The following is a 982110-nucleotide window of genomic DNA, read 5'->3' as shown; positions in this document are numbered from 1 at the left end:
TGGTGTCATCCGCAAACTTTCTGAGGGTGCACTCAGTCCCATTATCTGTGCCATTGATGAAGATATTAAATAGTATTGGTCCCAGTATGGATCCCTGAGGGACACTGTTTGTTACTGGTTTCCACTTGGACATTGAGCCATTGACAGTAACCCTTTGGACATGGCCATCCAGCCAATTCTTTATCCATCTAACAGTCCATCCATGTGTCTCCAATTTAGCAGCAAGAACGTGGCACAGTATCAAAGGCCTTGCAGAGTTCAGGTAGATGACATCCGTAGCGTTTCCTTTGTCCACTGATGCAGTCACTCCATTGTAGAAGGCCACCAGATTAGTCAGACAGCATTGGCTGTCTCTAATCACCTCCCTGTCTTCCATATGTCTTCCAGGAGGATCTGCTCCATGATCTTGCTGGGCACAGCTCTGAGTCTGACTGGTCGGTAGTTCCCGGGGTCCTTCTTTTTACCCTTAGAAAAAACGGGGGCGATATTTCCTTTTCTTCAGTCACTGGGGCCTTCTGACTGCCATGACTTTTGAAATGTGACAGAGAGTTGGCAACTACAGCAGCCAAATCTCTCAGGACTCTGGGATTCATCTTGTTGGGTCCCATGGACCTGTGTACGTTCAGATTCCTCAGGTGGTCTTGAACCTGATCTTCTCCTATGATGGGAGGGACTTCATTCCCCCAGTGCCTACCTTGAGGTTCAGAGACTTGAGAGATGTGGGAAGAGTGATTACCAGTGAAAACTGAGGCAAAATTTGTTGAGGACCTCAGCCTTCTCCATATTGGTTGTTACTAGTTCTCCTGTCTTCTTTATTGGGGGGAGGGATGGGGCAGGCGGTAGTATATTGTCTTTAATCTTTCTTTTCTGAGCAACGTACCTGTAGAAGCCCTTATTACTATACTTCACATTCCTTGCCAAATTCAGCTCCAGCTGTGCCTTAGCTTTCCTGATCCCATCCCTACACATGTGGGCAGCATGCCTATATTCTTCCAGGATAAGTGTCCCTGGTTCCACTGCCTGTGCATTTCCTTCTTATCCTTTAGTTTGACCAGGAGGTCCTTACTCAGCCATGCTGATCCCCTGCCTTCCTTACCTGATGATAAACTTATATGTTATTTTGCAAGAGAGCAACAAGATATTATTCAAAGGAAGAAAGCTCATAGGAAAAGAAGTTCAACAAAAAAGATTCACCGATACTGTTAATACAGTCATCTGTGGGACTGTGATTTCAAACAGCAAAACAGGGAGTATGCCTAAAATGCTCTTGTTTTATGTGGCAGATTATTAATGGAAGGAAAAAGATTGCATCAAGCTCAGGAGACTATGCTTAGATTTATTGTATTTCAATATGTTTACAGGAGTAATAAACTGATTTGCTAGGAACTGAGAGGAAATTTTTTATAGTTCTTATGAGCCACAAGTTCCATAAAAATCCCTCTACGTATTCATAAGATTTTTTTAAAGAAAAAAAAAAAGTACGGTAAACTCATGTTAAAATATAATTTTTATTTTGATGACTATGGATTCGGTTTGCACAGAACATTGTATTGCTACTCTAGTGGCCATTCTGGGTTGGGTTCAGTTGCTTAAACATAAGTACCTAATGTCATCTGAGGTGCCACAGGTATCCAAGTTGTGTGACCAGCACTGGCAGCCAGGTTCCTGGACTTCCCAGAGATCTATGCCTTGCTGGAAGAGCTGCTGGAGACCAGGTCGGGTGCCTCACAGGCCCTAGAATAACAGGAGATACCTAGATGACTAAAACCCATCTCCAGGCTTGTTTTCTACTTGCTCTCTCTTAAATATTTTATGTCTTCTTTGAATACATAAAATAAATGAAACTGATTAGCATAATGCATGGCAACTTAAGTAATAATGTAAATTGCATTAAAAGTCACTCAGATGTTTAACACATGCAGTGTTACAAGCTTCTAATATAGTTACTTCAGTTAAAGACCTTAAAGTATATGCAACAAATCTGAGTCCTGTGTTTCTGTCTTTGACACATCTCTCTCTCTATTCACCCCTCTTATCATCTGTTGTTCTTGTGACAATTCAAGTGAGCCATATACTTGCACACACACCCCTAAACAATCAGTCGTGTCATATAGGCCTCCTGTAGAATTTGTATAACTTTCCTATGAACAATGTCACAGTTATCCATCACTCCAGTAAAATGCAGCAGGAAATTGAGGTTTTTATAAGATGTATTTATTGCTGGTTTTTTAAAACATAGCTAGACTGTAGACCCTCATACTCATAATACTTTATTTTACTTCCACTGTACAGTTTCTGTTGAAGCTTTTATCTACTCTCTGTTGTAATCAATGTGTTACTGTCTCTAAAGTGATACTTAAAATTTGTTCTGAATTTGCAAGTCTGGTTGTTTACATCTTTTTATTAACTGACACTACTTCTGTAATTGTTAACTGCATGAAAGTTTAAAAAAAGAAAAAAGCATTTTGTTAAAATCTCTTAGCTTCCTTTCAATGTATTAGACACTGTATCAGGCAATGAAGTAGTATCATCCCTCCATGAGACTTTCATTGCAGTTCTGTATCCCAGACGATGCTTCAGTTTGATCTCTGGTAATAATGTAAACCTCTAAGTATTGACTACGAATTACATATTGTATCAATAATACTGAATGTATCATCTATCATAACAGAAGATCTTCAAAGAGTTCAGACAACCTTAGAAAATCCGAAAGTTTGATTTAGATCTTAATATTAGTTAAGGGCAGGTATAAGGTTTTACTTCTCAGTAACAGGGAACACAAAATGATTCATCAGCAAAATGAAATATAAAAAAAAGTTAACAATGCTGAAAACATTGTTTACAGACTACAAAAGAAGTTGTATCTTCCTACTTGGTCAAGCTTTGAATATTCTATAATGGCAACGTCTCTTTTTTCATATTATATTCTTCACTGGACAGAAACTTGAAGCACTGCCAAGTGATAACTTGATCATTTTGTGCAAATGAAATATCTATCCAGTCATTCCAGATGGTTAGGCTGGGATACATCCCATCTAATTTTGGGCAGATAATCAAGGTGCTCCCTCTTTAGTTGATGACTATTCTTTTCATGACTATACATGAAAGGAGCACAAATCTGATGCTAACAGAAAATGTTAACTACCTTTGGCTCTTCTTCAGTGGTCTGGACAGAGAGGTGGAGCCCAGAACACTAAACCCACAACAGTATGATCTGTAGACAAGACTTGGCCAAGAGAGCTCAACAGAGTTCAGTTTCTAGGAAATGAATTTAGAAAAACAATATGAAAAGCAAAATTAAATGTAATAGAAATTTAGGGACTTGGCCCAAGAGCTTGATGGTCTTGGATAGCAAAGGACATCTCCACTCAACTTTTCTTAAAAAATTTGTTTCAAGAGAATAGTTCGTATAATAAAAGCATGCATCTTCAAATGTTCTACTTGCTCTTAAGGTCAAAATGAAAAATCTCTAATTCAAAGACAAAGCTGGTATTTCATGACGCCAAGAAATGAAAGAAGGCGTGATAATGGAATCATTTTGATACACAGCAGTTTCAAAGCAGTAACTCTCAGACCTGAGTCAGAAATCCCTTTGAGAGAAGCAAACCTTTTATTGTTTTTACCACCTGTTTCTTCATCTCAGGTTTAGAAAGGACAGGTCATTAAGTACAGAAGGAAGACATTGTATTGCAGCTACTCCATAGAGATTATATTGCAGCTACTCCCACCGGAGAAATATCTAAAGCTAGTTGCACAGTATTAAAGCCCAGTATTTAATCTCTGAAGACCTTAGTTAATTGAAGCCAATGAGGAAGCTGAATGCTTGATATAGCTAAATATTAGGTTACTGAATTGTGGCTGAGAATATATATTTAATTAAATAAATATTGTGCACTTAAATAGTTAATATTGTGGCTTAAATAGTTATTATTCATACTGAAACTATCATTTATATATCTAATTACTCATAAAGGATGGCAAAAAAAATCTAAATTAATCAGACTGCTTTATTAATGCATAAACTCTGGCATTTTCTCTGTAGCTCTATTTCAGAGATTTCATGGAATTTCAATGCTTTTTGTTTTATTGACAGATGTATTTTGAGATAAAAAAGTAAAAAATAAAGAAAAACATTTGAGATTACTAGTGTTTTATGGAATGTTAATTTGATTTTAATATAATTATGTCAGTTTTATTTAATAAAATGTTAGATCACTTTTTTACTCTGCAGAAATTGCCATCTTATAATTTTCAGGGAAAACATAGGTAAAGAGAGATTAGCACTAAGACAGACATTTGTAAAAAGTGATTAGACAAATGAAGTAGCTGTTTGTTTTTTATTCCCATTTCTCTTTCTAGAAATATCCATGTTTTTCAGAGCATTCTATCTCACTACAGTACCTGCTTGCTCTTATTTTGCTCAGTCTTGCAGTGAAGTAATCATACAGGACTGAAATCCTATATATAAGCTGGCTATCACAGGACTTATTGTAGACTGCAAATAACACTGGTTAAAATCAGTTTTGTGGGAGGAACAAGAAGGCAGCTTCCTTAAGTGTCATATAAACATAACATCTTCCCTTTTTCAGGATCTGTATGAGGCTTTCTAAGCAAATAAGTGTTTCCTACTTGAATATTGAAATATTGCAAAATAAATCTCTCTGTAACTTGACATAGCATCAACAGAAAGTTCATGATTTCAGATTAAATTAATTAAAATTACTTCTAGGCTAAGTCATGTAAATAGGTATTAATCCGTAGATTCTATTTGAATGGGCCTTTTTAAGAATTTGAGCCTCGCTGACTAGGTTTTGACAGGAAAGACACACTAAGAGAATTTTTTTTTACTCTCAAAGGAATGCAAGTACTTTATATAATATTGCTTCCTTTCATCCATTGTAAGACCCATACTGATCTCAGTTTTATGATTATGTACAACTGTCCATGCTGAGATTAGCCCTATTGATTGCGACTTGTTCTATTTGCAGCATGTGACTTAAGTACAACTAAATATACGCAGCAACAATTTTTTTTACACATAAATTCAGTTACAAGTTTAATTCAAAAGTTTTCTTCCATAAAATCTTCCTACCTACAGCTGTTTCCAGGAAACATATATGAAGATGACTGGGAGGTAGCTGATAAGGACACAAGAGATCAATGCAGAGCAAGCAATTTGATTAAATGGTTAAAAAATTAATATATGCCCTCTGTGTTCCTCATGCATTTTCCCATCTTCTATACGGTAAGCATCCAAGAAAACTCATCATTCAATCCACTATTTTAAAACATTATTGTTATAGTTACCTTTCTTCTTCAATTATTACAGGGTTTGTTTAAATGAATGATCTCAACTTTTAATCATAACTCCGATTACTCTTCTTACCAGGTATTGTTACTGCATCTATCATGAGAGACTTACAGTCTCATGCAAGAGCTGCCTAAGACACTGATGCATTTTTTAAAAGAGCAAAGATTTAAAAATCTAAGGCATTCAATAGCAGGAGAAATCTGTGGGTTTTAAGTAGGATGTCACACATTTTTATATTGTTAATATTTCTGTATAGGATCAACCAGGTGAAGAGCAGAGGAAATGAGACAAGTATGCCGAATAACTCTGACAATTGGCTGAAGTATCAAGGAAATTATAAAAAAACCATAACACAGTAACCTGAAGCAGTTTTAAAAGTAGGATGTATTTTCAGTTGCCCCCTAATTTGCAATTCCCTTTTCGAAAGAAGACATTTACAACTATCCAGATCCTCAGCTAAGAAACAAATTTAATACTCATTGCAGAAGTCTTCAGTAAGGAAGCAAATTTCTTTCCAAGTTAAAAAATAATGGGCTTCAAAATATTACAAAATATATTTGCAGAGGTCAACAAAAGTTACTAAATATCTTTATACAGACCGTTTTATTTGTGTTCAATAAATTTTTATTCTATCATCATCTAGTTCATATAATTATAAACATTATAACTATACATAGAATTATCTATGTTACCATACAAGTTAAACATTTTTATATACAAAATCAAAAAAAAACCCCAACCAAACTTTTTAGTCTGTGCTTTGGTTAATTTCCTTTTGTTAGCTCTAGGGAGGAGGAATATATTCTCCCTCATGAGGCTTTTTTCCCCAAAGCAGTTCCGAGGAACTGTTGCTGGCCTGAAGAGGCTGCGGCCGCTGCCCCGGGACGCCGAAGCTCCTTCGCCTGGTTTGCGATTAGACAACCGCGAGCTGGTGCCTCGGCGCTGTGGGCGGGGCGGAGGGTACCCGACTGCGATTGGCTCAGGGCCCCGCAGCGCCTGGCGATTGGCTGTCACCGCGGCTGCTCAGTGCCCGCCCCTCGGAAGGCTCTCACGCCGCCATTTTTCGGTTGGAGGTACAGGGGTTTAACCGGTCCTGGCCCTGCCAAACAGCTGCGCAGGCATGGTTTGCCCTTGGTAAAGCTATATGGGCTGCTCCTGACACCTTCTTGTCCTTCACGTGCCTGGGCAAGGTTTCCCAGAGAATTTAGCCCATAATCTTCCCAGGGATTAAGGTGAGGCCGGTGGCCTCCTTCTCGCCAGTCTTAAAAAGGATTGCGAGCAATGTCTGCCTTTTTCAGGTCACCAGAAACCTCCCCCGGTTGCGCTTGAAGACAATGACATCTGCCTTGCAATGGCAGCCAGGTCCCTTAATTCCCTCAGGTCCATCCCCTCCAGTCCACTGGTTTGCTGTAATGGTCCCTAACTGGATCATCTTCCACTGTGGGCAACCAGGCTTTAAGAAATCTAGTAACGCCATAGCTATGACAAAACAAAACATTGTTTTGTGTGATTTATTCTGTCTTCTCTCTGCAGCAATACCTGTTAAAAGATCAGGGCTATCAGATCTCCAGAAAACGTTGGGTTTGCAATTCTGCTTAAAGGTCCTGTGACTGGCAGGCAGGAAAACTGTGACTATAAAATGCAGAATAAGGACAACAAATAGTTCAGACTGAGTAAGCAGTCTAGTCATTCAAGCCGCTTATACTGTAGTAAAAAAAAAGAAAACAGAAACTTGATTTGCAAACTTGTGTTTCTGGTTTACAAGATCCAGTAACCACAGAGGTCGTATTTGAGGTATCTGGGAATGTGTATTGGAAGCCCCCAATGCCTTGTATTGATCACTGCTTTAATGCTATAAAGTTCTCCTTTATTAAAACCTCCTAAAAGTTCAGAAGCCGTTTCAGATTCTGCAGGAACAAAGTCCTACCAAAAACTGTTTCCAAGCTAAAAAATAATAATAATTTTAAAAAGCTTGATTTCCCTCTCTTTTTTCCTGCAGTGGATAGTGAAGGTGAAAGAAAACCTCTCTCTTGGCTGCCTGATGTTACAAAGTCTCCTACAGTATGCTAGTCTTGATGAAACCCTTTTATGCAGAAACATTTTGTGGAAAAGTGTAAAAGAAAATCCTTTTCCTCATCTTTCAAGATTAAACATGGTTTGAACTAGAATTAAAAATGGAGATAATTCTTAGCAATGGACATCATTAAATTCTTGATTTCAGCATTAGACCCTGTGGTCTATACGTTTCAATACAGCAGGAATTCCTGACACATTTTGTCTGATCTTCAGAGTTACTGCAAAAGCAAAACCAGTGTTTCAGAAAGTTCCACTTTGTTCTGTGAATCAGCCCTTTCTGGTAACTTATAAACATGTGAACAGAACACAACACAATTAAATTCTGTCCATTGTATGCCATGGCTAATTAAAAAAAATAAATCTAATAATAAGCAAAAAAAAAAAGAAGTATTGGTAAGGAAAGATAGTCTTGTCCTACAAGTTATTTTTCTAATGGACTTTTGGAATAGAATAATCAGTAACAATTTGGACATCTGCAGATGCATCAGTACCACAGCTCATTTCAAGGACCTCCTCACCTCCAGAATGGTGCGATTTAGGAAAAATCTCTATTTTACATTTTTACTTTTTAAGGAGCTGCACTAAAATGTATGTACTTATGTAATAATTTATTATATTTTATATAGAATCTGCATAATGTATTAAAGGAAACTGAATGCTTTTAAATCATATGTAAGTCAGCAATGCAGTCATTTATAGACCTAATTTTTTAAAAAGTGGCATTACATACGTACTCTGTCTTTTAGCTGTATACTTGATTTCTAAAGCATTTATTCATCTAAGTGCCAAGAATGTTTAACTGGATTGTACATCTCAGTGTATTTCAGATATCAAAAAAGTTATGTCTCATAGTAACTTCACTGGTAGGTTTTTCATTCTGCATATTTGTTAGGTTAGAAAATAAAGTTGATTTACTTCAGACAGACAGAACATCTCAAATTTGACTTTGAAGGCAAATTAATATCTAAAGGTTTCGTGCATTTCATAGCTTTCTACAGGATGTTTCCTGCCTCTACAATCTTCTCTGTACACAGTCCTCTTCCACATCAGCAGCACACTCTTATGACAACTGTTAGCATTCTCACTGACTTCAGAGATAAGCCTACATTTCCTCACTCCTCTGTCGCAATGGGGTGTTACGTCCAGTCATTCTTCCAAAAGGCTTGATTCAGCAGACTCTTGAATCACATGCATAACTGCAAATATTCATCACTTCCAATTATGAAGCTTGGGGTTTTTTTAAGTTTTCCTAATTTTTTTTTTCTTGAAATGCATTTTTGAAAAAAAAAATTAGTGCTATCCCAGTCACAAACTATCAATATGTTTACAGCACCTTTACTGAGCCGGAGTAAGCTATATTTACAGATGCCCATTTGCAAAAAAAAAAGAGTAAAATAAAAGTTGGAGCTGCTGAAAAGGAAATCATCTAGAAGGTATTATTTTTTGCTACAGACCAAACTGATATTGCTCAGTTTCTTTTTTCTTTACCTTATTTGATTTCATTTATGAACTATTGTTGCAGAAGAAGAAAATGTGGGTAATGAAAATAAGAAGAAAAGAAGTAGGGAAAAGAAACAAAGAAAACAAAGAGGGATAGGCATTTGATTGTTTTCTTTTTCTTAAAAGACACTGAGTACAGGTGAAAACTGAGAGAACAGAAAAAAGAAATATAATCATGATGCAAGAGGAAACTGAAAAATCCCAAACTGTATTTATTGTTGATCTTATTGACTACTAATGTGAGCAGTTGTATCAACATTAAGTAGACTTTCCACAGTATGCATTATTCTCAGTGTCAAGCATTTATAAGAATGAATCCAGAACTTTCAGTTCCAAAATTTAGTTGCAATTTCACCATACTGACCAGGTCTGCAGCCACATTTTAGAAACAGCATTATGAAGCAACTACTAATTGCAATATTCAGTATATAAATAGCACAGTAGCAGATGATCTGAAGATGCAGTGGAGAGACACAGTGTCATTCCTGCATTAGACTGTAAAGGGATTGTGATTAATAAAGAATGATGAGTATTTATACTGCTGACATAACATGCAGTGGAAGCAACTCACTGAAAATTTTCTGTAAGATTTCTAATCGTCTCATCCCCAAGGAGTTTAAATTTTGGAAAATGTAGAACATAAATATATTGTACACCATAAATCATTTCTGCCTTGTCTGTTTCATTAAAATAAATAAAACCTCAAATAACTATAAATATAGAGGCCGTTGGAAAAAAATCTCACCAGATTCTTAATTTCTTTATATGCTTTCTACAGCATACCAGAAATGTGAAGTACTGAAGAATAATTCCCCAGTTCAAGGTCTAAACTGAAGAACCCTCTAAAATTTGACTGTTACCCACTAAAAGGTAGTGTATTTGAAAGCCTGAAACATTTGTTGTATTTGACAAGTATTGCGAATAAACCCCAATAAACATTGAAATACATCATTGTGCCGTGATACGGAAGTTACTGTGTTTCTAAACTATTCATCTTCTTAAATCAAAGGCTGTCAATTTGAATTCCACCTGTTTGCTTTATCAAACTACATTGTTTATATGTCAAACTCCCAACCAAAAAAACACTAGAGAAGAAAATGGGACCAGTGTTTAATCTTACTATAAACATTATGGCTTTTCATATGCATTTTTTCTTCTAATTCTTCACTATTTTGCCCTTTATAGGAAAAGAAATTCAGCTCTGTTTTGGAATTTTCTGATATATTTGGACAAAAATTCTCCATTTATTCAAACTAAAAATATTTTTAAAGGATCAGCTCTTAAGGGTCTCTCCCATTTAAAAGCATCAAAGTTCTGCAATCATCTCAGTTTTACTTTTGACTTTTTTTATGACACATTTAATTTTCTGATAAAAAAGTAATATTTTTTCAAAATTAATTTGGTTTTGAATACAAAATTACAAATTACAAAACCAAAGCAAATTTAAAAATCTTGATGACATAAAAGAATGATGCAACCATTTTTTGGTTTGGAGGTTTATCAACAATTTGAGATTTTGACTGTCTTTCATGTCAAGCACAAGAGCTGTCGTAACGGCCACGGCTGGGTCAGAGAAGAAGGCTGAGTTCAGCTAGAAGATTTGACATTGAAAATGTGATTCATTCACCTAAACACAAATATTTAATTTATTCCAGGAGGTCTTGTATGTTTATGAGTCCCCATGTGGGGTACTTCTGCTCAGTATCAAACTATAAAAACTGAAGCAGAGATTGATGTGAAATAGAGTTCTCATGAGCTTGGTCATCTTGTAAAGGAATATTATTCACTGAAGAACCTGAAACTGAAGTTACTGCAAGTGAGGGGATTCCTCAGCCACCTGCAGGAATGCAGCAGGGTAGCTGCTACACGGTGAGTAGTTTGAACATGACTGTTCAGGCTTGCTGAATTCAGCAGCTGATAGACTTGGCTGTCTCCAGGTCCAACCACTAGTGAGGCTGAGCATTGGTTCTCAGCAGGCATGCAGGGATGGACACACGCTCACACACAAAATTCACACGCATACAGCCAGTCACCCCGTGCTAACTTGGGTGGAAATAGTGCCTTTGCCAGCACCCACACAAACTCAAACGAATATGAATAGCATGGAAAGCCTGATCCTATGCCACTTCTCCAGCTGATTGGGATTGAAGTCCAGTAGTGGACTACACACACAGACACACACACATACATACTTATATATACATACATGTACAAAACAAAACATGGATCAGTCCAGCAGCTGGCCTTAGACACTCAGTCTATCCAGTGGCTGGACCTTGGATTCCCTGGTCTTCCCAGCTGCTGGCACTTAAGCCTATGAGCCCCCACAGTTCTTGTCTCACTCACCTCTTATACACTTGTTGGCTAATCCATCTTGAAGTTGGCTAGTGTTCACATACATGTAGTTAGAATAGAAAGCCTACCCAGAATGTGGTTAAAAACCCGATTTAATGAGAATACAGGCTAATGAGAATACAGGCTAGATTGTGGTGATGAAGTGCAGGGTGCAATGACCTGTTTACATTTCTACCTTTTATCTCCATTTCATTCTGTTTTCCCAGGTTAGTTCCACCCCTTTCTCTGCCTTTGGTCCTTCCAATAAAGGCTCTACAATAAGCCTTGCACATTCTCACAGTCTCCTGAATATAGTCCACAAGTTTTAGACAGTCCTAAAATGCTCTTTCCCCTGTATCCCATAATTAATCCTATACCCCTCTTCAACAGTACCCCCATTCACTCCAAAAGGCATTTGAGGAGGAAACTTCTTTCCTTGATTTATCCTCAGGGATGAATATGCTGACACTGGGCTCTTTGTTCTTCTTGGGCAGCCTTGGGACAAGCAGAGTGAGTCTTCTTGCATTCATGGAGTCACTGGGGTCCTTGGCCTGTCGTTGTTCCTCTGCTCCTCACCAGGCCTTAGTGGCTGTGGTGATATAACAACCTAACAAACTCCAAGCAGTATTCAAAATACTAAAAATTGAAAGATTATTTGGTCACATTGGAAGCATGGGACACTCAGGGTGTGAGCAATGTGCTTGGGAGGCTTGGGAGCAGGAAGGTCAGCAAGGGCCAGTGCTTTAGCTGCGAGCTAGGAGCCATTCCCATGAGGAAATGGCTAGCTCATTTTAAAAAGGGCCTAAGAGGAAAAGAGTTGAAGCAAGGCACTCTGAACCAAATGGCTCAGGGAATGAGGATGGCTCCCTGGGGCACATGATGAAGGCAGCAGAAGTTGTCACAGCTGGTAAAACCGTCTGGATGGAGCCATTTACCTCCCATTGCCCCAGTCCTCTGTCTGAAAATAATACTATAATACAATAGTTATACAATAATTATAATACTGCCCTGTCTTAAAGGCTGGAAAAATGCATAATATGTGACAGATACTCAGAAATCGTACCACTGTTGTAACAAAAGGAGAAAGCATTTCTAATGGTGAACAATGTTTCCTTATCCAGGTTGTTTAGGTCTTGTACACCAAGTCATTAGAAGTCCTGTGTCTCCTCCGTTTGCATGTTTGGTTTCCATCTGAAGAACAGCATGGGACAGTGCATTTTCTCCATTGTTATTTCAATATATAGTTGCTATATATATGACTACTGACAATGTCAAAGGATTTGGAACTGGGAAGCACTCCCCACACAGAGCATTTATGATGTGCTCTTCAGGAACTTAAAACTCTTGTACATGTAGTAAGTAATCATATGGCTCAACTTTGAGATATTTTTTGGAGAAAGTGACAGATGTAGCAAGGTTGGGCTCCACCATTTACTTTTTTTTTCCCAGCTAGTGAAAGAGAAAGGATAGGAGGCAAGATAATCTTTCTTTAAACCACAACCTTGAGACACCAAGACTTTCAAAGGAATGATGACAATTGTGATGTGTACTCTGAATACATAGACTTGTTTAAATGACTCACTTTCTGGCATGCTGAAAAAATTATTTCCTGTCAAGAAAGATCAAACAACTTGTTATCAAGAACTACAGAAGACAAATATAACAAATTGCCTTGCAAAGAAACATATCAGGGAATTCAATTACTCTGCCCACAGCAGTTAGAAAAGCACAGCAGGAAGCCAGGAAGCAAGCACCTGTTTTTAGGACAAAACCCATTTTCTTTGGATAATTAAATAATTAAATTAAGTAATAATAATTATGCCATTAGAAAAATATCATGTTAGCAGTGTATATTTTGCACATAGTGCACCGAGATTTATGAGAAGCAGCTGATGTCCAGTTTAATATAGCATATGCCAACTCCATGAGATAAAAGTTCCTTCTTTGCATCTCATAGAAGTACTGTATATTGTGACATCTGAAAGAAATATCATAAATGGAAATAGTCACAAATTTTCGTGTGGAATTTTTCAATTTAAAAAGTCATGATTTATTGAAACAATCTCATAGTAAGAGAGTGTCACTGAATTTTCTGGGTAAAAATAAATTTATAACTGTCAAAGCTTTTATAGCTTTTAAAAATCTATTTTCTGTTCTTCAGAAGAAAAAGACTTCTAATATTAAAATATAAATACATTTATAAAGTAAAAAATAAAAGCCAAAACTGAGATGAAATGTTTTAGAAGTTACTGCAGCAGAATGTTTTGATTAATCTTTACAGTTGTTTTTCTTTCTTGCATTTTTGTTGAGATGTATTTCTCATGTATTCAGTGTTTCTTTCCAATTCAGAAAGAAGCAATTTAGTTGCTTAAAAACGAGCAATAATGCCATTATAGATGCTCTAATGTTTTTTCAGATAGTTGCATGGAGCTAGCACGTCTGACGAACGATCATGGCAGGTGAGGGACAGCAGATGGGTACCTCAAAGAGCTTTGCATGTCTGCTTTTAGGCAACTCAGTCCTGCATTTTGTGACCCTGCAAGCCAAAATTATTTGGTGAACATATGTGAACACGTCTTCACATTCAGCTGCGCCACTTCTTTTGACTTTTGTTTGCTTCTTGCCAGAAACCAAGTGAAAAACTCCACTCTCCTTAAGTCTAATGCAAAATAAACAAGGGAATTTGCAAAAAGGTTATCAGCTTCTACTCTGATCATGTAAGTTACAAGAATGCTTCAGCTATTTGATTGGTTTTAATAAGTTCATTTTATTTATCCCAGGTTTTGGTGGGTAGAACTTGCAAATGGAAACTTCAACATGTCACAGTATTGTTCTTTATAAAGTAAGAGCGTAAACAGGAATTGAGAAAAAATAAGCTAAACTCTTCTGAAGAATGTTGCTCTGATTTTATATTTTGTATCTATCCATAATTTGATATTATTAAATACAAAATTTGAATGCACATGGAAATCAGCTAATTGACCTTTCTTTGATGTTTATAGGGAGAAAAAGCAGTAGAAGTATTTGCACTGAATCAAGTAAAAACCAAAAATAACTGGCATTTTTGTGTTTAGTGGTTAGTGTTCTGATCCTTGGTTCATAAACCGTATTTTCCTTATGAGTATCTGAAATTAAAATTAGGAAATTTTAAAAAATTTTATTTTACATTTACATTCATGCTTGCTACAAATCAAGATTGCCTGAGACCAATGCTCATATTTCAGCCATAGCAAAGTAGAACACAACACAAACAGTAGAAACTTGCTTTCATTTTATCCTTAGAGCTACTTTGTTTCTAGTGGCTTATCTTAAGGTTTTATCTAAACCTAATTCTAAACATATTCTTTCTTTCTTCTTGGATATATATGTGTCTCAAATACAGACATGGACACACATATACTGCCTCAGTAAAACAGAGAGTGCCTTAGAGCTAAAGTATGAAAACCATGGAAAAAATGTAAAGAATTTGTAAATTTTTTTCTTCTCACTCCTTGGAAAAAAAAGACTAATTTTTTTAACATTTATTCATTTTTTTTCCTGAACAGTTTGAGGAGATCCAGTGAATTATGCACTAAAAAATTAAGTGCTTCCTCCAGATTTGTTTCATTCAAATTAATGATTGCTCTGAACTAAAATCCCAGATCTTAATATATATTTACTTCCACTTTACATAGATTTGCAGCTTGACAACATAGTTTCTAATCTCCATCATGGTCCAATCCACAGTTCTGTATCACAGATTTTACCAGCTTTGGACAAATGAGGACACAGCACAACTCTGGAGGTCTAACTCCCTTTGCAAACTTTACGACAGTGATATATTCAGAGATCTTCACTGGTTTTGAACTAACAACAAAAAGAAGCATGTATTTTCCAAACAAATAAATCTTTGTACATACAGCCCCTTTTCTAATCAGCAGAACATAGTTTCAACCCTACTAGCATTTGTAACAGGTTTTACTTATTAATGAAAATTCTTGACTGTGAACAATAAAAGGGTAAATGCTTGACAATATGCACAGTTATGTCTGTAATGACAAGCAAATGCTCCTAAAAATGTACTGTAACTGAACTAACTTGTTGAAGGACTTGAAGGTCAGTTTGAGACAAGGGACTTGGTAAATGGAAGAAGTCACATTGCCCACAGAGCTGTCCTGTCATATGAAGTATTTCCTTCCAGAACTGACTCAAAGACACTTCCTTTCCAGCACAATGCATTCTTGATTTGTCAGGAATGTGACACACACTATTAAAAGTGGATACTGGTAAGTGTCTTCACAGAGCAAGTTCTGCTGAGCAGCCTGCAGAAGTGTCACGCTTTGTTAGAGTTGCCACCCTGTCCTCATGTCTTATTATGCGTGGACAACTATCTTGGAGGGTGTCAGTTAATGAAATTAATGCTGAAAATGAAACAAAACCCGAGATGACTGCATGACAATGCCACAACACATCTGCCCACTTTAGAACATGTTACAAAATAAAGGTACAGCTTCCCTATTTCAACTGGCTTCATTATGTTATAATTGGTTTTGATGTACTTGGAAATCACTTTAAATGGCTGCAGAAGGAATGTATTTCTTCTGTTGTTTAGTTTATGCAAACATGTCTGAATTTACTGTTCTCCCTTCCCTCTCCCTTACATTACTCTGTCTTTATAACCGCCTGTTACGACTTGTTGGACAAAAATTTCTTCTAGTGTTTGCCTGCCTTAACTCGTCTATGCTGGCTTGAATAATCTGAGTTTAAGATGCATTGGAACCCACAGGCACTATTCACAATACGTAATAGATAACAACAGATAGCAACTGAGAAAATAATGCAAAATACAGGAATTAGGGGTCCATCATACAGTGCTAGTGACGCTAACATTTAACCTGAATATTCTACATGGCTGTTATGGTGTTTTTCATTCTTGAAAGCAACATCTGTCACTGAGGCATTTGCTAGATGATATCTAAGACAACATTCATGCCGTCTTTGGTAAGTAATGCCAGAGTGTTACTAGAGTTCTTGAACAAAGTGGCATTCATCAGCAATAGCTACTCTTTGGAGCATTTAGGCAAGGATGTGTCCTCCAGCATCTCTAATACAACAGTGGGATCCTGGAGGAGTATAAGGGAGTCCACTGGTTGCACAAAATGAGTTACTTTGTATGGTCTTCCTAAATGGCAATTCCTACTGCTCTTGGAGAAAAACACTGGGCCAGATGAACCATTGGTTTGACTTGCAGGGCCATTTCTTGTGATAGGGCCAAACCCAAATCCCCCAAATAACTTCCCCGTTCCTCTACCCCACCCTCCATTTGGAAGGTTATATGGGAAAGGAAAGACAAGCATACAGAAGAGTTTCCTGTTGAAAACTCAGCACTCAACTACTAAGTAGAAGAGATTTACAAGATAAGAGGGATCTTGACCTCACAGTCTAGTGCTTAGAGCACTCCATCAGGCTGTGGAGTCCTGGATTATGCTCCCCGTTTTGTGTTTTACATTTAAGAGTCATTGATTTTAAAACACCCGTAGTAGTATAAAGGACTGATTCTTGTCTGGGTTTACTAGCCACTGGGACAGTTAACAAAGCTTTAGGCCTTTAGCTCTGAAGAGAGGCAATGAAGTATTCCGGGACTGTTGTTAAGTAACAATATAGATTCTTTAAGTTTTAAACTTGGATCCTACCTGGCTCAGTCTTACAGAGATAATAATTTATGATAGCCATAATCTTTGTTATCATCATGCAATTCATTTCATTTTCCCCTTAGCTCAGCACTCGTGATTATAACTTTTATAAAGTAATTTCAGTCAATATTCTGCAAGACCTTGATTCACAAGGGCATACAGGGATGGGGAAGAGGATGTAATGGATCACATAAAAAATTCCAGAGATATTTTTCTTGGTATTGTTTAGCTCAATTCCTTTTCTATTCAGTGAAGATATGTATTGTACTGGATTTTTTTTCTCTCTTTTTGTCAGGTAAAATGGAAGGGAAGTCATTTCACAGTGTACAACATATTTTCACCTGTTGTTTCTCAGGTAATGAATAGTTACACAAATTTGGCATTTATTTAGCTTGTTCATATGTTAGATTGTGCTTTCTTGAATTACTCATTATGCTCCTTACAGTCATGTAGACAAATTAGGATAGGTAAGGGAGTCTGGGAGAGAGACATGAAAGTTGCTATTGTCTGAGCAGAGGTTATGAAACAAATCTGAACCTCTAGTAAACTAAACGTGTAAAAATGGTGCAGAAATGCAAGATCTTTCCTATAAAAGCTATACATTGAGGAATTAAAAATTTAAAACTTTCAGGATTGTATTCTGTTAACAGAAAGGTAATAAGAGATTAAAAGATGGCACTACAGCAATACTACGGTGTAATTGTTAGACCAGTGCCTCACAACCACAGCCTTTTTTAATCAGAAAGCAATCTACTCTTCTAAAACTACAGAGGTTATCTTGTGCAATGCTGGCAGAATGGTTTTCATCTACATCCTATTACAAAACTAAACTAAGCATGGAATGCTCAGTTATTATTTTTGCATTTTTCCCATTTTGATTATTTCCTTGCCTGTATGTGAACAGGTATTATTTTATGAACCACTTGCTCAGATCCTACAGATCACTGATAATCCAGAGATCATGAGTTGAGAAACAGCCTTAGATTTGGCTGCTCCAAGAGTTTCTTTGATTAGTCCTTCTACTCAGATGAAGTGTCACAAGTAACACTAGCTGCTATAAATCTTTAGGAGTTAATCTGTTTTTTGCTAGAAGTCTGATAAAGCAAGGGACCAAGATCAGTGTTTTGTTACATAATTAATATATACTGTCCATCTTCACACACATACACAAATACACACACACACACGCAAATATTTTACAATGTTTTCTCTTGAGGTTTGATGGAAGTTGGTTAGTTAAAAAGGTTGTGGCTCGATCCTAAGACATTAATGGTCTTTCTAAAGGTGCTAAGGGCTTAAAAATTGTAAAACGCATTCATATCACATGACACTTGATCCTGTGTCTAGAAGTGTATTACTGCAGCCATGAAATCTGTTATTTTTCCTGCTGACTTCATTGGAAACTGAACTGTACCTTTATATTGAAGTAAACAGGGTTAGCAGAAAGACTGACATTCATGTGAATTCATAGATGACTAGAAACTAATAATTATTTCATTTTATACTCAATATATTATGAGATGGGGTTTTGTACTGTTTTAACTAGTATGAAAGAAATGGCATGAGATGCAGGAAATATTCACTGTTAAAATCTATGGAACTCATTATAAAGATGAATTGATTACAATACTGAAAAAAGAATGAAAAATTAGAGTGAAAACAAAAGTGAGTATCACATGGGTTTTGGTCATATGTTTTAGGGCTTTTTTAATATGTTCTTGTTTCATTGCATTTTGACATTTTTGTTACTTGGCCATCATTGAAAATTCATTTGTGGTGCCAGAGAGGATTTGGAAAACAGCAGAAAGGCTGAGAGAAGTGTAATAGAACTCAAGGAATTGAACTGATATTTTGGGGAAAAAATTGATTTTCTTGCTGCTCTTCAGCAAAAATTTCATTTGGTAATTCTACAAAATATGATCCTTATTGTGGCCTCAATGTCAAAATATGAGGAAAAAAGATGAGAAAAAGAAAATAAAGGTCCTACATAATTTTCCAAGCACAAGACTAACTCTCAGGGGGTAAGGGTGAAGCATTTATAAGCTGCTTTTCTGTTTGTAACATTGGTTACAAAGTCTTGGGCAAGTGGCTCTAGGTGACCCTGCTTGAGCAGAGGGATTGGACCAGATGACCTTCAGAGACCCCTTCCAACCTCAACAATTCTGTGGTTAAAAACTTTACCATCTGCGTCTGACACAAGTCAATGAACTATAGAATAAATTTTTTTTATTTCTCTTTAAGTTAACTGTAAGGACAATTCGGAGGGAAATCAGATTTATTTCATTCACTTTGTTTCTTCAGAAAGTGAGTACCTAGGCAGTGTAGCTGAGCTTATACTGAAGATGCCTGTCAACTCTGTAAGAGATGGAGTTTGGTAGGGTACAAGCATAGTGTTTTCACTCCGATGGAGTAGTGAAGTATCGTTCAGCAAAGTGAAATTATTTATGAATGCCAGAATCTCCCTGCCCCATGCCCTTGCCTCAAACCCTTATAATGACTTTACATAAAGAGATTCCTGAATTGCAGCACTGTAAGAGAGATGAAAACCGATATTGCAATACATCTATATGATCTTTGTAAGGCAAGCATAACCCTCATCTGCCTTCCTCTAAATTGGTGTCAACTTTTGGTAGGCGCAACCAATCCACACGCTGTGTTGCTGTTGTTAACATAATGATTTCTCAAGCTAAAGTGATAGTGAATATTAATATTCAAAATATATATATAAGCATTTAATCAACATGTAAAAAAAAGTAAAAGATGTTTTGATTCAACTGATGGATTTTCTTCTCATGCAGATTACTTTTTCAAATCAGCTATGGGAATATTTTGTTTAATTTTAAATGCTTTATTCATTGCATATAAAATTGTATTTATTACATTGCATTATGGTTACCTGGTTATGAATGAAGAATTTAATATGCTTAGCCATATCTAAGTTTATTTTTTCCTTTTTATTTCCTATCAGAACTAATTCCCTATAATCACTAATGGAACCAATGATAAATAAGATCAGTTCACACTAGCATACCAAGGATGTATTCTGTTTGATGTAGTAGAGTATTAACTCTTGTTCTAAATCCAGGTATTGAAAGATTTTATGTAAGTGCAAAACGCAAACTCTTAGGGACAGATCCAGTTGACCAAACATAGATCTCGAGTGCCATTTGAGCTGCTTTGGGATATTCCTCCTGGTCTACAGACACTTCTTTAGAAGCGCATGGGCTATCCATAGATCTCATGTCAGCTAACCCTGTGTAGGTAGCTGAAGTGTCCATGAGTATCCAAAATGGGACTTGGTGCCCATGTACAGGCACTCAAATCTTACTCTGAAGTTATTATTCACCTAAATGCCTATCTTCCCATTACAGTCAAATGAAAGTTGGTCTCATTTCATCAGCTGGATCATGCTGTAGACTCTACAGAGGCTGCAAAGCAGTTGATAAGACATTGGTGACTGGCACCATTTGAAATACACCATATGCTATTCTATTCAGCCCATGCTCTTCCAGGACATGGGAATTCCATAGACCTTGTGTAAGATCTGCCAATGTGTGACATCTCAAAAGGTGCCAAAAGCCTTTGAGCGGGCACCTGATTCAAGTCTAAAATCTTCCACAAATACAGTGGCATCTTGGATACTAGCTTACAAGTGGACATCTAAATGTAGGTGTCTAAATCTGCTTTGCAACTTGTCCACATTGGTAGTTGTCTTGCTTTCACTGTAAAGCACCGCTCACACAACAGCTGTTATAAAACTGAGCATATTATTTCCCTATGTCACGACCTGGGCTGGACAGACCAGGGAGGGGTCGTGGTGAGTTTGGAATTCCCTCAGGCTGAATTAAGGTGAAACGACACCAAACGATTGGTTGAATGTTTCATTTACAGCAGAAGCAGCCTGAACTTGGGAAGTGTAACAGCAGGTGACGAGGTTTGTCACAGCAGGAATTGGCACAAAACCACCTCAGTAACCCACGGTAACCACATATATATCAGTTCAGGGAACCAGGCAAGCCCTCCCATTGGGTCCTGAGGTTCAGAGTGGACCCCCTCGCTTTCTAGACTCCTTCTCAGAGAGGAGCCCAGGGGCGGCTTGTTCCGCTCCGAGTCCCAGACTTGGTCAGCGGTTTGTGTCTAAAGGGATGAGGTGTAGGGGTAATGGGAGAGAGGGAGAGGGAGAGGAAGAGAAAGAGAAAGAGAGAAGAGAAAGATCTCACTGGTCCTGGGTCCAGCGTTGGTCCCACCAGCCAATGGGTCCAGTTCCGGAGGGCGTGCGCCCACGGGGCTTCAGTTCGCGCCCTTTTATCATCTCCTGGTGCCTCCTTTGGGTGGGCACTCAAATTCATTAGGCTAATTAGGTGTCACGCTTGGTTTGTGCTTCCAGAACCTTTGGGAAATGGGTCAGTGGGCTTGGGGGTCATTTGGGGAGTAACTTCTCCCTCCCTGCAGACCTGACCCTTGTTTGGTCTTTGCCTGTACATGGTGAGCTGCCCCGCTCAGCGTGTCAGAACAGGGAACTGCACATCCTCCAGCGAGGGGCACGGCCCTTTGCTGACCCGCATCTTAGTTGTTATGCAGAACTTGCCCCGCCACAATGTTGGAGACATTAACTCTTTCAGTCCCTCACATGTGGTGTTGCTATGCAGCCTTGCAAGCAAGTTCCATTCCTTCCCTCAACCGCAAAAGCTGGGCCCGGTCTCTGTCCCTCAGGACGGGTGTTTGAGACATTAACGCCGTCCAGTCTCTCGCACCCTGCAGTGCATGGTGTTTGTGTTACTTCTGTGCAGTCATTGGCTAGCAAGACCCTATGAATTGAAAACAGAGCATCAGCTGACACTGCATGAAATTAGCTAAAGGACAAAAAAATCACAGAAGTATCAAAAATAAAATATAATCAAAACTGTTAATAAAAGTATCTTTTTTTGCAGAAGAAATCTTCCTTGTAATGCAATCTAAACTGAGATACTGTTGATTACAGATCCAAGATTACAAGAAGCATTAAACATAGAGACCTTCTCAATTACTTTGCATTAAACTTCTCAATTATTTTGCCTTGAAGTCCCTATTTGTAGCTGATGGCATTTGTGCTCAACAATACCTTGTATCTGTTGGATTAAAAGCAAAAATACTTGTTTCCTTTTTTATTTTAAATAATTAAAATATAAATGTCATCAATTCGCATTTTAAATTTCTTGTGTAATTGGAAGTAGATAGGAATCTGAATTCTTTTATTCATTATGCTAGACAGTTACCACTTTATATGCACCACAAAAGCTTAAGTATAGTAAGTACCTGCAGCTGTTTTGTAGCAGATGGCTATAGTCAGCATCTGATTTTTTTGTACTGCTATCAAGTGCACAGCACTTGATTCAATGGCCCAATTAAAAAAACAAAAACAAAACCCCACTGACCATTTTAGAAGATATAATTTATCTTTTCTCTCCTTTTCCTTTGTAATTGCCATATAGCTTCATCATACTATTTCCTCAGCTTGGTTAAGATTTTTTTTGTTTGGTATTTTTCAAGACTCCTGCTTGACAGTTTTTGAATTAACATTGTATGTACCCCCTGCAGACATTCTCTCCTCTGAAGGAAACTTATGCTGATAGTTTTAAGACTTGATTTCACAGCTTCAAAAAACTTGCAAACACTTCAGTCTTGTTTGGAGAAGGGCTGGGAATCAGGAAGGTAATAATCAGGTGAGATTTTTCCAAGAACACTATAAACCTAAAAATTATCCACTTGGTCTGAAATGCCAGAAAATGAGAGACATTAGTCCAAGCTACCTTAGGCGACTTCTAGGCCATTCCTCTTGGAAGGGAGGAGGGACCCAGAGGTTATGAGGGGTTGCTCTACAGGTTTCTTAAGCTATAGTCTGTAGTCCAGTACTGATCAGTAATGACATTTAAAGCAGATCAGAACAATATTGTCCTCATAATTGCTTTTTTTTTTTCCCAATGAAGTTTGATGCACAACTGCCTATAAAAGTGTATATATGTACACACACATATGCAAATCATTAAGAATCTTTAACTCGACAATAAATAACCCTCCCATTAGACTGTATTTATTAATTTCTAGCTTGGTAATGACCCTGATTTTTTATGCTAAAGCTGTAAAGAAATATCTTTTCACTGAAGTTCCTTTAGTTTAGTAGGCCTTTCATGGAGAAAACTGCTCAGGTCTGGCACTTTGAATTTCTAAAGCTTTGCTGAAGGTCAGTAATTTCTGCACTGCACTGAAGAAGGAACTGTTGGAGGCTTTGCATTCAGGAGTCATGTTGTTGCCTCAAGCCTTCAAAAGGCTGATTAACAAATAAAAAAGTGGTGATAAGTTAAAGAAAAAAACCTAAAACATGAGAACTGTGGTATGCTTGCTATTCAAGCACTGTTTAGATTATGTGTACTCAAGGTAAAATTTATCTAGTTTAAGATTCTGCTTACAATAGAGGATGCTTAAGGAGTGTTTGGATAATAGTCAAGGCACCAGATAACAGACATTTCAGTCACAGACTTGCTAATTAAGGACATACATCCTCCTTGGCACTGAGAAACTGAGGGGTTGGCAAGAGAAACAAAGACCCTGGTGTCCTCAGATGATGCATGACCACAAAAGGACAAAAGGAGTACAGACTCCCACACAGGTATAGAATACTCCGGGATGATTGCTCAAGAGAACAATACGTCATGCTTGCTCAACATAATGAATATGCAATAGTTAGGCAGAACATATGTATTAGATAGGCGTGGTGTTTTAACTGTAGTGCGTAAGTATGGACTGAAAACCTCAGTAGGTGTGCTTGATTTGTGGAAATCTTCCACCTTGCACCCTGCACAGAATAAAGCAATGTCCCCTCTCTAAACATACTTTGGGTATTTCAGGAGTTACTTTCTGATCAGGTAACAATACCAAGTACAAGGAGACAACTACTTCTAAAAAGCTAAGTTCTGCCTCTGTAAATTTTAGGACCTTCATAAGAGCAAAGTCAGTGTGTCCCAAGGGGATGTATTAGTGAAGTCTTCATGCATTTCTGGTTAACATATAGTTTCTGTTAATCAGAGTTTAGTTAATGAGTTGTCCACTTGATTCTAAAATAATTCATTCTAGGATAAATTGAGAATTATCTAAGTTTCTTAGAAGTATCTTAGAAACCATTCATACTTTGCAAGTTTATTGGCAGATATATTAGGCAGCCTTAGGCTTGCTGTTGCCACCCTTGCAAACAGTATCTTCCCTCTCTCATTTATACTTTACTTTACAACTTGTTCTAATGCAGTTTAAGCTAGTGTGAGCATCATGAGAAAGGACAACGAAGGGAGCGACTCCAAATGAAAATTCTGCAGCTGTTTTATTCTAGTCTGTAGCATACAGAAGTAGAGAGTCTGATAAACACAGAATGAAAAGTGGAAGAAAATTGTAAAAGGGAGGAAGTCATAAGATCTGTAAACCACACTAAATAAAATATCAGGTGAAGTGCTCGCTTTAATACCAGTTCTCCCATGCAGACTATTAAATAGAATAATATCTTGATAGCTGGAACCCAAGGTATCTTAATTCTATCTCTCTAGTTTCAACAACATCTTTTACAGTCATTTTAAAGTTGATTAGAGAATTTAATTATTCCTCCCTCCTCCCACCCAGCAGATGAACTAATCTAACATATGGAGAAATCAAGATGAGGACTCCATTATGAAAGCTGCTGTAACATAATTTGGGAAGAGCTAGTTTAAAAGACAGTTGTCATACTATCACTTTGGAAAACTTGTCTCTGCTTTGAGTGGGGTTTTGGAGAAGATGACCTCCAGAGGTCCCTTCCAAGTATATAATCCTATGAATGTGTGATTCTAAAGCCTGTTTATCTTTCAAGGAGTTTGTCGCTTAATTAAAGACAGATCACAGCAGCCCATACTGGAAAGAAAGTAAGGATCACAACTAAACAAGACAAACTACCATACTACTATATCATGCAATGGTCCTCACACACAATTCAGGAGGAATGATTACAAGGACAATAAGCTAGAAGACTAATTTGTCCCATTGGAAACTTATGTCAATAACTACTTAATTCCGGCCTTATGCATAGTTGAAAGAAGGGCAAACTTCAGTGCAACATCTTGTGACAGGACTACTGAGAGCTGTCAGGCTTGTTACTGCACTGATAAATCCACCTGAACACAAGACTACTCCTTCCAAATACGTAAGTAACCTGGTAGACATCACTGCACAGGCTGTCCTTGGCACAGGTTTTTAGTGCTTTCTTTACTGTTGTGTGGGTTGGAAACTGAGCATGGTAAAGGGAGATTTTCCCTTCTTTTCATACCTTTCTTTTATCTTCTTTAATCAAAGGTAGACAGTTCAAAAATCCTTCAGATCCAGAAAGTAAGGCCTAAGCTTAAGTTTTAATTTGCCCTTGGAATTTCAAAACATGGTGAAATTAATAGAAATACATTTTTCTTTAAAGTACCTATTGCAGTTATGCTGTTCCAATGTAAAGGACATAGTTTAGTATCTTGCACAACAGCACTAAACCACATTCATCTGCTTGCATTGTACCTCCCCATCACTGTCTAGTTAAAAATACACCAAACAATTCCATTCTGTAGGAACAGACTGCTATTTGAACATGCTTCTCTGAAATTGTTATGGGTGCTTGAATGTTAACTGGTTGGATGACCTACCTACACTCTTAATAATGAACAGAATATAGAAAGTAATACAGCATATTAAATTGAGGATCATAGGATCATAGAATAATAGAATCATAGAATGTTTTGGGTTGGAAGGGACTGTAACGATCATCTAGTTCCAACTCCCCTGCCATGGGCAGGAACACCTTCCACTAGACCAGGTTGCTCAAAGCCCCATCCAACCTGGCCTTGAATATAAATCTCTTTCTATTACTATGTCTTCCACAACACTAATGGAAAGTTCAGCTTTTTATGGCAGCTTAAATAACTGGAAACTGATGAAGCAGGTATGATTAACTGAATGCCCAGGAGACATCACTGTTGCTGGTCTGCCTTCTCTCTGTTGGTCTCCTGCACTCACCCTACAGTGCATCTATGTGTTCACCCTCCATTTAAATTGCATATTTGTGGCAGATTGGGTTTAAGGTTTTTTTGCTTTGTTTGATGACATTCATTTTCTGCAAACTACAGGGGCCATTCTTATGTTGACGTTACATGTTTGTGTATAAAACTCAAAATTTTCAGTTAGGATACTTGCCTACTCTGTAATTATGACAAATCAGCAGTCTCAGACCAAAAGACTTGTTGCTAAAAAGAAAAAGGTTGTGCTGGTTCTGTGTCCAGTACAAAACTGTGTCTCAACCATTTCCCTTAACCTCACATGTGTAAACTCTCTTCAAAACTTAATGTTCTTGGGTTTACCCTGCATAATATCCCACCTGATGCGCCTATAAATTAATTCTGTGAAGAAAAACTCAACTTACGAAGTTTAAAAGAAATACCTATATCTGATGCAGACCTGTTTGGTTTGGGGTTTTTGTTCAGAGTGAATTTGGCTTTGGTAATAAGAAAGAGAGGATTTTGTTGGCTTATTAAACTCTTTTGTTGAAGTATATTGACTTAGGGTTTAACACCAACAGTCAAGATAGAAGTTAATTACTATTCAGTACCTTTAATTGCAAGCTACAGTTCAAATACTTCAAGACAAGGTAAAGCAAATAACACTTGTCACCAGTAATTACAGACAGTGTTCACCACCCTGCCTTGAAGGCACTGAGCTGCTGCTTTCCTAAGAGGTCACAAAAGATAAATGAGTGAAAAGGAGATCACGCTTCTAAAACATCCAAATAACACTCCACTTTGAGAATTCTTTTCTTTATCCTCAAATATTGCTTGTCATTCACCTTTAACATTGTTTAGACCCCAAAAAATGCATTTAATTTCTATTCTTTTGTTGTTAGGCATTCCATATCATTTACTTTTGCTTACAGTGTAATAGTCACAAGGTCTGAGGTTAGGAATGAGTTGGTGGTTGTGCTTTTTTTTTTTAAACAAACTCCCAGAAAGACCTAGTAGGCAAAGTACACCCTTGTAAGCAAAATGTGCAAGAGAAAAATAAACAGAAAACTCTATAAAAATGAAATGGTCAAAGGGAGACTGTGATTGCTCCTAAAATTCACAGATACGTCTCTTTCTCCTATGCAGCATGTGTGGAAAACATAAACAAGTAAATGGAAGAAGAAAATTTACATCAAGCTGTTTCTTAATTGAGCTCTAATGGATCCCCTTTGAGACCCATCATAACAGAGAAATTCATATGTAGTCTGATTTGCATCTGTGCATTAGGCTGGCTCACAGGTGTTTAGCTTTGCTATCTAGCAATAACAGCCAGTTTTTAGGACTGGCATGTGATCTAAATCCTCCTCTCATCTCTTCTAAGCAACGCAGCTCAGAGCCTCAAAAATAAGTGTGCTGATAACTCTCTGTGAAACTGTATTTCCCTTAAATGTCTGCACCTAAGTACTATTTTTAACCTTTCCTCACAAAGTTTCTACGATGTATGGGTGAGCTGGATAGTTAAGAGTAGAAGATGGAAAGCATAGAACCAAAAAATGTCTCTGGTAGACAGTCCCTACCATCACCACCAGCTTTAGCTGCTTTCTGGTGATTATAAATTGTCACTGACAGAAGTGAGGTGCATATGTGGTTTCAAGACTCAAGTGTCTAGTGAATTAGCAAGTATGTCACAAAATTCCCATTTACAATATATTGATAATTTTCCTGCATAAGTGGGTGTGCGTTCATTGCACACACAGTAATGTAAACAGTTCTCTGAAATGGATTGACCTGGAAAATGTTTGGCCTGTTGAGAGATGAAATACTGCAAAGAGATGAGTAGAGCTTATATTGCCATTGCAACTACTCTGTGCCTAAAGAGAAGACTTTTGTTTCGGGTGCTGAGCTTCACTCAGTTAGTGACCACAAACTACGTGAACTGCCTGGAATTATTGGCACCTTCCTATGAGGTTCTTCACTGACTTTATTCAGATCACTCAAGTAAGTTACAGTCTGCTAAGTTAGGCTCTAAACTGCTGCTGTATATAAAAGGAATCCTAGCTTTTGGACAGGTTAATGCTCATTCTCCTGGGTCATTCTTCGCTCGAAATTTCATTGGCCCCTACTGCTCAGCTGTAGTCAGAGAAGAGTTAGTTGCAAGCCAGTTCAATGGACACTTGCTTTCTTCCTGACTGGTCTCCAGAGGGACCTCTTCATGAAGCCTGCATATGCTAGCATGTATGAACTTAAGAGGAGTAACAGGACATACTGACATCTTCAGAATCAAAATGTGCTCTTCTTATATAGGATCTTTTGTGTGCTTTTCTTCAAAGTTCATAATCTAACTTTGTTTTGAGTGATTTAGGTACTTGAGATGTTCAAATGTATTAATACTTTGTTAGAAAGGAACTCATTTCAGTCAGTTAAATAATCCCAATGGAAGTCTTTTTGACACAAATGTAAATTGAATGTTCAGAAGAATTGCTACCCTCAAATTAATTTCATAAATGTAGGACTAGACTTCCAGTGTTTTGGAGCTGTGGAGCTCATCAGATTAATAAATAAATATACATATGTACATATGTATGTATATAATCTTATATATGTCATATATGTATATTCTTCTGATTTTATCAAAGTTTCCATTCAAAAAAAGAAAAATCATGAAGGATTGTCCGGGGACAAATGACCAAGGAGGAACACACACAAAAGTGTGGGGAGGAAAGGAATGTCTGTTTACCTCAATAGGCATTTCAATTGTGTCATACGGGGAACGGTACAGATGGTCAGATGCTTACACGTCAAGTGTGCAGTATTCAGGTGAGTCAGTTTATTAAAACAGTTGCCCTCAAATGAATTGTGAAAGGCAAATAATAATAATGTGTTTTAACTTCAGTGGACAATTGGCAGTCACAGATTCCTGATATGTCTGAAGAGCCCAGGTACTGAATCCCATGAATAGTTTTCATTTAAGTAAAAAAAATGAGCACAGAAATTGAGATACAAGCCAGGAGTTCAGTAAGTAAACAAGGTGTCTGCAAGAATTTTGAGGTCATGTTTTCATCACAAATAAATGAAGGTGCTGAATGTGCTAACCTAAAATCCCAGCAGTACTCAAAGTGGAATGTGTTTTAGATACTGCTAAGAATGTATTATAATGCCTCTGCCAATCCACTGCTTAGATAAAGGCTCTCAGATTCATTATTTTCTCAGTGAGTAAATAAATTATATAAAAAAGACAACTTTCACCTTCAATAATGTGTACCATGAACATGTTTTAGAGACCTAAAGGTATCTTGCGTCCTTTCCATTTTCCTGACTTTTTATATAGAGAAAATCATGCATAAATTGTCAATATCTCGACAAATATCAAATTAAGAGAACAAAGAAATTCTTGAAAAATAAAGGGATTTAAGGTGGCAAGCTAGTCCAGGTCTATGTCTTACTTCTCTTGTATCAATTTTAACACCCTGTAAGTTTCCGTGCATCACCTTAGCTGCGTGACACTCCTCAGCACCCACAGCAGGGTAAAAACTGGGGGTGACGGTAGCAGTGCATCAAACATGAGTAAACAGTGTTGATGTCTTCAGTACTGGTTTGGTTACGCCAAGTGTTTTGTCAGCAGAGCCCCTTGCGTATATACAGAGCATGGCAGCTGAAAGTGTTTTTCTGCCATCATAGTCTCACTAATCCTCGGAATGACATAAACTAAGTATGACAAAGATTCTCCTTTATCAGCATAAATGTCTCTGCATAAGGTATTTTTCTGACATAACAGTGTCAGTAAGGGGTGAGATTTTTTTCACACCCTCAGCTATGAAAGTTCTACTGATAAAAATTTGGAGTGTAATTTAGGCTAAGACTGCAAGACTAAGAAATCAACATTAAAATCCGTAAGAACCCTCTCTCCTTTGCGTCTGTGTGGAGGAAAAGCTGAGATGGCAGGAGTAGGATTTGTGAGCCACAGAAGGATAACGTCAGGATGAGTTTGATGTGGGGCTGTAAAATTAAGTGTTCATGTTGCCCTCATTCAAAGATGATGTCAGGGAGTTTGGGGAGAACTAAGTAGTGTTTGGGGACTGTAGTGGTGTTAATCTGTGATGTGGTTATCAAGACACCACTTTCTGTACAGTGATATATACTGGAAAGTTGTTTCTAGGAAATAGTCCGTATAATGGAGGCTATTTTCCTTTGCTTTCTATAGGATGCTGCTGGGCCTGTTCCCATTGCTCTTAGTCCACTGTCAGTGACAGTGCTCTGTAATATAAACTGAATTCATAATGAATAATGTCAGAAATTATAATATTTCATACCTTTCCCTTCTCAGTCACCAAAAATGTGCTACTCTAATGGATACATAACAATATAGGCAAATAATGTGCATTATACACCATGCATACAGGTACACACATACCTAGATATAGTATATACCACTATATTACATATAGTATATGTAAACATATACATATATATATTCATATTGTATCTAACCCATGTCCTTGAGATGCTAAGTTTTAGCTGATGGTTTAGACTTATTTAGTGAAGCGTAAAAGGCAATCTTACTGGAAAAGCCCTGATATTCCACTCCCTCCAGTGACAGATTCTGACACCATTAGAGATACTCTAAGGTCTGATCCACAAAATTTGTGCATGTCAGTTACTGAAATGTTTGATTATCATTACCATTATACCATTATACACAGCTACACATTCTTGTACCAGTATATTCAAGATAGTACAATTTCATTATGAAGGCAAGGCCTAAGTTCAGGACAGCTTCTTCTCACCTGTTACATTTCATTTTAAACCTATAAAGTATCTCTGGAATAATTCTAGCAAAGTTCAAACATTTTGCCCTCATTGCTTGCAATTATAGTTCATAATTAATGCTACTATTATAAAGCATTGCTTTATTCATAGCATTCATTTCAAATTTCAATTCTTTCCAGTGTTTGCTTTTGACATCAGGTGCCTCCTATTAACTATTTGTATTTATTTAATTTGGCATTTTATCTGCAATTCATATGCATTTTATTACTGCAACTAGATAACTGACCTTACGAACTTGAACTTATCACATGGGCAGTAACAGATTTTCTGGCTTGAATGTTTTTTTCTTTGAATGTTTTCTTCTGGACTGCATATTTATTGCCTGAGTAGTTGTTGCCTTCATTGCTATTCTCTTAAGAGTCTTCTGACACTACTGGCGAAGGTTCAGTCACATGCAGATCTGGCTTCTGATTCCTGTTCACTAAGCACTCCTCACTTCAGACAGTGCCCAGCTGTATAGAAGTCATTTTTACTAGTTCTGTTTGAATACCCCAGTCAGACCATATAACCAGATCTTCTCTCCTTGTTTTCCATCCCTCTGGCTCAATGTCACTTGTATCGCTGGTTACAGAGGGAAACACGTGTTTTCAAAACTGGAAAAGGAAAGTTCTCTCTCCAGAATACTCTAATACTTAGGGTACCACCTTAGGAGGTGAAAGAAGAGACTGAGACTCCTCTAGGGAAAGCTATTATTCAAAAGTTGGGAACTTTGAATCTTTGTGAGAGTTATTTCAGCCACTTACTCTTATGGGCAGGCCTAATTCTCTAGAGCATGGATGGTGCTTAATGGACATCTCTGACTTGGGATACTGAATCTGGGACAAGCCTGTGCTCCCCCAGTCCTGTCTGCTGGGTGTGGGAGGTCCTTCCTCAGCTGGAGGAGTTCCAGAATCCTCAGAGGGAGGCTCCCTGGTCTCTCCCTGGCCTGTAGATGAAAGCCTAAATACCGAACCTCTGAGGTCTGAATCATCACCTAGTGACAGGTTCCTCATGCCTGTGTCTGGCTGGATAAATCAATCTCACCTTTGGCTGATAGAGTATACTATATAGTGTCATATAATGAGACTTAACTGTAGTATTCATCCAGTTAAATTAATATATCGCTGTCAAGAAATTATTGCCTTTCAGGAAAAATGTACAGTGTTGAATACAATACCTAGAAATCTAGGGTAAAATTTTTATTTTACTGTAGCAACTATTCAATCTGTACTTTCCTTGCATTTTTTTCATGTTGTATTCCTAGATTAAAGACATGACTTTATTTTTTTTCTTCTCATCTATAATTAATTAACGTAGTAGTTTACATAATACTGCTTTTATTGTTAATATATAATTATTTTAATGAAATGCTAATCAAAACTAATTATATGAGCAAAGACTCAGCACTTGCACAGTTCAGGTCTTCTTCAGCAATGTGCAGATGCTTTTGTTTTATTAGGTTTATCAGTGATTTTAACATCAATAAAATCTCAAGTGCACCAAGACTAACATTAAGTTGCTATGGCCTGCATTCAAGGTCCAGTTTTGAAGTTACAGAAAAAGAAGAGAAGGGTTGAGTTAGTCTTTTCAGAACCTGGGGACAGAAAGAATAGGGCAGGGCTGTCCTTAGATCAGGGACTCCTGGTGTTTGAAGACTGTGGACACTGCTGTTACAGCTTTTAAGCACATGAGCACAAAGGGCATGTATTATATATTACTTATCCCCTGAAACAGAGCTGAACAGGAGGGTCCTTCTGAAGAGCTCGCCACACGCGAGAATTTGTAATTTGTGTTTGGACAGCACAGCATACTACGATGCTGGGCAGAGGCTGCATCCCAGCCAGTTCTGAAACTGGAGGCACCCTCCTGCTGTGCCTGTACCTGCCAGGGGTTACCTTAGTGTGCTTATGTTGTTTCCAAGGTCTAACGGAGCATAAATCTGCAACTGTAGTACCGTACTGCACTGTGCAGCCACACTGCATCATTTAGAGCTAGCCGAGGTGTTTCTAACAGACTGTGTGTGGTATTACTTCTTGTAAGCATGTCCTTAAAGCCCTAAGAGCTTGGACTGAAATCAATTCATCTGAGATACTTGACGCCTCTATTGGCTACAATGACAATGTTATGCTACAGTGGTTAAGATATTGCTGAATGTAAATTCTTCCTAGAAAGCAGAAATGGCAGTTCTGTGGATGGACTTTGCTCTTTGGTTCCCAAAGGAACATGTTCCGCATTAAGATGAATCTTCAAAATCAAGGAATTCAAAATCAAGTCAGTGCAAGTGTGGTTTCCAGACTGTGCAACAAGGATTTGAAAAGCAAACTCAGCTAATAGCTTCCCTATAACTAATATCAGGCACATTTTTAAATCCATTTCATTAATTTCTCAAGAATACATAGATTGTCTCCTCTTTTTCATGTGCCTGCAGCTCCGAGATGTTCATTCTGTCAATGTCTTTTCTATTTCTTAAATTTTATAACTTTATTAGACTCAGTTATCTATCTGTTCTGGCCAGTTATAATCTCAGTATTGCAAGAATATTTTGATTTCTTTTTTCTAATCACAGTTTTCTGGATGGTATCCTTGTTATCTCTGTATATGAGAGAGTATTATCTTGAATTGCAACAATAAAATTTCAGATAGTTCACTTCCAATGCTCTCTCTCATGCATCATTTCTTATAACAATTACTTAAACAAATGTAATATTCAGTTTCTAGAGTTATCTATGGTTTTTTATTTATTTTTACCCTGATGGACTACCATTCTTGTTCCACTATTACTGGAAACATATTTCATAGCTTTTAGCTCCAGCAGCTGGAATTTCTACATATAATCTAAGAATGTGATACCGATGATCATGTAATAGATTTTTGCATGCTGATTTCAGACAATAAATAGCTTAGCAGCTACTAAAACCTTTATAAAAGTTTCCCAATTGTTTCTTAGAATGCCATGCAGTACGATTTTTAAATTAATCTTTTTCAGGAAGCTGAATCTCTTTCAATACGTCTAAACATCGACAGCTACTACCATTTAAGACTAGGTGAAACATTTGCACAGAGCTGGCAGGCAGAAGGATGGGAAGGTAGAGGATGTACAGCAGACCTGTGCCTCTCTGGAATGGCAACAACAGGCTGGGCAGCATGCTCTAGGATTATAAAAATGGCTCCAGACCCCTACCTTTAAGCACCTGAAACAGTCCCTAGTTGATGTTTTGTCATGCATATAAAATATTTGAATAACTGTAGTTTCAAAACAAGATTTAAAACTTTAAAGCTCTTACAATCTCATACATTCAAAATGAAAGAAATTTTATAGGCCTTTTTTATGCATTTAACACTTATTTTTCCTACAGATTTTATTCAAATATGCAGGGCAATGTGTAGTAGGGTCTTGTGTGATTATATGTGTTAGCCACTTCATGGAAAAACATGCACAGGCTGTTTCTGCAGGAAAAAAAATTACACATCTGAAAGGACACAGAGCTGAAGCCCCTTTGAAAATTAGAGATAAAAATGTATGAAACTTAGTAACCATTTAGGTCTGTGCAACTGCACTTATACAGGGGCAACTGAGAATAAAGTCTTTCCTGTGAATATTAGTCAGAAGGTGATGAGATGCATTATGGATTTAAAAATTATAATTACATTTTTCCATCAATTAAAAAGAAGCCTCCAGAACAAACAAACAAACAAAAAACAACGGGATTTTTTTTGTCTTTGCTGGCATAAAATTACAGCTCTCAGCTCCAACAGGAAGAAATTCCTTGCCACAATAAATTCAGTATTTGATCTTGCTGTCCCAATACTGCACTGAATTAAAGTTATGGGTCACCTAGCACTTCTGAAATAAACACCATTTATACCTGCAACAACGGTCTGTAATTAAACTATTCCACGATCTCTATTATGTGCCTTACAGAGAGGTTCAGGAGAGTAATTAACACTCTTCACCACAGCAAAAAGAGTTATTAACCAACACTAAAATAAACACATGGAAACAATTGTAAATTAATGGGTTCGTAAATTAATAGGTTTGCAGTGTGAAGACTGGTAATGCTTAGCAGCTGTTTGAGAACTTACTGTAAAAACATTGCAGTATTTTTACATTCCTAACAGCAAAGGTGAACTTTGTCTATCTTAAATAAATAGATAAACACTTCTGACCTAAAAATTCCAACACAGAGATGAACATCAGTTTGAATTTGCCATCTGCTTTGACAGCATTATCTCAGCTGTTTTACTTGCTAATACAGAGGATAATTTTTGAATGGTTCTTACACATCTCAGTAGTTACATGGGATTTATAATGATTTTGAACCAACCTGTAGGTATAACTGTAGGTATAAGGAATGTATCAGAGACAACTTCTGACTCGACATGTCTAATTTCTATTACAAAGTTCAATTTTTCAAGATTTTTTTATAAAATCATAGCATTTTTAATCTACAGATTTTTCCTCAGTTTTTTGCTCTGCTTTTCTTGGAGATTTCACAGAACGAGGGCAGGGAGGTACCTACTGGCCACTTACTGGTGTTAAGTGCCCTTCCTGTGCTTTAATGCTACCCTGAGTCCATTGTCCCTTACGGGAACATGCCACCGTTAATGGCGTTACTGGAGAAAGGCCAAGGTTGGCCAACTCATGGGCCTGACTTCGTACAGGGGCTCTACAGCCCCCCCTGCCCCAGAGGTCAGGCTGCCTGTGCTCAAAGCCAGTGTTGATGTGGCGCAGCCACCTAACCTTGCAACAGACTGATGGGAGAACAGCTTGGGTGGCAGAAGGACCTCATGGAGGCCTTGCTGGAGGCCTCTGCCCTATTGCTCCAAAGCTGCACTTCTGCTCAGACCCACAGCCCTGGCCCTTGCCTGAGCTATGCTGTAGGTATGACCATGCCCAACCTGGTCCCAACCTGCTGACTCAACTTCTTGACTCCACCTCAGACTTGACTGGCTACTTAATCATAGAATCATAGAATCATAGAATCATTTCGGTTGGAAAAGACCTTCAAGGTCATCGAGTCCAACCATTAACCATGCCCCCTAAACCATGTCCTGGAGTACCCTGTCCACTCGCTTTTTGAATACCTCCAGGGATGGTGACTCAACCACTTCCCTGGGCAGCCCATTCCAATGTTTGACAACCCTCTTAGTAAAAAAATTTTTCCTAATATCTAACCTAAATCTCCCTTGCCTCAACTTGAGGCCATTTCCTCTTGTCTTATCTCCAGACACCTGACAGAAGAGACCAACACCCACCTCACTACAACCCTCTTTCAGGTAGTTGTACTTCAGACTTGCTCAGTGATTGCAGGACTCTTGGCTGACCATGGTGACCATCACTGGCCCTGCTCTGCTCTTCTTGCTCGCATACTGCAGGGCGGTGTCCTTCCCAGCAAAAGCCCACCGCTCTGTCCATCTCATAGCCACCTTCGGCACCATGGGGGGGGAGCGGAGACAGTGACATTCAGAGGGAGCCACCACTGCTGTTGAGCTTCCTTGGGCAGGACTCTTCTCCGGGAGCAAAGGGGCTCCTCAGCTGAAGGCTGTGTACAGGCACAACTGCAACATTGCATGGGCAAAGAACAAGGGCAAAGGCTTAAATGCAGCTCCTGAGCAAAGAAATGGGAAGTCCCTGATGGGCCGCCTGGCAGGTAGCTTATTCACTATCCAAAACTGGAGACCACCTTCTCTCTCCATAGTGATATACCTGCCAGAGCTACCACTTTTTCTTTTAACCCTTTATTGAAGATCTGTGCTTGTTTTCTCAGCTCAGGATGAAAGAATCAGTTATTATTGTTGATACAGGGTTATCGTCCACTGGCACTCAAAAATCATTCTGAATCACAAGTTAAGTTTAAAACCAGCTCTGTTAGTTCTTTTGCCTTCAGTCTTCTTGATTTATGTATTCAAGCTTTTCTATCCAATAATTTTATAATTTCATGGGGTTTTGCCTCTTTTTAATTAAAACCTCACATTCTCAGGTAATGATACAGAAGCTAGGACATATGAAAAGAAAATAATTGATTTTGTGAAATCTAGTGACTTTGAGCAATGGTTTCACAGACTGTCATCTGGACCACGGTTGTTGGTATAGTGAGTTCAGAACAATCCTTTACCTGCAGTTATACAATGCTTCCCCATCTCCTCTCTCATATTGTTAACATTATGAATGAAAATCTGAGAAACCTTCCAAAATTTTCTTTGGATTACTTGGCTCTCCTACGCACTGGCATTCAGCTCACACAACGGTTGGTATTGCAAATGATTCCTTATGTCCCTGCAATTCAGTCTGAAGCCAAATCAGTTGAGTAGACCACTTTCATGTAGACCAGCTGATGATGTTGGTACAAGGGAACTTATTTTTGCTTTCAACCTCACCTCATACATGAGGTAGCAGCAGCTCTGCCAGCCAGTACAAATGTCTTGGAAAGGAGTGTAAAGCTGGCAGTTTTTACAACAAAAGTTGCCTTAAAAATGTCCTTCTGTAAGCAAGGAAAGATACACACAGAAATAAGATGTAAAATAGCGGCCATTACATTTCTTTGAGCATACAATATATCAGTTTTATCTCCCTAGAGCAGTATAAAAAGAAAATATAAAATGGTTTTAAAAATCAGACAAACACTGTAGCTATAATTACTCGACCTTGCAAATACTATTATTATCCATTATGAACATGTCATCCTGAACAAAGTGTTCACCCCCCTTTTTTGTTTTTTACAATAAAGGCATACGTACAACACAGAGGTTCATGTTTCCTAATTGTGTTTTCATGACCAAATAAATAGTTAAACTTTTACTTGATCATGAAGAACTAGGAAAAATAATAGGGAAAACAGTATATCTCCCACAATATCTAGAAACTTCTCCCTTATCCTAAAAATGCCCAGCAAAAGAAACAGTAACTTTGCTCACTCGTATTTTACTGTTACCAGTAACAGTAATCCAGCATCCTGGACGGCTTTGGGAGAGGTGGGTTCAAATGTCCAAGGCACACAGGGGACTCAGAGGTCCACACCAAGTCCACACTGTGCAGGGACTGGACTGAGAGGAGAACAGAGGAGCGTCCTGTTATGATCCACTGGTGCACCCATTTTCTGCAATTCCCATTTTCTGCAATTCCATTAAGGCCTGTGGCTGTGTGAACATTCTCCCATTTTCTCACTCCTGCATTTAGGACAAGGCTATGTCTGCCATCTGCCTATGTATTGAATACCAGAAATCAAAGCCATATAGCAAGTCCCAAAGGACCTATCATTGAGAATAACTACTGAAAGGTCATAAATGCATGCAGAAAACAAACAAAAAAAAGTCAGTAACTGTAATCCTAAAAAGCAAAGCACTACGTATTCATCTGTGCAAATTGTAAGGATGAAAACAATGTGCCATGATTTAAAATAAAGTATTTAGATTGCTACATATTCTTTCCATGATTTTTTATCACTGCAGTCCTCTCCAGGCAACACCAAATTTCCACACACTGTTCCAGACTGCTGAATTTCCTGACTGGAGTGTTTTGGGGTTTTTTTAGATGAGAAATAGAAGTCTCCTAGCTGGCTGCCTATGTACCTTTTTCTGAGGTGCAAAAGGTATTCCAGCAAAAGCTTCCATCTGTTTAAGCTCCTTTTGTTTTGGGGGGTTTTGGGGTGGTTTTTTTCTTTTTTTTTTTGTTTGTTTGGGGGGGGGGGTTGTTTATGGGTTTTTTTGATGGGGGGGGGATTGGGGGAGGGAGGGTGTGTTGTTTTGTTGTTTGGGAGGGGTTTTTTGTTGAATGATCCAAAATAGCTGAATATCAGGGTTACTTATGAAATACTATCTTTTGTTTTTCTTTACAGGAGAATGTTCTATTTTCTACAGGACTGTTTTATACTATATTTTAAACTTTAATTCTTTTCTTGTAGAAATTACCTAGAACCAATATAATACTAATACGGAAGTACAATTGAGAAAGGATTGGAATATTTATTTCCTATGATTAATGCTTGAATTCTTTTTTCCTTAATAAAAGTAAAACCCATGGTGAGACTCCTAAAGAATGTAAATCTGATTTAAATATGAACCAGAAAGTTTCTGACCCTGTGACTTTTAAAAATGTAATCTGTATGACTAATATTCTTAGTTTTCTTTGATCTCTTAAATTTATTTTTATTACCAGAGAGGTTGCTTTGATATAATAAAAAGTTTAGGGATAATTTAATCTCTTATTTTACCTGGAAATCTTTAACAAATGATTCGATTTACTCTCTTTCTTACAAATCAGTCGATGACAGTAGATACAAATTAAAATCATTAATCTCTGTATTATGCATGCTGAGTTTGGACTATATCCAGGAAGTATGTTACTTAAATATACTGGTCAAGACAAAAATGTTTGAAAATTAATCTGACTGCAGTTTGGATACAATAAAATAAGAAGCAGCTGTCCCATTTCTACAAGTTAACAGTGAAGATGTATCTTTCCAAAATCTTCATGTCTAACTTCAGGTATAAGCTTTATATAATATCAATGTCCTTCACTTTGCCCTAAAATTCCCACTTTTATATAAAAGAGATGAGTAAACAGTTAAAATAAGTAGCAACATAGCTCAAAACATGTACAGCAGAAGCAATAATGCTCATTGTTGGAAATAATCATCATCTGGATGGCTGTATTCATACTTCTCCATTTCCTGCCATGCTACTTAAGTCGGTTGAACAGGCCTGCACTTGACTGGGGGGGGGGGGTCCTTTTTTTTTTTTTCTTCAGATTTTTTTAAAAAGTTTTTTTCAGGAATTTCTCTCCTAACTCTGTAGATCCATATAAGATACCTGTTTCTAGATCCGGGATTTCCAGGGTCCTGTGACAGAAATGATCAAGTGTTTCTGACTTTAGCCACTGAATCTTTGAGTTTTACTTTGCCTTTCCGTATGGACATGCTCACATTTCTGTATGCTGTTCCTCACATGTTTTTTACCATCTACCTGAGAGAAAATGGAGGAGGACAGTATATTGGCTTTGGCAGAGTGCTGTGCTAATGTGGTTAGACCGCTTCTGGTGTATGAGGTAGCTCTTTCAAGCTGCATTTTTTTCTTGATTCACAGATATTTATAAAGCTAAAACAGCTTTTGGGTTTTGTTCTTATTTCTCTTGCAGCAGTCTAACTCAGACTTACTTCAGGAAATTTATACTTGAATTTATGACTTTTCTTTCCTAACTAGTATTTTCTTTCTTCCCCCCTCCAAGTTTACTCCTGATAATCTCACAGTTGATTTTTCAGTCAGGAAAGGCCATGATGCCTTTCCACAGGATTTTTCCAGGATACCGATCATTCTTTTGAATGTGAAGGGGTCCTGGAATTTCTGTTAACCAATACCCTTAGCTCCTCAGTGCAGCATCACTAATTCCCTGAATTCATTGAAATCTGACCACTTCAAATCAAGAACATTTGTTACAGACCTCCTTTCTTTTATTATTAATTTAAATTGAATGATTTAAGGTTATTTTCTATTAGATGCTTACAAGGATATCCAGATCAGTATAAACTTAATACCACTTCTTGTTGATTCATAATGACTTAGCAGAGAAATCTGCCAGTTGTCACAAATCTGAATAGCTGATGCTATTCAGTACTAATACCATTATTAGTCGCATTTATTCTCTAACACTGTATTTAAGAAGTTAAATACTTCTGTAATGATACCATTCCCAATTTGCCATCTGTTGAATGATGATTCGTCTTTATACAACACTTACGGCAAAATTAATATTGAAGTCTTCTATGGTGATTAAAAAATTACTGCTTCTTGAGACATTAGCTATACAGTTTCACATATATGTCTTCAGAAAGATAAGAGTGAGAAACCAGTCTAAAACCTTTAAGAAGATCATAAACAAATTAAAGACCACAGCAAAAAAATATGTATCGGGAAACGCTGATGAAAAAAGCTAAAACATTCAACCTAAAAAACCCAAGAAACTGAGTAGGATTATCCAAAATCCCAATCATAGAGAACTAGGAATCAAATTCTTATAATAGCAAGTTGAAAACTTTAGCTTAAATATGTTAGAAAGGAAAAAAGAGACAGCCAGCTTCCTAAACTAGCTAAGAGATGCTGAGGCATTTCAGGAAGTACCTTAAGGATGATCTGCGTTTAAATGTTCTTGCCCTAAGATTTCTTTTGTAATGTTTTCCTTAACATAATGATACTTTTTCGTTTTAATCTCTGTCAGGCAGAGAGCAATTTGGGGGAGATCTGGCAGCGATTACTGGGTAAATGAAGAATGGTGGCTGGGTAAGCAGTGAATCCATTCTCCGGTAGAGGACTGACACACTGCTTGAGACTCTTTTCCTAATTCATTTCTTTGTGCTTGCAGGCTTTCATAAGAAAGGGAGGTTCTAGAGACCTGGCCTATCTGCATACAGCTGCACAGGCTCGTTTTGGGGTGGGAACTCCCAAATGTCTAAGTTGTGGAGGGTTTTGACTGCTGCTGCAACAGGCAAAAGGAGTATCAAAATTACTGTGGTGTGCATGATTGTTCTGTTGGTCATCATATCCAGATCTAGCTCAAGGGGCAAGAGAAGACTCCCAAAACAAACCAACAAAATCTCCTTCATTATTTCTTTCTGTTTTGTCCCCAAAAGATTGTCCACTCTCCACACCTTCTGTGTGCTAATGTTTCTATGGCAAGTAGAATTCCTACAAGAGAGTTTCTAATAAAATGAAAAGAAATATTTAACAGAAGCATCAGTTGGAATGGGTGATAAAGGAGTGTCCTTATTTTCCAGAGCTAAACCTTTCAAGATCAAAATTCCTGAAGCAAGCTAATTTATCTTAAGAGATGCATAAAACATAAGCCTGTACTTATTTCAGGACTCAACCTCTGTGTCAGACGTAGATTTCCCAACCTGCTGTGATAAAGCAATTACCTCAAGTTTTCAAGTCAGCTATAAGAGAAAATATCTAAGGATTCCATAGTCTGGTGGAGACATCTGGCTGGAAGACAGAAATCAGTGCAATCTTAACACTAAGCTAAGATACATTCCAGCCAACAGTCTCAACAAGGCACCTGATGCTTTTTAAGGCAGAAAATGTATTTTAGAAAACAGAACATCTGTAAATGCAGTAGATGTTTAGGCCCTAAAAATAAATTAAACTATCCACTTCTTCTGAATTGTCTAAACCATCTTACATTAGGCAACAAAACCACTGAGATGAACTGTTGAGTAGAATGTAGACATTTTTTTTCATTTTAATTATCTTTTACCTGTAAGTAATTGTCTTGTCCTTCATATTTATTAAAAGCAGACCAAACTCTATTCATAACATAGGTGAAAAACCTCACAAAGTATTAAATGATTTTCAGATCCCATAGGTGGGATACATCATTCTGGATGACTTCTCTCTTTGCATCACTTATGAAGGTAAACCTTCATATATAGCTTAAAATAAATGCATTCTTTTCAGGGAGTTAAAACTGTGTGAGATAGATTGCACCTTTACTGATTAATTTGATACTTGTAAATTTTACCAGCTTTCCTTTTACATTTCCATTAACATTTTTCAAGAGGCTTAAAACAATATATCTGGATTTCTTTCTGTCAAAGAAAATTAAGAGAGTCAAATGATGCCATCTGTAAAAGGTAATTTTCAATTTAACCTGTAACTCCCTTACTTATTAAAAATAAATTTCAAACTGTGCAGAGGCACTAAAAAAACCCAAAACCACAAATAAACTCAAAACAAAAAAAAAGCCTAAAATTTTATTTCAGAACAGCAAGTTTATACCCATTTTCTTAACCTGCAGATACACTTATATGGGAAACTGAAAGGTTTTCCTGTCTTCACGAACAGAGACATGAAACATTTTATCTGAGCAAATGTATGGGAATGATGAGATTAGTAGATGTAACCTGCTAGATTTCCTCTTTACCTTCAGATTTTAAATCTTCTTCAATCCTTAGCATAATCCTAAAATTACGTCCTTTTAACATTCAATTTCCATATATTTTTAACTTGACCTATTTTTTTTCCTATCATGAATGACTCATAAAATAAATGTTACTATTTTTTCCCGTTAAATTATCCAACTCGTTTCCGTTCTAAAGCTTCTACTGACACTCAGTGATTGTGACAGGACTGTACTAGAACCTTCAAAGAGATTATTTCCTTTGGGTGGTTACCTCTTCAGAAGTAGAATACCTAAATCTTAACTTTTTAATTTAGTGATTAACCTTAGGGTTTTAGATAGCAGTTTTTTAAAAGGTTAATGCAAAGTCCTGGAGTTTATTCTATTTCCAATGCACAATAAATTATTCAATCACGCAGTTCTGACAATTTTGATGGAAATAATTTTTTATTAATGCAAAAAATCCATTAATTTAATTAAACATCATAATATTCATAAGGTGCTTGCTTAAAAATTATATTTGGTATGATATGCCAGCTAGGTGATATCAGTGTGTTATAAGTGTACTTCTTTCTTTCTGATAACAAATTATTTAATGAACTTTTCCACTGGCATTTTAGATCATCTATATTTCCTTTGAGCTCCATTTACATAGTCTTTGCTGGAAGAGAGAGCAGTTGATGCGCAATTAGCTGTTCACTTAGGGCACCTTTAAACTTATCACCTTGCTATCTTAACAAGACTTAAATGATAGAATAATAAAAAACTGTCAGAGTTTTTTCATGCTGTTCATCACACCGGTAGTAACAAGAGAGGCACGCAGACCAGCAACTGTGAAAGAATCCCTGTTTTCAGAACAGACTGCGTTGATACTGAATCATGATGAATGGGTTTGATTTCTAAATAACATTATGAACATTTAAAATAAATGTTAATCACTTCTGAAAATCTATGCCTTATTATGAAGAGTCTAATGTGCTTCCTTGAAATTAATACTTCTAGCTCTCCATTCTGTTAATTTTTAACTGTGTACATATACAGTGACCTCTACTACTCCAAATGATTCAGATGCTACTGCCAGGCTGAAAAATACAAATAATCTAATATAATTTGACCTTTTAAAAGCAACATTCATTTTTAGATTAGGAAGAGTTAGGTATCTTCATCAGTTGTAGAGGCAGCATGTTATAAACTTCTGACCTTTTGTAACAAAATTGTATTCCTCTGTTTATTGGGAAGACCAGAAATAAAGAATAGTGGTAAGGTGCTTCGGGGCTAGCAAATTGACATCTGATTTAAACTAATACTATAGGTTTTGACTCCCCAGTAATTTCTAATGAGAAACTGTATCTAAACCCTCTGTATTGACAGTGTAGTTCAGCATTTATATTTTCACTTCACCTGGCATCTAAGTTCTGTGTACCTGCTTTGATAATATAAGTTGTATATTTGCATTTCTGTAAAATACAGAGCTAGTAAAAAGACAAAAATATTCCCTTAGTTAACTTTTAGATATGATAAAAAAAGAAAGCAGATAAAGAAATGGGCAACGACATGAAACTAAGAAGGTTTAGTAATATAACCTTACTTACATGATTAGCTGATCCTGTTGTATGAAAATCCTTTTGCCACTATGGCAGAGAAAGGGTTGTGAGGGCTAAGAGGGCTGACCGAAATTTCCCAGTTAAGGGAAAAAAATCTTTTTTTCTGTAAATGTTTTTTCCCCTTGATTTCTGTAACTTTAAATGACACTCTCCAATGAAGAGTAGGTGCCTTTTTGTACTGGAAGGATGAATATGTACAGTGATGATGATACAAACGATTGTTACTGTCTTCATGGAGGTAATATCTCATAGGGTAAGAGGAGAAAAGAGAAAAGCTTGAAGTATACATAAAGATTGGAATCAGGGGATGGTTTTGGACAAGCCTCTTACGTATTTTACTGTGTGTTCGCTTTTGTTAAAAGGCAAGTCTTCGGGGAGTATCTCAATAGCACTAACAAAGTCCAGTCCCTTGGATAATTGACTGAGAAAAAGGCAGGATCCTGCTTTGAATCGTCATCTGGAAGAACCTAACTTTATAGACTAAATTAGCAGCTGAGAAGCCTTTGTCTCTCTCCATTGACTGTTAAAGAATCAAATGAAGATCAGCCTCTCTAAGCACAAATTAATCCTGAAGAAGACCTTTCACTTAATTGAATCATGCCTCTAGATGGTGTCACATCGCAGGATGGTTCTTCAATGGTTCCTTAATGCAGGCAGCCCTGTGTGATAGCTGGCTCTAGGGCCAGAGCTGCAAAGGCGGGGGGTAAAGGGAACAGTTGGCAAGCTATATCACGAACAGAAAGCAAGGGAAGAACCCAGGATATTTCAGGGTGAGGAGAACAAGAGAGTTCTTTGGAACACAGGACTCATTTAGAAAACACAGGAATTTTCGTGCTCCAAATTGTCAAGACTTTCTGCAATTTTATTCCAGCTGTGTAGAGAGAAGCAGGACTGTGAACATATTTTTTCTGAATAACCTGTATTGTACTGAAGAAATACTAAATTTCTATTTCTAATCAAATATGAATTAATTGTATAGGCTTACGGCCAAAATTTCAAGGTAGTTGATAATCATAAATTTGTGTTCAATTAGATTTTATGAACTTGGAGCTCTGTGGGGGTAGGTTTTGTTTTCCTACATGTTTAGAAAGTTTAAAAAGCTCTGCTTTGGAGGTTGTTTTCTTTTGATACAGCTGGAATCAGATGCATTTCTAGTCAGTGATACAGATATTTGGAAATGAACTGAACATGCAATGCCTTGCATAGAGAGGTGAAAGCTGCTTTCAGATGCAAGCAATTTTTCTCCAGTGGCACTTGATTCTGCATTCACATGAAAATACAGGGGTAAATGCTTGATGTCTATAATCTGTCTCCTTAATCATCTGTGTCTCTGAGACAGATACAAAACTTTGAAAACGTATTTTTCTCTGTTATATCCTCTCAAGACACTCACTGATGATTTACTTTCAGAAAATAGGCATTTCACTAATAGCAAGGTCATTTGCATAGAATTGTCCATATTTGGTTAAACAATGCTACTGTAGGCAAGCTTTAGATAAAACAAATTCACCAGATCATTGTATCCATGATTCAGCAACCAAAATGCCCTGTTGAACCATATCATTACAAAATTTGGAAAGTTTCGCTTGCCAAACACATACCCAAACCAGGCAGGTTATAGTCAGGTATCCCATCGTATCAGGCTATGGCTTCTAGCCACCCGCTGGGGGAAGCAGAAGCAAAACGTCAAGCCCACAGCACTGGAGGATCCTGGTTTAGACTCATGGTTCTGCATCAGCTGGGACTCCCCACTGCCCAGAATCGAGCTTGTCTTTCTGACTGGGAACAGAGTTGCATTAAAACCATAAAACTGTTCTTTAAACGGAGGGGGAGGTATTTAGCCCAACAGTAAACATGCTCCTACAACAAATCTCAAGTGATTATTTCAGTTATTAGTAATGCTTATACTTATGGCAGTATTGTGAACTTTCCCTACTAATGTCTCAATTTGACTGGAGTTGAACAGTTAATCCAAGTGTGTAACCGTGGGTAAAACTGGGAAGCCTTGCACATAAAAAAACAGTCCTCCTCTAAAGAGATAATGCTCATGATTAACTGATTAGCTGAGATCAATTCATTGAAATTTAGCACAATGGCATTTTCTGAGTTTATTTATGGACATTGATTTGTTTATCTACTTCAAACATTTATCTAAGGACCACTCAGTTTTTAAGTAATTAAACAGCATTTGAATAAAGGAAGTAATTTTTAGACTATGAAAAGGGAAACAGTGGGCTAAATTCCTATTTCCCTGGTACAGAAGATACTCTTTGAAATCTGGATATGTTTGTATAAGTGTAACTGGGACAAAATAAGACAATAAGGTTAGAAATAATGTATGTAGAAAGGAAGACTATAAGGTGATATTTGATTCTTGGCTATTTTATCAGATATATCCCTAAGCCAAATCAAGAGCTGTGACAATGACCATATTAAAAGTAGCAGTCTGTCCCATTTGTAAATTCATATGTTAACGTTTGTATTACAGACAATCACTTTATTTCTAAATATTAAATGTTTTATAATATATCTTTAACAAACTTTAAAAAAACTATATATCAAAGCTCTTTCTGGACTATCTTCTCTTTTCATAGCAGCCACAAGCCACTTTTTAAGAATTTATGAGCACAAAGATATCATAAAGATAATAAAACCTGAGCATATCTCAATGGAGATGAGTAAAAGCTAAGCTAATGCAACAAACATTACATTGAACTAAGTACAAATTCAAGTGGTCGCATGCTGGAAACTTGGAAATACACACAAGAAGTACTTCGGTCATATTTCAGTCTCTACCAAACTACCCTTGATAATGGCAGAAATACTCCCTTTGGTATTACGGTAGGGTACCAATTCTCATACAACTGGAGTCAAAATAATCAGGACTATTGCTGTTGTGAAGATAAGCCATTTGCAAGCAACCATTCACACGCACATCAAGCAACAGTGTTCTTATAAGGGAAGTAAATAACAGCATGAGTCTCCCTGTTCACATCTCTAAGCCATGACTCAACTCATCCTAATACAAATGTCAAAACAGGTGAACTGAATTCATTCTTAAAGTGTCCAGCTTGGACTTAGACATACAAAGTTAGGAAAGATATTTCTCATCCTATGTGATTTTGAAACAAGTTCTGTTTAGGCTGTTCCTGTTGCTGAGTATCTACCAACAAGGACACTTTCCTCAGTAGTGAAACATTTTGTCCTCATGGGTAGGATACATCTCACTTAACTTTAGACAACTACAATTGAACTAGTTTGCGATGCTCCCTTTAGAGTTAATAGAGACAAACAGGCATCTTGAATCAGACTCATTGTCTATGAAGACAGTCTGGACAACTAATCAAGTGTAGACATCCTAATTCACTTATTTGAACCCTAAAATACATTGCTAATTCTAGATACAATGTTTTCAGTGACAACCAAACACATCTCTCTCTTTCCCTTTTCTCTCCCTTCACAATTCTTATTCCTCCTTATATTATGAAGATACTTTGCAGTCCTATTAAGAGTGATTAAATACTAGTTTAAGTAGATAATCAATGTCTGCTAAGACAGATCACCTTATTAAAGAGAAATTTAATTTTAGCTATCTCCAAAAACTGGGACATAGTATATAATAAAAACTAAGGGCAGTTCATCAAGGTCAGGTTCAGAATGAAATGTATCAGATCAAGCAAGAGCAGAAATAACTACACATAAACAGTCAAAGTAAAAGTAAAAATCACATATGTAGGGGTAATTTATGTCTCAACATAGGCAGAGCAGGACTATGTTTTATGAATCTCTTGCTTAACCTTAAATGACCTCCTGACTCTCCACTTAAATTATCCAGAAAGAAAGAGCATTTACCTCATTATAAGAGGGATTTGGGGGGACTATGTTAATCATAAGGCCTGTACTGAGAAATAATCAGTTACTTCAGTTGTCTGCTTAAATTCCAAGTATTTTCTTTCTTTCTGACTAATGGAGGCTCCACTTTTCTTCCTTTTTTATGACTTCATATATCATCTGATCTATTTCTTTAATAATGCGAAATTGATGCGATGTTTTGCAACCTCTGATGTCCAGGTGGCTCCGGAAGAAAACTTCTTAATGATCCCTAATCTGTATTTAAAAAGCACACACCAAATGATGGATAAGAATTCGTGCACCATGAAACTGGACAAAACCTGGTATTTTCTTTGCTTATAATCCTTGTGGGCATTAATAATACTACCAAGGTAGACCTTGAGCAGACAAAGGGTGGCTCTAGGGGCTAATGTGAAAGGCATAGCTGCCCAGACAGTATCTTCCTTGATCCTAATGGTCAAAAGGAAAGGATTGGATCACAGAGGATGCGCCAGAAAGTTGACTGGCAGCTGCTCAGCTGGGGGTCACTGGCAGGTCTTTGTCTGCTCTGACCATTTATCCTCTTCAAGGGATGAGACCTTCTGCAGTTAGAAGAGACAAGATCCACCCAATGAAGGCAGGAGGCAAGACTATCCTTACCAGTAGGATTGCTGACCTAGCGAGAAGGACTTTAAACTAGGCTCAGTGGGGATGGAGGCCAAAAACACCCCAGAGAAATGGGGAACAGGGATGAGGGGAAGCTCACTGGGGACAGCATGATGGAAAAGGGTCTCACACTCCCCTTGAAAGGGCAAGGTGGCTGTGAACTTTGCTCAAGTTCCAGTAGCCTCCAAAGTAAACAAAAGAAATCAGAAGTCTGTACACAGCCACTGAGCTTGGTACCACTGGGATGAGAGAGATGCAGCAGGATAGCTCCAGCACCTGCTGTGTGGCAATAAGTGGACATGGACAGGCTCTTACATGAACATAGGTGGAAAAGACATGCAGTGCGGACTGCTCCGGACACAAAGGAGCAACTATGGAGCACAGACCTCTGCTATGGAGCAGCCTATTGAGAGCTTATGGTTCAGGATCAGAGAAGAGCCTGTATTGGGTCTGGCTGGGAATGAGTCAATGTTCCCCAGAGTAGCCCTCATAGTGCTGTGCTTTGTATTTGTAGCTAGAACAGTGTTGATAACACACCGATATTTTGGCTACTGCTGAGCAGTGCTGCAAAGGGTCAAGGCTGTCTCTCCAACAGCCCCACCCCAAAGGCTGGGCGTGGGCAAGATCTTGGGAGGGGACATAGCCAGGAGACCTGACCCAAACTGACTAAAGAGGTATTCCATACCATATGACGTCATAGTTAGCAATAAAAGCTAAGAGAAAAGGGGTAGGAGGTGGGGGTGGGGGTGGGGGAGGGGATGGCACATTCATTATTAAGGCGTTTGTCTTCTGCAGCAACTGCTGTGCATACTGAGGCTCTGCTTCCCAGGAAGTGGCTGGACATTGGCTGCTGGTGGGAAGAGGAGAATAAATCTTTTTGCTTTCTTTGCTTTGCTTTGCAGCTTTTGCTTTTCTTTATTAAAGTGTCTTTATCTTGACCCATGAGTTTTTTATCTTATTTTCTCCCCCTGTCCTGCTGAGGAGGGTCAGTGATGGAGTGGCACGGTGGTCACCTGGCAGTCAACCAAGGTTAATCCACCACAGAGCCAAAAGGCAAGACACTGTGGTGGGCATCTCACATAGCCTAAGCAAATCAAGAAGAAAAAGTGGATAATATCTTCTTAAACCAACAGAAAAAGTATCCCGTCTCAGGCCCTGGTTCTCACAGAGGAGGAAGAGTTGTCTGGGTATGTGGTAGTCACTGGAAGCCTTGGTTGTGGTCACCATGAAATGGAGGAGTTTAAGATCCTGGGAAGAGTAAGGAAACCAAGCAGCTGACTAAAAAACTGGACTTTGGGTGACCTGATTGACTTGTTCAGTTAACTGGTAGGCAGTGGTAGCAATTGGAGGATATCCTGAAGGGCAAAGGAGCCCCAGAGAGTTGGTCAGTCTTCAAGGACAGCTTCCCCAAGGCACACGAGTGGTTCATCTGCATTTGCAAGCAGAGCAGAAAGCCAGCGTGGCTGACTGGGGAGTTCCTGGCTAAGCCCAAATCAAAGACAATACTAGAGGAGGGATGGGCTCCACAGGCAGAGGGTAGAAGCATCACCTCTCCCATTTTCTGGGCTTAATGATGATGTTTATCCACCAAATTGAGCATGCAAGTGAAGGTAGATAAAAAAATGCTGTACTTCCCATGGGCTCTTCTTGTGTCTACACTGTTGGGGTGCATTTACCTTAGTGACTTAGCTCATGGTAAGAGTCTCTTTTGATGAAAACACCCTTGTGGCCTTTTTTGCTGCATGTTCAGAGCACTTACATGCATCTCAATGTGCAGATGTTAATTTCCTTTGTGTGTAATAAAGTCAGAATGTGTGCATTTCAGTGCCATGTAGCTAGAAGTACTCCTGACAGGGACACAAGGTGCAGAAACATGAAATGGATCGTATCAGTGCTGAGGTCCACCAGCACTGTCTGATGGCACATAATTTTGCTACTGTTCCATAGGACTTGAGATTTTCAGATGGCCAGAAGGGAGATTAGTCTTTTGCCTTTTTTTTTTCTAATTTTGCATGAGACAAAGCATTATATACATCTATCACAGGCACTTCCTCTGGTTGTATTTTTGGAATTCATCATTACTCTGCATTCAGTACTGCCAAATTTAATTTCCCCAAATTCTCATCTCCTGTGTACCTCAAAGCCTTGCAACTTCTATGTCTGCAATTAGACATGGCAGCAAATGAAGAAACAAAAATCAGGAGAGGTATCTCGTGGTGCCACCCAGACACCACCTGGGGTTCTAATGCCTGTAAACCTTTGCAAAAAGAGAGTGTTCAGGGGTAGCAGGAGAAGGGAACACAGCTCACAGGGCAGGATGCCAAACATGCTAAACAACTGACTGCCATAGGCTACCTGGAGTCAGATACTGCATAAAATTTAGAAATAAGAAGGCTGTTTTTCTAAAGACAAGGGATGGCATACATGGCCAAAAATTTTAGTCCACAACTTCCCCCCATATTTTGGCATAGATCGCCACAGCCTCTGACACTTTAAAGTGAATTAAGGCAAAGTTACAAAAAAACACCTTTTTGTCTCTGACTTTTGTATCATCAGTGTTATCCTAAAACATGGGTAGAAACTTTTAAAGGGTGAGAGGTGGAAGAGAAATGGGTTTTTGTACCTGATTGCTGTTCCTATAACTTATTTCTATAGGGAGATGTATCCTACCTGTGCTTCTACCTGCAGAACTACCACCTTTACATAGATTTCCATGATACAGAGCTGCGTTAACTGGTGGACACATTTCCTTTCAATCATCTCATGTACAGCTGGGACAGAAACTTTTATTTTGTAAGTTTAATGCTTGGAGTAACAATATCTTACCTGAATCGTATCAGAGTCACAGAATAATGTGGCCATATAGGCACTAGAATACTGGCATCTCCTTCTTCTCCCTCCCCCCTGCCCCAACATCTCCCTAATTTATACCTTTATTTCTGTATACTTTAGTTATGTTGTTACCAAGAAGCAGACTGTGTCTGCTTTTAGTAGGCAGAGGGATGGGAGAGGTGGAAAAGACTCAATTTCTACAACGATCAGGACCAGAGAATGATTTTTCATAGTTACCAAAAAGAAATATTTGAACACATTTTAGTATCATTTATGAGTAAAAGCATGTTGAGCAATAGACAACTATGGTCCGTCGTCCAACAAGTGAATAAAATAGAGGCAGATGGCGATACATTAACTCTAACGTGTTTATTCCAAGGCGTCCAGTGGCAGCTGCGCTCACCAGAACTTCCCAATATTAACTTCCTTCTCCTTCATTGCCACATGCCACCTAGTGACTTAACACTGAATCACAGCTGTAAAGCTATTAAGACTAACTGGGAATTGCAGAGTATCACGAGGACAGTCTTGTTTCTGAATGTTTAAGGATGTAAAACTGGCCATAGAAACAGCTAAAGGCACAGCATGAAGCACAGCTTTACTTCTGAGTGCAATTTCTCTCACAGACCTCTAAGGACAAAGAAGCAAAACAAAAAAATCAGATGTATCTGAATGATCCGAATTTCATCTTCCGTTAATTGTGCCCGTGAAACTGAAATACTAAAACAGAGATCGGGTCATTCAGACATTAAAATAAAAAATAAAGTTGTAAGGCAGCACGTTTGCTAAAAGATCAAGCAATAAATAAAGTTCATGTATAAAAATAACAAACATTCCCTTCTTCTGACTTAGGCTTCTTAAACATTTTACTTAACTTTCTTATTTATCTCCATATATTTTCAGCTTTTTAAAAATCATGTTTTTATTCATATGAGTTCTGGGGTTTTATATTTTTATTTTCCAAGAGAACACAGAAAGTGGAAGAGAGCGCCTCTTTCTGACTGCAATCTAAGGCCATGTTACAGAGATGTTTTTATTTTTAAACACAGCATCACATTTCTTACATAGAATAGTAAGAGTATGGTCTTTGTCTCAGAGATTACAGATCCGTAAGACTTTATTTTAACTGCTTTACCAGTAACAGCAGCCCTAGAAACTCACTAAATGATATAATATCTTTAAAATCAAAACTTTTGTGCTTGAACAGGCACTCCTAAGTAGAAGAGATGTGGTGATCTCTGAGGATTCTTCCTGCTTAGGAAACAAAAAAACAAACAAAACAAAACTATGGGGTACTCATGATGCTTATCAAAATACTGTGTCTGCTTTCTCTCAAGTGTATTTTGATTGAACACTGTCTGAGAGGTTCTTCATTACACAGGCAGTCCAGACATTAGAGATTCAGCATGACTTTATGTAATGCAGATCAGAAAGCATTTGATGGCAACTTAGTATTTGAAATGCAATGAATAATTCACTATGTGGATCCAGAACATCATTCTGCAACTTGCTACGTTAATAAAATTAAACTGCAAAGAAGTATCATCTCAAAACAAAACAGGATACCAGACCAAATCAAAATGAACATTTATCATACAAGACTGTTAAAAGATTTTGTAAATGAATACTGCAATGTATTCACCGTTGAGGGCGGGTTACTGTGTGACTGGTAACATAATAATTATGCCATGTTTGCCTATAGTATTTTTTTCATCTGCTAACTCTTGACCTGTTTCCCCAGAAGAAACTTCCCCTAATCTGCATCAGGGAAGCTGAAGTCGAAACAAAGAATCTGTTAATGATTTATCTGTTGTCTTATTCATCTGCAACTGTACAATATTCAGCACAGCCTGTCTATCAACGAGATTTAGGAATTCAAATCTGAAATATATTCCCTGCTCTGTGGATTTTTTTTTTAAGGTTCATACATAGCATGACTCCACAGTTTTAATGGTACAAGGTATTCCCTTGCCCAGCAGTTGAATGCTTACAGAGATTTCAGGTTGCATTCGATGAGCAGCAGTATCTATAATACTACCCCATGTCAAGATCAAGTGTAACTGCATTTGAGAATTTGATCACTTGGTCTGTTTGCACTGGATAGACCAACCAAAATTTCTTTCATTATAATATTTAAGCTCCAGTTTTCCCCACTTCTGAAGTCTAAGATTTACAGGCATAATTCAGACATGAATTCTGAGATTAACTGAAAAAGTTTCAAATGTCTAAACAGAAAGCTTGTTTGTAATGCTGATATTACAGGAAAACAAACCTGGACTGGTCCTACAGGCCTGGGCTGGTGCCTCATCAGTATTTGACAAAAGACAGAGCAGGGGAAAGGCAGGTTTGGGTAGGCTTAGGCATTGATAGCAAACATTCAAAATGCTCTTTTAATTCAGGGGCTAAGTATTCTTCTACGACTGTTGGTTCTCCTTCAGGCTGTCATGGATATCAGCCTTGATAAATGGGAAGATGGGAGTGATTCATCCTTCCTAATGCTGTGCACTACAGCTGACCTCAGTCTCTCCTGAGAGTTCCCAGAGTCTGCTGAATTTATTGGTATAACCTATGGCTCATAACTAAAATTTTAAAATAATTTTTTTACTGCAATTTAAATATATTATATGTATGTATGTCAGTGAAGTGATATCAGAGAGGGTAATGAGGGCAACATACACAGTGTTGCGAAGGGAATCTGCCTTTGAAAGGCTATGTGTTCATCTGGTGTTTAAAAACCATCTGTTTTACAGGAGAAGAAGGGAGCGCACACTGTAATACACCATAGGTTGTCAGTGCTGTATTTACTAGACAAGGACAATGCCAGTCAAATTTTAATGATAACCTGTTGTGGGTGAAGGTAGACAGAACAGCTTCCTCCAGCTTCTTTGCAGGAGTGTCAGTTTGGAGAAAATCTCTCAGGGTTCGACAAAGTAACAGTTGTTAATAATGTCTTCCAGAAACCTCATGGAAGCAAAGAGAAAGAGAGAGAGAGAAGGAGGAAGAGAAAGAGGAAGAGATAGGCTTTGTGGTTTAATGACCAACTCTGGCAGGAGGGTAGGATCTTGAGCTCCTTGAAGGATATTTACCTAAACATTGGAGAGTTTTTCCAGATGGTAAAGAAGCCGTGGCAACTGTTGCTTTGGATAAGTTGGTTTTTTGTTCATGACAGTAGCAGTTTGCTGCACTGGATCCGCTGAGCGTTCCCTGTGCATCATGTCTCATGCCCTCAGAGGGATGAATGATAACAATCACTGTGGTAGCGTGAAAGTGTATGCTAAAGCTATCAAGGAATCACTGTGTTGGCCTAAAAGGGTTGCAGACCTTTTTACAAATGCGCAGTAGGTCAATAGCATGATTCAGGCCACCTATTCTCCCAAGTCCTGAAGAAGAACTGCATGCTGTCTACATTGCAAAGCAAAAGATGCTAGGGAGCAAATTCAAGCACTGGCCCCTCATTATCACACCACATAATTGTAACTCCCCCACTAGCTCACTATTCAACTGTCCCAGCTAGCTTTTTCCAAGATTAAACCTAAGCTGGAAGAGGGATAGAGTCAATTCCCAAAAGCATAAGGACAAGACTATACCAGCATTGCTTTCCTCCACTCTCCGCATCCTCCAACACAATCCAAGGACATCTTGCAGTCTCAAACATACCTCAAGACCCTTATCCCTTCACCAAGGCACACAGCTAACACCCTTAGTTTCACAGTAAGACACCATTCTGGTGAGCTACATCACAGCCTTACATTATTTCAGACACTCCCAAGGGAAACAGAAGTGTGGGCAGTGCAGACTGTATGTGTAGACTGTATGTATAGACTGTAGGACCACATCTTATAGGACAGTCCAGTCTTCCCTTTCATAACACTACCCATGTCTGGAGCATTTAAAACAAATGAACATGCCATCATGCTGCACTTTAGGAAAATGGGCTTGCTTGAGCTATGTTGCAGTTCAGTGGTGGAAGTGGAGGAGCCTAAACTACTCTTTTGTCTCTGGTAGGGTAGAACCGGCAGGCACGAAACATGTTCACACGAAGTCTAACACAGGCAGGCAGCACAAAAGGCACACGTGACTCTGCCAGTCACTGAGTAAACAGGGTCAGAGCAGTGTGAGGAAGGCATGTCCTAAAGATCTACTTTGTTCAGTGTCCTGGTTTCAGCTGGGATAGAGTTAACTGTCTTCCTAGTAGCTGGTACAGTGCTATGTTTTGAGTTCAGTATGAGAAGAATGTTGATAGCGCTGATGTTTTCAGTTGTTGCTCAGTAGTGTTTAGACTAATGTCAAGGATTTTTCAGCTCTCATGCCCAGCCAGCGAGAAAGCTGGAGGGGCACAAGAAATTGGCACAGGACACAGCCAGGGCACCTGACCCAAACTGGCCAACGGGGTATTCCATACCAGGTGACGTCCCATCCAGTATAGGAATGGGGAAGTGGGGGCAGGGAATCGCCGCTCGGGGATTAGCTGGGTGTCGGTCGGCGGGTGGTGAGCAATTGCACTGCGCATCATTTGTACATTCCAATCCTTTTATTATTGCTGTTGTCATTTTATTAGTGTTATCATTATCATTATTAGTTTCTTCTTTTCTGTTCTATTAAACTGTTCTTATCTCAACCCATGAGTTTTACTTCTTTTCCTGATTTTCTCCCCCATCCCACTGGGTGGGGGGGAGTGAGTGAGCAGCTGCGTGGTGCTTAATTGCTGGCTGGGGTTAAACCACAACATCAGGCAGCAAGCTTGGAGTCAGGGAATAATTCACTCTATGAGGAGTGACCTACTACGTACAACTTGTACACGGAACATTACCAGGCTCTACGCTAAAGAAAGAATAAATTGAAAATGCAGGTTGTATATGATCTAAAGAGTATTAAATTAACTTCTTCTAACCTGACTCATTATTAATAATTAATGTTATATCACTACTATGTATCATGCTACATACACATTAGTAATCTAATACTAAACAAAATCAATAATATAAATCAGTTAAGAACTTGAAGTGAAATCAACATAATTCAATCATGAGTGTGTTGTTTTCTTAAATGCAGTAGTTTAATGCAGTTCAGCCAGAGGAAATTGAGCAGTAAAAAGTAAGCAGAGAAATAGTCTATTAACTATGCATTTACAACCTGTGATGCTTACTATATCAAAATACAGTAGATTTCAAAGCACAGTCAAGGGCTTATACAAATGAACAAGTCATTGTGGTGTAACAGCTTCACACACCTCAGCTGATCTGTGGCAGCTGCCTGTATACAGGCTCTTAGCTTGTGGTACAGTAATCTGAGCTCTCTTAGCCTTCTTTCATTAACTTCTTACTCTGTGGGAACTTTTTCATGTATTTAAACTTTCTGGCTGACACCTAACTTCCAGACTAATGCACAACCCTGAAACATCACAGCCAGACTGGGCCAAAAGCCTATCCAGATTTGAAAATGTGCACATCATTTTAACCTACACTGATGGAAAGAATACTTCACAGGACCACATGATTTTCTTTGTATCTGAAGAACATAATCAAGCGTTATGACAAAGTGAAACATCCAAAAGAAAGAGAAAAAATCCAGTTGCATATACTACACATATTTTACCAAACCAAGGGATAGCTTAGTAAGACCAGTGTTCTCTAACACTGTTAAAACTCCTTCACCTTATGAAGCTGTCTTTAAAGGCATATCAGCTCTTAATAATTTTCTGGCTGCCTGATCTATTGAGAACTCTTTCCTTCTGATCCCTCCATTGTCTTTTGTAAAAAATGACTGAAAACAATAATAATAATAACAATAATAATAATAATAATAATAATAATAATAAGTTAAAATAATTACATTTAAAAATTCTTAACCTTGGGGGGGGTGAACCTTTTTCCAAATGAACCCAATAATTCTATTTTTATTTGTATTAAATATTTTATAAATATTTCTGGTTTTTATATTCCCTCAAAATAACAGTTATTTCCTGCTCAGCTTATCCCATTTTCACAGCTGACTTACCTATTTTTTCAAGTTCTACTCCTTTTATCTGGTTCATGGAAGAACTAGAAACTGTGTCTTCTGAGACCCATTAAAGCTCTTTATTCACAGTTCTGCTCCTCTGTGCTTCATGGTGCAACCAGCTTTGGAAGGGTTGAAAGCAGAAATGTACTTGGTGAAGGAAAATATCCCACTTTGAAGAATGAGACAGGTGTGCATACAGGTCTTTATTTTATGAATATGGGTGAAGGATGTGGAGGGAGGGGTATTATTCTGACCTGACTATAGACATCCAAAACGTTATTTAAGTCTGTCATCATCAATTTTTATTCATGGCAGAGAGAAAGAGAGCTCCAAAGAACAATTTAGCGCACCCTAACATAGATACCTAAGACAGGCCAGATAGTGCCTGTTTCTTTCCATCATCACCAAAAAGAATTTAGGATGACTACTTCTGACTTAGACACCTAACTTTCAGACATCTAAACTGTGAAAGAGGCAAATGTTGCCTTTAGAATTATTCAGCCTTACTGAACTGATTAATTTCATGCTGCTGTATGCAACCAAGTAAGAACCACTCCCTTTCATAAGCATTCTATAATGTATATACTCCCAGTACTTTAACTAGCTCATTGTTCTCATAATTTATTTAGACAAGTCGCCTGATTATCTTTTAGACTAATTTCTATAGCTTCCCTTTCTTGCCCCATAAATGCAGTGTCTTTTTTTATACCAGACTTTTACATCTGAAATAGTTTTCGATATATAGCACCCTCCTCTTAGCATCCCTCAATTAAAATACAACCTGTCTTCATATCCTATTTGAAAAGGGCATTCTCTCTGCAATAATCTTAAACTGGCATCTATCAACTACCCAAAGAAGTTTGGAATTTTCCCATCATAGCTAAACTGTTAATGTATTATTTTAATGACTTCCTTTTATGATAGCAAGAACTATTTTTTAAAGATAACAGTGCTTTTGTGTTACCTCTCTAGAATATTTCTGTAGCTATTCCTTTAAGTAAGATGGACACTGACCATATGAAAATATTTATGTGTAAGCAGGACCTCACAAAAATATATTATATATGACTAGGAAAGGAAAAATGAGCAGGACTTGGAAGAATAACAGCAACAAGAGATATCACTATCAGAAATAAAATTAAAAGTAGACAGGAACATCAAACAAGAATGTTGTATTATAAATAACCATGTCCCTAACTGAAACCATAAATCAGACCTTACTTATCTTTAATCTCTCTCTTGAGCATTGTAGATGTAGCTTCAGCTGCCTAACTACAGCCCTGACTGGCATTTGATCCCTGGGACAGTCCAGTCAGCCTTGAAGCAATGCATTCTGCCTCACATTAATCCACATCCTGGACCAGATTTAGGCTTCATTTCTACTCTAAGACATACCTCTTCCCAGGCTGCTTTTAAATGACTTCCCTGGTTTGCCTCGAAGAAAATTTTGAGAATATGCATTCTGCATGATCCACCGGCAATTGTCATGCAGCCAGCGTAATGCGCCCTGGCACCGGCCCATTAAGGCTCCAGTCCTGCCTCCAAGTTCCCTCCCTGCCTGCATTTCATCTTCAGCTCCCACTTCAGTCCAACTGCCTCTGCCAGTTCCATGAGCCTTGAAGGTCACCTGGTCAATAAAAAGATCAAAAGGGAATATTTTAAGACAGGTAGAAATCATGAAATCTAAACGTACAAAAAGGCAGAGGAAGAAAGCAATACAATTGTACTACCGGAAATAGCTGGCACAACTTTTGCAAGAGAAGTGGATGGAACGTCAGTTATGGTTAATAAATACATGACTGTCTTTATGACTTACAGATTTCTTATGCATAATGTTTCTAAGTTAAAGCCTTTCCTATCCAGCCGCAAAAGAAACCAAGTAAACAACTTGATTTCATTTTATTCATATCTCACTTTGATTAATTTAATTATTTTTTTTGCCTTGAAAATTGCAATATCAGCCAAAAATATCCATCCAAAATGCTCTTGCAAAGATCAGTCTCCTTATGCTCAGCTTGATCATATTGCCTGCTTCTCTGAGTCCCTTACCTGACTGCCCATTCTTAGTTCAACTATAACCTATTTGTCTTTAAAAGGATTATGTATGTACACTCAACTGCATATTGTACTTTCTTGAACACCTACCCGTAATAGGGTCACTCAAACTAAACTTTTTAAGAGATCCCTGTTTGTTGCCTAGTTTTCAAACCAGCAGTTAATCCTTGTTGAAATACAACCAATTCAAAAATGAATCATAAAAATAAAGTAAAACTGGGGGGAGGAGAGTTTAGAAGATAATAGAGCTGAGGAAAAGTCAAATCCAAAGATTTTAGCTCCTGTGGTGCACTACCTATTGTAAAAACAAACAACATTGACATGCTCTTTTTACACGAAAAAAATTTGAATGCTGCACAACCTTTGGTATAAAATTATTTGTACTAATTGCACCACAATTTTAATAGTAACACACCTATAAATAACCACATTGAAATTACACCCAATTAAATATGAAAAAATAATTCTGATTTATAAAGTCTTTAACTAGTGAACTGCTATAAAGTCATAGAATAGAAATAGTGATCAAGCTAATAAATAAGAATGACGTTAAAATTTAGAAGAGAAGAAATCAAGATGAAAAAAGGATTAGATATACTACATCTAGGCTCATTAGTTTTTAATTTAAATCGATAAATATAATATGCATGGGTCTGAATCAATAATTTTCCCCAGTAAACCAAAAAATAATCAGCAAATCTGGGTATAAAAAGTATGTACCTCTGTCCTTTTTCAATGACTCCTCTCTACTGTCCCAACTAATCTGCAACATCATTGTGATGAATGGGTCAACAGAGGGTAACATAAAATCAAGGTATTCGTTTTTGAGGAGTGTTGTAAGCAGAAGTCATATGAAGAGTGTGACATGTTGGACGAATTTGAGAAACAAATGTAAGGAAGAGTGGCAGTACTCAGAATCTCCAAAGCTTATGATGTTGGGGGATTGAAGAAAACTGGATGTACAACACCACTTAAAACCTCTTAGCTTTGTCAAGCCAACTGCTAATGAGAAAAATGCAAACCATGATAGATGTGTATTTCAGCTTCATGTATCAAGAAAGAAATCTAGCAGCAGGATTACCCTGTGGTTTAGCACGTGCTATGACCTTCGGGGATTCTAGTTAATTTCATTCCAAAGTCAAGTTAGCCGTTTGCTTTCCTAAATAAAGTTGTACCTTGTGCATATCTTCCACGCAACAGAAAACAAAGATGCACTTACCTAGTGTGTGTGATTATTATTAATAACAAGCATTTACTGAGTGATCAGTTTTCTGTAATTGTTAGTAAAGCAACATAGTGAGAAAGGCTGCCAGCAATTAAGATGTTTCATCATTAGTTGGTTTGAAATAAACAAACGCAGGAATAAGGCTTCCAGAACTAAAGCTGTTGATGCAACTGGATGCCCAGGGTTGGACATCATCTAAAAGTGAACTGGAAGAATTATTTCAGGAAACTAAGTGTCCATTAATGACACTTTGACACCATATACATGGACACTTGCTAAATATATAATTAAAATGCATCTTCACTTGTTGCACATTCTATGGAGCAGATGACTTTGTGCTGAAAGACTGGAGCTTACATCAGTCAAAATAAAATGACTGGTCATCTTCCGGCTATATTCCTATCTTTTGCAAAATATTTTTTTGCATAAAACACAAGTAGAAAAAGATTTTTTTTTTTTTTTCTTTATTAGTGTAAAGTCTTGTATTGGTATTTGAGACAACAGACATTGAGAAATCTTGAGTCAAACAAGTTGCCACAGCAGAGAACTGCAAGAGAGTTTAATCCCCTCAGGGAAAAAGTGTACGAAGAATTAAAGAAAGATTTGCACCAAGTTTTTTGACAAGTGAACAGCAGTCAACTCCTGAACTTGGAACTCAAGCACTGTAGTTGCTGTCTGGGTGTTAACATCCATGACTGCTGAGTGCTCATTCAGTTCATTTCAGAAAATTCAGGTCAAAAGACTAATTCAGTTCTCTTACAAGCACTTTTGACAGTTGAATAGGTTTTATTCTAACACAGACATTAAAATCAACTTCAAAAACTGAAAAGAAGAATGCCTTTGACTGTCATATAGACAGTTGTTCTCTGATGGCTCCAATTCTAATTTGCAAACATCCTTATTGCAGACATTCGGTATCTTTACCATTTTATTTTGAAGATTAATTAACAAGCACATATATGCATAATTAACAATGCACTTGCTTTTATGTGACTGTAGGTACAAAACTCGAGGACAAAACCATAAGTTTATTATAAATGTTATGGAACAAAAGGGTAAGCACATACTTAAATGTCAAAAATTATTCTCAGTGTGTCTCAAGGCGGTTTTAAAGGCTTGTTTTTTGTTAATGTGATTAATGTGTTACCTTTGAGAAGATATTCACAGAAGAAAAGTGTGGCAGTAAATTTGGTTACAAATAACCAGAAATATTTCAGGTTTTGTTCTTGATTTTCATTAAAATAAATGGTAGTTTCTATAAACTCTACCTATAATTCCTGACCAACATATGTCCTCTCAAATTTCCAGAATAGAGATTCTTTAGTCTCCTCAATGTTTAAATTGGCACATTTTCATAATATATAAAACAAATTTTCCCTTTCTGAAATTAAACCTCACATAGTCTGTCTACAGCAAACACAGAAAATGTTTTTCTTCACATCTGGCATTCACAGATATATCTCACAATGTTTTCATTGCACTACAGGAGCATTTAATTACAGGAACATTACAACTGCAACCTTCTGGACACTCTCTACCTGGTGTTTATCTACCCTATGTGGCAGGTGAATGCATTTCAGCCAAGACCATATAACAAGGAACTCTACCAAAAAAAGTAGAAAGGGGTACACCCTGTGCCTTTGAGACAGTGCTGTTATTTATATATCCTGATAATAATGATAATTACATTTTTTGCAACTGCATGACATTAATCACTGTTGTTTATCTTTGATCCTGATCCTTTTTTGCATAATGCTGCCAAGCCTATCATTCTTATCTTTGTGAAGTAGTGCAGAACTTTGCATTTGTCTTTGGAGAATTGCATCCTGTTCAGATTGAGGATCTTTTTCCAGATTATTTATCCAGTTTATCAAGATAATTTTGAATGTTAATCTTATCCAAAATTGTGCTTGGAGTACCTCCTAGGTGATAAAGATATATTCTCTTCTATCATTAAGTGTTTCAAGACATTCAAATTTAAACATTTAGGATTAAGAATTTGTTATTCCAAAATGAAATAGTCAGAAAAGATTCTCAATAACAGAGGCAGAAATGAATTAAAAAGTACTTTGCTGAACTAATGGATTATTGTGTTGATGTATGATCATTTTCAGTGCTAGGTGACATTTTTTCAAAAAGTACTTAATTCAGCAATAAGTGACATTTTGGAGGAATCAAAATACTTTGCAAATTTAGTGAAGAGTTTAAATAAAAATATTAAAAGATATATTTTGAGAATGAGTTGTTCTGTCTTCAAAATGAAAAATCATTTCTCTTTTTGATATTTTTAAATTAAACATTTTAATATATTTTTTCTTTTGGATATTTATTTCCATTAAAACCAGAAAGGCCTCAATAACTTGAAAATGAAACCAAGATTTTCATACAACAAAAATAAAGTGTTTGACATTAGTCAGATTGACAGAGTTTTCATGTTTCAAAAAGAAAAGGGAGTAGGTGTGGTAGTTTGACCCACAAGAAGTGTTTTACCCGTGGCTATTTGGGGGAAATATTTAGTATTAAACCAAAATACTTTTTTTTTTTTCCTATCTCATTCACATTAGATATTCTACTTTCATTGTCAGATCATAGTGTTGAAATCAGAATATTTCCCTTCACATTTTTTAAATACTGATAATTGTAAAATTAGTCTTTTAATAGTTATTTATATACTTATGTTAAAAACCATGTCAGATACTTTAAATAGTATTTTAAATAATACAGTTCAATTCTAGGATCAAAGATTAAGCCAGACATAACTAAGATAATCCTTCATATTCTTCTTCTCAGCTCTCCCAATAAACATTCCACCACTGCTATTCCAGGATAAATGTCATTGTTAATCAAATAAATGTATAAGCAATTGTATTGGGATAAATTGAAAAAATATAATAAAATCAGCCCAGTGTTCAAACACTGCTGCACTTTTCTGGCAAGTCTTACTTAATTACGGGCTGACTATTCAACTCTGGACAGTGATAAACAACAACCAATTCACCACAGCAGTAGTTAATTTCTCCTCATTAGTTCCTTTCATGCCATTTCCTCTGATCTGAGAACTTAACTGCCTGAACACCCAAGCAACTCTTCCACTATTACTGCTAGAGCAGCAAGAGCTCTTTTGGCTGACAAATGACACCAGTGCTTTTCCCTCACCTAAGCACAGTCATACCAGTGACCCAGTCATGTAGGCTACGATCCCACTGTGAGACCCAGGAGCCCAGCATCTTCCAATTGCATGTCTGGGCAAGAGTTAGGCACATTCATGGTCCCTGGTCCCTAAGATTGCCATTGGAAGACCATCTTTTGCAACCACAGGTGCAAAAAAGAGACTTCAGTGTGCTCTAACAGTTCTTTTGGAGGGAGACCAGGACTGCAAATTGAACTGGGCAGCTACACTACCAAACAGCTCAAAAGCAATCGCAGACTTTGGAGTTGGTCAATACGTTCATTTTTGTATTTTAGTTTTACACTTTCAAGACAGCATTTTGAAATTCCAGCCAAGTTTGTCTACATGTAATAGGTTTCAGATGTTTGCAAGGTGATTGCAATGTTTCTCTCTGGTGACAGTGAAGAGAGGAAGGCAGCAGGAGTACCACCCAGTACTACCGCTATCGTCTAGAACTGAAAAATTTACCACCATTTGTTTACAAAAGCAGATGTTTACCAAGATTTTAGGGGACAAGTCCTCACAGCAAAGCTTGAGCAAAGGCCTCCACTGCAACAACACAGGCTGAGACTTGACCTGGGACTGTACAGTTACTGTATTATAGACAGTAATATGTGGTTATTCCCAAAAGGAGCAGTCAGGGAGCTTGGAGACACACTGTACCACTGTGTGACAATAATTTATTCAGCTAGTGTCTTGTCTGAATTGATGTCCTGTTCTTTTTTGAGTACTGCTGACACTGACTGCTTTGGGTTGTTGTCAGGAAAAAGACAAAGGACCATTTCTAGTTAAGCAGTTATGGAAACGAGCATTGTGAAACCATGAAATTAATTGCTGAATTCCTACATTTCACATCTCAGATTTCAACAGCACCCTCTTTTGAAGCTACCATGAGCTATGTAAGAATTTGTAGCTATCATCAAAAGATCTTATTCCCATATAAAAGGCAGAACTATCTCCCATTATGATTTCCTCCTGGAAATACTCCCTGCAGGAAGATAAACATATGGTAAATGTGAAAAAGTTAATTGGCTATATATTGGCTGTAAAAGTTAATTAGCTGCATAGTGTTCCATATATTGGTATTTTAACAATTTACCTTCAGATGTCAAAACTGGTCCTTTCATTTTCCTAGGTCTCTTACCTCAAAATTAGCTTTCAAAAAAGTTCGATGCAATAAACAGGTCTTTCTGTCCAGAGACTGCATGTACCTTACAGGGAAGTGTTATACTCTTTTGTTAGTCATCACAGTGAAAAAGAAGTGCATCCTTGGGATTTTTGCCATCTGAATTTGTGAATGGCCAGTCAAAAGCTAACCTAGCAAAAATGTAAGTTTTAAGCCAAATCAGCTCCCTGAATCAATTCATTGTCTGGCCACACAAGCACAAGGGCTCAAGAAAAGAGGTAGGAAGATAGTATCAGACATGATTTGTGTGGCCTTAACCTGCCAAGAAACCACACTTTAATTCTTCTCATAATCTGTCGCTATGACTAGTTCACTTCTTAGCCTCATGTGCTCAAGCCAAAATTTGTCTCGTATTCAGGCTTTGAGGAAGCTTCAAAACATGGTGTGTAGGGGAGAGAGGAGAGAGGGGAGTTTGAGCTCTAAAGACCCCTTGGGACAGTGCAGCAAGGACCTAACTGAGATGTAGAGACACCTGGTAATGGCCATAGCCACATTCTGTCTACGTCTACACTTCTCATACTGCCTACATGTGCAACACGTGGCTAATGTTAGGCAGAAAACCAGCCACACTTCTTCACTAGAGGCCCAGTAGGACAAACCAGAATTTTTAATTTCTGGGTAGCTGAACAAAACCTGTCCATATTACCATGCTGTCACAGTCCTGATTTTATTCTCCTGTGAAGAGCTGCTTATGTAGAAAGATGTGGATTCTACTGAAGATGCCAGATACTTGAAAATCAGGTGTCAAATTATCTAACACTAGGCCTTTTGTTGGGTTTAGGCCCTACCATACTCCAGAGTCTTAATTTTGCTACAGGGTTGGCACTCTGAAGTTTGGTATCATGCTGAATGTCACACTGGTCGAAACTCTGGGCACTAACAAACAGTCAAGACAGAACTCAAGACCTGGACCCCTGACCATCCACAGCATTTATATTTTAACTTACTCCTTCATGTCTGGTATGGACTGCTCCAGCTAGCTGTTTCCAAGGCAAAGCTGCTGTAGAGACAGATAGAACCAAGCAGTCTGGAGATAAGATAGTCTGCGTCACTTGGCTTTGAGGTCCTCTTTAATTATTATAATAACTTATTATAATAGTATAATAATCACTTGTTTCTCTTTTACTTACTAGAGACTCTGGACCTGACACTGAGACCACTGAAATCTTCAGCTAGCAAGAACTGGACAGCCTTGAGGAAGCCTGGTAAAATTAGATCTGTGGGAAGGTTCGTTATTTCTCTCCCTTTTGGGCAAAGGAAAAGTATAAAGGAGACTGCCATTAAAAAATGGAATTATTTTGCATTTACAGAGGGTTTTTTATGCAAGAACCTTACAGTATTTATGAATTTCATGTACTCATGCAAATTCCTCATGAAAGTTCATATTTCCAGGTGGCTAAAGGTTCAGAAGACAACTAGCTTGTCAATGGCAGAATACGTACTAAATCACCAAAGACACTTTCCCTGCTGCCAGTTAATGAATTATTTCAGAAGCAAAGAGATACTGGAAGGTACAGGTTCTTAATTCGGACTGTGGTCTCAGCTTTCATTAAAGCTGGAGCTACATTTGTAATGCAATTTGTAATATTCATTAGAAATTCCCCTCACTGTGTCTTCAACTCGTCTTCAAGTTCACGTGTATGATTTCTTATATTATTCATAGATGTTTCTGCAGTTACTTTTCAGATAAAAACATCCCTCCATCAGAATCTGAATGCTCAAATACTGAGAATCTTTTCCTTTTCATTAAATGTCTTCGTTGTCATGAAACTGAGAAAAATAAATGACTATCAGTAAATGACTACTGATGACAACCCAGCTCTTCTCAGCACTGCCTCTAGTCTGACTTAATTGGCTAGTAATTCCATGATGAATGCTTTTTTTCAGATTTTAATTCCTTCTTTGTATGCAGATTATTCCCAAAGAAATAGTAGAATTTTCTAAAGCATGTTAACTCTGTTTATTTCTGCATATTTGAAACAATTCTCGTTGGATTTTATATACAATTCCAGTAAGCTTTTAAATTAGAATTTGTATAGCCCAGAAAATCTGCCTTTTTACTGCTCCATTGGCAAAACTGGAGTAGTTTAAAATGATCTTGTGATGGTCAAGCAACGCATTGACCTGTTTGTTCAATCTGTGTTTGTCTTTTTGACAAAAATCTGAGGTGCTAGACTAGAAACAGTTGAGTAAGACAACAAACCTGGGCCAGCTTCAAGAAAGGCTGACACTTCTTAAGTCAGTATAAGGGAAGTTTTAAATGCCCAGGTGCAAAACTAACAGATGGCCATCTCTACAAGCATTTACAGCTGGGCTCTTCTTTGTCTACGTCGGACAGTTTCACCATCAAGTTTGCTTTGCAGCAGCAGCACTTTAGATCCCTACAAGCCTGATAAAGTAGGTGTGCTTTAAACACATCTAGTACACAGGCCTTACTAAAGGCAAATTATTTTCTTTTTAAAATATTGAGGATGAATATGGCTGCATCTTACCAAACAGATGTAGGTGATCTAGATACCTGCCCCTCCTCAGACTAAGAAGCCATAAATCCACGTCTTAAGGCTACTATTAGAGCATCAAGATAGAAACTAGTTTCCTTTCTATGCAATGAGGCTGTGGCAGTGTGTGTTGAAGAATATAAAGTTCCAGGGGCCAGAAAACAAGCAAATCAATGTGTCCGTTGGGAGATGAGGCTCCGATTTCATTCTAGCTGAGCAGGGAATAGAATCCAGGCTTTTTATTTTGTGGTTGAATGCTTTACTAATTTTGTAAACAAGTCCTGAAAAGCATGTCACAGCCACCTTCTCCTGATCCTCCATCAGCTCACTTCAGTCTTTCAGTGCATAATCATATATGTGGTTTCCAGAATCTGGATCCAAAGTGGTGAAGGTGTTTGTGTTTTTTTTCCCTTAATTTTACTTTCTGTCATGGTTTAAGCCTAGCCAGCAACAAAGCATCATGAAGCCACTCGCTCACTCCTCCCCGCTGGCGCCGGTTAGGTGAGGAGGAGAAAATACAAAGAAACGCTCGTGGGTTGAGACAAGGACAGGGAGGGATCACTCACCAATTATGGTCATGGGCAAAAGACGGGCTTGGAGAAAAAAAAACAAAAATCAATTTAATTTACTACCAAAACAAGGATAATGAGAAGTAAACCCAAACCTTAGAACACCTTCCCCCCACACCTCCCTCCTTCCCGGCTCAACTCCATTCCCAGTTTTCTCTACCTCCTCCCTTCCAGTAGCGCAGGGGGACGGGGAATGGGGGTTGCGGTCAGTTCAACACATGTTGTCTCTGCCGCTCCTTCCTCCTCAGGAGGAGGACTCCTCTCTCTTCCCCTGCTCCACCGTGGGGTCCCTCCGGCAGGCCGCAGTCCTTCAGTCCCAGGCTGCCCCAGCGCGGGCTTCCCCAGGGAGCGGCAGCCATCTTGGGGGGCATCCACCCCCTGCTCCAGCGTGGGCTCCTCTCTCCCCGGGCTGCAGGTGGGCATCTGCTCCCCCGCTCCCCTCCGTGGGCTGGGGGGGGACAGCCTGCCGCCTGGTCTCCCCACGGGCTGCAGGGGCATCCCCTCCTTCCTCCCTGCCCTCGGGATCTGCACAGGGGTTCCTCTCCCATCCCGATCCCCCGACTCCCGGCAGGTTTCCCCTCTGGAATCTCTTCTCCCAGAGGCGGGTCCGGCTCCCAGCCGGGGAAGCTTCCAGCAGCTTCCAGCAGGAGCCGGCCCTGCGGCCCCTACCCTGCTACCAAAAACCCCACCACACAAATGCAAAACAGTTTCCTAAGAAACCAGTAATTCTAAAAGATTTGGGATTTCAGGTATGGGTAGCCATTGGCTACCTTTAGGCCTGCCACTGCATTAAACATTGAATTTTTTCTTCTTTTTTTTTTGATGGAGTGGACTTTCTCCTCTCAGCTGTATTAGGATTCCCTTTCTGAGTTCCTCTCTGTCAGAGGAGAGAACAGGCCTTCATGGGGTTTGGCCTCCATCTCTGGGAATGATAAATTCAAGGAGTATTCAGTAATACAGTACCTGACAGTATGACTCAAACTCTGTCTGAATGAAAGGGAACTTCCCTTTAGCCTGCCTCTGTAACCAATATACTTGTTAAAATCAGCAGGTCACTGCATGCACATCTGTCCCAGTCTGTGAGATTTGGAACCTCTTCCCATCCATCCTAGCTACACCCTGAGCTCATCTCAGACACGCACGCTATCTCCCTTCGCCACAACCTGTTTTTTTAATGGGAAGAAGGAGCTGCATTGCATTCAGGCGAGTCCCCTGATCTGTACAAAAGGATCAAAACTGTAATGTGCTCAGGGAGGGCATCTGCCTCACCCTCCTGACACAGGGACAAAGTCTGCCAACAAGGAGCCTAGTCAGGACCTTTACAAAACACAACAACCCAAAATGCAAGCCCCATACCCTGAGAATGTATACAATGTTGTACATAAACACAAAACCTGTAACTGAGTACAAGCTACCTACTCTACAGATGGACTGAGAGATACTGTACATCACTTTCTTGTGAATCACTCCTCACAAACCTACATGGAGGAGTCGCCAAAATGCTAAAAGCTGCCCACAATGTTTAGATAGCCTATATTTGTACATGCCAATGTTAGAACATTTATACATACAATGAAAAACCAGGGGCTGGTTCTATCTTTCTGGTGAGTGATGTGAAAGGTCTTGTGGGTTTGTCAAGTCAATCTGGCTATCTTCAACACAAAGGAAAGCTCTCCTTTTTCAGCCTGGATGAAGTCCTCCGAGACAGTTGTATAGATTTGTGACTGATGCCAGGACCTCAAGAGAAGCTTTTAAACACCTCACACACATTGTTAGATTTTATCAATCTCTCCACAGCTGGTATACATTTACAGAGGGCAACTGACCCTTGTTACCAAATCAGGCAGGCAGGCAGGACAGGTAGCCTCAAGTCTAGTTAACAAGCCCACTATCAAAAATGATAAAGGATAGTAGGCTGGGTAGTAAGAGAAAGAGATGCAGATCAGAAATGTTGCCTGAAGAGGCCAGAAGCTGTGTCATGAGGGAGTTATTGGTAGACATTTGTACGTTGTTTGTTTCTTGGCCTGTAACCAAAGTTAGTAATGTTAGATACAGTTGGACTGGTGCTTGGAGACTTTGATACTGTGAACTTCAGAAAGCTGCCAGTGGATCCTGGGTCTGCTATTTCTTTCCTTGCCTGTAAGTCTGAGTATAATGTAGCTATTGATCCTTGCTGGTTTTGCTTATTATGGATAAACATGATCTTATTATAAACTGCAGTATATTTGGCTTAGCTGTCTTTCCCAAGTGGAAGCTGATCTTTGCTGTTTAATATCCTTTTGCTGTTTATACTTTTGTATGCTATGTGAGTTGGACAATACAACTGCATAGTACTTGAGCTATGGAAAAAGCAAATAGACTTGTCCAAGTCTTCCAGCTGTTAATCAGAAAATATAACTTGTATTTATGCTGAGAAACCCTCACATATTCTTATATCTGAGAACTTTAATTGCTGAAGTATCGTTACTTTCCATGTTGTCCTTTTAACTCCTATTTTGTTATTGTACGGGTAGACAGAAATGAAATGGTTAGCAGCATTGAACAGAGGTTCCTAGTGCTTACATCCCATAATCACTCAAAGAAACATATTTAGATCTAATTCTCTTCTTTACTGTCTTTTTGCTTATTATCTCCTTCAAAGCAGCCACATTTTCTAAAGGCATATGTAAGTATAATGGCAGTCATATTGATCCTCTGTTCCCAATGCTTAAATCCCATGATCATTCTAAGAAACATGTTTAGATAGGAAAAGATCTCTGCCACCCCCTGATTTGATTTGGGAGCAGGTAGTCTGGGATTTTTTTCCCAGTTCAAGATAAAAAAAAAATCTGAAATATCAACATTTCATGGATGTCTAAATAAAACACTCTCATTCTAAAAAAAGAATGTGTATATGCAGACTGCACAAAAATGAAAGAAAAACATGATTTCAATTCTTGTTAGCTTGACAAACCAAAAATAAGTCACTCTCAAGCTAAAATTGTTTATGTATTAGTTAGGGGTAAAATCAATGCAGAACTGTGAGTAGAAAAACAACCCAGAAGCTCAGAACCAATTTCTTTTCCAGAGTTGAGCAAAATGGAAAACTGAAATAAGGGGTAGCTTATCATAGGCACAAACTTGCTTTTAATTTTTTTTTTCTTTTGCCGGAATATACAACTCTTCCACTCTATTTTAAACCTGCTGACCTCAGAAGCTCACAGAATTATTACAGCAGACTACTTTTTTTTATGCACACTTTTTGAAGTAACTTTTTGGACAAGAAAGTGGTATCCACTTAAACTAGGGCTGTATTTGGAAATATAAAGCTGTCAGAGATAGGATGGAACAACTTCATTGTTGGCATACTGGTTTATCCTTTCTTCTATTTATAGCTAAGTGAAAAATTCTATTTGGTCCTACAAAAAATAAAACAAAATTCCTAGGGCACATCTATGAGACTATACATCTGAGATGAAGGAGATCAAGCTGTGTCTTGTACATTTCTTATTTAAGGATTTTGGAAGTTCTCAGAGTTGGGATCAACACTTTTTCCAGAAACACAAAACTGATACTGGAACTCAAACTGAATTTTGCAAGTAGTTGTGGCACACTGCTGATGCAAGTTTGGGTAGCACGTTGATTGCTCACTGTATTACACATCCTTTTCATGCTAATTTTTTTTTTTCCACCTCTTTCAAATCATGATGTGATGTATTTACTGCTGTATGTTTCATCTTTTTTGGGGGGGGGGAATAAATGAGGAATTTTATAAAGGTAAAATAATAGATATAAGGGAGTAGGACAGTAAGTTTGATTTTTGAAGGCCAATCTTATGGTCATTTCAAGTTTCAATAATGTGTCTTGATGTTGAGTTTTTGATCCAAATCTTCAAAAGAAGGATGCTTTCATAATACTGATTTTGTACTTTCTGAAGTAGAATAAAGAAATTTTCCTGATTTTTTTTTTTGTTATTGCTTTTGAAAAGTTCAAGATTCAGCAACCAAAATCATTACTCTTTAAAAATTTAACACATATGATAAAAATTCATATTTGAGTAAAATATTATCTCCTAGTTTTTCTGCACTACCAACTAAAGGCAATGCATGAGTAAAGAAGCCTGACAAACTTCTGTGAATATTCCCTGATAATATGTTTGTTCTGTTAAGCCGGGGAATTAATTCAATATAGCTATTTTTTCATATTTTTCTTCAGGAAGGAGGATATTGCTGCATACTGAACTCAGAATTCTGATGAGTTCTACCTGCTGTAAAGATCAGGTTTATTTTATTTAAACAGCAAACTGTGCTAGTGCCTTCGGAAGATAGGTTCTGTCAAAGAACTTGCATTGATTCAAAATCAATTCCAAATGGGAGGAAAATGAAGATTTGAGGTGATATTAAGATTCATTTTCTGTAGATACTATTCCCGCACATTATAAAAGAAAAAATAGAAATTCCCCCCCCCCTTTTTTTCAATGTAAAGTCAATGCTTTTAATGACGTTTTCTGCTTTCTAGAGATAGACTCAGGCTAATCATTTAGCTGAAGTTTAATTTATAATCTGGTTATGTCCATTTTGCATATTTGGATACTATTTGCATAAACAATGCAGCTACTATTATCAGCTTTTCCCAAAAGATTACAAAAATACTAATTAATCTAATTTACATGAGGATAAAGATAGTTACCTGAGCTCATTTCTTATTATTTTTTCCTTTTTTTTTACCACAGTGAAATGCCTTTTTTTTCTTTTTTTTTTTTTCAGATTCACACTGTACTCTTATAGAACTGTGTTCCTATAAATATTGTTGTTTGAAGTTTTTGAAGATAGGGCTCAGTTCCCTCAAAATGGATTATTCTGTGATTATATTCCCTGGATATTAACTGATACCATGCACCCATTCAGCTGAAAATGAAGTCTTGGAGTCCTGAGCACACTCAGCACTATAAATAGCCTCCCCTTTAGTCTTATATTCTCACATGCATGCTCATAAATGAAGAGTTTGTGGAACAGGTTAACCCCGCTGCTGTGTTTGCCTTTGAACACTGAATTCCTTTTTTAGCTTTGTGCTTCTGGATATCTCTATATGCATGTTTTCTTCTCCAAAAAGGAGATGCAAGGCTATTTTAAAATTTGTGTGAGTGAAAAAGCATTTGCTTAGTTGAGTGGCTAGCAGGGTTCGATAGATTTAAATCCCTAGATGATTGACAGGTACATTCTTCTCACTCAGCATCATTGTAGTCAGTGAGCTAAAGGGTTTCAGAGAGAGTGAAAACAAAGATCATACCCAAAGGATTGCTTCTCCCAGTACCAGCAATAATAACCCTGAGTTTTATCCTTAGGCAACACACATGGAAAAAAGGAGTACATAAATAATTTACAACTATTAAACATTAAAACTGAAAAGTTTTTTCAGAGGGTATGATGTGTCAATAAAATAACACAAAAGGGAATAACAGCATACTTTTCTGTACTCTCCTATTGGCATCCAAATAGAAGGGAGCGTGGCAAGGACAGAACTTCCAAAGATTGGCTGTGAGTAGTTACTTGAGTTATAAATGTGGGCATAAATTCATATAACTCAATTCTTTTGTTACCTAGGGTATAGCTTTTTTCCATGTGGCACACAGGTCACATTGTCTTGTGGGTTTATGGGATCTCTCGTTGCTTTCCTGGTACAATACAATTACATGGCTGAATAAAGAAATTTTCCTGATTTTTTTTTTTTCTTATTTTTTTCTATTGCTGCATGTCATAGATATGAAGCAATCATTGTGTTTTATCAAGATATAGAGGTGGAACAGTTGCACAGGGCTAGCTGCATGCAGTACTATTTGCAGTGGCACCAGCTACGCTTCCCTTGGTGTCAGGTTTCCTCCTTTTGCCTACCAAGACAAAATCTCGCAATTCCCATACTTTTGCGTCAGACCTCATGTACTGTCTCTTGTATTGTACATCCCTGTGGTTACTGTGATGGTCTGGGTCTGGCACCTGGGATTCTGCAAGGACGCTGGAACAGACTGATGTGGCAACTGTCCTAATGTCAGTAGGAATAAGGTTTCCTAAGGCCATGAAAAGAAGCAAAAAGTTTAAAATATCAAAGTGTGTGGCTATCTTATCTTTCCTTAAAGGTGAACTTATTTCTTTAGATGGTGTTCTTGTTTGCCCAAACTAGTTCATGTGGATTTCTGGGCAATTAAGCATGAATCTCCTCACTCTTTGGCTTTTCCTTTGCCTTTAAATACATCAAATGTGTTCTCTTGTATGGTTTTCTTCAAGCTGCAGCTTATAGTTCCTGCTGTTTTCCTGAACTTTCTGCTGACTCGCTCCAATACAGTGTGCAGTACCATGGCATTTCAGTCTTGGTCCTTCAGAGATGCTGCACTCTTCTACCTGTTCCCTCTCCCCTGCCACAAATCTTCCCAGACCCCTCCCTTTTGCTGGCATTTTTTTGGAAGGAAGGTGAGGAAATTAGTTTTCAGCAGGAACAGGTCTCTGAATAAATAGGCATGCTGCATTATTTCTGATGGACTAATGCACAAAGAGGTAGGAGGTGATGGAAGAATGAACAGGTTTTGGCAATTATGTTGCAAATAAACTAGTTTTCTAGTTACTGATTTTTCCATATGGCATTGTGGAGTAGCTCCATGTTTACCAAGAAACTATCCTCTTGTCTTCCCAGTAAAAATCACTAATGATTTTTCCTTTAGTTTAATGTTGAATGAAAACAGTTAAAATTACTTTGCTGTAGAATAAATATAGATTATTTTATTAGAATAAAAGTGCAGAAAGGATTTTGAGATGTTTTAAGATTGGCTTTATTTATAAGCCAATTTCATGCAGCAGATGTACAACACAGGAACGTTAAAATATAAGGAGTTACCTCTGAAATGTTATCTCAGCTTGCTTATTGGCCTACCATTTTGTTTCTTTTTTTCAGTGCCTCTGTGAAGTTTCAGCCTGCACTACATGAAAAAGCCACAGCATCTAAGCCAAAACTTTCATAAAATTTGAAGATGAATACTATATTGTCAAATACCAACAGGGCAGAATAAGATTCAGCTTCAATAAAATTAATTTTCTCCTGTTCTTTTTAACCATAATTTTAGTCATGCTTTAATTGATTAGAAGTTTTAATTTTTGGTCCTTGTCTACATTATATGCTAAAATGAAAGAGCCGAAAGAAAGAACCCTATATCGTGATTTTTTAAATGGTATTATTTGAAAAAAGAAACAAAAAACCCCCCACAGCTCCATGACTCTTTGGAGGAACTATGAATGTTGTAGTCATGGAGCTTGGGGGTTTTTCTTAATGCTAAATTATAATGCTTTCGGAGTTTTGTCTTGTTTTGAGCCTTAAGGTTGCTCCAGGATAGTACAGAGCAGCACAGAAACCAAGGAAGGCCAGATCGTCAGTCTCTTCTCTAAAACTCTCCCTCACAATCCTGATGTCAGACATTCCAGGGAACTTGTCATTATCCATGTCAGTTGGGCTGCAAATGCTCTCAGGAATGCATATACGTTATGCTAGCAAATAACACTCTGCTTTTGAATGTGGACAGTACAGTCATGGCTGTCCCTGAGCTGCAGCTGCAAGGAGAATGACTAGAAGGCTTTGAGATACTGAAATGCCCAGGCATGAAACAAGAACTATGTGGTCTGAAAGCCAGAAAAAATGCTTACGGTCCTTGAATGAGAAGCATGGTCAAAACTAATAAAGCAAAAATGACCATGTTAATTTTACATTTTATACTGCCTTTATTTTCATTTCACTTATTTAAAAGAAAGAAAAAAAATAATGAGAAAAGGTCTGAAAATTTCAGATTAAAATGAATTCTATAAAACTTGAAGGCTGCGTAGATCATGAGAAAAAAGGCATATGTAAGCTTTTCAAACATATCTATTGATATTTAGAAATATCAAACATATCTCTTAAGAGAAAAAGACAAAAGAAATACTGATCGTTTTATGAATAGTCTGCTAGTCTTAAAAACATGAGGGACCCATTAGTGCCTCATTTACTGATTTCAGTATGATAATTTCATGCATGCAATGTGTGACTCGTGCACATACATTTCTGCTTAGGCAGAAACCATGTTGTCAACTGTTGTTGACAAGTTATTTCTTACAACTTGGTATATGCTGAAGTGGCTGCAAGTTTGGCAGCCAGAATGAACCTTGAGCTTTAGAGCTAAACCATTGGGGTGTGTGCTTTACAAAGTTTGAGAGGCTTTACTTGGTATAATGAGATGATTTAATAATGATTTAATAATGTATGTTTGCAATTATAAGCATGAAAAACATAGCTCTGTGTTTCCAGATTTCCTACCTGTCCCGATGAAAATTGAGGTCCTTGGGTTTACTCACTACAGATCCTGTGTATTTTTACAGAATTTGCATTATGCAAGTAGGTCACCAATAACCTCTGAGTTTCTGTGCTCTTTGAATGCTGTTGTGTGAAAGTAAAATGGAATTTCATTTGAAGATATGCAATTTGCTAAAGGGGTTTGGAGAAAATTATGAAATTATACTAAACTATTGTGCTTTACTGCATCCTATTTTTTATACTCCCTCTCCATTAGTGAAATAAGCTTGAATGGTCAGCATGGTAAATTATCTGAATCAGCTAATATTAAATTTCTGTTAATTAAACTAATTTATAACTTCACCTAGTTATTTTTATTAAGGTCAGCTCATATTTTGCAGTGTTGCTTGATTAATATTCTATCTCCCCATTTACTAAATCAACTCTGAACTGTTAGTAAAAGGAAGTGTTTTGAAGTATTCTGGTTATATCTTTTAAATTCCCCTAGTCTGTTTAACTGAATCCACAATGCATTTTATGTCAACAAGTGACAGTCTTTACAACCTCACAATACAGTCAAGGATAACAAGTTGCATGGATATAAAGTAAATTGATTTGAAATATTGTTCTGTTATGGCAAGAATGAGTTACTGGTGTTTCTCTCAAGGGTTTGCTTCTGTACGTTGTCATATGCTGCTGATGTATTTTTACATTTCATACTGCCCAGTCAGTTGTTTTCTTTTCTGTTATGTTTTTATTACTGACTGAAACATAGCAAAGGCTGAGCTAAAATTTTATCATATCAGACTGGATCAGGTGAGTGACTAGTCTCTTCGTTGGTTTTATTGTACTGGCCACGTATTTGAACCCCAAATGGTAAGAAACAGGATGAAGAAATCCAAGTCTCAAAGAGTATGGAATATAGTCTGAAAAAAGTGTGGTGTCAAAAAGCAAAGAATGTGAGGCTGACTGGGTGGTTTAAATCTGTCTTTTCTCTGCAGACAAAAGGGAAGTGGTACTGTTTAGGATAATGAGGAGTAGGTGTGGAAAGATGTTTATCAAGTTTTCTGATTCAGGATTATTGGTCACTCTAAAAAATCTTTCCTATAAATTTTTAATACACTGATTATTACACTTCTGTTCAGCTACTGGATCTCAGTAAAACTATATTCCATGAACTGATTAATCTGATAAAATAAGTTTTGTAAAGGGTAAGTACTTGCTTTTTTAACCTATTATCTTTACCTCTGTACAGGTTAGTACATTAATATGTGACACATTAATACAATCTGATAGTGTAAGCTGCAGCCACTGAGGTTACAGCAGGGACAGGTGCTGCTCTGTGGGAAACAGGTTAGGGAGGTAGGGCATCCGTGGAAGGAGCATGTTCCCTTTGCCAGACCACCCAGGGCAGGAGAGGGCAACGTGTGCTACAGAGCTTTGGGTGGGAAGAGGAATTATCCCTCTCCCATTATAATGGCTACTGTCTATCATGTTGTCCTTCTGCTTGGCATTTGGTGACAAAAGAGGGGCTGCTTGCCGGCTACGTGTGGAAATCCACCTTCCATAAATTACGATGCATCCACTGCAGTGGGGTGTTTGCATGCCCCCATATGTTTGTCCAAGTTTTCCTGGATAGAAAAATGGGATGCAGCCTCACCCTCTGCTATTTTAATAGCCCTTTTCCTTGCTCCTGTGTTGTTGGGTTGCCACCACTTCTTTTCCCAAAGCACAGTCAAAGTTTGGGTCATTTTACATTTGGTTTGTGATATCATGGAACTGGAGAAGGACATCAGTGGGGAGGGCAAGTTGTGCTGGTGACCCACAGAGTGGAAAAAGCATGAAAGCAAATGGGGTGGAAGTAATGAAAACTCCCTCTGTTAGTCTTCACCTTGAGGTAGATGGAGCTATATGATTACATCCTCAGGAAGGATGAAAAGGAGACACTTCAGAAAGATTTAAATATCTAAAAAGCCATATCTAGCAGAGTCTGTCCAACTTCTCTAAAGTGTACACAATAGGACAAAAATAAAACCCGCCTCTTCTAAAAGACACTAAAAATTGAGACATCGCCCAGAATAAACCATGCTCTGTCTCCCAAGCAAAAGTATGAGAAAGAACATTGAACTCTTTCTTTGCATAACACTCACTTTGCATCATGCTGGATTGAACAGGTACAAAAAAACAACATTGAGAGCCTTCTGCTGCTGGTGGCATGTCTCCAATCACTGATGCTCCCACCTGCTCACTATGAGCACACCAGAAGACCTCACTGCCGGGTGGTAGATGCATCAGGGAAAGAGAATGGCTTTACGTTCAACCTGATAAATCGCATGTACATGACGAATTGTTTTCTGCACGTAAAGAGGACTACTAGGTTCACTGATAGTTTCTGCCCCAGCTTAGTTATATGCAAATGAATGCTTAAAAATAAGATACACATCTAAATATCAACACCCTGACCCTGGCTTAATCTCGTAACTGCATAAGATCCCACCTAATAATCTCTGTATCCAGTCTATAACTTCCATCATATTTTCAAACATATACAACTGACTTAAAGATTTTCAAGTGATAAGGAATTGACCACCTCCCAGTGTAAGCTTGTGAGGATTAAATAACCTCATTGTAAGAGAAAAATTTATGCCCTCTGTTTTAGATTTGTCCAACTTCAGTTCCCTAAAACTACACCTTGTAATACCTTTCTCTTTAAGCAATCGATCTGAAATTTTTTCCTATATGGGTATAGGTAGACTGTAATCCAAGACTCTCTTAACTTTCTTTTAGGTAAAGTGAAGAAATGGAGCTTCTTAAATCTCTTATTATGAGAGATTTTTTTCATGTCCCCCCAATACTTTAATGATTCCATAGGTATTCTGATGGGTGAATACCAGAATTGCAGTTGGTGTTCCAGCCAGAGTCATTTATTCCCAATAACAGTTTCATTGCATATGATATGTTTGTAAATGACTGGATCAAGCATTGTAATAAATTACTCTGCATGGTTAGAAAACACAAAAGTTATTACTGATGTTTAAAAACTGCAGTCTTGCAGTTCTACTAAAGTCTATTCATTTTATAAAAAGGGGCCTTAAAACTTGTGTTAATGTACTTTGAGTATATTTCCATTTCCTTTATACATAATGTCTTAGGGTTTGGGTTTTTTTCAATCCAATAAAAGTAAGTAGGTACAGGAGAGCGGGCATAGTGTAGCAAGTGTGGGGTTTTGTTCAAAGGAAGGATAAGGAATGATTTTCCTGAAAATAGGAATGTTAATTTATGCTTTATCAATCTTCTTCTTTTTCTCATCTCTGCTTTTTTCAGAGATGACTTAGAAGACCTTTGAATAATGGTGAAGGCAGGAAGAGTGATCCCACTCTAAAATTTACATGCTGTATCTCCTCTTTCACAGAGATGGGATGTAATCTTTGACACTTGTTCCTGCATTGGAATTCTAAATGCTTTGTAAGCTGGGATTCAGTACATTATACCATCTCAGATAAGTAATAAAATTGAGATGATTAAATACTATGTACTTTTGTTGGCTTCTTTAAATAAGTAAATATTTGTCAGAAACTCTTCCTTTTCCAGCATCTGGAGAATTACACTATGACTCAAATGGCATTATTCTACCACCCACAGAATGTTTTTGCTCAGAGTTCACAGAGAGATTGAGAAGATAAAAACATATTCTAGCAATGAATGTGTTAGAGGAACATTTCTATTGCAAGGATGCTAAAAGTTGAATCAAAAGAACATCTACTTTAAGCATTTTTTTAAAAGAAGATTATTTCCTTCCTTGTTTTCTATAAAGCTCTAGTAAAGAAAAGGATTTATTCATCCTATATAGTATTGTTATTGTGGAATAAATATTCTTTTTCCCATTTTCCTCCTGTTATCCAAGGTTTTGATCACTTGCTGTGAATATTCATTCTATTTATTTTCAATTGTAATATTAAAATGAATATTGTTATTACTTTGACAACATTTAATTCCATCAGCATAGTCCTTAGTGAGAAATAGTGTCTTTGGTGAATTCAAACCAGTTAGTTTTATAAGGGTTTTCTCTCCTTAAAAAGAGCAGCTAGCTTTGTTTTCGTTAAGTTGATGTGGATAAAATTTGTATAGGTGTGCTCTGTACATTATGGTTTGTGGCATGCACAGAATACTGTATGTAGGAAAATCAGAAAGGAGGAAACACTAATATGATGAGGGGTGGCCCCCAGGGGGAATATTAGTTCCACATATATTACATACAGTCTTTTCCTTCCTAAAGTAGCAGATGAGATAACTCATACTAGGGGCTTCATAGGGTGAAACAGTTTTCAGGTTTATATTTTGTGGGATCTTTCAGCTGAAAATGTCTGGCTTCGCTCATCAACTACAATCACTAGCATTCTGGATTTGCCCTTTTGGAGATTAAGATGAATTTAGTGGCTAAACAGATAAGGTAAATCAGAAATATATAGGATCACTGAATAGGTCACTAACATTTTGTTAACAATTGTTTAAGCTGAGGTCACCATCTTTCTATTTAGAGACTTTGTAAACATCATCCTCTCCTGTTGAGCTTAAATATTCTATTTCCTTTGGAAAGTAACTATCTTGTAAAATTCTCAGGTGCTAATAATTTGGTCAAGATTTGCTAGGTGCAGAACATCTCGCCTACTGCTGAACTAATACCTCCATAAATATTTTCCTGGTACAGGTCTGATGGTTATTTTACACTGAGAATATTTTTGCAGTGATCACTGTCAGGAAAGGTAGGATCTGATTAAAACTGGTCACCTTTGCTAGCTGTATCTTTAATCACAGACTCTGCAATAAACAGAGAAATGTAATCAATTAAACTGCAGATACAATGAAGAAATATAGATGGGGACTAAAAGTCTATTGATAAAATCTGGTGATTATTTCCCATCAAGACTTTAGGCTTTTATCTTCTTTACCTGTAACATAACCGGGCAGAACTGAGTGGCCAATTATTAAAAAACATTGCTAAGAAAGAAACCACTGAAGAAGTTGTTCTCAGGTATGTTTCTTAAACCTTACTTTTATTTACTTGATGTGGTTTTCTTTCTTTAAGTATTTCTTATGTCTCTTACTATGTGATTATTTGATAAACAAATCATTTATGCATACTAATTTGAAGTTTGCAATGTTCCTCATTATAATTTTATTGTAACTTAACCTTTCAGGTAATCACTTAACTTAAAGCATTTCTAGAAATTGATCAAATATTTTCATTTAATGAAAGGATTACATCTTTGGTTTGCTTTCCAATTAATAGCCAAAATTATTGTTATTCTGAATGTTACAGTATGTAACCTTTATATAAAACCACAATCCAATTCCCTTATGTTAAGTAAAGTTCTTAAGCCTAAATTTTCTCTTTTTCCTCTCATTTTTTGTAAAGCTTGGAGGAAAAAACCCCAAACCCAAACAACAACAACAACATCAAACAAAACTCCCAAGTATTAAATGTGATAAATGAGATTTTGAGGTGCAACTCTTCTGTTTCTTTTCATAGAAGTTGCATGCAACTGTCAAGGATTTTCAGGGAAAGAAAAAGGATATTTGTCTTAAGCTTGACTTCTTTATTAGCCATAAATTTAGTAACGAATCTCTCTGTGTAACAAATGCCTAAACTCAGGTCATAATCCAAAGTATATGTGCATCATATATAGAATACATGTTTGAAAACTCTAAACCTAAAGCATCATTTTAAGTAAGTAAGTTTATCGTTCAAATCTCCTTTCAAAGCAAGGAATGGCACCATTGCTCTTGACGGTCAGGGAACAGATCCAGTATTTTCTTGATTTTTTTTTTTTTTTTTTTGATCAAATAGGATGAAAATATGATAAATATGTCTTCTATCTCATAAATTCATGATAAACTGTCATTCTTTTCCAAAAAGAATTTATGATTGATAAATTTAAGCTAGCAACTTGAGCTTAAACTTGGGGATGAGCATAGCTTCTGTAAAGACACCTGTATGCCTATTTGCAGTATTCAATATCTTGCCATTAATTATCTTTAAAACAATATCCTATTTTAATGTTCAAAAACCTTACACTATCTCTGCAAGTGCAAAGCAGATTTCTTTCTCATGTTATCAGTGCTTACTTCCACATATACTTTGAAAGATATGAAATAAGTTGTAGTTTTCAAATTCAGATGATCTGCCACTTTTATGAGAGCACATAAACATATTTCTAGAAGCTTTGCAAAAGTATTTCAGGGCTGAATTCAAGATGACAATGGAGTTAGTGAGTGAAATCTTTCTTACCCACCACAGCAGAAAATGTACACTGCACGGTATTCATCCTGCTCTCTTTCACTCCAGTAATCACACTGTATTTGAAAATGCCAGTGTAACTTTATTACAAACTGACAAAAATGAGAGGATCATGGGATGCGCATATTGCATATGGGGTATGGAAATGTGCTCTTCAGCTAAATATTTGCATGTACCCTACATGTCCCCTGCATTAAGACTTAAATTATTGAGTCTCCTGCTTAATCCTTGCATTTTTGCAAGATGTGTGTGGTTTAGTATTCAAGTGGTGTTCAGACTTGCAGATTACAGATATGATGCCGCAAAGCTCTGCCCCAAACTTCTCTGACAAGATTGTATGAAGTTTTTAGCTTGCACGCAGATTAAGTCCTTGGGTAGATGCACAGAAAGGAATCTCTAGGACACGGACAAACACAACTTCAGGGGCTCCTTGAAGCTCTTGGACCATAGCACTGGGTACTCAGGGCATGACTCTTTTTCTCTACCAGAAACAAGGGCTGACTTCTGGACTGGTTTGCAACACTAATCTTAGATAATCTGAAAGAGTGCACAGATTTATTAGAACGAAGAATGTGCAAATTATAGCAATAGCAAGGAATCTGTTGGGGTTCCCCCCCCCCCCCCCCATTTTATTCTACTGTCTGGCTAGATATCTAAGGTGCATTAGTCCATTCTATATCTGTCAATTGTTCTGGTTCTTAGTTTCTATTGTTTGGCAATATGTTTTTGCATGTTATCAGTGACCTGAGTTGATTTTTCTGGCTATTCATCTGAAATTTTTCAACAGCTAGAGTCATGAGGCTCCACTAAATCTAACCAGAAATCCAGACAAAAGGACTCTGCATGTGGATAGACTATGTGTGTCTAAATGCAGGCTACTGCACATGGCTAGACTGACTATACAATGTTTAGCATACCCATTTAAACATATGCAATTTACATATATATAGTAAGCTACAAGCAGGGACAGTATTTGTGAAGAAATCAGTTGCAATACTTCTACTGAGATCAGAGTAATTTAATGCCCTTTTTTTTTTTTTTTTAAACTCATAGTTTTTGGAAAAGCTTTTCTTAGGTTTTTTGAGCTTTGCATTTAAAAGTAAGTACACGATGTAGGAAAAGCATCAAGAGACTTTTGTAGCTCTTCCCTGGAAAAAAGGGAAATCAGATTTACAAAAGGATTTATATAGAGTATATGCCAAGATACCAACGCTCACTTAAAATGACATTAAGATACCTGTGGTTTCTAGGGTCTCCAAAGGCACCCTAAGAATTGTAAGTCAGATATGTATTTTGTAAATATTTATTGTGATAGGATTCATACATGTTTTACCTTGAAGACAAGCAGCAGGAAGCCATTTTAGCTAGACAGAAGAACATGCTTATTAAAGAAATATAACAGGGTATGAGCTAATGCTAATTCTTGAGCCGAGATGAGTCCAGTTGCTACACGTGCACTGAAAGACAACAGGAGCCAATTAAAACATCCAGGAAGAAAGGAATACAGAAGATTGCGTTCTAGGCATAGACATCGCAGAGCTGCTGTTCTGCTCAGCCTCGAAGAAGTACATCCCAGTTTAGTCCTCCCAAGCCAGCTTCATCGTTCTGTTTTGACAAGCAGCAAGAAAGGAGTCGTTGCTGTCAATAGAGTCATGCTCATGACTCCTATAGCTGAGATCAGTCCTATGGAACCACAAAGAAAGATGGAGCTTGACGCTAAGTTTTTTTCAGAAATCTTTTTGTTTTTTCTTTGTATGACTTTCTTACACAAAAATCAGCATATCCCATTGAGGTCACAGTGTCATAGAATAATTTATGTTAGAAGGGACCTCAGAAAGTCATCTGGTCCCACCACTACTGAAAATACAATACTGAAGTGTAAGAATTCCAAGTTTTTTTCTAGCAATCACGGAGAACAGTACAAATAGGCTTATAAATGACCTTCTGCATATTCAGCAATCTTCATATACAAAACTCCCACTGGAATCACAGATAACACAGAAAAATGTCTTTTACGTTTCTTCTGTTTATTCGAAAGGAATTGATATCTGACTTGATATTCTGACTCTGCAGAGAAACTTATCTTCAAAGATTTGAGGCTGAAAGTGACTCCCCAGCCACTGATTTCCAGGCTCTTTTTTACCTCAGCACCTTCTCTCTTCTAGGGAAGGCAGGGCACAAGCCTACAGTCTTCACAAAGACACCACCCTAAGACTTTATCAGATAACAGAAATGTTTTACTCCATTATCTGCAGCTTGTCGAGTTAGGCAAAAGGTCTTTCACAGGCTGCCTGGAGGCGGTTGGCCACCTGCCATGCTGCATTACATGCCCATGGGGTCATAGGCTCCTTAGGTATCAGTGGGGAACAAGCCATGCGTAAGGAGCAGGTAGACTGATGGATGCTATACAAATATGCACACCTTTATCTGCTGGGTTCCCACAGTCTCTTTACTGTGTTTTATCTGCTTTGGAACTAACTTATTTTTAAGGGTCACCATTTTGTAGTTGCTGCAGAGGAAAACTGCAAAGAAGTACTTGCAGTGGGAAAGGAAAGTGTCCCACTTTTTTTTTTTTTTTTTCTTGCTTTCTGCAAATAAACTCCTGCCCTTCCCACTCCTAGCACTTGTTTGAAATCCTAACATTAAGACTCTGAGCTTTGGGAAAAAAAAAAAATAAAGATGGTGATATGATTATACTAATGATAATTTTGCTGACAGAGGTAAAAAGTATCAAAGGAAGATACACTGAAGCATCTTGATGAAGGGTTCATGTGGGAGTAATGAAAATAATCTCCAGAGAAAGAGGCATTCTCCTAAAACCTGTGAGCCTGGAAATAAAAATAAAGCATCTGAGCTACTTAACAAATAGACATTTTATAATTAAAGCCAGCTACTGTCTGATGATTGGAGGGAGGCCGAAAAGGATACCTAACTTTCACAGAAGAGTTGAAGGTAGTGCTGGGAACTACAAAGCAGTACTGAAGCAGTACAGGAAAAGCTAGCTGCCACTAAATTAACCAATGAAGAATTGAATAAGGACAGATCAATGGCCATATCTGATTTTTCTGTATCAAAATTGTAAATCAACAGAACTCCCTGAACATGAGTATTGTTAAAAGAATACAGTCCTTGTAATAGCTGCAGAAAGCGTCCTGAAGGAAGTGGGGTAAACTTCTAATGGAAAAAAAAAACCCCAACTTTTTTTTTTCCCTCCTAATCTTGGATTTGTAGCTTGCTGAACACAAACATAAGGCTGTTAGCAGACAGGTATTTATCTGAACAGTAGGTGGGTAAATATGGAAGAGAGGATCTGTGAGCTTTCCTCTCCCTTGGAGGAGTGATCTTTTTATTCAATTAAATGTGTGGAATTTAGTGTCCTAAGGATAAAAAAACCCCTAAGACTTTTACATTGATATTAATAAAATCTTATCAGTTTTGCCATTTAAAGGTCAAATGGACATGAGCTGTGTTGATTCAAACTAGAAACTACTGCTGGGACTGAAAAAAATTTCTCTCCCATGGAATACCACTCAGTAGCAAGTCAGGGGGACTTACTGGAAGGGAGGGAGGGACTGTGCTTTCCTGTGAAGCAAAACATACTTTTAGAAGGAAGATACTGTATTTGTCCAGCCAGTGATCTTGTAGAATGTGGTAATTCCTGTGAACTGCCCTGACTGTTGGAAGTGGAAAAAAGTCAGGTTTTGACAATCTCTGTAACCCTTGCAGGGTGCGGTTGGTAAACTGGAGGTTTATGAAGGATTTACAAGGAGTGCGCATTTATGGGGGGGTCTGCGCTGCTTCCTGCTGGAGGTCTGAATTCATTGAATGCACTTTAGAAACTGGTATGTTTTTCCAGACCCAAAGAGGTAAGCATTTACTTTATATTTAGGTTATCTTCTGTTCTAGACGCATAAGATCTATGCGTCTAAATTAAGAATATAACGTACGCATGGCAATACTGGCTTTGACCAAAGGGTAGGCGTAGCAGGCTGTTCCTTCTCTGACAGTGGCCCAAAGAACATACTGACAGAAAGTACAGAAGAGGACAAATTTATAGAGATAATCTGTCATCTTGAGCAACTGGTTGCTCAAGTTATTCCTGAGCCAGAAGTCAACTCTACATATTTAGCAATTCTCAGCTAATTTCTTTTCCATTAGCTTGTCTAGTCTCTCCAGGAACCCATGTAAATCTGTATTAAACATCCATGGGAAAGAGACCAAACTATCCGTTCTTTTACATGCTATACAACACTCTATTTTGATTATTAGGCATGCCATGCCCACCCCATGACAAGAAGGCGATGATACCATTCTATTAAAAGTGCCAAGAAAAATGAAATTATGTAACTGTGTCTGAGGTGCATTTTCCTTTAATCCTCACAAGAGGTTTCTTGCCTATCTTTACCTAAGAACCTGGCCTTTCTTTTCTCACAGCCTTCCAGTACATGTGCATTTGCACAGGAATGAATGCACCGTTGCAACCTCCTCTCGCACTGCATTTGCTGATATTCCTAAAAGATATTTTGGTTTAGAAAACTAAAATAGCCAAGAAAGCTGACAAGGTGAGCATGCCAAGAAATGAAAAGAAAATTTAGTCTCCAATAAAATCTCAACTACTATCATAATGCACATTCCAAGTCAAGTCTAAGACGTCTCGTGTTTTTGCTGAATGTATAAGTTTGATTCGTTAGGCTCCCATTCATTATGAAAATAGACCAGTAAATTACATCTTTTGCAAATGGAATCATTATAGCTGTAATTTACAAAATATATTAAGCCCTTTGATCTTTGTCAGAGAACGTATCATATACTTTTAAACACATTGCTCGGAAATTGCAATTTAAAAACTATAAACCTTGTATTCACAGCTTTAATGCATATATTACGCTGTATCTTTCTACCAAAAATAATGTCCATGTTCTGTCTGTTGCGTAACACTGCCTCAACTTTCAGCTGAACAGAAAAAAAAATGATACTGCAAATTGATAAAATATGAACAAAAATTGTCACCAATGGACACCTGTTAGATTTTGCATTACTTGGGCCTATGATCTAAATAAAGCTAGTTGTTCTAGTGATAATTTATTGCATATTGAATATTTTCAACTCTGTAATATTGCTACAATATACCCTGTAGTTTGGTATCTTATATATGCGTGTGTAAAAGTAAGTAATATTTCCCAAAAATATTAACCTACAGTCTAAATGCTGTTTGGAAATTAACATTTTTCTTTGACTTTGTATATCAAGTGCTTTTTTGCTTTAATTGTTACCTTCTAATGATACTAAGATGGTGCAAGAAAACAAGGATAGAAAGATGCTTAGCCATTTTTAGGGAATCTTTAAGGTAATCTTCTTGTACAGTTAAGAATCAGAACAGATGTTGCATCTTATCCACGGATTAACTAGAGAAGTGGATTCATAAAAGTGTATGTTTGAAAATGAACCTGATCTTGTATATATTTGTTCTTATGAAAAATGGCATTTGCTCTTGAAAGTTCTAGCATAATGTCAAAATCCTGCCTGAGCTGGAGACCAGCCACTTAGAAGGGAAGCATCATAATGGCACAAAAGAAGCAGTACATAATATTTAAAATGCTATTCCTTGATCAGTGTAAGATCTACACAAATATATAAATTGTTGGATTTGGGAACTTTGCCAACATTTATTCAAGCTTTAAAAATGTTTTGGACTTCAGTGAAATTGAGCATAAGGACAGAATTCGTCTATATATGTGCACTTTGGTTTGATGGTTTCACTGTTTATTGTAATGAAAAGTTATGGTCTTAAAAATAATTTCATTTTTCCCTTTCTTTTGGAACTGGTATTTTCTAAGGAAATACAAACTGTAGGCTTTTTATTTAAGAGAGAATGCCACTGTGGTCCATTGTTTTTATTAATAATGGGCAGATTAAATGACATTAAATAAATAGATAGAAAAATATATTTTTAAAAATTATTATTATGAACAACAGTCCCAGATTGTTTGCTGTAATCCTCACCTCAAAGGACCAGTGGTTCTGTCCAGCCTTTGCATACTGTTGCTGCAAAACCCAGGCATTTCAACTTACCCATTCAGTTGCTATGCATAAACTTCTAGCATTTGTTCACAAAAGGTTTCATAAAATGAACAGCTAAAATAAAATGCTGCTATTTGCCCAAAATAGCATAGCCTGCAGATTTCAAGAGCAACCACTACTGCTTATAATTAATATGATATCACTGATTACCACTTATAAACCTTTTTTATGGGAGCCTAAGCCTCCTATATTATGCGTAACTGAGCATATGGAATCTTAGATCATTTTTTTACCTTCTGTCTCTGAAAACTTTCAGAGGAAAGAAAGCTAGTTGTATTTCATTATTCTGTATATTTAGCAGGTCTGTTTTCTTGGCCATGAGTCTCAAAACCTTTTCTAAGAGGACTTATCTAGCAGCTGTGTTGACAATTCTATTTTTGAGTGCAACTTTAAGAGCAAGATGAGTTCTTCACACCTGTGCCTCTAGAGCTTACTTTTTGGAAAGAACTGGGCTTTGCATTAATTTTGCAGCAAATATCATACAGTGCAAAGAAAAAAAAAGTTTCCCCTTCTAGCATGGAGCGATAAGGAAGAGCAGTTTGTGCTGTGTGAAGAAAGTTTTTCTATGAAGGCTCTGGACACCACATGAAAAACCATTTAAAAGGGACCTTTTGATGCTGCAATGTATGCCTTCATTGAACTGGCCTTTGGAAAGTTTTATTGGGACAGATTCATAGCTCAGTTTCAGAGTGGTACCTCATCACCATACAATTAACATTTTCTGGGCTTTTAAAGAACCACATCCACCTGGAGTAGACACTGTAGACCTAGAATAAGAACATTTTCTTCATGTAACTTCTCCATATTTGTCCACACAGTTTTACAGAAAAAGGAGCGCGTTCACATTTCCCTGTCGGGGCGTACAACCTGGAGAGTGGGTGACTTGGTCCTCATTATCAAGGATGTGTTCTGTACTCTAAAAAAAAATGCATTGGAAACCTGTGTGGGGATGGATCTCCCGCTAAGATGAAGGCAGGATCCTACCAGCCCTCCTCCCTCCCCCGGAGCTACAGCTTCTGCAGTGCTTCAGGGCCTGGTGCTGCCGACGATGGGGGCTAATGGCACAGCAGCAGTCCGCCTGCAGAAATAACAGAAACGTCAGAGTTTCTTCACCAGCAATAATTCTATTGGACATCCAAGAATCTCACCAATTATTGCCTCAACCCCTGAAACCTTCTTGCTAGAAATCCATTATGTGAAAGCTGCAAATCTACGGAGCACATAGATTTAACGGTGAATCTAGAAGTCAGATTCTTTTTGTTGTGAAGTTGAGTTATAGAGCATTTTGACATTTGCCAAAGCTTTATTGTCAAGACAGGTGAAAGATGCTTTTGCCTATGCAGTCCCCTTAATACCCATGACATCAGTGAGAGTTTTTTGATAACACCTGATAATAAATCAGTGTATCTTTCAATATAACATCATTTATCCTGTTTCTAAAGTGAAAGAACTCAAAAATATGAAAAAAAAAAAAAAGAGCAAAACTTCCTTGTACAATCTCAATCTCACGCCTATGTACTACATCTTATAATGTTTAAAATCCATAATCATGTGTTTTTCTACCATGTCCTTGAATTGTTCAGAGCTCAAGCCGATGGCTGCTTGGCAAATGACGCAGCAATTCAATATTTATTTTTGTCCTTATTGTTCAGAGATTCCATAGCTCCTTTACTGCACACCGTAAAACTGCCTCAGCCATGCGGGGCAGAGTGTTCCAGTGGTTGGAGGAATTAACGCTGGCTGCTGCTCCACTTTGCATTGACGTTTTTGTTATGATGGGGTGTGAAAGATTATTTTTAATCTATTTTTTATAGAAATATTTGGAAATAAAGGTTAAAAATCATTTGTCTTCCACATTTTTGGCACAACTTTAGGGAAAAGTTTGCAAAAAATCAATCAGTAGAACCTGATACGAATGAACACCTTCTATTTGGAATAACTTGGGGGAAAAAAGCCCACTTGTGGTAAACTTGGCTGGTAGATGCATTGCAAAATCTTCATTGTAAGTAGTCATCTATGTTACTACATTGAATGTGTTCGGTGGAGGGGGCTCTCCAAGCGTGTAAATGATTGATTCTCAGTCCGACTGCCAAGCAAGCAAAAATATTAAAACCAAATTTTTTTAAGTGCTGTTATTTCTTTCCATAGAAATGCAAAAGAAACAAAAACATTCCCTGGTGATTAAAATGTTCCATTTAACTAAAATAAAATGTTTCATTTTGGTGCTTATGCAAATGAATTGAATGCGTTGCTTCCCCAAATTGATAGAGGAAAAGCCAGTCTTTTACCCAACAACTTAGAGTTTTGAGCACTCGCTGATATGTGGCAACTCAGAATCAAGCCCACCTCTGCCAGAGAACACTTTAACCTGGAAGACGCTAATCATCATGCCAAGGAGGAGGAAGGAGAACTTCATTCACCGCCTTATATATGTTAAATTGTTTCCAATTCAGCAACCAGTGGTCGCTTGTGCCTCCTTCTGAAAGAACAAACGAAAGAGGTATTTTCACTAGTTGTGAAACACACTAGTTACATGGGGTTTTATAAGATACAGCTGAAAAAGGATGGGTATGGTGTGACCATAGGAGAGCTTTTAGCTCGTGCCTATGATGTGCCTGGCAGAAGGTGTTATGTGTCTAAGGGATTGCTGAAGCCACTGGCTTAGAGCGCGTTCTGACCGGGGCTTTCTTTGGAGCTCTTCTATTTTGTACAAAGTTAATTACGTATGTGCTGAGAACACACAATGATTCTCCCGTGTGATGAGTAGGAGATTTGTTGAAGCGGTAGAAATATCTGTGTTTAAACGTGAGCTCTTGGGAGAGTAAGGTGTTCCTTCAACACGCAGGATTACGATGCAACTGGCGCTCTAGGCTATTTATGTCAGAGGCAGGATTCAAGGGTGGAAATGAGTCTGATTTTCCCACAGCAGGTTTCCCATGTTATATAAAGGTTATATCATGCTGTCATCACCTTATATAAAAGTGCTATCGTGCTACCAATGGTATGAATTCAACCGGTGTTTGCAAAAAAATGCAGGGGTGAATAAGCCCCATTTTTTCTAGCAAATTTACAATATTCCTAAAAAACGTTTACCTAGATGCACTCCTGAGTTAATCACAGAATCTCTTTTGCTATTTTACGATGACTTCTGCACTTCAAACCAGTCTGCTGATTTTCTCATTTCCATCATTGAATTTGTGTCAAATAACTTTTCTGTGGGTTGAAGAAATGTTGAAGAAGCCTGGATTGTGGGGGAGTCTGTCATGCTTGATATGTGGTAAGCTAATTCTCTGCTTTGACCACAATGTAGAGGAGAGTTTGAGCAATCCAGAAGAAATGAGGTGTGTCTAACATTTGTAACACCCTCCTGATCCTATCTTGGGGTGAAGCATATGTCTCTTACATACAGTGAGATCTTACATACAGATCTGCCAAAGCTTTTCCACATAGTAAATATACAGACCTTGCCTAACTTTTCATTAATACGGGGTCACTAACATGTACTAACAGCTTATGATTTGTAGTGGGCTGGTGACACATGGAGGTCTCTATCTGTGGTTGCTAAAGCAGTGACTTCCATCCCGTCCTCCAGGAGATGAGGCTGGATGATAGCACTCGACACTGTTACCACACCTATTCACCCACTCCCCCAGAACAAGCCCTAGCAAAGATTGTGGAATGTAATTAAACCTTTCGAGCCGGCAAGTCCGTGGACCTTTAAAGGGCTTGTGGACTCGGAAAAAGGAAGGAAATCTCTCTGTCTCGCCAACCTTCCCCCCCTCCCCAAGCCTTTGCCTTCCAACCTTATCTCACTGGGGCTTGGCACCTATCCGCTAGAGACATCTCGCCTTAGGGGGAGGTTGTAGGGGTGGGTGCTAAGCCCATCTTTCTGACTGGATTGCAGGACTCTGATCAAATCCATTGCTCACCCACTCCTTCCTGGCCCCAACTTGGCCCTGCGCACGCAGGAACTTTGCCAGGAAGAGGAAGGAGAAGGGCTGCGCACACAACTGCTGTTTCTCTGCTGTGTACACAAGCAGTGCCAGAGCATCATCACTCGCTTGGTGGGGAAAAGGGGAGGGAAAAAGGAATGACAGTGTGGGAGAGGGAAAATGGTAAGGGAGGCTAGGGGAACACACCACGTCAGTGGGACCAGGATGCGTACACTGGCCCAGACTCAAGACTAACACTGCAGCAGTATTGGCACCTCATAATTTCCCTCTAATTTGAATGCATTCGAATTATGATAGTGGCATGATACTGTTCCATGGTTCCTCACTGATAAGTGGGTCTCCAAGCTGATGGTCTTTTATCTCTTCTGTTGGCCGCCTTCACTTCCTCCTGGGCCTGACATCTCTGTCTGTATACTTTTGACAAACCATCGCGCTGCTTCTACGGTACTCATAAAAAGCACCGCAATAAATCCTTTCAAACTGTAACTTTGGATTTTACTATCAAATACAGAATATTTTTCTTTCTCCCTAAGCAGAGACTGAATTCACCTTGCAGGAATTTTCTTCGCTTCCCCCATTCAGTTCTCTGCAGATGCTCATTTGCAGGAGGGAATTTATGGTTTTGTCCCCTGCTCTCCTCTCCTAGGGTGGCACAAATTACCTGGGTCAAGGACTGCCCTTCTTGTTTCCTCCTCATTCTTCTCTGTCTGATGCACAGAACATCCTTCCTTCTCTCTCCTTTAGACAAGACTCATCCTCGTTCTAGCCCTTCAGCTCGGGTATTTATGTGTGCAACAAATAATTAATGAGAAAAAAGAGTACGGGGCCCAAACTTGGCATTACAGAGAGTAATACCGCCGAAGAGCATCTTTTTTGACTTCTTGCTAGCAGGCAATTTGTAATTTGGGGGCTAGGAGCGGCTGGATTCATGGGGAGGAAGAAGTTTTCGGGGCTGTGGGTGCTTTTCCTTCCTTCCGCCAGCAAACAGCGATCCACGCCAGGATTTGCTTTCTGCTCCTGTATTTCGGCGATGCAATGTGTAGCACGTTTTTTTTTGTGTGTGTGTGTGTATATGTGTGTGTGTGTGTGTGCGTGTGCGTGTGTGCGCGGCTCTCCCTCGCCGTGTCTGCCTCCAGGATTTCTCCCTGCCTGGCTCAGGGGGCTGCTCCAGCGCTGCGCGGAGCAGAGGTTTCCCCGGATCCCGTCAATACAGGCACACGCAGCCAGTGCACCACACGCATGCACACGCACACACACGCGCGCGTACCCACACACACACACACAGACACGCCGGCACGCACAGAGCCGCTGTCCAGTCCATCCCCACGCCGGCTGCTTTTCCCACCACCTCCAGCCTGGCAGAGGCGGCAGGCGCAGCTCCGCGCCGGATCGCGCTGCCGCTGGCCCGGGACTCCGCTCGCAGCAACGCGCCCGCGCTTTCACAACCCACAGCCCGATTTTTACCCCCCTTTTTTTCTTTTCCTTTTTTGGGGGGGGGGTTGGTTTGTTGGTTGTTTTTTTTTTCTTTTTTTTTTTTTTTTCCGGCGAGGGGCGAGACCGCTTTGCGTTTGGAGAAGGAGCCGGGGGGGGGGGGGGGAAACGAGGCTGCCGCTCTCCTGCCCCCCGCCGTGCGCGCATGTGTGTGCCTGCGCGCCCATCTCCCCCCCGCCTCGCAAAAGTTTGCCTCGGCGACCGGGGGGCTCCCGGGCCGCCGCCCCCGCAACCGGGGGGCGCGGCGGCGGCGGCGCGGCGGTGCGGCGGCGGCGCGGGACTTGCGCGCCGCGCGGGACTTGCGCGCCGCGCCATGCCGGCGGCGCAGGGGGCTGCGCGGAGCTGCGCCCTGGCGGGGCTGCCGCCGCCGCTGCTGCTGCTGCTGCTGCTGCTGCTGCCGCTGCTGCTGCCCGCGGCCGCGGGGGCCGAGGGCAAGGCGCGGAGCTGCGGCGAGGTGCGGCAGGCGTACAGCGCCAAGGGCTTCAGCCTGGCCAGCGTGCCCTACCAGGAGATCGCAGGTAAGGGGCCGGGCGGAGCGGAGCGGGGCGGGAGGGGAGCGCCGCCGCCCGGCTGCGCGCACTCTCCGCGGGAAGCGGGGCCGTGAATCGCCGCGTTGTCTTGCGCGGCCGCGGAGCGGTTCTGCCGGGCCGGGTGGCACCCGGGGGCTTGCCGGCGGGGCGTGTGTGTGTGCGTAAATAAATGATTAAGTAAACATAAAAACTAAGGAGGGGGATTAAAAAAAAAAAAGGGGGTGGGGGGGAGCGCGGGCGAAGCTCAGCCGCGGTTCTGGTCGCCGGCAGAAACTTCTTTGAGAGTTGCAGCCGGGCTGCGAGAGGCAGCGAGCGGTTCCGCAGTGGCTGCTGCCCCCGCTGCCGCCGTGCGCGGGGGAAATAACTTTGCCCTCTGCCAGCGGGGACAGGGCGTGAGGGAGGAGGAGGAGGAGGAGGAGGAGGAGGAGGAGGAGGAGGAGGAGGCGGCGGGTGTGTGTGTGGGGGGGAGGCAGTCCTGCTCCCCTCCCGGAGCCCACCGCCGCGGCCCCTCCGAGGGGGCCAGCCCAGCCGGGCGCCTCCGCTGCAGCCCGGAGCGAGCAGAGGCATCGGCTGCTGGGGAGAGACCCCCCCCCCCCGGTTCCGCCGCCCGAGCCCCCAGGCAGCCTGTTACTTAGCTCTGCCTTCTTCTGAAACATGCCTACAACAGGTTATATCGCAGTCTGCCCTATGGTGGTGTAGGGGTGCTTTGTTGTTGTAATTTTATTTTCCTGCTTTTTCCCTACAACCTTATCTCTATTGTATCTTTGGGACTGCGTGAATAAAAACGTGTCCGGGGCAGATGCTCCTTTAGCAATCGGAGAGCACGACAAAAAGAGAGAAATGATACGGGAAAGCATGAGCTTGGGCTGCTTAAATTGGACTGCTTGAGCCCTCGAGAAAGATTTCTGCATTGCCACTGGCACTTCGCTGTTAGGTTCTGCTGTTTGTAGAGTGAATTAGATGCCCCTCGGTTTGCTTGCTTCCTTTTTAAAGTTGGAAGCAGTAGATTTATCTTCCTTGAGGTGAAATAAAGCCGCAGTTACTCAATGTGCAGTATTTAGTACTTTACATGAGGAATGATAAATGTGGAAAATCTCAGGACAGCGAGGATATAGTTCACAAAAATACAGGGAAGGTTGTTCCGCGTTGCCAATGCAGAACAGACCAGATCTCTGCATAGCCACGTCGGTTCCTTCGGACACATAGGTCTGACCCACTGACGTGCTTTGGGACAGAGCAGGAGAGTAAAGGGTCTCTGGGTGTAACTATTCCACGGGCACCTTCCTCCCTCAGGCTTACCGATTCTCTGGTCTTTCTGTGCTCTTTTTTTAAAATTTCTCTTCAGGTTGCTCATCAGTTATATCAAATCATGAAATCTCTGCTGTGAGCCACAGATCCTTTGAATATGCAGTCAGGCTTTCCCTTCGCTCCCTGTTACTCCATCTGCTTTGAAACGGTGGTAGGATATGCCCTGTCCCATTTAAAAAAAAAATAATAGTAATTTCCAGTGAATTTCAGACTTCTAGTAACTTCGGGTAAACACTTGTTGCTTTCAGCTCACAGAGTTTTATTGTCTCATTTATTTTCTGAATGTACAGTGGAAAGTTGCCGTGCAATTTTTAAGTAATCCCAGCATTTGCAAGTTTCTGTTCACATGTATCAGTACAGAAAGACTCATGGTAGTTAAATACTTAACAGAAGTTCAATCCAAAATTACTCTTCAGTTTCCTGCTAAGCTTCATAAGTAGTATCTACTTTTATGGTTAAGAAGTACATGATTTATGCAGGTATGAGTTATTTTTTCTGAGCTTCCTATTGCAAGTTGTTTTCTTTGTGGTTTATCTGCCTCGTTACTAGTTGGTGTATCGACTTCTGAGCAGTTCTGTGTGTAGCTATTCAAGTTGGGTGTTGGAAGACTAGGATTGCTTTACCGTGTGTTTTGGAGTACGTACTTCTGCGGTGCTTAGAGGTTGTGTAAGAACCGTTCATGCAGCATGTGCTCTTGTTAATGTGAAAGCTGTGTATTTGCAATCCGGTGCAACGTTGGAAGTTTAAAGCAATCAACGTACAGGTTTCAGAATAATTTTTTTTTCATTCTGTCTTTTTCCACCATAGTGACTTGGTTAAGGAAGCAATTTGTTACTGTTACGAAAGAAGTGTAGTCCATCAAATGCCTCATGTTTTAAAGTGTTCAAAGAAGTTTAATTACAGTCATATCTCTGGACAAACATTGTGTTTTCAGAAGATTTTGCTTGATAATATGATGGCAAATAGTAATATGCAGTATGCTTTATGTGTTTTGATTTAACAGTAGTTGTATGTTTTCAGTTGTCATTTGTTCAAAAGCTACTTTCTAGCTAGGACTGTTTTAACTTGGTAAATTGAAGAGGTAATGTGTATGTACCGATGCAAAGTCTGTATGTACTGACGCAAAAAGCTAAAGAATCTGTTTAAATTAGAGGGGCTACGGACACAGAGATACCCCTCTGTTGAATGGAGCTGCAAAGCCAGACTTGTTAGATAACTTTTGTAAAATTATTTATACTGGCACTTACTTTTGAATGGAGAAGGTAGAAGTTACAGATTTAAAAAGCTGCCAGTTTTTGCACTCTAAGACAAGGATTTCCTACGGTATTTTGTTGCACGTGAAATGTGTTGAACTTGGTAACGCTGTGATGACCGTTGTCTGCTATGCTTTTACAACAATGCTAAATTGTTCGATGTAATTGTGTAGTACTTATTTGTAATCAACCTGCTGCATCTGACGTCTTGCCTGATCACCAACTTCTGGTGCTGTGACCTACATTGGAGTACAGCGTACAAAGTTGGTTTCCAACATAGGTTGTCAAAGCAAGTTCTCGTTAAAGGAACTTTGCCTGGGAATGGGGGGAGGAAGAAAATTTGAAGTATACATAATATACCGCTGTGGGCTTGATTCTGTGCGTCAGTCACACGCTGGGTGGGTAGCGGTAGCTTGTGGTGTATGCTGGGCTGTCCTTGTAAAATCTGCCCTCTCGCAGAGCTGTGTGGAGTATCCTGCTTGTGAAGAAGAGTTGAACTGTCAGACTCACGCTGACGTGACCCAGCATTCACGGGCACTGAGTGGAGCTCCTGAGGACTTTGCAGGAGATGTTTTGCTGGAGGAAAATCTGTCACTTGAAAGTCAACACTGAAGGGAAAAATCACAGCACATATCTGTTAGCAATACTTGTTTAACTCCAACCATGATTTCAGTAACTTACAGCATCTTAGGGGAAGCCATGAAAATGAAACATCAAAGTTAAAGGTGGAGCATTGTCCTTGCCTCAGAGTTTTCTGAACGAAAGTGAATGTCTGACTGTTTAAAAGTAATGGATGTGTGCCTTTCCACTTCCAGTTGATCTAGAGATTTTGAAAGGTGAAGGGTGTGGGGTTTTGTGGGTTGTGGTTTTGTTTGTTTCTTTGTTTTTTTTTTTTAAACTAGATGCAGAATAATAGTGTAGTTAGAGAAAGACTAGAAGTGTTCTGGTAAAGCGTCCAACTGTGAAGGTGTTGAATTCTAAATACTGCGTAAGAAGTTAGTGAGCTTTGTTCTCCTGTGCAGATGATGAACGAGGTGAGATTCTGGCAACACAGAGACACCATAGTGAAAGTAACTGCAATGAACGCAGAAGCAAACCCTTCATTTTGAAGGTCAAGAGTCACTTGAAATTGTGCTTGGATGAATGGGCTTCCTACTGGCATAATACAGAGGCGTTGACTGAAGAAAGCTAGCAAACATAACACAGTTGCTTGTAGCTCTGAAGTGGTAATAATAATAATAAAAATAAACTCAGTAGTCACTCATGCAATTGAGCTATTAGTCCATGTCAGATGTTCCCAAGATACTCCTTCTGAATGTTTTGCTTTCCTTTAAGTAGCTCTAAAATGTAATGGTAGATTGACAGGAGAACAGCGGAAAATCCTCCTGACCAAGTCTGTATCAAAGCACTTGTTAATTAATGCCTTCTTTCACTGTTTCTCTACTGCTGTCACCGAGAGGTGTGTGAAGAAAGTGCCTGTAGACCAGGAGGCAAATGGGGATTCACAGGCACCTCGTGTGGTTGTCTCAGGAGTGTAAAAAAAGAAATAGCCTTACTGAAATCAGTAATATAATCAATGCAAATTTGAGAAACCTGAATTGGGCCATTAGAGATTAATTCACTCCTGATCTCAGTGATGACAATGAAGATGGACATGAAATTTCACGTAAATGCTGTACTTTTCTTGTTTTAGCGCTTTTGTAGTAGTATCCTTCACATTGTGTATGACTGCTCCTCACCTGTGATTTCAGTAACTGCAGCATCAAGAGACCCTGGTCACCTCCCCTTACGGCCTCCCTTATTTTCCCATTATGAGCGCGTGGTACACGTAATAAACCGGTGTGTGTGTTTAGCTGGGAGGAAGTACAGCTTTTCTAAGACCTGGCTTTGCTATCACTTTTGTACATATTTATTGGTTTGTATGTGACTGGTGCCATTAAAGGGAATACAACTTATATACGCACATCTAAACCTAAAGGTGTTTTTTGTAAGATCAGGGCCTTTGAGGAGAAATAGCATGTTTTTAATGCTTATAAATAATTCATCTTTGACTGAGAATTTTAAATCTCAGCATCTGGAGCTTCCCGATGCGACTTTATGGTAGAGTATCTTGGAAAGAGGGACTTTAAAATAGAAAAGGCAATGCTTTAATAATTAGTGTAATGATGAATTTCAGTGTATTGTACTCTAATAATCTTCTTTCTGTTGTCAGTCTGATTTATAATCAAAAAGCATACCTAAAGCTATAATATTTTCTACACTTCTAAGTGCTAATGTGTTAAACTGTTCTAATGCTGTATTAGTACTTATTTCATCATATGCTATTGTGAAATACTCCTGAGATTAGGTGGTGTTCAGACACCAGAGAGGTCAAGCACTATGTTAAAAGCTCAGGCCATTCTTTTTATATTACTGCAATAAAGAATATATTCATTTCATTTATATTACCACTTGGCTCCCATAAAAGGTCAGTTTCAGCTGAATGTACAATTACTTGCAAATGGCAAATCTTATAACAAGTGATCAACAATAAAAGCTTTTCTGGGTAATTTGTCTTTAAAATTACCACCTGCCATTTCTTTTGAATGACTTGAGCATCTTGCAGTATCACTCAGAGATCTCTGTCTTATTCCCCACGATACATGTAAGAAAACTATGCATACTAATCTTCCTTTCTGCTTAGTAAAGTAAAAATGCATAATTACATTAAAGTTTCTAGTTGAAATAACAAGCTTGGTGCTTAAAACTCCATTACGGTATCAAAGTATCAGCACTCCCATTACTAGCAAAATGAAATTACGTTTTCAATGAACTATGACTGTATGCTCCCCTTCGTACCTGGTTAATGGGTGCTATCTCCCTGGGAAGGGAACCTTCATTCTGTGGTTTTGACTGTTCGTACTACCAGGCGTAATTATTTTAGCAGCTTAAATATGTGTAAAAGAATTAACACTTCTCCACAAATTCCTAAGAACAGCATATAAAGGTTGGTGTTTAAAGGCAGAATAGTTATTATGCTAAACAGAGAGAATACATTACAAGATGCAAAAGGAATTTAAAATGTGTTGCAGATGGCAGGAAAACATATGCCTGGTAAAAATCTTAGCACTTTATTCCTCTGTATGTAAAAACAGCCTAAAACCTACCGAAACTAAGATTTGCTTTCTTCACCACTTACTGCTCCAGAGCTCCTGCATGCATCCAAAAAATAAGCTTTCCTAATAAGAAAATTTTTAGCTCTCGTTATAGGAGCCTGTCACAAAGACCACCAGCTCTCTCCGATGAGCTGCTTTCAGCAAACGTGACCTTTTCCTTCCAGCAAAGTGAAACAACGGTACTTTATTCTGTTGAGCGATTGCAAACCACAGAAGACACGCAGCATTTGAAGGCAGGTGCCGCGAAAGAGCTCCCGCTGACGACAGCCGTTCGGGCCCCGCCGCTACGCCTGGCGGAGCGAGTCTCCGATGACCAAAATCAGGGGTTATTAATAACGCCGGGAGGGTTTGCGTCCCGCCAGCCCGCTGTAGAAACCCGGGTGCCCAGGAGGAGGCTCTACAGCCCAGCACCAGCCCCGGGGATGGAGACCCGCCGGCCGCCTGCCCTGGCCTTCATTTGCAGGGCTCGGGACAGGAGCCGCTTTCGGACCGTCAAAAAAAGAAACGGCGAGGGTTGATACTCCTAATGCAAACAGCAAATTGCTCTCCGGCTCGCCTAGCCTGCGAGGTCTGTCACCTCGCGCTTCTAATGGCCTTTTAACCGCGTCTCCAGCTGAGCAGCAGATGTAAAGGGTACCGAGCATCCCGAGCTGGTTTTTTTTTTTTTTTCCTCCTGAAAGAAGCATTTCTACAGACGCTCGGCTAACAATGGAGCCTCGGACCTGCTCGCTGACCTGTTGGATTTAAAATAGCAGGGCAAATCTCCTGAAATAAGTGGAAGTCTCGACTGCTTTTAACAGGTGCCCTGTAGGGCTGTTACATTAAATTAGGTATGCTTACAGAATCACACAGTCGAGTCTGTGTGTGTGTGCATGTGTGTGTGTGCGGGGGTAAAATCATGGCTTTTACCTGGAGTGGCCTCAGAGTCACATTTAAGCGCCGAAAGAGCTAGAGAAGCGGCACGTTACCAGGATAGGTATTTGCAAACCAGGTTGAAACTTTATGGGCAAAAACACATGGGCAAGCACACATGAATGCAAACATATGCACAATAAAAAACTACACAGGGCTCAGTTCATATATGCCAGAAAGATCAAAGGCTAAGTCAGCCACTCTAATCCTACTGTTTGGGGAGTCCAATTAGTTCAAGCCTGATGCTTGACTAAGCAGTAGGTAATATAACCTGCCCTCTAAGTCAAAAGCTAGACCTCTCTGTTGCCAGAAACAGATTCTTTGTCAGTCTCCGTAGCTGTAGCTCTTGCCCTGTCGATGATGGTAGCCACATACTTCTCTGATGTTTTTGGCCACGTCCCTCTGACTTGTGCGTTGAGTTTCTAACATCCTAGAGACTACGGGGACGCCCATCTGGCTTTTCTCTGAGTTTGTCTTGGAGGGAAGTCAATGCATGGGATGAGGCTTTTGCACATCTGGGTATCAGACTGTAGTACGGTATAGTGTGAGGATGTACGTGGATACTGCTATGGGTGTGAGAACTATGGAGGTATGCAGAAGTACTCCAGATCTGGCAAAATGCAGTCTGTGAATGCATCGCTACAGTTCTCATGTCATATGTCTGCATTTGGCTTTTGAGTTATGGTATCCCTTATGACCTTGAAGGTTTCCTTCGAGAGCCTACAAGCAGTAATTAATACAGGAAACTAAAATGGCTTTCTTAAACAGATTTTTTTTTTTTTTTAAGAAGTGAAGCATAACATAAGGGAAAGGATCTTTATGCGCAGTTATCCTACCAAAAGTCCGATGGTGCTGACTGATGGTCACGGCCAGGGAGGCTCCTGTCAGGTCCTGCGTACATTTCTTGTAGGTGCTTTTCAGCTCAGGATCAGTTTCCTGTCTTCAGGAAATGTTTCTCTTTGAGCTGCTCTTGCCTAAATTTCATTTTTCTGGTCATACCAATCAAGTAGTAGAGGTCACATTTTGGATAAAGTGTTGGTATTTATGGTTGCAGCGTTTGAATCTGGAACAACCATTTCTCATTCCCAGTAGATGCCACGTTGATCTGTGTTTTGGTTTTGGATAGTCTTTTGTAAATGTAGCAATGTGTGGCTTTGGAGTCCAATACACAGCCCTAGACAGAGGTAGTGAGGCTAGCAAAAACCTGACTTGGAGAACTGGGGAGAGAATATAGGGTAAGATGAATTGTTGGCAAAGGGACTGTTACTGGAAGGTGAACGGAACATGAATGGGAGTACTTCTTTCTCTCATTGCTTGAGTGACTTTGCATTCATTGTGTTAGGTATTAAGACCTTCCATGCAGTTAAAGCCCTAGGAGGAGGGAAGAAGACTGGAAAAGTGCTTTCATGCAAGGATTTGGATGAATAGGTTGCAAAGTAGGAGGGAGGGAGCAGAGATGCTCCATTTCTTTTTTCTTTTTTTTTTTTTTTCGATGCCCCACTTGGTCTTGGTCTGTACAGTCTGTAGATGTCTTCTTTTTTTCACCATCTAAGTGGTTAAACATCTCATCTCAAACAGGTTGTGGCAACCTGACTGATCATGCTCCAAAATGGAAAAAGTTCTCATCAAGATGTATTGGCATTTCTATTGTTGAACGGTTCCTTCAGAGCTTGTTGCTCTGCTAAGTGGGCAGTTCTCAATAATTCTAGCTCAGTATCTAATATGTACTTGTCTCATTGCAGAGAGAAGAGGGCAGCTTTTGCACAGTTCTGTCTCTCATCATAATTTTACAAAACTGTGCTCCATAACCTGAGAGAGCAGACTATGAGTTTCTGGCTTATGCTTCCTTTAAAGGTAAAAAAAGTTGTAAAAGGCTTGGGTCCAGACTATCGAAGTATGTTTTCATTTACATCTCCCCCCCCTGCATGGGAATTGGCTGTCAGCAAAGTTGTGTGTTCCCTGTCCCTGCCTCTGACTGCTTCCCTTGCATCAGGTCTAGTCGTCTGACACGCTGACCTGGACTAGCAAGCTGATCTGATAGCTAACCCGCCAAAAAAGACCGTGAAGTTACTCAAGAGGTATGTGGGAACGTGTGCCTGAAGTCATGAGGAGAAAGTGGGGCTCACCATTTGATGGTGGCTTTCAGGTAGATATCTTACAATTACCATGAAACTGCAAGAGGAAGGCTGTCCATCTTTTCTCACATGGCAGCAAAATGCAATCTGGAATAGTATAGTACTCTTACAGTATAATTGAGAAGAACCTACCAGCAGCTGAGCATCCTTAGCTATTATCCCCACTTTTGCACTTGCCTTTCCAACTGCATCACCAAAATTTGACAAGCCGTCCTAGCAAAGTCATCTGTTCTCCAAAACTGAAGGAGCTGAACATCTGCCTGGGATGAGGGATCATACCGAAGAGTGCTTCACTGCTTTTGGGAAACTCTCTGCTTGTTACCAAGTCGATATGTGATAGTTAATGTGGTCAGTTTAGTGGGTGTCTGCCGATGTTATGGCACATTGGAATTTGGGGTTTATGAGGCAAATGGATCGGATTATTAGACCACAGGTTTATATACTGCTATTTATTGTTGTTTTCATGTTTTAAATCTTTTCTACACCTGAGGGTGCCTATTCCCAGCTACATGCAGCTTTGACATATAAAAGAAAATTGTGCTCATAGTAGTGCTGAAATATAAATTGTTAAAAGCAGTGGCAGGACGCTTCTTTGCGTATTGTAAGTATACAGTCGTCAGTCAGCAGACTTCAGAAGCTGTTGCACAATTTTTAATTGTCTTTTCATTTCTGAGTACCCTCGTTTTCAAATGTGTGCTAGTCCCTAAGAAGTTTAAACAATGCCGTGACAAATCAAAAGAACGGGATGATGAGCAGCCAATGTCCAGTGGCTAAACCTGATGTGTTTTCTATCTTTTCTCTTAAGCTGACATAATGTTTCACAGAGAAAGGACCTGTAAGTACAAACAGTGACTGCATCTTGTTTAGTTCCAAAAAATTGATTCACAGCATAAACACATAATATAAATATTTATTTCTCTGATAGTAGCTTTTGGCTTTACAACTTTAACATATAAGATAATACTGCGTATGAGCAATTTAGAGTCTTTGAATGAAAATAGCTATATATCATTTTGTCTGTCAGCATTATCTGTGTTGTAGAGAAATACAGAAAACACCTCTGGAACAGTTTCTGAGTCAGACCATATTCTCTTTAACCAGTTAGAGTCATTGCAATTTAAAGTATTTTTATCTTTTTTTAATCTATTTTATCTACACCAAACTTTGTGTAGCATGCATGTATTTAAAGCAGTTTCAAAAATGTAAAAGAAGATGCCAAAGCTGACCCACACTAAAAACTTCCTTTATAAAATCTTTTTTTATTTTGTGAAGTAGTCTATCCTCTGCTAGTAGTCCAGGTGCAAAAAAAAGCAGGGAAGACAGATCATGCTAATCAAAATTGCAAAACAGGTTTTGTTGGCTCAAGAGAGATTTAGGTGTTTCTGAGCAGAAAATCAAAATCTAATTTAAAAATTGAGGTATTTAAAAGAATGACGTAGGGGAGGTTTATTTATTGAAGTGGTGAAAAGCCAGGAGCAATATTGCTGGACCGCTGCTGTTCCAAGATGGTCTGTCACGCTGGCTATGGGCTGGAAATAAGCACTGTTAATTGAATACCTGGAACATAACTAGAATGCATTGATTAAATACAAACACCTGTCTTTGCAATGTAGCATGGCTGATGAAGTGAAAGGATTCCCAGAAACAGCTTCCTGAAACTGAAGACTGAAATAGTGATTAGCTTGTTCTTAAAGCTCATCTTCAGAAGTCCCATACTGTTCTTTGTGTGAGAACTCCAAAGCCTCTTTCTTCTTTAATTACTGAGACAGCATACTAAAAGCCATGTATAAATTGACTGTAATCAGATTGGTTGTGGGGCACGTGCACACTTTGGTTACTAGTATTTTGAGTTAAAGACCCCCAAACCTGATTTCTGCCTGTCTATCTCCATTGAATGCAGCTGATGGCAGAATTTGATTGAGAATTAATTGCAGGGTTTTTTTTAAAAAGTAAAGCAGTAAATGATCAAAATTCAAAATTACAATTTAATTGTGTGAAGCACTGAAGAAATACAAAGAAGGGACAGTCCTGTGTGCAGAGAGCTTCCATTTTATATTTATGCCAGTGTTTCTTCATGAGACTTACACAATTGTAATGTCACAGTTACGTACATACTGTTTAAACCTTTTTCTATTACGTAAACAACAAATGTAGTACAAATAAATATGCTGCTTAATTTTTTAAATTGTCCTTTTAAAGGACACCAGCTTCATATCCCACTGAGATTACTACAATGATTGATAGATCCTTTGTGGAAGCATCTTTGTACCTTGTTAATTAGTAATTTAGAGTCTGAGTTTGCTTTTTAAAGCAGCTCCAGCTGGACACTGTAAATCATTGTCTAGAGCACAGTCTATGCTCAGTACAGAAACTGGCCAAACCACAAACTCTTTGCACCTTGTATACCAAAATCTGGCTGCTGGTGAATAGTTAAACACATAAATACAGATCATTGCTCAAGCGGAGCTTTTCCATATCTGATGAATAGATTTAAATTGCTCTTCTCTCACACGATTTACCCAAGAGACTAATGCCTTCTCTTCAACTGAGAAGAATGCACAGAAGTAGTATGTCCACAGTGTGTGGACAAATTGCATAATTTCATATGCCTGTGTACCCAAACAGCCTGTTACGTTCAAAAAGTCTGCTGAAATTGGATCTTAACCAGACAGCTTTTTTCCAAGGTATATTACAAACTGTGGATAACTTTTGGATTATAATTGAGGTCCACTTTTCCTTTTAATATCTGCATAGTTTTCCTTTCGTTATTAGTTTTTGCTTCTTTGAGTATTCTAGAGTAATTTCCATTTTTCTGGTGACAGGATGGTAATTGCCATTACCTTCACACCTAATGGACCTCTCAAGCTAAATCTGCTTTTGGTGGAAGAGGAAACTCTACAGAATTTCCCTGTCCTTTTTAGCTGAAACACCAGCAAAAATCAAACTCAAGATGAAGGAAGTTCTATAGTTAAGAGCAGATTCATCCAGATTTTAGTCTGTAATGTCGAACAAATCTCATGCAGGTTCATAAACTTCAGTTGGGCAGAAGAATCATACATGTAACTTTGCTATTGATTTATATACTTTTACGTTATTTTGTATAGTCCTTTCAACATCATTATTACAGTTATTGTACAGCACAGACAATAAACCTTTCTAGAAAGACTAATGGAGTTGGCAAATTAGGATCATCATCATTTTAATGGCTGATACATAAGCGCTATCTTTTTGTTCCATTCTCTGGCTTGCTGATGTTGGGAGCTGATCAAACTGTTGCATGCAATGACTGTTCAGATGAGTCGTGTGGAAAGGACTGATGTAGCAGAATAAAACTCAAAATGGTACTTAGAGTTTCTATACCTTTGTGTTAATTCAATATAGAGATACAGAGGTGCAATCTTAATTAGTCTAAATCAGCAAATATGAGATGAGTTATTTACAATTTTCAACAGTAATCAACTTGGGAAGATGATAGTAACAGCCAGCAGCCGCATTTTCTGATTAATAGATATTTGTATTTTTGACATTCTCATATGAAAGGCAAATTTGTAAACATTACTAATATTTATTCCACAAATATTTGTCTCATTTTTATTTCACCCTGCTGTGATCTGCAAGTGCTAATCATTCGGACCCCTTTGGAGCAAAGGTGCTCACTAAGTTGTGTTAGATATAGCAGTAACTCAGGATTCAAACAAATTTTTGTTGAAAAAACATCTTGGTCTAATTTTCCAAGAGAGCTGCATGCATGCCTTTCAACAGTGAGGAGTTAATTTGCAAAGGCAAGCTACAGAATATATTCAGAATATTTTCTCAATTCCTTATGGGGGACTCTTCTTCCTTTTCTTTCTAAATCATTCTTTTCTGTTCTGCCCAGAATATTCCATGTGTTTGCTACACAGACACATATGTACCTCCACATTTCAAAAGAAGAAAAAATAACAGATAATTCATTTTTTAACATTACTTGTGTTTGCTGGCATACTTATTGCTCCCACAAGAGTTAGGCCATCGCTGTATTTACTGATACAGCCCCTTATTTTTAGGCAGCTTCATGCCTTGCAAGATAAAGTTTTCATATAGGTGCTTATGGCTACAGGATACAATGCACGAGGAGAGTTAGTTGTGACAACTGAGTAATCAGCCAGTGAATCTAACCTGGGAGAAAAGTCCCATGAGTGATGCTGATGAGTGAGAGAGTTGAGTCCTCACTCCTCACGTTTTGGGAGAACGTTTTCAAGGCCCTTTTTGAAGGGATGCATGTGATCTTTCCTTTTGAAGCGATTCCACTGTGCATAAATAATAGCACGTTCACTAAGCTAGAGAGGGGGTTTGGTTTTGTGCCTGTTTGTTGGTACATTGGAGGACACTGTTTTGAAATAGCTAAAGCATTCTCTCCAGCTCCAGTCCAACAAATGCATAAATATTTTTGTGTAAGGCAGCTACTGGAAGACAGACTGAAACCAGCATCCTGGATCTGCAACCCGTCTGTGAGGTGAGGGCAGGCTGCACTCAGCTAGATAGTTTCTTCACTCTGTTTCTGCACAAGAACTAATTATTGCGTGCAAAGCAAAAGTACTGTAATAGGAAAGATTAAGAGCAGGATGTCAAAATTATTTTTCTTTGCCAAGGAGAACTCTGTCTATAGTAAATCTATTTAAACGTAAGGTAGCTTTGAAGTAGGCTGGCATTGCTATTTGATCTTGAAGCTTTTCTTAATAAAACGCTTAACTTGAAAATTGGTCAGCATAGAAGGTTTTTTCCCCTTATTTCTTCCCTCTTGAGGAATATTTAAACAATTCCAATTTTCCTCCTGTGCTGATAATATTATTCAAATTATTAGTAATCAAATATGAGATTGCAAGCAGTCAGCAATAATCTGAAAGATGTTTGACAAACGCTTTGATTATGGCATAATCTTCCACAGGATTTGATGGGAAACTCATTGCTTGGGCCATTATATCCTAAATTAGGCAAAGTACAATGAATTACTTGTTCCTGTCACCTTGTTATGATTTTTCAGTAGTGGTAGCTGGCCTTTTTTCTTTAAGTACTCTAAAGGAACAGTCCACAGTGAATACAAGCATCTACACCTTGAAGTGTGAGGTTCTGTAGGGGCCAGTTTGGATTAACATGGTTCCTGGTGTAGGTGGCTGCTGGCCCTTTGGCTCGTGGATTCGCAGGCGACCCAATCCCTTCTGATATATCCATTTTGCTCCAAGCAAGCACCCAGCGTCAGAAGGTACGCATTGCCTGCTCCCACTGGGCACGATCCTCAAAAAGCGATGCCCAGTCGGCATGCCAGCCTACACAGAAATATTTTCTGTTTTCTGCAAGAGTGAGTCTTTCGTGAAGAAGCAGTAGGTGTAATTGTTGGAAGTGCACATGAATAATGTTAAAGGTGAATTTTGGGTAGGTTGTAGTTCCAAAAAATGGGTTGATTCTTTGTCAAACGTTGACAAAACAGAAAGCATTCTTGGAAGATGTTTTTAGTTTCCTGTTAGTGGGAGTGGATGGTGGTGCGGAGTGGTTCCTCATAGACCCCTGCTAAAGGGTTTAACGTTTTTCATCCTACAAATATGTTTTTTTAAGAATAATGCTATAAAAACAACAACAAAAATGCTCCATGGAGAGTCAGCAGCAGAAATCTTAGTGTTCTCTGCTGAAGATGAAGCTATTCTCCTTCTAATATGTTCCACTGAGGTTAAGGTAGAAGAGAGAGGTCTTGAACATCCCATGGGTTCTGTCTATTTCCACTAGAAGTTTTATTTGCTTTCTGAGCCTAGATACAAACACGGCAGTGGGAATAACAGCAACTTTAACATTTTCTCCTGGGGAAATTGCTTGACTTCAGAAGCACCTTAGAAGGTTGCAAAGGTATTGCTGGCCAACGGGCACAAAATAATTTGATACAAAACTGAGCTCTAAGTTGCTGTTGGAAACCACCAGGATAATGAGTCAGTTTCAGAAAAAAATAGGTTCGTTATTTTTTAATTGGGCTGCTTTTCAAGAAATCCAGGGGCTGCTCATCAAAATGCAAGAGGTGTTCCAAATATCATAAACTTTAAGGAAATTAAGTTCTGATGAATTCTGTATACCTGACATGATGAATCTGTCGATTGCACGCTGCTGACCTTCACTAGTGAGTTTTCCTACATCTTCAAGTGTCTTCTGATGTGAGAAACAACACAAACATCAATTTAAACAGTATATAAATATGAACTGAGGTAAGTACTTAAAATGAAACTTTAACAAGACCAGAAACATTTTGGCAAGATTATTTCAGGGAACAGTTAAAATAAATGAGAACAGTTTTCCTTTGTGATTAACACCATTATATTCTCATTCATTCAGGACATGATATTCATTCAGGACATTATATTTATTCAGGACTTACACAGCAATTTTCAGAGGAGCTGTGTAACAACAAAATGAGAAGAGCAATAAAAGACGTAAAACTAATAATACCTTTGATATTCAGATAAAGCAGGATGCAGAGTGAGCTGGGAGGACTGGGGTATCTACATTCAGCTTGCTGCAGAACTGTGATCTAGGCAGACATAGGAACTAAAGAAGTGTTTCTTGTGCAGTTACATAGATATAACCATGACTGAGGTGAGTATTTGGTGGAATGCTGATGGGTGGACTTAAAAGGCGTTCTGAGATTGTTTTTTTTGCTTTCACTTTAAATATGAATTCTCTCCTTATTGCCGCCAATTCCAAAAATAAAACTGGGATCAAACCTCTCTTACTTTGTAGTCATTTGATAGGAGCTTAGTTAATACTAAACTCAAAAATGAATGTGACACATTTATCACATATCTTTGACTATGTGTTCCTGAGTGACTAACAACTGCATCAGTCGTGTGTGATGTCTTTCTGAAAGTCCCTCCCCTTAGTCTCTTCCCTTTCTCTTCCTTTGGTCCTTCCCTAAACATCCTATAAGTTTTCAGCATCTCCACAGCCCCCTTAGCACATATCAAAAAATTTAGTACCGTCTCAAAATGCTCTTCTGTCTGCAGCCGTCCTATAAGGAGTCCTTTACTTCTGTAGACAATTACCCTGTTTCATGTGCACAGCATTCTGGGGAGAGAGTTTCTTTCTTTGACTTATTTTTGGTTTCACATTAGATACAACCATCTCATCAAGAAATCATTCTGCTTGGGCAGTCAGGAGTAGCTTACTCAGTGTCCTCTGGTTTTGACTGACTACCTCCACCTATATTGTTTCCTTGGTCCTTGCCAGGAGTTAGCACTTAATTTGCATTGTCTTTATTATAAAGATAACCTGGTAAGATAAATCCAGGAGCTTCACTCCATGTCACTTTTTTCCAGTTGCTCAGTCTTTTACTAATGGTTTGTTGGTTTTTGGTGTCTGCCCCCCGCCCCCCCGAGCTTTTTTCAGATTATCTTAATATTTTGCTTCTGCAAATCCAAACTGTAGTTTATCTGCCAGTTACTCCAAAAGAGGTATCATTGAGTGTGGGCTTCTTACATTCATAGAATCATAGAATCATAGAATCATTTCGGTTGGAAAAGACCTTCAAGATCATCAAGTCCAACCATTAACCATGCCCCCTAAACCATGCCCTGGAGTACCCTGTCCACTCGCTTTTTGAATACCTCCAGGGATGGTGACTCAACCACTTCCCTGGGCAGCCCATTCCAATGTTTGACAACCCTCTCAGTAAAAAAATTTTTCCTAATATCTAACCTAAATCTCATTTGCCTCAACTTGAGGCCATTTCCTCTTGTCCTATCTCCAGACACCTGACAGAAGAGACCAACACCCACCTCACTACAACCCCCCTTCAGGCAGTTGTAGAGAGCGATAAGGTCTCCCCTCAGCCTCCTCTTTTCTAGACTGAACAACCCCAGATCCCTCAGCCGCTCCTCATAAGACTTGTGCTCAAGGCCCCTCACCAACTTGGTTGCCCTTCTCTGGACACACTCAAGCAGCTCAATGTCTTTCCTGGAGTGAGGGGCCCAAAACTGAACACAGCACTCGAGGTGCGGCCTCACCAGTGCCCAGTACAGGGGAACAACCACCTCCCTGCTCCTGCTGGCCACACCATTTCTGATACAGGCCAGGATGCCGTTGGCCTTCTTGGCCACCTGGGCACACTGCTGGCTCATATTCAGCCGGCTGTCAACCAGCACGCCCAGGTCTTTCTCTGCCGGGCAGCTTTCCAGCCACTCTTCCCCAAGCCTGTAGCGCTGCATGGGGTTGCCGTGACCGAAGTGCAGGACCCGGCACTTGGCCGTGTTAAACTTCATACGGTTGGCCTCAGCCCATCGATCCAGCCTGTCCAGATCTCTTTGTAGAGCCTCCCTACCCTCAAGCAGATCGACCCTGCCTCCCAACTTGGTGTCGTCTGCAAACTTGCTGAGGGTGCACTCAATCCCCTCATCCAAATCATCGATAAAGATATTAAACAGAACAGGGCCCAACACCGAGCCCTGGGGAACACCACTCGTGACCCGCCGCCAACTGGATTTCACCCCATTCACCACAACCCTCTGGGCTCGGCCATCCAGCCAGTTTTTCACCCAGTGAATAGTGCACTTATCCAGGCCACAAGACGCCAGCTTCTCCAGGAGCATGCCATGAGAGACAGTGTCAAAGGCCTTGCTGAAGTCTAGGAAAATAACATCGACAGCCTTTCCCTCATCCACTAGGTGGGTCACCCGGTCATAGAAGGAGATCAGGTTGGTCAAGCAGGACCTGCCTTTCGTAAACCCATGCTGACTGGGCCTGATCCCCCTCTTATCCTGGAGCTGCCGTGTGAGTGCTCTCAAGACAAACCGTTCCATAATCTTTCCCGGTACCGAGGTCAGGCTGACAGGCCTGTAGTTCCCCGGATCCTCCCTCTGACCCTTCTTATAAATGGGAGTCACATTGGCAAGCCTCCAGTCCTCTGGGACCTCCCCTGTTGACCAGGAACGCTGATAGATGATAGAGAGTGGCTTGGCAAGGACCTCAGCCAGTTCCCTCAGTACTCTTGGATGGATCCCATCAGGTCGCATAGATTTGTGAGTGTCCAGATGGTGTAACAGGTCCCTAACTAATTCCTCCTGGATTAAGGGGGGTATGTTATGCTCTTCATGCTTACCTTCCAGCTCATGGGGTGGAGTACCCTGAGGATGACTGGACTCACTATTAAAGACTGAGGCAAAGAAGGCATTAAGTACCTCGGCCTTTTCCTCATCACTGGTTGCTACGTTCCCTTCTGTATCCATTAAAGGATAGATATTCTCCTTGGGATTCTTTTTACTGTTAACATATTTGTAAAAACATTTTTTGTTGTCCCTTACACTAGTGGCCGGATTTAGTTCCAGCTGAGCTTTCGCCTTTCTAATTTTCTCTCTGTATGATCTAACAAGATCCCTGTACTCCTCCCAAGTTGTCATGATTTAACCTCCTTTCAGTGTGTTTTTTGTCAGCCTCTTTTGGGAGTACTTTCTTAACTTGTAAGATACAAGCTCGGTTTTATCTGTGTTTCAGAAATCATATGAGGATATGGTCTGTCATTGCAGCTCCTCCTGACTGGTGGATACACTACTGATTTTTACCAAAGTCTGTCAAAGCTGTTGGATTTTAGTAGGGCCAGGACTTCCTTCTTTGCCGAGAATTTTCTTTCCTGAACTATGTATTTTTGGAGATTTTAATTATTTGCTCAATAGTTAAACCAATACGTAAGAAACGTTTTATCCTTGGGGATGCGGAGAGGAGAGGGGTCCGTTCAGTCTTTGTGAAGGAACAAAGTGTTGAGGAGCAAAAGCACGAGGCACACAAGTTTGCTTCTATGGAGCTATGTCAGAGTAGAGGAACACAGTCCAAGTCCAGCAGTATCTACTGGAACAAAAGAAGCAGTAACTGAAGTAATCTTGTGTAATTTCAGTGTGTGTGTTACTACAGCAGTTTTGCTTAAATTTTGACAGTACCGGCATCTTGTTTACAACCTCTGATTTTACAACCCATCTATAATTAGTCCCTGTATTTTATTCTTAGACCGTGACACCTAAACCCAGTGAGTTCCCATCCTTTTTCCAGAGGGATACGAAAACCACTAGCGATCCCTCCACCTTCCTGTCGCAGCACAGGGTCCTAGGAGCTACGCGCTAAAATCCTCGTCCGCCCGCGAGAGCTGCAGAAAGGGCAGCTCCGGGAGGGCTACAGCTAGGAGATGGCAGCGGCTTCCCAGTGGTCCCCTCGCCCCGCTGTGAGACGAGTCCCGGCTCTAACGAGCTTCCCGGGCTTCTTGCGTCCGGGTGGCTCTACTCCAGGCACCAGTGCCCTGCAGCCCACTTGGAAATGGTGTGGTGTGGCCCAGGGAGGGGTGTCCCGCCTGATCTGCAGCTCAGGAGCCGCAGGCTGGCCGACCCGGCACACATACGTAAGCGTGTTTCTGAACGTCACAGAATGTCAGGAGTTTAACCTTAAAAACACCCTTAACTACTCCTGTGCAGAATATATTCACAGATGTAACAGCACCTCTCGCCTTGTGCAGTAGTTTGATACGGTGTGGAGAATAATGCTCTGCGGAGCAGAAGAGGGTGTTAGGATTGGTCTGAATTTGGATAGGACGTCAAATGAAGATGTTAGGAAGGAGAGGTTTATTACGTTTTTTTTCCCTCACGTTTGAAGGAGGGAGAAGTATTAATAGCAAACAGCAGTACAGATGTATTTTTACATCTCAATCGTCAGCACTTTGGGGAGAGTATAGACGAAGGACAAAACAAGAAAAAAGCAGTAGCAATACAGAAGTGGTGGGATGCGTTGAAAAGGTACTGTCTTTGCCATTCTGCCGTAGTCAGAAAAGTCAAAATCCACTTCAGAATGCAGGAATAAAAAATGACAGTCTGCTAGACTGAAGCCTGACAAAATTGCCATGAAAATAAGCTAGCTCCAAGCAAAACACTGCTCATCTACCGTTTACCATGATGTTGGCTTTTAAGATAAAAAGGTTGATACTGTATTCGGGGAGTGGAAAATTAATTTTTTCATTAGCACGGCAATTTTTAATGCCATTATTTCATAATTACTCCACCAAGTTTGGAGTGGAGATGCCTAGCATTGCCGATAGCTTTTTCATCCTGTTGAATAACACTGAAAAATAATCAGCATAATCAAATCCAAATGTAAAATTAATATGAAATTGCCAAAGCTTTGGCTTTTTTTTGTTTTAAACAGCCACATGAGCTTTGAAAAAAGCTTCATTTAAAAAAAAAAAAGTATAAATTCTCTCTTTTTATTACCAAGAGAAAAAAGTGGAGGAGTTTGTGACCCAAAGGAGACGTTTTCAGAATAATGCATGAAATAAGCCGTTGCTACCTAAAAGTGAGGAACACCAAAGGCAGATGCAACCTCAGTCTAAATCAGGGCTGTGCAAGCACATAGTGTGTGGCACCACAGGGCTAAATGATCTGCTTACTGCTACTTTAATCTCCTCTCCCGGCCTGCACATGGCCAACAAGCGTGAACTTTGGTTTTTGACATTTTTTATGTTAACTGTGTTTTTAGTAACAGTAAATAAATCCAAATTTTAGGAGAGAAACACCAAAACAATTTTTTTAATTGTGTAAAAAAAATATAATTTAACATGGTAACATATTGTGATTATAATCTGAACCCATGTGATGTGAGAAGTATTGCATCAGCAAAATTATTCTTAGGTTTTATTCTGGGGTTAACATTAAATAGTGGTGGCATTCTGCACCACCTTGTTTACCCATGACTAATTTGCCTTTATAATAATGATATAAAAAAAGCCATCATCAAAGTATAGCTATTTTACTAACTCAGGTAGGCAGAACAGCCTCGAGTTCGCTTTTTGGCATCATGCTATATATCTGTAGGGCAAGGAAACAGTTTATTTAAAAATGAAAAATCCACTTACTCATTCCTTGCAGAAAGTTGGCAGTTATTACTGATTCAGATTCTGGGCACAAACGATACAAATACACATACTGAACCAGGTATTGTGCTCACTGTTGTTTAAAACCATTTCTTACACTACAATTCATGAGCAGATACTGGTAGAAAAAGCTTTACTCTGAACAGAAACAGAGCTGGGGAAAAAAAAAAGAGAAGTCTGTGAGTTGGACTGAGATGGTGGTTGAATTTGTATTTCTGTATGATGCTAGGGTCAAGTGAAAGAGGCGGATCTAAAGAGAAATATACTTGGAAGCCCATTGGCGATAGGATGAAAAGGAAAGCAAATAAATAGGAAAAAAAGAGGATGGGAAAGGAGCAGAGGTGCTCCGTAACAACGTACAGCAGCACGCGGAGGGAAGTGGAGGTGAAGGAAGTGGCATGTGGTACCTTCCTTTTGGATGTGAGGCTTTAATTTGTTTTTGTGTGTTTTGCACATGAATTCTGTAGAATTGTATTTGCTTTCAAAACCTCATCAGGCACAAGTGCTTGTTGGAGTATTTCTGACAGTATCCCTAGTCTCTGAACTTCATAGTTGTGATTAGTTCCTTCAACAAATCTTCCATGCAGTTGCTTTGATTCTCATAATTAATCACTTTCACTCAATCAAGTACATTTTTCAAAGACTGTGTCGTGGTTTAACCCCAGCCAGCAACTAAGCACCATGCAGCTGCTCGCTCACTCCTCACCCCTCCCAGTGGGAGGGGGGAGAGAATCAGAAGGAAAAAGGTAAAACTGGGTTGAGGTAAGAATAGTTTAATAAAACTAATAATGATAATAATAACAATAATAAAATGGCATAATAATAATAAAAGAATTGGAATATACAAAACAAGTGATGCACAATGCCATTGCCCACCACTTGCCGACCGATGCCCAGTTAGTTCCTGAGCAGCGATCCCCTCTGGCCAACTCGCCCCAGTTTATATACTGGGCATGACATCCCATGGTATGGAATACCCCTTTGGCCAGTTTGGGTCAGCTGTCCTGGCTGTGTCCCCTCCTGAATTGTTGTGCCCCTCCAGCCTTCTTGCTGGCTGGGCATGAGAAGCTGAAAAATCCTTGGCTTAGTCTAAACACTACACAGCAACAACTGAAAACATCAGTGTGTTATCAACACTCTTTCTCATACTGAACCCAAAACGCAGCACTATACCAGCTACTAGAAAGAAAATTAACTCTATCCCAGCTGAAACCAGGACAGACTGAAATTGTTAAATATAAATTGTTCATGATCCCATAAAGAAAAGGCAGTTTTAAAGGTTTTGATTCTCAGTATATGTTCCTGCTATGAAGAGAACATGACTACCTGAAAAAGAACAGAGCGCCATGTTCCAAGATATTCTCCATTTAAGGATAGTTTAGGGGATTTTTTTTTTTAATACATTCTTAATGTGTTAAGATGCCAGTCAGTTTCCAAATACTTCCAAAATCCTGTAATTGATTTATTAAAGGTGGAATTCTGTACTGTATTTGTGAGGTGCATATATGTATTTGTATAGGTGGTTAAAGCAAAGCCATTCATTTGCTGACATTTGTGAAACAACATTTTTTTACTATGTGTGTGAGATCGGAGAGTCTCAACATATGAAATGATGTGTGATACTGGCAAACAGAAAAGCAAGCAAAATGAAAGGTGTTTTTCCACCTGGAAGTGAAGGGTGGAGTGGAGGCCATATTACAAGTGTTTTACTGCATGCAAATTCTATAGTCCACTTACGCAGGACCTATGCATATGTAGACCTCCTAAATTGGAACTTAAAATGACTTTATGCAGAATTTAGATACTAAAATCTTAGAGAGTAGTTGAGGCAGCTTCTTCTCAAGAACCCCATGACCTCTGTGAAAACATAAAAAACAGCCCCCCCCGCCCCAAACAATTGTATTGTCTGTTTTGGGGCAGAAACTTCAACTTGCTAGCCATTAGAGGAGTGCTATTCTCCTGTGTATGTTTATCACCCAAAAAGAAGGGTTCGGCACTTTGAATTCCAACTGGATTTAGGCATCTGCTTAATCAGGTTTATGAGCACTCCTGTGCCTGGTGTTCTGATGTATAGATACCCTGCGATTTCCCTTGGAGGTATATAGGTTTCTATGGTCTGTATGTTTTCTCTTTTCTTTTTATAGTACATGAAAAGAAAATAGAAAATAATGTCTTTTTTTTTCTGTTGCAGTTATTTTTAGTCAATGGAGAAGGGAAGACTTCTAATTAAGATGTTCTGCATCATTCCCTGGAAGCATTCAAATAATGTTCCTGCATTAGCATTTCAGTATGAATTAGGAATGTGCTTTTGAAGTAAAGTTCCCCATTGTCTCTACTTGCTCTGCTTGGATTCACATCACAGAGCGGTCTTGGAGAACACAAGTTGGACATTTTTTTGGTTAACTAGAAGATGTGCTCCAACCGTTACCAGATATTCAAATCCAGAGGCCCAGATCAGAATAGGTCCAAAGCCTTTAATGTGTATAGTGTGGATGTCAGGTTATCATCGCCAGTGTTTTACCCTAAGGATTTGCTCCTTTTGCACTGCACTGCTTGCTGATGTAGATACAAGCACAGATTTCTTCAAAGCTTTCTCTCTTTGTAGCTACAGGGTGAGTCTGGGTCCTCAGCACAGGCGGTCTGAATCGCTGTGCTGCAGTGAGGTGCCTAAATTTGAGTCACTGAAACGTTCGCATTAGCTGTCTAAAAGCAGGTGATATAAATACCGTTTGTAGTGTTCATATCATAAAATAAAGCAAGGCAGCGCAGGCAGCAGCTGTGTATCACTTCTTACTTCAGTCCCCTTCAGCAAGTTAGTCTCCCTGGGGGAGAAGGCGATGGGGTTGCACCCCACCTGTACTAATCCAGCTCTTGACTGTTGTTTTAGAGCGACTTGATAATATTACAAAAAATATGAACCAATAGAAAATAGGCAAAAAACCCACCCCTTTTTTTGAGGCATACCTTTCTCCACACTTGCATTCAGCTGTTGGTAATCACTTGGCTAGTGCGAAACAAATAGTTCGATCTTGTACTAGGACTATTAAGTAAACCATCTAAATTGTTACTAGCGTTAACTCTTGTTTCCTAGCTTGTTCTCTGAAAAGCTATTTGGTAAATCTTGTTTCATTGTCAATTTAGATATTGTTCCTCCCTCCCGGAAAACACAGACTTCTCAATTCATTCAAAGAATAGTTTACCAGTACACATTTCTCATGTCAACAATAAATCAAGTACGGAATGGTGCAGGCTTTAGTGATTTACTTTTCTGTAATTTACTGATTCTCATAGCATTTGTAGCATATATTTCTACTTAAAACACTTAAAAATACTACATTAGCTCATACGTAGGACCAAAAACACCCCAACAACAATATACTAGCGTATTGTTAGAAGTTTAGAATTGTAACATCAAACATAAAAAATTCAGATAATTAAGATTGCTGCAGGAACTTCTGTTTAGCTCCCTTGTATGTATGAGTAAAGATAGTTCTAGCAGTATAATCATGCACAAATCCTCATACATGATCAATGGTACTTACTTACACATTTAATTCTTTTCTTTGTCTTAGACTAGATTTTATTCAAATTTTATTTTGAAGACACAACTATAAATAGTCTCATAGCCTCTTCTCTTATAACTACCGTATCTGGAAACTTAATTAAACCCCTTTATTTTCACAATACTTTCTGAGGTGTTATTTTCCTTTTACAGGTGAGAAAGAAACACATTTTTAAAGTTTCAGATGCTCAGCTTGTGTTGTAAGAGTACTTAGCACTTTATATTTTCAGAGCATCACTAACACTGGTTTCAGCTGCAGTCTCCGAGAAGATCTTCTGCGTATCAGGCTCCATTGTGTCTGGTTTTGGACACCAGAAGGTGATTAATGTAAATGGAGAATCATTTGTGAAAGTTTGGCCGAGATGCAGGAAGCTATAGCAAGAAGAATGGTACAATGCAGTTCTCCATGGAAATGCTCTCACCATCAGACTCATGAGATTATCCTTTCTCTAGCTGCAACTCCCATCTCCATTCACTAAACGCTTTCCAAGTTCAACAAAAAAAAAGACTTTTGTCCTACAGGCTGAATAATACCCAATCATCTCGCTCATTCTAAAAACAGCTTAGTCCTATACCGTTCACCATTGTGATGCATATGCATGCGGGACAGAAGGTACGATGTTATCGGATGAATGTTTCATTTCCTAACATTCATAGTGATCTTTAAACAGGACTCCTTAGATGCCTGTAAAAGTTACAGTGAAGGTGCCTGAATTTAGACTTTCTTATTGCTATGTAATCTTTCTGTATAAAATTCACTCCATATCTGTCTCCCTGTGGTCTTTGTTCCACCCAAATCACATCTTGGTTCATTGAAAGAAAAGTCCTTTATGGACCTTTGTATTGTGATAAATTTCCCTGATATCCGTATGTAGTAGCTTAGCGAGATTTGTATTAAAATGGACAGGGAATATGATGACATTTATTGAAAAATGTGAGATCGGCTGCACACGTAAGTGTTCTGTGACTTTGGTTGATAAGATTGGGAGATTTGCTTCAAATGATACTCAAACCAGCACCACTAGATACACTATGGCACTCTTGCCTTAGCAAGGTTAGGAGGAACCTTAGAAGGACATTTAGGGGCGGGGGGAAATAAACAGATGGTGTACAATTTGATTCATTTAAGCATCCGAGTGGGATTCAGGTCCATACACGCATGAAGAGGGTGGTTTGGGATTTGACTCGTGTTTCCTCTTCTTTGTGAAGCCTATTCTGCTCCAAGACTGTTTGTCACTGAGGGACCAAGAGACAACTAATGAGAAAACAGATTTTGCAAGTGGAGCGGACTTGTCAGCAGAAAGGCTGGGGAAGACACAGTGGAAGAATGAATGTTTGGTTTATGCCTGAGCTCTTCCAGAGAGGGGAAAAACTCAGTTTGTTCAGGTCAAGTCGCAGCTGTTAAAGTACCGCTGTAAGCGTATGGAAGTGCTGGGTTCATATGGGACACAGACTTATTTTAAACACTCCACAAAAATGAGAACAATTCTTCAACGTTGAGAGCTAAAGCATTCATTTATTTCAAATGTTTCTCTTAGAATGATTTACTTTTAGTAGACTAGACTCTTCATTTACTATTGAGTAGTTTGTTATTGTTTCTGTTTCCTTTTGAGAGTTACTTTGGATATTGTACCGCAAAGTTCAGAACCTCCCTGGAAAGTCCACGAGAGAGAGAAGCCTGGCTTATTTCCTCCTCCTCTCTGGTTAGTGAGGTTACAGGTACTGTTGAATTACATGAGATGAGCAAGTGGCAAGGTTTAGGAGACCTACCATATTGTGGTAGCCCTCATCCAATGCGTTTCACTTGGTACAAGCTTCCCCTGTGTTATCAGATTACCGCTTTTCCCGTTTGCCATATCTGCCTTAAGAAGGTTTTTTTTCCTATTATTATTTCAGCCTTGTGAAGATTTTGTTTTCATAGGTCCCGGGAACATTTTTCATTATGCTGAAGTTTGCAGCACGTAGTGCAGTTTCTATCTGCACTACATGACCTTGTACCAGCCAGCAGTATGGTGTCTGTAAGAGATGTCACTCATTGGCAACAAATGCTCCTCCTTCTCCATAATTTTGCCTATCTCCACAGCAACTGACAGCTCAGATGCGTTTCCCAGAAGCAGATCTTTCGTGTCGAAGGCTTAATTTCAAGGCTTAAACTCTAATTCTAAAATGGGTACGCTGCCCACATATATTCCATTGTGCCTTCCCTGCATGCTGAACATATTTTATCTTCTCTCTTCTCCCTCTCCTGTCTTCTGACAAAACTGTAGTAGCTGGTGCCCCAGTAGATTTCAAGTAGCATACTTGAGGCAAAACCCCAAACAAACAAACAAAGCAAAACAGAATTAAAAAACCACCCTAGTATGTTTTTCTCCTATTTAACTTCCATCCTCAATCCCTACAATCACGTATAACTGAATATAGGCAGAGTCCGCATCATCATCCTGAAAAGGTAGGACTAAATCAGACAGAACTAGATGGTCTACTCCAAGGCATGCATACAGCACACAGTATTCCTAAAATAAAATCTAAATCTGTTTTTTTCAAATTAAAGTTTCTTTATTTAATCTTTTCAGAGATTAAGTACAGAAGCTTTTCCTTATGTTGAGTCAGTGTGGTCTTCCTTCTCTATACCTTTTCTAAGTATACCATCCTGTTGAAACTGTTGGGCAGATGTTCTGCATCGTCAGGTTATACAGTAAATCATTTTCTATTTTGGTCTTGTTTCCTGTTACTTAATAATTCCTAAAATTGCATTTTGTTTTTAACTGCCACTGGGCATGAAGAACAATAATCAAAGGGTTTAAATTGACTGTTAATACTAATGAAAGTTATAGGAGTCCATGCTCGTTTGTCTGCAGTTAGGGCTGTCCCTCCTTGTGTTGCATATGCAGTACTTTGCAAATAGCTACTTTGAATTTCATCTGTCATTTTTTTGCCAAGTGATTCAGTATTGTGAGATCCTTGTACAACTCTTCAAAGGCAGCTTTAATTCTTCCTGTTCTGGTTAATTTTTTAGCATCAGACTTTCTCTTCACTCATCATCCTCTTTTCTCAAATGCTAAAAAAAGAAGTTCAGTGGCACGAGAACCTGAGAGAGGTTGTTGGGAACTCTTCCATCTCTGCTGTGAATACTGACCATTTATTTCTAACATGCTTCCTATCTGCTAACCGGCTATTAAGCCAGAAGAGACTCTTCCCTCTCCTTCCATGATAGTCGGGTCTAAGGCCCTTTGAAGGACATTATTGGAAAGAAGGCTTTTGGAAATCCAACTACTCGTTGTAAATCAGTTGCATCTTATACACACTTTGTTTATTCTTTCAGAGAACTAATCATTTGTGGGAGATTGCTTTTCTTGTTATAACGGATTCAGCAATTTTCTATTAATCTGATTCGTTAGACAGACTTCTGTTGATAGATCTGATACAGAGGTTGGGACTCCTTGTTTGGTGTTTCTTAAATCCCAAGGGAGATAAACCCCCCTCCCTGTTACACCTGCAGCCTTCCTCTGGCACAGAACTTGATTTAACTGACAAAATGGGGTGTGTTATGTGCTTGCCCATGTTCTAGACTAGTTTGGAGTGCAATGCAAGTTATGGGAAAGAGAGAGCCAGAGATGCCTGAAGAATTATGAAACCACTGTTTTGTGGACTGAGCATAACCAGAGGTCTCACGCTGCAAGGAGAAATTTGTGATTCAAAGCCATCTTAGTTCAAAGAAAAAACTGAACTACTCCTAATCGGGAGTCCTACAAAGGCATAAGCAATGCAACCCTTTATAGAAAGCCCAGAACAGTGCACTAATTGCCACGATAAATAAGCAGAAACAGTTTTTAGAAGACCAGTAAGAAGGACTCGTTACACCAGTTAGCACAAAAGCAGTAAGTGAAGTTGCTATCCTGTGTTGTCAGCACATTTAAAGAAGGGCCTCTTTCCTAGAAATGCCAACATTAAGTTCTTTCTTAGGGTTACTTCGTTTATTTCAGACCAGAAAAGCTAAGACCTTGGAACATTATTCTTACAGACCCATGAAGATCAGAGAGAGTGATCTTTCCAGAGATACCACTGTAAGGAGAGCTGTTTGACTAGAAAAGTATAACCACAATCTCCAAGCAAATGTCTTTTTTGAAGCTAGAAGCACTTGCCAGTAAGATATGGGATTGCATTATTAATTCAGACGAGTACCCGTTATAACTCACATCGCATTCATTTTCAAAATAAATCCAAATAGCATTCTTCCTTGCAGGTAAGCATCAGAGCTTTTATAACAGCACTATCAATCTGAGGCAGAGAAGTCATGACTTCTATTTTGAGATCTATGGGAGTGAATGCATGGCTATGAGTATATAAATTGACCGTTTCTGCTATTGGTCATACAAAGAAGAGGAAAATAGAAATTATATATAATATATAAGGTTTGTTTTGAATTTCCATATTTAGAGTATGATCTTGCTTTCCAAGCAAGGTGTATCTTTCCAAGCTCATAACTGTGCAAAATTGCACAGTAGTTGATTTACGGACCTTGGTGTGATGGAAGGTAGAAAAGTGTAACCGTGCGTACCTGGAGGTTTCCTTTCTTCAGTGATAAAAGTCCTCAGTTCAGAATATTCTAGAAATGCTGTGTAGAAATGTGGAGATTTATGTCATTATGGTGAATTCTTACGCTCTTGCAGTACTAGAAATCTTTTTTTTTCCTTTTTCCTCAGTTCATTTATTTGAAACAGTCTGTTACGTAGGAACGTAGCATTGAATTAACTTGGTTGTGAAAGTTTGCTGATACAGATTGAAACTTCAGGGAATGAGATGGGGTATCACTTGTTTGATTTTGCCTTCTTATTGCAGGGACAAATCTGCCAGTCTTAACAGACTTGTGATCTTTGTAAGAAAGGGGAATTGCAGCAGTTTACTGTGACTTAAGGTCACAAGGATGGGGATTTCTATTCTTTAACCTGTTTATTGGGAAAAACCTCAGGTATATATGAGGCCCATTAAATAGCCCTAGAATATTCTGATTTCTTTTTTTAAGTGGCTGAAATGTTGACACTAGAAGACGTATGAAACTTTCAAACATACTTAGATCTGCTTTCTCTGTTCCCATTTCCCCTAACCCCAGGCCCGCAACTCAGCCGAGGCATTTTATTACAATATCCAATTATGGTGTGTTTGCTTTGTTGAAGTTTTTATGATATGGTCTGCATATATGGTATTTTTTTCCTTGGACTTTCACCATACATCCTCACCCCATGACGCAATATGTTAAGCTGTGGGTTTTGTTAGCCAACATTAATGGTAGCCTGCTTTCAGTGTGTTTTTTGTGACCACACGTGAAGTGCCAGTAAAAAGTTATGAGTCCCACAAGATGAGGACATAAAAGATGCAAAATTCAATCCTCTACCTGCTAGTCTTTTAACCACATTATTATTTGAATCAAGGAGAGTATCATTATCTGCCATAAACCCCAGTATTTTTAAAGAGTGTTTCCCAAAGTAATTCTGACAGATGGGGCAGATGGAATCTTTCCACCTAGTCATCACCTGCCAGGGGTTTTTAAATAGCTATGTATGTTGTAAGAAAATAGTAAAAATGGGACTTACCCTTGTAGGTACTAGAACAACCAACATGGTGATCTGGGCTCTAGGTGAGCCTTCCTCAGGAGTATTTCAGGACAAACCAGCTGAAAAACTACCATGCTTACCAGAGGTTACCGAAAAGCGATAGCCGTGCCTTGCCTGTATCCTAGTACAGCAGTTAGGGATCGGTCCCTTGCAGCTCCTTTAGCAGGTAGTCACGGTTCCTCGCCGATTCCCAAACCCAGCAAACAGTTTGCTGTAGGATCAAAGCTGGCTGTTGCCCCAAACTTCTTTGAGAGACGCATGGGCACCGCTGCACTGACCATTACTGAAAGCAAGTTAACTGTGAAGACTGGGTCTTCCTCAGTAATGAACTTACCAGTTTTCAAGTATATGAATTCTCTGAGAAAAATGGTTTTAAGCTGCAGTGGTTTTGTGAGCAGCATGATGCATACAGGTGAGAGGGACTGCGCAGGCAGAGTGAATGTAGCTGATGTGTTGTGCTCTCAGTGTAACAGTGTCGCATACAGTGGAGCAGCATGGATGCTACAGCTGGTGACTACAGGAAAGTGTGAGATTTAAAATCGGGTGAAATGTTTGAGATCCGGTGATGGGACTGAGGTTAAAAAAGTTAAATCTAATTAGGCCAGACTAGACCAATATTATTACGTTGCTTGCTGAAAGGCTGGACAGGATTTAAAATTCTTGGGTAGGAAAAAAAAAAGCAGCTGTGCACATGTCAGAATTTTATGAGTTTGTTTTATTTTAATCCTTCTGTCATACACTAGTTTAGTTTTCAAGTATACTCTCTACTGCTATGCAATGTGTCGGAGAGTTTTTCCTCACTATTGCCAGGAAATCATTGGAAAATGCTTCTTCCTTTCCTGTTGTTTGTTTTGCTGATTCTTAAAATATCCCCATTCCGAAGAAATATCTTTGTTATTCCCTGGATGCCCTAGAAATAGCCTGTTGTGGGGCTGGGCACTTTTAAGTGTTTCAGTGTGTTTAAAGATTTGCCAGGAATGTCTTCTTGTTTGTCAGGTCATCCAGACAGTGTTCCCTATTTAAGAGCTAAATAGCATGTCTTTAAAAAATAAATTTGCAGTAATGGAACCTAAATACAGAAGGATACAACAACAGAATTAAGACTATGCTTAATAAAAGCAATCCTCCTTGGCTGCTCCAGCCTCTCTGAAAGGTTTCATCTCTCTTGCTTTTCTGTCAAGACAGACTCTCTCTCTATTAATTGAAGCTTATCTGCAGACCCTTTTTAGTTTGCTTACGCTGAAGAAAATGACTCCAGGTAAAAGCTAGTGCTTTCCTCCTCTGCCGTCCGTGAGCTAGAATGCTCCTGTCTGTTTACTTGTGTAAGAAAGGCTCTTTCTTTTTTCCTCTTTGCTGAGCACTCCTGGTGATGACTACCCCTGGCACTGAGGAAGAGGTGAAGGGATTACTTTACTTCCTCCCCAAGGTTCTCGGAGTAATGCTTCAGTGGCTGCTTACATCAAAGTGGTGAACAGAGCAGTGCCTGATGGAGACGTGTGTGCTTAATTCATATGTGAACCATTCCTAAGAAGACTTAGAAGGATTTGTCTGGGATCAACGGGCTTTATAATATGCCTCTCATTTACAGAAAAGTGAATTTTGTGCCTTTACCTTTTGTATTAGAAATGTAATGACTCAACAGGTGTTTCAAGCTTTGGGCATAAGATGTGATCTTTTTTTTTAGGACACGTGGAATATATAGCTTTAGCTTTTATTGTATCTTAGACAACAAAATGTTAAAGCAAGTGCAAAATCTCAGACTGGAAAAATAAAACTAGGTAGTGTAACATCAAAAAAATAAGAAATCTGAAGCACAAAAGGTGTAAAGATTTGTGCAACGTACATAAATGCAGAAACAATTTTTAACCTTGATAAACTATCAGTGATGCAGGTGTTGTAACTGCTGTTTTCCATATCTTATTTCTGAATATCGGTAAATCATTTTAGCAATTGGGAACTCTCACCTTCAGCCACTGTTTTGTTCCTACATATTGCTTGGGAGAGATTCAGTAAATGGGGTCATAAAAATTCATCCATTTTTGTCTGGCAACTCTTCAGAAGCAGCAAGTCCACAATCACTAGAATACATGAGGGAGTCCCTGATCATTGATCCTACCAATTTAATTCATGTCATAATAAGCCATTTATGAAACCCACCTTGCATCCTGTGCCTATTTATTTAGGTTAGGCAGATGCTGGTACAGTTCAGCGTATCACAGTAGATTCAGAAGAATTGCATGACTGCTGTAAACGTTTGATTTCAGCCAGTGGGTCTCTAAATGGCAATGTCACCAGACAAGCAATATTAAAACAAGACAAAACAAAACAAACTTCCTTCTCCACCAACAAAAACCATCTCGGAACTTAGATTTCTCACAAAATGGGAGTGATGATCTAATGGTAGTTTTTACAGCAAGACAGGGGATAAAACATACCTTAGAGGTACGTTTAGATCCCTTTCAAAACCACTAGAGAATGTATGTAATTTCAGTAGCACTTTCTGCTATTGCTTGCCGTGAGTAGACTGCACTCCCTCTTCTAAATGGGAACAAACTCTGTCCCTTCATATACATGTGCATTTCCCAAAGAAAGCTATGGCTCTTTATAAAGTGGTTTCTTGAAAAGGTTTTCAGCTGCTGAGGCTTAGAAAGAAATGGTTCATGTACCATCACAGGTGACCTAAAAGCTCTACTTTTAGGATGGAGTTTTCAAAAGCTCTTATTGAGGACCTCCATAAAACTCATGGGAACAAGAAAAGAAAATTTGGTGTTGTTTTCAATATCTGCCCTAAACATGTGAGCTCTCCAGGTGCTACATGAGAATGTGAATTGGGCTGTCCTGTCCCCAAGAAAAGCCCCTGTGACCACTACTGATAAGCTCTTACTCTGTCATGGGGGCATTTCTGCCTTCTGTGGGCAGTGCAGAAATGGGAGTTGCTGTAGCATCCAAGGACTGTCATAAAATTAAAAACTAGCAATTGAATTCACATGGAATCAACTACATTTTTCTTTTTTTAGTTCAGTTGTCTGCTTCTGTCTAACAATAAAATGTGTTAGTCCTTCATGAGAATGTATTTCCACTGTAATTCCTTTAATTAAATGGTACTAGGTAGGTACCGATATAGGATAAAAACACTGCTAAATTAGACATTCAGGGGCACGCAGACATTCCAAAGAGCCCCGGGCAAAAGTTGAAATTGTGGTCTTTTCTAAATTGGGATTTATTATTAGTGTCATCACACAAAGCTCACTGTGCCTACTCAAAATATTGCAAAACTCTTTCCTGCTTCCTCAGCCTTATCTCCTGGGCAGCCCTGGGCTGTATTTACGAGAGACTTTTTTTTTTCTTTTTTTTTTTCTTTTCTGTTTTAAACTTCTCAGTATCCTTTTTCAAATTTGAAGTGTGGTCATTGCTATAGAGCAGTGGAGTACATCGTGGAATGGTCACTTGTGGTTGGATTTAATAATAACTGGGAGGACAATGTGAGGTCCATTTATAAATTATAACAGATTGAAATGCATTGTATATAATAGCTTGGGAAATACAGCAGATGTATTGCCCAAGTTCAAGAGCAATTGATTAAAGTACTATCAAGAGAGACATACTTATGAGAGTGCAGTAATTCTGAGTCAGTGCTTAAATTCTGTTTTCCTGACTGCTGGATCCAACTGTTGTCTCTCATTTTCTATACGCATCATAAAAACTACATGAATGTGTTGCCTGATGAAGCTTCGCGCCCTGATCAGTGACACTAGGTTTTATCAAGAGGCAGATAATAAATGTATTGCACAGTGAAAAGAGCAATCGGTAACTATTGCATAGATTTAATAGAGATGGCATCACTTTTGGTGAGGATCAGCTCATTCATTTCATTGCTAGGCTATGCTTCTTGCATATCTTTTAATTTCTTTGCACGCTACCTGAAGTCTTTTATCTCCTGCGTTATATATTGGGTTTAAACCACTATATTAATAAGTATTTAAATATTTTATAAAAATACGGGCTTTATAGTTAATATTGTTCCTGCTGTTTCTGCTAGTTGATATATATTGCTCGTTCTTTCTAGATCTGAGGACAGCCTAACTCTTAGGATTAGACACGTGGGCTCCAGTGCTCAAATGGGGTCCACAAAATGCAGAGGAGGTTCCCCAGAGCTTAGTAAACCTGTTGCTTAATCACGGGGAAAGTGTACTGGCTGTCAAGTGCCTGTGAGCACCCACCTCTCACCTATCCTTCCGTTCTAAGTAAGGTCAAACTGAGCGTGCAGTGAGTTAAGTATGGTATCTTACAGACCTCAGTGTCTGTAAAAACCCTGTCTGCAGATTCCTCTTTCACATGCCATTGTCATTGTCACTGCTTTTATATCCTTATCACCCCTGCAAGTATATATTTCATTCCAAGCCTTCTGTACTTTTCATGACTGCTAATTTTGTCTCTTTTATAATGTTGTTATGTCATCTGTTTCTTTGGATGGCCTTTTTAAAGAGGTTGGAAGTAAAGTTGCCTTTGGACTCATGAGAAGAATTTAAAAAAAACCCCACTCATAAAAATAAGATTTAGCTGCTGAATGCTGAGCATAGCCACTGACTAGTCTTTAAATGCCAAGATTGGAAATTATGTCAGGCATCGCAGCTCTTTATCTCATGCATGAGAATAGTATAGGCTGCAAGGGTGAGAACCGGCTGCGAGACAGCGTAACTGCTGCGGGGCAAATGGGGAGTTGAGGGTTTCAAACCTGCCTCCGGAGTGGTCTAGTTTCTTATGTTAACGGATTGCTGAATACATTTCATAAACAGTTATCACAGAAGGAACTGGAGCATACTTCTGTCTTACTGGGCTTATCTGCCCTCAAAGCTACAGAATCATGTTCTTTGCTTTTTCTTTCTCCTCTTGACTAAGGAAAAGACTGGAGGGGGGTCCTTCCCAGCCAGAATAATGTACAACCCACTTGTGAAGACACTTTCCAAGAAAGTTGGATGTTGAGGATAAAGCTTCAGCTCTCCCATCTCAAAGAAGCACCGGATCCATTAGACAAGTATATATAGGGGAACTGGAAACATCAGATGGGATTTTACTGGTGCTGCCTGAAGGAAAAGAGTGATCCCAAGTACATTTTTGAAAGAAGGGCTTTCTTCTTCTTAGGAAAGATTTTTGTCTTGTCTATCTCTGCAGAGATCTAGAGAGGGATAGCACTGACGGTATATATGGGTCTGCTTTGCTAATTGCTGACTACTTCCAGGCTAGTTTTAGCACTGTTCTCTGAGGTTAATTGGATCCTTCGTCAGCCTGGATTGAGTATCTACTTCTGTGGTAATACTGTACAGCGTAAGGAGCTGTGCCGCTGATACCTCATTTCTTACTCAAGTCACATAGCCTGGTGCTTCATGTAACCTGCAGGGTAGTAGGAGACAGGGGCTTGAATTGCAGTAGACAAAGAAAGGGGCTGAACCATCATCTCTTGAAAACATCCTGAGTATATCCTTGACCCACTGAATCAAGAGTTTGAAATATTGGTGGGTTTTTTTTTTAATACTATTCTGGCTGAGATGTGTATCCATAACAAACTCAAGTCTATTGATGATAGGTGTGCTGCTCTTAGTTATTTTTTACGGATTACACTGAGATAGTCTGTTCTTGTCTAATGCCTGCAGACTACAAATAGAAAATAGGTTAAGCTACATTCAGCTATTGAAAACCAGGGAAAGCTAGCACTGCGTGTTAGATTTTGAAAGTGTTGGTTAACACTGTACTTTGGGGGTGCTTGATCCTGGTCCGGTGTGTCATAAGAACATCTAATGAATTCAGTTCTTCATGGAAGGTCGGCAGGAGATTATCAACCTGATTTTTATGTTTGGATTTAGCTAAATGCTGACTTCTCAGTATTCCCAAGCCTGGAGAAAATCTGTGTATGTGCTAAAGGAAAATTTTACGCACCTAGGAACTTTTCGAATAGTACAGGTAGATTCCTTGAGTAAACTTTCATCTGAGTTCAGGTCTTCAGGATTACATCCTTGAATATAGGCATCTTTGGTTTTACTGACCCTACTTTAAGTGCCCTATTTCCTTCTTTACTTCTTTGAGTTTTGGACCAACATGGTCACCTTACTGTGTGCCTACAAACGAGTGAGTTAATACCCTGGCTATGCTGCTAATGGCGTTGCATTTACTGCTGAACTAGGAATGAGAATAGCTACCTTAGCGTCTGGTTGTCTGTGATATGGCACCAAGTTTAATTGGACAGCAGCAGCTCCTTGAATTAACAAGTCCTACTGGCAGCATGCACCTGATTCCCAGCATAAGCAGAGGGGATGTAAGGGAAAAGATATCTGACACTATGGACCAAAAAAAAAAGAGACATTGCTGCAAAAATGAGTGAAAGCAAAGCTCATCTTTTTACTTTTTTTTTTCTTTTCTTTCGTGAGAATTAACAGGTAGGGATCAAACATCAGTTATATTTCAGGAACAGCTAGCTGAGAAATACTTTCTAGATTTTGAAATTTTTTGGCTGAGAGCTTGGAATTTGTATCTTCTGTCTTGAGAAATCTTGGAACAGAACAGTCTTATTTATAGTAAATACTGGCAGAATATTGGACATATAATGAAGAATTATGCTACTACTTTGAGTAACAAATAACTTGTCATACCACTTCCCCAGTCAATGCATGCATTTCAGCAATGAATCAGTAAGTATTTGGTGGTATTTTTTGAAGTATTTTTGAACCAGGCAAGGAGAAATTATGGCACAGATAATTATGGTAGATCATCTCAAACTAATCACCAAAGAGCTGTAAAAGTGGCTTTGGTGGGGGAATCCCTGTTCTTTAACCTTTTATGTTGCTGCTTGGCTTTGGAATATAGGAAATGGAAAGAAAATTATTTTCAGCTTTACGTCGTGTATCTGCATGAAAAAGTTGGGTCATTCAATATGTTTAGTTGGTCGCAGCTAAAAAGTGAAGCTTGCAATCTCCTGTATGTGTGTTTGTGTGTGTGTGTGTGTGTCTGTCTGTCTGTGTTTGTGTATAGGACTTCTGAACCTGGTAAAGTCGTAAAGGGATTTAAATGTACCTTAGTACATAACCTTAAAAGCTGTCCATCCTTGTACTCTAGTAGCTGATAAACTCCTTATTCCACCTATTTACTCTTCTTTCTTGCTACAATATAGATTTTGTATGATTTTTGTTTTCATTTGAACTGTTCCTCCTTTTTGTTTTATTTTTTCCCTCATCAACTTGGTATCTTAGATGTCTAGTTAAAAGAGAGAAGTGCTAAAAGAACCAGAACTGAAAAGGACCAGTTTCTTGCGGATTTATGTCTCTTGGTTAATAATTGAATTATAGAGGCCTTCTTTTATCTCTGAATATGCATATATTCTGGTAATGGTATGCAGGCTGCCACACTTGACAGCAGAAATGGGCTGATAAGATTGTTAGCACCCTGCATGTTAATGCTAGGATCCTGGACTCTCTTCTCTCCAGCAGCTGCTGCTTTCAAAATTTATAAGAAAGAGCATAACTATCCTTGAGATTTCTATCTCCTCAGTCACCTTTGGTCAAAATTGGGCTGCTTAGTTCAAAAATTAGAAGGAGAAGACACACAGACTGTATTATAATGTTGCGCAGCCTTGTTTCCCTAGGAAACAAGGCTAAAAACAGCCTGATAGAAGTCAGCTTTATCTTCTGCCAAAAAAATCCCCTCCCAATTTGTATGCTATAGACCCACAACATAGTTGAGGATACTCTGAAGCAATTACTTCTAAGGAAGATAGTATGCCTAAGCACACATGTGGCAATGCCAAAAACTCACCTTCTGTTAGAAAGAAGCTTTTCACCCGAGCAGGTATAGCGAGGAGTCATTCAACTGCAGAGAGCCTTCTCTGCCCAAACCTTCCCATGCTGTCTCCTGTGGATGAGGGTTGACATCTTGTTCCATGCATTTGTGAGGAGAAAAAGTAGCTGAAGGAAGGGAGGACTACAGAAAGGTAAAACCTTGTTTCTTCCCTACCTGCCGTTGAAGATCCAGGTAAGTCTTTTCTTCTGCCTGCACTCTGCCTCTCTGTTCAAAGCTTCATTTCTCTACAGGTGAGCGGGGAACATTATGAAACTAATTGGAAGTATGTTATGAAAGAAATCGGAGGTACGACCTTCCAGCTGTATATGATAGCAAGAAGCCTTGCCTGTAGAATTTAACTGATATATGACAAAGTGAAAGAAAGGCTATTTGGCTGAATTGTAAAAGAACTATCAAAACTCAGCATCCTGTAGAGATACATGATTCAGAAAACGGGAACTTTTAAGAATAGTTTCACCTGAAAAGACTATTATGTACAAAACACTATTGCATTGTTTAATAACATGACTTCACACATCTCAGAAAATATTATCTTGTCAGGAACCCACCCCCCTCATTTCAATGATAAAAATGAAACTGGATTCAAAGGCAGTCAGAGTCTATTCACCAATTACAACTAAATCAATAAATAAGAATAGCTAAACTTGAACAGTGCAAAATTTGAAGAATTTTGGCTTGGCAGACTTGTCAGAAACTTGTCTAAGTGTTTGCTAATTTGTTCTGTATGCTAAAATATTTAACACATATGACAAGGGAAAATACGTCAGCTCTGGACTATTCATGAATTACTGAGCCTTTGGGGTAAGTACCGGTCACTCAAGTCTCTCAAAAATAACATATATTGTATGTCCAGTACATTTAACTGGCAAGGTATACATATACCAGCTTACTACCTTCACAAATATGTGCAAACTAAAGGCTTAGTCAATAGAAAGCATCTGTATATTTTTAGTAATCCAAATAATGATTGCTTATATAGTAATATATTCAGAGGTGTAAAGTTCCGGAAATGACCTAGTACATGTAACTGAAAACTTTCTTAAATCGAATGCAGCCATAGATAATCCATCTCATTTGTATTAGATGCGCAGAATGCAATAACTTGTTTAAGAGTTAAACATCAAGCCTTAAGTTAGTTACCTCAGCTCCCTCTGTAGTCAGTGGAGAGAAAGGGGCATCTTCAGAGTGTGGTTCATCCCATGCTAAGTGTATGGCTGGCATAGAAGTGGAGAAAAATGAAGAAAAGAGATATTCTTATTCTGAAGATAATGAGTGTTTAAAAAAATTGTCATTGATCTTAAAGCATGCCTTTCACCTTCGGAGCAGCACTTCAGACACATGCTGATTTTTGTTGCGACTTTTGCAGCATGTGACATACAAGCATGTTAAGATGTGTTCAGGCAGTGGCAAGGAACTGTGTCAGGTGAGGATTTTTCTTCTGCAGCATTTTGCAAATGGACCAAGTTTATGGCAAGATGCAGGTAGGATATTTCTGTCTCTCCAGTTTGCTCAGAGATACTTTGATTAGCTTATTGAGTCCTAAAAATCCTTTTTTCTCTATTATTATTTAATCAGGTTTAGTACTAGCAAATATATTCAATAGCAGTTTTATCATCTGAGGAGCAGACTCTGATTGCAGATTCCCAGAGTAATGTATCCAAGATATGATGTTATGACAACCGCCATTTTTATTTCATTGATTGAGGACAGTAATGAGGTCAAAATCATACATCTAAAACTGGTTCATTTAAGCCTCTAATGAGCTGTGTGATATGAAAGCTTTTTTTATGTCTTACAGTATAGACTCATACTGTGCAGTAGGAAAAATACCGAAAAGCAGAACATCTAAAAGAAGCACAGAATTTCTAAAGGCTACGGAAATAGAAAGATCACAGTAATATGTTTTGAATTTGTTAGTCATTCTAATAACATAAAGGAAATTTATGGTTGTTTAAGGAGTTGCAGTGCAGTAACTTGAGGCTGCAGTGCCACGTTGGCTTGCAGCCAGAAATTATTTGCCATTGTCACCGGAGGAAGGTACGTGCGCTAAAACACATGTTTATGGAGTTTGTTGCTGCCCACAGGTTGCACTGTGTACTGTCAGGGGTCCACTGTGTGAGACCCGTGGAGATGCAGATCAGGAGAGCGATGCTGATTAGAGTTGCACTCTAATTTAAGATGTGACTGAAGAGGTAGGAAATACTCCTAGAAGGACAACTGAGAGCAGGAGGCTTCCAATACCAGGGGAACAAAGCCACGGAAACTAGCTCTGTGCAATAGTCTCATATGCATGTTTTTATTCATTTATTTATTAGTGTTCTTATGCCATTTTTAATTATTTTTCAAAGTTTACTGTAAAACCCTAGGCACCTACTTGTTTGTATCTGTTAAGAGACAAGTGTGTTCACATACCAAATCCATACATATGTGACTTTTCAGGTATATCACTTGTCTTTTACAGGACTGCATTCCTTTGGTTTGCAGTTTCTCATGGGCTGGCATACCAGCTATCGATACTGTAATACATACACTTTAGCCTGTCGTAGTTTGCAGTAGAACCACAGATGTGTGTTAATGTCTTAAGAGCTTATCTTAAGACAACCCTTCTCGTGGTACCTTGCTTCAAACCACTGAATCTACAGGGTGGAAAACAATCTGTGAAATTAATCACAACTAAAAGAGTTGCAATTCAGCTTTACTGTGTAGGCTAAAACCAGAAAGTATTTTTTTAAAGTCAAAGATATGAATTATTTTCCTTTTTTTTTTTCATTCTGCATTAATTCATGCAGTATGATGGCTACCCAGGAAGTCTGGTCTACTAGTCCCAACATACTGATGGTTTCATTCACATCTTCCAAATCCCATGAACAGCAAGATCAGAAATGAATTTTATTTAGTTGACAGTAGTTTTGCTTTATCTTAAGACTGGAAGTTCAGTATTTACTTTTAATAGTTAAAATAAGAATGATTAAAAAGAAACCAACCCAAAAGCCCCAGGCTGGAGATTTCTTCAAGTCATAACACTGTTAATGTCACATCCACCCATATTTGTCTATAATTATTTATATGTGTTTAAACATAGTATTTTATTCTTTATTATTGTCTCTTCCTCTTACTGTTTCTGTCTGGCTTCTAGGGAGATCACAATCTCTTTATCCAACATTTTTTCCATCAGGTGGACCTGACATTTTTCTTTCTCAGTAGCTCATCTTTATACTTTTTTTTTTTTTAAATGTATTTCAGGTACATATCTTTAACATGCGTTGTTTTCCTCTCAAATGCCAGTTGTAGTGTGGAGATCAAATTAAAAAAACATTTAAATTAATTCGTGTTGATAAATGAAGGACAACAAATCTTTCCCTCACCTATTTTCTTCAGATGATATACTGTAATGCAGAATATATTAACTGTTTCGGCACTGTGATTCAAAACAATTGCATTATGTTCCCTTCCTGAAACCTGTTTTTTACATTTAAAAAAATTCCCATTAAGTCAACACCAGACTGACTGGATTTAAATCTTTAAAGATGTCTCCTGAAAGACTGCCTTCCACTGTAGAGCCAGGCTGTCACTGCTGTTTGTGTTATACTTGCCTCTCACTGATTTTTGTGGGACCACAAAAAATAAGGCACTGGAAGATTTCTGTCCTTAGGGAGCATACCAGCCATTATTACAGGACCATTCTATTTATTTCAGCCTCTTCCAGTGTTGTCTTCTCTGAGTCAAAGTTAGCAGCCTGACCTGCCACAGAGGCCAAGCAGCAGTCATACCCTCTCCTCAGGAGATGCTGGATACAGGGCAAAGGAAAGGGAATACCAATACCATTACGACAGAAAGCTACGAGACCAGAAAAAGCCTTGCAGTTTTGCTGGTGGCTCTCTTTTCCCATTGCCCTTTTCTTTTTTCTTTTTGAAAACTTGTTAATACTTCAAGTTCATTCTCATTTCTATCCTTGGCTCTCCGTGCCTGAAAAAGGAGAGGGAAAATTAAGACCGTTTTGAGCCACCTTCCCTCCAGGCCTGAGAAGAAGCCCAGGGTGGGTATGGATGAAGATGGATGTGCTGGGTATGGATGCAGGTGGACGTGCTGAAGGAGCAGAGCTACTCAGGAGGCTCCCATGCATCAGCTGCCTGCTTTCTTCTCCTTACCTACTTGATGCAAGGCTCTCCGTCCCTGCCCAATGTGTTAGTATTCCTCCTCATCTTCCACTTTTCTTCCCACTCTTTTTTCCACCTTTTTTCTTGGGTGTGGTTTCCATTAATAAGCTATCCACGTTGGCCCCACACACCTTTCTTCCCTCCTACACCTCTCTCCAGTTTACCAGGTCCATGTCAGCTTTCCTGTAGATTTTCCACCCCAATATATGTTTTGTTCCAAGCTGAAAGCTGGGCCCAATGACAGATACTTGGGTTTTTCTTACAGCGTCAAGCATCCCTCGCATTTCTGAGAGGCTGAGTGGTGAGAAGGCGTACCCCAGGGGATCATAGAATCACGGAATAGTTTGGGTCGGAAGGGACCTTTAAAGGTCATCTAGTCCAACCCCCTGCAGTGAGCAGGGACATCTTCAACAAGATCAGGTTGCTCAGAGCCCTGTCCAACCTGACCTTAAACATTTCCAGGGATGGGGCATCTACCACCTCTCTGGGCAACCTGTTCCAGTGTTTCGCTACCCTCATTGTAAGAAATTTCTTCCTTGTATCTAGTCTAAATCTACCCTCTTTTAGTTTAAAACCATTACCCCTTGTCCTATTGCTACAGGCCCTACTAAAGCCCTGCTTAACCAGGGCGCGTTCAGGCACTGAGGAAATTCTTGGAGCCTCTAGTGGCCAAATTCATTTCCATAGTGTACGTCAGGAGAGAAGTCTTCCAAAAGAGTTTGTGTTTTGTCCAAAGTCGGTACTTTTTTTCTAGGAACTACAAAAAGCAGCTTTGTTTACACATTTCAGTTTGCTGCTCCAGAGTGTGAAGTGACAAGATATCTGATGAGTCTGAAGAAGGATTTCGTAAAGCTTTGGCAAAGCAAATCTTTTCCTGCCTTTCCCTGTCTAATTTCAGTCTGAAATGGAATATCTGAACAATTTTTGCATACTTAAACAACAAACCTCAACTGGATAACAGGTGAAAGAATTTTTTTGTTGAAAAATTGGCAAAATTGGAAATTCCTGAAAGTAGGGAATGTCATAGAAAATTTTGAGTGATACAAGTGCTGAAACTTCCCATTGCCTGTAAATAGCTTCAAGGTTTTGCTTTTAGCAGTGTCTCTAGAAATAATGAGAAATAGTGCAGAAGATTAATGACAGTGTCATTATCATAATGCTGATTATAATTGGATACACATTATAATAGCTTCACACCATGATTAGCTGTTCAGATTAGGATTACTGTAGGTTTAGAGGTTTTGAATTTTACAAAGGTTTACCATGGTAGTTAGTTGCTTTCTGTGACAGATTTTTTTATAGCTTTACGAAGATTTAACAGGGAGAAGTGAAACAAAAAATGTTCTTCCTTTATGCAGACTACTGTCATTTGATATTCTGTTTATACACTTATAATAGTGTCAGAGTAGTAGATCAAGAAAAATATCTTTTCTATCTTACATTTTAAAGACATTTGTAAAATTACTGCATGCCAAACCCCTCTTAATAACACTATGTACAAGGCGTAACAAGACTATTACAAGGCTACCGTTAATGAATAATCCACCTTCCAGCTCCTTTGAACTTGCTTTTAACATGTGGATATGCATATAAATTGGCACTAGAAGAATCTTTCCTGTTTTCTAAGAATTGCTGGAAAGAGAGAATGAGAGAGACAGACAGACAGGTGGCTCTAATATTGCACAGTTTGTGTTTGATAGTCACATACCCTCCAGCATGGATCTGGGATATAATTTTTTAATTTATTCAGCATAATACAGAGTAGATGCTGTTTAATGCACATGGAAATGCTTTTTATGTCCTTTCCTCAGATGTTTTCTTGCGGAATTTTAATTTAGTTGTTCATAATCCCCTGAGTTCTTTAGAAACCAGTGTATATTCAGCTACCATTAATCTCTGCCAGGTTGTTTTCAAATTCCTGTGTTTTTCAAGGGAAGTCCAAAAACCCAGCATAAAGTTTAACAGCCTCATCAAAAAACTAGTACTATACAATACAATTAATTTTTACATAGACACATCTCCACCAAAGTGATACTTCATATGAAAAAGTGTAATAAACTGATAATTTTTCAGTGAGAAGACGCCATGTTTCTCATGCAAAACCCACTTTTAAATGAAAATACAGTCCTTCACAGTGTTTTTGTTGTTAATAGTTTGTTGTAATTTAGAGGAATATAGAGAATGCATATGAGGAGCAAAGAGAATTTTAATCATTCGCTAAAAACATTTTATTACTAGATTATGCCTCCAGAATAATCATGTCCAGTGTCTACCACAGTCAGAACATCTTGCAGTCCCTTTTGCGAATATACTCAATCATATTTTAAAAATAATGAGTACGTTTTGCCCACTTATGTTTTTTATCCTTCTTGCCTACCCTGTTGTCTGAAAAGTGAATTTGTCACCTGGTGTGCAACGAGCCAATAATCACACACTCAGGGGAGACATTATTTCTTTCATATTTGCGCAAAGGTGGGTGCTAGGTGGTAATTCCACAAAGCTAGCACACCCTGCAGTTAAACAAGCAAGCAATTTATGCAGTTTCAGATTCACCCACTTGGTTTCCAAAGTCCTTCCCCAAAGTCATTATTGGTAGTCACTTATCTGCCACCAGTTCTATTGGACTAAGGTTTTCTCGAATTAAAAGTAGAGTGTTCTTTTATTCTACAGTGCGTGCTCAAGGAGTGGGGGGGTAAGTCTTTTAGGTCTTGAATTGAGTTGGTGGTCGTGATCTCCCCTTGCTGCCTTTACCTTACCTTTCCCCTAGTTCATGCTTTTTTGGCAATCATCCGGTGCCTTCTGGAGCAGGATGTTTCCTTCTTACCAGTCTTTAGTTCCTTCTTCAAGGGTATAGTCGTTAGCAAAGCCTGCATCGTTTATACAAAGTAACCAGGCCTACATAATGAAGCTATTGAGTAATGGTCCTCTTTAAAGGACAGTGCATCGTGTTTAACCCTAAATTGAGCAGTATCACCACAGTTGGGCCATAACTCAAACGTATGACTACAACCCCATTCACCCATGCACTGTTTCCATTTTCACTTCATCTTGCATGGGTATTGGGCAGAAGTATTCCAGACAGGGTGCATTATGAAATAGCACAAGCTCTTTTCTCTTTTCTTTTGTGGATGTCTGCTCCATATACTCCTAGGACAGTACTGTACTCCTTTTTTTTTTTTTTTTTTTGCTTCATCATCTTGTTGGCACCTCCTAATCCTCTGGGCTGGATTTCACGTCTAATCTGAGTCACCTAAAAGGTGAGCATCCAGTCCAAAATAGTCGTTGAAGTGGAGAGAAAAAGACAGGCGTCTAGTGTGTGTGATTCAGCCCACCTAAGATACCAATTTTAGTTCAATATGAATCATGAGCTAAAGATACTCTCCACTAACTGCAGAGAAATCCTCAATGACTAGCTTAGACTAGACATCTTTTAGATGTCTGAACTGGGTAAGTTGAATGTGATAGTCTGTGATCACTTGTACACAAAGACTTTTTCTTGCTTCTCCTGGTAACAAAGAGAGTTCCCTTGTGCAAGAAGGCAATAGATACGCTTGTGTAAAGCATACTGCCAAGGAAAAAGCTATGCAAGAGCCAGAGGATCACTGCCTTTATTGGTGCATCTCTCTCCCCTTTTTACAAGGCCATGCGACATCAGCTATGCTGGAGTTAAGTGTCAGTCCACTGAAAACATGATTACTGTCAGATTTTGAAGTAGCACACTACTGCTCTAATAAAATGAATTCTTCCGTCTATACAGTTTCCCTCCAAAATTAGTCTTGGGATAAAGTGGTGGATTTAACCTAACATAAGAGCCTGCAAAGAGCTACGTGGCAGGATCAAATACTGATATCTCAGCAAAACTGAGATAGCAGACTTGTTACTATGAGAGTTGCGAAGAAATAACAGAAAGAAGTTGTATTAGTAAAGTGGAAGGCATAGTTAGAACCCTTCTTGGTATGCACATTCTGAATAACTGAATTTATTAAGAGGAAACTACATCTAGAATTCTCCAATGTTTTTCACATTTTTCAAATTTTTCAGTCTTAGAGATACCTCATGTTTCAGAAACATTGATGAAGTAAAAGCTTAATTTTTTCCTAATGCTTTATATAGTATTACGAACGTCAAATGTAGTCTTTTAAACTTAAATAATTGTTAGAGTGTTTAAAATAAAGCTTTAACATTGGTAACTGTCGAATAAGTTACTGATAATTTTTTTTTTTTACTCTTGGAGAGCTCATTCTTGTCTTTATGGGCCTGGCAGCTTGCTTAAACATTGCCAGATGATTAAGTAGCTTCCCAATTAAAAATCAGCATTTGATAGTTAAATGCTGATATTACATTGATAACCAGTTATAAGATCAAACGACCTTGCAGTTTTTATACATAAACCACTTTTCTTTGTACCTGATGATGGCATTATAAAGTATTGCTATTAAAAGCTGGAATATTTTAGAATTTGGGGATAAGGAAGCGTTTTTATCTTAATATTTGAAACATTCATTAGATGTAGCAAGAATTTCCTGTTGAATAATCCCCAACCATAAACATACGTCCTAATATTTAAGGTGTGAAGACTTCACAGACTTTATGATACACACCAACAGCAATTATAGAGGGCAAAGTTGAAGTCAGTGCCTACTTTTGTGTTGTGGGATGTATTATTACAGATGAAAATTATAAGTATTGTAAGATTTGAATACAGAATATCATTCTTTTGAGTGATATGATGCACAGGTTATCTAAAAGTTGTACACATACAAATGACTGCATCTTAAATATCAGTTAGCCTTAGAGAAGCTTGTGATAAGGTAACTTTAGAAAAGAAGTCAGTAGAATTCTAATTTTTAGCTGGTTTTCTTGTCATTGTGTTTGTTATCAGTTTTACCACTTACAAGGGTCATTTTATTTCTTGCATAGCAACCAAAAAAAGTCCTATTTATCTTGTAGTAGCAAAAGATAATTACATGCTGGTATTTCCCTTTAATCTGGGAAATGCTGTCATTCCCAGATTAAAACAGTCTCTTATCTTTACTATTCTAAATTTCCACAGGTTTGCAAATACTTGAAGATAAGCACACAGTTTAAAGAAACCATAGCTATGTTTCTTGAATCTTTTATGCTCAGACTGATGGCAGGAGATCAAGACACCAAAGCTTCGTAACTATTGCCAGTCAAACAAGCTAGGGAACTAATGATGACTCCTTAACTGTAACCATCTGCACTTGTGAAGTAAAATACAGGAGCTTAAACCAGGGGCACTTAACCTTTCTGACTGGGTGGACAATGCTTATTATAGGGCCCTAGGGACTTCTGTCAAGCACCCATTAGGTGAACATCAGCAGAAACTGGGACAGAGGAAGGCTGAAGTGCTGGAGTGGTCCTGATGGCCATAAAACACGGTAAATTTTTTGATGAGCCAAGTGTTTGCTTAAATCTCCTTGGAGTAGGTGGTGTCAATTTTAGTTTTTAAGTTTGATACCTGAGTAAATTAATTTCTTCTGGCTTCCCAGCAGTTTGCAGGTGCCAGCTTCTACCGCCAGACTTTTTTATGTGGTGTCTTTCGCTGTTCACTCAAATGAACAGTGAAAAGAGTCATGCAAACCTTAGTCTTACGAGCATAGGTAAAATGTGATGGCATGAGTCTCAGCATGTGCTGCGTGAGGCCGGTGGGATCTCTACCTGCTGGGCTTCCCTGCCGGTGCTGAGCTCATGGTTACCGTTTCTTCACCGCTATTGCTACAGGGTCACCTGGATTAAAGCTCATGTGAGCACTCCTGTCCCGACTGTAAGTACAGCTGTGTACGCCGTGCACAAATGCTCTGTTCCCAGCCGTGGGCCATCAGCTTGTCTTTCATAGTACTGTGGTGGGGAGAATCATATTAGTACATGGACAGTTAGTATTCATCGGATGTGATCATAAGCTGTTCTCCAGTTTCTGCATCAGAAATCATTTATTTAACTTTTATGCAAGTTTAGAATTTTTCTGTTGTAACTGACCTTTGCCACATGCAGTTGAAAAGCTGTGCCTGTACCTGGGTTTGGTTTTGGTTTTGGTTTTTTTTTTATTTCTTTTCAAAGTCCTAATTCCTTTTATGCTTAGAAAAAAGAACCTGTATGTTTTATGTACTAGTGACCTTTTTTATTGTTATTATTTTCATTTTAGACCATGTCCTTAACATTTATTATTCAATATTGCTGTTTCATGGAAATGTGAGAGCACTCGTACTTTGAATGATTAGCTACTCAGCCATCACTCATGTTACACACAGTAAAAGAACTTGATTAATTTGACTCAGCTTTTTTTTTCTTAACCCATTTGAGCCGTTGGGTGAAGCTAGAACCTCCATTAAGATATGTTGCATGTCTTTTTAGAAAGAAGAATATTTAAGTTCTGTTTGGACGACTTTTTTTTTTTAGAGAGAAAAATGTAAATATAACCATGCACACAGAACCACAAATTTGTGGCCAGTGTTGGGTGTTTTGGATCATCTAGAGTGTGTCTGCCCAGGTTACAGAGAGTATTCCCAGGAGACCTGTTTGAGACCATTTAAAAACTAACAAAGATGAAGGTGAATACTGTACTGATACAGAAAAATACAGAAACAATCCTATAAAGGAAAGTTCTGGACACTGACATTGGTGTAGGTGCACATAGTACTTATTTGTGCTTTGCTACCAGTGGATGAGCAGGCAAATTACTAGTAAGTGTGATACGGAACTGAGGGACACATAGAGAAATATAAAACAGTGGAGATCATTCAGCATGACTTTTGTGGAAGGAAATTATGTCACTGTCTGCTAAAAGTCTTCTGAAAGAAGTGAAGGAGCATGTGGACCAAGGTACATCTAGTTAATATAGTCTGCCTGGATTTACAAAAATCTTTCAGCAAAATTCCTTACCAAGTTTCTAATAAGAAATCAAGCTTCTATCGAAATAAGAGGAAAGATCTTTCCATAGTTCTATGTTTAAGGATATGAAGGAAAGAATAATAATGAAATTAAAGAATAAAAATGGCCAATATTTGCAATAGTAGGATAGCGGAATTCCACAGCGATTTATCCCAATATGGGGAGGTGATAAAGTTTTCTAGTGATACTAAACTATTCAGGGTAGTATACTCAGAAGTGAACTCAGGTTTTAAGATACTGAGTAAGTAGGTGATAAAACAGCAGATGAAATTCAGTAATGATAAATCCAAAGACAGGCATGCTGGGGAAACCCAGTCTTACCTATTTATATATAAGGATTTTCTCTAAACTGGCTGCTAAAACTGTGAAAAATGCATTTTCAAGCTTGATAGTTCTCTAAAACATTGGAGAGGGATGACAGGCTTGATCATAGGTATGGAGCTGTGTCTGGACAATGAGATCTAACTAGACTAAGGCTTCAGTAAGAAAAAGAAGTGACTAAAGATGAATAAAGTAAAAGTGTGTGAAATCATGCTGAGGTTGAATAGAAAAATGATTATTCACTTTTTCTCATATCATGGATCATTAAATGAAATTATCAGGTAGCAGGTACAAAATGAGGAAGAGGAAATATTTTTCATACAGTGCATAATGAGTTCATGGATTTCATTTCCATAGGAAGTTCTGGAGTCCAAAAATACACAGAGGATCAAAGAGTGAATTCATGGAAGAAGATTCCCACAAGGAGTGGCAGACCCTAACATGCAAAGTTTACAAAGTCCTGAAATCACACATTTCTGGGAACTGGGAGCAGATGTTGTGGAATTCTTACTGTGGGATCGTACTGCATTTAGTAGATTTGTAATGATGGTTATATTCATTATACTGTTTCAGACACAGGATACCTTGAAGGGTCCTTGTTCTGGCCCAGTACTCCTGCTCATACAGTCTTACAGCCTCATCTAGCTGCTTGTATTCCATGCTTTTAAAAAGTGTGATAGCCCTTGAATACTGGATCAGACCCAGTGTCCACCTGCCCCAATCTCTTGTGTCAAACAAAAGCCATCAAGGAATGCTTAGAAAAGGGTTTAAGGTTTGCACCAGCACACAGTTATGCTTCCACTCTTATACACTCTATTGCCTGCAATCTGTGGCTTGAAGATTTTCTAAACAGGAGTTTTTATCTTTTTGTTTGTTTGGGGTTTTTTTAATACTACTGTTGGGTTTTCTTAATCTAAATGCATCTAATTGTTTTTGAACTTACGCTTGGCATCTATAACCTCCTGTTGCAATAAAGTTCAACATTGCCCAGATGCTGTGGGAAGTATCTTCTTTTTCTGTTTTGGGTGAATGACCTGATAATTTCATTTGCTATCCCTCTACTACTTGCACTGTGGTGCATAGTTGTTCAGGCACAGCGTTTCCTCTTCACCATCTCTATAATGGTATTGATTTCACATTTTTCTTTTCCAATTATGTGTCTTTATTTATCTAATTGTATTGGGCCTGGCTGAGATGGAGTTAATTTTCCCCTTAGCCGCCCTCTCATATGCTGTGCTTTGTGTTGGTAGCTAGAAGGGTCTTGATAACACACCAGTGTTTTGGCTACTGCTGAGCAGGGCTGGCACAGCATCAAGGCTGTCTCCAACATTCCTCCCTCACCAGTAGGCTGGGGGTGGGCAAGATCTTGGGAGGGGACATAGCCAGGAGAGCTGACCCAAACTGACTAAAGAGATATTCCATACCATATGATGTCGTAGTTAGCAATAAAAGCTAAGAGAAAGGGGAACATTCATTATTACAATGTTCGTCTTCCGGAGCAACTGCTCTGCGTACTGAAGCCCTACTTCCCGGCAAGTGGCTGGACATCGCCTGCTGATGGGAAGTAGAGAATAACATCATTTGTTTTCCTTTGCTTTTGTGTGCTGCCTTTGCTTTTGCTTTATTAAACTGCCTTTATCTTGACCCACAGGTTTTTCTCCATCTTATTTTCTCCTCCTTCTGAGGAGGGGAGTGATAGAGCGGCTTGGTGGGCACCTGACATCCAGCCAAAGTCAACCCACCACACTAATCTCCTCTCAAACAGAAGCTGATCCATACCTTTGCTTATCTTTGCCGTCTCCATCTTTGCTGTACATTCCCTAGTTCTTTTGTACCTGCAGAGGCACTTCAGACAGTTCTTATGATGGGTTAATATTAGACAAGTTTTTGCAATGCTAGTAATGAACAAAGAGAAGTCTCACAATGCGTCTTATGTCACTTGCAGGCAGGCCCATGGACTTCACTAGGAGCTCTTCCAGAGCAAAGTAACTGATGTAAATTATGCAATGTAAAAATGCAGAGATGTCTTTCACTACTGTGGGCAGAGATGAACCGATAGATATACAGTACTGTCGTCATGCTGAGCTTTGCATCAACAATAATAGAGAGGAATGCAGGAGTAGAATACAAATAGCTTAACTGTCTTCAGAAAAAGAAATATTTGGAAATACTTTTTGTTTCAGTTTTTGCAGTTACTTCTGGTAATATAATTTTCATGATTCAAAATGTAAAATGCGCGTACAGGTTGGTGGAGATAAAGGTCCAAGGAGTGTTCTTTTCTGTCTTCATATGGCAGTGTACTGGCCAGCCATGGTTTCAGATTTTAACGAGGTACAAGTATAGCTGGTTCCTTTGGTCCCATAGGCAAAAAGGCAATGGCTTCCAGTGCAGCTGAAGAAGAGACTGATGAAGGAGGTCACAGAGGTCTAAGGGCAGCGGTCTTCTACCCTTCTTGTACCTGCATATGGGTGTCATGGGGAAGGGTACTGAGATCCTTCTTCTCCAGTCCACAGCAGAGAAGCTCCTGCTTGTTGAAGCAAATCCTAGCAGACCTGAGACCATAAATTCAGTGTTTCTCAGTCTTAATGTTATACCCTATATTAGGTCTTACATCATACCTGAGCTGGGATTAATAGTGGCCAACCCAAAGGATAATGATGTTCTTATATTTCCAGTGCTCATCTGTATTGTTAGCTGTACTTATCTCTATGCAAAAGTAGTATTCTTTCCTCATGTTTTTGTGCCTTCAGAACAGTATCTATGAGGGAAAAAAGTTTATCTTCCCTTATACTGTGGAGCATCCTTTGCACTTTAAATTATCTTCTTCAAATTCATTACAAGATTCGTAAAATCCTTCATTGCAACATTAATCGTTTCATGGTTTCGTTTTTTCCGATTTATTCTTCTTTACATTTTTGTATTTTCTTAGATCATAGGTTTTGGGATCAAATAATATAGTCAGAAGTTATAAATCAGAATCCCTAATTATGAAATTGTACTAAAACCAACTTTAATGTTTGTGGTAGGTCTTTTTTATACATGCTTCTTAATATTTTGGGGTTTTTTTTCCTTATAATAAGAGTGGTTCTTCTTTCAGATGAAGGTTGAGTCTTGAATAGTTATGTTTAAATGGGTATCTAAGGAACATACTAAATAATGTAGGACTTCTGATGACACTGTATAAGCTTAAACCACTGATGATATTTCATGATCTGTTTGAAGTATATTTTACATTTGCACTCTGCAAATTTGCCGTATTTACGTAACAGAATAAAAATAATGGATACGAGTGGAAATATAAGGTTTGCAGACATGACTCTTCTCTTAATCAAGATCTTTTTAATTTGCATAATCATAAGATTCAGATAATGTAAAGATATTCAGTCACCTGAACAATGAAAAAGGCAAATACTGGACTTCCTCTGTTAGACCATTGGCTCCAGAGCAGATTTCTTGACTGACTTAAAATGCTGTTTGTGCGTTTTGGCCCTCAAATGCTGGAATGCTTTCTCTTTTCATTTTTATCCTTTGAGGAGGAATGACATTTATGGTATGTAAGGCATAGTGGAAAAAAGTAGACATTCTGATCTGTTAAGGAAAGGGTTAAAGATCTGTTGGCACCAAAGGTCAGTGTTTTCTTAAAGGCTCCTTTGTTCCATATGTGTACTTTTACAGTAATAAATAAATAAATTCATTTTTGATATTATAAAGGGAAGAAGCCAAGGTAAGGTTTAAAATTTTAAATTGGTTATCTTGTGGCATACCATCATCAATTTAGTTTCAACAAATTACTGTATTTTTATATAGGCATAGCATACTTGCTAAAAATGTACTCTAATTATATGCTAGGCTAAATTTTGTGATTTTTGCATAAATAATACTGCTTATTTAAATTGTATTACTATATTACTGTAAAATTAAACTTTTTTCTTTTACATTTGAGTTACTGCATTTACTCAAACTGACTAGGTACTTTAAACATGTAATTAAACAGTATTTTTTAATGTGTGCAATTTAAGTAAAAAGCTGGAATGATTCCCAATCTTATTTGGTAAATGTGTACAAATATATTTTTTTAAAGCATAAATTACAACTCTGAAAAATACTTTTTCAAAAGATTTCAAACCTGGTATTATATAGGTGGTATTGCTTTAAATAATGTTATCTGTGAAAGGTGAACAAGTAAAATGCGGGAGATCTAGTCTCAAGACTGATGCTCTATATTTATATTTCTGTGGTATTTTCTATTCAATTATATGAAAGCTAACTTTTCTTGGAGATTGTACTGATTTTCCAGGAATTTAGATTGCATTCTTTAAGAACCAACTACTCTGAAAGTATCAACCCATTGCACTGGTCCATCCCTTGCTGACCCTTCTACTTCTTTTTACCTCAGACTCAATTTGACCTGAACAACACAAAACAGGTTTTATAACATGATTAAGAGGAAATGACATTGGGAGAGGTGGAGGATTATATTACCTGGAGTATTACCAAGGTAAATAAACACACTTCTGATATTTTTTCCTTTTTTTTTCCCATTAGCTTTCACTGCTTCATGATTTGTGTCTTACAGTTTCAAAAAAAAAAAAACAAACCAAAAACAAACCCCCACAAAAAACCCCACCTAACAAGAACAACAAAAAAGCCTATAACTGCAAGTTCAATTACTTTCATTGTGTACTACAGTAACAGTAGTTGTTGGTTACAGTTAATGATCTTAGGCAGTAGAAAGTGATCTGCCAACATCTCTGTTGGTTTGATGTAAGGCTGAGAACACAACTCTTACTTTAAGTGGAGGGAAATTAAAAACTTCCCTTTCATAATTTCAATCACCGTGAACTCTACGGAAGGAATTTAACCTCTTAATCAACTCAAACAAGGGTTTTCTATATAAAAATAAATGAAACGCTAATTTTCTTGAATTGCATAAAGTTGTTGCAGCTTTTCCTTTTCCCAACTGTAAAGAAACACTTGTTGAAATGGACATTGGACTTTGTGTGCAGGGTTTCAAGCCATCAAGCTTAGCAAAATGGTGCACCAAAATGCAGGGCCAAGGTGATGTCTTGATGGCTGGTCTGGTAAGGTTGGGATGGCTGTGGTGTGTAGCAGATACCAAAGCCCACTAGCGGGCTCACAAAGTGTTTGAAGACCCTGGGTTTTCCTATAGTGCCTATTCTTCCCTGCAGGACCTGACAGTGGGCCTGGAAAGCACCTGCTAGCATCTGGAATATAAGTGTAGTGAGTATAAGTAGAGAGCTCTCAAATTGTTTTAAGGATTACTATCGTCTACAAATTCCCAATACTTCAGTGTATGTACCAAGCCTCTCTAGTACTGCTGTACAGATGGCGCTCCCTAAGAACCAGATTCTGCACATACTTGTGCATATGTGCATTTTCATTTGCCAGGAGCAGTTCAGTTGTCTACCCTGCCTCCTAGCACATGACTGAAAATTCAGTAAAGATTGGGTTCAGCTTCGGAATAAACATCTAAGTGTGAACTAGGGGTCGAGGCTCCCCACATAGACTATGTAGTTTTAGGCAAACCAGTCAACGTGACCAGGAGCACTATTCAGCCCACATTAAAGTTAACACATTGAATATGTTTCAGTTGGCTGTAATGGTCCCATTTGACGTGCCCTGCTGGTTTACAGATGCTATTTCAGAAGGTTATAGGTGTCCTGTCTGCCAGCCTTGTTGGAGCGGTTTGGATGTGCTGTAAAACCTCAGATGGCACAAGGCTCCTGTGCAAGCAGCTAAATCAATCGCCTTTGGTCAGCTGAGTAACTCACATCCTAGGGTAAGTTACAAATTTCTAGACCGTTATGATAAGCAGAGTATCTATGTCAGTATGCATACAGTTTTTTAACTAAAACCAAAGCAATTTCTAATAATTGATTTCTGCCCCCCTATTGCTTTCCACAGAGAATAAATGATACGCATGCTTAATTTATAAGTATGTTTGGTATAATTCAGTCTTTGGGCGTTATCAAAGCAAAAACTACTGCTGGTAGGGTGAGAGGACTGGAGCTCCTTATCCCGCCTATGCTGGGCTGTCTTCCCCACAGGACCAGGTTGAAGATTAGCCATTCTTTGGAAAATACTTCTATTTCATTCACGACGGCTATCCATAGTGCAGTGGGCTTATCAGGACTGACAATATCCTAGTACCCTTGCATTGTATATCAGCATAGCTTGGCTCTCTTGACAAAGAGCAAGCTTTTTTTGTAACCAGGAAAGCCCTATATATCCTTTGAATAACATTATTTTGAAACCAGTATTACCAGAATAAGTCAAGGTCATCAATAATCCTCTGCTTCTATCTGAAAAATTAAATATGAGCATTTGGAAGTGCTATAAATGTTGATAAGCATCTAAACCTTGCTATGTATAGCATCTCATACAGAAAGGTACTACAATACAAATATGAAAGTGAGACACAATGAGCCATCATTAGTTTGTTCCAACTGATACTGATGATACTGTTTTCATTTTTAAAGCTTTTTGTTACAAGTGGCTGCTGCGTACTTAGGAGGAAACACAGCCTATCTTCTTAAATATCTTCTTAACAATTTCCATTTGAGGATGAAAAGGATTTCCAGGTCCTGAAAAAGCATTTGGAAGCACATAGCTCAAACTAGAATGAAGTCAGGGTAATCCTCTGTCCTTTATTATGCAGCAGATCAAATTAGAGGATCACCGATATCTTTATGGCTTTATAATCTGTGATTAACATATTAGTTTTTAACTGTGTGCTTTGGTCCAGTTCTTTCCAACAATGCATATAAGCACGTCTTTGTTTGGAGCAGGTGGAGCTGAAGCAAGGGATTAAAATTAGGCAGATGTTGAAGTGCTTTGCAGGCTGGAGCTTGAGTCCTGACATCCTGAGTTCTCTATGTCTTTCAGAATGTTTGCGGTTAAATGTCTTTTTTTGACATGGTGGTCTTCATGCTTTCCACTTTATTTAAAAAAAAAAAAAAGAGAAGGTAAAAGTATTACGGTTATAGTACTTTTTCTTTGCCTAAAGAAACAATTTTATTAGTTAAGAAAGGCATTAAAATAAGTTTTATTTAGATGGAATAATCTGCTTTTCCCTAGGTTTATTTTTTTTAAATTTTATATTTTCATAGAATCATAGAATACAGGTTGGAAGGGACCTCAGGGATCATCTGGTCCAACCTTTCTTGGCAAAAGCACAGTCTAGACAAGATGGCTCAGCACTCTGTCCAGCCGAATCTTAAAAGTGTCCAATGCTGGGGAATCCACCACTTCCCTGGGGAGATTATTCTAATGGCTGATTGTTGTCATTGTGACAAATTTTCCTCTTGTGTCCAATTGGAATCTCCCCAGGAGTAACTGGTACCCATTACCTCTGTCTTTTCCATGTGACTCCTTGTAAAAAGGGAGTCTACATCTTCTTTGTAGACACCCTTTAAATACGGGAACATGGTGATAAGGTCTCCCCTAAGCCTTCTTTTCTCAAAGCCGAACAACCCCAGTTCTCTCAGCCTTTCCTCATAAGGCAGGTTTCCCAGTCCTTTGGCCACCCTTGTGACCCTTCTCTGGACCCTCTCCAGCCTGTCCACATCTTTTTTGTATAGCGGGGACCAAATCTGAACACAGTATTCCAGGTGTGGCCTGACAAGCGCTGAGTACAGTGGGATAATGACTTCTTTATCGCTGCTGGTGATGCCCTTGTTGATGCAACCCAGCGTCCCGTTGGCTTGCTTTGCCGCAGCAGCGCACTGTTCACCCACACTGAGCTGGTTGTCCCCCAGGTCCCTTTCCACAGAGCTGCTCCCCAGCCGGGTAGATCCCAGATCCCACTCCTGGATTATGTTTTCCCAGGTGCAAGACCTTAGACTTGTCCCTGTTGAGCTTCATAAGGTTCTTGTTAGCCCACTCTTCCAGCCCATCCAGGTCTTCCTGCAGGGTGGCTCTCCCTTCTGAAGTGTCCGCTTCCCCACTCAGTTTGGTATCATCAGCAAACTTCATCAGGGAACACCTGATCTCATCATCCAGATCACTTATGAAGATATTAAACAGTGCAGGGCCCAATATCGATCCCTGGGGGACCCCACCTGTGACAGGTTGCCAGTTTGAAAAGGAGCAATTCACTACCACCCTGACCCACCGCACGGACCGCTTGCCTGGACCGTAATGCATCAGTTTCTCTAGGAGGAGGCTGTGGGAAACTGTATCGAAAGCTTTGGAGAAATCCAGGTAGACAATGTCCGCCACTTGCCCCACATAAACTGAGCAGGTTACTTCAGGTTTGTCAGGCATGATTTGCCATTGGTGAATCTGTGCTAGCTTTTCCCAATCACATGCTTCATTTACTTGTGATAGCCCCCAGGAGGATTCATTCCACAGCTTTCACAGGGACTGAAGTAAGACTGACGGGCCTATAATTTCCTGGATCGTCCTTTAAGCCCTTCTTGTAGATGGGGGTGACGTTAGCCGCCTTCCAGTCTTCTGGAACCCCCAATCTCCACAACTTCCCAAAGATTATGGAGAGTGGCCTCACAATGTCAGCCAGCTCTCTTAACACCCTCGGGTGGATATTGTCAGGGCCCATCAATTTGTAGAGGTCAAGCTCCTGTAATAGTTCACATACCAACTCTTCCTTCACTGAGAGTGGTTCTGTGTTTGCATCAACCTGGATTTTTGTTCCCAAGGCCTGGTGCCCAACAGTGCTGGTAAAGGCAGAAGTGAAGAAAGTGTTGAGAAACTCTGCCTTTTCAGCATTGTTGGTGACTAATTCACCTCTCCTGTTTAACAGTGGGCCAATGTTTTCCTTCTGTTTCCTTCATTTTCAGACAAATTGCATATATCACCCATAGAAATATTTTAAAAGTTCAATTTTTTCTTGTAGAGATACACTAAGATAATACAAATGAAGGAAGATAAGCATTATCAACCTGAATTCTCTCCTTCAGGGTCTAAATTATATCTATGAACAGTTACAACACAACTAAATAATATATCTTACGTTTCTAATAACCTGTTAAAGTTTTGAGAAGTAATAGAACTGAGGATATTAGTCAGATTGATATCATTCTTAGTTAATTAATTAAACATCAACATTGAGCTTAAATATACTGACCCCTGAAGAATATACCTTTGACAGTAGTAACATGAAGTAGCTGGTTTACAAAGTACGACTAATTCTCCAGATATGTATTGGGGTCATTACTTCCATTACAAAGTGCCTGTGCCAGCTAAAATCAATAAATTCGCAGCAGTGTGGTACACCTTGGAAGGTATCGAGGAGAGAAATAATAAATACGTATGCCTATAATAAAAAGGGCCTACATCTTTCTGTCAGAAGGATTCATCTTTCCATCTCTCATCCCTACTCCCTTTGGTACTGTAGTTTACATCTCTCCGAATGTTTCTATTACAAGTAGAGTTGCAAACGTAATTCATAGACAATGATCTGATCAACAATTTCTTTCCATTTGCAAAGTTTCTGTCAAGTTTTCTTGTATTGATTTGTTATTCATACACCCAGTACTTCCAATAACGTTTTTGCATGCTGTTGTCATCAGTCTTCAAGAATCTCAGATGTGTTGGGTTTACTGGTTCTCGGCCAGTTTTCAGCTGGCATTCTAGGTGCTGCCAGTTTTTCAGTTACCCAGCTGCTATGAGTTTTGCTGGTAGGATAGCTGCATCTATTCTGTTTCGCTGGTGAAATACACCCTTTCTGCCTGAGTTTGTGATTTCTGCCATCCTAGAATTCCCTCACAGTTCTTTCTTTCTTCTCCATTGGTCTCCCTTCCTGCCATGTCTTTTCTTTCTCCCATACTCATTCCACTTCGTCCCTTCTCTCTGCATTTCCACTTGGCACAGTCTCTTTCCTGAAACCTCATTTTCCTGCTTGCTTGTTGCATAGTTCCTCTTCTGTGTACCACTTTGCTCTCTGCATAAATGTCAGGGTTTAAAGTGTGTTGCCACAGACAGCTCTGTTGACCAAAAACCTGTTGACTAAAAACTAAACCAACAGCTGACCAGCAAGAGAATGACAAGAATTTATATAAAATTGTGGGTGATTCCAGATGGCTGGCTGATTTGGAAAATCACCCTGTGAGAGTTTTAAGACGGTATGGTAATGAATAGTTTTTTAGGTCCTGTTTCTCCTTGTATGAGCAAGTTCTGGCTTTTGAGCTGGCGAGCTGTATAATTGTCAACTGAGGTGTTATTTAGGACTATGCACAGGCAGCAGTGGGAAAAAGGAAGCATAGAAGCAGCAAGAGAGTTTGTCCGGGTCTCTGCATGCCTCTACTGATTGCAGAGTTGCACTTTTACAGTCTGGTGGTAATGTTGATTTGTGATTCTTAGCAAGTGTACATTAGCTGTCCAAAAGTTTACACCAGAGTTAGGGTTGCCAAGGGCGCTTTCAGCTATTGAGTTCAATTACTTTAAGTTCTTATACAATATAGTAGTGCATTTTAGAACACCAGAAAGTGATGAATTAAAGTAATGTGACTTCAAATTATGAAAAATACTTGCAGGCATGCCACAAAATATTCTAACACTGCCCACCTGAATCAGCCAGTAGTTACTGGGAACAGTAATAATTGTACAATAGTACACCTAAGCAGCAATGGAATTACTTGTGTTGTATGCCAAGTATTTGAGTTTGCAGTATATGCCTTGTTGGTGCTTCATCTTCCATTCACAGTATTAAGTGCAAATGTACTGAATAGTGGGGGATTAGTTGAAGGAGGTTGTCGGTGTTGTGAATGATGTATTAAGACCAGGTGAACTTTGTGAGTAAGGGTGGAATTGGACCCAGTTACCTCAACTTAGGCGTCCAATTCTATTTGAGATGTCCTGGCATATCTGAGGCAGGCACGTAGGGCTAGTGAATGGGACCCAGCCCCAGATGGAGGTTGGAGCAGTGGAGCCAGATTCTTCCCTGTGTCTTCAAGAACACCAGGGGCAGAATTTGTTTTCTGAGTGCCAGTTGAGATGGCCTAGTGCATCCCACTGATCGGAAACTCATAAAACAATAAATGAAGCTTACAGGTCTTCCACAGAGCCTGTGTTGTGTCTGTGTTGTGTCAACACCATGCATGTGTTGCAGGCACCTCAGAGCTTCTCGAATGACTTTAGATGCCTGTATTGAAGTAAGCAATTCTATACATAGCTGTCTGTTTACAACGGTGGGAACTTGTTCATATTTAGACACCTAAATGTATATCAATGAAGAACTGAGCATATCTCACTTTCAGTACTAAGATTCTGTATCACTGAGAAAAATAGGGTGGCATTTTGTCATTGTGATGGATAACAAAATAGTAATATGGATGACAGAGATCAATGCAATAAGAACATGTAAATAAAAGCAGTTTAGGAAAAATATTCTCGTACAAAGGAGAAGTGATGAAGTTTGCAAGGGCTGTTTGATGAGTAGTAGATTCAGAGGTAGAGTGGAAACCATACTTAAGTGGTTTCGTTTTAGCTCGTGCCTAATGCACTCATCTTGCTTTCATGTAATGGTTTCTTTTCCCATGATTCTTCTACACTGTTCTGTAACATCTGTAGTGGAAATGTTCTGACCCCATTATTAAAGAGGGCAAGTAGAGGTTAACATTGTTAAATCTTCTTTCTTTGATTTTTTAGAGACCTGGGGATATTTTAGTTCCGATTGTGACACTAGCAGGTGACCTTGACTATGCCTGAGCTGGTGGGTTAACCTTGGCCAGCAGCCAGATGCCCACCCTGGCCTCTTGCCACAGAGGCCACCCCTGCAGCCCCCTACATCTACCAAAACCTTGCCACCTACACCCAATACAGTCAGAAACAGTAATTTCTTTTTTGCGCCAATGAAGGAAATACCATTCTTCCCTTCTGTCTGTAGTTGTTTAAAGATCATTCTGCTGGCCAGAATTAACCCTTTTCCTACTTTTTCTTACTCTTTTATATCTACTTATTGTTTGACCTTCCTCTTTTGAGGTGAGGAAGTGGTGTGAGTAAGTAGGGTTTGATGAACTAAACAAAAGAGACAGGGAAATTAGACTGAGATCAGCGGTGACATACTATTTGCAAGAACGGAAAGGAAAAGGTGATCATCGTGACAGGTACATGCCACATGTGCAGACTTACTCTCCTCTTTATGCTGTCCTGTGTTGTGCTGGCAATACCCTTATCCCAAGTAATATGTTCACTAGCAGTTAGGAAGAGAAAGGGAAATTTGGGGTTCTTTCCTCAAATCACAGAGCAACAAAGGATCCTCACATGAGATACTGAAGCAGATCCTGAAATAAGAAAGGAACTACGGAAAAACAGTATTTGTAAAGGAGTTTGTTAATGGATGAAACAAAGTCTCTCATCTCTTTCTTAATATTTGTAGTTCTCTGCCAAAATTCCCAGAAAGCAAAGGCCATTTCAGACCTTTATTCATTGATGGGTCTTAGAAATACAGTATTTTTAAAAATCTACTTCTTAATTAAAGCTATAATAACCATATTGGATTCTCAACAGCATAACAAGGAATATCCCTAGTGCAAGTACTCTTAAGCCCTGCCTCACAGCACTGAGAGGAGTCGTAAGTCAGGTTCGCACTGAGAGAAGAGTATGATGTTGCTCTGTCAGTATTGTTACCTCTGTGGCAGTGGAAAATTATTAATCATGATCTCTTTTGAAAGAGCTTTAAACTTAAAATCTTGAACTTCAATCTTTTGAATTAAAAAAAAAAACCCAAACAAACAAATTTTGAGCTACTTTCCAAAATGTGAACACTAAAATTAATGTAAAATTTCAGTAATGTTGTAAATGTCTTAATACATCCAAAAGTAGTATTTGCTATCTTAGCTGCAGCATCATGCTTGAAGTACATGTTTAGTTGCTCATTTAAGCTTAATTTTACGTCCTTCTCAACTTCACTGAATTCCATTGAAATTCTTCTGTTGTGTGAGTATAATCTGCATTATCTGTTTTGAGATGCAATATTGTATTTAAACCTCTGAAATTCACATTGCTCTAGATATTCCAAATTACCAAGGAATCTAAGTTTTCTTTATATTTGACCTATTTCTTCATTGCTTTATGTCTCCAACAACTTTGGATTATCTACAGATGTTTTCTGTACTGATTTTTTAACTAGCAAACATTTGTTCTGGGATAATTTCTGATATTACACTGTCACAAATACCTAGAAAAACACCCAAGTTGAGAAAAACTAAAATACAGTGAAGCAGAAATAATTTTTTTTTTCCAAACAAATAGATTTTCTCTACTTATGGTGTATCATTTAGGTGTGTTTCTTTAAAAATATTCCTACATTTATGCAGTTTGGCTGTGGAGGTACTTTGTATTTATGTAGAAAATAACTTATGAGAAAAAAAAATTACAAATCATAAGACAGATCTGGATTTTTTTTAATCAGCTGTTTAAAATTCAAAATTTCAGATACTTGAATATATATGCAACACTGAGTACTAGAATAGTTTGCATGTTTAATCATCTTCTTTACTGCATTAAGTTACCTTGCTGAGAACAACAGTATGTTTACGTACATGTAGGAAAAGGGCTAATAAACTTCAATTTGAATCTAGAGGGAAAAAAAACCCACATAAGTACAGCCATTGCATTTTTGCTGGTTGTGCCTTAAAATATATATTTTTGATTACATCTTTCACTAGAGTATTTCAGCATCAGTAAGTTAGTCATTTATACCAGCTGAGGATACAGCCTATAGTCTCAGGCGATAGCTGGCATTCTCTCCATACTCTCAGAGATAATACAGGGAACTTCAGTCATTTACTTTTCACACTAGCAGGATTTTCCCATCAGTAGCTTTACAAGGTTATATGTTTATAATCCTTCCTCACTTCTTGAACATAATTTCGCTCTTAACGCTAATGTTGAATCTTCTTGTAAGGATTGTCTTCATCTTTTGTTACAGGGGTTTTAAGTAGGGTAATAAAATCTAGTGATGTGGTCATTGTCGTATACTAAAAGCCTATAGTCAGACAACTTCTGCCAGAAGTGAAATTGGAAGCATTATCAATGATGATGTTTTCTAAGATAAGATGGGTTTAATTATGTTTTATAAGCACCGATGAGAAAGAAGTGTACTTGTTAACTACCATTTCATCTCATTTATTCACTACACTTCCTCCAGTGTACTGTATATGTTTCACAGGAAGCTCTCCAAAGACAATATTTTGAAATTAATTATTGTTATGACTTAGTCTTTTTGCTTTTAAAAAAATAGCACTGCAGAGAATCCCTGAACTTCCCAAGGGTGCGGTACTGGGAGGTATTCTGATGCAAGGAGGGTCGCAAGACAATAAGAATGCAGTTTGCACTTTTCCGTGTGTAAAAACCCGTTAGGAGGAAGAGGATCGGTGAAACTACTTCTTAATCTGCTTGCTGGTCCATCTGAATTGTGTCCCATGAGAGCAATTCCTATCCCTCCTTGTCAACAAAGAAGAACTATTTTATTTTGTTCGATTTGATTTTTGTGTATTGGTGATGCACTTCTTGGTTTATTTTTTTTCTTTTGCCCCTGAAAATGCTAGGTCCATTAACTGTTGTTTGGTGAATACCCTTGTTACTGTCTTTATGTTCTTGTGGTGGGTTGACCCTGGCTGGACGCCAGGTGCCCACCAAAGCCACTCTATCACTCCCCTCCTCAGCTGGACAGAGGTGAGAAAATATAACGAAAGGCTCATGGGTTGAGATAAGGACAGGGAGAGATCACTCAACCAATTACCGTCATGGGCAAAACAGGCTTGACTTGGGGAAAAATGAATTTATTACCAATCAAATCAGAGCAGGATAATGAGAAATAAAACACCTTCCCCCCACCCCTTCCTTCTTCCTGGGCTCAACTTCACTCCTGATTTCTCTACCTCCTCCCCCAAACAGTGCAGGGGGATGGGGAATGGGGTTTGCAGTCAGGTCATCATACGTTGTCTCTGCCACTCCTTCCTCCTCACACTCTTGCCCTGCTCCAGCGTGGGGTCCCTCCCACAGGAGACAGTTCTCCACAAACTGATCCAGCGTGGGTCCCTTCCACGGGCTGCAGTCCTTCAGGCACAGACTGCTCCAGCGTGGGTCCCCCACGGGGTCACAAGTCCTGCCAGCAAACCTGCTCCAGTGTGGGCTCCTCTCTCCACAGATCCACAGGTCCTGCCAGGAGCCTGCTCCAGCGCGGGCTTCCCACGGGGTCACAGCCTCCTTCGGGCATCCCCCTGCTGCGGCGTGGGGTCCTCCCCGGGCTGCAGGCGGATATCTGCTCCACCGTGGACCTCCCTGGGCTGCAGGGGGACAGCCTGCCTCACCATGGTCTTCCCCATGGGCTGCAGGGGAATCTCTGCTCCGGCGCCTGGAGCACCTCCTCCCCCTCCTTCTGCACTGACCTGGGGGCCTGCAGGGCTGTTTCTCTCATATTCTCAACTCCTCTCCTCCGGCTGCTCTTGCACAGCAGTTTTTTCCCCTTAAATCTGTTCTCCCAGAGGCACTACCACCGTCCCTGATGGGCTCAGCCTTGGCCAGCAGCGGGCCCGCTGGCATTGGCTCTGTCAGACATAGGGGAAGCTTCTAGCAGCTTCTCACAGAAGCCACCCTTGTTGTCCCCCATGGTACCAAAACCTTGCCACGCAAACAGTTCCACATTGCAAAGCTTGCAACAAAAGGTCTAAAATCCTCAGATAATAACAAAAGTTTTAGTAGGGATAAAAATCCACTGGGCACTAACAGTAAGTCAAAGCTTTGGTTTTTCTTCTTATAGCTTGATAAGTGGGTTAAATTTTAAACTATCTTCGCAAAATATTCTCAATGTATTAGTTTATACAGTGCTCTTCAGAAGTACACTGCCTTTGCCAGAAGCTCACCTTGTGTTGGCTAAAGAAGAATGGTGACAAAGTAGCAGGGACATAAAAAGAGCTCTTCTCACCTGACTTTAGATATTCACATCGTAGACAAACAGGGCGGTAACTGTGAAGGCCATTTAAAGGAAAGAAATAAACACTTCTTAAACACTCTTAATCTGGTCAGCATTAGGGTGAGATGCCTACTTCTCTCCACTGACTAGAAAAAGTGCCTAGGATGAACTCCTTAGAGGTAGACGTCTATGGTATAAACATTGGGACAGATGAATTCCCATTCAGAACATCTGTCATTTTACACTGATGAAAACACAACACTTCGTTAATGCTAACTGATATTTTGCCTAAATAGAGGCAAATATACATACATAACCTACATTTTTTGGTATCATTTAAGGAGATATTTTTCTTCTAAGTAAAAATTCTATTTAAAGATGAGTGCTTCTGAAAATCAGTTTTCAGCTTGTTTATGGGAGGACTGATTGAGTTGAGCAGATTCTGCATTTAATGACAAAATAATGTAAAGTTGTAATATTTTAATTCTAATGTAAGCCTACTTGGTAAAATATTTTAAATATGATTGGAATGCATGAAGAAGATACTATTAAATGAAATGGAAATATTTTGGTGACACAGAAGCACTAGTTACTAAATGACTTAGTATATTTAGGGAACTAAACCAAGATCCATGCTGTTTTTCAGGATATGTAAAACCTTACAAGCTCCTCGTTTTCAAACATTTATATATTGAATTAAATGCAGTATGACTGTAAACAAATCAGCAAAGTTTGTATGACTTGCATCTGCTGAAAACTGAAGGCCATGTGTCAAGTATACACCAAGAAAATGACATACTGAACTTTGAATTTAAAAAGATATGTCAGCAGATTGTGATTTTTTTAAAATCACTTTTCTTTTTCAATACTTTTTTGAGAGAAAGGAGTGGTTTTGATATGGAACACACTTAAAGTAGAATGTTTGAACGAAGTACAACAAATTAAACTCCATTATACTATCTGATACTTACAGAAGGTAGTAATAGTGCTCTTCAAACAGGAACTATGAACTGAAACACGTTTTAGGAAAGCTATTGCTCTGATTGGTAATGCCATTCATGTGTAGATAATAGATACCAGAGGTCATGTTTTTAAAATAAGTTTATTTTGATAGACATGTCCACCAATTTGCAATTTCTTCAACAAATTTCTCCGTTTAATCTGTGTTCTGAGTTGACAATTTCCAAGAACACCATTTTCAAAATGTCTTCTGCATAAGTATGAAGTTATGGTAAAGCCTCATATATATCAATGATCAAATGCTATTTATAGAATATTTCTAATCTATCAAGAGTAATCAGAACCCCTACTGCAGGAACAAAATGCATAGTTTCTCGCAAGCCTTCCTGGCTGTCCAGGGTAAACAGGGTATGAACCAAAGGCCGTGGAGGTTATGAGAAGGATTCCCCTATACCTCAGCACCTTGGATTTGGCTTGCTGCCCCTTGCCTCATCAAAACTAGCTGCATATTTTAATTCAGGTTTGTTCAATGGCAAGAGGCCTTTCTGTGTGATGAAGAAGAGAAAGCAGCAGCATAACTTCTGTGGCAGAGCCTGCTTTGCTATGCAGATCATACTGAGCTATTCATCTTTCAGGAGCTTTCCAAGCCAAGCAAAATAGTCGTAGTGCTGACAGAGGCATTGGTTTTCTTGTCAGACTGTGATATGTGTCTGGTTTTGGAAAAAGGGGATAAGAGATGAATGTGGAGTCTTCCTTCTCTACTTCCTTTGGACCTTCCTTGGCCGCCTGGTTGGCAGCTGACTAGGTTCTGGTTGGGAAGGAGTGTAGGTATCTAGTTCAAACCTGGCATTGAGGGTTCATGTTTGCTTTTGTCTTTTTAGAATGACAGAATCATACAACAGCCCAGGTTGGAAGGGACCTCAGAAGACCATCTGGTCCAACATTTTTAGTAGAATCCCAGATTGCTCCACTTGATCTCTGTAGAGCTGTAATACTGATCCTTATCAAAAACACTGCTACTGACTGGTAATTTCCTACCACTTGTTGAAAAGACTGAGCCTGCTTTCTAGGGCAGCATTGAGGATCTTCTCATAGAGTGACAGAATGGTGATTTTCCACCCCAGAATGTAGAAGCATGGCCCTCTGAAGCCTGTGGTACCCAAGTTGACCCAAAATGAGTTGGTAGCATGATACAAGATTGTGTAGCAGCACATGGCCATACTACCTTGAATCTAAAGCTTTCATTGGGTCAGTTTTGTGCCCCAGCTGATAAGCGTTAGTTCTTCATTGTCGGTCTCACCCGACAGATTGTTGCAGTTGCAGCATTGCAGTAATAAAACCATGCTGTGGCAGTTGGCTTGCACTGGCCATTGCGTTTTCCTTGATAGTGGTACCTTTAGCTCACGTATGTCAACAACTCTTAGAGTTCCCCTCATCTGAGGTATCTTCAAGCATTTGTCTATCTGTCTGTCTATCTATCTATCTTTCTATGTATTTATTTTATTTTGCATGTTGTCTTTACTGCTGGTGGATGTATCATCTTCTAAGCCACAATTATTTTCATTAAAAATTATGTACTGTAAACTGGCAATTACATAAGTTGTAACAAAATAATTAGTTGCAAAGTGTAACTACACATATTTTAACTTCCTTTAAACAGCACTACTGGATAGAAATATTATTGTCTAATTTTAAATACAATGAGCAGAAGTATAGAAAGATTAAGTGCTTTGTCCAAGGTGACATGACACTGCAGGTCTTTACAGATCTATATCTAGGACCTAGTTAACCCAGGAAACAGTTACAATGAATCTCAGGTAAGTTTTCTGCTCAGGTGAAAGACCAGAAAAGAACTAACAGATTTGAAATCCCTTACGATATATAAATTTTAAAGTAGATATAAAACCAAATTGTAGGTAACTATTCCTTTAAGACATACGAACTTTGAAATAGGCAATAACATAAGAGTCACAATCAGAAAGCTGCACAAGAAAAAACTGATTATTAAGCTTATGTTTACAATAAAAGTGCAGGCTTATGATACAGCAAGAGAAAGTCTATAGGATTAATAATGGTTGCTAATAGTGTGGTTTCATATGATTAATGTGACATTATGTTGGCTGTAATAACTTTATTATGCTCTGTACCTTGTTTTGGGGAATTTTTGCGTAGAATATGTAAAATGCAAAACAATATCATATGAAAGTAGCTTTCAGAGATTATTCAGGTCCTCTTTCTTACTTTTTTTAATTTTTTGTGTGGTTTTGTATATTGCATAAGAATAAATTTACTCACATTTGTGAGTGTAGTGTATCATTATACAATCCAAGTATTTCTGTAAAATGGATTACAGAATAATAACCAAAAGATTAAAAACAATTTTTTTGTGTGTGTGTGGTGACTAAACTAGGAATAAGAAAGGTGCATTTACTGCATTGATTAAGTTGCAAATGGAACAATTATTTTAGATTATGAAAAATACCAGGTTTTATCAGTACTGTTTACCTAGAAATCATTGTGGAACTCTTACACCTGCTAAACAGAAAGTTCCCTAAATCCTTAGTACAAATAAAAATATTCAGCCACAAAACTGTATAGGAACTGAAATTAAAAGGCTGGTGCTCTCTGATGGATGAGAAATTTATAGCATATTAAATGTATGTTTACTTTTAATTTTCTTTCTTGATTATGTTATTACTGAAGAGAACACAAATAATATTTTCTTTATGTAGTCTGGCTAGTGAATGAAAAATGTACCTGCTTAGGGATCATTCTAGCATGGATCTTGTTCATATATGGCCTGACAATAAATTGGTTTAAGGAAGGAAAGGGGCATCTGATCTCATTGATAAAAGCTTGTTGGTTTTATTAACAGCTGAATACTTCAGCTGCTCCGGATGAATGCTGCCTTAATTCTTGGGCCATTTTACTGAAATGAATAGGCTTTCCTCCTGAAAGAAGATGACAAATATGTTAGAAGGCAGACCTTAATTTTGCCCAATAAGATGAAAATATATCATTTGTTTTATACTTATTACTCTAATTCCCCAAATGTTTTGTGAAATAGCAATAAACCATACATCTTTTAACAGATTTTACTGGTGCGTATATATGCTTTGCATGTATATTTGTGCAATTAGCTGCTGGCGGTGGGCAGTAAAATGGCTATTACGTACTCTCCTTTCCATATGGGAATGAATTTCAGAATTAAATTTAGCTTATTGCAGAGGAAATGTGCTCATCCACCGGCAGAGAAGTGTCATCTGTACCAATGACTGTCTGCTCCTCCGGAGAGCCGGGGCAGTGGTACTGCTGGCACCGGTGCTCAGCCGATGCTGGCACAGCGGCCAGCAGCAACACCTGGGAAGCACAGAAACACTGGCGGGAGGAAAAGTGTGGTCCAGGCAACACAGAAACAGTATTTATTCCCTTCGAAGTAGTGTGTGTGTGTCTCTGAGAGAGCGAGCTTAGCGGGGTGGGGGTAATTATTATTTCACTTCCGAGATCACGTATGAGAAGAAGAGTTAAAACGTACTCGACCCCAAGGGGAAAGGAGAAGAAAGTCCATTCAGTCGACACCGATCTACAAAGGGACCAGAAAATGGACTTTAAGGACAGGGAGCAGAACTGCCGGCGTGTCTGCATCCAGCCTCTGCTATTATACAGGTCTCCAGATCAGTGGCACTTAGGAAAACCCATTCACTTACCTTAATATTGAGTTAGCTTGTACTGTGTAAGTCTTGGCCTTCAAAAGGTTTTATGCCTTTTTCTGAAGCTACTCCACTCTGGTTTGTCAAAAACAGTGCCCCTAATTTATGCCAGTACCTCCTGAAAAACTTTCCTCCATCAGGAGCCACTAACCTCAGCTGCTGCTCCCACTGAATTCAAGGAACTACACTGCTGTAAATCCCCCATCTTCTTTTTCTTAGAGGAATGCATTTGGAATAGGAAAATGTGTGGGTTTTACTTGATACTGTTCTAATTTTTAAGCTACTTCTGCAGAAATTTTACATTGAAAAAACTGGTATCACAGTAATGAACAGATGAGATGAAGCACATCAGAAATTACGTGCAGCTCCAGCGATGGGGTAACCATTGTTTATTAGCCTTGCATAATAAACTTTGTAGTGGTGTTATTTTTTTTTAATTAGGAGTTGAGCATTTGTGATGACAATACCGACAATGTTTGTCAACAGAAATCCTGCTTTCATACATTCAGACAGACATAAGGCTGGTTAGTTCACAGGATTAGAAATGGGATAAAGAAGAGTAAGCTTTGCATTCCTAATTCAGGAACGTTGCGTTGTTAGTACCTATTAATTGGTATGCTAGAATTTGGTGTTGCGGCTAATTTGCAGTAGAAGCTATTTTTTATAAGCAAATACTCATATCACAACTTACAAGTTTCTCAGACAGCTGAGATCATTAAATCATGGAAATGTAAAGCTCGAATTGACTTGAAGAGATCATCTAATTCATCACCTATACTGAAAGCAGGATCAAGTACATCCATATGTGACAGATGCTGGTGTATATTCTGTTCTTAAAGTGAGAAAGCTTTTCCTGAGACCAGACATAAATCTTCCTTGCTGCAAATTAAGATAATCTCTTCTTATCCTCCATGTCCACAAGGAATAATTGATGGTCATGTTTTCTATGCCAGCTTCTGCCTACCCTAGTCAAATGCCTCTCCCCTTGCCCCTTCTGCTGCCACTTCCTCTCTGCTGCACCTCATGGGCTCCTTCCAGCTTTCCTTCATTAAAATTACACACTTTGGTCTTTTAGTATCTTCTTGTTTTCATTTGGGCTCTCCAATTTGTCTAGACTAACTTGCCCCAAAACACTGACAGGTCTCTGGAGAAGGTCTACTAGTGCTAAGTAGAAGAAAGTAAGTACTTCCAGTGTCTCATATAAAATATTTGGTTGTTAACAAATCCAAAGCGATGCTGCTTTTTTCCTGCAGCAGTGTCATGTACCGTTAGTGATGACTCACATACATTTAGGGATCCATCATAAACTCCCAGACCCTTTCTATCGTACTGCTGAGTTTCCAGGCTGTTGTCATTTTGGTATCATATTTGACGCCCCCTTTTTAACTATCATACTTAGGACTATATCAGTAGATTTCTTTGGCTCTCCAGGTTCACGTGGCGTTCTGGTTGTCTGCGCAATTATTTAGAAACTTCCCCAGAGTCATGCCGTGACCTGTGAGTGCTGTAAGCAAAGCCTCTTCTGTACCGCTCTTCAGACAACTGGATGAAGCTGGGGCCAGGACAAATTTCTGTAGAGTTACAGTTGCCCGTTGTCCCACAGGTCATTAAAGAAACATCAGCAGCATTTCATGCGCTGTTTTTCAACACGTTTTGCACCATCTGAGGCTCAACTCGCATGTCCTATGTAGACCTTAGATCTGTTTGAGACATCCTGTGTTTTCTGCCTGGCTTCCAGCTACTAGGTCTCATGGTCCAGCAGGGTGGGGTGCTCCCAAAAGGTCTATGTCATATCCATCAGCCTTGTGTCAGGAGACTTACATGTGCCTGGATACCTCTCTTATTGCCCATGGCTTTTTAGATGTTACCATAGACTATTGCCTTATTCTTCCTTTTGCCTCTGACCCTATTGCAAAAACAAATCTTTGGTATGACTGCACTGTTGATTTCTCACAGTGTCAAAATATAAATAAACATGTAAAATTTTCCTGTAGGCTCTTCTTACTGGATTTCTTCAGACCTAGCAGTAGTCTTCCTTATTGATTTTGAGAGATTTGGCATGTTTTCTTATTTCCCTTGGAAGTGGACAGAGAAACGATCCTCTCCTCCAGATTTCTTTTCTTACGCCTTTTGTTAAGATCCATCAGTAAAGATCTTCCAAAGACATTATTCCATTAATTTGTTAGAGTCACATTAATTCAAATTAAAAAAACAATTTGGCCTAGCAATTAGAAATACACTTTTTGGTTTTATCTCCTCAGCTGTAAAGGGAAATCATTGTGTCCAAAACATGGCAGTAACCTAACTGGAATATTGTTAGACTGCAAGTAACCTAACTGGAATATTGTTAGACTGCAATGTCAGTATGTACAGAGATGTCATATATAAGTAAAAGATTGGAATACTGACATTGCATAAATTTCTATTTTTCTGATTTTAATTTTTCTTTACCTTTACAAAGGATCAAGTGCTTTCAGAAGAGATCCTTTCAAACTACATATAAGCCCTGTGTAAAGACAGTCAGCAAAGTTGATAAGGATAATTTTAGAAATGAAGCTGAGTGGCTCAGTTTTGCTATGAAAGAGATGTGTAACTTCAATAAATGAGAACATTTATATTTGGCTTGCGGGAAGAATCATTTGATTTAGTTGAGGCAGTTGTTGCTGATCTTACAGTTTCATTTTTTAATATAAATTGAAACATTTCCAGTAATGACATACATGTTGATATTAAACCTTTTACTGAAGATAGTAATCATATTGATATAAATACATTGCACAAGGATAGTAACACTTGGAAGTAGCGTATTTTATGTTAATCCAAAATGGATAGCTAGAAGTAAGTTGAAAACCCTTCTCGGCTATCATTTTTCAACATTATTGGAAATAATGGAGATTGTTTGAACCTTTTTTATCAGTATGGCTCCAGAATATATGCATTCATTTTAGTTCCCTTTGAAGATGATTGCCACAGGAAATTAGTCTTTATTATTGCATTGGCCTTATGCAGCAGAATAAAGCTTGAAAAAACAAAGTTCAGAAAAGAAAAAAAGTACTTTGCTTACTACATCTTCATTTTTTCCTCAATTTTTTTCAATGGAAACCCTTGGTTAACTTCTGGCTAAATTACTTCCTTCTCACTTAGCAGTGTTTCTAAATTATGTTTGGGATTAAATGAACTAGCTATAGATTGGGTAGATACTACTGAGACTTAGAAGTTGGATATGGATTCTTTTAAACATTTAAATGAACTCCTGTTATTGAACCTGCGAAATCTTTGTCAAACACTAGGATTTGCCATCCACATAAAGAAATTTTTACCTTCCCAAATAATTTTATTTTGCATTCAAGAGTTAAACATCCATGTAAACAAACAAAAAAATCAGAGGAACATCTGAAGGAAAAAGCATGTTTGCTCTTTTGTATGTTTAAAGCGATGGCTGAATTTTGTTTGCAGTATCTTTATTGTTTCTGCCAAGACATAACTGTTTACAGACATTTTAAAGCCCCTGTACAACAGACACTAAACAAGACATCTAGATTGTTGTAAATTACCAAATTCTGAGGACCTCTCCATAATGTGCTGGGGCAGCCTTAATGAAAAAATGAGGGAGACTACACGTAGTTCAAAGGACAACTTCTAGCTGCCGTGGCAGGCTCCAGTCCTGATTTGAACTCTGTGAGCTGCAGTGGAGAAGTGTGATTTATGACTCATGAAAATGGATTAATGCTGCTGTACTCAGAGGTATCCAACAATGATTTCGTCTGTGGAGATACTAGACTGCACAGTCAGACAGTTGCTGTCGGCGGTGGGGTAGAGAGCCCGTGGGATGCGCCTTGTCCTGATGGAGATTTAAGCAGCCTCACAGGCTGTCTTCAAGTTGCTGGGTCCACCCTCACCCCTCTGTCATTTACTTTGACTTGCGTTATTTATTCATTTATTTCCAGTGGCTGGCAAAATGTTTGCAAAATACCTAAAGCTGTATATGCGTGAGTAAAAAAGTACCTTCACATGATGCTTCCTAAAACCCCCCACTATATCATGGCCTTATAGACCCTTTATTCTGGTTTCAGTGCTGATGCGAATATTCGGTTTTACAGAGAAAATAAAACATCTTTTTATAGCAAAGGTAATTATGCATTTTAGGTATGGGTGCCTCAGCTATACATTCTTCATGTGAGGTTATGCCATAGAGATTATGGTTTAACAAAGATACTTCAATAGTAAAGTCTTCTTTCTGGTGTTTTACTATCGGTTTAGGTTTCAGATGAAAGTTAGAAAATTAAGTTTCTCTTTGCCATAACAGGAACATTTTTGTGATGAATCTTTAACATACTAGCCTCTGGCAGGTAATGCAGTTGCCTGGAGGGAATTTTAAAAGCTTTTTAAAGTGCAGTGTTATAGTAGATGGTTTGCAGTATCCCGGTTTCCCTTTTAAGACTGACTCAGAAATGTACAATATTCAGTCATTATGCACAAGAATATATGCTAGTTTACCTCTAAAGCAAATGAGGTTATATAGAACGAGTTAAGCAAAAAATTCAGGCAGACAAGTAGGAACTTTGCAGAAGTGTTTGGAACAGAGAGGAAAAACAGGAAGAATAAAGAGAGAGTGATCTCATAATAGAAACAAAAACTCGATTAGTCTCAAACTAAGTTTTGTACAGTGAGTTGCAAATAACAGTAACAAAAATTTCATTAGGTTTACAATTTTAATACCATTACCTGTACATTGAAAATTAGAAGTTGATGAATGTGACTTCCCTGTCTGTGGGGATGAGGACGTTTTGTGAACAACAATTTGAATTATCCAAAGCGTAAATTTTCAGCTAATGGCAAACTCCAGCCACGGGCTAGGAGAGGAACACAGCAAGATGTGGAAGGCCTTGCAGAAAAATAAGTTAGGCAACATAGTGATGCAGGGCAGGGAAGAGACTGGGGTATTCAGTGCCTTCCTTGGGCCGGATCTGTGCTGGCGAGGCTTATCGCAGGTCTATCAGGCAGAGGAGCAAAGTCTTCAGGGAAAGGTACTATCCGCCATAGATCAGGATCAAGTTAAGGACTTTTCAGGTGAGCTGGACAGGCACAAATCCATGGCGGGCAGCTGGCTGATGTTATTGTGATGTCGCTGTATTTTTGAAAGGTTATAGCCGCTGGAGGACATCCCCATGAGAGGAAGGCAAATGTTACGTCCGTTAAAAAAAATGAATAGGAAAGAGGATCCGGGGAGCTATACACCAATCAGTTTCACCTCAGTCCCTGGCGAAAATGTGGAGCAAGCCATTGTGGAAACCATTTACAGATACATGAAGACAAGAAGATGATTGGGAGCAGCCAGCATGGATTTGCCAAGCGAAAATCACATTTGATTAGCCTGATTGCCTTGCATGATGAAATGCTGTCTCTGTGTACGAGAGGAGAGCAATGGTTGTCCTTTTTACCTGAACTTTAGCAAGGCGGTCTAAGCAGTATGCCAGTAGCCAGATGAAGGCAGTGTGGACTGGAGGGGTAGACTTTGGGGTGGGGGGGAAAATGGCTTGAACCATCAGGTTGCAAAGGCTGCAATTAGCAGTGCCAAGTCCTCCTGTCTGCTATCTGAGAGGTGTTCCTCAGGGCTGAGGCTGGGGCTGATGCTGTTTAACGTCCTCACTGGCATCTGGGTGGTGGGGTAGCGTCTGCAGCCGACACCGAAGTGGAGGGAAGGCAGCTGACAGGCTGGAGGGCAGGGCCACCGTTCGGAGGGGTTGCAGCAGGCCATGGGAATGGGCCCGCAGGGATCTCGTGCAGTTAAACACAGAGCCCTGCACCTGGATCGGCGTAGCCCCATGCAGTAATGTTCACAGGACCAACCACCACAGTGCAGAAGAAGGACCTGGGGTCCAGGCCGGTAGCAACCTGCGTGTGAATCTGTGGTGGACTTTCGCAACGTTGCAGGCTAAGTGCCTACTGGGCTGCAGTAGGAGGTGCATAGCCTGCTGGTGACAGGGACTGGTGGATCCCTTTGCTTGACACCGGTCAAACTGCATCTGGGAAACCGTGTCCCATTTTGGACCCTACGGTAAGGAATACTGGCAAACTGGACAGTGTCCACCGGAGGGCCATCAAGACTGTTGGGAGGCTGGAGGATGGTGTACAAAGATCAGCAGAGAGAAATGGTTTGTTCAGCCTGGATAATAAAATGCTGAGGGCCATCTAACTGCAGTTTGCCTGTAGGACATCGTAGAGAAGATTAAGGTACACTCTTTCGGAAGTGCATAATGGCAGGACAAGAAGCAACTGTCACAAACTGCAATACAAACTATTTCAACTGAGTATAAGGAATAACAGTAATTTAGAGCAAAAGTGGTTTATCATAAAAAGCTGACTAGAGAGTTGGTGGAATCAACTTCAACCTCTTTCTTGGAGATTTTCGACAGTCCGCTGACTTGAAGCCCTGAGCAACCTGGTCCAGCTTTGGGATTAGCCTTGTCCTGAGCAGAAGCTTGGACTAATCACCTTCAGGGGTCCCTCCCAACCTCAGTTGCTCTGTGGTTCTTTGAAGGCAGCTAGCAGGAAGCCCCTAGAAATAATGTAGTTGAAAATACAAGGGGGGTTTACCCTCACTTTCTTTAACCAGCTTAGTGAGGACATAAAATGATCTATTACATCAAGGAACAGAAAGTGCAGATCATAATAAAACCAATAAATTATAAGAGAACAAACTAGTAGGGCTGATGAGTCAGATTTCATTGCAAATAAATCTAAGGGAAAAACTTTACAAGCACTGGCAGTTCCCCCAAGAAATTATATTTAAGGGAGAAGCACAAACCATCTCAATACTTGTGAAGCTTAGGAAGTAGCTCCCTTAAGTAAGCCTTGACTTCAGTGGCCTAAGGCCCAGGAAAAAAAATCCCTCGGAAAGTGGAAACTAGGTCAAATTACCAAATTAGGGTAAATGAAGTAGCACTGATATGAAGGGTGACAATCTGGAAATGCTAAGACACAGAATTATGTGTGGCATAAAAAAAGGACATAAATGAAACTAAAAGTCATTTTATAAACACACTAATAAGAGCAAAGAAAAAAAGGTTGATACGCTATCAAACACAGAAGGAAAGAAATTGAAAACTTGTATTAAACCTGCAAAAATGTTTAATATCTTTTTCAGTTTTCCTCAACTGGAGCTGCTGTGCTCAGTTAACACAACTGCTAAGCCTAAAAAAGGGCTAAGATGTCAGATTGGAATGATGAAAGAGCTTCTGAAAGAGCACATAGAGAAATTAGATATTTTTAAATGAGCTGGGTTTAATGAAGTTTATTGTGTAGTATTTAAGTAACTAGATGAAGCATTCTCAAGATCCATTAGCAGTTCTGTGTTGTGGAGAATGGAGGAAGTTTCAGAAAACTCAAAAAGAGCTGACTCAGTGTCTGCCTTTATAAAGGAGAGGAAGGAAGAGCTGGGGAATTATAGACCCATCAGCATAATTTAAATTTCATAAAAAAAAAAATACTCGAACAAATAAATCAAATGAACTGTAAGCACCTGTAGAATAGTGGTGAGATGAGTAATAGCCAAAATGAATTTATCAAGGAGAAACTGTGTAATATCAGTCTAATATCCTTTTGTGACAAAATAGCAATTCTTGACAAATAAATCTTCCGACATTATCTCACATGACATTTTCATAAGAAAGCATTAAAGAAAAAAGAAATTACACTACTATTATGTGAGTGTATAATTAGTAGGGAAACTATGCAGAGTATATTGTTCCCTGTCAAGCTGACCTGTAGGAATCTGTCCTTGATCTTGTACTATTGCACATTTTTAGTAATGACATGGACAATGGAATAAAGACTAGTCTAATTAAATTTCCACCAAAATGAGTGGGAGGGGAGGACGAGCTGAATCAGCAAGCAGGATGAGAATTCAAAAATTGGTAAGTTAAAAAAACCACCAAACAACACAATTCAGTGATGACAAAGGCAAGTTCTTATTTTAGGTGAAGAAAATTCCTGATACAAATACAAGGAGAAACATGTTTAGAATTGAACCTTGGATGACCTGGGTTTGTCCTTTACAGTCATTGATGTTATTGCCGTGTTTGTAATAGTAATTCTTGGTCTAATTTTTTTAAGAAAAGTTTCAAATAATGTAAATGAGATGATACTTTTAAAGTACATAGTTCATTATGAAGGTAAATGTGTGCAAATTTCATATAGATATTCCAGTATCCTTAACTTTGATCTCTTTACAAAGTGGTTGCTAGGAAGAAAGGTAGAGCTTACAATTTTGAATTTTAGGAAGACACTTTTTGCCTCTTTCCAAAACTTAGAATCCAGTACATTTTCATTCTACCTTCATAACTTCTTGATTTCTAGATAATAATTATAATTTGTCACATGCTCCTCTGGAACAATTGTGCCTGGTTTATAGTCCATGGTCGTGAGTTTAGACTACAGTGTCATAATAATGTTTTTGGTAACTAATCAAAAAAATCATGCAGCTTTTATAATGTTTTCAGCCAAGAGTTTTCTAGAATATATTCCTGAGAAATGTTAAGGGCCCAGTATTTTTATCAAATGCTTGTAGTTGCTCTAGAAACTCTAGTGGATGCAACCCCAAATTAGAGGGCATGGATTTTCACCATTAGTAAAAGACTGTAATGATCTTCTGTATGAGTTACAAACCCATTGGAAAGGAATCAGTATTAAAGTTGTTAAAATGATATTTTTATAGATGTGGTTATTGTAGACTCTTTATTGTTTAAATTTTTATTAACATTGCCTCAATTTTTCCATTCCTACACAGATAATTTTTTTGCATTTATTTTTTCTAATTTTCGTACTATAGCCATCTTCGCCATAGGTTAACAAAGTGTATTTCCAAGAGATATCTTGTATAAAATACAAAAGGGAGAGTAAAAATTACTTATTAAGTTCATCTAGATTAAAAAAGGTGCATCAGATAAAAGGATACAATTTATTGGCGCTCTTAAATTTTATTGAAGCTAAGCTAACTTTACTCTAAGATGAGTAAACTAAGAAAACTCCCAAACTAAGAATTCTGCTATCTCTGCTCAAAATACAAAGGACCTAATAATAAATTTAGAAAAGAGGCGTTATCTCTGGTTCATATTTTTTAATTAAATACCACTGTGTTCTTTAAGAGGATAACAAAGGCAATGAAGTTCCAAATGCTTTATTTCAGACAAAGCACTTGGCTCTAAATGCTCTAGATTTGAAGCTGGGGCGTGGGGAAAGCAAGCTGAGTCAAGACACTTGCCTCTTACTTTCCTATTCCAGAACATATGTATGCACAGATAGTTTAACATTTTTAAAGCTTTGAGCAGGATACGCAGACCACGAAGGGAAACAACAAGCTCACCGCCGAAGTCAAGAAGAATTTTGCCAGATTAGTGACGTTCAGGTTAGACTCCAGGGCCTGGATTTACCTTACCTAATTTTAGACATCTAGGTATCACACCTCATTTAAGTCAGGCTGGGTCACTGCCACTGGAAAATACTTAAAGCACTGGGCCTCAGTTACTTCACCTAGATAAGATCCTGTTCTTAATACAGTAACTCTTCGGTCAGCAGTAATCTACTATTTTGTATTGCATACTTTGTATTGCAGATTATTTATTTCACTACATCATATTGCATACAAAGTAATGTGACTTTCAGGTCAATCTGAGATGAGATTTCAAAGATACATCACAGAAAGCAGGAAAACCCCCACAAATACATAAAAATAATAGTAATGCTCTACAATAACAGCTTAATCATTGCCAATTCCTTTGGAATTTGTTTTAATAACATTAATCATGAGGTACTCATTTGGGATTAATGTGGATGAAGTACTTAAAAGGATTTCAGTGTTAATTGACCATTATTTTGAAATGTTCCTGTGTGAATTTTGAACTCGGGAGCATCGCACACTGAAGATGACTTGGTTGTAAGGTACCTGCAGAGCTACAGAAGTATATTCTGTATGAACATATGATTTAGGTCTGGGGATTGTTCTGCATCCTTATTGCACAAACTGAAAACTGCATGTAGCATCTTTCGTGATTTGCTTTTGAACTTCATTGAAGTTGCTGAATCAAGTAATGTAGACCTATTTAAGTCAGTCAGTACCTGTGCAGAAAAAGATGGTAAGTTTAACCAACAGGAATGAAGTATTTACAGCTAAATTGCCTACATTTTGGATAAATTGCCAACCACTGGCTTTTGAATGTTGCTTTGTTTTTAATAACTCTATCTTGAAACTACCTGCATAACTTCAATATAGATTTTGAACCATTAAAATTCTTTCAATTCAGGACCAACTTCTTTGATACTGAGCATCTGTCAATGAGCAGTAGATTCAAATCATCTGAAATCAAAAGGAACAATAGTGGTAGTAGCTGCAAATTGTTATCTTTATGGTTGCAGATTGGTTTTCTATCTACCTCCTTGATTTTATTATCTCATTCTCACATCTTTCTGAAACTGTCATCTTTTGGACTGCCCAAATTTAGGTCTTCCTATGTGGTGGGTTGACCCTGGCTGGACGCCAGGTGCCCACCAAAGCCGCTCTATCACTCGCCCCCCCCCTCAGCTGGACAGGGGAGAGAAAATATAACAAAGGGCTCGTGAGTCGAGATAAGGACCGGGAGAGATCACTCGCCAATTACTGTCATGGGCAAAACAGACTCGACTAGGGGAAAAATTAATTTAATTTATTACCAATCAGATCAGAGTAGGATAATGACAAAAACATCTTCCTCCCACCCCTCCCTTCCTCCCAGGCTTACCTTTACTCCCCATTCCCTCTCCCTCCTCCCCCCAGCAGCGCAGGGGGACGGGGATGGGGGTTGGGGTCAGCTTGTCACACGTTGTCTCTGCCGCTCCTTCCTCCTCAGGGGGAGGAGGACTCCGCACTCCTCCCCTGCTCCGCCAGGGGGTCCCTCCCACAGGAGACAGTTCTCCACAAACTGATCCAGCGTGGGTCCCTTCCACGGGCTGCAGTCCTTCAGGCACAGACTGCTCCAGCGTGGGTCCCCCGCGGGGTCACAAGTCCTGCCAGAAAACCTGCTCCAGTGTGGGCTCCTCTCTCCACAGATCCACAGGTCCTGCCAGGAGCCTGCTCCAGCGCGGGCTTCCCACGGGGTCACAGCCTCCTTCGGGCATCCCCCTGCTGCGGTGTGGGGTCCTCCCCGGGCTGCAGGTGGATATCTGCTCCACCGTGGACCTCCCTGGGCTGCAGGGGGACAGCCTGCCTCACCATGGTCTTCCCCACGGGCTGCAGGGGAATCTCTGCTCCGGCACCTGGAGCACCTCCTGCCCCTCCTTCTTCACTGACCTGGGGGTCTGCAGGGCTGTTTCTCTCATATTCTCAACTCCTCTCTTCTGGCTCCTGTTGCACAGCCTTTTTTTTTCCCCGCCTTCATAACTATGTTATCACAGAAGTGTTACCACCATCGCTGATGGGCTCGGCCTTGGCCAGCAGCAGGTCCGTCTTACAGCTGGCTGGCATTGGCTCTGTTCGACATGGGGGAAGCTTCTAGCAGCTTCTCACAGAAACTACCCATGTGACCCCCCCCCGCTACCAAAACCTTGCCATACAGACCCAATACATCCTGAAAATATATTTTCAATTTCTGTTTTGGAAAATCTTCAGTGAAGTTTGAGGTCTTCCTTTGAAGTGACACCTCTGACTCCAAGTTATCATTCATCTCCGTCTGTCTTTTACAATCTCTACTGAATTGGGAAATGTACACTTTTGTCTGAATTCAATTTATTTTTATAAGAATAGCTAAAGGTAGATCTACACTATGCAGCAGAATACAGAACAAAGGTTGCTAACCTTAGTCTGACTTGCATCTACCGTGTGTCACAGTGCAGTACTCTACAGAGACACTAGCTGGTGTCCCAAAATGCATATTAACTGGAACAGTTAAAATAGCTACCCTTTCTAACAGAGGTATTGAAAGAGAAATTAGTTTTCCAGAACTGATGTTGAAAAGGGAAAAAAAAAAAAAAAGATTCAACCCCAAAATTCATGCCTGGCAAGTGATTAAGGGGATTGCTGGAGAAGCAAACAGAAGAGGTTATCAACCATGTTGCCCAGAAGCCAGAAAGGTTATGTGTTTTCTCTCTCCAGTGTCTGAAAGGAAGTCTACAGTTTGTGTGTGAGGGAGAATATGTATGGTATTCCACATTTTGGGGCTGAAGTAACAGCATCTTGCTTTTGTAAGTGAAAAAGTCAGAAAGCAGACTAAAACTATAAAGCATTATCCTTGTTTTGTTTTAAAATCTCTTGGCTTTAATCGTTTGTGATTGACAACTGAGAAGAAACATGAGCAAAACTCAGCACTTGCAATGTTGTAATTAAAAACAAAATCAGAAGCTGAAAATGACACTTGGTCAAGTATTTCTCAGTTGTCAAAAAGTCCACAGGCAGAGCAGACTGAGCTGCCCATTTTGTCAATAGACAAAACAATAAATACAAATCTAGTCCAGGGTGACTAACTCAAGTTTAGAAATTTTAGGCAAATAATTCAGGTCAGATATGGTATTAAAAAGAAAATTTCTTATGTTATTTCACTAGAGTGTGAAATATTATTTAGGAAAGCAGAGAGCTTTATTTATAGTTTTGCAGACTCCCTACTTCACTCATTTTGCTAAACTCCTCTACTGTAACACGGAGCAGTAAATGTTTCTGGGTAGACTTTATGAAGAAATGAAGCGGTAAATTGCATTATGTTTTGTATTATCTCTGTCTGCCACTAAACAATGCAGCATCAAATGGAGCTCATATGTACAACAGTTTTTACTAGAAAAAACATCAGTTCTGATAAACTCATTCTGTAAATAGCAAGTTTTCCCCCTCATGCAATCTCAAGTTGTTTTTCTCTACACTCTTTGAGTGTGTGGTGCAGGATTGTCAGCCCAAGTTCATCCGTTTTTGAGGTCTGCGAAGATATTTCATTTAGTCCATCAAACCAGTGATGTCCAGTTCCTGGGAGCTGACTGAGGTGGGGAGGGAGGATGCTGTGGTCCAGCTGAATCGTGTTGGCTGTGGCACCCCACTGAATGCCCTCTTGCATACGGGCCCCTCAGCAGCCCATATGTGCTGTGGGTAGCACACCCTCCCTATAGGCACCAGTGCTAACAGCTCCGGTACTGCACGTATGCTGCAGCCTTGCTCATGTGTCAGGAAAGGGGCTATAACGCACGATCCTCAGCTGCTGCTAAGAAGGTATGTGGCTCTGGAAGTCAAACCAGCTGAACCGAGAGTAAGAATTTAAAATGCATTAGTTGGGGAATGCTAAGTCACTATCGGGATATTTTGGTAAATTAAGTGGTCTTTCTTCACAAGAAACTGGTCTCATTTGTGTGGTGGCATGCGCGCATGTATTTAATACCTATTAAAGATACACCTTTGGTCAATTGGCTTCATGTCCCACCTGGAAAAATTTATTTGTTGTGGAAAAGAAATGCTATACAATATCAGACTGCTCAATGATTTCTCTAAGCCCCCCTGCAAAGGTCAGAGCAATCATAAAGCAATTGTTCAGAGTTACTCCTTTACCTGCCTCTGAACAGGTCAATCTCTTCTGGATTTAAACTACAGTGGTCATACTGATAGCAGTAAAACTTGAAGAAGATCAGGACATACTCTAGGCAAATAAAATAAATAAGAGGAGCTGGAATTAAATACCTGACTGTGACGTACTGTTTAATATACGCTCTGTTCATGGCAAGTCACAAGTTAGAGCTGACCAATTCCAGTCATCACAGAGTTCATTATTCTTCATTACCACCCATTTAAAGATCATTACAGTGTAAGTAAAAAGCACTTTTGGAAACAAAGAGGGATAAAGGAAACTTAAAATGGTAAGCATCCAGAGGTTTTTATATTTCCCTGCTGCGTGGTACTTTCTAGTGGCCCTTGCGGCACTTTTTCTTCCATTAAACAAATCACTTCTAAAAATTTCCTACATCTTTCACCTCTAAAAATGAAGATGCAGTGCTCTGTATCTCTTAGCTTGCACAGAAGTACCTTGAAAGCTTTTTCTTGACAAAATCCCTTACAACCTGTGGGAGAGGAAGAGTAGGAGATGAAAATAAATGTTCTGTGTCATTGGTCTTCTAAGAATTTGAAGGAAGCCTTCCTTTTCAGCTTTTTGCTGTGCACTTCATTTCCACAACTTTTTAATGCATGTTTTAGAAACTTTTCTGCTTTAACTGTAAGGACTTTGAAGCTGATTTACTTCTTTTACTGTTTGCAAATAGTTCAAAAATTAAAGAAGCCTATCAGAGCAAAGAGATTGGCCAGTTATTGTATGGATATTATTAAAAATTAAATACAGGATTTTAGAAATAAAAACCTTGTAGCAAAATTGTGCTCCGGAAGCTGCAGTACTTGTGTAGAAAAACTCTACTGATGTGAAACAGTTTAACTATAAAACAGCTGTGTGCTCTGATGGCTGAAGAAATTCCCATTTTAGTGTAATGGCTCATATTGTTGAAAAACTCCACTAAAGATGATGAAAAAAAAGAACAGTAAATGTTTTTTATTATAAAATATGATTAACTTTTCACATGATTGGGCCATATGAAAGAGATGGAAGAGGAAAAAGTAATTTAAAAAATAATTAAAATTGATATTTGCAAAAGGTTTATTACCTTGATTTTTATTAAGGTTTTCTGCTAGCTGCTCTGCTCCCTGCTGTTCCAGATTTTTCTGCTAGAAATCAATCATAGATTTTAACAGTAATTCGCCTGTCACCAGGAATTTTAATTGTCAGTGTGATCATTTATTAAAAACCAGAGGTTGATCTGCCCTGTGCTATGCAGCATGTATTTCCATAGATTCAAATTAAAGCAATGATGCAAGCATGTGTTACACAATAGAAATAACACTGCAGGAAGAAAAGCTGGTGTGGTATAGGCAATTCTCTAGTGCTAATAATGCTGAAGGTGTAGATACCACTGAGGGGTTTAGTACTATGGGCTATGATATACGCTAACTTGGAGGAACTTCTGCTGTATCACTAGGGATATTTGAAAAGTCTTTTCACCAAAGGAGCCTGTGCACTCAGAAAAAGGGACTTCTATAGAAACTGCCCTTTATTCCAGCTCTGCTCCAGGCAGCAATGGAGCAGGACTTGAGTGGGGTCAGCTGCTGCTCTCCTGGAGTAATAGATGCTTGGGTTTGGAAATTGAAACCCATGATCCTGGGTAAGAGGCCACATGGTTAAATTTACATAGAACCTCATTGGTAAAAGCTGGAACTAAGTTATTTTTGCAGCGAGGAAAAAAAAAAAAGAAGACCCAAAATGGATAGTAAATCAAGATCTATCTTTCAGGAGTTATGGCTTCTAGTCTTGTTCTTTAACCATGCGAAAATACTGTTTCACCTTTTTGGATATGAATTAATATTTAAACTGTAATTTTGGTACCAAACCTACATGCATAAAGAAACACGAGCTCTTAATTGTTGGCAACATAGGCCATTCTCATCCTTAATGTTACTTGAGGCGCCTGCTTGAGGCACTGGAGCTAGAAGGGTACTTGGCTACGAGCCCTCTACCATTAGAGGAGAGTGTTAAGGCTTGAATTGCTCTGAGCAAGAGTGTGTATATCCTTCTTCATTGGTGCTAGAGGGAACTTCAGGTCGTTAAGCTTCAAACTTAGATATCTCAGATTTCATAAATGTTGGACATTGTAGCCACATTTGGGGCACCGGACTCTGTGGCCCTGTATTGAAATTTAGTCTTCTCTGACATTGTCCACCTCTTTTCTCTAAGTTTTCCTATATGATGACAGGTAGGATTCAAGGAAGAGAGAATACAAGAATATATAGGTGAAATCTTATTTACTGATCTCAAGACTATACATATTTGTACACAGTGATGACTTAATCAAAACTATGCACGTAGTCCTGAGAGCAAAGGGTTACCTTGCTCCTGTATGAATGGAGAATCCAGCATGTACATCCAGCCATATAAAGACTTAGACTGACTGTGAAACTTGTTAGTCTACATAGATTGCTGGGCCCCCTTTCATATTCTCCTTACAACAGCCTTACACTGGTCTGACTGTGTTAAATCGAATGGAATTTGACTGAAGTGAAACTGCAGCAGCACAGGTACGATCCAGCACACTCCTTTGAAGTCATACAAAGGTGCTTATTAAAACAGATCAATTCGTATTAAACATGCAAATAAACAAGCATCGTTATTTAGTGACCAAGAACGGCTTGTCTTTTAGCATAATTCTCTGCACCTGTGGATGTTGTAGCTTTCTCTGGAAAGGGCTTCCTTTCATTGTGGAGTTGGTGGAGTCCTTCCCATGAGCCAGAAATCTGCACTGTGATAGAAGGAGGATGCTGGATGTAAAGGATAAAAGCACTCCTGACAGGTTCTCAGAAATGTGTATGCCAAGGACAAATAACCTAGACCAGAATTCATTGCATGCCTACTATGTAATATCTGGAAGTAGGAAATTATGGGGACAATGCGACGTTAAAGCAGAGATCTCTTTCAGATCTTCTAGGTATGGGAGAGGGCAAAGCTGCAGCCATGCCATCAGCTAGGACAGCTAGCATTTGAGGTCTTTCAACAGGCTGATTATGAAGGAGTTCCACCAGGAACTTCTTTCAGAGATTTGGTTTCATCAGAGATCTCCCACCTCTAGCAGGGGGGTTTATCTTGGCACTAAAATATAACTGCTGTATGAAATAGAATAAAACTCATTCCCATGTCCTGCATTTACCAGGTTTTGGCTAGCAGGATATATAAACTGTGGAGTTTAAAACATCCCTCCAACAGAGATTTATGTTAGACTGGCAACATTGATACCCAAATAAAAAATACTGTTGTGCAGCATGATGTCTGGAGTCCACAGAATGCAGAATGAGTTCAAAGAGCCGAGGCTGTAATTTTCTCTTCTCCTCTGGACACTAACCAGGTTTACATTTCCCTCTCTGTTGGTGGACACTCTTTTCTGTTGTTCTTTTTTATTCTTTTATGCCTCATTAAGGTTTTCTTGCAATATTTACTGAGGCCAGGTTCCCACATACTTGGGTGACTGCCAAAAACTCAGAATTTCACTTAGCACCAAAAATTAATCTAGTTCTGATCAGGAAAAACACTTTATTGATGGAAGTGATAGTTGGGTAAATTCTAAAAGGTAGCGTTTATTAAACCCTCTCCTTTTCAAAGGCTGGTTTTAAATTAAAAACAAAGGCTTATGTAATCTATTTTATTATTTCTATGGAACATCGCTTCATTTAAAATTAAAAGGAAATGCTATTAAACTAAGCAGTAGTCTAAGTCATTTTTATGTGACTCCTAGCTCTTAATAAAAGCATAGCTGTTCGTGTAACTCTGTATAACGCTGGATAGCAATAAAATGTCTTCCTCATTACAATCAATACCTATGAATAGCAAAGACCTGCAGCGTGCCACGGCCTTTCTCAACAGGCAGCCTCACTTGGTGGTAAGGAAAATTGCTATCATCTTGTATGAAACCATTTTAGCATCACCCTGAGCTTAATAGAGCAGTCTTTCATTGCCTGTTAACAAGCTGAGCTATTGCCAGAAAGTGTTTAAGCTGACAAATGTTGTCAACGCTCTTTCCTTGCAAAGATGATTTTTTTTGTTGCATTTAGTGTGTTAACATTAGTTTGAATTCTGTCAAAACATATGTTGATTATTTTACTTAACAAACCAATCAGTCCGTTAGTTCAGGGTACAGAAAATCTCTAAATAACAATAGCCAGATATCAGCGTACCAGTGGTACGTCAGAGCCCGTATGCTTGCAGTTAATTTCATCATGATTCCAGGTGCCTTAAAATGTGGAGCAGATATGAACATTAAGGGCGGTATTGTGTAGCCCACCCTTTTGCTCAGTAGTCAGTCGTCCTTCCTATGCAATATACAAGACATTGCTGTTTTAATGACAACCCACATATATCAAATGTGACGTAATGACAGACGTCTCGTAAAGGCCAGATGTGCTGACATACCACAGGCGTTCATAGTCATATATGTACTTGCAGCTGCATATGATGCATACTGACGATAGCATGCATAAAATAGGACAAATGAAGGTACACGATGTTTACAGAGGTTTTGTGTAAGGTGACCGGTCACATAAAGAAATTCAAGAAAAGGATCACTGCATTGCCCTGTATTCTGGGAAGATGAAACCTAAAACTGTCCAAATTTGTTAACAGGAGAAAAATTAAACATGAAGGCTTTTTGGGAACATACATCAATTTTATGATTTCAGCAGTTGGGAGTATAATAAAGATGCGTTATTTGTGCTGCAACGACTTTCAAATTACACAAATGGTCAAGCTGGCTTTGACCATCTGCCCTCCATTTTTGTAAACCTTTCACGGGCAGTTAGAGACAGGAAGAGGCAAGAGGACACACTGTAGAAGGAGATAGGCTGGTGTGTGCTGCTGTAGGCAGCTTCCTTCCTGCTTTATTTTGTTGCAACCTCAATTCCATAATTTACCACAGAGCAGCCCCCTTCATCTCTCATGGCACAAAGCTATGCTGTAGTGTCGTACTTATCCAGCCGCCTACTTTGCTGAGTGCACTTCAGGTAGACCTGGTAGATGAGATGTATTATTTTTTGAGTGTCATAGAACTAGTAGTGGTTTTGCTTGTAAGCCTTACGGTTAGGATTTTACTTTTCAGTAAGCCTGATAAAAGGAAGTCATAGTTTTTATTTTATAGGGGAAATGTACTCATTTTATTCTCTGTGCCTCCCTGGGAGCCTATAGCTTCACCAGATTTCCTAGATTGTAAAGTGGAGTTGGATGTGAAGGGGAAGGAGGATGCAATTGTTAGTCTGGACCCTCTAATTTCAACTGGTTTTCAGGAAATAATTATCAAATTAATTATGTCTCTTGATTTGAGCTGGAACAAACAGTTATTGGGCTCTTTCGATAGAATCTTCTATTTTTATGCAGTCCAGAAGTGACCCAAAAAACCCTTGAAATAAATTAAGGATCTTTCATTGAGAGTTACTTTTTCATTCCCCTTTCTCATACAAACTAAGTTGTAGCTTTTCTGCGACATATGGTTAATGTGTGGGGAAAAGTAATTCTTTAAAGATAATTGTTTTTCTTTATGCTCTAAGGAATGGCTGGAATACTGTAGTGATTAAAAAGGAGGAAGAAGAACTAATTAAATACCTTTCTTATGCCAGCTGTGGGTTCAAATCCATATTTCTTGCTACTTTTCTCAAGATACACAGACCTAGAAATAAGGCTTCAGAGCAAGAAAAAAGCTAAAACATAAAGAGATACAGAATCTCACAAAGGGGGGAATTGTCTTCCTTTCATAATTGAAAAATCACATGAAGTCAAAAGGAGGACAGAGCAGTGCTATACAGTCCCCTGAGAAACAGTCCTCCTCTATATCCCAGGAAGGAGGAATTGTGCATCAAAATCAGGCTCACGCTACAGCAAGCCTCAATACAAGCACTGTATTAGTTGAGGCATGGGCAAAATGAGAGGAGGGAGCAATCAAAAGGGAAAGATACAGGAAACTCCCACTTCATTTAAAACACTTCCAAATTGCTAAGTTCCTGAAATAATGTTTGAGACAACTCTGAAATTTCATGCATTATAATTACATACAACAAAATAAGATACAGGTTTTTCAAGAATCTGATGTCCATTTTTCCTTTCCATGTCTGAAATGCCAGTGATGGTTGAATGTACAGCCCTCTAGATCAGGGGACCAAGTTAAATTGAGTGCTGTTACTGCATAATAACTATGTTCTTCTTCATAAAATGTTCATTATATTACGGGCCAAGGTTTTCCTGTTCCCTGAGCTACAGGATTTAGCACAGCTGTGTTAGTGCTGAGAATTTTATGCAAAACCCAGTAATTCCAGTAGCTATGCTTCTGATATCATAGAGATACCAGAAGTTTTAACTAGCTACACTTTGTGCCACATGTGAGAAAAATTTGGGCACACATAATTTAATTTCTAGTTCTTCCTAAGCAGTGTTTGAAAGACACTTTCTAAAATGCCAAACTGGTTTGTTTTTTGGAAATAAAATACATTTTTATTAGTTTATTTATAACCTTTTACCTGAGATACCTCATTTTGAATGTGTAAATGAAAAACAGCCAAACCAAATGATCAAAAATAGTGCTTGTGGGTACATCAGGCAGATAGAATGTAAAAGGTTAGTATACTGTAATAAGTTTGCATACCACTGGGAATGAGAACAATATTTTTGTCATCTGGTCCTCATGACTATTTAAAAAAAAATGCAGAAAACACATATATACAATGTACCATAAAACAGTTTGGAAGCAGAAATCTTTTTCTTCATAACCACGTAATTGTAATTCTGTTCCAAAATATGTTTATCCATACTTGGAAGTTTTGGAGTCTAGTTTGTTATAAGTTCTGAATTGGATTTATAAACATTTACACTATTTACACTTACTGTGAGCAGATTTTAAGTTTTGGAGAAGATTCTCAGTGCTAAACAGAAGCATTTTCATTGAAGATTGCATCTGCTGTAAAGCAACAGCAAATGGGTGTTAATATCAGTGAAGATACTTGCACATGGGGGCGTTTCTTGGTTTTTTTGTGAAGTTTGTGTAAAGTCGTTGGAACATTTCTCGCTTTATCTTCCTGCACCAATACATTAAAGCCTTTCCAGAACAGCAGGGATGCCTTCTTAGAGTTTGCATTGCGTTCATAAAATTGTCATTGGATTCCTTGTGTTCAAGTAGATCTCACATGATATTCTGAATAGCTGCAGAAATAAAATCAAACAGCTTGTTGGCCACAAAAGGAGAGGATTTGCTGGAAATCTGAGGTGGCCCTAGCAAAAAAGTAATGCTAGGGAGTCCAAATCCAGATCAAATAACAATCTCAAAAGTGTGGGGAACAGGGACGAACATAGGAGATCTGTCTTCTGAGAACTGGACTGTGTCTCCTGATTAAAGGCTGCCATGCTAATTGCTTAAGAAATGCTTGTTAGTTTGCTTTTGGCTGCATGCAGGTGAAACTTATTTAAAAAAAAAAAAAAACAAAAACAAACCAAACAAAAAAAGCCCATTGCAGTTTCAAGTACTTTGCGGTCAGTCTGTGGTTTATGCTGTTTTATGCATTAAACTATAAGCAGTGTAGTTGGCTGAAGAGGGGGATATGCAAACAATCTTATGGTTTGGAAGCGGATAACTGAAATCTACAATATACATTTATTTTCCTGCTTCAGTCATTCAGTCTCTTTTGGAGAAAATATTTAACAGTGTGATTACAAGAAAACGTATGCACAATTTAATGGTAACCAAGGTAATGCTGAGGTCTGCTGGGAAGGAAGAGGGTTTATTTGGGGGTCTGTTTACAAAAATGTGTCCTAATTAATATCTCAGGATTGTGTCGAATTCGGTTTCCTGTTTTGACTTCCATTTTCACAGGATCTGCCTGTGTGAGAGCTGAAACTCTCAAAAATGCTGACATTAATTTTCAGGCTTTGAAACCAATTTTGAGGGAAGCCTTTACTGTGGGGAGTTGAATTAGGGCCCATGAACTATATAGTCTGTGACGACACACCAAAAAGATGCAGTAGCTTTTTCTAATAAGGGCTTGTGGTTTCAAATACTTGACACTTCTTGAAGCTTTATAAATCCAGTTGCTTTTTGCAGTTGCCCTCTGAATTCTTGCTACCTGATGCAAATCTTGCCTGGACAAACAAAAATTCTAATCCTCTCTCTTCATCTGGAAATACTGAATGGAAACAGAAGCCCATGTTACTCATAGGTAAATGTCCAGGCTTTCAAACAAGTTGCGGGAAGAAGTTTAAGGGCCAGCCTTGCACTGACAGTTTGAATTTAGTGCTGTTAAGGAGCATGCTATCTTGTTGCATCTAGAAATGGTGTTGCACTAATAAGCCACAAAACCTCTGCTGCTTTTCTGTTCATTTTCATGTAAGGATTGCATTTCATTGCCCTCTCAAAATCTGTAGCTTTTGGTTCTCAAGCAGATTTTTGCCCTTCATATAGTCTGAAGTTTAGCCGTGATAGTAGAAGTACAATTTATTAATATGAATACAATTTTGAGCAATGATCATGCTGGAAATCCTTTGTGGAACTGGGCTTCTGAGTTTGCTCTCGAAAATCAGAAATTTGCATCTAGTATCGTCAAGGTCAGACATTTGAAGCAGTTATAGCATTTTGCGTTGAGGAAATATTGCAGTAGTAGTATAAAAATGATGATTAAGTGTTATTGACAGTTATTGGTAAATTATTGGCTTGCTTTTGCTACTGCTGCTAGAAAACTTCGATTTCTGCAGACTTCTTACAGCACAGGTAAATGATTTTACATAAAAATTCAGTGATCACATAGGAAGCTGCTTACAAATATGTTAACTAAGGTTTAAATTGTGTCTCATTTATAAAATATGAAAAGGCAGTATTTTGCGTTGCGAGATTAATCCTTTTTTCTAGGGATTTGTGGAAATGAATTCACAATACTATCAGATAGTTCGCTAAACCTGCCAACAAATCTATAATCTTATTTCAAGCACAAGAATGTCATCCTTTGTCTTGGAAAACTGCTTAATCCAAAGCCTATTAAACTCAGTGGGAGTCATTTTATTGACTCTTAACAAAATGGACTTTTGCTTCATACCTTTTCAGCTTTCCTCCCCAAACCTTCTGCTTTCTGGGTGCTCCATACCTACGGTAAATGCACTGCGTCTGCAATGATTATGAGCAGATGCACATACTACATAATATAATAGAATATTCTTCATGCCTTTTCTGCCAGTCATCCACTCTTCTTTTACTCATGCAGTCTCCCAGATTTGTCCGTTTTCTGGTATTTTCTGGGTAGGTCACATTTGTTCTGACAGATGTTTTACATCTGTACTACAAGTTGGTGTGTTGAATCCCTTGCATGATTCACTATGTTTCTTAAATGTAGATGGTGTCAGGAGAATTAACCAGTCAGAACTACTAGATATGTTCATTAAACCCATGATCATAGAAATGCAATGAGCAGATCTTTATCCAGCTGTCAAGAAAGAGATCTAAAACCAGGTCCTTGGGGATGCTTTGGATTCCCCAGTGCAAAGCCGTGTTTTATAGTCACTGAAAGACACATCTTCATCCCTCAACCCTATCATTGCAAGCTCTGAAGCTGATCCGGGTATTTTCTAAGGAGAGAATGGTTTTTTGCACTTTGGATACTCTGGAAATTGTGCCGAGGAGATAAAGCACTTGTTAGCATGTTGCAATACCCACTTATAAATCTGCTAAGCAGTCCTGGATGAAAAATCCTGGCAATCACACCTAGCTCAAATCTGTTGAAAATAAAAATGGGGGGGGGGGGGAAAGTTTGTTACCGTGCTGTCTAGTTTGCATGTTGTAAATCTTTTTAAAAACTGATCAGTAAGTGAAAGAAAAATATGCTTTATTTTCTGACATCAAGATTAAAACTGAAAGGTGTCTCTATGTCTGTAGGCATTACATAGAGGTTTATATTTTCTGCATGCCATTCGGGTTCATTTTGGGAAAGAACTGCTTCCTGGCGGGAGTGTTAGCTTTACAACTAATCTCCTTTCTTGAATGTCAGTGGGACTTCGGATAGACTTACTTGTTCTCCTTCAGTTCTTTCTGCCTTATTAACTTCTGCTCTTGTTAGGACTTAGTTTTACTGTCCCTCCAACTGAAATAGACATTTCCTTAAGGGAGCAAACATAACTTGAATGGGTCAGGTATCAATTCCTGCATTTGACAGTCACCTCTGAGTGAATGAGGTGGGGTGTCGCGCTGCCCTCCTATCTGGTGACCTGCCGAGAAGTGTCTCCATCCAACAGACATCCATTTACGTCTTGTATCAGTCTATATACTAAGAATACACTTTGTGCAAACATGTATAGGGAATAATGTATGTAGTCATTACTGAGTCATGACTGTTCTTAGACACAGTGGTAACTAAACGCTTTGAGAGGACAAAGAATTTATATCCTTGTTGATCTCCACCATATTTTTTCTAAATATACCACTTCTGAATCCCATAAGCTAGTAATGAATCTAAAACCTACGAGAAAGCTATAAGGTTCGTAACACTGAGGTGTGGGTCAGCACAACATATTGTGCTTTCCCTACTGCTAATGTGAATAACCATAATTCAGTCTAAAGGTGTCACAAATGTTTAGACATGAAATAAAGCCATAGTTTCACTTAAGCAGTAAAAGCATGAAGAAAAGGTCTCAACAAGACAGATGAGGTAGAATAATGCTGAATGACAGCACTAAACGCAGTAAGATTCAGCTGAAGAGTGAAAGAGATTACAACATCTTTTGTTGCTACTGTCCCTTCTTTCCTTTTTGCCTTTTTCTGTGCCAGCCAGGTAAAACCGGAGCGTCCATGTAGTGCAGTGTGCAGCCCTGTATTTCCCACTCAGTGCCCCCCCGCCAGTCAGTCCTGTAGCTGGGTAAATTTTGCCATAGGTAATTATTCTTTCATGATCTGTTATATGGGAAATGCTGCATTCCAGCCAGTAAGGCATAAAACTCTAATTAATCACTTCACTGTTGGTGTTGACAGAGTTACCCTCAGATTAGTATTACTTTCAGTAGATATAAGTTTTACCAAGGCAAAATGAGACTTTGTATGCCCTCAGACTCTGAAAATGAAGACTACTTTTAAGTAGAGTTTTTGACAAGATGACCCTTAAATTTATTAGGGATGAAATTTTCTCAAATTTTCCATCTGGTTCCTATCCTTTAAAAAAATTTCGTTGGTCAGGAGACTCTAATTAATGACCTTATATATGGTTCTGAATCTTTGTAACGAGCAGATGGTAACTGATACTTATGTCTGGTAGTAAGTCAGGAATCTTAAACTGCACTATTTAAATATATCAGAGAGAAAGTTTTTGGAACCAAAGTCTACTTTAAGCTGATTTTCATTGTTTCTCTATGTGATGCATCCGTACCTTGGAATCTTGTGATAAAAAGCTTTTTAAAAGTTACATCTTAACTATGTTGCTGGAATTAATTCTTCCATAAATGGTATAAGAGTGTTAGATCCAGTATTATTTCCATAGTGGATTTTTTTGTGTGTGTGGTTTTGTTTGTTTGTTTTTAATTATTATTATTGTTATTTTCTCCAGACTTCTAATAAGCATGCTGAGGTAGATCTCATTTTTATTCATTATTGTTCCCTGTACAAGACAGTATAAAAATGTGCATTGATGTAAGGAAGGTAGGTGGCTTCAAAGATGTTGAATAGCAGATACAGAAATGCTATATCATAAAAATACAAAAAAGCATGATTTTAATTAATACAAAGTTTAAGAATTGAATGACAATAATTGGACTGAATTTTTGGATCAGTCTAGTGCTTCAATTTAACATGGCTCCGTTGGTAAAATAGGTGTGATAACACAGTTCTGTAAAAATACTCTCCCAACCAACTATGCAGCATCATTTTCCAGCTGCCATAGTAACACAATTGTATTTCTAAGGACTCAAGTGACTAAAGAATGCCTAAGAATGAAGCTCCAATGACATTGAAAAAGAGACAGTATGTCAGCAAGGTGACTGAAGAAAGATGAGGCTTCCCCAGTCATCTGGAGAATGGAGAAGTCTTACAGAAGCACAGGAGCTAGATGTGTATAGATTTTTTGAAAGGATATCTGTCCTATTTGAAAAGTTAGGTTATAAATGAAACTACAGTTTTTTTCAAGGAATGTTATCACATACCTGTTCCTAAGTAGCAGATGTGAATTTAATTTGGATTTGCTGAGGACAATTTGGTTATTACCTATGGGTGCTGCAGTCAAAGATCATGTCTGACGACAAGTTTGGGAATATGCTCTTTGTCCTCTGCTATGCCCATATAACCTGGGAAGCTGGAAAATGATTGAGCTATCCCAGAACTAGTTGGAAATTGATTACTTCAAATTTATACATGAAAAGAGCAAGGAAGGAATAACACTTCTGGTGATCTGAGGGGGTAAAAGTTCACTAAATTCTTAAAAGTTAGTTTGAATTCTCATGAATGCCATCAGGTGCCCAAGTGCTTAAATTACATATTTTAGGACTCCCGTCAATCATATTCCAGCAGTGCTTTCAATCTGTACTTTTCACTTTATGCTCTAAGTAGAGGAATGAAGTTGTACTTAAAGGAAGACTATAAACATTCTGATTGCCTGTAACGGGAGTGATAGATTTTATGTTGTACATCTTTTCAGAGAGTTTTTTCAGGGACCCTTCGCATCCACAGTATTTTAGGATTTTATGGATTGATTACTAACGCTAAAAAAAAAATCTGTTTCGGGACCATTTTTGCTGCAGCTTGCTTTTCTGTCAAATTGATATATGGACTTTAGTAAAAGGAACTTTTGAGATATGTGAAAAAGGACTGTTCACATTCTTCCTTCCCTAGTGTAAAGTGCATACAATTATTTTAATATCTCTTTGCTTATTATAGAGAAGAGTGTTATATTATAGAGAAGTGAATAAGCAGGTGAAACAGCATTTATAAAGGATGGAGAAAAGTATGTTGTACCAATGAAGACACAGGTTCAGAATATGGGGAGTGCACAGGCTGTGTATTTGGATATGAAAGGCTGTGTCTCTTAAAAGGTTTGCTGAAAGTGTCTGCAAGGTGGAGATATATCCTGAATATAAGGAACTAGAGCTACCACTTGAGATGTCTTAGATTTTGTATCTGAGGAGGAGAATGGAATTCTTCACAGACATACAGAAAAGAAATAGTAAAGACCTCTCAGGCTGAACAGTAAAATTAAGAGTTTTCTTTGAGCCGTTATTATCTTAAGCCAATAGTTAAGAACTTCTTGAAACATATCAGAGTGTTAAAGCAAAATTAGAGAAGTAGGAATGAAAGCAGAAAGGATTTATCTCAGGAGCTGAAAGATGACTGTATTTCAAGAAAAATCTTGTGTCGGAAGTATTTGAAAAATAGGAGGGTGAAAAAATTATGTCTTGATTTTGCTTTTGGCTAAGAAAAAGCATAGGGAATCTTTCTGGGAAAGTTGTGTCCATGGAATAAAAGGACAGAAGTCATGCTGAAGCAGAGGAACTCCAGACACAAAGCATAATTAGAGAAAAATATGAACTCAGAGGTAACTGTAAGAGAATATTTAAGATGCTGGTGTCAGGGAATGTAGGTGGTTGATTATTACTTGTTTCTGTTGTGTTTTTTATGAAACAGAGACGACTGAGGATTTGGACAGATAAGCTCTGCCTGAAGAAATTACCATATCTACCTTTTGTCTCACTTCCATTCTAACGCTATAAGGAGGACAAGAAAATAGCTTATGCAAGTCTTAGTTTTCATTATATTAATATTGCAGCTCCAGGGTCCAGAGCACTATTAAATACACTAAGATGTACAAATAAATAAATAAATAAATAAATGTATATAAAACCTTATATGCAATAAGAACATAAGAGTGATAGCGCTGGGTCAATCCAAAGAGACACATAGTACCATGCTGTAGATCTGAGAGCCACCACTATCAGATGCTGAAGAAAGAGTATGAGAATAAGGGAGCGTACAGCGATGTCCCTGACTACTTGCCCAGACTCCAGCAATTTATAGGTCTTGTGTCTTTTTTTTTTTAATAGTTCCTCATTTAATTTTCTTCCCTGATTTAGGCAACATTGCATTTCACATTACAGTAAATTTGATGATGGGGCATAGCCTGACATAATCCTTTCAATCATTTCTGTATGGAAAAGATAGCTACAGGTAGAAGAGGTAGAAGCTGACGTCTACCTCAGTTGTGATCCTACCTAACCCCTTGTTGCAACAGAGAACTTTCTCTTACAGATGCTTGACTCAGTCTATTTCTCTTTGCATGATTTCCTTGTATAAAGTACTGTTCTTTTTTACTTACTATGATTTGCCATGCTCAAAAACGGCAGGAGGGATGACAAGATTTCAAAGGGTGACAAAAGATTAGGATTTTGTGCTTTTGTTTTGTGAAAGGTGAGGAAGTAAGGGATAGTTCTTTTTGGAAAAGATTCTGTCACCACATGTTCTTTTTTTTATATCTTTATAGCTTTAAACTTTAATAACTGTGTGGTTACACAGCTAAATGCCTCTCAGATTTCAGGGATTTGGTCTGAGAATCAATATTTTAGTGTCAGACTTTCAAACCTATTCCTCAAATCTCGGGTCTTAGAATAAAACCCCCTAAACAGTTGCATGACATAAGGCACATCATATTGCTTCTATCTTGAAATGCTATGAATCTTTTTTTTTTTTTAAGGGGATTTTGAGTGTGTCATTGTACCTTTTTATTAGTTTTATTTAGTTAGTTAGTTTTATTTTTGAAAAATCTGTTAAAACTTAAGCTGTGGCATTTCTCACAAGTGACTTAGTGTCTTTTTGAAAAGCAAACCCATTATTTTTTCTTCACCAACCGGCTTTCGTAGAACTGGTATTCTACTACATAGTGTTCTACTATATAAGGCATCGTATATGCCTTCTGAGCACACGACACTTAAATGTAACAGCAAATTCTTCCTTCTATCTTATTTTGGTGCAGTTGATCTTTTTTTTTTTTTTGACAGGGAGATTCAGTGTAGTTCATTGAAAGTATTGCATGGTAAAGACTAGGAGGGGTGAAGAGTAATGCCTGCTTTTGGAAGTCTGCCATGTCATCTTTGCTTAATCATAACAAATATGCGTCCATTGCCCCCAAACCCCGGATTTACTGATAGTCTGACTTAGTATCTTAAGGATTGCTTAGGATCTTCTGCATTTTGTCAGTGAAGGTTGTCGTGGGCTAAATTAAAAAAAAGGCAAGTCCATAAACCCACTCGATCCCTTTAAAGCAAAATGTGACAGCACTAATCCATGTCATTGATAGCAGATATGCCTATACTTGAGTGAAGTTCAGACATTCATTTCGCTATCGATAAACCTAGTCACGTTGATTATGAAATGTTTTTGAAGCCATACACTTGCAATTTTGTCTTTGTTCCCACTACTTCAAAGAAGCAACATGGCTAATGCCATCAGAAGAAGATTGTTTTGTTTCAATTTCATTTTAACTCCCATAAATACTAATTTGGTCATGGAATAAGAGGGCTGACTTCAGCTGAGTTATATTCACATATACACTATTTGGCCCAAGTTAGCTGATGCAGAGAAACACTGTGTTGAACAGTAAATCCATTTGAAAAATATACCTCTCAACCTGCCAAGGCCCAAATTGCCAGCTGTAATGTGGAACAGGGAATTGGAATGAGAGACGCAAATATTACTAAGGCAGAAAATCTTAAAATGCTCTGGGATTCATTCTTTCGTACAAATGCCAAACCCCTCTTTCTGTAACTTCAGTTTAAGAATCTTTCTGATTTCTGATACAAATAATTCTTAACGGCAGAAGTAAGGAGAAAGCAAACATAGTGGGGCATGCAGATACCTTAGGGACTAAAGATTACTGTATGACTAACATGACCTTCTTTAAGTGAGCATGAAAAATGTGACTCCCAGATTTTGCACTCACTAGAATGCAAAGCAGGTGATGTAGCTGGAAAAATATATATTACCAATAGCAGAAATAAAATCAATGCCACAATCTAATCTAATGTAACAGTCATTGCAAAATAATTCTTGAAGCAGTCACAAACAAAGGAAGGATAATTTCTAACATGTGCATAAGTTATTTGAAGTGCCTCTAGTAAATGTTTGTACTTACAAGAAAAATGGAATTTGGTCCCATTTATTTCCATATATCTTAAGTTCATTCTTTGGTGATATTGAATCATTTTGTAGTTTCACTAGGTTCAGCCTCTTTTAGGGCATTTTTATGTTAGCTGCCAGACAACACTTTAAATTAGTGTATGCAAGTTGATAATGTTTGGTTGTATTTTATTTACAGAATATGTTTGATTTATAAATAGCCCTGTTACGAACAACATGGCAGATACAGCCTGCACTTAGGATAATTTTTTTTGAGTTATATGAAACAATTATTCTACTGTACTATGTACAGAATCTATAAAACTACTAACCTACAATTTGATGAAATCCTGAAATCATGAGGAAACTCCTTATAGTCATCAGAGAATCTGCCAAAGCCAGTGAAGAGTCTTACCACACATGGAAATTGTTTCCTCAAGGCAGGCAGCTTTTCAGTTTGGTGAAAATGATCTGAAACTGTGATTGTGATTTCATGTTTGCTCATGCCCCTTTTGCATTATTTTATAACCTGTGGAAGCTGAAATGGTGGCCTGTAGGAGGATATTAAGGCCCGTGGCTCATGTTTGCAGACATTTTGCAGGATGACTAAAGAAGATCTTTATTTTCTCCTTTGCTGCCGTACCTAACACCTGGCTTTACTAATGTAAAGTGCTGCTGTTTTCGGCTTAGAAAATGCATGGGGCTGTGAACAGCAGTGGCGTCGGAAGGTTTCCCTTTCTGCTGTCCCTCGTGTAACTTCCAGCAGAGAGATGCGCGTACAGCCGGGACAGTCACCGCTTCTGCAGTTTCAGCATGTCCCATTTGCAAGCATTCACCATCCAAGCCTGAATCCTAGTTTTTAACTCCCTAAAAGGCTGCTGTGGTTTTGAAGGATGCTGAATTCTCAGGCTCTCTACTCAACTAAACATACGTTGAGGGTCATTCTGTGGCACTGAGGCCACCGGGAGAGGAAGACCACGTCCAGGGCATCACAGCCCGGCTCAGGGGGAAGTGGCTGGAAGAATGTCGGCTGGCACAGGTGAAAGCCGTGACAGCACCCATCCTAACCATTTCACACTACAGACACTCAAATGATCAACTATTTGATAATTTCAGAACCTGAGTCTCAGCTAATAGTTATTAGCAATAATTTCTAAACTTTAGCTTTGCTTTATATATTACATGAGTATACGAGTAGAGCAGATGTGCGCCCTATCACCTACTGCATACCTCAGAGTAATGTATGGGGCACTGAGGGCTGGCTTTAAAAGTTCGCAAGCCTGTAGGGGTGAAGTCTTGTTGTCTGTCACATTAGTCAGTCACCAGAAATGATTATTTTGCCTTCTTTTTTTTTCTTTCACTAATAGCCTTTAGGGAAAACGTGTTTATTTAAAAATATATTTGGAGGAACTATTCAAGTTTAAAAAAAAAAAAACAACAACAACAAAAAACCCAAACAAGCTACACCCAAAAGACATAACAATAAAGTCTTTCCTTGGTTATTTCAGTGTCCTGGCAGGTAACAGGTTAAATAACACTCTGCTTTCTGCCCTGGAGTTCCTGGCTGGAGAGTTTTAAGAGGCATTTTATCCGTTTCAGGTGCTAAAAATTGTCCTTGAGCTGCTCAGAGTGGATGCTCTCATCACTAGGTCTCTCTCAATTCTTAAATAAGAGCATTTCCTCCCATCCTTCCTTCCTTCCTTCCTTCCTTCCTTCCTTCCTCCCTCCCTTACTTCCTCTTCTTTTTTCCCTTCATTTCCTATGAGGGACAGGGAACACTGTTGGTGACTGAGTCATTTTCTTCTCACTCTCCTGTTTTTCAGTAAACATTTTAATATATATGTATATGTTATACAAACACAACTATATATGTGACATTTCATATGTTTATATAAACATATACACATATAAACCACAAACATATACACATATATATAAAAAGCATAATATGTATGAAATGATAAATATATAGACACAAAAAAGTCCTGACTTCAGGCTTCTTTCCCCTGTAATTCGTCTTCTAGAAGTGAAATCAACAACATTTTGTATACCTTATCATAAGGAATGTTAAATATTGGAGCTCATTCCTTTGGCTTGCTGCCATGTTTCTTCTGTACACAGGAGCCAGGGCAGGTGGGAAAGAGCGGTTAGGTCTGCAATAAGAAGTCGCCCTCATCCACTCATATCTGCTGTTAGTTTAGGAGCTCTTTCTGGGGACTTTCCAGGAACTGGAGCAATCAGACTGGATGAAGACTGTGCTGATGATAAACTGAAAGATAAGCTGTAGGACTAGGTGGAATCTCCTTCTGTACCATATGTTCAGGCTCCTATAATGAGAAGGTTTAAGATACCAGGAGTTCTCTATTTTCTGGAATTCTTGGAAAACACACCTCAAATTCTCTCTCTCAAGTAAAAGTACTTAATATAAACTTTTCAGAGTTCATGCCACCATAATAATGGATATCATAAGCAATGCTCTGTTTCTTTCAATTCATTGATGAATTTTAGCTTTTGAAGTAAAAAAAAAATATATCTTTTAAGTGGTGAGTTTAGTTGCTTCTGCAAATTTTCTGAAAAGTGTAAAATCACATTGTTAAAGAGTCACAGCAGTGTTGAAATGTGAGAAATTACTTGTATTTCTATATCTCCATCTTAAAACAGAAGATACGCATTGAGAAAATTGTCTGCCATCTTACTGTTTCTGTTTGAAATTATGAGATGTGGCATAAATATGTGGCCATAACAACAGTGAAGCATTTAAAGCACTGAAAATCTTTCAATAGGGACCTAGACAAGCCAAATTCATTTGTCTTGCAGTCATAAAAACTATGGAGTGCTATTAAAACAAATTATCTGAAAAAAATGAAAAAGTATAGATATGGGGCAGGAGAAAAGGCACTGAAATTGTCTTGTGAGGTAACTTGAGTTGTTATTCCCATTAAGAAAATGGAATGATTATTACATTTCTACATATTCAGGAGTTGATAAATATGTTAACATATTTTTTCCCAGTGCCATGAAAGAATATCCATTTGAAAAGCATTTTATGCATATCTTTTTGTATGTTTTTTTTTAGATTTAATTTCTTTTTTTCTGGATTGATATCTTTAAGTTCAATTAATCAGAACTTAGAATGAAAAGTAAAATAGTTCTGCATTGGATTGTATGGCTTAGTAACAAGAATAGAAAAAATAACTTATTTTATTCCACTGTAGCTGTGCTGAAATAAATGTCCGGTTTTACAATATCTGCATATATTCAGATTTTTCTGAATATTTAAAAAATATATTTCTTGGAATTGCCGTAAAGTTTAGTTCGGTACAAGGAGATGTTTCAAAATGTGAAGTATTGGTATAAAAATATTTGCGTCAGAGATGAGGATAAGCAAGCCTTTAACATGGCCTCAAAACATTACAGTGCCTACAATTTATTTTCATGTTTGTGATGCTGCTAGGATTACTTTAGGGACGTTGTTAGACATGTGCTTAAATTTTATTTCTAGTAATGCCGCTTTCTAATCTGACATGTACAACACAATCTTAAAAACACTATGAAGATACATGTCTACATGAGAGTACATTTAATACTATTGTGCATATGCTGTGAAGCAGATGGTATGTTCAGTAAGTTATTCATGAAGGATATGCTTTGCATCACCACTTGAAAGAATTAAGTATCTTGTTTGCTAGTCATATCCTGTTAAAATCTTTTTTCACCCCTTTGTTCTTAGTATAAGTGTCCAATGGGATAAAATTAATCCCTTCAACCATATGTGTTATGCAGCACAGAGATCATAATATGATTTTTTTTACTTTTTCAAAGTAACTTTTATGGTTTTTTTTCTGTATATAATTCATGATTTAGCGAGCATATGGTAGTTGAAGTCCTACAACTTTTCTTTTTGACTAGTTTTAAAATTAATGTCATCCTTTTGATCATCAAAAATACGAGAGATTCTGAGATATTTGAAAATGCCTTATTCCCTAGCAGTGTTTTCAAAAAAATGCTATAAATTAATTTCACATCTTCTAAACGTAATGTTCAAGTGAGTAATATGATAAAGTGAGCTTCACTGCTAACCTCGATATGTGACTTTTAGCAGAAAGAGCAACAATCTGTCTAATGTGGACAGCTAAAATAGTAAAGGCTATATATGTGATAGAGCGGTTGGAGAAAGGGACACTATCTGGGAGGTTTAGCTAAATACGAACTTCTTTCTGTACTTGAAAGAAAGTCTTAGAAATCGTAGGTTAGTGCCTTGGCCAGGTTGTCCTCTGGTCGGTGAAGTCCATTAGATTGCCTCCCACTGCATGAATGAACCCAGGGACCAGAGCGGTTTGCTACCTACAGATCTCTGCTAGAAGTGGATCTCAACCTGCAGGTCCTATTACCTGCAGCAATAACCTAACACAGTTGTTATCATTTCCAAGCAGAAATAATGTGCCCTTTCCAGCTGTTTTATTTGGAATGACAGGTTTCAAGCTTAGTGCCATCCTCCCTAATTAGGAGGCCTTGAAGATCTTAGCCTGGGGGTTGTTCAAGCAAAAGGCGTTCTCCAGCACAAACATATTTTATCTCCGATACGAGTATGCTTTCGTGGTCTAACTGCAGTTAGTTATTATAGAGACATACACATTTAGCTTTGGGCAAACACCGTGAGCAGCATTTGTATTCAAGACAATAGGCACTCATCAGTGTAAATTCCTGTCTACTATGCAAGGTGCATCTTTTGATCTTTTAGAAAGAGCTGGAAAATTGGATGGCATTTGCAAAAGTCTTTCGAGCTGAGAAATGTCAATAAAATAATCGTGTTGAGACCAGTACATGGAATTGACTTCTTGGAGGGGCCACAGGGATGGTTACAGGTGCAGGAATGAATTGTGTAGCTCTTGATTACATAGACCGGAGTTCACAGATGAGAAATGGTGCACAGGCTCAGCATCTCCAGGCTGTGCCACAGTCTCTCATTTGACGTGGCGAATTGGAGTGGAAATACCAGGATACAGTTTTTCACACTTTTTTTATGCAGTGTATATGGAAGTGCTTTGTAAATACTTTGCCTTCAGCACACTAGTAAATACATAAAGGCAACAATGAAGTGTGATTGCACTGTTATGGTTGGTGCATGTTAACAAATGGGAGTAAATGCATAACATAATTTCTTTCTGAAATGTTCTTTCACAGTCTGGCTCCCCACAAACACTCTTCCTCTGTGGATTTATGCAAATCTGCAGTGTTTAATGTGTCTCTCTGCGGGTCACTGCTCCCTATCCACACTACTTCCATAAATAAATAGAAATAATTGCCAGTGGTTTAAAATTATTATCATTCATCTATTGCATGTGTTTGTTGTTAATCCGTTAATGTGAAAACATTATTGTTATTTTTATTTTTTTTAAATACATCTGGAAGAAGCAATCTAATGAGTATATGTAAGTCTTTTCTCCTCCTACTTAGATATCGCTACTTTGAATGCAACATTCTTCTAAGTTTGTACTGTTAATAATCCTATAAAAATGTGAGGGTGTTTGTGAAGTACAAATGCAAGTGCTGTACTCAGTGCAATATTGCAGGATTGCCCAGGTAAACTGATGGTTCATTAAAAGACTGGTTTTAATATATAGGAGAGAAGTAATCAAGAAGTGGAAATGAGAAAATAATCCAAATGGAAATACAGGGGAAGGGAAAAAAAGGCTTAAGGGAACATGTAATATCAGTGCTTCCTTGCTAAGAACGTGAGCGTATCATATGTAGGAAGGAGAAGGTGGTAGATTGGTGAGTCCACTGCTAGGAATACAGAATATAGGTTTTCCTGATACCAAATTAAGATCTTCAAGTTTACTGATTGATACATGCCGCCTTTGCTGTTCCTGGAGTAGCCAGCAGCATGTAGGAATTAAACAGTGCTTACTTGAGCTGCAGAGGCTCACTTCAAAGTAATCTCTCTGTTGTTTGCACGTTAATATCTTCCTGTAATTTTCAGTAAAGTATTTCTCAGGAAAGGTTCCTTATTCAGTGGCCACAGAGGAGAGAAGCTGATGATGCTACAACAGCTGCTGAAGATACACATATCTGAAGATGACATCTAATGCTTGAGACTGATTTTTTTTTTTTCCAGTACAGGGGATCTTTTTAGCTAGAGGTTGTACGTATTAGCTCTTTGAGATTTTCACGTGTAAGTTCTGGAATAAAAATATTTCATATTTTTATTTTGGTTTCTGTAAGTATTAAGCAAAGAAAATGGTTAAAGAATAGCAAAAACCAGAAGATAGATACTGTTTTGTGATACTTGGATATTTCAAAGCACAAGACAATGTCATAAGAATATATGTAGGGGCACATCAGATTAGACCAAATGTTCAGTCAATTCGTATCTTGACTAAAACAGATTAATAATGGGGTATTGACAGCCTAGGTAAGAGTCTAAGCTGAAAGTAACATTGCACAGAAATTTTCCCAGGACTTCCTGAGCCATAATTATAGGTTTAATGATTCCCAAGTGGGCTTTTTTTCCATGAATTTGTCCAGTCAGTTTTGGAAGCTTTGTAAAAAGTTTACAAAGAGTTCCTTACCTTAATTTCATATTGTGTGAGACAAGTTATGTCTTCCTTCCTTTGTTCCTTTTTTTGGTTTGTTTTTTTTCTTGTTTGTTTTGATAGTAAGTCATTCCCTTACTCCCTGTATCAGAAAAGAGAATGGACAGTCTATGTGCACCTTGTTCAGACCACTGAGAATTTAAAAGGCCTCTATTATATCTGGGTCCTCTGTTTATCTCTCATCCAGGCTGAAGCATCCTTGACTGTTCTGTAGTCCCAGGTACAGAAAACCTGTAAAGAACCCTAACATGTTAGATGCAGTTTAATAATCCAAAAATGCATATTTTAAGCAGCTGAACAGCAAGAGGCCTCTGTGGACTTCTGGAGTTCTCCCAAGCATTAGCTGATTTTGCTCGTTTGAAGTTTACTCAATACTTCGTTGCTCATTTAGGACGTGTATACCTCTTTGAGTCTATCCTTTATAATTCTTCCTAGAAATATAGGTTTGATAATAAAAACCAGCAAATCTAAATGATTTAAATGTGATCTTTGTGGTAATTTAAAATTAAAATTAAAATAAAAAAAAAAATCAGAGTCTCTTAACTTTGCTCTTTGACATGTACATATCCAAATAGGGCAAGATCACTTCACATACACTGAAGTTTATTAACTGACATGGTATGCTATTAACAATGAGATTTCCAAACTTGATATTACTGACAGGGGCTTTATGACTTAATTCAATTGTTCAGACTTGATTTTTGGAAACTTTTGTCTGAGTTTGTGTGAAAATGTAGATGGAAATTAACGATGAAACTAGAAGGAGTGAAAGAATGAACTTTATTGGCTTTTAAGGTTTGGGATTTTTTTACAAGACAGAGTAAAGCAGAATTAGGGAGATTACATTTGTTGGCAGATGTCACACAGGATTTGCCATTTCCCAACTAGCTTTGTGCTGAATCTTGTTAAACAACTACTACTTAGCTCTCAGTTTGCAATTTTGAGCTGGATTTTAAATACATTGTTGCCAACTCTTTCTATATATAATCTTACAGTTTTGTGGATTCTGTGGAAACCCAAACTATGGGAAGGTGAGAAATAGAGTTAGTCATTCTGCAGTTCCTGTCTTGCTGTGATTCCTTACCACAACACATCCTTCTTGGGTGTGCGGTGGAAGAAATAGCATTATCACCCTCCCCCAGCTGTTTGCAGAGCTTAGCCAGATCCACACCTTCTCTGAATGATGCTTCTTTGATACTAAGTAAATGTTGTGTGGACAAGTATGGACAGAGTACTTGTTTGAAAAAAAACCCCCAACTTTGGACCTTGGCATATGGTAATACTTGTGTTGGGAATGAAATTGCCCAAACAGTTGATTGCTGTCTGGATGGAAATGGGAGTCTTCATTGCAAGGGTCTTTGCAATGGTATTGTTAGATTGGACAGCACTCCCCAAAACACTCTTCTGCTTGCTTGTGGTACTACGTGACCACTACAGTGCATGCATGGTCCATTTTCAGGAGCTATCTTAAATGACAGAAAACATCTTCTAACCATCTTAAAAGTATGTGCGAAAGACTGTCCTACATGAACATTTCTGCACCTGCGGCAAGTTTCTACAGGCTATTTTCAAGTGGCTTACCTACGTACGATTTGATCATTTCCCCAGTAGGAACTGACTGGGACACTCTACTCAGGTCGTTAATCAAGACGTTTAAGCTCACAAATTGAACGAGGCACAGCAGGAGCTGCCTGGGGGAATCTCTACAACTCTCTGCAATTCCCACCTGGAGAGCTCCTGTAACTGTAGCTCCTCAGTCAAATAATTAATCGTGATGGAAGGTGGCTGAAAGTTCAGTCAGTCACTTACCTTCAAGTCGGTCCCTTGTCTCCAGCCAGTCCATTAGCTCATCTGTGCAGAAGACTGGCCTGGGAAGTCCTGGGCCACTCAGGGAATTCGTTACTGGGTGCGCACACAGGCGCAGCCATGACATCCAGCTGCACGGTGGTTGCAGCTGTGGACAAACTTGAGCTTCATACTTGGATTTTACCTTCCATAGCCCATGCCACAGAAGAACAACAGGGGAGGTGCCTCAGCTGGAAGGGACATGGAAAGACATCAGTCATGGGCTTTCCTGCTCGCCCAAATGCTGTTACCTCCTGCAAACCATTACTTAATATCTGCAGCCAAATTGCCCCTCTACCCACAAACCCAAAATATTTTGCCTTCTTCCGCTTACTGATGTGACAGCGTTTCTATTCTTAGCAGCTGTAAAAAGTCTCAGTATCCCACCAACTTCTTGATTTAGGACCCTGTGGCATAAGGAAAAATTCTGGATTCCTGATAATATTTGCACTGGCATTATTGGAGGTCTATCTTCAGGTTTAGGGGATTAATTAGATAATGGCCTGCGGTTCTTTTTGCTAAATTATGTGAGTTTTGCCAGTTATCAGTAGTAGGACTGGGCCTAGTGGGTACAGAGAATTGTGAGTACGAGAAACAGCAGCCAAGTCTTTTACTGCTATTATGTCATTAAAAGCATGCCTCCTGGTTTGTCTTTAAAATAAAATTTGGGTTAAAATACCCACAAACATCACTTAGAAAACCTCACAGTATATCTCTCTTACTAGTGAGAGCTGACAGCAACACAGTTCTTGGGTCAGTCACCAGTCTGTCTGGTTTGCTTTCATAAATTTAAAAGACCCCCAAAGAGCCCTGCAACAGTTAGACCTACTCTTCCGTGTCCTCTTGTGTTAGTGAGGATACTTCAACCATCAAATGAAGCTTCGTTTTGAATCATCTGCCTGGACTGACAGCTTGACATCTAAAATGAAATGTTGTCCCATGAGGATAAATATTTTAAAAATATATCATTCGGTTTGCTAATGTCATGATTTTAAAAATACAGGGTCAGCACTGTTTCAGAGAGCTTTTTTTTTTTGCTTTGACTTTTACTAGCCCAGATAGGTTGACACTTACGTTGTCATTATTATTCTTTAGCAATACCACTCAATGTTTCTTTCCCACCTCTACCATTCCTGCAAATAAAAAATTAAAAAAATAAAAAAATAGATTCAATATTATTGAAGTGTTACACATTATTTTGTCCTTGCCTGCCAGTCTTTCAGTAATGCACAAAATGTCAATGTGGCGCCTTTAAAGTTCTTTTGGAGGTGGTGCACTTTGAAATACATTCTTCCAGACAATTGTCTCCCTACTGAAATTTGAACCCCATTTCATCTGGGATTTTATGAAACCCTCCGAATTCCCATTTCCTCGAGGATGCTACTAAAAATGACAGTTCTTTAACTGTTAGATTGGCGACAAGATGCCACAGATGGAATATTTGGTATGTCAAAAAATATTTTGCAAACCTTCTGCCCCTCTGGGAACATTAGCTCCTGTTTACTACGCTGAGCTTCAGAAACAGCTAGTAACATGCCACAGCTGAATTATCCTCAGACATGAACGCTGGTTAAGTGCATGCCTTGCTGTCAACAATTTTAGTTGACACAGTAACTTTTTTTTAATCGGAGCAAAATTTCAGTTTAACGTAACCTGGAAAGTTGACCCCTTCCTAATTGGCAGATATGCCTGGGAAATGCTGTAGCTTGTATGCCAGGGAAAGAACACAAAGACTGCCAATGAATATGAATACAAATTGATATGAACTACCCCACATGTTTGCCTAGATTAAGAGTATGTCTGTGATATATTTAAGCAATTAACTATGTCTCTCAGTTTCTGGTCCAAAGGCCTTTATAGATTTGTCTTTTTGTTTTGCTTTGTGTTGTTTTGTCTGACCAGTCTCTTTATATTTTCTTTTAAATAGATTATTCCAGTCTTGCTGCTGTGTCACTAATTGGTTTTGTTGCTGAAGTAGCATCATCTAAAAGTAAAACATTCTGTACTTGAAACAAGGACCTTTCACATATGCTTCACTATATTGCTGGGGACATACTCTCCTGCATTTTTTTAAACCTGTACAAACCTTTACTTTAATTGCCAAAATCTTTTGAATTTGTGCAAAATATATTCACTGGTTTGTAGGGCTTCTTCCACCACTGATTTTTGTGTATGTACTTCTAGTGACTTGTAGTGTAGAGATACTAAATCTTGGTGGCCCAGTTATACAACATTTCATACCAAAGGTTTCTACGGTGTCCCACATTTCATAACTTGGCTCATAGCTTTTCATAAGCGGGTTCAAGCTCGCTGCCTGCAGCCAGAACTCCTTGCATTCATTTGCTCCCCTCCTCCATATCATTGGGGCCCTCATGTGCCATCCCTCTAAAACTCACCAGTTTTTATCCTGCAGAAGTGCAGTGTCTCCTCATTTCCCACCTCTCCCTCCTGCATTGGTGCTCTTTGTTCCTTCACCAAGGCGAGCAGCTCCATGTATGCATCCGTCCCCACAGAGCTATTCAAACCGCTTCCCTTCGATTTTCACCCTCCCCACCTCTTTTCAGGGGTCTTCTTTGCTCCCATATGGGGATGTCCACAAAACTCGAGTGTGCCTCCTGATGGCAGCTTTCCCTGACACAGGTTCCCGAGTCTCCCTCACCCAGGACATCTGGAAATCTCCTGTTCCCCACCTCCCTAGTGATGGTGGCCATGCAGGGTAGGCTTTCAGTGTTCATTCAACAAAAGGAAAACTGCTTTTCTTCGAAGAACTCCGTGTGGTCTGTCACTCTTCACCTCTTTTGTCCATTGGGAAGGGGAGACCAAAGCCTGTGTTAGTGCCTTACTTCTAGTTTTAACTAAGACACAGTTTTCCTTACTGAACAGAACTTTTTCCTCTAAGCAAAAAGCATTGACAAGACTCACGTTATAGATACAAAATTTAAGATATAACTGATTAATCTATACAGTAACTTCTTAAAAGTCATAGAAATATCAGAAATGTGAGCAAAAGTAAGGGCTTTATTTTCTGGCTATGCATATTTTGGTTAAGCTGTTTTCACTAACATCATGTGAGTAATAATATTTGAATGAAGTTGCAGTTGTTTTTCATAAAGAAATGGAGGAAGTCTGGTCTGGATTGAACAGCCAGAAGAAGAGACAGAGTAGATTAAAACTGTATGAAGCAGAAATCCATATAGGGAGATAGGAATTGATCAGATAGATACTTATTGCCAGAAACATAAACATGAAAATGCCTCCCACAAACACATCTATGCTTGCAAATACACCAAAGCAAATATGTCAGCATATAGTACAGAACAAACTTTTTTTTTTTTTTAAATTGGTGGAAAGGCAGTTGCTCAGAATACAGATTATCTGAAAGTGCAATAAAGATGTTTTTCCAAGGCTAATCTAATCTTGCATTGACAGCACTGTACAACTATACTGCATAACGGTAGCCACTGCAGAAACGCTGAAGCTGGCAACATCTCACACCAACTCTAGAATCATGGAATATAACTTCCAGTTAAGTAATCAATAAGCAATGCAACTGCATTTGTATGATGCCATATCCAAACTGTATTCCTGCTGAGAAATGTTCTGTCTTAGGTGTAATGTTGCGTTTTTGTTAGGACATGTGCATCATGCTGAGTTGCCTCATGCAGATACAGGAGCTTGGTCAGCATTAGCTTCAGGACCTCAGTGATCTGCAGCGTGGTGGAAGGATGCTCTGTGGAGTCCCTTGCTTACACATAAGAAGAGTGCTTTCTCTGACTCTTTAAAAAAAAGATGTGTTTATTGAGTGTGCCACTGAGAAGTCTGTGTGATAATGACTTCCCTTTACTTTCATGTTTATGATGAATTATAAGTTATCAATATTCTCAACAGTTAATTGCTCTTAAAAATCTCTGAGTCATCTAAATCTGCAAATAAACTTATTTTCTGTGCTCCAGCAGAACATTCATCTTTGGTCAGCTACATTTGGGCAAGACCTCTTGAAGCTGAAAACTGCAGTATTTTTCACTTACAGGACAATGTCCCAGTGGAAGACATCAGCAACATAAATACTGTACTGGGAAAAAATTAAAATGTAACTGTTGCTCCTCATGTTGATATTAAGCTTTGCACTCGGCTTCTCCCCTCTAATTCTCTAATTCAAATTTCTGTGCCTGTCATCAAGCGTACAATGTACAGAATCTTATAAACACAACAAACTGGTATGTGAATCGAGTTGTGCAGAGAGCCAGGCTGTTGTGCTGGGAGAGCTGTTCCTGAAGGACATACCAATTTGTGCATTGTGTTTGTATGTAATTCTGCCGTGACTAGACAGATGGGTGGCTGTAAATGAAGTATCTTCCTATTCCCTCTGAGACGTATGCAGTAATGTCCTTCTTTAGACGTTCTGTCATGGCAGTGCACACAATTAGCTACAGAATATTAGTTACTCTGCAGGATGCAAATCAACATCTTTCTGTAAGTGTAGTAAAGGCACAAACCTATCAAATGGTATCAAGATACCAGATTTTCACATATACCCAGCTTGTATTAGTGATTTGGTTGCTCACCAGCTGAGTCAGGGGGAGAGAGTATAATGAATGGACAGTCTTATGTTTATTTGTAATGAACCACAATTTAATGTTTTCATCTCCTTGCCCATTTAAATGCAAAAGAGCACATTTCACTTTGTAATGAACCACACACACTGATGTACAAATTCACTGAAATATCAATTCCTTCCAAAGCTTCTCATTGAGATGTAATAGCTTCACAGTGGAGACTGACATTGTGGTTAAACACCAGTAAGGATCTAAGTCAGAAGTAGACTCTTCTTTAATGTCCTTTATATAGAAAGGAGAAGTACATCCTGCTGCTAAATTTAGTATTTTTTCAACCTGGAGGATTTCCCTGAAATTTTTTGAGACCTTAGCTACACCACTAGTTATCTGGCTATCTGTTATGAGCTTGCTGGGTAGATTGCTTTAATTGAACAATAGACAGGTTTGATTAAACACCTTAATCTGATATGTGCATATAAAGAAAGACCTGATCTCTGCCCAGGATCATCAGTAGGCTGAGGTCATTTTGTTCTTAGACATGAAGTCTAACTCATTTCTCTTGCAAAATCCTGCTTTGAGTCTTGAATGCCCAGTGGGTGCTGTGCTGCCCTGAGAATCAGGCTCCAAACTGGGACCTGAAACCCCAGGACATGACATAACTTTGGAAGCACGGAAGTCCTTTGATAGCCTCTGTAAAATGCCTGCCTTTCTCAGTCACTGTGCAAATGCAGCAATTCTGTTCATGCTTATTTTATTCTGAGCCATGTTGTGGAAAGATCTAGACTCTTCTTGCATCAGTTCTGTTTTCAGCAGTTGGTCATCTCACCTTCCTCAGACAATAAAATTAATAACCCTCTGGAGGACCTAATTTCTCTCTATTGATTATAAGGTAGCATAGGGATGACTGGCTAGACAAAGGTGTCTGAAAGCTTGTTGTGTAAATTAGTGTTTGATAACCTTACCCTTAAATACAGCAAAACCTTTTAATGATTACAGTCTGTGTCTTCATAATCTGCTCTCTGTTGGCATTTCACTCAACAGAAAAATACATTTATTCTAAAGCTTGCATATGGCTTTTGGAAGGACTAAGTCACCAGTAATTTTTAAATCATAATACAAGTTCATAACTTAACTTTGTTCACACGTGCTTTTTTCACTGCATTCAGACAGTACTCATAAACAGAGGTTCCTCTCGCCTACTCCTAGATAACAGTTCTGTATGTTCTGATCTGCTTTATTTTAAGCTTTCTCTTGATATGTGATGAAGCACCACAAATTTGCATCCAAATCTTACAATTTATCACATGTGAAGTCCTTAGAGAAGACAAGACAATATTATGTTGTTAACAATCCTCTTCTTTCCTACTTCCACAAGAACTTGCTGATGAGCCTTGATGATACTGTAAAAGTAGGAGAGAGAAAATATTTCTATCATCATCACATTTAAAATGAAAAGGCCTTTGAGAAAATGAGTCTTCAGCATGATACACCAGGAATGATCTTGAGTGTTGGCTCAATATTTTTGGAAAGCCAGAAAACTGATCTCCATATCAAAGTAAGATAGAGATCTTTTACAACAATGTAAGCCAAATTTTAAGACGCTTCACGGAGTCTGAATGTGGATTAAGCAGTTCATGTAGATACCCCTACTATACTCTCCTGTCACAGTTGGAAATGTTTGGTTGTGTTACTTATGGCAGATTTCAGAGTGACCGTGTTTTCCAAGCATTTTTTTCAGTCATTTACTAACAAGTCTAATAGAGTTGTGGGGTTTTGGTTTTGTTTGTTTGTTTGTTTCATATCTACTTTGCAGGAGACTTGCATTTGTTGTGGAAGAATTTTCTGTTCTGTGATTGTTGAGACAAGTACCCATGTCTTCTGGAGCACAGGTGTTCCTTTCAATGATGAATTATTTGTCCTTCTACTGACGGCAGTATTTATGGTTGTCCAGTGGGGGAACTGGAGTGCTGCAATGGATGGCTACAAGCTCTTCAGAAGGGATAGGCAAGGTAGAAGAGGTGGTGGGGTGGCTCTTTATGTTAGGGAATGTTTTGACTGTTCAGAGCTACACGATTCTGATGACAAGGTGGAGTGCTTATGGGTGAGGATGAGAGGGAAAGCCAACAAGACAGATATTGTGCTGGGAGTCTGTTATAGACCGCCTGACCAGGTTGAAGAGACGGATGAATCGTTCTACAAGCGGCTGGCAGTAGTCTCAGAATCGTGTGCCCTTGTCCTTGTGGGGGACTTTAACTTTCCAGACATCTGCTGGAAATACAACACAGCAGTGAGTAAACAATCTAGGAGGTTCCTGGAGTGTGTGGAAGATAAATTCTTGACACAGCTGGTGGGTGAGCCAACCAGGGGAGGAGCCTTGCTAGACCTGTTGTTTACGAACAGGGAAGGACTGGTGGGAGGTGTGATGGTTGGAGGCCGTCTTGGCCTTAGTGACCATGAAATGATAGAATTTTCAATTCTTGGTGAGGCAAAGAAGGTGGTCAGCAAAACCACCACTATGGACTTCCGGAGGGCTAACTTTGGCCTCTTCAAGGCACTGGTTGAGAGAGTCCCTTGGGAGACAGTCCTGAAGGGCAAAGGGGTCCAGGAGGGATGGACATTCTTTAAAAAGGAAATCTTAATGGCTCAGGACCAGGCTATTCCCATGTGCCGCAAGTCAAACCGCCGAGGAAAACGACCGGCCTGGCTGAATGGGGAGCTTTTGCTAGGACTTAAGAAAAAAAGGAGAGTTTATCATCTCTGGAGGAAAGGGCGGGCAACTTGGGAGGCGTACAGGGATCTTGTTAGATCATACAGAGAGAAAATTAGAAAGGCGAAAGCTCAGCTAGAACTAAATCTGGCCACTATCGTAAGAGACAACAAAAAATGTTTTTACAAATATGTTAACAGTAAAAAGAATCCCAAGGAGAATATCTATCCTTTAATGGATACAGAAGGGAACGTAGCAACCAGTGATGAGGAAAAGGCCGAGGTACTTAATGCCTTCTTTGCCTCAGTCTTTAATAGTGAGTCCAGTCATCCTCAGGGTACTCCACCCCATGAGCTGGAAGGTAAGCATGAAGAGCATAACATACCCCCCTTAATCCAGGAGGAATTAGTTAGGGACCTGTTACGCCATCTGGACACTCACAAATCTATGGGACCCAATGGGATCCATCCAAGAGTACTGAGGGAACTGGCAGAGGTCCTTGCCAAGCCACTCTCTATCATCTATCAGCGTTCCTGGTCAACAGGGGAGGTCCCAGAGGACTGGAGGCTTGCCAATGTGACTCCCATTTATAAGAAGGGTCGGAGGGAGGATCCGGGGAACTACAGGCCTGTCAGCCTGACCTCGGTACCGGGAAAGATTATGGAACGGTTTGTCTTGAGAGCACTCACACGGCAGCTCCAGGATAAGAGGGTGATCAGGCCCAGTCAGCATGGGTTTATGAAAGGCAGGTCCTGCTTGACCAACCTGATCTCCTTCTATGACCAGGTGACCCACCTAGTGGATGAGGGAAAGGCTGTCGATGTTATTTTCCTTGACTTCAGCAAGGCCTTTGACACTGTCTCTCATGGCATACTCCTTGAGAAGCTGGTGTCTCGTGGCCTGGATAAGTGCACTATTCACTGGGTGAAAAACTGGCTGGATGGCCGAGCCCAGAGGGTTGTGGTGAATGGGGTGAAATCCAGTTGGCAGCAGGTCACGAGTGGTGTTCCCCAGGGCTCGGTGTTGGGCCCTGTTCTGTTTAATATCTTTATTGATGATTTGGATGAGGGGATTGAGTGCACCCTCAGCAAGTTTGCAGACGACACCAAGCTGGGAGGCAGGGTCGATCTGCTTGAGGGTAGGGAGGCTCTACAGAGAGATCTGGACAGGCTGGATTGATGGGCTGAGGCCAATCGTATGAAGTTTAACACGGCCAAGTGCCGGGTCCTGCACTTCGGTCACGGCAACCCCATGCAGCGCTACAGGCTTGGGGAAGAGTGGCTGGAAAGCTGCCCGGCAGAGAAAGACCTGGGGGTGCTGGTTGACAGCCGGCTGAATATGAGCCAGCAGTGTGCCCAGGTGGCCAAGAAGGCCAACGGCATCCTGGCCTGTATCAGAAATGGTGTGGCCAGCAGGAGCAGGGAGGTGGTTGTTCCCCTGTACTGGGCACTGGTGAGGCCGCACCTCGAGTCCTGTGTTCAGTTTTGGGCCCCTCACTACAGGAAAGACATGGAGGTGCTGGAGCGTGTCCAGAGAAGGGCAGCCAAGTTGGTGAGGGGCCTGGAGCACAAGTCTTATGAGGAGCGGCTGAGGGATCTGGGGTTGTTCAGTCTAGAAAAGAGGAGGCTGAGGGGAGACCTTATCGCTCTCTACAACTACCTGAAAGGGGGTTGTAGTGAGGAGGGTGTTGGTCTCTTCTGTCAGGTGTCTGGAGATAGGACAAGAGGAAATGGCCTCAAGTTGAGGCAAGGGAGATTTAGGTTAGATATTAGGAAAAATTTTTTTACTGAGAGGGTTGTCAAACATTGGAATGGGCTGCCCAGGGAAGTGGTTGAGTCACCATCCCTGGAGGTATTCAAAAAGTGAGTGGACAGGGTACTCCAGGGCATGGTTTAGGGGCCATGGTTAATGGTTGGACTCGATGATCTTGAAGGTCTTTTCCAACTGAAATGATTCTATGATTCTATGATTCTAACTATTGAAAGGTTAAGGCTTTAGCATTACCCCACTTGAACTCAAGCCTGTTATATTACTGCAACACTGCAAAATTTCAAACCATCTGTTAAGTTCCTTCTGAGATTCCTGACTCAAGAGAGTTCTTGAAAGGCAATAACACTCACCCTGTCCCCAGGCTTCGTCCAACATAGATAACACTGAAAACAGTTTAATAACTTAAGCATTACCATCATTTTGTGTTGAGTTTTCTTCTCTAAAAATGAAAAAAGCATCCTCAAATCCAGATTTTCATTGTAAAGAACCATTGCCTTCTCGTGCGCTTTTTCACTCTTGTGCTGTCTTCTTTAGTACATTTGTTCAGCTCTAGAAAGGTCTCAAAAGCAGGAATACTAAACTAGAAGCACCTGCAAGAATTCTCTTCAGGAATGGATTTTCTCTGTTGATAACAGAAGTTGTTTCTCACTCAGTTTGTGCAGAAATTGATGTAAAAGTATGGCAAACCCAAATATGCACTAAGATTAGTATCATATAAAGCTCTTCATGTCTGCAAGGATCCACTGGATCTAGTCATTTTGTACCACCTCAGTGGTCATTTTGTAAGCATAAAGTCAATGTGAATTACTACTTTGAAACAAATTAGGTTTATTTCCATTCAGTTTGAAGATGGGTATTTTTAAATACGTTGCTTCTAGTATAGCTAGTGTACTTTAGCTATATTTAGGTGTAGTAACCAGGCTAAAAGTAGCAAGTCATCCAGTAATTCTTTGTTTAATTCTTTAAATGCACATAGGCTGGTAGTGGGTATACCACACTGAATTTGTCACTACAGCCTTTGCATTCATTTCTCTTGCCTGACAGCAGCTTCATTCTCTTGCTTAGGCTTTGGCCAACTCAGATTAAGTACTTACGCTGAAGCATGTATTACAAGGATTGTGCCAGATCTGCATAGTATTGGCAAGTTTTTGGACAAAGCCTTGTGCCCCAGCGGTCTAACACGTCTAGCCAATTTGGAGTGACTGTTAGGAACCCCATTCCTGTTACCTACAACCATTCATTCTGGCTGTGATTCAAAGAAAGCTCTTCCTCCAGCAAAAGAAAAAAAAAAAAGAATTTTTGAGTTGGAACAGCCTCATGTCGCTTCCTTTGAGTGTCAGTATATTATGAATAGATGTCTTATAAATGTAAAATCTGTTGAAGTATTATGGCAAGCTGAATTTTGTATCCAGATGACTGACTGACTTACACTGTATTTGTGAAACATGATTTCTGAGCTTTTAAGTTCAAGTTATAGGTCACTTCCATTAGCAAATTCAGAACAAAAGTTTGACTAGCATTGGTTATTTCACAGAAAACTTTTTAAATTATGACACGCAGGCTGCTGGTCATTTCATCAGTTCTTCTGATGCTTTTCTACTGAAGCCTTTGATAACTGCTAATCCAACAAAGGTTTAACATTGTTTTTAAAGCCAGCTTCTCATTTTCTCAGAAACCACCAGATGCTTCTTTGATCCCCTTTTACACCTCTTGTCTTTTCGTCTTATTTAAAATTACTCTGTCCGTTTTGGAGTTTTTTAAACATGCTTGCATCTGCTCTTTTGTGGTTCATCAGAAAAACCTGCGCACAATTTTATCTTCTTAAAAATAAACTCTGTGCCTCCTACTAGCATTTCCCTTTCTTGATGTTAGAAGTTAGCAAGTAATTAGAGTCCCAAGGATCCTTTGTGTTAGAGAAGAAAATGACAATGAGCTTGACTCCCTCTTGGTACTTCCTTTGTGAAATAAATAGAGTTATGTGGAAGTACTGTTCCTGAAGCATGGTATGGTAAGGAGATGTTGCTTTTATTCACAGATTCAGTTCTTCCACCTGGCTGCTTTGTTGCCTGCTGCCTCTGCTTCCCTCTGCATTTTTTTAATCACCGTGCCTCAGAGATAGGCAGGCCTTTGTACAATCCAGCGGAGCTGTTGAAACACCGTGCCCACGTTTGCCTGGCACCTTCCTTTGAGCAGGGAAGTGGCCTGGGTTTGTTCTCTCCCTAAACTCCTGTTTCGGCAGTCTCCTTCCCTAGAGCTGCTCAGGGGCTGTCCCAGCCATCTGGGAAGCGGCGTTGGCAACAGTCCCCGTTTCCAAGTCATTTAACCAAAGCATAACCTATCTGAGAAACTGTGTATGAAACACAGTTGGGGTTGGGCAAGATGACCTGCAAAGGTCCCTTCCAACCTCAACCCATCTGTGGCTGATTCTGTGATTGTGAACAAACTCTGTATGGAAATTCCCAGGTGGGAAACGTGGTGGCCCTCAGCTATCCACATGAAAAGTGGAACTAGATATACATCTCCAGACAATGACCCACTGAAGATCTCCTTGCCATCTGCAAAACACTGCCTTCCTCCTTGTTGACGATAGTGGAAATGTCTCACCTACCTCTCCGTTAACACTTCACTTACTTAGGTTGTATGACTTTCCCTTGATCTCCAGGTATGCATGGAGGTATTGGAGTAGAATGGTTTGCATGAATTTGAAAGGACATCTGATTTTAAAAGGCATGGGTTTGAAGGATTCCAGTTATGCTCTGGAATGAAGGACCTAGAAGCTGTCTGTATTAATTCATCTTCTTATTTGATCTGATGACTAAATAAACATGTCTCCATCTCCTCCATAACTGAACTTTTATCTTTTCTGCTAGAGCATTTCTTTTCTTTCTTTGGTATTCTAAACATCTTTTGGTATTAAATTGTCTTAATCAGTTTGAGTATTGGGACAAAATAAAAGACAATTACTAAAATCTGAACTGTAGAATAAAGATATGTTCTATCTTTAAGAGACAATTTACAGTATAAATTTATATAGAGTTAGGACGAACATTCGTTAGCATGAATTTCTTTTTCATAATACCCCTAGCTGAATAATTTGGGAATAGAAAGCAGCTTGTAAGTCATATCGATTTTCCTGTACCTGTAGGCAATATTTAGGTCTTGAAAGCAAAGCAACAAAGGAAACATTTTTTTCACTCTTAAGACACCTCCGGTATTTCAGAGTTTTTCCCAGTACTGTACTGGAGTAAAATCAGTATCTTTTGGAATTAAAACAGGAGTATAAAGATGAAGTTACATGTCTGAATCAGGGAGAACAGCAGTGTCAACCTGTCTCTCAAACATCACATATGAGCTTGGTGACCACCTGCCTATTGGATGTAGGTATGTATGTGCTCCCTTTCACAGATGATGACCAGTAATTCCATCTTTGCTAAAAGCCAGACCACGTTTCTCTGGAAAGCTTCAGTTCTGCAAGCCAATTGAGAAATTATATTTGTCCAGAAGTTCCAACTGCCTTCATCTGCAATATTCTCCTTTGAAATACCAGCCTAATTTATCATAGAAAAATGGAGATCCATGCTTTTATCTTTTGCTGCTTTTAAATACATTTTAAGTAACAGTTTCACATGTTACTACCTGAAAGAAACACAAAACCAAAAGCTGCTTCTTCAAATTCCCTTTTGTAACTGCTCCTCAGTCTTTCCCTGTGTTTTTAGTCAGTTCTTCTGTTTCCATGGAGCTGTACGACTTAGTAGACATCTGGGTAGGGAAACAAGAAAAAAAGCCACAAAACTAGAGTGCGTATCTTATCTGACATTTTCAGAAGAAAAACACTGCATTTTCTTTCACTATCAGGAATGTAAAAATGGGCACATTTTGAGTGTTTTGAAAGTTTCGGTTATTCTTCAGGCAGAAGTATCATTACTGGAGCACTTCAGCAGAGCTCCTTTCTCCCCGTTGAATTGTAAGCGTTCAGCAGATTATGGCAGCTGCAACAGGGTTTAGATTTCATCCCTTCTTTTGTTGAGAGCCAAATAATTCCCTTTCAGTGAAAATAGCATTAACAATACTTCTCTGTATTTGTGGGACTTTTATAATCTTTTTGTAGTTGAGGACATTATTTGTAACACAAGATTTTCCTTGATGTTCAGGTACATTGTGGCCTGATCACAGTGAAAAGATTCATCAATCAATCAATCAATCTCTATATGCCTATACAATGACTCATCAGTTAATCAGTATGCTAATTTAATTGCTACTTGCCCCTTGCCAGGTTGGTAAAGATGCTATTGTGGTCCCCATAAATTAAAAATAGTATTGTGCTAATGTTATAGCAATTGCAATTAATTATTCATAAATTCTTATTTATGTGATTATTCTTTTGACTGTGATGTAAATGATATTTAAACCCTAGGCTCTATTTTTGGAAAATTTAATGGCAAAAAAAGAACTGCCGTTTAATCTGAGGTGAATTGGATCTCTAAAGAAGAAAGGGAGAAAATAAAAGGAACTGTGATCCACTTCCTATTCTTTTCTTCAGGTCCATGGACCATTACACAGTGAAAAGGTTAACAATTTGCTTCTAGAATAACAAGCTTCAGATTGTTCTGCTTTAAAAATGCATTTGTTATCTTCTTGAGTGCTGGAAACTACCTAGACGACTTTGTATCCTTATAGCCCTCAAATAATACTGAGACATACACAAAAAGCAAAAAGGTGGGAGTTGTACCCATTAAAAATAATTCAGGACAGAAATAGCTAATTAGAGGTGACAAAGTAAGACTTTCTGTCTGTGGACTTTTGTACTTCGCAGTGATTTTCTGCTTATTCTAGTAGCAGTATCTCTTGTAGCAAGGTAGGGCTCTCCTTGCCACCCCTACGCTTCCAGCCCCGGAAGATGCAAAGAGACTTTGAGGTATTTCATTACTGACACATACATAAAGGAGGGACACATGATCTCTCTGTAATTCTGGGATTTGGGGTAATACCATCTGGCACGCCGGAATGTACCAGAGTTATTCAGGGTGAAAACTGATTTTTCATTTGTGTGGACAGTGTGGATCATTTCTTGAGCAGCATTACAGTCCCTTTCAGGCCAGGGCAGGTCCTTTGACCCTGAATCCCAAGCTGTAGCATAGCTCTGGCTTCCAATTCCCTTCTCCTTTTTCATTATATTCCTCAAGGAAAAATGCCCCAATTTTTACCTAAAAATGCTGTGTCGGCTGCTTGAAGTAGTACATTGCAATTGCATTCACTTCTTTGGTCTCCGTAGTTTCTGGAGAATTGTATCAGAAATCCAGGTTGGCGGAAAGCACAAGGTGCTTCAGCAGAAGTGTTGACATGATACAAGTAATACAGAAAAATAGCCCTAGATACGGTAGCCCTAAAAGGAGCTGGACAAAGGAGGATGGCAAAAGATTTCCGTCTGCTACTGAAAATTAGTTTTGCCAGCTCTCTTAAGGTGACTATCCACAACATTCTCACTACATTAAGATCAGTGAAGACTGCATAGTCTGAACCCCAGGAATATACTTTTTCTAAGAGCTGGCAAATATTCTAACCAATATAATAAAATGCAATCTTTTCTGGGGGAATCACCAGACCTAGAATGGGTAAATTATTTTTGTGAAGAATCTGCAAAATCCTATTTATTTCTTCTGCTTTGGGTTGCTATGATAAATACATGCTGGTTTTGAAAGAAAATGAATAATATAACTATGTTATAGAACAAACAAGTTTTCTCCTTTTGATTAAAACCAATACCTCACATTTGTCCTGCACTGCCCCAAAGTGAAACTGCAGGGCACTTCACACAGTCTTTTTTGGATTAGAAGCACTACATCCCTTCCTATCAGCAACATGAGAACAGTGGGGTTTGTGTTTTTCTCCTTATAACTGTTAAAAAGGAGATGAACTCTTTTCCCCAGCTGCAATTTAAGGGGAAAAAATGAGGGATGTAATGTAATTACCAGCACTGGAATCTCGCCAGGATGCTGGACCTTATTTCCCTGAATTCCTCAAAAAAAGTGTCATGGGACCCTCTAATTATGAACAATCAGAACCACAGTTCTGTATCTGACATGAAAGACTCTGCCTCCAGCAACATAGAGCATCAGTCTGGGCATTTGCTCAGTACTGACTCAAAAATGCCATCTAATGACTCATAGTCATATTTTCTATTGTTTTTTTTTTTTTAAATTTCACTATGTACCTAGAGCTTGTCACAATATCTTAATAGCCAGCATATGTACATTTTACAACACTGTTCTACAGTCAGTAAAACAAGATCAGACAGTACATATAATCCAGTCTATACCCCTTAACACCATTTTGTAAGAGAAGTGTGTGGAAAATGTAGGGCAATATTTTTATCTTTGTTCATGTGATTTCATGTGATAGAAAGTAGGATGGAAATGGTATTTTAATTGCAAGGAGTTTTAAAAACATTCATGTCTGATAAACAGTTACAAATTCAGCAGAAAAGAACTGTAAATTAGAAGGCAATGTCCCATCATACTATCCTGGCTGTAAAATGTGTCAGAGACTCTGTTTTACAACTCACTGAGAAAAGTTATATCCACACTCCAGTGATGAACCTGATCAACATCTATCAATGAAAAAAATTATTTCATGTGAAATTTGAATTTCTTCAGAATGTTGATAAAACAAGCCCTGTTACTCTTGTGTGAAAAGGAGTCACCGGTATTTTCGAAGAGGAGGATGATAAACTCCCCCCAAAAAAGGAAGTGAAAAAGGAAATTGAATGGGCTTGCTCTTATAGAATTATTTTTACAACATACATCAAACAGTTGATGAAGATAGAATAAATGGATCATGGTTCATGTGCCAGTTTAATGAAATAACTTTGTAAATTCCTTGAGTTGAGGTGTCCAGGTGGAAGAAAGCGTGTATGTGTGAAAATCTTCCCATCCCAAACTATGAACAGCTCTAGTTTTTACTTTCAGAAGGGAGAGGTGGTAATAGAATATCAATTGTACAAAGCATAGAAAATATCTTTATTCACATACTAGCTCATTAGAAAAAAACACAAAAGTTATTAGATAGCACATATATTTACTTTTTAATTTATCTCATTCCCATTTATATGCAGAGCATGTGTTAAAATGAACGATCTGCATGGGTAAATGAAATCAACATCAACATGTTGACTTCATCAACATGAAAACAAAATCAACATCAGTGCTGCTTAGTGAAATAGTTTTGGAAATTATCTTGATTTCTCAGGTTGTTTTCCATTTTAGCAATCATACTACTTAGTCTTTCCTTTTCTAAAATTCCTGTCAAGCTGTTAACTGTATAAAATAGAAAAATCCTAGCTAGTGTGGATGCCTGGAGAGAAGGAGGTGGGCATCTCCATTATTTTCCTGTATCGAGGAGTGTGCATGAGGGGGTTCCTTTCTTCATATGAGGAATATATAATGATTTTAAACCTCTATTTATTCTACCTCACTTATTACTGACTTTAGCTTAAGCCTGGCTTGTCTTGGTTTACAGTAAGTCAGCTCCTATGCACTGTAAGGCAATAACAACATAAGGTTATATAGTAATCATTTTAAACAAGAGTTGCACCAGTTTTGGAAAACTGGTTTAAGACACCTGAGGTAAGAATATTGTTGTGTCCAGTGAGATTAGAGGCTGTGTGGTTGCCTTGAATAACTCTTGGTGTTTTTGTCTGGTGCTCAGTTCAGTGAGCCTTTTCGAAGTGATGTTGAAGTGCAGTGGGCATCAGTATCCTTAAAAAGTGTCTTTGACTTCAGAATTTATAAGAATCAGGCCCCTAGCTTCGTTACTTACAAAGTCCTTTAAAGAAGCTTGCATTTGTGAAAATAGGACAGAAAAAGATAGGCTTTCATCGGAATTTTATAGTTATTTTTGGCAGAAATTCACCTGTAGCGATGTGGTTATCCAGGCAAATTCTTGTCTGTTTGTATCAACTAAATTTAGATTATATTCCTCTTTGTGGGGATGTCAAGCTAAAAGCAGGTCAGGACAGACATATTCACAGATGTAATTGTCAAATTTTCAGGATATATGTAGGTGGCCTCCTATGAGGGAGACCAAAATTTAACAAGCTAATAACAGATGAATAGGAAAAGTGGCATTCAACAGAATTGCAATTACGTGTTGTGCAAAAATTTTAATAATCTGGAAAAAGAAACCTGGCAGCATGATGTTACAGAGATAGTAATACCACCTGCCTTGGTACGCTTACTTGAAGTAAGGGTTGTTGTTATTACTACATTGCTAACTTTTGAACAAACAAACTGTAACCCAGCTCTGGAGCATTAGCACAGTGATGCTCCAGGGAATGATTTAAAGAGAATAAAGATATATTAGTCTGTTAATTGTTAGTGATTTAGTTGTAGTTGTGAGATATTACTTCACTGGACAAGCAGAAGAAAAGGGCAAGTAATGAAAGACATGCTTCTACTGGGAGGACCCACCTCCTCATTTAGTCAGTCAAGGGTTGTTATCCCTTTATTACCCTGTAATTTGAGGGCAAGTTCAATGAACAACAGTGGAGGCCATTAGGAGCTGTCATGGAGAATTTATTTGCCTTTGAATGGAAGGTGGAAGCAGTGCGGCAGAGGCTGTGCTGCTTCAAAGTGGATAATTCTCCTTTTGCGAGCTTTTTAATACTATGTTTATTGTTTTCTAGTATGTCTCCCTAGACTGTTCTTTGTTGCCTTTGCTGCTCTTGTCAGGAATAAAATTTATAGAAGTGTGGCCCAGGAGAACAAATCTTATTTTGTGTAGTGACTACGCTGGCAGCCCACAGTGTGTCTTACTGGAAACTTGCAGAAAACAGTAAAATCCACACCTCTTCAGAAGCTAAAGGTCTGGTGACATTTTTTTTCTTCACTGCTGTAAAATACAGGTAGTTGTGGTAGAATAGACTCTTTCTTACAGTGTTTTAACTCCAGAGCAAACCTCATCACAGTTTGTAGAAGCAAATTAAGTCAGTTAAGTTGTTACATGCTAGTTTAGCAGTGTGAGCATCTGACTTAGTATGAAAGCAATTGTTACTCTTGCGTTTTCTGAAGTTTAATAGACACCTTGAACACAAGAGAAAAATCCGGTTGTTGCTTTAAGTAATGCATTATATGAACTTAAAAACCATAAGAAGATATGTTAATTTAGAGAAGAGACTGACAGCGGTAAGTTCATCCAGCTGCAAATGTAGGGGACATTTATCCTGGAAGAACTGGTGCTACTCAAGAAGTGGAACCAACAGTTTTGCTCGATTGAGTTTTGAGGGTAAGGATGGGAGAGAGGGAGATCCTTTCCTAACAGACACTGTATATTAGATGTGAAAGATATCTGTAAGTAAAAATACAATTTCCAAAGCTCATGTCACCAGTACTTTATGTAATTCACATACTCTATGGATGTGCTGTGTTACAGGAGTGTTTGAGGAATGTATTTTATTTATTCTAAATGAAATCAATCCTTGGGTTTTGAGCCACTTTATAGGTATGCAGTTTCTTTACCAGGGATCCTCTTGCGAATGTCTCTTGAGAAAGAAAATTAAAAAACATAAATGAATATGAAAGTATCTGAAAAAACCTTTTTCAGCTGCAAAGTCAGCCAGTGGGTTCAAAGGCCTTAAGCTCATGGTCACCTAGGGCTAAGTTTGAGTCCTGTGTATTTCTCTTCCCCAGTTAGTGTTGCTTTGGTTACCACTCTGTATTCAAAATTTATGGGATCTTGCTGTGGCACTGATACCATTTATTCAAGTAAATATAAATTGACAGTTGCAGTGCATCTGTGCGGATTTATACCAACTAATTTACCCATTCTTCTTAATACTTTATCAAAATGGGGATTTTTTAAATGAATGTCTGTGTATTCACTATCAAGCTTACTCCCTGAGTTTAAACACTTGTTTCCTGAAAAATGCAGTGTTGTTGCAATACTGCTGAATGAATCTAAATTCTCTAAAAACTGTAGCTAAACTAAGCCTTTGCTGTCATTCATGTGAAAAAAAAAATGTTTGCAGATACACAAAATAATTCTTGTTCATAGATATATTTCCTGCCCAGTAATGCTCCATAATTATAGCATGAACTCTTAATAATGTTGATATACCAAATCTTCTAGTCCAGACAGAAGAACATAGTACCAAGTACTTTATTAACTGATCAGCTGCATCCAATCAATTACAAAGATTCTGGCACTAATTATTTTTTCCTCTTAGTTGCTTTATTAAGAAAAAGTAATGAACTTTTCAATTGGATATTTCGACAAGGCATGGACTGATTCCTTTTATAAATACCTAGACATTATTTAAAGCATTTCTTTCAACCACTGGCTTTTAAGGCATACATTTCTGTTACGCTTTTCTTCTGCTTTTCCTTCCTTCTTTCATCTGCAGGGTTTTAAACAATTTCTAGAGACACTAGCAGAGTTTTCTTGGATGTTATTGATAGCCTGAAGGGCAGTTTATGGAATAGCAATGGTAGGTACAGCCTAAGGTAGAAAAAAGGTTGGAACAAAGATAAAGATGATGCGTATTTTAAAATTGAAATTACATGATCTTCCAAAGGACAAGCAACAGTCATTTGCTAACCATCAGTTATTGGTGGAAACGTGGTTGTTGTTTTTTTGATTCTACCCCAAAATCCCTGTAGCAAACAGCTGCGAAAATGTAGCTATGTAGCTGTTATCCTCTGTGTTTAGTTCTGGTGAACAGCAATTCCTCAGTGAGCAATGCGCTTGCCTAGTGGTAAACGATTAAATCAGTAATGGGAGAAGAAGAGAGAACCCTCTAAACATATGAACAAGCATTATCTGACACTCCCAAGTCATCATGAGCCTGGGCTTACCTTTCGCATACTCATTTATTCAGCTGTTGTCATTTGTAGGCTACATCTACAAGGCTAAATGCGTCGGTTCCCGAAGCGTTCCCTGACTCTGGAGTGGAGCGATGGAGGGAGCCTGGCCCACGCTGCCCACGGCTGGCCTCCACTGAAGGGGAGCGGTTGTGTCGCGTGACACAGCGCTTGGCTCTGGGGGGTCCTCGGAGCCCCACGTAGTGCTCATGCGCTCCTGATACGTTACTCTTACTCATGTGTGTACAAGCATGTGTGCACGTGGGTGGTGGGGGAAGGCGAAAGCTCTTCTCAGTTCAAAGTAGTATTTTGCATTCCAGTATATTTATAACATGATATGGAAGGTACGCCATGCTCAAAGCCTGGCAACCCTCTCGTTCACCATGTTGAAAGTAGAATCCAGTTGCTCAGGTGTTACTGCCCATTGCGCAAGAGCTGGGAGTATGCTATATCCCTGTTAGAGGCACAGAGTTGCCTTCGTGGTCTTTTATGTTTTCAAATAAACAGTACTGGATCTTCACTACTGGTATCCGTTCTCATACTTCCCAGTTAGGCTGCTACCCCGAGGGCAGCAGTACCTTACATCCACTCATTCCCATCTGGCGTGGTTAAGAGCAACAGGAGATGGCGCTTCCACAGTAACGGTGTGAGCAGTGTTAGAGCTGCCAGGTGAAGCTCATTTCCATCATTACCAGCGACCGCAATCTTAATTGCCATGGCACCATGCCCCGGCCTGTGGCCCCATCCTTAGCTGTGCAGCCCTCTACTCCTACCTTCACGTTTTACAGAACTGCTGGCACACCAGATGTATACTTACACAATTGGTTCCTGCAGCTTTAGTGGAAAAGGATGCTTTGGATGTGTTGGCAACATCAAATAAATCAGCTGCGTCTTTGTGAAGTGGTAGATACGTTACTTAATTCCCAGGCTCTCTGGTGAAGCAAACCAAAGTGTTTCCTCCCTCCAAGGTGAACCCAGCTGCAGTTCAGGAGATGCTTTGTTCTGAGGACAAATAGTTCCTCAGCCAGGACCATGCCAGGTTTGGTTTCTTCTGCCCTACACAGTCCTCTACGCTATCCCGATGGGCCATGTACTTTCAAACACACCATATGTTCTGATGCCATATCCTTTGTTCCCCTAGCAGCATGCTGTGTACACACCACTCTGCACTGACAGATTGCATGACAGCCTTCCTGTTATTTCAGGTATTCGAACTGAAACAACTTAAAAAAAAATCAAACAATTATGTCTAAGGGCCACAAAGACACTGCATGAGGGAGCGGGACTGGACTGCGGGCCAGTATGCTGCCAGTCCAACCAAGAAGGAGGTTATTCACTGCATGGCCTGGGCCCCAGGGATGATTACCAGTATAGACATAGTTTTGTCCTTAACTGGCAGATGCAATTAATCTGTCTGCTGCAGGATATTTACTTGCACCGTGTAGCTACGTTAGCAGAATGATGTGAGAAAGCGTATCCTGTATGAGAGGTGGAATAATAACCTTGCAGTGGCTCCTTTTTTTCAGCTGTCCACATACCAGCGTAGGTGGCCAGTATCAGGAAGGTCTTCTTAGACCTCCTCACCTCGCTTATATCAGTGTGAAGAAGTAGGACTTGCATTCGAGACCTGAAAGAATAGGTACTTTGAAGTCATGCTCACACATTATGCCTTTTAATTGCCTGATTTTCGCAGAATGGGTTGCTCTTGCATGTCCACAGGGCATACCAGTGTCACTTTATGGTGCATCATAGTTTCATAGTGCACTTGGAGGGAAAACCACTCATTAAAAAGATGAACAGTCCCTGCTTTTCAGCGCCTATTACTATCAAGACATGTCTGAAATATGCAATGCACATTCTTAATGGGTACTGACAAAGTACTTTTAAGCACATTGATGTTTTAAATGTATATTTAAACTAATGAACAAGATGTAGCTGAAGATTAACCTTTTGAGTCTATCAAATCAGTGGGATAGCCTCCCCTGCTCCTGAATCCCACTGTTTTCTTTCTTAATGTTTTATCCATACAGTGATACATTAGGGAGATAGTGAGGTTCCAGCTCTCCTTGAAGCATCCCAGATCATTGAGAGAAAGAATGGTAATTCACCAGGGTAGAAAAGAACTTGCATAGTGATGACATAAAGGACAGCACAGTCAAGATTACTGAAAGTATGATTTTGACCTCGGCAGCGACTTTGCAGAAATGGCACTGTAGACCTCCATATTTAATGTGTCTCTCAAATTTTTCAGCTAAGACGTGCTTAGCTGGAGAGTGAGGCAATGTTGCTCTTCCAGACCTGCCATCCCTACCGACCCTGCCTCAGCCCTAGTGTCCCAGCCGAGCTCTCTCTGGTGTAAGCCCCTTTGGCAGTAAGGGTGCTTCTACTAATCACCACCCACCCATGTGTAACCTTCACCTAAAGGATTATTTTCTCCAATTCCTGTGAAAGCCCACTGGAAGGCTATGACCATGCTCTCGCTGTATTTGATGGATGGGCATGAGGACAGCAGGTTTTAGTCATGCCATGAATAGCGCTAGCAGGTTCCCGGAATGTATAGATTGAATGGCAGGTGATACAGATGGCAACACATGACGTGAGCAGTCTGTCTGGGATTGTTTCCTTCTGTCCAGGCTAGACTGAGGGCACAATCTGGTCTGTCCTGGCATGCAACCCATACGCCCCCATTTAGTTAGGAACGAAAACAGAGCTTTGATTACTTGACAGTAAAAATAGGAAGAGATGGATATATTCCTGTTTGAGCTGAAGGACTGGTTGCTGTAGCAGTCATCAGTGTTAGAGTAACTTTGTCTAAACCCTGGTTTGCGGGAAGAATATTCTAGCTCCCTAATTTCTTTCCTCTGTTGCTGAATGCTCGATTGTTTCTGCAAGTTTCTAGATCCTGCTTTCTGATACACTTTTCTGTACTGCTATGTGTTTGTAAAACATGTCATGATGGGACTTCTAGGCAACAGGTTCTAAGTCCTTGGATCACTTGTCATAAATGCAGGATCACCCACCAAGATAAAATGATGTGGGAGACTCCCTAGATCATAAGTAGCACTGGAGTTCAGAATACCTAGAGGTAAGCCTTGAAAATATGTGACTTGGTTTACTTACCTTTCTCCTCTCTTTATTGTCTTAGTAGCAATTTTCATCACACCTAGCTTTAAGAATATTCTTGATGTTCCTAAACTAGCAGGTTATTTGCCCTAGGCTTCCTTAATAATAGCTGAGGGAGTTAGGCATTTCTAACAGACAGATCTTCATACTTAAATGTAAACATTAAATTGTATATTTTCTTTATCACTGCAGAGAAAGAATAAAAATGGTTTTAGAATAGGAATCTATTAAAACTTGTGCCCCAGAGACTCTAATGCTAAGACTCGCTGTGCTGCAGCATCTTTGTGTTTGAATTCTCAAAGATACAGAAATATGAGTCATCTGACTTAGCTAGATCCCTCCAAGTATTAGTAAAATAACTCATAATATATGAATAGCTGCTTTAACAGTGTGGGGTTTTTATATTCGCTGAGATAATAAAACATAATCATTGTAATTAAATACCTAAAATCACATATATGTGATGTTCTTATCCATTCTTTTTTTAAAAGTATGGGAACAGTAGGGGCTTCAGTAGCATTGCATACACTGGATGTTTGGAACTTACATTTGCAATACTGGTGTTTATTTCCAAAACAAGCCTCCCACATCTTTAATGAACAGTTTTCCTTTATGTAAATTTAGTAAGAAGAAAATATTTATGCCTGCTGGTAATCTCTGTGTTTGTAAGCTTTCCTGATTTTAGCTGAATGCTTTGCGTCTGGCAGCTTGATCTCCTAATAAGTGGTCCGTTCAGCCCAGATTATTTCTTTCTACCTGAAACTGTCTTTCTTTTCTTGTACTGACTTTCACTTAGTTATGTGTTGCTTTTCCAAATACATGTAGTTCCTCGAGAGTATGGGATCCAGAAGACTAGAAGTAGTGGCAAAGATCTGCTTTTTGGTTGATGCAGAGTTGATTGATAACTTTGATATGACTGGCATGTGTCCTTCTGGGACATTCAATGCTTCAAGTTAACCCGGTATGAATGTTTGACAAAACCTTCTTAAAAAGGTTCAGAAATGACTGTATGACTTCAGAAAAAATGTGATTTTCCTAATAAAGTGCGGAAGATATAAGGGTTTGAGTCCAACCCCATTTACTTTATCTTCCACTGTTCAGATAAATAACCAAAATAAGTTACAGAGAGAAGGGCCTCAGTGAGCATGCAAAACTTCATTGCAATAAAATCCTATTGCAAACAATGACAGTGAAAGGCTTTTTAATTAGTTAAAAATTGGAAGACAAATTAGTATGAAATTTGGATCTTTCAGATTCTTCTCTATTGCATTTTTGAAAAATTGTTGCAATCTGAAGTTCCGCTGAAGAGTTTTGTATAACAATCATATTATATACCACTACTTCTTAATTCCACAAAATACCATGTTCTTTTAAACTTACACATATTCTTTACTGATAAGCTTAATGTAAAGTCTAGCCAAATGTCCTATTTCAAACTAGAAATCTTAGGCATTTTGTTTCTGATACAAATGATCATTTACTTTACCGGAAATTGGTGTTTCTCATTCAATCTCCTAACTTGTGCAAATCTATATGAAGTTACTTACAATCTTCCATACTTCATTAATTGAAATGATCACCTGCAGGCTTCAACTATTTAGTCAACTTTCTCTTCCAGTACACTAATGAATAGATCTACTTAGCATATTGACGTTACCTGTCTCTCAGAAGAGCAGTCTTTTATAGAGTGTCTTGAGTTAACATACCACAGGATTTTCATTTATTTATTTATTTATTTGATAAGTGACCCTGTCACAAGATTGTGCTTTTTAATATTCTTCTGCATGCTAGACCATATTTTGTTTGCATCCTTTTCTAAAAAGAAGCAGACACTCTACTATTGACTGTGTAGTCTACAGTACTTTATATACTAACTGCTATGGAAAAAGGATTTTTTCCTGATGCTGAATATAAAGACAAAAAAGATTTTCAATTAAATAGGGCCATTAACGCATGGTATTTACACAAGTCAAGAAGTATGGTTTTCGTTTGGGTTGGGGTTTTTGCAACTGTAAGTGCAAGGGCTGCTCTGATTTGGCCCAATGTGCTGTCTTGGAAACTGTGGGCAATTGTCCCTTATAGCGATGTTGCTGTTATATTCCTTCCATGATTTGTGGCTTCATGGCATTACTGAATCTATAGTGAATAACCTTTTTACAGAGCTATCCACGTATCTGATTTGCACTCAGTGATTTGCTGCACTTAGGATTCTCCCTAGAGATTTCAATTTCTAAGGATCAGTTCCAGAAAAATGTCTTTAGGAGAGCGCAGCAACTCCTCTCTCCCTGTTTAAGACTGACAGGAAGAAAGAAAATTAGCCACTGTGCATGTTAACCGTCTTTTTTTAGTTAGTATTTCTCCCTTTGAATTGCATTTAGCGTATTTTTCCTAGGTGTATTTAGAATAAGTAATACTTATTTTGCCATTAGTTTCCTTTTATTGTTTGCCTTATGAAATACAGTAATGTGGGATGTCCATTTTCTATTATCTCCGTTGCTCCTGATGAAGCTTTATGTCTGTACACTTTTACTTTCTCCTTTCCACTCCAGGGCTCATCAAGAATTTCAGTCTGTGCAGTAATTTTAAGGCAGAGGAGATAGGAAGAGGGGCCAGTTGTGTCAGTGCTCAGCAGCAATCTTCTTACTAAGGCAAGAGCAGAATAAGGCAAAAGCAAGTGTAATAGTTGCTGTTGTCATACTTCCATCTGTTTTTTAAGGTATGAGTTCGTTTAGGAAATAATTTCCTCTCATTGGAACAGTACCTTCTCTTACAATGGAAGAAATGATGTGTACACATTTTGTTATTATTGACTTCCTAATGATCACTTGAAACGAGGCATCATCAGAAATCTTTAGATGGAAATTACAAGTCCATTGCACATATGTTATGAAACAAATTCGTGTGTGCTTTATTTTACTCACCCCTCCATTTTTTAGTTTGCATTTTCTATTGAACATGTCCTAGCTGGGATGGATGAAGGAGGGGAACTGTATGAAAAATACTGGACAGTTTAATGCCTTGAGCAGTTATTTCTTTCTCCGCCTCACCCCAGCACATTGCTGATCTGATGAGACATGGCGTTTGCATTTATCAAGTTGATGGAAATATTGTAGGTTGCACTAATGGTTCTGAGGGCCACTGCGAGAGCAGCCTTAAAACCCGCCTGGGATGAGACAGGGATCTCACTTAGGCATGTCGGGAAGAGGCAGTAGGTTGAACCTTTTCCACCAGCTCTGGTTCAGTCTCTTTTGGGGCTTGAACTAGTCAGTAATGGGGCTCGTGCCTACGCCTTGTGCGCTCCCTCTATGAGAACTTTTGGCAGAGTTCCTGCTGCCAGGGGCCTTTGTTCTGCTGTCACAGAGATTGAAATCTGCCTATAAATGTGACAAATGTCTCCCAGGCGTAATTCCCCTGGTTTCAATAGAGTTACACAAGGGATGATTTTGGACATTTTCAGCAGTACTTTGTGATTTTAGTACCTGTATGCATACAGTTTGGAGCACGTATTTAATCTGCACAAGCAATTTGATAGCTGTCCCAGAAAGGTAAGTCACCTTCTGTCAGAATTATTGCTCTGTATATTCCACAGTTAAGAGACTATTAAATCATTTACTCAAAAGCTTAACATTCTCCAACTTTGAGACTTTGCTTTCTTCAAGAAAATATAATGTCTAGTCCAGCATAATGTAAATTTTTTCCTGTTGTTTTTTAATAAATCCTTGAAGAACTGAATAATTAATAGTGCTGCGGTTCGTTTAGGACCTAAGGCAAATACAGTTTATTAGGCCAAAGACCAGAAATGTGAAAGCTCTTCTTTTTCTCTTAGAGTGCTGCATTTCAGGGGTCTTTGTTAGACTGTGGCCTGAAAGCCAGCAGCAGTCTTGTGACTAAAACCAATTGCTGTATCAAGTCCCCTGTATGTGACCAGAGCCAGGAATGAACTAACAATTAAGCAATTAAATGGGTGATGAGAGATCCCATGCCTGAGCTTTTTCCTTGCCCTCTTTTGGTTTGCAGTATGGATATACTCAATTATTCAATCACAGAAGCTTTTAAGCTAATTGTATCTGGATACGGTCTGCATTTTTTTGGTCTATGAGGCCAAATCTCAGGTTCAGAAATCCTTTCAGAGGCCCTTTCTAACTATCGTTGAATAGCACTGCCTCAGCTCTGAAAAATAATGTCTGATGCTTCTTGGTATGCCTAGGGGTTGCAGCTAGGCTTTTGGCACTCTGGAAATCCAGTCTGATTTATGCATTTAAAGATGATAGGCAGTAAAACAAGGCTCGGCAACGGCCTACTCACCAGGACATTGTCCGTAAAACATTAGACGTTTCAAAATATCCCACATCCTTCTGTTGCTGGCCCTTCAGTGAGTGTGGTGTTTGGAGTTTGGGCGGAGGTGACTCCTGCCAGCCCTTGCTTTTATAGAAGCCTGTTGGGCAGCCAGCAGTTTGGCTTCCTTCGAGCAGAGGACTTGCCTTTACAGAAGATATCCATCTTTATGACCAGCAGCTTTAAATTTGGGAATGCTGCAAGCAGTCCTATTCATAATCTTCTCATTCCCCTATGCAGCCATCTATACAGCAGATGCTTTTTTGTTGTTCTTTTTCCCAGAAAAGTTTTAGTAGGGGAAGAACAGTAGTAGCTTTTAAGCTATCCCATAGCCTTTCCATAAGTGACCAACATGATTTTCAGGGTAGAGAAGACACGTCAGTTGTTTTCTGGGTTGTGCAGGCCTGTAGAGTCAGTGTCCCAACACTTCTAAACTCAGACCCGAAAAATATTATAGTGCTTTTGAGAGGATCTGTTCTGTAACAGCTGTTTCTCTCTGTATCTGTGCTACAGCCTCTAAAGCACTGTGAGCTGGTTGAAAAGTGAATGTGCTTCATCTGGATATGGGTTGTGACAAGTGGTAAAGAATTATTTTTTATTTTTGCTCTTAGTGATTTTTAATTTGACAACTGCAAAGGAATGGTCCTAGAAACACGAGAAAGCACTTAATGCACCAGATGCTTACAAGAAGGCGAAGCTGCCTGAGCAGAAGTAAAGGTTTCGTTACCATTAGCAGCAGCAATGCTAACTATTCATTGGGATTCTTCAGCACACTGGTACACTGCATGAGAACAGTTTATTTTGAATTCTGGGTTTAATTACCGCATTAGACCTTAGACCTCTCAGTGTACAAAAGCTTCCTGCCATTCTGACAGCTTATTTGATAGCAACTATTGTTAACCTTGAAGGCACCTCAAATGACATTTGAATAGTGTTATGGATTTATACCGCACATCGTGCTGTTTTGCTCACTCTCCATTAAACCAAACAAGACACCTCCAGAAGGCTGTATTGATTTTTGACCACAGATCCTGGCTCTGCAGGATACCAGTCTATTCTTCAGAAAGGTCGTGCTCTCTCAGAAATGTTTTTTGCAGAAAATACACATTGCATTGCAGCCAAGAGTTGTGCAGATGACCACATAACCTAGTTTTAATGAAGGGTACTGTCCTTTTGCTCTTACTACATCAGTAGTGCAATACCTTTTGCAAAATATATGCATAAACGATTTTTCAAATTCAGCTTTATTAGTCTAACAAGTAGCAGACATATTAAACTCGTTGTTTTGTGTATGCTTCAGTGAGTTCTACCTGAATTTTAGAAATAGAAATGTCTTATTTGCTTTTAACGTTTTTCTTCTGTTGCCCTTTACCTCTTCCAGGTAACATCTCCTCCTATGTCTGTAATCTTTTCCTGTTTATGTTCTATTTCTTTGCTCTTGAGAAAACACCAGTGGGAGAAGCCACTACTCTGTTCACTTTTGTGTCACCTTACAATGCAGATGAGCCCTCAGTATACCTTTATATCTTCTTTTGTACTCTGGAGAGGTTTGAAGAGTTTTCTGCTTTAAATGCGCCCTATAGACATTTGCATCTAGCTTCCTTTAGTCTTTCTTTACAATTAGAGGGAAGTCCATGTTCAAGTAAGTGGTTTGCGGAACATGTTTTACCATACAGCAACCTGTAAAAGCAGACAAGGCAAAAGAAAACAGGCAATCATATTAATGATAAATATCTTTCTGGGGTTTTTTGTTTCTCAATATTCAAACTACATGCATTTCAGCCTTGTAGCCTCAGCTTTTGTTTCCTGTAAGAGGTACCACATCACCCTCTCAGGTCCTAATGTAACATATTCAGTATAAAGCTAACCCCTCATTTCCACAAAAAAAATGTGACTTTGAATTCCATTGTAAACTGTCCAGACAATTCTGATGGATATTTCAAAAGACAGGTTCATTTTTGGCTTTCTAGGCTATACTTACCAGTCAAGAAAATGATCTCTCGACTTTCACAGTTTAGATTTTGCTGCAGGTGTCTAGATAATACCATTTGCTAAATGATTTTATAATCCCATTGCAATAAACCAACATAACCTTTCAACCTTCTGTGGAAACCAAATTAATATAATTTTCAAAACAACATACTAGTCCTTGAATGATTTATCCCAATGGACTATTCAAGTTGGTGGTGCCAGTTCATTTGTATATATACTCCTGAATCTGGTTCGCAGTTTCTGGAATATTATCTAGAGGATTGGAATTGTTACAGGAACATGGTAGTCTGGTAAGCTCCAAAAACTGGTGAGAAATGGACTGACTTTTGGTTACAACTCCAAGGAGAAAGAAGCCACTGACTCTGTGCTGCTGCTTAAAATGAGATGAGAGAATTAATAGCAGTACCCAGGGCATTAAACGTTGATCTTCAGAATGACTTCTAGTTCTTGACTTCTGCCAGTGCTTTTCACCAGGCTTTATCAGTATTTTTAATTATGATGTTAATTACAATACTAAGCTAATGATTTGTGAAACACTTTATTTTCTTTAGTGATGTACCAGCAATTTTTCAACTACTATGCAGCAGAGGGCTACAAGCTGGTCTGTTAGTTTTTCTGAAAGTTGTGGGTGGTCCTTTGCTAAAGCAGTGATCTTGAAAAAGCTCTGCTATGGATGGTGAGGCTTGTTTAATGTGGCATTTTAGAGCCACCGAGGGCATATGCATTTGCAGTTCCCTTCTAGTAATCAGTAGTGACCTCTGGGACTTTTTAGTTGTGTTTATCAAGCTAAGTCTTGAAGTTTTGGTGTAAAGCAGCTATTTAAGAATGAAGGCAATGAACAGGAGTGTGTGGGTGTTGATGCATAGAAAAAAATGTTGTCTACTAAGCAAAGAAGAAACAGAAAAGCATTTTCTAGAACACGTTCAGGTTAGTTTTCTTATTTTGATGTTATAGTCAACAGAAGAACTTAAAAGAAAAAGATGCTTCAACTCTAAATAAACAAGTTCATGAGGCTTGATGGAACACAAAGCAAGAAACTAGAAATCTTCTAAGGTTATTTCTTCTTTAAAAAGATATTCCAAAGCAAATTATTTTTGGACTGCAGTCTTTATCTTTTGCATCTGCTATCTATTTAAATATGTGTTCATTTGCTTTGATGCTAATGACATCATTTCCCTATTTATAATAATCTAACATGATAAGTCTAGTGAATCATGGACTTTATTTCCCCAAGCTCTGGAGTCCTTTGTATGTAAACTGAAGCAGTTGCTGATATAAACAGAATAATCAAAGCTAGTAATCTGAACATCAGGCCTGAATTAAGGCCATTAAGTAAAACAATGACATTAGAGAACTGAACTATAATTTACTTTAAATTGAATTGAAAATGTTAGCATTATTATTCTGTGAAAAATTAAATACTTCTACCTTCTAGACATGCACAAATACTGGTGAATTTTCCTAATTGTCTTTTATTGTTATAATTTTAGGAAAAATGCAGTGCAACGTGCATTATTTTTTGGCTCCTGAGTGTAAAGGTTTCAAAAAGCACACATTAGAAGTTACTTTCTACCAATTGAATGATATTATAAAAAGATGTAAAAAATGGGGAATAGTAATAGATTACAAATTGTTAAATAAAATATTCTTAGAGGAGTATATAATTGACTGTGTTCCTTTTCTACATAGTGCTACTAATTACTGCCTGAAGTTAACCAGAGATCATTAGAAAATCCACTTTTTTTTTTTTTTTTTAAATTGAGATTATCGGGAAATATCGAAATTACCTATGGAAGAAAATTAGGAGGTATAAAAAGTAAACTGGTCATTCTGTTGTGTTTGTGTTTGAAATCTTGTCTTCCACTTTCAAAGCATTTCCACTTTTAAAATCTAAAAATATGAAATTAAGTTATTAAATAATTATGAAATATAGGAACATGTTCCTATTCCCTCTAGCAGTTATTTTTCTAACAAAGAATCACAAACATTCTGCAAACACATTTTTCAGAATTTTTAAGAAAATTTTTGGAATTTTTCAGATTTCTCAGATATTTGTTTGGGTGTTTTTATACTTGGGGGTAAAACATCTAATTTTAATTTAATTAGCTGACTGTTTGGAAATGAAGAATATTTCCACGCAGAATTCAGAACCAGTTGTTTTACTACTAGTCCTTCCCAGGTTCTCCCTGGTGATAGTGCCAGGGTAGCCAGCCTTTTCCCCCATCACTTCTGTGCTAAGAAAAAACAGTGTAACCTCTGTGTCAAGAGGATTGATCCTTCTGCCTCAGAATTTGGCCATGCTGCAGACAAACTGTTTATGTGAGTTGAGGACAAAAATCTGTGGAGATTGTGTTGAGACAAAGGGCCTATTCAGGTGCTCTCACAGCCCGCTTCTGCCCTCCCACTGCTTTTCCTGCTGACATATTTATGTGTTTGAGGCATCCAGTGGTTTATAAAATTCCTCTGGTCTCTCCTTGACTCTTCACAGCTCTTTCCAAATAGGCATGCAGACTCATTTACACACACTGAAGAGATGTCTGAGAATTACAAAATGATATTCATCCCAAAATATCCATATTCAGAAAAAACCCCCACCTCTGTTCATGGAGTCTGTAGTAGCATATAGAGAGGGCTTGCACATTGCTTGGTTGAATGGCAAGTTAGATTGAAGACACATGTACAGGTTTTTTCTTCTGTTGCTATCTCTACTGCAGTTTACATAGTGAGTCTACTTCCAATGTTGCAGATACTGCTAACATCACCGTATTAAAAGGCACAGGTAGTACTTATCTGGAAACATAAATGCGGTGGTTATATCCTGAAAGCAGATAAAGGCAAATTTGCTGAGCTGAGACAGTAGTTCACTGTTAACAAATGCTTTATTGAGTTGAATCTCAGTAAGCATATTTGCTCATTTGTGTGAGGAAGGTGATTATAATCAGTAAAGGAAGTATCGACTTGTGATACTGAAGCTACCATGCATTGGATGTAATAAGTAATAGACCTAATAGTTAAAATGGTATACATAAGGAATAAGGGACAGAATAAGTGATGACTATATTTAATAGAAGTATCCTCCTCTAATATTTAGGCATCCAGCTATTGATTAGCATAGTATATTATGTGTTTCTCAGAAGAAACTGAATTGTTCTGGCCAATTAGAAATCAGTCTTCTGCTGGCAAAAAAAAAAAATCCACCTTGACTCAAAGAATATTTCACTTATTTATTTATTCATTGGGCTGTTTATTACTCTTTCAAAGAAGGGAGGCAGGCATCACTTCCCATGCAGGGTCATGGTGCTCCATGCACGCCCTTCCTGCACACACCGTACACCCCGAGCGGTCCCAGCTCATCCCACCCAGAGGCTGGACTCCATGTGCAACACTCTGTAGTCCTGCAGATATGACTTGGGCATTTAGAAAAGTCACTGGTGACATTTAGGACATCCAGCTCTTCTGGGATTAGCAGCTAGAGGCCACGAGGTATTGGTTCTTTGGGACATGTTGGGCAGCACCAGACACATACATGCAAGTAAATTGGACACCTGATTAATCTTGAGGAAAAAGAAAGACCCTTGAGGTCTGGGAGCACTCACCTTGTGGCTGACACTGCTTTGGCCAGGAGGTTGGACTGGAGACATCTGATGTCCCTTCCAAACTGAATTATTGTGGGAACCTATGAAAAGAAGTTAAATTTTGCTTTTGCACAGGTTTCTGATTACAAAATATCTCTAAGGTGGAGATGCTTCTGAGATTTTGGTATTAGTGTTGAGTTCAGATTCCTGGAGGAGACTGTCCTTCAGCCCGACGGTCTTATTTTAGTACTCATGTTTATGCATAAGTGAAATTAGTAACTCTGAGATTATGCACGGATTCTACATCACTCGTATCCCCTCTGCTGGGAAACTGAAACGAAGGGTTTGTGCCTTTCTTCTGAGATCAGAATTACAGGTTACAGTCCTTCCTGTCACTGTTGGAAAGTCCACCCAGGCACCACAGAAAATGCGAGCAAGACCTGCTGGTCAGCCGTTATGGTTTCCTCCCACGGCTACAGTACGTTATCTCAGATAAGCAGCTTGCTAATTCAATTTCTTTTAAGTGTCTAGAGGATGACTGTAGTTATACAGCTGAAAAACTACTTAGAACGAAACCACAATAAACAGAATTGAACTGTGTTCCTATCGTGAAAAAACAGCCAATATGAGCAGTCAAATATACTTGGATAATTAATCATCACTTGATGAATGGCATCCTTCTATTCATTTATTTTTAGCTGAGCAATAACTTGGTCAATAGAAGATTGATATTTTCAAAAACACACACCTGAATTTTATAATGCCCGTAATTGACTTGTGGCTAAAGTGTAAACTTATTTCTGTAAAAAAAAATTACCTCATATCACTACAAATAATTGAGCCAATAAAAGCAGCAAGAATGCTGCAACTGTAAAAATTGTTACACAGAGTAACACAAGAAGCACAAGCAGGCAGTAAAAAGTCAGCAGAAACAAAGAGCGCATACATAAGTATTTACAGAGTAGAGATATTTCACACTCCTGGTCATTTCTGATGTCAGTGATTCAGCCAAGACATGCATGGAAAGGCTGTGTGGGGATCGCCATGCAAAGATCTCAGGAGGCTGAGAAGATGTGCTGGGGTCATTTCAATGCCATGGCTACTGTCTTCAGAGATTCCTTCTCAGCACTAGGGAATGATAGGTTATGAAATAAATAATTGCCATCAGCATTAAAAACAAATTTTCAAACACTGTTATGGAAATCTGTGATTAGATGTTGATTATTTGTAAAGGGCAATGTCAAGAAAAAAATAAGCTCTAAACAACTGGTTGTTATATTTGAGATTATAGACCTTGAAAACATTCTTGTAACTCAAAAGAAAAATTTAAAATAGTTATTTCATTAAATAGACTATTTACATTCTCAGCTTTCAAAATAATTTAGAGCTGAATATTCCTTTTTATTGACAATTTATAAAGGAAATGTTTTAAGAATTTGTATTTTCATAGTGGTGCCAGAACTGCCCATTCAGAATCATACAGCTTTACTACTGTGTGGTAAAATTTTAAGATAAGAGTGCAATATGACCCTTGTATAATTCTGTTTTATTTACTACTCTGGGAAAATTCATGCAAGGGTGTAAGACAGATATATTTACAGAAGTCATTCCTGTTTGTTCACTCTTAAAAAACTACAGAAAGTAGCATACCCATTCTAGCAAATGTTGACAATCCTTATTCATACCTCATTATTTATCAGACACTTATTTTGAGCTTATTTTTTGTTTTAGTCTAACAAGTAAGCTTTCTCATTATATTAGTGATAAGGATATGTCTTTTTTTAATTTGAAATAATTAATTGTTAATATGAACCTGTTCTAGTGTGCTTCTGGGTTTTGTTATACCATAAAAATGTATTGAAAAATATCAAATAGAAAACTATTTTAGTAAAGGTAAATGTTTATAATATATGTAGCTAAGCCAAACTTTTTGGGACAGTTAAATAATTTTTTTGCAATATGCAATTTTGAAGCTCAGTGAAAGAATTCATGAATTTGGGCCAAAACCTGGTGAACAGTTTTCCCCAAGACATAAATAAAATCGTAAAATAAAATTTTTTAAAAAATCTCATTTTCTAGGCACCTTGAATTTCCATATCAAAATATTTTTAGCTGCTAACTAGCTAGTTTATTTCCTTAAAAAATCTTTACACAAATGCTTTTTAGGGAAATCAATTACAGCAGATGTTGATTGGAAATGAAATATGCGGGAAAGAATTTTAGCTGTGGAACTGAAGAAAAAGCTATCCCCATGCTGCAATGAAAATTAAACAATGCTTGTTTATTTTTTCCTAGTTTTAGAATCATAATACTTAATAACATTGAGCTCTTACCCAGAATGTTCAATTAGCAGATCTCAAAGCATCTAGAGAGGATTTAATTGCAATTATATTCATTCCACCCAAGACCTTTGAAAATAATCAAATACTAAAAATCTGAAAACACAGAAGAAATCAAGGAAATGTCTAATGAGATATTAGGTCTACCTCCTGAGGGAAATTTCTTCCTGTGACAAGTTTTGTGCAGAGTTTTCTTCAGAACTCTGAGAAGAAAAAAAAAGTATTTTTAAAACCTATTTTATCAGTGTCTTCAGGCAAAGGCATGTACATCAGAGGATCCATGACCAGACATTTAGTCTTTAAGGCATTGATCGTAAGTTACATATGTAAAGGTAACTGACTGCCCGCGTTGTACTGCTGAACGTTCTCGGTTCTTCCCTGCTGGAGATCCTGCACTGTTTATTTTCCATACTTATTATTCATCCTATTGTCCAATTACACTTGATGCTTGTAAATAAAAACTATCATTTCTCTTATCACTAATGTAGGCACTCTGCCTGACTGTCTGGTCTGTCGGCACACCATGTTGGCAAAGGCAAGAGAGCAAATTGCCTCCAAGAGTGTAACACACGCAAAATATTGCTGCAGGGTTAAAGAAACTTGTAAATTGTGTTCTACTGCAAGAATAGTTTGGTTAAGCAAACCGTATTTCTGCTTGTAAGTGTTGTTTCTAGAGATCTTTCATCCAACTGTCATATAAGGGACAAAACAATTAAATCATCTCCTCTGCTGGCATATTCTGGACTTTGGTAGTTTGTGAAGACTAAGGCAAATAAAGGTACTGGGAAACATTCAGTTTATGGTTAATATTTCTTTCTCCTTTAGGCCACTCAAAGGCTAACTTAAATTTATTCGTAAATTTTTTTCCTCACCCCCATCTTTGAGTAATAGCCACAGTGCACTATTTAGCTATTCAGGATAACTGTCTGATGTAATTACACCTCAGTTAGCTAATTTGTTCCTTTGTTTCACTACAAATAACAAAAAAATGCAAATCAGTAGCTAGACAGAGATTCTTTCACAATATTCTTGGGATGTCAGTACCAACAGTATTTTTTGTGCATGTTAGAAGCCTCAGATAACCACCTTCAGAGAACCTAACCTGGCGATGCATTTGTTGCTTCTTTGTAGTAAAATCAAGGTGGTTTTGTTTTAAGATAACCTGATTTTAGAGAACTCTGAAAGGAGGTTTATGCAACCAGTCTTCCCACTTGCGTCTGTTTGCGCCCACTGGCTAATTTCCACCTGAGCTTAAAGGACAGTAGAAATCTCACAGACAAATTCACAAACTTGGGGGGAAATCAGTGGTAGAGAATAGGAGAGAAACCAACATTTATTTTCTTGATGCAATATTCAAGAGAATTCAGCTTGGCAGTGGCTGGCTGTGTAATTTTGTGATCACCGCAGCTCTGGTCTTCTTGCCACTGGACATAGAGAAGGAGGTAAATCTTACTGTGGTGAGGGAGAAAAGGACAAATATTCTTCAGCTCCTAGTGCTTGCAAACTGCGTGTTCCTCTTCTGCTGCTCTTTTTCAGATGTATCACAGAGGTGCAGCTGGCACCTGGCTTTAATATTTATATGGGGTATATGCATTGGAGCGTTAACTATATGATGGGCCTAGAGTAGTCCCATTGAAGAATGCAGTTGGCAGAAGTATATTAATTCAGGAGTGGGCAATTCAGGAAGATCAATAGGTTCCTGACCACGTCATTGATTGTGGGAGCACCAAAACACTATGCTCAAATACTATTTTTGTTATCAACTGCCAATTTAAACAGCTTCTCTGGGCAGTTGACTGAAAGCCTCTTTAAAAATAATGTGTAGGTTACATTCTGCAGGTCTTCCACAGGTAAGCACCGGCTGAAATCAATAGTAAGGACAGAAGTACATATCCGCCAAGGAAAAAAGGCTAATGAAGAAGTGAGCAAGAAATTAAATGTCTTTGTTTCACAGTGAAATTTTATATGCAATAAAAACTGTGGCGTGGTTGGGGATAAAACAGCCTTCATACACAAATATATCCGCAATTGTTCTGATAGCTAGTTCACATTATTTAATGTGCTGGAGAGGTAAGAAAACAATGAAAAAGTGCCTGTGCCTCTGTAGATTAGGGGAGATATACCTATTGTGCTATTCAGAAAGCAAGCATGATTGGTGAAAGAGGTAGTTATATATTAGGGAGCTCATAGCCTGAAGACGTGGTGTAGAACTGTCGTTAAAGTGAATACTAAATGAAGTTCATTCAGCTTAGTTCGTACATGATGCCAATGATTGATTTTCAGAGTCAGGCTAATAGAACAGTTTTCGTCAGTCCTGCAATTACATTACTGTTAGAGCATTCTTAGATTTTTTTCACCAGTATTATGGTTTTAATAGAATTTCTGAGTCTCTTTTGTTGCTCGTAAACTTAGATTTAATTGGATCTTGAAATCTTAATATTGAAAATTTCACCTTTTATTCTTTGGAAGAAGAACTGCTTTTTTGTATTCCCACCCCCTCAACTGACTGACCTCAAAAGGATAATCAATGCTTTCATGGTGGCAGATATTTCAAAAAAAGAAAATGCCTATGTGGCTTAAACTCAGTCATATAGTTTATCAATGGAATGCTTTATAAAGAAAAAAATAGGATAATGTCTCCCTGTCATTTTAAGAGAGGTTAGAAGTCTTCACGTTTATATCACAATTTATAATGAGAACATACTTTGTCATGTTATTTAAGTGAACGACAGATATTGAACAAATAGTATTTGTTTTTAACCGTTTTCCTGAAAAAAGCTTTTCTTTTGAATAGCACAGGTCAGACTGGTCCCTAACAGAAAGGTGCAAGAGTCCAAACAAAAAGAAATAATTTCAGACTGATTAAAAAATTAACAATGGTGCATGTGATGTTATTAGCTCTGAAAAATCAGACATATATGAATGGGAAGAAAAGAGAGCAAGGCTGCCCATTCAGTCATGTTGTATCATTCAGGTACATACAGTTGAAGAAGTATTTGCATATTTGTATACTGAAAAAGTGGCAGAAAAAGTTCTGTTGTTACATTGCTATTTCATATATTGTATTCTTATTAAGAGTCAGCCAGTGCTGACATCTTTTAATACAAAGTATTAAAAGCAAGTGTTCTCAAAGTGATGCACAGTAATTAATTCACTGAAATAATATTGAAATAGTATTTTGATTTTTTTTTTTTTATTTCTTCTTGAAGAATACTTCTAAAAGAAGTTGGAAGCATGCTGGTCAATGCATAGGCATCATGAAGCAAAGCCAGATCTAAAGATCTGTAATGTCATCACAATCCAAAGCACAATTGGTACCCCCTGCATGGTGAAAGAACAGAGTGTCTCCTTTGGATTCACTTGATCTCTGTGGTTTATAATCCATGAAAGCCAAGAAAATGCTGAATGAGAGGGGAATGTGAGTATGCATTGAAGTTAAAGTCTTCAAAGTGAATACAGATTATGGACTCGCTTGGGCAAGAAGTACAAATGATCACCGAAGAAAAGATTTTCATATACTAAAGCAAATGTCTTTTGTGCTCCACGCTATTGACCCAGACACAAATAAGAAGGTAAAAACAAACCAAAAAAAGAACAAGCTTTACATGGTAATTTTTACAATAGCTGGAAGTAGCTCCTATTTTCTTTTCAAGTGGTTGGACAGAAATGGATCCCAAGATGATTGTAAGAAGAAGCTGTGTAAATACACTGGGGGATAGTTTGTAACATGTAAGTTATGTGCCTGGTGCAGAAGACTAATAATCAGCTGTACATTTGCCAGAAGAAGCAGCATGACCTTTTCAAGAAGTATTTGGATCTGGTCCCCAGCTGCTAAATCTCACAAGACGGTCTTCATGTGTATTTACACATCGTATTTGACGGTGTTTAAAATTACAAGAAGGTCATTGGTTTGAAAAATAATTAAGGCAAAGGAATTTAATCTTGTAATGCAAAAAAGTTGCATCTGCACGATGCAATTTCAGAAGGCTCGATGTGAATAAAAACATCAAAAGCAAAAAAGTTAATGCATTTTTTTAGTGATTGCGTGTCAATCAAACCTAGAAATTCTTGGGGTTCCTTGTCCAAAAATATCTGCAAAATGGTGAGAGAGGGCACAGGAGTTCAACACGTTAGGTAAAAGGGAAAGCCCTTATTAGCTTGTTTGTATTTTCTGTGAGTTCCCCTATAGCCATCTCTCCATTTCTATAGGTGTCTGCCCCAGGAAGAGGTCGCGGTTCTCCAGCCAAGGGATGCGGAGAGCCTTTGTGTGCGCACCGGGTGTGACCAGGAGGGTTGTGTTGCTGCTGCAGGAGGAGGAACTGTGCACTGGGACCTGTGTCCTTAGGCACGACCACTGTCACGTGGGTGTTCCTCCAGAGTCCCTGAAATAAAGTGAGGGCCGAATTGGCAGCCCAGCAAAGTGATGTTTTCTTAGCAGGATGGTCGGGGTTGCCTTGCCTGTCTTGGGATGCGGCCTGAGAAGGGCAGTGGTTCAAGGTCTGATGATATAATGTGAAAGTGCAGTGTATAGAGCAAGGGTGCCGCATCTATACTTCCAATAGGAAGCTCTCCATCTACGTGAAGTATACCAAGGATGGTGTCTGGGTTTTGGTCTTGGAGGGAATGAGTTGGTTCACTATAAAGACAGATAATACATTTAGACTGCTAATTACCACATGACAAGAATCCAAAAGTGAATTGAGGAGTGACGTTATTTGACCCAGTGGATCCTTACAGTGTTTACGAGAGTGAGATCACCGTTAATACTAAGTCATAGTTTCGCAGATGATGTGTTGTGAAGGGCTCTAACATCTGAATCTCTGTCTCCTTCTCTCTCTTTCTGTGTCTCTTATCTGATCTGGAAAATTTCCCTGTACCACAGAAGAGGTGAATCTAAGAAGATTTTTCTTTATGAGGGCCTGTTTTTGCAAACTGATAAGTACTTTGGGGGATCCAGCAAAAGTTCCAAGAATATTTTTAACATGAAATGCATGACATGTCATTACAAATTATGCTAATCCCTAAAATAGATTCAGATTCAACTATAGACCATTAGTACACGATGTTATTGTCAGACTCAGGCTAGTGATTTATTATAAACCAATTATATAAAAAATAATTTAGGGGGGGGTCTGATTAAGATGGACTGTGTGTATCTGACATTTATGACCAATAAACTTGAAACAGCAAAATGGAAATGTGTTTTGTAGTGCAAACTCAGGTTTTTATATTCCAGTACCGTGCAAAATCAGAAGCTAGTCTGAATTGTTTTTAAGGGCTTTGATAAATTTATAGTCAGCAATGACATCTGAAATTATTCCAGTTCCTTAAAGATTAATAAAAGTTTAATTTGATTCATAGGAGGGAAGCTCCACATAAAACTATTTTAGAACATTGCCAATATGCATCCCTGGTTTTGTCGTCATATTGAATTGTTAGACCCAGTGATGCTAGGATGCTGTCACTTGCAATGTACAGGTCAGATTCACTTGAGCAAAATACTGTTATCATGAATGTCTGCTGGTTTGCAGCAGAAACAGGAGACATGAGCTTGTCACACTGATCTCGGTCAATAGCCTGTGGAATAAAGAGGAGCTGCCTGCTTCCCTCTCTTCTCAGGTGTATGTCTCTTCAGGCGCGATGCCTTTTTAGATATTTTTTATGAGGCTCAATGTCACTGTTACTTCTGAGAATGGCTGATAGGTGATGAGTGATGAGCTGCTTTGCACTGATGAGAAATGCTGCTGTACTGTGGCACTGTTGGTATTTCTGAGCACACAGCATCAGTCGTGGGGTCCAGTTCTGCTCTGATGCTGATGAAAGGCAAGAATAACTTCACCAGTTTGTGTAATTGCATTAATTTCAAATTCAGGCAAGTACATCATAGGCGGGCTTTTGAGTTTTTCTTACCAGTCTTCTTGATGTGCCGGGTATGGACATTTGTGGTTATAACATCTGAATATTCTAAAATGAGAGAGTATTTTTATATGCAAGGGAAAAATAGTACTGCAAGAGCTGTAATTTTCAAGCAATTGGATACTGGTTTTTGTAGTGTGAGACAGATCACCCATTGATTTGCTGTTGGATACTTTATTATTCTTATGTCTACGCACCACTATAATATCATTCTCTCCCTTTTAGGGTAAATATTGCATACAACAGTAAACCAACATTTGAACAACTGAGTGAATTTTTGAAAATTCAGTTAGTAAAACGATCAGACATTGTGTGTAGACCGTCTTTCAACTACATGAAGTAACATCCTCCTGAGTTCACTAAGAATGGACATCATAAACAACTCAGTGTGAGATTCTAGTCTATTCTTTAAGAAACCTTTTTAAAATAAATGGGCATGCATCACATTTTGTAGAAGAACCTTGCCTGTGTTAAATGTGATTGTAAGAAGCAAAACCAATCATGAAGTCAGACCAGAGCTACAAAGAAAATTCACATTTTAATTAAAAATGATCCAAACACCCACTGTTAACAGCTTTTCTCAAAGGGAGCTCAGTGGGATTTAAAGTTCTTGACATACGAGTTATCTCCCCTTAACTAGAAAGAACTATTTGTCATTTTTCACTTGTCAGTACTTTTTCTGAGTTTTTAGCCAGTCTGATAACTATGAGAATTAACATAAGAACTTTGGGGATCAAATTTTATTTCCATTACTGAATTTTTTCATGACCCAGTCTGTTTGTCTGTAAAATAGAATTGGGATTTACTAAACAAGGATAATAGAAATAAATTTACTTTTTCTAAGCCCAGTAAAATTAAAATGCATTAGAATATGTAATCAGTGTTTTGAACGTTTTCTTACATTGCAGTAACATGCTTGGTTTCCTCTGAAAAACTTCTTCAACATGATTTGAGTGTCCTATGGGTAATTTTGGGTAATCTGGGACCTTTAAACACTGATTACACCTAAACTGTTTTGCATAAATGATTTTGCATTTGTAAATGCCTCCAAATTGGGTACCACAGGGTATATGGTCTTCAGTGGGTTCGTCTTCAAAAAATAAGAAGGAAGAAAGGAAAAAAAAAAAAAGACAATGTGCTTCATCAGTTAGCCCAAAGTCTTGGTTCCCTGATATGCAACGTCCTTGTACCCCAGCTGTGCAAGAGCTAAGTATTCCCTGTCTCTGAATGTACCCTGATTTTCTTCAGAGGTTTGTGCTGTGTTTGGGCAGCGGGGGAGCCAGGATGTGACCCAATAAATGGGGGGTCGGTGTCTTGCGGAGTGCCTGTGCTCCCCCGTGGGACACAGCGAGCTGGTGAGTGGCCCAGGGCAGCGTGCGCCTGCCAGCCCGTCCAGCTGCAGACGGGGTGCTCACCCGCGTTAATCTGATGCAAATTCTTCGTGAAGACAAAACAGGCCTGTAATTTTAGTGTCGGCTGGCTAATGAGGTTAAGCCCTTGGCTTGGGTTGCTCCTTCCCCATATCAGAAGTTTCTGGCAGAGCTGAACGCTCTTCCTGAAACGCTACCATCCCCTGGCAGCTGTGGAGCTTACATCCAGTTCTTGGGAGGATCCCAATCATCCATCCTCCCGGACTAGGGAAAGGGAGAGCCCATTGACTTCACTGGCAATAGGGGCCTCAGTGGAACTTAAAGATTTAAAAAAAAAAAAAAAAAAAATCAAATAAAAGATCAATATAAAAAATTTCAGATAAAACATCAGCGTAAAAAAAGAAAGAGGTTGGTCATTGTGGAATACTTTGTAACCTGTAAAACTGTTTGCCGTAGGGCATTGTGGATACCCGGCTGTACAGGGGTGCAAGGGGCAATCCCTAAAATTAGTGAAATAAATGCCATCAAGAGTTCCTAAATGCAGAGGTGTCACACCTGAATCAGGAAATCTGTACGCTGCAGAAACGCAAGGATGGACTGAGTGTTACAAGTGTCTCCCTATATGCTTACTGAATTCATAGTTTGATTTTAGCTGTTGCTGGAAATGGGTTATAGGGCTAAATAGAGTGGTTTATGTTGTTGTGCTCAACAGAGTCAAGGTTTCCTCTGGTGTCTTGGTTCTCCAGGTGGAAGCGCCCTGTGTTACCTGTGTTTGTTTTTTGCTGGCTTTAAGAGGAAATTACTTATCTACATCATCAGGAGGAGGATACCACAATTATTATTTAGGAACAAGGGCAAGCCTTATGGCTGTACTAAAAAGGCTACAGAATCCTGAAAATATGTTTCTCAATTTTCGCTGGGAATGGAGGAGTGTTTAAATTAGTCAAAACATGTCTCTGGCGGGACTTAAGGGAGGAGCAGAAGCTGTGAAAGCAACAGTTGGTCAGTAACAACTCTCATCAGCCTTTGGGGCAACATTAGTGAAAATCTGCTTTCTCGTGAGATAGATAGAAAACAAGGGTTAAGGAGAAGACAGTTAAAGGGACAGGAATTTTACAGAACATGGAACAAGTAGCAATCTTATTCTTGCTATTGAATTTCAAGAAAAGATGTGTCTGTATGTCTTTTGTTTTAAAGTTTCAATTACAATGTGAGAAGTACAGCACATCCTTTAACTCAAAATATTTGCTAACAAACTTTTTTTTATATACAGTAGTTGTGGTAGTAGTTGTAGATTTAAATAGTACTTGTAGTTCTACATAATGATCAATATTAATTAAAATGTAAAAATGAAATAAGTTTACAGCAAAGGCAAGTTTGCAACAATAGACCTTTGAAAGGTTTTTTTGAAGGTATTTTTGAAGCCATCCAAAAAGAAAGTTAAGATTAAAAAAAAATAGGCAAAGTACCTTACATCGATGAATTCTCAAATATCCTGAGTAATTATTATTTTCCATAACTGTGGGAATATTACGAGTGCACAGCACACCTGAAAATCAAGTCTCTTATTGAAGACATAGTTATTTTGCATTTTTTCAGCAGGGGACATGTACAGCTAATTTATTTTTTTTTTAATGTGACAGAGCTCACTTCAGGAAGATTGGTGAAATAGTTTTGTTCAAAGTTTTCTGTACTAGTTAGGCATATAGATATGGTTTTTATAGCTGCAATTGGCCACTACAGCACTAATAAAATAATCATAACAGTCTTCCTACATAAAGTACCATGAAGTACTCCTGAGAGTTAAAGAAATCACAATGTAAGTGTAAAGTAATCCATACGGTCACGGTACAAACATTTTCAACAAATTGTGATAACAATTGACATTTTATGTGTCCACAATGAAAATATATGGTCTTGCTTTTATAAGGCCTGTTCAAATATGGTAGTCATGGGAGCTGTGAAAAGAATGGAAGAAAAAGAGAAAAAAGAAACTTTCAGATTATAATTCTAAGACCATGTTTTGTGCAATGAAGATTTCTGCGAAAGTTGCTTCACTAGAAACCAGAAGGTAGAAGATGATGGCAACAGACAACACAATGAATAAATACAATTAGCCACGGATCTGGGAGACAGTAAAGCGAAGGTATATGTGCAGTTCCCGGAGCATAACAGTAAAAATTGAGTAGACTGTCAGGGGGAGTACTTGCTCTGAAAAACGTGAAATGAGAAGGACTGGAACTAACATTAATCTACTGCCTCACAAAATGAGCTGCTGCTTTGCTTTTAATATTAAGAGGTTGTAGTTATAGCTCACTTTAGGTAAGGTAGATGTTCAAATAAGTTAATATAATTATATTGAAGCCTTACCAAAATGATAAATTATCATGCTTTTAAAGTAGCCATTCATTTGTGTATTTAAAAGGAAAACATAGATGTATAAAGGGCAACAGATTATTGTGTAATTTAAATATAATAGCACATATTTATTTATGAGAAAACATTAGGAAAAAACCAAAACTGGCTTCTGAGAATACAGTTGTAAGTATAGGTCAGGAAGGCTCTTTGAAAGCAACTCTGCCAGTCCTTTTAATCCAGTTCCAGTCCTCACCTGTTTTCTAGGAGAAGCTGTATTTTTTTATTTTTAACATTGTTTTTCTGTAAATGTAAAAAATGTACATTTGAAAATTAGAAGATAGAGTGTGCAAGAAAGATGCTCTGAGGCAGTGGGACAGGAAACCAAAACTGGCTCTACACTATTTCCTATGCTGTCAAGTTTAGCTGGCCATTGAAGCAATTTATCTAAGGTTGTTTTCATGTTTCTATTTTACTTTCTTTTGAGTAATACAATTTAAAATCCATTCCGATAGTTTTTCTCTGACATCAGAGGAAAGGCTAGGTAATCATTCCATATACCAGAGGCTGATATCATAAATATCCAGCTTTAGTAAGGTCCAATAAACCCCCTCATATTCAGACTCTAGTTCTGCATCTTTCTTCCAGCACTGCAATGCAGACAAGTTTGGAAAGTGCCTGCCTGAAAAATACATAAAAGTTAGTGTGTGTGAAATGTCCACTTGTTCTCACATTATGTTAAACTCTCTGTTGGTGTCTCCCCAAACCAGGATGTTCAAACTCTGTGTTATGAAGGCTCTGAAGGAGGAAGGTCTCTGTTGGGATGCAAAAGATCTCACGGTGCCAAAATATTAAAGTGTACGCTTCACCTTTTTCCTTCCACCTTTGCTTTGGAGCAGTCATCTCTGTTCTTAAGTCCTGGCAGTTTTGATATTTTAGGTGAAATCGCTACTCATTTAGTGTTTTAAGATGGTTAGTGAGATTTCTTTGCTCAGTCAGCAAGTGTTTTTTCAAATGTTTGTTCAAAATTGTTGTTTTTTGGAAATTGTTATTCACAGAAGTCCAAGAAACCTTTTTTCCTTCCTGAAAACCTGTTCGGAAACTTGACCTTGTTCTCTAAGACTGTTTAATATAGTAAATTGTTATCTGTATTTTCATAGTGTTTAATAGCATGAACTGAGCATCATGATCCAATTTCAACTGGTGCTGTAAAAACACAGATGGAAAAAGAAGGTCCCCAAAATATGCAGAAGATAAGAACTACCAGATGGACAAATTTCAGTTGCAGAATACAAGGAATGAATTAGCCAATGCAAGCACATATTGCTGGCAGTGGTTTCTTGGATTAGACTGGTTTCAGGAAAGTTTGTTTCTAATCTGGAAGTGCAGTTGATTGGGTTTTGGTGAGTCTGAGGGTTAGGCCGGTGAATCTGGATGCAATTTTCCTGTTCAAAGATTGTGTAAATGCGCTGTTTTAAAATTTCTGCTTTCTAAGTTCTTGTGGTCTTTCTAATTGTTTAAATGGTTCCTTTGCTCAAGTTTTGTATTCAATTTACCATGTGGCAGGAATTAGTAGTAAAAAGAAGAAAGGTGCAGGTTGCCTGAGTATTCTGAAGGCAAAATGAAGTAGAAAATTAAAGATATTTATCTCCATTATTCTCTTTTAAACTTGTTATTAACAAATCCAAAATACAAAGAAAATGATAAATTATTATTCAGACTCTGAGAGCAATATATATTTTAATGGGAGGAAAAATAGCCTGCTGCTTGCATATCGTGCTCTTTTCTTTCTTTTCTGGAATAAATGAGGTTGCAACTGTTCTGTGGACATCCCTGCCTATTCCAAGCAGTCGTTAGGTTATGTGGTGCGCTTTCGTGGCAGACTGTACCAGTTGGTGCCAGTAGAGAGGTCAGTAATAACCAAAACAGATTACCAGTGACAAGAAAGTATGAATTGCCTCTCAAGCTCAAACTATTAATGACATTAAATTAACCCATGAATTTTTAAATATCGATAAATGTTAGATAAATTTGAAAGGAAAAAGTCGGAGAAATGTTAAAAATTACATTCCTGAGTATGTGATGTGTTGGATGATGTGCTCTTCGCTTTCATTCGGTGCTGCTTGCCTCATAAGCTTTGCTCAGTGGAGAGCCTTTTATCATTTGGTTGCCAGTTTTTTCTCTGCCTCAGAAAAAAAGTTATGGGCTGCTTCTCTGATATTGGTGTGTGGAAGTCATGTTTGCTGGCTAAGTTTACAAACCCACGCTACGGCAGCCAACATACCAGCCTGTCTCCGTAGGTCGATGCCTCTGCTGTCCTGGCAGGGCGCTCAGAGCCCTGGCGATGCCTCCGGTCTCACAGGGACATCAAGGGAGCTGGGCATTATGGAGCAGTCTCCAGGACATGAAACGAGGCCTCAAATCGCCTTTCTTTCACTTGCTGGTTCCTGTTACTACTGCAGCAGGGTGCAATATATGTGGGCGAGTATTTGGTTCTCCAGTAATCCCCAGGAAAAAAACGGTTTTCCCTGAAGGATGCTCGTCATGCGGATTAGAAACACTTTGAGCTCCCTGGGGCCAGGTAGCTGCCCAACTCTTTTCTGTCTCCCTAGGCTGCACACTACTCAAAGAGAGAAACTTGGACCACTATCATAAATAACCGGAAAGTGGTGCCATGTTTTACCAGCAGCAATAGTACTCCTTTCTCTGAAAAAGAGAATTAGTAGTAGCTGTTCTTAAAATAAACCTGTTTGTTGTCAGGTCAGCCAGCTCAGCTGGTGTACTTCTATCAGTGATTAGTGTACATCAGCTGCCCAGCTGCAAACAATCTTTTTTTTGGTCAAAACAATTATAGGAGTAATGCCTAAAAATTGTTTCAGCTCATATTGTACCGATTAGATTACTGCATATTGTATTTTTAAACATTCTTTGTTAACCTCAGTTGTAATGCTCCATATTAATACTTTAAAATTACTCTAAACAAATTGTCGGTCGTCCAGAAACATTGGACTATCAGGTAATCCTGATGGATTAACGTGTTTGCTATAAGTGTAATGAAGTGTATTTTACCTGAAAAGGTTTTAATTAGGAAAGCATCAGAGATTTGTATAACACCAAACCATTAATCTGAAAATGGAATTATAGCAAAACCAGAGGAACACACCTCATCAACTAAAAACAAATTTGCTATAATTATAGAAAATGACATAGTCTGTCTAATACATAAATTGCAAGATAATGAAATTAGGGGTCGTCTACTTGAATAATAGTGATTGTTTTTCAAAAAAAGCACAGTACTGCACATAATGGAGTGGAAAAGGGGATAAAAGCTTTTCAAATGGTCTCTGCTGATGCTTGTAAGCTGGAAAAGACAAACATGATCCTGAAGAATATTTCTAGAAAGATGGACATTAAATCAGAATAATTGTATAATATACTGTTGTGCTCACAATATGTTATATTTAAGGAGTTTTGGTAATTCTAAGACAAAGAGGTACTAAAAAAGGTCTCAAAGTTCATCTTCTGCAAATTGTTTTGCATTCTTTTCTAACTTCTTTCAGTCATAAAATGTACAATAGGAGGGCAAAAATATGCCTAACAGAAGGAGTGACTTGGTGACAAAAGTAGCTCTGTAAGTAACTGAATTTAAAATGAGAAAGGCTAAATGTGTTAATGATAACAGTTAAAAGTCTTTCTGTTCTATAACCTCAGTATTGTTTCCATGTCTGGGAATATTCAAGTAGATCACAAAATAGTCACTGTTACGTTTAACCGAGAGAGTTCAAAAGACCTGGGAGGATTTGTAACTTTATATTATCAGGGCCTATCTGTTCATTAACTTTTTTTGTAGTTCCCATGCATCTTGTAGTGGTTTTGGAAAAGTTGGGGTATTCTTCTCTCTAGCATAGATCTTTAATAAGTAGTAACATGTTTTATCTCTTTTGCCTAGGTACAATGACCTAGGTAAGATACATGATTCGGCTGATGACCTCACACAAGGTTTTGGGACTTACAGGAATTCTGAGGCAGACCCAGATTCTGAGCCACTGCTTCCTTTTTGCACTAGCCTAATGGTCAGTGCCCAAATCCAGATGTTCAACATCTTTATATCTGTACTGCTAACATAAGCAGGCTTGTATTTTATTTTGGAGGATAAAAGTAAAATATAGTATCTGTCCCTGTGGACTATTATCAGCATTGCCTAAATTGGGCAGTTTAGCAAAAAGCTTGGCAAAAAGCAAAGACCTTTGATAGGTTTTGACCGGGTTCATGACAAATTCTGACTGCAGCTGTATCAGCAGCTGGAATCCAGCTACATGATAAAGACGTGCTACATATTTGAGATCACTAAATATGTAATACTGATTATCAGATTCCTTTTCTAAGTCAAAGATATACAGCAAGCAAATCCTTGAAAAGAGTAAAAATGCCTTGAAAGGCCTAGGTTTCCTTTCATGTTACGGTAGATTGGCGGATCACCTTCTGAAAGTACACGTTGTTCATCAGAAAGAAGAAGGCAATACGATATCAGAATTCGATCTTTATACATAATTTTTCCCACTTTTAAAATGTCTGTATATATATTTCTTACACATTATTTATATACACATACATACAATATATATATTACATACACATTTCTTACACACTACAGATATATATAGACACACCCATGCTTACCTAAATTAAAAAGTAAGACTCATCAGGTATAACAATATTAATTCACAGGCCTGTATCAGTCTTAACATAGTTGTCTTTCCAAGTCACACTAATATTATTAGTTGAAACCAATATCCAGATCAAACTATCATCATAGATCTACTATTGTTATAATTGGCCTTGGTCTTGATATATCCATGGTATATGTCATGTGTATATCTAAGCTTTAGCAGATATATAGGATTACCTACATAACCTGTACCAAAATATTATTTCTGCATGCTGTATTGATAAAATATGTACCACTGAGCAGCATTGTGTGTTCATATCAAAGCAGAAAAAATATAACGCCCACAAAGAATTCCAGTTTTCTCTTCAAGCGTGTTATTTTCCTGTATTAGAAATAGGATTCAGCTACCTGTGTAGAGTTATCTGCTTTGGGGTAAGCCAAATAGGTCTCCAGTCTCCTCTGAGTATGTTGATCAGTCACTCAACTAAGCAGACAGTAGTTTAATGCCATTTTGATTTCCTGGGGCATCACAGCTGGCCTCCAGCTGCCAGTCCAGAAGTCTCGTTGCTCACATTGCACCTCTGTCATATCTGTGGCTAGCTCAGGTACTCCAGGGTCTCTCAAATGGCACTACACGCCTGTATTTAGGTAGATGAGTCAAGCACTAGGGTTTGTAAGCTGGAGCTGAATTGCACCCAAGATGGCATTAATTTGACACACACTGCATTAGTCTTTACCAGGAGCAGATTTGTGGTCAGGCTTTCTGCCTCAGTCAGAGATACAGTTTTATATTGGGGTTTTTTTGTATTGTTTGCATCGTTTATATATAACATGACTTTTCCCACAGTGATATGCATGGTGTAAGAACTTAAGCAGATAAGGAAAGGAATGCAATTACATCATGCTTGGGAAAACTAATAAGAAAATTGTAAAGCAGCTAAGCTACAGAAATATTGAATAGACACAACTGCTTTGAAAAGGACTGGGGTTTCTTGTTACTGGACACAGTTGGGTTCATTCAGGTTGCCTACTTTAGGCCTACAGTAATTCTAACTGGTTTAGATTATTTCATCCCAATGAGCTTCAGTTTTAAACATGAATAGTAATACTGTTTCTATTTTTCTACCAACCGCAGCATCTGAGAGACAGAGATCTTTAGCCTCAGCATCATGATTTTGGAGGAATTTTGATTCCTCCAGTCATTAATGAAATATCAAGGAACCCCAAAGGACACTGAAAACTGATCCAGAATATCCAGTTGCTGTCTCTTTTTTTGTCTATTCAGGGAAATCAGGCACCTTTACATAGTGATTAATTTCTCCTGAGTACCAAAAAATGGGTCAGCTAAGGTCACAGCGAAAAAAGTTCAAACATATATTGGTAAGGAAAAGAGATAGAAGTAATATTTAAATTATGTGAATTATTATGTGAATGTAAATTATTAAATTTTCTAAGAATATTTTTTCTTCCTTATAATAAATGTCATAAATATTATAAGGACTCTTAAATGCAGAGAGCTGCTTCAGAACTTCATTGTGTGCGTGTTTGTCCCTAACGCCTTCTGGCCACAGTGTTAATCAGATGAACTAATGTTTATTGCTGCTTTAGTTTTTTCTCATCTCATTTATGTAAGGATATGTCTACTGCTCACTTATGCAGTCTAGCACCTCTAGGCTAGTGACATGTTAAAGTCACTACAGAAGTGTAATAAAACATATGGGTCCACAGCAGCTGTGTACTCTGCACAGTATTACACAAATTGATTTTATACCCTTTTTTTTTTTTTTCCAAATCAGCCAGAGGATATTTATTTCATTACTTTTCCTTGAAAGTTACATAAACAGAGAGTTTCTCAGTCTCAGCTCCCCAAAATGGTCTGCCCTTTTTTTTTTCTTATTTTGTGTTATTCTAGACTGTAATAAAAAAAGCTTATTTTAAAAAAATCCGTCTTGCTAGATGGTAATTCTATGCCTCTCATCTTAGATAAAAAAAATTATTTTTTATTCCTGTGTATTTCCAATGGGGTTTTTTTTATTAGAAGCAGGATTTTAGGTTAACATTAAAGACTATGCATCATGAACTATGCTGAAACTGTTGGGTCATCTTAATCTTGTCCTCTGGCAATGAACAGCTTAGCACAGGTTGCAAAACTAAGAAGCAGGTAGACTCTTCATAATGCACTGTGCATCATCTTGTGTCATCATGGCTAGATTTGAATGCAAATGTGAGCTACATCTTGGACTGCAAACCGTACAGTTATATTTCTTTACCGCTCCATTCAATTCCATTTTCAACCATCTGGAACTGTGTGCACATTCATATCCGTTATGAGTTAAAACTTGACAGAAAACATTATGAGAAAAGTTTCGTGTACTATGAGCTGTTCTCCAATTAGCCTTCTGTACACGAGTTTCCTCCACTAGTTTGTTAGGGTTTTGCATATGTAAATGCCAGCCTCCAGTGAGGTCTACAAAAACACTGTGCATGGGTCAGCCAGATATGCATGCTCAGCCTTTCCTATCAATCAAATCTGGGACAACTGAGACCTCCAAATTCATGACCGAGTGCTTCATGGACACCAGTATTTGTTCATAGCCTTTCTACCATGAAGTTAATTTGTCTTCACAACAGTAATTGAAAACATGTCCCAGGAACAGCAGCTAAAAAGAGCAAATAGCAACATTTTAGAGTTTTCTCTCAAACCAAAATATTCTCATGTCTTTAATCTTCTCCAAATGTCCTCCCCACTTTTTCCCTTCATGACAGTTTATAAAAGAGAGTCAAATAAAAAAAGAGAAGGGAATCATACAAAGCCTACATTGAAGGTCTTAAAATTTAAACCATTTGTGAACCTACATACAAAAACTTCATAGCAAATGCAGAGAGTATAAAATACAGAACTGCGTAATAATTAATACAACTGTTTACAGATAATACAGAAAGTCAGGAGTTTATGGTCCATTTGAGGTCATTTCAGAACACACCCTAATTACAGAGTAGCTATCAATCAAAAAAACCAGATGAAACAGCATGATTCTTTAAGCAGTCTAAAAATGCACAGTATACATCCAAGTGGGATACTCATCATCATTCAAATTGTTGTATGCATGGACGTGGTTAAAGAAAAAAAAAAAGTGTTTCTATGACAATAAAGATTTTATTTCTTATTTCAGTGAGTAAAATATAAATAACAGCTCCAGCAATCCTTCTAACCTAAGTCTCTTCATATATATGAAGTCTTTACATAATGATGACATCTCAGAACTTTTGTTTATACATAATGTAGACTGATTTTATACTAAATAAACTAACAGTAAGCTATCACTATTAGAGGAATGTAATGTGAGGAAAAATTTCACAGAATGGTTCTGTATAATATTAATCGTGAAATAAAATTATTCAGAATGACAGGATGAGGGTGCAAGATATGAAAATCACGTGCAGAGTCATCCGCAAAAACGTGTGTCCATAAATTTGTTTTCAGTTTTTTGCCCTGATGTTTTTCGCTGAAGAACAGTTCTAAGATGCCTGAAGTGTTGTCAAATGTAACTCACAAGATTTTAAAGAATCACCACATGCAATTTTTTTCACTTTATTTCTTGACGCTTCAGAAAATGCTTTGGATGCCTGTACACAACCATTATTTAACCATCCTAGAAGAGTATTATAAGCATAGTTACTAACAAGAGTAGACCACATGTAGTTGTAATGATGCTTTGCTGTGAAAGGAAAGCATAAGGGCAAAGGGAGCTGTTGGATACACAGACTTGGCAGGCTCCTGGATGTCAGCAGTAGAAATATCTTTCATGATATACATCAGGCCTTTCAGACTATCCTGAATATTCCAGATAAACTGAGAAGACATTTGGATTTCACACTTTCACTGGGAGAGGTATTTTTAATGTCTTTTGCGAGCATCTTGTTGAGGCTATTTGTCTACTGACCTGAGCCTGGAGAAGTTCTCAAACCTGTCACTCATGAGACTCTGCTCTGAAGGCATGTTTAGATAGCTCCTAGAAATGAAAGATGTAAGTAGTGTCATAAATGACTACTGTCTCTCAAGACATCCTCATTTTGCCAGAGGAGTAGAATATTGCAACTGGACAAATGCAGCTTCATTCTTGATTTCAATTGGGGTGACTTATAAATGTAGGAAATAAATAGGTAAACATGCTGTGTCTGGAGGGCACATAAATATGACCTAGTAATAATAAGCAGCAGATATCATTCACTACTATACCTCAGAAATACAGTTTTTCTTTATAAAAATTCATGGTGAGATAACAAGTGGTAAAATGCCTGTAGCATGCCTAAGGATGGTACAGTATTTTCTGTTTTTCCATTTGCTGGGTGTGCTAACACAGACTTCTAAGTTTGCAGATTTGCTGTGTCCTCAGTCAAAATTAGAGATTATATGGCCTGTAAACTCTGATAACTATTAATTCATGAAATATTTTTCTTTTTTTCTTCATTTCTCAAAATAGTTACTTAGGTGACATTGTACCTTTTATTTTCCAAAATAAATGTAATGGCTAGAGATTAAGGATAAAGTCTTGGCCTACACAAAATTGTCAGTGACTTAAGTGTACATAGGATTTACATCAGGTCACTGAGTCTTCCTTTCTATTGGGGCATAAGGGCAGATTCTGAAGCAATTCATAGAGCACTACTAGAAATTATGAAATGTTTTTTTTTTTTGGTAGCAAAACTCGAACCCTGTTGAATGCACCAGAGAGAAAAAACAGCCAAACATTACATTTTCTTGGCTTTATCACCCTAGGTAACATGAAGTATGGAGTTCTTTTTATCTTAGAGGAGGGGGGTTTGTTTACTTTTCAGTATTTTATCTGAATGCATTTCGCACATTTTCAAGATTTCAGGGTTTACATTCAGGCCAAAGATCATGATCAGCGTGTCTGTTGCACTCCACACTTAAAAGCGAGTGGTTTTAATGTAATTCAGCTAGAATGGGAACCAAAGGAAATTAATCATTCTGTAATAATAGTCCTATAAAATCTGTGACCTATCAGAAATACTGACATGGGACTCAGTATAGCAGACAGATTGCGAGAAACAGCGGGAAAGATTGTTTAACAGATAGTTTTAAGAAATATGAGTAAGAACCAACTCTGCCTTAAACAAAACTAATTTAATTCTCTAAAAAAGTTATTTTTTACAAGTGATATCGTACTTTAATGATTCATTTAAAAATATCAATTTGGTTTCCTGTAGAAATATATCTGAAAACATGAACAACAAAATTGCAGCTTTGTTAAGATTTTTATAGTCTTGGCTTTATAACATGAGGAAAGTGGATGAAGTTGAACACTGTGCTATCAGAAAACATTGTATTTTCTAGTTTTATTTTTAAATTTGTAGTTGAATTTAACACTTAGGAATTTGAGCGCTTAATAAATAGCATAGCCTTGAAATGGTCCTTACAGATCTCCCCATCTGCTTTAGCAGTGTTCCCATTACTACTACTCTGAGCTGCTTTGGGGCAAAGATTGATTATGGGAGTGGTAGTTCGTGGTGTGTGAAACTTGAAGCAATCAGAGCACCATCAAATGCATTTTTCCCTTTTTCCTCAGGGCTTAAAGTTGTCATCCAGAAGCATGAATCTGGTATTCTCACTCTGCAGGTCTCAGTTATAATGTCAGGAGACCGTTTAGTGGTGGAGTCTTCACTTCCTAATGTCTTGGTCCTCCTATGGAAGTTAAGGCTTTATACTGTTTTTTACTCAGCCAGAGAAGTAAATGACCAAACTGGTTTCCCGTGCTGAACGATGGGTAGAAAGAGATCTAAGAAGAACTACGCGTACATACTGTGCATGCCAGTGTCCTCACATGACAGTTACAGATATCAAAATGTTCTTAGAGTTACAATTTTAGTTGGAAAAAAAAATAAATCACTGTAAATCCCATATAATTGCATACAGATTAAGAGATGTCAAATGAGAGAAGCTGGTCAATATATACAAGAGGAAAATTTTTCAGGACACTATCAGCTCACAAAAATGAGCTAGACTTGGCTATTTACACTCTTAAGTCAAGTATAAGTTTTTTAGCCAGTAGCCTCCAACCCATCGCTTGAACCAAATCACTCAGCAGTATTTTGGGTTGGCATTTTTCCTATCATGTTCCCTGCTTTTCTTATATTATTCTGTACTGAGAATGGAAAAGAACTATGGAACAGTTACTTTCCCTGACAACGAACAGTTGATTTTTGCTCCATTTTCTACTATATTCTCCTTTTTCTACTATATTGACCGCTATAGTGATACATAAATAAAAATACTCTCCTCTAGCAAGGCCAGAATTTAAGAAAACAGTAAAGGAACTTTGCTCAAATGAATGATGAAAATGTCCTTTTTGTCTGTAGATTTTAATGCTAAATCTTCTTTCTCTTCTTCTTTCTCTGTTCTTTGACATTTAGCTGTTAGATTCAATAGCTATCATTAGGACAAAGGTACTATTTCCGAAGAAGAATGTGACTCTTACTTTCCTTTTGCCTTAAGATTTGGCACTGGCATTATTTATACTTCTATCCAATAAAGAGAAGCTTTCTAGAAAGTGATTCATGTTCTGTCTGTTTAAAGAATGCAGAGGCATATACTCCATTCAAAGGAAAAAAAAAAGATTTTTAGGCCTTTTTTTATGTCATGTCTATCCTTTTTATATCATTTTAATGGTTCCTTCAGTTTTTATGGAACGGAGGCTTTATTGACTAGTCAGCCTAAAATACAGTGGTAAATATTATATATGAGCTAAATAAGTTGATTGTTATTTTGCCAAGTAGATGTCTGAAAAATATGAAACTTCCCACTGTGATCATCTAAAGAGAAAGCTCATTTAGTCTCTGAAGAAACTATAGCAGTGTTACTTCTTAGTTTTATTGCCAGAAGCCAGCTGAAGAAGTATAAAAAATACACCTCTATGAAGAAAAAGCAGTATTTGAGGAAAGTTATTTGGTTTTGATTGAAATAATAGTTCATTCCTTCCATTTTGTAAGCAGCTTTTTAGATGACCCTTCCTCCAGTAATCTGAAATAAACATTGGGTTGCAGAAGGGAGATCCATTCTTCCTTAGTATATATCCTCCTGGTATAGCAAGAATTAATATTGACTGTTTGCATGTTGTTTTCCTTCTCCAAAAACACCCCTTAAACTGGCTAGTACTTGCAAATGCTAAGGAAATAAAAGCAGTCTCCAGATGCCCAACATGCTAAGCTTGTTCTGACCCTTGAACTACCATATTTCTAGAGTTGTAACAACTGTAGTTGGCCTTAGGACAGTAAAGTGAGGAAAAGATTTTCCAACTAAGGAGAGCGAACTCATGCTAAAAGGCTAAAAGCTACTGTAAATAAGTTTGTTTGCAGATGGAAGTTAGGTGCTCCTTATGTGCGGGAGAGTATATTTTGAAGTCTTTGAAGGGCTCACTAGAAGAGTTAACAGCTGTGGTGTTCCAGTGTTGGTGAAACTGGACACTTGGCTTCTGCCTCCAGAATCAGAATACCAGGCAACTAGTAAGATTTTTTAAAAGTGGGACCATTAAGAGAAATTTTTCCTTTTTAGGCATTTAAAATGCACATTATCAAGTTTTGTATACAGTTGAGTTGTTTGATCTTTTTTTCAAAGAAAGCTGCAGTGATTATGTCAGTGAGTCTAAGAAAAACATTAAATACTATAAAACTCTTGATAAACCCACAGCAGTGGCCGCCCTACAGCTGAGAGTGTGAGGCCTGAGTTACATTGCTGCAAATAAGGATTATCAATCAAAATCATTTTCTCAGCCAAAACATGCCTTATTCTGCTGAAGAAGGAAAATTCACACCCCTTTGCATGAGAACAGGAATGGAGGAAGAGAGAAATGAGCAAAGTTCACGTGAATCACAGAAGGTTCTTAAGGAAATCACAGAATATTTGAGGTTGGAAGGTGCCTTTGGAGATCGTCTAGTCCAACCCACTTCTTAAACCAGGGTCCGCTACAGCAGGTTGCCCACATCCATGTCCAGTTGGATTTTCAGTATCTCCGAGAATGAAAACTCCACAACAGTCTCTGGGCAACCTGTGCCAGTGCTCGGTCACCCTCACAGTGACAAAGTGTTTCCTGATGTCCAGAGGGAACCTCCCGTGTTTCAGTTTGTGCCCATCGCCTCTGGTCCTGTCACTGGGCGCCACTGAGCAGAGCCCGGCTCCCTCCTCTTTTACACCCTCCCTTCAAAGATTTGTGCACTTTGAGGAGATCCCTCTTGGACCTTCTCTTCTCCAGGCTCAACAGTCCCAGGTGTCTCAGCCTTCCCTTACATGAGAGATGCTCTAGTCCCTTCATCGTTTTTGTAGCCCTTTTCTGGCTTTGCAACTTTCAAACTGCTGTTTTTTTCAAGGTTGTATGTACAAAGAATAGTCAAAGCCACTCTATAAAGCTTACCATAAGAGGAATAAGGCAAATTACAGACGCTTCTTCAGGAATCAAGTGATATCTTCTTTAACTTTTAATGTATGGATAGACTTTGGGTGCTGTTAACCAGTCTCTTGTCACTTGGAAGGCCAGAAGAATGACGGGGGGGAAATACGTCTGAGAAGCTTTTGTGGCTGGGATGAGGCAAAGCAAAAATTATTAACTCATCTGTTAGCTACAAAAGATGGTGGGGCCAAGACTTAGTGCTTTTGAAGCTATTTCAAACTATTTCTTCCTTCTTTTTTGAGTGGTACTGAGTTCTGGAATGAGTTGTGAAGGGTGCATGGATGGAGGTGTGTAAGACATTAACAGAAAAGTTCATAGCTTCTTGCATCTTTTAAGGGCCTTGAGACAGGTCAAGTTGAAGAACGACTGCATGTAATGTCTTCACAACAGGCACATCTACATTAGTATTTTATTTAGGATGAAAAGTATTATTTTGAAGGAGATGTTCTGACCATCCCACCTTTCGATGTTTTCATTACTGTCATGGAAACAGTGCTGGAGTGTAGGAAGTGAAGGCTGAAACTTAACCAGATGTTTTTCTGCAAATCTCACATGCACCACAAGATTCTGTAGTAAAAGCTCCCAAAACCTCAGCAGAAAGTGCTTTGTTCTACAGAACCACGTGTTGCGGTGCCCTGCTTGCTAAAGATAACGCACAGTGCAAGCACAGGAACTGGTTTTCTTTGTCGTTCACAGACAGCTAGACCATTTTGAGGTGGAAAGCTCCCTCTTTTTGAGAGGGAAGTTGACAACATGATGGGTCATTTGTAGTAATGGCTTCTTTGTAGCTGAACCCATACAAAGTGTTTAGATGAAGTTTGCAAGTCAGAGTTCAGCCAGCACAGGAGCTAACTTCACAGCATCTGGGCAGATGTTTGATTTCCTTCAATGCTGGTGGTGTTTGTATGGGGATATGAGTTGTTTTCTTTGAAAATGTTGACGCTGTTAAACTAATGATCTGAGAAAACTTACCGTAACATATTTATATATATGGATACACACACACATGCACACACAAACATACACACATGCACACCAAATGTACTACAGTGTTCATAAAGCTCTGTACTCTAACTGCCTTCCTTCAAGTTGTTTCTCACAGAAATCCTCCTGAAGGAACTTCTGCTGGTACACATGTGAAAAAAATCAGTGTGTCCTCAAACAGTCATTTCTATGTAAAATACATTAATGCAGTTAATTAGTATTGACCTTTTAGAATATTCATCATGCCATTGCTTTATTATCCTGAAAGTTCACTTTAAAGGAGGTATAGCTGGTCCTGCAGGGAAAGACTGAAAGAAATCTCAGTTGGGTTTTATTTTTTATGCTAATGTTAGAAAAAAGTAAATGGTTTCTGCTGGGTAGCCTTAATTTGCAACATCATTATACATACCATATTTATTTTGTGTTATTGTAAACTTTCTAAGATTATATTATTCATCAGATGATTACTTGGGTAGAACATGAAAGTTATTTGTACTGAAATTGCTTAATAGTTATGCTTTAGCATATTTTCTCACAGAAAAAAAGTGTCTTTATCCAAATAAGCAAAGTAATAATGATCCCTCAAATACCACTGCAAGTCCATTGAAGATTAATAATCATGAGTAGTATTAAGGATCTTTTAATACAGTATATGAATGATTTCTTGTAAGTCTTCAGTCAGTTTGTGTAAAGATACATGAGATTATTGTCATTTACTTGAGTTTCCATGTTTTCTGATAATATTTTTCTAGAGCCCTACTGTGCAGACTTCATCTGCTGTTTTGTAAAGAAACTCAAATGTGATGAACTAATAGTAAGCCTATAAAAAAAACAGCTAATGCAGGTCATAGCCATGGCTGGTCATTTTTGTACTCCCCTGTTTAGACTTCCCACATTAAAAAGAAACATCTCTTGAGATGTAGTTTCTGTATCTGCAGTACCCAAATTACAAACAGATGCAAAGAAACAGACTTAAAATCTACATGTCTTTTTATACACACATTCTTTTTTTCAGAGTTTTCAGAGTGCTAAAATATGCTTCCCACTGCATTTGAGGCTTACACCTTGTAAAATCCTAGTCTGGATTTCTACAGTTCATAATTTCTTTCAAATTCCTGCTGCTATATTGGGGTTATTCCAGTGCTTCTTACTTAACTAGGGGGTGGCACTACTAGATTTTCCAGTTTACAAGTTACTATGGTACCTACTAAAGCGAGGTTTAGGGGACAGTCACTCCAAAACAGCTGCCACCTCAGCAGGGCTAATGCAAGTGTTTGATATTTGTCTATGAGGTCACGTAATGAGCTAAATACATTTATCTTATTTTCATATTAATATCAAGTATATTTGATAATCTCCAGGTTACCATAAAAAATGCATCTGTTTTTATAAATGCAAATGGAGTCACTGAAATTTCTGCTCTACGATTTTTACACGGACTTGAAAAGGAATTATTCATAAATCAAAGAAATTGCAGTTGGTCAGTGAAGTGCAGGAAGCAACACTGTTCTGCCGCATCAGTGCTTGCATCTCTACAGCAGCAGCAGAACAACCTTCCTTTGGATTGGAGGGCTGTCTAAATCATCTCCCCAATAAGTCAAAGAGGTAAATAAATTTGGGAATTGAGAAGAACTGAATGTGTGTATAACTCCCAAAGAGCACCCAGAGAAATAATCTATAAACTCCAGTATGTTTCAGTAGGAACAGATGCTTATTAAGGGCATAGAACAGGAATGCAGGACAGCAGGATTCCTGAGGGTGTCTCTGGAAGCTGGATATGTAGAGAAATCTTCTAGATTTGATGTTCACACATCTAGTTTAAGTATAGATTACTATAAACATTTGCAACTGTTTTCTATTTTACATTTTCTTTAAAGGGCTTTTTATTCTACCCTGAGTTAAAGGAAATGTTGAGGTACATCAAAACACTTCTTACCCATTTAGGGGAGAAAGCAGGCTTGAATACAAAACCTGGACTGCTGGAGACACTTTTGCAGTCTCCTAGCTTTACAAGTTATTTTTCAGGCTTGACGCATAGACATAACTTGGCGCAGTCTGAAAGTTAGCGTACAGAAGCCAGGAAAGGAACTTTCCCACTCAGAGATGGGTGACATTTAGGAAGGCTCTTCAGTGTGAAAGTAGTAACAAGTTCACATGAATGTCGCGAGTCCCAAAGGTGCTTACGGTTGTACATACTTGAAAATAGAAAGACAGCCTTTTACTAAGTGTATTTTCAAAACTTACCACAGAGGGGCCACACTTTATCCGGAGTCTGTGTGTGCTGCTGTTCTGCTGTATAAAACTATTTCTGCTGGATGACACAAGAGTGAAAGTGGGCGATTTGGGCAGAGCTAGGCGGGTAGATACACGGATGTGTTGAGATACCTGTGTTCCCCTGAACTAGTTTGTTCTTTGGTGTCTGGTTTAGGTTCCAGGAGCAGGCATCCAATAAAGCATAATTAAAACACCTAATCTGATTTTGCCAGTGCTGTTGTTCCTGCTGCTGCCATTCATACCGTCAAAGGACAATTACTCTCATTAACCAAAAGAAAGTACTGTTTAGGGGAATGCAAATTCAAGGAATCTTACTCAGCGCTTGGCCTGTCATAAAGGTAAGCAATCTCTGGCTGTCTGCTAAAACTTTACACTTCCCATGGGCAGTGAAGCGGTGAATTTTTAACCAGTGTCATGCTGCTTTCTATACCCGATGATTAATGTGCTGGTGAAAACTTTATGCACACTTAATCATTCATAACCAAACATATCTGATTCTGTGCTGCTAGAAGCTTCAGCATTTATAATTAAATGACATCAGCAGAAAGAAACCAGCTAAATCTGCAACGAGATAGTTTGAAAGCTTAATGATAATGTTTAAATCTTCCTCCATATTGCACTTGTGGCATTTAAGGGGGTTTCTTGGTGTTTTTCATCATGAGGGAGGGAAGTGATAATAGCAGCTTCTTCACAGTGTTTTCTTGGGTACACTGCATTTTCTTGGCTGGGGAGAAAAAATGGGGCAGTGCAAGAGCAGCCTAGACATTTTTACAGGAATATATACTACAAACTATGTTTGAAGCCATAGGCATGAATTTTCAGTGTGTAAGTTTGAAGAAAATACTCAGGAAGACAACTGTTGGCTGTGAAGATTGTGAAGAGGAGGGGAGGGACAGTCTTGGGATTCTGCCTTCTCATCTAGGGACTCTTACTAAATTAGGGTGTTCGTCAGAAATAAATTAATGCCAAATTACAAGACAGTCCCATCTGCTGTTCCTTAACCTGCGTCCCTGTAGAAGAGAAGGAAATTTAACTTTTATCTCCTAGCCTGTGAGAGGGGGGTTGAACCTCTGAAGGACTGGATAAAAGTTGAGGCATTAGTGCCTCTTAGTGAGGCTCTGTTTTTAATGGCAAACAGGGACTGCAGAGCCAGAGGGGTACACATGTTCTCTGGTCACACCCTGAGCGCGAGCGCAGTTTAGAAATAATACAGTTCATGAGTTTTGACTAGATTTAGATGGAACTGTCATTTCTCGTAGAGTAAATTCAAGAATATAGCCTCATAATTTTTCATATTGTTTCTTCCTATAACTTTTACGATTTATCATAACTCATCAAATGTAGCATATCTTAGATCAAAAATGAGTATTATCTAAAACACATATGTGTATTTAAGAAAAATTACCTAGGGATATAAAGAGTTTCTGTGAATGTTTGGAAGTAGACTTTTCATATTTTCATGTAATCCACTAAATAAATAAATAAATACACTTTAAAATCCAGGTTTTTAAACGGACTTTTCACCCTTTTTTTCTGTTGGGAAGATGTTAAGCAATAGTAAAGGGGAATAAATTACAAGATGAAATGTTTCCACTCTGATTTTTTTTTTTTCCTTTTTTTGTGGTCCCCCAAAGCAGGTGTAATAGATGGATCGGTGGTCTAATTTATTAATTCCCTGAAGTTTGAAAGAGATATCTTAGGGCAAAAGAATGTGGAAGCTGTCTGAAGCAATGCAGTATTCAATTATTTATTTGCCTCTCTCCTTAAAGACTGCTTCAGTTCCAGATCTTCCCATTTCTCCTATATAATTAATGGAAGTATAAAATACAGCTCAGAGAAACTTGGCTGGATTTGAAAGCATGTATGCATGTCATTTCTTTCGTTCATCATAGAAAGTACATAGGCATATGCATGCCAGTTTCTGCTTATTTGTTCAGCAAATACTTGACATGTCATGTGTTTCACTATGTCCTGAAACTGAAGACACCTGTTTTGCCAGACAGGTTAGTTGGAAGTATAATTTGTAGGAAGATAGCTGCATAGATGTATAAAAAAGTTTTATAGATTTATAAGTGGATATATTTATAATATTTTTTAGGCCTAAACCATTATTTTAACTTAGTAGTAGTGAGATAGACATCTGAAAGCTGTTGTTAGATTATATATTCCTATTTGTTTACTCACCAGAGACAATGTTTTACAACAGAAACCTTCAGTCTAAAATGTAGAAGGGATGAGGGCATGTTCTTGGAAGGTAGAAGGTTTAGGCATATTCTCCTGGCTGAGGAGAATGTTGAACCCAGATCTTCCATTTAAAGGGTAGATTCTAAGGTGAGAACCACCACTGCGTTCTTCAGCTGCTTCTTTGCTTCTGTTTCTTGGAAAAAAATGAAGAAACCAACTGATTGCCTCAAATGTGATGTGTAAAATCAAAATCGTTGAGGAGATTCCAAGTTGTTCATCCCAGTGCTTCATAAATCCCCAAATAGATTCCAGATCCCATCCCTCTTCTGCTTTTGGGTTTTTGTTAGCTTGGCATAATCAACCAGTCAACAGATGCCTTACTCCTAGACACTCTCTTTTCCCCACCAAGGGAAATGCCCAGATGGGAATCCATAGCTACAAGCTCTGACTGCCCATGCTCTGAACCAACTTGGCATCAAACTCGTGAAAGTAAAACTTTCAAAAATCAGGGGCTAGACTTTTAAAAGTATTTATGTGCCAAAGAGTATTTTAAATATCAGGCTTTGCACAGCTGAGGATCTGAAACTCCACCGTTTCATGCCTGTGGCACTTTGGCTCCTAAATACACAGGGGACATTGAAACACGTTGACTTGTGCATCCATTCATTGCAGTAAATTGTAGATAGTTGTTAGATTATGATAAAAATAAGCCTGGGTGTCAAACAAGGTTTTTAAAATATAGCAAATGCTGGTTTGCTTTTTTTAAAACCGACTTTTGAGACAGATAAATGTGATAAAGACTATTTAGAACACTGTAATTAGATTCCTTACTCCTGGCTGTCACATATATTATTACCTGTATTGAGGGAAAGTGTGTGTGTGTAGGAAATCTATGAGCTGATTTGTATATTAAGAATTCTGCAAGAAATATAAAAACTGAGTGATATGGTTGAACACAGGATATGCTTTGTGTTTGGATTCCCTATGTAGTTTCTAGGTAAGTAAAATCCAGTAAACATAGCATTTCACTACTGATGAAGTCTTCAGCATTTCCAGTAACTGAAGACTGGGCAGTCTTGTCAGGGAGACTTGTATATAGTGTTTTCCACAACAAATATTTTAAAGTGTAGTGCATACTTTTTGCTTCTGTCTCAAAACCTATGATATAAAAAAATGTGCCTATGGATAAATGCATTGTCTTTCAGTGCAGCCCTCTCCCAGGTTTGCTAGACTGATCTGCGTAACTCACAAGATTCTCTGTAAGGAGGCAAATGCTCTATTGCAGTTGCAAGCACTACTGTTTTCTTAAAATTCAGATCCTGTTTTACACTCTGATGTCCTAATCTGAGCCTTTCAACAGGAGAAAACAGATGCAAAAATCATACTATTAAGTGTGGTAAATATAGTGATTTATAGAATTCAGCCCTTGCAAGCCCTCTATACAGAGGTTAACAGAATTATTTATTTCTCTGTGTCTGGAGCTGATTTAGCACTAAAAACCCCAAAGTAAGTACAATTTGCCCTTGAACAGTAGTATAGTTTAGGAATGTAAGGCAGTTTCTTTATTTTGAAAGTTGTGAGAGCTGTGTGGATAACAGATTTCTTAATTTGCACACATTATGTAGATGTCTCGTATTGTTTTTAATGTTTAGTTTACAGTAACCCAGGTCATGATGTGCGACACTGGAAGCAGGGTGAATGAAAGCAGAACCTTTCCCTCCCATTTGTGAGAAAGGAAAGAGTGGGGAGGAGAAGTGTCTTAACAGCTGTCATTGACAAAGATTATTTAAAAGCTGTAAAAGCCTTCATTTGCCTTCAGGAGTTGTGACATATGGTCAGAAATGGTTTGAAGATTTATTGTCATCTTTGTTGGATGAGATTCAAAGTGTTCTTTAACAAGGATCTTGTCCCTCATCATCCTTGGAAAAATCCTTCAGAAATTGTAAAGCATACAGAAAGCAGACAGAGCCTCAGATTTTTTCTTGATTTTTTTTCTTTTTTTTTAAGAAAGGCAGTAAGCAGGGTTTCCAGATGAAATAAAAGAAATATTCATGGTAAAAGTGAAACTTATTTTTTCTTGCAGTCCAGTTTTTTACGTGACACCATTTCATCATATGCATCAATGACAGATTGTTCCTTACCCAGTTAATTCAAATTTCAGGTGCAAACTGTGCACACTACACATCACAGGGTCATTGAGTCGTGATTTGGAGGCGTAAAGCTTCTCCATGCAATTACAGCTATCCATTTTGTCTGGACTTCCCTCCCCCCATAGTTAGAAGATGTGGATTTCACGTTTTGAAGGCATGATGAGACCTTTCCACCCATAAAAGCCCATCAAAACTTGTGAGGCCAAGAAAGTGACAGGAAGGTACCAAATGACAGGCTGCCTGATCAACCAAAGTGAAGGCTAATGGCAAAGGGAAGACAATTGTCTGAGCATAGAAATGCTTAGAACCAAAAATAGCCCCAACTGCACCTCTTAAAATGGTAATGGACAAATCTTCTCTAACTTCATTTTCCAAGCTGAAGGTACGTGGAACAATACTGTGCCTGCTCTTGCTCCCACTGACTGCTGCACCTGTGGGAATTCAGAATAAAGCCCGTCACGATGAATATTGAAAGGCACATTGATCTTAAGGTATGCGAGGTACCAGTGAGATATGGCAAAGGGCACCTTTCTTATCCTTCTTAAATTTTGCATGTCAGACTGATTTAAGCTTTAGCTGAATAAAATCCTCCAATTTTAGCAGGCTTGACAAGAATTTATTGTGTTCCAGTAAGAAAATAACACAGAAACATAATACTCCAATCATATTTTTAAAGGTAGCTTCACAGTATAAAGTTATGGCGCTTGCATGGTAGAATTATAGTTACTTTCAGATTCAGTGTCCTTGGTTGTTTCCTGAATAACAATAATATATCACATAAGCGGGAAATGAATCATCTACATATGTAAAACTTCTCATTGTCTCCTAGCTGGGGTTTGAGCAGAGCCATTGCAAGCAGGATGGGGACAGGACTTGGCCGCCACGTTAGTGCTCCACTGGCTCATGGTGGGAGGCGAAAGGCACCGTGCAAGCCTTGCACGCTTTCATGACGACCTCATGAAGACCATGAGGGAGGTGGTACGGTAGTAGTGACAGGCAGAGAAGCCATGTAAATGCATTTTCACCAGGGCTGCTTGGAGCACAAGGAATCTGAAGAGCAATAAGGGGAAGACAGACTTGGTGTGACACTTGGCCAGGGAGTTTTATCACTCCCTTGATTTTGTTGCTGTTGTCACTGAAGTTTTCTGCTTCTTTTGGGAGGAGGGAGAGTCTCTAAATAACGCCATGGCATGCTCTTTGCCGTGTTTCCAGCTTGGATGAAATCTTAGCCAGGATTACATAAAAATAAACCCACTCATTCCAGCATACTACATCAAATCTGCTGGAAGGTTCTGGCTACACAAGTGGTGGCAAATTAGACCTGTCCAGAGCTGTCCTCCTGTCTGTTCAGCTCCCTTTACCTCTAGGTGTTGCTGCATGCAACAAGCCTGTGGGCACAGTGGCTGCCACGTGCCACTCGTAACTCCATTTTTTCCATACCTGCCACTGCAGGAAGGAAGATGGTCCATAACTGCCCTACTTCAGGGTTCTTTTTCTGATAATGTTTTTACCTGTTTTATTCTTTCTTCAAATGCCCCAGACTTTATACAGAGCTTCATTCTTCCTGGCAGAAGCTTTGTTTTCCTGGCAGGAAGACCTTCCTAACCCTCAGGCTGTCTTCTTTAGTCTTGATTTGCATAAATTTGCATAAACCCACCAATATAGGGCCTCCCATCTGCTTGCACTATTATCGCTGAGTGGTAGGAACAACATGAATGTTCGAAACAGAGCTGCCAAACCTGCCTGAGATGCTCTCCTCTCTCACACAGGGGCTGCTGGGGTGCAGCAACTTGAAACCGAACTTCCAGGTGTGAACACCACCCACTACAGTGAAAAACTCCCCCTTCCAGTCTATCCAAGGGTTCAGACTGGCAAATACCGTTCCTAGAGGAGCACACAGGCGGTGGAATGTCACCAGCAAGGAGAAGCAAGCAGTATAGGTCCTCACGGACTGCCCTGGTACTCCTGGTTGTGCCGGCAGGGAATTCCATGCTGTCGGAGAGGCACGGCTGTACCAAATACCTGATCGGCAAAGCAGCCACCACTTCTGCGCCCCTGGAAAGGGCTGTCTTCCTAGTGCCCATCTCCATGTCAGGACTATGTGATGGAAATAAAGAAGGAGTACATAAAAATGGAGATGTCCGCTGCAGAGTGGAAGAGGAACCAGCCTTGATAAGGAGGAAAAAAAATACTTTTCTCTCCACACCTACATCTTGAATAAGCAAGATGAGCTATCCAAGATGATAGCAAAGCAGTCTTGGCCTTTTGTGAGTGATGAATCAATGCAGGCCCGTGTATGGTGCCTCAGAAATTGCTCCAACAGGATATGCTTCACAGTATTATTCAGTTTCTGAGATGCAGAACTAAGCCCTACCAGTTTTCTGAATCACTTGAGATTTGCTCCTTATTAATGCTAATTTAAATCTTCTTGAGGGAGTTGGTAGCACATCTGTCACAGGCAGAAAGTCTCCCTTTTTATTTTTATTTTTAGTTTTTAAGGAAGGAAAGATTATACTTGGAAGCAAATCTTAGTCATTTTCATTTGATTTTTACATGAATCACTGAGGTACCGCTCCATGACTTAAATTAACCTTGTTGATACAGTTATATAGAAACTCACACTCTCCAGTGGCCTTTAATTCCTAGTCTTTCTTCAAACACCTGCTTTTGAACACAGAGCCAAGGCATATATATGACATATAATGGCGCAAATATATTACTAGGAACTTCAAATACCCTGTCCCATGGATACTTATTGTCTCATTAAATAACTTGTGAAAAGGAATTTGAATTATCCACATTACATGATAGGTAGGAGACCTGCATAATGAATTTATAAGTTTATCCTAATCAAATGCTGTTTTCAATATAATTTCTTGACTAAGCCCTGGGCTAAGGACAGCTCGGTAGGGGGCTAATTATAGTGGTGCTACTAGTATGAAAAATAGTTGCTTTCCCTTATGGGAAAGTTTCGGTAGACTACTAGGTCAAGATAATGAAGCACTGTTTGGCAGTCTGGGAAACTGCAAATAACAGTTGCTTTTCTTAGAAGCAGAAGTTGATGTAGATGATTTTGATGAAATCTGTGAAATTCTGTGAAAGACTTGCCATTGCTTCCAGAGAGTAATTCCAGTGAGTAGGACAAATAGGCTACTGTACTTTATTTAAGATACTACATTAGAAATGTCAGCGTGCATGAGAATAACTTATCATGTGGGTGAAGGAACCATTGCTTCTAAGAGGAAATCAATATATAATAACCGCTAATATCAAGCCTCTATTCAGTATAACGGGGGACAGCATTTTCAAAGAGCCTGCAATATGCCTGCAATATGCCCGCAAGGATCATTCACTTAGCACTCCAAGAACAGGTGCTATAACTGATCTTGCCATTCATGCATCATAATACCCATTTGTCCCTTACATTTTGGGTTTACACAGTGAGCTGTAACTCTGTAGATACAGAGGAAAGTAGAACCTTTCTTGTAGCTGTACAAAAATAGACATTAATTTTACTGTTGTGCATACATTGTAAGAAGGGAGCAGAATCACAGAATCTCTGGATGTAGGGTAATAAGCATGTTGGAGAAACCTGAATTATATGGATTACAGAATGTTAGGACAGTCAGGCTTTTGGCTTAGGCCTTAACTGCTATGCAGCTATTAGCATGTTGCATACCAAGGTCAGGGAAGATTTACTTCTTTTCTCTGGAGTGAAGATGTATATTTATGTGGTCTCAGAGGAGGAAGAGGCAAGCAGATCTGTGTTTGAATTCTTAGGTATTGATTAACGACTCTGAAGTTGGATTCTGAAATTATTTTGCATGGTTTTTTGTTGCCACTGCATCCAGTCTGTTTTAGTTTTAGTTTAGGGAATAGCTTAATACAGTGCTCTCAGTGGAGCATTTGTTTCCCATTTAAACACTGCCAAAATTTGCAGTACAGAGTGTAAAATTAATGAAAAAAATACTGGTATATGGTTTTCTAACATCAGCTGCAGTTCACTGTAGTTCTATAGCTATGGTGCCTACATGGTGGATGAATGAATGTGCATGGTTTATAAGGGGACTACGTTATATGGATCTTTCTAACATCCTTTATGTCAAAGCTCCACCCTTATCTCTAAGAAATTTAGGAAGTCAGCCAAAAATTGTGGGAAAACAGCATGATCTATATGCCAAAAGTGTCATGGAATTTCTTTCGTACTATTAGTTTGGTTCTGATAGGATCATCCATATTTTTCTCTCTTATTTTTTTATTACATCTTTTGTCATTAAGAACTATTACTTAGAACAAGTTCCCTGTCTTAACTTTCTAATGGTTATAGACGGTTGGAGAAGTTTTGACTTTCTTTTGTCTAATGAAATGTTGCGAGATTGGGCCTTTGAGATGTATGTGCTTCTGTCTTTTTTACTTCTTATTGGAGGGTGTAAAGAAAAAAAGGCTGATAAAATACAAGGCCATTCACAGGTTGGAATGAAGGGCTGCTTTTCAGAATGCAATACATAGCCAGAAGTGAATATGAGAAGAAAAAAATGCACCAAAAATGGGAAACCACAGAAATACAGTACGTAATATCTGATTATAATCCCAGAATTCCTCTTTTGCCTTAGGAATGCTATGAATGGTCATTTTTGCTTCTGTTTTATAATCAATAAAACATTTGCAGTCCTTACTAGGGACAGACAAAAACCTCAGAAAAGAATAACTTGTCTAAGTATGCATACATAAGTACATATCTTCTATTATGATGGAAACACGGACAGTGAAGTAACTTACCTTAGAGATGAGGATGAAAAAAAGAAAGGGTTGGTCTTTGTTTTAGTGTTGTTGGAAGTCTTCCTAAGACTTCAGCACGCAGCTCTGAGGGTTTCTTTTCTGCAAATTTTAGACCATATGCAATTTTGAAGAATTGGTATGGCGCTCTCATCACTGGATTGAAATGTCAGTAAGAGCAGTGGTGACGGCATTTGACAGTCTAGTTCAAAGAAATTTGAAGGTAACAAGTGTATGTTTTTCTACTCGGTGCCCAGGCATAACTGTGATGAGCTTTGGAGATACTGAGTTTTGAAGCAAACCCATTTCCTTTCAAAAGTATGAAAAACAAACTGATGTGTAGGTCTCTACAGTATATGCAAGGTATGAGTAACCCTGTCAGATTTACTTTTTCAGCATTCAGCAGACTACTTAAGGAAAGATATTAATTCATTTTTAATGTTAGGAAAATATAGTCATTAAAAAGCAGATAACATAAAATGCCAGAAATGCTTTTAACATTACACGAAGTGCACTACTTGCCTAAATAGCTTACTACTTTTGGAGGTCTAGATATGCTGAGGTATTAAATATTAAAATAGAGGTTGCTTTTTAAAATGCAGTGTTTCTTATCAGAAAAACAGTTTGAACAAGCAGTGCTGTTGTATAATGCATGATGTTGCTAATAAGAGAGTCTTGGAAAATAATTTTTCACACCGTAAGAGTGACTGGTGTTTTGAATAAGAAAGATTCTTTCTGTGTTCATGTTCTCTTAACACATATATAACAGTGCTGTCAAGCTGCATGCGACTGAATTTGCAATACATTTTGAGTCACATGAGGTCCATTCTGGTCTTTTATCCTATTTTGTATATTTACTGGTTATCAACTCTGTTAGCAGGCTATGCGTAACCTTGATTGAAAAGTCATTCTCAAAGAGTAGTTATCAGTGCTTCAGTGCTGATTTAGATGAATGTGTTGGAAGGGTTCTGCAGAGTGTGTTCTATGTCTGGTGTTATTTAATATTCACGGTATTGATTTGGATGAGACAATAGGAACAATGCTTATTCAATTTTCCAGTGACACTAACCTGTTCACGGTTGAACCTGCAACATTAAAGGAAAAGATTCTGATATGTTGGAGAAACCATTGGGAGGAAAATAGGGTGAACTTAAATGAAAAAAAAATTAATCTGGGAGAAATAACAGTTTAAGTACAGGCTAGGGAATGGTTGATTATGTAACATTTTAAAGAAAAGAGTTTCTATGACCACAAGGCATTACAAACTGAGTAGAAGTCAAAACTGGCATGATATTGCCAACCCCCCCCAAAGTATATAGTGGGAAGGATGGGCAAAAGCATTTTCAGAACGATTTATAAATATACTCTGTGCCGTGATGCAGGGGCATTTTGTCCAGGTTTGGACACAACTGAGAAAGAGCAATTGCAAACAGTCCAGCCAGAGTAATAACAATTACGAGACAATATAACCTCTGAGAAAAGGTGGATGAAACTGAAGTTTTTCAGTTAAGAAAAAGACTTGAAATGTGAAAAAAGTAACTATTGAAAAACCTAAAATTAAATGGTAAGTTCTCCAGATTTATGAAAAAAAAAAAAAAGAAGAAAATAGGCATTCGACACGATAAACCTTCTAACTCTAAGGCCATTGAAGCACTGAAATGAGAACTTGAGAGAAGATTAAACAAAAATCTTTCAATGATGGCAGAGACATTGAGAAGTGAGAGATGGACGAGTGCTGTGTATTTGGTTCTGAGAGAGATTTCCACAGCACAAAGAGCAACTTTTGTCCAGCCCGGATGACATTCTTCATCCTGCAGAAAATAAACCATGGTCTCACTTCAGGATTGACTTGAGATTGATTAGAGTGCCCAAACCTTTGACCTTATGGATCAGTGATATTTAAACTTTGCTATGATTTTTTCATGGTAGAAGTTATGTGTTAGTAAGAACTAAGTAGTGGAGCTGTGGGGGCTTTTGGGGTGTGACTTTGAATTTGTATTCAAATGGCCAGACTAACACACTTTTTATCTATGCGAGTATTTCTTTTAAGCAAATTCCGACAGCACTGGAAAATTTTCAGACCAAATAATTAGGAATGTGAAGCAGATGGGCACTGTGTTGTTACTGTGTGCTTAAGACTATATGTGAAAGTCTATTTTTTATTTGTTTGCTTTGGTTTGTCTTGGTGATAGCATGCAATGATATGGCTTAAAAGCAAGTACAATAACATTTTCACTCAACATTAAATAATAAATGATCACTATTATGGGAAAATGAGAGGCTTCAAATAGGCCATATGATAACATGGAGCTAAATGACTTGAGAGGAAGGGACATCAGACTGGAAGGATCTGGATTCAGTTTTTGCCCTTGACTTGCCACTGACTGAGCAAATCACTTTGTCTCTTCCTTTCCCCCTGGCCCCACTTGCCTTATGTAAGCTAATTCTTTGGAAAGGAGTACAATGCGTGCCTCTCACTGCATGTTTAACAACATGGCCACCCTTGTTCCACTGGGTACTTTAGGGAACTATTATTATTATTTAATAACAAGAACAATGTAAGACAGAAACGGAAAGGTTGTAAGTAAAGTTCATATGCACAGCACACATCTAGTCTGGTTAGGCACATGAGGCCTTGCAGTGAGAGATTAGTACTATTCAGCCAGAATTTGCCTTGCTGCTTATTCCCTTTAAAATATTAATATTCTTCACTTACTGTGCTATTCACAGCAACAACAATAAAAGGAACTGAGTAAAAAATTTTCATAATAGTCAGTCTAGTAGTCTGGATATATTCCTTGTGTAATCCCAATCCTGCTGTCTTTCATCTCTTCTAGTATTATAAAACTCTTTTTCAATAAGTACTTTAATTAAGAGATATACTTAATGCTATAAATATTAATGTTGGACATTGTGTGGTAATTCAAAGAAGGTAGACATATTATCCCCAGACCATTTTATGCATACAGGTTTATATTTACATCTTGCATGCGTTTTTGTTCTGAGTCAGAAGTGTTGATGTGGTAATTTTATAACCCATTGATTTTAAAGTCTACAATTCATAATAAATGTAAACTTTCCAGTAATCCCTTATTTGCAAGCACTGTAAGTGAAATTTTTGGCTGCCTGTGAAAGGGATTAGGTCCCTTGAGGCAATTTTTGGGTAACAGAGTTCCCTTAGTGTCAGGTAGAATAGATTTTCTGAATTATTTCAGTAGACTAATGCCTCCAACCTAATCAGTTTTGCTGATTTAAGTGGTCCACTCTGGAGCCTATTGTGAGTCACAGCCAGGATTTTCAGATTTGACAACACTTATGACTTTACGGGAATCAAAAATATTCTGGATTCTGATGCATTCTTGACCAGTAGCTTAACTAGAAAACATTAGAATGAACTATTCAAGAAGAAAATTAAAGCTTCTAAGACTGTATTAACCTTTTAAGAAAAAAGGTCTAATTGGATCAGAACTATAGTAAAAAAAGTAAATAAATCTCTTCTTAGCTTTTATAGCATGTAGCATTTGGGGCGGGATGGGGAGCGGAGAACTCCAGAAGAATAAATTGTAACTTTCGGTACTTGCTTGTAAATTATTCAGTCTGTTTTCATTTGTTTCGTTCCAAAAATTAGCAATATTGATACATGAGATGATGACGAATGGAAAGCCTGAGATCTTTACTAACACTTGATTGAATTTTTACTATTGCTAATACATCAGCATCTGGAGATCTAAAATCCTATCTAGGCCTAGTTTCTGTTGCAACCTTCAGTCTGCTCATGGTTTCTCATGAAGAAGATAGGGACTGACCTGCAAGTTTAATTTCAGTCTTAGACTAACTTTTTTGAATTCAGTGAAAACAGCAATGACTGAGGAAAGCTAGATTTGGCCACACTGAGATGCTGAGGAGTAGTGTGTTCTCTAAATAGGCCCATTGACACTGCATTCAATAGGACTATATCAACGTGGTAGTGAAGCAATGTGGCTTACAGATCATACTCAGACTAAAGACTTCAAAAATTGGCAGATTTCGTACGGGGAAATATATTTTTCTAACGTTTCGATATTGCTTTTAAGATTTGGATGCTACTGATAAGAAGTTTTTGTAGAACAGGCTCACAAAATGTTTTAGCCATTTATAATTTAAATTATTCTCCAACATTTTAATATATTTTTCTTTTTCAGAAAGATTTCTCAGTTACATTTCTCAAGATTAATGTTTACTTTCTGGAATAGCCATGCACTATAGACTGTTTCAACTTGGTGCTTTTACATTCACATCAAGTGTCAGTTGTTTGAACAGTCTTTTGTATCTTGCAGTCACCATGGGTAGCTTTGCACCATAATTTAAGTAACTGTAACTTCAGTGTCCAAGCTTGAACTCCCAGCTTCCCTTTACAGTCAAGGAAGAGGTATTTCCAGAGAGCAATTAATCTCATCCTGAAATAGGTATCTACGTGGGTCAAACAAGTTTCCTTCTAGTGAAGTCTTATTTTTCTTCATCATTGGACATATCATAACACTCAATTTTAGACATTTAATTTTTAGATGTCTGAAATTAAAGGAGATGATAAATCTTATCCCATTAGACAATCAGTGCTGCACATACAGAACAATGTTACCTGCAATTTCAAATGTTGTTCCTGATAAATTTTATAAATCATTGGTTGAATTTCCAGTGAGATCTGTTTATATTTGTCACATACCTTGCACTGAGAGCAGCCTGCAGTATTCAACAGCTGAGAAACATTTTGATTTCCTGCTCTGAAGTATCTGAAGTCACTTAGTCCCAAGATGACATTGTATGCCTGTGTTGGTGAAAATTATACAGACATTTGTCATGGCCAATATCTGAAGGTGAGAAAATCATACTTTTGTTTCATATCAACAAAGGAAGTAGGATTTGATTTTGTGCTGTCTTTCAACTGGTAATCATTTACATGTGTGCCAAGAACAAAACTTTAGCAAGTCAAAATAGTTGGCTTTATGTAATTCAGATCTGTCAAATCTTATGCACTGAACTTGAGATTCCTGCCCTTCTCCTCTTTTGATTCTGTCTCATGTTTCTTTACTACTACACCTGTATATTTGCCATACAGTGCCACGGTCTCTCTCCTACTCCATGAATCCCGCACAAGAAGTGTGGTCTGGGACGTGCTGACCAGTTGCATATACAATATGAAGTCAAGAAATAAATAAAATGCAAACAGTGCCCTACTGCTGCTAGGGCATTTCTTGTAGCCTGTTCTTGCTTCAAAGGACCCATAAGAAGTCATTTTCCCTTTTTGCACCCCTGCGTGCAGTTATATAGCTGTCGTGATATAACATATAGAACATGTAATCATGTATAGTATAGGAGAAAGCTAAGAAACATATACATTTGTCTTTACTGCAGAGGTGAAAATGGCAACTAAAGGCATAAGACTCAGATCCAACCAGGTTTCTGAGGTTTTATGGCAATACAGATATAAAGCAAATCTGAAACAAAATGCTTTGATTCTCTAGGAAATAGCACAGTCAATATATTTTGTCATATGTAAGTAGCAGTATGTGGCTAAAAGAGGCAATGTGGTGTGTGACAACATAAGAAAAAGAATTTGGTAAAGAGAAACTATTACCCCTTAATCCAAAGTGAAACTACTGCATAATCACCCAAGACCCAAAAGCAAAGCTGTAAGAAAGACAAATCAGTGAAGCCGCTGCCTATCCCTTTCAAGGAGTGAAATCTACCCACAAGAAGCATTTCTCTTCCTGTATGGAGAAAAAAAAAGAAAAAGAAAAAAAAGAGACATTCAAATAATGGAAGAATCTGCATATTCATCACTTGTACGGAAATGAAATTTGCTATGGGGACATGATAAGAGTTGCATTTCAGTACCATTGATAAGTGAATGTCAAAGCATACATTTTTAGGAGACAATCTGGTTACTTTGGCAACTCAAGCATTATTAGTCACTTCTGATAAGGCATCCTTCTTTCATTACCACCTGTGGCCTTTGTCACTCTGTTTCCTAGTAACATCAAATTGTTTTGATAAAAAGTAATTAACATATTCAGTTGCAACAAGACTATACATAAATATGATCACTCTTTATTGTTTCTTCTCGAGGCAGTATAACAAAATTTAAAAGTAAGCTTTGTTTCTTTTCCTTTTCTTTATTCCTAACCAAGCCTGAGAGAATTACACTAAATTACTGAAGCATCTATATATCCAAGCCCATTAAAATAATACAATTAGGCTTAAAAATGCCGGTTAGGATTGCTGCTTAGACCAGGGGATATTTGATTAACAAGGGGAAAAAATAGCCTTGAGTTATAATAAAATAGCAAATGATTATTGTGAGAGCATTGAGAAAATTGCAGCAATTCAGAGATACAGAAAATAGTTAAAACCCCTTTCAAAATATCATTGTGAATGACTTCTGTTGTGAATTACCTTGATTTATTTAACGACATCTAAAATTCTTGATAGTCCTAAGTCAGGAAAAACACTAACTTTTTAAAAGTTTTGTACAGGTTGCTAGGTTTTATTCAGATGATTGCTCATGTTAACACACAGAAAAAAATACATGTTCATATGTATGTATGTATGTATGTATGCATGTGCTAGGGACTCTATTTTTCAGGATGTAAGATTCTTTTCTTGCTGATGCACTTAATGTGGCAAAGAAGTCAGGGCAGGGAAACTATACCACTGGTGGCAACAGCAATTCCCTGAATTAAATTACTGATTACTTCAATACATTACAGAATTGCAGAATGGTTGAGGTCGAAGGAGTCTTTGAAGACGATCTAGTCCAATCCCTCTGCTCAAAGCAGAGTCAACAAGAGCAAGTTGCCAAGGATGGAGTCCAGCTGGGTTTTGAATAACTCCAAGGTCGGAGTCTCCACAACCTCTCTGGGCAACCTCTACCAGTGTCCAATCACCCTTAGAATAAAAAAGTTTTTTCTTGTGTTTTAATAGAATTTCCTGTGTATCAGTTCGTGCCCATTGCCATTTGTCCTGCCACTGGACACCACTGAAAAGTGTCTGGCTCGGTCTTCTTTACTCCCACCAAGTACACACTAAGAAGATCACCCTGAGCCTTCTCTTCTCCCATTGAACAGTCCTGGCTCTCTCAGCCTCTCCTCCTATGAGAGATGCTCCAGTCCCTTAATCATCTTTGTGGCCATTTGCTGGACTCTGGTATTTCCATGTGTCTCTTGTACTGGGTAGCCCAAAGCTGGACACAACGCTGAGCAGAGAGAAAGGATGACCTCTCTCAACCTGCTGGCAACACTCCTCCTAATGCAGCCCAGGAAGCTGTTCAGTTTTTTTGCTGCAATGGCACATTGCTGGTTCATATTCAACTTCTTGTCCACCAGATCCTTGTCTGCAAAACTACTTTCTGGCCAGTCAGCCCCCAGTCTGTAGTGGTGCGTGGGGTTATTCCTCCCCAGATGCAGGACTTCCCACTTCCCTTTGCTGAACTTCATAAGGTTCTTGTTAGTCCATTTCTCCATTCTTTTGAGGTCCCTCTGAATGGCAGGACAACCCTCTGGTGTATCAGCCACTCCTCTCTGCTTTGTATAATCTGCAAATTTGCTGAGGGTACCCTCTGTCCCATCATCCAGGTTATGCACTTACTGAAGTCAAGATAAAATATATCCACTGTTCTTCCCTCATCCACCAAGCTAGTCATGTCACTGTAGAAAACTATTGGTTTGGTCAAGCATGCTTTCCCCTCCGTAAATCCATGCTGAGTATACCCAATCACCTTCTTGTCCTTCATATGTTCAGAAATGGCTTTCAAGATTATTTGCTTTGTCACCTTCCCAGGAACTGAGGTGAGGCTGACAGGCCTGTAGTTCCCTGGGTCCTCCTTCTTGCACTTCTTGACAATAGAAGTGACATTTGCTTTCCTTCAGGACTTGGAAACCTCCCTGGCTTGCTATGACCTTTCAAAGATATTTGAGAGTGGGGTTGCAATGATGGCAGCTGGCTCCGTCAGCACCCGTGGGTGCATCCCATCCAGATCCAGATTGCGTATGTCCATTTAGTTTAAAGGTTCCCTAACCTGGTCCTCCTCCACCGAGGTTAAGTATTCCTTGTTCTAGGCTGTCTCACAGGTTTCTGGGCAGGGACTGATGAAGGCTGCTGGTCTTGCCAGTAAAGATCAAGGTGAGGAAGGTGTTAAGCACCTCAGCCTTTTCCATGTCCTGGAACCACCAGGTCCCCATTCCCATTCAGCAGTGGGCCCACTCTTGCCCTTGTTTTCCATTTGTTGTCGATATACCCATAGACGTCCTTCTTGTTGCCTTTCCTGCCCATTGCCAGATTCACCTTCAGGTGGGCTTTGGCTTTCCCAGCCAAACATGCCTTAATTTTAGACCAGCTAAAATTTTTCAGGGAAAAAATTTATGCAAAATATGTTAGTGTACATGTGGGGGTGTATTTATTTATATGTATTAGTGTGTATATACATATGTGCCTGTATATATTTATGTCAGTAAATTCTATTGACCATTCAAACAGACTGAAAAGAAATGTGATCATATTCCATATATGTCATAGATTTCAGGGGCCTGAAAGAAAAGAAACCCTAAAAATTAGTGCAGAGAGCAGAACTGAGCATTTGACTGCCTGCCAGATTGCTGGTGTAGCAAGAAATAACCACTCCATGTCCTTGGAATGTGACCCTGCTCTTGAAAAATAGGTGTCATGGAGGGAGTTACTCATGGAATTAATTTTAAATTTAAATAGGTGTAATTCAATTCGTAATGTGGAAACAGCAACTCAACAACTGGTAAGTCAACACCTTATACAACATTACATACTATACTCATGAAACACACAAGGCAGAAAATTTGTGTCTGCATATGAATGTGAGTTTGCACTCTGGAGTGATGTGTATTAGAGTGTTGACAGTATCAATCCCATTGATTACAATCTAATAGCACCAGTAAATAGCAATTTACAGAGAGATGAGAGGAATACTTCTTCAATCGCTGTAATCGAAGGCAGAGAAATTAGAGAATATTTTTTTCTGTTGCAATTCAGACAGATATATTAAATATTTTTAGTTTGTGGGGATTTTTGGTTTGTGAAACGTGAGAAATTCTGAATATGTTCATTCACAAAATAAAGCGCTCTATTAAATATTGTCAAAATATTTACCATTTTATGATGTCGCAGAAATCTTTTTGTTAGCCATCTTTCGCATTTGTTTTTCTTTTTTTTCTGTAGATCTATATAGTTGCTAGAAACTCCTGCACATTGTGATCATGGCATTTTCTGATTGACCCTCCTTTTTTTATTAATACTCTGTGATTTTATTTAAGTGTCCAGAAATGTGTCAATTAAGTTCCTACTGAGAATCAGCACTTGCTGAATATTGATACTGATTGCCCTGGCATTTTTTGGTATGCAATCTAGTTCTCAAAGATTGCAAAAGATTAGAAACCAACTTGGGGGACTCCTGTGAATATTCTCTATGAACTTCAGTCCTCTGTGCAGTTCTCTGTAAGACAACGGCATAGGGTACAATAAGAGTTGTTAACAGAAATTACCATTGAGTACTATTCATGGTTAAGTTATTGTTTCACTTCCATGATGAAATAATTTTCAGAATCCTGATTATGAATTTCTGTGACTTTGTACTATTTTTTCTGATTAGCTTTGCAAAGAAAACTCTCCATATTCTTTGGAAAGAATGGAAGGAAACCGCTCATTTTATAACGTGGGAATGAGATGATTGCTTGCCATTATCAGCTTTATTTCATATTGTTAATAAATGGGAATATATTACAATTATATTTATAATATTTATTCAGTTTTTTTATAACAAAACCAAAAACATTTTCTCTAACTAGATATTTCTCATATTGGACTATTGCTGTGACTGAACTGGAAAGAAGCTTAATGTAAATTGTGAATTGTGTACAAATGTTACATAGTATTTGCAGAAAATGAAACACTGCAATTTTAATTTTTTCATAAACTATTCCCTTCACTCATAAAATATAATGTAAAATTCTAGTCAAAATTTGTTCAGACCAGAAATACTAAAATATCCAGTAAGTCACAATTTTTTCAGAGTGCAAAGAAAAATGTATTATGAATTTTCTGTTGCTCAGTCTTGACTGTTACCTTTGAGAAGAGTATGAAGTCTTCATGATCAGAGAAAAGGACAAAATTCAGGAAATAAATTATTTATTTGTCGTGGTTTAACCCCAGCCAGCAACTAAACACCACGCAGCCGCTCACTCACTCCCCCCCACCCAGTGGGATGGGGGAGAAAATCGGGAGAAGAAGCAAAACCCGTGGGTTGAGATAAGAACGGTTTAATAGAACAGAAAAGAAGAAACTAATAATGATAATGATAACACTAATAAAATGACAACAGCAATAATGAAAGGATTGGAATGTACAAATGATACGCAGTGCAATTGCTCACCACCCGCCGACCGACACCCAGCCAGTCCCCCGAGCGGCGAATCCCTGCCCCCCACTTCCCCGTTTCTGTACTGGATGGGACGTCACATGGTATGGAATACACCGTTGGCCAGTTTGGGTCAGGTGCCCTGGCTGTGTCCTGTGCCAACTTCTTGTGCCCCTCCAGCTTTCTCACTGGCTGGGCATGAGAAGCTGAAAAATCCTTGACATTAGTCTAAACACTACTGAGCAACAACTGAAAACATCAGTGTTATCAACATTCTTCGCTCTGAACTCAAAACATAGCACTGTACCAGCTACTAGGAAGACAGTTAACTCTATCCCAGCTGAAACCAGGACATTATTAAAAATGATTGCCCATCTATAGTGACATCATGGAGAGTAATGGTCTCTTTTTACATTATACTGTTCAGGCAAAACTTAATCCACAAGTACATTAATATTTGAATTTGATATTCTGAACTAATTGAGTCAGCATTAGGAAGTTTAATGGAAACAACAATTCAAGACCTTGATCCTGCTATCTTGTTCTTAGAAATAGGCTCTTGCACTCCTCATACTAGATTCTTCCCAGTCTAAGTCACTACAGGAAAGATTGGTGAAAATTCAAAGTAATGTTGAAGCTGTAACAAACATAGGAACGACTTCCACACAGCAAAATTACTATGTCATTTTACACAGTAAAAATCCTTGGTTCAAACATCAGTGAGATCAGCAGTGGTCCTTACTGTTTGTTGCAGTATTGAATTTGTGCCTGGAGCTGTTGGGAATGATTCAAACACACACACTAGCATATATTCAAAAAGACATTTTTTTCTCAGCTTAGCTAGACATGAACTCTACGATTCATCTCATCTAATTTCTAAGCCATTTAAATCAGTCTTTTTGTCTAAGTTGTCAGCTAGGTCGTATTTGCAGGTAGGAGAGACAGTCAAGAATTTCTAGAAGGCAGCTAAATTATCTCCATTAACTGCAGAGAAATGACAGTGGTGAATGTGCATACATGTACATCTGGTAGAAGAGAAACAAGAGATGCAATCACATGTGCCTTGGAAGACTGGCAACAATTCTTTCAGTAATGTCAGGATCGTACTCATTTTACCTGGTGTAGACTTCTCTACGTCAGATGAGTCCCCCTGCCTGATGTCATTTACTAGCCCCTCTGACTTTGAAAGTACCATAGCTTAAGTGTAAATGTGACTAGCCCAAATGTAGACACCTACGATGTAGAGAGATATACAGTTGGAGTAAATAAATCCTACCTTCTTTGTCTCTGAAGTTAAATTATATTTACAAGAAGGGCCATTGATTATGTTATGGGAGAGCGAGTCAGAAGTTTGGTACCAAGTTCCTTGACTGCCTGATAGAAGGCACATGATGCGAAACCTCTGTGACTGTCAGCAGCTGGTTTTTCAGTCTCTGTAAATGGCAAGGGACATTTTAATGTGAATTTGACTTTTAAAAGATGTCTGTGATTATATTCTAGGGAAATACTTGTTACTTTGGGGACAAAAAAAGCCAAAAACTGAATAAATTTCAGCTTAATTCCTGGTCCTTTTGCAGCTCTTTCAGTTTTGAATAGTGCAGGAAATGAATTTACTCACTATCTGCTAAAACACTGCAGCTATGTGGAATGAAAAAAGAACTATAAACTTATACATGAATTTGCATATATATTCCTGTCAGAACCTTGATCTGAAAATCATATATCCAGAGCCAAATCCTAAATACAAATTATATATACTATAACTGTAGTCCCATACGAGATGTGCTGAAATTAAAGGGCTGTAGGCATAGTGCAATTTTGGGGATATAATTATGGATCAGGATTTATAATTGGAAGCAAAAATAAAACAAACTTGTCGAGCTCAAGCCAACCAATCTCAGTATTCAAAAGATGCTTCACAAGGAATTCCATCCCTTTAGACTGAGAGCTGTTTGAAAAATCTTTCTCCAACAAATACAGTTTTGTGGCAATAAATTCAGAATTTAATCCAGAAAATAAGTTACTTAGATAAAGTGGTAACTGGAATGCATCCCTTTCCAAGGTGTAAAGGGATGGGGACAGAAATTAATATTTATGCATGTGAGGGGGGTGTTATTAATATTCCATAATTTAATTTTGTTATCTGTAACCTGAAATGTGATTTTGGAGTTATGCCAATGTTAATAATTCCTATGTTTATCCATTTGAAAATGATAATTTCTGCATGTTTCTATAGAGAGCTGATTAACTTACCTTGTACATTTGTAAGTCTTACTTCTTTAAAGGGAGTCCATTCAAATGGCACTGTGTGTTGAAGTGGAGATTTGATTTAAATGCTACATCTACTAACACTATTTGGGTTTTCAGCACTAAAAATGTGTTATCAGAAAGAATATTTGTGCTTTGAAATTATTTTTTTCTCTGTAACTAGAGTATTTTTCATTTTTGTTTGAAGCTTATTTAAATAAGTGAAAGTATTTCAGAGACAGTATTTCCACAAAAAGAGCTGAAGACAGTGATGATACCAACATCACAAGAAAACAGCTGCAGTATAGTTAATGCAGCAATATCACCTTGAGATTGGGAGGCTGTATTCAGGGGACAGCAGGATATTAGGAAACCTGAGCTATGGCTATAAGCAGTTGTTTATAAGGAATGAGGACTATGGTAGGAAAACAGATATTCAGCTTTATCCTCCTGCGTCCCTGGGAGTTGATGTAGTGGAACTCTGCTGGGATCAAGGAGAGATGGCATGGCCATCATCAGTAAGATGAGATGCAGCTGACTCAAGAAATTCCCTTTGCAAATAAATCAGACTTCCAGGCTAAGAATAGGAAAATAATTTTGCTAATAGTATAGCACTCCAAGAACACAATGCTCCTGTCTCATCTGTGGGTATGGTCAAACTCTTTGATGGGCAGTAAGTTCTTTTAGCTCTACTGACTGATAAGCAGGTGGTAGCAGCTTCAGATAGAGGCCCAATAGATGAAAAAGAGCAAGGAAACAAGAAGTAAAAGATGAATAAGCTTTATGTTTAGAATTGGATATGTTATGGTTTTACTACTTCTGTTTAGGTTCTGCTTTGGAGTATTCCCCTCACAGTTTTGAAAAACACTCCAGAGGGAAATACAACCAAAAGTGTGAGAACTTGAATTGCAATTGAGTGGTGACTTCTTAAAAAAAAAAAAAAGAAAGAAACAGTATGTAGGTAAAATAGAGCACAGGCAGGAGACTAGCACAGGGCTAAATGACTCTCTATTTTATTTAATTTTACTGCTCTCTTTCTGGGGATGGAGCTGGAAGGAACTGCCTCAAATTTACATGCCGGCAAAAGTACCGTTAGAAAGTAGTAGTAATTGTATACCCTGTTGCTTAAATTTCCTCAGTTTCAGAGTAATGGGAGATGACAACGGCAAAATGACTGTTTAAAGGTGACCTTAAAAGATTGAGGGGAATATAGACTTGTTAGTGTGACTTCTCTACTGGAAAAGAAGTTGTAGACATATGTCTAATTATGACAGAGAAGAGAATTATTCATCTTTTGTTTACAGAAGATCACAGAAAAGGGATTTATAAAGGTGTTAAATATACTTGATTTTCAAGAATAAACTTTACTCTGTCCTCCTCAGGTTTTCTAGGGGAGTAATAAATGTTTAAAGGATAGGAAACTAAAATTAGGAATAAATGGTCGGTTTCTCCAAACAAGAAAGGTTCTGCTCAAGCGTGAGATGAAACTTGTGCTCTTTGACCTCTTTATGAATGACCTAAAGAAAAAAAAAAAAACAAAGGTAGCAGAGGGGAGATAAACCTGAAGTGATTAAGTTGTTGATCCTATCAAATTATTAAGGGTGATGAAATTAAAATAAACCTAACTAATCTATATTATAGCTATAGCTGTATGTAATAAGTATGTGGGTGCACAATGATGATCTATAGATTAGATGTTACTTTTCAGGAAAGAGTTCTTAGAGGACAGTTATTAAATCTCACTTCTCAACAACTGTAAAAAAGACAAATAAAACTTCAGGAATTTTTAAGAATGGCCAGTGAAAAAGAAGCAACATTATACTAATGTCCAAATAAATGTTTTGCCCTCGTCTCGAACATTGCATTCAATTCTGCTCACCTCTAATAAAAAAGATTAGAAGATCTTGAAAATGTGCAAAGGCAATCAGGAAAAGATCATCAGAAATACAGATTTCCATACAACTGTAGGAAGGGTTATTAAATAGGCTGAGTCTTCAAGATTGAAAGGAGATGATTGACTGAGGTCAAAGGAGATGCTGGAGATCTACATAACATACTTAGAAAATGGCCAGGTCATGATGGGTCACCGTGTTTTATTGTACAAGGAAAACTTATTGGCATTCAATTAAATTGTCAGGCAGTGAGTTTAAGAGAAATGTAAGTAAGCACTTTTCTCACATGACCCACAATTGTGGATCAAGTGTGGAACTCACAGGGTATTGCTGTGGCCAGATGTATAAAAGCATTCAAAGAGCAATTGCGTAAATTAGTAGCACAAAGTCTGTTAAAGCTGAAGCAGAGCTGTTAAATGCAGTTACGTACAGGGGATCAGGTTATCCTTAAACCACAGACTGCTGGCAGTTGGAAACATGTCAAAGGAAAGTATCACCGTACTATTGCCCTGTTCTTACAGTTCTTCTCTAGGTATCTGCTATTTACTCTAATCATTATATCTGCGATGCTGAATGAAAGAGGTCTGGGGCCCTTAGGGTCTGGAGGTTAAGTAGCTCCCAGACTGGCTCCTGTCCATTTTTGCATTGGCCCTTCCAGAGCAGATTGGCTAAATCTGGCTACATAATACTGAGCCTCCTCTCAGCCCTGTGTGGTGCTCCGACGGCGCTAGCACACAATTCTTATTTTGTGTGTGTGCGTGCGCGTGCACACACCTGTGTGGTTTTTTACTAAGTGTGCCTGCAATAATGTGAAGACTCTGTTGCGGCTTACCAGAACAGGCTCTTCTGGTATGCCGTGGAGGGGATGGGTTGCATGGCAGCAGGTATGGGGAAGTGATTATTCCCTCTACTCAGCAAGCATGAGGCCACATCTGGAATATTGCATCCACTTTTAGGATACCCAGTATAGAACAGACGTTGTCATAAGTTGACATGTTGTCTACCAGGACCCTGAAGCCATCTTCAGTTGCATGTTGTTGTTCCATCCCCGATGCAGGACTTTGTATTTGTCTTTGCTGAGTTTCATGAGGTTTATGATGGCCCATTTCTCCACCTCTCAAAGTCTTTCTGAATAGTAGCTCTGACCTCAAGCATATCAGATGTTCCCCCACATGTCATTTGTTAACTTCCTGGAGGTCCATTCTGAACTATCATCCACATCACTGACAAAGATTCACTGATTCATTCAGTTGATTCATTAGCCTCAAAATCAACTCTTGAGAAATAGTACCCCAAATTGGTTGCCCATTAGACTTTGAACCATTAGCCTTGATACTAATTTGCACAGCCAGTTTTTCATCTACCCTGTAATTCACACATCCACTCCATCCTTCCCCAGTTTGGCTACAAGGATGCTATAGGAGACTGTCAAAAGCTCTACTAAAATCAAAATAAATGTCTTCCAATGCTTCCTCCCCACCACCTCCACCATCCACAGAGGCTTTTAACTCCTCATAGAAAGCAAACGGGTTGGTCAAGTGCAGTTTGCCCTTGGTAAATCCACCTCTTGTCCTTAATGTGCTTGGAAACAGATCCATGGAGACTTGCTCACAAGGCTTCACAAGGCTTTCATATTTTCAGGTTAAACAAACTGAAATATAAACCAAGGTAAAAGTTCTATTCTAAAAATTCGTCTTTCATCCCAGTAGCACTGCTTCAGATTTATTTCAGTTTGCATTCATCTTTTTTGGTGAATGATGGATTTGGCACAGAGTATTCTAGATAAGGTTTAATATTCTTCCTTACAAAGTTGCAGCAATAATTACCTTCAATTCTGCAAATACATAGTGTGACACAACATATGCATGTTGTAGCCTTCATTATGCTGGCGTCTTTCAGTTATCCTCTCTTCACAAGTAAACCTAGTTCTGTCATATCTTTTGCTATTCCCTCTCCACTTAGTAACATTATTTCCTACCTGTGTGGCCTTTTTTCTAATTCTATTGTTTCTGAAGATCCACGTATCCTTATATGGTATTCTTATCCTCCTGTCTCGTGTCTTTGAATAAAGTTCATTAGTGTACTCCTGCTTTTTTGCCAAAATCACTAATGAAAAGATTCTTAAGGAACCCCATGAGTCACTTCCAGTGAAATACGTTGCTTTCTTCCCTTGAACTAGTTTTGTCTCCATCTCAATTGTTGTAGTAATAAATGTCAAACATTTTTATATAAACTAACAACTTTTCAAGTGTTATCATATCTAATGTTTGGGAAATTCTGAAAAATATATCCACGATACTTCATATTTTCTAAATAATTTATTTTCTAGATATAAAGCCTGACTGGCACCTATGCTTAGTGCATACCTTTACATCATTTTTTGCCTTATCAACATTCTTTTACAATATACTTCCTTTTAAAAATTACTCTAAAACATGTAATTTTTTAACATTCATCCTAAAGGAATGTACATTTTTATGTCTTGTTTTCTCTTTCTCATAGGTTTTACATTTGCTAGTCTAGTCATATGAAACCCTGTGCAAGATGCTGATGTTTCGTGCTAGACAAGTGAGAGTGTCACAAAAACCTAGACAGAGAATTACAAAGTATCTTCCTACAAAAACAAATGGGATTGGACAGGAAGAAATCAGTGGGGCAGCTGGTCCCAGATAGCATCAACAAAAGGAGACAAGTCTGCTCCCATTCAACAGACATGTCAGGTCTGTTGAGGATACTTGGCTTGTTTTCACTTGCCTTGAAGGGCTGAGAACTAGCCTACCTTCTCTGAATCTGGGTGATGGATGCACCTATTTGCCAGACCCCAGAACAGATTTAGGGGAAGGAGACAGTATGAAGGAGAGTCCAACTTTTCCCACTGATGCCTCCAAATGTGCTTTGTGGTTGTAGCTACACAGCTGCAGGGTACAAACTGTGACGGTACCCAGCACAAAGGAATTACAGGTACAACTGTCCTCACAGGGCAGGTGGAATCACAGTGGAGAAGAGAGGTGCTGTATTGCAAATCTGTGATCTGTAGGGATGCCTGGGATATCTTGCTCACGCTCAATACCTGCAACTTAACAGGATCTTGATCCACACTTAGCCAAAGTAACTACATTATTTGGCATCCCATATATATATAACATGGCTGTAGTAGCAAAAACCATGGTGCAGGTATACCAGCAATAGCATTTTGTCCTTCATTAAATCAGTGTGAGTTCTACCATTAAACTCAGCAGCTAAAACATGACGTGATTTTGAAAAACTCGCCTGGTGTTCAAATATCAACACTTTCATTTTCTGGAATTATTAATCAAGAATCATTAGAAGATAATAATAAATAGAAAATGTGGAAGAGAATTGCCTTGACCACCCTTCCCAGATATCTTTATTCATTTTCATGTATAAAGAAAGCCAGAAAAAATATCAAAACATTTCCTTGTGGCTAAAAGAGTGTTATCTTGCTTTCCTTTCAGACAAAATACTAGCTTATAACATTTACATTCAAACAGTGTTTGGATCAGTGAAGTGGAAGTAAAAGTAACAGGGTTGTTGGGTTCTTTTATAATTGTGTGAAAGGAGCAATCACGTCACTTTATGAAGAGCAAGTTCTTAGGTCAGGGAGCATTCAGAGACAAGCCATAAAATAAAGAATAATATAGTGAGGATATCAGTAAAATAGTAGAATCAGCACTTCTTACTCTATTTAACTGGAAAAGGATGAGGACTGCCTTGGGAACTAATGCTTCTTAACAGTATTTGGGCAGAGAGCCAAAAGGAAAATGCATTTCAGAAAGAGAAAGACGGGTTGGTAGTCAGTAGGATAGGTAATCACAGCAAGCCACCCTAAAGCAGCTAAAGCCAGGATTGTAAATTGAGCATGAATGAGGCTTTCAAGTCCTTGTGGATGAAACTAGAAATCAGTGGTGTATTTATCAGGTTACTAGTGAAACAGAAGCTTGAAGTTTAGACATTTGCTTACTGCCCAATCCAAAATGGAATTTATGTAAGTAACCTAACTAGTTACATAGAAATGTTTTTATAAAAATACTGAGTTTGATATTCAGTTAGGTCTGCCTGGGCTTTGCAAGATGTAACTGGAAGATACATTACCTTAAGAATGTGTCCATCCTTGAATGGTCCATGCAGAGTTCACAAAATCTAGTTTTTCAGTTTGTTACTGCTTCATTTTATTGTGTAGTTTGTTTATTGGAAATTTATTATAAAGGGCAATTGATTCAAATAGTCTAAGTGTAAATGCAGATTACTGCCCCTTCATCCTTTTCCTCCTCAAGTTGCTTTCAACTTTAATCCAAGATTATAAGTGCTTTCATAATAAGCAGCAAATATAACTCTTTAGGCATATACTAGGGATTTTTTTTTTCTCAAAAGTAACCACATTCTCAAGCTCAAATACATATGAAGAGCTGTTGGAACAGAAATCTGTGTTTATGCTGATGTAAATCTTACTATAGAATCATAGAATCATAGAATCATAGAATCATTTCGGTTGGAAAAGACCTTCAGGATCATCAAGTCCAACCATTAACCATGCCCCCTAAACCATGCCCTGGAGTACCCTGTCCACTCGCTTTTTGAATACCTCCAGGGATGGTGACTCAACCACTTCCCTGGGCAGCCCATTCCAATGTTTGACAACCCTCTCAGTAAAAAAATTTTTCCTAATATCTAACCTAAATCTCCCTTGCCTCAACTTGAGGCCATTTCCTCTTGTCCTATCTCCAGCCCCCTGACAGAAGAGACCAATACCCACCTCACTACAACCCCCCCTCAGGTAGTTGTAGAGAGCGATAAGGTCTCCCCTCAGCCTCCTCTTTTCTAGACTGAACAACCCCAGATCCCTCAGCCGCTCCTCATAAGACTTGTGCTCAAGGCCCCTCACCAACTTGGTTGCCCTTCTCTGGACACGCTCAAGCAGCTCAATGTCTTTCCTGTAGTGAGGGGCCCAAAACTGAACACAGGACTCGAGGTGTGGCCTCACCAGTGCCGAGTACAGGGGAACAACCACCTCCCTGTTCCTGTTGGCCACACTGTTCCTGATACAGGCCAGGATGCGATTGGCCTTCTTGGCCACCTGGGCACACTGCTGGCTCATATCCAGCCGGCTGTCAACCAGCACGCCCAGGTCTTTCTCTGCCGGGCAGCTTTCCAGCCACTCTTCCCCAAGCCTGTAGCGCTGCATGGGGTTGCCGTGACCGAAGTGCAGGACCCGGCACTTGGCCGTGTTAAACTTCATACAGTTGGCCTCAGCCCATCGATCCAGCCTGTCCAGATCTCTTTGTAGAGCCTCCCTACCCTCAAGCAGATCGACCCTGCCTCCCAGCTTGGTGTCGTCTGCAAACTTGCTGAGGGTGCACTCAATCCCCTCATCCAAATCATCGATAAAGATATTAAACAGAACAGGGCCCAACACCGAGCCCTGGGGAACACCACTCGTGACCCGCCGCCAACTGGATTTCACCCCATTCACCACGACCCTCTGGGCTCGGCCATCCAGCCAGTTTTTCACCCAGTGAATAGTGCACTTATCCAGGCCACAAGATGCCAGCTTCTCCAGGAGTATGCCATGAGAGACAGTGTCAAAGGCCTTGCTGAAGTCTAGGAAAATAACATCGACAGCCTTTCCCTCATCCACTAGGCGGGTCACCCGGTCATAGAAGGAGATCAGGTTGGTCAAGCAGGACCTGCCTTTCGTAAACCCATGCTGACTGGGCCTGATCCCCCTCTTATCCTGGAGCTGCCGTGTGAGTGCTAGCTGCCGTGTGAGTGCTATAGTAGCAGTAAGTGCTCTTATGATATGTAAATAGCAAAGGTAAGACCTGAAAACTGCTGATATTAGAAAGAGTGATAATTAAGTACAGATAATATTAGAATATTTATTTCCTTTTAAGAAATATTTGACATTTCTTTTAATTTGACTCCTAAAGAGTGTTAGGTGTTAATTAACTTTGGCAATTTTGGTTCTCACGTGTTAGTCTTTTTAAAGAGAATATGTCTTGTATGTTTTTATTCATATTTATTCTATTAGCAGCATACAGAAGAAGAAATTTAAGGGTCTCAAGTCTAAATCCTTCCTTGTATTATAAAGGTTAACAAGCAGCCAAACATGTTAACTTTCATACCTTTCTGTCAACTGACAAGTCCCCCTAATCTGTTGCCCATTTCTCCTAAAAAACAGAGTTTAATGAGATTTTAGAAGTATATAATTTTGCTGTTTTGATCCAAAAGATTTCTCCTACCATTGAAAAACTATGCTTTTTTTTAAGATATGATTTTTTAGACAGTTTGTACTCATTTATCTTAAAAACATATAATTTTCTTCTGTAGCAGAGTCGTAACAGTCCTTCAATCTGCTACCAATAGTTCTCTTGTCAGAGAGAGACTCAGAAAAATCTTGAATGCTGCATATCCCCCACAGCACCCTGCTACCTCCTTAAAACCCAAAACTGCATTGTATCTTAACCTAATATGTTTACCAAACTATGATGGAATTTCTCATTTTGAAGAGAGGAAAAAAAAGAAAGCAGCAGCCAGCATTGAAAATTTCATAGCATCTATAATTTTTCTTCAGCATGAAGGTGCAGTTTTCCTTGTCATTGAAAGTGATCATGTAACCATAGATGTCACAATAAAATAGAAATAAATAGGCGTATCTGTCGTCAGCTGGTCTTTAGAGTTGAAAGATTTACAATACTGTGAATTACTAGTGATGTTTTTAAATATAATAATAATTGAGGTTTGATTTTAGAACTTGTCCTCTGTTCATTTAAATTGATATCCATAGATATAGCAAAAAATATATGCGAGCAGAATTTTTTTTTTGAGTAAGTTCTTGTAGGTTCATTTTGTTCTTTTATGACAGTAATTTTCATAGTAAATTATATAATTGATTTTAATCTTTCTGCAACTTAATATCCATCTTACCCAAGTCTAAACACTGTTCCTTTGATCTCACTCTTGTCTGTAGATCTGCACAAGCACAGGGAGAACTAACACACAGCTGTGTGAAATACATGTAGTACATAATGGGGAAACTTAAATTTCTTATGGTTCTGTCTTATGAATGGTGGAGGCTTTGCACTCTTTGGTTTTTCCACAAGTAACCAAAAAAGACTGAGAAAGTACCTGGAAATTTTCAAGTCAGGCACTGACTCTTCTGTGAAGATCCAATGTGAAAGTAGGGAATTATCACAGGATCTTCGTCCCTCTGCCCTTACCAAAAGAATATTGGGTATTTTCTAGAGATACATTCTGAAGGATTGAAGTAATTTTTAAGCACATTATCTTCATATTTCCTTTTATTTGTCTCACAGCTTTTAAAGACTAACAAGACTTGAACTGTGCTTCGTTTTGGGAGAAGTATCAAAAAAGCTGCTAATCCAGATCTTAAGGTCTTAAGGGATAAATGTACTTAGCCCTCCTGATTTATATCATAAGTATGCTATAACCTTTCTGCTGAGATCAGCTCTTCTACAGGTTCATCTTTCATTCTCTTCCTAAATAAACCACTAATGAAGTAATTGATTATGAGAGATTGTATAAACATAGTTAAATCTTGAACTTTTTTACCACCACTTCAGATGAGCTGTGTATATTATGCTGCTAGAACAACAGTGAAAAATAACAGGGTTTAACAACTGTTTTTCCCCATTTTATCTAAAAGCAGTATCAAAATGAGTTATGTGTCTTATTTGCCAATGTTTCTTCTGCTTTTAAATTATTTTAAAGGATATTCAGTAAGCACAGCACTAGCACGTAAAAAATACAGTTATGTGTAAAAGGTTGAAATTAATTTCACAGCAGTTTTTATATGCACCTGTAGAAGAAATAAAACAGTACTTTCAGAATGAGAGAAAATGGTAAGTATTGCCCATAAACACTTATTTAAACAAAAGCTCTAATTTTTTAAAATTCTCTAAAGATTTTCAGATCAGTAGCCTTTTCCCCATAGAATTGCCTCTGTATTGTAAATGCATAATTGCTGATGTAGCACAAATGCTTGCATGCTGATCTTCTAAACTACAGAATCATGCTGTCTGTATCCATCTTACATAAGATATTTAACATATCTTACCTGTTTTACATATGTTAAGCTATTCCACAGAAATTTGAATGGTTTCAGGTGGAGAGACTGAGAGAGAACCAACCTTTGGTGTTAAATACCCCACCTGGATTTCATCTTACGAAACTTTAGGCGATGAAGAGCTATTAAAGATTTTAGTCTAAAGCAGGAATTTAGTTAATATGAAGAGTTAGGTGATGGGAAAAAAATAGAAATAGCTGTAAGTTAAAGGACTCCATCCTAAAATGGTCATCAAGAATAGATTGCTGTTGTAGGTATTGAGATTGACAACTAATGACGTTTATACAGCTAAATACAGGTGAGATGTAGCCAGAATGGATAATATGAGTACCAGAAGAATTTGGATCAGGTTCTCTCAGGCAGAGGTAGAGAACTGAACTTGGTTCTCTTTTGTCTGGAGTAAAGTCTCTATTCAGTGAAATACTGGCAGAGAAGCATGCCAGGCACTACAGCTCCTGCACTTCCAAATTGTCTCTGCACCACGTAAACCCCAACATCTCTTAAAGCACCTACTTGCTTCGGTCATTTAAGGAAGGTAAGTGGAGGAATACCCAGTTTGTGAGCCCAACAGTAGTTAGATGTGTGCCAGAAACCTGCCTGCTTACTTGGGTCAGTACACATGCAGTCTGAGTGTGCCCAAAAAGGGAGACTGTGGTGCTGGAAACACTCCTGTAGTGGTTTAGGTACCTGAGGAAGTCATGTAATGTCAGTGTTAGCCAACAGTGCTGTGTGGGTTGGAGCTTAATTTTCAATTTAGGCATCTGAAAATGGCAACTGAATGCTCATGTCCCATTTGGGAATTTAGTGTAAATGAAATAAATCTGTTCTAGCTCTTTCCTAAGTCAAGTGGGAATACAAAGTCTTTGTTTTGCATATTATTTCTGATTTATTGGGAGGGGATTCTTGCCGCACCTTATTGCGTTCCCAAAGGATGGTCATAAGAAACTATGTGCTTTAGTCCCTAGGAAAAAGAGCTTCCCCCCCACCTCCCCACCCTGGAAGTATATCCAGAGACTATGAGTATACTTAAGTACGTCCTTAAAAAAGAAACAGACAACGAGACAGCTCCTTGCTTTGGCCACTAAAAGCAATAATTGTGTTTTAGTCATTGAAATTGTGTTAATATACTTCATATACTGTATACTTCTGTGTACTTTATGCAGTTACCTTTATGCTCTGAGGCATATAAGTGTCTCTGCATGGTACAGGAAACCTCAGCAGCTAATTTTGGATGATGCATTTGAATTAGTCACCTGAAAATTGGAACACATCGGCTTAACAATTACTATTGCATCTCTTATTCTTTAGTCCTCAGTGGTGGTTTTGGAGAAGGGAGGCTGGGAACAGTCATTTGGCATAGGTTGTCTATCCTCAAATTTACAGAATGTCATAACAGGATCATTAATGATCCATACTTTTTCTTCTCCCCTCAAATCATTTCATACTGAGTATTCAGAAGGATAGCCATTCCCCAGCTGATTCTGATCTCTGACATTAATTTTGGTTTCTGTTGCCAAGCCAGGGACTATTTTTCTTGGCTACATTTTCTTTAGTCCTCGACCCCAGTAGCCAATAATAATAAAAAAGTATGTATGGGAGGGTGAATGATAAAGAACAAAATAGCATACAGAAAACTAATATCTAGTGGAGCAGTTCAGATGTCAATATTTGATGCCATTATCTTCTCTCTCAGATCATTAAACAGCTGATGATACTGAAATGAAGCAGAGAACTGCTTTGGCAGTATTTTGTGTGTAACTATTATGCTTCCCTTCCTAGACTATTTGCAGAAGCATTGGGTGGAGTTCTTACTTGCCCCATGGAAAACTTCCTTTACAATTCCATAAATAGCTGCTGAATTAAATGCCCAATAATTTCCAAACTTTCTGGATATTTCTGGGCCGAGTCATTCTACTCAAAGCTTTACAAATGTACAGATATTTGAATAAAATACAGCTAGTCCCCTGTTTTTTCTATCTTTTCTCCTAGAGGAGAGAGTTAACTGGGAAGCAACAAATAAATACTCGATAAAGTATGTGTATAATAACATTAAACTGGAAAAACACTAAAGTAAAATGGTACCAAAGTAACAAGAAAGGTAACACTATGCCCAGTAACTGTAATAGTACAATAACTAATAGAAACTCAATTTGTAAAACTGTGATCCAATAGAGAGGTGAAAATATTTTAAAATGGGCTTTCAAAAGAGATCTGAGATATAAAGCTATTTAGCCACGTTTATGTTCCAGGAGGAGGCGCCTGGAAAGCAGAATTATGGCAAGAAATTAAATAAAATGCCAGTGCATTTTGGAGTTGGATTTAAAACCAATGCTGGGATGGATTTTATGTATGCAGCAAAGTTTTAGAATATAAGTGTGTGAGATGAGAGGATGATAGGATTCCTGCCATACAAACATGGTGTTGTCATATAAATTTCTCAAACTGTCAGTGGGATTGCAATGTTTGTATTCTTGTGTGTCCTTCCCATTTTCAGTGAATGAGATCAGTTCCATCAAATTCTGCTCATCTCTTTCTCTGTCCCATAAGATGCTCAGAAAGTATCAGCTGCTTTGTTTCTAAGAGGCCTTTTATCCCCATGCAAGCCACAGGTGATGCACTAAACATTCTTCTAAGGCCATACCTACAGCCTTGTGACTGTACCAAACTGGTGCTATAAGCAAGAAAGAAAATAATAATAAACTAAACTACCAGATAAAATTTGGACTACAAAAAAAAAAATCCTTTCAAAATTCAAAATAAGGAACATTATAAAAGTGCAGGTCCTTACTTTACAGCTGTTGGGCTGAAGAGATAAAGATCAAAGGAATCAGGAAAAAAAAAAAAGTCCTAGAAGGAACTTCAAAGGTTCATGTTCCCTTTTTGATCCAAGAGAGAGTCCTATACCTACAACATGGCAGATCTAACCTTTTACTGAGGATGACTATTTCACAGTTTCCACAGACAATCTATTCCTGTATTCAGTTAGCTTTACTCTTAGAGCATGTTCATATTTCTTAACTAAATTTTCCTTGCTGGAATGTAATATCATTTTTTCTTTTCTTATATACTGAGGGCGTGGAAAGTAGCTTATTTCCTTTCTCTTTACAACTGCTTCTTAATATTGGAGACCATTCTTATATTCCAGCTTCAGTCATTTTTCTTCTATGAACAATAAATCTGGCTGTTTCTGTAGGTTATGATTATTAGACATCTGGTTGCTCCCCTGTAGGATCTCTCTAATTGCCCAATTTTTCTTTGAAATGCGAGACCCAAAACTAGACTCAGTAGACAGAGAACGCTTTGCCAATCCCAAACAATTATTCCACGTGGCTTCCAAAAAATACTTCTTTTTATACATCTCAGTATGATAGCCTTTTTCCAGTCACCTGGCATTGACAGCTTACTATCAGCTGAGAATTCAATATATGCCTTAGACTTTTCCCTTTACAGCTGCCACCCCCGCCAGTTGTTTCCCATCTAGTATTTTTGCAGCTGATTTTTCTGCCTCACTGAAGAACATTGCGTTAGGTTTTTTTTCCATAATGAATCCCATCTTGTTTCTTTCAGACCACTTTGTCAATTTGCTGGTCTTGTTTTCTAAACCATTTTTTTATGTTGTTGTCTGTGAATTCAATAGATATATTCTCTATTCTGTCACCCAGGTTGTCAATGAAGTATGAAGACTATTGATGTATTACTGGATCTACATCTGTTGATTGTCATATATCCTCCCAGCCTTACAATGAACTATTGATAACTACTCCCTGAGTGCAGTTCTTAAACCAGTATTGCACATCTTAGAATAGTTTTGTCTGTAACATCGCTTGCTTATAAAAATGTCTTGTGAGGCAATGTCAAAAGTAATTTTTAAGTTAGTATGTCTTCTGCTACTCTGTTTTTCATAAGGCCTTATTCTCAGAAGGAAATTGAATTGGATATGTTCTTGACAAATATATGTTGGCTGCTATTCATCTTCGTGTTATCTTTCAAGTTTCTAAAATTCTTAATTTCTTCCAGTATTGTTTCAGGAACTGAACATAAGCTGAGTAGTTTATAATTCCTTCTCTCTTCCTTTTCCCACTTTCTAGAGATAAAGGTTGTGTTTGACCTTTTAAAATCTTCTGAAATGTCATCGTCCTCTCCAAATTCTGAAAGATAACCATGAATGCTTCTGACATTGTTGTACTCAGTGTTTCATGTACTCTAAGGCAAATTTTCCGAGATTCAGTTGATTTGACAACATCTAATTAAGCCAGATATTCCCTCCTCAGTTCTTTCTCTGTTCTCACCTGATTTCTTGCATCTCTGTTAAAAATGTTAGCTGCCTGATACCTACCTAGTAAATGCACTAACCACCCTCTGATCTCTCCAGTACTAGTGAGATAGGCTTGAGCTTAGGAAATCAATACAGACTGGTCTTCAATGTTCTTGTATCTTCTTAAACCAAATCTGAACCTCTGCTTACAGATACTTTCCATGATCAGGCAGAACTAATCTCTCTCCAGGTAGCCATCACAAAATTTTCCAAAGGCAGGCAGAAACTTCTGCATGGTCCCTGACACGAAGTGTTGTTGGTTTTGTTGGGGTTTTTTTTTCCCCTCTTCTTTTTTTACTGAAATTCCATCACAGAAATAAAACTTATGTCTCTAAATTGTCATTAAAGGTAGGATTCAGACACCTCATTGTAGGGGCTCAATACACCTGCCTAAACATAAATGCTCACATCTTTCTGCTACATGCTACAATATCCAGAACATCCTTACGACACAGGACTGGCACAACGCGGTCTTCATATGTCAGTTCAGTTCAGGTGTCTGGTACCATCTGAAATGTCCCACAGCATCCTGCTTGACCTTCAGCTGCAAATTCAGAAGGTCACACATCTCCCATACGTCTTCTGTCTTATCTGATAGCACATGCAGATATCCCAGGTATGCCAGAACGTCTTAGATGGAGATTGGCACCTATGTTTAGGCAACCGATTCCCCCCTCCACCATTATATATATATAGACACCTATACCCTGTAAATTAGGTGTCTCATTTACAACTTAAATCCCACCCCAGATTTCAGAATAATAGAATTATTACTGGTTGGAAATAATCCTGCTTCTCATGAAAAGTGCTCGTATGCCCTTTTCTTCAGAAACAGTTCTATGCTCGTATATATTTGATTCTTTTCATGTATTCTTTAATACTAGGGAAATTAAATAAGAACACCCCTCCCCCAGGCTGTTTCTAAGAGTTAATCTTCTTGCTGCTCTTTTCTTATACTGAAGTCATAATCTTCTATTTGTGACACCAAAACTGGTTGCTGTGGAAATAATTGCACTGTTACCAAACCTGATTAAGAGATCAGGTAGAGAAGCAGCTGGAGAAACAAACAAATTCTTAGAAATAAAGATTCTAGTTTACCGTTAATATCCTTGGTAATGAATACAGTATTAAAGCAAAATTGTTTCTAAACAGAATTGTTTTTTCCAAAGTTGTCCAAGATGTATGACTGTTTTTTCAGCCATCATCAAAATTCTTTTTTTCCCCTATATTTCTACGTAAACATCTTTAATAAAAGAAAAAGAAACAAAACAGAGAGTATATATAATACAGTGAACAGAAGTGTTTCTAATATATATTCTGAAGTGGCAGAAAAACATCCCTGAGCTACAGTTGCTGCTGCATGCATTATTCCTTCTTCTCTTGCTGCAGATTAAAACATCCAAGAGTATTTTTCTCTTAATCCCTTTTTTCAGGTTAGTGACTTTTTTTTTTTGAGAAAGCATATGGTTTTCATTCATGTATGATAAGCCTAAAATTAATCTGAAAAAAAAAAAAAAAGAAGCAAAGTAAAACTAGATCACTTTTTAACAGAAAACTGCAATAGAGAAAAAGATTTCTTAAATAGCATCCCAAAAGCACTGCTTACTTTAGGGTAAAGTGAGTAATGTTGCCCATTTATCATCATACGTAAATAATATTGGCAAGCCTATCTCTTGTATGCTGAGAGCACCACTAAACATTCAGTCACAGAGGTTTACACTAAAATGCTTTGACATCTTGCAGAGATTTTAACCTGGAGACAAGTATCTCTGTGTGACCACTAATGATTCTGATGCATGAAAAGCGGTGACCAAGCTGAAACAGTAAGAGAGGGAGACAAAGCTACTAAATTTAATGTAACTATCAGATACTTGAAAGCATTGCTGATAGTTTCCTAACTGTGAAGCCCAAGATCCAGACTCCTAAGTGCATATGATTTATTTGTACTTAAAAAGTAAATCATGTTGATGTTCTGTGCATTACTTTGGCTAAATGAGTAAGTCAAGAGGAGATAAAGTCTGAGGTTTTGTTTGATCAGATGTGCTTACCAAACAAATGTTAGAGAATTAAAGCTGGCAGTAACAATCTTCAACGCTTAGCTGAACTGGCTGATCAAGTGTAATTAATGTATCTTGTGTCATAGGTGGAATACAGCTTTAAATATACTGCATCCTCTAACTGTAAAGCAATATTACATTTGTTATTTGAGAGAGAACTATATTCAGCACTTCACCGAACAGCAAAAGGAGTCTGTTCCCAACACAGAGAAATTTACATTGCAGTCAGGTTAACTTGTTCCCGTTTCTTTGTTCCTTTCAGTTGTCAGTATCTTTGCTCCTCTGTACCACTATTATTGTCTCCAGCTTCTATGTCAGTACCGCTCCAGCTGCAGGAGATGTTTTGCAGACATGCACAAAGAATGAGTCCCAGGGATCCAAGAATACAAAAAAAAGCAAAATGTGAAGGCAGCGAAAAGAGACAGAATCTAAAAAGTGTGGAAGAAAGAGGGCCGTTATGAACCATCTGTGTTTCATCTGTGCAAATTCGTATTCTGGACAAGGCATTAAAGACAAACTTCCCGAAATCATAGCAACACTTATGCCATGCTAGACTCCCTCCCCTGTTGCTGGTCACGCTGCAAGCACCAGGCTGTATTTCTAGAATCTACCTGCAACAAAGAGTTTGTGTAGCAGCACCTGATCACTACAAAGCTGCACCCTTAAGCCTGAATTGGCTTAAAATGTCTCTCCAAGTTCCAATATAAATCCCAAGTTTTGTAGATTCATTTAAGAGGAATGAACCTCAGCATTCCTACCAATGCATACAGGCAATGCAAAATTTCTAATACTCATGAAGCAATAGTGACCGATCTCCCTTCCTCAAACTTTGTAGCAGTGCCATAAAAATATCTCTAATGGTGGCATGGAAAAACTCAAGTTTTGACAGATTTCTTTCATGAAATCTGTGTGCAACTGAGTAAGGAAGTTAAAATGTAGAACAAATTTCAGGCTATTGACTGCATTGTCAGTCAATTAATACTGCCACACCTTTATTAGGAGCATGTTTTGGCTGTGGAACACTTACAAAGAAGTAATAATCTGAACTAATTTTGATCTGAAAAGTATAAAATCCTAAGTATGTAGTAGATCTTGACTTCTCACTTCCTGGTACAACAACATGAAATTATTAGGTCAAACCGTAACATATATTAAATTGAATTCGTAGAAATAAAATATTTTCTTTCTTAAGTTCTACTCCAAACTTTATTTCAAGCTTAAGAAATATTTGGTTGTTGCAGCCAGCTTGTTCACACATACTTTAATTGCTCTCTTGGGATCTTGTAGGGTGTCTTTAATTTGTAATTGCTGGCCCGGGTAGTCAATGGTGCCTTTCAAATTTGTGACTTCTAGCATGGCCAAGAGAACATTTATCATTAACTTTTCTATCACTGCTTTCATTTTGAGCCTTCTGTTAGTTTCTCTTTTTTTTTTTTCATTTAATTTTATAAAAGTCAAACTGAAACAAAACAGCTCATCAGTGGTTGGGAAATAAGGGTTATGGCTATGTTAGCAAATAGTGCATTCCAGTAAGGGTGGATCTGTAGCGTGAAATAGCTGCTGCTGAGGACTTGATGTCTATATTATATGCATTTCAGGGTGTTTATTTCATTCTAGCTGTAATGGTTCTGTGGACTGTATTTGTGTTAGATACCGGAATACTTTAGGTAAAGTCCTAGAGTGCATCTTTTCACTTGCTGCAGTTTAATTGGAAAGCAATGCAGTTTGTGCCTGCTGTCTGAGATGTGACATGATCCAAAGCACCGCAGGTGCAGGCACTACAAGGTTCACTTAAAAAATCTTACTCCTGATCCAAACCAAAATGCTGAAGTAGCACACCCAAGGATTAAATGCATATAGGACCACTATGAGGTAAAAGTACCTGGGGAAAAATGTTCTTTTTTTCAGAAGACAAAATGTCCCATTATTCTTTATCAAACAGTGGCAACTCCAAAATGTCCAGCCTGTGTTCAAGGAGCTAGTATAGAGGCACACAACAGTACTGAGAAACCTGCTTAACTCAGTATTTGGTGGATGGTGTTTTGCTCTGCCTTGAGGATACCAGTGGATGTTTGCTAGGAACCACCAGAAAGCCATCTTGCAAGATAAAGTTATTAAGCAAACCGAGCAGCTAGGGAGCTCTGAATCTCCAAGATCTATTGCAACTGAATTCAGGGTACTCAGCTTGAAACAGAAAATGACTTTGTGTTGTGTGTGACAAAAAAGGTACGATAATGTGACAAGCATGGAATGACCTGTCTACCGGTTTGATTTTCTGATAATCTGTGATCTGGGTACTTTCTGAGCAGGAAATTGCATCTGTGTCAATATATTCTGTAGACATCTTATTTGTCCAGTAACTCCTGAACCCATTTATAATTTTGCCACCCAAATAGAATATGTGGCAATGAGTCAAATACTGAATATCTACTTTTTAAAGTCACTACTTGATTTGACGCCTTCTGGGTTTTGCAACATAGGATATGCCTACCTTAGCAAGTAATACAGTGTGATGGAAGGGAATTTGTAGAATGAAGCGGTTGTGCTGATGACCTGATACTCTACAATATGCATTCGAGGGGGTTTTATTTCAAGCTAACTGTATTCTGGTTCCATGAACACCTGTTAGTGGCTGGATCATTTTAGATGACTCTCTGTAGTGCATCTTTAAGTTTATTTTCCTTTTAAAGGAATCTATTTCATGTGTGCTGAAGCTGCTCTCCAGTGTGAACCAAAGTGGATATTTGCTTCAAGTGTTCTCCGGATCGAAACAAAACAGTGATGTACATTCACACTGCTAGTAAGAGTTCCCTACTCTTCTCTCCGCTATTCATCATTTTACAGATCTCCTTCACATTTTCTCAGTAATCTCTTTTCCTAGCTGAAAAGCCCTAGTTTATCTATGTCCTCCTGTATGAAAGTATTCCATACTTTTTTTCATCTGTCTTGCCTTCTTAAGTTTATTAACTCCTCGGGAACTGAACTGCAAAATTCAAATTCTTACTGCTAAGAGAGCTCTCCAATTGTGTTATAGCAGGGCTAAATGGGGAAATTCCTCTGCCCCACTTGTGGGACCCTGGGGTCAGTCCCTGGAACTGAAGGCTCATCATGTTGTCATTCCTTAGGTTGGCACACAGTTACGGTGGAGGAGAAGCCTCATTCAAATATAGGGACAAAGTGGAGAAGTGGAAGGACGTAGTCAGAAAACTGGCACTTTACAGGACTAAAGGGATAAATAAACTGGCAAGGGGAAATTCAAGTAAATGAAAGATAAGGGAAATGGGAAAGACAGAGCAGGGAGGTCTAAAGTCACACATTTCCTTCAGAATTTGGAAGAAAATTCAGTATTCCTCTGCAAATATCTGTCAAATAGACTGGCAAAACAGCATCCTTCTTGAAAAACTGGTTCCGTTAGGTTGTGTCTACACTCATGGTTTGCTTGGGCGAAGAGGCCCCAGGTCATCCCTACCTACTGCACATCAGAGAGCTGAGTCACAGAGCTGTTTGCATTTTCAGAGGACACCAATAAAACCTTCACCTCTCCTCTCCACCCCCCCCAAAAAACCCAACCAAAACCAACTCCACTCGAGGTGCAAGCCAGATACACTCCAACCCTTCTTGGGGGGTTAAGGGTCCTTACCAATGACCGGTCCTTTGGATCAGTCAGTTCCCACGTGCCTGGTGGGAATAGTCAGTCCAATCTCATCTGAGATAAAACTCCTGTACCACGTGTATCATTGCAGGGCCCTCAGTACCATCTGTTTTGATCTGCGGATCCTCTTCTGTTGCTCCAAATTACTTGCTAACATATACATAGCCTGCAAAACTAACTGATAATTAGCTTGAACATCCAGTGCATCTAACGTTTAGTGCAGAGCTCATCATGGTTTCAGAAAGTATTTGTGACATTTACTTTCCTTTGTTTATATACAGAAAAAAAGTGACTTTTAAAAGACCAATAGACCCCCATACACAAGGTCTGGAAAGGCTGGAAAGCCACATGCTCAAATGTTAGGAAACGTCAGCATTTCAGTTGCAGAGGTGTCCAGCAGTCACAACTGCAATTCAAGTCAATTAGAGCAGAGCTTTGGATGTCTGACATACATACATTAAATGTTAATGCTATTAAAACTCAGGTTCTGTGTGGCTTAAAAAAACCCTGTAGTGTCTCATTTGGGTGGCTTTCCTTTCTCTTTAATAAAGTGCTTATTACTGTTAGTTCTCTAGCACTCTTGGAGCAACTCTTCTGTCAGGGATGTGTTCATATATGTGGCATAGACATACATGTATAATTCTGTGAGTTTTACCATCTTAGTCACTGGTAATCTATACCAAATTGCAATCAGAGCATTTTTGACTTACAGCCAAACTATTGCAGGACTGAGAATAGTCCTAAATAGAAATCGAGCTGTACTGGCTGTGCTGCTGTGACCGTGTCTGCCCTCCAAACGGAGCGCTGCACCAATGCTGGGAGTGTGTTGCTCCTGCGTCACAGTTTTGCTGTTGTTCTGCAGCACTGGACACAGACTTCACTGGCACTTCCCATGCCGAGCCTGTCATTTCTGTTTCAGTAAAACCACACCTTTTAGAGGGACTCCCAAACTTTGTCCGTTGCATCCATGCTTAAAAATGTGGTCTTCCTTCCAGATGATTTTGTCCATTTTCATATCCTAGCTGGGACAAGGGGGAGAGAGAAGAGAGAACCAGACACACATCTGACGTTCTCAGATTCTCTCTTATGTCCTGATACTTTTTCCAGCACTAATATTAGCTGAACTGAGAGTATCATCATGTCAGGTTTTCAATCTGTGTTTACAGGCATAGTGTGGAATTCTTCTTAATGTTGCCTAGCAGTGAGATTAAACATGCCTAAGTGAGTCAAATGTATTGGCTTGCTATTCTTCTGTTGTCTGTAATTTGCTATTTGCTCTAATCTTCTCATGACTGACTGTGCTGTAGTGGACACAAATTGAAAATATACACCCCCAAATTTAACTAGGTACTTATTTGGCTCTAATGTTTTTTGGGGGGTTGTAAAATACAGTGTAAGTCAGGTTATGAAAGGTCTGTTAATGAGAATTGTAAAATGGTACAGAAAGATGATGTGCTTTTTCAGAGGTGCTTGTAAAAAAAGTTTAAATAAATCTCCTTTTATGTAGTTTTTATCCATTTATGTAGCTTTGGAACAGAAATATAAATCAACTGACTCTGAATACCTTTGGAAGACAAGTAAAAGACATCTAAATACTTTTTGTGTGGAGGAGATGCTTTCAAGTATTCAAGAAATATCTGCCATCTCATTTTAATTTGCCTTAGTAAATTGACTCTTTTGTTATTTTTTTCTTGTTTGCATAATAGTTACTTCTGCTCAAACTGTTTTCCTCTTTTAAGGAGACTTTGCAGATAGTATAAGCACATTGATTTTTTGATGACATATAAACTGAATTCCTTTCATAAAAAGGTAACTTAAAGATAACGTGGTAAACACACTCATGCTAAAATATCAAGTTTCTTTGGAAGATATGACAATCTTAATTGCCCTGTTATTGTGACTGTTCAGCTATAATCATTAAAAACCATATTTTGATTTTGGGGGTTTCTTCACATTTTAATCCACTATGTGAATGAGTTCAGCAATCCACGTTGAAAGGAAATCAAATTCATAGAAAAATGTATGTTACATCCGTTGGTGTAACAATACATAATCTAGTTGTCAGATTGTATTGTAGCAAGATGCTACAAGAAGTTATCTCTAATAAGAAATACTTGGTATGTCAAGAATTGCACAAATATTCTTGAACAACTGTTTTCTGTCTTTTTGTGTTTTGAAATATTTCTATATTTGTTGAAAAAAAAATCCGATTAAAAATCTTCTAAAACATGAAATTTCCACTTAAGTCGGCTTTGTTAAAGCGCATGGTTGCTTTTTTTTTTTTCATGTGCTTCTGTTCTTCACATTCTCCTGCCAGTTTGGCTTTCACATAAATCTCAAGCCATGCCACCCCAGTTTCATCAATGATACCAGTCCTAAAGCCCAGCTGCTCTTTTGTCACTTTTGTCATCTCTTTGCATGCCTCTGCAATGCACCGAATATGTTCCCAATGAAGCACATCAAGCACAGCCATCTGCCTGTGCTAACACAACAGGAAAACCTCTCTTGTCTTCTTGTCACTTGAAGCAAATCTCCTACCATATCGCTGCTTCCTTGTTTGTGCAAAAAGTGAATTGAAAAGGAACAAAATATCCCCAAGTTACCTCCTCCTAATGTTTTCCAAGCTTGTCCATTCTTGATCCAAAGATTTCATGTTCCCAGGGTGGATAGTACTCCTGTCACCAGGGACTACTACACTGCTGCTTGAATAGCAATTTATTATTACCTCGAGTGATCCTGTACTACGTGTAATTCTAAATCAAGCTCTTAATTTTCACAACAGTTGTATGCAAAAGTTTACCAACAGGCCCTGATAAAGGTGATGTGTACCATCCAAGCCATGTCATATTTTGGAGTGCATTGATTTTCCCATACTCTCAAAATCAGTAACAACCAACCAATACCAATGAAACAAGTCATGTAGTATTATACGGTGGACAGAATCACCTGTATTTATATTATAAAGATTCAGTAGTTCTTTGGTAGAATTAAGTAAAGGACTATTATTATCTGAGACTGGCAAATCTCCCCAAAACAGAAAAGAAGTATGTCAAGTTAGGCCCAAATAGGTAGCTATTCAGGAAGACAGTGGTATCCCAGAACTCAGGAGGTAGACCTCATTTGTTTTCAGAAAAGTGGCTATGAAAAAAATGTACGTGGTAGGGAAGAAGAAAATTTAGATTTGAGAGAGCAGGAGTAGAGAGATGTCTTGGAGAAGATCTGCAGAAGCACTAGCTATCCTGCTGCCACAGAGACATCCACAACTGTCACCACTTTAGGATATAGAATAACCCACCATTAGGGGCAGACTCCTTCCTTAATGGACACATGTGCCCTGTCCAAAAGTGGCACACAGAAGAGCAGTATTTGCTGTTGCAGTGCATAAATGTCCAAATAACAGAGGGACATGGAGACTAGGTCTTTGTCTGCCTTTGAAATCCATGTCTCAAGGGGGCATGTGTGCAACAGCTGCCTTTGATCCCTATTGTTTTAACGGGAGAAATCTACTTGTAAAAGTCAGGCTATCATCTTAGATGGATAGCTGAAGTGTTTTGAGAGCTAGGGTATGGCAAAAGAGAAGGGGGTCAACGAGGGGATAGCCTGACTTCATCTTATCCAAAGTAGAAAAGTTCATGCTATGATGAAGGAATTATCTCACTGTACAAAAAAACCATTACATGCTTCAGCATGCATTCTATGTAAATCTTAGAGTAACCACTGAAACTATTCTCTTTCAAAAAGCAGTGTAGTTTCAAATAAGTAATTTTTTTTATTTTATCCACTTTTCAACATTAATCTATTTTTTTTCCAGTTTCTGATACTTTATATCATCAATTATGTTACATCTAATTAGGTGTTAAGTTTAAGTACAAGTAATCAGAGGAGTAGACCTTTTAATTACAAAGTAATTATGAAGTTATTGTGTTGTACAATTACATATTCATCCTCATTAAAACTACCACATGGTGTATGCATAAGCAAAATTTCTTTTGGAGTTCAGTATTTTCATAATTTCAAAATGTCAAGAACAATTAGTCTAAATTATAGATTTTATTGCCTTAGAAATACAAAATGCTTACTAAATCTGGATGTAAAACTGTATAGATGAGTTTTGTTTTGATTTCCTACCAATTCTGTAAGCAGAAAAACCCTTGACACACCTCAGGTTTTTTGTCTTTTTAAACATTTGGGTTTATATAATTATTTAAAAAATCTCTTTCAGGAGGGTCAAGTTTGCAGCAAAACTTAAAGCATTGCCAGCACTTGAAATCATGAAATAGTTTACTGGTTTTATAGCATTTTATTTAGAAAACAAGCAGCACCGAGCTGCAGGACAAAGCAGAGCGATACGTATCGTCATTCACCCCTGCTTTGGAAGAGTAGCAATGCAATGCAATTCTCGGAGTAGTTGTAACCAGTGATGCTTCCCATCAGCTTCAAAGAGCAGCTCCAAAACAGCCTGCTAGCAGATGGGCTCGCTGACTTGATCGGCAGACAAGCCTCAAATCCCTGCAGACACATATCCTTGTTTTGTTCCTACTGACTACTATATTTCATGCCATGCTCACAGTTGACAAAAATTTACGGCAAGTGATTAGTGTTGATGAATGTTTCTTATTCCTAATACTTGCTGCACAGCCTTATTACAGCTCCATTGTGGTGATTCGAGCAAACTTTTTAATTAAAGATTGGAAAGGAAATTATGATTTGGATTGAAATCTCCATTTTATAATACATATGAGATTTGAAACACGCAGGGTTGTAGCTTTATTCTGAATGTGGGAGCAGCAGGAAGTTGAAAGTTTGATGATAATTGGTGTCTCAAAAATCTCAGATCTAAGCAATAACTAAAAGGATTTCTCAAACTGTAATCCAAATAGCCAAAAAAATAGCTGTAATTAGTAATATTTTTAATTGTCACTGTAGTTTACCTGTGATGAAAATCTCAGTTTTATTTTTTCTGCTTTCTTTTATTGATGGCAATTTTCAGAAGAGTAGCCTCCAGGTACCATTTTAAAAGAGTATTTCAGTACAAACATCTCATACTCTGACTCTTTCAGAGGGAGTTAACTTGCTTGACATATTGTGCAAAGAGATAAATCCCCTCATTAAGGAAAATAAACCCAATCGCCATATTCCTATTTCTCCGTATACCAATACAAACTTCTCATTTGGAACCTGTGTTAGGAACCTTATCATTTCCAGGTATCCAGAGAAGAGTTAGTGATGAGTTGTTCATCACTGGAAGAGAATAAATTTTCATTTTTTTAATGCATGCTCATATGAATGAGATACCTAAGAATGATCACAACATTAATGTGACAGGACATCTATATTTCCTGTTTTCTGTGGCAAAGAATGACAAATGAAAGTTTCACAAGTGCCAAAGGGAGCCCACTGAAACTTAGGCTGGATAACAATCTGTCCAACACCTAAATGATGATTATGATTACGATTATGATTGTTGTTGTCAAACATTTACTTCAGTAAAAGAAGGTATGTAGGTCAGCGAAAACTGTATGACAGATTTGATCTAACCTGGGAATCATTTATGCTGTGAAAAAAAAATCAGAGCAATAAAATGAAGGATGGAAGGAAAATTATTATTTTTCTCATTTGGCTACCAAATAAAAAAATCCAGTGTTCCCATGTTAGAGCATGATCTTTGATATAGCTGATATTCTTTAGACACTCTACAGATAAAATACTAATGGTAAACTCTCAGCAACTTTTTTTTCCATATAAATGGAGTAAAGACTGGTTGGGAACCTGCCCTGCAGTTTTCTGGTTAACACTGCTAATGAGAAGGCGAGAGGGGATAGTTTGGCCTTTAACGTTTTGCATAACATGTTTTATTCTTGAGGAAAAAACTACTTCTTTCAGTAGTCTCACAATGGAAGTTCAAAGAACTAGGAAGGAGAGAAAAAGTGAAAGCAAATCCTTTAAGTGAGAAAAAAAGCCTTAACAAAAGTGTTCTGAGTAATTTGCTGGAGCTGTCAGTCAAGAACTATAAAACAAACCAATCATCTTCACTAATTGTTTTCCACTGCTTGAAAAATACGTTATTTGGAAAAACCACAAAATCGCAATAGTGAAAGATACTTCCAGTGCCTTGGGAAATCATTTCTTCTTAAAAAAAATGTTGAAAATTAAGGACCAATTTTTTTAATTAGCGAACACCTCTTCTGTTCTATTTTAGCTGAACTCCTTTTTAAATTTAAAGTTATTGAATCTTACTGAAGTAACAACCCCAAAGCTTTAATCAATCTTTTGAAAGGTAAGCCCTATTTCAGTAGTATGAAATTTGCGTTTCACTTAGGCTGACAAAGGCCACTGCCAGGTACAGCTGATAAGTTAAAAAGCAGGTATCATTTAAATCTTGCATTTTAAGATTAGGACAAATACTACCAGTAGAGTTTTCTTTTGAGTAGAGAGAGATATTTTCAGTAATGAGCAATCAAGTCCTTTTAAATATAAACGTATTTCATTTCATTCTGTTTGTGTCTCGGATACTTTTGAGTCTTCAATACTCAGTCTTTTTGATAGTCAAAATGCTGTAACTTAAATTTACTTTTGACAGTATCAGTACAGAAAAATAATTGGTAACGTGCCTGAATCATTCATGGAATTGTATTTTAAACTTTTAGTAGCATGGAAGAAACTTACAATAAGCAAGTATTTTTCAGTGTGCTTATTATTGCCCTAATTAGACCTACAAACTTCTAATAGTGGAGATGAGAAATTGATGATATGGTGAACTGATTATCCTCTGGAAGCAGTGTTTAATGGACCAGTTTTGCTTCAGTTTTCTGCCTCCTTCTACTAGAAAACTTGCTCATTTCAGGCCACCTTAATACCTGTAATAATAGAATTCCCAGAAACTTATGTATGAATGGCTACTGTAATTAGAGAGTATACACATACACATGTGTACACACATACATACAGACATAGATGCTCACACAAGTGTATATGTATGCACTCACACACCCCTCAACACACACATATATCTGTGATCAAAGAGGAAAAACATGAAGAATTTAGATTACATCTATATCATCATCAGCTGAAATTGAAGATTTTAATAAAAGACTGGATGCAAAGGAAATAGTGCTTGTAGTATACAAACTGTTTTGGACATTGATAAAAGAAAAATTCCCATTGTTCAGAGGAGCACTTTTTCCTATCAATGGGGAGAGTTAAATGACTGTGCCAATATATTGTCTTTTCTTCAGCATCCTCAGAGAAGCAAGATGCATGTAGGAAAACTCTCATGGAAAATTTATAAACCCAGGCAAAACAATCAGCTCTCAATCCCTTAAATCCCTAAAATCCATAGGAGGCACTCAGAATTGAGATTTACCGTATAGTTCAAAGATACCATAAAATTTGAACACCGTTAGCTCAACCTCTGCCAAACTCTCCCAAAACTTAAGGTTCCTCCTCTCTTTGTAAGTATCAGTTTGGCAGATAATGCTATTCCATAAACAAAGACTGGTCTTTTGCAATGGGGAATAAATGACACAGAAAAGTATTGTTATTAACTAAATTTTTAAAGGCTTAAAACACTGTGCAAGTTCTGTTTGTAGACTAGGCCACAGTATGTGTGGAGCTCAGGTTGCAAACTAGATGAGAATTTCCTGACTATAAATCAGAACAATAAATCAAGTTGAAGTCCACTGAATTTGTGTCAGTGGAGAATATACACATCAGAGGTAGTGAGCAATCCATGTAAAAATGCATTTGAGCCTGCCTGCACATTTCTTGTGGCTCCTCCTTGACCTCTCCAGCCCACAAGTGATGTGTATTTTAAAAACAACATTGACAACAGCAAACCCAAACGCTTGCAACTTCATGGATTTCTGAAGAGCAGAGTTAAAGGCTTGCAACTAAACTTGAGTTATCCTGTTCCTGAAGAAATGCTGAAAGCATGAACGAAGCATTTTGGGGAAGTATTAGCTTTTCACAGGTCCAACTAATCAATAGGGAATGTTCTCCTTTAAAGAGGGACACTGATTCTGCAGTACCATTTTAAGGACATCAGCACGGATAGCGGTATTTTTGACAATGCTACAGCTTCTCTAACTGCTGCTGACTGCTTCCCTGCCATTCATAAAAGGCTATGTTTATTTTCTTAATTTGTAACTATTACTGCGCCCTGTGCAATTAAAAACCCACTATTTTGTCTGAATTCATAACTTTTATCCTTCAATATAATGAAAACAAAGAAGGGAAAGCTGCACATACCTGCCACTTGCAGGCTTAGCTTTCTTGTGGGGTTAGGGAGGTTTTTAAAGTATGTCTCTTGATAAAAGCTGAGCACTTTGATGCGCTAATCACTGGTATGGCAGTTTTGATGTTCTGAGCAAGAATCTATATACATCTTCTTGTTCTCAGAAAAATATATTTAATGGGTCACAATGAAATAGAAAATAATCTGAGGAATCTGTTAAAGTGTAGCTGAGGCTTAATATGATAATCGTACATATGTATTCTTCACCCTTATCACAGACCAGGGAGGAAAGCATTGTTCAGATGTAGCTCTGAGAAGGGAGTTTTTAATTTGTCCTTCTTCTACATGTACTTAGAACTGGGTCAGGAAAAGAAAAAAGTATTTTGCAATTTTTGGTTTTTGGTCTAATGCCCCCATCTGAAACTAATGGCTCTGTTTACTGGCGACTTCTATTTACAATACAAAATTGGGCAAATGTGAGATACTGTGTTCAATTCCTAAGCATGTAGAACATTCTCTTTTACCTGAAGAATCAAACCACAAACCTGACAAATGTAAGAATGTGCTTTCTATATTTATGCCACAAAAAAATACACTTTTTTTTCCTTGGTTAACTTTTTAAAGACAGTAGATGCATGCTTCATAAAAGAGGAAATATATTGTGAGGACAGCATTAAATATGCAGGTTCCCAGGGACTGTTTCTGGGATAAGAGAAATATTTTAGTCCCCAAGGTAATAACCAGTGCTACTTGACGACATATGTAGTAAAAGGTGTAAAATCCCAGTTTGTTATATTGTCCAAAGTACTTTTTTTCCTCACCCAATGGAGAATTAGTTTTATCTTTTATTCAACACAGATATATTTGTTAGTCCTTTTTTTTTTTTTTGCTCTTAAATCTCACAGTCTTTTTTTTAAATTCTTTTATCATATATTTAATTTCATGATTTATTTGTAACTAATAATCAATAAACAGTAACAACATTCTGTTACACAATACCTTTGGCTAACAGGGATAGATAGTATTTTAGGTTTTGGCAGGCAGAGGAGAAGGAGGTTTTAGAAGCTAACTGATAGCTACATAAAAATAGTTTCAGAATGTGTGTATCATTTTTAATTTTAAAATATTGTTGCAGTAACCTTGATATTTCACAGGCTTTTTGATGACAAGTTCTCTAAATATTCAGAAGTCAGTTGTACAATTAGTCATAAATTTTCAAAACAATCAAAAAGTAAGTTCCTCCAGCATTCTGCAGGAAGTTTGTCTATGCAGCTCCATCATCAACACTCAAATCAAAGTCCTAATCTATTACACCAGAGATCCATTGGCTTAAGTTAGGATAGGACGAATTTGTAGATAAAAACATATAATTTTCAATCAAGTACTGAGTATGGACTGCTCTGCACTGATCTAGCATAGGGAAGTCTTTTACATAAGGAAATATTGTTTTATTTATATATTTAGGTAGTATTGAGTGAAGGCAAAATATTCTTCTCTCATTTTTTATGTCTGTCTAAATATAGTTTCACACAAGTCTCAAAAGGATTTGTTTATGTTTCCATTGGATTGGCGCACAGTAACTGGTACCTGCTTAAAATTATTTCTTTGGGAGGAATGATTTTTTTGCATTTTTCCTACGTGTCTTAATTTCCTTTCAGTATTTTCATTTGTACAATTTATCCTATATTGTCAAAACAGTGAGTACATCCTTCAGGACCAAAATACAAACATGTCAATACAGTGCTATTTATTGTTACAAATATATCTGCCTTATGGTGGTGTCTCTTTTCTTTTTTATCATCTACTGAATAAATGAATAAATAGTTCTTTGGCCTTCACTGTTTCTTTCTGTACTCTTAGATGACAAGCCAGCTGTGCACCACTATGCCTAGGAAATGTCAACAGTTTACCACTGATAGAACTTTCTGTTCTTCTGAGAATATCCAGGTTTGCATGAACTGAAAGAAGAGCATATGTAGGTTTCTCCAGCTGCCAGTTCTTTGCATTTGTAGTGCAAATTTACTTACACTAAATTTTGACATTTGTAATGCTGTATTCTTACAATGCCAATATAAATAAATACATGAACAATCAACTTATTTCTGAAAAAGAGCAGCATCTCAGAAAATAAATTTTCTTATTTCTGTGTAACTCTTAACTGCAAGTCTCTACTTTTTTGCTAAGCTTTAGATCAACTTATTTAATTTACAGGGAGAAACAAATGAAAAGAAAAATGTTGCCTAACTTTGAGAATTGTTACAAAACTGGTTGTCAAAATAACAACATAAATGTGTCTTTTCTCTGTAGTCACTGAGACAAAATGTTGTAGTTAGACAGTAACTGGTGATCTAGCAGGATTCCTAAATCAGGAAGGTTTGGGAACATCAAGGATGCTTTGGGAACTGTAGGGGGTTCCCAAAAGTATTCTTGCAGTTGTACTTCAGGAGATGTTCTTGCTCATCTTGTGCATCTGTTTGAGTGTATGTTGAGAGTGTTCATAGTGGAAAATTGTAAGTGAGCATGTCCCAGATTGCATAGGCTCCCAAATCATAGTGAAATGAATTCATAGCCTTCTAAAGTGGTGTATATTCAAGCTGGGCAATATATGTTGCTCTTGAAATACATTTTAAAGGAAGTAGAATGAATAGTCCCCAATTAGCTTCCCTGTTGATAGCATGCTTTGTGGTTTTTACATTGAAATTTGAGTATATTTAGGGACATTTTTCTTCCTACTATTCCTGCCTTTCTGCTTGTTTATTTAACTCCTCCTGCCAATAAAGGAATTTGCTGTAAATATGTAGTAAATAAACTTTATTACAATGCATTTAAGGAAATTTTAATGCCTGAAGTAAATTATATTGAAAAATTATATATATTTTTTTTAAAAATCATTTAAATACTCATTTTATATACTGTAAACTGGAAATATCTTAGATGTTCTAATTATTTTTTTTTTAAATTTGGACCAGTATTAGCCTGCACTTTCGTGCATTTCTGTCCTTGACATAAATGCTTTGATATGAATCTTTGCTCTGCAGAGATGTAAGTCCTCACAGATGCAAGTTTATAGTTTAAGACTCTGATTGCAGCAAAATGACTCATCTTTTGTCTGCACACTTGTGAGGATTATTTTTCCAATAAATTGAAATCATACAGATCTTCTACTGTGTAGTAAATACAATACTTTATGTAGATAATATGTGAAAACTTCTTTCCAAGTACTATGTGCTGTTTTTTTGTTTTCAAGGACAGCAAGATAACACAAAAACAATAAAATAATTTTCAACATCAAAACAAGTTTCTACATATTTATAAGAGATGTAACATGGGGAGAGGTGAACCCAGTAGACTATGACTTTAATAGACAGCTCATTTTAGTCAGATGTGAAAAAGTTGAAAAAGAATCGAAAATGGTCAGATCTTCCTAGTATTTAAATGTATTACTTAGACTGAATTAAAGACTGATCCCAAGTGAATATACAAACTGTTGGCTGTTTTCTGAAAGAAAAAGGGAAACAGAGCACTAGGAGTCAGAAAGGCAGCTTTTCTAAAGTGTCGTAAGAAGCGAAATGCATATGCAAACTATTTGTGCAGAAGAGTTTTCATAAAGTTATAGACCTTGAAAACTGTTAAGAGAAAAGATTTTCAGTCTGGTGAGTCATGCCAATCATTGTATCTGCAGTCTGTTCTACAGAATTGAACTGAACAGATATAGATCAGAAAACCCTCTTTTTTTCTGTTTGCTTTAAATATTACTTAGTAAAAAAGTCAGTGTACTGAGAAGAAAAATATCTTTTTATTTTCTCTCATCAATCCATGATGAAACTGAAAAGCATCTTAATTTATTTTGTGAGTGAAGCATCCTAGGCAAATTTGTCCCCTGAAGGCATCTACAACAACATAATACACTGAGCATATAAATCTTTGCATCTTGATAAGACACTATCCTTACTATGGTTTGGCAGTGAAAACTCTTGTCTTCATTTTAATTTCTTAGAGGTATAAGATTATGATCATGGAAAAACATTTTTAGCTTGCAGCAGTATTTAAGTGCATTATTTTAAAATACTATATGATGAACTGCAGTGTTTTTACCCACAGCTTTTGTGAAGCCCTAGTTGCCTTAGCTTTACTTCAATGGCTGAGTTGCCTGGGGTTTTTTTTTTCAAGTTTCTGTCTAAAACTGAGCTTTAATTCATATTTTTAAAGTTTCAGCCTGCTGCTCTTTGATAATTTATAATTCTAAAAGACTGCTTGTGCTTGAACCTAGCCCATGTAGTAGATTTCAGGGAGACTGAATAGTCAGTTCTGAAGACTGAGGACCATATGAATAAGGAAGACTGTATGTATGAAGACCTTATATGTATCCTACATCTAAAGTTTTATGTGTTTGGTTTTGTAATTGTGGTACACTGACAAATAGCAATGTAGATATAAGTGCAACTTTAAAGCAGAAACATTAGTCAGTAAAGTAAAAAGATCTGAATGAGATTGTTTAAATGAATTCCAGAAGTCTGGAATGCTACAGATTACATCTAGAAAAATAGCACCACATTTTTTACTTTGCAGTGTTTCAAAAAAAGGCTAAACTTTGTATGAAGTTATCTGCTAGCTCTTCTTCAATGATTTCGCTCTTCTTTTTCACACTCCATATGCTTGATTTGTCACCCACACACAGTTATATGAGCTCCTTGCTGTTATCCTCTTTTGGATGGGTTTTGGCATGAAAAAAATATGCTAATCAACATAACCTCCTCAAAGTTACTGTGGAAACAAGGATTCTGTGAAAAAATATCAAGGTATTGCATTCACAGCAAAGCTATACAACATTGGGCAAAATCTTGAAAGCAGAACTGAATTACCAGCTGCAGTGTGCATGTTGCCGAGTGGACCTTCAGGAAGGATGCCTGCCGCTTCCTGGAGATCAGCAACTGTAAAGCTTCCTCTAGATCTGAACCATTCAGTCTGACATAGGATCTTGCTTCCTTAAGAACCATGTGTGAATTAGGAAGATGTGGAAGACCTGGAGATGTTTTCTGCTTGCAACCCTGGCTTAACCAGAAAATTGCTAACAAAAGGGGCTGATTTGTAGCCCCAAAGCATGTGGCATAGTCAGGCTCATACCCACATTACTCTACCTCTTCTGGAGCAGAATCTGCCTACCTGATCCCACACTTCACATTCCTCAACCTTGATTTTCCTGTGGTCCCATAATAGGGTAATGCTGTGGCATTATTGGTGCATTTATTCAGGTGGCATGATTGGTGCATTTATTCAGTTCAAAGTATCTGAAATAATGTGAGGTTTTGTTCTGTCTAAAGAATTAGTGTGATTTGCTTTTATATTCTACTTCAGTTGAGAGTTTATGAAAATTAAAATAGCAATGACATGATTCTTTCTGGACTAATGTTACATTATTTATACTCTCAATTATTAATATTCTTTGTCCGTCTCTCTCTTTTCACTTCCCTTTCTTTCAGTCCCCCTTTCCTTCTCATATTTCATAAGCATTTGGCCTTTGTTTGACAATTTAATGACATGATATAAAATCAAACTGAGACTATCTAGGGGTTGTGATCCAATCCTGGGTCACAGTTGAACCTCATATTTATGCAAACTTATGCATTGAGTAAGGGGGTAAGTAAGGAAAATATGACAAGTTTGACTGAATTTTCTTTTTGAGGTTTGTGGGTTCATTCAAACTTGAAAAAGGGCAACTTTACGCAGATCAAAACCGAAGATATTAGCCTGACTCCATGAAACGAAATAGGTGAACTTTGTTCACTTCTGAGCAGTAGAATTAAAGTGCAGAAATGATCATGCAATGCTATGGGAGCATTTAATAAAGTAAGATGTAGTCACTCAGAGACAATATGATGCCATTGTATTTCTTTGATCTATCACACTTTCACCAGTGTGGACGTCGCTCACTGTATTACTTCCACCTTTCATCTAATTAATCTGTTCTGATGATATAGCCCCTTGTAAAGGAAATTCTGCAACATTCAGAAATCTGATTTGCTCATAAAATAACTGACACAGTTTCAGTTTGATCATTTTGTATTTTGAATGTGTCCTGTCAGACAAGTCTTAGATGGTGTCTTGACTCTGAATGATGCATCAAATTAGCATTAAATCACTGCTTGCTGCTTCTCTTTTCAAAGTTCGTACTCACAGATCTGCAGCTTGACATGAAGTATGCAGTATCTGCCTTTAAAAATGCAGGCAGCTGAGTTCATATCTTTATTCTAGAATTCATTCCTGAAGGAGACAGTTTGGCTAAAGCTTTGAATCTCTTTTTGTACTACTTATTTCATCTTCATTGCTATAGTAAACTGCAGATCAACTTAGAATTATTATTGTGGGACCTTACAAGATTCTGTCACTAGCACGTATGCCTAAGTCTTATTATTATATGATTACCAATTTTTTAAACTTTTAAACAGAATTTTATGTTAATAGTAGTAATAGTTTCAGAACTTAATTGCACAGTATTTCCAGTTTCTTGCACCGGAAGCTTGAAAGAAAAGGACAGTGCAGGTGCTTAATTTGATGTTTTCTTAGATATCTGAGATATCAGTATATTAAGGTTGTCTCGGCTGAATTTATCACCCGATTATGTGTAAGTAATCATTTAAGTGTGACCACACATTTATAGGTTATAATAAGGGAAGGTTGAAGCAAGGACTTTGACAATGTGATACATGAATCATGCTAGTTAATTGTATCCCAAATAAATCTTTACCTAAAAGCCAGTAGGTTTGATTCCTTTTAGATGCTATTTGACCAAATCTAAGGAGAACAGAGTCTTTGATTCTTCCACAGAGCTCATGATCATCCCCAGAACTACCTGTATTTTAGAGAGCTATAAAAAAGGGAAATCAATAATTCAATAATGAATAAATGGTCAATAATAATTCAATTATAATTTTAAACTCCAGAGATCAATAAAAGTTATGTACTCCAGCAGCTTGTGCTGCTGAATTTTATTTCTGGCAGAATTTATGGCTGAGTAATTTCAGGTATGTAAGTCATCCCATAGAACTTTCAGGTGCCGAAATTATTTAAGAATTATTATTATTATTTTTATCATCATCATCATCATCATTATTATTTCAGAGCTTATTTTGAACATTGTGGGCAGCTTTTCATATTTTAGGAAGTAATGTTACCCTGAGGTAGTTACTTTATGAGTTGTCAGATAATAGTGAATTATTAAATGACAGCAAGGAGTAGCCTATATGTCTGTTTTATGACTTGTTTTTAATAGTTTTTATGTAAAGTTTTAGAACTTTGTCTTGAGACTATGCAGTATTAATTTTGGATGATAACCCATTAAGATACAATTTTAGCCTTAGATACTTTGTAACCATATTGTGAGACGGCTAAACCTACTCAACCATGCCATGTTGCTTTTAAAAAGCATGCTGTCCAAGTGGAAGGGGATTGAGAGTATTCCTAAAGTGATGTTAAAAGAATGCAAGTAGTAATCTGATTCTCCCTTTAGGACATTAATCTTTTAACAGTAGTATCAGCTAAAATTGGCATTGATAATTCAATCACTCAAGAAGTAAATTTGCATTTGGCAGAAAACCGTTGGAAATATCTGCAACAAGTGCTCAAAACTGCTGTTATGCTGAATGGATGTAGAAAATAGCCATAAAGTTTCAGAGAATATTCATTAAACACAGTACTCATTAAGCAATTTGTGAACTCCACCAAATTAATTACACTGCTGAGAAGTCACCTTGAAATGCACTTTTTTTCTTAGAAAACAGTACATGAGGAAAAACTTTAACAAAATGCTTTTGTATTTTCTATTTAATGGAAGATGTACAGGATTTGCTTTTCCTTTTTTACACATAGCTTACAGTGAAGTTAATAACACCTGCACTGTAATGTTCCTCATTATAAACCTATAAATCTCTTTCAAAAACATAAAATGCTGTGAGAGCTATTAACCAGTAGTATATTGTATTTATTAGGATCATGAATCCCTAACTTGTAATTTAGAAAAGCTCCAACTCAGTGAAGAGGTTATTTACTGGTAGGTGTGTATATTTTGTATATGTCTTTTTCATACACCATTCTGACTTGTTTTGTTGATGACCGAGTCTTAGCTTTTACAGAACATGATTTCTTGCCTTATCTCATAGACCCACTATAAACAGACCAATCTTGATATTTTTCTTGACAGAAGAAGCCAGGCTTCAGTCCAGCTTCTCTGAGAATGGCTTTCAACAGATTCACAAAAAGAAAGTATATTTTTTCATGCTGTACATTTAATTACATATGTAGTTTTGTGCAAATGTTCATCATTTGTACATACTATTTCCAGACTGATTGTTTAAATTGCCACCCCAGAGCAAAGTTCCATCTCCTGGTATCTCCTTATTGCCCATAAATCAAACCAGAAAAGAGAGACTACACAGGCTGACATATTGAAGAAATGTGACACAGTTGTGCTGTAACTTAAGTCATATAGAAATAGAAGGGCTGTTCCTGTGACAGTCAGTGGAGACCTTCCTTTAGATACTTTACACAATCTACAAGGTAATTTAGGCTTCCCCCCCCCGTCCCCTCTGTAATTACAGATACTACCTTTACTTGCCAAGGAGACAGATACTCTGGAAGGACTGGAAAAGACAATGTAATGTTGTTCACACATAGAGTTTACTAGATGTATTCCTTAACTGAAACTTGTCAGTCATCTTTTATAATTGTATTTGTGATATACAAGGAAAATAAAATATATATGACCTCCTTTTGATAGTCAGTAAAGACAATGATAGGGAAAAGCATAATGTGAGTTTTATTAGGACTTTTTCTATTAAAAATAATTTTAATGACAGTAAATTCAATACTGTTGTCTGAAAATATCAACATTACTAGAATTTAGCAATTACAAGTAACTTGTATTTAAAGAAAAACTTCCAGGGTATTGCCCAATACTATTTGTATCTCTTTTCAAGTTTTTTGCCAAGGTGACAAAAGAAAAATATTCCAGGCAAAAGATTTTAGGCATGCATTAGTCCAACACAGCACCAGAAAGTACTGTAATATATTTACTACTGCTGCTGCTGGGCCCAGAGTTGAACTATATAATTTATCCAGAAAAAAAAGATAAAATCCCAAAATATTACTCTTTCCTAAATATACATGATTCATATTAGAGTTATGTGCATGTTGACCTAGCTCTTATTTTAGATTTATTCTTGCTCTTTGCGGAGATTTCTATAGGTAACCATAGTTATTCCCTGTTAAGGGTGTAAATGATCACCGCTTCAGCTCAGAAGGTACTTCTACTTTGGGACAGGGACAGCAGCACGCTGCACAGCCTCCCCTGGGCAGTGAGGGCCACAGGGCTCCCTCCGAAGACAGCCTCACAGGAGGAAAGGAGAGGGGAGGGAGGGCAGGGAAGCAAGGCAAATTCACACTGTTTAACCTGAGGCACCCAGGGAACGCGGGAGACACTTCCACAGGGAGTGAGAAACCCTTAGATTTAGACCTTCAGAGATAATAATAAGACCCGGAAGCATTATGGCTGCATCTGCAATTCAGATTTGCACATTTTTATGAGTTTTACAGTTGTTTTTTTACAGTTTTTGGGGTAATGTAGGCAAAGTCATTTGAGGTTTGTACGGACATGCCTGGAGTTTTCTTTAAATTTCTACCTGTCATTAATGTGATACATCTTACTGTGGCTCCATCCATGCAGCAGAGGCCAGGGAATGCCTTATTCTGAGTAGTTTCTGAGAGAAGCAACCAAGAGAGAAATGTATTCAAGGGGCTCTGAATTTAGACAGATGCCTTAAGAGTCTTCCTTATACTAAAGAGAATAAGCACAAACAACTATGACATAGTCTTTGCCTGCTTTCTTCCCGGCTCCATCTGCTATAGATCTGCGGAGAGTTTCCTCCATGAGACATGTATTCTCGTTGGATGATATCTGTCCATATTATGTCAGCTGAAGTGCACAGAGTAAATGGGATTAAAGAGTGCCTTGTCATCTTTATAGGAAATAGCCCGTTTAGCCATAATGAAGAAGGATTATCAAGCATCTTCAAGGAAAATACAGTACCTATCAGATCCAGAATATAATGTTCTTTCAATAAATAACTAAAGAAAAAGGTTGGTTGTTGTTTTGTTTTGTTTTTTTTTTCCAGAAGTCTGGTCTGCAAGGTAATCACAAGTTAATCAGAGGTCACTGCTGTAAGCAGCTAGTCAAAAGCTGTGATTGTACTGGACAAATGTGCCAAAAAGGCATATTAATAAGGTAACAGTAATTCTCTAATGAACTGATAGAACCTGTCTAGCTTATTGCTGTATCCTTTTATATTTAAATGCTTTGATTAATTCTGTAAAAGTGCACAGAAGCCCTTTATTTTTGCAATCAAAAATGTCCGTTCAAAAATATGGTTACATAAGAGAAGACTTCAGACATAGATAGGGATTTCCTTTCAAGCTGATCTTTAATCATAAAGGTCAAACCTTTAACATTAAAACACTTGAAGGGCAAGAAACTCTGTTACATTCAGTTATTGATTTTGAAGACCCTGAGCTTTGCCAAGTATCACAGGCCATAGAGGGCACTGACAAAAGTATATTAATAAAAAGAGCTAAAAAACTTGTTCAGTCTTTGTTGTATCTAAATCCAATAAAAAAAAAAAAAACAACCGAAAAACCAAAACCCACAAACAAAAAAACCTACTGTGTAGAACTAACAATAGATTCAGATCTCAAGCACTATTGGGAATAGTGGAAATCTGCAATCGTTGCAGCTAAGCTACTATCCTCTTCTCTAAAAAGCTTTCATTTTCCTTTTGGCAGCGATTACTGTGGCTCGCTGATATTATGGAAGCATAGTTTCTGTTAGAGTGAGCTAAAAGTTTTCAGAGCAAATGGTGTTCTATTAGAAAAGATTGACTTAAATAAATATCGTGATATTGTAAGCAGGGTTTTCTGTTAGACTACAGGACTGCCTAAGCTTCCAAGCTTGCAGCATCAGCAGTGCAAGGCACACCTGCCCTGTGTCCTCCACCAGGCCAGGAGACCTCTTCAAGTCAAGGACAATGTCATGCCTGCTCTGCCAGGCTCCCTGAATCCAGAGTACTTTGGCCTCTGAAAAACCTTGCTCTAATTGATTGTCCAGAACCATAGAATCATTCAGGTTGGAAAAGATGTTTAAGATCATCGACTCCAACCATTAACTTAACACTGCCAAGTCCACCACTAAATGATGTCCCTAAGCACCACATCTACATGTCCAGGGATGGTGACTCAACCACTTCCCTGGGCAGCCTGTTCCAAGGCTTGATAACCCTTTCAGTGAAGACATTTTTCCTAATATCCAATCTAAACCTCCCTTTGTGCAACTTGAGGCCGTTTTCTCTCATCCTATCACTTGTTACTTGGGAAAAGACACTGACACCCACCTCACTACAACCCCCTTTCAGGTAGTCGTAGAGAGCGATAAGGTCTCCCCTCAGCCTCCTTTTCTCCAGGCTAAACAACCCCAGTTCCCTCAGCCGCTCCTCATCAGACTTGTGCTCCAGACCCTTCACCAGCTTCGTTGCCCTTCTCTGGACACGCTCCAGCACCTCCATGTCTCTCCTGTAGTGAGGGGCCCAAAACTGAACACAGGACTCGAGGTGCGGCCTCACCAGTGCCCAGTACAGGGGAACCATCACCTCCATGCTCCTGCTGGCCACACCATTTCTGATACAAGCCCGGCTGCCGTTGGCCTTCTTGGCCACCTGGGCACACTGCTGGCCTATATCCAGCCGGCTGTCGACCAACACCTTTTCCACCGGGCAGCTTTCCAGCCACTCTTCCCCAAGCCTGTAGCGCTGCATGGGGTTGTCGTGACCCAAGTGCAGGACCCAGCACCTGGCCTTGTTGAACCTCATACAATTGGCCTCAGCCCATCGATCCAGCCTGTCCAGATCCCTCTGTAGAGCCTTCCTACCCTCAAGAAGATCAACAATCCTGTCAAGATCTTAATTTGAAAAAGGAATGAGCTCAAGCACTAAACCCAAAATCATTAGGTCCCACCCTGGCTTTTTTTGACTGGTTCAACTACTTTGCTCCTAGGTTCATTGCATACAGAGGGAGTTTGCCCTAAGAAGCATGGGTGCGAGCCCCTCTGAGCACATGGATCAATTGCTGGCCCCTTTTTGTCTAGTGATATAGCTACCAAAGGTACAGCCTTTGGATACACGGGGAAGGGTACAGAAACCTGACAACTTGACCTGAACCAGAAGCTGAGAGGATTTCTATCTCCTATCATAGAAAACATAGAAACTTCAGAGGTTTTCAAAACTAGCAAGCTGTGAGAAAGTCTTGGGACTGTAACAGGAAGGAAACTACATAGTCCAGACTCAGGAAGCTTTCAAGACTTCCCAACTTCTGCTGAAGTCTGACAGCACTGTTGTTTGAACTACCTTCAGTCCAAACACCTCCAGGCTTCTAGGCACACAGACCAGTTGCCTCCCTCTTCAGAAGGATGCCTGTGAGTCCAGCTTCCCTGAAAAATGGGAGCACCCGGACACCCCAGCCGAGGCTCTAGGAGATCTGACAGCTGGTTATTGAAACTGAGAATCTGATAGCAGCAATGAACAAAGGATTTAAAAAATGTCAGTCTGCATTGCTGAATCCCAAGATTCCTAAGGAAATATATTTAAAATGTTTCAGAATTTCCTGCTTATTCATCAAAAGTTTGCCTATCCATGGTGTTAATAATAGAATGTCTAGTCTCGTGCTATAGCTGACAATATCCACAGAGATGCTTTAGATTCATATTGTTAATTAGAAGCCTTGAAATTCAGAATATTTTTATTTATACTTTAATGCATGGGTTTTTTCAGTTCAGTGAAGCTATATTTGTCACATAAGTGAATCAAAACAGTCTAAAAATAGTCAAAGTCAATAGAAAAAAATTTTGCATAAGAGAACTTTCCACTGCCACATTCTCAGTGGAAATCTGTACCCATACTTCTTCCTCCTGTGTCAGCTGGTATCCCCTGTCACTGAAGGAGAGCCATTTCAGTGAATTTTGGTAGGAGTGGGCAGAAAAAGGTCTGAATTGCTTAACTGCGTAAGATTTACTGTGGGAAGTCACAGAACATTCTCTTGTGCACCTTTAGGAAAGATCTAAATACCTATTTCTGTAGTTCTGATGCCCTCTCACCTGAAGGAGATGCCACTGGCAGTGAGCAACTTGCAGAAAAAAGGCACCCCTGTACTGTGATATCTTCTCCCACTTGGCGCATCAGGAGCAGCAGCTGGTTCCCCTAACCCCTGGGAGTCGATGCTCTCTGAGTCACTGCAGAATATGCCCAACTGCAGAATGTATACAAGACTACAAAGCAATAATTTTCTGGTTACTATACATGATAGATAACTAGGACTAATGAGCTATGAGGCTAAGCAATAGTATGATTGCCATCAATGATAAGACACCCAATAATTCTCAAGTGGCTATGCAGTAATCACCCAAGTTGGGAATGGGCTGGTCTTCCTTGGTGCTGGGTTACCACCCTCCAGTTGGTCAGGTTTTTTTTATTCCATGGGGTTTTCTACCTTCCCATGTCAGTAGTTTGCCTCTTGAATCCTTTAACTTCTACAGTCATGTCTGTGGCTTTGCTTGTGGTGCCTAACTTGGCTTTAGCATGGACTTTCTCACACTGTAACCACAGTTGGATCTGTAAAACTGAGCCAAGGACACACAAAGTTGCACCAAACTTGGCTCAAAGACCACGGAACTCCTGCATGGGGCAATAGGGCATTATTCTTTTGCATGTTTTGGACTGTCTTGCATTGAGTGATTTCTCTGTGCATTCCACTTGTGGCCATATTCTTAGCATGCTTCTCTGGGAAAAAAAAAGGAAGGTCGTTTTTTTCCCCCTATAAACTCAGACACACAGACTTGGAGGAAGTGTTTTGCTTTTTGCCTTACGACTTGTGTCACAGTAAGGTTAATACTTAAGAGCTGGTAGAGGCAGTTTGTTCTTTACACTGCTTGGTTCGAAAAAGCAATGAAAGGACAAATGCCAGCACTTCTGGCCCTGAAATTTCATGGGTAGACCTTGAGTCAGTATGATAACAGGAATCTCAGATCTTTACAAATTATAGCCTCCCTTTTTTCTACCCTCTTTTCCTTAAGCGACTGGGAAAGAGATTAGGCTGAAGACTATCTCAATAAAGAGCTTATGGCAGAAGCACCAAAATCTTACCAGTGATGTACCCATTACAGCCTCTGACTTAAGATCAACATGACCTATATCATGGTTATCTTTGTGAACTGTTTCTATGACTGGCATTGCAGGAAAGCATGTCATTATCAATCAGAACACAGGAAGGTAGATTCATCTGCTTAATGGTAGTGTGAAAGGTTTCCTTGGACTGACTGAAGCCATATGAATAAGAGAAGAGCACTGTGATTAAGGACTTTTAAACAGTTGTTGCTAAGTTTAGCATTACAGAAACATGGATTTTATACATGACAATACAGTGATCAGCAAGGGCTATGCACAGCTTTAAAGTATACTTGACAGTGCAATCAAATGGCAGACTGTAGCTCATGCAGCTTTAACTTCTCTACATGTATATTAGTAACGGTGTAACTATCTTAAGGACTTGTTTTGGCAATACAGTATACCCAGTTAGCCTCAGGTAACTTAAGTCCACTGTCCTACTGTGATTGTATTTCTGCGGCTACATGAACTAAGTGGTGTAAATCTGTCTCTGATATATCATGTGCTGCAATCACATCTTTGGATTTCAGTTCTGTGTGATGAATGTTGATTACAATCTTTATAAATGCATGAATGTGTACAATCTCATCCTGTTATCTTAATAAAATTGTTCTGAGAGCAGCTGAAATACAAAACCTGCTTGCACTGTGTTTTATGGTCATGGTAAAGTGATGTGCTGCTTGTATTCTACTTCCCACTATAATGCTACATAAGATATTTCTGCTATTATAGTAGGGGACATAATAAACAGCAAAAATCAATTGGGGGGGAGGGGAAGTTGGCTGCTGTTCCCAGGTGGAAACATGCTTTGAAATCAGAAAATCGCAGCGATGTAGGCAGCGAGACGATGAAACCATACAGCGCTGAATCACAGCCTTACCATTTGCTTTCCACAAGGCACTGAGCACAATGCCAGTAATACACCCCCCAAGAGGTAACTAAAGATTCTTCTCACAAACTGTGCTATCAAAAACCAATTGTCTGACTGTGTAGGCTTGGAAAATAAAATGAACCTGAGTGTTGGAGTAGTGGTGCTGCTTCTAGTAGTTTAGTTAGGAAGACTCTAGGGACTTCAACTCTTTCTTTAGCATCTGTATAGTCCTAGTCTGAACAGGTTTGCCTTGGCCTCTGCTTCTATAACTTATTACTGAGGGCTTCCCAAGGACAACAGGGTCAGGTCTTCTTGTAAATGAATGTTCCCTGTGGGACCTGTAATGAAGAGACTGTTAACTAATTATCAGTCTGTTTGGAAGGCATTCATTTTTTAATTGACCTCAAAGCACTCAAGGAACAAAAGGAATCTCAGCAAATCTGAGATTTGGGTCCAAGGCAAGCAAATGAGTCATTTTCTTTCATGGGGTAGTTGCATGGGTTGGGTTTATTGGAGACCCATACAAGTTTTTCAAGTTCAATATTCCACTGATTAAAATTAGGAGAGTTGTGTCTGACGACATGATCTGTATGTTATAGACAGCTTTCCCTCCCTTCGTTCAGCTGTTGTTTTCTGTGCAAACATTGCTCCCATCATCACTTGTCAGGCCAATATTACAATGGAATTAATTTAAATCATAATCTGTTTCCTTTTAGTTTGAGTAGGAAAGTTCAATTCTGTGACTTGAATGTCAGGTGCAATTTTACAGAGGCTGCTTGCAGGGCTGTTATACCCCACAGAGAAGATAATTACAAAGTCAGAAGGAGCCTTAGGACTTTTTGGTTAGGGAACAGGTTTTGGCCAACAAAATGATATTTTAATTTTCACTATTTGAATATTGGCTGAAATGATGAAACTCATGTTTCTAATTTAGTTTTAACTGCTAAATAAGTTAATGCAGAAAACATGATACTGCTGTTTGGCTTTTTTTTAAGTTAAAGATGATTGTGAGTCAAATTCTACAGAATTCTACCCTTTGACAGAAGGGTGTAAGTGTATTGGAGGAGAATAGTTTTCTATAATAGAACATTAATAATGTGATCATGAGGAGTTCTCCCATGCTCCTGATTTCACCAGTAGAGCACTTAAATTGAAAACTTCAAAAAGCAGGTGTTCAGAAACATCATTGCCAACACAGAAAAAGATCCAAATCTCAAAACAGTGGGCAAGGATTAAAGCTGAATGAGGTTTTCATTTTAACTGTATTCATCATATTTTAAAAATAATTTAAAATAATATTTTTAAATAATAATTAAAAAAAAAACAAACAGAAAATTAGGTGGAAAACATTCATTTAGAAACAAAACTCCAACTATTCCAGTCCTTTATAATTCTGAGAGGTAGGAGGCCCTGACGTACACAATCGTAGAACCATAGAACAGCCCAGTTTGGGCCATTCTGGGAAAGGGATCCTAGATGGCGTTATCTAGCACCCTGTCCAATCACATCTTGAAAACCTCCAGCAATGGGGACTCCACCACATCCCTGGGGAGGTTGTTCCAATGATTGATTTTTCTCACTGTAAAAAACTTCTTTCTTATGTCAAGGTGAAACCTCTCCTGGTGCAACTTGTACCTGTTGCCCCTTGTCTTCTCCACGTGCTCCTTGTGAAGAGAGAGCCTCTGTCCTCTTTGTAGCTGCCCTTTAAGTACTGGAATACTGTGATGAGTTCCCCCTGAGCCTTCTCTTCTCCATGGAGAAAAGACCTAACTCCTTCAGTCTTTCCTCACAGGGCAGGTTCTGCAGCCCTTTGATCATCTTCATGGCCCTCCTTTGGACCCTCTCCAGTCTGTACACATCTTTCTTGAGTTGTGGGGACCAGAATGGGACACAGTACTCCAGGTGCAGCCTGACCTGCACTGAGTAAAGTGGGATGATCATGTCTCTATCTTTGCTAATAATGCCCCTGTGGATGCAGCCCAGTATCCGATTTGCCTTTGCTGCTGCCACAGTGCACTGCTGACTCCTGTTCAGCTTGTTGTCCACCAGGAGCCCACGTCCTTTTCAGCAAGGCTGCTCCCCAGCCACACAGATGATAGCTTGTCCTGGGCTCTTTGGTTATTCCGTACCAGGTGCAGGACTTTGCATTTGTTTTTGTTAAACTTCATTCTGTTAGTAAGTTACACTGCCTTCTCCACAAATGGCAGACTATGAGCAGGTCTGAAGCAGGTGTTTCTAATTTTAAAGGACATGGTTAATGACAAAGCCCAATCACATTAATCTAATCTGCAGGATGAAGGATGCAGAGCTATCTTCTCTTCCTTTAGGCTCTGTTGATGCAGACAGGGTGACCAAGTTTGAAAGCACACCTTGAATTTACCCCTTTCATTTATTAACACTTATTCATCGCTGGATTTATGAAGCAGCGTGGTGACTGTATGTTTCTATTCTCACCAGTCATACAGTTAGTCCTACCATTCTGTCAACAGGACAGTATCAGGTTTTTTAATTTATGGTTAGAATTGAAACTATGAAATATTGACTGCCTCAGGAAGAACTGTTTCTGAAATTGTTAAACTTGCAACATGACCCATAAAAAATTCTGGATGAAGTAAAATATTTTACGTGATCATGCTTCCAGTTCTAATAATATAACCAATGATATTGCATCAGGTGTTCAGGAAATCTGGCAGTGAAATTGTTAAGTGTAATATTATATTCCATAGGGTTTACTGCCCCTTCAGATTGTATCTTCTGCAAGTAGTTATCACACTCAAATCAGTTCTGGCATTTTGATACACAGTAGAAGCATTTATTCATCTTGAGAGTTGTAAGTTGCAATTTTTTAAAGACTCTTGTGAGGTTTGTAGCATGTTATGGGGACATCAAACTGCAATATATCTGAATATAAAACAAGTGCTTTATAAATTGTTTTATCACACTTCAAAGCAACATGCTAGCAGGATTGCCAAATTCAACTGCAAAACTTGCCAATTTGGATCATGTGAAGGCAGGTGTGAGATTACAGCTGTAATAAAACTGAAATTGAATACTGGTAGCTGAATTTGTAGCAGGCAATTGATTTGATTTATATAACCTAAGCCACATGAGGAGAGATATGTAGGTCAGCATCTTCAGCTGGAAATGGTGGTTAGAAGAGTTCTGGTAGGTTGCTGGGAACTGCTGAGTTAATACTTGTTTAGTCTGGCAAAATGCTGGTGCAGCGTAACTACATTCTGTCAAACTTGTCTGGGGAGATACCATTTGCAACAAGGAAAAACTAGTCAGTTATATCCAATGCCACTTGCGCCATAAAAATCTTTGCTAAAGGTAGCATAAGAACGTAGACCATATGGAGTTTCCCAGGGCAAGAATTGGTACATTAGCTGTGAGCACATTTTCAGCCTGCAAAATACTTAAGGTGTGCAAATACACAAATCAGTGATTAAACTCCTTTTAGAGTAATAGAACAATATATTACAAAATGCAAATGGTAAATGATCCTGTTCAGGGAAGTAGAGGAAGCACAATCAAATATACCCTGCAGAGTTATTTCCAATCCAAGCAGTCTGTTATATTGCACTAAAAAAGCAGAAAAATCCAAAATCAAGCACACACCCCTTAATTAAAAAAAACCCAATCATGTCCACTTTTTTTGTCCAAGGAGTGAACTAATGACCTGGCGATTCTAACATGAGTTGGAGGTTTAATAAGAACAAACACAAAATGGTAATTGCTGCTTTTAAAAAGGAAATTAAGATTAAGCATACAGAAGTGACTGTTTGTCAGAGAGTTTCCATTCCCCACTCCCAGGAAAGGGCCCAAGATTTGTCCAAGTTGTGAGCCTTTGGAGACTGCAGGCGGTTTGCAGTACAAACATGCTAGGTCTTATGAGCCACAATTTCTAAAGGCTTCATCTTTGCAAAGTATACTTGAACTGCTTAGGCCTACACACACTCCATTGCCACAGAGCAATGGAAAATGCTTTTGCTTTATCTATAATCTGACCTGAGCCTCCAGTGGAGGAAACAGGAGGAGGGAAAAAAATCTTGGAGCAGATTCTGAAGAGTAGCACAATATTTACATTTTTATTTCTTTCTACCAAAACGCAAGGAGTATATGACAGGGGAGGAGAGAAGAACTAGAAGTGTTGTTTTAAAAAAGCTGATTATAGTTTAGCGAAGTTTTTGTGATGAAGGTGGGTGGTTAGTATAGATGATTTAGGAAGATACATTGTCAGGAGAGGAAAGCAATGGGGTGGTGTAGAAGTTGTGAGCATGAGTTTCATATTTCATCAGTCAAGAGCCTCATGAATCAGTGAAGATTCAGTGAATTAAAAAGAGGAAATTTAATGAAAATACATGTATAAGAAATAAATGCAGTAGGAATCGGAATATGTTTGTAGCAGCCAAGGTGAGAAGTCATTTTTGTAGTAAAGAGAAAGTAAGACCATGTCGTGGTTTAAGCCCAGCTGGTAACAAAGCACCATGAAGCCAGTCACTCACTCCTCCCCTCCGGCCCCGGTGGGATGAGGAGGAGAAAATATAAAGAACCGCTCATGGGTCGAGACAAGGACAGGGAGGGATCACTCACCAATTATGGTCACGGGCAAAAGACAGACTCAGCTTCGGGAGAAACAAAATCAATTTCGTTTACTACCAATCAAATCAAAACGAAGATGATGGGAAGTAAAACCCAACCTTAGCACACCTTCCCCCCAGCCCTCCCTCCGTCCCGGCTCAGCCCCACTCCCGGTTCTCTCTCCCTCCTCCCCCCGGCGGCGCAGGGGGACGGGGAATGGGGGTTGGGGTCAGTCCGTCATACCTTGTCTCTGCCGCTCCTTCCTCCTCAGGGGGAGGAGGACTCCGCACTCCTCCCCTGCTCCGCCGGGGGGTCCCTCCCGCGGGAGACAGTCCTCCACGGACTTCTCCAGCGTGACTCCTTCCCACAGGAGACAGTCCTCCACGGACTTCTCCAACGTGACTCCTTCCCACAGGCTGCAGTTCCTCACAAACTGCCCCAGCGCAGGTCCCTCCCGCAGGCCGCAGTCCTTCAGTCCCAGGCTGCCCCAGCGCGGGCTTCCCCAGGGAGCGGCGGCCATCTTGGGGGGCATCCACCCCCTGCTGCGGCGTGGGCTCCTCTCTCCCCGGGCTGCAGGTGGGCATCTGCTCCCCCGCTCCCCTCCGTGGGCTGGGGGGGGACAGCCTGCCGCCTGGTCTCCCCACGGGCTGCAGGGGCATCCCCTCCTTCCTCCCTGCCCTCGGGATCTGCACAGGGGTTCCTCTGCCATCCCGATCCCCCGACTCCGGCAGGTTTCCCCTCTGGAATCTGTTCTCCCAGAGGCGCTACCGCCGTCGCTGACGGGCTCGGCCTAGGCCAGAGGCGGGTCCGTCTCCCAGCCGGGGAAGCTTCCAGCACTTTCTCGGAGTAAGCTCACCCCTGCAGCCCCTCCCCTGCTACCAAAACCCTGCCACACAACCACAAAACAGACCATAAATAAATAAGTGTGAGAAAAATGATTATTGCTACAAAAATGACTGCTATACTGCATGCAGTATGGTTTAATTTGTCATAATACTCAGCATAACATAATGTCTTAAAAATCTAGACCTATGGCTGTTACTCACTAAGCACAGTGCCTTGATGATTAGCATTAGTTCAGGTGATAGTCCGGCAATTCTGAAAAACAAATGGAGCCAGACAGAAGAGAAAGAAAACTGAAATGAACAGAGGAAATAAAACTGAATTTTATAAAAATTTTTGACTGAAACAGCACTAGAGGACATTATGATTATAGAAAGCATAAACTACCACTGTGGCAGGAACTGGGATAGTAGGTCTACCCAGTGCTTTCCAATGAGCAAAAACCCCTGGGTTTCTCGAGGAAGGGGGTTATAGGTGTTATGGATGGGGTATATTTTTTTACTTAATCAAGCACATGGCAGTGCTTCTAATAACACAACATTTCAGCTTTCCTTGTCTTTCTGACAACTAATAAAAACTCAGAACATTATTGTTACTAAAATAATTCTTATTGTGTCTTATTGTGGTACGTCTGCAGTCACATGTTACCTGTTGAATAGTTTCAGTTTAATGTGACAGCGATGTAGAGGGTAAAGCAACCATTATTTTGCCACTATCGTTTATGTTTGACAGCAGCTGGCTCACCAGTCCCTATATTTGTTGTTTATGGCTTAGATGCGTGATTTTGAGAATGGAGAGGAATTAATTTATTGTGTTGGGAGGGTGTAGTAGACATGGGAAATAATCCTTACAGTATTTTGATGGTCATGGGGTATCTCTTTTTCCAGGTTTATGCAGTGTTTTATATCATGGTGCTTTTGGACATGACTGGGACTTGTAGGTAGTACTGCCAAAAAGTAACTGATAATAATTAAATGATCCTTCCTGAAGATGTATAGCTGTGAGCTTTTAAAAAGTCTTGAGACTGCTGAGAGAAATCTCATGGCATTATAGTTCATATATTATGAACTCTTGCAGAAAAAAAATTAAGATGAGGGTGATGGGTCAGGGTTGAGGAGTGACTAAATTTCAAATTAAAAGACTTCATTCAAAAACTGAAACAAAAACTGGAATAAGGTGAGGGTAAACTCAAGACAATATTTATTCTAAGCATGTGCAAACCTCTTTTTGATGCTCTTTTCAAAACGATGCAGCAGCTAAATGTATTATACCCCTGGGAAGCATAAACCTTAGGGCCTGATTCTCCTCACTACATAATAAGAATGGTGAAAAGTAGCCTTAAAGTAGGTATAAATTGCATTTAAATCTTCTTTATAGCTCAGCAGTGGTAGAAAGGAGCCTCAATATAAACGAGAATCAGGTCCCCAGTATTTATTTAACTCTTGGGCTTTGTATATCATTTTATTTGCACCTTTAAGAGATTTGCAGAGGGATTTTTAATCAGGATTCGGTGTACAGAAAGCTAAATGTTTTCATTGCCTTACAAGTAACTTTAATCATAGAGGCAGATCGTTCTTTTTATTTCTCAAGAGGGAATGGTAGAATTTCCTGCCTTTGTACAAACTGAGCTAAATGTTTCTGACACACATAGTACAGTGTCAATTGGAAATTCACATTTCATGTAATAACAGACCATTTTAATTTCATGAGCTAAAGAATTGGTTTCCACTTGCAAATTGTACTGAAGAAAGCAATATTGTCAGAAGTATTGCCACAGTGCTTCAAGAGATAAATCTATTGAATTAAATAAGAGGCTTTCATTACCTGTTACATTGCATTTCCGTATAACATAAGCATTAATTAAACTCTTCATTGCTTTCTCCTATTCAGCAGAGCATTTGCTCAGTCTGACAAGAAATGCTGCCCAAGAAAACATGTGGCACCCAAACACAGTCATTAAAATACACTTTCTCAAGCAGAAGAGAAGGAAGGGTGGAAGGGTATAAGGGGAGAATGTTTTGGTGCATTTGGGCAAGTGGGACTTATCTACAGAAATACATAATTTCTGTTTTTCAGGTTTTAACAGCAAGACAGCTCCGATGACTTCTAACAGGTCATCTCACTAGGTATTTCCCCAGGCATTTTGAGTACAAACAGGAAGCAAGCAGTTGTCTTTTAATTTTTAAGTATGTGTCTGTTTATGAGGAAGGCTTCTTCAGCATGAGGAATCACTTTTGGCGTGAGACGGTTCTGCTTCTGAAGTATTAGAGCAACTCTGCAAAGTGTGTCTCCCCTCCTGTGTGAGGAATGCCCAACTACAGCAAAGTTGTTGATAGAGATTCAAATTGTTCCCAATCAAGTAGTCAAGCCTTAAAGAGCTGTTTGGGTAGCCCACCTTCCTGAACTGAAGAGACATCATGTATATTTGGTTCTGACACATTTCTATCTGTATTCAAATATTTCTAATTCCTTTTTTCCTGTGATTCCAGGGGAACATTTGAGAATCTGCCCTCAGGAATATACATGTTGCACCTCAGAAATGGAGGACAAGTTAAGCCAACAGAGCAAACTGGAGTTTGAAAACTTAGTGGAGGAGACAAGTCACTTTGTACGCACCACTTTTGTGTCCCGGCACAAGAAGTTTGATGGTAGGCTGGATATTATTTACTTATTTTCAAGGTTATGGGATTTAAAAGTCAGTTATCCATAATAAATTCCAATGTTCTTTTCTTTACAATTAGATATCACATTTGCAGTTGTCAGTTTGGCTAAAATAAGGGTTAACTTACAGCTGGTATGCTTATCAGCCTTGTGAGTATTGCCTTTAATTACAATGACATCAAGAATCTGGACTGTTAAGCGCCTGCAGGCTTGGCTAATGTTGAAAAAAGAGATTAGATATGCATAGAGAGGTTTATAATTTTTGTCTCCTAGTTTCAGATGCAAAATTTAGGTCTGCAATTATGTTCACTGTTGCAAGATGAACTGTGGATCTCCCATGATTTTTGTTATTGCAAAGCAGTATTTTTGTAGTCTGCCTTTTTGTAGCCTTAAGGCTGTACTTTTTTTCTGCGTGATTTTCTTGTGGTGTAGAGAGTCTTTTAGAGGGCTTCTGGCTTCCAAACGCTAAGGCCTCAGTTGTATTTGAGAGGGATTGTCATGGAAAGCATGACACTTAAGCAGTATCGAACATATCTTTTATACCTAGAAAGAATTGACAAGGACAGTTTGGGGTTTTTGTTTGTTCCTAATCAGTACTCTAATCTACTCTGGTCCTCAGCATATGTAAGATCTTTCTAAGATCAAGGGTTCAGTGTCGCAATTTGCTAAATGCTTGTCTTTAATAATGAATGTTAAGCAGTTTTTATGGTTGTGACTGTACTTACAAGTCACACTGTATTGAGCTCTTCTCATAAACTGCAGATTAGCAAAGAGTCAAAGAGCTTCAGAATACTCAATCGTGGCTTTATCTAAATATGAAGTCTCTTTGTGTTGAAAGTGTTCCCCTGAGCATTTCTGCATGTGTGTAAGTTGGAAAGGGTCTGGCACTAAGAGGTGTAAATCAGCATTGCAAAGAGGATTGCAGAGCTGCATCTTTGCATGTAGGTAGAAAGCCTGCAAACAGGTGCAGTAAAGCTGGCTAACCCCAGGTAACGGGTCATATGCACACATGTAGAAGAATGGTGGAAAGGTTATCCCTGAAGTTGGAAGCCTACTTTGAAACTCTGAGGTCGCATTCAGAAAAAAGCAAAGATGTCTCTAACTCCTTAGGGTAATTCTGTGTCATTCTCTTTATCCAATTAAAGATTTTTTTCTTCTAATATTGATTCTATCAATATGACACAGAAGGGAAGATGAATTATAAAAGGAGGGAATGGGAAATGTGTAATATGAGGATGAACTGGAGAAAAGTCCGCAGCAGTAGATCAGATGCTAATATAATTTAGAAAGCGTCTTTAATCCTTGGAAGGACTGCAGTGTGGATGACTGTGCAGTGCTCTGCATTGTGATGGCTTCCCTTTTTAATGTGAAGTTGGAACTTTTTGTGTAGTGGATTTTCAAAATTTTATCTGGCTTTGAAGGACCTAAAAAAAAAAAATCCAGAAGTTGTGTGCAATATTACAAGATGTGTATGCAAGCAGAACAGACATTTCAAACCATCTATAGCACGTACAGGGCTTTTCTCTTTTTCTAGAAGGAAACCCAAGATGATTACTGGTGTTCAGTGGGCAGTGCAGTTTACTGAAAATGCTGGGGTCATTTACCACAGAGTTCAGATGGTACCTTACTAATTCTTTGGCAACTTGAGGCCTTTTCATATTGCAGTGAGCTTAAGCACATTATGGCTTTTTCAGTAACCTGAAATTCTGTGTCTTAATACTGACAGCAAGGTATATAGCTGGAAGTTACTGACCTGTTGTACGTACTGCATTCTGGGATTCTTATGAATCTGCTCTGCAGAAAGGTGAATTAAAAGACTAAGTGGTTTCTTCTGGCTTATCACTGATGTTTTAAAGGGAATTTGCAATGTGAAGTCTTATCAAAGAGCATTTGAACTTTGTGTATAGTTTCAGTATTTTAATGCTATTCTAAAACTATTCAGAAGTTGTTCACTTATATGGAAAAACTGCTGAGTCTTTCTAGAAGGGCAAATGCATTAATGAAAAAATATATTCACCTAATAAGCTGTCTTCAGTATAAAACCAGCTAGATTTGTTGCAGTTTAAAATAGGATGATGGTTTTCAGTATAAAGCAAATATTGGATTGTTAGATAACATCAATGTTTTAACTCTTCAAGGATCATCTTTTGTTTGTTTTAATTTGGTACTTCGATTGTACAAGAGAGTTCTAATACATGATTCTGCCATTTGAAGCTGTACACCAGAAATAACAAAACAAATACAACCGATTGTGATGATTTTATGGAAGTTGTGTACAGGACCTGTGTTTATCAAGAGCAGCATATCTAAGCAATAACAGAATATATGAACATTTAAGTAATGCTGAGAGTATATTAGCATTGCTCCCATGAGGAGCCAATTTAAACTAGTGTTTTGGTTGTGCAGACATTTATGTCATTTTGCAAACTCTTGAAAGGGACGTGGAAGGTCGTGTAGATTTTTGCAGGTTTTTTTTTCTGCTGTACCAGGCATGTGTTACGGTAATGCTAACCTTTGCAACATAAGACTTTCTAGGGGTATGTGAACTCTTTGTTAAATTATGATCTGACCTTCATATGCCTTGGCTTTCTTATCTTATTTGCTTTCTGTCCCACAACCATATACTTAAGCATAGATGGAATGATTTTATGATTTCCATTTTGAGAGGTAATTTAAGGTCTGTTTTCCTTTTCAGGATTTTGTCCCAGATTCCTATTCGTGATATAATCTACAAGGAAACTCAATCTGTTGTAACTTAAACATTGTCTCTTTAGCCTCTGGTAAAGATTCTTACACAGAATCAGAGCATGGCTGAGGTGTGAAGGCACCTCTGGAGATGGCCTAGTCAACCCCCCTTGCTCAAAGCAGGGTCAGCTACTACAGGTCGCCCAGCTGTGCAGCTGTGTTTTGAATATCTCCATGGATATCTCCAGTGTTTGACCATCCTCACAGTAAAAAAAGTGGGGGGGGTTGTGTTTAGATTGAATTTCCTGTTTTTTTAATTTGTGCTCATTGCTTCTTGTCCTGTCACTGGGCTCTGTTGTGAAGAGCCTGGCTCCATCTTCTCTACTCCCCCCACCAGATATTTATACACACTGATGAGATCCCCCTGAGCTTTCTCTTCTCCAGGCTGAACAGTCACAGCTCTCTCAGCCTCTCCTCATAGGAAAGATGCTCCAGTCTTTTCATCACCTTACTGGCCTTTGCTGGACTTGCACTGGTATGCTCCTACTGGGGAGCCCAGACCTGGACCCAGCACTCCAAATGTGGCCTTACCAGTTCTGAGCTTAGAGGAAGGTTCACCTCCCTCAGCCTGCTGGCAATGTTTCTACATCATTTCTATGTCAGTTTTATATTTCATTTATCTGAAGTGCAGTACTTTCCAAATCTCTACAAGAACTCTAAGCAGAAGCTAAATATGAAATTCGTAACAGAGAACTTTAGAAACTATTAGACATTTTGGAAACAGCTATCATCAGAAGAAAACATGCCTTTCTTTTAAATGGCAATCAGTTCTTGTATCCTAAAGCCCTGTACAATCTTACTCATTTCTTATTAATTTGTATTCCACATTTCTAAGGGGCTGTCACTGTGTTGGGACTTCTAACTGCTCCATTATTCTAGATTCATTTGTTCCTAAGTAAGTGTTTTATTCCTCAGAGTATGTGAGGTTCAAAGATGTCTCAGAGCCAAAGGTCTGAGAATAGTTTTTCCATTTGGTTTCCATATTCTAGATAATCGGTGTGAATTAGCATGAGTTACTACACAACATAATACCAGCTGCCAGTTGTTTCTTGGCTGAGCCTTATGTGCAGATGTTTACAACTGTATTGCCCATATCTGTATATTTGCCATTGCATTGCCATACTGGATGGTAATTAAAAAAAAAAAAAAAAGTATCTGGAATTTCACTGATGGGTGCACAAGGATCCAGAGAATCTTCTCCTGAGAATCTTGCTTAAGAAAGAAAGCCTTGCAATGAGAAAAATTCCTCTGAAACAGTAGGTGCTCAATGTTCCTAGCAAAGAATGCAATACCTGTTTCAGCAGTGGGACTAATACACCCTTCCAAAAACTAGGAAAAGGAACAAAAAACTGTTCCAGCAGACAGGAAACAAACAGGAAGCGAACAGTTCCAGCAGATGCGGATTTTTCTTTTACCTCAAGGCCTTGGGTAGGGCTAATCCAAATAAGCAGACATGTAATGATCAGCTGTTTCCTGTTCATAGCAATAGACAAGCAATCATGCTGCAATTCTTGGACCCCCACTGTATACCTCAAAGCAGCTTAAAATATATTATGTTCCCAGTGTAGCTGTAATAATATCATCTTATTATCACCAATTCCCTTGCATAGTGGCATTGCTGAGCAGTGCAGACAAGCCAATTTCTTTTAAGTATTGCTCCATCAGCAGCCAAAACCAGCCCTACCAGAAGGTTTTGTCATGAATGTTAATGAGGAGACAAGTAGCTGTTCGGTGACATTTTCTCACTAATCCTTTGAATAACTATAGGAAAATTATAGCAAATAATTTTAATTTAAGCTAAATAGATCTGAACCTGATAAAAGAGACACTGTCTCCTCATTCTCATTTTAAAAAGTACAGTAGTAGTTTTGGTAATGGCGTTAAAAATGAAAGACTGTCTAAGAATAGCTGTCATGAACTTGAATGGATATGGATAGCCTTCAGCAGAATGTGTGAGGCATGATGCCATTTAAGGAAAATAACCTGAATAGTGTAAGAACCAATCTGCAGCTGCATTGATCTATCTTACAGGGTCATCATTCCCCATGCTCCTTTTTTGTACAGTCTAGGAGAACAGTGATCCATACCCATTAGTGCTGCTTATATTCCTTGCAGTCATTATCAGCAGTAGCAGTGTAAATTACAGGGCAGGAAAGAAAGTTTCAAAGATAATCCCCCAAAACAATACCTGCAAGAATAGCTAGCATCCCAGATATTCCTTATTCCCTTTTCTTTTATTGCACAATTTATGAAAGAAGCTTATGCTTGGGGCTGCACTGATCTCCGTGGACTTCTGCAACAGCACAGGAGCCCACTTGTACACTGGTGCTGTCATGGTCAGTGGGTGAAGGATGGACTTTCAGCAGGATATTTTTTTCATGCTTTGCTTACTTTGAATGTGAAAGGGCATGGTTTTCACAGGAAGATTTTTGTTTTGTTTCTTTGGTTTTTGGAAGCAGGGAATCAGAAAGGTCTGCCTTTTCCACAGGCCTGTTTGGGACACAGGAGGCTTCTAAGGGGTATGGGAAAGTCAAATAGATATAGCATAATCTGTGTACTTTATGCAGCTATTCATATTATTCCAGTGCTGCCATGTCTGCGGCAGAACATAGAATCCCACCATACGAAAGCTGGGATACCAGATATTTTTGGGTTTAGTTCTAGGCAAGGTGGTGTTGTTTTGTTTTGTTTTCTTTGTGTTACAAGATTTCAGTGTCGCTTAGCAATGTGTTTCCCATCAAATGCAAAATCCATTGCAGGACAGGTGGATTTTTAAAACTCCACAACTGTTCGACAGTAACAGTGGTAGCAGGGCCACAGTTTCTGTATAATTCATCTACTGTTTTAACACACTACATAACTTCTACACTTGCCAAAATACAGGCCTTAGAGCAGTTAGAAGCCTTAAATAAAGATAACATCTGCTGGCTTGTAGTATGTAACTGCTTACAAGCCTTCATTGGACATCTGGTGCAAGTTTCTAAACATTACAGAGGTTCTTGATAAAAGATCCCTTACTTTATATTTGACAGGAAACACTAATTTGAAAGTAAAATATTCTACACCTGATCCAAATCCTATCAGAGTTGGTAATAGCCTAAGAGGAATCTCTGTTGCCTACAAACAATTTGTGAAGCTGCTTTCCAACAAAGTAGGAACTCTTCAATGAGATGAACTCTTGTAGCCAGGTGTAACTATCTCATTAAACTTGACAAAAAAAGCATGGAAAGGAACATAAAGGAGATCCTGTAAGATTTGCACTGAGATTACTGTTTATAAGTTTCACATATTATGTCAAAATTTGTGAATTACATTAGATCAAAATAAATTATTTTTTAAAAATTAACCAAAAAATGAGAGGTGACAAGCCTAGAGAACTTGGAAGGGGAGAATTGGCCCAGTGGTAAGAACAGTTTCTAGCCAGGGCTGCAAATTCCTGTCACCTGGTCAAGTCCTGTACTGAAAGGCAGCGCTGTGGGAGCTGGTCTCTTCTGCACACTCCCTGCAGCTGGAAATGCACTTCGTGCATTTGGATGGCTTGTTCTCTCTGCTCTTCTGCAGCTTCATTCACTAAGTGCAGCTGGTCAGTGGAGCATGTAATCTTCTAACCAGCTGCATTAGGTTTATGAAGCTGCAAAGCAAAGGGCAAGCTGCTACCCTGTGCTGGAACAGGCGGATGTGACCCACTCTCGTTAGAAAGCATGTTGTCCAGGTATAGCCAAATGCAAACAGGCTTTGAGAGGGTAGGGATCCAGTGTTTTTCCTGTTAAACAGAAAGCAGAATTTGCCTTGCTGAATGTTAGATGTCCACAGTGTAGGGTACTCCTGTGGGTTCCCTCGGTAGTCAATAGGGAATGATAGGTGCAAGTCAAGCTGGTCTTAAAGTTCACACCTCAAATAGGTCAGGAAAAATCTCTCCCTGAAGTGCTTATTTCTCTATATTGATTAGAGAGGGCATTTAGTTCAGACATAGATGCCTACACTGTGGACTTACTTACACATTTGTTCAGATAAATTCCACCCCAAGGAACGGAATAAAGGAGTGAAACACCTAAAACACTTTTGAAGCTCTCTTTGTGCTTTATTTACCTCTTTTGCAGAAGTCATCCTCTGTTTTTCTCTGTAGTATTTTGTGGGGAGAAAGACATTAAAAATATTGAGGCAAGTAAGCACTGTGATGGTCAGTTATTATCTTATGCTGGTTGAAAAAAACGCCATCCTGTTGAATTCAAAGGACATTTAATCTTTGCTGAAGGTCTGAATACTGTATGTTTTTAATATTTTATGATGGAAATTGTTTTCTGAACTTAGTGTCCAAGCCTCAAAAATACTAACCCGTAAGTAAAATTACTGATTCACAAATACTAAAAATCCTGAGATTAAAGATGCTTCATATGCGTATGGACAACAATAGGATTAATAAAGGACCAGCCTCAAGTCCGTAACACTGATGAAAGACATCAGTCTTCTGACAGTCAGCTGTCAGAGGCTTTGTTACCCATACCTGATTCTTACTCTGATGGTAGGTGCTCACCTGACACACAGCAAGGACAAAACCATGCTGTAAGAATCAAAAATAGAGACTGAATATAAAAACCCAGCTACAAAACAAGGGTATTCATACATATTGTCAGCACCCTGGATAATAGGAACTGTAGCCTTATAATTTCTCATTTGTTGTCCTCAACCCTCATTAAATGCAGAAATACTATTTTTTAGATTAATCTCTTGACTGTAATACACAGGCACTGTTGTCTTTTTGCTGCCCTTCTTTTCTTAAATCTTTTGTCTGTGTGTCCAAACAACTGGGGAATTAAAAGCAAACTTAAAATAGTATATCATGAAAAGGATCCTGGAATATTTGAAAAATAATTTAGTGAATCTCTATCCCTGTATCTCTACTTATCTAAAAGTCTTTTTAGAGTTTATTTTAAATTGAAGCTTCCTTTTTTCCTTTAACCTCTGCTCTGTGGTTTACCAGAACAATATGGAAATGGCTCTTTTTCTGGGAGAGGTGTCATAGGGATGTCACTTTTAGCAGTAAGATAGATCTTTTAGGGAGAGAAGGGAACTATGCCTATGTGCCATAAGAATACTTTTAGAAATAGTTTAAAACCAGGCATATTAAGGTCCAGTTTTGCTATACTTAGTGGTAACTATGAAAATTGCATATATAAATCAGAGCTACCAGATCTTCGGGAAGAAGATAGGAAAGATGTGGCACAGGGGTATTGCTTCTGAAGTCTTCCCTGCTTGCTATACATTAGGTCTCATTCTATACTGATAGCTGAGAAGTAAAAATAAACATATGCTGCCTACGCTCCCATATTGCAATCTAGCTGCTTGACTGTGTAGGTGCTGGCTGAAAGGAGTAGCAGTCGGTCTCTGTGTGGGCAGCCCCACTCGATGCCAGTGAGGGCTGACAAATGGTGTACAGGCAAGCTGGTTAGCGTAACACCATGCTTGCCGCACAACTGTTGTTAGATGTGACACCACCGTAACTAGCACAGTTATTGCTGGCCAAACTGCTACAGACAAAATAGAAGCAGATCACCAAGATACAAACCCTACCAGATTATCCATACTGCAGTATTTCTTGCTTGTTGGTACTGTCCATGAACATTCAGGTGTCCTTTCTGAAATCTTGGGACTTAAAAAAATGCATGGCTCAATAGATAGAGGCACCTATATTGTTGAAATGTTCCAATTTTCCTAAATATATTGGAACACTAAATTTCACTGATTCTCCATAATGTTTTTTACAGATTCTTTTTCTGAATATTACTGTTACAGTTCCCACTCATTCACTTCTTGGGATATTTACGTAAATTGGGATCTTTATTTTCAACTTTCCCATCTTTTCCAAGTTACAATGAAATGCTTTTGTTTAATGCATTTATTGTTTATGCATCGCATGCTTAGTTTACTCTGGGGTATGTATAGATTCATTTACAAGCTTTATCAGAAATAAACTCATTTTCTTCTAGTTGTAACCTGTGTGCTTTATGCATTCAGAATGATACATCACTGAAATGTCAGCTGAATGTTTCACCAATGTGCAGGCCAGTTACCTATCATTAACAGCAGTGATACTCTAAGGGCAATGCATAGAGCAGGAGATTAGCTGGAACAGGGGGGGAGAGAGAGAGACAGAGAGGTAGGAGCAAAAGTACTATCTATTATGACTATAATCTTATAGCTTATAGGAGCAATCTTAGATAGGTAACTTGATGCAGCTTTTCTGGAAGATAGTCTTCATAATAGTGGAGAGACAGATGGTGGACACCATCGCTACGTGAAGTGTGCTTTGAAGCCATACCAAGAATTTAAATAAAATGAACAACAAACCTTAAGGCCTGTAATGTATCTTCTTTAATATATGGCAAGTTATTAATTTAACATTCTTAGGTGAAATTATTTACTGTGAATTGATACTTTTTTTGTGGTATTACGGGAGCATCTAGAAACCATTCGCTATTTCTGAGTTTGGAAATTCATCAACACACAGCTAAAAGGCTGTCCTTGCTCTTGAAGAGCTACACTCATAGTGAAAACATTAGACATGTGAAGCAGGAAGGAGGTGAAAACAGCTCATTTCAGTAACTTAGGACATTTTCAGTCAATGAAATCTCAGCAAGATCATGGCCAAAAAAAGGCAAGAGAAGGTAGTTGTTGAGTACTAACTTCAGTGAGTGGGTACAATGTATGCAATTTAATTTTTACTCTGGTAAGAGCAACTTGACTATGCAGGTACTAAAACTGTGCTGAGGAAATAAGTTCTGTTGTTATCTGCTTTTCCCTTCTTCTGACATTGAAGCATTTTCACAGGGGTGTGCAGCGTAAGGAAGGCATCAATTTATACATACTTGTTGTATAAAAGTTGAATCAAAGTTTGGTAGCACCATGGAGTTACCACTGGAAGAAGAGCTGATCTCTGCTTCATGTGAACTAGTTTTTGTAGCATGTAAAATCTCTAGAGAGGAAAAATAGGACAAGCTTTCAAAGCATAACAAGAAATGGATGCATGTGAAGGCATACAGACTGGAAATTTACAATTTTCTCAGGGCTATTAACTATTAAGAATAAGCAAGTAATGACTGTTTGGGGGGGTTTAATTTTTAAAAGCTAGAAACAATTGCTTGAAGAAAACACCTTGTTTCAATCACCACCAATCAAAGCAAGAAGCAAGATTTGAAGTTGAAGTATGCATTTCATGTCAACAGAATGCTATACAGATTTATTTTTGAATTTCATAAATTCAGGTGTTCTGAAGGATTTCAAATGAATGCTAAAGGTTACTTTCAACTGAAAAATCCAACATTTGCATTTAAAAATGAGGAAACAAATTATTATAAACTTTTTTCCAGTAGTATGTTTTATGGCACAGTGAAGTTCTATGAATTTGTGAAAAGCATCAGCACTGCATTTTTAATTTTTCCAAGTTTCTGATGTTAACACTTTGATCAGCTTTACAAGCAAATCTCAAACACTCCCAGGAAAGCAGTGTTTTTTCAGTGTCTACTGTTGTATATATCTCCATAACTTTCCTGGCACTTCTACAAGTAAATAACATATTAATTTAAGCTCTCATTAAATAACTTGCAGGGGAAACCTGTCTCACCTTCTCTGGTGCCTAATGAAGTTTCCGTACTGGCCATGAGCTGAAGATGGTTCTAGACTGTGAGGAGTGGATCCCAGTCTCAGACATCTCAGGATTGTTTTTGGACTCTACCCAAACCCAGCTAGCTGAGATCTGCTGCCTAGTGAAGAGAGCTACAGCTAGCGGAGAGCTACAGCTGTGAAATTAGTCTGCTTTTTAGTGTGATGCCCAGAAGCCATCTTTTTCCTATATGTAGTCTATATTTGAGATTCAGCTTCCTATTTTGATACCAAAACATACATGATCTGATATTTTAAAAGGCCACTGTGCACTTGTAAGCATGTTGGTATTCAGCTTCTAAAAGTTATGATTTATTTATTCACACATTGGTTTTTAAGTCCAAGTAAAGGTATAAAGGCTTGATCATTCTAATCTAGGGGAGGAGATTTGTTTGTTTGTTTGTTTCTATTAGCTGGAAACTTGAACCAGTGAAAATTCCATGTTTAGTGAGGTTCATTACATCACCACATCCTACTTGGTCCAGTTTTGCCACATTAACCCAGAATCCAATCATTCTTGGAGTTTTACTTCTTCAGACTCTACTTCTAGCAATGCAATCAATGGGAATGGCGACATTTCAGACAGAAGCAAGATGCTGCTAAATCAAACAACCTTCTTAAATACTCCCCAGTTATATAGTGTACCCTATACCACATGTGGCATTTTTATGTGCCAATGTAGAGCTTGAAGTGCCATGTCTGGAAAAATCACAGTAGCACCAGAACAGTTTGGAGACAGGGGAGAAGAAATAGAGACCTGAGTGGTGCTAGTAAAATTTTTCCAAATAGGCTAATGAGAAATACCCACTGTCACACATTCCTGTCTCTAGGATGCTTCCTGGGATTTGTTCTTGAAATGTCATTAATAAATGGAAGTCCTCCAACACATTCCTCCTTAACCACTCTTCTAATGTTTTGGCATAGCCATCATTTTATCAATAGCAATTATTAAGACATTGTAAAGATTCAATTTCATTCTGTTCATTCTATTGACTTAAAGATATTATTTAGCAGATACACTGTTGTACTATTTAAATATCAATCAATCCACGTCTATGTCACACTCTTTACACTGGGCATAGATATAGCTCCAAATGCCAATAAGTAGACTGAAACAAATAAATTAGTATTCTGTGGAAGCTTGTGTCCAAGCTGAAGTTATTTTAGTGTGTTGTATTTTTTTCAGCACTCCACTGCCAGAGACTAGCTTCTCAAGCAAGTTGTATGGTGACATAATTAAAGATGGGGATAAAATAAAATGCCTTGCAGGATAGGGACCCCTACGTGACAGCTTCTCTGTTAAATAAAAATGAGATGTTAAATATCAAGTGATCATTAAGGAAATTCAAATTAAGAATTTATACAGCTCTTAGGCTGGAAATTACCCTACCACAGACTTTTCTTCCCCCAACATTTTATAGTCATGGTATCACACTCCTTGAGTAACTATGGGCATATCTTTAGTATTTTTAGAAGTTTCAGTGCCATGCAGTCTCTGTATAGATGTGATCAGGACCTGCCTTATTATATCTGCATACCCTTGTATAAGTACTTCTTTTTATGCCAAAACAACAACAAAAAAATCATGAAAATGGGACAGGCTTTGGAAAGTGAAAGAGAAACAGGAAAAAGTTTTCAAATGGCCCTTTAATAATGCTCTGTGTGGAAAGAAGGTACTGCTGGTCTGAGGAGTCTGAGTGTACCTGAATTCTATTTTTCTCTGATTTTACATAGTTCTTGAAAAGGAAGAAAATATTAGTGTTAGTTCAAAGTAATAATTGACCAGTTCTAACGACAGAGCCAGAGAGACAATACTATTCTTGCCAGGATAATACCATGCTTAACTGTTCAGAGGGAAGCCTAAAAGCATGGGGATTTATTTGGATTTTCTGGCACCTTACATTCCTACATTCTCTTCCTTAATAAGACTGGGTTTTTGAACTGCTTGCTTTCATATGCACTGGAATCCATGACAGTACATAAAACTAGAAAAATCCCTGTTCAGTTCTTAGCCCAAGGATAAGTCTGTGCTGGACCTAAATATATGCAGGCTTAATGCTAGGCCTTTGCATGGGGATCAATTGCATTTTCAGCTAATGCATAAAATAAAATGCAGCAACCCAAAGCAATGTGGTGCCCACCATTTTTAAAAAAGCACTTTGAAATAAAACACCTTATCCTCACCTTCACCTGGTCTATGCTCGTGATTTATGTAGTTACATTGCTGAGATGTGTTTCTCTAGCATGATCTGGTTTTCTACTTACAAATCAGTAAGTTGCTTGCTAAAACTTTATCACTGTTGTAGCAGTGTGCCTAGGAGGAAATGGGTTTGTTCATCTGTTTCTAAAGAGGCGCATGGAAGAATAGCGGTGTGGAAAAGGGAGGGAAGATTAGAGGTGAGAGAAGAACAGATGAAAACTGACTGTACTTTTATGGTGGCGTTACTCCCATGAAAGGATGGTTAAGTGTTGAAACCTGGTGGCCTGAGGAAGGCCACCTCAGCAAGGGTATCATCTCACTGGGCAACCTACAGGGCTTTAGTGCCATTGCAGTCAATGGATTTTTTTGTCAAAGCCTGCAGGATCTGGTAAATCATCTAAAGGTATGAGCAGGAGAAGGAGGCTGTAACCTGAGGATTGTTTCCCAGCAGGAAGTTTTTATTGTTGTTGAGTATCATGTAATACGTAAATCTGCCCTCTGCCTGGCACCTGCTTTTCCTCTTCAACTCGAAAGAGACTTCAGAATGCAAGGAGTATCTGTAACTAGGTTTTCAAATGCACAGCTTGAAAGGAAACCATCTTAGCACAGCATAAAAACAATAACAGCTTTCTGATTTGACTTAAAATTTCTAAATGTCTTAATTTCTTTAATTTGCTTCTCTAATGATGCTTTTTACAAATTCCCTAAATAGAAAATGTGTTACTATGCATACTGGCAATGCCCTTATCGATAATCTATATTGTATTTATTTATCTGTACTACCTTAAGCATACGCAGGAAAGCTAGAATCCTTATTTAAGTTAGGACTAGCAGTGATGTGAGAGGCTTTTTATGTAATCTCTGGAATAAAAACAAATACAGCATTAGGGGGAAAAAGCACAGGCCCAGTCATTTACAGGGATGATTTTTTGATCCCTAATACGGTGCTGTAGGTGTGCAAAAGAAGGTATCCCTGGATGTTCTATTGGCAGGTCTCAAACTGAGACTCAGGTGATAATATTGCTTGTGAGTTTGTGCAGTGCTGTTCATGCCCATGTGAAATTAAAAAGTTAATACTGTGGCCATGTGTTATTTCTTGTTTCTTGCTCAGTATTTTTGCTTGTGGCTTACAGAAAATTTCTTTCTCTCTCTCTTTTTTTTTTTTTTTACATAAGTAGATTAATATCGTTCTTGCATTCTAAATGTTGTACCATTACTAGACATGCTACTAGCAAGATAATTTTCTGATGACTATAGGATGCACAGATGAAAGGGCAAAACAAGGCATCTTTGTAACAAGTACATTTTTAGATCAAAATATTAAAAGTCATTTGAAAGAATAAATTGCCAATGAAAAGGAAAAAAATTAAATTACTTCTGCTTGCAAAGATTTAAAAGATACTGCCTGAAATTATTCTTGTTTGAATGAGTGACCTTTGTTTTCCTTGCATACAACTTGTATACAGGACCTCAGTGTTCCTAGGTGTGGATTCTTTCCTTCTGTCTTTTTAAAAATCTCCTTTTGCTACTCAGACCTTACATATCCTTCTCACTTGAAATTTCCTTCATTAATATGATGAACATGTTTGGCTGGCTATAGTTAAACTCATCTTGTTCAAGAATTTTAGATGTCAAAGTTTAGGATCAAGCACAGGGTCACCTTACTGTGATGGTCATGCATACCAGCAGCCAACCTTAAACCAACTAAATTGGTTTAGCTTGTTAAATCAGCAAAAATGTGCTGTGGTTTCTTCAGGTAAAAGAAAGGGGAGGAAGGAATAGAAAGATAGGGAGAGGTGAAAATTCAGTGGTCTGGCCATGTAGTATAGCAAGTAACTCTTGGAGATAAGAACAAAATACTGTCAAGAGAGTAACAAAATTTGGAGGTGGAAATTTTGCGAAGGAGGAACTTGATAACTTAGTGCTTGGCTGTCTGCTTATGTTCAGTTGTGACATAAAAACATGTCGTGGTTTAACCCCAGCAAGCAACTAAGCACCACGCAGCCGCTCACTCACTCCCCCCCACCCCACCCAGTGGGATGGGGGAGAAAATCAGGAAAAGAAGTAAAACTCGTGGGTTGAGATAAGAATGGTTTAGTAGAACAGAAAAGAGGAAACTAATAATGATAATGATAACACTAATAAAATAACAATAGTAATAATAAAAGGATTAGAATATACAAGAGATGCACAGTGCAATTGCTCACCACCCGCCGATTGACACCCAGTTAGTCTACGAGCGGCGATCCCCCCGCCCCCACTCCCCCCAGTTTATATACTGGGTGTGACGTCACACGGTATGGAATACCCCGTTGGCCAGTTTGGGTCAGCTGCCCTGGCTGTGTCCTATGCCAACTTGTGTCCTTCCAGCCTTCTTGCTGGCTGGGCATGAGAAGCTGAAAAATCCTTGACTTTAGTCTAAACACTACTTAGCAACAACTAAAAACATCAGTGTGTTATTAACATTCTTCTCATACTGAACTCAAAACATAGCACTGTACCAGCTACTAGGAAGACAATTAACTCTATCCCAGCTGAAACCAGGACAAAACATCAAAGTACCAATGCAGATTTCAAACTCCTAGGAAAGGGCCAGACCCTGCTCCCACCAATGCCTTACCACTTAGTCTTTTTAAAAGATGTTATTAGACTACCCAGTGAAACAGCACACTACCAAATTCGCTAATAGACCATCTACGAACAAGTGCAGCAAGTTCTGCAACAGCTAAAAGGTTTCTTCTCAGCTTCTGTTTGCAAAACATGTGTGAGTTAATGGAGTATCACATTTATATAGTGCTGGGGCATTGACTTGAAGTCTCTTCAGGAAATAGATCTAGGTTTTACTTAGATGTACTGTGCTTTACAATAGAAACAGCCCACATTTTCTAATAAGACAATAATGTTATTTGTTCATTTAATAATAAAGGTGGATGACAACTCTTCTATCCCTGAATCCTTACCATCTATACCTTACTATGCTGTTCCTTATTGCAGGGAATTTATCTTCCAAATAAGTCTCATTTCTCTGTCTTTGCCAACTTAATTATTGAGTACATGAGGGCAGCTCAAAGTTTACAGTAATGATCCTAGTTTGTATGAGTGGGGGAAAGAAAATAATCTGGTTTTGCTTCCAAAGAGTTCAGTGCCATTTGAGAAGGAATTTAGGGAATGGTTTAGAAATGCCTAGAGAATAGAGCATTTCTAAGGCGACATTCCTTGTGAAAGCAAGATTCTGAGATTAGTCACACAGATAATTAATAAACAGAACTTTTTCTGATGCTGGTGTCAATCTATCTGTCATATTTTAATTGTTGAACATAGAACATGCTTATGGATTGTCAGGCTTTCCTGTTAATGTTGATATCTCTTCTTAGGTAAGATATGAAGAAAGGCTGAAAACAGGTTTAGCAATTAGAATTCCGTAGATAAATTAACATAGTCTGAAAAATACTATCCCCTACCCCATCCACTACCAAAAAAAGACAATTATGAATTGCATATTCATTCTCTGAATGACAGGGCTTGTTTTCAAATCTGCATCTGCTTCAAACATTTCTGAAATTAGACTCAAGGCACTTCGCTGAAAAGAAAATTTGTAGTCAGACTTTGCAGACTTGTCCTGCATTGTCATATTTTAACCAAATACATAATTCTCTCTAGCCACATAGAAAGACTTCACACATATTATTCACAGGGGGATGAATATGCAAAGGATCGTTGTTCCAGAATGATAGAGATGGAATTCATAGGTGTTAAATGAGAATGTAAATCACATATCCCTAAACCTTTGAACCACAAGGATGCTAACTCATTCTTTCAAGCAGTTTAACCTATCCAGATCTTGACAGTTCTTCTGTATGTGAAAGTATCTCAGACATATTATGTTTTTCACCCCATGTATTTTCATTCTACTATTTGTATTTTCTCTTAATTTTTTTAATAATTTAAATCAAGATTGGTTAATTAAAGTCTTGCAACTTCTCTGTGAACTAAGAAAATATTCTTACAATATTCATATACCTATAAAGACTATGAAGAAACTGAGGCTTATAAAGGCAGTCTGACTATCCTGAGGTCACACAATTTGGTAGTGACAAAATTGCAAATGGAACAAGGCTGGCTTTTCACCTGCATTGTCTTGGACCCTTAGATATAACCTCATCTTTCATGATGTTAATGCCATAAAGTTTTTAGAAAAAGTCACAGTCTTTCTTGCTTTTCATTGATCCAAGCTTTTCCTGTAAGCAAGAATTCTTTTTATTTTCTCTCATGAGTTTAATTTTCTCTCATAGTCACTTTTATTACTTTTTTGTAAATTCCTTTCAGTTCAGGGTTTTGGTGTAGAAACGTTGAGACCTATACACAATATTCAGTGAGTGCACCATGTTGCCATAGAAGGGGTTTCTGGTTTACAATGTCCTTTGCCTTATGAAATGAAACTGATTTTTTTCCTTGCTGTGACACTGTGTTACACATTCACGTTACGTTTATTACCCTCAGGACATTTTCCCCAGGTATTCCTGTTGATTTTTTTTCTTATTTGTCTTAAATGCATTCACTTGTGTTTTTCTAGATAGAACCTACTTCAGTACTGACTGCCAATTTTTATTTTCAATCACTACAGGCTTTTTGTCTTACCTCTGTATAAGTTGTTGCAGCGCCTCCCATTTTGGAATCATCTACAAATTTAATTAATGTGCTGTTTACTCCTTCTTCCAGGTGATTAATAGATGATTCATTTGAAAAGAACACCCATTTTTTATCTGACAAAAGCTCTTTGGGATATACTACTAACATAACTAATTAGACTGCTGAAATTCTGCCATAACCTCCTCTCACCATTGATCTTTCAAAACAACACTGTTCTCGTATCAAATTTCTGTTGTGGAACTTCATGCCAGCTTCCCACAGCTAAAGTGGATCATTGAACCCCAGTTATTTATCAAACAAAGCAAGCCTTTTTCTTCAGGTCTGTTACCAAATTGCAGTAGACTTGTGGCCTTCCTAGATTCAGTGTTCACAGAAACATTTAAGGTTGGCTGGCACTAAAATTGTTTCCGTGAGTACCATTACTGCATTGACCACTCCATTTTCTGTATCTCATTGGTTATTAAGGTGCTTAGAATATCTCTAAAATGGTAAAGAACTACTTATCCTTGATTTCCTCAAATTTTATCCAAAATGAACAAATAAATATATTATTTCACTAGGCCTGGCTGGGTTTTGATTTTAGCTACTAAATTCTGTCCAAGGCACCAAGGCACCATTCTGTAGTGAGCTAACTATAAATAATGCTTATTAAAATTCAGCATATTTTGCATCACTTCTTAGCTGTTAAGCAGAACCTCCTGACTGTAGGTTCTGTAGGTAATGATTTCAAATACAGTTTCTCTATTAGAAATTTTGTTTCCGTTGTCAAATACTTTATATTTACCATATTCTATACAGAACAGGAAAACCAATGTTATCGTCATGTCCTACCTAATAACAGTGAACAACAGTTCAGCTCAGTGGTACCTACTTATTCCTTCTCTTAAGACTATGTCTTCTTCATAAAGGCAAGACAATGCTGCCTTTTAAGCTGGAGAGAGATTTTGTGCTGCTTTCTTCTGGCATGTGCATGATTTCCAAGAGCCAGCTTTGCTCATAACTTTCAGAAGAGGAAGAAGAGTATTGCTTAACAACACATGCACTTAGTAAAGTGGAAATTCATTTTGTGGCAGCTTCTGGCTTGTACTCTTTCTTCCTCCTCTCTGGCTTGCCACATTATTTGTCCTCCAGGAATGTGTTCTGATATCACAGGTACTGGAAAGTGGCAGCTGTTGCTAAATAATGGTGTTTGAATGATAAGGATACTCTCTGATATAATTAACTATTACAATCACTGTTTACTTGGTGCGATATAAATAGTTGTGACTGCATTCCCAGAATGTCAGCATACCTGTATAAAACAAGCAAACAGAGAAACAAGCAAACAAAAATATGTACAAGTAAAAAGAACAGAAAAGGCAAAACTAACCATTGCATCTCCACAGGACCAGAAGTGAATCCAGAGGTGAAAGGACAGGCGTACCTAGCATAGTCCTATAGACAGAAATATTTAGGAAGAAAAAATATAAACAACCAGAAAGCTGGAAAAAGAGATGTATTCTATGTCTTCAACAGATGAAGAAGTTAGGAAATTTGTTTGCAAATGCTACAAATACACTTAAATGTCCATTCCTTCAACTGACAGCATACAATACATGTAATTAGTTTGCTGGCTGGCCTAGCACCAGCCTGTTACAGCACTTAGCTCTGAGCTATCCAGCGTTTTAAAGCTCTGTTCTCAGAGGACTGATGGGAATCAGGATGTCATCTTGAGCCTTTTCTCTTGAAATATCTGTGCAAAGAACACCAAGCTAAATGTTCTTCTATTCCTTATACAGCTATTGCTTGAAGATAGCTTATTAGTGAGATGATTGATTTATGCTTTGACCTTTACTGTTCAGTAACTGATCTGTTTGTCTTTGCCTCTGAAAGACAGAAATGCATGTCTTATAAGGTAGCCCTGCCATGACTTCAAAACATGCTATTTTAAATGGAAGCAATGAAACCTGGTATTTGAAAATGCTGCATGTGGAATATCTTAATAGAGATGATGATATTGACAAAAATACCAAGAGTAATTACTGCGAATACACCTTTATGTGACCTGGAAACCTGTCTAAGATGTACGTGTATTATGTATAGCTGTATACCCTTGTAAACATGAATAGATGTTATCATTTATTCACAGAAGATTGCAGTAAAGGAATGCTTTTAATCGGATGTCTCATAACTAATGTTTAGAACATCTGAATGACTCTGAAAACACTTTCTCTGTTTATTACTCAGTAGTTTCAAGTTAATTTGATTTAGTTTTAAGGCTTGATTTGGGAAATAAAAGACAGCCCCAAAGAATGAGATGGGGAGGTATTTAGGAATGTAATATTTCTATTATTGCTTGTTAATCTGCAAGTATGATCTTACGGAGTCTATTGCTATCCCTCGAAACAGCGCGCTGAAAAAATGAATACAAATCTATGATGTCCTGAAGTGCAGCAGGTGCTGGCTGTGTCATTTCAACATCACTTTGGGGCTCAACAGCATTGCAGGACTGAGATTGTCAGTTTGCAGGTGTTAAAATTAAAAGACTGTGAGGCCAGCTGCATTCAGGCACTGCGAGTGTTCACGGCAGGCATTCAAGGGCAAATCATGCTTGAACAACCTGATTGCCTCTCCGACAAAATGACTGGCTCTGTGGATGAGAGAAGAGCCATAGAAGTAATATACCTTGACTTTGGTAAGGCTTTTGACACCGTCTCCCACAGTGTTCTCATTTGGTAGCTGAGGAGACCCCGGCTGCCTAATCTGACTGCTATGTGGGTAGAAAATTGTCTGGGCCGTCAGGCTCAAAGGGCAGTGATCAGTGGCTAGATGCCCAGCGGGCAGCTGCTGAAGTGAGGGTATCCAGCATGCTAGGGGACGGGTGCTGAGGCCCATAGTGTTCAGCATCATCATCTGTGACCTCGATGGTGACATAGAACAAACTTTTTATGTGGCACAAAGTTAGGGGAAATGGCTGATGTGAGGAATGTGAACTTTGGTCCAGAGGCTTATCAAGGCAAATGTGGATTAACTTGAGGACTGCGTCAATAGGAACCTCATGAAGTTCAATGAGGAGAAGGCAAAAGCTCTGCACCTAGGAGTGACAAGCCACGTGCAGGCTGGAAAGCAATTGCCTGAGAATTAGCCCTACTGAAGGGACCTAGGGGTCAATATGCATGGCAGGCTGAATATGAACAGTTTGCTTTTTGCCTTATTGCTACAAACATGTCTACTGGGATATATGAGGAGAAGCATAGCCAGTGGAGAGAAATTATAACCTCCCTTTACTTGGTGCTGCTGAGGCCACACCTAGAATACTCCATTCATTTTAGGCTCCCACTTCAAAAGAGGTGTGGAGAAACAGGAGAGGGTCCAGTAGAGGGTTACAGAATGGTCAGGGACCTACAGTACATGTTATATAAAGAAAATCAGAGAGAATTCGGTTTGTTTAGTCTGACAAAGAGGAGGAAAAGGGAAGATGGAATAGCTGCTTATAATTTCTTAAAGGATATCTAGTGGCAAACATAATAGAACCAAACTCTCTTCAGAAGTGCCAGATGATATAACAAAGGTCAATGGCCACAAATTGCAGCTTGAAAGCTTCAGGTTAAAAAAAAAAATCTCGAGGAGGCAGCACAGCCCTGGTGCAGGTTGCCCAGGGAGGCTGTGGGATCTCCATCCATGGAGGTTTTCCTGGTCTGGCTAGACAAGGCCCCAGCTGGCCATGCTTTGAGTGGGAGGTTGGGTTAAATATCCTCCAGAGGTCCCTTCCAACCAGCATTTCTGAGATTCTCTGGTTTGTCTGGTGGCAGTATCTGGAGCAGCCAGAAAAACAAAAACTTCAGGTATTTTAAAGATGTAAAAATCTTAAATAGGAGCAACAAACAAATGCTATATATATTAAAAAGGAAGCGGGATATTCTTAACTACATAGCAGAGCTGTATGGGCCTGGAAGAGTTAGCCTTGTGTAGGAAGCTGGGGAAGTTTCCCTTCCTGTTGTGTTCTAGCTTCAGTGCTCTGTGCACATTTATACCTCTCTTTTCTTGCTTTCCTCAGGCTTGGTAATCTAGTTATTCAGGGTGTTTTCCTTTCTGCCTTTGGCAGTTAAATCTGTTCGTCACCTTGTTCGGTTCTGAATTATGTCCCAATGTCAATCTGTCCGTACTTTTCTATTAATTGAGATATTTATGTTGGTTGCTGTTGTTCCCAGTTCCTGATGATTCTCCTTCTTCTTTACACAGGACTTAAATATTAAAGGCTGGTTACCCTCCTGATGCCAGGCCTTTTCCATCTAGCCTAGTTCCTTCTGCTCTGCATCTTTGGTACCTCTCTCTCCCTCTCCCTTTCTCTCTCTCTCTCTCTCTCTTTTTTGAATGGGGATGTCAGCCAGTGCTTGGATGACTTCATCTGAGCAAATTGTCTCAACTCCCTTGTTAGTCAGCGGAAAGAAATAGGAGCTCTCAGGGCACAACACATTTCCTACTTTAGAATAGGTTAGATGAGTACATCTTATATGTGGCTCCTTTTCTCTATTGACTATACGAGGAATGAAGATTAAGCCTCTCAGATGCATGTCACAGGTATCTAAAGTTAGGTAAGATGATATCACAATAAATCAGAGTGATCACAGCCAGAAAGAATGATGCTGCCACTATCCCACAGTAATAGGAGCTATTCCTTCTTCATGTTTTAAGGACTTGTCATCCCTTCCATGTTCAGATTCCTCCACCTAAATTTCTGTGCTGGCTTTTGTGTTTTCCCATATTTTTAAGCTTTTTATTTACAGACACAGTGTATGGAGACATTACTCCCCTACTTTTTGTGCAGCATCTTGTATATGCATGTATCAGGAGGTTTCAGGCACTGAAATTACTTTTCACACTCACAAAAATGATTGAAGGATCACAGTACTGGGTACCTCACTGTTGGATTTGCAGATGCAGATTTCACCCAACAGAAACAGAATAGGTTAAATACTTTTTTCTGGTTATTTCCTTTCCATCTTTTACATTCCAGTTAACTTATTGGCCTCATGTTGAATACCATCAATGTTCCCCAATCTGAGAAATATTATAATGTTACTGGCTGGTACAAAATGCTTCTGCTGTGTTTTAAGTATAGCAATATACGGCCAATGAGATTTTAATGGCTCTTTATCACAGCTGGACTATAGTAATAAATGCATCAAGACTTCAGACACACACATTTTCCTTATATGTGACTGAGGACATTGAGGAATCCAAATACGTGCGAAATACAATTAGAATATTTTGATTTACAATAAAGTAGCCAATGTTGTAGCACTATTTTCAGTCTCCTCAGATTTAAACTTGGCTCACTTCAGATTTTAATGCACCAGAAAAATCAATATTAGGCTAACTTTATAGATATAGCAGCAAACCTCCAAATTTTTTATTTCCACATATTCATGTAATCTCTGGTGACTCTTACAAGATGAGCTTTTCCAATCACAAGCGATAATGAAGCCATCTGCTTAGAGATGTGAGATCATCAGGTATCAGGTTTCCTACTCTTCCAGATTTCATTAAAACTATGATTTAAAAGAGGAAAGGTTGACATAAAATTTGTTTATTAATTCGGTGACTGACTTTTTTTCTCCTTTCGTATTACAGGCATGTCTTCATCCTTTGATAATCATTCTTGTAGCACAAAATACAGCCTAAGCGATTTGTGTGCATATGTGATCATAAACGTAGGTACATTATTGAGTAATATTGCACAAATACGGACACATTTGTCTTTCACTTGTTTTGAAAAGTATAGAATTGAAAAGGTAAACTTGGAGCAATTCTTGGCCTGCAAGTTATTTTATGTTTTAGATCACTGAAATTAAAGTCACTTTCAGTGACAGTGTAAACAAAGTTAAATATGAAGTTGAATGTGGAGGAGCAACTTTTAGCTCTTTTCACACTGCATTTTACAAAACAGCCTGATAAAAGCAGGTTTTTTCTACCTTTTATGAATTTCATGTGAGCAGCACAGTCAGAGACAATTGCAAATCACAGAAAACACAAGACAATCTCCCATAATGGAAAATTTCTCATCTTTTTTAGTAAATGGTAATAACTTTACTTCTGAGATGACACCATTCTCAATGTCCCATTCCTGTTTATCTCACTGAGATGTTAGGACTAAAGGGTCTGATGTTACTCATCCTGCCAGAAGCCTCCCTATTTTGCATTTGGTTACTTGATCAAAAAGTTTGAGTGTGACAGTAGAAAGAACGTAATGCTGTAAAGCTGTTCTAGCGTAATGCTGGATGAGCCGTACTGGAGATACTTGATCTGTATCTTTCTCAGGAACAAATATGCAGTCGTATATTTGGGTTAGCCCCATATTTTGTTTTTGGATACCCGGGAAATGTCTACATTCATATTGTCTTTGATTTTCACTGCAGACAAAAATCCCTTTTCACTGAGTCCCTATCTGCAGCACGCGTACATGAATCCATGTCCATCTCTCTTCTGCATGGTAGTGTTGCCTAGATTAATAATTTCTGATTTGTGGTTTTTTTCATGTACAGCTGGTTCTGTAAAATCAATAGAATAAGCCTATTCTATGGTATTTTAACTTTTCTGTTTTCAGTCAAATATGATGCCCCTAAGCAGTGGTGGTCACAAATGTTGCGAGAGTTCAAATGTTATTGTTGTGGTTTCTCCAGCCCATTCTGTCTAGGAGGGCTTCCTTGTTCATTGTAAGGGTGCTCTGCATAGTGGAAATGGCAGGACAACGCTGCACAAGCTTTGTGGTCCAGAACAGGCATTTTGAAGTTCACACTATAATAGACAAAGTGGTAAGTGAGTATTTTATAATAGGCAAAGCAATGTCAGTATTTATAATAAAGATGTTATAACTTGAGTTAACCAAGATGCTGTTTTCTTACCACTTCTTAAATAGTTGGGGTGCTTTATATGACTAACACCCCAGTGTGAAGCCCATTTTCCCCTCTGTTTCTGACTATTAAATACTGTTGTAGGTAGTTTGACTAGAAGTTATTGCTTAAGCACAGTCAGGTGTCCCTTTGCAGCAGACACAAGTGGAGGTTTTAGCATATTTTTGAAAATGGTACTTTTGTCTCTTTCCCCTTGGAAAGCAGAATGAAAACTTTCTTGACACTGGTCTCTTAGCCCTCACTTTTTTCTTTTCAATATATAAAAAAGTAATTAAAAATAAATCACTACATTGTTTCTGCCTTCAGCCAAAATGCCTTTCAAGCATATTCACCATGGGTAAAGAAGAGTTTGGTCTTTTCAAAATATGCACTTCAATGCCAAATATCTGCTATTAGATAGATTAGACTTTGTTGTGAACTTATCCCAGTAACATCTCGATTGGTCAGTCTTAGGCTGCTTTACATGGCTCATTGTGGCATCGTATGTGAATGTTCTTCAAGAATAATGATGTGCCGATGAAGAATTAATTAAATTTATAAGGAAGCAAAATTTGCTTAAGGGCAGAGATAATATGTTTACCTATGATTATATTCACCATTTATTCCTTTGTGATTATGGGGTTAGAAGAGCTTATTGATTACCTCTCTTCTCCAAAATTAACATAACAGGGTTTTGACATAATAAAATTGAAAACAAGAGTATGCTATTTTAACTCATTTGAGCCTCAAAGTCCTTCTTTTGTTTCTAAAAATTTTTATGAATACTTTTGAAATGTAAGTTATTTGGCCTTAAAACAAAATTCTTGGGGTTTTTTATGAAAATGTGGTTTTAGGAACAATACGTTGTAATTACATTGTCTTGTTATCTGCTGTTTTCTGTTATTCTAAATAGTTATCAAAGTTAATCCAATATGTTTGAACTATTTTGTTGAGAAAAATGTGCCTATGGTTAATTTTGTTCTTTCAGACTCTCAGGGTGGAATTTCACCTCCAGATCGCACACACCGTATTACAAGAGGGGGATTCACTCACCTGAAAATAGATATGTTTGCCATTTGAGATGTTTTAGGGTTCCCAAGACACATGCAGGGGTTTGGCAACTATGATACAGCATGTGTGGGAGACCTGGATGACAGAAGGACCCCATCTCCTGGTGTTCAAAATAATACCATACCCTTATATTTCAGCCACTGATTCACATGCTGAATGTCTGCTTATGAGCAGCATTTCCTCTTAAATACACCCGCTGCCCTATGAAATGCCCCCAGTTATCCTGCCTGGCCTTCAGCTGCCCCTTCAAAAGGGCATGGTTGACCCAGAGGTCCTGTGCCAGCCTTGTTAGCTCTGTGAGGACGTCTTGCATAGCCTAAAACACCTCAAATGGCACCAGACCCCTCTATACAGATAACTGAAGTGAGCCATCAGCTTTTTCAAGTGCAGAATAAGCCTAAGGCAAGGAGATATGGACTGGAAACCTAGGAATGATGGTTTTCTTTAAGAGGAACAGAAAAGGCGGTGTTTCTGTGATTGAATGACAAAAGAAAAGACAGGGCAGCTCAAACCACAGTAGAAAGAGTTTGTGAGTTGTCTGTGGAGCAGTCAGTTGTGTCAGGTCGCTTTACCACCGCATGGCAGACACAGCACAGTAGAAGTCGACTGACATTTATATTTTGAATTGGTGAGTGCGAAAGGTGTGATAGTTTCAGCTGATGTCTGCAGAATAATTACATGAATACCAGGGATTCCCATGATGAGGATGTTACAGGGAATCAAAGCTGGAGTTGTCTAGGCTACAGTCAAGACCTGGAGCAGCCAGGCACATTTTGCCTCCTGCTATATTGTGGAGGACGAAGAGGGGAAAATTAGATACCACTTTTAAATATAGAGAGAGTAAAGTATGGTCTCAAAGTCACAAGCCTTAGAGGTCAGGAGGATATATGGCTTAGGGCAATAAGCAATAGTGTTAAGTCAGAGGCAAAGTAATGAGAAAACGACAGTTTGGATGTTTTGAGACTTTTTTGCCTGTAAGTAAAAAAAATAGCAATAAAAGAAATCTTGGGAAGGTGGGGTTGCTCATCACTAGGAAGCTAATTCATCCTTGATTAGAGATGACATTTTTTCTTCCTGAGAATTTTTTTTGAAGCAATGTTTACTTTCCTGTTTTTATTTCAAAGAATGCATTTTCACTGAGGTAAAAGCCAGAATCTGCATATAAATGGAAATCCTTCAACATCATCACAGGAAAATTTCATTTTCTTGTGCAAGGATAATATTATTATATACACTTCTTAATACTGAATGAAGTGTAAACCAGAATATTTTATTTAAATGTAAATTTTGAAAAATGAATGCAAGGGTATCTCTAAGTTCATTCAGCATCAAAATGCTGCTAGTGGGTAAAATGAATAAACACTTAAACTATACTTCATCTTCTCTCTATATATCTGTTAATATACAATGTTTGAATAAGTCTAAAAGCAATGTTACTTGGCATTTTTATTTATGAAAAGCAATTTGTGACAGGTAGGACATAAGTCTGTAACCCTTTAGTTTCCTTCTGGTTTGTGTTTGAGAAAAAAAAGCAAGACCTTTCAGTGTCCTTCTCACATAAGCTGTTTATCAAAGAAATTACTATTGGTGTGGCTGCCACTATGGTGCAAGGACTTTGCTTGTCTTAATCTCAATTTCCCTGAAATTAAGTATTACTTTCCCTGTTCTAGACATCTGCTATTGTATACTTGCTGTTGGAGACAATACATTGAACTAGATAAACCTTTTTGTTTGTTTCTTGGTTTGTTTTGTGGGGTTTTTTCGTAGGTTTTTATTTAAAGAGAGAACTGCTCTGGCTTGTTGAATCCAGAAGAGGATTCACCCAAGAGCAATAAAATGGTAGTGTCCCACTATCTTTCTCATTTCCTTTTCCCATAAAAAAGCTGGTTCAATGGTAGTTTCTGGTATATTTAAATTAAAGTAAAAGGTACTGTTTTCGGGACTCTCTTCTTGCATCCAAAGAAGAGCAACGAAGCTGGTGAAGGGTCTAGCGCACAAGTCTGATGAGGAGCGGCTGAGGGAACTGGGGTTGTTTAACCTGGAGAAAAGGAGGCTGAGGGGAGACCTTATTGCTCTCTACAACTGCCTGAAGGGGGGTTGTAGCGAGGTGGGTGTTGGTCTCTTCTGTCAGGGGGCTGGAGATAGGACGAGAGGAAATGGCCTCAAGTTGCCCCAGGGGAGGTTTCCATTCGATCTTAGGAAAAATTGCTTCATCAAAAGGATTACCAAGCACTAGAACAGGCTTCCCAGGGAAGTGGTTGAGTCACCATCCCTGGAGGTATTTAAAAGCGTGTAGATGTGGCACTTAGGGACATGGTTTAGTGGTGGACTTGGTAGTGTTAGTTTAATGGCTAGTCTTGATGATCTCAGGGCCTTTTCCAACCTAAATGATTCTATTCTTAGTTATGGTACACATTCAGTGTGACATTCACAGTCACACCTGGCAGTTTCTATTTGCCATTTTTAAATCAGGGTAGTATTTAGTAACTTTATTAAGCTCATGACACACCTGGGTTGAAATAGACTGCTAAGTATTGCCGATACCTTTTTCCTGGCTTTAGCAATGCAAAAAACACACTTTTTGGTCACTACTGAGAACTGAGTTGCTAAAATGTGATGTTTTACATCTGTAAACAGTAATTAAACATCTGTGAATAATTGTACATTAACAGGCTAGCATCGAATTTAAAAAATAGAAGTGTCATTAAAACACAAACTGTAGCAATACACAATTATAAAATCAATCACTGTTGTAAAATAACAATAACAAAAACCAGCTGCCTTTCAGAGGGATTAGCGTTGATGCCATTACAGCTTTCTCACTTTCTCTGTTTAGTAGTGACATATGATGGTCTACTCCCTTTAACTCTTCATCTATCTGCAGTATTGGAATCTATCATATACCAAACCTGACTAATGCAAATCCTTTTAATGTAAAATCAATAAATCATCAGGTCAACCACCCATTCCTGCAAGTAGAGTCACATTTTATTTAGGAAACAGAGCATTCAAGAGATGACTTTAAGAGCTCTAGAGTTTGAGAGAATCCTCTGGTTCTTCTGTATTCTTCAAGGGTAGGAGGATCAGCATCTGGCTCCATTAGATATCTGAGAAGGTCCATTCTCTAGGGAGTCCTTATGCAAGAAAGATAAATAAATGTCTTATTGGACCATGAAGGAGGTTTTACAAAACCAAAAAAATAAAGTTAGACAAACACAATGCCTGACACGATGAATATTGTATGACAAATACCATCTTCTTACTAGAAATCTTTTGGAGAACTGCAGTATCATATGGTTCTCTCCTCCCCACCCCACCCCCTTCTTTTCTTCCTTTCAAAAATCTAAAAAGTGTTTGGATCAAATAACAAATTAATATATTTGAATAGCAGTATTTGCCTGACTACAATTTTCAAGTATCAGGTAGTCTTGACATTACATTTCTTAGAAGCCTATTGTAACACAAGGAATGAGCCGAAGTAAACAGAAATAACAAATAGGCAGTGAAAAATCATATAAATTGGCACAAATGGATCTCTTTGGGTTTAAGTAGTCTTTTTGTTGAGAACTTGAGTCCAATCTTTTTACAGTCAACAGGAGCCTTTCCAGAGACTGCAGTGAACTTTGATTTATTCCTTGCTATACAGGTATGAAGAGACAATATTAAGGATACCCGTGCTTAGAAAGGGACCTTTCAAATCCACAGGGTTTGCTTTCAGGTTATTAGGATAACAGAGATTAGTATTTTAGCCAATTCTGAGCTGCTCACAGCATCCATATTATAAAAAGTTCTGCAACTTATTCTTGTAAAACTCCAAGTTTCATAAGCTCTACTTAGTGAGCTCCTGTTCTGTTATAAATTACCAAGTCCAGTATTATTGCAAATCCAAATAAACTCCCTGGTGATTACAAATTACAGTCACAAATCCAAAAGGTATAACACAATATACTTTTCTTAGCTAAATTAATTATTTCAGTTCTGGGCAACTCAATAGTAAGAACTGAACCACCAGCTGGCTAATATGTACAGTCAAAACATTTAGCAGCAGGTTTTTACATTAGTAACAGCAAGAATCCATTTCACAGAAGACAACAGAGAATAAATGATTCTCATTTTAAGAGTCCTTAAGGCTAAAGTGCTTTATCCTCCTTAAATGTTCTGACTAACTAGCTCCACATGATGTCATCAAGATTAATTTTATGTAGGTAGTTTCTACTGCAGAAATACAGTAGAAATGTGTACAAGGCTATGGGAAGCAGAGGAGACAGAGCAGAACAGTTCATGTAAAACAGAATTGTCCAGTTTCATAACCAAGCCTTACAAGTCTTGGTTGTCTTCAGTGTGTGGGGGAATCTCCTTTTTCCGATTGCTGATGTTGTGATTGTAAGCTCAAAGATGGAATATACTAAACTCCTCCCTACTCTCAGAAGTTTTCTTTTCCATGAGTCAACGTGTAGGCTAGACCTTTTTTAGAGACTAATTTGCAAAGAAGTGGTGCCAATATTCTTCTGGAAAGCATGCAAAAGACAGTATATCTAGGAACGTGCAATGTTAGTTTGCTATTTAACTGGGCCAGAAAAGATATAGGGTAGGTTGGGTTTGGGTGGGGCTTTTGTTCCACCTCCCCAGTCCCCGAAAACACCTTTTATCACATAGTTTGAGGAAACTATGTTAGTTGTTAAAAACCACCTTATTCAACGACACAACCAGTAGTGCTTTAGCTATCTGAACTTCCATTAAAGTCAAAGGAGGCACAATTCAGTTACGTAAGCATCAGTGTCTAGTTTCATTGGAGAAAACCCAGAATAACCAAAATGTATCTACCAGAGTAGCAGGTATGACACAAGACTTGTTAGAGACATTGATGAGTCTGCTTTGTTTTATGTTCGTCTTTTCCATGAGAACTCCAATCTCAATTGCTTGTTGCAATCGACAGCAATTTGTCCATTAATTGCAATGGAAGGGTATGACACAGGACATTTTGGAGACCCACATTCTTCTGGTGTGACAGTTTGAGGCCAGGGAGATTACAGTAATGCATTTCAAATGATACTAGATGCCTGTGATAAAGAAGTTGAACTGAGTGCTTGCAATCTAGGCAAACTCATCAGTGGATGCTGGCGTTTCTTCAGCTATCCAGTAGGATAAACTCAGTAGCTCTCCAGATCCACTGATTCATTTGCCTGAACGTAGTTATCTAAACCCACACACAAACATTAGACAATTATCTAGCTGCTTGTGTCAAATTCTGTGTTATGTCCTGTATGATCCAAGATACATCCTTGGTTATCTCAATGGCATTAGTTTTTAGCAACTGGTTTTCAGCAATTGAGACCCATCGGCTTCCCAGATCTTCAGTCAATATAACAAGAGGTTTTCCCATTCCCAGAAGTTGTCTCAGATATGTTGGGATGTTTTGCATTAGACACTATATAAGACACTTGCTGTGGAGGCACCTACATTTAGATTTTTCCTGTCTGAAGCTAATGCTTGGTATGGGCACCAAGAGATGCATTTGGTGACCTAATCTGGGAACTTAATGCAGGACTTGATTCTTCCTAAAATTCAGCATAGTCGGTGAGGAAAGTAGGATACTCCAAAGGGCATTTCAGAGCAGGAGCATTAAGTAGCAGGAGCATTTTTTCCCTCCATGTTATGCAGGTAAACTGCAGCTAGGATGGGCAGAATCAGTTGTCCATTTGGGCCATTTGAAATTGCCTAGATTATCTGCCACATCATCATGGGACTGGCAGATGAACCCCAGATACACTGGAGATCCACAGAATTCTGGCATGGTAGCTGGAAGCCAGGCATAATATTTTGAGGCATCTCAACATGCTCTAGACACTACGTCCAGGCACCATTTCTTCTTGTATAGACAAATTCTGTTGTGCACAGGGAGGCACAGTAAAGAATGATATACACAACTTATGAGTGCAAAGCAATTATTTGCTAGTTAGTACACACAACAGATAACTAGGACTAATGAGCTACTAGGCTAAGCATTAATATGATCCCACAATGAGATACCCAAAACACCTCAGCTGGGTGACCACTTTGCTTTGATGCTTTGACGGCCTTGGTTTTTTCCTTTCATCAATGGGAGAGGACATTCTTCCACTCCATGAAGAGTGGAATGGAAATTAATAGAAATTTCATATTTGACCATGGTGGGAATTATTTTTAATACTGTCATAATGATGGTGATAATATTATGATCTTTCTGTTTCTATTTTTTTTTTTTTAATCCATAGATGTAGAATATTTTATATAGACATCCAAATAGCTTTCAGAGTTGGGGAAATGAGGATGCTTAAAGATGATTTGGTTTGCACAGGGAAAAAAAGATCTAGGACAGAATGCATCTGTTTCTCAAGCATGCACTTTTATCTCACTGGAATCAGTGGGATATAGAAAAGTGATTAAAGTATTGATTGCATGCATTCCTTAAAGATGACAGATATAATTCTGGCCCTGTCCTGTCCTATCCTAATCAAGTTTATAGTTTTAATTTTATTTGAAAGTTGATTAGACAAACCAGAATAGGTGAGGGGAGGGTGTATCATTCGAATACTCAGTATGTTTTCTGTAAATTTTTAATGAATCTGAGAATTGATAGCTTTAGAAAGAAAATTAAATATAATTTGTGGAGAATTTGGGCATTTCAAAATGTTTCAAATGACATTTTAGAGAAATGACAAGCACAAGACAATCTCAATTTAAAAAAAATAATCCCACTTTATTTGATTTTTTCTTTCTGAGTCAACTCAGTTACGTTGCCTGAAATTCACAAAATGTTTTGGTTTAGGTGAACCCTATATTTTTCACAAAAGAAAGCTGAATCCAATGCTCACATTTTGCCACTTTTAGACAGGGATATCAAGTAAGCGCATGCTGAACTAGTTTGCTGACTTAATGGGTCAATGTTTCAAATATCTCAGGTATTGAATCCCAAAGTCAATTTTCCGGATATTTGGGCAATAAGACATTGTGAAGGAAATTCAGAGTTTCACTGGGGAAGAAAAAGAAGTTAAAACTAGTGTTGTCATTGCATGTAAAATATTTCCAAATTTGAAATAGAAGACAGATGAGCACCAGGACAAGTTGGTGCAGAAAATCATAGTAGAAAGAGGTTTAAAGCAAGAGAATAAGTGGGGGTTTGAAAAAAACTTGTGGAAGGATACTCTGTCTGCCCGAAACCCTATGTGAACAACATTATTCTTTAAAAGTGAACTTACAGCCTTTCACGGAATGGCATCTCAGGACTGTTATTGCCATTAAGCACATGCAGTGTTGCACGCAAAATTGTTTTATGGTCAAAAAAGGAACACACCTTTTATATAGAGCCAACAATATCTTGTGAGTATAGTACAAATCTTACCAGTCTAACCAAATAATTATTGCTAGTCCAGGTCTAATTACAGAAAAGTACACAATCATAGAAAAATGTCCCAGCAGTAATACAATTTAAAACGTTACACTCACACTCCCAGTATAGGAACATGTGTAACTGTGCCTCATTTCCCTGGGGTTATGCTTACCCTACCTCTGTTCCTCTGTTCCTCTGGTTCTTAAGGCCATCAGCACTCATCTTCCTCAAGAAGGAGGTGGTAGAGGGGGTCAGTGTCCCAGCTTTGTACTAGCAGAAGGCCACTGCTGATGCTGGACAATTCTTCCTCCTTGCTCCTGGGTTTGCCTGGGAGGATTTGCTTGCAAATTTTCCTAAATCTGTTGAGCCTGCTTGCCTGTTCTTCCTTCATTAGCTCCCAAAGCAAAGCTGTTCATGAGTTTCTACATAGGTATGCTTGATCTTTGCTCTTTGTTGCCGTTAAACTAAACCCAGCTTTACCCAGCTCCTGAGACTGCATCCCTGTAGTTATCAGGACCATTGGTGATTTATTCGTAGCTCTGGGGCCTCTGTTATTCTCCTACATCAGCAGCTCCACAGTCTATGCTACCATCCTACACTTGCACTGCTCTACACAACATTTTTATTCTAGAGCCAGAGATACTTCATTCTGTGCCATTTTTGTTTTAAAGCCATGGGTAATGTTCATTCAATACAGAATTACTGCTTGCTGTTACTATCCTTTAATTACATATATGAGTGCGTGTGTGTGTGTATAAATCAAAATTACTATTTCTGTGCCACCACAGAATTGCACAGAGCTAAAGCTAGAACAAGTTAAGTTATAGCAACCTGGTTGTTAGACCACTGCTGTTAGAGATAAATCAAAACAAGGTCCAGGCCAGAACAGCAATGCCACATCAAATGGAATACACAGCACAATCACTTTGCTAAATGAAGAAACTTAATTTGTAATTGTAATCTAGTCCCTGACTTCCAGATAAACAAGTTATCATACTGTCGTTCAGCTTTGACTCCTCTAAAGAAGAATTTATCTTATTTTTGTATTTTTGGTGTCAGTACAGACAGAGGGAAAAAATGAGAAAAAATTGCACTAACAAATGCCAAATTAGCAGATGCTCAAGAGAGAACTAAGAGCAGATGTTGGAAAAAATGCTTTCAGAGATACAGAGAGGTCTGTAGATCAAGGTGATGAAGTCAGAGCATGGAGTTAGATTGTTTTAAGGAAGATTTGAAAGAATATGACAACTTTGCCCACTACTTATCTTACATAAATACTGAAGATTTGTAGTATGGCTTCTTTCTCCTTCATATAATTGGATGCAAGTCTGTTGCATGATGAATATGTCTTTGTTTCTTGCTGTCATGTGGCACTATATGACACAATAACATGATGACCACATGGCTTCATACAGGAAGTGAAAAAGAAAATTGAAAATTTCGAGGTAAGGAAAACAAAGTGAAAATGTATGGAATGACTTTTAAAAATATCACACAGGCTTGTAGAGAAAAGGTTTTTTTCTTAAAAAAGTTGGTTTAAGCCAAAATAAAAAAGGCAAAGATTTGTGCTATTTCAGATAAGGAATTTTGGTTCTTTTTCCATTACTTAACTCAAGTTTTTCATTATTTAGGCTCACATTTAAACAGTCTCACTTTTGGATAAGAGTAGGAGGAAGGCATCGATTTAATATTGAAGAAAGAAATTTCACAAACATGCAAAGTTTACAAAGTAAAATCCCTTAAGCTCTTTCAAAGGGCCATAGTACTTCAAACTCCAAGAAGTTTAAGCTTTCTGATAGTTCTGACCTTTTAGTTGTATTTCTCCAGAGTGTTATCCCAATGTAATTTGTTTTAAGAAGAATAAAGAAAAACAGGAACCTCATGCAGTTCAACAAATGGAAGTGCAAAGTCCTGTGCCTGGGGAGGAGCAACCCCAGGCACAAATACAGGCTGGGGGCCAACTGGCTGGAAAGCAGCTTTGCAGAAAAGGACCTGGAGGTATAAGACATGGGCACACTGGAGCAAGTCCAGTGAAGAGTCACTATGATGATGATTAAAGGACTGGAGCATTGGACATATATGGGGAGAAGCTGAGGGAGCTGGGACTGTTTGGCATGGAGCAGAGAAGGCTGGCGGGGGTGAGGAGGGAGGATCTTTTCAACATGTACAAATACCTGAAGGGAGGGTGCAAAGAGGACACAGCCAGGCTCTTCTCAGGGACAGGACAAGAGGCAATGCGCACAAGCAGAAGCACAGGAGGTTCCCTCTGAACGTCAGGAAATGCTTTGGGACTGTGAGAGTAACTCAGCACCGGCACAGGTTGCCCAGAGAGGTTGTGGACTCTCCGTCCTTGGAGATACTCAAAAGCTGTCTAGACACAGACCTGGGCAACCTGCTCTGGGTGGCCCTGCTTGAGCAGGGGGGTCGGACCAGATGACCTCCAGAGGTCCCCTCCAACCTCAGCCATTCTCTGATCTTGTGAAAAAAATGAGGTTCAATTAAGTTCATGGTGCTTTAATGTTGGTGATTTGTGCAACTGTCTAAGAATTGCAGAATAATTGAGTGTCATAGGTAAGTCAGTATTTGCTATCAACCAGGGCTTTATGGCAATCTGCAGAGCATCTGTTGATTTTAACCAGTGCTATCTCTGCTATTGATTCTTAATCTGGAGAGTGTAAAGTTCATAAGTTGTATACCAAAATAGTAATGAACCAAAAAATAGCTGTGTAAAGGGGAACCCCTCCCTCCCACAAATAAAGCACTCTTATAATCACAGAACAGTAAGTATAAAAGTAGGTTCACTTTGAATACTTTGTGAAGTTGTGAGAATATTATTGTAAATAATATAAAATAAATGTGTGATTTATTTTCTAATACAGCAATAAATCTATGTGAAAAAATTCTGTATGGCATTGCTGAAGCAGCCTCTTATGTCATTTAAGAAAAAGCAGTAAAATTTCTGAAGTGTTTTCAAAAGGCTTTGTAAGAAGTCTTTGCTGACTGTAGACACCAGATTCAGAATAAAATTCCCACATCCCAGCAAGGAACTGTAAGGTATTTTATGAGATAACTTTACCTGTAAAATACTATTATCTCCACAAGTAAAATTTTTTTGCCACTTATTTACAAATATGTTCTGTAATTGCAAAAGTAAGAAAAAAAGTTGCTGTAAGAGATCTGAAATTCCAAGTATAGCTCTGCATACATGGGAGTGTGTAATCATCTAATGATCTTTCAGTACTTAGAAGACTGAGTTTGAGTTTCATCAGCGTTTTCAATTTAGACAAGCAACTTAGGAAAATGCAGTTGTATGGATAGCAATGAAAATTGCTCAGCACTATTTTGTAATACAGTTGTCATTTTGTACTGTTGTTTTCTATATAGCTCAGATTTTTGCCTGTTTAATTTGAATGAAATAGCTGTTACTGGGTCTGAACAAGCAAAGTCAGAAACTGAACTGGGTCCCTTCCATCACACTTCAAAATACAAGTGTTCTCTTTCATCTTATAATTTAAATTCTTGTGAGAAAAGTTCCAGGGAAGTAAGAAATAGATGTACTTCTACAGAAGTACAAAACAGGTACATTTAACTTTGAATGGCATGCAGGAAAAATTATTTTCAGTGGGTCTTTCAATTCGTGCCAATTTGCATTAGAAAAGTGTCTAAGTAGTTAACATATTTAAGTAAGAGCTTTGAAGAGAGCTTTATGTTCTGCATAAAAGATAGGTATTCAGCAGTATTTACTGAATTTTTTAAAGCTTTGAATGTTAAAGAGAGTATCTTTCAGGAAGAAAATCTATTTCTTCACATACATGCATGAAGGTTTTTTTATGGAGACACTATGCTAAATGCTCAGGTTTGAGCTGATAATTTACAGAGACAATCAAACAGTATGAAAGTAATTTTTTAAAAAGCCTGTGTAATTAAGCTTGTCAGATGCAACCTCAGTAGTTTTGGGGGTTATATTTGTAGCTGTGTTTATTCATGGAAATGTTGCTGAGAAACCACAAGTATTATCGATTTTAAAATTAAATTATTATTAATCTGAACAGTTCTTGAAAGAATCTCTCTGAGACACCAACTTGAATTTCTAAAAGATAATCAGCAGCACCCCACCAATGTATACCAAATATCTGTGTTACAGTGTCCACTTCAAATCTAAATACTATTTTGAAGAAAAGCTTGCACACTATGAGTAGATGATATACACATGTTTGATTGTATCCTGTTGACCCCATTTTGACGGGACATTAACTTCCATTATGCAGTTCACTTGTATTTCACCTGATATGTCAGCCACAGTCTATAGTAAAGACTCAAGGCTTCACAGAGTGTTCAGATAATATAGCCAAGATTTGCTGGGAGATCAAGACCAAGTATTTGCTCTGAAGCACATAGCAGAATGGTTTTAGTGTAAATAAAGTTGTGCAAGGAAGCATGAAATTGAGAGAGTTCTTGAAGCCTCTGGGAATGGAGGGAGCTAGTGCTTCTGCCACATTTGACACTCTTGGATGGGTGATTTGTCTTCAAAATGGGGTGAAATGGGATAAGAAATCAAGAAGTGCCCATTATGCAGACCCTTTAACTTCTTAGAAGGTTATAATGTTGGGAGCCAGTAAAATGCATGGCCAAGGGAGAAACTAATCTATTGGTAAAAGGTTATGGTGATATGAAGTGAGTGTATCGAAAACTTTACTGCAGTTTAGTTTTAGCTGGTGGGTTTTTGTTGGTTTGTTTTTGTTTTTTTTTTAATAGATTAGCTTTTATTACTAGCAAAATATTTCACTATTATTAGTACTGCCTTGCTTTAATTCTTTCAGGCAGTTCAAAAGTAGTACTTGTAAAGTACTTACAAAGTATACAGAACTTTGAATGGGTTCCTTGCCTACTAGGCGTATCACTGCAGCTCAGCTAGAGCATGCAAGAAAATTAATTAACCCATGTTTTCTGAAAGAAGCAATTTTAGAGTGTCTGAACAAAATGCATCTGTGATACAAGGTAGGAAATGGTCAGGGTGATAGTTGGAGAGAGCTCATCCAACTGTAGTTTAATCTCAATAGATGTTTACATTGAGGTCCTAACATTTCATTCAGAATGGATAACCAGTGATTGTAGATCAATTAATTTATAATAGATGGGAATTTTTGAGGCTCTGTTTTTTGTATTTTAATAAACTGAGCTTATATTCTTGAAGTAGTTTTGTCTGAAAGTACAAGATAGAGAAAATACAAATTTCTTTGCTGGTCTTCTTTGGTTTGGAATATTTGGCTTCTCAGCATTTACCCATGCATGATTTTGGGGGGGGTTCTAAACTAAAACGTCTGTGATCACGCTGAGAAAGAAATTGTAGATGGCTTAATTAAAGTACCTATACATAGGCATCCAGTGCCATTTGAAACGCCATGGGATACTGGTTTTGGCCTCCAGCTGTCACTTCAGAAAAGTACAGGCCTTGATATATCCTATGGCATAAAGCGTTATGTCTTGAGTATCCTAGACCATCCCAAATAACACTAGACATCTTTGTATAGGGACCTGAATTGACACCAAAGTTACGTTACACTCTTGGAGAAGAATACAGTTGCTTAAACATAGGTGCTTAATGTCATTCAAGGTGCATGGCACTGTACATACAAGGTCACTAGAAACTTATGTTCAGGGAAGAGTATTCTTTGGATGGGACTCAGTTTGAAAGTAGAATGCTTAAATTTAGTTGTACACTATACAGGTGCTTAGAAGTGAGCCAAGTGTCTAATTTCCTGTCTTGGGTCAATGGAGGTCTAGTAAATACAGACAATGGAGACAAACAACCTATTTATTGGTCTCCATTCAATGTCCATGCTTGATATCTCAGAATGAAGTAGACACTGCTTAGGTAGTTGAACCAAGATTAGGAATTAGCTCTCAGGGCCCTGACTGAATTAGCCAAGGACACCTTCTGGTTCCTGCACATAGGTGCTTAGTGCTACTTGAGCCACTGCAGGCTTTCTGGGATGTTTTTCCAGGGCTGGCAGATATGAGACAGCACTTACATCAATTATAGAGTAGCAGCTGAAGGGCAGGCAGGATACCCTAGAGAATTTCAAATGGTGCTAGATACTTATGTTCAGGAAAATTAATTAAAATTTTCATCCCTGTTGATGACAGTGGGAGCTGGGGCACGTAAATAAATGTAGGTATCTTTACCTGAGAGTTGAATCTCACCCTTCATGTCTGTTTTTTTTTGCCCTAATGTAGCTGTCTGTGCCATCTGAGATGCCTTTGGTATTCTGCATGTCCTCTATCTGCGAGCCCAGAAAGGCATGAATCTCTCATAGATCTTGCATCGCCTCAACCAGGATCATGCCAATATCTCAGATAAAATAAGGCATGTCAAAGGGCCCTAGACACTTTAGGTTAGGCAACTGTGGGAAATCCTTAATATATGTGTCAATGAAGTGATAACATTTCAAGGGTTTCAGAATCTGAAGGTGACCCTGAATTGAAGTATAATGGCAAGTAGTTTGTAAGTGTAAGTAAGTTTGTTAAGATCTGAGAGCATTTGGAAACAGGAGGGGAAAAAAATAAGATCAGTCTTACATATCTGTATGTTTAAAATAATAATTACAGTTTTTTAAAGTGTTATCCTTCCAATAAATTAGATAAGTCAGGTAACCTCTAAGTAAGATTTACTAAGATTTTCACAACAAAAATAGGCATACCATTTAATATATGTGCAATACCTATAGTTGTTTACTATGTAAACAACCCAAGATTTTATGTGATCTGGGAAACAATCAAATCAAAACCCTAAGGACCCAACAGGAGAGAAACTGCTATTCATCACAGAAATGTTACTATTTTAAAAGTTGAGTGATAATCTAGAATACTTAAAGAGGGTAATTCTCACCTCAAGGTGAGGAGTGGAAGGACAGGTAATTGTTTTCCCACCAACCGAGGTGTCGAATGCTGCCAGCTTCATTCTTGGCTGTATTTGCTGTAGCATTCTCTGTCAAAGTACTTAAGCAAAGACTTGAATCTCCTCTGGGAACATATGAGAAATGAACTGTGACTTTCTTAGTAAGTATTGAAAATAAAGAGCACTGCTACTCGTAAGTTTTATAGAGAAAAGAAAAGAATTTGTGTTTGTACTAAACGTTACCACCCATGCATACTTTTTAGTGCACATGCTGATTTTTCATGTGTTTCCTGTGATACAGTGTGGCCTTCACAGTAGCATTATCAGTAGCATGGTGTCAACTAATGGAGAATACCTCTTTTTTGCTAGTCAAAGAGGGTAAACAAACTGGCAAAGGGGTATTTTTGGCTTTAAAAGTTGAAGTGTAGATAGATCCTTTGTGAAAAGAGAAAAAAAACCCCAGATGTTGATATGTGTAAAAGTAGATTAGAGTATAAGGACATTGCTCTGTTCTGGTTCAGAGGTCTGTGTCTTTTACTTCACAAATACTTGCTGCCATGAAGAACTGCCAAGACGCCAAGTCTCTGGTGGCATGAATTTTAACCTTAGATGCTCTTTTCCTTTTTTGCTTGGCAAAGTTCTTGAGCACAGTCTATTACCCCCAGTAAACCAGACAGTCCTGTCCTATCTCTAGTCTTCACTGGTGCTTGGAAGATTGTACAGTTTCATTACATTCCAGAGTAGAGCTACTGGAATGCTTTTATAACCCATCCATTACTCATCATTTCAAATGGCTGCCTATTTCACTGCAATTAACCTGACACAAAGTGCCTTAGGTTCTCAACAGTCTCTTGGCTTTGCCGTATTTGTTGGCTTTGATTGATTTGCTAAGTGTTTTCCATAATCCCTTGTCCCTGTAGATTTTGTTTCTTTGAGTCTGTCGTGTTCTTATGGACTGACTCAGTAGTAATGATTTGAACTTGTTATCTTTATGGTCTGTCCTTAGGTTTCTGGCATTCAGCATTTACCCTGGTGCAAAAGCTTGATTCCTAACTGCAGCTTCCTCCATTGTATAGATAGGATGCAGTTATACATAGCTGCTTATCTGTAGGTGACTTTAGGCTCCAACTGACTGACATCCATAAACAAACATAAACTGGAACAGAAAATTGGCGGGTTTCCAAAATGTACTTCTGTCTTTAGACAGAAGTATCATCGTTATAATTAGACCACAGCTCATATTCTTTACTAATAGCAAAGTTTTGGTTCTACAAATGAGGAAAAATCAATGCTTTATTTGACTACAGAGGGACTAAAATAAATGCACAGTGTTTGGCTCTGATCTGATAATTTTCTGGGTTTTTCATTTTGTTTTGTTTTCATTCCCCTAAATTGGCTCCATTTAATACTGAATTAATGTGCTCTCTCTCCCTTGGTCCTAATTTCTGCATCAGAAATTCTGCTTCTAACGCCACACATTATTGTATTTCCAAACTGCTGCTCTTCTGGGCGATGTGATTTGATACCATGTGTGAAGGACTTGGATCAAAGCAGACTTTTATTTATGCAAGGCAGGAAGACTATATCCAGTGAGAGTCAGAGGGTTATCCTTACTCATTTATTTTTAGTTAAATAATTATGTTTTGATACACATTCTTTGAGACCCTTTATTCTTAAGTGGGAATTTAGAAAACCTTGCCTAAAGCAACTTTGCGACATGTGCATGTTGTGCTTTTTCTTTACCTATACTGCTTAGGAACAACCTATAGCCCAGTTACCTATGGCTGTAGTCTCATTGTTTGGAGACTTCTGCTACATTGCTATGGAAAGACTGATTCTTCCGTCCGCTAGCTTTCCATTACATGGGTTCTCAGAAAGTATAAGCGTTGATTATACTTAACCTTCTCAATCTCTTTCATAGTAGGCAATGACTAAAGAAAAGAGTATGTGAGCACCATGAGATGTCAAAAACTTGTAACCTGTTCTAGTAGGTTTAACTCTGTGGCAACACAGTAGAGCTGCTGCTGAAGAGGGACTGGTGGTCCTCTGCAAGCTTTGCGTTGTTTCATAACTAACCTACACTTGAATGCATGGGTCTTACAGTTATAAGCACATGGGGATATCTATTGTAAGCTGTAATGAACTTCAAAATGTCATCTCTAATCTTTTGCAATTGTTTTGCTTAGCTTTGTTTTGCTTTGCTTTGAATGGTATTTTTTAAAGCAACGCAACCTGAATTGCTTGCAAAGTAGAGAGACACAGATGGCTGTGAACTGATCTTGTTAGAGTTTGTTAAAATAAAATGACAGATGTACCTTAGAAATTGAATACAGGTGCTGCAAAGAGAAAGTTATTACTTTGTATCTGACTTTGTCTGGAGACAGCTGGTGCTACAACTTTTTTCATTTTTTTTTTATAATGGGGATTCAGGCATTTTATTTGTTCTCATCTGATATGTCACTTTCAAAACATAGTTAAATGGCTCTGAAGATGACTACCAACTGTAATAAATAATGAAGGACTTGATTCTCAGAGTTGCCAAGTATCCACAACTCCCAGTGATTTCAGTATGTTTTTTCAAATCAAGGCCCTCAATCAAAAAAAAGAAAATGGAAGCATTTTGTTTCAAGTATTTTTCTGTATTTGCACCTGAGTCCAGGCTAATCAATATAAACATAGTTAGGCATAATGCCTATAAATTTTGCAAAGGAGATGATTTTTGGTACATCGAAATACTGAAAATTAGATAGTTCTGTACTTCCTGCATGATACTTCATGTCATATCTTCAACTCCCATTTACTTTTTACTCTGCACAGAGCTAACTGCAGAGTTATACCTTATATTATTAAATCAATCCAGGAAGATTCTGTGAGGTTGTGCATGTCCATATATCATCACAATTTACAAATCAGAAAAAAAAGAAAATTAGTGTCGTTTCTTAGATCAACTGAGTGAGTGGAAGAGAAACAGGGCACTAAAACATGTCATTTAGATGTGGACCAGAAGGAGAAAAGTGAAAAATTAGCTACCGGTCAGAAACAGTTGTGTTTAGTTTCATTCTGCTAACCCGTAAAGCTATTTGAGAGAAAAGGGTGGTTGGCAGTTGGTGAAAGAAGGGGATGTTAATAAAGCAGAGGTGGGAAGATCATTATTCTGCATGGAGCTGACAGAAGCAGGTGGTGAATGCCTATGAAACGTTCAGGGGTAGTTGGCAGGGTGTCACTGGGAAAAATGGAACGTGCAATATCTTTATTCAGTCCATAACTTTTACTGTCCGGTATAATAATGGATTTTAGTTTCCAGGCTCATATGTTGAAGGTGTTTTATAGGTCTCACTTGAGGCTCAGGACAGAGAGAACAGTGATAGAGAGACTGTTGTGTGAAAAATGGTTTCCTCCAACGACTGGATGTTTCTGTCCTCTGCCAATTGGCTTTTCTTTTTCAGATGGAGCGCTTATTTGGTTTCAACTGTATGGCTTCTACAAGGACATTCTGTGCAGTGACTGAAAAGTATTACAGCCTGGGATGAATGGCTATAGGGCATGTAGCTTTTGATGACTCAGTTGTCCAACTAATTAACCATGGTAGCTTATGAGATAAATTGAAAGGTTTTACTCTGTAATGGTCTCATGTCACTGATGTTTGCTAATTTGGGGGAATTCTTCCTCTAATAGTGTTAGGTGAAGTTAGAAGATGCTGTCTGGCTAGGAAAAAGCAGAGTGCCAGGAAATTTTCGTCCAATATATGATCTTCTTTTCTGTACAGATTGCAACAGGTTAATTACTTTTTTACAAAATAGATTTCAGAGTAGAATGATATGTAACACTAAAAATGCTCAGTTAAGCAAGGTTGGAAGGTGGTTTTCGTGGCAGGGGTCGGTAGTGTAATAAGGATATGTAGAATTCGTGTATAATTCAGGTCCATTCTAAGACATGATCCTGTTTTGCCAGAGGACTACTGAGTGGAGGTCATCTTTCAGTTATTAAGGTAGCATTCTCCTCAAATCGAATGTTTCTTATGTTTGAGAACCTAATTGTGTGTCACTTTTTCTTTGTTTTGTCTGGGTGGTTGTCAGTGCTATACGTGCATAATACTCCAAGAGAGGCTTACAGGCATTCAGCTGGGCATTGAATTTAAGAAACTTTCAAACACCCTACTAATGCTGAAGAAAGACCTCATGAGACATACTTAACATGGAGCACCTTAAAATGAAGGCATTTAAAATGATCGGTCCTCTTCAAAACATAACATCTCGGTCATCATTAATTTACCAAAGTTTCTTTAGAAATTAATATATAGAAATGCAGTATGAAATTCTTCTTTCATGTTCTAAATTTGCTTATATTTTATCATTTGGTAGAAATCAACATCACTTACTTACTTACATTAAAAAATGAAATACCCTTTGCGTGAAATACTGAAAGTTTTTAAATAGGGAGAAAAAATATGTTCTGGTGTACTGATATATCTCTGATAATGATGCTGGGCAAAATCATACTTTGTGGGTAATACTGTGAGTCACTGGTTATTTGATAAACCACTGGAATAAGCAGAGCTCTTTGAAGCACCAGTAATGCAATGGGTATATTCATATAGCCCAATACATATAAAGGCCCCAGAAATTATCTTCAATTTTCTACCTAGATTTTGTGTAAGTGGTACAGATAAAGAAATATTAGGATGGGAGGGGGCTTCTCAGATGCTTAATTTTTTTTTTTTTAATTCACAGTGATGCATTGGTAGTGTCCAAAATCTGTAATCGTTAGGCATAAATACATGGCTCATGACTTATTATTTAATTTAACTGTATTTTTCCATCCTGATTCATATTTCTTATGCTGGGAATAATATTTCCAACTAAAACCATAGACAAAAGTTTGCTTTTAAGCCTGTTACATTAGTCCCTCTGAATATTGTTGATTAGTTCTGCTTTGTGAAGTGATAGCATAAAATCTGTTTCCTGTAAGGATTATAAGTAAAAAGAGTGAAACTGATTTTTCAGTAGTCTCACACTGTATTTAGTATGTGTCTGAATTACACTGTATCAGCAGCTGAAGACTTGCTCCGCTTCGCACTTGCCGTCATGTTTCCAACTGGCCACAATTGTTTTAAAGGATTTAAGGAAATGAATGAATATATTAGTACCAAAAGCATGATAAGTAGTTTAATTATTAAAAAAAATGGAAAAAAAAAAACCACCACACATTTGAACCATAAAATGACCAAAATTAATATTTCAATATGACAAATTACTATGGTGAAGGTGCTGGAAATAAAGAGAGCCAGTGCAATGTTCAAAAGTAACCAAATGACTGAGGAGCTGCAACGCTAGCTCTAGGAGGTTACAGTGAGATGCACACTCAGTAGGTAGCAACCAGGATACTTCAGGCACTGGACCTCTGTAAAGGATTAAAGTGGTGATAAAGGCCTGATACAGGCCTTTGAAATGATAATGATAATAATAATAATCCTTTAAATGCGATAGATAAATGGCTAGGGAAAAGGGAGGACTGCATAAGAAAGTACCTTACATTTTTGAGTTTGTTCACTGCATTTTTATATATATCTGTGGTGGCTGGGTAAAATTTTCAGTTGAACTGAATGTCAACAGCACCGATTTAGTCATTCTTGTCCCAGGAAAGCTTAGCTAATTGGACAGGTACACACCTTTCTTTCCTCCTTGTATATTCTAGTACAAGGGCAGGTTTAACATTGCATTCTTGCCTCATGAACTGCATTAAAAACGAAAGAGATTTTTATACTGGAACAGACTTGTCCATAGCATTGAGATTATGCCAGTATCATTGTAACAGATTATATCCATATCTTGTTTTATATGCATACAACTTTCCTAGCTAGGAAAGTCCCTTAAGTTCCTTAATAACTGAGACATTCCTGAGACTGTGTCTTCAGGACTCCCGAGGTTGCTAGTTCATACGGCTTGATCCAAAGTCCTCTGGAGTTACTGGAAGCCCGTTGACTTCAGCGTAATTCCCATCTGACTCGTATGCAATTATGACCCCCTGTGTAACGAAATTAGAACAATCAGTTATCTATCATTTTTGCAAGTGTAATGGCTGTTGGCATACTCAGCTTGATTATAAGGGAAGACTACCCTGGTAGAGAGATTTGAGAAAGCCAGATGGACTTACTCAGGTATTGGCAAGGAGAAGTGGTCTTGAACATTATTCTTTTCCTTCTTTAACTCAGCAAGAATCATTTATCATCTATTGCTCTGCCTTTCTAGAATATTATACCATGACTGTAATGCTGAAATGCTGTTTGCATACTGTTCCAGTCCATGACTGTTGGCAAATCTGTCTTGCTTCTGTGGAATTTGAAGATTACTTTGGAGGCAAATTTGTCTTCACTCATACTTTTCAAAGTGTTTTCTTCTTTTTTTTTATTTTCTTTTTTTCATTTTACCTTTTTCTTCCTCTGCTCTGTTATGCAGAGCCAGAAATTTTTTTTTGGTCCCTTCATATTTCATTACTTGTGACAGAGTGTGCCTTGGGAGACTCTGCATCACTCCAGGTAATTTCATCAGTGTCGAAATGGATGTTAGCCAGTGGCCTTGACACTGCGAGTTAGTCTTTTATGAAAGATTTAAACAGACAACAATAAGGTGTAGGGTGGTATCTTTAGACTAGACCGTGGAGAACACAAATGTCAAAAGCATACAGCATTCTCTTTAGTGCTTTTCAAATTTTCTTGAAGGTTTTACATTTGCAACAAGACACATACTTTGAAAAATCAAAGCAGTAGTGGTAATATTCAATGAGTTGTCAAATTTACATTTCAGAATCTCTCTTTCTCTCGTCTTTCTTGAATTTAATAAAGTGCCATAAAGTCTGACAGTCACCCACACATACTAATATATTAAGTTCCTGTAAAATAAAACCACAACTTTAAAGTACTGACTTTTAGCTCCTGCAAGTGCTGTGTAGTAATCACACAAACGCAGTATTTTATTTGTACAGTAAAAAAGTTAACTTACTTAGTATATGGAATGTGGCAATACTGAAAACAATTCTGAGTCTTTAAAATATTTAAACTGAAATGTTGTTAAATATTACTCAGCTTATGTCATTAATACACACAATAAAAAGACTTCTACAACTGCGAAGCTTGTGATGTGTGTTGTTGGACTTTGGCATGTTGTATTTCCCATTTTGTAATAAAAATGAGTCCAAAATGCAGCTTATTATGTAACATTTCAGAACATATTCAGTAATAATCTGATTTTTTTGCATGTAGTGGTAATTCTTTGGATAAACAAATAAGTGATCTGTTGTATAAAAATATCAGAGAAATTTTTCTACACTTGAGTAATTTTTTCCATTTATAAAGTTGTTTTTCCATCATAATTTCCACAAAGTCCATTAATAATAAATGGTCTGGGTGCGTGAATAAGGAGGTATGCAAGTTGATCTGGTTACAGGCTGAAACTTCAGTATTTTTTTAAAGAAACTCACTCTAACAGGTTAGTTTGCCTCTTTTTAGGGATCAGTAAATAAGGGGGAAGCAGCCCTACCTGGTTAGGGCTGCAGATGCAGAAAAAATAAGCTCAGGTAGGTTCAGGATAAGATTTTGTTTAGGGAACAGGTACAGATTTTTGGTCTCCAGACTAGGTTCTGATTGCATAACTTAACGTTATATCAAGGACTGTCTAAGATTTAAAATAATTATGAACTAACAAATAATAGAAAAGCAGTCCAGACAATCAGAATCTATGTTACTTACACAATTGGCTTCCAGGGAGACCTCAGAAGATGAGACAGGATGGTGGCTGAAGGGGCACTTTTCCAAAGTATCACCTTTTGTATCTGCTCTCTTGCTTTATGTTTTGCCAACTTGATTTTCTTACTTAAAAAGAAGTTTCTTTTTATCAGTTTTGATTATGAGACTGACTTTAATTTAGGGTCCCTATTTTTAACAAGTTAATAATCCTCCATCTGTTAGAACTATTAAAGTTACATTAGTTGGTTACCATGGAAAAATTGTCTACAGTCTATTTAGGTTTAAAAAGTGGTACGTACCCATTCTTTATCTGAACAGATCCCTTCTTTGTATTCATTACCCATAGCACTTCTGGAAGAATGCTGAGATCTTGTATTTGAATCTTGGTTTTGGTTATTTATCCAGTAATTCTGCAGTCCCCTGTTACACGTTCATGCACAGTTATGCTATAATTATATTATTGCTATTCTTACTGTAACATAATCTTTAGATAATTAGATCAGTGTTAAGTGCATCAATGTCCAGTGATGATCATGTCTTGTAAAAAGAAGTTTTTTAGGTTTTGATGCAAGAGATGTGCCTTATTTGTATCAAAAAGCAAAACATACTTGTAGTTAGTCCTTCCAACAATGTGACTTGTACCAGAATTGTGCAAGGTTACAGAACGTGACAAGGCACACTGAAACCCATATCAAACTCATCCATTGAGCAATGGAGCCTGTTGACTGACAGACGAGTGACAGCAGTGAGCAGAGAGGTTTTGTGTAATCAAGCCATTGCTGGGGCAGTGTTTTCCTTTGTGAGTCTGTTTTGTTATTAGATTTGCAAAAACTGGACCAAACAAGATGCTATTGCAAACCTTTCTTCCTTAGAATTATTTAATTTCTAATGTAGGCAGAGGCATATTACTTGTTAATATGTAATATGTATTCATTTGCAGGCTGTTTGGTGGTTTTCTGGATGAAAGACATCCCAGTTAAATCCACCTCTGTATGAGTTAGTATAACAATATCAAGCATATATGAAAAATAATTAACAAATAATTAAAAACAAGAAAAAGAGAAGAAGAAAAATGAATAATTTCAAACTGTATGGAGGTATCTGGAGATTTCCCTCAATATGAAGTTTCCTATTCAGGTATTGCTGACACCATGTAAACCAGAAATGATTCTACCTTCCCATTAAGAGTTCCAGGCTCATCAAAGCTAGATGACTTCCAGCTGTCAAAGAAGGTTTCTCTCTCAAACCTTCTTCTTTTTTGCATTTCTTATATTGAGCTCTCAACTTTTCATTGTTGTGGTTTATTCTTTTGGCATATTCATGTGTGACAATAGTACTCTCTCAGCTACTGGAATTACATAATATAATTACAATTTATATATACTGTAATGATGGAAAGAAAGGTACAGCAAACCAGTGTATTTAGAAAGAACGGGAAACATGAATGGGCTTTTCACTTATTTTTAACTTCTCTAAGGATGTATAGGATTCACTAGCAAAAAAATGGAAACACTTCTAAACACAACCTTAGGGAGGGGGGAGGAACAAACACCACCCAAACTTGAAAAGAGAGATTAATCTGCCCAGCCTTGACACAACCAAGGCATAGATGTGTAAATCTCAGCCAGTTCCCTAGGCTTCTTTTAAAGTCAGCAGAGATAAGCATTCTAGAGAGTAATTCATCTTACTCTTCTTAGATGCCTTTCTTAGCATGAGATTAATTTCCCGTCGTGGATTGTAAAGGCAGCCTAGAATGACTAGTTGAGACTTAAATGCCCAATCTGGAGATGCCTGAACTAGGGCTAACTAATTTGTCCCATCATTTCAAGCAGAAGGCCCTGTTAGACCATTTAGTCTGAATTTCTATATATCACATTTCACTCAGTGGCTGAATCCAGCAACTTCAGCTAAAGCTGACATGAAGCTGAGCCGATATTAAGGTCAGCTTTAGCTCATCTGTCGCAGAGGCTGTTGTCATCAAGTACCAATCTGAATTCCAGAACCTGTATTGGAACACGTGCCTCTGCAAGAAAGTGGATGGGTGAATTCTCAGCCTTCTATTTTTCTATCTCTGATGCTGAGCTATGACAAAATCTGTCTGCTATGCAAGTGAGCCGGGTTTTCTCATTGTAAATGATGAATACGGAGAATTATTCTATTCCAGCTAGTAAGACCCTGTTTCATTCTAGTTGATTGTCTTGCCTACCTGTGGCCTGGTTCCAGACATGAAATAGTTGTGGCAAATCATTGCTCTGCTTCAAACAGCTTTTTGTTCATTTCACATGCAGTAACTTTGTTCCCTCCCAGGCAATAACTTTCAATATCCTCTCAAAATACCATTTCCATGTATTAGGTCTGAAAAAGTCCCTCTGAATGCAGTGGTTTCCAATCTATTTCTGAGGATCTGGTGCTTGCTGAATCTTAAGTTTCATTTTCCCACCTTCAAAATATTGCCATATTGAGACTCAGTTAATACTAAATGGAGCAGCTTAAATCCTGTCTGATTCCAGTCTGTGTCATTACATTACACCTGTTCAAAAAATCTCTTTACTAGCTTTCTATAAAATTTCTTGTAGACCTAAAAGTGGCCTTTTCTTCCCCTTACAAATACTTCCACAATAGTGGTCCAGTATGCTGTGGCTTTCTGACTACCTTTTATCACATGTCACTAGTTCTCCATCTAGGCATGTATGCATCAGACTGTTATTTGAAATGTCCTCATTATCAACTGGATTTAATCTTTAGCAGCTATAGCTCTGACTGTAGAGTTACCCTGTGATCCAAATTCAGCAAACTGACACTGTCCTGACTTTCAAGTCCACATTTAAGGAACACAGGTATGCTGGAGATTTTTAATGAGTTTTTAGCCTGTCAAGCACATGGTGTCTACTGTGAAGAAAGCCCTTGACACCTGTGATTTTAGTACTGAGAACATCTAGGATTTAATTTATGATGTAATAGTTAGCATTCACCAGAGGAAATCACATACCACGTTTTGGGTTGGTTCTTAAAATACGTTCAGTTTCAGTAAATCACTGACTTTGCCTGGTTTCCGAGATGAGGGAAATTCAAAAGATTGACTGGTCATCTAGTATCATTGTCTCGAAATATAGGATAACTTAAAATATGCAACAGTTGCAATATATCCAGAAGTATTTCTTAGCTTGACAGTTGACAGGCTTCCTATGCCTAAAGATTACCCTATTATCCTTTTTTTTTTTTCCTCGTTGTTTGTCATGTGTTCATACTGATCTGCAAGTATGGGAACAAGCTTTTTTTCCTATCAAGCTAATTTCAGTCAACTTCTGGCTCCTCAAACCAGAGTTTTACCACCAGAATGCCTAAGGGACACAAGCTGCTTGCAGACATCTATGCAAATCTCAGACAATACACTCTTGCTTTGCCTAACTAGGATTTACGTGCTCTTATTTAGCTTCCTCCTCCTCCTCCTCCTCCTCCTCCTCTGGCTTGCTCACATTTCACAGAGCAGCTTAATCTTTCCCAGCCTCATCAACCATCACTATCACATGTATACTAAGTAATACAATGGTGTTTACAGCCCTTTCACCCCTGGATGCTATCCCACTTGATAAATATCAGCAACTAAACACACTTGGAGTCACGGGGTTCATCAGGGCTCAGATTTCTGCTAAACTTGAGCACTGCAAATGATATTTATGTGAGTATTGCAGGACAGAAGAGGGAAACATTTAATGAAGAAAATCTCCTCCTCTTCAACCTTTGTCATATCTTAATGTTAGTTATTGTTTTTTCCTCTTTCCCTTTTACTCAAGCTCTGGTGTATTTATTCTGACATAAAATAAGAATTACATCGGTCAATCAGCAGTCACGTTAGCAACCTGTGCTGTGGTGGGAGAGGGGATTTCCCATGGCACCTGGGATTAGAAGGCTCTTGGCTTGGGCAGCAGCTTATCCTGCCCACCAACAGTGGCTGGGACACCGGTGGGAGAAGTAGATGCACGGTTATGGAGAAGAAAGAAGGATCTGCATATGACTAAATGAGAAATATAGAAATTTAAATCTACCAGGCCTGTGTACCTTCAGAAGTCTAAGAAGTCCAAACAGGTACATATACAGCAGAACTACAAGTATGTGGGGGGGTGGGGATGGGGGGGGTAAATAACATATGAATTCAGGTGAGAGTTTGCAGGAGGTTGGCTGTCAGCTGGTCTAGTTAGTTGTTATTCAGCAGGAATAGAAGAACTTTGGACAAGTAGGAACTTTGGTTATTTTCTTTGACACAGCAGTTCCCTGTTTCTACCAATCAGTGTATTTTGACTTTCCTTCTAGCTTCATCCACTTGCTATTTATGTACTAATATTCATTCAAAAGACAATATGCTTCATACTAACCAATGGGAATGACAATACTAAAATATCTTTTTAAATATACTTCCAGATGATTCAGTGAGATTTGCTTATGTTCAGAGCTAGCCAATATAAATATATAAATGAGAGTATAGGTGTACATATACTTTGTGACATATATGTGATTTACATGTAAATATGCAAACACTTTTAAAAAAACTGTAGTAGGGGACAGTACTGATTTTTTACTTAGAATTAGAACTTGGAATACCTAACATTAGGGAATACTAAAATTAAGGTCTGCACACATGAATGATAATATAGTCTTTGCTTTTATGGTCACATATTTTTAACAGAAGCCTTAACCCAATGCCTCATTCTCTCAGGCTGAATTGAAAGAAAATGCTGTCTGTAGGATGCCTGATTCATTTGTTTCTGGTTTAAAGATGTGTAACACCAGAGATGGAACTGATGGCTGTGAAACAGGATGATACCATCATTAATGCAGCCATGTTAAAAGTAGTATCTTTATAAGTGGAAAAATGAGACAAGGTTTCAGGAACCTATGCCCTTTTTCCATTCTTAAATTGAAGAAGCAGATTTTAGAGTTGAATACCCCTGTTGAGAACAACTGCTTAGATATCTATCAGTTAGACCATCTCTGGTAGAAAGAGGTAGCCTATGGAGCAGAGAGCAACAAGAGGAGAAAGTGAGAGGTGACAGACCAGTTATCTCCTAGGGGAAAGAGAGAGACAAAGCTGTAAAGCATGGCAGAGTCTGGAGGGAAGGAAAAGGAAATTCCTGGAATCTACACCTGAATTTCAAAGATTTATGTTTCATCTAGTGCATGAAATATTCTTGGAACTATGTTTCTTACTTTCCAGATGCGCCATGAAAAATGTGGGGTCAGAATTGCAGAACTGTTGTGTTTCCAATTGTAAATAAAATCAATTAAGACTGCTCTGAATGAGGACAATGTTATAAATTACTGTATGAAGAAGTCAGGTCTCAAGTGATCAAAACTGCATACCCAAAAGTAGTGGGCATCTTAGTACAACCGTGTTTAATTTTCAAACTGAAAAATGGCTGTAATAGATTGAATCTTAGGAATTTGTATTTATGAGGCATTCATTCACTATAGCAAAACCACCATGGAAATGGTGATGAAGAAAATAATTTTGCTTTCAATACAAGATTTGAATAATGTGTGCTAGGTGAAGTATGGGGTCAAACACTGAATAAGGAAACCAACAAAAAATACCATCTCAAATAACAATAAACACAACTAGAAGCTTTGGGGAAGAAATATAATGAGTCATGTAACTAAAATATTATGACGGATGTGTCAAAGAGGCTATAAAGTTGCATATGCATAGGCAATTTTTCTGAAAAACTTCTGAATGCTTAAATATGTAACCATGACATTCTGCCCGCAAAGGGGTGTGTGTACCCCAGATTAATAGAAATCTGCATATTTCTAACGTTTTAGAAAACAATCTGCCATCTGATCAGCTATAACTGTGTTGGTAATGAATTAGGATCATCAGCATTTTTTCCAATCAGTGCCACAAACTGCTTCAGCTTCAGGCAGTGGAGTAACAAGTAGCTGCAGTAGACTATGCATCATCTATGTACCAGCTGCTATGGATAATGCGACATAAGGAATCCAAAGTATAAAAATATTAAGGACTTTGAAGTTCAATTACAATTTCTTTAAGGAAATGTACCTTACTGATTAGAGGCACTTTTGCCCATATAACATTGGCTAATCTGGTCCTTTATTTCTATATACCCGCATATCTTTTTTTCTCTACCACAACTCCGATTTCTCACACTTCTGCAGAGTATCCAGGCAGTTGCCTCTATTCTCATTTTACATTTATGCAGGGAGTTATAATAAATAATTTTAAATTAATAGCTGAGCTCCCAGCCATAGCCAGTCCTCTCACTGTGGAACACAGTCAGGTTGGTCAGACACAACCCGCCCTTGGTGATCCCGAGCTGGCTGTTCCCAGACACCTTCTTGTCCTTCATGTACTTGGAAATGGCTTCCAGGAGGATTTGATCCATAACCTTCCCAAATACTGAATGGTGCTCACTAGCCTGTAGTTTCCCTGATCCTCACTGCTCTTTTGGAAGCTAAGTGTGGCACTTTCTGCCCTGTGGGTACTGCTTCACTCCCACAGAATGGGACACCTGAGAGCAAACCTGGCCAATGGAAACTGAGAAAAATAAGTCATTGAGTACCTTGACCTTTTCCAAATCTTTTGTCACTAGTTTTCCTGCTTCACTGAGCTGTGGACCACCACTTCCCTTAGCTGCCAATATACATACAGAAACTCTACTTGTTGCCCTTCACCTCCTTAGTTTGTTTCAACTCCAGCTGAGCTCTGCCTTTCCTAACAGCATACTTTCATGCTTGGGCAGCACCCTTGTATTCTTCCTGGGTAGCCTAACCCTGCTTCTACCTTCCCTGCGCTTTGTTTTTGCGTTTGAACTTATTCAGGTGTTCCCTGTCCATCTCTGCTGGCCTTCTGCCTTGCTTGCTTGACTTTCTGCACATTGGAAGGGAACATTCTCATGCTCTGAGGAGGTTGTCCTCAAAGATGAACCAGCCCTTGCTCTGATCCCTGAGCAAGAGAAATTCTTTCAAAGTTCAGTATTATAATTATTTGTCTTGGTCACTCCTGTGAACATTTTAAGCTCCACAATCTCATGGTTACTGCAATCAAGGCTACCCTCGACCTCCCCATCTCCAAACATTTCTTGCATCCTTTTGGCTAGCAATTCCAATAGACCATCTTCCCTAATCAGGTTGTCCCTCACCTGTGTCAGGAAATTGTCATCAGCACACTTCAGGAGTCTCAAGGGTTTACTTAATGTGCAGAACTATTCTGTTCTATTCTGTTCTATTCTATTCTATTCCATTCACCGCTTTTCACCCTTCCAGCAAATATGAGAGTTGTTATGTACCATAAGTAACGGGGGCCTGTTATTATGAGGATTCCTCCAGCTTTCTGAAGAAAGCTTCATCTGTTTCCTCTGCTCAGCCAGGTGGTCTGTAGCAGAAGCATACCACGGCGTCAGCTGTGTCACTCCGTCCTCTGATCCTTACCTGGAAGCTCTGAACTGGCTCATCACCAGTCCCAAGGCCAAGCTCTAGGCGTTCAGTGCACTCCTTTGCACAGAGCTCACCTCTCCTCCTCGCTTTCCCAGCTGGTGTTCCCTGAACAGCCTGTGTCCACCCATTGCAGCTCCCATCCACGGGTGCAAGCTCCCCTGCTGCATGTCCTCACCACACGTGGCATCAGCTCAGTGGTAATTCCAATAAATAACACAGCCTTTTTTAGATTACTTTTGCAACTCAGTGGCTGTTAGGATAGCCACCAGATGCAATCATTCCTTTTATGAAATCCTGCAATGAAAATGTTACAGTATTTGAGGAGTCAGCAGTCATTTTGGAAAGCCACGGAGCATTGAAGATCTCGGTCAGTCTCTTACTTTTTCAGTTGGTCAACAGTATGGGCTTAAAGATTTGAGCTTACTTAAAAGTGAGAATGCACTTAATGGTAATTAAAAGCCTCTTTCTAAATAAATAAAAATTCAGTCTGCACATTTAATTAAAAAAAATCTCTAATGAATTAGCATATCACTAATGGGGCAGAAGACTAGCTATAAATATTGGACCTCTGAGATGTCATAAACACCCCCAACAAGGAAATTAAGAGATATGATTTAAACTGTCAGATTATTACTATTATAAATTATGTTGAGTAGTAGCTACTTTCTATGCAGCTTGAATGTATATATTCATTCATTTTACTTCAAAATAGAGGATCTGTCAGTTAAATCACACACTATATTGTAACATGTGAAGGCTGATAATATATATAATATGAGAAGCTTGCTATTAAAACTTTCCTAATATTATCACATAATACTACGCAAATCTGTGGATTGAGGAAAATCAGAGGAGATAAGATCAAGGATAAATTTGTCTCATCTGATAACTTATGTGTATTCTGGGGATATACCATATAGATTTGGCATATTTTGTATGAATATTTAATCATTATGAAAAATAGGGATGTAAGGTTGCCAGACTCCATCCTAGTAGACACAGGAAGTAGGGGTGGTGAAGAAAAAATAAAAAAGGTGGAATTTCATATCTTTGTGTAATCACAAATTCTGAAATAAAGAGATAATAACAATGTCAACATTTTCATGACTGTTCTGTTACCTTAGGCTTAGCAATATGGTCATTGATTAAAGCATCTAAGAAAGTGCGGGGAGAGAAAATTAAGATAGGGTGAAAGCTATGTTCTGAATTCCATGTCATCGTGGCAATGTCATCCTGTTTTGGTAACAAGAATAGTGTGTATCTGGGAGGGGGCGTAAAAGTATTCCTAAGGCTGTAATGGCATGCAGCTGCCCAGTCATCATATACAGCAGTGTTCTTTCATCACCATCACAATTAAAGTTCATTCATCTTGGACAGCCAATGAACATACATTGAATTAGAATGCAGTTTAGATCTCTGAAGCACCACACTTTTTTATCATAGTTTTATCATTCTTCCGAATGTCATCAGTTCTCAGATGCAGCAGAGTATCAACATAAAGACTGGCTCACTGCCAATATATGGTCCATTATACCATATAGAAAAAAAACCTGTGCCTTTACCTTGATGTGATGCTCTTAAAAGAAACAGTTGAAAGGTGATGCATTGTTCAGAAATCATCCTTTATTTTTCATTCTTTCATACTTCCCCTTTCAAAGAAATGGTTTATAAGTACTCAAAGCAGTATTAAAAATTCTTAAGTAATTTTAAAACTACTGGTGATCCTACAGGTTGTGTTGTCCCCATGTATTTCACACCTCTTGTCAACCAAAATCAGATACTTCATTGTGTTAATCCTGCTCAAACACCTGGTAGACTAAATTCTCACTGTGAAGCCGTGATCTTTGACTCCTGATTATGGGATATGTTAGAATGTTTCTGTTACTATTTATAAGTCTTGGAACACTACACATTTTATTTTACATAATATTTGGTACTATCCAATCATTCTGGGATTTTTTTTTTTTCACTTTTTAATCATAGAAACCGTCTCTCTCTCTCCCCTTAATGCAGGAGGTAAATATAGATTCATAAGCATTTTGTTTGGGTTGTTTTATGGGAGGAGGAAGTTGTACTCCATTCAGTCTCTTCCCACTCCCTTTAAACCCAATTTGTATTTGTTTTACTATATGTAAGCAGGGAATTTGTTAATGCATTTATTTTTTTACTCTGTGTGCTGAACTATATACCCTATATGTTGAAATGTAAGTCACAATACAATCAAACAGACTCAGAATTTAATTCAGAGTATTATTAAATATATCAAATAATTTTCAAATCTTTGTCACACTTGAGTTACATCTTCTGTACTCTTGATTCAAGGAATATTATAAAGGGGGAAAGTAACCAACAGGCCTAAGATACCTGGAGGAAATAGTACATCAAAATTAAAAAAAAAAAAAAAAAAAAGAGTAACTATTATGTTGCAAATCCACTTTTAAATCAACTGTTATGTCTTTCATTAACAAGGCAACATATTAACATTATTTAAGGGCTGCTTAACTGTCTCCTACAATAGGTCTGCTTCTGTCAGCTTAGCAAAGTGCCACAAATCCCAAAAGTCACTGCAACTGTGAGGCAAGAGAGTTGTCTCTAGTACGGAGTAGAGATGTGCTGCTAACAGCAGGCGTGTAACTTTGAGTAAAAAGAGAGGTGGTAACACTGTGGTTACAGCACAGTTTATCTACTAAAGTATCACAGAGCTTAAGCCCAGACAACACAATAAAATATCTAATCTGGCCTTTAGGTCTTTGTCTTGGCTATATCTGAGCCTTGAGTAGATCTCAAGACCTCAAATGCAATGCAGGTATTCATCGATAAAGTTATATGTGACAATATAATACCTGTGCAAGACATTAGATAAAACCACTTGAACCTTCAGGAGACTAGGCAGCATGACAGAGGAAGAAAACAGTGTGCAATCAGAAGTGCAGCAAAGGAAGAAGATTATTTAGATGAGATGTGCAAGATTTGAGTGCAGCAAATCTTTCCTTTTGGAAGGTGGAAAAAAAAAAAAAAGCCCAATTCTTTGCCTAAAGAGGGGAAGAAATTCCTTCAGACCCCAAATTAGCAATCAGTATGATCTTGATTTTTTAGGGTATTCACATGAAGTGTCAATCATCCTAACTATGATTAGCCAGCAATACTGTATTGAAAAACTATTCTTTTGGCAATTGCTGGTAACAGCCACCCAATATTTCCAAAAAGAACCTGAGGCAGCCTTGTGATTCCCTCTGTGTATCTAGCATAAGGAGTAGCTGGTAGCAAGATGTTCCTGAATGCTGTACTGGAATGTAATATGCAGACATGCATTAAATCTGCATGCCTGTTCCTGACCTCCCATGCTGCACTCATTTTAGTGTCCCATTATGTTCTACTGGATGGAACTAGTCATGCTGAGGACCATAGTTACTCAATAAAGGAGGGAATTTTAAAATTGAAGGGATTTCTTCTCCAAATTTGAAAGTAACTGTTCAAGGAACTTGTGTGTAGTGGAGAATTAAAGAAGGTTACAAATGTGATTTAACACAGCTCTTCAGTACCTTATGAACCTTTCACGTTTTCATTTCATTTCAGAACTGTAACGTTGGGTAAATCTGATGAGGTTTCAGGAAGGATTCCAAACCCCTGACATTTACTGCTATGGTCTCTGAATCCAGGTGTAAATGTGCTAGTCTATGTTGGCTCATCTGGACTTTTGGCAATGTCTGGGACTAATTCAGTGCCTCCTCCTATGTGTGTTCTGGCAACACCAGGGGGCTGGGCAGCCATATGCTTGTATATTAATTTTGGCAAGGCTAGCATTCCTTCAGTTCACATTCCATAACACATTCATAATGTAGAACCTACTGTTGTCCCAGTGGTGCTGCTGGAGACATTACTTTGAAATCCTAGAGGTAAGGCAATAGGGGGTTTTTTTGTTGTTGGAAGGGGGGGGTATGATTTTTTTTTTTTTTTTTTTTTTTTTTTTAGTTTTAGATGTTGCAAGTAAGCAAGGGAATGGTATCACTTGTAAAATACTTCGTATTTCTATAGGACATGAGAACTCAAAAGTCTTAGTTTTGCCTTTGGATATGAAACATATGATGAGTCAGTGCAGCTGAAGCTAGACCTTGAGTATCTGAGCCAGTTCAGGATAATATTAGTAAATTTCCTGGGTTTCAAGATAAAAATGGCTTAAAGTTTTAGTGTTCATTCTTGTTCCTAATAAAGCTAAAAGTCTTATTTTGCTTAAACACCCTTCAACACGAAATAGGCTTCTGTCCATGTACTTTTGCTAACTGAACTGAGCCAACTGTTGTTCACATAAAATAATACTTATAAAACAGAAAGAATGAATTTTTTATTTTTCAGTATTTTACAACTAAAAAAGGTGTCTGAACAGGTCAGATCAAAATATTTTTTTTTATTGATGAAAAGCTGATATATCTGATTCAGAAAGATTCCTCGTCAAAGAATAATTTTGATTCTTTTGGTAAAATAATAATTTATGAAAGCAAACTATATAGCAGAGTGGGGATAAACACAATGGACTTGAAAGTTCTTGCAGATTTCTACTTTTACTGAACAATGCATCATAAAAAATTCGGATTGACTGTGGGAACTGTGGTTTATGACTTCTTCGTCTCTAGGTGTTCATAAAAAGTGTTTTAAGAGAGCACTTTGTTTTAAAGGCGTTTCATTCTTAGCATGTCTCCTTGCAAGGTAGTTTTTATTTAAATGAGAACTGTCCATTTTATTTTATTGTACATGCAGTTAAGAAAAAGGTAGCATCTTAATGGAGTATGACAAATAACGCTACTGAGGAGCTGAACATATACTTGAAAAAACTATAAAAATCTAGTTACTGAAGTATAATCATTTTACCTATTGTCTTGGCTTTTACTGGTATGTGAAGAAACCAGCAGTGCATCTTAAAACACTGTGGAGCAGTAAGGGACATTTTAGAAGTTGCTTTTCTCTACAGATTCCTACTCTTTGCCAGTAATTGTATAACATTAATGTAAACATTTTCATGGCTACCCTAGTCACTTCCTTCTCCCTAATTCGAGTTACAGACTGTAGCAATCAACTTGGTCAGTAGTTTGACCACTGTGGTAAAAAGTAGACCATAGAGAAGAAGAAACACATTTTTTCCATTGAAGAAAGATATTCAATTACATGGTTTAGTATTCATAGCAGTGAATATTTAAAGAATCTTTCTGAAGTTTCAGAAAAAAAATCTACACTACATTTTTTCAATATTCTTTGTTTATTCAACACAAAGCATTTGCTTTTAATTTATGCATAATAATGTGGAAGGAAATTCACTCATCAATCCTCTATTGAAGTTGGTCCAAATAGTTTGATTCATGGAGAGAAAAATCTACCTGACACTTGTCTCTGCAAATTAATGCAACTTTTAGTGTAGTCAGATAAAATCCAGTTTCCATATATGCCTCATTAAACCAAAAGGAACTGTAGAACTGTATTTTCAGAAGTGTAAATATGTCAAAGCAAAAGTGTGCAGTCGTTCAGAGAATAATCTATAGGTCTATCAACCATGAGAAATATCTGGGGTAAGAATATTATGTTAATTTCCCTTCTCCTTCAGAATTTTGTGCCACAGACTTCCAGCTGACATTTCCTTGTATTTCTTGTATTTTAAGTTCTTGCTGTTAAATGTATATTGGCTCACGACCTCTAAGGAGTGATGTTGAGAGGGTCATTGGATCTTCCATTTTGGGCACAACAGCTATAAGTGTATCATTAATCTTGCTATGTTTCTTCCATTGCATAAGCCCACATCTTTTAGTTGATAATTTTTGTTTTTCAACAAGTAGCAATGACAAGGACTAATGGGAAATTCATTCAGAGATATGTGCTAGGCTGGGTGAATATTTGCAAGAAAGTCTTTGGAACCACAGCTGAAGCAGTACTTTTCTATTATACTTGAATTTTGATTTATATTATGAAGTAAATCTTGCCACTGAGCATTGAAAATGAGATTGCACAGGAAAATATTTGCTAAGATACATGTCTATTTTCACTGTAGTACTGAGAGCAAAATCAAGGTAAAACCTCTTCTCCATGGCTGGGTAGAACTGACCAATCTAAATGGGTTTGCAGTTTACAAAGACAATCGTGACACTGAGGAATGAGGAAATATAAAAAGCGTTAGCACAAACCAAATGGAGTTCGTCGAAGGAAGGACAGACTCCACAGAATTCTGTGACTTTACAGGGGGGAAGGCAATGTCTAGGTTACAGTTACTCGTCTGTAGCATTATAGATATTATTCAGTAAGCTATATCAGAACGGTACTCTGTAAATTGTGCTGGATGTATATCTGTGTGTAGCTTATGAAGAGCAAAATGCCCCACAGTCAAGTTTCTTGCAAATAATTTAAGGCTATTGTTGAATTGCCTAACTTCTAGATGTGAAGCAATTTAAAAGGGAGTATATTAGGTACAACATTCCCTTGACATTTTCTTTCTCCTTGATTCTGTCCTTATAATGCTACTATTGACATTCCTTCTTTGACATTTATTTTACTCCCTTCACTAGTTTTATAATTCTGTGAGAAATTAACAGATTAACAGATTCCCCCTTTTAGTTTCATTCAGTATTATGTTTTTATTGGCAATACTGCTTATTATTTGGATGAAAGAAGTTTATCTTGTTTCCTGCCCAGAAATAAGTGTTAGTTAAATGATGGAAACCCAGTGGGATAAGCTAGTCTAATTCTCAAATGTTTATATTAATCCAAACAGGTAAATTTGCTTAACCGCAGTGATGCATCCAAAGCCTTAAGTTAGGAAGAGTTTGGACCTTTCTCTAATTAACAACGACCTTAAAAGTCTTTATGTTTAAAAATGGATTAAAGATAATGCACCAGTACACTCAGTAAGACAGATTCTGTTCATGACAACCCGGAATAAAAATGGGGGTGATATGTAATACATTTTTCTCTAGCTGGTGTAATAACATTGAACATACAGCTTTCACAGCTTAATTGGGAGATCTGGAGTAGCACAAGGCCATTTTTATTTCCAGAGGTTTGACTGAACTGGATTACCATTTTTTTGCTTTAAATTATGTATGTGCTTATATACGAACTGCCCTTTGGGCTTTTAATTTTTTAAAAATATTTGGTTTTCTCTATTTAATTTTGCTATGTTTTCATCCTAACACTGATTTTTGGAAGTCGTAATTTTGACTTCCAAACCTCAGCAGACATCACTGTCTGTTAAATTGTTGTATTTTCCTAGGCATCATATGTAGTTTGATTTTTCAAAGCTTTTTTAATCCTATGAGTTTTAGGTCTTGTGAGGGCACTGAAATACCTGTTTTCTTGTAGAGGCAACAAGGGGGGGGGGGGGAGAAAAAAGGAAAAAAATCCCACAATTTTCTGTGCTTGGCATCTCATTTCTTTTCCCAAATATTATATAATATTTGGAAACTCTCACCATTCCTTTCAGAAAAACTACATTACTTATTAGATGTACCTTGGTGTATTGTATTTTACAGTTAAGTGCCATCTTAACTCAAAGATAAAGATTCTGAATATAATTTTGAGAAATGTATGTTGGTCAGTATCTGCATCCTCCCTAGCTCTAAACAGTTTTTTTCTATTTAAAGAATAGGCATTAACAGTCCATTTATTGAAGATTTTATTTTCTCTCCTTCTATGTATAGAACACTTTACTCAAATTTCCCAAAAGCATCATAAAATGTTGTGTTTGAAATTAGGTTCTGAAATGAACTACTGCTGTTATGGACTGTAACATACAGATATTCTAGCATTTGAAAAAAAGTTCAATAAAATATTTTTTATTTATGTTCAGTTTTCTCTATTTCTTAATACATAAATACATCAATGAAAAGATATGGGTTTTTCCAGTCAAAATATAGACAATATCTCCGCAAAAATATAGAAAATTATGCTCCTTTAGCATAATTTCAAAGGAAGATGAGTTTTTGGAAGATTTATTGAGTGTCTTTCTGAGATCTACCTTCCTGAGAGGTTCTGATGTTGTTGATATCGTAGACACATGGAAGAGCTACTGACCAAATAGAGCAAGTTGAAGGAAACTCAGTGTCAGTGACCAGAAGGCCTTCTTTCAACTGCCTCCCTAGCCTGAAACTTTTAACCTCCTTAAGTTTCTTACAGCCTGTGTAGAGGTAGAACTTCATAGGCACAGATCTCCTCCATATCTAACTAGATCTGCTCCATAAATGCTGTCCACCTCTATGTGTGATGGAGAAACAAAATGTTTGCCAGAGACTCTATACTCCTCCTGCCTTTAGAAATTCTCAGAATAGGTTTCAATCACAGATAGGTGTGATTGGTGATGTAAAACCTGTGGGAGCACCTTTTATATAACGTAGTGAAGCTTACCCAGGAACGAGGGTGTCAGAGGGTGTGCAGTACTCAGGAGGGAACAAAAGCTGACTGGGATGTAGTTCTGGGCGTGGAAACTTTCCACTCCTCATAAAGTTCTTCCACTGTTTAAAAAATTTCTTCAAGTGTTGTTAAGCTAAAGAAAGAGTGTAAAAGGAACATGAACCTGTGACCCAGTAATTAAGGAATGCATCTGTAAGAAGGGACCTTTAGTGGTGCCTGATGCAAGGATTAACTTTTGTACTTTACATTAAAAAAAGTCACAGGAGAAAATATAAAAAGGAATAACCTTTTCTGACTCATTTAAAAGAAAAATAAGTTCTCTGAAAGATTTGCCAAAGGTATATTTGGAGACTGGTGGTAGCAAATGAACAAACAGTTTTGTATAAAGCCCACAGCATGATATTTGAGTCCCATACAGGAAAGGATGAGAAAGGATTGCAGAGATGACCAGTACACGGTGTTTCCTACAGGCTAGCTCAGGTTGAGCTTCAGCATGCTGGTTGGTTTGGATTTCCTTGGCTCTTAATAGTCTACTAACAGGAATTAAAGCTCCTAAAATTCTCCTTTGGAAATTAGACATAATGGCAGCTAATATATAGGTACCAAAATCTTCTGTTAGACTGTCATCTTATTGTTTGATGCCTAACATTTCCTAGAGCAGGCCACATTGTCTAAAAACTTATGCCTACAGACAGAAGGATTACTTCTTTAATTTCCCTTTGTGGAAGGGTCTCCAAAAATGTGGAGATCAGAGGTTTACAAAAAAATGAAGAAAATAAATATAAAAAATAAGAAATAAATAGTGGAATTGGACCATAATCCTGCAGTCAGTTTTTCATGGCTACATAGATCCCCCTCTACAGATGCTGCTGTACAGTGATTTGGCATGGTACAACTGTAAAAGGTGTCAACATATATTTTTTAAAGAAACAAAGTTTCTCCTTAATTAGACAAAGTGATTGAATGTAACAAAACAGATCTTAGTGCCATTTGAAAATGACCAATAGAAAAATCGAACAAAAATAATAAACGAAGATAGTTACAAAGAGCCCGCAATGTTGCCCAGTTCTTTAAAAAACAGAAGTCAGACTGTCTAGGGGTAGTTCCCATAAAAAGAAATTAGTGGTATGTAAACCAGATTAATTGCAGGCTAATATACTTAACTATTTACATTCATTTTTAATCTGATTTTCTATATCTGGTCTCTCAAGTATCTCTTAATCCACCAGGTCGGAAAAATATCTTCTTTCCCTGAACTTGGGTGCAGGGGATGTGCTACTAAACTTGTCTTGCTCTGATGGGTTTCATATGTGGAATCAGTAAGGATGAAGAATGCTTCAAGTGCTTTTTGGTGTTGAAGTGCCATTCCCAGGTTTATGGGGGATTGAGGTCACTGTGGCTTGTGGATTCCTCCATGGGAGGAGAAGGTATTGCAGTAGCAGGTGGGTTTTCAGGGTGAAGATTGCTTTGACAAAGGAAAAGCATGGAAGGAGAGTCCTGTCAAATTACTGCCAAGAAGTGGACAACTAGAAGGGCTATAGCATTCCTCCTAAAAAAGCATTGTATTTTAAAAAGCAACAACAATTTTTTGTATTAATAAATTGTTGATGAGAAGTTGGATGACTGAGAGGTTACCATAGTGGTGTAGTATAAAATGACGTATCAATGTGTATAAATGTGACTCTACATTATTCAATACCTTTTACTAACCTGAAAGAAAATGAAACAGAAAAAAAAAAAGAGAGAAAATACAAAAAAAGGAGAAAAAATAACCATGGAATGGTCAGTTATCTTCAATCACTTAAAACTGCAGTTTCATTTGAGGACTATCTGCTGTAGTACAGAGAAATACAAAAAAATATTCCTTGAAATTAACACTGAATGTTGTACCTGCTAGATGTATCCTCAAGTGCAATGACACTGAAAAGGATCTTGAGGTCAGGGTTGAACATAAGTTACCAGTGCAGGGCTACAGATAACAAATAGACTGTAACTACTGGGAATTATTTCCAGTAACCAGGACAATAAATGGGACTAGGGAAGAAGTATTACTTAGTATGCAGCATCAGTGATATTACAGAAGGACTACGTTCAGTTCTGATGATGGTGCTTTAAAAGCTGTTGATGGAGATGAATTACTAGAGGATTAAAAGAATGGTTAAATTCAGATTTCTCTCTCATATTATGAATTTAAAGTAGTTCTCTAGTTTAACAAGTAGAAAGCAAAGGGTGGCTCATTCTAAGGCTCCAAATGAATAAATGATTTCTGGCAATAAACAGCTCTGTAATAGAGCAGAAGTAAGAATAACCTGTACATGGAAACTGAAACTAGATAAAGGATCAGTCTAGATGAAGGCACTATACTTTCATAAGTAGTCATTGGGAAAATGTTTTCAATGATACGGTAGTTGCTCCATGACTTTAAATTCAAGCCACCACATTTCTCTCAGACACATATGATAACCCTAAAAGAAATGAAGGGCTTAATTCCTGAATTATGGCATGACTTTTTTATAGCCTGTGTTATGAAAAGACCAGATGACTGTAAGAGTTCCTTCTGGCCTTTAAATCTAAACCTCTGTGAAGAAGCCACTGAAAAAAGAGCTCACTGAAATTGGAGCTGACACTAGAATCTAAACTCCAGGAAACAAAGTGAATGAAATATTGGTCCACTGGAGAAGTTGAACATTCCCTTGTATTTGCTAATTTCATCCCACATGCCTAAGCTTTTAAATTATAGTCCAGATACAAAGACTGATTTTTGCTGATTGTCAGACTGTAGCAGTATGTAATATTGTCATCTAATTAAATCAGTTTCTAGAGATGCCTTTATTACTTGTGTTCATTACAAAAAATATTGGATTCATACTTGTAAGAAAATACCATTACCAAAATTATCAAATGTTAAATGTGTTTTGTTATGTTGAATTAAATCATTTTGTGTTGAAAATTTCGTAGGAAGATGAGCTGGGATATTTGAAGGTTTCATCAGGAAGCTGTAGCTGTCTGTTCAAACTTGCACTTTTCAGATGGCTTTGCTACTGTGTCTAACCATGGTTTTAGAATTGTGTTGCTCATGATCCATCCAAGCTGAAGTTAGATGCTGTGAATTGATAGTACTAGTTCTCATGTAAAAACAGGCAAGTGCTGTAGTATTTATTTTGCTAATTTATATATATGACTAAGCTACATAAATACTTAAAGCATTAAGTAAGCCTTATGAAGATGAGCTATAGCTCCTCCAGTAGCATCATAATTACTGATGGAAACCAGGAAAGAGACTCCCATTTTATGTTAATTAAAAATCACCTTGACAACTGAAGAAATCCCTTTATAGACTTCTTAGAATTCATTTACATGTAATTAATCAAAATGTTATTTGAGAAGACTTAAATTCATTTCAAGGAAACATACAAGTGTTATTTCCTGTTTTAAAAGTACGTTTGAAGCATTGTATGAAATGCAAATTTTTTGCTAGTGACGCAGGTTTCCAAAATTTCTTTGCTGTGAGCAAATGAAAAAACAGTGGGACATTTTTGTCAATGATCTTTTCAAAATCTTCTTAATTAATAGCTATTTTCTCTTCTACGGATTACTTTTAGCATATTTAAGGACAGAACCAAATACACAGGACCATCCTAAAGATCATCCTATTTGGATGACCACACTTTAAAAGAACAATTAAAACTATTATTTGTTTCCTACAACAGGAATTACGTTCTGTGCCACTTGTTCACTTTCCACAAGCCCACAATCCACAAGATTGAAAAATCTATTAAGAGTCACATGTGAGTGAACCCACTAGCCTTTAATGTTCAAGAACAGTCATCAGTCATTTCTCTATCCCTTCTTTGTTCTAGTTTAACTCACCGACTAGGAGTGGGTGCTGCATGAATATTATTATATGTAGGATTACCTGTTTCAGTGGCTGAGCCCCTTAATACTGATAGGTGAAAGCTGTGCAATGCAAACCCTTTTGCAGTTTTGCAGCTTTGTGTGTTCAAAGTAATATGTGTCCATCCCACCTTAATTATTTGTGTGATAATCCAAGACATTTTCATAAAGCCTAATTAATTTTATGGTTGGATATAGAATTAGTCTTTTGTTGTTCTGTAGATGCAGTGCACATATCTCTTTATAAGCAAGGCAGGCTTCACTGTCATAGTTTGTAAGTCTAAATCATAAAGGTGTAATATAAACAAATAAGATGAGTCAAGAAAGCAGAACTAAACCTTGTTGGAGAGAATATAATTTCACATTCTCTTTAATGTGTCAAAAGCTTTAGTGTGTCAAAACAAAGATCTACCTAGCAGTGGTCAATTGGATGTTCAGGGAAGGATATAAGTAGTCTTAAACTCATTTAGGTCAAGCTTTTGCAATACTTCACGGTGCTTTCCAATAATCCGGTGATCTATAATCAGTTACTTCATGAGCCAGGGGTATTGTCTTTACATAAAGTTGCTTGATGGCTTTTCATTTCCATCAATAGGGCCCTTTTGGACCTATGCATATGCCATTCACAGCTTTCAGATGACAGAAAGGTAAAATGAGGAAAATGGCTTTTAAAGGAGCTAATCAACATCGATCAGTGCAAATGAAGGAGAGGGACCTCCCAAGTGTAGGAAGCAGAATTTAGGAAAAATACATTAACAGTGCTTTGTATGTGTAGCCCTTCTGCTTCTACACACCACTAATGAGCTTTCAAAATAAACTAAACATATAAACATGAAAACTAAATATAACCATCTATCGTAGCTTTACTGAAATGTGGCTATTCCAGCAGCTCATGTCATCAGTACAAAAGGATTGGCAGGAACTCAGCTGGATTAACACGTCGAGCTGCAACTGAGTGTATTTTCAGTTACCAAAGGGTAAATTCTTGTATTTGTCTATGATACAAGAGTTGATGCCTTTAAATGAAAACATGTACTGTAGTTTTACTAACCAAGCTTGGCCAGGACTGGGATTGTATTTCACACTTGAAATATGATGTCCCCCGCATCACCATCCTGATGCTGCTTTCTGCATCTGACAGGTGTTTTATCAAAACAGAGGAGCAGCCATACCAGCTGAGCGTAGAGGTCCGTCTAGCCCAGAATTTGTCTCTGACAGTTGCCAGTAATGGATGATTATAAGAGCAGGGCAAACAGCGATCAGTCACTACCTTGTTTAGGGTTTAGCCTGCCATAGAAAATAGCAGTACTGCAGACTCACGTGCTGCATTTTGACATACTTTAAAGCTACTGCTTTCTGATATTAGAAACCACAGGTATCACTGCAGCTGTTTTCTTGAGCAGTAGGAATGCTGACAGCAGCTCCACAATGAAACCTGATATAACCATTGTGCATTCCCCATATTTGGTGAAGTGCTAGCTGCTGGTATTTAGGGACTCCTCATTTCTATTTATTTTTTATTTGATATGCTTTTGTAAGTGGGCTAGGATGTACACTGAGTAATTTTCCCCCCACAGCGTCTGGTGATAAACACCAGCTGTCAACAGTGAATGCAGTGACATGAGAAGCATACAATGATTTTCAAGACAAGGTCAAATGACAGGTAGTTAAATAATGTAGAAAGGATAATCTTCTGAACAAGCAAAAATCTGAGGTTGGCGCAGTGTTTTTCACAAAATTTACAATCAGCAGATGGCAATGCAGAGGTCAAGCTCCCAGACAGAATATATCATGTACCTGAATAAATAATTTGTGTATAAATGATACTCTAAGAAAACTAATTTTTGCTATTGAGATACCTACCTGACCTTGTGATGTTACTGTTAACACTCTTTAAATTGTCTGAATTGCATTATAAGGTAGTACTTTAAATCATATGTTGCTACTAAAATCAAATTTATATTGTTATACATATATGTTTAAAGGTCTAATGATTTTGAAAGCCTGAAGGCTGGGGTTTCTGTGCTGCTGTGTATCCTTAAAAGTGTCTTATGATGGGAACATGACAGAAATCATATTCTTCAGAATTTAAGCTGAGCTTAGCTGGTTCTGGGATTTTGTCTACTCAGTCTAGTGCCTTTCCTTACATATTCCTGTTTCACTTATGTCTGGCTTCCTGAGTTTCATGGTGTCTCTTGAGAGGTGTTCCATTACATTGTCCAGAAGCCTATATTTAACTGACAAAATTCACAAAGTGTTTTATGTTACTTCCAGAGCTTAATTTCAATTCTCCTTCAAGCAAGACATTCTTTAAATTTCTTTAAATTAAGAGCATCACATACACTTATTATGCGAAAGTTTAACTGAACTCAGTAAACGTCTTCTTACTAATGTTTTAGAACAAAACCAAATTAATGTGTTTCTAGATTGGACCTCATATATACATTGAAAGAAATGCAGTAAAGCGATAATCTAAAATCAGTATGTAACCATAGAACCCACAGTGAGCTGCCACAGACATAATAATATAAAACTAGTGGAAGATTTTTTAATGGAAATGTCAAATACAATTGTATTAATAGGAAGTTAGCTCCCTGTGACAATGTAAGTACTATTTCATTGTCAGTTGGGAGCTTGAAAGATTCCTTTCCTTTTATATATTATATTTTAATAAAGGAAATTAAAATATCAATCAAAATCTATGCTAAAATCATGTTCAAGGTTTTAAGGAACTAGGCAATGTAGGAAAATTCACAGATAAGGCTGCCACAATATCCAGAGATTAAAAGAAGTGAAACAACCCCCAGGAATTGCTTGCCTTCCATGAATTGTCAGTTGATGATGAGCTGATAGCAAAGTGAAATATTTCTTCCCAGTGAGCTGAAGGTGTGATATTGACTTTTGAAGGTGCAAAGATAACTTGATTAGACTGAATTTATTCTGAATTTGCTTTCTAGCTTTAAAGAGACATTCTCCCTTGGAGTTAATGGAATACTAGCAAGCAGAATCTCATACATTGTATTGTTTTTAACACCCAGGACATTCTCCAAAAGTAAAGAAGCATTTATTTATGAATTAGTGCAACTACACTGATTTCAAAGATAACAAAATCTTTGACCATCATGACAGAGAAGTCAGTTTTGAAGATGGCATTTACAGCTACCCTACTTCCTGTTCTGATACTAATCTTACGACCTTGATTTTGAAAAGAAAGTTAATACAGAATATGAAGAAGTGGGGGAATTTTTCTCAGTAACCAAAAAATAAATGATGCTACATTCTTTCTCTCTGCAGTCACTTTGTGCTAGTCACATTCCTTCACTGAGCCAAAAAGTGTAAATAAACTGTAGGGTTCATACCCAGCAAAACAAGAAAAAACATTATTGAGAGCTTGAAGATTATAAAAATTACTGGCTATGAAAGTCAAGTGTTCATGTAACTCAGAGGAAACCTGTTGCTAAAATGGCATTATACTCCAGTTCTAAAAAACTTCTTTGCAATACCACTGTCAGTAGCTACAACTTGTTCAAATGCAATTAATTGTTATTTTTCTTTTTATAACATTCAAATAAGAAGAGCAAGATTCATCTCACTGAAATAATAAGGATGAATTACATTGTAATATTATATACACCAAGAGAAGCATAGAGGATGTCATCAGGTTCTAATATTGCTGTTCCTAGCATTTGAAGATGACCTCCAATGGTTTAACATATGATATTTTTATGAGCATCTCTAGCTGGAAGCAGAGAAAATTTTTTAATATATGTCTCTCTCTGGCTTAGCTGAGAAGGTTTGGGACTTAGAATTGGTTTTTTGCTTTTTAATCCACACTTTTATTGTCTTTGAAGTTGTTGCACAATACTTAGAAGCTGACATTTTAAATAACCTAATAGCAGCATAATAATCATTTGGTACTGGACATGCATTTCCATTGCTACCATCAATGCTTTTGAAGGATCTAGTTATTACCATAGGTTGGAAATTACTGAAAGATTGAAAATCATAGCTGTTGTAGTGAGAAGAAGGTCTGTCTGCAAGCAAGAGGGTTCCAGGTTATTTCTTTTGGCATATTATACCTTTTACGACACAAAGTTGCTAGCTGACACAGCTTGAGTATCACTGACAAACCTGAGCTGGTAAAAAGCAATTGAGAAGTGAACAAAGAGGTTCAAGTTGTGTATTTCTTATCTGGACTTTCTGAATAGAAAGCAATTTTTAACAACCGTATTTCCTCCACTATTACATAAAATATGTGCAGACCGCATTTTAAACTCTAATAGAAGTAAGGAATCATTATCTTTATTTTTTTTCTGAATCCTGTGTCTTCATATCTATTCTCCAACTGAATTGAGCAATGATTATTGAAACAGAAACTGGAGAACACGATGCAGTTGTAGCCACATGAGAAGTGAAATTCACAGTGAATTCAATTACTGTGTGAGTTTTTTCCCCCATTTACACATTTTGGTGAACCTGGTGCTCCTGAGACCTTAAGTGGCAGTCTTGAAGAATGAAGTCTTCTATTTAACTGCAAAATAGTTATAACACAGAAGCAACAAAACATGTGACACACACATAATGATTGAAATTAATTTCTCTTCATTGCAGTACCTGCTAAGAGCAGTGAGAGAAAGCAGTAAGAAGGAACATTTAACACAACAGCATATCATGCTTAGTGTGGCTGAGTACAATTAGAGTCTGATGCAAGGCATGCTTTTAAGCGTTGTTAGCTTTTGTAAACCTTTCTTGTATAGAAAAGTGACTAGGGGGATACTTAGCAGCAATTTTGCAGATTATGTTTTATATGAGGAACATTCCAGCATCAGATTGTCATAGACATTTAATCAAGTAAGTCGGTGGGGAAAGATCAAGAAAAGATTTTGATCTGAGATGTCAGGGAATTCTTCCAATCCCACTGCCTTAAAAAGAAACACTAAATATTGTTAAAACCTTTCTGTAGCTCCAAAGTAAATTCTCTAATGTAGTGTAAAATGTACAGCAGGTGGGGTGCCATTACAGGGAACCACAGTTCTCCTGTCATCCAATTTTATCCTTATCTTTCATCTATTCCACCAGAATTATGTCTTGGCCGATAGTAATTTTATATGATTCATACCATAGTCTTATATTTCCTGATCATGAATTTTATCTGTATACATTACAATTTGTATTTTTACTGACTTGTCTTTTAATCAGGTGTAATCTAGTGTAAAAATAGTAATGTATATGTTTTATAATGAAAACACTCCAGAGCTGTCAGTCTTTCTCTATTGACTGAAAATGGAGCCTACATGATTGGTTTGGGGTGACTACCGCCAGTTATAGGACAAGTATAATTAGCAAAGATTAATCCAATCCTGTGGTGTTAACCAATGTGCAATAATGTGTTTCCTTTGAAACTTGAATCTCACAGTGAAATGAAAGGAGTTTTGAAAGGAGTGATTCATGTCGGTATAAACATATCCGTATAAGAGATCTTTAGTCAAGATATTACTAGAATATTTTACAGTTCTGTTTTTAAGGGTAATTTAATTATAGGGAGGATTTATCTCCTACCATTTATGATAATATTTGAGCTTCACTGAGATTCTTTTGGGGCATTTTTCTCAGGATTTTTTTTTTCTTTCATAGACCTACACATTTAGTTTGGACATAATGTTTCAGTATCATGCCGTATATTGAAGAAATAGCATTATACTATTGTTTAAGCATTCTGAAGTTTTACATCTTGCAAAAGAAAAAGATGAGAACAAGAAAAATATTTTACTATTGCATGATGAGTTTAATAGCTATGTGGCTTCCTGAATGCTTGAAGAACACAAAAATGTAAGTCCCAACCTGCTATAAACAAGATGAATCTACAAAGAGCTGGGTAATGTCTTATGTTATCAGTTCAGAAACAGAAGGTAACAAACAGCTGTGAAATCAGGCTGATTAACAAGGCTAAGGGTAACCAAAATAAAAATAGTAGTTTCATATGAAAAATGTCTCATGAATCATGAGTAGGTAGGCAAAAGTGATGCATTTCTAGGTGTACTTGTTGGAAAAAATATTTTGCAAAACAAAATTTAAAAAGGAAAAGATTTTTATGGTTTTTGTTTCATTACCACATATTCAAATGAAACTGAATATAAATTAACTTTAAAACAACTGAAAACCAACAACAAAAAAACCCCATAAAAAGAACATACCCCAGAATCAAACAGTTTGGAAACAAAATCACAACACTGTTCTGTAATCCTGTAATGCAGCAAAGGTGAATGAACACAGTGGCATAGAAATCACGGAATGGTTTGGGTTGGAAGGGACCTTAGAGATCACCTCGTTCCAACCCCCCTGCCATGGGCAGGGACACCTTCCACTAGACCAGGTTGCTCAAAGCCCCATCCAACCTGGCCTTGAACACTGCCAGGGATGGGGCAGCCACAACCCCTCTGGGCAACCTGTGCCAGTGCCTCACCACCCTCATAGTGAAGAACTTCTTTCTTACATCTAACCTAAATCCACCCTCTTTCAGTTTAAAGCCATTACCCCTTGTCCTACCACTACATGCCCTTGTGAAAAGTCCCTCTCTGGCTTTCTTGTAGGCCCCCTTCATCTGGACTGAAGTTTCAGGGGAATGTTCAGTTCAGACTGGAACACAGTAAAACATACGCTGGAGATTATCAGCAAAAGCCATTCACTGTCAGATAGGTGTTCTTTTACCATTTTCAGAATATGGCTCATGTATGCTGGGTTTATGCTGGTTTACAGGATAGGATTTTTCAGGAGCAGCAGACCTGCCACAATGATTCAGCTGTCAAATATTTGCACTATATGGTGGAAGGAATGTGGTCAAGGCTGCATGGAAGTGCAGTGATTAGGATCACACTTCTTGTGTTTTCCACAGAAGGAGAAACTGTACAGTCAAGCTACAGTTTCCATCTTCATTTTCCTCTATGGCAAAATCCTGAAGAAAAAGTAGCTAGTATTTTACTTCATCTTACACTCTGGGACTACTATCTGGAATGTAGGAGATAGCATGGGAGAACATGTACATAATTGGTGCTGGATATGATTCTATATTTCATTAAACTCTATTAGACACGAGAGGGTGCAAGGAGGAAGTCTCAACTCATTTCACACACAAAGCTCTGTCTTCGCATTTCTTCTGCAGAAGAAAGAAGTTTTTATCTGCTTATCTACCTTTTCACCAATTAGTGGTTAAACATGTTAAAATTATAACACATGCATGAGCTCATCTCTGACTGAATACATTCTGTTCGGCAAGCTGCCTTCACGTCCTTTGCAGTCACATTTTTTCTATGCTTTAACTGTTTTTAGTTGTGCATGGAGAACATTTATGTACAAAGATATCCTTGTAAAATGGATAGTGCTCTCTTCTATTTTTATTCCTTTAAAACATGCTAAATATAAATATGCAAAAAATAGAAGTAAAAAGGCACAAGGAGAAGATAAAACAAGTTAAAAATACTTCAGCAGCAAAGAAGATATTCAGTCAGCAAAGTGGAAGTTATACTTGTCATACGTCACTGAATCTTTGGAGAATACTCAGATACCATCATGATGGGCATTAGCGTAAGAATACGAATATAATTGCTGTTAAAATGCATCAGTGTGGGAAGGACTCCATTTCACTTACATAAGGAGCTATGGAATAACTTAGTGATTTCTGGAGTGATAAAGAGGTAAGAGAAAAGAGGAGAAAAATCTGTCAGGACAGTCAGGATTGCAGGTGTTCTAGGGAACTGGGGAAAGACGCACATTTTGTTCTCATTGCCATTTGTAAATATGTACTCTAGTCTTTATATTGTAGTTGTTGGTGATATCCAAGTAATTAAATAGTGTTAGCATCTGAGAAAATCAGAGCATCCAAGAGTATACTGGTTAAACAGTTAGAAGAAGCTCTTAGGGCCCAAATCTAGGACATGACACAGGTAAAATGTATAATGAAAGCATATAATCATACGCTGCAGATCCAAACCAAAGTAATTACCATCACATATGTAAATCATAGCTCTCTTCATGTGATTTTTTATATGTTTATATGGACTGCATGCAATTAGTGAAAGCCCTATACTTTACATGTTGGTTTGAAAGAATGTATTAGTCTGAAATTGAGTCACTGCACCTGGTCCATTTACACTTCACAAAGCAGCATTTATGGGAAGAAGTGAAAACTTTATCTAGGCCGCTGTCAGGAAGTGATGAATGAGGTTAGCGGTGGTGTAACCCCAATTCTTTTCCCATGGGTGCGATTGGCTCCCTTGGAAACATTTGCTAGCTGGTTTCAGAATATGCAAGGTTTTCTACTGAATATCTGTGGACTAATAGCTTTTACAGGGCTTCTGAAATGTTGTCGTGTCAATCAGGAGGGAACAGTGTGTGCAGCGGTGTACTCTTTTCAACAAGCTATGTAGTACTCTATGTCATTAACAGAGGTAGAAAGAGTTTGTTGATGTATGAACATGTACAGATTCACTCACCTATCAACTTAAAAAACAAGCATTTGCATTACAGTAAATCAGAAATTTGACATTTGAATGATTTTTAAGCAGTCTGCTGTACTGCCTCTCATGACTTTTTGAAATACCAACTTAATGCTGGAATCAACAGAGATATGGTAAAAATCACAGAGAGTAACTGATATAGGAAATTTCCTGTAACATTACCCAATGTACATTTTTCTCAGCTGTGAAAAGCAGCAATTAGCTGTCCTATTTTCTATTTGATTTGTGAGTTCCCTTTTGATACCAAGAGGCTGTATTTGTGCAGTGGTGTAAATGGACTACAGACTAATGTGAAATTAAGGTTTAGTTTGCATTTTGCCAATAGTCAGATCAGAGTTTAAAAGAACTAATAGGTGAGATTTTTAGGACCTGAGGACCCTAAATGTAATGGTCCTTTGTTGTGTTGATTTCAGATCAGTGTAATTCTCTCAGTGAAATGGACATTTACCTCCAGAACAGGCAAGGAGATAAAGGACTGTGTTCTCTGACAAGTCCTATGCTGGACTAATGTATTTCATGTTCATACAATTTACTTCCACATAGTGTCTTTAAAAAACATCACTAGTGTATATAAACATAAGGAAAATGTGTGATGTAGATCTATGTTTGTGTATAGCAAACACATCTAAATTCTTGTGATACTCAACTTTGTATTTACCCATGAATACCAATGCTCCCTAACTGTGCTCTACTGCTAGGAATGTTTTTATCATTGCCAAAACCATAGCTTTACAAGAAGAAAACAAATCAGATGATAAAAAATTAATGCATTCATTATAGTGGCCTTTTTTTCTCCCTAGTGAAGAAATCCAGCACCTGTTAATAGTACTTAGACAAAGAGGAAGAGGGAGATAAAATGTAATTTCACTGCACTACCCATTAGCAGCAGTTTTTAAATCATCAGCAGAAAGATGACAGTATCCTTTGATTTCCTCCATGCCTATGGAGGAAACATAAGCAGTTTACAGTGAAATCAGTATCTCTGATTATATGTTGATAATCTAGTTTTAAAAAAGGAGCTACCCTTATCTTCTTCATTCTAAATAAGGAAAAAAAAAACCCCAAACCACCCAACAATACAAACAAAACCCAATTAAAAAAAAAAAAGGTAGTGAAAAGTGACAAGGAAACAAGGACTGATTTTTGACAGGCTGGAAAAGGGCAAAAGTAAGTTGCTCTAAAGTTATATCAAAAGGCACATGGCATTTTAGTTCCCACTTCCTTATTTTGTAAAATTATTGCCTTGTAGAAAAGAATTGAAAAATAAGAAAGAGGAGAAAGAAGGTAGAGATGGCTGACTGGACGCCTGGGCTAAGTACTGTGTTTCTGAAGCCCTTCTGGCTTATCGTGCCCATTAATGACATGCACTCTCTATCCAGATCACAGCTGATCTTCAGCAGTTAACAAAATCTCATACTCTGGTGATCTCATACTCTGTAATGCATGAGACCAAGTGTGATCACCCTGTTATCAGTATCAGCAGATTTAGATGTTAAGTGCAAGTAGTACACTGAAGTCTCACTTTCCATGGCAGATTAACAAGAGGTAGCAGAATCCTGTAGTGATGCTCAAAACCACATCTTCCCACCAACCTCTAGTAAATTCTGCTCTGCTAATAAGGGCATATTCAAAATCATTAACACCTTTTTTCCCCAACTTCCCTTCTGTCAGTCTTATTTTCTTTTGTGAAAATGTAATAATATACCCTGCACTTTCTTTACAGGAAGTTTTTATGTCTTAGCAATGTCAAGACACTTTTTCTTGTTCCCCCCCCCAAGCGGTATAGGGCTTTGCTTCCTCATCCAGTCTCTTCAAAATTCTATCACTGGGAAATGTTTGCCTTTGGATTCAGCCTCCTCACTTTTTACTGAGTTCTGAGGACATTTAGTAATGCTGAATATTGATGGAAAATAGATTCCCTTTTTACTCTATAAAAAAAAAAAAAGATGCTTATGTTCTCAGTTCATGTGCTGTTTCTCCTAAGTGTGCCCACACTTTAGTGCTTTCTGTTTGTATAGGCGCGTGCATATATGCAATGTAGTCAGAAAACACAGAAGTAAAAGACATTTTTCAATCAAATTAGTGCTGAAGATTAATGAAGAACCAACCATTCATATTGATTTGCATTGTAAGAGATCCTCAAATGGCACATTCTGGCAGCTAGAATGATTTTTAGTTCCATTTTTTGTTGCAGTTGTGGCCTTAATAATAATTTGAGTTGATAATTTAAAATCGCTCTTACCATTTTTTTACTCTATTTTAACTTTCGCTTTTGAATGCATCTCTCTCTTTCTTCCTGTACTCAGCCCTTTTGTCCCAATAGTCCCCTGAGTCAGAAAGAACCAACATAACCTTGAACACAGATCAGAGCAGATGTAGTAAATTTACATAGTATCGTGCAGTTTTCCTTGAAAATGTATCACCTAGTGGAAAACGGGGACATGCATATGCCTAGACAACATGAAATGAAGGATAGCTTTGACCAGAGGTCTTTGACATACTAAACGGTTCTTCATGAGAAATTACAAACTTGTGCAACTTTTTTTCTCCTCTGAAACCCTGAAATTAAAGGCAATGGGTTGGTATACTGAAAGAGTGGTGCTGAGTGAGACTTACACAAGGAGGAACCACAGGGGTTTTGTGCATCTGAATTTAAAAATAAGTGACTTAAAGCAGTCCTTTCTTCCAGTTCCTGCCCCTTTGTCCTTAGTCCAACATGCACACACCCACATCCAAAACGTTTTTCACATTTGTTTTCATGTTCTGTTTAATTAGATGCAACTGTGAGCCTGTACTTTTTCCTGCTGACCAAGAACAGCATCAGCAGACTGACAGCTTGAAGTGTGCTGGTGCATAGTGGCTGGGTGATAACAGTCCTTGTGAAACAAGTTGGGAAAAACCCTACATATTTTCTGTGTTAAGCCCACTACACTGTATACCTCATATACAGCAGTCAGTAGCTGGAATCTTTCTGGTGGCAGAGAAATAGGAAGAAAGCAAGTCTTTTGTGGCTACACATGGCATCCCAGAAGTACCTCTGAAATCCACTTGTGTTTTGAAGGTTCAGATTGGTCAAGCTGGCTGAAGTCTAGCTGCTATTAATATTTTGAGTAGCAAGTGTCAGGCAATGGAGATTTCCCCCATGGTCTGGTCCCCATAGTTCATCAGATGTTTGGAGAGAAGAATAAAACCTGAAGATGTGTATTGGAAAATCTCACAGGTGGATGAACAGGATTAGATACAGGTGAGTCAATTAAATGAAGAATGCTAGTTTTGACACAGTGCAGTTGTGTATTACATCAGTGCAATGAATCAGTCAAAAGCATAGTTGACAGAAGATAACAAAATCAAATGTCTACATTAGTTTTTTTATTCATGTGCTTTCATTATAGTGATAAGAAAACAGGAACAGGCAAGTATTCAGCAGCTGAATTGTGTGCATGCAAAACTACAGAGTTAAGCACTGACCATCATTTTGGATAACTGTCATTTTTCCCCCTGTGGGCTGACTAGAGGCTATCATTTTGCAAAATGGACTTTGGAAACTGCTCTTTACACTTCAGGTCTTAAAAAGTGAAAAGCTAATATGTTAATGCTATAGGTCAGTGGATGCTGTCAAGATTTGTGACAGCCAGTGCCATTTACAGATGTCTTGCTTCTCTCTTTGCATTGCTCTTTGCTATTGTTTTATACTATATTCCTGAAATACTAGGCAACCAAGCATAGTAGAGAGCTCAGACTTTTGGCCAACAGAGTTATATTTGTCTAGCAAGCACATTGAGCTCTAGCAGGGTATTCCTGCAGGATGAAAGGAAGATAAAAATTAATGTCCCTCTTGAAATAGAGTGGTACAGATGTTTCTGTGTTATAGCTACCTTCAAACACCAAATGCCAAACTCCTTTGAAACCAAAAGACACTGTGAAAGTTTAAATATAATCTCCTCATGGAATACATTAGACTACTAAATGTTTCCTGAAACTTTTATGACACTTGTTGTTGAAATTACACATCAAGCAAATTGTATACTGATGGAGTAACATGACAAGAGTCTGGGGAATATTAGCATACATGAACAAATCATCTCATGTTCCCACATATTTGACTATGATACGATGTTGTGCTGGGCAGTTTCTGAAGTAGATTAACTTGGCACAGAAATGCTGTTTTTTAAAAAAATATCCTCCATACTCTGCTTATCTTTAACATTTGGAAACACAGATAGGAGCTGGAAAAATACATTTAAAAATTTATATAGGTTAACACTGAAAGGCTATTTATTTGAAATAGAGCATAAGTTGGTGCTGACTAATCAGGTATGACCTATATATCTGGCATATGTTTATTTTAAACATGTAATCCTGTATTATTTTATAATCTGGTACTTGAAAATGGTTTATTCTAGTGACTGTATTGGATTAGTCTTTATTCTTTAAAGATCTGATCCAATGCCCATTAAAGCGTAGGATCAGGTACTAACAGAAAACTAGTTAGCTCCCCCAGGACTCAATTTATGTAAGTAGCATCTGAAAAAAAGGAACCTGGGTTTATGTTCATTGTTTTGAGGGGAAAAAAGTGCTTGGAAATTAAAAAAGAAAAAAAGGAAGATTTAATTTGTGTCTTATTTGAACTCTGTTACAGAAAGAACTTAAAGATCCTTAACAATTGAAAGATTTCTTAACTTCATAGCGTTATTGGAAATTGCTACTTTTTAGCAGTTTCATGAACTTTGCGTGTTAATTAGTTCCTGTGATAAGTTCCTTTTCTGATGAACTGTACCCACTCTTCACGTAACATTTACTCTTTACATAACTATTTTTCTAGTTTATTTATCTGCCAGCTGTTCTTTTTATTACGGTCACAGACTTCTGAGGAGCTGAACTTCTATGGTAAACTAAGCTGTCATAGAGGCAATATACTTTTATATGTCTTTTTTTTTCCTGTCTAATGCAACTCTCCCCCTAGCATAACAATTCTCCACACTTAACTAGAGAAACCTTTAAAAAAGATTGTGCTGGCCAAAGAATTGTGGGGTTTTCTTTGACTTAAAAGAAGAGTGGTCATTTAGACAAAATTATCTTCATCCTTAGGAAAGGTGTGAAGACAGAGCTGATGAGTTTCTTATTGCAGGGAATGATTGTATGAAGAACTCTGAGCTTCATTGCTGCTAGTAACAGAGGAGAGTAGGAGGAAGAGCAATTCCAGCAGCTTTATTCATTGATTTCCAACAGTGAATCATATGTTCCCTCACAAGCTGTTTGGAAACATAAGTAATCCTTCACTGATGTCTTCTTAAAGCTGTAAAATGAAAACCAAATGAGAAGTTGGTCAACATTCAGTCAAAGTCACACTGAGACACTTCTTCATCAGGTTTATGGCCATAACAACATGCCTCAGAGCCAGAGCATGACGAGTAGTGGGCTAGTGAGAAATGACAGGTATGGGCCATCCTGTATCACCGTATCCTGGGGAAGAGCTAGGTTGGGCCTTATGGACAGGCCAATACTGCTAAATCAAAGAGGACCGCTTCTTGTCCTGAGAGCAAGTGACATGGACTGCTTCACAGCTATACTGCCTGCAACTTCACGACCTCCCACATCATTCCTCTCTTGAAAAAATCAGTTTGGAACAGTTCAAAATGGAATCAGAAAGTAGACTAACAACAACAAGACAATCCGGTGTCTGATGATACGACTTGCTTGACCCTTTATATATGCCCTTAAACCTAGCCTCAGAGGGCTGCTGATGTCCACATCAGCAGCTGCAGCTGGCTCATCTTCCCAGGCCTACCCAGAGCCTCCTCTTCCTCCAGCTAGTCTCTTTGCCAGTCACATCACTCCACAGTGCACATCCCTATCTTGAGTACTTGGACACTTTTCAACAGATGAAGTTTCATTGTTCCTACCACAATGGCTTGATCACACCAATTGCAACTTAAGTTTGTGAGGCTCCATAGTACGTATATGTATTTCACCTTGTGTGCTTACTATACATGTATGTGCTTGCGTGCATTTGCAACTTGTGTGCACATTTTGTGGCTATGATGTCTTAAGGACTAATAATACAGACCTCTTTATAAAACCTAGAGGAGCCTTCATCGGATTAGAAAAACTAGCTGGATTTGGTAACCTATTAAGCCTTTCCCATCTTTAAGTTTGTAGTTACAAGTTCTGGTAGACAGTGTTTGTTTTCAGTAGACTCATATGCATTAAACCAATGTGTAGAGCAGACAGTATCTATTCTGCTGTTATTTAACAATTTGGAAATATTAACTCTTCATTTTCCAAAGCTGTACTTAGATAAGACATAATAAATTGGAATGAAAATGAGACCACTCAATGAAAAAATGAACCAGTGAGGCAGTCCTGCTAATTTTGTTTAAGAGAAAGAGAAAAGAAATCTGATTATTAAAAGGCAAAGTGAAATCTTCACCATTTCTTGCAGCTAAAAGTTTATGTTCTTTGTTGAGAATGGAGACCTGTATGAGCACCCTACTTCCCCTCAGAAGAGTTTCTCAATTATCAATGACAAAAATATTATAATAAAGGGTCAGGGCAGAATCAAGTGTTTCCATCTGGAAGAAATCTTGTTATGCAGGGCTGTCTGCAAAGGACCTTCTACACCTTCAGTAGCAGCACTAGCCTTATTTTATTACCTGCAGCTGTATGCATGTAAAGAAAAATTCCCTCCTCTACTACATCTCTTCCTTTGCTACAGGAGATGAACACTTAAGCTTTAAACATTGACATTCGCCTTTACTATTCTGTGTTGCTAACATGTACTCATCATAGCAGTGAATGTAGTGTGCTTGGAACAGGACGTGCCCTAGGAAATTTTCTTGCAGATAGCATCGCTGTTCCTGGTCTCTCCTTTGTAACCCGGCACACAAAAGTTACGGTGCAGTTGATTAATCTGCAGGGTTTAGAGCCTCTCTTATGCACGGCTTTGCAGCCCTGAATGACACCAAAAGCTGCTAGATCTGGCCAAGGTAGACATTTTCGGGGAAATCACAGCTGTGCACTCAGAAAACTGGCCAGAACTCTTCCTGCCTATGGGGTAATGGTGACATGTACAGCGCTTAGTATGACCAAAGACAGCCAAGTTTCAGTCTTCATCTGAAGTCTTCAGTTTCATGAGGATTTCTGCAACTTAAGGGTCTAGGAAACACTCTATATTTCTTTTACGGATACTGTAGCCAATTTGTGTTGGCCATTAAATCAAGAAACTTCCAACAGTTCTCTCTTATTCCCACCCATTTTATTTTCCAGCACTGAGCTCATGTACCAGTAAAATGTCTCGCCCACCAAATCTGAACAAGTACAGTTGTTTGCTTGGTTTTTTTCCTGAGAGAACTCAGTGAAAATATACTGAATGTTTTTCAACACACATAATAATAAGTATATGTAGAAATTAATTACATGATCTTTCTGAATAGGGTACTAGCAGATTAAAACATAATTATGAAGTCAAATATAATTTTCAGTATATAGATCAAGTTTTAATTGCTAGACTAATTACAGAAAGACAAGAGACCTTTGAAATTATTTGACTGAACAATTCATCAAATGTGGGGTTTGTATGTTTTCCTCTCCTCTCCCTGTTCCTTTGCAAGTAATACCAGTCTTCACATAGTCATGTAATAAAAGCTTTTTATTTAGTCATTTAGAAGTTTAACTTCTTGGATAAGACCAATGAACCATTGCATTAATATGCTAATTGGTACTTTAAGGGGTCTGGAAATGATTAAAGTCTTAAAATATTTATTGCTGTTTTGCTTTCAGCCAATATAGGAAGTGAGCGCACAGTCTAAGTTTAAAGATTTGTTTGTGAAAAGTTTCTAAAATGGAAAGAACTTTTAATAGTATTAAGAAAAATATTCCTGATTTGGATATTTCATCCCCTTGAATATTTTGACTGAAACAAGATGTTCCCTCGTGGGTATAATTTCATTCTTTTGGGATGGGTATAATTTCATTCTTTGGGGATGTTTTTGCTAATTAAGCCACCTGAAGTGTGAGAGAGTGTCATTCAGCAGCTCAGACTTTTTCTCCAACTATGAAAAATAATACAGAATGGTAAGGAATGACAAGATCTATTCTAATGACAGACTTTTCCATCAGTCCAGGAATGAGGGTCTATGGGGGCTCTGCTACAACTTATGAACATTGTAGAGTATCGACATGAAACATTATGCAGAAGGGTTTATAATTAAATTAGAGATAAGTTTGAACATAAAATATTTTACAGCTACAGGAAAAGTAGCTGCCTTATGAAAATCAGGATTAAATTGAGTTTGAATTTCTTAAAAAAGTGAAAATCATATTTTATTTTCTGATATTATATTTTCAATAATCTGACTTAATGGTATGTTCTCTAAAACAGGAAATAAGTATTTAAAACAAACACTGTAGGATTCATTTTTATTAAAAGGTACAGTAAAAGGTCCCCTAATCTGGTTACATAAAACCATCCCTACAGAACTGTGTGCTTTCTGAACCTGTTTGAAATAGTACCCATAATACAGAAGGAGCATGCTACAGCTCTTTGTGAAGGTGGTTTGTGGGAGGAGGGGTTGTCTTTTTTTTGGAGGGAGAAACAGGTGTGGTGATTTTCAGGTTACAAAGAGGGAAATACAAGAGGCAGATGTTGACTATGATAAGGAGATGATGATGTATATATGATTAATATACCACTAAGTATGTTTTGGGACAGTTCTGTATGACCTCTTTATTCAGATTAAAGGCATGTGCTCTAAATAACAGTAGGCTTTTAATTTAATCAGCATTTGCCTTTATAATGCCAGGACTCAAATGGAAATGTCATGGGCATTTAGGTTGATGAGACCTTGCAGCTACTATATCATTCTTGTTAAGGACAGTAAATGACTACATATTTGACCTTTCCTGTTATATCCAGTTACACTGTAGATTGAAAAATTATAGGAGCTGTAAATGTTGTCATTATGTGCTTTGCTAATACCTATCAAATCCTATTTTGTGAATATCCACTTCATTGTTATTCTTGAATACTATCATTTGTTCACATGGAATCACAGCCCACCCCGCTTTCACGAGACTAAATTTAAATGTATATCAAATATATTGTTTAACATAAATGCTGCATACCAATTCTGAATGAAGCCATATATTAGAACTTTGGTATCACAATACCAGATTGTTCATAAACCCAGCAGAAATTCCATGCCTTGGAAATTAAATTCCATGCCTGCAAATTAAAGCCTTGAATTTTACTGAAACACAACATAAAAAGAAATCCAAAATGTATGTTATCCATCAGACTTCACCTTACCTCAAAACGCATATAAGAGCGTGTTGGACATGACTACATTTTGGGATTATTTTTTTTTCTTATTCAAGGATCATTCAAAATCTGTCTTGATAAACAGGAAAAGTTCAGTCAGCTTTGTTATATGTTATGTGAGTTGTATCATGTGATATTGATACATAATGCAAGCAAGAAAACTACTTTTTGGAGGCTGTTGTGGTTTAAGCCCAGCCGGCAACAAAGCATCATGAAGCCGCTCGCTCACTCCTGCTGCCCGGCCCGGGTGGGGCGAGGAGGAGAAAATACAAAGAAACTCTTGTGGGTCGAGACAAGGACAGGGAGGGATCACTCACCAATTATGGTCACGGGCAAAAGACAGACTCAGCTTCGGGAGAAACAAAATCAATTTCATTTACTACCACTCAAACCAAAACAAGGACACTGAGAAGTAAAACCCAACCTTAGCACACCTTCCCCCCAGCCCTCCCTCCGTCCCGGCTCAGCCCCACTCCCGGTTCTCTCTCCCTCCTCCCCCCGGCGGCGCAGGGGGACGGGGAATGGGGGTTGGGGTCAGTCCGTCATACCTTGTCTCTGCCGCTCCTTCCTCCTCAGGGGGAGGAGGACTCCGCACTCCTCCCCTGCTCCGCCGGGGGGTCCCTCCCGCGGGAGACAGCCCTCCACAAACTTCTCCAACGTGAATCCTTCCCACAGGCTGCAGTTCCTCACAAACTGCCCCAGCGCAGGTCCCTCCGGCAGGCCGCAGTCCTTCAGTCCCAGGCTGCCCCAGCGCGGGCTTCCCCAGGGAGCGGCGGCCATCTTGGGGGGCATCCACCCCCTGCTGCGGCGTGGGCTCCTCTCTCCCCGGGCTGCAGGTGGGCATCTGCTCCCCCGCTCCCCTCCGTGGGCTGGGGGGGGACAGCCTGCCGCCTGGTCTCCCCACGGGCTGCAGGGGCATCCCCTCCTTCCTCCCTGCCCTCGGGATCTGCACAGGGGTTCCTCTCCCATCCCGATCCCCCGACTCCCGGCAGGTTTCCCCTCTGGAATCTGTTCTCCCAGAGGCGGGTCCGGCTCCCAGCCGGGGAAGCTTCCAGCAGCTTCCAGCAGGAGCCGGCCCTGCGGACCCTCCCTGCTACCAAAACCCCGCCACACAAACCCAAATGGAGGCAAAACATCCTGATAGAGCTCTGGTGCTCTAGTGGAAGGCAGCTATGCGTGCACCTCTATGACAATGCAGCCTGCTTTTAAAAACCTGAATAACAGCTTCTGCAGTCTTGCAGTGGATCACTAACCCTGGAGAGAATGGAGGTGTCTGAAGGTAAATGCAAACATTTGAATTAAGTGTCTAAATTATGTCATAGTTAATGAAAATTTAGGATTGATTCAGTTACCTAACCACAAGATCCAATGCCACACAATCTGTCCTCCGTTACCCACTCTTACACCAGGTATCTTTCCGTGGTGTTTTTATAGATCTTGCATCATATCTATGAGGCCCGTGTGACTATTGTGGGTATGGCAGGGCTTCTCACGTGGCATTGGAAGCCTGTGTGTGCCTCATCTACTTGATAATGGGAGAAATGATCCCTGGAAATACTTCTAAAATCAATGGCAAGAGATGGGTAACATACATGACAAACCTACACATGGGCCTACATTCTGGACAGATAAAATCTGAGGTGGTATAACCGATCCCTTTTGCTTTTTTCTTTGCCTCAAGCATTTTCATAACAGTAGACAACATGCCACTGACCTAATAATTTGTTTTCCACCTCATGTTACAGAAAACATTATGATTCCTGAAAGAACTGAGTTCACATCATGTGAAATTTTTGTAAAATGGAATTTTTTTTTAATCACTATCAAATTCCTTTGATTAAAAAAAAGATGCTTATGCAAATCACTTTCACTTTATACCTGCTTTCATTTGTATGGATTTCATTTGTAACCGTAATACAGATAAATAAATATTTCAGTCATGATGCACTGCTGTGAAATTCCAGTAAGAAAAAAAAAGTCAAAGGGAATTTAAAGTTGGACCACTGATTATAAGACATTTAGCTACTGAGAATGCAAACAATGATCACAAAGAGAGAGAAGGGGACAAATCACTTTTCTGAGCTAAGAGTTTTCCTTTTTCTGATCTAAGAGTTCTGAGAGGTAAGAACAGGGGGGAGGTTTTCCCTGGCCTTTCTGCAAATAAAGATATTACCTTATTTGATAAAACGTGCAATTTTAGCACTCAATCTATTTTTTCTAAAATAGAGTCTCCTGGAAGTCTTCTGGGCTTTTTCTCTTGAGATGATACACAAAGTCACTGTGGGTAATGGGATTGTCAAGTGACTGTGTATCCGATAAAGTATAGGAAAATAGGCTTAGTCTTGAAAATATCTGAATAAATTTAATAAAGTTTTCAAAAGAGACCAGAAAATACACTAGAAGTAATTGAAGCCTTTAAACAGTCTTATAATGAAGTTCATGCAGGCCTTAATTATACAATCCTTCTCTGAGTATTTCCGGGCTAAATACCCACTACAGTAGGGTAGTAGGGTGGGGTTTTTTTAATGTAATGACATTTGGAGGAAAAATCTTTTTAATAAAATATAAAAGCATGAGTTTATTAATTTCAATTCTTTTCTACTTGTAAAAATTATTTTATTGTTATTTATTCTGAGAAAATAGTCTTCCTAATTGCTCTGATGTATAGACTTTACAGTAGGTTTAAGAGCACAGACCTCTCTAAATCTGCTTATGCAGATTGCTCAGTTCAAATTAAATTTGGAATTGTGTAATATAGAGAAAACATCAGTGGCTTTGTCAAAATACAATAGAGCAGATGGAAGTTAGATACAGACCTACTGTAAATCACGAAAATACTCTCTAAAAAGACAATACTACATAAGTCTGTATCAGCAGTTTGAACTGAAGCTATTCCTTTTAAAAGGTCTCATTATAACAACATCTTTCATTTTATTACTGTTTACAAAGTTTAGCTTTTAATTTACTGAGGGGAATCTCATAATTTCTTTCCTCCCATGCTTTTGAGTTGTGATAGACATGAGCATGAATATGTCCCCTAGTGAGAAAAAGTGATTATCTGCATGAATAAGAGATAGGGCAGGCTTAGCATAGTAATGGCTGGCTTGTGTATGTTGTATCCGTATAGATGAGAAATGCATACATACCTTTATAATAATGAAGTGAAGAGCAAACCAGAGTAGCTACTCCCTTTCCCCTTACTCAAACTATGCCCTTTCCCCCTTCTGTGGCACCATCCTATCTGGCCCTCTATTCTCCGTGTAGCCACAGCTGAGCTTTCTAGAGCTGTACTAGAATTATACCAATTGATGGCTTCATAATAATAGAGGAGTCATTTTTTCTGCCTTTTGGTTAACTTTCTTCAGACAGATCTTGACTCACAGCAATATGAATTTTCTAGCTGAAGAACTTTCACTTGAAAACGTGTTCTGTCAATCATTTCCAAGATGAAATAAATACAGGAGAAATAAAAGTATAGGACTACCATGTGCAAGTTTTTAGTTCGAGAGCATAGAAAGGTTTGATGAACACGGACTGTATCATCTGAAATGCTCATCTGTTGCTAGGTTTCGGTGCAGTGGGCTGTTTTGCTATGCTTGTCACTAAGCTTTCTCCTGCCATACAATTAAGTAGGGAGCAGGGAACTGCAAAGTAGCACTGACTTAACTCCTTCCACAACTGAAAGCAATATAGTCGTGCTGGTATAGAACTGAATCCAAACTCATCAAAACTCCTTCTAGGCAGCAAAGTTAATTAGGACCACACTAATGAATTTAGACTGCTTGTGGGACCTCAGGTGTTTTTTTGACCTGGTGCTGCACCAACTTTGTATAATCTGTCTCCTTTAGGGATGTTTTGCATGCTTCTATGCCATGCTCTATTGAAAAATACAGATATGCTAAAGAAAACTGTGTGAATTGGATGCTCACAAATATGTTTGTCATAGATTAGAATATCAATGCATGATGAATTGTTGCTTTAAGAAAAGTAACAAGGGCTCCCTCTGTTCATTAAATAAGACATGAAATGTTTTGGCTGATTTATGCAGTTCTCTAGAATAATACCCAGATGTGTAAATGTGTATGTGCACAGTTTGTGGGTGAATTCATGTAACTGAACACAGATATCAAATATAGGTGTCTTCATCTGAGTTAATCATACTTACTTCCACTTACAATCAGGGGAGAAAAACAGAACTTCTAGAGTGTGATTCACGCATCCTAAAATAGACTTCTAAATCTGACTATAGGATTACAGTGCCTGTTTCTCCCCATCGACTATACAAGGATCCTACAGTGACTAGCACAGATATAAACTACATTGCAGGTATCTTAGGTCAGAAATCCCATGCTAAATGACCAAAATAAATTCTCTCTTAGCACATATTATAAGGATCTGAGTTTCCCTGGAAATACCATAATAATGAATAATCAGTGTAGGCATTAAAACACCTAATTAACTCTATAATGATAACATCCCTACTGTGTGTTTGTCAAAGGGCTTGTGAAAATGATAAATACTTTTAACATTTTCTTAAAATATATGGTAGATTTTCTTCAAATTGTGTTGAGAAGTTTCAAAGCAAAACGGCTGTACCACATTGTGTCAATTTGGCATTGCTTTCAAGCAATTCCAGTGGGTCAGCTCAGGTGAATCAGAGTGCCTACAATGATAATATTAATAATATAAAAAAGTAATAATAGATAAGTAAATTAGAGGAATCGTTATACAGATGTGTGATAATGGACTGTGCAGTTTTTCTATTTATCTACTAAGTGTCTGGACCAAAGGATGGCTTCTCTGTTAGCAAAGAGAGATTTCTGGCTATACTAAAGCAACCTAGCACTAGGCCATTTCCTATTTTTTTTCCATTTTTTGTCTCTCACATACCTTTCTAATGTTGAAGTGCTTGATTCAGGAGATCATCTTTATGAATAACAGCCATTTTTACCAGAAGAGACCAAGAAGGCTCTTCCCAAGTTACCTAATAGTGTTTATGAATGTACTGATCATTTTTCCATTATGCAGAATTATGTGACTTGAAGGTATTGTTCCAAATTCATGGGAGAATGAGGTTGTGGAAGAAAACCTGAGACCTACAGTCTCAATGCCAAACACCTGTTTCTGGTCTTAACTATCGTGGGACAGTATATATAAATATATAAGTATACATAAATATAAACTGTCCTGTAAAAAAATGTTCTGCATAAGGGTGGTAGAGGGCTAGACAGCCACTGTATGGAAAGCATTTAAGGGTATTGCTTAGACTTAATGCTAGCAGTCCCCAACCCTAAGAGATGCCTAGAAGTTTGAAGTCTGAACTTCAGCTAATGACTCTAAGTTTTAAGGCAGGCATCTCTAAAAGCCTTCCACATTTTGGACCCTTATTTTAGGATAAATTAATTTCCTTTTAGATCAATCTATTTTTCTTCAGAGACTATGAGGAGAGTTTAGGTTACTAGTTCAGTTTTAAGTCGTTAGCTTACATGTCTCCGTATGTTGGAAATAGCATGTCCAAAGCAGAATTCAGCTGCCTAAAGGCCACTCAGATCAGTAGGAGTCAGGTCCAGACTACTTCTCAGATGTATTTTCACTTTCCTTTCCAAAACTGAGTTGGGCTGCTGCAAAAATTATGCCAAGAGCAGAGTGATCAGACCCATAGCAGTCAGGGTTATAAATTAGCCAAAACAGGTCATGGGCTACCCCTCGAAGCTATTGTTGATATTAGAGAGTTTCTTCTGCTCCTCCATCATAGGATGGAGGCCTTATTCTTTCTTTCTCTTGTTCTGTGCCCTTTTTAAGCTTAGAATTATCTACCTATATCTTGCTGTGAGTTTCTTTTCTTTTGTTGTGCTGAGGGTAGTTCTCATCATTTCCTGGGATCCTTTTCTATGAAGGAAAACTACATTACTATTCAGTATACAGTATTGATTTTGTACACTTTAATTTAAATATCTTGATATCTTTTATCACTGTCTCTCTTGAGAATTTTTTGGTAGATAAAGCATAAATGGGAGTTTTAAACATTGCTCAACACACTGGTGAAATCTTTAACACTGGAAATATAAACAAGCTGTCTTTCTGGTGAATGTAAATCTTGGGGTTGAACTAAAACTATGACATGTTATCATAATCATTGCATAAAAGGGAAAGATGATAATAATTATAAAAGAAGCCTCTGAAATAAATGATAGCTGAAATTATTTTAATCTCTGATGTTAAGTATTTTCTCAAACTCCCTTTTTAATATTTAACATTTAATAACAGATTGGTGCAGTGAGGCAAGAGCATTTTTAAAAAGAAAAAACCCCTTCCATTGTAACTGAAAATGTAATAAACAGTGACAGAGATTGTCTCTTACTCTTGTCCAGTCTCAAGATGATACAATATTTATATTGCTTAGTGCCCAAGCAATGGGCATGTCAGTTCAGTGAATCTTCAGCAGAAATCAATAGCTGCTTATGTATACAGAGGTAAATATAAAGAGGTTACATATAAATAAACTGAGTACTAGGAATTATATGGTTGCTGGCTGCTTTTATTGTAGACAGAGTTGACACAGATGCTAAAGCTTCCTATTACAATCAGTGTTTTCAGTAGGTTGAGTAGCTGTGCGACATCAACCAACATTTGGTTTCTCCTAAAGGCAGCTATTAGTCTTTTAAAAGTTTTATTCAGCTTTATTTATGGCACTTTTTAAGCCTTACATTCTTGAATTTGAAGTATTACTCTCCTTATAAGAAGGTTGGAGGTTTTCTCATTTTATATAGCAGTATAATTCAATAAGCAGGAAAATACCTTGTTAGAGATAGCTATCAAATTATGTGCAGTGTTTACCATGCACTTTCCTACTGCAATACCTAGAAGACTTGCACATTTGATTTCAAAAGAAAAAAAATGTAAAAATATCCTTATAATGAAATCTGTAGTGTCAGAATATTTTGCTGTAATTTTTGGATTCTTTCATGAAGATTTGTGTAGTAGCATCATTAAGACATTGAATCAAATGAAAAATTTTCACTTTTCCTACTAAGACCACTTACTATGCTTTGCCCCTGTCTTGTACTCTCTCTTTGAATGCTTATCTTCAGTATATAGATTCTATAGACTTATTTACGTTTTCCTCCATTTATAAGACTCTATCCTTGCAGCTTGAAAGGATGACTTTGCAAGTGCCATGCTGCATTGCTTCTACCTCTCACAGCTTTGGAAACCTCCTTCTCTAATATAAGGTTTTCATTATTTATTGTGGCTGATATATCACTGCATAATGATACAGTAATAGAAATGCATAAAGAGGAAGATCTTCTTGCCTGGCAAGAGATGGAAATATTGAAAGAAGTAAGCCTTGCCTTTTGTGTTGGAATAAAACACCTTACTGCTTCACAAAAACTCCTGTAATTGTCATATGTGGTAGCATTTGAGGGGTAAGAAGACATCTCGTCTAGATACGTTATCAAAGGGACTTTGCTGATATTGTAAGTGAAAAGGAAGGGAAAATTACAGGGAAATATTAGAAATGCTAAATTTCTTCTGAGAAATATAAAATCAGCTTACTCATCTACTAATACTTGTGGTTAACCTTGGAAAGAGAAATAAATTAACAAATGCCAAATTATTCTGTAAACTGAAATGTCCCAGAAATAAATACTTTCTTGTGGATAGATCTCATTCTTTGAATAGGAAGGGGGAAACAGCTAATTCTGTGGTGTAGAGATGCCTTTTCTGCCCAAGGGGCCAGAGTATTGTGTTCCTCTCATTAACCCTTACCACTGTTCACATATACTGCCTGCGAAAGGCACAGAACATCAGGTAACCTATTTTCCAAATTTTATTTGTTCTTTTGTTGTTGTTGTTGTGATATCCTGCCTGATTTCAATGGTCTTAGTAAATACTGATCTTTTGAGGGAATGAAGGAGAACTCTAACAAACAGATCATCTTCTTATCCCAACCACAGGCAAGCCAGACTAAAATATGAAGTGGTTTATGGAGCACTAAATTGAAACTGTCTTGGTTAAAATACAATCAAATGACAGTGCACAGGCGTGCTTTATTTTAGTTCATTTCCAGTCTGTCAGGAAAAATTGGGGATATCAGTCCTTCTCTCTGTTTGATTATTCTATTATCGAAAGAATGGGGAGTGCCAGAAACGTACATGTTGATTTAGTGTTGCGCTGATGAAACCATTCTGTTTGTGTGATGTGTCATTTTTCATTGCTTTCTTATCAAGGTGTTTCAGCTGCACCCAACCCAGGTCTTGTAATTGCTTCGGTTGCTTCTGGCAAAGTTACGTCAATGTCAATCGCTAAATAACTTTTGAGTGCTTCATGTTGGATTTGTTAGAAAAGAAAGACAGTGCAGGATGGACTTTTATATACTGATGGTGTGTCTCTCCAGATTGCAAAAGGTTTTCTACCAAAGAATGTGGCTGCTAGTAAATATATTAAGTGTAAAGTATTAAACATTAAACCCTGATATAGGGTTTAGGGGAGTGAAAAAATACATTTATATTAAAAAGAACTATAAAGCCATGAGGGGATCGGATGACACATTCATAAAATATCAAGTAGAAATCTAAAGGCAAACCTTCTTATCCATACTAGGTAATGCTCCTGAATTTCAGCAAAAGGTATGTCCTCAGCTGAGACTCAGTGGACATGCAATGCTCACCCAAAGGCAGAGATAGTACCCATTTGGGTACTGTCCACAGCCGTTCCCACATTTCGTTGAAATGAGGTGGCGGTGCAGTAGGGAAGGGCTGTGCATCAGTGGTAATTAGCAGTTACTGGAATGTGAAAGCTTGTTCCTCCTGCTGAGTAGACAGCTGCTGAAGCAGATTCAGGAAGACACCATGATTTTTCCTGATGCCCATTAGGTACAGGGAGCAAGAATTTCAGATTCTTGTATCAGCCCTACATTATTTTAATATCAGATATCAGACTGAACATGGAGTAAGTCTGAAAACTAAATGTGCCGTGTGTCAGACAAATCAGTGCAATATGGTATTTCTCTCTTGAAATAGTCATATTAACTATTTAACTTACTACAACTACAGGGTCATATGTGTACATGTAAAATCTAAGAGAGAAACAGGCACAACTAGCTGTTTAGCTGTGTTACAAGTTTGGAACAAAAAGCTGACCATCGGTTCTCAAATCACATTTTTCAGTGACTCTACATCAGAAAACCAACTGGAACATATTTCTAAAAATAATACCACTTTTTTACCACTCTGAATTTTTCATATCTATGACATTCACAAACTGCTATAGCTCGGGTAAGACCATGCTCAGCTTAAAGTGATTATGTTTAGGAGCCAAGAAACTCTGACATGCCAGGAACTGGGATCTCAGGCTGTCATGAAGACATGCAGTAGAAGCAGATATGGGAAATCTGGGGGGGGAAGCTAGAAAAAAAAAGAAGGGGCAATGGCAGACAGGTTTTCAATATCTGCCTTTGCTTTGGAGATATGCTTTGGAAATACCTTGGGTGCTCTGAAGTCAGAATAGGGTCCAAGCCAGAAAGAGAAACAGCTTTATTGACATGACCACCATTGGTGTGACCATCCAGCACCAGTCAGTGACCTTTGCCTGTAACAATCCAGACTTTCTCTACATCCTGGTTTTGGCATACCTTAGGAATGAAAGTCACTCAGTCATTGTTTCAGAGAACCTGAGGACCATGACAAATGAATCACTAAGTTTCCACGCTGATTGCAAAGTAAAAATAATAAACAGATATTACCATAGGATTTCTAGGTGGCTTTGCACCTTTGCTTGAACAGGAGTGAGCTCTTACGTGATGGAACCTACAGGTCTTCTTGAATACTATTCATCCCTGTTTTCTTCACATCCACTGGGAGACATTGCATTTACAAAATAGGTCTTGTGTCCTTATACTTACTGTGAACTTGGGAACTTATTAAAGCAACATGACTCACGAATACGTGCAAGTGAGATCACAGCTAATACTCAAACAGGAATAGAAAATGGTTTCCATTACACAGACTGAACACATTCTAGTAGAAGCAATATTTCTTGGCTCTGTTGCATTCTCTGAGGCTGAAATCACTACAGACATTTAGTTTTGCAGAATCTGGTCTTTAACTCAAAAATAATGTGTTTCCTACACACGCACACAGAGGGCACTACAATAGAGTCTACCTCCTACTGCTTGCCTGTCTTCTGAGGGAGGCAATTATGAATGCGTTGTACCTACTCTAACAGGCTCTATAGTCCATGCTTTGATGGCAGGTGCAAGAGCTATCTCGTGGTAGTGCCTGGGGGAGATGACTCCCTGTTACACAGACTTTCAGTCAGGTAAGGAACAGTAGAGATACAGAAGATAAAATCTTCAAGATATGGTACCTATGTGACAATGTCAGTGCTCCCAGGCCATCCAGGTGCTCTGTCAATATGACAGCATTGCCTTCTGTATCCATACTTAGCAGCCCAGTTCTGATGCACAGAGCAGGACAAATGATCTGATTTCAATTTCCTGACCCCACCAGACACATACTCTTTTTGATTCCCCCAAATTAAGTTAAGCATCTTCCAGAATCCATTGGCTTTTCTGTAACCCCACCCACCCATCCAAGCTGTTGTACTGTTGTTGTAAATTATTACTGCATATATATTATACCATGCCCTAAAGTAAAATCAGTAGAGCCACCGAAGATAATAACAAAGATTTAAATGGTATTTGAGATCTTTGGGTAAGGATCCCTGTTTGTGCTTTTTTGAAACAAAAAGGAACCATTCCAACTTCTCCACATTGGAACAACATTAGAGATCCAGTTGCTGTACGAAATAGTGACGTTTAGTATTTAGATGATTTATATTTGCCAAATTAACATGAAAAGGACCCAGAGTTTCTATTGCCAACTCATCGAAAAGTTAATTTAAACTTTAATCACAGGAAGACATTTTAAAATTCTTTTAAATCTTTTTTAAATTGTTCTGAATGATAACTTTGTTATTTCATTCCAGAGATGTGGTTTTAGAAAGGACATTCTTCAGGTTTTAACTGAACAGAAAATAATAGTTCAGGCTGCCTCCTTTGGCAGGATTTCACTTCTCTTTGTTCATTTAGCATTTCTTCTTAAGTCTTCAAAAGTCTGTCATTTCTGATCCATGAGATGAGTAGAGAAACAAAGCAAGCTATGTCTCAGTTGGATCAAAGCAATACAATATTTCTTTCTTGGTTTTCAAAGTTTTTGTTAAATAACTGTATTCTTGTAGTCCCAGAGTTTCATGATAACCCTACTTTTCAGATTTTAGAGCATTTAATGTTCCCATACATTGATAATTTCTGTATGTTTCAGTGACTTCCAGATTATTTTTGTGTGCTCTATTTTCTTATGATTGCTTTTGATACTTTTATATTCACTTAAGTCCAGTTAATTGCATTGATTTTTTTTAAGTCAATACTTTTAGAACACATTTTCAGTTCTTTGCCTGAATAAACTTTTTTTTTTCCTAGTGATTTTTAAATGCTACCTTTACTTTGATGTGCAAAAATTTGTGCATGCTCCAAGGTGTTTATAAAGCTGTTGGAGACCAAGAGAAAATGGGAGATGTAAATATCTCTTTCTAATCTGTGTCTGCTTCTAAGCTAAAGAAGCTGTCAGGACAATTTAATTAAGCATACATTTTGTTTCTGAGATACATTTCACTGTGCAGTATCAATAGTTTACACACAGGCAGTGAAAACAGTTCAACATTTCAAAAATGTTGGAAATACTGGGTTTTAGTGGCCTGTCTTTTACTTAATATGCACTGCTCAGCTGCTCAGAGTGGTTGGTGTGTATTTCTACAGCAGATGCCTGAATTCCTCTTTCCTTTTCATGGTTACTACACAGTTCCAGTTCATCATTATCCTGCTTCTGAGAGAGAAGTGTTTAGAAAGGTGTAAAATGCTGACTGCTGTGGACATTGATGTACCTTAAATAACCATAACTGAAAGAATGAAACTTTGTTAGAAATTAAAATATTAACCCTCATTTATAAGATGGATACATGTCAAATATTATTGTAACTATATTTATAACACCATATTTGTAAAAGAGGGCTAGCTAAGTTTCAGATATTGTGTCTATCACTGTAGATTCCATAAGAGAAGCTCTTGTAATTGTTGTAAACAGCAAGACAATGATAGCTAAATATATATTTGTAATGCATATTCTAATGAAGTCTTGAGGAGGACTTTACACCATTTTAGTTCTGATTGGAGTCACGCGTTATAGCCTTCCTTCAAGCTCGGACAGGAGTGGTGTGTGATGAAAGGAGTCTGTTATGCCAGTTCTGTGGATTTATGCTGCTCTCACAAAGGCTGCACCTACACTGTCAGTTTGAATCATTCAATTTTTCAGTCCAGAAACCTGTTCTTCCTGATTGTTCACACTTCATGCATGCAGAATCACTCCTGGAATCCCTTTTGGAGTGGACCAACTGTGTCTGTCTGCAGATAAGAGACAGGAGGGGCTCTGTGCAGACTGGTCCAAGGATTGCTCCAACAGGTGGGAAGGTTGCCATGCCTTTCGGCACACAGCACATGCTTTCAGCTTCCTGCCATCAAATCAAAAACTTGACAGGCACCAAGGAAGCCATTTAGCTTGTCCATTTCATGTAGAAAATTAATTTTTAAAGAATTGTAAAAATACTATTACAATGTTTCATACCCTAAAATTAAAGTGACCTCTGTTAAGCCCTTGATGAGAGCTGGTGTCCCACGGTGAGAGAAATGCTATGTATGGTGTGCCGAATACGTTGAAAAGGCTTGTGAAATACCTATTACATCCAAATTATATATAGCCTGAAGATTCATCCAGACTAATTTAGAAAGAGCAAGATGGGCTTGAGTCATTCAGGACTCATTTAGTTAAGGCAAGTGTCACTCCCTGGAGCATATCACAAAGACCACATAACCCAAATGTGTACGTACATCTCTATATATGTATATGCATTTAGACAGAAAGGCAAAGTTTGGTTTTGAAAATCTAAAAATGTAGCCTCATTGCAGGCATGAGGAAGTGAATGGTTCTTTTCTTTCAGTAGGACTGAGGTGTCAGTTTGAGAGACATCTATAAAAGTCATAATAATGTAAATGTGAATTACTTTCTTAGAGAACTTTTAGATATTTTCCTTTTCACCTGTGATTTTGCTGTTAATAGTGTTCATTTGCTAATCAAAGGTAACAGTGGAACTTAAACCAGATTCATTAACTTAATTTATGATGACATACTAATTTTATCTATGTAAGCTAGACCAGAACCAGACCCCAGACAGCCCCTAGAAAGAAAATAGTCTCTCTGGGAATGAGAACATTGGACTCATCGTTGGATGCAGAATGGCAGCTTTTTGGCAAAAGCTTCAAAATGCATGTAAAAATGCATGTAAAAATACACACTTTTTAACTACATAAAGCTAACGTTAGAGCTCCAGTGAATCTTAGCAGACTGTTAGTATTGGTCTTTAAAACACGGTGCTAAGCAGCAGAACTATATATGACTTCTGAATAACACAAAAGTGTTTTAACATTCAGTACTAACAATTAAAAACCATTGTATAGAAGAAAATTTTTGAAATTAGGAGGAAAACAATGAGGGGAAGGCTGCATAGACTTTCCTTAAAATGTGCCTAGGATAGTAGCTGCCTAGCTCTGATTGCTGAGACAATATTATTTTCAGGTGTCACTCTTTTGCTTTATATCCTTATGTTACTGCATATGTACTTATGCCTAGCTTAGTGCCCTGACTGAAATGACTTATTTATTGCCATTCTTTAAGTTTCACTAGACAAAGCCTGAGCTCACAAAATAAACATCTTCCTGAGCTGACTAACCATAACACAGTATATTCTTTTTCCTATTTTATATGTATGTAGGTCTTTTCTATGTCAAAAAATATTTCTTTCATAAAATTTTATATATAGACCTTGTATTTTTTTTCTGGGAACAGATTAGTGAATCTTAATTAAGCACCAGTCAAATAGTTGAAGTGCTAATGGAGAATGAAATTATGAAAAAGATAAACATTATACTACAGAGTGCTATCAGTAGTGTCTGGAGAAAAACAAAAGTAAACATTCTCTCAATTCTTGTTTGAAAACCTTTAATAGATTAAAGTGGTGGATAAAGAGAAACTTGATGGCATAATCCATTTTCACTTTGAAAGAGACTCCAATGAAGTCCTTCACAAGTGGCTGTTAGCAGTAGGGTGTCAAGGACAAGATTCAGAAGTAAGCTCAGTGATGTCTGACTAGTAATTTAGAAGAAAAATTTCCATATTTGAAGGTGATACAAAATTATTCAGGTTATTCAAGAAAAAAAAAAAGAAATGGGTGGAATCTCAAAGCAAGCTATACAGATTAAGAAAATGGGATCATGGTTTCCGATAAGATCGCTCTTGAGAAATTCTAGGAAATCTATTTAAAGACTATGTGAGGTGTTTAACCAGCTCAAACTTAATTGTGTAGATTCAGGAGAAAGAGGAGACCAAAAAGACTTAACTTCTGTGAAGAAATCAGAGAGAATAATAGAATGGGCAAGAGCTGATAAAGCTACAAAAAAAAAAAAAAAAAAAAAGAATAAGAATAAGGTTCCTCACTTGAAACATACAAATGAAAGGATTAAAACACTGCAAGGGGAAGGGGAGAAGTAATAAAGACAGGTAGAGTCCAGAAAGTTGATTGGACCCTGTGGACCAGGTACAATGACCTGTCCTATATTTTAGAAATTGCAAGCAACAAAATAGTAACATTTGGTACAAGAAAAAGTAAAGATTATATCAACCTATAAGCTATACAGGTACATTTTTTTTCAAGTTCTCCCAAGGAAGTTGAACTTACAAGTGCAAAAAATGTGTGCAAATGCTTGCAGGAATCATCACACCAGAAGTGGTTGACCTAAATTTTTCTCTCTGTCTCTTTTGCTAGCCAGCCTGGGAACTGTAGCAATCTCTTGTGATGTTCATGACCAAACAAGTAGAAAGAACAACAGACTTTTGTTGCATGCCACAGAGAAAAGTTCAGAATCTAGTAGACAAACATTTTTTTTCCATAAATGTCCAAGAACATGGTGCATACACATATGTCAGCTTAAAAAGATGAACTTTATTTGCAGATAAATGCAAAGTGAAAGAGAAGTTACATTCATCAAATAACTTGGTCATTTTAAATTAGAAGAATGCTTTAACAGTAAATAACCTTCCTGGTGTGTCACTGAAATTGCACATGAACTGAAAATATTTTTATATGAGTGGGAAATTGATAAAATTTCCTGCTTCACAATTATGGCTTTTAAGTCTGTGTATTTACCATATTATTTTCCCCTTCTGTTTCTTTCTTCCTATGTCCACAGAGGAAGAAAGGCTTGGGTACACCATCAGTAAATGTGGAATGTGGCAGTATCTTCCAGCCTTATTTTAATAACTCTCAAGAAAAAAATTACCAAATGATGATTGTTGGTTCTTTGACTAATTCTTGGCTTTTTTTATCACTTAAAAGGAAATCCTAAAGTATGTGCAAGAGCACAAGTAGATGTATAAATATCTAAAATCATATTAAAAGGGTTTGCATGAATCTGTTTATCTGTTTGTACTCATTGATTTTAAGTTTCCACAGGGACTTTAATAAGAATAATAAAGAAATAGCAGAGTCCCCATCTTTGCTTTTTACCCCATACTTCGGTAGTGCCTGAGTTGGATGCTTTATTATTTCTGTTTTAGGAAGATGTTGCCAGTTTCTGTTTGATTGGTAAAGGACAAAAGACCTTATTTTTAAAAGGTTAAATAAGGAGTTAGGATAAAGTTTATTCTGTCTATGAAGACAAAGATGTTTATAGATATAAATATCTTCATCAGGTTGTGGTTTAAGTTATTTGTTCCCTTTTCTTTTACACATAAACATGAAAAACGTTGTCATGATGCACTCATTCTTTCCATTGTCTTCCTTGTGAATCGGGACGGACTATGAGAATGTACTCATGAAGATATACCCTCTTCATGGTTTATTATTATTTGGAAGCACAGGTTTACTTTTCTATAAACCACCTTGGACCCTGAAGGGAAGGCCTGGGATTCAGTTTGCCCTTGTAGCCCCGGGAGCGTACACTCACATCTTCGCTTGAAGTGGCATTTGCACCCTTTGCTGCTCTTTGGCACATACTATGCACAAGTACAGAGCCAGCTGCCAGGGCACCCTGCATCCACCTTGCAGCTGGGTCTTGTGGGGCCTCAGCCTGGATTTCCACCAGCAGGGAAAACACTTGAAGAAATCAGTTCTGTGTGCAAGCATGCGCTGCAAGGCTGTAGGCCAACTGTGGACACAAGGGAAATTTTTACCAGAAAGGAACCCTTCATGTGCCGCCTTCGTTACCCCTAAAAATGAAGTTCTGGGAGCAGACTCCAGCTATGAACTGTAGTGTAATGTGTGATAATAATCAACCAGTGGAGTTATGAAGTTTAGTATATATAATGTATATATATGTACTTTCTACGTGCATGTGTGTGGTGCTCAACACTGTGCTGGGAATTTTTCATGAATACTCTATTAATATGAAGGGATATACAAAAGAAATACATTTTACATGCAGAAATAGTAATTTTTTTAAAAGATTACAGTGTTCTGGTATTGTCTCTCCAGCTAGACTGAAGTTTTATTTAGGAGTGCTAATTTTGCATTGTTTCCTTGTGGTTTAGGAACTGTAAAACCAGATATGGACTAAGATGGGGGTTTTTTACAGGAAAGTCTGAAGGACATTTGCATTCTATTAATTTTAATGGAAGATGTGTTTCATTTTATGAGGGCTAGATTTGTTTAAAATAAGCCTTTATAAATAGGAGGAATGAAAATTGATGTGATATCTGAAGATTTACAAGTATTGTTCTCTAAATACATTTTGTAGAAATAACAGAAGACTTCATGTCTCATTGCTTTATATTCTGCAAATTTACCTAACGCACATTCTCCAGGCCTTTGATTTGCTCTTCACTGTAAGGCACAAAGTGGAGAAAAAGTCAGAAGGAAGTGATAGAAAGATCACTACAAATATCAAAAAGTTAGAGGTGTCAAAGGCCAGGTCCACATAAGCAGCAAAAGTGTTTATGGAGAGAACATTTTTAGGAAAAAAAATCTAATATTTCTGTCTTGGGAAAAATATGATTCAGAATTGATAGTTACACTGTCATAAAATTACTTTTGTTACCATGAGCTTGTCTGAACCAAATTTGTGAGAAGTCTAAGTCAAAATAACATGGCTTTTTGTTGTTAGATGTGGAACATTTATAGGTAAAAGTTAATTAACAGAATAATTTCTCACAAAACCCCAGTAAAAAGTTCTTCAGTGTTTACCTCCTCTTTAGACATCAGAAAAGCTAGGTATAATCAGGGTGGTTCACCGAATGTGGCACAATGAGCTTTCATTATTGTTGTCTATTGTGTTTGTCTTCAAAGCCAGGCTACGTTTATTTTTTTAAAAAAGACAGGTCATCTATGCTTAGAAAACCCTATTTAGTTTTAGTGTTTCCTTTAAATGTTCTGAGTGGTTCGGCATCTAACAATCTTTTTATTGATAAAATATTTTCATTCCTACTATATTTTCCAGGCTTTAAACATGACACAGACTTGTTTGTGAATGACACTATCAGCATTGTATCTCATCAACAATTAAAAAACCAAACATGTATTTTTCAAGAGTTTATTTGTTAGATAAGTATTTATTTACTGGGTCCATCTACTGTATGCACAGTACAATGCAATTAAAAATCCTATTAGATTCAGTACACAATTATTTTTTTTTATGCTGTAGATATTAGTGGGTTTGGTGAACTATTTTATTAAAATAGGGCAAGTTTAGGAAAAAAGGTTTCTTGTTATTATTAAAATTTATATTAAAAAATGTTAATCTTATGCTGTTAATATTCTAATAGCTGAGGCTGAGGTATTTTTGTCTGTGAAAATGTATTCAAAAGCATGCAGCAGTTTGCTGCTAGGCTTAAGGTAAAAGAGTTTCTGAACATTCTGTAATGAGAATGTAATCCAGGAAAATTATTCATTCTTAAGCATAGGTTCTTTAATACAGTTTTGTAACCTCCTGAATATGGTGAGTGTACTTGAAAGGACAGAAATCATTATTTCCCAGAGATATAAATGTTTCTCTCACTGAGACTGGGAAAACTTTGAGTAATTGGGGATTAATGAAATAGATGGGAAAGTCATAAACTCTTCTTTTACACACAGCTTAACTTGCAGAATAGGTTTATTAACTACCTGGAATAACTTTGTGGAAAGGACACATTTTAAGAAGTTAGAAGTTTATATTAGCAGATGACCATTTAACATATGAGCTTGAAATGCAGTATTTATAAATATCCTGATTAAGAAAAATATTTCCACCGAACAAAGCATATGCAAATGTGCTTAAAGTAAAGCTGACTCTGAAGTTCATTTAGAAGTAATTGAAGTGGAAGCATGTCAGTAAATTCTTCTCTGTTTTAGGGAAACACATACACTTCTGCTTTACACTCAAATATACAATTAATTTCTTTCCCAAATAGGATATGTGAGCAGTCATATGTCTAAACCAAGGACTTCTGTCCATACACACACCATTTTGTATGGCGTTATACATGTAAATTAACTAAATTTATTTTGCTGCTGTTTTTAAGGACTGAAACCATGCATGAAACTGAACCAACTTTCCAAAAGGTGTAAAGCTCTCAGATGTGACTTTCAACAGGGTAGCACTAAACTCAGTTCCAAACCACGTTATGCCGTCAGAGGCCATATCATGATTTAAGGAGCGTTTCTCTTTTCTTTGACGAAATTTGTTCCATTTCCCTTTCCAGTCCTGATGCTTGCCAAATGCTTCATGTTCAATTAGGTAATCCTACAAAAAAGGAGTTACTACCTTACGAATTCTGGAAGGTCATTTGACTTTCATAAATTTTTATACCTGAAAATATTGCTCCCAAATGAGTAGCTGTCCTGAGAACCATGAAAATTTTTGATAGAGATGATGGAACAAGTAATCCTCAGTAAAATGAAAGAGAAGATTTTTTTCTTAGACCACCTTTGAAGGTTACTAAATAAACAAATTTTTGAAGGGTGAAAGGTGTGCTTATCAAGATGGCATGCTCAGAATGTGACATCTTATGTAGCTGATATCCTGTCCACTGCCTTTGATTGTGCACATCAGATGGCTTACCCCTTTGCTGCTGAGTCAATATGAAGTGGCATTTGGGAGGCTTCTAGATCCATTTCTACTTTGTCATTTCAACCTTGATTTGAATTTAACTGTGCATTGTTTTGAAACTAGCAATCAAGACTTCAAGTGTGAGGACATAGTAAAAGGTGATTGTTAACATTTAATAGAGAGTATTTAATGTTTCTGAAGCACCACTACAAAGTCTTCTAAAAATTGATCCACCCAGCACAGTATCAGCACTATAAAACTAATAACTAAAAACAAAATTTAAGGTATGATTGGAGAGAGTTGAGCAGATAATTTGGTTAGAGGCTCTGGGGATGGATAGATGACAGATAGGTAGAGAGAAGTGTATACACATGCATACACATGCAAGCTCATGAATTCTGCTAGGTGTCCATTTGTGTATTTCACTGTAGCAGTTTGTGCACAGCTCTCACATCCTCTCTCTGTGTCAGGATCTTTTGCAGAAATTAACTGCATGGAGGCTACAGAAGCATCAGTATTTCCTGTTGAAAAAAACCAAGTTTTAAGCTGCTCTTGTCTTGATAATTTGCACTTTATAATTTTTATTGGGATTTACATGCAAAGGGGACTGTAAACCTGCTGTGCACAGGTCCATGATGGTAATAGAAAAGAGTACTGCTAAGAAAGTAGGTCAGCAATGCTTAAAGCTGAAAATAAAAATAATCCTTTTTTTTTTATTTCTTCACATATTTTGGATTTTGTCTTGATTCTTCATATTTGAAAATGTGCAATCAGTTGTGTTCCACCTGCAAGAGTCTCGTTACTATGTGAACCAGAAAAATCAAAAGAAACCAAAACCAAATCAAAATTTTTAAAAAAAGGTGTTCTATCTACTAGGATTTCCATTTAACCAAAAAGGGACAGCAGTCTATAGTCTCATATCTGTTTCCAAATTTTTCAGGATATAGAGCAGGAAAAACATTGATCTCAGACACATATTTAACTAGCATCTTCAAACAATAAAGACTGAGGATAGGACAGCCACAGTATGTATAAAAAATAATAAGGTCTGATCCAAACCATTGTCTGCATTTCAAAACATTACAAATGCTAGTGATGGTGCATATGCGGACCTTGTGTCATTTTCAAGTAAATGGCTTAGTTGCATCCATCTTTATTATGTATTCCACATGTGAGAGACTCATAGAAGAGATAAATTGATTTTGAGAGTCTGATTAATGTTGTGACTTGATTTATTGGCTTTGCATATGTTTTCCTAAATAGCTCTGCCTTTTTATTTCACTCTTTGTCTTCAGGCATCCCGTATCTACTTCTTTCTTAGAGAAGTGCTAACTTTTGCTGCTTCTCTTTTTCACTGAGCCATCAGATTTAGCCAGGTATCTACTTTTGACCTAGTCACTGGCTATGTCTGTACTGCTTAATAAAGCATGGCCATAGGTGGGTTTGAGAACTGGAGTGCTGCTTATCCTTACCACACATTCCTGGCATGGTTTTGGCCCATGCCACCTAGTCCTTTCTTCGCAAGACAATGCCCAAGAGTTGTTTGTGGACGACATCTGAGGGGCTGTTCCCAATACAGGATGTGAAAAGAACTGCACCAGGCCTGGCTCTCTGTAGCCTACACAGTTCCTGAGCCCCACAGCAATGCCAGTAATGTCCCATTTGCCCTCATGCTGCCTTCTGGCACTTGTGAAAGAAATCCTCGGTTTCGTGCTATAAAAATGTCACTCTAGTGGGTTGCACCTTAGTGCTATATCATACAGCTTGTAATGAAAAAACCACACCCTACAAATAGCAGTAATGTGTAAGGACTGGCAAGATAACCAGGGGATTCAGAGGAGACCAGCAGCTAGGGCCATGCAGTGTGCCAACCTATGGCACTTGGCCAGAAGGCCAGAGGATTCTCTGTGACCTTCCTTTATTCAGCAGTGCAGGTATTGTCTCTTTACACTCAGTGGGGAAAAACAGATACTCCTTAAGTGGAATTGGTCTAATTCTGCTGTAAAAGTCTCATTTGGATTAGCTGAATTCTGCTGTAGGAGAGGCTATTAGTTAGGTTTAGGTGAGATCAATCCCATCCCAGGTGGTCCGGTTCTGTTGCTATACACTCTTCTGTGGTTTTTTTTCGGTGGGAGGTGGGATTTCTAGGGGCTTTTACACATAGTTTTTTACAATGGCTAGCTGGATTTCCCCTGTTGGGAGAATTGTGGTGGTTCAGGAATGTTCCTTCAGAAAGTACATTATATACTGAGAGTCTGCTGGTAACTGCTGTATTTCTGTGTTTGTGCGGCAGAAGAGAGTTTGCCCTTGCTTGAGAAAGGGAAATTCAAAAAACAAATTCCAAATTGCACTGTCACAGGTGTTGAATCTTATCTTATTGGAACAAATGTACAGATAAACCCCTACAGTGTGATCTCAGGTTCAATAAACAGCTTAGTTATTAGGGTTAAACAGTGCTCCTGAGAGATATGCTAATGTCCACCTTATTTTTAACAAACATAGTTTGAAAGGCTTTGCAGTCTGAAGGGACACTGGGTTGGAATGGCTCACATAGGGATGATTAACAATTGGATCTAGCACTGGAAAGTAAAAGCATCTTTTGAGAAATTATTTTCGAAAAAGGTTTATGTAGCAAATATCCTTCAAGCAAATTGTTAAAAATTGACTGCATTTTACTCAGTAATTAAAATATCTTGTATTTTTTTCTTAGTCCAAATAAATAGTGAAAAATGTACAGCTTCATTAGAAGTGATTCTTTGCAAGGACTCCATTTCCGACCAAAGAAAAAAGTAGTTTTTCCTCTAGTATTGAAATTGTATTACAGTTAAATACTGGTATAAGTTCAAGGTATGAATTGAATTAACAGTTAATGTAGTTTAAATAATGCATTGATTTAAAATTGAAAAGATTTAAATACTGAATCTGTTGTAAAAAGTAAAGGGTTTCCTAATACTTCTGCTATGTCAGTGGTGGTATATAAACCCAGAGTAAAGCTATTGCAGCAGGTAAAAGACAGGTATTTGAAAGCTTTTAGCATAATGTTGTGGTGTAACTTATTGTAGAAAACATAGCTACACTCTGACAAATATTCATAACTTCAATTCTAAAATAGCATTCTTTTGAGTTGTAAATCTTTCTTTAAAATATTCTTGGCTAAGGGGAATTATATGGCAAATTTTTAATGTCTAGTGAAGCAAGTAATTCTTCTGGCCTGGACAAATGACAGTATAGATCACTGAAGAGCAACCAAATCTTCAGTTGTGTAAAGACTGGATATAGGTTGAAAAGAAGTTTGCAAAAACAGCATGAGGGGGTTCAGCAATCGTCTTGTCTTACTGTTTTTCTAGACAAATTGATCTTTTGCATAAAAAAAGAGGTGGTTTTGTAATTGTCAGAGCTGCAGAATAACTCCAGACTCTGGTCATCAAGGTGAACTGTCTTCCTGCCATGCACCTGTTGCCAGAAGGCAGCAGAGCAGTTGCACAAGTTTCAGCAGGGGCATATGTTGAAGACAAGTGTTGCTTAGCTGTAAGTTAGGCATCATGCAACTGGAGATTTCCTCCTACTGGAAAGAGGGATGGGGTGAAAAATATCAGGTTTGGTTCTCAGATCACGTGGGAACACATGTAACCAGGTAATATGCTGCATTTTCATTTGCAAACTGCAATTTTTGTGCATAATGAGAAACCCCAATGTCTAGAAAGCAAGAGAAAGTTCATTTTAAGGTTCAAAACTTTATTTAAGATTTGTGTCCCCAGAAACTCTTAAAATCTCAGTGCTTAGACCTGGGAAACAGTGAAACTGGTTCTCACTTGATGTAGATCAAAGTGACAATACTGAAGTCAATAAAGACAGAAACATAAACATGAGATTATGCTGTCTTATTTCGATTCGTGATCAGCCTTAGGTATTCATTCTTGCAAAGTGTATTTTGACCTAAACGATCAGGCTTTTAAGCAGAGACATTGATTAATTTATTCTGATGATTGTATCATCGGATCGAGGATGCAAGTGAATGAATGGTAGCAGCCCTTTTTCCAAATCTGTAAGTGATGTTAGCATCACTCTTAGGGGAGCAAGCATCCACCACATGCTATGCTTCGGAACTCACACAGCAGTACAGCCATAAATACTATAAATCAGAGTTATTTAAGGCTGTAAGTCCACACAAAAAGACAAAACTACAAAAGAAAAATTGGTCAGATAACTTCAGTATCCTGGTGTTCTGTCTTTTTACATGTATGTTCTCTTATCATGTGTATTGGTATTGTATAAGGATGGATATTTCATACAGTTCAACGTATTTAGGTTAGTTCTATAGGTAGTCTCATCATCTCGTTCATTCTGTGGAGGTGTGACACTGCAGTTGTGGAAATAAGAAAATATTTGCTAGTAGGAGAGTTTTACTATTCTGATTGTCAGTGTGAAATTTATAGCACGTATTTGTTTCCAAAGCACTTGAATACTTTATGAATGTAACTAAGTAAATTAAAAGATATATTGAAGCAGCTTCTCTATAAATGAAGTTTAACACAAGTAATCAACACAAAGTAAGTAAAATGAGAATAATCCCAGCACAGATTTATACTTTGCTTATCAGAATTTTCTTCATAAATCCATCAAGCTAATTTCTTTCTCCTCCCAATGGAATAAGAACAGTAGATACATCTTTCATTTGCAAACAGTCATCATCTCAGAGCAGAGCTTTTATTCTTTCTTTTTGCAACAATCAAAAAAGGACAAAGCTTTGGGTGTAAGGATGTGTATTTATGCATGTATGTGTAAGAAGAGGGATTGTCTGTGTGAATACAGCTTCTTTTTTTAACATCAGAGTCACTGTGAATAGATGGAAAACACATTAAACAGCAAATGCATTAGATAGACTAGGTAGTGTTATATAATTGATGTAGAAGGGAAAAAGAAACTATGAATCCTTCCCTTAAATTTAAAAAAAGCCAGAATTCTTTTGTAAAATGCCATCATCATACAAAAATGTAAAGAATGCAAACTTCCTGCACCCAGCTGGAAAATCTTGGATGCTTTCATAATGAACTCAACTGCTTTAATTAGGATTTTTCACAGGAAAATTAGTAAATATTATTCTTTACCAATGTATATAGATTTCCAGTTAATGACCACTGGAAGATACAGGAATCCTCAATAACTGAGTTTCAATTAGGCAGAACATTGAAGAAACTGGGGAAGGGAGGAATGAAAATATCTTTTTTTCTAAAATCTGAATAATTCCCTTTTCTTGCCCTGGAGACTCAGGAATTCAAAATGTTCATTACTATAATCTGATGCTTTATTTAATGAATGTGATTTTTTTTAAATTAAAACAATATATACATATAACCCTGATGTACCAAGGTAAATGAAGATGAAAACTAAAGGAGCTGCATACATGTTGGTTCTGATCACAGCTTGTGTCCTGGTTGTGTTTGCAAACTCTAAATTTGTCTAATTATCGTTGATAACTATCAGTTATTTTCTCTAGGGGGGTATGTGATAATCCCTAGATCCTCTGGCATTTCACTTCAGATCCTGACTAATCCTTGAGAAAGCCTTCTTAGCTGCCCAGATTATCCTTATGCTTTTCTCTGACAGTTTTAGAGGAAGTTTGACTACAGACTTTGTCAAAGAGTTTGAAATGATTTAATTACATTTGCCCAGACCATTTGGTGTTCTGAAGTCAGGAACTGAGGCTTTAAACTTCACTTCATAGGTGAAATGAGGAAGATATGAGAGATCTCTTTTATTGTTCTTGAATAAATGACTGTGCTGGAGACATGACCTACCACTTTTTTATTCATGATGGATTTGCTTTAGTGACAAAGGCTTCCTGTCTAGATAATTGGTGTTGCTGGAGTATGGTGGAGAGATAATTTCAGAACAATCAGATGATGTCAGGCCATCATCTACCAAGAATGGGATACATTCTTCTCATCAATGAAGATGACATTCTTCATTCATTTATGAAATCTTTTTACCAATGAGCACTCTAAGAGTTTTCCTAAACTGTGGATCAAGCTGACTAGTTGTGGACATGTGCTTTAAAAGAAAGGTAATGATTCTACAGCTAACTTTTTTTCCCTACATCTTTCAGTGGCATATTACTCACAATAGGTATATGTTCTTTCCCTGATAACATGATCTTTTCCTGGGAGCTTTTGTTAATTTATTTCAGTCCCATAGGAAAGGGGGGGATAGGGGTGTGGAGAAAGGCTTTAAACGAAAAGTACAGTTTCTTCTTCCCTGAAGAAGTACATGACTCCTTAATCTCATAAATTATTTATTTATGGTGCTTAGCTGTGTGCTGGAACAAACCATCCATTTTATTGATGCACCTTTTAAGAATGCTTAAGAACAGCTACAAAATATTTGCAGAAGGAGTACCCAAGTTTAAGAACAATATCTTAATATTGTATGCCTTGGGATGCTGAGAAGGACACGTGAGCAGGAAGAGCAGTTAGCTTCTTCAGGGCAGCAGCCGTATTTCCTCCAGGTTTATTCTATCAAAGGAGAACACTCATGCAGGCAAAGCTTAGAAGAAACACTTGTAGAAGAGATTAATGAAATAAATCAGTCAATAGCACTAATTGGAATTTAAAAGAATGAACAGATGGTCTTTATGTGACTGGAAGTATCAGGATAAAAATCAGCACATGTGTTTGCTAAGACAGCTCTGCTCCAAGAAAACACACCTGTTTACTTTTCTGATAACAAAAATGTTGTTAATACAATTTTTATTTACAGTTATCTTTGCAGTTAAATTATTCTGCAGTGTTTTAGTCCCTTTTGTAATCAGACAGATAATCAGCTTTAAACTACTTAATATTATTCATATAAGTGTTTTTCCCCATGGGTCCAATAACATTAATCATAACATCAGAATAGCAAGGTGATCTTCCCAGCTTCCTTAATGCTATTTACACCATATGCCAAACACTGTCTGACTAGAAATAGAACAAATTTTGGTATCTTCACAACTGGAAAATAGAGTTTCTTCCAAGCAATAGCAAATGAAATTCCAGTTTTCACTGGAATGTATTGATAATAGATCTCCATATTGCTTATCTTCCTAATAGTGATGGAATTGAAATGTAGCTATAACAAACTTATTCTACACTGCATAAAAAAAAGGAATGGGCATTAAATATTTTTCCTTAACTTAGCCAAGACACAAGTGGTGCTCTTACAAAAGGGTTCGCCCTGTGTCACACTCTGACTGCCCCTTCCTAAAAAGTGTCCATCGTGGCAAGACCTCAAACCAATTCTTGGAGTTTAGTGGGAAACAAGACCCAATTCTGAGGATTCCCAAGCTCATTTTGAGTTTCAGAAACCCAAGAAGTATGGCTGCAGCATGGCTTTATTTGCAATCTCAGAAAACAGATTGCCTTGTGTGTTCAGATGGCCTTGTGTGCTCATTGAATAAGTCTACTAAGGTGAAAACAAACTTGACTATGCAACAAATATCTAAGTATTTAACTGCTAAGTTTGGAACACAATTGTAAAGAGGAAAATAAAATAACACGAATCTCTGCGTGTCCTCACCAAACTCACTGAAGATCTTCCTTTGTTGCTTTCACATTTCTGATAACTTTGAGGGAATTGGCACCTACAGAGTTTTCTGAAACTGCATTTTCTAACTGAAATTGTTCAGGATATAAATCTCCTCTACTGTCTTGTTCATGCCTTTTAAGAAATTTCTTCTAGTTCATTTTTATTCTATAATTAAATCAGAATTTAACATTACTAGACCAGACCTCTTAAATAAGTATAATTCAAAGTTTTCCCCAACTCTGGTTTCTTTTGGCATTGGTCTTCAAAAGGGAAAATGCACGTGCATCATTCCCCTCTGACTAGGGAACTTCCTTGAATGTACCTTTAATCATATTTCTTAGTTAGCCTTTGCATGCTAAGCTTTGTTCATACCACTCAACACATTTTCAAATGTAATGAACAGCAAATAATAATAAATCATAAGTAATAATAATAAAAAGTAATAAATAAATAGTATATTTTCATGAGAGTTGCCTGTACATACTTCATAATAAAAGAAAGTTCTAGTCATTAATTACTAGAATAAGATGAAGACGGTATCTGCTAGCCATAGAATTAACCAATTTGGCATGAGAGCATGCTTTCCCTTTCCCTGCTTTCTTCCACCCCTTTTATCAGTTTTAGAGCTCCTGATGTCATGAGAAACACATATTGTGTCCTTTAGTCCAGCTTACATAAATTCAGGGGCACTGTATCTACTTACCAGATGGATATACATGATAGCATACTTTCTTAAGATAGCTAACTCTGCAACTCTACTCTTAGCCTCAATAGTGATGAAGAGTCATTAACCATTTATAAGCTTTCTTTTATATGTCAGAATTTTTTAAAAAATACACTTAATTAAGCACAATGCTTTTTAAAGAAAAAGATGGTGGTGTACAGCTTCAGCTTTTAAATCTGTACCATAGTGAGTGCTGCAGAAAAACAAATTGCAGAAAAACAAGTTCTACATTGATAAAGATTCTCTGATTTAGGACCAATCAGAAACCTAATTCAGACCAAAACCAGAAATGTTGTTCTTTCTTTGATCCAAAACTCAATAGGTAGCTCAAGTGATAGGGCTTTTTCTTATATTTTACATTTAAAATTATACCCTTTGCAAGCACAGTCGCTGACAATGATGGAAGGGAATGGCACTGAAGGAAAACAATACCTGGTGAACCATAAGTAGCCTATGAAATAAAAGGAATCATAGAATCATTTAGGTTGGAAAAGGCCTTTAAGATCACCAAGTCCAACTGTAAACCTAACACTGCCAAGTCCACCAAAACATTGTGTAACGTTACTAGGCCTGACTTCTACTGAAAGAGCTTAAAGAGTCTCTGGGTTTCTAAGGTATTTTTATACTTGGTTTATCAATATTATATTGAAACTCAGTAATTCAATTGATAAAACTCAATAAATAGTGATATTAAAACCTTTTTATGCAGACTAGCTTTTACTACAAAGAATGTGCCCATGCACCTATAGTCATTTTATCATATTTATGATTGCATGTGAAAATCAAAGCTAATGGTTATATGCAAAAGTAGTAGGGAAATGGCATTTAATATATTTTTAATGGCAATTTAACACAGAGAAATGAAAGAACAAAACTGTCTACAGGATGCCCTGTAGACTGGGGTTTTGAGAATCTACAATCCTCACAACTAGGAGGGATTCATTGTCCAAGTCTGAGCTCTTATATGCATTACAGCGAATGGAAGAAACTTGAATCCTAATACAAATAGTTTTTTCTAAATGGGGTATATTTTTTAAAAATTATGAAAACACAGTACTTTACAGCTGCTAGAAATTCTTCAGTAAGAAAACAGTTAAAGCTAATTTATAATTAGTTCAGTAGCAGTTAACACAGCAAAACTTCATGGTTCCTTGAATAGTTGGTCCCATTTCAGGTAAACAGTTCAGAAATCAGGTCAGAAGCAAATCAAAAATACATGTCATGCCCTCAAGCCAAGAAACATGTTCACTATATCATTTACAAAACCTCATTAAGTTACTTGGAAACCATGGGTAGCAAGTTAGAGCAAAAAAAGGTGGAATAGAACAAAAGTAATTAGAAGATAATTTAGCCCCACATATGCCCCACAGAGCTTAGCAGTTGGAGATCAGCCCACACTGTGAGTGAGTTTCATTTAAGCTTCCTTGTCTTGCTTTGGAAATTAGAGAGTGACAAAAATACACCTTGTTAATAGACATCAGACTACATTTCACCCCACTGAAAATTTTCCTTATTATATGCTAAATCTTATTATCCATATGGTTGTCATTTAGGCCACAGCTACCCCCTTTATCTTTTATTGTTCTTTAATTTTATCTATAAATAACAGAATTTCAGAAAACTTAATTCTTGTCATCTATCACTATATGTAACGAGCATAAAATTAACTAAAGAAAACTGTAGCTTTGCACAGATGGCCAAGTGCTGTCTGATAATGGTTCACATGATGTCTTTCATCACCACCTGGATATATATTGCTGCTTAAGCAAAATATACGTACATATACTCCTTCTCATTGAAATGCTCTCATCTGCCTAGTGTGAAACCTGATTCTAATATCCAGATTAGCTTCTTTTTATTCTCTACCATAGCCCCAGTTCTACAAGGCACTTAAGCCAGGGATAAAATTAAGAATGTGAGCATCATTTGACTCTATGGGATTACATATAGACTGGAGGCAAAATATATTCCAAATTAGAATCTTTTCTTTGAAACGGTTTGGATCTTAATGTTAAAAATGCCCTAAGTGTTTTGCTGAATCAGAACTGCTAGGGAGAAGTTCAGAGGGTGAAGAAGTGATTACCTCTATCTTCTAAATTTGATACTGTACCATTCTCTTCTACACAGCAATCATTGTGATGGCTTGCAGGAATTCTTGACAGATAGATAACCCATTCAATCAATTAAGTAGTTATCACCTCATCACTCTTTGTTTCACTTATGGCTCATTTTAGAAAAGAAGTTTGTATTTTCAGTCTCTTTAAATGCTTTTAGAAGTGCTCAAAAGATGTTCTTTAGCAATTTCCCATGGGAGTAATTTGTACTTTATATATTATTTCCATGGTAACTTCAGAAAACAGGAACAGGGTTATATGCTATGTTACATCCATCTTAATTTAGTTTAGGACATTTTGGGGTTTTTTTCCCAGGGTCAGTTTTCATTTAACAAAATATTAAATGGCCTGTAAAATGAAGATTGAAAAGGCAAATGTCCTTTAATATAATACTGTACTGAAGTCTTTTTTCACAGTACATTAGCTTTCATCTTTGAATAAAATACCGGGCATCTTTTTATTATTATTATTTTTAGCAAAGCAGCAACTGAAATCTGTTGTAAGTTTTCTGTGACAACGATGTGGAATTTATCCTGAATCACGTGGAAAATTGCTCCCTGACCTTTTTGCTGTGCTATTCCTAGTTAATGAAAGTACTAGTCATGGACAGAGGCAACTTTTTTCAAGTGAATCCAAGCAGCTGATTGTTTTCATATATCCTCAGGAGACATCCTCAGGTGCTTCTGTCTTTGCTTCTTTTTAAATTACAGTGTTGAAACACTTTTCTCTGTTCCTACCTGGCTCCCCAGCCCACACATTCTGTCAATATAATTAACAATTTTTGTGCTCCGTATCCTCTTTAAACCAAGAAAACGTGCTTTGATTGACCACAATGCTTTATAATCTTCTGGTTCCCAATTCTGTAAATAATTACTTACAAATATATATATAAATATATATATATATCACTAAATGGGACTCCCTATTCAACTGGTGTTGTTACTTAGTATTGTTGCATAGATAATGTAATTCTCTCCAAAGTCAGACTTTTTATTAGGTGTCTTCATATTTATATCCTTTGGCCAAATATGTATTCATGTCTAAGTAGATTACATAAGAAGTATTGAGATAATGAAGGATCTGTAGTAAATGAAGGTACGAGAAATGAAAACAGCAGGTACGACTGTTGGGCATAGTGGCATGCTAGCAAGAGACATTATTAAAAGATTAGGTTTCATCTCTCTGTTTGCATGTGTGTCCTCCTAAACATTAAGAAATACTATCTAAGACACTGTACAACTTCATCATGAAGCTGTCAGGGTGCAAAAGCAGGCTTTGCAGATCCTGAAATATACTGGATGGAAAGCATTTTTACAAAATATCAATAGAAAATTTACTTCAGGGAACAGTTGTGCTGTGTAGAGACAGAATTACATTATAGTCATCTCCATTAAGATGTCAGCAGTCACCGATTGATTCCGTGAAGTCATTTCCTGTTTGCAGCAGGGGGAATAGCGATCAGCTGTGTGATGGAAAGAATTGCATTTAATTATACATAATGGTAACTTATCAGCAGTTTAATGACAATCACTGTATCTCAAGTACAACTTTAGAATATTTGCATGTTTACTTCCCAGCGGGGCCATTTTTTCACTGGAAAGCCTTGGGCTTTTTAATATAAAATAACTCTTCATTTTGAAATTCTAAGTGGTTTAGACTAGAAATTTTCAAGAACGGTAAACAGGTGACAACTGAAACAATGTTTCAATAAAACTTTTCAAAAATGAATGTTTTTATTAGACTTCTCTTATTTTTCTAATTTCTGTAGTGAGACTGACTTGAATTTCCTGATTTGTTAATCCTTTCTTTCCATCTTTGAAATATTCTTATGTGTTTCTTACTTACTTCTAGTTTAGAATGCATTGATTTGGGCATGTGGTTTCAATTTCAAGTCCATGAAAGAAATTATGTGCATTAAGTTTTGGCTGAAGCAGAGACATGCGGAGACAGGATTTTGTAGGAAGTGGGTTTTGTAGCAAGTGACACCTTCATCTGTAAAGATGGTTCTGGCTCTCCTCAACTCCCTTCTCCTACTCCTTACAGCCTCTTCTCACTTCTTACAGTTGCTCCCACTGTTTGCTCAACTTGATGCTTAGAAGGGGGCAATGGAAACACCTGAGCATATTTTTGCTCATTACATGCCCTTTATTGTGTTTCCTTCTCATACTGTATTTGGGATTAAAAAAAGGATAGAAAACCGCAGCTGTCATCCAGGCTCACTTTCCTATGGAAAAATCATCCCTCATGGGTAGCTTTGAGAGAGGGCATTGAAAACAGGGTCATTGCATCTCTATAACTGTGATTTCAAAAAAGGAGAGGAGAGAATTGAGATAGTTGGTTATCAGTGGAGGCACCACCTTTGTATATTGTGCAGATACTGTAAATCCCACAGGACCCACAAAGTTTGGATGTTGTGCTAAAACAAAAATATTAGTGGCAAACACTGTAGCAGAATCTCAAGGATTTTTATATATTTTTTCTGAGTCCTTGTGAATAATTTTAATGCCTATCCAGAAATAATGTCTTCATTAATTAAAAGAAAACCTCAACATAAGACTGAAATTAACACAAAGGTAGTATTTTGTCCTTTTAAGTATAATGTTTGATTTAGATATTTCTTTGAAATTCAGGTTTTGTTGTTCAAGTGCAGGCAGACCAAGATCTAAGTTAACTTTCCTCAGTTTTGTGAAACACAATTTTTGTTTGAGTTTTATATGAAATCATTGTTAGATAATAATTATAAAATGTTAACCAAGGTGGCATTACAGCAAAACGTAGGGTTGCATTTTGTTTGAAGTAAATGCAAGCTGACTACAGACATCTCCCAAAGATCACCTCTTTGAAATCATTTAATTTGAAATAATCTTTGCCTTTCAAAATGACTGCCTCACTCTTTTCTTTCAAAAAGCTGTTATGTCAGAGGAGGGGTCTAATCTCTTTTATCATAGAATCATTTAGGTTGGAAAAGACCCTTAAGATCATCGAGTCCAATAATCTAGCATTTAGGATGTCTGCAAACAGTAGCAGACCTGGGTTCTCTTACCTGCTTATTCTATGGGAATTGAATTTCATATTTCCCAGGTCTGGGGTAAAATCTTCTTGAAGCTGGGTCTTTGTATTGCCAGAAATGTAAGGCACATGGGGCCATGAAGTGAAGTCTCAGGAAGCCTGACTTGGTAACACTGTATGCAGGTACCAAGATTGCCTTTCAGTCTGTGAACCCTCACAGAAACAAATAAAGGATGCCTGCAATGCGGATTATAATGTAGCATGGCATTTCTGCATGGGACCCTTTCATTCTCATAGCTTATCCTTTTTGGTGCATGGGTTCCGTGAAAAATGGTGTGCTCACACATTTAATGATTATTGTAACATGTAAAGAGACAAACCTTAACCATCATGTTACTGCACGTTTGAGAACATTAGACAGGGGAGATTTCTGACATCAACCTGACCTACCCACAGCAACCCTGAACTTCAGCTGGAGAAAAAGTCCTCAGGGACTCTGCATTGTACCATGCCATTATAGATAAAATCTTCTGAGAATTTAGGAGTCAAAATCTAAGCATCTGCTGAATGTATGAGAAATATAATTTTTCAAAACCCTGTAATTTTGATTGAATGTGGGCAGATGTGTGTTAGGAGTGACAGAAATTACTCACTGGCAGAGAGGCTATGCAGATGACACTTCGTATTCTGCTTGCACTAGGTTGGAAGTGGGGTCAGTGTCTCAAGTTTCAACTTTTCTTCTAACTTTTAAAATTATTTCTGCTCTTGAACATTGTGTGTTCAAAATCAGCTTTTGGGGCCATTCTTACCTGCAGTGCAGTGACTGTCTGCCAACTCACATTAGGGTGTATTTACTATCATTTGCAAAAGTAAAACTAGGCCATTAATTCTCCCTTATAGTGTGACCTCCTTGTATATTGGGTGGTGCTGCTGCTGTTGCCAGTATCAGTGCTTTCCTCCTGAAAGTGATAAAATGCCTTGAAGATGCTAATGAAGTAGGAGTCCCAACACCCCTGCAAGATAATTAGGTAACTTTATTCTGCATTATAGGTGGAAAAAATTCAGGTGCACAGAGGACTGATGATTTTCTCCAAAGGGCATAATGTTTTGAGATGTAATGATTTATAGGGCCAGATTTCAACAAAGGCTTCTGTATAGCACTGTTCACTCCTTATAAAAAGATATTACAGTGGCATATTTTCAGTGTGAGAATGTTTACTTTCTGCTTTTCCAATCATTCCCTGCAAATTCAAATGTATTTCAAGATGGGGTTTTGAATTGTCAAAAAATTAAACCTACTTCCATAATTCCTCTTGGGTCTAACTTAAACAAAATTAAATAAATCTAGGTACCGTTTCCATCTGTGGAGATTTTCAAAACCAGATTGGATGAAGCCCAGAGCCCAGAACCTCATCTGACCTCATATCTGACCCTGCTTTAAGCAGGAGATTGGACTAGAGGCTCCTGAATTTTCCTATATACCAATGTTTTTGTGCTGTTTACTGCTAGAAACTGCATGCCCATGACAATTACATGTATGTATCATTAGCATATTATTGTGTGTAGGAACTGAATATTGAAAATAAGATTAACAGAGAATGCATTCTATTTATTGTAACATAATACCATAACACTAGAACTTACCATTAAAGGAATGATGGCATCTTGTAGAACCTCTCCTGCATCAAATAAGCAAATGACTTAATTATAACTCAAATGCTTCCTAATAGAAACAGGTAATAGTCATGGAAGCTGGAACTAGAGGATGCAAAATGTAAATGGCTCAGAAACTATTCTGGGTACCGGTAGTGCATATTTTCAAGTTGATTTAAAAGATATTAAAAACCTGAAATCAAATTATGATTTATCTCTTGCTTCCATAATAATTGTAAATATGTTTTGTCTGTGAAGTTACAAGAATCTATGCACAACATTTATACAGTGAGTGTAAATGAGTTTACATTGAGTATAAATTTATCATTAGCTTGCATCATCCAAACCATAGAAACCTAGGGACCGCAGCCTAAATACCATATCTTTTCTGCAGATTAATGCATTAATTGGCACACAGTGTATGTAAGCTTGTTTATTTAATAAAGTTCGTGATGGTCTCTGTGGGTGAGTACACACATTTAAATATTACAAAGCATGCCTAACACTTTTTTCCTTTAATTCCTGCAACTCTTTTGTATTAATTCTTGATTATTTTCTAGACTCTTCAAGCTTAAGACAGAGGTAATCCATAATTAGGGAAATCTAGGGAACCCCTGAAATCAGGGTTGTGCGCTCTGTCTGAGCCTGAGTTGCATTGTGTCAATAGGGAACTGAGAAGAAACTATCGTGATGCTCAGTGGAGCTTTGGCAGATGAGAATGCTGCCCTTTGTATCTGAAAGATTATTTCACCTCCTGCCTGTGTAGGCAAGCTATCTTAAAAGTCGACTGTCTGAGGGTGAATAACTAGATCCAGGCTCTTCTGCAAGGTCTTTTCACAGACAGGAAGACAAAGAAAAAGACCTAATGCCCCCATTTGAATGTGCAGTTCACAGTGCAAAAACTGCAGCCTGTCAATCTAGTGAGAAAATTCTGCCAGTGAAGGTTGCTACAGAAATCAGTACAAAGAGACTGCCAGAAAAGTAACTTACTCCAGAAAATAAGAATAAAGGAAAAGTTAAACAAAAATGTTGTAGCAGTACAAGCATTTGTTGCCAGCTGCTGTAGCACATTACTTGTAAAACTTGATCCAGAGGTCAAACCCATTTAGTGGTGACTGCCTATAGGCAGTCAGGATCTCTTCTTCAGTAAATGACTGTAAAGCACAGCATCGAAGAAGGTATTAAGGGAAAAATTAGTCTGACTCTAATATATCTAAACTTTATCATCTGTCCTCAGTTGTCCAAGTAAAACCAAAGACCATGATCCGATTTTGTTTCCACCAAAGACAATATATTTGGAAGAGGTAAAAGAGAATAACAGAATGCAAAGCAATTGCCTCCTTTGATTTTACTTAAATGAAATATTTATAACTTGCATTCACTTTGTGTTTTCCACTCATGTTGAAAGCATACAACTTAATACTTATGTGGAAAGCATACATCTTAATATTTGTCATCTTGTGAATGGACCACAGTAGCAATCTGAAATCTGACCTCCTGTCTGTTGTCTGGCTACTTAATTGGAGCTGTTGTGGGACAGCCCTGCATACAGAAAAAATGTTTGAAGTACTCTATTTTTTGCGTGTATTATGTATATTTGATTATCATAATACTGGCCAGATTGTAAAAGCAGTGGATGAGCACAGTCCAGATCATGGACACACAGCTATGGCCAACTGGAAGCTTCTTTTTCCTAAAGGGAGACATTTAGGTGCTGTAGCTCCCCCGATCAGGGCATGCCCCGTGACAGAAGGGAAACAGTGCTCAGGAAATATGTTGACTGCCCAGCTTGGGTATCCTGTCCTGTTCATTAGCTATTCTCTGAGTACGTCTGGATAATATGGATATTAATCCTGCAAAGAACACGTACATGTTTTACACTTAGTAGACTTTCAGGGTCAGGTCCAATTAACTTAAAACCATGGCAGCAGCTAGCAAGAAACCTGTGCTGGGGCATTGACTTCCAGCACTGATAACGTCAGTGGACCAGAACCAGAATCAGCAAGGAAGGCTAATTTTAAAGAGATGGTCCATAAACATGACCTTGAATAGGTTTGCTACACAACGAGACTTACTGATTTTTTTTTTTTTCCTCAAGGAAGAGCAAGATAACAGGAGGTGAATACAATTAATGACAAAATTAATCTGCAGCACAGATTCTCTTTCACATTTCTCCTGACACAGCTGCACCAGGCCAAAAAAACTTTTCTCCTGCCACCACTACTCTTCCCCAGCTCCCAGGTACAGCTCTGGCCACCATGCTCTTCTGCCTTCCCCAGTTTACCTCCTTTGCCTTCCCCTGTGCATGAGAAGCACGCATAGTGACTTGGGTCAGCCTAGTTGTCCCTTATTCCTAATTCCTTCAAAAGTGGAACCCTTAAAAGAAAGCATATACCAGGTTTTTCCTTCCTCTGAGTGATAATGGGGAGCCCTCTGGGTTTGGAATACGTAGCCTGAGCAGCCTCCTGAGTCCTAGTTGTTTGCTAGGTCTTCAGAGAGTAGAAAACACGCAGCAGAAGGCTCCAGCCCTCATACTCTCTTCTTGCAAGGTATTTGGCCACCACCTCAGTCTTGGGGATTAGAGGATTTTGTCAGGAGAGCCATGACTTAAAACGTCCCTTCATGGATCTGATGCAAAGGCTTTGCAAGCCAGATGTAGGGATTCTGTGGTGGTGCGTGAATCTTTCTTGCTTTCTTTCTGTAGCAGCCAGCACTCTCAATACAGATCAATAAATTTCAATTAGCTACAGAGGCTTAAAATAACCAGGCTTAAAATCTGTAGAGCAGCTTTTAGCACTTTCCTTTGTCATTTTTTATCTTAAAAAAACTTAGTGAAAGTGAGGTAGAGAATATTAGTATCATGCAGTTAGATAAAAAAATTCTTCATTTTGGTTCTTTCAGTCTTTTTAACTGGTATGCTTTCGATTTAACAAGACACCACTGAGTTCCTGTAGAAAAACAGCATGCAACAAGCAAGCTATTATTTGCAAGCTGTTGGGCTTGGTGGGTGCTTTTCTGTTCTCTATTGGGATTTAACTTGAGGTCAGACTACGTATGGGCTAAGGTGATGCTTCACATACAATACTGTTGGACTTTTTGCTATATCAAATAGAGCTGATAAGAAAGGTTTAGAAGGAAAATTGTGTATGTGTTTTTACAAAAAAAGTTTTCTGGAAAAAGAGAAAACAAGAAATAACTGAAGTCCAACATTTACTGAGACAGTGGATGACCTACATTCAAATCTCTTATTTCTTGGGTGTTGGGAGCTTGCATTTATATTTCCCTATATCCTGGACATACCCCTGACTTTATGGACATTCTTATAAAAGACTTTCTCATTCCTCTTTTGGAAATATATGTAGGAATTATGAACTATTTCTTAAAGCACCAACTTTGTAGCTGGGCCTCCTGCTTTTCATAAGATTTCCCTGACCACATGGATCTGTCCATCTAGAAACTTTCAAAGGACATACGTTTCAGCACAATGGAGAAAAAGAACACGGGGCAGGGGGCCGGGGGGAAGGTAGGTGTTTTTTTCTTTTCTGTAGGATAGGAAAGTTTTCCTTCTCAGGATTTATCTTCAGTGGGATCTTTCTTTATTGCTGGATATCCCACTTGAATTAGAAAGGCAGAAGCTTAAATAACCCGTAGTGGCAACACTATACTACTTAATGTTTCCTTTCCTACTTTTTCCTCTTCAATGTATTTCAAAGTTCATATAAGTTAACCATATATCTAAGTAAATTTTGGTATCTGGAACATTGGATCAGATCCTATCCCTTCCAAGTCCTCATTATGATCCTGTAAATTTGAAGGGATCCTTTGTGCTTAGTTTTTTTGAAAACATAAAAAGTTGGGAACAATTTGTCAACATGGAAGGAGTGCATTATACTGGTGAAACTTCCCATACTAGCTGGCATAATGGTCATCAGCAAGTCACACATCCATTCTGATCTCAGGTGGGTGGGGGAATAAGGGTGACATGATGTCCTTTCCTGTCCCCATCTGAAGTCCATACATCACATATTTTCAATGGCTGTATCTATTAATATTTAGTGCTGTTGCACAGTTTCTGTAACATTGGTTTCAGTAACATTGGTTTCAGTTTTTAAGAACCCACAGTTAACTGAGTCACCAATCTGTCTTCCAATGCTCCCTTATCTTTGTTAAAAAACATGCACACCAACGTGTTATTTCTAGTATACACTAATACGTTGTTTCCGAGATGCTTTGATTTGCCATGCTGGGTGAAGCGTCAATTGTTTAGAAAACAATCTCTGCCTCCCATTGCAAAAAACCACTCACATAAAGAACAGCCTGCAATGTGTGGATAGATGGGCAATGACCAAGCCAGACTATACATCAAATTTATGTCTCAGGAGCTTTACTATTAATAATTTTTATTGTCAACTTTTAATATCAAAGAAGAAAGTACAGCACAGTGTTTTAACACACTCCAGAACACTTTATTAAATAGCATAGTGTATGCTGTTGTAAATTGAGGTCAGGAGGAAGGGTAGCAGTACTTTACAGGCTTAGAACTCGATACTCTGGTATACCACTGGGATAAGAGTCTGTCTTCCAAGACTGTTTGCAGCTGACAGTGCTATCAACAACTCCAGCTCATTAAGACAACAATAACAATAACAGGGTGAAGAAAAAAAAGAAGTATCAGGGATATAGGTGAAAACAATGATTTTGTTTATCTCAAGCAAAAAAGGCAACCAAAAGGGACCCCTGGGACACCTGAGGGATGAAACTCTAATGCTAATTGACATGATTTAAAAAGATGACACTGTTATTGCCAATAGTCTAATTTAGTCATTATCTCCCCAATGTTGAGGCAATCAAACCAGTTGTTATAATTTTAGTATATGAATAACAAGGTATACCTCAGTGTACAGATGTATATGCTAGAAGGTAGGCTAAAAGAATGCGGAAAGAGCTTTCTAATAAATACATTTTGTATTTCTTTTTATGAAACACCACTCCTTAATGTTATTTGTCTGCTGAACGAGCTTCATTATATTTTGTGCAAATACGTAGTAGCAATTTGTCACGAGGCCACAGAAAAACAGCAAAACCAAACAAAACTATCTATGTCTCCTTAATTTCACCATTTCTCAAATTAAAAGGTTTACATTTTTACATAAAACCAAATATTTGTTAGAGGGAAAATGTTTTGTGGGTTTTTTCCTCCCTATACCATATGCTTGCTTTGCAGCAAATGTCCCTGTATTAAAAAACTCCAGTGTTCGCCTGGAAGTTGTCAAGGCTGTAAGAATTAAAAAGCATATGTACTTACTCAAAGGTTTGCTGCAATGCTGTCCTCACATTTGTTCCCTGAGTACACTCCCCACTGAAAGTGTCCTATCAGTATCATGCATTTTTACCAAATGATGTGACAATGTCCTGTAACGTTACACCTGCTCTAACCAGCCTCTTTGTTAAATCTTATGTGGTTCAAATGAAGAGTGAAGGGGAAAAAAAGACAATATATATATAGAAAATCTCTTTCCAGACCTTCCTGCTGCCCAGAAAAGCACTCTGTGTCTCTCATATGAAGTTGTTGTCCTCTCTTGACTTTTCACATTAAACTTGCTATAAACTTTTACCTTTTTCAGTAAGTTTGCTGCAACTCAAAATGCCTGTTGTCATAAGAATAGGCTTTGAGAGATGAGAGAGCCTTTACTTTGGAAAGTCCTTGGAGTGTACCTTGCTCATACAACACTGTGATGCTAAAAGTAGCAGTAACTTTATTCCCATTAAATAACAGAGTTAGGAACTTGGAACAGGTTTTTCTTCTTTGCGAGGGCTGCTTGTGGTCCGTGTGGCCCTTCTGCTGCACACTTTGCTTGAAGTGTATCTGCTGCCCTCCTTTTCCCTTTTCCCCCTTGCTTTCCCAGTGGTTATCCCATTCCATGCAATTTTGTCAGGAAGGGGACAAATGCAGGCCCCAGTACCACTGATATTCTGCCACCCCAAAAGATAACGTTTCGTTGTGGTCTTGTTTGTTTCTTTGCCAAAAATGTTGATGCTTTGAAATCAAGGCTCTGTCTCAGTGACAGGATTGGGTCAGTGAAGGAGTGAATGTCCAAATGAGAAGGGGAGTATCCAAAGATAAGCTGTTCTCATGCCATGTGGAGATCAGAGGTTCAGTCTTTACTTTGACTCAAACAAAGTATGAAAAAACATATATACTAATGCTCCTGTTTCCAAATTCTTTAAATGTAAAACTCTGAAAGATCTTTTTCAAAAGTTCTAAGTGGTCTTTTTAAATTAAAGAAAAAAAAAGTGCAACCTTCAAAAGAATTGAAGTTTGAAATTATTAAATGTTTAACACTAATAACAGGGTTTTTTGCTTACACTTTGTTTTGGGCAGAGCAACATAAAAATACTAAAGACGAGCTTTTGAAAAAAAATCTCGTTTGCTTAGCTGGTATCGGCCAAGAGTTCTAGCAAATTCGATAGAATTAATGCCCTGCCATGACATTACTACACTTTATCCCTGGGTGGTATAAATGGGCCTTAGAAAATGACACTGCCAGGAATGGATTAAGAGAATTAACTTGCATAAGGAGTCAAATCTCTGACCTCTGCTTTGATTCACCTCTCGTGAGTGCCGCAATCCACTGAGAGATGGAAGTGATAGCCTTTACAGAGCAGAGCAGATGAGTGCTCTTGTATGTAGAAGGGCTTTTGAGGAGTTGGATTGCATGTGGGTCAGTCCAGTCACAATTTACTGCTGTCTACTGCTAGGGCAATTTGCATAGGGGACTTTTATACAGCTTGTTAAAACAAGTGTAAGGGAATTGTCAGACAGGAGACTACACAATGGGAATATTAACAAGCCAGCAATCTGTCATTTGCTGTCTGATATTTTTTTTCTAATAATATCTTAAAGCATAAACTAGTCATAACCTACAGTGTACAGAATGGGCAAGTGCCATATGATCCCTCCTTCCACACAAATACCCCCAGCTGTGTTTGGGAAAAGAGTAGCCTCACTGCAAAAAGGAGCCAGTAAGGCAGAAGCCATGCCCAAATAGTGGTCCTCCACTTCACTAAAAAGTTTGCCAGTGTGCTTTGCTGGTGCCTTCAAAAGGAGAAGGAGAAGGAGGAGGAGTAAGGACAGGGAGAGAGTTCTGCAGCTGCGAGCACAGTCCTGAGTCAGGGCTGAATTTCTATGAGGTTCACAGTTCTGGAAGTGTAAAAACATGCATGATGTGGGTGAAATCACAGTCATTTTAGCATGAGTTAAAAACAACCACAATTCACACCTGGATGTCAGCAAATCATTTTTACTCCTTGATGTTGATGTATTTTCTGTAGATGGCGTATGTGTAACAGAGGGCTGCAAACAATTAAGCATATGCTTTCTGACATTTGAACTATGCAACACTGTGCCTGATAAGGGAAACGTGTCTGTACCTCAGGTGGAAGGAGATTACTTGTAAAGATTTCTCTGTTGACTCTTGTGTAGGGTTGTAATGAATTACAATTTTGTTCAGTATTGAGAAGGGATTGAGCTAGCACTTAGATCTAGCTATTCTTATATTTGTGGTTGTATATCACAACCACAGCTGAATTTTGACTCCAGGAAACAGTTTCTCAATTTATCGAGAACAGACATCTGTGCTACTGAGAGGAAACGTGCATTCCCTGGGCAAGGGAAGCCCTTGGTGATGCTGCAGTTTACCTGCCAAGTGGACCCTTGATGGCTCTAGAGCACACCTGCCCTCCTATAGTTTTGATTATACAACTCCTGCGTAGGAAAACACTGTTGCTTTTGTGAGCTTATTACTTTATTTCTCTACTCAGAGCAAAGCAATCCTCAAGCGTTAGTGCTGTTACTGCTCGCTTGCCCCATGGCTGGTGTTCCCAGTCCTAACCTCCGACTGATGCAACACACACCTTGTACTATGTAAGTAGCTGCATACACTTCTAAACCTGTCAGTTAGCAGGTGCTATGAATGGCCACAATACCAAAACAAAATACATCCCACCACCAAAGAAATTTCTAAACTTGTCATTCAAAGCTAAGCTGTGTTTGCACATAAACTGTGTCTGCTAGTAGCTTTCTTTCACTTATTTTATATTGAGTCCCATAGATCAAAATGCTTGGGCTTGATGAGAAAGGAAGGATATGAGACCATATTAACTCGTAACTGCGAACTGTTTACTACAGCTTTCAGCTTTCTGGTATGGGCTGCACCCTTCCTGTACCCTGTAGAGTATCACACATCTCACCAAGCTCCTAGATAACCAACACAGTTCTGTACTGCCTGGCAGCTTTGTCTTTTCTTAATTGCACTGTGGGATTTAACTGTGATGTGCAAACATGGAGAATGGGTTACTCATTCACTTTTCAGAAGTGCTCTAATCCAATATAGCCACCTTAATGAAATGCCAGGTACACCGGTCCTATTATTGTCACAGAAAGTTAGGCGATTGTACGAAAATATGACCTTCTATAAAAAGCTGTCTAAGTTATCTTCCTGGAGCTTGTGTGGTATTACTGATTATGAAAAAGACAAAGGAGTGTTTTGGGGGCTTATTTTTTTCATAAAAGTGCTTAATCAGGAAAGAATTAGAGCTCATGCTTATGTTATTCTTTGTTCAGTAAAGCCTGTAGGAAGACACTCATATCCTAGGTCATAATTTTGAAGGAGAAAATTTCCGCAGAATAGGACTTTAGAAAACAGTTTTTCTGGAACTGCTATTAAACAAGAGAAATACGTCTTGCCTGGTTTTGACAAGGGGACATATATACCAAGAAGACATCATTGTTTAGTATAATTTAGTCCTCAAAGTCTCCACTAATTTACATTTTAGCATTAACTTCACGTATTTGTATAATGCCTTCAAAGTATGTGAGGGGCTATGTAGGCATGCAGTAATAATTCTGCTTTGGAAAGTTAAAAATCCATCTGGGTGCCAACAAGTACAGGACAGAACAATATACTGCACTCAAGGATATATGTATTTATATATATTTATACATTTTAAAGTTACAAAAATTTTGATACACTTCAAAGACCTGTAATATACCTCTAAAATGATATTTTTCAGAGTACATAAGGTAATGGAATTTAAGTCTTACAGTTAAAATACAGGGCTCCTTCTAAAAAAAATCTAGTTATGACAATGACCTACTCCTTAAATTATTTTTTTCTCAACTACCGGCCTCAAGTTGCACTAGGGGAGGTTTATATTGGATATTAGGAAAAATTTCTTCACTGAAAGGGTTATCAAGCACTGGAACGGGCTGCCCAGGGAAGTGGTTGAGTCACCATCCCTGGAGGTATTTAAAAGACGTGTAGGTGTGGCACTTAGGGACATGGATTAGTGATGGACTTGGCAGTGGTAGGTTCACGGTTGGACTTGATGATCTTAAAGGTCTTTTCCAACCTAAATGAGTCTATGATTCTACTAATATTTCAACTGTCACCATTTGCACAGTGTCTAGAACAGTCGAAGCCCCTACTCTGTAGGTCTTTAGGCACCACAAGAATTAACATAATTAATCGTGATAATTATAGAAGGTGTATGCTTAAGAAAGCACAGTGCAACAATTGCACAACATATGACAAGGGGACTGCCAGTGGTAAAGCCATAAGCAAACGAATGGGCCAACAGCCTTGTTTTAATGTACTACATTACAAGATGCGAAAGATAAGCCTAAGTGCAAGCAGATAAACAATCCAATACTCCAGTGGGATGTTGTGCATCAGAGACAGAATACAGTGCAGATCCTTTGAGATAAGAGTCGCCTGATCATATTTCTTGGCTCTCAGCAGAAAACAAAGAGCAGTACATTTAAGCATGCAGATTGATATGCTGAATTTAGGAACCGGGTTGAATGTCAGCAAGAAATGGGTGAGGTAGAAAAATGAAAGTACAGAGAACATGACACTCTCACGTTCTCCAACCCACATGCATTAAGGTAGAAGAAAGTCTGACCCTATGGCTATATTCATGTGAGAAATGTATTTATTAAGATAAAATGCAGTCTTCCATATATATGAAAATTGCAAATAATCACAGACCAACTGCATCATTTTAGTGTATGGTAGATGAAGCCATATCTTTAATAATTAAAACTTTCAAACATTTTATTTAAACAATGAATTGCAATACCATTTATGAGATATATTTGGAAAAAAACCCCACCAGTTATACCTTGGTAGGCCTTTGAATTTTTAGCTGAAATGTGTGCTAATCCAGTACAACTACGGAATATTTTTATGGTTTGATGAAGTGCAGGGCAAAATGACAAAAAAAGTAATGACATTTCTTCACATTTTCCTTGTCATTTCCTCCATAAGAGGAAATTTGTGACCATTAGCTGTTAAAGTGACCTGCATATCTTTTTAGAACATCATCATATCCATAGGACCTGATACTTATTGCCAGTAAGACACTGCAGATTATTCTCACATAAAAGGTTAATCATGTGCATAAGTGTTTGCAGGAAGAAGCTATTAAAATGTGCACTGTACGCGCTCCAGTAGCAAGACAAACCTTGAAGAAAAATGAGACAGAAAAATTCCATTCTTTAGACCTTGCTGCTTATCTGGCAATTTTTAGCGTTCAGCTCACACAGCCACAGTCTGGAGGAACATCAAACAAAGGGAGAGAAATCAGCATGACAATTATTTGGAATATTTCATATCAAAGCTTGTAAAATTACTAAGAAGCAATCAGGACCAACGTCTCACTGCTAATACATGAGCTGGCTCTTCAAGGTTGAATGCCCTTACCTCTCAGTGATATCAGAAACAGGATACTGAGTTACCTGCCTTTTGCCCTAGGTTTGGAGAACAGTTGCAGTGCACCAGCTAATACACTATTAATATTCTTGCATGCTAAAAATTTCAGACGCTGTTTTCAACACACTGCCCAACAGAAGTCCGTTCTCACCTGCAACTAGCAGTTCCCTCACCTGAATTTCCCTCCTAAAATGTTTTTAGGATCCCGAGATCCACCAAGCAACGTATCTTTCATTTTCTATTTTGAAATGAAATAAATTCAAAACCACATGTAGAAACAAGAGCTGCAAAAGCTAGGCACAGATTGCCTTTAATTCTAGTAGGTATGATAGGATTTTATGTAATTATATTTTCATTGCTGCTTTTCTTATAATCAGATCATAACTGGAGGGTGGATCCTACCTCCTACATTTCTACCCTTGGAGTTCTCATCTGAGGAACACCACGATAGCAGAACACAATAGCGTATGTCAGGCTAAAATCTTTGATTTCTTAATTGCTGTGAAAGATCTGTCTCTCTTGGTACATTGTACACAAAGCATTCCAGCCTTCAAGTATTTTTTCTAATATCTCTGTGTCCTAGTTTTATTAGTTTGTTTGGTCTGGTTTGGCTTTGAAACCACTCTTATGAAATATTTTTTCCAAATTAAGCTATGACTTTCTCTCTCCACATCCATACTTGACAGAAGAGGTTGAGCACATTAGTAGATTTATATAATGAAATATCTAGGTAACACTGTGCAAATCTTTCAAAACACTTCTTGTGAGTCTGCATTTGCCAGACAAGGTTTGCTTCCCTTTGGGTGCACTGCCTGAGCTACCACAAATACAGGAGCATAACTCGACTGTGGACTCCAGGCAGAAACTAGTCTGTGTAAGGCTGCGGGGTCTTAACATAAAAAGACTAAGCCCAGTGCAGCCAGCGGGGATTTTCCTAAGGCATTTACAGCCCTCATCATGCTAATATGTTGCAGGACACTGAACAGCATTAGAGGCAGCACACTTGTTACACACAGAGCCGAAGTCCCCAGTACAACAAAAGATGCCATATACTTTCTGGTAGAGGGAATGGGCTCAGCATCAAACTTTCTTTACACAGCTGTGCCCACACAACTGAACAGCTACACACACTTCACATTCAAATACAAGACCCGAGCCTGTGTGATAAGCTGCCACCATGGAAACCACCTTTTTCCTTTTATTAAACATGCAAAAAAAGGAAAGAAAAAAATCTCAAGTGGCTGAAAATGCACAATATTCAGTAAGTCTTGCAATTCTAATGACCTCACAAGTTTCTAGAAAAAAATCCTTTCTGCTCCACAGTTTTTAGGTAGTAATGCTGATAGTCATTACTGGAAAAAGGTTCGCTGAGAAGGACTGCAACTTTCACTACGCCAGTTCTGTCTTGTTTCCTTGAAGAAAAAATAAATCAAAAACATGCAGAAGTGAGAGGAACAGATAGCCAGAGCAGAAAATACAGCATCAGTGACAAGGGCTGAATTGTGCATCATTGCTTTTGAAAAAATGACAGGTATTACACACAATCTAGTCAGCTAGTCTGACACTCAGCAAACTTGTGACACTGTCAAGCTGTTCGAGATATTATCATTAGCTGCCTTTCTAGTGATAAGCTTATTGCAATCAAACAAAAATAGAACGTTTTGAGCAGCTAAGGCTAGCAGACTTGCAATGAAATGGATTAGAAGTCATAATCAGCTAAACACGTCTGTTTTGACATTCCCTGTTAACAAGGTGTGACCATTCATCGTGTAGCTGTGGTAGGTGAAAAAGAGGTATTTCAGCCATTAGCAAGAACCAAAGCCTAATACGTTGAGTGTTTCTAGCTCCCAGGTCTATGAAGTAGATCCCTAACCTGGGGTAGAGTTTGTCACATCAATAAGTCACTGAGTTGGTGGACACAGTTGTACAAATACAGTTCTCGTCATCTCTCTCTGCCTTCCTGTTTTACTTGCACTGAATTTTAGGTCTGCTTTCCACTGCAGTGTTTTTCATATTGATAGAAAACATATTCGGGGTTGCTGGTGTGACTCAGCAACTGGAAAGGTTTGAAGAGAAGAAATATGAAGTGAATGTGAAAAGGATATGGGAAAGTAAGTGATATTAGGAACATAAGTGTCACATTTCAGATAAAGCTGGAGATCTCACTGAGGCCAGGGAAAGTGATGATATCCTCTATATGCCTTTTTGGTTTTGGTCTGGTCAGGTCATTTCTAAGGGTCAGGATGAAGAAGAGCGGTGTTAGGTTGGGAGGGAGGAAAGAGAGGAGAAGAAACTCCAGGAGGTGGCAGGGTCTGGGGGGGATTCTCATTCTGTTACTGCCAGACTGTGGATCCTGATACATTCCCTCCTTCTTTTTGTTTTGTTCACTAGTTAGGTCCCATATTTTATATCAATTTAAAGTAACTTCTGATCCATAGTACATATGTTCCATAGTTATTAGGTGATAGATGTAGAAAATTTAGCTTTGAAATGTTCTGGTTACATATTGTAATTGCTGACTGATTTTATAAATCACTTTATGCAAGTAGATGAGTCAGATTTTTTTGTTACCTTGGACAACTAAAACAATAATTTTACAAAAATACAGTCTCCATTAGTTCTCTGCTGTGAATTTTTCTACAGCTTCATTGGAATAAAGTTAGATTAGACACCATTTCCACTGTAGTCTCTCTGAAAGACTAGGAAAGAATCCAGCCAAATCCAAAATACAACTACTGAACAAAAAAGAAGCTCAAATTTAGCATTAATTATGGATTAAGGTAAAGTTAATGTAAAATTGACACAAACCCAGCATAATGGCAGCCCCTAGGTATTGAATTCAAGATGGAGAAGTCTGCCAAGAGAAGAATGTTTGGTAAAGCTGAGAGAAAAGGAGAAGACACCTAGAAGAATATCCTGACTGTACTCCGAGGCACCTAGCCATCAAGTCCTGCAGGAGGTCTTGTTGCCTTGACAGGTGAAAAGTCCAGGAAAAATTGTTGCCATTATAATTCCCCTGCTGAAAATAGCAGGGAATTCTCCTCAAAGAAGGTGAGAGAAGACCCCATGTCAACTGGCAACAGAGGTAGACTGATGAAAAAGTCTTTAATTACTTTGTATGATATACCTCACTGAACCCTCAGTGGTTATTTGCAACCAAGTATAAACAGAGGATTTGCTGAAATGTAGAGAATGGATAGAGTACTATTTCCAGAGAAGAAAAAAGCTAACAGAAACCTGGAAGAGTTATAAAGAAACTATCAGATGGAGAATTGTAATTGTAGCATAGAAGAAACAGGTTAATTGCTATTCCCCTCCAACTAATAGGCAATGAGAGAGACTGAAACTGAGCATCAACATGCTTAATTTATTTTTTTAAATTATTATAGCATTTCGAATTCTTGTTTCTATTACTTGTAAATGTTTTATGAAGTGGGTCTTGGGTATACATTACGCTCCTAGTCATTATGTTACTATATTTAATATTAAAAAAAAAGAAGAAAAAAAAGTAAATTATTTCTGGACAGAATGTTTCATGATGTTTAAGAACCTCTTAAGACTAAGAGTCTGCTGGGATTAAATGTGGCTTTTACCTCTTCCCCAAACAGACCCTAGGCCTGTTCTGTTTCAAACCCCAGTTGATCAAACTCCTCTCTAGGCAAGCTTGAGACTTGCTTGGGAATACACTTGATCTTTCTGCTCTCCTTGATATTATGTCTCCAACTGCAAGCTGTATTAAATTCCCTTTGTAAAATCAATAACGATAAAGGAAGCATGCAAAACTGTATCATCATCCAAGTTTCATTCCATTGAAGCACCCTGTCCTTCTATTTTCCTGTGCACCACTGCCTTAAATCTCAGCAACTTGAAGTGCCTTGTCATTAAAGTATCTGACTCCTTCTGTTTTCTGAAGACACGTAAGATGTGTGAACAAAGAGGCGAGATCTATATGCAGAGATTTCTTCATGGCAAAGTCCAGGAAATCTTTCTGCTAACAATGATAAATAGGGATTCGAAAGTGTTTAAAAAAAAAAATGAATTGATAGGATTTTGAGAGAGAAAATTATCTCTATTAATAAAAAAAAAGTTTGAGAATCCCCAAGGTTGAAAAATAAAGAGGCAGAAGTCAGGTCATAGAGAAAAAGGTTTAGCATTAAAATAAATAGTAATTCCAAATTTTCTGGTTTCTGAGAAATGAGTGAAATAATTGAATCCCTGGCTCACTACAAGTTTTATTACCCCAGTAAACAGACAAAAGAAGATTTGGGGAAAAAAAAGTAAAAATCAGTAATAGCTTATTCCTATTTCTAGAAGAGCCACTGGAAAAGCTGTCAATTCTGCGTCCACTAGTGAATGGAATGTATAATTAATTTGCTCTTTTTGCTTGGAAGAGATCATCTCTTTCTGTGACAGTTTTGATCAGAACAAACCATCAGACCTCTAAACCACCTCCTGCTGTGAATGATTAACACTCAGAATTATAATAAAGCAAAAAAAAATTATTCAGCATATGTTTTTCATAGCTTTAGCTTAGCATACTAGCCTCAGCTTATGTCTTCTGTCATATTAAGGACTATACTTTCACACTTATAAGTGTCTTACAATTTTGACAGAATCATAACAAACATAATGCATAATTTACTTTTCATTATCAATTTTAAACACTTCGCAAAGGTGTCAAAGACTTACACTGGGTGCTTGTTCAGTGTTATAAATAAATGGAAAACAAACCTCAACATTTTTAATATTTCTGTTATTTCTTTGAAACAATTGTATTTTGCATGATTGGTGTAGAGCAGTATCTTTCCACACATTTCAGTATAAATGCATAGTTAGTTGTATAAATGCATAGCTACTCATAGCTAACATTATGGCTCTTTGCTTCTTTGGGGTTTTGGGTTTTTTTTTTTTTAAGGATATTATAGAAACATAGAATCATGTAGGTTGGAAAAGACCTTCAAGATCATCGAGTCCAACCATTAACCATGCCCCCTAAACCATGCCCTGGAGTACCCTGTCCACTCGCCTTTTGAATACCTCCAGGGATGGTGACTCAACCACTTCCCTGGGCAGCCCATTCCAATGTTTGACAACCCTCTCAGTAAAAAATTTTTTCCTAATATCTAACCTAAATCTCCCTTGCCTCAACTTGAGGCCATTTCCTCTTGTCCTACCTCCAGACACCTGACAGAAGAGACCAACACCCACCTCACTACAACCCCCTTTCAGGTAGTTGTAGAGAGCGATAAGGTCCCCCCTCAGCCTCCTCTTCTCCAGACTAAACAGCCCCAGCTCCCTCAGCCGCTCCTCATCAGACTTGTGCTCCAGGCCCCTCACCAGCTTGGTTGCCCTTCTCTGGACACGCTCCAGCACCTCCATGTCTTTCCTGGAGTGAGGGGCCCAAAACTGAACACAGGACTCGAGGTGCGGCCTCACCAGTGCCCAGTACAGGGGAACAACCACCTCCCTGCTCCTGCTGGCCACACCATTTCTGATGCAGGCCAGGATGCCGTTGGCCTTCTTGGCCACCTGGGCACACTGCTGGCTCATATCCAGCCAGCCGTCAACCAGCACCCCCAGGTCTTTCTCTGCCGGGCAGCTTTCCAGCCACTCTTCCCCAAGCCTGTAGCGCTGCATGGGGTTGCCGTGACCCAAGTGCAGGACCCGGCACTCGGCCTTGTTGAACCTCATACAGTTGGCCTCAGCCCATCGATCCAGCCTGTCCAGATCTCTCTGTAGAGCCTTCCTACCCTCAAGCAGATCGACCCTGCCTCCCAACTTGGTGTCGTCTGCAAACTTGCTGAGGGTGCACTCAATCCCCTCATCCAAATCATCAATAAAGATATTAAACAGAACAGGGCCCAACACCGAGCCCTGGGGAACACCACTCGTGACCCGCCGCCAGCTGGATTTCACCCCATTCACCACGACCCTCTGGGCTCGGCCATCCAGCCAGTTTTTCACCCAGTGAATAGTGCACTTATCCAGGCCACGAGACGCCAGCTTCTCAAGGAGTATGCCATGAGAGACAGTGTCAAAGGCCTTGCTGAAGTCTAGGAAAATAACATCCACAGCCTTTCCCTCATCCACTAGGCGGGTCACCTGGTCATAGAAGGAGATCAGGTTGGTCAAGCAGGACCTGCCTTTCGTAAACCCATGCTGACTGGGCCTGATCCCCCTCTTATCCTGGACTTGCCATGTGAGTGCTCTCAAGACAAACCGTTCCATAATCTTCCCCGGTAAAATCTTGGTGTTGACTTCATATCATGTCTTGGTGTTGACTTTATATCATGAATACCACAACATGGTCCCAGATGGAAGTAATGTAAGAAGAGTCCAATATAGGAATATTGTCTCTGTACAACCACATTTAAAAAAAAAAAAATCTTTCAAATCATACATTTTTAGTAGTATTGTATAGTTCATGTATTATGTGTCAGTAATTTATGAACACTGGTATTTGTGAATATGAAATTAGCTGGGAGGTAAAAACATCAGAACTGTGTTATTCTGCTTCGCTTTAGCATCTAGACCGTATTACCTTATTTAAAATGCAATGAAATGTTTTGGGGCGTTAAAAATTACACACATTTTGTCACTGAGATAAACCAAGGCAAATAAATGTGTATTAATGGAAACTGACTCCCAATAGAATCTATCCATATTGTTTCATTAATTGAATAAAGTATTAAGCATTACAAATTGTGATGGATTTGAAAAGCTACCTTAAAATAGAAGTATTATATTTTAAACGGTGACATCTGTCCTTCGGATTTTGTCTAATGTGTGTAATCTCTAATGTCCAAAAACTTTAAATTGAATTCAGCTCAGCTACCCACATATAAAAATTCTGTATTGGCTGAAGTGCTTGCTGGATCAAACCACTGTTTGGATTGAATTACATATCCAAATATTTGTCATTTTGTTGCCAATTTGTTTTCCCCAGTTCCTACCAAGATATACCCCTGAAATACCGACTATATTTACAGGGCTCTTGCCATTTTGTCTATTTCACATAAAATAAAGTGTTATTTACATAAGTTTAAAATATTTACACTGCTTGAAATTGAATTTTACCATATGATGTGACTTTCTAGCACAGCATGGAGCGAATAAAATTGTAATGCTCAAAATTAAGACGGCTTACATGAGGGTACCCATAGCATCAGGGTTGGTGTTTGTTCTTGTGGAGGAATAACAGTAATTCTGTTTTCTAACTTGTGTTCGAGTCACTGCTGTGACTATCAATAGGGAGCTTGTCTAATTATTCTCTGAATTGACATGAGGCTTGGGTTTCCATTATACAGCTGATAGAAATTCACCATGCTAACATCGTAAAATAGAGGCACTACTTCTAGTAATTAGTTCTAATCAGATGTTTGTTCCCTAAACCACATACACCTGCTTCTTACAATGTAGCATTCTAGTTGTTGAAAGACAGAATTCTGTTTGCTTTTTACTTGTTTACCTGGTCTCATCATCCTGATATTTGTAAATACTTGTGAATCAATGGATTCCTTGTTTACAGGCTGTCCTACAGAGCTTGAGTGTAAATCTTCTTATGTGATTCAGATCTTCTGTAAATGATCATACTTTATGATAAGCATGAAGAATTGACTAATGTTCATTTACACTGTAGTCATCTTACATTCTATTAGACATACATTAAAAATCTCACTTGGGCGCTCTTTGAGAAAGTCAAGGCTGTAAGGTCACAGATTTCGTGTTGAACAAACCCCACATTAGTCACAAAAGGGACAGCCTGTAGCTGTGCAAGATCTCGTGGGTTGTTTTTTTTGTTAAGGAGACCAACCACTAACATACAGTATTTGCATCTTGAAACTTCATTCTGGCAATGGTATCTTAAGGTTAATCTGTACTGAAACTGAGTTTTCTTCAGCTAATTGATATTCAGTGAATGGCCTGACTTACACTGCTGAAGAATCCTTAATTGAGTAGTTTTTTCATTCCAAGTCTTGATGTTGTGAAAAAGAACCCATCAGTTTTGAAAAGGAATTTTAGATGATTTTCTTTCTCTTCTCAGGACCCTGAATAGAAAGGTAGGTTATTCCCAATCCCATCAAGGAACACAACAATTACTGGCTAGATACATACTTGCAGTGACACTGTTAGTGGGGTAATGTTACAGCATGACTAAGCAATGTACCTGTCAAACCTGCTACTGAAGTTTGTGAATTAATGCTCAAATCAATTCAGCAGACTGTAATACATTAACTTGTAACTGGCCTTAATGTTAGAGATGGAATTGGCCCGGGAGTTGTTTTGTGCATATTGGAAATGGCCAAGAACTTCCTGACAATGTTTTGTTTGTTTTATTTTAGCTGGAAAATCCAATTAATTGAAACAGAAGCTCATTATTGGTTTATGCCAGTACAAGGAGGCTTTTGCTGGCAAAGCCTTCTCAGCTCCCTAATGGAGTTCCTAGTCAAAACCAGTAGTGGGAGAGAAACTGGATTTAATGTGTAGGGTTGTGGTCTCCAGCATGAGAGGAAAGTGCTATGATGATTCATTATTCTGGATTAGCCTTTTTCAGATTTTCCTGCTGGAGCTGTTCCACTTCATGTGACTAATTATGTATTAGTTGATGAATCAGTGTCAGCAATGTCCCAAGTAACTCCCCTGCTTACTGAATTTACCCTTGATAATTTTATGTAAGGTAGAAGTTCTTCAAAAAGGGACAGTCAGAATAAATAAGATGCAAATCCAGTAACATCATGATATGGAGCATCTGTGAATGGGGAAACAAAAAATGGACATGAGCCAGCCAGAGACAACCAGAAACGTTGGTATAATTCAGAGCATGTTGAAGGCTGGACATTGCACATCCTCCAGTCATCGAAGCAGTGATTGCAGTAGGACTGAAGCAGAGAAGTTAACTCATGTGGCGATAACACTGTATGACATCTGAGATAGCAAAGAATTAAACTCAATTCGATTCGACACTGTTCAAAATTAGTCCATTTAGTAAGGATCCCTAGGTACTACCCTGCTAGCCTTCAGCAACCGCTCCTCAACTGAGGTTTACTGGCACATACTATGCGCCCAACTTTATTTCTCTTCCTTCCTTTCTCAACATTTTGGGGCGTTTTTGCTGCCACTTGCTGATCAAGATTTCTACTCTGCTCTCATGCAACCAAATACAAGAGAACTTGAATTTCTGGGAACTACAGCTCGAGGTGATCCACTAAGTGGGTTTAGCAGAATGACTGCAGGATCCTGGCTGAGCTGCTTCCCCGAATAATGACTATAGATTAGATGTCATAATAACAGCTGTCAACAAGCAGCGTGCAAAACAGTTTTTTGAAGTCACAATTACTCGACAACCTCTGTTCCCCTCGCGTACCAGAAGCACGTTTGATGTGCCGTCTGTTGCCCTCCCACCTAGCATTACCACTGCTTTGGGCACCGTACGTGCCTGCTGCTGCTTGCAAGATGAGTCATACAGCTCAGCAAAGCCTATACTTCAGCTGTGCAAAATGAATAAAAGTGACACCAACATCCTGGCTACATAAGAGGTACTTAAACTAGTGCCTTTTCAGTTCAGCAGGAAACTGTTTGCCTTTGCATTTGGGATTGGTGTTGGCAGGAGGTTGGAAGTGACCGCTCCATGATAGCTTTTGTCTGTAATTGGCCTTTGCTCTCCTGACATACTTGATCTCAGTGGGAATAATTAATCTTTCCCCCACTCAGGATATTGACTGGGTAGCTGGAGCTTAGAGAGATCAGCTAGAATTGTTCTGAGTCACCAAAAAATTGGCACGGGAAGAGGCAGGGTGAGAAAGGGTAGAGGGTCCTCTACAGACATGAATGTAAGACCACGCAGGGAAAGAAAACAGTGTATCCCTTTGCTTTCCTTACAGAGTAGCTGATCAAAGTGTTTCCTAAATAACAATCTAAAACATTGGATTGACTAAGATCTACCATATGGAGAAAAATATTATTTGCTCTGTTTAGAAGGCAGATATGTGATACTGAAAGGCAAAACATGATTTTCCTCCCTTAAAATTGATAAGATGGTTACCTAAAAATAGGTTGCCTGTAAGACAATTTTTAAAGAAAAATATACAAAACCTGTTACCGCTCCAGTAACATATTTTCTTGCTGTTGCTTCTCTCTGCATTTAAATTTCATCATTTCAAGTCTTTTAAATGGTATAAAAATCAAGAAATCCAGTGTTCTGAGAATGCCTAATGTGCATGAGGATACACATTTTGACAGTGCAGTAAGCAATATTGATTCAGCCAATTCTTCACAAAAAGCAAGTGCAGGAGGAAAAGTCAAGTGTTATTTCTTGTGCTCCCCATGTTTCAGTCTTAGATGGGGGAATGCCATTTGCGGGTGTGGGAATTACTGGTTTGGGCCTCTGTTACAGCTCCTCACATGCTGTAAGCAGCCAGAAGTCACTAAGAAAAGAAAAGGGGGGGGGGGGGGGGGGGTTAACCTTTAGCTATTCCTGTATCCCAAGGATGAGGCTACCTATCCCTTCAAGTGTGCTCACAATGAGCGGCAGGTCTTTTGCACTGTCTGAAAGTCTTAGGAGGATTTTGGAAATCAGGGTGGATCAGGACACACTGTACTGACCATCTTATGTTAAAATTCTGTTTAACTCTTCATAAGCCCAGTGGGACTTCCATACAGATTTAAATGCATGAGGAAAAATTCAGGAGGTCAAGTCAGAGAAGTGTTAACCACCTTCCTCTGTTCTAGAATTTGAATGCATCTAGAAGTCCTCCTTGTGGCTATGGGAATTTGGACATAAATTTAGTTAAATGTTTTCTAAACCAACCCTCCTGTCTGAGTAAATAGGAATTTCCATACACAGAGTTTCAGGACAAGCATCATTCAAAAGAAAAAAAACCAAAAAACAAAAAAAGAAATTATTCAGCTTAAGCATACATGGCAGAAAAGGAATTGATTTAGTTCTCTTCTTTGCAAATAATACACCGTTAAGTTTGACTTAGAAGCTGGGGCTGGTCCTAAACGGTGAATTTTCATTTTGAATCGTTTTCAGTTTTCTGTTCCAGATTATTTTTTATTTAAAATTGCTTTTGTTTTTATTAACTGAAGAGTTGGAGGTTTTTTTCAAATGACATCTTGCTTTCAACATGAAATATCTTTTTTTTTTTTTTACTTGATTAAAAATTAATAAAATGTTTGGTCCAAATTGATTTTTCTTTTTTTCCCATGATTTGCCAGCAAAGTACAAAAATACTGTTTGCCAAGCTTCAGTCACAAAATATTTAGTGCATCATACAGAAATAGTACAATGTGATTTTTACTTTTTCATAAATTTGGTTCTGAATGCATTAATCTTTATATTTCCAGGCAAGTAGCTCCAACAGCTTAAGTGCATGTAAAATACAAGGAATAGATATTTTTGTCTTTTGTTTCCCTCATTCAAATTTCATGATCTTGCTAGCTGTACTAATGCTAACAAATTACCAAGCAGTGATACGTTCGGGTTGGGGAGGGTGGGGGGGAAGGAAGAAAGGTTTGATTCTCAGATCTTAGACACTAAACAATTATTTTTAGTGGAATGATCAAATGGTTAAACCTTCTGAATTAACTCTTTCAGCTAGGCAAGTATGGATCATATATAGGGGTAGTTGCATAGTTGATTCATGTATTTTCTGTGTGAAAGCCTTGCAGTCTTCATAAAGTAATAGATAATTGTAAGATAGCAGATAACAACAGAAAATTGTAAAAAAATCAACTAAAGTTGTAATGATAAAAGAAAATACAGTGGTATACAGAATTCAGTTATTTCAATTTATAGCATCTTCTGTTCTACTTCTCTAAGTTCTGATTAATAGAGCTTCTAAAAAAATGTTAGACATTTTAAGACTGTCTTTCAACTAAGAAAAGATGTTTTGTTGAGAACTCAGAGTTTGGCCAGGTTATCCAGGCTTCACATGAAGGTCATGAAAGTGAAACTTTACCTCAGCTATTTTTTTTTTAAGTTTTAGCAACATCATTTCTTTACCTTTTTGTCTAAGCTTCCTTGGAGATCTTGTTAAAGTTTCACAACTTGCTCCTTCATCCCTGATGAGGTTTATTGTTTCTCTGTGCATTTAACAAATAAGGTTTTGAAACTTTGGTTTGGGATTTCTCTAGGGTATGAATTAAAGAATTCACATTTCTTTCCAAAATCTTCTCCGTGGACTTCGAGCAACTTGTTGCTATTGCAGCTTCATGCGTTCCTTTATTTTAACGAGCAAAAATTTGAGTTTTATAGCTGCATGCTATTAAGGTAAAGAAGAGAACGTGCTGGAAGATGAAAGTTAGAAATGAGACATGCCCTGTGGCCATGTCAAAACTATTAAATCTCCATCATAAAACTAATATTTTGCTATTTCTCCCCTGAAGCAATAGACTGTGATCTCATTGTGCTTTATAAGCTAAGAAAGGTTAGGCCAGCCTCCTCAGTCTTTGGATGAATGAAATCCTAAGAACTCATCTGTGCTTAGGATGATGCTGATTAAGTTAGTGCAGAGACAAACAAGATCTAGCTAGAACAGTTTGAATTTACTTTTCACAGCTGTTTATTGCTGCTTCTCTAGGTAATCATTACAGCCCCCGCAGCTGAGGCCCAATAACAGCTTGTGGGAATCCTCCCACTCTGTTTCAGAGCAAACCAGCTGTATTAATTTAAGTCACTGTGGAAGAAGGCTCAGGCTAACCCAAATGGTGGCTTATTAGTGCAGCTCAATATGGGGATGGTGAGGAACAACTGTTAAGGCTGAGACCTAGAGCTACTTTTGCTACCTTCAAAGTGAGTACTTTATGGTTCTTTAAGCTACACTGTTATGGAAGGGTAATGGCAGGAGGAGGTCCTAGAGCGTTGCAGGTTGTTTTGGGAGATAATGATTCTTATTTTTGAGAGTTTTGGTCCTTTGAAACACCACACTGAAGACTTTCTGTGTAGTTAACAGTGTTAAGTGCTAAAGAGATTCAAGTAGTTTCATATTCTTCTTTTTGTTATAAAAATGGGTTCTCTCTTTCTCTCGACTTCAAAAAAAATCAAGTGAAAAAGAAAACATTTTTCAAGTGAAATTAAAGTTTCTTAATTCATAATACATTGAACTGGTTTTTTTCTCCATGCAAATGCAAAGCAATGCTGTTTAATAAAAAGAATGAATGGAGCTCATTTCTTTAAAAATAATTTAAGTTTCTCTTACATATTTTTTTTGTCCATGACAAATACTGATGTTAACTTTCTGATCAAATTTGGACTAAAATACAATTTGGAGGGGTTTGGGGTTTGTTTTGTTGTTGTTGGGAAATATCAACTTTATATAAATGGGAAATACTATTTAATTTTTGTGTTCCACACTACTGTATACTGTTGATTAAATGCTGTTAGAAATAGCCCTCATGATCAAAGATAACACTGTTGCTAAATAAGAGAGACCCAGGAAATCAGCTTGAGTATTCAACCCCTGTTCATCCACACCATTTATTTTTTTAGGTCTGTCTTTCAATCTGTTTTGGACCTCTTTAACTAGCTCTTTCTGATAGCCCTAAGCATTGTGGACACAAGCCTCATGAGCAAGAACTTGTTTCTTTTTCTTTTCTTTTTTGAACACTGATATTTTAGGATAAGTTAACTGACAGAAGTTTTGTAATTGGTTTATTAGACTACTTGTGCATCTGTTTACTAAAGTTCAGCTGTGCCCTGTCCTATGATTTCTAATAATCTTTTTTCCTGAAGTTTCCTGAAAATAATCTCTTGCCTGTGATGCCCTTGCCTCTACATATGAAATTATTACTTATGGAGAACAAAAAGGAGGAGGTAAAGCTTTTTTGACTCTCTCAGATGACTAAGTATATGCAATCTTTGCAGTAATATACTTATTATTTATTACCTGAGAGAGACACCAAGCCTCTGGTAAATGAGGGATTGAGGCTGCCAGTACCATCTTCCCGCTGGCCATTGCTGAGGGACACAAAATATTGCTGCCCGGGCTATTTTTGTCACTGCTTCCTATGCTAGGAAACCAGAAAAAGATATCTGATATGTTTCTCCCATATGGTCTCAAAGAACTCTACAGTGAGACCCTTGGAGAGATTCTTAATTCTGTTTATAATGACTGAATTGCAATTTCTGAATTAATAAATGGTGCTTATACATACATACATACCTGTGTGCATATATATATATATGCATACACATATACATATCCGTGCATATGTCAGCCAAGCTGCATTGATGTCAGGGAAATAAATTTTGTAATAGGCACTGTCCCTTTTCCCCTAAACATGTTTTAAAATAACTATCAACAGTAACATATGATTAATGCTGCCATTTGATTAATGCTGTAGCTTAGACATGGGTTTCAACTAAAATTGTTTTAACGTATTATTTCTCTCAGATTGGGGAGAGGGTCTGCAATGCTCTGTGGTTCATTTTGTTACTTCAGTTTGGGGCACTGATGAACAGCAGCTCTGTGATCCACCTGTGTGGAAAGGACCATATTAATTGTGATTCATAAATATTATCCCCTTGTTGTGCTATTTTAGTGCAACACTCAATCCAGGTAATTATGGTCCATTGCCTCTGCTGCAAGCAGACACTGTATAAATCCTTCAGCCAAGGTGGGCTTGTCAGGCTGAGAATAATGTGTAGGTCCTTAGAAGGGATTTATATTCAAGGTCCATTTGGTAGGTGTGTTTTCCAGTTTTTCATTTCTCAGAACTGATGACAAACCGAACTAGTTGGTTATTCCCCACCAATGCTGTTCTAGTGATAGGACGATCGATAACCTGTGATTAATTTAGAGTCACTCATATGTTAGTACTAGGCAGTTTCGACAGTCTTACTTTAAGTATCGATTTCTTGTGTAATTTACAAAAGAGAGGCATACCAGATATGATGATGCTTTGGAAGTTGTTTGCATTCTTCTTGTAGACACATGCCCCCATCAGAAAAAGTGCTATGGTATAAAGTTCATTGGAATCAAATATACCCCTGCTCGGGAACAGTCTTATTTTGCTTCCTCTGTTTTCAATGATGATGTATTTAAATTCAGTTTAAAAATAAATAAGTAAATCTTTCAGCAGTGTATTAGCAAGAGTCTGTCCAAGCAACATAATGTACTAGTCCCTTGTTACTGCATGTATTCTGGTTTTACAAGGCCTTGCAATCTCAAGGGCTGAGAGGTCAAGGCACATCTTGCTTTGTTATCTGTTCAAACAAAAGCCCTTTTTGGTCAGTATAACTAAGGAAGTACCTAATGCCACTTGACAAAATAAATGCATGTTATGGTCATGTTTTGGAAATGGTAATTTCTTCTTTTCCTGGAAAAACATATAATGTTAAATCCGGTTTTCCTTTTTAAAAAGTGCAATTTCCATTGAAATCAATAGCATTACTATGGCTGAAAAAAAGGTATGTTGGTAGTATATCAGGATGTATGGTTGGAGCACATGGAAGTTCATCTGATGGGAATGAAGGATAATAAAAATTGTAGTGGAGAATCCAGGATTTCTGCCCAGTAAAGCATAATTTTGGATAGTACCTTATATTTGGAAGCATCAGACAAACAGTTTGGAAGGTTTAATGAGGCCTAAGGATAACAGCCTTTAGTATGTGGAAAAAAAACAGTGAGTCGGTTACAGCATGAAAATGTTCCTCTCTGTTAATTGTGATAAATGGCTGTTTTAATAGTGGGTTAATCTTCCCTGACATCTTCAAAACTGTGAAGATTTTTTAAGCAAATAGAAAAGATTTGTGGTGAAAATGAAACTAATTCACTTCCCTTTCTTACTACTGAAATCATCAAACTGTAAGATATGTTAATCATTTTGCAAAAAGAATCCCCCCTTGGGAAATTTGCTAAAATATATTTATTGAATTATTCATTTTCATTTGAATAATGAAATTATTTACATGAAGCTAAATCATAACAAAACAAAAACCCCTGTAACATTATATGAAAAAAATGGACAACGGTTTAACTGCAGATCGAACAAATGTGCTGCCGATAATTTTTAAAACAGTGAGCTCATTTTCTGTTTGTTGTTGTTGTTTGTTTGTTTTTTGGTTTGGGGTTTTTTTTTGTTGTTGTTGTTGGTTGGTTTGTTGTTTTTTTTTTTGAAAGCTGACCTGTGGGACACAAAAAGAATACAGGAATAAACTAGTTTGGGGTTGGTTTGATTATTTGTTTGTTTGGGTTTTTTTGTCATCGGATATCAAGCTGAATGTATTAGTACCTATATCCTGCTGTTTTGCTAATAAGTGTCAAACTAGCTATATTCCATATAGCACAATACACAATATCACACAAACAGCAGGTAAATATGCAGCTGTATATACAAAATGGAATCAGAATGCAATATGCAAAGCAGCCATCCAAACCCATCGAAAATAGAGATACATTTAATGTGATCTGTAGAGCTGACATTTTCAGCAGGAAAAGTGATATATTTTCAGAAAAGATGCAATATACACAAAAATACCCATCTCACGTTGGCTGTATCTTGTGACTGTTTTCAATTAAATCTTCTTTTGCCCACTCTTGACCAAACTGAAGGCATCAACCACTCAGCCTTGGTGAGAAGGACTGCTGCCTAGTACAAAGGCTGTTCTATGTTGCTGCAGAAGCAGAAAGGTCCCCCCATCAGGAGCTAGTGGCAGGAGGATGGTAATAGAGTTTACAATACCATTTTGTGGTTATGGGGCTCTCATGAGTACAGCAGTTTTAATTCTTTCCTAGGTGAGAATTTACCCTCAGCTTTGACAAGCGTGCACTACTCGGGTGATCAAGGCTGTGCCTTGTGTCTGTGTGGCACAAAGCAAGCATGCACTGCATTATTACTCACTTTATTTAAAAATATTGTGTAAGTAAGAGCATACTTTATCCACATTTTGCTGTTCATTATGTATGATATCAACTCTAAGGCTCTGATCCCACCACCATTTGCTATTTAACATAGTGATAATGTAAAACAGCACTGCAAGATACTATTAACAGTATGGAAACTTTTCAAAGTGCTTGACTTAGGTCATATTTATTTTAGGACTTTACTAATAGGAATCCTTATTCTCTTCGTTGATGCACTGAAGCCTAGGTTTATTCCATGTATTTTAGGCATCTGACCAAAATATCTAAGTCAGAAAACATTTTTCCCTAGAATCCCACAAAGTCAATGAGGAGAAAGAGATGCATTTCCAGAGATTCAGATCTTAAATTTCAACAGATTGCAGAAAACTCCATATTGTACAAGAAGTCTACAGAAGACACGCTTTTCATTTAAACTCCTAAAAGGAAGGTATGTTAATCTGGTACCAGTGTACATTGATCTGTTTTTAAGACCCGTACTTCTATCACTTGTAATAACTGAAATAACAATTCCTCTAGTTAATTTCTACAAATTATCTTGAATCACATTGAACATAAGATTTGCATCAAAATTCTGAAGATGCAGGCATATTTCTATGCCCCACAAATTATCCTGCAGAAAGATTAAACTCTATTGCTAATTTACATGTGTGCTCAGTCAAACAATAGATGGTGGCCTTGAAAGTATCACTAGTGAGTGAATCACCAACAGAAAGGTCTGCAAAAAAAAGTGTATGTCAAATTTTGCAGAACAAGTGGATTAAACTGTCAGTGAAGTTTTGCTTTATGTTGTAGGTAGGTTCATGGAATTCATGAAGAATGGAGGAACCTGGTTGTTGATTTCCATCACAGTCCTGATACTACTCTAGTTAGTATCTGTTACGGTGGCAGCTGCCTTTGGCTTTTTTCACAGCCTGCTTTGAGGGTTGAGCAGCTGGGTAAGGGATTTGCACAGGCGTAGGAAGGGAAGCTAAGGGTTATGACAGCAATGACCACAACAGCATGAAAATCCCAGGCAGGGAATTTCATTACAGTGTTAGATCACATTTAATGCCATTCCAGAATGTTTTTATTTTAGTTATTCCTGCTTTTTTTCATTCTAAAGCAAAGGAAAGCATGGGATTCTGCATTCTGTTTGTTTGTTTGTTTAGTCTGCAGAAAATACAGTTAGTGAAAGGGAAATGACAACACTTAAAAGGCAGATGGGACTGACAGGAAGGTTAAGGAGGTGTTTATCTTCAACATGGGTCCAGCAGCCAAGATACTCATGGGTTAACACATTTACCAGGGTATGCAAGTAGAAGTCCATCTGATGGCCCAGTAATGAAATGACATGCAATATTCTATGATTGCCCTCAATTACCCTATGCAAAGCAAGAATTAATTACTAGCATTGAAAAAGTTCACCTTTGTCCCTCGTTTCAGGCTCTCATTTATACGGAGCGTTTCTCAGGCGATATTAATAGAGGTCCAAGTACTTGATAGCTGGTTTTTTTCTTCTTCTTCCTTGTAATGGGGCTGATCCTTTTACATGATAACTAAAGTCTAATCAATCAATGGCTGGAGTAAGCATTAAGATATATACAGAGCATTTTAAAAGTGCTGAACCCACCCATGTACTGTTTGGCACCTTGTTGTCCAGAATTGTAGTACACAGGATGGTTAATTTGATCCATTTGTTTTGCAACAAAGACTGCCACCACCAAGTTATTTTAATGTAATGCTATAAATCAATTTGAAGGCTGTGTTAAAAAAAAAAAAAAAAGCCAAATAAAAACAACCTAGAGATTCATCACATTTTGTCTGTTTTTCCTTGTTGAATCAAGAGATGCATTTCTAAAAGAAAAACAATGCTAAATGATCATTACCTTGGGCTCCCTTCGATTCCCAAGTTGCCAATATTGTATTATATTGGTGGAATGAACTGGCTGCTTGCATGTGATTTTTAAAATACATTCTGTCTGTGCATATTTAGTACAAGTCTAGACATAAATGCAGAGGCAGAACCAGAAATTTAAACAGAAATTACTCAAAAAAAAAATTAAGATGTGAGAATAATCATATTCCCCCATGTCATATTTATTTTACGGTGAGGTTGACCCTATGAATTTGGGTCTAATTTAACAGGTAGATGTGATGCTGTAACAATAAGAGTGTAGTGGCGTAGGAGAATAGACATTAACATATTTATTTGGTTCTAGACATTTTCTTGAAAATAAAAGTGGCTTAGGATGTGTGTATCCAGGCAGTTATGGATGATACTGAGGTGCACTAAGATTTTTTTGCATACGCTGGTATAACGTTCAGGTACATACTAAGGCTGAAGACAAGTGCCTGAAGAGTAAAGGTAGCAGATGAGAAATCAATTCCAGAGACTCAGTAACTGAAAATTTCCAGTCCCTGGTGTCAGCTAGGGAGAGCTGGTAGCAAACTGCTAGTGAAGTGAGTGCAGCTTCCGAAATCAGTTGTTCAAATTAACCTGCTTGACTCTGCTGTGAAAGGTACTGTAAATACTCATTCACTCAGGAAAGAGTGGGAGGAAGTTTCAAAAGCCCTCTCTCTTCTTTCAGCAAAAAAATCCATGGAAGGAGGCCTCTCTCATCTGTGTAGACATCTATAATGTGTTGGCAGTATCTGAAGTGGTCATTCAAGCTTCCTTTATAGAAAAAGAATAGGCGCTTCTAGAGTGCTATTTCCCTCATTTCTTAGGTAGAGATCTGATATAGACCACTTGAATTGCTCTCTAAAAGTTCTGACTTCTCACTACCACTGAAAAAGCTCTAGAAAACTAAATCTGTGGTAGGTGTCTACAGAGATCTACAGGTGGTTGAGACAAATCCCATTTCCAGTAAGTGACTTATGAGTGCTTCAGTCCCATTTGGTGCGAAGTCAAACTGGTTATTTTGAGTGATAACTGAAGATTTAGGAAACTGATCCTAGCCATTTCCAATAGTTAGAAGATTTCAATGGAAAACCATTTAAAATAAGCTGTTTGCCTTTGTACTGAAGGGGAGTGGAAATATATCACACACTGGCTACAATCGAGAAATACTGAAGAAAGCATCTCCCATCAAGAAAGTGGTATTTGACTGTAACAGAGTGGGTGGGCATCCATGTCAATTTAGCATATTAATCAGCATATTGTCAATGAGTTCAGGGTAGACAGCCAAGTCACCTAATCATGTAAATGTATTCTTAATTGCTTTCTAAATAAATGGTAGCAAGAGAGGTGCTCAGGCAACACAGAAACATGATCAGACACTAGTCACAATAACTTCTCACTCACTGAAGACTGGCTTCATTTTATATACTGCATTTTGTCTCTTCTTTAGTTTGTTGTTTGCAAAAGATACAAAAAAATTTGGGGTTTTTTCTTTTTCCCATAACTCAGTATTTTCTTCAAACTCCATCTTCTCCCCACTTTCTTATGTTCCAATTTAGGGGACTTTTTTCAGGACTTTTTTTGCTGAAGGGGAATATGTGGGGGTTTTTTGGTTTTGTTTTTTAGAAAAGTTGAAGTGTGTAAAAGCAAAGGATTATAGAAGTTAGGCCATGGCTCTGGAGTCAAGGTTGCATTTTCACGGAAAGGAGGATTAAAATCCTTCTCTTTCACACTTTACAAATTGAAGTAAGTTTTCAACCTAAACCGCAGCCTTCACAGAAACATGATACAGCTGAGGAAAAAGACAAGCTCAGAAGTTGTGCATGGTTTTTTGTTGTTGTTGTCTCCCCTTGTTTTCTACCTATGTTGTTATGAAGCTAAATGAAGAAAATATACACCTGAGACTGTTAGTTGTTTTATCGAGCTGTGTCTCTGCAGTAACTGCACAGACCACCTTCACAGCTAGACACACTAGAAGCTTTGCTGATCTGCAGCATTTTTAATGGAAGTACAGGCTCAGAAAAATAAAAAGATTAACAGAAAGAACTTAAACCCTTGGATTTTGTATGTCTGTGACTGAATATCCCCAACACAGTAAATTGTCATTCTATACAAGAAAGTCATGGGCCTATGTTTTGTTCCTGGCTTTACTTAATAAATAAAGAAAAGTTGTAATAGCACAGCACTGGGCGTAGTGAGAGAACCAGGTTGGCACACTGGTTGACATAAGGATAGTGTAACAGTAGCGCTGGCAGAGAGACTTCTAACAGAGGAGATAGCAGCAGGTATCAGCAGAGCATCGTGTAAGAACGCTGATGCTGAATGAGTTAAAACCACAGTGCTCTTTCCCTAGGCAGTACATAGCATTTAAAGCTTCTTGGGTAATCCTTAAGAGTCCAGTGAGAGAAAGGAGTGAAAGGAGAGCAACTGCATATGTTCACAACAGCACATGGCTTGGTGTGGCAGGTCAGTGGAAGCCTTTCGGTTGTTCTCACCCTGCTTAGAAATCCAGCAACGCTGAGGCCGGCAGAGACTTGCACAGAAAATCTGATGATGTTAGTGTCTGAATTATTCCTTTTTTTTAAGACCGTATATGAGGCTTTGTAGGATTCAAATGGGAAATCAGTGTTTGCAGATTCTTGGTTATGACATCATTATGGTTTACAAGGTAAGGAACAAATTTAAAGTCTGGGCCTGAAACTGTAAGCAATAAATGTTTCTCTGCCCTTCAGGATGAGACTAAGGTGAAACTTTAAGGAGAAATTAAATGTGTCATGAGAACGTTGATAATATCTGACTATATTTCACCTGTAAATGAATATGTTTCTACATAAACAACTGGTAGAAATGGGAGTTGCTGAAAGAATGTATTTGTTTTCTGTTGGTTTTCAGGAGTCTTCATATGCAGTGAAACATCCCTAATGAATGTCCAATCTCAACATAAAACAGTTAAATGAGTAAAAGCTCAGAGCAGTAAATTGTGGGCTACATTGATTTTCTGACCTGCATACACAGTAGATTTTTCACATTGAGGCTACCCACAGAGTCTTTTGTTTTCCCCTTCTCGGATTTCAGTTTGAAATAATTGAGAGGAAGCTTTCAGAATCTTCTTTCAGAGACATCTTTTGGAGGTGACCTTTGACTTGGAAGAGACAGTTAAAGCAGCTTTTCAAATATTGCAAAATTCCATTATTTTCAGGAAACTTTCACTGTTTGACCTAGTAGCTAAGATGGTGAAAATAAAGTACTAAAATCAAAATTGTCCAGAAAATCAGTAATTACTTAGTTTTTAAACTCCTTGGATGACAACAGAGGAAGGAATTAAAAATGCAACCATCTCACTGAAAAGGCAGGATCCCTCCAGTTAATAATATGCTTGCATAGTCTGTTTGTCATTGACACGGGGGTTCTGTACGTAAAGGTTTTGGTTGGGACGTAAAGACGACTGAAACAAAGGGAAAAAAAATGGATATCAAGGCAGAAAGCAAAATTTTGTATGAATGCTTAATTTTTCAAGAGAGGCAGTTACATACCACAAACAACCAATTTAAATCTAGCTGTTCAGATCCAGCTCTTTTCCTATGTCTGTTTAACTTTTGGGAGAATAGCCTGCCGTTTGCATCACTGACTTAAGGCACGAGTTTTGACAAAATTACATGTTTTCAGTATTTTTCAGTCTTCACTTTTCATTGTAGGAAACTAGACTTCAGGAATTCCTGAGGAAGGTGAGAGAAGGGAAAAATAAAGCTATAATCTAGCATTCAATGCCTTACCTCCATGAGAAAACTCTTTCCTGTTCTGAAAAAAAAACAGTGATTTTTGAGACTTACAGCACACTTTCCATGCATGTACACTCTGATTTGGTGGGAGAGGACATTTAGGGCTAGTCTGGTAGTCCGATTCTTTCTAGCAGAGATTGTAAATAAAATTTGGGGCATCACTGCCAAAAGGTAGGTTGTTATCATGGGGTGACTATCACATATCAGATGCAAAGTACAATATTGAGGTAAAGACAAGCCACTGGTATTTTATTTAGAACTAAATTAAGTGAGAGCTCTAAATGCCTAATAATTAAAAAGAACAGTAGGTCTATTACGAATTCAAAATCAGTTAGTAAGGAATGGTATGTGAGCAGTCCCATGGTAAGGAATACAAAAAAAAAAAAAAGACCCTTTTTTCTAGAAGGCAGGACTAGACCACAGTGGAAATTATTTTAGTGTTGCTTTCCTTAGTCCAGCTGAGCCTACACTGATGCTGATAGCAAAGAATTTCAAGTTTTGGATAATACCTCATAATATTTTCCACTGTGTGAGTAAAGTTTTCCACCAAATTAAACTGAAAAATACTTCTTGCAGTTATACAAACATTGCATTTCGACTAGATGATCATTGTAGGTCCCTTCCAACTGAAATAGTCTGTTCTGTTCTATTCTATTCTATCTCCTAAAAGAATTCATCTTGTCTTCTTATGGCCATATCCTAATATGGACAAAAACTTGAGGTCCGGGACCTGAAACGCAGTCTCCAGCCTCCAGCAAACAGCAATTTCAGCAGCTGCTAGCAGGATGTCCCCTTCCCCTTACCACTCCCAGTTCTGATGGAAGACTCTTACAGAGCCTTGCTCCTTGGTTGCATTTGCTATTATTGATTGTGTCTTTGTTTCCAGATCAATTTATGTCCAGTTGATACTCACCTGGTTTTGCGCCAGTATGGAACTTAAGCTTAAATAGTCCTTTTCCATCCCTCTCTGAAAAGTTATAGATCCATAAAGCTTTAAATATGTTACTTTCTACATATATATGTATGTGTATATATATTGCACTTATATGTAGTGTAAAGCACAAAAATGCATAAAATGTTTCAAGGTAGCAAACTATTTTTACATTTGAGAAATCAGGGATTTAAAAACCTGTCACTATTTGCACTTTTGTGTATGAATCACAGCTAGGAATTAATCTGCAACTAGCAATTAACTGTTAGCTGGTGAAACAGCTTATACAGAAGGGAATCTTACCTGTACTCGGTGTTCATGGGTGGCACTTTAAAACTACCTAAGGTGCAGAAACACAGTATTGCTTTCATCCTGGTTAGCTTCTGAAATGTGTATCTTCTCAGGGTCTGATATGTCTCTGAGCCATTTGGACTAAGTCCAGGTAAAATATTTTCAATCCAGCAAATCAACTCCCTGCTGTGGTACATTGTTAGGAAGTACTGAAAGGTGCTTTCAGATTTGTAAATAACAACAGATCATATAAAAATGATTCTTCTGTTATAGAAGACTTTATGTAAACCAAAGTATTCATTTCAATGTTTGGATAGTATGGTGATGTGAGAGAGAGTGCAAGCATCTGGACAGCCCTGATAATACAGGAAAGAAATCCTACAGATTATATTTTTAAATGTAAAAGTCACTAGATTTTAATTTTTCATTAAAAATTGTCTCAACTCCTGTGCTGAAAGTGATGTTTCAGGAATACAGATGAGCAGACAAAAATCTGTCTGTTAAAGCCATTCCAAAAGAGAACAAAGAGAAGATGCTGGAGTTTGGCAGAAGGCTTTTGAAATACAAAACTGTACTTAATCCCTGTGCTGAAATTTCTACTGACTGTACTACAGGTCATAGAGGGTCTCAAAGGCATAAGAAGCTCCATAAGTTTGATAAAAATGATTACACTCATGAAGAACAGCTATGCCTTTTGAACACTTTCATAATACTGTTTTGCACTAGTTCTTTTTTTAAACTGATGGTGGTGTATAAAATAGGGAGAGCAAAGCAAAGTGATTTTCTCTTGAGGACACCAACCCACTGGTGAAAGCATATTAGACCATGATCCTATGCCTACTTACAAAAGATATGAATTGTCACCACCCCCAGATGCAAAGTCTTGATGTTGTTATTTCAAGCTTCTTTTTCTTCTTTTTTTTTTCCTCTTTTTTTCCCCCAAGATCCAATAAAAGACCTAAGTAAGATTTGGACAGTATTTAAGCACATGCATGTAAAATTGTAATTCTGAAGTTTTGCATAATTTTCTTACCCTGTACTTGGAGAAATGCAACTCCTGTCACATGCACCTTATTTTCTGACCTTAAACGTTTGCATTTCCACACCTCAGAATAGCATAGACCAAGTCAGAATCGCAAAATGTAGGTACTCCTCCAAATTTCCTTTGTTTCTAGGTCTCAAATGTCAAGTAATTCTTGCTTCTTTTCATCAGCCTCTTTTCCTACACAGCATATCAACCTTCCAGTTCTCTCCCGTCTTCTCTCCCATTGTCTCTGTCTCCGTCCTTTCTTTTTCTTATCCTTCATATGAAGCCTTCATGGGAAAGGCTTGGTGCCTCTGCCTACTACCTGGAGAACTTGAATGAGCAGCTGAAGTCAGATACTGAAATGGGAATAGTGGTAGTTTTCCCAGGTAATATCCGTGCGAGGAGCCAGCTCCTGCTGCCTTCTGCCACCACCGCCCCATCCAGAGAGAGGACATGCTGTTCTTTGCTGCTGCTAGACAAGGTTTCAGTTCTTCACATCAATTTCTGGCCAGCAAGTACCAGAGAAGCACTTATCTTTTTCAAGACTAATCTGATCCTTGCTAAGGGTTGATAATAAACCATTTCAGATGATCCTTGTAGATAGGTCTGCAGTTGGACTCTCTAGCTCACCCCTTAAAACTTTATGGTTTCTTTCAACTTTACAGTGACATTATAAGAATTTATTAGTGAAAACCTGGGACAGGACCTTATCCAGTATTTATACTCCTAAATCAGAAGGGAGGATTAATATTTTGTGTATTTAAGAGCTAAGAGTTGGTGTTCAACTTGTACTTAACAGGGATTAGTTACCAATTCAAACTTTGAAGTGGAAATAGGAATGCCCATTTTATACCAATCATGAGCTGCTTGCAACACAGTGCTTTTCAGAGGGATTGGAAAATCCTTAAAGGACAGTGATATTAACTTGGAAAAATGACCTATTTTAAAATGGATTCACTCAGGAAAGATGGTACTAAGAGTTGCAGAGAAGCATGTTTAACACATTCCAAAGAAAAAGCTGAGAAAGAGGTTTTTCAGGTGGAGATCATGACTGGATGAAGACACCTAGCTCTGTAGGCAAGGTGATTTTCTGCGCTTTTTGAGCCCTGGGGTGCTTGCAGAAGCTCCTGTGTTTCTGATACATAAACAGGACTCTTGAAAGAAGCACTAGTCATTATGTCTTTCTTTTGCTAATGCAAACAATTCCCCCCACCTCTGAGTACCAGTTAAACCCCTTTATTAAGAACAAAAGTCCTAAATAACTGCTTTCAGGTTCTGACTTCTGAGTAGGAGTAAAATGAAAAAATAAGATTCCTGCCAAGACACGGTTGTTACTTCCCCACAGTAATTTCAAGTAACACTTCAGAAAATATTGGGTTAAGTATTTTATTTTATTGTTCCTCATTTATCTAACCTGAACCTTGAGATCTGTCTGTTATTATTGTTGTACACATCTCATTCCAAGCAGGACAGCTTAAGTTCTTAATTACCTGTTCAGTTCTCAGTTTTCAATTGCACAAATAGCATGTGATGTTCCCCAGTGTGTAGCCATATAGGTCTTTCTAAACATGACAGGAATGAATACTTACTGAGACTGCTAATCTCAATGACTATGCAGCAGATCTTATTTCCTCCCCCTCCTTCAAAGCTATGAAGTTTAGAATCACTATGAAGGGCAAGAGGTTTGAGTTTTAAATCCTTTAAAATCAGGTGAAGCAACCAACACCTTGTAAAACGAAGATTAAACAGCAAGTGATAATGTTTAATCTAATTCTGTTAGATTTTGCATCAGAAGAAACACATAAGTAATATACATCTTGTGCTGTATTTTACTCCAAGGTCTAAACTTTTTTGCTGTTCCTTCTTCGAGCTATATTAAAAATATTAAAGCTTGGCTAAATTAAATGTTTGTATAGTGCTTAACATTTAGCTTGCTGAAGTATACTTTATGACTTCTGTCACTATAATATGCAAGTACTTCATAGATTTGTTGGGTATGTTGTTACGGCTTTCAAATCCTCTCTGAGGCATGCAGTCTGATTAGCCCCATTTTTCTGTTGAGAAACTAAAGCATAAGATTATGTATAGCTTTTTTTATAGACACCTCACTCTGCTGGACCTACAAATAGCCTCCTTGGTGGGATCTTTAGGAAAAGTTAATGTATTTTGCTTCTATGGCATCTGCTGAACCAAAATGCAGGTAGATGTCACTTGATTCTGTTTGCAGGAGGTTGTGTGCTCATATCTTTAAATTGTCACTGTAAAGAAAATCAGAGTAAGACCTAGGATTTCAGCCTTGAGCACCTACATTTGAGGCTACCACATGAATGTCTAGCATTGTTTTTTCTCTGTTGCTTGAAATTAGGCAGAGGTACTTACTCCCTACTTTACATGCCATAGTACCAATAGTCATTGGTAGTGACATGAAATGTTGCATATAATGGGATTCCCATACCTACATCCATTGAAGGAATTAGTTGTGACCTTTTCATGGTCCATACATGCTCTGGAAGTGTACAGAAACATCCTTGTCCTATCCAGTTACTGTGATTTCACTCACTCTTGTAATGTAGCAAGTTACTATCTTCTCCAAAGACAGTGACCCAATGGTAATTGAAATAGCATACGGAATTCCAGCATAAAAGGCCTTTCCATAGTTACAACTTATTTCTTAGACAAGATCAGTAGTCATCACCATTTCCTTAAATTTTAAACCACCATTGCTTACATGGGCTGCCTAAGTGCTTCTGGTTTTAACCACACAGTCAGAGATCCGGGCTATTTGGCTTCTCATGATAGTATGTCAGAGACACTTAGTAATAATAAATAGGGATCTGTAACATGCATAACAAAACTAAAAAATTTATTAAAAAGGACAGAAAATTTGTATAGTGTTAGACATTTCTGGTGCTAAGCTTTGACTTTGTGCTATAGAAGAAAAAAAAAACCTCCAAAAAAATGTAGAATTTGGAAACTAATCCATGTCTCTCTTCCTTCTTGTTCATTGCTATTCTGTCTACATTCTGATTCTTAGTAGCTTTTGTTTTGGGATGTATGTCTTTGGAAGAACCAGATGTTGCATCACAATTGCTGTTGATTTCTCATAGGGTGTCACATTGTTGTAAAACCCTAATTACACGTTTTTCACAGTTCCTGAAGCTAAATGATGATTTTTCCTACTACAACTTCTTTGTATCTTTCTTTCTTGCATGCTGTGGTAACTTAACATCTTCCAGAAAAATGTACTTGAAATATACAAATTTAGTTGCGTACCTCAAAAATGTAAAAGGCTGTTTTCTTGGTGGAGGTCCCATTACCAGTTGGAGCACATTAGCTGTGCTCTCAGAGAACATCTTCTGGTTTGGTTTCATTTCAAAGGAATCTAGTTGCACAGTCCAAGACCATCCTGCCATGTGAAAGGAAGCATGGTTAAGCACACCAAAAGTGCATGTCTGATCCAAACATCTACTGTAGATTCACCCCTGAAACGTAAAGAAGAATGTCCCCAGACAGACACAAACTTCCTCCTTGTGGAATTTGCTAACTTATCACAAGTATTAACTCTTACAAGTAATGATGGTTTTGGACGGATGGAAAAGTGGATCCCTAGGTCGCCTACCAGATATGGGTGAGATTACTTGAGCATGCTATCAATATGCTCAGTGTTATGTTAGAAGGTGGCTTAAGTAAATACTGTAGGGCAGAAAAAGAGGGGATTCATCTGCAAAAGTGATTAGAAAAAGATGGTGATGCTGCCTTATTGAAAAACTGGTACTGATACAGAATATTTCATGAAACGGTAAATTTTCTAAAATAAGTTTTGCCTCACTTAAACCTATAAAAATGTGGGGTTTTATCTTGTAAATTATTTTATCTGTAAACCAAGTATGTGAAATAAATTTTGTAAAATAAGGACAATTCAGTGTAAATAAAATCTGTGTTAACATCATGAGTGACAAGCTAGAAAACTGGCTCCATTTTATTCCATATCTCTATTTCTTGTTGTCATAGATAAATAATTCATTTTTTAAATTATTATAAATATTTACAGAAATAGAAAAAATATTTTAGTGTTATCCATTACAATTTAATAAGTAAAAAATTCTGCTATCTGTTTTTGTCTGCTTAAGGGATCACCATCTTCTACTAACTGAAGGAAAGGTAACTAGACTGCAAAATAGTCTTTCTTTTGTGTGCATAAGCTTTTAGTATTGTCAGTATTTTCAAATCATCACTATGTTAATGAGCGAGGATAGGTTTGGGGTTTTTTAGTCATTTGTAATGGATTATTTTGTATAGATAATATTCATCAATTTTCAATGTAAATCAAAAGAGCATAGGTCTTCTACATCTACAGCATGAACTTCTCTTCTTAAAAGCCTTCCTCGGCTTTATTGCCCAGTTACTTTTATTGGAAACTTGTTGCAGAAAGTCTCTCTCCTATCTAATAGAAATCATCTAATTCCTAGACAAGCTGTATTAATGTCCTTTTGTTCTTATGCCTATTTCATCCATCACCTTAAAAAGCTCTTTTTTTTTTTTTTCCCTGGTGTTTAACACTTGTATGTACTAGAGAGTAATCATATCTGGCCCCGACCCAACCCTCATAATGTTAGGTTAAGCATGACAAGCTCTTTTAGTGTCCTGTGGTATGATGGGTTCTCTGTTCCTTTGATTATCCTAATGGTCGCATTAAAATGACCAATGAATCCCTTGCTGATATGTTTAATTTGCTATTATATTTCTTTTTGAAGTACGGAGAAGACAACCATAAATAAATGAAATCCATTCATTGTACATTCCTTCCAACGGTCCTTTCTGGCTGTCCTTATTGTAATAGAAAACCAGATTCCCTAACTAGCAAATAACCCCTAAACGCAATTATGACATTCATAAGCTGTGGTTATAATCAAATGACCATCACGAGGCAGCTATGATTCACCAGCTTCTTGCTGGTCACTGGGACTCTTTGCTCTTCATCAGCCATCAAATTGGCAATTACAAGGGTGGTTCACACAAATGTAACTCCAATACACTAAGTTCCACTTTATTTTAAGCCAGCCCCAGCACAACACTTGCTTGACAATTTGTTTCTCAAATTGCTATCACCCACCATGCTTTTCCAGCTACAGGTTGACAAGGTCTGTTCCATGGAAAATCCCAAATCTAATAGTTACCCTGAATTTAGAAGTAATGTTTCTGTTCCCTGGAGGGAATGGCTCATGTCATAGAAGACGACTAGCTGGTCAATCAAACCAATTAGTACATGCCTACTTGCTTTTCTCATCTCCCAGGGTTTGCAATGTGTCCTGAAATCTTCAGACATATTTACCAGTAATGTGACTGTCATCTTTAGAAATATTTACCAGAAATGTGATTGCCGGAATCAAACTCCAGTGGTAATGGCATAAAAACAACATGCAGAACTGCCAGAGCTACCATTTTGGTTTGGGTTGTTTTCGGTTTTTTCCTCTATAGAAAGGCCTCAGAAGATCCCACAGTTGAAAACAGCTTATAAAGTGCTTTAAGACCTCTGGATTAAGAACAGTAAATACATGCAAAGTATTACTTGCTTTTCTTTGGGCTAGCATCATGCGTGATAATATTATGCTTATTTAGGAGGTAGAAGAATTTCAGTACAATATGCAGACTAAGTATCATATAAATACTATGTGACTGACATAGTAAGAAATTACAACATATGGAGAGAAATACTGTTTTAGTAGCCTAATATTTATTTTCTGTTCTAATTTGTATAAATGGCATGAAGCTCCACAACCCTTTTGGAGGGGAAAATTTGGGAATGTTTGGGCCCTTAACATCAGCCCATTTTATCTGAGCAATCTGGATAGATCAAGTGATTAAGAGGGCTGAACAATCTAACTGGCAGATAATCACAAGCTCAGGTTTTCAAATAGGGAGAGCAAACGCTCTGAGTGTGATTCACGTGACCATGTACATTGTAGACATCTTCATCTGTGTTAGTCACTCCTGGTATTTTTATAGTCAGTGAAGAGAAATAAGCACTTCAGGTGCAATTTATATGCCCTTAATGTGCACTCCACATTAGGTCAAACCAACTGTATTCTAAGAAGCACTAATTGTATTCCCTAACTAAAAAGGGACCCTACTGTGACCAATCTGGATACAGTACTGGATACAGTACTGACAGCATCCAAAGTTAGGTGACATGAATCCAACTTTTAAATAACTAAGTCACAAATCAAACCGGTTGGAGGCTGCTGCATATCTAAGTCTGTTCCCAAACTTGTTCTTCACCTTGCAGTATAAGCATAAAATTGTGAAAGTGAATACTGTATTACCTCTGCTTCTGCGTCATGAATTGTGACAAAATAGCAGAGAATTTCCAGACCAGTCAGAGAGCAACCATGTCTTTAATGAGCTGTACAGAATTAGCCCAGGCATCACCCTACTTTATACCTTGTCAGTAAAGGGTGCACACAGGCACACCCATGAAAACTTCTCTCCCGTGCAGCATAGTTTACACTAGCTGAACATGTCTGACCACGGGTAAATTCTACCATGAAAGAAAAAAAACAAAGGAAAGTTTGTGGGGTTTTTACTAGTTTTACCAGTAAAAAAAAAATAGGTTTTTGCTAGTTTTTACCCCTACTACTTTTATCTTAGGGTTTTCTTCTTGTTTACAAGCTGGTCATTGTAACCTGGATGCTTTGTAGCTATTATAGATAGCAGCTTAGGGAAATGCTATTCTCTATCACACTCATTAGGTATTTCTCCAGAGACAATTTAGAAGTGCTGTATTAGGGAAATAAACATTTAGAACAAAAAAGGAAAAGAACTCAATAAAAATTTAATATTCAATCACTGACCATAAATATTTAAAGTACTATTGATGATGATGAATGAAGAAAAATGGCTATCTAGAAATAATGGATCAGTCAGAAATCCAGCCTATGTATTTGTAGAAATAAACATTTTCTTGCCAACTAGGCACTTTTATGGAAAGGAATGCATTTTTAAATTTTTTAGTCTATACAGTTAGAAGAGGTCTACAATGCATGTTATTCCAGGGCAGTGAGTTTAAGTCAAGATTTTTACCATTATTTTTTTTATTGGGGCATGAATAGATTTGCACTTAAAGTTTACAAGTGTGGATCTAAGTAATGGTAGTCTTAAAAGATGGCAATGAATTGGTAATCATGTCTATTTTAAACAGTCATAGATTTATTACTTTCTGAGGTTTTATGAGAAAGATCTAGAAGTGTTCTGATTGATGCACAGTTATGTATTTTATGCACACTTACTAAAGATTGCTGTGGCTAAGTACATTAGTGTGTGTAAAAATGTACAATATTGACTTTAAAAGATACATCTCTAGCACATGCATAAACATCCACATATGAGAGACAGCATAACATGGAAGGTATATAATAATGTTAGGGTGGTCAGTAGCTTATTATCTGTTTTCTCCAAAGTTTTAGAGCCACATAATCTTATACCACTGGATTCTTTAATGGTATAAGTGATATGTCAGAAGTCATGCTGAGAGGGAAATGAGAAATGATGAACTGCTTTGTTTTCTGTGACTTGCTCTGCAGAGTTCAGGTTGATTTGGACCTCTTCCTCAGCTCCTGGTTTTCATTTGTTTGTTTGGGGTGTGAGGTTTATTTGTTGGATTGGGGTTTTTTGTATGGAAAGGGTCAGCCCTGTGCTTGTTTGAAAAACTAAGTGGGGTTCTTCTTACTTCATGGTGATCTTCACTATTTTAGACAGTGATGGGTGTAACCTTTCTTTCAAGGTTCCAGACCTCCAGCTCCTCAAGGACTGTGTGAATGATCTTGCTACAATTTGGTATTAACGTTTGCATTTTTTTTCTTTATGCTTTTCTTTTTCATTCTGTTTGTGCACATCTTGTGTTCTGAACATATTTAGCAAACTTTAATGGAAAAGAAAGCTTTGTGCTCTACTCAAAATTAAGAAAATGGGATTTTTATATCACATTTGAAAGTGATCGTACTAACAATACAAGCAGTTAAGCACGTTTGACAAGAATTGTCTACTAAAGTATGTGTTTCTTCTCAGCATTCAGACGCTCACAAACAGACACTGGTTTTAGAGCTTGCTGGAGCAAGGCTATAATATATAGAACAGGGAAGAGAATTGTATTAGTTCTGTGGCCAGCCACAAGTTGCCTATACAGTTCAACTTTTTGAAAGTTTAAAATCCTTATAACCTTTTATTAATGGCCAAATGTGAAAACCCAGTAAAACTGCAAAGAAAACTTGAAGTTGTGGATGAATGTATCCAAGTGTTGGGTTTTGGTGCTTTTTAAAATCTCTTTTGATACATGACATTCTTTTTTAACCATAGGCACAATAAGTTCACCTTTTGGGTGAAATCGTTCTCCCCACGCTTTTGTTGACCTATGTCTTCAATGCACTGTCTAATTAGATAACAAGAGGGCCAGCCTTCAATATCAACAGCTTCATCCCCAACTCATATCTGATCAACCGTGCTTGCATTGTTATACTATATGCATATGTGAGTTACTACGCTGGTTGTAGCCCTCAATCTGAAAAAAACATACAATCATTCTGTTACTTCTCGTGAAGAAGTATGGGGAGCTGACACTCGCTCTTGGTAGGTATATGGAGAATAAATCTTGGCAGAGGTTTGTCATGGTTGCTTTGTGTCCACATGGCAGAGCGAAGAGACCACTGAGGTTTTAGATTGTATTGCTGACCTTGTAGCATGTGTGTTAAAGATAACCAAACTCAGGCCACAGGACTTGATGTGCAGATGAGAAGCAGAATGAGACAGCAAGTGAGTAAAAGACGTGATAACGTTGAAGGGTAGGAAACATTTCTGGCATTCAGAGGACCAGCCACTTCCTTTTTGCTTTCTCTGGTCCTTCAAAGCCTCCTTGTCCTCCCCAAGCTAATCCTCAAGGTGCATGAGAGACAGTCTCCCACATCACATCATTAAGACTCACCTTTGGAATTTAAAAGCCTGTCATTAGTGGTTTCCTGAAATAGTGGATAAAAAAGAAAATAAAAATCAATTCAACTGCCAAGGCCAATGCCTTCTTGGACAAGGTAGGAAAGAAAAGGAAATAGTTTTCTGGGTGCTTTTAGGTTTTTTTCAGAGAATGATATGACAGTTTACAATAGCAAAAGCACTCACACAGTTTATTTTCCAAGCTTTTAAAACCTGTGTTTAAAATCTTCTCTAACAACTCCTACCATTACTTGTTATCGTAATGAATTGTTGTCGTTTTGTAGTTCAGCCTAGGATAGACGTATCATTTGAGGGGCAGCAATTTGTCATCAAATCCATGTTTTTTCATTTGTTTGTTTATTTCCTTAAATTATGGATTTAGTAGTTTAAGAAGTCTGTTTTTTGTTGTTGTTGATGTTATCTGAGCCGCCAAAGTTTTATCAGACATGTGAGCCTAAGGTTATATGTTCCTTAAGCACAAGTTTACTGGTAATGTGCATTTTGGTTCAGCATAACTTTTTCCAGCATTTGCTCAAATGCCTGTGGCCAAACAAAAAAATTGTTGTCAGAATATTGTGCTAACAAGAAGCATTGCCAAATGATAAAATATTAATTCTTTTACTTTATATGCAGATACGAGAGAAGCAATTACCCCTACTTTAATTGTTTCATAGATGAGTACAATTATGATGTTATTCATTCCGTTTGCAGTCTGAATGTAAAAAATAACATCCACATCATATAGTCAGAGATTTCATTTTAAAGTAAACCTTACCAATGTTAGATATATTAAAGCAATAAACCAAGAGATTAAACTTTCATAAACAGTAAGAGCTCATTGTTTTGTAAATGGATGTATAATAACGTCTTTGTAGCTCAAATGAAACCATAAAACTGACTGGGTGCTTTAGTCTTTCTGCAAACTTTTGATTTATCTTTTTAATCACTTGTTAGCTTTTTTTTATGGCAATTAAACATTGAAAATGGGCTCCAGTCTTCTTGCCGCATTACTCTCCTCTTATTGAACTGCTGTCATTTCTTTATGATGACAAGCAATTTTGAGGTGCAAAAAAACAATTAAAGTGTATGCGGATCCCACTGCTACAGGTGTTTGTTACTAATGAATGAAGTGATACCTGTTGTTGGAATGTGAGATTTATCTTCCTTGTGACTTGTGCAGCAGAGAGTGGATGGGATACCTTTGAAAAGCTGGTATAAACAGTCCACAATCACAGAAAGGCTGTAGCTGGAGTTTATATCCATAATACCAGAGTTAATGTTAAGGAAAGGTTAACTAGATTGGTTAACTAGATTGTGATTTTGAAGCTTGCTATAGCTACAAATAGAAAAATGTATTACAACAGGTGTTATGGTCCATCTGTTACAGGTACCTGCTAAAGTTCCAAACATTTTTTTTTAAAAAAACCACCTAATTCTTAGATATACATCATTAAGAAAATGCAACATAGTGAATGATAAATACCATAACTCCTCTAAAAGAATTAAATACTCTGTAAAACTGCTCACACACGTACCGTAACAGCCATTGATAGGAGTAGCTATACCAAAGATTGGGAAGCAGTTTCTGGAAATCCCCAATTATTTTCAAGTTCTCTAGCTGTGCCTTACGATCAACCATCTTCTTTTTTTAGAGATAGAGTGTTGATGCGTAACAGAAGTTACCAGGACCCTCTCTGCCCCTCTCTGTCATGTTATTGCTTCAGGGCTAACAGGACTAAAGAGTGCTAAGAACATATTTTGCCATCGAACAAATCTGTTGACTCAAACTGCCATTTTTTTATGTGGCAACTTCTGAGAGTCAAACAGCACCCCAGAGAAAACTGCTCTCTGGAAGCAGAAAAGTAATAACAACAGGAGAACTTCACTTCTCATTTCCCATTGTAGTCTAGCTACTTGGAAGTATTATCCATCTCTGTACCTAGCCCACAACAAGGAGAGAATTGTAACCTGGGAATGTTTCAGTGCTGATAGGGTTGAGTCTTTCATATTTTTACATGGTAAATGCCCTCAGTGACTTTTTGTTTCTTCCTTTGCTTTTAATTTCCAACATCCCATCTTCATATTTTTTATTAAAGCATTTATTGAATTTCACATTCATGTATTTAAAATGCATTATTTTAGTTTATCACATCAATTACTATCTGCATCCATTAATGATTTTTTTCTGCCAAGTATAATCAGCGTGGCTCTGCAAATAAGCCTGGCCTAAAAATAAACCAGAGAATTAACATCTAGATATCAGGGAAGAAGGCAGTAAATCCTGAAATAGCATCAGCTTCAAATTCTGCCTTTTTAAATGACTTTCTGTCTACAACTCGTGTCAGTCAGCCTGTGTGTTGCTAGGGTATCCCTACTGTATGGTATTCATTTAAATAATTTTAGTTGTGTGTTGTTTATGTAAAATGGAATGAACAAAGGAGAATTTCGGGGCTGAGTCTGAGATTTTTGCTTTCATTTGCTTAAGCTACAGACACTTTGCATGTAGCTTTTGTGGTACAGTTGTTTGGTTTTAGTTCTGCTGACATTGTGGTGGGTTAGCAGTGCAGATAATAACAGATGACAGTTCCTTTTGTGGAAGTTAAGAACTAGCTGATTAATTGTTATTATGTTACACTCTAGAGGAAACCTTGTAATTAAACCACAAAAAGCTACATTAACATAATGTTAAGGGTCTGACTTAATCCCACGAAAGCAAGAAAATTCAAAGTTAACGATGAAGAGCGTAATGCTACGTGTTTTAGGCCAAGTGCTGTTCTTTGGAAAAGAGCTTAGTCTGACTATTGTGGTTGTTTCTGTGTGCGATTCGGGCAGCTGCATTTAAAGCAAATTAAGTCCTTTGACTTTTCTTTGTACATGCTTGCAGATCAGGCTTTATAAAAAAGATTATTGAGCGCTCAGCAGTTATATTTGGAGCTAGGTCTGGTGCTAGATTTCATGCTTCCAGGTACCTAGTCCTGGCTTTAAACCAGAGGATGATCTCTTCAGTAATTCTTCTATTTGCAAGCATATTTCCTGAAAGCCTACCAGGTTAGTATTGGTATATTTACGTATCATATTTTGATTTGCAGTAAAATGCTACTTGTTTACTTGTATAATTTGGAAGAAGAGGTGACTGGTTTATTTGAAGGAATGCTTTTCTAGAAGCTAAAATCTTCTGAGTTTTAATATACACTCCATTCTGGAGATAATTTTAAATTATTTCTGCGGTCACACTTCCCTGTCTTGCGACACATGTCTTCAGCTTTTTTTTATCTCACCTGTATATACTGACTGAAGATTTCAAACCCTGTAGAAAAGTCTATGCAGACATACTATTGGGATGAAACATACCACTAAAATTTGTGTAGTTAAATGTTTGAGGTAAATCGGAGATTAGTCTGACAGGCTGATCGCAGTGACTGCTTCGCCATCTCTCCTTCCTCCATCCCAGCCCTGGACTCTTGGAGAGTTACAGCATCTGCCTGCAGCCCTGGTTGTTAGTTGTCATGCCCTTCTCCATGGCAGCTGATTGGGAGCTTTCGTATTCCTGAAAGGTCTTGATTTGATGTAGTCCCCTTTTGTGTGAACAATTTAGTTAACACAGACCTTAATTCTCTATTCTCTAGGCTGAATGTTCCTGTGGCAATTTTGTAGCCCGTTTTGCATCTATCATGGGCAGAAAATTACACATAGGTTGATAGAGTTGGCAGTGAAGTGGCAAAGACAGATGATTATCTGAAAAATTCACATCCTCTAACAACAAGACTTAACTCCTCAGGTATGGGCATCCTTCCACCTTGTATGCCTAAAGATTGCTTTCACATATAGTTACAGAAAATTAATGTCCAGTGCTTAGTACTGAAACCAGAGGAGGAAACACGTAAGTGCACAAGTTCCTGAATCGATCGTAAGATTCACGTGTAGTGAGTTATTTCTTGGCATTTTTAAAAACATGTACCATAAAATTAGTTTCAAGAGCTTCTTACTCTAAAGGACAATAATGACAAGTGAACTGTGTATATTAAAACTTCATGAAAACAGAAACAGTTTTTGAAATATTAAGAACTCACTCAATTATGAAATTTAAACAATGTAAAGGGACTCCAGAGACATGATTGCAGTTCTAGGAATAGACTAGTTTGTGAGCTGTCACAGCTAAAACATTCAAAATGAGAATACATTTTTCATGTAGTTCTAAGGCTTTAAAAACAGTAAAAAAATCTTTAACTTTATTTTCCAGTTTCCAGATTTCAGGCTTAGTCCAGTACACATTTTAGATGCATATTCCATCAAATCTGTCCCACTTACTTATCATGCGAACTCATCAACCACTGAATTTTAAATATGATGTAGTCATCCTTGTTTTGGGAAGCTAAAAGAATGCAATCTTACCTCCAAAGTGTTTGTTATTCTAAACTCTCACCCCTATAAATATGCAAAAAGCAAGTTCTGCAGAAGAAAGACAGGGTTTAATATTTTCGAGCAATTTTTTTTTTTTTTTATTATTTCTAGAGCGTGTTTTTTTCAGTGCTGTCCTGGATCTGAGCATGCAACATCTCTCTGACTTTCTCTGAGCTTTCCTGTCTCCTTTTATGTGTGCTTCTGAAGTGCTTCATTTGCTTTTCATCCCCTCTCTCCCTCTCTCTCCTGGAGAGGAGTCCAGCTGCTAGCATCTGCACACACAAGCCAGCCTCCAGCCTCCTGGCTAACTCATGGAATTGCTGTAGTCTGCATGCAGTTGATACACCTGCAGCTTTAGCTGTCTGGTTTATATGGGCCTTTTAATTATTTTTATCCTCCTCCTAAATGAAGGCCAGATATTATACTCACTGGCTTCAATAATATTTGTTCTCTAAGCAGACTAGTTATAATCATTTAATTTTGCTTTATTAAACCACAGAGCTAGGTCAGTTGGTATTTTTGAATAAGTGCAAGCTACAACCTTAGAGTTTGCAGGAGATTTTACCTATTTTATCTGCATAGGATCCTAACTGATGTGTGTAACACTGAACGCCGAAATTGTCATCTGGAGGAATCTTCTTTCAGCACCTGTAAGAGCCTTATCTTCATGCTTGTAGATACCTGACTTAAATATTTGATTTGTAAACGCTTTTGCATAGTTGTGCTTGACAAGCACATTAAAAATGGTCGCTCATGAGCTACAAATCTCTTAACTTACAGCTACTGCATATATTGCACAGCTGGCTGTCATGATGCTAGCAAGATTTTTGCTCCATGATCAAACAGGAGTTTAAAATTCAGTGTTCAAGATGCTTATCGTTATTGTCATTTCTATGCCTTCCTGAAAAATGCTAAAAACTTCTCCACCATCCAAGCACCACCCACCTAAGACGTACTTTTAGCGAAGTCGCCAGCTCCATGCTGAATGAGCACCTTGCTATTTCCACTGAAGCTAGACCCTTGCCGAACTCTGCCTGTTGGGGCCCACTTAATTTGAAATAGTTGGAGCACTGCACAGAAGCCAGATGCAGAAGGACACAAAAACTACATTGACAAATGATCTGTCAAGTGACCCATGAACAAAATCGAGATTGAGTTGCCCTTTGAAATAAACCTATTTGAATTTTATTATCTCTAGAGCACCTTGTGTCTCTAATCTTGTGAAAGGTTAGTATTCCATCCATCAGAGCAAGATTAGAGCTCTAGTTGATGCCTGTGCTTGATGATAACTGAATGCAGCAGTTGAGGCTGGAGGAAGGAGATTCATTACCATCAGCAGTTCAAAGAAAGATTGGGTAAACAGACACTCAGGGAAGCAGGTTTGCAATATAGACCACATATATTCCCGGTCAGGATAGCAGAAATCAAAGGAGCAGAATGTCAGTGAAGATTTAAACCTTTTAACAATAATCCAAGCAAAGCAATGTTACCTTATTCCCATTCTTTTATTTCGTGTCGCAGATTAGCAGACCCAAATGGCTGCTGCCTACTAGGCTGAAATGCTAATCACTTACTCAGTGTATCTGTTAAGAAAATGCTAAGACTGAAGGAGCAAATGAGAAAATAATAAAAGAAAAAAAATCCAGGAGTCATGACCAGGTTAATGTCCACCTGACATGCATAGACTGAGGCAAAAAATGCAGATTCTGTGATGTTAAAAAATAATGCTCTGTTTTTATTAATTCAGAAGTTTTCCCTCTCTTACCTCCGGTAAAAATAATTTCTCAAGTGTTATGTCTTTTTAAAGCTTACCTGACATTTTGAAAAAAGCTTTAGCGAACAGGCATTATTTTTCCATGTCCTTGTTTGCCTGAACTTTCTAAATTTTACATTATGCTCTGAATTATATATATGATTAAGTTAATAACAGTGGTGACCTTACTTCTTGTTTTAAAAACAGAAATGTGATTTAATTCTTCATTGTTCTGTGGCAAAGTCAGCTCCAGCCCTATGCATTGCTTCAAGAATATAGCAGTAATCCAAAGGATTAAAATGTGTATATTTTTCTAATCCTTTAGTTCCTTCTGGTGGGTCTGGGTTTGTGCCTCTGGCTTTTCTATCCATCCAGAGCAGACAATGTATTTATGATCTCACATTTGGCTTTGAAGGATAACAAGAGGCCCTTTGGACCTGATGCCAATGTATCAGCCAGCAGCAAAATAACATGAGACTGAATTTCTTACTTGCTGTCAAACTTCATAACGTTGCAAAGGAAAAAGAAATAAAGGGTAGGTCTGAGATTTTCCAGAGGCAGAGGTATGTTAAAGCAATAAAAATGGTTGTATGCAAAGTAGGAACGTGTTAGTTCTTGGGTAGTACCCACAGTGTAGTCACAAAATTAAAAAAAAAAAAAAACCACCACCACCCCCAAACCAAACCAAACCAAAACCAAACCTCAAAATAAAGCAATGCCAAAATAAATTTCAATTTGTAATAGATTATACTGATGCTCAGAGTATAAGAAATCATGACTTTCAGCTAAATCAGATTAAATCAGAGCCTGTGACAGAATGTACAAACTTTGATGGCTCCTCAGAATAAGTTAAAAAGTTTAGAAGAGACCAATTTTAAAGCAAAAACAAGTAGTAACAAAACCAACAAAATCCAGGGTATTTAGGGTATTAAGAAATATTTCTGTACAACTTTTGATTCCAGAGACAAAAGCTGCTGTTTCTGTGTAATCAACACAAAAGATTTTTCAGCACCCTCTACAGTTACATTTTCAGCTACTTAATTTTTACTGTATTAAGGGACTAACACTATAAGCTATACATGGGTGTGTAACACTAATTAAAGTGCTTAATGACTAAATACATACTAGGTAGGCTGTATGGCACCTATTGCAATTATTGTGAGATTAAACATAAAAATTTCAATTGAAGTGTATTACACATACACATATTATGGGCAAGTCTGAGTGAACCTGTGGTCTTTACAAGAGAGGAATGTGTGACTAATAAAATAATGCTTCTTCAGTGAAAGTGGAGAATATTTTCTAGATAATGGGTTGAATGAGCAATATAATTTAATGCTGAACCCTAATATAAAAGTCACCTATTGGAAAGACATTTCTAATTATATGGTTTGTAAATGGGGAAGCACTTGAAGTCTAAGTCCATCTGGCTATGTAAAATTATAATGTACTTGTGAAGCTTCTTATTATGGAAAAGGAGCAGTGTAATCAGTGTCACCTAATACGTAACATACCTCATGTTTCCATTTTTCAGAAGTTATTACTGTTTTAGTGTGAGTTTGAAAGTCTTCTCACAATTATTTAGGTCCTCATTCAAGGAAGTATGTTGTCTCAATTAAAAACCAGAAGGTGTTTTCTCTCTTGTGTCCTTTTCAAAGAAAACCCTATTTATTCTAGCTGTACTGAGATATCTGTGCCTTATTGTGTCTTATGTCTGAATGTTTGTCCCAAATGACTGAGTATTTTTGTTTTCCAAATGTATATATAAAGAAGTTATTGGATAAAAAGTTTCCAATAATCTCTTAAAATAAGTATTCATTTTTCTTCCCCATCTCACCAGACTGCTAAAAACCTTAGTCTTTCAGGTAATGCAGTAGTGGAACCCCTAAAATCACCTTATCAAGCAATAATACATATATTCCTATGTGCATTAAATGAAAATACTAGCACTGATCCGGTGGGGTCAATATGAAGAGACAGGCTCCTGCAGGGTGTGAAGGGGAGCCCTCATTTTATAGCTGAAGCTAGACTTTTGATCTAAAGCCTTCTTTCTCTCCCCATGGAGAACATAAAGGCAGAGCTGGAGCAAGGCTTCATGCCGAGGTTCCTCGGTCAGAACAAAGCAGCATGTAGCCTGGATTGCAGGTCCTCCTGCGCTTGACGTGATAGATGGTTTTTGGGACCCTTGTTCTGCCCATGTGTCCACAGGAGATGGTTTTAGTGACGTTAACAGACTGTATCTGAGAAATGTCTGGAAAACAGAAGTTTAGCTTTCTTCTTACCACTTTCTCCCTTTTATTCAGTTGTCATTTCCCTGTTTTTCTATTTTGTCTCTGACTATTTTTGTCCTCTCTACCTTCTGCTTTCCTGTTTTACCTGTACTGCCTCGTTTGCACTTGTTTATCCTCCCATATTTTAATGTTTCTGCAGTAGTATAGTGCAGGAAAACAAATATTAGCCCTCTAGTCAGCATGGGTCACCCTGGAGCCTTCACCACCTGCTGCTGTGTAGGACTGATCGTTTTTTTTCAGCTTGTTTCTCAAACCCCATCTCAGAGGGCTGTCACTCCCAGCTAGCAAGATTTATATGAGAAGAACAGTTAGTGGGAGTTTCAGCTCAAACATGACACAGTGTTAACGTTATGGCCCAAAAAGCTGGAGAAATACCAGACTATTACACAAGGAAATAGTGTCTAGCACTAATTCTAGGCACTGAATGGAAAGACTTGGCTACCAAAAGTGACACAGAATCTCCACTCCACTAGGCTCAGGAGGAAGCATTGGGCACCAATGAGGAAGACGTGGCCTATGCTTACATTGCCCCATCAAGTTGTCAGATAAAAACCATGTAATGTGAGGAATTACATCTGTCTGAGAGAGGGATGAAGATTGTATAGTAGGGAGGGCAGACAAGTGGGTCTCAAGATTGCAGAGAAGATGAAAGAAGCAGTAAATGGCAGAAGGCCTGGATGTCCAGTGACTTCTGCGCAAAAAAACCCCAACAAACAGATAAACAAAAAAACCATACAAAAATCCAGAAGTAGGTTCTAGATCTCCTAGCTCCTACTGAGCCACACCATTTCGTTGTAGGAACATAGGAAGGAGTCAAAGCTACTGTTTGTTTGCTTAGAGAGTCAACAGCTTGTGGGTTCATTGAAATATTCTTGTCAATATGTTCAATAGATTCAGCAACTAATCAGCAGACCGGCATAAAAGCACAAAACTTTGGTATCGGTACATGACATACCCATTTAGATGGAAACATCATATGCAATACAGCAGCTAATAAATGGGAACAGTTCCCCAAATAAAATTGTCCTAGGAGTTTTAAGGCCACTCTTGTGTAGTTCAGTCAAAGAAAAAGTAGATTATACTGTTTGAAATCTAATGTAACTCTAAATATATACCAGTCTTGCAAAGATAGTGTTTCAGTTCATTGTACCGTTCAGTTCGTTGTACTGTTTCTTATATCTAAATTTCCTTCTGACTGGAAAACTTTCCCAGTAGACACACTCTTGGGAGAAAAAAAGGTTTCTGTTGAGAAGGTAGGTCAGATAAAAATCAATAATGCAGCATCTTGATCCAGTGAACTGATGTCTGCAGATGAAAATTTGTGTTGACTTTAAAGCTATTCAAATACAAACTTTGTTTTTTAATCCCTGATCTTTGAAACATCCAGGTAGGAAAGTTTATTGACTTCACAAAGCACCATAGGGGACCCAAGGTCTTTCTATCAGCACGTGAATGCAGATCCAGGATCTGAAAGACTGTTTTCTTCAAAAGTAATAGATCTTTTCCTACACTTGTAGCTTCTTTGAAGCCAACCGTATTATCCTTAACCTTAATCCTTAACCTTATCCTTAATCTATGATTTTATGTATTGCCTTGTTTTAAGTCACTGATTGCCCAAATCTGATCTCTGGGACCATTGTTGCTCCGTAACTTTCCTACTATTACCTTAGAAAAAGAATTTCATCCTTCTAACAACCTGAGAACATTTAAGTTGACTTCCTGACATTTAAGTTAACTTAGTTTGATGTCACAAAAGAAAAAGAAAGTTTGCTGCTTCAGTGAAGTTTGACCATGTAGCTCAATTTACAATCAAGAAATTCAATCATACCTCTGTATTATTACAGTAACAAATAGTACTTCACGCAGTGTCCAAATAGTCAAGAAACAACTGGGAAACCAGCCTCAATTTAATACTGCTTGGTCTTAATGGTGCATGGGGTTCCTTTGAGTGTGGATGCAGGGAAATTGGATAAGCTCAGAAATAAGTAAATTATCCTGGAGGTAGTTTTATCTTTTTTTGTTAGTGGTGTTAAACCATAACAGGAGTTATTAGCTGCATTCAGGGGTGTCTGGAAAAACCATCAACATGACTTCATTACCTCTTAAACTGCAGACTTATATACAAAATTGATTTTATGAATATAATCATTTCAATAGGAAGTCAAACTTCAAACTGCTCTTACAGCAGGCTTCTGCTGGTTAGCTCAAATAGAAGTCTTCACAGTTATTGCAGTAGTGTCTGTCTCGAGTCTCACATCTTGCAGGTTTTTTTGATGTAATATACTGATTTCTTTATAAACACTTAAATGAGCTTGTTTCAAAGAGAGAGAAAGGTGAAATGAGATGGAAGGGAAAACTGCAATGGATTTACAGCAGTTACATTAAATAAATACAACTGCGCAAATATGTCTTAGCTCTCTGCACTTGCAAGTGTGACGTGAAAGTAGCTGCAGTTCTAATTTTAAATGTACCATGATGCACCCAGTCTGATCTGTTTGATACCTGTCTTTCCACGCTGGGATTCAGGAACTGTGCTTCTGCGGGGTGCTTTGCCAAATGGTTGTGATCCAGTAGATGCTTTGGAAAACACCCCCTTCTTGAAGCTGAATAGGGCCCAAGAACTGATTTTCAAACTCCTCAATGACAGCTCTTCACAGTAGTCTATTTTGTTTAAAATGGGAGGAAGAAACAAAAAAAGACACTATTCTAAAAGAGGCAAAGAAGCCCTCCTCAATCCCATATGTGCCTAAATCCAGGTTGAGATTTCTGCCTCTGAAGCTATTGTGGTTTAACCCCAGCCAGCAACTAAGCACCACGCAGCCGCTCACTCGCTCCCCGCCACCCAGTGGGATGGGGGAGAAAATCGGGAAAAGAAGTAAAACTCGTGGGTTGAGATAAGAATGGTTTAATAGAACAGAAAAGAAGAAACTGATAATGATAACACTAATAAAATGACAGCAGTAATAATAAAAGGATTGGAATATACAAATGATGCGCAGTGCAATTGCTCACCACCTGCCGACCGATGCCCAGTTAGTCCCTGAACGGCAATCCCCCCGCCCCCACTCCCCCCAGTTTATATACTGGGCATGACATCACATGGTATGGAATACCCCATTGGCCAGTTTGGGTCAGCTGCCCTGGCTGTGTCCTGTGGCAACTTCTTATGCCCCTCCAGCTTTCTCGCTGGCTGGGCATGAGAAGCTGAAAAATCCTTGACATTAGTCTAAACACTACTTAGCAACAACTGAAAACATCAGTGTTATCAACATTCTTCTCATACTGAACTCAAAACATAGCACCGTACCAGCTACTAGGAAGACAGTTAACTCTATCCCAGCTGAAACCAGGACAGAGGCCCAGTTCCAAAGTGTTGCTGCTGTCAGGTTGTGGTTAATCACCACATTGTAAATAAAAGTCAGTGAAGATTTCAGTGTTTTCCTCCAGCCAGCCAGAGCCTCCTTCCAGATAAATGACTCCTGCCCTTACTCAATTCAAGCTGTCTACTCTGAAAACGGGCATGAAGGCATGCAGGGACTTCAGTGCCACCTTCCTCCCCAGCACACCACCTGACCTCTGAACACCACAGCACTGAGACTAGTGATAGCAAATACTGCCTCTGGTTTGGGACCTGTTTGTCAAAAAACTGCCTCATTTTTTTTTTCTTTTCTTTGGACAGAATATATAATTTATTCTGGCTTAAATCAGTTTTATCTGGTTTGTAGCAAGGCAGTTTGTTGTTAATTTTCCCCTATGTCTTCTGGTCCACCTTACGCTTCCCTGTGTTTAAAAGTCAACAAACTTTTAATATGTCTAAAAGATTGTTATAGATTATAGGCATGTCAAAGAATTTTCGTACAAAATGTTAGATGGTAAATCTCCTTAACTATTGAACTGGATATTTAATAGCCTCTAGTGGTACGTAGGAAAAAACAGAACAGTCTCTATATTTTAAAACAATTGTTGCACTGAGTCCCATAGTTTATGTATTGTTAATATCATTTTCATGAAAGCTTTAAATGTTTTTCAGAAGAAACTGTGGTGACTCATGAATGTTTCATGAGGCATTATGCATTTTTATGAACATATGATGTAAAATTCATCATTCTGAAATCCACAGATATCCATGAAATGCTACATGTCTCTCTTTGGTCATGGATATTCGTGACAGTACTACTGCTGTAGGCGTTTAAATGCCCATTCATAAATATTCTAGAATGTCGCCTTCTGATGCCATGTAACATTTTGCTTACATTTTATGAGTACTTCACTTAGGCGTTTTCCACTTGATAATGAAAATAGAACCTTCAGGGACAGTTATTGGTGTTTATATGAATTATGTGTAAAGCTATCTCATTGCTTTGTTTTTATTCTTAGCATTTTCTTTCTTGGTTATTGCTATAAGTTCAATGAATTCTTTGAAGGGATCTTGGGAATTTTAGGTTTCATATTTATAATAAAGGATACATCATCAGTATAAAGTACCAGATGCAACAGGATATGAATTGAGATTCTAGAGAGCAGTAAAGATTTCAAAAAGTATGTGTTAATATCTAATTTAATTGTTCTCATGTGAAAGTGATGTGTTTCACCTAGTTGCAGGATTGTCTGCATAGAATCAATGGTAGGATCGAGTCTCCCCTTTAGACATACTCAAGTACTAGTAAATGACCTTTTGCAGTGAAGAAACAATAAGTTTAGCGTTTAAAGGTTGCACCTGCATCCCCTGAAGTTGTTGATAATGTTCTCATTGATTTCAGCATTGCAGAATAAAGTCTTATAGGCCTTTACCAATGCATGTAATCAGCTCTGAGTAGATGACAGATCCTTTAACTCTATATTATTGTTCACTTGTACAAGAAGTTCTTTGTACATTGGCATTAAATAATGCCTTAAATTCTTTGTCAGATTAGGTTCCCATTGTGATAATGGTATTGGATGTATAAAGATCAGCCTAGCTTTTTTTCCGTTTGCCTGCACCTGATCTAACCTGTCCAACCCAGCCCATGATAGATGTGTTTGTGTCTCTTCCCCATCCTCGTGTCCCTCATTTTAGTGCAGGACAGTGCTGTTTGCATTGTCTCCATGCTCCGCAGTGAGGAGTGGTTAAGGATGGAGCCTCAGTGGTCTCCCCTTCCCCTGGGTCTCCTTCCTTCGTTCCTTGCAACAGCCTGACCCATAAGGGGGAAGAAGTCATGGACTCTGGACAGGAAGCAGGGAAGAAGACCACAGTCAATTGTCTTCTATTATCAGGTCCTGCAGTAGTCTGAGAAATGGAAGGATTAAAGAGGGGAGAGACCCTCATCTTTACTCACAACCTTTGAGGCTGCACTGGCTTCTGAAAAATTTAGTAGCATACAAAAGATTTCATAATGTCATGATATTTACAGGTATAGGACATTCTAGAAAGGTATTGATATCCATTAACAGCTAAATAATTTCACCCACAGGTGATATTACCCAAGACATAAGTAGAGGATGTAAATCACCTGTTCTGAAATTTGTAATTATAGGACACATTTAATTATCTGACTTGTATTTCTTAGCTTTAAATGCAATGTGTATATATTCAAAATGAATTAAAAACGGAGAGCAATTTTCAACATCACACTGCAGCTTTTGTTGTTCCTAATGGGAGCTGAAATTTGTTTCCCACATGTGACGGTTGAGTGTTTCAAAAGGTCAAAGCTATAAGGGAATTTTAAAATTAGTTATTCAGGCTCACTAAGAATACCAATGCACTGGTAGCCTTATGCATACAACTTGTTCACTGTTGAATATAAATACAAATGTAATGTCAAAAATAGGAAAAAAAATAATCTGCTGTAAGTATTCTCCTTACAGCAATTTTTTCTCAATCAGGAAGTTAAATTGAGTTCTTTTTGTTCTGTAAGGTTAGTTATTGTTGGAAGAAAGTCTCTGGAAACCTAAAAAAAACACCTGGAAAATGAAAAAGCATAGAAACCACAGAGGTTGATTTCACTTGAATTTCCTTAAGATAAATCACCACTTTCAATAATTGGTACCATTGTGGAATATCTATAAAGGAAAAAAAAAAAAAAAGAAAAAAAAAAGCCTTTGCAAGAATCCTGCAAAAAGATGAAGAGTTCACCAAAATATTTTTTTTTTCATTAATGACTTCATGAACAAAGACAGACAGACAGGAATAGGGCAGTGGAAAAAAAAAAAAAAAGGCTGCCATTGATGTATGTCATGAATGTATCTGTACCTAAAGAACCCTCAGAGAACCTTTCCGTCCAGTAAGACAGTCAGCTTACATGAATTCTAATATCCTTCTTACCATCAGCATTAACAGGACTGGGAAGCTCGAAGATGTGAAATGAAATTAGGTACCTAAAGTCCACATAGGGTGTAGAGGCATGCACATCTTCACAGTAAGTGGTAGGTCACTAGAATTTGTATGTCTAAATCCTCAGAGCTCTTTGAAGCTAGGCTATAATGGGGAACTGCCTGTATGGTTTGGTTGGTGCTAGTCAATGATGGATGAAATCAGTATGCCACCCTGAGCAATGTTTTCCATAAAGGCTGATGTGAAATCAGACGTATATCCCTGTCTAGAACCTCTGAAGACTTCTGTGTAGCTGTGCTGTTTTTTCTCAAGTAGTAGTGAGATTGCAGGTCCAGTGTATCAGATGCACCATAGTACAGCATTCAGATCTCAAGTTCTGCTAAAAGGCAAAGCTGAGCAGAATATATGGTAATTAAATGAAATTTCCTTTTGGTCTTTTTGGTCTTAAAGCTCATGCATATCTTTTTGGTTGGGGGAATCGGACAACAAACTGTTTCTAGCTTCACGTCTTGTCGCATCAGATGTTGGTTTTGCTTAAATTACAGGTGGAAAAGAAAACAGAAGGGAATTTATGGGGCTGGGAATGATCACAGAACATACCTCCAACATAATACAACTTTGTTTATCTAATAACTGGCTCTAGATTGTTGTGATTATATTTTGTTGAAGGCAGTTATTACATCATGTCATGCTGCAATATTATCCCCAAACCTGATCCACTGACTTAGGGTGACAACTAGTCATCACTTTGGAATTAGGCTAGCTCCCAGGTTGAATTGCATTATGACACTAGATTACCAATGTTAAAATAGAGTGAGAAAGTCAGCTTTCAGTTGACAAGGTAGCATGAGAGCTAACAAGACCCTATTTTTAGTGAGAGCAGTACGTACCATGCGGTAAGAGACTCTAGCAATGCATTATGTCCTTTCACTTTGTAAGTGAGTTGTTTTATCATAGACAAAACATTTTAAAACAATTCGGACTTCATTTGCAGAGACTGTTATTGTCTATCTTGCATCCTAAATTTACAAATAACGTTTAAAAATGAAAACTAGCTTCAGTGTTATGCATTGACTGGAAACCCACCATTTAAGCCTATATAGAGCATGTAATGGTTTGAAATAGCAATCTTCTCTCCCTCTTTTCAGTAGCTCAGTGTGCCTTAGACCTTATCCTTTCCAACTACCTCATAAGCAGAACTGAACAGGCTTCCTGAGACCCTCTGGCTAATAAATGAAAGCTGTATAAAAACGTGCTTGCACCATAAGACATACCCAGGACATATTCTGTCATATAAATGAATCACCACTTAAAATTAGGAAAAATTATTTCCAGCATTAACACTGCTCATGACAGCCTATTTTGGCAGCAAAAAAATTCACAAGATATATATTTTAAAACACTGCACAGCTCTGTCTTATATAGATTCTCCTCTCCCACCCTAGTACTTGAGTGCCTTCCAGAAGCACATTAAGCAACATGACTAATGTCTGTCTCATCTTCGTTCTTTTACTTTTAGCTGAAATATTACATTATTTTTCAAAAGCTACCTGCAAGTTGATGAAATATCATCTTTGCAATGAACATAAAATCTTTAAATTACAGTGAAGACCATGGAAAAATTCAACCTTTGCAGAAGCAAGTACAGTTTCTCCTCATGTAACTGGACAAGTACCCAGTTATGCCAGGACGCAGTTTATATCCATAAGCATCCCAAAGCAGACTACCTTCTTGATGTATGGAAGATTTGCAGGCTAAAAAAGCAAATGATCCTTCACAGCAGCATTCATTTTGCTGGATGGGAGTTGATAGAGAATTTTTCTAATTAGTACAACAGGGGAGATCTCTTTCTCTCTGGAACTAAAAAGGTATCCAATTTTGTAGTTGTTGCTGCTTTATTATCCTGATCCTGCATAGGGTTACTGATGCAGATAACTCTCTTAAACTAACTGTCTTTTGTATCAAAGCGTACGGAAGACTAATGGTCTAACTTTTTAATGGCATAATAACTTACCCTAAGCAATAGCTCTCAGACTAGAGACCTATGAGAAGAATGAAATTTAAATAAATGTACTGCTATTTAGAGGACATTAGCTCTCCTACAGAATGCATATGTGTGGTGTCACTTTTGGACTAGCATGAAATTTAAGTTTGTGGAGTTACTGATAATGTTTGTACTGCAGTATAAATAAAGATTGCAACTAGCATGGACCACATTGTGCTAGCTGCTGTACGAACACAGAATAAATGTCTACCCCTCCCTGAAAAGTTTGATTGGCTTCCAACAAACTGACTGTGAGATTGCTAAATAATACCCCCGCACAAAGCAATAGTAGGGTAACAATCTCGGACAAGAGGAGCTGTCAGCAAACTTGGTTATGCTTTGCTATGACTGACTTATGCAATGGCACGTTCTTTTAAGATAAATAGTGGGATTCCCAGTATAGCTATGGATTGGGAGGAGCCAGCATGTGAATTGCTTACAGCAGCCCCCCAGCACATAAAGCTTTATGGGAGAGAAGTCAAGGGGCCTGGACTTACTGCTTTCGTCATTGTCTTTCCCAGTTGTCATTCAGTTGCACTGGTCTGAAAGCCTGGCTTCAACCTTAAAATAAATTTTAATTTGAGCCCCAAGTTCTCTGCCATCTTTTTGCCTTCAAGATTGTGTGACTAGAGAGCTAGATGTATTCAGCAGTACAGCCAGTGTGCATTATTTCTTAGAAGAAGAAATGCTGAATATATAAAATAGTAATCAGGATGATTCAGACATCAAGGATGCCACCAAGTCAGGGTTAGCAGTGAAAAACAGCTTTGTCAGAATTAGTGGATAATTTGGAAAAACAACAAAGATGACTGTATGTTGTGGACCTCAAGTTATTCTATTTGGCAACAAAGAATTACAAGGGTTTCTCTTTGGTTGTGCGTTTTGTGGGTTGTTTTTTGGTTTGTTTTGGGGTTTTTGGGGGGTGTTGGGTTTTTTTTTTTGCTTTTCCCTACATAAACTATTTGGCAAAAGCATATTCTTTTCCAGATGGAGTTCATTCCTTATGAAAGGCTGTGGTTTTAATGACAGTTTAGACATTGATACATTTATTATAATATATTTTCCTTTTAATAAATGCTTTGATGTAGCGAGTTCTCAATGTTCTGTGTATACATTTTCATGATAACCCCTTTGCAGTTATCTGGGAGATCAAAGACTGCAGCTCTGCACAATTTCTGCCAAAAAGAAGATGCTCTTTTCTTACTGAGTCCTTGTAGACTGGTCAACGGTGTTCAGTGGATTCTGCTTTCAGCTCATCGCAGTTGCAAATCCTCAAATTTAGTGTAGATTTTTTCTTACATAGTCTTAGTTGCCATCCTGTCTTTAGCATTGTGGTGGTTCTGCATTTTTATGAGTCACTGTAGGTGCAGCAGGGCCCTATGTTAAAAGAGTATTCACATTATAGCATTAGCCAAGACTGTAAGAAGTCAGCACGTCCCTGCAGTTAGCACATGCAGATGTGTCTATGGGCAATGACTGCATATTTAGAATCTGATATCCCAGAGTTGGCTGCATGATGACTCCCGCATAAGTGTGAATCATTTAATTGCAGCAAATATACGTGTTTTGCCAGAGGTGTTGCCATCTCTGCCTTGCTGTCTGTAGTGCCCCATTTACAGGCCACAGCAGCCATTGAATTCTTTTCCAAAGGAGGTTTAAGAAGGCTGACAAGTAGACCCTGTAGGAAGATGGGATCTTCTAAAAACCAGGAGAAGCTATGCCTGCTTTTGTCTGATGTGTTTAAAGAGCTACTGTACATGCTTAGTAAATTTCTTGGGAAAACCTAAGCATCATATGGCAGTTAAAGGATCTTAACAGAAGAGATTATTACGTATTTCCACTGTATCCCATGGGCTTGGTTTCCAGTAAGAATAAATTCCACAGGCTAAAATTTAGAAATAGGTTATGGTTTGGGCCTGAGTAGATAAAAGGCACAGAAGCAGTAAAGTCTGAAATGCTTTCAAAAAACCGTAAGGTCTGCTGTTCCAAACCCAACGACTAGCACAAACTGGAATTAGTAGGCTGGCTGTGACATGATCAGTGGAGGGTTCTAGTACTGTTCTTCAGTAGAGTAGCAAATTATTGAAAATCCTAACATTTTCTTAGTATTACCTAGACACATAATACTTTTAAGAGGGATTCTGCTCATTTCCACTCAGGTCTCCTTCAAGTTCTCTTCAAGAATATTTGCAAATAAGTTTTCAGATTTATTTCCTTGTTGTTCTTCTACATTGTAAAAACTTCAGCAAAGTGGAACTTATCGTTATCTAGCTACTCTAAAATCATTAAATTTTCAGTTAAATCATCATATTAATGACTTTACTTTTAACTTAGAAGATTTACTATACTGGCTATGAAGGATATTGCAAGGGACGGGGATTGCTGTGTTCAGATAGTATGTGAAGAAGAAGTGGAACTACCTCACTGAAGCTCTTTTAAATGGGTCTTTCATGTTCAGCATTATAGGTTCTACATCCTTCTACGTTGTTGGGGAATTCAGGTTATACTCTATTTTTCTTTACTTCTAAATAAAGCAATTTCCTATCCAAATAGATTACTTTCACTAGTAAAATGCCATGGTAAGAACATAATAAGAAAAACTTTAGTAATGGTAACATAGGAATGCAATCAGAAAACCCTTTGTACCTTACTAATATATCCGTTAACACCTTCTTGTTTTCCCTGCAGAATTTTTCCGAGAACTTCTGGAGAATGCAGAAAGATCCTTAAACGACATGTTTGTCCGGACGTACGGCATGCTGTACATGCAGAACTCGGAGGTGTTCCAGGACCTCTTCACAGAGCTGAAGAGGTATTACACAGGAGGCAATGTGAACTTGGAGGAAATGCTGAATGATTTCTGGGCTCGGCTGCTGGAGCGGATGTTCCAGCTCATAAACCCCCAGTACCATTTCACTGAGGACTACCTGGAGTGTGTAAGCAAGTACACAGACCAGCTGAAGCCGTTTGGAGATGTACCCAGGAAGCTGAAGGTTCAAGTGACTAGAGCATTCATTGCTGCACGGACCTTTGTTCAGGGGCTGACAGTAGGCAGAGAGGTTGCAAACAGAGTATCCAAGGTAATCTAAAATCAGGGGTTGTTTAAGCTTGGATTTTTTTTCAAACTTGCTAGACAATTGAAATGTGATTGTGCACTTTTTTTTTAAAGGGGGAGGGGTGGGTGGGTTGGTTGGTTGGTTGTTTTTTACGTCTACTGATATACCCATCCTAAGTTTATAAATAGGGGCAACAGTTGGTTTTAATTCCTTCTGGAGATATTAAGGCAATACTGACTGGAAAGCATTTCTCTGTGCTTAGGACACAATGAAATACCAATATATATCAATGTTATAGCATGGTAGTGATTGTCATTAGCAATTCAAAACTGGCTACGTATATAAAAGATGATGATTATGATCAGAATTTAAATGTTTCAAGCAAATTTATGCTGCTGTTCATTAGGGCAGTACAGCCCTCACAGCATTCATTCATCATGCAACTGGGTGATGGATTTTGTTAGAGATGTCTAGTCATGTTTTTGATGAGAAAATAGACGAATAGTGACACCTCTGGAGCTTGAGCTTTCCCAAAGGACGGTTTGACTCACATTTATTTTAGTTTTAATTATTTATCTATGCAAATATTTATGACGATTATAATCCTTGAGGGCTTAACATAATTAAAGCTATGTAAGAAAAAAAAACACACAAAAATAACCCATCTGGGTACCAGAAATGTGCCTGAATGACTTTCTCTTATACAGCATTTCAAACTTGGATATATTCTTCTGAATTGCTGTTCCGGCTAGATACTTATTCTGCAATCTGGCTATTTCACAGTCCTTGTAGTGTGTTTGGACCTTAACTATATTCTGAATTCTGAAATGCTCTAGTGAGATCCACTTGAAATGCCCAAATACTCACTTCTGAACAATAAGTACAAGCATGATTTTGATGCTTGCCCCATGCAATACTTTCCTGCATTTACAAGCCTAAGCCACTCCTTTTCCTCAAACGGACTGGCTCACTTGCTTCATTCAAATCACAGCCAGAAGGTGAGGTAGAGCTGATATATTGTACAGTAGACTGCAATTCAAGCGCTCAACAAGATGAGGCTTCTAAACTTTTTTTATACTGTATGATGTGGTACTTTGTAATTACACATTCAGAAGCCATGAAGCCAGAGAGGTAGTCATCAAGTGAGAGCCTGATTTTATGCCTAGGAGACTGCATGGGAGGAAAGGGTCATTTTGCACTTAAAAGTCAGTGAATGAAATACATGATCCTGGTTACTCAGCTAGAACTAAGGTCTCTTCCTCCAAGTGCCTTCCTGGGCTACAGGGTTGCTTTCCCTTTTTTTCTGGCACTGTCAATTCTTGCAGTCCTTTCTGAACAGTGGCAGGGTATTGGCATGAAATCCCAGCCCGCCTAGTCTGGCTGGGGGCAGATATGGCTGTTTAGCCTCCAAACGTGTAGAAAGCATATATCTGCAGCCCCAGATTTCCTCTGAAGAGCAGTGATGTCCCTGTGGGTCAGGTTTTAAGTGAAAGTGCTGAGATCTGATGTCACTGTTGTCAGTAGGCATTAGGTCTTGCTGCGTTGACTGAATCAGGCTGTAGGGAGTAAGCTATGTAATTCATGTAATAGATGTGCAATTTGTGAATCCCAAACAGATTAAGGTAAGAATTGTCTGCTGAGATGTCACATTCCCTGTGTATGTACGTGACTGTACAGAACGTGCGGGTGTCTCCCCTCTCACGTACCCAGGAAATGTTTTTATCTTGCCTGCTGGGTTTTGGGCACATAAGCCCTTTCAAAACAGGGTTTATCACAGGATCGCTAAATGGTCCTATGATCCTATAATGAGAACTACTAGCTCTGTAATCATAGTGAGCCTTTTTCTAGTGTCACTTGAAGATGATAACAATAGCTCAATAATGCTTCTGTTTTGTTCTTTTAATATGAAAGAAACACTTAAAAAAAATCTTTAAAAGTGCTTGGTGGTTGGTGCAAGATACAGTGTAGATTCTTTGCTTTATATATACATAAATAGTGATGCTCTATTACACTACATCTAGAATACTGTGTTCAGTTTTGGGCCCTTCCCATACAAGAAAGACATTGACAAACTGAAGTGAGTTCAGTGGAGGCCACCAGCATGATCAGGACTGGATTACTTGCCCTGTGAGGAGAGGCTGTGGGACTGGGGCTTGTTCAGCTAGGAGAAGATGCGACTTCAGGGGCACCTAGCAGGAGCTCCTGTGCCTGTAGGGAGGTTATCAAGGAGATGCAGCAAAGCTCTTCACAGCGGGGCATGGTGGGATATGATGGGCATGAGTTGAAACAAAGGCCAGTTCAGACTGGATATAAGGAGAAGCTTCACCATGAGGGTGATCAAGCAGTGGATCAGTTGCCCAGAGACCCTGCACAGGCTCCATCTATGGAGGTCCGGATTGTACGAAGCCCTTTGAGATGACCAGGTCATGCTGGTCTGAGTTCAGAGCTGACTCTGCTTTGAGAAGCAGGCTGGACTGGAGATCTCCTGAGTGCCTTTCCAACTCGAATTATCATGGAATCATAGAATGGTTTGGGTTGGAAGGCACCCTTAAAGGTCATCTAGTCCAACCCCCCTGCAGTGAGCAGGGATATCTTCAACTAGATCAGGTTGCTCAGAGCCCTGTCCAACCTGGCCTTGAATGTTTCCAGGGATGGGGCATCTACCACCTCTCCAGGCAACCTGTTCCAGTGTTTCACCACCCTCATTGTAAAGAATTTCTTCCTTATTATCTAGTCTAAATCTACGCTCTTCTAATTTAAAACCATCACCCCTTGTCCTATCACAACAGGCCCTACTAAAAAGTCTGTCCCCATCTTTCTTATAAGCCCCCTTTCAGTACTGAAATGCTGCAGTTAAGTCTCCCTGGAGCCTTCTCTTCTCCAGGCTGAACAACCCCAACTGTCTCAGCCTGTCTTCATAGGCGAGGTATTCCATCCCTCTGATCATTTTCATGGCCCTCCTCTGGACCCACTCCAACAGGTCCATGTCTCTCCTGTGCTGAGGACCCCAGAGCTGGATGCAGTACTGCAGGTGGGGACTCACCAGAGCAGAGCAGAGGGGCAGAATCACCTCCCTCGACCTGCTGGCCATGCTTGTTTAGGATCATTATCCTGTGATCCTATTAAAATATTAATGAAATTAACATTTTTACTTAAATGTAGAATATGCTTTGATTGCAAGACTGACTTTGGTATTAAAATCTCAGTGGCTATATTTGTATCCACGGCAAATGGTAAACAATTGCTGGTTTTAGGGACTTTGTGTCATATGCAGCCTGGTGAGGCAGATGCGAAGAACCCCAAGTGACACCAAATGTTCAAGATAAGTAAATATCCTGTGGAAAGGCTGTGATTACTCTGAGATACAAGCTTTCTTGATCATATCATAACTGTGGATTTTTATGCTGGTCTATCTACTGTAGAAAATGATAAATCCTTTTCTTTAAACATCATTTTAAAAGACTGCAACCATTCTTTAGAGTTAGCACATAACTTTGCAACCAAAAAAGAGGCAGGTAAATATTTTTTATTACTGTTTTGGAAGTCATCCAGATTCAGCACGTATTTCATTTTCATTGTACTCTAATACTGAGAGATTCTGTGATAAGAATGCCACATCTGGGCAAGTCAAGAGAAATGAAAAAAGGAGCAAATTAAAAGAAGAACTGTTGCAGTTCTTTTACAGAAATCTTTGTCCGTTGTCTGCACTGACTAGGAACAGGGGGGGATCTCCTAGCTGCAACATCAGAAGCTAAAAAGATTTTTGCTTTCTATTTGTGGACCCATTATCTCACTGAACTGCTACTATCAAAGGCCACTCACATAGAAAAACGTTAAGCCTACACCTTAAACACCATGAGAAAGAGATTTATTAATGAGAAAGTTGGTAACAACATCTCCTTTGGGCCTTCAATTTACTTTCTCAGCCTCTTCTGGCCCATTTCTCTAAAGGAGTTGGTGGGTCACACACTCAGAAGGATTTGTTCCCTATCTAATGTGAGGGACACATCTTTTCTGAAGATTTCTCTTCAGAGAGGGTATAATGTTGGTGCTGACTGAAAACGATGCAGTCAGTGTGTTCCTTGCAAAGGAGCTATACTCCCCTCTTTTTCCAATGAAGTATGCACTCAAGCACACTCAAAATAGGCAACACATCGCAAACATTTTCCTCTTACAATATTATTTTGTGATTTGCTTATGTCAGTGCAATTATAATTTAGATAAGTCCCATTTAGATAAATGGGGAGGGAGGGTGGTTAGGACATGTCTTTTTTTAATTATTTTTTCTCATATATTTCAGTTGTAAGCAGACATAGTTGCATTGCATCTATCTCAAGTTGTGCAGTTTTACTTGAACAATATTTTCATAATCTCAAAGTTCAATTGCACTTTTACATTTTCAGATATTTTAAAATCTTTTTATTTCTCATGCTAATGCATTAAAAATTTGTCAGTCTATGTTGCTAAGGGCTTGTTAAATCTCCACTGAGTGAAGTATATTTCCACTGGCTTGAGTAGACTTCAGCTCACTAAATTCTATATATGGTTTGTAAAGCTGGGTATGCATATGAGCAAAAAGCAATTACAGTATTTCTTAAAGTGAGAAAAATGAAACCTATTTATTCATTAATATAGAAGAATTGTAAAGTACCTCAAGTTGGAAGGGACTTATAGGGATCACTCAGTCCAACTCCCTGCTCCTTGCAGGACTACCTAAAACTAAACTATGTGACTAAAAGCATCATCCAGATGCTCCTTGAACTCTGACAGGCTTGGTGCTGTGACCACTTCCCTGGGGAGCCTGTTCCAGTGACCGACCACCCTCTCGGTGAAGAACCTCTTCCTAACGTCCAATCTGAACTTCCCCTGACGCAGCTTCAGTATGTAATATTCAATGTATAACATAAGAACTGCCATTTTGGGCACACCAGAGGTCTGTTAGCTGATTTTTACCTCAATGCCCAGCAGTTTAAAGGTCAGTACAGGAGCAGAGCTTCTCACCTAGTATACTTTCTTAAGCTATAACTAGTAGATGTTTATGGACTTTCTGAGCTACAGGCTCAGAAATAATTGGTAAAATTTTCTACCACCTCTTTTTCTGCTAACTTGTCAGATCCTAAAAACCTGTAGAATAGGCTTTTCTGCTTTGTTACCATTTGGTGGAAGACAAATGTGCTATCCTTTACACCCATAAAAATATGGCATATTCAAATGTCAATGTTTTTAAATGTATTTTCTTTTTCTCAACTTTTTCCTGGAGAAAAAAAAAAACACAGAAACCCACCAAACCTTCCTGACCAGCTGTGATTTAGTATTTAATGTTAAACTGAAGGAACTACTGAAAATATTTCTGCCAGCTGTGATTTCCAATAATGTGATAGAGAAGACATGTGCATATTTTTCCTGTGCATCTTTTACTATGTCTGAGCTCTGGATACTGTACAAGAAAATAATGCTAAGTTATTCTCTCTGACTGTAAACAAAACATTCTCAGGGATGATGATACTCTCTTTGAACTGTCACGGAGTGGTGGAAAATGTAAGCAGAAAAACAAATGGGGAGGATAAAGCAATTAAAATTTAAAAAAGGGAGGGTCTTTATGACTTTCCAGAAGCTTATGAATCCTGAAATACTTTTTCCAAATATATTCATAACTGAATTACAACATTTATAAAGCTTGTGGTACTGGAGAATCTTTTTCATTAATAAGGAAGAGTTCTGGACCAAACACAGCATGTAGAAAATAGAACTAGTTCCCAAGAAAAGATTAAGACTGAAACTAAGGGTATTTCAAAAGATAGTCTAAATCCCGAACTGGATGCAAATTTGCCAAAAACACTGTACTAGTTGGTACAAACAGTACTGTTTCCCTAACAGAGTGTTATCCCATCAGGATAGCATTCCACCCAAAGAAAATTTTTCCTGGGAACATTTTCTTTCCATATACTTTTCACTGAAAGTTATAGAAAACAGGAGGAAAAAAAAAAAAACAACCAGTGCTTTTTTTAATGTTTCATGAGCATAATTTCTCAAGCCTGACTTGTGCTGATTTCATGTTTTAACCTGGTTAAATTCACACTGAGAACATATGAGTTTAGTAGGAAGAAACAAATGATGAAGTATGACTGGTCAGTCCTATCCAAAAGCACAGTCATCAGCTAGTTGTCATTCCCCCACTGCTTCTCAGAGCTCTAATTTAATCCCAGGCAGACAGTTACATCTTCATTGGCTTTTGCACTGAATCTGTCTCACTAGGAACAGCGAGTGAGCGCAGAGTACTTTTATTTACATAGATCTAAGGTTGTAGTTATTGTTTGCTAGTTTTGCTTTTCTTTAAGTTTGGCTGTTTTGTGGTTTGTTCTTTTTCTGATTTTGACCACTTTCTTGCCATTTTATACTGGGATAAGGACAAGAAGAATTGTTCTTAGTTTGACTTTGCCTTTCACACTTGCAAATTCATGCTACTGGCAATGAAAGTAGTTTTTATACCAGGAGTAAAGTGAAGCTTAGCTCAGGGGCATCATTAGGAGCAGTCAGTGATTTTGTTAGTGGCATAAACATCAAAGATTTGTGACCCAGCCACTAAGAACTTATTTCATTAATGCATTTAAATATTAATTATCATTTATTGAAAAATAAAAAAGGTTGTTACAATACTTTTCTCATTGCGTGGCATAGGCTATGTATCTCCCTCTTTTTAAACCAATTAAAACCATTCTTCCCCTGAATATTATTAAATTATGTTAATATCAGACTTCTTACTAGGAACCTGGTGATATATGGACAAAATGAAACAAATTCAGTAATACAATTATAAGGTTAAACCCAAAATTAGTAGTGAAAAGCAGTGTCCAGTAATTGCCTGTGATTACTTCTACTCACAGAATGCCAGGCCACTGCTTTTCTAATACGCTGAATCAATATTCTTACAAACTCTGCTTTTCATGGTTTATAAATAAACATTCGACAGTTTGTGAGAGCCATAAATAAAGGTCAATATTGAATGTCACACTGATTCAGAATGTAATTATTGCAGGGACGGGGGGAGAAATATGACATGCCGATAAGTCAGGTAATTAAAAGCCAAAACGAATAGTACTTTAATGCTGGAAAATGTGATTTGCAGGGTGTGACAGATAAAGAGCTGCGTGTCCTGTATATTTTAACTTCATTGGCTGGAGAGATTTGGCTTGTTAAAGTCACAGAGGGAAAGGAGATCTAAAAAGGACTATGGTTTCACTAAACTTTAATCCTTAGTTCAAATTGCTAGTTTAGGAACAGCCCAGCTGAGCAAGCATAGCTTTTATGATTGCTTCTGTATCTGTTGTTTTAAGGGTTTTTTCAGTCATTCATTCTTTGAGTTTTAATTGACTTAATATATATTTCCAAGAACTGGATCATACCATGCTGTGAATGGGCCGCATTCTTTTTTCTTCTTCCTGTCCCGTGGTGTTCCTCAGGTGGGGAGTCCAGGAATTATCCAGCAAGGGGAGTTTCAGGGCTCAGAGATGTCTGTGGCATAGAAGCAAGAGTGAATGGTATCTACACTGCTGCACTTTGTGAGAAGCATCCTTTGAACTGAGGTTCTCCAGCTATGCAGGAAATCTTTCCTCCTTTCTTGGAAAGAAAAGGGACATAAACCAGTCTAGTTAATTTGCAGACATTTCATGGGAAAATAAACCAGATGCCTTCCAGATATCCCAGACTTACTGCAGGTGCACTGCTCTATTTTCCACTTTGTGTGCACTGGAACATCAGATGTCCCAGAAGAGCAGCTCAGGAGAAAAGGCCTAAAATGAAACAGCGACTCCAACAAAAGGAAAACGGAGGTAGGAGGTCTGCAAAAGCTGTGGTCCATGTCCTATCTATTAAAATTGTCAGTTATAATCCAGCCTGGCCTCTCCATTTCTTAGGTCCTTAAATTTCATTCAGCTAGCTTTGTATTGACCTTAATAACCCGAGTTTAACTGAGTCATACTGCTCAGTAAGACATTCAGTCTTGCTCAGTATCCCCTAAGTAGGTCTTCCAACCTGGTTTATTTCTACTATGTAGCACTTCGCATCTCAAAATTTGCAATAGTTCTGTCTTCCTGGATTCTTTGTGTCATTCATAAGCAAAGATCTTCTGATTACAGTGCTTTTGCTCAGTTTGTGCTTTTTTTTAAATGCCTATGGCACAGAAAATACCCTTTAGTTCAGCTTTACCTGAAACTTCTACCTATATATTAAGAACCAAAATGAAAGCATTTTAGTTTAACAATGTCATTAAACACTGTCATGACACATTAGAAAAATAATTATTCAAATCAAGGTTTTCTTTAGGATTGCTGAAAAGCACGTTTTACACACAATCCTTCCAAGTTTTCATACCAGTTTTATTTCCCACCTATAAAAGATGTTGATATGGCACCTGCAGAAGCTATGTAAAGAGAAAATGTAGAACTTTTTCAGAGGAATTCCTAGAACAAAGGATGTATCCTAATGCATGTCATGATACACAGCCAAGTCATGATAAAAATAATGAAGAAGCAAAGCTCACCTAGGAGCTTGCTGACCCTGCTAGATTTAGACCTTCTCTGTAATTAATCTTACAGCAGGTTTTACGTTTTTGCTGTTTTAGCACAGGAGGGTAAAAGAAAATTCAGAAGAATCAAATGGAAATAGGAAGGAGATTAAAAAATCTGAAGGTTAAGCAATGCAAGGAGATCTATATCATCTTACAACATGCTGACTTTTTAGAATGACTCTTTTTACAGATTGTCTTCATACTGTGTAGAAGACAGCCTATGGAAGCACTGTTTTCCAATCACGATTTGATAAAAGCAATTCATTTTATTTCTTATGTGAGCCAGAAGCACAAAAACTAATAGGTTCTTCTGCCTTCAGGTTTCTACAGAGAGCATTAGTCAAGGAAATATCTGATTTACCTAAAACTCGTCAGGAATACTAACTGGAAGTTAAATACATATCTACTTAAGTGTTATAGTCAACAGTCATCAGCAACACATTGAAAAAGTCAGATTTCTTTGAGACTTTAAAATAATGAAGTCTGAAATCAACAATGTGGATCTAAGTCCAATTCTTAGTTATTCGGAGGTCAATGACAGTTGGCTTCATTGCCTGCTTAAGTCTTGCATCTCAAAATATATCTCAGATGAAAGATGGTATGAGCATAGGAGTACAAAATGAAACATTTCATTGTCAGGAAACTAACAGTTCTGGTCATCTGTAAAATTTTAAACTTATCCACATCCTCCAGTGTCTGCTTCTTATGGGAGTTTTTTATACCACAAGCTTGCCGAGATTTCTCCATAATCTTTTCTGAAGAGAAAATGTCACTTCTGTTCAGTCCACATGTCTAAGGCTATCATTGCTCTTTTTTCTTCTTCTTGTCCTTTCATCCTCCTTTTTTTTTTTTTTTTTTTTTAAAAGCCCGTAGGAAGAATTCATTTCTTGAGTAAAAACTAAATGTACCAGACAAAACAGTGGAAAAGTAGAGCTTTGAATAAGATTAGGAGGATTTAGTTGACCTCAGCTATACACATCTGTCACCATTACATGACCAAGAGCAGAAACTAAGCGTATAGAGAGAGGATTTTAATACAAGAAATGCCTGCTTGTCCTTCATAACGGTTTGCCATCCTTTGGCAGCTGGTGTACAAGGTTTTGCATTTCTCCAACACCTCAGCGCAGTTTTAGCCTGCGAACAACTTCCCCATTCTTGAAAATGGTTTTGCTTTTAAAACTGCCAGAGATGTTTTGATGTTCAGGTCTGTCCTGGTACTGTGCAAATTTGACTTCTGGTCTTTGATTTCAGAAGGTTTATCAATTTTGCATGAATGCACCACTGGAGAAACTACTGGATTTATTCAGGAAGCATGTACAGACTCCCCGCTTCACCCCCGCTTATGTGCTTTTCAGTATCGCCAAGCAACAGAATTGCATCTATGCTTGCCTTTTGTACTTTTCATCCCATGATTCTTTCATTCACGTCCATATGTTGGCATAATCCACGGATCCAGAAGCAAGTGTCTATAAGGCAATATCTGGTAAGCTGACAAAGCTAAGCAGGGCTAGTACACTTAATTCGTATTTCCTGAGTAAGTGCTCTGCATGCTGAGTTGTTATGCCAGAGCATCAGCTGTTCCCTCCACAACAGAAGACACTGATGTAATTGTTCTGTTTCAAAAGGAGGTTTTATGCATCCCGTTGGTAGAGGGAAGCCTAAGCCACCAAAGATATGGATCTGAATTTCACAAAAGTAGCCTTCAGTGTTTACGTACAAGACAGAGAAATTACAAGCTGCATTGCTCTCTTCAGCATTTTGCTGGCTCAACAGTACCGCCACTCACTGTGGTGTTATGGCACACTGTGGTGGCTGTTAGGAACCCTTTTTTTCAGACATAACCCAAAACAAGTGAATGCATATAGATCTAAGCGCTTGGTCTTCTCTGTCTGGGGAATGAAATAATTGACCAGCTTTGGTCTGTGGCATCTAAGCTGTCTGACCTCAAACCAGCTCAGGCCTATGGGCCATGGAGACATATAAGGAAAAGCTTCTCAGCTCGGGCACCATCTTCTTTTAGCTCTATGTTCTTCAGGGTTGGTGGAACAGGGAATTAGGTTGGAGCAGGTCTGACTTAATTCTCACCCATAGAGATGTGGCCATCAGTGCCTAACTCTCCCCTCTCACTATGCGGGAAACCAAACTTATATTAGATGACAAAGTCCTCCTTGTGAATTCCACACCCAAAACTGGTAGCCTTTTGCCATATTTGCAATTTTCCCTATCAGATTGCTATGTTCTTTTCAGATCTGGCCACAACGCCTTTTATACTTGCCTATTTCCCAGTGGAAGAGGGAACTGTTAGAGGCATTTGTGCGCCTAATTTCTTCAGGCTAAATCTATTAGTTTGTTGTTGGCTTCACCTGATTATATTAATATCAGAGTGCCAGTCAGTTAATTGTTTATTTGAAACAATTTAATTTTGTACACTACTGTGCAACAGATAGCCTGAACGAAAAAAAATATCAGTTTTCTTCCAATCTGAGTGTTAGTTCTGAATTTACGCTGACGTTTTCTTTGGATAAGGGGTGCCTGCTTTAACAGGTAGTTTGAAATCCAGCACAGAGGCAGCTCAAGGCACACTGTGGCCTTTAGTCCTGGAGATCTTAAGGCAAGTAACCTGCTACCACATAGAGTATAGGAAGACAGAAGCAAAAGATGTTCAGGAAGCTCCTGGCAACCTATCCATCCTGGCAACCTATCCATCACATGTAAGATGTAGTTCTGTAGGAAACATAAGCACCTGTGTATCTTTCATCATCACACATCTGTTTGTAAAGAACAATGCACATCTGCTTTTCAAGAAAAACACATAGAAACCAAACCAGAGGACAAACTGCTGTCAGAAACTTCCACACTGATCCTCAAAAACTGAAGTTCTTTTGGGAGCCCTCAGGATGTTTCCTGACTATAAGGTGAAAGAAAACTCTTAATTCAGTACAACTTTTTTATTGTTACATAATTCATCGTAGGTAGCATTCAGCATTTAAAAGTAAGACAGAATGTACCAACTGGAAATGAATGCAATTCAGGTTTTCACTTAAATCAGAGTTAAAACTTTGGGTGAAGAATGTTTGCAGGGTAATTTATGCTCTGGAGTCTCCAAAGCTAACAGAGGAAGCTGACTCCCAATCACTACTACTATACGTTTACTTTTTCTTCCATTTTATTTTACGGTCTTCTATATATAGTTACAGGAATATAAAAAAAAAAGTGTCAAAAATGTGAAACAATAAATTATGCAATAAAGTTTATTAAAAATAAACAGCAGGCGGGGAGCAGGAGAAGGAGGGAAGGGTGTTGGCTTTGTGACTGACAAAAATTTTCAGATTACGTGCATCATTTTCCAGCTGAATTAGAAATGCAAGACAGGGGAAGAAAAATTGAATAAAAAGAAAAAAGTTTGTGGATATAGAAGCTGCTTTGTTTGAAAAGTGGTTAAGGAAACGGGGGAAGATCCTTCTGTGAATGCTTTTTTTCTCTTTGGTTAAAATGTAGCTTTTTACTCAAAAAGTTCTAATATACAGATTTTTTGGAGACTATTTTGCTCTTACTGTGTTTCCCTATTCAAAGTACACTAAGATGGCACTTAGGGACATGGTTTAGTGGTGGACTTGGCAGCATTAGGTTTACAGTTGGACTCGATGATCTTAAAGGTCTTTTCCAACCTAAATGATTCTGTGATTCTATGAGAGGTAAACGTTAAACCCAAAATGGCTTGACTCTCTTATTTTTACCCTGACCCCAAAGAAAGCATCCTATGGCCATATCTTATTTTCAGTCTGATTCCCCAAAACTGCTTCTGAGAGAAATATCTTCCAGACTTAGCCTAGTACTTTAGCACTGTGAATGTACATACATCAGTACAGTGCATATTTTTATATGTAAACGTTAATTCTCTATTTTAAGATTCAGTCTGTGCCTCCCTCTTCCTCCTCCTACTTTCCCTCCTGAATCAGTAAAAAGTACCTTAGCCATTGACTTCAATGTGAACTTGATTAGGGTCTGATTGTTCGATCTGTATAAAATCAGGTAGAAAACAAAGTTTGTTAAGGGAAAGGCCTTTACAGGGAGACTGAAGAACTTACTGATGAAAACTTATTGCTGAGGAAATTTGGATGGAATAACATATTTTCAGTCAAGAAATGACCATTTAAAGGTATAAGAACAGCACTATGAGTTAACATAGGTAAAATGTTTATAGACTATCAGTATATGTAGTTAAATTCACATAAAATCATCATCAGTGAATTTCACCCATGTGATTTAGTTTAAACACACTGTAAAAGTTTAATACGTTTCTGAAGCATATAGCATCACCTGCCACCAGAGACATGTTCCAAACTGGGGAGCACAGTGTTCACAGTCCCTGAAGGCTATTCCTGTGCCCTGTGGCAATTAATTACAAATAGAAAAGCAGAAGAGATTACATACATGAAGAAGAACAAAATTCACTTCTCCAACTGACTTGGTAAATTCTTTCTCACTTTAGTGAGTGAACTGGCTGCCGGGGTTTGTTTGCTACCTAAGGATTGGTACAGGCACAGCATGTATACAAAGCACTGAAAAGGGTATATCTATGAAAATGGATTGAGATCCATCAACTGCTTTTTATCCATCAATTATTTATCTGTAAGAAAGTTTTTTCTCTGTGAGTTAAAATGTTCTGTAAGCCATTTTTTGAACAATAGCTATAGAGTGACAACCCAAAACACTATTCAAAAGAGGTGTTGGAAGAGAAAGCTCTGCTAGAGACTGAACTTTTTAAAGTTTTGAACATTTCTCTTTTATCATCCCATCTGCAGAGATTCAGTGCTACAAGGACGTTCCCTTAGGCAATATCAATACAGTGTGGAGGTTTATGAGCCAAGATACACATCAAAAAGAATTTTAATAAGCCTTGACAGATATATTGCATTAATAGTGCTGATGTAGTGAGGTAGGACCTACGCAGTAGGGTGTGTAAAGCACTAAGGTATTCTTACTGCTGGATAAGATATGACATAGAACACTGTCACTTGGTGGAAGAAAGAAATGTGTTAACTAAATGTATTGAATTATTTTCTTTTTTCATTATCAAAACTTTTCCTGGTGACTGCGTATTGCTCCTTAGTAGGAGAAGTAAGTACCTGTCAAGGAAAGATTAGATTTCCATAAAGCGAATGAGCTTACTGCTTAATCAAGTGATGACCCATTTCAACACTTTTTTCTTTTGTCCTGTCTTCATACTCATGCATGTGTGCGCGTGCACGCACACACATACAGATTCGTGGAGTGCCATGTTGGCAACTAAGTAGTGGGAGAACTCATTGTGTTATGAGAGGTGAATTAGACTATCTTCCTTTGCACAAATTAATAGCTTAATAGAATAAGGGGACCTTGTAAATTAAAGAATAGGTGACATGACAAAAGAGGAGAGGAACATTTCTATGGTTTATAGAGTTCAGCTGCTATGCATACTTATAACAGAATTGCAATTTGATTTTCTTAGCAATCATTAGGGAAAACAACTTTTAAATTAGTGACATTACAACACAACTACAAATGTAATAGATAAGAAACAGCGGTTAGTTAATACCTTCTGAGACAAGAAATGCCTGATTATAGAAATTTCAGTCTGCCTGTTTAAATTTTTGTCAGCATTAATATTATCGACTTACTCTTTTCCCAAGATAAGAATCTATATCCCAATGCAACTAATTTTGTTCTGATTGCTGTCAAAGGTATTTCCTGATTTTTTGGCATGAGGTAAAGGTGAGGATTTTTGAGCAGTTGCCTCAAATGAAATGGTGGTCAGAGCGCAATAAGAGGGGGGGAAAGTGAAAATCTCTCTTCCCTGTCCCTTTACTGTGAGTGAAGTGGGTCAGAAATAGACATTGGCAGGTGTCAGCTGTAAAGCATCCAAGAACTGCTCCTGTCAATATTCAAATGGTAGGGTTTGCTGCTGGTAGGATCTGAAAACAGGCATAATTTCAGGAGAATAAAGCTGAGCTATTTGTAGAAGAGTTTTTTTCCCTGAGCGTCAGATTATTTAAAGCAAATATCCCCACTAAAAAAAAATGTGCAGATGAATGTGTTACTTGAATATCAATACAGTTCTGCCTTGGTGTTTTGTAGTTCCCAAATAGTTATGTTCCATTTGGCCAGGTAGATCTGCCTTTGAGTATTACTAATTTGGAGAAGGGGAGTGGTTGTTTTTTACCTTGGGACCATAATTTTCATTAGGGGTTTTTTTGGGGGGGGGGGGGGGGTTAAGAGCTGATAGAATGATGGGTTTTCCTTTTTGTTACAGAGCATGAAATGAACCTGGCAAAGGAGTTACTGCCTCAGTAAATACGAACAGCCATTTTCGGGATGTGCTTGAGCATTTTAATGGGTCTTTTCTCAAAGCATGTGGTTTAGCTAATGAGAGAGTTGACTTCAGATTGTTCCATAAATTGTATTCTGGTGTAGTCAGAAAGGTATAAACTGATTTACTGTGAGAGAAATCTCTTCTGCCTGAGGAAGCTGTGGAGATGGTAGACTGCATAATTTCAGCCCTCTTTCTGCGAGGTTCAAAGGGGAGCTGTGGTTGGAAGTAACAGCCTACAGTAGCCTGGCCAGAATGCGAGGCGGAAAGAGCTGTTTGATCATGTAGTCTCTTCTCTGCACCCTTATCAGTCACCCTACTTCACTATGTGGTGGATTTAAGAGTACTTAAAAAAATTTTTAGCAGTCTCATGTTATATATGTCTAGTAATAGAGTTTCAACCATGTACTCAAGAGACTAAAACTTTACATTGTGTCAAAATTTACTTTCTAAGCTAGAGATTAATTATACAAATGGAAAGATTTCTTACCTCTGCTTCCATAACAGGAAAAAAAATGCATTCCTGTTTCTCTTATACAGGTTTTATACTCTTTACACTACTTCTAGTGTATATTTCTCATCAGAGGAGAAAATATCTCAGAAGCCTTACTAAACTAAGAAGTTAAGAATTGTAGGTGAAAGCTGACCTTTACTGACTTATTTATTTTTATAGAGATTTATTCAGAATCACATTTCTCTGAACATGGAGGCCCCTTGGGTTAGCTCAGCTAGTCTGGTTCATTAAGCAAGAGTGTTACATTCTTCAACAGAATTTCAGATGATCCGAACTTTAGGTTAACCAAGGTATGTAGGTTTGGAGTGTGTTTGCCATAGGCTTCTTCAATAAGCAATGAAAAGAGATAAGCATCTCCAGAAAGCAGTTCCCGTGTCCAGTCACATGAATTGACCTCAGAATGTTGCTGTCTTTCTTTACCAACTGTAGAGGAGAAAATAACTCTTAGAAGTAATATTTTCTTCCCTTAGATTCTTTGGTTATGTGCACGACGTTAGGTGGGAAAAAATCCAGCTTGTCAATATTAATATGCAATATAGTATTTTGTAACTATTAACTTAGAGGTTGTTAGGATTTTGTCATGGATTCTTACATTTAGCTACTCCCTCTCAATTAAATACAATTGTTAGTGACATTTTATTCAGTATTTATTAGTTAGTCATTGTGGAAATTATTTGTGAAAGGAGAACAGACCAAGATAATGATTTTCTGTAGAAATCAGCTGGCTTAAAGGCAACAAATATACAATTTTAATACAGTTCAGTGTTTGATGTATTAGCAGAGTTGACTGAATAACAAAAAATAGATTGTTGAATATGTTTGAGTAAAAGTAGACCAGTTTTACTTTATTAGGAGTATTTCTGAAAATGCTTTGAAATCCTCAGTTTTGTAAATTGTAAATGAATTAATCACAGTATTTATGTGAGGAACCTGCTGTTAGTTGGTCAGCAGCTGAAGAATTTTGTTTTTCAATAACAGATCTAAATACATGGCTAGCTAGTCAGGCTTACAATTATCCAATTAAAATACAGTCTGTAAATAAGTCAATGGTAAACATAATTTCTTAAATTCTGGTGTGCAAATACTATTGAATAATGAAGACATCAACAGAAATAGAAATTTATCAGCATTAGAAAAACATCCTGAATCTCATAACCTGCACAACTGGCAATGATATTTCATCAGTTATACAGATTAGGGTTACGACATAGAGTGGCTATGTGGTTCTAGCCATGAAACTTGTTGAGTAACGTATTTTCAGTTTGTATCATGGTCCGTATCTCACATTCTCCTTGTTGCTCCCCCACATACCAGATAACTCAAACTTTAATTAATTAATTGGGCTGATTTTTTTTTTCTTTTAACAAAGGACTTGTTGACTCAACCAGATTTAGATGGTTTACTGACTAGGAGCTCAGTTACTTCCAATCAGCAGTATAGATACAAGTTGCATGTACCAATGTTGTATCAGCAGCTGCAAGAAAGTCATGAAATGGATCAAGCTCAAGACATGGGTTTATGCAGTACTACTATGGTACCTCACTTGTTGATCACATTGCAAGTGCTTAGATTTTATTCATCTCTTCTGACTTCTGGTGTGTTCGTGGTTAACATTCTGCAATTAGCACAGAGGTCTCTGTGGCACTTACATTATGAAACCAGGACACATTAAAAGCATAACATTAGTGTGAGTGTTAAATATCCTGGGAATACAGTTCGTGTCTGTACAACTTAAGAATTTATATTGCTGTAAAGGTTTTTAAAACACAACTTTAAAGAGTTATATAAAAAGTTACGTAAGTACATAAAAGGATACATAACTTTGGTTGGCAGCAAAAGTCATGGCCAACAGGAACTGGAAACATGACTAAGGTGTGAATAATGTAGCTATTGAAGATGCTTTTTTCATACCTAGTATCCTATAATCAGTGACAGCATGTGCTTGGACTAACTCAGTTTTCTCAAGGCAAATATAATATGTGAATCCTGGGCTCTGTTACTCTAGCTTATCAGTGCTTGAGACAGTTTTCTCCCATAAATGTATGTGTATGAGTGCTCGAAGATTGTACCCTTTGCTGCATATGCTGGACACCTGTGTTCTTCATGGGCTGCCCAGGGTACCTAGAGCAGTTCAACCTCTCTGGCAGAGTCAAGTGCCTGAAACCACCATGTCATCCTCTCTTCTATTGTTCGTGTATCTTATTTTGGCTTAGTCATTTGGCACTGGTGTGCCAGTCTCTCAAAAAACAATGCTCTTCTTGCAGATGGGATGGCCTTGGCAGTGCAATATACTCTCCCCACCTCAACCCACAGTTGACTGGCAGCTGTGTCCTGGAAAACTGGCATATTACCTTGCAAGGGGCATATTGCCATCCATAGACAATCAGGAACGTCGGCAGCAAAATGATCACAAATGAATATCAGCTGTTAACATTCAAGAACTGATTCCAAGTCATTGGGGTTGGCTAGAAGCATGAAGTCTTTATTCTCTTTATTGCTAAATACAGAAGTCTCCATTGCACACAGCCTGCTGTCTTTCACATAAATAAGTCTAGGCTGAAGAATAATTCTCCATACAATATTTACAGCACAGATATCTGTGCTCTTTCATGAATAGATGGAGATACATAATTTGGGGGACTATTTTTAATTGAAAAATCCAAAAATATGTTAAACATGTTTGGCTTTGATGTCTTATCTTACCCATGCTTCCAAGAAGCAGTCTGTGGTCAGTAGTGAATTAGACTGTTATCAGAGTTAATAAATTAATGTTTCATACCACTGTCTTTTCAGAACAAAAGATAGGAAAGAAATAAATGATCTGGGTCTTGCCCATAGTCATGGGTGCAGACCATACCTTCTTAATCAGGAAATCAGATAATGCAATAAAATAATGCAATAGAAAGCATATGTCAGGCAAACTTATCTACCATTTAAAAATGTGGTTTTGATCAGAAAAATATGTCTGGAACCATTTTTAATTCATTTTTCTTCACAGATTTATTTATCATATTTAGTCCATTTTAACAGACTTCTTAAAAAACAACAACAAAAAAAACCCCAAAACTTTGAATTAGTAAACCTGAATGTTAAAATAGGCTCAATTTGGCTCTTACGAAGATCCATGGAGCCAGGGTCCCTATATAGGTCTGTTTTGTCTCCAGCTGGATGGGACATTTGTAATGAGGAGCAGGATGCTGCACTGAACAGTTATGGAGACCTAGAAGCAAGAATAAAATAGAGTTCATTCTCCCATAATTCTGTGCAGTTTATAGTGCTAAGAAGAGTGAAAAATACTGTTCTTTGATTTTTCTTACCAGACAAATATGACACTGGATGCATGTAGCTGGTTGGAATGTTAATAACATGGTGACACTTTTGCATACTGTATTCTCAGACTGGAAATGAATTTTGATTTATCACACAGTTTTTAGGGCAATTTTATTTGACCTTTTCTAAATAGTACCTCCATTTATTCCTGGGCAGCTGACAAAGTTTCTTTTCCCTGTGACATGGTATTTGTTAGAGAATATGAAAGTCAAGGTTGGTTTTAAATTACTGGCTTCACACAGTTATATTATGAAAAAATTGGGTCAGCCTCAGCCTTGTTAAGCAGGCTAATGAACACCCCTACACCCCCCCCCCCCCCCAGTTTGTTCCAATATTGTTGGAACATTTTAATTGCCTCTCTAGCACTTTTCCCAGGTACTTTTAGCCAGTCAGCCCCAGCTACATGGATAAGGCAAAAGGGATAGGGGACTGAACCCTGGCTTCAAAGTTAAGTGGCACAGATTAACTCACATTTACACGCCTTTGTCACTATGTAGAGAGAACAGTGCCTTCCACATTCATGCGCAAACTAAATTTCTTTTTTCTAACAGGGATGAGTAAGCTTGCATCCTGGAAAAAGAAAGGGGCATGTTATGTGCGGGTTTTCAGCACCTCTCCCTCCTTTCACAGGAAAGGGTGTTATCATGATCATCGTGTAGAGTTTTGGCTGGGCTTTGTGTTGTAATTGCCAGCAGAGTAGTGATACATAATAAGCTGGCTGCCAACTGGGCTGAGAAAACTCACAGCAGGGTGGGCAAGTACACAAGAACCCCATGTGGAAGGACACATCCGAAACGCGGCTCTTGGCCAGCCGCTCTGAGGGTCTCTGGAGCACAGTCTCTCCAGCTGCAGGTTTCTCACAAACACAGTGCAAACAGTATGAAATCTTTGGGCGTTCCAGCAAGCGACAAATTTACAAAAGGGAAAGAATATGCTGTCAGCACTTTGCTCACAGCCCATTGTAAGGTTATGAGAATTCAGCCTTAAAAAATGTAGAACTGGCAATTTTTGAAAATAACTGGAATGTCAGTAGGTGGAGGTGTCCAAGTTTATGCCCCTTTGTTTTACAAAGTCAGCCGATATTACTAAGCCGACAAGGTGAACTCGCTATGAGCATGAGCATTCACTGTTTGCCAAGTTTTCCAGGCCTTTATTTCAGGGAGTGGAGATGGTGCTAATTGCAAGGGAGGGGGCTGTGCACCTGAGACGATGTGGGAGTGATATTGTGTGTGGGTACCTATTCCACGTACTAATGGGAAGGTTAAACTTTCTCCGCTCCCATCGTGATAAATCCATGTCTGTCTGGGCCACTGAGCTGCTCCTCCAAGAGAGATGTCATGCCTATGAATAATTCTGGCAATATTTTAAAGCAAATTAGAGTTTGGTTCTTTGGCGTTTTCCACACTATCCTCACACAGAAAGGATTATAGAAGTCAATTATTTTATCTTTTAAAGAGAGAGATGAGATTTTCCATACATTTCTTGACCCACTGTGTAGGTGGGAATACTGTTACCATGAGTTTACAAGATCTCTAAGGCTGATTAACTGCATATAAAATAGTAATATGAGAGAGCATCCTGTTAAAGAACAAAGAAACTATAAAATGATCCAGATGCAGCTGCATCTCAGAATTACTTCATATGCTGGCTGTTAAACATCTTGCAAATGCTGTTGACTCCTCTTGAATGCAGTTCTTGTTAACTGTACACTAATCCTATTTGTATGCAGTGGCTATGTAAATTTCTTTTTATAAGGGTTCTTTTTCCCTGGCAAATTGGACTTGTATACAAGAGATCTTGATGATGTTATGATTCATAGGAGGAACCAATATATTACATAGAGGGGCATGACAATCAATGCAAAACAGTATTATGAATTGCAGGTGGATGTCTGAGACCCTCTTATAGCTTAAAAGAAACAGAAAAATCTCTTAATAAACTTTTTCTCTGAATATGAAATTCAAAAGCATCTTTTATTGCTCTATCCAGTGAGCATTCCGTGTTTTTTTGTACTTGCTGTTCTGTTACTGTTTGTAACATATTTCAGTATGTTGACTGTGTACCTTAGTTCTGAGCTGGCAAAAGACCTAAAACCATACTCAGCTTTAAATTTGAGGTAGTAATTCAAAACTAAGAACATCACTTAAATACTTTTCTAAATCAGGGCCATGGGTTCTGCAAATAAAATGTAATATCTATATTGAATTTGCAGAAATATCTTTTTCTCTTTTTAAAGCGAATAAGTTTTGTTAATGCTTTCACACAGTGGTTTTGGAGTGTTTAGCTACTATTCAGCAGAAAACACGTAGAAAGAATATGTATTTTTTCTACAACCAGTGATTCATGTCTTCTAGCACACCAGTGCAAGATGACATCCTTATCAGAATTCATATTAAATAATTACAGCCCAGAGAGTACTGTCATGCTCATTGTTGTGGCAGCATTAGTAGGGATTAAAGATAAAATTTATTTCATTTAATTTTTTAAAAAGAAAAAGAAAAAAAGATTGCTAAGTCTAAATCTTTCCTATTTTAAATAAAAACAATGGTTCTTTTTGAGGTTAATATGCTGAAGAATTGGGGCTAATGCAATATTTACAATAAACTGATTGAAAAAAAAAGATGATTGAATTATGTAGACTGATGTTTTGCTAAAAATGAAATTATTCTAATTTTTGAGAGAAGCCTGAATCTCTTGAATGCAAGTAGTTACTCTTTCATTGCAGTCACTAAATTAAGATTCACTTTTGCATATTACATAGATGCCATTAAGGCTAAGAGTTTTAAAAGCAGCTAGAGGTTTGTGCAGTTCAGTCTGAGACAACACAGAAGTGGGATTCTCTAAATTCTGAAACTACTCAGCAGTTTCTAAAAATTTGGACTCTGAAATGTTCATTGTCTGGGCATCTGGATCCTCTAATTACTTTTCATAATCTTGGCTTAATGTTTAATAGAAAGCAGACACCTCAGAAATTGCTCTAAATTACTAGCTTGAGACAGAGGTGATTTTTTTTCTAGAATATGTAAATCTTACTTCAGGAAACTCCAGGCTATCTAGAGTACAGGCATGCCTAGACTTCTGATCTGTATTTGTTTCACTAGGTTTTGCGAGCTGACCTGATAGATTTGGGAAGTGCTCTTTCTCCTTATTTTGAAAGCATTTGCATGTTTACACATAACATTCTCAGCATTTTTTTTTCCAGAGCAGTTTGGTACTGTGAGCACGAGGTTGGGGTGTTTTGAGAACCAGCAGCTTGGTGATTAGAGGGGGAGGATCTTAGAATAAAGCTTGTTTCTACTGATTTTTCCTTTCTGTCTGGTTCTTCTTCTTTGTTTTGTTTCTCTTACATCAACCCAAGCTAAAACCATTGAAGTATTATTGATCAATTATTAATTGTTCTTTCTGTAAAAATTGGGCTAGAGGCCTTAGAAGAACAGAGTCAGATCTCTGTGCAATAGAAAGTTTATGATACCAGAGGTATAGTGCTAGAAACATGGCTTTTCAAATGGTCATCTGTAAAATACAGGATAAAATAAAGAAGGAGCATAGGGGACTCCTTTGAAATACAAGAAAAGTGCAGAAATAAGTATTTTCTTTCTAAAGAATGGTAGATAGCAACCTCCCGACTCAAAAAAGTTGCACTGGATGAAAAAAAGATTGAGTATTGAAAAATAAACATGAACTGATCATAAAATGAAAGGATAAAATTGCTCAGATTCAAGTGGGTGTAACTGGGTTGTATTTAGTTCAGTCTGAAAAAGGTTTGGCCATGGCCTATTTTGAATTGAAAAAGTATTCCCGGTGTCCATGTGTCAACAGTCCAAGAAAGATATTGAAACAGTGATGAAGACTCAGAGGAATGTCATAATAATATGTAGAAGTAATTAAAATATACCCCGTAGGAAGAGACTGATGGAGTTAAGTCTGTTTCTTTAAGAAAAAAACAGTGTAAAAGGTGATTTAATCATGGCTTTTACACACATATGTGTGGAACAGCAGTTTGATGATCGAAGAGGCTTGCTTTTAATTGACTAAGATACATGAAGATCCTCTGGCTGGAAGCTGAAACTAGGCAAATTCAGGCTCTATTCACTACACACATTTTTAATTGCGAGGGTAATTATCCACAGAAACAGCTATTCAAAGGTTATGATGGCCTCCCTAGCACTTGAAATTTTGAATATTAAATTGGAGATTTTTTGAAATAGCTTTTTCAAAAAGCTCTGCTGTGTTTTTAACCTAGTTATTTGACTTGAAGTAGGAATTCATTCCAAGAAGACTTATTGGCTGCATTTTGTTAGTCTTTAAAACAGATGACTGCAATGGCCCTTTCTGGGTTTAAAATGCTATCAATAAAAAGGGAAAGAACTGAACAGAACTACTTTAATAAGCTTTTGTGAAAACTTAGCCTGATCACACTCATTTACTAAATATTATGGCCACACTTTGAGCACCCAGATAAGACAGCACAGAATAGGTTCAGTGAGGGAGACTTGTCTTGAAGTAATTTTGATCCTATGATCAAGGGAACTGAAAGACCCTCACAGAATAATTTAACAGTCTGTAATTTAGTAGAAGGTATGTGACCTATGTGGGCTGCATGATATCATTATTAATGCTGATAATAATAATAATAATCTGTAATTTTATAATATATATAAGCCCTCAGTGCTAGACTACAGAGCCCATGTGCTGGGTGCTATACAAATGCCGATTTTTCCTTTCACAAACTGCGTGTGTAAAGGGACAAATCTCCATCTTGCTTTGTCCGCATAACAATACCAGGACAAACCAAGTCTCTGCAAAGCAAAGCTTTCACCTCATGTTGTTTCTCATTCAGGGAGATTGTCTCCCATCCAGGCTAAGTGGATTTTATCATCTGTGTCCAAGGGCCATGAAAGAGAAAATCCTTTCCTACTGCTTTTAATTTCATAATGTAAAATAGATCTTTGGATCATGGAGGGCATGATCTCCAGGACCTCATCTCCGGGGTAAGCCTGGTGATAAGATGCAGGGCCCTCCTGTTTACTGAACAGGAGCTGTACCACAGAGCATAACCTAGATTAATGCAGTAGAATACGCTGCTGGGAGTTTCAAAGCACACGCAAGTCTGGAAATAGGATTTGGGGAAGTGTACCATCCAGAATGTGAGGCATGCGAGGTATGCCTCTGTATTCACCAAGAAAGCATTAGAACAAGGAACACTTTCTGACTTTGATATGACCTTTGCGTGAAAGAAGAGGTAGAACAACTTCTCCCTCAGTTGAGCTAAACTTTTTCAACAGTTTAGTGAAATGGGAAATGTCTTTTTTCAAATTCCTCCCCCCCTTCAAGGGGACTGGTTAATAACCTTTCTTTGGAAAAAATCACCTTGCTACTTTAAAAAGCCCTGTGTTATCTAGTGAGGCACACATATTTCTTGCTCAGTGACTCAGTTCTTGCAATGTTCCGTACACAAACTGCATGTTGGACTTAAAAAGGTAAAATGATTAGGCAGTGAACTAGGCTAGAAAGATGTCTCCATGCACTGCAGATTAGTTTAAAAGTTATTTTAAATATGCATTTGTAAGCATTGGTGACTGGGCAAACATGGATATTTGAATCAGAGGAACAATTTGTTATTTATGAATGTTAGATTACGTAAATAATTTGAATATCATTTATGACACTAAGGTTTAAACAAACATCAACCTAAATGTATGCCCAAAAGTCCTTATAAGCATTTAAATAAATGACATCATCCTCGGTACTTCAAAAAATCAGGTCACTTAGCACCAATAATGATATAGGAGATTTGAACAAGGCATTCGTTATTAAAAACCTTGCATAGGATATTAAAATTACTTATGTAAATGGCATTTCCAAATCCATCTGGATATTAAAGCAATGTAATCCATACACTAATGTGTGATCTTGTATCATGTTGAACATCTTGTTGCATTTGCCTCTGAGTGGGAAGCATGTAAAGCTTTCAGTCTTTGCTTATCCTTTTTAGCACAAAAGGTATACCATAATAAATGATGATTGTATTTGGATTGTTTGCTGAAAAGCAGCAGGATTTTTTTCATGTTGAAAGCAAGAGCAAGACAGAGACAAGGCTCCATGGGAGACTGTAGACGCTGTATTATCATGTATTTGGAAATACTCAATAATCACTTGTGTTCAGGCTTCTATAAAGCTTTTGTGAATGCTCTAGGTGCAAAACAAAACAGCATGTTCAGTCCTCTGCTCATTATAAATGGGAATAGAAGGTTGAAATTGTTGAAAAATATGCAGTTGGCTTCATAACAGTTACTTTCAATGCATTTAAAAGGCAAATGTTTGAAATGTCATTAAATATTAGCAAAGTAAAAATTCAGCTTTTCCTTACGGCGCCTTTCTTAAGTATTCTAAAGAGAAACAAGAAAAAAAGGCAAATAGGTAACTATGTTTAAGTAATCAGATAATGTAATTTCAGAAACATTCATAATTGTTATATATTTATTTATTTTCTTCTGCATTTGTAAGTTTGAAAAAAAGTGCTACTGAAACAAATGCTAATGCAGGGTACATTGCTAAGGGAAGAGACACTGGCTGATTGGATGTAAATCAGAGCATCCAGCTTTTTGCAATAAAGCTTACAATTTTGACCTGTACTATTCACAGAGCTTGTGCTATTTGCAAGCTATGGAGGCTCATGTTCAACGCTGGCACCTTAAAAGGCAGAATTACAATGTGCTGTCCTCTTGTCCACCACAGGAAAAGGAAACGGTATCAGATAACTTTTAGTACTGCAAGATGTGATTGCACTGGTCCTTACTGAGGTGTAGGCTGAACTTCTTATATAAATTTGGGACACTTTGCTCCCATGCTGTTGCTGAACAGGGTGCTAATTTTGTTTCATTACCCTAGTATGTGGCTCTGTTTACATCCTGCTTTTGAGCAAAGGTTCAACTGTGGGCTGTGGCCCTAACAGGTGGAAATGCATCCAAAGTCAGCAGGGAGGCAGATGGCAGCAGATTCTCCAGGCTGTGGCAGCCATTAGTAGCTGTCACTTTTCAGCTCAGACCTGCATAGTTTTCTGGTTCCAGATGGCTTCATTTACTCATTTGGGTTTAGCCCTTATTCTTGATCACCAAGGTTGCTGGTTAGTTCTCAGGAGTGGTGTGGGAACCAAGCCTTTGCACGGTGGGGCTCGGATGTCAGCCTGGGTGCTGTAAAATTAGTTCCCAGCTGGGACAGGAGCCTGACAACACTCGTCCTCTTCCTCTGCTCTGTGCCTGGAAGGCCCTTCTGTTTCAGCAATGGTCTCAGATTAGAGAAGAGGCAATTAGCAATCCCATGAATGGAAAGGATGGAAAGCGCTCCTGTAGCCATGTCCTCTTCTCTGTTGGGAAAGGACAGATGAGAGCTGAGACTTTCTGTCCACCGTGTGCATCAGAGCTTGACATGGATGGCAGGTTTGCTTTGATGACTCCAGAGATTTCAAAAGAGATGCTTAAGAGCTTAGCAATCAAACGGTGTGCACACTTAACAATTTAGGATTTAACCCCAACCTGTGGCCCACTGTAAATACATTATACAAATACATTATGGCAAACATAAAACTATACATGTATATGAATAGTTATCTAAATTATAACACTGCAATAGTCAAATAGCCTTTAGTTCTCAGCCAGGGCTTTTCTCCCTTCTAACATTATTTTCTTTTTTCCTTGTTAGCCCCCATCCTTCGCATGTTATCTTCCTCTTATGTAAGTTTTAATGGACATTGAATCCTCTTAAGTATTCCCTTTCCCTTACCCATTTCATCAACTACACCTCCAGCCTTATCTCCAGCTCTATTTTTTTTAACAGTTTTGTTTATGGGTTATTTTCTCTGCCACTGTATTCTTCTCTCTTGACCTTGACTGCAAACCCTCTGTTTGCAACTGAAGAGTATTTTGGAAAGTAGCTTTCATACTGTGAATAAGCTGTCTTACAAGAATTGTTTTTCCAACATAATGTCCTTGGACATTGGGATTATTTTATATTCCTGGAGTGCTTCCTTGCCCACCCCTCTGGTTCCTTTCTGCTATGATGCCATCCCTCTTTAATTAAGATTTTATGCCCTCTATCCTGTTTGTTTCTTTCAATCCAGTAATTGATCATTATTGCATTTATCCAAATGAGTATCAGTGTGGCCTGTCTGACAAGTAGGACATCCTAAAGTCAGTAACAGACTCTCTGATTTCTGTTCTTCCGCTGTCTATACCATTGGCATCATCCTTAAATCAATGTTTCCCCATTTGCTTTGCAAGCTATGAATATTATCCTTTTGCTATTGTCTACATACATTTTCACTCTGAGAAGTTTGACGATTTCAATTCCTTTCTTGTGGACTTCTCAAGAATTATTTTACTTTTCTGCTCTTAGTTTCAAACACCAGAAGTCACTTCAGGATTCAAATCAGTATCACTTTTCTGTGCTCCACATGCATTCTTCTCATGCTGTATAGATTGTCAAGGTGTTGGTAAAGAAATCGGAAGCAACTGCTGTTATCCATAGATATACTGTGGACTTTGCTTCCTTGAATTTCATCTGGTCAATTGGCAATAGATTCTCTTTCTAGAAAATTAGTCCTACTGTCCCCACTGATCATCTTGTACAAGTGTTTTGAGAGGGGCTTTTCTTCACAGTTGTCCTGGGTTGAAAACCACTGTGCTATTTACAGATTCCTGTCTAGTGCTTTTTTTAAGGTTAGCAAAACTGGAGCTACTACATTTCAGTAAGAAGAACAGTGAAAATAATTTTTCTTAACTTCAAGATAAAACTATTCTTACAGTATCAGTGTGAAACACTTTTGGTCTCACTTTATCATTTTCTGCCTTTCTTGACTGGGAGAAAAGGCAAGTAACATAGTATTGCCATCCAGCTATTCCCTCCTCCTACGAAACATCTATTTCTACTGTAGGTGACAGTTAACATTATTTGTCCCACTTTATCTCGATTAAAGTAGTGGGAGGAAATCATGTGTCCTGGGGAGCTGCTGTGTGTATATAGCCTCTTTCTCTATTAGGCTAGTGAGTGGGTTGCACTTGAAGTTATAACGTGCTTTCTTTCCTCCCCTTGAAGGTCAATGGGACTGCCTGATTGTTAGATAATGTTTTTGTCTACTACCCTCATGCAGTTCAAAATCCCACTTCTCAGAAGGGACGAAAATCAGCAGCAAATTCAGTCTGCTTGTCTTTTTTTTTTTAGTCTGTCTTTTTGATGAAGAACAGTAAATTATTATAGTAAAATTCTACCACTCTTAGTTAAATTATTAGTGCTACTTGCAAAGCAGATTGCCTGAACAGGGAATGGCAGAATGTGAAATGTCACCTGCAGAATGGGAAATTGATCATGGTCATCATGCCTCTGTTAAGACAAACCTTCTAGTAAGTAATAATAGATACACAATGAAATCATGAAAGGAACTTACTCAGATAAATGATCAGAGGGCTGGAGCACTTCCCATACGAGTACAGGGTGAGAGAGTTGGGGTTGTTCAGCCTGGAGAAGAGAAGCCTCCAGGGACACCTTATAGAAGCTTTCCAGGACTTAAAGGGGGCCTACAGGAAAGATGGGGAGGGGCCTGTTATGATAGGACAAGGAGTAATAGTTTTAAACTAAAAGAGGGTAAGATTTAGATTAGATGCAGTGAAGAAGTTCTTCACTGTGAGAATGGTGAGGCACTGGAACAGGTTGCCCAGAGAAGTTGTGGCTGCCCCATCCCTGGCAGTGTTCAAGGCCAGGTTGGATGGGGCTTTGAGCAACCTGGTCTGGTGGAAGGTGTCCCTGCCCATGGCAGGGGGGTTGGAACGAGATGATCTTTAAGGTCCCTTCTAACCCAAACCATTCTGTAGTTCTATGATATAAAACTAGAAGCCAAAACAGTCATTTCCTAACATTTCCAAACAGATCAAAACCTAACTTGTTAAAAATTATGAGTATTAGCCACTCTTCCAATTTTCTAAGTCACTTAAATATGATAACATGTTTTTCTGTTCAGTAAAGGCTAAGGAAACAAAAAGTAGTTTCTCCTCCTCTATTTGGAGTGGATATTTAGATTTGAAAGTCTGCTTTGTGTGGCATTGAAGATATCCTCACAAAAATAAACTGTTAATTTCTTATTACCTACAGATTATAAGGTATGTTATGCATATATGTATATAAATCCTTGAATTCATACTTTAATCTTTTAATTAGAAGTTTATGTAATATTATCACAGTCCATTAAAATAAGAATTTCCCCTTATTAATTTTTCTAAATTAAAGAATTTGTATTTCATATTCCATATTGGTGAATTATACCTTCAAAACCAGATACACAGTAGGGTTAGGAAAGCAAGAAAATACCTGTAAAAAATAATATAACTAAACTAAAAATAACAGGTAAGGCACCACTTCTCCAACTGTGGTGTCTGAAGTTAGGAGGAAAATAAAAGCAGTCTTATAAGACAAAGTAAATGTGACTTGGTTTTCAGAGGAATTGAAAAGTTGTCACCTCTGATTATCATAGAAGCTGGCAGGACTCGGCATTTTTGAAAAGCGGGACATACTTATTTAGGAGTACAAGTACAAATTTAATGTCTGTCTTTCTCCACCTAAGCAAACGGTGGAGCTAAAGAATGGCTCTTGCAGGATGTCATTAAAGTTTCCTATTTATTTTTATGCATTTGTGACTGTACCATTCCTCCTCCTGTAGAAAGCTAACTTTAACATATTAGGGTTCTGAACCTGGGAATGGTAGAGCAGGTCTTTGGATCTTGAGCTTAGTGGTTATTTTATAAGGCTAGATCAATACTCAATGGGCAGATGAATTCACCTACTGTGGTACCTGGGACACAATGAGTGCTCATCAGTATTGGGCACCAGTTAGAGCATGCAGTGAAATCTCGCTGAGGCACTCTCTACCTCTTTCTCTTTCTGTGGAGAGGAACGGAGGGAGGGGAGTACAAAGGGAGAGGCAGAGTGGTGCACAGCCAGATCTTCCTGCCCTGGGTTCACGGTCAGATGTGGCAATTTCAGTATGGGAGTTCCCACAGTGCAGAGGTTGCCTTGATATCATAGAATGGTTTGGGTTGGAAGGGACCTTTAGAGATCATCTAGTCCAACCCCCCTACCATGGGCAGGGACACCTTCCACCAGACCAGGTTGCTCAAAGCCCCATCCAACCTGGCCTTGAACACTGCCAGGGATGGGGCAGCCACAACTTCTCTGGGCAACCTGTTCCAGTGCCTCACCATTCTCACAGTGAAGAACTTCTTCACTGCATCTAATCTAAATCTACCCTCTTTTAGTTTAAAACGGTTACTCCTTATCCTATCACTACAGTCCCTGTTAAGGAGTTCCTCCCCATCTTTCCTGTAGGCCCCCTTTAAGTCCTGGAAAGCTTCTATAAGGTGTCCCTGGAGGCTTCTCTTCTCTGGGCTAAACAACCTCAACTCTGTCAGCCCGTACTCTTATGGGAGGTGCTCCAGCCCTCTGACCATCTTTGTGGCCCTCCTCTGGACCTGCTCAAGCAGGTCTATGTCCTTCCTATGTTGGAGGCTCCAGAGCTGATCACAGTACTCCAGGTGGGGTCTCACAAGAATGGAGTAGAAGGGGAGAATCACCTCCCTCGACCTGCTAACCACACTTCTTTTTATTGGCCTAGAATGTGATTGGCTTTCTGGGCTGCGAGCGCACATTGATGGCTCATATTCAGTTTTTCATCCGCCAACACCCCTGAGTTCTTCTCTGCAGGGCTGCTCTCAATCCCCGAATCTCCCAGCCTGTATTTGTGCTTGGGATTGCCTCGACCCATGTGCAGGACCTGGCATTTGGCCTTGTTGAACTTTAGGAGGTTCGCACAGGCCCACCTCTCAAGCCTGTCAAGGTCCCTCTGGATGGCATCCCTTCCCTCTAGAGTATGAACCACAACACTCAGCTTGGTGTCATCCGCAGACTTACTGAGCGTGCACTCAATCCCACTGTCCATGTCCCCAGCAAAGATGTTAAATCATACTGGTCCCAGTATGACCCCTGAGGGACACCAGTCATTACTGGTCTCTACCCGGACATTGCGCCATTGACTGCAACTCTTTGAGTGTAACCATTCAGCCAATTCCTTATCCACCGAGTGGTCCATCCGTCAAATCCATGTCTCCATTTTAGAGACAAGGATGTCGCGTGGGACAGTATCAAATGCTTTGCACAAGTCCAGGTAGATGACATCAGTCGCTCTTCCCTTATCCACCAATGCTGTTACACTGTCATAGAAGGCCACCAAATTTGTCAGGCACGATTTGCCCTTAGTGAAGCCATGTTGGCTGTCACAGTCATCTCCTTATTTTCCATGTGCCCTAGCATAGTTCCCAGGAGGATCTGCTCCATGATCTTGCCAAGCACAGAGGTGAGACAGACTGGCCTGTAGTTCCCCAGGTCTTCCTTTTTTCCCCTTTTTAAAAATGGGGGTTATGTTTCCCCTTTTCCAGTCACTGGGAACTTCACCAGTCTGCCATGACTTTTCAAATATGATGGATAGTGGCTTAGCAACTTCATCTGCCAGTTGCCTCAGGATCCTTGGATGCATCTCATCAGGTCCCATGGACTTGTGCATCTTCAGGTTCCTTAGATGGTCTTGAACCTGGTCTTCTCCTACGGTGGGCAGTTCTTCATTCTCCCAGGCCCTGCCTGTGGATTCTGTGAATCGGGCAGCGTGGCTAGAGCACTTGCTGGTGAAGACAGAGGCAAAAAAACTGTTGAGCCCACATTGTTAATGTCCACAATGGACATTAAACAACTTTAGAGATATTTTCTTTTAACATATGTGTATTGTCACTCATATTTCTACTCCCTGAATGTCACACTTCTGCAATTTGGAGGGGGATCTCACTCACCAAATTCTAAAGAGTTTTTTGCAAATTTTATCTGAAATAATGTGTTGATTGGATCCTGTGTTATGACATCTGGAACACTAGCCCCAGCTGTCTTTGGAAGCAGTGTTCATGTGGCATCAAAATGAAGCAAAGCAAGCTTACTCATTCACATATTTTGCATATGTATAAAACCACCATTTTCCTGTATCAGTAAAAATCAGGGTGCAGACAAATCAGTCCAGGTCCATTGATTTTAAAAGATCTGGTATGATTGACACCAGCTGAGATTTTGGCCTGCTGTGTTTAGCTGTGGTTTACATTGAATCACATAAAACTGGGAAAGATGATGTGGCAAATATGTAGAAGTGGTTTAAATCTTCTCTTGAGAAGCTTCTGCACAACAGTACTAATTTCAAATCGATGAAACTTTACAAGCAAAAGAGCTGGGATAAAGCAAAAGCAGCACTGGACCCACGAAATAAGCCTGAAAATTATTTCTAGCAGAGAGTATTGGGATGTAACGAGTAAAAGCTGTCACAGTATCTGAAGTTACGCTGCTGTGGCCACTGCATAGGTGCAGTGGTACCTCCAAGATACATTTCTGCTGGAATATTATTTCTTGATTTACTTTTCAGCTTCCCCTGCAGCTGGAGACTCTCCCTCAGTTTTAATGAAAATAAAAACACAGCTGGGTAGGAACATCATCTCCTGGAAAACAATGAATTCTTCACACTTCATGGAATAACATAAATAAACAAAAACCACAGTAGGGTATCAAAGATTACACAGCGGAGTCAGTGACTGACAGAAATAAAGGAAGGAGGTCCAGCTAAAAACACAAGCTTGGGAAAACACGGTCTCAGGGGAGGTTTTTCTGAGGAATAACAGGGGTGGCTCAGAGTGCGGTTTCCTGGGGAGGGGATGAGGTCTATAACCGCAGCTGCACCGACGTGCAGGCTTACGTTCTTCTGGTCACCTGCAAAAGCCAGGACACACCTGCAGCATTTGAGAAGGGATTCAGGCGTGGTAGCTGTTGGTAACCATAGAACTAATCCTAATGGACTTTACTGCAGAAGTTTTCTTAGACATATGTGCATGTGTGTGCGTGTACGCATGTTTTATATACAAACAAATGCACATGTGTGTCCATTAAGATTGTTTGTATGGTTACCGAAAGTTTAACAGTGTTGTGTTAAATTGGTGGAAGTACTGTGTTACTGACATGACTACTTGATATGTTAATAGATTTAAATATTGTTTTTGTAAGAGGACATCATCAACTTGAAATCTCACTTGCATCTGAAAGTACTTTTGCTGTTTCAAGGCATACATAAAGTTACGATAACTGTAAGGTAATAGAGGTTGAAATATTTCACCTGTTGTTCTGTTTATTTAGCATGTTTGACAGCATTTCACATATGGTGGGTTTCCCCAGCTACTCAGTGTCACCTTTACTTGTAGAGGTCTTGCTGAAAACAAAGAGAAAAATCATTCTCAAGGGGAGAATTTTTCTGCCTTTCTCTCTTTACTACCTGTCCCTGATCCAGGAATATTTTTAAGCATGGCTTTAAATGTAAGCGTGAAAAAAGCTGAGGAAAATGATATTATTTGTATGCTTTAAAAAATAACACTTCTGTAAAGTTCTCCACTAGATCAGGCTCACTGCCAGGGTAATTAATGGGCAGATGTAGTCCTTCAAACTACTTTTAACTCAACTCGTGAAACTGATTCAATTTTAATTTGATAATCTCCCTTTAATGGTGCTTATTGTACAGTCAGTGCTAGTTAATAGGAATATTTCTTTGCCAGGAAGCAGTTTCATGTAAGGTATTTAATGGATATTTCAGACCTCATGCCAGATATGATGGATACCTGAGAATTTATTACCTTCATATATGCAGTAGTCCCTTGAATAATATCTTTGAAATTTGAAAAAATGTTGCATTATTTTTCAAATATGTGGAGATATCACAGAAGGAAATAGTGCTATCATTACGGATTTAACAATGCAGCTTACATTTCTTCCATTTTTACAGCTGAAAATGAGCCCTGTTCTACGATTATGATATCTTCTGATCCTTTTTATGTGACAGAAGGGCATATTTACATTTTATCCATCATGATGAACTAAAAGTAAGCCTTACGAAATGCATGCATTTGCTAGAGGCGACCTTTGGTTTACACTAGAAAGAACCTGAGGCTTTGGTGCTCCAAGGATGGATTGCCTTTTATAAGCGGACCAGTCTCCGTACAGCTGTGTTTGAGATCTGGTCTGAGCATGGTAATGATTAAAAAATGTAGAGGAAAGGAGGCAAGTGATTCTGAGAAGGAAGTGGACTGAAGTTTATTTTTTCTTGATAGTGTGAGATTTGGCTCTGCTCTATACCTCCACAACAGAACCTTTATTATACTCACAGGAATGGCAGTTTTACCCTCAACTTCCCACACTCCGTTTTTCAGCAACATCTCTTGTTAGTTTTTGTCATCTTTCTTATTTTTAATTGCCCTTTACAAGAAGACTGCCAACACTTTCTAGCCATATTTAAAATTGGCAGGTCAAGGAAATAGGAGAAAGAATTTATTTTATTTTTCCCCTAATTTTATCTCTCATATTGAATTTTTGGCTCAGCTTAGGCAAAGTCTTCCCTAAATGATGGAATATTACGCCGTTACACAATTGCAGTTTGTCAACCAATTAGTTGCAAGCAATTTGTTCAGCAAGACTGTGGGAGGAATGACTATGGAGTGAATGAGCTGTGTGGAAGAGAGCAGTGGCTGTAATGGGAGTGGGCTATGAATTACTTTGTCATGAACAGAAAGATTTCTGTTAATCTGTTCAGAAAAAAGAGCAAAGAAGTGTGTTTGCCACTTCGTATATGGTTTATTTCCTTGTTTTTTGAGATGTAGTTTAGATCTCAGAGACTATCTGCCCTCTTGGCTTTAGTTAATGTCTCTGTTTTATCTCCATTATTTAAATAATTGACAAGTTTCTGGAGTTCAGGATAGTTAGGAAGGGGCTTGAATTGCTTCTTGGTTTCAGTTTGGCTTCAAAATAATAATTAAAAAGTGCACTGTTTCATTAGCTACATAGCAAAGTACTGTCAGACAAAATAAGAACTTAGTGTTCCAGGATCAACTTACATAATTAAAAAAAGAGAAAACAGGAAATACGTATTTTATTAATTTGTTTTGTAGATGGAACATCTTAAAAGGCTGTTTGCTTCAGTGGGTCCAAAATATGATTTATATGTTATGTTTGCTTTATAGCATTAGGCTGCCTAAAGCAATAACACCCAACAGCTGAAGTAAAATGTGTTGTCAAGCAAATAGTGAAAGAGGGAATTAAAGAGAACACCTGTGTCTTGTTATTAGGAATCATATCCATGCTGGACTTGTAATAGCCTAAATAATACAAATTTACCTAGAAGTAACAAAGCAGATGGAAACATCTGTATATTGTATACGGTGACAGTTATTGGATGGTAGACTGTCTGTTCCTGGTTTTCCCCTCAGTAAACATTATTTGCATAGTAGTTTTCATCCTTTGCATCTTTACCTTGAAAAACTTTGATGTCTGATAAAGATAGCATAGTTTATATTAGAAGTTTGTCTCAGGGAGACGGTCTGGTCCTGATATAAATACACAGGTACAGATGTAAGTCATGTAAATGTCCAGTACAGAAGTACAATGAACATACGGATTGGCATAAGTGGAAAGTAAAACATAAAAACTTCCTCAAATGTACCATTTTCTCACTAAGTGAAAAACTCAGAGGAAAAGGTGTTGCAATATCAGGTATGGCTTAGGTAACAAACAGCACAGCAAATGCAGCCAGATTGCCACATCATCATAAAGCTTAAGTCAAAGGAATTTACTCTCCCTACCATCAGGTTTCTACACTGGAGCTACAGAGCATGCAAGCAAGCTGTCCCATTCTAGTCAGCGTGGTCAAAGGAATGGAGAAACCGTTCAGCTGGGCAGGTGTCGGCATCTGTTTTAGTGTGAGCTGAATATCTGTGCAGCCTCCATCACCTGTATTGACTAGGTCTTCCTCTGGCTGTCAGGGGAGCTTGGACACTGACCTCGCTTACAGACCCTTAGGTTGTAAGACATCTTAAGCTGAGTGTCTGAAACCCAAAGCTGAATCCCACCTTTGTAGTTCCCTTACACACAGATTCAGTTCCTAACATCACAGCATCTGAAGTACATCAGTCACCCTAACTCCATCTTAACTTTTAAGAGAACTCTGTTAGATGCCACCTGACCATCATGGGAAAAGATTTTTTCCTGCTAGAGTCATACATTTTTGTACATAATATATTCTCCCAGCCAAGATTTCTTTGCAGAATGGAAAGATACGCAAAAGCAACAATAAAACAGATCATACGCAATGTGTGAAGCATACAGGACCTTAAAATGAAATATATTACTCTCTGTAAGATGCATTTGAGTGAAAATTCTGCAAAGGAGAATTCTTAAAAAGTGTCCCCTCTTTATAAAATACTTAAAGGAACCCATTGCAATAAATCTCTTAGATCCATATTTTCTTTTTCATCCTTCTAAGATGTAGCATTAAGTATGATTTCTTTTTTTCAGCTGGAAGGTGTTCTGTACTTTGTCAGCATGCTGAGATGGTTGCACCTGAGCATGTTGGGCCAGAATAGCTCTAAGATGCTACAATGGCAGATGCTAAACGAAGCCTTGAGGTAGATGAAGTTAACAATACATGGGATGATGAAAAAATACTTTTCTGGGAGTGCTTAATGACATGTATTATGGTTTTTGAGACATGAAAGTGTTCCAAGGGGATATATTTGGAGTGTGACTAAGAACTGACTTCTTGCCTATATAGACAAGCGAAGCTTCTAAACTGCTGTTCTTCACTTTGTCTTTTACATCTAATGCTTCCAAAGAAAATGTTGCCTAATGCACCTATCTGATTGTGGAACTTCCTTCTGACAAAAGAATTTCTCCTCAGACCATTTAAGCAACCGTTATTGCATTCATGTTTCTGAATTTAACTTTTTGACATAAGTATAGGCTTTAGGTGTTACTGCTGTTCACATAAATACACAATCCTTTTTAAATTCTCCCAGTGTAGTTGTCTCAATGATTTCTTACAGATGATCTGCAGAGGTCCCATTTTGCTTAACTTGATGGCTTTGAGTTGCTTTCTGGGGATATCTGTGGCTAAGCACACTCATTGTTAAGAGATTCTTCTGATGCAAGAAGAACAGTTGTCGTAATTGCAGAAACAGTAATTGATTTTGCTCTAGCTTTTCCCTTCATTCCACTGAATGTATTAGTAAGAAAGTCAGTCATGCACTCTTTTATTCTTCATCCAGCTATTGAGCATTTTATATAATAACAAGGAAACATACTACTAATGAAATTACATTTCTTAATGTATTATTCACCAGTCTCCAGGGTTTCAATGCCATTTTGTATTGCTAAACACTTACTATATTCATTATTTAACATGCAACAAAAATGCAGATAAGCCAGGCCATTTGGGTGGTAGATCAGAAGGCAGAGAATATGAATTAGCCAAGGAATGTCTTTTCATATCAAATCTTATTATGCTGTACCACCAAATTCTCAGAAACACTGCAAAGAGAAAATCTCTATTTTAAAAAATTCCTTGCAGGCCAGCTTTCCCTAAAATAAAATTAATCTGTTGTATTCTCACCTATTTATCTTCTTCCTTGTTTGGAAGGTAGCCATGGCTCTGTCTCATTTTTAGACTCAGAGACCACCTCCCTATTTTCTGACCTTCCTTACTCTGCATTTCCAAGATACTAAACACCTTCCTAGATCTCTTAGTCTCTACTTACATATCGCCCATACATATCAATGACAGTTGTTGTCTTGTTCTATGGCATAATGCTGCCTGGTGTACTTTGTTGACAGATTCTGCTTGTGAGACTTTGTCTACTGTTCTCTAAATCCTTGGTGACAATCAACCTGGTAAAGCTGATGAAGGCAGGAAAACTATAGAAAAGGAAAAAGAATGAAGAGAAAAAAATAGTAGTGCTTTCTCTAATCCAGTGAAGTTTACTGTTGAAAAAGGGAAATTTAATGTCTTCTGTGTTTTGTACCACTTGTATAGGGCAGAAGCCAGAATTCATACCTCACATACTGCCTAAATGTCTCCAGGAATTACACTGTCTAGTTAACCCTTTTATAGAAACTTGGGGTTTCATCTAGATCCTGTACCATTGGTTATGGATGGGCTCACTTATGTCTTTAATAACCAGTCTTGGTATTGCGGTTAGGGTGTGACACTCCTTTAAGGACTTGAGTCTTCTGAAGCTTCATGATACACTGAGACGTCCATGGTAGCTCTTGTCCTAGACACTGGTATGACATTTTTTATTCAGTCAAGATCCAAACTTCCCAGATATTTCTTTATGAAGTCATTAAAAACCTGAAATTCTTTCTACTTGAAAGCTCTTTCCACATGAGATGGTCTGGCTGAAGCTGTCATGTTCCTTTGTCTTCAGAAAACCTCAGGGCAGAGTGCCATGCCATTCCCGTATCCACTTTCTTTCTGCCTCAGCTTGTCCCACCGTTATTTGTTCATGTTCTGGTTCCTATAGTGCTCTGAATTATATTTTACTCCTGTGTGTGCCCTTTCCTGACTTTGGCGGTTCTGTAAAAATCCAGTGGTTGTTGACCTGTGTGTGAGAATATTAGCTTTCACCTAAAAATAATATATTTTTAACCTGCACAGTTCATGGGGAGGAGGGAGGGGAAACAACCCCAAACCGCAAATTGTGGCCCACCTAAGCCCCAGAGATTCCAAAACCTAAAGAAAAGGCTCCAAAGCCATCAGTGTATTACCCAAATGCGAAATTTAAAAAGCTGTTGAATAAAAATGAGCCTGATTTTGGAGGAACAGGCTCATGATTGCTGAACACTCCTGCCTGGCAAGGCAGCGGTGGGAGCACCTGCAGTGGAGCCCCTGCTGTGGAGTTAGCCTCCTGCCAGCTTTTCCCCATGTGGTGGTAGCAGCAGAACCTGCAAATGCTCCACTGGGATTCCTGCTAGGGAAGTGTCAATGTATTTCATTTTGCAGGTGAGCCCCAGAGCAAATTATACTAATAAGGATTCCCAAAATGGGTATTTGGGAAGGACAGCGTTAGAGCATAATGATGGATATTGCAATGGATATGTTAATACTTAATTAGATAACCTACTTATAGACATCTCTATAGCACTCATTACCAGAGCAGCTGTGATCTGATTATATCAGCAATCTGAACTTTATCAAATCATTAACTTACGGCATTAACAGTTTGGGAGAAGAATCACAACATAAAATGGCTGGCATTGCTGTTATTGTAATACATGACATAGCACAGTTGCAACTGATAATTACCCATCTGATCAATCCTTATTAAGGTTAATACCTGTATGTTTGTCAACCGTGGAGCATTATAGTTTTAAATAACGCAACGCTTAGGAGGTGATACTCTGGCTGAAATATAATCTCTTTGAAGAAGCTTTATAACTGTGCATAGTCTTAGACTCTTTTGGAAGCAAAGTGCAGTGCATGTGTTACTGTGTACCTTGTGACACAGTTGCACGCTGTACATGAAGTAACAGGGCCCCTGTTTGACAATGCCACCTGGAATAGGTGCCAGAAAACGTGCTTGGCAGTCTGTGAAGGAACTCACGCAAACCAGGTGGGACTTTGTGTGTTCCCGAAAACAACTAAAATGTGTCTGACATTGCTGTAATTTAGGAAGTCTGGAAGGATGCGGAGTTAAAAACACACTTTTTTCACCCTCTGTCAGCTGCTGCGAAGAACTCATGTTTTGCCGTGCCGACAGATAGCGCGCCAGACTGGCACGTTAGAAATTCTGGTTAGTACCTACCTGCATCGGGTCTGGAGGGCAGCACTCACGTTAGGTAGGGCTGAAACCTGGATTGTGCTTGTTTTTCAAAATCAGTTGTGTAGTTATTCAAGAACATTTTTTTCTCACTCGCTAGAGTGAATGGCCTCATTTAGGGTTACAGATTGAGTCAGCTTTCTGCTAACATTCCTTGAGTGAAATGTACTGCTTCTGAAAGGGTGTTAGACTGACAGCAGTAGAAGCTGAAGTCATTTGCTTATCCACAAAACAGGCTCTGTGGAATCAGTGTCACAACACGTTTGCTAACACATATATCTAGTTGTGGTTTTGTTTTGGTTTTTTTACACTTGGAAAGCACGATGTCTAAAGTGAATGGAGTCTTTCAGCCTCATGACCCATAATCTTCTGGTCATTCAACTTTGAATCTGCAGCAATCTGAACCTGTGGTTTTTTTGTGTGAAACAAAAGAAGCTGGCTCATTGAACTGAGACCATCAACTCATTTGTGTATGCCCCCAAACAAGCCCTGCTCACAAATATCGTAAGAGAACTAACATTGTGAAGGCATAAGTCACAACATTATTTATCACTCTCCTTCAGCAGATCCAGTATTTTTCATGTTGTCTTGTTTGTAACCTTTCTAAAAGAAGAATCTGAAAAGGACAACATGATTGTTAGCATATGCCCAGTCCACATCCCAGTTCAGCTCTTTTTGTTTTCATCGTTAATATCTATTCTTTTAATCCAGAAAGAGACTGTCTTTCCTGTCCGCACTCCCCAAAAGATATTAATTCAAAATCACATTAAGGCAAAGACTCTTAGTCACTCAACAGGAATAAAGGTATAAAATCCCAGTAATTACATTCTCTCTTCCAAGCACTGTGGTCCCCCAGTGAAATGGAAAGAATAGGCCATCCCACTGGGTCCCTTATAAAACCACGCTAACGTTACAGAATCCCAAAGGCACAGGAAAATGTGATAAAATTGTAAGATAAAACCTATGTCTTATCTGTTCATGAGAAGCCCCTAGGGGCCTGTGACACTCAGGCTTTTATCTCACGCTCCAAAATACTTCTCTTCTTGGAATCTAGCTGAACATTTCTGACCATCATTTGGACACCTCAGTGTCTGACTGAAAAGACTTCCTTACATACCTCAGACTGGCAGAGCTTGTTTTGTGGGTGACTGTGCAAAAGTTGTGTAATTTGTTATTTTCCTATCTGATTTTTTGTTTCATAACATTTTGGGGTTTTGCAACTCTTATTTTGAGTGAGTATTTTGTGAACGTGCTTCAGTTTAAATGAACCAAAGGCACTCACAGCTCTGTGGATGTTGCGGTGCTTGCAATGACACTGGCAGGTTTTTGTGATTGGGTGGTATAAGCATGCATATTAAAGAAAGTCTTAATGGCCCTGATCCAATAAAATGTTAATAGGAGTCTAATAGTAAGAGCCAACCCTGTCTTGCTGATTTCAGTAAGATAATGCAAAGATTCATTGTTTTCTGGATTGAGACTAGAGTGGATTGCTGCATTTGGCATGTAGATTGGACTGAGATAGATTCTCCATACTTAACATTATTTTTAAAAAAAAATTATTGACTTCTTTGTGTACATTTCTGGGGAGTGAAGAACATTTCTAGATGCCTATGCAAACATTTTGTTTTGCCTGAGATATTTTCTAAGAGAGGAAAAAAGATCAAAACTACCACACCCCAAAGTAAATTTGCAGTTTTCATTCAAAAGATGCAAAAGGATGATTTTGGTGCTTTTACCACTAAACCAAAAGCTAGGCCCTCCTCTGCTCTACGAAAACCCACTATCTCCTCATGTGAAGTAGGTGACTAAATCCATTAAATGTGAAGAAAACCATTTAAAAAAGGAGGAGGATGGTAGATAGCCTGAGAACTAGATTCTTGGTTCCATTCATCTACCATAAACACGAAGAGAAAGAATATGGATCCTTAGGCAGAGTAACTCTCAGTTTACACTCATAAAACTGAGAGCAGCTTCCTCTTAAGATTTCATTTTAATTTAAAAACAGAGAAAGCCATCTTTTAGCACCACTAGGGACAGAGGTTTTTGGTTTTTTGATGGTACGCAACTCCAGGCTCAGTCCAGAGAATATTTTGTGCATACTCTTATTCCCATTAGCAGGATTAAACAAGCTTTTTAAGTTGAGAGGGTTAATACGGTGCTAAGTAATTTATTACTTTGGGTCAAAATGGAGAATGTCTGAGGAACTCTTGGGCAGGATATAGGAAAGTTTTGTGAGCGCCTTGCCTCCCATACATGTTCATCGAAAGATGGCTCTGAGATCATTAAGGAACACTGTAGAAGAAATAAGCATCCTAGGTATGTTTGAGCATTGATGTGAGAGCCGTGCATGGAAACTCAACACCCTTCACACTTATCAGCTTCAAATTTGCTGCACTTTACAGCTATAATAGGAAGAATGTTCACCTCATACAACCACAGCAACTGATTGGCTTAGTTGTAGTCTTTACTCCAAAGAAGAAAGGAGATGAATCATCTTGGAGTAAAAAATGACAGTTGAGGGGGTGAGTTCTCTTTAAAGATGCCAAGATAGAAGGAACAGTGTGCACCCTTACATTGCAACAGGCTTTGTGGGTTTGTTTTCCTTGTAGCACTTGCATTTGTGTTGTTAGTTTGCCATCCATCCCAGGTGCCACTGCAGAAATGAGCAGTTTGTGAGGGAAGAAAAAAGAAAAGTTATCATCAGGGAGATGGCACAGAAATCCAAAAATATGGAATGAAATAAATGGCAAAATCTTCTCTTTGTTTACATGCCAAATTCTAGCTAAAGAAATCAACTGCAGCTTGAAAAGGGTCCTGCCAGAATTTCTCTGCAATCAAATCAAAATTCAAACTTTGTCTTGGAGACCCTATGATTTTATTGTCACTCATGCGCATCCCAAGTAAGCCACCAGTGTCTAAACTTTTCATACACTGGGCAATTTGTCAGATTCTGAAGATGACACCATAATTCCCATAGCATATTTTTGTAGAGAGTAATGTTTTCTGCACCTTATTCATTACCATGTGTTCTGCATACAAATAAGCTCCAACATTAAATGCTTTGGTGAAGTGCTTTTCACCTTATTTGTAAATAACTTAAGAACAATGGGGACAGGTGGGGGTGAGTAAGGGAAAGAGCTTCTGTTTTCAGTAACCAACATATGAAAAACACAATAATCTCATGGATTTCTGCAGACAAACAAATTTCCTTTCATGTTCACTAAATACTGACTTTGAGCAATATTGGCACTGGGACATCACGCAAGGCAGACCAGAAGACCCCAAATACTAGACAGGAGGGGACAGCCCCTCAAAACTCTATGGGAAGTGTTTTCCCATACGGAGGAGGAATGGATAACATTCCTTAAACATCATAGCATCATATTCATTCCTGTGATTGATTCTCAAGCTTTCATTCAGTTGAAATATGGCCTTAAAAACAGCTCATTCATCCTGTGAACAGAATACAGTTAGAGCACATTTCAGGGTCTGTTGCAGACATCTTTGGTTTTGGTGGGGGTTTTATATTTCTCAAATTAGGAACCAAGTTTTAGAAATACAAGGAGAGTTTCATGAACATGTCTGGTTTCATAATGACTTTCTCCAACATCCCTTTCAAAGGATGTCATAATTCTGAGTTACCTCTGTTAAAATGAAATGATTTAGCTTCACAGCTGACCCGCAAGATGAGTCTTTGTGTTTTATCATGTTTCTGGCAATTTAACCTTCCACCTTTGTGTGTGGCAGTTGCAGGACTCGCACATACCTATTTCCTCCTTCCTTTAAGAAGAGTAAAAGTTGCAATTTTTTCAGGCCATAAAAGTAAATTGAGAAATTATTATTCTTTCAATTGTGGGAATGCTTACCTGCAAGGTTACAGTAAAACTGTAGGAAGGAATGTAGTCTTCTGAAGTTTACAAAAATGCTTACTGGAATTGAATGAATTCAGTTTTTCCTAAGCAAAATTATGTTCCTATATTCTAGTATCAGAAGCTGTGAGGATTTTCTGTTGCTAGGATCATACACATCTACAGATAGTATTCCAGTGTTATTTTGTGGCTTTAAAAAATGGAACATCCAAATATGGTTAGGTATTTGGTATGAAAAAGCTGGCAGCCATCTTAAAACCTTTTGCATTCCCTCAAAAAGTTGTGGCAGGTTTTGAAACAACTCTGCTCAAAACTTTGCACGTGTAAGTAGAAATTAAAAACAGAGTGCTTCCAGAAAAACACACAGTGCAAAACTGAAAAATAAAAGGTTAATCTTGTTTCCATATGAGAGGGTTAAAAAGTGCTGAAGTTCAGTTGAGTGAAAAAGTTCCATTTGTGTTAACCTGTATATTTTAACACAAAAGATCCTCTAAGGACTGCAGTTTGGTAAATTGTAAATAAAACTATTAACGATGAGAATTATTGTAGTATATGTTACTATGGAGATCACTTGAGAACAGACATATAAAATTGTAGCTTGCTTTCTTTCAGGAATTGAAAAAATGGTTTTTAAAACCTTTAAAGGAATTTGTTCAATTGCAATATTTAAAAGAATAAAGTAATGGAAAACATGTATCTACTTATTCACAGAATTTCACAAAGTGAGGAGATCTTGATGGCAGACATGTTTTTGGTGATGGGAAAAGTAGGCATCTTTTATTTGTCTAGTTAGAACTGATGGAAGATATTGTTAGTCCACAACAGTGGAGTATTCAAAAACTCATAGGGTGAGGTTTGCCAATCCAAATAATGCTTAACGAAAATTGTATCTGGGGCTATTTTCAAAGCTCATTTATTTGCTGGATATTTATGACTGCTATATGTACTCTAAGAAATTATCCTAAAAGGAAAACCCCAGTTCAAAGAGGACAGAAGTAGATGAGCTTTTTTTTTTTAAAGGGTGTTCTAAGTAATTTGTAGGCTTAATCTGTCCGTATTCAGTGGCATAAAAGGCTGCAAGTAGCATAAAGTTATGTCATTTTACGTTTTAGTTTTCTCTTTAGGCTTGGTAGAGAAATATCTCACTGTTCACTAGGAATAGAGTGTGGGAACCAGTGAGTAGCGTAATGACAGGATACACATCTGAAATTAACACATGCTGTTATGAAATGCAAAGGTGCGAGAAGGGAATTTGGAGCAAAAATAAAAGTAAAAAACCAAAACTGAGTGGAAATTTATAAAAAGATGGAAGAGTGAAAGTAAAAGAAAGCAAAGTAAAAAGAAAATAAAAGATAGTTTTATTGAAAGCTATTTCAAGTCTTCACTTCTGCAGTGGTCATTTCTAGTCTTCATTTGGCTTTGATGCTTTTTTCAATGGTCTTTCTCTGTGCCAGTTCTCTTTCTTGGCTGTTCAAGTAGCTCAGAAATGCTTCTCTCCATTTTTCTTATTTGCTTTTCTTCACATTTGTCATCTCTTTTCTGAAGAAGAAACGTGGCTCCTGAGGGTATTTCTTCACTTGTTTTTCAGGATTCTGCTCATGAAAGGGTGGTTTCTTAGAAGCTCTGATAACCAAGCCCAGTTGTCCCTGTGCCTAGTTTTCTACCCCCTTTCCAACGTACTTTCACTCTGGATGTTTTCTGGGGCCTCAGTTTCTGTTATTGCCAGTATGGCACCGTGTTTTGTGTTCAGGCTAGTTTAGGGTTATGGTCTTTGCAGTCTTGTTGGTCTTATTAATTTTGAAGAGGACTTAGGCTAAGAGTGCCAAGCTTCCTTCTCTGGAAGCAACACACTGAAAAAGTTGAAGCCTGTCTTCTGGTTCAGGCATAGTTGAAGACCATGGGCACAGCCTGCATGGGGCAGTTTGACAGGGAAAAGAGAGCTCCAGAAGCATTTCCAAGCCAGAGAGGACAGTGATTCTCATGTCGTCATACCATGACACTGCAGGAGGGGCTGTTTGGTTCCCAGGATGACCATAACATAATAAACACCATCATCAAAGCCCTCACTGTCTCGTGTCCTCCCACAGGTGTGAAGGACTTTACCCAGCAGCACATGGCATAATGAGAGCATGGGAGCTACACTTGAACATCTTTGTGAGAAGGGAAGAAGAGGACATACAAAAAAAGCTTTATATTTTGGCCAAAGTTTCATCAGTTTAAGATACTTCTTGCCCACTTGGTAGTTCAACTGAGCTGGATTAACCTTTAGTCAAACCAAGTCATACAGCTTTGCATTTGCTAGGGATCAAGAGTATAGACACGCACACATATATGCACAGAGTGACAGTGACTCAGCTGAAAGAGCCATCTAATTTTCCTTATATTAAAAGTAATTTATTTTGCATTAAGTGTAACTTTTCCCTTGTCATAAATGGAAACAAATTCAGTTTAAGCCAAAAGATACCCATTTAGTGACTTTGGTCACAATTTATCCCCATAGCTTCTTTATTTATAATCTTTAGTTGGGGTAGCTCAGCTTTCTTCTGAGAACAAAATAGTAGTCAAGGAGAGAATGAATTCTGAGGCGCTTGAGAGGGAAATAACTGAAACTAGCTATTAAAAGCATAGAAAAGGAAATGCAGCGCAGATGAGTGTGAAGTGCTTTACATTCAAAGCAGAGATGAAAGCATTGTGAATTTAAATTAGTGTAATGACCTACAGAAACTACGGCAAGGTCTCTGGAATTATTCAGCCCTGGCAACCAGAAGGTGTTCAGATTTTGTTTTATTTAGAGTTCAAGTTAAGCACAAGCACTGCTAGCAGTCATTTCATCCTTCGCATGGAGGAAGCACTGCGGAGAGCTTTGTTTTTCTGAGCAGTGTCTGTTGCAGTGCTCCACATTGTGGTGTTGGAAAATAGTGTTGCTCTATTTTTTCCTCTTTTCTTCTTTTTTTCTCTTTCTTTTTTCCCTTTTCCTCTCCCTTTCCTCTTTCTTCTTTCACAGAATCATAGAATCAATCACAGAACAGCCCAAGTTGAAAGGGACCTCAACACATTATCCAGTCCAGACTTTCGTGGGAAAGGGAGCCTAGATGAGATTATCTAGCACCCTGTCCAATCACATCCTGAAAACCTCCAGTGATGCAGACTCCACCACGTCCCTGGGGAGGTTGTTCCAATGAGTGATTGTTCTCACTGTAAAAAAATTCTTTCTTAAGTCGAGATGAAACCTCTCCCAGTGCAAGTTGTACCTGTTGCCCCTTGTCTTTTCCACGTGCTCCTTGTGAGGAGAGAGCCTCTGTCCTCTTTGTAGCTGCCCTTTAAGTACTGGAATACTGTGATGAGGTCCCAACTGACCCGTCTCCATGGAGAAAAGACCTAACTCCTTCAGTCTTTCCTCACAGGGCAGGTTCTACAGCCCTTTGATCATCTTCATGGCCCTCCTTTGGACCCTCTCCAGTCTGTACACATCTTTCTTGAGTTGTGGGGATCAGAACATGACACAATTCTCCAGGTGGACTCCTCTTTCTTCTTTCCTCTTTCCCTTTCCCTTCATTTTGTTACTGAAATAAAGAGCTCTGCTTAATTCTCATTCTTTAGTTTTATCTTCTGATGCTTTCTTAGTCTCTGCTTTTTTTTTTTTTTTCAAAACAGTGAAAACTTGAACTTTTAAGGCATCTAAAGGTGGATAACAAGTAAGACCATCCACTTACTATTTCAGCAGTCTGTTGAAGCCTTGTTAAGAGTCTTGCTTTCTTTTTCATGAGAGTTGTGAGTCTCTGGAGCCTAGTTCACAAACTTTAAATGGATAAGGTTGGCAATATTGGGAATCAAGCTTTTGAAATGTTTCAAAGAGGATGATTCTTCATTTCTTAAGGTCTATCTTTGAAAAGGTAGGATAGATTTTTTTTTTTTTTTTTCAAAACAGAGCAAAATGAATCAGGCCATTACGATAAAATAATGATACTTGCTTTCTTTTAAGCCTAATAAGTGCAAATACATTTTGCACTGAAACCAAAAAAGACATCTCAGCTGGGAAAAAGTTTAGAACTTAGATTTGCTTCTTTCCTATATTGTATCCCTGGACAACCAACCTGTAATTAGCAGCATTAAGGAGCACTGTACCCAAATCAGTACATAAAAGCTGTTTGGAAATGACATCTACACTATTTGTATATGTGATTAAGTTCTGAATTAGCTGTAATCTCTCAGGGAAAAAAAAAAGATTTAAATGTCACTGTGGACAGTTCAGTGAAGACATCTGTTCAGTGCACACCTACAGCCAAAAGGAAAATGTTACGCGCCTTTTATTTCAGTGGAAGCTTTACACAAGAGGGAATGACAGGAGCAGGATCAGGGTGCTGAATACCTGCTTGAGATGTCTTGTCTTTGGCCCCAGTAAAAGAGAGGATACAAGACTAGGTGACCCATTGTTTTGTCCCAGTATGACAATTTCTATGTTCCCATAATGAAAGGAACAAAATCGTATGTGCAGGAAAGAACAGAGAGATCTGCAGATAATAGCCAATTAGTGGATCAAAGGCTAATTAGGTAAGTTCTAAAATAAAGTTTTGAAGGTGATACAGGCAGCTAAGCAGGGAATTGTCGTGGGAGAGGATAATGATGCTCTCTATACAACTCAGGAAAGGACAACCAAAGAGCTCAGTGATGCTTGAAATGGTAAGGAAAAGAAATATGCTTAAATAAAGATACCAAAAAGAAATTCCTTAAATAAGTGGTTCTGGAAATCACTGGTGGAATTTGGACCAAATGAATGAAGAGACTGATGTATTCTATTTTAAAATAACTTGTGTTCTATTGTATATTTCTTAGGTTTGAGAATAATCAACAAACAGTAGAATATGAGCTATTTCATAAATATAAATATACAGAGATAGATATGCATGCACAGATACGCACACACACTCATATACACACCTTGCCTGTAGTTATCCTGAAGTATATTATTTGAGACTGAAGGCATAAGGCTGAGTTCGCTCCTGAATTAATAGTTAAGTGATTGTATAACATTTAGAGAGATCCTCCACTCACACAGGAAGGTAACTTGCAGATTGATTTATTCAACTTTTACAGAATCTACTAGTTTAATAACTACTGGAGGGTATGAATTTTGAAAGAAAGGAAAGAAAGAGGGATGGATGATTATGCTGTGTGCAACTGCAAGCATTAAACATCCAGGCAGGTATAAAAGTCGGTAGAGGCAAGTAGTGCCTAAATCAATGATGAAGCTACAGAAAGGACTCCTGTAGGTGTGCATAGCCTTCCTTCGTCTACATAAGTACACCCTCTCCCAGCAAACCCTGGCACGCTTCCTTAGCGAAAACCAGACCTCACCACGCGCCTCGGGCAGCCCTTCTCCCACTCCCTGGAGTCCCCCGCTCGGATCCTGCTGCACACATCTTAGCACTGGTGAGGCTGCCCTGCATGCCAGAGCAGCGAGCAGACCCGCTTGAAAACTCAGCTTTTCTGAGCTTTTCTGCAGGGTTGCTTTTCAGGCAGAGTAGCTCCGTGGTCATGCGGTCACATCAGCTATGACACCAGCACAAAGGAAATGATGGGAATCGGCCGCCAAGGCACGGTTGCTTTCTGCCTGGGTATGAATTGTCTTCAGCAAATCATGAAATGTCACCTTTATGTGTTCTTCCTTCTTTAGTCTCCCAAATTTACAAACCGGTTTCTTTCACGTACTCCGATTCCTTTTTCCTACATGCAGCCAATATTTGGGTTTTCATATGGTAATCCCCTTTATAAGAAGCAAATAATGGAATATATAATATTTATGAGCTATTATAGTCTGGCTCCAAAAATCACCATGTGAATTAATGTCCTCCCTGGTTCAGTGCTACAGTATAAACTACCAAACAGCTTAGATGCTAACATACATCAGCTTTCCATCAAACTAATAACCAGAGATACCAAGCAAGCTGAATGACATTCAAACATGCTGAATGTTTCCTTCACTGGGTATTATCTTTTAAAAACTTTGGGTGTTCTAAAACTTCACAAAATTGGATGTGTGAATTTTATCTTTGTTGCTGTGTTTTGTGATTCACACCACTATTAAGTTCATTCTTTATTAAAGAGCGTGTTGCATTGCAGAGTGTGTGCAATCACTCTTCTTTCTAGGCAAGGTAAAGACTTAGTAATGCAGTCCTGGGCTCACCAAGGACAGACAGTGCTTTCAAGATGTGGCCCCCTGCATCTTGCCTGAAGGTCCTTGTGACTTTCAAAAAAAGCTGGTAAAATATACTATATAGATGGAGTGTTCCTACATGGGGTTTTTTTTTTCACATTCAAACATAGGAAAATATTCAGCATTAGGGAAAATGTACTGTCTGAGCTCCATGCTTGGCAAACTTTACGTGCTCAGAAATATATCACTGACACTGTGTTTATTCTTGTTTAAAATACCGAACTTCTATCACAAAGGGCAGGCTTAACTTAACTGTAATAATCTAGAAATTAGACATTTAGTAGTTTACGCTAGTTATCTATGCTTGCTGCCTCAGTGATCAGAGCGAGATGGCACCTCCAAAAGCAATTTGGTTAATTCTGGTATAGGCGCCTAAAAAACAGGGGTGGAAAGAGTTGCCCTCTGGGACCGTGTGTCGCATAGAGGGCTTAATTTAAGTGAGATGAAGCACACTGCTCACAGTTAACTGTCTTTTCATATAAAATATTCTACTGTCAATGGGAAATAGTAAAATAAGGATTTATTTGGAAAACAGAGGGAAAAACTGTACTTTTGACAATGAATTAAGATATATTAAATAGGGATAGGACCATGCCAACAACGCTGTATTTCCTTTGTTGTACACTTTAATTACAATCTGTGTGTATTTATTGTATGTGTTTATTGATTATTAATTTTTGCAGACCAGTACACAGGTTCCTTAGAGGGACTTTGTATTCTTTCAAGGGAAACAGATGATGCATATTATCTAATTAACTAGCACTTCTGGTAGGGTTTTTGGTTTTTTGGGGTTGTTTTTTTTTTTTTTGCAAAGTGTCCTCTAAGCTGCTGTCTAGAAGGCAAATATGTACTACCAGTAGCTGAAAATGGATGGGCTTTGCTTTGGTTAAAATTTGTGCAGGTTCTGCTTTTTAAGTTGGAAAGCTCTAGTTTGCACTTCATACAGACTACAATGGTGATTGTGACTATGCTTCTTTTTCTTTGTTCACTTCATCTTTCATTATATTTTGCATAGTGTGTCTGTTTTGGGGTTACTTTCTTGAAATCTAGGTCCCCAAAAGTGCAGTTTAGGAAAAACTTAGGGGCTGAATGTCATACCAATGCAGGGATTCTTTTCATAAATTTTTATCCTGCAAATTGCTCATGTAAATGGTAAGTACATATTCAGGTGTACATTAAGGTGACATATTCCAATTTATATGAGCAAAGTTATTCACATAAGATAAAGCGTAAAGGTGTTTTAATGCTTTGCATTGTATGTATGCTGAGAAACCCCCTAACATCTGTTTCAAGCTTTTTAATGAATAATATAACTCCTCCATAATAAGTTCAGATGGTTCTAGCCTTACCCAGTAATGCTACAAATTATTTGCTTGCCCCTCTCAGAGTGACAACAGCTGCATTGAATGTGTTATCAGGTTTTCAAGGCCCTGGACACTGCACAAACTTTTGAAAGTGAATTTGTGCACTTTTGAAGGTGATGGAAGAGTGTGCACCAAGGATGTACCATAAACGATCCATTATCCTGCTAAATAAGTTAGATGTATTTTCTTGTCATAAGAAAAAGAGATACATGGCATTCTTAATGTGTTGCTCAATTCCAGTGATTTTATGGAGCATTGCAACTGTTTCAGTGTAGTGCTTTTTCATTCTGAAATATAATTTTCTTCTTTATAAATGCACTGTTGATGGCCTTTCCACTGCCACCTGCTTTTCTGGACCAGCCATAATTACACCTCTCTTTTATGGAATGATTACAACTATTGTTGAGATGCTTTCATCTTTAAAAGCTATTTCTTATATTCTTAACCAAATGTTTAAACCTCCTACCTTTATATGCGTTGGTCAAGAAAAAATAGGGAAGTGACAACTCTTCTTTAAAAAGCAGAGTTCTTTTCCACAGTTCTGGGTTAAGCAGCTTCACCAGAAAAAAGACCAGAAACACAGACCCTGAAATCAAGCTCAACATTTAAGCAGCTCAGTAAATAAGGAAAAACTGAAGAATAAAAGACATTGCTTCTCTTTTGATCATTGGATACTAACTGAAATTTTAGAGCTATAGTATAATACTATGCTAGTTTTATGTAGAAAAGAATAGCTCTTAAATTGGTTAAAGAGGTCATGGTTTTCCTTAGTCTTCTACTTTAAAGAAAAAATAAAGGTGAGCTCAAAAATATAATTACTTTTGATTTTTTTTTTTTTTTAATAAGACCATAAGGCCTGTTGTAAAGTACTATTGACGGGGGGGGCGGAGAAAAAGACAGAATAAATTGGTTTTTACGACAGAAGATTATTTAAGTGAAAGACAGGAGAACAAGGCAATTTTGAATCTTCATCTTGGAGAAAAATCAATGATATAGGTGAGGTCAGTACTGAGTAACATATAGGCTAATGATCTGGATGAGGAAGTAAGCAATGAGTCAGATGTTTATTAATAACAGTGCTGTAAGTTGTTTTACTTAATTAACATGACTGGGCAATTAAAAAACAAAGCTATACCAATGTAGACACCTCTGTCCCTTATGTCCCCTATGAAATTCAGCCAAGCTGAGTATAATGCTCATGGGTGAAAATAACTGAAATAACTGATTTTTAAGGTTTTTTTTTAATCTGAAAGATGAGAATTCGTGAGAGGAGGATGGAGAGAATGGCACTTCTAAAGAAAAAGTTTTCTTGTGGGAGTTTTCTGTTTCACATTATTTGTGCTGTTTGTGACAGTTTAGCTAAAAAATAACCCACACAGGATCCTCTCAAATAAGAAAATAAAAAAAGCCAGAAAGCAATAAAGTCATAATGATGACATTGCAAACCAAATAATGTTACTCTCTTGCTTCATTATGTCTTATATCTTTGATCATATGACTTTAAGGCAAATGTTGCTGTGACTGAAACAGACATCTCACAAAGATGTATGTAAAATAAATAGCATCACTCAGGAATGTCCTAGTCTAATGAGGAGCTATTATATAGTTAAAAAAAAAAACCAAAACAACAAACAACCCAAAATCAAAACCCAAAACCAACCAACCAAAAAACCCCTCACATAATAAAAGCAGTCAGAGCTGTGGAAAATGGGGGGGGGGGGGGGGGGGAATGAATCTTATTTATATTATTGAGTGGAGGATGGGGTTGTTACACTACTGAAAGAACAAGAAACCCTTTGGTAAACTTGGCTGGGAAGACTAGGACACACTGAAGGCTACAGAAGTGGACACGGTGACAGTTTGGCCCAGATTGTCCTCAGATCCTTCACTTACTGATATGAGCTATTTTGATTTCTGTGAAATCATGCATGAGCCCCTTCAAGATTCTTTTTTCCATTGTGGGAAAGAAGAATCAGGTTTAATAAAGAGCACATGTCTGATTTTGCATATAAGTAATCCTGACTTGATATCCATTACCTCTCTCGTTAAAGAAGCAAAAGCAAAGTCATAATAAAATCTTAAGCGTCAGGGAGATAATCCATCACCTGCAGAGGTCAGGAAGGCATTTTCTCTCTCCTATGGCGAATATTGCCTTGGGTGCACTAGGCGTATTTTGTCTTGCTCGAGCATGAAGTGTTTGATCATTGCCAGTGGCAGGCAGGGCACTGCGATAGACCAGTTGTCTGATCCAGTCTGACAAATGCAGTGTTTCTAGGTTTAATTTATTCAGGTTTAAAGTTTGCTTATGACGTTGATAGGGGCATAGCAACTAGTGACACAGTGTCATTTAACTTGTCCTGGAGAAACAGTTACAGTTTCAGAACACACAGACTCTAATTTGTGTAAATTGCTCCTGATGGAATAAGCAATCTGAGAAAAGGGAGAAGAAAAAGTGAGTTTAATTTCTAATGCCACAGGGAGGTCTTGACTGTTCAAAAACTGTCTTTAAATCTTAGGACCTCTACTTTGAAGTGATAGCTAATAGCACTGGGCAGGAAATAAGCCTGATTTAACATTTTGTTAGTAATTTCGAGCACAAAAGATGTACTTACAACAATAGCCAAGACTTATCATCTTCAACTGAACTTGACATTTGTTTAAGAAATAAAGTAAATTGAAGCCATTAAAATGACATTAAATAAATCAGAATATTCATTTTGTACATTGCTTATCACTTTCACATTTAAAGAAATATGTTTGGAGATCTCCTGATCTAAGGGGGAAGGGTTAACATTGATTTAAATGGGTTATGACACATTTATATACATGTTATTCACCAGTTAATATTAATTCATATCACAACCATCTCTGCTGCACTTTAATACAGCAAATCAATCAGCAGTATCTACAATAAAAAGGCTGGGAGAGATGTATTAGGTTTATTGCAAACAATCTACATCTGTAACCTTAAGGCCTTATTCTACAGGATTGATTTGAATTCTTTTCAATGCATGAGGCAGTAGTTATAATTTTTTTTTTTGCCCTACAGAATAATTCAATGTAAAGCTTGGATGGGCCACATCTCTTTCTCTTTGGATTCTTGTGGTACCACTACAGTGAGTAATTGTAAATGGATTCAGGAAGGGAAAGAGGTTTTCTTGTTGCTGTTGATTTGGCTTTTGGTTTTCATATTTTTAATGAAAGTATTTCAGAGTAATTGCTCTTCTGCTTGGATTTTTTGTTGTTGTTGTTCAATATGCGTTAGCTCAATTTTGTGTGGAACACAGGAGACAATAAGGGAAAGCTCACAACTGTGAAGAGAAACAATATTTGCCCCTGCATTCAGAACTGAATAATCCCTTCAAAATCTATAATCAGTATATCCAAAAGGCATAAACTTTTTGTGAGCACACTGCTTAGTTTTAGACATGGATTTTCAGACATCCGGGAAAAAAGAGACAGGGGTAGGGAGCCAAATTTTACTTTAAGAATATATTTTGTAGACTTTTGTAGACAACTCACTTTCCTGTAAAGAAAAAAAAAAAAGGGAAAAAAAATAAAATGAGGAGGTTGAGAAATAGATGGAAAGGAATGTAAGTAAAAACCGTGGAGGTAGATGAATACTAAGGTATTCATCAGTCTGAGGTTTTCTTTCTGGGGGTTGTTTTTCCCTTACTGCTTTACAGTTTCTCTGGTAGTTTTGCTGTCCCATGGGGTTTGCTCTCAGTTGTTTTCAGTAGGCTGAACTTGATTAGCTGGATCCCCTCAGTGTCCCCAATTCCCCTGGCTGCCTGTGGACCATTCATTTCTGTCTGGAGGAGGCTTCTGAAGGCTGAGTGGCAGGAGCAAGAAGTCTGTTGTTGCACTCAGTAACAGGCAGCTATGTACTGATAATAATAGATACGTATTCCTCTTTAATGTGGAATTCTTAAGATTTATATTTTATTTGCAGCTTTACGTATATGTATTAACATATGAACTTCTCCAGGAATTTTTCCTAAGACTTGTTGTGGCTCAGGTGTGCAATATGCTGACTCTGTTCAAGTCCTCTGTACCCCAGAGACAGGTTTGTTTAACCTAATCCTCCCAGGCTCAAACATGAGCTTTCCTAGCCAGATGTTCAAATCATTGGCTTGAAACACTTAAGAGGACCTTAGAAACTCTTTTTTTTCTCCAAGCATTAGCATTCCTTTTGTTTAAAATTAGTGCCAGGTGGTTTGTAAAAACACTGACTCCTTCTGTTTCAAGTCATTAATTATTCAAGTTTCATCCATTTACTTTATATTTCAGTCTAAAGGAGTTCTGATTCCTCAGTGAGGAAGGGGACCACAGAAAAACAGAACTGTTGGTATAAACCCAGTATTTTTTAGTACTCGGTACTGCAATCTGTTTAGAGAAGTGGGTGCAACTGTGCGACCTTCTTCCTCCTAAAAGAATTCAGAAAACGTGCAGCAAGTTAACTGCTGAAACGTAACTTTTTGTGATTCAGTGTTTTTCAGCTCTGAAAAAATGATGTTCAGAAAGCACGTATCTGGGAATATAATCAATAGCTTGTATGTGTACAGTATATGTATGGTGCCCTAGGGCCAGTCAAAATTTGGTCTGTGTGCCACAAGGATGCTTTTAAACAAACTTTCCAACTGGTCTCTAGCCTCAGTCAACATCAGTTTTGCTCTGACATTAAGAATTACCAGTATAAATAAGGATTTGCTCTACTTTCATATATCCTTATTTAAAAGATCAATATAGAGCTGGAAAGCCAATAAAATTGAGTCATTTTGACTTGGTCATGCACTAGAAGATTATACCTCCAGACATAGACCAAAGACTGTTTTCTCCGATGCCTACTTTTAGTTTTAACCTGACATATTGCTGCCTTGCTGAAAATAGCATGCTCATTCGCCAATATGTGAACGGTTTCACACAGTGCTATATGCAAGGGTGTCTGTATGCAGACTCTAAAAGTTCAAAAGTTGTATTAATTTCTTAAGGGGAAACAAATCTTAAATTGTTCTCATGAATATCATCAAATCATGTGGTTTTTATTGTGAAACAAAACAGTAATCCTGCATTCTGTCCTTGTCTATCTCAGCTGCGCTGAGATGCTTGAAGGATATCAAATTTCTTCTTCTGACACTTCTTTTCTTATCTCCAGATTTTGAAAAATATTTTTCCTCAGAATATTTTGCCTTTTGCTCTCAGCTTAGTAATGAAAAGAAAGTCAGACTGTGACTGCAAACAAAGACAAAGCTGACCCAAAATCTTCAAGAATGCTGGAAGTGTTATATTGTAGGATACCTGTAACCTAACTTGAGGCTAAAACCTGCCCCGGATGAGATGACAGGCTCTAGCTGTACCAGGGGAGAAGTGAGGACACAGCCTCTACAGACGTTGGCCCCTGCATTAACATTGCTTATTGCAAAGATTCTTTCTGTCTACGCCTACTCCAAAAGGATGTACCGTAGACCTCAGGGCAGGCTAATTCACAGACTTCCTTCCTGGATCTCTGTACCCTAGGGCATGAAAATATGTATCCATTGCAGGCAAAACATATATTCTATTTTCTATTTTCAGAAGCTATCCATTACGCTATCCTACCCATAAAGGAAGAAACCCCTCAAAAAAAGAAAGCATGCAGATGCAAGTTCAGCTTTAAACTGCAGCATTTAAATTCATGCTTAATGATATCACTGAATCAGCAATTCTCTCAACAATTTTAAATGCTCACACAAGAGGATTCCTATTTGGGGCTATTTGTAGACCCCTTGGATCATGAATGCTGGAAGTCTCTTGCACCGGTCCTAACTTGCAGTTATTCTCTCCAGATCAGATGTGCCCTGGGGTCAGAGTAGAGTGAAGGGAATGTTTTTTTCTAGCACTTTAGAAAACTAGAAGTTGGATTTGCTTCTGAGCTTGACCTTTCAGAAAAAGGAATTGGCTGTCCTCATTACTGACTGTAGGGTTTTCTTAACAGACATGGATCAGTCGGGTCAAAAGGTGAGAGATACCGAGGCGTATAGAACATAAATGAGAATCAAATATCATCACTGGCTGCTTTATCTCCATTCTATTGCCTTGAACAAAGAAATCAGTCAGCAGAGAGTCTCTGCAGTGCAGAGAGCTACCGAATTCTGGGGCTATGCCCTTTTTATTAAACCAAGCATGGGAAATATGAGAGAACAGGGAATCCAGAATCACTTTAGTTGCTGTCTTTTTTTTCAGTCTCGGACGTGGTAGTGTCACCTAATATACGCCTTAAGTAGTTTAACCATTCTATTGCATCTGCTTGGATAGTCCATCACATTCCAAGATAAGTGAATTGTGATTATTTTTCCCATATGTCAAAGTCAAAATATCTTTTCTCATGTATTGTAAATGCACTCTAGGATTGTGACTACCCTGTAAATTGTCTGGACTGGCTCTTTGGGTAAGGCAAGAAAGAATAAAAGGAGGTGTTAACTCTGCATCACATGATGAAGCGTGGAGCAGAGACCCGCAAGCTGGACTCACCCGAGTTACCTCCAGAGCCAGGAGCAGCACAGATGTAGCTGTGCCCTGCTCTGAGACAATTAACCTGTGGAAAGGAGGGCTTGTTTGAGAGGAAGGCATAGCATCAATTAGGGAAACACTGCTGGGTTGGTTTGTTTTAGTGTCTCATATATATATATCTCATTTTCTATATGTATAAAATATTGAAAGGGTATCTTTTTTTAACTTAGGCAGACAGTACTTTGTCAGTGCTTATATATGCAGTTCCACAGGGCTGGAGTTGATTCCCCATTGTATTCTCTATATCATAGCTCTGATAAAAGGTTTGGGAAAGCTTTTCTATTCTGTTTGCCTCTCTTGGTGTTAATAAGATTGATCTTTTCCTTGCTCTCACTGCACCTCAGACATTCAGTGAACAGCAGTAAGACCAGGGAGAGAAAGAGGACAGTCTTAAAGACAGTGATCATTTTCTTCACAGATGCCTATGGACAGACAAACCTTCTCTTGATGACCTGGAAGGCCTAATTACACTGGAGTACAGTGAAAAAATATGGAGGATACTAGTCTGCTTTGGAAAAACAATAAAATGTAAAAATTATCCTTAACACCCTCTCATAAAAAAAATATATCTTTTAATTCAAAAACAGTAGGACTCTCCATACTAAGAAGTCACTTCTCTCTCCCACCACAAATTAACAATGGGTACACTTTTCAGTGGAAGTGGAGGGCTGACAAATCCAATGGAAGTGAGAAGCAGATTTCAAAGAAATCCATCAGGAAGCCTTCTATAATTGCTGTCAGTAAACTATAACATTACTTTTGTAAGAATCTGTTTACGAACAACTTATGAATGTTTACACAAGCTTGTGTGATAGTAAGTGGCATGCATAAATAGAAAAACAATACAAAGATTAAATAATAATAATAATAATAATAATGCTGTATGAGTGGAGATTGAGAAGCCTTCCTCAAAGGCTACTGTGATTTGCGAGCTTTCATTTGCAAACCTTAACTCATGTATAACAAAATAAAGTATGCAATACCTAATAGGATTTTCAGTTTTTAGTTTAGAAATTTCCATTTAAATTTCCTGAACAAAAATTATTTTCTTTTCTGGATTCATGTTTTTCTGGTGTTCACCTCTATGTGCTCACCAGTCCATTAGACATTTATACTTCTGCCTTAATAGTGTTTTCTAGAATCTCTGTATTTTATTTTTCTTTCTTACTGTTCATCCCAAAAGGAAATCTTTGCATTGCAGTTTAGTTTGGATGATCAGTTATTTCCCTTCTCTTGTTGACATATATCTACCGAGGGGATGCTACTTTTGCTAGAGGTATAAAAGCCAGATCATTTAACCCCCTAGCCAATTGTAACACAAATCCAAGAGAAGCACAAACACTTGCTTTCCTTCTTGAAGAAGCATATGGGGAGATGCTAGAACTCTTTCCAGTATTAGTCCTAGCCTGTATATGGTGGTCATACTGGAAGCTTCTAACTGGTCATTGATCCATCTGTTGAACCCCTTGATCATGTTAGGACTGACATATGTGTCCAGTAAAGGTCATGTACCACCTGACAGGTTGCTCTGGCTGCACAAAAAAACCAAAGAAAAAACATTCATTTCCTCCCTTTCAGGCCAGCACTGATATGATCAGTGGCTAGACCAAGGAGATAAAAATAAAATAGTTACAGTGGCCTTAAACTACCCACAAATGTTTCAGAGTGCCAATTAAAAAAATTTAGAGAATTTTTTTTTTTTTTTTTTTTTTTACTATTGCAATTTATCCTCAAATAAAGCAAAACCCATGAGTAGGAGTAAAGTGACTGGATCTACAAGCAGTATTGGGTCTGCAAGATTAGCAGACAGCAAAGAATTTCCACTAATTTTTGAAGATATTTCTTCTTCTTCACCATTAGAAATTGAAATGTATTTCACTTAGGAGACAAATTTGATTCTGAAAATGCTCATGGTCATATATTCTCTGTATTGGGCATACAAGGAAGAGTAGTATTCCAGCTGATCACCTTTTAATCCATGAGTATATAACAATAACTAAATATTCTATTCACTTTTTTATTTGTCTACTTCACCCAGCTATGTTTGTTGATATGATGTAGAAGGAGAGGCTGAGGGAATGGTGTTTGTTCAATCTTGAGAAAAGAGGGCTTTGCAGGGATCCTATTGCTGTCTACAAATACCCAGTGGGTGGTTGCAGGAGGGACCCAAACTTCTCTTAAAGGTGCACACTAGGACGAGAGGCAACGAACTCCAGCTGCAACATTGGAAATTTTAATTAGATGTTAGGGTTGTTTTTTTTTTTTCCCATGAGGGAGGTCAGGCACCAGAACAGGTTGCCTTGGGATTCTGTCGAATCTCCACCCCTGGAAATACTCAAAATAAAATAAAATTTGAAAAAGTTATCTCAATTGAGTAATAGTACCCTTAGTGACATAATACCTGTATTTTCAGTTCTCTGGGCAATATTTTATAGCTGTCAGCTATATTTTTGGCACAGTTTGTTCTACATGAGATAGTTAAAGTAGCTGGATTTCAAAATTATCATTAGATTAGTTGAGGGCATGTGGAACTGAGCTAACTTAGGCTTATTTAGAGGTGCTCTGGAAATTAAGTAATTCACCAATTGCTGCTCGGTGATTATCTTCAGGCCACTGTAAATAAATAGTACATTGTGATTAAATCATACTTTTTATGCATTATCTCCTTTAAACTTTAACTTAAGTACTTCACAGAAAAAGTGGGGATCTGTAGCTTGCCAGCAAAATCAGGAGTCACTGAGCGTGCTGAGCACCGTCGCACATCAGTAACAGAAGACCTAGTGCAATACAAGGCAGACGCTGTTAGCAGGGTTTCTCTAGAGCTGTAATGCCAATTCTAAGGAGTCCTTGTAACTTGATAGACAAGAGGCAGAGAGTGCTGATGGCAACTGTGCTCTTCATGTGAAAGTGAATTGAGCTCAAGAACTGGCATTATTTTTTTGTGTCTCCGACTACTGCCTACTTTAAAACTGCACCTGAATTAACCAAGAAGTTTTTTCTTGTCATATTGGTAGTACTGGTCTCAAACACTTTGCTGAAGTCCATCTCTGAGAGCCCAAATCTGCTTGCACTGGCCAAGCCTTGGTGTGAGCTGATCCCAGTGTGCTACGCTTGCCCCTGTGCAGCGTGCGCTGACTCTGCATCAGTGCTGAGCACAGGGGGGTCTGTAATGAAGCCTTGCAAATCCTTCCTCCTCTTCCCCTATGCCATCTGTCTCATCCTGAAGGAGGTGGTTCAAGCAGAAAAACATACGATGTCGCAGAGGTGCCTTGGACTTTCCATTGACTAGTTCAGATACAGGCATCTACACTGGAGACATCAGAAATGAGGAGCGGTAGTCTGGCACTCAAGGGAAATAAATAGATAAATGCTTAATCAACTCTAGAAACAGCAGTCAAATATTACCGTGTCAAGCAGCCTGTTTCGATCCATAAAGCAAATCAAAAAGGGGTTGGAGGGAGAGGACAGAGGTAGGGGAGAACGGAATTAAAACTACAGGAGCAAACAGTAAGAAGTGATATATATCACAAGCTCCACAGGCCACATACATAGACAAGAATAAAAAATAAGCTAGAAGAGGACTCAGCTTAGATTTATATTTTACAATGCAAGGTAACACAAGCAGGCTGTAGAGCTGTTCTGTGCAAATCTTCATAGCTGTCTCATATATTTTAATCATATCTCATTTTAGAAAATATTATGTCTTACATCCAAATAAAACCAACATTTTTTTTTTAATTAGCTACAATGACTTTAATTGAATGAGAACAGAAAGAACACAAGATGACTGCTGAAATGAATCAATCCAGCTGAACTTCGCCAGTAAGTTGCTGCTGGTGTGCTTGAATCCAAAGGCAGTCTGCAGCTAAGCAGAGGCTGCCCCTAATGACATGGTTTTCATCTCCACCACAGAAAGCCCTGCAACAATCACCACATTTCAGGCAGCTATCGAGGAGAAAGATCGTCAAAAGAATCAGTGCAAATTGTTGTTATTTTCATGTAAAGCAGGCAGGAGCAAAAGTGGCCCTTCACTTTCAGCTGCACTTTGGTTGTGGCTCTGGGAGCGTGGGCTCCTGAGTGCATGTGTCCTGAACTGAAACTGCAAAAGACACTCCGTGAACACTTAGTCCTTAAGTATCCTTTCATTTCAGTGAGACTCCTTCTCTTGAAATGCTCTTTATGCATTATACATCATCAGTACTATTTTTGTTTAGGCACATCAGGAATCATCCCACAGCGATTAAAAATCATTATTCCATTAACTTTCATGCCTAAAAAGAATTAATGACTCCATGAATCATAATTAAGGCTTCCACTTCTTTTGGCAAGCAGAAAGCCAGACATTCAACAGACCTTCTTGTTATCTATTTTGGCTGTTCTAATGCTTCATTTTTCATCTTGCTTTCATGCTAACTGAGATCTCCATGCTTTTCCTTCAGGTTTCTTTACTGTGCTTGACTGTAAAGTTGTCGAGCAGCAGAGCAAAAGTGATGAAGGAAAAGCTGGCTGTATGGGATAGGCAAGGTACTTGGGGTATTTTTCTAGTATTTTACTGGAAAGCTTAGAATCAAAAGCGGGGGGGGGGGGAAGTATTTTATCTTTAAATGTAAGGTTGGAAAATGTTCACTGTATTTTCCCAAATGACAAAGCTGATAATTTGTCTTACTGTTGTCCTGCTGGTCTTCCCCAGCAATCAGCGTTTTATCAAATACATTTGTTAGCAAGGTCATAGTTATGCCCAATGAAAGGATGTGCTACCACTTGTGTATGAGCAGGTAACCAGTAGTCTTAAAGCAGCCTTCGAGTTTACTGACTTAAAATATTTGCAGGTATTCATACATTCATCTAAATTAATTAGATGAATCATCAACCATATTAATCAAAAACTTGCTTGAAAGTATTTTCAGGAAAATCAGCTATGGCCCAGTGCGGTGACATGTTTTGAAGTTCAGAGGAAAAACATGCATATTCTATTAAAAAAAAAAAGTAAAGGTATATTTGTTTTTATCATAACAATCCAGGGAAAAGCATAATAAATATTAACGTGTATAATCACTCAATTTGCCACAAATCAGATATTCTTGAGAAACAAACTAATGTAACTTGTTGGCTTTCACTCAGCTAATCTCTCCAATGATCTTTTCCTCTTGAAACCTGGCCCTTCTTTCCTCTTCAGTTACCACTCTGTTTACCTTCTGCATCTTCCTCCATTTTCTGGTAGTTCTGTGAACCCAGCAGTATCAGCCTTCTTTAGCATAATCGCCGGCGAAAGTCAAGCACTAATAACGCTATGCCTAACACAATGGAGACCAAGACCTGTAGTTGCTTGTAAATAGTAGTGCTGTGCTCCTGAAATAATGGTAATAACCACAGTCCCTGCAACTGAAAGAGCTTCCCTGCAGAGGAGGCATCAGGCTGTTACCTGCTGAAGATCAACTTGCAGTTGGAATTCTTGCATTTTTCAGTTGCATTGTAGGGCTTTTTTTTTCCCTAAAGCATTATTAATTATGATGCACATGTATATATAATTAAAATCACGATTATGTAATATTTACACAAAATAATTAGTTATAGTAAGACACTGGTGATACTGGCAGAGATGGGGTTTCTTCCCTGAAGCGTTTTCCCTTGTGGATGGCAGGAATCACTCATTTATCTCAAATACCACCTTCTTACTACATTTTTTACCCAGCGTAGCAGACCAAGCCTTGCAGCATGGCAGAGGTATGACACTGCCCTCTGCTAATTGTCTACTTCTTTCTCTTTTTAGCTCTTTTCTTTCAATATTTGAAAGAGGCTGTTTCGAAGGTAGTCCTGCCTTCCTTGATTCATTAGTCAGCTCTGTCTCTTTGCTAGCAAATAATACCCCCTGTGTCACAGATCTTCATATCTAAGACTTTTTTTTTTTTTCAAACTAGCAACAGAAAGCATCCTGTGAAGATACTTCCTTCTGCTGAAGAAGGGATTGCAGGTTAGCAGGACCTCCTCTGCTCTGCTGTTACAAATCCTATTTCTCCATTAATTCTGAAGAAGGAGACTGCTGAAAGAACTGTTTGTTAAAGAGTGGTTTTTTTCATTGTTGTTTTAGTTGGTGGTGATGCAGGCTTTTCTCCCGCAGTGCTCTAAGATGTGAATACAAATTATTTGTGTTCTTTTTCGCAGTTGCCCAGTGAATCCACAGTAACAAACTCACTTTGTCTGGTCAACCAGGAGTTTACAGACCTACCTTTGTAGCACCATAGTGAGAGCTGTCCGTGTCCTGAGTGATGTTCAAAGATGTCCATAATTCTTAAACTCTGGTTGAGGGTTTTCACAGAGACATTCAACACCTCATCCATGAGTCTTAGCTCCTGAGTGACAAAACACATAAAAGAGTTTGATTCACTTACCATCCGACAATACTTTTTACTGGCAAGCTAAACAAGCATTGCCAAAATGTAGAAGAGATCACACCACTCCAGTGTCGTGAGTGGAGCTACAGTCTGGTCACAATATGGTTTCCCAGGATGTTTGGATTTTGTCCTGTGCCCATTTATCATTGGCATCTATTACCATTTTGGTGGGAAGTTGCCCCAAGGTTTGGCGTCTTTGTCCCTCTTCCTATTCTTCTCAGACTTATAAAAAATGTTTATAGTGATGTTCAGTGAAAAACTAGTGCCAAAATTTTCTGTAGATTTAACGAGAGAAATCTAAATTTAAATGGGGATAAGAAACAATAATTTATTATGTCAAGTGTGGAAGTTAGTTGTTAGCATCATTGAATTTTTTTTTATTGTCTAGTGTTGCAACTCAGAGAACTTTTTTCAGCAGTAACTTGAATAAATATTATGAGCAGCAAGTTGCAGTCTCTTTCCCTTGGGGACAGAAAAATTTTGTAAAGAATCTACAATACGTATTCCTATAAGCTGCTATTCAGAAGGGAACAATACGCTCAAAATTCTTTGGAAGATACAACAATGCCACAAAATAAAAATGAATCACAGGACATTGAAAGATCCCCCACCTCCCGCCTTTTCTCCCTCCCCCAGTAAAGCAGAACATTTTCTAAGTTTCATCACAGCAGCTTTCAGCAGAGATGATTTCTTGCCCAAAGGCACAGGAAGATTAACCAAGTATATCCAACTGCTCAACCAATAACTCATCTGAAAAAGAGTCTAAAGAGCAAATTGTAAGCTTCACAAATGCAATCAGTTTATCAAGGTCGGATAAGGACAAGAGCCTGAATAGATATGATTCAGGATAAAAATTGAACAGATACTGATACTGTATGATTAGAACGAAAATGAGGCCACCTGCTGAATCACAGGGGTGAAATATCACATTCTACAAAAATGCACTGTCACTAGAGCATACACAGGCTGAAATCCCTGCTGATGATGAGAAATTAGCCCTGTAGTCAACAAATTTATTGATGCTTTCCTTTTACAAATGTACAGTGGAATTACTGATGAGATTAGGAGGAAATTCGTAATGCATAAATGAAGAGCTTTTATAAGCATTTTCTATTGTGTCAGTGAAATGACAGTAAGCCTCCAACAATGACCTCTGGTATAATCATCATTAGTGATGGGGCAAGATGGCATCTGCTGAGAGGCTGGCACCTGACAGGTGAAATATGGGTATCTTTTATGTAATTGAGGGCAACGTTTTAATGGAAAAATGCTGCATAAATAAAATGAAGTCAGCAAATCAAATTGCTGTGCAATCTTGAACATGTAAAACCAGGCAAGAAGTGGCCTGTTCTCCAGCTGGTGTGAGGGAAGAAAGAAAGTCAGAGGGGAGAGGTTCGTCCCAGTAAGAAATCTGAGAAGAAAGAACGTGTCGTGGTAAATGTGCCATTCAGCAACAGTAGAAAACGACAAACAGGCAAGGCAAGTTAAAAATATTTCCGATCTTTGCAAATCTTATTAGTAGAAATCAACTGCTTCATTTTTGTTGTCACTTTTTAATTTGTGACTCACAAGAATGGATGGCCTGGTATTTCCTAAATAAAGGTGGTCCTTATACTTAGATAATATTTTTGCTGTAAAGTTGATTGTCCCTTGGGATAGTTGCGAATGAGCACTTAGGCTGTCAATTTGCTGTGGCGCTGTGCTCATAGATGTGAGTCACTAGGACTTCAGGGTTCAAACTGCACATTTTTTACCATCATAAAAAAATAAGAACTTTCCCTGAGAGTTTTTTGTCTTCCTGAATATGTGGGATTGTAGAAATGCATGAGGGAAGCTGACTCAACATATGAGTCAACATTGTCTTTCTTCCACCCTGCTGCCTGGGTGGATAACCACCTGTATTCTCCAAAGTGTTTAATCTTTTGGTGGGAAAACACAGCTGAAGTCACCTTTATGTGCTGGCATAGAGGTTTCTGCTCCAGACATGTGAGACTTTGACATCACTGAGATTCCTGTGAAAGAAACCTGTCTTCAACCTAGTGTTTTAGTTAAAGCTTGCAGGGTTTTAGAAAGTAGAGGTGAGGTAACTGCTAGTCAGTGCCTCTTACTGTTTCACATTATCAATGCCCGCTCATATATGGACAAAAAATTACCATCTTAAGACTGTTTTAAGATGATGTACTATGTTCTTACTACTTAATCTTGCAAGCCAGCAGTCACTAGATGCCGATGTAAATAGATAGACATTGAGTGTGATCAACACCTTTTTTATTGCTTACCTACTAAGTTTCCCTAGTTTTCTGGAAGCACTGGTAGTAACCCTACGGTTAAGTTTTCTGTTACAAGTTCAATCTTTACCTATGATGTGCTCTCAGTCTCTCAAAAAGAAACTTGCTACATGAAGCTGTTCTTGAATGCTCTTCAGCCAGAAGGTTTGTGTGTGCATACACATTGTACATACGGTACAGTGAGGCTGAGATTAGTCAGAGATTAGTCTGACAAGAGGTTGTAGAAATCAGAGACATAGAAGGAGAATATTTCCTTTCCACTGTCATTTGGTTCACATGCTTGGTTTCCTTTCCCTGTCAGTAAAACCTAGGCCATTACAATATTTTAGAAAGTACTCCCGTTTTCATTTATATATCAGCTGCAGAAAATTTGATAGTAGTTCATTCAGAATGAAGCATATTGGTCTTACAAATACAACATAAAACCATGTGAAATATGTTTTTATGCTGTCCCTCTTACATGAGAAAAATGATAGCTTGCCAATGTGTAGATGCCCAGTCCACTACAGTTCTTAGCAATGGTTCCTCCGACTATGCCCTCCAGAAATAGTCCTGCTGTATCCTTTATACTGTATTTGTACATGAAATTGTCACTCAAGCAAAAAACCATAGTTAAACAAATACATAAAGCATTTGTTTGGTGAAGCTTCTGTTGCTCTTATTCTACTAATAGATAAAATACTACCTACTGCCACAAGTTAAAAGAATACACTGAATATAAGCAAAGGAACAAACTTAGGATTTATCTATTTAATTTTTACCTATATACTTTTTACCTATTTAATTTTACAAATAAGTTTCAAATGGCTTTGTGTTCTTAGTGTACCCAAACACTTTCACAAATTTTGCTTTGTCTTTAAGAAGGATTAAAGGATAATAAATGTCCATCAGTTAGTTTACTGTTAAGAAAACATAATGAGGACTGGAGCACATAGAGAGTGTATTTGTAGACACAGAAGACAAAATCTCAACCTTGGATTATATTGCTGCAAGAAAAAAATTAAATTAAACTGAGCTTAGAATGTCCAGAGGTAGAACTAGATAGCTGAACTCTGAGAAACTAGGAACAATGAAAAATCAAACGTCATGATTTAAAAGTGGGGTTTTTTTTCCCAGAAGTCCTGAAATAGTGCTGCAAATCATTTTTTTCTATCAGACAGATATGGAGTATGGAAGAAATCTCAAAAATGACCTTAGGAGAACATTAGGAAAAAGAGCTATATATATGGAGTTTAAAATCCAAAAATTGAGATTCTCTAGATCTTTACCAAAAGGTACAGTCATAACGAGAAAGAATTGTCTACTTTAAAGACTGCATAGTTCAGTCAGAGATTTGCAGGTATATCTCAGCTACATTTTGATAGCCTTCACACTTCTAAGTACTGGTGCTCTGAAAACTTCCTTAGAAGCAAGGTTGTTTCAAATACTTGACAACATAAAGTGGTATCAATGAGTAGTTGAATCAATGTAACCTACCGCTGCTGTTAAGTTTTTATAGATTGACATGATTCACTTTCTGACTAAACTTGACGATTTTTAGAAAAATACAAGGGCAATGGTTTCTTGTTCATCGGAGTCAAATAGTTTCAAGCACGTATGGAAACTGTCATATCCATAAGTAAATTAATTTTTTGTTTAATTTAGTTTTGAAAATTCTAGATTGACTAAACCAAGCAAAGAGAAGGGTTTGGCTGGATGAAGATCTGTTGCTATGAACAAAATAATAGGAATGTATTATACCATAACAAACAAAACTTGTTAGAATAGAAACACACTACTTACTCCCCCCCCCCCCCCCCCCTTACTTTTTAAAAAGCTGCAAATCTTTCAATGTCTTCTAATTCATGTGGACCTACCCTTCAGCAGAACCAGGAATAGGAACACTGAAGTTTAGCCCTGTGTTTGTAACAGGGCCAACAGTCGTGCCTTTTATATCTTTTTGTACAGGTGCCTGTTGTGTATCGGGCAGAGATAAAAGCAGAATAGATATGACAGTATCAGTTAAGAATAGAAGTTGATGCTTTGCGCAGTGGACCGATGCTATTATGGTGGTTATCAGGTGTCAGACTTGTGCTGTGCTAGTAAAATCATTGCAGTCCTGTGCAAAAATGGTATATAATGAAAAATAACGTATGAAACAGACTCTAAGTGCATATGAAATTTGCAGGCACTGCAACAGCTACTGTTCAGTGTGCTGTGCACAGCAAGGGTGCTTTGGGTATACAAAACAGATCAGATCAGTGCACCCAAAGCAGGCTTGGTGAATTTTGTAGAACAGGTGATCAGATAGGTTTTTAAATAAAAGATAAGAATAATATTAGCTTAACATAGATGTTGTTATGAATTCTCTTTTATTATTATTATTTTTCAGGATTTAAACTTTTTTCTTGTGCATAACAGACATTTCATCCCTCTGCCCTATAGTCTTAGCTGTAGTAACCTTATATGAAGAGGAGAGGCAATATTAGGAAAGGTTTGTGGTGAGATGGACAAAGGGCATAGAAACAAGTAATGTAGCTATTAAGACCTGTGCTTAAGCTGGTGAAAAAAAAAAAAATTCCAATACTGAAAAGAAATTAAGAGTCCTTGATCCTCTTCCCATAGACAGTGTAGTCAAAGACAACTCATGGAAGAGCATGAAAGAGGAGAGAACAATGACCTGAAGCCAGATTTACACAGATCTTTGTGATAGGATTTCTGCCTTAATTTGTGCATGTAATTACTCTGTGTCTATGTCCCCCTTCAGGTCAATTGAAGCTTCTTCCAGAGTTTGATTTATCATCTCTTAAGATAGATCAGATAAATTAGCTAGAAAGAGAGCCTAAGGTGACTTGCTTACACTTAAATGTCTAATTTTTGAGCAGCTGAACCTCACTTTATGCTGCTAGTGAAGTAAGATCACAGAGTACATGCTCTGCAATTGCCATGCTGAGCTATTTGCCAATTCTTTCCTGTAACCTCTAATCCCACTCTAATGAAACAGCCCTCATGAGAATGATTTTTCAGAGCTGAATTATGCTATAAGGACTTTATTTTTACCTTCTATCTTTCTCTCGCTTTCAGCACCTGTCTCCTTCTCGAAATCTTTTCACTCTCTGCTCCCAGGCCTCTTCTTTTCTGATTCTCTGCTTTTTTATTTCCCTTTCCATATACTGGTTTTAGCTGAAGGCCCTCTAGGGTCTCTCCTGGTCCATTCCCTCCTTCCACTATGCCATACCTCGGGGTAATCCCATCTAACAGTGACCTAATTTACTACTTTTTCTACTGGGAAGATATGTAATTTACTATCAATACCAATCCTGTTTCCTTCTGCTCAAGCTAAAACCTTATTTCTCTGATACCTCCAGGTTACCTTTTCTTAAATTTACCTGCAAAATCTTTCTCTATTACCTGTAGCATTTCGAACAGCAGCACCATCTTTCCTATCAGAAGGTCTTGTATGAACTGCAGATATTAGTCTCCATGTGGAATTTCCTCCAGGTTACACCCAAGTATTGTAGACTAATTCTACATTATATCAAATATACACCTTTTTCCTGCATTGACATGCTTTTAGCCAGGCTCCCAGCATCATTTGTCATCCTTTTCTGGCCTTGACCAGTGCAATCTTGCTTTTGTTCAGCAATCTTGCTAGTGTTTCCACAATGCTGTAAAGATTGTTCTTCCAACCTGCTGTTTTGGTTTTTTTAAATTTCCCATTGCAGTCCTCCATTGGATCCCATTTTTTATTAAATGAAACATAAGCTTTCTGTTACCTTCACAGGTTGTCCCCTCCTCTCATCAGGTCACTTCAAACATGCAACTGGCTTGCAGCCTGCCTCCATCATTGGTCTGCCCAGGAGTATCCTGGTGTAAACCTCTTTCAAATCTGCTGAAATTATGTCCACAAAGTAGCAGCAAAATTGGCATCATCTGTGTTATTCATGTGCTACATATTTTTATCGCCTATTACATTTATCAATTTTTGGTTCACTCCTTGTGAACAACAGCTTCTCTCTATTCTCCTATTATGCTCAGTCTATATGCTTTCTTTTGTCCTGTTTTTTTCTCAGTCTTTTACAACAGGGTCTTGATTTATGGCTAAAGTTCATGGTAGTAATAGTAATTAAAATAAAGAAACATAAGGGACAACTGCAGGATTTGATGTAATATAAATCAATACACTGTTAATAGGGTGGGACTTTTTTCAGGAAGTACTAGAAACTAATTTGTATTTATTTTACATAACAACATACAATGATGTACTTTTGATGGCCAAGGAATATTTAAATGATATTGCAATATTGTAGTTTCATTCTTCTCGATGAAAAAAATCTGTTGAAAAATTTACTGCCAGGAAGAATAAAATAATGCAAAAATGAGTGTATGCAGATCCATAATCTTCAAAATAAACATACAAGGCTAGAAGTGATCATATGTTCCTTTGAACCTGGTATTTTGACGAATGTCACAAATTTATCACGTCTCTCATAGCTCCTGAAGGGGCAGCATGCACTCAGGCTAGTTGACAGTGGATTCATGATTTTATTCTATTCAGCTCAGCTGTATTGTGTTATAATATTAGTAACTTTAAGCTTATAGGAGATTTCTGTGTGCATTAATATATAGTGCAGCAAGAACTCTTTCAGTCAAGAAAAGAGTTATTTCTGAATTACTATTCTCCAATAACAGAATTCAGCAACCATGCTTATTAAATCAAAACTTTAGAAAAGAAAGCATAAAACCAATAGTCCATATAGATGAGAAATATTTTCTCAAGATTTGAATCGCTCAGATATGAAAATCAGTGCAAGCTATACAATCACTCTTATACTGTGCTTATAAAGGGATTTTCATAACAATATGATCTTATCAATTGCATGTTTTATTTCTTCAGGGTAACAGTACTGGCTAATTTCAAATCATTTGTAGAAGGTGAAGATATAAATCCAAAAATCTTACATTTTGTGAAGCACAGGGAAGGATTGCATAATTGAAGCTTCTTTACAGCGATGGGCTACTCCATCAAATTAGAGAGGTTTTTTTCACCCCTCAAAATTTGGCCAGGAAGCTGTCAAACTAATTTGAAGTTTTGGCACACAAGCCTGGGGGACTTAGATACCCAGATCATAGTTTGACCATTTCTTTGGAATGGACAAACTATTTTTCTCTGCATCTGATTTAAAAGCATAATTCAACTTCCAATTTTCTTTTTTTTTTTATAGTTTGAAACAGTTAGATTCCTGCAGATGATATCTCCTTGCTGTATTAGCTTCTGCTTAGAATTCCTTCTTTCCCACTACTTTTTTTTCACAGGCAGTTTTAATACCCATGAAAAGCCACTTGGCATTGGAATCAAGCTGTCAAACAACAGAATTCAGATGGCTTTGAAAGAAGGCAAAACAAGCTAATTCATTTATTTTACAAACTGCCTGTGAGCAAGAATTCTAGCAGATGCAAACTGAAAAATCTAATGGGCTATGAAGGCAGGCAATTCTCCAAATCTAGGAAAAGAGTAACTGGTTTAGTCATGCTCTAAATAAAATCTTACAAACTATTTTAAGCATTTGTTTTAATAAGTCTCTTTTTATATACTATATTTATGCTATAGGCTTGTTCACATAAAGTCGTATCTCACAGAATATTGCAATGTCTAATTCAATATATTAGAAAAAGAGGTGTCAGTGAAATAACTCTTGCTGTCTCCTTACTGCAATGTTTGGTAACTACAGTTAAATTCTCTGCTACAATCATTTTGCTTGCCCATCTGAAGATTTCTTCACACTTAACCCCTCTCTGATATCTGAGGATTCTTTAAAAAAACATGTGCAGCTGCATTCTCTAGGGAAAAAATTATCAATTTAAAATTCATGTGCTAAAAATTAAAGGTCCTCATTGGTAGTGTATGTCCAATGTATGATTCTAGATTACCATTTTCTAACATATCATTACAAGCACTTTATAGCAATTGCAGTTACTCATCCATCTAAACATTCATAATGAGCTAGCAACAAACTACAAGGAAATGGCGTGTGTGATAAAGGCTATGTTCTTGCAGACACCCTACTCCAGTGTGCGTGTTTCCTTCCTGCCTCCCCCAGCTCCGTGCCCTCAGTCTCCCCAGCTGTAGGCTGGTCCGCAAAAGATGCTTCTCCTGAGAGAAGTCCTCGTCAGGGAGTTGGGAAGACAGCTGGAGCCACTGGCCTTGTGGAAGATCAATCCCTAGCCCTCTTTTATTTCACAGACCAGAGAGCTCAGGTGGCTGCCCTTCTGCTCTTGTAGCACAGCTGATCAGCTTTGCAGGGGAAGGAAACATTTTCAGTAAGCGTGTCATGGCGTAAGGTGAAAATGGGGAGAGCAAATGAAGTGTTGAGAACTGCAGGGATAGCAGTTTTACCCTGTTGGTGCATAAACAATTTAAGAGGCTTCACATATACTCTCTATTTTTCTGCTGCTGCGGGCCTGTGAAACACCAGGAATATGACCTGTCCCCTCACTGACATTTTAGCCCATTGCAAATAGTAACAAGCAAATGTGTTGGGAGGAATATTCCAAGCAAATGTAAAAATAGAGACTGTACATTTGGGGTGGGATGTTTGCTTTAGAGAAGCTTCAGATTTAAGTAATTCCAATACCTTGAAAGTGGGCAGGAAATCACAAAACATTGACTTTGGTATGTTTTGTGTGTTTAGTCTGCCTGAGGCTTATGCCTGGGTTTTTTAAAGATGCATGGGAATGTTAAACCACAAACCAGCAAAAGCAGTGAAAAAATAATTCTAAAGAAGGTATGCGCTCTTTTTCTTTCCCAATGAGAGGTGTTTTAAAATGAACTGTCCGTACTTGAGTTCTGCAATTCTTACCATAACAACTAACCACTGCTAACAACACTGAATATTCAAGGACATTCCTCTACTTTGAGGATTCGGTTGGGTAGTTTTAAGTTTAGATTGTTCATATGTTATAGAACAGATGTTATAGAGAAAAAAATAAAGTAAGCAAACCAAAAGAACAAACACCCAGTCTTAATTCAAACTGATTCTTCTTATGAATCCCTTTTAGAGTTACAATTTTTCTTCTTTAAAAGGAAAACTTTTAAATCCAAAATGTTTCTTTTTTTTCAGTTAATTTAAAACGAGTTTATAAACAAACAAACAAACAAAAAACGACAACCCTATGCTAAGATGCAGAAGGGAACCCCACAATTTAGAATTTTCTAAAATTTTTCCATGTTGTACTCGGACTATTGGTATTATTTACTAATTTGCATGCATAGAAATTATGAACGTATTGAAAATTATTCACAGACTTACCTCCTAATGAAAAAGTAGGTTTTTTGAATTTTGTACAAGGGTATAAATAAAAGGAGGGTAACCTAATGTTTCTACCAGATATCTTGCGGAGGGATCAAGCAATCATGGGAAATGAAACCATTTTAAGGAAGAATTATCACAGTTGCTATACGTTCCATAAGAATAAGGATAACTGTCCCTTTCTGACATTGCCCTGCTGGGTGACAGAATATTACATGATCCTGAAATGCTGTGACTATTAAACTCTACCATCCTATTCTTACAGGTCACTGAAAACCCTTTGAGATGTTTTGTTATATTTCAGCCACAGATAAATGAAGCAGAAAATTACTGTGTTAGAGACTTGTCAATTAAAGAAGAAAAAAAATCTTCTTTGCCTCTTCTACCCTTGTTTTGACAGATTTATTTTTGTTTCTCTAATAGAGGATTTTTTTTTTCAGAATTTAAAAGACTGAAGAAAAAGCTTATATGTGGAAATGTAACCCTCAGTTTTGAACAAAAGAGTAGAATTTCTGCTTAGTACAAGCATGTGAGATTTGTTAAAATATTTTTTCAGTCCTCTCAGTGGTAGTGTTTTACCTCTAGATTGTGTTGTCTGATGCATTAAGGAGTAAGGAATATGTGCTCTGTGCAGTTGCTTTGAATCTTTGGCATACAAGTCAGCATTTTAAAAAATGTACCTTGGGCCAATATCTAGCCACTGCTTATCTTAGCAAGACATGCACAATACTAAACTACAATCCACACATGAACTGCAAACAAAAAATACACTGGTATAGATGGAGAAAGATTCTCCTCTCCTCCTCACCTCTCCTCTCCTCCTCTCCTCTCCTCTTTCAAATTTTCTGAGTCACTAATTTATAACACTTTATAAGCTATTTTTAGTAAAAAACCCGAACAAAACAGATATTGCTAGTGTAACCCATTCCCATCAACTGCACAAGTAGTTCACAGTTCGTTATTTATGTTCTCTTGCTAATATGGAAAACCTCTAAGCTTTCCAGCTTTCCAGCTTTCCAGGTTGGGTGCAGGGACTTGGGACTTAGGACCTAATGATTGAGGTTGGGGTACAGCTTCCTTCCTGATTTTGAGCACAGGTTGAATATGATCTGTGTGATATGATCTTTACATTGCTAAGTGCCATGAGATTGACTGGTTTACCAGTTCCCTTTAGAGTGAAAAGTATTTTTGGCCCCAAGTTCACTGTTACTTGCCATGGCTAAAGAAGAACATTCCTGGAAGTACTTCTTCTAAGTCATCTTCTTGCTAGATAGCACTGCAGTCACAAGGCCATGTGCAAGAAATTTCTTTTCTCACAAAGTAAGGCTTGGGGGATACTAAAAACACCTACTGCAAGGTCAGGTTTCCATAGTTTCCTACCTGCTCTCCCCTCTACAGTGTGTCCCGTGCACCAGTGCACCAAAACTCGTCTAACACGACACTAGGATTCATCAAGAGGAAAAAATACTCCTTTCCATGTCTGATCATGTGTATTTTCGCATACATGTTTGAAGATACTGTGATACTTTGCAGGATTTAAAGATGAAAGTTTCACCAGAGAAGTTCCACTGAAAACATGAAGTACAACTGACAGATTTTAGTCTGTTTTCAAGCAACAGAAACTAACTATAAGTGAGAATTGCATACAGTTTTCTCTGTTTTCTTTGAAAAACCAGAATGGCAGAAAGAAACTAAGTTTCTTGCAACAGGCAACTATCTGTTTCTCCTCACTTCAGCCCATTTCTATCCCACTGAGGTTATGTGGGTCCATTATATATACATATTCTGTATTAAGATATCTGTGTTCTGCATGTTTTTCTATCAAAGAGTGAGGAAATCATTTAATAATACTGCCTAGAGCTTTCCATTTAAATTTTCATTGCACCTGGGAAAGCTGCTAAGTGAACGAACATTGACTTTCTGAGATAAAAATAAACCTATAGTGCTTTAATTTTTTTGGCAAAGAACCAGCATTTCATAATTTCATCCTTTTGGTTTGTTATGGGCTATAACTCAACTTTAATGACCTGATTCAATGAAATGATAAAATCCCAGCTTCGCTTCACCTTTTTTGCTTCTTAATAGCCAGATTTATTGGTTCATACAGAGGTTTTCCCATCTGCAGGTCAGACACTGTCAAATTGCTTAGACCAGGGTATGTGCTTGATACTTGGGCACAAATGAACACATAGATTTCTGTATTTGAATTATCAAAAGACTGATGATTGTATCACTAGTGACATAGCAAGGTTCATGATTTTGTCATTTGCAAAAGGTGATCATATGGTCATCTGCCAGGTTTTTATTTACTTACTTCTTAGATACTGTCGCCAGAACCAAAATGGACAGTCTGGGACTGGTGTCTGAGGAATTGATGAATGTTTATACAGATGTGAGGAAGGTGAAGGACATAATTCATTGAATATTACAGTTTCAATTATGATTGTTTAGCAAAGTGATAGAAATAATGGAAATGACTAATATTTCAGTCAGATAGAAAAAACAGTTAAGAGGAAGGCACAGAACAAACCTGTTTAGCACTCAAAATTGAGAGGGAAAGTGTAGTTGTCAAAATTTACTTCCCTCTTGACTCATTTTTTTTCTTTTTATCAAATTAGGGGTAAAGGGGAAGGGTAGGGGTAGAGGGGAAGGGTCATCTCCCTTGTCCTGCTGGCAACGATCTTCCTAACAAAGCCTAGAAGTCTGTTGGCCATCTTTGCCACAGGGGCACATTACTGTCTCATGTCCAACTTGGTGTCCAGCAGGACCCCCAGGGCCTTCGTAGCAAAGCTGCTTTCCAACTGTCGGTCCCCAGTGTGTCCTGGTGCATGAGGTTATTCCTTCTCACAGGCAGGACTATACGTTTACTGAGAGGGTGGTCAAACACTGTAACAGGCTTCCTAGAGAGCTGGTCAATGGCCCATGCCTGTCAGTGTTTAAGAGGCATTTGGACAATGGCTTAAAGAACATGCTTTAACTTTTGGTCAGCCCTGAGGTGGTCAGGCACTTGGGCTAGATGATCATCCCTTCCAACTGAACTAGTCTATTCCATTCCATTCCATGCCCCTTTGTTGAACTTCATGAGGTTCCTGTCAGCCCATTTCTCCAGCCTGTTGAGTTCCCTCTGAATAGTAACACAAACAACTGAGGTATCAACCACTCCTCCCAGTTTTGTATCACCTGCAAACTTGCAGAGGGTGCACTCTGTCCCATCATTCAGGACATGAATGAAGAGGTTAACTATACTGGCCTCAGTATCAACTCATGGGCTACACCACTACCAACTTACCTCAACTTTGTGCCACCAGTTGCAACCCTGTATGCCCAGCAGTTCAGCCAGTTTTAATCCACCTCACTGTCTACTTATCCAGTCTGTACCTCTAATCTGGCCTTTCAAAGATAATCAGAGTAGCCTTGCAAAGACATCAGCCAGCTCCTTCAGCATGCGTGGGTGCAACCCATCAGGTCCCATGGACTTGTGTATGTCAAGTATGTTTAAATGTACTCTAACCTGATCCTCCTCTATCAAGGTTAAGTTTGTCCTTGCTCCAGACTTTCCCACTGGTCTCAAAGGCCTGGGATTCCTGAAGGCTGCTCTTACCAGTAAAAACCAAGGCAAACAAGGCCTTGACTACCTCAGCCTTTTCCAGGGCTTCTGTCTCCAGGTTCCATTCCCATTCAGCAGTGGTCATTCAGATTCCTTTAGCTGCTGTAGAGATCCTTTCTGCTGCCCTTCGCATCCCTTGCCATGTTCAGCACCAGATGGGCTTTGTCTTTCCTAACCTCATCCCTGCCTGCTCAGAGACATATGCCTCCATATGCCTCCTGGGTCACCTGTCCCTGCTTCCACTGAATGCTTCCTTTGGGGATTTGAGTGTAGTCAGGAGCTGCTTGTTCAGCCATGCAGGCCCCCTGCCACCTTTGCTTGGCTTCCTGCACATGGGGATGGACCATTCTTGAGCTCACGGAAGATGATCCTTGAAAATCAACCAGCTCTCCAGAATCCACCCTCTTTCCAAGCCTACATCCCCTGAGATTCTTCCAAGCAGGTCCCTGAACAGACCAAAGTCTGCTCCACATCTAATTGGAATTTCCTTTCTTGCAACTTGTGTCCATTTTCTCCTCTCTTATCATTATCCATCTCCAAAAAGAGTCTGGTCCATCTTCTCTACAATCCCCAGTAAGCAGTTGTTGACAGCTTTTTCTTCTCCAGGCTGAACAAGCCCAGTTCCCTCAACTCAGCCTTTCCTCATACATCATATGCTTCAGTCCCCCTTACCTTCTTGGTGGCCCACCTCTGGGCTCGCTCCAGTATGTCAATGTCTTTCTTGGAGTGAGGAACCCCAAACTGGACACAGCAGTCCAGATATAGTCTCACAAGTGTCAGATAGAGAAGAGAAATCATCTACGTTAACCTTCAGGCTACACAGCCCAGTATGCACTTACCGTTCCTTGCTGCAAAGCAAAGTATGAAGGAAAGTGAACAGTTAGCAGCATGGGCAACAAATAGGAGGAGCTGGAAGCCATTGCACAGCTGGAAAACTATGATACAGTTGCAATCTCATAAACATGGTGGGATGACTCGCACAACTGGAGTGCTGCAATGGATGACTGTAAAAACTGTAGAAGGGATAGGCAAGGAAGGAGAGGCAGTGGGGTAGCCCCGTATGTTAGGGAGCGTTTTGATTGGCTAGAGCTTGACGATGGTGATGGTAGGGTTGAATGTTTATGAGTAAGAATCAGGGGGAAGGCCAACAAGGCAGATATCATGGTGGGAGTCTGTTATAGACCACCCAACCAGGATGAAGAGGCAGATGAAATATTCTATAAGCGGCTGGGAGAAGTCTCACAATCGCTAGCCCTTGTTCTCATGGGGGACTTCAACTTACCAGATGTCTGCTGGAAATACAATACAGCGGAGAGAAAACAGTCTAGGAGGTTCCTGGAGCGTGTGGAGGAAAAATTCCTGACACAGCTGCTGAGTGAGCCAGCTAGGGAAGGTGTCCCACTGGAGCTGTTGTTTGCAAACAGAGAAGGACTTCTGGGTGATGTGATGGTTGGAGGCCGTGTTGGGCTTAGTGATCACAAAATGATAGAATTTTCGATTCTTGGAGAAGTAACGAGGGGGGTCAGCAGAACTGCTACCTAGGATTTCTGGAGGGCAGACTTTGGCCTGTTTAGGAGGATGGTTGTCAGAGTCCCTTGGGAGGCAGTCCTGAAGGGCAAAGGAGTCCAGGAAGGCTGGACATTCTTCAGGAAGGAAATCCTAAAGGCGCAGGAGCGGGCTGTCCCCATGTGCCGAAAGAGGAGCCGGCGGGGAAGAAGATTGGTCTGGCTGAACAGAGAGCTTTGGCTGGAACCCAGGATAAAAAAGAGAGTCTATGACTTTTGGAAGAAGGGGCAGGCAACTCAGGAGGACTACAAGGATGTCATGAGGTTATGCAGGGAGAAAATCAGAAGGGCCAACGCCCAGCTAGAACTTAATCTGGCTACTGCCATAAAAGACAATAAAAATGTTTCTATAAACACATTAGCAACAAAAGGAGGGCTAAGGAGAATCTCCATCCTTTATTGGATGCAGGGGAAACATTGTGACAAAGGCTGAGGAAAAGGCTGAGGTACTTAATGCCTTCTTTGCCTTGGTCTTTAATAGTAAGACCAGTTGTTCTCAGGGTACCCAGCCCCCTCAGCTGGAAAACAGTGACAGAGAGCAGAGTGAAGTCCCCATAATCCGAGGGAAAATGGTTAGTGACCTGCTACACCACTTAGACACACACAAGTCTATGGTGCTGGATGGGATCCACCCAAGGGTACTGAGGGAACTGGTGGAAGTGCTCACCAAGCCACTTCCAATCATTTATCAGCAGTCCTGGCTAACCAGGGAGGTCCCAGTTGACTGGAGGTTAGCAAATGTGATGCCCATCTACAGAAAGGGGTGGAAGGAGGATCTGGGGAACTACAGGCCTATCAGTCTGACCTTGGTGCCAGGGAATGTTATGGAGCAGATCATCTTGAGTTCCATCACGCAGCACGTACAGGACAACCAGGTGATCAGGCCCAGTCAGCATGGGTTTGTGAAAGGCAGGTCCTGCTTGACTGACCTGATCTCCTTCTATGACCAGGTGACCCACTTAGATGGGGGAAAGGCTGTGGATGTTGTCTATCTACCTGGACTGTAGTAAAGCCTTTGACACCATTTCCCACAACATTCTCCTGGAGAAACTGGCTGCTCATGGCTTAGACAAGTGTAATCTTTGCTGGGTAAAAAACTGGCTGGATGGCCGAGCCCAAAGAGTTGTGGTGAATGGAATCAAATCCAGTTGGCGGCTGGTCACAAGTGGTGTTCCCCAGGGCTCAGTTTTGGGGCCAGTTCTGTTTAATATCTTTAACGATGATCTGGACGAGGGGATTGAGTGCACCCTCAGTAAGTTTGCCGACAACACCAAGCTGGGCGGGAGTGTTGATCTGCTCGAGGGCAGGAAGGCTCTACAGAGGGATCTGGATGGGCTGGATCGATGGTCCGAGGCCAATCGTATGAGGTTCAACAAGGCCGAGTGCCGGGTCCTGCACTTGGGTCACAACAACCCCACGCAGCGCTACAGGCTTGGGGAAGAGTGGCTGGAAAGCTGCCCGGTGGAAAAGGACCTGGGGCTGGTGGTCAACATCTGGCTGAATATAGGCCAGCAGCGTGCCCAGGTGGCCAAGAAGGCCAACGGCATCCTGGCCTATATCAGAAATGGTGTGGCCAGCAGGAGCAGGGAGGTGATGGTTCCCCTGTACTGGGCACTGGTGAGGCTGCACCTCGAGTCCTGTGTTCAGTTTTGGGCCCCTCACTACAGGAAAGACATGGAGGTGCTGGAGCGTGTCCAGAGAAGGGCAACAAAGCTGGTGAAGGGTCTGGAGCACAAGTCTGATGAGGAGCGGCTGAGGGAGCTGGGATTGTTTAGCCTGGAGAAAAGGAGGCTGAGGGGAGACCTTATCGCTCTCTACAACTGCCTGAAAGGAGGTTGTAGCAAGGTGGGTGTCAGTCTCTTCTCCCAAGTAACAAGCGATAGGACAAAAGAAAACAGCCTCAAGTTGTGCCAGGGGAGGTTTAGATTGGATATTAGGAAAAATTTCTTCACTGAAGGGGTTGTCAAGCCTTGGAACAGGCTGCCCAGGGAAGTGGTTGAGTCGCCATCTCTGGAGGTATCTAAAAGATGTGTAGATGTGGCACTTACGGACATGGTTTAGTGATGGACTTGGCAGTGGTAGGTTCACAGTTGGACTTGATGATCTTAAAGGTCTTTTCCAACCTAAATGATTCTATGATTCTACTGGTCCATTTGGCAATATCTTTCCTCATTAACTGCTGTTGTTAACCGTGAAATAGGTAAAATACTCAGGCTCCAAGGAGAGAAAACTACCCATTTTCTTTATTACTTTTAAACTAAGAGAGACCTAGACCATAGTTCCATGAGGGCAACATCAGACAGGCCAAATGCTAAAATCAGGGTGACATTACTGTATTCAATTTGTCACAACGGGCTCTGAATGAGGAGCTGCTTGTAGGTCTCTGATCAGGAAAGAGTTGTATAAAACAAGGGCAGTGTATCCTGTACTCTGCCAGATCAGCTAAGGCTGTCATCAGGAAGAGGTTTATGGTGATCTCCAGTGGCCTACAGCATGACTGTGCTTTGCTTCTCTGGGTGGAATGTTCCCCAGAGTTTACCTTTCCAGATGCATTCCCACAGTAAGGCAACTGCTAATGAGTGGTGTGATTTGCCAGCTTTCAGAGGCTGTTGGATTCAGTGGAGATCAGGATGCAAGGGATTTCTCCAACATCGATCAGTTGGAACTGACTTTGGTGATCTCTAAGGCATGGGGCAATTGGGGATATTTCAGACTAATTAGGCAAAAATGTGGTTGGTTGGTTCATGCCTGAAAAATGTGGTTGGTTGGTTGGTTCATGCCTGGTCCAGACCTATTTTGTACTGCCCTAGTGATTCAGCAATGCTCAGACTTGGTATTAATGTGCATAGAACCATAACCTTAGCCTCATCAGTGCTTCCCCTGACCCTCTTCAGTGGCAAAGCCAGCTTTCCTGGAGCTGTAGGGCTAAAAATGTTTGCTCCTAATAGATACTTCTCTTCAGGCTTATCACCTTGCTCCACTTATGCTTTTGTTATGTGAAGATACTCTTTTGTACTATGCTGAAGACTAATTCATCATACGTGAGGAGATCGGATCATACTTGCATACCCAAGGAAAAAAATGTTATGAAAGAAAAAGCTTAATGCAACACTTTGTAATCATATAGTCAATACAGAGAGGGGCTATGTTGCTTCTGTTCTTTCAATGAAGCACTCCACTCCCCTGTAATTTCTGCTTCACAATATCCTGTTACTAAAAATTTCATAAACAAGGGCTGGGGGCTTTGCCCCTTGACTTGTAAGTAACCTTTCACCAGTGAGGTTGTATGCAGGAGCAAGGACTGTGCACCACTGAGTATGTTTAATCTTCAGGTGACAGATGAGTTAAATCCTAAAATCCATTTCTCTGCAGCCAGTGGAAATCATGCATTCAGCCCTTGCAGTCAGCACCTGCATTTTCAAAATTAGCAAACATTTTGAGATAACTACACAGATATCAACAACTTGTGTGTCTAATATCTGTCTTTCATTGAGTGGTATTTTATTTTTAGCAGGCTATTCTTTTCTCTTTTCAGAAATAGAACTTCAACTCAGAAGTCATAAAGCCTCCCCATCTGACAGGTGCAGACACCTGTGCACTTACACATGCATGCATACACACGCTTAACATATGCAATGCACACTGCATACAAATTTTTGTCATTCAAATGTGAAACAGAAAAGAACATCAGCAGGGATGTCTCTCAATAATTAGCTATTATTGAACACAGCATTAGGGTTTCCCAGAGCTTACTGATGGATAATTCTCATCTACTTTTCAAGTGTGTGAGTTCTCCAGTTATTTCTCTCTCTGGTTTTGTGCACATCATTCTTTAAAATGGGGGAAGAAACAGATTCATATTTGAGGGATCAAATGTTTGCAAGTCGGAATGGTTGACAGGTTCAATTTCCATTTCAAATTCAAAGTCAGCTTCATTCTTATTGAATAAGTATTGATTTTCTGCAGAGAAATTCTAATCAGAATGCTCCTGACAAAGGAAAGGAAATTGAGTGTAAAAGAGAGGCTCTGTGAAAGGAGATAGGATATTTAGTGCCTCTTCTTTTTCTGAAGAGGAATATGCTTTTTGGAGCTTTGAGTTTAATGTCCAAGATTCTCTTCAAAGCAAAGTCTATGAAAATAAATACTGAAATTTTGGACGCTTTTCTTGCTATCTAGGTTTTGTAGTAATGACATACTCCAAACTACAGTGGCTATTACAACTGTTGGAGTCGTGAATGCTTTTATGAGATTTAAGGCCAATCCTTAAATCTAATCTCCTTTTTCCAGGAGCTTTGCATAAGACCTGGAAAATACTGGGAATTCTTGTTTAATACTGGAAGAAGATGTAGGCAATTGACAGAGGTCAGAGTGAGAAGGGACCGCTAAGATCAACAGTGTTTGGTCGTGGAGTCAGGCTGCTGCAGAACTTGCACTTTGTGACAGACAGAGTCCTGATCAGCCTCACATATCTGCGTAGAGCAGGGTGTTATTTCAGACAGCTTCCAGAGGTCCCTCCAAACCTAAATTTTCCCTTGATACTGTGATGGTCAATGAAAATAAATCTAGAGTACAGAACGCAGCAGCTTCCAACTCTGCACACTTGGTCCGTATCCTGGCTCCATATCAAGGTGAATTTTGGACATGCTTCATTCCTTCCTCCATTTCCTACCTTTCCAGTTTCCATTTGTAAAGACCTAGTGAAAGCAGCAGTGTGATCCAACAAGTTCCAGCTTGTCAGGAGCACAGAACTAAAAGGTTTGTTTAGCAAAACGAGGTTTGTCTGTTGACTGTTACATTAATGCAATATATTTCAGTTTTTCTATCTAAAAAATATGACAAATCTCCTTCCCAGTGGCCGTGGCTACATGATATTTGTAATCATGGTCAGCAGCAAAGAAGTTAAAAGACCAGAAAAATGCAAACTGTCACCCCGCCTCTCCCCCCCCCCCCCCGAGGGCTTTATGAATGGACTTTTATGAATGTTGTTAGCTTTCCAGCTACAAGACATTTTAAATGATGGATGAGCAAAAGCATCATCTGTGCAAACACTGGGATGTTTGAACCCAGAGGAAGGTTCAATAATTAGTCATGCAGAATATTAGTAACGCCCTTTGGTCATATTCCAAGTTCCTCCTGGATTACAACACAGTGTCACAAATCATCAGCTGCTGCAACTGGTATTTTCACAGAGGAAAATTTTCCTGGTGGTAGTACTGAACCTTGGAATAGTATTTAACTCTGCTTCTTCCCTAAAAACTGATAGTATACAGTGACCATTTCATTCAGCAAACAGCTTTTTCTACTTATGCTTCTGGAAAATGAACTGGTTTTTTTCCTCTTTCCTTTCCAATCGTGTCATCTCTACAGAACTGACTGTCTTCAGCAATAGAAAGCGGGATAGTTTTCTACTGTTTATATTACCAGCGTAACTATGAACAGTTAAATATGCAGAGCCCTCTCTGTTATAGCTTCAAACAAGTACTAAGATGCACCTTTCCAGCCCCACTGTGGGCCCTAGGCTACATGGAGGGAGGTAAATGAGGGCATGATTTGAAAGCAATGCTTTGTCTTTCCCAGTTGTACCCGAAGGAAGCATTTGCCCAGCGGAAAGGGTTTTGGATGATATTGTGCATGGAAGAACAGCATAGTTTAGTTTCCAGACTCCAGGAAGTTTTGTAGAACAGACGCATAGATAAAAATGACCTTTCAGTCAGCAAGCTAAGAAAATTTGATCTGGAAGTCATTGGGATATAACAAATGTGGAACTTTATGCTACCATTTTTTGCAAAAGCACTTTTAAAGTAGGACTGTGATTTAAGTCACTCAGTCTCAAATAGAATTGGACTGTAGGGACAGTATGGAGATAGAGATTATGTAAAGAGCAGTAGAAAAAAATAAAATGCCTTTCTCTTCAGCTTTAAGGTTCTCCAGCAACTAGCAGATTTCACAGTTATTGTTATTGACAGCAAAGGCCCATATGGTGTTAAAAGATACCAACACAGTGCTGCACATTACTCAAAAAAAAATTCTATTCACCTAACATTCTACCTTTAAACTGGCTCATTGTGCACTTAGTATCACTTCAAGATAAAAAAAGCAGTTTGGGCAGACAGGTTTAAAATGGAACTCAGTCAAGCACACTTTCCTGGATAAATCAGGCTAACTTCAATGCACACGTAGCCGAAACCTCCTGTGATTAAATATTGGCTCTGTATGGCAAGGCATTCTGGCTGTGGCTTCAATTGTCTGTTTTAAAACACAAGCCTCCTGCAGGAAAAAGATTATTTAGTTAGCTAAATAAAGTGCTTGTTGAAAATCCAAAGAAATCATTTGTGTGATAAATAAGGTTGCTTATTACCAAGCTAGGATGATTATAGCTATTTTATGAAATTTTAATTACATTATGTGGCTGCTCAAATATTGGTTTTGAACATTAATCAAGTTACTTGGGAAGCATTTCACGGGAGGGAAAATAAAAATGAAATGGCTTATTTACTTATCCCAATGTATTAAAAACAAAATTCAGTGGGGAAATCATGAAAAAGCCATCAGGGAGAAAGTACTGCCTAAGAGTGTTCACAGTCAATAGAAATCTGAAACAAATTTTCACTTGAATGATTCACCAGCACTGACTTGGTAGTATCTCCATGCTCCAGACAACACAGTATACTTTAAAAGCTGTGTGTATAGTTTTATAGGTAAGTTTATAGCCTGAAGCATTCAAATATTTTACATGTTTAGGAAACCATAAGATATTCTCATGTTACTAGATAAACAAGATGTCTACCAATTTTGTTATTCAAAATATAAAGCTATTTATGGGTTCTGAAAACTCAATGAAAATTCTTGGTCAGAAAGCGAGTTTGCAGTGAGGAAAGGTGAATGTAAGTCTGAATTAACTAGACAGCTATGGATTGACGCTGAACTGATGTGACAAGTCCCATGTTTTGCCACTGCCGCGAATGGGTGATTTAGATCACACTTAAAGAATCACCATCAAAGCTGTAAGCAAAAGTGGTTTTAATATGGTGTCATAAAAGTGTGGCTTAACAAAGTTTGATGGCAAGGTTCCCTCTATTACTGTACGGCACAATCATTTGAACAGTGATTAAAAACTACTGAGGCACACATCAAAGTTACCAAGACAAAATCAAAGTTACCAAGGCACAAACCAAAGTTGCCATACTGCAAGGTTATGCGCGATATCGGTGGCTTACCAAAGATCTGCCATTGGTAAAAGGTCTCTCTGCCTCGAGGAGCAACCTTGAGAGGTGTCCCAGCTCGAGGGGAGATCACCGCCATGCAGCGAGGCTGCCTAGCAGAGGGAGCCCAAAGAAAGCTCACTTAGGCGGTCATATTTGTGGAATAAAGTGTTTGGCTCATAGTCAAATTACACGTGATGGGGAAGGTATGCACGAGACTCCTCGTACCCACAACTTTCTTTGTTCCTTGATAAATGAATCTTGGAAAAACCACACGCTTTTCATGTGTTAATCGCATGGTTGGTGATCCAAGCTCATATGCGTCGGTGCTGCCTGTGTCACTCTGCTCCTTGGTGGGTTTTCAGAGAACAGATTGGAACTGGAGGAGTTTTTGGCCTGGCTAGGCCTCCTCTGGGGCCTGAACCAAACTACTGCTGGTTTGGTTAAGGGGTCGAGTGCATCCGTCACAGCCACTGCCTGTGTTTCCCGTCTCAGTGATTTATTTCCTGTGGTAAATTGCACCGGACAGAGACATTGCCAGAAGTCTGCTGCGTTATTTCATTTTATGTTTTTATTAGCCTTCAGAAACATTCCAGATTTGTATTAACACTGCTGTCTGGAATAGCAGTTCCAGGGCTTTATGGGTGCATACAGTTTTACTATGTGCAGATCAGCACTGATGGTGGCAAAAGCCTCCTGATGGTGCTTCATCATAGATATCCATGAACTCACAGTCGTATTCAACAGAGCCCTTTAAAAAGAGATGCAGGCAAGCATGTCTTCTGTACTGTGTGATGCAAGAGAGCACTAAATGTGACCTAGCTCTGCTTTTCCCTTATCCACAAAGGGAGTGATGTGGAAAAAAGAAGCCTTTTCCCTTCCTTTTCTGCCTTGCAGAAGCTGAATGAAGGCCCAGCAGACTTCTGCCCGGTCAGGCCAGGAGCTACAGCTTACCAGTTTCCTCAGGCCCAGAAGGAAGAGGGAAAGGACGAAAACAAGACAGCAGATGCTGTTTTGCATTTCTGTCCAGTTGTGTGAATAAAACATGCCTTGCATCTTGAAGTTGGTGCCGTGGTACACATGCTATTCATTCATCAGGAGCCCCAAAAGCTGTTGCTTCACTCAGTAACCTTCATGCCACACCCTTGGACATCCTTTTCCAGCCAATGGCTCCATTTAGAAACTCTACAGTATGGTATTGCTTATACTAAAGGACTAGGATAATGTGAAGTACAGTCAGAAATACAGCTGGTCACTGCACAGTATTTTGATTTTAACTTAAAAGAGCAGTGTTTAGCTTTCCTGTGTAACTAGCTATGCAAAGGTGATTGTGAGTCACCAAAGGTCATAAGAAAAATAATAATAAGGAAAGAATAATAAATTTTCTTACATGATAAAATCTAAACTTTAAGTACATCAAAGTTATTTCCTAAGGCATGTCTGTAGTTTTATTGCAAACTAGTTGATATTTATATGCAAATAGTATGTTTTAATGAAGAAATTATAGCACTACATTAGACTGTTTGGCAGTGAGAATTCCCCATCATTACAAGCATTGCTCTTAAGCTCTTTAAATGTAATTCAGCATTCTTCCCAAAAGCATTTTACTTATGTTGTACAATATATATCCCATCAAGATAAAATATTTTGATTTATTGATAATAATTTCAGTACTAATATCTGATATGATTTGTGGTATTTCTTTTCTCTTCTGACAAGACAAAATGTCTGAGAAGAGAAAAAACAAAGTAGAACAATCTGGAGTTTGGGTAATCTCATAAAATTTTGAATCTGAATATTTTTCTTGCAACAAAGGATAAGGTAGCATGAAAAACCAAGGGAGAACTTAGGTACTCTAAGCATGTTCTACACAACCATTAAACCCAGAAAACCCTGACTATTTAATCTCTATCCAAAGGCTGACTGTCAGCTGTCTGTTTATGTAGATCAAAATATTATTTAGATCACTTTGCTGCCCGAGGTTGCATTTTCATTAAATATCAGCTCAGATCTTCTCTACTGTTAAAGACAATGGTATTCAGGATTGGTCATTTGTATCACCAAAGCATGAATATAGTCTAAATGTACAGTGGGGATAGGGTATATGTGAATCTCCAAAGACATAATATGTGTATGTGTGTTTCAGCTTTTCAGCTACCTATTTAGCCAACGTGAAACATGGTAAATCTTACAAGGAACACAGTAAAATAGATTTGCTGGAGACTGCTGAAGGCTATGCAGCATTTCATAACTTCTGAAGACACCATTAGAGATAGTACTTGTTTTATTGCATTTCACCTGGATATGTCTTAAATTAACTTTGAATAGTGGGAGATTGAGGGAAAAGGGAGACTTTCAAAGAAAATTAAATTTTCAATGCAAGGACCATCCAGGTCCAAGGACATCCACGTTTCTGTCTTTTGTGCTTTTTAAAGTTCAATTGAATAAGAATTGAGTAAGTATATTTTATGTTCATATAGTTATGTAATTATTTTGTTTTATAATACCTTTCATTCTAAAGAATCCCATAAAACTTCAATATCCCTATGAAGGAACTGGGCGATAATTTGCTGAAGGATACCAGAGTATAGCTGGAGAGCTTTTTGTCAAGTCAAAGTTTCAGGATTTAAAAAACTGTTTCTCCAGTCTTTTCCTGTCCTTAGGTTAGTGACCAGTGAACTCATATGAATGAGAAAGACTCTGTTTGATTCATGTTATGTGTACTCTAGCCTAAGTATTCTTCACCCCAAACAAAATTCATAACCAAATATTTATTTACTAATCTGAGAGGAAAGGAAAGGAATTTGCAGCCTCTCCTGTTGGAAATATTCCACCTTGGAATGCTTCCCTTGAAAAGGCACTTGAGCCTTTGCTTTCGCTAGTAGCCCAGGACAAGGCTGTAGCTGCTGAGAGTTAGAATTAACCTATCTTATGCTTTCTCTGCACTATTGAGTGTTTAACTGTACATATTAACTAGAAAAAAAATCAACAAGAGAGAGATTGTGAGAACTGATTGGAAAAGGAGGAATCCCTTGCTCCCTTCTCTTGCTCTTATTTTGATATAAAACCTAATCTTTGCCTTCAAAATGTTCTTACTATAACTGGTTTATCAGTGTGGGGGGTTGACCCTGGCCAGCAACTAACCACCCACCCAGCTGCTCATCCTCTCGTCCTCCACCAGGATGGGGGATGCAGTTCAAAGACCAAAAGCAAGAAAACTTTTGGGTCAAGATAAAGACAATTCAATAAGTGAAGGAAAGAGAAAAAACCACAAAGGTTGAAGAGGCAATCACTCCCCACGCCCACGAGCAGACTGACACCCAGCCAGTCTCCGAATATCTCTGAGGTCAGCTGTCCTGGCTGTGTCCCCTCCCAGTCCCTTGCCCACCCCCAGCCTGCCAGCTGGGAAAGCGGCATGAGAAACAGAGGAAGTCTCCATACTGGGTAGGCACTGTTCAGCAGTAGCTGAAACTGGTGTGTTATCAACACTCTTTTAGTCTCAAATCCAAAACACAGCACCATATGGGCCACTGTGAAGAATGTTAACTCCATCCCAGCCAGCTAAAGCAAAAGATCCCAATTCTGATAATTTAGCATTTCCCAATGGAAAAGCTGGTTTACTGGAAAAATTCCCCAATTCCCAACCAGCTGTATACTAATACGTCTGTTCTAAAAAATAACGTGTACACGAGAATGAACCTTGATTTCCTTCCAAGGAAGCCACATAAAGTAAAGTGTGTGGAACTTAATTTATTTACTTTGAAGTGACAAAATTGCTCAGCTGAGTTCACTTGGATTGAAAATCATCGTTCCCTAGAATCTAGGTTTCCAAAATTTGTAGAATATGCTCCTAAATTATATCCTTCAGGATGTTTCTCATGTTGTTGTATTCTCAATAAATGGACATGAAAACTAAGGAAAAAAACCTGAGGAAAATATAAAATCAGAGGATTATATATTTAGAAGAAATACATTTAAATTAGTAGGTTGCTCAGCTTGCCAGGGTATTTTGATTATTTCCTATTCTTCTGTTATTTGTTGCTATATTCTTCACTATATAACTCAGTGTTCTGCAGACTCGGTATGGTCAGCATGTTCTTTTAGTAGATATATTACAGAAGATAATATTTTTTAAAGAAAACAAAAAAGAAAAAAAAAATATCCCTCGTGCTCAAGGAGTTCTGCGAGGTTACAAAGGGAATATATTATAAACAAGAAATAAGCACCAGATGTAGAAATGAAGTTGGAAACAGTATTTTCAAATAAGTGATTTGGAGCTATGTAAGGAGAGACAATGTGCCACAATACTTAAACTGGAATTAAAATTGAAGGACCTACAGTAATGTTCAGATCCAGGAAAGGTCAAATTTATAGTTGCTCTTTAGGCTGTGCTTAGAGGTTTGGGAGCCAGTAGAGTTACATTCTTGTAAAACTGATGTGAAAGGAAATCATGTTACACAGAATATGTAAGTAATGCAGCATCAATACCAAACCAGAGCAGGACCCCCATCCTCCTTAATTTAAAAGCTGGTCTTTTTTCTTCCTCACAAATAGTTTCACTGTAGATCCACCTTCTCCTTCTCTTCCCTTCACCTGGGACGTTCCTTATGTTTCATTTGCCTTTCACAAGAGCCCTGTGCACTGCACGTTCGCTCTGTGCATTTGCCGAAAGACACAACTTGTTTTAGTTGTTCAGATATTTGAATCACAGAGGACCTTTCTATGGCACCATCAGATCCTACTCTTCATACAAGAGAAACTTGTCTCTGATATCCTTCCTTGTAACATTTGCCTCTTCTTTGGGTTTTTGTTTTTCGGGTTTTTTTTCTTGAGCCTAATGCAATTGTGCTGTTTGCTTTGCCTTCCTCTGGATTTTGAATAAGATCTCCAAACATTCCCAAACAACTCGGAGTCCCACTGAAATTCAGTAGGAGTTAAGCACTTCAATATCTAAAGATGTTTTGTAAGTGGTATTCCTTTTTAAGTTATTTTCAAAAATAGTGTGGTGCCTCTGAGATGGGAGAGCTGTGACTTGGTGACTTACTTCCTAGGCTAGATTTTTATCATTAGGCTAATGAAATATACTAATGCAACAATAAGAGCCAGGATAAGTTTTCAAACACTTTTAAGTCCTATATCATAGAGCCAAATAAATTGCTGATCTGAAATAGTGCTTAGCCCAGAGAAGATTCTTCTCTGAGATTTTTCTCTCAGTTGGTTTAAACGTCCTAGCATCCTACTGATATGACAAACCTGGACATCTCTGTCTCTCCTGTTTCACATTTAGAGGGTCTCAGGTTTCCTTGAACCTTGAATTTTTCAACAGAAGCTGATTTTAAATTATTATTGATCAGTCTGTGAAACTTTGTTGACAAAAAAAAAAATTGATGTAGTGTGCCTAAAACATTTGGCTTTGAGAATATTTTAGCTGAAAATGAACGAATTCAAAGAGTTAAAAGGGTAGTATCTACGTAAAGGGAGACATGCAAGGACAGAGAGGGTTAATCGAGATTCACTTTAAAGTAGGTGTTGTCCTATTTACTAATTCCACTCCAAGTTGTGTTTCTTGAAGAATGTCACTAGTTTTCATGTGTCATTGTATTCGCTCCATTTGTCTAAATAAGAAGGTGGAAGGAAATGAAAACAAGATTATAGCTTATGGTAAAGCAGAAAAAATCCAAGACCATTGTGCCTGGTCACATGTAAAGATTCATATTTGATCCTGTGAGTTAGGTGGAGCGTTGACAGCTATTAGACAACATTATTTCAAGAAAATGGGCAAAAAAGTTGAACAAAATGGCCTCAATAGCTTTTTATGTTACCTTAAGCTTCTAAACACCTTCCAAATATTCTATCACGGTGAGTTCTTATGGCTTCAAATTTGAAGGGGCTGCACTTGTTGCCTTTTACATTTCCTTGCATGACCTAGTGAAAGACGAGGCAGCTACCAGCTCAATACATTGTATTTATTTGAGTAGTGGACATTTTTCCAACAGCACTACTTTATTGGGTCTCTAGTGTAGTAGTCATTCTCCTTGTACAAAAGAAAGAGAAAATAATCTGCTCACTCACTCAAATGGAAAGGGAGCCTTCTTCATTTAAGTTCTCTAGGTAGCGTGGGATGGATACACTCATTGTAACTTAGTCAGAAAGAGAAAACAGCACCAGTGATTAAGTGTGTGCTTATTCTTAATCACGTAACTTACTAACCAGCGTCACTTCCCGATCCTCAAGGACAACATGAAGGCTTATCCCTTTAGATATATCTCTTATATTACGTTACTTTGTTGAAAGGACACCTGTTTTCTGTATAAGGTTTTCTGTATGATGATTTTTTTAGAAATCATGATTGCTTTTAAGTTGAGCTCCTTTATTACACATGCATTTTCTTTTGATATACAGTCATTCACTGTATCTCTTCTGAGAGCAGTTGATTTAATAAACTTATTTTTATTTTCTGAAGAAAACATCTTATCAAACCAGAGAAAGCAAAGCCCTTGAAAGAGTTGCTTAGTTTTCTGCAGCATGTCATAGGAGGAAAATGCCGGGCCATCTATCACTCCTATCAACTCTACTGGATCAAACCATTGTGGGCAAGCATTCAATCCTTAGTAGAATTACTTTGGCAGGTACTGAATGGAGCTGTTGATACTACTTTTGCTGGGAAATTCAGTCTGATCACGTAGTATAGGGAGGTAGAAGGTCAGATCGCATGTGGCTATCTCTAGCATTTCAATTCCTTTTATTGTGATTCAATTTAAATCACATGCTTAATTCCACACTTCTTGTTATTTCAGGTTTTGATTGTGTTCTGTGTTGTAATTTGTAGGGTCTTTTACTGATAATAAGGACCTATTCCACGTAGATTTAATACAAGAATCAATTCAGTATTAGTTAGTCAATTATCGATGAAAACATTAAGAGAATCTTGGCTTATACAATAACAACTTGCTCTTATCTTCTTCCAAAGTAAGATTTACTATGAAGATAAAAGGACAATATTTTATGACACCAGAATTTCTATGGAAAACTTAGTGTTTCAGCAGATTTTCCACATAGTAAGGGGCTTTTTTGTTTCCCTACCTTCCCATTTTTTCTGTTACAGGCTCTTTAATTTTTCTTCTATCATAACTTCACTCATTCTTATAGCTCCATTCAGGGATGTGTTCAGTATTTATAGCTATATTTCTTATTGTGTGTTAAATTTAAATGTATTTTCTATAAATTCCCAAGCTCTATAAAGGTTTGTTCAGATTATTTACATTCTTGTATGGACAGTCTTCTTAATTTTTGCAGGGGTTATGTTTAAATGGATACTGAAGAGATAAAAATATATGAACAGACTTTCAAAGATGCTGAGCAGCCAAAGTTTCTATTGCCTTCAACAGGAGCTTTGTGCATAATCTTCAAAAAATTTGTCAATGGAGTCCTAGTTGAAGAAGTGGTTTAGTACAAGTTATTTAAAATTTCAAGACTGTACAGACATAGTACCTGAATGTTAAGATATTCAGATAGGTGACTTTTGTAGTTTGAGAAGGTGGGTGAAGCACTAGATGTCTTCTGCAACTATGGTATACACTAGAAATGGAATGGTATTTTATTTATGTGAAGTTGGAAGCTGGATGGGTTTTTACTGTGTATGTGTAAAATAATTTAGTGATATTGATAGACCTATTCCTGACATCTTTTTGTTGTTCATGTTGTTTCTCTCCATTTTGTGGCAGCCCTTGACAACTAAAATTGGTTTTACTTCATCCATCCTTCATATCAGAGAAATAAAATAGCGAGTACTGACATGTCCAAGACAAGTTTATCTATGTGATATCACTTCTCTTTCATTTTGATCTGTCACTTTGTTTTCATTCCACACTCATCTTCACTCCCAGTGAAGAGATACACATAATGCAATAGTTCTGCTGACTGAATGCAGAAAAGTAAGTTTTCTCATCAGTTATGCCCCATCTAGCTCAAGTGATGAAACACATTTGAAAACATGATTTGAGTTCCATTTTAAAATATGTTTTTTCTAAATGTGTTTCATTTCCAGTGTGCTTACTTAAAGACTACCCATTCATGGAGTTTTGGCTTTGATGTTGGTCTGTTTATGTCAGGTGAATTGTTAAAGTTGTTGCCTATTATTGAAGTCATTGTTACATATATGAAGGAATGAATTGTTACATAGTTCATCGTGCCTATGGCTATTTTTTTTTTATACCTACAGTCTTAAAGACTGAATTTTCAAAACGAAACATGTTTGTGTATCTGCATGTTTGTGTGCGTGTGTGTGGCAGAGTGCAAGAGATAGAAACCTGACCTCCTATGCTCTATAACTGATTGATTATAAATTAACTATTCCAACTAAATTTCTCATCAGTGAAGATCTTTTTCTTTTATGACACTAACATCATCATGATCATCAGTATTGTTCATAGGAACCTTTGCAGAGAATTCAGCAAGAACAAGTGAGACTTTGATAACATTTAGAAACAGGCCTAGATTTTGCTGTTTGTTCCTACTGCATGTATTCAGAGTCAGATTCAATGTGACTTTTATCTTTTTTTATTTATTAATGTGGGGACATACAAAATGAAATCAGTCATCACAAAATCATCACGTATATTCTCAAAATTTAGACTGGATTAGTGTCAATCATTAGTAATCAATCTCTGTATTAGTGAAAATCATTATACCAGATGTAAAATGACTAGTTTGTGGCATTATATTATATTATATTATATTATATTAGGAATTCATAGCATAGCATAATGTTATCGTATCAGGTAGGGTGTACACCCAGGAAAAAATTAAAATATTTCATCAGAAGTGACTTAAAGAGAAGTTGACCAAGTTACAATATTAAGGGTGGAGAATCACATACAGTAGGAAGGTTCCTTTGCAACAAGTTGAGTTTTGTTGCTCTTTTTCAGTAAAGTTGAACTTTCTGCTATGATCTCATGTGGGCATGTATGTTTTTATTTCACTTTACATTCAAGTGAAGGCAAGTATAATTTTTCCACTCCTGTGCCACAGATCACGTGAATTCTAAGACAGATAGAAAAGCAGACAGATGTTTTAGGCAATTTAAGCAGAAAACAGTAACATTTATTTCCTGCTGTATGAGAACATAATCAGGGAAACATAGTAAATGTTTAAGCAAAACTTTTTTATCCCTGGTCTTGCTCATATTTAAGCCTTTTTTTTAAATATAAGCAGAGGGCTTAAATAAAATATTGATGATTATTGTATCATCATTAGACCACTCCTCTTGGGATTTTTGCTGTTGGATGAACTCCTTTTGGCTCTACGGGTGCGTTACCTAAGTCACTTAAACTACATTTTACCTTCTAAAGGAAGGCAAAAGAACAGATACACGCGCTAAATATTAGTCAAGCAGAGAAGGTAGCTGCCTCCGTGCTTCTGGAATTACTTCATGAGGTCCACTGTGGTAATCTGTAATGGGTAGTAGATTGAGTACGTGTAAGAAACAAAGCAACATTTATGTCACCTAATGACCATTATTTTTCATTATGCTTTGTTTTAAAAGGTCTGGATGGTATAATGAAAGAAAAACAAGTTTAAGCGTCTGTCTGAACACTAGATTGTATTGCTGGTCATTTATTGTATCAATTAGCTTTAGGGTTTAAACTAGGGTAAGGGAGCTATATTGGCAATCAGTTCTCCCTTTTTGCCTCTTTCATAATAATCTTTTCATTGTCAATATTTTCATGAATTGCAATGCATGCAAATGTTTCCTTGAGCTTTATTTTGCGTGTTTGGAAAATATTGTTGACTTTTTTTCCCCAATTTATTCATTGTCATATTTACTTGAGAAAATGCATCACAGATGTTTTTCTATCACACAAGAACTATACAGATCAAAATTTTACATTTGTGGACATTTATTATTGCTGCCAGGATCGACAAGGAGAACTAGTTTTTTTAAACAGTTTTCATTACAGAACAAGGACTTCCACATGCATAGTGTTAGAAAAGGGGAAAAAAAGGTCATCTGGATGAGTCCTATTGCAGTAGTCATCCTGTAGTCTGTTAGTTTGCTGGAGGTGTTCTTGGCAATGCAGAGCTATGCATTGTGTCTGTATTTGTTAAAAATACTTTGAAAAAAATGGAAGCACTCTAATCATCAAAGCCTAATTTCTGCAAGCACCAGGTGCGAGAGGCACCATGTGATGAAAAACATATTCCATATTTCCAAATGTCATGAGCTCCCATGATACGAAGTTCAAGTAGTATCATCTGTGGCTTTAGCTAATGATAGAAATCCATGCAGGAAATTTTGCAATTACTACTATCTGGGTGTTTTGATAACATGTCAGGAATTACAGAAATTATATATATGTATGCAAACCCACACACTTGTGTGTGTCTGTGTGTGTATTTTGTGCTGATGAATTTTATGTTTAGGAAGATACATGTTTGCTTTTGGATCATCTCCCTTAAACAGATGGTATCTTTGTGATTGTTGTGACACTTCATTGTTGCTGCCGGCTGATGACTCAACGAAGGAAAATCCCAGCACACTCAGTAGGAGAAAATAAGGCTGTTTGGTGTTCTTTGCTACATCTACTTTTCTAACAGAATTTCGACAGATGTGACAATTTTGCTGAAATGTTGTCAAAATAATAGCAACAAGTTGACAAATCAAATCTGGCTCATGTTCAGTCCCCTGGTATTATACTGGTTCATCTGCAATAACAAGGGAATTTATATCAGTGTCATCCTTGACAACTTGATCATTTTAGATGGCATATTATCAATTTTTTGTCCTTCCCCATGCCTTGGGTTTTTTGCTGTATGCTATTCTCTCTGGTATTTTTTACAAATAAATATTACCAAAGGTAAAATAGTTTTCCCTGGTCCCCAACTGGCAAGGAAAAATAAGGAAATCATAAACAGAGGAACTTAAAATCTGAGGTCAGTATATGAAGGAAACTAAGCTTTAGCAGAGAATTCTCCTATTTTGTGCTATTTGCCAAAGTAAAGCTGGGAATAGCAAGACCAAAAATATCCAACACCTGCAGCTCTGGAGTCCCACACTTGAAAAATGCCAAACAGAGGTCTTTGGGAATGCAGTCTGGCTATGACATCTAATGAAATATGTTAAATATGCTTTGTGAGAGAAGTTATTTTGCTCACTCCACTAAGCATTCCTTCGTAAAGATATTCTTGTGGCTCCACAATGAGAATTTTTTTATTAATCTTTTTCCTCTCTTCCCTGAATAGAACTGATTTTGACAAAGATTTTGCTGAAATGACATAAGGGAAGAGATAGAAACCAAAGGAATGGATGGCTTTCTTGAAGAATAAGTACAAAGATCCCTGCTGTGTCTGAATCTGAACACAGAAACACCAAAATCTCACTGCCCACTGCCTGAATAAGAGATATGCAATACCTTCACTGCTTATATAGTCTACTTCTCAGCTTTGTAGCTGTTCTGTTTTACATGGGAGATTAAACAGTCATTGTGCAGAAGCAAAAATACCCCTTACTTCATGAAATTGGTGGTCATGCAGAAGAAGGATTTGAACCTTAGCCTTTCAGGCTCTGTCTCTCTGCCTCTCCAGGAGCTCTTCAATTTTTTACAGGCTCAGTTACTCTGTGTTGTGTTCTGTTGTGTTGTACAACTGCTGAATTCTCTAGATCATCGTCAGTGTGAATTCAGGAGTCATAAATGCACTGTGTGAATGTGCAGTTTCACAACAGATAACATGTTTAAATGACTAAAAGGATATCAATCAACCAAAACTCCCCACATAGAGTACTGTTAATTCATGAATAAGGTGTTTCAAAGTGTGAAGCCTGATCCTTATATTGGAAAGAGAACAGAGCTTTTCTTCACTTCTTTTTTTCTCTGCACATGTTGTTTTAAGATTTCAGTGTGAAATTTGTAATTTGTAGGTAAAATAATCCAAACACCGGCCTGAAGCCTGATGTGTTGTCTGGATGCTTCGCCCAATGCAATTTACTTTTTGAAAGAGACTACAGCATTTACAACAGTGTTTTGATATTTAGTAAACTCAGCAAGTATTTATATGTATTTCTGGTAGGCTATAACTATTCTGCTGTCAGTCCAGGTCTCAGTGCATAAACGTCAAGATCAGAAATGACACTAATTGGTACATTTGTTGTCACACTCTGTAGAAAGGTTAAGGGCTAAATAGTCATTCCTATCTCACAACCGTAGCAGCAGCCTGATTTTCAGGGTATTTTGACTGATTCACCGTTTTGCAGCAGTGAAAACTGAATGCAAAATTTTACAAAAAACAGAAAGTAATGTAGTATGCTATGGAGAATGTTGTGAATTTTAATGTCAATGTTCTGCACTCAGATGATGTAAGAAGGGAATGAAAAAAAAACATAGGCAGGTAGAGAGATGGACCATCCACATCAGGAGTGAAAAAGAGAGTGAAGTTGTTTAATATGCAGTGTACTTTCCGTAAACAAATAAAAAGCTAGTCCTCACAGCTGACAATTTATTACTTTGTAAAATCACTCTTTGGTATATAAAACACTAGTGAAGATTTAAACCAGATCTGATACTTGCCTTTCTACAGCACACTGGGTAATGTCAAAAATATCATATACAGTGGTTTTGCGCCTCTAAATGTCATGACAGTGTACCATTTTCTGTACAACATCTTCTGACCAGCTGAAGTCAATGTGATCATGACTCTGTCATGTGATGACAGTCAGCTAGGAGTAGCATACTAACAAAATTGAGGGGGAAAAGAAAGGATTAAATTAGGAAGAATTAGTCTTCTGAAATAATTGTCCTCATCAAAAATAAGGATTTTAACTCTTTACATATTCAGCCCCCTTCCCTCCTTTTTTAGTATTAATTTGAAAATGTAATGTGAAACCTGTCAGATATACTGATTAAAATATTTATAAATGAAATATTCTTTTATTAAAAAAAAAAAAAATATAAGAACAAGTTTGTGTTAAAGTTAGATCCTGAATTTGAGTCAGATTAGACTTTTACCACAGTCACAGATGGCACTGTGGGCAGCATTATTACCCCTGTCTCCAAGCACTTCCAAAAGCTGAAGAGAAGAGCAAGCCCAGCACTGGAGTCTCGTGCTGTTTGTGCTGTCCTGCAGCAGCAGCTTTATGGAGAATCTAGAAATAGCCTGGTGCTGGTGAAGATGCTCAAACACAGTCTGGGCCTTGAATTAAATTTTCAGAAGTGTTCCGGTGACTTGAAGCTTAATCTATCAAAATTCGATGGTCTTTAGATTTCTAAATTACTTTGAGCCAGAACAGTTAAGCTCCTGAATGGCTTTGTAGATTTTCTTATTGGACACTTTCCAACATTTTCTCCCTTTTTTTTTCTCTTGCTCATCACCCCCTTTGTCCATGTAGACAGCGAGATCACAGACAAGCCATTAACAGCTACTGCAGTGGGGGTGCACCTTCGCAGGAGTTCAAGGACTAGAAACTCAGCCTTTGCAAAGAAACATTTTGTTCATTCCAATCAGCTGAGAATACTGCTGCATTAGTTCTGCAAAATGCCTGAAAAATGCCAGACTAAAAGAATTACATGTGCATAGCCTATAGATTGTTACAGAGTTTATAAAAAAAACCTTTGTCTTGGGAGCAATGGGGTTTATATTCTTTAGAGGAAAATAAAGATGTGTAGAATGAAAGGCACCTCCTCCCACCAGCATAAAGAGTCCCTTTTTTTTCTACTGCTGAATTTGTATGGGTTAGAGCTGGATTCCTTCTCCCCTTCCTCTCCTGGTGCAGATTATCACTCTTTAGCTCCCCAGACCCTTCCTTCACTGCAGAAGAGGAGAGGTTTTCCTGTAAGTGCAGGTTATCTGATTATGGGTAATTGGAAATAGTGGGGGTTTTATTCCGTTATGAGGCATCTGAGGAACTAAGTATATTTGTGCAATAGAGTACAAGGGTTTATTTTCCTCCTCTGTTTTCAAATGACCATTTCACAAATAATTTCCAAAATCCAGTAATTTGCAGAGGGTCTCCCAGTTACACAAGTGTAACAGTGATTTGCACTATATGTAATTTTATGGTACTTTATATGAAAGAAATCATATAAAAACAAATAGTCTAGCATTTTATCTGATGGGTGCATTCTGGCTCGGAATAGTTAGTATAAGAATTCATACATTTGCAGGGTTGAAATCCACAGCGTGCATTTCATTGTGCTCCAGTATAGCTGATGCAGTGGTCAAATGCAGTGGATTGTGGCATTTTGAAATCTTTAATCGTTATTAAAAAGAAAGACAGACTTGTGTGAATCACTTTGACTTACAGAACCTGCTGCTCTGCTCTCATGAAGCACAGAGGAAAGTCGGTGTTGTTTTTCCTCTAGGAAAAAATAAATATTTCATTTTTAACAGCATTCTTTAAAGATCTGCAGGAAACTTCAGGCTTCAAATATCCCTCTTCCATTTCCTTTTCCTTTTCCTTTTTCTCTTCATCAGAAAACATCAGTTGCTGCCTATATTTATATTTAGGGCTTTTTGAGTGACTTTTTTAACTCCATCTTGTATCTTACTCATGATCATAATCACTTAATTGCAAGGTGATGCAATATGGCAGAAGATAATGTATAAACAGAGAGCTAAGGCAAACATCATGCATGGTCTCTCGAATTTCATTTATGTCAGAAGGAAAATCTTCATAATAGAGATGATGGTCTGAGACCAGCTGAGGATGCTCTTTCCCTACATGGTGGAGCTGGAAGGAGGGAGGAGGAAAGTGGCTGGATCATGACCTCTTCTCCTCGGGGTGCTGACTGTGTGAATTTAGAAGTCTTCCCTTGTTGGCTAATCCTTGAAGTGACTATGATTGCTCAGAACAAAGTGAAATAGGTCAGAGCATTGGTGACTTTGAGAGGGGAACTTTGACTGACTCCTGATTGACCTGTGGGCCCCACCACAGACCAGGGCTCAAGTCTGACCTTGAGTTGTTCTGTCTTTTGCCATATACCTAAAACACAAGGTTGCTCTGCAAAGATAATATTTACATTAATAGACACACCGAAGGGACATATTTGCCAAAGCCAGGGGCAGTGAACTTGCCTGCCTTTTTCTAGTTCTTTACTAATCTGTATTTATGTAGGCAGTGCAGGCAAATCTTTTGAGACATGCAGACTCATTTGCAGGAAAACTGCGCCAGCAGCACTGTGTGATTAGTAACCTCCCACCTCAAATCAGAAAATTTAAAAGAAATACAGACTGAGATATGTTAAAAGCAAATGGGTTTTGCATTGACTGAGAGCTTGAAATAAAGAAGGATTTCAACACAGAATGCTAGTTATTGCAGTTATTGTTATTTTTACGGTACATGTGATATGCTAGGCACCTTACTGTCCTCATGATAAATCATAATCCCTAGTCCTGTAAAACTTTGAAATAAATTTCAGCTATTAGTCAGTGAAAAGATGGAAGGAATTAAGTAGAGATAGGTAGGCTGCAGCAGGACAGTAAAGAATGTAAAGGAAAGAAGGATGCATCTGTCTGTATTTTTTCCAAAGCCTTAACTTCATATTAGAAGTCCTAAAAAAAAAAAACAGGACTGGGTTAGGAATAGCTGCCTTTAGTGACTCAATATTTCTGTGCATAAGCCCACTCAGAAAACTGACGATCTAAAAATAGATGTATCCCAGTTCTGTGCTGCTTATATTGTAAATGTGTGCAGATGAGCTGCAGGGATATCCTTGACCACGATATAACTGTACAATATCTTTCAGAAAGTTATTTAGCTTAGATGATAGTACTACACTGCTACCAGTTCCAGAGTTTAATTATCTTCCAGCTTAAGAATCTCCATGCTATGCTTTGCTATTAACTTCAAGCACATACCTAAGCAATTAGCATAAGTTAACAAAAGTAGAATTGCAAATTCAGTGGATTGCCAAGTCATAGGAGAAGATGCAGCCCTTTGGAGTACACTATTCATAAAGATCTATCCAGGAAGTACTAAAATTAAATTGCTTTAAAGCCAACTACTAAATTCTGCTCTCCATCAGAAAGCTTAGTTTGGTTATAACCAGTTATGAGTTTTAGATACGGTAAAGATCAAGTGAACAATTCCTGATATATCTCCCTAGATTGATTTCACTAAACATCATGAACCTTTACAATGGTCTGCATGTTATCCTGAACATGCTGTGAATTTCATCATGTGTTACATTGCCTCTCTCCTCTTCTGTTATTTCTTTCACCATCAAAACATCTGTTTACTTTTCAACTCTGTATTAAGCTGGCTTGGTTTCGATCTTAAAATGTAACACAAATTTTCTTATTCCTTTATCTTAAAATACAAAGAAGGAAGCAGTAATTTAGAAGTGTGTGAGAAATTCGTCTAACTGGGAAATAAGGTAGAGTTGAGCATGCCAATATTATGTTTTTATTCTACATGTGCCTGGAAAGAGCAAGAATGATCATTTTCAGTCAATAATGACCTTGTTTGAGTGACATATAAGACAAACTGGTAGGTTATTCAGAGCACCATTTCCATCTCTCTGTCTCTTCTTTTTTTTTTTCTTTTTTTCTCTTTTTTTTTAAATTGACATCTCACAGCAAAAAGTGACTAAAAGCTGCTCACAAACTTCCCAGTGCAACAGAGCCATAAAATCAGGACACCTTCAGGTGATACCAAATCAGAGGAAACAGCTCGTGCAGCACTCCCCCGGTAGCACCTCCATTACCACTTGAGGACAAACACCAAGCAGAATGTGGTACGTCCCCAAAATCCTGGGAACAGTACGTGACGTGTAAAACCAGACACCGCTGGCAGTCGCCTGCTGGTGCCTGGGGTGAGGAGCTGCCACAGACATGCATCCCTCTTCCCCCCTCACTGCACCAGGGTCACTGCCGGGGATGCTTGCTGGCTACCAGGAGCTGCTACAGGCGGCCCCAGCCTGCTCCCTACAGCCAGGGCTGGACTCCTGGGTGCCAAGTTTTGCAAAGAAGCAGCCATTTCCCTTCCCGTGCTTGAGCTTGGTCCGGGAGGTAGAGCTAAACTCCTCCATTTAAGTGTGCAGTGCTGCAGAATTTGCTTCTCTTATTGGGGGGGTCACACCATTCAGGCGCTTTGCAAAGGTCTAGAAATGCTCTTTTTTCCCCGTAATATTTTGTGGACATTATAAACTGAGGAACCAGACTAGTTGATGATGAGAAAATATTATTTCAGTGAGACCGGCTGCACAAGCAGACTCAGAGTAAGGGAGCCAGGATCTGGCCATCTGTCGTTATGACCGGTGAAACACGCGCATACTGTTGGAGGGGTGTAAGCAGCTTGTGCAAGTGGTGAAAACGGCATTTCAAAAGGGGTATGAAGTGGAGGGAACAAATTTGGTTTTCATTTGACATTAATATAAAGATAAGAAGGAACTGGAAGAAGAATAAACTGCATACTCCAGGATAAAAATTCTGACCTTTCACATCTGGAAGCTTTTTTAAGGGGACACGGGCTGGTGTCATACTGAGTTAGGTAAGATAATTGGTAAAAACGCTTTGGAAGTTTTTCATCAAAATGCCTCATCCATATACAAGTAATATGCTCTGTTAGACAGTGTCACCTGACCTTGTTATGTCTTATTCATTCCTAATTAGAAATGAGGCATCCAGATGTGAAAGGTCATTACACTAGTTTCTATGACACCTATCATGGCATATTTGTGTCACCTAGATTTTTATTAGAAATGCACTGAACAAGCCCAGCTCTCTCTGCCATATGTTTATTGCTGTGTTCAAGGACCCGCAGGTAAAAAGAATATTTTGTCTACCCAGATGGTTATTGCCACATTTGGTTTTTAACTTCCACAGCATCTCATATTGCTAATTGGTTCACACTCTGATGCCAGCTTAGAGAGATGTTATTTTTGGTAATAACACCATTGATAGCAATTCCTCTGTAAGGAATGTCTCTGTAAGGAATGAAAGAAAAAATTTAGGGGCTTTCCCAGGCAAAAGCAAAGGTCAATTTTTTTTTTAAAATACTCATTCATATGAAGTATATTTTGAGTGTACTCTTACCTAAGAGTGTAAGTTGTAGGGGTTTTTTTTCCTTTTTTCCTGTTGCAGCTTTTTGAAAAGTCATTTCATACATGTTTATTGAAGTGCTCAGAAGAAAAAAGCAATAAAATTACTAAAAGGCTCCTTTAAAAAAAAATCAATTTGTCTTTACACAAGGGCGTTTACATTTAAAAAAACCTTCATTTTGTATTTCAGCATATATGAAATGTCTAGTAGTCATCATATTTTTCACTTCCAGTTATGGAAATATTCTGATATCCTGTTTAGTCTGAATAGTTTCTTATTTGGCAACCAACACTATTAAAATCAGTTGTACTACTTGCTAAAAAAGGCAGCATTCCACCTGAATCCAGGATAACAGAATCTGGCTCAGAACTGATAATGTCAAAATTGATTGATTGTACTTTTGTCTCAAACTCACTTGAATACTAAAAAAACCTAGGGCTTTTCAAAGTCCTGAAAAATATGCATATAATGGCTTCATCACTCTCCAGTAATGACATGTGTAAGGGGTATTGTTTGTTAGTTTGGAAGGAAAGAGCTATGATCCAAAACATATACTATTGTGTGAGCACTAATACACATCAGCAAGTCAGCCAATTACTTATCCAATGTTGATATAAGGGTGTTTATTACCTAAATACTAGACTTAAGTTCTCCCTTTTCCTTGAAAACAAAGATAGACTCTGATTTCTGTGAGAATTACCATGTATCCATCTATTTTTCCCAAAGTAACAGAATATTATTTGTGACTGAATTTTCAGGTAATTTTCAAATACATCTGGTACATTTTCTTAGAGTTTCAATATGCAATGAAATGACGGTATACGTTAATCTTTATCACAGTACAGCAGAGAATTTCAGTTAAGACATCCAGACTCTTGCTGTTATAAAGTTTATGTGTTATATGTGTCCTGTGTATGTATGGCAACAGAAGTCTCAATGGGACTGAACATGTCTCATTCAAACAGCATGTTCACAATTTCTATCCCCAGTAGTTTGGCAAGCTCTACTGAGGATAGCACAAATGCTAACATTGGCCTGTTCGTAGCTCAGTCAAATCTGAACAGATTTTCCCAAGGATAGCCACAGACATTTTTCTAATCTCTTCCAAATTTCAGATACTATCCACAAATGATAAAAGTCTGCTAAAGACTTCTTTGAGGATTTTTAAAAGCCAGAAATGAGTTTACAATGTCAAGGGTTGGATAACTCCAACAGGAGGTCATTTGACTGTCTGTTATAAAGGTTAGTCTGTAAAACTAATGTCATTTTCCTATCAGACCATATATGATGATTTGATTTTTTTTTTCACTAAATGGTTAAATCACTTGCTTTTCATATTAATTTATTGGCAAGTCTTCTGACATGGTCGACAGATGTAGGATAGACTATGCATATATCAGGAAGCAGGTTCAGGGACTATTCTGTAGCATGTAGAGGGTGTTGGCATGACATAGCTCATGCTGTAAGGGCTAAACTCTTTTCCACCCAAAAGCAGGCTGGGCTTTTCAAAGGTGCCTTTTGTGAATAGATGCTGTCTGGTAAAGCTCTGGGCAGTACAAGCCACAGTTACGTTTGCCACACAGCAACTGTGTTAACAGTTGGGCATATCGATGCTGGTGCCAGCCCTTGCCCTGGCCCAGGCTGGGACGCTCTGCCAGAGACCTTCTTGGGATGCGCCAGGGTAATGTGATCAGAAGACCTCATCTTCCAGGCATCCAGATCCCCTTCCTATCCCAATGCCTGAGTTTCTTTAGAAACTGGACGTGCTCCTGGAATCAGTGATAAAGATGTCAAATAACAGCAGATGTTTGTGATGTTAATGGTCAAAGACTGCATCAAAGAAAAAGTTCTTCTATATTTTTTTCAAATCAACGTACAGTACAATACATTCAGAGCACTTTTATATGTCAGTAACTAAATGAACCCATGTACATTAAAACTAAGGGGAAAAGGTGATATAAATCTTAAGGTTATTGTTTAAAAATAAAACCAGATGTGATGGTAAGGCAGAGACTTTCCAGCATTGTACATGACTTCTCCACACAACTTTAGCTTGATGACTGTTATATGAAAGATCAATAATTTCTTACCCATATGAAGTGAAATTTTAAAATAAAAACTTCAGCCATGTACTTGATAGTTTGCAACAGGAATTGCTCACCCAAATTCTTTATCTCTGGTATCAAATACCTCAGCTGTAGACGAGACCTTGGGGTTGTTCATTATCCACTGTCTCTAGACCCACTCTTCAAGAAAAACTAGACACAAAACTAAAATGCAATGTAGCCCAGATGAAGCTTGGTCTTGAGTGAGTGTTTTAAATGAATAGAAGTTACGTTAGCTCTTCAAACAATGAAAATTTCCAGGAACATTGTGCTACGTAGTTAGTCTGTGAGAAATTACATTTCACTACAAATGTAAAAGGTAGATCTTTCTCTGAGCACACACTATTTACATTAGTCTAATTTCTCAGTTTGAGGATTTCTCACATTTCTTAGTGTTTATTTTAAACTACTCATTTATTTTTAACGAAATCTGTTTAAGATATCTCAGGTGTTTTAAGAACTTCTGTACCAATTTTAAGTTATTGACTACAGTAGCTTCAGGGGTTTTTAAATTCATTTTCAAACATCAGTTGGGTTTTCTATGGACATCAAAATGTGGATCATTCTGACTGAAGTTTTCCTTTGCATTTCCTATTCCCCTGGGTTTGGGGAGGGGGGATAAAAGGAAACATTACTTGAATTTTTATATTACATAGTGGGGTCAGAAGTACCATTATTTGTGGGGACTGCCATAGTACTTCTGCATAGCTGACGTATTATAATCACATCACTTTTTTGTGGGTTGGATGTGGGTCAGAAGTTTGTTATTTAAACATAGTATTAAAAATGAGAAGGGGAGAGGAATTACTGTCTCATTGATTTGCTTGGAGATTGTGAGACAAATGAAATAAAAGAAATGTTATTTCTTTGCTGCCGCTAAGCGTATCAGCTATATAGCAGGTATTTTCTGTGGTGTGAATCAGTTTGGTCTGAAGCAAATGCTCAGAGTGGAAGATCAGTGGGGCAAGGCAGAATGAAGTCAGTATTGTTCCAAGATGTATGGCAGTCTGGATTCACTTTAAAAGAGAAACTGCAGTTCCCCTTCTCTTCTAGATCCATTCGTCTTCACTTAAAAGAAAGTTGTGTCACTTAAAAGAAAGTTGTGTTAGTATTGGAACTGGAACATAGTCAAAATACTGGATCCAGAAGCAAGCAGGAATACTAGATCTCCGCGTTGGCAAATATGTGACTTGAGCCAGAGGAAATTATTTCTTTTACAGCAAGTTTAACAGCCTCTAGATTATTGTGTTTTGTATTAAATGTACATTTGTACAATAATCGGGGAGAGACTGGTCACGTCAAATGGCACAAGCTTTACCGTCTGCTAACTTTATGTAGAGCAAGTTTGTTATGCCATATATGGAGACCTTAAGGTTTCCAGAAATTGGCACTGTAATTTGTACTCCTTCCTTTTTCAGGCTCCTTGCTCTTAGAAAATAGTAATTTTGCCTGCATTTTGCATGGATAGAAGAGTGAGCAGTCCTCATTGCCCAAGGAAAATGGGAAGATGTAGAGCATAAGGCAAGATTTTCTTTCTCAGTCCTGGTGAATTAATCTTTCATTTCCATGGATTCTGCTTAGGGATTCTTACATTAACTCTTGGAAAGCTCCATCCAGAAGTTGTACAAAATCCCATTTTCAATTTTTGTGGGTTTTTTTTCAGAAGCAAGTTCTACAGTGGTAAAAATGCTAACATTGAAGGTGATTAAAATACTTTCAGCGTTCCATAGGTGGGACTAGTAGTACAAAATATTTGGTAAGGGTGGAAAAGAATTGACTTAATGTTATGAGATACATCAGCCTCTGGGCTTTTTATCATTAATCATTATTAATTTTTGTTATAAATGGTCATATTTTAACTCCAACTGTAAAAAGAGACAGCTTTCATGATTTGCTCTGTAATTCCTAATCAAGTAACTGGGAAGTCCTGGTTTAGTGCTTCTTAATCCTTTCCCATCAAATCTCTACCAACTTGAAATAAAAAATTGATTGAAATGCATCATAGGAGACTTAGTATGTTCAGCTGCTCTGCAAACTAACTTTGAAAACATTAGTATATGACATAGTGCACCTTCTCTCATTCAAGATTTAGCCAAGTTCCTGCTTATCTACATGAGATGTCTCTGATACCTGGCATAACTGCAGATGGAGGACGTTAGAGTCTTCTTGGCAAACAGCTGAGCAAACTGAATATAGAAATTATTAAAGGAGTGTTGACTGGAAGGAACATATGTTGTAAAAACTAGGCAAGCATTTTATCTCTTTTTCTTTTCTGATTGCAAGCCATCCAGTAGTTACAGCAACCATAGTTTTTTGTCCAGTATTAAATGTGAAAAGATAAGATGGGTTGGGAAGGAAGAGGGGGAAGGGTGTTTCTCCCATCATTGCACAAATGCAATTTCAGCTTTGTAAATGAAGTTATAGGATATATAAGATAGTTTTATTATAAGTAGGTCACTGGCATTCAGTGGCATTTCTATTCCATGAGATCTTGATTATGATTACTGATTGGAAGTCAGATGAAGAAATTGTATTTTGATAGCAGTCACTCACACTGGTTCCATGTTTGCTCAGAAAGAGTGAGTTACATGATGTTTACCTACTGATTCACAAAATCTTTACCAGTGTATGTTCATTTTTCTCTGCTCCCAAGTATAACCACTCTATCACCATGTTGGAAGCTGGAGGTGCTTGGGGAAGTAAGCAACAGACCTATTTTTAACAGTGGACCAAAGCTTCCTGTTATCCATCCGCACAGAATAGAAAGAAACTCCATGTCACTATACCCAAGCATTGGAACAGTAAAGCATATACATAAAGACTTAAAATATTGTTAATATTTAGCAGTTTTCCCATGGTATAGCCTTCTCTTTTTTACATTTGAAACTGTGCATCAGTATCCATTGCTTGATGAAATTGTCTGCTATCACCAGAATTTGAAATTACGAGCTTTTGAGCTGATATGCTGCAAACTTAAAGATTTACAGTATTTATTTAGCACTTCGTCTTCTTAACTTCTTGGAGTTTTGCTTCAAATATTTGGCAAGTATTTCTGTACGATGGTAGATGCTATGGAATTGGGGCCAAGATGTTAAGGAATAACGATCGCCGACATGCTATATGGGTGATTATTCCTAATTATATTCTCATCACATCAGTTTTGATTTAGGACCTCGTTAAATATTAATCTGAATGAATTTGCTCTTAAGTTTCTACCTAGTTTAAGTAATAAGTGGACCTCATTTTTCTTTATGTGTTTAAATTAGCTGATATACATTTATCTATGCAAATAAATTTCATTGCAAATGGACGCTTTGTGAAATCCTATGAGCAAGTATTAAAAGCAGCATTAGGATCCTAAAGAGGCTGTGGCAATCTTAATTAGTTTCATAGACTGAATCCAATTATTCTTTATTGGAAGCCATGCTGGGTAATTCCAGTGCTTGCTCTTGGTAAAGAGTCTACTTCACTATTGCAAAAAAGAAAACGTTTTTAAGATTTATCAAAATAGTCTTTACGGAACTGGAGAACTGTTTGCATGAACATGATGCCAGTCATTTTGACAAAATGCCAGGGACCTCCAGGACTGAAAAATCTAATCTGTTACAGTTTGAAAAAGAAAAGCCAGGGCCATAACACTGAGGACAGTCATGCCTTGTATGTAGACCATGTAGACCAGCCCACAGCGGCAGCACGCACTCTGCAGTGGGTCATCTTTTTGGGTGCTCAAGCAGTGTTTTCGCAGCACTTGAGACCTACTGCTCCCCTAATCCTGGGTGATCTCCTGCTCGGGAGACTGCCTGATGGCCAGCACCAGGGGCTGAAGCACAGATCTCCAAAGTTAGTAGCACAGGTCATTGCTCTTGGGTGTAAAACACGCTGAGGGTGAGGATTAGTATCGACTCCTGTCATCTGTTGAGTAGCAAAACCAGTGGTTTACACAGATGTTTGCAATTATAATGAAGAAGGTATGATTGCATGTAATTTAACAGAGACCTGATCAGCCTTGTTGTCCCTGGGTAGTGAGAATTCAATCTTTTGCTATTCAAATACTAATTAGAAAAGGTCTTCCACTGATTCTAGTGATAATAATTTCACTATATCTCTTTTCTTTACAGGGCTGAATGTCTTAACATTTAATTACTGTTAACAAGACCTTTATGGGCAGAATGGAAAATTTCATGTACTGTAATAGCATTAGCATATTAAATATAATTGTCAGGTGGCCCTCTTAGGATTACTGCTCCTGATTGAAGCCTATTCAGCTTTTTCTTCACTGTCATTTAAACTTCATTAAGTATAGAAATTCATTCCTTTTACTCCTTTCCATGGCAGACTTGCAGTCGAAGTTGTGTAAGCAGGTAATTAATTTTGTTTGATCGATAGAAATTTGATCTGATTTCATTCTGATTTGAAATGGTCTGAAAGATGAGTTAGATTTTTCAAAGTCAAAATAACCATAGAAATAGTTGTTCTATGTAGAAGTAAATAAATTAGAAACCATTACATCTTTTTTTCTTTTCCTTTCAAGGTGTTCATATTTATAGAAATTTGCCCTTAAGTGCATGGAGTTTAATATTGCTTCAGTTTTCTAATAATCTGTTTGTGTTTTGGAAGGGCAACCCTGATTAGTATAAGGAAGCAAATTTTTAAAAAGTCATTCTTAAGGTCATAAGACGTGACCAAAGTTGATGTTTTACAGCATCAAGGCTCCTGTTACTAAGTGAACACAGTTCAGCCTTCCAGAACTAGTGTAATAGTGAATTTCACTGCTTGTCTGGTTAAAATAGCAAAAATAGGATGAGAAATTGTTTTCTTAAAAACAGCGTGTAATATTTTCCATGCTGCAGTACTGTCAAGAAGCTTATAACACTTGGAAGAAGAGAACAAAACACTGATAGCACCAACCTTTATAACAAGAGGTTACTTTTCTGTTGTTCTGCCACTAATTAGGATTAACATCCAAACATTATTTTGCATTGTTTTAAGTGGCAGTTCTACTAAGATTAGGAAAAAAAGCAGGTGATGTTGCCATGCATAGCTGCTTTGCTATTATTTTTCCCAGTCTCATTTGCTTTGTCAAAAAAATAATGTGTGGGTTCCCTTGGCTTGTGATACAAGCATAGCAGCTCACATTTTCAAATGGCACAAAACATGGTGGTTTAGAGCAATGAAATAGACACACCTTTTTTACATTTAATTTGATTTGCACAGTTCATGATGATCCTTAAGGAAGCAGTGAATACTTTGCTTTCAGGAGGTGGCAGCTTTGGAGCACAAGGTCATGTTTGTATCAGGGAAGCATTCATACAGGGCAGTGACGATGTACCAGCCTGCAAAAGCATTGCATGCACAGACAAAAGGTCTTGGCTTTGTTGTCACAAAAAGAAAGCCCAAGCTGGTGCAACACATGCTATAACTTGGTAAAAATAAAGCTTCCCTTTTTCCCCCCTCAGTCTTACGGATTTGTTATTTAAGCTTATTTTACTTAGTGCTTTTTGGAAAGAAGCTTTTTCTTTCTGCAATTCAATCTAACTTTGTCATTTGTATCTTTGCACTGTAGAGAGGAAACATTTTTTAATCCAAATGTATATATTTGATTGTGCAGGGGGCACCAGCTTGTTATTTTTTCTTATTTTCTTATTTAAACTTTCCAAGATGTGTCAGTTTGAGTAAACATGACAAAGACTTTGACGGATAAAACAAGTTATCTTAATTACATAGCAAGAGTCCAATTCCAATACAATATGGTTGAATAAGAAGGAGACAAAGATTGCCATGAAAACACTAATTTCTTTTATGTGGAGAAGATGGAGATTATTATTGTCTGGTTATTTTACATGACATGCCATCAAGACATCACAGAGCTGTTTCCCTCTGTACGCGCTGGTGGCTGTGGCTCAGCCGGGCACTCATGAACACCAGACAGACCTTTCTCAACAAGCCAGGGTTGGCACCTCAGCCTTGGTACAGACACCAGAGTGGATGTGGTGTTTCACATTTTCATCATCTTCACCAGACTTGGCGAAAGTGGACAAAGGAATTAATCACCTAAAACTAACAATTTGGATTCACTCTGCTCTTTTTGCCTAAGCTAAGGGCACTAATCACAAAAGTGATATGATCCACTGGACCATAGTCCAATAGCCTTTGTCTTGGAAATATCCAAAGCCTTTGGGGGATTCACTTTGTCTCTTTTTCCTGCATAATAAGTGATTAAAACTCAGCCAGGTGCTTTTGTCTACAGGCAAAATGCACACAACTGCCCTTACCATGATAGCAAAGAAACAATGTCCCCAAATGCCCAAGTCTACTTGTTAAAACAGTCAAATTTGCTTCATCTCTTTCACTGTAGCAGGAAAGGAGGAATTTACCTATAGGGATCTTTCTGGAAACTTCCTCATCTCTGAGCTCCTAAAATGATGCTACCAAGAAATTTTGTTAGGAGGATATGTAAATAATTGGTCGTTAAAAGTTCAAGGGACCTGAAAACCACCGGTGTAATGTAGTGTTCTCCTGAATGAGCATAGGAAAAGGGAGCAGCAAATCGATGTATAATCATTAATCCTTCAGATCAGTATCTTATGTTGCAAATGGGTAGAGAAAAGCACAGAGGACTGGCTCTGTTTTGAATGTGGGCTATAGTTACCAAATGACACTAAAAACATCCAAGCCCAATACATCATCAAAGATGAAAAGATTTTATTCATTAGCTCATAGACATCTTATTTTTGATCAGTTCATAGATTGCAGGTGAAGAAGGGATGACCCAGAAGACACTATTATGATAACAAAGTCAGTTCTATTACAAAAGTATTTTTCTAAATTATCTCAGAGACAGAGTTAACACAGTGTTAGTGAAATCTGTAGGTGTCATAGCCTGGGAGAAAGGCTGAGAAATAATTAGAGCGAATAGAAAGAGATTGAAAACATGGACAAAAAGTCCTTTTGTAAGGGTTCATAAGCAAAATGAACAATCACACACTCAAAGGAAATAAATCAATTTCCCAGGAAAAAATGTTGAAATTAGAGTTATTTAATGAACAATAGAAAGATATAAAGTAATATTTATTAAAGAAAAAAGAACAAGCTAAATGAGCATGAGTTTACTAGCTATGTTAGAAATATCTTATGTGAAGAGCTAAATTTCAAGCAGAAAAAGGAGACATTTCATAATTGTCAAAAGGGTATAAAAACCACATAGAAAAACATAATTCAGAAAATGAAACTTTGCTTCACACATTAACTAAAACTTCATGTCTAGCTTTGTACTAACCTTCCAAACATGATAACAAAATAACTTCTCCCTGCAGGATAGGGATGAAGGGGATCTGCACTGAGAGGAAAAGTCTAGATTCTCGAGAATATATGCTAGATGGCCAAAGTTTTTTTGTCTTTAGCTTTAGTAGTTCGCACACAAAAATATATTTTCAATAAAATACCCTAAATATATATTCAGTAAGTTATAATTTGGAAATAGTAGAAAACAACCATCTATCAATAAATTTTGACTTTACAGAGAAGGTTAATCTGTAGTTTCTTTTATTTTATTTTACGGTTATTGTAAAAAACTATCCAGAAACTTCAAAGCAGGACAGATTCATTTCACCATCCCAGAATTCTTTGCTATTTTTTTCCCAACAAATTGAGTTGTAAATCATTTTCAGGTGGTTTCTCCGATAAGCTTAGGCAAGTGTAATTTCATGCAGTGCAATTCAGACTTACATTCCCGCTGTGAAAGAGAGCTCATCAGTCTGCCTTCTGGACAGAAAGGCAAAACCCTTCAGAATTGCTTAGTGTCAGTTATATTTTCTTTGCAGTGCAACATAACTCTTTCCTGGGAATGGAATGTACCTTGTGTTTGTTTCCATTTATGGCCATGAAAAACCAATATAATTTTAACAAAGCTTTTATAAGTATTTAGAGAGCTACGTACTTATGAATAGTGCCATATTAATATCACAGAGAATTAAATCCTCTGTTCAGCCAAAGAATGAAGGCAGCAGTGCAAGTTTTTACCCTTTTTTCTGGAGATTGCCATGGGTAACAGACTGAATCAGCATCCAAAATATAGCTTTTCAGTTTAGTTTGCCAGCAAGAACACCACTTAATGCAAAACATGATGGTGGTGGTGTGATGGACGGAGCTTGCTAACTTGTCTCCTTGTCTCATGCTGGCCACCAAACGGCCATCAGATGGTATGAACAGAAGCCAGGATCCTGCAGTGATCTCTGCATGGAGGGAATACTTTGCAGGACTGGGGCCATAATATAGCCATTATCAGTCTGCCTTCAAATTGGAGACTGAAAATGAAATAGTCTTTATTTTCTTACCCAAGCCCAAGATGTCAGGGCTGCTTGTGGAAAGATTTTGTTTGTTTCTTGTAAATCATACAAGAATGAGGAAAAAAGAAGTTATCACCTGATTAGTCTTTTAAATAGTCAATGTTTGGGGAATTTTGTCAAGCTGATACTGCTATTTTGTTATTGACTAAGAAGTACCAGTCTTTTATAACTCTTAAAAAGGGTAAAGAGAGAGTTCATTCCACATTATTTTCACATTGCTACCTCATTTTTAATTATTTTAGTAATCCTTATTTCATTGAATGACTTCATCTTCTATTCTAAAATCTCCACTTTTAGAGGAGGGGCCATAATATCATAGAACTTCAAGGTAGAAGAAAAGAATAAGAAAGGGTGGCAGAGGGTTTTCATTTTATGTTTCAATATTATTTTGATTACCGCATGACATATATAAAGTGACAAACATGTATTTGAAGATTAATTGCCTTTCAGTCAATAGCCTTGTAAAGACACAAAATTGCCAGAATTTTGAGAGGCAAAAATTGTTATTATGGATCAATCATCCTGCTTTTTTTCTCAAACTATTTATAACATCAGAGTGTGTGTTGAGTGAGTTATCATAGATCCTTCCAGTATTGAATTACGAAATGAAATTTCAGTTTATGAAAACTACATTAATATAAGAGAATTACCTGTTTAAAAAAATTGAATTCTTTGAAGTTAAGAAAGTTGATTAAGGGATTTATTTGCATGAGACCTTGGCAGGAATGAGGAAATCCTATGAAGGGTAGGAACAATAATGTAACAAAAGTGAAGAGATAAAGCAAACACAGATAAGAGATGCTTGGTAGGAGGTATCATGGCACCAGAGGATGGATTCAAAATATGAAGACTGCTATTTGCAATAATTTTGTCATTTGGGTTTAATTTCTTTGTGCTCAGGAAAATATTTTTATACACTTATTTGAGCTGTTTGAAAATAATTCTAAAAATGCTTGTAGTTCAGGGCAAGTTCTATATGTTTAATTGTTCCCTATCCCATTCTTGGTGCCTAATGGACCTCCTGCTACCTTAAAACGTAATGAGCACTAACTTCCCCATCCCCCAGCAAAAAACCTCCTTATGTATGTACAAGATGTGTGAAAACAGCAAGGAAAGAGTTGTCAAAAGAGCATTCAGAAGTTTCAGTTCTGCCACCAGACTTGGAAGAGGGCTTTTCACAGGAGAAGGCTTCAGACTGGGACAGGCAAGAGGGGTGGGGTTCTTTAATTTGGACAAAGAGAGATGAAAGAGGTTCTAGACAAAAACAGCTGTGTAAGTCTGCACACACTGCAGCCAAACTACTCATCCCTACAACTATATAAGTTTCGCTTCTCTGCAAGCTGTTTTTTTGCTTCTTGTTGCATTCCCATACTACTGTCATTGATCACTTACCTCCTATATATGCAATCACTACTTCTACTGCTTTATTTCTCTCCTTTTTCAGGGAATTTTTATGACATTTGTGGCATCACAAATGGTTATATCACTCTCAAAAACACTTTGCCTCTGTGCATTATAGTAGCCTCTATTATATTACAGTTCATTGCACTCTAAAAGCATAAAAGCTTTCAAGGCAGTTGACTCTGTTAAGGTTGCATTTGCCTATTGCACCAGACATTGTACACTTACAGGATAAAGCAGCAGATAAGTATTTAGACTGAAGTGGTCTTCCTCTTTCTCTAACTTTATGTGATACTTCTGTTGAATATTTTCTTAGTTGTCTAGAGGAGTTTCTATGTGTCGTTCTTGGTTGTGGTTTTCTTGCAGCTTTAAATAATTATCCTATTTTGAAATTCTATAAAGCATTAATTTCTTTTTCAGTGAATAAAAATTACCTACTGGAAATTAATTTTTTTCTCTAGTTTGTTTGTTTGTTCATTTGTTTGTTTTATTATAGGAGCCTGATGATAAGGTCTTAACCCCATATTTAGATTCTTAAGTTTAATCACCTAGTTTTCAAAAAGGCTGAGCAGACAGTCTGTTCCATGCAAGTTAACAGGATTTGTTAGATGCCTGGTCATTTTGAAAAAACCCAAAGACTCAACTTTGTTACAGGTTCTTAGTTGTTTGGGGTTTTTTTTGAAACCTTGGCCCACATACCTAGCTGAATTTCTCACAGAAATTAGGAGTTGTAATTTTATGGATATCTTGTAATTTATCATCTGTTTCTCTTAGCGCCCACCTTGTGCTCATCATTTACAAATGATAATCAAAAAAGCACAAAATTTGGCATCAAGTATAAAGAAAATAAAATTTAAATTAAATAACACTAGAGGGAAACTGTTATCGTGCCAGAAAATTCAAAGAAATTGGGCCTGTTAAATGAGATGAACTAAATATATACAGTAGCACTGTCTAGACAAAGCTCAAAATCTGCAAATCCTTTTTCTTTTCTTTGAAATATAAGCATATTTCACTTCAACAGAGAGATGTGCCTTTTTATCTTCTTTATGGGGTGTCATATGCATTGTCTAATGTAAATGAAAAATTGTACCGTGTGGGTTCAAAATTCCTTTTCCTTTCCTGCACATGACATCTTTGCTTCTGAAATCTAATGCAAATAAATAAAGATATCAATGAAAAAGAGCAATCAGCTCACAAAAAAGGGGGTGGGGGGAGGGGGTAGGTGGTCAGAATGTGTATGAGGAAAGGCATCTTCATGACTTTAAGAAACAACAGGACTGCTTTGTCCAATACTGAGGATCTATCCCCCTTTGACTCAGAGGGGACTTCTTCTTCAATTATTTAGAGCTCTTTTTTAACAGCTTAGGTGAATTTCCAGTTGGAGGTGGCAGTCTGGCCCTTGAGGCCAGGTGATGTCTTCCTATCAAGTTCACACAGGTCAGGATTTCATTTCTAGAAGCCGTTTGTTGCTTCTGGTGGTTTTCATCTTCTGCGAGTATGAGGACTTCACGTTACACCTGTAGCATGCAAATACTACCATCAGGGTTGTGGTTATCTTTCAAAACCTGTGTCCTCTTTTGTTACAACTGTTTCTGTTCTACATGGGATGCTTATGAGATGTGAGTGTTGGTGTGTATAGTATAGCTGTTAGTTTAATGGCTTGGAAGGTATTGTCACTTGGGAATCAAACACTTCTAACCTGTAAAAGGACTGGGTGGGTCACATGTTAGGTGTTTTTCTACTTCTTCTCTTAGGATTTCTCAATTATTTTTGCAACTGCTTCCAGGTTAATTATCTTTGAATCAAGAAATATTACTGGAAGTTGAAGGTGTGATTTCAGTCACATCTCTTTTAGCTTCCAGACCCAATGAAGACTTCTGTTGCAATGCCACTCTTGGCATTAACTTATGTCTATGCTCAACCTCAAGCTTTCAGCAATAGTTCGTGCCAATCCTAGAAAAAGGGCTCACTCAAAACAGTGGTCCATTGCCACCAAAGCAGACTGTCTGATGACTCTGCCACAGGGATACCTCAATCGGGGCAGATTGCTCTGAGAACAACTGGTTCAGCCTCAGTGATGTCCCTAAGTGCAAAGAAAGTATTGACTTTTATTAAGAACTAGCCTCACTTTTCTCTTCAGATGTGAAAAGTCCAGCCTTACGGCTAATCTTCTTTGAGCATGGCCATCAAGTTCATGTCATAAACCTAGAGCAAATCAGACACTGCCAGCTGTGTACAAAGTGAGCCAACTGTGCATTTGGGGCATTTCGATGTCTGGCAGAGCTTGCCCTAAGTTTTCTGTCATGGGCTTGCAGTTTTTAAAATCTGCTGTTGTCATGGGCTAGCCTGCTTATACAGCCGCTGCATTTTCTTCAGAGGGAAACCTCTCATTAAATAGCTTCCAGGCATTGTAACTGCACGTTAGCTTGCAGGAGACCTCTAGCTCTCGTAAGGGAACCCAGAGGTGTGTAAGCCCTGTGAAGAGAGCAGTACATTTATTTCAGTGAACCTGATCTTCTGGCCACATGCAAAAAAGGCAGTGCAGGAAGGAGAGCTTTTCAGTCACTGGAGATTAAGCCCTCCCTTAATGTTTCCTGAAAAAGGACAGACTTACACTGTATTGTCTTCAGTGAGCAGTTCATTTTTGTATCTGCAGAATTAGGATAATGGAGATAATGTGAATTTTAATTTAGAGTTTGTGAGGCGGAAGATATAGTGCTCAATTCCACATAAATGCTTAGATGAAAAATAAAAGCATGTAGCAAGATAGAATTTATATTTCCATATATGATAATCAGAAAGTTCTTGCAGTCAGGTTTCTGCTGTTCATCTTTTTAAAAATATTTTACTAGCTGCAAGTTTATAGCCGAAGAATTATTATATGTTTAGAGAAGCTTGTTTGACATGAAATCTCATTTGAGAGAATAAATCTTTTCTGTAAAATTAAAGTTGAATGTCATGTCGGTTTCATAGATTTTTCTATTATGATTATCTTCATTTACTTTTCATGGAGTTAGTGTATACATCACAATGGGAAGATAGACTCCGGCACCTATCAGTGGTAGAAAAAATGCACTTACAGGAGACAATAACGAAGATTCATAAGGAACTGCAGTAGCACATTTTATACAAATGGCCTTTCTGTAAGTTTGTTGCTTCTTGCTGAATAGTAGTCATTAACTGCAAGGCATGGCTGGCTTCATGAAGAGTTCTAGGAAGGCTTGATTCATTGTTGTGACTTTATTAATAAGAAATTGTGAACCTGAATTAACCAACCAATTTAGGTAAGACCATCTGTTGTCTAATAAGATGTGACTGTAATTTGAATAGTGGTTTTGTAATAAGTGTATTATGGGATGAAGGACAAGCAGATATTAGCTTTGTGTCATTAGCTTCCAGGGAAAAAATGTAGTTCATTTGCCAGTATGGAACATGGACTGTTTTTTTCTTTAACTCTTAGCTCATCCTGTGTACAAGTAGACCCCCCTGTCTGTATCTTCTCTACCATATAATAATGTCAAAACCAAAAAGAAAATGGGGTATGATGCACCTTTTGGAGCACTCTTGTGGTCACTCATTAGTGGCAATAAATCTGTTTTGTTCTTGATTGATTCTCCTTTGTGCTACTAGATACCCTGACTGCTGTGAAGATGAAATGGCAAGCACTAGCTTATCACCATGATGTCAGTGTTACTCGGTTTTGCTTTGTTTAGTTGCCCTCTCTGGGCTAATACAAGAAGCTAATGTCAGCTAAGTACTGCGAGTGCTAGAAAATGGTCCTTTTTATGTTTGGATGTTTGGCAATAAGAAAATGGACAAAGCACATGTAATGCTGACTTGTCAGCTCAAACTCTCCGAACTCTTCGGTTTTTATGTGGCTGTTAAATAATACTGTAGAGTAGATTAAGCTTTACTACTCACTATCATACTTTTATTAAACCTCTAAAATGGAATTTTACAGAAGCATTGTCTAGTTAAGTAACAAGGATAAACCTTTTCTTTGGTCGTACAAAACCAGGCATTAATCCATATGCATGAAGATTAAGGCAGAAATAAGGGCAGATCTATATGGCAGTGACTTTTCTAAAAACACATTTAGAAGAAGAGTGTTGTGTATTTTGTACCAGTTTCTTGTTGAGCTGTTGCCTCCTCTTGTGTCTGAGTTTCCTTGAATACAGGAAAACAAAACAAATGGTTAACAAGGAATATAGTACTATTAATTAGAAGATTGTGTTAAAAATGTAAATTATGCTGGATGAAACACAGCCTTCCAAAAACTTGTTCATGTGCCCTTAGGACTCTGTCATTTGGAGTATTCAGTAGATCCTGGACAGCTGAGTTCCTATTTGCTTGGTTCTGCAAGTTTAAATTTAGAAAATGAAATGAATAATGAGTATTGGGAAACTCCGCAAAATAAAACAGACTAGAGTTTTTACGGTTGGTATGACGTTGGCTTGTGTGTGATACTGTGGGTGTTGGATGTCAACACAGCAGTACACCCTGGAGTGGTCATGGCTACCAATATGTGAGTATCACCAAGATCTTGAGTCTCTTAATAAGTGCCGTTCCTTCCTTTATTTATCCTATTTATCTATACTTCCAAACTGCCTGAAACAGTAGCACAACATATTACAAGATAAAACTGCTATGAAAAAAACTCATGAAGGAAGCCTAAACATACAAGATACTAAACTTCCTTTCACTCCTCATAACTGAGTTCCTCACTGTGGATATTACGATGTGAAAAATTATGTCAACGTGTTTTGTGCTTTCATGTCTCACAACACAGGAGCGTAAACCAGCAAACAATACCAAGCTCTTCGATCTCCCTTTCTCTCTGCTCTGTTGATGCCGTCTTTACAGGCTGAACACTGAGCTTCAGGGACCGATGCTGACTGAAAACAAAGGCACCTTTTAGGTAAAGAGCTGGCGATCCCATTCCCTAGTGAGAGGCAGAAAGCAATCCAGTATCTTCCTGAAAGCAACCTGGCCAGGTCTGGCACCAGGATGGAGGTGGGCTGTACTATGTAGGACCGTGAGGCCTTCCATGGACCTCAGCCCGAGAAGGCAGCGAGGGGACACAACTCCAAAGGCCAGGGTGCTTCTAAGCCTCCAGGAAAGCAAAGAATCTGAAACTGAGTCTTTTAATAAAAAGATCCAGTTATTGTATTGACTTTTTCAGAGAGGGAGGATAATGAGTTTTCTGTGGAACTTAATGAAGTATCACCACAGAAGAAATTACATAATATGAAATCTTTAGACAGGATTGAAAGAGCACGTTTTGTATTTCCAGAACAGTAAAGATTCATTGTGGTTTCTCATTTCTTTAACACACCCTGAAGTGAAAATGCTGTCTCTCCATAAATCCCAGTCTATCAGTCTGGACAGGGAGCTGCTTTATGTTTGCATTCATACAGTTTTAAAGCTGTAAAGTAGTATCCACAGAATTTTCTGAAGCAATTCATTTTTTAGTAAATCTGTAAAGAGATGTAAGGAGCAGGAAGCCTTTTGTATTTGCAGGAGTACAAAGTATCAGCCAGCAAATACAATCCAGGCAAAATGAAAATGTATTGCACGTGCTGATCGTCGACTTGCAGAAGATCAGAAGGTTCTTTGCACATGAAAAAAAAAAGAGATACACATCAACAATAGGCCCCAAAACTTACAAATAATATTGCAACATTTTAGTCATGTTCGATTTGTTTTCTTTGTATCTGTGTATGTTGTTTTTTCTAGCACATTTTTGCATTTATGACTAAGATCAAAATGCAGTATTTACTTCCAAGGAATATGCAAGGCTTCAAGTAAAAGGAAATTGTTTTTCAGCAAGGCTCAGATAAGTTAAACATGAAACAGTTTTCATTATACTGTGGAAGATACTTTTGGGCAAGGATTATTAAACTTGTTGCACCTTTTAGAATTGAAGATCGTGTCTTATATATGTGAATTCTACTGAATACGATTAATCCCTGAAAGCAGCCATTGAAGCCTTTGGAGAGGGGAAGGGAAAAAAAAAAAGTTTCTCTTTTAAAGCCAAGGTTATAGTCAAGGTTAATTCAGGGTGTCACGAAAGTGTGACTGTGACAAGATTTAGTGACGATGTAAGGGCAAATTAATGCAAGATCAGTGGCCTGACTATTGATTCTTATCATGGGATCCTGCTGAAATGAAGCCATTATTTAATTACACTTTTACTTACACTATAAATGGTTCCCAGAATAGACTGCACTCGATTTTGATGTCTGCAGCTCCATCTTCACTTTTCTTTTGTGTTCATAAGTGAGTAGGGAATGGGAATAAGCACTCAAGAAAATTTTCACTTATTATACTTCACATGCAGTCATTTTCGCACAAAAAAACCAAGCAAGCAAATGTTTTCATTCTTCCGTTCAGAATAGTCTGTGATATCAAATAATTCTGAGTACAGGAAACATGTCTTGAAACCTCTGAAGATTTTCAGATCAAAATGTCTCTAAATTTCATTCAAACAAATCAATGTTCAAATGGTTTTCCTGCTCTTCTTGAGTGGTTTAAAAATATTTTTTTCACTGTCTCTAGAAGGAGGCTCTAAAGTCACTGTTCATACTAAAGCAAGTAACTTAACTGGGACCTACAAGAAATTAATAAGTACTTTATTGGGACTTAAGATACTACAGCAAGGGCTTTGCTATAGAAATCTATTAGGAAAGATCAAGCATCTATAAAATGACACCAACATTTTCTGAACAATCAAAATTACATTGTTTTCCTATTGTATCTTTGATTCTCTCTATACTGAATCAGGTCTATTTGGCAAATTTGTGACTAATAAGAAGTTATCATTAATTCAGGTTTAATTTGTCTTGCGGACCAAGCCCCACATTTTGTCAAATTACACAGATCTGAAGACTCAACAATTAAGAAATTGTAACTGGCTGTCATTATAATGTTATTGTCTGAAAAATAATATGTAAAAATGGGCAGAATTCACATTTTAAATGCAGGATTATGTTTGTTGTTTTAGAACATGGAAGCATCTAATTCTGTGCTTGTATAATACATAGTACAGTGCAAACAGTCTTGCTCAAGGCAAGAATTCTAAATAAGTAAAAAATGTATCGAGGGAAAAATCACAACTCAGTGGAACTCAGCTTTCATAAAAAGTTGATGAGAGATTTAGTTTCCAATTAATCAAATAAAGGGAGTAAAATTAACTTTCTTGTTTTGGATTGGAGTAATAAGTAAAACCAATCTGCAGAGTTTAATCTGATCCTCATTGTATCCCACCATATTTATGAAAACATCTCCACAGCCTCTTTTTTGTCTGGTATACTGTATTTTTACATTATTTTTAAATAAAGGAAAAATAAACCCACATAATTCACAGAACATAAAAGATAATAAATGTAATGCATGAAGCAAACACAGCCTTCTGCAAGACAATGTACTGTAGTCTTACAGCCAAGTGTTGTTTAGCCCATGGTGTGGACTTTTCTCCTGCAAATATTAGTCTCTTTTAAAAACTTTTCCTAAGAGGGAGAGAAACATAAAAAGTCAGTGTATTAGATGAGTAAGTAATGTAATAGCTTCCTGTAATAACTATCTCTAGTTGCCACTTAGTAATCAGACCTTCAAAAAATAAGTAAAATGCAGTGCATAAGCAGTTTGCTTGCTAGTTCAGTATCATGTGATTAGCCATTAAATGATAATATAGCAAGATCATTATGTTAAAAACCAGGAGATTAAAGAAATTTCTTTTGTCTCTTGTGCACCTATGTTCATAAGTAGTAGTGTTAAAATTTTCACATTTTCAACTACTACAGAGGGAATATATACATCTAAATTAGAGAGGTAATATATAAAGGGTTTTGTTAACGCTTTTCCTCTGAATGAAGAAATCCAGCTATAGTGAAATTATTTCTGGTTCAGGTTGTCTTTCAGTGCCCTTGACAAATGTAGGGTGAGAGAGAGAGAGAGGCTGCTTCCTGTGCTTCAAAATTTCAGTCTTGGCTCAATGTGTTTCTTTTTATCAAGCCATATTTTTTTTTTTAATTTCTTTAACCTTTCCTCATCATAACAGGTGCCCAGCAGTTCTTTTCATCCAATCTCTAGCAGCAGCAATGTCACTGATCTCACCATTTTGTAAGTGTGTTCATGCAACCAGTCAGAAGCGTGGTGGGTAGAAGGGGAAATGGCAACATGGCTTGTAACGGGCCAATTATAGTAGGAACCCACTTCCAGGAGTCATTTTGTACAAGGAAATATTTCTGCAGCATTATTTTGTGCTTTGTTATGCCAATGTTATTTGCCAAAGCTGTCTTTGGGTTTTATACATGTGGTTGTAGCCAATGGACAGAAGAACAGCAGGATCAACTCTGGTGTTTTGGCACATAGCAAAGGCCAGGTCTGGGTCACCTGACATATCCTAATCTTGTTACTAAAACCTGACCTTTCTGTATAAAGAAAAAAATCAGCCACCCTCACGGCTCTATTTTCTCTTCTCCTTGAAAGCCCAGATGTTCTCTTACACAAGGAGAAAAGGAACAAAGTCTGGGTGAAATGTGTTTCTGAGGTTGGAGGATAGTCAACAACCCACTGACCGAGACAGCAAAGAATAATACAGGAAAAGTGAAGGCAAATATATATAGTGTTTGTTGTCAACATTAAAACAACTCCAGCTTTTTAATTTGTGCAGTTTATAATAATTTCCTAACTAATAATTTCTAACTAAAATCTGAGACACATATACCTACTTACATCTAAGATTGACTAAGCCCTGTGTTTGTTTCTCTCCATTATCTCTAAAAGGGTTCCGAATAACTACATCAGATGTTGATGCCTAAATTGTAGATTTATATACTTAAGTGAAATTAAACCTACATCTATCTAGCTCAAAATTGGTGGTAGGAACGGTCCATTCATCTGCTGTGAACCACAGGACCATATCCACAGTGAACGAGCTGTTCCGGGGCATGGCCCAACATAACCACTGTTCACACCATCCCACTTATGAAAGGTGCTTCAAGTGCTGAGCATTTTCAGGTTATTTTTGTGACCTAAGGACCAGGCCCCACGATGAGGACATGTAAAATTTTCTTTTGCTTTTGACTTTTTCCTGGGTGTTGTATGTTGTGTTCTTCTGTTCTGGCTGCGCTGGTTGCACAAAAGCATCTGAGCATGCTCAGGGCAAAAGGCTTCCAGGACTGGGGGAACAGAGATGCAAGACATTCAGCAAGATGGGGAGCGATGCTGCAAAAAAAAAAATGGATGCAATGAGGGAAAGTTTTCCTGTGGACTAAGGGGAGACCTTATCACTTTCTACAACTACCTGAAAGGTAGCAAGGTAGGTGTCAGTGTCTTTTCCCAAGTAACAAGTGATAGGATGAGAGGAAATGGCCTCGAGTTGCGCCAGGGTAGGTTTAGATTGGATATTGGGAAAAATTTCTTCACTGAAAGGGTTATCAAACATTGGAGCAGGCTGCCCAGGGAAGTGGTTGAGTCACCATCCCTGGAGGTATTTAAAAGACGTGTAGATGTGGCACTTAGGGACATGGTTTAGTGGTGGACTTGGCAGTGTTAGGTTAATGGTTGGAGTCGATGATCTTAAGGGTCTTTTCCAACCTGAATGATTCTATGATTCTATGACTAGTTGCAATGAGAAATCAATTTTATACTTACTAGACTAAGTCAGAAAGAAAGTTTAGACTTTCAACTGATAGCAACCATTCCTTACCTATGCTCTTAATTCTGGAAGGTTTGCTAGCATGGAAAACTTCACATTAGAAGTGTTGTTTTATAAGCTCTAAAAACTGTTGAAGCTCACGTCGCTTTTCCTTTAGCCTGTTTCTTTTTTAATTTCACTTGTTTAAGGTCCCTTGAGATGATAGAACAGCGTCCATCAAACAAAACTTTTGACAAATCTCAGCTTATTTTATGTGATTATTTGTCTGTGGGCTGTTCATGGTTTAGGTTTGTGGGACTGTGGATTGAGGTGTAGAGTGGTGGTGGCAAAATAAGGTGTAAAATAAGCAATGACAGTGAAAAAGGACTACTTTTATACCATGATTTTTCTCTGTGAGCTGGAAAACTGTCTTTTGATGAGAGAGGAGCAAACTGGATGTACCCAGTTGAAACTGACCTCAATAATTAATTTTGAGGCCATCCATCAAATGGTATTTTACTGACATGGGAAATCAGCAGGTGATCCCAGTTTGCTTCTTGGGCCAGAGATACTCATGCTGCAGAATCCAGTTATTGTTGGCTTTAATTGGTTGTTATGTTTGAAGTATCTTATATAGAGATTCTGAAAATCAAGTAAGCATAAGCAAATTTACTCTTTCTCTTGCTCTGGAAGCAATCCTTTAAATCCAGGCAGTGGATGGGATGTCCAGGAGACCTTGCACAGCTGTGAACCTCACTGCACTTGCCCATGTAAATAAAAATTGGAACCTTGGTAGTTGTCCATGCAGCATCTATTCCATTCATTCCGCTGCTGTTTAAGAAAGAAAACCAGGTATCTTCTACCCTCTAATTTTTCATTAGAAATGTTTCAGCAGCATTATAAGACATAGATCTTTAAGAACTAGTATTCTGCTTAGGACATTTATTTCCAGAGATACTGTTGGAAACAATGTACACTCTGCTGAATGGACAGGCACAGTGAAATTGTACTTTTTTAAGATGGTTTGTGGTATCTGGACCAAAGTTGTCAGGTTCAGAATCTGTTTCAATATCCACCTTTAGATACACAGGACATTATCAAGTTTGTGGTGTTTCTCATATCCACTGGAAAATTTGGCTTCTCTGTCAAAGGTTTACAGTAGTGGTAACTTCACAGTGATATCCGTGTTGTCTTCTTCACTGAAGGTGAATGATATTACTGCACTGATGAGGAAATCTCTCCCAACTTATGAAATACCTTTGTGTTTTGGACATGACTGAGACTTTCCTTACTTTTAAGAGGTTTGGAAAGAGGTTGTGGTAGTGTAGCTGACAGTTCATCCATACCAGAGATGGTAATGATGAGACATCTTTCAGCAGGCATTATAAATGGGTATCTGGCATTGAGAGTGCCTTTATGGTTTGAGCATGTTTATCCTTGTGGTTCTGGAAACCAGACCACGAGGTGGATTATATTGCTGCATATAAATTGTATTCCAGCATGTTTTATAAATCAGGTAGCTTAATCAGATAAAGACAAATGGCAATGAAATAGCTTAAATACAAGTTTACTGCCAGGTAGCCAGTATACAGTGCTGTATTTTACTTTTACTGGATTTTCTGACTTAGCTGGCAGTAAATTCAGTCATTTGCCACTTAGAGACACGGGTCAAATTGTCTTTCAGTCTAATCTGTGTGGTCCTTTCAGGTTCAACATGAATGGGGGTTTTGCCATCTAGCAAGGACTGACATCTTATTTAACAAGCTATAGAACATCTATCACTTTGTTAAAGGAGAACTTGGCATGCTGGGGAAAAAATACAAAAATCCTTACCCTGGTCTGGCTGCAGATGTATTCAGGATGAGTTCGGTCCACAGCACAATTAAGTCTGTTCTAACTTATTTTGGAAAGTCTGTGAAAGTCTGTTGGGAAGAGTGACACCAGCAGGGACAAGGGCGGTCACAGTTACAAGCGTTCCCCATATACACTGTGTCTCTGACCCAAGATTTCGGGAATTCTCTGTGAAGAGCATAGCTGCAGTGGCTGCATCAACCCCATGGAGTACATAGGCTCAGCAGGGTGGGTGGTGGTGTAGCTATTGATTGCATCACCAGAAGATTTGTGGAAACACCATGGATCCAGATTCCACCTAAAAAAAGACCTAAGCACACAGGGTGGTTTTATGCCCAGGTATCACCTCCTGACACGCAGTCATGGTGTGGCCACAGTCCCTGGAAGCACTGCAGTTTTGGGTTGATGCATGGAGTGGATGGAGGAAGCGGTTACTCCTTCCTGTGCCCTCCAAATCCATTTAATAGAAAATCTTCAAGCTGAGAATGTGTCGGATGTTAAAGTGATAAGAAAAGATGATGCACTTGATCTTAGTCAACAGCTGGGAAGTATGCATCTGGGACAGGGGCTTCAGTGCGTACTGCAGAGCACTTCCATCCCACTGAGGATGATACGGGATCAGTGCTTTCAAGGGCTGTTGACAGATCTAAACCATACCACATAAATGAGTGATTTCTGCACTTGAGAAAGTGAGAACTGTAAATCAAGACAATTACAGTAGTTTGCAGTGATAATTGAAATTGTTGGAATTTAAGTTACTACGGCAAAATGTCTGAGCAAAAGAAAATAATCTTAGGCTATATTTTTTCCCAGTTTAGTATCTTCTTTTAATTTTCATATTCATAGATCTGCTGCCTTTTAGGTCCTAGTCAGTCCAACACAGAATGCATTTTCTTTCTCAGTTTTGGATAAAGAAAAGAAAATTTAAACAACAGCTTACCTGCTGATAATTTATGAGGAACAAAATATTAAAATGAATGTTTTCATAAGCTTGTAGACTCTACTTCTGTTTGGTACATCAGCCTAAAATTCATGGTAGAGTAAATGAAGATTTAATAGCAAATTTCACAGTTAGTCTATCTCTAGATAAAAGGAAAAACCAAATCTGATTGTCAGATATACTTTTATAGTGTAGGTTTTGATCTGCTTCCTCCAAGCGTAAACAAATAACCAGTTTAAACTCAACAAATTTTCTTTCATTGGGTACTTGCTTATTTTGAACCAATGCTACACTGTCCTTACTTTCCATTAGCATATTTTCCAAAAATTATAGTACCTAAGCTATAATTTTATAATACTAGGTATAACAGAGGCATTTTGCTGTTGCAGTTCACCCTTCTGTTAACTATCAGTGAACAAGACAATGCATCTAATTTTACTACATGATTTTAGGTTTTGTATATTTATGTGTACATGAGTGTGAAGGAGGAGGAAGTTGGATCTTTTACACAGGACTAGTTTGTTTTAATACAATCCAATAAAACATTCTCAGGGAAATTATATACTTGACTTCATATCATACAGTCATCCAGTGCTAGTACTTTGGACCATGTTTTTCTTTAGTGCACAACTCAGAGACAAAACACTGAAAAGAATCCCTGTTCTTACTGTAGAGACATTAATTCCCCTAACTATTCTTGATTTAATCCCCTTCCTATGTTTCTCTTACAGTGACTTGGAAGTAGGACATACAGACGCTAGTGAGGAGCCCTCTGTTGTTAAATTTTGTGTCAGTAGGGATGCAGTTATCAGGAAGGGATTTGAAAGAAAATAAAAGAAGATAAAAGAAAATCAAATAATGCTTAAATGATGGGATGAAGATGCAAATTTACTTTCTACTGTGCAGTTCCAAAAGCTGCAAGTGCGATACTCAGCAGAAATGTGGGCACAAATCCCATAAACAGGTCATTCCAGACCATAGTCATCATCCCAAGGTGCACTTGAGCAACTGTTAAATATTTTATATATGGTATTTATATTTACAAGTAGCTTTGTGAAAATCTAACAAGAGCATTTGAAAGACCATAAAAGAGGAAATGTTAACATGGAGCTATAAGGTGATCTCACATGATTTGGGCCCACATAATGCAGTGGGCATTTATGGATCCTATAAATAGATGTTGAGCTATTTATAAAGCATCCCTCTGCTTCCGTGCTACCCTGAATATATGACCAAGACATTGCGTATTGTATTGAGGAGCCTGTGGTTGATTATTAGAACCCAGCAATGTATCTGACTAGGTCCTTGCTGGGATACCTGAAAGATCTGACACGCTTCTTCACTCTAGAAGTCAGGAAAATAGTTTAAGATGTTCCCTTTCAATCTCTGTACTTGCATATGATCCACACAGACTTTATTTTACTGTCCTGTCTATTGTGCTCCCTCTTGTGCTTCATTCACATCGTGAAATGAAACAGCAGCATAAGCAAAGTGTTATATTCTGTTGTGTCCCAAAGAACCAAAATCCTGCTTTCTACTGGGCTGGAGGGTCTTCAGCAAATAGTCTTTAAAGCAGGCTTTGCATTCCTTGCTGATGTGATGACTGTATTTTTGTACGCATCTTGTCTCTGACAAGGTGTGACCAGCTTATTGCTAACAATCAGATTTAATGTTTCATTTCAGAACCCAGTGCTCTGTTATTTGGCCTTTTGAATTTCGTGGAGAAGGACCAAGAATATGGGCAACTTGAGAAATCATGTTTTGTTTCTATGGAGATTCCTTTGCTTTTTTTCCAAATCGCCCAGGGCTGCTTATGGGATTTTACCCTTTGAACTCACTTGAAAAATGTTCAGTGCAGGAATATGATTAAGCTTATCAAGTAGACAAAGCTATCAACCTTGGAGTTGCCTGCTTTGCTATCCCTACAATTCTATTTCTCTCTCTAGTAGGATACCCTCCGTTTAGTACTAGTCTACCCAGTCCCTACCCTTTAGTCACTGCCTATATGCAGCCCAGACCATTTGCCAGTTATGCGGGAAGGCACCTGCAAGCAATCTGCATATCCTTATTTGCTGTGTCTAAGAGACTGCCATTGTCAACACATTGATCACCTTACTATAAATTTTGAAGTCTCTTTTGCATCGTGACTCCGTCCATGTTTCTTAGAGAAGGAAGGAGCTGGAACGTGTTGGGTCAATCTGTTGTCACTTGTCACCTCAAATTATTGCATAACTTAACATTGACCAAGGCTGCCAATATTATGTGTGCATTTCTTTCTTTCTTATCAGGGCTGGTGTGTTCTTGCTGACACCGCACAACTAAGACATCCCACAGCCCTCTGCACCACTCTGAGCTTCATGCCCCTTTTCAGTCAGTAAAACAATTCACAGGTCAGTGAACAGAGAACAAGACTTACTTGAGAGTACTTGTGAGTACTTACGAGTGATCAGGACAGTTTTGCTGTTCTCTCTATTTGAGAGAACTGATTTTCTTCTCAGGTGCTTTTCTGTTTTGCACTGTGAATCACAGATAGGCAGTCAGCAAGACTGCTCTCAGGTATGCAGTATGCATTTCAAGCTTCTTGGGTGTTGTAAGTAGGACTGACTTTGACCATTCTTCACATCGTTTTCTTATCCAGGTACTGCTGCACAACATGTCTAACTGCTCAATTCGATCATTATCTCCTGCTGCGGCAGTTCTCTTTTTCTATCTCAACCCTTTCTCAGAGTTTTCCCTCCTGCTTATCTGGGGGTTTCATTTCCAGATTATCAAGGACCTCCTCTTATATTTCTGATTTGTACCTGGGCAATACTTAACCTACTTCTCTGCAACATTTTTTTTTCCTCCCAGTGAGCACAAAGCCACTTTTGCTCGATTATGCAGAGCCCAGTCTGGCATTTTTTCCTCACCATTCTTTCTTAATGCCTCTTTCAACTTGGCTCTTCTTCTGACTGTTCTACAAGGCACCTGCACATCATTGCTCAGTAACATCCTTCTGCTTTTCTAGTTGGAAAAAACAGTTGATTCTTCTTGCTTAACTTTAAACATACGCATGAAGATATTTGCACATGGATTAGTCATTATAGCACCACAAGAGAGAGTAATAAGCATCTATTTTAGATGTCTGGTTTTAGGTTGAAGTTAATCTGTTTTGTAAGGGAGCCTAGGTCAGATTTTGATATCTGTGTCTAGTTGAGCAAATCATACTAAGGACCTCTTCTAAAATGCTGGACTTTATGGATCTTTTTGCTCCCCAAATTACTTGAAGTAGCCAGTTTCAGGCGGTTTTCTGACCCTGTTGCTCACAGTCATGTCCTATTCTATTTTCAGCCTTGGAAAATTTAGCACAGGCATTCCTTTTACACCAAGGTCTCCTTATCTGGTGGAGGCTGTAGACTTTTCTACATAAGGCTAGAATAAATGAGCACACTCCCTTTTAAGTGAGATGCAGTGGTTCTTTCCTCTGGGAGGAAAGCAGAGGAACTACTTTTTTATTAAGAGAGTGCCTTAAAGTTTATGTTCCAGAAGAGATGGTGGGATTTGAAAAGCCTAACAGCCCTGAGATTCCTTCCTTATTTCTGTGTAACAGAAAACTTCTCATCTCCTGGGAGTGGAAGGAAGAAATTATTTCAATGATTTTTCACCTTAGCTTTGCCCTTGAAATGCTGGGAAAATAACAGATGGAATCCATACCTCAAATTCTATTTAATGTGGGCTTACTCTAACAACAGATGAGAAATATAAATATTTTTCCAGAAAATTTGCAGGGCAGATTTTTCAGCTCAGTAATATCTCATGGGATGTAAACCCCCATATCCTGGAGTGTTTTCTCAGTTTGCACTGTTTTCAGTCTAAGAAATTCTCGTTTTAATCATATTTATAATCAAACAGCATTTTTCCACCCAGTTTTTTGAAATTGATTATGTCTCTGACAGGTAAAATGGGATTTAAGAAGAACATTTTAATATTTACATCTGAGCATTCAAACATTTTATTTTTTAAAAACTTAAATTGTAAAAAAAAATTTGGTTTAAAGCATTACTCAGAAGTGTTTCAAGAGATTAAAAAAATAGCTTTACACCAAATATCCTTGCGACTGCAGATTTTCAAGTGGTTTTCTAAATTTGGATTTTCTCTATTCAGATAGTGTGATAAGTAATTTTCCTAGTTTCCTAAAAATAGGAGAAGCTATTCTTTTCCTCTGTAAATAGAGGTTCTGTCTCACCCAAGTAAACATCTAAACATTTTGTCCTTGTGTTTTTTGCCCTTGACTTCTGTGGGGAAATTTTGAAATTCCACAGTTCATCTCTGCAACAATGATTTATGATTTGATGTACAACCTCCTGATGTAATCACTTAGAGACTTGCAGTCCTTATTCTCCTACAGTTAGTTTCAGAATTACATGTTATGTTAACTTAGGCAAGTCACAGATGAGAGCGATACTTATGAGCAGTGTTGAAAAATTCTGGTGCATAACTTTTAAGGTTTTGTCCATTTAAATACCTTTAAAAATTGCTTGTGCAGTTTCATTTTTTCATCTGTAAAATGGAGGAGCAATATTTGTCCACCTTCCAGAACTAAACACATGCCGGAATACAACTACAGACATACTGAGCTGCCCAAATAGTATGAAAAATGCCTCAAATTTTAATAGGTGTTGAAAAGAAATCCAGTTGCCATATTTCTCATGATTTCAAAATCATAGATAATGGAAAGGACATATCAGCTGGACAAGAACAATGGCTAAATATTCCTCTTCTTTTAGAAAAAAATAAGGTGGTTCTTCTGAGTTGCAGTGTGGTAAGTGTTTAATGCTGCACAGTTTGTATCAGATAATAAATGTGTAATTTCTTTTTTACATTACAAAACTTTTCTAGGGTTCAACTATATTGCCCTAAAATTGTTTCTAATAGTTTAATGAGCATATTGAACTATAAATTATATATTTTCTGGGAAAATATTTTTATATGAAAATATTAAAATTAAATTTACCATGTTTTATCTCATCATATTCTCATGATATACTATCCCAGAATTGTCAGAATCTTGCAGCTGTTTAACTGGCTGTAGTGTTTTATTTTGGTATAATTCAAGCACAAAGTCAAAGACACTAGTACAAAGCTGTAGTACTCAAACCAGGTCTTCTACTTTTCAGTTATCTGGGATGCTATGAATTGTTAAAAAGATAGCTATTTTTATCTTTAGGAGGTTAGTATTAGACTAGACTTTTGGTTGATATAAGCAAGTATTCTCAAATTGACCTTCTACAACATACATTCCCAATTGAGTATGGCTGATGCAGTATTTCCATTTTTATATCAGATTGTGCTATAAAAGCAGTGAACTGAGATCTTAGCATCTAAGAGCCAGACTGAAACAATGAGAAGTACTTCAATAAAGCATTCAAATATCTTATGAATATTTCTACGTAGTTCTAATTAGATACACACAGACACATTTTCAGCTGAAATCTGCTGAAAAGAGCTTGCTTGATATCTAGGTTATTAAATGAAATCAGCAGTAACACAGTGCTCATGAAAATAGCCAAAATATGGATAAGGAGAAAAATGAGTCACTTGGATCCAACAGTAAGCAAATCTTGTTTGAAGAAAAGAAAGAGCAAAAGGAAGAAAAACATCATTCCCAGCTAAGCTTTATCTGCTTTCCCCAGTATTAAAAACAAACAACAATGATAAAAATCAATAGGGAGTAATTGTTGAGAAGCTAGTGTCAAAGATATATGATTAAAAGTAGTGAGTGATTGGACTGAAGTTTAGTCTTTGTACTGAAGTTAATTAAAGATGAAAGGAAAGGAAAAAGGACCTGTAGCTCTTAGGATGGGTGATCCAAAGGTTTGCGGCAATGCTGTGTACTTGATGATACATCTCGGTCTGATGCCAGTTACATCACTGTTACAATGGTTGATCAGAAATGATGTTTTTGTGTTTAGGAAAAGTTTCCTCAGTTCTAGCAGGCTGAATGCAATAATCAGCAAATCTTAAAGGTTTTTCTTCTTCCCTCCCTTCTGAAATCACAAGCATGAACTTCTAATCCTTATGTCCCATTTGATTTTAGATATAATTTTGGATAGAAATACTAGAATTGTACTGTGGAATTTTTTGGACAGGAAGCGCTAGAATTGGACTATGGAGTTGTCCACAGATATATCAACTTTTTGGTGGAAGAATGTGGGGGGACTGATACTCTTAGCGGAGTTTGCATTTCTCTTGGAGTTGGTCGAGACATGCCAATGTATTCAAGATCAAACTCTGACCTGGCCACATATGTAAGCATTTTATTGTTATTGCCCTCGTCCTATTTGAAACTCTTGAGATAATTAGGCTATGGACAAAATTATACTTGGGAAACTTAGCTCATTTTTCCATCATTAAGTTGTAGATGGACTACACAGAGATCCAAAAAGTGACTTAAGGATGTCAGTGCCCCAGTTTCTCAGACAGTGCATCATGCCTGTGCAGGACACACAACATCAGCTTGCTGAGTGGGGAGCTGGATCCTTTAACCAACACACAAGTGCTAAAGACAGGGATTCATTTCAAAACTCTCTCCAATTATGGACCATTTACATGGGATTGCAGGAATACACCTCACCCTCTTGTATAAAGCAAAGCATATGATACCTTGTTTTGAACACCAAATGGGAAGGAAGTAGAAGTTTCCACTTTTTATTCAGCAGCCTGGTTGTTAATGCATTCGTAAAGCTTGTGAGAAATAAAATGCAATTCTCTTCTCCTTCCCAGACTATGGGTTGTTCTAGTGTAGAGGCATTTTAAAAGAGTATCTACTTCCTGGGCCAGTTGGCTAGAAATCAACTGGTTCCTCCTGGCAGCTTCCCCACAAGGTCTTCATGCTAAGGAGTGACTCCGTGTGATTCCAAATGGGATCAGTTCCTTTGGGTGCATAGGAAATGTAGGAAGGAGTTGTGTCCCCTGTTGTGGTCTCTGGGGTAGCACTGAGTTTTGATTCCTTTTGCTTATATTTGACAGATTTTATTAGGTGCCAAGAAATGACAGGATCTGGACCTAAGTATGGCTTTATGCTGTGAGTTTAGGTACATTCAATATTACTTCGGAAGAACACCCCTACTTTATTACCAGACAACATATACCAGCTACTTCAGTAAGAAATCACCTATAAATACAAGTAGAGAAACTGCATGTCAGTACATTTGATCCTTCTAAAGGTGACCAGTTGTTTAATCAGTTTGTCTGATTTTTTTGTATCAGAAGAAATATTTATGTTTGTTTACCTGACAAAGCCAAGGCTTTTGATTATAAAAACAGGTCAAATACATAACAAAGCAGTCTTTGGAAATGCGGTGTTAGAAGAGAGTACAATTTCATGGCTTTTACCCAAAGAAGTTCTCTCCTCAATTATTTATATTTGCAAGTTCACCATTGCAAAATCTGTCTTCTAGATGAAATAATATTCCTCCTAGAATTTCTGAAGGGGGAAAACAAGTGTTCAGTAATGAAGCCCTTAAGAATCTTGCTTTGGGGTTTTTTTTGCATGTATGCAAACACATTCATTTAGATAAAGTTGAAGCTGTCAGGAAATGTTACAGAAAGCAGTAATGTAACATGTCCTGCAGCTACTAGGCTCAATCAAAGCTCAGAAAGGCACTTTTCTGATGTGCTGCATTCCACGTATGCTTACACTAAAATGAAGATGTCCTAGTCAGTAAGGGAGACAGCACGATATAATTAATGACTCCTCTATAGCAGTTTCCCCAGTTATGTCATTGAGTGTGATCTGATTGATTTATAATATATCATTTACATAAGGACTAGTTATTTCTAAACTTTGAAGTCTATGCAAATTTCTCTGCTGCGATTAGCATAGAGCCAATTGCAATGTATTTTAAAAGACAAAAAAGAAACAAAACCCACCAAACCAGCTATATCCATCCACAAATGTTAGTTTACAGAAAAAATGCTGAAACTCCTGAGCTGAGGAACAGCTATCCTCAGCAAATGCAGGTTTGGAATACTTCTGAATGAAATGAATATCTGCCCTTTGACTGGTCTGCAGAAAAGTATTATTAGGTGTGAGAGATGCTGAATTTTTTTTTTTTTTTTAAGATGGGAATGAGAAATGGGCTTTGAAAATACATTTCATGGAATTTGCCAGCAGCAAGAAGTAGCAAGCCAATTATAGGTGGTTGAAAATCAACTTTCTGTGATAATCTCTAGATTTCATGTGTTCATAGCTTTCTGAAATACTCATACTCTAAGCTGAATATTTATCATGTTTGGTTTCGTACCAAGATTTCAGAATGTTAGAGTAAAAATCGATTATTTTTTGCATGAAAGGTACTTTAGCTGTTGTTGAGGGAGGAAAAAGACCTGACTGTATTCTCTGAAAATAAAGATACAGAAAAAACAGCTGAAGCTGAGAACTGAAACTTGGCTGCTCACCGAAGGCTAGATTCACAAAGGCACTTAACTGCTGTAACACAGCATTTAACTTTTAGCCTTCAGACTTCCAAAGTAGCCGAGTTAGTTTAATGTTTCCCTGTGCCACAAGTGGGAAGGGTTGGTCACCTACAGGTCCATCAGCACTGCTAAGTGACAGGGGAAGAGGGAGCAAGCTTGAGAACAGGGCTCATCACGTGCTGGGGTCACCGGTTAATTGTTAGCTCTCCTCCTGGCTGTGTGTCGGACCTCTCCACCTGGCTCTCGCCGTGCAGTGCCTGGGCACTGTTTGGAGGACAGAGACCGCCTCCAGAAAGCTGCATCAAGATACCGGTCTTGTTTTGGTCCCCTCCCTTCTTTCCAACGCTAAGCCAAGTGTAGTCTAAGCGCTATCAGACGTAACCTCCCATCTCACTGCAAAACATGCAACATTACATTAAGCTTCCTTTTACTCCCATCGCCTGCAGTACTGCCTTCCTATTATTCCAAACACTTTGAGCTGAAACATAACCACACAAAATAATTATTATGTATTTTAGTCACTCAGGCACCACGTGGGACCCAGAGGAGATGTAGTGCCAAATACCATGTAGTAGTACGGGATGTGGCCAGCTTGGAGCAGAAGGTGCTAGCAGTAAGCAATGGGAATGTAAGCCAGTCCCTGCCACTTGGCCTCAGAGACAGCAACTGATCTGTGCCTGTATTTATTTCAGCAGCATAGCATCTTCTGAAGCACAGGTCTGCAACATCCAGCTTGGTCAGCAAGGAGCTGCTTGTGTTGGTCTTTGCCAGAGGCCAATACAGATATGTCAGAGGCAGATATAGACATGTCAGAGGCTCCTGTAGAAACTTGCTCCATCTGATTTCTGCTTGGAGTCACAGCTTGGCCTCTTATCTTAAAAAATATTACTACTCTCTGAACAGAAGCAGGGCACCTTCCTTTCTTATAAAATGCTGTTGATGATGCCACCATTTTGTATGGGGGATATTAAAACATTCAGACAAGATATGAGACACCTGGGTCCTGCTCATTCTTTTTGAGCGGTAAGAATTTATCCTGAGTACTTCGCAGTGGACTGTGTCTGGGAGTACTCTGGTTAAAGCTGTTCTGTAGTGCGACAAGGATCCAAGATTCACTGGGCCACTGTAAATAGGTATTCTAACTGGCCTTTAGGATCCTGTCCTAGCAGATCGGGCATATGATCTGGACCTCCGGCAGAGAAAGACATGATAGCTAGTTACCTCTCAGACTACACTTGTGATAAAATAAGGCTTGCATAAGTATTTATGATATTTGATTTATATAAATATAATATAAAGACAGGGATTGTTTTCTCTCCTCTAGCTATGCTTTTCAGGAATGAAATTGCCAGGAAGTTTTTGTGCAAGGTCAAGATCCTATAGGTATATGTGCTGTCAGCACAAATACAAAAGTGGGCTTGGGAAGGTACGGATGGGAGAACATGTGGATTCCAGCTGAACTTAGGTGTCAACCAGGTGCTGACAACGTTGCATCGACAAGACTTCTGGGCCTGGGAAGAAGCATAATTTTAAGCATGAAAGGAACTTTGCTGATAAAACTCTCATGTGGCCACAGATAGAAACATCTCTGGCTTTAAGCAGCAATTTCAAATTCTGAAAAGTCCATTGTTGACCATAAGTATATGTATTCTGCTTACGTCCTGCTTTTTGTGCTAATCTTTGTGTAAAAATGGGCGTGTTCTAGGTTTAGAGGTATAAAGATAAAACAGTTGGACAAGTGACTCTAAAAAGTAGTTCTGAGCAGTGGAAATAACAAAGTCCAGCTTTCCTTGTATTTGGATTTTCTGCTGTTTAATAAGGTGACATTTCCCCCTGGTGCTTTTCTTAACCCATGGGTCATTCATAGCATCATTCCTCCACGTGGATTCTTTGATATCTGTGAGGAACTGACCTCATGCTTCAGCCTTTTCCTCAATAAAGGCACTAATAGAGCCTCTCTTCTCTTTTTCTCCCAGCTGTCTATTTTGAAAAAACTTGTAGGATCTTAATGTACTGAGACCTGAAGTTCTCAGTCAAATTTGATTGAAATTGGCTGATGGTTCAAAAGCTATTGGAAAAGGATGGATAAATATACCTTCACACACACCATCAGAGTGTTGTGCTGGTAAAGTGCATTTCCCTTGGAAACCAAGGCAAAAATCACTTCTGAGCATACTCAGAAGCATCTGCTGTAACTCTTTAACAGAGCCATTTTCATGTAAAAATCTCCAGTGTAAAGAGTATGTTCTGCATAGTTCTCTAAAAATCAGTGATTTAACATCACAAGGGGAGAAAGAAATTCCAGAGAAAAAGAAAAGAAGTGCCATTTTAGTATAATCCTGATAATACAAACCACATCAGTCAGTTTAGTGTGTACCGTTATAGTGCAAAGCCAGATTCATGCCTTCAGCACAAGCTACCATGAATACAGAAAAACAGTTTAATCCCTTCAAATTCATATTAGAAGCGTTGCATTTATTCATAAACCAACAGAATGAGTGAAAGGAGTGCCATTGCTTTGCACCCTCCTGTCCAGGAATTTTGAAATCACTGAGGAACCTGTAGCCCTTTGTCATTGCTCTGGATTGTCACTCCAGCACGAGAAACTTAAGCTCCACTGCACCATGACAAGATGCTTTTGCAAGTAGTACCTAACGTGCACTTTTAATACAAGATAGAATTTCTGGCCTGAAAATGTACATTGTAGTAGTACATACGATTTTAAAAGTCTGAGGTGAAACAATTAAATATGGAAACGAGAGGGCGAGGGAAATAATATTTACCCAAGGAACTTCACATGGTTGTCAAATGTGACCAATTTGAGTGGTTTAAATTTAGATATGGAGGATTCAGTGGATGTCGTCCAGAAGATGATTTATCCTACCCTTCAAGAGGTGGGATACAGAAACGACGCAAAAAGAATCTATTTCTCTCCACTGAACACGGAAGGCACATTGCTGAATAGATGCCCCCAGCATTTTGATGACTAAAAAAGATAAGGTGAAGGATCATTAGAAATAATGGAGAAGCCTTATGCAAAAACCTTTCCCTAACCTCCACTCTTCCTCTCCAGGAAACGCATACCCTTCTAGTGCAAACTCTAACACATATCTCTAAAAATTTGTATCTACACACTACTTCCTTCTGTCAGCCAGTGTCAGTGTTAATGACTTTGACTGGAAACCCTAAACTCATTGGGTGTCTTTCCATTGACTCTGGCGGCTGTTTTAAGTTCAATATGTGCAGCCAAGTTGTGCCATGCAGATATGTAAATTGAAATGGATTAGGCTGTTGTCTACAATGCTTTTTGTCACTCGAGATGTTGCAAGCATATCAAAAAACCCTGTCTGATCTCTTTATGAAATTGTCTGAGAAGACAGAAGGATATTTTTGCCTGAAAACAGAATGATATCCCTCTGTCATGGTGCAGTTCTGAATAATTTTATAGAAATCATCAAGATTATCCTGGATTTACTGTGCTTTAATAAAGAGGAGAATCTGATCCTTGTGACGGTGTGACTGACAGTTCTAGCTTCAGTAGGAAGAGCATGGGGTCTCCTCAGGAACCTCCGTGTTAGGATCAGTCAGTTACTGTCCAGCTGATTCCCTGATGTTTTTCCTTCGCTTTCCAGTAGACTTGGTGTGGGCGGGCTGGGGAGGCAAGCACTGCCATCAGTAGGGAAGTGTTGATTTTTGCATTCCTGAAAATAGCTGCTGGCTGTGCTAAATGAAGATAATTGGCAGGAATCGATTAGTCTCATAGGAGGATGTTATTAAGGGTTGAGCTCTTTTCACAAATTGCCCCTTCTGCACTTATTGCTTGAGAGGCATAATCTCAGCGATCCCGAAATTCACAGAACAGGAGATTGATTTCCTCCTTTTTCTTTTTCTTTCCCCCCCTTAAACTCTGCAGGTCAGTCCCACCCCAGGGTGCATCCGAGCGTTAATGAAGATGTTGTACTGCCCTTACTGCAGAGGACTTCCCACTGTGAAACCTTGCAACAACTATTGCCTCAATGTAATGAAGGGCTGCCTAGCAAATCAGGCTGATTTGGATACTGAGTGGAATCTGTTCATAGGTAAGAAGAGTTTAAATATTAGTGGAAGGAAATGCTGGTAATAGCAAACATCTGCAGAGTTTTGTGAGGTTAGAAGACACTGTTGGTCAATATTCGCAATGAAGCAACTGCAGATGCACCTCACTTTCTAATTGACCTTCCTGGCTTGCAGTAAAAAATGACTCTTCCCCCTCCCCGAGCCAGTCACATTTCGTATTATTTCAAAAGGAATGGTGTGGTGTTACGGCTTCTGAGCTGAATTATTATTACATGGTATGTGAAATGTTGAGAAGGCTTTGGTTAAGGATTTGATAACAAGCTTACCATGGCAGAAATAGTATATATTACAGCTGAAAACAAGGCTCTTGCAAGATGAGAAGATAATAACATTGTATAACATCCAGTCAACATAAATCACAACAGCTGCTGTTCTTAATTCTGGTAGTATATAAGCAAAAAACGTAAAAAGTTACATACATAAGAAATTATTAATTCCTTGTTCTTGATTAAAATATGTTAATGTCTCCCTTTCAGTGTGCTGAATAGAAAGTACCAAACATGCAATCAAAATGTTAGAATGGAGCATAGAATATGTATTTAAGGAAAACTGCTACTACAGTTTTATTCACATAATTCTTCACTCAAGTAAACTAAGAAAAAACATGAAAGAAATCTCCTTTAAACAGCCATTCAGATATCCCGTAGCAAAAAAAAACCTCCCAGAAGAATAACATTTAACAAGAAGTAAGAGCTTTGAGATGCTTTTGATGATACACAGGTTAGGATGAGGAATTAGACAAGGCTAATGATAATATAGAAAGAACAGAAATAGCTAGTTACACCAGTCACTAATGAGCACCATAGCCTAGACTGGATTTCATGAAGATAAAAGCAGCTGGAAAACATGGGATAAAGCTCTCTTTATTGCAACCAAAGAAAGGAAATGTTATTTTCTACTTTTGGAAAGACAAAATATAAGCAATCTCATTTTGCTTAATTTCAAACCGCACTGACCAATGTGACTTTGAAAATTTGACTCTGACTCATTCATGGATTTTCATTTTACTCAGCAGAGAGGTAGTGCAAGATGGATAGGGAGAAGAAAACAGGATGAAAAATGAATCAGAGTATGAAAAGTGAAAAACAGCATTGAGTGTGCTATAAAAATAGCATAAGCCAAAAATGCAAACAGCAATAATAAACAAATGATGCAAAGAAACATGCCTTGTACTGGTTAAAGGAGCTAACATCAGAAGCAGTGCTGTATGGAGGGATATCTGTGGGATTACTGGTATGAAAGGAAGAGTCAATTCATCATCAGAAAGCTAAGTAGGAGCTGATGGGAAAACAATGCCAACCTGTTAAAGACATTGCATAAGCTACTTTCCCTTTGTCATTAAAGAGTAAGCAAGAGCTGAGTTGTCACTAATTCTCATCAAAGAAAATAATCTAAGCTTTTAGAAAAAAAATGTTTTAACTAAAATAAAAAACAGAGGTTTTATTAAGGCAAGAACCTGTTCAAATCAAAAGCTGGAAGGTAAAATTTCAGGTCTTAAAAGAAGACTTCCTTTTCTGGTGCTTTAAATTCATTAAGAGTGCTGGGCAGGGTGAGGCATGTGTTGGAAGGTGTGGAAATGCTTACAGATTCAGACTTTCAGAGTCTTTGATGCAAAGCCCTTGTCTTCATCAGTGTCTTTCAGGTTTTGATTGTTCCTGCTCTCAGAAAAGAAAAACTGCATGAAAGGTTGTACATTATGTTAAAACATAATGCTAATTTATTAAATACTATGTAATACACTGTGTGCTTCCTTAAAGGAAAGCAGGCTGCTATGCAATTTTCCCTTCAGGTCAGTGATGACAAGGCAGTATAAAGTACAAATATATCAAGACGTATTTCCTCTTTCTTCTACCTGTACAACTTCCCCTCTACAACTTGATGGGGAAGGGAATAGAGAAGGAGAGAGAGAGATTTTCCTGTGTTTGGAAAAGGTATTCTGTTTTATCCCATTTTTGAGGGCTCTGACAGCTTTGCTGAAGATGAGGGTCCTTAGTCCTTCCTTTCTGAAAGATTGAAATGCAGCAAGTCGTCTCTGTCTCTGACAGCTGTCAGAGGCTTTCTAATAACACATGCAATTCCCTTAGTACTAAACACAACAAAACTTCTACTCACTGAATTAAAACGAACGGCAGCACTTTACAGCACCGCTGAGCTATGAAAGATTGGAAATTATGCATGAGCAGTTTTTATCCCTGTTCCGATACTAGGAACCGTGCACTAGAAAAAAGAAAAAAAAAGATAATTTTGTGCACTAGCAGTCTCTGCGTAGGCAGGAATCCCAAATGTTAGTGCATATTCATACAGAACAAGACAGTTTTGCTTAGCTCATAATCTGTGTATTGCAAGGTCGTTTTGGCAAAAGTTGGTACTAGGAGAAAAATCTCAGATGTGTTTGTCAGTAACTAAGCAAATACTGTAGTTTGGACTGCATGTTCTAGTATTGTTCTGTAGTTACTGTAATTATCCAGCAACACTCAAGATCTACAAGTGAGGAGGAGCAGAGGGAAGTAAATGGGCTCTCTGACAACAGGATGTGTTACATGTTCCACCTAGTTTATAAATATAAAAGTCAGGACTGAAATCACATTTATATAGCACTAATAAATCTTGCATCTAACTTCAAAGCTAGGGAGAGTGGGACAGCTTCCCCTAAACATCTGGTGCTTTCCAAGACTTTATAGACTGTGAAAATTGGTAAGAGGTGAAACAGCTGCAGCAGCATGACACATGGTTTATTATATTTTTCCTGTTTGTGTCACCTTAAGGTCTGTGTCCTTTTTGTGTAACGTTGCATTATAGGCTTTTTGTATTCTGTTGCCTTCGTTATTGCACAATAACAGCCAAATGTAGCACATCTCATTCTAGCAGAATTCCTCTGAAACTCAGAATTTTGCCTGAGAAAGGAAGACAGTCTTTAATAATTATAATTATAAAACTATAATGAATAAACGCTTCTTCCAGGTATCTATATAAAATATTTAAGAGGTATTTAAAAGTAAACCAGCCACACTGACTTTGAAACTGTGTATTTTGACAAAGCTTGCTTCTGATGTTTTGCCTGTTAGTTACCCCTCATAATCTCCTTTGCACCAGTCTCAAACAAAGTTAGCAAATGCAAGATAAAAAGAATGAGTAGAGGAACTGTACTGCAAAGGAAAGAGATTGCCTCAGGAGAGATGACTGATTCTGTGGAATGGGGAAAAGGGGATTTTCTCTGTCTCATGGCCCAACAGATATAGTCAAAATTATGCTTCTCTCCATGGAGCTATACCGATTAACAGCGAGAAGTATCAGGAATCCCACTCTTCATTCTGTCACGGAAACACAGAAGAGACGGAGAAAGCTATTCATTCCCATTTACAAAGATTCAAACCCCATCTATCTTAGGAAATTACATTCAATTTTAGCAATACTGTTACTCCTCTTTCTCTAGCTACCCTGTATTTCAGTCCCTGTTACTATCTTGAGGTTCTTTGACTTTCCCTAACATTAGCTTTCTCTACAATTGCTCATTTATTTCCCTTTAACTGCTCTTTTTCTCAGTCAGTCGAGGAATGAGCTCCCCTTAGCGGACACCACACTTTCCCTTGGTGCCCTCATTCAGCTTCAGAATCAACACCAGTAAAAAGATTATTTCCATGAAAGCAAGTGCATCTCATTCTGACCACTGCCTTATCCACAGGTTCAGGGTGGCACCAAAGTGTCCATAACCCATTTGGTTTTTGCAGGATTTCTTTCACAATTACCAGTGGGGTTAACTTTCTCCTGTCTTGAGACAAAAACATAGATGATACTAAATCTGAATGTCAAGCAAGGTTGTGAGCCAAATATGATAGTCCTTACTTAAATAATTCAGAACAACAGAAGAGTAAAAATCCAGGTAGTTGCTTTAATCACAGCAATGACTCTACCTGGGCTGTTTTTGTGGACATCCAAAGTAAATCATAAATGCTCTGTTGCTGTATTTAGTGACAAAGTGTACACTAGTGTAGTGCCTGTGTAGTAATGTAGTCCACTGATTGCTTTGCTGCAATCCATGGAGGTTTGCAACTGAATGGCTATTTATAGCAGCAGAAATTACAAGTAATATTTTTTTTCCCTAGGAATTTTTCAGTGGTAAATCAGACACACCTTGACCTTACTCCCGTGTTTTAATAGGTAGGAGATTACAGAAAATACTTCAGAAGTTATGCAGTAACAGAGATGTGCAAATGACTGTGATTCTGATGCCTCGGGATCGCATCCCTGTCTGTGGAAAGGACCCAAGGGACTCCTGCACTAGTTCATGTCCACAGCTGTCCTTCTGCTCAGGCTGAAGAGCAAGTGGCTTTGCTGGCAGTGTATTCAATATTTGACAAGCTCTGTAGTGTAGCAAGGCAGATCAGCATGTGGTATGTTCACACTGTAGTTTTCAAGGCCAGAAAAGCTGGCATCCAGGCTCAGAGAGCCACAGCCACTCTTACTGCCGTCGCCCTGCTAGACTTCACCCACAGGAGAAAATCATATCTGCAAGGTTTCAGCAAAAGCTTCTCCTTCAGGTCTTGAAGTTATTTCACTTACTGTCATTACAGCAGCTCTGCACTACTAATAAACTTTCTCATTACTGTGCTTTCAGAATCCCTCTTTTTTCTTCCCATCAGTGTGACTCAGAAACTTACCTTAGAAGACCTCTTGAGGTACAGCATACCATGCAGTCTCACTTAGAGCAATCCGATCATTTTAAGTAAAACTCCCCATCAAAACCTTAACTACTTACTCCTAATAAAAGCTTTAGAGTGATGAAAATATGCAATCAGTTTTATTTACTGCTTACAAAAGCCCTCAGGACTGTGTTTTCTCTGTTCCATATGCAAGCACAAGGATAAACATTTTCTTTTTAATGCTTCAAGAGACCACCTAGATTTGTCTTTTTTTAATAGCTTATTACAGGAATAACTGTGCTTTTCAAGACTCACTTTGGTTCGTGGAAAAATCTGTCTATAATTGTAACAGTAATCCTTTACAATTTTCTTGTTCCTGTGTGTACAGCCACTGTAAATAAACACAGCCATAGCTGTGTAGGCAACTACATATTAAGTTCATGAAAATAGGGAACCTCTGAAATGTATGGAGATAACATTCAAAACAGATTGGGGGTTTAACCCCTTCTTTCTCTGAAGTGTATAGCATCTGTCACTTCTATTTACCCTTACACACTACAGACCAAAGGCTGGCAATCTGTTGTAACTCTCAGAAGGCAAAAGTCTTGCTCCTGCTTGATTATGGTAAGAGCTAAACCCAGGGATTTTGGCAACCTTGGTTACCTGGCACTTGAATTTCTTCCCTCTACCACCCTCCTCCTTAATCATTATATGAAAATATGTTATGATATTATATGTTAGCTTCTCTTAAGGACTCTGGGAGAAAAAATAAGTTATATTGTTCCCTCCATAGAGAGGCACTGCAGAAGGTTCAGGCAGCCCTGGGATGCCATTAGTCCAAATTCAGAGCTTCTGGTAGAAATTCATGAATTTTGGTTTGACGAGCATAGAATGAGTACTTGAATGCAAACACTAGAATTTCATAATGTGCATCTTGTGCTCCTATGAAAACTGATAGCATTCATAGTTAAGGCAGCCTAAAAATCAAAACCTGTGTGTAAAACCTTATTTTCAGTTAGTGTCAACTTAGCAAACATTTAATTGTTTAGGCTAAAATCATCCTTTCTTGCTTTCTTCCTGAATGAAATGCATCATGACACATCTAGTGAAACCTCTTTGCACCCATCAGAATAAGAATGGGGAAAGTTATCTTAACCTAATGCTTTTCATCTTTTTACCCATTTCTTAGAGAAACTGTAGTGCCTCCAGAGTTTGGAGAAGTAATATTTTCTTTAAGTCTCTCGTCTGTACAGACTATAGTAGCTATTATACACCAAAGTCTATTCCCTTAGTTGAAGTGGCAGGGGTTGGTGGATGGCTCTAAGGGTTGTGGAGCCCCATCCTGATTGAAAAAATGGATGACGAAAAAATGGAATCTGTAGTTTAGAATTATTTTTTCCCGCTTTAGCTTATGTTTCGCAAAAGCAAGGGAAAATGAGTACTTTGTTGTGTGATACAACTGCAAATTCAGTTGCTCAGAAGTTGAGAACAACCAGATTTGTGGATGTAAATCTAATGTTGTTTATGGAAAAAACCTTTAGTGTGCTTCAGGCCCACCAGTCTCCACAATGCATAGGTAGCCTACACAAAAGAATTTGCAGTGCTATTTAAAAAACAGACTTAACATCATAAAACAATAACGTCAGTTCAGGATAAAAATATGTAGTTGCACAAATAAAAAGTGAACTCACTTTGATGATACCTGATTAAAAGATTACAGAGTTATCATTTTTAAATTCTCTAATAAGCTGTAGCCTCCATGATCCCATATTTTCCCCTTGTTTTCCAGAAATAGTAGAATCACTGCCTACAATTTAAATACGATACCAAGACCTGATGGCTTAGAGTATATAGGAGCACCCCTGAAATAAAGGGAACATCACCATTCAGCGAGGTCAATAATGTGTAGAAGGGAACTGTATTTGCTCTTTCCCTACTGTTTCTCTTCCCTCAGAAGTATAAAGGATACACAACCTGGGCATGTAATTCCTCAGATGGTAATGAATTCAGCCTGAGAGAAACTCTCGGAACTCGTGGGACTGCCAGCAGCATGCAAATAGCACCAGCACTTGCCTGCTGCTTAAACTCTACTTACCCTGCTAAATCTTTGTGCCTCCCCCTGGGGCAATACAGGTTCTTGCAAGCAGCTCACAGCATCCATTGCCCTGTATATTTGCTTTAGGATGTGTCACTGAAGAAGGAGGTTCCCTTCTGCGGGACTGTGGGGATCTTCTGCTCCAGTTACTGGCTCGAGAGGGTTGGGACTCATCTGGCCTGATCTTGCTGTTCGCTGACACCATTGGCAGCTCATTACTAGGAGGATGCATCCTGGAAGGATGCTAATGGCTCACTCAGGGTGACTCTTGAAAACTGCAGCTCCTGCAGAGGGGCTGTGGATTTCTGAAGATTCAGATGCTTAGCTGAATGATAGCAGGAAACTTCTGGAGCTCCTGAGCTTTGACATGACTTGTGGAAATGAAGTATGGTGATTAACTATGCTGGTTTTGTTAAGGACAGAAAGATACTGGTGCATGTGAAATACATCACTATCATCATGTCATGTGACAGTTACAAATACAGAACCAAATTCAGCAATTCTAGAATTCCGCCTTCGCCATCCATACACAATATTCTTGAACTGTATGATTTCTGCATTTGCAGGAAAAAGCTTCTCAAAACTTGGAGCAGCATGAGAGCCACATACTCAGCGTTTTCACCAGGCACAACAGAGCCCTAAGCTGACTGCAGCATTTAGATGCTACAGCATCTTCTGAAAATAAGAAGGCTGATCAGCCTTGTCAAAAAAGTTTAAAAGATTTTATAATGAAACCATTGGACCCAAATGATGACTTTTTAGTTCCAATTTCATTCCTCATCTCCAACTCCTTCACATCATTTTACATCAAAGTGAAATGACTGGCTAGTACACATGAGTGCAGTTTGGAAGTTGCATAGAATAGCAAATTTCTCTGTGTTTACATTCAGGGGAAGTGCTGGGGAAGCTGTTTTGCCACTGCCCTTCAAAATGCTATGAATGAACACAGGGATGTTACATGAGACGTCTCTAGGAACAGGAGAATATGTTCATTGTTTATTGCTTGAATACCACGTGAATGAAGCATTATTATTTTGTACTTTTACAAGTCCATGGCTATGCTCTCTCAAGGGACTTCTTGCTTCCAGGAGTGCTGTAGACAGTACTGCTCTTTCTGTCCTAGGTTACCATGTATATTAACACCTCAAAAGAGTTTTTTCTTCCATGGAGGAATTGATCTCTCAATTAATTATGCTTATGCAGGGCTGAATCTCTGTTTAACTGTAGGGGCATCCCTCAGGCACTTCACTGTGCTGATCTCCCTGTTTCACAGGGCAGGGACCAGCTGGAAAATATTGTGCCTCTTAACTGGTCTGGTTTCCCTTCTGGTCTGGGGGGTTTGGGGCACCCCCTCTCTCTGGCATATGAAATAAGGGTGTGAGTGGAGCACACAGCCAGACTCCAGAACTTGGCCATGCTCTTACAGTTCAGTTACCTGAAAGAGCTACTTCGATGCACTTGTTTTTTCAAGGAAATTACGTTATCTCTATAAACATATCTTCAGTTACTTCATCATTTGGCTTGTTCAGTATTGGTAAACTTCAGATGATCTGAATTTTATGTATTGCAGACACTCCAACTCTTAAGGGAAAATGTAATGATGCAATAATTTGAATTTCACCCAGAGGAATACTGAAGGTTATATTTCAACTTTTGTCTCTGTGTCCATTTTTCTGCATTTTATTTCTGCTTGTATTCAGCTATATTTAAGACCATATATCTGAGAAAAGTATTTTGTTGCACTGTGACACCATTTTATACTTTTAAAATATCTTGTCTTGGAATCTGCATGTGTGTTAGAAAACTGCATACATAAGAATTAGTTTTCATACACTGAAAATAGAACTTGAAATTATGTAATATTCTAAATTATCTGTTCTTTCTGATAGATTGATTTACCAACTATTTCAGATTCTCTAAGCTTCATATTAGAAACAAATGTCAAATTATGTTCTCCAATATTCAGGTAAATGTATGAGAGATGCATGTAACTCAGAGCAAATTTGTTCTCCAGCAAGAAACCTCCCTACCTTACTACTATCAAAACACTTGATTATATCTGAAAATACTTCGCTGAGGTTATTATACAACATCAATAAAAGGTGATAGGTGCAAATCCCTTACTGCAATGATGTCAAAGCAAAATTGACATTGATTTGCTTTGTATTATAATTTTGAGCCATTGCCTGATGAAGGCTAATCTGTTTATGATAATGTCTTAGGTAGTACATTATCTTTAAGGTCCTATGACCTTAAAAGGAAACTGCATATATTTCTTTTTTGAAATACAGAAACAAAGTAGTATTGTCAATCAGCCAAAATTTCTCTTTACAAATAAATCCTAATGCTGTACATGAACAATACACCAAAAAAGAGATTTGGGGTTGTAAATAATCTGCCAAATTCCATTAATGAGACATTTGGGAGTTTCTTAGTATCATTTCCTTATGCTTTTTTAGTCCTTGAATTTCAAAGCAAGTTTCAATTTGATGTTTCTTGAAGAATAAAAACTCAACCCAAAACTCAGTAAAAGAATTCAGATGTGTAGCCAATCTCAGTCTAAATCACTAAATTTTTCTTTACTTTTTTACTGCTTATGCAGGTCTTTTTTGAGCCGTACATAAATGACCCCATATTGCCAAAAGCTTCAAACCTTATTAGCAATATGGCAAAACCTACTCAAATATATAATTTTGTATGGATATTATGTTAAGTACATATGTTCCTTAAGGTAAACAAAATGTTCCTTTTTTTTCCTAATGAAGCCACATAGATATACAAGGGCACAGATTACACTCAGTCAACATTCTTTTTTCAGAAAGACTTTTTAAGGATAAGGTGATAGAAAAGGGTGAAGAGTGGTTGACTGAGCTATGAATTTCTCATGACTTGGCAGAGAGACTATGATAAAGATCCCTACATATACCCCATATCAGTGCCAGATTCAGTGGAGCAAAAACTTAAAACCATTAGAGAGATCAGAATTTTAGTAAAATAAAAGCTTCAGGAAATAATTATTTCTTTCTGGTAAGGGTCCTATGGACTCCCTTCTTGCAATATGTCAACCCTCCATTTCTTCGTGTAAAGAAATTTTTTTTCAGGTGCAGGAATTCTTGGGAGAAACATAGATTTCTCTTCCTTTCTCTCTGCCTTACTAACAGAAAGTCTTACCATTTCTAGAGTCAAGAGAGCTAGTTTGGCCCAGAGTGCTATGACAGAGCTGGTATGGCTAAAATTCTTTGAGCATTTTTGCAACAGTGAAATCTAAGTGTTCTGATGCATTTGGGAGATTCCGACATGTTTAGAAGGTAATATGAAAAACTCATCTCTTATATTTCTTATTTCTCTGTGTTACTCAGTGTCACCTGCCCTGTAATATAACATTCAACATCCCTTAATGTCATTTATATTGCAAGTTAACCTATGGGAGTTTAAACTCCCATGACATGTATTTTTTATTTAGCCACCAGAAGCATATACTGAACTTCCCCCATCACTAGGAACTCACCTTCGTAATACCACACTTCAGTTTGCAGCAGCAGTAAAGAGCCTTTCTATCTGTCTTGTCTTGTTAACCCTTAAAACACAGGCAACTATGTAGGAAAAAATAGCAGCTTGAAAAATAAAGAATGCAGTTTTGATTCCACTGTATATTTGTTGCTGACCTCAAAAGGGAATCCAATTTTTCAACCAAGCTTTGCATCTCACTGTGACGTTGTGAAATGAGATGAAGGTCAGTCTTCACTTTCAGTGTGCAGGTTACAACAGCATCCTGCACCTAGCTCAACTGTAGGATGAGATGAAAACCATCGCTAAACCGAATGATGTACCATAGTAAACGGACAGTGCCAAAAAGGCAAGAAATTTTCCTGAGCATGAGCCAATAAAACATAGAGCACTCACAAGTTGCTAACTTGAATTTCATAGATGAAATGATACAGAAAGTCCTCCAGTAGATTTTAGTTCTAATAAAATATGTAGGATCATACCCACTGGCATTTAGTTATACTTCAGCATGCTTATTTTAATACATTGGTTAAAGGAAGCCGATAAACAGGATATAGACTGCTGTAGGAACATAAGAGTGACAGTTCTGGCACGCATAGCTACAGTTTGTGATTTGTGTTTCATTTATACACTCAAAAGAAGGGGTTTATGTATTTCTTATGACAAACTAAAAATGAATCCATGAATATTTTGTTAGTTGAAACTTTGCTGATATCTGCAGTGCTGGAAACGTACTCTAAATCAGGTTCTCCTCTTTGTACTGCGCTTACTCTTTGGTTAGCTTTTGATACCAATCAGAAAATGAAATGGTTGTGTTTCCTTTCTACTTTATCCTGGGAGATTTTCTGCCAGGAAAACCTTTCTGTGGGATGTATGAGATATAGTTGCTCCAAGCTACACTGATGGCTAAAAACATATTGTAATAATACGGAAATCCTCTATTCCAGATATTAATGACTGATATTCTCATTTTAGCACGATGACTGCACTCAGATAAATCACTTTTAAACTATTAGACAGTTTTGAGTCCTTTCATAATATTTAGTTTTACTGTCTTCTCCATATACAGTTAATATATTCTTACAGTATCTTTCAATCTTTTATTGATATAAGTGTATATTATATTTGGTTTGTTCAAATGCAGCTGCCAGAAAAATACATATAAAACCTAGTTGTCTGATTAATGTGTGTTTTGAAGAGTTGATATATAAATTAATATTAAAAAAATTACAAGAAAGCAGAACTATGATAAAGACATGTTAGCACCTTTTTAAGAAGCCTCTGACATTTCAGTTGTGATCAAACTTTTCTATAAAAGCTTAATAAATTACTCAGGTTGAAATCAGGAGGGACAGCACAGTGGAACTTTAGTTGATGCAAATAATTTAGTAATGGAAATATGGCAGTGAATAGTACATGAGGATCTAATTCCACTGATGTTGAATGTAACTCTAAAATAATTCCAAAATGAATTCATTTTGTCAAGTTATTTGTTAACCGACAGATGAGGAAAGCGAATAATTATTTTTGTTTCCATGAAGGCACCTTCAAGCTCCCCAACCCTCATTCAGTTCAGGAAGATAAAGGTGTCTTGATTCTAAAGTTTGGGGAGCTTTCCCTCCCCTTACAAAAAGGGTTTTGATAGTTTGCTTATCTAATTACATAGTCCGTGAAGTCAAAAGCAGAGCTGCTGCACAAAGTCCAATGGGTAGGGTAAGGGTAGTCTTGTATAAAATTTCAATTTGGATTCACATTTGTTCGAAATCTGGCAATATGAAACCCAATCATAAGGCCAGATAGAGTTTACATGAAGATACTTCTGTTCCAATCTGCCTTGTTGCTGTTGTTCAGGCTGAACCAGCTACAAGGCGCGACCTCTAGGCAGCTACTCTTTACAGGGAAAGAAACCATCAAGTAGACATAACTTGCACTTTCTGAAGAATAAACAGTCTCAGAGCAAAACAACAAATAGCTTTTTCCAAAGTACATGACACTGAATTATAATTTTCATTTCCTCCTTGTTTTACACTCATCTCATTTGACCCAAAAGGCGATATAGGTGCAAACTGCGTGAAGTCTTGTGACTTTATAGTACTCCATAAGTGGCAAGAACGCAGCCCTTTTCAGCTGATGCCAGTAAATGTAGTTTTGTTGTTGTTTGTGGGGTTTTTCCCAGTTGTGCTCACCTCTTAGATTTTCAGTGTTCCATATAAATATGCAAAGCATGTTGCACGCAGGAGTGTTGTACTATAGCTTAATCAGTGCCATAGGAAATGTGTTTGTAGGGGTGAACTTCTGAAACAAGTGTTTCAACTGAAGACACTGCGATTGCTATGGATTAAAATAATAAACACTTATGAAGAACAATAACCTCTCTTTTAATTTTTAACTTGGTCACAAAATCTATGTGTTATCCCAAGTCTTTTTTGTTCAAATTTTTGAATGCTTGTCCATAAACCTACACGAAGTTTGAGATCTGGGAATACCATACAAGGTAAATAGTTCTGCCTAAAATCAGTCTTCATTTATCTCAGGTGATATTTTAGTATTCCAGCTTAGTTTATTTGCAGATGTTACCATAACGTCTTTTTCTGGGAAAATCTGCCTCTCAATATATCCTACACATAGTACGACATGCTAAGCTGTTGTAAGAGAGATGAAAGACACTCAGATCTCTGATTTGCTGTGTTTCAGGAGAGGATTTTTTGAGGAGAGGAGGGTAGATTTTCTGAAATTTTTCCCTCCAGTTCAGAGTAGAGCTCAGGGTATACTGCAAGACCATCAGGCATAAAAGTATTTTTCCAAGCGTTGAAGATCCCTAATGCAAACATGAAAAAAAAAATCTTTTCCTGTAGACCGAATTGCTTTTCAATACTTATAAAAATATACTCTTTAAAATAAAAAGTAAAGATGGTATTGAATTAGTAGTTACTGGATGTGCACTCTCTGCTTTTCATTACTTTTTTACTGAAATTCTATTGAAATTAATGAAATAAATAGCTATTATATTGCCATAGAACTCCTTGCAGAAGAGTTAGAATTCAAGGCAAATGAGTTAGTTATGAAATACCATTATTTTCAATGGAAACTGGGCAGCTATTGAATTTCCTTCATTTCAGTCTGAATTCCATAGCTATTCATCTATAAAGAGCTTTGGTTACCTATCAGATTCCTTTAATTTAAGTAGATACAGATAAGACAGAAAATTCCTTTTGTTTGATTTCTATTTGATTAGTGGATATTTTGCTGGACCATAAAAAACAAGCTCACCAAATCCAAACTATTGTAGGTGACCTCATTAGAGACAAAATTGGAGGTTAAGTAATGTATGTGATTGGAGAAGTTAGGTAGTGTATGTGAAAGGTAAGAGAAAAGATGCAGAGTTGTGCTATTCCATGTTATATACATGGATGCATTTTATTTATTTTTCTCATTTAGCGAATGAAAGGGTATGGGAGCCGAGTGAGTTCCCAGGAGTATGTTACGAGACTTTTTAATAAACAAAATTTAAGAATATTGAAATGTTCTTACATTAAAAAGCCATATTTAAGCAGAGGCAACAAGCTGCTGCTGGAAGAATAGCAGCTGTAGTTTGTTTATTTGGGGGAAATGGAGCAAATGCCTTCATAGGCTTTAGAGAAGTGCCAAGAGTATAAATGGGCACTATAACAACCAAAACATCTTTTTACAATACTACCATTTGAAAGAAATAATGATTCAACACTCTGCAAATGTATGTGTCACCTTTCAGTGAATTAAAGAAACATAGATAAAAAACAGGCCTTTAGGAATCACATTTTTTTCTTTACTTGGCCATAGGCCAGTGGAACAAGTTTCTTCCTGTTTTCCTAATGTGTAAACTAGAAAATTTTCACAGCATTCATCGAGTCACGTGGATGATCAGTAACCCAGATGGAGCACCTGGATTACACAAACTGTTTTCTAATTATTGCAGTAAACTGTGGGGTGGATTGCTGTCATTTGGGGCACCTAGGAGCACCATGATGACCTGCACATCCTTTCCCACTATTTGAACAATTAAGCCTAAGAATCATCATTAAATGGAAGATGTCTGCCTAGTGAAAGCGGCACCTTTTTTTATCAATGCATGTCTATTCCCACAACAGCTTGCTGGAGTAGGGGAGTTTGTACGGGTTGGAAATTTAGGTCACACCAAAAAAGCATTATTACTAAACGAGCAGTAAAACACAGATATCGATAAGATGCTGTGCCACATGTTTTTACTGCAGTTAAGGTGCAACCTGAACTTTATTTAGTTTAGGTACTAGTATCTGGTTTACATACTAATTACAAAATAAAATAGCAGCACAGAATTGAGCCTAGGCTTGCTGTCCGTACTTCCCTGAGCTCCGAACTGAGTCTTGTAACCTGTATTGAGGTTGGTGATGGTCCAGCCATGTCTACTGGTACCTGTGAAGCTAGAGTGGATATCCCCAAGTAGCACACTCTTACTACAGAAACTGAAGGAATGGGTTAATTGCCGATTTTAAAGGAAGGAAATGCACAGGCAAGAAGAGATGTTGAATAACAATCTTAATCTGTTTGATTTCCAATATGTACAATTCCTGCAGGTATAAACCTGAAAAGAGATTAATTATCACAGTTTAGGGCTTATGTACTCATAAACTGCTACTAAGGCATCTCAAAATTCCCAGAATGATTCAGACTCTGTCTCTACATCACTGACTTCAATCTGAAAAGGCTTATTCAATTCCCAGTTTTTAAGGTCATAATTTTTAGATTTCACTGTACATTCAGATAAGTTATCGTGACTATCTGAAATTTCACATAAATGTGGAGAATTGTGCCTTTAGGAAGCTCTAACCTAAGACAGCTGAAATTATTTGTTTCTCTACAGAGACTCACTGTGTATGTAATATATGTAGCAATGATCCGTAAGAGCACAGGAAGAAAACAATACAGATCTCATGGGCTCTGAGCAGCTGCTGACCAATGCAGATTGCATCCAGGCGTCGGAGTTGATGTGCATTTTGCATGCTTTTTATGCAGAATTCTGAACGTTGCCTGAAGGCGTGGCTTCATTATTAGCTGACCTAAGTTGATCTAAGCCGATGCTGCTTCAGAAAAGAGTGATGCCAGACACACGTCCTTGCACCTCCCTGTGTTCCAGTCCCAGCACTGGGGGCCAGAGGGCTGATCTCCATGAAGACCACTTTTTCTTTCTGTTCTTTCCTTTCTTTTTTTCAATGTGTTTAGCTGAGTTTGTTCTCTGATTTGGCTCTCCCTGTGACCCAGTGAGTTGTGGCACCATGGCAGGGGAGGGGATGTGTGATGAGCTAGGGGACCTCAGTAAACAATGAAACAACATCCTAAGATGCTCTGTGTTCTAATTTCTTTGCATTAGTTATCCTAGTTTATAACCAAACCCACCTCTAGATTTTTAGTTTAAAACTTTTTAATCCTTTTTCCTCACAATAGCCAAGGGTGTAGCCAGACCCTCCTCAGGGTGAGGTGCAGTCATAGCCCGGTCACCTTTTGACATTCAGGAGTCAACACAATACCCGAAAACTAACAACTGATCTCCTTCCTCTTCCTCAGAAGAGACAAGGAGAGCCTGAAAGCTTCCTCCTGTGGGTCCTCCTGTGTGAAGGAGCAAGGATCTGTCACTGCTGTTACTACTGTCTCGTATGGGAGGGGGGACTGGGGACAGTGCCATGTTTTCTCCTAAGCATATGGTCTGGCACAGAGGGGGACGGTGTGACAGAAAACACTTCTAGCCCTACGAAGGCGGCATCTGGGCAAGCTACATTTGGGAATCGCTGCCTGGCCATGATTTCACATTTGGCACCCGTCCTGCTTAAGCCAGTTAAGGCAGTCGTGTCCCCCCGCCGGCAGCCAGCTGTGCGTTTGTACCACTGTATCATCAGCGGTCCCCTGATCTCGTGGTCCTCCTCACAGACAAACAGCACTGCTGACACGGAGCAGGGATGGGCAGCCTGGTGGGGACGAGCTGGTGGGAGAAGAGGGTGGCAGGGAGAGAAAAAGAGCTCCCTAGGCCAGTGATGTCAATAGAAATACCAGCCAGGCTGAGGTTTAAGAAATCGGTTTGATGTTACAGAGAGATGAAGCTATGGGCAACTGCCATGAGCAGGTCGGTCACATTTCTGTCCTAGCTATGTGTTTCTGCCGTGTCTTTTCCAGCAGCAGTGGTGCGCACAGCCTGTGGAGAGCTGACTGGGACCAGAACCAGCAGGAAGCTAACCCAGCCACAAAACTGGGATAGGCTTTCTGCTGCCTCAGTTACCTGAATTAACTCTTATGCCACAATGTCACCGTATGGCAGAAGGAAATAATTCAGGACAAGAGGTGGAATGCTAATTTCATCTTCATCAGTAGATCTTTAGGTGCATTAGGCAGTAACATCCCTAAGGTGAAGCATCCTGAGAAGGCTGAGCCAGTCTAAGAGCCAGAGGCTACGAAAAGCAGAGAACCCATTCCCAGCCATGTGCTTCTTCTGCTTCCCTTCTCCTGACCTCCTCTCCAAGCTTTCTCCAACCTACTAACCTGGTGGAAAACAAACTGTGAGGGGAAAAATTGTTTGAAATTCTCAGCCAGATTAGTGAGCAGCATCAGCTCAAGGAGCAGCCATCTCAAGTAGAAATGCAAATTGGAACTTTACATGAGATGGCTGAGGTCACCATTGCTGAAAAGATGTCACTTCTTCTCCATCCCTGTGACCTCATATAGCTTCATATTTGCACCGATTCCTTTGCACTCACTTTGATGCTGATAGGATGTTTTTGTGAACAGGACCATTGCCCAAGCATGAAATAATCCCTCCACCCAATCTTTTCCTTTTTTTTTTTTTTTTTTTGTAACCAGTTTAGTTTTCTCATTGATTACTAAGTTGTCTTGGTTTATTGCCCCATTGGATCATCATTCAATGCATGCTAGAGCCATTGCAAAATAACCTGTGGGTGCTCATAACAAGGAGCGCAGATGAGATGTGGGGTGAGAGAGTGGGATCTCCCTATATCCTTTTAATGCTATGAGGTTGGTAAAAGTTCTTACCTGTCACTCCACCTTAAGGGTCTGCTTTCAGTTCTTCATTAGAGTTATATGCAGCACAGTGCTGAAAAAACATGCATCTCCTTAAAGAAAATAAACGTTCAATTACTTTATGTGCTTACCATATATGCCAGTTTATTATTCTACTTTTAATAATCATTAGATAGCTCCTGGTTCAAAAGTTCCCTTTTAAAAAGGAGAAAATTAGTTATGTATAATTTTCTACTTTTGAATTTGTGCCATTTGTACTGTTTCATGCTCTAGTATGAAGAAATTGTGATTTTGCTTTATTTTAATTTTCAAGTAATCTTATAAAAGACATCTCACAGTACCATACTGATGGATGCAATTGTGATGTATACTGCATCCTCCTATATGCGATGGACCAAAATGTTTTAGAGACTTAAGTGTGTTTATGAAATGGAAACAATGAAGAAATAGGTGAGAAAAAGAGCAATTAAAATAGTGGAAAAGGATTAAAAAAATGTTTTCTGATGTGATTTAGAATAGTGGGCTGCTAAGCAGGGATATGTAGGAAAGCTGACAGAGATGGCGAAAGCTCTATTTAAGAAGGCTCCTACATGAATAATGGTAACAAAATGAAAAACGACAGAGAAGAAGATGGTATTAGACAGAAGGAGTGGTGAAATATGAAGCACAGACAAAGTCTGGGTGGTACCTTGCAGTAAATGTGTCAGAGTATTACGAGAGGTCAGCTTTAATCTGGATTCTGAAATTAATGCCATTTTTAATGTATTTGTGTTTCATTGTATCCATGAGAAAATAGCAAAGTAGTTGTGAATACAGGCCAACAGTGCAGAAAGCTCTGAGAATTACTGCTTCAGCTCACCTCAGAACTGTGTTGGCAATCCTCCTCTTTCCTTGTGTTTTTGAGGTGTTTTAGTGAGAAAGTCAGAACTGCAATAGCAGGTTTGGGTAATCAGCACTGAGAGTAAAATTGAGGGAAGGCATTGCTAAAGCAGCTGAAGATGAAAACTATGATTAAAGATACAAAAAAATTATAATTTAGGAAGAAGAAGTCCTCTCCATCTTCTGGATTATGACTATTTCAGGTAATGAAATGTTATTTCCTCATAGCTGTGCTTAAAAAACTGCGTCGCTTTTTGTATAGATATTAGCGAGAACTAGAACACAATAAGAAGAGTTTGCGCGCATGAGGAAATATCACTTTTGACGAAACTTACCCAAGAAGGGTAAGATACAATTTCTTCTCAAAGTACACAGCACGCACTCCTGAGTCATTACAATAACTGTCGCTTCAGAGATGGTTAAGCAGGAAATGGGGATTTCCCATGTTCTGTAGGAATGACCTAGACTACATTGGTGTCATATTTTTTTTCCTCTTACTATTAGCATATTTTCCCTTTACATAATAAAGCCATGGTTTCAGCCTGATTTTTAATAGGAACATTTTTAACATTTCAAGGTTTCATTGAGCTCTACGTTGTCTTTAAAAGCTTTTTGTGTGGCGGGTATGTTCCTACAGCCTTTTAAATCACAGTAATATCACATTACATTAACTACAGAGAGCTTCCCAAATAGATGTTTTAGTTAACAGAGTGTTCTATGTTATCTCCTAAATAAACATGAGGTTTTCTGTTACCAGAATGTTCAACAGTAGCACAGTTCTGAGATAAGAGTGAGCACATGAGGAGGACTGTAATTACAGCAATTATGGAAAAGTAATTTACTGGTTGTATAAACTGAACAGCTTTGAAAGAGAGTGGATCAACCATAAAAAGAAGTTCAATATTGAAAATAAATATTTTGGGATCTGTGAAATGGTTGTTATGTGGGTAAGCAAACTGTAAACATTTTGCCTAAAGTGCATATATTTTCATTTTGGAGGCCCTTATAAATATAAGTTTGTGTTTTTATAAAAAGACTTAAAGATGTCAGAATTATACAGAGATATGCAGATCTGTCATTTCCCATCTGGTATATACCCAGGGCTTACTAAAGAAACAAATAAATACAGCTGAATTTACATGTCTTTGGGGAAAAAGAACAAAACCCAAGCTTTTACATTTTGAAACAGGTAGAACAATCATTTATTTAAAAGGAAAGTAATAGGTTAATACCAAAGCATGCAGTAAAGAATAGAGAGAAATTTGATCCAAATACTTCTCCCAAAATGTAGATGCAGCCTTACACTACATTTAGATGGCTCAGAAGCCAAATCTACATGTAAACAGTTATGTTCTACCCCAAGAATATTCAACCTTAAGTTTTCAATGCTTGCTCAAGAGAACAGCTGGGGTTTGTCAGCCGTTTCTGAAGACTGCACAAAATGGGAGTAAGGAAAACAAGTCCATGTATCCCATATGAAATTTTTAAAAAGGTTTGCACCCTCACCACATGGACTACACAAATGTTAGAGAGTATATAAATAGAAGGATGAAAACTATGTTCTAGCTAAGATTTTTATCCGATCAGGCCCATTTTTGCAGTGGCAAAAGCTAGGGCCATGCTGCAGGTAGCTGTGCTCTGCAGCACACGCCAGCATCCTCTCCTCCTGACCAAAGTGCACTGTGCATCTCTGTGCCTCCATCCCTCCTATGAAAGTCAGAAGTCGGGGAGGAGAGATTTACACCTCAACTTCATCCCAGATGGAGGTGGGACATGGCCTGGATGCACCCCCAGGGCCTCAGGGACACTCCGGTATCTCATGTTTAAACAAAGCACAAATGGTTTAGTTGCGGTGAGAATGGCAGCGTTTAGATCTTGCTTACCCGTCAAGCTAGAGCAGCTCAAAACCTAACATAACTGATTGGATAATGATAATAATCTTTCTTTGATCTGGTGCCTGAAAATGGATGGTCTGATTATCGGTTGCCTATTACCTGCACATTGTGATTTTATATTCACATTTGTCTCTGATTAATAGCATCCATTATGAGCACTGGCCATATTCCGCAGTCAAACTAAACCACATGGCAATTGTATGTTCCACTGCTTTGTAGTAAGTCACAGCATTTAATTGCATTATCACAACACTAAGCCATTACAAGCAAGTCAGAAGCAAATAACAAGGTCTGAATAACTATTTACAGTCATTCAAGCTTCGAGGACTGTTACATAAGAAACTGTCGCTTATACTTTGCAGGGAGAAAATCAAGATTTCTGTCTATGAGCTAAATGCTATTGAAAACTAAAGGGCTGGGCCAAAACCATTATAGAGAATAAACTGCTTTAAAAACAACCCTGCTGCTCTAAATGCTTCCTTTTATATGAAGCATTTGACTTAAATGGATTGCAGTTACTCTTGACTGTACGAAGGAAGGTACCCTGAAACATTTTAAAAAGCTCTTGTATTCCACCTTTAAAGCTTTGGTGTATTAACTTGGCAGAAAATGACTTATAAGAAAACCTTACTTACATGAATGACAAAGCTGGAGAGATCTGTATGCTAGGGAAAGAATGCATCACCTTCTCAGTGGGAAAGAACACAGGTATCGGGGGGCTCATAAAATGAAGACAGAGTTTGCAAAGGAACAAAATACCATAACCCTTGGTCTTTTATTTTGTAGCATGTCCAGAATTTTTCACTCCTGTTTATAACCCGTGTTTTTAAAAGCAGTGAAGCTGAGCAAAAGGGAAAAAAATAAAAAGGATGCCTATTTGTACGTTACTAACAATTCTCATTCAATACATCTGATTTCTTAATTGCATCTTTCTGAAGTAGTCCTGAAGAACTGCGTAGGTGTGGAAGTAGCAGGGCTCTGCAGAAATCCAGCAGATATTTGTATACAATACTGCAAGATCCTATTTAATGAAACCTGCAATATAATGTTGCTGGCTTTACCTATCTAGCTTTAACTAGAATTAAAGTCTATACTGTGGAAGGTATAAATGAGGCTTTAAAATGTATAGGATGGCTCAAAGCATTTATGATTATTCCAGAATCGAAATTCTTGTATTGTCTTTAACATATACTTGTCTTCTTTAGATTATTTGCTTTAAAGTCACTTAATTCAAATAAAAACTACTCTCCTACAAAAGTAGTCTTCTAATTAAACAAAATATAACTTAAATAAAAATTTACACCAGGAAGATAAGCTCAACTCTGTAGTAGAAATGATCTTATGCTTTCAGAAAAACACAAAAGCGTAAACAAATCTCCTTTCATCTCCCACAATTTGATTATTCTTTTCAGAGTACCCTCCCCAAGTACTATGAAAAAAACACTGAACTTTTTCCAGATGTCTAGGGCTTAACAGGCCAAAGGTATCCATAGTAAAATACAGCTTGAATTCCATTTGAGGAACCTTAAAAACAATTTCATTATCGGCAGCCCCTTCTAATGTTGACCATGTTTTTTATTAATAGATTTCTGTGATGGAAGCAAATGAAAAGGATTGCTATGTGTTGCTTTTGAAAACTATGTGCTTGCATAAAATCCTGATGTATTTTAAGTCAACTAAAAATGTGACACAAGTCCTTGCAGTGGAGATTTAGAAAATGTGTTATTTCAATTTTCTAGTTCTTCTCTGAGCAAGAAACTCATTCTGTAAAACCTTATTAAAAGAACCATTAAAATAAGGATAATTTTCATGTTTAATTTGTTGTAAAAACTTCAAAGAGTGAGTACTATGCCTTTGTATCATTTTAAATTCAACTTTATGCAAAACATTTATTTTCTTAACAATGCAGAAAAGTATCTACCAAAAATTGCAGGAAGCTGTTGCAGAGTTAGTTTGGGGTGAGTAAGCAAACATTCATTTGTAGGATAAATTATAAGGAATAAATTGAGTCGGGATATTAGGAGGCATATATGAAAGGGAAAAAATTCTGATGAGGTTTAGAAAGGTATGAAGTTGATGAGATAGAGAAATGCAGAATGCTGCAGTTAAGTGCTAGCAGGTATAGATGAGGACACATTCTGAATGCTGGCATAAAGTGAGAGAAATACAGTCTGACTTGGATAATGGGAGAAAAACAAGAGAAATTGAAAGCAAGCATTTTAGCTTAGTGTTGAATAACCTGTCACCATGCTGAACAAATCTTTAAAAAAGTAGCTGTGATTCTGAAGGTCACAGTCCGTGTGGGATAAAGGAACTCACTGCTTTGTTTGGAATTAATTCTGCTTATTTCCATCTTTGTAGGCAGGGTAGATTACTTCTACTCTTTCTCCCAGACAGAATTTTTTAAGAGCAAAAAGTCTACTACTTTCTTTTCACATGGGAAAGACTACCGAATGAGCTTCCCTTGTCTCTCTGTGACGCAGACAAGCAATAATGCATCAGCCAAGAAGCCTGCTGGGGTGTCTTTTTACTTTTGTCTGTCTCTGTTGTCTTGGGCTGCAATATGGCCCTGAGAGAGTCAACTAGGCAAAGCAGAGCAAGTTCATGAAGAGCAGCCTTGCCTTGAGCTTGAAACACATTCCAAGATGGGATCCCTCTTTGGTGATAGCGAAAACCTTTGCTTTCTTTGTGCCTCTTAGGACGAGCAATGCCCTTGTCTGGCACATGGGAAAAGCAGAGAGGAGGTGAGCTAAGTGATCGAGCCTCTGTCTATACTGTGGGGAGGGCAAATACATCCGTGTCCCACAGCCGGGGCCCCCCGAGCAGCCTGGGAGGCAGGTGAGAGCGCAGGGCTCCGAGAGTGAGGAGGGGACAGTGCTGCAAGCCCAGGGTTCATCCCATCACAGTATTAGCAACTAAGTCACACACCTGGAGATGGAAAGCATTTCCAGTCCAACAATATAGACATAGCCAAAATGAACATATAAGGTAAGACGTGAAAATTTCAAAATGCGGGTGAGATCAAGGCTTATACAGAATGTGTGGATGGACCTAAGAAATACAAAGTCCGTCTGCATACTGAAAACAGGAGCAGAATAAGTGGCATGAGGAGGATGACACCCAGGTGATGCAGTAAAGAGGCAAAGTAGAGGGAGAATAGTATTTCTAAACTATACAGACAGTAAACACATTGGGGAAAAGATTGTGCCCTCTAATGGATTTATGAATTATGTTCCCTGTCATCAAATTATCTGCTTGTGGGATGAAATTGTTACCAAAAAATGAATAATAAGAACATCAGCATTTAAAGGTGATTAAAACACTCCATTGCATACCAACAACCAACCAAAAGCCTTTCTGTCAAGTGTCAAGGTAGCAAATTTGAATATAGGTAACCTACAGTGGGAGAAAAGAGATTTCTTATACATTTCAGAATTGGTCAAGCTCATAAGAGTCACGAGCAGTTTTCTCGAGGGCTTATATCTCTCTAATGGAATTTTACTGAAGATTGATTACACTACCTTAATAATTAGAAGGTCTTAATAAGCGGTTTAGCTTTGATAAATAGTATTGTTAGAAACTACCGTACTCTTGTTGTAAGCTAATAAGGTTGAAGTGTCAAGTTTTAGAATGCATTTTAATCTTGGTGTTACATGGTAATTAAAGGTAATTAATAATCCAGAAATAATCACCGACAAAAAACTCCAATCCCTTCTCCCTGTTTAAAAAATTCTATACAGAGTATAGATGAGGTGTTCACATAACAGAAAAGTTCATAAAAGGGAAAAGACAGTTTCCCTCATTTTGAATCAGAGTAGGGGAAAAAAACCTGCACAACAGGACCAGAAGCTGCGACCAAGGGCTCAGCACAGCAAGATCTCTGGAGGAGCACAGTCTGCAGTGAGATCCAGAGGTAGCAGGGCCATGGGCCGAATTGGCACACTCACACCTCTTCAGGGCTGTGGTGTCTCGTGAACTACCTCTGCATCCATGATGTAGCTGAGCTGCTGACTCCTGGGTGGGATGAAACCCCATTCCTGATGTGCAGACTGTGCTACAGATTCTCAGCTTCTTCCTACGGTGATGTATCTGCCTTTCTAGGAAGGACCGTGGACCATCTTTTCTGCCCAGCTTTAATCATGTAAGGTCACTGCAAAATCGAATAGACAGACGCTGCTCAGTGCTCTGGGATCACCCACATACTTACTGTGTGGTTTTTAGGGGATATGTGAACTCTTTCACAAGAACTATCCCAGTTATCCCAAAGGCAGCCCTGAAGACACTCCCACAGCACATCATGTGGAGAGGAGGTGAATTTGGCCTTGGTCTTGGTCTTGGGTTTGCTTCTGTACGCCTCCTTGGATGCATACAGAGAGGCATTACTGCAACAGTTACAGCTTTACCAAAAATCCAGATGGGAGTATATTGGGGAAGGGGTATAAAATTGGAAGCCTGGAACTGGGTTCTTAAGAGCGTGCCCATTCCTTAATCAATCTTGCACCTCATTGCCTACTACTGACAATGTGGTGTTGGACTTGCTCCCACTTGAAGTGCATAATCTAGGTATCAAATGTTTTTGTACAGGTAGAAGAAAATATTCATCATCCTATGGCAGTGTGAAATAAAAGCAGTCCACCTCCTCACAGGAACACCAGGATGCTTGTGCAGTCCATAAAGCAGTAGTCACCTTTTGCAGTAATACAATATGTCTTAAATAGTAAGCAAGTGAAAAAAGAATCCATCACAGGGTAATTAAAGATGTTAATTCCCCTCGCTGTCCCAAAAGGATTGATCATGACTCTTAAGTGGGCAAATTTCGTTTACTTTTTTTAAAAGCAGATGCAGTATAATCAATGTTAAATTTCCTGATTAACCATAAAAGCCCCGTTTGAATAAGTGACCCCTGGCATTTTAATAGGTTTTGATATAACTACAGTGTGCAAGCAGGGTTTATTAATACCATAGGACTGGAAACATAGTGTGATATGGGTAGAATTGGTTCCTAGTTTGTATAAATGTTAATATCCTGTGTAGATGACCTTGCACCTCCTTTCACATGTATTTTAGCTCAAGGCAGCAAGTGAAATTTAAAGCCTAACTACAAATAACAGTGTGGCAGAAAAAGTAATTTTGATTTGTGAGGAATCAAAGTAGAATTTTCTCTCATTAAGTATATGGATAAATAATTACACATCTTAAAAGCTAAACTGTGTAACAAAGATAAGGTAGTGAGCATAAAAAGAAGTAGACAGCATTATAGTTTCACTAAATATGTGCACTAAAAATGTGCATAGTGTAACCAAGGCAAAGAGTTCCCTAAATCTTTGGGATTTATGGGCAACCAAGGCAACTCACTTTGCAGGTGGAAGGTCACATAAAAGCAGTTTCAATAACAACATTTTATTTTAAAAGCTTGCTAAATTTTTTTCTTTAATGCTGTTGCTGTGATATACTCTGTGTGGCATGACTGAAATATAATACCACACGTTGCTGTTAAAGTTGTTTTGCCACTTGTTTGGGATGACCTGCATAACTCACAAGCGGCGTACTGGCAATAAAACCTTTATAGCACTCTACACGATTACTGATTCTAACCATAGGTTGATACATACACTTATGTATATCATAAAGCACAGGCTGCGCTTTAGCGTACCACTTAATAAGACAAGTGTCAATGTAATTTAACAATAGCAGCAAACTTTACCAACACAAAATCTGCAAACTTTAGTTTAACAGTATAAAGCCAGCTAGAAACCTGGCTGAGAACAAATAGCTAAGATCAGTCTGGCCTTCGCATGGATTTAGGTAGCCTATCTTAAGAAACATTTTATCTGCACTCGCTTCTTTTACAAAGCCTTATGCCATTGCTGATAGATTACTTATTTTAAAATAAAAGATTTCAAATGTTAGCAGTCCTGTTTCCATTGTCATGGCAAAACTGATCCCAGGAGGATCAGGCATTAGAAGTGCTGACCTAAAGCTAGGCTTTTGGAAATACTGAAGAGCAAGGATCTTTGATTCTCCATCCCTGCCACAGAAGGGACTGCAGGAAGAAGACTCACCTTCCCCAGAAGGTGAATCCATGGTGGGACAGAACACATGCAACCCCATCTTGTCCATCGTAGCACTCCACAGCCTCATTTCTCACTACAAACAGTTGAGAATTCGGGGGAAAATTCATATAGCTTAAACATCTTTTTTTTTTTTTTTTTTTTTTTATAATCAAGGTATGTTACTTCATCACAGCTGAAATCTTTTGTGGAAAGATGCAAGCTTCCATCAAACTGTACCAGTATCTATTCTGATAAGGGCATTCACATCACATGTGGGGGACTGAAGTCCATCATTTGTCAGAGACACTGAATAACATGGTGGTTTTGTTCTTTTTCTTTGTCAATGAAAAGTGACATGAAGTTTCAGGATGATCCCAATATGAAGTGATGAAATTTTTGAAATCATTAAAATTTACACGTGATGAGGAATTAATTTTCTATTTCTAGTAATCTCTCCTCGAATTTTCCCAAGAGGAACTGATTAGTGAGGGTAGAGTTCTCACAGTGAGGGATTTCCTTGCCAGTAGCATGATGATCAGGATGATGAATGTCCTTATAAGTGCATGCATCTTTAATTAAAAGTAAATATGTGAAGGAAATAACTGTTTCTAGAGCATTTAAAATGGCTTGTTTCGATGTTCGTGTGTTTATACCATAAAGCGTATCTTAGGTAGCACAGTGCTGTCACTTGTTATTCAGTACATACTTAATGAGACAGACAATCAGAGGAATGTAGGAGAGACAATGTGTTTTGTCAAGGTTATCAAGAAAAGTTAGGGAAAGAAAACATGACTAGATTAATTCTGCATCCGTTAACACACTGCAGTTCCAAAGACACTATGCCTTTTATCTTGTATAAATATTGGTAGAAGAGCATATATCATTACTGAAGGGAAAACAGAGACAGCTAATTTGGAAACCTGGAGAGCAACAGTGACCTAGACTACAGCTAGGGTCTTGTTTTTGTATTCCAGCCTTCTTGATTTAAGTCTGTGGTTACATTAGTGATCTTTGCTGTCCTGCTGATTCTGTCTTAGTTACTTAGACTGTAAAATTTCAAGGCCAGCATGTATTCTGAATAGAATGTGCCCAACCATGTCACAAACTCATTTTTGGCTTCTTATGCTGATATGGGATAACCAATGTTTTTGTAGTAGTCAGAATCATGTTTTTCAAGAAAATTCAAACACTAAGGAACTGACAAAGTCAATCTTCTAGCTTTATGATTTCGTGCTAATCTGTATTTTAGCTTTGGTCTATGGCATATCTGATGTTCAGTGGGATGTCACAGAAGGGGTTTAATCGAAAATATAGATGTCTTATGAGAAGTAAAGGATTGCCATATTTCCTAATTGTAGCAGAATCAGAAACAATAGTAAGATGATGCAGTGCATGCCTTAGTCTTAGGCATAGAGTTTTTCTTTTCAGACCAGTAATGCAAATACTTTTCATAAATCTGATGCTGGTGTGCCTCCTCTTCCCCATTTCTAGCTTGATATCATTCCTTTTAAGTTTACGTACTGTGGTGGGTTAACCTTGGCCAGCAGCCAGACCCCCACCCAGCTGCTCGCTCACTCCTCCTCAGCAGGACAGGGGAGAAAATAGGATGAGAAAGCTCAGGGGTCAACGTAAAGACAGGGAGATCGCTTACCAATTACCTTGGTGGGCAAAACAGATTCAACTTGGGGACAATTAATTTAATTTATTGACAATTAAAATAGATTTGAGTAATGAGAAACAAAGACAAACATTAAAACAACCCATTTCTTTCCTGCTTTCCCATGTTCAACTTCACTCCAGACTCCAAACTCCTCTATTCCCTGCTGAGCAGCACGGGGGGAGCGGGTAGGGAGCATGGTCTGTGCAAAACAATTTATCTCTGCCTCTACTTCCCTCTCATGTGTTTCACCTGCTCCGGTGTAGGCTCTCCATGGGCTGCAGTCCTTCAAGAAAGAGCCTGCTCCGGTGTGAGTCCCCCACGGGCTTCAGGGGACTTTCTGCTCCAGCGCTTGAAGCAACTCCTCCCCATCCTCCTTCTCTGGCCTTGGCATCTGCAGGGCTGTTTCTCACTCTGGTTTTCCCTCCTCCTCTGCCTGTCTGGCATTTTTACACTTTCTTAAATACACTTTCCCCAAGGTGCCACCATCGTGGCTGAGGGGTTCACACTGCAGTGGGTAGGTTGGAGACGGCTCTATCTGCCACTTCCCATAGAGGCCACCCCTGCCACCACCACCACCACCACCTTGACACCTACACCCAACATAGGTACAAAGCTGATAAGCTTTTAGCTTGTAGTCTTCCTAAATGTTCCGTATAATCAATGGAGACAGATTGGCATCTCTAAGGGGTAATTCAAGACTTGGGGAATCACCCACTGGAGGTGTCCATGTCTCTCCAGTTTTTCTGTAATATTGCAATCATTTCTGTTAAATTGAACAACATAGATCTCCAGAGTAGAGCACGCAGCACCCTCTGAGATCTATTTATCCCTTGTACATACTTCACTGAAACTGAAAAAAACTGTATAGACACTGAACTGGATGACACAAATATACCACCGAGCTACCTTTATCAAACATAATTATATCATTTTATTTGCTTTAAATTTGCCTACAGGTGCAATAAAATAAAAGCATGTATGCAATGGAGGACATTTGTAATACTAGCAGGGATGGCAAGTGGGCTGTAAAAAACATATAATAGTTTTCAAAGCACTGAACCAGATTAGCATGGATTAACACATTTGTTTGAAAACCCATGGCAGGAAGCATTATAAGGGCTTGGCACATCATCCGTTATTACATTGCTTATTTTTTCAGCAATACAAAATAAGTATTGCATGAAAATAAAAACATTTTGTTGCATGTTTCAGTTTCCCACAGAAGGAAACCAGTAAACAAGATGAGGAGGCCATTGTCTGCAATACCGAAAATACAATAGTGACAGGTCCATGGTTTACAGTCCAAACACTTTTTAACTGGTACACAATGGAATGCTGTGTGGTTGAACATCAGAGAGTTTGCATTCACCTTTGTTCTTCTTATTTGAAAAAGAAGCAACTAAATATAAAAAACATAAAAGACATTTTGCAAGTTACAAAATGAGAAGTATCAGGTGGCAGTTGTCAGAATGTAAGTTATTCATACCATCCGAATTTTCTCACCTTTTTTTCATCACATATTTTTTCCAAAGGAGTGTCTCTTGCCATTCAGAGGATGGGTGGTGCTCCAGAAAAGAAGATTCTGGGAGCCAATATGACCAGTGACAGTCTCTAGCAGCAGCCCTGCTTCATTTGCTCTAGCAGTTGAGAAAGGTTCGATACAAAACTCTGGAAGTAATTTAGAGGAAAGATACCCTTTGACCAGGTGTACTAAATGTATTAGTGTTGCAATAGTTGCACTAACTCACAGATTTTGATGCATCAGAGCTGTTCGGAGAGGATTTAGCCATCTGAATACTGAAAAGTATTATCATTTGGGTTGCATTGTCAAGCACTAGAACAGGCTGCCCAGGGAAGTGGTTGAGTCACCATCCCTGGAGGTATTTAAGAGACGTGTAGATGTGGCGCTTAGGGACATGGTTTAGTGGTGGACTTGGCAGTGGTAGGCTGACAGTTGGACTCGATGATCTGAAGGGTCTTTTCCAACCTAAATGATTCTATGATTCTATGCATTCGTGTGATGGCACTAATTTGCATTCAGTAAAGTTATGTCCCAGCTAGTAAGCCCCAACCAAAAGCATGACTTGATGCCAAATGAATGTGGATGTCTAACATCCAGACCCAAACCGATCTCATGATCCCAGATAAAGAGGCACCAAATGACAGAAAGCAGTCTTAAGTGTAGGTTTTAGGTTAGCCCCTTTTTAGGTGTTTGTTTCTATCCCAGTAACTTTAGCTGGATGTTCCATCTGCGAGGTGCCAGAATACTGGATCAAGTTTATCATTTTAAAAAGATTCAGCACACATGGTTTTGTGGTTAATACAAAATTTGATCTCAGGTTCACCAAGGTCTTTCTTTCCAGTCAGCTCTGGAAACTCACTGAAAATGTTCATTTATCTGCAGGTGACAATTTCCCCATCATCCTGCCCTGAAATCATGTAAACCAGCATTTTTACAGGTTGCCACATTGTGTCCTAAGCTCCCAGGTACTTATTTTGATATCTCCAGGGTTTTACAACAGAAATAAAGAGCACACACAAATTCAGCTCACCTTACTAGAGCCTAAGATATTGCATGTTATCAAAAAACACCAGAATCAATTCATAGAAGAAAATTGATGGCTATTATGTAAAAAACCCCACCACTTATAGATCAGGAAGTCCCAGAGTCAGATGCCACTTGAGGCTGAAAGATTATCCAGAAAATATTACAATACTTACAAATACAATGTATTTATATCACTACAGGCTTGTTCTATCCTCAGACTTTCCTGTTGGCTCCCCAAGGTCAGAGACAGGATCCTGGCTCATAGTCTGACCTGATCATAACAACATAACATCCTTATGTTCATCACATTTGAAAGAAATGTATCATGTCTGAACAAATGCCTGGCATTCAGCTGATCCTAAATTATAACCTTTCATTTACTGCTGAGCCCACTTGTTGCCCTCGGAAGACTGTGTCTCTGTTTGTCCTGGTGTGAAATACATAATGTAATACTGGAGACGAAATGATTGGTCACAGGCTCCCAGGTTCTGGAGCGAGGTACTGAAAAGCTTGTGAAAGACTGAATTATAATTTCACAAAAATATTAAGCCGCTTCCTGAGGGAATATCTTGACCATTATCCATTGTGCACATTAGATGAAACAGGCCTTCTTTGGGAAAAATAATATGTGGGCATGGCATTAAAAACAGTCATACCACATGTGCACAGGGGGCAGCAGTAGATTTAAAGTTTTATGTGTAACCTAAATTATGAAATTTCCTGATTTTCAAGTTCTTGCCTTTACAGCTTTAATACTTTATAACATAGTTCTATAAGCAGAAAATAAACACACAGAACCATGCCTTTGGAGAGCTGCGGAGAGGTTTTAGAATCAACACACATAAATATGAATACTCTGCAGGGAGGAGAACCTTTTCTCTCACGCGTGGTAGTGCAGGTCGGTACATCACAACTTGAGTTGATGGTATACTTTCATTTACCCTTTTCAACTATTTGTGTGAAAGCTACAGATATATCTTATATCCTGCAGATGTTTGGTACTACCTCTAGAATAAGTAAGGAAAAGTAAAATTAAATGATGGTATAAGCAAAACTCACAAGAGGCTGTTTTCTCTGGTGCTACCAATAAATGACAGACAGTAAAGTGGGAAGGAGTGCTAATCATAAAGGGGAAGCACTGAGAAGTGGTAGACACAAATGTGGGTGGAAGGGCTCAGAAAGAGAGAGGCAAAAGCTTTTTGTTACTTGAGGCTGCGCTGCTCTCTGATGCAGCTCAAGAGGGGCTGGATCCTCCACACGCTCCCACTTTCCTAGGTCCAGCATAGACCTGAGCAGTAAAGATAAGTGTCATTCTAGCAAGGTCACAGAGGTGGCCCTTATGTTTAAAGCTAAGCAAATGGTTTGTTAGGTCAGGATGCTCTTTTCTTGGAACAGAACCTCTCTGGCTCATTCGTCTTCATTCCTTTGGATTGTTGTAAACCCCACTCTCCAGTACTGCTGGTGTGGCATACCTCCTTTGTATCGCTACTAGTTCTCTATTTACTATCCTTTCCAGAATGGTCACTTTCTCTCTTTTTTTTAAAATTTATTTTCACTTTGCTTGCAGATGTTCTACAACTGTCTCCACTTGCCCCTTTCATATCTGTAAAACAAATAAAATTAATTTTGAATATATTTCTGGAAGGGACCGCTGAGTTATGGAACCACTCTTCTACAATCACTGGCAAACATAGCTCATATTTCCTTTCATAGTCACACAAATGAAGAGCATTGTCCAAGCTAAGTTCTTGGGCTGTCTCGGTATGGAAAAACTGAAGAAAGAAAAGATTTTTGGTGGAAAATTCCTCCTGTCCTTTCTCTGGCTGTAAAACGCTCATGCGCTCTGGGTGATGAACTTGGAATAGGTTTCTAATATTTAATTGTTTAAAGACAGTCATTGGGATAGACTGTATCTCAATCAAGGTGGGTCCAAATAATACTTCCTTCACTTGCAAACATCTGTATAATGGCTTTTTACAGATTAAAATGTGTGTTTGTTAACGTGCATTAATCAACTTCACTTCAAACTGGAAACAAAGTTTTACTCTTGGGAGAGGGAGGCATAATGCTTCTAGGTTTTCTGAAAGCAAACAGTGTTTCTTAACTTAGAAAAGCAGCCAGTATGCCAACCAGTACTTTCCTCAAACCAAATTGTAGCTGTGACAGTGCACATTATTTTAAAGTGCCAGTAGTCATAAATGGTTTTGAATTGCTGGAAAAAGCAGGAGTACTGGCAACATCAAAAGTGAATATTGACAAACTTGAAACCAAAATCAAAACTCTGGTAACATCTGGTGCTTCATGACTGTCAGCTAATACTTGCTAGGGGCCTCCAACCAACATGGAGAAGTTGGTTTAAAAGTACAGTCCAAAATGAAATAAAGTGCTGTAATGTTTATAAAGTTCCTAGTAACATGACGCCACCTTTTAACACTGCAAACTGTGATACTTATTTTTCCAGTAGGAATAAACTAACTCTAGCATAGAAAGTTGGACTAGAGGGAATAGAGCTGTTAGGTTACTATAATTGCAACACAGTATAGCTTTGGCAACACTTCTCTTTCCATCCCTGACTCCCTTTCCTTAGTTCTAATACATATTTATCCCTTTGCCTGTAAATTAATCCTTTTCAAAGGTATACTGTCAGCACTCCGTGAACTCTTCCCAGTAGACCTTTTATTTAATGTTGAAATGGCCATTTTAATTAAAAAGAAGTGGGTTCACAGATCCAGTATAGCAAACTGTGAATGGTTTCTCAAACTGAACCTGAACTTTTAATTTCCTTTACTGTTCTCAAGATGCAGGAGTTTTAACTCCATTTATTTTACTTTTAGAGTCCTAAAATTTATAGGTCAAATGTGCTTGGAAAAAAAGCTATCCCTTAAGAAAGTTTGTGATACCATTAAAAAATGTGATTTTCATTTATTGGATCACTAGTTTAATTTTAATTCATCTTGTGGGTTGACCCTGGCCAGCCGCTAAGCACCCACACAGCAGCTCTTTCATGCCCTCCGCAGCGGGATGGGGGAGAGAATTGGAAAAGCAAAAGCAAGAAAATTTTGGGGTCAAGTTAAAGACAGTGAAGGAAAGAGGGAAAAAAATCCACAGTTGTTGCAATGGCAATCACTCACCACCTCCCACAGGCAGACTGGTGCCAGCCAGTCTCCAAGCAAAGGCTGCCTTGGAAGACAAAACCCTTCAGTTTTATTGCTGAGCACAATGTCACACGGTACGGGATGTCCCTTTGGTCAGTTCAGATCAGCTGTCCTGGCTGCGTCCCCTCCAAACTTCTTGTCCACCCCCAGCCTGCGCGCTGAGGGGCAGACTGAGCAATGGAGAAAGCCTCGACAGACACTGTGCAGGCACTGATCAGCCATAGCCAAAACATTGGTGCGTTATCAACACTGGTTTGGTCTCAAATCCAAAATGCAGCATCGTACAGGCTGCTACCAAGAAAGTTAGCTCCGTCCTAGCCAGACCCTGTACCATCGGCTATTGAAATAAATAAGAAAGAAATATATTTATTACTATTTCCTGGTGGTCCTTGGGTACTTTTGCTCCTGCATTTCTTTTTTTTTCCTTTTAAAACCTGTCCTGTTCTAAGACAAATTGGTACCAGACTTATTTACTGATTTGCTTAAGCAGTCAGGACCGTGTACCTGCAGTCCAATCTACACCCTCAGCAAAGGAGAGGAAATCTGTATGCCACAATATAAATTATACATATATGCACTGATTGTATACTATTTCATGTCCATGCATTAATCACAGATGTAAAAGACATATATTTAACAAATTTGGAAAATCATACAATGTTTTAAAGAAATGAGACAGCAAAATATTTGGAGGTGGCTTTTTTCTATCACATGCACTATTTACACTTTCATATGGTTTGCATTAATTGAGGGAAAAAAGTTATACTGGAGGTCTCATTTAAAAATGCAGCTTTTTAATGTCTTTGATGCTGTTTTGGTATGGCTGGTGGAAATAAAAAGAGAACCCATAATTAGAATAGGAAAAGAGCAAATGCTCAGACTAAGCCCAGCAACATGAAAGCACATGAGTTTTTTTTAAAAAAATGAGTAATCCCATCCTGATTTAGTATATGATTTTGCAGATGAATTACTGGAGACAAAGTTTCATCATGAAATTTCTATTACTAGTTGTGATCACTTGCCTCTTTTTAATTTTTTCTTCTAAATTGTCGCAGTATTCTTAGGAATAGTAAAGAATTCAAGAGGTCAAATAGCACTGAACAGTGGAAAAGTTGAACCAGTTCATATAAAATAAACTACCCTAATTGTTTGCCAGATGAAGCATTTGAACGGATTTTTCTTCATTTGAGAGGGCCCTAGAGAGCTAAGAAACCAAGATAAGGCACTCATCCTCTGGGAACTCTTTTAGAAATCAGGATATCTAGCATAATTTGCTTGCTTCAGGGTTAGTGAAATCATCTAAATCCATCCTTCATAATGGTTTCAGCAGCGCTGTGGTGATTGGCACTGGTCCTGCTTTGCAGTTACAGCAAAGCTCCATCACATCCATTTGCAACGGGTGCTAGAAGATCTCTCGATGGGAATGGAGGTATTGCCACTTGGCCCACGAGGTGTGTTTGCATGGCTACAAAAGCGATGGTCAGCTGTGTTGACTGTGACCTAGGTACACAGTTCTCCCAGGTTTTACTCATGTCAGATTGGCAGATCGTCTCTCTCCTCCATGTTCTGAATTATCTACCCATTTTTTCATGAGTCTTAACCCTCTGGAAGTTATGCAGAATGAACAGAACAAACACCGGCCAGACCTCAAAGAGAATTAGAAAAGTGTCTTATCTTAAGTATATTGATAAAATACTGGATGCGTGTCCACACTTTTCATCCTGGTCTTTTGTAGGTAAAAAAAAAAAAATGGAAGGAAAGGATAAGGAAAATTTTCAGTGCACACAAAAATAACTCTGAATAACAGGCAATAAAAAAATTAAGACCTTTCCATGCAGAACTCCACAAATATTGTCTGGACTAATGGTGTCTAAAATTGCTTTGAATACATTGTAACTTTTAATTCGTTTTTAAATCACAGTCACTATAAAAACTTCTTGGACCATGCAAACTATCCTAAAATGAACACTTTTTTCTCTAGTATTTTCCCGGAGAGATTTTGTCATCAAACAACCTGGAGGTATTGTAAATTCTCGCATGTTCTCCCTGTTTTCAGTGGCATTTTAAGGTTTATATAACACAACAGTTTGATTCACAAAGTGAATATAAAGAGGTATTTAGAACAGTCTTGGTCTTGTTATAGCATACAAATAAGTGGCCAGGTTTTCGACAATACTCTGCATGCGATTCTTAATAGTGTCTTTAGGATTTGCTGAGTGCTGGCCATGTGAATTGAAATGATAGCAATTCTAAAGGTGATGAGTTCATGTGGATGGGAGGGCCGGGCAAATTTTGGTGCCTGCTTAGTTACCAAGACGTGCATCCCGTACCTGCATCAGCAGCCTGATTTTCAGGAAAGACCAACATTCACGGCCTCTGCCATGTCTGTCTGACAGCTTTCAGACAGCTTGCCACTTCTGTGCATCACAGCTGTGGCAGTGGGCCGGAGGGGTCCTTCTCAACATCTGTAAGTAAGTGGCATGTTTTTCCATTCAAGCTTTTACTTTTTCCTGCCCCCTCCGAATCAAGCAATCATTTTTAAATTGGGCTAATAGAGCTGTATCTGCGATACAGTGCTTAATCAATGGACGGATTCTGTTTCTCCCACCGGGCAACAAAGGAGGTATCCACCTGTTCTTAATCCAGACTCCAGTCTGATGAATGAGTATTAGCGCATTTTATTCTTCTCATTACCAAGTATCAGTGCAGTGCAATCATTGTATAACAGAAGAAGAGGAGGAACAAAAGGATATGCCTGTTGGAAATAAGTTCTTTCAGAACAGAGATTTTTAGTGTGGCATGCTTTTACTATAAAAACACTGGGTACAATTTCTCCTTGTTGGATAATCGTAGCTGAATCAGAATCTGTACTAATTTGTTCTTAAAAATAAAATAAAATAAAAAATACATTCTTTCCATGCTAGCAGCTGCTACTGTAAAGGGAGATGCATCACATTGGTACATATACACTATTGCTAAACTGTCTTGAAAATTCAAGAAGAGGACTCTGCGTGCATGCCTAATTATACAAAAAGCAGTGTCAATGACACCAGAGTAATCTTGAACAGAAGACTCACAAAAAATGGAGGTGTTCTTCTGGGACCTTTGATGGTATTAATAAGGGTTTCATCAAATCAAGAGATCTTATTAAAGAGATGTGCTGTATATATCTTAATGACAGACTATTTAAGAGCTTAACAGGATCCCAAATGAGAACGGTAATTACCTTAATGGGATGCTGATTCTTTCCAGACGTAGGACACTAGCTGTTGGAAGTAATGTCTTTGTCTCCTAATTTTTTGACTTACTGTAATAAGATAAGAAATGCAATTCCTGTTACTATAAAAACAAAAATAATCACTCCTTTAAAGTTTAATCACTGTAGAGCTCCATTAAAATATCTGAACTAAACTACTATTTACCTTTTTTATTAAGTCTGGGTTGAGTTTAAATAGAATTTATTGGATGGGATATACTGCTAAATTGGTAGGGACCAAGGCTATTGCCTCTGTGCCTGCTGTTTAAATCATCTTGATTCTCTTAGGAGGACCTTCTGTTGCACTCAAGAAAATTCCAGTTTTATCCAAGAAGTCTATTTTTTTTCCAATCATATATAATGTATCTAGTAAAATTTAGGTTATTTGTGGAAATGGCAACTAAATCCGTGCTAGAAAGATACTATAAGCATATTTGCAGAAAAGGATCTGAAAAGAAAAACAGGCAATATGACTGTCTTTCTGTGCAGATATCTGTGTTTAAACATCCTTTACTAGCTATCATGCTTCTTGATTCATCAGGTAACAGTTGTCTTGATCAAATTGTTTGTTATACTGATAAGATTCAATCATGAGAATTGTGGAAAAAGCAAGAATAACAGCAAGCCCCTTCCTTTTTCTTCCCTTCTGAACTGGGTAAGGCTGTATCTGACCTCCACATCAAGAAACCCCCAGAAGAGGAAAGCTGCAGGAGTAAACCGCTGATGCTAGACCTCTCCTGGCTGTAGGTGACAGGTCTGCTGCCTCAAAGAAGAGTACTTACAAAGTGCTCCTAAGAAAGTACCTTTAAAAATGCAAACAGGAGAGGTCAAGTTGATCAGCTTTTCCTTGCGATTTTGACTGGGGCTGTGTTGCTGCTCATTAAGCAACCTCTAACTATTAAAATAAGGGCAGAGTTATCGCAGGCCCTGGAGTCACTGCCAAAGAAAAGAAGGCGAAGTGGCACGGATTGGCTTGGCTTTCCCCTGCTCAAGAGTAGCTGTATTCACAGAAGACAGGCCTTGTCTGCAGGACATACTATTAGGCTCTGGACTCCATTTGATGCTCCTCTGACCTTAGGATACAAATTGTGCGTGTGTGTGTGTCTCAATTCAAAGTGTCTGAGATGATTTGAGGACTCTATACAAACATTGTGATGTTTCTATAGCATGAAAAATGATTGCTTTGCATGACGCGTGGCATATCAACTGGCGTGTGGGGATGTTTGAGGACATAAAGCTTGCTGGAGGAGTGCTGGCTGTATGGAGGAAATCAAACCTGGTGCAGTTTTGTCTCAAAAAGTATTGACTTTCGGAAGGGATAGCAGAATGGAGTGTCCTTTGAGCAGAGCTCCAGCAGTGTCTTAGGGACAGCTTGTTGGAATAATCCAGATCATAGACAGGAAAGTGAATTATCAGTTAAGCAGTATAGGTGATCAAATGTTTCAGATATCATTGCTGTATGTGTTGTTAACAAAACACTTACTAAGCTCTTAGTAAATTAAGAGCTGCATGTAGCTATGCCAGAAATACCATGGCTGCTGCCATACAGGAGGAGAGGAAGAGAATGGTTTTTGAAATCCAGTTCGCTAGTGCAATCCCTTCCTCTCATTTATCATTTGTTGAAGTTATTACAGTCTTCCCAACATTCAAGCAGCTTTAAAAAAATCCTTTGCAATACCATGAATGTGCTTGGGACAAATCAGGAAAATATAAATTCTGTTGTGACAGTAAACACACAGAAACTTCGTTAAGACCATGTTTATCCAAAATATCTTCACATTTAACCTTTAATTCAGAAAAGGTACTGATTTTTCCATTTTTTCTCTTTGTTATTTCCGAAGGCCTGAAAGTTAGGGGAACGGGCACTAGTGGATGGGAACTGTAAAGCACTGGAAAGCTGTGCTTTGCACTAAATTATCTTCAGCAGCTGGTGACAGACGAGAAGACCAAAAAGACTTGGAAATTATGTCTTGTATGGAAGACTAGTTTCCTTTACATAACCCTGCATGACAGTACAGTACCTGAGACTACCAAAAAAGCTGCTCTTAAAATACTTGTGCTAAGGCTATATAGCTACTAATTCAAGAACGTGTAAGGTGAAGATGCAGCAGCATTTTAACTGACCTCAAAAATACCCTCATTTAGTTCAAAACAAACATTAGTAGTCAAGCAATTTATTATTTTTTTTCCATGTCCATGAAGCTATTGACCTGTGACATGATTTTTATTAGACTATCATTTACATTTCGTCCTCAAAATTTCATGTAGTCAGTACTCATTAAAATATGAAAGCAAAGATGATGATCAGAATGAAGAGCTGCCTGTGTGCATGTGTTTCTGATCTAGGTATTGACCAGCTGAAGTGAACTGAGGCCCTTTCCTCCTAATCCCAGTGCTGACTGCTTCTGAGAGGAGTCGCTGAATTTCTAAGAGGAGAAACAAAACACAGTTCCTTAAAGAAGTGTCTTTGGCAGAGGAATGTTCAAAATTGCAAAGTGCCAATTGCTCAGGGTGGTATTTATTACCTCTGCACTGCTGTCCTTGTGGGGCATACTCAGGCTTACTTCTCACTGCAAGTTGTCACTCAGCCCCAGGAGGTAAAAACTGAGACAATAAAAGTGTGTGTGGTCCTCAGCTTCTTCAGCTTCCTCCTTTACGCTGCTAGAGCTCTGCCTCCCTCTTCCCTCAACCTTTTTCTCAGGATGTTTTATGGATCATGTACTTTTTTATCAGCTTCTCATTTGACTTCACCACCTCTACTGTTTTGTGGTGTGGGTTGTTTTTTTTTTTTCTGGAGTCACTGTGCATTTGTTCTGAAGTAATGCAGAAAACAATTTGGTGTGACTGATTTTCCTTCACTGTCTTCTCAGTTAAGGCATGTGTATATTGATAATGATGGAAAAAATGGCTGTTATCTGAGTTGTGGGGTTGGTTGGTTCATGTATTTGTTTTTCTGATGCAACAGGCATCTGTGTATTGATATATTCACAGCTCTGCTCAAGCCTTGTACAGTCAGTAGTGCAGGCAAGATTAGAGGCTGGAGTTTTGCATTCAGATAACCTATTGAGCTAAACACCTATTACTTATCTGCAGGCTAACAGTATTTCAGAAGTGCCGACTTGTTTATCCTAAAGACTACATTGGAAATTTTGTGCTCCTTTGTTTACTGCACACTCACTGACTGACAGAATGACTGTTTACACATATTTAACTGGTACTCCTCACCTCATCCTATAAACGTTGTGCACCCTTTCATGATCTTTACACGTCATGCCCATTTACAATGTCTTGTTACAGCCAGAATTTTCAAATATACACAGGTTTAGATCAGTCTCTTTCATGACCAACAGATGGGAATAATATTCTTCTAGAAGCCACTCTTTTTTTGTCAGTTTTGTACCATTTTCTAAATGGGCAGTAGTAATTGGATGAATGGATAATTATCAGTAAAATATCCCCAGCTTGTCTCCCTCTTCTGACAACAAGAATACAAGAAACAATCATTCTGACACAGAGCTATGATTAATCAAGTCAAAAGAAGAGTTAACCACAAACAAGACATGATAAAAATCTAGCTGGAATGTGATACTCTTTTCCTGGAGTATTAGGACAGGTCTATGTTCAGTGCTTGATCAGGTGAAATTGGACAATTTCTGGCTAGAATGACTGTTTCTCCACCTTCCATGGGTTTGGGGTTTTTGCATTATTTTTAACCATAGCTGTATGTGGGTGATATTTTTGTTTGGTGAAGGCCACCTCAATTTCACACGGATCATACGATATCAACAATCATGTCATTTTTCTTAACAAAATAGCTACCATTAAAAGATTCTGAAAGATGCAAAAGAAAACTTGGTCATACTAATCCGTAAGGTGTTTGATTCTTCATCTTTATTTTGACCCAACCTAGGAACTGCTAGAGCTTTCCTGGAGTACATTTTTTGCTTATTTGCAGTGGAGGATACAATTACAGAGCAATTTTGTTCTTAGGCAGTAGAAAGATGTTGTGTAAGCAGAAGGCAACGACAGCTGAAGGTTTTTTATGTGGTTCTGTAATTCACTAATTAAAAAAGATCATTCTAGCAAACAGAACTGCCTCTTGAGATAATGCTTAATGAACATTTCAGTGACTGGATACCTTTAAACTCTGGTCAAGATTGCTACAGTTCATAAGATTGCATTCAACAAGACTGCATATTATAGCACATAAATTAGTTTTAGCTTTCATCAAAGAATTTTGAACTGTTTAGCATATTTATATCTCTTGTATTTACATTTGCTGAAATAATTGAATTTGTAGCAGTTATAAGCCTGCGCAGATCTCTATAACTGTGTGTATTGATTGTTACATGACATCAGTTTTACCTCATTAATAATAGAGCCTTTTGACATAATGCCTCCATACAGACACTGGTTATCATTCTTTCGGGAATCCTCTGTTTTGGGAGATATACCCAGGACTGCTTACAGTATGACATGTACAGTGCTGACAGACTGAATCTTAATAAAACTAGCTTTCTGTGAGTGCAGCCCGTGGCTTTGGAAAGATTCCTTGCAGGAAAATCCTGGTAGGGTTGCATGAGGTTAAAAAAAACCTCCTCAGGAGCCCTCAGGAAGATGACTAAACTTTCTTGATGATCTTCATAGATTCCTCTGTCTCTTGGAGGGGAATTAAGAACAATACGCTGCCCAAATTAAAAACATAATGATATAAAGCCAGTGGCCATTAATAAGCCAAAGCAGCTGTTTTTCTCATCTTCTGGGATACAGTCTGGGACTCAGCAGCTAATTGCTGATATTGCACCACTACCAGAAAAAGCAGGGGATTTCTGTTTGTTCAGATTATAGAATCCCTATTTAGGACACAATGATCTTTAACATCGAGGAGTCGAGGATTTTAACGTATCATGGGCTGGTAGTTGTTGCCATGGTGGAGCCTCATCACATGCTCTGTCTTAGCAACGGGCTCTGTAGGATGGTGCACATAGCAAGCCTCCAGTGAAACAATTGTGGTGTGATTTACACTTCATCAAAGGGGTTGGAAAAAAACAAAACAAGCTTATTAGATGCAATAGATGTAGAAATTTGTCAGATCAGAAGTGACTGAAGATAACTGTTATGGAAATAATATGATACAAATGTAGCTGTTCTTTCCTTTATTGTCAGGATAATTGAAATACTTTAAAGAAAAAGCAATCTCATGGGTATGGAAGCAATGCTCCATTTTAACACTCTATTATGCTTCATCTCTTTTTCCTTTTTTTTTTTATTTTCTTTTTCCAGAGCTCCTGATGTCTGTGCCTAGAAGGGTTGATACAAACTTGGTATTCAGTCAGGAAAGTAGCACATTTGAGATAATTTCCTTTCTAATTAATTTTTTATTAATTTTCATCATCAAGATTGCCATATTCCTGCAGTTCTTTGGTCATGGTTCTTCCCATGCATGGAAGTTGTGTAGTAGAGGACCATATTCACCATATTTTGTGAACCTAACAGTGAGTCCCACCAAAGCACAGAGGCACCAATAAGTTAGGATTTTCAGTGTTTTTCGCTTGAGCATATGGAATTTAAGATGCACAAGTAACTTAAATGCAGGGAGTATCGTTATATGTGATTTTCAGGTGTCTGGCTCCCAGGGTGCCACTACCTATACAGAGTATATAGAAAAAGACACATGGAAATGTACTCCATCATCGGCCAGCATGCCATTAGCTAGATGTCTGAATTGTTTGAGAGAGATTCCTCTCTTTATGGATAGCGCTTCAAGCCCCAACATTGCATCAGATTTGAGATTCCTCCTCCCTTTGATTTAAATGGACCATTAATTTCAATTGGATCCGGGCATGTCAGTATCATTTTTGGATTTAGGCCTAAGTGCAAGAGTGTTGTTGTTTTGCTAGATGTAAAGTGATGGCAGTATGAAAATTATTTGCCTCTGCAGTTTGGCTTTGATGGTAGTATGGAACTAACATTTGGTTTTGGAGCCCCCATTTGTTCTGTTGGTTTTGTTTTGTTTTGTTTTCCTGTCAGATCACATTAAATCACACTCTCTTAGCTTGTTCTACTTTTCTTTTATCTTTATCCACATATTCTCTACCTTAATCCTGAGGGCTTAATATTTACAAAAAAATTCCTGATTCTAGGTTTGAAAAAAACAAATTTAGGGTAAAGCTCCACATTTTCTTCAGTTTCACATGTGCTTTTAATTAATAACAGTTTTAGCTGGAGATTAAATAGAAGAAGTATTAATTAAAGTGGCATCAAGTATAAATGCATAATATTCCCTTATAAAATATAAAGGCTGAAATAGTAAGGAATTATAATCATTGGAAATTATTCTAGTGCCTGCCATACATAATTATGTCCATTTTAATAAAACCTGTATGAAAACAGTAGGAAACTATGTGAAGCAGTGAGCAGCACTAAGGAGTTCTTTGAATATGTTTGCACTGTCAAAGCCTGGTGCTGCCTTTTGTTTCTGGCCTTGCAGACTGCATGTTATCTGGGGCACCGATTTCTTAATTGGGTGGGATATTCTGCTTTTCACCCGAGGATGAAGCTGACTTATTTGAATCAGAGGCCGAACTGAAAAGGGACAGGAACCGCCCTTACGACTGCACTTTAGGAGCATGCAGAGCCCCATTTTCTGCCTTCCTTCTCAGGCAGACACTTGACGCATGGCAAAAGCAGGCTGAAATCCAATGTGCATCACTTTACAGTCTTTCATGCTTGCTTTGTATAGCTTGTAGATCAGTGGACATTCAGGCCTGTTCTTCACGTGACAGGATGAGTGATAAAAGAGCCTGGACGAAGTAAGAAGCCTTACTTGCGTTTTGCTGGCTGGTCTGAGGTCTGTGTCCCCTGCGCTGCCTCAGAGCATCTCTCCCAGAGCCTCCCCGCGCCAGAAGCGTTCCGTGGCGGTGGCTGGTAGACGACGAGCCACACGTGCTCCTCTTCGGCCAGAAGCTTCCTTATGGCACTTTTTATTCCTTCTGTGAATCATTTTTAGTTCCCCGCTTTGTCGCTTTATCTTACTGCCCCAAATGGAAAGTTTGCGTTTTTACCTTTTACTCCCTTTCATAGAGTAGGAGGAGGGGAAAAAAATGCTTTTCTACCTTTAACTGGCCTCCTGAGCAGCCTTCTGTGGAGACAGGGTGCTCATTAAGGTTAATGACTCTTCATTGTGCCTAATCTGGTGAGCGGTACAGAGCTTTTCAGAAAATGACAAAATTCCCCACCCATAGATTGAAATAAAAAACCACAGACTTTTCACAATAACTTTATACAATTGACTAGATCTCATAAATTGTACATTGGCAGAATCCCAAATCATCAAAGCAAATAAATCTGAAAGTATTTCCCAGAGATAAAAGGATGCAAGTGCTTTCTGCACTTCAGTTCTCGAGGAGATTTTGGGTCACTGGCCATTTTCAGTGTTTCCTGCTGCCGTTTCTAGACAAAACATATTTTGGGTGCTGAGCATAAAATGGTGGAGTTAACAGAGTATGCCTAGATTGATTCCCTTTTGTGACAGGGCGATGAATATAATTATGTACGGTGAACTTGAACTCAGCATATATGAAGTAGGAGACTGAAAATTATCTTTGAGATTCACTTTAAACTTATGGGGTCTTGAGGGAATATACTGAGAAGCACTTGTCAGTCTCACAACATCTGCAGCAAGGATGCCTGAGCAGAAGGGCAAATTACCATATCTTCTGAGAGCGTGAATGTTTCTGCGGGTAGCCAAAGACGTATAGTGTTAAGAAATGCGTAATAAAATTCTGTCTAAATTTGTGTAATCCATTAATCATCACGATTTGAGTTACTTAGGTCAGGATGAGTCTTCAATGCACTGAAAAAGAGTTTACCGTCTTTAACTTGAAATTAAGATTATGTGCCAGGGATCCAAGTCAAACAAACAAACAAAAAGCCCTTAGCAGTGTCTGAAGATAAGTAGTTTGGATTCTACTTAGAATTTGGCAGCTTTGAAAGTTCAGATCCTTTGCTATTTGGAACAATATAAAAGAGCTGCCATTTGTACTTAAATAAAATCTCATGAGAGATAACTGCAGGCACTGTGAGACAGTCAGATCAATTGCCTACACTCATCAGAGGCATAGTGTGGGGGATCCTTGCTGCTGCTCTGGGGAAAGAAGGCAGGAGAAGGGATCGGTCTAACACCTCTCTCCAGGGGGCTGTGGGAAAGGCAGCTCCTGGTGGGTCTGTACTGGCCCACGTGTGGGTCAGCCCCCCCCCCCCAGTGCTCCCACGCACTGGGACTGCAATGCAGAGTACAGGAGAGACATGGACATACCGGAGCGAGTCCAGCAAAGGGCCAGTGAGAGGGTTAAGGGGCTGGAGTGTCTCATAAGAGAGGCTGAGAGAGCTGGGACTGTTCAGCCTGGAGAAGGGAAGGCTCAGGGGAGAACTCCTCAATGTATGTATATACCTGATGTGGGGGGAGTAAAGAAGACGGAGCCGGGCTCTTCTCGTTGGCACCCAGTGAGAGGAAACAGGCACAAACCCAAATACAGAAAGGTCGTTTAAGAATAAGAAAAAAACAATTTACTGTGAGGATGGTCAAACACTGGTACAGGTTGCCCAGAGAGGCAGTCTCCATCCTTGGACATATATACAAAACCCAAGTGGGCAAGATGCTGGTCAGCCTGCCACAGCTGGCCCTGCTCTGAGCAGGGGGTTGGATGAGGGGATCTCCAGAGGCACCTGCCCACCTGAGCGGTCCTCTGTGATTCCGTGTGCCGAGCTCCACTTCAAACACGGGTCCTCTGCAGGAGGGCAGCCAGCCTCCCCCCTCTGCTGTGTTACAGACACGCTTCAATCCGAGGACGGAATAAGCATGTAGCAGAAGGAAAGAAAGGTAGTGGGTACACAGGCACAAATCTGCGAGGGGAGCCATTTGAAGTAAAGATTAAGACCTGCAAACGGTGTCCGAGAAAGCACCGACCTGCTGTTTCCCAGAAAAAGGCTGTTGCTCTTCACAGAACCAATTTGTAAATATTTCATGCTAGGAAGAAAGCAGTGAGATGGGATACTCTATTTCCTTCTTTCTACTCCAAATCTCTGCCCCAGAAGCAAAACACAACATGTGTAGACATTCTGCACATACATACATTTTTCAAGCTGTAAAAAGCAAACACATTTTTGTTACAGCAAGCAGGTAATGGTGAAATTTTTAAGAAATTGCTTCTTAGAGAGATAAATGGCACAGCAGGATCCAGCAAAATCCTAAAAGGATAATTCAGCAATAAACATTCTGGGGCATGAGAGTTGTTTAATTTTTAAATTGCTATCACAACTTTTTCTAACAAAAAAAAAAGCTTTCAGATTTTCAAGCCTGTTAAATAAATCTTTCCTGTGTCTCAGCTATATGTGTTGGAAGTGCTTTAGAGATTTTTGTAATATTCCTTATAGATTTACCTGTTCCCTGATAGAAATCTCTGTGATGGGACACTGAAACCTTTGCTCACACAAGCTGTCATACCGCTACCAGCAGAGCTATCTGTGTGTCAAAGGCCTTGCACTGAGGTAAGGGTTTGCAGAACAGGGGCCCCTGAGACCCACGAAAAGCAATCCTTTCAGAATGATGTACAGAAAACTTCTCGATAATCTTTATTTTATTGAAAAATGGTAATCTCATCTTCTGAAACAAAATCACTGACAAGATTTTATATGTCACACTGTGGTGGGTTGATCCTGGCTGGACGCCAGGTGCCCACCAAAGCCACTCTATCACTCCCCTCTTCAACTGGACAGGGGAGAGAAAATACAACAAAAGGCTCGTGGGTCGAGATAAGGACAGGGAGAGATCACTCACCAATTACCTTCATTGGCAAAACAGACTTGACTTGGGGAAATCAGTTTAATTTATTACCAATCGGATCAGAGTAGGATAATAAGAAATAAAACCAAATCTTAAAACACCTTCCTCCCACCCCTCCCTCCTTCCCAGGTACAGCTTCACTCCTGAATTCTCTAACTACCCCTGCCAGCGGCGAGGGAGGATGGGGAATGGGGGTTCTGGTCAGTTCATCACATGTTGTCTTTGCTGCTCCTTCCTCCTCAGGGGGAGGACTCCTCACACTCTTCCCCTGCTCCAGCATGGGGTCCCTCCCACAGGAGACAGTCCTCCACGAACTTCTCCAACGTGAGTCCTTCCCACAGGCTGCAGTTCTTCATGAACTGCTCCAGCGTGGGTCCCTTCCACGGGCTGCAGTCCTTCAGGCACAGACTGCTCCAGCGTGGGTCCCCCACAGGGTCACAAGTCCTGCCAGCAAACCTGCTCCAGCGTGGGCTCCTCTCTCCACAGACCCACAGGTCCTGCCAGGAGCCTGCTCCAGCGCGGGCTTCCCACAGGGTCACAGCCTCCTTTGGGCATCCCCCTGCTCCGGTGTGGGGTCCTCCATGGGCTGCAGGTGGATATCTGCTCCACCGTGGACCTCCCTGGGCTGCAGGGGGACAGCCTGCCTCACCATGGTCTTCCCCACGGGCTGCAGGGGAATCTCTGCTCCGGCGCCTGGAGCACCTCCTGCCCCTCCTTCCTCACTGACCTGGGGGTCTGCAGGGTTGTTTCTCTCACGTATTCTCACTCCTTTCTATGGCTGCAATTGCCATTGTGCAGGGGGGTTTTTTGCCCTTCTTACATCTGTTCTCCCAGAGGCGCTACCACCGTCCCTGATGGGCTCAGCCTTGGCCAGCAGTGGGTCCAACTTGGAGCGGGCTGGCATTGGCTCTGTCAAATATGGGGGAAACTTCCAGCAGCTTGTCACAGAAGCCACCCCTGTAGTCCCCCGTGCTACCAAAACCTTGCCACACAAACCCATTACACACAGGGAAATTACTTTAGCAATGAATAGTTCAGTGCTGTTCCAGGTATGGATGGGAGTAGGAGTATGACCCTCTTTTCCAGTTCATGCCACTGTTTACAAGATATATTTAGTAAGACAGAGGATCCAATGTTATTTCTGAGAACTGATTATTATTTGCAAATTGGCTCGTGGCAAATTGTTTATATAATGAGCAAACTGGGAAAGGAGAAACATTTAATCCACCCACTTTGCAACCTCATCCTGACTTTCCAGGCCACATTTTGACCTTCACTGTTGGGACCTTTCATCCATTTGCCAACAATATCAGCCTTCTTCATTTGCCTCTCCCACATCTACCTTCTTCATGATGTATCCCTTGCTTCTTGCTGCGAAGAAAATGCTGTTCTGCTGCTCCTTGTACCCCAGAGCAGAATCACATATAACAGCACATAAAAAAGCAGCATTTATAGATAGTTGGTAGAGTCATGAAATAATTCGAACATCATTTTGCCTACAAATCATGAGTAAAATCCCAGCACTACTGAATCAAAGGAATTTTTCCTATTGACTTCAGCTAAGCCATGACTGTAGCCCAGGTGCTCCCATATCCATTTGTTAGATTCATTACTCAAAGAGAGCCACAACTATTTAAATCCATAAAAAATGAGGCACTGACTATTTTTCCAAAGAAGAATATGAAATAAATAGCAATGACATCATAGAAAATGGCAATAGAATACTAGACTTTAAGTTCACACTGTGTTTTTAGACCATTTTATTGTTTTGTTTGGGATTTTGTTTGTTAGGTTTGGAGGGGAGGTGTTAAAATAGTCTGGCTTCTGGTACTCTGATTTCTTTATGCATTTGATTATGCAGGTCTAAATACAGAATGCTGTTTGACAATAGGTCTCAAGGTACCACAAAACAAATACAGTACCTCTTTTACACAGGATACTTTTGCATAAAAGAATGTATCTTTGTCAAAGAAAAGTAAAAAGATATATTCTTTTTATACAGTATGTTGAATCTGTTTAATTTTCTTATAATTAATTATATTTCAGTTTGGTCTGTGGCTTTTGAATATCATTACTGAACACAGAAAACCTGTTTTTTTATGATTAATGTTGACTAATCAAAGCAAAACCAGTTCTGCTCAGAAATAACCCAAAGTTAACAAGCAATGGTTTCTCCCCTGTACTCACCAGCAGCAGAAGTACACTTTTAAGAGTTACTATAATCTAGTTTTAGTATAATACTGAAATTACTTAGGAAATTAATCACTGTTCTCAATCTTCTTTTAAAGAGCTGCCTTCCCCCTGCCCCAATATACTGTGCTCAATTTCCTTTGGTTTTGAAGGGTTTTTTTCCTATCAGCTTGTGTATCCAGCTGGAGAAGCTTAACCATCTCTGTACTCAGAAAGGAGGCTTCATATATTGTGTTTTTACTCACCATAAGTAGACCGTTGCAGTGATCTGGCATTTGAATTTGGACAAATTATGCTGAATAACAAATATAGCAATTAATCAGAGGCTTCCTTAGGAAGCAAAAAAATGAGGATAATCAATCTTCAAACGTTCTACCTTACCTTGCAGTTTTGTACTTTTGATTAACAAATGCACTGCAAACCCCTGTTGTGCCTAGCAAATCTGTATTTCCAAAGCTATCCAGCAGAAATGGGACAAAATCTCAAAGACCCAGATTTATCCATGCAGAATTCAATATCTGTTGAGGCTCCTGAATTGGGAGCCAGGAGTCTTTTTAAAATGTGAGTCACCTCTAGAGATAGCTGTGTTTCTATGCTGACTACGGAAGGCAGCTGTATTCCTAAATTCAGTACGTCCCTACAGACTGGCTACAATTCACTCCACAAATTTAGTTGCAATGAATTTGGGACCAACTGTCTTGAATTACATTTGCAAATCCTAGCTAGTCTCTTGAGTTTCAGAAAGTCACTTTAAAATTCAAAAACCTGGAGACTGACCCCTGTTGTGATCTATACTCCATTCCTTCTCCTCCAAGACTGTAGCGATACCTTTATTAAAATTTAGGGTAGCTTTCTTAAATGAGACTCACACATCCAAAATTGCCACAGCTGGCACTTCTGTTCTGCATTGTAGTTTTTACTTGGAAATTATGTCAACTGAAGAAACATATTTAACAAAAACTTTCATCATGATGTAAAAATTCATCCAAAAAGTGACTTGTGAGACAGAAACTTACAAAAGCATGGCATTTCTGTTTTAATTTAATCCCAGCTTTCTCTGAACTTCAAACATATACTTTAAGTTTTATCTGCATTTAATTTATTAATTCAAATTATACTGGCTCTTTTATTTATCTCTGCCTATAAAATGTTTATGAAATAACTGATTTATATATATCCAGTTACTCAGATATGATTTATGCTTTACATTTTCTAATTTCTGTATTACCCTTTTTCAAACCAGATTTCCACTCTAGCAGTTGGGTCAGATTCCGAAAGAAAATTCAGATTAGTGACTTAGATTTAGCAACCTTATCATTCTTTCCTTTAATTAAAGTACCAAGATAATAATGATTCTCTTGTCAGGCAACTGTGACCTCAGGTTTTGTTAGCACTGTGTGATTTTGCTAAAATTGGATTGAATCTTTGACAGTAAATAATGACCTTCACTCAAGAACATTCCAAAGTCTTTGTTAGTGAGGATCTACAACTTATTCCTCATGTTAATTGTGCAATTTTATGCTTTTGTTTTCCATGCGCCACAGTTTTCTTTCTTGGCATGTGAGCTATTGTGCTTTCTTCATATAAAAATTTTTGGGTTGGTTTCTACCATTAGCTTTTGCTCTGATATCCCTGAGATACAGTTTATGAAAAGACATTTGAAATAAAAGAAAGACACAAAGCAACAGCACTTCTATTTTATTTGCTTTGAAAACAATACATCCAAAAGCTGTATTGACTTTTCATTGCTTCACGCCATGCCATTAAGTACTGCAGTTTGATGTTATAGTTCATAGTTACCTGTCTAACTTAGAATGGAAACCCATTGAATCTATATTTATACTTTTGTTTAATGCCAGATAAGTCAGTACAACTAAAAAGATTAGTATTTGGTAATACACAAAGTCATGATTATTCAGACCTTTTATGATTCATTCCTCTATTTTCAGTATTAGAATTAGGTAGACAATAATGTTTCTTGTATGCTACTAAATAATCTAAAATGTTCTAAAAAGTACTCAAAAATGTTCTGAAATGCTTCCCATTTTACACTGAAATAAATTTCAGGGTTTTTTACACCATGGATGGTGCAATAAGGAATATAAGAAGCTGTGACAGAGAGAGGAGGGCAGAGGAGCAGAACCCAAAATAACCAGATAGGTCAGGGAGCTAAACCTGGACCTGCCACAGCCTGTCAGAGTGCTGTAATGACCAGACCATCAGCTGTCCTTTCGTCTGTCATTGGAGGACAAAAAAAAAAAAGAAAAAGAAATTGCCCTTGACCTAAGAAATCACTTGGATGAATTTCCTCAAACTGATTCTTCCCAGGAATCTTTTTTGATGGAGCCACATTTTCCGATGAACTAAAACAGTAAAAAAAAAAAAAAAAAAGCTTGATTAGTGATGTCATTTTAAATGACTGAAGATTTGCTGCAGACTAACTAGTCAACAAACAATATTCAGTTCAGATTAATAAGGATCAAAAGTCACTGCTATTTCATAGATATACAGTACTTTTGCTAAATGTGGCCATATCAGTTTAGTTCATCCATTGCAGTGATCATTATCACAAAAGCTGGCAAGAGAATTGGGAGGCTTCCCAACAGTAGAAGAAGGGGACTAAAGAGCATGATGGTGTGAAGAGAGTGGGTGACTGATGATATGGCAGGAAAAATAGTGTTGTGACCCCCACATCACGTTTGCAGTCTCCAGCTCACATATCTTGTACCAATTTGTCCTGGCTGAATAATAATGGAATCACAGAACCTCCTTTTTAGCCTTTTTAAAAAACGGGCGTCATGTTTCCCTTTTCCCAGTTACTGGGGACTTCGCCTGATTACCATGACTTTTCAAATATGATGGAGAGTGGCTTGGCAACTACATCAGCCAATTCCCTCAGGACCCTGGGGTGTATCTCATTGGGTCCCATGGACTTACGTATGTTCACATTCCTCAGATGTCTTCGAACCTGATTTTCATTTCCCCAGTCCCTGCCTTGAGGTTCAGGGACTTGAGAGATGTGGGAAGAGGGATTACTATTGAAAACTGAGGCAAAAAAACCTGTTGAGTATCTCAGCCTTCTCTATGTTGGTTGTCACTAGTTCTTATTTATTGGAGAGGGTACATTTTCTTTAATCTTCCTTTTCTGCACAATGTACCCGTAGAAGCCCTTATTATTCTTCTTGCCAAATTCAGCTCCAGCTGTGCCTTAGCTTTCCTGATCCCATCCTTACACATCCTATATTCTTCCCAGGAGACATGTCCCTGGTTCCACTGCCTATGCATTTCCTTCTTAACACTTTAGTTTGACCAAGAGGTCCTTACTCAGCCATGCTGGTCTCCTGCCTTCCTTTTCTGATTTCCCACATGTGGGAATCAAGAGCTCTTGCGCTCTAAGAAAAATGTCCTTAAAGAGCTGACAGCTGTGTTCAGCTCCTTGATTCTGGAGGGCAGATTCCCAGGGGGCCCATCCACTAATTCCTTAAACAACTGAAAGTTGCTTTCCTGAAATTCAGGGTCCTGACTCTACACTTCACCTGGCCCATATCCCTCAAGATCGTGAATTCCACCAGGGCATGATCACCGCAGCCCAGGCTGCCACCAATCTTGACATCTCTAATTAGTTCAGCCATGTTGGTGAGCAACAGGTTGACTCTCCAGTGAAGACTTAATGGGGCAAAGATAAGACTATCAATGGACTGAGCACTGAACCCAGGGAAGCATATTAAGGCATCTGGGAATACTTTCTTGTTTGCATCTTGTACATCTGCCCTGGCTATGTTGCAAATCCACACCAGGGAAGCCTGGTCTCAGAGCTATGTTTGCTGCACCCACCACCAGTGACAGAAAATGGGACCTATTTCACGTCTAGACATAGAAACCTGGCATTCAGAGTATATGAATGTGTCCCTGGATATTTTCTGCTGAGAGGTGTTTTTTAATCAGCCTCCTGCACTACATGTTTACCTCAATTTCTCTTCAACTTTCCCTCAGACTCTTCTCATTGGACTCTTACTCACTTCTCTTTTTATCACTTTGCACCCTCTCCGCATCTGAAGTCCACCTGTGTATATTCTCATCACATGAGACTGTTTTTAAAATAAATTAATAACATCATTTTTCCTTTCAAGATAGTACCTTCTGCTGGCGGACTGTATGATTTAGCCCTTCCTGCCTTCACCAACGTTTTCTTTATCAAATCTCTTTACAGAGTAGTAGCCAAGAAGCCTGGATTGTCATTTTTTCTATGTTTTCTTTGCGGAGCATAGGGTCGAAGCCCACTGGGGTTCAAATGACTGCCATGATAATATTATTATTAAAAATAAAAAACATTTTAAGTTTTTCATTAGAATTTAATTCTCTTTCCTTTCTTCTTATTACTCATAGTCCCCAAATTTTTCCTTCTGTTTCCATTCAGTTGTTGTTTTTCATTTCTCATATTCAGTTTGCAAATCAAATTATGTTTGTGTAAGGAGTGAATGGTCAGAAGCCTAATACTTGAAAAGGTTCAAAACTGACAGGACCCGTTCATAGTCCTGTGTCACTGAACGTAAATAGAAGGGGCCTGCTGACTTCAAAAAAAGGATAAATTAAGGAATATTTGGGGATATCTTGAAAATAATGAGGTGGCCTAAGAAAATCAATCTTCAAAATAAAAGACATATTAAAACGAGGAACTAATACGTCAGCCTATACATCAACATCTGTGTAAGACAAGAGGTAACAGGCATGGAAAATATAGACAGTTTTATCACATAAGGAATTAAAGGGCTCTCGTGTTTCAGTGACCATGCACATTTTACTCAGATCTCAAAGAAACAACTGAAAATCGGGATATAGCATCTGTAGCTCACTCACTCATTTGGATAAATGTCTGTCAGAAATCTGATCCAAGGGGAGCTTCCTTCAAGTTACAAACAAATTAAAAACTATGCGATAAATTAATAATAATTAATAATAAAACATTTTTAAAAAAACCCTAAACCAAAATCTTTACCTCAAAAAGGACAGAGGCTCTCTTTTCACAAGGAGCCACATGGAGCAGACAAGGGGCAGTGGGTACAAGTTGCACTGGGAGAGGTTTTATCTTGATATAAGAAAGACATTTTTTACACTGAGAACAATCAATCATTGGAACAACCTCACCAGGGATGTGGTAGAGTCCCCGTCACCAGAGGTTTTCAAGATGCATTTGGAGATACTGTTAGATAATCTTATCTAGGCTTCCTTTCCCATGAAAGGTTGGACCAGATGATCTTTCAAGGTCCCTTTCAATCTGGGCTGTTCTATGGTTCTGTCTTTCTATGATTTGATTCTGACTTTCTACATTATTTTTTTCTTTATATAATTAAAACTTTTAAAAAGCAGAAACATTGGCTTAGCTTAGTGATGCCTTATTCCCTTGAGGGTCCTTACTGTGGTATTGTCAGATCAGGGTCAGCCCTCAGCAGTACTTGGATGGGAAATCCATTGACCAATTTCAACTGAATTGGTGGGAAGAGAGACAGAGACTGAGGATGTGGAACACAGCAGCAGGACACACTGGTGTACAGAGAAATGCCAGAAAGTAACTGATAGACACACTGGACCTCATTAGTTCTGCTACTCATGAAACAACTGTTGATAGCTAATATTTTACAGTAACGTATTGCTCTTGAGTTAAATAGCTACACAAGAAACTCCTTGTTTATTTGGAATTATATACTGAATTAACGAGCTGCAAATTGTAAACCAATCCAGCTTCAATAAATATAATTATAAGCAACACTACGTTTACCTACACAAATGTTGAAAGCAAAATTATTCTGTGACTACAATAAGATTTAGGGCACGGTTATGCTCCCTAAAATACAAGTACTTAAGGAGAAGCTTACCATATGTTTAAAATTATCTGTAGTTGCATTTGTGATCTGTGATAACAGTGCATATATTTTCTGGATTGCAGCACTTTAGAGGTTTTCCATTTTATTTTTATAGTGTTAGTGTACAATTCACCTCTAGCAATTTATAGTAAGGCTTTAAAAATTCAAATAATAAATAGTTTCTTTCTATGGCTATGCGTAGTAATTTAACTTTACATTAAAATGTTCACTACAGAGAAACCAAAAATAGCTATTGCTGACAAGTTTAATAAACTGTATTTGTGCTTCACTGCAATGCCAAATTCCAAGTAGTGAATCCTGTTCTAGGATTATCATTGAAGTTTTTAGAAAAATGGGAATTTATGGTAACATGTTTACTCATGTACGGTATGGGACTTCATTTTCATGTCTGAAATCAACAGAGAAATACAAGGCACCAGTAAACTGCAGTTTCTAAAAGCGTGTTCCCTAATCACCTGGGCCTTTGCATAGTCTGGTATGATTCTCCTTCTCTTTTCTCTGGTAACTCTGCTCAGAAGTAGGAGGTCAAGGAACATTTCCACATGAATGACATTACATGCAAGCGCTCGTACTCCACAGAAAGACAGCTATTGCCAGAGAGAAAAATCATCTATCTATGTAGATTTAGCAAGGCTGTGGCTGCATGGAGAATTTCCATCAATGCAGAATGAGACTCCCCAACCCAGTCTGCAGGCCGTCCATCTCACAACGCTTACGGGCAGGCAGGCAGTTTCATGCCAAAGGGTCTCCCTGACCAGGCTCCATCAGCATTTGCCATGTTCACTGCAACGCACTACCTAAGCCATGAACTTAGAGAAGTGTCTCTGTGATAGAATGTGACTCAGAAAAGCAAACTGTGCTGTACAAACCCAGCCACTTAGTATTCAAAAATGAGGTGCTAAATTACTGTAAGAGATTTGAAAAAAAAATGATCGTGAGTGTCAGTCAGGGCAATGCTCTTTCTTTGGGGATCCAATACAAAATATTGGATCATTGAGATGTAGACATTGAGAGGTCAGTTGCCTGTATTGCTAATTAGCTATTTCACAGCAGTTTGTATCTGTGGACTTTTGGGGAACCAGTCCCAAAGAATGGAAGGAAGCTCTGCAGGCACTGCTGGAGATCTTTAGTACCAACTGATTGTTATAACAGAAAGGAATCATCCTTTATAACTTATTGGTCTTGAAGGCAGATCATTATGTTCAAAGTAGTTATTTGTCTTTCCTGTCAATGGAGATAAACAGATAGCTTCAGAGGGTTGTTAAATTCTTCTTGAGATAGAGGTCTGAAATAGGTCAGGTGAATCCCCTTTAGGAAGCATTTATTTCTTTGTCATCAATTATGAAAGAAATCCAAGTTGTAACTCACACCTGTTACCCAATGCTTACAGATCTAGAAGGAAGAAGAGCAGAATCCCACCCGAGATCTCTGTTGAATGCAGCAGAAGTTTAGTCACAGTCACTAATTCACATTAACACATCTACATCGTAGACATGTACGTATATATAAATTCCACCTAAGGCATCCACGAGTGTGCCTCAGTGGTACAGACTAATAATGTAAGGAAAGATACCTTCAATGCTAGAGTTGTTTCAGTGAAATTAAGTATTTTGAGATGTCTGTTGTGGTTACCAGCCTGGGTTCCATACTGCCTCATTCGTATCTGCTCGGTTTGTAACCATTCAAGAAAGATTCTGATCATTGAAAAATAGGAATGTGCAATATTTGGGAATTATAAAACCATTAGGTTCTAGTTATGCTATATTTTCACTTACAGAAAAATACCACTTTGGTTTGTATTGATAAGAGCTGGATTTTTAAATAATGTATTCTTTTCTGCCTTTGATTCATATGTTGCTAGAATGAAAATGGCACTCTAGCTTCTGACTGAAAAGACAGAAAAGATATTTCTGATAAAACATGAAGTGTCTCTAAAATATTCAATTTTTTCTGTAAAGTATCCATCTGATAAAGAATATGTGATGAATTGGTGTGGCAAGAAACTTTTATACTTACTTGTTTGAGATGAGTTTACAATGTGCTCCTGAATTCCTCCTTAGGAGCTGTGCACCCGTTGATCAGCTCATGATAATTGAACAGATTATGCCTATATTATATGCTATATCATGTAAGTACAGTTATTGAGCACAGATACGTGCAGATGAGATACGTATTTGTGAGCACACCTTAATGTTCAGAGGTAAAGACTTTAATTCTTGTGCAGACAGCCAGGAGTTCTTTCTTCTGTAAGTTAAATAACTTTGTGTAAACTAAGAGTGAATTATTTTGTCATTACTAATGAGTAAGATAAAAAGACATCACTGTCCACCCATGGAGCAGTCTGTCTTCTCCGCTTTTTACCGTCATTGAAATTCCATTCAGCATCCAGCTGGAAATTTTCCCCCAGAGTCTGTGATTAGGAAAGACAGTATTCTGCCAAAGTGTTATTTAAATTCTTTGGTTCAACTTTATTAAGTGATATCGGACAACTTCAGAAATCTTTAACACCCGGTTTAACACTTCATAATTGTTCTCTGTGAGTTTGAGCATTTCTGTAGTTCTCTCCACCAGAATTCCTCAGACATCCCAAGGGCCAAATTAACACATGTATTGATGGAAGTCTTCACCTGCCATAGTGTTTAATAGTACCCCATCAAAATCAGAATGTGTAGTGGGATATTTAGGAGACTATAAATCTTTATGCCCTTAGGATAAAACACTCACTTAAGGTATCTTTGACTATACCTGTTATGTCCTTTCTTCATCTCAACTATCTAATTCCTTTCTGTGAGCAATGGTTTTTTGCTGGTTTTGTTGGAACCATACTAACTACAGAATCTTGAGGCTCTGGATTTGCAAAACTTTTTTATTGTACTTCAACTCTAACACTTGCATTGGTCTTTTTTTTTTTTTTATTTTCCCCATTACTTTATTCTTCATTTCAGAGACTGTCACACATAAGAAATTCTGCTAGTACCTATAAGGCTGGATGACTTTATGAATTTCATTAGAGTGCTTGTGCCTTCCAGCCCCTATGATAAATCCAACATACAGAGAGGTATGTTGGTTTTCTGATGAACAAATACTATTTTATATAAATAAAATCAGAGAGTGCTGAAAAAAAAAGTAAGCTTCATTCTCAATCCTTTGTGAATCAAAGTAGGTTTAACTGTTGTGAAAACAGGGTCTTGATCTTAAGTCACATTAAATTACTGCTGATTCAGTGGATTAAGGTCTCTTTTAAGGCAGATATTCACACAGGCGTAGTTCTGTTGGTGTGTATAACTACTGCATGAACCAGGGTCCTCAGCTGGCTGACTAAATAAAGCTAATACTTTCAAAATCAGGTCCAAAGTGACTTGTTCCCCCAAATAAGTGGTAAAATAAGAAGAAGCTCCCAGGACCACTACCTTAATATGCTCTGTAAAGCTGCTGATATTGTTTTCCAGGATCTAAACAGTAGACTTTATTTGTTGGTTACCTTTTCTACCCCTCTGCACTCTTCTTCCCCAGAGAATATGAAAGCTCAGATATACCTCCACATTCCCCCCCCGGCCCTGAAATTAAGAGAAGGTTTACTGTTAGCTTCAGTGGGATTTGGCCTTTGCTTTGTGGCATCCAGATTTAGGTATGCTGTCAGTCTTTGAAACATGACTCTTTTTCTGCATTGATGATCCCTTTTTCCCCCAGTGCTGATTGCAAGCTGTTTTAGTGGCATTTCATTACAGAGTCAGAAGGACGTCTCCTCTGAGAGGCTTTTTGTGTGTGTGTGTGTTTATGTTCCAGAGATGGTGTAAAGATAAAGCAGCAGAAAGCAGCTGAAGGCTAACTTGAACTGGATATTCCTGAAAGTCACATCCCCCCTTGCCCGAGCTGACACAAGCATCTTTTTTTCAAGCAAAAGAAAGTTCTTAAAACTTTAGGCTGGCACTGGTACTAAAAAAAAAAAAAAAAAAAAAAAAAAATCTTTCCTGAAGGAAAATGGGAATGCATTAGCATAAAAAAGTATTAAAGGAATGCTGCAAACTGGAGCTGTCCGTCTGCTTTCAAAAGCAGGCTAAAGTGTTTGGACAGTCACACCAGGGGTAAAGAGTCTGCTGCAGCAGCTGCTTTTATGGCTCCTACTACTGCTCCTTTGAGAAGTCATTATGTAAAACTTGCTTCATACTCTTTTTCTACTCATTTTTCAGCTGAAATGTAGTGCTGACATCTTTTCTATTTATACTTTTTTTTATTTCTACTAAGACATTCAGCTCTTCTGGTTTTCTCGAAATTGTTGTCCCAGGCACATGGGTACCTAGACAGAATGCAAGGGAGAAGGTTTGATTGGATCACAACATTACTATTTAATTAATTTGCAGTCCATCAAGCAATAAATTTTCCAGTGCCATTCCTTTCTGACTGGCTTCCAGCTGGTGGAGCTCAGCTGTCTGCTCGCAGCCCACTGCCCTGTGTCCTTTCACAGCTAGCCTGTTCTGAAACCACCTTACCTTATTTCCAATTTTAAGGTTAACAGACTGAGGAAAGAAAATTATATCACACAATGAGAGCTCATCTCCTTTCTTGCCTTCTCTAGGGGATGCATTCTCCCAAATCCACTTCTGTCAGCTAACAAAGCCTCTCATATTGAAAGCTTCTCAGACATGGGTGATGACCTTGAGTTCCCCTATGGCTCATTATAGCTTGTGGCTTCTGCTCTGTCCTACTGTATAGATGTACAGATTTATAATAGGGTGTTTGGAAGGGTTGTAACGTTGTGGTTTGGAAAGTAAATGGAGTTGATGTTATATTACAGCGTTGTCTTAATCAGGGCTGGGGGGGCACAGGACAACAGGAAAGGATTCAGTGGCCTGAGAAATGCCTTTCCAGCTGAACACACCTCTATCAGATAACTGCCTAACACAAGCAATAAAACAGCCAGGACAACAGGGATCTCGATTTAAGTTACCACAGTTTAGCTGCTCTTCAGTGCTTGTTATAGAGTGATATAATGGAAAAATCTGTTCTTTATTATAAGGAAAACCTGTTGTGACCAAGAAAACATTACTGTGACCAGTAATGTCCCTTAGGATAATAAATACTTCAGTGTACAGAATAATGTGATACTTGTTAGATTTTTCTCTCCTGCCTTAACATCCTGATGCCTATTTAAGTGTGTTTTATCAAACACTCTCAAAGAGGTTTTCATAGGGAAGGTCCTATCACTCAAGGTAGAAAGATGTCTTAAATCAGTCAAATGTCTCTGTGTCAGCTCAGAGCTTCTGATCTTCTTCTACAGATAGAATCACAAGAATGCAGAATCATAAAATAATATCCTTACATAAATTGGTACAAATAGTAGTTCCAATAGCGGGACTGTTTTCTACCAACTTTGATAATTATCTCAGATATTCCAATAGTGGACCATTTGACTTAATGGTTAGCAAACACTAAATATCATTCCTAGTTTTCGCCTTTGGAAAGCAGAAATTATTCACGTAGTTAGATACAAGACTATGATCTCTCAGAAATCCCCTGGTTGATACGTTCCTAGCAAAAGCTGCTTTATTCCAGATGTTACAGAACATATGTGTATATGCACAGCACAGCAGAGAAGATTTGTACAATATGTCACAAATTAGAAGGGAAGAGTTAAAATGTCGTTACAGGATATCCTTTGACCTTTCTCATTTAATCATTAAATTGTTTCAAGTGTCTTCTTTAGAAGGCTCTTGATACAAAGTCAAGCCAGATATTTTATTTTGGTTTTATGTATGTACCTCAGTATTTGCCAAAAAGCCCATTTTTTTAGATTTATAAATTCTACTAGAAATTTTAAGACTCATTAGCCTCATAGCATTTAGGCACGCTAGGAAATCCATCACACACACTCTAAAAAGGACAACTGTCTGTACTTTTTAGGTACACTTGACTTCATTTATATCTCACCATATCATGACACTCTAAAATACCAAAAGCAGCAGTATCATTGAGTAGAACCCCAAACCAGCAAGTAAATCTAGCCCTGTTTTGGTTCTTCCCCAGTTACAAATGGCTAGGACACCAGCAATGTTTTGCAACGTGCTGGAAGGTCAGTCTATCAGTATTTTATATGATACTAAGCGACAGGTGCTGTAGCTAGTACATATAATCCAGCATTTTGGTCTGTAAAAGGTAAGAAAGGTTTAGCTCAGCTAACTTTCACTTAGCAACTAAAACTAACTAACTGACCTATTTTCTGAGATATCTGTAACATTATGAGAAACAAGTTGTTTTAAAAAACACCAGCTCAAAATTGGAACTGCATCCATCTCATTAAGAGCCTGTATTGTGATCTTCCACGTGTATGCATGATCTTTGACAAAAATGTAATCAGTAACATGAGCCATTGTGCTGCTTTTGGCTGGGGTAGCGTTAATTTTCTTCACAGTAGCTAGTATGGGGCTATGTTTTGGATTTGTGCTGAAAACAGTGTTGATAATTCAGGAAGGTTTTAGCTGTTGCTGAGCAGGGCTTACACAGGGTCAGGGCCTTTTCTGCTTCTCAGCCCACCCCACCAGCGAGCAGGCTGGGGGGGCCACAAGGAGTTGGGAGGGGACACAGCCGGGACAGCTGACCCCCACTGACCCAAGGGATATCCCACACCGTACCAAATCTTGTTCAGCAATAAAACTAGGGGGAAGGAGAAGGAAGAGGGGACGTTTGGAGTGATGGCATTTGTCTTCCCAAGTCACCGTTAGGTGTGATGGAGCCCTGCTTTCCTGGAGATGGCTGAACACCTGCCTGCCCATGGGAAGTGGGGAATGAATTCCTGGTTTTGCTTTGCTTGTGTGTGCGGGTTTTGCTTTACCTGTTAAACTGTCTTTATCTCAACCCATGAGTTTTCTCATTTTTACTCTTCTAATTCTCTCCCCCATCCCACCGGGGGGGAGTGAGTGAGCGGCTGCGTGGTGCCTATTTGCCATCTGGAGTTAAACCACGTCAGTCATACATCCTGATCTAAGGATGAGGTTACAGAGCATACTGAGGTACACTTGTGGGCAGGGAATATAGTGTGTGCTATTTAAAAATGCTGAGGTAATTTAAGTTGTAAGCAATGACAACAAAAGTTTAGTAATAGTCATGAGTTAAATCTATTTTTACTCGGGGTTTTTTTCTGGCTTTCTGATTTTTTGGGTTGGTTTTTTTTTTAAGAAAAAGCTTTTAACATTAACATAACTCATGTTAGCGGTCTGTTTGCAGTGTCTTTGTGTTCGTGGCAGCACCTAGATAGAGTTACTGGGTTTTGGATCTGGTGAACTGGCCCAAAAATTACAGGGATGTTTGATTACCTACAAGCCTGCATATGTCACTGTGCAGTCCTAACACTTGTGGCTACGTTTCCATCCCATTCCCTGTCTGTGTTAAGTGGCTCAACTGTGCAGACACCTATAACCCCTTTCCCCTAGGGATCAACAGCTAATTAAAATACTGACTGAAAACTGCATCTTCAAACAAAGCAGTATGTGATTTTGAAAGGGAATATTTCATACATGAAACAGTCACCCTTTCCCCACCCCCAACCGTAATAGATGTATTCCTAATGTGGAGAAGCCCGGCTTCCCCCAGCATCTTCTCATTTTGTCTGTCCTTGCCAATTAACTCCCAATGACAGCAACTGCCTTGTTCCTGAGTCACTGTAGTAAGTTTAGGTTTAGCATCTCCTAATTGCTCCTACAAGTGAACTGTTTTTAACCAGAGAAAAATAAATACAGAGTTTTCTTAATTAACAGCAAAAGCTTTATATTGTTTCTTCAAAAAACAATTCCGTTGTTTTTATTTTCTTACTTGTTCTTTCAGCAAACATTATGATCTAAGCATAGGCATTCATCCTAGAAGGTGCAGCATAGGTAAACTGGAACATTTCTGACATTTATTAAAAAAAAATACATCCCTAATCTATATGTTTATAGAGATTAGAAAAAAGGAAATCCAGACATCTAAGACTGGATATTGTATAGTTTTCTTAATATGTAAATGAGTTTAATAGTTTGTGAACCTATTCCTTGAATATTAGCAAATGAAGTATGTACTGTATTTCTGGGTCTGATTTTGATCCCATTTTCACGGGCAAGAAGTGAGTCTACTGAAGTCAGTGAAGTGTCACAAAACGAAAGGTAGTGGAGATGAAATCAGTTTAGTTTTGCTCGCTAGTTCTCCACATTCACTTTGGAATCAGTTCATGCTAAATTGCATCAGTAATCTCCATGAGATAACACTTTAAATTTAAGAAAAGGAAGCTTCACGTGGATAACATCTGGAAATGTTAATGACTGAATCTGAATGAAAAAGTAAAGCTTCATACAAAGCAGTTTAGCTCAGCTGGGTTGACTTGCTGCTTAAGGTCCCTGAGTGAAACACGTTATTGAAACACACAAGCATGAACTTGAAAGTGTTTTCCTAAGCATGGCATATATTGACAGCTACTGTGCACTATATTAGCCACTGTTCAAATATCTTAATATTTACATTTAAGGCTTTTTCCCTTGTAATGGTATAGAAATTACTCTGAATTAACTTTTATGGACCAGGCTCTAAATTGTATACACACAGAATCTAACTTTCTTGGAGCAGATACCTTTGCTGACATATGGAAGAAATTGGCTTAATTTTGGCAATTAAACCAGTCATATTTCAAATATGGTTACTGGCCATTAGCACAAATTACCTTGGACTGGGTACATTTACATTTTTTGCCAGAATAATCCATTACAAGAAACATCTTGTTTACTAGGTTATTTAGGATACTAAAAGCAGCACCAAAATGTTACTTTACGTAAAAGAAATTAAATGTAGTTAATATAACTTTGATGACCATTCTGTGATGACCAATAAAGCAATAGACTAGTAATGTGCGGATGAGTCACGATTCCAGTCTGAACCCAGTTGTTGCAGCAAGTTGAGTGACTTTTCTGTAAACGTAAGATGATTTGATAATTGTCCACTGAAGCTGAAGAGGTCAATAAGAAAGAGCATGCTCTGAAATTTGGGGGTTTTACCAGATTGTTCTAGATTTATATCTGCAGTGCAAATATCTTTCAAAGTCTATCGTACTATTAGTCTTCAAGTAATGCTAAGTTTCTACAGGTCTTTAATAAAGCTTTCCAGTAATGACAGAATTTTGGAAAGCAAACCTAATGCAGATAAAAAGGTGTGAGTCTTACCAAAGGACTTCTCAAATCATGCCAAACAAAATGCCCTAATAAATCATACCAACAGTGGAACTGTTCCAGTATCAGTCAGAGCCACTGGGAACATTTCCATTCAATTTAGTGGGTGTTGGATCAAGTTCATTTGCAATTTGGGAGCGATGTTAGACTGTAGCAATGTTAAATCAGTCAAGGCAGTTAACAAATTTTGACTAAGCTAGTCGGGCCCCGGGATGATAGGAAAAAATTCAACAACAAACAAGCAAAGAAGCCATTGGAACATAGATCTGGTTGCTGATCTCCGTGTGCCTCTATTTTCATGTGAAAATTTTATTTAATTCACATCTCAAAATACTTATAAATTCACACTTCATTTGGGAAACTAAATGGACTAGCTAATGCTTCCTACAGAGACATTTCATCATTTCATTCACTTCTTAGTTCTGATGCAGCATATAGTATGAAATGCTTGCCCTGACCCTTTTGCTTGTTTCTTGTCTAGAATATTATATGTTATATGGCATCACATTGTCTATGTTCCTGCATGATTAAGTAACATAATTTGAGATACTTAGAGGTCATGACACATTACTGCAAAGATTAAAATACAGCATTATAAATGAATAACATAACTATAAAAATAGCTTAGGTTTACCAATTTTTTGGACCAAAACTATAAATCATAATATTTTGGCAGAGCTAGCATAGCTATACTAATTTAATTAGTATTCGCCGTATTTCAATTATCCTTGTGAAGAGAGATACGTAACAAAATTAGAAGTGTTTCCCTTCCATGAAAGGCAGAACGGTATTAGAGCATAGCAACTTCTTTCTTGTAACTAATCAATTCTATGAAAATTTATAGCCCTAATGTAATAAAAGGCCAAAGGTAAGAAAAAAGATCATAAACTAATGAAACTAATAATATTAACAAAGTATTAAAGCAATCAATTATTAAAGAGACGTAAAGGTTAACTGCCCATGAAATGAACATACTAATTCAATGTTACTTTATGATGTACTCACAATTTGTTTCTAAATTTACTTGAGTGACTCAGGAGAAAATATACTTACTCTTACTTGTGTTATATTAAAAAATACCCACCTACAGGTCAGATTTACGGTAAGCATATATGCTGGTGATTCTGACAGCATTCTCCATTTGTCACGATAGAGGTATATCCGTATTATTACTCAAGGTCTGAGCTGCTTCCCTCTCCCTTTGACATCCAGACACCCCGAGACAATTTTGCTCTTAATTAGGTACCTAGCTTTGTGTGAGGTGGATCCAGGCCCAAGCTCTAAAAGCTTCAAACGCCTCCACCTAAGAACTGTGTTCACAGAGAGCTGATCACCTTCTTTGCAGCAATGAACAGACTGAGATACTTGTAAATAAAATAAAAGGATCCTTAAGTAAACTTATTCTCCTGGGTGAAAACTGAAATTACTTACAAAACTATTCACCCAGGTTAATCTTATCTGTTTGGGACAAGAATGCCGACATACTTGATTGGCTGATTGTGGTTTGGTTCATTTTCACTTGAGATGCTGTTATCTCAGCTTTGTGAAGACTGATTCAAAGAGAGGTAATGACAATACATACTAAATTTGAAAAGCAGAAATTATGAAATATCCTTGCCAAATTAATGAGGTATTGTAAGATACGAACAACTCTACTGTCTTTTATCTGGTTTCACAGGATCACCCAGACTGGGAAGGACCTTGGGAGGTCTAGTCCAGCCTCTTGCTCAAAGCATGGTCAGCTGTGAGATTACACCAGATTGATTAGGGCTTTACAGGGCTCCCTTACACGTGCGTAATATAGCAAACATATTTCCATCTCTCAAATAGACTTCAGCTGTGAATTCCCTTTTTAAAAATGAAATATGTGTTATAAAATAAATATGTTATGGATAAGATATGCATTTTATATAATTAGCATACATGTAATAGATGGATAGATATATACATATATGCTAAATCAATGCAGTGGCAGTTTGTGGGTTTGATTTTGATCAGTAGTCAACTGCCCCTATCCTGGAGCCTGGCCTTGCACATCAAGTTGTTCCGCTGAGGATGAAGTATGGCTGAGAGTACTGCCTGAAGGAAAAGAGTGTTTGCGGGGGGGGTGGGTACACCTTTAATGAACCATGACAGGTGAAAGGATGCAAAAAGTCAGGAACAGTTGCTAAGTTCAGTGTGAAGGGTACAACTGTCATCCCTGACCAAGGAAAATGTTTACCTGCCGTGCCTTCTCTGTTATCTGTGGTTGTTTAGCCAGGCACTTAAGAAAATTAAGGCTTCCTACATCTGTTTTCCCCAAAGATCTATTGTGCTACATTTTTTGATAGCTTGCATCCACTCTTTTCTTTCTCAAAAATGAGATAAATACTGCCAAGGTTGGTGCTTAGAGAGGGCCCAAGTGACTAGTGTACCTTTGCCATATAATAAACTAAATGATTGCTTTGGCTTGCCTGTGTTTTTTTAGGTACTTGAGAAATAGAAAAGCAATGAGCACTTGTGTCTTGGGGCTGAGTGGAGTGAAAATACTACAGATTAGTGACAACGCTGGGAGGCCCATAATTGCAAGTGGACTTAGTTTTTGAGTATCGCCCATTAACAGCAACGTGCATAGACACTGCTGGTTTCATTTGCTATTTCATTACAGGCAGTGGTGAAGAGGTGCACCCTCCCAATGGCCATGGGTCTGACAGCGTAACTGTTTTGATTGGTTTTGTCTCACTCTGGGTCTTACAAAACGGTACAAATTTCTGGCTTGTACCAGCTTTTCTGTTTCTACTCTTCCTCTGACTCCTCTCCCTCCGCAATGGAGGGAGCTGCTGCTGTGTCCCTCAGGAGATGTCCAGGGAACATTTCTTTTCTTCCTTCTCTCTCCCTTCTTATTGAGAGGAATTGGACCTGGAAACTGTCTCATGTCTCAGCTCATTCACCTCTGTGCTTCCTGATTTGTGAGCATTTTCTCACTCAGGTTTGGCAGTCAGAGACATTTGTTCAGCTGAGGGGAGAGGCACAGCATATCACTGCCCTGTTCCTGGAGTGTAATGGTAGGGCATTTGCCCCAGAGTGAAGTTCCCCTTCACCAGCTCTCTGCTGTGAGAAATCACTCGATTTGTAACCCATTACAGGATAACTCCACTACTCTAAGCTATTTATTTACCACCCCTTCAGTGTCATTTTGTTTCCTGAGGGGATTGTGACAGAAGCTGCTTCTGCCTTCACCTCTCTCCCTGCCCAGCTCTCATTATTCGTTTTGTCCAAACCACATCCCTGAGTTGCCCTTCTTGACCAGGGAAGGAAAAAAAAAAAAAAGGGACAAAAAGATGAGTTACTTACGTGAAATAAGGATAGTCTAGTTTCTGGCAGGAACTAGCATCTTTTCAACCTGACTCCATGCTGCTGTCTGAGCTGCAGACAGCCTGCACTAATGCCTGCGTAATTCCCTTCCTACTGAGTAAGCGTAGAAACCACTGGATCTTTGAAAGCTGATATAGTGTGATTTGCAAGATTTCATATTCAGCCAGTTGCTTCCCTATTGGTCATTATTTGCAAACAGTTTTACAAATCTGATGATGCCCTTTCCCAGTTTACAATAGCAGGAGACCAGAATTGGATCTTTGCTCTCTAAAGCTTTTAAGTCCTCACCTAAAGCAGAACTTGCAGGTTCTCTTCTGCAAGCACACAGACAACAACAGCGAGTGCTTCTCTTCCTTGCAAGCCCTTGCAACCTTACTTTCTCATGACTAAACTGTGTAAGATTTTTTAGTGTACCAGTAGAACTGCTGGAGCCAGAGAAAAGGTCAACTCAATTAGCACTTTTCATCAGAGTTTGCATTTCCAATGCAAAAGCTTCTAGGTCTGGTAGTTTTTCCCGTTATTCTTGTTTCTGCAGCAGAGACAGGTGGATTCCACAGGCACAGATGTCTGGCATCTGGCTATAAACATGCTCATCTATTCACATCTGAGTGAGCAATGCATCCCAATGAATTGGATTCAAAACCAGCAGCTCTAAATGGAAAGGTTGACATTTTCTCCTATTTCATACTGCCGCTGCCTACTGCAGAGATCACTGATTTGTACCTAACACCAAGGAGGTGGCACAGGCAGGTTCTGGATGGTGGAGTTTGGAGCTACAGCCTCCTAAGCAAGACCCTGGGAGAGAAAAGCAGTGAGTCTCTTCAAGTTCCCAAATTCAGCAAGAACAGAACAATAAGTTAATGCCAAGAGACTGGATCCTTTGCAAAGTAGCATCTCTTAGCCCCCATCTAACAAACCTCTAATATAATTTGGCATATGACCTCTGAAAGATTGTCAGCCATCAGTCTTCGTGGGTTAGCTGTGGAAATTGCATACTTTTTCCAATAGTTTAGAGGGTTGGTTGTTTGGGGGGTTTTTATGTACTAAGGAAAGCCTTTTCATTTGAAGTTAGGGGATTCTATAAAAAGCCTGAAATTCATTTTTTCTCAACAGGTTTTTGACCTGTTCAATCAAAAAGCCCTTGAATGACAAGTAAAAGCTTGATCAAAGTGAAGGCATTTCTACTGTCATTGACATGTCTCAGAGGGAGAAAAATAAAACTTACCCACATCTTTTCTACTTGTTTACTCCACACAGAATGTTTAAACTTTCCCATGGGGTTTTTCTTCAAGAAAGTATGGCATAGGCCTTTTGTAGACATTTCAGAAATAAATACACAAAGTTGTCTACTGAACTTCCAGCTGATAAAAAGGTTTACTTGCTATTACAGTGGAGAATGACTACAAAACCTGAAGTGAAAGCTATTTCATGATGGTCAGCAAGTATTTGTTTACACTTCATAGCAGGATTTTTTTAATCGAACAAACAAGTGAGGAAAATGTCTGATGTAGTTCCCTCTGCAGAACAAATTTCATACAAGATGGTAGTTTTCAGATATCACAGGCAAAGTTGATTAACTTCACAGGTCAGTCACAGCATATTTCCCAGATGCCTCATAAGAAGGGGCTCAGACTAATTCTGTGAAAAAGCACACAGGCACAGACTCTCCAGCTGCACAGTGTTTATGAAAGAGAACCTTAGCTTTGAGGTGGTGCATAGCATCTTTTGACAGCCACTACATAGCCACCCAGTTGTCTGACTTCTGCTCCAGACCAGGAACTGGGACAATAAATATCCCACGAGGACGTGCTCTGCCCTTTATCTCACCCGCTGTTTGAAGGGCAGATTCTCGTTCTCCATCCTTTGTCTCAGACCTGCAAAAAGGCTAGCACCACCTAGAGAAGGATTCATCTCCTTAAACTTCTTCAGCCATCTAAAACCTGGATATCTAGTCTAAGGTGGCCACCTGGGGTGCCTTCATAGTAAATGGAGGTACGTGGGTGCATAAGACTGATGAGATGAATCATCCTTTGGAAGTGCCTGCTCCTCGGCTTCTTCATTGTCTGCAGAGAGAGAGCTTAAATGATGTTTTTATACTAGACACCACTTTTAGAAAATTAAAGTTAATCTTACTAGAAAGAGTAAACAGTCAATATGCACAGCACCAAATAGGCAGTTGTTATAACCAGGGTTCTTTTTTAATATTGCAATATAAGATTGCCCTAAAAAATCTTCCTCAATATCCTTTGCAGTTGGAGCCAAGGGAGGTTTATGTGACAGTATGTTCTGTATTTTCCCATAATAAGAAGGGTTTATACCTGCCAATATTCTAATGAAGAAAATAGTAGGAAACCAACGTGTCCATAAAACCATCTGTACATGTGCTGCCAGTCTGGTCTATACTGTATGTGCACAGATCAGCTCTTGCCTGTAAGTCCCAAATGAGGCTAGTCTTCCTGTGGGTTGGTGTCCTATCTGCACTGAATCCAAAGTGTCCGGGTTGTGTTTGATTTGCTGCACACAGAACATGAAGTTGCTTTGGGTGCAGATCGTGACTACTTGTTTTACATTCCTGGATGACCAGAAACCCAGTGCATTGCACAGTCAGAAATCTGGTAGGTTGTTGCTGAAAGTCATCAGATGGTACATTATTGCTAAATGTAATAAAATAGATGGTATATGTGGAAGATAAATTTCTATCATCAAACAAGAGAACTGTTTGAGTAAAAAAACTGTGAAGAGCAACTACTTTGCAGTAGTAGGGTACTGGAAAAAAGTTCAGCTGTGTACTGAAAGTGTATACAGTCTGGGAAGAGCTGCAAGGAGTGGCATCCACCTGAGATGCATGAAGAATAGGGACACTGAACCTCAATGGGGTTTTATGAATCCAAGTGGAATAAATACACAACATGAGCCAGGAGGTATAAAAAACTTCTAGCAAAATCTGAGTGGAGTTTAGATGCCAACTAGACACAGAAGAGAAAATCTACATGTATTCTGTCATTTTGCAAAAGAATTACTTCCCGTTAAGTCAGTGCAAGTCCAGCATATCAAAACCAAAGTGAGGTCACTCCCTAACACCGCATGAAATGCACAGTGCCTAAGTCAGTACATGGTCTCCTCTCTCAAATACACCAATTTCAATAGTTAACACCGATTCAATACATAGTAAACCCCAGGAGTGACGACTTGTCCTAAAACAATTACTCTAAATTGCTTGGTGGTCACTGCTGGGATTCACCAGCTGACTGCAGCCATCTGAAGCAATTCATATTACTGAGATGGGAAAGCATATTGAATGAGGAAGAAAAGAAATACTCATGCAGTGCAGTTCAGTGCACTAGCTGCTATCCACCCGCCCAACATGTCACATGAAGCAGGTTAGGAGTGCAAAGCAGATGGCATGGGCAGCTACAATGCAGCGGACCTCTGCACTCAACAGATGGCATCAACAGGATGCAAGAAAATCATCAGTGTCCTTGTGGACTCGGGAGCACAACAGGAAGGTTTCCAGAGATAGCTACTGGAGGTCGTGCCACCATATTAATAGCCAGCACATGTCATGGCAATTCAGCACCAGCTGAATAACTTTCAGAAATGAGTTCTGTATATATTCCTCCTTTATTTGATTAAACCTTTAAGCACAAATGTCCCTGTTCTTTCAGAAAGTTGGATCCAGATACAAATTTACTGCTTAAGATGATCTTCACAAGCTGTCCCCTTGTCTTTTTTGCTGCTTACTACAAGTGGTATGTCAGTATTCCTAGCTATAGAATGATTTTTTTCCCATGCAATTCCTATTCACTTCTTGGCAAAAATCTTAATTTCTTCCTGTTTATCTACAGTTATCCTTAACTCTTAACTGCAATAGTTGCTTTTTCATTTGTGAAAGCTAGTTTTTGTCATATCCTGACAAAAAGAAAAGCAATGGGGGCTCAGACTGTTGAAGAGTGAGTTTGGTATGTTTTCACTGATGTTATATTCACATAGAGGCATGCCCAAAATGTTCTGGATGGTTTGTAGGCCAATGATTCTTAACTGGTTTCAAGTGAAGGACCAGTTAATCTTTTCTGAAAACACATTCTGAGACCATCTCACTGTGATTCGTGGGAGGGAGTGAAAGGAGAGATAATAAATAAAATAATGAGAAATTACCTAAATGCAAATTATTTTATAAAAACATGGTGTTCTAATTACAAAGATTTTAATTGCAAGTATTGATAATAAGAAAAATAATTAGCGATGGAATTATGCCTGAGGATAGACACCAACAGCAGTCAGAAGTTATCTCATGACGCTATCGGTTCACAAGATAAGACTTAGGATAAATGTTGGATGTTCAGCGATTATTATATTTTCTCCCTTTTTGCTTTCCCTCCTTGTGAGGTGTTAAAGCAACCGTATTTGCAGTCAGATCATAGAACATCTACTGATGCAATTTGATATGCAGATTGAGAGGATAAAGATACAATCCCTGCCTCACTAAGTATAAGATCTATATTCCAGTCATGTAGCAAGTAGAAGGGTATGAGGTTTTGTGTGCTTGGTAAATACTTTGAAATTACCTTTTGGGCACACTATTATCTGCATAACGAATTTCTGAAACGATTTTTCAGATACATACTCACAGCTCCTCCCATCTAAAACTAGTTCAGTAGGACACGTGGGTGTTCTCCGTGTATGAAGTTTGGATGCTTGCATTGTAAACACTATGCAGGTAGATTTTATTTAGATTTTTAGATCATCTTTAGATGACAATGTTTTTCTGTCACAATGTGTTCATAAGTCACTTAGCAAAAGCAGCGCTCCAGTCTCACGTTGAACCAGTATCCACAACTGTAATATCAGACATCAGTCAAATATGTACTGTTCACTGAAAATTTTCAGAGGTTGATCCACACTTCTAGCTTTGACATTTGTTTCTCACAATTGGCTGTATTCATGTTCTTCACCATATGCTTGGTTGGACCAGACTTTGGACCACTATCTCTGGAGATACTTGCTTCTCTCCATGGTTAGGGAATTAGGCAATCTGCAAACTGGAACATTCTTGTAAGATTATATTTTGCTAAATTTATGCTAATCCATAGCTGGATTAGAACGACTACGGCTAAAATTATGAAGTTTTCAGAAACAAAGTATCTTAAAAATTACAGTGATTTCATCAGTCTCTAAAATTACCATATCAAATGTTTTTACCAAATTAGATGGCTGAAGTGTATTTGCCAAATACACTGGACACCAGATGTGTTTCACCTAATTAGAGGCTCCTGAGTCAAGACCATAATTGCCTTTGGTTCTCACTAAAGCAAACCCAGTGAGGATAGCTGTACGAATGAGTCTTTTGGGAAGTCTAGGAGTGACTCTGCTCTTGGAAGTCTTTGTCTTTCTCTCATGCGATGACCAGTTTCAGGTGAATAACGTCAGTGTGGGATGAACCTAGGCTTTTCTATGTTTCTCGTATCTGTTAACTACTAACCATCATGCTACCACTCTTTTTGGTTAGCAGTTTGGTGGGTTTTTTATAAATAGTAAAAGTAAGTAGTGAAAGTAAGTAATAAAAGTAAGAGTAAAAACGAAGTGGTCTTTAACACTGCCTGAAAAATGTGGAAGTACCCTAATCAAAGATCCAAAAGAAGGAAGAATATAAGGTTTCCTGGCTGGTGCAGACATCTATGAGTATAAAACGTCCTCAGTCCTTCCATGGCATTGGGACATACCACTCCAGTCACTACAATAACACTTTTAACACTAAGGCACTTGAGACCTGCAAGTCAGGTTGTTAGCAATGGTCCAGCATTCAAAGAGGAAAGCAGAGTGGTCATCTGCTGGTTTTAGTAACCCATGCATGGGTCTTGTTTTTCTCTGGAGTTCATTCTAAAATGCAAGATGCATAATCAGGTTTATGATTTTTACAACATCTGCCTTGACAAAAATATGACTGAAATGAGAATAATATGGTCATGGTGCCAGAACAGTGAGAACAGTAATAATGATAGCCTCTCTGTTTATTATGATCATCATTTTATTCTCAGTATTACACCAAACAGTATAATTTATTGCAGTAATATGACCTGGCTATGAGTGATTATACAAATACATATTTTATATTGTTCAGGGGTTTTACATATTCATGCTTTCCTGATGAAAATATATTATGTACCAACAAGAAGAAGGTGTTAGATGAAAAAGAAAGCAAATTTCTTCTACTTGGCAGCTATCCATTTGAGATCCAAGCAGCCTGTGAGAAATGCATGCAAATGTGACACCTGCCTGTTGATACCAGGATTTCTATGGATCATCTACTAAAGCAGCACTTTGTTATCGTCTTCTGCATCCTGATCCTGAACTATGTGAATTTACACTTAATGACGGATGAATCTATCTTTAAAATATATCCAGCTGCTAAAGATAGAAAATAATCCTTCGGGTAATACATTTCAAATAATCTCTGATTTCAGAGTAAAAAGAACCTATGCTCACTTTTAAATAGGCTTTAAAGCACTGATCCTTAATGGTATTTCTTAGAGCTTTGGGACCTCCTTTCCATAAAGAAAAACAGAAATTAAAAAAAAATAATTTAAATTTGTAGCTGAAATATGTCTTCCTATAGCAATCTCTGCTTGGTCTCCATTTCACAAAAGATGGACCTGAGAATACTTGAGCATACAAGTAATTCTATTCATATTAAAAATGCCTGCAGTACTCAGCGATTCTACTCATGTAAGTCAGAAGCAAGCTTTTTCACTTGATCAAGCACTCACAAGATCAAAGTGTCTAAATGGCAAAATACCTTTATATAGTCTAGATTTTCATATTGTGTTTTGGAAGAAGTCAATTCTGATATTGTTTTGTAGACCAGATTTTTACAAATTCATTTTCCATCTAAGAAAACAAATTTAAAGGGAGCTAATAAGCTTTGCAGAGCCTTTATAGCAATCTATTGTGTGATCATTTTTTATAAGGAAGAATAAGGTACATGGTGACCTCAGTCATAATACATGTTAATGCAGTACATATTCTAAGCTCTTCAAAGATATGAAACATTAAATTTCTTAGACCAAAAGGGTCTGGCATCCAAAGGGCAGATTTTTTTTTGAAAGCTATTTATAATCTAGCTATATCTGACATAAATGTATCAATATATTGTAAGTAATGTTTGGAAGGCTGCTGTAACACAGTTATAAATTAAAAGTAAACTACCAAAGTTAATGATGTTAAGCAGGCTTCTAGGTAAATATTAAGCTTAAACCAAAGCTAATGTTCTATATATGTGTGACTGCTGAATTTTGCTTGATGAATTTCACACTTACATCTGTCACTCTAGCAAAGCACGTGTGTCTTTCCTAAGAGAAAATTGTGAGTTGAGGGGGTTTTTTGTTGGTTTTTTTTTTTTTTAATCCTGAGAATAAAATGATGAAGTTCTTGCAAATAATATAGCTTTGCTGCAGGCATAATTTTCAGGCACACTCAGCCAGCTTTAACCTGACTGTGCTCTCACTGTTGGCCATTTTAAAGCTTTCGCTGCAGCAGCGCTGTGCTAGTCCTGAGAACATTTGAAATATCACCTGAGAGCTGTTTTCTGCTGAAAAAGAAAAAGTTCAGTCTCTAAATGATGAAAGAAAAAGAAACCAGCTGTTTTCATAGTTGACCTGAAATCTTTCATGAGGCTCTGGTAATAAGAGAAGAAAGAGACGTGGCCCATACTTTAATTAGTTAATACCTTTCTCTCAATTACACTGATTTCATACATGCTTCTGGACTGACACATATGCAAATTATATCCATTTGCTGGTAGCATGGGTTTTGTGGCCTGGTTTTGACTGAAACTGAAGACGCGCCTTTTCCATGAGGCAGACGTACATCGCGCGTTAGCTGGCAATGTGTGCTTCCCCCTGACCCGGCTCTGAGAGGACGGGCGTCCCGGCAGCAGCGATGGTGCCCAAAATCCCAGCGGTGTGAGAGCGAGCAGTGCTGCTCCCAGGACGCCTGATCCCTGCGGAGCATCCTGCTGTGGAGGCACACGGCAGGGCCGGGCCACGCAGTTCGGCTTTCCAGAGGTCAAAATCTTTTTATGCCCCCATAGACAATGAAGGATGGTTTAACACATCTTTTATTACGCTGTAAAGTTGGACCAAAGTGTTTACGGTAACAGTCATGTTTCTAACAGTGGTTCTCTGCTGTGTTTTCAGTCACAGCTATCTTTCTTACAGCATCCCTGACAAAATGGGTTTTATTGGTGAGCACATTCCCTGACAAGTTCCTAAACACTGAAAAGGAAATAATGACAGTAGCAATTTAGAAAGAAAAGAATGACATAGACATTAACTGATATCTCTTTGGCTTTGAACACTCAAAGATACTTCCAACTGCAATTTCCATCAGGCCTTCTTTTGGTCTTTACCTTCCCGTAATTTATTGACTTAGTTTAAAATAATAGCTAAAAGTATTATGACATATAGAACATTATTGGTTGTGTTGAGATTAAAAGAAAATTGGCAAATACAAGAATCTGAAAAAAAAAAAAAAGGCATTCCACAATGCTTTCTCGTTAAAGGTCTGGGGAGGGCGGGGAGGGGTTGAGAAGCTATGCATACAGCTGAGAAAACAAACTACCACATGCTTAACACTAGTCTTAAGTGCTGATATACCCATAAATCAAGCTTTGCTGATTTAGAGTCTTAGTCCTTATTTCTGTGTTAATCACACAACTGCGAATATCAGAAAATCATGAAACACAGAGGTAATGTTCTGCCATAAATCCTTTTATGTGTCCATTACGCTCTTTAGAAAATATCTACATTCAAAACTGAGTAGGCTGCTCCCATAGAGAAAAGCTATACAAACTTTCCCTTCTTTTTTAGGCCAGCACTACACTAACAAGGTGTTCATTCTAATGACAGAAGTCAGGAAAGGAAAAAAATATTCTGGCTTCCAAAGAGATGTAAAGAAGTACACCAGTATTTTTCCAGGAATCAAACCTCTCAGAGCCTATTTCTGTTCTGCAAAATGGTGACAACAATGTTTTTGTCACAAGCAAAATTCACAGACAAAATGAACAGTTTGAGATACTTACAGCCTCACTTTTCTAACAAACAAGGAAGACAAGCAGGTGGCTCAAGATGCGTTATGGTCTGACAAGATTATCATAGGACTGGGACCCTGGAGGATGTACCACAGATGGGTACAGAGCTGGCTGTGATTCAGAACCCAAATAAAAGCTCAAAGTACTATCTTTGAACTAAAACAAATTGCTTTTCAACAAACAGAGGTTTTTCACTCCAATTCAAATTTTCTCATGGTTTTCTGGGAGATTTTCATTTTATCTTTCTTACTAAATTGCAGACAAAAAAAAAATTGACAAAGTATGCCAGTACCATACGTGCCAATAACAAATGTGGAGGCAAATGACTTCGATACACTTTGGTATTCTTTTCATACACCTGTCCCATGGGATGGAGAATGGACCTGTCTTGCAGATGCCAACTTTTTTGGCTTTGGGTCCAGTGTCACTGATACCTCCAGTCCTGATATACAAAATTTTCTAAGTGAGATTTGTGAAACACAAACGTGTTCCATTTAAATCAGGGCTTTTAGGACCTTTTCCCTGTTTCTAGCTGTAGGTTTACACCCTAGCTGTGCAGGTCAGGAGGAAAAATAATTTTCCCTTTCTGCTGCTTGGCTCTCAGTGAAAGAAAAGACTCTCCGGGTGACAGAGCAGGTCCCTTGGCCTTGGGGGGCCAAGACTGCGGGAAGTGCTAGAGCACATCCTGCCCTGCGGCTCTTGCTTCCTTGTGTGACAAGTCCCAGATTGCTGCATCTGGAAGTTAGCCTCTTCCCTTTTTATCTCTCACGCTGTCCCTGGGTCTTCCTCACACAATACCAGTAATAATTTTACCGCTTCTTACAGATCTTGGATAAATACATGACGTATCCGAGTGCCAAGGACCAGTCCCTGAGGGAGTTCACTGAAAGGATTTGATGATGAACAAGAACGATTTCAATTTCCAATGACATTTTGAGACCTATCAGTTACCCATCTTTAATCGCTTTAAAATATCCCTTGCAGAGCTTTAAAATAATTTTAATTTGTTAATTACAGTGTCATGTAACATCCAGTCAAATGCCTTCTGTAAGTTTAATTCAACACTTCTACCATCTCCACTGATCTTATGACTCATAAAGAAACTATTTAAATTTGATCTCCATAAACTTGCACTGACTGAACAATTACAGTTCCATCTTTTAGCTTTTTACTTACTAGGTCTGTAGCTCCCACATGATTATTTTGCCTGAAATATTTCTCAAACTAGCTTTCTTCATATATCTTACTTCAAAACTGCTTAAATTTAAATACAAGTGTCAATTACTGAACTGCTTCTCTACTTCTTTCCCTCTTCCTTTATTGTCATCTTTTATAGCCTTATTTATTTTACATTTCTAGTTTAAACGTTTTTAATTTCTTACTAACATTTTCATTTAAAGCGTCTATAAAAATAGGCAAAACACACTATAGCATTATGATTATTAAATGTCAGTTGTGAAGAATACAAATGTTCTCTAGTGAGAAGTTGGAGAAGCAAAATTTTACAACTTTTCAGGTCAGTTGTGATCCTTAAATAAATGTACCTAAGCAATTGCTCTTTTTAAAAAAGTAATTGCTCTGAAAAATCTCAAAACAAGTCTTTATAGTAGAGAAACAGATTATGTCTGCCCTGGATAAATTTTTTGTACAGGAGGACGTTGAATTATATGGACTGATAATAGTGCAACAAAACCTATTCATTAGCGACAAAGCAGTTTTGAAAGAAACATCTGGACTTACCTTTGGCATCAAGTCTTTTATTTTTAAAAAGTTGAAGCTCTTCAAATAAATTATCTCCAACTTTGTAATCTAATTTATGATGTGCTGTCTTTTCCCTTCTTGGACAGAGATCATAACTGAACTTATGGGGCACCTGCATTTTAAATCTGGAGTTTAATATACTGCATGAAGAATTAAATAAAAAATAGGAATATGTACTCCCATCTATGTTTAATTTATGGCTATCATTAGCAGTAATAGGAGCTTGATTTTCACACTGGAAGCAGAACAAACCATGTGCTTTCAGTTCTGACTGGTGTGTAAACAGAAAATAACAAGTTATCCTAGCAAAGGAGGTAATGAATATCATTAAGAAGGGAAAAAAAAAAACCCAAACAAAAAAAACACTTTCTGTCTTACATCCTAGTTAATTTTACACTTACTTAAACCAGTATAGCGATTGCTCTACTGTTTTGACGCTGAATTTTAGTCTTACAAAATATAGACTTAAAACATCTGGTGTACAGCAACATAAACCTTTCAACTTTAGAGCTGCCTGTGGGTATAGTGAAGTAATAGAAGATACTGTACTATCCAGCCGTGTAAACACTGTCAAGTGAATGAAAGTTTCATAGCCGGAGTAACTTTCCACATTTCATAAAATGACTTCTCTATCACTGTCATCCCTGGATGACTTACATGCACTAACTTTGACATTACATGTTTTGAAAAAAAGTCAGGTCAGGATTTGTCATAGCACTTCTGAGGAAGAAAAAAATGTTGAGAAGTGGCATATGAAATTTCAGGGGATGTTACAATGGAATGCACAAAATAAAATCAACTTATAATAGAAAAGTAGCTGTGTTATTATTTGTAAAATGATTGCCTGTGATTCTGTAGCTGAATGGTGTGAGAAAGTGGGGTAGGTTTTCAGAAGGTATCTTAGAAGATAGGAGTACAGACAGGGTGCAGAAATGCTCTTTAAAATCAGCTACTTGAACTGTAGATAAAAGATCATTTGTCGATGTCAGCTCGACAAAAGTCTTAACATATGCTTAGATATTCTAGTAATAATAAGAGGAAAATTTTGTAGACTGTGTTCTGTTCTACTACAGCATAAGCAAATTACTTTTCAGGACCTGAAACATACAGAAATGAAAAGAGTATTAAGAGAGGCAGAATTAATGTTATTGCTAGACTTACCAAAATGTCTCTTAACATACCAAGGCTAGACAAATCAGTTTCTCTCCCTTTCACATAAAGGATTATGTGAAATTATAATTTACCCTACCTAAGTCTTTAAAGGCATATTAATTAAAAGACATCAGCTTTAATGCCTATATTCTGAAATTGATTTGTCCCACCTAAATTTAGACCCCTAAGTGGAGAGCCTAACAACTCAAGGCATGCTGCAGGTACTTCCAATGGGCAGCCCAGACCTTGGCTAGGCTAAATGGTCTTCTGGCATACCTGTTTCTCTGCACTCGTAACTTCTGTTGCCTCCGTTGACTACTCCCCTAAATGAATCCAGGTCTAAACCCCAGCCTACCAAAACTGATGGAAAGACAGACGAGTGCTTGCATGTTTGAAAATTTTTATCTACAAGCGATTTCCGAATAACGCGTCCTAGTCAGGATGGGGAGCGGGTGACGGCAGCCTGCTGAGGTGCTCCTAGTCGTGCCCAGACACCCTGGGGCTGCAGCAGCACGCTGCTCCCTAAGGACAGAGTCTGACTGACACTCCCGCATTGGAAAAGGAATTTAAAAGACTGTTTGGAAGTGAGAAGAGAGGATACAAGCTGAAGAAAAGGTGGAAATGAGAATATTGATCATTTCACTGCATGGTCTTGGTCTCGTAACTATTAATGCTTAGCGTGAGCTGACCTCTTTAGCTGAATTTGTGTGGCTTTGCTTGTATACAGCTACTCTAGTTGCATATTACATAGACGTAACTTTGACGATGTCTGAAGGCTTTTGTAAAACAGGGAGCTTTAGAGGCACAGACCTAATAGCATTGAGCAAATGAGAGTTATTTGGCTAATCAGCAGATATCCTCTTGTGGACACCTTGCTACCATTGGGTTAATTAGAAAACAGCTGGCACTGGCTGGGGGGAAGAGGGAGGTGTAGGGAGATGGAGTTTGCTGAATCCCTATAATGTTTTATTATCTTTCTCTAACCTTTTAGCCTTAATTGCCATTTTAGGAAGTCTAACACGACTTAATGAGAGGCATGTTTTCAGAGCTATACCCCTCAAGTGGTAGGAAGTGGGTTTGCTTGGGTAAGTGTGTTTAATCCTCTGGGTTTTCCTGGAAGCTGTTCAATTTAATTGGATTACACCAGGGGTCTGACTGGGTGTGACGAGAGCCCTCTTCACAGGTCCTTGATTGCTTCATATTGTGTTCGTCCTCTTTTACTTCAACCTGGTGGGTTGTAAAATGTGACAGACTATATATCTTACGACTTAGTAAAACATAAAGTTTGCGACTAGGGCGGGATATGCTGATTTCTGAAGGAAGACAGTTAAGGAGAAATGCGGATACATACAGTATCTACAACATTAACCAAAGTATCTGACAGCAGTATATTTTTCTGAGCTTATGAACTGAGTTTCCATATTGCCTGGTGTTTAGAACAAGTATTTCACAGCAAGGGTATCTGGAAAAGATGAGCACAGCAAGAACAAGATCCAGAGCACCGGGGTTTAGAGCTAGTAAGAGAGGACAGAGTAAGAGAAAAAAAGGGAAGATGCTGAAGAAAGAGCTTAATAGATGCCAAGCCACACACAGAAACTTTCAACCACCTGTCAGTTTGGTGGTGGAAGAGGAGCTCCTTGGGGAGGGAAACCTGAAGAGGTAAAGAATTAAAGACTTCTAGAAATGACCACAAGTGAATATCAGAAGAAACATGTGGATCATGAAGTCATGCAAAAAATGTATGTGAGGTGGGTGGTTTTTAGTGTAACTCACAAGCAATCGTAAGAGATTAAATGTTTTAGAACATGGTGCAGAAACAGCTCCACTGAGGCACTGGGAGCACGAATGGGGGGGAGCTGCCACATGCTGTGGTGTGGGCAGATGATACATCCCAATTTGGGGAGCAGGATTTCAAGGAGGAAATCATACATACATCATGTGGCTTTCTTCCCTCTCCACCTCCCAATGTTACTCCACCTTCCTGTAGGAAGTCACTGCACAAGTAGCCATAGTCACACACTTACAGGCCCCAATGCTATTGCAGCAGTTACTAAAGGGAAATAAAGACAACAAGGTTGTCACTGAAAAGAAAAAATATTAACATTTTGCACTGCAGGACTGGATTGGGTTTTGAAATGAAGAGACTACAAAATTTCAAATCACTCCCAGTATATTCTGAACTTCAATCAAATGTTGTTGAAAAGTAAAGTTTGCAGTGGTTTCAGGTGAACAGTTTTGAAGTTACTACATCATTACCTGTAAGGTTAAAGCTGGTGTCCGTGGGATGAAGGCAGTCTGACCATTTATCTTAGGATCTATGGGTCTTGGTGGCTAGAAAGCAATTTGAAGAAAAATGCAATAGGATAATTTTCTAAGAAACAGAATAATTTTCTGAACATGCAGTCATAAATGTGATGGAGATATGAAATCATAAAATCTTGAGTCTCTTTAAATGCTTTCTGGTCCTCAAAAATATTATAGGTGAAAGAACTGACAACTCAGTAGGTTAAATGCATTAGCCAGAAATAACAGTAGGAAAGAGCTAAACAGCAAGAAGAAGAGTGCGCTTGTGCAAACCATCTACTGTAAGTAAGGGGAAGTTGCTTAAACAAAGAGGCAGAAACAAATATGAAGACAAAACAATGTGGGGGGGTTTTGCTGTAGCCATGCATAAGTTCTCATAGAAGCATCAAGTATTTGGATCTACCTGCTCCCAGTATACAAGTGACTGCAACTTGAATATTCATTACCCTAAAGCTGTACAATACCCTAGTACATTCCTGAACAATTTTAATTTTGTCCTGTACATGGCAATTACAATGACATTGTCACCATGGCAAAGACTGTCAGGCACATACAAATAAAAAAAGGTGTGTGATACAATTAATTCAAGCTTGATCAGATCAGTGCTGTGAAAGTCTACAAAGGATCGATGTAAAAAATTGAGATAAATTAGAAAGTCAAAGGAGGAGAGAAGAAAAATTTCATGCAGGTGTCATTTGGAACAAAGAACAAATTTTTAATAATGATTTAAGGCAAATTTAAAAAAAAAAAAATTTGAAAGGAAAATAGGGTTGTAGCCTTTTTCTTAAGAAAAATGTAAACATTTATATTTGAAAATGTGACAGTAGAGGTCATTTATCATGTTTTGAAATGAGACTAGAGCAAAAGAAAAAAAGGAAAAATAAAAAAATTTATAGCCTCCAGTTGAAAAAACATATAGCAACATATAGGAGTTGTAAATACAAAATTATATGAGAAGACATGAGTAATCTAAAGCAAATTGTTAAAGTTCTGAATTAGTAAATTTAGGCTTGTTACATAAGATAAAGAAATCAAGAGATTTATTAGTTCTGTGGTTAAGGCACAGCATTATACTATATATCCAGTAGGGAAAAAGGAAGAATTTAGAGAAAAAATCAATCTTTGGCTAGGTCTGTGTGTGGTAAATATAACAGGATTGCAGAATTAAGTAGGGCTCTTTGCAATTGTGTTCATAACCTAATTAGGGTGGTAATTAGGACACAGGTAAAACCACAAAAGGAAAAAAAAAAGGATGTTAAATTTCAAAGAGTGAGTTTTAGAAGAAAGTAAAAGCACAGGATGAAATCAAGTAGGATAAATCAATAGAGATAAAGGACACAGAGGGAAATGGAAAACATTCAAAGATAAATTAATGTATGCCCAAGGGTTATGCATGTAATCTAGCTAAAAATACACCAGAAATAAAGAAGGCTAATGTTGATGAACAAAGAAGCACAAACCTGAAAATATACACTCTAGCTATATACAAGGAACTGTGTACAATGAATACAGCTGAAAAACAAAAGGTCAGAGATGAAGCTAACAGTACATTTAACAAATAGCAAGAATACATTTTCCATGAAAAAAAAAAAAAATTTCCTCAAGGCAGAAAAGAAAATATCTGTTGGATTTGGAAGTAATCAGAAGAAGATAGACCAAAATAATTACAGGAAGTGGGATATTAAGTGTAAGATGCTGAAAGAAGTAACAAAAACTGTCAAAGATACTTTGGATTCAGAGCAGAAACTGTTGTGCTAGAGGACTGCAACTCTGATATTTACTTTTTATAATACTTTGTTAGCACACTGCAAGCGACTATATGAAAATCCTAAAATTAGTTCTAAATGCCTCTTGTAAATTCAGCCACTTAAACAGACAATTTATGGGTGCTTTTATAGGTAGCAGGTACATTATTAGGAGATTGACCTCTTGTTATCATTGATTTCTGTCCTAGTTTTGGATCCAACACCTCCTTAGAAAAATAACTATAGAAAATGACACTCAAATAGCCCAAATCCTCCAAGATACACTGTATACCTGCTGTGTACATAACTCGGACTAACATCAGGAGAAGTTGTGAAAGCTCAAAGTCTTCCAAAGTTTCAAGCTAGTGGATGGAGAAAAACTTTAGAAAAATTTAAACCGAATTTAAAGTAAGTGTGTCAAAGGAAAACAGTGCCAGATTTTCCAGAACCATACTGGAATTCGGAACAGTGAATCAGTTACCTCTCTGTGGTAATAAGCATGGCCAAAACCCAGCCTGCCTGATTCAAGTTTTTCACTGAGGCCACTTAAGATCTAAATTTCCCTGACAGCCCCTTTTTTTCTACCACCAAATGTAAAGGGAGCATCTGTACTGGGAAGACCAAAAAGGATCACAACTTACACACTTAACTGAGATGCCTAAAGTTGTGGGAGGGTAAATCAGGTCTAAATATAGTTTATTACCATAATTACAAAAACAATTGCTCTCTATACATAATAATGAAATGAGAAAATCGAATTACTAACTGCCTGAATTAAGTTGATAAATGCATTACAATATAGTAGGTAGAATGGATCCAGTGAGATAGCTAGTTGAAAATGAGTAATTGATAATCATTTTACACCAGTAGTTCTTACTTGCTACAGCCCATAAACTGTCTTTCTGAAATTTTCCCTAGTATATGACCCTCTTTTTTTTTTTAACCAAGTAAGAAAATATCTTGGCTTGACAGAAATTCTGTTCATCCTTGATAAAAAGTAATTAAAAAGCTAAAATACAGGGCAAGGAAACTTCATGTGCCAGGAAGCAAGAATTCAAAAATCTCTTTAGCTGGAGGAAGGAGGAGAGGGAATTAAGTTTATGTTTTCATTTTGAATCTGATCCTCTTGGTCCTTTTTTATGCCATTTCATGTTAATGTGTCAAAAAAATCAGATTTTTCTTCAGAACTGAAAAGAAACTGAATTAATCTTATAAGATTATCTAATGAAACTTAGAAAAAAGTAAGGTGGAAATGGAAGGTAGTTAGGAAAACCTTCCCAAATAGCAAAATAATCCAAAAGAAATATTCGTATCACCTAACGTTAAGAGCAGTATTCAGCTCCAGATTCAGACAACTTAATTTAGATGTCTGTGGTGTAAACGTCTACACATATATGTCTGAATTTTGAGCTGATTCACAGTTGTATCTTGGATCTGGAGTAACCATCTCTGTACCCCTAAAAAGACAAAAAAGGAGGCAGCTTTAATCTGTCCAGAAATGGGTTTACCTTACTATTTAATATGTTTGCATTAGAGTGAGATGAACTCTGCCTTAGCAGTGCCTGTCTATCTCTATGGACTAAGGGGGAAAAGGATGACTAAATCTGTATTTTTTCAGAGGTATCTCAATTGAAAAATTTTGTGAGACAACATACTCAAGCCAATTTCTTCTGGACAAGGCAATTGTTCAGACCCACTGACTAGGCAACCATGTTTCATCTTTTTATCCGTAATAGCCACATGATGCTTTTCCCTTTATTGTAAGATTTGTACTATCCACTCTAACCTTAACATTTTTCACAAAATTTGACATAGTTGAAAATCTGAAGCACACAGTTTAAGAGTTCATACTTTACTCTCCCTGAAGTACCACTGATGCTTCGGAGATCTGAATCCTGACCTCACTGTACAGCTCTTCTTTAAAAAAATGTGAGCAAGTGCAAATGTGTTCCTTGAATATGTATGCCATTATAATATGTAATAATAGTAAATTGTTATTTGACTTTTTTAATAGTCTAATGACGTAAACAATCAATGTTTTCCTTTTCTTTGAGCTGTGCTGGTCAGAGAAGAAATGGTTAGTATTATTCACAGTCACAGGAAGTAGCAGTTAGAAACTTAGTGTACCTGAGTGTGATCCATTAGTGCAATGAAAAAGAAAACTACATGCTGGGATGCAGCAGTAGAAATATTTTCATTAGGGAAAAACAAAAAAAAACCCCAATCCAATAAAAGTCAGGAAAAAAGGTCAAAAATGGAACTGGTAGGGAATGGTTGAATATGTTCCAGCTCTAAGAAGAGCTAGAAAAATGAAGACTGGAAGAGAGTAAGAAAACACGATTGTTGTCAATATTGGCAGTGGGTTGACCCTGGCCAGCAGCTAAGCACCCACCCAGTCACTTTCTCACCCTCTCCCAGCAGGATTGGGGAGAGATTTGGAAGAAAAGCTGAAAACCTGTGGGTGGTGATAAAAACAGTTTAATAGGGGAAGCAAAGCTGCATGCGGAGCAAAGCAAAATAAGGTATTCCTTCACTACTTCCCATCGGTAGGCAGATGGTTAGCCATTTCCAGGAAAGCAGAGCCTCAGCACATGTAATGGTTACTTGTGAAGACAAATGCCATAACCAGGAATATCACTGTCTTCCTTTCCTTGAGGTTTTATTGCTGAGCGTGATGTCACGTGGCCTGGAATATCCCCTCGGTCAGTTGGGGTCAGCTGTCCCAGCTGTGTCCCCTACCAGCCTCTTGCCCACCCCCAGCCTACTCTCTGGGGAGGTAGCACGAAAAACAGAGAAAGCTTCGATGCTGTGCAGGCACTGTTCATCAATAGCCAAAACACTGGTGTGTTATCAACACTGTTTAATCTCGAATCCAAACCAGCACCATATGGGCCGCTGTGAAGAAAATTAACTCCATCCCAGCCAGACCCAACCAGTACATTATCTGAGAAACAAGCATAAGGAAAGAAAAGAGAAATTTAAGTTGAAGAATGATGGCACAATATTTTTTTCTGGGAGTTAAAGAAAGGCTTTGCAAAATAGAGCAGTGAGATTCTAGAATTCCTTTTCATTCAAGTAGCGAGGACAAAATTAATTGCTTTTAAGGTGCAGCCTGATAATTTTATGAAAAGCATTAAATCATAAGAGTCTTGAAATACCAAATCTCAGTGACCCACATCTCTTCCAGTCCTTTGCTGTTTGTTGTTTGGAGAAGTTTTTTAGGAAGAAATATATTAGCATCAAAAAATTGCTTTTACTCCCTTTTCTCTTCAAGAATGATAAACAAGCATTAAATCTGAAGAACAGTGTCTGCAAGTAATTTGGAATTAACTAAGCTGCTTTATATCTGTTATCTCAGACACTGGTAGCTGTTTAGCTGAGGTAGCACAGCTCAGAATGGTGTGGGAAAAGCCACCCATCAAGAAAAGTAAGATATTCTGTCAGTTAGCATGCACTGGGCTCCCTGCTGCTGCAGTCTGCCAATAATTTAAAATGTGCTTAGGTGTATCTGCAATGACTGCAGGTGGTCAGATATCATCTAAAGGCAAAAGACCAAAGGAACTTCCTTCCCAGCCAGTGTGTGAGCGAAGTCCACTTCCAGGCAGCTGAGGGATAAATAGCATGGAGCAAGATGCTCCTTGAGATAGCCTGCCCAGTCACATCTTCTCATTGATTCCCAGCTCAAAGCAGGGATGGAAACCAGCTTCTTTTATCTTCTGAAGTGTGCAATTTGTCTCCAATGGTTCTAGACAACTTCATTCTGTGCACTCAATCTATTTACAGTGGTTGCAATAGGCTGAAGCAATTTAGAGTCTCTTCTGTGGAAGATGGAAATACTTACTCCTCACTGCAGAGAGGGACACTTCTAAACTACTCCTTAAGCTCTCTGACAGTGTCCTCACTCCTCAGTGACTCCTCCCCATCTTTTCAAAGGGAGGTGGTGAGGCGTATAATTTATAAGCTGTTCTAATGGGGTATCACACAGTTTTTAAGAGGACATTTGGAGGAAGAGAAATCATTAGGACTGTTTTGTGAGCAAAGCCTGACAGCCAAACTGAACTAACTCCCACAGGTGGGAGGTTTATTTTCCATATTTTTCATGTTTTCTATATTTTTAGAAAGCAAAATTTTAAAAAATGCTTTGCAAAGTTAAAAAAGGCTGTATAGCTCTTCATCCCCTTGTTTTTGAGAGTTGAATTAAAATGAGGTGGGAATTTCCTACGAAGTCTGGCTTCTGTCGGAGGACTTCATTAACATCCCTCAGATAAAGCTTACTGCCGCTTCCTTAGAAAAGGGCGTTACAATACCAAGAGAAAATGTATTCCTACCATATTCAAAAACAGGACAGCAAGATAGTCGCTCTGATTGAAACGGAATACAACAGTCTTTGCCCTGGGATTCTCGTCTGCCTGATAAGCATTCACAAGAAATATTTCCAAAAAAAAGCTACATGAAATCCCTCTGAATTAGGTTCTCCTAGTACCTTTCCCCAGATTAATAATTCCCTCTGCTCTGAGGTGCTACATATCTTCACAGCTTTGGAAAATCTGTGCTGTAAGGAATGAGACGTTCTGGAATTTCCACCCTGGCACTCTTCGAGAGCTGTTAGTGCCCCTCTTTGCAGAGCACAAAGACTGGCTGAAGCTCCAGACAAAAGAATCAATCCATCTTTCTCTTCATTGAGAGTACCTTGAGCAGATATTCCCTCTGATTTTGCTACTTCTTCACAATTAGCATGAGGATTACATGTTAAGAGGGGATCACTCTTTCCTTTGTTGACAGGTGGAAGAACAAGCCTGAAAAATCAGTCACAACGGCATTTCTTAGTTTTGGGTTTTCCCTGAATCTCTTTTTCTCTAAAACAGATAATTTCAGAAACCTGAAATCATCAGGAGTGGATAATGCTTCTAGAAGTCTTTTCTTTGCACGAGGATGCATCAGTTTCAAGGGGTGTAAGTTTTACTCCAAAAAAAAGTTAAGATATACCCACAACAAAGGAAAAAGCCTGCTATACATATCATGAATGAATGCAATAGAAACTTTTCTCAAAAAAATTGGAAAATAAGATATCCTCTTAAAGAGAGATATTTTCTAAGGTCACATATGTGATACAAAGAGAAATAATGTCATGCAGCACATTTTAGATCTTGGATCTCTCAAGAAATCTGTAGGGAGATCAGGGCTGCATACAGAAATACCTAAAATTCATCATTATAGGATCAGATTCCCAAAGGTTCATGTTCCCCTGGATATGGGTGTGATAGATACTCCAGCTTCTATTACAGTAAAAAACACTTAACTTCACTTTTGTCCTGGTTTTGGCTGGAATAAAGTTAATTTTCTCCTTAGTAGCTGGTATAGTGCTGTGTTTTGGATTTAGGATGAGATAGCGTTGATAACGCACTGATGTTTTAGTTGTTGCTAAGCAGTGTTTATACCAAGTCAAGGACTTTTCAGCTTTTCATACCACCCTGCCAGCAGAGGCTGAGAGTGCACAAGAAACTGGAAGGGGGCACAGCCAGGACAGGTGACCCAAATGAGCCAAAGGGCTATTCCATACTATATGACATCATGCCCAGTAGATAAACTGGGGGGAGTTGTCTGGGGGCACTGCGGCTCAGGGATTGGCTGGGCATCGGTCAGCAGGTGGTCAGCAATTGTACTGTGTGTCACTTGCTTTGTACAGTCTAGTAGTAGTAGTAGTAATAGTATTTTCCCTTCCTTTTCTGTCCTATTAAACTGTCTTTATCTCAACCCACGAGTTTTACTTTTTTTTTCCGATTCTCTCCCCCAGCCCACTGGCAGTTGGGGGAGTGAGCGAGCGGCTGCGTGGTGCTTAGTTGCTAGCTGGGGTTAAACCACAACATCAGGATAGGCTTTGTTTCATGTAAAATTTTCCATTCAACAGTTTCATTTAGCTTTCTCAACAACTTATGTAGAACCTGTCATTCACTGATTGCACCTTTGGAAACCAAGTTTTGAAAAAACTGGTGTTTGTTAATGCTCTCTCTACATTTCAGTACCCAGAAGAATCTATCAGAAATACCAGACAATATTAGAAAAATGAGGCATGAGAACAAGTTTCCCAACACAAAAGCTCAAGAGGTCCGCTCAGGAGCTAAGCCAGATCCCTGGCCCAATTAAATGCTGTATCAAATTCAGAGTTAACATACTCATGGCTGTTGATGTAGAGTTTGATAAAGGGTTTCAGGCAATAAGATGTAATCTTTAAGATTCTTTTCAAGTATGTGCAGTAAATAATTTAGTTTGTCTTTGGTTCCTGTACTCCTAAATGGGCAGTAATGCTCATTGGTAGTCAGAGAACACTGGGTTATATTCTAGTTTCTCTGTGTCTGCTCTGGTACAACCCTTTCATCTCTAGAAACAGTATAAAGTAAGGACCTCCTGTCATATGCTCCTCTTCAAAACCATTTTAAGTTCATTGTCAAAAAAGAACAGTATAATTTAGAGGTGTTTTAATGGCTTTTGAGCAGCCTTGCTGTACAGCATACTTGGGATGGAGGAATGCAGACTCCCCACAATGGTGCTGGGGATCAGGAGGCTCCCTTTGTAGAGATGCCAGACCAGTAATGATTAGCTCCCTTGGAAGCCAGATATTTTATGTAACCCTCCTCAGGTTACCCCTATCCTAGGCAAATATTCCCAGGCAAGAAACGTTGTTGTCTACAGCAGTAAGTCCGGATCCCTTTGGTCTGTGCTAACAAGCACTCTCCCATTCAATTCCCTGCACGATTTGGCTGATAAGCTCCAGAAACTTTTCCCAGTTCGCACGCAACTACAAAGGAAAGCCTTGATGCAGCCCATACTGTGCTGGCTGGTCCCACTGCCCAGTTACATACAGATGCTCTTTCAACATCCTGACAGCTGGACCCTCAGCAAGGATCTGGCATTCTTAGTATTTCCTATCATCTCCCACATATTAACTCAGGAGTCCAGGAGTTGGAGGAAAATCAGACCCCAAGGTGCTTCCAGGCAGGCACCTGCCACAGAGTCAGGAGTGCTAGCTGGAGGTACCAGCCTCCTTAATCCTTCGGGCGAGCATCTCCTGTGGGGATGACCGCTGCAGTGCCCAGCTCCAGAGTGACAGGCGCAGGTCTGAGCAGTGCCTGCAAGCGAGCACCCACTCTAATACATTCAGGAGGAAAATCAAAGTGTCCGGTCTCCCCACAACAATTTCTTTTTCAAAATGTTGTTTCTTTAGGAAATTTCCACAGTTGAAGTCAGAAGAAGGGCTAAAACATTGCTGTGTGACATGCGTGTCAGTGTTTAAGGGGCATTTGGACAATGCCCTTAATAACATGCTTTAACTTTTGGTCAGCCCTGAATTGGTCAGGCAGTTGGATGAGATGATCATTGTAGGTCCCTTCCAACTGAAATAGTCTGTTCTATTCTATTCTATTCTATTCTACATCAGAAGGAATGGAAATTTGTAACACAATTAAAAGCAGTTGTAAGAAAAACTAAATGTGCTTGTTGTTCTTATGCCAGAAGAATACTTCCATTGAGAAAATATGCATATTTTAACCAGAAATTAGGTTTTTCACTGAGAAAAAGCATTTCTTTCCCAAACATTAGTCAGTAAGTATCCCCAAAACCCAGCCTTGTTTCAGAAAGGAATTTAACATCAGCTGGCCACAGGCAAGGAAGACGGGGATACCTGAGATATCCAAAAGAATTGAACGGGCATGAGACAAAGACAGTCAATGACGAGCATGGCTGGCAGAGCCAACAAGGCAGGTAGACCCCCGCTGACTTTAGCAGAGCCATTCAGTTGTCTCTGTCCCAGACTCCCGCTCTAACAGTGTGTATCGGCTCGGGCACGGCACCAGACCCACTCTGGCTCTGTACATTAGTTCCAGTCTGCCTCTTAGCAATATTCCCTTGAACCAGGAGTGCTGCTGGAAAACAGCGCAGAGACATGGAGGAAGAAAGCTCTGTGAGCTATCACGCAGTGCCCGTCAAACTCTACCTCCTCTCCAAGCCAGCCGTGCCAGACTTGGACTAGCTCCATGCAGAGCCGTTTGCTTGACTCTGCATGGTGCAGGGAGACCAAGTGGTATTAGTTTAGTCTCTGCAAAGTGTCTGAACTGCTTCTGGGCCAACTTGACCCTGGAAACTATAGAGTCACCTTCCCATAGTACTGTATATTAGCATACAAGCCTTGCCAGACCAGACCTGGCTCTGCAAGGAACCAGCTCAGTGTTCCTGCAGCTGCAGTTCAACTAACCCACAACTTGTAAACCACCCACAAATAATTGAGAGTTGACGGGGTAGAATTCATTTCATCCGTGTAAATTCTTATTAATCTGCAATTTCTAAGCAGGAAACTGGGGGAGGGAGGAAGGGTAAAGGACATTTTACTGAAGTGAATCCAAGTGAAACATTAAGAAAGTCATTACATTAAATTGCAGGAATAATACATGAAGCAGGATGGTTTTGGAAATTAGACAAGCCTCTGTTCTCATAGGCTGTGGCATGAATTATATCCGGTCATTTTCTGTGTGGCTTCTTTGGTTGGGATAATTGGAAGAAACTTACTACAAGGACTGGAACAAAGTGGATTCCTTACCACAACTGTCAAACCAAAAATAATCTAGCCAAATGCTGCCACTCATTTAACAACAGAAGTTCTGAAAATAATTCTTGAGTTTATTATTGAACAGCCTTCTCTGCTCAGCAGAGCTGCTTTACACAATCACTCAGTTATGTCATTTTGCATGTATATGAAAATAACCATTCAGTCTTCAGTGGTCTTATTATTCATTCTCAACAGTGTATTTAGGTGCTTTGCAAAGTCTTTCATCTTAGAACAGGGAACATACATACTTTTCATAGTACCCACTGGCAAGCCCTACTTGGTGTGGCATAACTAGCCAACTGATTTTTAAGAGGTGGTGGTTGGGCAACTGTTCTCAAAAACACTCAATAAATTGCAGTGTAATTCCTGTTTCCATGGGGATATGGCACCGAAATAAAAACATTATCTTATATGTGTCAGGCAACAGACCTCAAAGGGAACAGAAGAGAACTTCTGGAATGTTAAGATGTAGAAAAGGATTGACTGGAAAGGCAAAGCTGCTAATTATAAATAAGAAAAAAATGCTTAGGTTTGCTGATCCTTTATGAGAAATAGCTCAGTTGCTAAGAATATATCTGACATTTCATAGGGGCTTGGTCTGTTTATTCAGCATAAAAGGGAGCAAATATGTTATTCGTACTTTAAAGCATCCAAATGGCAGCACCTTTGTGCCCTAAAGAAGTTCTGGAGAAAGCTAAAGACAACAAATATATTCCTTTTCTCATTTTGCCATGCTAGTTAAAAACATCTGACCTGAAAAGAAGTGATAAAGTTGCAACAAGCATTCAATTGCATTGAATTCCTGGACAATGTCCATTCTAACAAGCCACTGTTAACAGCAGGGGAAGAGGATTTGGATGTATTCTTATGCGAGCAAGGTGTTGTCTTATCAAGGTGCCAATAAAAAGGAAAAAAAAATCTAAGTAGAGCTTTGCCAGCACATATGGTATAACTTTGAAAAGCAGCCTCCAAAGTTTATTTTAGCGGTATCTGCAGGACATGGATTGCTTATGTTAAAGTAAATCCAATCTGTAAGAAGTCACCTAAGAATAAATTACTGATTTTTGTTCCAGTATTTCTATTCCCAACAAAGTCAATAGTCAGACTTGTTCATCAGCAGCAGATAATATAAGCATATTTATGGAGAAAAAGTAGGTATTTTAGAAATGCCTGTAGAAATAGCTACAGAACTAGCGATACCTGTCTTGATATCTTTGAAGAGATGAAGCCTCCTGCTGTGGATTATTTGTGGGGCACTCATTTTCCTCTCTTTCCCAAAGGAAGTCTGCTGACATAGGGCTTGAGTGCTAATGAGTTCCTGCAATTCCCGTAACTGGTATAACAGATGCAAAACCCCATCCGAATCAAACATTTGGCTACAGGAGGAGCAGGAAGAAGCATCTGTTTTTTGGCAAATGAAGCACTGCTCAGCATTTCAGTGCAGGAGGGGAAAAAAACACAGTGAAACCCTAGCCTAAGGTACACTTTCATATTCAGTATTAATGTACAAAAGATGTAGTTATTTTAAAGCAATAATGAACAAGCAAAGCCGTATCTCTTAAGAAATACAACTCAAAGCAACTGTAAAAATCCTCTTGCTCACACATGCTGACACTAAAAGCAAAACCTTTGGATTCTGTGTACAAGACAGCAGCGTGATGCATCTTTGTGTTTAGACAATGCTGCTACTGGCTGAGAGCATTTCTGTGAAAACATACAAAATTAGATGAAGAGATAACTGGAAAAAGCCATTTTGACTCATCAGACAATTATTTTTTGGTTTGAATATGACAACCAGGAAAGGATCATTTTTTAACCTAGCAGTTCCTCCAGCAAAGGTGTCATGACTTTCATATGAGCTCTGGGAAATGTATCATTTATGTATAGCTCTTAGCACTTTTTCACTCCCTGGCAATACTGTTACTGATATCCTGGTGACCTGGAAGAACAGAACACCATGCAACCCTGAATTACTATAAATTCAGTTCTGACGAGTTGCTTTACTAACTTATGACACTTTACAACATGATCCTTGCCAGTGTGGGTTTTACTTGATCAGAAAAAATGTCAGTGCTTGAAAGGAGGCATATGAAGTAAGGCAAGTGGCTTAAAGAGCTTTTTGGTTTGCATTAGGAGAAAGGATTTGAAAAAGAAAGCTGCAGTTGCAGCCTTAATATTTGATTTGTAAGAACTTCTACCTACTTCTCGAATAGTTTTCCTAAATCCTTATTGAGTTCAGTTAGTTATTTTTTCCAGATTCCTTTGGGCTCTTGAATTCCTACTGCTTCAAACAGAAACCTGAATTATTCTCAGTTCAGACTGGATATTAATTTTGCCATTTACTATCCATTTCTAACGACGCTGCTTTTAATAGGTAGTCCTTTGTAATTTATTTTCTAAAGGAAGCGATTTCATTTAATCTTCTGTGAATTCTTGATACTGGCTTAAATTGAACAGAAACTATAATAGGAGGTAGTAGAAATGGGGTGGGGGAACGGGGTACGGGACACACACAGGGGATGTATTTTCTTCCTTGGTTCTAAACCATCCTCATTCTCTATAAATTAGCTTCTGTTTCAGTTTAATTTTCATCTCTTATTTTTTTGTATTTGCATTTGCCTGTACTTTAGGGCCATTACTCAGGAATATGTCTCTCACCCCTTTTACAGGGATGTCATCCCAGGATCGGTTGATTACTCCAGCTCACAGCACGGTGGAGGCCTGGTCTCACAACCTATCCTCACAGGATAGAAGAAAATACATATTCTTAAATATGGTCTAAACCAATGTGGAGATGAGAGGAAAGTTTAGAGGGGCCCCGCCTTTGTTAAACACAGCATAATTAGCCACCTCCCCAGCATCTTGACAGTTTGCCCAAAGACCTTCTTCAACCTGACAGCTCCATGGCCCTTGTCCTTCTCAGCACCTGGACCCAGGACCCCATATCCACACACTTCCTTCATTTTTCCTCACCTTCTCCAGACCAGGAAACCACCCTTGTTTCTGTTTTCCCCTCTGCTTCCACCTCCATTTCGTTCCTGTACTCCAAACCTGATTCCCACGCTCCCCAGCATTGCACCATGTGCTTGCCAGCAAGTGAGACAGGGTCGGTCCCCAATCCCAGAGCTGCCAACTCCTCAACAGCCACTGATAACTTCTGTTCTGTTCATGACACCGTCGCTGGAAATACACAATTCCCAGCCCCAGAAACACTGGTTCTCAAGCAGGTCCCTTCACTGCCTGGCTGAGATTTGCTCCACCTCCTGTTACTCTAGGTATCTCCTGTGCAGACAGCAGTGCTATTTCCCTGTGCTGCCTTTATGTTTACGGAAGAGAAATATATGCTTCAGGGGTGTGATGCATCATATACCTAACATTGGTATCTAAAAGAGATGAGCTGGCGGTCCTGTGCAACCAGGACACCTTTCGTAATATTCACAGCGTGCACATTCCTATGTAATGGGGGGGTCACTGTCTCTAGCATAGGACTGTTCTGCTCTGCCTACAGCATCTAATCACCTTAAAGCTGTAACTACTCAAACTGCTCCTTATGAGCTAAAAGGAGAGGGGAAATGATGCGCGCGGACATCTACCACTATTTGGTGTCTTTATTTTACTCTTCTGAAAGGGGCAGTTACAAGGTTCAGTTGTCTTAATGAAGGCCAAATCCTTTTGGTTTCATTTGCTTGCTGGCAATATTACCTGCCCTAGTAAACGCATGCCTAACTGCCCTAATTTTCCCTTCAGAATATATAGCAGAAAGCAAGAGCTGCAATGAACCATTCTACCGTACAGAATAAAGATATGACTATATCTATACCCACTAGCTTGGCTATAGTTTTGATGATACTGCAAAAACGTTTCCTGCTCCTGAATTATATATATCTCAATGTTGCTTTTGCAGCATTTTTGCAACCCTATGCTGACTATTTGGCATAATTTGGAATTGTCCATAACATAATAGAAAATACATGTTCGTGTGTCTCATTCATTTTTTTCTGACAATAAAGACTTGTGAGTGAGTACAGGCAGCAGTTCAAGGGCACACAGTATTACAATGCAGAAGGAGGGAACTGAGAAATGACATTTCATTAGTTAATTAATTCAGTCAGTGATTTTATGCTCTCAATGTCTGTAATTTCTTTGAGGCTGTTCCAGATATGCAACTAAGTTGTGATTCCTCATTCTTTCCTGTTCTTTCACTTGCAATGCAGTCTTCTGCTATGAAATAAAGATTAAATATAGCTATAGTAGTCAGGGTGGTTTAAAACTGAGCTGGGGCCATAAGGAACATATCTGTCTATAACCTGAGCTGTTAGCTTTCTCTAACTACTGGTTGTCAATCAGGCATAATTGAGCACACATAACACCCATTACTCAGTAGATTATTTTAGCAAAATGATCAAAAAAAGACTGTATCCTCTCTTGTCCTCAGATTTCTTTAAAAAAGCAATCTCTTCTTTTTTTGTCTCTTTTTTCTTTGAAGGGTAGAACTGCAAAAACTAAAATATTATCACTTTGAATCAAACTAAGTAGTTTACTAAACGATGCCAAGGAAATAATTAACAGGTTGTTGGGTTTCCCTCTAAATAGTGTACATATATGCTTCCTCTCCTTTCTCATGTTGAATGCTACCGATTAAATGAAGGACTGCAGAATATTGTTGCTAACAGCAATGTTATTGCTTTTTCACCACATTTTGTAAAGTTTGCAGATGCAAGGGATTTTTTTTACATTTTTAGGAAAAATATTTCACAAAGAGGATGGTCAAACACTGGAACAGGTGGCCCAGAGAAGCTGTGGATTCTCCATTGTTAAAGATATTCAGAACTGAATTGGGCTTAGTCCTAAGCAACCTGAGCTACCTTTGAAGTTGAATCTATCCTCAAAGTTAGCCCTAATGACCTCCAGACATCCCTTCAAATCTAATTATCATTAGCACTAACAGGTGATAGTCTTAAACCAATATATGTAGTTTGTGCTTTAAGCAATTTCCTCTGGAGTCTTGGTTCACTAAAACTCTTAAACTTGAGGGAAAGTCAGGCTATTCAGGATGATTTTTAGATATACTATACTTGGATGTGTTTTAGTTTTATGGGGTTTTTTAAATATGATCTGTGCAATTAATGATGAGATGCTGCTGAAGGAGACTTGAAGAGCTCTTGATCTTACCTGTTCCTTTGTGTAGTTCCTTCAGGTATGTAACTTGTGGTCCTTTGTATTCCTTAAACTTTGTTTTATGGAGTGGAATTAATCAAACTAAATATGGATTACTACATATCTAAACTGGGCATCTTAGGCTTATTTTTAATATTCATATTACAATGTAGATGACCTCATTCTGGTAGAGTTGGCTAAAATAAGTCAAATGAATTGTGCTTTCAAAGTGTCTGTTTCTGTCAAATGATAACGGAAATTGCCTAGATATTAACTGGTCAGCTCAGCTTTAAACATCTACAGCACAGAGGCCTGAAGTTAGGTGAGGTGGATTCCATCTAAGATTTTGGGTAATGTTTAGAATCACATGGCTTGGGAAAATATGTATTCTGTGGCCATTTCTAAGCCTTTATTGCTTAGTTTTCTGTAACTGCCAGGGAGATTCGTTCTCAGTTCAGGAAGTCTTTGGTCAGAGGCAATAGCAAATCATGTCCAGGAGCAATTTTGCTGAAAAATTCTATTTCCCATTCTCTCCCCTGGGGCATAGGGACTGTTGCATGTTTCAGCAAATGGTCTTGATTTATAGGTGCTGAAGAGTGAACACACTACTGAAGAATAGAGGTAGAGATTTTTTATTATTATTATTTAAAGGGAAAATATTCTGCACTCTGCATTCCGGGCTTCTGGTGAAGCTTTTCAGCAGGAATTTAGGAGAGGACTCTGCTTTTGACCTACTTTATTGGTAATGTCTGCTATATGTTGGAAAAGTAAGATGGCCAGGCGTGGACTGCCTGGTCATCATGCATGTAGTTGAGAGAGTCCTTAGAGAATCTTAACATGGCAGAGAAAGGCTTAGAAACTGGCTGTGTTCCAAAATGATACTGTCCCTGACTTGTCTTTGGTTGCACCATCAGATACATCCACTGTCTTTTCCACTAGCAGCCTCAGATAGTTGTTGTTATTTCTGTAAATGTGAATACAGTCAAACCCCTGAATGCAGGAAAGCTGGGAGTGTAGCTCAAGGTCTTGCCGTCTTTTGGGGAGGGGGAAAGACACTTAGTTCATCTGCAGGGAATAGTTCCTTCATTTTAGCTTTGCTTCCCTTTTAGAAGATACCATTATGTCCCTCTTCTATTTCTTTGCTTTTTCCATGCTGCCAGGACTGCAGCTGTGCAAATTCTTCATTATAAAATGAAGAAATAAATGAAATAATTTTCCTCACTTCACGTTTCCTTATGTAACTGAAAATTGAACCCAGATAAATCAAAAGAAATTAATCTCCCTTCTTAGTAAGGATTTGGGTTGAAAATCATGTGGACAGCAATGGTACCGGTGTGAAAAGAAACCAAACTTGTTCCTTTCACTCAGCTCAATATTAAAAGAGAAATTTGTGGGATGCCTCTGTTCAGGAATGCAGAATGAAACAAAATAACTAACTTACTGGAAACTGAATCCACTGAGTGTTAGAAAGCTCTAATAGTCATCCCTCTTCCTTTCAACTGTTCACCAATTTTATGTTTTTACCAAGAAACATGTAAACAGCAGAAAAGAAACATTTCATTTAGAATTTTCAATGCTAAATAAATTTGCATTTACTACACTTCTTAACTTTTTGTCTCACTTCAATTTTCTCTCTGTTGTGACAGCAACAGCAGTAACATTAATACATAATTAGATGGGTAGGAATGTGCTCAGAGTCAATAGCTTGTAATAGCTCCTTTGGAGCCATAGTAAAGTATCTCCTATAGCAAATACATGGTTATGGACTTGTTAAAACAGACATTAGTTACCCAGTAGTCCATTATGGCTCCTTATAGTCTACCATTGAGTAGATCTATATTTAGAGTCATATTGATCAGTAATTAAGAGATAGCATGGTGGCAAAATGGAAATATATCATAAACAATCTTAAAGAAGTAATTTATAGAAATGGTAGAAACATCAGGAACTGGCGAATGTCTTTTGCACTATTTTTGCTTTCATGTAGAAACCAATAAACTCAATAAAATTTTAACTGATATTATGAGATTATCTTGCTTAGGCTGAGAAGCTTACTTCATCCAGAATTAATTTTTAAAACAGAGCTATTAAAACTAGGAAGGAGTCGGGCAAGCCACCACCACATATGCAGTCTTCATCTACTCATTGTAAAAATTAACTTTATTGGTGGTGAAAGTAAGCACTGGTAAAGGGAATTCAGCCACTTTTAATCTGAGCCATCTGGAGCTTTCCCATCTCTCATTAGTCTATAATACCATACAGGTGAGTTTATCCACTTTTCTATTTTACAACTATATTCACTGAAATACAATTATAATAATCAATTAATGACAAATAGTTAAAAGACTCTATTAGAATATGCATAGAAAAGATGTTCAGGCATGATAATATTTTAGACTAGTTGAAGTGCCACAGTAGTACTAATCCCTTAAGATTTTCACATGGTGCTCAAGATATTGGGACATGATTAAATGTAAACCCAGAAAGAACAGCTATTCCTCACTTGGTTTACATTTCCCTCCACAAGGGGACTGTGATATTATTACTTGTGTTGTGCGTAATGGAATTGTTTAATTTACAATAGCTCTTGCAAATACAAAGATTTAGTTACCATGCTTGTACTCACTAAGAGAGAGATGTTCTGCTGTGAGCCTATTCTTCTAATTGTTCCAATCTCTGCATTAACATTAATTAGCAAATTCATCTTTCAGTCTCTCCCACATGGGGCATGTTCAGTCAGGGTTGGGTCAGTAGGGAATTTAATTAATTTATCAGCAAATTGGATTTTTCATTAGGTGTCCTTGCTGTGTTTGTGTTTGTTTTCTTTTTTTCCCCCCGAAATTTTTGATGGTTTATATAACTAAAGGGTTTTTTCATCTACAATTCTTTAATGCAGAGGTTGTCAATGGAATGATATTGAACAGAAGTACCTCATTTATAAAGGGTATCAAAAGAGTGGTTCTGTCTGTCTCACTGGTCATTTGTAAGCTGGTACTTCTGTTAGTGGGAACTTTTTCCTGTGTAGGCTTGTGGTCTAGTGGGAATATTACTTTACAGTAAACCTGCCAATAGCTGGATGTATAAATGCCTGATATTTATGGCTTAAGTACAAAGGGTATCAGTGTGTGAGAATTCAATTCAATGAGACTAATCTCAAATGCAATTAATGTTCACATTCTTTATGTGCCCCTATGGTAGTCTGTTTGCCCAAGGAATTTATTGGAAGTGATATATTTAATTAAACTTCTTGAAACACTTGGGCAATGATATCATTTAGGTGATAAGGCATCACTTTTGGAAAGTGGAAGGAGGAACAGCACAACTGTTGTATTCATTCTATACTGCTTTACATTTAATGAAGGGTACATGTGGTTCCATGGATGGTGCATGTCAAATGCTGCTCAGAAAAGGTGATTTCCTCATGTTCTACCAAGCTGCTAAATAGAAGTCAGAAACATTTTGATCTTGTGTCAATTTTGATTTAGCTTCAGTAAAGTAGTTGATATATGTACTGTGTGAACAAAGGTGAATAAGCAAGGAAATTTGCTAAACTGCTCATAGGAAAAAAAAATGTGACTTGCTATATTTCATTGGGGATTATTACTTTGCTAATAGAAATCAGTTTTTTATGCCTATTTAGCATCCATTCTTTATAACTTGTTAACCATAACAAGTTATAACCATAACATAACTAGTGCCAGGGTATGTTCTGGAGCAGATCATCTTGAGCGCTGTCAGACGGCAAGTACAGGACAGCCAGGTGATCAGGCCCACTCAGCATGGGTTTATGAAAGGCAGGTCCTGCTTGACTGACCTGATCTCCTTTTGTGACAAGGTGACCCGCTTAGTGGATGAGGGAAAGGCTGTGGATGTTGTCTACCTGGACTTCAGTAAAGCCTTTGACGCCATTTCCCACAGCCTTCTCCTGGAGAAACTGGCTGCTCATGGCTTGGTGTCCTGGTTTCAGCTGGGATAGAGTTAATTGTCTTCCTAGTAGCTGGTACGGTGCTGTGTTTTGAGTTCAGTATGCGAAGAATGTTGATAACACTGATGTGTTCAGTTGTTGCTAAATAGTGTTTAGACTAAAGTCAAGGATTTTTCAGCTTCTGATCCCCAGCCAGCGAGAAAGCTGGAGGGGCACAAGAAGCTGGCACAGGACACAGCCAGGGCACCTGACCCAAACTGGCCAACGGGGTATTCCATACCGTGTGATGTCACATCTAGTATATAAACTGGGGGGAGTGGGGGCGGGGGGATCGCCGCTCGGGGACTGGCTGGGTGTCGATCGGCAGGTGGTGAGCGGTTGCGTTGTACATCATTTGTACATTCCAATCTTTTTATTATTGCTGTTGTCATTCTATTAGTGTTATCATTATCATTATTAGTTTCTTCTTTTCTGTTCTATTAAACTGTTCTTATCTCAACCCACGAGTTTTACTTCTTTTCCTGATTTTTCTCCCCCATCCCACTGGGTGGGGGGGAGTGAGTGAGCAGCTGCGTGGTGCTTAGTTGCTGGCTGGGGTTAAACCACGGGTGTACTCTTCCCTGGGTAAAAAACTGGCTGGATGGCTGAGCCCAAAGAATGGTAGTGAATGAAGTTAAATCCAGTTGGTGGCCGGTCACAAGTGGTGTTCCTCAGGGCTCAGTATTGGGGCCAGTTCTGTTTAATATCTTTATCGATGATCAGGACGAGGGGATTGAGTGCACCCTCAGTAGGTTTGCGGATGACGCCAAGCTGGGCGGGAGTGTTGATCTGCTTGAGGGCAGGAAGGCTCTACAGAGGGGTCTGGATGGGCTGGATCGATGGGCCGAGGCCAATCGTTTGAGGTTCAACAAGGCCGAGTGCCGGGTCCTGCACTTGGGTCACAGCAACCCCACGCAGTGCTACGGGCTTGGGGAAGAGTGGCTGGAAAGCTGCCCGGTGGAAAAGGACCTGGGGCTGGTGGTCAACATCTGGCTGGATATAGGCCAGCAGTGTGCCCAGGTGGCCAAGAAGGCCAACGGCATCTGGGCTTGTATCAGAAACAGTGTGGCCAGCAGGAGCAGGGAGGTGGTTGTTCCCCTGTACTGGGCACTGGTGAGGCTGCACCTCGAGTCCTGTGTTCAGTTTTGGGCCCCTCACTACAGGAGAGACATGGAGGTGCTGGAGCGTGTCCAGAGAAGGGCAACCGAGCTGGTGAGGGGCCTGGAGCACAAGTCTTATGAGAGGCGGCTGAGGGAGCTGGGGCTGTTTAGTCTGGAGAAGAGGAGGCTGAGGGGAGACCTTATCGCTCTCTACAACTGCCTGAAAGGGGGTTGTAGTGAGGTGGGTGCTGGTCTCCTCTGTCAGGTGTCTGGAGATAGGACAAGAGGAAATGGCCTCAAGTTGTGCCAGGGGAGGTTTAGATTGGATATTAGGAAAAATTTCTTCCCTGAAAGGGTTGTCAAGCATTGGAACAGGCTGCCCAGGGAAGTGGTTGGGTCACCATCCCTGGAGGTATTTAAAAGATGTGTAGATGTGGCGTTTAGGGACATGGTTTAGTGGTGGACTTGGCAGTGTTAGGTTAGCGGTTGGAGTCGATCTTAGGTCTTTTCCAACCTAAATGATCCTATGATTCTATATAATTAAACAGAGATTGCCTTCCTTGCTACCAAGGCATCTTCCATTTGGTGTTAAAATGTGTGTAGTTACAGATATGACAACATGAATTCTCACAGAAATTTTATTTTTACATTTTTCTTGTGGGTTTTTTTGGTAAAGCCAGGCTGTACTACCCTCACTCTGTGCTGATTCTGTTCAAGACTGATATTCTAAAATAAATTATACAATGCATAAAATTATTGTCACTGTTTGTCTTTAACAGCCCTGTTTTCACAGTTTGTTCAAAGAGCTCAGCACTACAAGTGAAATCAGTGAGGGCTGGCTGGGTGGGTAAAAATTTCTGTTGTGTACTGTATGTCTAAGTGGGAATTCAGGAGACTTTAAATCTCCATAGCCCAAGTTTTGGCTCCCACTGTTTAAAAATGACACTTTGCAGGAGAAAGTGAAGATAAAAATACATCTGTAGGTGGGTCGCAGTAGGACAAGATAGGCAAGAGGAATTTTGGTTAATTGCTTGCATGGACCTTAAAGATTCTGAATAATTTCAGAAATTTTCTACAACTACCCAAATATGAGAATTATCTGGTAAAATTACTAAGAAAGTTTGCTCTGAGCCTATAACCCCTACTATAAATTCAATTCATATTTCAGGATTATCTTTACAATGAAAATTCTTCCTGAAGTCTCTTAACGAACAAACAAACCAACCACATTAATGATGAGATTCATGAGCACAGTTCCAATACAGACAGTAAATTCTGCAGTGACACCAGTGTCCCAGATGTGTTCTTTCAGAGAATGGAAGCATAAGAATTGTGATATGTTGGTTCCATTTCTCTTATAGAAGCATTTAGATTAGACTTTTCAAATACAGTTAAAGATACAGTCTCAAAATATTAACTATTAGATGTGCTTCAGTAAGAATCATGAAAAAGCTTAATCTCCTGAGTAAATGTAATCATTCTACACCATCTTGTGTATATGTCTGTCTTATTCAAATAAATATAAAAAAAACCTTTAAATATATGTAATGAAAAAATCTGCTGATTTCTTTTAATATATATATGCATATATATGAGAGTAAGTAAGGTTTTTGCTAGGGTGTTCTAGAGTGGACTATTATAATAAGCATGGGAATCCCTTCAAATGGCAAAAGGGATAAACAAATGATACCCAAGTAGTGCTGAACATGTGGTGCTTTCATGTCCTTTCAAATCTGTCCAGGCTCAGTTGGAGGAGAAGGTAGATGCTTCTTGAATAATATGAATGCTTTCTCTTCTTTTGCTTATGTACTGACACTGTTTCCGTGATACAGAATACCATGGAGAGCTTATTTGTGTTTTAGAAATGCCATATTTCTTCGGAATTTAAACACAGGTTACTGTTGGGAGCTTATTTTCATCTACAGGGAAATAAACATAGAGAAAATTTTCATCTTTGAGAAAGTCTCCTAATACTTGATTAAAGAAAATAAGGAAAGGGGATTAAAGAGACAATAACGAATGAGAATGTATGTGCTAATTGCATCCCAGCATGAGTCCATGCATCTTACCAGGTGTGAGTGTGCCAGTCTTCAGTCAATCCACAGAGCTTCACTGACAGAAAGGTTATAAGGTATCCTTTAGTCTTATTAGTTAGACTGTCTGTTCATCATGTGGAGATGTTGAATGCTGAATTCGAATGAAGGATTTCAGACATCTCAGTAGGGATCTGCTGAAATTACTTTGACAGCATTTTGGTCTTAAGTATTATTTTCATCTCTGCAGAATCCTGAAAATTTGCAAAACATAACATGCAGTCAGTCAGACTTACCATTCCTTCTTTTTCAAGGAGCCAGATCACAGGTTGGACTGTGCTCAGACTGCCCTTGGACATTCTTAGTTGCACTTCTAGCCCAAGTGCAATTCAGAGCTATTTAAGACTCCTAAACATTTCACAAATTCTGTGTGATTTCTGCAGGCACAGGACGGAGAAAAACTCTTTCACTGACTTGATAAGGACTTTTCATTTAACGTAGGGTCTTTGGAGAGATAGGGATTCTAACATTATCTTCTACTACAGTACTCTGGGAAAGCTGTTTAAAGCTGCTTGTTCAACCTGCATAGTCACTGGAACAGTAAAAGAGGGCTATATTACATGAAAGAACCAAGTCTGAAAAGTTTTATTGTTCGTTCTTTTTTCTTAAATAAATACAGATACATCTCACTGCCTCTTAGAAATTCATGAAAAAACAGTATCACTTACTGCAGACTGGTAATGAAGCTTAACATTTACTTCTATGGTCAAATGTAGAAGCATAATTATACTGCCATTGCAGGAAGAGCATAACTCATCAAGCGGGAGAAATTCAGATATTACTCAGAAATAAGAGCATCCATGCAAAGAAAGGTATTGGTAAAATTATCCCAGTAAATATCATCAGAATGACAAGTCATCCTGTCATGGAGGCAAGAATCTCAGTTTCAGGAGAGTAACCTGATAATTTGGAGATAAGCTTGAATCAAGCCCTAGGATTCAAGTACTCATGAACACAGTCCAAGTGAGACCAGCATCTGAATATTGCACTTCATGGTGGCCTCTACTTGGAGGGTGGAACATCATGTATAAAAGTAATGACTAGTTCTTAAAAAGAGAGTGAGAACAGCTATTACAAGAGTTAAATTATACTTGTGGATAAACTAGAGGAACATGAGTTTATAGTCCAGCTTTTCTGTAGCTGTATGTTAAGAACAAGTAGATAAACACTTAAGTAAATAAATGTGGTAATGTGAAGCATTTGAATCTGAGGAGCTTGGGAGGTAAATCAGTCTCAGTTAATCATAATTGTGTCTGATACCGCTGAGCATCATTTAATAATATTTTAAGGTTTATTTTATATGAATAATAAATAGGATAGTAAGATGCAGATGCATATTGAAACAATTTTACTTCTAAAACTCAATGCCACTTTTCTATTATATGACAATTTTGGAGTAGAACCTCTAATCCAGACCTCCACACTTTTTTTTTTAACAGGTATGAGTATCAAACCTATTAATCATTGCTATTGTTAGTCTAACACCAGTTGCAGAAACATTAAAAATAGTTGTTACCTGCTGCTTTGATCAGTCAGTTCAAAGCCTGGGACATTGGCCACAGTGGCTGTGGCACGTATCTTCCCAGTTCCTTCTCCCCATGCAAGTAAGCCCACCCTCTTCTGTGCTCTAATTGTTCCTGCACACTCCAGTGGTCTCAGATCAGCTGAAAGAAATAGGGATGTGTCCTGGGCACTGATACCACTCCCTGGTGCTAAAATTGAGGGTCTTTCAGTCTAAATGGTCTAGCTGTTCTCACAGCTATACTAGTCCCAAGGAGACAGAGGGCATACAAGGTGTTGACGGGCATACATGGTGTTGAAACATGTATAAATCATCAAAATCAGTTTTTGAACAGAAAGCTCCTGTAACTGTCGAGAAAGTGGTGTGACTTGCACCTGGTGAATATCACTCCTGTAGAATGGAAGATCATTTAAATTTACATGGAGGAGGTGAACCTGCATACACTATTTTTATTAGTCCCGAATAATTTTGTGTTTTGTTCTTCTCCAGTGCAGTCTCAAGTTGAGGTGTTGCAGGTGAGATGAGACAAGCTCTCTGGACAAAAGAAAGCTTAAGGTGAAACACGAAGTAGCATATCACTTGCAAAACAAGCCCTCAGCTATCCGTTGCAGAAAATAGGGCTGTCATATGCCACTAGAAGTTATTTATTCAAATTGTCTGTGTTCTTGCTGTCTCTGTAGTAGCACAATTGCTGAGATTCAAGCTAAATGTTCCTAGATTTAAACAGCAGACAGAATCAAATATAGTTGTGATTTTATCACACTTATTACCCTTTCACATTCAAAGATGACCCCAAAAAATGAGATTTGTGTTTTCCAATGTCACATGAGAGATATTCTGAAAATATCTGAGTAATGGCCATATGTTTCCAGAACAAGTCTGTCATCTCTCTTTTATGAACCTGGATAACAGAACATCTCTTCAGAGTATAAATAGCCAGTGTTAAGAGTTCTTCCACACAGGAGAATATCTTTTGGATAATACATAATTAAATAAAACATCAACAGTATAAAATATGGAACCACACTTAGTGTGATGTGTTTTATGAAACCTGTAATTTGCCACACAGGCAGCAAAAAGCTTTAGATGTAAACTGCAGCAACTGGCATAAATTGGCCCTAAGGTCTGTAATGCTACCAAAATACAAAAAACAGTTACGCTGTATCTCTACATGCTCTATGCTAAAGCACATACTTGTTCAGAAGCCCGCATGTTATCACTCAGCTCTACGTCTAAACTGTAATATTAGCTGATGTTAAATACTCTGTAAAGCTTTAGCTTCTCCATATTGAAAAAGCTTGAGTAAAACTAAGTGTGATTCAGAACAGAGCAAAGAATGAACAAAGAAATAGAAATTCTTCCACACTAGGAATGACTCCATGGACCAGTACTCTTCAGCTTAGAGTAAAGACACTTCCAGGGAGACATTGCAGTGATCTATAAAACCCCAAGAAGCAAAAGGAATGTGCACAGAGAATTTATTTCCTGTCTCTCGTAGTACAAGAGTTGAGAAATATCTGATTAAATCAACAGCAGATTGCAAATCAGCAGAAGGAAATGCTTTTCCACACGTGGCACAATTAAGACTCAGATCTTAGTGCCAAATGGTGGTGTGACTGCCAGAGAAGTTTACATGGGTTTAGAAAATGGGTTAAGCGAACACATCAAAGAAAAATCAGGTACGGGCTTTCAATTACAAAGATGCTCCTCTGGCAGTATGGCGCTTCAGGGGCATTTCAATATGTGCCTGACCTGCTCTTCCATGCTTTCCTAGGCACCTGCTGCTAGCCACTGTCAGAGATTAGTGAATTATGTAAACCTTGACCTGACCTGATACGGCCATTCACAGCTCCTACAACTACCTTAAGCATCCACAAAACTTAAACCACCCACATATTTATTTAATGTTACATAAATCAGTGTAGCAATTGTATGTGTGTTGTATGTATATAGTGATAAACACTATTTCTCTATTGGCTTTCACTTGCATGAAACTTAGTAACTCTCTTCCATTATATCCCATCCTGTTTTCTATTTCTATATTATTTGAATAGATGTGGCTGCTTCCATTAATGTGGGAAGCAACGATGTAAATCCTTATGTACATGTACAGAATAGGCCCCCACAGCCTGTTATTCTGAAGAACAACATGGCATTACCAAACTGTGAAGTAAACCTATAAAATATTAATTACAGATTGATTTAGTCTGGCTGGAATTCAGCATTAATGGTTTCACTTAGTGTTATCTAGTTTTTCAAAATTATGGCAGAAGGAGAGGGTAGGGGAAGTTACAAATGCAGCTGTGGAAAGTGCTTTAACTCTTCACCTCTAGAAACCTGGGCTCAAATTCCGATCATCCCATGCAGACATGAGTTAGCAGTGTCAAGCTGTGCCCTAGTGAATGTTAGTGTGGATCATAAAACTACTACAAAACAACTGTAGAAGTGAAGAGTGTGAAGGCAGGAGTGAAGTCTGCTACAGGTCGAGTGCAGTGCACTGAGGAGAGCTTTTAAACTCTCTATTTTAACAGTAGTTCTCGAATGAGTCTGAAAACTGAGAGCTTCTCAAAGTGACAAAAATGAGATGAAACACAGCCAACTTCATCAGCATCCCATGTTGGTATACTAGAGAATTACCAAAGGAAGTCAGCAATGCAGAACTTCATATACTTCTCTTTCTTACTCCTTGCTGGACTTTGTGCCGTGAAATGGACAGCCATGTTAATATTACAACATAGCAGTTCTGTTAGCAACCACTGAAATAAATTAGACCCTCAAGTCCTATTTTTTAGGTATTTGGCTGAAATACCTTTTGTAAAATAGCTGTTCTACCTTGTTCTCTCTCAGGACATTCCTATTAGTTTCAGTGGCATGTAGACACACTGGGCAGCTGCACAGGATCTTCACATTGTGGATCAGCCATTGAACAAATCCATACCATACCAGTGCAAGCAGATGTCTCGGATCTTTTGTCATCCAGATTTGGGGACCTGTGGGAATGCACCATGGCTTTCATTTGACCACATCTTTGATTTCCTTTCCATGTAAACCAGCAGACAGAGGAGGACCAAATGCAAGTCTGAGGTTTGTCCTGGTGTACAGCCATGGTGTGCAGTCCCCAAATTACAGAAGCAAGATACAGAACCTGAGAAACATTTTGGTTTCAGGCCAGGCTTACTTCTCAATCATAAGAATGAGAGGTATTTTTTAAAATGGTATGTATGTCTCTGGATAGGAGCCAGGAGGCAGGCACAAGCATAGACTTCAACGAGGGAGCACTACACAACAAATTGTGAAATGCTTTGGCTGAGCAGAACCTATGGAACAAGAGGCCACCTATAGGCATGCGTACCCTGGTGGGTGCTGCGTCCCTGGGTGAACATGGCACTGCATGGAGCTGGTGTACTCCGTCTTCATTTTGTAGTTCTGGCAGAGGGAGCTTGGGTCTGCCGACATCAGACACGTGAGGGTGCCCTAGATCTCCCTCTAAGCAAAACTACATGACCTTCATCTTCATAGGCACCAGGAATTAAAGACTTTTTATTTCTTCATATTCCTGTGTAAGCTAAACAGGTTTTTTTTTTTCTGGTTTTGTTTATTTGGCAATGTCTTTATACACATGTAAAGACCACACTGTGATTGTCAGTATAAATTTAAACACATTAGACAGGATCTGGGCTGAGAAGCAAGGGAAGACACTGAATAAAGAGTTGTAAATCTCACATTATGAAACTCATATTTAAGTTCCTTTTGCAGATCTTGTTCTTTGTTATTTTAGTTCATCATTTTTACTATATATCTGAAGCACTTAGTTTTCTTTCTAATACTGGCAACATTATTTCTTTCTTTTTTTTAGTACAGAAGTAAAATGCCCTAAGAAAACACATCTGATTTATAGCCAGTGGAAGAAAGATTAGTGCTTTTATCCGTTCCCCAACTGAAGCCAATGTATTGTTTTTAAATCCTTGCCAAGGTAAAAAAGACTGGCTTTACAATAAAGTTAAAGCATTTATATTGAAAGAAAACTTGATGAGGAGCTTGTGGGTCCAAATTATCTCAAGTGTTCCTGTAGGAAAGCAAGCTGTGTAACAACAAAGAAAGAATCTGAGAACATTTTTAAAGAAAGATGCTCATATTTCATCTGCCATTTAACATGACATCTGCAAGGAAAAACTGAAAGAGGAGGTATCTGAGGTAGCCAAGCACACTGACATTAGAATGTGAGTTATTTCCTCAGAGAAAATACACCTTTACCTTATGTAAAGGTTTAGTTTAGCCAGTCTATTTATGACATTTATTGGACGTTTAACTTTCAATTACCTAGATACTATTAAAATCAAATTTGTTTTCTTGTCTTCTCCTATAATTAACATCAGTCTCCTCTGAATGTAACAGTTATCTTCCAGTGAAATATGAAGTAGCTAATCATTTAGGCAGGTAGCTTCAACATTGATTGAGTGGGTAGACTGAGACTTTCAAAATGTGTGTGTTTCACTTCATAATTCAAGAAACGGGGAAAAGATTTTAAAAAAAAAATTTAAAGTAATAAAATAGAAATTCTCTGTTTCAGTTTTGCCATTAAAAAAGAATATTTTCAAAAACCTTTTAAGCTCACATCTAGAAAGCAATATGTGAAAGTATTATTCTACTATATATGAGTCTATAGAGTGTTCATCCTTTCTCCTAAAATGTTTGTTGGGGTTTTTTTAAGTCATAGAAAAAATACTGTGGAAGGAAACAATAGTAGCAATACCTTTTAGATGTATTAGATACAATACATTTTTTAATCTTTTTTAATTTGTTTTTACTATGAACTTTCTGTTAAAAGAAACAAAGGACAGCTTAAAAGACATTTGGTAATTAAAAAGCTGTACTCTGTCATTATTTATCTTTGGGGTTTTGCTTATCTTGCTCTTATAAAATGCATACTGTTATGGTACTTAACATTTGTAGTGAAAGGCTTTTTAAATGGCTTGTGATAATTAAACTGCAAGACAAAATATATTATTTCATTTTTTAACTAGTCGTTTTTAATCTCATAAAACAAGCAGGGGCTACAGGATAGAGAACACTTTTTATATATATATATATATATATATATATATATACACAGACACATATATAGATAGATATTTTACAAGTTATCTTAGATTGTCTGGCATACAACCCAGGATCACGAAATAAATAAAAAAAGTCCTGTGTGGCTAATTGTGATATAGGGATAAAAATCTCTTATTCTTATTACACAAGTATATTACCCAGAATTGAAACACTGGCTTTCCTGAAATCAACAGGAGTTCAGCTATTTGTTTCAGCAGAGGCAGACTTCATTCTGGGAGTATATCTGCAGTTGCAGCTGCTGTTTTCTGATGTAAATGTACAGCAGGTTAGAGTGCTTATCCCCGAAAACTGTTTTTCTGTTCTTGCTTTACTACTTCTCACAGTCAAAAGTAACTCACACCAAATCTCTCTTCAGAATTGTTTTCCTTGTTTTCAGACCTTAGCAAATCCCATCCAAGCTATCTTAACTGCTCACTTGCTCCATACGCAATATTAATAATCTCTTTTCATACAGTCTTCCCAGAACTGTTACAAGAACTTTATCCTTTTCCTCTCCAGCCATGCAGAACAGCCCTTTGCTTCACCTCCTTTATAGCTTGTTTCTGATATTAGTTCAAAACTTGTCTCTTCTCCTGTGTTCTTGGTGTTCTCCCATTATGCTATTTGACATTTTGACACTTTATAAGAAATCCTCTATGCCAAAGTGACGCTATTTATTATTATTAATTCACCATGACTTTTCCAAGTAAAGTTGGCCTGTCCTTTTCATAAAGTGCTAGCTCCTTTTCATTAAAAAGAACTTTTTAAAGTGTTTTTCAAAGTAAAAGAGTCAAAACCATTTGCATGCAAATATTTCAGTAGAAGAACATGATTGCGTGCTTATACAAATTACTATTTTTGCTTATGAGTGAGTACACAGAGAGGAAGTAGAGCCAAGCAGTTCAAATAAGCGTATGCAGAGGAGCTTCAAACAGCATCATTTTAAAGACAGAAGAATATCTCTAGTGCAGGCAGATTCCTTTGGTTGGGTAGAACAGCTTTTTTCAAATTAGCCTCTTTTTTAGAGAGGACTGACTACTCCATTCATCCTTCAAAAACCTCTTTCATAAGACAATGTTTAGTTTAGACCTCAATTTAAATTATAACAGGAACCAGCAGAATTTCTCCCTATTTATTTTCTTGCATTCCAAGTAAAATAAAGTAAGTTTCCAACCCTAGTGTTGTACATGCACACACACGTCACCAATTCCCATCACATCATCCAATATATATCAGCATTTACAATCTCCCTCCCAGAAGTCAATGTTGAGAGTCTCTAAATATGTTGGCATTGACACCAAGATTAACAACAGGACTTTTTTCCAGCAGTAGTGGCCTGAGAGAGCTTGTAAAGCATTTTTAATGACACAAAAATCTATATTTTGCAGAGAAATTGCCCTGTCTTTAAAAGTTTTATGCACTCCTAGCTTGTAAAAGTCTGAGGAACACTAGTGCAATGCATTCAAATAATCAGCATGAAATGAATCATAGATTCAAAACACTGCAAGCACTACATTTTTTTTTGCATTTAAAGAGCAAATTTAAAGTGCTTGCAGGTTACTTTTTTATCAGAAAGACTTTGTTTTAATTATGAAATAACATATGAACATAATAACATATAACCACCTGTTTTAAAGGTTAGAATCTTAATTCAGAAAAATGCTTCTGCCTAAGACTGTAAGAGATGACTTGCAGCCAGATTAAACTGTGGTCTCAGCTGTTTAATATGCATATGGTCATTAGTGTTCTAAATTGTCAACATGTCTGAATCAAAATCTGAAATAGCTACCATATATGCTTTCAAAATCTGAACTGTGTCTTGATACATATTGAACAAATGTTCAGAGAGTATTGGCAATGTATGCTCTGCCAGCTCAAAAACATACATATAACATTAGTTCTCTGGTTTTAGGAGGAGTTACAGTAGTAGCATCCCATACATTTTTCCCCATTGTAAGAGAAAACCAACTTCAGTATAAAAAGCCCACAAAAGTTAAGAAAACTTGTTTCACCCAAAATTTTAAAAGGATTAAAAAGGACTTTGTTCAGCTTCTGATGTTATACTAAAACACTCAAAATACTCCATTTGAAAAGATTGTTTCCATTTGTCTCTGTGTTGAAATAAGGATATGGTGAGAAGCTTTTTTATTTAACAGAAAAATGTTCATCCTTTCCCTGAATCAGCTTTTGTTTCTGATGGACTTCTGCAGAGTCAGTTGATGGAAAATTCAAATTTAAGTAACATTTGAGTTGACCATGCTATAAATGCTGACTTAATTTATTACAGTGATGATTTCTTGTTATGTGCCCTACTTTCAGAGGCAGCTCTCTGACAGTGAATTGTCAAACTTCTCCAGGTCTTTAGGGAAACTGGTTGGTATCGCACAGGGAAAAGAGAGACTGAATTACCCTCATGGTAGCTCCTCATATTAGAGCGAACAAAGAGATACGCTTACTGTTTATAAAGAAAAGAAACAGGTGTTTGATCATTTATTACCTTAGACCATTTTTTATTGAAATGCCAGGAGCTTAGAAGTTGGCTTGCAAGCCCCCATCATTCTCTGATAGAAGTAGGAGCAACACAGATCTGCACTCCTAAGATTCACCAACTTGAAAGACCTTTTAATATGCACAATGAAAGGTCGCTATCTCTTGATGAACAGGCTGAGGAAGAGAAAGATAATGTCCCTTTCAATGGATATTTATTCTCTTTAATCATGTATAAACACCATTTGGCTGCACACTGTTTTCTTCTTGCAAGGCTTCCCTGGTTAAGTACAGCTAGCACCCTAGAACAATAATTAAGTTTTGGGCTGTGTGTAGGTAACTCACTTCAATATCAGAGGTAAGTCCTACAGCTTTGAATGCCCACTTTGATGTTAATAGAATTATTTTATGAGCATAAGTTAGGGAATAATATGATCCATTCTGTTTCATCTTCTACCTTTTTAGTGGATAGCAACTTTACCAGACCATCTGTTTTCCATAAAATATTTATATGTACATATAAAAAAGAGAGAGACCTAGAGAGAGAGAGAAATAGGACACTACAGAAATAGAAAGAGAGTATCTGAGGACGACTTTAAAAATGCAACATACTTAAAACTTTTTGGATAAAACAAAAATATAAATCAAAAGTCAGATCTGAAACCCTTTGAAAAGGGCTTTATTTTATGACCATTGATACATGCCAAAGGAAGTTCTAGTTCGTGACTTTCCTTTAGAAAGGAGAAGAATCTCGGTAATGATATTGATCTGTTGTACACATAAAAGAAAAGTTAGGTGGCAAATCAACATACTAATATTTTTAAGAAAATTATCAATCTACATGTCTGCTCAAAATAATTAATTGATTAAAGAGAGTTCAAAAGGAAGGCTGCCAGCCCTCAGTCAGTAAGGAAGCTGAACTCTACTTCATTACAACTTGCACCCAAACCTTAGGTATTGATATAGCTCCTGGCATAAACAATTATATTCCCTCTCTAAACGGTGAAGAAGGTGGCTCTGAAAACCTCCCAGGAGAAATCTTGCCAGACTGGTTTTGGTGCCTGGGCTTAGGCAGACAGGGATCTCCTTCCAGAAGCCTCTGCTACCACTTCTCGCCATTGACTAAAGAAGAACTTATGCATACATTAGCCAGAAGAGTGGACCCATAGGGAAAGATTTGCAAAGCAAACCAGTTGGTGCTGAGGACCTGACATCCACAGCGTACGCATTTCAGAGCTCTCCCCTGCTCCTGAGCGCCGATGCCCAGTGATGCTGGGAATGCAATGGATGTGATCCTGAAGTGCATCTTCCCATGCAGCTTCCACTCAAAGAGATCCGGTTTGCGTGCCCTCAGCCCACACTGCAAAGTGAACCAAAGCACACTGAGGACAGGCAAGGAATGCACTTAAAAAGGGTAATCTTGATCTGAACTAAAATGCTAATATAAATGCACCCACTGTAGTTGAACTGTTTGGACAGCTAAACTTTCTGTGCAAGCTGGATACCTAACTTAGGATGGCATTTCATTTACATGTTCAAAACTAAAATTGTTGTGGTTGAATTTTCAAATCTTAAAAAGAGCTAAAGAGATTGGGCTTCTCCTTCTCCTTTTTTTTTTTTTTTCCCCTAGAATATAATCTTCTGTCTTTTTGTAGCATTTTTCAGATGCCTTTATTTCATTGTCTAAGGAAAAGAGTATCAGAATTGCATGTAGTGTCTGATCAAACAAAATTACCTTCAGTCAGCAATGGAACAATTTCCATGCCCATTTTATAGCAACTAAAATGAATAACAAAGCTTGCTGTTGTACAGATGCACATTCTAGAATTTTGTGCTTGGGTACCTTGGATAAAGGCCTTACAGCCCCGACTATCTCTCTCCTCTATATTTGGAGAGTGTGGAGTAAATTTAAGAATCTTCAAAGGGCTACTGACTGGTTTTATGTATTTTTTTTTTAGAAATTATCTCCTACGTTCTGCAATACATCCACTTTGAAAGGAAGCATCCTTCTACTACATTGTCCTTACACTCCCTCCACTTCTTCTAGTCAAAGCTTCTGTTCCTTATATCCTCCTTCAGAAACAATCATTCTAATAACATGTCCAAGAAAGACCAATTTTACTCTTTTAAAGAAAATCATATGTGATGTTTGTCCTCTTGGTGGGGACAACACCAAAAAAAGCCAGAAGCTTTATCTCTTTCAGAGAGTTTCAGGACGCAGCTGAATCTACAGCAGAAAAGCGAGGTAGTATGTGACAAATTAGTTTGCAACACTTTTTCTTTCTTTATTCTCTACCTAGCCTCTGTTTAATTAACAGATCATAGAAGGAGAGAAAAAGGAAGGAGAGTTAAACCTGAAATTATTAGAAACCCAGAGGCTGAAGCTCTTCCACAGAAGCAGCTGTTTCTTCTGAAAAAAAATTCTGTAGTTCTTTTGAAGAGGGAACTAACCTGACGAAAGAAGGGGGGCACGTATTATTTTCAAACTGCGGTCTCACTTGACAATTTGCAGAACAGATTAGGCTATGAGTAAAGATGTGATTTAACAGGAAAAATCAAGAAGGCAGCTGACTTTCTGCTTGCCACTGCCTTGCTGAGCAGCCCATTCTCACAGCACTCTCGCTGTACTTCTCTCTAGATGACTTAGCTCAAATAGGCATAGCGCTTGGTTTATTTGTACAGTCAGGATGAGTGTTAAATGATGACCACTAAAATAAAAGGAGAATAGCTCCATGCAGTCATTGGTGTCAGTGATTTTCTAATGCACATGCTGATTTAGTCGAGCTTCAAACCCAGGTACTTCAGTTCAGTGCCTAAGTTTAAGCAGGATAAATCAAAGCAGAACAGAAAGCCAGAATAGGGAGGGGGAGGAAGAGGTATAATGGGTCTGGACACAGCAGGGGTTCGTGGGGAGGCATGGCGTGTCAGCTATCGGTACGGGACTCGCGAAGGCTCCCGCTGACCTCTCCACGCGGTGGGTGGGCGATCGCCCCGGGGGCCGCTGTGAAGCCGAGGCCGCAGTGCTGCCGAGCTCTGAGCCACAGCCTCACACGGGGAAGGGCTGCTCCGCAGACGTGCGGAGGTGTGCTTGAGCTGCGGGGGCCCGGGGGGGGTCACCAGCTGAGTGTGAGAAACGCCAAGTGGTTCCCAGGCACCCACCAAGGAAGGGCCGGTGTTTCGCTGTGCCCAGCCCTCCGGGAAAGCCGCGGCGGCTGGGCACCGCTCGCAGCCCTCACGCATGTGGGAAGGCCAGGGAAGCAGAGGAGGGTGTGAAGAAACACCCAACGTTATGCACATTGCCTGCTGGCGGCAAGCCACTTGCTTTTCAGGTCAGTGGGCGGCATTACTCAGAGGTAGCTAATGCCCAGTGCTCCTGGCTTTTTGGGTGTCCCTCTGGAGCTGGGCTCCTGGGGTGGTGCATTGTCACAGGGGGATTTAAAAACGAGAGAGAGAGGGGTTCGGATTGCTTAAAGAACAACCTCCAATTGTATTAGAAATAGAAAAATGATTTAATAGAAATTTGTATAAAAGTGCGACTTCACAGAATTTGATGGCAAGGTTCACTCTATTACTTAGTACATGGATGAAAGGCACACAGGAAAATTAAATCAGAATCAAACTAAACTTATGTATATAGAGACTGAAAACATAATGGGGTAAAAGGAAATGCAGGAAAGGGTAAGGGAGACCCTTCCATTGAGTCATGAGATTCAGAGAAGACCCCCTTGCTTTCTAAACTCCTGTCGGAGTCTAGGTGCAGCTGGATCGACTCCTAGTCCCAGACTTGGTCAACGGTTTATATCTAAAGGGATTATGAGTATAATAGCAGCCCAAAATTCATTTGCAGTCAAATAAAAATCACAACAGTAGTTTAAGTATAAATTTGGAAGTATTAACTTATATCTTATACTTGCTATAACATACTTAATAACTTATAATATACTTGCCATAACTTACTTACTATAGACTATTGAGGTTAGTACATGTGCATGCATAAAGACACTAAGAGAAATACATATAAGAGAATAAAAGAGAGAGAAAAAGAGGTATACCTGTTAAAAATTCCCCTCGAGGTCAGTGAAAATATTCACGTCGAATGCTTCGGCATTTGTCTCAATGGGCAAAGAGAATCAGCCCAGGTCGTGTCGGCTTTTAGTGACAGACCTCCGATTTTCACAAACAGGAAAGTTTGCGAGCTCTGAGAGGTGTCCCACTCAGAGGGAGATGCTGGTCGCAGCCCGCTGCAGTCCAGGAGAGCTCAAAGGGCCTCACTCAGTACCCCTGCTTAGAGGTTCAGGAGATGATTGGCTTTAGTCACCTGCAAATTGCTAGAATCCCAGCTGCGCTGGAAAATTCCGAGACTGTTGGAGAATAACTCAAAACATAGATACAGGATGCTCCAAGATTGTCAGGGGAGGATTGTAATGTCTCAAGGTTATTATGAGAAAGAACCGGCTGCAGGTCGTTATGAGAACTGGCTATCTCTACTCCCGTCCCCCCACCTCCACCGGGCAGCAGGAGTCCTTGAGGCGCGCAGTGTATCTCCCTGTCTTAGCTGTGCAAGAGTTCCTGGCACAGTCAAGGGTCGCTTAACTGCCCGACTCATTACACTTAAGCTAAGGCCTAGCGAGCCTTCCCAAGTTCATAAATCAGCCTGGAGAGGGGGAAAGAACTGCACCACCACATGCATTAAAGAGAAACATCCAGAAGCAGCTTGTACTGGCCCAAGACAATAATTCTCATTTCATTATTAAAGAAAGTCTACTTACTCTATGCCTACACCATCATAGCATTGGAAGAAAATACGTATTTATTTAATATTAGTGACTTGAAAGTGCAAATAGAAGAAATCTCATACTACCAATAGATCAGTTTGACATTTGTGTTGGTGACACTGTTCTCCTTTTGACTTCCTTCCCACTGTACATGGGTTGCCATTTCAGCTCCTGCTCGCATTGTCTTCCGCCTGCAGTTACCGATGTGCCTACTTGGAAAAGTGTTGCGGAGTGGTCATTTAATTCATTTTGATCAAAGTCTGCACCTTGTATCTTCAATCAGAGTGAAAGTACTTATCCAGATGTAGTGTTCAGTAATCAGTAGGGATAATGCACAAGCAATCCATCAGTGCTTGAAGCTATTCTGTATGGGCCCTCTCAGGGCCCTAAATTGCTTATCATAGGCAGAATTGATGCATTACATTTTGTCCCCAACTTCTCTAAAAAAATTGTGGAGTCATTTCTGGAATTATTCCAATATACCAGACCTGTAACTAGTTTTGAATCAAGGTCATATTGTATAGTTAGGGTATTGATATTTTGCTATCACATAAAACAACTGCTGCATTCCCTCTGCAGCCTTGGTTGGAGACAAATGCACACCCATCCGTCCAAGGTTCTGCATGCACTGGTACACACCAGAGATCAGCTGCAAAGGCTATCATTGCTCAACTCATCACTTACATTACAGTATTTTTTTCATTGAAACCTCACTGAAGAGGAAAAAATGCAGAACTCTGCAACCTGAAAACCTCTGTGAGCAGGAGAAGTTAGGTGAGGACTTCTTGCTTCCCTGCCAGTGTGCATATAAAATCCATAAGGACTAAATGAGTGGCTTAATTTTTATGCACATTTGGACATGGTCTTTTGAGAACTATGCGTTGGGCAGCAGAGTGTTGATCAGCTCCCAGCTAGACTGAGCCACAAAAGCACTGACAAAAAGAGCTTCTATGGAAAACACTAGTTTGTCAAAAAAACCCCCATTTAATCAGATGTTTCACGTCATTTCATTTCCATTTTAAAGTTTTACCCACTTGGCTGTAGATGCACATGTATTTCATTCTGTGGGGCTCTGCTTTGTGTGCGCAGGACTGTGTTCATACACACATACATATATGCACACATACACACGTGCATATTTGCAAGCCTGCACATAAATCTCATATGGCTTCTTTGGCTCAGCCCTGCCTTGCAGACTACCCACGTGGAGATCCCCGCACTCCTGCAGCTCCTGCTCTGTACTTAGGAGCAGACACCTCAGGACCTCCCAGCCTTAAACAGGTGGTTGACAAGATATTATGGCTTGTCCATCATGAGGCAGGGGATGTTCTGCCAACCAGCTGGAGAGATTTGCCACTGCCCCGTCCTGTAACGTGTGGAGTCCCCAGGAACTGGAGCAGATAATTGCTCCATTTTACAAATTATGAAGCTGAAACCATTAAATAATTTATCTATCTCATTATTTTCTGTAGTGTTTTCCCCTTTCTGTGGGTAGTAGTTGTAAATTATAATAATGCACAAGCAAAAAATGCTTGAATTTTCCAGGGATGAAAACGCTGTCTTTTGCCCAGCTCTCTGCCCAGTTTCGTTGCTGGACTTATGTGCTGGTGAGTTTTAGGCAGAGTAAATAGGCCCTGTAAGTGCACAGAATATGCCAATAACATTTCATGTGGGTAAAACTGTCTTATCTTGTCCTTCATCCCTGAAGCCATCCAGTCTCTATTATAAATTTAGCAAAAGACCGGAAGAATAAATTTCATTAGATTTCCTTTGTTAAATAGATCCAAGCCAAACTGTGAACAACAACAAAAAGTCACGAAGTGGCTTTTGGGGACTGTATTTTTACAGGGCTGGAAGTTCCTGCTAAAATTCATAAATTTACTGTAGCTTTTGAGTTTATTTGCCATAACTTGGTGCCAGCAACTAGCAAACAGATACTGGTGTTTGCAGCCAGATATGCATGTGTGTGTCTAAAAAGATTATTTATTTGCAGTTTCAATTATGAAATTTTTATGCATGCTAGCAGATGTACAAGTGTGTGTGTGCACACGTGTATGTATACAGTCACACACACATAAAGCACAGCCCTACAAAATACAAGTGCATCTGCATCCAAATGGGTAAAACTCCAATTGTCTCTATAGAAAGAGTTAGTATAAATAACCAAACCCTCAGTAATCTAAATTATAAAAATAGGTCTCACCAAAGTCAATATAAAGAAGGAATTATTTCAACATTAAGTACTAGATTAATCACAGCGGACTTTGCAATTAAAATTATTTGATAATTTTGATTAAAAATGAATAATGACGGCTGGAGGAAGGATCTCATGACATGTACTTGGCACTGGTGAGGCCGCACCTCGAGTCCTGTGTTCAGTTTTGGGCCCCTCACTGCAGGAAAGACATTGAGCTGCTTGAGCGTGTCCAGAGAAGGGCAACCAAGTTGGTGAGGGGCCTTGAGCACAAGTCTTATGAGGAGCGGCTGAGGGATCTGGGGTTGTTCAGTCTAGAAAAGAGGAGGCTGAGGGGAGACCTTATCGCTCTCTACAACTACCTGAAAGGGGGTTGTAGTGAGGTGGGTGTTGGTCTCTTCTGTCAGGTGTCTGGAGATAGGACAAGAGGAAATGGCCTCAAGTTGAGGCAAGGGAGATTTAGGTTAGATATTAGGAAAAATTTTTTTACTGAGAGGGTTGTCAAACATTGGAATGGGCTGCCCAGGGAAGTGGTTGAGTCACCATCCCTGGAGGTATTCAAAAAGCGAGTGGACAGGGTACTCCAGGGCATGGTTTAGGGGGCATGGTTAATGGTTGGACTTGATGATCTTGAAGGTCTTTTCCAACCGAAATGATTCTATGATTCTATGATTCTATGTGCCATTAATAGTGCATTGAAGACAGCAGGAAACACGAAATAAGAAAAGCATTCAAACAAAGGCATTAAGTTTTTTAAAACTGTTACAAGAAGACAGATGTTTCATTACTTGGGTGAAGCCCTCTGTTCTGCAGCTCTGTGCTACAGGATTCATCAGCTCTGGCTAGAGAGATGCCTTACTTAACAGCTGCAAGACATTTATCCCCATAACATAGCCCTACTCCATGGTCTCATTCCTGGTCTGATGTATGTGGTCTGCTCCATTTTCCAGCAGCGTCCTGGCTCCTCTGCTGGCAATACTAACAGTGGAATGACTCTTTTCTGGGAGATGAAGCTGATGTGAGACACTTTGGGTGGCCCTCCCTCTCTTGGATGTACTTTTCTCCTGGTTTAGCTGTAATAGAGAAAGATTTGTCATCCACATGCTTTGGAGTGCACTGTAGAGAGGCCTTTTATAGAAAGCTTAAGGGGTGGAAGACACCTGTCTGTTCTGACAATTTGGTGTGAAAACAAAGGCATTAACCTAGAAATTCAATAGCCTTGGATATGTGGTCTCTTATACTTCTCCACTATCTGGAATAAAAGAAATGTCTATTTATTCTCTTGCTTCAAATTCAGTTCAACTCTTGGTAAATAAAATGTCTTTCTGGTGACTGCATCCAATTTGTGCAGGATATTTGGGGGAAAATGGGACGTGAAGGAAATTACAGTTAATTTTCTAACAAAATTAAATGCATTGTAAACCTTCCAGTGATATCTAGGAATTTTTTCAATGCATGACCCAAGAGGAAAAAATGCAACTGCCATCAGAAATGTTTTTCTTTCCCCTAAACTACACTTGCATGATCTGCTGCTTACTGGAGGAAACTAGTAGGAACAGACAAGGTGCTCTACATTGCAGATTGGGCTGTCATTATCTTATTTCCTGTGCCATCAAGCAGTGTTTTGGGTAAAATGGGATTGGAGATATCCATACACAATACTATCTGCTTTTGAGAGAAAGGAAAGAAATACAAAGCATGCAAAGACCCGTGTATTTTTATTGATAACTCATCTAAGAGTTCATGGAGAATGTGAGCAAATGATTGATATAAACTGACTAGCTAAGTGTGAAACAGCTAAGCTGAATGTGAACAAGGGTGTTTTATCTGATTGTCAAGAATGTGCACAACACAGTGCAATCTCTTTTGTAAGCAAATCCATAAAACTACCAATCAAAGAGGTTGCCATAATGGTAAAGGGAAAAATAACTGCATAAAGACAGTATTTATCTGAGAGATTAGATTCTTTCAAACAACATGGAGGTCTACAAAGCAACCACACTTCAGAAACCCTTAGATGTATCATAAATGACAATAAAAATAAAAATCCATCTTTAAATGAACAAATAAAAGTTCAGAACAAATGTGCCTTTAGTGGCCTCTTGTCCCCATGAATAATTGTTTTGTTCTTCAGTGTGGAAAGGATTGAGATTCCCCCATTCTTCCCCTGTATTGCAGAGGGGTTTTTTCTCTAATCAGCCAGAAGAACCCATCAATCTGCTATCACAACCCGCTCACCATTTTCTCAGCACACAAAGTCTGTCGGGGAGCTGGAATGAACAGAAGCTGGTATGTAACTTGTTACGCCCTTCCTGATCAGCATTTATTGTTACACCTTCCTGCTTCTCCACAAAATACAAACGACGAAAACCCATTTACTGTTTAAAACAAGACAGATTTATGGGCACTTTTTTGTTTTAAGAACAATTAATTCTTGTATCAGGCATTCACTGAAAGACATATATATCTTGGCATATCAAGATGTCATTTTACCGTTGATGTTTTCTTTTTAATTGATTCTGCGGAGGCATTCAAAACTTCCTAAGCGCTTTCCAAGCACATGGTGGTTACTGTAGAATAACAAAGGTCTAAGAACAACAGCAGATGCAGGAAAGGAGCCCAACTGAGAAGCAGAAATTGGGCAGAACTTCATTCTTGGGGCTGTTTTTACAGTGCCCTGGTGCCATTCTGCCAACCCTTTGCTGTTGCCCATCTTTTTCTGCTGATTTACATCACTGTAACAGTTTTGGCTTTGGCTCCAGTTTCCAGCACCACGGCAGACCCCTATTTCAGCTTCAGCAAAGCAGCGTCTCTCCAATATGCCGTTCTTACTCCATCCTTCTGGAAATACTTTTCCCTGCGGTGTGCACATCCCGTGCTGGAGCTGCTCTTGCTGCTACAGAGGAGGTCTGGTACATCCTCTCCACGGTCACCGCCTTCCAACCCGCACAGCGTGCCTCTGGGTGCACCCATCATCTAGCCCTGCAGCCACCTCTTCCTGCAAACACCTGGGATGGTGGACACCACTTGAGATCCTGAAGCAGATGGTGGGATCAGTTTGAGTACTTGTAAAAGCCACCCTAATGCAAGCTGCCTTTTGAAAGGCAACCTCCTTCCCATTCCCCATCATCTTTTTGGTTGCTCTGCAGTAGGTCACAGCCTGCTGAAAATGAACCTGCTTGAAACAGGAATTCTGCTTCCACCCAGTTCCATCCCTCCCTGCAGCTGTCTCTGCACTCCCTGAGCACCAGTGCTGGCATGGAGCGGGATGAAATTTTGTCTTCAGTGGCATCGGGGAGAAGAAGTCACTTTTTCAGTTGGCTTAAACTGGTTGTGTGACTGCACCCTGAGCTGGGCAGGCACGGTTGGCCAGTCTTCTGCCACTGCTTTCTCATTTCTAGACTGTGTCTTGGGAGTTATCTCCTCCATGCATATCATTCAAGTCTGCTTTTTCACTACTCCATGTAGTGTTCCAGGCTGTATCATGCATCCAGGATAACAGAAGGACAAGAGAAAGTGTCTGAGACACATGAACACTGCTGTGTCCCTCGTTGTCCCTTCAGGCAGCTATCCAGAAGCATACAATCATGCCATGACTGCAGTCATTATTCACTGCATTTCAAAGAACAAATTTTATAAACATAAGTGGATTTTCAGTGCTACTGAACCATTTTTACTAAAGGAAACCACAAGTATGAATTATAGCCAGTCTGGCACGCATTTTTTTGTAACTGGCCACTGAGTTCACAGTAAATGGATTTCCAGTCCTTGATTAGATATTCTAGCCTTCCCAAAGGAAAGAAGGAAGGAGAAGCTTTGTAGAATGAGGCCTAATAGAGGTATGGAAATATTTTATATTCTTTCCTTGCCAGAGCCTTTTCATTTTAAATTAGTGAGATTCCTTCTTATCGAAGGAAAGAGAAAAATAAGAACTGTCTTTTCACATATTGTCTTTTTACAACTAAGTGACTTATGTTTTAGTGGAACTTTTCTGTGTCGTGTTTCTGTCAAGCAATTGTGGGCTGGGACGTGTGACAAGGCTGAACAAACTCGTCTGAAACACAGACACAATAATTTGTTCATGAATAAAAACTCCTCCATAGATATTTGTGTAAACTAACAACAAGCATTCAAATATTTGCAGAAAAATAAACAAATAAAAAATGTTAAGCAATAGGCTTAGTGCAAGGGAAGAATTGAATTTAATGGCTGTTATGTTTCTGCATATATAGAGAGAGAAATGTTTGAAATAATCAAAATAAATATTTCTATTCCATGGTTTGAGTGAACATCACCAAAAGGACAGACTTGTTCCAGATCCATTTGTGCAACTCACCTTTGAAAAAGCAGGTTGTCTAACTTGCTTTTCTAAAATATAATATAGATGGTATGCATCTGCTTTAGGAGAAAAGATGTTGCTAGGCTGATATAAGTATTATCAAAGCCTTTTTGTACTCTTTTCTGGTTGGGAGAGGAACATAATGTCACCAAGTTAATTGTCACTATTTATGTTATTCACTGTTATCTTTCTGTATAGAGCTTGTGGGAAACAGTGAGGAGAAAAAAAGGTGTCTTAAATTTTCCTTTTACTGAAGTGGAACCCAGTTGACACGTCTTTGGAGGCCTTTGTTAGTTACTGAACGCTGGCAATGCTAAGTGCCTGTGAAAAGGTTTCCCCTCCTAGCAGATAGGATCCAGTATCCGGTGCAGCACGTCAATATCAGATGATGTCATTTTTCCTATTTTTTTCCTTGAAAAAATATATGACATCTGTAAGCAGCATTTTAGGAAAGTAGACATTGCTGTATCAATTTTTAGAATAGTGTTTGCTGTTCTTTTTCTGCCTCCTCACTTTTGATCTCTTTTGAAAACATGAAAAACAATTTCCCCCATAGATGCTGTCCTATTCCATTTGACAAACATTGATATTTCTCTCCCATGTTTTGAGTGGAGCCAAAACTGGCATGGCTTATTGTTTTTAATAGGAACAAAAATATCAACTTAATTACCACCTAGTCCTGTCATGCCAAAACATGTTTATTTCTGTATAGCACTGTCCACAGATATCAGTACAGCACTGGGAATAATAGTTGTTCATTTGTTGCCATGCACTCAGCCAAGGGGAAACAAAATTGGATCTTTTCTGCAAAACCTGAGAATAGGAATGAGCAGCCTCCTCCAAAACAAATTGTTGAAAAGATGCTTTGTAACTTTATTAGGCCTTGGATCATGTCCCATTTGCTTGCCAGATATAAGTATTAATAATAATCTTCGTGTCTTCATTAAAAGGTATAATGATTAAAGATTATATCTTTTCCATTCAGAAAATCTGAAATCAGTGTTGGTTTTGATAGCAATAAACCGTGGGTACAACAGCGTAAGATAGAGTCTAACATTTCTTCTTCCCTCTTTGTGCTTATGCCTGTATGGATCTGGAAGAGCTGCAATGAAACCAGTGTTAGTATCCCAGAGCTATAGCCAGGTTAGTGATGGCAGAATTTCACCAACATTTGTTATTCCGGTAAGCAGAGGAGCTGGATTAAGTGGATGTGCATAAAGTTTAGGAATTGCATGAAGACTGGCCTCAAGCAGAGCTCAGGTGGGTAAGGAGGGTGGGACAGAGCTGTGCAGGGGCTTGAATGCCGAGGCACGAACCTGATGCTCTTGGGGCGGCCACTAAAGAGGGGATCCAATGTGAATAAATTCACGACAAACTTAATCCCTAAATAAAAGGGTGGATGGGATCTTCCTCCAGAGGTCTCCAGAGGTGACTACATCTCCTCATGTAGTGTACAGGGAACCAGGGAGGAGGGTTCCACTAAGTGCTTAGAATTGTAGGAACAGGTTAAAAAAGTTAGGGAGAATTGATCCCAAAACATCCCCATACCTTCCTAGATTCCCTAGTCTGTTTTTCTGACATTCAGCAGTCTTATGGGGAAATATAGTTAATTCATATTCATAAATCTCTACTGGATGGAACTGGAGCTGACTGGATGAATTTTCTTCTGCTGGAAAATGCTCATTTTAGAAAATCAAAAGATTTTGAGGGAGAATTAATACGATGGTTCCCTGGCCACTGGCCTGGAAGCCTCGCCAATGTGCACCCAGCCAGCAATCTTTCTGTGAAAAATGTTCCATTTTTAAATTTTTTACCCTCAGTTAAAACAATTTTTTTCCTGCTGTGAAAGTTTTACTGGGAACAGATCTTTTATTTCTGGCCAACACTGTCTGTGTGTTGTTATTAATATTTATGATGATTATAACATATCAGGCAAGTGGCCTTGTGTGATGAACATTAGCTTTTTATATTACTTTGACCTTTTCTAGGCTGGACGAACATTTTTACTCTTGATCTCCCAATCGTTGAAAAGATCAGGACACAGATAATTTAGAAGAATTAAGGAGCTCAAGTGTAGGATTTTACAATGTTGCCCCTATCCTATTGATTAGTTCTGTTTCATCCCCATAACATAGTTAGTGCAGCTAGGTAAACATACAGAAATTGCTCTTTCCTTTCAAGAGGAATGTCAAAACAATAAATAGATTAGTCATACCAGCTGTATTGACTTGTGACAACCTTGATGTACGCAATCGTTTGGGAGTCAAATATTTATTGGGGGGGGGGACACACATTTTTATTTGCTGCATTGAGGCTCAGTGGGAGAAAATGCTGTTAGGCATCTCAAAATTCTCTGCATAGTGGCAGGCTTTTAAATGCAATGAGATATCCGCAGTACATTTCCATATTAATCAATAAGATGAAAGGCAAAAATCAATTTTGTCTGTGCAACTGTGTGTGACACCTCCCTAAGAGCTGTACCGTTGGGATGGATTCATGCCAGCAAAGCTGGCCATAGGTTGATTGTTTATTTATGGCAAGGAAAGGCATAAAGTCATCTTAGTGACAAAGTATCAGGAAAGATGTTACTCATAGGATGTCTATTCAAAAATCTGGCACTGGTATGTGGGAAATATGTATTTCAGATCTTAATAGCAATTGTGGTTTCCCACATAAAACAGAGGCAAAAATTTTCTTTGATTCAGAAGAAAAAAAAGGCTGAATTTACCAATGGAACTGAGGAACATCCAGATGTTCTCTGATAGTCATGGCAACACTAAGGAATTTGCCACATAGTCTTGGGATTAGCAAGGTATCATTATTGTAACATTAAGAAATTAATAAAATGTGATCCTCTACTTTCATATTCTACATCCCCCTTCCTGTACCGGAATAGACAATGAACCTTAACACATCCCCATGTCACCCGCAGTTTGGCTGGCCTCTATTACATCCTCCAGTAATTCTTCTAATTCAAGACTGTAGAATGTTAGATTATGACTTGGGTCATATTTGAAAGCTTACATGTATAACTTCTTCTGCAATGTGGTATCCAAGATGTTATTTCACTTGAGACTTATTCATAAATATAAACATGCTTTCTTTGGTGCTCTGTTCCTCCCCTAGTTATTCCCAACATTCAGTGTGGGGTTTTTTGACGATTGCTATACCAATGTTATGGTAGTATGAACTGAAAAGCTTGGGTTTGAGAGACAATAGTCATCTCAGAGCTCTTCATTGCCTAAAAAATGTTAGAATTTATTTCTTTTTTCTTATACTCATCACTTGATTCCATTTTACTGCTCAGTCATTCAGTATCGTGAGGTCTTTCTCAGATTTTCTCGGACAGTCTTCATCTTTACTCTCCTGAAGAGTAACACCAGTGTGCTTTTTCACCTCACTACCTACCCCCATTCCCAGATCATTTATGAAAAGGTTACAACAGCAAAGTCTTAAGCATAGGATCCTGTGGAGTCTGTTAAAAAAATGTCTTTGGAGCAAAACTTATCCCAAGCTCAGCTTTCTATGACTAACTCAGATTCTAAGCCTAACTTCTAGATAGGTGAAATGAAACAAAGCCCAACCACAGAATCACAGAAAAAGTCTGGATTAGGAAGGGACCTGTGGAGAGCCTCTAGCGTCCAACCTTCGGTTGAAGGCAGGGCCTTAAATTAGGTTTTTCAGGACTCTGCCAAGTCAAGTCTGAATATTTCCAGCAATACAGATTCCACCATATCCCTGGCCTGCCTGTTCCACGGTTTAATTGTTCACGTGGTGATTTTCTTTTCTTATAGCCAAACAGAAACCTGTGCTCATTGTGTCTTGTCCTGTCACTCCATATCCATGTGAAGACAGTTTCCCCGTCTTCTCTGTAGGCTGAAAAAACCCAGTTCATTCAGCCTTTCTTTATTTGTCAAGTTCTCCAACCCTCTCATCATCTAGGTCGCCATCCACTGGACCCTTCTAACCCAAAGAATGGCTAAAAATTCATTGATAATCTTAATGCAGCATTGAAGATGCACTACATCCAGCAGTAGGGGGAGACTATGGAAGAGAAAAAATATTCAAGGAAAAGAAAAAGTGGAATGAGGACCAATGTCCTTCCATAAGTAATTCTCAGTAAACTACCAATAAGAATGGCAAGGTTATTAGGTTTAAACTGGGTTTTTACAGAAGACATTAAAGTCATACATGCCACCACACTTAGTAGTAGAAAGTTTATGTGTACATTAGAAGCTGCTAAACGGTGAAGTTATTCTTGAAATAACCAAACAGTTTCTTGAAACAAACTGCTTATAAAAGTAAAATATGTATCACTTCTCAAGAAGAGATAATGGACAGCTCATTAATTATGTTTTCAAAAGTGTACCATAAGTTCTGTCAAGGTTGGAAAAAGTTCTAGTGCACAAAATCTAGAAATAGAAATAGGGAATGAAATAAAAACCACTGCAGAAAATATAATCACTGTAAATTCTGAATATGAGGAGACACTTGAAAAAATATGTCAGGACTGACATGGGAAATATGAATTATAAATCAGTTGTGATGAAGAGGATAAGGAAATCAGATGCATCAAGGGAATTGAGACAGTTTTCTGAGTCAGACATATGGGCCAAAAAGGGCCTCTGCAAAGCAGCACTAATGAGATCCAACTTTAAAAGTTTAATTGTTCTAGACACCACAATACCAGAGAGCTCCTTTAAAAGAAATACAGAAAACAGCAAAAGACCTGAGGAAATCACTTATGAAAACAGAGTAAAATAATTAGCATGGAAAGTGTGACCAAGCACAAACTAAAGGAGGATATGACAGGTGTCTACAAATATCTGAGGGATGTGAAAACCGAGAAAAGAATAGGACTGTTTAAGATGATATGAGGTAGCTTATTAGAAATAGTTGAGTGAAATTAAGCAGCAGAAAAAATACACCACATAACTGGACGAATATTCTAATAGTGATGTACAGTAGACAATAAAATAGCTCGCTTAAAAAAAGCGGGAAGAACATAACTAAGCTAGTTTAAAATTGAGCTGGACAGGTCACTAGGTAATGTATATACCGTGGGTAGTAACTCTGCATGGGCAGCGGAATGGCTGAAAAGATCTTTGAGTTTCTAACATCTGTAACTGTACCAAGATAATGTGAGCTATATACTCAGGAGAATTTTACTGACGAAAGGATACAGCAAATATGAAATTTCAGGCTATGACTTGCTGTCTTCAACCATTTGAGCATATCTCATCAAAGAATAGTCAGAAAGGTGGACTTTTTTCAGTGTTCCAAACCCCACATATCTTGAAAGAATTATGCACACTAGTCTGTGCTAATACATATTTAAAGAATGGACTATAGTAAGTAGCACACAGGCATGCATCAGTGAGGGTTATTTTATTTACTAACAACATTTTCTGTGACTGATGGTGACACTATTTAAGCATCTCTTGGCACATGAAAAAAAGCAAAAAGACAAAGATTTTATAAATGTATTGCATTTTATTAATTGATTCATGTCAAGCATTCAGACAGAATCCTCAACAACATTTGGCAATGACATCTGCTAAAAGTCCAGTTCAGAAGAACATCTTGCATTCAGCTCCCATAGGGTAGTGGAAGAATGCTAACAGTAGACAAGGATTATCGTTTTGCCTAGTCTTTGCTACTTTCTTTTTGCATACGTGAACAAAGATAAGATATAATCTAATAACAATGCACTCAATTATTTAGAATTGCTCAAAGTTATGGAAAGACAAAGAGGCAAAAACATTTTAATATGGTCATTTTTTTCAATACATGGAAGAAAAATGTATGCTCTGTGAAATGCTCAAAAAAATCTAGTGAACCTGCAGTTCATCCTACAAAATTCATTTTGTTGCTATCAGCTGCAATAAGATGAGAACTGCGTGCCAATAACCTTTTCATACATATACTGTACATGATATTAAGCTGATTTCTTGAGCTGCTCTACATAAAAGAGACAGTTAGAGACAAACCCAGCAGGAGTGTTAAAAAATTCTCAATTATTAAGGAACTCGGTATGGAAAGCTTTGGCTTATTCATACTGTTGACAATTCTTTTTTTCCTTTTTTGAGGGAAGAGTAAGTGATATTGTCGTCAATCAACATGGCTACATAGCTGATCAGAAATATCAAAAACCACATAATTCTTAAATCTGCAAATTCTTATAACTGAAATTAAACATAGATAATAAATAATTAGATCTGATTATCCACACACATTTTTAAAGTTTGCCTTTTTAATTAATTGGTAGTTAACCTGACAGGGACAATTCTGGATTCCAGTCCCTTCTGCAAGAACTTATGATGTACTTTGCTTTACATCAGCCTTTGGACATCAGCCCTACAAGCATAAGCCAGAAAACTGGATTCACCCCTCCATAACTGTGTGCCTTAAATCCTAAGATGGAGACCAATCTTTCTGTCCAGGTGAATAGCTAAGTATTCCATAGAAACAGCTTTGAAAGGAGAGCTATCAAGCACATAAGAATAGCAGAGGTGGTTAGGGTGTTTTTCCAGCAGGTAAAATTTTGAGCCTCCTCACAGCAGGCAAAAAAATTGATTTGGAGTCTCACACATCTTGGTTGTACTGTGTAAAGGCAGGCACCTTCAAGACTGCATTCTTCTTCACTACTCCTCTGAAGAACTCCATGCTCTAGAAAGAGCTACAGAAACGATCAGCTCAGAAGGGCTGAGAGGGTGAACGGATCCTTGTCAGACTGCCGTGGAGTGTTGTTAAGCTTAGAAAGCATTTAAGAGTGACCTGAAGCTTGTACAGCATCCAACTTTTGCCTTGCCCATTGCCAACATTTTCTCAGAAAACAGCTCTGTCGCACAGATCAGGATGGGATTCTGGCCACTTTGGCAGCTCACTAGGGGAATGCATGCAGACCCCTTCATGCACAAGCACACACATCTTGAACCAGCTCCCTTGAACCATAGCCTGGACCTCAGGACCATCCAGACTCTGCACCCAGACCTGGACCCTTCACAAAGTGTCTGGCTTGAACCTCGGCTCTTTCCAGCTGCTGGTCTCCTCGTACTCGCCAGGTAGTCCAGCTTGAAGTTTGCTAGCAGGTCGTTATACACACACAGAGAAAATACACTGCACACCCACACTATTATTCTCAACCAGAAAATGGTTAGGAATAGAGTTTAGTAAGAATATAGAGCAAACTGCAGTGATCAGGCAGCCAACAAGGTTGCTGACTAGCAGTGTTTCCACATGGATGGCCTCTTTCACACGCCCTCTTCTCCCCATTTTCCTATGCTTTTTCCCCAGCTCACCTTAATCGATGTCTTTGCCCTTGTTTTCTCCCATGTAAACTTTTTCCACATCACTCCCTGTTTTACTAACCATCTGTGAAATCCTGCCATTCTTCACGGCGCTAACTGTGACTTTTGTTCAGCTGCCTACTCTGTTACTTGTTACCTCCAGGAAAATCTCACGCCACGTCCAGCAGTTTCTCATGTTTTGCTCACTTACCTAAACCTCGGGCAAGGACTAGTCATTTGCCTGCATACCTTAACAGATAAGCTTAACTGGATATTGATAACTGAATAGCCAAATAAGGAATATTGAGATCCCCTTTACACAGGTGTAAACATGAATTTTAAGAAAAGTACCTTCCCCCCCCACAAAAAAAGAGCAGGATGTACAGAATTATAATGTTATTATGCCAATACATATGTGGAGCTTAATGATAGTCAGAGAGAAAATCTGTCAATTAAGCCTCATCAGAATCGAACCGTACAGTGTTCTCAAGAATAATAATGTGAAAAGGGAACTGTGGACCCTAAGAATAACAGCAGTTTTGGCATCACTGCCATGCCTTACTCTGATTTCCTGAGAAAAGTGTTCTTAGAACCTCATTACCTGTGAGGTGGTTTTACTTTCCTCTTCTTGAATTTTTTTAGTAAATCATAATCTAGCAGTAAAAGTTTTGGCAGAGTATTACAGGGCTGTATTTCCACCGTTATTATATTTCTAAAAAGTCAATATGTACCCATATTTCACTTTTCAATTTTTATTTTTTATTTTGTTTCATTAATTTACCATCTAACACTCTAAAGATTTTGTGACTGCTACTTATATTTAGTGTCATGATGGAAAACTCACTGAGTTTTGCCTACATGACGTAGTAAATACAACCCAAACTCCTGCCTCCCCTTGCCCTTGGTCAGAAGGCTGGGAAGATACCAAATGAACACTGCTTTGCAGCCCAGCATATTAACAGTTATATCCTTTTCCAAAACAGTCATTGCCACTCTCAAGGTCGTAGTCAACTAAAATAAGTTGCTCAGTCTGTTTACAACTGATTTATCTCTCTTCTTCTACAATCCATGAACTAATCCTTTGAACCTTCCTCTAAGCAACTACGTGAACAAGCACTTCACAGTTCTTCATAAATAAGTGTTAGACCACATATATGGGACTAGAAAAAAATAGAAACCTCCTGATAGGAAATTTAAGAAAAGTTCTTCTTCCCTTTTTTCCCCAAACAAAATATACCTTAAGATTTTGTAACGGACATGCAATTTAGTATTTTACCATTCTTTGTCTCCCTGAAGAAAAAACCTTTTTAGAGACTTCGTCCATAGATGCTTTTCTGGATTTGCCTGGGGAAAGCTCAGTGTCCTGGTTTCTGCTGGGATAGAATTAATTTTCTTTCTAGTACCTGGTACAGTGTTATGTTTTGAGTTCAGTATGAGAAGAATGTTGATAACACACTGATGTTTTCAGTTGTTGCTAAGTAGTGTTTAGACCAAGTCAAGGATTTTTCAGCTTCTCATGCCCAGCCAGCAAGAAGGCTGGAGGGGCACAAGAAGTTGGGAGGGGACACAGCCAGGGCAGCTGGCCCAAACTGGCCAAACGGGTATTCCATACCGTGTGATGTCATGCCCAGTCTATAAACAGGGGGGGAGTTGGCCTGGGGGGCGGGGGAATCGCTGCTCTGGAACTAACTGGGCATCTGTCAGCGAGTGGTGAGCAATTGCATTGTGTATCACTTGTTTTGTATATTCCAATTCTTTTATTATTGTCATATTATTATTATCATCATCATCATCATCTTTTTTTTTTTCCTTTCTGTCCTATTAAACTGTTCTTATCTCAACCTATGAGTTTTACTTTTTTTTCCCCATTTTCTCCCCCCTCCCACTGCGGGGGGGGGGGAAGTGAGCAAGCGGCTGCGTGGTGCTTGGTTGCTGGCTGGGGTTAAACCATGACACTCAGCCACTGCTGGAATCTCACTGATAATTTAAAAGTACAACAACACTGTATGCATGAAAGGAAAAACTAATGTCACAGCCAGACTAACACAGACCCAAAAAATGCCTTTCCTTATCAGCTCCCTGAGTCTTCCCTATCAGACCCTCCTCGCATTTTCTTGATGATAGAAAGGTGTCAAGAAAAAGGAGGCACTGACTGTTTCTACAGGAACTTTGTATTTCAGTCTAGTTTGGGGGGGGTGGGGGGGGTGTTGACTTGTCAGATGTCTCATAAATCAGTGTCCTTGTCCCTGCTCCTTTTGTTTCAATTTGGGATTTACTAGGAAGTTTTCTGGAAACCTGCCCTGAAGGAAATGTAACATAAACAGGAAGACATCACTTTTGGTATCAAGAAAAGTCAAAAAGACACTGGCTTGATGCAGTTCCTAGGAAACAGAGGCAAATTCTTGTCTATTTATACTATTAGTCTAGCCATTATTTTGCCTGGAGATGCTCAGGGTTCACAAAATGTCATTGTATCTTGAAATTCTCACATGGCCTTCTGAATTTTTAAGTTATACAATAAACCACTTAGCATGGTGATCAGTTTTGTCCTGTGCTTCTCATTAAAATGGCACCTATAAAACTTTAAAAAAAAAAATCTGTGAAGTAAACCAAAAATTTCTGCAGGATCTCTTTCTTATATATTGCTTAAAATAAAACAATGTCCTTCTAAGAGCCACTGTCATATACCTACAGTATTTCTTGGTGTGAACAAGGGAATACAAAGCGGTTAAACAGAGCTGCTGTGCTCAGCCAGCAGAGACATTTGGGGGCCCCTGGGACTACACCTAGGACTCCAGTAGACTTGTTTTTTTTACTGCATCAGGAAGGTCCTCACTCCTGTTTTGAACAACACACATCTAGCAGGAGAGGTCAAGAGCAGTGGCACTGACAGTGAGCCTAGTGTGCCGTATGCTCTGCACTTTCTCTGGACTGTTTTGCAAGCCCATGTCCTCAAGTGAGCAATTAGTCATGTTTATTGTTTCCGAGTCACTAACAAACCCACAACGCAAGAATGACTGACCTAAACTGAGTTCCTGATCCACTCACCTGGCAGCTAGATGCCAGCTTTTTGCCAAGTGCTCTAGTATATGGAGAGGGGAGACAGGTACTTAGCCTAAGCAAAGCAGATTTTGAAAAATGCAAAAGAGGTAAAAAAAAGAACATATGTAATTGAACAATACAGTCCAAGCATATTAACAACATAAAAAACAGGTAGTCAATTAATCAATCGATTTTCAGATTTTTATAGCACGAACCATAATTAAGCTCCCAACATCTACTATTTGAGCTGACTGAGAAATTATTAAACCCACACACAGTCCCACTGAACTGAATTAGGCTTTCTTTGAGTTCAAGGGTCTGTTGTTGGGAATTAAGATTTCAAGACTGAAGCGTATAGATATTCTTAACTTCATTTTGACATCTTTCCAGCTTCTCCTGTAATAATATTCGTAACATTTTTAGGAGAAAAAAAGAGACCTGGGACAACAGTGTTGTGTTTTTTGTTACATGATTATAGATTTAAAGAGCTACAGTCTGGGAAGCACCATTACATCATTTTGACTGTCCTGTTATAAATCTCAGATCATGAAATTTCATCTGATTTTTACTATATTCAACCTAACAGCTTTAATTCAATTGCATAGGAAACCTGGTGTGTATATATTGTGTGTGTTCATATAGAATTGTGCAAGTGAATAATAAGGTTTAGCACTGGAGTAAGGGTTAGGGTTGGCAAACAAGAGGATGCAACCTAATGAGCTAAGGAAATATTTTCCAAGGGATGAATTCACCTTAAGACAACACACTGTGCAGGGTTTTTTTTTCCTAAAGATCAATGTAAGGATAGGAAATTAAGTCTGAATTTTAATCTGAGGGCTAACTCAAAAAATCGGTAGATAGAAGCTAGTTAACTACAGTAGTGATTATATTCACAAGGAGCCTTCATACTCACTCTTCAAGGCTTCTCTCAGTCTAGAGCTGTCAGATATCACCTGGATAGGTTTGACTTAATATTAGAAAAAACACGATGGTTACAGAAAGGGTAGAAGGAAGAGCTCAGTCAGACAGAGGCTAAGAAAATAATTTTGGAGTTCATAGAAGTGGCAATTGCTCATCCTCTTTTGCTCAACTAAAGCTTGTAGTACTCCTACCAGAAGGAGACAGGAGTAACCCAGCAGTCCAGTCACTGCTAAATCAGCCACGGCCCCACACACCTGCTGAAATTGAAGATAAAATTAGTCCTCAAGCAACATTAGTTTTCCGTTTGTGCAAGAGCTCATCTGAACTGTACAATTGCACACAATTTTTAGTCTGAGCTGAGCCCTAGAATGAGCCTTAACTGGAAGCACAACTTGTGTCAGTCTCAGAAATAATGTTGCAGGAGGAACCTGTTTTACCTGAGCCCTTCAAGCATCTCTCATCCCAGCATTTAGTCCATTTCTCAGACTCTGCCTCTTCAAATATGTCCCTGTATAGGCCTCTAGTTTAACACTAGTCCTGTCCCACATTCTAGTGCCAAACCAAAAATACAGACTGCTGATATAAAGATGTACCTGTCCTCAATAAAGGTATGGATATTTCAAATTAAACTTTTCCCTTAACCCATTGGTCCCTTAGCCATATTTCTATAGTGCTAACTAAATAAAAGATTGCAGGGCTCAAATGGCAAGTGATACTGTTGGCCACAGCCTCACTGCTTCAGGCTAGCTTCTCCACAGGTTTGTGTTGTGAACAGCTGCCTGGAGTGGTCCAGAGTCATTCCAAGCCAAAGAAGGAGACAGCAATTAACGAATATAGACAACCTGGGATCTACTGCTTGATTTTGCTTTCTTTTCTTTTCTTTTCTTTTCTTTTCTTTTCTTTTCTTTTCTTTTCTTTTCTTTTCTTTTCTTTTTTCTTTTCTTTTCTTTTCTTTTTTCTTTTCTTTTTTCTTTTCTTTCCCTTTTCTTTAGCAAAAAGCTATAGCCCATGTGATTGAAACATAAACTTGACACTAACCTTAACTTGAACCCGAGCTCTTGAACCCACCATCAGACCTATACCATACTATATCAAACAAGGAAGCTCAACACAGCAAAAAGCTCACAGAGACCTTTGGCAGCCAGGTATTACATTTCTCAGCCTCTGCCCACTTCCAGTACAATGACTAAGGAAAAACTAAGTTTATGGGTAGGGTTAAGGTTCAGAAAATAGAAGCTGATGAACTAAAGAATGTTTTTTCTAAAGATACAAACTGTCTAAGCCAGGAACAGATCTTTAGTTTGCATCTCCGAGAACTATGAATTTTGAAGTGGAAAGCACTTTGCTTGAGGAAAGGCTGTTCTTACAATTAAAGCTGTGATTCTTGTTCAGTTAAGGATGATGCACTTTTCTGCCACGTAGCTAAGATTCCACTTCAAGACTTAATTCAGAACTAGTGCCCCATGCCATCAGAAGAAACAGCAACTAGACTCAAGCCACCACCCATTCTCATGAAGCAATTACCTATTTACTGAACTCTACTTCAACACAGTTCCTTACCTGAAACTTGTACTTGAGGTTAGCACTAGACTTCTCCAACCTGCTAGTTGCCAAACTGAAGTGTTCTTGTACAAAGAGGCACTTAAGCTGTGGGCTACTCCTACAAAAAAACTTTGTGACTGTTTCATGCATTAACCCTAATCTTAACCATAATCCTGAACAAAACCACCAAAATCCAGCCACCATACCTGTGCCCTAACAATGCCTAGTACTGGTTGTGGCAACTAGGATTTAGGCTGATCACATTGCTTGTGAAGTGCTAAGGCATTAATGTTTTATACAAGTCATTCCAAATGTGTGAAGAAGAAAATCCTTTATACTATTCCACACTTACAAATCCTCTTTGCATGTGGAAAAATTGCTAACTTACTGCAGGAATCTTTATGTGTATGTGTGTGCATGTGTATATGTGTGTATATCTGTGTGCATGAAAACTGGTTTGTTTCCTCCATCAGAGCTAGGTGCTGTTTTCGCCAAGTTTCCCACTGGAAAGGGTTTAAACTAAAGAATTTTTAAATAATGTACAGCCAAAATAACAACTCTGAAACCAAGTTCCTACCATCTCACCATTTCTCACAGCTAGCAACAAGTGCTACATGCCCCCACTCTTTCCAGCCTAAAAGTTCTGTGAAATACTAGACCTGAATTTGCAAGAGTGCTGAGGTACTACATGCCAAGTAATTTCCATTTCAGTGGGATTTTTAGGCATACATTGACTGCATATAAACAACATATTGTAGTCCTCAGGTCAGGCTGTGCATGGGAGTCTGTGTCTCAACTGCTAGGGTGAGACGCCAGCCTCTTCTTCCCATTCATCCACACACATGTGCTTCTGTAGGGAGGGAGAAGACGGCCGTGCAGGCTGGCAAGAAGCACTGGGACTCCACAGCCAAGCGCGGAGCTAAAAAACACTGCCGTCAGGGCTATGGGGTGTTCCATGCCTTCTCCACGTAGCTGCCGTGGGACGGGTGCTTACAACAGCAAAGCATGGGGGGGTCCGTTTTGGAAGGAAGTCTGATTAGTACATTTTGGAGCCTAAGTCTGAGGGATAAAGAAGAAAGCATGTGAAGATTTTTGTTTATCATGTTAAAATTGCAAGTGGCATCTGTTTAAAGCAAATTAGATGCTGAAAATTTTAAATGTTAACATATGAGACAAGGATCAAATATGATGTTCAAAGGTATAGTATAAATCCAGTTTGTCGCATGGCTATTGCCACAGAAATTGTGATGAATCTCTGTCTGGGCATAGACAAACATATGTGATGTATGGAAAACCTTTTTTACTGTTACTAATTTCTGTTCAGTTGCTTGTTTTTTACTTGTTAATGAACACAAAAAGATAAAATTATTTTGGAGAGGGGCTCTAATGTAAATTAAGCAAACAATTGTTTTTAAAATCCAAAACATACAAAGAATATATGTTTCTGCATACAACTTGCAACCATGTTTTGAAAATGTAGCAAGGCAAACATGGTTTATACCTATACGCTATGGCAGAAATCCAATATTCATCTGCTGTTCATATTGCAAGAAAATGAGATCATTAAGGTCAGAAAGAACAGCTGCTTTAATTATAACACCCTGATACATCATATCAAAGTTTTCGTCATCTCACACAAACTCTAAGAACATACCCCAGGGATTCATTTCTATCATCCTGCTTTTTCTCGGGAAGGAGACTACATAAGTACGCTCCAGAGCACTGGCTGCTTTGAGTGGTGTGATGCTGTGTAAAATAATTTTACCCCAAGCTCAATAATGCTATGGCAACTATTATTAATCTAACTTTTACAGTCTTTATTCCTTTTTCTGTGGTGGCAGCGGTAGGGGAAGATATATTTGGCAGCTGGGAAGCTGCCCTGCAGGCTTCACGGTCCCGCTGCCACACATCCCCATGGGCTTCTGCTGGGGAGCGCTCGGTACCCACGCCTCCGGCTGGCAACACTGGTCCGCCCGAGGCACCCCAAGGTATCCCTTCTTTAAGGGAATGGCTGCTTTGTGTTTTAACAGATGCTATGCTTCTGGTAGCGGAGAGATTAGAGGGACCATTCAACATTGAATCAGTCATGGATCCTATTGATGTCAAGATTTCTGAAGCCATCATGAACATGCAAGAAAACAGCATGCAGGTGTCGGCAAAGGTACTGTGTGAGTTGCGCCTTCTCTGTTGCTGAATGTCACAACCAGGGGGAAAAACAGCTCCACCATTTTTCTGTCCAGACCCTAAGAAAGATTGTCCAGACCACTAGAAGTTGCTTTTGCTCATTCGACAGTCCACCAGACTCCCTTTGAATCCTTCATCTAGTTAAACAAGCTTGAAGTTTTCAAAAGGGAGTGGCAGGGAGAAAGGCACCATTTAGTAAACTCCAAATTAATAGCTGTAAGAGATTTAAGGAAAACAGAGCGCGCTGAAAATTGGCGGTAACTTTGTAAGCAATATCCTGCGGAGTACGCTTGGTAACTTCGGCTCATGTCTCATCTGTGATTCTCCATATTAACTTCCAAACACATTTTGATCTGTCTAGGTCAGACTGAAGTATAATGTGTTTGTGGTGAATACACAAAATGTTCTGTTTAACCTCCTTTAATAGCCACTCAAGGGAAATACCATTACATTGGACAGTCTCTGATTACCAGACCTCAGTTTGATAGAGTTTTGTCTGGATTCTGACATGAAGATAAACAGAGTTAATGATACCGGCTTCCTCCTTTCCATTTTTAGTGTGTGTACACAGATCACCACCACCTCTGAACCTCATGTTAATAAGATCCTTTGAATTCAGTAGCAGGTACTGTTGAGCCAACAGTCAACAATTAATGGCTTTTCCTTAATATTCATCAGTGCACTGTGGCTCAAAATCTAAAGTCAACAGTTTGCCAGGTTCTCTGCGTTAGGAGTTTTTACCTCCCATTGATCTCCCAGTAGTCAGGTAGGTGCTGGCTAGACTGCCATCCCAGCCAGTGAATTTCCATTGCTTGGAAGGAAGCTGCCATAGCTGGGAAAAATGTGGGGACAAAAGGGAGCAGGCTGAGGTTAATATTCTTCCTGCCAACCCAAAGTCAGATGCTCTTTATGGCCCCAGTGCTGCAGGTTGCTAAGGATTTCCTTCGAGATCCTTTTTACTCTCAACCTACGTGAAGGATTTTGAAAGCAGTCTACATCCTGCCTAATGAGACTTTGTTCTGGCAGCAGTGATCAAGGCGTTTAACAGCCAAATTCTCTCAAATATTTTGGGAATTAAAGGCTAGCTTCAGCAAACTCAGCCCTTACCTCAGAAAAAGAAACAAAAAATATTTTCACTGAAAACTCACCCAAAGCTCAGGTGTATTTCATTTTCCTTTTTACTTGCTTGCTTCTCACAGTTTTTCCATTAGTCAGGAAGCTGCATCCCCTGCCAGAGTCCCATGATGTCTTGGCACAAGCTCACCTCACTACTTGTTTGTAGCAGAGCAGGCTGTTTCTCCTGTCCCTCAAAAAATATTTTATTTGCTGTAAAGATTAATAAATCACAGCAATTCCATTTGCAATGTAAAGATTTTCTTCTAAAAGAAACCTTAGCCAATTTTTTTTTTAAATCTTGAGAAACAGAAACCAAATTATATCAGTGAAATTTATTTTATTATATTTTCATAGATAACAGAGCTGTCTACCCTTGAGGGGCCTTTGTATATTTCTGTGTAGACCATTATTCTCCTGAAATGTGATTTCCTTGTTTTCCTAGGTTATATCCATCTTTTTTCAGGTCTTAACACATGGAAATGTTTTATTCTTAAAGAAAAGCGCAAGGCAAAGACTTTGGGTTTAGTGCTACGTTCTCCTATGTCATGTCAGATCTGTAGAGATGATGTATGAGTGGACTTCGAATCAGTCATCTGTCATCTAATTTTTCCCCCTTATACATACTGACCACTTAGAGCTTCAGTGAAAATGACAGATACATTGCCGGATGTAATGGGCTGCATGGAATGCAATTGCAGACCTAATGTAGGAGAAAAGCCACGCTTGTCAATTATTCTGAGACACCGCTCAGAAAGCTTCAGGCGGGGTGACAAAATCACGCTATTTTCTCTTTCTTCAAACAATTTTGTATCTTGCATTTGACTGTACCTACTGAAAATGTGGTGACTAGGAATCACAGCTATTTTTCCACAAGTCAGTCAGCACATTTTTCCAATGGGAAAATGATGATGCACTAATAATGTTATGCCTGCAACACCCACATACACATAGATTATTCTTCACCGCTGACACGCAGCTTTTTCTACCTAAAAATCTGGTTGATGTCTAGGAAGAGGCTCTACGCTGTATTCAGTAGAATTTGGGGCCATTTTGTTTCTCTTTTGAAAGGAATGGAACAAATAAAACCAAACAGTTTCTTCCTCAAGGGCCCCTCACTAATCTCATCCTCTTTGCAGGCAGAAGACCCAGAGTTCATTTCATCCAAAATCCGTCCCTCTCCTGTTTCAAATATTTATATAAAATTGCCCTATTCCGAAAGTCATTCACATTAAATTGCGCTATCAATTTGTCTTTGTATCACAAAATGATGTTTTGTATTATACCTGCTGCAATTATATATTGAAATTTATTTGAGAAAAATAGAAGTATGTTTGATATAACACATTGACTGTACATTACTGTGCATATGAAGACTAAATTAAGTGAGCAACAATGTACACTTTCCAACATAAGAAGTGTATAAAAATAAGCAAGAATGCACGCTCTTATGTGAATGATGAAGTCTTCAATTTTAGACATCAGCAGAAAAATACATCGTGAACTTCCTAAGTCTCAATTTTTCTGGTTTGTCCCTCTATTCTTCACTTGATGTAGTACTGAAGGTTTTGTCCAATATCTTTTTCCTATAAATATGCCCCCCTACTCAGCACTATTCTTCTAAGAAATAGTGTTCATGGTTACAGTTATACTAATAAATAAAAGGGGGACAAGGACCAGTGCCTGATCTTGAGGCCAAAGTATCACAGCCTAATTCATTTCTATACTGCTGAGCGCTACCTTCTCTGGAGCTGTTTCATTCTGCCAAGAGCAAGTTGGAGCAGTCCAAGAAAAAGCCAATGAGTTAACAGTTAATCAGTGCAGACAGTCAGGGCTTATTGCTTGAGTTCACGCCTTGTCTTTCATTTCCTCAGAAGACGCAAACCCTCTGTCTTCCACTCTTGATGGGTGCACATCAATATCGAGACAGAGAATTATAGAGATGCCACATGTACCCCTTCTACCTTTGTACTGCTGACCAAGGACATACAGACTCAGCCACATCACAGTACCTGTCCCTGCATAAAATGGAGCACCTCTGTTCCTAGGCCATTAACTTTTCTTGTTTGTGTGCCGATTGTGGATGATTCTTTTAGCACAGTTCACATTAACCAGGTAGTGGTTAAGTATTACGTTAAGATCCTCCAATTCATCCTGAGGCTGGAATCTTTCTCTGTTCCTTGATATTTCTCTGCAGTCTATATTCAGCACTGGCTGTCTAGAAAGTCTGACCACAAATCTCTAGGCTTCATAGGCTGCTTACCTTGTGTGGCTGTCATGTGCCTGAATGACAGCCACATGAGGTCCTTACTTTGCCTCAGGGCAAGTCCCATTCCTGACAGCTGCAATATCTGGAAATGCTTTTCAAAAAGGAGCAATGGTCTAGAAAGTCAGACCCCAAAGCCTTCCTGCTAGAGGAAGCTACATGCTCTGAGTCAGACCCAAGTTTCCCTTCTCCAAAAAAAGGCCGGGACTGAAGATCATCAAAACCAGTTTCCATAGCTTCATCATGTAACACCTGCAGCCATTCTGATGGAGTACCTTCTGCAAACCAAACCACACAGAGTGCAAAACCAATCAGTCTGGACTGCCTGAGATGCCTCCCAAGACATCAGCACATTCAGCATGTTTTAAGAGTAGGCTTTGCAATCTGGGTCTACCCAGACTTCAGTGGTATTCCCTGAAGGTTGCCTCTGGTAGAAGTCAGGCTGCAATAGATTTACCTTGGGTTTCTGCAGATAATGTCTGAGACATGTTATCTTCATTACTGAAATATCTTTGTTATTTGCCAGTGACACCTCTTCAGTATTTGCACATTATAGTGCCAAACTCAGTGCTAAGCAACAGCTTGATTATTTCTCAGGTAAAAGTTTCATATTCTGTATATTGTTTTCCATGGCTCAGTTCATATCCAAGACTTAGTCATAGCATACATTTACCTTATTCTCATTCTCCCTGAGGTAATTCAGGGAGTCATATTCAGAGAGTCGTAACACAGAAATGCTCATTTCAATCTTGGCCAAAACAAACATGTTTTGGGGCCTTCACAATCTTCCCATAAGGCTGTCGGTACCATTAGCTTTGATTCCTGCTTCAAGTCAAAGAGTAAATCCTACATCTGTTCCATTTTAGCGATATAAATGTTTACTAGTTGACATCTGCAGAGATTGCTCATTCACAAGAAGCGGAGGAAAACTCAAAAAACAGCAGAAAAGATGTTATAACATCCATTTTTCTTCAAAATTGAGAAAATTCCTAATCTGGTGGCATCAGCATAATTGTGTCTTCGTTGCTACTCAAACCACAACATACTAGACTATTTTCTGCATTTTAAACAGTCTGGTAGTATACAGATATGTTTGGCTTCTGTAAGTGTCATTTGGCTGCCACGCCAAGTTTTTTCCACTTTCATAAAGGCTATCCCATAACTGAGTCTCACCTTAGTAAGTCTTAAATCTACTTTTATCCGAGCTGATGTATGTGCCATTTTAACCTATAGATATATGTTCCTCTTCGGCAATTACTTCAGCTAAAAGGATGAATGAGCTCCATGACATAGCAGACTGCCTGTGCATTATTTATAAGGAGGAAATCTTAATAAAACTACATCCAAGGTTCTTCTCAAAATAGCCCCCGAGTTTCATGTTAACAAAACCTCTTCATTTATCTGCGTTCTTTCCAGAGCTCTGTGCAGGAAAAATATAATGGCATTTCAGGAAAAAATCAATGCCATTCTATCTGAATATGAAAGAGTCAATGGAGCAGAGTCATATAGAGACACTCGATAGGAAAACACTGAGCACTAGCACATGTCTAAATAACAGTATGACTCAAGGCTTCATAGAGAACAAACTGCTGGGATTCAAAACTTTGAGATCTCCTGGGAAAAGGACTCTTTTTTTACACTATCTACGTCCTAGTCCTGAAGTAGATGCCTCCATTTAGTCAGCTCGATAGATGTAATTCTTCACTGGCTCTGTTGACTTGATCTCATGGCTTCGTTCATATCCCTGACCACAGAGGTCTAGTGCTCTTTGTGACACTCCAGGGTATCCCATTTGAGCTTTAGCTGCAGTTCAGTGGGGAATGGTCTTGTGTTAAGATAGTCTTAACAGATGTCTCAGACATCCCAGGACACCACAAACTATTATAGATGCTGATGTGAGAGCAACTGAAGGGAGCTTTTGATCTCCACTGTCTAAAATGGAAGCTTAGATGTTTAGCTTAAATATAGATACCTACATATATACCCCTAAATTTAGGTTTCTTAATTTCAAATGGAATCCCTTCTCTAAATTCGGATGCAGTGGACTGCACCAATTATATATAAAATGCAATTTTTTAAAGAGAGTGGATTTATGCTGCCAATTCCCAGCATCTGTAATGAAACACCTGAATATTCTTCCAGAAATTACTCAATATCTCTGAGTAGCATTGTGAAGAAAGTATGTCATGTGGTTCTTCTTAGGGAGTATTTGTTAATTTCAGGTATCAGCTTTACATTCTCTGTTCTGGCACTGAATACTTGGATGCAAATTAGAAAATGTCTCTTTTACACCCAAAGTTTAGTAACTGAATGTTGTATCCTTTGTGCGTTTCTGCGAAGCCATTTAAAAAGTAAATTATTTCTTCTTCTGTGATGTAAAAATTGCTATCTAATTTCCATCTCTATTGTTGTCTGGCTTTATGTAAATTTGTTCACATAAAACTACTTGCTACAACTATTCGTATGAAGCTAAATGCCACAAAGTCTGTGTTGTGTTTTTTTCAGTATGTCATAAGACAAAATGAAATATAAATTATGTAGACTTGCAGTTACTCCACATGGTCATACAAGTAGCCTAACAGTCACGCACTGTGAAATTTAAGAAGATTCAGTGCCCTCACTCTCCTTTCCTCTGAGAGTCAAGTTGCATGTTTTGGATAATTGTCACTTGTCTTTGTAAGCAAATATCTGATTGCTTAATTGACTACATGGGATTTCATAGATATCTAAATAAACAGTTATGTTTTCTGTACATAACTTATCTTCAGTTGGAAGAAATATGAATAAACTTTTGTAAGTATAACTGATGCCCTCAACATATGTATTTGCCCCTTTAGAATGTACAGTATCATACACAATCATCTATAAATCCTGAACATTAATCTTAGTTGAATTTTCTTCAAAGATTCTTTCCTGATGAAAAATTTAGAATTTAAAAGCTAAAATCATCTTTCCTGGTCAATTAAATGAATTTATTGTCCAATAGTCCTCATGACTAGAGAGGCTAGAAACTTTTAAAAAAATCTTACAGATATTCTCAAACCAGATCAAGCAGTATTCCGCTCATAAATTAAAAATCCCAGTGGCTGTACAACAGCTGACTTGCTGGACTTTGAGCCAAAACAGACCTGATGATTGGACATAAATTTAGTATGAATCAGTTTCTTTCAGCAAATTTTGAATCATTTGGGGCCTCTAAATTAACATCAGAAAACCTAACTAAGAGCCAATTTTAATGTATCCTGAAAGCAACAAAAGTCATGCCATCCATGGCTACTTCAGGACAGAACCACTCAGAGCAGAAAATCTAAAGTCAAAAAATGAAATATGACTCTTTTTGATCACTGGCTCACAGCATAGCTTGTGAGCTTGCTATCTTATTTGCCACACAAAAAGGAGTAATCTGGTCCTACAAACAAAACACAGCACCTGCATAGGAGTTTTCACCTCCACAAAGCACATTAAGACAGATATTTTGTGTCTGGCCTTAGGGTTTTGTAAAATATATCTTACAAGAAATTCTGAATTTTTTTTTTCTTCTGAATGGAGACAAAATGTTGAAACAGCCAAAATACAATGGTCACAAAAAAGAAGGATGATTGCAGAACTGAAAAAGTTGGTATGAAGGCAAAAGCTGGGATCCTTGGGAGAGCACTTGAAAAATTTAACTCTGAATATTCTACCTCCTTTCAGCCAAGCAACTTCTGGGAGGGTTCCTCTGGGATATATATATACACTTGATATCCAGTAGTCAAAAGTGTCCTCTGTGTCCTTTAGTATCCACCAGATATATGCTACTGAAACCTTTTTCCAAATGGAAGTACATGAAAAATTTCATAACCCTGAACATGATTTTTTATACCTAGAAAACAAACACACTAGCAGAAAATAATTCTCACTATTGCCCACTCAATATGCCTCACCCCTCTTCTAGGGAGAGATTAGTAGGGAATAAGAAAGTTATCCAGTTAAAAGACTATTTCATCATTGACCTTTTCTCTCAGACTACAAACAAAATTACAAGGTGGGAAGAGCTGTGGGTAGGGATTATGAATGAGCTGTGATGCTGGGTAAATACCACATTTTAAAAAAAAAACTAAAACTATTATCAACTAAGTCCTGCCACAAAGGACTTCCTTTTGCTCATTTCTCTTCCTGGAAAGACAGCAATTAAAATGCTTTCAGATGTTAACTTCTTACAATAATCACCTTCCTAAATTAAGGGGGTTTTAAGGTCCCTATATGTTTTTATACCTTCACTGAGTGATTAATAATGCTTAATTATTAACCTGAGTTTTAATGCAGGGCAAGTGCTCAATTCACTATTATCAAAATGTCAGTCAAAGCTGTTTTCAAATATATGAAAGAGAGAGTAAAGAGGCTATAAAATACCAGCTTCCATTTTTTTATGATTTTAATATAACCTACAACATCTTTTTCAGGTTTTCCAAGGATGTGGCCAACCTAAACCAGCACCTGCCCTGAGATCTTCCCGTTCTGTCCCTGAAAACTTCAATACCCGGTTTAGACCATATAACCCAGAGGAGCGACCTACAACTGCTGCTGGCACAAGTTTGGATAGGCTGGTAAGGCAAAACATATTCCATTTTCGAATTAATAGAAATGGCTTTGTAATATAGTAGAAGAGTGGTAATCTCCTGACAATTTTTTTTTAATAATTTCATAATCACTCTATATAGTTTCTGTGCCAGCTTTTCCAGCATTCAGTAAATCTTTTTTTCTCCATTGGAAACGGTACAGAATTGCATTGTAGGAGAACAATATGACTTAGTTTTTATGTATTAGAAATGTTAGAGGAGAATAAGCTCTTTCCTGAAGGCCAAAAACCAGATGATCCATGGCAGGTACTTTGCAGTATAAATTCTCTTTGAAAATTGATCTACAGCAATATTTTATGATTTTTTTTATTTTATTAAAAATGTTTTTACGTATTAAGGCAATTTTAGCAGCTAGTTCTTTAACATACACACTTGCAAAGGCACGTTGATTTGTTCTACTTCTTTACTTAATTATAAAATTACCACTGCTTTATTTCCATCCATCTCAAAAATTGACTATAATCAGCTAAAACTTCAGTGATCACTAATCTTGCTTTATTTATTCAATCATTTTGAAAACAAGACTTTAACATAAGATTATTTTCTTTACTACCAATCATTGGATTCACATTTCAGACTTTGATGTTCCTGCTATTTATACATCTATAGATTTATAGCAGGCTAATTATTATAGCTGTTAATACTGCCTCAGCAATCATCTCGAGGTAAAGCCAATGAGCAAAATTAAAGAGTTGTAAAGCATCTGAATCAAAACAGACTGTATCGCATACCCTCCGAGCTTATTGCTGAACGCTTGCACAGCATTGGCCTGTCTTGCCAAAGAGAGCCGTGCTCAGCGCCGTAGCAGGAGCGAGGGGCGAGGAGCGCCCAGCTGCAAACAGCCACCCTTAGTTGGGGGTATGAGGTTTTGGCGAGCTGCACTCCCGCTGGGTGCCAGGCATGTGCTGGCTGCACTAGGGCACCAAAATGTCTTGCTATGGTTCTGATCACGAGCCTAAAACATCTAGAGGTTTCTCCGATATGCAGCTTAAATCGCTGAGCAGGAACGCAACCATACTAATTCAGATAAGGACCTGGGTATCTTCTTGACACCACCATTATGCAAATTCCTTTGACGATCACAGTAGTCTTCCACAATGCGAGTCTTTCCAATCGCCTCTGTCTGTGCTGTATTCTATCTACTGTATTCTGTCAATCTTCATGGCAATTCAACTGGAAAATGACATGGCATTTCTAGTCAAGACGTGGGATTACCCTGCAGCTAAAAGCAATGTTTGTTAGTTCTCTGCTCTTCTGGAAATAGCGTAGCCTGGTTACCCTAAAAGGAGAAGCAGAAAAGAAGATGTTTACCTCCATTGTAGACTTGGGTCTTTCTACCGCAGCTTGTTCATAACCCAGTGTAGCATCTCAGGATAAAAATCTGGCTGGCAATACTCAATCCGTATTTGATGGGATCTTAATTTTACCCTTTCACTTTAGATGCAGAGAACCAGCCCTTGTGTTTTGTTCAGTGCAGAGGCCTGGATCTTAATCTAGAATTGGCCAAGGTGAAGTGAAAGGTCACCAAAGACTGTAGGTTTCAGTCATGCTCCGTCAGAACTAAAGGCTGCAAACAGAGGAGGTGGGAGGAAGAGCATAAAAAGGAAGGCTGGTAGCACAGTTCAGCTTGGAGTACTCTCATGTTGTAAGAACAGTTCAAGCATTTTTGCAATGAAAAAGACAGGTTTAAGAAACATTCCATATTGACATAAAGAGAATACTTCTAAACACATTAATATCCTTTTTTAACTACAAGCTTCCAAATTCTGAGCAGCATCCTGAATAAAGCAGAGACATCACATGCTGCCAGCCTTTAAAGGCTGTAACTAATGAAAAGTGCCAATGCAGATAATCCTTTATAAATCCTAATAACTTGTAGACTTTCAAAGGCGAACTTGACTCCGTATGACTTAACTAGGTTTGTTCGTGCATTATTTCAGAAAAAACAAAGATCTTAGCATTGCTGCTATTACTTTAAAAAGTGTTCAAGCCAAATACCTATTTGTTTTTCTTGCTGGTGATATTTAAAATAACTATTTATGGTCTGTTAGTGATGAGTGTTGGTATGAAATCCATCTCCAAATGGCAGTGATGCATGTGTTATCTCCTTTCGGGCTGACACCAACAATCCCTCACGTTAGCCTCAGGATGGCCACTGACCTCAGCTGGAGAGAGGAAAGGCTGTTTATGTGGATGAGAGCAGAAGGCCTTGTTTCAGAGCTGTAATCCCTTAGCAGCACTTGGGAAAGGTCACTGCCTGCATCTCACACCAACTTGGGTAATTTTATCCGGAAGGAGATGAATGCGGCACCCCTGCCTCACAGGAGCGCCATTCAACCTGCCTACATTAGATCCTTAGGGTTTAATGTGCTGAATCATTCCCTGAATCATGTATCTCTCTTCATTAACTATAGACAGAGCCTGGAGGACCAGCTTCATTTAGATCCTTCTAACCCTTGCATTGCTAACAGGACGTAAGGAGAATCCCACTCACAGCAGTTTTCCAGTCTGCACACTGATCATTTTCTATCGCTTGCTTAATACAAACGTACAGCAATTAGCATTTTGATAGTAGTGCCAAACAGTTAAAGCCCCTTTTGATTATTATAGATAGAAGAAACAAATCTTTCCTTGTGAGTCAGCTGACTGTTCAGTGTTACATTAATGCTTTTAGAAGTCTGTTCTGGAGTTTGTATTCATAAAACAGTCAGACCACTTAACTTTAAATTGTCATCGCAAAGTCCAAACATGCAGCTATGTAAACCTCAAAAGAAGTGACAAACAATTCTGCTTTCATCTGTCTTTGACAGCATGTCCCCAGAAGAGACCGAGTTTAGAAAATATTTCCTCTGCATCTCAATCTTATACAAACATGTAGCGTATCTGAACCAATTTTTTTTTACTCCTGCTCATATCCCCATTTAGAAGCTTAATTCAGTTAGGCATATTTTATCAGGTGTGTTGCACAAAGGAGCCCTCATAAGAAGCCTTCACTGACATCACCGGGTACTGAACTCATCTGAGAAAGTGCTCCTTCATTCTTGCCTGAACTTGTGTGATTAATCCAACTATTCCATTCCAAGAGGAGGGAAAGTGGTTTTGCTGTGATATTGTCATAGCTGTAACCAGTAAGGTTTAATAAATAAGAAACAGATCAAAATAAATTGTGAGAAAAGTGAAAAAAAAATCAAATATCCCCCCAAAGCAGTGGTATCACTGGTTTAAAATGCATCACATGTATTTAGGAAGTTATGTAGAGCTTGAGAGAGTTGTCTAAGCATGGGTGTAAAGCACCATCTAAGACATCCTGGAGTATCTGAAACATGGGACCAGCAGATATGGCACAGGACTAGAGGACACCAATATACTTCTGAAGCAGCAGTGGGGAGCTGGGTAGAATACGCTGCAGCACCTCAAGCAATTCAAGATACCTATGCTCAGGCGATTCAATCCCATCTTCACAGCACAGGGCCTAAAAGTCAGGCTCTTTCTGAAGTCAATGGAGAGAGACACACATCTTGGGAGAGTGATTCACCCCATCTGTCACAGACACCTCTCACAGACTGGGAAGTGAAAGGCTCAACTGAGATGATATCCACATGTAGATATGCAACACTGAGATGCCTCAGAGTGTCTAAGACATCTAATTGAGCTGGCAGACAGGACAGTAATTTGGGATGCTTATGCCCTCCCGGACTGGCCGGGTAGAACACCCTAGAGGATGCCTACTGTGTGGCATCCAAGTGGGAGAACAGAACTGAGCCCCAGCTGTTCTCTGCACGTCCCTCTGGGTGGAATTCAGCTACAGAAACGTAGTCACCTAATGCTGTTTGAGATGCCTGTGGTCTTCAAGATGTCCAAATGTGAAAGGAAAGTTACAGGAGACCTGGCTGGAGGTAAGACGGAATACCTCAGAACTACTAAGTTCACTTGCTATGCCAATATTTAGGTAACTGGATTCCACCCTATTTCTTTACTGACTGTAACAGAAGCAAAAACAAGGACTTCTCTGATTCAATATAGAGATCCATAGTCTAGATACCTATAACCAGCTATCTAGATTTGAAGTCTAGATGACTGCGGTTTTTACTGTTAACAGAGAGAAATAAAGGTTTTCATTCAGTTGTCTAAACATAGGTTTAGGCAACTGAATTGAGATCAAATATTTATAAAGCACGATTCATCTCATCCCAAAGAATACGTTTAAACAGCTCAGAGAAATCATTCCATATCCCTCTACTACAAAGTGCCAAAAAGTGACAACCTTAGTCTAAGCATCTAGCAATTACACCTGAAGTTCAGTAAGATAAATACTGTCAGAAATTAAATGATTTTAACCACTGAGCTCAGCTGCTTCTGTAGAGCGTGATCTAAAATTTCTCATTTAAAATCAACTGCTTGTAAAGACTCGTTATCTTCTCTGTGGTTGCCTGTTTGGTATAACCTGTGGTTTATTTTGTTTTGTTTTGTTTTGTTTTTCTGTTCCCTGAATCTGTTTCCCTCTTGCTTCCCAGAGGACTATCTGGAGGACAATGCAACATGGTGTAAGCTTTGGTATTCTTATTCTTCACCTTCATTCCCATTTGTCTTTGTACAATGCTGGGCAAAACACTTCTTAAGTTTCATCTTCACCATCTTTACTTTGTGTGTGTCTTATAGGCTAAAATGCTAGCAGTTCTTTCTGTAATTTTGCATTCTGGCTGTTTTAATTCTGCCCAGTGCCCCGAGCTCCTGGTTCCTCCCAGTATTTTTCTCCCTCTTCAAGGGTGATGCTTCACCCCCAGAAAGGAGCGCATGTATTCGCTCTGTGAGCTAAAAGCTGGCGTGAGCGTCCCCACGGTCTCAGAGGCCACATACGCGTGTGCCGCAATGCAGACGCCGCGGTGGCGTTCAGCTCCGAGTCCTGTGCCTTGGGACAGCACCGGAGCAATGGGAACAAGGTCCCAGGCCTTCCTGGGCTCTCGCCCTAGAACTGTCCCTGTCTTGCTGTCCGATCTTGGGCTAAACCGCTGAGCTTCTCTGTGGGAGCTTGGTAAAGCGGATTCCCTTATGGTTTCCAGCTTTGTAAGTTTTTGTGAATGTTAGAGGTTTCCGACAGGCAGCCTTCTCGGCAGGGTTCAGCACGGCCCAGGGGGAAGGAAGGAAGGAACAGAGCACCACGCAGATATGCATCATCTCACTTGTGAAATACCTCAAAGCATTTAGCTTGGACTATTATATCCTGCTTCTTAGCAGGACTAATTAGTCTACAGAGAGCACCATGCTGATATAGCCATACTACCTCCTGCGTTTGAGCTGCCTCAAGTACCTCTGTATCCACCGCACCACCGTACGGCACAGTGCTGCCTTAATTCTGCTGGAATTTCTCCCGAGAACATACTGCAGCCTGACCTGGCTGGACGTGTATAAAATAATTCCACATTTTCTCTTCAGGAGGACATGGAAGCTTTCCTGATTTTCCACAAGGGAGCTGATGCACTATTAACCATATAATACATAATGCACATGCATACTATGGAGATAGGCAACAAAGAAATTGGCCGTGGCATTTTGCAAGTGATTTACATTCAAGCACAGTATAATGGCTGCATAGATAAGTGGATGAGCACGCACCCAGTCTGAAAAAGAAAACCTTTCATGCTCTTTACCCTGGGGAGGGGGATATATTGTGCCACACTTTGTAGGAGAATGTTCTTTTATTTTCCTTCCTGCCTTCCTTAAAATAAAAGTAAATAAAGTCTCAATTTCCATGAGCAAAAGACCCTGAAACATTTTTTTTAGGAATAAAGCGGGATGTATTTTAAGTGTCCATTTGGTCCTATTTTTTAATTTTTTCTATTCCATTGTGTAATGATTTTTGTTACAATAAAAAAATGCAATAGTAACCTAACAAATCTGTTGTGAACAATTCCTTCCCAGTGCTCCTAAACTATATGAAGTAGAAAATACGATTAAAAAAAAAAAAAGAATCTGCTTTGCATTTTAGCTATAAAAGACTAAAATTAACAGGACAGTATGCTATGAAGACATTGATCTGAATTGCCCAGGGAATCCGCTGGGGCACTCCTGAAAGTGGAGTTTATGTTTCAGTTTTGTTAGGATCCATTTAGTCCAGAGTCTAGAAATGTTAAATATACGCAGTGGTAGCACAATTTTCCTGAGATAGGATGTTTATTCTCAACACTCTACTTCTCAAGAGTCCCTAGAATAAAATCCAGTAGGTATAAATCTTAGAGGGTTTAAAATACTGAGATTAATTTTTCAGGCACCTTCTGCACACAGAGGCCATAGGGAAAGATACAAACAATGAGCCTGTAAAAGACTTCATAGCTCGGGAGGTTTTGGTGACACTCTTAAGGGTGAAGATGACAGGCTCATGCGAGTGTTTTAGAAGCCCACTGACTTCCCGTAGGCTACTCCCCCCGCAACCCTTAGATGCTGTGCTGTTGGATATCCCATTTCACCCTGTGTGACGTTAATCAGCAGATAACTCCTATAAAACATAAGGTGTACAGCTCCTCCAGTTTCGGGTTTTGTGTGTTTAAACAGAGTCCTGTTTCTTATTAGCTGTCTGGACACAATACGCACAATGAATAAATATGTTTTACAACATTTGTCGTGGTCATTTGGTGTCAGATTTAGGATTTGTTTGGTTCTCCAAAAATAGGTGTTTGCTTAGTGTCAGGCTTTGTTTATTCTCAGTTTCTGTGTCACAGCAATATCTAAGTAAGTTTAAGTGTGTGCAATCACTTTTTCCCTCATGGTTAATACCAGTTTCAGGTGGCAAAGGCAGATGAATGATGGTGGCTGTCAGAACCCTCCTGGGAGACCTGCCAGAGTCCTGTTTTTAAAAACAGCGATATTATTCCATCCCCCAGCTGAGTGGTTCTGCATGCTGCTGTATCTGATGCAGTGCATTCCTAATGCGCGTGAGGCGGTTACTAAGAGCGAGCTTTATTACAGTGGTTGCCAATGTCTTCAGGTGGAATGGGTCTGCCTGCTGTTCGGGCCCTGCTTAGTAAGGAAAGACCATCTTCCAACGGTAACAGGAAAGACAGATCTCTACCTTAATTAGTTGTCAAGAAAAAAATGCACAATCTTAATTACCATGCAGTGTCTGCCTTGCCTGAAAAGTGATATGTTGCCTGTCTCATTGAACACAGTGCCTGCTTGAACATCTTCTAAAAATGTACTTGTTAGTACTAGTTGAACTTCCTTTACCTCATGGGCGTGAAGACCACTGAGAGTCATCATCTCATTTCCAGGAAAGTCTTAGGGGTATGAATGGTATTAGGTATCCCTGTTACAGAGATGAGGAATACAAAACCTGTAGGCAGAATCCACTCTTTATTACTAGACTTGTCTGCACACAGTAAGACAAAGAAATGGCATAGTCATGGGTCTTCATTTGTTGTACGTTGAGAAACTATGTGATTCCTGAGCTTGGCTATTAGGGTAAAGAAAAGAAAGATATGTAGGGTAAAGTTTGCACATCTGTGCCATATCAAACCAGACTAACATGAAGTGGGATTTATTTGCCCTAGCTTTTCATGTTTCTAATGTTGCTATCAAAGTCTGAGCTATCACCTCATTCCTTTACTAATCGATGGAGGGAATTAGGCACCTCCAGACCTTTCTTAAGATACTCATTTGGAGATGACAAGAATCTGAATTACCCTCTGAATTACCCATTTCTCCCCACTGAGTAAGAAGAGAGTCTGGATGATTAGCTCAGACATCCAATTTGTAGATGTCTAAATGTAACCGTAATGCTGGGCCTTGGAGTTAGGCTCTATGAATCAAATGCACACAAAGGAGATTTTGGTCTATAAAATATATTGATACATAGTTCCAATCATACTTGTAATCATAACTCATCATTTTGGTATCATCAGGTACCTAGAAGGATGGCTAGTCTCCAACAAAAATAGTTCATTCGGAGGCTGCACAAGTTTTATTCAATGGCAACTCCCCCTTGTAAATCTGGATTAAAATCCACTTCCTTCCATTTCATGTTTTAGCCTCTGTTCAATAAAGACTAGGAGGGGGTTTCCAATATACAGAAAGTTTGTATTATCAGCCTCTGGAAGATGAATCTAAGCAGGAAATATATCAACACTGCTCTTCCAGCTGAAAGATAGATCACATTTCATTTCATCTGTCTGTGCATGAATCTGTGCAGAAGGAAAAGTGAATTCTTAATGTTCTTGTTAATGCTAAAGAAAGATAGTGACTATATAAACATCCTCTGTACTTTAGCATTTTGACATGATATTAAAAGAAAAAATATGGTTTAAAAATTGGTAGCAGGGCTTGTGTCCCACTTGCAGTGCATAAACCATGCTCATTTAGATGCTTGCAAGTAACATGACAGTAACTACGATGACTGACTACCTGCCTGGAAGGTGTTACACTGTGATGAATTCCTGCATTGTTAATATGAGTACAACCAACAAGTTCTAAGTTTCCATAAAAAATGGATTTTGTAATATATCACCAGCTCATTTGCCACTAGAGGATTAGAAGGTCCTTTTGTGCAAGTGACTACAGACCATAAAATGTCTTTTCAGCAACAAAGTTAGTTGTGCGCAAGTGTGGATACCAACAGAGAAATTAAAGCTTTGGTAATTTCTGAATTAATTGCAAATAGTGATTCTCACTCTCCAAAGAAAAATGTGCTATTGGCAATTAGTCTTCTTCAGCCTTTTGCAGCTATTTTTATTTTGCTAGAGTGCAGCACACAGATATATTGTGAACTCCTAACAGGAGTGTGCAATGCCGGACTCCACTTATAACAAACAGTAGGTTACAGCAGACTGAAAACTGATTTCCCAAGCCAAACATCTCATATGTTTTTCTTTGGTTGTAATAGACAGAAATTGACATTTCATGGACTTCTATGTGTATCACTGGTGGTTAGAGGGGAGGTAAAATACAAGGACTAAGAAGGTTTACCTTCATACAAATAGTGACCCTCTTGTGAACTTTCTTTAGTCAAAACCAAATAGTTTACATTAGGAAATATTTCCTATATTTTCCTCCTGCTTTCATCTCTTTGTTGGGATAGCAATACAGGATGCTTCTATAAGGCAGTTGCCTGTAAACAGCAAAGCTTGAGTGGCTACTTACAGATATTCATTGATGGAAAAGCCAAGACACTTAATAATACTGGGGAAGGGGGAAGGAAAGGATTCATCGTATCTCATTTTATCCATCATCAACTAAGGACGAGTCTGAGGTTGTGCATCTGTTAGCAGACCCAGCAGCACTTTTTGGATCCTAGGTCTGCCTGTGGGCCCTAGAAGCACCACAGCTCCACATTAGGGCAAAATGCATAGCTCCCATATAACCACTCCAGATACTTAGTCACCATGGAAAATAGGAGAATGCCTGCAAGATGCTTCAGCAGGTCCCACTCTGGACACTGGTGTGTACAGAGGTACACAGTAATAGAGAACTCCAGCTACAGGATTAGGACTTAGTAGTACGAACTCCTGTCGTGGTTTAACCCCAGCCAGCAACTAAGCACCACGCAGCCGCTCACTCACTCCCCCCCACCCAGTGGGATGGGGGAGAAAATCAGGAAAAGAAGTAAAACTCGTGGGTTGAGATAAGAACGGTTTAATAGAACGGAAAAGAAGAAACTAATAATGATAATGATAACACTAATAGAATGACAGCAGTAATAATAAAAAGATTGGAATATACAAATGATGTACAGTGCAATTGCTCACCACCCGCTGATCAACGCCCCGTTAGTCCCCGAGCGGTGATCCCCCCACCCCCACTCCCGCCAGTTTATATACTAGATGTGACGTCACACGGTATGGAATACCCTGTTGGCCAGTTTGGGTCAGGTGTCCTGAGCCAACTTCTTGTGCCCCTCCAGCTTTCTCGCTGGCTGGGCATGAGAAGCTGAAAAATCCTTGACTTTAGTCTAAACACTACTTAGCAACAACTGAAAACATCAGTGTGTTATCAACATTCTTCGCATACTGAACTCAAAACACAGCACCGTACCAGCTACTAGGAAGACAATTAACTCTATCCCAGCTGAAACCAGGACAACTCCCTCCACAGTTGGTTAAGAAAGCAGGCATTTTCTGGGCGTAATTCCCAGTCTAATGTAGACATCTGCCAGAGATTGTATGAATAGCTCCGTGGAAGTGCCAATGTTTCTCTGTTAACTATGAAGAACTTCAGGCTTTAAAAGATATTTAGCTTACAGAGGGCTAGAGCTGAGTTAGATTAACCCCTGCTGAGCAGTCGATACCTGACTGCTCCACAAATAGCCCTACCGAAGTGAATGTGGCTGAGGCTCTTAGAATTTAGGACTTAGTTGTACTCACTGGGGACTGAGTAGATGCTCACAAGTTCACCATGTTCTGGTGGCTTTGCGATCTGGTGGCAGCAATCATCAATGACCATCGTGTACATCTCTCTGTTGGTTTTCTTGGGTTTTGCTGCTTCTGCACTGAATGTATGTCATGTACATGTCATTTCTGGTATATAAGAAATGGAATTCACTGTGTCTTAATGTCTGTAATACAGGTGCTCTGTGGAGCTGCGTTTGTTAATCTCCCATGGTAGCAATGGAGGGCTAGTCAAGGTGGTCAGTAACAGGCAGAATTCACTTGCTGAAACGCAAGTGCCTTGTGCTAAGTGAGATGCCCTGAACTATCTAGGCATCTGCAAGGAGCTAACAGGTGTGCTAAGGACCAAGTTGTTCAGTCTTCTGGATGCTCCAGAGGACTCCAAAATGGCATTAGATTAATTTATTTCTGTATTGAATGAGGGATCTAGGAGCTACCCATAAGATCCTAAATTAAACCAAAATGAGGCAGCCGGCCACCTGAATAACTCCCTAGACTCCACATGACTAAGAGGCTGTCCAGAGAGAGGCATCTAGGTGCCTTCACGTGAGAGTCTCAGGTATGGTGCAGGACCTACGGGAGACCTGTACTGGCATGTAGAACAGAGGGAAGGCCTCCAAAGGCAGTGGATACTTGTGTGCGGGCAACCGAATCCCACCCCAGGTCTCCGCTGTCTGTGGTGGGGTTCTTTGACATGTAGCTCACACGTCAACACCCACACTGAGAGCTTTTAAATTCAGGCAAGACTAACTCACTGCTGGAGCCTGATGGACAACTGACATATTGCTATTCATTTGTATGGGAGCAAACGACATTGCTGATACACAACCAGCTCTTAACAGTCCCTAGGATAATTGCCTTTGCTTTAAAGTGCGGGAAATTTTGCTTTCCTATTATATATTTGGACAGCATGAATACTATATAGGAACCCAAATGAAAACAGACTGAAATGAAAGTTGTTTTTCTCCTCAAACATTCAAGCCCATAAAAATTTCCAGTACATAATAATAACTGTGTTACCTAAGGAACTCCTACAGCAACTAAAGTAAAAAGCTAATTGCTTGAAGTGCATTGCCTTTTTTAATATGACATACCTATAGTGCTCATATATTAGAAGTGTGATATATATGCAGAAATAACAGGAATTAGAGAAACACATTTCTTCTGCTGAAAAAAGCAGCAATCACTTACAGAAAAAAATTCACTGCATAATAAATGAACATGAACTTCCTTCTCTGTGATCTCACAATGAATGTTAATGGGCTTAAAAATCAGAGAACATTTATAATCTTAGAAATAATATGTACATAAAAATCCTTTCAATTGTTATTCATTCATTCAGATGAAATCCAGCTGACCAAATGGATGTATCTAACCCTAGAGCTAGCCAAATAATGTATCCTTTACTGTCAGCTGAGAGAAATAGGTGCTTTCAGGGCACGGTCTTGATCTACTTTAAAAATCTCTGTTGGATTAAGACGCACTTGCACCCTTCAGTTCCTGTTTCTTGCCATTGACTGCAGAAGAAGAGTTCGTAGCTCAGACGTGGATGCTGACATCCTATGAGATGAATTTCATTCTCAGGCTGCTTTATGGAGCTCACGGTCTACAAACCTGGATAGACTGTGAAATTACTGTCGTACACCTTGATGGTATTTCTACTTCATTTGTTTTGGCAACAAGGGGTCACCCTGTGCTAGGCATTGAACACCTATTAAAAACATGTTCCTGTCTTTAACACCTTAATGAGATCTTTCTTTCAGGTGTTCTTTTCTTCTGAAGTAGAAGATGCAGGGTTCCCAATCATTGCTCATTGACTCTGTATGATTTTCTAACCATCCATTTGCACTATGGGAATGGAGTGATCCAGCAAAATTAATCAGCTGTTTCTGTAAAACATGATCTTCATAATATCCAAATTAACAGAGTCTGAATTGGTAACCTGTTTGCCCCACAAGGGAAAGAAGAGAAGGTTGACAGAGTCTTCCCCTTGTCACTTATGCTCGGGCAATTCAGTTCAGATTACACCTCTGAGTGCGGAGTAGTAGAGAAGCAATGCTGCCCAGGGTACAGGACTCCCAGAGACTGTGAATGCTCTCCTCTTCATGAGGTACAGAGCACTTTCGCAAGTAGTGATGGGACTGGAAAAACCATGGCTGTTTTTATCTGCAACTCGTCTCTCCCAGATTATAATGCCCACATTATTGGGAAAGAAACGAGGACAGCTTCTGTCTCAGTCCCACCCAGCTCCTTATTCCCAGGCCAGCTAGAGTTCACCCAGGTAAAGACCTTTGTTGTTAGATGGAGAAGGGTGAAACCAGCTCCCCTCTGCCTGCAGAGAGAGGCCCAGCTTCATCACACTTTTCATCAAGTCACCCCTTGCTTGATAAAAATCAGTGTAGCAAAACTGAGTCCCTTAAAAATCTCTTTTATCATGATATCAGCTGCATATAGACAGATAGGAAAGGGATTGATTGGAGAAAAAAATACTGCCTGTGAAATGTGCAGCAGCTCACTCAGGAATGTGACCAGCTGCAAATTGCCTTGGTAATGTCCTGGGACAAAACCCCCAGAATTCTCAAGCTAGTTGTGGAAGCACTTTTAAAAAATCCTATTTCCCACAGGTTGTAATGCTGATTTATTTCTGTGCTAAAATGTGAAATAACACGGCTGGCAAACACTCTTTCAGAAATCTAGAAAATAGTTAATGATATATAGGGACATATTCTTCAATGTCATTAGTTCCTTAATGTCTCCCCGTGGCAAAGGCACCATAATCACTTCAAGGCCACTCATCCCCATGCTAAAACCCTCTCTTGCCTCTCTCAGCCATTCGCTTTATCGGAGAGAAAACAGAAATTAGAATGGCATCATTGTAAGAAAGAAGTGACCAAGATATTGCCATGTCTTATAACCACCTAAAGATTTAACTCTGGCCTCCTGGACCAAATGACCAAGGCTGCCCTCTCACTCCGGGATATGAGCCATGCTCTGCTGGTACTCAGCGGATGCTAAGGACACGAGCAAGCTGCTGAACTTTGCACCCTGGTAGGTGCCCACACGCACTCTAAAAGCTCTCCGGCAAATGCAAGTGAACTTACCGGGCTTTCAGGAAGGGCTCAGCTGCTGCGTGTTGACCACACAGCTGAGTTTAGACCCACACCTATGTATTTTTTCCCCATTTGAAGAACCAAAGTGTCTGACACTTAGAAAATCCAAATTTGCTTTGCACTTGTTCAGGTAGCCGTGCCCTAAACCAGCCAGGAATGTTTTGTCATTTTTCACTATTAATAGTGACAAATAACAGGATTAACAACACTAAGGTTCTCTTTAGGATTTATTGCACTTCTGAATGCAATGTCATCTGGTTTTAAGACCTTACTCCGCTAGCTGTTGGCTTGCTGAAGTGTTTTCTAAAAAAGAAAGCAATACTCACACTATAATCCGGGCTAATGATGAACTTCCAGCAAGGAGTCCAAGGCTCAGCCTTCATTTGCACAATTCACCATTTAATTTTAATGGCTTAAATTACATAGTCAGGGGAAATGTGCACCGATAAGAACATACTTGTGAATGCTTCAGTCTCGCTGCACTGCTGGAAGTTGCCATAGTAACTTATCAGGATAAGTTAATCGAGCTTTGCCTGTTATCAGAAACCAGACGGAGCAAAGAATCCCAACTATGGATCTTTAGGCAGCTGTTAAAAGTCAGATTGAAGCTCAGCTGTAGTTAAATAGGGAAAAGACCCTTTCCCTATTTAGGAAATATAGAATATCTGTCTGTCAGACAGAAATCATAGTTGTAACGTGCTGGTATAAAGGAATTACAGAGGAAAATAGGGAGATGATGCAGGGCAAGGAGTGTTTTAAATTTTTATTGCTAATATTTAAATGTTTTTCTGGTTTAGAAAGCATGTTTATTTAAATAAGATTCTGATATTCCATATGGTTTGCTCCATTCCTTATGTGACTACCACATCGTATTTGCTTAGCCAAAGCAATTTTTCTTCTCTACTCAGTTTTATGGGGGTCAGCCCAGCATAGGAAAATTGAATTGTCCTAGTTGTCTTTCATATGCCATCGTTTATAACCTCCAGGAACCTTCACTCACTTGCTTTTACACTACCTGTCTATGGCTGGGTGGTGATTTGTGGAGGAGAAAGGCGACATGATTTTCATGGGCCCAAGTGGGGATCCGTGCTAGATTAGCAAAAAACTTGTTTCATGGGGTATGACAGCCACCAAGAAAGTGATGCAGAGAAAGGTGCTGGATTTTTCCACCGAGGGTGCCCTGGAGCACAGGGAGGAGGGGAACAGTACGGAGAGGCACCATGTTGTGACTCTACAGGCAGGGAGGTTCGAGGTGGCCACGCATTTTGGTTCTGGGAATTGGCTGTATGCTTACGTGCAGGTTCAGGGAACATCAAAGCTCCTGAGGTCTTTGCTTGGGGACACAAAGTGTGTTCTTGTCTCTTTCTATCCCCAGCAGCCAAAGAGGGCAAGAAGTAAAGTTTTCCTTTTTCCTCTATGCACAGTTTTTAATTTACCTATAGGCTTTGTGTGTGAAAGGCTATGACGATACGGCCAGTGCAAGAGCGTGCCTAGTGCCCTATGCCTACTGGCCTATATGATAAAGGACGGCAGCATAGAGCTGCAGCCTGGTAGAGATATCCTACAGCTCTGAGTGCTGGCTGCCACCACGGGAGTAAGCTGCTACTCTGCGCTGCAAATTCAGGGGAGGGAGGCCAAAATCATAAGCCTTGGGTCGCTCACTTATGAATATAGAAGGAAAGCCAAGAGGTGCTTTTCACCAACACAATCACCAGCTTTTAGCCTTTGGGGTGCATCATACAAGACAGCTTGAGCTAACTTTGCTCTTCATCAGAAGAGGTACTAATCCTGAAAGGATCCACGGGCATCAAATTAATTTGAATTTCAACAAGCTAATCAGAAAGCCCAAGGTTAGCCTGGCTTGCGAAAGTACTAAGCATCCATCTAGTTTCCATGAAGAGCACTCATCTGCACATTTTTCTTTTGATATTTTGCCAGGTTTTCCTAAGTAGGAAAATAAAATGAGATAAAATTGCTAAAACCACCTTGAAAGGAAGTGAAAACATCACAGAGATTTGGCTTGCATAGTACATTTCTTAAAGGGCTGGAAGCCATCTGTAGGGTAATGTGAGGCAAGCTATATGTTCTGAAAATAATTGAACCCAAGAAGCATGTCAACATAAAAGGAGGATGGGTAAGTCAGTTCAGATAAAATAAAAAGTGACTCTACCTTTTCTCCCACACCTGATTGAATTCAAATATTTTGCGTGTTGAAAAAATCGGGGGACCTTTTTCTTATTTATTTTTAGGGATACAATCCTTTTTAGGGTTCCTGACAAGCTGAAGGATCTATTAATCTAAGAACTGTACAAACACATAGCTTTTGCACCAAGAACGTGAGTCAGAAATTAATTTAGATCCTGCCCACCCCAGCGCTTGGCCATCAAATCATATTTCCTTTGAAAAGCAGGCAGGAGATACGAATAAGGCAGATAATTCTTGTATGTTTCTTCTTTATCTGGTTTTGGTCAGGACTAGAAACAGAAATAAGCAAATAAATGAAGTACAGTAAGCTTCTGACCTAGTCTGCTATCTCAGGTTGAAGCTGGACTGTGGCTGTATTTTACAGATTTCAAAGGTTCAGAAAAATGAAGTGCTCTAGTTTTGGGGTGGTTCTGAACTGCATTCTGAAGTGCATCTTAAAAAAAAAAAAAAAAAAAAAAGAAAAAATCATAGCTGGGTATCTCCTTGCTTTGATGCATAACACTGCAGAAGCTGGAACACATCTGTAGGTCTCCATAGTCCAGGCAAGAGTCCTGGAGAACGTCGCTCCCAGTCAGAGACAAACTTGCAGAAGGATTGCTCTCAGAGCGGTCTACTGATTGGTGTGGTGCTTTGCACCTTTCCAGTTCTTCTCTATTTCTGGTGTTTGAATAACAGCTTTCAGCTTCTCTGCTTGCATACTGTAAGCCAAATCTTAAAGAAGTTATAGTCACAATGGTAAAGTTCTCCTGGATTTTAATGATGTAACCTGTGGTCTCCTTCATTTATTTTTTTTCTTTTTGTAACTCTTTTGACACAGCTTTGGCTTCGTCTTGAACCTGCAGTAGAGTTCTAGCCCTTTGCTTTTTCCATCACAGGCTGTAGCTATGCATAAAGTAGCTGAGTTATAAATTTAGCTTCATGAGCAGTTGTACTGTAGAATAAAATAAGACAGGCAAAGAACATGTAAGAAACAAAACTTGTTTAGATGTAAGTGCCTTTGATCAGCAAATGTGGCAAGGGCATGGGAAAATAAATAGGCTTATCTTAAAATAGGACACAGTTTAAAGTCATTCCCAGTGTGAAAGTATTCTCTTTGCACAGCTGAAACATAAATGATGTAGGATCAATGTTAGAAGTTGGCTAGGCTATTCTAAAAACGAGCCTGTAGAAACTGCGCTAACTGATCACTGCCAAAGAGTTTACTTGCCGTATGCCTCAAGACAGAGAAATTGAAAGAGCATGTAAAACTAGGAGCAAGCTGATGAAGAAATTAAACTACAAAATGACAGGAAGAAGACAGGAAATGTAATGACCAGTATAGGCTGGTTCAACTGGTTGTTTGAATTAAAATGATTATATATGCAGCCTCAGGAAATAAAAGCTCTCATTCCCTTCAACAGAGTTTATAAAGTTTTGCTCCAATAATGAAAAATGGAAATAAGCCTCTCTAATGAATTATAGCAATTATCTCTCTGCTGGGGCAAGGCAACTCTGAATCCTGTCATATTCCACCAAGAAAAGAAGCACTGTGTGCTGTTATTCACCACACACCTCGAGAAATTCAACATTTTCTTATTATTTTTTCTCTGAAGCATGAGGGTGCTCAGCTGCCAGCCCATGGCACTTCTGGATTTCACGCTGTGCGTAGCCTTCAACTTCACTGGGGTGTGTTTGCACAGGGAGCTGTCTGTGTATGAGCAGCAGGTTGACATGGAATTAGATTGATTTCTTACACTGTTACAAGGCAGTAATTTGTTCATGGATTATGAATCTGGTTAAAATAAAATCCAGGTTGTTTCTCACTTATGGACCTTAGCTGGTTTGTGCAAAAGTAAACTGGTGCAAATCATATTTTAAATGAAAACATTTCTTTTCTATGCCACCTGTCATGGAATGTAAGAAAAGTAATACTAGTGTTTCTTTTATCTAGATTTCCTGGTTGTTGTTATAGAGATGGCATAAGTGATGTGTCAAGGTGAAAGGACTAGTACTAAGATTATATCCATCTGTACTCATTCCTCTACAGATAGGAAAGCTGTGAGTACTTCATTTTACCATACATGTGCATTTCTCACACACAAAATATTTACATTCAAACTGGCTCAAATGCATTTTTGTTCAAAATCATTATCTAAAAACTGAGGAATTTTCCCATTAAATTATACTTGAACTGAGCAAAAAGTGAACTAGTGTAGGTCAATAGCATTCATTGCAGGTCAAAAATTCTCTTATCTCTTGGACCTTTTTCCAAAGAAAAAGCATATTTAATGTGTCCCCCTCTGCACAATTAAGTTGATGTCTACCTATAGTAATAAAAACTCAAATATGTTGTCTGGGAGATCACTGTTGAGGGATTAATACAAGCTCTTCATTTGTGATGCACCACAGCTACACTGGAGCATTATTTTTATGCAACATATTGTGTTAAATCAAAAGCATTTGGAGCATCTGGGATGTCTTTATCTGAATGTTTTCATGTGATGAAAGTACAGATTTATTTGTATATTTGTATCATATAGGTATATCACATATACATATAGCTGAGTTTTTCAGACTTGCAGACTGAAAACTTCATAGTCTAAACAGAGGTGTTTTGAGCACCCAGGAAAGAAAATTTTGAACATCCCATGTCTGTACCTCCGTTCAACAGAGAACAACCTCTACAATTAACTGTTTAAAGCAGACAGAGCCTCTTCTCTCTCTGTCTTTTGACAGTGATAAACTCTTTGCATCATAAACAGCCCTAGCCATAAATCTCACTTAAGGCCAATGCTGTGCATCATCTCATTGTCAGTATTCAGCCACACCACCCTGCACTAGCAGGCTCCGAGCTCAGATCCCAGGATTCATAGTCACTCATAAAAATTGCATCAGAAGCTTTTGTCCTGACACACCAGGATGACCCTGACTTCTGAAGGCAAGGCAGGCATCATCCTTCAGGGTGAGTGTTCCCAAATGGTGGCTGGGGGAGCTGCCCTCCGAGAACCTTGGTGTGCCTGTGGCCACCAGCTAATCAAGAGGCTTATAACTGCCAGGGAGCAAAAAAAACAACAAGCAGAAGAGTTGTCTGCCTCGGGAGTTTGCACAGTTCATTGTGCTGTAAAACAGGGAGAGCTGAGAAGAAAGAATGAGACTGGCTTATTTCCAGTTCATTTCCATGATACTTTATTGAAATGAGAATATGCCTAAAAGCTGCACAGTGTAGAAGAGGGGCAGACCCCCGAGGCTTTCATCTGAGGAAAGCAGAGTCTTTCTAGGACAAGACTTCATCCTGTGGCCGCTGTTTTATCCCTGTGGGTCTACTTGTTATTACTGTCCACGAGTAACCTAGTGGCAAGTTGCCATCTCTTTCAGGTCTCTTCTTTTTTCCCTCTCCTTATGCAAAGGCGTTAATGGTTTCTGATCACTCAAGGAGATATCGCTGCTCTTTTCCCTCCAGTTTTGAACTTTACAATTAAAAAACGTGTCATGGGTCAGCTCTGTGCTCTGCAGTAACACAGACTAAAAGTCAGAAGCCAGCTCTGAGTGAGCTGGTGTACCTCTGCCACCCAGCACTGTGCCGCACCGTGGGAAGCTGCCAACTTGGGTCCTAGAGGCAATAAAGGTATTTCAGCACCATTCTGCACCTCTTGACCTGCCTCTCCACAGGACTAACTGGTTCAATTGACATGGCTCTTATTTACATCCAGTCCCCAGGTCTGTAACGAGCTTGGCTGGGCTTATCTTGAGAATCTCTGACTGCTGTGACGTAGCTGTGCCCCATGTCCATCCTCTTCCACATTCATTCCTCTCCAAACAGCACAGAGTTTCTGTGTCAATTCTTTCTCATTTATACCTTTTGTCTCTCCTAGAGAGACATATTTTATACTGTTAAGGTTGTCTGTTAGGAGGCAGTCCTGCACCCAAATCTGTACTGTCCAGGGCCTGGTTTTGATGTGTCCGGTTTGATGTGTAAATTACATATGAACTTACCTAACTTCAGCAGCCTAAAACACAAAGATGAGCCCAAGCTGGGCATCTAGGTTTCCTGTAAAGTCAGCACAGCTATCTAGTCCATGTACTTTCTCAAGATAGGTTGAACTGGCCTCTAGAAATGGCTACAGTGGGAATCCAGACAACTAGGCTAGCCTAAATTTTTACTTTTCAAGTGACTAGACTTAGGTGAAATGAATGCTGTTTGTAGTGAATAGCAATAGCATACAACAACAAGTTTTGCTTCTTTAAATGCCTTAGTCCTCTAAACAGTGCCTTTAGAGGTAGTATGGCTGTGGCTACGTTGCTATCTTAATCATGGCTGGGACTCTTTGCTGGTGCTGCAGCCAGGTGCCTCCACTTGCCATGGCATCACCAACAGGCTGGCTCCTTCCACAGGCTGAGATAGATAGGATCACAGAGGTGCTGATTCAGGAAGAGCCCTGTAGGAATGTAATGAGCTGAGAACTCGGAGCAATCATGGTGCTAAATATCTTATCTTCCCCAGCTTGGTGGCTTCGTGAAAACTGGGTTTGGGTATGGTGCCTGGCCTATAATAATTCCTGAACCATGCCAGAAAATTGGTCTGGGTAGCTGGCCTGTGCCAAAACTGTTCCCAGGACTGATCTCACAGTTTAGCTGTATGGACAGTCAATCTCCAGTGGGTCCAGGAGTGTTCCTGGTACTTTTAACTTATTGTAGAGAAAACTAATAGGCTAGGCCACAGAATGTAGGTGCAGTGAAGTGTGCTGTTGGATCCCTCATGCTTCAGTGATGCTTCTTCTGCCCGTGTTTCTTCTTCTTAAAAAAAAAAGACCAAACAAGCAAGCAAAAAAACCCAAGAAAACAACCATCTGTAGATGAAGTCAGTATCCAGGGATCTTAGTCCACAGATGCAGTGAAATGGGGAGAGAGCACCAATGATTTCTCTAGTGTGAATAGTGCAGGATGCAGTAGATAAATAAAATTGCAGAGGGACAGATATCTGGTGATTTTGAAAAAATAGATTTTGCCCAGTTATATCAAAGTACTGGAGAAGCATATAATAGGTCATCAGATAAAGAGTGAGAAAAGTAAATGTACTGGGAGCTTGTGAAAATACTGCAGAATTTTCTCCCAAGCTAAGGTAGACAACTAAGAGTTTTGACTGCTAAAATCAAAAATAAAATGAAATTATTTCTGAATATATGGCTCAATTGCGTAAATCAAAAGAGCATTGACATGGACAAGAAACTAAATTACAATATTAAGCATATGAAATTAAGCAACCCAAAATGGTTATTGACAGAGGCTGATTTGACATTAAAATATATACTAGAAATTACTGCACCGCTATAAGTCACTTCAAAAAAAGAAATACATTTTGTGATGCCATTTAAGCAATAGAGTTACTTAAATAGTCAGGATCCCTATATAGAACTTATGATTCAAGGACAGCCTTGTAGAAAATGCAAAAATCTTGTGCAGTTCACTAGAAAAAAAAACCAAAAAAACAAAAAAAACCCAAGAATGGTGCCATGAAGGCAACAGTTCGCAGATGACAACACAGAACATCTCTGCCTGCTATTGTTTTTCACAGAGATAATCAATCAGTTTTGTAATATAGCTTAGTAACACATCCCTGTTATTTGAAGTGACAATACTCAGCATCCTGCTTTAAAATCTTCCTCTATAAAACATGGAGAAAACCTATATTAAAAACATTAAGAATGGAGACAGATTTTTAAAGTTACATAGGCACTTCCTGCCCTTTTATTTCAAAAAGAAGTATCTGGCCTTACTAGCTGGCTGACTGACCTCAGCAAATAGAGGGATTCACCACCAAAACAGTATGTTTCCACACAGCTGTGGTCCTCTATATAAACATATCTTCCTGCTGTACTCTGTGCATACCAGTGACAGGTCTTGCAGCATTCAGTGTTTTTATTGGTAGAATTCAGTATGAGTTTTGCAGGTAGCACAGACTGGTCACATATTAAATACTTTATAGACTAGGACAGGCCAAGAGAGTGCTCTAAGTCACTTATGATTTTAGTCCATTTAGATGAAATGTGTTTTGATAGAGACAGATACAAGGTCATGTATCTGGAAACAATGACTACCTGCTAGACCTATAAAATGTGAGACTATCTGGCAAGGGAAAGACTTAAGACAACTGAGGACATAGCAGGAAAAGGCAAGGTAGAAAATTCCAGCTGTTGTGGCAAAAAAAGGTTAGTCATCACACATGCAATGGTAAGGAGTAACTAAGGATTTATGTCTTTGTCTGAATATGGAACTGATGGGTCTATTTATATCACTGAATAAGAAAGGCCTGGGGGTGTGATCAAGGGCTGGACCACTGATTGCCCACACTGCTTACGCATTAATTCATTCCCCACCACAGTTTTGGCCCACACCGATAAATACCCTCCAAGATATGGACATGGTTTGAAGGATATCAGGAACCATTCCCAAAGCCAGCAGTTTGGGCACAAAGTCAACCCACTTTTGACCTCCCAATCCAGCATATTCCTCCAACACTATCTTAGCATCTGCTGTCCCAAAATCACCCTCAGAATACTTTGCCCAGATACCTGGCACACCTCAGGTTATGTATGTAACACATGGGCCATGGGAAACCTGGGCCAAGTGCTGTGTAGAACAGATGCAGTGAGTTTCTGCCACTTGGCATCAGGGCCAAACTCTTGAGATCATTTCTACAAAGAGGCATGTATTTTTTAAATGCAGACTTTAACAAGGATGGTGAAAAGTCAGAACAGTATAAACCATACGTAAAGGTTAGAAAAATGCCTTACAATGAAAGGCTTAAACTTAAACTTAAAACTTCTCCTCTTAGGTTATCAGAAGTGATCAAGAAGTGACTTGGTGGTTGTGTGTATGTACCTCCAAATGGAAAAAGTCCAAGAGCTAAAAAACTTAATCTAAATAAGAAATAATAAGTGCCTATGGTTGGATGGTGAAGTCAGAAAAATGTACCTTTGCAATAAGGCATTTGGTTTAACAGTGAGGATGGCTAACCACATGAGCAGACTCCAGCAGGGAATAGCGGGTTCTCCCTCTGTCATTTTCTGGTCATTTTCCATCTTTAGTAAAAATCAGGGGCAATGGGTGAAAGTCCTTTTGCAAGAGGTTAAGACTGTGTTCTGTCTGTCTGTAACATCAACAAATCCAGGGCTGTTAATTCAGAAGATAAAGAGTTAACTGGGAATATTCTTTCCAGCAGAACGGATAAAACTTGAAATAGATCTTGATAAAAGGTTCACTGCTTATATATTAGTACAGCAGATCCCAAAGCAATGTGTAATGCGTTCTTGGCATAGCGTACAGCTTAGTAAGCAGTGAAGCAGTGGCTATATTCCGTGCTTACTCCATTTTCCAAGTCAGTTCAGTAGGTCATTCCAGATAGAGTGCATTACAGTAATCCAGTCTTGAGTTGACAAAGGTATGTGGCAAGGTTTTATTGGAGTGAAGAGGTTGTGTTTGCCTTTTCAGGCATAGATGGAAATATTATTTGGGGCTATAATTGCAAGCTAGGCATGCAGGAGATTCTTAAGATTGTAGAACACACCTGAATGGCCACCTGCCACCTCCCAGAGTGCCGTCGCACTCTTTCCATTTTAATGCTGATATAATATTTGATAGCATTCACACCTGCTCTTCCCAGTTCACCCAAGCTGTCTCAGGTGATCTGTAATACATCTGAAGACAGCTAATAGTCTTCTGGCTGTCTCGCTCACGGGAGTACTCAGTTAGTTGGCTTATTGCACCAGCTGGAACCAATGGGACAGATATGTGAAGTTCATCAACACGCTGTGTGCAGGCCTCCCCATGCCATCTACTGACTCCCCCAGTTCCATTTTGAGCTAGCTCAGTTGTTTCTTTATTGTGCCTGTAATGCAATGCATTCAGAGCTGGAAGTAATCCCCAAGCTAGAAATAAAATGCTTGACTTTCCTATTTCAAGGGAGGGCTGCTAATTAGGTAAAAATCTCACACCATTTTATTTATATAGAAAGCAAATTTGATTTTGAAGCCACTGAGAAGCAATAACCACAGAACTTTATGATGTCACTGTTAAAGAGATGTTTTTCAGGCTTTATTTATGACCTAATATTATACAAACCACCTGCAGTCTTGTGGGCATATAGGAATACCAACTAAGTGCAGGGAAATCAGATGCCGTCTGAAAAAGTAGTTTGCTCTGTGATCACCACAGGCTGGTTCCAATAGAGGACTCAGGTACTTGCAAGTTCTGTCACACAACACCAAAACTTTCAAGCAGCTGGATCCCAGTGTTGAGCCCAAAAAACTGAGGCAAATGGATTGGCATAGGAAGCCAAAGAAGCTCAGAAGTATGATTTAAAAATATGTGTGCTGAGTAGGTGGTGAAAGTGCATTGACAGGTAACAGAAAATTTAAGCACTGGAGTATATCCAAGCCTACCTTACTTTTGTAGCCAAGTTGCCTTCTGAGGGCAGAAAAATTCATTAGGGCTCACCCTTTCTGCTCCAAATACAAGTGCCAACTTGCCATAGTGACTGCACACCTCAGTATATAAAAATATACTAACAGTGGTTCGAGCACTGCCTTGCAGAGTGGGGGACATACCCACTGTGCCCACATTTCTAGTTGGCTGGGTTTAGGTGGCTCCACCTTCCACAGACAGGATTTTAGGGTAGCTCTTGAGACACACCGGACTTAGCTGATTTGTGTACTGCAACCACGGCACCTCAGTCCAGCTCGCTCACTCACCTTCTGGGGCCAGGCAGTTTGTAATGCTACACTGGAAACAGCAATGCAGCCACACTGGTTCTCATCCAGATGCCCGTAAAAGTTCCTTCTGGGGTGACTATGCCTCTTTTTAAGCAGGCCTTGATTTATTTCTGAATAGCAGTACTAAACAATAGAAGAGAGTTTAGTATCTTGTTGAAGATTATTCTCCCTCACACCCCAGGACCCACTTTCTATTCATCCATTAGCAGCAGAAGGGATGTAAGTGCAGGACATACAGCTCTGCCAGGTGGTTGTACCGTATCTCCCAGCTTATTTTGGCTATCAGTAGCCTCCTGTCACACATACCCCATGCAAAGTCAGCTTTCCTCTGTGTAAGGTCTAAAACAGAGAACAGAGAACCTCTAGGCAACGAGTAAATTTCTCCCAGGTACGGCATGCTGTAGCACCTCGCAACCATGCAAAGCCTTTGTTTGATTTTTAAGGGCTTTACTTTTGAAGTGATTTGGGTTATTTGGAGCCTGAAAGGTAGACACTGTCTCCAGACACTTCTCTTCTGGCAACACTTAAAATCCCTTGTCCCAGGAGGGAGAACAAGCCATCCCCCTCATCTCCACTCAGGGCAATGTTCAAAAGTCTTATTTATATATACATCAGCTTAAATCTCAGCTTCAAGTGGTATGACCTAGCTGCAAAACCTGCCAACTCCCAGATGTTCTTTGTCTCCTGCTGTATAGTTATCTCTCTGAAGACTACCCTGGGTCAGGGGATGCCAGCGATTACCCATATTTCTTTCCTACGTTCAAAGTAATCATTTTAAAGCTGCACGGTCTTCCTCACAAGCCTTTGTCTGGGTCTTGTCTAGGTCATATATTACTACTCAGTACGAAAACTGCAGAGTCTTGCTAGATTGACTATAAAATACCCGCAGGTTGCTGCAGGTTTTTGATTTGTTGCACAGTACTAGATGAAAATCCTTTCAGCTAAATATGAATGAAGACTCAGGGTTTATATAGCGGCCATCCAAGAAGAGAAGGTCGTCGTAACTCTACCCTCTGAAAAGAAAATGAGGGCTAAAGGAGTGTAATTAAGAATTTTTTCTGCAAGTAGTAGGACAGCATTGAGTAAGCTCCGTACTTGAACAGTTTAAGGTAGTGATGGCAACCATTGACACTTATGCCGTGCTTGCTGCTGAGAGGTATTTGGGCTGGTCCCAGCAGTAATGACCCCCACTGCTTTTTAACAATAAATTTGTCACCAGCTGACAAAAAAGGTGCACTACTAGTGCTTTAAAAGAAAGGGAATGGCTTAGAAGTCTTTATCTTCGTAAACCTGAGAGAGACTCTGTGCTCTTCTTTTCGAGGATTTATCATCAGAACCAAACACGATGCGTAATGACTATGCTGTGAAAAACACCCAAGCAACATATGAAGATCCATCACATTGCTAACATGCACAGGTAACTAGGGTAAAGCTACTCCTTCCCAGGCCGGTTGACAGCACGTTTCAGAAGAGGCAGGAGGACTCCTACCCAGCTGAGGTCCGACTGCCCCCATGCAGAGCAAGTGGAGGGTTTCTGGAGGCTCCCTCCTGAGCTGCTCCTCAGGACCCATGACATCGAGGCTTCTGCGTGAGCATACAGACTTCTACTACCAGAGAGATTTTTTTTCCAGTTCTTTACCCCCCACCTTGTCCCAACACTCTTCTTACACATCCAGACAATCTCAGATACATCACAGAAGAATAAATATTGCAGATTTGGGCTGGATTTATTTTGTATAGCTGCTGCCACCAGCTGTGTTTGCTGTACAATCTGCTGGCCACAACCACTGCCCTGCTGAGCTATCTCTACCCAGCAGCTCCCCCACAGGGCTTTGGCTCTCTTAGAACAGCATCATTAGCAACAGGATTTTCACATAGGCTTCACAACAAAAGAGAAATTTCCTTTGCCCTTCTTAACAAAAATTAAATAGCTACAAACTCTGAACCCTTCTAACAATGACAGTCTCATCCTACCGATTAATGCAGGATATGGCAGATATTAAGGTGCATTTGGCTTGGTTTGACTGCCAATATGTTTCTAAACGCATGGGCTGCAGCTCTGTTTCTGCCCCTAAATACCTCAGTTGCCACTAAAGCATTAACACACCTTGTCTCGCCTAGTCAGAAGCCTACAGACCGGCTAACAGTTCCCAGGGAGCTCTCTCCCATCCCTGTACGAAGTGCTGCCACCCAGCCTCTTCGCGCTTCCAAGGCTTCCCAAAAATAGCTTACACAGAGAATAGAAAATTGTCAACTTTTCACGTTTATAAAGCACCTGGGTGGTATAATTCTCCAGAAGGCATTACCCACACAAATGAAATTAATTTCATTCATGGATCTACTTAAAAAATAGAGAGTAAGTTGGATTTTTTTTTCTTTTCAAATTTAATTTCTAGGGTGACAAACGACAAGATTATGATTATTATAGCATTATTATTCCCACATCAAAGAAAACTAAGACATGGTATATCTCCATGCAAGAACATAAGGCCTGTACACACTCCTTCCATAAGGTATTATTTGTCATCACAGTGGCTACATAGAGATATAGGACGTATATTTACCACTCAAACATGATAATCTTCTAGAATGAAATTGAGTAATTGGACTGCTTTGGAAACAGATATGACTTGTTAGTGCATTTCCAAGTTCCTATTTCAAATTACCAATTGCTTATGGCCAAATGTAAATTCATTAAGTATGACAAATTAACAGAGTTCAGTGATAAACAGCCTTAGGAGAATAGTGAACACAGTCATCACAATCACACAGAAAGCTATTGGTGAGATCTTCGTGCCAAACAGCTTTGAATGTCTTCAATACTTATTTGTCACCTACATAGACTACATAACAGTGACAATATCTTCCTGGTTACAGTATTCAGACATCATCAGAAGTGTAGGTGACAATGAAGAGACACCCTTGCCAACAGCAAATCTTTTCAGAGAGAAGTCAGACAGTTCTTACTGCATGTTAAAAGCTACGCTTCACTTTTAGGAGGATTCTATGTCTATGAGAGAAATTAAGTCAGGTAGCGTATGATCATGCTGGTGACAGAAAACCCTCTACTCTGTGATTTCCCCTTGACTCTCATGCATTAACATGAAAATGCCAGGAAATGCAAGAGATAGATGGTCTTTAATGGTATCCAGCTCTTCTGGCATTGCAAACTCAGTACTGGACCTCCTTTTTGTTAGAATCGCTCCAGAATTTTGTCAGAAAAATTCCTGAGATACAGCTTTCATTCCCTGCATTTTCACTCCCTAGTAAGTATGCTTGCATCAAATTTTAGCAAGCGATATCAAGTAATATCTACCCCTTTAATTTTCCTATGCTTTTTTTAAGTTTCTGACACGGAGACCGTGGTCTTTTCTCTAAAAGAATATAACTGAACTATATCCTTCTCATCTGTCCCCGTCACCCATCCTGTCCAATTCCCTTCTTCTCAGAAAGAAAGAATAGCAGAGACCATTTTACATTTCAGGCACTAAGTACTTTGATTCACTGTTTGAGATTCAGATTGGTCACTAAGTAATTCTTCTGCTAGGTCAGGGTACATGGTTTGGAGCTCTTGTCCTCAAAGGTGCACGTTTTCAGAGAGATATAAATTCTTTTGGTATTATTTGTGTAGTCATCTGCACTTGTGTCTGCTGGTGCTTGTGGCCCACCTGTATTTCAAAAGACTTGGAATTGTTTTAGCATTTAAAAGGGTCCATATAAGGATCATTAGCAATCAATAAACAGACTCTTTCAAACTTTCCCTCATGGTAAATGAAAAGTGTGTAAAACTCTAAGAGGCATTGGAGCAAAGCTTAACCCTTGGACACTGCATATATTAAACTCTACAAAGACTTTGATCAAATCCTTAAATGTCACCAGCCTCTTTTCTGTTTCTTCTGGGTCATATAACATCACACACAACATGAGAATTGACCTTTATTATTTGCAGGCATGCCTGAGGATATTTACATCATCCAGACACAGCCCAGAGGTGCCAGTCTCTGTTCCTTAAAAGATCTAAATAACTCACAGTGGATGGGAAGCAGAATTGCATACTCATAGAATAATTTAGATAGAAGCAACTTCTGAAGGTCATCTGATCCACCCCCCACCTCCCCTTCATATCTCTATTCAGTTCAAAGCAGGGACAGCTTCAAAGACAGGCCTATCTACAAGTTAGATCAGGTTGTTCAGGGCCTTGCCTCTGTCAAGTTTTGAATATCTCCAAAGATGGAGATACTGCAAACTGGCTCAACAGTCTGTTCTGATATTCAGCCACCTTCATTGCGCAAAAAAATTTCCTAACTTCTAATTGGATTTTCCCATATTGCTGCTTGTATCCACTGTCTCTCATTCTTAGGCTGTGGACCTTCACGAAGAATCTGGCTCTGTCTTCTTTGTAACCTCCCATTAGGTAGTTGAAGGCAGCAATAAGATCCCCTCTTTGCTTCCTCTTCTTCAGCCTGAACAATGTAGCTCTCCTTTCCTCACACGTCATATGCTCCAACCCCCTGACTATCTTGCAGTTAAAAGTAGTTAGAGGTTTGTTTAGGGACTCCCTTCTTCCTTCCCATGACAGTGAACACAGCAGTCAATGAATGCATTGCTGCGAGGATAGAGAATTCATTTGGCCAGACATGGGAAAGACAGCGCGAACTCCCCAATTCATTGCCCCACAGCAGCATTTCAGTACACAGCACAAGCAGCTTTCCCGCCTCGTCCATCAAAATCAGCCCTTACCTTAACACTGGACAGCATGGAAATAGCATATTCATAGACAAAAGCAAAAGCAAAATACAGTCCCCTTAGTTTTACACCAAAGCCAATCGTTTGATAACAGTGTATGTACTGTAAGAGCACTCTAACAGTGGTGCACATGCCCACAGAGAATACCAGCTGGAAATCTCCACAAGTATTTTCTCCACAGATCATGAACAGGAGCTCTGAAGTTTGATTATTCTGTTCATTTTTCAGAAGTGGATGTGTCTAGCCGTGAACCCCTCAGTAGGCAGCACGAGCAAGATGTGTCAATTTTTGCTCAAGGGGCATCAGAGCCAGAACACCTTTCTAATGCACTGTCAGGTCAGTTAATATCTGCATCCCCAGTGGTTTCTGCACTGCTGAGGGCTCTAAGGAAAACCAAATGGGACAGAACAACTAGTTCCTCCAGTGTGGAACTCAAAACCATCTTGCCCACAAAGCGCCTGACCCATCAGTGGGTCCTGTGGGGCCCCAAAATATGCCTTCTCTGCTGTCAAATGGATATGCAGGTGAGCCAACTGCCATTCCAATTCATTGTTTCTGGCTTAAAACAAGAGGAACATGAAACCCGCTTCACTCACTACCATTCGTATGTCACTGCTGCTGTTGCTCTCCCTTGCCAAGCAGGCACTGCTGGGAAAGAGTCTCCAGCGAGTAAATGCCTGCACACCCCCACTTGCAGAGCAAAACGCATACAGAGATAACGCATGTCAAAGACCTCCAATTACTGAACAGGTAGGTAACTTTCCTCTTAGCACACCGCATGATTGAGTCCTAATTGAGCATCACATTCCTCCTGGATGCAAAAGCAAACCATTATGGACAAACGAGTCAAAAAGCCAAAATAAAAATCAGTCAGATAGCTCAAGCACACCTGACAGAGCTATTTAAAGGATTCTGACCATTAGCTATCACTGCAGTGATATCACTTTTCATACTGACGTGAAAGGTGGCAGAGGAGCTATTTTCTCAGTCTCTTGCTTCTTCACAAAAGGAGACAAACATCAGGCACAAAATATTCAGAAAACTGTTAGCTGTCTTTGTCACCATCACATCTTCATCTGTCTCTAACTTTAGTGTTGGGTTTGGAGGTGGGGAGAATACATGTCTGAACAGCCAAATACTATTTTTAAGACTTTCAAAGAATAGCCTGTATATGAAAAAGATTTGTCTACACATGGATGATTACACTTATTTTGAATGTGTGGGCCCCATATAGATTTTGCTGATGCAATAAAAAGACTTAGACCCAGGTATTTAAAGGTATGTATTGCATCTTTTCAATGTTTGTGGTTTATGATACAGTTGCCACCAAGATTGTGATTGGCATAGGTTTTCTTCCTTTACTGTTATCAAAAAAAGTGCTGCTTCTCAAACCAATGTTATCTAGTGTAGTTTGATGCCTAGTTTTATGAAAACTTAAAGAACACAATTTGAGGCTGGTTTTGTTTAAAATTAAGCCATTCCTCAGCGTACCTTGTTATCTGTGTCTTCCTTTACACACACAAAAGAAAAAAAAAAAAGAGTCTTCACAGTAATGCCTTTCCTTTTAACTAAAAAGAGGGCCAATACAAATAGCAAGTCTTAAAAACAAATCACTTCTCTTATTTGACTCTTGGCTGAAACTCCCCCTTTACTGAGGTTGTCCTCGCTCTCCCAATTTATATTCTTTCTTTTCCTCTCGAACAATGAGGTATTGAAGTCTTCTGTTATGAAAAGTAAATGTTCATCCTTTTTGTAATTTAGCTCATCAGTACTGTTCAATGGAAACACCAGTGATACAAATTTGAATGACAGTTTTGGACTATGTGTATCTATTTCTTCATTAGGACATGGCCCAGTGTCTATAGCAATCTTCCCACTGCTGTCAGTGAATTTCAGATCAGGTCTTTTAGATGTAAAAAGAATGGAAGCATTGAGTGAGCCCAGAGCTGAATCCAAATCTTTGAGTCAGGCACTAGCGCTACTTGTATCATATCTGGGGACAGTTTTGTGCCTCATTGTGAGATGCAAAACAAATTCCAGAACTTAAACCAACAGTCTGCAGGCTTGGTCTTGGAAACATATGAAACATTGCTATTTGTAGTGGTTTCAGTAAAGTGTTTCTAAGGAAGCAAAGTTACACAGGGGAAAGTTTAAAAGTTAGCAGTGATTTGTTGGCCAAAAAGGTTTGGGAGCCACTAGCCTAGAGATAGCCAGTCACTGCTCAGGGCAGGCTAACATTTTAGATCTTGACTTTCTTGACATGTTCAGTACTTTACTCATCAGTACCAGGAAGCACCTCCACATATAGCCTGGATCATATATCTATATATGTTCGGCATAGCTATTGCCTTGAACCACTGAGCAGAGGTCATCTTCCAAAATGGACTTCAGGCATGATAGAGCTCATTATCACAGCTTTCACAGGCACATGGAAAGTCTGGGTTTAATTCCTTTCCCTGGCTGGAGACTCCAACCTCCCATCTTCCTAGAAGGGGCCTCATCCATCACCCATTTTCCATCCTGGCACAACATCCTCCTGGCTGAATTTGGTAGCGTGCAGGAAAGACATCGAAATGTCTTAGGGTGAAGTGCAGGAGCACGACTGAGCCTGGCTGTGAAGTGCAGTGATTAGAAATCTCACAACCCTCCTGGTTAGTTAGTGTGTCGCTGAGGGGACTTCCCCTCATTTCAGTTTACCACTGTACATTGGTTGTTGGTCTCTGTGCCAACAGCTTTGTTTGCACTTGATGTAAGAACTGGTGGCTCAAGCACATAGGCAATCCTTAGGAGCAGATTACGCATACTTTACTACCACCCTTTTTAGATACGGTATGGAAAAATGCAGTACAGCAAGAGAGACAAATCTGAACACTGAATTTCACTGAAGAGTTTCAGAAGCACTATGACCCCTGAAACAGAGATTGTTCCTCTCTTTGAACCGGTGCCTCATTCCTAGTGAGTCTCACCTCGGGATATTTGGGCAGCTGTTCTTCTTCTCCACTGAAGGTTTACTTCTGTTTTTTTCTTCCACGTCCTTGGGTAAAGAATCTTTCAATCTCACATGGCAAGTCCTCCTTTGACTGTCAACACAGCAGTCTTTTACTTTTTATCAGTGGAACACCAATTGTTTCAGTGTTGTAATTGAAGGATATTAAATATTGCCTATAAAGTTTCTTATTTGTTTGGGCTTGGAGGGAAGCTGAAATATGTCACTAAATTGTAACTGAATGCATCATCAGTATTGTCTATTCTATTAGAACTAATGATAGGTAGAAAAGATACAGAAGTGTAGCAGAAAAATTATATCATCCATTTTTGACAAATTGTAATTTTATGGTACCTGTCATTTTAGAATGCCTTCAGTTTTGAGGAACACTGAGATGAAGTCATTTAGACTATTATTGATTCTGCCATTATAAGTATTTAAAGCATTTAACCCTCCATGAGGAGCTTTGAACTATAAATGGCTTTCTGCAATAAGGACAGCCTGCTGTTTTATAGCAGTGACACCAGATGTGTGGTCTCTTTCATGGCTGCCTCTAATGACGCAGTAACTTCTCTGATTCTCATCTTGCTTGGAACACTGTTTTTACTGAAGACAATGAAACTACACACATGTTAAGATATAGCAAGCATCTTTTTTTGTCTATGTACCTGAAATCTTTTCAGCTAGATTGGACTGTCTTTTCTGAGTGATGTTAGCTGAGTTTGGAATTGCAGTGAGCACACTAACAAACTCTTGTCCTATGTAAACAGGAGGTACAGAATAAGTATTAATACAAGACACCACATTCCCTTACTAGAGCCCACAATTAAGCTAATAACACCATGCTGAGCTTTTTCAGCAAGTGGCCTTCTTTTTCAGCAGGTCTGAGCACCCAGACTGTTCCAGTGATTTTGCAGGAAGCATCTTCTCATTCCTCCAAAGAGCATAAGCGTGGACATAACAGACTAACTCAGATACCCTCTTAAAACAAACCTGGGCATAATGTTCACGAATCAAACTGTGTATAGAAAAGAAAATCTAGAGCCTAATATTAAGCCCAGTGAAGTCAATGGGAAAATTTCTGTTCATTATGTTACATCTCAGGTGAGAGTCACAAGGCAGATTCTGTAGGTGTTCGGAGGATAAAGTCACAGCTTTGAACTAGTTCTGGTCTCAGTGTGAAGCCCCAAAGCACAAACAAAAACAATAGATGCATTCAGTTCACAGGTTTTTTTTTTTCCCTACCACTAGCCCTTTCAATTTAAAATACACTAGCAATTAAATTTTCATCCAATTTTGCCTTAAGTAAGCGTGATTTTTGTACCATTTACAATTTCCAACTCTCAGTGAACTCCATGGCTGCCTGTGGATACAGCTGTCAGTGTGCCCATCTATAGTCTGTAACCAGCCTGTAGAGCATCTCTTCTGAGTTACTGGAAGAGAAGCACCTCACAGGTGCTGTTCATCATTGTCAGATAAGCATGAGATACGTAGGTTCTATTCTTCTTTGAACTACAAAGGGATGTTCTAGCATTTAGCATGCACCTAATTTTTTAGCTGTCAGAGTTCAATGCGTTTGCTTAGATTTGGTACCTACCACCACTTGAAATGACGTAGATTGTGTGAGGCATCTGCATGGGACTCTCGCATGTGACATAAGATACGTGTCACAGCAGTGTTTCAGAGTGACAGCAGGCATGCACCCTTCTGAAATGACAGCTGAAAGCCAGGTAGCGTTCTCCAGGGCATCTCCAACATCAGTGGCAGCCTACATTTGGGCAACTGGGCCATATCCATCAAGTTAGGCAAAGAAGTTTCCGTATGTATTGGAAATGCCAACCTGGCCTATAAGGGTACATTGATACCACTAAATAGGAAGATGGCTCGGATGTGATCCTGGCATCCTGAGGCTATACTATGTAACCTGTGCCTTGCTGAGGACTAGTTTCCACAGAAGCAAACTGCCTGCACCCACAGACAACACCACCTGGTCTTGGATCTCCTGTGGGTCTCACATCGTGTTGCCGTAATCTTAGAAAATACTGTTTGTGCGTGTGTGTGTGTGTGTTTCCAGTTCAATCTGAAATGATGTGACAGCTGTGCTGCAGTCTGTCAGTGTGGTAGCATGAAACCGAGCATATATGTCGTGCGCCCTTGAGCATGGCATGCAGGTATATGGTTGTGCAGGAGAAGGCAAAGCCTGCCAGGATGGCATTAGAGAGCTGCGCAGGGCAGAGGGTATCACAAATACGCAGTCTCATGTGCATTGCGTGCTGGGAGCGGTCCCTGGAATGAGCTCTTCTCCAAGCCATGCCAGGACATTGTGATGGAGTGGTCCAACACAGTGCCAGGGAACAAGTTAACAGTTTAGCACCATGAGCTATTCGAGATCCCATGCCTGTGCCTTCTCCCACTTCTATTTAGCAATGTAGATCTACCTTCAGTGTCTAGTGGTTAGTATTATTGATGTTAGGGTTTAAAATGTATGTCTTTACAAATATACTTACATTTATAACTTTTCAAATATAAGAGAAATATAAATTACAGTGTGCTTGAAAATTTGATATTATTTTGTGCTAGAATGACTGTGTCCAGCTTGGACAAAAGGACTTGGATGAATAATTCTGCTCCGTCTTCCTGGAACTTCACTCCCTTAGCACACCATACAAAGCACCACGTTCAATAGCATTCCTGCCTAAGACCTGTGAGATCAGTATATTCATTGATGTAACCTACATCCCACAGAGAGTAAACGGTCTGTGGATAATGTGCCTGCCCCAAAAACAAGAGTCAATGAGAATTAAGCACTTAATACTGGCCAAAATCTGTTCCTGGCTACAATAAAGCTAATCCAAATCAGTACTGCGATGCACTGCTACTTTAAGTTGCGGTGGCTTTCCTGTTGTGGGGAGTGAGAGGGCTCCGGGGAAGCAAATGATCAGGACATTGATTTAATATCAGTTCTGATTTAAGTTTCTTGCAACAAAGTGGGTTATGCTGACTCTCAGCCTGTGTGTGTTGTTATTTGGATTCTAGATAAACAAAACAACGGTTCGTTAGAAATACATTAGCACTTTTCTTTTGACTTCTCGGGGCAGGAGGAGGGGGGAATATGCCTTACATTTGCTGCTATTTTTTAAATTTTAAACGTTGAAAATCATAGGTTATTTATATATGATGTATTTCCATATCAGCTCAAAATACACTTAATGAATGTTGCTGCTGGTAGAGGAGCCGTGCTGTCATATGGCTTTGCTGTTCATAAACAAGTTTTCTTTTTACAAGTGGATACAAGGATCATTTTGTGACTACTGTACTGCAAGCTCCCGTCAGCAAACCTGGGTATTTGTGGCTTTCACAGTACCATTACTTTTGCATGTGAAGCGTCTCATCCACAAATGTCTGCAGGACTTCAGTCGGCATTGTGAGTATTTTGCACATGTTATGAGGAAATATTTCCTAGATTTTCTAGGATGCTTGTAGTCCCCAAGTATGGATTATTATTTTTTTCAGTAGTACTTTTTCTTTGCTGAGACAAACACATAGAAATCATCTGCCTGCTGAGAGAAAGTAGGTTACCTTGCTGTTCCTAAGGATGACAACCAAAGCTATCTGCTCCCGGTACTGTATTGGCAAAATTCTGTTTGTGATGAAAATAAGGTTGGTCAGAGCTGTAAGGCAGGCTACTGCTCACCAGGTTTGAGCAAGACCAGCTCTTGGTGTTTGGAGTCAAATTAATGTAAGAAGGAGTCATTTCAGCACGCTGTGAACTTAGTCTGCACAAAATAATTTTGTTATTCATTGTATAGGACTACATGTGTCCATTGTACATTCATCAAAAGGGAATTTTAGTTCTATTCCTAGAGTTATCCGGCATGTTTTTCTTTCTGTAATTGAATTTATTTTCAGTTTGCCTATTGGGCTCACTTGACTTGTCCCTGTGCATTGTTTGCCCCCTCCCCATTATTATAACCTCATTTCTCTTTCTGGTAAGAACACTCTGTAGATTTTTCATAAATCTGTGCTATCCTTAGGGGTGTTTGTTCAGTCTGTTTTTCTGGGATTTTTTTTTGGTGCTTTCTACCTACGGAATTCCTTTTGAATTTTAGAGAAAAATAAGATCCTAGCACTAATACTTGCCTGTTGTCTGATTTTGAAGGAAAAATGAAATAATCTACAAACTGTCCCTAGAATCTGAATCCAGCCTAGGCAGCATCGCTGAATCTAACTTGTCAGGTCTTTAAAAAAAATCAAATTACAGAGGTTTCATTTGGCTTTGCTTTGCAATGAAGATATTTTTCAGAAAGTTATTCCAAAGCAGCAACTGTGACAAGCATCGTGTTTTGGAAAACCAGTTAACAGAAATATCACCAAGATTACATTGCTCTGAAATTCTTGTTCCACTGCTTTTTGTGAATACAGCATGATCATCCAATGGACTGATATGAAAAGAGACACTTAAAAAAAAGTATTTTCTGCACAAAGATTTGTGTTGCTCCTGGAACAGTTTGAAAGTAGGATTTTCAGTGCCTGTATCTTCAAGCCATATTCAAGGGCACCTTGATTTAAACTGTAACCAGTGCCCCAGTGTATAGTCACAGGGTTATTTCTGTCTTTGGGGAGAAAATCAGGCTGCCAATGCACATGTCCTTCATGGCAGAATATCTGTCTGGAGAGAGGAAAGCAGATGTATGTATAAGGCTAAAAATCCCAAATATAGCCTCTAATAGGTGTGATAATTATTTTCAGGAAAAAGTGATAAGATGCAGTTTAAATCCATGGGGCACATTGTTCCAATGAATGCGTAGTGTATTTATTAGGGTACTCATAGGATTTATAGCTGCTCCAAAGAAGTACATCTGCTCTATGACTACAGGCAACATTAGTTTCTAGGGAAAGTTTCTTGAAACTTTTTTTAATATGCTTTAACCTCTTGCATGCTGACTTGATATGTCTAAAAGTGAGTTGCTCCACTTAATCTTCACCAGCAAAGGCTAGATGACAGCTTCCAGCTGCTCTGGATGCTCAGGCTGGGGTAACTCCTCCAGCTTGAGTCCCAGTTCCAGACTGTCAAGTACCCACCACCTAAAACCTGTGTAATTCCTCATTTTTGGGAAAGGAAATCCAGGTATAAAGACTGGATGGGAATCACAGGTCTCCAGTAGTACCTCATTTAGATGACCAGGGGTTGCAGGACACATCACGGCATGCAGCAGCAGGTAAGTGTAGGGGGGTATATGCTATTTATATAGAGAGAATAACCTGCTGGTCCTGAGAAATGGATATGCTAAAAGAATAGCCCAACAAGAGCCCGTGTCTACATTGCACGCTTGGCTTAGCCCTATATGCACTCAGTGCTTTGACCCAACAAATCTCCTGCCCCATAGCTGTGCTCACGCTGGCGGGTCATATCTTGGAGGTGCCAAGGAAGAGTCTCGTAACCCACCTCCCACCTCTGTGTGCCTGCACGAGCTCACTGTCAGTCAGGTATTGAGCCAACACCTTTAACATCTCACGGGGACAGGGGGAGCCCACGCAAGTGGCTGGGTGCAAACAGGAGGCAGCACCCACTGTCTGAAGAGTGGTGGTGGAAGCTGTCCCTGTTGCCCATCTCTTGTGCCCGGCCACGGTGCGGGAGACCGTCCACCAGACTCACAGAGCATGGGAGGCTGTCCTGTCTCACCCAGCCAGGTGACCTCCTCTGCGAGTGTTTACAGACCAAAGCTGGAGCTACCATAACCCCTGGGAGATGGTTAGCAAGCTGGACCACAAGCTCAGCATACCCCAACTGTGCAGGACAGACACAGCCAACTCTGAGACAGCTGAAGAGGGAGATTCTGTTCTATACAAAGGAAGAAGGAAAGAGGAGAGAGATAAAACAGAAAAAAGAGGGGGGGAGGGGGGGAAAGAACCCAGTGAAATGAGAAGTAATGAATTTTTCATTGTATTTCATGGCAAGTTATTACTGCTGTGCTAAAAAAAGTTGAACCTCATCACCCCTCCCCATAGCTGCTGAATTCATATGACCAATGCTGCACGACTGCTCCTTCTCGTATGTGTCCATTTGCTGCTGAAGATGTGAACTAGAGAGAATGGAACTCTTGCTTGATATTTAGGGCAGAGTAGTCAACAACTGTTAGTTCTGCCGGCAAATGACCAGTAGGTCAGGCCGTTACTCAGAAATATCCCAGGACGACGTTGCCATTCAGACTGCTGACTAAGGGAGAGGAGGAATGCCAAACGAATGAGCAATCATCACGGTGTTTTGCTTAGGATGGAAATCTCAATTAGGATTCTATACTTCTGCTTCTTGTTCTTCCTCGTGGCAATCTTTTTACACAACAGCAAGATGTTAACAGTGCAGAATAAAAGGCATGCTAATAAGTTTAATTTTCTTTTTTTTTTTTCTTGCCTTGAACACCGCATTTGTTTCATGTTCTTTCTTCCATTGTACATAGGAATTAAATAAAGAAACAATGGTGCTGGGCTGTTTCTTTCCACAGGGCTTTTAATTTTTTTCAAGCCACTCCTCTCTGAGCATTTGTACATTTGAGAGCAAGAGTACATTTGCTCCCTTTCCTCCACAAACACCAGGTCCCCTCTAGGAACCTGCTGTTCTTGTACGCGAAGATGTAAGAGCAACGGATAGCAGCAGAACAGTCTGTCTGAAACCCATTCTCATCTTTTTTTTTATCCTAAGTGTTATCTCACTCATTATAAAAGACTTCTGTTCCTCTATTTTTTTTTTTCATTTTTTTTTTCCCCTGCCCAAGTTCCCTGTCTACTGTTATTGGCTTTGATGGACAGATGAAGTATGATAGCCTGAGACACATTTGACAGAATATGACTTTGGCCTGCATAAATTACTGTCAGGGAATTTTCAGGGAAGTACTGAAGTAAATTTTCAGTGACTAAAAAATGTGTTATAAATTATAGGATAATCACTGCTGCTGAACAATTTGATGGGTAAAACAATTAACTGAGTTTATACTTTAGGTGAGTCCTCATGATTTTTCCTTGTACTTTAACTTCTCAAACTGCTCCAAGGACTTTGGAGGAAAATATTTTATAAGGGGCATTTTCCCACTCCCTCGCCAAAAATCGTATCTCTTTTCTGTCAACATTGTGTCTTTCCTCTCACAGGTAGTTCAGAGATGGCAGGTTTTGGTGTTTCCTCACATACCCACATCAACTCCTATGAGGGGTAGCTAGGACCCTTCCACCCTGTGCCAGTACCTTTTCTATTCCATGTCACCAAATCCCAGGCTTTTCAAATGATGTTCTTGAAATACTCCAATTAAGAGGATAAGAAATGAAAGAGTTTGTGAAGCTCAGGATCCTTATGGAATGCTCCTGAAAATATACTTCAGGCAGTGGCCTATATTTTATGCATTCAGTATCAGTGGTAGCTTTGAATCAGTGAGGGTAATCTCTTCTGTCTGGTGAAGAGCTCCTGACTGGAAAATATCACTGTTTTTATAGTTAAAATATGCAGAAAATGTGAATGTTTCTATTATTATCTTTAGCTCATTTGTGACACTACCCTTTGTGAGGCTGTATTTTTTCCATTTTGAGTTTCTTCTATGCTGTAAAGAAGTCTGAGTTTAGTCTTCGTATACAAAATCGCAAATTTTCTAGATTTTTCACCCCATGTCTTGTGAAACTGCTTTTCTTAAAACCCGCGGTCTTCACTTTATGGTAAAACAAATCCAATTTTCCAGCCTTTGTGACTATTACTAAATCCCCCAAAACATGAATTCTAAAGCTTCTAGATTTTGGCGGCAAATAAACTGCAGCACTTGTTACTTTTATAATGTCATTATTTTTATGATAGACTCATGACCATGGGAACACAGCTTGTGATCACCGAATGCCTGGCGTGGCCTTGCATGAATCCTTGCTGAATGCAGCAGCGGGCTAAGGTGGGGAAGGCCCTTTGAAAAAGAGACAAAGAAAGAAAGAAAGAGCGTGCGGCTGCCTCAATCCTGAGGGTGCTGGCACAGAGGCCAGCCTGCTTTTAAGCTGCCTGTGCACGAGGAGCAAGCATCGATCTTCTGTCCAGCTCCTCGCTTCCATCAAGAGGGGAAGCCGGCAGGATGCTGCCTGCCAGCTCTAGGCAGCTCTGCAGCAGGTATCGCTCAGTTATACCTGTCCGTGCTCGCAGACAGCTGTGAAGAGCAGGCAGGGGATTGCCCGGGCTTCGAGGGAAGAATGAGACAACAATATTTCGCTGTTCTTTGTGAAGTGACTCCCTCGCTATCCGTCGCAGCTCGATTGCTTCAGGTCCCGTAGCTTTGCCTTCAGCACCCACCCTGCCCTCGCAGCCCGCAGCAGAAGACGCAGAGCCCCTTCTTCCCGCATCCCGTTGGGGCCCCGCATATCCCAGTGACAGCATCCTTGTCACCGCAGAGCCGCGCGGCCTGCCCTCCCGCTGTAGCCTCTGCGGTGCGGGGACCCTCGCGTTAGCGCTGAAGGGAAGGGGAAGGGGCAAGCGCAGCAAGATGGCCGGCGCCTGTTGCCGCTCGTGCCTGTCGCAGCAGGCAGGCTTAACGTCCCTGCTGTCACCGCACGCAGGGCAGCAGCCGGAGCTGCCTCCCCTTTCCCCAGATCCTCAGAAGCAGCGGCCACAGCTTCGCCTTCTCCAGCTCTTCCCAGCTCTGTCTCGCTTGTCTTCCTATCCCGGCCCCGGGTTGGTGCTTGCCCTTCAATCTTGGGAGACAAAAATCAACTTTACGTACGCAGCTGCCTGGCTCCACTTGGCAGCATCCAGAAAGTGGCGATGGGGTGACATGGAGTGCCTGGATGCCAGCAGCATGCTTGTGGTGGCAGGGAGATGGATGGCAACCTATAAAGCCTGCCCAAGAGCCACAATAAATACTCGAGGAGTAACACCAAGTCTAGTTGCATGCTGTGTTTACCTGCTCGATTTAAATATAGCTTGAACTGTGCTATACTGTCATGACTGTTAGGTAGACATTTACTTGGAGGAGTGGGGAGGCTCATTACCTAAAGCAACGCCCAAGGAGGGAACATAGACTTTTCATTATAAAGAAGCTGCTAGAGATGTAGGAGTAATGCTTTGTTTATCCAGTGACTCCCCGTTTCATTTCAAGTAATTTTCTTTGCATATAATTATTTTTCATATACTTAAATATATATATAAAATAGGGGTATTCCTTTCTGCTCTCCCTTTTTCTGTTTGGAATGAAAACTCTAGGACAGAAACCTTCTCATTCAGATTCACACAGTATGCCTCAAGTGCTTGCCACTGTGCCCATTCTTATCCATACAAAATTTCTCCATCGGTGTTTGCTCTTTAAATTGTCCAGATTAGATTCCACAAATGGTCTTGCAGAGTGTATTGAATTTATGGCAGAGGTGAGCAGTGCACCTTGAATTCATACTGCCCACGGAGTCACAAGGCTCAGACTCCAGAGTCCAGATATACGCATGTGCTAGCTCTTCTAGCTTCAAAGTGAAGCAAAAACTAGACGGGGGCCATTTCTTGATTCAGGATTAGACTGAACACCAGTCTTGCAAGAACATCTAAATTCATGACTTTCCACCCAGCCATGGCAGAAAACAGGAAATCATTAGATTTTTGCTTCATTAGGATAAAATCTTATGAGAACACCTCATTACTTTGCTGTACTTCAAACTGGACTTAAATTTTCTCCCTCTTTTAGAGTGATCCTTAAGCACTAGCAGTAGCTGGACCCATACCCAACCTCTATGTCTCCTGCCCACGTCTGCCTGAGTCCCTGGCAGCCCTGAGGAAGCTGTGTGCAGTTGTTCTGTTAGGATCCAGTAATTGGTGTACTTAACCCTATCATGAAAGGACAAGAGAGTGCAACGCCGCATCAGTGGAGGATAACCCACTCTCTCCTCAGTAGGAAAGCAATGAAAGTCATTAGAATATTGACATAGTTGATTTACAGTGCAAGGCTCTCTCTGACTCTGATTGTTTTCCTGATAAGCACTTTTCCCACTGAGCCTACATGCCTTGCCAGAAATGTCCTTTGATAAACCTTTCTGTCTCTGAAAATATTATTGTTTCCATTCTAAATCTTTTGTGAATTTCATTTTGGACTTAGACGTTTTAACAAATTATATTTGCATGGGATATAACACCAATTTGTTGAATCCTCTTTCATCTCTGAAGCAACTCTGAAAATGAAATTGTGCATCTTCCTCGGAGAGTCTAGGAAGAAAATTTGGCAAAAAATAAATACACAGCTCCACGCTATGGCAGCCAGCACATGGAATGCCACAAAGCCTCTACGCTGACTGTTAATTCTTTCCCGACTGTATATATTCACCACTTGTAATAATGCAGATCTGTATACTTGGATTAAAATAATCCAGAATGCAAATATCCAGGCCATCGAAATCAAGCTCTAATTTCAGTTGAGCTGAATGACTGGCAACCAGAAGCACTAGGGTAGGGAAACCTACCAAGCATTAATCCCAGATGAAATGAAAATGTAGCGTTGGAGGAAGCAGGAGTTTGCATGCTGCGCCTGCAAGTTTGGCGTGTTCCGGTGAAACGTTATTACAGGTTATGATGCGGAGAAACGCATTTTGCCAGCTCTAATTTCTTGCCCTTCGCAACTGCCCTCCCTTGGGCTGAGCTTGCAGGGCCTGACGTTCTCCCCAGATGAGAGGGTTTGAAGGCCACCACGGTCACCAGGCCGGGCTGCCCAGCCCTGCCCGCCCGCTGCCCGCACCTCCTCCCCCCGCCACAGCCCCCGCCTCCCCACAAGAAAGGTGCTATAGTCTGATTAACTAATTAATTAATCGCTTTGCAGCAAAAGAATGCCTGTCATGGAAGAGCAGGTGCTTTGACACCTAAACTCACTCAAAAAAGGGGTAGTTGGGCACTGAAAAATAGACAATGCGAGAAGATCCCTGAAGTCCATAGGGAACACTCTACTGGTTTTGATATTGCATGGAAGACTTCTCAAGTATTTTATGACAGTGTACAGTCATTTCAAAATCTTAAGGTGGATCCTTCACCAAAACTCTCACCTGCATACTCTGGCTTTACATATTTCTTTGCTTTCTGCATTTTCGGCCACCTTAGCACAGCCTTTTCTCCATGGCTCTGTCTACTCTGGGTAAACAGCTGGATGTGCCACTCGTGGAAGGTCAGAAGCCCAGAAGTTGCTGCCAGGGTAGCCATCATCTTATTGCTGAATCTTGAGTTACTTCAAAGCATTGAGTGTCCACTGAGAGCTTCTTCAGTTTGGAAGGCAATGGAGCTATGTCAAGAAGTAACCACTAGAAGAAATGAAGTTAAATGGAAGGCTACTTCAATTATGAAGTACAATTATCCTTCTTGCTCTGTTATGAAAGGACGTATCCCAGCTCTTGCTGCCCCTAGAAATCATACACTTCTCACAGCCGTTGGGAGGCTTGAACTACTTGTCTGTTGTAACACATGCAGTTCCCTGTAAACCCTTGAGTTTTAAGAGAAGAAACAGCCACTTCACTACTGGTACCAGATGAACACTTCCAGGACAAATGAAAGTCTGTAGAAGCTTGAAATACTCTATCAGTAATTGTTTACATTCGCTATTAACATTTTTGCTTGGAGAGATGAAGGACTGTTCACAAAGAATCAGTGCTTAACAGCTAAACCTTGCCACAGAAAAGCCTCTGGCATTTTATCTTTAAGATTCCAGCATATTTCTGGTGCTACTTTTATACTTACCCGCAATAAAAAGCTGATTCCTCCGAGTGCTTTGGATTTGCTTGAATCAAATTTATAGCCCAGCTTTTTAGCACTGCTCCCAGGTATTACAGGAAAGGGGAAAGCTGCTTCAAGTTCCTACAGATTTCCATTTCAGGGTGCTGATGTTTCTGGTAGCTTCCACTTTCCAAAAGCAATGTTTTTATTTACTGGGGAGCCAAGTGCAGTGAACCTGGCCTGACATACCTACTTAAGGAGGCAGATGGGTTGTGCAAATCAAGCCAAGAGCAAGGGCGAGGGTAAATGGGCACATTTATGGAAAGGAGTAGCAGTTTAGCCCAGGTTGCTCCACCATTTGTCAGACTCCTTCTCTTCCTCTCTCCCCAGCCAAAATGAATGTTGAGTGTGGGAAGAGTTTGGTGTCACGCTGTACCTGCCTGTAAGCAATAATGTCAGTTTTTTTATTTTAAAAAAGTCTCAATTTGATGATGTGAGGCAGTGTTAAGCTCTCTGCAGAGCTGTGGAGACTGCTGGAGGTAGGGTCTCCAGGTGAGGGTTAAGACACTAGTCGTAAGGCACATGCTCGCTTTGCTTGTATTATTTTTGAGCACGGGGCTGTCAGCTCTGAGCAGTGACAGTCTAGGCCCTGACATGGGCAATGTCACCTGCCCTTGGAGCCAGCTAACATGCAATGTGGCGCAAGCATTGCCAGGCCACAGATGGCAAGGAGACTTTTGCAAGCACATGTCAGCATTCATGCAGACCTGTAAAGTATATTCCTTAAAAAACATGCAGTAGGCAACCTGGATTGCTTTAAAATGCCTGTTTCAGGTCAAAACTGAAAGAAATAAAATGCAACTAGGTCATCCAAGACAGCACAGCGGGCGGTCACATATAACTCACAACCTATAGGAGAATTGCCCAGCTCGCTGCAGGCATCTGAAATGGCACTAGAAACTTCAGTGAGTCAGTGCCAGGTTGCTGCGGACTATACTGTGAATGTAGATACGTAAGTGTAGGAGTGTTACTGTGGGAGCTGAATCCACCCTAACTCTCTAAAGTTATATATCTGTTAGTCTGAGAATTCAGTAGGGCTGATGATAGTCATTCTTCACTGTTATTAAAGGCCTTAACTTTTTTTTTTGTCAAAGATGTGGATAGCCCTTAGAGACAATGACAGCAAAAAAATCCTTTCATTTCACTTTAAATACTTTGATGAGAAAAGTCTTGCTTTGGAAAGTTGCCTAGCTCATTTGTTTTATTTCACAAATTACCCAAGCGCCCATTTGTGCTTTGTAACTGGGATTCGGCATTAGTTCTTGATTAGAAGAGCTGTCATCTGCTTTTCTGTGCAGAAACATGAATCACAAGCAGGCGGTTATCGGTAGAGCTCTGGACCATTTAAAGTCACAAAAAGTCAACTTTAAAACAAGAAAGAGAGACGGAAAAACAAAAAGCATTTGTTGCGCAAGAAGGCCTGGGTGAAATTCTCAGAACTTAGCTGCGCTGAGAAAGTATCAATAACCGTAAAATTTCACAGCCCCCTTTTTAGAACCGCAGCCTTAACATTTTGTAGGGGAAATAAAGCTTTGGTTAACCTTGGCGCTGGCAGACCTCATTAAAATAACAGCCTGTCACTTTCGAGTTTAAAATAACAGGGTTGTCAGTTTTATATTCAGCGGAACAACCTACGGTCTTATTCTCTGGGAAACGCTGCGGGTGTGCATCGGGGGGCTGGCAGCCGCGCGCAGGCTGAGCAACAGTGCCATCTCGAGGAACCCCCAGATCCAGGGTGCTCCCCGGCTTCTGGGGTGACGCGATGCTCAAATCCTGCTGAATCCCTGCCGCAGGCACTTCACTTTTTAAAAGGCTGAAAAATAATCCGCCATCAAGCGCGTGGTGGTTCGGCAGCTGCTTGGCATTTAAATTTATTTTGTGAGAAAGGGTGGAAATGTATAATGTATGAAAAAATAATCTCCATATAGAGCAAATAAAGTTCTGCTTCGCTTGTTCCAAATCGAAGCAGGTCGCCCTTGCTGAGGTACATAATGTGCATTGAAATTTTGGGCACCTAATGAGCTGTTCTAAACAAAAATATGTGCCTAAGCTCCCTATATCTAATCAGTGGAGAAATGAAGGTGCCTTTAAAAAAACCTCTGAGAATGAGATCCTCTAGCTAATTTCAAACACCCAGGTGAGACAGAGGAAGCCCGGTTCAGTAGCTTATACATAAGTGCCTAGTGCCTCTGAGACATCTGTATGAAGACGGCAGGTGTGACAGAGGACATACAGGAGACACATCTTTCTCAAGGGGCAGCCCCTAAAACTTGGGGGTCCGAGTTAACTGCTTTTCATTAAGCCCAGTTTACAAGGAAAACTGTGTGTCAATTAAAATACCCAGCCGTCCTATACTAACCTGCTCGTGACATAGGATTCTTGCCCTGACTGTGACAACCACATGTAGCAGAGACATAAACATAACAACCAGTTAGAAACAGTATATAGTACGTGCTTGCTGACCTAGTCCTTTTAAACAAATTGTCGGCCATTAGTCTGAGAATGCTTTCAGATTAAATCCCTAATGGACATAAATACTGATTGATGTATGGAAGTTCGGCGCGCTTTTCTGCCGGTACGGCATAACACAAATCAGATCGCGATGATCTGTTTGTTCTCCCTACCTGGCCGTGCCCATGACGAAGGGCACACTCTTCACGATCCCACACGCGGCTCAGGTGGTCAAGCACCATATCCATAAATCTGTTATCAAGCTGCCTGTCATTATACAAGGTCTACATCATTTTTACTAACGACTGCAAGTGTGCTGGGTGTGTGGCTGGGTACGTTAGGCACGTCTAGGGGAAAGCAAGCAGCAAGCAGTAGAAAACTGTCTGCTTTTTCACCTGGAAATAATGTAGTATGAAGAAGTGGCATTAGTTAAATGTTGCTTGTGAATTAAAGGGCAAAGGAGTATGTGACTAAAGAAACTACACAGACACGAACGTGACTTGTGCTGGCTACTTTCATGTCTGTTCTCTAAGACAGAACCCCAGGCCTCTTCCTACTCACTGTCTGTAGCTGTTCTGTTAGTGCAATACACGGGTAGGATATACTTTACATACCCAGCCTGAAGCCCCTGAAATTATAGCGCTTCGTCACAAACATCCACTTGAAACATCTCCCAAGTGGCTACGCCGCCACATACCGACCCGCAGTATGTCATCCAGAGTGGGACCCTGGTACACCAGAGAATCAACATCCAGTGAGCAGCCAGAAACATTTGCACATTTTTCCAGGGCATAACGACTTAAGTCTCAATGGGACTTTGCATTGAGGTGTTTCTGAGCATCCCCAAGGAGAAGGTATTGACAGAAAGGCAGGCTGAATATTCTGTTTGCATTTCAAAAGGAAAATCTTCCCAAATTGCAGAATAAACAAGAAAAAAATGCAATGCAAAAACATCAGGAAGAAAAGAAGGTTAATGAGAACCAGTTCTTCTTAACACAAGCAAGACTCCATATTATTTTATTTCTTTTATTGCATTGAACCTGTGTCAGTTTTGAATGCATTCCACCATCTTTGAACACTATTTTAGCATCTTCTGATATTCCTCTATCTGTGAGAGTAGGGATTATATTGGTGGGGATGATAAATCTGGAAGGACTATGAGATGGACTCACCAGGGGAGGACTTGGCAGGGGAGGAGGAGGAAAAAAGGGAATTTACTTTTTAAAAATTATTTGAGGGCCCCAACCTTTAAAATTTGCTTTTTGGCCCCCATTGCTTCTGAGCGCATGTTATCCCACTGCCAAAGAAGCGCATTTCCATCGGAAACTAAACCAAAGTTGATTCCATGGGCAATTGACTGCCCACTTCTCAAGCAAGTGTCTTTCTGGGATCTTTCGTGCCTTATAAAATGTTGTCATCTCGCTTTTAGTTTTGCGTGGCATTTTCAATGCTTTTTTGAATTATCCTAGTGAGTCTTTCGATTTATCCAGATGTCCTGAGTTAAAACAAGGAATGCTAAGGTCTGATTCATGCTAAAATGATGGGCTTGCTTTTTAGCTCACTTCATTACTTTGGAGTGCGAGGTGAGTAAAGAAGACAGAAATGTTGGTCAGCTTTATTTACCTGCTTATAACTGAGCCCATGCTGGTAGGACTGGAACTGAGCTCATGGGTGCTGTTCCAAGTTCTGCTGAGGAATTGCATGACATACGTGACTGCCTCAGTCACATAAGAAGTCAGTGGCAGAAATAAGAAATGAACTGTATTATTTCTCAATGTAGGGCATGTAACTATACCATTTCCATAACTCTGGATATGAATTTCTCTTTGGAAATGATGCAAATATAAACTTTTCTCACCTACACAGTAATGCCTTTCTTCTGTTAGCAATCATAGATGAAGGCCAGGCTATTTTAATATCTTTTCTACATATCCCCCAATAAATTAAAAATGTAGCTCTCTGCGTGGCTCTTGCTATATCCTTTTTCTTATGAGAGAGAAAGTATTGAAATTCAAAACAAATTTAGTACCTTCAAAGTAGCTGAAAAAAAGTAGTTCAATATAATATCAGGGCTGCGTCAGGAAGATAGCTAGGGAAAGTCAGGCTAACTACAGCCAAAGAGATACAGCTGTCTTAATCCGAATAAATCTCTGCTAGAGAAAGTGGAAAGGAAATATGTAAAATATCAAAATTGTATACATCTCATGTTTAAATGTTTCCACAGAAGTCTAACCGAGCTTGAAAGTTAATCTTTAATTCAAAGAATAGGAAATACCAAGGAATCATTTATAAGGCCACAGGTCACTAGGGGGATACAGGAGTCTGATTTCGTAAATCACAAGCAAGCAATGTTAACTGAATCCTTAGTGGCTTTTATCTCGTTTTCAAGGGACTCTACATCTGTTACATATTTCTTAAATGCTGGTGGTGATCAAAACGATGTACGGAGGAATGTGCGTAATCATGGGGACTAGTAAGAGACTTTCCGTGGTCATGCTTGAGGATACCCCAGAACTGAAGCCACCAAAACACACAGGCAAAAATTTTACGTCATGACATCACCTAATTCTATTCTGCAGTTAAAGTTACATTAAAAGTACTCCAAACTCGTTGCCTGCCCGAATGTTCATCATGCAGAAGTGAACGTGGCTGTCAGGCTACTCCCTGAGAGAGGAGGTGAATCAATCGGTGTTTGTAACTCCTCTTTCAGGGCCATCAGAAACCATACTGCACTTCCAGAAAACCAATTTCAGGATGAGGTTCAAGGAACTGTTTTAGGTAGATATGTAAACTCCACTGCCAAAAGCTGAGAGGGTTAACAGAAGTCCAGTCACACAGCAAGAAAGAGCAAGGCTTCGTAGGCTGAGTCCACAAATTGTTTAAAGCTTGATGGAGAAGTAATGCAATGGGAAGGGGGGGATAGCTATGAAGGGAAATACCTGAGGGGGATAAAAAGTGTTAAAATGCAAAATGCACCTGAATTGGAGGCATCTAGAGAGGACTGCAAATGGTAACCTTTCCCTACGCTTTAGTCATTTTTGTTATTGCTGCTTTTGTGAGTCATGTAAATGTCTCCCTTCCCCCCAGGCTCTAAAATGGGAATGACACCTCAGGGGAATGCCTCTGAGATTTAATTAGCTGTCATTTACCAGCAATCCTGGGTAAAGTAAGACCATCTTACTTTATTTACCATCCGTACTTCTGTAACACCAATAAAAAACATCTGTATTGTTAGGAAATTTAATGATTTGTCATCTACATGCAGTACACATAGAGTATGTAAACATCATTTAATATCTTCAGAAGTGACTGGGGAATGGGAGTCCTCATTTTGATTTTCAGGGAGAATCTGGAGGGCGTGTGCAGCATGTGGGCTGTGAGAACCTTTCCCTGTTCTTTTGCTGACGTCTATGAAAATACATGGTTTGTACTCCAAATTACAGCCTTTACAAGGGCCAGGGAGGGAAATCACTTTCCAATGGGTGTTGACTCACTTGTGGCTCAAAACAGAAGTCTTCAAGTCCTAGAGCACCAGCTCTAATTTGATTATGGTAGAGATCTGAATATAACTGTAAACATCTGAGTTTTGAATAGCTTAAAATAACTTCCAGATAGCAACGAATTTACTGCTCTGAAAACTAATTACTCACCACCAATATCAATCAGGTTGCTTGTGTAAATAGTTATCTGGGCAGAAGAAAGAAAGTACAAAATCTGTCACTTTGACTCTTGTGTTCCCCAAGCTTATATGAATGGACCCTCCTCCCTACCTTTTCTATAGGATTTCTCTACCTGATTTACTGCCCCGTGGCCTAACAGGAGTTTACACACCTCTTCGTGAACACTGGGCGGTTTAACTGAGTTGCTTGTGCTGGTTAGCTGTACCAGTAGGGACGTTGGGGTTTTTACCCCCAGCATGGGTGGAAGGGGAAGAACAGGGGCTGCTGTCTGCCCAACGACCCGGGTCCCATGGACCAAAGACATCAGAAAGGTCAGGCATCCTGAGAGTATCCCCACTTCTTCTGAAGGCTTGCCCACGGTCTGTAAACTGGAATTTAATTTTTTGGCTTGGCAGGGCCCCCCTGTTGAGACTTTAAAGGCTTGCAAATGCTGCTAGTATCTCATATGAAAACAAAGCAACTAGGGCTTGGCAGGGGGCGTGAAGGAGATTTATAAGGTGTCTACCATGGCAAGAAACACCGTCAACAACCCATGCAGCCAAATACTGTCCTACTTATTTCTTACGGATGAAAATGCAGACAGTGCTTCTGAAATAACATCCTTGGCTGTTTCTATCTCCTGGCTTATAAAGTGACATTCCACAGAGTTTAAGCGTGGCAAAGCAGCGTGGGCCATTTGCTCGGAGAGCTATCATGTCTTCAGAACAAAAGATAAAAGAGATAAATAGCCAAGTACAATATTGTACCTCAACAACCTAAAAGCCAATCTCAAAACTGAATGGAAGAATGGAGAGCTTTTATTTCTTGGTTTTTTTAAAGAATAAAGCTCGGTGATTTCCTTTGAAAGCTATTCAACAAGCTCCCCTAAATCCTATTACAACTTAATGTGAAATGCATCTGTTTCCATAAGAACAACAGTGGCACCATTCATCCTTTGTAGTCTGTCCTTTGTTGTGTTTTCTTTCTATTCTTGTAGATTTTTCCACTGTAGTATACCAAACGCAAACCAAGAACTGATAACATTTTAGCCAGAGCATTTATTTATTAAGTTGATGCTGGAAATTCAGTTTGTTCCTGCTTGCTGCCTGAATTATGCCAAATTAAATTATTGTTCAAGGAGTTCAGAACATGAAGAAACTGTTCCGATACCATCCCAACATTTCTTGAATGTGAAGTCTGTATCCAGCTACAGATATTTATATACACCTAACAGCAAAGATAGATATAGTCTCTGCATGCAGGTATATACACGAACTTCTCACTGTTACTCAGATCCAAATGTATTGCAATGTATTCAGCCTGCATATCTTAAATCAGTTCAACATCAGCTCAGCACTGCACCATTTTTTCAGAACCTATGCATGTAGCTCGAAATATAATATTTATCTAAGACATGACCAAGTTGGTGGATGAGACATTTTATCTGATGTACACTGTTTAACTGAATTTACATTCAGCAGACTGTGAGGCATATTAATTCTTAGAAAGATGTATATTTAGAAAACCTTAGACAAATGGAGACTAGAAAGAGCAAGTAGTAACATGCTTTTATTAATGCCTTGCCTGTGGAAAAAGGTGACACTTGTTTATTTGTACTCTCCGAACCCAAATGCTGAGTGCCTTGCTTGTAAATACAGGAATTTAAGTTTTAGCACCTTCAACCCTTTTAACTTTCACCATCATCACCATTATGGAATTAAACAGCCTATTATTTAACATGATAGTTAGCGTGGCTGATGTTTTTAACCTGTTTTCCCTCTCGTTGTCTCTTAATCAGGTAACAGACATTAAAGAAAAGCTAAAGCTCTCTAAAAAGTTCTGGTCAACATTACCCTACACAATCTGCAAGGATGAGCGAGTGACAGCCGGTCCGTCAATCGAGGAGGACTGCTGGAACGGCCACACCAAGGCGAGGTGAGGTGGACCCCTCTCCACCACACTCGGTCCAAACCCCCATCTGGCCTGAAGCAATCGCAAAACTGAGGGTATTTCACAAAACTGTTTATAAGAGTGAAACAGAAATGAGGAGAACAAGTAATTGTCCACACGCAGCTTGTAGCTGAGATTACTTACTGTCAAGGTGCCATTAAAGCCAGAGTGTGAGTCAGGGTAAATGTGCACAGCATGTCAGCATGTGAACATAGAAAATGTTCATTGGTTCAGCTCCAGAAGGATAATTTATACTGAGATTTCAAAGAGCTCTTTAGCTCCATTTAGCATCCCTGTGTTGGGACTGACAGCTTGTGAAGCAATTGCACTCTCGGGATATCATACTGGGATGAACCAGAAATTGGAATTTTGGCTCTATTTGCTATTGGCTGGCAAAGCTTAGGGCTATTTGCTGGGGAAAAAAACAAACAAACAAACAAACAAAACACAACTGAAAAATAGGCAGCAGAGAATAAATGTAACACTCCTACTTATCTTGTGTAGAAGGCTTGACCTTATGTTACTTCATCAGAGATACTGTGGTCATCTGCCCTTGTTTGTGACGAGTTTTCTGTGAGTTTTAATTTTGAAGTTTGCTTGGCTCTGGCTGTGGCAGGGCTGGAGCTGGCAGATGAGCAGGAGTCTCCAAAGGTCCCAGTGTGGATTCATCAGCTGACAGAGGAGAGGATCTGATTATCCCTGCTGAGAGAGAGAGGAATTGGCTCAAGGACCACACGAGGGGCAGGCAGGTTTCAGGTCTCCAGCAGCAGGGTGTGCTTTCGGGGAGACAGGAGGAGTGGGGAGGTTTGAGGTTTGAGCGTCTGGTGAGCACTGACTCTGGAGAGCAGTGATACTTTCTGGCACTCGGGGACTGGAATCTTAATTTTCCTTTTACTTGATGATAGATATGAAGCCAGGATACAAAAATGAGCCAATAACAACAACAACAAAAACAACAAACAAGGGGCAAAAAAAAGTGAGACAAGCACATAAAATATAAAAACTCAGTGAAAATAAAACATAGGAAAAACTCACAAACCTGTTAAATGCCATTTTGCATGGATAGATGGGTGAATGGACAGATACATAGATAGATGGCACCTACCCCATCATCTAATAACTTTTTAAAGGCGCACACTTTACAGGGGGAGGTTTTGCACTGAACGCACGCCCTTTTTCCTAGCTTACTACATAATGCTCCAAAGAATTCATTCTCCAGCCAAGAGCAGAGGGCTGTTTGGAATGCTGCTAGCCCATTGAACCCACTTTGAGACCATCAGGATGCATGCATTAATAAGACATGTATGCTACTCCTACAAAAGAGCAGTCAAACCTGCTACTATCCCTCCTGGTTTCCAAGCACAACACTAGTGTTTGTACCATGTCTGGCTGATACTTTTCAGCTAGCACAACTTCCACATTTGTTGGGAGGTGCATTTTATGCATGTAGTTTTTCACCCTCCTTTTGCAGTATTTATCTTATGAGAAGCCTAGCTATTTCCATGGTGCCTTCTGATATTAACGTTCTGGAGCCGTTGAGAAAAGCTATCGTCTGCTGATAACCTCCTTGATTAATTTAACACAGACATTTCACTGGATGTGGAATCACAGCTTCAAAGCATCATGTGAAAATATGGTTTCAGCAGGCCCAGCCACTGCTCTTCTGTCCAGTTTCTATTTCATATCCTTTCACAGAAGAAATGTATAGTCATAGTCTTAATAACAGAATTCAATAAATGCTTCAGGTGGAGAGAAGAGTAATAAATCAGACACATACCACAGAATGCCATGGCCTGTATATGAAATAATATTGAAAATATTATTGAAAATATTATTGAAAATAACTAGCTTTAGATGCAAAATCACCTCCTGGCTGGTGAACAAGGACATTTACTGCAGCATAAAGAAAAAAACATAAATGCTTCCTTGATCATACTGATTAGTATCCGGTATCAAACGCTAGTTCACAAGAACAAGAGTGGTAAAATCTGGTGAATATGCATATATCTATCTGTGTTCACTGTGTCACCTGTCATAAGCACCCCTGTGCTATATGAGGAGCTGCATTTTGAATTCCAGAGAATAAGACAACAGCCCATGATAAAAAAAAAAAGGAAATTTAGCCACCTCCTGTTTTCCTAGACATTAAGACTACAAGTAAGAAGACAACAGGGTGTTGGCTACTGTTGGGAAAGGAGATTGTTGCTGGGTTTTGCTCAGAGCCTGTGGTGGTATAAAGAATTAGAAACTTTGGATTGCCAGGTAGACATTATGCCTCATGTTTCATTTTACACGTCACCTTTCAATGCTGCTTTTACGGGGGAAAAGAGTTACAAACCTGAGATCACAGAAAATGAAAGCTAGGCTTTCTCCTGAGAGAGGCATTACACCAAGGTCACCTGTGGTTATTACACTCCCCAGATATCACTTTGCTACCATGATTAATTTACAGTGACACAAGGATGCCAAATGAAGGTCGCCAATTCACGCACAATCACGGGGTAACAGTCATCCATTTGGTGTTCTGGAAGGGTGCACTTGGCTCGTTGCTGATCCTGTACGAAGAATGGTTTTAATCAGGTCACATCAGGTAGAAACGAAGTGCTGTGGAAATGGGAAAATATTTATTAGGTGGATGAACCTCTTTTTTTGAAAAATCCATATTAAAAAAATAATAATAGCTACTTCAGACAAAGTGCCTTTTAGAGAGATACCCAGCAGGACTTCCCCATCATATCTGTATTCACAAAAGAACTTGAACAGAATTTTATGTTTAAAGAATTAATGTCTTGTGCCAGATGTGCAGACAAATTTTTTTAGGATATTTAGGATCTAAAAAACATCATCAAGACCAAACTTTAAAAATTTAGCTCCTTCTCTATATGCAGATAAATTCTTAACAACAGCTGATAACCTCTTCACTAATAGATGGTCTCCAGAAATTAAGGAATTTTCCCAAGAATGATGGAATTCAGGCTTTAGGACTTAAACCAAATCCAAGGTATTAGCCCTTGAATAAGTGACTTTTACTGAAGTGAGAACAGTAACCAAATCTGCAACCATTCCAGTGGTCAGGAGAAGAACCTTGAATTGCTCCAACCAACTCGGCCAACTTGTTTCAACCAAACCATGTGAGAGATTGTGCTCAGGCACTATCATTCTGGTGCTCATGCTCACCAGGACTATAGACTTATTAATATGTCTTAGCTCTGGAAAGCTGTAATCTGTGGAAGAAATGAGACCTGCATTCCTTTCTATGAAGAACCTATCACTCCTCCAAGTACAATGAAGAAGAAATAGAATTATATATGAAACAAACAGTAATTATAAACAGAAAAAAAAATAGAGAAATGTTAAGGCATAAAAGGAAAAATGAACACTAATGTTCAATGTCTAGCTAAAAACTACAAGGTATTTCACCAAAGCGAACACAGGATAGAGTCTCAGCTGGCCTGAAATTTTCATCTTCTGCCACATGTATGGGAGTGCCTACTCCCCCAGCAGAGAGCCTTTAATTCCTGGTGAAATTCAGGTGGGAAGAAAGACTTACCACATCAGTGCCTGCCCCAGGAAAGCTGCTCATTGCTGACCAGCAAGGCTTGCAATGAGAATGAGTTGAATGTCCTTTACCTGGAGGTAGGCAAAGATAACCATTTAGCACCACTAGTGAAAGTGTGAATAAACCACCTCTCGGGAAGTGTGAAAACTGCCTATTCTTAATTGATGTCTCTAGTTTATTTTTGCATCTTCTTCCTTCCAACAAACTGGCAGATGAGGTATTTTCTCCCTCTCTTTCTATCTCCTTGAGCTTTTCTCCAAGATGGAGAAAAAAAAATGAACTGAAAATATCCTATGGGGATTACCTCCTGAGCAAACAAAATCAGATGAGGTGATCTAGTTAGCCAAACAAGCCAATTTTCCACTGCACTTATCTTTCTGAACCAGATGTGACTGACTACCCCCAGCCCAGCCTGAGTAAGCCTGTGCTGTATTTTGTACTCTATTGCCTACAATTCTGTGCACCTGGAAAAAGTCCAGTACTGCCTAGGTGGGATGCTCCAGTCGTACTGTAAGCAGCTGCTGCAGCAGCAAAATATGGAGAATGCTGCCCTTTAAGGCAGATGTCTCTTAAAAACCAGAAGATTCCTCCTTTTTTTGTTTTGTTTTTTTCATAGCTACAGCCTTTATATAAATGACCTGAAGGATTCATCAGTCATTTTTAGACTTGAAAAGGAAGCAGACACCCTGGAACATTAACTGGATATTAAAAAAAAAAAAAAGTGGTTTTAAATAGGCTTTGTGGTACTTGGCTATGATGTGCCAAAAGACATCTTTGTTGTGTCTGCTGAGACAAGCAAGAACTGTGGAAAGGCTAAGAGGAACAGAAAGCATTAATATTTTAGAAAACAATGTAAATTACAGTAAAATTCTGACATAGCTGAGCAAGGAGCAAACAGCAGAAAACAAGCAGTATTGTTCAGCTTCTCTATACTCAAAGGGCTAAGAAAGCTGATTTTTTTTTTACTAGGAGGATGCAAAGAACAGACACTGATTCAGGCTGGCACTTCTCTTCTTTTCATTTATAATGGGCATACAGTTCTTGTAATGGCCAGGCCTACAAAGAGATCATTAACGAGAGCAGAAGCAGCAGCAAAGCTTAAAATTCACAGGGGTGTCTCCACTTACAGAACTGCAGCAAAAGCAGCTGTGTTCAACAACTTTGCGCAGCCAGCAACAAATCTTCTGTCAAAAAGTGGTCCCAAGACATGGCTTCCAATTCGGTGTGACTTAACCCTACCCCACACACATCAAACTGCTTTTGTCAGAACATGTGCCGGGCTGCCTCTCAGAGGCTGTCACTCACGAAACACCTTGGGCTGCATGTTCCCCTATCTGTACCAGTCCTTTAAACAAAGGAAAACAATTCAAAGATATTTACATTCCATATAGGCTTTTCTGCACTTTTTTTCCCCCCTGAGGAAGCAGGTGAACTAGTTCAGTAATGAGGGCAGAATCCAGCTTCACATTCAGACATGTAAATTCATGCACTTAATATAGATGCCTGTGGGTGAGACAATAAGGAGTCATTTGTGTTACCCAAGTGAGAGTAGTGTCATTTGTGACTCTCCGGCATGTCTGAGGTGAGTATGACACAGGACACTACCTCCCATCTGGACCAGAGGCTGGGCTAGAACTGCTCGAGCATTTTAAAAATCACCAATGTTAAGGTGCTTGAAGAGAGCCCCAATATCCTGTCAGAGTAGTCAATGAGGCAGTTTTCCACTGCCTAAACACACTTATCTACTGCTACGTGAGATGGTCTAAATAGTCAAGACACCTTCATGGAGCTGGCAAATAAGGCACTGGACCTATGGGACATTCAAACCCTACAGCAGGACACCAAGCAGCACACGTCCTGGAGGCTGAAGTAGCACTCAACGCTCAATTCAGCTGTCTAAAGAAAGACACCTAATATAACTTTAGATGCCCCAGATGTCCAAGACCTCCTCCACAAACCTGTAGGTATGATGCAGAAGGCCACGCCTTTCAGGGCTAGTAAGGAGAAGAGGAGGAATAAGCAAGAGCATTCAAATGGCACCAGATGTCTGTCTGTGCAACTAAATCCCAGCAGATGAAATCTAATGAACTAGTCATTTAGCCAAAGGCATGTGGGACTCCAACAGCTGTCCCCGCTCCACTGACAAATAAACTCCTGAGTAGTTTTGACTAGATCTTGTGTTGACTAGATCTGGCAAGAGTGGGACTCTGCTCATATGCAGACACTTGCATTTAGACATACAGGTTTGGGTATCTGTATAAACCTAAAGATGAATCTTCAGCCTCTCTAATTCTTTTGCTCTTATGCCCTAAATGCCAAGAGGCTCATTCACCTGGGAATTTAAGTATATCTACGTAACATTTAGGCAATCATAAGGTCATGGGTTTCTTGTGACCCACATCCAGTATGGGTCCCTTACACACCTAGGTGAGGTGCACTGGCCCAGTTCTCCTGAGAGGTTAAGCCCTTCCATGCCAGGAATGCTTTGGGGATGACCAGCTCCTGAGGCAGATAATGCAGGGATAATGCAGGATGTGTGACAGTTTGACTGAATCACTTCCTGCGACTGAATGGGCTGGCTCATTTAAAGTTAGATGGTCTTCAGAAGGACATCAGATCCACGCTGATCACAGTGCAGAATATGAACCTTGATAAAACACACCAGGGCACTCTCTAATTGCTTTAAATCTCCAAACTAACTCATATTGTCTCCATATAAAAAGCTCACTAAGAAGTCAGTACATTCTTCTTTTATTATTGCCGATAAGACGAGATGAAATCAAACATAAATCAGTCAAAGAAAGCCTGTGAACTGCCGTTCGGAGCTAGCCATAGCTTCTCATGGATGGCTTGCAATAAAGAGCAGCTAACCCTTCATAAACAAGGAAAGCAATCCACATGAACACTCAGTGATTTCAAATCACCTCTAGCTGCTAACAGCTATGGCCATTGTCGTGGACAAGACACTGGGCAAGATGGACATCCTCTCTGAGCCAGCAGGGCAATTCTTACCTTCTTACTTTTTTTAATCAACTGCACCTTGAAATCGCTGATTTACTTCTAGGCTGAGTAATTTATCTACAGCAGCCATTTCATTTGTAGAGACGTGTGACAGATGGAGGTGCTGTTCCTTTGCAGCCCAGAGCTTCCCTGCGTGCCAAGGTCTCTGTCCTGCTTCCTCCAGGCAGCTCTGCAGAATTATTTCCAATTTCTATCTTTCGTGATTCATAACACTGCGGTCTGCAGTCCTCCGTACTAGAGGGGGTGCTTCTGTATTCTCACCGTAGTTAAGCCTGTACCACAGGAGTCTGGATGGGATCCCTACAGCATAGTTATTTCTCATTATGGTCCTAGTGAAACAACAGGACTCCTGTTTGAGGCTGGGTATTTTTGGCAGTCATGTTTTGTTCTTATATGTTCACACTCCCCCAGGATTATTCTCATGTAAGCTTTCAAAGGCCACTGATGACAAATGAGTCTCATCTTGCAAAGCAAGGACCTATTACGATGAGACTAAACCCTTCCCTGGTGCAGCAAAGCAGTCATCATTTTGTGAACCTCCAGAAGCAATACAAAACTTATTTTCCCTTAACCATGACTTCAGCAGAGAAAGTCTTTTCTTCTCCCTCACTTTCACATTTATTTTTAGGGGATATATTTATTTTCCAGACCAATATGAAAATAACACTGGCACCAACGCCAAATTTGAATATTGATAGGGAATCGGGCTGGCACAAGTGAGAGTGAAGTGAAATACTCTTAAACTATATTTGGTACCAGGCATCATGAAAGTTTGCCATTAGTAGGCTACACTGTGCTATCATTACCAGCTGAGCACACACCCACACGAGGAGTCCCACAAACATCAGTAGGATAGCCTGGTAGGCAGACTAATTACAAAATAGATCGTATCCTGATAAAGAACATGAACAAAGGGTAGATCTGCCCCAAATCCCTTGCAGTCTAAATATAATACAAAGATAGTAGGTAAATAAAGACAGACAAGAGAGGACAGGGAAGCAGTGATAAACTATTTTCTCAGGATACCATGCTAGCACAGAGAAATAATGTCAGCCCTTTATCAGCCTAGCAGCTGTAAAATGCGTAGACAATTTTTAACAGAGATTCAAAGCAGGAAAAAAGGTGGCTTTGCAGATGCCTATAAGGAGAGTTTCCTGAGGACAAAGAGCAGCAGGGAACAAAGTGAAGAGATGATGAAGACTTTTACTGTAGGATGATTGGAGGCATGGGCTGATTTTTGTAGGGGAGAGATACCTGCAAAAGCACACTTGCTGCCTGTGAGCAGCCTAAGATTGCATTTGCCAAGATCAGAGAAGGGAATGCTGCAGTAATCAAGAAATGATAAGCTAAGAGCCTGAACAAAAAATTCATATATGTGGATGGATAGGAAATGCCATACCTTAAATATGTCATGCACAAAGCACGTGGAAGATGCAAGTATAGCCTGTTTATAAGGAATAAGGACCAAATCAAAGAGAATACTGGAGTCTGGTAAACTCACAACGCTCTTTATGGGACTGGATGTTGGATAGGCTGGAGATGTTGTTCACGGTGGTCAAAAAAGGGATGCAAGGAAGAACTAGAGAAGAAAATTAAGGATTTACTTTAAACAAGGAGAGCCATAATGCCTCAAGATAGCCTTCTAAACTATCTCAGAACAACAAATATGCTATATATAACAAAGGAGTTCATATTTTTTAAGCAGAAATAAATAAAAACAGAAGAATGCACTGTTAGATGCTTAATTTAGTGTGCAACCATTCCTATCAGTAGAGGATCTGAACATGCAGTGACTTACTGCTGGCTGGTGAACCTCTTCCATAGTTCACAGAGCCAGTGCACTTGCTGGGAAGTATGTGGAGAGTTAGGAGGTTGGAGAGCTTAAATTTTTTCTGCTCTCCACGCAGCTGAGCTACTAAAGAGATCCTTTAGAGTCTGTAAAATTAAAAACCATATTTTTAAAATGGTTTCACTGGAGCTCTTTAAGAACCGTGTAATCATTATCAATATCAAATTGCTTAGCACAGCACTTACTGTACAGTCTTTGATTTCTGAAACTTACTGCATTTTAAACTAATCATTCATCCCTATATAGATACTTGCCTGAGATTATGAACGATGGCTTGACCAACCAGATCAACAATCCAGAAGTAGATGTGGACATCACAAGGCCAGACACCTTTATTCGACAACAAATCATGGCCTTACGTGTCATGACTAACAAACTGAAGAACGCATATAATGGAAATGATGTCAACTTCCAGGATACAAGTAAGAAACCATTAACTGTCATTAAATAAGTATATTTTTCAAACACATTTATAAATCAGTTCCATTGCAATGGCTTTCTTTGATCTTTGTGCTGCTGGCAACATAAAAAAAAAGTCTTTTTCTGTCCCGTGAAATACCAGTTATATATTTGTTTCTTTTGCTTCTCTTGCTTATCTTCATGTCAAATGCATCAAGACGCTGAGGGCTTTCCATAATGCCAGCAGTCCACTCCTTTTTCTGAAGAGCATTTAAGCACCTAATTAAATCACAGTGGCTTTCATTTGGATGCTTTACTGAATGAAAGTTAGCACCACCAGCACTTTCCCGTTCCCAAGGTGTTCATCCCCACTGGGGTGCCGGGTGGAACGGGAACAGAGAAAAGGGATGAACACTGTAACCCGTGGCCTTCATGTTGTTTTCCTTGCTCCTTTGTGCCAGGTGATGAAACCAGCGGCTCGGGCAGCGGAAGCGGCTGTACGGATGACATCTGTCCCACCGAGTTTGATTTCATCACCACCGAAGCACCACCGGTCGACTCCGACAGGAGGGAGGTGGAGGCTTCAGCCACACAGCCTGGCTGGTCACTGCAGACATTGCTCATCGTCTTCATCAGTCTTGTACTGCAGAGACAGTGGAGATAATCCTGGATCTGGTCAGAGAAACTGTGTTTTAGCTAGAGAAACAGCCAACTTTCTTCTTTTCTTATACTCTTGGACAATGGACCATGCCACAAACACTTGCAGTTTTCTACAAGAAGAGAGCAGTACTGCAACCTGCTTCCCTTTTTTGTTTTCCCAAAGAGTACCAGGTGCCAGACTGAACTGCTTCCTGCTTTTTTCAGATATCTCTGAAGACGATATCCACTCTTGAGAGAATTCTTTCTCAAACCTTTATTACAGGAGACTTTCTGAGCTTCATTTCCTTTTATGCTGCAAAAGTAAAAAAGGATCTTACAGTGTGTGTTTTTCCCTAACGAGAAAAAAGAGGGGGGAAGAAACCAAGAAAACAGGTTTCTTTCTGAATCGGGCCTGACTCAAGGCTGCTGCATTTCAACAGACTATCAACAAAACAAAAAAAAAAGACAAGAAAGGAACAAAAAAAATGCAACCGTTCTTCACTGACAGCCAGGTTTCCTTTAGGAACTTTTGTAGGATGATTCAGGTCATCAGAATGATCATTGTTATAGGGAGGAAGTCTGGATTTTTTTTCCAACACAGAAGTATGTCTCAATGGTGAATGCACTCCATCTGCCAACCACATCAGATTGGTATGAAGGTAGAGAAGCTGAAAAATAAGTTTATCTTTTAGTATGATAGTAACTCCACTAGCTTCAGAATATCATGTTACAGTTGTTTAGGATTTAAATCTTAATGCCCAGTAAAAAATTGAGTAGTAGCACGATTTCACCTAGCTTCTTTTAGTATTTATCCATGTTATACAATTGGCACAGTTTTCCACTTAGCTCACCATCAGCCGTGGTGGTAATGCTAAACAACGCTCCTGACAAATCTTCCCTCAAGGGTTCGGACAGAAAATAATCTCTTGTGATATAATCTCTTTCCTTTTGTCACTGTTCTGACATTGATTAGGACTTTCTGCTACCATGTTCATTATCCTACCAAGACGGCAATTCTCTAACGGACTAACAGCAACCAGATCAATAGTGTGTTTCACACCTACCTACATCTTTCATATCAGTTAATTTCAGTGTCACAAGGATTTCTTCTACAAAATTTCAGAACAAACAAATATATAGTACTGACATGGAGATTTCTTTCACTTTTTTAGTCTTAGTATGATCATCTATTTTTATATATATAAATATATATAAATCACAGATTTTAACTTCTTAATTACAAGCTCAGGGTTGACACTTCTTTGTAAGAAAAAAAATGTTTGGTCAACCAGCTCTTCTTTTTTTGTGCTGCTCTGAAAAGTAACCCTTTAATGACTGGTGAGCACAAAAATGAAAGAAGAGAATTTTTTACATATCCAGTTGTCCATTTCTTAACAGGTTTGCAGGGTGGGGGAGAAAACCTCTCTCATATATGTGTATTTGTGGGGGGCATGTGAGTTTGTGTGAGAGGCCTAGAGAAGGACACGGATGTTATTTGTGATGGCAGTTGTACTCTCAGATTCTTCAAGGATACATTGCTTTAATAATCATTGCCTAAATGACCATGGTCCTGGAAAGAGTTTCCCTTATTTGCATCGGGTCGTAAGACCCCAGATGCAAACTGTTTAAATCCTGGACAAAAAAGTGTCAACAATTAGACATCAAAACCTTCCCTCTTCCATCAGCCACAGACAAAGGGCTTCTGGGACAATTCTGCACGGTGTTGAAATGATTCACCAGAAATTTATTTCCTGATTCTTACGGTGACTCCTGAAATGGTATAGACAAATTGTGGTAACACTGCAAAGCCAGCCAACCACATTACAATTTAACAGCAGAGCAGGTAGATCATATCCATTGCAATCCCTTTTTCTTGTCAAATTATAATTAGCTATCGATTTAGGCATGAAATTAAAGTAAAAAACACACAGCACGTTAGGATAAAGTATACTTAAGCACTTTTACCAAAAAGCATTTACAAACTATCTATAGACTATGTCTAATAACGAAAAGCATAGGTTTTGAGCCACTTGTATTCCATTCTTTTTTTTCCCACTTGTTTGTTTATTTCAAAGTATAATGATCTATTCTTCTGGGCCCAGCCTAGTGTGCAGGAGCCGCTGGCGAGGTGTTCGGGTCTCCCATGTCTTACGCCGGCCGTAGCCGTGCTTCCTGCTTCTCTGCTGGTTCCCTCTAGAGCAGATCTTTGTCTCCTTCAGCATTTAATGTCTTCAGGAAGTTAAACAGCAGAGTGTAAGCCAATTCTCAGAGGCTTTTTTGCTGGCCCTGGTGCAGCAGGTACCAAGAAGAGGATCTTTTCTTTCAATTTTTTTCCTGAACTTGCACATGCAGCTTTCTACAAGGAGAGCCGTTTAAAATTCTCCCCTGGTCATGTCTTTCTACCCATATACACAACCCTTCTACACTTCTCCTCAGCAACTTTGTTTCAGGACAAGTTGAATGTCATTTTGATTTATCCCATTCTGTGTTTATTCAGTGGTAACTGATACTATTTCCATCTGATTATTCTGGGTCTGGAAGCTTATTGACAGGTAACAAAGTCCAAGCCCTCTGAGGCAAGTCCTCTGTTGGACCTGCTCCACACTGCTGGTTGAGGAGCTGATGGACTCTTTGTGTTGGCCTTGGCCCACGTTTAGGTGATCTGATGACTGTTTTCAGCTGGTGCAGCCAAACTGGGTGTCCAGGGTGCTCTTAACTATTTGTAGACCTCCATGGACTCGTGGGCAAGGAGTAAGAGGGATCCCTAAGAACTAGGGGGTTTGCTGAAGTCTGTTCTGCCTCGGGGAGCTTGCAGGAGGGGCCCTGCTCTGCTTGGACTGGATCTTACAAACTGCCAGTGAAACAACAAACCAGAATGATCTTTGCCGAAATGTGATTGTCTCATGGGAGTTCTGCCAGAAATTTATTTCTTCCCTGTTATTTCTCCACTTACTTTGCTATTATGCATGGTGATATCTTGTCAGGAGATGGAGATGCCTTTGTATTAGGTATACATTTCTTTAATAGTCCCTAAAGGTTGAATACTCTCTTCATACATTGCATCTTTCTGAGATTAAGAGAGCTATTAAATCTACAGAGCAAATGAAACTGGGAATGAAGGAAAGAAAAGAAAGAGCATTCGTGTTCATAAATGTGAGAATCTACATAATTTCCAATGCTTCTATTTGCACATCCTTTACATCCAATAACTCTTCTTCTAAGGTAATTTTTTGGTGTGCCACAATTTAAATATTTGTCTTCTGTTAGTTAGTGGCCGGTAAAGTAAGAAATGATAAAGAAGACAATTACCTGTTCAAGAAAGAGGACCTAAGTCCTAAGGAAAAATCCTTTGATTGTGTAAACCCTCGATGCTGTGCAGTCCAGAAGTTCTTGACATTTTATGTTCTTCTAAAGTGGAGGCTATTAAAAAATTAGATGCAGTTAATAACATAACCAATGCTGTAGAGCCCTGTCAGGTTTTCTGTTTTAATATTAATTAAATTGCTTTTGCATCATCCACAAATTTTAGTGTTCCGTGTACTGCAGATTTTTCTACTGATGACTCAGTACACACTACTGTAACTGCAGTGCAGACTACCTGAACTCTGGCTAAACTTAGGCATTTCAAAAAAGACAGTCAGAAAGAATTGGAAAAAGAGAGTAGAGATTTTCTGCTAAAGAGGAAGAGCAGAGGAACCTGTGTGTCGTGGTTTAACCCCAGCCAGCAACTAAACACCACGCAGCCGCTCACTCACTCCCCCCCACCCAGTGGGATGGGGGAGAAAATCGGGAAAAGAAGCAAAACCCGTGGGTTGAGATAAGAACGGTTTAATAGAACAGAAAAGAAGAAACTAATAATGATAATGATAACACTAATAAAATGACAACAGCAATAATGAAAGGATTGGAATGTACGAATGATGCGCAGTGCAATTGCTCACCACCCGCCGACCGACACCCAGCCAGTCCCCGAGCGGCAATTCCCCGCCCCCACTCCCAGTTCCTATACTGGATGGGACGTCACATGGTATGGAATACACCGTTGGCCAGTTTGGGTCAGGTGCCCTGGCTGTGTCCTGTGCCAACTTCTTGTGCCCCTCCAGCTTTCTCGCTGGCTGGGCATGAGAAGCTGAAAAATCCTTGACTTTAGTCTAAACACTACTGAGCAACAACTGAAAACATCAGTGTTATCAACATTCTTCTCATACTGAACTCAAAACACAGCACTGTACCAGCTACTAGGAAGACAGTTAACTCTATCCCAGCTGAAACCAGGACACTGTGCCTCGGGGTTCTGGTAAGGGCTGATCTGTCCCAATTCCCTAAGAGGCATCGCAGAGCTCTGTCCATGGAAAGCTCCCAAAATCTGAGTCTCAGCCATACAAATCATCCCCGTTCTGCGGGATTTTTAGGAATGATGATTCCCACAGATGTGTGAACCAGTTTGAGCTGCTTCCATGCAAAATGGCTGTGAGCTACAGCTGTTCTTGGGAGGTGGACTGCGCATACAGCATCTCAGCAGGCAGCAGTTGCCTTCAGTTTACTAACCGACTCTGAATCATTATCAAATGTAACTATACTTACTGAGACTTTTATTACTGCAACATGAAAAATAAATCACAGCACTGATGCAAGTTGTGGGGTTTTTTTAATTTTTAATTTACTTCCAAACTTAATCCATTAAAACTGAATACAGAAAATTTTGGAATTATTCTGCTGGGAGTATCGGGTTTCTACAGATTTCAGTATGGAAACAAATTTCTGGACAGACTTCAGATATTAAGAAGAAATCCACATTTCAAAGACCACAAAGCTATATTTACTACATTAACCCATAAATGTTCAAACCTGCTAGATGAGAATGAGTAGAGTGAACAACAGTGGAATGTTACATAGAATTGCAAAAGCCCTAAGTTCAAAGGCAAATTCAACAGTCAAAGTCTAAGTCTTAGCTGTGGGGCTGAGAATACATTGTCAAAACATAACAGACACAGCAATACCTACTTCCAAGAAAATTAGGGTGTGTGCAAAATTCAGTGCAGGTGATGCACTGAACAGGGCAATGTTTCCATTACAGCTACTCACATGGACTGTGAGGATCATATTAACATGTAATTATGACCCTTTTTTGATAAAACAATGATAAAGACCAGAGTACCATGGTAATAGGGTACATGAAAGATAAACAATGTGATAGTAACCATTTTCTCATCTGTTAAACAGCATAGGAGACCTAATGGAGAACCAAGAACTTTGAAAACGATATTTAAAATAAAATTCTAGCATCAGGCAAGAGAGATGGTCTCAAATTAATTGTCAGAACATTTTCCAACAGTCTATCCTATTCAAATCTGCTGACCAATATAACCAAACAATCACTTCAGGGTAATTTGCCAACATAACATGAAGTGTTCACTTACAGTACTTGCTACTTTTTCTACTAAACTGACTACATATAGTTTAAAATTCTAATTGTGCATCATATGTGGTCGTATAACAAACCAGTGCATTGCACCTGTGTGAAATCCTGTTCCCGTGACAAAACAAATGAGAACTTTGTCATTAACAAGGCTTTTGACTATAATCAGGGAGAAAAAAGTAAGTCTATTTTTCTGGAAGCTGTTCATATTTTCTTTCTGAATCTCAGACAGCAACATTGTCCATAAAAGAGGTGACATTAGCATCCTTACCCATATGTTTCCAAACTTTACTCCAAAGCAGTCGCAGTCTCTGCCTGGCTTCCCCACAGCCGATGTCTCTGAACTGTCCAGAAATTGAAGAAAGTCACATAGGTTTGTCCATAGCTTAAAGTCTAACACAGTTAAATCAAACAATTTCAAGAAAATTGGTCAGTATTTCAATCAGCTTTCATTCCACCTTTATTTTTAATTACCTAGCGTTGATACTTAACAGTGTAACATGCATGAAAGGCTTTTGTCTCATGGTGCACTGGAAAAAAAATTTCTTCTTCCTTTTCCTCCTTTATTCTGGCACCAAGAAATCTGTGAGGCTTAATACTTTAAGCACTGGGCAGCATCCGGTTTGTTTATTAAACTCAGAACAGCTGCATTACCAAAAGAAGTTGTCTTTTTTCTTGAGAGGCAATAGGGAAAGGGAGTATCCATTCATCATTAGCAAAAAAAAGAGGTACAGAATGGCAACTATTTATCTTAGATATAGTGGGGTACCATCTGTCAGTGTCTCTGAAGACCTTTTAAATCCAAATTTCCAGGGAAGACAAATCTACTTCCTCTAAAATAGAAATCAGTGTGATTTTTGTTCCTTGAAAAAAATACAAAGTATATGGCTTTCAGTTCCAAGTGTTGGGGAAGTTGGAAGGAAATTTACTTTCTTCAAAGTGAGAGGCTAGCCATTTAAACAGTTCTGCTGCTGTCAACTCCTGGAGCTGCTTTTATACCTCTCCAGGGCTCTGCTGAGCTCCCACGCAGATTGCCTGAAGCAAGGAGCATCCCGGGCATGCAAGTTGTCCCTGCCGATGGTGGAGTTTGTTCTTCCAAGGTGGTTAGAAAGACAACTGAGGAATGAGCGAGGGGAGCAGTGACTTCACGGTGAGAACCAGCATATATATACGTATGACCGTGGGGGATTAACAATAGAATCACACAAGGGACAGCTGGTGCTCCTCACAGTTATCCAGCTCTTCCTTTCAACCTACTGTTGGTGAATTTTCCGTGCAATCTAATTATAACCACCCACTTATGGACAGAGCAAAGGCCCAAATATTGTTTCACGAGTCAGTGGCGTCCTGTAGTCTGCTGCAAGGTTTTTCTCTCTCTTCTTAGTTTCCAGGTACGTTGGCTAATTCTGTATCTTTCAGTGTGTGAGGAAGAGCTTACTACCTAAAACAGATTTCTGTGTGTCAGTAGTCCTTTTTTCCTAACAATATACATTATTGAGGCATGAAAGTCCTTCACATCTCACAAAAATGACTTGATTCCACTATGCATCTAGTGAGTTTTCTTCTCAAGCCTGAGGACACCACTCACGGGGGCTTTGGAGAAAGCCCAAACTCCAGTCATTCAGCCAAGGTTTTGCAGAGGTCTCCCACGTTTCATTAAATACCCCAGACACCAGGTTACAGGTGGGCTGTGCTCTTTCTCCTCCCTCCTCTCCTCAGTCCTCACCTCAAAGTATGATCCTGGGCCCGAAAAATCTTTCAAAATGAATGTTTCATCAAAGCTAGTGTGTTCCAGGAAAAAAAAAAAAAAAGTCCTTTTTGGCAAATCCATGTTTTCTGATGATAAACATTTCTAACTGAAGCTTCTTGTCCGGCTCTCCTGCTCCTGTGAGCCACATGTCCCACCTGTCTTTGAGCCACCAGTGTCCCTATGACCATTTTCTTAAGCAGGCTGAACTGTCTTTTCAGTCTCCCTTCCCCAGATCTCTGTGCCTTTGGTAGCACTTATTGCTTCTCTTTTCAGACAGAGGATGTAGCAACAAAGAGATTTGGTCCACTTATTTGGGGTTTTTTTCAGGCTTTATCGGACCCCACCTTTAGCTTTTATTCTCCATTCTAAACATGCTCTGCTGGGTGTATGTTCTTGATCATCTGACATAAATCCTGATGAGTCTTTTTTCAATCATCTAGTGTATAATTAGAGCTTATAGACTACATTTTGGCTCATTCATTCAGTTGTGGCAAAATTCAGTTTCTTCCTTGTAACTATAGCATACAGTTTCTGGTTTGTTATTGTCTGCTGTGCTGATGAGCCAGCAAGGGCAATGGCAAAGAATTTGTGCATTTTCTATAGCAAGATTAACTGAACGGGTAACAACATCAGGAAGCAATTCATATCAGTTCTGTAATTGATTGTTTTGAGGTTTGGTGTTGGATTTTTTTTTTCCTTTTATTTTATTTTAACATTCTGGGCTTCCTTTCATTTACTTTCATGTTGGCTACGTGTATATTATGATATATGCATGTAACATAACTACAGGTTAACTATTTCAGTCTTTAGATAACACAGACCAATTTTAAGTAGTCGGTCAATCTTAGTTTGCTTGTACAAGCTACAGAGTGATGATCACTTAAAAATCTGCCCAAAGAGAAGTCAGAGGAGTTCAGATTTCAGCTTTGTGCTATTAGTTGAGTTTGAGGCTGCAAGAATATTTTGTAAATAATCTGTGAATATGTGCGTGTACTTGAGGAGGGAGAAAGGAGCACTTGCATCTCCAAAATATTCTGAAGTTTCTTTTCAACTTTTACCTAATCTGAACACAAATTTACAAATGAAGAAATTGCATTCAGATGTTCAGAGATGTCAAACGACATGAATTGATGGACATTTATATACTGACTCCTCCCAGGTTACTTTGTTTTGTTGGTGAGCAATATCATTTAATTTCCACTAGCAATTTTGTTACATTTATCAAATTCAAATAAAGGGTGTTGTTTAAGTAGGTCAGATGTCTTGATTCAGGTATCAATTGACATTTATACTTGCTTGTTAAACTTTTATGACTACAGGCGTATGAACATTGCTTGAAAGCATGCAAATTGTTAGCTCCGGTTTTGATGCTGTATTTCTAGATTAGTATTTAACATAGTTAAATGTGAATTGATGGGGGTGATATTTGAACGCAAGCCAAGTTTAGAATAAATTGGTTTTAGACAGAAATAGGGTTGGGTTGAAAAAATCTCATTAAACATTAAACCTGCTTTTCTACTGATCCTATTTTAACATTTCAGCCTAATCTGACACACAAAAAAAAAACCCCTACAGATCCTGTTTATAGACCATACCTGAAACTAAATGGTACAGTTTCAGCTTTGGGAGAGTTCCAATCAAAATGAAAGCTAAAGAAAAATCCCAAGTTCTCCCATCTCCAAGCGCTACTTAAAAAGAAACAGTATTTAGCAGCATATGGCAGTATGTATATATATATAAAGCAGCATAGCAAGGCAGAGTTTGAACTTTTAAGGACAAGATTCTTTATGGCTTTGTAGCTTCAGAGAAGTAGTGTACCATGGACAGAAAGAGAAAAATACGTACAACTGTTTTGATACATTTGTGAAATAGGTTTCACAGAGCCCAATATTTTTTGTGCAAAATGCCTTAAATCACTTTCTGTAGGGCTAATGCAATTGAATTTCTTTCTGTATATAGCCTTTTATAATAATTACTTCGGATGCAACACTAGGCTTTTCTTTCCACTACAATCATATACAGCCTTATGATGACTAACTACAATAGACAGACTAGGAAAGCTCTGCTTTATTAGCTGTAAATGCACTTTCGGTCCACTTGTAGACTTAGAGCTTGGAAGCACGAAGAGGTGACAGTGCCAAGAGCACCGAGACCTTCCTGATGGGCAATCCCTACATTCTCTCAGGCACGAAATCCTTTCCCACTGACTCCTTTTCCCCTCACCCCATCAGTCTTCATGAAAACCAGCTGTGTCTTAGGGCCTCGGGTCATCCCACCTAGCACTAGGCGCTTCAGGGAGCATGTTGCTAAGCAGGGTTGTCTTTTTTGGTCTTTACGGTTAGTCGAAAGAGATGGGCACCTCAATATCTGGGAAGCAGCTTACCTCTCTTCCCTGCACAGGCAGCCTGGGATGACAAGGCCTGTCATGTAGGCACCTCACTTAAGTGCCTGGAGGTAGCTGCCACTGGTGAGATGGGGGATCCAGGCTTCACCCAGGCTCTCTCCTGTCCTCCTTGTCGGCACAACGGAGCCTCTTCTTCGTGCCAGTGCTGGAGTGAGGAGCCTGGAGCGGGATCCCATCTGGGGAAGTCATAGTGTCATGACTTTGTTTCTGGGCCAAACCAACCCTGTTGTAACTAGACATAAAACCAACATGCATTCATTGTTCTGAATGCTGCCCAATGCTGTTATGTTTATATTCTTCCTTGTAAGACATTTGAACCTGTCAACTAGCCTAGCTATGAACACGTGAGGCAACTGCCTTCAATGTGCATATGCACAAGGGATGGAGCTCGGACAGGTTTCTCCTGAAATCCCAGATGCCTTTCCAAGGCTGATGAAAGCAGTGCGCAGGGTTCAAGCCAACTCAGAGAGTTAGCGAGGAGTGAGGTGCACATTGCCAAAGGGCAGAAAGCAGATTAATACAGTGCCTCAAGAGTGAGAACTGTGATAAAGATACCCTTTGGGTTTAATCATTAACGCACTTAGTCGTTTGTCAGTCTCAGGCCTTACTGCATCAATGAAAGGAAAAATACACATCGTCTAAGAGGTCAGTAGAGAAAGCAAGGTTAATATACACAGGTTAATGCTGACAAACCACTAACATGCCTCTTGCAAAATACCTGATTATTATGACAGAAAATAACTTTTTAAAAGCTGAAAATAATTAAGTGCAGCTTCCTCTCTATCCCCCACCATCTCTTGGGACTCCATAATGACTAAGTTCTTTTTCTTTCCCCAACCTACTCTTTGGGGGTTGGTACTTGAAATGTGGCAGAAACCAAAAGCCCTAGCCGTAAAGCACCCATTCAGTGTCCAGTTTTCTAGGTCTCCTGCTCTTCCACTTTTGTTTTCCTTTTTGCATTTCTGAGAATGGCACACTCGCATAGTATATGTGAGCGTGCATCCCTCTCCCTGTATACACATTTATTTACACATATACACACGTATATATCTCTATAAATACAGCCACAAGCCAGTAAATTTCGAGTGCATATGCTATAAAAGAGTATTGGAAGGACTCCATTTACCACAATACTTGACATAGACCTAACGAGGAGAGTCCCAGGCAGGGACTTGTGCTTTAGAGATGATTATAGCTTGTGCCTCTATAAGTGTTGTTGCAGTTTTCTGAAATAACTGTGGAAAAGGGTGAGTCTGCAGAAATTCTTTGGCAACATCTGCTGGTACTAGTAAGGAAAATGTAAAGAAAAAAGACAACTATGCAGATAAAAACAGCAACCTACATGGTGTCTTGTTCACAGTATTTTGGGGCTTTACTGATAAGAATTTCATTATTTCCTTGTTTTTATTTGAACACAATAAAACATGTAAAAGCTCACCAAGCATTTCAGAACCCCTACCTCCTTACTTTCAAGCTACAATAATTGTTAAATTATGACTTTCCTATATTTACAAAGATATGTTCTTCAAAAATGAATTGGGTAAAATACTGATGATCAAAACTGTCATCCTATTTGGTGGGGTTTTTTAAAATGAAATTCATAATCCACAGAAAGTGGCTCTTACTTCTAATGGTATCATTTGACCCCCCCTTAACTGAATTACAGATTTATAATCATACTGCCACTGTCCATCACCCAAGAATGACATGACACAACAATACCCAATGGATTACCCACTCAGCCACTGGGTCTTTTTCATGACATCTTTCTTTTCCACACACTTTCCTCCAGAAAGTTTTGATTAGTAGAAATGCATTCAGATTTCCCTGTGGATAAAAAGAAGGGAAGTGTTTGACATTTTCAAGACAATATCTCAGACGGTACTGTTCGGCCCATTGCTTTTCCATTTCCCCTTATGTCTTTATTAAGTCCAGTGCACAACAGTTAATGTGGTTTTCACAAAGCAGTGATCAGTAATGTAAATACCATTTCTTCCCTCAAGACTTATAATGAATTCTGTGTTTCTTAAGCTTGTTTCTTTCACAATTTGTCATGTCAAGGACGCTAAAGATGGTATTTGGAAATCACAGTAGAGTTAAACTATAAACTGCTGTGTTCCTGTCCATTAGTAAGAAAAGTTTGACTGCAGGGATATTTTGTTGGAAAGGTTGTATTAACAGTCATTTACATATATATATCTATATCTCTGTAGTGCTGCGCCTGCTTCTTTCATGTACCTTAAAATTACTATCAGATAATGAATGACCTCCTATTAAACTCATTTTTTGTAACGCATCTTCCTGAAATATAGGCGTTAGAAGACCTTGCTGCTCAGCCAAGGCAATTTTGCCTGGTGCAATATTATGTTACTAGACAAAGGCATTTGAAAAAGGCCATACATTTTATTTTCTAAATCAATACTTTCTTTTGCTGCCTACTGAAAAATCCTTTTTTAGTGCTTACAACACATTTGAGAGTTAGGATAGGATTGTAATATTCAGTAGCAGACTGAGACAATAACTAGCATTCTTAAAGATTAATTTTCTTTGCCCTGCCTTTTGCCTGCAAATGTTATCCACATAATGCTTTTCAGACAGATTGTACCTTGTTAGTTTCCCTGCTTCGTAGTATACATATATTAATGAATACATATTTTCACTGATGACAGTGTAAGGCAAGTTATTTCTCTCATAGTGTTATTCTACTGTTTATTCATGTGCATATTTTAAATTTGCAATGGCTTGTTGGAAAGTCTAATTGATTGTCACTGATTACTAGCCAAAGTTTTGCTTTTGTTAAGACCATTACATAAAATTCTGATCATTACATGCAAGTTTAATTGTGATTATTAGATCTTAAGGATATTCTTTTCAAAATCACAGCAAACTCTTTATCAATGAATCTCCCCAAAAACACTGTGTTAAAAATGTTAGAAAACACAGTTTTTCCAGTTGTCTTTATAATGAGAAATAAAGAGACTTTTCTCAGTTAAACAAGAAGACATATTGACCTTTATATTAATCTTGCTGTAATTGGACTGGTAAAGCATTAGAATATAGAATCCACAATTAACTAACTCTCCATGCAGAGAGCGCAATCTCTCAGCTAAAAAAGATTGGATTGCTTGTCAGGAAAGTCTTACTGATACAACATACAAAGTCATATGCAGACCATCTACTATAGGTATCCAGCTGGAGCAACTACTGTGGCATGCAACATCAAGAAAGCAACGAGGGAGTCAAACTAGCTGCCACCCAATGCCATGAGATCTTGACTGTCTATGCTATCAACAGACAGAAATAGGGAAACATATTCTTTCCACCTGCTGTAGGTGCATATATTATATGTTGCTTCTACTTCTCTCCGTTGACAGTTCAGAGGATCCTTGGTCTGGCATTATGGTTTAATAAGCTATATGTGAATGATTAATGACCGTCGTCAGCTTAGAAACCGTTATAGACATGCACAATGCCATGCTAGGTGGTTTGCGCACAGCCCATTAATCCAAGTATTAAAGATAGGTGATCACAAGCAGTCATTCTTGGTGAGGTAACTATTCCCAAGGTGTATGGATAAGGACCCCCCAATGTAACTTCTTTCGATCCAAAGTTTAAAAGTGTTACAGCAATCTGGACAATGTAATTTACGCTGTGTGAGGACTATGCAATGGAGGATCAGAAACGCCTTCCCCAGCCTCTCTGGTCCTCCTTCCACTGAAGCTAGTGAGAGTTTGCCATCGGCTCCAGTACCAGGAGAAGCATATCTAAGAAGTTTGATACTAACCATTTAAACCTGCGCTTTTATCCTTGGTGTCTATCTCTCAAACAACACTGATGACACTTACTTACCTTATTAGTTCATAATTACAACGGTAATAAAGTGTGGGGCGATCTTTTACACTGTTGCTTAATATTCAGTACTGTATGTATATATATACTTGACACCTCAGTGAAGACTTTGACATGCCTTATTCATTCTAGTTATTTTTATGGTATTGGTTTTGTTAGATTGCTTTACCATATAAAGAATAAAACTATAACTTCTCTGACTTAAAACTGTCCAATTCATTTTTATCCATGATGTGTTAAACAAATCTAAATCATGTTCATCAGTTCTTCTCATTCTCATCACCCTTCACTCACACCATGAAGGCAATGTATATTGGTGGTTTGAAAACAGGGATTTGATATTCTCTGATGGACTACAATAAATATCTGAAGTAAGTACCTGCTTTGTGTCTTGTCGTTTCTTGGCTGCAAAATGAAAAGTGCTCTCTGAAGGCCACTGGTGTTAATCCCATGATTGTCAGCTACTGGAGAATCATGAGGTAAAATGAATCTTTAAAATAATTTATGAGTTCATTCTACAGCATTCTTTTTCCAGCTATATTTATGTGCCAGACTCGTTCTCCTAAAATCTGTCAGAGAAGTGAAGAACATTGTGGAAGTGTCAAAAGTCATGACATCTAAGGATGAAATTTCAGGCAGAAGTTATTTATTTATTCTCTTGCAAAAGGTGAGAGCTTTCTGTGACTATATGTAAGATAGTTTAAAAAAATTATATTTAGCTGTTGTTTTGACTTATTAGTTATAAGTCAATCAGATTGGGAGCTAATTTAATGGTACCATTTTATTGCAATTGTTGAACACCATTTTTTTTACATAATATTGCCCACGATACAGGAGTCTTAAAATGTAAATCAATCTTGTTCTTTAAGAAATGTGGGGTCTGGCAAATTAGAGGAGTCTCTTTCCCCATTTTAATTTGACGTATTCTAATTCCTGCAGTGGAGTCTAAGATTTCATACTAGGTTTTTAAACTGTCAGTACAGCCTCCTTAAAATTCTTCTGTTGATTCAGTTCTAAGTTTAAGGCTTTTGTTCAGCTGCCTGAATATTGCTGTCTGGTGTCACTTGAAACAGCTTAGGCTAGCCAAGACATCTGCCCAGAGCCAGCAGACATGACACAGGACCTGCAGAGGCCCTGCACCCTTCCCGATTGGCAGAAGGACATCCAGGTGGGATGGTCTCGAGAACATTAAATGAAACTAAAGGCCTAAGTTTAGGCAAGAGAATCAATTTCCTAAATTTGGGTGAGCTGAATCCTACCCTGAGGAGGGGGTTTGTTGTCTAAATAGAGGCACCGTTGCCATCCTGGGTACTGCAGGGTTCAGTTCAGCTGCCCGCTGGAGCTGTTGTATATCCTGTGTCTACATCTTCTAGTCCCGCTCATTACGCCTCCTTTTCTAGGTTATCTCAAATGGCACTGGACGCTTTGTGGGGCTCATTGAGTCATGGCTTGTATTGCATCCAAGATACCTGTGCGTAGCTGGCAAATACGCAGAGCAGCAAGAAACCCATGCCTTTCTGGGGCAGGGGCTGGAGCCAATGCATGGCACCGCTGAGCATCTCCAATGGCACGGTATTGCCTACCTCTGGATACCCACACTTGGCGTTTAAGATGATAGATGAAGCCTGCTACCTTCTGGGGGTGTCTGTCACTGAGTTGAAAGAGACTAGCTCATTTTAAAACAGTATTTGTGAACAAATTGTTTGAGCAGGGTTGGGAGTGTACTCACTTGTTTGGAGCAGACTGCTGTGTTCCCCATTCTAGACGAAAACAATGAGTTTTCAAACAAAAAATAATATTTTGCAGTTTTCAGCCTCTGAAGAATGATTTCCAGGTTCTAATAATTTTGCAGTATTCTTTACTTTCTTAACACAAGGCAAACCTTGGTGTGCATGTTTCATGTTCTACAAGGAGGAAGAAACAATTGCTTATCATAGAAGAGCTTCGTGGAAGCATCAATTTAAAATTCTGCTACTTACCTGAAAAGACATTACCTGCAACAGTGCACAGAGTCTTCTGTGAATCATAGAAAGTCTGACAGTTAATAACTCCTTTTAGTTATTATTCTTTTCTCAGGCACCTACCACAAGGTTCTATTAATTAATGGTGCCTTGCCTTAAATCCTGCTGGAACAGAATGAAAATGTGAATTGCTAGAGATTTGATTCAGTTAAGTGTCCAAAATCTAGCTGCCTATTCAAACAAACACCACTGAATCCCTTTAGTCTAGAAATACTATGATGACCACTTTCTCTGCCAGTTTTCTGATATTTGTTTCATGACTGCATGAAACATTGCAAGTCTATTATGATTTTTTGTCTCATCAGAATGCAGATAAAATTCAAGGAAAATGAAATGTGAGAAAGTATTAAAAGAAGTGAAAATACAACTAGCTAACTGTTTGAAAACAACAGATGCTTTTATCTGAATGGCAAGTAAAGGTTCTGGTCTGTTCTTTTACATTTTAGAGATGATATTTGAAAACCAGCCTTAACACTGAAATGATGTTGATATACTAAATTCTGAGGCTTTGCTAAATTTATTAGCACACTCTTGTTTTAATACACTATTGAATGTAATATCATATTTGCATCTGTGAAATGCATATCCATTCGCTTGAATGTTTGGGTAGTATAGATGGCAAGCATTAATAAATCCAATCGACTGTTGTCACTAATCCAGGAAAACCCGTGGCCTAAGAAAATGTTTTCTGATGCATTGCTAAACTCAGACATACCAGAGAGCCATCAAATACAGATGCCAAGCTAATATAAAGAATGTGCAGGTGTCAAGTATTTGCAATATGATGCAAATGCAAGAAAAAACTCCCCTGCAATTTGGATCTGCATGAGGAATGATACTGTCTTATAAGCAGAGAGACAATGGCCCATTTTTGTGCAGCTCCATGTGATGGATGGTGCTTACTTCTGAGATGAGCTTCACCTGACCAAGCCCAACCCGTGGGCAGTCCGCATAGCCGGGCGCTCTGGGGATGCGGCAATGAGACAGCATTAAAAATGTGGGGGGCTTGGGGAAGGGACTAGCCTACTGCAACAAGCCAGCTTTGATTCTTGTAATTACTGCAAATAAATTATTTGATGAGATGGTGAGTATGGGAGAGACAGGAGAGGAAAATGGAAGTCCAGGAGCCCCAGAATAATAGAATTAAGAGGAAAAATTTGAGCTGAGTATCAGTAAAAATAACCTTAAAGTAAAACAGCTAAAGATGCCAAGTATGGCTCCTGATTTTATTTTGGGGGATGAAGTTTCTCTTTGTTGGCTTTTTTTTTTCTCGTTAATGATTTTCTTCAATTGTGTATTTATTCAGTTTTGGCATAGACATTAATTAATACAACACAATCAATAAAATTAATATAACTACAGAAATTCCTCACAAACTCTTAATTAAATGTTAAAAACTTCCATCTTCTAACTGTAAACCTGACTATACTTAAAACAGCTGACGGTACATACAATAAAAATGGTTAGTATGTGGGACAACTATTTGTCCTACACATTTTATAATGCTTTTTAAAAATACAGCTAGGTTTAAGCCTCATTCTACCTTCTCCCATTCTTACAAATATTAATAGATAAGTTAGAGGAGGATGAAATAGGTATGTTTGTAAAGCAAGGCAGAAAGAGCCAAAAGGGCAAGGCAAGCAAAGTGGAGGAGAGGAGGGAGACTGGAAAAGGCTCCAGAGGAACCAGCAAAGGTGAAATCTCTGGGCACCTCCCAGCAGAAAACAGACAGCTGGGACAATCCAGCACTGCAATGCAAACACACTAGGACTTAGATAGGCTTTTTTTTTTTTCTTTTCCCAGTTGTTGTGAAGCTTGGAAAACTTTGTTTCCCAATTCAGTAATTCTCACTGTATGTGTAGTTACAGTGCCCTGAAATGATGAAATATTTGGGGGACCCCTCCTTAAAGCAATTTCAGAGATCCTTAACCATGCCACAGCCACAACTGAAAACTAAGGGATTTCTATTCCAGAGCAAGCTGCTCTGTTACACATTTCCATGAAATGTGGAAGGAAAAAGTCTGACTTTCCCTGGCTGCAAAATGAATTTACTGGAACCTGTCAGGCAAAGGCAATATTCCAAGTAGTCATTTTGTTGTTCAATAAATTCCCATTACCATTCACTTCGCTTTGTAAAACCTGTCCTTACCTTGCTTCCAAATGAAATAAATCGTGGAATATTAGAGAAAAGTAGAGGGAGCAATTTTGAGCAGTGCTACTAGAGATGTGCTTTCCACATAAAAACCATACTGATATTGAATGACTGACAGCAACTAAGGCAAAAATAAGCGTAAGACAGGCTGTTGTGATGAGCTGACACAAATTCATCTGTCTGAATAACACAATTAAGTATACATCAGAAAAACACGACTAGCAATCCCCAGACCAAGCTAAAAAATTCAGATACAGGCAAGACTGGAATGAAAAGTACCACTTTTTTTCCCCTCTCTTTTCAGTTTTAAGTAGAAATATACCTTTTATCTTTCTGTTCATCTGCCCTAGCACAGCCACCAGGGTGTATTTCTTTCTCACCAGCAGATAGACATAGTGTAAATGAACACTGAGCTCTGTCATCTCTCTCTCCATATGTCGTGTCCCTGATCAAATATTTTTAGTTGGGAGGTTGCATTTTAAAACAACAAATTCTACATTAAAAACAAATGCTTTCACTGTTTTTGCAAAAACATGAGACTTATCCTAAGATTACACGTGGAAAGTGTTGGAGAGAAAAGAAAAGGAGGTAGGAAAGAGTGTACTTGGCCTGAATAAAAGGATGATTTTTCCTTCTGTTACAAATCCGGCTTTTTCTTTTCTCAGGAAGGATTGTGCTTTGCCTTCACAAGTGGTGTTTTTCAAAGCTCCGAGCTGAATTCTAAATCCATAGGGTTTGGCACACCGAGTGGGTGTACACATCTGCAGAAGAAGCAGGCTTTCTACATTTCGCCGAAGCTCCCATCTCCAGGCTCGGGGAGGAGATGCAGCCGCCTTGGGATGTGACGCGAATCTGAACAGTCTTAGAGCTGCTCTAAAAGAAGACATTTGTTCGCATCTCTGCCGGACTGCTATGCCAAGGGGACCGGCGAAGGCGTAGCATGCCAAGCAAGAGTGCACCTGCTAACCACAACGCCGGTTGTTGACATAGGTCCTAAGGACTGTAAGTAAATTTGACGTGCACCTGCAAGGGCTGAGCACAGTGGGTCTCCTCGCGATGCTCTCACCGTGCACAGCCAACCAGAGCAAGACAGAAAGAAGCAGACTCTTTGGCAAGGTCTCCCCACCCTGAGCAGCCACTGACCGTGGGCTGGTAGGACACAACAGCGTGAAAGAAAGTGGAAGAATTTGTTGATAAAAGCTAGGCTGGAGTTTGAAAGTCCCTGGTAAAAATGAAAAAGAAACCCAACGAAAAGGTTTAATAAGCACTTCACGGTCTACCTGAAACGGGTGGCAACCAGCCCAAAAGAAGCCAGCCACCAGCCTTATTCCCGACAAGAACAGCTTCTGAGCATTTAACGTGTTTAGCAGCTTTTCAGTTAACTTAAGCAGAGGCGGCAACTGTGAAAGTGTTACGGATATTTGAGCAATAACGCCTCCACATAAAAATAAAGCTGCTGAGAGATGTTTTCAAGCAAAAGGCACTAAAATAAAAGCCAGTGAAACTTCAGGAGACCTTCTTCTAAGGCAGAAATGAACAAATCTACTAAGAGACCGGATGGACCAAACCCTCAGAGAAGGTTGGCAGGGAAACAAGCCTGGAAGCAGCCTGGAACACAGCAATGAAATCACCGATTGAAGGAAGCCACAGGAGGGGACTTTGTGGCCACACCACTGCACATTTAAGCATCTGTCTCCCAGGCATATATCCACATAATGCAATTCACCATATCCAAAACAGACAGCTGAGCGCTCTCCTACAGGACCGCAGAAAATCAGGAACCACTGAAGGAGACCCACCACAGGCAGAACCACGGTGCGGAAAAATGTAAGTCTGTGAGAAAGCCTGAGGGCAGAGATAAGGGCTGAAAAGACTTCATCTGAGCTGGAGATCAAGCGACTACCTCCTTTATTCAGGCACTCGGAAGTGCTGCCAAGGGCGATGGTTGGAGTCAGCCCATGCTTTCTTTCCATCCTGCCTGTTGAAGTTGCTCCAGGTTTCACGGGTTTGTCAACAGGCCAGAGACAGCAAGGCAGCGAAGGGAGGAGAAACCAACAGGGTGCGATCATCTGCTGTGGAAGAGACCTGATCGCTTATTCTCTCTCTACTGAATAGCTTGGCCTGTTCAGGTCTCTCGCTCTCATCAACACACTTACTAGCTTAGCTGCTATCCACAAATCCTATCCGTCCTGGCACAAGGACCCTTTGAAGTGAGAACACACAGCAATGGCAACATCGTCATGAGTGCAGACAGGATCGGTGAAGAAGATCAAGACAGGCAAAATGAACCAGACCTGCAGACTCTGCAGTTAGGTGCATACCTGGAGCTTTCTTCTCATATTTCATCCTTGGAGGGTGCCCTGCTAGTATCGGAGCATGATTTTGGATCTATACAATGCAATGGCTTACACGTTGGCTTAATCTGAAACCCAGTGTAGAGGTAACTTTTGATGTCCATGGTCTTTCAGCCTTTAGGAGAGGAGGTGGATGCCCCCTCACAAGAAGAAAGAACTGGTGTGTAAAAAGATGGATAGCACTGGCACCATTTCTTCTGGCCACCCAGGTCTTGGAAAGCCTAGTTTTAGCAAGGAGCTCTGGATAATGAGTATCTCCCCATAGCTGTGTCTGAGTTGCAGGAGCATGAATTAGAGCAGGATCATAGATGCAGCCTTGTTCGTAACCTGACTTTCTCCGGGCATCTGTCTGCAGGGCACTTAAATGGCTGCATACACTGCATAAAGGGCCAAAGCAGGTACTTTAGGAAACTAACTTTCCTTCCTAGTTGCCATCAGCCTACATGCGTGGTTCTGTACGTTTGTATCTTCACTACTGAATTTAGCTGATCGTCTTGGAATCTGCTTGTTTATCTTTTCCTCCCCTTACAAGCACAGGTGCAAACCATCTCTCCCAAAAGCAGTGTAAAGTAAGCAGTTAATAGAAGCAGAAGGTCAGTAATGGCATTACAACTTCCAATTTTACAATAATAGCCATAAGATGTGGTTGCTTTACACTGCTGCTTTCCTAAATCAGGGGCAGAATGGGAACAGAATCCTTTTCAAGCATTTAGCTAAACAGCCAGCAATGAGATTTAATTTAATTCAGAAAACAGGTTCTCACTACTTCTTTCAGAGAATTTCACAGGCCGTGACTGACAGAGATGATGTGGCTGCCACCAGCTTACTACAGACTCAAAAAAATTAGGCACCTGACCTGCTGGATAACTCAGAAGGAGGCATTAGCTGCCCACAGATCCAATACAGCCAACTGAGCGAGCAATTAACTGGTGACTAGAGAGAATTAAACTCCTCAGAAAGATAATCCCCACAAAAGCCCTACACACAGAGCTGGAAGCTGCATAGGTCTAGCTAACAAAAAGGCTGAGAAATGGATGTTTTTGAGCTCTTCTCCCTCTCCAGAGCTTAAACCTCTCATTTGCAGCTGCATGTTACATGCTCCCGTGTGAATCAGAGCCTTTTGTCAGAAGAAAGCACCAATTCAGCAGGAATTATTTTAAAGGTTATTATTTTTGATGATTACACCCATCTCAGCTTGAAGTCATTCAGGAGTGCACCCCAAATCTGCCAGCAAAGTGTGACCACGGAGATGGATGTGTTGGTCCCTCATCCTTCCCCTCCCCGGGCTGCGCTGGGTGACTGCTCAGTTATGAACGTGAGAGGAAAAAGCGATGGGCAGAGGTGGTCCACGGGCACCAGTGACCCCTGTCCCCAGTGGGCACTGCCCTCCCTGTCCCCGTTTCGGTGTCCACGCTGAGCCCAGCGCTGCGGGCAGTGGGAAGGCAGGGCACCCCAGCGGACACCGCTCCATGCCCCCACCCCGCACTGACTCCAGGAGCGGAGGGCATGCTTTGCACTGATTTGTAGGACCAAATCCCAAAATCCCGGGCTCTGTGGAGATTGGGGATGGTGCGTTTTCAGCCTGGGGGAGTCTTTGCTTCCAGTCAGGGGACAGAAGCATCCCTTTTCATCTCACCCTGGCAGTAATAGCTTCAGTACAATTTATGCAACAATAGATTACAGGTATTTACTAGCACTTGCATAAACCAGCAACAAAAAAATGCCTTTTCTGTGGTTTGGGGCGAGTGGAACATTGAAACATGTAAAACCAACCTTTACAATCAGAGTTGCTACAGGATTTCCTCCAACCGTTTTGTAATGTGCCTGTGCTCAACTTTCTTCCTTGTTAAGCATTTAATATAAAGTTTACCTGCGCTTCTTCCTTTCACCGACGACACAACTTTCCCTGGTTGCTAGACCAAGACTGCACTTTTTAAAAAGGGAGAAAACAGCTTTCTGGTGTCACCAGGTAATTTCCCAGGAAGCCGCGAGAGGGCAGGTTGTGTTCTCTATACAGCTCGGTTCAGCCAGAGTTCTACAAGAAACTGTTAAAACCAGTCACAGTTTTAAAGCCCTAATTATTAAACTAAGGCCCTGCGAGTGGAAAGAGTAACGCACGGATCTTTGGCCCTAGCTTTTTATATGTGCATAGCATCAATTTAATGCCCTCATCGCTTTTCTTCTGGAAAGGCAAGCACCTTTCTACTCAGTTTACAAGTGAGAACTGAGCAACTCTCCCGTTTTACCCACCTGCTCTTAGGCAAAATCAGTTCTATGCTATGCTACATTTTAGTAGCTGCTATGCTACATTTTTTACATTTCTCCCCTGTCTTTCTCTTTCCTCTATCCCACTGCCACTGTCAATTACCCATAACCAGGGCAGCTTGCAAAGCAAACACTTGGGACAGCAGTATCCAAACCTCCAAGGTGGTGAAGCTAGTTAGGCATGCTCTATGCCCTGTGAGCCCAAGGAAAAAATCTGATTCACCCTTGGAAGTAGAAGCCTAGACTGTCTCCTAAGCTTTGGCATTCACATCACATAAAGGACAAAAGGGTGTCAATCTCCATCCAACAGCGTGTCTCTAAATCAGTATTTAGCAGGAACTGGTGTATGTGAAGACTCATAGTTTTGTAGTGCTGGAAAGTGGCTGACATCTCCCCCTTGAGAAGGGCACACGGAGATCTCAGACCTAGCTACAGACACTGATCAGGGTCCAACTGATGTGACACATGCCCATCCCAGGTCTCTGGAGACCTCAGCTGATGTCCTCAGCACCAAATAACACTGGTCCCTACACGGTAAAAAACCCTGAAAGGCAACCTGGATTGGGAGCTAGAGTACTAGGCTGAGCGGCTGTACAAAAAGTGCTCCAACCATTGACATCTTGGGCATGAGACAGGAACAAGTGCGCTGGGACCCCCCAAAGGCACCACAAAGGTAAATTTTGTGAGTTACATATATTCAAAGCTAAGTATATGTGAAGACCTACTGAGATCTTCTTTCTAGTCCACATGGCTAGTATTGAGCAGGCCTAGAAGAAATATCAGAAAGCGTTACTAACCAGAATTTTTTATTCAAGGCTACAAAAGCAGAGTTTTTCTAAGACTCAAGACCTTACAAAATGCAAAATCTGAGCGCTCCATTAATGTGACATACTATGCACCAAATCTGACACAATACATTCAGGAGTTGATTTGCTGTGTAAAAACCCTCTCTCAAGATAACATAGGAGAGCCACCCAAATATGGTCCAAATCTATGTCTAAATAAAGAAATATACAGGGAATGTATAAAGGAATGTTTAAGATGGGGTCTCGGGAGTGCCACATCCAAACTTCATTCCCCTACCTGCAGACCTGGGTAAGGAGAACTATCTCAGTCTTGAGTCCTGGGTCCCAGACTTTGGAAATGTAGGTCTAAATTCACGAAACAGTGCAACAGAGCCAAAATAGAGAAGCACGAGCACCATTTTCAACTTCTGTCACAGGTCCCTAACACAGAGGTAAAACACAAGTGTATATCTAGCTGTCAGGGAACTCCTGTTCTTAAATTTCAGGAGAATTTGAGTTTGGAGGTTTACCTACTGCTAACATCAGCTTGATTGGAAATAATGTATGGAATTGATCACGCTTCTGAAATAAACTGTAACAATGAAGTTCCTATAGTATTTTGTCAAACAGCAGGATACATTTTGAACCTTAAAAAAAGACTACATTATTCAGAATATTTATTGATAGTTGTAAAATAGTATGTTATTCTAATATATATGTAGAGTTAGTAACTTTCAGCACATCTCTGAGCTGCTAAATGAAATCAAAAACACCTTGAGGTGAAAAATTATCTTGGTTATTCAAGTTGGCTTTCTTCTATTTAGATTCTTACCTGTCTTGATCTAAATCTATAGAGGATGACTTACAAGTGTCACACACTCCAGATAATGTTTGGTAATGAGAAAAGCCTGGCCTGTCTTGGGCCTTGCACATGTGTACCCAGAGACTTTATATATTACAATTCACAAGATAACAGGAAAACCTGAATGAGAACAATGTAGTCAGCTGCCGAAGGAGCGTGTGAGAAATTCTCAGCTAAGATCTCAGTAGGGCAATCAAGGTCACTTCCTACAAGAATAAGCAAAGAAACAAAGCAAGGGCATTAGGCCTCTTCCATGTACTTTTTGGGGCTGAAGCTCACATTCATCAGTGGTTCAAAACCTCTTCTCTGCCTTTGGTGCTGGAGAAGTACAAGCAGCAGAACAAGCGTGGCCAGAGCTATAAGTGCTCCTCCAATTGTGGATCCAACCATGACAGCCCATGCTTGGGTTTCTTCAAGTGAACCTGGAAACACGAAATGTCTGAAGTGAGGACAGCCCACAATTTCATTTCTCAAATCACATGGAAGAAAGAAAATATCCCACAGTCTGGTAATTATGATTACTTGTGTGGCTTAGAGACCCAATGGCCACGGGGGAAGGTGGTAATGTACCGTGTAACCGACACACATACCAGAGCCAGAGATGTTTCCTGCCAGAGGAGTCTACAGCTGAATTTAAACTTCAACCTTTCATACAAATTAAAGTGTTGAGAATGGGAAAGATTAACAGTAACAAGACAAAAAGACCATTCTCTTATCTAATTTGGCCAAAATTATGAATGCTTTATGCAATTCTTTCGATAATGACATTTCAGCATAGCTGTTTCCAAGTTATTTTGGTCAACTGAAAACCCTCAAATTTTCCTATAGACCACAAAGCAGCCTATTGTCAAACTTTTAACTGAAAACACTACTTAGTGTGGTTATCCCGACTGGCTCCAGATCGCATCCTCTGATTTTGAACCACTTCTGGGGAACCACTGTCTTCTAAGATAATATTGCCCATTCTTATAATAACCCTGCTCCACTTGGCTAAAATAACTTTGTGTTTTCATTTATGCTTTCAGAAGCAACAACTGCCTGCTGTCCTGTTCTGAAAAATGCTACATATACTGAGATGGCAATAATTACATTTGACTAAATAGTCACCAAAAACTCTCAAAAGGATTTAAGGTGTTTAGAAGGTACTTGGACACAAGGGCTTAAATCCATATGGCTCAAGATGTCACACTGACTATAAAAGCAACCAAAAGTTGTGTGCCCCAATCTGCAGTCTATGCCAACAAGCGAGTTGAGGGCAATCGTGCCCAAATTCAGTAAGATCACCAAATGAATTGTTTACCACTTTATCATCTCTCAAATAAGACCCAGCAATGTATTACCTATGTTGATTTCTAATGTGGTTACATGAAGTAGAATTAGCAAGTTATATATTTAGATAAAAGAGAAGGGTTTTAATGTAAAAACTTTATTCTCTGAACACTGAGCACGCAGACAGGGATAGATACGCTGCTTCACAGTGAGATAACAATTTATTTAGGGGGAGTTGAGAAGCAGCAGAATCACAAGCTGCCTTTATTCCTCTCTGGGTACCTCATGCCCAAAGGGGCAGCAGCATTTCCAAAGCAGGAGTGAGGACAGTGGTCCAGAGGGAGGAAAACTTAAAGCTCCATAAAAGGGGAAGTTTAAATTTTCAGGGAAAATTCTGGGGACACCCCTGAGAAAAGCACTGCAGAAGCAGCTAGCATGCCTCCACAAGTCAGGGCTCCCCTGCATGAATGCAGCCTGAGGACAAGAGTTTCAATCTTTCACAATCTATAGACCTTTCAACAGCCTCCACAGATTAAAACCACAGATATATGGTAAGCATTTAGAAGAAATTCCTGGCCACATAGGTTAGATAAGAACCTACTGCCTCTCAAAGGAACACTGAGGTGGAGAAAGAAACTGCTCAGATTTAATCTTTGGTAAAGCAGCTGAAGCATGGTTTTCATGCATTTCTTCCACTTGTGCCTTTTACAAATATTTGTAACTCATGTTGCAAATTTTGGATTTTGTGCATAAATACTTTGATTTCTTGTTTTTTGTCTTTATCTTATTTGTGTCAAAGGTAATTCCAAACTAATAGACAAATCCTAAGGCACATCACACCTATGGACATGGAAAATTTTTAAAATTGGGGTTTTGTAACACAAAACACCCAGGTACATCTCTCCAGCATATCCAAAGATGAATGGAGTTCATCTTTAATGAGATTCACGGTGCAGTATTACTCAGGGCTCTGTGCAAAACAAGTATTTTCTAATGACCGGCGTTAGCCAGACGAGCTCCCTGGCAGAGTGCCTGACCTGTGACAGGTTACAGGATCCTGTAACAGGCATAAACAGTGCTGGGAACAGGAGCCAAAATCAAAGACTCCTCAAGCCCAAAGGAGCACCGTTGTCAACACTGGAGCAGTTCAAGTTGATGCGTTTTGCAGCAGAGCAAACTAAGTATGTGCAGACTTGTAGTTACCACAGCTTACCTGGTGAGTTGTAACTACCTCTGTGTGCTACAATATGTGATAGCTAGTGAGCGGGTGAATAGAGCCGTGCGTTTTGTGAAACGTGCCTTATTTTCCATATGCCTGCAGCATTGAAGATGTGAGCTGTCTCATCGCTTGGCCTGGAACAGCCTCTACACCTCTGAGACGTACCTGGCAGGTCAATGGCATAGGTGTAGCCGAGCTGCTCCGCGGTTTGGAAGAGCTCGTCGTTGGTCACAGGAGGGAAAAAAGGGACCATGTTATACAGTCTGTTGTGACCGATGGGCGCCAGCTCCTCAGGCCAGGCGTTGTCAGGGGGGTTAAACCGCTTCATCCACTCGTCAAAGATGGCATCGGTAAAGGAGTGAAGAACCTGCAAATCCAGGCATGGGCACACACATTTACTAAACTCTTTCAGAACTCAACAGCATTTAAAACACTCTCTCTTAAGGTGGCAGAAGCTTTTGAAAGAGAGAGGAGGGTAATCTAATTTAGGTGGGATTTACGGAATGGGAAACCAGGAAAGCTTGTGAGAATGGAGTAAATTGATCTCCTGCATGGGACATTTTGCTGTATGTGTCTTTGTTGCTGCTTGTTCATAATAAGCTCTTTCTCCAGACAGTTTAATATCAGCTGACATTGAATGGGCAGGTCCGTCCTCCCAAGTGAGGGCCCACTGAGCTCATTCGGGTGAATGTACCTTTCAAACGTATTTTAATCTTTCTCATCTCTCAACAGGTAGGGAAAATTGGGGGAAATTTGATTCCTTCATGCTCATTTTAGAGCATGCCACCAGCTCCACAGCTCCAGGTACCCATGAATTTGGTCAGGTCTTACCTGGTGGGTTTATATGTCTATAAAGCACTAATACGGGAAAGTTGTTTCAAACAACTATTAAAAATGTCTGTGGCAATTCAAATTAATTTCTGATGTACTCAAGTTTTTTAGTTACAAACCTGGAAAAAACTTAGAAAATATCCTATAGAAAATAATCTTGCATATCAAATTACACAGTGAATAGCACAGTGAAATGAAGATTTCATTGTGCAAGAAAGAAATTCATGTAGGAATTCAAGGATTATTAAGGAAAAATGCTGGAGAACCACTACATAAGTATTCAGACTAATTTCTCCAACAAAAGATTGCAAATTAAAATAAAGGTAAGAAAGAAATTAATTGTATTAGAATTTCTCTGTATAGTCACTGTGGTTTAATCTAACAAAGAGGAAAAGAAATTGGCATGAATTTATTAGGAGAGAAAGATGTGTAAGCAGAGTCAACCCTTGGCTTTTTATTTGCACATTGCTGTTTGTGCTGCTCATTGCAGTGCAACGCTGTACCAATGCACCAGTGAAATCCCATTATTTCTATTTGCCAAATGACCCTGAAATTCGATGCGCTTTCTTTTAGCCTGCGAATTTTGAAACAAAGAAACAAACTACTCAGTCTACTGGTCTAAAATAACTAGCCCCACTTTCAGTTTATCTTGTTCCTGTAAAATTGTCTGGTACAAGCCATTAAATTTAGATAGCACGTAATGGAAGTGTTCAGGGCACCATGACTTGGAATAGCAGCTCTTCTCCCTAGAAACTTATTTTCTATTTTACAAATCACCTTAAGATTTCTTCCCTCTTTATTTGATCATTATGCAGGCGAGGCAGCATTCAAGAAAAGAGAAAAGATTTCTCCTTTTCTATTTAAAGGACTTATTTTTAGGGAATTCACTTTACTTCTGTTCTGCAAATCTCTGGTGAGATAGCTGCCTTTGAGCCACTGCCATTCACGCCGGGGGAAAAAGACATACCACAAAGATGGGATCGTTGGCAGCTGCGTGAGGGAGAACACTGGTCCCATTCAGGAAAGAGTGAGCCAAATTATGAAGGCTCAGCATCGGCGAATTAAGGGCTCCACCTGGTTTATCAAAGCCCTCCAGCGCATTCCTGCGGATGGGTGAAAGCAGCATCAAGTAACCATATTTTGCTGACAAACACGCATGTAAAGAAAACCCATGACCCAGCCAGCTCTGGAGAGGCGGAAGGACAAACCTGAAACTGAAACTGGAATTGCGGAAAAAAGGGGGGCTGTCGAACTCCCGCAGGGAAAGGCACCTCCTGACGTCCTCCGCGGTGGGCAGCTGCTCGCTGGAGGTCCCAGGCGGCCTCCGCCGCAGCGGCCCTTCATCACTCCCATTGCACAGCGTGACCAGGCGGTTGTAGTCATCCAAGCTGAGCGTGAAACAAAGAGGCACAAGTCAGTAGAAGGTGATGACTTGTTGGCTTTTTTCTCCCAGAGTATCAAAGAGGCCTCGGCTATACGTGCGAGAGAGCAGGGGTTAGGGACTGACACCTCCCGGGGCATCTCGGTTCACCTCCCGTGGCCTGGGAGCTGAATTTATTGCAGGACTGCCACTGTGCCATGGCTTTCTGTGGCTCTGCGTCCTCTGTGGACCATCAGTCATTTGGACCAAGAGCTACCAGGTTCGTTGTCCACAGAGAGAGAGAGGATGCTTTAGAAAAGGCAGGCACAACTCCCTTCATGCCTTCTTCCCTCCCGAGGGCTTTGGAAGAACAGGTTTTGCCAGACAATCTAAAACAGTCTTGAATTTTGAATTGACGAACTTTCAGTCCTGAGTAAGGACTACTGTTTTAACTCTTGACAAAGAGGAAAAAAAAACCCAGGAAAGTCCCACTGTGGGGTGGACTGAGAAAATGCAAGGAATGACAGAAAACAGGATTTCACTTTCCATCCCTCAACCCCTTTAGAAGCAAAGCAACTGCAATGCATTACATCCTCTTTTTCAGGGCCTGGAGGACATCCTGCTGTTGCAAGGGTTGCTCACTAGCTAATGGGGAGCACGTCCTTGTATCAGGGAGAGAAAGAGGGAAGGAGGAGGAGAAAAAGAGTGTAACACTTGTGAAAAAATTCTGTGCTATTCAGTACGAAATGAATCGGCATTTTCAGAAACTCCTGAAGTAAACAACAGCCCTTCTCTATTCAACCTTGGCAAGGCAAAAGTTTAGTCACTTCAGTTTTCAAGAAAAAAACAAAGCCCTGTTTATCTTAGAGAAAAAGTAGGGGCAAGATTTAAAGCCAACTGGTGCCTAAAGCTAGAATTTCAAGTAGCTCTTTAGGTCCCCAGAGAAAGAGAGTCTTTTGAATAGCCCTGAGCTCTCGGTACCTCCATCTGACTGACTGCACGCTGCCCCGGAGCTGACAGAGGAATGTTATATGGGTATTGTGACCGGCAGCATCTTAAGTCGTAGCACCCCAATCCTGCATGTGGATCCCTTGTCAAAGCCCTGCTCTCACCCAAATCAGTATATGCCTACAGAGAGCTGGCAGCAAGCTGCTGGCTGTCTCTGTGTTGTTTTCCATGTGAAATCTCAGCCACTTTGAAGTCAATCCCCAAACTGCACTAAATACATCAGGGTTAAGGTCTCACCCAATACAAGGGAACAGATTTTTCAGCCTATCTCTAGCTTCCTAAATGCCAAAACAGTTTTCTTTTTCTGCTGCCAAAATCAGTTGGGTGTCTCTTACAGACAACTGACACACAGACATTTCTTCTTTAAGAAGATACTTGCCAATGTGCAAACTCTTCAAACTTTTGGCAGCCTCAAATTGGCTGAATTGACTAAAATCCTGTACCAAAAGAATCATCTTTTAAAAATATACTTCCATGATACCAGGGGGGGAAGTTTACACAGCACCATCTACACACAAACTGACCGTGATTCCCAGTTTTAAAAAAGACATCTTGGCTCTTTTCCTGCCGCTCAGTCACACCGAGAGCAGCCCGCGCTATCAATACTGAATGAAAGCAACGTTTGGTGAGTATGCAAGCTTGCCCTAGATACTCTCTTACCTGTTACAAACTATTTGCCACTGGGAGAACCTGGAGCTCAGGCTGATCAGCCCCGGGTCATCCGGCCGCGATGCTCCAAAGAGCTGGTCCGTGCAAACGTCGCACTCGTTTCTACCCATGGCGAAGTTCCAGTAGGGCAGCGCGAAGGAGTCGTTGCCCATCAGTCGCTGCAATGGAGAGAAATGCGTTAGCAGGGGATCACCTTCAAAGGAAAGAGAAAGAAAGGGACTCCTGCAAGGTGTTTCACTGGGTATTCACTGGATATTTCACTGGATATTCTGCTTTTCGTTCTGCATTTCAACTACATGCATTTCAGAGCGCTCTTCCAACTCCTTGCACAAGATTGGGGCATTAAGTCAGTCCAAGCAAGGACACTGTCCCTAGTTTCTCCACTGTTGGCCTGTGCTTCTTTTGGCCATGTTAGGCTTTCTAGCAACTCAGAGACCAGGAGCAGAGATGAATTGAGCCTTAAGCAACTAAGAGGCTTTCTGAGTGATGTAAGTGGGTAATGGGTAAAATTGTGCATGTGGTTTGCTTTCACTCCAGAAAGGCTAGCCCTGGGGAAGAATCTGAACTTGTATTAATAGAGGAATACAGTGCATTTGCTTGTGCTTGCTTGTTAGATACGATTTCACGCAAGCAAGATCCTGCAGCTATTTTGATACCAACCATTTTCATTAGAGATCTGCAAGGTTAAAATACAGTAACACTGCCAATGTAGAAGTAATGCAAATGGAAATGAGTCAATGCTTTGGCAACTGACTGTCGGGCATGTTAACATATATTTCTTTAAAAGATGTATTGCTAAATATATGTATGTATTAAATGTATAACGTAGCATATTTAAAGGAGGTAATATTTTGAGTTGCTTTTGTTAGGAGAATATCTTCAATGTCAGCAGACAATATCTGTTACCAAGTTTTATGCGTAGGTGTTGCTTTGATTTTATTAATAAATACTGTTAATTCACGTCTTCTGTCCTCTGTTGTGGAGATGAAGAAAAAAAATCTCCATGATAACCTTCACATCATTGTTCACGGTGAGAAACTGTTCAGTCCTCAGTATCTTGAAAGCACTAATTTCACTTTAAACAAAAAAAGATCAGTGAGCAAACACTCCTGGGAGTTTGGCTAAGACTCTATCCTAGGAAATAGCTTACCCTTGGCTGGCTCGACAAAGTCACGTAGCAAAAGAGAGAAGCTGCATGAGGAAAGGGAAAGGCTGTTCAGCTAACCTGCAGGTCTCTCTCCAGCAACAGCAAATGGTACCTATGCCAAGTAACAAAGGCAGGTCCTTGATGGGAGAAATCAATACCTGTGAAGGGGCGGCCAGGTCCTACAAAGGGAAGATAAAAGAAGAACTTAGGCACCAAATGAGGCTCGAGAGAAAGACAGCACCTTCTTCTATTGCCTGGAGTAGAGTTAAACAAAAACCTGCAGCTCTGCACCTTTGGAAAGAGCGCACACGTCAGAAGGTACAACACTTACACGGGACAAGGGAAACAAACTCCTCTGTGGATATTTGCTTCAGTGCTTCTTAAAACTTCACATTCCCCCAAAAGTTGGATGTTGTGAACATTTCTTCTCACTTTAGTGGATTTTGGTTTTAAGAAGCAGTTTTATTGTCTAAAATCTTAGCTCCTTGCTCATAGGTAGCACATTATCTCATTCTCCTGCTCAGCCGCAGAACTTACACCATGTACCTACCTATCAAGAGAACCTCAGCATTTTCTGTAACGTGCCAACAGTAATTCAATGTCCTTTGCCAGTTTTCTTCAAATTTTGCTTGTTATTTCTTGTATTGTATTATATCTCTTGCTATTTCACGTGAGAACTAAGACACTCAAAGACTAGAGGCTTCAAACCACATATGGATTTGTTTATCACTGCAGCAAGCTTAAACCCACATATTAATTTATTTATCACTAGAGCAGCACTAGATGTTGCCTCTTTCCCTTTCCACATGACCGTCCTGTCCCCTGAAGGACCTTTGGTCTTGCTAGGCCAGAGACTGCTTCCTTCAGCCGTGCAAAATGGAACAGTGTCAGAAGGGCACACTGAAGAAAACCCCCTGCAGGGTAGCAGATACCCTCTAGCAGGGAGGTAGATATGGGCTGTTCAGCTTGCGTGTAGGACTGCCAGGTAGAAAAGCCATACTGGTGCCTCATCCTGCAAGAGCTGGGCTTTGCAAAATGGGGCTGGCATAGGTACTTCTGTCTAGAAGAGCAATGAGGACTAAGAATCTGGATATGGGAGAAAGCATGGGGTTAGATACCCAAACTTCTAACCTGGTTTGGTTTTAAAAGCTGGCTGCGGTTAGTCAGGCAAATCCCATACTTGGCGACTTGCTGAAAGCCACAGAAAGCAGTAGCACTCTGGTCCCCAACGTCTCCGCAGGGCCTCTGCCTTCAGCACTGCACAGCCCCTTTCCCACTGCTGCTGCAGCTACCTTGTCCTGTGGACCAGGAACATCTTTTTGAAGTCAATCACTGCCTGACCACACTTCAGTTCATCCAGCGGTGGAGCCTGAGAACTGTCTCCCTGTCAGAGGGAAGATGCACCAGGAGTGCGGCTGGTGTGCTCCAGCCACCACGCGGTGGGGGGACCGGACCGCAGCAGGTCTGAAGCACACCTCCCTCGGCTGCAGACGGCCACCAGCTTCTCACCACCAACTGTTTCACTCCACAGATCTGCTCCTACTGGGATTCGCTGCTCGATGAAGTAGCACAGCTGTGTTAAGCATACTTACCTTTGTTCAGCAATGATACTTTTCACCTTTTCCTTTACCTGCAGAGCCCATTGGATAAGAAAAGCACTAACCTAAAAGCGTGTCTCTGACCGAGTAGTAATGAAGCCATACAAAGTAGTTATAAATACTACAGTTGGCAATTTGGGGTTCCTCTCCGGTGGGACCAAGCAGACTTATCCAGTGCTGAGTTGCAATTACATAGTCTGGGTGAACGGTTGTCTTTGCACGGTCCAGAGCATCAAAGAACTGCTCTCTCTCCTCTGCCGTCAGGGAGTGGACATCCTTCCTGACAACTGCTGGCTTCCTCACGTTGCACTCGGGGCCGGTCCAGCCAAACTTGCAGTCACCACAGTTATAGCCAGCAAAGTTTCCTGAATCAAGAGGAAAAGTGCAGTCATGACATTATGAATCAGGGAAAACTAACAGTGAAATGGTGAAAAATTAAGAATTAGCACTCTTTTTCCCCAGAGACATCGGTTCCTGGAAAGGACAGCAGCTGAGCAGACTGGCAGCTTTGCCAGTTGCCTAGCCAGAAGGATGGCTCGCTTCCCAGAGCCACGGCAGGGCCAAGAATCACACTCAGCCGGTTGGGGAGGTGAAGCATTGGGTAATGGGCTTGACAGCCCGAGGTGCTCAGAGCTCTGCGAAGCCCTCAGGCACGTGAGGAGTCTCAGCGAACAGAGGGCTGAGCACTTCAGGTTAAGCACGTGATGAAGTGCTTTGCTCGTTTGGCTCTCAAGTATTCCCAGACTTCGAGGATCAAGCCCGAAAAAGGGTCAGTTCACGTGGATCCTTAAGCACAGAATAAAATCCCCAAACAAAAGAGTTCTCTTAAGGACAAAACTTCGGAAAAACTAACGTCTGTTAACAGCGTATCTGAGACCCAACACAATCCAGGACAAGCACCAGGGGTGCTGCAGGTCACGCTTTAAGCATTATTAAATGGTGCTGCAATAAGAGCCTGAGAAACACTGCAGTACCGTCGTTCCCCGCTGGCATCGTTCCTAAGGTGAGTATCGGGTCCGCTCTAGGCTATTACTCAGATGCTCTAATGTGGTGGAAGAGCCCAGGAAAGCAGAGCTTGTTTTAAGCATGGCCTCTCACCCACCGTGGCAGCCAGCCAGCAGCAGCAGAGAGGCCCTGCTACAGCTCGCTTTGCCTTTGCCAGGGGAAACAGGGAACAACCGACCGTTCCTGCGGTGGACATCTGCCTCCTGCCCGCACGCAGGCGGGCTGCTGGCGTAGCGGTGGGGTAGGACAGCGGGCATCGCTGCCGGGGGAAGGAGGGAGCAGAGGGGCAACCAGGGGTCCTCTGGGATCTGCACTCAGTTCTCCAAAATCTGCACTGAGAGTCCCTAACCCCACCTTCCCTCCAACCCCACGTCCACACTCACTCCACAACAACCATGCCAGTCGTCTTCCAAAATGCCACAAAATCTTACTGCTCCCCGCACATATAGGTGCTGCTGGACCCAGGACAGGCTTCGGGCTAACATGGAGATGGGGAAGTGGCTTATGAAGTGTTCCTGGATGGGCAGACATCCCCAGGCTGTAGGGTTAAGTCTATGAGCAGAATAACAGTTAACACTAAAGATTTCAGATTGTCAGGGGCTACAGGGCTTATTACCAATTTCAAAGAACCCCAAGGTTACAAGGGCTGCTACCAAGAAGGCTGTGTAGCTTATGGCTAGCTCTAGGATAAGGGCTGCTGAGCTCTAAACATTTGTGACAGACTCCTGTGAGACCTACCAAGAGGACATAAGGACTTTTAACTGTAGGTTTGGATAGCTTACGGTTACTTTGGAGGCTCTGAGATCTATAGGTTTACGTGCTATCATGAAGCTTAGGACCAGTGCTAAGGTTAGGGAACCATAAGGGTGAAGACTTCAACTAGGTTTTGGATCGTGCACAGCCCAATGGCATACCATGAAGAGAGTTTCCAGGTGTATGGCTTACCTTTTGTCCTGACGCAGGTAGGAGCAGCTGGGCTCAGCTGCCATGTTCCAGCTAGGACAGAAAACACCCAAAGCCAGGGATCTGCATTGGTTTGGGGGATGAAGACATATGCCAGAAAAAGCAAGCAGTTTATAGCTTTATGAAAGAAAAAAGATTGCATGGATATGCTATTATGATGAGGGCAGAGATTAAGATGGGGGGAAGCAACACGGAAAGTTGATTTTATCACTATATCCTGAGAGTTCCAGCAGAAGAGCACAATTGCTGTTGTGAATTTGGTGTACTCCACTATCCATATACTTGCTCATTCTTGACAACTCAGCCTAGCTATTAGGGCCCGTCACATACTCCAGTACTGTACTGACCAAACGGCAAATGTCAGGAATATCTTGCAACAGTGCCTAATCAGGCCATGTATATTGCACTTGTTTCAGTACAGGGACCATGAACTTCTGAAAAGCAGCTGTTTTCCCCTCACGCCCAAAGGTACACTTCAATCCTTTTTAAGAGAAGGGGGGCAAAGCAGGAATTAACCTCGAAAATATCTGTCAACAAACTTTTTTGAGATTGGCGGTCACGCTTCCAGTAATTCAAATGACCCATCTACTCACAGCGTTGGATAAGCATCACATTGAAATATAGCACTAACAGAACCAATGTTAGTGCAGGACCAGGTTTGTCCTCTCTGGTCTTGGTACAAGAACAAGACTCCACCAGTCACTTGTTGAGGCTCTGATGGTGCCCATTCCTCTCTCAGCCAGGGCCCTTTGAATCTACACAGCTCTTGATGCCCAAGATCATTTTATTGGACAATATCCATATTTTAGATATACTCCATGTGCCTCCTCAGGCTATGAAAAGAAATTTGCAAAAGCTTGAAATGATGAGTCATCTTTGTGGGGAAAAAAGCTTTTCTCCACCTATATGGCATCTGAGCCAGGTGGACCAATGACTCTTCACCTGTTTCCCTTGGGCAGGTGCTAATTATATCCAGTCAGTGCTCTGCAGGATTTTCTCCCTTAACCACCTAATCTATGAAGTAATCCAAGGGGTCCATTCTTTCCACTGCTTCACCAGACACTTTTCAGTGGGACGCGAGCTTTTACTGAGTGAGAAAGAGGACTGCAGTGAAGAAGAGACTGGCAAGCAAGAAGAGCCGATCTCCAGGGAAGGTGGTGTTTCACACTGCAGCATTTCTGCTGATTGTGTTGGACATTTTTGTAACATCCTCAGGTCTATTTGGCAATGTTCTTGTCAGAAATACACACAACAACACCTGATGAAATCAAAAGTTGCTTTTTGTCATTTTCTTTCAATAGACTCCATGCATCACAGGACTGTTGTTATGCAGCAGCTGAAACGGCGAGAAGCTGATGGAGGTCTGTGGGATCTCCCACATTGCAAACAGGAACGGCTGCAGTACTCAGACCCAGGTTTTTTATGAACCACCCAAACCTCTTTTTCAGCATTTGTCTCTAAAGCACTCTACCAGGCCACTGGTCTGGAAATGATGCATTGCTGTTTTCAGAAAGTTCATCTACTGCCTTGTGGACTTCCCACAGGATAGCACTGTGAAATGTATGTCCTAGTCTCTTACAACTTAACTTCGGTGTCTGCTACACTGGTGATGGTGGACTTCAATGGTACAGCTCTAGGAGAGCAGGAATCTCATATTACCAGGATATAGCACATAGTAGGGATTTTCAGTAAGACATTGGGACCCTTTCAAGATCCTTTTGAACACAGGGACCATAGGAACATGCAAGGATTCATGCCTTAGCATTTTTTTCCCTTCAGTGACTAACACATAGCAACTCAGCGTACTACATCTCTGAGGCTATGCCAGGGACCATGGAGATTACTCTCACCTCTTGTGGTTCCTAGAGAATGTAGTGTGGGAGGTCATTCTGGCACACAGGCAGATCAGGTCGCGAATGGGGTCCAGATGCTCCTTGCTTGTTCTACTGCTTTCAGGAATAACCGCTGTACTGCCGCTGGGCAAAAAAAAAATCATCTGAGGTGTCTTCCCCACTAACCCTTTTGTCTGGAGATGGGATCACATGCCTCGGAGCTGTCTTCTGTGCCTAATCTCACCATCATTAATGGTGCTCTTTCCCAGTCAAGATGGGTGAATCTGGCTGTTTCTGTAGGCACCATGGCCACGCTACTTCTCCCAGTGGGTCAGTTCACGGGCATGACACTGAGGAAAAGACACTTCTTATGACATGACACTCAGTACGTGTTAATAATACGCATCACTGGTGTATGCTAACACCAGTTATCACGTACCACTGTAGCTGCTTCTTAAGCCCAGTGATTGCCTGAGCTCACAGATGGGGATTTTTCTACCTCTGAGCAGTCAATAGCACATGCTTGGCCCTCAGACACTGAGCATAACACAAATTAGTAACTCCATCAACTCAGCGTCTTTTCTTCAGTAAAAAGGAACCGATCCAACCCTCACGATCTTCTGCCTTGTTTTATTATACCAAGATGAAATCTGAGCAGCTGCCATGCCTCTTCCTTCCACAGGGACCAGCTTAATACATATCATTTATCAGATGGGGAGAAAGGACTCCTTTTCAAACTACTTTAGCCATTGCATTAAAACAGGAGTTACATTAGATTTGAAACACCAGCATACTGCAGTATCCCAAGGGCAGGACCAGGATTGCTAGCATGTGAGACAAATGGTTAGCTCTTCCATCTCTTCTAGCTCTTCATTTGGACATACTGTTAGGCTGTAGGATGTGGAAGATCTGAACCTACCACAGGATTTAACAGGGTCATCAAGGTATGGTTATAATTTAGTATCCCACAGCCACATTGCCCTACAATAAGTACATGAAGTGTATTTTATAACTACTTCAAAAGCTCATTTTTACCTAATGGGAGGGCCATCATATCAGCTACATGGCTTAACTAGCAATTTGCTTACAGCTAAACAACAGAATTTAAACCTTCTGTCCTCAGCTTGATTATATATTGCACAAGAATGTGAAAAGATTATTTAAATTTTTTTTTTTCTCAGGAAACTTCCATGGAAACAAAAAATAGAGTAATGTTCAGTACATGCCCACATGTCAACCTTAGAAAGTGGCAGGGAAAAAAAAGAATGATAATTATGTTTAACTCCTCAGTGAACTCAAACTACGTCATTGTTTAATCATTATCAAAATCTGTACTAGCAACCACATGACTGACTGCAGTGGTTTTTTCACAATAATCTTCTGTACTGAGTTTTTAAAATGTGATACTAGATCTGTATCCCATTAGCACAATTTTATCCTCTAGAACTCAAAATAGCATTTAGCTCATAAGTCTTCTAAAACAGTATTCTTCTAAACTAAATTTAACTATGCCACTGAAATACTGCTTTGTTGTGTAATTAGCTACAAGTGTCAATTTTCAGGGTTAGACTAGTGCATCCAACATTTTGCCTAATTCAACACATACACCACACCTTATTGGAAAACAAATTACCATATTCCCCTTCACATAGTACTCCACACTGTCAGGAACCTGTCATCAGGTCATTTCAGTTTAAGAATTTATACAAATTGAATTAATACTAGGTGCACCCAAACCAATTGTAGCACACATACAATGATGCAAAACTGAAATTAGACAGGAACTAAAAACTCTTTGCTACCTCCCAGCTACATTCATGCCATAACCACATCTTTTTTCTAGAGATGGTATTTTTGTTGCCACCAACATATTGAGTGAAACATGAGACAAGCAGCATCGTGACAACAGACTTAAAATTGTCTTTTTGACCACAGCTCGTTGTACAAGAAGTGGGAAGTAAAGCTGGATATTTCTGTTGTACTAATCTTATTCTATTTGTCCCCAATTAAAGACAGACTAATGCATATTATCTGCTAAAGCCTAGAAATGGAAAATAAATGTGATTTTTTTTAACTTTCTTTCGAAAATCTATATTAATTTGAGAAAAAATATAAAAATAATCCAACCCCAGAATAACCAATCATCAATATTTGTTTGTGTTTGGGATTTTCTTCTCCCCCCCCCCCCCCAAATATTCAGCACCCAGACCTGGATGAATATGACTGTAACACATTTTTCCTCAGTGAGCAGCTACAACAAATGGCCAAATTTTCAGAGTTCCTTTTATCCTTAGTTACTAAGTTTTTAGCAGAAAGCTCAAATGGATTAATTTATTGTGAGAACTCCAGAATGCCCCCTTTGGAAAATCCTGGCCCCTGTTTCTCACAGCTCCTCCAAGTTTTCTACCATACAGCCATCAGCTATGTGACATGTTTAAATGGCACTGTCTAACCAAATATAATCAGCTACATGGCAATTGGAGTTCCTATAGCTTATTGTTTACACCATGTCTAAAATATAAATTAAACAGTATCAAGACAGCACTGGAACATGACCATTTATATTGTTAAAACGCTAGAAAGAGACTTGGTGTGGGTTGGAGTTTGTATAAGCCAGGAACCATTTCAAATAGGCAGTCTGCACATAAAACATTCATTTATAAAATAAGATACCTTAATAGTAGAGATTTACACTGTTCCATGTCCCTTTGAATGAGCATATTTAATTTATGTTACCTACCATAGGTACCATAACCCTAGATGCCTAATAAAGACCACACATCACACCAGTTAGAACTGTGGTGTGCAGACAGACAACCAGTGTATAAAACAGAATTTAAAAAATACAATAAAATACTAATAGACACAGGCATATGATTGCTGGCATTGTAAAAGCATCAGATCTAATTCAAATCCTGCACAGTTGTGAACTTCTTAGCGTTCTCCTACAAATATGCTTGCATGCAGCATCAAGCGGAGTAGAGCCCAGGAAACCTTTCTGAAAATCATCTTTAAGGATGCCTTCCACCTTAATGTTTTATCACTGGTATATTTAGATAATAAAGACTGCAAGGAGAAAGAGGAATACAAGTGAAATAAAAATGCAGCGAGAGAAACCAGATTTAAAGAGCCAAGGAGAGCAGACAGCTCAGCAGAAGAAAGGCTGAATGAAAGGACACTACATTCTGGTCACGTAACTTGGGACCCAGCCCTGCAAATATCAAATACTGGTGCTTACATCTACTTGGAGAAGCAAATGAATGTCTGCCTATGCAGACCATGTCAGTCTACACTACTTTTCAATTTACTCCCAGGTTTTGATGTCCTAATTACTTAGACTGTGTACATATTGCTGTATGCCCATGTGCTTCAGTGCTCTTCTGACTCAGTGTCTGTGCCTGTATGTGATACCTGACTTTAGTTTTGGAAGTACATAAGAACTTTTAAAATGAAAAAAACCTACATCCAATTTTTTTTGTAAAGTGTCTGGAAAAGTACTTCCACACAAGCATTTGAAAGCTAGTTAAAGAAAAAAAAAAAAAACCCAACGTATACTCTAAAGTCTGTTGTTGTTATTTTGAGTAGCTTCAGTAACAACGCCATGTATCCACTTAAGTCATCTGCCACTACCTCTCTGTTTTCAGCTGATAACAGCGTCGCAAAACTTAACTTCGTTGGCTGAAATTTTCTGCAGTGCTTCCTTCTCAGATTGATCTGGGTTCTTTTGATAGTGAGAGCCAAGGTATATTTTAGAGAAAACAGTTCAGCTAGTTCTAAGAACCAGGCTGAAGGAAAGCAGGCTATTCTTCCCATGCTAGAAAATTCAAACAACTTTTTTTCCAACGAGAAATCCCAGGCTGCATTTGAAATGTGCCTGGTAAGTGACTTCAGTGCTTGAGACGTGCCTTTTGCCTGACCCCTGGTACCACCTCCTGCCAGCCCTGCAAAGCAGTCTGGGCTGAGGCTGCCGTTCCTGCTCATTTTAACGCTCCTTCAACAAGGGCTGCTCCTGAAAAAGGGTCCTGTCGCCTTATCCTGCCCTGACCTCATCTTCCTACTCCCTCCCTCCTGCCAGCAGTAATGAACTGGTCTTATTAAAACCCGATCCTTTTGGCCAGGTTAGCCTTCAACCACATCTCGTCCCTGACCTGTTTCACCTCCAGCATGTGAACACAGAAGCCCATGTAAAGTCATGGGTGGGAAGGAGCGGCTGGAGATGGAGAGGAAAAGGACGGGATGGCCTCTTTGGTGGTTGTACAGACCCATTTCGGATCAAAAAGTGAGTTGTAGACTTAGTTAATGGTCCTGGGAAACACCCTGACCAGACATCCGCACATTTTCAGTGCACAGGGTTATGTCATGCTGCAAAGTACTACTCCAAGAGGAATAAATCTCTGAGCAATGCACACTGATCCAGGTTCACTCTGCCGTGATTAGCAGTGACAGAGGTTTGAACGCAGCACTGAAACATCCAAAACCCTGCAGAGAAAGGCGATGGGTGGCTACGGGGACAACTCCAGGGCCAAAGAGGAAAACCCAAAAGGCTGCACGAGAGAAAACACTTTTTCGACTCCGTTGCTCTGAAAAAGTGCTGATACTGTCATGAACATGGCAGTATTTTTAGGAAACAGATAACATTTGAAGCCTTCTTGATGCCTTACGCCACCAAGAATGTTGGTGGCCTTTGGAGCAAGGCTAGCAGACCCATCCATCCCCACCCCCTCGCCCCAGCACCCCTCTCACCCGTGCACCGACAGCTCTGGTTGAAGAACTTGAGGGGCCACCGTTCCCGGTCATCCACGTTTCGAAGGGTGTAGGGGCCGCTCCAGGGCCGAGCGTCCGCCCGCACCCCCTGACACCGTCCCCTGCCCTGCAGGGACCCGCAGACGTCGCCCGGCTCCGTCCCCAAGGCCGGGCAGCAGCGCTTCAAGCGAAGGGCATCCGCTGTCATGCAGGCACGAGGGAACTGTGCCTGCACCTGGGGGGGACCGCAGCAGCTCAGGTAGCCCAGTCCAGCCCAGCAGAGCCACCTCAGGGTGCCCATTACGGACCGGTGCCAGCTCTGCCTCTCCGCTGGACCCGAGCGAGCCGAGCAGGGAGATCTCCGCCATGGGACAGCCTGGCCTTGCCACGGCTCCATGCCCCTGCCAACCGGGATAATCCCTCTCACCGCCGAGGATGCTGGTGATGGGTGTTTGTTTAATCCCGGTCTCTAATTGCCTTGAATGCGGTGCAAAAGACAGGAGCTTTGGCTCTGCGGTGCCTGCCCAGCAGCCACAGCTTTGAGAGGGGTTTATATAGAGGTTGGGAGAAGCCCTCATTAGAGGGATTAGCACAGCACAAATCCTCGTGTTTTGCACATGACATCAAGGGCAGAAAAGACGCCGGCGTGAGACCAAGTTCTGCGGGCTCTGGCAGCTTGTCAGGAGGGCGAATGCCTTGGATTTATTTCTCCAGGCCTTTCATGAGCTTTGAGAAATTGATGGTCTCGTTTTAGCTGAGGTGGCTGGAGAAACGGGTTTATTCTTTTCATCAAAACCCTGTAAACAGATGATAAATAGAAAAGGAAACCCCTTCTCTTTTCAGTTCATTCACTGCAAGATAATACTTTCCACTAAAGCAGTAGCAGTAGAAAATGAACTGGAAGCGCAGAGGATATAAGTGCATCATTAATGAAAATTAATAAACCTGGTAGCCACAGTTGGGGATGGAGACTCCACCTGCTGACTGCAGAACTCCAGTGCTTGTACTGTAAACTTCTGAGTGGCAAGTGGAAAAGGGTTCCCTTCTTAATAGCCTTTTCGCGCACAAAATAAATTATTTAATTGTTTTTAAAGGGTGAGCGGTCCTTGTTTGCTCTCTAATCCTTTCCCCGCCATTACACCAGAGGTTGTTTTGGGGCTGGTGTGGCTGCTAGACTTTCAGAACTGTCATGGCTGAGCATTTATTACCCACCTGGCAGGAGACAGTCCGTAAGATCAATACATACACCAGACATGCAGACAAGTGGTTTTGTTCAGGACATCGACAAAAAATACTTTAAAAAGCTCCTAGTATGCAGCAGTTCTTGCCCACAATGCAACTCCTCTGTGCTAGAGGAATAAAATGAATAAATCAAAATAAAGTAGTGATAAGTCATGAGAGGAGTCTGAAGCAATAGCTATTAGTTCAGCTCCACCATACTGAATAAAAACTGGCAACTCCCTCTGCTTCACTGAAAGCTTTCTCTACCTCCCCCCTCCACACCTCTGTTGTTTAGCCATTTTTGTAAGTATGTATAATGAAAACAGCTGTGGTTGTATCTGTACTATTCAATATTTCCATGCATGTTCAACCACACCATTCTGGCACAAGACGATAAACTTATTGCCATCATGCAGTTAGGGAGTTCGTCCACACTGCAGACGCTGTCATCAGCACTTTCAGGTTCTCCAATCTTTATATTAAAAATTTATTATTCGCCAGACAAACTAAAATATGTTTCTACTTCATTTATGGAAGCACAAAGCCAATTAGCAATACCACGTAGTCTGAAATGGGTTTCAACTCATCCCCCTTAGGATTCAGTTTACCTGGAACTGGCTTTTGCCTGCTGCTCTCGACACAACATAGGAAGAAGACAGAAAGTAAGACTAGTTGCTGGAAAAATATACTGAAAAAGCTCAGGAGTTATAAATGGAGGCACTAACTCAAAACCACTCGGAACAACGCACCTCTCTACACTGCTCAGCACCTGAACACACCTCTCTGGTGTGGAAAGATCAGCCCTTGAATCAAGGTTAGACAGTGTCTTGAACCAAAGTTACCAACATACCATCTGAGAGCAATTAAAGAGAATACACATTTATCAGCATCACCAAAAAAAAAAAAATCAAAAAATATGGACAGGATTCAGCTAGCTGACTAAACCCCTGAACTGAGGTGTCTATACGTAAAATATGCGTCTATGCAACCATTATAATCAAAGCCAGCTCAGTTCAGAGGAAGGTAGCTACTGCCATTTGAGAGCCTGTATGAGACAGAAAGAGTAAGCACAGAGAAAGGCGAGGTATTGAGGCAGGCAAGGCAAGGTAAGGCAAGGAAAAGTGCTTCTAATGTGGTACATGAGGAAGGAGAAATCTGTCATTTCAGAGAAGTTAGACCGTGGAGAAAAGGAATAGCGGATAGATGACAACATGGAGATTACTTAGTGAGCAGGGGAAAGAAAACTGTGAGTAGAAGAGTGACATGCACGTAGCTTTTATTATGATTACTTCCCTCCATCGCAACTACATAATTTTACATAACTGGGAGCATGCTACAGCATGCAGTACTAGTATAGATGTAGCACTAGCCTCTAGTCCTCAGTAATGCATCAACATTTTAGGAGTGCCCTCCCTGGCCGGGGGGGAGCACCTGGACAGACAGAAAAAGGACGGACAGATCCCACATCACGGCATCACCGTGTCGCTGCCCGTTGCAGGCCTGCCGGCATCGGCAGCCACACGCCGCCGCGCGACAGGCCCTGAGGAAGACACCGAGCAAAATTACAAAAAGACAGTTGTCTTTCAATTAGTCGTTGGGAAAAGAGCAGGCACTGTCCGTTCCTTAGTGCCTCGCTGTCGAGAAGTTCCTGCAGATTCCCCGCGGCTACTGCGCTTAAATAAAGGAGCCGTTGTTAGGGCTGCACAATATCAGCACTATACTGGTTTACAAAATAGCATGCCGAATGACTTTTTATTTACTACGGGGTTTTACTACCTCTTGAAAAATGAGTAGCGCTGTGTGTTGGCACTACTGCCCAGAACCGCCTGCCCGCAGCTATCAAAGGACTTTTCAGGCAGCGAATCTGAGCACGTGAGCAGTGGCCAAAGCCCCAGTGATCCAAACTGTGACCGCGCTGCCTTGTCTGCACTTCTGAGCTACCGGGTCAGGCTACAACACCTGAAACTGTGTTAAATTTATTAGTTAAAATATTTAGGCTTTAGGCTGAAAGTACAGGAAAACAGTATTTCAGCTTCCTTGTAGTCTGGATTGCTGCCCAGGTTCATCCCCAATAGCAAACTTCTCAGTCTGTCATCGAAGGGTGGCAAAGAAATATATCCGTACAGATGCCAACACATTTTGGGGATTAATACATTCACATATTTTTTTGGCAAGAGAGGGAGTAAAGAAGAAGAATACTCAAAGGTACAGGCAAAGAAATCACTAAACACAACTCACCCAAATAATACAGAATTCCTGAGCAGTAAGTATGCAGTGGGTTCACATTTTTTTTCTCAATGACAGTATTGTTTCTCAGGCTCGTTCTACTGTACTCAAGCACAGATTAGCATCAAGCCAGAAAGGTATTTAGCCTTTGGAATTTTGGAAAGAATTTTGGCCAAAATACAACACTCTATAAATTTATGTGGAAATCAATATATCAATAGAAAGAATAAACCACATGATAATTCATAATGACAGGCGATAACTCTGGAGATAACAAGAAGAAAGATAATTCTGTAAGGAAAACTGCAGACAAGTAAAAGACCAAGGTCAAAGTGGAAAGAAAAGAGACATGAGGAGCAACACCCAAGTAAGTGCTCCACAGACAGAAGAATTTTCAAATAAAGCAAAAAAATAGAAAAGAAAGACACCATATGATAAGAAGCAAACTCACCAAGTGAATTCATGGTATCTCAAGCTGAGCACCCAAAAGTGATGAGAACTTCTGGATGTTTTGGCCATTGTGAATATTTTTCTTTTTCTTTTCTTTGAAGAAAATATTACACCTCTGATTCTTTGTTCTGCCAAACCACCTCTACATTAGTGTGGGTGTATTTACATTGTCATAAACCTCACCTGAGAAAGAACAGATTCTACTTCTGTGGAGCAAAATTTCAAGTCTGGACAAAAAGGACTTGGCAAGAAACTCAAATTATAATACCGTAATACATTTTTCATTGCTCCAAAGATCATGTAACATACCTATAACTTATGCATGACGTGTCCTGGTTTTGGCTGGGGTAGAGTTAATTTTCTTCTTAGTAGCTGGTACAGTGTGTTTTGGATTTAGTGTGAGAATAATGTTGAGAACACACTGATGTTTTAGTTGTTGCTAAGTAATGCTCATCCTAACTTAAGGATTTTTCAGTTTCCCATGCTCTGCCAGCAAGCAGGTGTACAACAAGCTGGGAGGGAACATGGCCAGGACAGCTGACCCGAACTAGCCAAAGGGATATTCCATACCACGTGATGCCACGCCCAGTATATAAACTGGGGGGAGTTGACCTGGGGGGATCACTGCTCAGGAACTAACTGGGCATCGGTCGGCAAGTGGCGAGCAATTGCATTGCGCATTGCTTGTCTTGGGGTTTGTTTGGGGTTTTTTTGTTATATTCCTTTTCATTGTTGTTGTTGTTCTTTTGTTGTTGTTATATATCTTATTAGTAGTAGTATTATGTTTTATTTTACTTTAGTTATTAAATCTTTCTTATCTCAACCCACGAGTTTTACTTCTTTTCCCAGTTGTCCTCCCCATCCCACTGGGAGGGATGAGGAGTGAGTGAGCGGCTGCGTGGTGCTTAGTTGCTGGCTGGGGTTAAACCATGACAATATGAAACTGGCCATAATCAGAATGTTTTGAACAGAAATGAAACCATGCTAATCTTTACCCAAAGCTTACATCAAATCCACCTTTTTGCTTGTATTTTAAGTGACAGATAAATATTTTGGCTGCTCATTTTAACTGTTGTGAATTTATATGCTCCAGATTTCATAGAGTAAGAAGCATGATCTAAGGCATGTTTTTCCAACAGTGCCACCATGAGTGTATTACTTGAATACTTATGAAGGTTTCTCACTGGAAAATGCGTGAAGCAAAGCTACCATGCAAGATGAAAGTCAGTTCAAGACTAAGATACCTTCATTATGCACCTACCATGTATGCATTTATCTAGGAACTACATGTCTTTAAGTAAGTTCCCATTATAGCCAACACACATCTTAATCATTACAGTCAATGGAGCCTAAAGAGTAATTCACCCAGAAGAGAGAGATCTCAAAGATAGAAACTTCCTAGGAGGTTCAGGAAACCTAGAACATGCTAGGTGGCCAGTAGAAGAGAGAGCTGTAAGTGCCCCAGCGGAGGTAAAGACTTCAGCGTGAGACTATGCATCACCAGACAGCAGACACTCCACAAGTAAGTGAGCCATTTTAAGTGACCTGACAAAGCACAGTAAGAATTTAACAGAGGGCAGATCCAAATTAAAGGAATATATTTGGAACAGTTGCAACAAATTACCAAGAGAACTAATGACTTTTCTGCTTCTTTGTGTCTTCAAATCAAAAACAGATGCCCTCCTTAAAAATATGCTTTGGAAAAATCCAAGTGGTTTATCCCAACTTAAAAGTAAAGAAAGGATTGGGGGAAATACATGAATGGTAATTTATGCCACTTAGTCTTTACCAGAGTTTCTGGCCTTGAAGCTATTCCTTAGGCTTTCTGTGAACCAGAAGTCGTTTCAGCTATCTGTTGACAGCAGGGGAATAGTGAGGTCCAGGAATTTTGACCTCCACTCCAGATTTTGGCCAGAAGCAATCCCTAATCCTTCTGTCTCTGCCTCTGTCCCCGTCCTCCTGAGAGCCCCTCTCCCTCTGTGTCCCTACCCTCCCACGCCATCCCACTCCTCTCTGCGCAGTTTCGCTTTCTCTTCTAGCATCCCACCCTTCATCTATAGCCGGAGGCGGCAGAGGGCAGAGAAGGGCCCAGGAATGAAGCTTTTTGCTTTCAGTTCTTCCATCCTAAATAAAAGGCTTAAACTTAGAAGAGCTAAAAAGGGAAACTGGAAGGCAAACCCTCCCAGATGCTGCGTTTCCAGTTGCCAGGGAGGACGGCAGGCACACGCAGCGTTGGGTAGGCGTGAGCCGCACGGCATTTCTGCGATTTCATGGCTTGCTTTGCAGTGTGTCGTCCCCTCTTCCATGGCACAAAGCACTGGAAGAGAGGATGAGGCAGCTCGACAGCTCATTCCCCCCCACCTCCTTCGCAAATCGCCTCCGCATGGTTTTTTCACATGCACGCCACACGTATGAAACTCGGGCACGTCAAAGGTTGCCGCTTCACCGGGCTGCTATAGATTGTTTGTATAGGAGACTTTGCAGAGCGGGTACCGGTGCATCTATGCCATCACCTGGCAAAGCTCAACGTGCACACTTTTAACAGAGGTAAAACGGCATCGTTCATCGTTCTCCTGAATCTCACTGTTGGAAATGCCTCCGCTGCTTTTAAAAAAAAAAAAAAAAAAAATTAAATAAATAAAAAAATAAGCCAACTGAGGAAGACAACAGGAAATTTCAGGCCCAGCAGCCGAAAGCCCTGCCTGAGCGCGCTGCCACCAGCTCGACACGTAGAGCTCACGAACGACATGCATGGTGGGATGTAAACGCTCGCGAATGATGTGTCACGAGCGACACGGTCGCTGTCAGCTCGACAAAGCAGCCCCGCGTGGGCAGGGACAGGCAGGGACGGGCAGGGCCAGCAGCAGCAGCCGCCCGTCACGTCCCGAGCACGGCGGGAAAAAAAAAAAAAAAAAAAGGTTTCTGCCGAAACCCGGGATCGAACCAGGGACCTTTAGATCTTCAGTCTAACGCTCTCCCAACTGAGCTATTTCGGCTCCTCTGTCGCTGCTGCCGAAGCGATAGCACTAAGCCGTTCATCTCCGCCCACCCCCCCCGGCCGGCATTCGCGTGTGAGGGTTTAAAAAACCCGATGTTCCTCGCCCTACACTGCCGGATACCATGAATACCACAAGGGAATTGATGACAGGCATTTGCAAATAAAATGACAGCTTAAGGCAAAGACGAATGCAGCAATAACACGAAACTATATGTATACGTTTATGCACAATACATAACCTACATGCATTTAGTACCAGGATAAAGGCATTTCGGCTGCAGCTCTCTGGATAACTTGGGGGGTAACAGGAACTAGAATATTCTGTGGGCTTCAGGAGCATTAAATTGGCAGCATTTTTGCTTCAGTTTTCAGGGACTTTATTTTCAAGTCTGACAAATTCTGTACAGAGCTGATGTACCACGAACAGACATGAAGAGAAACAGTACCTCCATCCTCATTTTCCCACGGTCTTGCTCGGAGATGCATGTTCCACAGGAGAAGCTCTGCACGTCTGCATAAATCACAAATCCTGACTGAGCACAGTTATAAGAAAAAAAAATAGCTTATTCTCACATTGTCGGTTAGGCATTTATTTCAACAGGCAACTGTTACCACACTCCTGTGGCTACAGGTTGAAGGCAGAGGATGCGCCCGAGTGCACACATTAACACTTGTGGCACTGCTGCTGGACCCTCACGCCTCAAGCTTATGTGTATTTGCACATCCCGTGGCTCTGGAAAAAGCCACCTGCGAGAGCATCCCCCATTTGTGCTCCCTGCGTGCTGTGTGGGGAAAAATGCTGCTTTGCAGGATTGCCCACTGCTTCTCCCTCCTCTTAGTCAAAAAAAGCCAAACCAACCTCCCTCTCTTCCACAGTAATACAGGAGTTTAACAAATCCCTCCTTTTTCAAGCGTGGAAGCAGCAGGAAGCAGAAGCCCTTTCCCAAACTAGCCCTGTGAATATTTGGTGACATACACCCCCATGTCTCCTCTTACTTTCAGAGTACATTTTTCCCCAAGTTGTCCCACTTTTGGAAAGTCTTGTGTGAGCAACCACTGTTCTTCAAGAGCTGACATTTTCAGAAGCAAAAGACATATTTTCAGAAGTCAAAATGCTGAAGACTGGGGCAGCAGTTTAGTGACTGAAAACACTTTAACAAAGAATTGCAGTTAGGGAGAGCTTAAAAAAAACCCCACACCATTGTACTAAAGAGGTGTGCTAACAACACATTGATACAAAATCTCATATTCTCATGATTTTCCATTGCCACTGGCAATGAGAAATGATGAATGTATTCACTTAATGAGCGTGTCTCCTACTGATGCAGCTAACAACCTTGTGATCTTTGGTGCAGATAAACTCCATGTGTGCGATGACATGCATAGCATCCAAAACACTATTGACTTTAGAGTTTTCATATATTACCACAAAAATCAGAGCTACTATGGACCAAGAGGTTGTTCTGATTTTTATTATTTTTAGAAACCTTTGTTTTGGCAGGTGAAAAGGAAATAGCAAGAGAAATAAAAACTAAAGGTAATGCAAAACAAATCAAAAACAAAAGAGAAGGACGATTCAGTCCCAGATATAGCATATTTAATAAAACAGCCACTTTTTCCCCCAACAAAATTTGGGGGTTTTGTATGAAAGTTCCTCTTACTGAAAAGTAGAAACATATTAGCATTTCATAGCTAAAGAGCATAATAACACAGTTTTAGCAAAATGGAGCATTCAGAGTCCAGCCAAAGCTGTTCATAACTTTCTCCTAATGGGAAACCAAATCTGTGCTATTTTGTACCCCTCCAGAATAGGGATTGGAGTGGGGAAGGAAAGAAAAAAAAAAAAAAAAAAAACACTCATCAAAAAAAGCCACCAAAAAAACCTGAAAAACCCAAACACTAGTTCTTTTTTCCACCCACAACCTTCCTCCTATATCTAGTAAAGGACAGGGTAGACAAACAAAAGCTATTTTCTAGTCCATCATATTATGACAATGTAAACTAGCCTCAACCACCTCAATGCCAAGCAGCATACAAACATAAGCAAGCAAGTGCCAAGGTCAGACCAGAGAAAGCCTTGGAAAAAGCAAGGATTACCTCCATCGCACAAACTGGAACCTATACACACACACAAAGCCCCCACCGGCTGTGACTCACAGGGCAGGCAGACTGCCCTGCCTCACCTGCCCGCTTCACTGTCTTCCAAATTCTCTCACTTGCTGCTTGCAAGGGATGTACTGAATGGCAGGCACGGTACACCGACATGATGGGGTAGCCATGGTGGTTTTCCCCAATGCACAAGGGATTTCAGGAGCTGCTTCGTGAAGATCTGATCCAACCCACAACAGTAACTCCAAAAAGAAATGCAGAACTGCCAGCTGTCCCCAGATAGTTTCCCAAGCGTGAGCCTCTCATCCAGGATGGAACCTGGTGTGCTGGGTTGACCCTGGCTGGACACCAGGTGCCCACCAAAGCCGCTCTATCACTCCCCTCCCCAGCTGGACAGGGGAAAGAAAATATAACAAAAGGCTCATTGGTCAAGATAAGGACAGGGAGAGATCACTCACCAATTACTGTCACCAGCAAACCAGACTCAACTTGGGGAAATTAAATTAATTTATTACCAATCAAATCAGAGTAGGGTAATGAGAAATAAAACCAAATCTTAAAACACCTTCCCCCCCACCCCTCCCTCCTTCCCAGCTCAATTTAACTCACAATTTCTCTCCCTCCAGCAGCGCAGGGGGACAGGGGATGGGGGTTGGGGTCAGTCCGTCATACCTTGTTTCTGCTGCTTCTTCCTCCTCAGGGGGAAGAGGACTCCGCACTCCTCCCCTGCTCCGCCGGGGGTTCCATCCCACGGGAGACAGTTCTCCACGAACTTCTCCAACGTGAGTCCTTCCCACAGGCTGCAGTCCTTCAGGCACAGACTGCTCCAGCATGGGCTTCCCACAGGGTCACAGCCTCCTTCGGGCACCCACCTGCTCCGGCGTGGGGTCCTCCCCAGGCTGCAGGTGGATATCTGCTCCACCATGGACCTCCTGGGCTGCAGGGGGACAGCCTGCCTCACCATGGTCTTCCCCACGGGCTGCAGGGGAATCTCTGCTCCGGCGCCTGGAGCATCTCCTCCCCCTCCTTCCTCACTGACCTGGGGGTCTGCAGGGCTGTTTCTCTTACATGTTCTCACTCCTCTCTCTGGCTGCACTTTCTGTCACGCAGTAACTTTTTTCCCCCTCTTAAATCTGTTCTCCCAGAGGCACTACCACCGTCGCTGATGGGCTCGGCCTGGGCTGGCGGCGGGTCCATCTTAGAGCCAGCTGGCATTGGCTCCGTCAGACATGGGGGAAGCTTCCAGCAGGTTCTCACAGAAGCCACCCCTGTAGCCCCCCTCCAACCAAAACCTTGTCACACAAACCCAATACACCTGGATACGAACCCTTCATCGAAGGCCAGCCCTTCTCCTTTAGAAAGTTTTAGAAATTTAAGTGACATACACATTCACTCTTTTTCCTGTTGGTGTAACCTCAGTTTGTTCTGTGACACACACCTTGAGAAAAGCAGACTGAGGCTGCTGTGTTCACAGTATTTTACATCATTACCTTTTGCCTTCTGCAGAAATGCTTCTTCATATCTTCCAAGTAAAAACAGCAAGAAATAAAAACTAAAAGCATTACACTTATCCACATTAACAGTTCACTAGTTGGTCCTTTGTTCTTTTCTTCCTACAGAAGCCAGAAGGTTAATGGCAAAATAAGCTGTTTTCTTTAACAGTAAAAAGACTTTTCCCTGTGAAAGGAATGCTCCTACCGGAGCACTCACCTGCTAAGGCAACCTGATCTACAGCAAAGCAGCTCAAAGCAAAAGCCTCCTAGATTAATTTTTAAAACATATATATTCTTATATATTTTTTTATAAGCATGCGTGTATTATTTTTATATGTGTATACATATATATAAACAAAGTAGGAATACCAAGCCAAAAATCTCAAACACTTGGAAGGATTAAATCCTCAAAAATATTTGAAAAAACTAGAGAGTTTCCACTAAAAATTAATAGATCCTTTTGAAAAATCCACTCCCAGTAAGATCACTTGTTTGGATAGTCACATAAATGTCAAAGCTTGCATCTCCACCATCTAAACATTCAAAACAACTTTCAAAAGATCTACTTAATAAACCAACACACTACTACTTTCTTCTGTGTATCTCTGATCAGATAACACTATCACAAGTTAATTGATTTTTAATGTTCCAAAGACATTGTAAGATTTAAAATAATTTAATAATCTGTAATCTCTATTCCTAAAATTAAAGACACATCCTATAACCAGTATTCCACCATAAGCAGATGTGAAAGATACGTACTTTCATGCAGCTCACCCAGAGCAGCTACCACAGTAAGCATAAATACAGCTAAAACAGATTTTTGCGGTACTTCTGCTATTTCTGGTATTGACTTTCATAAAATACAAAACAGTAAGATGGATAAGTAACTCTCTGCATATTATAAGGAAGCTGTATCTCAACAAAATATAAAAATTAAGAAAATATTTGAATGTTACCAGCAATGTGTGTTTGACAATGAAATTTAAGTGATTCATCAGTGGAAGCTTAATCTTAAGTATCTGGTAAGCCAAGTATTCTAATAGACTAATACATACTAAGTCCTGTAACTTCTGTCCTTCCCAAATGGAGGTTTTGACTACCAAACCAAGTATCAGAAACCCCCAAAATACAAGTGCAATGCAATTCTAGTATAGTATTATAACCCCACTTTGTCACAGAAAACTCACCTTCAGCAACACATTCCTAGACTTTAGAACACATACTTGGTGCTAAGGTAAGCCTAAACACTTACTGTTAAGCCTTCTTTTAAGATGACTCTAACCGACCAAGAGTGGCATTTTATTTACAGCACCATGCACCTCACAAAAGGTGTGATGAAGTTGGGAGCGTTGTGGGTCCAAAGGCAGCACTACCTGTAAGTTATCTGGGTCAGTACTATTAAGTTTTATGTTCAGTTACTACCAAAACTCTAGCAGGGACAAAGCTAAGACAAATGCCCCAAGCTCCATTCTTCCCGCACTTAGCATGATGAGGAAAGGACTTCCGCACATATTTGTGTTTTGAAAGTTAACTCCCAATTTCTGAGAGACTGTAGAACTCGCTACTATTTCTGAGTACTCCATAGCATCCTAGTCCTGTGCTTCTGCAGCTCTCTACCCAGGGGCAACAGAAGGGTCTGGGACTGTGCCAAGTACAGAAGCTGAAGTGATAAAACCAAGAAGAGTTTTCCCTTCTATGTCTGCCACCTCAAAGCCACAAAACTGAAGATAATTTTCTCAGGACACAGGAAGAACTAAGAAATATAAAAAAACCCACCATCTACTTTTTCAGCATGTTTACTTAATTAAGAGAAACCAGTTACACCATAACTTTTATTACTAAATCAGCTTTGAAAAAGATTCATTGACATATTTCTAGAATTGAAGTTTCCTCCCAAACTTTACATTAAAACTCAAATATTGTTTCACCTTTAAAATGTTTATCACCAAAAAAAAAAAAATTGTGAAACACTGCATTGAATAAGGTCTGCCAACCCACAATTCACAGGAAAATAAGTGTTTAAATTTTTTCTCCATAAATAGCCTTCATATCACAGGAAATAACATCAATGGAATGTTAACTGTGTTACAGTATTTCAAGTTTGTTACAATTACAGTTAAGAAAAGGAAATTAACATGTAAAAGACAGTAATACAGTAAAAAGATGACATCTAAAACAGAGCAAAGTTTAAGAAAATGCTTCTGGAAGTCTCAGCAAGAACACCTGCTCCTTCTTGACACCTTCCCCCCCCCGACCCCCTTAAAGATGGGCATTTAAAGTTATAGAGTAGGTAACAGTTTAATCAGTCATCAACAGAAGGTAATACTGCACCGACAGAGAGAAAAACTGAACCATATAGTTAAAAGCTAGATATGGTACCAACTGATTTATACTTTTCAGAAAAATATAGCATTTTTCCCCTTGATTAAAAATAAAATGCAATTCTTTAAAGTGACAAAAATAATATATTACATTGTAAAAAACAAACTAATACAGATGAACGATTCCAGAACTAAAACGAATTTCATCAGAAGTCCCAAAAGCTGTAATCGCAATTCATGATTCTTAATTAATAAGGCAGATTTTACTTCAGTTACACTAATTTATAGCATTATAAATACTCTTCGCCCTGTACAGTTCTTTAAAATCAATACCTAGTGAGAATATAGTATTGCACCAAAAGCTGAAATTAACAGGTTCAACTCATAAAGTGCTGAAACCCTTCCAAAGTTGTGCCGTACTGTAGTTCTGTATTCATCATGGTTCATGTATCTTGAATACATTAACAGTTCAGTGTGGCCACTTGATTGCAGGCTTCAAAGAAAGGACTGTATGAGGTAGAATAAACTCCTTCAGGTTCTCCACCACCCTATGGACCACTGAGCTGTGCAAATGGCTCTGTCACAGGAAAGGGCTCCAAAGCTTTCTCTGAGTTTTTCCAGTTGTGAAAGTTTTCTTTGTACCATTCAACTAGTACAAAGAGAATGTTGATGAGTCAAGTTGACCAGAGATAACAGGAAAATTCAAATATTCCACAGATATCATAAGACTAACAACATGCTAATAGTTCATTATGGAAAATTTTAACCTATAATATTAAGGAAAAAAAACTAGTTTAGATTTTATATATTCTTTATGCAAGACATTCTAGCATTAAAAATTAATTTTAGTACCTGATGCTACTTTATTGTGATTAACCTTTTTTCTTAAATCAGGTAAATTCACTACTTAAAGGAGCCAATTTTACGTAAAATAAAAGTGTTAAATTCATTCTCCCTTAGCTTCTCATTAATTAACCTGTATTCCCATTTTCCCCCCTTTCCTTCCTCCCATCACTTCTAAATCAGTGTAAAAGCCATCAGTCCTACTTGTTTTCTTTATTCCTTCTTTCCAAGGCACTTTAGGTCTCCATCCTAAGTTGTGCATTTTTTCTGAATTCATTGGGTATCTCAGGTCATTGGTAGGTCTGATGAAGTATAAAATGCACATGGAAAACAACTCCATTATACCTTTTCATTAATTAGAGATGCACTACCTCACATTGTCTTCAAACCAACATTAGGTATGCTTCGATTTTGAAAAGTCCCAACAACATGAACAGATTATATTGCCTTCAAAAAATACATGGCAGTTCAGTGCAGCTGCAACAATACAATTCAGTTGGTACAGTCAGCAATGTGGAATTGATAAGAATAAATATGAATTAGTATCTTATTGGCACAAAAACAAATGGAAAACTCAAATCACTGCCAATGCAATTGTGCAAATCAGTGCATTTGCAACTCTTTAGTCACTACGCAAGCCAGTGTTTTCCAATATCAGCATTCACATTCTTCATCTTGAAAGCCCACAAGTTTTCACATACTTCAAATTTGAAATACATACACTTCCAAAGCATTATCATTACAGTGCCTCATTAGCTACACAAACTTAGTAATACTGAATATGTGGAATCCCAGGCTGCAAGATTCAACACAGAAAGAGATTCCCTACGTTTAAGCATGGCACAAATTTTCACTTCCACAGACTGGCAGTTAGGTAGTCTAGTCCAGCATTCCTGCATTACTGGCACTAGCATACTGAATAGTTAAGCTACATGTGCAGACAGAAACCAGCTACTTATCACCATCATTAAAACATGCTAATCTCAAGCAGAAGCAGAACTAATTTTTCCATGGCAAGTAACCCCCATGACCTTTAAGTCACTCATTACAGAATTAAATAATCATTAGTTAGGTATCTTAAAAATCTTCTATAAGACCTCAACATTCTTTGAAGCATGTATTCCTGCGTGGTTAGTTTTCCCAAGCCCATTTATGTTTAAACATTAGCAGACAGGGCCCAATACACAGGAAGAAACATCTCAATCTGAACGACACTGAGACCTACTGAACACTCACATCATGTGAGCCAAAGGCAATTTGTTCAAAGTCCTGCGATACACTCAAATAGGATTCTGAAGAACACTTCCTTTTAAAAACAAAAATTAGTACATTTAAAGACACTTCAGTTGCCATGATAACAATCCAAATGTGAACAGAAATTGAGAATTCTAAAGGCCATAATACTACTTAACTGCTATCAGTAGATATGTCATTTCTAATCACTCTGGAGAGAGTGATATCTAAAGTAAGCAGAGGCTCATTGTCGCTGCAGAAAAGAAATGGAGATAAAAGAACAGAGCCAAACCAAGCCTGAAATTAAGGACGGAAACACACAGCAAAAGCGTATTTATAAAAGCTATCCATTTTTGCCGCTGCCGTAACTTTGGCACCTCAGAATTTTACATCTACTCTTGAGATAGCAGTTTCAGCTTAAGATAGGAATCTAAAACTAACCACACTCCGTAGGTGCGTATTTCTGCCTGTGGAGAGTGGGTCTTACCTATAAAGCACATCTAAGTCTGAACTAGTCACATTAACATCAAAATAGTAAAGCTAAATGAGAGATGATGGGATTCACCTCGCTCAAGTGATGTTGAATACAAAGTACTGAAGAAACTAGCTAAACTACCCTTAAGAAAAGATTTAGCTACTGTGTAAAACCTGCCCTTTTCCCAGAGCAGACTTCAGTAGTGAGAAGTCTGAAGAAAGTTTGAAGACAGACAGATTAGCATTACACATTCTCCTTCAAGGCGTATACTCTGACCTAAAGATCAAGTAATAAATAGAAATCCTGTTTTTCTACACAGTATTCTGTACAAATCATAGATGTCAAATCCACTAGCAAAAAAAATAAAAACAATTAAGAAAGCAAACCAGCTCTTACTCCCCTCAAAAGTTTTCCCTCCTGCAGAGAATAAACTTTCACAAAAAAACTATTTGGCAAGAGTCCTAGAAACCTTCAGGATAAACCCATCCTGCATGTGCTTTGCTATTTTCTTACCTGTCTTTGACATAATCCATCCAGTGCTCCATTTCAGATTCCGAACTGGTCTTCTTTATCTGTCAAGAAGAGAAACAAAAATCACCCCCACACATCTTGCACTGTCTTAACATACATTTAAAAATAGATTTTTTTTTTTAAAAAAGATTTAAGTCTGTTAAAAAAAAGCCACCACAAATGGTCTTTTGTCTAAACAAGTTTTCAAACTACTGAAATTATCAAAACTATCTAGAACAATTCCAATACTTCTCCTTCATCGGAGCACTGCCTAACCATTCATAATCAAATTATTAATAGTGACAGATCCTCGGACCAAAAATGAAGCAGCCAGCATGAAAAAACCCTACCAAATGGTATTTAAACATTATACCAGTTTTGCCCCAGTCAGGATAACTGATGACGGGGTGCAACGCACAATAGCCTGTACTGCAAACTTACATAGTACAGCTGCCACAAAAAGGGTAGCACATCGTTATGCTACAATTATCTTCTAAGACCCACTGCAAGCCTAAGCTCTCTCAGAGCTACAAAAGGTTTATAGCAGAATTGTTCATATGTGCAATGACTGGTAAAGAAAAGCATCATAACTGTTTACTCACTAAGTGGATTAACTCCTTAGCAAGCTGGGCAATGGACATCTCAAAGTTAGTTCCAATGTTGTAAATTTCACCTGGCTTCCCCTCCTTCAGGACAGTAAGGAATGCTTCCACCACATCAGTTGCATAAAGGAAATTCCTTCTTTGAAGTCCAGAACCATGAATACAGCTTAAAACCAGGAAAAGGCAAGAAGTTTTTGTTAATCCTTAAATAGAAGCATTCAATTTATTAGAGTGTGTTTTAAGCAGTTTTGCCATTAGCCATTACCTGAAGGTACCTTAAGCTGATATGATATTAGCTGATATGCAAACAATCCTTTAGTTTAAGGAAATCCTATTATTAAAACAAGCAATTCATAACTTAGTTATGAAATTATCATTTTACAAACTATACCATGTATTTATAACTGTAATCACAGTTTTATAGCACAAATACCACAAACAAAAAAGTAAGTTACATACCATTTTCTGTTCTGTTGCAACAAAGATATAAACTTTGGAATAACCTAAGGAATTGAACAAAAAAACCAACATTACTCCACTATTTTAGAAGCTGTTATTCTGCAAAAAACATGGGTCTTCATCAGTAAGTATCATTAAGTATTTTAATAAGACCCTTTAAATATTTTTAAGTTTTCTTAAGTCTAAACAAAAAATGCATCAAGCCTAGAAACCGCAAGGATTTGGGGTTTTGGTGGGGTTTGTTTTGTTTTGGTTTTTTTAAGAGTAGATGCCTCTGTTGTGTTGTAAAGCTTATCTTTCTGGTCAACCGTTACAAGTCAGCAGTTACAAATGTAGTAACATTTTTACAAAAGCAAATATTTCCATTACTTTCACACACAGAAGTGCACTAGAGTTTAACTAGAGATAACTATTGCAAACAGTTTCGAACATGGTTTAAACATCCAGCAAGTTGCAGTAAATCTATAGTCATAAAATAAGAGTCATTAAAATAGTTAAATTTGGAAGAGAACCAATAGAGAATTTCAAGATAAGTAAACACGGATGAAGTGATAGCCACTAGCTTGCAGCATAAAAATTAACAATATTATGTTCAGCTACAAGCTTAGATCCATTCATAATGTCCCAGGAACTTCAGAACAGTTGACCCTGCTATTAAAGTTTTTAAACTGAAGCCATTAGAAAGCTATTCCAATTCTTTTAGTTTTGTGAAGTTACTACTCTAAACATAGGAGAAGACATACTGGGTAAAACTAAAGATCCATCTAGCCTAGTATTATGTTCTTAGGAGTTACTAAGAGTGGATACTTGAGGAAGAATATACATAAGCTGAAAGCAAGTAAATAGTGATACATCCCCTGAATACACTCCCAACATCATGCAACCTGTAGACAGACATTTCCCAAGCCACACATCAGTGAAAAACATTTTAAAAACCATTGCTTATCCACCTGCGATAATGTAGGGAAAAATAAATTTATTTGCAAAAAAACCCCAACATATAAAAAGAAATTCAAATTAAAAAATCATTAATAAAAAAATACCTCAAATGTAGCAAAATATAGCTACATTTCATACAAGCTCCAAACTCCAAAGGGTACATATGATTATCACTATCATTCCATCAGTATATTTCCATTCACTAGCATAGCAGATCTTGGTATTGCCTACAAAGGCAACTCACTCTCACTAATAATCATTTTAAATAGTTACCCCACAAAGTATGTATGAACACATGCAAAGAACAAGTCGCTTTCTGCTACTTCTCACCTTGTATCCAATTGCTACATCTTCATCTTATCTATTTTCTGTACAGGTTGAAATATCTCTTTCTATACCAGACATACTGCTCTCTCACAATTTACTTTTTGAAATGTTTACCTTAGTTATTAAACACTCCTAATTACAGCACGTGACACATGAGTTAATGTAATTCTTAGAGGAACCTTGCCAGACATAAGGCAGTTAAATACTCTTTGAAAAACAGAAAAGTTACAAAACAAAGTAATTGTAGTAAAATTCATGTAAATAACTGGAAATCTCTAATAGATGCTTTACCAACAACCAAACAAAACATGTGTTCGTTGTGTTGATGGCAAGACGTGTTAGTGTGAGATCAAAATATATAATCACAGGTAAGCGTGGACAAATATACTTAAAAGACGGTGCTTTTTTCAAAAGTCACTTTTTTTCTCTAACATCACTGCAACCCTGAATTATTGTATACTGAAGCTCAGAGTAAAGAATAGGTTTAACTTACTTTTTCTGGATACTGGTGCGGTCCATAAACATTACTGCTCCGTGTGATAACAACTGGGAACTTAAGAGCATTAAACATGCATGTGATTACATAGGAAACTATGTACCAGTAAAAAATCTGTAGGCTTCTTGCTGATCAATAAATAATAAAACTGACACACCCACAGTGCTTATTCAAAAATCTGCAAGCCCTTACAAACATTCATGAATTAAGCTATCCATACTTCTGTCAAACAGGCAAGGACCGCGATCCTTCTCAGTCTGTTAGAAGCACCACAAGGAACAAATGTTTGTAATCTCAGTCTTGGTACGGAATCACCATAGGATATTACATACATGTATCTGGTTGACTGAAGACTGGCTTACTACTTATTCCAAGAAAACGTTTCACAGTCATTACCACTTTATTCAAGTCAACTGTATGTCAAAAACAACTTTGCAGAAGGACGTGTCAAGAACAAGACTAAAGTATTCAAGATTTTGAATATTTTTGCTTAAACAAATCTGAGTAATAGACATTGGGTTTTTTTTTTGCTTTCACTATAAGCCTGGTCTTAATACAATTTGAATTTTGTATATTCTACTTCTGTATAAACATATTTCCTTCAAGCTTAACACTGTTTTTTAAATTGTTATTGCTCTCATTGACCATTTTATCAAAGCAAATGTTTAGACATTACAATTCAGATTTTCAAAAAAAATTTAAACACACTTGACCTCTCCCCACTGTCTTGCAGTGTATCTTCACCAATAAGTGGTGGACATCCTCCGACACATCCAAACTACAAGACTAGCAATCAGGAAAGAGGTGGCACTGTGTGGACTAGTACTGATTTTTCTTTTATACTCTTATACACGTAATAAAGACACTTAAGTATGAGCTTCAGAGTTTCTGAAGCTTGCATCAACTTACTTGGTACCTTTCCCAGTAAGACTGAACAAAACACTCTGCAGCTGCTTTAGAGGAAGCATAGGGATTTGTCGGACGTTTTGGTGAGGATTCATCAAATTCCTAAAATGAAAAGAAAAATTTGCATTACTCAATTTCTTTTGCCCAGAAAAGTCTTAAAAGTTACAAAAGCTGCAGTTGCAACCAAAATAAAAATCCCTAAATATCCAAGCTCACCTGTCTGAGAAAGCCACCCTTCCACTTATAGCAGAAGACCACTAAAGACAGTCTATTTATCAAACACAGGAGGCAGCCAGAATACCAGCAGTAATATTTTTATCCTTCCAGCAGAGTACCTCACAGTAGCAGGTCCCTAGATTTTTATCATGTAAAATAATCACTGTTGCCACAGGAGGTTCCATCCTTTTCAGGCTCATATGGCCTAAGAGTGCCATTGCACCACTGCTAGCAAATTGACCTTTCAGTCCTAAATAAAAGGGGTTCATTCTCCCTTCTCTATAAATTTTATTTCCATTAAAAAAAGTAGAATTTCAACCCAAAGCCCTCCAAAGCAAGGCTTCTACAATTCTGACCTGTTCCAGAACAGGTAGCTTCATGGCTATCTACTTCTCACTTGAAAAAAACCAAACAAACAAAACCCCATACAATAACGATCCAAAGAAAGGAGGGATTCTGCACTGCCTGAGGTGCAATTCATAACAATCACCATAACGTGTGATTAAAAGACCCACTGTTCTTGTCTGTCCTTTGCATCTGAAATTAGTTGACCCCAATTTATTTTTTGGCCTTCCTCCCCCACAAAAAACTCTCTTCAAGAACTTCTTCTATGATTCACAAAGAAAACAAAAAATACATTAAATGAAAGTGCTCTTTTCAAGGCCCAGAGGCAGAAAAAGTTCACTTGAAGTTGTCTCAGCCAAACCACTGGTCTACATGCAGGAAAACAACATCCTTGGGTATCACAGAAGTCTACAGATGGAAGTTGTGTTGAAGGAACTGATAAAGACTTTGCAACAATAAGAAAGCACACATGACTTTTCTGAAGTGCATTAAAATTTTTGTGGATTACGGCACAAGACTCCTTGGCCATTATTTATGCCTTTAGAATGACAAGTATGCGTAATTCGTCTTTTTACTGAGCTAAACTACATTTCCTGAATTAAGGTCAGGCATAAATTGGCAAGAATCAAAAAGATTTCCATAGACCAACAAGAAATATCTGCATATTTCTTCCAGTAATACAAGAACTGTTTCCTGTTTGAATTGTCTGTACCTACAGTTCTGTTAGTATTTTAGCTAGACCATAAAACAGTTCCCTGCCTGTCAAGTTCATAGTCAAGGCAGAACAGGAAAAAATTAAAAACAAAAAAACAACAACAAAAAAAACCCACCATACTGTGCACATTACTGAAGTCTCATGAATGCTCCAAGGCAAAATTTGTGTAATACATTCCTTTGATACTATCTCTGAGGAGTATTCACATGCCATTAATGACCCCAATCTCACTGCTTTAGGTAATACACGTTCAATATAAAACATGCCACAAAAAAATTCAGAACAATTTTGATACTTAGCTTCCTAGAAACAACCAGTGCTTGTTTACAAGTTTGAGTATTGTCAGAAATAGCTCGAAAGTCATACATTTACAGAGGCCAAGGAAAGTTAGACTCATTTTGTTTTCACTATTAAAAGCAAGTAAAGCTAGAAAAACCCTCATGAACTTTCAAACTCACCTCATCAGTGCTACCTCCATATACTTCATCTGTACTAACATAGACAAACTTCTCCACATTGGCTTCATGCGCAGCAGCAACCAGCACATTAGTGCCATAAACATTCACATAGGTGAATTCCAGGGCATGCCAAAATGAAAGATCTACATAAAAACAAAAAATCAGACAATTCTGATTAAATTTAGGCAAGACATGGCTTCCTATTGAACCATAATATTAGAGGCTGCAACATAGACTGGGACTTTATCACTAGTTCTTTGATTGTCAGACAGCAAGGTCATTATTAAATGAAGATACTTTCTGCACTTACTTGAAGACAAAATCCTTGCTCTCAACAAGAGGCTGGAATCAGGAGGGAAAGCTTGTTGGTTACAGACGGTTCCATTTGAAATAGCATTATCTAACTTTATTTAAGTGGTAGCTACTTCCCCTCTCCACTAGGAAGGGCCAAGCTCAGTAAGAAAAGTATCATTCAAAGACAGTTGTAAGATGCAGTAATATATACCTATTACTGTTAATTAACTAGCACCTGTTCTAATTCTTAGCATTGTCCCACTGACCTAACAACTTTGTGCATATCATATCTGACAATTTTGAGAAGTATTTTCCTGGAGAATTCTTTGAGAATTTCTTCTCATGATGAAAGGAGTATGGTAGGGATAGTTCTCATTAACAGTGTTACTGAAGAGTGGTATCGTGAAATAGGCGCTTTTAAGTGTAATTCATTCTCTCTTTCTAAAATCCAGGCAGGATTCTGAAGGGAGCTATGCCTAATCCTTCAGCTTCCACACTGTGGTTTTTCTTGCAAGGTTGGAGCCAATCAAGTAAAAACTCAAGACTACGTACAAACTCTTTTTCCATTGTCTTCCTGACTCCACCAGTACACGGTCAGTTACGTGTGTGTCTAAATAGAATTTAAAAATGTAATGCAATAAAAAGGCCATTACCATTTATGCACAATGAAAATAGACAACAGTCAGATGAAGCACTTTTTAAATTAAGGCTTTTTAGCCTTTAAGTTAACAAAGGCCACCAGACATTGAATCACATAGTCTGTAGAGACAAACTGTATCCTTGTTTTACATGAAGGGAAAAGACAAAAAAAATACCTGTATATATTTCAAACAAATACATTCATGGAAAATAATACCAGAACATGCAACAGTGCTCACCTACATGTGTTTGGGCTGCAAAATGAAGGACTATATCTATTTTCTCAGTTTCAAAGAGCTGTTTTATGAAATCGGGTTCACAAATATCTCCCTAAACAGGAAAAAAAAAAAATCATTAACAAATCATTTTTGACAGAAAATAGTAAGCTTTCATTTGCATCAAGTGCCACATAACAAACCATTACAAAGGAAGCACAGGATACAAATGGCATTACCAACTCAGTTTTGGGCAATTTATCAATGCCATGTCTAAAATAAAACCAGATATAAGTTACACACATTTTGAGCAACAGCCTCAACAAAACTTATTTCAGGATTTATATTACTATTTAACATTAGAAGGAGCATCGCTCCCAAAATACACACAACAGAAGTATAGCGTGTAGCTTGAATGCGGAGGTTGAAATGACAAGTTCCTACAGCAAACAAGAGAGTTTCTGGAATGTGGCGAACGGACAGTGACACCTACTGGCATCATAGAAGGTGAAGCGATTTCCACTTTTGTCAGATGGTTGGATCTTGCAAGGATTTGGGATTTTGTTGTTTGTTCTGGTAATTTTATTTTTTTAAGTTGAAATATTTAGAAAACTAGAGTCAGGCATCGACACAAGCCATTCTTTAGTTTGGCATACAAGCAGCAGCAGCTTTTAAAGGTAAACGCCAGCTGAGGAAAAGCTTTTGGTATTTATCTGTTGGCTCAACTTAAATAAGACAGTACCTGAGAACAGGTGTCTTGGGGAGGAAGACTTTTGTACTTTCCATAACAAGACAATTAACTAAAAACAGTTTAAATGCACCTATGTTTTAAGAAGTTGTCAAGCAAAAGTTCTGAACAGCCTCAAAGAAATACTGTATGTCAGAAATGTGAGGAAGATGAACCAATTTTCCTATTTCTCATCCCTGAACAGAACTGAATCACTCCAGTAAATACACTTCAGGCTCATACATTATTTTGAGCTAAATGGTTACAATTATTGACTTTTTTTAAAACTGAAATTCAAAGTCGATACATCTGTGCTGAACAACAACAGAAATTGTGATAAAACAATATCTTTCACACAGCCCCTTATGCAAATTTTCTAAACTTTTACTTCTTTACTCTCCCAAACAGGCTGCTTCTCTACAGCGCCACTAAGGCATTTATCTTTCCTGCTCTCTCCTAAGGCCAGTAAGAGTGTTAGAGTTCTAATCATACGGCTTTATCCATTGGAGAGTATTTTTTCCAGTGCATTTTTTCCTGTCAGTGTAAACTGCTTGGCTGCATACCAGCTATATATAAGCTCTGATCAACCTTTCTTAAAAAAAACAAAAACAAACAAACACACAACACACCACCACCCCCTCCAAAAAAACCCCAAACAAAACAAACAAAAAAACGCAAACAACAACAATCGAAAAGTTGGAATGAATTATACTGGTGTAAGTTTTGCAAGAACGTATTCCTACTCTAGTTCAGAAGCAGTATAGCTACATCATTCCTTGTTACTATCCCCCTGCTTCACATAGGGATCTGGCTGTTTACAGGATGCCTTCTAGAACTCCGTGCTATCCCCAACAATTAAACGTTTCTATACATTCAGGTAACGAGGCTTTTCTAGAGTAGTCACAAATCTCATATCACATACTGGAAACTGTCAAAAACAGTTTGGGCATGCTGAAACTGCATACATTTGCTTAGCAGACATGCCCTTTCCCCTCATGCAACTTTTATCCCATGTCACGGTTTAACCCCAGCCAGTAACTAAGCACCACTCAGCTGTTCACTCACTCCCCCCCACCCAGTGGGATGGCAGAAAGAATCGGAAAGAAAAAGGTAAAACTCATGGGTTGAGATAAGAACAGTTTAACAGAATAGAAAGGAAGAAACTAATTACGATAATAATAACAATAATAAAATTACAATAATTAAAGAATTGGAATATACAAAACAAGTGATGCACAATGCAATTGCTCACCACTCACTGACCAATGCCCAATTAGTTCTGGAGCAGCGAACCCCCCTGGCCAGCTCCCCCCAGTTTATATACTGGGCATGACTTCATAATGGTATGGAATGCCCCGTTGGCCAGTTTGGGTCAGCTCTCCCGGCTGTGTCCCCTCCCAACTTCTTGTGCCCCTCCAGCCTTCTTGCTGGCCGGGCATGAGAAGCTGAAAAATCCTTGGCTTAGTCTAAACACTACTTCGCAACAACTGAAAATATCAGTGTGTCATCAACTTTATTCTCACACTGAATCCAAGACATAACACTATACCAGCTACTAGAAAGAAAATTAACTCTATCCCAGCCAAAACCAGGACACCCAACAGTTCGGAGATAATCACTTACTGAAGTAAAGAGATAGGTTCACAAAAAATGTAAACAGCCACAGGGGTCACCAAGCAGGTGAAGACAAGTTCAATTCCCACCCTTGCCTAAATCCAAGAGACATGTTTAACCTACATCTACTACCTCTGACAAAGATGCTTCAAAGCTATTTCAGAAAATTAAACTATATGCATTTCTCTGATGTCCTGCAACCGCGGGCAGCCCAGCTAGACAGAGACACCAGCATCAGTACAGCCTTTCATACACGGGAAGAACCTCAGCATACAAACCCAGCAGTGGGAACGTTTATCTGAACAATAAACCTAAATCCATCTCCTGTCTGAAGATAAAATTGTGGAAATAGTAAACCAATTTAATTGGAAAAATTTTTAAAAGAAAAAGCGTACCTTGAATGTTCCCGTAAGACCCTGTTCCAAAACAACTATGAACTACACAGCACCAACAGCAGCAAAAACAAGAATGCAGCCTGACATCTAGCACTAACAGAACAAGAAAGAGCATGTTGCACACCACAGAATATGACAAGTGGCAGTGTTTGAAGATGCAAATGCTAAAATAGCATCAGAGAAGCAGAGGAGCCGAATCTGAGTCCATCTTGTCCATACCACCTATCAAAAGTGAAACAATCATCCCTAAAACCACTCATCTCCATAATCATGTTACATTTTAAAAGAAATCAAATCTGATTACAACTGAAATATTAGGAATATAGAGTTGTGGGGTGTAACCATAGTAGATAAAGAACTTAAAGAATGTGCAGTACTGTACTTTTAGCTGATTATTGTTGGCTTGTATTTTCTTTCAAGAAGCCAAGAAGATTCGCTTCTTGAAAACTCCCTACCTTTCCCATTTTGATAACAAACTGAAAGACCAATCATTGAAAAGGTTGGATTTCAAAAGAGAACATAGTATACATTTTTATGCAAACTAATATAGATAGTGATGAGAATCATACTGCGCAAAATCAGCTAAAGGAGGTCAAGAAGCGGACAAGTGAGGAAGACTATGAAAGACCACCAGAGGGCTTCTGAAGACCACCAGAGACCTTTGCTGCACCTGCGTGAAGAGACATATACATATGCTAATGATTTACTGGAAAGTTGATGATTATGTATAACATTTCCCAGAAACTTAATGAATATGTATAACAGGTGTGTATTTAACTGTATCGTTAGACAAGACAGGTGCACACGATAGGTGGAGCGATCCCCCGTGTGCCCAGCGCTGCAATAAAGGAGTGCCTGCTTCTTAACTTCTCATTGCTGTTAAGGAGTTTTATTCCGGATTTCGGCAACAATCAGGCTTTTAGCAATGCTGTACCTTTATTATAGAATAAAAATACATCAACTTTCAGAAGACTACTTCATGCAAGAGACAGAAGATACTGGATATTGTCACAGACTTCTGCGAGTGAAATATGAAGTCTATTAATAAGGTAAACAGATGAAGGAAATGCTGCTATGTCCATCTGATTGTCACATACTTTGGCATATTACATACACCGACTCATTCTTGACAAGGAATTAGTAGAAATAATTTCAGCTTTACCATAAATTAAAGCAGTGGCTTCTAGTTTGGGGAGCTCTGGACACCACATTACCTTGATACAAAGGCATAAAAATCAGTAAAGAGTCAAGTTTCCTAGAAGAGAAGGCTTTATTACCTGGATAAACTTGTAGTTTTCCTTCTCAGAGACAGTTTCAAGATTCTTCAAGCTTGCACAGTAGTCGAGCTGAAGAGAAATACCCACACAATATCATTAAGTGGCCTTCGTGAAAGCAAATAAGCTAACTCAGACTCAACCTAATCACTAGAAAGTTTGAGAACAAAGTAAAAACTTCTCACAAAAGAAAAGCTATTTTGCAAGCAGACATGATGAAGCTTTAAAAAACATGAAACACTGAAAAATATTCTAACTACAGAAATTCTTAAACAGAAGTTTAGAACTTCAAAAGCTTCCTTTTTTTTTTTGCAAATAATTATTTGTGGCGGGCACAGGACTGTAAGCATGAACTGCAGTTGAATTTTTTTTTTGCATAGGAACAAATGGATAGTCAAACAAGAATTTAATAAATAATTCATACAAACTTCAACATGCTATAGATTGCATTAAAAATAATTTAAAACAGGTTTCCATATCCAGAAATAAAACAAGCTACTTACCTTATCTAGATTTATAATCAGATAGTTTGGGTAGTTTTTCACAAGAGAGACAACTACATGTGAAGCACTGCAGGACGGAAGAAAAACATATTTTACAATTATATAGGTAGCTTTAAGGTAACGAAGAGATGACAAATTACAAGTAAATTTAGCAATATCAAAAGGCTTTGGGGGAAGAGGGGGTTTTCTCAAGCCAGGAGAAAGAGGAATTCTCAGATATATTTTAAGATGTGACAACATTATTCTATTGATAATGCCTATAACTGCATACTCTTATGAAACTAAAAATCAGATTACAAGTTCACGCTGTAACAAAAGAAAACAGTGCTGCTCACAGCCACCTAAAAAAACCATACCAAACTGTTATATGCTACATTCAATACATTCAGTACTTTTATTCTCTTAAGTTTATACATTAGGTATTAGAGAGAACTAAACAGTCATCTCTCTTAACTCACAATGTTGAGCTCCCAACACTCAACTCCCTGACACTGCTGCTAGGCGTAAGAAGAAATGACAGCCCGACTACCAGGTGGCATTTCTCTTCGGTACAGTCTTGTGTACAAGAAGTTGAGCCTGAGAGTTCAGGTTTAGCAGGGTTTATTCGCATCTCCCGCTCCCCAAGCTGGGGGGGGCAAACACAGAAGTTTAATTCTCCCTCTCACAGCTTCAGACTCTGAGCACGCTGAAGGACTCAAGCTTAAGATGGACCTGAACTTTCTCTACCTCGAGCAGAGCCCACGGCACTGGGGAGTAGGGATGAGAGAGAGCAGCTGGCTCAAAGCACAGCCACCCCCCTACCCCAGCCCGGCCGAGGCCCAGCACCGACTCCCACCGTCCCTTCACCGAGCACCTTCTCCCTCACCCCGGGCGGAGGGCAGCCGGGCAGCAGCCCGGCTCGCTCCCCAGCGCTTACCACCTCAAGCTCCACGACACGGGAGAGCCACACGGCAGCCTCCACGGCAGAAACGGCTGCGCCCACCGCAGCCCGGGCCCGAGCCAGCGGCGCCACGGAACCGGCCCGGGGCAGGCCCGAGGGAAGCAAGCAAGCGAGGCGGCACCGCGGGAGCCCCCCCCCCCGCCGCGTCCCCCCCGAAAGGAGGCCGGCGGCCGCCGCCCGGCCGAGCGGGGAGCCGCCACTCACATGAACCCCGCGCCGCCCGTCACCAGCAGCCGCTTCTCGAAGACCGGCAGCTCCGCCAGCCCCGACATCGTCCGCGCTTTACGGCGGCGGCCCTCACGCCGCCCCGCCCGCCTTGCGCCGCCACCTCACGACTGCGCGTGCGTAGCAGCGGACGGACGCCGGAGTTCTCCCGGGGGTTTCAGGGGCAGGGCCGCCAGCGACTGCAAAAGCCCGGGTGAAAAAACGCCTTCCGCTCTCCCCGAACAACGGAGCTCGCCGCCTAAGCACCGAAGCGAGCGGCGCGGGCACGCCGCGCCAGGAGGCCGAGGCTTCGCCTCCGCCTTCACCGGCGACCGCCGCCTTTTACGACACCGGGGGGGGGGGGGTCTCAACTTACGGCCGAACCCAGCAGCGGACACGTTGCAGCAGGGGAGGTGCAGAGCAGGGCGGCGGGGGAGGGGCCGGCTGTCTCGGCCACGCCCCCCGGGGCGGGCGCGCGTCTCCCATTGGCTCTCTTTCCGCTCCTGCCCACCCGCTCGCCTGTCCCGCGGCCGCTTGTAACCCGGGGGGGGGTGTCACGTGAGGAGGAGGAGGCGGCGGCGCGAACCGGGGGGGGGCGGCGGGCGGGAAGAGAGGGCAGCGGCGGCGGCCGCCGCCGGCGGCGGTGGTTCCCGAGGATGAGGTGGCGGCTGCTGTGGCTCCTGTGCGCCGCCGGCTGGTGGGGCGCCGGGGGCAAGACGCTGCGGGGCGGCTTCGCCAGCGCCTCGGCCCGGCTGGAGCCCTGGCGGCCCGTGGCGCGGTTCCAGTTCTACGGTGGGTGCCTGAGGCGGGGGGAAAGAAGAGGAAGGGAGGGAGGGAGGGAGGGAGCGAACCCCGCGGCCCGGCCGCGTCCGCCGTCCTGAAACGGGGCGGGGGGGGGGGGTCGGAGCCGTTGGCGCGCGTCAGAGCGGCGCGCGGGGCAGCCGTTAGGGCGGCGGCCTGAGGGGCCGGGGCGGCGGGAAGCTCGGCCAGAAGCGGGACCCCGCCGGAGCGAGTCGGGGCTGCGCCGGGGCGGTGGGAGGAGGAGGAGGAGGAGTCGGTAGCAGCCCCTCGGACTCGCGGAACGGCCTCGGGGTTCGGCAGAGAACGGAGAAGTGGCGCGGCGGGTGCTGTGCCTGCCTGCGTGTGCCACAGCCTGACGTGGCGGGAGCGGCGGGGAGAGCCGGAGGCGTTTTGACTTGGACACGCGTCCCTCCTTCCCCCCGGGATCTCCCACCGCACGGGAGCGTTGCTTAACGTTGCACGTGTCTGTTGCGCGGCCCCGGGTGGTTTTAGTGTCACCGTGCGTCGGAATGTACGCTCTCACCGGGTTGTTCCCGATGGCTTTTCTTTCCCGCCTTATTAACTCCTTGGCGGTAATAATTCCTGACAGTTAAGAGGCCTAGTAATAGGCTAGAAACCTGTTAGAATGGTCGCTGCAGAAATACAGGTTGCAAACGACTCTCCTTGCTGCAGAAGTTTTACTTTGCAAAACCAGATATATGCAAGCGCTGCTGGTCGGCATGCTTTTCCTATATACTCTCCCTACATGCTCAGCATTTCGGAAGCTTAGACCGTTTTCTTTCCCAGGTATCTTCATGGCAGAAGACTTCTGTGGCATGCGTAAAAAAGGCAGCCATGAAGATAATACTTACACAGGCTTCTTCCCAGACTGGAGGAGCAGTGTGAGAGAAAACCAAAAATGTTTGCAAGAAAAAAAATCTAGTGGGATGAAGAAAAATGTGACATAAGCCAAGAAGAGTTAGAATGTGACCTTCTAGTGCTGAATGAGAGGTGATAGATAGGGTGGGGATAGCTCGTGGAGTGACTTGAAAGCAGTTAATTATTAGTGTCCTGGAAGATAATTGTAGAAGCGCTCTGAATAGATCTAAAGGGGGGAAAAAGTGCACTGCTTAAATCTGAGAAAAGAACATTAAGCTTCAAGATGAGTGGTTTAGGTGTGCTGATAGAATTTATTCTACAAGTCGGTGTTGCATATTTCCTTAGAAATATTCCTCTTTGTGCATGAATACCCAAAACTATATGTATTTTGGGTCTTAGCAAAGCTATATGGGCTTTTTTTTAGAACCTTCTGTTATTTTTTCAAAATATTTTGTTAGCAACTTGGGTAAACTATAGTCCATATAACATTTTACAGATGCCAGGAGATCACTTTTTGAGGTTTTATTGCAGGACCACTATCTCGCAGCTGGCTCCGAACAGGCAAGCCTTCCTGGCAGAGCCTTATGTGAAGTGGTAGTAGTCTATTGACTCACATCCAGCTGGTGCCTAGGTTAGGTGGGAAAGAAGATTGCTCTGACAGTATAAAAAACATACAAAGCTTGCTTAAATTCGAATGAGTTTGTTGTACTCTTGCAGTACTAATTGATTTTTTTCTTCTCCATTAAATCCTATGTTTTAATTTAGGATACTGTTACTTAAAGAAGTCCGTGGCAATATATAATGAAAGAATTTATCAAAATAATTATCTGGGTAGAATTACCCAGACAAGATAAATTGTGTCAAATGAGCTAGTTCTAAAATGGCTAAAGTATTTCTCTATGTCAAGATGCAGCCTATAGGTAGACTGACACATTAGAGAACACTTCTGAAAAGTTTGATTTTCTTTGTATCGTTTGACGTCTGTCATCTATAATTAACTATTTTAGCTCTAATCCGTCCATAACATGAAGGTCCATTTACATAAGTTCTTCTGGTATTAAACTCAAGAGCTACCCTATGATGCTCATAATCATGCTACAAAGGTCATAAAATACTAGACTTTGAACCAGTTATTGAGACTGATTGAGGCACTGTCTGCAATTGAGCTTGAGAAAATAAAATTTGGGGTGGGAGGAAGGACAAAAAAAGGTTATCTGGAAGTTTGTTTAAAAAAAAAAAAAAAGAGGGGGGAGGGAAGGCTGTTTGTGGTAGAGGTGGTTAATGGCATTTGGATTATGGTGAAGGTTTAAGTACTATCACAGAGAATCGTGCATGCAGTATTGTGTTAATGAGATGTCTAGAAATTGTTTCTGAAAGAGTGTAAAGACTTTTATGGGAAGTAGGAGTAGAAGTTTAAGAAATAAAGGGAAGCTTTAGTGCTGCTACTTATAAAAAAAATCTATGCCGTGCTAGCTTTTTGTTTGTAACTGATGTCAAGGCAGAGTAGTTGATTTTATTTTTTAAATATCAAGGTGACCATGCTGTTCTGTGTGTCAGAATCAAGAACGTAGCAGTAGCTGTGACAAAAGCAGCTAGACTTCACCTGTTTCAAGCACAGGAATGGCAGAAGCTGCAGAACAGTATCCAAGATCACAGCTGTACAGAGAAGTTCTCTAAAGCTCAGCTGACAAGTAAGTTGCTACTTCTTTCCCTCCTTACAAATTAAGTTATCTGTGTATTTAGAACCCTGTTATCTGTGTATTTAGAATATTTCAGTGAATTTGGACTTTGCATCAACTTAAGTAAAAGCAGGACTTTGGCCTTCTGTAATGAAAAATTATTACAAGGAAATAAAATTGCTTTGTTTGCATCACTTCAGAAGACTTTGTTTGCAAGTTGTGATTTAGTATGCTGCTGGAAAATGAACAATCCTTGACAAATAATAACTTTAATGCTAACAGCCAAACTTTATGACCAGTTCTACTCTTGTGCTCTCACTTCTACACAGCTCAGAAAGGGTACATGTTTGGCTGAAGTTTTCATTTACTCATTCAGTACAGAGATTTTCTCTAACTCTGCTTGGAGTAAAAGTCCTTCTTTTTTTTTTTTTTTTTTTTAATCTCACACTTTTCCAGAAAAAAGATCATGTTGAGTATTTGAAAGAATTTGCAAAGAATACCATTGTAATATGAAACTGAAGAACTTGAGAATCTAAATGTTTGGGACAGTCAAATGTACAGTTTGAATTGTGACATTTATTGCAGTGGAGTGAAAAAAATTAGAGGCAAACTGATGGAGTCTGCTGCAGTTACCTCTAAACTTCTGAAGTGAATGCTTGTGGGGTGGGAGTATGTAGCCCAAGTACACAGTAGAAGGGTAATTTTGTACCTGCAAAGCTTTTTTCTCTGTTCTTTTTTTTTCTTTCACAACCTCATAATCATTAGTTTTTTAAGGTCATCTGCGAAAATTAATCTGGGTTATGCTGCCTTACTTTATAGCTTGCCTGTATTATCATTTAATGTTCTTTCATGCTTTAATTTTGTAATTTGGTATTCATCAGTGAATCTCACATTCAAATATTTTTCATATTTGAGCTGAGAATTATACCAGTACAGAATATGTAGGTTATCTTGTTGTCTTTTGTTTATGAAGGAACATTTGTCATTTGTCAGGAGGCTCCTGTTCTCCAGTTCCATGGAAATGGCATTTTTCAAAGATGAGAAAACAAAAATAAAATTATATTTTCGTTTTCATGAAAGCACAAACCTGTCACACGTCGATGTACAAAACATGTTAGAAAATTTTTAGTGTGGTATCAAAGATGAGCTAATCAGGTTAAAGCTTAACTTGAGTATGCATCTAAATGTAAAAGAACAGTAAAACACTGAAGCATTCAGTTATGTAACTGGAAGACAAACATACTGAAATAATCATTTTTGCGCCATTTATTGATCGTAATACTACAAAACCTACTTAAAGCATAGATTTTCCTTTAAGAAATTAATATTAGAAACTTCATTCAAATATATCTTAAGTGAATACAGCTTCTTTTTTAAGTACATTTCCTCTGTGCAGCCAGGATCCCTAGAGTAACAAATTGATCTGCTGGAACACTGTCATAACGAAATCTTACACAGATGTCACTTCTAAGGACGTAGTTCCCTTATACTTGATCTGAGCTGAACGTTAAGTGCTGCTGAAATGACTAGCAGTTGGCCCATCACTCCTGTCTGTCTCAGCAGTGTACTTGCTGTTTTCTACTGCATTTAGGAATCATGTGACCACAGGGTGAGTTGGATCTGTTTGCTGATCTTGGGCAAAATCAATTACATTTTTGTTTTATCTTCATTTCCTGTGAGTTAGCTTGCAGATTTGATGGAAAACCGATTAAACATGCTCCATGTGATCCTTCGTCTTGATGCAAATAACACTGTGTCAGAACTCAGCTGAGAGTCGAGACGGAGAATAAAGCCAACCCTCCCAGCTGCAGTTTGCCTTTCATTTGGATGAAGTACTATATGAAATCCTAAATTTGTGTCTTTAAAAATCTTAGGGTTTTTGAACGGAGCTGTTTCACTTTGTATATTTGATTGATAAGATATGTAGCTCCAGAGTGGAATGCGTACTTACCATTACCTACACAAGATGAATTGCCTGTGTTAGAACACTTTTTTTTTTTTTTTTCTGGTTTATGTGTTGTGCAAATTTGTACTTCATGACAATTGCTGCAAAGAAACATATCACACGTTCTTCCTGGATCCTAGTGTTGATCAATTCATGCCTTCAGAGGACAGAAAATAACTTCTTGAAGTTGAAACAAGTTTATTTAAATCACATAAATGTTTTTCACAGGTAGGCTTCAAGTTAGAAATTAGTTCTAAATTCTGTCTACAAAATATTTAGGGATAATGAGTTTGCTAAGGGTTGTTTTGTGTGTACATTTGCAGCTTTTTTAGAAAGGCCTTTGCATAAAAAACTAGCTTGTTTTGTAGATTTTTATGACATTTTTCTCTTCCCTCATCCTTAGCCGTTGTCATCTTAAACTATTAAGGTGAATTAATCTTCAGCCCAGTCATTATATTGTTATTTCGTCTCCAGAGATGGCTTTCATTCATGGTTGAGCTGATTAGCACTCGAGTTCAGTAATCAGTATGACAGCACTTACAATTCCTGCAGTTTCACCCAAACATGCAGAGCCACAGATTTCATTTGCAGCATATGTTTATTTTGGAGAGATTGTGCTTTGTTAACAGTTGCTTTTAGGAAAAATAGCAGTAAGATCAGTGACCAGATAAAATGTCTGTCTCTTTCATAGTTGGTTTTAAATGTAATCTGATTTGAAATATACAGTTTTATTAGACAACGGTCTCAGCCCTTAGCTGTCAGTCAAAATTCAGTCTGTTGTGGTTTGGGGAAGATGCTGTAAAATATGCTAAGTTGCACCTTTAAAGCATGCAGACTGTTGTTTACTGAGTTCACATGTGGCTGTTCCTGTTTGGTGCTCTAAATGTCTTTGAAAACAGAGTAGAATAAATTTCACAAAGGTATTTTTCATACTGCAGAAGTATCTGTTGGCTAATACAGAATACCTAGTCCTATCAATACTGTACTAGGGGACAGGAATGTGCTAAGCATAGGAGACACAGTTTGCAGTCACTGGCTTCTGGCAGAAGGGAACCCTCCCAGCAAACCCAAAAGCTGAGAGATGGAATGCAGTGCATCTCCTCACCAACCCTTGCCTGCACCTATTTGAAACAAAAGATGAAGTTGAAAGTCTGGTCTCTGGTGTTATGGCTAGTTTTCAAAACCAAGACTGTTTTGTACTGTATGTAGTTTATAACCTGTATAAGATTATGTGGATTTAAATTTTATCATTCAGAGATGAGTTTTCTAAAAACAAAGTAATCGAGTATTTACTTCTATTTTTGTTTGTTTGTTTTCTTCCAAAGTGACTGTGAACCACACAGAGCAAAATCTGACAGTGTCCCAGATTCCTTATCCGGAAACATGGTATGTGTTTTATGTAGACAAGTTTACCTGCGAGGAGAATTATTCTGAATCCGAGGATATTCAGTTTGAAATGGTCTTACTAAACCCAGATGCAGAAGGGAATCCATTAGATCACTTTAGCGCAGGGGAATCTGGTAAGATATTTTTTCTTAAAATTAGATTTGTAAGTTAAGGATCTGATCACCCAAACAAATCAGTACTTACTATGCTTGGAAAAGTACGGAGAATGGGTAGCAGAGTCTTTTATATTTCATATTCTACTTTTTCATGGAGAGTAAACTTTAATTCATTTTCTGGCATTACATTCCCTTTCTCTAGCCTGACTTTCCAAAACTTGCCTAACTGGAAGGATAGATGCACAAGGAAAGTTAGTGTTAAGATCTTTGCTGATAGGTGATTTTCCCATGTTGAAATTGTAAGCTTCCGCTTGAATGTGAATTTAATCCCTGATTTTAATGAATTCATGAAATTCCTTAGCTGTGTAAAACTTGATTCTGTGCAACACAAATACCTGCACGATAAAATATTTTGCCAGTACAATTTCAGTTCAATGTTTAGGTCTTTCTAAGTATCTTAGTCGCAGGCCGCAGATTAGCTATTTGTCAGTCCTGATTTTATTTTACGTAAGAAATGCAATTTTAAAACTTTCAACGTGCAAAGAAAAACTTCTAGAAGTGACTCAAGACAGCAGCTAAAGAAATGCCTACATATAACTGTATGCTTTGGACAATCCAAACCAACCTAATGTGTGCTTCATTGCAGTGCTTAGCTTTGCTGCTCTGGGAGGCCTCATCAACGTGTCGCTAACCTAGGTCTGTTGTAAGGGAAGAGCCTGATAGGCTTAGTCTGCCATCATGCACAGATTTAACCTACATACCCAGAATGACCCTAATTGCTGTGCTCAGAATCATATGCCCTGCTGTCATTCTTGGTCTCAAGAGGATATAGAGGGAACAAAGGCAGCTCCCTTTTTGAAGGGAAGAAAATATTCACTGAACATTTAGCAGAATCTGTAAGAAAGTAGCACTGTTAATCATCCATTTTTCAACGGTTATAAATTGACTTACCTGTCTCTTTAACTTCTTAACTGTGCTTCTTAATCTCCAAACTTAGCTGGCAGCTTTTATTTGGTGAATTTTGTATCCAGAAGTGAATTCTAGGTTAATTTACTTATTCTTAAAAAGCACTAGTAGCGTTCTTTTGCTAAATCAATGGGCAAAGCAGTATAAGACATCACGTGGCCCTTAAAGTGGTGTACAGACCTCCTAGAGAGGCATCTGGGCTCTATATTAGTTTTGTAGGAAGACTTTGAGCACTTGGAAGCAGAACTCTGACAAGCTTGCATTTTGAGTAAGGAGGTGTGTAAAATGCGTTGGATGCATGTATTTAGATCTAACAAGTAGGAAACGGGGTGAGCTGTACATGCCATGTCTTCCACAGTTGCAGAGGAACACCTCTGTTTATTCAGAATTAAAACCTGCATCGCTGCCATGAATGCTGAAGTTACATGCCTGTGTCTGCTTTCAAAGAACTGAGGAGGATTTAATCTCGCGCCTTTTTTTTTTTTTTCCTAATGCATCTTTGGGGAATAATGTTTGTCATTTTTCCATAGGTGCACAGCTTGGAACATCAGGGTATCAGAGAAAAGGTCCAGCTTCATTTCTTGGTTCTTTCATTCAGGCAACTAAAAACTACATAGTTATAGATGGTTCTAGTTAGGTCATCCTTCACTTTAGTTACTAAAGTTGTGGCCTGACACAGGAGATCTCAAAATTAAATGGACTGTAAGGGAAGTACAGGAAAGAACTTGAGACTGTAACCTTGTAATTAAGATGTTTGCCTTGAGAGAGGAGGAGGCCTGGCTTCTGATCCGTGGCAAGTAATCTTTTATCATTTTATATAGCAGGGTTTTTTTACGTAAGAGATGGTACCGGTGCAATCTAGGATTTCTAAGGGCAGCTGACCAGGTAGACAGCATTTTGAAGATCTTTGAAGTTAGGTATTTCAAATTAAGGTACATATGTTTTATTTTCTCTGTCAACTCTAGGTTACTTGAAAGTCAGGAAACTTGAAAAAGACAGGTTGCAAATTACCCTTCTGGTTTTTTTTATAGTTGTATTTCAGTGCAACTTTCTCTTAAATTGTTTTGGTCTCAAGCCAGTCATCCACAATCTGTCTTTGGTTGGAAGGAGCTTTCCATCCTAAATGTTTAGTGTTTATTAAAAGCTAGTTGATTTTCCTAAAGAGTTTTCCATGTGTACCCACTCATCATGGTGAGAAATAACTTATCTACAGAATCCTTGCCAACTTCAGTGGGTATCTTTTGAAGCAGAAAGATAAAGAGTGAAAGAAAGAGTAAGAGATTGATCTAAAATGCTATTTTTGTTGTTCATAAATCATGCATTTGTATAGGTACACAAGACAAGCAGAGTGACCCTAAATTTGTGTTCTATGAGTCTGTATTACCTTATGGTCTTTTTCTCCCATTTGACTGTAATTATTATTAATTATTAATTTTAGCCACAGAAGTTACCCTACTAGCAATGGTCCAGAACTCATATAGTTCTAATGTTTTTCAACTTAGATATTGAAATGTGTGTAATTGCTATGTTTCTAATCTCTGGGTGGAGCTGGTTGGAAGTTTTTAGCAGAGTTGTTTTGCTGCTGGAGGAAAAACATTGTTCAGAATCTGATTCTGTGGGCACCACTTGGTTTCAAGGAGGGTTGGAGAAGGAAAACATAAGTTTTCTGTGAGAAATGTCTGTTTACCCATTTTTGCATATAGCTCACTGGCTTTGACCCTTTGGGAGCTCATATGATGGGTTCCAAAGCTTCCGGACAACAGAAGAGATTTCTAGGATGCAGGTCTTCAGGGAAGCATTTTACCAGACTCCTACCAGACTGAAAATTAGAGTACTTCTGTTTTGTAAATAACTTCAAATACTTTTGGCATTTTTTCAGATTGGTGCAAAAAAATCCACTCTATGAACTTACTGTTCTCTGTGCTATTTTTCTTTCCATTTTTCTTTATCTAAAAGTTTTCGGTCTTGGTCAACTGTGCTTCTTAGTCTAACTACTTTATGTGGAGGAAGAGTGACACCTAGTGGTTAAATAGATTCAACAGAAGTCTGTTTGGGGTTTCTCTCAGGTTGTGCCTTTAAAAATTGAAGCCAAAAAGAAGAGCTAAAAATAAGTCCTTTAATATGTTTCTGACCGATCAAATGGGCTACAATTATTTTCTGTTTATGAATAAACTGTATGCCACTTTATACTATTTCACTAGTTGCTACATAGCTATTTGTACTTGAACAGAATCTCTCCTACACTCAGAAAAGGTATTGTTGAATAAGAAATGCTTTGTCAGATCAAATAATAATCAGCTCTGAAAAAATTCACTGACTTTCTTGGATAAGATAGGCTAGGATTTACTCATTTTATCTGTACTACCACTTTTGGGTGACAGTTACTAAGTATTTCCCAGTGATTATATATAAAAAACCCGTGTTTTGTTTTAGTTATTTACTGCTAGTGGCAACTTTTTTTTTTTTTTATAAAAACTAAGCTGTATTTTTTTTTTTCACAGGATTACATGAATTCTTTTTCCTGCTTGTCCTAGCATACTTCGTAACTGCTTGCATATATGCACAGTCCTTATGGCAAACAATTAAGAAGCGTGGACCTATGCATACTGTATTAAAGGTGTTGACAATTGCATTACTGTTGCAGGCTGGTTCAGCTTTTGCCAACTACCTGCATTTCTCAAGGTATCTTTGCTTATTTTTGCTTTCAGTCTTAAGAGTTGAAGAACATCGTGTTGTAAAGATCAGTACATCATCTTTCCTGTGGTGATTGTGACAAAACATAGGACTGACTTTTTAAAACTACATCATTGCCTAAATGTACTTTTAAGAGAGAACATACAATTAAGGCTCACTCACTTAAAAATAACATCTTTTTATTGTTTCATCAGTTATTCTAAAGATGGAATAGGAGCACCTTTTATGGGAAGTCTGGCAGAATGTGAGTATGCTTGTCTACTGTTTCTTACGTATTCCTACACATTAATCTGCATAATACGTCAGCGAATGCTATTGCTGGACTATATTATGATCTTGGACCATATCGCTGGATTTTTAATATAAAATACTAGAAGTTGTTCTTCTGAAAAACAGGTTTTATTCTGGATGTTTACAATAACTGTATTTAAAGTTACACAATTGTGATATTGTTTAGGATTTTTTAAAGGATTTTCTTGTCTGAAGCTTCCTTCCTACAAACACTTAAATACATGCCTATCACATGAGTAGCTGTTTTAATACATTGAAGGGTTTTGTGGAGTTTGCATTATCTAGAGTAGCAAAGCTTTTTAGGAAACTTAATGACATTTTATGGAGTGGGTTGTTTCACTAGCAGATTTAACATTTATTATAATGAAATAGTAAGTGTTTTACAGCACAAGTGATATGAGTGATGCAAAAAAAATGCTTATGTAAAGAGTTGATGTTAACAAAGCATTTTTCTCCACTCTGTATAGATATTCTGAGTTCTCACTGGAGCTGAATTCCTGTAACATCCCTTCCCAAAATGCACTAATTTACTCCTCCTGGATTCTTCAGGGTTAAACATTGTCGTTGGGGTTTTTTTTCCTCTAGTTCACGTTTGAAGCATTGGGGGGTTCTTTCTAAGCAAATACATTGCCTTTTGATTGGCTTGAAGCACCCCAAGAAAGTAGTACTGTGGTAGTGGGATAGTGTTGGAGAGTAACAGCCTGTATAGAAAAATACTTCTCTTCCTAGAGTTCATTTAGAAGCTTGCAGTTGGAATTAACAGCCTCTTGATGGCACTTGGCACCACAGTAATTGCTTCTTTCTTGTTTTAACCATGTGAGTTAGCAGGTCCTTACAGCCTTTCCAGCAACTGTATTATTAAACTTTCCCTCTCATCTCCTGAAATGAAATTAAATAGAGAACATGAAGGTAGTCATAACTCTTCCCCAGTGAGAAACCCGGTGTTAACTACCCAGCCAGAACTTCAGAGAGAGTAGCTGCATGTTAGATTTTCTGTGTATAAACTGTAGTGAAGAGACCACTTTTACTTGCTTAAAGCAAAGGTTGTTGAGAATAAAATATTTTTTGAATCAATAGCTGAATTTCTTAAATTCAGCTAGGAGAGTTTTCCTTTCCTACTGTTTTTAAAGTTCATGGTTCCCAAAACAGTAACAGACCAGAAGCAATAGAAATGTGGAAATCTTCAGTGTCAATTACAATTCTGAAGAATGGCTGATAGCAAGTAGTATAGTTTGAAGATGGAAGGTGCTACCATTTTTTCCTATATCAGAACAGAAATCCGAGTTAAAAGTAAATGGTAAAATTTCTATTGACTGGCAGTGAGGCCAGAATTTCTTTCTAGAAGCCTGTTCAGATGCTATCCCAAGCAATTATTCTTTTCCTACCACCATTTAGTCTTCACCGTGTATAAAGACCTGACCCTCAGTCTAATTTATTACCTAAGTTAATTGTATAAATCACACCAATAATGCTGGCGCTCAAAAGCATCACAAATAGTGATCTTTTAACTTTTGGTAAGATCAAAATGTGAAAAGTCAGAGAGTATTATTATGCCTGTTGCAACAGCCAAAAAAGATGGATTGTGATGAAATCTGGTATCAGCTTGGTAGCATGTGAGTTTACACTGACCCTGGATATCATGTGATTATTGTAATTTTAGAAATTTCTCTTGACCTTCTTGCTTTCTGGCAAGGTGTGTGAGATGTCAAAGATGAACACCAGTACTGAATTTTTATCTTACACCATTTTGTCTGGGAATCCATTTGAATTGTTGCCATACTGAAGCAGAGCAATATCTATATCGAAGATGTGACTAAGAGATGATGTCTGGCTATAACTTACAGAGCAAGCTATCTTAAGGAGTGACAGAAAATAAAATGCTCTCTAGAACATCCAGATCTGTTCAGTCATTTCTCTAGCTTGGATTTGTGACACTGATTTGGCATGCCTTGGGTTAACATAACAATTTTTTCTAGGGAGTACTATATGTCCATAGCTAGCCTTGTAAAATTTGTATAAAAACAGATGTTTGCTTTTGTGACATAGAAATATTTTTCTTGTACCTGATAGCGTAAGTGAAAATTACAAATAAGGAACAAATTTACTTGAACTTAAATATTAGTCAAGTGGAAAAGAAAGCATTGTTGTGTGTAGTGCCCAATCTCTAGTTTCTGAACCAAATTCACAATTTACATAATATAAGAATCATTTTTTTCTTGTACATCTCTGCCACACCACTACAATGAGACAGTTTACTCTCAAGTCCAAGCACCAACTTAAAAATAGTTCGATAAGTTTCAGTCAAAAACTTATCAGGTCTAAAGCTAACAGTCACCCAGAAAGAAATCTTCAGTTCTTTCTACAGGCTTTAATATATTCTAGCTTGAAGTCTTCTTTATTCAGGTACAGCTTCAAACACAGGTTTGAGACGCTGATTAAGAATGTAACTTTATGGCGTATGTGTTAATTGTTCCCAAACAGAGAGAAAAAAAATGGACATAGCAAAAATGAGGCAAAGGTAGTTTGCATTTAATAAAATGAAATACAGGCAAGTTGTTGCTCCAAATGAAGTCTGTGTTAGGGTTATTTGTTATATTTTCCCCTTTAAGTATCTGAGAGTGGAATTTGTCCTAAATATTTGTGCTTTCTGTGGCAAGCTACTGCATCCTTAAGACAAAGTGCAATTAATTTAAAGTACAATGCAACTATCTGATTTTTGAACAAAAGTTTTTCATACAAAAGGAAGGAGTGCATTTCATCATTTTTTGTATTTGCAGTGTGATTAACATACATATGATTTTAGTTCTTTAGCGTTTATAAGCCTATTTATGCAGATGGACTCCTGAGCCCAGACTTCTTTGACACAAGAGTGGGATTTGGGAGGATGTGGTGCTGTGCCCGTGTTATTGCAGCACTGCAGCATAACTAGAGGAAAGCTGGTAGTGATCTGTTTGGTCACTGGAAACTACTCAAAATACCCACATTTTGTGGCAAAGCAACCTCAGCTAGTCCAACTATCACCAAAATTATGACTAAAGGTCATACAGAGGCGTAAATGCCCACCCTTCATTTGTAGGTATATCGAACATTTCTCTTTGCTTTAGAAAAAACTGTATTTTTGTTGTGACTATTTATTTTTTCTTTTGTTTTTAATAGTGTGTGACATAGTCTCACAGATACAAATGCTATATTTATTGTTGAGTCTGTGTATGGGTTGGACAATAGGCAGAATGAAGAAATCTCATGGCAGACCTCTTCAGTGGGATTCCACTCCAACATCTACTGGCATTGCTGTAGTAGTTGTTGTTACACAGGTTTGTATTTTATATTCATTCTTGTACTGAAATACACAGCTGCTATTAGGTATGACAGAACCGTGAACCAACTAATTTCAATATTTTATGAGGGAGGGAGTATCAAGACTGGAAAAAAAAAACCCACAGCATAATGTGCACCCAGTATGTCTAATAGGTAACAACACCTTCTCTTTACTTTAACAATTTAAGGTGTAGCTCCACAGTATGTTTTTGTTCAGCAGTAAAACCACTTAAGAAGTTCCCACAGTTTTCCAAACTCCTGGTTGTGCCAATTGTTTGTAGCATTATACTGTAAACCAGATCAGTGGAATGATCTAGATTGGAGGAAAAAAAAAAAAAAAAAAAAAGATGTATTTAAGATATTTCAGCCAGCACAGTCATTTTACTGATCTGATTTATAAGATGGTTCCATAAATAGTTGTAATCAGTACAACTGAGGGGTTGTGAACTACATTATGGGGGGTGACAACAAGTAGCATGAGAGGAGAAACGAGAAAAGCTGTTGTGAGAAAATCTTTCTGTCACCAAAAAAAATTGAAATCCTTGGTCTTCTCCTCTTAGAACCACTCAAATAGGATGTCTAATGCTCTTTTTAATCAATATGAGGGAATTCTTGAAAGGTTCATGTGCAGGATTGGTCTTGCAAATATACAAATGGTCTGACACATAATTTCATTCAAATATTTTCCATTAGTATAAATTAGAAAGTCAAGTAAACCAGTAACTTAAAAGTAAATTGTAATGGAGATCATCCAACCCTGGTGGTGCCTTTTGTAAACAAATTTTTTTAAATCACACCATAAAGACAAGAGAATCTGAAAGCCATTGAGAAAGAGAAGAGCAGGGAGAAACTGGAGACAGTAATGAGGAAGAGATTATACTGAAGATTTTGTGGCATTTGAGTAGTATCTGTAATTAGTGCTGCTTCCAAACTAAATAAGTGGACTGCTCAAACATTAAGAGTAGCTGGGAGCTGACATTTCTTGCTAATTAAGAATATAAACCAAAGGCTATTAAGGTCAATGGGACTGTTGAAATTCAAAGATAGGTTCATTCCACCTTACTTCGACACCCGTCTAGCACCAGAAATTTTACATGCTGGTAGTAAAGACGACTTCTAAACTATTAATTTTATTCATGCCTCTGCACTTGTACATACATGTGGGTGTGTTAGTACTCTGTCACTTGAGACTGGAAGGTTTTTTGTTGTTGTTTCCTTTTTACTATACATAGAAAGGACACTCAGTGTCATCAGCTTGATCTTTTTTTGGTTGTTACTTGTAAAAATCAGGGTAGGTATCATACATATATGCTACTTCCCCCGGTACTGGTCCATTACACATTTGTGTTAGCTCTTTGAGCACCACTGGAGCATTGGCACAAGGTTGGCTATCACTTTTCACCATGAAGGCACAGCTCTACCACATCTCTCCTCCTGGTAACGTTGGGAATGTCAGGTTTGGCAGGAGTCTTGTAGGAACAGAATATGAATATCAGAGTATGTCATTGCCTGGTGGTTTTGCACCCCCATCTCAGTGTCTATTGTCTCCAGCAAAAGTTCCCTGGCACCAAGAGTATCCTTGCCGCTTCTGGAGAGGATGTTTTCCATCTCATGGTTCAGTGCATACAAACTATACCTACTGCCAGATTTCTCCTCCTTAGTACAGAATGCGGCTGTTGCGGTCTCGATACTGATCCCCTGAGCTCATTGCCTCTGTTAAAGGTGGTAAGCTCAAGACTTCATTCTCTAGATTGGTCTGTTGTTCACTGGTCTGTCTAGATTGACATGGCTGTTGGACCTGCTGTAACAGGGCAATCAATGATCACTTTTAATGATTAAAAATCTACAATAACCTCCTTTCTGTCCTGCTCTTTTCCAGAGATTCTTATGGGAGAGCCAGCTTCCTCCCATGCCAGAGGTTGGACAGACTTATGTGGATAACAGAGATGTTCTGAGGACTTGCTGTGGAGGGTGCTGGAAACCACATGAATTACCCTAACACAGCAGATAGATATTGAACCATGTTAGTTTTATCGACATTCTATACTACCTGTCCCCATCTCGTCTTCAGGGAAGTCAAGCAAGTGGACAGCCTGGGAAAATACGTTATTCTTCAACTTAACTGCAATTTTGACTGGCAAACTATCTGACCCTGCTTGCCTGCTACTATTTCAAATTACTCAGCAATTTTTCAGGGGTTTTTCTCCTCTTTGTACTGATGCTATGGATTCTTTCTTTTTGTTCTTTCAGAAACACCAGCAATTTCCCGGGCTCTGTTTACAGGTTACCATCAGTGTAGGGTGGACACAGCCTTCTAGTCAGCAAATCTCTTGTTGTCTCTGCGGCTGCAAAGAGGTAGCATCTCAAAGGGTGGACAAGTCTGCGATTCAGCGTCTCCCTTTGCCTTAACTTGTTCTTTATTTCAGCCTCAGAACAAAAGATTCCCAGGCTGCTCTGTATTCATTAAAGATTCTGCTCTCTGCTGCTGAGACACAAACCTTGTTCAAAACTTTATTGATGGCAGGCCTTTCCCATCACCCAGACCTGAGCAGTTTCAGCTTTCAGGGCTGATTGGAGTAGAGGCAATGATTCTGGAAAGATAGCTGATCACTTTGAACCTGATGAAAATGACATAGAATCTTACTGCATTAGATGTCACACTTCGCAGGGGTTCTTAGGTACACCCCAACGGTGTGCTCAGAATGAGCTCTACCTCTGACCTTAGATCTCAACCATTTTTTACTGTACTGGCATTGCATGACATCAGATACCCAAGTACTAGATATGTTTAGAAGCAGCCAGTTAATCCACTTTGCCTTGCTGCTACTTCTGATTTCCCTTTTGCTTCCCTCTTCCCCTTGCCTCTCAGAGATGATCTGTCCCATGAGAACCTGCCTTCACTGGAGATTGATATGTTATCTTGGCTTGCCATAAAGTCAGTGTTGGCATAGCGAAGGGGAGGAGGGGTTCTACCATAATTGTTTCCTCATGACAAAAAAGAAGAGTGTCTGGTTCTTCATTGTATGGATGTGGAGGTTCAACTTGTATATCTGGAACATCAGGATGATGTCCGTGGCAAACATTCTTCTAGCATTTGAAGAGGAAGACCAGTACTGGACAGTGGTTGGTGTCCACTGTGAACCAAGGTAGGACAGAAGTATGTGCAGGTGAAGTCAGGCATTTTGAACAGTGTATTGTGTAAAAAAGGAGATGGTCATTCTCCTTTAATTTATGAAGAAGCAGTTGTGACTTAGTGTTGGACATAGCTAGTGCGAGTCAGCTCTTCAGCTACCTAGCTCATCCAGTTCTTTGTCTACAGCCTAAGCAGAGTTGTTGTTCTGGATAACAGCTAGAATTCCCCCGCTGACTTCTTCTCAGAGTTCAAACATAGTTCTGCTCACTGCCAACAAAAAAATGTCTCCGATATCCACTTCAGCAGGTTGGTGTTCCTGATATTGCAGCTAAGTGAGCTGACATATGGCTTTCTGTGGTCAAGGTAAAGGACTTCAGGGCTTATTGACCTTAATTTCTCAGGCATAGCCAGCCAAAGAAATTCTGACTTCAAGATCGTGCTTGTCTGTGGAAACTCTTCCTTCATTGAGAACAGATTGCCTAATCCATTGTAACCTAGAAACACTCCATAGCACAGATTTCTCTTTTATAGAATCCTGCTTTTCTCTGGTGAGTGAGAACAGTCCCAGCTCACAGGAAGAGCAATGACACATGTTCATCTTGTCCGAGTTTCCAGTGTGTTGCACTGATAGTTCCATCTCTGCCTCTAATGCCTCTGCCTTCTGCTTATTTTGGAATAATCTAATGAAACTGAAGGAAGCTGGAATTCTGTGATCTTACATTGCTGTCACTACACACAGTCTTTGATCAACTTTTTCCTGTGTTGTTTACACAGCTTACACTCTTTAAAGGGCTAGTCCAGAGCATACTGTGCTGTCAGACACTATTTTCCCATGAGGATTTGGACTTTGTTCTCATAATTCCTTTACTCCAGCTCTTTGTCATCTTCTCATGAAAGTGGCTTCCTTCATTGCTGTTACTATTGGTGTAGGTTAAGGAAAATTCAAACTCTCATGAGTTCTGTTCTTTAAGGTTACGCTATCCCTGGGATCTACCTAAAGTTTCTTCTTAAAGCAATATTACAGTTTCATCTTCATCAGCCTGTATTTCTTCCCCCCAGATGCGTGATTTAGTCAGGAAGATTCCTGAGGTGGAATAGGAGGTGGTTGGGTTTTTTATTTTCTCAGACAGTGTATGTCCAGTCCAGGGAAGTTAAATACTTTTGCTATTCCCAAGTGTAAATATCAAAAGGGAAAATGCTCTGTACAAGACTGCAGTGATTCTGTAACTGGTAGAACCCTTGTTTGTTGTGTGAGCATGTTTTACCTGGACTGAAGTAACTTCTGTGATAGGAATTTATCAATTTCATTCCAAAACTAGTGCTGTAGACACAACTTTACCAAACACTGTGCTGTAGCTCAGGGTTTCAGGACCCTTTTAGCCTTTTTTCAGTCTTACTCCTTGACAGAATTCTCAGTCAAGTAATTTGATCATTTGAAGATGTTTGCTTGGAGTTACTCAGAGTGTTATGGTGGGAACATTTGAAGCCAGTTGTTCAGATTGTTTACTAGTAATCAGTGATGTTCAAGACGTGCATGCTTCACGTCTGTCCCTCTCCCATCCTTCCATTTTCCATCCAGGTAGTTGAGGAGTGACTGAAATGACACCAGTCGTGCTTGCTGTGTCATGGCCTAGGTAAGGGAGGGCAAAAGAGCAAGAGTACTCTCTGTGGATATTCTAAGCGAAGATGATACTGTCTTGACTGATGAGACTCAAGGACACCCATCTTTGGAAGACACAGGTGGATTACACTTTTTTTTTTTAAAGTTAATATCCATAACCTTTTTGTCTTTATGTAGTTAATGTAGTGAGAGAGCCTTTGAATGTGTTCAGAAAGGAATCTGACTAATTTAGATTTCTAAATTGAGGCATACAATGTCTGCTTCTGAAGGCCTTCAGAGCTACCTCACTCATATAATCAAATTTGCCTACCTTTCTTCAGAAAGCCTGCTTCATTAGACATCTGAAGCCTAAGTGCAAGTTAGATGTGTGCAGTAGGTGGACTGGATTCCAGTGTATATTCAAGTCTTAAAATGCCATTTAGCTGCTACATGATGCTGGGGGAGTCTAAACCTCACGGGTATTCTAATTTATAACGTTAACATTCCCAAAGTCTTAAAAAGGTACTCTTCAGCAAGATCCATTTTTTATGCAACAAGTAGGCGCCTGCCTTCTACCCAACTAAGATTCACAAACTAGACACTTAGTCTGTTTTTCCTTGGAGAATCCATCAATATTCTTTCTCACAGTGCTCCTACAAAATTGGATTCTGCAGTAAATGGATACAGTGCTGAGAGCTACGGAGGATTACTATCTTTATCTGTTGGCTAGAGCATTTGTCCAGATGTTGGAACGGCATTTGGAACCTGTCATGCTCCCTTTCCTAGACCCTAGGAGGTTTCTGAGCCAGTTGCTTGCAGAGTCAGGCTCGCTCGCAGTTTCTGACCTAGCTGATGTTGAATTCTTTTCTCCACAATGGCACAGCTTCAATAGAAGAGGTGGAGAGTGGCCCACCCAAGAACAGCCTATAGCCTGGCAGTTGCGGCACTCTCCAAGGAGGTGGGAGATGTGAGTTGGATATCCTTTAGGCAAAGAAGGGAATTGTGGGAGATCCAAGTTCAACCTGGGTGAATGCTTGAGCCTTTAGGCTATTGTATAAAAGGGGCAGCAGCACCACCCTCTTACTTCCCCATCTTTGAAAAGAAAAGTGAATCCTGTTAGGATTTTGAAAGAAAAGGCGTAGTCGGCTGCCTTTGAAACAAGCTTTACAGGTTGTGGATCCCAAGTGGAAGGAGACACCTCCCTGTAGCTCTGTGGAATCATTTCAGTGGGCTTCCTGCTGAGCAGGCCGACTGTTTAACTAGATGATTATTTTGGATCTTATGCTAAGGTGGCACATTCCTTCTATCCAAATTAGGGGAAACTTTAACTTGTCTAACTTTCTAAAAGTTACGGAATGCAAGAAGTGAGACTCTGTTCCTGCTAGTTGCACTTGGAGTAATAGGTAGTGCCAAAAGGCAGTTTGGGCTAGGGTTTTTTGTGTAACATGGTGGTCTCCAATAAGCAGAGTGGAGCATGACCAGTTGTGCGGATAATTTAATCTGTGATGGGAAGATTAGTTGAGGTTTAGTGTAACCTTGTTTACTCTAAATGTACTTTGCTGTTGTTGTTCTTTTCCAGAGCTTTTTATTAATTTGGGAGCAGTTTGAAGATACAAATCACCACAGCTACCATTCACACCATGGCTTAGCAAGCGGACTGCTTATTGGCCTCAGAGTTTGCCTAGCTTTGTCACTGGCTGCTGGTCTTTACCAGATCATCACAGTGGAGAGAAGCACGCTGAAAAGGGAGTTCTATATCACCTTTGCCAAAGTATGGGTTACATCAGGGAAACTGATCCCTTCTGCTATAAACAGAATTGTGGCATGCAGTTGACTGAAGCACTAAACTCTTTTCCTCCATAAGAAAGTTAATGTTTGAGTGTCTGATTTGATTAAATTGCACCCTGTCGTCATACTCTGAGTAGTCATTTTAATTTGACAAGGAGCATAGAGCTTTTTTTAAACAGAAATCCCACCTTTCATTGTGTGGTTTTCATTCTGTTGATTGAAAATTAAACAATGGGTTCATAAAATAGACAGAAATGTAAATGCAGTTCCTCTAACTGTCATCTCTTTCTTCTAAGCTGGCATGTAGTCATTTTATAACTTATACTCATCTTCTCTTTCAGGCCTGCATTCTCTGGTTTTTGTGCCACCCATGTCTTGCAACCATTGCTGTAATATTCAGAGAATATCAAAGAGAAAAGGTATGTACAGGCAAGATAAAAGAGATGGAATTTGAATAGTAGTTGTTCTTCATGTTCAGTGTTTGTTAGCAAACTCATGCTCTTAGGCTGTTAATCTTATGACCCCAAAGCAACTTGAAAAGTCTTAGTCACACAGCTCTCATTGATGCTAATGTGAGTCATATTTTACAAAGGCATACAGGGTTTGAATCATCTACGGGTAATCATTTCTAGGTTAAGGGAGGGAGAGGGGGAGATTGTTAAGTCAAAGGAAAATGGGGGGGGTGTTTTGTTTTATTGTTTGCTTGTTTGTTTTTTAATTAAAAACACCTTGGGGATTCTTTTAACAAAGCTAGTAGAAAGATAAATCAGTGGATTTTTTTTGTTGTTGTTTGCTTTTTAGTCTTCATCCTTTAAAAGCTTTATGTGGCTAAATAGGTCAGGAACCTGTAGCTGAACTGTATTCTTTAGATTAAGAAATCGGTCCAAATATGTAGTTTGGTTTGTAAGCTCTAAACAGTTAAAAACAAAGGTGGACTTACTTGGTTTCTCGATTGCTTAAACATATTAGGAACTAGAGAACTAGTGTGTGGAGCCTGCCATGTTCAGATAAAGTGCACTACTATTCTCAGGTGATTGACTACCTCATTCCAGGGTAGAGTTTGCTTCTTTTCTCTATGGTTATAACTGTCTGTGCATTTGTATGCAAATATTTTTGGAAATTTAGTTTTTATTTGTGTAGAGGATATGTACGGGGAAGAAAAAGGTTCCACTAAAAATATGTAGTAAATGAAATACTACATTTGATTTAAAAAAAGAAAAGAAAAGAAATCTAGGGAGAAAAAAGACTTCTCTGGAGCTACTAACGAAGAGACTTTTTGTTGTTGCTTGATGAAAACATCATCACGGCAGGAGGACAACCTCTAGAGATGGGATCAGTAAAGGAAATTTTTGCAATATTTTGAGATTTTGAGCTTACTGAAGGGAGAGTACAGTTGCTCTGCTCTTGCATTTGAGCAAGTTTAACCATTGTGCGCCACTGCAGTTCCTACATTATGAAAATTTAGCTGTGTTTCCTTCTTTAAATGCACTTCAATAGAATAAAGAAATGCGTGATCAATAAATACCGTATTTATTTAAGAAAAACATGTATTTTAAAGGACTCTCTGTACATGAACTTAGGCTTTTGCTTTCTCAGAAACAGTAGTTACCTTTATACATTTGATAAATACTGCCTTACAAATCTTTTGCAGATGAAGAGACTTGCACTGAAAAGAGGTCTGGCTAAGTGAGGCTGATTAATTGCTATCCTCACAGCTCCATGAGTGTGCTAGTGCAAAGTGTTTCCAGGCTTTTTTTTTCCACTCGTGTTTGTTGTATGAACTGAATATCTAAACATCACCTCTGCTTGTGAAACTGCATGGGTGGTGAATTGCAAGTCTGAAATTCCCCAGAACAGAGACTGCCAGAAGGGTTATGTGACTTGCCCAGGGCTATCTACTGATTTAAAAACACCCAGGTGTGAGAGTCTGAATCCTGGACTTGAGATTCATGTTCAAATCTTTTGTAACTGCAGCAGTATTAAAAGGTTTTTTCACTTGCTTTTTCCTTTTCTCTCTTTTTTTTGTCTCTAGATTATTACCATAGGTGTTATCCTCTGTCAGTGCATCTCCATGGTTATCCTCTACAGACTTTTTCTATCTCATAGTCTATATTGGGAAGTATCTTCACTGTCATCAGTGACATTGCCACTAACAGTATCCTCTGGACATAAAAGTCGACATCACTTCTGAGATATTTAGGAAGAATACGTTATGTAATAAATGTGCAATAATGACTTAAATATACAGGTATTTTTGTCATAGGTATGTGATACATTGGTTTCACTGGAAAACGGAGTGATAATATAAGAGCACTTCACAGAAGTTTGGTCTGACAAGGTCCCTAGATTAGTCTGTTAGAAGTATTGTGGAGTGGAAAAATCCATCTTTTGAATAATTTTATAAATACTGTTTATGTCTAGTATGTGGTGCTGAGCTGTATCACGGAAAAGTACAATGAATCTTTTCTCTCCCATTCACAGACACAAAAAAAAGTCCTTACTTTATATCAATAAATACTAGGTTTGAAGGTGTTATAAAATGCAGTTCTTAAAACATCTACAAGCTCAAACAAGCCTGAAATAGGCCAGTTGTGAAATTGGTGTGATGTGTAACGATGAGTACAAGTTCTTTTATTTTCATGCTTTAGAGAAAATGCATTTTATGTATAAGCATAAAAGAAGGGGAAACAAAAGAGGGAGAGTCCTCTAGAAAATACATGTAAAATGTTCACAACTGACTGCAAGAAACTTTCCTATATTATTGGTGTAAAAGAAAAGCCTTTTTTGCAACTAATGTTCATACTGGTTAAAATTTTAATGGGAATGAAAATAGGGTTTGTATCTGCCTTTTTTTTTTTTTTAATAGATGTAACTAAAAATTTCATCCAGTAATGAGGGTCTAAACAGTATTTAAGACTTATAAGACATAGCAACATAAAGGTAATTAAAACAGCAGGCTTGCATCTTTTAAAGGGGAAAAAAAAAAGGCAAAGAAAATGGAATGGGTGATGTGGTACTAGAATTTTAATCCTGATATAATTCATTTCTGTTACATTGAGGATTCAATCATAATTAAGCCATATACACAGATTAAATTAACAGAAGCATTTCAAATAAATGTTGGTTTCAGTCATCAACTACCCATGAATTCCTGCCCAAGGATACTTAATCAGGATTAAATTTTCTATGAATAATTGAAAAACAAAATACTCACTGGATTTGTTATAATCCATGTTGGCACTGGGTTCTAAGTAGTTGCCATCTTCCATCCATTGTAATAAAGCCATACTACTTTGTGATGCCCTAGCATTCAGAAAGCCAGTGTAAATATATACTTTATTGAAGTGCCTATTTATTATGATTAAATCATGCTGACTTTTTTTTTTTCCTTCATAATAAGAACATACCTATTGCCATTGTGACTGAAATCTTTCTTTTTGGATTTAGTTTAGTATTTGTCAAATTTTAGACTTATTTTCATAGATGCGTGTTTCTTTGCAACGTGGATTTTATTTTCTAGTAAATGAATGTTTGTTTATTCTTAACAGTGTGTATTTAATTATGTCTTTATGAAAATGTGAAGACACTGGGGTTCTACCTTTAAAATAGCCCTAACTTTTCTATTCATGTTTGCCTCGGTTGCGAGCATAGTTGAAACATAAGTCTATTCCATTTTAGTTTAGAGGCAAAACTAGACATTTGCCTTTGACTAAGGCAAAATGGCAACATGACAAAGTTGCTCATTAAATCATCTCCTTTCTTATTGTTTGTAATTCAGATCAAGAATGGCAGGTTGAGGCTGGAAAAGATGAGATATTATGATTTCACACAATCTTCAGAATGATTAAAAGATTAATTATTACATTCCTCTGATAACCACACAAAAATATTATTGGTTAAAACTTCAGTCTTTATTTCCCTGCTTATCTCTGTACTTTTCATCTTCTCAAGAAAAAAGCACCCTGTTTTTGATAAGTCTCCAATAATGCCGTAGAAGAGTTCTATCTGTCCTCATGTATAAGACATGAAATTCACACATAAAATAGAATTTTCTGATAGACACAAGAACTGCTTTACAGTTTATGATCCGTCATGATAAAAATTTTAATCTATGCAGAAAAACCTGTATGTGACTTTCAGAAGAGGCACTCCATTTGTTTTATTCTCCAGAAGTATTTTCTTACTTCCTGTAGTCCCTCTGACTTCAATCGGTCAGTATTAAGGTAAATGGTATCTTAATTTCACCTTATAAATATACCATACAACAATTCATAAAATGAATTCATAGTTAATCTGAGTGTAAATAGGAAGCATAAGATGTTGTCTCTTAATCTTTTCCAGATTGCCCCGTAAGTCAACAGGTAACATTATCCTCTTACTTTGGCATTGAACCCAACAATTTGAAAATAAAATTTTAATTTTGCTATTAATGTAACTGTAGCACCTAAGTATCACTTTTTCGTGGTAAGTGGTACAAAGGACACGCATTTCTGCCCAGGTCTGTTAGCATTCTTTCATAACCAACACTCACCAGTTTTACGTTACTAAATCGTTAATGTGTACTGTAGCAGTAGGTCACTATGACTGCAATAATATTCACGATGTCAGTTAATTCGGTACAGGATGTCTTTGGGGGGAGTCTTCAAGTGTGACTGATTTACAAAGCTTCATACTTACCTGTACTCTAGCTTGAAGCTTACTGCCTCTGGATCATGCCCGAAGTGGGTATGTGAAAGCCTATCTCTTCTTCCTAACTTATATCTTCTGTGAGACCAGCTGATAAGACCTTGCTTTTTTCACGCTTATTCACACAGTTACCCATTTTATCAATTTGGTTTCATAACCTCATCTTGAAAGAATAGCTTCCAGCCTTCTTTCGGTTGTCTGCGATCAGTGCATTCTGACTGTAAAACTTTTTCTCTCTTTTTCTAAAACGTGCTTTCTGTCACAAAAAAAAAAAGAGAGGAATTTTTGCATACATCTTGCATACATCTGAGGAACTTGGCGATGCACCCTACATCAGCTATGCATTAGGTGACGGCAGCAGACAGAAGCACTCCTGCGGTACGCCCGTAGCCCCGCTGTGTAAGTGATGGGGGTTTGTGCCCACTGAAAGCTGCCGCGTACCCCGGGAATTCTCGGGGAGAGCCACGGTGGCTCCGGGCTCCCTGCCGCCTCGCCGCTGCACTGCAAGGGGCTGAAGCGCGTTCCCCGAAGGCCGCGCTGCCGCTGCTGACTGTGAACAGCGCTGCTTAGTTGAGGTCAAGTGACGACATCCCATTTGAGAGTTCCTGCACGTTGCACGGTTCTGTTTTAAGTAAAGTGGTGGTTACAGAGTATACTAATTCTATTGCCCACAGGTTTCGGTGCTCAGAAAAGATAAGTGGATGTTGACGTGACTGCAAACTGAAGTCGGTTGTGCTCTGAAGAAGAAATCCACTTGTATGCCTGAGAGAACACCTCCTTGCCAGCCATCACCTTTTCTACTGGCACAGATGCCAGTTTGCGTCAATTATGATTTATTGGTTGGGGGGGAGGATCCCAGTTTAGGAGAAATGAGGGCGAGATCACCAAGTCGGTCTCCGAGACCCCCCACCAGTGGTGAGGAGGGATCATCTTGCATTGCTCCCAACCAGCGATGTGGAGGCTGGAGCAGTTCTAGGGACCATCACAAGTCCCCTAAGCTATTTCCTCCACCTTCTGTGTAGAATGTGTTTATTGTACATTTCTTTAAAGTGCTTCAGGTAGGAAAACGAATATTTACAATTAAATATATGTAAATGGAAGTGGAAAGGCTTGATTGGAAAAATATCAAGTTGCTAATACATATTACTATACTAAGACCTCCCACACAAGACAAACGTTTATAGTCAGATCTAATGAATATTCCTTTCTGGTTCCTGTGCCAATGGAGAGCCATGGAATTACCAAAATCCTCTTGCTTGCATCTCGGTCCTCTGCAGAACTGGAAGAATATTTTATTTGATTTGGCTCTAGTTTATTCTGTGCAATGGTACATCTCTAGTTGATACAATAAATGTTTATTGGGCTGGCCAAAGCTCGTGTTATGCTGTACCTTTTAACTCTTTGTGTGTGACTATGCAATGTACAAAGAGCAGGTGATCCTTAAAAATGTCAGACATTAAAAAAGAAAGTATTAAGCTGCTTTTCAAAGGATCGTTCTTTTCTAACCGCACTGATACAACTAGACTGTGATTTTTTCAGTGAACAGTAAGTTCTGATGCCAGTTTTTCTTAAACCATTGTTTTCTGCAAATCTTTTTCCTGTCTTGCGAATTCTGTCTCTCCCACCGCGCTCTGTCTCTGCCCTCCCCTTTCTCATACATTTGATTTTGAGTGTAATGGGTGTCATTTCTCTCTCTATCTCTCCATCTGTTCCCACGATCAACACACAGTCCAGCCCCTACTTTGCATCTAGTATGCGTATTCTCTTTATCCTTGGTCTGTTTTGATTTTGCACTTCTGTATCTCTTGCCCTCTCTAAAACATCTTTAGTCTCCCTAGCCATCAGCGACCTGAGGGTGTGGTTTGACATCGCAGCTGATTTGGGTTGTTGGCTGCCAAAAAAAGAGTGTCCCTGTTCCCCTGTCTGCGTGCTGCTCTTGTTTCCCGTGAACTGACTCTGGCTGTCACCTAGCAGTTCAAGTGAGATGGAGCTGAGGAGTTGAAGTGGTAGAAAACTTAGCCTTTAGCAGCAGCAGAAGAAAAAACAAGTTTGTTCTCAGTGGTTTTAGCTCGCCAAACCACGTCATCAGGATTTGATGAGTACCAGTAGCACTGCTGGGGATGAGGTAGAAAAGGCACATTGAAGGGGGGCAAGATCCCCTTTAGAATGGCAGCTGCAAGGTCAGTCAGTCTTCTGCAAACTATCAGCCTTGTAACTCCTCCATCTCTCTCCTGTATGTCTTCTGCGGCATTTTGTGTGCTAAGGATTGGCCTGTCCCTTCCCCTAACAGCTCTTTTGCAACAGTAGGGTCAGGGGAAAAAAACAACTTTTGCTGCTTTAAAGTATTTTAAAATAAACAGCCTTACAGAAGGGGCCGGGAGGCATTGCAAGCAGCCCCCAGTTTGAGGAAGGAGTTTTGAGGGGAGAAAAGAGAAGCACCATGAAAAGAGCCATGAGTTCAGTGGGTGCCAGTTTTTTCAACAGATGGCAGGACTGTGGTAGAAGGCAACTGAGGAGGTCACGGGGCTTTGCACAAGGTCTGCCTGTGGGTAGGGAGAGACCTGATCTGATCAACTGCAACCCCAAGAGCAAAGGTTTCCAGCAGCGGGTACTCTGGAAGGCTACTTTTATCTATCGGTTTGGTAATCTGCTGAGATGGGTGACTTCGTGAGGCTATGGTAGGATGGCCAGGATTTGTCTCACCTTGTGGTCAAGTGCTGACGAGTTTGCCCAGGCTGGCGAGTGAGTTTGGCTTTTAATGCTGCTGCAAGAGCACAGCCCCAAAAAATTGATTGATGGAGACTGCAAATGAGCAATCTCAGGAATCTCTCCTTTTTTGATACAGTAGTTAGAGCTGAAAGACTGTACGCGTGCCTTGTTAGAGTGGATACTTTTTTTGCCTAGTTTCTGACCCTTTGAGGCTCTTTTAAAACAATGGCATTATTTTCAAATCAAATTTTATAAAATGAACATTGGAGTTGTTAAGAAGAGATCAAAATTTACATAAGACTTCTATTTAACCTATTGCCTATGAAAATGTACTTCAGGCTGAAACTTGTTTTCCCAAGTTTACAGCATACAAAACAAATGGTTTTTAAATTTCCTTACTTATGAGGACCTTAAATTGTGTTTTCTAAAAGGGAAAAAAATCTTGGAACCTTACCAGTTTAATTTGCATTTTGGCTCTGATGTAACTCAAAATAGATTAGATTAAAAAAGGAAATTTGGCAAGTGATTACTCAATTACATGATTTTACTGCTTTGGTATTTTGAAAATAAAAATGAACAGATCTGTTTTACTTCTTTGAAAAGTGCCTGGTGCACGTGTGCTGTAACCACTTTCCAGAAACCATATGGAAGGTTCCCTCCACTGCATATGGCAATGTTGCCCAGAGCTCAGATACGTATTCCTGCGATAGACTACACAGGATTCAGTCGGTTCAGGGATTTTAATGTATACATTCAGATAATACTGTATCGAAGCAATGCAGGGCAATGAGTTTAGTGTGTAAAACGGGAAGTTCACAGTGACGGGGCTGCATTGCTGCTTTTTCATAGAAAGGAACTAAAATTGCTTGGAGGTAATGCCGGTACAGGAAGTTAGGAGGAATTTGGGGACAGGATACAATTTATATAGCATCTATATTGTGCAAGATATAAAGGTGAGCAGTATCAACGGGTACTTTTAAAATACTTCATCATCTAGAGCTATGGATATTTGATCTTCTCTGTGCCTTCCTCATTACCCTTGACTCCCATGCAGTCGTGTCTCCAGCACTTCCCTGGTAGCTGCTCCTCTCTAGCTTTCATGCCAAGGGGAGGACTTGACTCCTGGAAGACCAAGCAAGTGGTGACAGACTGCCTAAAGTAACTTAGCATTGATCCTCCACGTGGTGTGGGATGGGGTACTTAAACTTACTTCTTACAGTGAGAGTCATCGGGGTCATCTGTTATTTCCACCACCTTGTTTTCCTTAGTGAAGTGGTAGGGGGAGAGAAAGCGCCCGTCCCTCCGTCACCGATGCGTCCCCTTGGAGTGCCTGGGGCTGTATTTGTGGCTTTCAGGTCTCTGGTAAGTGCAACAGTTTTGCAAACACACGTCCGTCACCATAATCTGGTCACTCGCCTGTCCTTCTCTATAGAGCCACTTTGGTTCTTGAAAGTTTCTCCACATGCACACGTGCAGCTGTCCCTTCAGTGCAAAGGGCCACGATCTGCGTCTGTTCCTCCGGCGCAAAGCCAGCTTATGTGGTGGTGAATTCGGTCAAGGTAACGGCAACTTCAAATGACAGAAACCTTAGGTAGTGCCATCCCTGCCCTGGCAAACTGTCACTCTTCCAGTTGGTTTTAGTGGGGAATTAAGACTCTCAGAACACTAATCTTGGTGTAGGAATGATGGTGCAGACCCAAAGTCCTGACACGTGAAGAGCAGAATGTGCCAGGGAGTTGTTAGAAATGAATAAATGCCTTATGAAACAGTGGCGTGGCGTGGAGGTGATGGCTTACAGGATTTCACTTGACTATCGAGCCTGCAGAGCTTCAGCAAACCGGCCCTGTCTGAAGAGGGGTTACAACCTAGGTGTCCCTCTCACCGTGCTTGTTGCGCGGAGGGGCAAGCGTTCTGCTGTCACAGCGGGGAGACCCTACTTCTGTCCCACTGTTTTAAGAGTTAACATGGCACATGAGGCTTGGTTGCCCTCTGTACATCTTGGGTTCGTCCCATCGCCTCTTACCAGTAACTGGTTTTGGCTATTACATACCTGATAGTTGGCAGACCTGTTTCTGAGAAGTCTGTGAGATGAACCTTTGCTGTCCAAAATAAAGCTCTTCTCAAGACTGTCTTAATTTCCCTCATGTCTTCACTTTTCTGCTGTTTAAATGCGAGGTGGTGGCCTTCAGGAATCTCCACTGCCATCCTGTTGCCACTGATGTCATCGGCACATGAGGGTTGTTGTTGCTTTTCCTCAAGAAGAGTTGAATACCTTTGGTTTTTCCTTCCTTCCTACCTTTGTGGGGACAAGGGACGAGCACAGACCCTGCTCTCCATCCCTCCAACGCAGCAACCTGTGCTGGCACTCTGTCGATGGCCCGAGTCACCCCAGGACTGACAAATGGACAAAGCACGAAACCTTTATCCAGCGACAGGAGAGGAGCTGACAGCTGCCATCAGCCCGATGTTACTTCTGCAAGGGGGTAATTGCCATGCACTTACCAGAAGAGCTGACCGCCTTCAAAAAAAAAAAAAAAAAAGTTTTCTACCACAGACTTTGTGATGTGTAGGCTGTGAGTTTCAATTTCTTATCTCTGAGGTCTGTTACCAGAGACCAAAACGTGCAGTGGTGTGTATGTATGGATCGCACCGTTGCAAGTGACTTTGTCACGTCATGCGACAACACGTTTCTTTGTTGGGGGTAGCAGCAAATCTGGGGCTTCTGTTCTGGAGATGAAAACAGGACGATAGGACCGGAGCAGGGCGGCGGGGGGGCGGGGGGGGAATCACTTCCCGGGCACCGTATCCCGGTGGAATCGTCGCGATTCATGTATTATTCAAAGTCTAGATTTTGCAGCTAAGTCTTAAATTAACCTTGAAGTTATCTGAAAAGTCTCTTCCTCCCTATCGAGTACGTGGTTATCCGAAGCAAGTGCCCTTACTGCTGACACGTCTCAGCCCCCAGTCATGGCTGTTACATGGGCTAGAGAAAGGAAATGCAGGCAGCGCCTTAAGAAGAGGTTTCTAAGTTCATTCAGGTTAATTCATGAGGCACGGCTGTGGCAGCGCGGGGCTCCTGAGGATCCACACCTCTCCTCAGCCTTCGGGGTGCTGACCGCGGGTTTCTCCGTGAGCGGAGACGGGGGCCCTGCCCCGTCCCCCGGCAGCCCTTCCCTTCCAGGGGGTGGCGGTTCCTCCGCGGGGGAAAGGGCGGCTCGGGGAGGAAGAAGAAGGGGAAGCCTCGCCGAGACCCCCCCCGGCGGGCCGCCGGGGCTGCTCCGCTCCCCCCCCCCCCCGGCCCCGCGGAGGGGCCGGCGCCGCCAGGGGGGGCCCTTGGGCCGCTCCGCTCCGCGCCGCCCCGCCGAAACGGCCGCGAAGCTGTCCCGGCCCGGGGCGGGCCCGCAGCCCGGCCCGCCAGGTGCCCCCGGCCCGGGCCGCGCTTCCCCCTGCTCGCGGCGCACCGGAGTCGCCTCAGAAGTAGCGTCTCTGCCCGGTACCCGCCCGCCCAGCGGCCGGGCAGGGCAGGGCAGGGCGGGCGGGGAGCGAGCGCAGCCCCCTCGGCCGAGCCCGCGTCCCGCCGCCGCCGCCGCGCTACCTCCCGGCCTTCCCTACCCACCTGCGAGTGGCTGGGGGCGGCGCGGGGGCGGACATTTTCCTTCGCGTTGCCGAAGGGAGAGGCTCCCAAGAGGCCAAAGCCGCGGCGCGGCTCCTCCGGCAGCGGCGGTCGGTGGGGGACGAGCCCCACCACCACCACCATCGCCCCCCCCCCGCCATGACAGGGCAGCGCCCGGGCCGCAGCGGGCTGAGGCGGCGGCGGAGGGCGGGACAGGGGCAGCGCCGGGCCGGGGGAAGGGCAGGCTCTTGGGGTTCCTTCCCCTTTGCTTTTGGGGGGGGTCGGGGTTGGGTTTGGGGCTGGTTTTCTTTCTTTCTGTTCCCCAGCCTACCGGCGTTTTAATACGCCCGACCCGCTGTTTCAGACGCTGGGGAAAAGGCAGAGCGCGGCTGGTATCGAGTCCCGGCGAATGAGACGAGGGAGAGGAAGGGAGCCGGAGAAGTTTGGGAAGAAAAGTGTGAAATAAAAAAAAAAAAAAAGAAAAATTAAAAAAAAAAAAAGGAGCCTTTAGAAAAATCCTGAATGTCTGAACGTGTGTGCGTGTGTGTGTGTTTTCCTTCCTGCCAAAGCAGGATGTCAAATACTGTCCTTTTCTCCTCTTCTTTTAAAGCAGGCTAAAAGGAAAATTCTTCACAGAATCTTAAAGAACTTTTTGACACAACAGCTGCAAAATCTATTTTCTAAACAAAGATTTATACATATTTATATGAGCTTAATCCAGATTTTTTTTTAATAAATCATTCTCAGAACTGCAGAGGTAAACTATATGTAAATACCTCAAGTAATAGGCTTGTAGTGCAAATCACATCATTTTATCTTCAATTTTGCATTCGTTTTTCTGGCTTAAAGGTGCATCAGAGATATGCATTTTAGCATATTCAGAACACGGGGCGTGAAATTAAATGTTTGACAGAGTGAGAAAAATATACAGACTTTGGAGATGCCTTAAAAATAGTAATTTATGCAGATCTAGAGGAGTGAAATCATTTGCAATGGAGTGACCCTCTCTCCAGGAATTTTTTGCTCAGTGTTCTTCTCTAATCTCCTGCTGTATCTTCATTTTTCATTGAACTAGCCAGTTTTCTGCGAAGCAGTCTTGTAGATAAGGGAAGTGCTAAAAGAAGAAGAAAGAAGAAGCTCAGTGGGTCCGTTTCCATTGCACTTTTACCCAAGGCAATGGGCAGAATTTAACGGATTCCTTCCAACATATGTTTTTGCCAGATAAGTAAACAGTGTGTGTCGGAAATGAAAAAGCATTTGCAATTTAATGACATTACAGCTCTCAGCTTAGGCTGGCGTGCTGCGAGGCGAAAAGCAGAAAGAGAGAGGAGAGTAGAAAGAGAAAAAGAACAAAGTTCATCTTCCCTTTTGTGCATTTTTATCAAGGAAAATATTACTTCTTTCCCCCTCTTGTTCTCTTTTCTTTTTCTCTTTGCTTTTTTGTCTCACTCATTTACATTTTTTTCTTTTCTCTCCTTTTCTCTCCTCTGTTCACTTTTACCTTTTTCTTCCACTGCCACCGACTCGTTTCCTTTCACCACCACCACCCCCCCCCATTGTGTCGCCTAATTCATCTATTTGGCCCATTCAGTTTTTACCTATAAGGAGCTGTTTATCCAACAATGTATCTTTTTTTTTTTTTTTTTTTTCCCCCTCCTCCTTTTTGCCGTGTTGTACTCCCGGCGCTAGAGCTCACAGTCAACAGGATTGTTGGAGGGATTATAACGTTTCATTTCAAAGCGCGACAAATCTGCTCGCCTTCCCTCCGTCCCCGCTCTCCCCAGCCTCGCCGGTCCCTCGCAGAGGCACGGCACACCTCGGGGCCGGCATCATCATCATCATCACCACCATCATCACCAGCAGCATCATCATCATCCTCCTCCTCCTCCTCTCCTCCCCGGCCCACCCCCCCCCTCCCCCGGGGCCGCCCCGTTCCGCAGCGGCGGCGGGGGAGCGGGGGGACCCCCCGGGAGGGGGGCAGGGGGGTACCGGGCAGGGTGACCCTCCGGTCCCGCCGCCGCCGTCGGATGCGCCTTCATCCCGTCGTCGTGTCCCCCCCCCTTCCCGGATTTCCCCAGTCATTAGGTGTCGAGGAGAGCGCGGCAAAGTCACTGGCTCCCACCCGAGGGTTACCCTGGGGGTTAGGTGTAATTGAAAAATACCTCCAGTCGGTGGCAAATCCCATCCTATAGGAACATATCTGAAAAGGTGTTTAAAGAAAAAAAAAAAAAAACACGTACTTGTCTAAAGCCCCGTGCACGGGTTGTTTTTTGGTTTGGGTTTGTTGTTTTGGTTTTGGTTGTTGTTTGGTTGTTGGGGGTTTTTTAACCATGAAATTACATCTTCCACATCTCCCAGATCCGGTACTTGGTAAGTAAAAAGGGAAATCTGTTTGGACATAAGGAGGTAAAGTAGCTAGAGGTGGTAATTTAATCAACCGAGGATATATTTCAATGTTTTTTCTGGTCTTCTAGGCATTAGCACTTTAAATTCATTATGTCTGTTTGACAGATATATGCAGCCTTAAGGATCTAAAAATGAAATCCAAGAAGTATAGCCTGCTAGAGGACATATATTCAAGTTAAGAGATTAAAACGGTCTAACCATTGCAAACAGAATGGAACATCTCGCATTTCTCATTCCTTATAAGCATGACTATTTTGCAGATGTTAAATACGGTCTGCTCTAATTATGAACGAGGGGAGGGGGGGACCCGCTCAAGAGCCGAGGCTTTCTAACTTTTACATTGATGAAGTGGATATTAGAAAGACAGCATTAGCTCCTGTGCCGTCTCGGGCTCGGGAAGTTTTACATGGGGGATTTTCTCTATCAATAATTTAATAAGGAGGGTGCAGCAGCGGCGGCGGCGGCAGCAGCAGCCTCTCCTACACGCTTTAAAGACTCAAGAATCGTGCATGAATTTCCTATAAGGCAAATAACAAAAGAGCCAAATGAGAAGAGCGGGTCTTTTTTCCGTCTAACTGGGACACTGAGGACTCTGTGTCATTACAGTAATTTAGCAACGTTAATGATCTGTAATATTAATACATCATACTTGAAAATGGGGAAGAGTTGTCATAATTAAACGCATTAAGCCACAATTAAAAAGTCATCTGAGCAGTTGTAAAGATACCAGCGACGATAAGGCTCTTCATTACACTGCAAACCTCTCTGCCCGCCCGTGGAAGTCCCTCCCTGGCAGGGCTGGTGGCAGCGGCCCCGGCCCCTGCGCGGACGCCCCCGCGCAGCAGTCGCGCAGGGAGGCAGCGCTTCCCACGGCGGGGGGGGGGGGGGGGCTGTATCAACCAACCCTTTGGCTTATCTGCTTTACTTCTTGCCGGGGGGGGCGGGGGGGTGTACAATCTCGTCCCAGACACACGTGTGGTCTTTTTCACGGCCGCACCGACATCGCACCTTTCCGTATTTTGCCCCGGCGCGCAGCCAGTGCGACGTGTGAGCAGAAAGCCGGGCGAAGGCTGCCCCTCACCCGGCGGCTGAGAGCCCCTGCCGGACCCCCCCCCACGCGTGCCAGGGACAGGCAGGGCCGGGGGCAGAGCCGGCTGGGACCCCCGGGGCAGCAGCTGGGACTCAGCCCCTCCGTCCCGGCATCTTCCCCGTGCTGCTGGGGTGCGGGTGAATCCCTGAGCCGTGGGACCGAGCTCGCTCTGAGCCGTGGGACTGAGTCCTCCGCCTGTGGGGCTGAGTCCCCGAGCCACGGGGCTGTCTCTGCCCACCCTCTGCCACGCACAACCCGCTTCCCGGGAAGGCAACGTGCCCCCGGTAGCAGTTCGGTGAAATCATGCGGACAGCTGGGTTTGGGGGACGAGCAGACGCAGTCTGATAGCGCGGGCTGTAAGGCCTGGCCCTCATGCCGCCCAGATGCTGCCAGCCGTCCCACGGGGGGCAACAGCCCCACGCATTTCCTCGTGGAACTCGTGACAACCTCATCCCCAGCCTAGTTCTGTCAAAATGATCCAGCTTTAAAACAATCCAGTACAATAAAATGTTCACGCTCAACCAGATCGCCGCTGATAGCCAGAGCGTTTCTTCTGCCATCCCTGGCAGGTTTTTCGTCCCATGGACACGCAGGGTGATTTTCAGGCTGGTTTCCTGATGGAGGAATGGTTGCGCTACCAGGCAGTGTGCTTATGTAGGGCTCTCTGGTGGTCCCCTCCTGAAAACTGCTTATCTCTTATTGGCCAAATTCAGGCAAATCTGGCTGAGGGAAAGATGGTCTCGCAGCCTTTTATTATGGAAATGGGCAGCTGGGTATAGGAGGAAAACCCAGTCTGGTGATTCAGGAGGGAAAGACTCCAACACAAGCTCAATCCGATGAATCAGACGTAGAGATGATGAGCGTCCCAACCCAAGGAAAAGTTTCAGATAGACCTTGAACATAACTCCAAAAATTAGGCCTATTTCCAGCCATAATCCACAACTCCGTGCAAATGCAGGCTTGCTTAGCCTGGAACTGCTCGGGGAGCTACAGCACATAGACATTGTCACCTACATGGGGTCCCGAGAAGAGCACTGTGCATTTCAACTCCTTATACCTTTCCCGCTCCTGTTGATGTCAATGATGATTGCGATTGCTAAAAATAATAGCAGTGCAGATAAGGGGAATAGAAGTAGTGACAAATAAATGGGTAGGAGTAAAGAACACAAATTAAAAGCAACACGATTTGCTCAATCTTCAGATAGGATATTTAGGTAATGTCAATGCTTTTGTATTTTGTTTTGTATTGCTGTTATATTCAAATGTACCCTACAAATATCCATGGGATTAACACCCTAGTTGGATATGGCTATTTACACCAACATATTCATGAAAATCATTTACATATGTAACCATTTACATATGTAAATCCAACTTTCATATACGGTGCGTGTGCGTTTCCTCGGAGGTCCCCGCCTTCCATGGGAATGTTGGTCCTTTGAGTAAAAGCATGACGATGGGAGCTCACTACTGTGACCTTTACTGTTGAGAGAGTCTTTGGATTTGTTAGAAATCTATGGGTAGAAAATGGATATATCCTGCAGAACTACCAAGGTGTAAGTTGTGATAAACCAGGGGGAGCAAGTAAAATGACAATATTGAAGGGATGGAGTATTTGCTTATGTGTGTGGATTTCTTAAAGGGCTGAAGGGAGCTTTACTTCCCCTTCCCCTCCAGCGTCTGTCGACGCTGTACATATTCCCAAACTTCATGATAGGATCACAGCTGTGTTACTGCATGGCTGCCCATTCAGATCAGAGCTGGATCTACTTCTCTTGTGGATTGGTCCATCAGAAGATTCTCAGGCATCCTCAGCTTCTGTCCCACTGCTTTCCTGAGTTTGCCTAAAGCCCATGCCTGATCCCAGCACCTACATCCAAACAGTTGGATGCAAAATAACCTTGGACTTGAGCTGGCACTTAGGCCCGTGATCAGAATTCCTTGAAACCACTCAAAATAATCTTGACTTAAGTCGGGAAGGAGCTGTTACCTGTTACCCTTGGAAATGGGAATAGAGCTTTTGCGGTCTGTGGCCAACAGTGCATCTCAGAACCTCATTTGTGGTTCACCTGGCCAAACATGTTACAAGCTTGTTTCATACTGTATCTTCATACAGAAGATGAATGTTTGCCCCACAGAGTTTATGTGGTGTCCCGGAGAAGACTTGTCCCCAGTGTGAAATCCTGGAAGATCTCTCTGGTGGACCTTCTCTGGAATTCAGCCCTGAAAACAGGGACCCGAACCTAGGCTCCCTATAAATGGTCTTTAAGAGCTTCCCCACTGCCTGCTGCAGGGCTGGGATTCAGAGCCCAAGCTCTAGGGTGACATCTTGGTGTCCATAGTCCTGGGCCAGTTTGCGTGCTGGAAATGTCTTACAGCCTCATGTTCTGGGAGCTTCCACAGATGCCTGGTGACAGTGCCTCAAAGAAGACCCATGAAAGAACAGCGGTTACCTCATCAACTGCAAGATGCAAAGTATGTGTTTTATTTGGAAATGTTACATTTTGGTGTTCTGAAAGGCATTTATTTCTCTAAAAACACGCAGGCTGTGGAAAAACATTTTTTACTGAAATGAAAGGTATGTATAAATATATATAAAATAAATTGTGTGCATGTGTGAGTGTATGTTTATTTTAAGTCTTGACAAATGAAAACTGCGCACTTCAGCCAGCTCTGCTGTACATGCAGCCTGAGATACATTCCTGGGACTGGAGAGGGAACGAGCCTAGTGTGTGATACGAGACAACAGATCATCCAGCATGCAAACAGGATGAGGAAAGGGTAGAATCATCACTCATATCGGAATAAGCAGCCGTCCAGCCCACTAACTGCCTTGATTTTGTTGAGTGTTTTGCTGGTGCAATTGCAGAAGCCAGCTTTAAGGTGAGATTAGGATACAACTAACCTCATAGGAAGCTCCTTACACACAGAACTGGGCGAAGCTGGAGATGCTTGAGAGGGAAGCTGAATCAATGGACCGTGAAGATGGTATCATAAGCACAAGAAAGGCAGAAGCACGTACAGCAATGCTGTAGTTAAGGAATAAGATGGGGTAAGACACGCAGTTGTCAAAGCTAGCACAACTGTTGGGTTGAAACTGTTGAAAGCTGTGTGGAGAAACAGGGTGCAGAGGAGGAAAGCGCAGCAGGCAGTGGTCATGTGGGTGAAGGAGACCCATGCACTCTTATCAAAAGGTGGAAGGAAGATGGACAAGCAGTATTTGTCAAAGGAATTTCCATTAACCTAAATTATGTAAGGCTTGACCGGGGTTTGGTTTGAAGGAGAGTGAGGGAAGGTCAAGGCTCAGAGATGCCTTGGTAGGAATATTAAGCAAGAGAGGAGAGTGGAAGAAATTACTCGAAGCCTGAGAAACAAGGGGCTCACTGAGCTATGCTGAATTAATGCTGGTATGTTAAAAGCCACGAAGATGAGACATTTTGAAAACAACTACAAAGATGGAACCTGAGCAAAGAGGGATATTCTGTGCTGTCACAGTGAAGGTGATAGATGAAGCCATCTTCTTCTCCAGAGTCACCAGGGAAGGGAGAGGTAAGGGAAAGGGAGGGTGAAAGAGGCAAGTCTTTGGGACTTAGCTAAAAGACAGTGTGAGCAGCATGAGGGAGTTGTCACGCCCCTGAGCTAGAAGAAATCGATCTGTAAAAGATGGCCTCAAAAAAAAAAGCCTGAAAGAAATGAACGCTGAAGAGCATGGCTGCAGGTGTCAGAGGCAGCTGAGAGTTTGAAGAGGATGAGAAAAAAACATGGGCCAGAACTTGAAAGAGCTTGAGGGAGCAAGCACAGGTGGCACGTCCAAGGGAGGAGGTTGGGTGGAATATCTTCTGCCATCAGCAGGAGGTGTTTAGGGAGGTGGGATATTGGCTCATCTCACAGCTGCAACTAGTATTAGTTTGCTACTAGCTGTTCAGCTCTATCGGAGCTCCCAGGTGACAGCAGCCGTATTTGTCAGAAGTATTATAATACCTGGCTAAGGCGGACTTGCTCTGAGGTTATCATTACTCCTCTACAGCTGATCATAAATACATGTTTTAGTAGGTGACTTAACTCCCCTCCTTTCAATTTATACAAAGGTAGCACAAGAGAATTAATGTTTTCTTTTACGTGTGGGTTTTGGAGGCTGGGAAAAACTTCATCAGTCATACGGAAGCAATGCCTACAAAACCGGTGCGTCATAAAGAGTACCCTTTCCCTAAGACCTCACAATTTTGTACCTGAATCCTTCAAAAGTGACAGATCTTTTTCTTCGTTACAAGCTAGAGGTAAGATATTCTGCTCGTTTAGAGGGAACTTGCTTTGCGTACCTCTTACTTAACGTAATAAAAATTGCTATTGAGGATTTCAGAGCAAATAAATCAGAAAAAAAAAACTGTAAATATGTCTTCAGCAATTGTTTTGATTAGTAATCTTTAAATAATGTGTCCTAGGCGGTCATCCAGGAGCTTGTCATTAGCTCATGTCAGAAAAAGAGCATTCTCCAGAATACTTATGAGATGTAAATGAAAGACTAAATTTTCATGTAATCCGCTATACTCTTCAACTTTTCACTTTATTAAGCTGAAAGGAACTTTTACATGAATTTAAAAAAATGTTCCTATAAGTCATCCAGGTGCAACTTTCAAGAGGGAGCATGTTTTCATCAGGATTTATGACCCTCTGAAGAGTTTGGAGCCCAGAAACTAATTAATTTATTGCAAAGCATCAACGAAAAAAAAAAAAAAAGTTGGGTAAAAGCCTGGTCCTAGTGAAATCCGTAGTAGAGATGTCATTCTCCTTAGCGTGGTCTGGATTTTCCCCAGTATCTTTTATCTGTGACCAATACAAACCTGGTGCAGTCACTTTCTGACTGCTTTTAAATTTGGGACTGTTTTCTATGTAAATTGCTGAGATTATGTTCAAAATACAGTAAAATATCAATGTTAATGTTGTTGATTTTTAATAGAAGATTCTGGGTATGACAATATAATTTGATTGGTGCAGATATGTATGAATGGACATCGTTTACACAAAATGTTTTGGTAAATATTGGCCAGCAATACTGGTTCCTGGACTATTTGAATGCTGGCTTGCTAATCGTTAAATTTAGCTGATGAGATGCAAGAGCAAGTGTTATTTATCCTGTGTGCAGAATATTCAGGCCATAAAAACAAATTTCAAACATACCTTTATTCTTCAGTAATTACAGCAACAAGGTCAAGAAAGGCTGGTCAAGAAATGACCGTAGCCCAACCACCGGCCGGCCTTGGGCAATTACAGCAGGTTTTAATGAAATGTCATTGCCCGGTGGCACCTGAGCACACGCATTTAAGAAATTGGCTCAACAGTACACGGAAGTCAGGGGCCAAAGCTGGCGATGGACTCCCACGGGGCTGACCACGCACTTGCACAAACCACGCTGGATGCCCACACTGAGATTTGCAAAGGAGGCTCCCAAGAAGAAGATGTGTCTTATGTCCATCTCCTGGAGTTGTCCCTAGGTTGTAGCTAAGCATCTTTTTGAAGCTGAGCCGTCAGAGCCTGAAATCAACTTCTTTCACCCTGATCTGAGGTTTCCCCTGGAGTTCTGCGTGCTGAACAATGTCTGCATTTTACCCCATAAGCATCTAATACGAGATATGTAAGTAAAGCACCCATGGAGCAGAACCCCAGGACACCCCTCCAACCCCTGCAGCAGGAACGCCTTAAACTCCCTTCATCGCTAAGCTTTTCCATCTTCTGTCTCTATGAATCTCACCTTCCAGCCCACGAAGTGCCCCGTGGCCACGTAAGTCAGACCGGGAGCAGGAGGTGGAAATTTTTCCGAGGCGAGGCAGGGCCAGGAGCTGGAGATCCCTTCTCCTGGGCGAAGAGGTACTCTGCCAGGGGAGCACACGGGTGAGCCTCGGGGTTGCCCGATTTGGGGGTCCCAGGTGCCTGTAGGCAGGCGAGGGTGGAGGTCAGGTCTGCGGGGAGCCCCGGCAGGTCCGAGGAGCCGCGACCAGGCTGCCCTCGCGGGGTTTTCCTGACACCCCCACACCCCCTCCTCATTTTAGGCTGCCACGTTGACTTTAGCTATTAAAATCGGCAACAGGTCCCGAGGGGAAGCGAGCCCACAGGTGTGTGTCCTCCCTTCCAGGGCTGGTTTTTTGGCGTGGGTTTGGGTTTTGGGGTTTTTTTTGTTTGTTTTTGTTTTTTCCTGAGAAAATAAATCAAACCCATCCTGTTTGCGGCCCCCGAAAGGAGAGGGGGTTCGTCGCTTGCAGCTCGGGGCAGCACGGCACGCCGGGGTGGGGGCTCGGCACCCCGGCACGGTGCCGGGAATGCGGGACCCCGCGATGCTGAATTCACCCCCCCGAGACCCCCGGCGGTCCCCACAGCGTGGCGGAGCGAGGCAAAGACCCACGGAACTCTGTCCTCAGTTTCCCCCGACGCCCCCCTAAATTCCCGGGTCCGCACGGTGTGTCCCCGGGGTTGCCTTGGCGGGGCCGGGGCTGCCACGGAGGCACCGGGGGGGGCACCGGGAAGGCACCGGGGGGGGGTAGACAGGGGGACGCGCCGGGGAGCTGGCACGGCACCGGGCCGCGGCGGGGGGGGGGGGATGCACGGCCCCCGGCGGGACGCCCACCCGGGACACGGGTGGGATGGGGAGGGTATGTACCCCGACCCTGCTGCTCGTCCCGTGCCGTGGCATGGGATGGCGTGGGATTTCCTCAGCGGGTGTGAAACGGGAGGACGAGGAGTGGTAACTCCGTCCCGGTGATGGGGACGGTGCCTAACGTGAGCCAGCTGACGGGTGTCTGCGCCTCGTCACGCCGAAATGTTTGAACATCGGAAGAACCAGGATCGGCGCTAACGATTAACTCCCGAAGTATGTTGAAAATGCAGTGTCACTTGTCTTAAGAAGGGCTTGGTTTTGTCTGCGGTGCTAATTGATTTCTGTTCAGGCTGAGCCCTCTTAAAACATGAACAGATTTAATGGTTCTTACTCCCGAGCTCTATGCTATAGAGATAATTTGGGTTATTAAGACGCATTAATAAACAGTTAATAGACACC

General features: G+C 39.0%; 4 protein-coding genes, 1 long non-coding RNA gene and 1 other non-coding gene across 7 annotated transcripts; 2 read left to right on the top strand and 4 right to left on the bottom strand.

Annotated features, from left to right (window-relative positions):
• Positions 1 to 336133: 336133 nt before the first annotated feature.
• GPC6 (glypican 6) lies at positions 336134 to 871451 on the top strand. The gene is made up of 9 exons (XM_052785623.1): positions 336134 to 336154; positions 336949 to 337186; positions 520230 to 520621; positions 661143 to 661308; positions 800734 to 800864; positions 808709 to 808852; positions 860710 to 860846; positions 869537 to 869712; positions 870151 to 871451. Exons 1-9 carry the CDS (start codon positions 336134 to 336136, stop codon positions 870351 to 870353), a joined length of 1608 nt encoding a protein of 535 aa, XP_052641583.1. The 3' UTR covers positions 870354 to 871451.
• Positions 871452 to 893331: 21880 nt separating this feature from the next.
• DCT (dopachrome tautomerase) lies at positions 893332 to 912384 on the bottom strand. The gene is made up of 8 exons (XM_052785972.1): positions 911834 to 912384; positions 903356 to 903655; positions 901771 to 901871; positions 900537 to 900703; positions 898717 to 898896; positions 898476 to 898611; positions 896843 to 897044; positions 893332 to 894611 (listed from the first exon to the last, which is right to left on the bottom strand). The coding sequence occupies exons 1-8, from the start codon at positions 912228 to 912230 to the stop codon at positions 894430 to 894432; spliced, it is 1665 nt and encodes a 554-aa protein (XP_052641932.1). The 5' UTR covers positions 912231 to 912384; the 3' UTR covers positions 893332 to 894429.
• A 6269-nt stretch (positions 912385 to 918653) lies between these two features.
• TRNAF-GAA (transfer RNA phenylalanine (anticodon GAA)) lies at positions 918654 to 918726 on the bottom strand. The gene has a single exon. It is a non-coding gene; the product is annotated as a tRNA-Phe (tRNA).
• Positions 918727 to 924113: 5387 nt separating this feature from the next.
• Positions 924114 to 940358, bottom strand: TGDS (TDP-glucose 4,6-dehydratase). Of its 2 annotated transcripts, none has more exons than XM_052785780.1 (12): positions 939984 to 940353; positions 938840 to 938906; positions 938340 to 938408; positions 934351 to 934441; positions 933179 to 933321; positions 931448 to 931546; positions 930536 to 930595; positions 928777 to 928820; positions 928318 to 928483; positions 927719 to 927777; positions 925702 to 925799; positions 924114 to 925303 (listed from the first exon to the last, which is right to left on the bottom strand). In XM_052785780.1, the coding sequence occupies exons 1-12, from the start codon at positions 940049 to 940051 to the stop codon at positions 925203 to 925205; spliced, it is 1065 nt and encodes a 354-aa protein (XP_052641740.1). In that variant the 5' UTR covers positions 940052 to 940353; the 3' UTR covers positions 924114 to 925202. The 2 variants fall into 2 exon arrangements, 1 of the variants encoding a protein (XP_052641740.1); XR_008234930.1 differs by having other exon boundaries at positions 925260 to 925303; positions 925702 to 925974; positions 939984 to 940358.
• Positions 940359 to 940593: 235 nt separating this feature from the next.
• Positions 940594 to 963417, top strand: GPR180 (G protein-coupled receptor 180). The gene is made up of 9 exons (XM_052785778.1): positions 940594 to 940775; positions 943175 to 943333; positions 946592 to 946786; positions 950236 to 950416; positions 950623 to 950672; positions 953876 to 954033; positions 960350 to 960541; positions 960900 to 960977; positions 962591 to 963417. Exons 1-9 carry the CDS (start codon positions 940640 to 940642, stop codon positions 962747 to 962749), a joined length of 1308 nt encoding a protein of 435 aa, XP_052641738.1. The 5' UTR covers positions 940594 to 940639; the 3' UTR covers positions 962750 to 963417.
• Positions 963418 to 968684: 5267 nt separating this feature from the next.
• On the bottom strand, positions 968685 to 971813 carry LOC128141165 (uncharacterized). Its single transcript, XR_008234929.1, has 3 exons — positions 971570 to 971813; positions 969164 to 970471; positions 968685 to 969075 (listed from the first exon to the last, which is right to left on the bottom strand). It is a non-coding gene; the product is annotated as an uncharacterized LOC128141165 (long non-coding RNA).
• Between the last annotated feature and the right edge of the window lie 10297 nt (positions 971814 to 982110).

Source organism: Harpia harpyja, chromosome 4 (assembly GCF_026419915.1).
Source record: "Harpia harpyja isolate bHarHar1 chromosome 4, bHarHar1 primary haplotype, whole genome shotgun sequence".
Classification (NCBI taxonomy): domain Eukaryota; kingdom Metazoa; phylum Chordata; class Aves; order Accipitriformes; family Accipitridae; genus Harpia; species Harpia harpyja.
This window is presented reverse-complemented; position numbering and strand designations above follow the sequence as displayed.

What these genes read in the sequence shown, in the direction of transcription:
- GPR180 (XM_052785778.1), top strand. Translation starts at nt 940,640, where the DNA reads ATGAGGTGGCGGCTGCTGTGGCTCCTGTGCGCCGCCGGCTGGTGGGGC. An exon ending in CTTTAGCGCAGGGGAATCTG is followed by an intron (nt 946,787 to 950,235) that starts GTAAGATATTTT and finishes TTTTTTTCACAG; the next exon opens with GATTACATGAATTCTTTTTC. An exon ending in TCTATATCACCTTTGCCAAA is followed by an intron (nt 960,542 to 960,899) that starts GTATGGGTTACA and finishes CTTCTCTTTCAG; the next exon opens with GCCTGCATTCTCTGGTTTTT.
- DCT (XM_052785972.1), bottom strand. Translation starts at nt 912,230, where the DNA reads ATGGAGCCGTGGCAAGGCCAGGCTGTCCCATGGCGGAGATCTCCCTGC. An exon ending in GGTCAGAGACACGCTTTTAG is followed by an intron (nt 901,872 to 903,355) that starts GTTAGTGCTTTT and finishes TTCCCTTTGTAG; the next exon opens with GACCTGGCCGCCCCTTCACA. An exon ending in CCAACGATCCCATCTTTGTG is followed by an intron (nt 897,045 to 898,475) that starts GTATGTCTTTTT and finishes CTGGATTTGCAG; the next exon opens with GTTCTTCACTCCTTTACCGA.
- GPC6 (XM_052785623.1), top strand. Translation starts at nt 336,134, where the DNA reads ATGGTAGAATTTCCTGCCTTT. An exon ending in TGGTAGAATTTCCTGCCTTT is followed by an intron (nt 336,155 to 336,948) that starts GTACAAACTGAG and finishes CCTGAACTGAAG; the next exon opens with AGACATCATGTATATTTGGT. An exon ending in AACGGCCACACCAAGGCGAG is followed by an intron (nt 860,847 to 869,536) that starts GTGAGGTGGACC and finishes ATCCCTATATAG; the next exon opens with ATACTTGCCTGAGATTATGA.
- TGDS (XM_052785780.1), bottom strand. Translation starts at nt 940,051, where the DNA reads ATGTCGGGGCTGGCGGAGCTGCCGGTCTTCGAGAAGCGGCTGCTGGTG. An exon ending in CTAAGGAGTTAATCCACTTA is followed by an intron (nt 927,778 to 928,317) that starts GTGAGTAAACAG and finishes TCTTCTTGACAG; the next exon opens with ATAAAGAAGACCAGTTCGGA. An exon ending in AGAAGGAATAAAGAAAACAA is followed by an intron (nt 925,304 to 925,701) that starts GTAGGACTGATG and finishes TCTTTGTACTAG; the next exon opens with TTGAATGGTACAAAGAAAAC.